The sequence below is a fragment of the Dermacentor albipictus genome, chromosome 8 (genome assembly GCF_038994185.2).
Source record: "Dermacentor albipictus isolate Rhodes 1998 colony chromosome 8, USDA_Dalb.pri_finalv2, whole genome shotgun sequence".
Lineage (NCBI taxonomy): Eukaryota > Metazoa > Arthropoda > Arachnida > Ixodida > Ixodidae > Dermacentor > Dermacentor albipictus.
The window spans coordinates 134,798,167-135,787,500 of record NC_091828.1 but is presented as its reverse complement, the minus strand read 5'-3'; the positions used below and the strand labels follow the sequence as shown (position 1 = coordinate 135,787,500).

General features: G+C 46.7%; 5 protein-coding genes, 2 long non-coding RNA genes and 4 pseudogenes across 33 annotated transcripts in view; 5 read left to right on the top strand and 6 right to left on the bottom strand.

Moving 5' to 3' along the window:
• The window catches only part of LOC139049197 (uncharacterized), a 39,827-nt gene extending 37,218 nt beyond the window's left edge, over positions 1-2,609 (bottom strand). Inside the window, exon 1 of the long non-coding RNA XR_011508179.1 lies at positions 2,250-2,609. This is a non-coding gene — a long non-coding RNA (uncharacterized lncRNA). The remainder of the gene's footprint in view (positions 1-2,249) is intronic.
• Positions 2,610-20,856: 18,247 nt separating this feature from the next.
• Positions 20,857-513,819, bottom strand: LOC139049193 (sodium-independent sulfate anion transporter-like). 8 transcript variants are annotated; one of them, XM_070524550.1, is made up of 20 exons: positions 513,581-513,819; positions 229,148-229,407; positions 212,927-213,122; positions 211,476-211,561; positions 175,712-175,791; positions 175,541-175,595; positions 172,269-172,359; positions 152,252-152,445; positions 128,665-128,737; positions 128,483-128,527; positions 110,908-110,968; positions 104,924-104,979; positions 104,158-104,298; positions 100,048-100,106; positions 99,285-99,371; positions 89,044-89,220; positions 66,013-66,078; positions 46,692-46,779; positions 37,810-38,009; positions 24,810-24,947 (listed from the first exon to the last, which is right to left on the bottom strand). In XM_070524550.1, the coding sequence occupies exons 1-19, from the start codon at positions 513,663-513,665 to the stop codon at positions 37,873-37,875; spliced, it is 2,037 nt and encodes a 678-aa protein (XP_070380651.1). In that variant the 5' UTR covers positions 513,666-513,819; the 3' UTR covers positions 24,810-24,947; positions 37,810-37,872. The 8 variants fall into 8 exon arrangements, with proteins under 8 accessions (XP_070380657.1, XP_070380650.1, XP_070380651.1 ...); XM_070524548.1 differs by lacking the exon at positions 513,581-513,819 and adding an exon at positions 358,971-359,868; XM_070524554.1 differs by lacking the exon at positions 513,581-513,819 and adding an exon at positions 251,312-251,427.
• Positions 136,633-137,785, top strand: LOC139048700 (calumenin-like; annotated as a pseudogene).
• On the top strand, positions 443,499-589,981 carry LOC139049195 (uncharacterized). 4 transcript variants are annotated; one of them, XM_070524558.1, is made up of 5 exons: positions 443,499-443,666; positions 519,305-519,444; positions 521,292-521,374; positions 529,556-529,804; positions 548,602-550,328. In XM_070524558.1, the coding sequence occupies exons 4-5, from the start codon at positions 529,760-529,762 to the stop codon at positions 549,481-549,483; spliced, it is 927 nt and encodes a 308-aa protein (XP_070380659.1). In that variant the 5' UTR covers positions 443,499-443,666; positions 519,305-519,444; positions 521,292-521,374; positions 529,556-529,759; the 3' UTR covers positions 549,484-550,328. The 4 variants fall into 4 exon arrangements, 3 of the variants coding, with proteins under 3 accessions (XP_070380659.1, XP_070380661.1, XP_070380660.1); XM_070524560.1 differs by lacking the exons at positions 443,499-443,666; positions 529,556-529,804; positions 548,602-550,328 and adding exons at positions 503,198-503,303; positions 589,874-589,981; XR_011508178.1 differs by lacking the exons at positions 519,305-519,444; positions 521,292-521,374; positions 529,556-529,804; positions 548,602-550,328 and adding an exon at positions 488,212-488,393.
• A 12,135-nt stretch (positions 589,982-602,116) lies between these two features.
• SmF (small ribonucleoprotein particle protein SmF) lies at positions 602,117-602,657 on the top strand. The gene has a single exon (XM_070523018.1). It carries the CDS (start codon positions 602,254-602,256, stop codon positions 602,515-602,517), a length of 264 nt encoding a protein of 87 aa, XP_070379119.1. The 5' UTR covers positions 602,117-602,253; the 3' UTR covers positions 602,518-602,657.
• An 8,045-nt stretch (positions 602,658-610,702) lies between these two features.
• Positions 610,703-665,197, bottom strand: LOC139049191 (uncharacterized). 17 transcript variants are annotated; one of them, XR_011508169.1, is made up of 8 exons: positions 664,308-664,541; positions 662,810-662,902; positions 661,747-661,823; positions 657,042-657,143; positions 656,856-656,906; positions 656,437-656,707; positions 656,067-656,312; positions 611,418-615,586 (listed from the first exon to the last, which is right to left on the bottom strand). XR_011508169.1 is itself a non-coding variant. In XM_070524546.1 (7 exons), exons 1-5 carry the CDS (start codon positions 664,097-664,099, stop codon positions 656,627-656,629), a joined length of 387 nt encoding a protein of 128 aa, XP_070380647.1. In that variant the 5' UTR covers positions 664,100-664,238; the 3' UTR covers positions 610,703-611,398; positions 656,067-656,312; positions 656,437-656,626. The 17 variants fall into 17 exon arrangements, 2 of the variants coding, with proteins under 2 accessions (XP_070380647.1, XP_070380646.1); XM_070524546.1 differs by lacking the exons at positions 611,418-615,586; positions 661,747-661,823; positions 662,810-662,902; positions 664,308-664,541 and adding exons at positions 610,703-611,398; positions 661,167-661,216; positions 663,997-664,238; XR_011508165.1 differs by lacking the exon at positions 657,042-657,143.
• A 3,935-nt stretch (positions 665,198-669,132) lies between these two features.
• On the top strand, positions 669,133-673,684 carry LOC139049190 (uncharacterized). Its single transcript, XM_070524543.1, has 2 exons — positions 669,133-669,377; positions 672,334-673,684. The coding sequence occupies exons 1-2, from the start codon at positions 669,191-669,193 to the stop codon at positions 672,846-672,848; spliced, it is 702 nt and encodes a 233-aa protein (XP_070380644.1). The 5' UTR covers positions 669,133-669,190; the 3' UTR covers positions 672,849-673,684.
• Positions 673,685-709,112: 35,428 nt separating this feature from the next.
• Positions 709,113-709,287, bottom strand: LOC139049352 (U2 spliceosomal RNA; annotated as a pseudogene).
• A 94,302-nt stretch (positions 709,288-803,589) lies between these two features.
• LOC139049192 (uncharacterized) lies at positions 803,590-849,594 on the top strand. Its single transcript, XR_011508177.1, has 4 exons — positions 803,590-804,629; positions 804,700-804,898; positions 848,372-848,487; positions 849,213-849,594. It is a non-coding gene; the product is annotated as an uncharacterized lncRNA (long non-coding RNA).
• Positions 849,595-879,934: 30,340 nt separating this feature from the next.
• The window catches only part of LOC135913470 (uncharacterized), a 478,190-nt pseudogene continuing 368,790 nt past the window's right edge, over positions 879,935-989,334 (bottom strand).
• The window catches only part of LOC135913850 (uncharacterized), a 45,778-nt pseudogene continuing 15,469 nt past the window's right edge, over positions 959,026-989,334 (bottom strand).

Below are 989,334 nucleotides of genomic sequence, written 5' to 3'. Positions count from 1 at the left end.
TCGTGTCTTACGTCGAGGCTTCCCAGTACTCTGATCGACCCCACACCTACGTCATTTGCGCCTTTCCAGGCTCAGGACTCAAGGGACAGACAGCTTCGAGCTCTCTACGCGCTGCTACCCCCACCGAAGCAGAAGAAGCCGCTATTGTGCTGGCCGTGGCCACAACAGACGCCTGTATAGTTATGAGCGACTCCGAAACCGCCATAACAAACTTTGCGCGAGGATTAGTGCTACAGACCACACTAAAGCTCCTAATGTCACTACACAACAGAGAAGTACTACAATCAATAGAGTTGATATGGATCCCGGCTCATGCGGGTAATCTAGGGAACGAAGCGGCCCACGAACATGCTCGAGGATTCGTCAGCTGAGCAGAAGGCCTGCCGGAACCGGAGACCTGAAACGAAGCCCTGCACTCATATTACGACATAACCCAATATTACCGTAGTAGACGACACACTAGGTCAGCACCACACAGTAAACTAAACAAGCGTCAGGAGATCACGTGGCGCAGGTTACAGACAGACTCATACCCGAACCCCTACATATACTAGCACATTTACCCGGACAGAGTACGTCCGTACTGTCATCTGTGCGGCGAGCTAGCTTCTCAAAGTCACATCCTCTGAGAGGACCCCCTCCCCCGATCCCTGGCCTCTTCCTCACCTTCATCGTGGGAGGAAGTGCTGCTTAGCTGCAGCTCGGATGTGCAACTCCGAGCCGTAGAGCGAGCCGAAGAGGTCGCCTTCTGTCCTTCCTGACAAGCCCATGAATTAGCGCCCCACTGCCGAATAAAGTTGTCTCTCTCTGTCTGCGGTGGCTGCTGTGAACCGCGCCCACGTGTTACCCACGCGCTGCTCTTCGCGATCTCCGGATTAGCGAAGCAGTCGCGCCACACTTCGTTCCGTCTGCGACGTGCCGCACGAGACCGAGTCAACCGAGTGTCCGCGCCAGCCAATACATCGCGAAAGGAAAACACGTATGGCGCTGCGTTCAAATTTCGCATTAGAGAGTATCGTTATCGGTGTTTCTCTTCTTATTCTTGTTACGTTTTCGTGCGCACTGATCATGGAGAAGGCAGGTGCTAAGTTCAGTTGAACTATACATTACGCGATGGCGATTTCACAGCGTCCATATGGTTTTCAGAAGCGAACTATTTTGCCAATCACGGTAAAAACTGACTTGACAATACAAACCTGGTTTCCCGAGGTTATGCGCACATTTATCGAAAAAAAGGAAACATTTCAAATTACGCTAAAGACCAAAATGAGTCTGTTTATAAAGCTAATAAGAACGACGTCCTTATTAGCTTTAGCCACGAGGAACTTGGAGCTATCACATTCTCCATCCACAAACTACCATATCCTAGGTTCATATACTACTCGATTCCGCTTGCCCGAACACAATCGGCACACGGTAAGAGCGATAATGTTATATAAACGTAGCGTCGCTTAACTTATGGTATCAACGAAATCTGATTATTTATTAATTCTTTATTTTCAACACTGCCAGTCTCAAAGAGATCAAAGCAAGTGCCTAGACTACGCAAAACTAGTGAATTCCACCACATCATCAAAACGTTCAGAAGCTGGAAACCTCTCGCGCAACTAAGCGTTTGTAGTGCGACAAAAAAAAAAAAAGGTCCAGCGACAGATCGAAACGAACACGCAAGAGTAACATCGAGTAACAAACACGCCGAAAACTAACGACTTGCGATGTTTAGTGGAATGCATTCATCTAGCATACACCGCGTCACATTACCCGATACGTTAACCGATTATGCTCTGACGCAGTGCGAGCTTCCTTCCCGCAGTGGTCCGGTACGGGCTCAAATAATCACCGGTCGCCCTAGCATAACCACAAGATGCTATGAATAGCGGGCGTGCTATCGTAAAGTCCAGAGTACCAAGTTGCTTTATTTGTAATCGGTGCACAAAATGCTCAAGGTATTAGAAAAGAGCGCTAACTTTCATGGGCTTGTTCATACATGTTATAGCTAAATGCAGTAATAACGCATCGGACACGGAAAGCGGAAGGAACCGACGAAATCCTGAAGCGTTTCAGCGCTTTGCAAGCTTCTTCCGTTTGGCCTGTTTCATGCGCTACTACTCTATTTAGCATTACCAAGTTAATACTTCGCATGGGCATTGCTGCGCGTGTTCCACAGCCATGTTTTGCTTCCGTTCGCCTTACAGCTTGGAAACAGAGCGCCATGAAATTTTTTTTAGAAAGAAGTCATGGCCACTGACCTTGACAGGAGCCCCACTGAGCCACAGAGACCAGCAGAACGACAATCACCAGCACATTCATAGTTCAGCGTCGTCCCACCGGAACCTTCGGCCGCGAAGGAGGACCTTCGCTTGCACTTTACTATGTTTGTAGCTAGCTCACACCCTTTTTTCGTGTGGTCACAATAAGGCGCATACTTTGTCCTTTCGCTGTCGCAACGAATGAAAGTCGGCTGAGCGCCACCTCCCGGCCGATACATGTAATGGGTGGTGCCGTACACGGCTTCCGAAATCGAGCAGCGCGTGGTTGCGCAGCCCGACCTCAGAGACCATGTGCCGTAGCCCAGCGCCGCTATCTTGTACTCGTTCGAAAAGCCGACGTTCGATTTCGCCTCACGCGATAAACCTAGGTTGGCCTAGGCCGCGATATCTGCGCAGCCTGGACAATCGCACGAGGCGAAATCGAAGGTCGGCTTTTCGAACTTGTACAAGATAGCGGCCCAGATCGGAGATCACGACCAGCTCCGGACAGAGCCTTCCATGCTTGCTGGTTTTTGGTAATTCCTTGTATCAAAAGGGCGCTGCACTCAGCTAGTTGATATTGCATCTTGTACGGGAAACAGCGCGATAAACGAGAACTGAGACACACGAAACGCGAGCGATAAAAAGGTAGGAGGTAAGAGAAGTAGCCAACGTCACAAGAACAAGCTGCGAGTTTCCGGGCACCAAATTAGATAACAGCGCGACGGCCGGCAGACAACTAACGCAAACTGTATCGATCACGCAGGCAAACTGAAGGCAATTCTAAATAATAGGCAAAAATAGGGGGGGAAAGAAAGAAAAAGTAAGGATAACATACAGCATATGTACACAATTAAAACCATAAAGACAACAAAAGTAAATGTGAACAATGATGAAAAGGAGTGTTGTGAGTGAAAATGTACGTAAACACTTAAAAAGAAGATTAGAAGAGGGCAGGAAGACGAAAAACTCGGCGCCCTTCTACTCTGTAAAGAAGGATGATCATTAAGGATGGTTGCTTAATGGCGAACTACAGGATCGGCGCTCGTATGGGGAGTGCTTAACGCCTGCTTCACTTCCGCCGCTGGTCGGCCCGGTAATGCACCATCTTCGGGACCGTGCCTAAAGAGTGCTTAAAGGGACTGACAACTGGCCAGAATGTGTTGTAACACGTTGATGGAAATGAAGTGACCATGGTTTATAGTGATATAATCCAGCACGCTGTTCGCGATTTAAGTCAGTCAGTCAGTCAATAACTTTATTGAGGTCCTGAGGGGGTTTAAGCCGTTGGAGATCGCACGTGGGGAGCCCCTTGGGCCGAAACCGTAGGCGACGACCAAATCGGGACGGGAACGTGGTGAAGCTCCGCCAGTTCTTGGGCCCTCTGGACGACATTGAGTTGGAGTTTGAGGTCCGGGCTTTTGAGGGCTTCTTCCCATTCGGGCTCAGTGGAGAGAGGGCCCTCTGGTAACGCGGTACATTGCTAAAGCATGTGCGAGAGTGCGCAATAGAGTTCTGGGCAGTCTGGGCAATTTTCAATAGAATAAGCGCCAAAAAATGACAGCACACAAGAAAACCAGACAGGACAAGGCGCCTTGTCCTGTCTGGTTTTCTTCTTGTGTGCTGTCATTTTTTGGCGCTTATTCTATTGAAAGCTATGCACCAACTAGCCCCACAACGTGTTTTACTGGGCAATTTGCCGGGATTTCTGAATTGTAGTGGCTTAGTAGGCCTCATGACGAATACGAGTCCGTTTGCAGCATTCAAAACGCGGCCGTCTGCGCGCGTTCGAGTTTGGCGTGCGGGAGCGGGTATTTCATTCTGCCTTTTCGATAGTGTGAGGTAATTTCTTGGTAAGTGAGTAGCGGGTCATTAAACTGAATGTCCAGCCCCTCGGAGGCCGTGGGACCGTCGCGGCGGACAAGTTGTCGCGAACGGTCGTGGGCCGTTTCATTGAGGTTGGGTTTTTGCGGGTGAATGTCTTTCCCCATTTGAGCGGGGAACCAGGAGAGACAACGTTTGCACTCTTTTGAGCTCTCTAGTAGTATATGCGCTACCTCTTTCGATACGTTGCCGCTTTCGTAAGCCTGAATTGCAGCACGCGAACCCGTGAGGACGTGGGTAAATGTGGGGTCTGCCATGGCGATGGCTACGGCTATCTGTTCTGCTTTAGCGCTGGCGGTCGATTTAACCGATGCCGATTATCGTAACGTTCCGTTGCCGTCCACAACTGCTATCGCGAAAGTTGATGTATTGCCGTACTGGGCCGCGTCCAGAAATGCGGTGGCTTCACGATCCGCGTCGGTGCGGTCGAGAATCGCGCGGGCGCGGGCCCGGCGCCTACCCACGTTGTATAGTGGGTGGACGTTTCTGGGAAACGCTGAGACTCTGCAGTTGTCTCTAATTTCACTCGGTAGGGTAATAGCGTGCTCGAGATAGGGAGATGGGGAGACATTAGCTTCGCTTAGAGTTAGTCTACCGGCTTTGGACGAGGATAGGCGGAGTATTTGCGCCATAGTCTGAGCCTCGAACACTTCGTCGATGTTGTTATGCATGCCTAGCTGATCAACCTTTGCTGTACTTGCTCTTTGCGGAATGCCCAAAACCAGTTTGATGTTCTTGCGCATGAGTGTGTTTAGTTTCGCCTTTTCTATTTTCGTCCAATTGTGGGCAGAAGCGACGTAATTAATGTGGCTCATAAGGAACGCGAGTATCGCGCAGAAGGTTATCTTCGCAGAGACCCTTCCTGCGTCCTGAGACTCTGCGGATGAGTCTGATCAATATTCCTATTCCTTTAGTTTTTATGAGGTACTCCCTTACGGCGGTGTTTCTGTATCGCGTAACCATTATCATTTATAGTCATTTGGCCCTGTACATCACGTGTCATCTTCACGAACGTCACCTTCACAATCGTTCTATCGCCTTTTGCCTAGTTACCATGTGATGTTTTGACAATGCGCGAGTTGCGCAGCCAAACTTGCGTATATATATTGTGTGTTTCCGTCAATGAAGCCTCAGAGTAAGCGCTCGTCCGTGTCTCTTCTTCTTGTGTCGTCTGTTTGGCGCTATAGTACTTCAGTACTAACTTTCGGAGACTGGCATTACGCAACGCGCTGTGCTTCGCGAGCTTCGAAGCCAATGGCGAGGATTACAAAGGCGGAGTCGGTGCCATTGCTGACAGCGGGGAATTCTTTTAATGAAAGACATGGCACCGCACGGCAATGAGCTTAATACGCTCCTGACACTGCCCAGGCGGCGCGTCCGAGCAGCGATCGTCAGCGCCTCTTGCGGCACCTTCCGTCAAAACTGACACTGACGGACCACGCTACCAACGCGGATCTGCCAGCGTGATCGCTTGTTCATGCTTGTTTTGAAACGAACAAATGGCGCAAGTTTTGCTGTGTGGTTTCTGACCAATCTTAACTTTAGACGGTCGGATGCGCCCTGCCATTCCTCGTAAAGTGAAAAGCTCTACGCTGCCGGGCACGTTCACAGCGTGAAAGAAACCGGTGGTGTGACTGTGCTGGTGAAGTAAACGAGAAGAAAGGGGGTTAACCGAGGGGCCCGATTTTCTTATTAGTCATATCATGAGAACTGAATCATGAGAAGTGTCACTTCCACCAAGACAAATACAACTGCAGCGTATCTCTAGCCTGAGTACACTCAATATCATATTGCTACGGGGTTCGCAAAATGAAAAATGTTCGCAATTGAAAGTTCGCAAAATGCTTGCCAAGAACATTATTGAACCGTCATGTAGTCCATGGGCGTCGCCGGTTGTGCTGGTAAAAAAGAGGGATGGCTCATGGCGCTTTTGCGTGGATTATCGGCACCTTAACAGGGTTACCAAAAAGGACGTGTATCCCCTACCTCGGATTGATGACGCCCTTGACTGCCTCCACGGTGCTCGCTATTTCTCCTCTATTGACCTTCGCTCCGGCTATTGGCAGATTGCCGTGGACGATCTCGACCGCGAGAAGACTGCCTTTGTTACACCCGACGGTCTTTATCAATTCAAGGTGATGCCGTTCGGCCTATGTAACGCTCCTGCCACTTTTGAACGCATGATGGACTCCCTTCTTCACGGTTTCAAATGGTCCACGTGCCTGTGCTACTTGGACGACGTTATAGTATTCTCCCCAACATTCGATACGCACCTCGAGCGCCTCTCAGCAGTCCTGGACGTTTTTCGGCGAGCCGGTCTGCAGCTCAACGCATCGAAGTGCCAATTCGGCCGTCGCCAGATTACCGTCCTTGGACATCTCGTTGACGCGAACGGAGTGCAACCGGACCCAGGCAAAATCCATGCTGTTACGCACTTCCCTGTTCCGAAGTGTGTCAAGGATGTGCGCAGCTTCATCGGCCTTTGCTCGTACTTCCGGCGTTTCGTCAAAAATTTCGCGGCCATAGCACGACCACTAACCGAGCTTTTGAAAAAAGACGCCCCTTTCCAGTGGGGCGATAACGAGGCCTCTGCATTCTCGCTTCTCATCGATCTTCTCACAACGCCTCCCGTTCTGGCCCATTTCGATCCTTCTGCGCCTACCGAAGTCCGTACTGATGCCAGCAGTCACGGAATTGGCGCAGTACTGGCACAACGCCAGCCTGGCCACGACCGTGTTATCACTTGCGCCAGCAGGCTCCTCTCGCCCGCGGAGCGCAACTATTCCATCACTGAGCGTGAGTGTCTGGCCCTAGTTTGGGCGGTTGCGAAGTTCCGCCCATACTTATATGGCCGACCCTTTTCCGTTATCACAGACCATCAGGCGCTTTGTTGGTTATGCTCATTGAAAGACCCTTCAGGAAGACTTGGTCGCTGGGCCTTACGCCTCCAAGAATATTCGTTCTCTGTCACCTACAAATCTGGCCGACTACACAAGGACGCTGACTGCCTGTCTCGCTACCCGGTAGACGAGCCAGACGACGCCGACAGTAGTACCGCCGACGGCATTTTCTCTGTGTCTGCCTTCGCTATAGCATCGCCGATGAGCAGTACCGAGACCTATCGCTGCGCGTACTCATCGACCGTCTGCGCTCTACACCTACCGACGCATCCGTTCGCCGATATGTCCTCCAGGGCGGCATTCTGTACCGAAGGAGCTTCCTCCCTGATCTTCTTCTCGTCGTGCCAAAACATCTACGACAGACTGTGCTCTTTCATATGCATGACGCACACACTGCAGGACATCTTGGCGTAACCCGCACGTACGACCGCGTCCGCCGCCGCTTCTATTGGCCTGGTCTTGCTCGCTCCGTCCGACGCTATGTTGCTGCCTGTGATCCCTGCCAGCGTCGGAAAACGCCTCAGGTGCTACCTTCCGGTCATCTCCAGCCGATCACCGTCCCTGTGGAACCGTTTTTTCGTGTTGGATTAGACCTCCTCGGTCCCTTTCCCACGTCATCCTCTGAGAACAAATGGGTAGCCGTCGCAACTGATTACGCCACCCGATACGCTATCACGCGGGCTCTACCTACCAGTTGCGCCACTGACGTCGCGGACTTTCTCTTGCGCGACATTATCTTAGTGCATGGCGCCCCGCGACAGCTGCTTACTGACCGTGGTCGTAACTTCCTCTCGGAAGTTATCGCCGACATTGCGCGTTCGTGCTCTATTCAACACAAGCTGACTACCTCATACCATCCTCAAACCAATGGCCTGACAGAGCGCTTAAACCGTACTCTTACCGACATGCTGTCCAAGTACGTTTCGAAGGACCACCACGACTGGGACGTTGCCCTTCCTTACGTCACCTTTGCTTACAATTCTTCCAGGCACGACACCGCCGGATTTTCTCCATTTTATCTACTCTACGGTCGCGAACCGACCTTGCCTCTAGACACGGTACTTCCTCCTGCTGCGACCTCAACAACCGAGTATGCGCGCGACGCCATCGCCTTCGCCGATCATGCACGCCAGCTTGCCCGTGCTCGACTGACGGACTCGCAAACCACGCAGCAGCGTCAGTACAACGCCCGCCACCGTGACGTACAGTTTTCGCCTGGTGCACTCGTGCTCCTGTGGTCGCCCTGTCGTCACGTTGGACTTTCCGAAAAGCTCCTTTCGCGATACACAGGGCCCTACCACGTGCTGCGCCAGGTGACGCCTGTGACTTATGAAATTGCTCCTGTGAGCTCAACCTCGTCATCTACTCTGGCGTCTAGTGATGTCGTGCACGTCAGTAGGCTCAAGAGCTACTACACTGCTTCAGAGTCCAGCCTCTAGTCGCTCCGGGACGGCGCTTTTGCCCCCGGGGGTAGTACTACGGGGTAGTATTCCCAATGATGAAGAGCCGAGCAGGAAGAAGACGAAGACGACGATTGGAATCTAGCGCGGGCTGTTGCCTCTTGGTCAACTGCGGCGTATTGCCTTGTAAATATACTTGTAAATAGCTTTTCGTCGGTGTCTTCCTACGTAACAATATTATGCTTTGATCAAGCAGCTCAATTGAGTGTGCAGGCATGGCTGAACTTACTAAACGTTAGACGTAGGCAAAGAAGGGAAAATAAGACATTCACCTGTTCGCAGCAATTGCTACAAAGGAAATGCAAAGGGGTTCCTCGAAAGAAAAGCCTCAAAGTTGAAGAAAAAATCGTCCTGGTCCGGGACTCGAAACCGGGACCACCGCCTTTCCGGGGCAGCCGGTCTACCATCTCAGCTAACCAGGCGGCTAGCAGATGGCAGGGTGAAGTCGAATTTGTCGAAAACACGAAGCAAAGGCAAGGGTTTGACGTAGTAGTTCTGCGGAAACCCGCAAGGTGGAGAGAAGTAATTAAAGAAGGGAAAATCAGACATCCACCCATTCGTAGCAATTGCAACAAATGAAACCGTAGGTGTTCTTATCCAACCATTTGAGTTACCGTTGACCCGTGCCGTAGACAAAACGTGTCCTTCCGGGGTGCTGTTTTGACACGCTTGCAAAGCCTCATTGGCCAGGGATGATAGGCGCCATATCATTTAAAATTACTAAAAGGTTCTTGTAAACAACTTGCAGAAAATTTTTACTAGACTGCTATTAGACAAGCAACCCATTGGACCACGAATATCCTCTGGACATCCCGATAAGATCCGAACGTCCAAGTCCCGGTCAGGATGTCCAGTGGATAACATGTGGACATTAATTTCGGTATGTCCTATTTAAGACATCCTTCAGACATCCACACGATTAAACTTCTGGGATCTAAACAAAATCCCAAAACTTTAATCCTATGGATGTCCGAAGGATGTGTTCAACGGGATGTCCCGTACCGGCCTTATGTGGGACCAACACACAGTCCAACACGTACTATGTGATCATATCGCGGCATATAAATCTCTACCACGGCTGCCTTCAGCGCACGCTCTTCCGAAAAGACATGTCAGCCAGCAATATGAAGTTGCTGCACTCATAATCAAACTTCCAATGCAGACGATAAATGGAGAAGTTTACATAAAGGACCGAAACTGCACAAGCATATGGGGAGGAAACGTCACAAAGCGGCAGGTAGAACGCTGGAACAGCTGCGCATTACCACCTACCGCAAAGCGTAACCCGCGTAACCGAATCAATCGTGCCCTATGCTCCCACGCTATCCGAACATGTCGAGAAAGAGGATTACGGCAAGCTCTGCAACGCCAGCAACCCCTGCCGTTGTACGGAGCAGTGACTGTCTTTACCCAGTCGAATCACCACTGTCTGTTGCATGCACACGCACGCTTTGCGCTGATTTGCGCGTAGTCGGTCACATGACTTAACGACGTGGTCTTATTGGATCTCTTCACCCTTCTTTGCAAGCTCGGAAATGCTGAAGGCTTGCAAAGGTTGCTGGGTTGGTGTGCTCCGCGCTCTCACAAGCTCAGTTCGCGCGTTCTCTTTGAACGTGGTGGTTGAATCGTTGTGCCATGTGCTCATGAGTTCCAGGGTGAGCGTTGGCCAGCTCCAGGTGAACGTTTTTGTCATGCGCTTTGGAGCTCCATTTCTGCGGCGCCTGTACGTCTTACGCCTATCAAGTGGTAAGTGACAGTTCATGAAATCAATGTTTTTTTATTAGCAGCCCCGCAAGTGTCGTGTCTGCGCATAATCGAAGGACAGGCATTGTAGTACATCCCCATCTTTTGCAGCGACGGTAACATCAATCGGCGATTGACCATGCGTTGTGTTGCGTTTGATCGCATCGTACTACTTTTCTGCAAACTTCTGAGCTTACTCTGTCCTATATTTCTGCGCAGCGCTGATATCCGCTAAAAGAAATTCTGAATTCGAAACTTTAAACCGTTAACTCCCCTGTAGCACACAGGATGAGCCCACGAAAGTTATCGTTGTTTTTACTGAACATGCAGTGGCGAATAATAAGAAAATGAGTATCAATTATAATAGCTTCCCGACACGCACTGTCCAGAATAGCCTTGCTTCAGCTTCGTTTGCGTTTTCTTTGCGTAACCGTGATTGCGATAGCAATCAATCGTACAACTGCGTAAGCTTGAAATAGCTGAAATTTTATACGCATTTGTATCGCGGTCGGGGCACATTTCTGCACGTTATGGCTGGCAGCGCTGCTGAATTTTAATACGCCTGTCTTTAGGGCTGCTATATTCTTACTAACAGTGCATGCACTTTTCTTGGAATAACTAAACCTTAGGGCGACTTGTTAGACTGTTAGACTTAATGGCTTGTTCGCAAGAGGTCGTATTTTTTAGTACGTAACAGTGAAACTTTTTCTTACTTGACTGATTCCTTCGCGTGCTCGTAGTGATAACCGTGTCGCTTAAACTTCGGTACGTGTGCTGTTGTTTTGTTTGCGTGACAGGGATTTCCAAAGTAATAGTAAAACTGCGTTCGTTCGGGATAATAAAACTTCGTTGTCGTTTGTATCGCGATTTCAGAATTTGCAGCCCGTGATGGCCGGTCGCGCTGCTGAATTTAACAGCTCGTGTATTTACGGCTGGTATTGTTTTTTGGCTAACAGTGTCGTGCACGTTGTCGCGATAACGAGACATCTGGGCGACTTGTTAGGTTTCTGCTTATTTACACGTGAACGGATGCATGCTAGTATGGTGTTACGGTCAAATTCACGTCTCAGCTCTGTAACGACGAAACGTGCGCGCTGATGAGCTCGTTCGCACGTGGTCGCAATTTATTATAAGAGTTAGTGAGGGTTGACTCCATCACACGCTCGTAGTGAGTAACCGTGTTGCTTAAGCTTCGTCTGCCATTGCTGTTTTGTTTGCTTAACGATCGCGATAGCAACCGTAAAAACTGCGTAAGGATTGATCAACTGAATTTACTTATTTCAATACTCTTAATGTCATGCAGGGCGTAATAAAGAGGGGTGGGATCCTACACAATAAGTGGAAATCGTGGTTTTGAAGTATGATGGGACAGCTTGTCGCTGACCTCAGAAGAAGGAATAACCGTGCACGTTTGTACGTGAACTTGGGACGTGGAATACAGATGTAGGCATCTGTATCACTATCGGAGCACTTGCTGCGCGTGATGGATAATTGGGCCGGCCGCACTGCTGAACTTTATCACGCTTGTCTTTACGGCTGGTATACCAACCGTAAAGACAAGCGTGCTAAAGTTCAGCAGTGCGGCCGGCCACTTCACCATTACGTACAGCGACATGCACCCAGTGACATGCACATTTTTCGAAATAATGAAACTTTGGGACAACTTGTTAGGCTGCTGCCTATTTGCATGTGGTCGGATGCATGCTAATATGAGGGTAATAAGATCAAGCTTAGGCCTCAGCTTCCTGTAACGATTGACACATTTACGCTACTTATACTATAGCTCGTTCGCACGTGGTCGTATTGTTTCGTATTAATAATGGGGAACGTTTGTCGATCTTCGTTGACTGCTAAATTTGCGTCACGCTACAGCCCTCACTGATTAAGCGTGTCGCCAATTGAGCTTCGTCTGCCGTTTGAGTTTTCTTTGCGTAACAGCGACTGCGAGAGCGATCGCAAAATAGCATGCGGTTGAAATAACTACACATTTGTGGGAATTTTTACCGCGATCCCAGCACTTGTTGCACGTGATGGTTGGCCTGCCGCGCTGCTGAATTTTCCCACGCGTTTCTGTCATACAATGCCCTACACATTCGTTTCTGGGAATAGCGAAATTTTGGGCGACATCTTTTACACGTTCTCAGGTGCATGCTAGTATGCTGGTGAGGTCAAGCTTACGTCTCAGATGTCTGTAACGATCAAATCGTTTACGCCTATTAGGCTATCGCTCCGAATTCGCACGTTGTCCTATGTTTAGTAATGGAGTCCCGGCCGCGGCGCCCGCATTTTGATGAGGGCGATATGCGAAAACACCCGTGTACTTAGATTTAGGTGCATGTTAAGAACCTCAGGTGGTCGAAATTTCCGGAGTCCTCCACTACGGCGTGCCTCATAATCAGAAAGTGGTTTTGGCACGTAAAAACCCCATAATTTAATTTGACTGTTAATTAAATTTCTGTCGGATGCGCGTTTTATCGCGTTTTGCTGGACACGATAAGAGTTTGTTCACTCACTCTGTCAAGTGATTTACCGTGTCGCCTAAGTTTTGTCTATCGTTGGAGTTTTATTCGCATAATCGCGTTTGCAAGACCAATACAATCGTGGAAGTTCCAAATAACGGAACTATATTGTAGGCATTTGTATTTCAATGGCAGCACCTCGCACACAGGGCGGTTGACCAACCGTGCTGCTTCAGTTTTCTCGCATTTGCTATCATTTGGGCCAGCGTTTGTGCTAACATGTGTGCGCGACGCGCTGGACAAGATTACGAGCCTGTTGCATCCCCATGTTGTCATTGTATATTTACTGGAGTTATATAGTCGACAATTGCCTAATTTTTGTATTATTATTGCGATAGGAATTGTACGGACACTTCTGATGAAATTCCGCTGACGCGGACGTGCGCCGCGATGGGTAGTGGCTTGGTGGGCGCTGTTCCCGCGCAGCTTAGTGTCGAAGTTCGCGTAAATTTGGCTCTGGAAAGGCATTGTGGCTGGAAGCAGCAGGAAGCGATCGCGTGTTGCTACCGCCCCCTCTTCACACCAGCGTTCATACAGCGTGTTTACCGTCAGGGAGATGTGTTCATGCTTGGCTTTGCGCACGACACTGTTTGTTAATTTAACAAGGAAGCGAAGGTTTACTGTAACTTAAAGTGGCGATAACACGTACAGCTGCTTAAATATAGCCGTTTGGTAATTTGCTGTTCCAATCGCTGCTTCGCTTTTCGGACGAAACTATGCTATGCTGACCAAGTGACTAGGAGAATTCCTTTTATCTTTCTACAGAGATGAAATCATTACTTTTCTTATAACTGTTCGCTAAACGAGTTTGTATTAAGCCACAAAGAAGCAAAGTTGCTGTCAGAACCTGCAGATTGCTGTTAAATGTGCAGGTTGTTAAATAACAATTTTCGTAAACATTTCTAACACGTTTTTATTGCATACTTTACAGCCATGCTGTGTTCCTGCCATGAGCCTGGTGTCACTTTGAGTCGACATCATTCTTCGTTGATGACCAGCACAGAAACAAGCCCACGGAAATCTGCTAACCTTCTTAGTACCTCTGGTCTCAGCAATGTATTTTCTTGTTTGCGACCACTGGAACCGATCCTTCAGGATTACTAGTAAATTGTGTAGCGTACCCCGGATCTCTTCTGTTCTGCATCTGAAACTATGGACGAAAGACTTCACCCAGCGTGTGGCGACTTCCTTATGGGCTGATATACCTGTGAACTCTGGGTTACTTTTTGTCTCTGGGACTGTTCAGGCAAGCCCACAGAAATGCCCCACTAAATTTCTTAGTACACGCGAACTGCAATGTAGTTGTCTTCGACTGCTGAGCCAGCCTGCAGTGAGCCTTAGTAAAATGTTTAGTCGCCAAGATACCTGCAATCTTTTCACAAGTATTTGTATCTGCTGCCATGGAAGAACAGCCTCGCTCTGCCTCTGGTAACTTCCATCGAGGCTGTCTGACACCCGTGAATTTTTAGCATGAAATTGTGTTTTTGTGTGGCCGCTGAAGCAAGCCCACACAAATCCTTTATTAGCTTTTCATATGAGTGAACTCATATAATGCTGAAGCGATCATGCTGCAAGCTTTTAGTTAATTTTGTAGTCGCCAGGGTACCTGTGACATTTCAGCAATATTTGGCTGTGGCCACGGAGAGGTCACATTCAGCTTCTGTTTACTTGCTTAGCGGCCTTCAAGCCTCTAAGCAAGTAAATGGAAACAGAAGAAACAGAAATACAAATTCACTTATGGTAAATTTATGTTTGTGACCACTCAAGTGCAGCAAGTGTCTTGTAACTCTAGTACTTGTGACATCAGTTTGGTATTTTGTTGAAGCAAGTGTCTTGTAACTGCTTTTGTATCTGTGAACTGTCCAGTAATGTTCGTGTTTGCAACTGCTTAAGTGATCCTTGAGTAATTTTTTCAATGCCCAGTGTGTCTATAAAATATGTAGTACTTCTACTGTGTGCAACCGCTGAAGGAGGCCTGCAGAAAGTGGAGTAGCTTCCGTCATGACTAAGACACCTCTGAACTTTCCAGTAAATATTGTATTTATGGGCCCGCGACCGTTGAAGTGAGCCAGCCCACAATAGCCCTCCTACTAACTTCCTTTGTACCCCCCACCTTTGCATAGGGCTTTTGAAGTTCTTTTACTGGCCGAGGTGCATCTGCGAATTATTAGGTCAACTAAAATAGTCTTGTCACTACACACGAAAGTGTCGATGTTTGCTCTGGTTACCTTTGCCAGAACTTGTTATGGATGCACAGTGCATTTACTCTACACTCTTAAAACTGTTGCACCCTTTGGGGTGTAAATTTGTCCCGCAACAATAATCGTCATCTGCCTTGCTTGCGTTTCCTTTCCTGAAAACTCGGCGCTCGCTACTTTCCTGTCGAGAATGCTGCGTCACACTGATAACGCGCATGCCGTTAGTGACTGGGAAGTACCGGGCTCGCCGCGTTAGAGAAAGGAAACGCGGGCAAGACGGATGACGATTATTGTTGTGGGACAAGATAAGCCCCAAAGGGTGTAAATTTTTCTACGAGTGTAAGAACAGTTGCACCCTTTGAGGTGTAAATTTGCGACAGAACAATAATCGTCATCTGTCTTACTTGCCTTTCCTTTCTTAAAAACCCTGCGCTCATTACTTTCCTGTCGAGAATGCTCTGTCATGCTGATAATGCGCATGCCGTTCGTGACATGGAAGTACTGGGCTTGCAGCGTTAAAGAAAGGAAATGCAGGCAAGTCAGATGACGATGATTGTTCTGTGGAAAATATAAACCCCAAAGGGTGCAACTGTTTTTAGAGTGTAAATGGATGATCATACAGCAGCTGTTTGTATATATATGACCACTGAACTAGCCTCGAGTAATTTTGTTAATTGCCCAATGTAGTTGTGACATATTAATTTAGCATACCTCGTGTTTGTGTATGTAACTACTGAATATGGCCTAGGGAAAGGCTCTGGCAACTTAAAAGTGGCTAACATATCTAAACATTTCAGCAAATTTTTCATTGATGTGCTGTGCCTGCGTCCATGACAGTGAGCCCACAGCAAGCCTTGTGATAAGTTCCATAGTGGCCCCACTGCGAAGTGCATTTGTAAAGAGTTTGAATAATGTGCACGTTTACTAACCATGGTGCGGTATAAATAACTCCTAATAGCTGAACTTGTATGATGAAATTATCGAGTTTTATTTGCATTGATGGGTTTTACTAAAAACTGTTAGTGCATTTTAGAGTTCAACGAGTGATCTTCCTGCAACTGTTCTATTGATATATATGTTTTGAATTAATGCATTTTTATCAAGTTGTATGTAATGTATTTGCTTAGCGTAGCAGGGAACCATGTGCACAATGCTTAGTTGCACTGCAGCCTTCATTTAACGTGCTTTGAGATGCGGTGGGCTGCATTCCTGGCTTATCTCCTGGTACTTCAGCTTTTGCATGACAAAAATATTTGTTTGACTTATTGGATTCCTGGATTTTTTGTGTTGCTCTGGTATACACTGACGCCATGAATGCTTAACCAATTTTCTCTGCTTGCATATAACTTACTATTTATAGATGTGAATTTCAAGGCTGTATTATTTGTATCATTTTATACTATTCACTTTCTGTAATATGATTTCTTGCAGCATTCTATTGTTCATTTTTTTACCCTTATGCATTTCTGTTATACAATGTTCACTAATGTTCACCTTTATTTTCTCGTTTATCCATTATGTTTGTGTTCTCTTTATTGTGCACGGTGCCATTTCTGTAGGGGGTACAGACCTTGTCAAGCCGAATTTATTTGGCTTTTTGTCTGTACTCCTGTCATCTGTACATGTATAGATGCAAAATAAACTTGAATTGAAATTCACCGCTGGGATGGATCTTCAAGAGCCATGCAGTTCCTTTTCATCATTGCCTACAAGTCATCACAAAACCAGCTTACATTGTTAATGGTATGTAAACTGCAGCAGGCCTGCTGCACTGTAGGGCCCATTCTGAGGAAAGTCCCAATTATGGTAATTTGTAATCAATATGGACGCCCTGTGGATATCCTCAATCCCCAACCAAATGTCCCACAAACGTCCTTTGGACGATTGGTAAAATGTCCCAGAAGCGTCCTACATCCTCGCAAAAATGTCCTTGGGATGTACTCCGGGTTATGCAATAAGAATAATCCATATTTAAACATCTCTTGGACGTCCGAATATCCCATTATGAAGTTCGGGGGACGTTTCTATGAACGTCAATCCCAGGGACGTCCGAATGTCCCGTTTTCGATCTCTGCTGGGCATCTGTAGGACGCTGGTGCTCCAATGGGATTATCTTCAAAGGTCCTGCGGACGTCCGAAAATTTGATTTTGGTGTACGATGGACGTTCGTGGGATGTGCAATTCTCTTGCGTCGGACGATCCTATGGACATCCGTAGTACATCATCGGGACTTCTAGGGATGTCCGACGGACATCAAAATATCCTTTGTAGGACGTCCTTTGGACATTCACTGGAGATCTGTGGTCCAGTGGGAACCGCAGTACTCTGTTTACAACTGCCGAGGCACCGGCACGACCAAGCTTGGGTCGCTCCTGCCGCCAAGACTCGGGTGACCGTATCCGGCAACTTGAACCCAAGCAGAGCCACACAGCGTGAAGTGCTGAGCGACTCGCGCAAGCCAGAACACCTGCAGCCACCACGCAGTACGCCTCATATACAGCAAAATAAATAGCTCTAAAAGATGTGGAGAATTTGCAAAAATATGTAAGTCGGCTGCCCGGCAAGACTCTTTCTTGACCAAAAACTTCAGTCTACTGACTACCAATACTTTCTAGTGCGATCCTCCAGGAAGGAAGCGCGAGCACAAAACCACGGCCGGCCAGGAAATCTGGAGTCGCAGAGCAGGCAGCACTGCACGGCCGTTACAGCCTTTGACGCAGCAGTACCGCCGTCCCCACGCTTTTCTTCCTGGGCTGTTTTACATGTCTTGCACATTTGCCATCGTAAAACAGCGGTATGAGAACGTTTACCCGCAGGACGGTGGCGCACGTGGTTCAGAAGTTTCAAATCACACGCGGTCATAACAACAACACGTGCGCCACTACGCCGTCGACCATGGTCGACCGAAGTTTGATCAGTACCAGAGTTGCGCTTTCGACGCTACAGGTGGCGCGGCCGTCGCCGGGAAATAAAGCCCCTCAATCTCCCAAAGTAGCGCCATTCACTTCCCTCCTCCTCCGCTCGGCGCGGCCTCGACGGTGGCGCCGCCGGTGGTGGGCCTGCCGTAGCAGACCACGGCTAACACGCTACGGGAGGAAATCCGCGGAAAAGTTCGTTCGAGTCCTGCGGAGCAGTTTTTTCAATCTAGATCTTGCTTTGTCAGTCGGTAACTGGCCTTAAGAATGTCGTGTCGGATTTGCAGAAGAAATAGAGAAAAGCACCATTATTCAAGGCGCATTTAAGGCGTAAAGCGCGCGCACGTTGAAAGTTCGTGTTGCTGAAACACGACACAAGCACGCGGTGTGCTCAGACACGCGATTAATTACCAGAGTTTCAGGTTTTGACAGCGTGAAAGTATGTGCACGTGGTTTCGTAGGTTAATTTACGTACCTGCAGGATGCTTTTGTTCGGCCGGCGCGTGAGAGATTCCGACTGTCTGCGGTCAGCAATGCCTGGCAGCAGGGCCGTTTCTGTTCCGCGCCTTTTACAGATGTACGTAGCTCATGCACAGGTTGTGGTGGCCATGAGCAACGTTTTCACACATAGGCGGTATAGATAATTTGAACAATGTACCAGCATATGAAATCGTTATTTATTTATTATAGTGCAAATGGTTAGAATTTGATAGAAAAAAAAAAGAAGGAACTTGATGGGACAACTGGAAAGAGGTTCAGAAAATAATTATCTCCCTCCCCTCATTGGCACCAGCAACACTCTCGTTGAAGTGCTAATTTTATCTCTGTATACTACGTGCGTCTGTATTCCTTTGCGTTGTAAGTTTTCACAAGGAAGCAGTGTTGCGTTAACTGGAACAGTCAAGGCACACAAGACCGAAAAAAAGTTGATTCTTGGGTTTTACATCCCAACACCACGATCTCATAAGGCACGCCATAATGGGGGCTCCGGATTAATTTTTTTTCAGCTGGGGTTCTTTAACGCGCCCCCAATGCACTGGACACGGGCCCGTTTTGACACGGGCGTCAAAAGAAGAGGTTGGAGGAGCCGTGGCACTTACTTCACAAAGCCGCGCGTTCTTTGCCACTTGCTCGAAGTCAGCCCGCCCGATCTTGTGAATCCACACTTTTCTTCGTTTTGCGTTGCGCCCGGCGGATGGTAAAGCAAAAAGCGTTTTGCCGTCACTGGGTCTGTTGTGGCAACAGTAGGCGCAGCAGTACGGCATCGCAATTAAGCACTCGGCCCTAACACATTGTATAAAACTACCGCGCTCCTTCAAACCGCCTGCCGTACTTTCGTCGCGTAGGCCCAAGAATGGGGGTCGCAGCGCGCTGGAAAGAAAAGATATACAAAAGCGCGGCGCCTGCTCTGCGCCGGAAAGAAAAAAATATACAAAAGCGCGGGGCATGCTTTCACGTGACACAGATTGGCCAATTGGGGAGCGGAGGAGGCTGGGGCGACAGGAGGGGTGGAGGAAGCGCCTGGGTGAGCGGGGTGGCGGAAAGATCTAAGAATGGCGCTACTTTTGGAAAATTGAGGGGCTTTACCGGGAAACTCCACTTAGAAGCAGCTAGGCCTAACGTTGCCGCGGTGGTGGCTACGGCTGCCAGCGGATCTGCGTGCGAGTGCCGGTTAGAGGAGGCAAGATAAGCAAAATGGCGGCGGTGGTGGCTTTGATTAATGCCATTTCAGACCTGCAGCCAGGGCAATATACATTGACTATATGGAGTACGTGATGGTGCCGCGAAGCTGCGCGAATTATCGGGCATGTACGAAAAATCGGGCGTCTGGAAAATAGGTCGTTAACTCCTCTGGCAATACCTCGTGCCGATGACACGGCGTCAATGACGATTCGTTGCGATTCCTCTGCTACTGGAACCAGCACTAACACGACTTTCGTTCCCTTTCAATAAAATTACAGCTAATTTTCCCTGATTGAAGCTAAGCACAAGTTCCCCGAGTTTTCTCTGAGTATTTCCAGACTATTTAAATTCCCTGAGAATTCCCGGTTTTTCTGGTTGGCAGACACCCTGTAATTAGACGACTTGCTTCAATTCTTGCGCTTGAATTAATTCTCACTCTTTCAGTTATAAAGTTGGTCTAATTTTCATAACTTATCTAATTAACTCGCATTTTGAAGTGAATGTCGTCCTGGTAAACTCAATACGCGGGAAATCGCTTAACTGGTGCATCTTCCCTACCTTAAGGCATTATTAACACATCTTCTGGAACATCTTATAGATTTAGCGCGGGCAATGGAGCACACATGTACTGCAATGAGTACGACGTTTCCTCAAAAGGTCTTGTCGCCGAACCGCTAGTCCACGTCGCACATCGGATTGTTTGCGCCGGTCACACGTATATACGTTTCTTAAAAATTCGGCATAGCTCCCCCCCCCCCCAACACTATAGAAATTAAATTTATTAAACTTCAAAACCCGAATTTATCAGTGTGGCAGCCAACAGATGCAATGGCAAAATGTATTTGGGTATTTAGCAACGCCATTATGTTTCTTACCTTTGCTAAAGCCATCTGCAAAAGTCCCTCATTAAACATTTTCACCATAGAAAACTACAGTCACTCGGTTATGATGATCAATGTACGAGTCAACATAATTTAAAAAAATTTTGGGCTTTTACTTGCCAAAATCACGACTTAATTATGAGGCATGCCATAGTGGAGGGTTCCGGCTTAATTTTGACCACCTGGGGCTCTTTAACGTGCACCCAATGCACGTTACATGGACGTTTCCCCTGTTAAAATGCGGCCTCCGTGGCCGGGAGTCGATCTCGTGCTTAGCAGCTCAACGCCATAGCGACTAGGTTACCATGGCGCGTCGAGTCTACATAATTGATTTCGTTACTGCACAAAGTCGAAACAAATCGTCTCACTCCTTCATTGAGAAGCCAACTCGACTTCTCTCATTTGAACTTTCCAAGCTCCAAGGTCATGTATAAATATAGCTTTTATTGCTTCAAGAACAACAGGAGACTAGCAGGTGCACTCTATTAATAGAGCACACGAAATTGATTGTCATATGCGACACCACTGTTCAAGAATTACACAACAACATGCGTACAGTAGGCTAGTACATTTCAAGACATCAGCCAGCAAGGATGATTTACGTGATCTTCTTGGAAGAAAGGGCCACTGTTAAGGTTGCCAATGAAAAGCCTGCGAAATAAAGGAAGGCAAGAGAAACCAGCACAGCCACGCATGAAGTAACCAGGTAGCTGTCATCTAGATCAAACTGCTAGGCTAGACAGTTAGCAAAGTCTACGGCACATCAATTTTCATGCCATCTACAGAATATTTTAAAGCAGAGATAGAGTGTCTCCTGTACATGTGTGACAGTCACAATTTACATGCATCATTATAACAGCCAGTTTCACAGGAAAGCTTGGCTGTACAGAATGAACACAGACAAATTCATGATCCCAGTCATTGGCATATGGTTAAAGAGACATCTTGTGTCCCCATCCTCCTTGTAAGTAGACTGCATGTTACAAATTGAAGTTTTTCATACATAGCACAAATAACAAGGTATTATTTACTAACTTAAACGATCACTCAGAAGGAATGTGGTTAAAAAAACAGCACAGCTGTCGACACAATGTAATGGCCCCCACTGCAAAGACAATGTGGCAAAAATGTAATGGCCACCAGTGCTGCGATATCTGACCATACTTACAACTCTGCTGAGCAACAGTAATGCACTATAAACTCTACTGCACATCAGCCCATCACAGCTTATTATATGAAATGGCAGCGCTTGACAAAAGCAAAAAGAAAAGCATTATACAACAAAGTTATGCCAAGCAAACAATTATGCCTCATGAAATGGCTAAAACAAAAGAAACAAAATTAATTGAGAAACTCCATTTCTACTGCTATTAGAAAAAAGATTAAAGGTGTAGCGAAATGACTTGGTGCTGCCTACTTTGAGTAAAAGTGAATGCATACCAGACTAAATTAACAAAGCACAAAATAGGTTCACAAGTGACCACATTACACTTGATCTCTCCTAAACTTAACAAGCAAAGAACGTATACAGGGTGATCATTCTTAAGTTTACCGGAATTTTTAAAAATCACCTATGGCAGATAGCATAATTGTTGTGCTTTAGCTCGATTACTCGAAAAAGCGGAGATTACTAGCACGAGAAACCTAAGCCCATATTCAGATGATTAATAAAAATGCAAGATTAATTTAATTACTTTATGGCACATACTGCAACTTACGAATTGTAGCTGGTGAACTTGCAAGACAACCACTTGAAATGGATCGCTACAGCTACACCATTTTCGAGATATTATTTCCCAATGTGTTGGACAAAATATGGATGTTCCAGTTACTTTTGTGCTTCGATGCATAAAAAAGTGTTTTGTTAAAATTTAATTAGAACAACAGCGCATTTTTATGGTGAGTATGACGGTGCCCGTCTCCAAACTGGTGTTATTATGGAAAATAATTCCTAGTGGATATGCCTTGCAACCTCAGCAGCTACAATTAGTAAATTGCAATATGTGCCATAATGTAATTGATTGGGAACTTAATTGGTAAAATTTAAAAAATTATTCGGATATGTGTTTAGAATTATGGTGCAGTGATGTACACTTTTCTGATAATTCTGCTTAAGGACTAGAATTAGGTTACCTGCAACAGGCAATTTTTGAAAATTCAGGAAAACCTAAAATGATCACTCCATATAAAAGTGATCACAGAGTGTAACCAGTGCTTTTTGTGCATCCCTGAAAACAACAAGCGAAATGCACAGTGGTAAAAAAAAGGAAAAGCAGTTTGAACTTGGTGGACGGTAAAAACAAGGTTACAGCTCCACCACACCAGAGGAGATTACTTTTTCAAGACTAATTCGTTAAAGTAGTGGTTGCATTTGGCTTAAGCCTGGTGTCGCCACTGTAGAACCACTACCAAAAATGTGTCCTCTGTGTTCCACAAAAGAAAATACCATGCTGTAGTAAACAATGTCTCACTGAGTCTGTACAATGCAGTGGAAGCTACGGGTGCAATCAGCCAACCAGAAGCAAGAACCGCCTGCATGTCGCAGAGAAAAAATGACTTGCACACTGTACACAACTCAGTGATTCTTCCATGAAAGCATTCCATACAAAAGGATTAGTGGTAGGCATTGGACAATTCCTTCTGGTCTGACTTAGGATACACAGAGCAGAACACGACCGGACACAAATAAAATGGGTACAAAGTGCTGTGTGTGTCCAGTTTAAACTAGAAACGGCACTTCTAGTGTGTAGTTTATTTGTCTGTGCCCAGTTACATTCTTTATTGTACCATGAAAATAAGCTACACCAACTTGCCCCAAACCCCAACCTCCTGGATCACATCCCTGCTTGTTGGAACATGACCTGAAGCTTTATTTGCACTGCACAGATTTGGTAAGATAGAGTATATCCCTGGTGAAAGCAATGTAAGGAACATATACATATTTACAAAGCAGTGAAATATCACCACAGCACAAGGCACCAATAAATGTATTCTGCATGGGGAAGCAAACAACAGCATTTGCTGACTAGGTAGTCCCTTGAGCTCTGGCACAGGTAAGACAATGTGGATAATGGCTCTGTGCATAAAAAGTGTGCCCATGCATTGGCCCTTTGAATGGGATTTGAAGAACAGATTAAAGGCGCGCACACATGAATGGAAAAAAAAAACAGCCTTACTTTGAAGTACAGAACTACTTTGCGGTGTTTTTAGTTTCAGCACACAAGCATCTTCATAGTATCATCTTAATGACCCATCATGCTCAATTTTTGTGAGGCAGTGGAATGGCCAGAAGAGAAGCCTCCCTCTCAGAAAGCATGAGTGATGTGTATGCCATATCTCAGTGAAAAGATGCATAGCATTCGGTACACAAGCATTGGGTCCACCATCAACTTAACAAAGTTTCTAGCAGTTGTCAGTACAAAAGAAAAACAGGCACCTTGATGGCGATTTCTTGGAGGTATTACAAGCAAATGCTGAGTGCCTCACTCAAATATCGTCTGGATGTGACAAGAAAAAGCAGGGCTCTTAAATCAGTTCTGTGCCGCTCCACAGATGTTTTTTTTTTCACATGAATTGATATTATTGAGTGTGCTCCTTTCCCCCATTTTCCACATTTTTGTGCCAATAAAAACATACTAATTGCTTGCTCATCCAACACTTAATTATTGTTTGTACCATTCTAACTTCAATGTGAAACATATTGATAATAATTAATGAACAGTCAACAAAACACATAGTGGGGCTAGTTGGTGATGCATTTTTCTTTCTTATAATGGTGCATCATAGCTTTGGTTGCTTTCGCGCCATGAAGCCTTACATAACTATGTTTCTTAAGAAAGTAAGCCAGCACTACTTGTTTTGATGAGGACACAGGAAGACATGACAAGATGGACACTGACAGGACAGCACCCACCCTGTGATGTCTTTCTGTGTACTCGCCAAAAAAGTAGCACTGGATTACATTCTTAAGAAAAAAAAAAACTTAGCAGATTGCATGCGAAATTTAATCTATTAGAGGTAATGTGTCAGTAATGCATCAGTAAAGTTAAGAGCTATGTATTCAGGAATTGAAAGCATAGAAACTGGTCAGCACTTACCAAAGGAGAAAATAATATGTTTAGGATCCCTGAAGTACAGTTTCACTGTACAACTACCTTACAAAACATACTAAGTGGTAAGAACAGTTACACACGAATTCAGCTGCTGTCATACCCACATCGGATTGTGCAAAGTTGTTAGCTTAGCTGGTATTGTCCTAGCACGAAAAAGTCTCAAGAAGGCACTTTCACAAACGTGGGGACAGATGCCAGGCGTGACTGTCAGTGTCGGACACATGATCCCTAGGCACCTATAACAGAAGGTAATAGCAAAAACTCCTGCAGGCAGTGTCTTAGGATTCAGCATCAGGAGGCATCGAGTTATTGAGTGCGTCGCCCCACATGGCTGGAGGAGAATGCTCAGATGAAGAGCCATTGCCCAGCGTTGAGGATGCACCCTTCCACTGTGACATGCAATCTATGGCACCAAAATAAAAGGAAACGAAAAAAAATTTTTGTAAACTAAATAAACACGAATAGATAATGAAGCACAGCACAAGTGCAGGTGCACCAGAAATACATTAATGCATGCAGGTGTCTAGGTGCACATGCCTCTGTAACACACACGGTGAAGTGTTAGTTACTGTAAGAACAGCTAGTGACAAAAAAAAATCTCACATCAGTTTGAAGCATTTCATGATTTCAATTCACTACTTTTTGGTGTTCTAATATCTGTGCATAGCTTAATGATTCATGATAAATGACCAAGAAAAGACTTCAGAAACATTTATTTGCTCATATCATTATCTACAAGCTAGGGACTTATAAATACCCAATATTTTGAATACGTATCAAATAGCACTTGTATTCCATTTGACAATTCACTATTCAAACTTGTGGAATATTCGTTTCTGTTCAGAAATAAGGAATAACAACACTTGTAGGAGTGTCAGTGAAAAAGGACTGATCCAAGCAGGAACTATCCTTAATGATTCTTGATGACTTTGTTATCGACGGTTAGTATGTATGGCTATGATATTGTTCCGACAAGCGCAACGAGAATAACAGACACATCAGAGACTTTGTTAGATTTATTCATAACGAACACCATGCTTGAAAAAACTACGGCTGGCACCATAGCTTGTGATATCAGTGATCATTTACCCGTTTTTCTACTTTTAGACACAGTTTGCCGTAAAAAACCTAGACGTCAACGCGTTTATCAAGATATTTCAGATGCAAACTTGAAGCGATTTAAAGAATCCCTGCAGGATGTTACATGGGAGTGTATATATGAGATCAAAGATGCAGATAAGGCATATGACGAATTTCTTAATGTAGTAAAAAATGCTTATCACGCAAGTTTTCCCACAAAAACTGCTAAACGGACATACAAAATAAGAAAACCTTGGGTGAGCAAGGATATATACGATAAAATTAAAACCAAAGAACAACTTTACGCTACCTTCCTCAAAACCAAGGAAATAAATGTATTTGCTGAATTTAAGCGGCTTAGAAACAACGTTGTGAAGTTGCTCCGGAAAGCGAGGACGGCGTATTACTCTAATCTATTTTCACATGACACTAAGCGTACCGACCTAACCTGGAAAAAAATAAACACCGTGCTCGGGCGTAACCAAGATTCCACCGAAATTGACTCAATATGTTACGGTAACGATTATGTTTCTGGTTCTGCTTTAGCCAATCTGTTCAACAATTTTTTCATAAACCAATTCACACGTAATGCAGTACAACAACACAAAAGTATACACAGACCTTGCACAACCCCAAACACCATATTTTTTTGCCCAACAGACGCTCAAGAGGTAGCTTCTGCAATAACAAACCTTAAAAACAGTAGCGTTTGCGACGTAGACAACCTACAATTAGGACCACTAAAGTATGCAGTGCATGAGATAGCGCGTCCATTAACGCACATTTTTAATCTTATCCTCTCCACTGGTGTATTTCCAAAAAACATGCAGATTGCAAAAGTAACTTTAATTTTTAAGGGCGGTGACAGAAATGTGTTGAAGAACTATAGACCTATATCGATTTTACCAGTTTTTTCCAAAGCGATAGAAAAGCTCTTGTATATAAGATTGTCTAACTATTTTTCTAAGCAGTCATTACTACACAATTTTCAGCATGGATTTCGTCAGCATTGTTCGACGGAAACCGCGCTGCTAAAGCAAAAGGAAATAATCTTAAAAAACTTTTCAGACCATAATTTAACACTGGCAGTATATGTAGATTTATCGAAAGCCTTTGATTCATTACAGCATGAACTACTACTTGATAAATTGCAGTCACACGGTGTACACGGCATTGCGTATGACCTCCTAGCTTCTTATTTAGGGCATCGTAAGCAGTATGTATCAATAGGAACATCTTCTTCAGATATTAAATGCATAAAAATGGGAGTACCTCAGGGCAGCATATTGGGGCCACTTTTATTTTGTGTTTACATTAACGACCTACACTCCTTTACCTCAAATCCACATGTAACATCAATTTGCTATGCTGATGACGCTACATTATTAATCACCGGTAAAACAACTGACGAAATACAAAAGATATCTGATGAAACAATGCCGGTGTTACTGGAATGGACAAAGTGCAACTCCTTACTTATTAATACCGCAAAAACAAAAGCAATACTCTTCAGACCAAAAAATAAGGTTGTAAATTTGCCGCTGATTACACTTGGCCACAATGTGATTGAAATAGTAGAATGCATGAAAGTGCTGGGCGTATATTTTTCAAGTACTTTAACTTGGGATGACCATATCCGCGAAACTCATAAAAAATTGTGCAAAACTGCGGGTATGCTAAACAAATGTAGACATATCATTCCTCAACGTATAAAGCTACTACTATATAATTCGTTAGCCCTTTCTCAGTTATCCTACGCCCACCTAGTATGGGGCACAACAACAACAACGAATCTAAACAGACTGTTCCTAATTCAAAAGAAGTTTATGCGAATAATTGCAAACGTCCCATATGATTCTCACACGCAGCAACTCTTTAAACAGTTTAAGGTTATAAATATCCATGATTTTTATAATTATCGTTTACTCCAGACATACTGTTCGGCCACAAAAAAGAACAACTCTTTTTACAGCGAGATTTCAGAATTAAGAGAAAATATTGCCGTATACCCTCCGCGTCACCATAATATTTGGCACATACCTACACCTCAAAACAACTATGCGAAACAATCGATCGCTTTTACTCTCCCAGCTCTGCTCAATAATTTTGCCAACAAATCTGTAGATGTGTCACAGTTGTCAAAAAAAACAATGCGAGATCAGTTCCTGTGAACTATGATGCATTTATGTTTTCGTATATTTTGCTCATTAATGTGAAGTTTCCTTTTGTATTTTGCAAAATGCTTATATTCCATTGTTATGTTCCATTGTGCAATCATTGTCCGTGCATATGTATGAAAGCAGTCATTTGTACGAAAATTGTTTCATAACTACTGCTGCTGCTGCTGTGTAATGGGGCAGCCACCTCGTCAAGGTACTAATCTCAGTAGCTTTTTGTGGCTGCTCCTTCCTTGTGTATTTGTTTCAAGGAGAATAAAATTCAATTCAATTCAATTCAATTCAATTCTGCTGCAAGACAGCTGCAGATGCTGTGGAGAGGCTCCCCCAAAGAACAGATAGAGAACCCAACTTCTGTAAAATCCTTTCCAGTCATTCTGTAATAGTGCCTCCCATTTAGGTAGCCTATGAATTTGTTGTCTAAATTTAGGCAAAGCAATTTTTTTTTTACTTGGCCAATCTCACCCTGGTTGCACCTCTTTAAACAGCACGCAGTGCTGTAGTATTACACTTGACTCCTTCAATGAAAACAACACTATGTGCATCTGGTGACATGCTGTCCCCTTGTTCCATACTGTCATTGTCACAGTACACCAGATAACTGAAGGGAGCTGTAGAAGGCCCTCAGCTGACTGCATGTCCAGTCGTGAATGACATTATGTGCCCTAATCAAATAATGCAAATATGTTTTTTTACCACATGGGCTCCCATTCAAACTTTATATTTCACATTGTGTAGAAATGAGAAAATATCCAGTATTTTATTCCATATTCAATGGTCTCTTTTTCTAAATGTTCATAATCGATTAATAAATTTCACTATTCGAACAGCTTTTCCACATAAGTTATTATTTCTGCAGGAAGTGATCTGAAGACGAAACTTTTGTAATTTCTAATAAAACGTCTTGGGCAAGTTAGTTCGATTTAGAAGATAGAAAGCATGTTTAATGAGAAATCCTTGCAGGCCATCAACAAAAAATTTCAACCAAACTAAAGTCAGTTTAGCAAACGTTAAAAGAACTGCTGTTAAACTATGTGAAGAATGGGGTTGCGTAAAACTGGCCAAGCAAATCTTGAATCACTAACGGGACACTCCAGCTGCATTTTTTAGTGCGAAAACACACGCAATAGAGAACCCATTTCAGTCTATTATAAGCGAGAAAGGGACGTGGCAATATCAGGTCAGTAGTTTTCTTCTAACAGCTCTTAATGCACTTAAGGTTAAGGACCCGTACCTCACTAAGAATTCTGACCAAGTTGTTCAGTTTTTTCGGGGTTGTAACAGTGTGGGCTACGAATTTTCAGTGGACATAGAGGACCCATTGTGTTCCTCGCTCTAGACTGTTTACTGCCGTGTTTGAATGCATTACTAACTATGATGAGGCTGCATTGGTGAGCAAAGTTGAAATGACACAAGTTTTTTTATTCACCCCTAAGACAAGAACCATACATCTGCGCACCTCCACCACCCAGATCCTATTGCATCGGTCACCCTCTTCAAGTTTTGCGTCCACGAGCCTGTACTACTACCTTCATGAACTCATTTTTCTCACGAACAGCAACTGACTGGAACGGCCTTCCCCACCATGTCGCTGCCATAACCTGTCCATCCACATTTTCGACTTCTGTGAATGCCTGCATATTGTAAACCCCACCCCTTATGTAACACCCCGAAAGGGGTCTTTAAGGAAAATAAAGTGATGTGATGTGATGATGTTTCTGTCCTTATTGTAATTTTATTTGAACACCTTTATTTATTTATTTATTTATTCATTTCCCTCAGGGCTTAGAAGAAGCATTATAGAGGGGAGGGGCTTTAGTATATCAGTACATATAAAATAAATACAAGAAGTGAAGAACATAGTTATATCACAAAGAAAATACAGCAACTACAGGTAAATGAGCACAAAAGTAACATAGCAAATATGAACACTTAAATATCAAGTAACAGGTATAGAAAAACGAAAACATGGAATAATAGCAATGAAAGAAAACGATAGCAATAGGTGACAACACGGTAATGACGCAGTTTTGAAGTAGGTTTATAATTCGTTTGTTAGTGCTCTGCGAAAACGAACTGTATCTGTGATAGCGACTAGTGATGCAGGCAGGCGGTTCCACTCAAGACATGTTCTCGGCAAGAATGAATATGAGTAGGTGACTGTGCGCTGCGCAGGTAATGAACTTTGAAGCGATGATCGACATGTGCGGAGATATAAGATGCTGGGGTAATGTACTGGGACTTGAGCTCACGGTTATGATAGTAGATTTTGTGGAAGAGGGAGACGAGGTAATTTTTTGTGGGAAGAGAGAAGGGGAGTGCCAAGAGCAAGTTTCATGTTAGTAACACTAGCAGTACGATGATAATTGTTAAGAATGAATCGGAGTGATCAATTTTGCACACTTTCAAGGATATTTATTAAAGCAGCATGCCCAGGGTCCCATATTGAGCATGCGTATTCAAGGGTAGGTCTGACATAAGTGACGTAAAGTTGTTGTTTTAGTTTCGGTGGAGCTTAAGAAAAGTTATGTGTGAGATAACCAAGCATGCGGTTAGCTTTCGACGTGATGTATTCAATGTATCTTTTCCAAGAAAGATTGCTAGTAATATGCACACCGAGATATCTGTAAAAAAATACTGGGTCAAGGGGGAAGAAAGAAGGTTAACCGAGGGGCCCGATTTTTATTAGTCATATTGCTACGAAATAGTATTACCAATGACGAAGAGGCGAGCACTAAGAAGACGACGACGACGATTAGAGGCTAGCGTGGGCTGTTGCCTCTTGGCCAAGTGCGGCGTATTACGTTGTAAATATACTTGTATATAGCTTTTCATCTGCGTCTTCTTACGTAACATATCTGGTGGAGGTGCTGGGTGCCCGGTCTGCTCTCATCGATTGTTCCGCCAGTACTCTCCGCCTTGACCTGCCTGTTCTAAATCCCGCTGAACCACATCCCAGTCGCCTCAGTTCCGTCGACTTCGTTCGCTTGCCACCTTCGGCACCGACTTACGTTGACCTAGTGTCATCCCCACCAGTGCCCGACGGTCACTATATTGCGGCTCCTATGCAAGACGTCCTCCTTACACACGGGATCATGGTACCTCATACCGTTTTATCTATTACGGCGAATTGCGTCTGCCTGCCAGTGGTCAATTTTGGCTTGACGACACAAGTGCTGCCACGCGGGATGTCTCTGGCCCAGCTTTGCTCATTCGAAGATCAATCTGTAGCATCGATTTCAGTAGACAACAATTCAGCCGATCCTCCTCTACCATTGCAGTCGACAACTTGTACCATCGTGACTTACAGAAAATGATTGCGCCCGACATGCCGTCCGAGCACGCTCGTGAGCTCTACCGTGTTCTGCTTTCCTACAACGATATTTTTTACTTTAACGATCGTCCTTTGGCCCAAACTACAGCTGTTAAACATCGCATTAATACCGGCGATGCCCCTCCTATTCATCGCCGCCCGTATCGAGTGTCACCGGCTGAGCGTCAAGTTATTCACGCAGAAGTTCGCAAAATGCTTGCCAAGAACATCATAGAACTGTCATGTAGTCCATGGGCGTCACCTGTTGTACTGGTAAAAAAGAAGGATGGCTCATGGCGCTTTTGCGTGGATTATCGGCACCTTAACAGGTTTACCAAAAAGGACGTGTATCCCCTAACTCGGATCGATGACGCCCTTGACTGCCTCCACGGTGCTCGCTACTTCTCCTCTATTGACCTCCGCTCCAGCTACTGGCAGATTGCCGTGGACGATCTCGACCGCGAGAAGACTGGTTTTGTAACTCCGGACGGTCTTTATCAATTCAAAGTGATGCCGTTCGGTCTATGTAACGCTCCTGCCACTTTTGAACGCATGATGGACTCCCTTCTTCCCGGTTTCAAATGGTCCACATGCCTGTGCTACTTGGACGACATTATAGTATTCTCCCCAATGTTCGCTACGCACCTCGAGTGCCTCTCGGCAGTCCTGGACATTTTTCGTCGCGCCGGTCTGCAACTGAACGCATTGAAGTGCCAATTTGGCCGTCGCCAGATTACCGTGCTTGGGCATCTCGTTGACGCGAACGGAGTGCAACCGGACCCAGGCAAGATCCATGCTGTTACGCACTTCCCTGTTCCGAAGTGTGTCAAGGATGTGCGCAGCTTCATCGGCCTTTGTTCCTACTTCTGCCGTTTCGTGAAAAATTTCGCGGCCATAGTACGACCACTAACCGAGCTTTTGAAAAGAGACGCCCCTTTCCAGTGGGGCGATAACAACGCCTCTGTGTTCTCGCATCTAATCGACATTCTCACAACGCCTCTCTTTCTGGCCCATTTCGATCCTTCTGCGCCTACCGAAGTCCGTAGTGATGCCAGTGGTCACGGAATTGGCGCAGTACTGGCACAACGCCAGCGCAGCAACGACCGTGTTATCGCTCACGCCAGCAGGCTCCTCTCACCCTCCGAGCGCAACTACTCCATCACTGAGCATGAGTGTCTGGCCCTAGTTTGGGCGGTTGCGAAGTGCCGCCGATACTTATATGGCTGACCCTTTTCCGTTATCACAGACCATCACGCGCTTTGCTGGTTATGCTCACTGAAAGATCCTACAGGAAGACTTGGTCGCTGGGCCTTACGCCTCCAAGAATATTCATATACTGACACCTACAAATCTGGCCGACTACACAAGGACGCTGACTGCCTGTCTCGTTACCCGGTAGACGAGCCTGACGACGCAGACAGTAGTACCGCCAACGGCATTTTCTCTGTGTCTGCCTTCGCTACATTCGCCGACCTACCGCTGCGAGCACTCATCGAGCGTCGGCGCTCTACACCTACCGACGCGTCCGTTCGCCGATATGTCCTCCAGGGCGGCATTCTGTACCGAAGGAACTTCCTCCCTGATGGCCCTGATCTTCTTGTCGTGCCAAAACATCTACGACAGACTGTGCTCTTTGAGATGCATGACGCACTTACTGCAGGACATCTTCACGTAACCCGCACGTACGACCGCGTCCGCCGCCGCTTCTATTGACCTGGTTTCGCTCGCTTCGTCCGATGCTATGTTGCTGCCTGTGATACCTGCCAGCGTTGAAAAACACCTCAGGTGCTACCTGCCGGTCATCTCCGGCAGATCACTGTCCCTGTGGAACCGTTTTTTCGTGTTGGATTAGACCTCCTCGGTCCCTTTCCCACGTCATCCTCTGAGAACAAATGGGTAGCCGTCGCAACTGACTACGCCACCCGATACGCTATCACGCGGGCTCTACCTACCAGTTGCGCCACTGACGTCGCGGACTTTCTCTTGCGTGACATTATCTTAGTGCATGGCGCCCCGCGACAGCTGCTTACTGACCGTGGTTGTAACTTCCTCCCGAAAGTTATCGCCGACATTGTACGTTCCTGCTCCATTCAGCATAAGCTGACTACCTCATATATAATACCATTATATATTATATTAATACCATTATTATATATTAATACCATTGTATACCATTACCTCATTATAATACCATCCTCAAACCAATGGCCTGACAGAGCGGTTAAACCGTACTCTTACCGATATGCTGTCCAAGTACATTTCCAAGGACCACCACGACTGGGACATTGCCCTTCCTTATGTGACATTTGCTTATAATTCTTCCCGGCACGACACCACCGGATTTTCTCCCTTTTATCTACTCTACGGTCGCGAACCGACCTTGCCCCTTGACACGGCACTTCCTCCTGCTTCTATCTCAACAAGCGAGTATGTGCGCGATGCCATCGCCCTCGCCGACCATGCACGCCCCAACTTTTCCAAAGTAACAAAGGACCTACTAAAGAAATGACAAAGAATGAAAGTGTTTAACTCAAGAGATTATGTGTTCGTACAATGCAGGCAAGCTTTTCATACCAGATCACTAGACATTTCAAAGCTGGTTTCCCTCAATTGGTCGTTCATGCTGTGGCTGAATCTGTTCACCATAAGGTGAAGAAAAGTTGGTTGAGTTCCAAGTCTGATGTTATCAGAACAGGCGCCACTAGACCCGAAGTTGTGCCATACATGCACAAAATTAGCCACAACCTTAAGAAGGTCCAGCAATGGGGTCATAGCCCTGAAAGACATGGTCAGGAGCGCGACAACAGGACGAGCGCCTGGGACCACAGTTTGCTGCAGAACCCAACAAGCCGGCTCCCGAGCCGATTTTCAAGGCAAGATGTGTGGTAAAGGCTGCTCCGGACAGTGATCATGACATTCTCCTGAATGAATGTGCCAGTGTGGTGTCCCAAAAGAAACTTGCCTCGACCCATCAACCTGTTTATCGCATGCAGCAGTTCTTCCAGGACAATTCCCTGTGCATCCTACCAGCGGATAAAGATGGTGGTTTTGTTGTCGTCACTGAGGGCAAGTTTGCATCAAAAGCTCTTGAAGCAGTACATTTGTAATGAAAAGAGGTGAGGGAGTTTCACAAACGAAATTAAAGGCTGAAGGGAAAAAATTGTGCTCTCGCCTCAACCTAGCTTGGCTAGGAAAGTGTTTGGAAAAAACTGAGGACCTTCACTTAAAAGTCATGCTTTCTGTGAAAACTCAAACTGGAAGGCCTTTGAGAGCGATTGTGTCAGAGAGAGGCACTTGGCAGAAAGTGGTTGCCGGTTTTGTTAAGGATGCATTACACTTGTTGAACATCGACGATTTGTTTATTTCAAGAAGCTCGAGTGAGATGGTGCAGTTCTTTAGAACGGATTGTGACAAGGGCATTTCAGCCTGTTCTATCGAGGTGAAGGACTTGTATTAGTCCATGCCTCAAAGCTTTCTTTTGACATCTGTTGCAGAATGCACTGATCATTTTGGAGTAATTGGGTTTCAGACTAAGACAGGCTTTTCAGTGAGTGGGTTCTTAGAACTTCTTACGTTCTATTTGAATTCAATCTACGTGGAATGTGATGGACACATCTATCTCCAAAACAGAGGGGTTTGCATTGTGTCGTGTCTAGCCCCCATACTTAGCAATACTTTCTTCGCTTATTATGGAAGGTCATAGAAGTTTGTAAGTCTGAGGTGAGGATCACCAAATATTTAGATATGTAGACAATAACTTAGTCCTGTTTGATTCCACTCAATATGCAAATGATATAGTTAACATTTTTTTTTGATGTCTTGACAGCATGGTGATAACACATGTAATTCAATCCAGTTTTTAGACTTAAGATTTCTTTTTGAAGAATCATATTTGTTGGAAATATCATCCTCGTGGCAATAAGATGCTGCTTTTGCATCGTTCACCTCATTCTAAGCTAGAGAAAAGAGCAACAGCTAACCTGTGTCTTTACAATGCGCTCTGGAACTCATGCCCCCATAAAAGGTCTAGAAGCTTTGACATACAAAAAGGGCGTCTATCGGATGCAGGTTACTCTGACCATATACTTGTTTCAGTAGCAGGAAGTGCATTAAAGGAGTTAAACAGAATGGCATGCACATGCGCAATTCTGACAATATGAAAAAGGTGGTTCCGTATTTGCATAACGTATCACATGCACTAAAGAAAATTGGACGGAAGGTGAAAGTAGATGTAGTATTTTCTGCTCCACAAAAATCGCTCAGCAGTACCACAGATCCGTTAGCCAAAAAATGCGCAGGTTGTAAAAAAAATCAATGGCCCACTCCTGTGTCACATGTAAAGAATGCCATGTATCTCCTTTCATTATCGTGTGGAGAGGTCTACATTGGGCAGCCTTGGAGATGCCTGAATTGTAGGTAAGAAAACATGACCAACAATTGAACTGATGCTGGGATGGTCGTGCGTGTGTGCATTGCGGTGATTGTGGGTGTAGACCCTAGTTTAAGAAGCGCTCTGTTTTGTATAGAAATGTAGCTAAAATTACAGAAGAAGTTGTTGAAGCTGCTTTAATAACGAGGGCCACTGATAACTGCATTGGTTCCCCTTCAGTTGCTCTGACGACAAGTGAATTTGCATTTCTGAAAGTGGCTGGTTTTCACATGCAGTGATTTGGCCTTTTCGATGTGTGGTCCTACAAATACGGTGGTTTTTCTGGAAACAAGCACTCAGTTGAAAGTTAGTGCACGTCTGGCTGTGTTGTTCCTGTCCGTGTCTTCCGGTGCTATGACCCCCATTGCTGTATCTAACCAACTAGCCCAAAGAACCATACTTCTTATGAAGGTGGCCAGCTAGATATGGTGTCTGTGTCATTTCTTCCACCCCCAAGCAACTGGCCTGGCTATGTTGTTGTACCACGAGTACGTTGATACAAGTCTGCACGAAGAAGCATGCTAAGCGATTTGTGCACTGCGCTGTTGGGGTAGTCTACGAGATTCCTCTTAGCTAAAGAAAGTGGTGTGTACGCCAAATGGGCAGAGGCCTGAATGATAGCCTGAGGGAGCATTTCAACAATCTAAACAAATTGGATGGTGGGCATCCTAATGCACATTGCAATGCTTGCGCATGTGAGTCATACTTTACATGCGTTGCCACACTGGATAGGAGCAGTAATAAAACTGTCAATGAACCCTTGCAGGCACACCACATCAAAAAGAAAGGTATTATGTGTGTGCGCAATACCTCAGTCATGTTTTATGCCACTGAGTTGCACTTGTTTAAAACACAGATGTATCGGCAAAAATAATACTGTTGTTAATAATCTCCTGTTTTGCGCATGCGCATGAAGTGCACTGTACCCCATCTTGTATTTTAATAAATCAGATGGTAGTTGGTGCTCTGTGTGTTTCTCCCTTGCGTGTGTCCTTTAAGCATCCAAAAATCATGTTTCCTATTTCATAATTTGTATCTCACACCTCCTTCTTCACACACAAAAATTGCTGTGAAAAGAAAGCAAAACAAAGAAAAAGATTTACTATTATGGACAAAGGAAATGTGAACAGAACAACCGAACACAAACACAAAGAATGAATCATTTTGTTAATGAATTCCATACAAGGCTGTAAATTGTCGTTCCTTATAAGGAAGGATGCATCACACATTGAAGTTATGATAAACACCTTGATATGTCTACTACCTCAAACATTACCTCCAGGTGTTGCTATTCTTGAATTTGATACATGGGTGACATGCGTGAACAGACAAATACAGGGTTAAGGATGGACAGGACAAATGCTCTGTCCTTATTTCTGTCCCATTGTCTGTGCATTCTGTGCATGTAGCGATGCTTCGCCAACTGGCCAAACAAAAAATAGTTAAATGTGAAATTTTTTGTTTGGGTTCTCTTCATTGAAGACAGTAAAAAAAAGTGCCTGAAGTTAAATACAGCAAGTCATTCAAGAAGTCATTCAAAGATGTGATAGATACAAAATGCAAAAATGGGGCTATTTGGCAAGCATTTTCATATAGGTTGCAAGAAAAGCATGCCATGCACTGCTCATTCCATGATGCATATGCCACCATGATGCCAATACAGGATGCTAAATAAGTATCAGTGTATGAGTAAGATCCCGAACACATAGAAACCGCAATAAAATGAAGTTGCATCCAACATGAAAACACCTTCTTTATATTACGGATAATCATTATAATTGTTTACCTGCCGATAGTGGCAAGAAACAGACTTACTTCCCTATATCCATATTCATTATATTGAGGCTCGGCTGTGTTATATGCTTAAAGAAAACAAGTGCTGTACACAGAAAAGGCAGCTTTGCGAGTTTTGAATCAAACTCCTGAAAACTAAATAGAGGCACTGGATAATGAAAGAGAGGAATTTATTAACAGAAAAGCTGAGAGATTGGCATGAGCTATAGCTCTCTCCAGCCCGATATTCTGCACTAAGAAAGGGGAAGCAAAGAGTGATGGTGTTCTTTTTCTGAGGGCAATATATGAATGACCATGGCAATACAAGCAGCTATCAGTACCTGTTCCCTTCTGTTTGCCTTCTCTTTGCAGCATGCACCTCCAAATGGCCACACCATTCCAGGATTTAAACCTCATGCAAGCCTCCCCACGCATTCCACAATGCCACAAGCATGGAATTACATGCTCATGATAAGCAAGGCAATCTTACAACCTTGTAGTGTCCCATTCTTTGCACTTTTCACATAGGTGTGACCGGCCCTGAGCATCATGGGAGTCACACCTTCATGGCAAGGCAAGCTGCCACAGAGACAGGCTGTTCATCATTACTGTCATCATCATCAGAACTATCGGTCTCTTCATCTCCGGGCTTGTATGTCCGCAAGGGAGCCGAAATGGTGTTAGCACAAATCGCTGAAAGCACACGCGGAGGACACATGGGCCCAAGCAAGCATGTTGCTTAGAAGCATGGCTAAAGCATCAGACGACACCACATAGAAACAAAAAGCCAAGAATACGAAAAGTGAAGCAGCAACCTCATAGGCACAACCACTTAACTATCCCACACATTATTTGCAGTTTAGTAAATGAAATTAATTGGCCATTATGCATATCCCAAACATGAGGCCACTCTGAGCATCCATAGTCTGAAAAAAAAAAAAGTGGGTGGAGTTCAACGTGGCTTGAACCTAGTTATTTGAGCAAAAGCTCTGTTAAGCATGGTTAGACATGGTTGTTCTTCCTGGTGAGCTATATCAGCAGGGTGCTCATACTCAGCCTCACGCCTCCGGTGAAGAGTTCACATGCTCGCACCGGCACATGCTTCATCCATGGCGAGACTGAGCGACCAAGCGCCACCGAAGCAGCAAGGGGTGTTTATAATCCGACGTTATCGGCATGCAGATGAGCATCGCTTGACGTTGGGCGCATTGGAGCGCGTTGACACCATCCGGTTACGTTGGCTGCGCCAGTGCGTCGAACGGCCGTTCCAACTATAGATGCTGTTGTTCTCACCAACATGATGTAACGTGTGCGCACGCTCACGTTTCGTCATACTATATTTAGTCTTTTAAACCTTTGCCTAGTTACGTGGTGCACAGCAATGAGGCTTGAGCAAGCGCAGATGCAACACCTCTCTGCAGCAAATAAATTTGAGGTGTGATAACTTTGTAGGTGCGACGTCACGTCACATGATGTCAATCCTACACACTTGCATGCCGGCGGCTTAAAGTCAAACGCGTGCTGATATTTATCTCGGAAGCTGTACCTCGAGGAGCAGAGGTACAGCTCTAATAATGATTTTGCTTATTTACAGCCATCTGTTGAAGCATATGTAATTACAGGAAATGAGGAATCACGCCTTTATGAAGTAACTCAAAATACAGGAATGTTTTCTTGAGGCTGCTGTGAACCTTCATAAAATTTCAATCTATAACTTTCCTTTTTTTTTTTTGCAATATACTTGACTGCTTGTGTTATTTCCACGCTGATTACGCCTATACTCACAGTTTTTGCATGTCACTCTTTAATTTGTTTCCTTACTCAACATGCATACAATGAAATGCAGATGCCTGAATTCCTGTTTCTAATTTCTTGCACACCCTTCCTCACTTTTCAATATTGCCCAAGTGACGCAGCAAGTTTTCAGTAATGAACAACAAATACGTCTATGGCAGATTTTAAGAAGAAGCGTTCATATGGCTTAGGATTTGACTCAGGAAAAACAAGAGCAGCCTTCCGGGCAAGTTGGCAATCCATTACTCAAGTATTATTGTGAAAAAGAAAAAAGGACACGTATGTAAGAGAAAAAGACAGACCAAGCGCGTTGGTGCATCTTCATATCTTACGTCCGTGTCTTTCTTTTGTTGTGCAATAATACTTGAGTCAGGAAAAACATTTCGCTTCAAACGAATTAGCCTAACAACTGACTGTCCACAGAAGCTGACAGCTGCATTTCCCTATGAGTGCAGTATGCACAGTGAATTAATGTGCAAAACTTAAAAAGCATTTGCCTTATCTGCAGGTCAGTAGAGGTGCTAAGCTTCAAGCTCTGTACTAAGACTTTTTGACGTAGTAGTTCTACAGAAACCCGCAAGGTGGAGAGAAGTAATGAATAAAGGGAAAATCAGACATCCGCCCGTTCGTAGCAATTGCTACAAAGGAAACCCATACGGGTTCCTTGAAAGAAAAGGCTCATAGTTGAAGAAAAATTCGTCCTGGTCTGGGACTCGAACCCGAGACCACCGCCTTTCCGGGGCAGCCGCTCTACCATCTCAGCTAACCAAGGCGGCTAGCAGATGGCAAGGCGAAGTCAAATTTGTCGACAACACGAAGCAAAGGCAAGAGTTTGATGTAGTAGTTCTGCAGAAACCCGCAAGGCGGAGACACTTTTTGTTCCTGACTGAAATCATAACAGCGTGGTCAAATTTAAGCAAGCATGATTATTTTAATTAAAAGACAGCCTCTCAGAATGAAACTAAGAGTGGGAGTTCACAGTCAACTTCCATCAATTCAACATATATTAATTACTCTCTTCACTTAATTCGACAGCGCTCAGCAACTCTCAGCCACCAACATGAGAATTAAACACATTAATTCAGGCCTGGCTTCCATCATGCTGATGTTGACAGGTACAATGTTTACAAATTTACAAATCCTGAAATAACACTGGCTTTTTTTTTAAAAGTGTAGTACCACTTTTCCTCGACATACGTTAAAATTTATGAGTAGAAAAAAAGCTGAATTCTATAGTCACTACAATTTAATTATTTTTAAGCACATGTTTGATGCAAATCAGTAATGCATTTGCCTAAAGAGCATTTCTGCATTTTTCATGTATAGTTTCTGACTAAAAATTCAGACTTGGTGGGGACAGCCTAAGAGTCAGAATAAGCAGGAGTCTGAAATAACAGATTCATCAGGACATAAGAGTCTTTATTCTAAAAGTGGCTGGAAAAGGTTGTCAAAGCATTGTTGCAGTAACATCTGTAGATTTAACAGAAAATAAGCAACCTTATACCTCAAATAGTAAAAAAAAACTTGTCAATGCATTAATACACACAAACACACGCTTTCATGCGACTTGTTCAATTTGTATTTTGGTCACTGTCATGCTGTAGATGCAGGTAGAAAAAAGTGCGGTCAATGCATGCACCAAATACCCAATCCCTTCCCAACTTGAACAGAGGTCAACCATGCTCTGATAACCTAATAATCAAAGGTTTCTCCCTAGCAGTCATTGTCTACAGTCTTGCACTTCTCTTGCTTCCTCACCGCCGTCATTGGAACAGACACTGACAGTGGAGCTGGTGCTATTTGAGGTTGCGTGATGATTTTAAACGACAAAAGTTTGTAACAGCAACCAAATAAATTGCACAAGACCATCAATTTAACACTTGTGGGACTAAAGGAACAAATACTTGTTAAGATCTTTACTTCCTCTAAATGATCAAGTTTGGTCATCTTTCCAACAGACTGGCGCAAACGAAAGGCCATGCCAGACATTGGTCTGAAGACCTCACTAAACATTCGGGTGGTAGTAGTGATGGGCAGTGTGTACAAAGGGCAGCGGCGTAATCAACGAGAGCTTATGACTTGTGCTTACTGGGAATTCCTTGTCCAAGGGGAACAATCGCAAGCCCCTATCCCAATCACGAAGGAAGTTCCACAGTTTACCCAGTCTTTTCAGACTGGGATAAAGGCACTGCTTCCTTCAGTGTAGTGCGCGTGCGGCCCCGGACATCTAAGGACTTCACAGACTTGTTATTGCTCTGTTTCATGCAGCTTGGAGCCATTTGTCCCTCTAAGAAGGTTGTAAAGTGCTGGGAAGCTTGCACCTATTTAACAGCCTAAAGTCTCATCCATTATCGGAATTAACCAGACAAATCGTTCCACCGACAAAGAACAGCCACGCACCACCATCTACCACAACAAACACCCAAGTTCAGCCTTGGCAACTTAGTGCCTCAGCAGGGCTTGTCTCATCATTGTTTACCCATGGTCATTTGTGTGCTTAAGTAATTTCAATTCTGAGGAGTCACTGGCAATGCAACGAAAAAGGCATTGCACTTTCTGCTTGTCCAATAAGCACATCTTCATGGACGGTGCTGGAATTTTTAAACACCACTTTGTAAAGCATCCAAAATAGTGGCCGTCCTTATACAGTGAAACCTCATTACTATAAACACTACACTAACCAACTTTTCAGAATAAAGAACTTTTCAGAAATCCCTTGCTGACTGCTTATAGTTTCAATGCAAAAATATTGTTCTGATAGCCATTATCTGGACACTTCAGGCGCATTTTTGCTGTCGCCGTGATGTTCCGTGTAAAGTCCATGGGCGATAAAATCGTCGCCGTGCACCGTATTGTGTATGCGCGAGTGAAAGCACGCGAGGGGAACCGACGACCACAGTTAAATCTGGCGCACGCGAGGTAGAACGGCAGAGAGCAAATGCGCCGTCTTCCATCCGCCATGTCGCGCGAAAAGCCATGGGGGGATAACAGGAAGGGAGGGGGGGGGTGGCATTAGTCTCCAGCAGCAACTGCATATTTCGCGACCGGGCACAAGAGGAGCTGACGATCACGGCTCATTGTTGCTTGTGAAACTGAGGAAAGTGAGGACACAGCGGGGCAGGAAGGGGGCTCCTACTCCGCCAGCAACTGTGTATTTTGCGCCGGCGCACACTGCATATTGAAAGTGATCTCCTGACCACTCATACGTTTGTGTGTGCTGCTTTGTCGCTGCTGTTTGCGTTGAAGTGACAGACGGCACAAAGGTCACTTCGCTCGCTACTGCTGCTGCGCGTGCTCATGACCGCGAGTGTTCGTAGTCATACAGTATAATGTGTTCATGTTTGCCTGTGTGCATTGACACCATGCTTGTCAATTCAGTTAGTAAGCGAGTGTTTCCAAGTTCATACGGCCGTCAAAACTACTATCTGTCGTATAACTGCCTACTAATTTGCTATCACAATCGATGCTTTGCCTTTCAGGTGAAACTGAGACTTTTTCAATATTACAAACTTCCAAATACGGGCGTCTTCTACACTACCAGCAGCTGTGTACTTTGCGCAGCGGCACAATGTAGTGCACGGAGTATCTTGAAAGCGATCTGCAGATGGCTTGTACCTTCGTGGATGTTGTTTTCTCGCCGCTGTTTGTGTTGAAGTGATAGACGGCGTGAAGGCATGGTGTAGGCACATTGTATAATATTCCTACACCATGCACGAAGGTCACTTTGCTCGCTGCTGCTGCTGCGCTTCCTCACTCTTTCGTTCTGACAGCGAGTGTCTGCGGCCATCGAGTGCGATGTGTTCATGTTGTGCGCGCTGACACCATGCTAGTTAATTCGGTTAGTCAGCTAGTGCTTCTTAGTTTATACGGCCGATAAAACAACTATCCTTACTTTGTATAACTGTATTATTTGCTATCGCAATCGATGCTTCGCCTTTCGGGAGAAACTGCGACTTTTTCAATACTACAAACTTCCGAGTACCGAACTTTTCAGAAAAATGATTGTTATTCAGTTTTCGTGTAATCTGAACAATGCCTTAGTACTAAAATAATATTCAGAAATCTTGGGATTCTTAGAGTTCCCTGTATCCTTCATGGCAGGCCCAACAGTAGCCTAGCAGATGACAAGGCGCAGAAAGCGGACGCCTCAAGGCATTGGTTACGAAAACCTGAGATGGCACTGAAGGATAAAAACATGAAAGGGGTCTTTTTTTTCCACTCCCTGCTATATGTCTTTGCGAGCACATGCTCTGCCCAGACAAGTGTCGCCTTTATACAGTCGAACCCAACTATATCAAACCTGTTTACATGAAATTATTCTGTATATCGAACAATTTCTGAATACAGTATAGTTACAATGAGTATATATAGCAAAAATTATGTTTACATCGAACAAAAATAGCAGCGACTCCCGATATATCGAGTGACAAGCAGCGCAAAAGTGCCCCCAGAAGTTGGCTTTCCCTCGCGGCGGTGGGGAAACCTGGCGGCGCGGCTCCATCCAACCGCTCTCCCTACCGTTACCGCGCTGCGTCAGGCGAGCCGTCAACACCTCCCTGCAAAAAAGAACCTGGCCCACCTGCAGCGCTTGCTCAGACAGCCAATCAGTGGCTCTCGCGGCCTCGTCGTGCAAGATGGCGCAAGTGCGTGTTGTCTCGCTGCTTTTCTGGTTCATTGTTTTTGCGCCTTGTGGGCCTTCTCCTGCAGTGTTGCTATGATGAAGTGACAGAATTTGATTTTTGACATGATTTTCGACAGAACTCCCTGGCGGCAGCTGCTTCGTTGATGCGGCCCAGTATGACAACCGCAACAATTTCACAGTAGTGTTGATAAACCACAGGGGTTCGACCGTTAACACCACTTTGGTAGGAAGCACGTCGTCGCGTGTGGCCGAGCAACTTGCTATTGCTTTGGCCCTCCTGGACGACAAACATGCCAATATCTTCAGCGACTCCAGGGCAAGGCTCTGGAGTCCAGAGCCTTGCCAGACTCCAGGGCAAGACTATTTTATGCAAAACTAAGCTAGTTTCATCATCCATACTTTCAGCGTTGGCGCCATGTGTAAGGAAGCCTGTCGCATCCTCTATGGCAAAAGCATCGCCACCCACACTCTCATATGGTTCCCTGCTCACATGGGATCCATCATGGGAGGCCCCAGAAACCTCAACGAGCTGGCCCACTTCACGGTGCGAGGTCTCGCTTCCCGCGACCACGGAGAACTCCCCCGCCGGCCCGCAGTGCTGGAGAACAGAGATCAACCGACCACATACAATGAAATTACGCAGCACTTTTATATTGGCAGGAGAGCCTTTCTCCTTCCTCACAAGAAGTTAAATAGAGCGCAGGCATTGACCCTCAGATTATTGCAAACAGGCTCGTATCCCAGCTCAGCTTTATCTCACAAGCTTTAACCCAACACTTATGCCAGTAGTTCTTGCACGCACTGCAACGACTTCGCTAGCCTAGATCATATGCCGGCTTCCACGTGCCCAGTGGCAACTGTAAATTCTGATGAGTGCGACAAAGCCATTGCCAGTGTTGCCGAAGTTTGGAGCGAAATGTCAGAATTTTCGGAAGCTGTTGACGAGTCAAAGATTAACGAGTTTGTAAGTGCAAATGATGATGTTGTGACCACAGGAGAGCCTGAAAACGAAGACTACATTTCCGACATTGTAACGAGTACAAGTGAAAGTGGGCACAATAAAGAAAGCAACGATGGTCCTTTGCCCACATCCTCCGAGGTGATTGGTGCACTCGCACTAGTCCAGTGCTTCTGCGTAAACGTGGAAGGTTGCGGCCTCAGCCACTCCAACTATTTAGACAATGTGGAGAATTGCGTGCATTGCAGGCAGTGAAATTGCCCAAGTGGAAGAAAATACATGTCTATTTTATGCGAAACTAAGCTAGTTTCATCAACAAAGTGCTTTTATAAATGGTATGTGATTTTATGATGCCCAATTCTTTAGCAGGCTTATATCGAATTATGCCCTATATCGAACTGATAAGAGTTTCTTTGCAAGTTTTAAATAGCCAGGTTCGACTGCAGCAACAGAGGCGCATCACTTTCTTCTTTCACCCTTTCTGTGCACACCTCTTCTTTATTTTGTGCTTCTTTCCGCGGCCATACTAGCTACGCGTGCGGAGAAATGTAAGCTACGTGCTTCGCTGAAATGCCACACGGTCGCACTTTTCACATGGTGTCATTTACATGCTATTACAGTTTGAAATAGTTCAGGTGTCAGCCTCAGCCATGCGGTTGCGGACTCGCCGCCACAGTTCCTCACCCACTCTGGCAGGGGTTGCTGATCTCCTAACCGCCCCTATTAGTTTACGTTAATCCCTGCGTCAGGACCATCTGGACTCGGTATTCATAGGTGCCTTCGCTGGGCGCCTCTCTTCTGTAACATGGGACACCTCCCATCCATCCTAATATGTAGACTCCCCCCTTGGAGGTGGTCAATTGTGTTCCCCGTGATTTACCTATGTCATTTGTATGTAGTCAAATATTATACCCCCGCCGGAGGAAAAAAAAATCTATTGTTATGTTTTCCTGTGGCTGGTAGGTGCACCTGCATACAGCTTTTCACCTTTCTACATAGCCTTGCACGCCGTCCATGGTTATTCCGTTCTGGTGTACGAAGAATAAATACTACTATTATTATTACTACTACTACTAGTTGCGGTGTCCATGGCAAGAAATGTAAAAAAACAAACAAAGAAACATTGTGCTTTAGTAGAGGCGACATGCAGCTTCCTCTTTGTCGGTGGTTTTCTCGGCGTCAGTGTCTCTTCTGCGCGCGCCACACTATGTGGTGCTTCAGTGGTGTGTAGTGGCAGAATATATTCAATATAGAAACAGCACAGGCCAAGAGCCAACAGCAATGTTTTTGGGGATAGCTCATATGGTGATAACTGATGGGTTGATAGACTTTGGTTAATTTTGGGGCTTTGACTATAACAACCTTTTGGATTAACAAACAGTTTGCTGCAGTGCCCTGAAGTTCGCTACATAGAGACTTCACTGTACATATTCCATCTACCGGGCGAAAGACAGTGCCACGAAGTCATAAGAATAATCGAGCATGTCATAATTATCAATCGGCGACTGCATTGGCAGAGGAAAGGCAACAAGCCAAAGCTTCACTGCAGGTACAGTTTCAAACAGCATTGCAGATGGCACTGTGACTGAGAATAGGTTTCAGAGACTAGGACAAGCAAGTTATTATAATAAAGCAAGCCACAGGTGTCTAAACACATGCAAAACAAACTTGCAGGTCAGTGTCGGCTTTCGTCTCTAAACAACTGCCAGGTCCTCAGTAGGCAAGTATACATGCACTAAAGACAAAAATTGTAGCAAAAAGCAGTTTTACTCTAGGATGTGTGTATACGTATGTGAGAGAAAATAGGAAATCCTCGGAGAAATTCATTTCGAGACTCCTGCCACGGGAACACGAAGCATCCACAAATTGTAGTACAAACCTCCTCGGTGCACACAGGCTCAGGTGTGAAGAAGCACAGAGTGCAAACACACCCAGAACACCCTGTACACATGCATCAAGGCTATACTATGTAAAAACTCACCAGAGATAAGAGAATCAAGCTCCTTATCAGATTTGCAACTGTAGAAATTTACAGGCCCTGCACCTTGCAGGGCGTCGGCCACAGATGGCTACATGAAAAAGAAAAAAGAGAAGGTAGGATCAAAACCCACATCAAAAACAAGGTAACAATGGTGTTCATTCATAAACTAGTTGACTTGCGGCTTAGTATGACATATACATTAACATTACATGGGGCACTATCAACATGAGGTGATTTGGCATGCCAGCATGGGATAAGGAAAGAGAACTTAATATACCACCTTCTCGTTATAAAGGGAAACGTCTCCAGAGACATTAGAGATGCACAGTTCATTTGGTTGCGACAAATGACAGAACAATGTGAACATACCATTACTATCCACTCAATTATCTCTGCAGCAGAGCCATGGCAGCATTCTGCCTTCTGCTACTGACGCGAGTGTTGTGTGCAAGAAACATTAGAGGTCATGCTGAATAGCTGTTTGCACCGCACCATAGAGCATCCAGTGGTCTGAGCGAGACCGACTGCAAACTTCAAGCTACAAATGTTGACGGTCTTCCTTCGGCATTCTTCAAACGCTATCAAGCTGCAATACCTGCAACATTGTTGGTTGTGCTCCTCAAGCCAGCTATGCGAGAATGCAAGCACCTAATGTGGCCAGGGCACTGTTTCTGCTGTGTAGCAGAACTTGCCTCGCATGTTGCATTGCATCAGCATGTTACCCTCATATTCTTAGAGCACCTTGTAAGGAGCTTCAGTGCAATGCTAAACCTTGTTTTGCTATTAATGCATTGCTCTTCAAGGTGAAATTGCAGATTATTTTTCTTACATGTTAGAGAAGTTCAAGAAAGTTCTGCCTTTATGAGCTGATTGTTAAGCACAGACATTCTCTAATGCAGACTTTTCTTACCTTTTTTTACTGTTTGCCTCTGATTTAACCTGGAATACATCTATTAACACATTACCACAACCACCATCAGCCCATTTCATGTCCACTGCAATATGAAGGCCTCTCCCTGCGATTTCCAATTACTCCTGTCCTGCACTAACCATGAATAACACATCGGAATATATGTAAACACTCGGTTCTCTCAAATCGCACTTACACCTTGCAAACATAGATACTAGACTTCACACATACAGTTCTATAATCATGCCGTCTCTGGCTCTCTTTAGCATTTGGCACCGCCATTACACTACTCTTTCTAATATAATTGAATCAGTAATAAAAAAAAGCAGCATGGTTTATCTTGTGTGTCCACCTTAAAGAAATTGTTCAATGTTCCTTTCTTGAAATGTGCAGAAAATTAACTTGGTTGTCATTCTTCCAGTCTTTATCACAGTAACCTTCTGTGCGCTCGAGCCCACATTCTTCCCGCCCCTCTCATCGCAACCTGCGCTGGCCATGCTGATAAAATAAAACCAACATTTGCCTGGACTGATGCCTATCGAAATTCTCCTCTGGTTTTATCGATTGCTGAATGGAACTCCTTGCCTTCAGTCATTGTCTCGCTTATGGAATCATCATCCTTTCATGCAGCGCTACAAATATTCTTGGAGTATTAATGTGTCATAACTTGCTTACACTAGAATACAGTTAAACCTTGACATAATGAAGTCTGTAAATTTGCTTTGTTATATTGAAATTCAATCCTTTATGTAAATGAGCACAGGCACCAATGAATTTTTCTTACAAGGGCCACAAAATTTTCCAAATTACAGGTCAATTGCAAAAGGCAAACTTTAATGAGAAAGTTAATTTTTGTTGAATTTGAGAGTTGGTGACAAAAGATACGATTTTATTCCATATCGATGATATCTTCACATCAGCAGTATGAACCAAAGTAAGCCACATTTTCGTGTCCACTTTGCCCCAAGAGCTGATAGTGTAATCTGCAGTGGGACAACGCTATCATGAAAAGCGCCAGCAGTGGGGAGTGAATGCTTTATCTGCCTCTTCCTTTAACATGTCAACGATACTCAAGATTACGTAACCTCAAGCACTAAAGACATGTGAAGACAGTGCACGAAGCCACGCCATCTCAGCTCACCCAGTCTTTGCACATGCGGCAGATTACCTCTAGAACAGAGCATGTGGACTGCGTATGTGCTCAGCCATGTGCAGCTGTGCTCCCCCACTCCTCCTTGATTGCATAACCGCAAGCTCGCCCCTTCCACCGCTTTCCTCAAGCTCGCATGGGAGGAAGGCACTCGTCAAGCTACCATCCTTCTCGGCTTACATGATTTCACTAGCACCTAAAGCACACAGTGCAAAAAGCGTGATAGGATTTTATGGTACTTGGACTTTATACAGGACATGCTGCTGTTCTGCTTTGGCTGCAGCTCTGTCATCCAGTGCACAATTTGAGAAATGCAGTTGCAAGCTGCCACATGTAATTCAATCATATGACCATTTGTGTCCGCAGAAGTTTCCATTTATTGCCTGCATTCCTTCGTGGTGGCAGTAAAATTTCCTTATATTGAAATTACGTATAAGCACACTTTGTTATATTGCAGTTCAAAATACATTATGTTTCATGGACAAGAAAACATAAAAAGTTACATACTTCATTTATCATGAATTTCATTATGTGTATTGAAGTTAGTTGTATTAAGGTTTAACTGTATTGGTCCTAACAGTGTCCTAACGGTGGGATGAGGCATAATAAATAACTTTTTATTTTTTTAAACTATTTGAATGAAATCTACAAAGTTAATGTATTTTTACCAGGCCATTTCAGAAATGCAATTATTTTTAGGGCGTAACTCTCGGGTGCCTGTTCCTGGGTTGAGTGTTGGCACCTGTCAGCATCACTGCACAAATGTGCTTGTGCTGCTGCTCACGCGTTTGATGTTGTCTTCTACTAGAGCTGGCTTGTTGGCGCCCTCGGCGTAACTGCATGAACGCACTTGTGCCACTGCTCATGCATTCGTTGTCACCTTCTTCCACAGCTGGCTCCGATGCCGCTCATCATGCCAGCATTCCCATACTGGCCCTCCCTCTGCAAAGGCGCTGACAGCACTGACCCACTGCCAGTTGATGCAGTGATTTCGGTCTCAAATTCTTTGCCTCAATATATCTCAAAGAAGAAGAAGAAGAAGAAGAAGAAGAAGAAACTTTAGTAAAGAATAGTCCGGCAGTTCTTGATATATCTCGAAATGAAAACAAATACCGAGCTGTGCTCAAATTTCACATTAGGGAGTATTGTAATAGTCTCACACATTTTTTTCTTATGGTGAATTTTTTTCTCATATCCAAAACAGGATGTAATTTGTTTAGAACCTAATTAGCCAATTAACAGTAACCTGCATAGCAACATACAGCACATGGAATCAATTATGAATGTCTATAAATTGTTTTAGGCCATTTTGAAGCAAAGTTATGGATTGTCAAACTGAGCCACACAAATTCCACACCTTGATATTTTTCTATTATGAAGGTGGGCATTTTGGATGTGCAGGTATGCAGCCCACATGTCATCACATTGCTAGATATTCCACAAAATCTTTTCTTTTTCTTTTCTCTCTACATTCAACTCTTAAGCTATTTTTATTGAATGTAATATCTTGCTATATCTTTTATTTTGTACACATTGTACTAACATTTGATCCTTTTGAATCCCACCTTCCTTATGTATTGTCCTATGGGACCTTCGGGCACTCAGAATAAATAAATAAATAAATAAATAAATAAATAAATAAATAAATAAATAAATAAATGGTAAGCTGAAGATGTTAGCCTGGCTGATCACCCAACATGCTGCTTCTAATGGTAATGACCTATGTGGTCTGTTAATGCTGATTTGTAAGCACAAATAATATTGTCAAACAAATGCACCCTGCATTTTGCAAGCATGTTAGCTTCATGTTGCTACAAACACAAGTAAGAAAATGTGTGTTTTGCCATCTAGGATAATGGCAATTATGGATCGATACTTAAATCATCTGTATATTGTACCTTCCTATAAACGAAGAGTGTTTTCAAAAATAAGCACTTTTAACTGCCAGATTTGGGTCAATGTCCACAAGAAACAAAGCAGCTAGGAGAGATACCTACAGGAGGGGGTCCACATTTACTTCAAAAATTAATGGTATCTTCGACTGGTCGCCTCTATCTCCCAAAACAGCCGGGTAGATCCGCCGTTCCACAAACTCGTAGGTAGAGGACAAGCGCGCAAGCTGAACGTGTGACTCGCTCTCGGAAGAGCAAATGGCAGATTCATAACTTTTTATTTTTATTTATTTTATTTACAAATACTGCTGTCTCAGTTTCTGAGACATAGCAGGAGTGAGTACAGAATAATAATAATAAGAAAAAAATACAATTACAAGTACTTTTAACAAAATTCACCAGAATACTAGAAAACATTAACAGAATACAAAATTACGCAATTCTTTTTCAAAATCCTCAGTACCGAGTCTGTGCAGAGACCCATCAAGTTTATTCCATAAATCCACCGTCCGCGGAAAGAAGGAAAACTTAAAAGAATCAAGATTCGACCAGAAGGGCACAATGTTCAGGGGATCAGATCGTCGAGTACAGTGTGTAGAAGCTGCAACAAAAGAAATGGGCGCCAGAACACTCAAGCCGGTGTGAACTATGTTATGCAGAAGGATAACGCGATCAGAAGTACGCCGATGTTCGAGAGATTGCAACGTTAAAACGTGTGCATGCGAAGTAGGCGAGAATTGCCAGTCATAGCGACAAAAAATGAACCTGATTGCTTTTTTTTTGGACAGATTCTAACATAGCTATGCCGTGCTTGAGGTGAGGTGACCAAACAACCGATGCATATCTAGTATGGGCCTGAGCAAAGTTTTGTACACAGTCAATTTGCATTCTCTTGTTGAGTTGCTTAACGTGCGTTGAAGATACCAAAGTTTTCGACGAGCCTTACAGCAGATTATTTCAACATGCTTGCGCCTACTATGTGACTACTGCTAACGTTTGATGTTCTGTCGATCTAAAGCTCCCAACACTGCTGGGAAAACCAGTGGACGTGCCGGTGGGATGAGCATTCATGAAGCTGCCAAGCCTGTCAAGCTGTGAAATTTAGCCGGCACACCCGTTCAGCCATAGAGCCGTTCTGACCACCGCTGAGCCGTTTCAATAACGTGTATTAAACTTGGTGGGGCCTTTTCCATCGTGTCAAGGGTTCAGGTACCTACTTATGTCTGTCGGCCAGTACTCAAGGTGACCGGAGGCGAGGCCACCTTTACAGGACGACGTCAAAGTCTTATTGGGAAATTCTGTGGACACCTCAAGGGTTCTCTCAGTACAACAACCTAACCAACATCATTTCTTACAGTTTCGAAACCGTATTCCTGGAGTCCACTGCCTCGCGTTGGACTAACTTGTGAGATTGTGAATAACTTGTGAAATAAAACCGTCGTTTTATTTTGCTTTACGGAAAAGCTAGGTCTATGGGGACCATTCAAATTTTATATTGATACGGTGCATTTGGATAGGACTGTGCACTCAAGAGAGAGACGAAGTCCTAGGAAGTGATAGACTGTCTACTGGAGCTGTTGACTTTGTACCAGCCTGCGAGCTTGCCGCGAACTTTTTCCTGTGCAAATAGTCATTCATACGTTTATGCGTCGGGCTTCCTCTTCGTAATATTTGGTGGAGTTACGGGGTAACAACTTATAACGGAGCTTAGTAGTGGCCGCCGCTTCGGTTCTTCACCGATATCTCTGAACACAGTGCCTGGGTAGGCAACGCCGGCTCTGATTGCGTCGACTCTCGTACTCACGCTTCCACGTCGCTCCTAAATGGCACAACTTCCCACCACTTAGTGGGCTGTCATGCACACTGCGAAGGTCGAGCCTGTTCCACCTCAAAATGCCTGTACTGCCAGAGTCATTATTGGGCACAATCTGTACACTATCATTCTTGCATCCTGTTCTGTCGATATTGTTATGTGCAGCTGAAACTCAACGCTATAGACAATTTATGTACAGGGAAGATAACGGACGGCCAAATTGGCGACGCTATATCAAGTCGGCCCACGTCGTCTTCTTCTTCATCCTCAGTGCAGCGACACTGTGGTGGCTGTTCCGTAGCATCACCGCCGGCAGTAGAAGCACCGCCCCGGTGCTGAATCTACACATCCGCGGTGAAAGGTGTGTGGTATGGCTTTAGTCTTGCCACGTGAATGATGTCACTTGCAGCCGACGATGACGCTGAGAGGTCAGCGGGGATGATTTCATACGTGACAGCGGTCGCTTGTCGCACCACACGGTATGGGTCGATGTAGCGCGACAGCAGCTTTTCGGAAAGGCCCACATGTCGAATGCGTGACCAGAGAAGCACCAGAGAATCCGGAGTAAAGTGCACATCGCGATGGTGGCAATCATAGACGCGTGTCTGATGCTCCTGTGAGGCCTTGAGACGGGTGTGGGCGAGCTGGCGCGTGTGGTCGGCGTGTGCGATCGCGTCGCGGGCGTATCCAGTGGCTGAACGTGCGGCCGAGGGCGACAAAGTGTCTAAGGACAACACGGGTACTCGGCCTTATAGGAGGTAGAATGGTGAATAGCCGGCGGTGTCGTGACGTGATGAATTATACGCGAACGTCGCATATGGTAAGTGAAGCTCCCAGTCGTGGTGGTCGGTCGCAACGTACTTTGAAAGCACATCGGTGATGGTCCGGTTAAGGCGCTACGTGAGGCCATTGGTCTGTGGGTGGTAGGACGTGCTGAACTTGTGCTTTGTCGAGCAGGAGCGGAGGATGTCCTCGACGACTGCCGACAGAAAGCTGCGGCCACGGTCAGTGAGTAATTGGCGCCCAGCACCATGCACTAAAATGATGTCATAGAGCAGAAAGTCAGCAACGTCAGTAGCACAACTTGTCGGAAGGGCACTGGTGATTGCGTACCGCGTCGCATAATCAGTAGCGACGGCGACCCATTTATTTCCGGAGCCCGAGAGAGGAAACGGTCCAAGAAGGTCTAGACCAACACGGAAAAAGGGTTCCGGTGGGATGTCGATCGGCTGGAGACATCCAGCTGGAGGTGTGGAGGGCTTCTTCCGGTGCTGACAGGGCTCACAAGCGGCAACGTAGCGCCGCACGAAGCGGGAGACCCGGCCAAAAGAATCGACGTCGTACACGGTCGTATGTGCGCGAGACGCCCAAGTGTCCAGCCAAGGGAGCATCGCGAAGTTGCTGGAGGACAGTCGAACGCAGGTGCGATGGAATGACGAGCAGAAGGTCAAGGCCGTGTGGATCGAGATTGCGGCAGTATAATGCCCCCTCCTTAAGGAGAAACATCCGGAGAGAGGCGTCGCCAGGAGCTGACTTCAGACGGTCGATGAGGGCGCGTAATGATTGATCGCGCCGTTGCTCGTTGCCGATTTGAAGCAACTGGGACAGAGAGAAAACGCAAGCGATGGCGTCCGCATCAGCCGGTTTGTCGACAGGGTAGCGGGACAAACAATCGGCATCCTGGTGCAAGCGTCTCGTCTTACATACCACGGAGAAGGTATATTCTTGCAGGCGTAACGCCCAGCGAGCGAGTCGTCCCGTGGGGTCCTTTAGCGAGGATAGCCAGCACAGAGCGTGGTGATCAATGATGACACAGAAGGGCTGTCCGTACAAGTATGGACGAAATTTCGCAACAGCCCACACAAGAGCGAGGCACTCGCGGTCTGTGATTGAATAATTGCGCTTGGCGGGTGATAGAAGTCGGCTGGCATAGGCTAAACGTGATCATGTCCACGCTGGCGCTGTGCTAACACTGCTCCTATGCCGTGACCACTGGCATCAGTTCAAACTTCCATTGAGGCAGACGGGTCAAAGTGGGCCAAAATTGGAGGCGTGGTAAGGAGAGTAGTCAGCTGCGAGAAAGATGCGGCATGGTCAGGACCCCAAGAAAAAGGGGCGTCTATCTTCAAGAGGTCGTTAAGGGGACGTGCGATGGTTGCAAGATCCTTCACAAAGCGTTGGAAATAAGAGCACAGCCCTATGAAACTACAAACGTCCTTGGTAGACTTTCGAAGAGGAAAATTCGTAACAGCGCGAATTTTGTCCAGATCGGGTCGCACGCCTCTGGCGTCTACGAGGTGCCCAAGGACAGCGATTTGGCGGCGAGCGAAATGACATTTTGACGAGTTCAACTGGAGACCGGCGCGGCGCAACACGTCAAGAATCGCTGAAAAACGGGCTAGATGGGTGTCGAGTGTGGGCGAATAAACGATGACGTCGTCCAGATAGCACAAACAGGTGGACCACTTGAACCTCTGAAGCAAAGAGTCCATCATTTGTTCGAAGGTGGCGGGCACGTTACAGAGACCAAAAGGCATCACCTTGAACTGATAAAGGCCATCAGGGGTAACAAATGCAGTCTTCTCTCGGTCCATGTCATCGACGGATATCTGCCAGTAGCCGGACCGTAAGTCGATAGAAGAAAAATAGGTGGCGCCGTACAGGCAGTCTAGAGCGTCATCAATGCAAAGGGTACATGTCCTTTTTTGCGATTTTGTTCAGGTGGCGATTATCTACACAAAAGTGCCACGTTCCATCCTTTTTTTTGACAAGTACGACGGGAGATGCCCAAGGACTACAGGAAGGCTCGATAACGTCCTTTGCAAGCATCTTTGTGACTTCCTGTTGGACAACAGCTCGTTCCGACGCAAAAACATGGTATGGACGCCGGTGAATAGGGTTCGCATCGCCAGTATTTATGCGATGGGTCACAACGGACGTTTGACTTAATGGTCTATTGTCGCAATATCCTTCAAGAACGCGGCAAAGAGCTTCAGCTTGAGCATGTGTAAGGTCAGAGGAGACCATCTTCTTAATGTCGACGTCAGTACCGTGCGATGACGTCACGGTATAGGCTGAGCTGTAACGATCTTCCACTGTGAATGGCTCGGCCTCATCATCCTGCAAAGCGCGAATTATAGCCAAGGAGATCCCCTGAGGCAGAACTTGCGCAGTTAGCGTGAAATTGACAAGTGGAAGGCAGGTGCGGTTGCCAGTAAGTTTCAGCACAGTGTGCGGCACGGCACGGTAACACCATGTGTAAGCATAACGGCCAAAATTGGTGCGGCCACGTAATTGCCGTCAGGTAAAGCTGGAGAGGACAAGTCGACGTGTGTCAAAGAGTGAGGTGGTAGGCGAATAAAATCTATGCAGCTCAGATGGCTTGGAGGCGGGTCCACAGGGTCGGCAAGAAGAGGCAAGTCAAGGCCGAACAGTCAATGAAGGCAGAATGATGGGCAAAAAAATCCAACCGAGAATGAGTTCGTGAGGGCAACGCTCGACGACGGTGAAGCGAACGACAGTGTGTCTCTCAGCAATGGTGAGTCGGGCAGAACACATGCCAACAATAGCGACAGTCCCTCCGTCGGCGACTTGTACAACTCGGTTTGGGGCAGGCGTCAGAACTTTTTTGAGCTGACGGCGAAGAGCAGCACTCATAATGTACACATGCGCCCCGATGTCAATCAACGCGCACACAGGAACATTGTCAACGAGAACGCCCAAAAGATTCTTGTTCATGGGTGAGGTGAAGCGAGGATTTCGTGCCAATGTCGTCAATGCAGCTTCACCTCCAGAAGCTGCACTGTCTAGTTTTCCGGTCGGGGGTGCGGCGAGCAGGTCGGAGAAGGAGCACGGCGTGACGGGGGCGAGAGAGATTGGTGGCGGGAGGGAGAAGGCGAGCGGGAGTAGCGGGGTCGTGTCAAAGGTGTCGCAGGGTCAGATGATGGAGCGGGCATAGAAGGGGCCAAGGAAGAGGATGCGCTAGAGGGGCGAGGGAGGTAATCAGGATAATAGCGCATCGGAGAAGTCCAGTGGCTGTGGCAGTGGCGAGCGACATGTCCAATGCGTCGGCAGTTAAAACAAATGGGCTTGTCGTCCACGGTTCGCCATTCGGAGGGGTTGCGCTGTCCATAGGAGGAGTAAGAAGAGCGCGGTGGGGACGTGCGTGGAGACAAAGGTTCCGAGTGTACAGAACGAGTGGATTGCATGCCGACGTTGGACAACTCTTGACGGACGATGGCCTGGACCAAGGAGATTGTCACCGGAGAATGATCAGGCAACGGGAATGAAGGGGCTGCCGGTTGTGCCGTTTCGACCTCACAACGAATGATGCAGGTCAAGTTGTCACATCGCGACGGCTGATGGAAGAGGTCGTCACAGGATGACGTAGCAGCTGTGTTGGGAAGTCGCGTGTCGTGCTGAAATACCCAGCGGCTTTTAGCATGCTCGAGATGGCGGCACTCCTTGAGGATGGTATCGATGTTGGTGACGTTCGTAAACACCAGCAAATTGAAGGCGTCCTCAGCAATGCCTTTGAGGACGTGATTAACCTTATCGTCCTCAGTCATGTTCAGGTCAGCCTTGGCACAAAGGGCCAACACGTCGAGAATGTACGACACGTAAGGCTCGGTCGATGTCTATACACGTGTGGCAAGGGCTTTCTTGGCGTTGACTTGTCGACCAAATGGATTGCCAAAAAGGTCGCATAGCTTGTCTTTGAAGAGATCCCAGCTCGAGATCTCTTCATGAGTCTGGAACCACGCCAATGGAGCTCCGTCGAGGTAGAAAAGTACGTTGGCAAGCATAATAGTCGGATCCCACCTGTGACTGGTGCTGACACGTTCGTATAAGCGGAGCCAGTCGTCAACATCAGGACTGCCGACTCTGTTGAAAACACCAGGATTCTGAGGTGGGGAGACGGCGACGTAGGTCGGGGCTGCAGGCGGATACGGTTGTGTAGATGAAGTGCCGCCAGCAGGAGCCGAAGTTGCATTGTCGCCGTTGCGACCGCTGCGAAGCTCCATGACGGGTACGGGGAATGTCCACCTCCACCAAATTAATGTTACGTGAAGCTGAAGTCGAATACTATTTAAAATTTATTTACAGGTAAGCTCATGGAGGCCAAAATGGCGACGCTATATCAAGCCGGCACACACGTCATCTTCGTCCTCCTCAGTGCAGCCACACTGTGGCGGCTATTCCGTAGCATCATGGAAGACACTATTCTTGCAGTTTTCTTTTCTAAAAGGATAATTTTGCACAAAATGCCTACAGTCTGCTAAAAAATACACTGTATGATGTTCACAAGACCACCAGGCTAACTGATTGAGAATCACTAACTTGCAATAGATGAAAATGGGGCAAAGAGAAAATACATACAGCACTGAGTGTCAACTCAGTGCTGTTGGTGGCCATTTATACTCAGTTGGTGGCCATTTATACAAGAATGAAAAACCTTTCTTTATCACCTAATTATAACTAAATGTTGCATAAAAACATGCAATCTTTTTTCCAGAGACATATGCTAAAGGGCTGCTAACAATCATTTTTGAATCTTAAATTTCAAAAACATCTATTATCTTTCTGGTTAGCTTATGTGGATGCTTGTACACCAATAAACATTCATAAATATTCGTGATAAGCAGGACAATCACACTCGCAGCAGTGGAGGGCTAGATTACCAGATACTATAGCAGTCTTACCACTATTGTAGTTATCAAGGGCATCCACAAAACTTTTTGCAGGGGGGAGGGTGGAATCTGTTGGCTGGGGAAGGGGGAGGATAGCACCAAAAACGCTCTATTTGCAGTCTAAACTACGCTCGTGAAACAAAAATTAGAAACAGTAAATTAGTGCCGGGCGTGGAGAAGGTGCATTGAAATTTGTTAATGAACAACGAATTAAACTTACGCAAAATGCAAAAAGTTACTATCACTTCTTGAAAAGAGTGACCAGTCTTGCTGTGTGCAGGTTCTCAACTCACATGAACTGATCACCAGCACACAGCCCAATATGTTCACCAACATGTATAGCTACAGTCAGTTATTCTTCCTTGAACAGCAGCTGCAGACGCCTAGGGTCTTTCTGGGAAAATTGCGTGATGACACAGGTGATCGTTATTCTTGTGTTTCCTTATACACTCTCGGTGTACACTCATCATACAAAGGTTGTCCAGCCTGTCATTTGTCATTATTGACTGTAGCCAGGTTTTCACTCTCTTCATTGTACTGAAGGAGTATTCGACAAAGCAGGTGGTAACTGGCAAGGCCAGTTACCACCTGCAACCTGAAGCAGAAGTTCAGAGTATACATTGTTTCTGAAGAGCTCCCAGTTTAGTTGCGCCACATGTCATACCAAGACATGCCCTCCACCTTGAAGTTTTCCATGCAGTATAAGCTTTAGACTTCTTCAGCAAGGACAGTAAAGTCAACATGGCTCAAATACTTAATATTTTCTGGATGCAGCTGGAGAAATTTGAAGCTCTTTACATAGCTTTCAAAAAAGTGGCAAGCTAAAGAAGCAGGCAGAGAATCCAAGTAGGGCACATATATATTGCCACATGGTAGTATTTCTCCGGTGATTGAATCCCACAGTTGCTTCCGCGAGCCTGATGAGAAACTTGTCTTGGTATAGATATTAACACGCTTAAGTGATAGGCTGCCTCACTTCCTGTTTTCATGATGTCGGACAACTGCTCTTGAGTTGAAGGAATAAACCAGTCACAAAAGACAAGAAGAGAGGTCTTTTGTGACTGTTTTTTTTCCTTCAACTATGTACCAACTGGCCTGGATTGCAACCCTTGTGCTCTTGAGTGTTAGTTCGGTGGCTGAAAAAAATATGTACTAATTCAGAGATGCGGTCGTGTACAGAACGGAAGTCTATGGATACACTTTGCAGAAAGTTTGTAACTGCTTCAAGCGATGCACTTTACTTCACCACAATGTGCAAGCAGATGAAGAAAAATTAACTTGTTGCACAGCAGAGGACGTGAGCTCGTTGCCTAGTTGCAGCATTCAAGGTTGATTCCATTGACGTGAGCTCAAGTACTTTGACTATGGGTACATAATGCTTAGAGAAGATCCTAATTGACTTGAATTTTGCAGACCATCTTGTCTGACACAGCATTGGAATACTGGGCACCAATTTGCTTCGGAGCACACTCCCATGGAAGACGATTATAGTTTGATGATCCCTATTGTGTTCTGAATTTCAGAGCGACCTCATTCAAATCGTTGATCACGAGATTCAGCTTGTGACTTGCGCAGTCGAAAAATAGTGCCTTTGGAAGCAGTTTCTCAGGGTGTCTACCATGTTGACATTTCCAAATTCCCTGAATTTTTCAGGTTTTTCCCGAGTGGCTTCGTAAAATTCCCCGAGTGACAGAGAACTTTCTTTTATTTCAAGACGAGCTGACACCATGTCACCTGATGCTGTCACTCTCTAGTAAGCATCTTAAAAACAAAGAAAAGCTACTTAATCCAGTTTTAATAGTAAGGAGTAGTGTGAAGAAAACAGAAGGAAGGAGTTAGTGAAATGCATAGGAAATAAAATACCTTCGAAAAAAAAAGGTAAAATTCATTGCGAATCTACTTTAACATCCTTAAATATGAATAAAAAGGAGATGCATGTAGAAGCAAAGATTTTCTATATGAGCTATTTTTATCAATTGATAGCAAGCTCATTCGTATGAGGCCCAGAACTTTCTCACAAGTAATATTCTCTCTCACAACAGCTTTTAAGTAAACCTCAACTGTTCTCACATACTCTCAGCCCGTGCACAACACCTCAGTGTTGTGCTTCACTGCTTTAAAGAGTTTATTTTGTTTGCACGAGGGGCACCTGCATCTTGGCATCAGCCAACACTATTTTTTTGCACGAGCTCAAGCTTCTTCAAAGAAGCAGTGGCATGCTTCCTTTCCCGTTAATTTTTCAATGCGTCAGTCCTTTCTGTTCTCATTTTCCTCCTGCCACCCGCTTGCCCCACAGACTATTTGAAGCATCCTCTTGGTCAGTTGTGCAGTCAACGTCTGGTTTCTCGAACTCCCTAGGGGCCACGAAAACACCAGAAAAATAGGGCAGTTTGAAAAAATGAATGCATGTGGTTTTACTGCCCTTAAAGGGCTCCTCACCAGGCCCTATAACATATTTTGGTTATATGCTGGAAGTTGTTATGTGTCCTCTAGGGAGCATTCTGCCGCAAAAGAATTTTAGAATCAGCTCATTAATAGCCGAGATAGAAATATTTTAGTGCCGCCAACCCATGATTTTAGGAGGTGAGCTCCACTGCCAAGCAAGACACTCTCTCCACTCACCCCGTCTAAACCTCCACAAGCGAAATTCCTTCCCTGCGTTCTCCCACACCGGACCTTGAGGATCGGGTGACACATACGACACGGGCCCCGCCTTCATTTCTTTTCTTTTCTTTTCAGCCGCGAGGAGAAGAAAAAACGCACTCGGTTTGAAATTTCAAGTCTTTCCGCGGTACGTTGAGGTGTAATACTTTGCAAACGCGACTGTTATCATGGAATGTATGCGCTTGTCAGCTCAAAATGGCCAGACCTGGTAAGGGGCCCTTTTGGATTCAAATCGCCACAGGCACATCCGAAAAAGCTCTGAATGCCTGCCAGTACACTTATTAGGTACATTGGTGCTCGTACTGTGACAGGAGATGGCGGGTGCACACTTGAATAGTTAAGGAATACATATCGTGTCCCGTAACAATTGCCCCTTTCCACACTTGTTATGCTTCACCGCGTAGCACTACTGTACTAAGACGAAGCTGACATTCGGGAACCAGCATTATGCAACGCGTCGTGCTTTACGAGCTTCGAAGACGATTACGAGGATGACAAAGGCGGAGCCGATAACATTGCTGACAGCGGCGAATTGTTTTAATGAAAAAGACGGCGTCGAACAGCAAGAAGCTTGGTAGCGAACGTCGAAGCAGCTAAGCCTAGCGTTGCCGCGGTGGTGGCTACGGCTGCTAGCGGATCTGCGTGCGAGAAAGCCGGTTCGAGGTGACGAGGTAATCAAAATGGCGGCGGTGGTGGCTTTGATTAATGCGATTTCGGACCTGCGGTCACGGCAAAAAGTCCGGAAAATCGGATGGCGAAGGGTTCTTGCGTCCGAAATTTCAGATGTTCAGACTCTATGGGGTAGGTGATGGTGCCGCGAAGCTGTCCGAATTATCGGGCGTCCGGAAAGCCGGTCGTTTGACTGTACAATGGCAATTAAGCCCTCCAGCCGACGACACGGCGTCACAGTAGATTCTTCACGACTCCTCTCTGTTACTCGAGCCAGCGATACCGCGACTTTCGTTGTCTTTCAAAAACATAACACTCAATTTTCCCTGCGTTTTCCCTGAGTATTTCCAGACTATTAAAAAAAACCTGAGAATTCCCGATTGGTAGACACCTTGGTTTCTGCATTATTCTGTTCATTTCAGCTTATTCTTTTCCAGCCATGTAGAGCATCTATTGTAGCCCTGTCCAATGAGGTTAAAAAGAGTCAGTCCGGCATCCATCAAACACTTCAAGATCATAGCGGCGATGCAAGCGGAGTTCCGTTGCTCCAGCTCTACAAATCCCACAAACTGTTCTCGCACCTATACATATATGTTCCCACCTTGTCAATAAAGCGAATGACTACATGCATCTGCACTGTTCCTGCAATATCTGCAGTTTCGCCTGCAAGAATGGAAAAAGCAAACACTGTGTTAGCTTTGACCACTATTTGCTCTCTCAGGATGTCGCCGCAGATTGTGATGAGCTCGTTCTGGACTTGGTCGGAAGTGTACTTTGCATTGCCAGCAGAAGTGAGGTGTTCTTGACGTCGAGTATGTCCAGCTTCTACCCGAAAGTCATGGAGATCATTGAAGACTCCCCTGTCAGACTGCTTCCTGTGAATGGGCAAGTCATGTGTTGCACAGAAGATAATGGTGGAAACTATCGGAAATAGTTTCTCTCAGTTCCTTTCAACTTGCTCATGCAGTGCTCTGTTCAGCTGCTGTACAACAAGTAACTGCTTGCTTGTCATCACATCCCTAAAGTTCTGCGAGGCTGCCATTGCTTCCTGGTGCCATTGGAATTTTACATGATCCTTGCATGCTTCATGCATTTTTTTGCAGTTACTGAAAGCGCGCACGATAAAATTACCTTGAGCAAAGGTGGTTGCATGGGCTAGTTGGTAATTCATGATAAAAAGTGACGTACAGTACGAAGGACAAGGACAGTGAGAGACAACATACACTACGCAGGGTATGTCGTCTCTCGCAGCCCTTGTCCTTTGCACTGTACGTCATTTTTTACCGTGAGCTCCCCGGCGAACATTTGGAAGAAAAGTGACGCAGTAACGACAAAGGGCACCTTTTGCTGTCACTGAGTACGCAAGCCAAGGGGCATAATCTGCCAGCCATGGGAACCAAAAGCCTTCTTGTCAGGTGTTACATCTTTCTTAAAGTCGTTTGCAACATTTGATTACTACGGGTTAGTAAGAAGGCGTAACTTCACAGTGCGGGATGCCCGTGTGTTTAGCTTTGCCTAGAAACTTTCCCAAGTCATGCTCTTAAGACAAGTTAGTCGCTTTCTTGCTACTGTCACCACAATTTAATCCCAAGCAAGGAGAAAAGGCGTCATGGCTTCCTACATCATGGAAGCTCACTGTAGGTGGAGTCCCTTCCATGGAGCCGACAACCTCACCTACTACCTGCTGATGAAAGTTTTCATCACTCTAGCTAAATGATGCAACACTGTCACATGGTACACCAGAAGATTTGACTGGACAGCTGGATAACACTCCATCAGACACTCACTGATGCTCAGAAAAGTGTCGGATGTCCATCATTTGGGACTGTGCAAGGCAAAGCTGGTTAGAGAGTTCCTTGTGGTTGATAGCATTAAAAAATATATGCACATTGACTGGAAGGACAATTAAATGCACACACTGCAAACATGGAAAGGGCTATATTTAAAAGGAAAATTAATTTACAAGATAAAATGCACGCTCACAACTTTATACATCTTGCTCGATCTCGCTCACGTACCCGCACAGTCGAGCAACCACACACACACACAGAAGTTGCCACTTGTCGCTCTCTCATCCGCTGTCTTGGTTGTTCTCAGCTCCGTTGACAATTGGGCACTTAAAAACACCGAATCACGCAAACACACACGGAGACGCACACACGTATAGGGGTATAATTTCCAATAAACCCGTGTTACGGTTCTACTTTGTGCGGCCGGCCGAAAAGACAAGTTGGTATACCTAATCGGCCACATGTACGGGATTGATGGGTGCAACTTCCAACAGCTCGTGTCTGTATGTACAAATGGTGCACAAATGGGGTTCTCTGAATCAAGGAACTTTTGAGTCACAGAACTCTGTCAATGACTTCAATGTGTGGTGTTCACGTGTTGATTCGGCCAATCATCCTCTCCCCACGCTAGGTGTCCCCGAGTCAACTGACCGGTTCCATATGACAGTGTGGCTTTCTGTTTGTTTACATTGATTACATTCATCCAAAGTGCTTGACTCTCAATCTCATACACAGAAAACGAAGTAAGGCATGCATATTAAGCTGTTACAGTAATAAAAAAGTGCATTTCATTAACTATCCTTTTTAGATAGATAAGCATGCACCAAACTTCACTTACCTGGGACCAAAATCAATATGTGGCGCTATCTTAATCTCGTTGAAATGGCCCACATAATAAGGATACTACTAGCCTCTCTCACTTTCAATGCAGTGCAAGTTTTCTGAGGAGCAGATCTATAGGTTTGGTTTGGGGGCTTGGGTATATATGCAGTGGACAACATTTCGGCAAGGAGGGTCTACAAGGAGATGTGACACCATGGAAGGGTGTTACACCCTCCCTACTAAGTGCAGTGGTCAAGATTTTTTCCTAGATGTAGCTGGCAATTTAGGCAAAAACTGAAGTTCTCACAATAAGACTGCATAAATATCATTGAATTCACAAAAATATGCGGATTCCACACACTGTGGGAATTGATGTAAATGAAGCTGTCTATGCTGTGGGCTTTGACTGATGATAATTAGCAGTGAATTAGACGGTGAATGTGTAATTTCTTCAGCGTTTAATCCAATGCGACAGTGGCGAGTTGATATTAAACATTACCTCACGTGCACCACTGCTGCTTGTCTGCACAGTACACAGAACACACAGGGAGGTGTGTTTGCTTGAGGCGTTTTAGTGCGCCATTGTTCATAATCTCCGAGACAGTTGAGCATTATCATTGCCTCACATGGCACATCCCATCGAGGCAGAAGTATTAAACTTGAATTGGATTATGAGGATGTACGTGCCAAAACCACAATTGGATTATGAGGCACGCCGTAGTGGCGGACTCCTGATTAATTTTTGGCACCCTGGTGTTCTTTAACATGGACCTAAATCTAAGTGCACTAGCGTTTTTGTATTTTGCTCCCGTCAAACTGCAGCTGCCACAATCGAGATTGAACCCACGACCTCGAGAAATGCCATAGCCATCAAGCTACCACGGCGGGCATAGAAATGCTGATTTGACGTGCAACCTCTTCCAAAGTGTCTCCTGGACCATACAGTGTTTTAATGCGCCTTTGTGTCTAGACGTCCTGCGTGAGTTGTCCACTTGAGAAATTTGCATGGTGTCTATTTGTCAGAAATAGCAGAAGATTACCATACCGTAATATCAGTTTGCCTGCAACCTCCGTTTCCTTGCCTTCTCAGATCGTATTTTCCCTCTCCTGCCCTCTCCCCCTGTATGGGAAGTGTGAGAGTGGCAAGGCTGTTATTCACTCGTTTCGCGACTAGGTCGATTCTATCCGTTCTCTACCTCCTCTCCCCACTTCTGCCTACAGTTCTATCTACGTCCCTTCTGGACTTGCAAGTTAGTAGAAAGGTAAGCGCTGCAGTTTCTGCTATGCATTTGATGGGGGTCACGGATAATTACGGCTGTCAACAGGATAATGTGGCAACAACCAGGGAGCTCCAGAGGGCATTGTGCGCATGCCACATGATGGAAAGGCTCAAACGACTTTCTCATGTCACCTATCATCTCTGCCACGCTCCTGCCATGTATATACACGCTCTGAACCACCCTCAACGCAGCGCATGCAAGGAAACAGCACCACAAAAGCCAAAGGAAGAGGCAAAGAAAGCTTTGCTTTAAAAGAAAATGTCAAACTTTTCTCTCAGAATTGTTCGCTATCTTCAAAAGCCATTACATGCAATTTTTCTTACACTATCATGATATGACTAGCAAGATTAGCCATAGTGTGTAACATGCAAAGTTGGCTCGCAATCCTGAAGGGCGCTTCATACGGGTATGCGGGACATGTGCATGCTAATCAAGCTGTGTAGCTTTTTGCTAGTGCATAAAAAAATATACGAAATTCCAGGGAAGGGGCCTCCCTGGCCCCTCCTTCCAGACACCCTTAGTAGTTATGTTCTTCTAATATAACATTGTTCAATGTTTTGTGTGTATCTCTCTTGTCCTGTTTTCATACACTGCAAATTAATAATCATAGTATGGAGCCAAACAAACATATAGTGACAAACCTTGAGGTTAATGTAGATCAACGTGGCCTGCTGCTTGGCAAAGTTGTCACTGAGACTCTTGAAAGCCTGTAGATTGAAAACAGAAACACATGATAACAAATCTCTCGAGCTTTCTAGCTATTCATAAACTCCACTTGTGTCCTAATACAGAACTTACTGAAGTTATCTTTGCAGCTCAGATCCAACATATTCTCAGCAAAGAAGGGGCTAATAAGATTAGCTTTTATTTCAGTCCTTAGAGATACTGCACCTGTGAAATTTGACACATTGAAAGCTGGTCATTTAAGAAATGAATCTGGATTCACTGCATATGCTTTTCTACTTTGTGCCGCATAATTTCATCCTCAAATCCATGACCCTTGCAAATAAAAATTTAGTTGTTGTGCTTGGTAAAGCGAAAAAAACCTTGATCACAGTGAGTTGGTGCATCTTGCTAACAGCACGGACAGAGCAGAAATGTACTGGACTGGGCCAGCTGGTACTATCAGCATAAATTTAAAAACGAATTGGAAAAAACTAATCTGAACATTTGTTCAATGTAACCACAACTGCTATGTGCAGTCACTCCATAGCTAGTCCTTAAAAAACAACTTCAATAAAATTTCACTGTAGCTAAATTGGTTATAAATTGAGCAGTGTACGCTAGTGAAGCAATCTTGGTAAATCTGCAGGGCTGGTAGTTGGCTAATTATTTTTATTATCAAGCCTCTCAATAGCACTTCAGGGGTGATGCAGCCATCTGGAGGCTACGATGCAAATCCTTGACCAATACCCCACTGATTTTCATCATGCTGCGAGTGCTGCCTAATCTGTGAAATCATACCGAAGAGCCATGCTGGTTCTCAGTATTCTGGGTTCTGTGTAAGTGGTATTGGTTGACGTTTTTCCAAGTTTCTCTGCTATCAGAACGGTTACATTTGTTGGCTTTCTGGGATGCACCTATTTCAAGTGTAAAATTTTGCATGGAGGCTGCTCTTGTTGACACATCCCGAAACTAAGCTTCTTATACTTTTCAAAATTTTGCTGCAGCTGGGCTTTCTGTAAGCCCAAATTCACATTTTGGAGCCTAAATTATACAATTGTTACAAATGCAGGCAAAGCTGGAAACGAAGCTACACTGTCTAGAGTAGACATTATAGAAACCTGAAGGAACAGCACGAAAGATACAAGAACTCTATGAACACGAAAAACAGGATGACATAAGTGTCACATTTGTCAATTCTTATTTTTGTCGTTTCTGTACTGTTTCCTTCAAGTTTCATTGATAGTAGAAGATACCAAGTGGCAGAATGAATGGACATAACAGCCCAATTTTCCTTAAGGTAGGTCAAGCGCACAAAGACACGGATGGCAAAAAGAAGACAAACAAGGCACCTTTACAACTAATTTTATTTGTAAGAACCCCCGTATATATATACATTCACCATTCAAGTCACGGCGCATGTGTCACAACCAATGATAACTATATCGCTGTGTGAGAAGATGCCCCACCACGCATGCTCATACATATATGTGTCTGCAGAACGCCACGATTATACTATGAAAACATGAACCGATAAAAGGTCTTGACCAAAAGATCGTAGAAGGATAAAATGAGTATTAAAAGCTAAGAAGCGCTATAATGGGGGTGTGAAGAAAATACAATGGGACACTGAAACAGCTGTAAACCCTAGGCACCAAAGCTTAGACAGTTGGGAAAAAAGAAAGAAAGAAAGGCGAGGGTGCAAAGAAGAGTGATCAGAGCATGTGGTGCTCTCCAACTCTTAGTGTTGTAGATAATCGAGTTCTTTCTTCGAGAGCAACATGGACGGGGCCGTGGCGCAACCCGTGCCAAGCTGAATGATGCAAGATGCTTCGAAAACTTCTCTGGCGTTGGGCTGTGACTTGAACGGTGAATGTGTATACACGGGGGTTCTTGCAAAGAATTACCGTATTAACTCGCATAATGATTACACTTTCTTGTCCGAAAAATTGACGCAAATTCAGGGGTGCGATCATTACGCGGGTTAAATTTCCCGCGAAAAAAAAACACCTTTTTTTTCGTCCCGCGTTTGCTGTGGGATGCGGGTGCGGGTCACCAAAACAAAAATGGCGGCCGGCGGAGCAGGCCGCACGCGATTTTTTCTTCTTCTCATGAGTACATTACGTACATTGAAACAGTTTCTTCCGTATCAGTGATGGATAATATTGTTAATATCGGCAAGTTTGCGGCAATAACGTAGCCATGTCCACTTTGAGGGGACAGAAACAGATGGCCGCGCTTAGCTGCCAGTGACAGAAACGCATGGCCGGCGTGCTGCGGAAACTGCGACATCTGTCTTCACTACTATCCCCTATGACTATCCTAACACGGCACGTTTCCGCTAAGGGCGGCCGAATATCTTAGCCGTGTTACAAGTGTCCGCGTATGAATAGGGTACACTTTTAACGTATCAGTGTAAACGTGTTGCGTGCTCACGAGTGCAGATGAAAATAATCAAAAGGAGCCTTTTTTGTTTTTGTTGACCATAACCGTTATAAAGCCTACCCATAATAAAGGCAAGTTTGGTTGTACCTCTTTTTGTAATGGAAGTGCGGAAAGTGATGAAAGTAATGAAATGAGGCATCTACTTAAGAATGTTTGGTGCGTGCAGACCGCTTGGCTTGTCTTGAAGGGACTTTCGCATAGCATTCGACAGATGGTAAGCACGATCATTATTAGCTAGACGTGGCACACGAGAAATAGCTGCGGCAAGTTCGGGGTGCAATCATTACACGGGAAATAAAAAAAATCGAATTTTGAAGACCAAATTCATTATGCGAGTAAGTACGGTAGTTGGAAGAGCGCCTTGTTTGTCTTTTCACCGTCTGTGTCTTTGTGCACTTGACCTGCCTTAAGGAAAATGGTGCCGTACCAACTAGATCGGATGCAGACCCTTGTTCAGGACATAACAGGGTAGAGACTGTGATTATCAACTAATACTTATTTCGAATGCACTGGCTATTTCACAAACATGCACATGTGTTTAAAACTGCCTTGCCCAAAAAAGCCACTACCTTGTCGCACAGCGCCTATCCTGTTTATTTGATGATTTGGTATCTGTCTGTTGCATGTATTAACTCTGTGAGCAGTGAAGCATCAATCATCAATGCAAAATTAAATTTTGATTGCACCAGACCTGACCTTTGCATAAAAGCTAGACTTTAAAGGGACACTAAAGGTTATTAGAAAGTCAAGTTAAAGTGGTAGAGCAATGTTCTAGAACGTCTAAGGCGTCAATATAATCGCGAACAGAGCTTTACACTATGGGGCTCTTGCATTGCCCAGGGGGCGCTGCGAAAAAGGTGCTAAAAAGCGCCCTCTGTCCTAAAATGGGTCGTACCAAGCTCGGTCGTCTGCTTCGGAAAGCACGTTTACAATATGGACCCACCACTTTCGTTTGTGTTGTTTCACGGCCTGCAGTGAATATCGGGCGCCGAAGATTTTTTTCAGGGGTGGCACGCTGCGTAAAGGCAAGAAATTATGCAGTGCCGAATACATGTACGCCGTTCAAGAATTAGGTGGCGAAGTTTTAGCACCGTGGTAATCGCAAGTGAAGCGAGTCGCATACGAAGTGGTACTTCAGGTAAGGTTTGCACGCTAGCTGCTAGATTCAGGCGCACAAACGCGAGGAAATGCTTGCTATAAATGAATCCACAGCAGCGATAAGCAGGCATCATGTGTACGGAACTGCTCGAGCACACGACGGTATGCGCCGCAATGTACGAACTGCTCGAGCGGACGATCGTACGCTTCGCGACGGCAGCGGTCTTTCGACATGCCGCAAAACGGCGGGCCTCCTGCAATCTTTGTTGACTGCATGCCGCTAAACAAGTAGTTATGCCTGCGTTGTAGTAGCGGCCATCTGTTCCTTTTAGTAACAGGTAATAACTGATGCAATGCACATGAGCTCGCACCTACATGCGAATCGCGCTGCAGCGCGAGTTCGTGCGCTGCTCGCTTAATGTACGTTTTAATGACAGCGCTCGAACATCGATGTGCTGCAATCAATACTGCCTTGCTGCGCTGCCTCAACGTGCTGGCTTGAGATCAAGGATGAGCGCATTTAACTCTCTTAACCTGTGCTGCTCGTAGTGGAGTAGTGAATTGTCATCGAATGAGCCCGAACTATTGTGCTCATTTGCACACACCTGGTCACTTCACCACTTCGCATCGGTCGAATTGTTAATTGTCGCTGTGGCCGGGTCTCAAATCGTGAATTACCAGCCATGCCTGCTGCTATGTCGGTCTGCTGTCGGGACTGTAGGTGCAAAAGACCGAACATTAGAACGCAGATAATCAAGCAAGCTTCAAGACAGGCGAAGCAGTCAGCATGGCGCGAAGTTTCGCTTACTCAGCGCGACGAACTGCAGCTATGCAGTGCGCCTGACGCTCCACTTCGTGAGGCCTCGAAGGAAAACAGCAGAATCTGATGTTGGGATTCAGGCCTTGTTCATGGCAGCCCACGACGCAGAAGTAATGACGGTGACGTCTTTTCGAGGCTGGGCTAGGTTTCTCCGGATCGGCGTCACCAATTCCTCCTGCTCCTAGCACACGGAGAGTCCGTTTTCGTTAAACTAAAGGCTGCGGCGAGCTCGCAGCGTGGTCGACAATGGTCTGTGAGAAGTGACAAGCCTTTTCGCACTCACAACAGGGCAGAAAAAAGTGCGAATCGACGCAAAACTCGGCCTAGAAACGTGCTTCGCCACAGCCAGGGTTCAAAACGACCCAGATGTCGTTTCCCGCGCCGCCATCAGGCGCCACTACTATACCTCAAACTCCAGCGCAAGACGCCCATTTGAGACCCCCCAGCGACATTCCGGTACTAGCCCGATGACGAAAGCACTCCTCATAATTTGTGTTACTAATACTCAACTACTCGTATTAAAAATATCATTTCATTCGATTATAAGACGGAAGAAAATGCTACTTGACTATGTCTATTCGATACTAAGAAAAAATAACATATTGACGTTACCCTTCAGTAGTATGGGTGGTCGAAAGGTTTCGTTTTCGCTCGACTCTGCGCCGCGCACGCTTTGGAGTTTCAGTAGTTTCGTTATCGCGTCGTGCTGTGCGGGTTCTGCTGGCACGCGAAACCTTCATTTGGAACAAGCAGCGAGAATGCCACGTCCATGTGATGTCGTGGGAAGCCCTCGTTGCTTTCCCGCTCCGGAGTGCCGGTGTCGAGGCCGCCATCGTAGTACGCGACGACGCCAGCAGCGTGAGCCCTCAGCAGCAGGTCGCGCTCGTCAGTGCTCAAATTGCTGAAGTTGAGCCCAGCATAGCGAGCCAATCTGCCGTTGTCAGGGTCCATTGCGACGAGCGTCGAAGTTTACGTCATAGAATAAAGTACCAGCTTATGGTCGCGCGTTTCTCCTTCCGCTAGCCACCATACTCCCGCTTTCACTCTGCTGTCAACTCTGTCTTGGCTCTGTTTCTGGCCGCGCGTTTGCGTTTTGCGCAGAAAAGCCGTAGCGCCGTCTGCGGACGCCGTTCTACTCACCGATGGCGCAACGTCACTATGAGACCATGATGTCAGTACTCCTCGATCGGAGGGCGGGCTATTTGAACTGCGCTAGAGGTACGCGGACGCTTCAGAACGCATTTTCTCTTAATGTAAGTCTCTCCTTGGCACGAAACAAGCGTTACGAGGTTTCTGGGATGGTATTTCAACAGTCCAGGTTGACTTAATAGTAACCTTTAGCGTCCCTTTAAAACAGTCTCTAGGTTAAGAACAGAAGATATGACATTAGGCAACTGATGATGCATCATAAGATGAATTCCAGCAAACAAGTTAAAAGCCTTCTCAACACAAATGCAAATAAGTGGCACAGCTTGACTGGAAATAGTCAAAAATCGGTAGAATATTTCATCCTGAAAATCTACTTTAAGATCAGACTTGTTTTAATGAGGGTGTCTACCAAGTTGACATTTCTAGATTCCTCAAGTTTTCCAGGTTTTCCCTGAGTGCCTTCGTAAGATTTCGTGAGTGACAGGGAACTTTATGTTTTATGTCAAGACAGGCTGACACCATGTCGCCCAATGCTTTCACTCTCTAGTGAGCATGTAAAAAATTAAAAAAAAAAGCCGACTTAATCCAGTTTGAATATTAAGGAGTAGTGTTTATTTTATTGAAAAAGAAAGCACAAGGGAGGGATTAGTAAAATACACAGTGAATAAAATATCTTCGCAAAAAATGGTAAGACCCATTGCAAACTGAGTCAAACATTCTTAAATACGAATAAAATGGATATGCATACAGAAACAAACATTTTTGAACCTCGGCTATTTCTAACAACTAATAGCAAGCTCATTGGCATAAGGCGCGAGCTTTGTGAGAAGCGAGATCTTTTCTCAACAACTGGTAAGTCAACCTCAACTGTCCTGACATACTGCCGCAGAGAGCTCTCCATATGCCAGTTACGAGCAGTCTCGTGAGGTACTCTTCCAAGCGCCTCATCGCTAAAGCCCCTAGGCATTACTCATCGCATCGTCATTAGAAAAGCACTAGCAACACCTTGCGCATGGCGATACAGCACGTCTCCCGTGCACGAGCACACGGCAGCACCCGAGTCTCCCGTCCAATGAGAAGCCACGGCATGGAGACGCGGTTGACTGTGGAATAGGCTCCTGTTAACTCTTCTTTTAAATTGTGTGAATGCTTAATATTGAGTTTCCCGGCACAAATTCGCCCACAATAAACCAGTTTGTTTAGTGTGCTTCATTTAAGAATGCTACATTTCTGGTGGAGGTGCGGGGTATGATTGGAAGTCCCCAGTTCGTAAGAGAACGGAGCCCGGACCCTCAGCGATTGGAACCCAGGGAACTGACTCCAGTACACCAGTGCACAAGCCGCCACATCTGAGAAAACCCGCCCGAGTTCGGACTGCTTCCTGTTGCTGCAGCAGTGCAGGCAACAGTTACAAACGACAATGCAACCATGACCAGCCCAGTGGCATCGCCCCACCTCATTGTGTACCCACCACGCACGCCCGAGTCCTTCGACGGTGATACATTCGAAGATGTGGAAGACTAGTTAGAGCACTTCGAGTGAGTGGCATATTTCAATGGCTGGGAAGAGGCACGGAAGCTTCGCAATGTGTACTTCGCGTTAGAAGAGTCAGCGAGGACATGGCAAGCAAGTGGCATTATCTTCATGGGAAGAATTTCGGCGACAGTTGCTTGCCATGTATGCCAGCACCGATCGGCGAGAGAAGGCAGAGCATGCGCTAACAAGAGTGTCGGCATGTATTTCGAGGGCATGTCTCGTCTCTTCAAGCGCACTGATTCAAACATGACCAAAGAGAAGAAATTACGCCATCTGATGCGTGGCGTCAAGCAGGAGCTGTTTGCAGGACTCGTCCGTAACCCACCACACAGTGTTGCTGAGTTTCGCACCGAAGCGACGACCATAGAGAAGGCGCTGCAGCAACATGCCCATCACTACAATTGTGACGTCACCAGCGCACCAGCCAATCTCTTGTCAGCAGGCCCAGGCAGTAACACCAAAGCACTAAGAGCACTGGTGCGGTCAATCGCAAAGGAGGAGCTTCGAAAGCTGCAGCTACTGGAAGGCACCCCGACAGTTTCAACTCTCACCACCGTCATTCGAGATGAAGTTCCCCACGCCATTCTGCAGCCAGGATGTGAAGAACCGCCTGTGCATCATGAACAACCACTACGGGTATGTCGCATGCTGACGTACGCTGATGTGTTATGCCAACCGACCGGGCATAGTGCTCCATTCACAACCCCCAGCAGCCGCCAGCCGACTCTGCGCAGTGGGCCCCTTCTAGCAGAGCTGAGGCCACGAAAAAGCGATGTGTGACATGCACCCGACCGGCTGCCACTCTGTTTCCACTGTGGAGAAGCTGGACACCTTTACAGAATGTGCCCACATCACAGAGCAGGTCTTCGCGGCTTTACAATAAATGTACCTTGTCCCCATAATGGTGAAAGACCCATCGAAATTCAAGACTACTTGACCAGACAACAGGACCCGGCTGCTAGATACCGACACCAGTCACGATCATCAGCGTCTACACGCTACCGATCACGGAGTCCATGGCCATCCTCGATTTCACCAAGGCGTCATTCACTGAGCCCACGTCAGGAAAACTGAAGCGAGCAACCTGTGGAGGCGAGAAAAAGCCAAGATTCTCCATCAAGTTTATTGAGCAGCTGCGACGAACAGAAGTGGATGAATAAGATAAGTGAACAGAGAATTTCTTCAAACTTGCGCATTACGATAGACGGTCATGAACTGAGTGCATTAGGTGACACAGGTGCTGATTATTTTGTCGTAAGATATGCACTCACCAAGGAACTGAAAAAAGTTTTGATGCCGTGGAGTGCACCTCAGATACGTACAGCTGGTGGGCACCTCATTACACCCCTGGGTAGATGTAAAGTGAGAATCGGAATTCGAGGTTTTTCTTACGTCGCTGATTTTGTCCTACTACCAGAATGTTCGAAGGCTGTAATACTCGGAATGGACTTTCTTCTAACAAATCGTGCCATAATCAACCTGCAGAATTCTAGTGTGTCATTTTCTACGAAGCAGGCTATAAACATGCAAAAGTCCGAGGAGCTAGAACACGTTGCCTTGCGGGTTACCAACAATGACATAACCTTGCCACAATGATGCAGCATGCTGGTTCGCATAAGAAACGAAGCATTCGACGACTCGGAAGGTATAGCGGACACCAACATCGAGCTACTGTTGAAAAAAGGTACAGTAAAACCTCGTTAAACCATACCCGCTTAAACAGTGGTTTAGTTTTAAAAGTAGTAAAGTCAAATCCCCGACTCAGTAGCTATTGAACATAATGTGTTTTGTATCCGCATAAACCGTACCAGCTTATTGCATACGTATCAGTTAACACGTAGTGCTTCCACTTTTCGTCGTGCAAACACGGTGGTGCATCGTCTCCATCAGGCAGCCCAGCAGAACAACAAGCCTCAAAAGATCGGAACAACGGCCTCCAAGAGCCCTGTGCGTTCGGGTGTGAAGCCACATCAACATAATTTCGGTGGCGTGTCAGAGAGCATTGTGGCGTCGTGCATGCGAGGATTCGCGCCATGCCGAAGCTCAGATAAAGAAGACGCCGGATGCTCAGCATATAAGAAAAATTAGACATCGTTCGTGCATCAAACGTGACACAAAGAAGTCGGCACTGGCACACGACAGGGATCTGCTGTTGACTACGGTGTGTGGCATTTAGAATTCTAAGAAGTTGCTCGGCAGCACTGCTGCGACCGCGAAGGGATGTCGGCTAGCGACAGTGATGAGGACGACACAAAAAGCGACAGCAGGGGCGATTCAGGACCCACAGTGGCAGAAGCTGCGCGTTACGTCAGCCTCGTGAATGCAATTGTCGCGATGAGAACAGCAACTCGCAATGAAAAAGCTCCGCAACTTCTGCAGCGCTACTGTGAGTGTGCACGGAGAATACTAACGCCAACAAGGAATCTGCCATGCGAGCGTTTGTCGAGATGAGGTGGCTGGCTAAAAAGCTGCCTCGCAGCTTCAGTAAGTTTGAGGCTGCTGTCGTCGCTGCAATGCCACCGCGGCATCAAACGAAAATAACGCTTTTGTAGCGCGAAGTGAATAAATACTGCATGTTTTTTCCCCTTTCATCGCACTCTCCCTGAGTTTCGATTTTTGATAGGTAAGTGGTCGATCTCATGCTATTTCGGTTAAACAGTACTATCGTTTAGTACGTACTTTTTCCTAGCTTCGGCCAACTACGGTTTAACAAGGTTTCACTGTATCTGCGTAGCAAGAGGAATGGTTCAACTATGCGACGGGTGTGCTGATGTATTGCCGACGAACTTTGGAAGTGAATTTCAGCACGTCGCAAAGAACACAGCCATTGCCTTCCTTCAGAGCGCTACTGCAGTCACAGATGTATGTAGCTTAGCGTCAAGGCCGCCTGCTGTCCAAACTACGCATGACGCCGTAACATCAGTTGCGGTCAACCAAAGTCTGTCGCCAGCCCAGAAAGAAATGATGGAGGACTTTATAAATGAATTCGCAGAATGTTTCTCCGCCTCATCAAAGGTACGGCGCACATCAATTGTTAAACACCGCATAATAACAGATGGAGCGACCAGGCCAGTATACCAACATCCATATCGAGTGTTACCGCTTCAACGAGAGGTCATAAAGAGTCAAGTGCAAGAGATGCTTGAGGACGATGTCATTCAGCCATCGAACAGCCCATGGGCGTCGCCCGTAGTCATTGTGAGAAAAAAGGACAATACAGTGCAGTCCACTTATAACGATATTGAGAAAGACAAAAAATATCATCGTTATAACCGATGATCACTATACCTGGACTGCAGTTATTTAAAAAAAAAAAAACGTGGAACATACTTTTGCAGCTCCGAACTCGAATTCGCTACTTGCTCTAAAGAATAGATGATGTAGAAAGTAAGCTGTGAAAAACAAACTTTATTTCTAGTGCCAATGACAGTGTCAAGGGTTAGGCGTGCCGAAATAGTCCGAAATCTGCATTTGCTTTTGCGGCAGCTTCAGCTTCACAACTGCGATGAGCATGGATTCCAGTTGCTGCGTGAACACTGGCGGCAATCCTTTAGCATGCATAAAATCAAGGAGTCGATTGACGACAGTGCACTTTGCGTGGACATTGAGGTCAGCGTCAAGGAGCCACTGTCACTCTCGTCACTGTTGCTGCTGCCGTCGCCACCATTGCAGAACTTTGCCGTCTGTCGAGACAACACATCTTCGGCGATCGCCTCGTCGGTGACCTCATTGCAGAATGAGGCAGCACTGTCTGCAGTCAAAAATTCCTCCATCAACGCACCACCTGTGTCACCAGTAGGAATGAGCTCCCAGAGCGCGGTTATGTCAGCGCCTTCCACCGTGTTGGTCTCAGTGGGTTGGGGAAGTTCGTCCTGACACACAAAGCCCGCCTTTTTGAAGCAATTGTATATGGTTGACTGCTTTACTTCATACCATGCACCATAAATGATGCACACGGCTTTCAAAAGGATTATCTTCAGGTCAGGGGGCCCGTCTGCATGAACCGACGTGCCAGGAGCTGCGCGGTCAATGGCTAAAATTAGCCACTCCAGCATGCGCCGCCGATACAGGACATTAAAGTTGGCAATCACGCCGACGTCCAATGGCTGCAGGCCTGCCGTAGTATTCAGAGGCAGAAACATAAATTCGACAGATGTTAGCTTTGGCTTAACGCTGTGTGCACTACAGTTGTCAAGTAGCAACACTACTTTTCTTCCTTGGCCTTCAATTATACTGTCGAACTCGAGCAGCCATTCTTTGAACAGGTCGCGGGTCATCCACGCCTTCTTATTGCTGCGATAGCGGACGGGGATGTGCTGATTTTTAAAGCACGTTGGCTTCTTTGATCGCCTGATCATGAAAGGCTTGAGACGATGGCTCCCGTCTGTGCTAACGCACAACAACACGATCAGCCTAAGTTTCGAGTGCTTCCTGCCGGGGCATCAATCTCCTTTAAGAGCATGAGTCTTCGACAGCAACATTTGAGAAAAAAAAAGAGCAGTTTCTTCGCAATTATATATGTCCTCCGCATAGCGCTCCAGCATGCCGAGCAGCTTTGTGTGCAGCCACTGCTTCTTTGCCTGTGTGTCCAAAGACGCTGCTTCCCCTACCACGTTTTTGTAAACGATGCTGTGCCGCTCTTTAAAGCGCTGATTCCAGCCTCCCCTAGGCTCAAAATTTGGGCGTCCCAGAAGGAAAAGCAAAGTTTTTCGCTTTGGTGGCAAGTATTGGCCCACTAATAGGCACATTATGCGCGCGGGTTGTGATGAAACACTGGTAAAGCGCCTCTTCAACATCGGTGTACAAAGGGTCTCTAACCCTTTTCCGCTGATTGGCACGGCCGCTGATAGCTCCAGCCTTCACAATTGCGGTGCTCCCGGTTTTCAAAATGGTTGATATTGTTGACTTGGCGAGCTCATACTTCTTCACGAGGGCGCTCACCTTGAAGCCGCGTCGAGAGTTCTGCAAAATATCCATCTTCGTGTCAAGCGACACAGCTTTGCGCTTTGTCGGCGCCATCTTCAAACTGGGCCACTGGGTTGTCCTGTTCGTTGAAGCTAAACATTTCGACAGAATTGCCTGTCTGGTTGGGAAATTGATTAGAACTTGAGACTGACTCCAACCAAATAACTGAATTTTATTAGCCCGACGTTTCGGAGCCCATTCGGCTCCTTCTTCAGGGGGTTGTTCTTCGGGGGGTGGCGGTGTGCTGCTTTTAAAGCGTCTTTTTTGAAGAAAGGAGGGGGGGGGGGACACGGGAGGTGGGGAGACACTCCACAGACGGAAAGGTGGGGGGGAACAAAAGGAAAGGGGGGGGTTTGTGTTGTTGACCGCTTCCAAGGAGCTGCGAGGAGCTGCACTCCACCCAGCACCGGTCATCGCAGCTCCTTGGAAGCGGTCAACAACACAAACCCCCCCCTTTTCTTTTGTTCCCCCCCACCTTTCCGTCTGTGGAGTGTCTCCCCACCTCCCGTGTCCCCCCCCCCTCCTTTCTTCAAAAAAGACGCTTTAAAAGCGGCACACTGCCACCCCCCGAAGAACAACCCCCTGAAGAAGGAGCCGAATGGGCTCCGAAACGTCGGGCTAATAAAATTCAGTTATTTGGTTGGAGTCAGTCTCAAGTTCTGTCCTGTTCGTTGCACGCTGCTTCGGTAGCGTCAGCCTGCTATCACTAGAGAGAGAGACTGAGTGCGGGACGGGCACCACCGCGCCGCTTGGCTTGTTGCTTTTTTTTTTTTCTTTCTCTCTCTTTCGGAGTGACTGTGGCCGACGTGCATGAAGCCGCCATCTCGTGGCACGCTGTGCCTACTCAGGTACTCTCCGGTGCATGAGCGGGGTGGAACGTGCTGAGCGGTAATGGCGGCAGATACGAACTCATGCTATGTTCACACTACGGTCGTAACGCGCGTAACAGCTCTTTTGGCGTATCGAACGTAACGGCTGTAAAAAACGTTACGGCAGTTAAGCCGGCACCTTTGTTCACATTTACTGCTGCTTAAATTACGGCTTTTACAACAGGCCAATCAAATTTGGAGCTGCAGAATCGACGTCACCAGCGGTCCAATATGGCTCCTGCCAACATGCGAGCGCTGGCCGAGATCGAAGAAATTCACGCTCAAAACAAACTTACAGTCATGTATTTAATCGCCCAAAGACGACGAAGGCGACGCAGAAGGGTTTGGGTGCGGCAAGTATTTCTCGACAGGGCCGCGGACGGCGATTTTCACAACCTTTTCGCCAAGCTCCGAGTTGGTGACGCTGCGATGTTTCATAACATCATGCGCATGTCGCCCCAGCAGTACCGCTTCCTTGAAAACCTAATGAGACCACTCACCGAAGTTAGGAGCACGCATCTGCGGCCATCGATTTCCTCGGCGGATAAACCAGATGAACTGAAAACAGTCTCGCAAGGCGCACTGCAAAAATTTTCACGAACACAGCCAATCGTGCGCACGGAATGGCGGAATGGCACTTCCCGCGCCCGGAGCTGTCTGCAGACGGGAGGACGGAAGTGTCGTCACCGGTTGTTGAAAGCCGAAAGCTTATCGGTCATTGGCTGTGTCGCAACGGTCGTAACATAACAGTCGTAAATGTTGCCGACCCTTTAACACTCTCACCCACGATTTTTGCGAGAATAGCGCACGTTGGTACCTTTACGTTCGCAGTCTGAACTAGACGCATACGCTTGTTGCGCTTCCGCTTACGTTTGTTACGAAAAATCGGCGCCTTACGAACGTAGTCTGAACATAGCATTACGGAGATAAACATCACCTCCTCTCAACATCGTTCATTTCAGGAAACTAAGCAATGTTATGATTATTTGGCACGGAAAACGCTGTCCAGACGACAAAATTTTGATGATTATATCCGATATGCAGTGAATAACCTATCATTATAAATGTTTTTTTCCCCATAGATCTAATGCATAAAATGACACTCTCGTGTTGACCCATCGTTATAACCGATATATTGTTATATGTGGTATCATTATAAGTGGGTTGCACTGTACAGTGAGATTCTGTGTTGATTACCGGAAATTGAACAGTGTGACCAAGCGTGATGTATACCCCCTTCCCCGCATTGATGACACATAGATCGCCTACAACATGCAAAATTTTTCTCTTCACTAGATCTCAAAAGCGGGTATCGGCAAATTGAAGTAGACGAAAGAGACCGTCAAAAAACTGCTTTCGTAACCCCAGACGGCCTGTATCGGTTCAAAGAGCTTCCACTCGGCCTCTGCTGTGCACCGGCGACATTCCAACGCATGCTGGACAGTGTCCTGTCGGGTCTCAAATGGCAGTCATGCTTAGTTTACCTAGACGACGTAGCGGTATTTTCCGCAACATTGACCAGCATGTTGAGGCTGCGTTTAGTGCTCCAAGCTATCCGTTTGGCAACAATTAAACTGGAAAAGTGTCAGTTTGGATTCCAAGAACTTCGTTTCTTGGGTCACGTAATTAGTGCGCAAGGTATTGGTCTGGATCCCGACAAGACTACTGCCGTTGTGCGATTTCCAAAGCCGACAAACAAGAAGACAATATGGCAATTTTTTGGACTATGCACTTATTACAGGCGATTTGTAGAAAACTTCTCAAAAATTGCTGAACCTCTAACGAAACTTACTAAAGAAGACGTACCCTTAATGTGGCATACTGAACAAGAGGTTGCATTCAATGAATTAAAGGAACGATTGCAAGCCCCACCAATGCTCGCCCACTTCGACAAGGCAGCGAACGCAGAAGTCCACACAGATGCAAGCAATCTCGGTCTCGGCGCAGTTTTAGTTCAGTGTCAAAATGGGGAAGAGAAAGTCATAGCATATGCTAGCCGCACGCTCTCGAAAGCTGAAACAAATTACTCTGCGAGAGAAAAGGAGCGTTTGGTTGTCATACGGGCCATCAGCAAGTTCCGACTATACCTCAATGGCAGGCCGTTCCGTGCAGTCAGCGATCACCATTCTCTTTGCTGGCTGGCAAACCTAAGGGACCCATCTGGACAACTTGCGAGGTGGAGCCTCAGGCTCCAAGAATACGACATTGCTGCTGTAGACAGGTCTGGAAGAAAACATAACAATGCTGACTGCTTGTCCCGCTCACCAGTGGAGTCTACTCCTTCAGAAGAAGATTTCGCATTTCTTACAGCGATGACAACTTCATAAATTGCTGAGCGTCAATGGGCTGACATAGAATTGCTCCCACTCATCAAGCATCTTGAAGGATACGACGTCCAAGTCCCACATATGTTTATGAGAGGTTTATTGTCATTTTGCCTCTGAGATAACGCACTCTACAAGAGAAACTTTGCAGAAAAAATTCTTGCTCGTCGTACTGTCAGCCATGCAACCGGAAATTTCGGAAACTTGCCATGATGAACCATCGTCGGGTCACTTAGGCGTCAGTTGGACGTTCGCCAGAATTCATCTCAGATACTTCTGGCCCAAATTGTTAACGTCGGTGCAGCATTACGTGAAGACATGTCGTGAATGTCAAAGGCGCAAAACACCGCCTGTGAAACCGGCCGGCTTTCTCCAACCCATAGACTGGATCTTCTTGGCCCGTTCCCAGCATCATCGTCAGGGAACAGATGGATCATAGTAGCGACTAACTTTTTACCAGATATGCTGAAACTGGCTGCCTTGAGCGAGGAACGACAGTTGAAGTTGCAAATTTCTTCGTTTGTAACATAGTACTGCAACATGGTGCACCAATGGTCGTGATTATTGATCGAGGAGCAGCCTTCACAGCTGATTTGATACAGTGTTTGATGAAGATGACTCACACCAGTTACAGAAAAAGCACTGCATACCATCCCCAAACAAACTGCCTGACAGAACGTCTAAACCGAACCCTGGCCAATATGCTGTCCATGTATGTTTACCTCGAACGTAAGACATGGGACGCAATCTTGCCTTACGCCACTTTTGCCTATAATACAGCTGTACAGGAGAGAACTGGTCTATGGCGGCACAGTAACAACCACACTGGATGCCATGTTGTCAGTAGATGATGACAAAAACCCGTACGACGTCGACGACTTCCTACGAGGTGAAGAAGCCTGGCAGTTGGCACAGTTCTGTATACGCCAGCAACAACGCAAGGACGCAAGCTACTACAACCTGCACCGCAGAGAAGTTCAGTATCACCCAGGCGCCAAAGTGTGGGTATGGACACCAGTGCGTCATCGCGGACTATGTGAAAAACTCCTTTGCCAATACTTTGGACCTTATGAAGTTATTCGCCGAGTAGGTGACCTGAATTACGAAGTCATCCCTCATGAACAAGAGCGATCAAAGTGGCACAACCATGCGGAGGTCGTACACAGTCTACATGAAGCCTTACTACGACAGGCAATGAAAACACATCTATAGATCAATTTGTTTCATACGCATCACGATGCATTTTCGGAGGGGGACTAATGCCGCAGAGAGTTCTCCACATGCCAGTTACGAGTACTCTCGTGGGGTACCCTTCCAAGTGCCTCATCGCTAAAGCCCCTAGGCATTACTCACCACATTGCCATCAGAAGAGTGCTAGCAATGCCTCGCACATGCGATACAGCGTGTGTCTCCTGTGTACGCGCATACGGTAGCGCCCAAGTCTCCCGTCCAATGAGAACAATGAAAAGCCACGGCGTGCCTCCTGGCCTTCGGAGCGCATGAAAAGTGTGTTCGGTGAGGAGACGCGGTTGACTGTGGAATAGGCTCCTGTTAAAGGGCCCCTGAAACGGTTCGGACAAACTTTGTAGATACAACTTCGTAGGGTACAGCTTAAGTAGAACACTCACACCACAATTTAAGCGAAGCATTACGTATTAATCGAGCTACAAGCGATTACAAGTTACCTTCCTCCCTAGCCATGCTCTTCCTCCTCAACTCATTCGCCGAGTGATCGGGGCTAAGCTCCGCCTTCACTGGTTCTGCGTCACGATGCGACGTCACATCGTCCCCTTCCGGTTGTTCTGGAGCCCGCCCCCGCCCGCGCGAAACCTCTCTGCTAGCTGCTTGGTCGTCGACCCCAAGCGAGAGCTATCGAAGCAGCGTGCGTTGCGAGCATTCTGTCGTAGTGCCGAACGTGTCTGGTATTCCGGTAATCACACACCAGCTGAACGTTTCGACGCAGCGATGGAGGCATAAACTCAGGCTGATGAAGGAACTTTAGCGTAGACGTACGTGAGCTACCTGATCAGTCTCCACTGTCTAGCCATCCGTAGGCGCAAAGCGTAACCAGCCAAAGAAAGAGCTCATATTGCTCTAACCAAGTCTAAAACATTTTAAACATTTACAAAAACAATGTGTTAACGATTACACTCCTGCGAAAAATTTACACCAGCAGCAAAGAAGAATACATTTTGTTTATGCTACCATGTCTGGTTGAGCTCTATGCCACCAGGTGGCTGCACCGTGCAGACCGCTTGTGCGGTGCGCTTCTGTTCATCCCATGAAACGACACGCAAGGGGACACGGCCAGGCCCTATCCTCTTGCGCTTGCGTTTACCCTAATACTGGACTCGCGAAACGCTATTGCGTTAGTAATCTTTCGGTGTAAAGCGACGGCCGCAATCGTGCAAATCCTGGCGTTGATCGGATAGCAGCAGTCCGATGCGCTGCAGCCAGTCCACTCATCTACTGGCTTGCAGAGGGACACGATGTCGCAGCTTGACGTATTGCCAGTCGCTACATTTGCAGTCCACAATGCAACAAAGTCGAATCATAGCGCTCGCAAAAAGACAGACCAACACCACTGACGGCGGAGCTCTCGTCAAAGACGGAGCCCGTTGTAACACAAGCAGACTACACTTGCTGGTACCAGAAGTGCTTAAGTGTACTGAAAAATAGTTCTTGTGCATTCCCTTTATGTTACTTTCCTTTTATAAAAACAAATTAACTAACATTCCAACTATTACGAACATCATTTGTTTACCACAAAGTTGGGAAAATTATCGATCACCAGCCCTGGTCAGCCAATCGGATAGCTCGCCCCACTGACGTCATATGGGTGATTTACGTCATGTGGGTAGGGGTGGCTTAAAATTCCGCCGAGCAGTGTGCTGCGATCGGCAGCGATGTGCATTTTTGAAACCTTATAATAAATTACACGCATTTCGCGGAGCACTTAGATGTGTCAATTAATGACCAGAAGGACCTACTCTAATGACTCAGTACGTTTGCAGAAAATCGTCAAAATCGTTCCAGGGTCGCTTTAACTCTTCTTTTAAATTATGTGAATGCTTAATATTGAATTTTCGGGCACAGGTTCGCCCACAATAAACCAGTTTGTTCAGTGTGCTTCATTGAAGAGTGCCTAGGGGCTTTAGTGATGAGGCGCTTGGAAGGGTACCTCACGTAAGTGCTCGTAACTGGCATGTGGATATCTCTCTGCGGCAATATGCTGAAGCAAGATAGCAAAGTGGACGAGTTGGTTAAGATTCATTGTTCTCTTGGTAACAGTGCAAAGGGACATAAAAAAAAAGAAGAAACATAACAACATTGGCGCCCATGTTGTCGTGTTTCTTCCTGTTGTCCGTGTCCCTTTGCGCTGTTACCAAGAGAACGCTGTGCCCTAACATACCATTAGCCCTCGCACAATGTCTGTGTTGTGCTTCACTGCTTTAAAGAGTTCATTTTAGTTTGGATAGGGGGAACACCTGCATTTCGGCTTCAGACAACATCTTTTTTTTTTGAGCTCAAGCTCCTTTAAAGAAGCAGCGGCACACTTCCTTTCTCGTTCATTCCTCAATGCATAGGTTCTTTCTGTTCTCGTCCTCCTTGCGCCGCACGTTTGCTCCGCGGACAATTTTAAGCATCCTCTTGGTCAGTTGTACAGTCAATGTACCATTTTTGAACTCCATAGAGGCCGCAAAAACATCCGAAAAATCGGGCAGTTCGAATAAATGAATGCATGCCTTTTCTGCTTTTAAGAGCTCAAGTCACCACAGATACACCCGAAACAGCTCCGAAGACCTGCCAGCACACTTATTAGGCATATCGGTGCTCGTACTGTGACAGAAGATGGCGGGTGCATGCATGTGTAATTAAGGAATACATACTGTGTCCCGTGACAATTGCCCCTTTCCATGCTCGCGCTGCACTGCAATACTTTAGCATATGCTTCACAGCGTAACATTGCTCTATTAAGGCGAAGCTGACTTTTGGGAACCAGCATTCTGCAACGCACTGTGTTTTCCGAGCTTCGAAGCCAATCACAAGGACCACAAAAGCAGAGTCAGTGGTATTGCTGACAGCAGTGAATTAGTTCAATAAAAAACATGGCACAGAATGGCAAGAAGCTTAATAGCGAACGTCGAAGCAGCTAGGCCTAAGTTGCAGCGTTAGTGCAGCGCCTCCTCTATATTTTAGATGCCAGTCATAAAGGCTGCAGCTGGCCCCGCAAGCCCTCTCCTGTCGCCCTCTCCCATTCGCTTGATTTCGCCGCCCATGGCGCTGCCAGTTGACACATATATATGTGTACCGCTTCGTAGAATAAAAAACAATTGTTGGAAGTTAGTGCTGTGTCCGCGTCATACTATTATCTCTCCTCCCTTTTCGTGCGCTAAAACCGTAAAAGTTATGGAATACCAACATGCCCAAACTTACGCTCTTTCAAGTTACTATAATAGGTAGTGGCTGCCTTTGGAGGCATACTCGATGCCGCAGTGTTGGACGTATGCAACGGAGTCCGGTGTCAGCCTTATTCCCACGTAGCTGCAGGACAAGGAGCTGCGTGAAGTTTGGCTCACGAAACTTAGGACCGGCAAACAGCCATCGGCTACAACTCGTGTATGCAGCAAGCACAGATGCGAGAAATATTTCTGCTACGGCACCAGGATTGCGATGTTCGGCGAGTAGTAGAAAACGCGCACTGAGACGTTTGCCCGCGCTCGCTACCCAGCTAATGTCACGACAGTTTGGTCTATGAACTTGATGCTAGGCACTGGCAAGTTTACAGGAATGGAAAGGGAGTGGTAAGAAGCACATTAAACAAAGGCGTGGCATATGGTCATGTTTGTGTTATGAATTAACGCACTGGATTACGAAAAAGAAGCAGTGCGGAATCGCCCGCTGAGTGCATACAGTGCAACGCAACTTTAGAAATGATATTGAAATGTCCAAGGATTTAGAAGAAAAAAAATTTTAATCATTGCAACGGCACATTTCAGTCGCCGTAGGCACCTAAGTTCTTTGTTAAAGAAAAATTGTTTTTGAACAGCTCTGATAATGTCCACGCAACAATGGTTGCTAGTGCACTGTCAAATGTTCATATGCTACGGCCTGAAGCTCACGGCACGGTGCGAAAACACGCTCACAGCGAACCCGTGCGATCACTGCATTGAGGCTTCATTCTGTTATGACCCATTTGGTTATACAGACAGCCCACTATAAGAACACATTTCGCATAGTTTACTCTCAGCGTTTGCCTACCTTTCATGCAAGAAACTAGTTCGGGGGACTCCATCGCGGTAACCGCGCACAGTGGCTTTCACTGTATGTATTCAGTAAAGAGATGACATCTGTAAACGATTCTGTGCTTTCAGTTTGCCGAAGATCATTATTTCGACAGTAATAAAGTTCAATCGTTTTGAGAGTACTTACAGAAATGTACAGGAGGGCTGTCGCATGGTGTTTTTACTATGCGCCGTAAGCCAAACCTATGAGGAGTGCGCCACGTGATCTCTCATACTACGCAAGGGAGGCACTTCCGACAGATGGCGACTCTGTAAGTCCCCGCCCCCAATACTGCCCGATGTCCTACCTAGGTTAAAGAAAGAAGAAAAAAAATTATGAACTCCCACAACCAAATTTTCTGACCCCCTATTGTGAACTTTGCTTTGGTACGTCTCCTTTTTTTGTCATTTGCTTACTTTTCTTCCATTAATCTTCCAATTGCCTCTTACCAATCTCTATTGCGGATATGTTTGCTTTTCCCCTGCTCTTGCTGAACCGAAGGGCTTCAAGAAGGCAATAGTGTCAGCCGGTAGCGCCGTACTGCGGCAAGTATGCCAAGCACGGCATCCCACGAGCTCCCATTGTTTGGCACACAACCTGACGGGCATGTAAAAAATAGAGGAGGCGCTGGTTAGTGACTACGGCTGCCAGCAGATCTATGTGCAAGAGCGCTAGTAGGCGCCGGTTTGAGGCAGCGAGGTAAACAAAATGGCAGCTGTGGTGGCTTTGACTAATGCTGTTTTGGGCCTATGGTCACGGCAAAAAGTTATCGAAATCAGACGGCAAAGGGTTTTTGCGTCCAAAATTTCAGATGTTTTTATGCATCGACTCTATGTGGTACGTAGTGGTGCCATGAAGCCGTCCGAATTATCGGGCATCCGGAGTCTGTCATTTACTGTACACTGGCAACTCCTCCAGCCGACAACACAGTCAAAGACGATTCATTACGATTCCTCTGTGTAACTCGAGTCAGCATTACCGCGACTTTTGTTCTGTTCCAATAAAATTGGAGCGAATTTTGCTTGATAGAAGTACAAATTCCCCGAGTTTTCCATGAGCATTTTCAGACTATTCAAAATCCCTGAGAATTCCCGGTTTTCCTAATTGGTAGACACCCTGTTGATAGAAAACATGCTTTTGTACATTATAGTATTTTCATATGAGCATAGAAAATGTACAGTTTCAAAAAGCCGTACAAGGGGCGCTATAACGTAAAACTGTTCCAAGCTTTTCTATTACCTTTCTGCAATCGGCCCTCCGTGATTGGTTAAAAACTTTTTGGACCATCCCCACTTCACCTGTCCATCACGCGGCGTCACGAAAACTGCGATAGCTCCCCGTCTGATATGACGTGTACACGCTGATTATCATGATTTGACCGAACAAAAGAAAAATAGTTATTTCTGATTCAACGCCTTTTCGCCATTAGCCCTCAGCTATTGGCAAGAAGTTTTCGGTAAAGAGTTTTCGGGCTGCACCCACTTCACCTGCCTGTCACGCGATGTCACAAAACTGCAAAAACTCACGGCGTCAAAGTGACGTGTATGCATAAAAGAAGCATTAATATGCCGAACAAAACTGAATTTTCTTCTGAATAGCCGCAGGTTGTCCCGTTCCAAAAGGAATAAAAGATGGCTGCCGCTGATTGCTCAGGCACAGGCTACTTGCACCTGCCGGAGAGCATCGGTTTATTTTCGTGCGATAAATCTTTTTGCGTGGCCGTGTAACCTTTCCGAGCACTTCTGGCACGTTTACGACCTCGCTCTTTTTATTTCTTTTTTATTTATACACATACCTCACAGGCTCCAACTGGAGTATTGCATAAGGGGGTAAGAGAAACAACATGTAATGAAAACAGGAGCAAAAACATAGCTAACATGGAAAACATAGGTAACAACAAATCAAACAATTGAAAAAAAAATTGAATCGAAAGACACCAACTCTTCTTTGCTGAGGATCCGTTTTAGCAGCATTCTTAACCTTCCACTGCATGCCGCCGCAATTTACGACCAGCCACCTGAAGCTAAGTAAGGGAAAACAGACCAATCGCAGACTCCGGCATCACCCTCTTAATTAATCCGGTTATTGATTTTCAATGCAGTGGCTTGGCCCCATCGAATCCCTCTCCACTTGACCGTGCTCCTCGCCTCTTGTCAGCCAATTGGATAAGACAAGCTGCTCAGTGTAGGCAATCTTATTCGTTTTTCAAGGAAACAAAAGTGACCTCCTATGAACGAGGACAGCGTTTGATTGGTCTGTTCACACAACCCTGCAGGTGACCGCTCGATGCTTGCGTTGGCGGTTACGCAAATTTGAAGTCAGGAGATTGGAATAAAAACATATTGGAATAGTTTTACGTTATAGGGCCCAAGCTCCTAGCAGCTGCCAGCTGTGGAACCCGTATGAAAGCACGTCATCTTAAAATTTTACGTTGATGTAGCAAAATGAACTATCCTAAACCCATTTATAGTTAGTGGAACTGGTCCACTTCAGTGGATATAATTGGCTAAGACTTACAATACAAGTAGTGTAGTCCACGACACTGATGTGGATGCCATCGTAGACGATGAATCGTGGGGAAGTTTCCTTGGTGTCGGGAAGAGTTTTGGTGATCTTGGAGGTGGTGTACATCGAGGAAGGGTACAGTACAGTCCGGTCAGGAGACACAAGGACATATGGAATACCCGACATTGTCTGGTGGGGGTGTGGGCACAAAAAACATTGTCACTTCTCTTACAACAGTAAAGCCCCAATACTAGCACTATATCACAATCAGAAATCAGATTTTATTCTGATATATAAACATATTACAGAATGCAATATACAGGAGGAGATTATGGAGTTAAATGCTAAACTGGGACCTCCTGTACATGGTCTACACGAAAAGAAAAGTAAACGTGGTTATAGAAACAACATTAAAAAAGATCAATAACTACAAAAACAAATAAGAAAGGCAGCAATTATAAAAACATACTAGAACACGAATTTAAACAATTACATGACAAACTTAATCAGCAACTTAAAAGCACTTCCTGTTGGGCTAGTTGGTAGTTGTTCATTATAAAATATAAAGATGCCAAATAAATGAATACACACAAGAGAAGACAGCGCCCTGTCTCATTGTCTTCTATTGTGTGTGTGTTCATTTGTTTGGTGTCTTTATATTTTATAATTAATCAGCAACATATAGAAATACGAACAAATTGAACAGAAAAGCAACATGGTCTAACAATTTCTCAAGTTATTAATAAATGTAATATAGTAAACTGTAGCATTTACCAATGACAATGCAAATGCACACATTATGTGGTAGTATATACATAAAATGTTACATAAGACAGGATTAGTTCAAAAGGTACTTTTTGAATTCTACAATAAATGAGTATAGTGTCATTAATCTTAAAACAAATGGCAGTGAGTTCCATAATAAAAAAGCAGTGAACAGTTTGCTCGCTGTAGTTGGTTCAGACTTTGGGTAAGATGAGGTTCTTGTTAAGAGCAAACCTTGTGCTGTTAGCCTTGTCTAGTGAAGAAGACGGAATGAAAGAAAAGAGGAATCAATTGTTGATATGCTTAAATAACTATATATCTAGATTATATTTAATTATGTTGGACACTGTAAGTATATTATGGGCTTTTAATAATTGTTTGGTGTCGGTGTAGTACGAGCTAAAAGTTAAGTGAGTCGGAGCTTCCTGTCTGTGAGGAAGTGAGCATGGACGATGTGATCGCCACAGCGGTGCACGGTAGTGCGAAGCTTGTAACCGAAGAAGAGTCGGACAACGATGTCATCCTGACACCAGACCCAGATGTCCCGTGCAAAGACGCTTTGTAATACTTCAGCAAAGTGAAGATGTACTGCGCGAAGAACAGTTTGAGTGAGAAAGCACTTCTGTGCCTAAGCCTTGTAGAGGACGAAATTGTTCGAATCGCTGTTTAAAATAATCTCCAAACGAAAATAACAGCTTTCTTCTGCTGATGCCACCCTTGTCAGGAGAACTTGGTTTCTGTGCTGTGTTGTGATTGTGTTGCATGTATGTGTAAGTGAAATACCGTAAAAACTGGAATATAAGTCAAACTTTTTTTTAAAAAACCATTGCGAAAAGTCGACCCTTGTCTTATATACCGGACATTGGCGGAAACACTACGGAAGTCTTGCAACAATGGGCGGATGAAGTAAAGAGCCCCCTTTGCCATCGCCATCAGCAGTAGCGCGGCATGGTGACATTGTGGCACCGCTAATTTGCGTTTACATTGTCACAAAGTTATATTGGTTAAAGGCTGCTTTTTTACATTTTGTTTCAAAATGAGCGGAAGCCGACGGCAATTCACCGTCACCTTCAAGAAAAAGGTGATTGAGTGCACGGAAGCCCACGGCAACCTTGCGGCACAGCACAAATTTGAAGTATCCGAAAAGAGCATTCGGTACTGGAGGAGGCAGAAGCAGCAAACCAACAGAAAACGTCATTCCGTGGGCGGACCGCAGAACTGGAAGACAAGGTTGCGGAGTTCATCCGAGAGCTGCGTGTAAGATCACTGCCTGAGACTGCCGAATGCATACGTTTGAAAGTGGTAGAGATCACGCACGCCTCTGGACTGGGCAGCGAGAAGCACTCGTCATCCGAATCTAGTTTGGACGACTCCTATCAAAAGTGTTGCTCTGATTCGGAGTAGCACTTGCGCACTTCGTGCCCTTCTGTATACTGTACACCCGGCCAATTTTTAACAGTATCGCGCGACCATCGACCCGTGTCTTTGTCAGCACCTTATCATCACGGCACAGAGCAACAAAATAGCGAAAGTAAGCGCACATGTACACATGCGCGTATCTCGATTGTTTCGCCGCTCCAATGCACTCTTCTTCGAGCGGAGGCAGAACACATCTAGGCTCTGCTGTTGAACGTAGACAACCAGATAGAAAAAAACCGGCTGGACTAGCTCGGAGAATACTTCGAATTAAAGGAACATTGTGGGTGTGCAACGATGTGGAACAGCGCACAAAGCAGCTAGCAAAGTATACTAACTCTGTGGCTAGCAGTCATGGGGGACCTCTTCGCTGATCAACGGGAAACAGTACACAACCGAGGGAAGCAGACTACCAAGGCACTGGTTCTCTCTCCAAAGGATGTCACTTCTGTAACGCCGGCGCTTTTTCAGTTTCAGTAAGAAAAACATCAATTTTTGCAAGCATTTTGTGAAGTGCCCACTCGCATTTCAAGCATAAAATTTTCCACTGAGGCTGTATGTCTAAATTATCTGTAACAGGGCTTTTCACACAGTCTATAATTTCACTGCAGTTGGTGTTCAAATGTTAAAATAATATCTGCAAGAGTAGTAGATATTGGATAAGCAATTAATATTGTATGGTATGACTTAATATCGTTGAGACCACAAATATGATTTTACAGTGAAACTGAATATGACTAGGATCCAGGGATATCTTCATCTCCATGGACAGACAATTCAACTAATCACAGTGCAAGGTGCACGCCGTGTGCGCTGCTGAGTTTCTTGCAGCACCACCAAATGGTGCTTGCCTCTGCAGTAGCAGCGGCACCGGCTGCGCGGGGGAAATAAATAAGAAAGAGAACCAGAAAGCTCGCCGTTGCACATAGCGTTTGCTGCAAGCATTTCCCGGTAATGATTATGGTTGCATAAGCTGCTCTTGATTGGAAGCAGCAACTGTAGGATGTGAAGCATTGAGTGACGTCATTACACTTTCATATGTAAAAGAAGAACCCGCCTAGCAATTGATTTAATTTGTGTTGCGATATAGTGTCATGGAAAGGCTACAAACAGTAAGGACTCCCGAAGAGCAGCATGAACATGATGAGTGGCGATGGGAACAGCAACCTCAATATGCGAAACAGGATCGTGCTCAGCAAAGGTTCCTGCCCAAGCAAGCCACGCAGTTAGGATGCCTGAACAGCAGCATGGATATGATGAGCGACGAAAGGAACAGCAATGTTAATATGCTAATGTTGTCGTGCTCAGGTCTATAGGATCAGGTGCTACTACAGCTTCACTGGACAACCATCTTCACAGGATGGACTGGAGCTTAACTTTTCTAGATTATTAATTACAGAGACGCATACGTATGTTTTGATGTGTACTGTGTGTATCAAAATACGCTATACAATTTTTTTAGATCACCTGTAGCACTACCACGTTTCACTGTGGTAGTGCTTCAGCATGTTTTCCAAAACTTCAAATAACGATTAGCGGAGTTCACGGCCTCTAGTTAAATATTGATACTAGTAAAAGTGCAGGACCAGATAACATGCCAAACACATTTTTAAAGAGATACTCAGAATACTGTGCGCGGTATCTGACTATCATCTTTCAAAAATCTGTCGAATCGCAAACTGTTCTCAGTGTCTGGAAGGTTGCTCAAGTTGTACTGATACACAAATCTGGCATTAGGCAAACAATTTCCAATTATAGACCAATCTTGTTATTATCTACTTGTTGTAAACTACCAGAACACATAATTCATAAGCATATAATACAGTACCTCACCGTTAATTACATTCTTTCACATCATCAGCATGGTTTTAGATCGAGTTTTTCCACGGTTACGCAACTAATTGAATTCCCTCACGACGTTGCTACTACACTTAACAATCGTGGCCAGATTCACGCCATATTTGTTGACTACTCCAAAGCGTTTGACAAGGTATGTCATGCTAAGTTACTTATAAAGCTTGACTCTATTCAGAGGCAGAGGACTTGCATCTGCAGTCCCAGTCTGTCTCATTTAATCAGGTGCACTCATCTTCAGTCGGTATTTCTTCCAGCGTCCCGCAGGGCTCCGTATTGGGACCACTTTTATTCATTATTTACCTTAATGATATTGAGAATGTTGTTACTAACACTGCTGTTAAGCTCCGTTCGTATGCAGACGACTGTGTCTTGTACTCTAACATCGTCAGCGTCAACGCCCAGGAGATGCTGAATAACACGTTCAATGCCTTCTGCAACTAGTGCAAGACCTGGCAAATGGAAATCAACTTCGATAAAACGGTATCAATGACCTTTTCGAACAATAAGGAACGCCTGAAATTTGCCTACAGTAATGATGAGAAGATTTTGACTTTTGTCACCGAATTCAAATATCTTGGTGTAATTTTTCCTTCCAACTTAAAATGGCACAAACACGTTGACTTCATTTGTTCCAGGGCTCTAAAACGACTTGGATATTTAAAAAGAACACTAAAACCAGCAACCAAGGAATGCAAACTAGCAGCTTACAGATCCCTCGTGAGGCCCACTCTAGAATATGCATCTGCTGTCTGGTCACCCCCCTGCGTATCTGATGTATCAAAGCTTGAGGCTGTGCAGAAGAAAGCTATTAGATTTATTTATAATCGATACGATCGCAATTTCTCCCCTTCTCTGCATGCTGGCCTGCTATCGCTTGAGCCGTTGGCACATAGGCGCACGTGTGAAAGGATTATAATGTTGCGCAAAATTGCACATGCTTCTGTCATTGTCGACGTACCTGTGACACTTGTTGGCTCCTTGGCACGTGTAACGCAAACAGCCAATCCCTTGAATATTGTTCCCTTTCAAGCTCACTTAGATAGCTTCAAATTTTCTTTCTTGCCATTTACCATTGAATTGTGGAACACGCTACATACTAATCTCCGAGAATCGCCACTTGAGCGTTTTGTAGACGAAGTTCGTTTACATGTGACATGTTGATTGTATGTTATCTTGATGTACTTACCCCCTCCTGCTATGTCTCAATTTTGAGACAGCAGTATTTGTAAATAAATAAATAAATAAATAGCACACTCCCAATCCTTTAGATAGATAGCTCAAATAAGTGGGCATTATTTGCACAACGAATTGAAATTCATTCTTGACCAAGTAATAAAATTTCACCAATCAACCTTTTAACTACGCAATTACTTCAGGGCCTATATAGCAATGCACAAATTGAAGCCAGTGGTTTCTCAAGGCACATTCAGTTAGAATAAATGAGAAGGAAGGGGATTAACTGAGGAGCCTGATTTTTTTATTAGTCATATCATAAGAAGCCAACAAACACTGACACCAAGGATAACATAGGGGAAATTACTTGTGCTTAATGAATGAAATAAAGAAACAATAAATTAATGGAAATTAAAGTGGATGAAAAAACAACTTGCTGCAGGTAGGAACCGAACCCACAACCTTCGCATTTCGCGCGCGATGCTCTACCAATTGAGCTACTGCTGATCCGTTTCCCCATCCACTTTCTTGGGTATTTATGTGTCCTAGTAGAAGCCTGGGAGTGTTAGCCAGCGCCACCACTCCCAGACCTTGGCGGTGGACGTGGAACGTCCTTTCTGCCACAGGCATCACGAGAACGTGATCTTTTTGAGTTAAGGCGACTGGTCAATAAACCCACACATGCTACTTGAAGGCATCAATGTTGCCAGATTCGAGACCCTCGTTATTTAATAAACAAGAAGGAAGGGGATTAACTGAGGAGCCTGATTTTTTTATTAATCATATCATAAGAAGCCAACAAACACTGACACCAAGGGCAAAATAAGGGAAATTACTTGTGCTTAATAAATGAAATAAATAAACATTAAAATTAATGGAAATGAAAGTGAATGAAAAAACAACTTGCCGCAGGTGGAGACCGAACCCACAACCTTCGCATTTCGGGTGCGATGCTCTACCAATTGAGCATCGAAAGTTGTGGGTTCGGTCTCCACCTGCGGCAAGTTGTCTTTTCATCCACTTTCATTTCCATTAATTTATATGTTTCCTTATTTCATTTATTAAGCACAAGTAATTTCCCCTACGTTGTCCTTGGTGTCAGTGTTTGTTGGTTTCTTATGATATGACTAATTCAGTTAGAATAAACATTGAAACCAAAAGCAGCTTTGGTATAAGTGCTGTCAAACTTGAGGTAACATGGAGTGTGCTAGTTATCTTTTAAGAAAATGACCATTTATGCATTACAGGACCAAAATAATTGGACCACCACTGCTTCTTGTTTCAAACTTTGGGAATGTATGCTACAAAGCTCATATCAACCTCATAATTCCTTCCAAATAGATATCCTTGTCAACTCACTGCCTATATATTTTGAAATTGGTTTTAGGTGTAAAAATTAAGACACGGACAACAGAATAAAAGACACGGACAGGCGCAGACTCCCAAGTAATTTTTATTTTTCCTGTTGTGTCACTTATATACCCTCAGGCATGCGAAAAGGAACATATATAGGTGAGGTCACATGAGATGGAAAGCAAACCCGATGATATCCTATCAGCCAGGAAACTAAACTCATTCTCATGATGAGACAACGAGGGAACGCTGCTACACTGGTCATCAAACTTTCTGATATACATTGCCTCTGCTAGTTCCCGTGCCACTGTATCCTTTCTTTTTCGTAATATGCATGTGTTTTCCAGCACAGGTTCACACGTGCAGACTTTGCAGTGATACGGCAAATGCGAGCCTGTCCCATTCTTGGTTGATAGAGCATGCTCTCGCAGGCGATCATTTATACAACGCCCCGTTTGGCCGATGTATACCTTGCCACAGTCTAAAGGAGTCTTACACACAACGCAAGCAGAACATTTTTTCAAGAAACACTTTACGTAGTTTTTTACACGCTCGGCCCTTTTTACACAAGACAGGCGCACACCAATGTGAGAACGTTTCTAAGGAGCTGAAAACACTACTGGTACATCCATACCTAGAAACAACATTCTTTAATGAATGAGAAACCCTGTGTATATACAGTATGACAACAGGACGTGCTTTCCATTTCTTTTCGCATTCTTCTGAAGCACTGTTGGGCTCACGCCAAAATTTCTTCAACAAAGCTGTGCTCACTGAAACTAACAAAGAAGCAGGGAAGCCCGCCGAGTCAAGCCTAGACACCTGCAAATTAAAGCTTTCTTGAATGACGTGGGGGCAAGACCTAGTTAGGGCCAACTGTAAGCTAGTAATGGCAATAGCTCGTTTTACTGTTTTCCATTCATTCATTCCATTCACTTTTATTGTTATTCCGTATGTACACAGAGTTGCTCATTTGCTAAAGAATGTTGCTTCTAGGTACGATGTCATCATCATCATCATCAGCCTGGTTACGCCCACTGCAGGGCAAAGGCCTCTCCCATATTTCTCCAACAACCCCGGTCATGTACTAATTGTGGCCACGCCGTCCCTGCAAACTTCTTAATCTCATCCGCCCACCTAACTTTCTGCCGCCCCCTGCTACGCTTCCCTTCCCTTGGGATCCAGTCCGTAACCCTTAATGACCATCGGTTATCTTCCCTCCTCATTACATGTCCTGCCCATGCCCATTTCTTTTTCTTGATTTCAACTAAGATGTCATTAACTCGCGTTTGTTCCCTGACCCAATCTGCTCTTTTCTTATCCCTTAACGTTACACCTATCATTCTTCTTTCCATAGCTCGTTGCGTCGTCCTCAATTTCAGCAGAACCCTTTTCGTAAGCCTCCAGGTTTCTGCCCCATATGTGAGTACTGGTAACACACAGCTGTTATACACTTTCCTTTTGAGGGATAATGGCAACCTGCTGTTCATGATTTGAGAATGCCTGCCAAACGCACCCCAGCCCATTCTTATTCTCCTAATTATTTCCGTCTCATGATCTGGATCCGCCGTCACTACCTGCCCCAAGTAGGTGTATTCCCTCACTACTTCCAGTGCCTCGCTGCCTATTGTAAATTGCTGTTCTCTTCCGAGACTGTTAAACATTGCTTTAGTTTTCTGCAGATTAATTTTTAGACCCACTCTTCTGCTTTGCCTCTCCAGGTCAGTAAGCATGCATTGCAATTGGTCCCCTGAGTTACTAAGCAAGGCAATATCATCAGCGAATCGCAAGTTACTAAGGTACTCTCCATTAACTTTTATCCCCAATTCTTCCCAATCCAGGTCTCTGAATACCTCCTGTAAACATGCTGTGAATAGCATTGGAGAGATCGTATCTCCCTGCCTGACGCCTTTCTTTATTGGGATTTTGTTGCTTGCTTTATGGAGGACTACGGTGGCTGTGGAGCCGCTATAGATATCTTTCAGTATTTTTACATACGGCTCATCTACACCCTGATTCCGTAATGCCTCCATGACTGCTGAGGTTTCGACAGAATCAAACGCTTTCTCGTAATCACGAGAAAGCATTTGATTAATCACGAGAAAAACACTACCGGTACGATGTACCGGTAGTGTTTTTGGCTCCTCGGAAATTTTCTCGCATTTGTGCACACCTGTCTTCCGTAAAAAGGGCCGAGTGTATAAAAAACCACGTAAAGTGTTTCTTGAAAAGACGTTCCTCTGGCGTAGTGTGCAAGGTTCCTTTAGACTGCGGCAAGGTATACATTGGCCAAACTGGGCGTTGTATAAATGATCGCCTGCGAGACCATGTTCTATCAATCAAGAATGGGACAGGCTCGCATTTGTTGTATCACTGCAAAGTGTGCATCGTGTGAACCTTTGCTGGAAGACACATGCATATTATGAAAAAGTAAGGATACAGTGGCGTAGGAATTAGCACAGGCGCTTTATATCGAAAAGTTTGGTGGCCAGTGTATTAGCATTCGGTTGTCATCTCTTCACGAGAATGAGTTTAGTTTCCTGGCTGATAGAATATGATTACAAAGACGGTGCCGAATAAAACAACACATGAAGAAGGGGGACACGAGACAGCACGTAGGTGCAGCACGTTGTGCCTACGTGCTGTCTCGTGTTCCCCTTCTTCATGTGTTGTTTTATTCGTCGCCGTCTTTGTAATCATGCTTAACCAAGTAGCCCACCAACACATGCTCTGATAGGATATGATTGGGTTTGATTTCCATCTCATGTGACCTCACCCGTATGTGTTTCTGTTCGCATGCCTGAGGGTACATAACTGAAGCATTGGGAAAAATAAAAATTAATTGCGAGTCTGTGCCAGTCCGTGTCATTTATTCTGTTGTCAGTGTCTTAATTGTTGCGCCTAAAACCAATTCTAAAAATAATGTACCAACTAGCCTGACAGCAGACGTTACTCAATGTCTGTAACGTGTATATCGCAGTATGTGCCACCCCAAAGAGAATACTACGCCCAGGATGTCACGAGCCATGAACACATCTATTAGAGGACAGGTGTGAACAGACACACATGCAGAACTCTGCGGTATGTGTGTCTCTTTCCACTTGTCTTCTAATTGCTTTCTTGTTGGGTTAATTTCAACAATTAGCCCAACAAAAAATGCTCTTATGCAAACACACAACTAGATTGGTGGTGCCTGATTGTAATGGCCCCCATTAACATAATTTTTTTGCACTTGAAGTCAGTTAGAGAGGATGCATGGCTAGACATGTTTGCTCTTCCCTGGGAAACCAAAATGTCTCAACTAGTGAGAGCCTTGTTTGCATCAGTTGCCTTTACAACAGATCGAAAACATAATGGGCCATAAGAAGATAGTTCCACATTTACAGAGTGGTAACATCTCTGGTCTCTTGTGTTTATGTCATTTGCTCATTTATGAAAGCTCCTAAGCTCCGCTTTCAAAAACAATGGTGCATCTGTTGCTTTTAAAACACTAAACTATCAACTTAGCCAGACGTAATATTTGTCTTTAGTGTTATACATTTCAATGGGATTGAAAAGCCTCAAAGGCCACTGGCTTCATAGCCACCAAAAAGCGACATGTTTTCAAGCAGGTACCCGGTAATGGCTACAGATTGGCTAGCATGTAATACAGCAGCAGATGATAATAACTGTGCAGCTACACTACGTACCTGTTTCCTGGTGATCTTTATTTGTGGCCTGGCATGCTCGTACATCAGCAGAACAAGGGAGATGACAACACCGACAATGATGCCATACTGGAAGTTAAAAAGGGGACACAGTAGTTGGGATTGTTTTTAATTTCTTTTATTCATTTGAACATCCTGACAGTCTTGACTGCAATTACACAAGAAAAATTATAAATCTATCAATATGCGTGACAAATTTATATGCTTTGAACATGAAAATCTGCAAGGGAATATTAAGCTATAGAATAAAAATGTAAAGAATAACATGACCAACTGCAAAATCAAAAGCACTGTACAAAAGCCATCATTAGGGCCATATGATATTTAAGTTAGTTCATATATTTGCATACGCCTAAATTTTACATTGACATTAGCTAGCAGGCTGTTCACTTACAAGAGACCACAGCCAAAATGCAGTTACGAAGAAGAACCCTGCATACACAATGTCAGAGGCTTCAGCACGAATTTATATAAGTGTGTGCTGTTAGTCTTCAATCAAGTTGATCAACAGGCAACATCTGAACGCCAAATCAGGATTCTTCAACAGGTGACACCCATTGAAATGTCTTCATGATATCAAACAGAATCAGGTGAATTTGTTCTCGACTGTCAGCACTCAATGCCAACTCAAGAAAAAGTTCTGTGTAGCATTAACTGCATTGCTCAAGTTCTTTGAAAACTGTGATGGGACAGATCTGCGGCACACAGTCATTGCACAATGTCTTTGTGAGCATACCGCACTCACCTCCAAACCAAGGACAAATGACACGATGAAAGTTGCTGCAAAGGGAAGCAAGTCCACACCTGAAACAGATATTGCACATAATATAGTATAAATTATTTGTTTCATACAGCTGAACAAGTCAGTAAAGATTCGTTTCTGTGGACATCTTTGTACACACTTTCTTGAATTTTTTTAGCATTTGTTGTCGTCCTGGCTAGAGAAAAAAACATTTTGTGCTTTGAAATTTTGTTATAGAATGGCAGCACATAAGAAATATTCCAAGAAGGCTCTTATAAACTGCAGTCAATTACTGTCAAACATCAATAAAACAAACATGCATCTGACATCAAAGTAACTTTTTACATCCAATATTAACTATAGCTAGGAGTGTGAGAACAGTGATTTTTGAGGCCGAATTGAATACAAATAGAATAGTGCTAAGAGCGAATCGAATATCAAATAGTTTTCGAATAGTTTCTGAATAATGGATAGTCCTTATCCCAATTAATATAAAACAATGCTCACATCCCGGTATTCTTAATGTTGGCAAGTTTCTTTCGTTACATAGTACGTTATGGAGCATTTATTAACAGCACAAACAGAACATCAGGAGTGAATAAGTAATTTCTTCACATGCAAAGGGTTCTTCAGAAAGTGCGAATGATCACTTGACAGCCTGGAAAGTATGGCTACCTAACTGACGTAACCTGCTCCACTACACAATTTCTCACATTTTACGTCTATACTAAGCCTGCGGGGTGAAAATTTACTGCAATTTTGCTCCAAAATTATGTTTACTTGGGTGCAGTTGATGTATTGAAATATTTGAAAGTTATTCGAGAAATATTCGCATTTATGAATAGTGACTATTCAATCCAAAGACTTAGTCGAATAGGACACCATTTGATTCGTTATTTGAAAGTTTTGAAAATTCACATACCCCTAATTATAACTCATAAGCATGTATTTGCTGCATGGCAGTATCAGTGAGAAACATTTAAGATTTATGTTACATTCAAATACAGTCAACTTCCATTTATTTAATCTTGATGGTATTGACAAAACTGGTAAAGCTATCTGGCAGACAGAGTTAAAAGCAAACACATAAAATACATCTGAATGCACCACTGCTTCATTTGAAGTAGTTGCCTAAATTTATAAGATTTTGTCGTTCATAGCAAGAACAATGTGCACCTAAATCTATATTGCCAGATTTTATAATAAAAAAATGTAGCATGCGTCCGATTGTAACAATCACAAATTAAGTTAAACCTGTAAAGTTTATCTTCACAGAATGGAAGCTTATTTACACTTAATGTCCATCGTTGTCAATCTCAAACAGCCTTTTATCACTGTGTAAGGTGTCCTCCATGCAGTCCAGGGTTTGATATTTCATGGACGGGATAATGTAACAATTTTATTCCAATGCCATTCTTTGTTGCACTTTGTCAGCGGTCAGAGTGGCACTCTGCCCACGTTATCAACAGAATCAGCTGGCTGTGAACGATGGGTGATAAAAGTGGCACAGAATCGGGCAGAAGCAATTGCTACATTACACTAGTTAATATTTTTTTAACAGTTCTATAACCATTATGAAAAGTATGGTGGCCTATGCATAGACTAATCACTTTTCCAGTTCTGAACCAGGCTACAAAGGATGCATACAGAATACAGTGTAACTGCGGTTGTGCATCCCCCGATTTTGCGATGTTCTGGGGGTTCTATTGTAGTTGCAAACAGAATGTGAACAAAATCTTATGCTCTTAACCAATTTAAAAAAAGGGCTCATGTATTGAAAAGCAGGTTTAAAGGAGTAGTGGAACATACCTTCGACGCTATAAAAACTCTACCACATGCATCTTGCACATACTAAAGGGATTGTATTTAGCAAGTACTACAGTTGAGAACCTGCTATAGAACATTTTAATTCAATACTAAAATTGCCTCAGATAGATGGGCCTGGTGTCATTGACATCATCATGATGACATGACACAGAGCAAGGTTTGCTGACGCTGTGTAGCAGTTAGGCTGTATATGGCAGTGTGCTTCATAAAAAAGTTAACGAGCGGTGCATTTATTTATTTACTTACATATCTACAGCACCCAATGTTGGGCATTAGAGGAGGGGGGAAGAATATTATATATATGTACAAATACAGATGGTTGATAGTATAAAAGAATACATCTAATACATAGTAAAAAACATTATTAAAAATACAGTAATTAATACATTACACCTACGGTTATCATGAAACACAAGAGAAATAGATGTAATACATAATACAACACAATAATATAAAATACAGTGATTAAGGGAACATTATATTTGTGGTTAATATTGTAAGCCAAGAACAGAAAAGGTCAATCTCTTATTTTATCTATAGCAAAACAAGCTTTTGTACTAAACATATAAATGTCGTGAAAACAAATTTTCAAAACAGATGGCATTGTTGTGACAATTTCATGTGGCAGTTTACTCCAGTCATGTACAGCCTTGGAAAAGAAGGAATGCTTATGTAGGCTGATACGGCATTCATACTCTTGTACTTTTTGAGGATGATCTGTTCTGGGTGATATGTAACTTGGGTTCTTCTTGTACATGTCCCTACACAAACCAGTCTTGCCTGTGCAAATATTGAAGAAAAGCTTAAGTCGTAAATATTTACAATGATTCCCGAGAAGTGGCCGTCCAAAATTAACTCGTATTTGTGATGAGCTAAGAGTGAAATCACAGTTGGCAGTAATAAACTGGGCTGCGCATTTTTTAATGGATGTATTTGTTTCTGGGTTCCAGGCAGAGCAACTATACTCCGAGATCATGCGAACGTTTGTCAAATAAAGTGTTTCCTTAACCTTATGGGGAGCTCTCCAGAAATATCAGTTTAGAAAATTTAACATACGACTAGGCTTAGTCGCCACGCTCCCTATATGGTCGTTCGAAGAAAGATTATTTTTAAGAACTACCCCTAAGTTCTTATCACTGCTGACCCCAATCAACTTTTCAGTCTGTAGAAAGTAATTTGTGACACGCAGGACCCTGTTGTTAGTGAAGCGAACAACATTACACTTGGCAGAATTTAATTTCACGCTCCAGCTGTCCCATCACATGCACACTGCATGTATTACTTCTGGCAGCTCTCGAGAAGGAAGGGTTAGTTAACCGAGGGGCCCAGTTTTTATTGGTCATATCATAACAAGCCAACACTGACACCAAGGATAGCACAGGGGTAATTACTTGCGTTTAATAAATGAAATAAAGAAATGATGAATTAATGGAAATGAAAGTGGATGAAAAAACAACTTGCCACAGGTGGGGAACAATACCACAAACTTTGCATTACGCGTGCAATGCTCTACTAATTGAGCTACTGCTGCTCTGGTTCCCCATCCACTTTCTTGGGTATTTACGTTTCCTAGTAGAAACCTGGGAGTGTTAGCCAGCGCCACCACTCACAAACCTTGGCGGTGGATGTGGAACATCTTTTCTGCCGCAGGCGTCACAAGAACGTGATCTTTTTGGATGAAGGAAACCGGTCAATAAACCCACACATGCTACCCGAAGGCATCAATGTTGCCAGATTTCAGACCCTCGTTCGCGTGTGCCAGCCACAGTGATCACAGGAAAGAAACAAGCCAATGTATTGTAATGTCATGATGCATCCAGCTCCTGTATACCAAAATTGGCTCTCAGAAACAAGTAGTATGGCAGATTATACAGGACATTCTTTAAAGACTTAGCCCTTCGTTTTACACAAAAGATAAGGACAATTAAAAATGTGTCAGTACTCTTAAAGATAAGATGTTATGCTAAACGAATGCACACTCTGGAAGCTATGTGAAGCTCAGTTCTCATAAAATAGTTCATTAAATATTATAAAACTCTCCTGCAATGTGTTTTGTAGGATGGCAATTATACACGACTGCCCGGCAAATCAGAAGGATATGGCAGCCCCTACCAAGGGACCCAAGTGACCCACGCAGTCACAGACTAAACTGTCTCCAAGATCAACCAACATTTTATCACGCCATCTCCGGGATCAAACAAGTTTACTATCGCACTACCATCTGTAGGTAGTAGTGCCTGCCTGCCTGTACTCCATCAGAAAGAAGTCGGAGGAGAAAACACGCACGGTTTGTTCGCCACATGGCTGGCACATCCTGGTAGTGGACCATGAAAATGACCGCCGTGATGATGATGGCTGACAGAGATGCCTTGGGAATGTACTTGAAGTAGGGTGCCATGAACACCAGTGCCATGATGACGATGGCACCTGCACAAGTGGGGCAAAGCCCAGAGCAGGTGTCAATGTGCCCAGCTACAAGCTTTTGTAATGAGCTTGACGTCACACAGAGTATTATTGTAAAGGATGCATCTGGTGACTGCCTATGTTACAACTAGTGCATCTTGACAGTAGGCTGTAACACTGAATATTTTAAAAAGTGGTGTCCCACAAGGAAGACAGGGAACACTGTATTCATTCACATTATAACAATGCAAACAGTCAGCAGACTGTCACTATATGCACACCCTCATGCACTGCAGCAGCCTGCCAACTTTGTTGACACACTAGTGAGACAACCTACCAGACTATACCAATGGGTGGCTTACAGATCCAAGTTCATCTGATTTTATTGCAGGGTTAAACAGTTCCAGACTTTATACATAGCTTATTTGTTTTCCTTCGAGAAAACTTACAATTTATAAATTTGTAGTGAAAAATTGGGACTCCAAATAAAAATTTTATGACTATCAGTCGCTTAAATTTAACAATTTCTACTTCAGTCCATTTTGCAGTTGCCTAATATTTTGCATGTATTTGGTCAAGGAAATCCGAGCTGTGCCAGAGCTAAAGCTTCCTCTGAAGGGTTAACATTTTTGGCTTGGCAAACACTCACCTGTGAAGACTCCACCCATCGGGGTACGAACGCCACTGTTGTTGTTTATGGCCGTTCTGAAAAGTGCAAGTGCAAACAATACCTGAGCAAATGTACAGATAAGCAACAGCTGACAAAAGAGCACAGCAAAAATGGAAAGTTTCTGTAACAGATGTATGAGTGACAGTACCCTGTCTGCTGCTAGACGGAAGGGAATGCCACATTTTGTCTATTTCTAAACTCTTTGCATAGCTTGCCCATTGGGCATGGTTAGCCCGCTAACAACAGTTTGAAACGCCACTTTCGAGACCCTCCACGCCACTTATGGACACACTGCACTATCAGACATGAAGGACGAGAACTATATTTTTCTTCGCTAAGCAGTTAGTCCCCCCCCCCCCCCCATCTGACGGTGATTTTTTAATGCACTTCGAAGTTTTCGTGATCGTCAAAGTAGAAAGCAAAAATGGCTGGCTGCTATCGATATTTTGAAACGCCGCTTTCGAGGCCTTCCGTGTCACTCATGGATGCTGCACCATAGGACATAAAGGAGGATAGCTATATTCTTGTTTTCTTAACAGTTCACTTTTTCCCCGCCAGGCGTTAATTTTTGAACGCACTCTGAAGTTTCGCAATCGTCAAAGTAGAAAGCAAAAATGGCTGCCTCCAGGAGCGGCGAGCGCGCTTCAAAAGATCACAAATCTGCCATTTTGCTCTGTCTGCGGCTGATTTTATCGGTAGACCGGAGCAGCAACGAGTCTTTGGATGCTGCCTTTTCATCAGACTTTGACTCCGAGAGCAACGAAGATGCAAGCCAGCCCGGGACATCGGCAGCCGCAGCGCGGCAAGCCAAAGTACAGTGCTTGCAGATAAATTCTTGTAGTGAAATATCTATTCAATAAAAATCACAATTAGTTAGGAAATAGTATCTCATCCTCATCAGCTTGGTTATGCCCACTGCAGGGCCAAGGCCTCTCCCATACTTCTCCAACTACCCCGGTCATGTACTAATTGTGGCCATGTTGTCCCTGCAAACTTCTTAATCTCGTCCGCCCACCTAAAGCGGGAGACACATGGTGCGATTTTGGGTGCGATCGGTCCTACGACCATTCGCATCGGCAGCCGCACTCAACAGGTTCTCAACCAAATCCGCCGCACGCGGCGCCGAATCGCACGCCGCGCATGCGACCAGCTTGCTGAATATTCTCGTGTGACTGCCGCATCGGTCGGGCGACCGCAGCCAATGACAGCGCAGGTAGCGCGAACGTCACGGCCACGTCATAGACCCGAAGGGGCGGAGCCGGCGAGCGAGCGCCTCGCCGCTCCGATCATGTCTGTTTTTATGCGAAGCATACTACGAGAGCTCAACCCAGCTCCTCAGGCGCGGCGGTGTCGCCTTCAATACCACGTGACACCGTGACGTCACGACAGCGGAGAAACGGGGCTCCAACTCGCGGCGTCGCGGCGGTATGTAAGCAGCTGCGCTTGCCTCTGCTAGACACTCACGAGGTGAGATGCCTCCTGGAGACAGAGCTGCTCGTTGGAATGAGAAGCGAAGGTTGCGGCGTGCTACAGAGACTGATTTTCTAGGTGGCTTTGGCTCAACTCTTGCAAGATGGGCTGTGTGGGAATCGAACCAGGGTCTCCGGAGTGTGAGACGGAGACGCTACGACTGAGCCACGAGTACGATGCTTCAAAGCGGTACAAAAGCGCCTCTAGTGAATGCGGTGTTGCCTTAGAAACGAGCTGTTTCTAAGGCTCAGGCGTGCGTCGCTTGCTCAGGCGCACATTTCGTTGCCGCGCCGAACGCTGCGTTGCTCGACGCTCACCGCGTCCAATGCGGGGCGCGTAGTCGCTGCGCCGTAGCCCGTTGTCTTACACCCCTTGGCGGGTCGACGGGAACGCTATCGCGTTCCACTCTTGAAGGCGAAGCAGAGTAACGCATGAGTTGTTTCTTTGACTAGCCGAACCAAATATAGCCAAGCAACAGCAGTTCACCAGGCTAAACAGCGGTTCAACAACTAAAATAAAGGCTAGTATGCTTCGCATCCTGGGCTTAACCTTAGCTAAGCCACAGCCATTTTTTTTTCTCCCTGGTCGAAACGAGGGCCTCTTTCGCCGCTGACGGCGGCACATAAATAAGCTGCAATTTGTTTCTGACACGAAGTAACTTATAGAATTAAGTGGCCTCGAAAGAGTGCATGTTATAAAACGCTGTGCGATATAGTAAATCGTTGGCGTGATTTCTAATCGGACGCGGTCAGCGCAGACGTGCCAGCAATCGTCTATACGAAGCGGCTCGCCTGACTGGCGTGTTTACTTATCGCTACTAACGGCACCGAGAAAACTAACTGTATTTTCACTTAAGAGAAACATAAATGTTCAGGCATTGATTGTGCTGATCAATTTAGGCGCTTTATTACGAGCTGCGGACGCATCGGCAAGGGCCCTCGGCCTCGGATAGACGGCCGGCGAGCTAGGCCTACACAGTCTCCCAGCGATCGCAAGCTCGCCTGGCATGCTCGTTCGCTTCCGTTGGCGCCAATGAAATCAAATGTGCTGCAATTTAAGCATGAGATAACTGTGTACATGTTGTGCCGACTAACATAGGCGCTTCCTTACTGCAAGCGATCATGTCACAAGCGCCACCGGTGTCGGATTCGATGGCCCAGCGAACTATGCCTGCCGGCTCCTAGCCATCGGCGGCTGTCAACGGAGCCGTTACTGCTAACGCGGCCTTGCGGAAACACGTCTACAGTGCTCGCATACACGTGTTTATATTGTCATCGTTTGTTTCAAACAAGAGAGCTGTGCAAATACGTTTGCTTTCACTTTCTGTTCGAAGTTATGCAGCATTCCGAACTTCCACGCAGGGGCGCCGGTTCTGGGCGGAGCTAACCGCCGCACGGTCATTCGTACCATGTGTCCCGAATCGCCGCATGCGGCAAGTCGCACACGACGCGCCGTACGACAGATCGCACGGAAAATCGCACCATGTGTCTCCCGCTTAACTTTCTGCTGCCCTCTGCTACGCTTCCCTTCCCTTGGAATCCATTCCGTAACTCTTAATGACCATCGGTTATCTTCCCTCCTCATTACGTGTCCTGCCCATGCCCATTTCTTTTTCTTGATTTCAACTAAGATATCACTAACTCGCATTTGTTCCCTCACCCAATCTGCTCTTTTCTTATCCCTTAACGTTACACCTATCATTCTTCCATAGCTTGTTGCATCGTCCTCAATTTAAGTAGAACTCTTCGTAAGCCTCCAGGTTTCTGCCCCGTACGTAAGTACTGGTAAGACACAGCTGTTATAAACTTTTCTCTTGAGGGATAATGGCAACCTGCTGTTCATGATCTGAGAATGCCTGCCAAACGCACCCCAGCCCATTCTTATTCTTCTGATTATTTCAGTCTCATGATCCGGATCCGCAGTCACTACCTGTCCTAGTGTCTATAGACAACAATACATTTTGTAGCTCTCAATAGTTTTGTTACATCTTTATTTTTAGTAGATACAAGCATGTTTTTACAAACTTTGTTCAATTTTACCCCACAATCTTGATTCTGGCAATTTATATCTTTCTTTATGACAAAAATCTCATTAATAAAGCTTTAATGCATGAAAAGTGCATTCATTCTGCTTTTTGTTTATGTTTTACACAAAATATTGAATGGAGTCGTTTCTTCAGGAAACAAATTTGGCGTAACCTACAAGAAACACCTATTTTCCCCATGGTAGGGAAAGAGTTAACAGTGAAGCTGTACAGGGAAGTTCCGCAACACATTTAGTGTGGTTGCCAGCAGAAGTGGCAGTGTGTGGCAGTGTAGTCTGAGTCAAGGAAGCCTTATAGGCCTTACAAACGCATTATACAGAATAGAGTTGGGGCAGTAGAACCAGCAAGGCATACAGGAACATGTATCGGATATACAGTTAAACCTCGGTATAACAAAGTCAGTGAAATCAGCAATTTGCTTCGTTACATCGAAATTTCGTTCTATTGATATTAGACCTTTTATGCAAATAACTACAGTCGCTGATCGATTTTTCTTACACGGAAAGGGACTGCAGAATTTTCCGAATTATCGGGCCATTGAACAAAGCAAATTTCAAGGAAAAAACAATTCATTTTGATAAATTTGGGAGGCGGCAACGAATGATACGGTCGCATGCCATATATGTCGACGATATCTTCTCGGCGATACGAATTAAGCGATGCCAGCCACGCTTTCACATGCACTCCGCCTCCGTGGCTGATAGCATCACCCATACTGGAACGGCACTATCAAAAAAAGTGCCCGCAGTGGGGAGCGAATGCTCTGTATGCTTGTCGCTTCAATGGGACACCGAAGCTTGAGATTACGCAACCATCAATACTAAATGTGCGATCAGACAGCTTACATGGTGCTATGCCGTGTTGGCATGCCCACTCTTTGCATACGCTGCAGATTACCTCTAAAGCAGGGTGTGCGGCTGTGTATGCGCTCAGCCACCCTTACAGCCATGCACAGCCATGGCCGAGATGCATGCCAACTTATCCCTCGCTTCCTCGCGCGCGCTTGATCACGTTGCCACAAGCTAGCTCCTTTTCACTTCTTTCCTTTTGCTCGCACGAGAAGGCGGAACTCGTGAAGCCACTATCTTTCTTCTCTCATTTTCACTTTCACTTGCACCTAAAGCACACAGTGCGCGGGGTGCGATGGGATCTTATCGCACTTAGACTTTACACAAAACATGATGTGGCTCCACTTTGGGAGTCGCTCTTGTTGCGGAGCGGCGATTTTATAGGTGTGTTCGCAAACATATGCTTGTAATTCGATCATTTGACCATCTGCGTCCACGGAAGTTTCTATTTATTGTACCGGCACTCCTTTGTGCAGCAGTGAAATTTCATTATATTGAAATGGCATACTAACACTTCGTTATACTGAGGCTCTAAATACATGGTGTTCTAAGGACAAAAGGCTATGAAAAGTTAAATACTCTGTTACATCGAAAATTTCGTTACATTGAAATTTGTTATATTGAGGTTTAACTGTAGTAGCAGAGAGTATACTAGTAGTACTAAGTTCAGATGTGGTGAACCAGTTGAAAAGACGCTCTCAAGTATGGATAATGGACTGCATGACATAGAGCTAAGTGTCTGCAAATTCTCAGGTAGACGTTGTTCAATGGCACTCTTCCGAAGGGTGTGACAACTCCCTCATGCAGCTTCAGTGTTGTTGATGCATGCATTTCTTTTTCTGTTGATTTCAATTTTTAAGGCCAACTACAACAAAATTTTTGATTTATCTGTTTTATTATACGCAAATATACTCATGCTCTCCGACAGGAGCGAGTAGCCAGTGCATGAGCGATCGGTGGCATCCATTTTTTATTCCTTTACAAACGGGGCAGCCAGCAGCTATTCAGAAGAAAATTCAGTTTTGTTCAGCATATTAATGCATCTTTAATGTGTACATGTCACTTTGACGTGGTGAGTTTTTGCGGTTTTGTGACGTCGCGTGACAGGCAGGTGAAGTGGGTGCAGCCCGAAATCTTTCGATCAATAGCCAAGGGTTAATGGCGAAAATGCGTCGAATCAGAAGTGACTATTTTTATTTTGTTCAGTCAAATCATGCATAATCAGTGTGTACACGTCATATCAGATGGTGAACTATTGCGGTTTTCGTGACGTCGCGTGACAGACAGGTGAAGTGGAGGTGGTCGAAAAAAGTTTTTGACCAATCACGGAGGGCCGATTGCAAAATTGGAATAGAAAAGTTTGGTCTAGTGTTTACGTTATAGCGCCCCAGTCCTCTTCGTTGCCCTGTTAACTAAAATGCCCACACATGTGACAAGAAAAAAGCAACTGATGCCCGAATAAAAAAAAAAAATGTTACCCAAGTGTAAGCTTTATTAAACTATGAGGTACTACTTAAGTGAGTTCCAAGTTAAGTGTGACATTAGAAACAGCAACACTACAGGCAAGCCACTGCAAATATTGTCTCTGCAAACACGCTTACCTGGAAAAGCTTCCTGTTCCGGGGTACGCACTCACAAAGGACCCCATGAGGTTACATATACCTGGAAGGGCAAAAACAACTCTTATCAAGGCACTGAGCTCTCAAAGCCTATTTACATGCACACTAATATGAACTACGTCATCATGATCAGCCTAATTTAAAGACTACTGTGGGATGAAGGTTTCCCCTGTGATTTCCAATTACCCCTCATCTTGCACTAGCTGTTTTCAGCTTGTGCCTGCAAATTTCCCAACTTCAACACACCACCTCATTCTTTGCTGTCCTCAACTGTGTTTCCCTTCCTTTGGCACCCATTCTATATTTAACTTCAATAGACCACTGGTTATATGCCTTACACATTACATGGCCTGCCCAAATCCAGCCCAAATCCATTTTGTTTTTCTCTTAAACGAGAATATCGGCTACACTCGTTTGCTCTCTGATCCACTTCACTCTCTCCCTTTCTCTTAACGTTATACCTACTATTTTTCATTTTGTCACTCGTTGCGTGGTCCTTAACATCAAGCCTCGTTGTTAACCTCCAAGTTTCTACCCAATATGTTAGTACCAGTAGAAAGCAATAATTATATATTTTTCTTATGTTAGCTACATAAGTCACAAAATATTACAGCCAAAACTCGTTATAACGAAGACACATTCAATACAAAGATACATTCATTATTATTCAACATTTTTTATGATAGTAAGCATTTAGAAGCGCTCGGCATGTTATGTAACGGCCGAGTGGAGCGAGTGCGGGCACCAACAACAACCACTGTCTTCTTCTTCTGCTGGCGCCCGTATTCGTCACTACGTACAATCACTCCCCAGCGAAAAAGGAGCCATCCTGGCTACCTATGGAACAGGGAGCAGTGGTGGGTTGTAGTGTGGCTTCAGTTGGTCAACATGAACAGTTTCGCGTCCGCGACGCCGTTGGTCCGTAGATGAATAGGCTCATGGCTGAATGGCTGAATAGGCTCAATGGCGCAGTTTACCGGGGACGTCTGTTGTTGAACCCGGTAAGGGCCGTCATACTTTGAGCTCAACTTTGTACAAAGGCTGGGAGTAAAGGAGGGAACGTGGAGCCATACCAGAGTTCTAGGTGAGTACGATGGAAAGACCAAGCTTGCATCATGACCATGTTTCTGGCTGGACTGGTCTAGCGTGGTAAGTGAGCGTGCAATCTGACGACATTCTTCCGCATAAGTGGCGGCTTCGGATAAAGTAATAGATTCGGAAGCGTCGGGGCGATACAAAAAAAATCTTGTCTATATACGAGGAAGGTTCGCGGCCATAAAGAAGAAAGAAGGTAGAGAATCCTGTGGTAGACTGAGTGGTGCTATTGCAAGCATACATAATAAAGGAAAGGATGTGGCTCCAATTAGTGTGGTCAGCGGAAACGTACATGGCGAGCATGTTGCTGAGAGTATGATTGAAGCGTTCAGTCATGCCACTGGTTTGTGGATGATAGCCGCTTGTAGTTCTGTGGACAATGTTCCATTCGCAAAGGTGAGCTTCTACAGCTTCAGAGAGGAATGAACGACCACGGTCACTCAGTAGCTCGCGAGGCGCACTGTGTCAAAGAAAGAGGTTACGAAGGATGAACAAGCCGACCTCACATGCTCGCCAGGAGTGCTGAAGTTTCAGCGTATTGTGTGAGGTGGCCCACGGCAACGATCACCCAGCGGTTGCCATCACGGGTGTATACGGTAGAGGGCCGTACAAATCAATGCCAATACGGTCGAAAGGCTCGGAGGGACAAGGTAATGGTTGGAGCGGCCCTGTTATTTTGTGGGGTGGGCTCTTGCAGCATTGGCACTTGGAGCACGAGTAGACGTAATGCCGAACGAAGCAGTACATTCCTTGCCAGTAGTACTGAATCCGTACGCGCGCATACATCTTTAGTACATCGCCATGGGCGCATTGCGGATCCGCATGAAAAGAGGCACAGATGTCGGAACATAGATGGCGAGGAATCACTAGCAACCATTTACGGCCATCAGGTAGGTAGTTGCGGTGATACAGGAGCCCTTTGCAGATTGCAAAGTGGCGAGCAGTGCGCCGAAGCGAGCGGTCGCTGGTGCATGGTGAGGGCTGAGATTCTCTAGAAGAGAGGCTATCCAAGGATCCTAGCATTGCTCTGCTGGCATGCCGTCGAATGTAAGAGCCAAAGAATCGTAGCTGGAGACAAACTGAGCACACGGGGAGTGGTAAGTGTGAAAGTGCGTCGGCATCTGAATGCTTACGGCCTGACCGGTAGACTGCACGGATGTCATAGTTCTGTAGACAAAGCGCCCAATGAGCCAGGCGACCAGATGGGTCTTTTAATGACGACAACCAGCACAGGGCGTGGTGATCAGTCACGCCATAGAATGGACAGCCATATAAGTAAGGTCGAAATTTGGTGATTGCCCAAACGATTGCAAGACATTCTTGTTCAGTGACCGAATAGTTCGTTTACACTTTGGTGAGAGTGTGGTTGGCGTAGGAGATGATGTACTCTTCGAAGCCAGACTTACACTGGGCAAAAATAACGCCGTGGCCTACTCCACTAGCGTCCGTGTGGATTTCTGTAGGAGCTTCAGGGTCAAAGTGGCGTAGAATAGGTGGGGATATCAGAAGATGGCGTAACGTGGCAAACGCATCTTCGCAGTGTACGGTAGAGGCATCTCGGCATGGTCTACCACTTGGTAGACCATGCCGAGATGCCTTGGCTGTTGGCAAGCGGCTGTGTTAAGCAGGCTGTTACGGACGCAAAATTACGCACGAATTGGCGAAAGTGGGAACACAGGCCTAAAAAGCCACGGAGTTCTTGCAGCTTAGACAGCCTGTGGAACTCAACGACGGCGTGAAGCTTTGCAGGGTCGGGAAGGACATCGTCCTTGCTGACAACATGGCCTAGGATGGTAAGCCGGCAGGCGGCAAAGTGGCACTTCTTCAAGTTAAGCTGCAGCCCAGCATCTGAAAGGCAAGTCAGGACGCTTGCGAGGCGGGTCAGATGGGAGCCAAAGTCTTTCGAAAAGACTACGACGTCACCCAGGTAGCAAAGACACGTGTGCCATTTGAGGCCTCTAAGAACGTTGTGCATGAGATGTTCGAAGGTGGCAGGTGCATTACACAGGCTGAACGGCACCACATTAAACTCATATAGACTGCCTGGGGTTACAAACGCAGCCTTGGGATGATCAGTTTCACTCATAGGAACCTGCCAGGACCCAGATCGAAGGTATAAAGAGGAAAAGAACTCTGCTTCTTGCAAGCAGTTGAGAGCGTTAACAATTGTGGGCAGCGGACAAACATCTTTTCGTGTGATCTTGTTAAGGCACCTATAATCAAAGCAAAATCTGATGCTACCATCCTTTTTCTTCACCAGCACAACTGGGGAGGCCCAAGGGCTGTGTGAGGGTTGAATAATGCCACGATGAAGCATGTTGTTGACTTGTTCATCAATGACACAGCGTTCAGTGTGAGAAACCCTGTATGGACGCTGACGTAGGGGTGCATGGGTGCCGGTGTCAATGTTGTGAATGATGGTGGATGTGTGGCCTAAAGAAGATAGCTTATTATCGAACAACATCCGAAAGTGGTCGAGGAGCTCCAAGAGTTGGGTATACTGAGCAGGCGAGAGTTTGGCATCAATTGACGGAAGGAAGACCTCCGAGGATGAATCGGTGGTGGTAACAGGAGTAATGTTGTCGATGAGAAGATTTAAAGTGTCATCAAGCAGTTCAGTAGAGCACACGGAATCAATATTGTGAAGCCGACCAATACATTCACCACGAAACAAAGTGGCTGGTGAAGAAAACAGATTTGTGACATAAATGGCGCTGCACAAGTTTTTGATTGCAGGAAGTGCAAAAGGGAGGAGGAAGTTTTTGCGAGAGGTGAAGGCTTCGTAGGGAGCATAGTTGCAAGAAAGTGGCACAAAAACAGAAGACAAAGGAGGTACGTCAGTGTCCGCGGCGACGACCAGTCGAGAAGAAGGTGGCTTGTCAGATGAGGCATCACACATCAGCAATAACTCAAGTTCGGCACGCGCACAGTCGACAACGGCATGGTTAGTAGCCAAGAAAGTCCCAACCCAAAATACCATCATGTGTACATAATGAAAAAACGACAAATTTGACTACGTACAAAATGTCCCGAATGACAAAGCAAGCTGCTCATGCCACTGAAGGTTGAATGTGGTGGGCGGTTGCGGTACGCAGGGAGATGTCGGAAAGCGGAATCGTTATCTTTTTTTAACTTGTGGCATAGTTCTCCGCTAAGAACAGACACAGCGGCTCCAGTATCGACGAGTGCTTACACAGAAACACCTTCGATATTCAGTTATTTCGTTCGCAGGTAGAAATCGAGGCCTTAAAGTTGTCGAAACGAGCGCAGTTCTTGCCTCCAGAACTGTGATGGCTAGTTTTTAGCTTGAATTGGTCGGGGGCAACAGACCATCGGGGAAAGTGAATGGCGACATGGTGAGGGCGACTGACGTGTGTTGTAGCTACATCGAGTCGGTGAGCAGGTGTTCATCATTGAGTGGGAGGAGATCGGGTGCAGTGGCTCAGGATGTAAGTAGCCTTGATTTTCTGCACCCGCATTAGGACGGAAGTCATGACAACAACAGAAATGTGCGACATGCCCAGGTAGACAATAGAAGTAGCAGATAAGCCAAGTATTAGGGGATGGCGAAAAGGTGGAGGTCTGGGTGGACAGGCGCACGCGCAGGGCAGAAGTCATTCGCAGGTCGACCAGGCTCCGTGCCGAGTGGCACTGCTGCTGATTGCCTGCGTGCGACTTCAGCATAGGTCAAAGGAGTGGAAACAGGCGGATTCTGGTAGGTGGTTGGTATCACCTCAGAAATTTGTTCCTGTATGGCTTGCCGTAGCGCCAGAGCAAGCGCCTGTGCGGACTCCAGAACGCAGGGAACAAGAAACAACTGTCGGGCCACTTCCTCTCGGACAAACTGCTGGATTTGCTGCATTAACATTGTGGTGTCAGTAGAAACGATGGCCACAGTTAATACTGACATGTTGGCCGTGTCAGACCTCGGCAGGCGTGTAGAAATTCACTGTTTCCACAATTCGTCATAGCTCTGGCAGTAACCCACCGTGGTTGCTCAGTGGCTATGGTGTTAGGCTGCTGAGCACGAGGTCGCGGGATCGAATCCCGGCCACGGCGGCCGCATTTCGATGGGGGCGAAATGCGAAGACACCCGTGTACTTAGATTTAGGTGCACGTTAAAGAACCCCAGGTGGTGAAAATTTCCGGAGTCCCCCACTACGGCGTGCCTCATAATCAGAAAGTGGTTTTGGCACGTAAAACCCCATATATTATTTAGCTCTGGCAGTACTGAATGACGTGTGTGACAGTTTGGGTATTTTTTGGCAATGAGCATCTGGAAGGCGTCGTCCTCAATCCCCTTCATGACGTGTCTGATTTTATCAGCTTCGGACATAGCAGGATCGATGCGACGGCAGAGGTTGGCAATATCCTAAATGTAGGACATAAAGTTCTCGCCGCATTTCTGGGCACTACCGCGTAAGCGCTGTTCTGCACGGAGCTTGCAAACAGCGGGTTGGTCGAAAACTTCTGCGAAGCTCGTTTTAAAGGAAAACCAGTTGGCAATATCAGCTTCGTGGTTGTGGAACCACAGCTGCGCCACGCTCGCCAGGTAAAAGTTGACGTTGCTCAGTTCGTCGCTGTCATCCCACTTATTGTGGCGCTAACCCGCTCATACAAATTGAGCCAGTCCTCGACGTCGTGCTCGTCGTTGCCATTACTGGGCCTCGCTGTCTCAGTACTCCTGAGCAAGCGACCACCGGTGGTGCGGCAGCACCTTGCTGCGACACGTTGGTAGGCATTGCCGAGGCTGGGGGTGGAGTCCGGGTACGGAGTTCCAGGATGAAAAATGGAACCAGCACGCTCCACAAATTGATAGTATGCGTTTAGATGCGCTCAGCATTTTATATTAATGGAGAGAGACAGGCAACAGCCGAGGGGAGCGAGCTCGGGCACCAACAACAACCACCTTCTTCTTCGTCTTTTGCTGATGCCCATATTTGTCACTACAGTTATACAATTATAGTACTGCATTTACCAAGTTCTAACACTTACTTTTTGTGGAAAAATTCACTGAAAGGTATAGGCACATTAGAATTGAGTAGAAGAACAAAATTGCAATAGTGACTATTTACTGTGGCATTAAAAATTGCTGTAAGGCATAAACCGATCCGGTCGACGTATAACTGCATGCTGTAGGACTGTGGTAGCTGTGGCTTGGATGACACTGAAGACGAGATGCTCTGGCCTGTTGATAATGATAAGGGGGCCTCAGTGATGCCCAGAGTCCACTGTGGCTCAGATACAATAAATTCCCTTTCTCAAATTGGAGGTACTTGTTTCCCAACTCAAGATATTTGTTAGACATTTTGCTGGGTGTCTACCAAGTTGACATTTCCAAATTCCCCGAGTTTTCCAGGTTTTCCAAGAGTGCCTTTGCAAAATTCCCTGAGTAATGCAGAACTATGTTTTACGTCAAGACGGGCTGGAACTATATCGCCTGATGCTGTCACTCTTTAGTAAGCATATAAACTTTTTTTTTTTAAAAGAGCCGACTTAATCGAATTTGAATACTAAGAAGTAGTGTTTATGTTATTCAAAAAAAGAGTAGAAGGGAGGGGTTAGTAAAATGCACAGCAAATAAAATGTCTTCGAAATAAATTGCAAATCGAGTCAGACATTCTCAAATACAAATAAAAAGGAGATGTATACAAAAGCAAATATTTTCGAATATGAGATATTTATATCAACTGATAGCAAGCTTAGTGGTATGATGCCCGAACTTTGTCACAATTGAGATTCTCTCTGAACAGCTCATAAGTCAACCTCAACTGTCCTGACATACTCTCAGCCCACGCACGATGCCTCAGTGTTGTGTTTCCCTGCTTTAAAGAGTTTATTTTGGTTTGGATGAGGGACATCTGCATCTCGGCGTCAGCCAACACTTTTGTTTTTTGATCTCAAGCTCCTTCAAAGACGTGGCGGCAAGCTTCTTTTCCCATTAATTCCTCGGTGCGTTGGTCCTTTCTGTTCTCATCCTCCTTCCGCCACGCATTCGCTCCACGGACAATTTGAAGCATCCTCTTGGTCAGTTGTACAGTCAACGTGCCATTCTTGGTCTCCCTAGAGGCCGCAAAAACATCCGAAAAATCGGCCAGTTGGAAAAAATAAATGCATGCCATTTACTGCCCTTAAGGGCTCAATCCGTCACAGGCACATTCAAAAATGCTCTGCAAACCTGTCGGTACACTTATTAGGCGTATTGGTGCTCGTACTGTGACAGGAAATACTGGGTGCACGCATGTGTAATTAAGGAATACATATTGTGTCCCATGGCAATAGCCCCTTCCCACGCTTATTGTGCTTTATTGCAATATTTCTGCTTATGCTTCACCAAGTAACATTTCTGTACAGAGGCGAAGCTGACTTTCGGGCACCAGCATTTTGCAACGCACTGTGCTTTATATGCTTCTAAGCCAATCGCAAGTACCACAAGGGCAGAGTGCATGCCATTGCTGACAGCAGCGAATTATTTCAGCAAAAAACGCAGCACCCAGCGCCAAGAAGCTTCATAGCGAACGTCAAAGCAGCTAGGCCTAGCGTTTCCGCAATGGTGGCTACGGCTGCCAGCGAATCTGCGTGCGAGAGCGCCGGTTCGAGGCGATGAGGTAATCAAAATGGCAGCGGTGATGGCTTTGATTATTGCCGTTTCGGACCTGCGGTCACGGCAATATGCCCAGAAAATCGGACTGTGAAGAGTTCTTGCATCCGGAATTTCAGATGTTCTAATACATTGACTCTATGGGCTACGTGGTGGTGCCGCGAAGCCGTCCAAATTATCAGGAATCCGGAAAGTCGGTCGTTGACTGTGCACCGACAGCTCCTGCAGCCGACGACAGGGCGTCAAAGACTATTCATTACGATTCCTGCCTGTTACTCAAGCCAGCATTACCGAGACTTTCGACCCTTTCAATAAAATTACAGTTAATTTTCCCTGATAGAGGCATAAATTCCCTGAGTTTTCCCTGAGTTTTTCCAGACTACTAAAAATCGCTGAGAATTCCTGGTTTTCCAGGTTTTCCCAGTGGGTAGACACCTTGCATTGACATTTGTGAGATCTATTTTAGATGTAGTTCATTGCACTGATGTTGGTTTTATTGAGATTCGGCTGTGTTAGTGTAGTGCAAGCACATATAACTTATGGTTTCAAACATTTATTTCTTTAAAACACATATAGCAACATCAGTGTACCTTTTTGCTACTTGGAAAATAAACTACAAGAAACGGAGAACAAATTGGTTCCATCAGTTGATACCCTAAATTCAAGCTATAGTCTTCATGCAACCTATAATTTCACACAAAATGCTGTTGCTGTCATTTTTAAGAATACAGTCAATGACCGATTTTCCGAACATCTGATTTTTCGGACGACTTCATGGCACCGCTACAGTGCCCCATAGAGTAAATGCATAAGTACGTCAGAAATTGTGGATGCATAAACCCTTCGCCATCTGATTTTCCGGACTTTCTGCCATGACCGCATGTCCGAAACGGCATTGATTGAAGCCGTTGACCGCTGCCATTTTGATTATCTGGCCACCTCAAACAGGCGCTCTCGCATGCAGATTTGTTGCAGCCATAGGCACCACTATAGAGTTTCTCACAATGTACTGGACAGAACTCTGGCGCTGCAGTCATTGACCCACCAATGGAATGATGGGAAGTACATGCATTTGTCTGATCTTCGTGCTTGTGGATTCAGACGTTCTTGTGGCTTTGTTTATTAGGCTTTATATGCCTTCATTGTTGTACATTTCAGAGAAATCTACACTCTTTGAAGTGAAGAAGACGCTGCAAACATGTACGATCGCTACTAATTGCTACGATTGAGCTTGTAGAGGTGGCCAAATAAAAACGTGCCAAGCATCTCAAGGCACTGGCATGCCCGTGATAAATTCAAAAGGGCATTTCGCATTGCTTGTCAATGCATGCATCCGTAGTGTAATGGTTTCAACATCAGGCTTCTGTGCTAGAGGTCCTGTGTTCGAATCTTGCAGTCGGACAATTTTGATAATGTTTATTTAATTATTTATTATACAGTGCACTAGTGAAAATGAGAAGTTTACAAAGTCACGAAGCCATTTGAAGCCAGAAGGACGAAGTTTAGGCAAATCCATGTATCCCATAACTCCCATGCTGGGTCAATGGCTTCCATTGCAGCTCCCTCAGGCACTAGCACCAGAGTTCCCTCTAGCAATTATTGTACAAAACCCTATGGCCACCACCGTGGCAACACTAGGCCCAGCTACCTCGACGCTTGCTAGCAAACTTCTCGCTGTTCCGTGCTGTGCTTTTAATTCAACCAATTTGCCGCTTTTAGCAATGGCGCTGACTCCGCCCTTGTAATCCTCGCCAATAGCTTCGAAGCTTAGAAAGCATGATGCGTTGCATAATACCGGTTCCTGAAAGACAGCTTTGCCTCACGACAACAGTGTTATGAAGCATACGCAGAGCATTGTGGAGAAGCATATCAAAAGTGGGATGAGGCAATCTGCCTTTTTCATGTTCCTGTGCTGCCCTCTACCGCACACCACTGGAGATGTCTTGGACGGGTGCCAGGGCCTTCGCCGGTTGATTTGTGTACCTGTGCCATGTTGAGTCTGCATAGGTTGTGCGTTTCGTGGATCTCAATTTATTATTAATGGCCTTCTCGGGGCAACATGTCATTTCTGGAAGTCATGTAGCACTCACCAACTACTGGGTGAGCAGGCCTGAGTGTGCTGTTGTGCTAACAGCGCGGCTGATAAAGGCACACTATGTTCCGTCTGCCGACATGGCTGCCTCAGAGTTTGTGGTCGCTGATGTCGGCTCTTGCACCTAGCTTTATGTATTCCTTTTACACATTCTTTAGACATTTTCCATATTCAAGATGTCTTCGAGCGTAGCCTTCCGCGGTGTCAGATTTGCCAAAGCAGTGCATTTATTTACATCGACATCTACAGCCACAGATCATTGTTAATTACACGAGACAGCACGTGTGTTGTTTTATTCGGCGCCGTTTTTGTAATCATGCTTAACCAACTAGCCCACCAACACATGCTCAGTTAGATCATTGTTAGTTTAGAATATTGTAGAAACAGTGCATTGCTGATGTGAAATAATGTCAAAACTTGGCAAAACTTGCATATCTGTGCACATGAGCCGCTTTGTTCAACCCTGGGACGAGTCAATTTGAGCAGCTGACCCACTTGAACAACAGTATTTGTGATCCAGACCCATATATTACATTCATTATAAAATATAAGAATGCCAAATAAACGGACACACACAAGAGAAGAGAACGGGACAGGGCACCCTGTCCCATTCCCTTTTCTTGTGTGTGTCCGTTTATTTGGCCTATTTATATTTTATAATGAACAGCTACCGACTAGCCCAACAAGAAGTGCTTTTAAGCCATATATTACGGGCTGTTATTACTGTTTCTCGCTTTTCTTTAACTTCATCGTACTTACAGTTCGTGCGTTCCATAAAGTATTTAGAGAAACTATGCTTGGCATAAGCACTCATTCATAGGCCATGTAGTTCGCTCACGAAAATGCGGATTAAAATTCAATTATCGGTTTTTAAGTGCCAAAACCACTTTCTGATTATGAGGCACACCGTAGTGGAGGACTCTGGAAATTTGTACCACCTGGGGTTCTTCAATGTGCACCTAAATCTAAGTACACGGCTCTTTCTGTATTTCGCCCCCATCGAAATGCGGCCGCCATGGCCAGGATTCAATCCCATGACCTCGTGCTTAGCAGCCCGACATCACAGCCACTAAGCAACCATGCATGTAAAACATTCTGGCAGTGGTGCGACTGAAAATGCAGATGCCATCGATGACACCGTTGGTAACTGAGTGAGGCGGTTGTTTATGCTGCTGTACCAAATAAACTGTCTCATGTTTCGCATTTGATGCCAAGGTAAAGAGTGCTTTTCCGAAATTAAGAAATGTGTCAGCATAACAATGTGTACAGACCCACCTATGTACGTCGCGAATGCAACTGGCACTTTCTGGCAACGGAAACGTACAGATATTGTCACAGCACCGTGTCACCACTTGCCGCTTGTTGTGTATGTGCCGTGCAAAGAGTAGTTGATATCAAATCGCCGTATGGTCACAAGTGAACTATGAGAGTAGTTCACTTCATCCTAACTGCTTATGTTTACGTTCAGGTCCACCTTCTTCATCCTAACTGCTTATGTTTAAGTTCAGCTCCACCAGTAGCGGGTGGACCTGAACGCAGCCAGGCCTAACCCAACCTTCGTTAAACAGGGTTAACACTGGCTCAAACTTCATGTGCACAGCTTGAAAGGTCTGAAGCTTGTGCATTCCAACTTTAAAGCCACGTTTTGACATTTTGAGTATGAATAATCACATATACAAGTGAAGGGCCAATGGTTATCACATTAACATCAACATTAACGCATTAACAATTCGACGGCTGATCGCCTGGGTTTCAGTCGAACGATTATGGTTGGCACAAAGATTTTGTTGGTGCCGTCGACAAGAAAGCCCATCACGCTACGACAACTCATGCTCGTCGATTGCGTTGTTGTCAGTCTGTTATGATAAAATGATCTCAGCGACACACTGCACTGAAAATTTGGTCCGTTAGCATCAGCATCTTGTCGGTCTCATATCAACCCAGTGTTACCGCGCTATACAGCAAAACAAGGCCGATGCTGCAAGAAGACTTCGGTAGCAACATGACGTTTTTGAAGTGTTGCCCATGTGTAATGCAGGGGCTTTTCGATAAACTCGTTAGCCATCAATGCAAGGTTGTAACTACGTAGTTCATGGTGCTGTCTGGAAGAAGCCCTGGCCACTTTATGTTTTAAAGTGGAGTTCCAGTCTTACCTACGCACGTTTTCAGCAGTGCACAGACTTAGATCGAGCTACCAGTGGGGTTCCAACGCGGCACACAGGTAGAGCGTTTGCTGCAGTGTGTGTCCGGACACATAATTTTTTCAGGGGACTTGCCCCTGATTTCAGGCCGTGCACATGTCCGCACATGTGCACATGTGTCACATGTCAGGCACATGTCAGGCCGCACATGTGCGGCCGTGCACATGTCCCTTCAAAAACATTTCATGACTAATCCGCTAGGGCAGGGCGCATGCGCCATCGCGCTGTGAAAAAGGTGGATTGTCATGGGACACAGCATGTGTTTCTTAATTATACACACATGCACCCACCGTCTCCTGTCACAGTACGAGCAGCGATATACCTAATAAGTGTACTGGCAAGCCTTCAGAGCCATTCCGGATGTGCCTGTGGTGATTTAAGCCCTTGGAGGCAGTAAAAGGCATGCATTCAATTTTTTCGGACTGCCTGATTTTTTTAACGATTTCGCGGCCCCTAGGGAGCCCTGAAAAATCAAGACCTTGACTGTATATTACACATATCTCAAGAATGCAACTTCCCTTTTGCAAATCTTTCAACTTTTAATAACTATGCATAATGAAAACCAACTCATACCAGCTCACCCAGCTTACTGTGCATCTATAATAACTATGATTATAAAGAAACATTAGCTAATGTTGTAGAGTAAGCACATGTTTAGCTCACCGTCTTGTTTCTAGTTGATTTCCTGCATTCTATGTAATCCCTTTAATGGTGTCTTTGGCACTGAAGGTATAATAAATGCCTTAAAATATTTATTTATTTATTTATTTATTTATTTTTTGCAATACCCTCATGGCCCTGCGGGCATTATTGAGGGGAGTGGAACAAGACATACAATAACACAGATAACAAGAAATGTAAATACATTCATGGGTCATAGCATTACATATCATTACATTATACCATAGCATTGCATACATAGCCTTACATAGCTCACTGCACTGAGTTTTACAGATTTCACAGATTTCAGCCATTGTGCACATCCATGGAAAGCTAAAAAAATGAGAAGAGAAAACAAGAACTAACAAGGTAAACTAGAAATCAGCAACACAGAGTTCGTGAGGGACCACAAAACGAAGGGCACACATGTCATGAAGAAGAAATGCAGACACTTTTTCTTAAAATGCTCAAGATCGTCGGCGAGTGCCACATCTGCTGGCAAGTGATTCTACTCGGACAACGTAGTTGGAATGAAATAAGTTAAGCGAGCGGTAGTGTGACAAGGTGGAATGCCCACTTTGCGTGGATGGTCAATGCGCGATGAAACATAGGTGGGTGGAAGGAGCAAAGCGTTTTTCAAAACAGGATTCAGATTGTAGATCTAAAAAAAAAAGACAGAGTCGTGAAATTTTTCTACGCAATGAAAGTAATGGTAGTGACAAAGTGTTTTTCATTAGTGCGACACTTGATGTGCGGTCATAGTTGTGAAGGACAAAACGAGCAGCACGGTTCTGAACAGCTCCCAACACAGATATAAGTGACAGCTTGAGAGTCCCATATCGACGCGGCGTATTCAAGCTTTGAACGAACAAGTTTTTTATAACGAAGGAGTTTGACGGAAAAGGGCACACTAGAAAAGTTTCTTTTTATGTAACCGAGCATGCAGTTCACGTTTCCAGTAATGTAGGTGATATGCTGGTTCCAGGATAAATTTGATGTCAGATGTACACCGAGGTATTTATACGACGTAACCGGGGCTAACGAAGCATTGTTGCTGCTGTAAGAGGCTGGTGGTGAGACACCTTGATGTCAAAAGCGCATGGATTTGCATTTTGATGCATTTAAAACCATTTTTCATTTAGTACACTAGTCAGTAATACAATTAAGATCTGCTTGCAATAAGTGGACATCATTAGCTTTTAATTTCACGGTATAGTATGCAATCATCTGCAAATAGTTTGATAGAAGATTTTATATTGTAAGGCAGATCATTAATGCACACAAGGAATAACAAGGGTCCGAGTACCTATCCTTGTGGTACCCCAGACGTAACCGGCATTGAAGATGGTTGAAGACCGTTAACGTGGACAAACTGTGAGTGATTAGATAAAAAACAACGAATCCATGCTAAAACATTCGGGTTGATATGAAGATGAGCAAGCTTATACAACAGCAGACTATGGGACACTTTATCAAAAACCCTGCAAAAATCTAAGAAGATGACGTCGACCTGTGAACCTTCATCAAGAATGGAATAAATCTCGTTGTGAAAGATAATAACTGTTTCACAGGAAAACTGCTTCCTGAAACCATGTTGTGTAGGCGTGAAAAACGAAAATGAGTCAAGAAAATCAGATAATTGAGAAAATATTATATGCTCCATGATTTTACATGAAATGGAAGTTAATGATATGGGACCATAATTGAAGGGTGTATGCCTGCCGCCAGATTTATGGAGTGGAATCACTTTAGCCAGTTTCCATTCGTGCGGTATATCTCCTGTTTCAAGCGATTGCTCACATATCTTCAGTAAAAAAATTGCGGAGTACACTTTAGTATTCTTCAGGACTTTGGTGTTAATGTTATCAGGCCTGCAAAAAGAGGAGATTTTCAAATTGTTAATTATGTTGATAATTCCATCATAACTAAACCTGACAGGGTCCATTGGAAAGCTTATATGACATGCATAGTCTCTAACATGATTAATGTCAGTTACGGTACTTGAGAAAGCTGCACTAAAGGTCTCGTTAAGGATCTCAGTGACGTCAGTGCTTGAAATAGGGCTTGACTGAGGGTCAACGAGGAATATAAGTGACTGCTCTCATTTATTGACACTACTCCAAAATTTTTTCGGATTGCTTGTTAAAAACTTTCGCAACGTCACACGATTCCTTCAAAGACTTCTTGTAACTGGTAACAGTTTTTTTTAGTGCTGACCAGTGCTCATGCTTTCCAGAAGACTTAGCTTTGTGGAAAAGCCTCCTTTTTTTTTTGCCAGACATTTTAATGGGCGGTTGTACCATGGATAGTGGCAGTTAAAAGCTTTTTTCGAGGAATATACAAGTTGACCAATTCACAAAGCTTATTTCTGAAAAGTTGCCAATTGGTATTTACGGATCTTTCATTGAAGGTTGCCAGAAATTCGTCAAGGAAGTTTTCAAGTGTTTTATTGATTGCAGTGTAATTTCCTTTAGCATAATCATATATTACTTTTATATTGTTATGCGACGTTCGAGCAGGGAAGTTCAACATGACAGGTAATAAAGAATGATCGCTTATACCTGATAAATAGGTAATATTGGAAACAGCATCAGGGGCCATTGTTAGCAACAAGTCTAATACATTGGATGTTGAAGATGTGACCCTCGTAGGCTGTGTTATTACCTGAGTTAAACAAAAGTCGGAACAAAGATTTACAAAATTCGATGATTCTGATGAAGAGATGATAGTGGTATACGAAGTGCTAGACCATTTAATATTAAGTAAATTAAAATCACCAAATAAGAAAACAGGAATATTCTGAAATTTGGCACACACAGCGCTCAGCACGTCATGAACGTCGCTGGAAAAAACAATCCCAGTAGAGGACGAATGGTAGCATGCACATAATAGAAGTTTTTGATATTCAGTTGTGATCTGCACACAAAAACTCTAGTGTCATAGGAATATCAATGTGAAGGCTATCGAGATGATCAGAGACAGCGACCAGAACACCGCCACCACGTGTGACTGCGTGATCACAGCGAAATATGGAATACTGCTTTTGGGTAGCGAAGATTTCCGTGCTTCTAACAGAATCATTCAGCCATGTTTACGTTAGGACAATAATGTCAACCGATGTGGTATCGGTGGTACAGGAAAGGTCATCGCGATTGCGAACAACCCTGCGTATATTTGTGAACAGCAATGAAATTCGAGAGATCGGCTGCGCACGCGGACGAAGGCGCCCAGTCAGTTATCTCGAATCATCAGAACCACCTGCGGCACTGGGATCAACACGTGAAGTAGTAGCACACACGCTAGTTTGTTCACAAACGCTGTCACTTTCAGCACAATAGGTATAGCATTTCTTGTTTAAGAATAACCTTACGTGCCTCGGTTTGAAGCGCGTGTTAGGCGCCATTGCCTTCGCAAATTCCACCAGTTTTTTTCTGGCATGTCTTGTAGATGGACTAAAATCTTCAGACATAGAAACATCTGAATCTTTGAGTTTAGACTGAGCGTTTAATAGCATTTCCTTTGTTTTATAGTTGGAAAATTTCACCATTTTTGGCCGCCTTTTCGTAGACTCTGCAATGCCGATTTGGTAGGCCCGGGCGATATCGGTACTAGAAAGGGTAATTGACATTTTTTGCTGTATTATTAGAAGCTTGATGTGGGTGAGTTGGTTATGCATACTTGATGAAATGAGCGCTACGAATACGCGGACGAAAGAACACATGTACGACAGACAAGGCGCTACTTCCAACTAAATGTTTTTTGAAGAAACAGAACTTTAAATAGATGCACAATTGGGCCGTAAATAACAATGCGGGGGGCCATCTGGCGGAACACTGTAAACGTCACAATTGCCGTCCGTATCTTCGCGACACCAGGTTTCTGGCATGGTCTAGAGATAGACTAGAACGCGAGATATTGGAAGCCTTTTACATTGCTAAGGCCGAGGGCACGTGCATTAGTTCCCCTTCAGTGACGCTTACTGAAAAAGAGATAGCTTTTCTGAAGAGATAGGGAGGTGGTGATGTCACGTTGGGCCATTCATGGTTGCATCTATTTAAAGTTCTGTTTCTTCAAAAAAAACATTTAGTTGGAAGTAGCGCCTTGTCTGTCGTACATGTGTTCTTTCGTCCGCGTATTCGTAGCGCTCATTTCATCAAGTTTGCTGTATTATATTCACAATTTTTTCCTCTGACTGCAACCATGTTTCGGTGCTTTCGGTGCCTTCAGATATACCGAAAAATAAGAGGTTATCTCTACGGGATCTATCTTCCAGGTCGTTCATGCGGGCCCTTAATGAATAATTTTCTTTGGCTAGTCGTTCAGCAGTTAACTTGAGAGCATTAAGGTCCTGATGGACGGATTCAAAACCCGCAAGTTTGGTCTCAATATTCATAGGCCGGTTTGAAATATCAGTAACCTTTACATCTAGTTCCTCTTGACTGCATGTAATAGACTTAAATGAGTTCAATATTTCGACCTGCCCTTGTTCAATGTTTGTTGAGCGGGTTCTTAGATCCTCTAGAAGGGCAAGTATGGCACCCCTGTCAGATTTGGGTGTCGGGTTTTGAGGGCTGGTATGAGTGCTATGGCCAGGGCCAGGGTTTAATTCAACATCTCCGGACAAAAGCAATTTGAGCACACAATAACACTGGCATACATTTTCTAACAGCACTTGTGGGCAAGGGAGCATAACAAGGAATATATAATATGAATGCTTGGATGAGACTGGACTAACCTGAAGGATGAAAAAATGAAAGACATTGGTGAACCACATTGTATCGCTGCTCCCATGTCCACTGAAGGGTCATTAGATATAAACCTTTTTCAAGGTTGCTTAGCAATAAAAGACATCAAAACATCAATCTCAAACTTAGTAGTTACCACACAATGATAAAAATGCACACATACCTATGGCAAGCATCTCCTGGGTTGAATCAAGGCACTTGCCCTTTGCTGAAAAAAAAAAAAGTGGTGGTAGTTTTTAACACTAACAAAATCACAAATACTCTGCTATATTCTTGACGCTGGGCAACAATCGAAAGACACATTATGAAATTATTTTGTTTTTAGATAACACAATCTTGGCTCACCGAATGCCTTTGCAATGGCCACTGATTCTAGAATTGACAGCAAGGCTATGATGGGAATTCCCGCACCAAGCGTCTGCAACAGAAGAACCAAAGTCACTATTGGTCGTACTGCAAATAACAACATCAATGGCTATCGTGAAAGTGAAGCAGTGGTGCGTAGTTTCTACAACATACAAAGCTATGAATGCAGCATGAAGTTGGTTTCTCATAAGAAAACTTTAAAGCTGAAAGAATGTGGCAGTTTCGCTAAAATGGTGAAGCAAAAAGTGAATGTCTCGCATTGTGCTCAAACTCCTCGGACAGTGTTCCAACTATATGTGGGTGTGACATGGCATGACACAGCACACGGGGCACTGTTTGGTAGAAGAAAAAGCACCATGGTAGCTATTAGGTGTCTCACAATGCTGGCGTGATTGGGAGCATTGCCAGTGGCATTGTAGGCCATCTTGATGGTGCACAAGATCACACAGGTAAGAAACCATCGGGTTTAGCCAGTGCCCAGTGAAATTTTAGATAACATTTGATGTTTATTGTCCATTCCACTAAGGCATACACACATACATGCATACACACAGCAGCTCAGCTGGGACACCAGCACACTGGTACAGTAAAACTAAGATAACTGAATATTGGTATATTTGAGAATTTTGTTAATTCATAAAATTTGTGCAGTCCCATTATTTGCAATGCAAATTATACCGGAGCAGTTCAAAAGCCCGTGCTCACACGTTCAGATAATTCATAGTTTACAGCTGTGGCCTCAGAGAGCGCCCTGCTGTGGCATGCTTCCGACTTCACATATCTTGAATGTGATGTCAATAATATAGCAGCAATGACATGCTTCTGGCTCCTGTTTTGCTTCTTGCGCTTGTAGCATGTAAATGCACGGCCCTCGAGAACACACTCTGAGGGAACCGGCACTAGGGCTGCGATTTGGATACCGCCAATTGAAAATTCGTGGGCCCACAACGTTAATATGGGGACGGATTACCAGCAAAGCTGTTTAGGCTGCATGCACTATGAAAACTATACATCTTTTTTTGTACGGCTCCACACTATGCCGACACAAGCGCTGCCATGGTCACCGCACCTCCCATGCATCTGCCACAAGCACTACTGAAGCTGCACCGGCACCTCCAACGTGCGTAGTGTTATAACTACAGAAGCACAGGCAACATGCACAGGCACCATCGCCAAACTCTTTCCCCCTCTCATTATTTGTCAAACAGGATTTAAAACAAATAAAGCGCACAAAGGCCAGCTTGTTAGACTAATTGCACTTTCTTACCACGTTGCTATACATACTACAAAAACTATTCAGTTTAATCTAATGGAAGCAGACAGTTTGCGTCCGACACCTTCACTGTAGGTACGTCTACATCATCGGTCTCAGCTTCTGCAGAAGCGGCAAAACCACAGCACAGCCAACTGTAATGCTCGTGGCATTACCCCCCTTCCAGAAAGCATTGTCTCAATGCTTGAAATGCAAAACTGAGAAAAAAAAAGCACATACGCGGCAACACTGGTAAAGTTTGTGAAGAGGAAAGTGTCACACAAGTGGGATGAAGGCGAGTGGAAGTGAGAATGGCCTCGTCAATGTGAGTGGTACAGTTTCATCCTGGAAACATAGACAATATCCGCAGGCTGCATGCAACAAGATCGTCGACTTGTGTCTTCAGGGAGAACTTCATAGTTTACCTCGCTGAGGCGACAGAGGGCTCTGTAGGGGCCTGAGTAGTGGTGCAGTAACTTTTCCGACTGGCCGCGTTGGCGAATCGGCGTGCATACCCAAACTTGATCACCGGGTTGGTAGACAACCTCGTGATGGTGAGCGTTATACCTCTGGGAGTCTATGGATTGCTTATTCTGGATTTGCTCGCGTGCAAGTTTGCAAGCTGTGTCAACAAGCTGGGTAAATTCCTCCGCGTCAATGGTAATGTCATATTGTTCGGGGAGTAGCATGGTGTCCAGCATGGTGGTTGCTTCATGGCCGTGGAGCAAACGAAAAGGAGTGAACCCAGTAGTTTTTTGAACAGCAGTGTTGTATGCAATAGTAACATAAGGCAAAACATCGTCCCAGTGCTTGTCCTCGCTGTTGACATACATGGAAAGCATGTCAACGATCGTCTTATTTAACCTCTCCGTAAGACTGTCTGAGGATGGGATACAGTGGCTTGGCGATGAGCTGTACCACTAAGCATCATGATGTCTTGCATCATCTAAGCTGTGGAAGCTGTACCCCGATCTGTAATGACTACTGCTGGTGCACCATGCCGGAGGACTATGTTGTGGATAAAAAAGTGCACAACGTCACAGACAGTGGCTCGCTCGAAGGCTCCATTTTCACAGTATCGCGTCAGGTAATCAGTCACAATCACGATGCAGCAGTTACCAGCAAAAGACTTGGGGAAGCGCCTGAGCAAGTACATGCTGATTTGTTGAAATAGTTGTGTTTGTGGTGTAACAGGCTTCAGGAAACCAGCTGGGCGCTGAGGTGGACTCTTTCGGTGCTGGCAGTCGCGGCAAGTTTTCACATAATGCTCGACTTCCTCGGCAAGCTTAGGCCAGTAGCAGCGTTGTCGAATTCGGGCCATGGTACGCACAAATCCCAAATGGCCTGAAGAGGGCTCATTGTGGCAGGCGGACAGAATATCGGCACGCAGCGCGGATGGAACCACAAGGAGATGTTCAGTTGCTGATGGGTAGAAATTCTTTTTATACAAGACATTGTTGCGGATACAGAACGAAGATGGTGAACACGTGAATATCTGTGGAGGATGCGAACTTCGGCCTTTAAGATAGTCGATAAGCTGCCCGATCTCTAAATCGTCTCGCTGTTGCCGAGCCTAGTCAGATATACTGACAGCACAAAGGAAATGACTGTCATCATCAGCATCACTTGACACCGTTGCAAGTGGAGTGCAGGAAAGACAGTCAGCATCAGTGTGCCTCTGGCCAGACTTGTAGACGATTGCTACATCAAATTCTTGAAGACAAAGGCTACACCTGGCAAGAAGTCTTGAAGGGTCTTTGAGATTGGCTAGCCAACAAAGGGCATGATGGTTGGTAACCACTTTCAATGGATGACCGTATAGATATGGCTGAAACTTAGCTATTGCCCAGATGACAGCTAAGCATTCCTTTTCACTGGCAAAGTAGTTCGTTTCTGCAGAGGTCAAGGTGCGGCTAGCGTAAGCGATAGCACATTCAACGCCATCTTGCCACTGCAAGAAGACTGCACCAAGGCCGATGTTGCTAGCATCAGCGTGGAGTTCAGTGTCAGCATCTACATCAAAGTGCCCAAGTAAGGGTGGTGTCTGAAGGCGTTGCTGAAGCTCAGAGAAGGCGGCTCTCTGCTCTGGACCCCAAACAAACAGGATATCCTCCTTTGTTGGACGAGTGAGGGGTTATGCGATCTTGGAAAAATTCTCCACAAAGCTTCTGTAGTACGAGCAGAGGCGCATGTCACATTTGTTGGCTGTTGGTGGACATTATTATATTTCGTGCAAGGAGTAAAGTAGTTACACGGTTAAGCCCTATTGTATATGAAGGTCTGAACATAGCTGTAGTAAACGAACACAAGATACTCGGCGTTACGTTTTCCACTCACCTTAGTTGGAACTCGCATGTGGAAGAACTATGTAGGAAACTGTCATCAACTACTGGAGCATTATCACGATGTCAACGCTTACTCCCCTCAAAGGTAAAACTTCAAGTGTATTACGCACTGTTCGCATCCTATATTAACTACTGTAGTCTAGTCTGGGCTACCACAACTAAACGGAACTTAAATAAAATCTTGCTTTTACAAAAAAAGATTCTTCGCCATGTTGCAAACATTTCCAACCTGGCTTCAACTGAAACGGTGTTTCAGGAATATGGCATCATACGGGTACAGCACTTATACAAATTTCGGATTTTGCGATCCTTCTTCTTTTCAAACACTTATAAAGAATTCCTTGTAACTATATCAAACCTAACACCTAACTACCCTAATAGGCTTACACGACATACCTTAATATGGTCTGTTCCTCGTTACCGGACCACCTACAACTCACAGGCACTCCACTTCAATTTACCATCTATTCTAAACGAATTTCCTGAACTAACTACTGCTAGACAACGGCAGCTATGTCAGTTCTTCACATCAATGTTGTAAATAGAGGTCGCATAGTTATCTTTGGAATGCCGTGCATGTGTCTTGTTTACGTGGCTTTTGCCCATCCTGTACTTATTGCATTTTTTTTTTTGGTCCTGTCATCGTTGCGCGATGTCTGTTATCAGTGCTATTTTACTCTTTATTGTTTGTGAAACCTGTTAAATAAACAGAATTTTATTTTTATTTACATTTTTTTCTTTTTTTCCTTGTACAGTCAAAAGTCTTTAAACGATGATGTTTATTTTATGCTGTATAAAACAATTGATGTGAACCCTGCTGTAACTCTGTATGTTAACTTCAAGTGAGCCTTACGTAAACTTGTTTCAGTATTGCTCACATGTTATAATTATGATTTAATATGCATATATGTGCTGTGAACGTCGGATGCTGCCAATGTAAGGGTCTTCAGGGACTCAGTCAAGCTGCCTAGAGCAGCTTTTAGCCCTGAAGACTTTCCAGAATTTTCTGGTGAAATAAACTTTGATTGATTGATTGATTGATGCAGCAACAGCCATACCCTTTACTGGGTCTAGCCAAACACCTTCATTACTAACAACGTGAGGAACTTCAGTTCCCAATTACCAAAATGGCATTTCTCAGGTTTTAATGACAGGCTTTCAGATCGAATTGCAAGGAACACGGACTGAAGTTGCTGCAAGTGTCGTTCAAATGTTCTGAGAAAAAACAATGACGCCGTCTAAATAGACGAGACATGATTCCCACATAAGACCTGACAGCACGGTGTCCATCATCATTTGAAAGGTCGCAGGAGCTGAGCATAATCCGAAGGGCAGCACCTTAAATTCGTACAGGCCGTCAGGAGTTATGAAAGCAGTCTTTTCGCGATCTCGTTCATCAACTTGTATCTGCCAGTATTCGCTGTGCAAATATATTGAGGAGAAGTATTGGGCATGTCGAAGATGGTCTAGAGAGTCATCTATGCAGGGAAGAGGGTAGAAATCTTTTTTCGTCACCCTGTTTAGCTTGTGGTAATCCACACAAAACCGAAGAGTGCCATCCTTCTTGATGACAAGTACAATGGGCGACGCTTATGGGCTGGTTGAGGGTTGAATTACATCGTAGTCTAGCATTTGCTTCACTTGACACTGAATCGCGTCTTGCTCCTTTTTTTACTTGCGGTAGGCGTGCTGATGTACAGGATGTTCAGTTGGGTCCGTTATAATACCATGCTTCGTGATAGAGGTCTGTGCTACTTTTGACATGGATGCGAAACAATCACTTAACATGCACAAAATACTTCATATTCGCTCTTTCTGTGTAGTTGACAGCTCAGGATTTGCATCGACTGTACTGACAACCACAGTGTGACTCTTAGTGATTGCAGAAAGCTCAGCAGGCGTAGGATCTAGTGCATCCCTAATATCTTCAAAGAGAGCAATAACCGTTCACTTTGCCAGGCGTTGGTACTCGCCGCTGAAGTTCGTCACTAAAAGCTTAATCATTTGGCAGTTCAGTTGAATAATGCCGCGGGTGACATAGACTTGCCGAGCCAAGAGCACCGACAGGTTTCCTTAAGTGATGCTGCTACTATTATGGTCGTAGTCATTTTCAACAGTTATGAACATACTAGTTCGTGGCGGGAGTGTCACAGTGTCATCAATAAAACATAGTGCAATAAAACGTAGTGTAGTGGAAAGTCATCCATCTCAAGGATGACTTTCCGAAAGCACTGGCGCAACACGATAAGTTGACTGACGATTTGGAGCCTGGCAGTGCAACTCCCAATCGGCATCAAGCGATGACCATCTGTTGTCCGAAGGCTTGGTCTGTGCCATGGCAGTGTGACTTTTCTCAGTTCAGCAGCTAATTTGGCATTCATAACAGAGTAATCAGCGCCAGTGTCCATGGAGGCAGTGACCGAGTAGTTGCCGACTTGAACGGGGATGTCTGGGGAAACATTTTTGTACTCAATGGCATGCGGCGGTGAAAGGGAAGTGTTGGCGGGGAGGAGGATGTTTTATAGACCTGTCAACAGCGGCCCCACCCCCGGAGGTCGCTGCTCCTAGTTTCCCCGGCGTGGGCTTGGGGCCCTAATGGATCTGCCCCCAATGCCACGAGCGAATAGCAAGTGTTGGCCAGGTGATATAGAACGTCGAGGAGATGGAGAGCGGGACTGGCGCCGTGGAGGAGTTGGGGACTGCTGGCTAGCCAAGCACTTCACAACAGCTCGGGGATGCTCACGACATCACGAGGTCGATGTGCATTTGGGCAAAACCCACGAAGGTCGATCTGGCGATATGTGCAGTCGCCGCATAGGTGACCTGCTTCACCGCAATGGTAGCAGAGTGGCCAATTGTCTGGAGTGCGCCAAGCACTGGATGTCCGCACATTTAGACTTGGGTTAGCGGAAGGCAGAGGGTTCGAAAAGTAGTGAGGGCTCGAGAGGTGCTGTGCTATTTATTGCATGGGTGGGTGGGACGGATAGCCGATTGCTGGCATAGGAGATCTTAAGGATTCAGCCTACGTCAGGAGAGGGGCTGCGACTGGTGACACGACCAACGGTTGTACCAGCTTCCTGACCTCTTCGTGAACTACATCACTTTAGAGCAGTCACGTGGGATTAAGGAGACATTGCATGAACTTGTTGCAGCTCCTCACGTAAAATAATGCACATGAGCTCCCTTAGGGTTGTCAAATCAGGGGTGGCCATGGACAACGAGAGCGATGTGAAGTTGCTTGGGTGCTCGTACTGCAACGACCACTGCCGCAGCATATGCTCCATCGCTGTTAAATCATTGAGGAATTTGGCTATGGTACCTGGTGGGTTGTGCACTAGACCTGTGAACAACTGCTCTTTCACGCCCCGCATCAACAAGCACACTTTCTTTTCTTCTGTCATTCTGGAATCAGCGAGCCGGAACAGCCATGACATGTACATCCTCAACGAACACGGCAACACTCTCATTTGATCTTTAATTCGTGGAATTCAGAGCACGTTCTGCTTGCTTCTTCTGATCTGAACTTCTATAGGTAATGTGCAGCTGGCTATGAAATTCTTGCCAGGTCGCCAAATTAGCTTCATTGTTTTCGAACCTGATGCACGCTGAATCCTCGAGAGCGAAGTAGACATACTGGAGCTTCCGGTGGTCGTCCCATTCAGTGATGATGAAACTCGATTGTAGTGGTCCAGCCAGTCCTCAACACCCTTGAACACGTCACCGTGAAACGACCTTGGAGTTCGCGGTGTGTTGAAAATTCCCGAAGCAGGCAGAGTGGTGGTCTCTGCAGTCTGGCTACTAGTTGAACTGGTTGTCATGGTTGTACACTTTACTGAGCGAGGGTGCAGTTCTGGTGGTAGTCCTAGTTGTCGCAGGCTGTGCCGAAGGTCGGCATTGATGGTGTCGCGATCTAAGTTGGGAGCTTCCTGTTGGTCACAGTGCATGTAACAGTTTACCCAGCACCTCCACCAGTCACGTTACTATATATATATATGACAAAAACTATTAAGTTTAATCTAATCGAAGCAGACAGTTCTCGTCCAACACCCTCACTGAGAGTGCGTCTTCGTCGGCCTCGGCTTCTGCAGTGGCAAACCCACTACACAGCCAACCGGAAATGCTCGTCGCTATATATATATATCAAAGTGCAATTAGTCCACTCCGACGAAGGCCGATCCTCCGGCCGAAACCTCAGTAAAGATATATGGCATAGCGTTTGCCTTTTTTCTCTTTTTTTAATGCTGTGTGTGTGTGTGTGTGTGTGTGTGTGTGTGTGTGTGTGTGTGAGACAAGCTTGCACTCGTCAAAAGTGTCAACGGGCAGTAGGAGACCTGTCGCGAGTGTGCTGGCATGGCGTCTCTGGCAATGCGCTACTCACTGGGTCTGTGTCTGCTCCATCTCTCGCTGACCATCGCCATTGCAAGGGAGGAACACCGCAAGATCCACACACCCAAGCTGTTGAGTGATAAACCACACTACAAAGAGGACCCAGAAGGTGTCAAGTCTGAGCACAACCCTGAGTATGACCAGGATGCCTTTCTTGGGGATAAGATGGCCAAGACCTTTGATCAGCTCTTGCAAGCCGAGAGCAAGGCACGGCTGCTGAAGATTGTTGACAAGATTGAGAAAGACAATGATGGGTATGTGATGCAGCGTGAGCTAGAGTGGATCCAGCACACACAGAAGCACTACATTCGTGATGACGTCGACAAGCAGTGAAGGTGTACAATCCCCAGAAGAGCAGCCGCATCAGCTGGGAGGAGTACCGTAACATTACACATGGAGCCGAACGAAGCAATGCTAATGACTCGGACTCAGATGGGGGCGCCATGAGCTTCCAGGACATGGTGCATCAGGACAAGCGGCGCTGGGACCGTGCCGACAAGGACGGTGATGGCCACCTTACCAAGGATGAGTTTGGCAATTTCTTGCATCCAGAGGAGAGTGAGGACACGAAGGATGTCGTCATTGAAGAGACCATGGAAGACATCGATAAGGACAAGGACAGCAAGATCTCCCTCAAAGAGTACATTGGTGACATGTACGAAGGTGCAGCCGAAGGTGAAGTGGAGCCAGACTGGGTTCAGAATGAGAAGGACCGAGCTCAAGAACTACCGCTACAAGGAAAAGGATGGGTTCATGGGCCCCGACGAGGTGTGCGACTGGGTCATGCCCGCCGACTACGACAACAATGTCTCAGAGTCAGATCACAGAGTCGTGCCCCTTGATTCATGAGGCAGACAAAGACCACGATGGCAAGCTTACCAGAAACGAGATTGACAAGTATGATGTCTTTGTGGGAAGCCAGGCAACAGACTATGGTGAGGTGCTGACCCAACAGGATGAGTTCCGAGCATTGACAAACTTGCGTGCAACTTGTTGCCAGTCCTGGACTTTGTTGACTGCATGGGCATCACATCTACGTCTTGGATGCACCGGCCATTACGTCTGGCATTCACCCGTTATCTCCACTGTGTTTGTTTCTTTCTTGCTCGTATGTTGACACTGAGCAAGTCTGTGCTGTCACATTCACTCATTATCTTGACCGTGTTTCTTGTTGCCTGTGGTGTTTCTGACTTTCAGTGCTTGTATTCCCATCTTTTTTTTGCCTTGTGAATATACTAGTTCTGGTTGTAGCTCTGTCAAATTTATGCAATGCTTGTTTTCCTGTTAGAGAAACTGACTCCTGTGACCTCGTGGGAAACTACCCTGTTCCTGAAATGTCAAGCCCTATGCGTATTTTTTTCTTTATATTCAAAAGTCTGTTGCAAGTCTGCACCAACTTTGGATGTTCAACAGCACACTCAGAAGCACTTGGACCTTGTAAGAAAATGCACTGTAAGGGTTAAACAGGGAAATCCTGCTCGTGATGGTGGCACATTAAGAACTGTGGTCACATCTTTCATTATATTTTCCAGATTCTTTCGCCACAATTTAGGACTACTTCTGTATCCTTATATACATATATAAAGGCTTAGTTTTCCTACTGTGAGGGCCTACTTGCGACCCCACAACACTCGTTTGACATGCAAACAGCTAAATTTCTACATCGATTCATCATGTTCATTGCATGCTTGTTTTTCATATGACGTTAGGATGGATAGTTGGGCGTGTTGGTTAAGCATGATCTGAACTGAAGGCGCTAAAATGACAGAGGACAAAGAAGAAACACACACACACACACAGGGTGCCCTGTATGTGTGTGTGTTTCTTCTTTGTCCTCTGTCAATTTAGCGCCTTCAGTTCAGATTATGCTTAACCAACACGCCCAACCTGTGTGTGTGTCTGTTTCTTCTTTGTCCTCCGTCATTTTAGCGCCTTCACTTCAGATCATGTTTTTCACAGTTTCGTTGTGTTGTGACTGTGGCCGATTATACATCGAAATTTATATTGCACCAGAGCTGGCAGTTAGTGCTCTGTGTGACTTCACAAGTGCCGCTTTCCCGCGCAAGCAAAGGGAAAGTGGGGGGGGAGGGGGGGGCGATCTCGCGGTAATGCAATTAAGCGCGTGCCAGGGGGCAGAGTGGGGGTAAGTTGGAGCACGTCTCGGCCGTGGCTGCGCATGGCTGTAAGCGGGGCTGAGTGCGTACACAGCCGCGCACCCTGCTTTAGAGGTTGTGGGGATGCGCGACCCTCGCGCCTCCCCTGATGTTTTTCCCGCATAGCGCGTCTCCTGTAGTGCGGCTTCGCCGCACACGCGGCGGTCGGAATGGTACAGGCGCAGTGCGACAGATGGCGCGAGCGTCGCGCCGCTGCGCGGTTACGTGGGTTCGGGAAAGACAAGGCGCGCTCTCTTGGGTTCGAGACAGCAGGCCGCACGGACCTGCCGCGCGTGCAGCGCCCCTCTTTCCCGGCGGGTCGGCGCGCGGCGGGGGACGTCTCCCGCGAGCGTGCGGCGACCGATGCATCTGGGAGACCGCCTCGCGTGGCCGCCTTCGAACGCGCCACGATTCGCGTGACTATACACGCGAACGACCAGGCGTTGGGATCCAGCATGGGGCGAACATATTCGCTCGCGAGGACGCGGTGAGTCGGACTTCTAGATTTGTCGCGCGCCCATCGGCATGTTTTGTGGATAGCAGCTCGGCTAGCAGGCATTGATCTATGAAAGGTGCAATAAATGCCCTTGTGATTGTTTGCACGACTGTGTTGTCGTTCCTTTGTCCCAAGAGTACGGTGAGAGAATCCCACATCAGACCCCACATCTGGCGCCCAACGTGGGGCTCTTGGGGCATCGGACGATAATTTTAAGTGTTGCTTCGTTCGAGACCTTTGTTTGAACCGAAGCGTAGGCCTAGCGTGAATTTTGATCGCTAGCGTCGGCGGCGTGCTTTCTTGAGCGAGGTGACGGTGGCTGTAGTGTGTTTGAACATGTCAACATACTAAGCCTTTTCACAAGTGTTTTTTTTTTTTAATGGCATTCGTTGGTACGAGAGCCACGTGGTCTGCATCCTGGGACAGCGAGGCTGAGCGCCCGCGGAGCAGTGGCAAGCCTGAAGCGAGTGAGTACGGAAGCCTCGTGGGTGGTCCGAATTTCTTATGTAAATATCTTCTTCTATCTCTTTGACTCTGATGAAGTCGCGGCTCTGGGAGCCGGGTGGCCGCGGGCCACGGGTGCCACGACGGCCTGGCACCGGGCGCTCCGACACCGTCTGGGACGGTGGGCGCCGTCAACTCGGATGCTCTGTGCACCGAGCGGAGTAGGACCACCTCACAGAGCTGACGTCTCCTCGCGGCTGCCTGTGTTGCGCCCATTTTGGGTGTTGTTTGTTGGATGTCGGTTGTTGTCAGAGTAGCGACGCTTTAGGCCTAAGGCTTTACGAAGCTGCCTGTCGCACGTGGATGGACACAACCCGAAGTGGACCGTGGCGTTGAGGTGTTGCAAGTTGCTTCCCTCATTCTATTTAGCCTCGCACGAATTGAAATTACTCGTTCGACTCAAGGAAGCGAGCTTCGTTCACGTGAACTTAGCATTTGAGTAGCTGCCCGATCTTTTGCTAGCCGAGTTGAACATCGTACCACGTGGGCGATACGCATGCAGAATTCCTCTCCCTTGCACTACTTTAGTGTTTGCCGAGTGTATTGAGTTTACGCAGCGTGATTGGAGTCACCCCTGGTTTGCCGTCACCTGCACATCGTCTGCGCTGCTGCCCCGGACTACGATCGAGCCACCCCGGGCGATGGTGATGCTGTGGCCAGTTCGGCGCGGCGACTTCGGCGGCCTCCTGTATCCAGCTCACAACCCTCGGCGGCGGACAAAAGAGCCGGCGGTCACCGACAGCTACTGCGGCTCCCGCCAGCAGGGCGAGTCGGCGCGAGCGACGCTTGCTCGTACCGACTACTGCGTCGTCGTCTCCGGAGACCTGGCCTGGAATCGTGCCGTCGAGTCTACAAAGCTGCTGCTGTGACCGGCGGACGCCAGCTGTGTACCCAGGGACAATGTCGGCTCGCATGTTATGGACAGCGTGTAGACATTTCTTCGGCGCGGCCATTGTTATATGTTCTATCTTGTTCGCGAAGCACGGGTTAATGTTAGACGGTGTCACATGTTTCGCCGGAATAAGAAGTGATTTAAGGTTGGGGGGATGTGGGGATGCGCGACCCTCGCGCCTCCCCTGATGTTTTTCCCGCATAGCGCGTCTCCTGTAGTGCGGCTTCGCCGCACCCGCGGCGGTCGGAATGGTACAGGCGCAGTGCGACAGATGGCGCGAGCGTCGCGCCGCTGCGCGGTTACGTGGGTTCGGGAAAGACAAGGCGCGCTCTCTTGGGTTCGAGACAGCAGGCCGCACGGACCTGCCGCGCGTGCAGCGCCCCTCTTTCCCGGCGGGTCGGCGCGCGGCGGGGGACGTCTCCCGCGAGCGCGCGGCGACCGATGCATCTGGGAGACCGCCTCGCGTGGCCGCCTTCGAACGCGCCACGATTCGCGTGACTATACACGCGAACGACCAGGCGTTGGGATCCAGCATGGGGCGAACATATTCGCTCGCGAGGACGCGGTGAGTCGGACTTCTAGATTTGTCGCGCGCCCATCGGCATGTTTTGTGGATAGCAACTCGGCTAGCAGGCATTGATCTATGAAAGGTGCAATAAATGCCCTTGTGATTGTTTGCACGACTGTGTTGTCGTTCCTTTGTCCCAAGAGTACGGTGGGAGAATCCCACATCAGACCCCACAAGGTAATCTGCCATGTGTGCAAAGAGACGACATGACGAGACAGAATGGTACAATGTAAGCTGTCTTACAGCGCATTTAGTATTGGAGGTCGCGTAATCTTGAGTTTCGGTAACCCATTGGAGTGAGAGGCAGACAAAGCATTCGCTCCCCACTGCCAGCGCTTTTTCTGATAGCATCCTTCTAGTGCGGGCAACGCTATCAGCGGTGGGAGCGTAGTGCAGGCGAAAGCTTGGCTGGCTTCGTTTAATTCGTACCACCGAGAAGATATCGTCGTCATACTTGGCATGAAACCGTATCATTCGTCACCGACTCCCAAATTTATCAAAATGAATTGTTTTTCTCACTTAAATTTTTTTTTGATTGCCCAATAATTCTGAAAATTTCGCGGCTTCTTTCACTGTAAGAATAATCGATTGGCGACTGTACTTACTTGCATAAAAGGACGAATTTCAATAGAATAAAATTTCAATATAACGAAGCCAAATGCCGATTTTACCGACTTAGTTATATCGAGGTTGAACTGTGTGTATTTTATATACTGTGATGCAGCAGTTATCACGACGTTTATTACGCGTCGGAGATGCGGCGAACCGACCACGCCCAAAGCACGCACGCATCACACAAGAGCGAGCCCCACAAGCGATGAAGAAGAAACCCATATGAACCCCACATGATGATGATCATGTACAGATGAGAATGTATAGCTTATAAATGCCCACACTAATGTCCCCTTGCATGAGAGCGGCCATCCTGGCCGCAATTCAAAGGGGCGGCGAACGCCGCGTGAAAGGCTTCATACGGGAAACGTGCACAACCTCAAGCGCGGCAGCGGCGGGCATTTGGAACAATAACTGGTGCCGCGCGATAATTAACCGGAGAGGTCTGCTCCAAGACTTTGTAGGGGCAGATGAACCGAACCTGAATCTTGTCACACAGGCCAGGAGTACAAACTGGTGTCCAGAGCAGCACTTCCTCGCCAGGGCGGAAGCACACGACGCGGTGAGAGGCGTCGTAGTGCTGCTTGCGGTCCTGTTGCCATGCTTCAGTGTTGATGCGGGCGAGCTGGCGACAACGCAGAATGCGGGACACACATTCTTCACAGGAGGATGGGCATCGATCGACAGTTGGCGCGAAGAAAGAGATGTCAAGGCAGGAAGAAGGCGAACGACCATAGACAAGGTAAAACGGCGAGTAACCGGTCGTGCATTGAACGGCGGTATTGTATGCAAAAGTCACGAATAGCAAAATTGCATCCCAGTTTCTGTGATCTGGTTCGATGTACATAGCGAGCATATCGGACAGTGTGCTATGAAATCGCTCCGTTAGGTCGTTGGTTGGCTGATGGTAACTGGAGGTAGTCTTGTGGGTGGTTCCAGAGGCTCTGAGTACTTCGTCTATTAGTTGCGAGAGGAATGCTTTTCCACGGTCGCTCAGGAGGACGCGAGGAGCATTGTGACACAGTATTAACGCTTGAAGTACGAATGCAGCAACTGCAGACGCTGAGGCAGAACTCACACAAGCTGTTTCGGCGTAGCGTGTCAAGTGGTCAACGGCTGTCACAACGGCGGTTGCTGCTCGAGGGTTCCACACTTTCATTCGAGAATTCAGTTCGAATTGCACTTCAGTTTGAGCAGGCGGCTGAAGAGCTAAAGAAGCTTTCTGCTTCGGTCGAAGCAATGTCATTGCGGCAGCGTCATAAACAATCCTCGCATTCTTCGCAAAAAAGAAATTCACAGCCGGCAGTCCCCTTTCAGCAGAATTTAACGCGCCTGCGCGATTTTACACGCAGGTGTGGTCTCCCGATGTGCTGCAGCCTGTCGTGCTACAGCCGCCTTTCCACAGGATGCAGGCGCGGTCTCCTGGCATACCGCAGCAGCAGTCTACAAGCTCGTTGCCAGTGCGACGTCCAAAGCGGCCGACCCGAGAGCGCCGGCTACCGGCCTGGCTCCAAGACTATCAGACCAACTAGTTGGCGGTCTGACATTGTGTACATAGTCGGTAAATATATGTAAATAAGTACAGCGTGCATGCCTTGGGGTTTCCTTAATAATACTTACTAACAACTAATCATTAAAAATAAGAGAGGGAGTATGTTATATTCAGTTTCGTTATTCATTTGAGTTCTTTAATCTCCAGGGGGCGCTTCTGTTCTTCCTTATATATATGGTTCTATATGTTGAATAAACGGCTTTTTACATCGGGACAGCTGGAGTCTGACTTCCACTTTCGGTCAATACCACAGATACCAACAGTCATAGAGACATTACGTAATCAAGTAGTAGAGACCGCTTACGTAAATACCTTCGAAAATATCTACAGAGATTCCCCAGCTACCTTAATTCTACACAAGTAGGAAGGTACCTATAAAGAAAGGGGTCAGACAAGGAGACACAATCTCTCCAATGCTATTCACTGCATGCCTAGTAGAAGTAGTCAAGCTAATTAACTGGGAAGGTTTAGGAGTAAGGATCGACAGCGAATATTTCAGCAACCTTCAGTTTGCCGATGACATTGCTCTATTCAGCAACAATGCAGATGAGTTACAATAAATCATTGAGGTCCTTAACAGAGAGAGTGTAAGAGTGGGGTTTACTCGAGATAAACAGCCACAGCGAAATAATGTGTCTGAAAAATGTGCCTTCCCTCTTGTAGCAATATACTAATTGTATGTTATCGAGCACCTGACACGGATCATTCTTTTATTACGGACCTTCACTCTGTAGTTCAAGACTTGCAATCCCGATTTCCTCATGCCAATCTAATACTCTGCGGTGATTTTAACTACCCAGACATCGACTGGGAGGCTCTTACTGCGTCATCTCGCCAATCAAAAGATGTCCTTGAAATGGTCCTCACTTCAAACCTTTTCCAAGCAGTAAACAAGCCAAGACGAGGCTCAAATATTCTTGACCTTATTTTTGTTTCCAGTCTTGAGCTAATTCAATTCTTTTCATGTTACAGTGAGCTGAGTGATCACAATCTCTTGTTCTTTAACCTGATGATTGAAGTCTCCCCACGTCAACCATCCATCAAATACATCCGTGATTACAGTAAAGCTGACTTCGCGAGCATAAACTCCGACCTCGAACACTTTTTCACCACCTTTCATGCGTCTATGGCTATGAGATCCGTGAATGAAAATTGGTGTCTTTTTAAGCATGAAATCTTATCACTCATAGATGCCAACGTCCCACACATCTGCATCCGCGGGGATGCCACAAAGCCATGGTATCCAACTCTCTGCGTAAGCTATCACAAACAAAGAAGCCCCTCTTCCGTAATGCCAAGAACTCCGCATCACCTGTAAAATGGGAAAAATACTTCGGCATCGTTCGCGATTACACTAGATTATTACGGACATCCAAAAGAAAATTCTAGTCACGATCTTCTAGAAATATTGCGCGTTAACCCCACGAAATTTTGGAATTTGCTAATGCCCAACAAGAACAGTTCCTATAACATATCCTTAAAAAGACAAGATGGCACAGATGTTCCACTTTACGAGCGATCAGACGCGATGAATTCCTACTTCACCTCAGTTTTCACCCACGAGCCAGCAAATAAGAGCTTTAATTTACCGAGCCTAAATTTTATTCCAATGCCACCTGTAACCATCACATCTTAGGGAATTTCAAAGCTCACTGATAACCTCAAGCCGTCCACTTCACCTGGACCTGATAACATTGCTGCTAAAATACTTATAGGCACGAAAGATTTCACAAGCCAAATCCTGCAACTCATCTTCGCCCAGTCTCTCAATACCAGTCAAATTCCTGACGACTGAAAATCAAGCAAGGTTGTGCCAATTTTTAAGAGCGGCGACCATGCTGACTCCTCTAGTTATCGTCCCATTTCATTAACATGCATCTCATGCAAGCTCTTCGAACATACACTCTACTCCCATATTGCGAATCACCTCGATCACAATTCTTTCTTCTTTCCCAAACAGCATGGTTTCAGGACAGGCTTCTCGTGCGAAACCCAACTTTTCGAATTTACAACCGATCTTCACCTTAATTTAGATTCTTCATTCCAAACAGATGTCATGTACTTAGATTTTTAAAGGAATTTGACCGCGTTCCTCACCAACGTCTATAGTGTAAACTTGCATGCTTATCACTCGACCCTCTTATCTTATCCTGGATTCGCTACTTTCTAACTAACCACTCACATTTCACCATCATCGCCAGTCATGCGTCTGAAACTACTGAAGTTATCTCTGGAGTTCCCCAGGGTTCCGTTCTTCCTCCGCTTCTCTTCCTAATTTTCATCAACGACCTGCCATCTGGGATTTTATTACCCATCTGCCTTTTTGCAGACGATTGCATCATTTATCGCTGCATCTCAGATAATACCGACCAGGAATTATTACAAGACTACCTAAACAAAATCCAGAAATGGTGTTCTGACTGGCTTATGCAGCTTAATATTTCGAAATGCAAATGCATGCGCATCTCACGTAAACATTCCACTACCCTTTTCCCGTACTTGCTGAACTCCACGGCGTTACCAGTAACAAACTCATACAGGTACGTGGGAGTCGAAATAACTAACAAGCTAACTTGGGTGGACCACATCACAAAACTTTGTGCTAACACTTCCAGAACATTTGGTTTCATCCGAAGATCTCTGGCTATGTCCCCTCCATCCACCAGGAAACTAGCATAAGAAACATATGTCCGCTCTAAAATGAAGCGTGCCTCGGCCACATGGAACCCTCACCAGGTTTACTTGATTCAGTCACTCGAAGCCATTCAGAACTGGGCGGCCCACTTCATAACTACCCAGTACTCACCTTGGCACAGCGTTACTGACATGAAATTGTCTCTCGGACTCGAACCCCTAGCACTCCGCTGGAAACTTGCAATGCTCTGTCTTTTTCATAAATTATACTTTAACTTTCCTTCACTGCGTGAGAGCTTATTACATGCTCCGTTACGCTCATCTCACCGTTTGTTTAACTCCCTTAGCATTCAGCATTTGCATGGTTCTTCCAACGCCTTCAACAAATCCTTCCTCCCCATCGCCATAAAGGAATGGAACAATCTTCCCGAAGCCGTAGTTTTAGAGTCAAATCCCTCCAAATTCAGAGAGTTACTATCAGACCATTTTGACCCAAAATAGCCACTTTTACTAACGTTTCCTCTCCCAGCAATCCGACTTGCTTGTGTCATTGCCTATTTTTCCTTCTCTTCTTTTTTGCCACTTACGTTTAGCGTTTTTCACATTTACATGTACAGTTTTCTTTTTATTTATTGCTACTCAGTTTGAGATATTTTCATTGTTCTGTTTATACCTGATGTTTTCTGCACAGTTTGTTATTTATTTTTCTGTTACCTTTGTTTGTTTTTTAGTCCCGTCCCCCCTTATGTAATATTCCTAAAGAGACCCTTAAGGGGGGGTGCAGGGCTAAAATACCGATTTCGGTGAAAAACAGGTTTTTTATTCTGAGTTGTTCTGAATTGCTTGTTTAATAAAGAATCTTCTCACCAAGTTTGGTAGTTATCTGAGCAGTAGAAAAGAAGAGAATGAATTTTTTTCAAAGTTGGTAGCGTGCCTTTCCCGTCGAACGCAACTCTGAACGCTGTTTTACCCTTCCTATTGTCCCCACTGTGGGGCCAAACCCACGGTGTATCACTCCATATGGGAATGCCCTAACCCTTCAGGTGTTCCTCCTATACCCAACCCTACCCTTTCCTCTAGGGAGTCTGCACTGCTCAGCACAAGCCAGCAGGAACAGCAACGGCTGATCCAGCGGGCTCGCGAAGTCGCGCATGGCAATGGAGCCCTGGACTGAGGGCCCCACTCATCGAGGAAATTTTCTACTTGCTTTGCGAAATAAATGTTTATTCTCTCTTTCTCCAGACGCGGCCGCATCGTGGGCAAGAAACGAAATGCAAAGTGAATGCCCATGTTAGAAAGTTAGCTTTTGCGCTTTTTAGAGAAATTGAGAAACTAAAGAAAACGACAAAAGGTCCAGGAGGCAAGGGGAAGCTGACACAAAGTTCTGTAAAAAAACTCACTGCTTACTACGCATCTGTTCTGAAAGACAATGCTGCAGATGTAAAAAAAAACATGAAACGAGGGGTATTTGTGATGCTTTTTCACTTCTACTCAACAGATGAAGTCCCACGACATGACGGTTGCCCTGTTGGTGAGGACTCTTGGTGTCACTACAATCGGCACAGAGCCCTAGTTGCAGCAGACAACCCATCAGTGCCAAGATCCCATCGTCGAGCTTTCAGCAGAGACGTTGCCAAAGAGCTGATGCCTCTCTGCAACAGGCTTAGTAAGCCAGAGCTTCTTGTGCAATGTTCAAGGATGCAGACACAGAATGCAAACGAGTCCTTCAATGCTCTTGTATGGAAAAAGTGCCCAAAGACAGAATTTGCATCACTGAGAACCGCAGAGACTGCAGCAGCCCTGGCTGTGCTAGAATTCAATGAAGGAGCACGTGGCATCAAGAGAGTTCTCGACAAGCTGGAACTTGAACATGGAGTCCAGACGAATAAGCACGTTCAGGAAGCAACAAACCAAGCCATTTCACGAGCACAAGCAAGAGCGATGGATAGCTCTAAAGCTGAAAAAAAGAGAGGATGCCTTGAAGCGATCGCCGAAGAGCAGCGTCGTGTTGAGGAGGAGAGCCCGACATATGCAGCAGGGCACTTTGATTAATTTTTTCTGATCATAAGAATAAATGCCATGCTCTGAAATTTTTGAACTGATTTTTCTCAGTTTGCACTTTTTGCAAAAAAAGAGTTTTAGGAAAAGTATCATTTCCAAACTGCTTCACCAAATACTGCTTCCAACGTTTTTTTCTAGACTGAAATTTTGTGAGGAACAAGATAAAGTACTTCACAGACGCCTAAACTTTTTCCAACATATAACATTTAGCAGATCTTTGACATGTAATGACAGTGAAAAAACTAAACTTCATTTTCAGAGTGATGGCATTTTTACAGAAATGACATAAAAAATGTGCTAGTGACCTTATCCTGCACTATAAACCATCTAGAAGGTATCTAATTACAAATAATTTGTATATTTTCATTATTTTGTAAATAGCTTTCCTAAGTTGACACACAAGATTGCTAAATTGCAGAGTTATCTTTTTTTCTCGTTGTGCTAGAGTGCTGATATTTGGAATATATTCTAGTGACAAGAACATCAACTACCCCTGAAAATTTCAGGAAAATTGGTTGAGCACTTCAAAAGTTGACCCTTCAGCCTAGCATCCCCCCTTAAGGGAATAATAAATGATGATGATGTAAGAGTGGGGTTGAAGATTAATGAGCAGAAGACAAAGATAATGATGAATAGCCGGGCAAGAGAACAAGAGTTAAGGGTTGCCAGTCAGCCTCTAGAGTCTGTGAAGGAGTATGTTTACCTAGGTAAATTAATCACAGGGAACCCTGAGCATGAGAAGGAGATTCATAGAAGAATAAAAATGGGTTGGATCGCATACGGCAGAAATGTCAGCTCCTGACTGGAAGGTTACCATTATCGTTCAAAAGGAAGGTGTACAATTAGTGCATTTTACCTGTGCTGACATATGAAGCAGAGACTTGGAGACTGACAAAGAACCTCGAGAACACGTTAAGGACCATGCAAAGAGCGATGGAATGAAGAATGCTAGCCATAACATCAAGAGACAGAAAGATAGCGGTTTGGATCAAAGAAAACAGGTATAGCCAATATTCTAATGGACATTAAGAGAAAAAAATGGAGCTGGGCAGGGCATGTAATGCGCAGGTTAGATAACCGTTGGACCATTAGAGTTACAGAATGGGTACCAAGAAAAGGGAAGTGCAGTTGAGGATGGCAGAAGACTAGGTGGGGTGATGAAATTAGCAAATTCACGAGCGCTAGTTGGAATGGGTTGGCGCAGGGCAGGGGTAATTGGAGACTGCAGGGAGAGGCTTTCGTCCAGCAGTGGATGTAAAATAGGCTGCTGCTGCTGATGATGATCACATTCTAAACCTGAAAATTCCAAACAAATGGAAGTCAACCGAAGTACTGACGAGGCAGAATATTATGGTGAAGTCTGCCAACATATTATTCTGTTTCAGAACCATAGAGAATGAAGCTAAAATTAAGCTGCCAAAATGATGTGGCTCAGAGTGCGCTGATGGCATTCGTCGACACCACAGATAGCCAAACACCACAAAGCATGCGCTTAACCTTTTGTTCCACACGAGAATATTTGTAAAAAACACAGAAAGGGGGACAAAGGCCGAAGTTTATTAAAACTTGAAAATATCATCTGTGGTGCTGCTGAAAACATTGTTTCCCTCAGAGTTAAAGCCACTTATGCAATTGAAACATGCACAACAAACGTCGCAATTTCTAAATGAAAAATCAAAGTCAATCAAAATCAATCAAAAATGGTGGAAATTTGTCTACATATAAAATGGGGCAAAGTGGAAAAAATAAAGGTTATGAACAAAATGGTGGCCGATGAAAATTAACAGATGCAGAGCAAGGAATGTTGCTGCCCTCACAAAGCCAACCACATGCACGAATAACATATGCGGTACTGAACAGTTTAACTCAGGCTAATGAAAGGAAACATGAAGTGATATTACAGCGGGTCCCGGGCCATGCTGGTATAGCAGGCAATGAACTAGCGGACTCATTGGCAAAATCAGCCCATAAAGACACAGAAATCCAACTCATCCCTTTATCACCAACGGACACAAAATAGATATTGAGAGTATTAAAGAAAGACTTGTGTCTGTCAACATGGTTTATTGAAAACACTAAGAAATCAGTTCTTTACGAAGTGGACCCTCAACTCAAATACCAGCTGGATGTACAACTTTCTAAAAGTACCAAGACACTCAGTCATTGACTGCGCCTTGGGACAGCATACACCATACATATCCTATATTGCATCGAACAGGCTCCTTTTTCGGCTTGCTCCTGTGGCCACAACGATGAGGTTGTTCGCTATCTACTCCTCGAATGCCCCATATACGAGATGCAAAGATGGCAGCTAGAACAACAGCTACACTCCACTGACCCTCACCGGCCTTACCCACTTGCAAAATTTCTGGGCCCATGGCCACTGAAAATAGCACAGCAAAAAGCACTGAACGCACTTGAACATTTTCATCAAGAAACAGGCATCCCTAACAAGTACTAGGTATTGCACTGAATAATCCCATGATGTTACTATAACGTTCTTCTATTATTTGTAATTGTTAGTGCTTGTATATTATGTGTTATAATTTTTTTTTCTGTGCGTACCACCGTCAACATGGAGACAAACACCCAATACCACGCTACATTCAGCAATGGATACACGCCGACCCTATTCCGAAAAACATGCACCCAGACTACAACAAAGAACGTAGGTAGGCACGAGCTACTTCCCTCATCAAAGCTTACGCCAACACCGCGAGCGTCACCTTCGTCGACGCACCTGAGTACCAAGATGGACGGCGCTTTGCGGTGGTTACCACAGTAGGCGGCTTGCTCCGACATGCTGCCAGCATCATTACCAAAAATGCCGAGACGGCTGAGGAAGTGGCCATCGCTCTGGCCACTCTTGACCCAGCCTGTCACACTATACTGAGTGATTCTCGCGCAGCAGTCAACAACTACATAAAAGGTCGTATTTCTCATCAATCACTCCGTATCTTACGACAAGCCCCGCATTCGCCTGAAAATCAAATCACTCTCGTCTGGATCCCAGCACACGCCGGCGTTGTCCACCCGCACTTCACCAACCTAAATGAGGTTACACACTCCCTAGCACGAGGACTAGTCAACCGTGCCGGAGACGGTGCAGGTGCACCCACAGGACGCGACCGCCTTACAAGATACAACGTCCTTGTAAAGTCATTTTACCTCGCAAGAAGAACCTTCCCCACCCATCACCGCAAGTTAAACAGGGCACAGGCAACCCCCCTTCGTCTGTTACAGACGAATACATACCCCTCCCTCACACACTATCACACTATATACCCCGACATCTACCCGAGCCAGACGTGCAAGCTCTGTAAAACTGAATTGGCAACACTCCCCCACATGCTATGGGAGTGCAAACATCAATACCAAGACCTTAATCCCGTGACCCTCTCGTCGAGATGGCACGCCGCCCTGCGCAGCTCCCATCTCGACGACCAACTCTGAGCGACCCAGCAGGCCTACGAAGCGGCGAGGAGGCAAGACCTCGACGTCCCATCGTGGGAGGCCTAGGCCCAGCCGACTGAACTGCGGGTGCTCATTAAAGTTTACTCTCTCTCTCTGTGTGTGTGAATTATTTTAACACTGTGTAATTCTTCATCTGTTTATATGCTCATCAAAGTCTATGTAACGGCCGTTTGTGTGTGTTTGTTACTTTGCTTACGAACTCATTGTGGTGCAACTTGCATTTGACTTTTATACCGTTATTTTCATGGTCGTATAGGACTGTGCTGTGGATTTCCGACCTTACGAAGTGATTTCTTTTCATTTTCCTACATATTTTTTACACTGTTGTTTACGCTATGAGAAAAGGAGTAGCCGTCACCATTATAAGGTGACTATGTCTCTTTCTTTTATTTTAATTCCAATTTAAAAAAAAAAGCCAAGTCTCCTTGTCAAAACATTGACTTTGGCGACATTCCTTGTTCTACCACAGTTAATCACTTCAAGCCTCCATTCCCCTGCAAACCCCTCTCTTGTTTGGAGCCCAATCAAAACGAAAGACAATTCAAAAAAGCATAATTGTGTGGTTACCATAAGAGCACAGTGCAACAACTGCCTATCATAGGAATATACTGTAAGGGTGGCTACAAGTGAGACTCACCCTCATAATGTCGAGGAAGTTCATATGGATCGTCTTGTTGTTGCTTGTGTCAAAGATATCAGCAGTGAAGTTTGGCAGCTGGAAAGGGGGCATCCCACCTTTCACTTCATCCGTCAGGGCAAACGGCTGCATGTTGTTGTTGAGAAGAATGGCTGCCACCACAGCACAGACCAGGACAGCAATGGCATTGCGAGCTGAAAAGGACATTAAGCCTTTGTTGATCGATTGATCAGTCACTTGTGTCTAATGTCCCAATGCAACACACAGGCTATGATACACGTTGTAGTGGGGAGGCTCTGGATTAACCTGGCCCACAGAGCTTTCCACTAAAATTAGACACAACTCTAGTGATATAATCATTCATCAAGTTTGGGAACGGTGGGGTATTACTGTATTTACCAGATTCTAATGTGTTCACCATTGTAATGCGGACCCCAGCTTTCATACTTTGGGAAATCAAATGCAAGGGCTTTGGTTGTTCACTCACCAGTGTTTTATTGCAAGAGAGAGGGCAACGGTGATTTGTGCTCGGAAAAAGAAAACAAAGTGTGTCCAGGCAGCAGTGGACTGGGCACCACTCATCATTGCTATCAGAGGGCTTCTTATTCCTCTAAACTGCAGAGAGGATCTTATCTATTGTGCTGCATGCAAAATTTTAGATAGCACATTTCTTAAACAGCTTGCTGACCATAATAGCCTAAATATAATGTCTATAATATACTACAACTGTGGTGCTCTGCATCTCCGTGGGTGTTCCTCCCTTGCATATGTCTATTTAGTGCCCTAAAATCATGTTTTCCTCTGAAGCCTGGCAAACTTACAAAAAAAAAAGGCACAAAGTGACCATAACCTCTATAGCTGATATGATTACAGAAATGTTTCATGGCAATGATGAAAGCAGTCACTATTGCAGTTTTTGTTTTGTACTCAAATCATGTGCATAATTTTTCTAAGTTTTGAGGAAAAACATGGGCGTTAAAACTAAGTAAATGTAGTACATGAATTTGCTTAATCTTTGTGCTCCTGGCTTCCTGTATTCTTGCATCCGTGTTGATTACACTTTCTATTTCTAAATTTCCAAGCAAGTTTTTATTTTGAACACAGCAAGTCAATAAGTCTCTGCCCATGTACACTACTATTGGGAATTGTCATGTCAATAGTGCAGTACAACTGAATGCCGCTACAACAAAATGACATATATAATGAAGGTTTGATTATGTACCGGCTGAATTTGTGTGTTTGATATGTATTGCTAACATCTCTATAATGAAGACCACTAAAACGAATCTGCTAGTACAGTGAAGTAATTTAGGTGTCCCCAACAGCTGATCTGTTATTTTACAATGAACACCACATAGCAGTGTGCTCACTGCTGTAGCGCTAACAATATACTTGACGAGTGTGCTGATACCAGTGAGTGCTACAGTCTGCTGCATTGCTCCAGGAATCGCTCGACTCTTATGCTCTTTGTTGTAACACCCCACTGGGTGCGACATCTGACGAATATGTTGCAGTTGTTGATGACGTGATGAGGTACAGTTAACATCCTATTTTTTGGACCCACTACGTGCCACGAAAACGTAAAAAAAAAAAAGTCACAGTTTCGCCCACAAGGCAAAGCATCGATTACAATAACAAATTAGTAAACAGATATATGAAGTAGGGATAGTAATTTTATCGGCCATCTAAACTTGTGAACATAGACACACAAACTAAATTAACAAGCATGGTGTCACGCACACACAAGCAAACATGAACACATCTAACTTGATGACTGCGGAAACTCGCTATCAAAATGCTGGAGTGAGGAAACAGGGCAGCCGTAGTGAGCAAATTGACCATCATGCTGCCTCTCGCACCAACGCAAACTGCGACATGAGAACACAGCGCACGGCAGACTCCGTCCCTGGAACAGATGGCTTTCAAGATATAGTGCCCTGGGTGGGCTGCCGTGCCTGGGCCGCTGTAGAGGAAGCACTTCCTCCCCGCTTTCCTCCCTTGCATGCGCGAGATTGAGCCATGATCACCGGCTCACTCTCGCACGTTTTCACTCGCACATATTCTGTATGGCACATGGCAACAATTTTATTGCCCTTGGACTTTATGCAGAACCTCACGGCCACATCGACAGCAGAAGTGCACCTGGAGTGTCCATATAATTGCTATCACAAATAAAATCAGGTGCATGAGTGTATAATTAAATAATGCATACTGTCTAATGAGACAGTGGCCCTTTTCCATTCTAAGTGTGCTTGACTGCGTATCAACGCTGTATTGCGGCAAGGATGACTTTTCGGAACCGGAATTATGCATTGACTCATGCCAGAATCGGGCAGAATTGGCGCCATTGCTGATAGCGGTCAATTCTTTCAATGAAAAATATGTTACTGAGCAGCATGAAGCTTGGTAGCTAACGTCAGTGCAGGTAGGAATAGGATTGCCATGTTGTCTATGGCTGCCTGCAGATCGGCATGTTAGAGCAGTGCTTTGATGCTGCAACATAATCAAAAAGGCATAGGCGTATCTACCTGGTGGACACAGGAGAACTTGGCCCCCCCCCCCTCCCCTGCTGTCAGAAGTGGAGGGAGGGGGGCAGTAAGCCATTTGCCCCCCTAGATTTGAAAGCGGCACTGTTGGCTGCACACTGGCAAACCCAGCAAAACAACAACCTATCCATCTCTGAAAACACAAAATCAATATTGCTTTTGATCATTTACCAATCTGCAATAATCAGTGCTGCCATTTAGCAATTTTGTTGCCAGATATAACGACTTTGTTTACTGTTTAGCGGGGATGTTTTTTATTTAGCGACCGGTGACTTTTTAGCAACGAATTAACAATGGGCGACATTTTAGTAACTTCGAAGGTCAAAAAGTTCCTTCTAGAAAGCATTTTATTATTAAAAACTAAACATAAGCGGCCATGACTTGCTGCATGGCACACAGGCTACGTGCATAATGAAGCAATGGTTGCCTTCACTGTGGTGGTCTTCACATAGTTGTGCTTGACAACACAGTGGTTATCACAGACTTCACATTGCACTCACAAATTGATGTTGGTTTCGTTCTTTACAAAACCGATTTGAATGGGTGTAAACGCTACGGGTTCTGCAGTATTACTAAATGCAGTCGATTTGTGGACGTTCACAAGCACAGGAGCAAATTAATTTACCCATACCAATTAGAATAAATTTATTTCACATTTAGAACACAGCAGGGGAATAACGCCCATTGGCTGCATAGAATGGCATAGATATCGGAGTAATTGAGCTCCTTTATGTTAATTTGAATGAATTGCTTTCATTTCACATGGCTTTTGGACAAATCAATACTTCACGACAGCTTTCAGGTAGATCAAGAGCGGAAGCGTAATATTTAACCTGCATAGAGCTTGGGTAATTATCATTGCTGTGTTAACAAGCAGCCAAGCGCATTCGGCATTGCAAGTTTAGTTCTGCCACGAATGCCAATAAATCACAAAAATTGAAGGACAACGTAGACTACAGTAAAACCTCATCATAATGGAATGGGATATAACGAACTAATGAATATAATGAAGCAATCGTGACTCCCCTTGAAATTCCACTCTACACCCATGTATTGAAAACCTTGTTTTAACGAAGCTAAAATTTCCTCGCAGTGAGTATAGCTAACCTATTTTTAGAGCACAGCTCTTTGGCGCCCATTCCTGCATTTCGCGGCGCCGTCGTGCCTCGCCATAACCAGCTCCGTAGCCGGGGCCAGCGCACTGCTCTAGCTGCGTGCGCTCCTGGCACCATCTCTTGCGCAAGGCGCGAGCCTTGCTCTCTTTGCTCCTCCTTCAATGCCACCCATGTGCGGTGCCAAATCAGAGCGCCGGCTTGGTGGCGGCTGATCTTGGTGAAGTGCTGCTGCCCAAGCCGAAATGCGTAGCCGCCACCGTTCGCCACTGCGTGTACCCCTTCCCCCACTCCTCTCTTTCGTGGCAGCGACCGCGTGAGAATGTGCGGTCTTCTCAAGTTGCAGAAGCGTCGGCTTGGTATCAGTAGATCATGGTGCGTGCTTCCCAAGCTGAAAGGCAAAGCCATCTTCAGTTGACTCGCTAGCAGCGTCAGTCAGTCGCTGCCATCTCTTCACCGTGCAACGTTCTTATGTGCCTATGTGCTGCCTCCCGCAACCTCCCACTAAGCGAGGCAGCTGTGCCAAGCTATGCTCTATTTGCGGTGGCTGGTGCATAAAATGCCGCGGACCAAAGCCACCCAGTCAACATAAAAACATCAAGGCGCATATAACAAACACTTACGATGAAAATATGTTAAAGATGTGATGACAACAGCGAATTTTCTTTATCCAGCAATGAAACAGAAGGATGGCTGATGCATTTTTCCTTTTGTTTTTCAATCCAATGCGCTTCCACAATTTCTCTCGCGGTTTGATTCCTATGCCTATACAAAATTTCGTTGCTACTAAGACACGGTGAGCAATTGTGTTCTTGACAATGCATAGCCAAATGCATACCAAGGCGACCTTTCAGACTAGATAAGTGTTCCCTTAGTCTCGTGTAGATGCATCTCGAAGTCTGCCCTACGTATACATGACCACACGTCAGGAATCTGATAAACGTTTTTTACGCAATCAACAAATTGGTCCTTATGCGAATGTCTAACGCTACATTCATTCTATGCATCATCCTTTCTTTCAAACTTATTTTTAACCTTAGAACACACACTACCTATTTCGTTTTTTGCCGAAAACACCACTTTTACTTTGTAACTCCCAGCCAACTTTTAAAGTCTATGCGAAAGGCCGTGAACATATGGAATCACTATAACCTTGGAAGCCAAATCCTTCTGCCTCTGATTTTTTGTGCATTGTTCTTTATTCTATTTAAGTTTTTTCATTAGTCTATCATTGCTGGATAAAGAAAATTTGCTGTTGTCATCGCATCTTTAACATATTTTCATCGTAAGTGCTTGTTACATGCGCCTTGATGTTTTTATGTTGACCGGGTGGCTTTGGTCCACGGAATTTTATCTCAATTGTTATATGCGTATAGGCCTGCTCTGTTTGACTAGATCGCGCAGATCTGTGGGTATTTAAGCAGGAAGTTCTTCAAAAATAAAACTAGTTGTTAGAAAGCGCTCGTCCTTGTGTTGCTTCTCTTCGTTGTCCCTGTTTGTTTGCGCACAAAAAGTTTTTAAAATATGGGAAGTCCAAAACACAAGTCTGCTGAGGTCTGTGTACTTTGAATGCATCGTAATTTTAAGAGCTCGTTTTTATAGTCATGCTAATAGCTACAAAAAAGTGGGATATGTATTGTTCCAGGAATCAATACAACAATCAGTGACATGCTTCAAAAAAGTTTTGTAACACTGTATGTAGAAGCTGCTCATATGTGATTGATAATCAGAACTCTCAATGACAAAGATAAATCTCACTTACTTTCAGTACTTTCAGCCAATTCTAATATAACAGTAATTTAGAAGTCCCCTATATATATATATATATATATATATATATATATATATATATATATATACGGTGTCGCAAATCTGGTATGTCAAGATTTAAGAATAAGCAAATGCCACGTAGCTGGACAGAACGAAGGTAATGCTGTTTGCCACCACTTGGAGATATTCATATTTTTTGCATTTCACCTAATTATATAACTTGAGTTAATTACTCGACTATATTATATATATTATTATAGTTAGATTAAAAGTGTCAGTGAGAAAATTGTAGAGCAACATGAAAAATTCCCGACACAGCTTTTTGTTGGTCAACACATGCTACATAAAAGTATATTTCTGAGCGTGAAAGAAGCCCGCAAATACACGCAAAATTGCCATGCATCTGGCCGCTCGAGGCACTTCCCTGATACACCTGTCATACATAAAATACTGCATGACCTTGTCGCCTAGCACCAAACTGCCTCAAGATTGCTCGCCAAGAATTTGAGCACATGCTGGAACTTCGTTTTCTGCTGCCCTCATCCAGCCCATGGTCCTCAGCACTCCAAATGGCACCCAAGAAGAGTGGTGACTGGAGACCTAGCAGCGATTACCGCGCTTTCAATAAGGTAACCATTCCCGACCGACACCCTGTTCCGCATATACAAGATTTCCCTGCGGCACTCCCCGGCTGTACAATTCTCAGTAAAACTGATTTGGTAAAAGCGTATCACCAGATCCCTGTCAAGCCATCTGACATACCGAAGACTCCTATCATCCCTCCTTTTGGCATGTTTGAGTGCCTTCGTATGCCATTCGGAGTCCGCCACATGGCCCAGATGTTTTAGCATTTTGTTGACAAAGTACTTCGCGGCCTCTGCTGTTGCTCCGTCTATTTAGATGATATCCTTGTCTTCAGCTGCAGTTCATCTGAACACAAGACTCGCCTGCGCCAAGTTATCATGCGGCTACGGCAGTATGGTCTCGTTGCCAACACCACGAAGAGCGAATCTGGCATCTCAGAGCTTGATTCCATTGGCCATCGTGTCGACCATTGTGGTATTTAACCATTCTCTAGTCGTGTCACCGCCATTTCTGAATTTTCATGAACGACAACAGTAATGAAACTTCGTGAAATTTTAGGACTTGTGAATTATTACCGCAGGTTCCTGCCACACTGTGCCACCATCTTGCAGCCACTTGATGACTTGTTGGGTGGCCACACAAGACTAAGTGTTCTTTTATCGTGGACAGAGGAAGCCACAACAGCTTTCGAAAACATAAATGTGGAACTCGCCAAGGCGACATTCTTTGCTCGTCCTATACCCAACAGCCTCACTTCCATTACGGTCGACGCTTTGGATGTGGCTCTTGGGTGCTGTCCTCCAGCAGTGTGTCGCTGGCACATGGCAGCCCATCATACCTTGCTGGAGCAGCGCACTGACACAAACACAGAGAAGACACACAGGACGACACTCTTGTGTGTCTTCTCTGTGTCTGTGCCAGTGCGCTGCTTCACCAGCAAGGTATGATGATCAATCACCAACTAGCCCAACTTTCCACATTACTAAACATGGCAGCCCCTCTCTTTATCTTTAAGATGACATTACAAGAGCGATGCTACAGCACTTTTGGTAGCGAGTTGCAGGCTATATAACTTGCCATCAAACACTTCTGCCACTACCTCGAAGGTGGTCAGTTCTTTATACTGACAGATCACAAGCCTCTAGCGTACACCCTGAATTCAAACAGCACCTCGTGCACTCCTCGTGAGCTTCGACACCTGGCACACATATCCGAGTTTACCAGCGACATTCGTCACGTTAACGGCAAGGACAACACAGTGGCCGATGCACTATCTTGGCTGCACGTCGACTTGACCTCCGTCACCAGACCTCACGTGGGTTTTGCACGTTTGGCTGCAGCACAGCGCGATGACAACAATCTCCGCAAGTTCTACGCCACTGGTAGTTCACTCGTGATTGAAGAAGTTTTCATGCCTGGCAGTGACGTTCTCCTCTATTATCTGTGATACTTCAAACCACCACCGCCGTCCATATGTGCCACCAGCTTTGTGCCAAACCGTCTTTGAAGCCCTACACTCCGTCACATCTGGGAATGAGAGCGACACAACGTCTAGTAACCTCTAAATATGTGTGGCCCCATATAAAAGCTGATATTCGGAGCTGGATGTGCAGTTGCTTGAAATGTCAACAGGCTAAAGTTTCTAGACATACAGTCAGCCCTATAGAAAGTTTTCCATCTCCTGATGCCTGCTTCAGTCACATCCACTGTGGGGATGCGCTCACGCGTCCCCTCATATCTTGTTTTCCCGCATAGCTCCCGTCTCCTGCAGTGCGGCTTCGCCACATGGCCTGGGGCCCGTGGCAGAAGGTGTGGTTGAAGTGCAGTGCGAGAGATGGCGCGAGTGTTGCGCTGCTAACACTGCCTCACGGCGGGGTTACTTGGGTGCGGAAAAGGAAGGTGCTTCCTCTTTGAGTTGCAGGCCGGCGACCGCCGCGGACGTCCTGCGCTTGCACCTATCCATGCTTCTGCGAGACCGTCTCGCGTGGCCTCCTTCGAACGCGCCACTGTTCGCATGACCGTACGCGCAAACGACCAGGCGTTGGGATCCAGCATGGGGCGAACATATTCGCTCGTTATCCGGTCGCAGTACGTCGGACTTCTAGATTCGTCGCGCGCCCATCGGCATGTTTTGTGGATAGCAACTCGGCTAGCAGGAATTGATCTATGAAAGGTGCAATAAATGTCCTTGTGATTGTTTGCACTACTGTGATGTCGTTCCTTTGGCCCAAGAGCACGGATGAGAAGCCCACACCACATAGATATCGTTGACCCTATGCCTCCTGTGCAAGAGCATAGATACGTATTGTTACATGTAGAAAGACACAGACAAAAGAGGCTATTTACAGGTTATTTACACTGAGTAATACTTGTTGGGGGGCTAGTTGGTGCATGTTTCCAGAATAGGGTTATAGCGCCGAAATAAACACAACACACAGCAAGCGAGACAAACCCGTCTCGCTTGCTATGTGTTGTGTTTATTTCGGCGCTATAACCCTCTTCTATTTACACTGGACTGGAGCCAGAGTGCCAGGCCGACATTCACTCGTGCCAAGGGCACAGACCCACTCGTCGTCGTTCTCGCGGTGGCTCGTCCCTTGAGCATCGTTCGATGATATCGTAATACTAGCCCCCGGCGGCAAAAGCACCGTCACGGTGCTGTTAAATATCCAAGGGCGTGGAGAGTTGTAGGGTTTGAGTCGGGCGACGTGGACAATGTCACTGGTTGTCACAGCAGAGGACGTAGTGGGCGTGGCTAGAACGATTTCATAGGTGACATCGGTCACTTTGCGGAGCACGCGATATGACCTCTGTAACAAGAAAGGAGTTTTTCACATAGGCCCATTTTACGCGAAGGTGACCAAAGCAACACGAGGCTGCCAGGCACAACATGGACATCACGGTGACGGAGGTCGTAGCGTTGCTTCTGCTTGTCTTGAGACACTTGTAGACAAGCGCGCGCAAGTTGGCGAGGGTGGTCAGCAGGGGCGATTGCATCACGGGCATAATCGCTAGTTGAAGCTGTGGCAGACGGAAGCACAATGTCCAGTGGTAGCGTTGGTTCGCGGCCATACAAGAGGTAAAAGGGGGAAAAGCCAGCAGTTTCGAGACGGGAAGAGTTGTATGCAAAGGTAATGTAAGGTTGAGCCAGGTCCCAGTCACGGTGGTCGTCGGAAACGTATTTGGATAGCATGTCTGTAAGGGTGCGGTTCAAACGCTCAGTGAGGCCATTCGTTTGAGGGTGGTAGGAGGTGGTAAATTTATGCTGTATTGAGCAGGCACGCATGATGTCGTCAATGACGTTGGCTAAGAATGTATGGCCACGATCTGTTAGCAATTGACGTGGAGCACCATGAATCAAAATGATATTATGCAGGAGGGAGTCGGCAACATCAGTTGCACAACTGGTCGGAAGAGCGCGAGTTACGGCATAGCGGGTCGCGTAGTCCGCCGCAACTGCAACCCACTTGTTTCCTGATGTAGATTCCGGAAATGGGCCGAGAAGGTCTAAGCCAACACAATGGAAGGGCTCGGCAGGGATGGCGAGCGGCTGCAGGTAACCAGTGGGAAGCTGGGAAGGCTTCTTGCGTCGTTGGCAAAGTTCACAAGCGACGACGTAACGTCGTACGGAATGGGCAAGGCCTGGCCAAAAAAAACGGCGACGTACACGGTCACAGGTTCGAGATACGTCGAGGTGCCCTGCCGTTGGTGCGTCGTGAAGCTCTGCCAGAACGGTAAAGCGGAGATGTTTAGGTATGACAAGTAGGTACTCAGAGCCGTCTGGATGAAGGTTACGACAATACAGAGTACCGTCGTGGAGGACGAAGAGGCGTAGTGTGGTGTCGGCTGGAGAGTGTTCAAAACGGTCGATGAGTGCTCTGATGTAGGCGTCGCAACGTTGCTCGTCGGCGAAATGAAGTAGCTGCGACACAGAGAATGTGCGAGCAGCACCGGTAATGTTGGAGGAGTCAGGGTCGTCAACAGGGTAACGCGACAAGCTGTCAGCGTCTTGGTGCAGGCAGCCAGACTTGTAGACCACGGAATATGAAAATTCTTGTAGCCTCAAAGCCCATCGACCAAGCCGGCCTGTAGGATCTCTTAGCGATGAGAGCCAGCAGACAGCATGATGGTCAGTGACTAAGGAAAAAGGGTGACTGTAAAGGTAAGGATGGAATTTCGCAACCGCCCAGACTACAGCAAGGCATTCTCGTTCCGTAATGGAATAGTTGCGCTCCGATGGTGTGAGGAGGCAGCTCGCATAAGCAATAATGCGATCCTGGCCATGCTGATGCTGGGCTAAGACGGCACCTATGCCATGACCACTGGCATCTGTACGCAATTCTGTAGGGGCATCAGGGTTGAAGTGGGCGAGAATGGGTGGTGAGGAGAGAAGAGTAACGAGACGAGAGAAGGCGGCGCCTTCTGCAGTACCCCACGAGAATTGTACGCCTTTCTTCAAAAGGTTAGGGAGGGGTCTAGCAATTGCCGCAAAATCTTGAATAAAACGACGAAAGTACAAGCATAGCCCTACAAAACTTCGAACATCTGAGGCTGTCTTCGGAACCGGAAAGTCTCGGACAGCGCGAGTTTTGTCGGGATCAGGCTGTACTCCGGAAGCGTCAACGAGGTGGCCCAGAACAGTAATTTGGTGGCGGCCGAAATGACATTTGGATGAGTTAAGTTGCAGCTTCGGCTTTCGAAATACATCAAGTATAGCTGTTAGACGCTCAAGGTGAGTGTCGAACGTGGGCGAGAAGACGATGACGTCATCGAGGTAGCAGAGACATGTGGACCATTTGAAACCTCGAAGCAAGGAGCCCATCATACGCTCAAAGGTGGCAGGGGCATTGCATAATCCAAACAGCATGACTTTAAATTGGTATAGGCCACCAAGTGTGATGAACGCCGTTTTTTCTCTGTCCACATCGTCAACAGCAATCTGCCAGTATCCAGAACGAAGATCAATATAAGAGAAATAGCTGGAACCATGGAGGCAGTCAAGGGCGTCGTCTATACGTGGGAGCGGGTAGATGTCCTTCTTAGTAATGTTGTTCAGATGACAGTAGTCTACACAGAAGCGCCATGTGCCATCCTTCTTAACCAACACTACAGGTGACGCCCAGGGACTCGAAGAAGGCTCAATGATGTTTTTGTCTAGCATTCTGTTCACTTCACTTTGAATTACTTGGCGTTCCGATGCAGAAACTCGATACGGTCATCGGTGAATAGGAGTAGTATCGCCAGTAAGAATCCGATGCTTGACCGCAAGCGTCTGGCCTAAAGGGCGATCGTCGAAGTCGAAAATATCTCTGTAGGACGATAACACTTGGTAAAGGTCTTCAGCCTGCGCAGAAGACAGGTCCATCGCAACCATTTTCTGTATCTTGGCATAGGCGGCCGAGGCTGGCATGATGGGTCTGCTAAGCTCGCAAGAAGCATCGGTAGATAAAGTTGCCACGTGATGGTCGCCGAGACAATCAACGTTGGCGAGGCAAATACCTTGCGGTAGAACTTGCTTTGCCAATCCAAAGTTAAAGATAGGCATGAAAGTGCGGTTCGCAGTAATAGTAAGTATACTGTGAGGCACGGTAACGTCATACTGTATTGGAATGTTGGGCAGAGGAGTGACACCTTAGTCGCCATCAGGGACTGGTGGGGAAGACGAGAGTTCAATATAGGCTACTGATTTTGGCAGCAGGCGAATAAAGCCGGTGGGGCATAGGCGGCACTGGGGTGCGTCAGAAGGTTCTGCGAGAATCGGCAACTCAAGGCAAAGGGTCCTGGCAGAGCAGTCAATAAGAGCAGAATGCGCGGAGAAAAAATCGAGGCCGAGAATGAGGTCGTGGGGGCAATGAGCAATCACGGTGAAGAGCAGAGGAGTGTGGCGGCCGGCGTTGCTAACACGTGCTGCAGACATGCCGATGATAGGCACAGTACCGCCACCTGCAACATGGACGACGCGTGCCGACGCTGGGGTGAGGAGCTTGTTCAGTCGTCGTCGGAAGGCAGCACTCATAATAGAAAGATGTGCCCCTGTATCGATGAGTGCCGTGACAGGATAGCCGTCAACGTCAACGTCAAGAAGGTTTTGGTTCGTGTTTAACGTGAGCAGAGGATTTGAGGGCAGTGTCGACAACGCAGCTTTACCTCCAGAAGCTGCAGTGCCTAGTTTTCCGGCTGGGCCCGGGAGGCGATAGGCGGCGAAGAGAAGCAGCGGGGTTGGGGCGAACGAGATTGATGGCGTCGAGGTGTGGGCGAGCGGCTGTAGCGAAGGTTCGGAGCAGGGGCATCAGCAACAGTGGGTTCATGGCGGGTGGCATAGGGAACAGAAGGTCCAAAGGTGCGGGAATAAGTGGTGGCATATGTCTGAGGAGGCGGTGGCCATCGGTTGCAGCAGTGACGAGCGACGTGGCCGATGCGACAGCAGTGGAAGCAGATTGGTCTGACATCAGGGGCACGCCATTCGGACGGGTTGCGGCGAGATGTGGTAGAAAAGGACTGTCGGAGACGAGGAGGGCCGGTAGAGAACTGGGGAACGCTGGGTTGAGATGGTGAACACACGGAGTTCAGACCCATGTTCTCAAATTCCTGTCCGACTACGGCCTGAATTATGGCAATCGTGGTTGCTGGCGGATCGGGAGGCGTCGCGGAGAAAGCTGGCGAACAGGCGGCCTCGAGCTCGCGGCGAACAATACGGGTGACGTCGTCACAGGTGGTGGCCTGACGCGATCGACCCTTACATGTCGACGTAGCAGCGGTGTTGGGTAGCCGCGTGATGTGGTGTGTGATACGGTGGCTCTTGGCTTGTTCAAGGCGACGGCATTCTTTAATGATGGCATCGATTGTCGAGACGTTGCCGAAAACAAGCAAATTTAAAGCGTTGTCGGCGATGCCTTTTAGAACACGTGACACTTTATCAGATTCAGACATAGCATCGCCAGCTTTGCGGCATAGAGCCAAGACGTCAAAGATGTATGAAACGTACGGCTCTGTAGACGTCTGAACATGAGACGCAAGAGCCTTTCTTGCGGCAACCTTGTGGCCAATGGGGTCGCCGAACAGTTCCCGTAGCTTTTCTTTGAAAGTGCCCCAACTGCTTATCTTGTCGTCATGCGTCTAACGTGCGTTGACCGTTTTACTCGTTGGCCTGAAGCTGTTCTGATTATGAACATCACTGTAGAAGCGGTCGCACAGGCTGTTGTCAAAGTCTGGATCAGCCGATATGGCGCACCCTCTACTGTAACAACTGACCACGATCATCAGTTTGAGAGAGAGAGAAAAATTTATTTACAGAAAGGCAGAGAGGTCCACCTGAGCTATAACTTGCTCTGGCCTGTTACTCTACACTGGGGAAGAGGGACGGGGAGGGAAAGGGCTGATGAATGATGATGGTATAAGGAAGAGATGCGTATATACAAATTCATCAGTTTGAGTCCACACTTTTCTGTAGTGTCTCGAAAACACTTGGCATCACACACATTAAGACAACTGCCTACCATCCAACGTCTAATGGAATGGTAGAACGTTTTCACTGACATATAAAGGCTGCCCTAATGTGTTCCAACAATACCATGTCATGGACGGAATGACTTCCACTTGTCCTCCTCAGCCTTCGGAATGCAGTGAAGAGCAACATGCAGTGCTCTATGGCAGAACTTGTTTTTGGCACAACACTCCACGTGCCGAGATAGTTTTTTGGTACACAGTCATCATTGGTACCTTAGAAATTACCAACTACACAAGCCAACTCTGCGTGATGATGGACTCCATTGTTGCACCACCTGTTCACCCCACTCGTCAGCCCACACATCTCAGCAACTGTACACACATCTTCATATGCGAAGACGCAGTCTGTGCTCCGCTAGAGCCACCACATAGCGACCCCTTTCAGCATTCTCAACCGTACGCTCAAACACTTTACAGTGATGATGAATAGGTGCTAAGACACTGTATCCATTGACTGTCCTAAACTAACTCATTTAGTTACCCGTCGTGGTTGCTATAGTGGCTATAGTGTTTGGCTGCTAAGCACGAGGTCACGGGATCGAATCCCGGCCATGGCGGCCGCATTTCGATTGGGGCAAAATGCGAAACACCCCAGGTGGTCCAAATTACCGGGATCCCCCACTACGGTGTGCCCCATAATTGGAAAGTGGTTTTATAATAATAATAATAATTTTATTTCTGCCTCAAAAAAATACAGACAGGGGGAGCTGTAGTTGAAGCTGTCGTAAACAGCTTGACTCGGCCGCAGCCCCGGAATACAAAGCAGCAGCGACAGGCAATCGCATCGCAGACATGATGGCTTCATGATAAAGAAAAAAAAACAACACACCAAGAACATACAAAGACTAAACAAAATCTTATCTGCCCTTACATGTGCAGAAACCAAGTTGCTTCATCACAAACAGGATTACACTTTAACATAATTGTCAAATAACATCAAATAACAGCACAAATGACAAAGAATAATGGACACAATAAATATAGAACAAAGAAAACATCCTATATTAAGCCTTAACTATACGTAATGATTATTCAGTGGCACATTCGTGTGCATATGAATTGCATATGGCACGTATATCTCGTTGGGTACAGGTATAAACAAGTTGATGTTAGCAGATTCGTATGCGTTGAGTAGGGAAGGAAGTGTGTGTTGAAGGCGCTCTTTCCCGGTATTGATGCGTGCTGTTGGCACCAACCAGTTTTCGGCGTGTCTGAAAGGGTAACTTTTTTTATTTTCTTGTAAGTTGGCTAGGTGCCGAATGTTACTTATGTTATTTCTTGTTTCTATTTTAAGACGAACGCTGAGCCGATACTGATACAAATTAAAATTTTGATTATACCACTTTCAAGAAAAAAGTGTTTGGCAGTTGTTCCGTAATTTGCATTAAAGACATTGCGAAGAAACTTTTTTTGCAAAATATAAATTTTCTGTAGGCAGGACGGTGTTGCAGTGCTTCATACCAGCTCGCAATAGTTAATGTGAGAACAAAATAATGAGTTGTAGAGAAGCAGTTTAATTGGTTTAGGATGAATGTATCTAATGCAGCCAATTGCGCCAGTTATTCTAGCTAATTGCTTGACAACTTGGTCCACATGTGCTGTCCATGACATAGTTGAAGAAAATACTACACCAAGACATTAAAAATGGTCAACTATTTCTGCTTGTTTGGAGTTAAATAGGATACTTTTGTGAGGAGGAACCAGTTTATTTTTCGTCCTGAAGATTACTGCTTTTGTCTTGCCCTCATTAACACGCATATGATTAGATTGGGACCATTTCTCCAGCAAAATCATCGTCGTGTTGCACGATTGTATGAGTTCGTGAATGTCATTTCCGGAGAAAAAAATGCTTGTATCATCTGCGTATATTATGAATCTGGCATATGGGTTAATGTTTACAATGTCATTAAGGTAAATGTTGAAAAGTAGTGGTCCTAATATACTGCCTTGTGGGACACCAGAATAAACAGGTTTTACTTTTGAATATGCATTATGTATGTTAACCGTTTGTTGCCTTTTAGACAAGTAAGATTTTATTAGTTTTGCAGCCTGTCCTCGGATTCCGTAGTACCATAGTTTCTCTAGAAGTAATTCATGGTTCACAAGATCAAACACTTTTGAGAAGTCGACGAACATTCCAATCACAAAAGATCTGTTTTCAAATTGTGACAGAATGTACTCTTTTTGTTCTAAGAGCACCAGTTCAGTAGATTTGTTTTTTTGGAATCCGAATTCACATGGTGTTAGCAAATTGTATTTATCTATAAATTTAGTAAATCTAGAGTGCAAAATTTTCTCTAGTGCTTTGGAGAAGACAGGTAGTACGGACACAGGTCTATAATTGTCGAAGTCGTTTCTATCTCCCTTTTTTAAAAAAAAAGTTACTTTTGCATTCTGCATTTGTTCTGGAAATATCGATGTAGCTAAACAAAGGTTAAAAATATGTGTGATGGTTGGCGCTATGATATCTGCAACATATTTTACAGGCTTTATCTGAATGTCGTCAATATCTTGGCATCTACTATTTTTTAGGCTGAGTATAACAGTTAGTATTTCATGTGTTGTCACAGGATCTAAAAATATTGTATTATCATTATGAAAGTTTATGTACTCAAATATTTCCGACAACAACCCATTAGTTTTTCTATTTGTAAAATAATTATTGAAGGCGTTTGCGAGTTCAGTTCCCGTTAGCTCTTTACCACCAATATTTAAATTATGCACATGGTTTTGTGACTGATTACGATGTAGCAGTGAGTTTAGACGGGTCCAAATCACATCATGGCGGCCCTTCTTCACGTCTAGATATGTGGAGTAACATTCCGTTCGAGCTGATCGTAGTGTCTTTGTTAACCTATTTCGAAACTGTTTAAATAAATGCAGATCTTCTGCCGCACGTGTCATTATAAACCTTCTGTATAGCTTATTTTTATACTTAATTTCATTCCGCAACTCACGGGTGATCCACGGTTTGCGAATTTTTCGAGATTGCTTACATGTTTTAGAGGGAAAGTAGGAGTGGCATAGCTCTTTAAAGAGATCAATAAACTTATCATAGACTTCATTGGCATTATTAAGGCAAGCAATATGCGTAAAATCAGCTTGCTTAACAGCATCCCGAAAATTATCAAGAGTAACATTGGTTATACGTTGGTATGTAATACCTTTTGGCTGTTTTAGTGTTTGGATTACCGTCTCCATGCACAAGAACACTGGTAGATGGTCGCTGATAGGGCATGATAAAGCACCAGTCTCGAATTTAGGATGGGAGAAGTTAGTGATGAACAAATCTAAAGTAGACTGACTTTCAACTGTTATTCTAGTAGGTGCTTCGAGCACATTCATAAAACCATTCGAAGCCAATAACATCTTAAATTCTCTAGTACAATGATTATCACTGCTCAAATCGATGTTGAAATCACCTCCAGCAATAAGCGTGTAACCACCGTCTGCTACATAACACAAAAAATTGTCGTAGAATTTAAAAAAAAAAGCAAGAAGCTACATTTCCGCTTGGTGGGCGGTAACAGGCAGAGTAAAGAAATTTACCCAAACACAATGACATTATCTCATAATCCGGTGTAATTGTACTGAATGGGCTGAAAATTTCACAATTTTCATTCGCATCCAGCAGTAGTGCTACTCCCCCGCCACGACCAACAGGTCTGTTAAGGTAGTATGTTCTATAATTTGCCATTCTATAGACATTATCTGCGCTAGTGCTCCATGTTTCACTCAACATTATCACAGAGAACTTAAATTGAAATTCACTGAAGGCTTCTTCTAGCAATTCTGCTTTATTTTTCACTGATCGTGCATTGATAAGTACCGCTTTAATGGATGCAGATGAAAAAGACGAAGCAATGCGGTTCAGGTCATTTGGAAGGTGATACGGACACTGTATCATTTTTTCTTTCTTTACGTACTGTGCTTACGTAATACTTATTTAAGATCGTCCAGGTCGTTTGCTCCTTTGATATGAATTACATTCATTCCTTCATCTTTGCGGATGAGGATCTTCCCATTCGTATGCCAGACAAAACGATAACCGCTATCTTTTGCCCTTTCTTTGGCAGTTCAAAGCAAGTCTCTGTTATATCGAGTCATGTTTTCCTGGATGATGATGCGCGGTTCACCATTTTTGGCTTTGTTCTTAGCTTTCAGCCATGAGTCTCTTGTTGTCTGTCTGGCGAAACGTGCGATTATTCCCGGCGTCCTACCCTGTCAAGCAGGCAATCTGTGTATTGTTTGAATGTCTTCTGCCGTTAAGAGCGGGACTTCAAGCTTCGGGGCAATAGCGTTTAATAAGGAAAGTAGATTTTCGTTGGGAGCAACCGCAATGCCGTGTATCTCCAAGTTAAGTTTCCTGCTTCGGTACTCAAGGTCGTTAACATCTTGTTGCAGCTGTGTTTGCACTACTTGGGTCATGTCGTCGTTTGCTTCTAGTTCCACTACTTTCTTCTTCAGCGCCTTGATCTCAGTGTCCTGGCGGGAAACATGTCTTTCAAATTCATCAAACTTTTTGGACATATGTTGCACAGACTCTTCCATTTCTGCCACTTTTTTTGTTAATTCTGGCAAATGATCAAGTTTCTCGAGGATAGAGGCAAGAGCATGCCTGACGTCAAGATCAGGATCATTGCCTTCTTTGCTACTTCTGCGAGAAACATTTTCCCTGCACATGAGACAGCGCCACGATTGCTTTGCAGCATTGTTTTTTGCTTTAAATGATTTCTCTGTCTCTGTCTCTGAAACCCCACAATTTTTAAACTCATTTAGATAACGAATCGATAAGCACACATACCACTGCAAACGCCTTTGAACGTACGTATTGTCACCCTAGAGTGCATTTTGCTACAGATACAACCTTCATTTATTCCTTTCGCACCCCTCATCAGCCCCGCGGCTACTTCACTAGGGGGAGGGCCCTGTAGCATCTACTTCTTTTTGGTGTGTTGCCTTAAAGGAAGAAGAGGATGATGAAGTTGCACGTGCTTGGTGTGCCGTTTGTTCCCCGACCGCCATGTGTTCACCATGCGAGTGTTAAAATATATATTACTATGTAGTGTGAATGAATGCGTCACTCCATTACCTACAAATTAATGTTAAATAAAGATTATATCTCGTTGAATGTGATTAGCCTGCTCTAATATGAGCCCTATGTACGCCGTGCACTCTCTTCAATGAACTGACCTGTATAACGAAGAATCTCAGAGGTCCCAAGTACTTCATTATAAAGGTGTTTGACTGTATTGAGTTCAAGATGATCAATTTGCAAAGTCACAACTGCTTTAAGGCGGCAAATCCACACACTGTTGGACCCAATAAATAACACCACCAATGTCATGACAGTGCTACCAGATGCGACTACAGCATACGGCACTGGCCATGCTCTGACGATGCACTCTGTCTTACTAAAACCCATGGAGAAAGGAAAAAGTTAGGAGAGAGCACACAGCCAGCCCTTTGCTCAGTGGTGGCCCAATACGTGACCTCTTGTGTAGAGCTCACGGAGCAAGAATTGAGACTTACTGAGACATCTGCTTACCAGCAGCTATGCCAGTAGATTTTATTCGGTTCACACTTGTTCAGCTGCACTGCCGTCGCTCTGCCTGCTGAGTGGGAACACTGAAACCAACCGTGCACTTTGACGTGCGATCACGTTTGAGACTGCAAGTTTGGCTTCAACCAAGTTACGCGATGCTCCCTCCTAACTTTTTCCTTCCTGCAGCCATTTCACAGTCAAAACTTGCTTCAGTGAAATTGCATCCGATATGAAACTACATCGTATCTTTGTTATATCCAACATTCATTATGAGTGTATCTGTAACTTGCCGATATCAGTGGGAAACATTTTAGACTTACTTCATTATATTTGGCAATTTGTTATATTTGTGTTCATCATATCAAACATTTTCCTTCCTCCCTGCTAAAACCTCGCTTTAAGGACGAGTGTGCGATGGGCTGCAGCCATTTTACAGTCAAAACTCGTTTCAGCGAAATTTCATCCGATATGAAACTACACCATAACTTTGTCATTCCAATATTCATTATGAGTGTATTTGTAACCTGCTGATATCAGTGGGAAACATTTTAGACTTACTTCATTATATTTAGCAATTCGTTATATTTGTGTTCATCATATCGAGCAGCCATACAAACTGCTGAAACACAATGCTCATACTTGTTGTTGACCTGATGAGGACAAGATTCCTAGTTGAGATGCTGGCTTCAGGCTGAGGGTTTAATTTTTATCCCCTGCTGATCGCTTCAAGTCTCCTTCTCGTGAACCCATTGTTTTGTTCATATACTAAATTTCATGGTTAATTTAAGGTCAACAGTGCAGGGATTAATGAGCTGATAAACTCTAAACCTGAACTATAAAAGATGCCATAGTGCAGGGTCCTGGTTATAATTAGACCAATAGGGGCTATATGAAATAGCAAACACCAGAATCTCGCTATGTATATATGTCAGTGCAGGCTTGAGACAAGTTACCTGTCGCAAAAGTCCACCAGATGCCCTCAATGACCTTTTGTGCCCGTGGTGGAAGCCTAGAATCTGGGCTGAACTTCATATCCTTGAAATGCTGCACAAGCAGATAAAAAACAAATTTTAAAATTTATATATGTCCCCATGAATATCTTTTATCTTACGACGTGATTTTCGAGGTGCTACATTTGACACGAGGCTTGCTTTTCTGGCCATGATTGTTTATTAAAGTAGAACCTTTTTGACTCATTTCGGAGGAAGAAAAAAACAAAAAGAAAATGGATTGCCAGAAAAATAAATTGTTCATGTCTCAGGCACGGATGTTATTTTTCAGTTCCTGCTCCCACAACAAAAACTTAAACTAGAAAATTGCACAAGATTGGACCAAGATGGCAACAGTCTTAGAAGACTGGACCACCCAGCCTTAAGAGTAAAGCTATGAATGCACTCTGTACACACCGTATGCAAGGTTCTTAAAGTGAGCCCATTACTAGCCTTGTCCCACTTCCTCTTCCCTAACTAGGTACTGAGCAATCTTTTTAACTGAATTATAGGGGTCTCTGGATAGAAAGATTTTCTAATCAAACGAAATGCGAATATTCGTGAAAAAAAAAAGCTATATATTTTTGAATATCAAATTGAATACTGATTGCTTTCACTTCCTAAACAAAATAAATTATAAAGTAGAAGGACTTATTGTGCTAGTTGGCGTTTGCTTACCGTCATAATGCAGCGCGAAAACAATTGCACAGAAGGGACACAGAACACGTCACAGGTGCTACTAACAATTTTATTTGAAAGACAGCTAGAAGAGTGTATATACTGTTCCCAACACGCATGTGCACCTACCATTACCGAGGGCGATTATCAGGGCTGGCAAGACCACTTGTCAGATCTAAAGAAAGTAAGCTCCGTGTAATACAAAACAGCAGAAGTCTGGCTTACGCAAGCACTACATTTTTAATGCTTCTAATAAATCACGCGCCGTTTTATTTTTGCTTCTGCCCAGGATCTTCACATCATGAAATACCGGCTTACTAGTGCAGGCTTTACAGTGCACTGAAAAGATGTGCAGGGAAGAATTTCTTCAGGTTATTAGCATGCTCCCTTATTTGGTCATTGACACAGCAGCCTGTTTGTCCTATATAAGACTTTCCACAAGACAGAGGAATTTTATAAACCACCCCGGTGGCGAAACGCAAGTACGGCTTTACATGTTTCCCTTGGCAGCCTAACATTTAGCTGCCCATTATGTGGGGCCACAGTTGGGCCAGCCTATTTGGAGCGGAGAACATGACAGGCACTCCATACCTATTCGCCACTTTTTTTCAAACTGTGGCTCATCTTATGCACAAATGGCACAACTTACAGCTTTAGACCGATCCGCTCACTGGCTGTTGCCTCATGCTCTGGAGTGCCTGCTTTTAGCTTCTTTTGCAGGGATTCAGCCACAGATGTTGGGACCGAATGAGGGTAGCCAGCTTTTGAAAGCCTAATGAACTGTGTGTTAAAAGTGTCCTGCATCCTGCATTCACAGGACATCTTGAGTGCTGACCCCGAGGAGGATGAAGCTATAGGTCTTTTTAGAAGCTTAGAATGCGTGGAGTCATAAGGAAGTAGTTCCGTTCTTGCTCATGGTGAATAGCACCAGCATACATGATCCTTTGAGAACATAAGGCTTAAATCCAAGAACCAGAGTGTATTGTCTATGGCGAGTTCAAATGTGAATGACAGGCCTTTCGCGTGAATTTTCACATCATCTAAAATCTTTTAAACATGAAAATAGTTAAAAATACTACCCTGGTCCATCACAACTAAAATATCATCAATGTATCCAAAAACTTTAAGAACATCTGAACTGTGCAGACTTTTGTCAAGCGTTTTGTCTATATCCGACAAGAATACGCCGCACAGTAAAGGTGTTACACATGATACTAATCATATGTCCTTTTAAAAACGCAACCGGTTGTCAAATGAAATAAAGGTACTCTTGAGGTAGGTCTTAAGTAAAACTAAAACGTTGTCCACACGCATACCAATAGTATCTTTAAAAGGAATATCCTCGTTCAGTTCAACACACTTCCAAACCGCAGTAAACAACACGTCATGAGGCATAGAATACAACAAGCCTTCAATGTTAACAGAGAATGCATAACCATGTTCTGGTTTTGCTGGAAGAATTTGCTGATGTCATTGGAGTTTACTACGAGAAAAGGATTGTGAAGGTAAAGTTGTTTCTGGCTCTTTAACAAAAACCTACTAACTTGAATTTGCCATGTGTTGCGCTCACTTACAATGACTCTCAAAGGAATATCTTGCTTGTGGGTTACTGCAATAAAAAACACACTCAATGAACCATACGCGCTTTAGTGCAATGAACCATAGCACTTGCATAAGCCAGACTTCTGTTGTTTTGTACAACGTGGAGCTTGCTTTCTTTAGATATATCAAGTGATCTTGCCAGCCCTGATAATTGCCCTTGGTAGTGGTAGGTGCACCTGCATGTTGGGAACAGTATATATATTCCTCTAACTGTCTTTCAAATAAAGTTGTTAGTAGTGGCTGTGACGTGTTGTGTGTCCCTTCCGTATAATTGTGTCTTGGTGCTACATCATTTGGGTAAAAAAATTATAAAGGTTCCGGTTGACAAAAAAGAAAGAAAACATTTACGTTGTGTGATCTTGTACATATAGGTATATAATGCCATAAATAACTGTTGTAGGGTAAAGTAAAAGGTTTGTAGATGAGAAACAACAAAAAAATACCTGGTGCACCAATGACTATGACAGTAAGGAAACAAACAAACAGCACATCACCAGATTCACATAGTGGAGTGCTGTGCTTGATGAAGGAGCTAAGTAAAATGCCCCACCTTAAGAGAATCTAAGCATGACGAGATTGGTCAAATATAATAAAATGCCTAGCCTAAATTGAGATAGCAAGGGCAGACATGCTCATATAACAATTGGTAGCTATTGTGCATTTGCTCAGGAACTGGTTTGTCTGGGTAGTAACCATGGCTCTCCTGCAGAAGAATCATATAGATGAAAACTCCATATTCATCTGTATTTCAACACCTGTTGTTGTCCCTTACATTATTCGAACAAAACAAATATTTAACAACTTTGAATAGTAAATTCTATTAACAAATACAAATCAAACAACAAAGATAGCTCAATATGCAAACAAAATTGACTATTATTTGTGTACCCCTATTCAATTCTAATCTGAACAACTGAGCATCATGTTTGACAAATATATGTGAGCAGTGTACTCACCCTGATGAGGAGCAGCAGAATGACACACGTGACACCCAGCAAGGAATCTGCCAACCTAAAATAAAAAGAAATGTTTACTCATGTTTTGTACACACCACTGCATACATACATGATGACAAATGCGACAAGAAATTGAGCAGTCTGCAAATAAAGCTACCGGCTGGCATTCACCTCATGGTGTAAAGGTGCGTGAAGAACTGGTACATGGTGTCGAGAAACTCCTCAGCCTCAAACTTCATTCCAAATAGAGACTGAAATGAAGAAATAAAGAAAGAGAGCACATAAACAAAGAACTAAATCATAAATATTTGGTATGACACTTGGCATCAAATTTCCCAGCATCAAGCCATTTCCTTTGCTTATCAATTTTTGAAATACAGTATGGTCCAGTGCTAAGGATACACCTATGCAGTAATAAAGCCAATATGTAAACAGAACATTTCTTATGCTTTATCTGAAATAAGTGGCTGATACAATCAATGGGATGTGTGTTTGCACATAAAAAATTTCCCTGTAGATCTTTATGTGATATCTCAGCAATAATCGCTGACAGAGTACTGACTGTGCTTAACAGTGAACCATACTGTACTACAACCCAAATTAAACAACAGAAAAAAAAAACAAGTAGAACACTGATTAATGCTGGGCTGTTATACCTTGCAAGATTTGCAAAAGCTGAAAGTAGGTAGCAGTGTGTGGCCTGTGTATCCCCGGTAGTGTTCCTTCTTTTGCATAGACAAAGCACACAACCCAGACAAAACATATGCTACATTTAGGGCAACATTTATGTTGTGATCCCTGAGTAAGCAGCCTGGGTAAAACAAAATGCCCCACTCCTTTTCTTTAAAAAGCTATCTAGGTGTCTGGCCTAGATAACCTAAAACGATCACTCGGCCATCAATAGAATGTTTATGTGCATGCTTCCAGAAAGCACTATAATCAATTTGTGACAATTAAAGCTTGAAAAATTCAATGTTCTTGCTACCCCAAACACATCTCCAAGTTTCACTTGGGCCATTATGCTTTCAATGTGTTTTAAACATTTGAAACTGTTCTATTCTAGCAAGACTTTCAGTAACTTCAAACCATTCGGGTTCACGAGGCAGAACTATAAAGCCAGAAGTGGGTAATTAAAAGCCCCTTGTAATAATATATAAACCAAAATGTGTAAGTATTTCAAGTTCACATTGTTATGCTGTTGACAAATGCCAGTAAATGTTGGGGCCACAGACGAAGTTACACTTATTTGGCTCTGTTACCTCAAATGTGCATCCTTAATTAATGCTATCTTGGCCTTCTGCATAATAGAAGCTAGCAGTGACCGATTTCACACTCTTGTACTCAGCACAAAATTGAGCCTCAAAATTGTCTTTGAGGCCAAATTTTATTCACTTTTGCACAATTCAAACAAATACTGCAGTACAGTAACCAGTAGCTTGAATTAATGCAAAGTGACTGTATTTTTTTTTCTCTAATATACATTAACTAGAGATGAATCAAGATCTACTTAAAACAGCACATTTTTCAATGTCTCTTAACAGCAGCATTCATGGAAGCATGGGGCTAGGTGGCTTCTCACACCCCTACATACAACGGTACATAATTCATGAAGACTATTATGGCAACAATGGAAGCAGGAATGTCAAAAACTATCTGGGTATCTATTGACCAACTAGCAGCAGACATTTAAATGCGTGCTGATTTAAGCAAGAATAAAAAAGATTGGCTCATTATAAATAGTGGAATTGAGCACCTCCTTTCGTTCATACTGAATGCTAGCTACGCCTTTGCTCTAACTATGCAAAAAAGTGAGGCGTGCAGACAGGACACAAGAGAAGAGAAGTGGGCAACACGAACGCTGCGTTCGTGTTATCCTGTGTTGTCCTGTCTGCACGCCTCACCTTTTGCATAATGAATTCTTACCAACTAGCTCAGCTTTCTGTCATTCTTTGCTCTAACTGCGCTGTTTTTATGGGTAAGTATTGTTTATTCTGTTGACAGTGTAGCAACCCTGAGCAGGAAGAGCAAATGAGAAGTAAATACAATAGAACCTTGTTGATATTACCACCTGGTGTTTGAGCCAACGCTGCGTGCCCAGCAAAAACGGTGATTGAAGACGACGAAGTCAAGGATCTTGCGCCGGCTGGTGAACCGTCCTCCTTGTGTCTGACATTTTCGTGTCTGGCTGCTGATCCTGCTGCTCATTCTTGCCTTAGCGCGTGACAAACTGGTGGAGGTGCGGGGTAATCTAATCTATGCACCAAACCCCTCCGGGCAGCAGGAGCTCCAGCCCCGTACCGGTGGTTACGCCTGTACACCGCGCCAGCAGAAGGATCCGTGGACAAGCCCCTGAGTTTGGACTCCTCCCAGAGAAAATGGCAGCTGCGACCACCGCAACCGGTATGGAAGGCACAACGCCGTTTCACTGTATGCTACTCAATCCGCGAACGCCGAATCCCTTTCACGGCGCCATACATGAGGACGTTGAAGATTGGCTGTTGCACTATGAACGTGTTGCCGCGTTCAACAAGTGGGATGACGCAGACAAGCTGAAAAATGTCTATTTCAGCCTTAACGATGGCGCACGTGTATGGTACGAGAACCGTGCAGATGCCTTAACTTCATGGGCAGAATTCAAAAGGCGGATTCTTGAGACATATGCGAGCCCTGATCGCCGAGAGCGAACTGAGCGTGATCTACAGTCCCGTATCCAAATGCCGAACGAGAGTGTCGCAATGTACGTCGAGGACATGACGCGTCTCTTTCGACGAGCCGACCCCAGCATGTCGGAAGAAAAGAAGGTGCGGTACCTGATGCGCGGAGTTAAAGAACAGCTGTTCGGCGGTCTCGTGCGCAGTCCTCCCAAGACTGTGTCAGAGTTTCTTTCCGAGGCCATCACCATGGAGCAGACTCTTCGCCAGCGGACACCATCATACGACCGTCAAGTGAACACTGCCTCACCTACCGACTTCTTCGGAGCTCTCGGGGGTCACGTCGATTTCTTTCGAGAGCTCATTCGTTCCGTGATCCGCGAAGAACTCCAGAAACTGTTGGTACCTTCACAGCCGACGCTCAGCTCCTTGTCCAGCGTTCTCCGTGACCAAGTTCAGCATGCGCTAAAAGAACCACCCTTCAATACAGAAGCTCGACCGCTAAGACATGACAGCCCACACATGTCATATTCGCAAGCTTTGAGGCAACCTGCCCCACCTCCCTCCCCGCTTCGCGCCGCGCGCCCGGCCATGCTCGAGCACGTTCAAGCTGCCTCGCATTACCAGGACCACCGACAGGCCCCGAGGAAATCAGACGTGTGGCGGGCACCTGATCGCCGTCCCCTTTGCTTTCACTGTGGCGAAGCTGGGCATGTCTACCGACAGTGCTCCTATCGAGAGCTCGGACTACGCGGATTCTCAGCGAACTCGCCGCGACCTAGGTTCGGCCAGCGTCCTCCTGAAATCGAAGAATACGTTGCCCAGCAGCGCGGATCTCCATCAGCTCGACACCAGTCACGCTCCCCTTCGCCGCGGCGGTTTTCTCCGACTCGCCGTACGTATGCAAGCGTGGTGCAGGGTCGGTCGCCCAGCCCACGACGGGAAAACTAACCACAGCGACCTTTGGGGGCGAGGCCGCTCAGTCTGGACGTGCTCAAGGACCCCCACTGACGCGTACGCGGACCGACGATACATCGACGACGACAGTACCTGCTGATTACAGAAAAAGAATTTCCTTGGACATTCCTGTACTGCTTGACGGTCGTGAATTGAGTGCTTTAGTGGACACTGGAGCGGATTATTCTATAATCAGCGAAAAACTGGCCACCCTTCTGAAGAAAGTGACCACGCCTTGGAATCAAATGCCAGTTCGTACAGCTGGCGGGCACATCGTCACACCACTCGGCATGTGCACGGCACGAATACAGATTCGCGGCTCTACGTTTGTTGCCAGTTTGAGTGTTCTCCCTCAGTGTTCTCGAGACCTAATCATTGGCATGGACTTTCTCAGGGAGCACGGCGCTATAATCAACATTCGACAATGCCTCGTCACTTTCTCGACAAAAAGTGCCACAGCGACGACCAACACCATCCACCCTCGAGCATCTCTTCGTGTCATCGATGACGCTGTCATGTTACCACCGTGTGCAAGTGTCGTGGTTCAAGTGGCATGTGACAAGCTCATACACGGTGAAGCAGTCGTAGAAAGCAATCGGTCTCTCCTGCTTTCTCATGGTGTTTGCGTAGCAAGAAGCCTTGTCGATCTCCACGATGGCCACTGTGAGGTTCTTGTCACCAACTTCAGCTACGAACACCGGCACCTTTTCCCCGGTACTGTCATTGCCTACGCCGACCCGATTGCCGATGTCACTGAGTGTTTTGTTTCCGAGGCAATCGGCACTGCTGACGCACCTCTACGCAACGTCGACATTAGTCCGATGCTTCCTGAAGAGAACAGACAACCCCTGCGCGAGCTGCCACGACGAGCCTGCCACGACGATTAGCCTGCCACGACGAGCCGACATCTGGCCACTTGGGCTACTCAAGGACTCTGGAGAGGGTACGGCAACTGTACTACTGGCCTAGACTGACTGCTTGCGTCAAACGCTACGTGAAAGGATGCCGTGAATGCCAGCGCCGCAAGTCACCACCCTGCAAGCCTGCAGGCCTTCTACAACCCATCGACCCTCCGCGTACGCCGTTTGATCAAGTTGGAATGGACCTTCTTGGACCATTTCCCTTGTCTTCCTCCGGCAATAAGTGGATCATTGTCGCAAGTGACTACTTGACGCGTTACGCTGAGACGAAGGCACTACCACGCGGGACAGCATCTGAAGTTGCCCAGTTTTTTATGCATCACATTGTGCTTCGGCACGGCGCACCGTCATTCATCATCACTGACCGAGGGACGGCATTTACGGCGAAGCTTATGGATGACATCTTCAAGCTGAGCTACACGAGTCATCGAAAGGCCACTGCATACCACCCTCAGACTAACGGCTTGACAGAAAGACTAAACAAAACACTGGCAGACATGCTCGCTATGTACGTGGATGTGCAGCACAAGACGTGGGACGAAATCCTACCGTACGTTACGTTTGCGTACAACACTGCCACGCAGGAAACTACACGCTTCCCGCCATTCCGCCTCGTTTATGGTCGAGATGTCCAAACTATGCTAGACGCCATGATGCCATATGAAGATACCGACCAGCTCGACCAGTTAGCTCCTGACGTCGAGGAGTACATTCAGCGCGCCGAGGAAGCGCGTCAACTGGCCCGCGTGCACATAAGACGGCAGCAGTGTACCGATGCAATAAGGTACAATCTCCACCATAGACAAGTGACCTATGAGCCTGGTGACCAAGTTTGGGTTTGGACACCCATTAGACGGCGAGGCCTCAGCGAGAAACTCCTGAGCAAGTACTTCGGACCATACACAGTACTAAGGCGTGTAAGCGACGTGAACTATGAAGTGATCCCAGATGGAGACCTGCCATCGTCCAAGCGCTGTTTACCACACGCAGAGACTGTACATGTGGTCCGCCTCAAGCCGTATTTTACACGGTGAAGTGTACTAGTGAAACAACCTTTTTTTTTCGCTGTCGTCGCGTCTTCCTCCAAAGAACTGTGAAGCGGTTTTTTTTCTTTGTTCCCGACCACAGAACACATTTTTCCGTGTGCATTTCCGTATGTGTGCTAGCGCGTTCACCCCCCCCCCCCCCCCGCACTTTTTTGTCTTACCTAATTTGTGTACTTTCCATGTACGTTTTGTGTTTGAGCATCGAGTCGATGCTCCGTTGGGAGGGGGAATAATGCCACCTGGTGTTTGAGCCAACGCTGCGTGCCCAGCAAAAATGGTGATTGAAGACGACGAAGTCAAGGATCTTGCGCCGGCTGGTGAACCGTCCTCCTTGTGTCTGACATTTTCGTGTCTGGCTGCTGATCCTGCTGCTCATTCTTGCCTTAGCGCGTGACAATATGATTCCATTTAGTACGATTTCCCGTAGCCAATGGGTCCGATAAAGAACACAAAAGTTCATGCAGAAGCTCCTCTGATAGCTGTCTAAGTATGCGTAAGCATTGTGCCACTTGCTCATCTCCATGCAGCCCGATGCCATTATCCATGTTACAGAACTTGACCCAAACCTTATCAACCCTCATCGGTCGTTCGCTGATCATGTTCGCTAGCAAACATGATAAGTCATGTTTAATTAAGACAGTTCATTATGCTACTTGAACCCACAACCATTGGTGTTAATTAAGGTGAAGTTAGATAGCCACAAGTAATTAGGACATAGTTAAGGCACTTGAGCCCTTCACGTTGGGTGGGAATCGAGCCCATGACCTTTGGTGTTTATTAAGGTGATTTTATGTTAATTTATCGAAGCTCTTGCAAAACTACTATTACATTTGCTGAGGGGGGTATCTAATGCTTTATTGATGGTTCACATGCTTGTTTTGAGCTTGTTCTTTATTGAAACGTTTGATGTTCTGCATGTTGTATGGGTGATATAAATGAATCTATGCACCGTTTGCTTCACTTTGCTGAGGGCTTGTAGTCTATGCCTTACGTGGGTATGAGCCATTGCATTTTTTGCTTGCTTACAGGGGTATGAGACATTGCTTGGAATGGAATGGAAAAACTTTATTTCTCTATATCTCAGAGAGATTGGCGGTGGGCCGGTGTCTTCATGTTTCGAGTCCTGGCCGCTTCACAAGGTCGGCGCCCCTATTCCAGGGCACCGCTGAGTCTTGCTGCCTCGCAGGCGTGCTGCACAATTGCCCGTTGGGCTGCGAGCTCGCTGCTGGTGAGCAGACCCTCCCTTTGTTCCGCACTTGGGTTATTTACTTTATGGAATGCAAAATTATGCTTGTATTCCCACGTGATGTGGTATAACGTGGGGGTTGTTCCGCACCACGGACATGTATCCCTGTACTCGGTAGGGAACATTTTGTGTAATGTGTGCAGGTTGAAGAACGTACCTGCTTGCAGTCTTCGCCAGCTTACTGCCTCCTGTTGTGTGAGCGATGTGTCGGGTGGGAGGTATTTAAGTCTCCTTCCTCTGTAGTGGTTAAGTATTTCTGCATACGTCGGCTCCACCGTTAAGGGGGCCTCTAGGGTTTCTGACTGCCCTACTCGGTGCGTGAGTTCGCGAGCTAGGCGGTCCACCCTTGAGTTGCCCTCTATCCCGGTGTGTGCCGGTATCCAGAAGATCCTATGTTTTATCTTTTTGTTAGGAGGCTCTGTTTTGAGGAGGATTCTCAGTGCTTCCTTACTAACTCTGCCTTGTGTGTAGTTCCTGCATGTTGCTTTGGAGTCAGTTAGAATTATTAGAGATTTGTTCCTGCGGTAACCTTCAGCCGCCGCTAGAGCTACGGCAACTTCCTCCCCCTTCGTTACCGTGCAGTTTCTCAGGGTCGCGCAGCTAATTGGTTCTCCCATGTGGTTTACCACTGCTGCTGCGACTCTAAAGATTCTAGTATTGCGGTCCCATGGGTATATGGCCGCATCTGTGTATACTGTTTTTTCTAGTGCAGCTAGGTTTCGTTCCACGAAATCTGCTCGTGCCTGCGTTCCGATGGCGTGGAGATTCGGGTCCATGTTTCTCGGTAGAGGACTAATCTCCAGTGTCTGGCGAACGCTGTCTGGGATGCTAGCAGCCCGATCCTCTATTCCGTCTGTGTTATGCCCTATTCTTTTTAGGAGCTTGCGGCCATTGCTTAAAAGAAAGCTATAGCTCGAGGGGTCCAATCTAAATACATCGGAAAGGAAAGTTGCTTTTCTCGGCAACCACTGTACTAAATTTGATGTGGGTTGTATTTAAAAAAGAAAGTCAAGATCTAGCGGTGCTTGGTAACAAATTTTTCATTTAGGGAGTCAATTTTTTAATAAAAATTGTTGAAAATTGCAAAATTTCCAAAAATTAAACTATGAAGTTTACAACTCTAACTCAGCAACGAAAACAATACCAAAATTCTGTAAATTGGATCTAGTAGTACATCTATAGTGGACAAGATTTATTTTTTTATATGGCTCAGATAGACCACGGATATGCGAATAGGACTACTGCAAAACCCTTGCAAACAATGTAACAAATTCATGCAAGATGTAAATTGATAAATCAAATTTGTCCACTTTGGATGCTCTAATGGATGCAGTTTACAGAACTGCGATATCTGTTCTTAGTGCAGAACTACAAGTTTGTAAACTTCATGCTTCCATTTTTTTTTCAACCTTACCAATTTTTGAATCATCATCATCATCATCATCATCATCATCATCAGCCTGGTTACGCCCACTGCAGGGCAAAGGCCTCTCCCATACTTCTCCAACTACCCCGGTGATGTACTAATTGTGGCCATGTTGTCCCTGAAAACTTCTTAATCTCATCCGTCCACCTAACTTTCTGCAGCCCTCTGCTACGCTTCCCTTCCCTTGGAATCCATTCCGTAACTCTTAATGACCATCGGTTATCTTCCCTCCTCATTACGTGTCCTGCCCATGCCCATTTCTTTTTCTTGATTTCAACTAAGATATCATTAACTCGCGTTTGTTTGTCATTAACTCCCGTTTGTCACCCAATCTGCTCTTTTCTTATCCCTTAATGTTACACCTATCATTCTTCTTTCCATAGCTCGTTACGTCGTCCTCAATTTAAGTAGAACCCTTTTCGTAAGCCTCGAGGCTTCTGCCCCGTACGTGAGTACTGGTAAGATACAGCTGTTATAAACTTTTCTCTTGAGGGATAATGGCAACCTGCTGTTCATGATCTGAGAATGCCTGCCAAACGCACCCCAGCCCATTCTTATTCTTCTGATTATTTCAGTCTCATGATCCGGATCTGCAGTCACTATCTGTCCTAAGTAGATGTACTCCCTTACCACTTCCAGTGTCTCACTACCTATCGTAAACTGCTGATCTCTTCCGAGACTGTTAAACATTACTTTAGTTTTCTGTAGATTAATTTTAGACCCACCCTTCGGCTTTGCCTCTCCAGGTCAGTGAGCATGCATTGCAGTTGGTTCCCTGAGTTACTAAGCAAGGCAATATCATCCACGAATCGCAAGTCACTAAGGTATTCTCCATTAACTCTTATCCCCAATTCTTCCCAATCCAGGTCTCTGAATACTTCCTGTAAACACGCTGTGAATAGCATTGGAGAGATCGTATCTCCCTGCCTGACGCCTTTCTTTATTGGGATTTTGTTGCTTTCTTTATGGAGGACTACGGTGGCTGTGGAGCCGCTATAGATATCTTTCAGTATTTTTACATGTGGTTTGTCTACACCCTGATTCCGCAATGCCTCCATGACTGCTGAGGTTTCGACTGAATCAAATGCTTTCTCGTAATCAATGAAAGCTATATATAAAGGTTGGTTATATTCCGCACATTTTTCTATCACCTGATTGATAGTGTGAATATGGTCTATTGTTGAGTAGCCTTTACGGAATCCTGCCTGGTTCTTTGGTTGACGGAAGTCTAAGGTGTTCCTGATTCTATTTGCAATTACCTTAGTATATACTTTGTAGGCAACGGACAGTAAGCTGATCGGTCTATAATTTTTCAAGTCTTTGGCGTCCCCTTTCTTATGGATTAGGATTTGGTTAGCGTTTTTCCAGGATTCCGGTACGCTCGAAGTCATGAGGCATTGCGTATACAGGGTGGCCAGTTTCTCTAGAACAATCTGCCCACCATCCTTCAACAAATCTGCTGTTACCTGATCCTCCCCAGCTGCCTTCCCCCTTTGCATAGTTCCCAAGGCTTTCTTTACTTCTTCCGGCGTTACCTGTGGGATTTCGAATTCCTCAAGACTATTCTCTCTTCCATTATCGTCGTGGTTGCCACAGGTACTGTATAAATCCCTATAGAACTCCTCAGCCACTTGAACTATCTCATCCATATTAGTAATGATGTTGCCGGCTTTGTTTCTTAACGCATACATCTGATTCTTGCCAATTTCTAGTTTCTTCTTCACTGCTGTTAGGCTTCCTCCGTTCCTGAGAGCATGTTCAATTCTATCCATATTATACTTCCTTATGTCCGCTGTCTTACGATTGTTGATTAACTTGGAAAGTTCTGCCAGTTCTATTCTAGCTGTAGGGTTAGAGGCTTTCATACATTGGTGTTTCTTGATCAGATCTTTCGTCTCCTGCAATAGCTTACTGGTATCCTGTCTAATGGAGTTACCACCGACTTCTATTGCACACTCCTTAATGATGCCCACAAGATTGTCATTCATTGCTCTAACACTAAGGTCCTCTTTCTGAGTTAAAGCCGAATACCTGTTCTGTAGCTTGATCTGGAATTCCTCTATTTTCCCTCTTACCGCTAACTCATTTATCGGCTTCTTCTCTACCAGTTTCTTCCGTTCCCTCCTCTAGTCTAGGCTAATTTTAGTTCATACCATCCTATGGTCACTACAGCGCACCTTGCTGAGCACGGCCACATCTTGTATGATGCCAGGGTTAGCGCAGAGTATGAAGTCTATTTCATTTCTAGTCTCGCCGTTCGGGCTCCTCCACGTCCACTTTCAGCTATCCCGCTTGGGAAAGAGGGTATTCATTATCCGCATATTATTCTGTTCCACAAGCTCTACTAATAACTCTCCCCTGCTATTCCTAGTGCCTATGCCATATTCCCCACTGCCTTGTCTCCAGCCTGCTTCTTGCCTACCTTGGCATTGAAGTCGCCCATCAGTATAATGTATTTTGTTTTGACTTAACCCATCACCGATTCCCCGTCTTCATAGAAGTTTTCGACTTCCTGGTCATCATGACTGGATGTAGGGGCGTAGACCTGTACAACCTTCATTTTGTACCTCTTATTAAGTTTCAAAACAAGACCTGTCACTCTCTTGTTAATGCTATAGAATTCCTGTATGTTACCTGCTATATTCTTATTAATCAGGAATCCGACTCCTAGTTTTCGTCTCTCCGCTAAGCCCCGGTAGCACAGGACGTGCCCGGTTTTTAGCACTGTATATGCTTCTTTTGGCCTCCTAACTTCACTGAGCCCTATTATATCCCATTTACTGCCCTCTAATTCCTCCAATAGCACTGCTAGACTCGCCTCACTAGATAACGTTCTAGCATTAAACGTTGCCAGGTTATATTCCAATGGCGGCCTGTCCGGAGCCAGGGATTCTCAGCACCCTCTGCTGCGTCGCAGGTCTGACTGCCGCCGTGGTCAGTTGCTTCGCAGCTGCTGGGGACTGAGGGCCAGAGTTTGATTGTTGTGTTTATATAGGAGGTTGTGGCCTAGTACTGCACCAGGGTGGCCAATCCTGCTCTGGTGAGGGAGTGTGTTACCGGTTCTGGTCACCGGGATCAGGCCACACTCCAGGCCTGTTTATGCAATTTTATCAACACGCGGATTTTTTTTTAATCCGGTGGAAAATTGCGCGGCACCGGGATTCGAACAACGGACCTTTTGCACGCGAGGCGGGTATTCTACCTATACGCTACCGCTGCACCCCACCGCTGCATTTCTGAAAGTTCCTCCTAAAAAATTTGGGCCCTAAATGAAAATTCTGCTTCCAACAATCACTAGAATCTTAACATTCTCTCTCAAATGCAACAAATTTCATTAAAATCAGCCTAGTGGTCATCTCAGAAAAGTGTTTCTGCATTTTACAAGTAGTATTTGAATAGGCGGCATCAGAGTTGGGCCCAAGCTAAAGCTTTCTTTTAAGGGGGTATATGACATTCATTGTCTTACGTGACAGACAAATTTCTCATTGGATAGGCACAAGAATGCTTACACATTTAAAGAAAGATTAAGAGCAAATACTGTCGAAACGCACAGTAATAAAAGCCCATGACAACGAAATATTTTCCTATCCCCTGCGAACCTCTTAACAAAATGTCACTGTATGACAATCCCGCATTAAGATTATGAGCAAAATGAGAACAAGGTAAAAGCAGAAGCCAAAGTTTCAACAAATGGACTTGTCTTTTTCAAGGTGACATATGTTTTTCGCACCACAGTATATACAGGGTGTCCCAGCTAACTTTAGCCAGAGTTTAAATATATGAAAATGCCACATAGCTTGATAGAACCAAAATAATGTTGTTTGTTGTCGCTTTGAAAAACCCAAATTATTTCTTTTTCATTCTGCCCAATTAGATAATTAGTCTGAATTGATGAACCTTTCAAATGTTATAATTACATGAAAGTCAATGAGAAAATTCTAGAGTGACATAAAAAACTTCTGATACAGCTTTCTGTAGCTCAATACCGTATTTACGCGATTGTAAGTCGACTCGAATGTAAGTCGACCCCCCCATATCGCTTGACCGAAAAAAGAAATAAGAGAGCATACCCGAGGTCGCATTCGATAACGAAAATTTATTAGTAGCTGACATGGTCATTCGACTACTCGTCTTCGCTAGTGCTGCCATCGTCATCGTTGCTGCGGTCCCACAGCGCGTCGTGGTCCAGCGAAATTTCAAATTTGGCAAACGACCGCACCAAGACATCTTGCAGAACAGCAGCCCAAGCCAAATGCACCCAACCACACGCAGCCATCACGGAGGCTCTTTTGACAGGTCCGGTTGGCGTAATTTCGCAGTCTTCTGCCGCCAGCTACTCGTTGTACTCGCGGCGGAGCAGAACCTTAAAATTAAGGCGAAGGTCCGGGCTTGTTTCATGATCACGTCGCACTTCAATGGCAGGGACCGATCACGCATTTCAGCAACGTACGCCGCAAGCTTAGCGTACAGCTCCGGAAAGCGTCCAGACTTCGGCACGTGGGAAATTTGTCACTTGCCGTCACAGGGTGAAAATTTCGCTTCACTGCAGTCGCCACTCTCGCACCACCCGTTTAGAAACATCGAAATTGCGGCCCGCTGCGCAGTGATTTGTTTCTTCGGCGTAAAGGATGGCAGCCCCCTTGAACGCTGCTGTGAACGAGTGCCGAGCGATTAGTGGGCCTGCAGCACTCATGACGACTGGGGAAGCAGAGATGTAGCACGTAGCCGGCACTCAAGTGGAACGCGTCTAGCCTTTAAACAGAGAAAGAGAAACCCACGAGCGGTGTCTGCTCTTCTATGAACTACCGATACTCCCCGCAAGCGCCGCCGTTGTGAGGGTGCCGCCGCAAATGGGAACAGTGGCGCTAGATACGGGTAGGGCCATAGAGCAAACATAAAATTGTAACTACGTTGTAGCTCTTGCTTGTATTGCTTTTTTTGGCGGGGCCATGTTTTGGTTTCGATTGTAAGTCGACCCCCCAACTTCAGACTTTCAAATATTAAAAAAGGGGTCGACTTACAATCATGTAAATACGGTAAGTGCTACATAAAAGTGTTTTTCTGAGCATGAAAGAAGCCCGCAAATGCATGCAAAATTGTCGCGTGATATGCCTCTTGAGGCACTTTGCGTGTATTCGCAGGTTTCTTTCCTGCTCGGAAAAAGACTTATGTAGCATGTATTGGCCAACAAAAAGCTGTATCGGGAGTTTTTCATGTTGCTTTACAATTTTCTCATTGACATTTTTCATCGAAATATAATGTTTGAGAAGTTGATTATTAAATTAGAGCTAATTATGGAATTAGGTAGAATGCAAAACATCTGAGTACCTCCAGGCGACAGCAAACACGATTAATTTAGGTCGGTCCAGCTACACAGTTAGTGGCAAGGGTGTAGAATCGCAAAGAAAGATGTGCTAGTCAGCGTTGGAGGTGCAATGTGAGGCACAGGGTGTCTACCAAGTTTACATTTCCAAATTCCCTGAGTTTTCCAGGTTTTCCCTGAGTGCCTTTGTGAAATTCCCTGAGTGATGCAGAGCTATGTTTTATGTCAAGATGGGCTGGAACTATGTCGCCCAATGCTGTCACTCTTTAGTAAGCGTATGAAAATTTTTTTTAAGAGAACCGACTTAATCCAATTTGAATACTAAGGAGTAGTGTTTATGTTATTCAAAAAAAGAATAGAAGGGAGGGGTTAGTAAAACGCACAGCAAATAAAATGTCTTCGAAAGAAATTGCAAATTGAGTCTGACATTCTCAAATACAAATAAAAAGGAGATGCATACAGAAGCAAATATTTTCGAAAATGAGCTATTTATACCAACTGATAGCAAGCTCAGTGGTATGAGGCCCGAATTTTGTCACAATTGAGAGCCTCTCTCAACAGCTCGTAAGTCAACCTCAACTGTCCTGACATACTCTCAGCCTGCGCACGATGCCTCAGTGTTGTGTTTCACTGCTTAAAAAGTTTATTTTGGTTTGCATGAGGGACACCTGCATCTCGGTGTCAGCCAAGAGTTTTTTGAGCTCAGGCTTCTTCAAAGAAGCGCTCGCATACTTAATTCCCCGTTCATTCCTCAATGCGTCGGTCCTTTCTGTTCTCATGCTCCTTTTGTCGTGCGTTCGCACTACAGACCATTTGAAGCATACTTTTGGTCAGTTTACAGTCAACGTCCAATTTTTCGGACCCCCTAGGGGCTGCGAAAACTTGCGAAAAATCAGGCAGTCCGAAAAAATAAATGCATGTCTTTTACTGCTCTTAAGGACTAAAATCGAAACGGGCTTGTCTGAAAAAGCTCTGAATGTCTGTCAGTACAATTATTAGGCATAGCGGTGCTCCTACTGTGACAAGAGGGGGCGGGTGCACGCGTGAAAAATTCAGGAATATATACTGTGTCCCGTGACAATTGCCTCTTCCTACGCTTGTTAAGCTTGAATGAATGTGTGTGGTTTAGTGGCACAAGGGCCAGATATGGCCAAAGAGCGCCAAGACAGTGTTAGTGATTTCACGGTGGAATGATGAGTTCTGTGAAGATGCGACTTGGCTGTAAAGGGGCCTAAAAATAGTCGCTGTAAAGTGCGTAAAATCTATGTGCTATAAAGTTATGGCGATGACTAATGACGAATACTATGAACATTAAAATCCATCGTAGAAGAATGATGCAAAATAGAAAATATATGAGATGGTAGAATTACTTGGAGCACTTCTGCCTTGCAAGAGCCCTTGAAACACAAGGGCCTAGAGGCATGTGCTATACGAAAGAGCTATCACAGCAGCATCCTCTGAAGAGAGGACCCGCTACGAACATGTGGGGCTTACAACATGTAACACAACATCTTTCAGAAAACTTAGGATTGCGTTGGTGTTAAATAGCGGTTCTGGGCCGAGTAGCATTACAGGATGTAGGGGGATGTGCTGCCGGTATGCTAGGGAAAAATGTTTCCTTCTCTCAGATTCGACTGCCCGACACTCCAGGAGGACGTGGAGGACGGTCAGCCTCTCCTAAGCATCTACCGCAGGTTGGAGGATCATTTTCAGTGAGTAAAAAGTTATGCGTGCCAAATGTGTGTCCTATTCTGAGGCGACAGAATAAGACATCTGTTCGCCGTGATTTTGTTACGGAGGGCCAAGAACCTAACTGTGGCTTTATCACGTGCAGTTTGTTATTTACTTCTGTGTCCCACATACGTTGCCAGTGGTTTCGCAGTTTCCTCCTTAAGAAAGGCTTCAGGTCTGTGACAGGGACCGAAGCAGTAGGATTAACTGCATGCAATGAAATCGATGTGGCCATCTGGTCCGCTAGAATGTTAACCTCGATGCCCCTATGTCCAGGCACCCAGCATATAATCACATGTTGGTTAGATATATATGCTTTACACAGTACGGAGTAGAGTTCATTAATTACCGGATTTTTGTGGTTACAGAAAGACATCAAGGCCTTCACAACACTAAGGGAGTCCGTATATATAACTGATTTCTGGAGTTTTTATTTATTTACATGCTTTACGGCCGACAGCAGTGCGTAGGCCTCAGCCGTGAAGATACTAGTTTCCGGATACAGTATGTCGGATTCCGAGAAGGATGGACCGATGGCTGCGTAAGGACACCCCATTGTGTGTCTTCGATGCGTCTGTGTAGAACTCCACGCAGGAGTGTTTGTGCTGGAGTTCCCGGAAATGCATTTGGATTTCAATCTCTGGAGCATGTTTAGTAACTTTCATGAAAGATATATCGCATTGTATCAGCTGCCACTCCCAAGGAGGTAGCAGCTTGGCTGGATGCATTAGGCGTAGCTCAAGGAGTGGAACATGCATTTCATGACTAAGCTCCCTCACACGCAGCGAGAAAGGCTGTCTTACGGAGGGACGATTACGAAAGAGTGTAGCATATGTCATCTCGTTAATGGTATTAAAACACAGATGTTGAGGATTAGAGTGGACTTTCAGAAAATATGTTTGGCTGATGTATGTTCTCTGCAGATGAAGTGACCATTCATTTGATTCTACATATAAACTTTGTATGGGATTTGTTCTGAAAGCGCCAGTGGCCAGTCGGATTCCTAGATGGTGGACTGGGTCTAGCATCTTTAGCGTGCTCGGAGTGGCAGGGTGATAAATCACGGCACATTAGTCTAGTGAACGAATCAGGCTCTTATAGAGATTCATTAGGCACTTCCTGTCACTACCCCATGTAGTCTGGGATAGAAGTTTCATTAGGTTCATTGTTTTCAGACATTTTTCTTTAAGATGTTTAATGCGGAGGACGAAAGTGAGTCTATAGTCAAGTATACCACCTAGAAATTTGTGTTCTTTGTTTACAGGTATCAGTTGTCCACATAGTTCTAAGCAAGGATCTGGGATCAGGCGTCTCTTTCTTGTAAAAAGAACACAAGAACTTTTGTTAGGATTGATCTTAAATCCGTTTTTGTCTGCCCACATTGACACTTTGTTCAGGCCATGCTGTACCGGTCTCTCACAGACTGCGAGGTTACAAGATTTGAAAGCTATTTGAATGTCGTCCACGTAGACAGAGTAAAAGGTGGCCAGTCGTAATGAAGCACGAAGCGTGTTCATCTTCACGATAAAGAGCGTGCACCTGAGCATGCCTCCTTTGGGTACACCCGTTTCTTGTGTAAAAGGATGTGAAAGTACATTGCCGACTTTTACCCGAAGGTACGATTGCACAGATAGCTTTCTATTAGGTTTAGCATATTACCATGGATGCCCATTTCTAGCAGGTCTCTTAAGATTCCATAACGCCACGTTGTGTCACACGCCTTTTCCATATCCAGAAATATCGATAAGAAGAACTGTTTATGTATAAATGCGTCCCAGATATTTCCTTCAACACGTATGAGATGATCGGTTGTGGAGCGCCTTTCTCGGAAGCCGCACTGATAAAGATCAAGCATTTTGCTCTGTTCAAGGAAATGAATGAGTCGCCGATTTATCATTTTTTCAAACCCCTTACAAATGCAACTTGTGAGGGCTATCGGGCGGTAACTTGTCACTGAGGAAGAATCTTTGCCTTGTTTCAAAACAGGGACCACAATGGCTTCCTTCCATGCGGTTTTAAGGTACCCTGCATCCCAGATGGTGTTGAAAAGTGCGAGTAGTGTAAATTGCGTATCACTAAGTTTTTGAGCATTTCATACATGATTCTATCAGATCCCGGTGCAGAGCTCTTGCATGCGCTCAAGGCAGCTCTCAACTCGGCAGCACTAAAAGGACAGTTACACAGTTCATTCTGTCGACATTTTCTTATGAGTGGATTGCATTCTTCCATTTGTTTATATTTCAGAAAGGACTGCAAATAATGATTTGAACTTGACACGCTCTCAAAGTGCTCCCCAAGTGAGTCTGCCTGATCTTGCAGTGTATCGCCCTGTGTATTTACTAGAGGGAGTGAATATGTTTGTCACCCTCTAATTCTATTTACCCTATTCCAGACTTTGGCCTCATCTGTGAACGAGTTAATACTCGATAAAACTTCTGCCAACTTTCTCTTCTGGCCTGTCGGCGGGTTCTCCTGCCTTGGGACTTTATTTTTTTAATGTTGACAAGATTCTCAGCAGTGGGAGTAGCGTCTAGCAACCCCCACGCTTTGTTCTGTTTCCTACGAGCGATTCTACATTCATCGTTCCACCAAGGGACACGCCATCTGCATGCTGAGCCACTTACTTCACTTATGCATTTAAACGCAGCATCTATTATGAAGGCTGTAAAATACTCCACAGCAGCATCAATTCCTAACGAGGACATGTCATCCCATGATATACTAGTGAGGGTTCGGAATTTCTCCCAATCAGCTGTGTCAATTTTCCACCTAAGAGCCTGTGGTGGATATTCGTTTTCTTTAAGTGTTCTCAACAGTATGGGGAAGAGGTCGCTCTCGTAAGGATTGTTTGTAACTTCCCATTCAAGTTCAGGCAGTATAGACGGGGACACTATGCTGAGATCAATAAAAGAAAAGGTTCTGTCTGCAGGACAGTAATATGTGGGCTCCTTCTTATTCAGAAGGCACGCACCAGAAGAAAAAAGGGACTGTTCAACAAGGCGACCTCGCGCGTCTATATGAGGGTCACCCCACAGGCAGCTGCGCGCATTGAAATCGCCAAGAACAACATAAGGTTCTGGCAATTCATCTATGAAGGACTGAAATTCATGTTTGCTTAATTCGTAATGTGGGGGTATATAAAGCGAACAAATAGTGATAAGTTTGTTTAGCAGAACAACTCGAACCGCCATTGCTTCAAGGGGCGTTTGTAGCTGTAAAGGTTGACACGATATACTTCTATAAGTGACAATGGCAACATCGCCCGATGATGCAACGGCATCATCGCGATCTTTGCGAAAAGTTATATACTGTCGGAGAAAGTTTGTGTGTTTGTTTCTTAAGTGTGTTTCCTGTAAACACAGCACTTTTGGATTGTGTTTTTGGATGAGTTCCTGCACATCATCAAGGTTTCTAAGAAGACCTCTGACGTTCCATTGAATTATCTGTGTACCCATGTTGGCAGTAAATAGGTGCTGTGTGTACAGAAACAGAACTATTAATTACAGATATTTCAGAGATTAGATTACAGAGCTTTTTCGAGGCTGTGTAATCGGGGTCTTGCCCTTTCTGGAGCGTTCAAGGGAGCCTCGCCGCTCCTTAGGCGCTTGGCGCGCCAAAGGAGTAAAGGAGCTCCTTAGGCTCCTTAGGAGCCTAAGGAGCCTAAGGAGCTCGTAGAGTTCATAAAAGTTAAGACCTGGTTGGCTGAAATGATTGGCAGCGGCTTTGGAAAGCTTTTTAGCTGTGTCTGCACAATGTCCATTTAACATGACATTCATTGAATGCCCCATTTCACCAATATGTTGTTTTTTACAGAAGGAATATTGAAGCATATAAATCACATCATAACTAGTGCAACTAAAGCTAGTTTTTCACTTTTTGTGGATAACTATTTGTGGTGCTTTTAATTTTTATGTCACCTTGAAGGTGCCTGCAGGTTTTGAACCTGGAGTGACAACATGCTTTTATTACGCGGGAATGATACTGGCTGACTTTTTTTTGCACTAACGTTGTTAAAATTCGCATTATACAAAATAAGAACCAATGAAAGTCTGGGAAAATCACTTGGTTAAGGTGCATATAAAGTCCGACGTAGCATGAACACGTGCGAGCACACACTATGTCATGTTGGCAAGAACAACCATGTCTGTAGTTCCACGCACTAGTGCAGCAAATGTAACGACGCGGCCAACGCGGTGCAACATGCCCAATGTCGAGATGGCTCTTGCTCCATCTGCGCGTTCGTCACGTCAACTGCGCCAGCCCACAATGTATGGTGCAGAGAAAAAAGGTGTCCATGCTGCTTCACTGATGGTCGCAGACAGCCATTCAAAGCAGTGAGCAGGTTGGGGATCATTCTGCACATGTCTAAAGAGAGCGAACGACGGCAGGCACGTCGAAGTATGCGCGTAGTGCGCGCCGATGAACGCACCCCTGGTGGCAGCCTTATGCAGTGCACTCGGCAAAGGAGCCAATTGCGTGCCATAGTTGTCTGCGTCGTTAATCATGTTTCTTTGTCTTATTCATGTTTTCAGAGCAAAATAAGTGACACCCTTGTCATGTGTAGGGTGGCCAAAATTTCAAGGAATGTTCAAGAAGGGGTGCTGAAGAAGGGGTGCACGTGGGGTGCTGAAATACTGGCAAAAACGTGCTGGCGATACGGTTCTAATCATTCCCCGCAAATCCTCATCAGCAGGAGCAATGGTAGCGTTGGATCACTGCAGTTCGGCTGGAAATTGCTTGTTCTCATCTCTTCCTTTTGTTGTGTCAGTATTTTTTTCACTCGATCATGTTTGCACATGTAAGCGACGAAGTTTATCACGGCCTGCCCATGTTTTGTTCAGTTCGTGCACAGTGCAGCATGCGGTTTAAAGGCATTTCGCTAAATTTCTGAATGCCGCTTGCTACTTATATTGTTTGCTGTTAGACAGCGCAACTGCACGAGTGCATTGTGTTGTATGTTAAAGCTACTGAAGCTTGCAAGTTTGCAAGAACTGAAATTGTTGGTTTTATGTGGCCGGGTAAATCCTTGCGCCAGCTGTCCCGCGTGTCATGTTTTCGCATCTCTTTTATGCGTGGCTTCATGCATGTCTTATCTGCTGTTAATTGCTTCATGTGGGGGGGGAGGGGGTGTTGTCTGTAAGAGTCCACCTAGTGGACTGTCCATTTTGGCCGGTGTTGATTGGATGCAGCTGTATGAGCAAGGAGAAGACGAGTGGCCCTAGCCAATCAGCCTCCGCCGCCGCCGAAGACACCGAAGAAACTACCTCGACGACATAACGACACGCCACCGTCGAAATCAGAAAGCCAAGACTACACCGATGAAAGACGACTTGACGACGCGACGTTCCAGCTTCAGTTCAACGCGACGCAGCCGTTATCCGACGCCAAGACCCAACTGCAACGCCAGACAAAGAACCACCGACCTCGACGTACTTCTCGACGGCCACGCAGTCACTGCCTTAGTCGACACAGGGGCCGATTACTCCATAATGAGTGGACACATCGCCGCCCCGTTGAAGAAGGTTAAGACTGCATGGGAGGGCCCCCAAATTCGGACCGCTGGAAGACACCTCATTACGCCGACTGGAATCTGCACGGCAAGAATTACCGTTCATGACCGGACTTACCCTGCCACCTTCGTTGTCCTCCAACAGTGTTCATGAGACGTCATTCTCGGCATGGACTTCCTGAATCAACATGGTGCAGTCATCGACCTGAAGTCGAAATCAATAACGCTGTCACAAGATCAAGCGATACCACCGGAGAGCTATCGTAGTCGCCACGCCTTGAGTGTGCTCGAAGATCAAGTGAGCATCCCGCCGCCCTCCAGCATTATTATTTCCGTCGGCACTGAAACACCCGCTGACGTAGAAGGCGTCATCGAGGGCGACCAACATCTACTGCTCGACCGTGAAATTTGCGTCGCAAGAGGGATCGCTCGACTCCACGGAGGGCAAGTGGAAGTTATGCTAACCAACTTCAGCCAGGAGTTCAAGCACATCAACAAGGGCACGACGATCGCGTACATCGAGGAAATTCTGGAAACCAGCCATGCCTTTGTCCTCTTGGATTCAGCCGCATCTACCCCAATGAGCATTGTCCCCAAACCAGACTTCGACGTGAATCCAAGTCTTCCTATGAGTAAGCAGCAACAGATCAGAAGTCTTCTCCGACGATACAAAGACTGCTTTTCGACGTCATCGAGGATTAGACAAACACCAGTTGCAAAGCGTCGCATAATAACCGAAGAGAGCGCTCGACCACTCCGCCAGAGCCCTTACCGAGTTTCGACGCGAGAACGTGAAGCCATTAGGCAACAAGTCAACGAAATGCTGTGCGACGACATCATCCAGCCGTCGAAAAGCCCGTGGGCCTCTCTTGTAGTCCTGGTAAAGAAAAAGCGCGGAACCCTACGCTTCTGCGTCGATTATCGTCGACTGAACAAGATCACGAAGAAGGATGTGTACCCCCTTCCACGGATAGACGACGCATTGGATCGGCTCTGCAACGCTAAATACTTCTCGTCGATGGACCTCAAGTCTGGCTACTGGCAAATAGGAGTCGACGAGAGAGATCGTGAAAAGACTGCCTTCTTCATGCCAGACGGCCTCTACGAGTTCAAGGTCATGCCATTCGGACTGTGCTCGGCGCCTGCAACGTTTCAGCGCGTCATGGACACGGTGTTAGCCGGACTGAAGTGGCAGACGTGCCTTGTCTACCTGGATGACGTCGTTGTATTCGCCGGAAATTTCGACGATCACCTTAGGCGGCTTGCGACAGTGTTAGAAGCCATCAAGTCATCAGGGCTCACTCTGAAGCCGGAAAAGTGCCACTTCGCTTACGATGAGCTTTTGTTCCTAGGCCACGTGATCAGCAAATCAGGAGTACGCCCCGACCCACAGAAGACAGCTGCCATCGCAAAGTTCCCGCAGCCAACCGACAAGAAGGCAGTGCGCAGATTCCTTGGCATGTGTGCCAACTATAGGCGCTTTGTCAAAGACTTTTCACGCATCGCGGAGCCGCTAACACGTCTAACCAAATGTGATGTCGCGTTCAAGTGGGAAACGCCGCAGGCCAAGGCATTTGAACTCAAACGACGCATGCAGTCGCCGCCGGTACTTGCACACTTCGACGAGGTCGCCGATACCGAAATCCACACTGACGCCAGTAGCCTAGGCCTCGGTGCCGTCCTAGTCCAGAGGAAAGAAGGACTTGAAAGGGTGATATCGTATGCTAGCTGGTCGCTGTCAAAAGCGGAAAGCAACTATTCTACGACTGAAAAGGAATGCCTCGCCATCATTTGGGCTACAGCTAAATTCCGCCCTTACCTTTATGGCAGGCCATTCAAAGTCGTCAGTGACCATCACGCATTGTGTTGGCTAGCTAACTTAAAGGACCCTTCAGGACGGCTGGCGCGGTGGAGCCTCAGACTACAAGAATATGACGTCACGGTAATATACAAATACGGAAGAAATCACACCGACGCCGACTGCTTATTGCGCGCCCCCATCCATTCCCCGCCGCAAGACGACGAGGACGACGATGCCTTCCTTGGGATAATAAGAGTGGAAGACTTCACTAAACAGCAACGAGCCGACCCGGAGCTAAAAGGCCTCATCGAGTATTTGGAAGGGAACACCGACGTTGTCCCTAGGTCATTTAAGCACGCATTGTCTTCGTTCACGCTAAAAAACAACCTGCTCGTGAAGAAGAACTTCTTACCAGTTCGCGCCGGCTACCTTCTTGTTGTACCGTCAGCGCTGCGTCTAGAAATTCTGCACGCCCTACACGACGATCCAACCGCTGGGCACCTCGGATTCTCCCGGACGCTGTCGAGAATATAGGAAAGGAATTACTGGCCGCGTTTGACCGCCGACGTCGCCCGTTACGTCAAGACATGCCGAGACTGTCAACGATGCAAGACACCACCGACAAGGCCAGCAGGATTACTACAGCCAATCGAACCTCCTCGCCGACCATTCCAGCAGATTGGGATGGATTTGTTGGGGCCGTTTCCGATATCAACATCCGGGAATAAGTGGATCGTCGTGGCGACGGACTATCTCACCCGTTTTGCTGAAACTAAAGCTCTACCAAAAGGCAGCGCAGCCGAAGTGGCGAAATTTTTCGTGGAGAACATCCTGCTGTGACATGGTGCCCCAGAAGTCCTCATCACCGACAGAGGAACGGCTTTTACAGCAGAGCTCACCCAAGCCATTCTGCAGTACAGCCAGACATGCCACAGGAGGACAACTGCCTACCATCCGCAGACGAATGGTCTCACGGAGCGCCTGAACAAGACCCTCGCCGACATGCTAGCAATGTACATCGACGTTGAACACAAGACGTGGGACGCGGTCCTGCCGTAACGTAACCTTTGCGTACAACACGGCGGTGCAAGAAACGACACAGATCTCGCCGTTTAAGCTGGTTTACGGCAGGAACCCGACGACGACGCTCGACACCATGCTGCCGCACGTAACTGACGAAGAGAATGTTGACGTCGCTAGCTATCTCCAGCGCGCCGAAGAAGCCCGACAGCTCGCCCGCCTGCGAATCAAGAGCCAGCAGAGGACCGACAGCCGACACTACAACCTCCGACGACGCTTCGTCGAGTACCAACCTGGCGACCGTGTTTGGGTCTGGACCCCAATACGCCGACGAGGACTCAGTGAAAACTACTTCGACGCTATTTCGGACCCTACAAGGTCATCCGACGTATTGGCGCTCTGGACTATGAGGTCGTGCCAGATGGCATTCACAGCGGCGCCGCGCACGATCTGAAGTGGTCCACATGGTGCGCCTTAAACCCTTTTACGGACGCTGACAAACTTCGCCATTTTTGTTCTTTTCTTTGCTATGAGTGCTTTTGTTTATTACCTTCGTTTGTTTGCAGCATCGGGTCAATGCTTTTTAAGAGGGGGGTATTGACACGTGTACTTATCTTTATCGGGCGACCACGTGTCGCCGCTTAACAACTGTAATCGCACAGCGAGGGACGCGCCTGCATGTATCCGACGTTTTTGGAAAGTTATCGATGCATCTACCCGGCTGTCTGTAGTCGCCGAACCTTGTGTTATCTGATTTTATTGCGTAACGCGAATTTGTGGAACTTTGTGGAAGGCACGCGGGTCCGAACGATTAGTCTGGAACATTCGACGACTGCTCTATAAAAGCCGACGCGCTTGACCCGCTGATCAGATTTTCGATGATCGCCGACTGTGTTCGCCGCTATCGTTGCGCTTTAAGTGTAGCCTGTTTTGTGGGCACAGATTCGCCCAATAAAAGCTAGTTTTGTCTTTCACAGTACGGCTACTGTGTTCTTTAACATCACTACCACGTGACAATATGGAACACACAGTGGCCAGTTCATTAAAAAGGACTGCCTGAACTGACACTGCCTCAAGGGTCGTCTGAAGGGCGACATGTTGACAAGCTACAGACTTGTCGGCAACTAATGCTACACAGCCGGATGCGTTAGCCGGATGGTGTAATTGCAAAGAAAGCTAGTGTTTGTAGGTTTCAGATGTGCCTCTTGAAGACACAGCAACCTTGGATTATGTTTGTGTAGGAGTTCTCTAATATCATCAAGATTATGAAGAAGTCCTCTAGCATTCCATTGTAGTACCTGCGTCTCCACTATGATAAATGTGTTTTGTGCTGCGTGTTTAAGAGACGAAGATTAGCTCACAGGCCCTTTACAGGCGCTGTGACATGAGGTTTGTCTTTTTTTGGAGCGATCGTGAGAATCTCACCGCTTCGTGGGTGCTGGCGGCATCATCTGGCTGTTCATTGTGTCGATCGCCTCCTGTGAAGCGTTGGACATGCGCTCTTGCGATGGCTGTGTTAGACGTGAAGGTGTCGACACATTAGAAGAGACCATTGAGGCCACCGGCCTGAAGGTCGAAGGCCCCTTCTGCTGAGGTGGCATTGCAGTGCCACCTGCAGACGCCGGGGGCCCGACAGCCGCCAGAAGCCGCTGTGTCGCTGCCCCCTGATGCATCTCATCAGTAAAAGTGTTCTTGGGCAGGTAAGATACCCGCCTGCATGTGCCTCCTTGAAACTTATTTTACCTTTATTTCAATTGTTACAATTTATTTTCTTTTTTTTTCAGGATGGGCATGACTGCGCATATGCGGTGTGCTCCCCATCACAGTTTACACAGTGTAGATAGTTTTCATAAGATTCAGAGATGTGCAAATGAACTCTGCATTTCACACAAGTTGGTGGCCTCGACAGCTCTGTGAACTGTGTCCAATACGTTGGCATTTGAAACATCGGAGGGGATTTGGCACGTATGGCCTCAAGAAAGCTTGATATACTCGGCCTCGATGGAATCAGGCAGAACGCTTGAGCCAAAAGTAAGCATCAGGTGCTTGGTCTAGATTTCCTTGTTGTCACGCCTCATCCTAATTTGTTAACATTGATGACATTCTGCTAACTGAAGCCCTCCAGGAGTTCAGCTTCAGTCAGTTCCAGAAGATCTTCATCTGAAACAACGCCATGGTTGGTATTTATAGTACGGTGTGGGGTTATAGTTACTTGGTTGTCCCCAAATGATACTAGTTTGGGCAGTTTTTCATACTGTTTCTGGTTGCGAAGTCCAGTCATAAGTGCCTGCATCTTTTGGCAGAAACGCCAGCCACCCACCATGGAGCCTTACGAGGGGTTGCAGCAGGACCTGTGAAACAGGCCCTGCAAACGCTAGCTGTACGTTACCACTATAACTGAATATAACATAACCCTCGCTGCCTAGAAAACTGGAAGTAATGCAGAAAAGAGGAGAATATAGGAAAGATTAAATGGTAGAGAAAGACAAAAATAAGAGAGGAGAGTAGGAAAAGGAGACCACTGATTTCCCCCAGATGGGTCAGTCCGGAGGTGCTGTCTACGTGAAGCCAAGGCGAAAGGCGTGTGTTGCCTCTGCCAAGGGGCCTTAAAGGTATAGACACTAAGCATCAGCTCAACCCCAGGATCGCCTTTTGCCCAGACACGGGTAAGCCGCGCACGGTTAGACTTGGGATGGTCCAACCCTCATGTGCTCGGGTACGTGGTGTCGCAACACATCAAATGCCTGCTGATGTAGATGCCCCTGCGCCCTGCAGGATAGAATATTTTGTTATGAAGCCTGGTGGTCTCTCAGATTTTGGTGTAGGCTGTTTCTTAGCTAATTCCAACTGCCTCTCCAATTTTGACGCAAAATCATAAGCTCTGTCGAGGGGAACTTGCGGATAGTTTCTCAGCACGACTTTCTCGACATGATGGTCTACATAGAAAATGAAAAACTGAGCACAACACTTTACTGGAAGCCTATGGATGGCCAGCAATATTCAGACTACAACAGTCATCCCCCGTGACACTGCAGGCGAGAAATTTTTGTTGATCAAGCAAAACGAATAAGAAGAATCTGCAGCGAAGACAACGATTATATCCCCCCCCCCCCTAAATGAACTTAAAGCAACGCTAGCAGAAAGAAACTATCCAAAGGTTCCTCTAGACAGAGCTTATGATGTCACGTCAAGATTGGAGGTGCATTCGGAATTAGATAAGAAACAGCCTACACTAGAATCAGAGACCACCAGCCTTCATAACAAAATATCCGAATGCCCTCCCAAACATAAACAACATTCTATGAAAATACCCCCCCAATATTATGAAGTAACAGGCCATCTGAGAAAAGCATTCCTGGTGGTACCAAGAATGACCTATCGCTGCAACAGAAACATTGAAGATATGTCGGCGGCAGTTGGCGGCAAGGCTGTACCATGTACTGATACATTATTTTGCTGTCGACAGGCGATCCGGTTGCACACGCATTCAACGCAACCGATCCAGTTATCAGGGAACACGCATCGACACATGCTGGCTGCCTGGATCATCGATCTTCACATCAAGATACTAAAGGACCAACATCAGCTTCATTCTCTGTCGCCCACCGCCACAGCCATCGCCTTGGTCAACTGGTCTCGGCCAGCCCAATCAAGTCTGACTACCGTCTACAAAAGGACTGCTCCTGCTGACTCCCGTCACAGTCGGGAGCAAGGCTGCACCAAGTATTGATCCGTTATTTTGCTGTCGACAGGTGAGTTCAAACCACCACCTGCCCGCGTTCCTTTCTATTTTGCTCTCTGCCGCCGACTGCACTACAATGCCTGATTGTACCGTTTGTGCTGAGCCATTGCCGTGCTACGATAAGTTTCTGATGTGCTCTGTTTGCAATGAAGCTTTTTACCTGGGTAAAAACTGCTCGACAGTTACTGAATCAACTTTTTCGAAAATGTCATCAGCAAAACGGGGATCTTGCGACTGGCCGGCATCCAAGACGCAAGCTGTCAAGCAACCTGCAATGGGTAATAAATCGGATGACCGAGCACTAGAACAACAACTTTTGACTGTAAACGATAAACTGGACCGGCTGACGACTAAAGTCGAAATGTTGGCTAGTCGACTGGAAGAACTACTGACCTTCAAAGCTACTGGAGAAAAAACTGCACAAACTGTTCTGCAGATACAGGGGTCGCTCGATTCCCTTGCTATTAAATATGAATCGGTGTCGTCCACTGTAACTGTGAACAAGATAGCAGTTGGCGAGCTTGGCACACAAGTAGATACATTCTCCGCTAAGATTGTTGCCCAGGCTGAGCTGCTTGAGAAGGTTGGCTCTGAACTTAGTGACTTAGAGCAATACAGCCAACACTGCAACATTGAGATTCATGGCCTGCCATATAATCCCAGCAAGGATTTGCCTTCCTTCCTGTCAGGACTGGCCGCCAAGCTAAACATTTCGGAATTCAAAATGACCGATGTTTCTGTCGTTCACCGACTTCCCGCACAGAGCAATGCCATTCCTGTAATCCTTGTGCAAATGCACACTGTCTCGGCCAAACAGGAATGGCTCACTACATGAGGGTTCCTCCGTGAGCTTACTCATGGTAGCACCTTTCCGCGGGTTTACTTCAATGACAATCTTTCGCGTGCACAATGGGAGCTGTATCGACTGGCAAGGCAGAAAGGCAAAGAAAAAAATTTTAAATTCGTTTGGACCAAAAACAACAGGATATTGTCTAAGAGGGACGAAGATGCACCTATTCTGTATATCAATAAGGCATCTGATCTCAAGAGTATTGCATGAGCATGAACAAAGATGCCTTCAAGACGTGTACTAATCTGAACGAGGTCTGTAGTTTCTTTGCAAATCCTAATGGTTGCGTCTTCCGTGATGTACACGTCAACATTCGCAGTATTAGAAAGCATTGGGACTATTTTCAGGCCTTAATTACTCCTTTGAACTCCTTAACTTCTTAAAAGTGGCGCTCGCAACAATAATGAAAACTACCGACCTATTTCAATCCTTTCATGCATTGGGAAGATATTGGAAAAACATTTGCTCAAGACAATGAGCAGCTTTTTAAACAAGCATGGCGTATTATCTCCTAGCCAGTATGGCTTTGTACCGAATTGGGGCACACAGTTGCTGCTTAAAGATTTTTCCAATACACTAAACGCTGCGTTTGAACACAATCAGATTGCTTGTGCACTGTTTCTCAACGTCTGCAAAGCGTTTGACAGCGTCTGCCATAGTATACTACTAACCAAACTTTCTTTGCTAGGCTCTTGAGGTGCGTTTTTGCAGCTTCTGAAAAACTTCTTATCTCACAGGCACCAACTTGTGTCTATTGGAAAATTTCGTAGCAATCTGACCGAAATTAAAGCTGGCGTCCCCCAAGGTTCAATTTTAAGTCCGTTATTATGCAATTTATATTTCAACTATTTATCTAATATTGTGAATGTCAAAGTATATCAGTATGCTGATGACACTGTCCTTGTTTCATAGGCTCAAAGTTACACTGATGCCATCTCTTTACAAATGGCAACAACGAAAGTGATGGACTGGTTTCAGAATAATGTAAGTCGATATCAGTGCGCTCAAAACTCAACTAATCTGTTTCCACAACCCTGTCAAGCAAGTTACCCTATCGTCCCCATTATATTTGCACGCATCATATTGCAAACCCTGTTCCTGTGACCCTGTGCAATATGCTCGTTCAATTAAATACCTTGGCAGTTTTTTTTACAGTGATTTATCCTGGAGTTCTCATTTCGCACATATTTGTCAAAAAATTCATGCAGTGTCTTGTGTTTTGTATAGTATTAAATTTTACATGCAATTGTCTGTCCGAATGCTTGTAGTACATGCCTTATGCCACAGTGTAATCCGATATGGGATATCTACATATGGTCATGGCGCTCAACATTTGGTAAACCGGGTCAATTCCGTCCTTTGTGGTATTCTGAAGCATGTTGCATATGATGTCTCCCCCAAATCTGATGTGTTCAAAACTTTGTCTTTACCTGATTCCAATTCTTTGCTGCTAGAAATTGTTGTTTTAAAGCATTTTTGGATAACCCAGTATAAAATTCCTTATGTGCCTGTTCGTTGTCTGAGACCTAAGAATCCTTATGTTACAGACCGCTGTAAGATGAGATACGGTCGAAGACTCCGTAACTATTATGTCCCCGCAATGCTTAATTTACTTCCCCAAAGCATAGAAGACGTGAGGACGAAATGTAATCTCAGAAAGGCTCTTAGACACATTAATGCATGATCGAAAGTCAATCAGGTAATTTTTTTTTTCACTGTTGTCTACAAACTAATAACGTGTTACTGATGGCTCTGTCGCTGTCTGCCAGGCACTGCCGTTCAACCCCACTGCAGCTTTGGCAGGCCCGATTCTTGCATTGTATTATACTCAAGTCATCAATAAAGTATTATTATTATTATTATTATTATTATTATTATTATTATTATTATTATTATTATTATTATGTTAGTGCACATAAAAGTCAGCTAACACCATTCCCCCGTAATAAAAGCATCTTGTCACCTCAGGTGCAAGACCTGCAGGCACCTTCAAAGTGACATTAAAATTAAAAGCACCGCAAATAGTTATACACACGGAGTGAAAACTAGCTCTATTTGTGCAAGTTTGGATGCGATTTATGTGCTTGAATGCTTCTTCTGTAAGAAACAATGTATCGGTGAAACGGGACAATCAATGAACGTCGGATTATATGGACATCACATAGACACAGCTAAAAAGCTTCTCAAAGCCATCGCTAAGCATTTCAACCAACCAGGTCATAACATTGATGAACTTAAAATCTACGTCTTACAGTCAAATTTCCATTCTGAACGAGAAGGAAAAAACAGTAAATCATACCTTATCCATAAGTTCAATACATTGCAACCAAGAGAGAGAGAGAGAGGGCTCTTTATTAGAAAAACAGAGAATTTTGCCGGCGTGTATATAACCGCTGGCATGCTACTCTGTATAGGGATGGGGAATGGGATTAAAAGATTCCAGAAGAGAGTGGGAGAAAAAGAGGATAAAAATAAATATGAAATGTCCGAGTGGACCTGATACTAATATTTACAGGTGACATGGCGGGTAAATTTAGGCTTTTGTATAAGAAGTGCGCAATTTTTAAAGCTTTCCTATCAGACCAATTTCTGTCAGGTATTTGAACAATAAATCCGAAACCCGTCGCTGTTTTGAAGGGTCGGGCATTGGACCTAAGATACTCGGTAACGTTAACGGTTCGTGGCAAGTCATGTCCAGTTGGTGCTCAGTCGCGGTACGCAGGGCATTCTAGTAATATGTGTTCTATTGTCTCTAAGTTGTGACAGTTATCACAGTATGGGTTAGTGGTAAGTCCTATGCGGTGCAGATAATTGTTCGTGTATGCCACGTTCAGTCGAAGACGATGGTACAATGTCTCCAAGTGTCGAAGAAGTGGTCGTGGAATTTTCGGTCTCATTTCTGGGTTAATGTAACGCAGGAAGGTATCTTGCTGAAGCGGCAGATTCAAGATGTGGTCTTTTTCTTGATAGGCATATTTTTTTGCCGTGTTTGAAGTGTCGGCTTTTGTAAAAAATGTTCTTTTGAACTTGCGGTACTGGAGTCTATTTCTGGCAGCTTCGTCCGCTCTTTCATTTCCCGAAATGCCGGCATGGCCAGGTATCCATTGGAACTTTATGCAATGCCCTGCAATCTTAACCCTGTGGTGAAGATAAGCAATGTCAGATGCTGCTGGTTGATTATTGCAACGCTTGTGCCTGTTCCACATAGCAGAAGCTTGATGTGGGTGAGTTGGTTATGCATACTTGATGAAATGAGCGCTGCGAAGACGCGGACGAAAGAACACATGTACGACAGGCAAGGCGCGACAAACATTTAGTTGGAAGTAGCGCCTTAACTGTTCCACATACTTTGTAGGGCTGCTTTTGAGTCTGTGAAAATCACCCATGTCTTTGGTGGCTGCTGTCGAAGTGCATACACAAGGGCCTCCTTAATGCCATATAGCTCTGCTGAAGTAGATGATGTTGCTCGCTCAAGACGAAATGAGAATCACTGCCCTGTAGCGGGAACAAAAAGCCCGCATGATGAGCGATGTGGAGTTGTAGAGCCATCTGTGAAAATGTGCGTTGCGGCTGTGTATTCTTTGTGCATATATTCTAAAGCTATCTGATAAGTCGCTGCTTGAGGCAATTGCTTTTTCGCACTGATTCCAGGTATATACGGCACGATTTCCAGTGGGGACAGTGTCCATGGTGAAATGTTTCGTGGCATAATTTGTGACGCCTGAGCAGGAATCGAAATAGATATGCTTCCGACGGCCTGCCCAAAGCTAGATGTAGCACGGGTTCTAGAAATATCCTTTAAAAAGTGAGTCTTCGTATTAATGATGTGGCGAAGGTGAATCCGAATTGTCTCCTGCGAAGATAGCACTTCCAGAGGCAGGCATCCAGCTTCTGCTACAGTTCCTGAGCGGGACGACCCCTTCGGAAGGCCAAGACATACACGAAGGCAGTTGTTTCATGCTGCCTCAAGTTTTCTCTTGCTTATGGGAGACATGTTGTGCAGGATCGGGAGGTAATATCGTAGTGTTCTGTAGACGTAGGCCTTATGGAGGAGCACCATTGATCGACAGTTGCTGCCCCACTGTGATCCGGCTAAAAAATCAGAATACGTGCGATGCCGAGGAAATCTTCTCACTCAGTTTTTTCACTTGGGGCGACCATGTGAGGTTCCTATCGATCGTCACTCCAAGAAACCTTTGTGTCTTGACGTATGGAAGGGCACGACCACCCAACACTAGTGGTTATTTTTCCATACACCTCCGCGTGAAGCCATGGCAACGCTTTTGTCGGGGGACAATTTCAGACCCCTTGGATTTAGGTAGGCCGATATATTTGCTAGCGCTCTCTGGCGACGTTGTTGGGTGGTTCTGCGGGAACGCGCCGCACTCCAAATTTATTTATTTATTTATTTATTTATTTATTTATTTATTTATTTATTTATTTATTCGGTATACCTACATCGCCTGTACAGCATTATCGTAGGGGGGTTAAAATACAGGTGGGTTAACAGGGGGGTTAAATGCAGATGTCGTCCTCATACAGTGCGATTTTGACGCCAGGGGGCAGGTTTCTTCTCAGATGGATGAGGACTAAATGAAATAATACCGGGCTTAACACAGCTGCTTGTGGCACTCCCTTCTCGACCGCATAAAGCGCCGTGCGGCCGTCCGAGATACACATGAAAGGTTGGCGTCCTTGAAGATAGTCTTCAATCCATGCGTAAAGCCGTCCTCCAAGACCAAGGGTTTCCAAAGCATCAAGTATTGCTTTATGATAGACCATATGCTGCCTTAATGTCTAAAAATAATGCAGTAGGTATGTTTCCAGAGACCAATTCCTCTTCAATTGATGAGACCAAGGCAATGACATTATCGACTGCGGACCTATTTTGCCGGAAGCTATTCATTGCCTCCGGGTAAACTTTTGCAGTTTCCAGGAACCAATTTAGTCGTTTGTAGATCATTTTTTTGAATAGCTTCCCTACGCAGCTAAGCAGAGATATGGGTCTGAAGGAGGCGTAATTTGTTGGCTGCTTCACTGGCATCAATATAGGAATGACTTTCGCAAGCTTCCATTCCGTAGGAACCTCCCCAGTTATCCATGAGGCGTTGTAGTACTCCAGAAGGCGTAGGCGAGATGTGTGGCATAGCTTTGCGAGCGCTTCATAACTCACGCCGTCATAGCCAGGTGACGATCGCTTGTTTACATCGCCGATTGCTGCCGTGAGCTCTTCGATGGTGAATGGTAATTCTAAGTCAGGAAGGGTATCTCGAGGTTGACTAGGCTGATGACTTGAAATTTGCCGCAAAGGTTGCGCCCCGTTGGAAAGGAGCTTGCAGTACTGCTCTGCCACCTCTTTCAGGGATGCGCACTCATGTAATGAGAGGGTGATTAAAGGATAAAGCTGTTGCGGCTCTTTGCGAATGCCTCTGACGACTCGCCAGATTTTGCTCAGCGGTTGTCGTATGTCCAGTGTCCCACAAAAGTCCCTCCACCTTTTTCGGTCCAGTTTGGTGAGGTAACGTCGTATGTGTCTTTGTGCCCGCCGACAAGTTCTGAGGTCTTTGATATTCTTAGTACGTAGAGCCTTCCTTTCGGCCCCCCTTCGAATTGCGCATAACCTTTCAAATTCCTCGTCGTTAGTTGGCATATTACAATGCTTAGTGGCAGAGCGGGTACATTGTTTCAGGCAATGAGCTATTGCAACCAATAGGCATAAACATTTCAAAGGGAGCTTTAGAATCTATTCGCTATGCTAAATTTCAAGCTATAGGCAACAACATTTAGTTTGGTTGCTTAGTGCTTCATTTTTTTTTTTCAATTCTTTCCTTTTTTTCCTTTATTTATTTATTTCATTTCAGTATTTTTGTTTTGTTTTTTTTCACGAGCACCGTTTGCTGCTGCTTCTTTTATTCTCTCTTGCAGAGAGACAATAGTTCACTGAACTTCAGCAGAGCATCCCCCCTCAGCAGATAATCCTCCCCTCATTGCCGCTCCCCACCCCCCAATCTTCATTATCCAGGATCTTTCCATGAAAAGGAAGGTACCTACAGTGACACACCAACCAGCTGACACGCAGTGCTACCCCACATTCCTCCTCTGACAATAAATAGCACACCTTTCTTTTCAATTCTATGCTCTTGCTGCTAACAAACTCTCGGTTATTGCCTCGTTCACCTGGCTTACCCTCCTCTCCCCTTTAGGAGATTTCTACCTATATATACTGCGCCAAGGAAAACATATGTCGCCTTGAAAAAGACAAGTCCGCTTGTCGAAACGTTCGTTCCCACTTTTACCTTGTTCCCATTTCGCTCATCGTCTTGAATTTCCATCTCCCACCTTCACTGTAATCCTGCATCAACGAAATTTGCCAGGACGTAACTCTGCATATTACTTACTAGTGCAAGGCTAACAGACTCCGAAATGTGCTCAAATGCGATTGCTTTGCACTAAAACTGTGTAAAATACCACCACATTACACTTGCATGCACCGGAAGCATGTCATGGCTGCCATCTGGTTTGATGATTGCCCGTTTGAAACGGCACGCATTTTGCTACCAACATGTGATGACTATGTTTGCACACCTTGTGCAATGCTTGACGTGCACCTCAGTGAGCAAAATGCAGTGAAAACAGGAAAATCGACGTCCCTCGGACGTGGAATTGTTCACAACGCTTGAGATAGCGGTCATAGCATGGAGTGCCATGCATCGGGCCGTGATTAAGTAATCATCCGGGAATAAGCATCCCTTGCTTCAAGAATGCTGGTTTCGGTGCCAACCTCCAGGCATCATGTGCGGATTCGGCACCAGACATAGATTTGTGCGAAGGGGCCATAATCTCAATCGATTGCCTTTGGGTATAGGACATACAATCACTTTCATGCTCAACACTGGACACATTGGCGTCTACAGGTGACAGTGTGTACTGGAGAAATGCTGCTGCTTGTATGGAGCGCTGTTGCTCTGCCCCTGGTGCTGAGTTATGCGAAATCTCGCAAAAGTGATCGTATCTCGGAAAGCAATTGACCAAGAATACTGCTCCACAGCAATGCTGCCACGGCTGATCGACGCATTTTGTACTGTCGGCAATGTGGTTTATCCTTGAGCAAAGCTTGCTGAAGTAGGCTAATCAAATTTTGACAGTAAAATTTCATTCTGCAATGCATTACCTATCTGTGCTGTCATTTCGCAACAATTAAATTCTTGTGAAAGCAAATTTTTTTGATGTTTGCCATCAGTTTCGTTATTGCAAGGTTCAACTGTACAGTTAGAGTTCTTTTTACCAGTTAATACATTCCTGGAAAACCTGGATCTTCTGGCATCAATGTTCAGTACATGATCAAAATACGATCGCATGATACATATTCTGGCCACAAGAGTGAGGCATGCACAATCAAGAGCAGCAGGTGCCTGCCATGCCAGCTTTCCCGCAGTTCTCGCCCACTCGTGTCACATGAAAATGCTGGCACACACTCAGTTTCCTCTTCCGATGCCAGCAAATCTCGTTGCAGGTTGTCACACATCGCATTCAGATCTATGTCATGAAACATGAAGTTCATTTTGGACTAAGCTCTTGTTTTCACCTCTCATTTCATGTGCCAACATATTTGTATCCTACTAGGTCTACGATGTACCGCTGTTAGGCATGAAATGTTTCGTTACTTGTCATAAGTACCTTTAAGTTTCGTCACTCATCGTAAAGTAGCCTTACCTTGAGTTGTGTGCTTGCAATAGTGATGGCAGCTGCTGATGTGAAACCACTGATCACAGGACCAGATATGAATTCCACTATGAAACCTGTGTAGACAGGCAATGTGGGAAGTACTGATCAACATAGTCAGAACCAACATATAAAGCCATTTTTTAATCAAAAGCAGCATCTTTTATAAGTTTGAAAACAATGCAAATACAGGTGGCAACAGTACTTTTAAATTCCCAGAGCTGCTTCCTGTGACAAAACAGATTGTGACAACTATGCAAGGCCAGTTTTAAAGATGTACTGACACGTTTTCAAAGTTCTGTAGACTGTACCACATGACCCTCGCACATAAAAAGATGACACTTGATGAAGGTTGGGAAACATCAGACAAGTATTTTAATTTGATACTAAAGTTGGTTTCCAAACGCTCAATTTGGCACCATCAACATTATTGTGAGGTCGTGACACAGAAAAATTTACTGATACAAGTGCTGCACACGTCTTCTAGCTGCACTCACAAGTCACAGCCACAGCGAATGCAGGAGTGAAGAGAGTCAATGTATTACGACATCATGACACATCTGCCGCCTGTGTATTCGAACCAAAACTGGTTTGTGGAATCAAGCACTATATAGTAAATTATACTGAAGGTCCAGAAGTACAGTCGAGTGATTCTTTAACAGTACTGCGTGAGCGTCGACTGGCTGGCCGCTCAGCACCTTCTAACAGCGCGAAGCGACAAGATCAACAAGAGTAGCGGATGTACACCAAGTTCAATGGATGCACAAGTTTCATCTGCTAGGCTCTTTCCACCAGCATGATGCAGCCTTTGGCATGAATAACTCCGTGCAAGCTCCGCAGCTTATCCGAGATAACGGCTTCCTGCGAACTTCGTGCACATGTTCTACTGTTTCTGATCCATCGCTTCGTGCAGTTAGAAGGCGCTGACCGGTCGGCCAGACACCGCTGGTGCGGTACTGTTAAAGCATCGGTCGACTGCACATGTTGCTGGGCTAGTCAGTTCCCAGATAGTGCCCAGCAGATCATAAAAAATTATAGCCATTAAGCGCAAAACAAGGAAGCACGGAAGGAAACAAAGACTTGGTGCTACCCTTGTCACCCTCCATCCTTCCTTGTTTGCGCTAAGCGACCATAAATCTTTACGGTCTACTGACCCATACTTCAGGTGTTCCGACACTTGCCAGTATTATTTTTCTAGGGTTTAGAAGGTATGGATCTAAGTTTAAAGCACAAATTTGAAGTGCAAAATGTCAGGTTGCAAATTTCATGTTGGTATTCCTAAAAATGATGCGAGAGGTTTAACCCGACACTTCCAAGAAAATTTAGCTTGACAGCTTTTGCCCGACAACTGCAAAGCAGTGTTTTAAATCTGGACAACAAAAATTACAGCCTAGGAAAAGCAATGGTGGAAAATTAATTCATTTCAAGCTCTCAAAACTCACCTAGGTTGAGCAATCCCATGAGGATCTGGATGACTCCCGAGAGGAATGTGAGGATGACAGCAAATGTGGGCCCACCAACGTGTGTGTACTCCCCAGTCATGATGGACATGATGGCTGTGGGACCAATGGTAAGGTCCTTGCAACTCCCAAAGATGGTATACATGAAGCTTCCCATGAATGCCGTGTACAGCCCATACTGCACAGCATGTGAAAATGTTGAAATGTCACTTCCACAGAGTGCAAGCTGATGATGCCAAGCAAACTGTGTGAAACAAACACTAGAATGAGGCACATTTACAACTCAGACTCCACACATCCCCATCGCAGGTATACCTTTCTGTGCCCGTGATCATTTTGTACATTTCAATTGAAGTTTGTTAAATACCAGCAGGCCCACACAAAGTTTTGTTAAGTATGCCATCTTTAGTAATAGTATTGTGAACACCAGCACTATGTATTAAAGTGCCAAGAGAACAAAACGATAATGGCAGTGTGAGTAACAGGTCTGAAACCACTGAAATAACTGAGGTGTCATGCAGAACAAGTTTGTAGATGATAACTTGTTCAAATCGTGTAACAATACCTAAAGGGATGTTATGTCCCTATGTAACACCCATGATACAAAAAACACTGTTAACAGAGAGCTACCAGTTATTTCTGACCAGCTAGGTTTATCATGTACCAAATACATGGATGGATGGATGTGTGTTGTTTAGTGGCGCAAGGGCCAGGTATGGCCAAAGAGCGCCATGACTGATAATGTTGTGTTAAGCGCTGATTTGTGAGTGGCGATGGTGGGATGTAACATGGCTGTAAAGTGGCCTAAAATCAATCAGTGTCATGGAAGTGTCAAATAGTATATAGCATAAAATTATGATAGTGATACATGTAGTGGTCGGTGGATATAGTACGCGTGATAAGTGATCATGGAGCTAAAATGCAAGAATATGTAAATAGCACTTATGCCTCCAGAGGGCCTTTGAGCCCAAAGGCTGGGAGGCAGGTGCTTTCTTTTATTGCACCTACCGCAGCATAATCCTCTGTTAGAGGCTGTGCTACAGATTTCCTGGGGCTATAATATGAAAACTATGTACATCTTTTAAAAATCGAAACAGGGATTCATGTTTAAAGAGAGGTTCTATACCTATAATCATTTGAGGATGGAGTGGAATTAGCTGCCGATGTGGTAATGGAAAATGCTTTTTCCTATTAGCGTCTAATTGAGTGCATTGCAGCAGGATGTGAAGCACGGTAAGTGGCTCACCACATTAATCACATGTGGGTGGATCGCCACCGGACAAGAGGTATGCGTGTGTGCTTTATGTGTGCCCTATCCTGAGTCTGCAAAGTGTTACTTCTGTGTGGCAATTCTTTGATACCGGCGGCCAGTTGCCAAGATACGGCTTGATAACATGTAATTTATTTTCTGTCTCTTTATCCCACAAGCGCTGCCAGAAAGCCCTTAGCTTTTTTCTTATTGAGGGCTTGAGGTCCATTACAGGGACAGTCGTGCAAGTGTTGGAAGCGTTCGTGTGGACGGATGTGGCTAGCTGGTCAGCCAACACGTTTCCCTCTATCTCTCGGCGCCCTGGCACCCAGCATACGACGATATGCTGCTTGGACTCATAGGTTGAGCATAATGCTGAGTAAAGAGATAGAATTACAGGGTTTTGATATTTCCTGACAGTTTTAAAAGTATTTACGACACTCAAAGAGTCTGTGTATATAACTGCCTTTGGGATATTAAATTCATTAATGTGTTTAACGGCAGCCAATATCGCGTAGGCCTCTGCTGTGAAAATACTTGTGTTAGGGTGCAGAACACCGGCATCTGAAAACGATGGACCGACCGCTGCGTAAGATATGCCAGAATTACACTTCGATGCGTCTGTAAAGAATTCAGGAGAGGAGTATTTGTGCTGTAACTCGAGGAAGTACATTCGTATGTGCGCGACAGGCGCGTGCTTTGTAACAGCTACGTAAGATGTATCACAGTCTATTGGTTGCCACTGCCATGGCGGGGGCCGTATAGCAGGGGACATAAGGTGGCATTCAAGCAGTGGAACCCTTGTTTCTTCAGCCATGTCTCTAACACGCAAGGAGAAAGGCTGTGCCACTGTGGGCTGGTTGCGGAAAAGTTTACAACTGGACAAATCATGTATGGTGTAATACGCGGAGTGCTGACTGTTTCCGTTTACTCTAAGAAAATACATGAAAGACGAATATGTTCTCGGCAGATGCAGTGACCACTCATCCGATTCAACGTACAGGCTTTCCACTGGGCTTGTTCTAAAGGCGCCTGTGGACAGGCGAATTCCTAAGTGGTGGACAGGGTCTAGCATCTTTAGAGCAGTTGGAGTAGCCGACTGGTAAACTATGGCTCCATAGTCTAGTCATGTGCGTATGAGGCTTTTGTACAAGTTCATGAGACATTTTCTATCACTGCCCCAGGTTGTGCGTGAGAGAACCTTTAAGATATTCATTGTTTTCATACATTTGTTTTTAAGATACTTTATGTGCTGTATAAAAGTTAATTTCGCGTCTAAAATTATGCCTAGAAATTTATGTTCCCTGTTTACAGGCAGACGCTCATCATGCAACACAATTTCAGGATCAGGATGCAGGCCTCTTTTTCTAGAGAAAACGACACAGGTGCTTTTTTGTGGGTTCAGTCTGAACCCGTTCTCATCAGCCCATTTGGAGACCTTGTTAAGAGCAAGCTGGACCTGTCGCTCACAGATTGCAAGAGAACTTGATTGAAATCCTATCTGCACATCGTCAACATATGTTGAATAAAAGATGTTATGTGGTATGTGTAGACGGAGAGAATTCATTTTTACTATAAAGAGCGTGCAGCTGAGCACTCCGCCCTGCGGCACTCCAGTCTCCTGTACAAATTTCTGTGATAAAACATTGCCCACTCGAACACAGAATGTCCGATTTGACAGATAACTTTCGATAACATTGAACATATTTCCGTGTATACCTAAGTGTGAGAGGTCTCTCAATATCCCGAACCGCCACGTAGTATCATAAGCTTTCTCCATATCAAGGAATACAGATAAGAAAAACTGCTTATGGACAAAAGCTTCACGGATACGTGCCTCGATGCGTATAAGATGGTCACTGGTAGATCGACCCTCCCGAAAGCCGCACTGGTATGGATCGAGCAAATTGTTTGGTTCGAGGAAGTGTAGTAGCCGACAGTTAATCATTTTTTTGAAAACATTGCAGAGGCAACTTGTTAATGCTATGGGTCTGTAGCTTGATACAGAGGAAGGATCCTTTCCTTGCTTTAGAATTGGGATTACAATAGCCTCCTTCCAAACAGAGGGGATCTCGCCGGAAAACCATATAATGTTGTAAAGGTAAAGGAGGGTTTTTTGTGTTTCGGGGGGTAGTTGTTTCAACATCTCATATATTATGCGGTCTGAACTTGGGGCGGATGTATTGCAACAGTTCAGTGCTGCCTGTAGTTCTGCTATGGAGAATGGTTCGTTGTACGCCACACTTTTAGCACATTTTCTTTGTAACTTTTGCTGTTCTATTTGCGTTTTGTTCTTTAGGAAGGTTTCGGAGTAGTGCGAGGAGCTCGATATGTATTCAGAATGTGCACCAAGAGAGTTGGCTTGATCTTCCAGGCTTTCTCCGTGGCTGTTTACTAAGGTAAGGAATACGTTTGTTGCCCGTTAACTTTCTTCACTCTATTCCAGACTTTTCTCTCATCTGTGTAAGAGTTAATGCTTGAGATAAACTTTGCCCAACTCTCTCGTCTTGCTTGTCGGCGCATTCTCCTCGCCTGTGATTTGACATGCTTAAAGTTTTCCAGGTTTTCTGCTGTTGGCAAATCGCGAAGCAGCGCCCATGCTTTGTTCTGGTTCCTTCGCGCTTGCCTACATGCATCGTTCCACCAGGGAACATGCCGCTTAGAACCAGAGCCGCTCACTTGGGTAATACACTTATAGGCGGCATCTAGTATAAAAGCTGTAAAATATGTGACAGCATCATCTATGGTTATACCGGACATCTCAGTCCATGTCATATGAGTAAGAGCTCGGTACCGTTCCCAATCAGCTGATTCAACCTTCCACCGGGGGACCTGCGGGAGAAGTTGATCTTGTTTCGTCGTACTTAAGGTTATTGGAAAGTGGTCACTGCCATACGGGTTATTAAGCACACTCCATTTAAAATAAGGTAAAAGTGTCGGCGATAAAATGCCAAGATCTATGGCAGAATATGACTTGTTAGCCAGGTTAAAATACGTAGGCTCCTTTGTATTCAAGAGACACGCTCCAGAAGAAAAAAGCAGCTGTTCAATGACGCGACCTCGCGCATCACAGCGTGAATCACCCCACAAACTACTGTGTGCATTAAAATCACCGAGAATCATATAGGGTTCTGGGAGCTCATCTATTAATGATTCCAAATCTCGTCTGTAAAGGTGATAATGTGGTGGTATATACAAGGAGCAGATGGTTACGAGTTTATTTGAAAGTACGGCTCGAACGGACACTGCCTCAAGGGCCGTTTGGAGCTTTAAATGCTGACACGCTACACTTCTGTCAGCAATAATGGCTACACCGCCAGATGATGCGACAGCATCCTCGCGGACTTTGCGAAACGTAACATACTTTCCGAGAAAGTTTGTGTGTATAGATTTTAAGTGTGTTTCCTGTAAACACAGCACTTTTGGATTGTGTTTGTGGATGAGTTCTTGCACATCATCAAGGTTTCTGAGAAGACCTCTGACGTTCTATTGAATTATTTGTGCATCCATACTGGAAGTTAATAGGTGCTGTGTGTACAGAAACAGAAGTAGTGATTATGGAAATTACAGAGATTAAATTACAGAGCCCTTTCGAGGCCCTGTAACGGGAGTTCTGCCCTTTCTGGAGCGTTCGAGGGAGCCTCGCCGCTCCTTAGGCGTTTGGTGCGCCTTGAGGACAGGTGTAGAGTCCATTGCCTCATGTGAGGCGCCGGACACGTGCTCTTGCGAGCGAGAAGTTACAAGAGAGAGTCCTGCCTTGGAGGGCAAGACCCCTGTGCCCACCAGCCCAGAGGTCGATAGGGCACCCTGCGGGATTTGGCTGCGCCGGCTGTTGCCAGCGCTGGAAGTGGCCGGGGAGGTTGGGGCAGCCTCGGCTGCGCCCACCTTCGGGATTGATGGTCCCCTCGGCTGTGTTGACGGAGCAGCGCTAGCTGCAACCGCCGCGGGGGCAGATGGCGTAACTGCCGACTCACTGCCTGTGGGTCGGACAGCCGCCGGAGGCCGTTGTGACGCTGCCCCCTTACGCGCCACATCGGCAAAGCTGCTTTTAGACAGGTATGACACCCGCCTACGTGCCTCTTTGAAAGATATGTTTCTTTGACTTTGATTGTCACAATCTCTTTTTCTCTTTTCCAGGACGGGCAGGACCGCGAGTATGCGGCATGCTCGCCCTCACAGTTGACACAATGTGGAGTGTTCTGGCACGTTTCGGAAGAATGTTCTTTGTCACTGCACTTGGCACATGTCAGCCGGCCTCGACAGTTCTGTGAACTGTGGCCAAACCTTTGGCACTTAAAGCATCTAAGAGGATTAGGCACGTATGGCCTAACACGGAGTCTGATATAACCGGCCTCGATGGACTCGGAGAGGACACTAGAACCGAAAGTGAGTATCAGGTGTTTCGTCTTGATCTCTTTACCATCTCGCCTCATCTTAATTCGCTTAACATATATGACATTCTGTTCACTGAAGCCCTCCAAGAGTTCAGCTTCAGTGAGCTCTAGCATGTCATCGTCCGAGACAACGCCGCGGGTAGTGTTCATGGTACGGAGCGGGGTTACTGTTATTTGGGTCTCCCCAAATGAGACAAGTTTCGGCAGTTTCTCGTACTGCTTCTTATCGTGGAGCTCCAAGAGAAGATCATCACTGGTCATTCTCGACGCCTTATATCCTGTTCCAAAAACTTCAGTTAAAGACTTCGAAACAAGGAACGGTGACATGTTACGCACTAGTTTGTCTGGGTTTTCTGAGTGGATCACATGATATCTAGGAAAGTTCTGGACTTGTCGTCCGAAAAACTGAAAGAAATCTTCGGTGCGCCCTCGTTTCTGAGGGCGATCAGGTAGTTTAGGAAAAGCGTTTTCCATAAGTACAGTTGGGTTTTCGGCCGCGATGCCGACCACCCACCATGGAGCCCAACTGGGGGACGTGACAGAAGTTCCTGCAAGGGAAACCCTGCCAACGCCAGCCATACATCGGTGCTATAACCAAATACAGCATAGCCAAGGCTGGCTAGCTACACAAGCTTAACCCTTGCCGCCGGGAAACTAGGAAGTGAGTAGAAGTGATGAGAAGACAGGAAAGATGAAAAAGGCGAGAGAGAAAGACGAAGATTAGAGAGGAGGACAGGAAAAGGCGACTGCCGATTTCCCCCGGGTGGGTCAGTCCTGGGGTGCCGTCTACGTGAAGCAGAGGCCGAAGAGGTGTGCTGCCTCTGCCGGGAGGCCTTAAGGTCCGAACACCCGGCATCAGCTCAACCTCCAGGATCCCCCTTTCCCCGGACACGGCTAAGCCGTGCACGGCTACACGCGGGAGGGGCCAACCCTCATGTGCTCGGGTACGTGGTGTCGCAACACACCGAACGCCTGCTGACGCAGACGCCCCTGCGGGGTACCAAATACATAGGCATTTTTGTATTCTGTCTCCCTCGAAGTAAGGCTATTATGACAAGGAAAGAATCAAACTACCTTGTGATAAGCAGCAGAACATAAGCACCAGCTGAGCAAGCACCATTACGTTCAAAGCATGAACACCCTTTCTCGGAAGGACAGACAAACTGGACAGAGCAATCAAAAAAAGAAAAATGCCCGGAGTTTTATGGGCACAAACCACAATCTGATTACGAGGCACACTTTGTAGTGAGAGACTCCGGATTAATTTTGACCACCTGCAGTTCTTTGAACATGCTTGAATAGACAACTTTTTGCTGGCTGCTGTGTGGCCTAGTAAACAACTTCGATAACTGGGTATGTGCCACTGGGTATGTGCCAATTTTTCGCCTAAGCCCCTGAACAGATGTGCCGCTGTGACACAGTATGAACTATGAACCTATGAAGGGTATGAACTATAACGCCTTCAATTTATTTAGGCATACGTCGTGCTTCTCTGTGCAAACAGCTCCCTCATCAACAATCTTTCCTCGACACGCATCATACATTATCACCTTACTTGCGACTCAGACACCTAAATGGCTACAGCTGACAAGGCTGTGCTTATGTTATCCACTACTGTTATTGTCTCACTAACACAAACAAGCTTCAATTCATTTAGATTCTAACATTGCGTTGAATCTGCATGCTGTTGAGTGCTTCTTTAATTTTTATAATTATGGTGAAAGCCTTAGACGGCTCATGGGATGAAAAATCCAATGTCCAGCATTATAGAACCAAAATTCAATGACACTAAAATTGACGAAGCCACCCAAGAGCACTGGTGAGAGTTGAACCCCCGACTTTTGGTCTTAACTTTGCCTTAATTAATCAAGGCACTCAATCTCACAACCTTTGGTGGGACCAAAACTCAATGGCACAATTGATGGTGCCACCATTGATGATGGCACCATCAATTTTGGCAGTGGTCGCACCCACGAACACTGGCGGGAGTCAAACCCACAACCTCTGACGTTAATTAAGGCACAGTTAACTGAGATAGAGTTAATTAAGCCACTAGAACCCACGAACTTTGGGAGTTGAACCCTCGACCATTGGTGTGCATCGAATCCACAACCTTTGGTGTTAATGCAATGTTAATTATGGCACTCGGGCCCTCGACCTTTGGTAGAACCAAAATCGATGGTCGAACACATAACCTTCAGTGTTAATTAGGGTGAGGTTAATTAAGCTACAGTTAATTAAAGCACTCGAACCCACAACCATTGACGGGCGTCTAACCCACAAGCTTTGGTATTAATTAAGGTGAAGTTAATTAAGATGCAGTTAATTTGTATATATTAAGGCACAGGAACCGATGACCTTTGGTGCGAGTTGTACCCATGACTTTTGGTGTTAAGGCACTGGAACCCACGACTTTTGGTCGGAAGAAATTCAATGGCACCAGAATTGACGGTGCCACCATACAGGATCGAACGCACAACCATTGGTGGGAGTCGAACCAATGACCTTTGTTGTTAAAAAAGTTTAATGTTGGGCTAGTTGGTAATTTGACATGAGAACCATCTTGAAATAGTGCACGAGACAGCATAACTGAAAGGAAGACAAACACAGACACAAACTAACAAATGATTTTATTTAAGCCAGACCCACAGGTATATACATCTACAAGCCGTGCAGATGAACCATTACAAGAAAAAAAAAAAAAGCCAGTTCCATGCAGCGAAAGCTGTCAAAACAGCAAAGCTGGAGGTCACTTTCGAATGTTTGAACTCACGCTTAACGCAGTTTTCATGAAAGTCCTTTGCATTTTGCTAGATTCTAGCTTTGGTTTTGGATTGCGCACACCCTTCAGTTGTGTGAGGTTGTGATCAAGCCACTGACTATCACACACCTTGCAGCTGTGGCCACACTCGTGGTCAAGGAATTCTTTCTTGAACTGTCCATCGGCACCCTCCATGGGAGGAACCTCTCTGCATTGACATCACTGCTCGTTGGCGAAACGATGACGTCGCTGAAACGTCGACGACGATTTCGAGGGTTTAAACCTCACCACGACCTTTGCCAAGTATGTGGAGACCGACGACAACGTTGCGATCTGCGATGAGGTGTCGCTGGATGACGCTATCGAGGAGGCTTTGCCTAGTGCCGACACTGCTGTGACATCGGACGAGGACAATGATGGCGCCACAGATGCCGTGCCTGTGCCTACCACGTTCGCCGAGGTGCTACGGCACATAGACGGCATCCGCAACTTCATCTGTTCACGTGACACCGCAGAGGACCTCCTTTTGGACGGTGCCCAACTAGAGCGAAAGCTCTTGGTTCACGGATCAAACAAGGATCAAAAGAAACTTACCAACTTTTTTTAAAGTTTGTGCCAGCTGGCAGGAATTGCAGCAGTGGGCAATGGAGTGCCGTAAAGGTTCGTTTGAATAAAGCATGATTGGTACCTGTACTGCCGCATTAATTCTTACCGCATTAACTTTTTTGGTAATTTGGGTTTCCAAGCTCTGCAGAGTATGTTAGTAGTTTACACTGAAGTTTCTCGTAAATCCGTCGTGTGAAATAAGTAGCATTTTTATAGGCATAATCTATGTTCAGATTTTACTACGCTTTTTCACGGTCCCGAGAAAGTCGTATAATCGGGGTTCCGCTGTACTAGGTGGGCAATATTTGCGAATGTTGAAACAATATATATAGTAAGCAAACTGCATTACCTATCACGATTAACACTTCAAAACCAAATACATGATTTAAACACTGTGCACAGTACCGACATTACGCATAATCCTCACAAATGACAAGCACAGCTTTCTTTAAAACTAAATTGCAGTAACTCTCCGTTAGATGCCTAATCGCACTCTCCCAATGATGGAGCTGAGTACTGTAATTGCATACACGTAAAGCAATTTTGTGCAGTGGTGGCACTAGCCCAATTGCAGCATTCAGAATTCAGCACACACACACAGTGGAGCGAAAACATTATCTTGAGTTAGAACCAACCAATGGCAAGCTGAACCGGGCCCATCCTTGTTATGGCAGGAGCTTGTCACACCAATACAAGGCCAGGATCACGCACTGACACTGTTTTTTTTCTCTTTTTTTATTTGTACTAGAATTTGAAATTGGGTAAGTAATTGCACTAAAGAACGAAACACAGTGTGAGGGACAGGGCAAGTGATGTGCTGCTCAATGATCATTTTTTCTCATTGCAATCCTGCAGGAGACCTTGATATGCCATAATAGGGCCATTTTCGGGGCTCAAGAGGACGCTTTAGCTCAGAACCAATTCCCATTTACCTACTTCAATACATGTAAAATGATGAAATGCTCTCATAACATAATCATTCAACTGATTTAAATAAACTTTCTTGCATTTATAGAGAAATTCAGATTCTACGGACTGAGAATATTAAACTAGGGCCTCAAATGCTTTGCAAAAGTTGAGAAAAATTTTAGTAAGTTTTCAAGTAAGTAATCGTAGTAAGTTTTCAGACAAGTTTGCAAGCACAAGACTACACCAAGAACAGGTATTATAGCTCCATCAACTGCATCTGTTAGTGCTTGAAGCAAATGAATGTGATATGTTAGTATACACAGCTTATATGAAATTGCTACAATGTTTACGAGGGTTTAGCAAGAGTCCCACTGGCTAATTTTGGTATATTTCTATGCCACATCAATTTTCTTCATTTTAGATGTATGAATAAGGTACAATTTACAGAATTGTGATATTGCTACGGAAGAGTATTTGCGATCACGAAGAGGCGAGCAGTGTGAAGGCAATGATGACGATTAGAGGCTAGCGCGGGCTGTAGCCTCTTGGCCAAGCGCGCGCGGCGTATTTTTTTGTAAATATACTTGTATATAGCTTTTCATCTGCGTCTTCCTACGTAACATATCTGGTGGAGGTGGACGTTCCCTGTACCTCGTCACGGAGCTTTGCAGTGGATGGTACGTCGAGCCTTCCTTCATGGCTCCTGGTGACGACAACTCGACTCCGCTGCCTCCGACACCTGCTGCCACTTCGACAACCTACATCACTCTCCCCACTCCCCGTGATCCTGGCGTATTCCCAGGCAAAGATAGGGAAGATGTTGATGACTGGATCACCCTGTACGAACATGTCAGCCGCAATAACTGGTGGGACCCTACTATCATGCTCGCGAACGTAGCCTTTTACCTCGGTGGCACACCTCGAGTTTGGTTTTGGGCGCACGAAGGTGAGCTCACCAGTTGGGATTCACTTAAGCAAAAGGTTCGAGACTTGTTCGGCAACTCCTACGGTCACCAACTTGCTGCGCAGAAGGAGAAGGAGCTTTCTGGACGTGTGCAGACGTCAATAGAGCCCTATGTCACATACATTCAGGACGTCTTGGCTCTGTGCCGCAAAGTTGACGCACACATGACTAAGTCAGACAAGGTTTCCTACATCCTCAAAGGCATTGCCGATGAAGCCTTCAACTTGCTCATTCGCAACAACGTGGCAATGGTGGATGCAGTTATAAAAGAGTGCCGCCACCTGGAACTTGCTAAAAGTCGACGTATTGACCAGCAGTTTGCCCGGCATTGACCAGCAGTTGATTTTCAATGCTGAGCTAGAGAGTCAAGCAATTGGCACGTTAGTTTTCTTATAGGTTACAACTTGCAACTATTCTTGTAAAAAATTAATGCTTAGATCAGTAGATTTAAACTTTTTACTTCAAAGGCCCCTCACCAGGTCCGGTCATATTGTGCTGACAAGTGTAGTACATACAATGCGCGCTAATGATCGTATCTGATAAGTACTACATGGCTGCGTGCCGCAGAAAGAGCTGAAATCTTAAACTAGTGATGTTTGCCCTTCTCCTCACGGGTGCCCCACACCCAACCGGAGAGTCGACACCAATCGTGCAAGTGCGCTAGGTACATCACTGAGCTGTGGCGTCACTTTCAGTGTCCCATGACTTTAATAAAACCTACAAACCGACTGTCTGTACGTCCGTGTTTTACTTTGTAATGTAGCAAGAGAGATGTACTTTCGTTTCCTCTGATTGTTCCTATGTCATGCAGCCATGCGCGCAGAGAGCGAAACTGTCATTTTCTACCATGTTCCAGCGTGCGATCATGCACTATGATCAGCTTGGGTCTGCCTCAATGTTCGTGTAGCACTGACTTATACCGCTAGAAAGGCGTTCTCGTGCACAGTGAACAGAACGGGGGCTGTGCAAAACAAGACAAATGGAACAGCTCACGTGGAAGATCTTCAGCAGAAGTACGCCGTGCAGCAAAAAAGCAAGAGAAATGAAAAGAAGGCGGGGCTCATTATGTATGCGTCATGTGATTCTCCAGTTCTGGTATGGGAGAATGCAGGGAAGGAATTTTGTTTGCAGAGGCTAGACGGGGCAAATGGAGGGAGTGTCTATGTTGGCAGTGACACTCACCTTTTGAAATCATGGGTTCGTGGCACTGAAATATTTCTATCTCGGCTATTAATGAACCAATCTGAAAAATTTTTGAGGCAGAACACTCCCTAGAGGGCAGTGTGCAAGAACTTTCAGAAAATAACCAAAATTTGCCACATGGCTTGGTGAAGGGCTTGGTGAAGGATCCAATTCAGTGCAGTGAATGCCGGGCAAAACAATTTATTCATTCCAATGTATTCAGATAAAATACTCCTGGGCTAAAGCTTCTCCTTAAGTGCTGTATGTTTTATTTATTTATTTTATTATTTATTTATTTATTTATTTATTTATTTACAGATACTGCGGGCCCTCTTTAGGCCCATGCAGTAGTGGGTACAACCAACAAAACATTGAAATACAAAGAATACAAAGTACAAAAAGGAAAAAGAAAGGAAATCCAATGAATATAGAAATAAACACAGAGTAGTAATAATGAGCATATAAATGTAATGCACAGAAGGCTATACAGATGCAAATAGAAACTGATCCAGCTTTCACCAATGTTACTTGGCTGCGTGCTGAAAACAATGACTGTAGGGTCTATGTTAACAGTCATGTGCAAAAATTTTTATAAGATCATTGAATGATTGTGTTGTACTAGTGTTAACCACTTCCTCTGGCAACCTGTTCCATAGTAGATAGCGTGGGGAAATAAGGAACACTGATGTAAATTGAGCTGACTAAAAAGATGTCCGTCTTACCGTGGTGTGTTCGATCAAAGCATTTACATGGCTCCTTAACATAATGTTTGCGAGATAATTTAAAATGGCCATGATGAAGCTGATAAAGAAATATCAGAACACTGTTCGCACTGAGTGAATTTTTTCAAGCTTGCCCTATTACAAGGAATGGATACACTAGAGGCATGAACAAGTGGAATAAATTAAAGGGTCACTGAAAGGGCTTCAAAAAATTTTGTAGATGCGTAGGATACAGCCACAGTAAAACATCCTTGCCACAGTTTAAGTGAAACGTTCCATATTAAAAGAGCTATGGACTACTGCAAGTTACCCTCCTCCCTAGCCATGCTTTTTCTCCAACTCGCTCACCGAGAGAACGGGGCTAATCTCTGCCATGAGTGGCTCTGCATCATGATAAACGAGAAGAAAGGGGGTTAACTGAAGGCCCCATTTTTATTAGTCATATCATAAGAAGCCAACAAACTCTGACACCAAGGACAACATAGGGGAAATTACTTTTGCTTAACAAATGAAATAAGGAAATGATAAATTAATGAAAATGAAAGTGGATGAAAAAACTTGCCGCAGGTGGGGAACGATCCCACAACCTTCACATTTTGTGACGGTTGTGGGTTCTTGGTGTCAGTGTTTGTTGGCTTCTTATGATATGACTAATAAAAATCGGGCCCCTCGGTTAACGCCCTTTCTTCTCGTTTATTACATAATGAGGGTCTCGAATCCGGCAACATTCTTGCCTTCAGGTGGCACGTGTGGGTTTATTGACCAGTTGCCTTCACCCATAAAGATCACGTTCTCGTGACGCCTGCGGCAGAAAGGATGTTCTACATCCGCCGCAAAGGTCTGTGAGTGGTGACGCTGGCTAACACTCCTACGGTTCTACCAGAAAACATGATTGCCCAAGAAAGTGGATGGGGAAATGGAGTCGTGGTAGCTCAATCGGTAGAGCATTGCATGTGAAATGCGAAGGTTGTGGGATCGTTCCCCACCTGCAGCAAGTTTTTTCATCCACTTTCATTTCTATTAATTTATCGTTTCCTTATTTCATTTATTAAGCACAAGTAATTTTCCCTTTGTTGTCCTTGGTGTAAATGTTTGTTGGTTTCTTATGATCTGCATCATGATGTGACATGTCCTCTACTTGCACTGTCTTGGAGAAAGCGGGTAACACCTCTCTAACCTCTCCACTAGCCACGTGGCCGATGGTCCCCAAGCAGTGTTCATTGCGAGCGTTCTGTCGGAGTGCCGAGCGAGTCCAGCACTGTATTCCAGTAAACATAGGCAAGCTAGAAGTTTTGATGGATGGCGGAGGCATAAACAAAAGCCCCTCCATGCTACTGCCGCTGTGTTGAAGGAGTCTTAGTGTAGATGTAAATGAGTGGCCTGAGCGGCCTGCACAGTCCAGCCATCTGATGATGCAGAGCTTAATGAGCTGAACAGCTAATATTGCTGTAGCCGAGTATGAAACATTTTAAACACCTACAAATACGTGTTCATGATTATGCTGGTGCTGGAAATTTACACCAGCAGAAAGTTGGAACACACTTGGTTGCTGCTATATTAGCTCTGCGTTTGTCCGGTTGAGTTCTGCACCACCAGGTAGCTGTAACCTGCAAGCCACTCACATTTGTGCCTCCGTCCATTTGGAAAAACAACCAGTCTGCCTGCGTTTGCCTTAATACCGGACATGCTAAAGCTCTTTATTGTGGTAGTAATCCTCTGGCGCTGGACGGATACGGGCAGCCTGATGCGCTGCATCCACTCTGCTCGTCTTTTGTCGCAGAGGGACACGATGTCGCAGCTGGACATGTCGCCAGATGCTACGTTTGCAGCCCACAGTGCAATAAGGGCGATTCATGATCCTCGCAAAAAGAAACCTCGAAACCAATTTTGACTGCGTAGCTCACATGAACAAGGTACATGTTGTAATACAAGCAGAATACACTTGCTGTGCTTGAGAAGTGCTTAAGTGCAGTGATAAATTGTCATTGTGTATTCTCTTTCTGTTACTTCTTTTTTATATAAACAATTTAACCAACATTTGAACTGCCTATTACAAACAACACCTGACCTCCATAACGTTGAAAAAATTATTGATGACACTACCTGGGTAGCCATTGAACTACGTAGATTGTAACAAGGTGGCTGAAAACTCAGGGAGCAGTGCCACTGCCTTCATTAGTGATGCACATTTTTAAAGCCTTATAATAAATGACACGCTTTATACGAAGCACTTAAACGTGTCTCAGTACATTTGTACAAAATTGTCGAAATCATTTCAGGGTCCTTTTAAATATATTGATTCCCTCCCACACTTAGTTTTTCCACCTCTCATGCCGTTCTCCTCACATTAGACATTACTATAGGAGATTTCAAAAAGTGCCATGCTGGACTCTGGACATTAATGTAACTCTCTACATGTAATAACCATTACATAGCATTAAAGGTGATTTTAAGCAACAAAATTGTTGTACAGGCACATTCAGCTTTTTACTTGTGCACCAATCTAGCTGCATGCAAAAGTGAGAAAATGCCTCTTAGCTCTAGCTGGTAACACCCATTGGTCAAAATTAAGGTTGTCTGTATTCGCTGTTTAACCACAGTGAAGCCATTAATCACAGCAATATTTCATTATTCATTGCTGGGCAGATTGGAGTACACAATGCAGAACATAAATGAGAAGTGTGCACTCAATAAGTCTTTCACAGTCAATTTTATATGCATTGTGCTATAAACATATTCACTGTAGTATGGGCAATCAGTAAATTAAGGCAGTTATTTCTTTTACACAGGTCTGAAAATGCAAATCTTTCCTGTAGTGCAGAAGCGATATCCTTGCAAAAAATCAATGCACAAAAAGCACTTCTGTTGCTTCCGATTGCATGTATTGTGGCACCATCTCTTTGGAGCAAGAGAAGGATGTAAAGGTGCATGATTCACTGAATGGTCAGGCCGCAAAGGTGTCAAGAGGCCAAAAGCACTGCCACAGTGAAAGCATTTATAAAAAAGATGTGTAAAAACTTTAAGCTGAAAGTCTAAATAAGCTAATGTTATACTGTTCTGAACTATACTGTTTTTGCCGCAGTGTTGTTTCGTCTAGCCGAAGCAGTGTTTTGTGTGTGTTGCACGGCTGCATTTGCTGAACCAGCAGAGGCATTACAGTGAGATGCACAGCTGTGTGCAATGCCAAATGCACCCACACACAACGTCAGGCACATTCTTTGCGCTGCTGACCAACCAAAGGTGTTCAACACGTCATGACGGCAAATGTTGGCATGCAACCTTCTCTACTCCAACACCCCTTCTCACCCGCAACTTCTCTCCACAGCCCAACCACAGAAGCATCAAAGCCTGACTGCCTGCCTTCAAAGAAAGGTTCACTTTAGTACATGTGATTATGCAAACTGTAAAGAACAGACCTGCGGAGGCAGGCCGGCAAGAACAGCCAGTGCCAGGCCCTGTGGGATGACCGTCAGAGCGACGGTCATACCGGCCACAAAGTCGCCGTGCAGGTCCAGCAGGGAGTAGTGTGGCAGCCACTTGACGATGGGAATCCGGTTCCTCCAGCGCTGTGGTGAACAGCACTGGTTACGGGCTCCATGACACAGTCGTTTGAAGCCACTTGGAGGTTGCTCTGGTGCAGTGTCAGGCTCTCCGGAGTCATCGTTGAGGCAGTCACCTGCAGAGATGGCAGGAAGAAACACATTGCAATCCCTTGTAGCCCAAGTGACTGCATTCAGTAAGGAATCTAGTAGTAAAAGAAAACATCTAGTAGACAATGACATAAAGGAGCTTGAGAAAAAATTTCCCTTTTCGTTGTCACGTTAAGATGACGTCACAGCTCTGAACCATCAGAATGCACATATAGAATTCATCTGAACTACTTTGATTAGCTAAGTACAGGAGAGGGGCAAGTAGGCACTCAAATCAGGGACACCAAGTGACACTACTCCTCCATTTCTTGATGTTCATAAAATTAGACACTCAAACATAACAGGACTACTAAGCTCAACTACTTAAGTAGTCAATGCTCACGGAACCAAATCCTAGCTTCAGTCCATCTAACTTCATTTTCTGCAGATAAATTATGCTTGCCACTCAGTGTCAATACGCACGGCCTTAGAAATGCACAATTTTGTAACTCAATACTGATTGATACTTAGTGCATATTATGTAAATGTGCTTCAATGTAGACTGTCATTGACCTAAAAAACAGCCCAACAAGGATCCTTGTAGCTTAGCTTTATAGAAAACATTTATTAAGGGAAAGCTTTAGCTTGGGAGCTCCCATTGAAATACGCAGGGAATGGAGAATAGGCAACTACTGTACTCATTTTGATGAGGTTTATTGCATTCAGAAGGAAAAAGTTAAAATTTAGTGACTCAAGGAAACCGATTTTTCATTTAGGGCCTTCATTTCTTTTACAAGAATTGTTGAAAATCACAAAATTTTACAAATCGCAAGCATCAAGTTTGCAACTTGACTCAGCAATAAAAAAATGACATCACAATCTACAAAATGCACCTAATAATATACCTGAAGCAGACGAAATTTATGTACTATACACCACCCTTAAGTAACCACTAATTTGTGAGGACATTCCCAAAGCCCTTGTAAACATTGTAGCAATATCATGCGAGTTGGAAATTTGTCACAATTTAGTTGCTCTAAGATAGGCATTTTACAGAAATGCGATATTTGTTTCTGGAGCAGAGTTCGGCATTAGTAAACTTTGTGCTTCTATTCTTTATTTAACTTATTAATTTTACATCTACTTGGATAGGAAAATCAGAGTTGGTCTTGAGCTAAAGCTTCCTCTTAAGCAAAATCGTTAGACTACTTTGCATAATTCTTCGGTCCACACCTTCTCTGAGCACATACCCATGTGTGAGGATAACATTTTTCTTGCACCTTCATTTTTCAACATTTATACACAGCCTGCTAGAGGGGCAGAGGCTAAAAGGTTAAAATGCTTGACAAGAACCTCTGACCCTTTACAGTTTGGTACGCGGTTTAAACAAAATGAAATGCACAGTCATGCTTTCATCATATGAAAAATACCAAAAAACACAGAGCATAATCATTTTGCACTTTTAAACATATAAGAAACAGTATCAATGTCTATGCATGTCTATATATTGTTGACATACTGCGTAGAATACACACACACGCAGCTATACACACACACACACACACACACACGAGAAGGAAGGGGGTTAACTGAGGGGCCCGATTTTTATTAATCATATTATAAGAAGCCAACAAACATTGGCACCAAAGAAAACATAGGTTAAATTACTTCTATTTACTAACTGAATTAAAGAAGTGATAAATTAATGGAAATGAAAGTGGGTGAAAAAACGACTTGCTGCAGGTGGGGAACGATCCCACGTCTTCACATTACGCGTGTGATGCTCTACCAATTGAACTACTGCGGCGCCGTTTTCCCAACCACTTTCTTGGGTATTTATGTTTTCCTACGAGAACCCTGGGAGTGTTAGCCAGTGCCACCACTCACAAACCTCGGCGGCTGATATAGAACATCCTTTCTGCCACAGGCGTCTTGAGTCTGATCACATTCCCATTAATTTATCATTTCTTTAATTCAATTAGCAAGTACAAGTAATTTCCCCTATGTTGTTCTTGGTGTCAATGTTTGTTGGCTTCTTATATTATATATAAACATACATAACACGTCCGTGTTTTTTTTCATGCAGACATAATCATACAACACATGATATTTGTATACACACATACACATTTGCACATTCTCATATATTTACACAACCCAAATATATCCAAAGTGGATAAAACAATAGCAAACATAACTGATGAGTGTATTTTAACTTAGAAATGATTACTGTATAAAATTTTTAATCATATTTTTGAAAAATTTTATAGTGGTAGTGAAATCCAATTTTTCTTCGAATATATTTAACACATAAGGTATCTGATATGCCATTTTCTGTCGTCTGCATTAAATCCATATTTTGGGAGTGTGTCGTTCGGGAATCACATACAATAGCTAGGAATTATTTCATCTTTTGTGCACAGCTCTCTTTTGTGCATTAATTGCAATAGTGAATACAGTGTTGCACTAACAGGAAATTAAAGACTTTGGAGGGCAAGTAAGAAATTATAGGTTGTGCGCTCGACCTATCGTTTCTTAACTTGCCCTCCTAAGTCTTCATTTTCCTGTTAGCACAACAATGTATTCATTAGATCGCAACCAACTCACCTAGCAACAAGCTCTACTTATTGCAATAGATTGAAATAATATAACTGGTCAGCCCACAGTACACCATGTTTTAAAATAAAGCAGCCATTTTTAACCCTTTCAGACGCCACTGCATACCGTTGATTGAAAACTTGCTTTCACCACATCTCTTACATCTTCAGAATCGTAGAACAAGTGTACAGCTACCGAAAAGATTAAGAATTTTCAATTGTTTAGCGAGTTTTGTAAAGTTTACAATATTTCGACTCCGTGCGAAAACTCGCTACATGAACATCAAATATCAGAACACATACTATTAGTGTTTTGAAAAGCTTGAAACACACTTATCCAGCCACTTGAAAATTATTCCTGGTGCATGACATTGTGAAAAACAATGAATGAAGTGAACCCGCTACATACAACATACTGACACAGAGTAAAAGCACCCAGCCGTCTACCTTCCTACTCATTTTGCTAAAACATTCTGCATGTTATCCGAAATTGCAGCAGAATTCCAATAACAAGTGGTTCAAGATGTATGGAACACATTTTAATTACCATTCTTTTACACAGTGCTTTTGCGATTTATGCACTTTCCTGCTGTGCACAGTTGTGTAGAGCATCTCAAAGGGTTAATCATACTTTACCACAGTAATTTTCAAAAGACCGTAAAATTTTCTTCTGAAGTATTACAAGTTTGTTGTAATTTGCTTTTGTAGTGGTACCCCAGATTAGTAACCCATATGTAAGTTTGGAATAGAAAAGGGAAAAGGGAAAGAGTTTGCTTTAGCCAAAGTGGTATAAGGTGGGTTATCCTGTACCTAGCACATTCAGTGGTATGTGCTAGGTCTGAAATGAGGTGGTTTATATGTGTAGTCCAACTTAGTTTGTCTTGAAACCATAAACCAGGAAATCTTTTTTGTTCTTCAACATGTTTAATTAGGCCTTCTCCAAATCTTATCATAGTGTTTCTGTACAATAGTCTGTTTGTAGGAAGAAATAGCATTTATGTGGTTTTGGAGGCATTTAATGTCAACTTGTTCCGTTCTAGTCATCTGGAAAGATAAATAATATACGAGTTGTTGTCGCATTAAAGCGTTGTAAGATTAGGGGAGGAAAAAAAATATATTCATGTCGTCTGCATACATGATGACTTCAGGGGTACCAGGGATAGAAACAATATAATTTATAAAGATGATAAATAGTAGTGGCCCAAGTACGGAGCCATGAGGGATGCCTTGTTTTATTTTCATTTCCCTTGAATATGCTCCATAATTCTTTACAAGTTGCGAACGATCATATAAGTAACTTCTAAGAAGCTCAAGAGCAATGCCTCGGACTCCACACCTGGATAATTTGTCTAATAAGAAATCAAATTGTATAGAATCAAAGGTTTGCTGAGGTCTAAAAACAAACCAAGTGTATATTCCCTGTTCTCCATATTTTCGACTATTTTGTTTTTGACATTTACTACAGCCTGGTCAGCTGAATTGTGCTTTCGAAAACCATCTTCATTTTCAGCTATTAGTCTATGTTTTTCAAAGAATACCAGGAGTATTTCATAAGTAACGGCTTCAAAAATTTAAGATATTGTTGAAAGTACAGATATGGGATGATAGTTCGATAAGCAGTTTACACCATCACCTTTACAAATCACAGTAACTGTCGCAATTTTTAACTGGCTCGGAAAAGCACCTTTTTCCAGAGAAAGATTAACGATGTCACTAATTGCCCCACAAATTAACAGTGCAACTAAATTTATTTTAGCTGGGCATATTTCGTCGATCCCTGGCACCATGTTATTCTTTAATTGCTTTATTACATTTAATATTTCTACTGGGTCCGTAGGCTGCATGTAGATAGATTGAGAGATTGTATTTACATCGAGAGAGCCATCATCGCATTCTGTTTCACAAGAAGAAACACAGGAACCAGCATTAATAAAATGAGTATTCATATCAACAGCCAATCTTTCTTTAAGCAGCACTTCTCTATTTATAGTAAGCTCCTCAGGGACATCAGTATTTTCTTCTCTCAAAGTAAGCAAGTTCATCATGGCCCATATCTTATTTTAGTCGGAAATTCTTCGAAATGTTTTCTCATAATATTGGTACTTTGCTTTCTTTAGATCAAATGTTGGGGCATTTCGGTATCATTTATATAGCTTGAATGTATCAGGGGCCTGCGTGCTTACAAAGTCATGATATAACTTGTTCCTTACTTTGATACGATAATACAAATCTGAGGTAACTCATAGCTTCCTTTGCTTTTTTTTATTGCTATAAGATATTTTTACTGGAAACAGAGCGTCACAGCTAGCGCGAAGCAGCTTTATGAATGTACCACATGCATCATTTACATTTTCCTTGCAATAGACGTCTTGACAATAAATTTTTTCAACTATACAAAAAAAAACTTGTCCCTCGTTTCATCATTTATTAGTCGCTCAGTTTTCAGCTTTTTAATTGTTAATTTTTTATTGGAGTAAATGAAGAAAAAAATACAGGGCGGTGATCACTTAAGTCAGAAGAAAGAATCCCAAATTATTCGTATGGGCTTACATTCGATGCACAAGTATCTACTGATGCGCTGTGCGCAGTAAGCCTGGTTGGTTTTGCTATGCAGTTTGTTAAACCGTAAGTGGAAAGAACAACAATTTTTATGCCCCTTGGGTGGACGATAAAACACAATAATTAACAATTCGCTAATGCACATACTTAGACACTCAGTGTCTGTGGTCATAACTGAGATGTTTTCAAGGTTACTGATAAGTAATCTTGAAATAAATGGCTATCCCACCACCTTTTCTTTCCTCACGACAGAGGTATTCTGAACAGTAGCCTGAAAAGTGAGGTACATGTCCTTTATCTGTTATCCAAGTTTCTGTAAAGGTTAAAATGTCAATGTCAAAGGACATGGGCGAGAGAAAAACTGAAAATATCATCTGCCTTACCCTTCATGTTTCTGCAATTGATGCGTATTATTGAAAACACTTTTTCTTGGGTGGATAAGTCGCTGTCAAATTCATTGACAGTATAATATCTGCAGCTGTCGATCAGGTCAGCCATGCTTAATATGAGTAGCACAAATAAATAAAAAAAAGAGAGAAACTTCCTACAAGCCATGCATCTGCGCCAAATATGGCATGTTAGCGATGTGGATAACTGGATAATCTTCATTTTTTCGTGCAAATACCCTGCCTCTGGACGTCCATACAAATTTCCATCAATACATGTCCATAAATGTACTCATAAATAATTTTTTGGTAAATAAAAATGATTTGTTGAACAGGCTACCAGGGCAGCCAAATCATGTTTTTTTTTTCCTTTTTAGTCTTATGACAACCAAGAAAAGTGTTCAAAATCAACATGATATATCATAGCTGTAAATGAACAAGCAAAACACTATGAATATTGCAAATGTGAATTTGATAGACTTGCTTATAAGTAAGCAATGTACTTTCTACAATTTCTACAGCAATGCCTGCAAAAGCACAAGTACTGTTTCACAATAAAACAAGCAGTCAGTCATGCAACCTTGAAGCAGACGGAAATACTACACCTAACGAATCAAGTTTTGTAACAATAATGACAACAATGCCTTCATTTTCCATTATAATTGTAAGAGAGACTGAACGAAAATCTCTGCAAGGAGCGGAACTCATTCTTTCCTTTCTGAATTCTAAACGAAAAGATGATACATAATCAGATTTCTTTTCCTTATAAACAGTATGTGCATGTCGATACAGCAGCCAATATGAGAAACTCCTCCACTGCAACACAACAATATGAATGAAAACATTTTTAGCCATTCTACGTTACAGAACCGCAGAACATCTGGCTGTATGGTTTTCATCCGGCTCAATACAGGAAGTTCTAGAGAATGCATTGTAGTATTATCCATGCAGCTGCCACAACCAAGGCAAGAAGTCTCTAATACAGAAAAAAGGGCAATGACCTTTCTTTTCCCATACCACTTCCTGCGATGTCACACATGGGAGCATCGCTCACACTCCAGGATCAAAGACGCACTGCTGTCAGGCATCACACGGAGCAAGCCAACTTTACAAGACAAAGCCGGCAAGTTCGACTGGTCAGGAATGAATTCAGGAAAGACAACAGCCACTTGTGCTATCAGGAAGCAGATGATAAAATGCAGGGCGATAGGAACAACGCTTCTCTGGGCAACCTTCCAACCTGGCCGAGATAACCTATCCATGCAGTAAAGGTGCAGTATTGGCATTGTGGAATCTTACAGTGCCGAGATAAGCACTCAGACAATACAAAAAAGACAAAGGCTGCTGTGGTACAAGGTTCTCTTACTGTACACAAGTGGAAGAAAGTGGGAATAAGCATGTTCCGACGATACGGATTGCTTTTCTTTGGTTAACTGTATTCACTTTCCTCTTTGCTGCGGCAATGACCTCCAAGAAAATGTGTGCGCCATGAGGCCAGATTGGCAAGGACTGTAGATGTGTGTTTTAAGACAAAATTGCACATTTTTGTGACTATAGCCTGCAAGAACCAAATATGGGATTAAATTTTTAAAAGTTGATCACTCTTCCGCTATTCTGAAGAGGGGTACAAGCAAAGGATCCACTGCTCTATGTTGTCCTAACACCTCAGCCTTGCGCATCTCATGGCGAGGTCAGTATACATAGACGATGAGCCCTTTCTCGAGCGAGTTCCCAGCAGCGTTCATCAAATGCCGCCTTTTCTTCAGCCAAATGCACGACACGCGGCCCACTGCTGCTCCTTCAATGCAGCCTGCTCTTCAGCAAAACAAACCAAATGCAACCTCCCCATCTGACTGCTGGACCTGAACTGATGAGAAACTGCGGGCGCAAGGTGAGCACATCTTTCTTTTAAAAATTGTCTGAAATCAGTACACATTTCGTAAGCAATAAACTTATTGTAGAGGAACGCAAATAGTAATTTTGAAGACTGAACTGAATACGAATCAAGTTGTGCCAAAAGCAAATTCAAATCAAAGTGAATAATTTTCTAATGGTCTTCAGATAATCAACAACCGACTTTACCATTAATATACACAACATTGAGATTCCAGTATTTGCTACATTAGCAAGTTTTCGACATTCCACTGCACATTATGAAGTATGGTTTATGAATGCCTCTAATGGAGCATTATAAAAAATAGCATGATTCTTTGAAGCATGCGTGGTCATCCATCATCAGAATAAAGTTTTGAAAAGCATCCTTGTAAGCCCACTAGCACATGTGTGATAGTGTGTGAGGTGTTAATGGAAATGCAAGCCGGCAGCAGTAATGGCAGAGTGAAAAAAGCCCTTATTCTCTAGTTAGGATGGTCACTGCAGATAGTATTACTATATAATTCATCCCTTAGCAGTGTAACATCGAGTGTGCCACAAGGCGCTGGTTTATCGCCTCTACTTTTCCTCATCTACATCAGTGATTTACCTGCTAGCATTAAGAACAAATTACGTCTTTTCGCAGATGACTGTGTCCTATATTCCCCTATCAAAGGCTCGAATGACATAACCACACTACAACAGGATCTCGATTTCATCACAGTATGGTGTGAGAAATGGTTCATGCCGCTTAACCTTACTAAATGCAAAGCTGTCATTCACCCACAACCACAGCTTAACCAGTCACACCTACACAATAAATTCAGCTCCTATCAATCATGCCCCGTCTTACAAACACCTCGGCATTCACATGACATTGACAGTATCATGGGCAACTCATATTGTCACCATCTGTTCAAATGCTTCACGTACCCTTGGTTATTTAAAATGTAACCTGAAAGTTGCATCACCAGAAATAAGAAAAGCTAGCATATCTAACATTCGTATGTCCGCAGTTAGAGTATATGTCATCTATCTGGCACACTTCCCAATCATATCTTACCTATGACTTAGAAGCAATACAAAATTGCGCTGCTCGGTTTATAACTTTCAATTACTCTCATGAAACAACCATAACTGCAATAAAACGTACACTTGAACTGCCATCACTTGCTTCCCGCCAGATCATCTCTCGTCTCTGCTTGCTTCACACCTTTTATTACCATCTAAGCTCCACACATTCCCTATTAAATCCACCCTTACATACATCCTCTCACTTAAGCCACAGTCATCTCATAGCAAACATTAACACCCGATCATCTGCCATGAACACTTCATTCTTCCCCGACACAATAACCCATTGGAATCATCTCTCAGAAGATATCGTGTCATGCACTGACCGTAGAACGTACCGTGAAATGTTAAATAACCATATTGCTTAATCACCGATCCCACCTACCCTTACTCTAACACGATGTTCCCCTTTTTTCACAATTGTTCCTGGCTTGTTTTTGTTTATTGCTGTTTCTTTACTGTTCTGTACATTTGTTCTAACATTGTCACAAGGATTAAAGCTCTCCCTTATGTAATGCCTCCGGGCCTTTAGGGTGAAAATAAATGAAATGTAATTAATTATATCAAACAATGTTACAATCAATCGTATTCCAAGTTAATTACAAGAAAACATTCAGTAACAGCATTAGTGAATAGTAGCAAACTATACCCATTGGCAGATGTCGGGTCTAGGCAAAACTTGAGAGCAAACAATGGCAGTTTAGTTAGAAAAGTCTGGCTTCCAGAGTGATACCACCTGTTCCACGTTAACTTCCCCGTTCTTTATGTCCACTGTGGCAGGGGTGAAATTATTTCATATTGCTTCAGTTTCATGTTTGATCATTTGCAACTGGCAATGTGAAGTATTTGAAAACTATTCTGAAAATATTTGAAGTTGCGAACAGTGACTATTTGATTGAATTGGATAATATTTGATTTGTTATTTGAAAGTTTTGAACATTTGTGCACCCCTTTCACAGCATGTTTTAGCACAGTAAATGATCAATGTACAGATTGGCCTTGTTTATTTCAAGGGTGCTTACAATTTAAAGTTTGTTCATGTATAGCATCACTTTTAGGTAGTCCACACAACACAAAATTTCACCTGTTGAGCATGTATATTCCATGAACTATAGGTCGAGAAATATGGTACATCTTATTCACTCTCTGAATTCATAACACTACGTCTATTGCAAGCACAGCATTTTTTGGAATGCAAGGTAGTGCAAATAAAGAAAGAATAAGTACAGGAAACAACTTTGGTCAACTATATTTATTAGTTGTAGGTCCATGTCAAAGTGTGTTAAACAAAGATCCCTATTATTGCACATATCCCAACATTCACCCAGTATCATGCACCTCAGATAGAACACTTACAAAAATCATTTACAGCACAGCAAACAATGCTGTTATATTGATTACTGTTATTTGTGAGGCACCTATGAAAATATGCACATATTTGTACTAACATTTGCACAATTCCTCATCCTTCCAATGTCAATTTAGTATTCATGCTTGTTCCAAGCATTCCTAAAACTCAGGAATAATTTGCAGGCACTAACTTCAATTATGTCAAAGCAGACAACGCAGTAGCCTACACAATGAAATGTGAGGTTAAAGTTCTAATTATTCTTAACTACAGCACATCCGAGAAAACTGTAAGAAATAAGTTCTGTTCAAAAGTTAGTTCAAGCGAGCAGTTTCTGCTACATAACAAGTCTGCCGACAAAGAAATCTTTATAGAGTTTAGGCAGATGACACTTGCTTTCAATATTAGCCACTGCCATCAATTACTACTTGCAGCTTGCCTGTACTTTAAGAAAGCAACGAAGAACAATTTGAGGCTGAGTTCTGTGAATCAGCTACAACAGGATGCAGACACACGTTATGTGATACATGACCAGTTGGCAGACTGGATGTGATATGTTCTAGGGGCAACTCTAATGCATGTATGCATCTTAAAGCAAGGAATGCACATTCAATGCCCTGGCATGCATTAATAGCTTTCGCAAAAAGATTTAAGCGCATACTTGAGAGCTGCCAGGAGAACACGAATACCATGGTACAACTGGATGCTAATACACACACACACACACACACACACACACACACACACACACACACACACACACACACACACACACACACACACACGCACACACACACACACACACACACACACACACACACACAAGCATACTGTGTACAGCATAGAAATAGGAGGGTCAGGTTGATGGTTCTTGTAATAGCAGAGAAGAAAGATCGTGTAGATAAACTGGCTATCATCTTCAATGGAAGGAGTCTAATTGTTTGCTCCATGTTTTGAGAAGAGGGATTGCATTTCCTTTCATTATTTCGAAAGCTTGAACAGGCTAAAAAGAACGGTGAAAACCAGAATCTGTTGTGCAAGAGAAAGCTGCAGGTGTAACATAATAGTGGATAGCACAAGCATGCAGTTAGCACAAAGTGGCAATCAAGCTGAAGTCGAGATCAAGAGATGGACTTAAATAAAATACACAATGCGCAGCCCAGATGTAACTGGTGGCTCCTTAGGGTAACAACAGAGGCTGAGGGCAGGAATCGGAACTGCAGTTGGCTGCAGAATTAGATGGAATGATGAAATTTGAAAACACACAACTGTAGAATAGACATCGCTGCTGACAGCACTCTGCTCTGCAGTAAGCTTAATTTAGTTCACTATCATGACATCAAAAGAAAATCCAAACAGTGAGACTTTGTCAAGTAGACAATCACACTGCACGCACTTGCTTATCTCTATTCTCAGAAAGATAAAGTTCAGTAACAATGCACATGTTGTCACGGCAATTAAGTTGTCTGGGACACATCAATGTAAAAAACAAACAACAAAAAGTAAAGGGTGTCACTGTACCTGACACTTTCTCGGTCAAACAAACCCTGACATACTGACTGTTCAACATGTTTCATCCGTTCCACGAAGTGTCGCTCCTCCCCTACGAGCTGCCACCGAAGGTAACTCAGGAGTGACGAGCAGGAAGGCCTTTGTGAGCTAGCAGACACTTATCAGCTACCCTCTCCACTTGTGCCACTATCAGTTGGCTCATGCTCGTGAAGCTACAGATGTCAGGATAGCTGCTTCCCAACAATCAGCACAAATGAGAAAAGAGAGAGAGTGAAAAAAAATTCACTAGTATGCATTTCAATGCCAGTGTGCAACTAAACTGTATTCTTTAATTCCATCTAGAGATAACGTCTAAATTCAGATAATTTACAGTTTCTGCAAGTGAAGACAAGATGGAGGAGGGCTAGCAATGCCTTCAACAAAACATCACCTTGACAGAGACAACAGCTGTCTTTTATTTTTATATTTTTTTGTTACAGAAAAAAGGTGTTGAATAAGAAAGATTTCTAACAGTTTGACCAGGCACAACAGACAGGTAGAGTGTTGTCCACGGTTAAAGAAAGCAGTAAGATGTGCAGCTTGCATTGTGCTTGAGCCCCACCTGTAAGTGGCTGCAGAAGCAACGAGATGGGAGCTACCAACCACATGTTATCTGCAAATCTAGCCAGTTGTGGTCTTTCAAGATAGGAAAATCTGGGCATACTTTGCACTCAAGTGCCCCCTTAACCAGTGTACCCTTCTGTACCACCAATGATCGTTATGTTCAATAAGAAAGCATTGAAGCACTGCAATGTGCTACCAACTCATGAAGATGATGGGGAATTATTCGTGTTGTCTTTCATAATATTATTACACACACACACGCACACACACACACACACACACACAAACACACACACGGTAAAGTGATAGCTTTCTATGTTCATATAGCAATATTGGTCAGCAATGCATGACCAGATATTCCGGGGTTCCCAAGTGTTCCAATTACTATTCTCCAATCCAGCAAACAGTGTGCGTAGATTTACAGAAACAGATTAACCTAGCCTAAATATTTGAACAAGAACAGCTGAACTAGTAAATCCTGTGACATGGGGTCACCTCTAACAAAAACTCCACAGCAAAATTAAACAACGTTGGTGAAAACTTTGGAATATGCTTAAGCTTTGCCCTTGAGAGTGAAACGCGATAGATTTAAAATGTCCCTGACTACTTGTCCCGCTTCCCGACAACCGCAGGTTTCTTAATTGCGTATGCGCGGAGGCGTGCGCGATGGTGTTGTTGCAAGGAACTGAGCCGGCCGCGCCGCTCGGAAAAGGGGTTTGCGTTGCAGTTCCCGCGTAACGTAATTATGTTTTCTGGTACATTCATATTAAACTCCAACGCTGTGATGTCTGTACGTTGTGTTTAGGTGGTAGCTTACGTTTTCTCTGGCGTATCTTGCTTTGAGGAATTCAGTTAGCTCAGTAAAGCACCTCTGCGCCAAGCGGAGAATCAATGTGGTTGTGGTTAGGAATGATTTTACGCCAAGCGCCGTCCCACGCCGACATCAGCCTTTTAGCGACACGCGGCCCTTAACGCTATCGCGTTAAAAATCACTGCGTTCTTGTACTAGTAGACAAAGAGCTCGGGGGCGTATTGCCCGTAGGTGCATTGTTTTCAGGGTCCGTTCAACAAGATCGCGCATTCGTACTTTTCCACAAACCAAGCAGTAGCTCTCCCTTTGTGGGCGACGAGTATCCACCATTCACGTCACTCTGCTAGCAACGCGATGGGCACAATCTTAACAAGGTCAGACCTTTGAAAGAAAGAAAAGAAAATGTGGTGTAAGTATATACGTACGCTCAAGCAAAAGCGAGGAACTTGGACCATCACCGCCTCTCGACGGCACAATGAGCATGGCAGTGTGAAGCTACGTAGTCCTTCACTAGCTGCGTGCGCGCTGCGTGGCTCATGGGTTTCGAAAGTGAAAACATGCGGAGACGAGCGGTTGCAGTACCGTCACGAGGCCTCAGAAACCGCAGTGAATGTCATGAATAGGCAGACTAAAAAATCATAAAGAAAGGAAAAGCGCTTTACTGCTTCGAAAAACACATGCTAGCACAGAAACGGTGTACTTCCTACTTCGGCCCGCTTTCGAAACAGCTGTTGTGAAACGTTGCCAACTGGCGACATGTTCGCCGCCAAATCGCGAATGATTTCCCTGGTCGGTGCATGTCGTGGTGCATGTGCTACCTCAACGCCTTTGTAGAGGAGGGGTTGGCTACCCATTTGCGTGAAAAATGTGTAGGAAGTGACGTGTAGGTTTTCCTCTTTTTACGCTTTATTTTTATTTCGCTTTAGCGGCCATGTTTTCGGGCCACATTGGCGGCTTTGTTATAGTTGCGTGCGCTATGCGTGCGCTCATGGAGCAAGGAAAACTGAGTCACTCTTTGTGAATAAGCTTCACAAAAAGTGTCATCATGGCTACTCAATTTTTTCCTTCCTCCATGTGTTCAATGTTATCGCAATCGCACAAAGAGCGACACTGATATCAGCTAGCGATAGTTTCGAGTGGTTTCGAGGGACGGACGGGACGGACTCGCGGACAACCTTCTGAAGGGAAAGCTGTAGTCCGGCAGCGTTGACAGTGCGTTTGGTTGCTCGGAACAGACGCTGAATCGACGCAGGTTCCGCTTGCGACGGTTTCGCGTTTGCACAAAAGCGGAAGAGAAAAGCCGCAGAATAAGCAATTGAACTTTTACACTCAGTGGCGTGTTCTGTCTTATCAGTTGCTAATTAGATGGTTATGTTTTCTCTTCCCCAGCCTAAATTAACGTGTACTGAAACGCGGAATTCTTTTCAGAAGTTCTCTCACTTGTGCGCGCGTCGCCTCCGTAGCTTTCCCTTCACAGCCACGAAGTTGTCTGTGCCAAAGGCGTTAGCGAGGACAGACAGCCATGAGCTGATTCGTTTTTTTTTTTTTTGAAGATCAATTTGAGTGTACTCAAGTTTTGAAATTAATAATACGGTGCCTATTTTACATGCCAGCGCTAGAACAGATCATTTTTATTTAATGTACTGGTTTCAAGAACGAGCTAAACATTGATAGAGAAGTTAGTTGGAGTTACGCCCTCGATGGTGCACATAACTTCTTTGTTCGCGCCGGAGCACGAGCTTAAAGTACAATGTTTGTTATTACGGCCTACTTATGGTATAAATTCATGAGTGCGTTACAGTTTATTTCCATGTTTTAACGGCGTGATCGTTACGCGCTGGATATTTCAGTGAACTCCGATAGAATTTAATTTTTCGTCATAATACTGAACAGGATAAGCATTTCCGTGGTAGTCAAAGAACCGAAATGTAGCTCGTAGCTTATTAAAATTTATTACACACATTTATTGCTGAGCTGAAACCGGCCAGCCATCGAGGAGCACTATAGTCGGATACAACTTTAGAAAAGAGTATAGGCCTCGCCCAGATCAGCGAAACGCGACAGCCGTTGCCTCCGCGACTAAAATAGACCCGCTCAAAAACCGCGCTTCTAGAACACGTTATTATCGTTATAAATACTTTTGTAATTTGATGAATGGTTTAGTAGAGCTCTCGTGATTGGAATGCTACAGCACATGCCGGATCGCTAGAGGAAAATAACCCCGCGCCTTCTACAACGCTGTGCGTCGTCGGCTTTTTAGCTTAATTGAAAAGGAAAAAATTGAAAGAGCAGCTCTGAATTGCTTTAGCGCTGGTTTACATGTACACTGCACATTTACTACTCGTTTTCCGAGCTTAAAATGGATCAGTTGCTATTTAACAAGTACTTAAAAATTGCTTTGTCACGTATACGGTATATACATAACGAACGAGAAGAAAGGAGACAGGGGGGCCCGATGATTATTAGTCAAACCTTAAGACGCTAGCAATGACACCAAGGACAGCATAGAGGAAATCAAGAACTACAAATAATTTCATCTATGCTGTGTTTGGAATCCTCGATTTGTTGGCTGGCAACCGCACTGAAATCGCCGACACACGGAATCTCAAAAGTTTCTGTATTGTATTAACTCCACATGCCGGATTTCTTCAGGTAATTAATTGTCTAACTCCATGCTAAACCATACAATACTAGAAGTCACCATCACCTAAACCTCGCGCCATATTTTGCCCGTACGGACACTTTTTAAATACAGTTTCTTACCTGTGTAATTGAATATTGGAATTCCTTGCATGGTCCTACACGTTCTCTTCCTTTAAACTTATCTTTAGCGACTATTGAATAGGTAATTCATGTTTTCATTTGGTCTGTATTGTTCATCTTGCCTCTATGCTTTGTCATTGTTCTGCTTTTCACACCCACTTCTGCAACAGCTCAACAGGGATGCAATATGTACAAATAAAATAAAAATAAACTTTTCCAATATCATAATCAAATGAAAGTGTCAAGGAGAAAACTGTAGAGCAACATGAAAAACTCCCGATACAGTTTTCTGTTGCTCAACGCGTGCAACATAAGTGTTTTTCCGAGCTTGAAAGAAGCCCGCGAATACATGAAAAATTTCCGTCGCCGCTCGAGGATCTTTGCGTATATTCGCGGGCTTCATTCACGCTTGGGAAATCACTTTTATGAAGCACGTATTGAGCAACATAAAGCTGTATCGGGAGTTATTCATGTTGCTCTATAATTTTCTCATTGACACTTGCATCTAATTAAAACATTCGTCAAGTTCATCAATTCATCATCATCAGCCTAGTTACGCCCACTGCAGGGCAAAGGCCTCTCCCATACTTCTCCAACTACCCCGGTCATGTACTAATTGTGGTCATGTTGTCCCTGCAAACGTCTTAATGTCATCCACCCACCTAACTTTCTGCCTCCCCCTGCTACGCTTCCCTTCCCTTGGAATCCAGTCCGTAACCCTTAATGACCATCGGTTATCTTCCCTCCTCATTACATGTCCGGCACATGCCCATTTATTTTTCTTGATTTCAACTAAGATGTCATTTACCCGAGTTTGTTGCCTCACCCAATCTGCTCTTTTCTTATCCCTTAACGTTACACACATTATTCTTCTTTCCATAGCTCGTTGCGTCGTCCTCAATTTCAGCAGAACCCTTTTCGTAAGCCTCCAGGTTTCTGCCCCATATGTGAGTACTGGTAACACACAGCTGTTATACACTTTCCTTTTGAGGGATAGTGGCAACCTGCTGTTCATGATTTGAGAATGCCTGCTGTTAGATGTGGGGCTGTTTCCTGCGCCTACTTCGAGTTCCCCAGACCACATCGAATCGCAGCACAGCTAATTGAGGAATGCAGAAGCAGGGATGCCACATTCCTGAGGCAAGACACGTGCAAACAAGTTGGCGGCCCCCAGGTCGTGTGCCGCCGGGGAACAATTCAACGCTTGACTTTTCCAGAAAGCGAAGGGATAGCCCGACACTGTTGCGAAGAAAAGGGGGTCTCGGACCAAGACGGCTGTAATGCGCCGTGACAACATGACGGCTGTAATTGAGCGTGTCCGCCTTCGCCCGCCGTCACCCCCTACCCTCTAGGCTGACGGAGCATTGCAAGTCAGAAGGCAAGACCGCAGGGAGCCGCCTGGTGTGGCACCGCGGCACGGGCGCCAACCATTGGCCAAAAATGGCGTCATCTGAGCGGACTCTCCCATTGGCCGAACATGACGCGACTTCCAGTCCTCGAAGGAGCATTCTGGAGAATTCCCCGATTGACCTCTTTCGAACTTCTTGCCGCGGGCCGCAGCGTCCGAGTTGCTGCCGGCCCGTAATGACTGTACGACTGTTACTTGACTCTCACCTCTCTGTATATAATGTAAAATAAACCATCCCAAGTTTGTTTTCATCCCGAAGTCCGTCTTCAACCCCTACACTGCCAAACGCACCCCAGCCCATTCTTATTCTTCTGGTTATTTCAGTCTCATGATCCGGATCCGTGGTCACCACCTGCCCTAAGTATATGTATTCCCTTACCACTTCCAGTGCCTCGCTACCTATCGTAAACTGCTGTTCTCTTCCGAGACTGTTAAACATTACTTTAGTTTTCTGCAGATTAATTTTCAGACCCACCCTTCTGCTTTGCCCCTCCAGGTCAGTGAGCATGCATTGCAATTGGTCTCCTGAGTTACTATAAGCAAGGCAATATCATCAGCGAATCGCAAGTTTCTAAGGTATTCTCCATCAACTTTTATCCCCAATTCTTCCCACTCCAGGTCTCTGAATACCTCCTGTAAACATGCTGTGAATAGCACTGGAGAGATCGTATCTCCCTGTCTGACGCCTTTCTCTATTGGAATTTTGTTGCTTTGTTTGTGGAGGACTACGGTGGCAGTGGAGCCGCTATAGATATCTTCCAGTATTTTTACATATGGCTCATCTACATCCTGATTCCGTAATGCCTCCATGACTGCTGAGGTGTCGACTGAATCAAACGCTTTCTCGTAATCAATGAAAGCTATATATAACGGTTGGTTATATTCTGCACATTTCTGTATCACTTGATTGATAGTGTGAATACGGTCTATTGTTGAGTAGCCTTTACGGAATCCTGCCTGGTCCTTTGGTTGACAGAAGTCTAATGTGTTCCTGATTCTATTTGCGATTACCTCAGTGAATACTTTGTAGGCAACGGACAGTAAGCTGATCGGTCTATTATTTTTCAAGTCTTTGGCGTCCCCTTTCTTATGGATTAGGATTCCGGTACGCTCGAGGTTATGAGGCATTGCGTATACAGGGTGGCCAGTTTCCTAGAACAATCTGCCCACCATCCTTCAACAAATCTGCTGTTACCTGACCCTCCCCAGCTGCCTTCCCCCTTTGCATAGCTCCTAAGGCTTTCTTTACTTCTTCTGGCGTTACCTGTGGGACCTCGAATTCCTCTAGGTTATTCTCTCTTCCACTATCGTCGTGGGTGCCACTGGTACTGTACAAATCGCTATAGAGCTCCTCAGCCACTTGAACTATCTCATCCATATTAGTAACGATATTGCCGGCTTTGTCTCTTAACGCACACATCTGACTCTTGCTTATTCCTAGTTTCTTCTTCACTGTTTTTAGGCTTCCTCCTTTCCTGAGAGCCTGTTCAATTCTATCCATATTATAGTTCCTGATGTCCGCTGTCTTACGCTTGTTGATTAACTTAGAAAGTTCTGCCAGTTCTATTCTAGCTGTAGGGTTAGAGGCTTTCATACATTTGCGTTTCTTGATCAGATCTTTCGTCTCCTGCGATAGCTTACTGGTTTCCTGTCTAACGGCGTTACCACTGACTTCTATTGCGCACTCCTTAATGATGCCCATGAGATTGTCGTTCATTGCTTCAACACCCCTCTTCCTGAGTTAAAGCCGAATAGCTGTTCTGTAGCTTGATCCGGAATTCCTCTAGTTTCCCTCTTACCGCTAACTCATTGATTGGCTTCTTGTGTACCAGGTTCTTCCGTTCCCTCCTCAAGTCTAGGCTAATTCGAGTTCTTACCATCCTATGGTCACTGCAGCGTACCTTGCTGAGCACGTCTACATCTTGTATGATGCCAGGGTTCGCGCAGAGTATGAAGTCGATTTCATTTCTAGTCTCACCATTCGGGCTCCTCCACGTCCACTTTCGGCTAACCCGCTTGCGGCAAAAGGTATTCATTATCCGCATATTATTCTGTTCTGCAAACTCTACTAATAACTGTCTTCTACTATTCCTAGAGCCTATGCCATATTCCCCCACTGACTTGTCTCCAGCCTGCTTCTTGCCCACCCTGGCATTGAAGTCGCGCATCAGTATAGTGTATTTTGTTTTGACTTTACCCATCGCCGATTCCATGTCTTCATAAAAGCTTTCGACTTCCTGGTCATCATGACTGCATGTAGGGGCATAGACTTGTACCACCTTCAATTTGTACCTCTTATTAAATTTCACAACAATACCTGCCACCCTCTCGTTAATGCTATAGAATTCCTGTATGTTACCAGCTATTTCCTTATTAATCAGGAATCCGACTCCTAGTTCTCGTCTCTCCGCTAAGCCCCGGTAGCACAGCACGTGCCCGCTTTTTAGCACTGTATATGCTTCTTTTGTCCTCCTAACCTCACTGAGCCCTATTATATCCCATTTACTACCCTCTAATTCCCCCAATAACACTGCTAGACTCGCCTCACTAGATAACGTCCTAACGTTAAACGTTGCCAGGTTCAGATTCCAATGGCGGCCTGTCCGGAGCCAGGTATTCTTAGCACCCTCTGCTGCGTCACAGATCTGACCGCCGCCGTGGTCAGTTGCTTCGCGGCTGCTGGGGACTGAGGGCCGGGGTTTGATTTATGTATTCATATAGGAGGTTGTGGCCAAGTACTGCACCAGGGTGGCCAATCCTGCTCTGGTGAGAGAGTGCGTTACCGGTTCTGGTCACCGGGATCAGGCCGCACTCCAGGCCTGTTTGTGCAATTTTCTCAACACACGGTTTTTCTGTATTTTCCAGTGGAGAATTGCGCCGCACCGGGATTTGAACCACGGTCCTCTTGCACGGGAGGCAGATACTCTATCGTCCCCGCAGGAGTTAAATAAAAAAATTAAATTATGGGGTTTTACGTGACAAATCCACTTTCTGATTATGAGGCACGCCGTAGTGGAGGACTCCGGAAATTTCGACCACCTGGGGTTCTTTAACGTGCACCTAATTCTAAGTACACGGGTGTTTTCGCTTTTCGCCCCCATCGAAATGCGGCCGCCGTGGCCGGGATCCGATCCCGCGACCTCGTGCTGAGCAGTCTAACACCATAGCCACTGAGCAACCACGGCGGGTTCCGCAGGAGTTGTACGCCTCATTTAACCTACAGTGGTGCCCTATTTGATCAGTCAAGGTGGACCAATCTGAGCTCGGTTATACCGCACGGATGGCACTCGGCTAGAGAACGTGGTATTTATGACCTGCACATGTGTGGCCATACATAATTGAGGATATATATAATTTTTTTAGGAGGGTTCCCGTCCAGGGATAAATTAAAGGAAAATACATTAAAAGGAAAGAAAAAAGGGAACATAACAGGGGATTTGAACTCGTAACTTCATTCAATAATTCTTCTTCTTAATTAATTAAGACTAATTATGTAATTATGCAGCATGCAAAAGAGATATGAGTATCTACAAGCGACGGCAAACAACATTACCTTGGTTCTGTGTAGCTACGTGACATTTGCATATTTTCACATCTTGCGACATGATAGTTGGGACACCCCGTGTATAATTACATATACTGTGTCTCTGCATGGTTTTTCACAGTGGAAATAAAAAAAAATGTTGAAGTGAGAAAACACGGATGACCTAGCCGCCGCTGGTGCTTTATTGCGATTGTCCTCCTATTGTCAGAATGAGCAGAAATGAAGCGAAAACATTAATTTACAGCCGTGCACGTCCGCGTCAACAATGATACAGTAAGCGTTCCGCCGCAATAATATTTTAAGTGAAAATGTAGAGGCAACTCAAAAGAAACCAACTGAATGATGTTAGTAACAGAACACTCTGGTAATGACACTTGAAGGAGGGGGGTGGGGTGATTATGCTCCGGCATCGCCCTCGGAAAATTCTGGAGGGGGCTCGGGAATATATATATATATATATATATATATATATATATATATATATATATATATATATATATATATATATATATATATATATATATATATAAGTGAAAGATATTATAAGAATAAGAATGACGAAAATATAAATATTAAAACAATAAAAAAGACGAAACAAACAACGAAGTTACGTATTTGTCTTATGTGTTTGTCTGAACAAGGCCCCCGTATGAGGGCCTTGTTCCAAAAGCATTAAACATTAAAAGAAAAGAAACCAAGACGTTAGGTTCGGCCGGCGTGCGCTTTACCCTTGACTATGAGCAATCCCGACCAGACGAGTTTTCGTCGAACTCTTGATTTCATCAATCTTAGTTCTTCTGTTAATTTCAGATAGGCAGATCATATGTGCATATGTGCGAGCATGTGAGTCTTGATTCTGAAAACAGCACAGCTGCTCGTCAGGCCGTTTCGAAGCACAGCGTATCGTGGCTATATACAGAGTGTCCCCGCTAACTTTCGCCAGATTTTAAACATATGCGAATGCCATGAAGCTGGACAGAAGGAAGGGAATGTTGTTTGCCATTGCTTGGAGATACACAAATTACTATTTTTCATTTGACCTAATTAGGCAATTAGTCTGAATTAATGAACTTCTCGAATATTCAAAAAGACAGAAAAAAAGAAAGGTTCAAGGTTCCACGGAAAATTTCCGCCCGCACGGAGTAATAATTATACTCCGATCACACAGAGTATAATAAGCTCACAAATGCGGGGTCGCTATAGAGGAAAAGCATTATACTCCCACCTGAGAGTTATTTCTATTTACAGTACGTGCATGCGATGAACGGTACACGGGCGTTTTTGCACTTGGCCGCCCGTCGTTTTCCCACAGAGCAAAGAGACTACACACCATGTGGTCTTTAACGAACTCGACACGTGCCAATATCCCTTCTTACATACATGCGCCTAGTAGCCGTGCTTCTCGATCGTGTCATCAAATTCCACATCTAAATGAAAAAAAAAATGGAACTGGGCGAACGTCGCAAAAACGCACCGCATTTCTTCCGCCCTATCCGCTTACAATCCATGTCCATAGTTATTGCTGCAGCTGCACGTCTTGTGTCTCCGGCGGCGAAATCCTTTGGGGCAATTGTTTTCCTCCATTCCCCTTGCGGCTATGCGCGAACGCATGCGTCTTCCTTGCAGCGCTGCGCGCGGACTTGGGTTCCAAATCGTCGGCACTGTTTCCAGGTCGCCGCAAACGCGGACGAGTCATCGGATGCTCTTCGTGCAACACTGTACGCTCGCTCGTGCGGCGTGACCGTGAATACATACGCACACGACGCGTTCAGCGACAGGTGCTGCGGCGCACAAAGCCGATCAACGGCGCGCGAGCTACAGCGAGCGTTCTTCTACTGAGCAGATGTTTTGATCCAGCGCCGACGACGTCGCAGCTCGGTCTAATTTTGTCAGCTGGGCTAGCGCTCGCACAGTGCGGTTCTGCGACGTTCTGCATATAGGTAAATGGCCACTCGATTTTATGGCGTATCGTAAATGACCTTTTATTGCTAACAGTCGGCGAGCTCATGGCCAAAACAAATTGTCCCGACTAAATAAAGTACGCGGCAACCGCAAAAGAAGATTTCTGATATTCCCGCTTTCGCAGAGCAGTATTTAGAGGGACATCATAGAGAAAGAGTAAATTTAGTCTGATAAGAAGTATTCTTCCAAATGTCTATTGTTGTAATTGTTTCAGTATAATCGGTCAAATAATTGTTACAGGAAAAAAATGGCCGACGATTACGCTTCTCGGTAATACGATCTTTGAGAGCAGCTGCTGTCTTATTTCAACAACAGGCAACCGCATACAGAACACGCTGTGCCAAGCGGAGGCGGTTCTGCGTTTCGGATTGGGCGGCACACACCGCGATCCGCCGCTATCGAGCCGGCGCTCCGCCAACGCGCCATATTATAGTGGGTCAACAAGGCTGATTTTTGGGCTAGTTGGTACGGTTTACTCATAATGGCAAAGCCTTTAGCGCAATTAAAAAAAGACAGGGACGTGACAGAGACACAGGACAGCGCTATCCTGTGCTTCTGTCACGTCCCTGTCTTTTTTGAATAGCGCTATAGGATTTGCCATTATAGTGGGTCACCGCCGCGGAGAGGTGGGGAAGGGGGGGACATTAGCAATTATTATTGAATGTTTCTTCTGAGGTGGGATGAGGAAATGGGTGGAGAAAAGGGGTACTGAGTAGAGGTCACGCATTCATTCACTCACAGACAGGCCTCAATGTGGCCGCACGAGGTTGGGGTGGGGAGCAGAAGTAAGTGGACGAAACGTTATAACTGTCTTTCGAGTCACCGCAATGGCACTGCGCCAGGTAAGGGGAGGAATAGGGCAAGAGTGGAGGCAGGAAAAGGAAAGCCAGGCGCAAGCACTGCCAGAGTCCCTCCGAGCGGCCGCTGCTTCTTCGGTGAGGTATTGTTTTCTGTTTTCTTCAAGAATCAGTGCTGTGTTGAGACTTCGCTGTTGTCCAGAGAGAACGGACATCCCGTGGGATACCTGTGTGCTGCAGTGCAGATCGCACACAGTATCGCGTGGTTTTGCTGCGCTCTGCAGCGCATCTACGCCTGCCACGGCGGTGGGCAGCAAAGAACGCCGGCATGAGCCATATGTCCGACAGTGCGTTCCTAGGCGCATGGGTGCCGCAGAATCGGCGCCGCACTCCGAAGTGCCACAACACGCGCTTAATGTCATCAAGCCGGCGACGCTAGTTTTCAACGATGCCCTACCTTCCAGAGCACCTTCAGAGAATATGGCTGAGACAAGCGAAAGTGAAGCCAAGAAACCACGGGTTGACGACGACAAGACATTACCTAAGAGCTAAGTGAAGATGAAGACATAGACTGCAATGAAACGCCGTTCTCCTTGGTAACATATAAAAAGAAGCGGCCTGAGGGAATTCCAGTTGTTTTTCGGCCCTCACAGGAAGGACGCAACTTCTGGCAAGTGAATCCAAACCGCGCTGCGTCGGAAATTGTCTCCACGGCAAAGGAAAAGGCACAGTCATTCCGCGTGAATAGAGATGGAAGTTTTTCTGTCAACGTTACTTCAGTCTCATCTGCAAGACATCTACTGTCGATGAGCGAAGTGGCTGGTTCGGGAGTCAAACCATTCATTCCGGCATCTTATACCAAGAATGTTGGCAAGATACGCCGTGTGCCAGTTCAGTATACAGAAGAACAACTGGTTGACTTCCTGAAGGATTTTGGCGTGACATCTGCCCGTCGTCAGGCACGCTACAATCGCCAAGAAGACGGAGCAGTAGAATCACACCCTCTGAGAACTGTCATTCTCCATTTCAGAGAAGACAAACCAATGCCGCAACGAGTGCATTTAGGTTTCACCAGTCATCCCGTAGAAGAATATCACGGCCCTGCTCCGAGATGCTACAACTGCCAGAGATTTGGACATTTATCGAAGAACTGCCGCAGCCCACGTCGCTGCAAGATATGCTCAGAAGACCACGACCATTCTGAGTGCAAGTCTGTGTGTCAGCCAAAGTGTGCCAACTGTGGCGGAAACCATACAGCTTCCTTCTCCAGGTGCCCTCAGAGCAGAGCTGCCTCAAGGTTGCGCAGACATGAGTTGAAATACGGAAGGCTACCTCCTCGTAATGCGCCCCCATTCAACCTTGGTGCTGTAAGATGCGCGCCTCCAACTGCCAACAAAGAAAAAGAACAAGTGGTCAACATGAACTATTCTGCAGCTCTAAAGCACCTAGGTCGACAACGCTCTGACAGTGAGCGACACGATCCACCTCCAGAGAACACTACTCATCTTGCCCAGACTTCGAGTGAACTTCGCCGTCCTTCTAAACAACGCCCTCTGCCAGTGACACAGCAACCTCACCTAACATCTGAGCGACTACCTCAACATTCTCCTCAACCACACCAGTCATCCCAGCGACCATCTCAGTCAGCTCTTCAGCGACCTGCTTCGAGCACACATGGAGCTTCAGCGTCGTTTGGTGATTACGCGTCTTTACCCGTGGCACAGATGATCCTGCCCATGCTATTCACAGCTCTGCGTGCAATTCTCAGTGCCATTCCAGAAGCAAACAACCTTCCAGAGGTAAAAGCACTGCTTTCTATTGAATCGTTGGTGCTTCCACAACCACCAACAGCTTCACTGCAGGCTTACAATGAATAATTGCTATAACAATGTTTCCATATTTCAGTGGAATGCTAATAGCCTTCGAAATAAGTCAGCTGATTTCAGCAAACTACTAGCTCAACATAACTTTCCTGTTTTATGTATACAGGAGGCAGGCGTACGAGATGACTTTCGTCTTTCGAACTATGTTATATATAAATCATTGCGCATTGCTGGAAGTGCCAGAGCGATGTTATGCGTGAGAAAAGACCTGCCGTCCTATTTAATATAGTCGAACGATTTAAATATACCGGAGTTCGTAGCATGCAAGATGTCCTTTAGAAATACAAGTGTCACAGTGATCAGCCCTAATCTACAATGTTCTAGCAAAATATCAGTAGACAGCTTGGTGAATGTGTTTGGTATAGCAAACTGACATGTGCTGGTTTGTGGGGACTTCAACGCACATAACGTCATCTGGGGCAGTGAATATAATGATTCCCGTGGAAGCATTATAGAGACTGCCGCAGAAAAAGTAATCTGGTCGTGTTAAATGACAGCTCTCCAACGTTCTTGTGGGGGTTTCGTTACTCAAGCTGTATAGATGTCACGCTCTGCTCACAAGACCTTCTTGATGGCGTTGAATGGTCAACAGACATAGAAACGCACGGTAGTGATCATTTTGCGATCCTGGTAAAACATCGCCTCATACGGAGTGAGGGGACCCGACGCTACTCAAAATATACTAATTGGCAAAGTTTTCGGCACCACTTAAGTAACTCATTGGGTGAAAACCCGATCTTTCAAAGTTTTGCAAATATATTGTGTGAGTCTTACAAGATCTGCACAAAGAAAGCCATTGTTCCGAATGAATACGCTGCAGTCGACGGGGAATATATATGAATGCCTAAGGGCAATTCGAAGACGCGCAGAACGGGCTTACCGCCGCAGTGGAAAGCTAGATGACTACAAGATGGCACAGAAAGTTCAGTCAAATTCGCGCCGACGCTTACAAAAATTAGGTACGAGAAGGTGGCGAGAATACGGCGCGTCATTGTCTCCGTTTACTCTAGTTCCCAGAATATGGTCCATTGTCCGATCTTTTAGTCGTCCAGTTACCCAGAGCCATCCCTTCCGAGCCCTTGCCGTAGCTCGAAGCACTCCGGAAACATTTGTTGCTGACGAATTCTGTCAACTTATATCCAGACCAGGAATTCCGAATTCTTGCCAACAATTCGCAAGTTCGACAACACTAGCAGAACAGAAGGTTCGTGTGTGCTTAATGTCACAACATCCTCAACTTGACTGTGAGTTTAGTTTAAATGAATTGAAAAGTGCTCTTTCGTCATGCCGTACAAAGAAAACCGCAGGCCCAAATGGTGTTACGTATGCGATGCTAAAGAACCTAGGTCCAGTAGGAAGAATGACTCTTTTGGAGATATTTAATGATATCTGGATACGAGAGACCCTTCCAGATTCATGGAAATTAGCTCGGGTAATTCCAGTGCTAAAACCAGGAAAGACCCCACTTTGTCTTGACTCCTACCGACCCGTCAGTCTCACGAGCTGTTTTTCCAAACTAATGGAGAAGATGATAGACAGTCGACCGCAATGGTGGTGTGAGCACACAAATGTGTTTTCCGACCACATGACCGGATTTCGACAAAATCGGGGTACAATGGATGCAGTATTAGACATTGCCACATGCGTCGAACATGAACGAATTTGCGTAAATGTGACAGAAGCAGTTTTCTCAGACATTCAAAGAGCATTCGACACTGTAAGTCATATACACGTCCTTGCTGGTATGTTAGAGCTTGGCCTACACGGTCGAATGCTGCGCTGGGTATCAAATTTCTTGAAAGATAGAAAAATATTTATGGAAAAAATTGAAGGAGAAAGTAATTATCACACCATCACGCAGGGCGTTCCGCAGGGCAGTGTTCTCAGTCCGTTTTTATTCAACTGTGTCATGGCAGCCTTGCCACAAAAACTCCCGTCTGGACTACGGTATTCTCTGTACGCAGATGACATCTGCATATGGGCCTCTGGATCTCATATACAAGACATTCAAACAACGCTGCAAGAGGGTCTTGATAGTATCGACACCTTTTTAAAAGAAAGAGGCATGAGTCTTTCATACGCAAAGTCAGCCGTACTTCCTTTCACTAGACGACAGCTGAATAATTTTCAACTTACGCTTAATGGGCAAAGTTTGATGTATGTGAAAGAGCATAAATTTCATGGAGTTATTCTTGACCGCTAGCTAACATGGGCATCACACATCCGCGCTATTGAAAAGCAGTCCAATGCAGTAATAAACGTACTTCGGTGACTCGCTGGCACAACGTGGGGGAGATCAGTCGCTTCGCTACTACAAGTTCATAACGCACTCATAAAACAAAAAATTGCTTACTCGGCCCCTATTCTCCATGGTTTATCGCAAACTTCTGACGAACGTCTCCAACGTTTACTAGCAAGGGGCTACGAGTGTGTCTTGGGGTTCCGCAGGCTACCTCGAATTCTTTAGTAATTGCTGAAGCCCGTCACCCCCCATTTCCAGTCATACGAACGGTTGAAACATGCCGACATATTTATCGCATCTTAACCCAACTCGAGAAGCATCCATTAAACCTCGCGCTCACCGAAAGAAACAAAAGCAAAATTTATGGTGTTGTTCGAGAACATAAAGCATTATTACCAAGATTTGAATTATGCAAAGTGGATGTTAGTTACCCTCCCTGGATGTTAACATGCCCTAAAATAGAATTATCGGTAGACGGGATTATATGAAAGAGAGACATGTTCATAGTAGCCGCACAGCAACTGGCACTATTTCAAATTTACTCATTATATCCCCAGTACGTCCACGTTTATACAGATGGTTCGTGTCATAAAAGTTCCTCGACTTCAGCATTCGTCATTCCACATTTAGCGCTAGAGCAAACATTTAAATTATCCCGGGAGACATCTTCCACCATGGGAGAACTATTTGCAATCCTGTGTGCTTTGCGTTTTATAACATCAGAAAAACATACTCAAAAATGGTTTATCTTTAGCGATTCGCAAGCCGCTCTCACATTACTACAGAGCAATAAGAAAAATTCTTTGAACACTTCGCTATTGTATGAGACGCTCAAAGAACTTACTAAAGCAAGCGCAATGAACCACGTAATTGCATTTCAGTGGATACCTGGGCACTGCAATATTCCCGGTAATACTGCAGCGGACGCAGCTGCGAATCGAGCGTACAATAACGCAGAAACAAGCAATCTTCCCCTATTGCGTAGTGAAGTCCGTGTGATCCTGAGACAGTTTTCTTGTCGCCTGAGCAAAACTACCTGGTTTGACCAGCAAACTAAAAACTCGGAGTTATATTCTATAGACCCATGTATAAACTTATCAATGCCGGAAAATCTAAGAGACAACAGAAAATTTGAAACATTGGTACACCGGCTGCGTCTTGGTACTGCATTTACGAAACACTTCTTGTACAGGATAAAACGTGTCTCTAGTCCGCAGTGTTCTTGTGGCCATCCAGACGAAGATGTGCATCATCTTCTTCTCGAATGCACGAAATACGATAGACAAAGAACGGTACTGCAAGCTAATTTGTTTATATTAGACAGAAGACCATTCACTCTTAAAAAGATACTTGGCCCATGGCAAACTGCCGGCCTTCAAAAAAGAGCACTTCTTGCTCTGAAAAAGTTTTTAGAGGACACGAACATTTTGGGAAAATGTTAGGTATCCGATGACTCGAATACGCTAAATGAGTTACATAAATGTTGTTCGCGGTTCATAATTGGTCTATGTGGTGATCGCAACTTTTACGCAATATGTATAATTCTGTTCTGTACTTGCAGTGTATTACATGTGTTGTGCGTTTTGGCTGTTCAAAACACCTGACTTTATATATGTGTACGTGGACTGAACTTAATGCACAGAACTTTGCGACTCATGTACTGTTGGACTGTATATTTTTTATTGATACGGTGTTCTACGGAGTGTTATATCTTATGTCGCTATTATTCCTTTTTACGCAAATTTGTTTCGTTTGCCAAGTGACAAGGAGTAGCCGGTGCCACCATAAAGGCGCCAACCTCTCCTAAAATTCACTTCAATAAAAAAAAAAACGCGCCCCGCAAACGGGGAAGCGAGACACACGGCTGAGAGCCGTACAGGAAGAAGAAGAGGAAGAAGAAGAACTTGTTTATTTCCATCGACGATGGAGGAGGCTACTGGTGAAAGTAGCTTGAAAAGTCTCCCATTCACAAGTCTCTGTAAATCTCTTGCATTGTCAGCTAATAGCACTATGTCACCCGCATACATTAGTTCGGGGACCTTCTGTTGCCATTCTTCTGAGACCATTTGCCCACTACGCATGCAGAATAGCTCGAACTCTAATTCACTGTTTTCCAGTCGTCCTTCTATGCCCTTAACATAAAGCGTAAGCAACGACGGAAACAGTTCAGTTCAGTTTATTTCTTTAATAAGGAGGAGACATACATGTTTACATAAGTATACAGAAGGAGGTCCCAGAGCATGTGGCTGAAAGGGGACCTCCTGACAGAAAATATATACATTAAAGAAAATACAAGGCATAAAACAGCAATACAGTAGTCACAGTGATGAAGAATATTCAAAGTATAAGTACAAACTGTAAAGTAACATGAAGTCAATAGCTAGTCGTACAAATAAAACAGTAGTTTAGGGCATTCGCAACATAACAAACCAAAATACTTATAAAGGCTATAAATGAGAGAATAAGAAAACTAAAGAAAAAAGAAAAAAAACCGGCAAGGAAATGAGCAGGAGTGAGGTGAATAGCTTAGATATGTGGATTATTTTGGCTATCTAGTAGGAAAGTGAATAATGTTTTCTTGAAGGAACTCAAAGAAGAAGAGTCCTTGACATTTAATGGGAGGCTGTTCCAAGTGGATACTGCTGCGAAGTATCCAGATTGTTTTCCATAATTAGTATGTATAAGTGGTAATAAGAAATTGTTGTTAGCTGCAAACCTTGTGCGGTTCAAGTTAACCAAAGTCGCCGTAGAAAATATATTTACTGGAGAAGGATTACGTATTACCTTAAATAACGTTATGGCTAATTTATATTTAACAATATTTTTTACTGAAAGTATTCTGTGGTTGAAAAGCATATCAGAAGCACTGCAGTTGAATGAGCTGAATGACAATATCCGGATGGCTTGATTCTGCAAATGCTGTAGTGGTGCTATATGAGTTGGATATGTGTTACCCCATGCTGTAATGCAATAATTAAGATGGCTGTGAATAAAAGAATAATACAAGGTCAGCAATGTTGGTTTGCTAAAATAATATCTAGATTTAAGTAAAATTCTAATACCGGGAGAAATTTTGCGCTTTAAATAGGCGATATGCTTCGTAAATTTTGTTTATCTCCATAAACAGAGGACATCCTTACTTCAGTCTTCCTTGAATTTCCCCCACTTGATTACATTTTCCACCTTCCCTCCGGACACCTGATTTCTGACACGCTGCGCGATCTAGCGGCACGGCCGAGAAGTCTGCGCGTGGCCTCCGAGATAGAAGCGCCTGCGAACGGCGAAATTTCTTTTCATTGTTTGCCGCACACTAAGTGATCCAAGTTGGTGAGAGTTTCACTGAAGAGCAGCACATGCCCAATGTATTATTGGCGCAGCTCGCGAAAGCGTTGGCCTGAAAGACGGTCATCGAAAAGCGGCACATACTCAATCCATTTGTGGTGCAGTCTACTAATGCGTCAGGCTGCTGTTCTTGAAGAACCCTTGTGACGTGGGGTCGATTCCGCTCAGCATCAGAGAAATTTAAGGGCTCTTTCTTTCATTGTTGAGCGGCACATTCCCAGTGGCACATAGCTAGTTACCTAAGCTGACGTCCAAGACGTTAATTGAAGAGCGGCACGCACCTACTGCCACATACCCAGTAACCCAAGTTGGCATCAAATAGGTTCATTAGAGACCAGCACGGACCGAGTGGCACATATCCAGTACTTTAACACGGCGTCAAAGAGTTGCTTCGAACAGCGGTACGTATACAGTGAAAGAGCGGCACGTATGCACACACTGTCACGTACTCAGCGATTCTAGTTGGTACGATGGTTGCTTTCGAATCATGCTACAACACAGCAAACAGATTCGCTACCCATACGACCACTGACCATCCAGTGGCCAAGGTAAGCGGGAAAACAGATAGATATAGAGAGATAGATAGATATCCTCTGGAAATTGCATGAAGTACCGCAAGAATGCTAATGCAGTAATATTCCTATATGATGTTTAAATGACCACTATACATATATGTGTCATGTTCTTGAGGACAACAGACAATAAACTTCTACTCAGCAGTGCCTCCTGGAGCTCGGCTGTTAGCAGAATCAGCTTGATCTTAATTCCTATATGTGGTCATCAGATTTCCAAAAAGCCCATTGTGACGGATTATTCAAAGCGCGAACTACAAAGCCGGTGCCAGGAGGTTAGAATTCGTCCTTACACTGTAACCGTGCTTCGAATACCAATACAATGTTCCTTTCTAATATTTTATTTATTTATTTTACACTGAAGTCTCTTCTACGGCTTTATCCACGTTTTTGGGAGCTTCGCATGACTGTAACGCGTTTAACTTCATAAAGGTTAGCGGTGCGACGTTATATATATGCGGCTCTTACACGAGTGCGCATCTGAATTTTTACTGTGCCAAAGGTGAATCGCTGAAGCCGTGGTTGCAACGCTTGTGTCGCATTCTCCAGCGCTCGAGAATCTCCTGCACGTCACCGTCGAAGAGGAAGCTAAAGCGAGCGAGCATAAAATATCCTCTCCCTCGCATAAGTGGATGATAAGTATGAAGGAACGTCGCTGGCGTAGCGACGACATACCGCGTGCCGCTCAGTTTGATGTGCAATTTCGAGATAAGGTGGAGCGCGCTTGCAAACAAGTGTGGCAGCAGAAGTGGGGCCTGTTGCTCGGGCCAATGCTTTCGGTGCAATCCGAGCAAGCGAGTGCCTTGATTTTAGCGATGTGCATACATAGAAACAACAACAAAATGACAAAATCAAGGAATCTCATGGAGGACTTTCTTCTGTCTCTCCTTTTGTTGCACTAATTTGCTCCTTAATAATGCAAACCAACTAATCTCGTAGCTTGTCCTATCCAAACCCGCCGTGGTTGCTTATTGGCTATGGTGTTGCGCTGCTAAGCACGACATCGAAATGCGGGCACGGCGGCCGCATTTCGATGGGGGCGAAATGGGAGAACACACGTGTACTTAGATTTAGGTGCACGTTAAATAACCCCAGGTGGCCCTAAATTTCTGGAGTCCCCCACTGCGGCGTGCCTCATAATCAGAACGGGGTTTTGGCATGTAAAACCCCATAATTTAATTTCTTTTTTGTCCTGTTCAAGTCTTGGGTGGAGTTACTGTTAGTGACAATTTCTATTCTAGTCATTTCTACTCTATACAGCTAACGAGAAATCTTGAAATAACAGTGCAGTGAGCAATGAGAAAGGAATACAGTAAGGGTAACGCTAGGATGGTAAAAGCTTGGCAGCCTCTCCGAGTAGGATGAATTGTGAAATAGAAATAAATTATGGCATTTAACATACCAAAGCCACGACTCACGGTTATGGGAGTCGTGAGATCAATTCTAAGTACTCAAGGTTGTTTTCCGTAAATCGAAAAATTGGGCTAGCTGCATCGCATTCGGTCATCTTGTACTTCGCTGAGTGTTATGGGCCTCGAGCTCCACCACTGGAAAAGCTGACGCCACCGTCAGCGTGACGTGCTATGAGGGATCACGTGGACATAGCGGCCGCGTCGGGAGCGCCGAAGCGAGCTGAAAACGAGAGTTTAAATTCTCTCGTACGCTACGGTCCTCATTTAGTGGCGAGATTTTCCCGCTTCGAGTGTCTCCTTTCCAACGCTTGAAAGCACTACAATAGGTAGTGGGTGCCTTTGAAGGCGCGCAACATGGTAGGCTACTGCTCGGTGCCGCATGCCGGACGTACGCAACGGAGCCCAGGGTCAGCCTTATATTCACACGTAGCCGCAGGACAAGAAGCTGCGTAAAGCCTGGCTCGCGAAACATAAAACCGGCAAACAGTCATCGGCTACAACTCGGATATGCAGCAAGCACAGCCGCGAGGAAGATTTCTGCTACGGCGCCGGGTCCGCGATGTTCGGAAAACGCGCATTGAGACGCTCGCCCGAGAGCGCTGTCCGACTAATGTCATGACGGTTTGGTCTATGAACTTGTCGATGCTATAAATATTGGCAAGTTCACTGGAGAGGAAAGGGAGCGGTAAGAAGCACATTAAAAAAGAAAGCATGGTATATGGTCATGTTTGTGTTATGAATTAATGCACTGGATTACAAGAAAGAAGCAGCGGGAAATCGCACGCTAAGAGCACCGATAAACATACAGTGCGACGCAACTCGAGAAATAATATTGAAACGTCCAGGAACTTAGAAAAAAAAAAAAGATTGAATCGTCGCGATGGCACATCACAGTCCCCGTAGGCGTCGAAGTCTCTACAATGAAAAAATTTTTGAACAGCTCTGATAGCGCCCACGCAACAATGGTTGCTTGTATACTGTCACATGCTCATATTCTGCGGCCTAAGGATCATGGCACGCTGTGAAAACGCGCACGCGGCGAAAGCGAAACAGTGCGCGGACAAACATGCAGACGCGCAGTCGGTCGCTGCGAACCTTTGCGATCGCTGCATTGAGGCTTCATTCTATTATGCTCCATTTAGTTCTACAAACACTAAGAGCACATATTTCGCATAGTTTGCTCTCAGCTCTTTCGTTTGCTCTCAGCGTTTGCCTACCTTTCACGCAAGAAGCCGGTTCGGGTGACTCCATCGCGGCGACCGCGCGCAGTGGCGTTCATACGTATTCGGTAAAGAGATAGCGTCTAGCTGTAAACGATTCTGTGCTTTCAGTTTGCCCAAGATTATTATTTAGACAGTAAAAAACTTCTCTCGTTTCGAAAGTACTTACAGAAATGTCCGCAAGAGCTCCCGCGTGGTGTTTTCAGAGAGCGCTGACAGCAAAACCTATGAGGAGCGCGCCGCGTGATCCCTCATACTACGCCAGCGAGGCGCTTCCGATAGATGGCGACTCCGTAACCCCTCGCTGCCAATAGACCTCAGACGCTGCCCAGACGGCGCTGCGGAAAAACCCGTCACCAGCGCCCCGATCGCAGCCTTGGCGCTAACTGAGTAGTGCAAGGAGAGCTGTCCGCAAGCGAAGGTGCATAGGCCACAATGGACCCTTCTCTTTCGTTAATGTTGAGGCACGGTTTCCTAAAATTCAAGAACCTGGAAAGCTTCTTCCGTCCATCCACGCTTCGGAAAGGAAGCTCAGCAGGGCGAAGTACGTGTACAATATAAAATAAAGTCTCAAGTGTTATTTAGGCGTGCTGCAACTCGCAAGTACAGAGAGCATCAGGTTTGTCTATAGGCATATCAGCATAAAAATCTAAGCATTTCAAATTGGTTCATATTGAATATGTCCTGAACACAAGACTTAAGTATCTCCTATATTTTTATGTATTTTATAGTAATGTTTTGTCTTGCAATTATTTACAGAGTAAATCCTTTCATAGCCTTTTCCAGGGTAGCAAGCAGAAAACGTTTTCCAAGGCAGCAAACAGCGTGCGATCATAACGAAAGTAAGCTTCCTACAGTGCCTACGCGCGCTACATCTTTCTTTCTCGCAGGAGCTACAGCATCGCTCAGTACCTTAATTTGAACTTTTCGCAGACCCTTCGAGTAACAAGCGCGCACAAATAAATGTAAATAAACGCGAAATATTTTTCTTTACACACGTGCGTTACTTCGCAATTACTTATCCAGTGCTCCTACAGCAACTTTATTGCTCACATTTGAAAAACGCAGTCGAGCAGGCTCAGCACATTGCGAAGCGTGTTTGTTGTATCGGCGCAGGACATACAAAATACCGAAAGTAGAAATGAGCTCGCGATACAACGATGCTCTAGAACAGGATTTTGAATTCATAAACGAACCAAAATGTTTGGTTAAGCTGAGCTCCCAAATCTCTCCGTTCCACTTGTTGAGTCAAGCGGAGGCGGACGTCTGTTAAAAGGTGGAGATATCGATGGCACATAAGCAGGATGGTTCGCAACGTTGTTTTTTCTGTTACCAACGAAGTGGCGGCTGCAGATCCTTGAGTTTTCGCTTGGCTACCGCTATCCTCCGTCAGGGCTACGCAACACAATAACAGAAGAACAAAATTGTCGCACTTTCTCATGCGAGCCGCTGTGTTGTGGGGAATGCAAGTAATCCGATTACCCAACAGGTTGAACGGCCCGTATCCAGCGCTCTCGCCTTTCCCCTTCATACGAACGCGATGTAAATCAGTAAAACTGAACGTTGTTATTCCGTCCTTCACGTTCATGGCAATTTACAACACAACAGTAGCGTTGATTGCGGCGTTTCTTCGTAGCGCGCGGAGCTATCGCGGTTGCCGTCGTTTCCGCCATCAGTCTGAAGAGTGCAAGCGCTTTATGGCAGTTCGGCGGCGCGTCCGACTAGCGTATAAATTCATGGCTCTCTGCCTGGGTGTTAAATGTGCAAAACGCTCGCAATATGGACCAAAATCTAGTTGAATCGTTGTTTCGCAGTCGCTAGCTGCATAGGCAACTTAGCAAGGGAGTCGGGCTTCGCACTACTCAATTACTGCCTCTTCGCAACGGCAGGTGGCGCTACGCGTCTTGCAAAACTCCAGAGTCTGACATCCATAATTGCAACCCACGGAATGGCACACCGTACAATAACAACGAGGGTTCACAAAATATCAATCGTTCAATGTCTGAGATGTTACGCTTGTATGGAATGCGGTCAAGAGAGGTCATAGAGACGCGTATACTACAAGGCCTAAAAATAAACGAGAACTGGCAGTTCGTAACTTGCGCTCCATCATTTTTGTATAGTTTGTCCTTGCGAGGATTGTCATTAGTGCTCAGTGAATTACACGATCAAAAGGATGGATAGGTGGGCTAGTTGGTAATGCATTAGCATAATAATAAAAAAGCTTAGAGCACCAAAAACACAATAGAAGACTCAATTCCAGAGCGCGGCACAGGTGTGGTCGGAAAAAATTAAACAACAACAACACCACCAGCAACAAAAAACCGACGATCACGACACTCTTTGATGCTCCCTGAGCGCAGCTCTATACATGTTTTCATATCGCGATATATTGGCTGGCGAGAACAACCTAACTCGTTCGGCATATTGCAAACAGAGCGAAGTGTGGCGCGACTGCCTCGCTGATCGGGAGATCGCGAGAGGCAGCACGGTGGTGACGCGTCGGTGCGATTTACAGCCACCGTAGCAGACAGACAACCGCTCGCGCAGCGCTTTGTTTTCACATATGGTAACGGTGCACGCACTCGCCGCATGCCATCGGTAAACAGACGACGGCTCGCAACTCCGGCGCCATCTTGTGACGGTCGTTGCCGCAAAGATCGTCTTGCGCGGCACAGCATTTTTCTTCTCACGCTGTCGCCATATCCTCCTCTTCCACTTTCCTCTTCACGCTTTCTTCGCTATCGCCGTCTTTCATCCCCGATGCGCTCCGCGTTCGCTCTTTTATCCTTCGATGTGATCGTTCGCTCGGTTACGCCGAGGGACGATGCCACGTGCCGCTGCCGCTAAACGCAGGAACAAGCGCCGACGAGTTGCGCTCTAAAAGTATCTGCAAATCCCAGGTGTTGTGGGAAACATGTTAAGTATAAGATTTCATTGGTGTTTTAGATGCTGTTCCTGCTTATCGACCATTTGCAAATAAGACCACTCGACCGAGCTGGACACGTTTTCACTGAGAATCGCCTAGATCAACATAAGCTCAACGTGCGTCAGTGGCCAAATGTGGAGTTGATGTAACTCCCAAGTCTAAGTATATGATCTCCTCGGCGCCTGCGGATTAGGGTACCTCGATGTCCTCCTCACCCGCCTCTCCGTTCTCAGAGCGACAGGAGTTGCGCATTGTGTTACCTTATATCTGGATGAAGCCGCACCTTCAGTGTTCTCGGTTCTGCATTTCCTCTTTTTTCACCTTAACCGTTTCTCGTCCTTTGTAGGGTGGGAAGTCGCGCGCGCGTCTGGTCGCCACATTGTCTTTCCCCTTTTCTCTCTCTCTCTCTCTATGTAGCACTCGATCATGCACGTGCCACGCATGACGACGAACGAATGACGACGGAACGACCATGACGGCTTCACGACCATGGAATGACGACGCTGGGGAAACGACGACGGCGTAGCGATAACGTGATGTCGATGCTGGAGTGACGACGGCGGGGTGACGAAGGAATTTCAAAAGATGAAGCGCCAACACTGACAGCGCACTAAGAAGGAACAAATACAGGGCAAGGCGCTTCCTCTTCATCTTTTGAAAGCTATGTACCAAGGAGCCCCACAACTTGTTTTACTGACGAAGGGAATGACGTAGGTGGAATAACGATGTCGGCATGACGGCCATAACGATTATGATGCTGCAATGATTCCAATGATATGACGACGACGACATGACGACAATGGTATGACAAATGTGGAATGACAACGACTCAATGGCGAGAACGGCGTGACGACAAAGGCATGACCATAATAGAATGGACATTAGACGATGACGATAGTCGAATAACTACAATAATTTGACGCCGATAGAACGACCACGGTGGCATGACGGTGAGTCTTTGACGACGACAGACATGAGGATGAAACCACGATGACGGTATGACAACGACGAAGACGACCCGGAGATGGCGGTGTTAGGGCTCATTCACACCGGCGACTGACAGTGGTCGCGCGACCAAGTTGGTCGCAAAGCGACCAGTCGCAAATGGTCGCAAATGGTCGCCTTTCTTGAAAAGCGACCATTTTGGGCCAGTCGCTCTGTGCGCGATTTTTCAGTCGCGCGACCGTGGTCGCAAAACTGGTAAACCAATCAGTGCGCACCGGAAGTGATCTTTCGTGTGTCTACATCCGGCCTCCTCCGGCGTCGCGTTCAAATTCCGCGTACATTCCGAGAGTTCTCGCTGAGAACGATAATCTCCGGGATTGCGACTTGCGGGTCGCACTAAGCCGGGCTTGCCGGTGTGAACATCAGTCGCCTTCGGTCGCTTTTTGGTCGCGAGTCGCAAATGGTCGCGTGACCTCCTCAAGTCGCCGGTGTGAATGTGCCCTTATAAAGATATAACGCAATGACAGCGACCGAGTGAAGACGGTGGAAGATAGATCGATGCACATGACAACAAATGAATGATCGCGATGTCCAAGAAGAAGAAACTTTATTATAACAAGAAGAAGAAACTTTATTATATATAAGGCGATAAAGTGACGACGACGGCATGAAAACGACGGCGTGTTGGTGTTGGAGGTCATGCCTGCGTTTGCGTACCACACCTGCCGCCGCCGACCGCCTCGATTCGATCGCAATCCGGTGTTTGATTGCGATATGTCTGGTACCGGCCAATCGTCTAAGTAGCCGGTAGCCAGCAGGAATGTCAATTGTATGGCGATCACGGTGTGACGATGACATTACATTCAGTATGACCCACGCATTCGGCAAAATCTATTCGGCAGGATAACATCAGCAGTAACAGCGGGAAAGTCGAACGAAGAGGCCAAGAAAGCTATGATTTAAAAAGAAATACCCGCTGTTCGGACCCGCGACTTCTCCACTGCCAGATTGGAATGCAGTGCATTCCAATCTGGATGCCACCGCTGCGGCTGGTAATCGAACCTGTGACCTCGTGCTCGGCAACGGCAGGTAATGGCCACTGAGGCGACATGGCGGGTAGTGAATGAGATTTGTCTTCGGAAGCTGTTGCAGGGTTTCTCCGAGGAGCGGAGAACAGTGTTTCGTCATTCCAAGTCAATGTGTATACCTTTGGAGAAAAGTGAATGCTGAGAGAAGGACTCGGAACGCGTGACACTGTACAGGTCACGCCACGCGTTCTCTTTAAAATGTCAGGGCGATCTGAAAGAGGGAAGAGAAAGACAAGGCAGTTAACCAGAACAGAAAATCCGGTTTACTACAGTACACTGGGAGACTGGAAAATGGGTGGTAGAATAAGGCCGATCAGACGATAAAAAATTCACTGTGACGTTTTGACAGAGGGTGCCAGTGATGAAGACGTGAGAGGATCACGATTTTTCAATCGCGACGGCAAACAATCTGGCGACCATATCACAAGCAACATTCCCTAGCGGAAAGAAGTTACCTGCATGCCGTTTATTGTAGGTCGCACAACGGTCGACTGAATCGATCGCTGGGCTGACCTTATCTAGAGTAGGTCAATGTCGCCGGACAGGGGCATATCAACACACTTTCGCTTTGTATTGAAGTATGCTCAGTATACGGCGTTGATAAGATTAAGCACTGCAGAATGGATAATTAGGAGGCCTGCGCACGCTGGAATTTCTTCCCTGGAAGAGCTCATTTTCCGAAGTAAAAAAAAAAAAGAGTTTCCGTTCTCGTCTGCGGTAGCGATAAGGGCCGGTGACAAAGAGTTGTTCCTATATCGTCACGTAAATACAGTAAACGGCCTTGTCATGTGTTAGAAGCGTGATATTGCTGCCGAGTATGTGGCCACGCACAAGTGTTTCACGGCACTGCGCAGTGATAAAAAAAGAAAAACACTGTTGACATCTGCTAAAACAACTATTTCTTTCTTTATGTTTTACATTTCTTGTATTAATTTGTTTGTTCATTTCGCATGCTTTGTATAGAGTATATTTTCCCGTATGTATGACTTACCCTTTCTTGTACATTTTTGTCCATTCATCGAACATAGATGTGACTACATGCTACGATAAGAGTGTTAAAGCAATGTTGTGCTTGCGGTCTACTGGACTCCGTGAACGCTCTATAGGTGTACCTGATGATTCGTTTCTCTCTTATTCCTCCTCATCTGTTCTTTCTTATCCCCTTTCCCCAACCCACTTCCAGGTTAGCAAACCGGATACTTGCTTGGAGTTCATCTCGCTGCCTTTACTCTCTCTCAGCCTTCGTTAAGCCACTGTATCAACGCTTCCCTGCAGTTGAGATTGATTATTCTTTTAAGATTATTACTCAACAGGTTTCGTCATCTGCTTGTTGTTCTTCAGCTGCAAATTTAACGTGCGCGTTGTGCCGAGTGTCTTAACGCCTTCATGCGATTGATTGATCACGTCTGCGCTCAATGGTCGTTACTGCGTCAGTGGTTATTTAAAAAAACATTCTTATTACCTTATGCCATGTCATTTCTGTCTATTTCACAATTAAATGTTCAGGAATAGCCAGCGACGAAAATTGCCTACATTTGGAATATTATTAAATAAGGAAATCCAAATATCTGCCTAAATAAATAGGTTGAGAAAATAACGAAAGGAAATATTTCGGCGCGGGGCGGTGCGAGCTTGCACGCGATTTCTCTGTTAAATGTTTACGTGCACTGGTACGTTGTAGAAGCGTACCACAGAAGCGTACTAGTTATACAGTGAACTGCCGTCTTCAATCGTCTCAAAATAGTTAATCATCGCGATCCAACGTGGAAGTAAAACACTGTTACGCACTTGTTGGAAGATTGATAAGCCGATATAATTCCGAGCACCTCAGTACTCAAGACAGCTGCTTGAAAGTGCTCGTTTAAGCCTTCTCACGGCCAGTTTTCAGTTACGGCAATGGCAACGCTGCATTGTTCTAGGACAAGCTATTTAATTACTGATGCCCAAGCGTGATGAATGTTGCGCGCAGTTACATTAGCGCGTTCACTGCAAGCTTTAGCTCGTGGCCAACTGCGATTTCCTTGTTTGGGTACGTGTGTAACAGAAATTTTCACACTATGCAACCGCCCAAATGGTTCGGATGAAATTTGATGCAGTGGGAAGAGAAAGCTAAATCCTGACGAATGCGGATGAGAATCAAGTTCTCACTTGTAGTTCAGCCAGACAGGGGAGCCATAAAAAAAAGAAAGATCGAGCGTAATACTTCACTAGCACCGTTGTCATGGTAACCGCTGTTCTGAGTAACGGCCTTTTGTCTCCCGGTGGTGTTGGCGGTGGTGTGCAGGTGGAGCCTACAGTTTAGAATTATTTCGTATGCACCTAGCAACATCATAGGTCTCCCGCATCATAAGCTACGTTTCCTTTCATGAACTCGACGCGAGAGGGTCGAATCAGAAGTCGGCCTATCCTAGACCTATCCGACCGCGCTAACTTCCATTTTATCAAGCGAGTCAAACGAGCGAACCTTGTGGGCACGCTGATTAAACGCACACCTACAATCCCTCGGCCCGACATGCCGCCGTTAACGCGAACCCGACAGCTGCATTGCGTTCCGACAAGCCAGCTCGACCCTACAATGCCGTGTTCTTGCACACGTATAGCCACTGATTAGCGTGCAGTAGTTTTATCGCACAGTCATAGCTGGCGCACAGAAAGCATAGCCTCACGGCGCGTAAAGGGCAAGATATAGTCCGGCGTAACGCGCGCGCGCGGCCACGCGCGGCGCGGTTAAGCGACGTCGGTGAAAAGCGCGCACGCTACAGTCCGGCGTCCCGGCGTAGCCGGTGTGCTTAGGCGCGCTTGGCGAGCACAACGCCGCCGGCGCGCACATAGAGCGTGTTCTATTTCACGCGGCTGCCGCTAGACCAGAATGCACTGCGCGCTGCAGCGGCAGCGAGCAGAAGGCAGAATGGCGGCCTGCGGTGCGCGTACTGACAGTGCGGCTGTGGTTTTTTGAACATCCGTGTGGGATGACAGCGCGAGTGAGGACGCCTGCTTGAAGCGATTTGCAACCTTCCATGTGTATACGATGTGAAACGCATGGACCACCGCGACACAGAGCGCAAGAACAACGCGTGGGAAGCTATACGAAAGCAGTGTGGTCTCGCCACAGGTAAGCTGCATTTCGCAGCTCCTGTACTAGCTGGTGGTAGTCGCCGAGTTGAGGGCGCTTGTCGAATAGCTTTCGCATGTACATACATGGTCCGCTTCCGTTTTTGACGTAGCCGAAGTACTACCAATATGAGTGCGATGTTCTGGCTGTCAGGCACGGCGGCCGCATTTCGATGGGGGCGAAATGCGAAAAACACCCGTGTGCTTAGATTTAGGTACACGTTAAAGAAGCCCAGGTCAGAAAGAAAGTGGTTTTCGCACGTAAAACCTTATGTTTTTTTTTTCTGGCTGTCAGGACAAGTTAACGCCATCCCGCAAAAGTTTTCATTTTAGCGCACAAACAGCGCGCGGAACGAGAAGCGCGCGCGCTACCCGAACGACGCGCATGCGCCATGTAAACAGCTGTTCGCCGCGGCTAAGTTGCGCTCCCGGACGCACAGATGGCGCCAGCCTCGAGCTGCGCGTAAAGCCCCTTAAACTTCGTAAAGTAGTGCCACGCTTTGAAGAATGCCGCCTCCTCCTCCAGCGCTCTGGCCGAAGCCGACACCGCGTCGCTATTGGCCTAATGGCATCACGTGGCCCCTTGCGCCGGCTTTGTTTGTTTACAGTCGCGCTTCAGTACCATCTTTGCTCGAGAAGCGGCGCTTGTTGGCGGCATTCTTTCCGTTCCTATTCTGTGTTGTTTTGATCTTGTGAGCGCCTTGAAGGATGTTTTGTGGCAGCTGCGACGTCGCTTCACGTCATTTTCTGTTACCATGACCTGCTGCGCGTTTGGATGCCAATATAGTTTTAGCAAAGGCAAGAATATGTTCGCGATACCGTCCGGTAAGCGCAACGGGTTAAGAAGAAAGACATGGCTTCACCGAATCGGGAGGGAGAACTTCCGACCAACTTCCTCCGCGCGACTATGTGATGTAAGTTGTGACTCTCTCAGAGTATTGTATGTGCCAGGCTTGCGTATTGTGCTGCGGGCAATAACGTAGTAGATATTGCACAGTTCACTGTGCATGTTGTCATTTGTACGCACGCTTTAACATGATTTTTACGCAACATCTGCTTTGCTTATATGCGCACTACGTAGTCGTGTTAGTCATATTTGGTGCGCTTGATCGTTTTGAACGCCAACCGGCTTGAGTTCGCGGGCACGCGAGGTTGCGTGCGATAACGTGATTACGAAATTTGTAAGATTCAGCGCAGTCCTTTTGATAAAATTTCAGTCTCGATCATGAAAGCGCCTCAGGAGAGCAACTCTCTGCCTTTTGTGGTTACTTACTAGCCTTCTTTAGACAGACTAGCTTTGTTTGCCACATTTGTTCGTGTTCCTCGTTGGCGGTCGCCCGGTGGATTTGCGATACAGAGGCACCGATGAAAAGCGTGCGTGCTTTCCCGAAACAGTGTTACGCGGTGCGTTCGTCGTCGAGCGACCGCATCATAGGTAATTGAGACGTATGTGCTAATTCGCGTGAGCTTTAAAGTGTGCGAAGCTGAAGATGCGGCGGTGCAGCACTCGCAAAGAAAACGTGCGGTCGCCCGCCCGTTCCCTGGCTGATTTAGTCGTCGTTCGTGCTTAGTTGTTTGCTCGTTCGTTCGCACGCTCGTTTAGTCGTTTGCTCGCTCGTTAGTTCGCGCGCTCATATAGTCGTTCGCTTGCTCGTCTATTCTACGATTAGTTTCTACATTCACTATGCCTTATTGAGACGCGCTTGCTGTAGGACTCTTAGGCTGGTGCGTTTATTTACGCAATGAGACAATAAATGGTGCACACGGACTTGTGACTGCAAAGGCAAATCTGTAATGCATCTATGTGAAAATAAACTGTTAACTTGCAACTCGAATGCCGTTTCATATCATTTTAACCTATGGATAAAACCATTTCACTTGCCGCAATTTCGGCCGCGTCATGGCGGGGGGATTCTTTGCGCGATCATGACTTCACTAATAAAGTCATATCTCGCAAATGTTACTTCGAAGGGAGTTCAACCGTCCTCAATGCATGCACCTCAGTGCAACTCGGTTCGCGACAAGTACGTCACTTAGTAAACGGACGAACCAACGCACGATGAAGTGTTATTCGTGATAAGTCATTAACCTCAAAAAATTACTGAAGGCCACAGTAGTCTTGTTTGAGAATGGGTCAAGCATTGTTATCGCGCTCCCGCTTCGCGCACGAATGCTAAAAACTCATTTTATTTTCGCACAGTCCGCACAGTCGCACAGTTAGTACGCACAGTCCCGACTCGATGATCGGCCGCGGTATTTCTGTCGGCGTTGAGACACAAGAAACATAATAGCACCAGCGCCCACCTCTGAGGCTTTGCGCGCGCTTAGATTGGCAAGCACGCACGTTGGCGGCACTGTCCTTGTAATACACTTTCGAGCCTCCAGAGCAGTGATCTCCGGCAGCCTTTGTACGTCATAGCTGATACGCGCCGCGAATTCACATGGTAAGGGCGGCGCGGATTCTTTAGGCTGAGGGCTTGCTGGAAGCCAAGAGGTTGTCATTCGATGGTAACCGTGTTATTTACAACCATTCGCAACAAGATCTTGCTACACGCCCTTGACAAATGTTGCGTACCTAACTGTAGGGCACGCGATACATTCGCAATCGTCAACGCACAGCGTTAACACTCCGTCAGATACTTTTTAAAGAAATAGTTATCAAAAATAAAACAAAAGCTGCCGTTACCGAATTTGTATAAGCATCCGACTAAAGATTCTATGCTGTACACGAAGTTACGCGGAGCTGGAAAGCCAACGTGAACGCCTAAAGAGCACTACCTTGCTATGCGTGCATTCACTCTGCGAAAGGTCGTCTGCTGCGCTCGAGCAAGTAGGCGGTGCCATGGTCGAGGAGGGAGCGTGAAAGAGAGGAGAAACGAGGAGGAGTGAAGGCGGAGGAGGAGAGTGGCACTACTTTACGAAGTTTCAGGGGCTTTAGCTGCGCGCGCACGCTGAACTCTAGAGGAAGCAAATTTCTTGCACCCCTGGCGTCGCTAGCGCAGCGTATCCGACTTCGCCTGCCGCGGCCTGGCGCGCCGAGAACGCCGGACTATATCTTGGCCTTAAGTTGGACAGAAGCAACGTTATCTGAAAGCAGCCTGAATGAGTGACTTAGAATTTTGAGTTATGGCCCGGATATAGTGTTGCGCGTTTCCAACATGCCAGGCAGCAGCCGGAGAAATCGCATACGTCACGCCGGCGACGCCAGGGTTGCCTACTATTTGCCCCCTGTGTATATAGCCCGGCGCAGTGAACATGGCGTGCAGCAGCGCGGCGATTAGGTGTTGCAGCACCACCTGCGGATGAGAGTGTGGCGATCGAGCAGTTTTTTGTTTGGCGAAAGCGAAAACTCAGCCATCTCGCTTCAGTGGACCAGCATGCTGAACTGTAGACCCGCATGCTGCCGGCTAGCGCGCGATAATATTTGGTCCAGTGGCGACGGCGTTCGGCGCGCCAAAGTACGCCGAACGCCGCCGGTCACGCAGTCCAATATTCGCCGCCGTGCTGAAATAATTCTGGCATAAGTCTTTCGTCCTTGGCCCTGGAATGTAACGATTCGGGGCTTTGAGAAAACGGCTGCAGGCGGGAATAGTAGCGGAAACGCTGCGGCAAACGCGAAAGCTTTCGCTAATTGTGGATGGGCGTGTGCGCGGTTCTTACTACAAGGCAAGGACGAGCAAAGGCGCGTAAACAAGCGGTCTTCGATGAGGCCCGGCGACCGGGTAATAAACGAACTCCCGTCGACGGACGAGACGTGGCTTGAGGCGACGGAGCTGCCGTCGGGAGGAGACAAGGACAGCAGGAAAGGCGATAGGCATCGCAGGACCACGCCTCGCTCGCTGCTATGCATGCCGGCCGGAAGCTGTCCTTCTAACGTCGTGCAGACCAGAAGTCGCGAAAAGAACTAAAGGTAACGAAGAAAGTACAAGTCCCAAAGACTCGAAGTAACGAAGACTCAATTGCGAACACTCAAAATTGTGAAGATTATTCTATTCCACTTTCCTGTGGCAACTTGCAAGACCACCCTCCGCGGAGTATGGCGCTGCGCTGCTGAGCTAGAGGTGGCATGTTTGATCCCGGTCGCGGTGGCTGCATTCCGGTTGAAGGGAATGCAAAAGCACTCGTATACCGTGCCTCGGTGCACATTAAAACACCCTAGGTGGTCCAAATTAAGCCGGAGCTCCCAGCTACGGCATAATTCATTACAGGATCGTGGTTCTGGCATGTGGCACCCAAGAAATATTTTAACTCCAGCAAGGCCTACGCAGGTCGAGCTACCCAGTGCCTCAATCAGCGACTTGAATATTATAACTATAGTTGCATGAAGCGACTGCGCTGTGCGAAATGGTTGTGACAGGCTGACGCGAGAAACAAACGAGGAAAGAGAGATTGCAGGACTTGGTGAAAAGTGCGTTATTGTTGCATCTACTCCTCTGTCACAGAACGAACTTTAATCTATTTCCTAGGGACGTGTCATGTTTGCTATAGGGCTCGACGCAAAAAAGGGCATCCTTCCAATGGACCTCCTTTCCATCTGAAATTGGGACCAAAGCTGTTCTGCAGAATCCAACCATAAACATGAGTTGAGAGTCAGCGTTCTGTAATGTCTGTCCTCACGTCTTTCCTTTGGATGGAAAATAGCAGTTCGTCAAGAAGGCTCAAATTACAAAAAAACTCGAAGTCACGAATATTCCAATTCGCAAAGGTTCGAAGTCAAGAACACTCGAAATTGCGAATAGTCAAAGTTGCGAAGGCTCGTATTTATGAAGGCAAGAAGTCGTGGTAATTCGATGCTTTGAAGAGTCGATGCCGTGAGGTAGGGAAGCTGGGACCTCCGTACCAAACAATTTTTGCAGTATGTCGGGCATTCTGCGGCCTATAATACGAGCAAATGCAGGCCGTAACTTGGGCGGCATAAGGATATACACAACGGACAAAATACAGACACATGTGTCAGGACAATCTAAGGCCTGTAAACCTTTAATCGATTTACATGTCTTAACTTGTAATATTCCGCCCAAGTATGTTGCAAGAAGCAGAGAGGAGGTTACACCCGTGAATGCACCCTTTCACATCTAGAAAACATTTATGCTATAGCGTACACATAAGGCAATTCCGAGTGCGTTGAATCAAAGATGTTAACATAAAACTTTGGAGGACGCTTCCGCTTCGCCTTTAAGTCTAATATTTCGCAAACGCGTGGAACTAGAATCGCTCATCGATAGCTGTAATGCTGGTATCATTGCATTAACAGAAACGTGGCTACAACCCCATGTGCAAGATTGTGAAATCTTTGACTTGTCTCGATTTCATACCTTCCGTTGCGATCGCACTAATCGCAAAGCCGGAGGCGTACTACTCGCTATTTCAAAATCCTTGCAAGGTCATCAAGTCCACTTATACTGTAACCTGGAAGTTGTGTGCGCGTGCGTCGATATCGGTTACCGTAAAATTACGATTGTTGTCTGCTACCGCGCTCCATCCTACCCATCCACTTTCACCACTGAGCTTCACGATGTGCTTAACACCCTTACTTTGCGGCATCCTTCGAACCCCATCATGTTATTGGGGGATTTCAATTTCCCCAACATATGCTGGACTACTGAACCTCCGCACTGTTATCCATTTTCTTCGCAAAGTAACGACTTTCTTGATCTCTGCTCTTTGTTTTCCCTAACACAGTTAGTGTTAGAACCAACGAGAATCTCGGAAAGTGCCGCTAACCTCCTTGACTTAATATTATGCTCTCATCCTGACATAGTTACCAATGTTTCATGCTTACCGGGCTTAAGCGATCACCTGGGTCTTTCTTTCAACATATTATCTCCTGTGATAAAACCAATTGTTGAAAAAAAAATAATTTACCACTACGATAGGGCAAACTTTGACGATATTAATATTCATCTAGCTAATTTTCTTGATCCTTTCCTAAGCCAATTTGATGATCGCACGGTTGATGAGAACTGGACCGTTTTCAAAAATGAGATACATGAGCTCACCGACAAGTTTATTCCATCAAGCGTAATATCCTGCAATGTTAAGAAACCCTGGTTCAATTCCAAGTTAAAAAGGCTTTCAAACCGAAAAAAAACGACCGTATCGAATAGCCAATCAAAGTTCACTGGCATCGAAATGGGACGCTTATAAGGAGGCAAACAGTACTTACACAGAAGCTATTAAACTTGCCAAAAAGACATTCCAAGTACACACTTTGCCCACAATGCTTGCGAATGACCCTAAAAGGTTTTGGCGTGTTATTAACCCTTCCAAAGATAATTCAATCACGTTGATTGATTCAGGAGAGCACGTTGTTGGGCGAGTCGGTCGTACATACTTAAAGAAGGGAATTGCGCTAAAAAAGACACGGACGGACACGGATTGCGCCCGTCCATGTCCTTACTCGTCCGTGTCTTTTTTAGCGCAATTCCCTTCTTTAAGTTTGATTGATTCCAACGGTTCACCGGTACCCGAAGATGTATGTCCCCATATCCTTAACTCTGTGTTCTGTAACAACTTTATCGTATGTGGTAACCCTGTGCTTCCAACGCTCGAGTCTTGCAATTACCCACCTATGGACTTTTATATCATTGAACCTCTTGGGGTCGAAAATGTAATTAAAGGTCTCAAGTTGTCATCAAGTCCTGGTGCTGATTTGGTTAACGCGAAATTCCTGAAAAATACTGTTGTTTATTCATCTGTTCTGCTTTCGAAAATTTTTCAGCAATCCTTAGATACCCATCGGCTACCTACAGACTGGAAGGTCGGGAAGGTGGTCCCACTTCATAAGTCCGGTAGCAAACATTCGCCACTCAACTACCGCCCCATTTCCCTCACAAGCATTCCTTGCAAGGTTCTTGAACATATTCTGTACTCACATTTAGCTAAGCACTCACACAATAATTCATTTTTTACAAAAGCACAACATGGTTTCCGAAAAAAACTTGTCATGTGAAACCCAACTTCTTTCTTTTACTCACAGCCTTCATCTTATTCTCGACAAAGGTTCTTTCGCAGACTGTGTTTTCTTTGATTTCGCCGAGGCCTTCGACAAAGTGTGCCATAAATTACTTCTATTTAAACTCAGTAAACTTAATCTTGATCCTCACCTGTTTGCATGGCTTCAGCATTTTCTTTTTAATCGGTCACAGTATGTTGTGGTAGAAAATCATATGTCCCCATCTAATCCTGTAGACTCTGGTGTGCCCCAAGGATCTGTTATAGGCCCTCTTCTTTTTTTAATTTACATTAACGACTTACTCAATGACGTTTGTTCTAACATTTACCTTTTCGCAGATGACTGTGTTATCCTCCGTGAAATCTCGGACAAATCTGATAACAAATTCTTACAAGACGATATAAACGCTATCTCTAACTGGTGTGACGTATGGTTAATGCAACTTAACGTAAGTAAATGTAAATGTATGCGTGTAACTCGCAGCCATATTCCTCCACCAAACTATTACCTTAATGATGCTCCCCTGGAGGTCGTAACCTCGTATAAATACCTAGGCGTCCACATAACCTCGTCACTTTCCTGGTCGTTGCACATCGACAACGTAATTAACAATACTAATCGCACGCTAGGTTATCTTCGCCGAAACTATTCTTCTGCTCCTACCTCATTAAAATAATTCTATACAAAACGCTTATTAGAAGTAAAATGGAGTACGCTTCATCCATCGGGACCCGTACCTCGAAACCCTTACTCAATCACTCGAACTAATCCAAAACAATGCCGTACGTTTCATTCATAGCAACTACAGCCGTACATCAAGCGTAACTGCCATGAAAAACTCTTTGCTGCTTGCTCCTTTCTCAGCCCGGCGTAAGTGTTTTCGCCTTGCTTTATTTCATAAACTATATTTCCACAATTCGTACCTACGCGATAATCTAATATCACCTCCTACCTACATTTCCTCTCGCATCGACCATAGCCATAAGGTTGGAATCATCCAGTGCCGCACCAGAGCCTGTAACGAATCATTCATTCCTATAGGACCTCTCAGGAATGGAACCACCTTCCCGGCGCAGTTGTCGCAATCAAGGACAACTCAAAGTTTCGTTCGGCCTTATCAGACATCATTACTCCCGGATGCAATTAACTAATCACATTTGTTGTTTATTGCTGCTTTGTTTATTTACTTGTGTATGTTTTTTTTTACCCACTTCCCTCTGTAATACTTCGGTCTTGAGGGTACAATAAAATAAATAAATAAATAAAGTGTGGAACGCGATATATTTCAAAGATCCCAGACTGCCTGTCACGCCTCCCGGCAACCGCAGCTTTCTTGCGGATGCGGCGGAGGCGAGGGCGATGGTGTTGTTGCAAGGAACCGAGCGGGCCGCTCCGCTCGTATCATGTCTCCGTTTATAGTCCGACGTAACGGCCGCGCATGCTACGTCACGTCGGCGAAAACGACACCTCTATTAGCCCCGAGAACGAACACGAGCGGCGCTGCGAGCGCCGCTCGCGTGACGTCAGGGCACGGACTCGCGCCTGTCGTCTGCTACAGTTCGTGCGTTGTACGGGCGCTTTCTGCGGTGTTTTCGTTTGTTCGCCCTCGTTCTCTCTGCTTGTATACTTATAGTGGTCGTCTCAAATATATTTTTATGACGTCTTCCTTTGAGAACATTTATTCAAAGAGCTAATTTCTGAGACAACAATGCAGCTCTCGAAGGCAACGCTACAGTGCCAGCCGAAGCGACGCAGACCAGCCCATTACGGGTTTTTCATACGCGGATAGACAATCGCAAAAGCATAGCCTATAGGAATCCAGTTATGATACCATACCTGCCGCGGTGCAACAAGTATGTCACAAAGCTGGCTATATATGACTTCTACAGCAGTTACGTTGATTTTATTCCGCTAAAACAGGTTTGCTTACGACGAGTAGTCCATGGTATAATATCGAATTTTTGCGTTTCCTCACAGAAACGCTCGGCAGTAGCACGGTGACTTAACCAATACTGGAGCTTAGATTCTACACGCCTCACTTGCTTCTTTAACTGCTTGTCAACATTAGGCGGTTCTTCAGGTGTTTATTTTTTTTTTAAGCGGCGGAAATTTGAAGTAAAGTTAATGAAGGCTTACAGCTATTTACAGAGTACAAATAGGAATGTACCAATATATATTCCCTTTTCCGTGCTACACGTTCAACTCACCTCTTTAGAGCGCGTTTGTTAATGATTAATAATGCATGTTATGTTCCTCTTTTTTTGTCTATGTTACCAAGTGTATATCATTTATTTATTTCAATGCCGCAGTGTGTTTTGCATTGTTATCGTGGAAATATTTCACTGTGCTTTCATATATTGTATAACTGCAATGTTTTATGGCCACTATATAAATGTAATTTATATGGCGCTTGATGTGTTACCCCATGCAGCCATATTGTACCTAAGAGGGTGAGATTACCTCAAGCCGCGTCTGTGCGGCTTTTTTCCCTCATCCACCTCCATTGGCAACTCCTCTGTACATGTGTGTGTGTAAATGAAAATTAATAAATCAAATCAAATCAAACTCACTTGAGAAATTTACTGGTGCTTGTTGCTTGAGGAATATACATGACGAATCTGTTTGGCAAACTGACACAGGCTGCTCGGCCCAATTTTTTTAGTGAAGTATGCCTGCTGGACTGCATAGCTGCAGCCAGAAAGCAGTCGAAGCGTCAATGACTAGTAGTATGGGACATATTGAAGATATCGAAATTCCCCCTGTGGAGGGTCAGAAATCAAGTGAAAGTATATGCAAGGCTTGTGGTGCTTTCTTTATGAATGTTTGCGATTGGATTGGAGCAAACTTAAATTAGCCTGCAAGGTTCTCTTTTAAGTACCGACGAAGCGAATAGTTATCCGTTTGTATAATTAAATAACGCTGGATCGAGACATGGTGAGACAAAAGGTGCTTGAATTTTCCTTTTGTAGGCAATCTAAGCTGCGTAGTAGTAGCTCGAGAATACTTTAGCCATTCCAGTTGGCGCTGTAAAAAAATGCTTTATGGTTTTAATTCGAAGTTGAAGTGAACTGATGGGTTTCGCGAACATAGCGTGCCTCGCCATACGGACAGTCGATTGCTACAGTTACGTGATCAGGGGTGTGCCATATTGTCGATAAAGGCTACTGAGGGCCACTATGATACATTTCATCATTTTCAATTGAGTGGCTGTTGATCTAAACAACGAAACTTTTCTCTCAGGTGATTGCTACTATGGTGTTTGTGAATTAACTATGTAAATACTCTACATGACACGCCGTCGTGTCAGCAGCCATGAGCAATTCGTTTTTTGGAGGCCTGTTTCAGAGGGGGATGAAAGTAGCAGCAAACATTTTCATAAGAAATGCGCGCCTAACTATTTTTTTACGCATTAATGAATGGCCATATTTGAATAGAACAACACACCAGAGTAATATGAATCATGATGACAGCTTCGCTGGGCAGTGTCTTTCTAACATCGGATAACATGTTGACGCCAAGTACCAAATTTTTCTTCCACGTAAAATGCAATACCTCTCATAGCTAAATACTAAAGGAATGTTAAGTGTTTAGCGAAGCATCATACACAACTTCGCGCGTTGAATTTGCAGATATTCTTTTTTTAGTCAAAATTTACCGATAGACACGGCGCATATATGCATTGCAAAAACTTGTAGACCCCTTTAACGCTACTTAGCTTGCGATATCCAAGTCGCAAAGTTTCTCGACTCACACGCTTTTGAAGAAGAAACTGTGGTTAAGGTATTACAGCTGAAAGAATCCGACTTATTCATCAATACGTACGGCTCGAGCCACCTCTACCCCAAGCATACACGAAGGGAACGAGCGCGCGCGGCAGCCGAGCGAGCCGGAGCGAGCGGCGTCCTGGCCGTGACGTCACTCGCGAGAGGGCGCCATTCCTCTTTCTCGGGGCTAATAGTCGGGCGTACCGGCGCAGCTAACGTAACCGGCGGCTTCCAACGCGCCCCGACGGGCCCGGCGCCGATATGGCTCCGGAGCCATTCGCGTGTCGAAGTTGGCGCTTTTCACTTTAGTCATTCAGACATACTATATTTACGCACCCTCATTCAACCCACCTGGTGACTTCCACGTCTTCTCGCTAACACTGATAGCCAACGCCGCACAGTTGGCAGCACGACGCGAAGCTTCCGCGCTAGCAGCAAACCCAGTTTATCTCCTTGCGAGTGCGTCGATGGCTTCACCTTGTAGCAACTCCGCGTGCCTGCGAACGAGCTACAAGCCTACCTTAGAAGCCACATATAGACGTAGAAACAAACAAAAAAGATTATGCAAAGCAGCTGTGTATTATTCGTCCTGTCTGTGCCATCCGCGAGCAATTATTCAGAAACAGCCTCAGACCGACGGTTCTGGAGTTGCACTATAGGACGACAGGAGCGAAGCTCATTTGCGAATCGTCGTTCTTAATTCAGCTGACGCGGATGCGAGATTTGGCGCACCCAAGGATTGCGGTTGTCCGTGTCAGGCTGCGCGGTAATGGAGGCGTTGCCCAAGCCTCCAGCCAGTTAAGTGGCGAGGAAAAAAAAGAAAGAAAGGAAGGAAGGAAGAAGCAGGGGCGCAATTACACACGGCGCTTGTCTTTGGCGAAGGTATCGTTGCCAAGAAAGCGGCGGCGGCGACTGCAGTGACGTTCCTCTGCGTTCGTTGATTACGATTTGTCTCTCGTGAGGCAAAGAGTCGCCCGTAGTATGTCATATAGCTGCCAGAAAGCTTTCTTTTAATATATTTTCTGACGGAATATTTTCAATGCCACATTTAGCGCGACATTGAAAAGAAGAGCCGAGGCAAACGGTGACTAACGAAGGCACCCTAAAGTTCGTAATTATCATCTAAATGAAGTAAGGAAAGTGAGCTTATTTATTCAGTTATCAGCCACTATGCGTAGTTTCCTTTGAGTGCGCTTTTCAATTCATGACGCGTGTTCCTTAAAGTTTGGAATTTGTCACGGTGCGGCATTATTTGACTCGGCGAAGCACCGATCAACGGGCGCCAAAAGGGTCGTAGTAATAGGAACCGACGAGCAAGACAGGTATTGCCGGCCACTCGGGCAAGCGGCCGAAAGAAGTCGAAGGCACGTTTAGAGATTATTGGCTTTTTGTCGTTGGCGCGACCGTGACGCCCCGACAGCTTTTTGTAGGAACCCTTGTGTATTCTTTGACCCCCGCGTGCATTGAGAAGCTTACTAAGAAGGTGGGGGTGCGAATACTCCGAAGTATGTGGTGTCTGTGCAATCCTGTGTCCACGAAGTGCTGACAGTGTATGTGGCGCCTCTGTGCGATCCCGTATCCACGAATTGATGCCAGTGTATGTGTGCCGACATTGCCGTATGGCCGTCTGCCGTAGTAGTTTCTACTGTGTTTGTGCACGGACAATGGAGTCCCTCCACGGACTCAAGGTGTGTGGTGCAATACGAGTGCGCGAACTCTATCAGCAGGGGGGAAGCACCCGTTGCCTCGCGCCTAATTAAAGGGGGGCGCGGCCAAGACCTTGGGAGGAGCCGGTATACAATTAGGTGAACCTGATTGGATCGTCACCAATATCTGGAGTCCTCCAACCCAGGGCACTAGAAAGAGGAGAAGTTATTTAAGCGCAGGTTCTAGACCAAGCTAAGCAGTTTAGAGTCTAGAAGCCGAGCCTACACTCTGCTGAAAAGCATCAAGGAGCTAGTACCGTCCAATATCGCCTGGGCCGCCTAGCCGTGTCTGATGTGCGAGTTAGTCGGATACAAATTTAGAAAAAAGGGGAGGCCCCGCCCAGATGACCGAAGCGCGACAGCTGATTGCCTCCGCGACTAAAATAGTCCCGCTCGAAAAATTGTGCTCCTGAAAGGCGTAATTCTCGGTATAAATAAAGACTTTGTATTTTGATGACTGGTTTAGTAGAGCTCTCATGTGCTACAGCACATGCCGGATAGCGACCGAAAAATAACCCCATGCCTTTTACGACGCTGCCCGTCGCCTGCTAGCTTCATTGCAAGTGACAAAAATAGAAAGAGCAGCTCTGCAAGGCTTTTGCTCGTGTTCACATGTACATGGCGTATCTACTGCTCGTTTTCCAAGCTTAAAATGAATCAGTTGCTATTGAAAAAGTACTTATATAAAACAATGCATTTATCGCAACCATTACAAACCTGGGGCGAGAATACGGTCGAGGCAGGAAAGTACAAAAATGCTTCATTCATCGTTTTAAATAAATACTCTTGGTTTTAAACAGCATAAAATTTATATTTTTTGGTTTTGTGTTTTCACAATTGCACAGCACGCATTCTACAGCTTGCGCGTGCAGTGAGCATTGGTGGACAGAAATCAATCGAAGGTGCTACACAACGCTCGAACACCGTCGCTAGACGCTCGGCTATCTCAATGCTCACAATGATCGTTCACACTAAGTCGACGGCGACAAGTCTTTGCGTTGAAGGCTTCTTCTGCAAGTATTTTCTGTTGAGACACTCGTGGGTTTGTTTCATGCGCGCACACTTTTATGATTTCTCCTGAGAATGGTTTGCTCCATCACTTCACCCCGTCCGACGAGAAACGCAGCGACACAGTACACGAACACACCCGCCGCTAACAGTAGGCACCAGTCTTTGGAAAACTTTTCTCGTCGTAACCTCAATCGGAAGCGAAATAAAAGAACATGGAACAAACACGCAGGATGTGTGTTCGTAGCGGTTGCCGCGGGATCCTGTTTTAAGGTATATAAAGCATAGCGCAGCGCCAGCGATGCTCGCTGCAATGTTCCTTCGCCGGATCACGGCTCAGAATAAACGCACGTGGCACAAATGCCGCATCGTAAGCTCGCAGTAATATTTCCGGCATGATAGATAATCATAAACAGCTCTGGAATTCACTCTGACGAGGGGCTGAAGCACACAGCTGACGCGACCTCGCTCAGTTCGAAGCGCGGGCGGCCATCTCCGTCGGCGGAGTCACCGGCCGTCCGGCTCACGACGTCAGTCCAGAGTGCGCGCCCATTGGTGGATGCTCGTGTGCCTCCGCCTCGGAGGAGTAAACGCCCCCTTTTTTCTAAAGTTGTATCCGACTGTAGTTGGCGTAACACACGACAAACCAACGTCTGCAACGAAGCTCACGGTAGTCCCTCTCAAGTTAGCTCCACTTGCTCGAGGGAAAACGTCAGACCTAGACTCCCGGGAAACCCAGCAATCGCATCCACCGCAACGATATCGGCTTCACAGCGTTCTTCGGGAAAGCTCTGCCGTCGACTCCACGCTTTATGGACTTGCATGCTGCTGCCCGGCGATGCGTATGCCCCCATTTTTTTTCTCTGAACTCTGTTAAGTTGACCACGTTAAGTACGTTTTGTGTAGTTTTAATTCCTATGTTTACTGTTAACTGTTAATTGTATTTATTTTGTGTTTATCATTGATCTAGATTAAGTGCATGCTTGTTAGTGTTCTTGTGTTTCTTTTAATCTTTGTATCATTGTCACTGGATAAATATTTGGAATAAAACAGGAACAGCGCAGCATAGGACGAGCGAGTAAGGAGCACAGGACAGAGCACAGAGCTCTGTTCTGTGCTCTTTACTCGCTCGTCCTCTGTTGCGCTGTTCCTGTTTTTATTCTAAAGATGAACCAACCAACCCCATTGAACACACTGCTAACGATAAATATTTTTTTCTCTTTCTCCCGACTCTGACTCCTTCGCTGTGTTCGCTTGAGTACAGAGCGACCAACCGGCTTGTAAACACTGTCGACGACTTCGCGCCGACGGCGAACGGGTGACAAACCGTGACAGAATTACACAGCCCGTTCTGTTTACAGCTGTCCTGCGAAGCTTGATCGCGTTTTTTTCTTCCTTTTCGTGTCACACCACAAAGCGTTATACGTAATAAACATAGATACTTTAATTTAAAATTAAATTATGGGGTTTGACGGGTCAAAAGCACGATCTCATTACAAGTCCATCAGAGTAGATATTTGGGCTTGTTGGTGTAACATTTTGCAGTTCTTTTTTTCTGTAGCGCAAAAAGCACAAGGACGTAGAAGAGAAAACAGACACACACAGGCGCTGTGTGTGTGTTTTCTCTTCTACGTCCTTGTGCTTTTTGCGCTACAGAAAAAAAGAACTGCAAAACTGATTATGAGGCACGCCGTAGTGGGGGACTTCAGAAATACGGACCACCTGAGGTTCTTTAATGTGCATGTCTGCGTTCCAAGATATCCACATGCAAATTTTCATCTCAGTTCGTATGTATTATGCCTGCCAGACCGTGACGACTGGAGCAAAGCTCTTCCTCGGTGTTACGTAACTGTTACGTCACACCCACATAACTTATCCCCTGACCGCATAACTTGTCTTAATTTCAATTGTAAGGAATATCCGAGGCTTAATTTTGACCACCCCATCGCTCCTATAGGGCCGTAGAATCACCGCGACTGGCAAGTTAATTAGCAGCTCCACTGACCTCGGTTTATTGACTATGATTGTTCTAGTCGCGAAGTTTTCGACGTTAACGAACCAAAGTAAAAAAGTGTGACGAAATCTAGCCCGATCACGAAAGTCTTTCGACCAGAAATTAGAGCTATAGTTCGTTATGCACAATCATCTGATAAACAAAGGCCAAGGAACAGACGACAAAGAAAATTGAAGAATCAGATTTCAGCGATGGACTAGGCGGGGAATGTGTGAGCACCCCTTCTATGTATCTTGACAAGAAAGAATACATTCCTGCTCATGGTTTAAATTGTGTTTGTACTTTTCTTGACCAGAAATGTGCCCCATGTGACGAATAAAGATATTTGGAAGTCAGCGCTGTGATTATGTCTCTCCTATCTTTTGTCCCTAGTTTTACGCGATAGTATTAGATATGACGAATCATCACAACAAAAGTATCGGCCATAATTGAAAAAAAATTAAACGAGGCTCCCGCCCTGTGAAGGCTTGCAGTCTAAAAAATTTCTGAACACTTTATAACTTGTCTTGTGCCCCAAATATATTTCAACTCAAGCTTGTGCGCACTTTTATTTATTACTGCGTGCTCCCTACCTCCCTTACCCACTAAGTATCGCGCTGATACGTGCATGTAGTTGATGACCTTGATGTACCAGAATTGCAGTGCTGAATGCACATTAAGGAGAAACACTAAAAATCTGTTTTCACTGAAAAAATATTCTCCTGAAACAATATTTTCGTTAATTTCGGAGTCAAAGGTCAGTTGAAGTGAACTTGAAATTAGAAGATTTTTTTTTTGTGTTCAGGGCTGAAACTCCAGTGCCTGTACGTCAATGTGACGTTATAACACGTATTTCAGTTTTGTTATTATTTGGGCCATTGCGGCTCAGTAAATGTTCTTGGAACTTGCGAAGTTAAGCCTTTGTCTCTTTTAGTATAATACGTAGCCCACCTTTACTGCCAGAAATTTGATTAGACCAGAGCAGACGCCGTCAAAATATGTGAGTCACTAATTAAAAGACTTAGATAGGCTAGTTGGTTGTTGGCTTTATGTAACATGGTTACAACAGCGTGTTTGAGGACGGGACACATAAAGAATGCCTCCGTACGTTTTTTTCTGTGTCCCGTCCTCAAATGCGCCGTTATAACCATGTTGCATCAAGTATGACGTCACAACGAGATGGTGCGGTAATGTCAAGGAGTCGCCACTTGTCTTTCGTTTTCGTGCCCCCCCCCCTTTTTTTTTGGCTTACTAAGCCTCATGTCACAGTAAGAATGCACGTTATTTTTTTTTCTTGGAAGGTGATTTACTAATACGACTCAAATGATTGAAGTTCTTTTCTTCCTAGTGTCTCTTTGAAGAGACGATGTGTACGCAAAGTAGGTAGCGATTATGCACAGGGGGCAAAGTAATTAAGATCCAAGGGTTCAAACATTTTTCTTGGAGTGACAAACATGAAGCTTTTAAAATTTTCTCCGAGACCTGGGTCGCTGTTTTTGTCCCGTTTCATCGGAACCCATTGTTCAAGATGTCGACATGTTCCAAACGACCAGATCGCCTGCGCTATCTCCACTCACGACCAAGCGAGTCAGAAACCTTGCACGAGCGGTGGGCACTGAGCAGATAAAGGGCATCACCCGCCATATCTCCAGGTCCGGTTCCTAGACCCGCCTCTTATCAGCAACTATGAGAGTGACGTCGCGTCTAACATAATTTTCCTTGTACTCCGGCTGAAGATTTAGGGTGGTGCAAATAATCGACGACGGGCTAAAGTGCTGCTGCCCGTAAAAGAAAAACGAAAAGGTAGAAGACCCTCCCCCCCTCCCCCCCCCCCTCTGGTACATACTTGGAACTCTGTCAGGTATGCCTGGCGCGGTCTTGACACGTCGCGAAACTTAAGAACATTTACTATCTTTACGAGCCGGATTGCACAATCACCGAGTAAGCTAACACAAAAAGTTTCCCAAATGTACGTATGACGTAGAAGAAATGGGCATTTATTAGTGCTGCAGAAAGTGCGCGGAAAGGTGGTCGCCGCGGTGACGAAGTTTATTAAATTGCCGCAATCAAAATATCTGCTCCTCGATAACCTTTCGCGACATGCCATGTGCGGATGCACAACGGCGTCTGGCCATACGCATCTCGTGCATCACGGGAAGAAAATTCACGCTGTATTTAGGCACGGGGAGTGCCTAAATACACATTCTTTTGTAATAGAACTTGATGCTGTGCGCCACATGATGCGTCCATAATCCTTTCCACGAAATTACACACGCACACACACACACACGCACGCACACACACACACACACACGCACGCACGCACACACACACACACGCACGCACGCACGCACGCACACACACACACACACACACAAAAGGGCGATCATAAGGGATCATTTTGATGTGTTATGGAATTTTTAAAAATCGCCTGTTGCAGATAACAGTACTAGTCCTTCAGCTCGATTGTTCAGAGAGGCGGACAATAAATGCACAAAAAACTGCAATACCTATTCAATAGTTCAACAATCAACTTCTTAATTGATTACTTTGCAGGAGATATTGCAGTTTACGAATTGTAGCCTGTGAGTTTGTGAGGCGTATCCGCGCCATCAAACTCGCCGTATAAATGGTCCTCTTATTTTTTAACAATACGCTCTTTTATGCATTGAAGCACAAAAGTAACTGGAACGCCCAGGTATTTCGTTCCATATTTTAGGAAATAATATCTCGAAACTGGTGTCATCTTGGAAATCCATTTTAAGTGGATACTTCTTGCAAACTCATCTGCTATAATTCGTAAATTTCAATATGTGCCGTAAAGTAATTAAGAAAACAATGAGTGAATTTTTTAATTAGTTGAACATATGTTGTCGGTTCTTCATGCTATTATGTCCGCCTCTGCGAATAATCCAGCTCAAGGACAAGAATTCATGTTATCTGATGCAGGCGAGGTTTAAAAATTCCGGAAAACCTACATATGGTCACCCCGTGTATAGTGATGGCGTCGATGTTAACGGCGTCTTCCATTGAAGGGCCCCTCACCAGACCCCACAGCAAGTTTTGGTTATGCGCTTGAAGTTTTTTACGTGTCCTCTAGGGGGCGTTCTGCCACAAAACATTTTCGGGTCGGCTCATTAATAGCCGAGAAAGAAATATTTTAGTGCCGCGAACCCATGATTTCAGCAGGCGGGCTCCACTGCATAGCGAGACTCCCTCTCCACTCACCCCGTCTAGCCTTCGTGAGCGAAATTCCTTCCCTGCGTTCTCCCATGCCGGACTTCGAGGATCGCGTGACACATACGCCACAGGCCCCGCCTTCACTTTCTTGTTCTCCTCGCTTTTTTTACGGCGCTTCGCACTTCCGCAGACGATGTCGCGTGCGAGCTGTTGTCTCTAAAGCCCCTGAAACTTCGTAAAGTAGTGCCACTCTCCTCCTCCGCCTTCACTCCTCCTCGTTTCTCCTCTCTTTCACGCTCCCTCCTCGACCATGGCACCGCCTACTTGCTCGAGCGCAGCAGACGACCTTTCGCAGAGTGAATGCACGCATAGCAAGGTAGTGCTCTTTAGGCGTTCACGTTGGCTTTCCAGCTCCGCGTAACTTCGTGTACAGCATAGAATCTTTAGTCGGATGCTTATACAAATTCGGTAACGGCAGCTTTTGTTTTATTTTTGATAACTATTTCTTTAAAAAGTATCTGACGGAGTGTTAACGCTGTGCGTTGACGATTGCGAATGTATCGCGTGCCCTACAGTTAGGTACGCAACATTTGTCAAGGGCGTGTAGCAAGATCTTGTTGCGAATGGTTGTAAATAACACGGTTACCATCGAATGACAACCTCTTGGCTTCCAGCAAGCCCTCAGCCTAAAGAATCCGCGCCGCCCTTACCATGTGAATTCGCGGCGCGTATCAGCTATGACGTACAAAGGCTGCCGGAGATCACTGCTCTGGAGGCTCGAAAGTGTATTACAAGGACAGTGCCGCCAACGTGCGTGCTTGCCAATCTAAGCGCGCGCAAAGCCTCAGAGGTGGGCGCTGGTGCTATTATGTTTCTTGTGTCTCAACGCCGACAGAAATACCGCGGCCGATCATCGAGTCGGGACTGTGCGTACTAACTGTGCGACTGTGCGGACTGTGCGAAAATAAAATGAGTTTTTAGCATTCGTGCGCGAAGCGGGAGCGCGATAACAATGCTTGACCCATTCTCAAACAAGACTACTGTGGCCTTCAGTAATTTTTTGAGGTTAATGACTTATCACGAATAACACTTCATCGTGCGTTGGTTCGTCCGTTTACTAAGTGACGTACTTGTCGCGAACCGAGTTGCACTGAGGTGCATGCATTGAGGACGGTTGAACTCCCTTCGAAGTAACATTTGCGAGATATGACTTTATTAGTGAAGTCATGATCGCGCAAAGAATCCCCCCGCCATGACGCGGCCGAAATTGCGGCAAGTGAAATGGTTTTATCCATAGGTTAAAATGATATGAAACGGCATTCGAGTTGCAAGTTAACAGTTTATTTTCACATAGATGCATTACAGATTTGCCTTTGCAGTCACAAGTCCGTGTGCACCATTTATTGTCTCATTGCGTAAATAAACGCACCAGCCTAAGAGTCCTACAGCAAGCGCGTCTCAATAAGGCATAGTGACTGTAGAAACTAATCGTAGAATAGACGAGCAAGCGAACGACTATATGAGCGCGCGAACTAACGAGCGAGCAAACGACTAAACGAGCGTGCGAACGAACGAGCAAACAACTAAGCACGAACGACGACTAAATCAGCCAGGGAACGGGCGGGCGACCGCACGTTTTCTTTGCGAGTGCTGCACCGCCGCATCTTCAGCTTCGCACACTTTAAAGCTCACGCGAATTAGCACATACGTCTCAATTACCTATGATGCGGTCGCTCGACGACGAACGCACCGCGTAACACTGTTTCGGGAAAGCACGCACGCTTTTCATCGGTGCCTCTGTATCGCAAATCCACCGGGCGACCGCCAACGAGGAACACGAACAAATGTGGCAAACAAAGCTAGTCTGTCTAAAGAAGGCTAGTAAGTAACCACAAAAGGCAGAGAGTTGCTCTCCTGAGGCGCTTTCATGATCGAGACTGAAATTTTATCAAAAGGACTGCGCTGAATCTTACAAATTTCGTAATCACGTTATCGCACGCAACCTCGCGTGCCCGCGAACTCAAGCCGGTTGGCGTTCAAAACGATCAAGCGCACCAAATATGACTAACACGACTACGTAGTGCGCATATAAGCAAAGCAGATGTTGCGTAAAAATCATGTTAAAGCGTGCGTACAAATGACAACATGCACAGTGAACTGTGCAATATCTACTACGTTATTGCCCGCAGCACAATACGCAAGCCTGGCACATACAATACTCTGAGAGAGTCACAACTTACATCACATAGTCGCGCGGAGGAAGTTGGTCGGAAGTTCTCCCTCCCGATTCGGTGAAGCCATGTCTTTCTTCTTAACCCGTTGCGCTTACCGGACGGTATCGCGAACATATTCTTGCCTTTGCTAAAACTATATTGGCATCCAAACGCGCAGCAGGTCATGGTAACAGAAAATGACGTGAAGCGACGTCGCAGTTGCCACAAAACATCCTTCAAGGCGCTCACAAGATCAAAACAACACAGAATAGGAACGGAAAGAATGCCGCCAACAAGCGCCGCTTCTCGAGCAAAGATGGTACTGAAGCGCGACTGTAAACAAACAAAGCCGGCGCAAGGGGCCACGTGATGCCATTAGGCCAATAGCGACGCGGTGTCGGCTTCGGCCAGAGCGCTGGAGGAGGAGGCGGCATTCTTCAAAGCGTGGCACTACTTTACGAAGTTTAAGGGGCTTTAGTTGTCTCGCTCGCGCAGCGCGCGATTTTGCACGCTGTGCACAAGGAAACATGACTAGCGGTACCAGTCCGTGTTACACCAATAGTGAGGCAGAACAATCGGATTGTAGAGCGTGATCACGGCGCTGGAACACGGTAGAAAATGGCATAGTTTCGGTACCTGCGCACATGACCGCACGACCGTGGGAACAAGCCGACGAAGCGGAAGTACATCTCTCTTGCTTCTGTGCGAAGTAAAACAAAGAACACGCAGACATTCCGTTTGTGTGTTTTATTATTCCTCTAAGCTTCAACTCGTCAATTGAAGCAAGATATCGCACCGATAACCGATGTCTTGAATAATTCTCGAAGTCACGTGGCGGCACGAGCAACGCCACACTGCAGACACGATTAAGTAGGCGCAGGGGCACGATTACGTCAACGTACGGCTTGTAGCGCGGCGGCCGCGAGTGAAGAAGGAAACGGCGTTCGGATTGAAATTTCAGATCTTTCCGGGCGCGTAGCGATCTAATACTTTGCAGACACGATCGTTATCGCGCAATGTATGCACTGCGCTTTTCAGCTCAATATGGCCAGACCTGCTGAGGGAATGGACTGCATCGGCCGACAATGGGTCAAATATAGAATTTTTAGGAACAACATTTACTTAGCTGCATCAACCCAGGTACGAAAATACTTCGAAACCAATGACGTCACAGTGCCGAACCGGAGCTGGGATTCCAGCGCGATATTTTAAAGATAGAGCTGTGACCTTTATTTTAGTTTCTTCATCATGAGCAATTTTCTGTGCCCCGAAAATATAGCACGCAGCATTTCGCGTTTTCTGCGCGGCCTTGTTGTATTAGAGACTGTCCCATGGCTGGACTCTAAAAAGCATGTGTAATGATGTTTAATTAAAGGTTAGAAGCAGCAGACAAATAGCAGTTTAGCAGCAGCGAACAGCCCGAGCTCTCTTGCAAATCACAGCACGGGTCGTCGTCGTCGTCTCCGAGCTGCTATTGGAAACACGAGGTGCGTCTGCTTCATTACACATGCACTAAGTATGCCTATATTTACATATTTAAGAGTTAATTTCTTGTGTTTCTTTATATACGTAGATAATCATGCTGCATGATTGATTGCATTTTATGCCCGCCTCCTCGTTTTCTGTTTCCCTGTTTGTTTCTCTATCTCACATTATTTTGCCTACCAGATTTGTCTTTTGTGTGCATTTTGTCTCACGTATAACTTTTTAAGTGCACCAGTACGAAGGCTACATAGCTGTTCCTGGGAACTCCAATAAACACTTTATTTATTTATTTATTCAATATTAGTAGTAGCAATAGTAGTAGTTGCAGCGAATATAGTTGTAGCAGTAGTGAACAGTAGTAGTGGTGGTGGTATATTTGCTTCTAGGCTTTGTTACAAATGCCGGTAATGCGCAGTCTCAGTAAATGGGCGTTTTACCTATCGTAGATTGCTCTATATACTAAATTGAAATTTGTCACGCAACCGGGGTATAACGACATTTTTTTGCTGACAGCACTTCAAAAGCACATTGTTCTTTGACCAGTAGGGCGAATGACGCTGAAAAGCTCCTTACGCAACGACGTCGTCATTTCCTCTGCATCTCATCGCAGTGCGACTTGACGCCCGTCGTTGCATAGATATAAATACGATTGCCACAAAATCAGATGGATGCATACGCGACATAAACTGATAACCTGTCGAGAGCTGTTAGGGCAGTTTCGGCGCCGTAGCAGTCACGTCCAGCACATTGACCTTAGATTTAGGCACAGTGCAAACTACTTCAGGGGCGGCTATCGCTTCGAATGTCCTTGGTATTTATCTAATTCTCACATTATCTAACTGACATGTTATCCCACACCTCGTCTAGGGACACAGCATGGACATTCATTTTCATTGACGTGGCTATCCACTTACTACTGATAAAAAAATTAATCAACCTCTCATAGCCTGAATTTCAGAGCGCATCTCTTAGGCGCCCGTTCCTGCGGCCAGCGTCGGCGTTGGCGTAGCCGAGCGAACGAGCACAGCGAAAGATGCAAGCGAACACGGAGCACAGCGGAGGATAAAACTCATGGCTGAGTGGAAATAAAGAAAAAAAATAAAACTCGTGGCTGAGTGGTAGAGTCTCCGTCTCACACTCCGTAGACCCTGGTTCGATTCACACCCAGCCCATCTTGCAAGTTGTTTTTTTATTTATGAAGTGCCTCCCGGGATTTATCGCCCACGGCCAACTCCGCCGACGCCGACGACAGCGGCTTTTCTGCGACACGAGGTCCTTAACGCTGTCGCGTTAAAAGAAGCAAGGAGGAAAGTGGAGACGAGGGTGCAGCGAAACCACGAGGCGGAAAGCGTAGCAGGGTGTGGCGAAAGCGTGAGAAGAAAAGCGGAGTGCGGCGACAACGCTAGATGGCGCAAGAGTAGCGCGTGTCGTCTGGAAGTCTGTCGGCGGTGGCTGCTGTGAATCGCACCCACGCGTCGCCCACGCATTGGATCTCGCGATCTACAGATTAGCGAGGCACACGAGCCGCCGTTCAGTCCATTTGCAACAAGTTTCGGTATGTCGCGACATCGCGACAACATGTTAGAGGAGGGTGATATAAAATCTAATACACGTTGCACGCGCGTATATATATATATATATATATATATATATATATATATATATATATATATATATATATATATATATATATATAGATTTAGAAACGAAGGTGCACACTTACGAAAATTCTGACGAAGGCCGTGCCACGGCCGAAACGTTACAAACATTAAAGATGCAATTTTCGTAAGTGTGCACCTTCGTTTCTAAATCTACTTATGCACCGGACCTACAGAACTTCTCATTGAATTATATATATATATATATATTCTTTCATGCTCCTCGGTGCACGTATACTTTTTTCATACATGTTTGAAGCAACTGATCGACAATGAATGCATGATCGCTTATGACGTTGAGGTAACCCCCCCCCGCCCTTCCAGTTTGTGATGATGGCCGAACAGCGAAGCTGTGTTAATTACACCGAGTGTTACGGCATGAAAGTCAAACTTCGCAAGCAGTCCATATTGTAAATCTTTTTTGTTTAACCATTCTTTCACCCCATTTTCACTTTCGAGTATTTTGCGCGGTGAGCATGCTTTAGGAGTAGTTTTTTCTTTTTTGCAGTTCTCCCAATGTTTATTTTTTTTTTCGCGTGCAAGTTGCTCCGCCCCGTGGTGTTCCCATAGTTGTAGCTGGGATGGAATGTGCGGAACCACTAATCCAAAGCTGCATATATCGGGCGCAGGGTCCACCACTGGAGATACGGGCGCTGCAATCGGTTTGACGATTTCTTGGATTGGTTTGACGATTGACGTCTTTGTGCTTCTTAATGAAATGAGGTTACACACACGTTCAGCTGCCGCGGGGATAACGACGTCAATGACATCAGCACCTGTGGAGACACCGCATCTGCCTATAAAAACTATGCACAAAATGAGCATGCACAAAAAAGCATGCACAACATGAGCGCCAGTTTCAATGCACAGGTCCGGCGCCTATTAGAAGCAGGTTATCTAAGCGTGGCAGTGGCCACTGTGTCGATTTTGAGGTGAACGGACGTTATTACAGAAAGCAGTAAAAGCAAGAAAAGAGTAGTGGCTATATCCTACATTCATTCAGTATCAGACAGGCTCAAAAAAGTAGCAAGTACATATGGTGTCAATGTTGTTTTCACTGCTCTCAATAAGCTAGGTAAAATATGCGCTGCCGTGCAGAGGAAAAAGGAGCAAATGAAAGGCAAAAAAATAGATATTTGTCCAGTGAAGCAGATCAAGAACAACAATTTTACTGACTGTCGTATGGGTGTGGTATATAAAGTTCGCTTTAGTTGTGGCCATTTCTACGTAGGGCAAACGGGGCGGTGTATCAGTCAGAGGCTAATGGAACATAAAAGGTCGTTAACCGGTGGATCGCCTTGTAGTCTTTCCTTACATTGCCAAGACTGCCAAGATTGCAACTGCACACCTGAGTTAGATGAATGCGCGATATCGTACAGGCATAGGAATGAAGATACGCGTCTTATGGTCGAGGCATGGCATATAAATAATGGTGGAAGTGCGTGCATGCGTCAGCCTTCGATTACCTTACACAAGGAATAGATCAATTACCTTAACACTTATCTCTCAAGTAGACCTGGCACGTGTAGCCGATTGACACGTGGTGCTACCATTCCAGAGCATGTGCAGATGAGTTTTGTGTGTTCTTTTTCTTGCTGCAATATATATATATATATATATATATATATATATATATATATATATATATATCTGGAGGGTCGACAAGTGAAAGTGCCTCGAGTTTTAGTTCGCGGATTTGTGTTCGTATGTCCTCCGGAACAACGTCCTCTACAAACGCAACTTCGAGCACAGTGGTGAGACGTTTCTACTTCTCGTACCATCATCGCTGCGAGCTGAAATCTTAGAAGCTTGCCATGATGACCCTGCAGCTGGCCACTTAGGCGTTAGTAGGACTCTGACGAGAATCCGCCAGAAATATTACTGGCCGAAGTTGATGAATTCAGTGCAGCACTATGTCAAATCGTGCCGAGATTGTCAAAGACGCAAAACACCGCCACTCAAACCAGCAGGTTTTCTGCAACCGATACAGCCACCAACAGCGCCATTTAAACAAATAGGAGTGGATTTACTTGGACCATTTCCAGTTTCAACCTCAGGAAAGCGGTGGATTGTGGTAGCAACCGATTATTTGACCCGGTATGCTGAGACCTGTTCTCTTACAAAAGGAACCGCCGTTGAAGTGGCTCAGTTTTTTGTCACACACATAGTATTACGACATGGCGCACCTAAGGTACTCATAACAGACAAAGGAACAGCTTTTGTGGCCCGTTTGATGCAGTCTGTTATGAAACTAACACATACTGCTCATAAAAAAACCACAGCGTACCATCCACAAACAAACGGCCTGACTGAACGGCTCAATAGAACGCTCGCTGACATGATTTCAATGTACGTGGACGTCGAGCATCGGACATGGGACAGTATTCTACCATATGCCACCTTTGCGTATAATACTGCAGTACAAGAAACGACACATTTCACGCCATTTGAACTTGTTTACGGTCGGACAGTAACAACGACACTGGACGCGATGTTACCTGTAGACAACAGCACTGAAGACGACCCTGACGTTAGCGAGTACATAGAAAGGGCAGAAGAAGCATGACAGTTGGCAAGGCACCGTATCATACAACAGCAACACGTGGACGCAAACCGGTACAACCTAGGGCGAAGAGAGGTACAGTACAACCCCGGAGACAAAGTGTGGGTATGGACGCCTATACGTACTCCCGGTCTTTCGGAGAAGTTACTGCGCCGTTACTTTGGCCCCTACAAAGTACTTCGCCGGTTAAGTCCCTTAAACTACGAGGTAACTCCTGAAGGCCAAGTCTGCTCCACACGACGCAGGACTCGCCCAGAGGTCGTACACGTAGTACGAATGAAGCCATACTACGAAAGACATTGATTAACAGAAGTTGCACATACGATCAAGCCTAGCACCGGCCGTCCTCTGACCACTGTCCTTCCAAAGCAGTTGGCCTCTCTAGGGCTTTCCTACGCATCGGGACGATGCTTCTTCGGAGGGGGCTAATGCCGCCAGCATTGCGAGAAGACAAAGACGACCGACATATCCCAACTGCGTAGCCGCCACACCGCGAGCGTCAAGCAAAGCACCGCAAGGCAACGCTCGGCCGGTGCTGACAGGCCGGCGGCTCGTGTGCGAGAATCGGACGATTGGCACGCGACTGCAGGCGACAAGGAGGAGGACGACGTTCGAAGGAGCGAAGCTCGAGGGACGTTTTTGTTGTTGTTGAGTGCTCAGTCGGTTTTAGTTGACGGGCACAGGTTCGCCCAGCATAAATCAGCTTTCACAGAAACGGCTGTTGTAACTGTTGGTTACAATATATATATATATTGCTCTTGAAGAAACTGTGTGCGACCTCGAACAAATGGGCGCTGAAGTGACGGTGTTATATGAGTATTTACAAGACCCCATAGTAGGAGGCATTTCGATTTCACAGCTTGAGTGTGGTGTAATGTTCCTTCGTGTAATTGTCGCATACTTGGATATCACTAATACTGTTTCGCCTTTCCGGCGAGATTGCAGTCTCTCTCTCTCTCTCTCCTTTTTCTGTGAGTCCGAGTATAAGCGCTGCTGCGCATGACTGCTGTTGATTCTGATTTCGAGTGAATCGGGCTTGGCTTCATTTCGGTTATTGAGTGAATTATATAGTGTTCCCCAACTATCCCGCACCAAGACTTAAAATTAGAGCAGTTGCGTTGCTCGAAGAAAACCTATTGCATATTGTTTCCAGTACAGTGCAGTAGCCGCCACTAATTCTTTCGTTACTGAGATTTAATTTGGTAATTGCAATTGATTATCAAACTCGAGAAGTGCTGTCCTAATTATCAAAGTATCAATGAGGCATTTGTAGGTAGCCCCAAATGACATCTGGCTGCGGTGTTTTCAGCGATGTACTAAATGCGTACAATTTTTTTCCGACTGGCAAAGAAACTTCACGAAGTATGAAAAACACCACGCGAGTGCGCTCCCACCCGCATCATAAAGCAGCGCCCTGAAATAAGCCGATTGAAAGCAAATGCATTGCCTGTCGCAAATCCGAAGAGACAGCGCATTACCTTTATTATGGTACGGAAGGAGCACCATCAGCAGGTTTCGTGGCTTCGCAGCTATTCCTTCCTCTCTACGTCGCAGTTATTATCCGTCTCTCAAGACCGACTGATCACGCTGACAACAAAAGCCCCTTGATCCGGCCGAAAGCCGCTCTGACCACACATGAAATGCGAAAAGCAATGCAATAGGCATAGAATGTTTCAAAATCTCGGCTTTGTTCCCACCGCATCGAAAGAGTGCGCGCGAAGCTATATTTTGCGCCAGAAACTTGCTTCGGACCAAAGCTAAATTAAAGTGACCGTTCTGAGAGAGAGAGAGAGAGAGAGAGAGAGAGAGAGAGAGAGAGAGAGAGAGAGAGAGAGAGGGAGAAATATAGGAAGGCAGGGATGTTAACCAGTCAAGGGTCTGGTTGGCTACCCTACGCTGGGGGAAGGGAGAAGGGGAAGAGAGGGAACGGAGTTCTATTTTTCATGAAAGTGTATGCGTGCTGCAAAAACAGGCTCGTATCAAAAAATAAAAGCGAAATAAACAGACTGGGAAGCCACCAACGTGTAAAGGCAAAACCGATGCGTTCAAGAAAGTAAATATACCACTCCTAAACGAGCCGAGTTGGCAATCAGGACGCCTGCACAAAACAGAAAACAAATAAAATACATCAGATTACAGTGTGCCCTTACTATCAATTTGGGATCTGTGAACAGATTTGTGAACAGCCAGCGCATGCGTGTATGTGTATATATATTCATGGGTCACAGCCCAAATTAAATCAGTTGGAAGTGCCGCCCGTGTTGTCTTTATGTGTCTTCCTTCTGTGTGTGTTCAATTGCGGCAAAAAACATGTCTTTTACAATTCGTAAGCGCCGTTGAACACCAGCTGCTGCCTAGAGGACATGTTCGAATAGGTCTCCTTTTGCAGCTACGAGTACTGAGTCCTCTTTATCATGTCTTCAGTGGCTTTCTTGATGACCGACGACGGAATTCTACGGCAGACATCCGTTATCCTTACCATGAACTAATCTGACGTCCATCTCGATCACGTAGCACGATCTTCCACATAACCCCAAAGAAAGAAATCGAGTGGAGAGAGATCAGGTGACCTAGCAGGCCAATTTACAGGCCCGTGCCTTCAAATCTATTGCGCAAGAAAAGCCGATCCAGCCAGCTTCGTGGTCAGCTGCTACTGTGTGCTGGTGCCCTTTCTTGCTGATACCACAGAAGTGGAAGACGTGACAACGGGACTTCGCTGAGAAACTCATCCACCACTACTTCAAGGATTTCATTCACGTAACGCTGTCAAGGCAGTGTGTGATCGGAGATGATGGGACCAATTGTAGCACCGGCGCAATTTCCCAACTACACATTGAGCGACCATTGGTACTGGTGCTGATTGCGCTTTACCCAGTGAGGATTGGAGTCCCTCCAATGGTGTGCCTTATGAATATTTACCTAGGCGCTTCTGCGAAAATTGGCTTCATCTATGCACACGATAATTCCCAAAAAGTCCGGTGACGCATCGGCTTTTGTGCAACCCAATTCGAGAAATCTAGATGATTCCGCAGGTCCCTATCTTCCAAGCGCTGATGTTTAATGTGGCACGGATGAAAGGTCGTCGTTTAGAGTCCTCCAGATTGATGACTTGGCAATTGGTGCCTGTGCGGCCACGTCCAACACTCTAGCATGAGGGTTTGAAGACATAATTGCTAGAACATCCGTGCGTTGGCTAGGACTCAAAGATGGAGTCCCCCGCCGCTGCTTCTTGAAGCTGCCGGTTTGTCTCAGATTTTCATAATTTCTGATGATAGTCGACGCGTTTGATCTACCGCCACACTTCTATGACTGATATACTGCATATTTGTGTCCTTCCTCTTGTTGCCATTTGCAGCTCGCAAGGCAAGGATCATGTTTTCCTTCTGCTCATTAGAGAAATACATGGCGACTTGGACGAAACAAAACGCACCTTTATCGCCTTTTCTGGTGATAGATTTTGTGGCAAAAAAAGAAACCATGCACTTCAACTACGCCAAGAGAACTATAACAGCTTCCTTCGAACTAACACCAAACGCGACGTGTTACTTCTGCCGGGGCACATCAAATAAGGCACTAGCTCGATCACGATGTTTTCTTTATTTCTTGTATTTCGTTCTCGATAACTCAGAGGGAACCTGTTCGAGGGCGCTGCTTTATGATGCGAGTGGGAACGCAGTCATGTGGTAGTCTCCGTATTTCACGGGGTTTATTTATCAGTCGGAAAAGAATTAGTACGCTATTAGTACGTCGCTGAAAACACCAAAATTATATGCCCCTTGGCTGTGCCTTCAAATGCCTCATTGACACTTTCATAATTGGGGTAGAACGTATTGACTTAGATAATTCATTACAATTACTTAAGTCTCAGTAACGAAAAAATTACTGGCAGCTACCCCAATACTGTAAACAATATTGTCGCAACGTCAAAAACAGGGATCGTATAGCGCTATTCAGGAGGCGCAGCGGCAGGTCGCCTTTTTAATACCGAGCGCAACTGCGACTTCTTTAGTAAAATGTTGATGAGGGCTAGTTGGTTCATACTTAGAAATGAGGTTAAAAAGCGCGAAAAAGACGACGACACAAGGAAACAAGTACCACAGACAAGCGCTGTCTGTGGTATTTGTTTCCTTGTACTGTTATAACTCAACAGTTATGACTGCTACCGGGCGGGAACGGCATCCGGCCGGACGGCCAGGAGCATAATAACGCCCACACAAGGACAGGAACACTGCTCCCGTTTATTCAGTGACAGCCCTTTGTTCCGATGTTCTTAAGCCGCTCCGGCACGAGCGATGACGCCGGTCTCGCACCACGCGAACGCGGTTTTCTGTCTTCGTTGTCGTTTTCACTTTGCAGCACTCTTCCCTCCTTAAGGTGAGTACCGCTGTACGGATTTTCGTATACGGGTCGACCTACGAAGCACAGCTGGTTGGGCCTCTTCTGGTAGCGTCGGTACACCAACTGGTTGATCTTGCGAAGGTTGTGCCGGCACAGCACTGTATCGAGGACGGTCTTGATCCATGTGACGCTGAAGCTCACCTTCTGCCGTTTCAACGGTGATCATTCGGGATCCTCTTGTTTCTTTCACTGTGGCTGGCAGCCACCTTTCTCTCTCTCCGAAGTTGCGAGCCCAAACAGGAGTGCCCGGGCTCAGCTTGTTGTCTTGATCTGCCTGTGGACAGATAGGAAAGGTTACGGGTGGTGGAAGGCATGTCTCTAACCGAGAACGGATCTGGTATCCCAAAAGTCGTTGAGACGGTGACCCTCCATCATCCAGGGGCGTTCTACGGTAGCTAAAGAGCAGTTTAGCGAATCGCTCAGACGAGTCACCTGACCTAACCTTCTTGAGGCCATCTTTCAGCGTCCGCAGGGCGCGTTCAGCAAGCCCGTTCGATTGTGGGTGATATGGTGCCGTACGAAAGTGCGTTATTTTATTTCCTGTCAGAAACTTCGCGAAAGTCTCTGACGTGAACTGAGTTCCGCTGTCTGTCACAATGGTTCTTAATATGCCCAGCCTGCTGAAGATTTCACGCAAGGATGTAACTGTCGATTGTGCTGTGGCATGGCGCACTGGAATTGCTTCGATCCATTTTGAATGTGAATCTATGGCCACTAGGATCATGGTGTTATTCACTGGACCAGCATAATCCAAATGCACACGTGACCAAATCTCGTGCGTGTGTGGCCAGCTTACTGGTATTTTCGCCGGTGGCATGGCGCTTGCTTGTATGCATGTAGTACAATTCCTACTGATTTGTTCGATAGCTCCGTCGATGCCGGGCCACCACACGACAGTACGGGCCAATGCCTTCATTGCAGACATTCCCTGGGGCGTCTCGTGCAGGAATTGCAGCATGTCACCACGAGCAGCCTCGGGAATCACGACTCTGTGACCACAGTAAATGATACCTTTGTAGACGGTTAGCTCACTTTTTCGTGCGAAGTATGGGTCCAACCGCGGATCGGGTGCTTTGCGCTCCTTTGGCCAACCATGAAGCACGTAGGACTTGACAATTCAAAGTACTTGATCTTTCTCGGCCAACTGTCTCATTGCTTGCGACGAAAGGTGCGTGTCATCTAGCTGCTGCAGCGAGTGCACGTACTCGTGTAGCTCCTCTGATGTGTCCTCGGTGGTTTCTAGAGGAAGCCGACTGAGTGCGTCTGCATTCAGGTTGTCCGAGCAAGGTTTGTACTCTATCTTGTACTGGTATGCTCCCAGCAGCAAGGACCAACGCTGAATTCTTGCGGCAGCCATGGTGGGCGTGGGACGATCTTCGCGAAATAGACCCACCAGCGGCATGTGATCTGTGATCAAGGTGAATGTTCTTCCCAGTAGGCAGTCCATAAGCTTTGATACCCCGAACACTAGGGCCAACGCTTCACGCTTCAGTTGGGAATAATTCCTTTCCGCTTTGGTAAGTCTTCGAGAACGAAAACCTATAGGCTTGTCAACTTTGCCAATGCGATGGGACAGTACCGCTCCGATTCCGTTGGGTGACGCATCGTACTCCAAGCGCAGCGGCAGTGAGGGATCGAAGTGAGTGAGCATTTTGGCATTGCATAATGTGTTTGACTTCTGAAACGCTTCCCGTTGTTGACAGCCCCAATTGCAGCGACGTTCTTTAGTTAGCAAATCGCACAGCGATGATAGCAGACTGACCATATTGGGAAGGAACTTGCTGTAATACGTGAAAAGGCCCAAGTAGGAACGCAGTTCGCTCACGTTCTTGGGTGTTGGTGCCTTCATGATAGCATCCATGTTCTTCTCCAGAGGTTGCAGCCCTCTAGTACTGACCTCGTGGCCAAGATATTAAACCTCAGGCATCCTGAAAGTGCACTTGTCCTTCCTTAGCTTCACGCCGTACTCTCGAAAGCGCTGGAGAACTGCCATGAGGTTCTTTCCGCCATCATTCCCCTTCTCGACCACCAGAACATCGTCCAAGTACGCCTGGACTCCCGGCAAACCGTTCAGGACGCTGTCCATTATTCGCTGAAAGATAGCTGGGGCAGAAGACACACCAAATGGCAGGCGATTAAAGCATAATTATGCTCCTGGCCGTCCGGCCGGATGCCGTTCCCGCCCGGTAGCAGTCATAACAGTTGAGCTATAACAGTGGCGACGAGCAACAAACCAGCACCTTGATGACGGCGAACACTCCTGCCACGGCGTACCAAGTTCCACAGTTCGACGACGTCAAGGACAAGTGGTCGTCGTACTACATCAGTGTCGAGTCGTACTTCGAGGGTAACGACATCGTCGACGACGCTAAAAAAAGGGCGCTTCTCATCTTGGCACTGGGTTCGAAGCCTATCGACGTACTGAGTGGGCGTTGTGCCCCGCGGAAGGTGAGCGAGTTAACGTACGCGGAAGCGGTTACCATTCTCGAAGAATTTTATGCACCCCCGCCAAATGAGTTAGCCGCAAGCTTCAAGCTCTTTACCCGCATTCAAAGGAAAGCGGAATCAGACTCAACAGTTTATCATGGAGCTTCGACACCTGGTTGATAAATGCAACTTCAGGACCATGTTGAACCGCCTGCTGCGAGACAGGATCGTGTGCGGAATTCGTAGCAGTGACGTGCAGAAGGCAGTGCTTTCTCACCCGAAACTGACATTGCAGGAGGCAGAAAACATCATGCTTGCAGCCGAGGCTGCACTACAAGGTGTTCAGATTATGAAGCAGACGGAACCGAAAAAAGAGCCCGAGCTTCACAGACTAGCGGGCAATCGACGGCAGCGACAGGCAGGAAAAACCTGCAGGCGAGTGGATCGTCTAAAGGTTGTCATCGGTGTGGAAGCCGCGAGCACGGTGAGGCGACTTGTGCCTTTTAACACGCCAAATGTTTCAACTGTAGGAAAAAGGGGCACCTAGCTGCCGTGTGTCGATCTAAGGAAAAGCGACCGCACCAGAGCTTGGCGCTGAGCAGCGGCTCAATGGAAAATGCCGAAGCCGAGCTCTCCGCACAGTTGTATACACTAAAGCCGCAACCAACTGCAGACAACGGAATCGTCAACCCGGTACGACGCAATTTTTGCTTTTTGCTGGGCCGGAGCCGACATCGTGATGGAAATTGACACCGGCTCACCCGTGTGAGTGGTGTCCTGGGACGTCTACTGCCAACATCGCACAAGCTGGCCCTGCCTTGAAAAATCCAGCTTGAAGTTGTCATGCTACTTGAGTCCGTTGTCTATAGCCGGGAAGCTAACGCTCCCAGTTTCATACTGCGGCAAGAGTGTTACGGCGTCACTGACCGTTGTGCGCGTCTCCGGACCGAGCCTGTGTGGCCGTCACCTCATGAAGGCGCTGAACAACGAAGGGGCTGCGGTCTTGAGCGTGTCCAGCATTAAGGAGCAAGGGCTAAATTTGCAAGCGATCCTGTGTGAGTACGAGGACGTGTTTGCACCTGAACTGGGTCTGTTCAAGGTTCCGCCCGCTCATCTATACATGAGGGAGGATGCGGTTCCAAAGTTCTTCAAGCCCAGGCCACTTCCATACGCAATGCGAGAAAAGGTTTCTAACGAGCTAGACAGGCTGGTGAAATCCGCAGTTCTGTCCCCGGTGGCTCACTCGGAGTGGGCGACGCCGATAGTTCCGGTAATGAAGAAAGACGGAACAGTTAGATTGTGTGGCGATTACAAGCTAACGCTAAATGCCAGCTGTGTGACAGAGCAGTGCCCACTCCCGGTAATCAATGACATTTTTGCTGCACCGCATGAGGGTGACGTTTACAGCACATTGGGCCTTCGAGACGCCTACAACCAGGTTCCCCTGGATGAGCAGTCAAGGAAGCTGACGGTCATTAACACACATCGGGGATTATTCTGCTTTAATCACCTGCCATTTCGTGTGTCTTCTGCCCCAGCTATAGCTTTCAGCGAATAATGGACAGCATCCTGAACGGTTTGCCGGGAGTCCAGGCGCACTTGGACGACGTTCTGGTGGCCGAGAAGGGGAATGATGGCGGAAAGAACCTCATTGCAGTTCTCCAGCGCTTTCGAGAGTACGGCGTCAAGCTAAGGAAGGACAAGTGCACTTTCAGGATGCCTGAGGTTTCACATCTTGGCCACAAGATCATTACTGGAGGGCTGCAACCTCTGGAGAAGAACATGGATGCTATCATGAAGGCGCCAACACCCAAGAACGTGAGCGAACTGCGTTCCTACTTGGGCCTTTTCACGTATACAGAAAGTTCCTTCCCAATATTGCCAGTCTGCTATCAGCGCTCTACGATTTGCTAACCAAAGAACGTCGCTAGAATTGGGGCTGTCAACAACGGGAAGCGTTTCAGAAGTAAAAAAACACACTTTATACAATGCCAAAATGCTCACTCACTTCGATCCCTCACTGCCGCTGCGCTTGGAGTGCGATGCGTCACCCAACGGAATCGGAGCAGTACTGTCCCATCGCATTGGCAACGTTGACAAGCCTATAGGTTTTCGTTCTCGAAGACTTACCAAAGCGGAAAGGAATTATTCCCAACTGAAGCGTGAAGCGTTGGCCCTAGTGTTCGGGCTATCAAAGCTTCTGGACTACCTACTGGAAAGAACATTCACCTTGATCACAGATCACAAGCCGCTGGTGGGTCTATTTCGCGAAGATCGCCCCACGCCCACCATGGCTGCCGCAAGAATTCAGCGTTGGTCCTTGCTGCTGGGAGCATACCAGTACAAGATAGAGTACAAACCTTGCTCGGACAACCTGAATGCAGACGCACTCAGTCGGCTTCCTCTAGAAACCACCGAGGACAAATCAGAGGAGCTACAAGAGTACGTGCACTCGCTGCAGCAGCTAGATGACACGCACCTTTCGTCGCAAGCAATGAGACAGTTGGCCGAGAGAGATCAAGTACTTGGAATTGTCAAGTCCTACGTGCTTCATGGTTGGCCAAAGGAGCGCAAAGCACCCGATCCGCGGTTGGACCCATACTTCGCACGAAAAAGTGAGCTAACCGTCTACAAAGGTATCATTTACTGTGGTCACAGAGTCGTGATTCCCGAGGCTGCTCGTGGTGACATGCTGCAATTCCTGCACGAGACGCACCAGGGAATGTCTGCAATGAAGGCATTCGCCCGTACTGTCGTGTGGTGGCCCGGCATCGATGGAGCTATCGAACAAATCAGTAGGAATTGTACTACATGCATACAAGCAATCGCCATGCCACCGGCGAAAATACCAGTAAGCTGGCCACACACGCACGAGATTTCGTCACGTGTGCATTTGGATTATGCCGGTCCAGTGAATAACACCATGATCCTAGTGGCCATAGATTCACATTCAAAATGGATCGAAGCAATTCCAGTGCGTCATGCCACAGCACAATCGACAGTTACATCCTTGCGTGAAATCTTCAGCAGGCTGGGCATACCAAGAACCATTGTGACAGACAACGGCACTCAGTTCACGTCAGAGACTTTCACGAACTTTCTGACAGGAAATAAAATAAAGCGCTTTCGTACGGCACCATATCACGCCCAATCGAACGGGCTTGCTGAACGCGCCGTGCGGACGCTGAAAGATGGCCTCAAGAAGGTTAGGTCAGGTGACTTGTCTGAGCGATTGGCTACACTGCTCTTTAGCTACCGTAGAACGCCCTTGGATGATGGAAGATCACCGTCTCAACGACTTTTGGGATACCGGATCCGTTCTCGATTGGATACATGCCTTCCACCACCCGTAACCTTTCCTATCTGTCCACAGGCAGATCAAGAAAACAAGCCGAGCCCGGGAACTCCTGTTTGGGCTCGCAACTTCGGAGAGAGAGAAAGGTGGCTGCCAGCCACAGTGAACGAAACAAGAGGATCCCGAATGATCACCGTTGAAACGGCAGATGGTGAGCTTCAGCGTCACATGGATCAGGTCCGTCCTCGATACAGTGCTGTGCCGGCACAACCTTCGCAAGATCAACCAGTTGGTGTACCGATGCTACCAGAAGAGGCCCAACCAGCTGTGCTTCGTAGGTCGACCCGTATACGAAAATCCGTACAGCGGTACTCACCTTAAGGAGGGAAGAGTGCTGCAAAATGAAAACGACAACGAAGACAGAAAACAGCGTTCGCCGTGGCGCGAGACCGACGTCATCGCTCGTGCCGGAGCGGCTTAAGAACATCTGAACAAAGGGCTGTCACTGAATAAACGGGAGCAGTGTTCCCGTTCTTGTGTGGGCGTTATTATGCTCCTGGCCGTCCGGCCGGATGCCGTTCCCGCCCGGTAGCAGTTATAGCAGTTGAGTTATAACACTTGTGTCCTCGTCTTTTTCGCGCTGTTTAACCTCAGTTCTAAGTTCACTGCACCTTCACAAAAACGTTCTAACAAACTCGCATTGCCCTCTTCACCGTAGTACTGGCGAGGCATTTGCGTCCCTCCGAAGGAAGCATCGGCGGCCCGATGCGCAATTGAAGCAGGACAACGGGGCAATGGGACAGAGTACAACAGGACAGAGTCACACACACAAAAAAAAGGAAAGCAAAAATCAGTTCGACAGGTACGGCTTCATTCGTACCGCATGCACTACTTTGCGTAAGTGCTTGAGGCGGCTGGAGGTATTGTCAATGACCTCGTAATTCACGTCAATCAGGAGGTGGATCCCCCTGTACGGGCCAAAGTACCGTCTTAGGAGTTTTTCAGAGAGTCCACGACGGCGTATGCGTATCCAGACCCATACTTTGTCGCCGGGAGTGTAGAAAACGGACCTCTGTCGAAGATCGTACCGTTTTGCATCTTGGTCTCGCTGAATGCATATACGTACGCAGGCAAGCTGTCTGGCTTCTTCGGCGCGCTGAATAAATTCGTCAACGTCGGTAGCTAGGTCGTCAAACTCGTGCGGCAGTTTGGCATCGAGCGTTCTCGCGGCTTCGTGACCATGGACCAAGCTGAACGGTGTCGCTCCAGTAGTTTCTTGTCGAGCGGTATTGTAGGCGAATGTTACGTAAGGCAAATTCTGATCCCAGCTCTTACGTTCGACTTCGACATACAGGCATAGCATGTCTGCGAAGGTCTTATTAAGACGCTCGGTTAGTCCGTTCTTCTAGGGATGATATGCGGTGGTTTTCCGGTGGCTTGTACCACTGAGTTTGAGAAGCGAGTCAGGAAATTCGGCAGTGAAGACAGTTCCCCTGTCTATGATGACTACTATTGGGGCGCCATGCCTAAGGACGACGCTTCCAATGAAAAAATGAGCTGCTTCGGCTGCTGTGCCCCGCTGTGCAACTTTCGTCTCCGCGCAGCGCGTCAGGTAATCGGCGACAGAAATGATCCATCTGTTGCCAGCTGTAGAAGCTTGAAATGGGCCCAGGAAATCCATTCCAACTTGGGCGAATGGCTGGCCTGGTACCTCGACCGGATGTAAGAGACTTCCGGGCTTGCCGGGAGGCGCTTTGCGTCTTTGGCAGTCCGTACGTGTTTGTGCGTTACGTTTTACAGCAGCGGGTAGCTTCGGCCAATAGTACTTCCGTCGGAGTCCTAGATGACCTGCGGTGGTTTCATAGCGGCATGCTTTTAGTAGTTCTTCTCGGAGTGATGCCGGTACGAGATGCAGGTACGTGCTGCCACTGGCAGGAAAGTTCTTATGTAGAACATCGTTCCGGAGACAAAACGACGGCAGTCCCCTGGCATAGAGTCGCGGAACGTCCTTACCTCGGCCTTCCAAGAAATTAATGAGTGGGAGCAGCTTTGGGTCGTGGCGCTGCTCCTGTGAAATGGTCACGGCGTCGAGGACGCCTATAAATATAGCGTCCATGTCCACGTCATAGTTATCTGCGGATTCGACGGGTGACCGCGAGAGGCAGTCGGCGTCGGTGGGCTTCTGTCCCGATTTGTAAATAATGGTCATGTCGAACTGCTGTAGCCTAAGACTCCAGCGCGCCAGACGGCCAGATGGGTCTTTCAAGTTAGCCATCAAAAATAATGATGATCGCTGACAACCTTGAATGAATGGCCGTACAAATACCGGCGAAATTTGATAACCGCCCACACCCCGGCGAGGCATTCTTTCTCGGTGGTTGAGTAGTTTTCCTCCGTAGGAGAGAGAGTTCGGCTAGCGTAGGTGATTACTTTGTAGGAGCCGTCTTACCACTGCACCAGTACGGCACCGAGACCAACACTGCTCGCATCAGTGTGAAGTGCTGTAGGGGCACCTTGGTCGAAATGCGCAAGAGCAGGAGGTGTTTGCAGGCTTTGGCGTAGTTCGCGAAATGGTACTTCTTCATTTTCTCCCCACAGAAAGGGAACATCGTCTCGTGTGAGGCGTGTTGACGGTGCAGCAACACATGAAAAATTCGCAATAAAGCGTCGGTAATAGGCACACAACCCCAAGGAGGACCTCACTGCCTTCTTGTCGGAAGGTGTGGGGAACTTTGAGCGTCTATTTTGGCTGGATCAGGTCGTACACCCTCGTGACTGACGACGTGGCCCGAGGAAGCACAGTTCACTGAAACCAAAATGATATTTCTCGGGCTTTAAGGTCAGGCCAGCCGAGCGTATGGCTTGGAGAACAGTGAGTAACCGGCTTAGGTGCTCCTCAAATGTAGCTGAGGACACTATGAATTCGTTTAGATAGACCAAGCATGTTTGCCACTTCAGGACTGACAGTACGGTGTTCATTAAAAGCTGAAAAATGGCAGGCGCTGAGCACAAACCGAAAGGAAGGACCTTAAATTCGTAAAGGCCGTCGGGGGTTCCAAATGCAGTTTTATTACGATCTCTCTCATGGACCTCGATCTGCCACTACCCGCTTCGTAGGTTCATTGATGAAAAATAACGTGCATGACGCAGCCTGTCTAGCAAATCGTCGATGCGTGGCAGCGGGTATCGTGACCTGGTTTAATTTGCGGTAATCGATGCAGAATCGCAAACTGCCGTCTTCCTTTTTGATTAAGAACACGGGTGACGCCCAAGGACTTTTCGATGGCTGACACACATCAACCTTGAACATCTTCTCCACTTGCTTTTGAATCTTTTCGCGTTCCTTTGGAGCTATACACGGTAGGGATTTTGTCGAATTGGGCGCGTAGCATCATCCCTCATGATAGGGTGCTTGGTCAGTAGTGTTTGTTTGACCTTTGGCATAGTCGAAAAGCAATCTTAGAACTGGTGTATCAGCTCCAAGAGGCGCTGCCGCTCGGAAGGCGACAGGGTGGAGCTTAGGTCGACAGACAAAGGCGTCGAGGGCGGCACGGTCGTTGTATGTAGAGCAAAACAATCTTTTACTTGGGTGATGTTGTCGCAGTACGCATGGATTTGCGGTACCCTTCTGGATATGACGCCGTTCGTTGCTGAAGTTCGTGAGAAGGACTTCCGCATGCCCATGAATCATGTCGAGTACGCCTCTAGCAATGTAAACGCCTTGCGTAAGCAATAAAACAACGATTTGCTCCGCGATCATATCCCCGTGGTAGGGCTTCTTGCAAGATACAGATACAAGGCTGAATGGTCACATCGTCGGCGATTCGCAAACGCTCATGTTGCCCTACTGCTTACCCTACTGCTGCTAACCTGGTGCCACAGCATTGGATGAACACACACAAAGTCTGGAACGAGAATTTGTATAGAGTGAAATAAACATCTTCATCAGTTCCAAGGCGTTTTGCGTGTACTTTATGAAATTTCACTTGGCACAGATTCGATGGAGGCTTGTAAAGATCGTTCGCAACCATTTTGATTAAATAAACGGTTCCGCGCTAAGACCACCCGTGATTAAACAGCAGAAGCAAAAAAAAAAATGGGGGAGGGGAGGAGGGGGGCGCCGAGTAGTGCCACCGGCGTAGCGCGTATACTAGCTAGCTTGCGTTCGAAACGCGCGCGTCCGAAACCGAAAGAAATTAATCCCATCCACTTGGTGCGCCACAGTCAATTCGGCCGCTGGGTTCTATGGGAGTGTCCGCTCTTGTTGAATGTCTTCCTCTATGGCTTTTTATTCTATGGCCTCGCCATGGATGGCGCAGCGGCTGGGCCGTCTGTGCATGCACTTCAGCGCAAGCGACCGGCTGAATCCAATCATCCAGTAGATATAGCTAGACGGCAGGCTGCAAAATCCCAAGCGAAGGCAAAGTTGCCTGCTGAAACACCGGAGCAAATGGGGGCCAGATTAGCAAGTTATAGAGAAGCTTACCAAGCGCGGAAGCGTGGCAAGATCGAAGCTACTGCAACCGCCGCCGTCGTTCAGCAACACGAACAGCAAGGACAAAGAGGCGAAGCCGTGGATACAAGCAACGGCGCCCGCAACGAACGTTTGACGAACCCTTCGGCTGGCGGCAAGCTCGACTGCGACGGCCAGGTTTCACCGCGACTGGCGACTTCACCGACAGCCCGTTCGGCAGCGTTTGTAATGTGGGTGAAAAACTGCGGCCTAACTTTAATGAAACACTGTGTGCACAGTCTTTGCAAAGCCAAGCCAAGCAGACCTTTCGCTCGCGATAAGTAGGTTTAAACAGTTAAACCTCAGCCAATTTTTTGATAAGCTGGCTTTTATCCACTTAAAATTCTTGTTGATTGCCTCTAGTGCTTTTTCAATTTTTGGCAATAGTACGGACTAAACTGCCAGGGAGTTGTTGGAAGCTTTCTATATTAAAAAAAAAAAAGGTTCTGATTGCGTAAGCGATTCATCTATCGTATTGTATACCGCAGACATCTGCTTCCTTCAAAATATTTTATCACGACCACCTAGTTCTACGGCACACCTTGGCCCTCTGCTAACGCGCGGAGGTTGTCTTTCTTTTTCTGTAGGTTTTAAAGTCTGTCATTAAACAGTTGGTAGTTTGGCGCTTCACTGTCTTTTGTTTTTCTGTCCCTTTTCACGATATGTATTTCGCACCACAATCAAGTATACCTAGGAAATCTACGCACCCACTTGCCCAAGAAGACCTTTTGGAACCTCCTTAATTATTTGCCTCTGATCCACCTCCGCGATGACGCCAACTGAATGAAAGCGTCACGGCAGAGTTGTTAGCGCACAGTGGGCGAGACCTTCTATTGAACACGCAGCCAGCTCTCGTTACTGATCGGCTGGCACGAGCCTTACCGATTCTTTGCAGGGCCGCGAATGCTAAGACGGACTGTAGCTTTCACAAAACCACGCGACTTCTACTGGATGGGGCGGAGGCACAGGACTCCTTTTCCGGTCACGCAGTGTAGTGGCACGTCCTTGAATAGAAATTACGCACTCGTTTGTGAAACGAGAAAAAATAACAAACGAATTGAATGGAACGTCGTGACTGCCATTTACGGGCGTCCCAAGGCTGTGAAGCTTGCCCATGCCACGACGCTCGCACGCAACGATGCATTGAAATGCGCCGCACACTGTACATAATGACGCCGTTGCATCGCAGGAAATGCACGTGTGAATCTCAAACGTCTATTTGACACACCAACCCGAGCTCCTGATTTCCTCTTGTCCTCTGCTCTGCTTTGGTGCGTGCGTGTATGAACAACTGCTCGTGTCGCGTGACGGGTTGACCTTGCCGCCTTCCTCCGAATTTTCGAGAGTGTCGAGGTTTTGCTTAGTAGTTTAGCTATTGAGGCTTTTACTGCAGCTACATTCACTCGCAATTCATCGCGTGTGATGTTAACTCCGGGTCAAGGGAAAGTTATTCTCGCGTTTACTGCTATATACGACAGCCGGAGCGATAACGAGCCGGCGCTGTTTACGCGATGGTGCATTCAAATATTTGCCGTGCATTACGGCACCTTCGCACCGAGAGAAATGACTACTACGCAAATCTAACTACAGCGCGCGAATGGACTCCCTCTTCAGTGTCCGACTATCTTGAGCACGAGTGTCCGCCACAATGAGCTGCTTTTCAGTCGACATAAAATATTTATGTTATTCATTGCCCATGGACCAAGCCTGCGCTGAGGTGGGCGAGTGCACTGACCACTATGGGTGTGTCCGTTCTCAAAACTCGTGCGGAATCAGCATTGGGAACGCTTTCGAAATTCTTAATTTTATTTACGTTCCACCTTCATAAAGCACAATGGTCAATTTTTTATTCAAAAAGACGGTGTGCGCATAGGCTCGTGTCTTGCCCCGATTCTCAGTGACGTTTTTTTATAGCGAGTTATGACAAATGCCTCATAGAATGCCTGCAACAGGCAAGCGCTGTAAATGTGTTCAGATATGTAGACTTCTTAGTTTTTTACAGATCTAACCCCTGTGACACTCAGCTTTGTACTGGACAAATCGTTGACGTGTTTTGTTCCTGCATGAAGAAACTAGAACTACTGAATTTCCCTATAATAACAAGCTTATGTCCTTGACCTCGAACTGTTTTTATCTGACCATGCGTGCTGGCAGTATGCCCCACCGCCCCGCTCCGCTCCAAGAAGAGCCTCCTATCTTACAGCTCAGCGCATTCGAAATTTGTGAAACATGCGATTGCAAAGTCTTGTTTGGAGGCTGCCTTGTCGCGGTCGTGCCTTCACACAATCCGCAGCAGTTTTGATTCCCGGGTGATTAGGCTGCGAATGGCAGGCAAACGGTACAACTTATTGTCCATCATTGCCGAATATCTTTTTGCAGGTTTAAAGGGACCCTGAAACGATTTTGGCGGTTTTCTACAAACGTACCGAGTCGTTAGAGTAGGTTCTTCTGATCATTAATTGATGCATCTAAGTGCTCTGCGTAAAGCGTGTAATTTATTATAAGGTTTTAAAAATACCCATCGCTGCCGAACGCAGCGCACTGCTCGGCGGAATTTTAAGCCGCCCCTACCCATATGATGCAAATAACCCATATTACGTCACATGGGCGAGCGATTTGATTGGCTGACCAGGGCGCGTGGTCGATAATTTTTCCAACTTTATGGTGAACAAATGATGCTCGTAATAGTTGGAATGTTAGTTACTTTGTTTTTGTAAAAAGAAAATAACTTAAAGAGAATACACAAGAATAGTTTTTTAGTACACTTCAGCACTTCCGGCACACAGCAAGTGTCGTCTGCTTGTGTTACAACGTACTCCATTTTGACGAGAGCTCCGCGGTCAGAGTCGGTCTCAGTCTTTTCGCGAGCACTATGATTCGATTTTGTTGCCTTGTGGACTGCAAACCTAGCGACCTGCAAACCGCGAGTCCAGTATTAGGGCAAACGCAAGCGCAAGGGGACAGGGTCTGGCCGCTTGACTGTGCCGGGATGAGCCACGAGATGAGCAGAAGGGCAAATGTGAACGGTCTGCACGGTGCAGCCACCTGGTGGCACAGAGCTCAACCATACACAGTAGCAGCAACGAAGTGTATCCTTTGCTGCTGGTGTGTATTTTTTGCAGGAGTGTAATCATCAACACGTTGATTTATAAATGTTTAAAATGCTTTACACTTGGTTAGAGCAATATTAGCGCTTTGTTTGACTGGTTAAGCGCTGCGCCAGCAAGTGTCTGGACCGTGCAGACCGATCAGGCTGCTCACGTACGTCTACGCTAAAGTTCCTTCATCACCTTGAGTTTATGCCTCCAGTCATTTGCCGAAATGACCAGCTTGCCTGTTTTTAGCGGAGTACCGGACACGTTCGGCGCTACGACAGAATGCTCGCAACGCACGCTGCTTCGATAGCTCTCGGTCGACGGCCAAGCGGCTAGCGGAGAGGTCTCGCGCGGGAGGGGGCGTGCTCCTAAACAACCGGAAGTGAGCGATGTGACGTCGCATCGTGACGCTGAACCAGTGAAGGCGGAGCTTAGTGCCGCTCGCTCAGCGAGCGAGTTGAGGAGGAAAAGCATAGCTAGGGAGGAGGGTAACTTCTAATCGCTTGCAGCTCCATTAATACGTAACGCTTCACTTAAATTGTGGTGCGAATGTTCTACTTAAGCTGTACCCTACGCGCCTACAAAATTTGTCCGAACCGTTTCAGGGGCCCTAAAACATCCAAAAACCAGACAAACAAATAAAAAGAAAAAAGTTCGCATTTAAAAACTGCGGCCATTTTCTATTTGCACCGAGCGTCTCACCGTATAAAAAAAGGCAGCACATAAGGCATGCATTCAAGTTGTTTTTTCGGCAGAGAAACAAATAGTCCAGTATGCACCAAAAAGTGAATATAGGGAAGACACGGGGCCCCGCACTGTGATAAGCAACACACTAAAAAGCCTGTTAATTGATTCTACAACATAGTGTAAGAGATCCCCCTCTTGTGCACTCGATGCTACATTGGCCAAACTGGCCGTCGTATTGATGACTGCATCAGAGAACATTCCAAGGTAATAAAGGGGTATGTTGGCAACCACCGTGCCATGCATAGCTCCCGTTGTGGTTGTCGTGCACTGTTTGACTAAGGCGCTATGGTGACCAGTGTGCACGTGAAATCTATGAAGCCTTTTGCATCGACAAGAAAGGGAGGGAATATGTGCGTGAGTGTACCTTCGATATGGCTTCTCGCGAAGGAACTCGCGTATCTTGCATGTGGATGACGGCGGACATTTAGTTGTGCTGTTTTTACTTTCTGCATTGTGGCTATCTTCCTGACAACGCATTCCTACTGTGATATGTTCTCCTTTCTTTCTTATCTATTAGAGCCCCGGTATATATTGCTGTGTGCGCAATAAATATTGGTTGAAAGTCAGCGCTTCATCTGTCTGTCATGTCCCGTTGTTCAGAGCTGTTACTCATTTTATTTAGACACGTACCAACCAGCTCAAGCTAACAGGTTAATGCAATTGTACCCTTCAAGTACAGGAACTCGCGTCAGCTTCCTTTAGCTTCTGCACTTTGCTTGAAATCCATCGAGGAAAAAATAATTCGTATCAAATCAAACTGCTCGGTCCACGGCGAGGCTCTACCCGAAGGTGCGGAAGTAAAGACCCGAGAACGTAGTCGCTCTGAGACGCGCCCGAATCCTCGCGCACTTGTGTAAATTTGCTGAAAACTTTGCAGATTTCATCCTGCCAGCCAAAGCCACGCCTGATCCAACGCAGGCACTTTAATGCAACTCCACATTTTCCCGTGTTTACTCAAGAGCGGGCGAAGTTGTGCAGACATATGGCACCTGATCCTGCCGCACTCTGGAGGAGCTGAGGATTCCTTTGAATTCAAGCGGCAGTTCTTTTCGATGGTGAACTGGACCGATTGGCTGCTTTTAATGTTGCAGGAGCGCATCAGTACCTTTGTTTCTTTTTGTTGCGAAAGCAACTATATGGACACTCCAGGCGAACTTCCGCCGTGAGGTTCCGTGTAAAGTCCAAGTGCGATAAGATCGCATTTGGACTTTACACATTTGGACTTTACAAGAGCGCTGGACACGTTGTCGAGAAGACCTCGTCGGGACGAGTCTTTTAAGGCCACCAGCTCGGAGGTTAATGGGCAATTCTTCTGAAACGGCAGCGGAGCGCTAGCTGCAGCCACCAGGGGAGCGCATGGCGGCACAGCCGGCACACTACACACACACTTTCAAAAAGAATGTGAAATTAGGTTAACAGACATTGATTTATATTTTTAAATTCTGTCCCGCTAAAACTAAAATGATTTGCGTATAAACGAACTTGTAGTTTGCGACTTCCTTTTCTTGAGTCACCTATAGCAACAAGCTAATGGCGCGCCAGACCAACACCCACTATGTAGGGTGTTTTCCAATGCTGGCCGGCATCGGAGACAGTCTACGTAGACAGCTAAGGAGACAGCCGGAGACAGCTTTGGTGCCAAGCAGTGGAAAGCGCTTCGAGCCGTCAGGAAGACGCTTCTGCGACTTGACACCACCTCGCAGCCACAAATAAATGTTGAGAAAAGTACACATTATTTCTGCGTTTCAAGTCCTTGCAGCTGCGAACCTATGGAAAACACGACGTGACTTACATTAAGAGCATAGGAAAGCGCGTCTACACTTTCTTGTGCACAGACGACCTCGCCGCCGAGTTTTCAAGCGCCCTACTCTTCCGCTTGCGCGTAACCCGCGTTCACGAAGTAAAACGTCACCGTAATTTTTTTTCAAGACTTATGGATTGTGTGCCAGCGGCAGAAAAGGAACTGCTGAGGATTACCACAAATCGAAGAACTAGAGTACTACGATATGTTTGCGAAAAATGTTTTTAGTGCGATAGTACTTAATGATCATTCATATTCTGTTATGACGTTAGCATTGTTACATTACTTTTAACGAAACACTAAGTATAACACGTTGTGGGGCTAGTTGGTTCATAGCTTTCAAAAGATGAAGCGCCAATAGAAAGATCACACCAATGAAGAAACAAATAACAGGACAAAGCGCCTTGTCCTGTTGTTTGTTTCTTCATTGGTGTGCTCTTTCTGTTGGCGCTTCATCTTTCGCAAGCAATAAGTTTTCGTGTAATTGTGCAATTTTTAAACCCGTGCAACACAAAAATACTAATAGCGCCACAACACGTGCGACCGTAACCTAACGTTGGCAAGCGAACAGTGCTTGAGCGCTGACGACCATTGCTATGATGATCATACGCCGCGCATGCGCAGCAATTGTGCGCTCACCACTGCCTGCTATTACTTGTTCCAACAACGTTTCTTGTGCGCTTATAAGATACCGCTATTTAGAAATAGGTTTCAGGGGGCGCCGGTTTATTTTATGCATGTGTATAGTCTAACCTGTAAACTGTATGACATCGCTCGAAAATTAATTGAATTGCTGGGTTTTACGGGCAAAAGCACTATATGAATATGAGCCATGCGGCAGTGGAGGACTCCGAATTAATTTTGACCACTTGGTATTCTTTACGTGCACCCAGTGCACGGTACATGGGCGCTTTCGCATTTCGCCCCCACAGAAATGCCGCCACCGCTGCCGGGATGTGATCCCGCGCCTTCGGGCTCAGCAGCTCAACGCCAAGGCCACTACACCACAAAGGCAGGTGTGGCGTCATTCATACGATCGTCGAATGTCAGTATAGTCCTGGCCAACCAAACACCGAAAGTAACAAATCTGTCAGCTCGACAACAGGAGTGTGGAAACACTTGGATTTATTCTCGCAGGTCAAGCATCACTGGCCTCCTCCCTAAGAGACAGTCGAGTAAATGGCTAGCAAAACTTGATTGACTGAGATTTAAGCGCGTGCACGCACGCACGCACGCACGCACGCACGCACGCACGCACGCACGCACGCACGCGCACACACACACACACACAAACACACACAAACACACACACACACACGCGCGCGCGCGCGCGCGCGCGCGCGCATGCACGCATGTACGCAGAAAGAGAGAAATGGAGAGAGATAGAGAGAGAGAGAGAGAAGAAGACGAAGAAGACTTCCTTATCAAAGCCAGCTCCCCATGCCCAAGGATTTCTCAAGATAGCCAAAGCCCACACAGGTACCATAATTACACGTCAAATCATGGGCCTCTCTGAAAATGGCTCGATGTTTAGCACTCTGGTGATATCTTCCTTTCCACTTTCACTGTTCTTTAGCAAATTAACCTCCCCAGACGGACCCCTGCAGGCATTAGTAGTTTGTAGCTCCACTCGTCTGCGACGACACATGTCGAAACACTCCACTTATGGAGTCACATTACGTCAGCCGAGCCATGCTGTATGCCATTCGATCTGCCTTAGGTACCGTTTGGTACCCCAAAGACAGAAGGAATCTCAATTAAGCTAAGCTATGGGGGTTTACGTGCCAAAACCACTTTGATTATGAGGCGGGCGCCGTAGTGGAGGACTCCGGGAGTATTGATCAGCTGGGGTTCTTTAACGTGCACCTAAATCTAAGTAGACGGGTGTTTCGCATTTCGCCTCCATCGAAATGCGGCCGCCGTGGTAGGGATGCGATCCCGCGACCTCGTGCTCAGCAGTCCAACACCATAGCCACTGAGCAACCACGGTTGGTCAGAAGGCATCTCGTGAAACATATGTTTGGCTCTTGTGGGTATGTTTCCTGCATGAATAACAACATGGCGTAACTAATTAATTAACTAATTGGTTGATTAGTCAATCAATTAATGCATAAATAAATAAATTAATTAATTAAATAATTTGTATAATTTGAATAGTGATGTGCTGGGCGAGTTGGTGCATTGCTAATAAAGGTAATGCGGTGCAATGTAACATAACATACGGAAGAAAAAGCAATGAGACGACAACAGAAAGAAAGCAATGCTTTACGCTGGTGTTTGTATTTTTTTTCTTGTGGCGGTGGTGGGTTGTAGCAACAGGCGGTTTTAGCCAGGTCACCAAGGCCGGGAATTGCTAAGTCCGAGTGTCTTACAATATAACAGCATTATATCGCCACTTGTCTATGGAACCAGTTTCGCATGCAAAAGAAGAGGCGAAGCCTCTTTGCGGGCTATAACTGAGTTTTCCGGGAGCGCAAGGTGTTGCAGGCACGCATGCGGAAGGTCTTCGTTTGGAACGTTCAGAAACTGCAGGACGGGTGGTTGTGTTTATTTGTGTGTTTGCTTGCTTGTTTGTTTTGCTGTCTGATTTTTATGCTTGTCCGCAAGAAGTACTTCATTCCCAGAACGCTCACATGCCTCGTCATGTCGTCCTCATTTCATCCTTTACCAACTGGCTGCCGAGAAGCCGGCGACGCCAACTTAGCAGACTACACCCAAGTAAATCAATACATCGACAAGCGCTCCATGGCTTACTATGCAAATCGAAGAGCGACTTCTCCTGCGATTAATGAGGTCAGAGGTATTTCGAACTCACTTGCTACTCGCAGTAGAAACTTAGCGTGACACAGAAGCAGCGGACGGCAGTCCTCAATCTCGCAATCTCTCCATGAAATGGGCCGACGTTATCTGCAGGCCCTGACCCACTCAGCACCGATGCGCGTGGGTAAAGCTTGTGTATAGTCATGGACATGACTTCATAGAAGGAGTTGAATCGCTCTGTTTCAACTGTCGACGTAAGAAATACATAACACAAGTTTGCGTTTATAGTAGCGCTTCCTCCAGCGTGAGCTTTTACCCGCTGTCTGCGACACGTTACGCGGCGCTGTTCTTTTTGATGCGAATCAAACTGCGCGCTTTTGGAGAGTGTTTACCAGAACGCACCCTGTATATGCCACCCCACGCTCCTATACTTTTCTTCCAGCGTTCCTTGCGATATGATCGAAACTCAGTCGCACTTTCGCTTGGCGTTGTGCCAAAGGTTTGAGGGAAAGCAGACAGAAGGTTCGTCTCACTTCGTTTACAAATTCATTTAGGCGCTGAGTCGTGCTGCCTAAAAGGTTGCAGAAAATAGCGCCTCTTCCTCTTTACAATCTCTCTTTCTCTGTCTTACAAATTCAGGCAGCGTAGTTTCACCACTCACGTACAAACCAGCAAAGCTCGTGAAAATAAAAACCAGATATATTCAGCAGATATAAAGGGTGTCCCACTAACTTTAGTTAGAGTTTAAAAATATGCGAATGCCACGTGGTTGGACAGAACCAAAGTAATGTTGTTTGCCGTCGCTTGGAGATACTCCAATTACTAATTTTTTCATTCCACCCAATTATATATTTTTATCTTTATTTAATTTAAAATTTTCATAATTAGTCCTAATTATGGGTCAACTTAAAAAATATTATAGTTAGATTAAAAGTGTCAATGAGAAAATTGTAGAGCGACATGAAAAACTCCCGATACAGCTTTCCCTTGCTCAATACGTGCTACATAAAAGTGTTTTTCCGAGCGTGAAAGAGGCCCACGAATACACGCAATGTGCCTTGAGTTGCGCAACAGAAAGCTGTATCGGGAGTTTTGACGCGATAACGTTAAGGAGCTCGTGTCGCAGAAAAGCCGGTGTCGTCGGCGTCGGTGTCAGCGTCGGCGTCAGCGGCGTTGGCCGTGAGCGATAAATCCAAGCAGGCACTTCATGAATAAAAACAACTTGCAAGATGGGCTGGGTGGGAATCGAACCAGGGTCTCCGGAGTGTGAGACGGAGGCGCTACCACTGAGCCACGAGCTCGATGCTTCAAAGCGCTACAAAAGCGCCTCTAGTGAACGCGGTGTTGCCTTAGAAACGAGCTGTTTCTAAGGCTCAGGCGTGCGTCGCTTGCACAGGCACACATTTCGTTGCCGCGCCGAACGCTGCGTTGCTCGACGCTCACCGCGTCCGATGCGGGGCGCGTAGTCACTGCGCAGTAGCCCATTGTCTTACACCACTTGGCGGGTCGACGGGAACGCTGTCGCGTTCCACTCTTGAAGGCGAAGCTTAAGCGTCCTCCAATTTTTTTTCATGTCGCTCCACAATTTTCTCATTGACACTTTTCATCTAATTATGACATTTGAGAAGCTGATTAGTTAATTAACACTAATCATCTAATTAGGCGGAATAAAAAATAATTTCAGTTTCTCTAAGCGACGGCAAGCAACATTATCTTGGTTCTGTCCAGCTACGAGGCTTTCGCATATTTTTAAACTCTGGCTAAACTTAGCTGGGACACACTTATAAAGCCTGGTAAGATATATCATTAAGGGCCGCGTTCACAACGCTGAAGTTCACATTGATAAGGTTCAGAGAAGCTTAGCAAGAGTTCATGTTCAAAGCGACATAGTTCAAAGTGGTGCCTTTATAAACATCGCTGCCGTTGTACTTCTCTTGCCTTTCATCTCGCGACAATATTATGGTCAGGAAGAAGCTTAACTCTATGCAATTGGACTTCGAGCACTTTAAACATGAGACGCTATAGAAAAATTCATTGCATCATAGTTTTAATTTACTAATTTATTTAGGGTATACTATTAATCCCTACAGGGTAAAATTTAACCATACAATAACTATACAAAAATTGATGCACATTGAAATTAAGATAACATAAGGTAAATCGTGCCAGAATTTGAAATTCAAGTGAGCAATAAGTGAACAGAGCAATGCACTGTCAGAAATACAGGCAATGATAGGCATACAAAACATAAACAAGCCCAACTAAATCAGAAAAAGAAGAAGCACGGCGACAGCGTCTTCCTCACTTAACCATTCGCCTACAAGTTACAGGCGCTGATAATCAAATCGCTGTACTTAACGCACAACCATAGGCGAAGCACGTTGAAATACTTTTGCACCAAATATTGCGAATTGGTGCAACATCACTCTGTTCTTCAGTGCTGTTAATTTTTGATTGGCTTAATTCACACGTTTTCCTTCACGAGCTCCTATAAATCTCGAACTAGCCATGTATGGCTTTTCGCTTCGTCCCACCACTGCGTTCCGATTCTGTTTTCTAGTGCAAACGCTGCGAGGCAGCTTCGCCGAGGGGCACCTGCGCTCTCGTTAGCCGGATGGAATGCGGCACGATAACTCTTCGCTGCAACTCCGACCAGGAATGCTCGGACACGAGACATCTCTTCCGTTTCGATTGTGGCCTCGACGAGAACTTGTTTAGAACTGATTGCAGTGACCGACAGTGGTGCGTCTGATGGCAGCAGGGGCAAAAGGAATCTCGACCGCTTATTGTGACATCTTCTTGATTTGATTTACCATCATCATCCAATGCATTGCGGCGACTAGACAATCGTCCACTGTCTGTGCAGGCGTCAGTGCAATGCCGTCCTTACCAATAATCGATCCGAAATGCAGTGAAAGCACTTTTACGCACGTTGAGAATAGCTGGCTCGCATGCCAGCTCCTTTGACTGCGTGGTGCTGTCCGCGCGCGAGTGCAGCGGTACAAGGTAGATAGAGAAGAAAACGAGATGTATACAAGAATGCTGGAAGGAAGAACAATGACAACATACCTGAGTAACTCAAGCAGGCTAGGTGATGATTTGCCCCTTCCCCCACTTCAAAGAAAATGCCAATAAATATTAATCATAATTATCATCATCGCATATTCCTATCTGTCTCTTCCCCTTTCTCCCGCGTAGGGTAGCCATCCTAGACTTTTGTCTGGTTCAGCGGAAGCTTCACCTCAGGATTTCCTATCTGAATGCATGTAAACGTAGAACTCGCTTTGCTTAGCATTCACTGCACTGAAATTAATGACGTGTGTTGCATTTACATGAAACAAAATCTACCGACTGCAAACAGTAGATTTTTGGTTTAGGCCTTCAAATTACTTTAGAAAAAAGCTCGTGAGAACATCAAGGTTTCAAGAAACTGAAGAAACTAGTTTACAACTCCAACTGAGCATTAAAAAAATATATCACCCTTCTACAAAGTGTACCTGTTGATGTTGATCAGTGGCGTAGCCAGAAATTTCGTTAGAGGGAGGGGGGGGGGGGAGGGCTCACGCTTTTGCTCGGGCTCATTCTTATAGAATTTGTCGAGGCATCAAATTACATTAACAATAACTGCATTGCCATTGCCAAAGATGCTGCAAACGAATTCTTGAACGGCGCGCACTGTTGAGACAAGTAAAATATGTATATTTTCATAAAATAATATACACGTATGCCTAAAAAATTGTGCTCGAAAGAATGGATATCAATGCTTCCATGTTTTCTCTCTATTTAATAAGTAAAGAAAATTTCACATGAACTTTAGAACTATATCGGTTTGAAACCAGCAAAGCAGTGCATGTCCCTGATATGAAAAAAAAGTAAGGGCCATGAAATGAACAGGTTGAGGACAAATATTTTAATGAAACTTTTGTCATTCAAAAACCTTGTTTACATTTTTGTACATATGCAACGGTCAGGGAAAGATCTCAATGACGCTATCCTTTGTTCAAATGTATTGTCACCAATGCTGTCACCGGTCGTTTATTGTAATTGCACCAAAGTTATAGTCGCAACAGAGAACCCATATAAAAAGCCGAGTCAAATGAAAGTGAGCCAATGCGAATATATGACAAATGGCGTACTTTATTTAAAAGTAGTCTCCATGAGCATTTAGACAGTTGTCCCACTGACTAACGAGTCACGTGATTATCGTCTCATAAAACTTCTTGTGTTGCCGCTTCAAAAAGTCTAACTGACTAGTTCACGTCATCGTCCGACACGAATCTGGTTGCCTTGAGCTGTTTCTTCAGTTGCTTCAAAATGCGGAAGTCGCAAGTCGACAGGTCTGGGCTGTATGGTGGATGTTGCAGTGTTTCCCACTTGAACTTTGCCAGTTTTGCATTAACCACATCAGCGAAGTGGGGACCGAAATTGTCGTGGAGCAAGATGACACCATTCCTGAATTTTCTACGTCGTTTGTTTTTGACTGCGACACGCAGCCGATCCGGCGTTTCACAATATCCGATACGATTGATAGTGTCTCCAGGTTTAGCAAGTTCCAATAATTACGGCCCCTGACGATAAAAAAGAAAAAAAAATGTCAACAACGCTTTTCTGGCAGAAATGACGGCCTTCAATTGCTTTCTTTGGGGCTGGTGAATTCAAATGTTTCCACTGTAAGCTTTGCCGTCGTGTGTCAGGCTCGTAGTAGTGGCACCATGATTCGGCACCATGAATTGCAGACAAAAAGTCATCACCCTAATTGTGATACCGGATTAAGTGAGTAAAGGCAGTGCAGAACCTCTCAGTCTTCTGGCGGTGGTTTAAAATATTAGACATCCATTGCGCATACAAGAGCCGATAACCTTGAAGTTCATGAATTATGGTGTGAACCGAACCGAGACCGATGTGCACACGCCCTGCCAATTCATCTATGCTTATCTTCCACTTTTGTCTAATCAGCTCATCAGCCTTTGCAATTGTGTTGGAGGTGATTGCATGGTGGCTTTGGCCCTGTCTACGATCGTCTTTGCAACTTCCACACCCTTCTTTGAACCGTTTGCACCAACCCTTCAAAGTGGCCACTGAAATGCAACGTTCAACGTACACGGCAGCTATACGGTTACTAATTTCTTTTTGGGAAACACCATCAGCTGCCAAAAACCTGACGAGATCACGCTGTTCAGCTATTGGGGCGTCCATTATGTCACGCAACCATGTTCAACTCAGTCTATGAGAGCATTAAAGAACATTTATCCTCACACCTACCTGTCACTTGTAAATGAGAGATGCCTGTGTGCTACGCGCATGCTTCGCAGATAACGCAAAGAACCAATACTGCGCGGGGTTCATTGGCTCACTTTCATTTGACTCGCCCTCGTACATTAGAAATTCGAAAATACAATGGAACATACAAATACGAAGATACAGCTTGATAAAGGGCAAAAAAGTGTCACTGGAAACAAAGTTCACTGCACGTATACACAAAACGTCACAACAAGATGTTTAAATATACGCCCAAGTCTCCAATAAATCCACGTATCTAAAAAAATGTCACTGTATATGATACGCCAATCAAGGCAAATGAACATGCTGAGTGCGCTACGAAGACGCAGACTAAAAGAGGAACATTTACGACGGACAAGGCGCTTTGTCGTCGTACATGTTCCTCTTTTAGTCCGCGTCTTCGTAGCGCTCTTTTCTTCAAGTATGCAAAACCAACTCGCCCACATCAAGCTTCTGCTGCTTTAGAACATGTTGAGCAACCACAGATTCACAGATCACAGTGCCCCTTCCCTCCACTCACAGGAGGTGGCGCACTTCCTCTCCGCTTTTCTCCCTTGAGCACACAATACTGAGCCACCATTGTCGGCTCACCCATGCCACCCCTCCCCCTCAACCCCCCCCCCCCCCCCAACGATTTCCCTCGTACATACAGCACACGGCTCGCGGTCAGGATGCTATCGCCCTTGGACTTTATATGAAACATGACGGCGACGGCGATGGCAGTAATGCGCCTGGAGTGTCCATATAATTGCTACCGCACTAACATAATAAGAGTATACGGCAACCGAAGCGTCCCGTGGCCCATTATACTTTCCGCCAAAGAAGTGGTAACAAAATCGAACTTTCGCCCTGCGACAATTTGCTGCCCCGCAACAATGTCTTGTTTTCTATTGTGGGGCGGGGTCACGGAAATGAGAAAACGCAAAGGAAAGCATGTTGGTCTTAATCGAATGCTTACTTTGGGCACGTAATGTGGCTACTGAAAGAATATCGAAGAAAACGTGAGACGCTTGGTCCACAAAGAACCATACGCATGCTGCTCGGAATCCTACACGGGCGAGACAAAATTTTCCGGAGAGTTTGCGCTCAAGCGAACGCCTTGCAATCCGTCGAGTATAGTATACCGTCGAGACCCCGCAGCAGGGTTGCCAGGTCTTCGGAAGAAAAAGTAGCCGAAAAATTCCGAAAAGTAGCCAAAAAAGTCGCCAAAAGTCGACTACGCTTTTATGACATACTGGTGCAGTTGGCTCAAGCGCAAACATCACAGGGGAAGATGTACTTCCTTTGTGAACAAAGTGTATGCAAGGAGGGAAGTTATACATGGAAATGGTTTCCATAAATGAGCACTTCCCTCCTTTGAGCAGTTCCAAGTCAATTTGAGCCAACAAACTCATGCACCACTTTATCCTGCCGGGTCGGCGAAGCGGAGAAAACCTGCTCATCATCATCATCATCATCATCATCATCATCATCATCATCATCATCATCATCATCATCATCATCATCAGCATCATCATCGGCCTAGTCAGGTCAAGTCAAGTTTATTTACAACATGTACAAGGTACAGTGTTGAAGGCCACCCTGGCAAGAAAGCTGTAAACATACAGCTTGACGAGGCCAGGGGGCCCCCACCAGGCAACATCAGCATCGCACACATCCGCAGTGCAAACAATAAGCTTTCGTAAGTAGCTGCAGTAATACAACACGCGGTACATATCCACTTTCCTGGGCATGAATAGATCTTTATACATACATAATCATCAAGAGCGCATTGAAATTCGGGTGGATAACGTTAGCGCCACGGAAATATTTACTGTTACACTTTAAAAAATGAATATTATTGCAAGCAATAATTAAAAGGAAGTTAAACAGTAAAGAACGTGCACGTGCAACTTAAAAGAAATGAAATGAATATACATGTGATGAGTACATTGTGAATAGGTATGAAAACCAACTAATTTACAAATTTTAAACAGTCAGGTGAAATTTATCAAAGACAAAGATATCGCGAAATAGCATGCGTGTTAGTACCGTATCTCCATTTACACATTTCTGCAGTTGATTTAATTGCGCGGGTACGTTGTATGTCATAGTTTGCATAAAGTAATTTGTTCGATGGTGCCTCATCATCCATTTTTCCGATCCTCGTGTTACACGGGTGCTGGGTCGTTCTACGAGGCTGACAAATTTTTTTAGGAATTGTATGGTTTTGTTATCTGCAAATTGTAATTGGTGTAGAAGACGGTATGCGTAAAGATTTTTGACGTTAATTATTCTGCTTTCTTGAACTAACGGTTTTGTAGGATGCAAACATTACGCCCACTGCCAGTTACGCCAGTTACGCCCACTGCAGGGCAAAGGCCTCTCCCATACTTCTCCAACTACCCCGATCATGAACTAATTCTGGCCATGTTGTCCCTGCAAACGTCTTAATGTCATCCGCCCACCTAACTTTCTGCCGCCCCCTGCTACGCTTCCCTTCCCTTGGAATCCAGTCCGTAACCCTTAATGACCATCGGTTATCTTCCCTCCTCATTACATGTCCGGCCCATGCCCATTTCTTTTTCTTGATTTCAACTAAGATGTCGTTTACCCGCGTTTGTTGCCTCACCCAATCTGCTCTTTTCTTATCCCTTAACGTTACACCCATCATTCTTCTTTCCATAGCTCGTTGCGTCGTCCTCAATTTCAGCAGAACCCTTTTCGTAAGCCTCCAGGTTTCTGCCGCATATGTGAGTACTGGTAACACACAGCTGTTATACACTTTCCTTTTGTGGTATAGTGGCGACCTGCTGTTCATGATTTGAGAATGCCTGCCAAACGCACCCCAGCCCATTCTTATTCTTCTGGTTATTTCAGTCTCATGATCCGGACACGTGGTCACTACCTGCCCTAAGTAGATGTTTTCCCTTACCACTTCCAGTGCCTCGCTACCTATCGTAAACTGCTGTTCTCTTCCGAGACTGGTAAACATTACTTTAGTTTTCTGCAAATTAATTTTCAGACCCACCCTTCTGCTTTGCCTCTCCAGGCCAGTGAGCATGCATTGCAATTGGTCTCCTGAGTTACTAAGCAAGGCAATATCATCAGCAAATCGCAAGTTGCTAAGGTATTCTCCATAAACTTTTATCCCCAATTTTTCCCACTCCAGGTCTCTGAATACCTCCTGCAAACATGCTGTGAATAGTGTCACGTGGTCGTGACGTCAAAGAACACAGTAGCAATACTGTGAAACACAAAACTAACTTTTATTGGGCGAACCTGTGCCCACAGGAGAGGCTACACTTATAGCACAACGATAGCGGCGAACACGGTCGGCGATCGTCGAAAATCTGATCAGCGGGTCAAGCGCGTCGGCTTTTATACAGCAGTCATCGAACGTTCCAGATTAATCGTTGGGACCCGCATGCCTTCTACAAAGTTCTACACCATTCGTGTCAAGCGATGAAATCAGATAACACAAGGTTCGGCGCCAACAGACAGCGGATATAGAAGCATCGATAACTTTCCAGAAACTTCGGATACATGCAGGCGCGTCCCGTGCTGTGCGATAACATTTGTTAGGCGGCAAAACGTGTCGCCCGATAAAGACAAGTACACGTGTCAATACCCCCCTCCTAAAAAGCATCGACCCGATGCTGCAAACAAACGAAAGTAATAAATAAGCACTCGTAGCAAAGAAAAAAAAACAAAATAAGGAAATTTCATTAGCCTCCATAAAACGGTTTAAGACGCACCACGTGGACCATTTCAGGTCGTGCGCGACGTCGCTGTGAATGCGAAATGCCGTCTGGCACGACCTCATAGTCCAGTGCGCCAATACGTCGGATGACCTTGTAGGGTCCGAAATAGCGTCGCAATAGTTTCTCACTCAGTCCTCGTCGGCGTATCGGGGTCCATACCCAAACACGGTCGCCGGGCTGGTACTCGACGAAGCGTCGTCGGGGGTTGTAGTGTCGGCTGTCGGTCCTCTGCTGGTTCTTGTTTCGCAGGCGGGCGAGCTGTCGGGCTTCTTCGGCGCGCTGGAGATAGGTAGCGACGTCAAGATTCTCTTCGTCAGTTACGTGCGGCAGCATGGCGTCGAGCGTCGTCGTCGGGTTCCTGCTGTAAACCAACTTGAACGGCGTGATCTGTGTTGTTTCTTGCACCGCCATGTTGTAAGCGAATGTTACGTACGGCAGGACGGCATCCCAGGTCTTGTGTTCGACGTCGACGTACATTGCTAGCATGTCGGCGAGGGTCTTATTCAGCCGCTCCGTAAGACCATTCGTCTGTGGGTGGTAGGCAGTTGTCCTCCTGTGCCTTGTCTGACTGTATTGCAGAATGGCTTGGGTGAGCTCCGCTGTAAAGGCCGTTCCTCTGTCGGTGATGAGGACTTCTGGGGCACCATGTCGCAGCAGGATGCTTTTGACAAAGAATTTCGCTACTTCGGCGGCGCTACCTTTCGGCAGTGCTTTAGTTTCAGCGAAGCGGGTGAGGTAGGCCGTCGCCACGACGATCCACTTATTTCCGGTTGTTGACGTCGGAAAGGGTCCCAACAATCCATCACGATCTGCTGGAATGGTCGGCAAGGAGGCTCGATTGGCTGTAGTAATCCGGCTGGTCTTGTCGGTGGTGTCTTGCGTCGCTGACAGTCTCGGCATGTTCTGACATAACGGGCGACGTCGGCGGTCAGGCGCGGCCAATAATACCTTTCCTGTATCCTCGACAGCGTCCGGGAGAATCCAAGGTGCCCAGCGGTTGGATCGTCGTGTAGGGCGTGCAATACTTCTGGACGCAGTCCTGACGAGACAACAAGAAGGTAGTTGGCGCGCACTGGTGAGAAGTTCTTCTTTACGAGTAGGTTGTTTTGAAGCGAGAACGAAGATAATCCTCGCTTAAATGCCCTAGGGACAACGTTGGTGTGCCCTTCCAAATACTCGATGAGGTTTTTCAACTCTGGGTCTGCTCGCTGCTGTTCAGCGAAGTCTTCTGCGCTTAATATGCCGAGGAAGGCGTCGTCATCTTCGTCATCTTGTGGCGGCGAGTCAATGGGGGCGCGTGATAGGCAATCGGCATCAGAGTGTTTTCGTCCGGACTTATAGGTTACAATGATATCATATTCTTGCAGTGTTAGGCTTCACCGCGCCAGCCGTCCTGAAGGATTCTTTAAATTCGCTAGCCAACACAAAGCGTGATGGTCGCTGACGACTTTGAATGGCCTGCCATATAGGTACGGGCGAAATTTCGCTGTAGCCCAAACGATGGCGAGGCATTCCTTTTCGGTTGTAGAATAATTGCCTTCCGCTTTTGACAACGACCGGCTAGCGTAAGCTATCACGTGTTCATGACCATCTTTTCTCTGGACTAGCACGGCACCGAGGCCTAGACTACTGGCGTCAGTATGGACTTCTGTATCGGCGTACTCGTCGAAGTGCGCAAGTACCGGCGGCGACTGCATGCGTCGTTTGAGTTCTTGAAATGCGTCGGCCTGCGGCGTTTCCCACTTGAACTCGACGTCATATTTAGCTAGCTGTGTCAGCGGCTCAGCAATACGTGAAAAATCCTTGACAAATCGCCAGTAGTAGGCACACATGCCAAGAAACCTACGCACTGCCTTCTTGTCGATGGGCTACGGGAACTTTGCAATGGCAGCCGTCTTCTGCGGGTCGGGGCGAACTCCAGACTTTCTGATGACGTGGCCTAGGAACAGAAGCTCATCGTAAGCGAAGCGGCACTTTCCTGGCTTAAGAGTGAGCCCTGATGACTTGATGGCCTTTAGTACTGTCGCGAGCCGGCTAAGGTGATCGTCGAAATTTTCGGCGAAGACGACGACGTCATCCAAGTAAACAAGGCAGGCCTGCCACTTCAATCCTGCTAACACCGTGTCCATGACGCGCTGGAAAGTTGCAGTCGCCGAGCAGAGTCCGAATGGCATGACCTTGAACTCGTAGAGGCCGTCTGGCGTGATGAAGGCGGTCTTTTCGCGTCTCTCTCGTCGACTTCTATTTGCCAGTAGCCAGACTTGAGGTCCATCGATGAGAAGTATTTAGCATTGCAGAGCCGATCCAATGCGTCGTCTATCCGTGGGAGGGGGTATACGTCTTTCTTCGTGATTTTGTTCAATCGACGATAATCGACGCAGAAACGTAGGGTTCCGTCCTTTTTCTTCACTAAAACAACTGGAGACGCCCACGGGCTTTTCGACGGCTGGATGATGTCGTCGCGCAGCATTTCGTCGACTTGGTGTCTTATAGCTTCGCGTTCTCGCGTCGAAACTCGGTAAGGGCTCTGGCGGAGTGGTCGAGCGCTCTCCTCGGTTATTATGCGATGCTTGGCGACTGGTGTTTGTCGAATCCTCGATGACGTCAAAAAGCAGCCTTTGTATCGTTGGAGCAGACTTCTGAGCTGCTGTTGCTTAATCACGGGAAGACTTGGATTAATGTCGTAGTCTGGTTCGGGAACCATGGTCGTCGGGGTAGATGCGGCGGAATCCGAGAGGACAAACGCATTAATGGTTTCCAGAATTTCCTCGATGTACGCGATCGTCGTGCCCTTGTTGATGTGCTTGAACTCCTGGCTGAAGTTTGTCAGCAACACTTCAGTTTTCCCTCGATGCAGTCGAGCGATCCCTCTGGCGACGCAAATTTCACGGTCTAGCAGTAGACGTTGGTCACCCTTGATGACGCCTTCTACGTCGGCAGGCGTTTTGGTGCCTACGGATATGACAATGCTGGAGCGAGGCGGGATGCTGACTTGACTTTCGAACACACTTAAGGCATGGTGACTACTAGAGCTCTCCGGCGGTATCACTCGATCTTCCGACAGCGTTATGGACTTCGACTTCAGGTCAATGATTGCGCCGTGTTGGTTCAGGAAGTCCATGCCGAGAATGACGTCTCGCGAACACTGTTGGATGATAACGAAGGTGGCAGGGAAAGTCCGGTCATGAACGGTAATTCTTGCCGTGCAGATTCCAGTTGGCGTAGTGAGGTGTCCTCCAGCGGTCCGAATTTGGGGACACTCCCATGCAGCCTTAACCTTCTTCAATTGGGCGGCGATATGTCCACTCATTACAGAGTAATCGGCCCCTGTGTCGACTAAGGCAGTGACTGCGTGGCCGTCGAGAAGCACGTCGAGGTCGGTGGTTCTTTGTGTGGTGTTGCAGTTGGGTCTTGGCGTCGGATCACGGCTGCGACGTGTTGAACTGAATCTGGAACGTTGCGTCGTCAAGTCTTCTTTCCTCGGTGTAGTCTTGGCTTCCCGACTTTTTCGGGACGGCGGCGTGTCGTCATTAGGTCGTGGAGATGGTTTCTTCGTCGTATTCGTCGGCGGCGGAGGATCTTCATCAGTTCGACGAACAGCAACCGCACCTCCATCGGTTGCTGCTTTTAGTTTTCCGGATATGGGCTCGCAGAGCGGCCCCGGGCTGGGCCGGTGTATGGTCGGCGCTGCGGCGACAGGTAGCGGCCTGGTGACGGCGAACGGGATGGTCGCCGAGGGCTCCATTGAGTAGCGGCGAGGTAGTCGGCGATGTCACGTGGGCGCTCTCCAAGCTGCGGACGCGGCGCGTTGACGGCGAACCCTATCAGTCCCATGTCGCGGTATGGGCATCGGCGATACACATGGCCGGCTCCTCCGCAGTGATAGCAGAGCGGGCGGTGGTCGGGGGCTCGCCAAATATCTGTCTTTCTCGGGTAGCTGCGCTGGGCGACGGGTGGGCGTGCTGGCGGCGGCGGCGGTGGTCGACGGAATTGCGGCGTTGCAGGGCCCTGGCGCGGTCGTGGAGGGGGACCTGGACGGCGGGCGACGGCGGCGTAGGTCATCGCTTCTGGCTGGGGCTGCGATGATTTTGGTTGTAACTCGGGAACTCCGAGCGATCGCTGAACTTCTTCTCTGACAATTTCGGCGACTGTGGCCTTTTGAGGTTGCGATGAAGGGAAGATCCTTTGAAGCTCCTCTCGTACGACTGCCCTGATGGTCTCGCGCAGGTCGTCGGTGGCCAGGGAGTGAACTCCGGCGTAGTTTGTCGAGCTCGTGCGGCGGTTGAATTGCCGGTTCCGCATTTCGAGTGTCTTCTCAATGCTCGTAGCCTCGCGAAGGAACTCTTCTACGGTCGTCTGTGGGCTTCGTATCATTGCACCGAAAAGTTCCTCCTTTACACCACGCATGAGCAGGCGGACTTTCTTCTCCTCGGACATTTCCGGGTCGGCGTGGCGGAAAAGACGGCTCATTTCTTCAGTGAAGATCGCAATCGTCTCATTCGGCAGCTGCGCTCTGGTCTCCAGTAGAGCTTGGGCTCACTCTTTTCGCACGACGCTTGTAAATGTTTGCAAGAAGCCGCTACGGCCAAGTTCCCAGGTCGTTAAGGTGGCTTCTCGGTTCTCGAACCGCGTCCTGGCCGCGTCTTCCAATGCGAAGAAGACATATCGCAGTTTGTCGTCGCTGTTCCAGTTGTTAAACGTAGCGACCCTCTCATACGTCTCAAGCCAGCTTTCTGGGTCCTCGAAAGTTGAACCGCGGAACGTCGGAGGCTCCCTGGGCTGCTGCAGCACGACGGGGGACGTTGGGGCTGCCATTGGGGTGGACTTGGTGGCAATCTTCCTGCTCGTCTCAGGTAGAAGTCCGTGCTCTGGGGGCAGTCCTTGCAGTCGGCGGCTAGCACGCTGGTCTTGGGCGACGTTGGTTTTGTCGTCGGGCTTCGGGCTTGGATCGCGGCTTTGCGGGGGCGTTCGGTACATGAACGCACAAACACCTCCACCAGATGTCACGTGGTCGTGACGTCAAAGAACGCAGTAGCAATACTGTGAAACACAAAACTAACTTTTATTGGGCGAACCTGTGCCCACAAAAGAGGCTACACTTATAGCACAACGATAGCGGCGAACGCGGTCGGCGATCGTCGAAAATCTGATCAGCGGGTCTAGCGCGTCGGCTTTTATACAGCAGTCATCGAATGTTCCAGATTAATCGTTGGGACCCGCATGCCTTCTACAAAGTTCTACACCATTCGTGTCAAGCGATGAAATCAGATAACACAAGGTTCGGCGACAACAGACAGCGGATATAGAAGCATCGATAACTTTCCAGAAGAGAGAGAGAGAGAGAAGGGAAGACGGAAAGGCAGGGAGGTTAACCAGACTGAGTCCAGTTTGCTACCCTACACGTGGGGAGGGGAATGGGGAGTGAAAGAGAAAGAGAGAGAACTTAAGTGTAGGATAGACATCCTACACTTAAGAAACTGTATCCAGAAACTTCGGATACATGCAGGCGCGTCCCGCGCTGTGCGATAACATTTGTTAGGCGGCAAAACGTGTCGCCCGATAAAGACAAGTACACGTGTCAATAGCATTTTAGAGATCGTATCTCCCTGTCTGACGCCTTTCTTTATTGGGATTTTGTTGCTTTCTTTGCGGAGGACTACGGTGGCTGTGGAGCCGCTATAGATATCTTCCAGTATTTTTACATATGGCTCATCTACACCCTGATTCCGTAATGCCTCCATGACTGCTGAGGTTTCGACTGAATCAAACGCTTTCTCGTAATCAATGAAAGCTACATATAAGGGTTGGTTATATTCTGCACATTTCTCTATCACTTGATTGATAGTGTGAATATGTTGAGTAGCCTTTACGGAATCCTGCCTGGTCCTTTGGTTGACAGAAGTCTAAGGTGTTCCTGATTCTATTTGCGATTACCTTGGTAAATACTTTGTAGGCAACGGACAGTAAGCTGATCGGTCTATAATTTTTCAAGTCTTTGGCGTCCCCTTTCTTATGGATTAGGATTATGTTAGCGTTCTTCCAAGATTCCGGAACGCTCGAGGTTATGAGGCATCGCGTATACAGGGTGGCCAGTTTCTCTAGAACAATCTGACCACCATCCTTCAACAAATCTGCTGTTACCTGATCCTCCCCAGCTGCCTTCCCCCTTTGCATAGCTCCTAAGGCTTTCTTTACTTCGTCTGGCGTTACCTGTGGGATGTCGAATTCCTCTAGGCTATTCTCTCTTCCACTATCGTCGTGGGTGCCACTGGTACTGTATAAATCTCTATAGAACTCTTCAGCCACTTGAACTATCTCATCCATATTAGTAACGATATTGCCGGCTTTGTCTCTCAACGCACACATCTGATTCTTGCCCATTCCTAGTTTCTTCTTCACTGTTTTTAGGCTTCCTCCATTCCTGAGAGCCTGTTCAATTCTATCCATATTATAGTTCCTGATGTCCGCTGTCTTACGCTTGTTGATTAACTTAGAAAGTTCTGCCAGTTCTATTCTAGCTGTAGGGTTAGAGGCTTTCAAACATTGGCGTTTCTTGATCAGATCTTTCGTCTCCTGTGATAGCTTACTGGTTTCCTATCTAACGGCGTTACCACCGACTTCTATTGCGCACTCCTTAATGATGCCCATGAAATTGTCGTTCATTGCTTCAACACTAAGGTCCTCTTCCTGAGTTAAAGCCGAATACCTGTTCTGTAGCTTGATCCGGAATTCCTCTAGTTTCCCTCTTACCGCTAATTCATTGATTGGCTTCTTGTGTACCAGTTTCTTCCGTTCCCTCCTCAAGTCTAGGCTAATTCGAGTTCTTACCATCCTATGGTCACTGCAGCGTACCTTGCCGAGCACGTCTACATCTTGTATGATGCCAGGGTTCGTGCAGAGTATGAAGTCGATTTCATTTCTAGCCTCACCATTCGGGCTCCTCCACGTTCACTTTCGGCTAACCCGCTTGCGGCAAAAGGTATTCATTATCCGCATATTATTCTGTTCTGCAAGCTCTACTAATAACTCTCCTCTGCTATTCCTAGAGCCTATGCCATATTCCCCCACTTACTTGTCTCCAGCCTGCTTCTTGCCTACCCTGGCATTGAAGCCGCCCATCAGTATAGTGTATTTTGTTTTGACTTTACCCAACGCCGATTCCACGTCTTCATAAAAGCTTTCGACTTCCTGGTCATCATGACTGCATGTAGTGGCATAGACTTGTACCACCTTCAATTTGTACCTCTTATTAAGTTTCACAACAAGACCTGCCACCCTCTCGTTAATGCTATAGAATTCGTGTATGTTATCAGCTATTTCCTTATGAATCAGGAATCCGACTCCTAGTTCTCGTCTCTCCGCTAAGCCCCGGTAGCACAGTACGTGCCCGCTTTTTAGCACTGTATATGCATCTTTTGTCCTCCTAACCTCACTGAGCCCTATTATATCCCATTTACTACCCCCTAATTCCTCCAATAATACTGCTAGACTCGCCTCACTAGATAACGTTCTAACGTTAAACGTTGCCAGGTTCAGATTCCAATGGCGGCCTGTCAAAATCATTTGCGCTGGTAGTGAACAGCTTGTCCTCGCAAAATGTATTTACAGCGCCTAAAAAAAGCATGGAATAACACGTGTTACCTTTCTATCACGATATATGACAGAACACAGCCTACGCACTCCATAGCTTCATACACCTGTTGACGATAGCGTCATCAGAAAAACAAATCTTAACGAGCAGCGAGAATAGCACCCATGCATAAGCTTATTACCCATGCCTGAGCTGCGTACCCCGTAAACAAAGAAAAAAGCTCCGTTCGTACACGTTTGCACCTCCAGTTCTATTAAAATCAATCCCTAACATAAAACAAAACAAAAAGTGAGTTATTCAATAACGCGGTTAGCCGAAAACTTAGCCAAAACATGCAATATAATTTGCGAAAGAATCGCCGCGGAAACTCGATGGCCAACCATAGGGCCAACTGTCATGGTGTTGAGTGCACCGAGACGCGGAAAAGAAGAAAAAGAGAAAAGGGAGCGAAAAATACCACGTGACGGCGCTCAACCAATTGGGAGACGCAGACCTTCCCTCCTGCCTCCTCGCACGATCCTCGCAGCAGCGGCGGCGGCAGCAAGATAAAGTATGTCGCTACCTTTTAGTTTTATTCAGGGATTTTAAGACCAGGCGGCCGCGCGTGCGTGCTACCCGGGCGCTGTATCTTGAAAGCCATCTGAGACGGGGAGAGAGTCCTAAAACTGGTACAGCGCAACGTAGAATATCTATCTATCTATCTATCTATCTATCTATCTATCTATCTATCTATCTATCTATCTATCTATCTATCTATCTATCTATCTATCTATCCATCTATCCATCTATCCATCTATCCATCTATCTATCTATCTATCTATCCGTCCGTCCGTCCGTCTGTACGTCTATACGTCTGTACGTCTGTACGTCTATACGTCTATACGTCTATACGTCCGTCCGTCTGTGTTGCGCTGTACCAGTTTTAGAATGCAATACCAACTCGCCAAATCCTCAACCCCAACCCTAGAGAGAGACCTGCCGCGTGCTGTGTTTTCGCGCCTTAGTTCGCGTTGATGCGAGACGTAGCACGAAGGTCAATGCGCTCGCTGCTGCTTCCACGCTTCCTCACGCCAGCGTTTTGCCAGCGAGTTCCCGAGGTCGTCGAGTCAGATGTGTTCATGTGTGCTTGCGCGCGCATGACAGCATGCTTCTTAATTTAGTGAGTGCGCCTGTGTTTACAACTTTATACGAGCGATAAAACTACTATTCTTACTTCGTATAGCTATTCGCTGATTTGCTATCGCAATCGATGCTTCGCCTTTCGGGCGAAACAGCGACTTTTTACTCTGCCTATTTTCGGAAATATTTGCGAAAAGTCAGGGCTCTAAATCAAAATTCTGCTTCGTAAGCACAGAATTAAGGTCCTGTGGAGCGCGAAAGAAAGAACTACCGAAGCGTAAGATGAAGAGCTCGCCCCACTACCATCTTTATATCCTTGTTGTTCTAGCTGTGGGTGCCACCTGGCATTTTAGCAGATGCGGGTGCTACAGCTAGACCGCAAGCATGAAATGGATGCGACGCGGACGTTCAGAGATTGTAAGAGAAGGTAATGCACTGGGGAATCCTTGTTCTGGAGGTGCAGATGGGAGACTGGTGTCTTCACGTAGGCCGGCTTGAGGCGGTCTATAGCGACTGTCTCGTCACATCTGTGCTGCGCAATGACAAAAGTCTTGGTGGAACGTGCCAAGGTTGTGGACTGGGCGTGTTGGTATAGCATATTAGAGGGTTGATTGCGCAACATTTGGACAACACACACAGAAGAGAAACACACACCACAGAGCGCTACTTGCAACTAGTTAACTAGCTAACTAGCTAACTAGCTAGTTAACTAGTTAACTAGCAACTAGTCGCAAGTAGCGCTCTGTGGTGTGTTTCTCTTCTTTGTGTGTGTCTTCCAAACGTTGCGCAATCAAGCCTCTAATTGGTGGAACGGCGCCGAACCGGAACGGCTCCGTCGTAGGCCGGTGTAATAGGCGCCCGGATACCGTCTCGCCTATGAAAAACATGACGGTCGCGAGGTCCGGATGTTCGAGTGTGTTGCTTGGCTGACCTCTACAGGTTGGACAGGCTGGTCGCGAAAGCAGTCGTGAAGGCGTTGAAGATAGGTTTGATGTTGAGGAACTGTTTTTTCTGTGGTGAAAAAGTCGCCAGAAAGACAGAGAGGCGTCATAAACCAATTCGGCCGCAGAGCATCCAAAGTCGCGGCGGAGGACAGCCCGAAGGCCAAGCATTACGAAACGGCAAGCGGTGGGGCCAGTGCTCATGATCACGACACGCTGTAAGGGCCGTCTTGAGCTGCCGATGAACACGCTCGCCCATGCCTGCCGTTAGTGGACGGATGGTAAGCAGTAGTGTGGCAGTGCTTCCCACCTGGAATGCGGGTGTGTGCAGAAAATAATGCAGACTCAAACTGCCGTCCACGGTCAGTCGTTACAATGGATGGGCAGCCGAAACGTAAAACCCACGAAGAAACGAAAGCGCATGTTATTGTTTCTGCGGTGATGTCGACGATGGAGACCGCCTCGGACCACTTGTGAAACGAAACCCATCCATATTATATGTGAAATCTTGAACATGGGGAAGTGGGTAACTGCCATGCACGGTTTGATCATTGAGAGCACGGTGGTCTCCCCAAGGACGTCAATCATTCGGGTTCTTGTTTGGTACCAAATGCAGCGGCGAAGCACAAGCACTGGATTAAGGACGAGTAATGCAGAGTTGCAGCACGTGTTAAATCTCCCCTTTAGCGACGGCGAGGCGCTCGGCGAGGACAGGAAGAAACTGGGGGCCACGTGTGATGATGTGGTGAGTAACCGTGGGTTAGGAGGTTCAAATTGGAAGGTGTTGTGATTTCCGGAAACTCGGCCGAAATTCTCTGATAAGAATTTGACGGCACAATTGTTTGGATGCCATTGGTGCAATCAACTCTCGATAGGAGTCAAACGATCGATAGAAGAGTGCCATCGATGAGCCGTTGGTCAAGGTAGTCCTACCCACGTCAATGTTGTAAAAGGACAGGACATCCGAACCGATGGTGGAATAGGCGACGTCAGCGATGTCAAAAATCTAGCGGAGCTTGCGGCGTAATCCGAAATTATTGGTAAGTGAATGAAGCCCGTTATGTCGCTTTGGTAGAGGAGTTAGCGGCGCGGAGAGGCCGTCCGCAAGGCTTCGAATGGCGATCATATCGGGATGAGGCACTGCGCTAACCTGGGCCACCCGTGTCTACAAGGAAACGTATGCCCGTAATCTTGCGCGTGATTGTGAACAGGTGGCCAGCTCGAGGGGAGGGGTCACGTGCGGCCGTCAGTGACGCCTCCTGTCGTTTCCCAACCAAATACAAGAGGGCGTGCACCTCGTGCAACACGCAGGTGACACCAGCAGATTCGCCAGAACTGCGGGGTCCCTGCACGCGGGTCGCGAGAAGACGACGAAGCAAGCATACTCGAAGAGCTCTGGCGTCGTCTGGCCTGGTGAAGCGAAGCAATGACAGCGGTGAGGCCTTCAATTCGTGCTTCTAGGTGGGCGACCGCTGAGGACTCGGGCGTAGGCGCGACGACTGTAACCGAAGGAGTGGCAGCCTTGTGAACTTAATCGGCGAGCTCAGCAAGGCGGTATAGCGTCATTGCATCAGTGGCAGTAAGGGCGAGGCGAACAGGTTGGCGAAGGCGTTGCAGACAAAGTTTTTAAACAGAGCGCTGTCGGTTTTGACGTTACCTTCGCCCAAGAGCTGTCGCCTCCGGTGCAGCATTCGGGACGGGCGTCTCTCACCAAGTTCTTCGCTGGTCAAAAGTTGTTGCAGGCAAGTGCATTCGAAGGTACGGTACGCGTCAGGATCGTTTCCTTGAGGCGCTCATATGGGTTTTGACCCAAAGGCTGGGTGAGGACGACGGTGAGGTCGTTGACTACTTCAGGTGATAGTGACGAGATCAATTTTTATTACTGCGTTGTCTGCGAAGTTAACCAGTGCAGGCTGAATTCCGCTTCGGCCTATAGGAATCACACCTGGGTATTCTGCGTCCATAAGGGTGGCAGCTGAAATCGCACCTCAGCGATATCGGGGAAGCGAAGGCTTGACTCGGTAGAAGGGCTTCCCGCAGCGAGGGCCTGATGTGCAGGATTGTTGCTAGGTTCGGCCATGTTTCATTCCTAGGTCACCACTGTGGAGCTCGAAAAAAAGAACGACCGACACACAAGCTGAAGAGTTGATCACTAGAGCCTATGCCACCTACGCCGCAGTAGCATCTTTATTTCCTTCGTTGTTCTAAGGTCCCTAGAAAAAACAAGTTTTCACGGTAGCGCCACTCCTTTCCTGCTGGTTGTAGTAAGAAACTATTATGGCAACCTGGAATAAGCCAACGGAAGCCACGACGAAGAAGTGAAGACGCGAGCTCGAGATGAGCGCGCTTGAGTGCTCGGGGTTTCAGGGACGAAAACGGCTGAGCTTGCGCTGCCAAGCTAGCCAGGGCGTGTACGGGTGCAACCTTAGACACGACACAGACCGAGCCGGTGCTACCAGACCAGCCGGGACGAGACTGGCGTGTCCTACGGCGAACCTGTGTCCCGGCCAGAGCTATGATGCAGACCAGGCTGAACGGGTCGGTGCTGTTCCTGCGGTAAGCGAGCGTTCGAGCCCAGCGGTGCCAGACGGCCTTGGTCGAGAGCGACAAGTTCGGGTGAGCCACGTGAAAAGGTTCCGGCACAAACCATCTGCTGGGGTCGTGGTCATGGTGCAGCGTTGCTGACCGCGTGGGCCTAGCGTGCTGGCGCGCGAGCAGTTCATCATCTGCCCGTTTGCTGACCGTTTGTACGACGAAATCATACAAACGGCGCTTCAAGTCTATAAGTGCCGACGCCTCCGACAACGTCACTTACTGTGAGTGACCTTACGAAGATACTCGGACTCATCGTATCGCCAGGGAGACGCGCGCCGTCACAACTCGCGTGAGTCGTGGACTACGTGGACCGTACATAAATAGTTCAGTGTCTTGTTAACTCATCGTAAGTGTAACTGTTGCTGTCTGTCGTGGATAAATGTTTGTCCTGTTTATGACTTTGCTTCCTGTATCTGAGCCTCTAGGCGCAGGAACCACCACACTGGTTTTCTCCCCCCCCCTCCCCCCCTTGTGTGCACTGGAGCGCCAACAAGAAGGGTCAAAACTAATGAAATCGTGCATAAAAAAAGAGAATGTTTGGTGCGAGTTATCACGCCGAATAGAAACATGTGTGTTTTGACAGAAATAAATCACATATAGAATAAGCTATTGCTTAGCTTAAAGTATAAGGTACAGTATAGGAAGAATAATAATTAGTGGTGTCCAACTAGCAACGTTGTGAATGTTTTATATTTTACACCACTAGCCATGGCGCCTCGCATGTACCCGCTTCGACCCGAATTCACGCTTCTTACTTGCTCTCCACTTCGACGGCAAAAAATAAAAGGTGAAATCAGCCATCGCCTAGCCTCACTTCACGCTGAAGGCAGGACATTAGATATGATTTGTCGGCATTATTGAGATCGGCTGTTTGTTTTGACGCTGTTAGGCTTTACACAGACGATGCCAAGGTATAAAAGAGCTTTGAATTTAACCAAGCAGATGGAACCACAGCCTCAGCGGTGATGATCCGTTGACGATGCGGAATGCTTTAAAAGCCTAATGGTTGATTGCATTATTATTTTCTACTCGGCCTTTGTATGGTACGCGATGACGAAGAAACATCAACTATACGCCGAGCAGACGACGCGGCGTGGGTGAGCCTAAAGGACGTTTGCCCCTGTTGTCGGCTAAGCAAACCTGAAGGAACTGGTGAGAAAAAGTGTACTGCAAATCAAACGAAGCCCCAGCATTCAAGTGAACATGGCCTATGTTACAGCGCAAAAACATTTGTTGTAATATATCACCGACACCGGCATCCGGCTGCGTGTTCGCACCGACGGCCTGGTCAGGTCATACAACTATTTCTGGGCTCTGACGCGAGCGGCGTTTCACTCTTAAGAATCGCCTTCAATGAAGTATACCCTGTCTCATAAGCGGCGTTTAGCAGATCCAAGTAAGCGGAGTAGTAGGTTTTAATGAAGAGAAAGGAGGACAGGTCGGCCTGGAGAGCGTGTCTCTAGCCCGCTGCCACTCACTGGGGAAAGGAGAAGTGGGAAATATAGGGAAAGGTAGGTGGCAGGTGATCATGTTATTGTACAATGAGCTACTATATACACGTTGTCCAATATGCGGATGCGCACTCTAGACAATACACAAAAGAGTAATCTTGTCCACACAAATAGTTGTCGCGAGAACACATTTCGTACTGTCTGCCCGTCTCCCAGGTTCTAGAGGCGATCATCTAAACCAGTCTCACGTAGAAAGTTCAAGAGTGACCTTATGGCACGTTGGGCACTGTACACTCTTCTCCACACGCCCAAGAGCTTTTCTTCCGAAAAGGGGCTGGAGTCCACGCAGTCAACACTAGACTTGAGTGTTCTTCGTTCAGCCGCATATTGAGGGCACACGCAAAGTACTTGAGCTATTGTCTCGGGTGTGTGACAGATGCTACAGTCAGTGTCCCGTGCTTGTCCGATCTTATGAAGGTATCGGTGAGTGTACGCCACACCCAGCCGTAATCGATGGATGAGTTTTCTGGGCTCTCCGTAACCGAAGTGGAAGCCGGAATCGTAAACCAGCGTCAAGTCTATGGAGGCGCTCTTGCTGATGTTCGGGGTTGTCCCATTGTCGCGCCATTGAGGTTTTGATGGAGTTATGCAGCAATGCGTTGATGTCATACCGGGAAAAAGAATTGTTATGTTTCCGTCAGTGTGCGCCTCTTTTTTTTTTTTTTTTTTGCTGTCGCGTCAGCCTGTTCATTTCCAGCTATCCCGCAATGGCTAGGAATCCAGTGAAGCACGATGGTATGCCCAGATTGAGACGCCTCAGACAGCAGAGACATGATATCATAAACAAGTGGACTATATGCCGTTCTGTGATTCATATTATTGCTGATGAGTTGCAGTGCTGGTTTAGAGTAACAGAACACTGTCCACTTCTCGAGGCTTTGTTGCAGAATGCAGCGCATTGCTTCTCGAACTCCGGTCAACTCAGCTGCTGTAGACGACGTTCTGTGTCCTATCTTGTACGATCCCCATTCCAGGTACCGTGTAAGCCACCACGGAAGAGGTCTGTGTCACAGAACCATCTGCAAAAACATGTTCGGTATATCCGTACATATAAGCAATGTAGCATAAAGCGAAATGGCTTGAGCCCAGCAAGCAGAATTTTCGACTTCTTCGTTATTCCGGGAATTGAGAGTCTCACCGCTGGCTTTGCCATCGTCCAGAGTGGAACTTCTAGTATGTCATGCGATTCAAAGTCCGACGGCAATAAGTCTTGCTGCGACAACACGGCTTCTGAGTAGGCGGCGACAGGCCGTATGCTTGTGACGTTGGTCAGTGGATGATTCCTGTGTCCAGTAAGTAGCCTTAAATGCATTCGCAATGGCTCATGTTGCAGATGAACTCGAGCTGGGCACGCGCGTGCCTCTGCAATAGTACCCCAAGTAGACGCACATCGTGGTAGTCCTAGGCAAATTCTGAGCGCGCGAGCCTGAGCACTTTCAAGTGTGCGTACAGCAGGGGCGCTATAACGCAAAGCTATTGCAAACTTTTTTATTACAATACTGCAATCAGCCCTTTGGCATTGGTCAAAAACTTTTTGAACCACCCCAACTTTGCCTGTCTGTCACGCAATGTCACGAAAACCGCGATAGCTCCCCATCTTATATGACGCGAACACACTGGTTATGCATGATTGGACCGAGCAAAAAAAAATGGTTGTTTATGATTCGACGCCTTTTCGCCATTAGCGCTCGGCTATTGGTCAAACATTTTCGGGCGACGCTCACTTCACCTGCCTGTCACGCGACGTCACAAAACTGCGAGAACTCACCACGTCAATGTGACGTGTACGCATTAAAGATGCATTAATATGCCGAACAAAATTGAGTTTTCTTGTGAATAGGCACAGGCTGCCCGGTTCCGAAAGGAACAAAAGATGGCTTCCGCCGATGGCTCAGGCACTGGCAACTCGCACCAGCCGGAGAGCATGGGTTTATTTGCATACAATAAAGCTTTTTGTGTGGCTGTGCGACGTTATCGACCACTTTCGGCTGGTTTACAACCTCGTTCTGCTAACTATTCTTTGCTGAGGATCCGTTTTAGCGGCATTTTTAACCTTCCGCTGCATGCCGTCGCGATTTTCGACCAGCCACCGCAAAATAAGTAAGGGAAAGCGGACAAATCAGAGACGCCGGCACCACGCTCTTCATCCGGTTATCAATTTTCAGTGCACTGGCTCGGCCCCACCGAATCCCTGTCCAGTTGAGCGTGCTCCTCGTCTTTTGTCAGCCAATTAGATAAGACAAGCCGCTCAGTGTAGGCAATCTTATCCGCTTTTAAAGCAAACAAAAGTTACCTCCTATGAACGAGGAGAGCGTTTTATTGGTCTACTGAGACAACCCTGCGGGTCACCGCCCGTTGCTTGCGTGTGCGGCTACACAAATTTGATCTCAGGAGATTGGAATAAAAAACATATTCGAATAGTTTTACGTTATAGGTCCCCAGTTGTACAAACCCGAGAAAGTACAGGCACACTGTAGCGGAGGTAGCCAACAAATAGTGCTTGGTATTGCTGCAGAAGAGATGATTTGGATGGCCCCCACGATTCTCCACACATATGTCGAATGATTAGGGTAAAGCTGTCCAGCTTTTTTCTGAATGCAGAGATATGCTTCGACCAAGATAAGTCACGGTCGATGATGACTCCAAGAAACTTGCAGTCAGTTACCGAAAGTATAATCTTCCCATCAATCATGACGGGGTAGCAGGCCATTGACCTTCGTGTAAATGCCACGGTTATACTTTTCAGTGCGAGCTGCAGTCCGCGACTGTTTAGGTATGTCGACGTTATTGACACCGCACGCTGCAGCTTCGTTTGCACTCGTAAGCGCGTTAAGCTCGTGGCCCATATACAGATGTCGTATGCGTACACAGAGACCGAGACTATGCCTGCGAGTTCTTTGACGAGTCCAACGAGAACGACATTAAATAAAGCTGGGCTCACTACACTTCCTTGAGCCACCCCACGATAGACGGGATGGTTCCTTGTTTCACCGTATAGTGTTGTCATTAATATCGTGCTCTGTTGAAGATAGCTGGCTATTCACTGATGCATACGGCCACCGGTGCCATATTCTTCAAGGGCATTTAAAATTGCACCATGAAGAACGTTGTCGAAAGCACACTTCATATCAATAAAGACAGCAACCGTCAATCGACGGCGACGTTTCTGATGTTAAACAGTTGTTACTAGGTCAATAACGCTGTCGATTGACGACCTACCCTTTAGGAACTTGCCATCGCGTCTGGATATATATTACGCTTGTCCAAAAACCACTCCAGGCGCGTCAAGACCACGTGTTCCATGGTTTTTCCTACATAACTGGCCAGCGCCACAGGTCTGTAAGGAAAGCATAGCATGGGGTGTCTTGCCTGGTTTCAATAATGCCACGATCTTGCTTGTCTTCAAGTGTGCAGGCACAGTTCCCGAAGACCAAGATAGATTGTATAAAGCCAGAAGCTCTTCAGTCGCTCGAGGGCCTAGATGGCGCAAGGTAGAAGGTAGAATAGGTAATGCCATCAGGCCCAGGCGCACTTGAGTGTCTTGCAGAGGAAATCGCTGCACATAGCTCTTGCAGCGTGAATGGGAGGTCGAGACGATCGTCTATTGTTGGAGGAGAGCACCTGAGTAGTGAAGCTACCACTGTTGTAGATACGGAGAGGTGCATGCAGAAATCTTCCGCGATTTCCTTCTCACTCCGCGTCTGGATTATAGCCAAAGCTCGGAAGGGACGTAGTTGTTGTGGAGAAGATAGTAGGACTCGTACAACATGCCATACCGTGGACAACGGTTTTCTTGGGTCCAGGCTGGTGCAAAACGTCTTCCGACGTTGTCTGTCGAGCGTATGTAAGTACCTTTGAATTTTCTTTTGCACACGGCGTGACGTCCTCAAGTCTGATATCAATTTAGTTCGCCTATATTTCCTCACGGCGCGACGTCGGACTTCCCGCAGTTCTTCATATGTAACGTCAACGAACGTTCCTAAATTTTGTGCTTGGATGATGCGTGTTGTCGCGTGCATTGCTGCTGTAATGTGCTCTTCAATCTCTTTCGGAGAAATTATACAGTTGCGGGATTCTTCGAGCATGTTTTGAAAAGCATCCCAGTCAGTGCGTCGCGTATGAGAACTTGGGAGTCTTGTAAACCATCTCAGTTGTACATAAGTGGGTAGGTGATCACTGCCATACGTTTCAGCATATGTGCACCAGGCAGCAGAAGACGAAAGATATCGTGAAGCGATAGCTATATTGAGACAGCTGCTGTATGTTGTGCCACGAAAAAATGTTGGTGAGCCGTCGTTCAGGATGTCAAGACCATTGCTGCTTGTGAAGTCAAGAAGTTGTCTTCCTCGAATATTTGTGACCCTACTACCCCAAAGATGGTGGTGCGCGTTGAAGTCACCTACAATAATATGAGGTCCTCGGCTGGAGTCAAGAACAAGTTTCAGGTGTCCCGAGTAAAATATTTCCCTGCGAGAAATATAGCCACCGATGATCGAGATTGTCCGACGCTTTAGCTTCAGTGTTGCATAAACGTACTCGTTGCTGTTATGCGCCTGAACTTGGTTTAGCGAATACGTGAGGTCACATTGAACGCATAGTAAAACTTTGCTTGGATTTCCACCTGACTTAGACTCTAATTGTTCGTATCCAGAGAGTCTAAATGGCGATGTCATATTCGGCTCGCATATCACGATAACTGCAAATAGATTCTTGAGAGCTCTCTATTTAATATCTCCCAGGCGACCCCGCAGACCTCGTGCGTTCCACTGAAATGTTACGGAACGGCTTATCCTTTCCTGCAGGGATAACCTTGAAGTTGATGATACCGTGGTGTTTGCTAGCTTTTATTAGCAGCAAGCACTGGTTCTAGTGAGTCGAGAATTTGCACCGCAGCCTTGGCAACGGGCGTCTTAACTCCTATAAGCAGCATTCGCAAGGAACGAACCAACTGTACAAGCATTTCCTTGATTCGCCCACCCGACGACGAAGCTTCACGTTCATGCTGGCGTTCCGGCTGCACTTCTGTACTCCGAGATGGCAGGGAAGGCCATAAAAATGGCTGTGGCATAGCTAAGGTTAAGCCCAGGATGCGAAGCATACTAGCCTTTATTTTAACGCGATAGCGTTAAGGAGCTCGTGTCGCAGAAAAGCCGGTGTCGTCGGCGTCGGCTCAGGCGTGCGGCGCTTGCTCAGGCGTACATTTCGTTGTCGCGCCGAACGCTGCGTTGCTCGACGCTCACCGCGTCCGATGCGGGGCGCGTAGTCACTGCGCCGTAGCAAAGCCACCTAGAAACAGTCTCTGTAGCACGCCGCAACCTTCGCTTCTCATTCCAACGAGCAGCTCTGTCTCCAGGAGGCATCTCACCTCGTGAGTGTCTAGCAGAGGCAAGCGCAGCTGCTTATATACCGCCGCGACGCCGCGAGCGACGGCGCGAGTTGGAGCCCCGTTTCTCCTCTGTCGTGACGTCACGGTGTCACGTGGTATTGAAGGCGACACCGCCGCGCCTGAGGAGCTGGGTTGAGCTCTAGTAATATGCTTCGCATAATAGTAGTGTCCTTGGTGTTCAGAAGAGCAGACGTGGCTCAAGGTGGCCTTGGCGGTTGAGGAATAGCAGGAGCGCGAGACGACTTTTCAGGAAGTACAGGTTGTCCTGTTGCCGATGCTGATCTCCTTCTGCGTTTACGTGAGCGCCTTTGGCGGCGGTGTACCTTGGTAGCCGCTTCTCTGTGTGTAGATCGATCTCGTACGATTTTCCTTAGCACGGACATTTCAGTCTTTAATTTTGGACAATCCTTCGACGTTGCCTCGTGTGGCCCATTGCAGTTAGGGCACTTCAAGTCAGAGCCAGCACTTGTCAACTCATCGTGATCACCACCACAGCGAGGACATGTCGTCTTGTTCACGCATACAGGCACACGTGCCCGATTTTCTGGCATACACGGCACTGTAATGGTCTAGGGACGTACGGACGGGCAGGATGCTTCGCATAACCCACTTTTACACGTGTTGGTAAGTTGTCTCCCTCAAAGGAGCTTTATGCACCTCGACCGTCCAAAACGGTGTAAGTCTGTGATGTGGACAGTTGAGGAGATTAGCGTTGATAGATCGCCATTACCAATATCCGTATCCACATCGTAGATCCCACCAGCGGTGGTGCTGCCTCCACGTACGATGAATTAGCAGACAAGTATATTTCCTAGCTGAATTACAGCTTTCAATCTGCCCAGGACGGTTCGTTTAGTCCGATCAACAGTAAGCATGTTTCTCCTGGGATTAATTCGGACCTCTCTAATTTGTCCTGGAGCTAGCCTCTCGAGATAGGCAGTGAGAGTTTGCCTATTGAGGGAATTGAGGTTGCTTGTAGCAGCGACGGAGATGTAGGCGATTGTGTACGCTTGCTGTGAGGGCGGCTTATTGTAGTTCACTCACGCTCACTCCCGCTTGAAGTCCTATGAAGTTTCTTCTTCAACCGGCGATTTGTGGCCTCTGTATATCCACCGTCGGATTCCATGTCGTCGACGTCAGAGCAGTTCGATGACCTCGGCAGAGTCACGTTCAGGTGGCCAGGCGTAGCAGACCCACTTGCATCTTGAAGGCCTGCCCCAAACTTTGGCGGCAGAGGGCGCGGAACGTCCGTCATTGCTTTTGATACCGTACCCGCCACGGGGGCGTCAACACGCAAAAATTTAACTGAAAAACCGGAGCGAAGCTGGGGCCGAATCTTATAACGGTTCGGAATACGAACCGTTCGCTTCGCCACTTACGTCACTTGATGTGCCACTCCCAAGCCGGCGGTGCAAGAAGGGGAGGACGCGACCAATAGATGAGAGGGTGCCACCTCTGAAGTGTACGTCACTATATGACGAGCTAATCGAGGAATTGCAGAATGTTTCTGCTTACTAAACAAATGTAAAATATAAATTAAATATTATACGCCATGTATTGAAGTATAAACTTGTGGTGCCGGGCGTTTACGCAATGCAGAAGTAATTTATTGATGTCATTCTTTTTCATTCTCAGCCCACAGGCGGTATCGTAAGCGTAAATGAGTTGGCCACGGAGTGGGCAGAACGCAGCGCTATGTCGTCTGCTACCAGGAGCTCGCACGATGCATGCAACAGGAACGCACTACCAGCACTTCTCAAATAGATAGCGCGACAAAACCGTGAACTGGTTCTAAGGGACACCTTTACTAGCCGACTATATCAATTTTCCTTCTTTTTTCGTCCTTCGTCATCGGCTCGGGCATGACTCGCTCGCCACCGCGCTGCCGCTATCCCTGCGATCTGCCCCACGGCGCGTCGCGTGATCACGGTATACGGGCCCTGCATTTCCTGCGCGAAGTCAAATCGAAGAGTGTGGTGCTGACGGTGGGCGCTGTGCCGCGAAATTGAGAAACAAAGTATGACACTCCCGAAATAAAGAAAAAAGGGCAGCCAAATAAGAGCTCTACAATACCTTCCCGTCCTGACTGTATAGTTTTATCAGCCGACCGAAGGAAGCGCTGAACCAGCCTAAATTGAACCCTTCTGACTGCTGAACGGCGATCTGCGAGCTATTCACACTGGCGATAGCACTGGGAATTCAATCTCACCATGCAAATATCTCCTTGGCATTGACTTTGAAGCTGAGGTCACGGGAAAGGTGACCCAGCCCTTCAACGGGCCAACACAGTGATTGCGAGAGCAACTTTGTGGACAATGTCGGCAGCAGGGATCTAGGCAATTCCGACGAATGCTTCGCGTCCGACTGAGCTCTGGGAGCTGCAGGCCGGTGGCAATGAACCCCAGCGCGCAATATTCCTTCCTCTGCGTGGAATGGCCACTGGTACGCTTGCACCCGAGTCTCCTCCATTTGATAGCGTAGCCTGCAAAAGGTCTACTTAGAAAGCCAGCAAGGGCGGTGCAACTCACTATCCCTCACTTCTTCGAAAGCGTATCGCATTTCCAGCCGTGGTCGACACCGAAAGAGCAACGCCAAGCAGACGACGAAGGCAAGTAATCGCCTCCGGAGCAACCAACGCACGCGCGCGCGACGCCCGCGTGTCTCCGGGGACGCGCGACCGGCGCGCGCGGCCAGGGTCACAAGCCAACAGCCAAGCCACAGCAACGGAACCCAAAGCGGACTACCCCTTCGCCGGTTCCTACGACCGGTTCGCTTTGAAGTTGATTGACATATGCGTGACGTATTCGAAAATTGCGATACCGCCCCGCTGCCTCTGACGTCCTGTGACGTAATCAAAATTTTGGCCAATCAGGTGAGGCCAAAGGAACGGTTCCCCAAGCGAACCGTTATAAGATTCGGCCCCAGGAATTAGCCCTGAGAACGAACTACAGGGGCGCTGCGAGCGCCGCTCGCGTGACGTCAGGGCACGGACTCGCGCCTGTCGTCTGCTACAGCCCGGGCGCTTTCTGCGGTGTTTTCGTTTGTTCGCCCTCGTTCTCTCTGCTTGTATACTTATGGCGGTAATATCGAATATATTTTTACTACGTCTTCATTCGCGGAAGTTTATTCATAGAGCTTATTTCTTAGACGACAATGCAGCTCTCAAAGGCAATGCTACAATGCCAGCCGAAGGACCGCAGACCAGCCCATTGTGGGTTTTTCATGCGCAGATCGACAACCGCAAGGACTTATCATTTAATAATTAATAAATAATAATAATAATAATAATAATAATATAATGCTGACACGTGTACTTCTTTATCTTTATGGGGCGACTACATCTCACCACATAACAAATGTTATCGCACAGCGCAGGACGCGCCTGCATGTAAAAGAAGTTTCTGGAATGTTATCGATGATTCCGTCGACTGTCTTTCACCGCAACTTGTGTAATCTGATTGCATGTATGCGCGACGCGAATAGTGTAGAACTTTGTGGAAGACACGCGGGTCCCAGCGGTTAATCTGGAACATTCGACGACTGATCTATAAAAGCCGACGTGCTTGACCCGCTGATCAGATTTTCGACGATCGCCGACCGTATTCGCCGCTATCGTTGTGCTATGGGTGTAGCCTGTTTTTGTGGGGACAGGTTCACCCAATGAAAGTTAGTTTTGTCTTTCACAGTATTGCTACTGTGTTCTTCAACGTCACCACCACGTGACAATATCATAATTCCCCGATGGAGGGTAAAAATCAAGCGAAATATGTAACGCTTGTGGTGTTTTCTTTATGAAGGTTTGCGAGCTTCTTTTTTATGTATGACGAAGCGAATAGTTCTCCGTTTGTATAACTAAACAACCCTGCATCGAGACATGGTGAGACAGAAGTGCTTGAATTTTACTTTTCTAGGCACCCTAAGCTACTGTAGTACCTCGAGAATACTTCAGGCATTCCAATTGGGGCGGTAAAAAAAGTTTTACGGTTTGAATTCGAAGTTGTAGGGAACCGATGGGTTTCGCGTGCACGTAAAGGACAGAAGGCCGTGACGCTCCGCTCTTTCCTGTGCCCTCTGGACAGCCTGGGCTTGCTTTCGGAGTACCGTGCTTCTGATGGCCTCCTTCAATTCGGTTTCGCTGGAGAGGAAGTCGTTAGGCAACGCGGGACACCGCCACAGCATGTGAGCCATTGAGCAAAAGGTTTCAGCGCAATCGGGACAACTAGGGTACACCCTACTGAGGAATCCCCGCGACGGGAAAGATCCCGTCTGCAGCATTCTAAGTGTAGCTGACTGACCTTTACTGAGCTTTGGGTGGGGCAGAGGATAAATTCTCCGACCAAGCTGGTAATGTTTAGTAATTTCATTAAATGTGAGGAGTGGATCGTTCTGCTGAGTTCCTTCCTGCCCCTCCGGAGCCTCCAGACCGTCGCGGCGCGTGAGTTCTCGCGCACGGTCGTGGGCAAGCTCGTTGAGGTTTGGGAAGCCCTCGGGAACGTTCGTGCCCATGTGTGCGGGGAACCACGTGATATAATAAAAACCGGGGCAACCCTTTTTCTCTAAAATAGAGACCGCTTCTCGTGCGAGGTTACCCGATTCGAAAGCTCTGATTGCGTCTCTCGAGTCGGTGTAAATGTAGGAATGCTCTGGGCCACACAAGGCCAGCGCAACCGCAATTTGCTCTGCTATACTCGCGGTGGCCGCTCTGACCGAGGCCGAGGAGCGAAGCACCCGCCGCCCGTCTACAACCGACAACGCGAACGCTCTCCTGTTCCCGTATTGCGCCGCATCGACAAGGACCACGGAGTCTCTGTCATCTCTAACTTCCTTCAATATGGTTCGTGCACGGGCTTTACGTCTACCCTCGTTATGCTGTGGATGTACGTTCCGCGGGAAGGGCCTCACCAGGTAGGTCGCCCTCGTTTCTCGTGTCGATGTTATGCGCCGGTCCTCCATTATCCTAGGAGCCATGCCAACCTGGTCGAGAATTCGCCTGCCAGCTGGGGTCGACGATAGCCTAACCACCTGGGCAGTGACCTGTGCCTCTATGATCTCGTCTATGCATACCGAGTTGATATAGCCTGACGGAGCTCGTGGCTATAGGTAAGCCTAGCACTTTCTTGATGCTCTTGCGCATGAGTGTATTTAATTTGGTCTTTTCCGTTTTTGTCGACACCAGAGCTGACGCCACATAGTTAATATGGCTCATGAGAAACGCGTTGTACATCCGAAGGCGGTTGTCTTCACCTAACCCCTTCTTTCGGTTGGACACCCTAGCAATTAAACGCAACATATTCTCCGTTTTGGCTTTAACGTGGGTAATTGTTCTGGCATTACAGCCATGAGCAATTTGTTTTTTGGAGACCTGTTTCAGAGAGGGGTGAAAATAGCAGCGAACATTTTCATAAGAAATGCGCGCCTAACTCTTTCTTTTAAGCATTAATAAATGGCCATATTTGACTAGTACTCACCAGAGTGATAAGAATCATGATGACAGTTTCGCTGGGCAGTGTCTTTCTAAAACGGATAACATGCTGACGCCAGTTACCAAGATTTTTCTTCCATATAAAACGCAATGTGTTCTCATAGCTAAATACTAACGGAATGTTAAGTGTTTATCGAAGCACCATACACAACTTCGCGGGTTGAATTTGCAGAAATTCTTTTTACGCAAAATCTCTGGACAGACACGGCACACATATGCATTGTAAAACCAGTAGACCCCAGTAGACATCGCTTGCGAAATCCAAGCCGCAACTTTTATCGACTCTCGTGCTTTAGGAGAAAGAACTGTGGTTCAGGCATGGCAGCAGAAAGAAGCCGACCTATCCTTCAACAAGTACGGCTTCAGCCACCCATACCCCAAGCATACACGAAGGAAACGAGCGCGCGCAGCAGCCGAGCGAGCCGCAGCGAGCGGCGTCCTGGCCGTGACGTCACTCGCGAGAAGTCGCCACTCCAAATTCTCGCCGCTAAAGGCTAAACCCCATTAGCGCGATTTTGTGCGCGACAGCGACGAGCGACGGGTTCGCGCGACGGATCGGGCCGTCGCTTGAACAGATCGCTCGGTCTTGTCGCGCGATCGCTCGGTTTTGCAAATCTAGAATTCGTCGCTCGTCGCCCGGAAGTGCTATGAGCGACTAGCCAATAGCGAAAAGCCGGAACTGGATGTACAAAACTCCAGTACTTCCGGTTGTCGCACGGAACGAGCAAACGATTGAATTTTTATAGGTGCAAGGATAAGAACCTACTGCAAGACTTTCAGAAATATTTTATGCTGCTTTTTACAGTAAAATACATCAACTTAAGTTAATAAAGCACGCGTCACGCTAGTTTCGGCGCCTATATTGCTGCCCTCATACCGGCAACACTGGGGAGACGTCGCTCGAAGTCGTCGCTCGCATGGGGTGCAACTTGTAGGCGACGAGCGAACGCGACAGCCATCTCCATCGCGTCGCTTGTCGCTGTCGCGTGCAAGATCGCTTGCATGGGGTTTATACTTAATAGCAGCTGATCAAGAGCTCGTCTTCTTCGTCTTGCAAGTATGTCCAAGGCTGGTGCATGTGAACGTAGGTGCTTGTACAAGGGGAATATAATTCGTACGTCAGATATACAATGCCCCATTTCATATTGTCGCGCAATGACGGACGATGCGGGCACTTCGCTAGAGGCGTCCGTACCAGTCAACAAAACGCGGACGAAAACATTTTGATGTGTTCGCGTTCCTCATTGTCCAAGGCGCCAGTAACTTCCACAGAGCTGGAAGGAGCTTCTCATGCTGATTATTACAGGGCCGCGTGCTTTTTTTATGCCAGCTGTCGTAGCACACTCTGAAATGCCGTCCCATGTCTTGACTACGACTACGCCTTTTCTCCAGGCAAAAATCCGACCAGATGATTCGCGCATGCGCAGTAGTTTTGAACTTTTTACAATCTAATAAATACCACCTTTAGCCGTTTAGCACATCACATGCAAGCATTGCGCCAATCACAGATTCGGAAGAAGTAGAAAAGAGAGAATAAGCGCTAGAGGGATGAGGACGCGCAAAGAACAATGAGTGTCGCTGCCTTGTGAACTTGTTTTATCTAGGGACCCTGCGCTGTTCAAGCCATGGGCGCCACTTGGAATCGTAGCAGACGCGGTCGCTACACTCCTTTTCTTGAAAGGCCCCTCACCAGGTCTGGCCATTTTGAGCTGACAAGCGCAGAGCATACAATGCACGCTGACGATCATACTTGCAAAGAATTACATCGCTACGCGCCTCGGAAAGGTCTGAAATTTCAATCCAAACGCTATTGTCCCTTTCCCACGCGGCGACCGCGCTCCAAGCCGGACGGTGACGTACTTGTGTCCCTGCGCCTACGTACTCGTGTCCGCAGTGTGACGTCACTCGTGGTGACACGTGACTTCGAGAATTATTCAAGGCAACATCTGTTATTTGTGTGAAATCTGTTGCTTGAATTGATGAATTGAAGTTTAGGGAAATATTAAAACAAACAAACGGAATGGCTGCGTGTTTGTTTGTTTAACAAACACGCAGCCAAGAGGATGTAATTCCGCTTCGTCTGCTTGTTCCCACGGTCGTGCAGTCACGTGCGTAGGTACCGAAACTATGCCATTTTCTACCGTGTTCCAGCGCCGTGATCAGGCTCTGCGATCCGCTTGTTCTGCCTCAGGGTTCGTGTAGCACTGAATTATACCGTTAGTCACGTGTCCTTCTGCACAAAGCGCAAAATCGTGCACTGCGCGGAAGGAGACATCACAACAGCTCGCGTGCAGAGACGAAAAAAAAGAAAGGAAAGCGAAGAGAAAAAAAAAAAAACGGAACCCGTGACGTAAGGCGGAACCCGTGATGTATGCGTCACGCAATCCTCAGGGTCCCGTATGTAAGAACACAGGGAAGGAATTTCGCTTGCGGAGGCTAGGCGGGGCGAGTGGAGAGAGTGTGTCATTATGCAGTGGAGCTCGCCTTTTGAAATTATGGGTTCGCGCCACTGAAATATTTCTATCTGTGCTATTTAAGAGCCGATTTGAAACATTTTTGCGGCAAGACGCTTAATACGTAACAACTTCCAGCATATAACCAAAATTTGCTAAGGGGCCTGGTGAGAGGCCCTTTAAATGCAACACATTTAATTCAAATCGGCCCACCGGTTGTCTAGTGAGAGCATTTCTGCATTTCACGCGTATTTGAATAGATAAAGTAGAGTTGGCCTCAAGGTAGAGCCTCCTGTTAACATACCTGTCATCTCTCTCTCTTCTAATGTCCGAAATCCTTTGCACTTGTCCCTTAAGCAGCCTCTGTGGATGTGGCCAAGGATAACAGTGCAAAATTGCACAGACGTGGTCATAATTCGAACTGCGCGTGAAGCAAGTTTCACTGCATGCTACTACCACACCCGCTAGAATGATGTAACGCATTACGTGTGCTAAGCACGTAAATGACAGAGGCCATTAGCGCGACACAAGACCACGAACGCTAATTGTTTTCCCGTTATGACGGAGGAAAACTAGTGGGGCGAGGCGTTGATAAGTTGGAGACTCGGACGCTTTGAATACATCCAGGAAACGCGGTGAGCTACGCGCTCTCGGTGCGGTGTTTCAAAGATGCCCCAGGAGATAACATAGTTCCTTAATGATAACTGTCGCGCCACTTCGCTCTAAAATGCTGAAGCCTTGACAATTATATTTTCAGAAACCGTGGAATATAGTTTACCAGCTGCACTAAAATCATTCAAGTCATTCCTTACGTTCAAACCATCCATTAAAGTTTGTTTTGGATTAACCCTACTGTGTTCGATGTTGCTAGATGTTCGTAATAATTATGCTTAACTTTTACATAAATTTATGAGTATTTCCTAATAAAAGTTTGTATTGTCTAATATCACATTCTTTGATTATTTTGCTTTCTAGATGCTATAAGCTATGTACATTTGTTCGGTAAACAATTTTCAGGCTTCTTCAGTATTTATTGTATCTGCTGTGCAAGCTCCGATTGCGCGACCCTCTTCCATATATTTATCAGTATGTTCTAATGTTATTTCATTTTGTTTACCAGCATGTTACCTTATTTGCATACGGATCATCCTTTACGGCGTGTACATTGGCAGGGACAAAAAGAATGACGAAGACAAGCGCTGTAAGTGATGTTTGCAATAGAATACCAACTAGCCCCTACCCCAAACCCTGCATCCGGAGACATGTGCGTGAACGCTTACAAGAAATAAAAACTGTCTATGCGCGCATCATGCAGCTCCAAAAATTGACGCTATCGATTGGGTTATTTCATTTTTGCGCTCCGCAAGTAACATGAGAATTTGAATACCCGAAACTTCATTTTGAGCCCCCCTCCCCCCGCTTCCTATTGTTTTTTTTTGCACCTACGTACAACTGGGGATGAAGAAAGACGAAGTCGAATCCTGGCACAACTTTTCGTCACCCGGATGATGATGATCCATTTGAATAAGCCAAACTTTATTTTGATCACCCCTTTTCTTTCTTTTTTTTCCTGACACCTGCGTACAACAGGGGCCGAAGAAAAACAAAGCCGAACCCTGGTAGGACATCTTGTCACCCGGATGATGATAATTTTGCCGCTCAAGAGTGCTGCGAACACGTTGGAACACGTTCAAATTTTGAAATACATTTTGATTCATAGCATGGCTACATTCTAAGTATGCAGTAAGGCACTGAGCGTGTTCTCCGTAATAATGTTCTCGCCTGCGACAGCCACGGCTCAAGAATTTAAAACCCATTTTAAATTGATCCTGTGATGTGCACGTAAACGCTGAGAAACATATGGCTTAGCAGTTCCGGCAGGTATATACGATTAAAAAGAGCTTTACCTTAGCGGACCTATTACGCTAGAGCCAAAGAAATGACAAGTATAAAATCACGGGCACTCACTGCTGACGCACATCTTGAATCCGTCAGTCAGGTCTTCATCACGGATGGGCTTCATAGAGTTCAACTGAACTTCACCGGATGCTTTGCGAAGCGCCCCAGTTAGAACCATGGTCCTTCAGACAGTCGACAGTTCGCTTCCGTATAGCGTTTCGAAGTGGGATAGTGCGCAGTTTGCAGGAAAGTCGTCGGAGAAGAGAGCTCAATCTTCCGTGGCTCACGACTGTCTATCGCATTGGAAGTATGCACACACACGCTTCCAATATACTGTTGTTCAATCGTGGGGCATAGAGAAAGATTATCGACGTCTCTGCGGTGGAATATATCACGATAGCGTTGTCTGCCACGGAGATAGACGCGTCCACTTTTTTGTCTGAATGCGGGCAGTTGGTCAACTCTTGTGCAAAGGTTACACTTAGCCGCGATAATGCAGTGGAACTCAAATCGCCTCTCCGTTAGCCGAAAGAAAGACACGTTGCTTGGTAGAATGTATTATCGTCGGCCGAGAGTCCAAATTATCGATTTAACATTCAACGTGGCACGCGTTACAGTAGTCGGCGTTTTCTTTATTTTTTTACGTTTTATGTTTCACAGTCAAAATTTGAAAGTTGACAAGAAACTAAAAAAAAAATGGGCTTGAGAGCACGCTGCAAGGTGTGCGCACACCTGTCGACAAAGGGAGTCACGATACGAGAAGCAAGTGCCGTAAGTACCGCCACTACACAATCTACAATGCGTGCGTCGAAAAGACAACAGCGCCGGCTCACCGCACCTGAGAGCTAATGTTAGCAACCACAGGGCTTACCCACAGACGGACTCGTAGCCTATCCTTCCGTTCACACTGAAAGCACCGAGAGCAGACGACAAAGAACGAAGGGAAGCGCAATCCGTTGCCGAAGACGAACTCACGGCTCGCAAGTCGGTAATCTCTCTTCCACCGACGATAAGAGCAGACGACAACGGCACTAAGGCGGCGGGCCCAAACTTCGGTGGCCGAAAGTCGACGGCAAGTTGTTCGAGGAACGAGGCTGGCTGCTGCTGCTACCAGCTTCGCTAACGTCGTCTTCAGACGCGAAGGATAACGGGATGGGACCGAGGCCGCACAGGAGCAGCAGCAGCTCCTTCGGCGCACACTACGCGGATGCCGCCAAACTCGCTTCTGAAACTCGACAAGACTCTCGCTTGCTTGCTAGGAAAACCGAAGAGAGGACATAATGCGCGTGGTCTGTCTCCCTTTCCACAAGCGCCCGCCCGCGCCGCGCTGCTGCACTCAGGCCCGCTACACGCCCGCAGCGGGCTCCTTTCAGTCTCTCGGTTTCCTCCTCCCTGGCGTACTCGTTGATACACTTGTTACTCCATCGCTAGGCAGCCTTCCGCTCCGTAACCCGCTAAAGCCATGCAGTGTTGCGAAGCGTATCAGGGAGCCGACGTCGACTAATCAGAATGACAAACGTGTCATTGAACTACGTTCTTACGCACGCCGCACGCTCTAGTCAGCTTTGTCGTCAGCTGTCGAGCAGACGCGCCGCAATGCTTGATATACATATATATACATATATATATATATATACATATATATACATATATATATACATATATATATATATACATATTTCTTGCACTTGAAGAAAATTCGTGTGACCTCGAAGAATTATATAGAAGACCTCGTATGGGAGACATTTCAATTTCACAGCCTGAGTCCTCTTGGTGGTGTAATCTTATTTCGTGTAATTGTCACATACTTGGCTATGATTAATACTGCTTCGCCTTTCCGGCAAAACTGCAGCCTCTCTCTCTCTCTCTCTCTCTCTCCTTTTTCTGTGAGTCCTAGTCAAGGGTCTGCTTGGCCTATACCCTACACTGGGGGAAGGGAGAAGGGGAAGAGAGAGAGAAGGGAGTTCTATTTTCCATGAAAGTGTATGCGTGCGGCAAAAACAGATTCATGTCAAAAAATGAAAGCGAAATAAACCGACTGGGAAGCCACCAACGTGCAGAGAAAAGGCAAAACCGATGCGTTCAAGAAAGTAAATATACCACTTCTAAACGAGGCGAGCTGGCAATCGGGACGCGTGCACAAAACAGAAACAAATAAAATACATCAGATTCCAGTGTGCCCTTACTATCAATGAATTCGTAAGCTGCAACAAAACTGCTTGTTGGCCTAGTTGGTGCTTGCTAAAAGACGTGTTTTTTGCCGCAATTGAACACACAACAAAAGGAAGACACATAAAGACAACACGGGCGGTACTTCCAACTGATTTAATTTGGGATCTGTGAACAGATTTGTGAACAGCCAGCGTATGCGTGTATGTGTATATATATTCATGGGTCACAGCCCAAATTAAATCAGTTGCAAGTGCCGCCCGTGTTGTGTTTATGTGTCTTCCTTCTGTGTGTGTTCAATTGCGGCAAAAAACATGTCTTTTACAATTCGTAAGCACCGCTAAACACCAGCTTCTGCCTAGAGGACATGTTCGAATATGTCTTCTTTTGCAGCTACGCAATACTGAGTCCGCCTTATCACATCTTCAGTGGCTTTCTTGATGACCGACGACGGAATTCTACGGCAGACATCCGTTATCCTTACTATGAACTAATCTGACGTCCGTCTCGATCACGTAGCACGACCTTCCACATAACCCCAAAGAACTAAATCGAGTGGAGAGAGGTCAGGTGACCTAGCCGGCCAAATTACAGGCCCGTGCCTTCCAATCTATTCCGTATGAAAAGTCTCATCCAGCTAGTTTCGTGCTCTGCTGCTGCTGTGTGCGAGTGCGCCATCTTGCTGACACCATAAATGTGGAAGACGTGACAGCGGAACTTCGCTAAGAAACTCATCCTCCACTCCTTCAAGGATCTCGTTCACGTAACGCTGTCCAGTCAGTGTGTGATCGAAGAAGATGGGACTGATTATAACACCGGCGTAAATTCTGCACCACACAATACGACTACTGGTACTGGTGCCGATTGCGCTTTGTGCAGTGTGGATCGGAGTAACTCAAATAGTGTGCATTATGCAAATTTACATGGCCGTTTCTGCGACAACTCGCTTCATCTGTGCAGATGATATTGCTCAAAAAGTCCGGTGACTCATCAGCTTCTGTGAGGATCCATTTCGGCAAATCTAGACCATTGTACAGGTTATTCTTGGTGTTCTTGTACAGCCTGTACAACGATGGAGTACAAAGAGTACAAAGTACAACCTGTACAAAGATGGAGTCCTCCGCCGCTGTTTCTTGAAAATCAAATCAAACACTTATTTTTTCCAAAACATGATTACAACAAGAAGGATATGCAGAAGAGGGTCCCAAGGTCAGAAGACCGTATCGGGAGCCTCTGTACATGATTATTGGATGTAAATTACGAAATTAGGAGACAAATATAGAATTAACCAACCCAAGAGCAGAAACGGTACAAACAAAAAAGAAGGATGCCGGTTTGTTTCAGGGTTTCATAATTTCTGATGATAGTCGATGCGTTGGTCTACTGTGACTGATTATATATATTGAAACGATGTTAATAAAGCAACGATATTTATTAAGGGCGAACTTGTGCCCACAAGTAAATGTCACTGCGGTCGTGCAGACATCCGCGGCAGTCGCGTTCCCAAGCTGGGCTCGAACAGTCTTCTTCCTTCTTCTCGCGTGACCCCTCGCGCGCGTGGCGCTTGCGAGCCGGGTCCAACCGGATACCCGTGCCCCGAAGATCGCTGCCTGTTGTTGAACACCACCACGGTACAGCGTGCACAGTGTCCAATACGAAGGGCGCGCAACTTGAATATGACCAAGTTGTCGTGGCATTATCCCCCTCCTTACCGCATCAGCCCAATGCGCGAGAGGAAGTACGGGTTGCTGTGGGGCTCTCACGTTTTTCTTTTTTGTTGTTGTTGTTGTTGTTGTTGTTGTGCATGACCTTTCCTGGTAGGGTTTTATGCGGACAACATGCACAACTTCCGTAGAGTTGCGCCGTCTTGGGCTCTCGTGTCCAGCGGATTTCACTTCGTAAGTGACGTCGCTTATACGACGAAGTATTTCGTAAGGGCCGAAGTATCGGCACAGAAGCTTTTCCGACAGTTCACGGCGTCGCACTGGGGTCCATACCCACAACTTGTCACCGGGCTGATAATGAGCTTCACTACGGCGCTGGTTGTACCGGCTGGAGTCGATGCGTTGTTGGCGGCGTATTCGGTACCTTGCTATCTGTCGTCCCTCCTCGGCTCTTTGCAAGAAATCATCAAGGTCAGATGAGTTATTGTTTTCTTCATCTAACGGCAACATAGCATCCAAAGTTGTGGTTACTGCTCGGCCGAATACAAGTTCAAAGGGAGCGACTCGTGTTGTTTCTTGAGCGGCCTTATTATATGCGAAGGTGATGTACGGCAAAATTTCGTCCCACAGCCTATGCTTAGCGTCGACATACATCGAAAGCATGTCAGTCAGTGTTCTGTTGAGGCGTTTAGTTAAACCGTTTGTCTGAGGACGGTAGGCCGTAGTTCTATGATCAGTATGTGTGATTTGCAACAAGCATTTCATTAGGTCAGCAGTAAGTGCTGTTCCAGGATCGGTAATAACAACTGTGGGCGCGCCATGCCTGAGCACAATATTGTTGACAAAGAATTTTGCGACTTCGACAGCCATGGCACTGTACAGGGAATCAGTTTCTGCGTAACAGGTCAGATAGTCCGTTGCCACAACTATCCACTTTTTGCCTAAAGATTATGTTGGGAAGGGTCCAAGGAAGTCCATACCGACTTGTTGGAATGGGGCTTTTGGCGGCTCTATTGGCTGGAGGAGGCCTGCCGGTTTTATGGATGGAGTCTTGCGCCTTTGACACTCGCGACAAGTCTTGACGTAGTGCTGCACTGATGCTAATAACTTGGGCCAGTAGTATTTCAGACGAATCCTGGCGACTGTACGGCTCACGCCCATGTGTCCAGATGTCGGTTCATCATGACAGGCATGCACAATTTCTTCTCGCATAGCTGCGGGTGCCACAAATACAAAATTTGTCTCGCTGTTCTCGAACTTTCTCTTGTAGAGGACATTTCCTCGCATACAGAACGAGGATAGTCCTCTAGAGAAAATACGCGGGAGTTGAACGTTGAGTCCCTCCAGGCGCTGTATAAGTGGAAGCAAGTCCGGGTCATCTCGTCCTTGTTGAGCGATTTGTGACACGTCAACAATGCCAAGGAACGGGAAATCCTCTTCTGACACAGTTGTCTCGACTGGTGCGGGTGACAAGCAGTCGGCAGTGCTGTGTTTCCTACCGGATCGGTATACGATGGTAACATCACACTCTTGAAGCCTAAGGCTTCATCTTGCTAGTCGTCCGGATGGATCCTTGAGATTCGCTAGCCAGCAAAGCGAATGGTCATTACCGACTGCTCTGAATGGTCTACCAAGAGGTAGGGCCGCAATTTACATATCGCCCAAATGACAGCCAGACACTCTTTCTCGGTTGCAGAGTAGTTTGCCTCTGCTTTCAAGAGCTTACGGCTGGCATAAGCTATTACTTTCTCCTGGTCATTCTTCCACTGTACTAGTATGGCACCGAGGCCGAGGTTACTCGCATCGGTATGAACTTCAGTGTCGTCTGTCTCATCAAAATGGGCAAGGATTGGAGAAGCTTGCACGCGTTTCCTTAACTCGTCAAAGGCGTCTTGTTATTCGTTTTCCCACATTAAAGGTTGTTCTTCTCTTATTAGTATTGTAAGGGGATCAGCAATCTGAAAAGTTTTCTACAAATCTTCTGTAGTATGCGCATAACCCCCCTCCCCCCCCCCAAAAAAAACGACAACAACAACAACAAAAAAACGTCGCACTGACTTTTTGTCTACGGGTGTCGGGAACCTCTCAACAGCTGCTGTCTTTTCAGGATCTGGCCGAACGCCTTCAGCACTGATGACGTGTCCGAGAAAACGAAGTTCATCGAAGCCGAATTGACATTTTTCCGGCTCAATTGTCAAGTCTGCTGTACAAATAGCTTCTAATACTAGTCGCAGGCGCTCTAGATGTTGGTCAAATGTGGTGGAAAATACGACCACATCATCCAAATACACTAAGCACGACTGCCATTTCAATCCTGCGAGCACAGAGTCCATCATTCGCTGGAACGTTGCGGGCGCGGAACAGAGGCCGAATGGAAGTGCTTTAAATTCGTAGAGGCCATCAGGGGTTACGAATGCTGTCTTTTCACAGTCCCGTTCATCCATCTCCATCTGCCAATATCCACTCTTGAGATACAGGGAGGAGAAAAACTTTGCACATTGTAGCCGATCTAACGTATCGTCGATACGCGGAAGGGGGTACACATCCCGCTTAGTTACGCTGCTCAATTTACGGTAGTCGACGCAGAATCGAAGTGTGTTATCTTTTTTCTTAACGAGCACTACGGGAGACGCCCATGGACTGCTGGAAGGCTGAATAACGTCATCAGAAAGCATCTCCTCTACTTGCTTCTTGATAATCTTCCTTTCTTTTGGTGAAACACGATACGGGTGCTGGCATACCGGTCTGGTGGCGCCCTCTGTTATAATTCTGTGCTTTGCAACAGACGTGCGCCGTACCTTCGAGGAAGTGGAGAAGCAGTCAGAAAAATCCTTTATCAGGGTATATATCTGTTTCTTTTGGGCTTCCGGGAGTCTCGGGTTGCCGGTAATTGATCTGTCGACATTACAGGTTCCTGGCAGGGCAGTTGACGTTGTAGTTAGGCTGCATAATTCGGCCACTACACAGAACTCGTGGAAATAGGCAATAGCTGTTCTTTTTGCGATGTGTTGGAATTCATTTCCGAAATTCGTAAGTGCGACATTTGCACGGCCATCGCTTAAGTCAACAAGCCCCCGAGCCACGCAAATGCCTTTGTTGAAGAGGAGCGCTATGTTTCCATCCGCTATGCCTTCACGGTCGTAAAATGTTTCATTCTCCACAAGAGCCATTACACTGCAGCGTGGCGGCACAGTTGCATCATCATCAACGACGCGCAGTGCAGCAAGACGTCGCTCCTCCGATGCTTCCACAGGTATAGCTTGTTATGTCGAGAAAGACACACTGGACCTATGTAGGTTAATCATGGCGCCGTTAGCGTGTAGAAAATTCATTTCCAATATATGTCCCCGTGAACATTCAGGCAGTACAATATAGTCAGAAACGTAAGTGAAGCCTTTTATCGTAAGTCTTGCGGTGCATCGGCCAAGGGGCGTAATAAGATGACCGCCTGCCGTGCGTATCTGCGGACCAGTCCACTGCGTCACAACTTTTTTCAGGTGCTTCGCCATCTTGAAGCTTACTACCGAATAATCAGTGCCAGTGTCGACTAAGGCATTCAGCTCGCATCCGTCTATTATCAACAGCAAATCTGATGTAATCGTTTCGTTCCTGCACCTGTATACTGGAGTTATCTCGTCACCGCACTGGAACCACGTTGGAGGATCTTCATAACTCTGGTTATCAGCGGCCTCGCCTCCACAGGTCACTTGCTTCAGTTTTCCTGGTGTGGGCTTGGTGAACGACGCCTAGGCAACCTTGGAGACGTACGTGGGCTAGGCGATCGCTAGCGCATGGGCGACAGTGACCGTGGTTGATGTTGGCGAGGAGTAACGGGACTTTGGCGCGGCGACAAGTATTCTTCGATCTCCGATGGCCGTTCACCGTTTCGGGGGCATGGTGCGCTTTAGGGAAAACCCCTTAACCTAACTTGACAGTACGGGCAGAACCTATACAGGTGACCCGCTTCTCCGCAATGGAAACACAGAGGCCTGCGCTCGTGGTCACGCCAGACGTCACTTTTTCGGGGCCTTTGTTCCACAAAACGAAGTGTACTACGTGCTGAAGGTGGATAGGCAGCCGGTGGTTCCAGCAGACGAGGTGCACTGCGTACTGTCGGCGGGTAGGGAACGGTTGTCGCAACTGCTCCACTACTGTGAACCGCGGGTTGCCTGAGTACGTTGGCGTACGTTGGGGTGCGCCGCATTGGCTGTGGCTCACGGTCTGGATCCCGTATGACCTGCCTCAGTTCGTCCCGGACAACGTCGTTGATAGTGCAGTTGGAGTCTGAGGTGTCTGCAGCTTGTTGAGCTCTTCCCTGATCAGTGACCGGACGAGCTCCCGCAAGGCTTCAAGGTCGTTTGGCACGCCTCCAGAGAAGACATGGGCAGCTTGCCTCACGGTTGTATTGCCGAGCCCGCTGTTCGAGCGTCTTTTCGATGGTCGTTGCTTTGTATCTGAACTCGGCGACCGGCGTGGGTTGCGGACGAGAACTGCGAAGAGTTCCTGCTTAACTCCACGCATGAGATGACGCAGCTTCTTCACTCATGTTTGGATCAGCACGCTTGAACAGGCGGGACATACCCTCGATGTACATCGCCACGTTCTCGTTTGTGAGTTGGTTCCTGGCTTGAAGTGCAATTTCCGCCTTTTCTTTCCGATCCGTGCTGGCGTACGCTGCTAGCAGCTGTCGTCGAAATTCCTCCCAAGAGGACAAGGAGGGTTCGTGGTTTTCATACCACGTTTTTGCGAAGTCCTCCAAAGCGAAGTATACGTTACGGAGCTTCTGTCTCTCATTCCATTCATTAAAGCTCGCCACTCTCTCGAGTAGTTCCAACCAGTCTTCCCCGTCTTCGAAAGAGTCGTCGTGGAATGTTGGCGGCTTGCGAGGTTGACTTACTAACAGCTGTGCCGGTGTTACCTGGCTAGTCATTGTGGTGGCGTCCGTTGTCTGAGTTTCCCTTGGCATGAAAAGAAGAGGACCGAATTCGGGCGAGTCACCTCGAAGACGACGGCTGGTCCGCTGGTGTACAGGTGTTAGTTCCACGGGATGGACTCGCTGGTTGTCGGGGCTACGTTGACTTCCGTTCGTGGGGCTTCGACTCATGCCCCGCCCCTCCACCAGAAATGTAACGATGTTAATAAAACAACGATATTTATTAAGGGCGAACTTGTGCCCACAACTAAATGTCACTGCGGTCGTGAAGAAATGCGCGGCAGTCGCGTTCCCAAGCTGGGCTCGAACCGTCTTCTTCCTTCTCGCGTGACCCCTCGTGCGCGCGGCGCACGCTAACCGGGGTCCAACAACCGGCTACCCGTGCCACGAAGATCGCTGCCTGTTGCTGAACACCACCACGGTACGGCGTGCACAGTGTCCTATACGAAGGGCGCGCAATTTGAATGTGACCAGGTTGTGGAAATATATATATATATATATATATATATATATATATATATATATATATATATATATATATATATATATACACATTTGCGGCCTTTTGTTGTAATTACCTTCTGCTCATTAGAAGACAATGCGACTGCGACGAAGTAAAATGCACCTTTAAACATTCTCACTGATGATGCCAATTCGCTTTTGTGGTGATAGGTTTTGTGGAAAAAAACAACAATTGTGCACTTTATCCACGCTAAGACAACTGTTATCACAGCTTGTTCTCAACTAAAACCAAACTTCGGTCGGGGCGCGGCAGCTAAGGCACTAGGTCGATCACGATGTTTTTCTTTATTTCCCTTATTTAGTTCTAGATAACTGAGAGGGAGCCTCTTCAGGCCCCCTCCCGTTGAGGCCCCACCCGTTCGTAGCAATTGCTACGAACGGGTGGTTGTCTGATTTTCCCTTTATATGTATGACCTTTTTACGCAAGTGACGATGCTCCCATCCCTAATGAATGTTGTAATTTGTTAGAAATGTTTTTTTTCAAGAGTCGTTAGCATTGCTTACTGGAAAGAGAAGCAATACTCAGACACACAACATTCACGTGCGTTTCACACACCATTGATAAAAGACTCTGCCGAAGGGGTCACTGAAGTCTATAGGTTTTTTTCACGGTCAGAAAAGCACGCAAAGCAATTTGAAGGGTGATGAATATACAGCAACATATTCATTCTCTAGGCATATGTTATCAATACCTTTACAAATAACTTTTAATTGGCTACCTCCATCTCTTTTAAAAATATAATAAGCTTTGTGGTTTGTGTATATTTGTTTATATTGTGTATGAGCACGGTGTTTACAGTGGAAATTTAAAACAATGTTGAAGTGAGAAAATACGGATGAGGCAGCCGCCGCTAGTGCTTCCAATGCGCGTGTCCTCTCATTGTCAGGATTTGCAGAAATAAAGCGAAAGTATGAATTAAAATCCGTGCACGTCCGCGCCAACAATGATGCAGTAAACTACTAGCGCCAGTAAAATTTCAAGTGAAAAGGTCGAGGAAAGTCAAAAGAAGCCTCAAATGATGTGGGTGACAAAGCTCTGGAAATCGCACTCTAGGTGTGTGCGTTTGGGGAGGAGGGGCTTCGGCATCACCCGGGGGGGGGGGAGGCTCAGACACCCCCCCCCCCACACACACACACCTTCAGGAAAACTCCGGAGTGGGCTCGGGCCCCGGAGAACCTCGTAGTCGGCGCTTACGAACGTTTCGTGAAGCTAACAATGCGTCCTCTCGGGCATACCTACAGCGACAAGACGACATGCTTTTGGCGGATCGAATGTTAATCGTTGGTTCACTGTCACCGTCACCGACAATGGGAGCAAGAAACTCCTCCAAAAGGGCGCTCGCGGACTCCGGTAAGCGACACAGTCGTTTCACAGACGCTTCAGCTAATTGCTGGGTCATCCTGGCAACCAAGACGCGCCGTTTCGAGTCAAGTGTGACAATCCCTGTCTAGGAAGCTCCCCACCTTTCTTTGTGTTCAGGGAACAAAAGTGCCGGAGTGCTTATACGCAGCACACTCGGTCTCAAGGCGGAGTCTTAGGCGACTTTGGAGGCTCCAGTTGGAGGAAGACGTGACCACATATATCCCTGACCTAGGGATCTAGGGAGTACCAAATGGATTTAGGCGGTCTGCTGAAGTGTGTGCTAGGGTACTTTGATGTCTGCTCGCCAGAAAAATGTACCCTTCTGTCCTGCAGATCATGCTACAAGAACGATGTACGGCGCACCATGCTCCGGCAAGTACGATACCACTTGTTCTATGTAAATAAGTTTGCAATTACAATGTAAATAAATCCCTTGTTCCGTTCCTCATCTTCTCGACCTCGTAATCTTCACGAAAGAAGCAACTATCGCCCAGTAAACTCGAACGACGGCGTGGGCCCGCTTAGCCTCCGTGTGACGCCCCGGTAGAGTAGACCAGCTACCCCTTACTTAACGCACCGGTGGCGTAGTCTAGAGAGCGACCCTGTGTGTGACGCCAGACTGAGGCCACAACCCCCGGCTCCTACATTGCGACATGCTTTACATCCAATTACGCCTTATATTTAGGATAATTTCTGGCTAAACGAACTGTGTTGTGCCATTCGCGTCAATTACCTTTGCATCATATCACCTTTATAGTTTCACTGGTTGCACCGATCATCGGAGCAGCACTAGACTTTGCGTCATAAGGCATACCAGACAGGCGCGGCCTTAAATTTCTTAAAGCGTACACAACGTGCAATCGTCCACTTCGAAACTAATATGTATTGCGATGAATGGGGGAGAAAAGCCGATATGAATTTGATCAGGAGATAGGGGTTGGTTAGTTGGTTGGTCGTTTCAAAGGCAGCGCACTGAAGACATTAACTGAAGCACACAACAATGCGTTGGCGGGCTAGTTGGTGCGAATCCATAATTACTTTTTTTAGCGCAAAACAACGCACAAGCGCCTTGTCCGGTTGTCTTTCTTGTGTCCGTTGTTTTGTGCTAAACAAAGTAATTATGAATCACATAAACAGGAGCGCTGATATGAAGGTGTTTCTCACCCACCTTGCACGCACACAAGCCCGTGTAGAATTCTCCAAACAAAGTTGCAGTTCGATCCAATAGTCTGCTCACTATGATAGCGATCAAAAAATTAGAAAGAAAGACACGCAGATCCAACGCAATGCTGGCCCATAAATGACGCGAAGCTTGGTCGAGTTGGTGCGATCGCAGCAGTGACGGAAGACACGATCACAACCTCGTGGCCTATTAACCGCCTGAATCACACGGGCGAAGGCGATTCACGATGCTTGCCGAAGGAACAATTGTTGATGACAGGTGTAGGCATAGTGAACTAAGTCCTGTGTCTTGTATTGTAATGCCATTTATTCTTCGCTATAATATGCCCGAATTCATTATGCGTAATTTTCAGAAAACCAGGCACTAACGGCGGCGTTAAATTTTCCGTTCAGAGCGACTCAGAACAAATTCAGAATTCAGAACGAGGGTGTGCTACCACCCCGCCTTTTTGTCCGCCACCATAATGCATAATTACATAAACAAAGGGCAGACTATGATCTGTATTATTAAGTATATGGTGAACGGACAAACCGACGAGGACACAATACTAAAAGTGACGTTCATTAGCCACTGCCTAAGTCCAAAAAGCAAATATGGCTCCATAGCCCAGCCAAACGCCCGCATGCGCTCCGCGACGCGTAACACGTCGTCGTATTTCACAAGCAACTACGGGGGAAATTCAACAGTATAATGTTATTGCCTTACATTTCCTCGCTTCGTTCGCTGCATCTCAGAGAAGGCTAGCAGCCAGCGCCAGCTGCTGGCACCAACTTCTAAAATGCAGTTGCTGAAAAAAGGGCTCACTTCATGAAATTTTATTAAAACGTACATCACGCCCATGAAATTGCTATCACCGCCTGCTGATGCCTTGGTGAGCACCGTAAAAAATTGCCATGCTCAGACACTCAGCCCCCCCCCCCCCCCCTCCTATAGCGGATGACTAGAAGTGCGTTCGATTCACCTGCACTTCGTTAACTAGTTAAGGCAGTGCTGCACTTTACAGTTTGTCTCAGCGGGGCAAGCGTGGCACCTCTGCACGGCGCAGTTCGTTTCCAAAATTGCAGGAAAAGTTTAGGCCCAGTTGCTGAACTTTTTGCACTGCTGTGATTGTCATTGCCGATGTCGTTCAGCGAAGACGCAGCAGATGATTTTTCCGGCGCCATGGCAGCAGTCGACGCAACAATAAAAATCTCCGTGCTGCTGACAGAAATTGCGTCGTTAATTGGCAACGACGGCACGCATATCCACCTGGCCCTCAAGCGTGCTCCGAGATAGGCGGAAGAGAATTAAGCTTGAAATCGAATACAAAGTAGGAACACCATTTGAAAGGTAAAATTGTCATCCACCCGAATGTAGCACGAAGCTACAAAACAAACCCATACGGAACCCTAAGAAATAACGCTTCACAGTTGAGGAAAAAATCGTCCTGGTCCGGGATCCCGGATCCCGGACCAGGACGAATTTTTCTTCAACTGTGAAGCGTTACTTCTGAGGAATCCGCATGGGTTTCTTTCGTAGCTTCGTGCAACATTCGGTATGAATGACAATTTTACCTTTAATGACTACTTCCTCCAGTTTGCGGGATTTCACAGAACTGATTTGCCGTACACAAATTGTTTAGAATGCTAGAAGGTCAACAGCAACATCGGCGGCCACTTGACAGACCACTGTAAGCGCTGTGGTTGTGTGCCACTTCTCGACAAAACGACATTTCTAAGGAAAGCAAGAAACCGCACTGAATGGGAGATAATCGAGGCTTTCTTCATAAAAAGAGTAGGAAATAAGTGCGGTAGCACGCCATCACTAGCATTAAGTGACAAAGAGATGTCATTCGTAAATGATAGCCTGTAATCACCGCTAAGATTAGAATGTGCAGCCGCCGCATTTGGTCGGATGCTCGGATTACGCCAGTAATGCCCGCGTGTTCATATGCACCTGCCATGACAATTCAGTACAGATTACTGCAGCCTACGAGCAGTGTTATTTCCTATCACCCCTGCCTATCTATACTGTGATTACCTTTCACTTTGGTTTCTTGTATATATGTTTGGGTGGGTTCTGGTGAATGAACAGTTGGAAGTTGGCGCAGTTACGATCGGCCTGCGGGGGCTGGCGATCTTCGGAGGAGCGACCTCCGAACCCTTACCAGCCCGCTGCGATGACTCGCTTTGTAAAAACAGCAATGCGGCGCCTCAACAGCCCAACGGCGCCGGCATGTCTAGCCACGTTCGGCGGGCCGAGTATTGTTATTTGATTCGCTGTCGCCTTCATGGTTTGCTTGGAGCAAGAGAACTCCTGGGAAAGGATGTTTTGAGGTGTTTTCTCCCGGGCCCCAGAAGTCGTCAGAGTCAATGGGCAAACGCGGCGGCTACTGACTGCGGGGTCAGCTCTGGGATCAAGACCCCTGCCTATGAGAACCCTCTCACCTCGGTGTGTTCAGTGAAACCAAAGTGCGGAAGTGAGTGTGTGAACCCTCCCCCTCAAAGGCGGGTCGGCTACGATGACTTCGGACGTTCCCATTGGTCGAAGGTTGAACGGCAGTTTTCCATCACCTAGGGATCTAGAGAGGACAGAGTGTTTTGAAGCAGCCGTTTACAGCTGTTCGGTGTGCATTCTCTTTCAGTCAAGCTAGACTGATTAAATGTAACGTTCTCCACCCTTCATGTAGATATTGTAAATAAATCCCATATTCCTCGTTCTCGATGAGAACAAGTCCCTCCCTTCAACAACGTCCTCAGCGTGGATGAGTCGGACGACGGCATGGGCCAGCGACCATTTATTTCATGCCCGACTTACACCCTTACAGCGCCCGTAAGTGTCGTTTTTGTCTGACTTCGTGCTCGTCTGCTTAGCGCCGTAACCTTTGTTCTTAAGCTATGACCAGCTTAGGCGCCTGCATTGCAACTATACGCCGTTACACTGTTCATTTTTGCTTTCGGAATGCTGGCAAACAGCCAATGTCAATTTTCGTCAAGGTGGGGCAGCCGCGAATCTGGCAAACAAGGTCATTCCCAATACAATCACGGCACACGCTGGACGCTAGCTACGAAAGGCGCGCCTGCACCACATGGGCACTTTTGCAGTCGTTTCCTGAAAGCCCTAGTGCTGCACAGTGGTTGCGCTTCTGAACTGGCGCTGCACGAGCTTGGAACTGAGCAGTGAACTCGTGAAAAAAAGTGCAGGCGAATCGAACAGACATTTTACGTACGCCGCGCCATATAGCTATATGCGTCCCAGCGCTGCACCCATATGACCCATATGGCGGCACAAAGTGAAGCGCTGTCGCAGGCATGGACGGCTGAGTCTCAGACTCTCGCCGGCGTCTTGCAGACATTGCTGCATTGAAGTCGTATGCGCCAGTTCGGGACACAACCGCGTGACTCGTGTCAACTCGCTGAAACGCACTTCCGTCGTATACGGTGGACGATTCATTACCTGACAGGATGGAAGAGGGAAACGACATGTGTGGTTGACTGCACGACCACTTTCTTTTCCTGGAGGGTGAAGAACATTGCTAGTGGCGAAAGGCAGCGCACACCTCCTACCGGCGTCCTGCGCTCTCCCGCATCTATTCAGAAAGTAGATTGACTTAAGAGAGATTTTCATGTGGAGAGCTCTTTATCGTGTATGAATACCTGACAATAAAAGGCTAAACAGACTCGAGCAGATTCTTTCCTTTTAGGGCCATCACATTGTTTTACACAACTTGCCAGAAATTCGAAGAAAAAATGTTTCTTCAGGAAAAGCAATTAAAAAATATGTTAGGCACCACTTTTGCTCCCCAGTAATGCTCGTAATGCCTATATTAGAAGCGATCTCAGAATTATATCACTACTGAAACATTTAAAACGCACAACTTCGATGTATTTTACACAGCTTTAAATCATACCATTACTTTCTGAAAAGCACTGCTCCCAAATTCTCGTAAATAATATGACAATTTCATGCACGATGCAAACAACACAGCATATCCCCGCCTCTAGCCTATCAAAAACACAGACAACACAAGCAAACATTATAAAACGCATGTTAATTCAAGCTGTGTGGTTTATTGCCATTGTGTACCTGTTCGGCATGCATGTGTGCCGCTCCTGCCTCTACATATGCGGTAACTTGTGTAAATCGAGGAAACACAACGTATGATAAATTTATCACTAATATTACATATTACCACTGCAAAGCCAGCACGTCTCCCATGCGGCGATATATAGTCTGTCATTCGAAATTGCATGCCGCCGAGGCATTACACGTAGAAGCAGAACAAAGCATGCAGGATGCGAGAGTGGAAGCATCCAGACGTACGTTCTGCTTGCAAACGGAAAGCCTTTTCCGCTCCATGTTTATCGATTAGGCGGCAGCTTTATAGCGACCTTCCAAGTGCCGCTCACACGCAACGCAGTTTGATCACCGGCGAACGCCTTGGCGCGCCACTGGAAGCGAACGTCGCTTTGAAGGACGATAGAAAAAAAAATATATATATAGAGAGAGGCACTGCTGGAGCATATTTTCCTACGCTCCAAGCGAAAGGACGTTTAGGGCAGGGACGTAGCGGTTGTGTGCATGCAGGAAAGCGCCATTTACGATAAACTTCGCGCATCTTTTGATGACGCAACTAACAGGAAAACGCATTTCAAGCGGTCACGTAGAGCGTAGCGCGCTTTCTTCATAATTTTTGAGCATTACGAGCATAAACTGGCAGCTTTCGTGCCACAGGTGGTATTTCCTAAAACGGGCATGTATACATGTATATACCATAACGCCGCACCGGAGGAGTGTACAAGAGAAATAAGGAAGAGGAAGACGACGCTGTTCGATCTGTTGTCACCTCAACTCTGTAATTTTTGCACAGGCTTTGCTATTCATTAAGTAAGTTATTTATATCCTTGGAATACGGCCGCATCTCTAAGGCGCTACTGTCCCTATGGGAAGGGTACGGCTGCATGCTCCGGCGCAGGCATCTTTAAAGGGACAGCGCCATCCGAATGAAGCCAGCGTGGCGGAGGCGGCCATGGCCTCGCAAGGCACGGAGCTGCCAGACATCAGGGACGATTAGCAGACCAGTGCGTCATCATCGCTCAGTGGGGGCGGCTCAACTATCGTCCACCCTGACAAGTGGCTGATATGGCGGAATTGGACAGCGACGGCTTCAAGGTGGTGAGTCTTCGGAAGCAAAGAATGGTCGGAATCCCAGTGGTAGCTTTGCAAACAGCAAAAGGTGTTGATTTGAGAGAGCGGAACCCTATCAGGCTCTTCGAAGCCATAAAAGTACTGCTGGGATCTGCTCCGATTCGCAGTCGCTTTACAACGCACGGTGCTCTTCATCTAGATATCGCAATGGAAGAGCAAGTTTACATTCTTCTCCGGTGCTTTCAGATTGGTGACATAAGAGTTAAATACCGGTTGCCACTCCTACATGACCAACACAAGTGTTATTAGGGGAGAACCAGTGTGGTATTCGGAAAGCGAACTTCTTGACTACTTGAAGCCGCAAGGTGTTCTGCACGTAAAACATCTGATGCACTGGGTGGAGACTCAAGAAAAAAAAAAAAAGGGCAGCGAAACCTACTAACTCTGTTGTGCTAACGTTCGCTCCCAACACAGAGCGCCGCGAAAAAAAATTGACCTCGGTTTTACCAAGCATGCAGTCAAAGAATTCGTTGAAAGTCCTCCCCGATGCTTTAGGTGCCAACGCTTTCGGCATGTAGCCAAAGTTTGCATCAAAGATCAACGTTGCAAACGATGCGGTGGCGCCCACGTTTACAAATCCGGCAAAGACGATTTTGCTTGCGCTAATTGTGGGGGTGACCCACAATTGTGAGTTTCGGTAGCTGCCCCTTCCGTGTAAGCGCCTTACACCGTCGAGTGTCCTTCATTAGTGGTCCCAAACCACAACCTACTGAGAAGCCGATACCTGGAAGTGACGAGTTCCCTGCGTTCTGTACTTCGGCTTAGCAATCATGAGCGCGTGCTGACCACTCGGGAAACTTTTGGCCAGAAATTTAAAGCCTGCTTTGGCGACTCGAATTCCAAAAAGAAGAAAGCAGAACACACGTTCTTGAGCAGAGCCCAACTGTCTGGCGAAACGTGCACGACGTATATTGAAGAAATATTGAAGCTATGCGGAATTGTAAATGTTAGTAGGTTCGATGAAGACAAAGTGGGACATCTGTTAAAACGAATCGCTGAAGACGTGTACAATTTTCTCATAACGTAAGAAAACCTCAACACTCTTTCCGAATTCAGACAGCACTGTTGGGCATTCGAAGCTCTGAAGACCCGAAGGATCTTATCGAAGTTCAGGCGCTTGGACAACGTCACTACATGTGCAAGTATGGAAGCCGCTGCCTGCGATGACGTCACCTCGATTGTGCGTCGAGTGGTTGAAGATGAGCTAACACGACTTCTATCAGTGCGCGTCAAATTGGTCAAGAAGAAACAGGTCAACCTAGAGGCAGCAAGGGTAAAAGCAGATAAATTCATACTGGTGCTTGCAAACAAATATGCAGCCTTAGAACAGAGAGATGAAGATGACATAGAGGTAATGAATGAAACCGTAACTAGGCTGGCTTCAGAGGCAGAAATTGAAGTGGGAGGCAAGGTACCAAGGCAACCAGTAGGCAAGTTCTCCCAAGTAACAAAGGACCTAATAAAGGAACGACAAAGAATGAAAGTGCTGATGATGAATGTGGTTCTTTGTGGCGCAAGTACCGAATGTGGCCAAAGAGCGCCAGGCCGGTGTTAATGGTTTCGCAGTGGAGCTATGAATAAGGAAAGGTAGATGTTACGTGGCTGTAAAGTGGACTAAAAACAGTCGCTGTAAAGTGCATAAAACCTATATGACATAAAATTATGCAAATGGTTAATAAGCTGTACAATGGACACGAAGGATACATTGTGAAGTAATGATGATATAATAAGATGTGTCACAGACATTTGCAAGAAGCACTGCCGCCTTTACAGAGCCCTTGAGATGCAAGGGCCCGGAGGCATGTGCTATACAAAACTGCTATTACAGCGGCATCCTCTGGAAAAAGGATGTGCTATGAATTTAAGGGGCTAAAAACTTGCAAGTAGACATCATTCAAAAATTCTAGAACTGCTTTATTGTCAAAGAACGGCTCTGCACCAAGAAACGTTGCAGGATGGAGAGAGGTGTGCTGGCGATATACAAAAGGAAAATGTTTCTTTCTCTCAGCTGCGGCTTCTCGACACTCCAGGAGAGCGTGGAGGACGGTCATCCTCCCACGACATCTACCGCAGGTTGGTGGCTCATTTCCAGTCAGAAAAAATTGTGCGTGCCATAGGTGTGTGCTATCCTGAGTCGACAGAACAGGACATCAGTTCGTCGTGTTTTCGTTTTCGGAAGCCAGAAAGCAAACTGTGGCTTAATCAGGTGAAGCTTATTCTTTGTTTCCACGTCCCACAAGCGTTGCCAGTGGCTTCGCAGTTTCTTTCGTAAGAAAGGCTTCTGATCTGTGACAGGGACAGCAGCCGTAGGAATAATAGCTTGCGATGTGAGTGATGTGGCTATTTCGTCAGCTAGTACATTACCCTCGATGCTTCTATGGCCAGGTACCCAGTATATAATGACATGCTGGTTAGATATATATACTCTATAGAGAATGGAATAGAGCTCAGTAAGTACCGGGTTTTTGTGTTTACAGAGTGACTACAAGGCTTTTACGACGCTCAGGAAGTCTGTAAATATAATTGGTTTTGAAGTTTTGATTTATTTATGTGCTTCACAGCCGACAAGAGTGCACGAGTCTCAGCAGTAAATATAGTTGTTTCAGGGTACAGTACACCGGATTCTGAGAAGGATGGACCAACGGCTGCATAAGACACCCCGGCATGCGACTTAGAAGCGTCTGTGTAAAATTGTGTGCACTAGTACTTATGCTGAAGTTCTAGGAAATGTATTTTAATATGTGCCTCTGGCGAACGTTTAGTGATATCTACAAAGGATCTGTCACACTCTATCAGTTGTCACCGCCATGGCGGTAACATTTTTGCTGGAGCCATAGGGCAATGTTCAAGCACTGGAGCACCCATTTCCTCATTAAGGTTCCTCGCACGCAAAGAGAACGGCCTTGTCGCTGCAGGTCGGTTACAAGAAAGTGTAGCAGTGGCCGTATCGTTTATGCATGAATAAGATGGATGTTCAGTGTTTGAATTTGTTTTCAGGAAATATGTAAAACTGCTATATGATCTCTGAAGATGGAGCGATCGTACATTTGCTTCCCCTCAGGTCTAAATATTTTAAGGCAGTTTTCCTAGTCTCTAAAGCCGCTCGAGTTCACGCTGCTCCTCTGGCGGCCATTTTTCCAAGACATTATGCCTTCCAAATCGACTGTCGCGGACAATATCAGTCCCTTTCCACATAAGTATGAGGCTCGGAGCAAGAGCTATGGCGCTTGAAAGTAACCGGTGGCTTGACGAACCAACCGACTGAGCTACCTTTCCGGGCAACATTGAAGGGTCACGAGTTCGAATCACATATTATGTTCCTTTTTTTCTTTCTTTTTTTAATGTCTTTTCCTTCATTTTATCACTTTACGGAAACCCTCCTAAAAAAAAATTATATCCTCAATTATGTGTGGCCACACATGTGCAGGTCATAAATACCAGGTTCTCTAGCCGAGTGCCATCCATGCGGTATAACCGAGCTCAGATTCGTCCACCTTGACTGATCAAATAGGGCACCACTGTAGGTTAAATGAGGCGTACAACTCCTGCGGGACCCGCCGTGGTTGCTCAGTGGTTATGGTGTTAGACTTCTGAGCACGAGGTCGCGGGATCGGACCCCGGTCACGGCGGCCGCATTTCGATGGGGGCGAAATGCGAAAGCACCTGTGTACTTAGAATTAAGTGCACGTTAAAGAACCCCAGGTGGTCGAAATTTTCGGAGTCCTCCACTACGGCGTGCATAATCAGAAAGTGGTTTTGTCACGTGAAACCACATAATTTAATTAATTTAACTCCTGCGAGGACGGTAGAGTATCCGTCTCCAGTGCAAAAGGACCATGATTCAAATCCCGGTGCCGCGCAATTCTCCACCGGAAAATACAAGAAAAAACCTGTGTGTTGAGAAAATTGTACAAACAGGCCTGGAGTGCGGCCTGATCCCGGCGACCAGAACCGGTAACGCACTCTCTCACCAGAGCAGGATTGGCCACCCTGGTGCAGTACTTGGCCACAACCTCCCATATGAATAAAACAATCAAACCCCGGCCCTCAGTCCCCAGCAGCCGCGAAGCAACTGACCACGGTGCCGGTCAGATCTGTGACGCTGCAGAGGGTGCTAAGAATACCTGGCTCCGGACAGGCCGCCATTGGAATCTGAACCTGGCAACGTTTAACGTTAGAACGCCATCTAGTGAGGCGAGTCTAGCAGTGTTATTGGAGGAATTAGAGGGTAGTAAATGGGATATAATAGGGCTCAGTGAGGTTAGGACGACAAAAGAAGCATATAGAGTGCTAAAAAGCGGGCATGTACTGTGTTACCGGGGCTTAGCGGAGAGACGAGAACTAGGAGTCGGATTCCTGATTAACAAGGAAATAGCTGGTAACATACAGGAATTCTATAGCATTAACGAGAGGGTGGCAGGTCTTGTTGTGAAACTTAATAAGAGGTACAAATTGAAGGTGGTACAAGTCTATGCCCCTACATGCAGTCATGATGACCAGGAAGTCGAAAGCTTTTATGAAGACATGGAATCGGCGATGGGTAAAGTCAAAACAAAATACACTATACTGATGGGCGACTTCAATGCCAGGGTAGGCAAGAAGCAGGCTGGAGACAATTCAGTGGGGGAATATGGCTTAGGCTCTAGGAATAGCAGAGGACAGTTATTAGTAGAGCTTGCAGAACAGAATAATATGCGGATAATGAAAACCTTTTGCCGCAAGCGGGTTAGCCGAAAGTGGACGTGGAGGAGCCCGAATGGTGAGGCTAGAAATGAAATCGACTTCATACTCTGCACGAACCCTAGCATCATACAAGATGTAGACGTGCTCGGCAAGGTACGCTGCAGTGACCATAGAATGGTAAGAACTCGAATTAGCCTAGACTTGAGGAGGGAACGGAAGAACCTGGTACACAAGAAGCCAATCAATGAGTCTGCGGTAAGAGGGAAACTAGAGGAATTCCGGATCAAGCTACAGAACAGGTATTCGGCTTTAACTCAGGAAGAGGAGTGTTGAAGCAATGAACGACGATCTCATGGGCATCATTAAGGAGTGCGCAATAGAAGTCGGTGGTAACGCCGTTAGACAGGAAACCAGTAAGTTATCGCAGGAGACGAAAGATCTGATCAAGAAACGCCAATGTATGAAAGCCTCTAACCCTATAGCTAGAATAGAACTGGCAGAACTTTCTAAGTTAATCAACAAGCGTAAGGCAGTGGACATCAGGAACTATAATATGGATAGAATTGAACAGGCTCTCAGGAAAGGAGGAAGCCTAAAAACAGTGAAGAAGAAACTAGGAATAGGCAAGAATCAGATGTGTGCGTTAAGAGACAAAGCCGGCAATATCGGTACTAATATGGATGAGATAGTTCAAGTGGCTGAGGAGTTCTATAGAGATTTATACAGTACCAGTGGCACCCACGACGATAGTGGAAGAGAGAATAGCCTAGAGGAATTCGAAATCCCACAGGTAACGCCAGAAGAAGTAAAGAAAGCCTTAGGAGCTATGCAAAGGGGGAAGGCAGCTGGGGAGGATCAGGTAACAGCAGATTTGTTGAAGGATGGTGGTCAGATTGTTCTAGAGAAACTGGCCACCCTGTATACGCAATGCCTCATAACCTCGAGCGTACCGGAATCTTGGAAGAACGCTAACATAATCCTAATCCATAAGAAAGGGGACGCCAAAGACTTGAAAAATTATAGACCGATCAGCTTACTGTCCGTTGCCTACAAAGTATTTACTAAGGTAATCGCAAATAGAACCAGGAACACCTTAGACTTCTGTCAACCAAAGGACCAGGCAGGATTCCGTAAAGGCTACTCAACAATAGACCATATTCACACTATCAATCAAGTGATAGAGAAATGTGCAGAATATAACCAACCCTTATATATAGCTTTCATTGATTACGAGAAAGCGTTTGATTCAGTCGAAACCTCAGCAGTCATGGAGGCATTACGGAATCAGGGTGTAGATGAGCCATATGTAAAAATACTGGAAGATATCTATAGCGGCTCCACAGCCACCATAGTCCTCCACAAAGAAAGCAACAAAATTCCTATAAAGAAAGGCGTCAGACAGGGAGATACGATATCTCCAATGCTATTCACAGCATGTTTACAGGAGGTATTCAGAGGCCTGGAGTGGGAAGAATTGGGCATAAAAGTTGATGGAGAATACCTTAGCAACTTGCGATTCGCTGATGATATTGCCTTGCTTAGTAACTCAGGAGACCAATTGCAATGCATGCTCACTGACCTGGAGAGGCAAAGCAGAAGGGTGGGTCTGAAAATTAATCTGCAGAAAACTAAAGTATTGTTTAACAGTCTCGGAAGAGAACAGCAGTTTACGATAGGTAGCGAAGCACTGGAAGTGGTAAGGGAATACATCTACTTAGTGCAGGTAGTGACCACGGATCCGGATCATGAGACTGAAATAGCCAGAAGAATAAGAATGGGTTGGGGTGCGTTTGGCAGGCATTCTCAAATCATGAACAGCAGGTTGCCACTATCCCTCAAAAGAAAAGTGTATAACAGCTGTGTGTTACCAGTACTCACATATGCGGCAGAAACCTGGAGGCTTACGAAAAGGGTTCTGCTGAAATTGAGGACGACGCAACGAGCTATGGAAAGAAGAATGATGGGTGTAACGTTAAGGGATAAGAAAAGAGCAGATTGGGTGAGGCAACAAACGCGGGTAAACGACATCTTAGTTGAAATCAAGAAAAAGAAATGGGCATGGGCCGGACATGTCATGAGGAGGGAAGATAACCGATGGTCACTAAGGGTTACGAACTGGATTCCAAGGGAAGGGAAGCGTAGCAGGGGGCGGCAGAAAGTTAGGTGGGCGGATGACAGTAAGACGTTTGCAGGGACAACATGGCCACAACTAGTACATGACCGGGGTAGTTGGAGAAGTATGGGAGAGGCTTTTGCCCTGCAGTGGGCGTAACTAGGCTGATGATGATGATGAAAGGGTTTGTACGGGAGTTATCCTGGAGGCTTCGGTCGCGAGGTGGATTCCTAAATGATGGAGAGGATCCAACATCTTTAAAGCACTTGGTGTACCAATTCCCACTGCACAAAGAGTCCGAATCCTTGGTTATCACCTACAATCCAATGCCAAAGCTCACTTCGCGGTAGATCTCCTTGGTCGACAGTGCGAGCAAATCATCGGTATGATGAGGCGCGTTAGTAACCGCCGCTCAGGACTCAAGGAAGCCGATATGCTGCGGTTGGTCAAGGCATGCATTATCAGCCGGCTAACCTATCACCTCCCATACCATAACCTGATACTCTCTCAGACCAACCGTATAAACACAATTATTAGAAGAGCCGTTAAACAAGCACTCGGAATTCCTGTATATGCTTCCACGGAACGACTACTTGCTCTCGGGGTACACAATACCATCGAGGAACACATCGAAGCGCACAGAATGGCACAACTCGAGCGATTGAGACTGACCCCTACAGGCAGGCATTTGCTCGCACGGCTGGGCTACCCACAGCATTCACCCTCTACGAGAGAGCAAGTCCCAGTCCCATCAAACATCCGAACCTTACTCACCATAGCGCCCATACCGCGCAATATGCATCCAGAGCATCATAATGGATGGTCGCCGGGATGCACGTGTTAGATACCTTCGGAAACTCCTCAACGCCCAGCCGGAGGGCGCCGTCTATTATACCGACGCTGCCCACTATGCTCTTGCGACCAGAAACAAAGAAAGTCAAGTGTCGGTGGTGGCGGACGATCAAGGTAATATCGTCACCTCGTGTAGCGTCCAAACCGAGGCTACGCTCACAGGGGAGACGTTGGCCATAGCCCTCGCTTTCAACCACATCGTCGGTCACATGGAAAGATCACCAAAACACGACCATATCATCATTACAGACTCACAAGACGCATGTCGAGCTTACCTCAGGGGGCATATACATCAGGAAGCCAATTGCGCTCTCACCAGCACACGTAAGCTTCCCGCAATTCCAGATCCCTCAGTACCACGCATCAGGCTGATTTGGACACCTGCTCATGCCTCACTGTCGGGTAATGACCGCGCTCATGCGGCTGCCCGAGAGCTAACCTGCCGAGCACCTGGCAGTGAGGCGAGCAACCCATATCAAGCCTCCCAGAATTTGCCCAACACATACCGGGACACTCTAGACTTTTACAGACTAGGGCGCTTGCAATATCACCCTCCTCCCAAATCCTTCTCCCGGGATGAAGCCGTATCCCTGAGACGGCTTCAAACCAACTCGTATCCGAACCTCCTCTTTCTCAACAAGCTCTCCCCAACCTTATATCCCACCACCTGCCCAGGGTGCGGTGCACCACCGACGACGTTCCACGTCACGATTGAGTGCCAAAAACCACCTAAGAACATCCCTCTTCTACAATCCCCCCAACCAACATATGCGCAGTGGGAGGCGATCCTCCGTCGCTCCGAGCCTCAGGTCTGGCTGGCCCTGATACGACGAGCACGAGCGGTAGCGACAGCCATTGGGGCCCTGGACTGAGGGCCCCAACCACATAAATCCTTTCACTTTATAATAAAGTTTCTTCTCTCTCTCTCTCGGCCCGGTCCTTTTCCTAATCTATGTTAATGATATAACTAGCACAATTTATCCACACGTTAACATCAGATTGTTCGCAGATGATTGTCTTCCTGCCGTGATTACTTGCCGTGATGATCAAGTTCAGTTAAGCACTAGCTTAGCCAGACTTAATGAATGGTGCACCACCTGGTCTATGACCCTAAATACTGACAAAACTGGCTTACCTCATGTCACGAACAAAAAGCAACCTATGGCATTTCCATATTGCATCAATATTACACAAATAAAGGAAGTCTCGGAATATAAATATCTAGGCATAACGATTACCAACACTCTATCGTGGTCGAAACACATTGCGAACGTTTGTGCATCCGTCTCTCGAAAGCTTGGCTTTCTGCGTCATAAACTGAAAACAGCACCTTCAAATTTAAAACTTCTAGCACACAGAACTTATATATTGCCGAAACTAGAATACGCCTCAATAGCATGGGACCCCTACTACATAAAGGATAAGCATAAGCTTGAAATAGTTCAGAGGCGAGCAGTACGGTTCATTTTCAACAAGTTTAGGTCCACTGATTCGCCGTCACAACTAATGACCGAAAACCATATCCCTACCTCAGAAGCACGAAGAACTGTGGCACGACTACAATTTCTTTTCACGATGTACGACAAGTCGCTTGAATTTAATGGACGAACATACATTCAACCTTACCTGTCACGCGCGTCTCGACACCGTCACGTTCAACACTTGCTCTCTTTCCGTGCACGCACTAACCTGTTTAAAAATTCATTCTTTCCTCGTACTGTTGTTCAGTGGAATGATCTACCCTCAGAAATTTTCTCTGCTTATAATTTTGAGCAGGTACTACTCATGTATTTTGCACAATGATATGGAATGTAATTTTTCCCCTCTTTTATTCATGTTATTTTTACTATCGCCTACGCAAGTGCATTTTGTTGTGGTGAAAACTCGTTATTTTGATGTGATATTCACTATCCCAGTGCATTTTTCTCATGGTGTGAATATCGTCCTTTGCAATACAAAAAGGCCAACTTGTTACTTTTTTTCTTTTGCTCTCTTCCTTTTCTGTTCGATATGTCTAGCACAAGAGCACATATTATTCTTGTCCTACATGAGTGTTTGCAGAAATACGCCCACCCGCTTGGTTTGTATAGACTGAAGTATGTACAAACAAACAAACAAACAAATAAATAAATAAATAAATAAATAAATAAATAAATAAATAAATAAATAAATAAATAAATAAATAAATAAATTGCAACGGGGGTGTTCGCCTAGCAGAAGGGTCACTAGTTATAGGTTGTAGCATTCGGCTTAAACAAGTCGGCGCTATATCGTAACGGGGAGCCAGCACTTCTCGTCGTCTTCTGCTTTTTCACCAGCACACTAGCACCATGCCCACTGCCCAGCGCCTTCAGTACAATCACTCCCCACCGAAAGAGTAGCCATCCTGGCGACCTAAGGGCAGGAGAACACAGGGGGGTCATGGCACTGCTTTAGCCGGGAGACGTGGACGATTTCCTGGCCGCGACGACGCTGGTCGGAAGGCATTTCAATTGGCTCGATGAGGTAGTTGACCGCGGATGTTTGTGTCAGTACCCGATAAGGACCGTGGTACTTGGAGAGCAGCTTGGAGGAAAGGCCTGGAGGAGTAGAGGGCACCCACAACCAGACCAGCGAGCCAGGCGCAAAGCACGTAGCCGTAGTGGATGAATCGTGGCGAAGCTTTTGGCGCCACTGGTCCTGGGATGTGAACGAACGAGCGAGCTGGCGACATTCTTCGGCGTAAGCAGCCGCTCTAGAAACAGTCGTCCACTCCGAAGCATCTGGGCGGTAAGGTAGAATCGTGTCCATAGTGCATGAAGGTTCGTGTCCGTAAAGGAGAAAGAAAGGGGAGAACCCAGTGGTGCTTTGCGTGGCGGTATTGGAAGCGTAGGTGACGAAAGGTAGAATGCGATCCCGATTCGAGTGGTCAGATGAAGCATACATGGCCATCATATCACCAAGGGTGCGGTTGAAACGTTCTGTCATCCCGTTAGTTTGAGGATGATATGCTGTGGTAGTGCGGTGAATGATGCGCCACTCCTTTAGCAATGCTGCAATGACGTCTGAGAGGAAAACGCGACCGCGGTCGCTCAGTAATTCTCGAGGTGCTCCATGGCGTAAAATCAGGTATTGAAGGATAAAGTTGGCGACGTCTTTTGCTGTGGCAGATGCTAGGGCTGAAGTTTCAGCGTAGCGCGTGAGGTGGTCGACAGCAACAATAACCCAGCGGTTGCCGCTTGGAGTGTTGAGAAGCGGACCGTATAGGTCAATGCCGACGCGGTCGAATGCGCGTGCGGGGCATGGTAAAGGCTGCAAGGGGCCGGTGGCATGTTGAGGTGGTGTCTTGCGTAGTTGGCATATGTGGCATGACCGGACATACTGGCGAACGAAACGGTACATACCGCGCCAGTAGTACCGAAGATGGAGGCGAGAGTATGTCTTTAATACACCACCGTGGCCGCATTGTGGGTCGTCGTGGAACGTGGCGCAGATGTCGGAGCGGAGGTGTCGGGGTATAACAAGCAACCACTTACGGCCGCTGGAATGTAGTAGCGGCGGTACAGCAGGTTATACCGAATGATGAAGTGCGTGGCTTGGCGACGAAACGTCCGAGAGGTCGGTGCTGGCGACTGACTGGACAGGAAGTCAATAAGCGAAGAGATCCACGGGTCTTTGCGCTGCTCTGACGGCATGTCGGAAATCTTGAGGGCGAAGGCACCGCAGGTAGAAATAGACGAGTGGACAGGACCAGAGGGCAGGGGTGACCGGGATAGAGCGTCTGCGTCTGAATGCTTTCGGCCGTACTCTTGTAGGCGCAATGCCCAACGGGCAAGCCGACCAGTTGGATCTTTTAGTGAAGATAACCAGCATAGGGCATGATGGTCGGTCACGATGTCAAATGGACGCCCGTACACATAAGGACGAAATTTGCCGATAGCCCAAATGATGGCCAGACATTTCTTCTCAGCAACCGAGTGGTTCGCCTCGGCTTTGGTAAGGGTGCAGCTGGCATACGCGACGACGTACTCTTCAAAGCCATCCTTGCGTTGTGCAAGAACAGCGCCGAGCTCGACACCACTAGCGTCCGTATGGATCTCAGTTGGAGCAGAGGGATCAAAGTGGCGCAGTACTGGAGGCGAGGTGAGAACGCGTCGCAGTTCTTGGAATGCGTCGTCGCACGCCGAGGACCAGGCTGATAGGTCAGAACTGCCGGTGAGAAGCTGCGTCAAGGGGGCGATGATAGAGGCAAAGTTACGGACAAAGCGTCGGAAATATGAACACAGGCCGATGAAGCTGCGAAGCTCTTTCATGGTGGTTGGTTTAGGGAACTCGGATACGGCGCTAAGTTTTGTGGGGTCCGGAAGGATACCGTCTTTTGAAACTACATGGCCGAGAATAGTAAGCGTACGAGCGCCGAAGTGGCATTTCTTCAAATTTAGTTGCAGTCCTGCAGTGGAGAGGCACGCAAGTACTTGCTCGAGGCGGTTGAGGTGCGACGCAAAGTCGGTGGAAAAAAACACAATGTCATCTAAATAAGAGAGGCATGTTTTCCACTTCAGCCCTCGAAGAATGGTGTCTATCATTTGCTCGAAAGTGGCACGCGCGTTGCAGAGGCCGAACGGCATGACAGTAAATTCATATAGCCCATCAGGCGTTACGAAGGCTGTCTTTTGACGATCGGCCTCTGCCATTGGCACTTGCCAGTACCCGGAGCGCAAATCCAGCGAGGAAAAGAATTCCGCTCCCTGCAGACAGTCTAAGGCATCGTCGATGCGCGGCAGAGGATAGACATCTTTGCGCGTTTATTCGGTTAAGGCGGCGATAGTCGACGCAGAACCGAATGGAGCCATCTTTTTTTTTTTTAACGAGGACAACCGGTGATGCCCAGGGACTGTTAGAGGGCTGGATGATGCCACGCTCCAGCATGTCGTCAACGTGCTGGTCGATGATACGGCGTTCAGCAGCCGACACACGATACGGACGCTGGCGCAATGGTGTTTGTTGACCGGTGTCGATACTGTGAACGACTGCGGACGCTCGGCCCAAGGATGGTCGGTCAATGTCAAATGAGGAACGAAAGCGTTGGAGGAGCTTGACAATTTCTGTGTGCTGCGCAGGTGTGAGTTCTGCGTCGACGGCACAAGCGAAGACGTCTACAGGGGCATCAGTCGCAGCAGGAGGAGTGACAGAACAAATCGGAAGTGATGCCGTATCACCAAACATGGTGGCCGGGAGAACGCTATCGAAAGCTTCAGCGGTACCCAAGCACTCGCCGCGGAGTAGGGATGATGGGCAGGCCAACGGATTGCACACGTAAAGGGCAGCAGAACCGTCGCAAAAAGTGACGACAGCAAACGGAAGCAGAAAGTTCCGGCGGCGCGCACAAGTGGCCGACGGTGTAAACAGAACAGATGAGTTCGTAGCAGAGTTACATGACACAGGAACCAGAGCGGCGGAGAAAGGTGCGATATCGATGTCAGAGGCGGCAACAACTTTAGGAGAAGAATGGTCGTCAGGGTCGAAGCACAGCACTGATAACGTAAGTTCAACACGAACGCAGTCGATAAGAGCTTGATTGACAGATAGGAAATTCCATCCAAGAATAACGTCGTGTGAGGAACGAGATAGGACGACAAATTCGATAACATATATAACGCTTTGAATGACAACCCGGGCTGTGAACAACGCTGAAGGTTGAAGGCGATGCAAGGTTGCCGTACGCAGAGAAAGAAGGGTAAGGGGAATCGTCACTTTGTTTGAATTGCGGCAGAGTTTCTCACTAATAATAGAAACGGCGGCTCCGGTGTCCATAAGTGCGTGTACGGTGACGCCGTTTACGGACAGTTGAATTTCGTTCGCCGGTGCAGAATGAGGCCTAGAAATGTTCGACGTAAACGCAGTTCTTGGCTCTGGAACTGCGACTGTTAGTTTTCCTCTCGGGTTGGGCTGGGTCGGCGAACCATTGGGGTAATGGATCGGCGACGTGGGAAGGTGACCGGCGTGAATAGAAGCGGAGGCGACTGTAAGACGAGTCCTGAAAAAGGTTAGATTGGTCCTGACGCGGAAGTCAAGCAGACCTGTAGCTTGAGGTGCCCCCACTGTCAGGTAAACGGTGGCTGCGACGGCGGCAGAATCGCGCTACGTGGCCCCGAAAATGGCAGAAATAGCATATTGGCCGGTTGTCAGATGTGCGCCACGGGTTGACGGCAGGGGCTCCAGCGGCCGAGTAAGGAACGACAATTGGACGTGAAGGCGGCGGCGGCACATGGAAGGTGCCAGTGGCCCGGTAGGCATCAGGATCCGGAGGAGCGTAAGGCCGGGCGATAACGTCAGTGTAAGTTAGCGGTCCAGCTGCAGGCTGCGGATGATGGCAGCGCCGGAGCAACTTTCGTCTCAACGACGTGACGAAGCGAAGGAGCCAAGGTTGTCGACGGCTCGGGTGCGCTGTTCGCCAGAGTTGGCGTGCGACTTCTTGACGGATGAACTGCTTTATCTCCGGCATTAAAGCAGAGATGTCGGCAGCGTCGCGGCCGAAATCCAACGGAGATGGATTTCAGGCGTGGTGTCCTGCTGAGCAAAGCGTGTTGATGCACTCTGCTTGCGCAGCTGCTGACGTGCTGACGTTGCGTACTGCTGACGAAGCTGTATGACGTCGGCAATCGTCCGGGGACTCTTCGCGTCGACCATCTGGAAGGCATGGTCATCGATGCCTTTCATGACGTGCTTAATCTTGTCAGCATCGTCCATAGATGAGTTCACGCGCTTGCAGAGCGGGAGCACGTCTTCAATATAACTGGTGAAGGTCTCCTCCTGGCTTTGAGTTTGACCAGGCAAGCGCTGCTCAGCGCGAAGCCGGCGAACGGCGGAACGGCCGAAGACCTCTGCCAAAGTTGCCGCGAAAGCCGACCAGGTGGTAAAATCGGCTTCATGATTGCGGAACCATAGGTTTGCCGCGTCAGTCAAGTAAAAGATGACATTTGTGAGCTTGGCGCGGTCGTCCCACTTGTTATAGGCGCTTACACAGTCATATTCGGCGAGCCAGTCTTCCACGTCGTGGTCGTCTGTGCCACTAAATATAGCCGGATCGCGCTGCCGGATCACGCCAGAACAGACGATGGCGGGGGGCACGGGAGCAGCAGCCTGGGACGGTCCCGGTTCATCCATTGCAACAGCTGGTGGTAGCGTTCGGCTGAGGAGTTCCAGGATGTCGAAGAGAAACCCAGCAGCTCCACCAAATGCAACGGGGGTGTTCGCCTAGCAGAAGGGTCACTAGTTATAGGTTGTAGCGCTAGGCTTAAACAGGTCGGCGCTATGTTGTTGTTGTTGTTGTAGCCTGTGGCACGTGTGGCTCCTACCCACGATGGGGGATTGGCCAAGAAATGGATGGATTATTCCAAAATATTTTATAGCATAAATTTCCTATATCGTAACGGGAAAGCCAGCACTCCTCGTCGTCTTCTGCTTTTTGACCAGCACACCAGCACCATGCCCACTGCGCAGTGCCTTCAGTACACAATAAATAAATAATAGACTTGCTCGGACTAGTTACCGCCATACAAAGAAACTATAACTGCGGGTAAGAGGTTGACGAATTGTATACACAAAGAATGTTGTTTTGTGATTAGCGACCATTTCTGACTACAGAGCACAGGACGGAGTTGGACATATTTTATTGCGGTAGCAATTATATGGACACTCCTGGCGCATTTCTGCCGTCTTCATCGCCATGGCGCTGCTTATAAAGTCCAAGGACGATAACATCGTCGCCGCGTGCCAATATTGGCCTCGAGCTCCACCACTGGAAAAGCTGGCGCCACCGTCGGCGTGACGTGCTAGGAGGGATCACGTGGGCATAGCGGACGCGTCGGCTGCTTCGGGAGTGCCGAAGCGAGCTGAAAACGAGTTTAAATTCCCTTGTACGCTGCGGTCCTCATTTAGTGGCGAGATTTTCCCGCTTCGAGTGTCTCCTTTACAACGCTGGGAAGCACTACAATAGGTAGTGGCTGCCTTTGAAGGCGCGCAGCATGGTAGGCATGCTGCTCGGTGCCGCAGTGCCGGACGTACGCAACGGAGCCCGGTGTCAGCCTTATTCACACGTAGCCGCAGGACAAGGAGCTGTGTGAAGCTTGGCTCGCGAAACATAAAACCGGCAAACAGTCATCGGCTACAACTCGGGTATGCAGCAAGCACAGACGCGAGGAAGATTTCTGCTACGGCGCCGGGTCTGCGATGTTCAGAAAACGCGCACTGAGACGCTCGCGCGAATCCGCTGCCCGACTAATGTCATGACGGTTTGGTCTATGAACTTGTCGATGCTATAGATACTATCAAGTTCAGTGGAGTGGAAAGGGAGTGGTAAGAAGCACATTAAAAAAAGCATGGCATTTGGTCATGTTTGTGTTATGAATTCTGTGCACTGGATTACAAAAAAGAAGCAGCGGAAAATCGCACGCTGAAAACACCAATAAACATACAGTGCGACGCAACTCGAGAAATAATATTGAAACGTCCAAGAATTTAGAAGATAAAAAAAGATTGAATCACCACGACGGCACATCACGTTGAAGTCTCTACAATGAAATTATTTTTGAGCGACTCTGATAGCGCCCACGCAACAATGGTTGCTTGTATACTGTCAAATGCTCATATTCTGTGGCCAAAAGCTCATGGCACGGTGCGAAAGCGCGCACGCGGCGAAAGCGAAACAGTGCGCGGACAAGCATGCAGACGCGCAGTCGGTCGCTGCGAATCTGCGCGACTGCTGCGTTGAGGCTTCATTCTATTACACTACATTTAGTTATTCAAACACTATAAGAACATATTTCACATAGTTTGCTCTCAGCGTTTACTCACCTTTCACGCAAGAAAGCCGGCTCGGAAGTCTCCATCGCGGCGACCGCGCGCAGTGGCGTTCACTAGTACGTATTCGGTAAAGAGATAGCGTCTGTAAACGAGTTTGTGATTTCAGTTTGCCCAAGATTATTATTTAGACAGTTAAAAACTTCTCTCGTTTCGAAAGTACTTACAGAAGTGTCCGGGAGAGCTCGCGCATGGTGTTTTCAGTGAGCGCTGACAGCAAAACCTATGAGGAGCGCGCCACGTGATCCCTCATACTACGCCAGCGAGGCGCTTCCGATAGATGGCGACTCCGTAACTCCTCGCCGCCAATACTGTACCCGCAAGTGAAAGCGTGCGAGGGTGAGCCGACGATCGTAGCTCGGTCTTGCGCGCGCAACGAAGGAAAGCGGGGAGGAAGCGCGCCGTCTTCCGCCGTGCGTCGACCATTGGGGGAGGGGTTCTAATCCGGAAGTGGCTGCGTATGGCGCGGCCGCGCGAGCCCTACGTTGAAAGCGATCTGCGATGGGGACAGGTTTCGCTGAGTTCTGATAGCTTCGTGTGCGCTGTGTTTTCGCCACTTATGTTGAATTCCAATGGCGGAGTCGGAGCAGCCGACGGACTCCACGAGCGAGCACTCGACTCTGGCGCAGAGCAACGCCTCCAGATCCGCGAGTGGAACACAACCTGCGCCGCCGGAGCAAGGCGGAAGCGGAAGTTCTATCACCGAGTTACCCAGGATACCTTGCGTGTTGTCATTTCCTTCCGCTGTTTGCTCCCAGCACCACCGCACCAGCCACTTGTCTCTTCAGCGCCGTTCACCTGTTGTTTTTTTAAAAGTGCGGAATGGATATCTCGCCAAGCGTGCAGCAGCTTTTGCTTTCTCGCGAGTTGTGACCGGTGGCGCCTCTCAGCAGACAAACGTGGTAAAGGAAATACGTCACGCAGAGTTCCGGTCCACTCCGCCTATTTTGGCGGAGCATCTTTTTCTGCTCCAGGGAGTGACTCACGCTCTGAATCCCCTCCGACTCTCTCATCGGAACACCTTACTCCCGCCCTGACTCTGCCATTGGAACATACTTGCTTCGAAACGAGCAGAAAAACTTGCTCCGACTCCACCATTGGAATTCAACATTAGTTCGCGTTAAAAGGAGAGGCAGCACGAAGGTCAACGCACTCGCTGTTGGTGCCGCACTTTCTCACTCCAGCGTTTTGAAAGTGTTGTGTAGTCGGAGGAGCCCCGCTGTCACCGCGGTTGTGACGTCCAAGGGCCCAAGCGGCTACGAAGGTGCCATGGATGGTGCCGTGCCAAGTAGCACGCACAAAGGTATGAACCCTCTGCAAATGGCTTTCAAGATACGGTGAATGGGACCGGCGCGCCGTCTCGCAAAGTGCGCAGTTTCTGGCGGAGTAGAAGCCGTTCCCCCCCATCTCCTCCTCCCTCTCGCGCTGATTCCTCACTTTCCTCCGATTCGTGCTCCTATTGAGCAGCGATCGTCAGTTCCCCTTACGAGTGGTCGCGAAATACACAGTTGTTGCCGAAGCTCAATGACGCCCCCCTCCCTTCCTCCCTCCCTCCCTCCCTCCCTCCCTCCCATACCTCCACAGCCTTTCGCACGATGGAACACGGCGCGTCTGCTCTCCACCTTCCTCCTCCCTCACGCGCTCCAGATTGAGCCGCGATGGACTTCATACGGAACCTCACGGCGACGGCAGAAATGCGTCTGGAGCGTCCATATAAGTACTATAGCAAAAAAATTTGATGGCGCAAGCTGGAATCAGCTAGCGCAAGATAAGAGTAATTGGAGATCGCACGGAGAGGCCCTCGTCCTGCAGCGGTCATAAGTATAGGCTGATGATTACGATGATGATCGTACATCTCAGATCACACTGAGATATGGACTCGAATTCTAAAGCGTGCTAGCGCAATCTCTTGTCACGTGTAGACGCTGATATGACGGGCATGTCTTTCTACGTGCGGCTACAAACGTAAGATGCCCGAATGCCCTGATATCATCGCGAGCGCATCTCCTGCGGCGGCGTATATGCGATGAAGCGTATCACGTTTCCTCTGACAAAGACGTACGCGGCAATATTGCAATACTTTACATTTAAAAGTACAATTCGACCTATTGTGCCTCACTTTAGGGGCACTGAATTTCTCGTAATACTGATGCCGTATGAAAGTTATCACTTGATGTTGCTTCCTAGGAAAGCTTCGAACTGCGATCTACACAATGAAAAAAAATGACGACACATGATATGACAGTACTTACAGAAATAGCAACTTTGTGTGTTTCGTGAGAAATACTGTTAAAGAACTTGAAGGTCGGCGTGTGCATTCGTCAGTAAGCTGAGCCAATCGATACTCAATACCAGATGAGTTCTGCCTGCTCTGGCGACCGAACACGAGCTGGTACAACAATGCATGAACTTACACGAGATTTATAAACCAAGATTACAAAGACGGCGCCGAATAAAACAACACACGAAGAAGGGGGACACGAGACAGCACGTAGGCGCCCTTCTTCGTGTGTTGTTTTATTCGGCGCCGTCTTTGTAATCATTGCTTAAATGATATTGCGCGACATAAAAAACGACACGGACGTGAAGACGACACACCAAACGCAAACTTTCAACTAAGTTTATTGTGCCACTGCGTCCTTTTATACATGGCATGCACGTAGATCGCGCATGCGCTTACACGGAAATGAAGTGCGAAATCATGTAACATGGTTACGTGTCGTGTGATGCCGCGTCCAAGTAACATAATTCTTTTTCTGTGAGAGCTAGAGACGGGAAGCTGACACACGCATCACCCAATTTTGCGATCATCTGTGCTTCAGATATCTCACGTATGAGCTGCGTGCTGCCACGGGAAACAATCGTACATTGATCCTCAAGAGGTTTGCACCCATGATCGCGACAGTGGATCGCCAAGAAACCGCCAGAGCCGTTTTTAACATTGTTGCTGTGCTCACGGAGCCGATCATTGAGGCAACGCCCAGTTTGTCCTATGTATTTCTTGCCACATGAAAGCGGAAGGCTGTACACCACCCGGTGTGCACACTCGACAAACTTTTTTCGGTGATGCTTTCTGCATTTATCGGAAGGGACGGCATTTGGATCCGTCAGCCTGCAAAGCCTGCCGAGCTTGTCGGGAGCAGAAAAAACAACTCTTACATTCGCTCTTTGGGCAATCTTTTTCAAGTTGTGGGAAATCCCGTGCATGTAAGGTATGACACTAACTTTAGGGCGTGTGCCAGGAGGGGCATCGGCAACTGACTTTTGCGTACTGGATCGCGCTTCCCTTAAGATGCGTTCCGCGACAGACACTAGCACCACCCTGGGGTATCCAGCCAAGGACAACCGTAAAGTTTGCGCTTCTAAGCTTACGTCCACGACATGGCAGCAAGACTTGCTAAGGGCATTCTTGAAGCACAAACTGACAATGGCCCGCTTAACAAGCTTAGAATGTGCGGACGTATACGGCAGAAGTGGTTTGTTGGCTCGCGGCTCGTACGACCAACACGTGTGGCAGTCCTGAAAATTCAGGCGAAGATCAAGAAAACGAAGAGACCTATCTGCCGGCATCTCATGAGTAGTTTGAAGGGGGGCTAAGCACTTCTGAAACGTTTCTAACGCTTTCTTAGCTTCCAGAATGAAGGCATCAGAAGAGCAGTCAATGAAAATTAAAAAGTCATCAACGTATCTAAATGTTTTAAAAACTGCAGTGCCTTGCACTTGTAAAGAAATGTCATGGTCTAAACAGGATAAAAACAAGTCACTAAGAATGGGAGCAATGCAAGAGCCAATACAAACTCCGCTCTTCTGCAAAAAACATTGGTTATCCCAAGTGATAAAGGTGGAATTAAGATAAATCTGTAAAAGTTCTAAAAATTGACTGCAAGACATGCCGGCCTCATTCTAGAAGGAAACAGCACCATACTTATCTATACATTGCTCAACACAGGACAGTACGCTTCTATGCGGCAAGGAATAATAAAGATGCTTTACATCAATGGCAAACGCCTGAAGACCACGGTCAGAATGTGACTTCAAAAATTCAATCACAGTTTCTGAGCTCTTAACGAGGAAAGGGTCGCTGACAGGCAGAAGGCCCAACTTTTGTTGTAAAAACACTGCCAACGGCTTTTGCCAAGTATCAATTTCTGACACAATAACCCGTAACGGAACACCGGGTTTATGCGTTTTGGCACTGAAGAAAACTTGTAGGTGATCTCGCTTGCTGTTTTCAAAGGCCTTGGTTAATTTTTGCAGGTTAAGTCTGTTGCACATGCGCTTTGCCACAGCCTTTACCTTGGCCAGCGACACCTCCCTATGACAGTTAAACGTGGCACTGATGGCTTCTAGAGCCTTGGCGTTAAAGTCTTCAGCAGGTAACACAGTGTTCCGGTGAACATAAACCCAGTGTTCCGTTACGGGTTATTGTGTCAGAAATTGATACTTGGCAAAAGCCGTTGGCAGTGTTTTTACAACAAAAGTTGGGCCTTCTGCCTGTCAGCGACCCTTTCCTCGTTAAGAGCTCAGAAACTGTGATTGAATTTTTGAAGTCACATTCTGACCGTGGTCTTCAGGCGTTTTCCATTGATGTAAAGCATCTTTATTATTCCTTGCCGCATAGAAGCGTACTGTCCTGTGTTGAGCAATGTATAGATAAGTATGGTGCTGTTTCCTTCTAGAATGAGGCCGGCATGTCTTGCAGTCAATCTTTAGAACTTTTACAGATTTATCTTAATTCCACCTTTATCACTTGGGATAACCAATGTTTTTTGCAGAAGAGCGGAGTTTGTATTGGCTCTTGCATTGCTCCCATTCTTAGTGACTTGTTTTTATCCTGTTTAGACCATGACATTTCTTTACAAGTGCAAGGCACTGCAGTTTTTAAAACATTTAGATACGTTGATGACTTTTTAATTTTCATTGACTGCTCTTCTGATGCCTTCATTCTGGAAGCTAAGAAAGCGTTAGAAACGTTTCAGAAGTGCTTAGCCCCCCTTCAAACTACTCATGAGATGCCGGCAGATAGGTCTCTTCGTTTTCTTGATCTTCGCCTGAATTTTCAGGACTGCCACACGTGTTGGTCGTACGAGCCGCGAGCCAACAAACCACTTCTGCCGTATACGTCCGCACATTCTAAGCTTGTTAAGCGGGCCATTGTCAGTTTGTGCTTCAAGAATGCCCTTAGCAAGTCTTGCTGCCATGTCGTGGACGTAAGCTTAGAAGCGCAAACTTTACGGTTGTCCTTGGCTGGATACCCCAGGGTGGTGCTAGTGTCTGTCGCGGAACGCATCTTAAGGGAAGCGCGATCCAGTACGCAAAAGTCAGTTGCCGATGCCCCTCCTGGCACACGCCCTAAAGTTAGTGTCATACCTTACATGCACGGGATTTCCCACAACTTGAAAAAGATTGCCCAAAGAGCGAATGTAAGAGTTGTTTTTTCTGCTCCCGACAAGCTCGGCAGGCTTTGCAGGCTGACGGATCCAAATGCCGTCCCTTCCGATAAATGCAGAAAGCATCACCGAAAAAAGTTTGTCGAGTGTGCACACCGGGTGGTGTACAGCCTTCCGCTTTCATGTGGCAAGAAATACATAGGACAAACTGGGCGTTGCCTCAATGATCGGCTCCGTGAGCACAGCAACAATGTTAAAAACGGCTCTGGCGGTTTCTTGGCGATCCACTGTCGCGATCATGGGTGCAAACCTCTTGAGGATCAATGTACGATTGTTTCCCGTGGCAGCACGCAGCTCATCCGTGAGATATCTGAAGCACAGATGATCGCAAAATTGGGTGATGCGTGTGTCAGCTTCCCGTCTCTAGCTCTCACAGAAAAAGAATTATGTTACTTGGACGCGGCATCACACGACACGTAACCATGTTACATGATTTCGCACTTCATTTCCGTGTAAGCGCATGCGCGATCTACGTGCATGCCATGTATAAAATGACGCAGTGGCACAATAAACTTAGTTGAAAGTTTGCGCTTGGTGTGTCGTCTTCACGTCCGTGTCGTTTTTTATGTCGCGCAATATCATTTAAGCAATGGATTACCAACTTGCCCGGAATTCTGCTCTCATTTTGTAATCATGCTTAATCAACTAGCCCACCAACACATGCTCAGTAATAAACCAAGTATACGAGGGCAAAGTCTGAACAATACAGCCACTTAATTAACCAAGACATCCTGTTCTGTTACGGCTGCTACTTTTGTTACATTAAGTGTATTCGGCACATTTTTGATGTTGGCCCTCCGTAGTACGTATCCCCTTCCCCCACAATTCGTTTCACATGACGCTGTCTTCAGCGTTAATTGGCCGGCATTATTATCGCAGAGCAATTTACGCACTAACCAACGGACGAAACACGGAGTGTGTAAGCAACGTTTGCAACGGCAGCTACAAACACAAATCAAATTAACCGAGCCTGATGTTGCACATATGGTGCCAAGAAATCTGCCGTAGTGTTTCTCCCCCTCTACCATCCTTTCTGAACCTTGGTCTCAACCTCTTACGTGATTTCCTTCCTGCACCCGAAGCAGACGCGATTCTGACGCATGCGCCGCCGAAGCTCGATCCAAATCTCGCACTTCCCATTCAAGCGGCGCTCACGACGACGGTCCACTTGAAAGGCTATCGTGCTGGGCGAAAGAGAGCGGAGCGCGAAAACAAGTTCTCCCCCAAGCGGTCATTCTGAATGGACCACGTCCGGAAGAAACCGCTCGCGACCGAACGCTGTAGCGGCCGCTGATTACGTTAGAGGCTTCGAAGCAACGACCGAGGCCGTTCGACACCGCGACGGCGCGTGTGATAAAACCCTTTCCGCGCCCTCGTTTGGCAATGCCTCTTCTTGCGCTCCGGGCGTTTTGAATCGCGATTACACCCTCCGGTGAAGGGATTCTGAAGAGCTGGAATACGAGCTAGACTGTTGGTGGAAGAGAAAATTGTGGTTTTAATGCACGTTTATACGGCTCGTGCTTTTCCTGGAATTGAACGTACAAATTGGACAACGAGTACACTAGCAATGCGCCCCCTTCTTTCACATTGCGTTGCCCACTTTGTCGAGTGAATTCCAGAAAAGTGGCGAGATTACGCATAGTACCGCAAGCGAACCACGCACGCCAAATGGACGAAGCGGGCTCCTATAACGCAAGCGCGTCCTAGTGTTTTTGAATAACGAAAAGACAACTGCACAACAAATTAAGAAACGCTGCTCCTTGTCGACCTTTATGCTTATTTCCATTTGCTTTAGCAACGGCATGAGGATTTAGGGAAGCGGTAGGGGATGTGCTCAATTGCTAGAAAATGCCAGAAACTGGTCTAGGTTATGTTAAATGCTGTGGTTTATTCGCTAAGCTATTCCTGGAACAGGTGAAATCGACAGCGGGCATCAAATCTCATTCGGCAGGAGCATTAAAGTGTTGAATACGAGTGAAGGTCGTTACTAATGCGGAAGTAGAGTATACGGAGTGGTCAATTTTGAGTTAAAGGATATCTTTTTCAAAATCTCCTGCGGCAAATAGCATAATTCTTGTCCATGAGCTCGATTATTCGAAGAGGCGGACATTACTAGCATGAGAAATAGAAATACATATTCAACTAGTTAAAAAATTTCACTAACTTCCTAATTACTTTACATATTGCAGTTTACGAACTGTAGCCGGTGATTTATCATCATAACTTGGTAGTGAAGCAGCGAACTGACAAGAACAACGCGAAGACACACAAGAACACAAGACACTCGATGCGAGTGTTGTGTTTCTAACGTTCCACGTTACTGTAGCCGGTGAGTTTGCAAAACGATAGTATCCACTTGAAGTGAATCTCCAGGGTGACACCAGTTTCGAGAAATTATTTTTCCAATATGTGAGACGAAATAAATGGGCGTTTTAGTTACTTTTCTGCTTCAATGCATAGAAAATCGTTTTGTTAAACAAAGTAATTAAGTGGAACAACAGTGCTTTTTTTTTCAATGGAGAATTTGATGGCGGATAAGCAACCTCATCTCATTCTGGGAATTCGTTCAAAGTGGATCGCCTTGCTAATTCACCGAAATCAGACATAATTCGTAAATTTTAATATTAGCCTTAAAGAATTAGGAAGTTAATTAGTTGGAAATGTTTTCTCGTGTAAGTAATGTCCACCTCTTTGAATAACCCAGCTCAAGGACTAGAATTATGTTATCTCCAACAGGTGATTTGTAAACATTCAGTAAAACTTGAAAAATGATCACATCGTAAAAGCCTTCAGAATGCGCCTATACGATGCTACATGCTACTAGAAGGCGATGACATTGACCCTTGGATTTACTGGGACACACCCATAAGCGGCCACTCCTGATCCGATGACGACGACGTGCCTTCCTTGATGTTGGCACGCTTCCATTCTTTCTTTTGTACTTTTAAATTATTACTCACTCGATATGACTTTCCTGATTTTATTTTAACAGATAATTCTACGCTATTTCAATGCTACTTCCATAAATATTCGGAAATTTACGCTCCATATTAATTTGGAATAATCCACCCATTTCTTGACAAATCCCCCATCGTGGGTAGGAGCCACACACGTGATAAACAACAGCAACAACAACAACAACGACGACGACGACGACGACGACAACAACAACAACGACGACGACGACAACAACAACAACGACGACGACGACGACGACGACGACAACAACGACGACAACAACAACAGGCTTCTATGTTGTCCAGTGCTTGCTACCCTAGTAAATACACCCTGCAAACAGTTTCGCTAATGTGCTTTCAAGTAACATTTATTTGGTGGAGGTGCTCTGTACTTCTGACGACGGAGCTACGCAGCGGGCGCCTCCTCGAATCTACCGCCATGACTCCAGGTGATGACACGTCGCCGCCAGCTACACCTGCGGCCACTAACCAGTTTATCGCCCTCGCAGAGCCTCGCGATCCCGGGACCTTTTCAGCGGCGAACAGTGTTGACGTGGATGAGTGGCTCAGCATGTACGACCGAGTCAGCAAACAGAATGGCTGGGATCGAAGTATCGTATAATGCTGGCAAACGTCATATTTTACCTCGGCGGCACCCCTCGCGTCTGGTTTCACACCCACGAGGACGATTTCACTAGCTGGGACAAGTTCAAGCAGCAGCTCCTCGACCTTTTCCGGCAACCGGTTTGGTCGACAACTTGCCGCCAAGAAACAACTGGCGGCACGTATCCAGGCGTCACCTGAGCCTCACTTGTCGTACATACTGCACGTGCGCAGGCCTTGTGTCTACAAGCTGACCAGAAGATGTCCGAGGCTGACCAGATGGCCCACACTCTTGAAGGGAATTGCGAACGACGCGTTCCATCTGCTTGTCTTCGCCAACGTGACCACCGTTGACAGTGTGATTAAAAAGCGTTGTCGTCTGAAGCAAGCGAAAAACCGGCTCATAGATCTCGCCTCAGTTCGAACGCCTGCTGAATACCGCTGCAACGTCATCCTGCGAGGCAACTTCTTGGCAACCATCCACATCAGATGACGTGACGCGCATGGTCCGCCGAGAACTCGAGGCCACCTATACAGCTTCTTGTAAATTCACGGTATCCGGCACTTCAACGTTGGCTGTTTGCCTGATTCAGGCCATTGTTCACCAGGAATTTGCGAGCCTTGGCATCTGCTCTACTGTCCGCGCCATGAACACTCTTAACGCCACTTTAGTTTCCGCGGACAGGCCTCGTCGTTCGAGAAAGCCGTCGGAATGGAGAAAAGCCGATAATAAACCTACACTGTAAACGGAGAGAGAGAGAGAAACTTTATTTGGTTCCTTCAAGGATTTAGCGTCTCGAGGTCTCCGTCGTCTTCTTGGGCGCCGGCGACTTGGAGTCTCTTCCGGCAAGTAACTCCCAGGTGGGAGTATAATACTTGTCCTCGAGCGACCCCCTGGTTGGCAGTATATTATGCTCCGTACAGTGGCGTAGCCAGAAATTTTGTTCGGGTGGGGGGGGGGGAGGGGGGGAGGCCTCCTTCTTATATAATTTGTCAACGGACCAAATACATGAATAATAACTGCATTGCCATTGCCAAAGATGCTGCAAACGAATTCTTGAACGCTACGCACTGTCAAGACAAGTAAAATATGTATTTTTTTCATAAGAGTCTATACTCATATATCCCAAAAATGTGCACGAGATCACTGATAACAATGCTTCTACGTTTTTTGTCTATTTAGCAACTAAAGAAAATATCACACGAACTTTAGAACAGCATCAGTTCGAAACCAGCAAAGCAGTGCATGCCGCTGATACGAAAAATGTGAAGCCCGTGGAATGAACGAGTTGAGGACAAATATTTTAATGAAACTGTCTTTCAAGAACCTTGCTTACATCTTTGTACACCTTCAACGGACAGGGAAGAGTCCCAGTGACGTTGTCCTTTGTTCCGATGTGTTGTCCAGGAGCAGCTCTCACCGGTGGTGTATTGTGAGGAATTGCACCGACATTATAATCGCAGCCGAGAGCACATATGAAAAGCAGGAATTCTGCAAAATATACGAGGGCGAGTCAAATGAAAGTGAGCCAACGCAAATATATGACAAACGGGCTTCTTTATTTAAAAGAAGTCTCCATGAGCATTTAGACATTTGACCCCACTGACTAACAAGTAGCGCAATTCCCGTCTCATAAAACTTCTTGGGTTGATGCTTCAAAAAGTCTGTAACTGACTCTTTCACGCCATCGTCCGACACGAATCTGGCTCCTCCGAACTGTTCTTTTTTTTTTTCAATTGCCCGAAAATGTGGAAGTCGCATGTAACTGACTCTTTCACGCCATCGTCCGACACGAATCTGGCTCCTTCGAACTGTTTTTTTTTTTCAATTGCCCGAAAATGTGGAAGTCGCAAGCCGACAGGTCTGGGCTGTATGGTGGATGTTGCACTGTTTCCCACTTTACCAGTTTTGCGTTAACCACATCAGTCACGTGGGGCCGGGGATTGTCGTAGAGCAAGATGACCCCATTCCTGAATTTTCCACGTCGTTTGTTTTTGATTGCGACACGCAGCCGATCTGGAGTTTCACAATATCGCAAACGATTGATAGTCTCTCCAGGTTCAGCAAATCCCATCAATTATGGCCCCAGACTACCCAAAAAAAAAGTCAACAACACCTTTCCGGTCGAAATTACTGCCTTTGCTTTCTTTGGGGCTGATGAATTAAAATGTTTCCACTGTAAGCTTTGACGTCGTGCGTCAGACTCGTAGTAGTGGCACCATGATTCGGCACTATGAATTGCAGACAAAAAGTCATCACCTTCATTGTGATACCGGATTAGATGAGTAAAGGCAGTGACGAAACTCTCAGTCTTCTGGCAGTGGTTTAAAATCTTGGACATCGCGCGCACAAGAGCCAATAACCGAGATGTTCATGAATTATGGTGAGAACCGAACCGGGATTGATGTTCACACGGTCTGCCAGTTCACCAATTATTATCTTCCGTTCTTGTCTAATCAGCCCATAAACCTTTGCAATTGTGTTGGGAGTGATCGCACGGTGGCCTTGGCCTGGTCTTGTATCATCTTTGCAACTTTCACGTCATTCTTTGAACTGTTTGCTCCAAAGATTCACAGTGGCCAATGAAATGCAATGTTCAACGTACACGGCAGCCATACGGCGACTAATTTCTTGTTGGAAAACACCTTCAGCTGTCAAAAACCTCACGGCACCACGCTATTCAACTTTTGGAGCGTTCATTGTATCACGCAATCATGTTCAACTCAGTGCATACACTAACAGCAATAAATAACATTTATCCTCAAACCTGGGTGTCACTTTTATAAATGAGAGATGCGTGTGTGCTACGCGCATGCCTCGTAGATAATGAACCGAACTATTATTGCGCCGGGTGGGTAGGCTCACTTTCATTTGACTCGCCCTCGTACATTAGAAATGCGAAGATCCAATGGAATAAAGATAGTTCAGCACAATGTGTTGGCGGGCTAGTTGGTGCGGATCCATAAATACTTCGCGCCTTGTCCTGTCGCCTTTCTTGTGTCCGTTGTTTTTGCGCTAAACGAAGTATCCAATGGAATATACAAATGCGAAGATACAGCTTAATAAAGGGCAAAAAAGTGCCACCGGAAACAATGTTCACAGCACGTATACACAAATCCTCGCAACAAGATATTTAAATATGGATAAGTCTCCAATAAATCTACATAACTAAGAAAAATCACAGTATATAATGCGTCAAACAAGGCAAATAAACATATTGCGCAATCAAAGATTCACAAATCACAAAAACCTTAGCCCCCTCCCTGCCTCCACTCCCCCTGATGCATCGCGCGTAGTGGAAGGCGGCGCGTTTCCTGCTCGCTTTTTTCCCTTGCGCACACAAGACTCAGCTGCCATCGTCGGCTCATCCATCAGCCCCCCCCCCCCCCCCCTGCCCCCTGCCCCTACGCTTTCACTCGCACTAACTGCATGCGGCACGCGGTGACGCTGTTATCGCCCTTGGACTTTATACAGAACATGACGGCGACGGCAGAAATGCGCCTGGAGTGTCCGTATAATTGCTATCGCAATAATATAATAACAGTATACGTCAGCTGAAGCGTCCCGTGGCCCATCACTTTCTGCAAAAGTAGAAGTAAAAAATCGAACTTTCACCATGCGACAATTCGCTGCGCCGCAACAATAACTTTTTTTTTGTTTTTTGGTTTTGTGGGGTTGGGGCACTGAAATGAAAAAAAAAACGCAATGGAAAGCGTGTTGGCCACAGTCTAATGCCTACTTTGGTCACCTAATGTGGCTAGCCAAGGATTATCGAAGAAAACGTGAGACGCTTGAGCCATAGAGAACCATAGGCATATTGCTTGGTATCCTACACTGCCGAGACAAGACTTTCCGGATAGGTAGCGCTCAAGCGAACGCGTTGCAATCCGTCGAGTCCCCACAGTGATGGCGGAGAGTGACCATTGTTTCTTTTTCTCGTCTGCTAGCCAGAAAGCGTCCAAAATATCTGTCAGGCCAGAGTTTTGGCGTATCCACTTGGAACGAATTCTCACGACAGCACCAGTTGCGAGATATTAATCTTCGAAGTGACCAACGAAACGCATTGGCGTTCCAGTTACTTTTTAATAAACCGCTCTTTCATGCACTGAATAAGCACAAAAATAACGAACACCAATCGATTTCGACAGACAGATTGGAAATTAATATCTCCGAACTGGTGCTGTCCAGAGAGCTTGTTCCAAGTGTATTCGCCGTGCGAACTCAGCGGCTATAATTCGTAGATTGAGATATGTGGCGTAACGTAACTAATTAAAATGTTAATTAGCGTAATTACGTTAATTATTCAATTGAACATGTTGATTTCAAGTAGAAGTAATGGTCGTCTCACCGGGTAATTTAGATTAAGGGTTAGAATTGTGCATTCTGCATAGGCAATGTTTAAAAAAATTCTTGCAGCTAAACAAAAACATCCTGCGTGTGTGTGTGCGCGTGTGTGCGTGTGTCGGAATCCTTCCGTTGGGCATATAAACACATGGCTACAAATGCACAGACAGATTTGTGTCTTGCAAGTAGTTCAATAGGTATGCGTTGATGTCAGCAATGCAATTGTATGTATGTCGTACGCCTACCGTTGCCTTAAACTGACGTTACCTTTTTTCTTGGTATTTTTCCCTTTCTTTCCAGACAAAAGCAGTCACTGCAAGGGTTCTAAGGTAGCAGCCCGCTTTCTCTAACAGCGTGGTGCATGGTTCGGTGACGTCCCTTGACACTTTTTTTCTGCGTGCTTCACCTCGTTACGACCCGAATACCTATCAAGGCGAAGCCCAGCTTATCGCATTCTGCTGAGGTTAATCTACCCTCTACACGCCTTTGATAAGTCTTGTTTACTGTCCATCGCTTCGATCGGGCGCGACTAAGACCTGTACATCTGCAACTACTTGGGCGCTCAAGGGTATCGGTGTAACAAGGATACCGTTCAAGTGCTCACACGTGTTCGACACCAATCATATCGGCCGTCACTCGACCCTCACTGCCAAGCTGCATTGTGGATCAACGCGTGGCGCGAAAGCGAAACCGCTGAGTTTTTCGAGCTACGTGCAAATTGATGCATGCCAAGATGAAATTCCCACAGTAAAAACGCGCCGCGTATACCTTATCTGACGTGGTATGGTTGCCTTTTTCTAACAAGTATTTCAATTTATTCAGAATCACCGTTTTCTGTTAGCACTTTCTTCGCCAGTTTTGCCCCTCTCGCTTACCTATAATCTTATCTTCCTCTGGGCTTCATGAACATCCTGGCTTGCATTCCGATTTACTTTTGTTGATATCATTCATGCTTCATTTGGCTCACACACATCTTATCTCCAATATATGTACTGTCGACCCGTTAGTTTCGACGTCTGGTCTTTAGCACCTCTGAATTAAATGTGACATGTTTGTAACTTTATGCCTTCTAGGTCATAAAGCCCACGAAGGCGTCCGTATGAGTGGATAGTCGTGTGCTGTTTTAGAAAGAGTTATTGCGAAATGTTTCTACGAATAGCTTTTACCAGTCTTATGTAATGTAGATTAGTTTTAAATCTTAAATTAGAAGGCATGTAGGTTGTTTCAGGCACTTTAATAGACAATTCAGGTAAATTATTATTCAATAGCCGGCGTCTTACTGCCGTATTAGTGTAAAACGCATAGGCCAAACCCTAGTGTGGGGCAGTCAATCACAAGCGGTTATTATGTGCCCTTAATTGAGCAGCGTGGCGAATATGCCGCCAGCGCTTTCCCATCATGTACTGGTAGAGACGCCACGTATACTTAAGTGTCCAGGTACTGCCATCTTGGAGATCTATGCTTCAGAAGAACTTCACATGGGCCTAGTTGGTACTTACTGCATATCATATTGACCGCAACTAAGACGGGGACAGAGGGAGAAAACACATAAACAGGCCGTGCTGTTTATGTGTTTTCTCCCTCTGTCCCCGTCTTAGTTGCGGTCAATATGATATGCATCTTGGAGATCGTTTCACATTGCGTAATCCAATTTAGGTAATGGCACATCTAAAAGGACTTATTCTTTCTGAACGTCAGATCTCATCTCGGTCTGCTCGCTGTGAACGCATCGAGGGCTCCACTCGATGACGGCTGATTGCGAGCGTTTGCGGTCACGAGAAGAGGCGAGATATTAGAGCGAAGAAACGCTTATCAAAACCCATGCGAGTGCTCTCCAGACAAGTAAAGTGTTTGTTCGGATTCCATTGAATACCGTGGAGGACACAGCTACTCGAAAGATTACACGTTGCTGGGCTAGTTGGTTCACAACGTACCGATAATGAATAATGAGCACGAAATAAAGGTGAAGACCGAGGTACAAGCAAGTAAGCGGGACAAGCGCTCAAAAAAAAAAATCACTCGAAAGAGCTTAAGATGGCGGTTTACACAGAGTGATGTCGCCATCTTCTATCATTTAAGTAGCATTATCAACGCACAGGCATTTCTATACAACGCTCAGGAAAAAAAAACTGATTTTTTGCAAATCACGGACACGAATTATTTTCAATTATTAAATCACGGACACGAAAATGTTTCGTGTACTGCCGCGTACCTCCTTTGTTTGCAATCCGTGCAGTCGACTATAGGCCTTTCATCCGGATACCTCTTATACGAGTTCAGCAATGCAATACCGCAATATGGCTCACGTTAACGCTGAATTTTGTGATGTCTGCTGCGTGAGCAGCTCCTAAAGAAATTCGTAGAAACATCACCATAACGAGCGCTGATGGACGCAGTTCTCTCGACGTGTCACCCATTGATCAGTATACCTTATTCCGCCAAATGTTTGATCCAGAGCACACTCTTCTCACTTACGAATGGCCGCCTCCTCATAGACATTGAAACCTCCTACCGAATTCGAATGGGAAGCATTCTTTGCTACATATCTGACACTTTGCGGCACGTTACACACACACACACACACACACACACACACACACACACACACACACACACACACACACACACACACACACACACACACACACACACACACACACACACACACACACACACACACACACACACACACACACACACACACACACACACACACACACACACACACACACACACACACACACACACACACACACACACACACACACACACACACACACACACACACACACACACACACACACACACACACACACACACACACACACACACACACACACACACACACACACACACACACACACACACACACACACACACACACACACACACACACACACACACACACACACACACACACACACACACACACACACACACACACACACACACACACACACACACACACACACATGCTCGCTCCGTAAGCATTCGCTCCGTAATCATGTCTGTCTGTCTGTCTGTCTGTCTGGACGCGCACGCACGCACGCACGTACGTGCGTGCATGCGTGCGTGCGTGCGTGCGCGTACAGACAGACAGACAGACAGACAGACATTATTACGGAGCGAATGATACATTAATGAACGCGAGGTTTGGTAGAGCGATAAAGACGATGATGAGGTCGCTTGCACGTAGGCCGGATCAGGCATCTTCGCTTGCACTAGCGTTTTTGCAAATATATCATTCGCCTACATGTCGCCTCCGTCACACTTTAGTGGAAGTGCGGGGTACGTGACGCCTTGAAACGAAACTTCGCAGCGGCCGTCGTGTTGGATATCTGCCTGCAATGGAGGCAGACGCGGCGCCTACATCAGCGCCCCGCCACATCAATGGTTGTGCTGGTGCAACCCCGGGATCCTGGCATGTTCTGCGGTTCCAATGAAGTGGACGTTGAAGACTGGCTGATGGATTACGAACGCGTGAGTGCTTATAATCGATGGGACCCTACCCTGATGTTGGCAAATATTCTCTACCTTAGAGGCACTGCAAAAGTACGGTTGGATAACCACGAAGCTGAGATCTGGAGCTGGGACACTAGCAAAGAGAAACTACGGGACTTGTTTGGGGAGCCCGTTGTCCAGAAAATCGCCATGAAAAAAGATGCTCGCTTCACGTGCGCAGACGTCTACAGAATCTTACGTCTCGTACATTGAATTCCTGTTATCGCTATGTCGAAAGGCCGATGCCGAGATGCCAGAGGACGACATAGTTGGGCATATCTTGAAAGGGATCGCCGCCAACGCCCTAAACCTTTTAATGCGCAAAAATTTCTATACAGTCGACGCTATTACGAAGGAGTGTCGGCGTTTTGAGCAGGCGAAAAGCCGGCGCATTGGCCACGCGTTTGCCCGTCTTCCCAACACGGCAGCAACGTCCTCTTGCGAAGACCACAGGGCAGCACAGCCGTCATGCAGCTCCACTAGATCAGGTGACACGGATTATGCGCCGTGAACTTGAGGCCATGACCCCTGCCCCAGTTCACGCCGGTGACTCGAGCTCGATTACGACAACAGCTCGCCAACACGGGCATTCACTCTGTGTGACACAATTTTCATGTGTCCGCCCTCATACCCTCGAGAGCAGCGATTCGCTAAGCTATCTCGCGACGCTGCTGCGTGGAGAATCTCTGACGATGGACCGATATGCTTTACTTGTCACCGTCTCGGCCACATCGCCCGTTACTGCGCCACCCGCTGGTCCTCGCCGCCTCGAACGCCGTCTACCCTTTACTGCTGTTCGGACAGCAAACGCTGTTCACCTTCAACCCAGTCGTATTTGCCCAACGTCGATGCTCCCACAAGGATAAATAGCCGCTCCCCGTCGCTGCGTGCATGGTCACTAGTCACGCTCGCCTCAAAGTCGTCGCCCATCGTCTCGCTCATCGCAGACTCGCCATCCGTCGTCCCCCTTTAGCCCTGCACGTTCCTATCAGGAAAACTAAGCAGTGCAGCGTCCAGAGGTGACGCTGCATTTACAGCTCCCACCATAAATCCTCTTCTGACGCTGCCCACTAGCCGAAGCTTGTTAGACGTTGATGTTGATGGTGTCACTATTTCTGCGCTCACCGACAGTGGGGCGCACATCTATCTGATGAGTGCAGATCTTCGTCGTCGCCTTCATAAAGTGCTCACACCTGCCGCCTCCCGCATCCTCCGCGTCGCTGATGGAGGGACTCCTACCGTTCTTGGACTGTGCACCGCCCGCGTCTGCACTGCTGGTCATCTCACTTCAGTCCAAATTGCCGTCATTGAAAAGTGCCCCCATGACTTAATCCTCGGCTTATATTTTTTGTCCAGTCATTCTGTCCTCATTAAAGAGCACTTCCCTCAGTGCTCTTCAGCTTCAGCTGCCCAATTTTCCCGATATTCCAGCCGACATACCAGCGCGCTTATGCTCTCGCCATCACGTTCGCTTGCTGCCTCAAACTGCTTTGACGTCTTCACATTATATTCCCGATGGCGACTATGTCTTGTCTCTGATAATCGACGTTCTGTTAGCCCGCGATGTTGCCCTTGCTCACACCATTGTTTCCATCGCCGACAATAGAGTGATCGTTCCCCTAACCGTCAGCCTTTTTACTAAGGTTATCCTCATGGTATGTCGCTGGCCACCACTTCCGCGCTTGATCCCTTCAAGATTGCCGCCTTGGATGCAGATGTTTCGCTGCCTTCTTGCTCCGCCAACTTCGCTCCTTCGTCTCTCGACGACATTAACAAGATGATCGCTTCCCAACTGATCCAAGCGCAAGCTCAAGATCTCTACCGCGTTCTGGCGTCCTATCGTGACATCTTTGATTTTGACGGTCGCCATCTAGGATAAACGTCTGTCGTGACTCATCGAATCAACGCTGGTGACGCCAACCATATATACGCCGGCATACATTTCGCATATCCCATCAGGAACGTCAAATCATCCAGAACGAGGTCGACAAAATGATTACAAAAGACGTCATCGAATCTTCGTTTAGCCGGTGGGCATCCCCTGTCGTTCTCGTAAAAAATAAGGACGGCAACTGGCGTTCCTGCGTTGATTATCGGAGTCTGAACACAGTGACCCGTAAAGACATCTACCCTTTGCCTCGTATCGATGACGTGCTCGACTGCCTTCATGGAGCCCAATATTTTTCGTCAATCGACCTTCGGTCCGGCGATTGCAGATTTCAGTCGGCCCTATGGACCGCGAAAAAAACTGCATTTATTGCGCCAGATGGCCTGTACCGATTCAAGGTCATGTCGTTCGGACTCTGTAACACCCCAGCAACTTTCTAACGTATGATGGACTCTCTGCAGCGTGGATATAAGTGGTCTATTTGTCTATGCTATTTAGACGATGTCATTGTCTACCCGCCTACGTTTGACAGCCGCCTCACCCGTTTATCGGCCGTTCTTGCCGTCTTCCGTCGAGCCAATCTTCAGCTGAACTCTGCCAAGTGCCGTTTCGGGCGGCGCCAAATAACTATGCTCAGTCACCTTGTCAGTGCTGCCGGTGTTCAATCAGACCCCGACAAGGTGCGAGCATTGCAAAAATTTCCCGTGCCGTGCTCAGCCAAAGACGTCCTGGGTTTCGTAGGATTATGTTCCTACTTCTGTCGCTTTGTCCGCAACTTCGCGGACATCGCCCGCCCTCTCACTGAACGTTCCTTTCATGTGGGGACCCGAACAAGCAGCTGCGCTTTCTGCCCTCATCCGTCTACTGACTACACCATCAATACTGGCCCATTTCGACCCGTCATCGCCTACAGAACTTCGATGAGGATAGCTATAGGGGCTTGTTGGTACGGCATATCTTATTTTGTTGTAGCGCAAGCTGAACGACAATGACCACAGAAAGGCATATGTGACACACGCAGCGCTAACTTTCAATAATAAATTTATTTCCAGCTCTCGTCGCTATATATACATCCTCGAAACATCATACAACACGTGTGAACCTCGGTAAACATGAACAAAAAGAAAACAGGAATTATACACAAGCACTTTCTTTCCCACACAGCTTGACAGACATGTACACGTTCAACGCGAAGATAATCGAGCTCTTTTGTGGATGGTAATAATAATAAAAACCGACGCCCGCATCCGGCGTCGGTTTTTCTGGCTTGGCATATACCGTACTGTGCGCCGTTAGGTCGCTTCTTGTGAACGCTGGCAACGCCGCAAGCGCCCTTCAGCGCCGCCTGCAGGACCGCTACAACCGATTGATATACCTGCAGAGCCATTCTTCCGCGTCGGCCTTGACCTTCCAGGCCCTTTCCGTACGCCCATCTTGGAAAATAAATTGGTTGCGTTCACAACAGATTACGCCACGCATTTTGCTATCACCCGGGCGTTGACAAACTGTTTCACAGACGTCGCTGACTTTCTTCTCCACGACGTAATTCTGCATCACGGCGCCCTTCCGCAGCTCCTCAACGATCGCGGGAGCTCCTTCCTCTCACGAGTGGTAGATGACCTCCTTCGTACCTGCCCCACTGAACATGATAAGCTCACCACCGCTTATCATCCACAGAGGAATGGACTGACCGAGCGCCTGAACCGGACGCTAAGTGAGATGCTGGCCGCGCATGTTTCACCTGCTCACCGTGACTGGGACAGCCGCGCTACCATTTGTTACTTCTCGTACACCACTGGGAATTCCGGGTTTTATTTACTGTTTGGCCGACATCCTGCATTGCCATTCGAGACTCTCCTATCGTCGGCTCCTCACTCGCCTACTGAATACGCCAGTGACGTCGTTGGTCGAGCCCGCGCAGCTCGTCAACTTGCCCATGACCGACTCAATGCTTCACAAGACTCCCAGAAGTCCTGTTACGACAGCCGATACAGAAGTGTGCACTTCATGGCTCTCTAGGCCTTCCATGGTAGCCATGCCGCGTTCGCCAACAGAGACGCTCCTCCCACGTTGCACCGGGCCCTACAAGGTGTTGCGTCAACGCGGTGACATCAGTTACGAGATTATACTCCAGGGTCCTACTTCTTCGACTTCCTCGCTACAAACTCATGTTGTTCACGTTTCCCAGCTGAAGCCCTATTTCCCTTCTAGCGCTCTTTACCTTCGCAACAAGCGCCAGGCCCGCGCTTCCGCCACCGGAGGGTGATGTTATGGGGCGATTGATACATAGCTGAACGCGATGTTGGGCAGAGACATCTCTTCTTGCCCTAGTTTTCTTTGTAAATATATCCTTCGCCGACATCTCGCCTCCGTCAATATATATATACATATATATATATATATATATATATATATATATATATATATATATACTTTTGTCAGCTCTCCCATCCCCTATCTACCACGTGGTCAGCTTCCCACACTTTTTCAACTTTGACGCTCCTAATGTTAACTCATTAAACTTCAAGTGTCCGATGGCTAGATCAAACCTGGGCCCCCCAGCATCCTTCAGCTTGATGTTCTAATCATTAGGCCACCACCGCACCCGAGCTTGTCCCGTGGCAACGCGAGCTATAGCTATTTCAGACATCTGGCGTGTGCGGCATGGCACGTGCACATGCGCCAGTTCCTGTTCGGCCAAAGACTGTTATGAAACGCGAGAGTGACAGTCAACCTCATACAACTGCATTGAGCATGCGCGTCACATTGCATATCAGCAAATTGATTATATAGGTGCAAGAGTGTGCCACCTTCTCCAGTACTTCCCTCGTGACAGCTACCGCTTTGAGACGCTGTTTAGACTGCACCGCCTCCGAGATCTGCTCACGTCCTCACAAAACATAACATTTCTTCGCCGGTGTACAAAGTATCAGTCGTCATGCCATCGCCGCCATACTAAAATCGTCGTCTTCTTTCTATCGTGATGCACACGCTCTCGTAACACACATACACAACAGCTTGGGGTGCAGAATAGAGTTGGCTCACTTGATAACGCTTTGTAGAACATCAAACGGCGCTTGCTGTGCCTAAAGAGTGCTCCGCATAACACTGATTCCCACTATGCGTGGAATCTATCTGATTTTAGAGCGTAGCTCTTAGGCGCCCGTTTCTGCGGCGAGCGCCTCCGTAATCTAGCGAACGAGCACAGCGAAAGAGGAGAGCGAACGCGGCGCGCAGCGGGGGCTGAAGCGGCGAGAGCGAAGAGGTGCGAGGAGAAGTGGGGAGAAAGGTGCAACGGGATCCATGAGGCGGAAAGCGGGAAAAGGTATGGCGAAAGGGTGAAGAAGAAGGCGGAGTACCGACGGCCATAGAGTTTTCTACAATATACTAGAGGGAACTCTGGGGACGCAGTCGTTATCATACCATGGGAATATTGGGAAGTACATGGATTTGTCTGATCTCCATACTTGTGGATTCAGACGTTCTTGTGGCTTTGCATATTGCGCTATATAAATATTATTGCAAATTTCAGAGCAATCTATACTCTTCGAAGTGCAGGAGACGCCACGAATGTGCCGAGCGTCGCAAGGCACTGACATGCCCGCGATAAATTCATAAGGGCGTTTCTCATCGTTTGTCGATACCGTCCATGGCTTAATGGATTCAATATTAGGCTTCTGGACTAGAGGTCCTGTGTTCGAATCCTGCCGTCGGACAATTTTAATAATGTATATGTAATTACTCATTACGAAGTACGTTGTTGAAAATGACGAGTTTACAAAGTCACAAAGCCGTTTGAAGCCAGAAGGACAAAGTTTAGGCAAATCCTTGTTCTTCCCATAATTCCCATGCTGGTACAACTGCTCGCATTGCAGCTCCCGTAGACACTAGCGCCAGAGTTCCCTCTAGAAATTATTGTACGAAACTCTATGCCGGCGGCGACCAGGCGTGAGGCCAGAGCGGAAACAAAACGCTGGCGTGAGCTTCGGACCCACTGCGCATGCGCTACCTCGCCTGCGGCGCCGCCGCCGCTAGACAAAGTACTCCACGCGAGCCCCGTGTTCCAGTTTTCTTTCTGAGCAATAAACCAACGCAACCGGTGGAAGTGCCTCACCTGCCGCAGTTGATAAATGAGATGCCCGAGCAGAGGCGCAGCGCCACCGCCGGGAGCACCCTGTCGTTCAGAATCAATTCTTTGCCGCAATCTATGGCGCATTCAAATCAGCTGCGCTCAATATTCGCATTAAGGAATATCGTAACCGTCGGTGATTTCCTTCTTTTTTTCTGCTTTGAGACCAGATGTTAGAAATACTTATCCTACCTCACCGCCCTACCTCCCTCCCGCTTCCCCCCAAAAGAAGTAGAAGAAAAATCGAATTCCTAGGTGTCCTTAGTTACCGGCTAAGATACGCGCAGGCGAAAGTGATGTATACCTACTGTAATTCACCTTAATTCACCCTAACCCTCCTTCTCCCACCTTAATCCACCATTAGCGAGTATCGTAATCGTCGGTGAATATTTTTTTGTGATTTGAGACCAGACGTCCGCAATACTTATCCTACCTCACCGCTCTGCCCAACCACCCTCAAAGAAGAAGAAAAAAGAATTCCTAGGTGTCCTTAGCTATCGCCGAAGAGAAGCGTAGGCGAAAGCCTTGTGAAGGCTACTGTAATTCACCTTAATCCAATTTAATTAACCCTAATCCTCCTTCACCCACAATAATACTTGAATACACCTTAATCCTCATTAATCACCCTTAATCATCCTCAGTCCACCTTAATGCACCCCAATTCAATCATTATTAATTAATTAACTTTGCTAATAATAATCATCCCTTATACACGGCTGGACATGCCTTGGTTCGCTTCTGGCCTTCCTTGGGTCGCGTGATATCTGCTGTACATCACAACGTGACCCTGAAACAGATCTAAGGCTTTCGCCTTCAAAAGGAAAAAGAAAAAAGAACGGAATAGAAAAAAAAAAGCAGGCAGATTCCACGCGGTGTGGGAACCCATGTTATGCGAAGCAGTGTGCGGGGGCCTAGCAACTTAACAAAACGACCATGAGAGCACCAAGACGTAGGCGACTGTTTCATGACCTACATGACACGCATGTCATAACATTGATGTCATGACCTATTATTTATGTTCGTCATACACTCTTGTCATACCATGCCACTTTTGGTACCTACCAAGTTAACGAAACGACCATGAGAGCGCCAAGACGTAGGCGGCTGTTTAGTGACCTACATTATACGCATGTCATGCCAGTCATGTCACAAAATCACTTTTATGTAGCCCGAATTGAGCAACAGAAAGCTGTATCGGGAGTGAGTTTTTCATGTCGCTCTACAATTTTCTCATTGACACTTTTCATTTAACTATAATATTTGACGAGTTGATTAATTATTTAACACTGATTGTCTAATTATGTGGAATGAAAAAAATTATTTCAGTATCGCCAAGTGACGCAAACAACATTACATTGGTTCTGTCCAGCTACGTGGCATTCGCATATTTTTAAACTGTGACTAAAGTTAGCAGGGACACCACGTGTAGTCTCGCCATGACTGGCGCGCCGGCTGGGCCGTGTGTGCGCGCGCTTCAGCGCAAGCGGCAGGCTGAATCCAATAATCCAGTATATATAGGTTTAGCAGACTCGGAAGAGAACAGCAGTTTTAGATAGGTAGCGAGGAACTGGAAGTGGTAGGGGAATACATCTACTTAGGGCAGGTAGTGACCGCGAGTCCGGATCATGAGACTGAAATAATCAGAAGAATAAGAATGGGTTGGGGTGCGTTTGGCAAACATTCTCAGATCATGAACAGCAGGTTGCCATTATCGCTCAAGAGAAAAGTGTATAACAGCTGTGTCTTACCAATACGCACCTACGGGGCAGAAACCTAGAGGCTTACGAAAAAGGTTCTACTTAAATTGAGGACGATGCAACGAGCTATGGAAAGAAGAATGGTGGGTGTAACGATAAGGGATAAGAAGAGAGCAGATTGGGTGGGGTAACAAACGCAAGTTAACGACATCTTACTTGAAATCAAGAAAAAAAAAGGGCTTGGGAAGGGCATGTAATGAGGATGAAGATAATCGATGGTCATGAAAGGTTACGGACTTGATTCCATGAAAAGGGAAGCGTAGCAGGGGGTAGCAGAAAGTTAGGTGGACGGATGAGATTAAGAAGTTTGCAGGGACAACATGGCCACAATTAGCCCATGACCGGGATAGTTGGAGAAGAATGGGAGAGGCCTTTGCCCTGCAGTGGGCGTAGCCAGGCTGCGAAATCTCAAGCAAAGGCAAAGTTCCCTAAAGACCGGAGCAAAGGTAGGCCAGATGAGCACGCTATAGAGAAGCTTACTAAGCGCGGAAGCGTGCGAAGATCGAAGCTACTGCAACCGCCGCCGTCATTCAGCATGTGATAGGAAGATGTGGGCCCAGGCCTCAAACACACAGGGATGGTACAATGAACACAGAGAGGCTTTAATGACACGGGGACGGGACTAGGGTAACGTACACGATAAGACACACAGTTCCCTTCATGAGTGTCTGTCGCTTAGGCATAGTCAAGCTCAGCGTCAATGTAGGAAGGCGTCCGATAGTGCGTCGGTATCACACACTCACGGCACGAAGAGGCGCAAAGATGAATCTGGAGCAGCGGGTGGCGCAGGGGCTGGAGGCCGGGCGGATGCTTGGCACATGACAAGCCACTCGCGTGACAGCTGGGTCGGGACGTCTGCCCGCCGAAGGGTAGACCATTCGGAAGGCTTAGCTGCACCGGAACTTGTCGGCGTCGGATGCTCGCCCAGCAGTGGAGCAGGCCAGTTTAAGCCTAAGGACAGCCCGGCCTGTTTTTCCAGCAAACCCAGGAACACCGGCCTTGAATAGACGAACTGCTCGGCTAGTTCGGAAGGCCAGCCCAGGCAGCTCAGGCAGTTCCCATGGCTGCCGCCTCCTCCCAGACACCGGCCCTTCTCTTCCTCTTCGTCCGTCGCCGCCCCACAGCAGTCACGCGCATTCGGCCGCGACATTCAAACAGTCCAAACTACTATCACACAGCAGCACGAGCAAGGAGAAGGAGATGAAGCCGTGGATGCAAGCAACGGCACCCGCAACAAACGTTTGACGAACCAAACCCTTCGGCTGGCGGCAAGCTCAACTGCGATGGCCATGTTTCACCGCGACTTCACGGACAACCCGTTCGGCAGCATGTGTAACGTGTGTGAAAGACTGGCCTAACTTTAATGGAACACTGTGTGCATGATCTTTGCAAAACCAAGCCAAACAGACCTTTCGCTCGTGGTAACTGGAGTGGGCACGGAGGCACGGCCAGGAGCAGTATGCTTCAATTTCCACGCTTCTGCCCTTTACAGGCTTACCTGGCTTCTTTTCTGGTTCTGCAAGCGTCGTCTGTGCAAGCATCGCCATGTTCCACACGTGCACGGCCGTTCCCGTCCCGCAACTGCGGTTACCGACTGCCTGACTTTCAGCCGCAAACGAAATCAAGGCCAGATGCAAGCACTATCGTCCCATCGTTCTGCGCATGGTCTCCTTGCTCGATGACGTCACAGCCAGGAGCGGACATAAATGCACAGCGGTGCAGCGGTCTCTTTAGTGGGCACGGACGCGCGGCCAGGAGCAGTATGCTTCAATTTCCACGCTTCTGCCTTTTACAGGTCTGTAAGCCATATTCTCTGTACGCTAAGAAAAATGTAATCGTTGTTTAGTCCTGCTTCCGTGCCCGGAAGTGCTTGCTAACATTGCCTATGATTGTTTTTCGATGCTTTTTTCGTTACTTCGTTCTGGTGATGTGGAAGCAAATCCGGGCCCTGACGGGCGAACTAAAGCCCTGCTCGATATGGATTCATTGCCTGATGACCATTCCGAAAAAATGAAGCTTAGAACTACAGAAAGCTGAGCTAGTTGGTAAGGATTCATTATGCAAACTAGAAGTGAGGCGTGCAGACAGGACACAAGAGTAGAGAAGTGGACAACACGAACGCCGACTATCAACTGAAGGGAGCACTGAGGCGAAAAAAGAAAGGCACAAAACTCATCTGCGCATGCTCAGGAATGGTAACACCACGTGTCAATCGGGTACACGTGCTGGTCTACGTGAGAGATAACTGTTAAGGCACTTAATCTCTTCCTTATGTAAAGTAATCGAAGGCTGACTCACGCACGCACTTCCACCATTATAGATATGCCAAGCCTCTACCATAAGACGCGTATCTTCATTATTATGCCTGTACAGTATCGCGCATTCATCTAACTTTGGCTTGCAGTTACTTTTCGTGCTATAGTGTAAGAGAAAGGGACGTGGCAGGTCTGTGTCGCTAGTTACCTACAGAACTGCCTAGCTTCACTCATTTTTTCAGATCCCTTTTGCCTACGTAATACTCAGGCGCTAGTTCACTATTTAAGAGAGGAGAATCCGGGTGATTGTACAGCTTTTAGTATGGATATCGAAGACCTGTATTATTCCTTGCCGCATGACGGGTTGCTAAATTCCGTAAATGAGTGCATTAAAGAACAAGTGCAAGAGTCGGCTTTTATTGACAGATGCGGTGTTTCCACGGGAGCTTTTCTAGAAATTCTTTCAATGTACTTGAAGTCGACGCTGATTGGGTGGAGAGATGGCGTTTTTCTGCAGAAATCAGGCATTTGCATTGGCTCAAAGGTTGCCCCTATTCTTAGCAACATTTACCTGAGTAAGGTTGACAACTGCTTAGAGAAAGCCTTAGGTGATAGCGTTATCAAGATATTTCGTTACGTTGATGCTTACCTGATTTTCTGCAATAGGGAAGAATTAGACTCGGCTGCTACCTCAGTAAGTGAGCAATTTAAACTTTATGGGGGAGGATTAAAGTTTACCAAGGAATTACCTCAGCGACGCGTAATTCGGTTTCTTGACATTTCCTTGATCTTCGAACAAAATCATGTTTGTTGGCAGTACTCCCCAAGATCTTCGAAGCCGTTGCTAAACTTTCAATCCAAGCATTCTAAATTAGTAAAAAACGGAATCGCCATGTCGTGCCTTAAGTCTTCCCTCACAAAATCCTGCATGCACAAAATGAGCGCCAGTTTTAATGCGCAGGTCCGGCGCCTATTAGAAGCAGGTTATCCTAATGTAGCGGTGGCCACTGTAGCTGAGCGCCTAAAGAAGTCTGTTTCCAGGGGGACGGATGTAATCACAGAAAGCAGTAATCGCAAAAAAAGAGTAGTGGCTATTCCGTATATTCATTCAGTGTCGCACAGGCTTAAAAAAGTTGCTAGTAGATATGATGTTAATGTTGCTTTCACTGCTCCCAATAAGCTAGGTAAGATATGCGCTGCCGTACAGAATAAAAAGGATCGGGTTAAAGGCAAAAAACGAACAGATATTTGTCCAGTGAAGCACAATAAGAACAACAGTTTTACAGAATGTCGTATGGGTGTGGTATATCAAATTCCCCTTAGCTGTGGCCAGTTCTACGTAGGGCAAACGGGACGGTGTATCAATCAGAGGCTAATGGAGCATAAAAGGTCGTTAAACGGTGGATCGCCTTCTAATCTTTCGCTACATTGCCGAGATTGTAACTGCAGGCCAAAGTTAGATGAATGCGCGATACTGTACAGGCATAAGAATGAAGATACGCGTCTTATGGTAGAGGCTTGGCATATCTATAATGGTGGAAGTGCGTGCGTGAGTCAGCCTTCGATTACTTTACATAAGGAAGAGATTAAGTGCCTTAACAGTTATCTCTCACGTAGACCAGCACGTGTACCCGATTGACACGTGGTGTTACCATTCCTGAGCATGCGCAGATGAGTTTTGTGTCTTCTTTCTTTTTTCGCCTCAGTGCTCCCTTCAGTTGATAGTCGGCGTTCGTGTTGTCCACTTCTCTACTCTTGTGTCCTGCCTGCACGCCTCACTTCTAGTTTGCATAACGAAAAAATGACAGTTATATTAAAGACCTTATTAAAGACCTTCACACGCACTCAACTCATTCCGCTAAAGTCCAGAACGATTTGGCAACTGGTGTTAAAGATATAAGGACGAGCCGAAAGAAAATCGGAGCTGAGGTTACATCAATCCAGAAGAGGCTTGATGAGCTTGAAACAAAAAATAAATCGACTGAGCTCCTAGAGCGCGCTGTTGATCACGCAGAGGACTCAGTCAACTCGGTTGACGCCCATCTTGGCCATTTAGAATCCCGCCTGAACGAGCAAGAGGACCGCTCCCGGCTTATTCTTATTCTTGAGTGACATGATTAGGTCACCATCATCATCATCAGCCTGGTTACGCCCACTGCAGGGCAAAGGCCTCTCCCATATTTCTCCAACAACCCCGGTCATGTACTAATTGTGGCCATGTGGTCCCTGCAAACTTCTTAATCTCATCCGCCCACCTAACTTTCTGCCGCCCCCTGCTACGCTTCCCTTCCCTTGGAATCCAGTCCATAACCCTTAATGACCATCGGTTATCTTCCCTCCTCATTACATGTCCTGCCCATGCCCATTTCTTTTTCTTGATTTCAACTAAGATGTCATTACCTCGCGTTTGTTCCCTTACCCAATCTGCTCTTTTCTTATCCCTCAACGTTACACCTATCATTCTTCTTTCCATAGCTCGTTGCGTCATCCTCAATTTAAGTAGAACCCTTTTCGTAAGCCTCCAGGTTTCTGCCCCGTAGGTGAGTACTGGTAAGACACAGCTATTATAAACTTTTCTCTTGAGGGATCCCGGCGCAACAACATAATTCTTCGAGGCATTCCAGATTCTCAAGAATCGTGGGAACAATCCGAGTCCAAGATAAGGTCCATCTTAGCAGGTGCGCTTGACGCCCAGTCGGACAACGCGATCGATCGCGCACATCGCTTAGGATCATATTCGCAAAACAAATGCCGCCCTATGATCTTCAAATTTTCTGATTTCAAATTAAAAGAAAAAGTTCTTTCAGCAAGAGCAATACTGCAAGATAAAAATATAAGCGTTAGCGAAGACTTTTGTGCAGCCACACGTGAAGTGAGGCACAAACTATTCAATTATGAGAACAAAGAAAAACTGCGCAAAAAAGAACAAGACAGAGAAAGAACCACATGACACGTTCTTTCTGTCTTGTTCTTTTTTGCGCAGTTCTTTGTTCTCATAATGTCATACCAACTAGCCCCTCACCGTACGCTTCTAAACTATTGAAGTTTGCTAAAGATCAACCTGGCGCACCCGCCTACCAAGTGCGTTACAAAAAGTTAATAAAAAATAAGAAACAATATGTCTATGACCCGATAAGTCAATGTGTCAAAGAAAACGAGTCGTCACGAACACGCAGAGCTGCAGACAATACAGAGCATGCGCCTGGGCAGTCGACGTACCCTGCTCGCTCTGTGAGATAGGAACGCGACAGGGTAAACAAACGCAACCTATCGAATACTTCAGTTCTGTTTACTAACATCCGAAGTATTATCAACAAACGCGTTGCACTGGAATCGACCATCGACACATGCGCGCCGGACATTATCGCGTTAACCGAAACATGGCTTCATCCACAAATCGGGGGCCATGAATTATTCATGAACTCGTGCGATTTTTCTGTTTACCGCTGTGACCGCGATACACGCCAAGGAGGCGGTGTACTGCTGGCGATAAATTAAAATCTGCCTTCAAATTGCATTAAAATTGCACCCGGTTTGGAGATTGTATGGGCAGTCGTTAAACTAGCACATCAAAAAATAATTTTGGGTGTCTTCTATCGCCCCCCGAATTTCACTGCAACATTTGTGAGCGATTTGCACGATGCCATTCATAGTGTTTGCTCTCGTCACACCACAGTGCCAATTTTCTTGCTTGATGATTTTAATATGCCAAATATTATGTGGTAGAATGATCCCCCCACAGTGTATCCTAACTCCTCTATGGCGCAAGACTTCTTAGAATTGTGCAATACCTTTTCGCTGACCCAAATGGTTAAGGAACCAACAAGAATAACCATGTCTGTTTCCAATACACTTGACCTTGTTTTTACTACCCGACCCGATCTTATTTCCGGCGTAACATGCTTGCCAGGTATCAGCGATCATTGCCTACTTTCATTTAAAGTTTGCCTCGAGCGACCTAAACCGATTAAAAAGATCAAGACATTAAGAAATTATAACAAGGCTGACTTTCTGTCATTTAATAATGAACTCGCAGTGTTCCTTGATGAATACTTGCGTGAATTTGAATGCCGTAATGTTCAGTCAAAATGGAGTATCTTTGTTAATAAAGTGATTGAATTAACAGATAGGCACATCCCTATTTGCACGATCACCTCTAATTTAAAGAAACCATGGTATAATCATCAGCTAAAACGCTTGTCTAATAAAAAAGAAGTGCCTGTTTAAATCGGATAAACTAAGCCGTATCAATGTTCGTTGGTCAGCCTACAAACAGAGTGTCGATGAGCACGCGCAGGCCCTAAAAGACGCCAAAGATGACTTCCTAAGCAGCACATTACCTTGTATGCTTAAAACTAACCCTAAACAAATTTTGGCGCACGGTTAATTTTGAAGACAATAATATAATAGCGCTCAGTGACGTTAATGGTGAAGCTATACCGGCCAACCAGTGTCAAGGAGTACTATATGGAGTTCTCGCAAAACATTTCTCGTTACCTAGCAATTCCACTCCGCCACACCTACGACCATGATGTAATGTTCCCTCTCATTATCAGCTATGATGGTGTAGCGAGCATCATTAGGTCACTAAAACCATCCTCTGCGCCGGGTAGTGATCACATAAATGTCAAATTCCTTCAAAGCACAGTTCGTTACACATCAATCACCTTAACTAAAATTTTCCAGCAATCATTGCACGATGGTTTTCTTCCATCCGAGTGGAAAGTCGGGAAGGTAATTCCAATTCATAAATCAGGCAATAAGCATTCCCCTCTAAACTACAGACCAATTTCGCTCACAAGTATACCTTGTAAGATACTAGAGCATATATTGGCTTCTCATCTTGCTACTTTTTTGGAGTCGAATTCATTTTTTGCACCATCACAGCATGGACTTCGCAAATCATAGCCGTGTGAAACCCAACTAACACTTTTTGTATACAAACTAAACACCATTCTTGACAATAGGTCCTTGGCTGACTGCATTTTCCTTGACTTTGCTAAAGCCTCTGACAAAGTTTATAAATTACGAGTACTTAAGCTCGATCCCTGTATTTTAATCTGGATTGAAAATTTTCTTGCTAACCATTCTCAGTTTGTTTCAGCTAACGGCGCGAATTCTGAAGAATGCACAGTCCATTCTGGTGTACCGCAGGGCTCAGTCCTCGGTCCTCTTCTTTTCCTCATCTATATTAACGATTTACCATCCTGCGTTTCCTCATCCGTTCATTTGTTTGCCGATGATTGCGAAATTTTCCAAGAAATAACAAGTTCAAATGACGCCGCTCTTCTTCAAGCTGACATTAACGCAGTCTTTGAGAGGTGTAATATATGGCTTATGGAACTAAACATTAAAAAAATGCAAATTCATGCGAGTGTCTAGAAAGATTACTAGTTTACCTACTTATCACCTAAATAATTCACTACTCGACAGCGTATCTTCATATAAGTACCTCGGAGTTCACATCAGCAGCAACCTAACCTGGGATACTCACATCTCTCATGTTGTCTGCAACGCTAATCGCATGCTCGGATATCTTCGTCGTAACTTTGCAAAATCGCCTTCGTCTCTCAAACTAATGCTATATAAAACACTAATTCGCCCTAAGTTAGAATATGCCGCTTCGGTTTGGGATCCGCATTGTAATACTTTGGTACATACGCTTGAAATGGTGCAGAATAATTAGGTCCGTTTTATACTCTCTATTTACAGTCGAATCGCGAGCATCACGGTAATGAAAGCTAACCTTAATCTACCTACGCTTGCTTCTCGACTTGCGATGCTTCGCTTAAGCCTTTTTCACAAACTGTATCATCATCCCTACCTGCTTGATTTACTAATACTTCCTCCCCATTACGTTTCGCACCGTTTGGATCATGCTCATAAAGTTGGCATTCCGTTGTGTAAAACAGAATCATTCCTACATACCACGCACATCAAATGATTGGAATCGCCTTCCGAAATTGGTAGTGACAATTTCAGATCATGAAAAATTTTTCACTTCATTAACCAATGCTCTGTAACATCTTGTTTTTGTCTGCCTCTTTATAGCTATTATTGCATAATTAGAAAAACTGGACTGCTTTGTATATACATAGTATTTTTTGTAACATGTATTTTGCCTCTTCATAACTACTATCGCATAACTAGAAACATTGTGCTGCTGCTTGTAGTTAAAACATTGTTGTTTTTCTGTGTTTTGTACCACTCCCCTCTGTAATGTCTGTTGACCCTGAGGGTATCATAAATAAATAAATAAATAAATAAATAAATAAATAAATAAATAAATAAATAAATAAATAAATAAATAAATAAATTATGTTTGTAATAATTAAACCTGAGTGAATATTTCGAAAAATTTTCATGATATTCAGTTGCATGCCTGCAACGGTCTGCTAAACGCATCAAAAAGTCAGCAGTGCGACAAAATCAAGAAGGGGGCCGACAGATGGAGTAGAACAGTGTAGTACAGAAGTTACATAAACAGGAAGAAAGTGCCTCAGAAACGTTGTTCCTGTTTATGTAACTTCTATACCAGCAGTGATACAAGATATAACTTATGGCAATTTTCGTAAGCGAATACCTGGGCTCCTGTGCGGCAGACGCCACCAAGTTTCAGTACGATAAGGAATCTCGAGTTGTGCAAGTTGGCATTGAATAACCAACTTCCACTCTTTCCTTTCTTAGACTACGCACAATAGTCTTAGACAGAAAACCCACAACCCAGTGTTTACAATAGGATGATTGTATGAAAAGAAAAAGCAACGAAACATCGACGGATAAATTGTGTTGCACCAAAATTGAACAGCACGTCAAATTAGGAAGGTCACGTACATGTTTATAGCAAGTGTATAAGGTTGGGCAATGCTGAGGTAGACAGAATGTTTTTTTTATCTCCATTTCCTCGCCAAACCCCGCGGACAAAAACCCATACCTAAAGATATTGGCCGCAGGCTCTCCTAGCAGAGCACTGATGCATTACATTCGTACTAAAATAAAAGCAGACAGTAAACGGAGATTATTAGAAGCTACACCAGTACACGTGTTTGACGACAAGGGCGGGCTTACCCGCACGGAAGAGGTTTTCTTAAATAAGGTTATGGCCAACGCTGCATACACACCACACATACTTGAGAAATGGCACCAACCCAGACAAGCTACGATTGCGAAGACTTACACCCGATGTACACATTGCCAGGAGTCATGCAGAGCAGACTTGCAACACCTCATTTGAAGCTGTGCAGCTTTTTCACAAGGGAGATCCAACATTCAGCATCTACTACACGGAGACATTAGAACATTAGGAATTGCCATACAAACTAACCCTGAAACACAGAAAGCCATTGCGACATATGGCAGACAAAGTGGCCTGTTTCGAGTAGTGTAGAAGGGGTCGATCAGCCCATGTGAGAGCGGCGGAACTGAACATGCACCTGAGCCTGCATAAAGCGGAAGATCCCAGACTGAGATGAAGAAGTGTTTGAGCCAACAGTCTGGGTACCCACATTCCCTTCCCTCCTAATCCCCATCAGCGGCCTAGAGCCGTCCCCGTCCTTAAAATAAAGGCTTTATTCATTCATTCATCTTCTACTTTACTCTTTGTCCTGCATCGTAGTATAAGTATTTACGCGGCCAAAATACCCTCCATGACGATACCTTTACTTTACCTTTATATTTCTATTTAATTATTATTATTTAAGATTACTATATAATTTATTTATAACAAAATAGCGTGCACTCTAGTGCTGCATCTTCGCGTGTCAACAGCAGCGCCGTAACACACAGGCCAGCGAGCGGTGGATACAGTTTACCGTAGCACATTAATCGCATCAGCAAATTAACCGCTCATATCGAAGCACATGTGCCCAGCTTCTGACCTGTCTGCGTAACGACGTGCGGGAACGTAGCAGTACATGGGCTCCTCGCAACCTGCATAGCCCGCGGACAGAAATTGGCTGGGTGCATCGCACTAAGCAAACAATGGTATTAGGCGTGCGCCTGTTATCGTAAAATATGTCCTACTATCTTCGTGGCCTCCCTACCGGACGGTGTCAGCATATTTTAGTTACACACTCAAACTGTCTTAGCGCCTCCTGGCCAGCGCTGGTGCCCCATAGGAACAGAGTGATAACTTATACGGCCAACACGGCGCGCCAGCCCAATGTTTTGTTTGCAATCGCTGTTATCGCGCAAAACCGCGCTCACCAACGGCCACGTTTGCACTATAACACGTGTAGGCAATGGTGCTTTTCTGTAGCTTCTACGCCTGATTTGCCGCGTGCGGAATTCTGTAAAACAAAGCGAGTTGCTGCCTGAAGGCATGCTGAGTCTTCGCAATGTGCTTCCGAAGCTGGATGCCAGGTAAGCCGAAGTGCAGACTCCGCAGTAAACAATACATAAATAAATGAAGGAGAAAAAATAACCTTAAAGAAAAAAAAGCTGTTCTCCTCAAGGGTCAGAAAAGGAAGATGGAAGATGGAGTAAAGTCGTATTCATTCAAGCGTAGTCGTCCGCTAAAGCTTACAGGACGCGAGATTTGCGAGAAATCTGAATTCCAGCGATTGCTGGGCGCGTACCTTGGAATTCAAAATTTCAGTGTATAGTGGCATTTGCGACGTACACAGTTATCTGTTAAATTATAAGCGCTTAATAGAGCAGAAATTCGCAATTTCCGTGGAATCCGTGGCCGGCAAATGTTCGTGGCCAAATTTATGCCTCGTTGGTCGCTGCGCATGGATAAATAACCTTTGTTATTTATTAAGTCCGAGTTCTCTCCTCTAGGGTGTCTCGCAAAAGCAATTGCTGCCCTAACGAAGTTCACCTGTCGAAATGTCGGCTTGAGCGACATTCATTATTCTACCACTGCTCATCCTAGGGTCCATTTGCAAGGCGCATTAACGTTCTTCGCTAAGTAAGCTTAGTTTCATACTTGCCTCTATTGTTGTGCAGTGTTTGTCGTAAGTTTCGAGGCCGCTGCTTTCATTTCACTCCCCTGGGGGGGAGTGAAACGATCGAGTATAGCACGAGGCTCTGAATTTTAGCTTTCTCTCTCTGGGATTTTTCTAACGAACCTGATAAGCACAGAACCCCAGATTTCCTTCATTCTGCCCCCTGCGGAATGCGGTGCTGTAAGCGGTAACTTTGGTCTGGCATATGTTAGAGGCCACAGATCAAAGATTGCTGACGACTGTGGCGTAGACAGAATTTCTTTCGGGGTTGGGGGGAACAGTGGAGGCAACCCCTTGAGCAGAAACGGGGAAAGGGGCTAAGACCGAGAGAGGTGGGGAGGGGGGGGGGGAGTCATGAGCTTGGAGCGCCAACCTTTGGCTACGCCGCTGGTAAGCGAGTGTATCTGCACTCGCAAATGAGCATTTTTCAGCATGTCAGCTTATACTCGCGACTTCGTCTGGCCGCGTGCCAACAGTCACCCGGGCATTAACAAAGGCTAAGGTGTTGTCAACAGAGTGCATGGGGCCCGCGGTGGTACGATCTGCCTCCAAAACATATTCAGAATCTATCACGCTCGGCACTCGAGCTTTTACGGCTCACGTATGGCAATTTCCTTGCCGGTAAAACGACGCTGCCTAGCAGTTGACAGAGAACAAAACTCCTTGCTGCGACTGCAGTCGCGATGACGGTATTTTTCCGCGGTCGTTCTAGATACGAACATCAGCAGCACGAGCATCCTTGATGCTTCAGCTGCTCGTCGCGTTTAACGGTCATGCCGAGGTGGCCGCACTAGCGAGCGCACGTGAAGCGTCTTTGACAAGGAGCAAATCTCGCAAGAGGAAGCTATGTACACACTTAAACAAGGGAAATGCGCTAAAAAAGACACGGACGAGTAAGGACATGGACGGGCGCAAACTCGCGACTGATTTTATTGAGAAAGAACACAAATATATATACCTAGATTCTTATTGCCTAATCATTGCCTAAGCGCACATGCCAAGAACGTTTTCTCTTTCTTATACAAATTGGTACTAGCATCGCTTACGCAATCATCACCTGACTTATCAATGTAAAAAGCTTCTGCGAGTTCACGTGCTACCTTGTTACGACTGCGCCTCAAGATTTTGGTTCGAGCCAGCAAAGGCTGGCATGCTTTATCAGGCGTAGCCAAAGGGCATGCGCCGCAATGTAAGGGCAAATTTGACCCTTTTTCGTTAACCATAGAAAGCTTATGTTCCCTTAGTCGTTCATTTATACAACGGCCCGTCTGGCCAATGTAAACTTTTCCACATGTCAGGGGAATTTCATACACAACCCCGACCGAACACCTGACAAACTGGGTGGCGTGACGTTTCGTGCAGTCTCGCACGCATTCCTCGCCGGAGACAATCCGGGGGCACAAAGAGGCCAACTTGCGCGGGGCAGAAAATACCACCGGCACACCGTAGCGATTGGCTACATTCTTTAGGTTGTGGGAGACCCTATGAATATAGGGGAGAACCGCCGGTCTGGTCTTCGGTTGACCGCCACCATCTTGTGGTGTTCTAGGTTTCAAGCTTTGCAGAAGCTTCTCTGCCACAGCAGCCACGACGGAAACGGGAAAACCAGCCTTCTGTAACCTGCCAATCTGATTGTTGAGGCTGTCCTTTACCAGGTGAACACATGATTTCTGCAGGGCTTCCTTCAGGCACAGCATAACAATGGCGCGTTTTACCGTCTTAGAATGAGCGGACTGAAAAGGCAACAGGTCTTTCCGGGCTCGTGGTGAGTACATCCAACACGTGTGATCTGGTGTTAAAGTGATGTTAATATCTAAAAAACTGCAATCTATCTTGTTCAGGTAATTCGTGGGTGAAGGTTAGACCCCTCCCGTGTCGTTTAAAGATAGATAAGGTCTCTTGCACGGTAACCGTGTGCGTCAAACCGGGTTGCTTCTTAAAAATCACCAAATAATCATCTACGTATCTAAAAACTCTCAGAACCATCTCGTCGTCCAAGTAACACTCCAGATCACGATCAATGCTGGCCAGGAAAATGTTAGCCAGTACCGGTGCCACACAAGACCCGATGCAAATGCCCTGACGTTGAACATGAAAATGGTTGTCAAAAGTTACAAAAGTGGACTCAAGATAAAATTCTAGTAGCTTCATGAAATTCTCCACGGTTAGGCCGCTAGTATTCTGAAAATCTACTACACCATTTTCGTCGATGCAAGACCTAACTGCACAAAATAGGTCATCATGCGGTATAGAAAAGAACAGGTTTTCTATGTCAAAAGAGACAGCGTCACCTAAAGATGAGGAACCCTGTAGGAAAGAAACCCCATCACCTCAATTCTTCACAACAACAGGGTGAACTCGCAGAAGCTTTTTACATTGATAAGTCAGGTGATGATTGCGTAAGCGATGCTAGTATCAATTTGTATAAGAAAGAGAAAACGTTCTTGGCATGTGCGCTTAGGCAATGATTAGGTAGTAAGAATCTAGGTATATATATTTGTGTTCTTTCTGAATAAAATCAGTCGCGAGTTTGCGCCCGTCCATGTCCTTACTCGTCCGTGTCTTTTTTAGTGCATTTCCCTTGTTTAAGTATGTACGACCGACTCGCCCAACAACGTGCTCTCCTATGTACACACCTCAAGACCAACTCCGATTTCTCTACTCAATTGCGCGTGAAAAGAAGGAATACTTGTTTAGACAGCAGCTGAAACAACATTAAAATTAAATTAAATTCTGATGTTTTACATGCCAAACCCACTATATGATTATGAGGCACGCCATAATGGGGCCTCCGAATTGATTTTGACCACCTGGGGTCCTTTAACATGCACCAAATGAAGGGCACATGGGCGTTCTTGCATTTCTGCGGTACAGCTTACTTGTACTAGGAAATACTTGCACTACAAATATCCGCAAACTTCAGAGTGTGCAAGCACAAGCACTCAGAACTTGTCTCTGTCTCCCCAAAACTACGTCATCGAATGCGACAGGGGCCATTGCCGGAGACAATCCTTTGACAGTCTATATAGATACAGATGTCCTGAGAGCACACATCCGATACCTGACTCGGCTTCCCTCACATCATCTTGCTTACTTGCCAGTAAAGAGGCCCTATTATACTTTTGCCAAAGGGGTTGTAAGACATCAGTCCTACTTGCCATCAGAATTAACGCCCGCTACACGATTATCAGATCCATTGTGGTGTCTGCACCGGCCGCAAGTGCAATTGACAATTCCAGGAATCAGAAAGAAAGCTGGAGAGCCATTGCAAGCTTTGAAACAAGCAACTTTGGAACACATTCACAACGTACACAGATAGTTCGGTAAAACTCGACAGCTCAGCTGCTGTAGTCATCATGCCGGCAAAATATGAAGAAATCAAATTAAAACTTCATGTTTGATCACATAAACGGGTGCTGAACTTGCGACAGTCCGTGCTGCACTTGATTTCATTAATCATGAACCACCGCAACAATGGATAGTCTTTAGTGACTCAAAGGCAGCCCTTCAGTGCATACAAAGCCCAATGCGCCACGGACACAATAAACAACTGGCCTCAGAAATTCGACACATGTATCATCGCAGCCATGACAAGGGACACAACATAATCTTTCAATGGCTTCCAGGATATTGCAGCATCAGCGGGAATGACCCCGCCGACGAAGCCACCCGATATGCACATGAAAGTGGTCAACGTGTCTTGATTCCGCTTTCGCGAACAGACACTGCGGCTGGGCTGCGACTGATGTCCCGTGAATGTACTTTGCCTCTGTGGGACTCCAACGCTTTCACCATGTGTCGTTTGCATTCGTTGTCTCCGGACATACGGATGCACCTAGCGCCTGGGTTACCTCGACGTGAACAGACCATGCTGTACCGTCTGTGGTGGCTAGGCGTTGCATTTACGAACTCGTATGCTTTCCTTATTGGAATGGCCAACAGCCCCACGTGCGCCACATGCAACATCGATGAGATGCTCGCACATACCTGTGTCTGCCCGCGATATAGTGCTCAGAGACAAGCGATGTGCAGAGTACTGGACCAAAATAAAACAAATTATGGGGTTTTACGTGCCAAAACCACTTTCTGATTATGAGGCACGCCGTAGGGGAGGACTCCGGAAATTTCGACCACCTGGGGATCTTTAACGTGCACCTAAATCTATGTACACGGGTGTTTTCGCATTTCGCCCCCATCGAAATGCGGCCGCCATGGCCGGGATTCGATCCCACGACCTCGTGCTCAGCAGCCCAACACCATAGCCACTGAGCAACCACGGCGGGTAAGTTGGACAATAGTCCGCTATCAGAACTGAAAGCTTTAGGTCAGTACTCCCACAGAACATTCACGCTAAAGGTCTTACTCGCGTTATTAAGGTTCCTGCGGTCTGCGGGGCTTCATGATAGACTAAGAAAGCCGCCCCCTACCCCTCTGTAGTGTACGCGGTTTGGTCGTGCTCGCCTCTATTTCTATCTCCACCTTCCGCTCTCTTTCTCTTTTTATCTCCCCTTCATCCTTCCCCCCGTGCAGGGTAGCCAACCGGAACTGCCTCGGGTTAACCTCCCTGCCCTTCTATGCATCCTTTCTCTCTCTCTCTCTCTCTCAGCATCTAAATGCCGCCGTCGCGGCAAGTATTTTATTCTGCGCCCTCGGGCTTAGCAGCGCAATGCCGAAGCTACTACGCCACAACGGCGGCTGAGCTGAGTCATTATGAATTGAATTCGTTTTAAGAGAGAAATCTGAATCCTATTGAATGTATAGAAAGCAGAAATTCGATGTTTACAGCCCACCATCCGATCAGAGACAGTCTTTCCACTCCCTGTTTATGAAGGCGGCTTCGCTCGCTAGAGAGTCACCGTTAGTAATCGCGGGAGACTTCAACGCCCTACACAACGCATGGGGGTACATCAGGCAGACAGCTAAGGGCGCAAATCTAGCGCGGGCCGTCGATGACCTAGCGCTAACAGTCATCACCGATCCCCGTTTCCCCACGAGACTGGGCACGTCGGTGGCTAGAGACACAACCCTTGATCTTGCCCTTATCAGAAATGTAGAGCAAACAACATGGGATAACAAGCAAGAAAACCTGGGCAGCGATCACTTCATCATTAGCGTTACCCTTCAGGTCAGAGCCCCACAGGCCAGGGAATTTAAAGTGACGGACTGGGATGCTTTCCGTAAGCTCAGAAAGGAGGACACTGGCGAATACGCCAGCTTCAGCGAACTCGTCGAGAGACTCAGAGCAGACGTTGAAAAGGCTACAAAAACTATACAAACCGAGCTCGAGGTTTCCAGGATGGACCCGCACCTCGCACATCTCTTGGAAGCTAAAGCCTCTATTTTGAGGCGATGGAAAACGCAAAGGCTTAACCGGAGGTTGCGAAAGAGGGTTGCCGCACTTAACAGGGAGATTGAACAGTACTGCACCAAGTGAGCTAGGCTACAATGGGATGTAATCTGTTCAGCAGTCGATGGGCGCATGCGCACAGGCGGAAAATGGAATCTCCTTAAGCACATGCTAGATGACACGCAAACCAAAAGCAATCAAAGACAGACATTGTGCCGCCTCATTTACAGGTACAAACAAGAAGGAGGAACCGAACAAACGCTCTTAGACGAGGTAGCCAATAGATATCTCCCGCTAGGCGCAGCACACTCAAAGGAATATCCCAACATCGAATGTGACACGGTAAAGGAGCTCGATGACCCCTTCACGGAGTCCGAAATCAGAGCAGTACTTCACAACTTAAATAGCAGGTCGGCCTCAGGTCCGGACGGCATCTCAAACAGACTGCTAAGGAACCTGGATGATAGATCAATTGAGCTGCGTACGAAAGAGGTCAACAAAACTTGGGAGAACGGGTGCGCCCCGGACGAGTGGAAAGCGGCCTCGGTTGTGCTTATCCCGAAACCGGGTAAGCCCCTAAACCTTGACAACCTAAGGCCAATATCGCTAACCTCTTGCGTAGGCAAGGTAGCGGAGCATGCGATCCTGCACAGGATATGGGATTACATAGAACGCAACGAACTGTTCCCGCACAACATGGTCGGCTTCAGGCCCGGCCTTTCCACAAAGGATGTAATGCTACTCCTTAAGAAGCACATTTTCGATAACAGCACTAGGGATGTTAGGGGCATCTTAGCCCTTGACCTGACCAAGGCCTTTGACACTGTATCTCATCGATTTGTCCTGCAGGCCACGGCCAGCCTAGGTCTGGGAGCAAGGTTTCAGGCTTTGTTAGATCATTCCTCATGAACAGAACAGCCACCATCAGGATTGCACAACTTAAGTCAGATGAGTTCGCACTAGGGGCCAGAGGCACTCCCCAAGGAGCAGTCATCTCCCCCTTACTGTTCAACATAATCATGAAGGGCTTGTCAGAAAGGCTCAGATCCCTTCCTAATATAAGCCACTCGCTATACGCAGACGACATCACAATTTGGTGCCCCGGAGGATCACTCGCAGAGATAGAGCAGTCGCTACAATCAGCCCTAGACGCAACGGAGTCCTACTTGGAAGACACAGGCCTCCAACTATCCCCAAACAAATCTGAATTGTTACTTTACAGGCCGGCCAGGCAAGGTGTTCGGGGGCTCACCCCCCTAAACCAACTTCCCATATCCGTCTTTGCAAGAAACGGGCAGCCCATTTCTCAAGTCGAATCTATCCGAATCCTAGGATTATTGATTGACGCGCGTGGATGTAACGCCAAAACGCTCACGCGCATCACGGCGAAAACCGAGAGCATGCTGAGACTAGTTGCTAGAGTATCCGAACGAAACAAGGGACAAGGTGAAGGCAACCTCCTCAGGATCCATCACGCTTTCCTAATGAGCCACATCAACTATGTAGCCTCGGCGCTTAACTGGACCAAAACCGAAAAGAATAAGCTGAACATTCTCATGCGCAAGAGCATAGAAAAGGTGCTGGGGTTACCAGTAACCACTTGCTCGGACAGGTTAAGCAAATTCGGTATGCACAACGACATTGATGAAGTGATCGAAGCGCAGGTCACCGCTCAGGTAGTCAGGCTCTCGTCAACCAGGGCAGGGAGACGCATCCTAGACGAGGCCTGCATGGCTCCAAGAATACTCAATGAACGGAAAATCACCTTATCCAGGGAGGCACGGGCAACCTTTGTGGTCAGCCCATTCCCTCGGAATATGCACCCGCAATACAATATAGGGAGGCGAAAAGCCCGAGCACGGGCGATTTTACAGAAGGCCAGTGAGAATCAAGATTCGACTGTCTTTGTCGACGCGGCTCAGTACGGTAACTCTAGCACGTTCGCGTTGGCAATCATTGACGGCAAAGGGGAATCACGCTCCTCGGCGTCGGTTAGGTTTGCTTCAAGTGGAGTCGCGGAACAGGTCGCCATAGCCCTGGCCATGACCGAACCCTCGCGCACCAACGTTTTCACCGACTCACGAGCGGCCATCAAAGCTTTCGAATCGGGTAACCTAGCCCAAGAGGCTGCCTCCATTCTGGAAAAGAGAACAAACCCTGGCACTCGCTTCATATCTTGGTTTCCCGTTCATATGGGTGCGGACGTTCATCAGAACATACCTAACCTCAACGAGCTTGCCCATGACCGTGCGCGAGATCTAACGCGCCGCCGCGGCATGGAGGCCTTATGGGGACAGGATGAAATCCAGCAGAACGATCCGCTCCTTACTTTTCACGAGATAACATCTCACTATCGGCTTAGCAGAAGGGCCTATCCTCTTCCTCACCCGAAGTTAGACAGGTCTCAGTCAGTTTTACTTAGAATGCACCAGATGGGCTCATTCCCTTCGCTGGGCTTTCTCAGCCGTATCTACACAGACGTCGATTCGAGCTGTCCGGACTGTAATGAGATCTATTGTTCCTTAGCGCACATGTTCTGGCAATGCCCCGCGTTACCTAACGGCCCTCTCTCCAGCGAAGCCGACTGGGAAGAGGCACTCCGGAGCCCATCGCTCCAGACACAGATAGAGGCAATCCAGAGGGCCCGAGAAAGGGCGGAACATCACGGTAATCCTGCCCCGACTTGAAAGCGGCCAGCCGCTTCCGCGGGTCCCCGATAGGGGCCTCCGCTGAAGCTCCTCAGGATCAAATAAAGTTCATTGTCTGTCTGTCGATTTAGGGCCTCGTATATTTTATGAAAATTGCCGCAAACTTGTAAGTCAAGAAAAGTGATGTACGAAATTTACAAATTCACAATTCGGCACCAAAAACAGATATTGTAGTTTTTTGTAAACTGCCTTTGTCAAAACAACTGAAGCCGAAAAGCTGGATTTTTGACTTATGAGGAAGCGTTTGTTCATGAGAGAAATTTCATTCAGAGAAAGCCAGAGAAGTCGGCCTGATCAAGTTTGCTCTAGCTTCTGCACAGAAAAAGAAAGGAAAAGATGGGATAAGAGGCGACGAGGGAAGATTACAGGGAATGCTGAATTCACGAACGTGTTGCTTAGCGTCCTCTTCAGCAGCAGCATTTACGAGGTTTGTTTCATTTAAAAGCAAAAGCTAAAATGTGCCGACTATTCCGAGCAGCTCTTTTTTTAAAAGCGAAATCTTTACTAACCACGTCGAGTCGAGTTTCGCCGTCGCCTGCAATTTGAGCTTCATTTTACCGCAGCTGCGCCGTAGTCTTGGCAACACGCCGCGCCTAGCTTGGCGCTTGCGCACTCCGCAGCTGGGTCGCCACCTGACCACTCGCCGCACGCCTGGCTAATGGCCTCGAACTCCACTACTAGAATAGCTGGCGCTACCATCGGCGTGACGTGCTATTAGGGATCACGTGGACATAGTGGTGGCGTCGGCTGCTTCAGGAGCGCCGAAGCGAGCTGAAAACGAGAATTTAAATTCCCTCGTACGCTGCGGTCCTCATTTAGTGGCGAGATTTTCCCGCTTCGAGTGCCTCCTTTACAACGCTTGAAAGCACTACAATAGGTAGTGGCTGCCTATGAAGGCGCGCAACATGGTAGGCCACTGCTCGGTGCCGCAATGCCGGACGTACGCAACGGAGCCCGGTGTCAGCCTTATTCACACGCAGCGGCAGGACAAGAAGCTGCGTGAAGCCTGGCTCGCGAAACATAAAACCGGCAAACAGTTATCGGCTACAACTCGGATATGCAGCAAGCACAGACGCGAGGAAGATTTCTGCTACGGCGCCGGGTCCGCGATGTTCGCAAAACGCGCATTGAGACGCTCGCCCGAGCGCGCTGCCTAACTAATGTCATGACGGTTTGACCTATGAACTTGCCGATGCTATAGATACTGGCAAGTTCACTGGAGTGGAAAGCGAGCGGTAAGAAGCACATTAAAGAAAGCATGACATATGGTCATATTTGTGCTATGAATTAATGCACTGGATTGCAAAAGAGAAGCAGCGGGAAATCGCACTCTGAGAACACCGATAAAAATACAGTGCGACACAACGCGAAAAATATTATTGAAACGTCCAAGAATTTAGAAGAAAAAAGAAGATTGAACCGTCGCGACGGCACATCAAAGTCCCCGTAGGCGTCGAAGTCTCTACAATGAAATTAATTTTGAACAGCTCTGCGGCCTAAAGCTCATGACACGGTGCGAAAACTCGTACGCGGCGAAAGTGAAACAGTGCGCGGACAAGCATGCAGACGCGCAGTCGGTCGCTGCGAATCTGTGCGATCGCTGCATTGAAGCTTCATTCTTTTACGCTCCATTTAGTTATACAAACACTATAAGAACATGTTTCACATAGTTTTCTCTCAGCATTTACCTATCTTTCACGCAAGAAGCCGGTTTGGGAGACTTCATCGCGGCGTCGACGCGCCGTGGCGCTCACTGTACGTATTCGGTAAAGAGATAGCATACGTCTGAAAACGATTCTGGCTTTCAATTTGCCCAAGATTATTACTTAGACAGTAAAAACTTCTCTCGTTTCGAAAGTACTTACAGAAACGTCCGGGAGAGCTCGCGCATGGAATTTTCAGTGAGCGCTGACAGCAAAACCTATGAGGAGCGCGCCATACTACGCCAGCGAGGCGCTTCCGATAGATGGCGACTCCGTAACTCCTCGCCGTAAAAAGCGCACACCACACCTGCGCTTGGGGACGCGCGCAAGCTCGCGTACGCGCGCCCACGCATGCGCAGACAGTGCGGTACGGCTCGTACGCATCTAAACGCGGCGCGATCTCGGTGAACAGTTGCCAGGGGTAGCACACTCTCAAGTTCAACAAATGGCCACAGAGGGCGAAAAAATCGACCGCGCAGCGCTGCTAAAGAAACAGGCATAGTACACCAATTAAAAAGGTTCCCCGCTGAGCGCATTATCTCCCGCCAGAGGCGCCGTAGTAAGCGCAATTTTAACCTACAAACTTTCTTCAACAGTAAACGAAGCGTTTTTATTGCATGATAAAGACTACAAAATTATAATTCCTAATTTTACATTGTACTTTTCATTACCAGCTTTTTTGTTTTTTGTCATTTTACACGCAAAATTGCGTTCAGCATCATCGACCTCCCACGTGACCTCTGGCCTGGATTTAAAATTTTTACCGGTACGTTCGCGTGCACGGCAGGTACGGATTCCTTGGTTCGTACATTGGTTGGTTATTTTGTGCTAACACCAGTTTATTGCGCCTCAATATCTCGCGTTATTTAACTTGGGGTGTAAGCCTGAAAGCTAGGTTTCAGTCGTGAGCCATGTGGAACACGTCTGCATCGAAATGGGAGCCGGGTCCTGCTGCGACTGGGGGCAGCAATACCGGTATGTCTAACATCACTGCTTCAATCGCTATGTAATTTATTTGTCTCGTTAACTTACAGGCGGAGGTAAGTTAACGAACTAGATGCTGCATTACATAAGGGCAGTCAGGAACCTCCGTTGCTATTTCCGAAATAAACTTTCAGTTGCGAGGCCATCATTATACACACATTCAGGAAAGAGAAACGATATCGGAAGGCGCGTCACATTTTTCATCTCGTTGTAGCCGTAGCCATAAGTGACTGAGTTGCCTTATCAATATATTTTTTTTTTTCGAGTCCGCCGGCAACTTCTTTCATTCACAGAACCGAATAACCTTTTGATAAACTGAAGCTAAAGTACTAAATTTAATGTATTAAACAGTTGCACACATGATAATTCACCCATATTTCGTACCTGTTGTTTCCAAATGTTCTTGCTGTTCCGTTTGGCTTACCTCAGGACATCTATTTTTGCAGTAGTGAAGCGGTGCATCACGTTCATGCACAAAAAGAATGCATCATTTCTAATAGCTTCATGTCTTTCATCTATTTGCTTGTGAAATCAGCAGTGCGATCTCTTCTAGTGTATAAACGAGCGCACAAATGTTCTTATTTGTGATTTTAATAATACCTCTGTTGACATGCGTTGTAGTTATGCAGACATCAATTTTACGGAGAGTAACCATATTTATTTACCGTGCTGCTTAAGCACCCTAGAACGAACAGTGTACATTTGCGTGTGTTCTGTAGTCACAAACCATTGCAATGGATATGTCGCACCTTTTCGCATTTTATATTGCAAAATTGTGCTTATTCAATTTCTGATGCTGTCGAAATTTCTGTTCCAGACATGCAGTAATGAGGATGGCACCAGTATAAAGCAACACACTCCATGCACTAAACAGAAGCTGCTGCCTGCTACAAGGTCATTGTGTGGACTTTGGCTGCTACTACAAGGTAAACAACACCTGGTTCAGAAATAAATGTGCTTGATATATGCTGTATTGGCTTGCTAGTCTTGAGATACATGTCATTTGTTTATAGCAGATGATATGAACATTTGTTCATGTTTACAGTTCAGCATAATTAGTTCGAACATAAAAGAAAACACTACATGAGTTTGGATAATCTCTGCTGTATCTCATGTGCCATTGTTCTGCCCCAACAGAGTCTGTGCCAAGTGCATCTTGGTCATCACGGGAGCCCCCATCTACACCAACAGGAAGGGGCTGGAGCTGAATTCGCAAGACCACGAACAAAGAAGCCATTCCAGAATTATTTGGATGAGATATCAAGTCTACGGACGACTGTTTCAAGAGTGAAAAGAGCCTACGCCATCATTCCACCAGCACGGATATTGGCCGAGTCATCCAGGTACCTCAACAACAAAAATTATTTGTCTTCAGATGGACCTGCAACCTCTGAACAAGCACAGACGACGCTGTCTAAGAGTGTTCTGTCAGCTTGCCCTTCCTTAGTGAGCTTCCTGGCCTTGCCAATTCTTGCCAAGTATAATTTTGTTTCAATGAATGCAAGCTTTTTCATTCCAGACTTTTGTTAGAGATCATTCCTATTCTTAATACAAACATTAAAGGTCAACCGATTCTTTGCTCATACTTAATGCCAGTCACTGTCTAGTAGCATAACATATGTGTAGCAGTTCTTTGTAGTGTATGTTGCCATGTGCAATTCCTCTCCTGAAATAGCTGATGCGGCATTGGCGTGTGTCTTGCATTAACCTTTACACTGAGTGCTATGTAGCATTTAACTTTTGTTAATGTTTTTGACTTTCAATTCTTGCAAGGTAGAGTGGCTTCTTTCTTGAATGCAAGCTTTCTCATTCCCATATTGAATTCCTAGTCTCATTCAGGATTGCTATTCTTGCTCGACAGCCTGTGTTTTTGTGCAAGCTACATTGAAGTGATTGATTGCAGAATCTGGTTTCGGTGCTGTCCGACTTGGTACTTGTCACCGTGTTACGTTTCTCATATGTGGGAGCCTGGTCAGTTGCATTGGGAAACAGTCTCTCGAGGCAAGCACCTGCTCTTACAGTCTGCACAGTGACATAAACTGCGAATTTACACGCACCGTGGTTGGTGCTCCCCGTTCCGTCCTTTCCTGCTGCTGCCGTGTGCAAATTTTGCTTGTGGCCTTCCTCGGCCATGATTTGGCGTCAACGGAGACTCTCATACATAATTACATGGTTCTAAGTGTATGAAGTTGATATCCATATGTGTGGAAAGGCCTGCAAAAGTGACTGCAAAATAGTGATGTCCACAAAACCGACCATGCCCATATATAGAGAATATAGGGGTCCAAGTGTGAGTTACACATTAGTGGCATGCAAAAGAACAAAAAGAAACGTGCAGGTTGGAAAGGTGGTAACGCTAAAATGTCGGGCACTCCATGTCGCTCTAGGCTGTCGCAGCAGATGCTTGCATCACCCGATTTCTTCGCTATGCAAGTTGCTCATATTCAACGGCGTCTGTCGGTACAAACACGTGGGACACACTGTCCAATCTGCTTGCGCTGCTAAATGTTGCTTGTTACCAGGCTGCCATGTGCGACGAAGGCAAGTACTATGCCTACAGTCAGGCGGTTGAATGTGCCGCAAGCAACCCGTGTGCGTCTATGCTCACTGTTTTCATGTAGATCGTAGCCAATGCATAGTGCCAATGTATAGATTGAGCGTTATGTTATAGTATGCTGAAGTGATTTGATTGCATAATCTTGTTTCAATGTTGTCCCACTTGGTCATGGTTGCCGTGTTACATTTCTGGGATGTGGCAGCCTGTTCAGTTGTATTGGCCAACGGCCTCTCGAGGTCAGCACCTGCAGTCCACACAGTGACACAAACTCCCTGTTTACATGTACTGTGATTGGTGCTCCCTGTTTGTCCTTTCCTGCTGCAGCCGTGGGTAAAGTGTGCTTGTGGCCTTCTTTGGCCATGATTTGGCGTGAACAGAGACTATCATACATGATTACATGGTTTGAAGTGCATGAAGTTGATATCCACATGGGTGGAAAGGCCTGTGAAAGTGGTTGCGAAATGACGATTCCCACAAAACAGACCACATCTATATTGAGAGCAGGTGGCGCACCAAGTGTGAGCGACACATTAGTGGCCACCGAAAGAACAAAAAGAAACGTGCATGTAGGAAAGGAGGTAACGCTAGGATGCCAGGTAGTTCATGTCGCTGTGTTGGCTATGACAGCAGGTGCCTGCGTCACCCGATTGATTCGCAGTGCAAGTTACGGCGACTGTCAGTGCAAACAGGTGGGGCACTGTCCAATCTGCTTGTGCTGCTGGTTGTCACTCGTTACTAGACCACCATGTGCGACGTAGGCAAGCACTATGCCTGAAGTTGGATAGCTGAATGTGCTGTATGCAACTTGTAGTGCGTGAATGCCCACTGTTGTCATGCGGATCTTAGCCAATGTACAATGTATTGTCTGAACCTTATGCGGCGATTGAATGCAGGGTCTAATTTGATAATGGTCGCCGTGTTATGTTTCTTCGATGTGGCGACCTGGTTAGCTGCATGGGCAACAGTCTCCCGAGGTAACCATCTGCTCCTGCAGTCCACACAGCGACGAAGACTCCCAATTTACATGCACCGTAATTGGTGCTCTCCCCAATCGACATTTCTTGCTGCAGCCGCCGGCAAATTATGCTTGTGGGCCTTCATCAGCCGTGATGTGGCGTGAGCGGAGACAGCACACGTTATTACATGGTCCGAAGTTGATAGCCACATGGGTGGAAAGGCCTGCAAAAGTGGCTGCAAAATGGTGATGCCCACATTGAGAATGTGGGGCACCAACTATGAGTTACACATTAGCGGCCCCCGAAAGAACAAAAAGAAACGTGCAGGTTGGAAAGGTGGGGACGCTATAATGCCGTTTCGTCCATGTCGCTATGTTGGTTGCGGCAGCAGATGCCTTGAGTCACCCGATTGCTTCGCAATGCAAGTTACGGCGACTGTCGATGCAAACACGTGGTGCACTACCCAATTTGCTTGCGCTACTGATTGTCGCTCGTTACCAGATCGCCATGTGCGGCGACGAAAGTGAGCTGTTTACGAGCTCGCGTTAATGGTTTCAGCGCATCTCGACATGCAAATTTTATTTCTGATCTTGTATGAGAAGGTGCACTGCTTTTCTTCTGCCAATAAAGTCGCACGTCCTGTTCACTCACTTGTGGCTTGTTTGTATGGGCGTCAGTAGAGGCTCTTTAGTCTCCTGGCCATTAAAACGCGGCAGCTGAGGCATGCCGCAAAGCCAGCGAGGCGAGCACGGCGCGTACCCAGCGTACGCCACCGGTATAAAGCGGCCATATTGAATATTGTACTAAAAAAAAAAGAACATTTCCGTTTTCTGTTTAAGTAGCGCCATCTGTCGGGTCCCCCACTAAGTTCCATGCGCTGCCGCTTCTTATTTTCGAACCACTGTGGAAGGTACAGTTTCCCTTCTCTAGGTTGTTCTTTATTCTATGCAGCTGCTCTCAGTTATCGCGCGCTTGGGCTGCCTCGCGTTGGCGCGCCAGGCTTCGCAGCTACGGCGCAGTGAAGAAGATTTATATCATAGAAGCGAGTGGTTAATCTTTTGTTTTTGTGCTGATCTATAAACTCTAAAATATAACATTTACGTTTATAGATATCAAAGCACTTTGAAACACTGTCAGTAACAAAGTACGAAGCGGCATCTTCGAAGGGTGAGTGATCCCAGGGAGCGCGTGCTGTCGCGCGCATGGAAGCGCGTCTTTGTGGACGTTAACATTCCTCGCGAGGCGCGGCATGCGCAAGGCGCGTAGACGCGAGCTTACGCGCGTCAGGAAGCGTACGTGTGGTGTGGGCTTAAGGGCCGATTTACGCTCGAGCCACCCATCGCCGCAAGCCGCACCGCACGCTTGCGGTCGCGCGATAAATTGCACGTATCCAGCACTTGTGCACAAATTATAATTTACACTGTGTGCACAGTGTATACCTTACACATTGTAAACCGAAATTTCTGCGCAAGTGTTTGATACGTGCAATCTTTCGCGCGACCGCACGCGTGCGGTGCGGCTTGCGGCGCGGCTTGGGGCGATGGGCGGCTCAAGCGTAAATCGGCCCTAAAGGGAGCGCCGCGCTCGCCTAGGCAGTGCGAGCTTGGCCATGGATGAGAGTGAGGGCGGGCCGTATTCTCCGAGCGTTGCGCGGGGGCGGGAGGCTTTGAGCCGTCGTATGCCGTCGTCGCCAAGCGGCGCCTGAGCACCCCGCCGTTATCGCCCGGTGAGCTCGTTATCGCCCGGTGAGCTGCTTCACTGGAGAAGGTCTGGTATACAACAGGCGTCGCATCGTCGAGGTCAATGTAGCAACCACGTTGGCGCCCTGTCTGTTTGTGCTTCGACGCTGCGCATGTTCGCGACGTCTCTTAGCATGTCTAGCACTTGCGCTTTCCCTGTGGCACAACAGGCGTCGCACCGCAGAACGACGCGTGTCTGCCCAAGCCTAATCACAGCCATGTCTAGCCACCGCCCTAGGTACAGCCGTCATACCTGGCTTAACGATGATCGCATACTTAAGTATAATAAATACAGCTAAATCAAAGGTTAAGCAAGTGAAAGCAAGACTTAACCAGGCTAAACCAAGCTTCCGCTTTGCATATCCAGGGTTATCTGAGCTAAGCGCCAGCCAATTTTTTCATGTAGGTCATCGATTAAAAAGAAAGAATTGTCGGGAGCAGCAAAATTGTAAAAATATTGCTGCGTGCTAGTCGAAGACGTTGATGTTGACCATAGGGTTTAGTGGTACGTACTCAGAAGTGGTCACTGCTGATCAGATGACGACGACGTGCCTTGCTTGATGTTGGCTGGCTTCCATGTTGACCAGTGCTTCCTACTCTTGTAAATACACCCGGTAAATAGTTTGCCTATATATTGTGCTTTCACGTAACAGCACAAAGCATCAAACTTACACCTTTGTTATCTCACGCATACATAACTGTATCTGTATCACAAATCTGTAAACCGTATTGAGGCATCTAATGCCGGCTGAATTAAATTGATGTATCGTTATGCAGCTCTAAAGTATATTACTAATTTATGAATAATATTGTTACGCGTTATTTCCGCGCACTGGAGCACGCATCTTGCCGAGCATGGACGAATGCGCCAGAAAGACGGTGAAGACGACGATCAGAGTAGCGCTCGTGTTGTTCTGCCACGCGAAACTACTCCCTTACGGCATCTTAAACGCCATGTTGCAAGACCACCTAAGCACCCTAGAAACAAACATCATCATTGCAACAGATGCCTCACAGTGCGAGGAAAAAGCTGGCATTGGAATATTTTGTCCTGCGCTCGACTGGTCTTTTTCTTTAAGATTGCCTGATTTTGTGCCTATTTTTCTGGCCGAGTTGTTAGCAGTAATCCTAGCTTTACGTAAATTAGACCCAATGGTTACAACGGCTGCGATTCTTACTGACTCCCTTTCTGTATGCTCTTGCCTTACCGCTACTAATGAGTCACCCGTGCTAAAACTCTTCCACTTACTAGTTCCTGCCCATGTGCTATGTATTCATTTGATTTGGGTGCCTGGTCATAAAGGTTTGGTTTTTAATGAAACTGCCGATTCACTGGCACATGCATCACTAGCCGGCCCTGTTCTTCCTATTCTACCAGTGACAGCACAGATCACGGCGGCAAGATTTCGGATGAGATCAATTAGATCAGCCTTATCAAACCCACATTTGACAGCTTCTCCAGAGTATAAACACCTGGCATTTCCCTGGCATAGCGATTCTTGTTATACAAAGATGCTTGAGGTCTGCCTCACCAAATTACGCTGCCGCATTCCCTCCCTAAATTTCTATTTACACAGGTTGGGTTTGGTTCCCTCTCCCCTTTGTTCTTTTTGTGAGGAGGAGGAGACGATACAGCACTTTCTTCTATCTTGTCGCCGCTTTGCTGCGTTAAGAAAAAGATTGTTGGAGATGCCGTTTAGAAGAATTGGCCTAGACTTGACAGAACCTGCACTTCTTTCGTTCGGGGCGTCCACTTTGGGTTTCAGCCACAGGGATGCATGCTTCGCTGTCCAAACATTCCTTACAGAATCTAAACGAATGCCCTGCTAAATTCTATTTTTTATTATTACTTTTAAATTCATTATTTCTCATTCAACATGACCTTCCTGATTTTATTTTAGCCGGTTATTCAACCCTATTCAATGCTATTCCCATAGATTTTAGGAAATTTATGCTATATATTAATTTGGAATAATCCATCCATTTCTTGGCCAATCCCCCATCGTGGGTAGGAGCCACACGTGCCACAGGCCACAACAACAACAACAACAACTTCTGCCATCTAGCCTGAAGCCGTCCCTCTGTATATATTTGTGAATACAATTTCCTATCTCTTTTGGCTACTCTCATCCCCGTGGCATTCAGGTGGGAGGTGCGGGGTATCCACACGGTACAACGAAACTCCGCAGCAGCCGATGCCGGGCTTTTTCCCCGATGGCGGATGAGGCATCGGCGCCCATCGAGGCGACTTCAACGACAACGGTATTCCTGGCTGTGCTAAAATACCCAGGCACATTCTGCGGGACTGACAATGTCGATATCGAGGACCGGCTACCCCTGTACGAGCGTGCAAGCAAGTATAATCACTGGGATGAGACGATCACGTTGGCAAACATAGTATTTTACCTCAAAGGAACAACGAAGGTGTGGTTTGAAAATGACGAAGACGAAATTGGGAGCTGGGATGCATGCAAGGAAAAGATGTGTTCCCTCTTCGGCAAGTCTGCAGGTAGAAAGGCAGCAGCAAAGAAGGAGCTGGCATTTCGTGCGCAGACAGCGACAGAGTCGTACCTGACTTTTATACAGGACGTGCTTGCCCTTTGCCGCAAAGCCGACGACGGCATGACGGAGTGCGAGAAAGTGGGCGAAGTGTTAAAGGGCATAGCAGATGATACCTTCAATCTGCTAATCTGCAAAGACTGCGACAACGTCGATGCCATCATCCAAGAGTGCAAGCGCTTTCAGGCCGCCAAAAGTCGCCGCATTACCTATCATTTCGCTCGACTTCCGAACACGGCAGCAACGTGGTCGTGCGCAGAAGTACCTAAGCCGTCGACGCCGCCCCCCGTAGAGCACGTGAAGAAGATCATCTGACGTGAAGTTGATGCTTTGTCTCCTGCTTCTACGTGCGGCCATGCCTGGGACCATAGCTCCCAGAGGGTGCCACTAGTCCGAGCTGCCGTTCATCAGGAGCTCTCCAATGCTGGCCTGGACTCTGTGCGCCGTAGCTCCGTAAAGCCGATCCACACGACGGACCAAATTGGTCTTTTGGACCGCGGTCCGCGCATCACGTGATAGGACGTCACCAGTTCGTGCGGACCGTGGCTCTCGTGGTCCAACAAATCGCCGAGGCTTTTCCAGCTTCAGTTTTGGCGGCGGACCGCAAGCAAACCGCAGCGATTTTGGCGTAGTCAACAAATGCACTTAGAAAACATCACAAATATCACAATCTAGTTTTCGGCTCAGAAAAAGCCAGTCGTTTCATGTCCGCCGCTCCGCCTACACGTGCGTGTAGCAAATATATTTTTTAAACACCATGTCCTCTTGGAGTGACGAGGAGGATTTTTTATTTCGTATCCCTCGTTGATCGGTTCCCGGCTTTGTGGGACTCGAGCCGGAATGATTACAATGATAACGTGAAAAAGCGTTGGTGTAGCTGGTTGGTCTGCTGTGCCGTCTGCTAGGCGGTCCGCCGTGTGGATGTGTTCTGCGCCGGACCGGATCGCGGCGGGCCGTCACGTCGCATCACGTGACTGATCGGCCCGCAGACTTGGTCAGTCATGTGGATCCGCCTTTACCAGCTGATCGACCGCCGTCCCTCACTTTCGCACGCCGAAGGTCAAAGGCCGCCGTTCCGTACTCGCAATCCAGCCGAGTGGAAGACTGCTGATGATTGTTCCATTTGTTTCAACTGCCGTCGTATTGGACACTTGGCCCGCCATTGTAACAGCCGGTGGTATTGTTATCAGGCGCCCTATGAATACAACCGTCGCCCCGACATGGGTCATGGCCGATTTCAGCCCTACCGCGAGCCTCCCCAAACCACCGGCGACGACGCTCCATCCCTGCCGTATCGTTGCTCACCATTCCCACGTGGTCACCAGTCCCGTTCGCCATTGTCTCGTCACCAATCATCTCGCTCGCCCCAATTCCGTCGCCCTACGTCGCCGATTGAACGACTCCCTCGGGAAACTAGACGATGCAGCTCCCAGAGGTGATGCTGCATCGACGACTCGCCTGCCAAATCCCCTGACCAAACTTCCGACCAGAAGGAACCTGATAGACGTTAAACTGGACGACGCACATGTTGTTGCTCTAGTGGATGCTGGGACTCAGATATCAGTGATGAATTAGGAGCTTCGTCCCCGCCTTAAGAAGGTCTTAACGCCACCCACAGTACCGTTCATTCGTTCATGGCGGTACGCTTCCCGTGCTAGGGATGTGCTCCGCTCGAATAAGTGTTGCTGACCGATCCACAAGCGTACTACTTGCCGTGCTCGAGAAATGCTCATGAACTCATTATCGGTATGGATTTTCTGTCTGCACATTCTGCCCTTATTGACTGCGGAGCTGGCTTGCTTCAGCTAGACTTACCGTGCTACCATTATGCTCCTACTGCAGGCCAACCGCGCTCGTGCTCAGTAGATTACGTTCGTCTACCTCCTCAAGCTGTTATATATGTGAACTTGCGGTATTTTTCTCCCATTCCCTATGGCGATTACATCTTCATCCAGATCGTTGATGTCTCATTCGCCAATAACGTCGCTCTTCCTCACACCCTTATTAGAGTTACGGATAATCGAACGTCTCTATACCCATATCGAACTTTAGCTGGCGCACGCAACTTATCCCCGGCGGTATGACTCTAGCCCACATCTCTTCTGTCGATGAGTGTGCCGTTTCTGCATTCGTCCCCGACGCTTCTTTGTCCTCTGCCCCTTCGCCTTCCTCTAGATGGTGATATGGACAAGATGATACCGTCTGACCTCCTTCCTACTCAGACAGCCGATATGCGGCGCATATTGAAGTCCTACCGCGACATCTTTGACTTTAATGACCGTCCTTTGGGACAGACATCTGTGGTCACTCATAAGATCAATACTGGAGACGCCAGCACAATCAGACGACGTCCTTATCGCGTGTCCTATGCAGAGCGAGAAGTGATGCAGCATGAAGTCGACAAGATGCTCACCAAGGACGTCATTGAACTTTCATGTAGTCCATGGGCATCAACGGTCGTCCTAGTTAAGAAGAAAGATGGCAGCTGGCGCTTCTGCGCAGACTTACGCCACCTAAACAAAGTAACGCGCAAGGACGTCTACCTCTGTCACGGATTGATGACTCTCTCGACAGTCTACACGGCGCTGACTACTACTCTTCTATCGACCTGAGGTCAGGATAGTGGTAGATATCCGTCGATGATCAAGACCGTAAGAAGACCGCATTTGTTACACCCGATGTACTTTACCAGTTTAAGGTAATGGCTTTTGGACTGTGTAATGCCCCAGCCACATTTGAAAAGATGATGGACTCCCTCCTTCGTGGATAGAAATGGTCCATATGCATCTGTTACCTTGACGATGTCATCGTCTTCTCGCCGACATTTGAAAACCACCTTAGCCGCTTGTCGGCAGTTCTTGAAATTTTCCGGCAAGCAAGCCTTCAGCTCAACTCTGCCAAATGCCATTTTGGCCGCCGCGAAACCACTGTGCTTGACCACCTTGTGAGTGCTGAAGGCGTGCAACCTGACCCTGAAAACATTCGCACTGTCAAAGACTTCCCTATGCCACATTCCCCTAAAGACGTACAGCGCTTTGTCGGCTTGTGTTCCTGTTTTCGACGCTTTGTCAAGAACTTCGCCAACGTTGCCCGTCCACTCACGCAACTCTTGAAGAAGGAAACGTCATTTTCTTGGGGCCCTGAATAGGCCACTGCGTTTCACACGCTCACGACTTTACTTACGTCACCACCAATCTTGGCCCATTTTGACGCGTCAGCCACCACTGAACTTCGCACCGACGCCAGTGGACATGGCATAGGCGCTGTTTTCGCCCGGCAGCAACAAGGACGAGACCACGTCATCGCCTATGCCAGTCGCCTTCTTTCCTCTTCAGAGCGCAAATTTTCGATCACTGAGCGCAAGTGCCTCGCACTAGTTTGGGCTGTCGGCAAGTTTCGACCATACTTGTTCGGCCGCACCTTTTCGGTCATCACAGAAAACCATGCGCTTTGCTGGTTGTCTTCCCTCAAAGATCCGACTGGACGACTTGGTCGCTGGGCACTGAAACTATAAGAATACAGCTTTGACATCACTTACAAGTCTGGCAGACTGCACCAGGATGCGGTCTGCCTCTCCCGTCATCCAGTGGATCCACCCTACTTGTCAGCGCACGATTCGGACGCCTGTGTCTTCGCGATATCCGATTTAACCAACATACCACTCTCACCACTCTGCCCTGTCCCTACAGTTATTCGTGCTTCGTGCCGGAATCTTATACAGACGCAATACCAGCTGCGATGGCTCAGAGCTTCTCCTGGTTGTTCGCGAAACCCTCCGTTCCACTGTTCTCGAACAGCTTTATGACGCCCCAGCCGCTCAACATCTCTGAGCAAGTCGCGCGTACGATCGCGTTCGGCGTCGATTCTTCTGACCAGGCCTTTACCGCTCTGTGCGCCGGTACGTTGCTGCTTGTGAGTCCTGCCATCGCCACAAGCATCCATACTTGTCGCCAGCAGGCCTTCTTCAGCCCATAGAGATTCCCGGTGTCCCGTTCTACGGCGTCCGCCTTGATCTCATCGGGCCATTAATCCCAACATCTCCGACTGGAAACAAGTGGATTGCCGTAGCTACGGACTACGCGACACGATACGCTATCACGCGGGCACTGCCGTCAAGCTGTGCCACTGACATTGCGGAATTTCTCCTTTACAACGTCATTCTTCACCACGGCACTCCTCGACAGCTGCTGACCGACCGTGGTCGATCATTTCTGTCGCAAGTCGTCGACGACATTCTTCGTTCGTGTTCCATACGTCACAAGCTAACTGCCTGCCATCCGCAAACCAATGGGCTTACCGAGCGCCTCAACCGCACGCTGACCACAATGCTCTCCATGTACGTTTCCTCAGACCATCGTGATTGGGACAGCATCTTGATTTATGTGACATTTGCCTACAACTCGTCACGCCATGACACTGCTGGCTTTTCCCCATTTTATCTCTTGTTTGGCCGCCATCTCGCATTGCCCTTTGAGACTTTTACCATCACCTGTGCACCCTCTTACAGACTACGCCCGCTATGCAGCTTCTCGGGCCGCAACGGCTCGCCAGATTGCAAGGGATCGTTTTTATGCCTCCCAGCTGTCCCAGATGGCCCGCTACGATCGCCATCACAAAGCCGTTAATTGCTCTCCGGGCTCTTTGGTCCTCCTCTGGACGCCTTGCCGCCACGTTGGCTGGTGGTCAAAGCTTCTTTCACGCTACTCCGGGCCTTATAAGGTCACTGCCGTCATGTACGAGATCGCTTCACTGCACAGTTGATCATCTGATGCTCCACCAAGTGGGTCCTGCGCCTGAACAAGGCTGCAGCAACAACGTCCTTGTTGTATGCCCTGCCGCTGGTTTCCCTGACGCATGCCACGAAAGGAAAACTAGATGTCCTGCACAGGACGGCCATAAGAAATGTCCTGGGGCTTCCAAGACACTTCAACATCGCCGCAACACTGGCTGAGGCCGGCGAATGGCCACTGTCTCTGCTCATGTTGTAACGGGGACTGGGGCATATTGACAGGCTACATCGCGCACCAAACGGCCAGGCTCTCCTACTGCCGGCTCCGGAGCCTGCCGGCTTCACATATGGGCAGCATGTGTCGCCTCTGTAAGGAGACAGTTCCCCAACTACCTGTGACAGTGGCTCTTCTTCCTCCCCATCACGGGCCTCCGGACGTGCACCTCTCCCTCAAGGAAATAGCCAAGCGGAGAGCACCAGCCGCAGCCCTGCAGCAGGTGGCAGCCTGCAAGGTCCAGGAGGAGTTGGAAGGACACCTGCTGGTGTTCAGGGATGGTTCAGTCCTCCCCAGCGTGTCGGCAGCAGTGGCATGCACAGTTCTAGCTCTCGATTCTCGCAGGCAGTGTAGGCCTCCTGTTTACAGCAAGTTCTACTGCGGCTGAACTCGCGGGGCTGCACCTGGCTGCCGACCCCCTTGCTGAGCATCCTCCCCAGCAGCCGGTGGTGGTGGTGTGCGACTCTAAGCCAGCGCTCCAGGCCCTCGTGAACCCACGGCGGGCAGGACTTGCAGGGGCACCCCTGCAAGTCCAGTGCTGCTTGCCAAGTTAACGGCTCTAGCCACCGCCGGAATCCCAATATCCTTCCACTGGCTGGCCTCACATGTCGGGGTAGCCGGTAACGAGGAGGCGGATAGCTACGCCAAAGCTGCCCATCATGATGTAGTCCCTGTTACCAGAGCGGTAGCGGCTTCGGACTACACGAAACATAGGCTACGGTGCCTGCTCACCTCCATTCACCCGGACCCCCGAGTGGCTAGTGGCAGGGCCCCGAAGCCGCTTCCAGAGAACGTCCTCTCCAGAGGAGACAATTTCACACTCCTTTGCTTGCGAACTGGCTGCACATGGACTGCGGCCTGGCTGTACGCCAAGGGCCGCGCCACGTCACCTGCCTGCAGGAGGTACGGGGACCCCGAGTGTCTGGAGCACCTTCTCTGTGCCTGCCCATCTTTGGCGCAGGAACGCTCCACAGTGATCAACATCTACAGACGCCACGGCCTTCCAGCGGCCACAGAGACTGACCTGCTGTTCCCGGTGTGGCCCCAGCTCCCTTCGCTGCGAAGCCTGCTGGAGTTTAGAAGTTCCACGGGAATAGACATCCTATAAGCGCCCGCTACAACGCTGGCAACTTTACTGAGGACTGCCACCTCTCGCGCATAGCGGAGTCTATTAGGCCACATCCTTCCACTTTCTCCATCATCTTTCACTTCCCAATCCCTCTCCCCTGACGACGCTTCGCCGTGCTCCCTTACGGGTTGCAGAATCAAACGTCTTTCCTTGCTTTAGATCACTATCATCATCGTCGTCGTCATCATCATCATCGGCAGATATGGAAAGAGTCGGAGAGGCCAGGCTTCGTTGTCGGAAGGAGGCAGCGAGCCGTGGAGATGGAGGAAGAACGAGCCGCACGCCTTGAGAAGCGTCGTCAGTACGAAGAGACCAGGCGAGTGGATGGTTCGTCGTCTAGTTCAGCATCTCGTGCCAGGGCCGCGGATCAACGATGGAATGGAACCAGGAGAAGGCATCGAGCTGCGGGGACAGAAGAACGTGCTCGGCGTATCGAACAGAGACGGCAGGGTGATGCAGTTCGGAGAGCTGCGTGCCTAGCCGCCGATACAACGTACTTATAGGACGTGAAGGCTCGCCGTGTAACGGACCAAGTGATTCGGCTGGCTGAAAGTTCAAGTGCGACGCGCATGTTCCAAACGGACTTTACAGACAATCTGTTTGGATCTGCGTGTGACATTTGCGAAAGACTGGCATATGCGAGATTTGAGTCCGGTGAGTAGCGCAATGCGTAAAACACTTGGTTTAGCCGTACCTGAGTGGAGTGAGGTAGGAGGACCCGTGGCGAGTGTTTGCGCTACGTGTAGGAACTTTCTACAGCGGCATAAGATCCCGCTTTACAGCGTGAATAACGGGTGCCGTTACCCGCCGACGCCACCAGGTCTATCGTTGTTGAATGACGTGGCGGGACGTTTGATTTCGCCACGCATCCCCTTAGTTCAGATCCGACGCCTTATGAACTGGAGAAACGGACAGTTTGACATCAAGGGACCCGTGGTGAACGTGCCGGTCGACTCCGACGAGATGCTGAAACAGTTACACTGTTCGTTAGAAGAGGACAAGGCGGTAGTGGTAAACATAGAGGCGCATGTCTGCCAAAACGATTTACTTGTCGAACGTGGTTTCGCGTGATGTGCTCGGCCTCGGTAGAGGTGCTTCGAGACTCGCCGCTGTACAAACACTATGGTGTAAACATCGACGAAGCGAGGCTGGAGATTTACCGGGAGGCCGTTGAGCCTGGCGAGGAGACAAACGTTGAGGCTTGCTACGACTTGAATGACTTGACAGATACGATTAACGTTGCGCCCGCACTGACGTTTGACAAACACAGTTTATTGTATGACGAGGACGGGGTCTTGACCACGGTACCGGGGGAGGGTAAGACGCCGTTGAGCATACCGTATGACAGTCACGCAGAACAGCCGTCTTTCCCTCAGATTCACTTAGTATACTAAGTAAACATACTACTAAGTACTAAGCATACTAAGTTCACGAAAAGACAGACACGAGGCGTTTTGCCGTTACACGTACTGTACACGGCCATGAAGGTGTTACATCATCGGGTTTCGTCTCATATGACGATGATGTATCAGAACAACAATACGTCTCGCCGTCTGACCAGGCAAGACGAAGATCTTAGCAAGGTCCAGCAGTTGATTGAACAGGACATGGACTTTATGGTGGGCGTTCCCAACACCGTTAAGTATTGGCACAAGGGTAAGAGTGATCTGTTCGCCATGATTCGCCAGCTCGGTAAGCGGACGGTGTTCAGAAGATGTTCAACCAGTACCAACTCGCCCAAATGTCAATCCTTCCTAACACTGTCGGCTTCCGAGGTTCATTGGCCAGCGTTGCTTAACTTGCTCGATAAACTGCGGGTGAGGCCCAGTGATTTGGAGGTTGATGACCGATGACCATGAAATGAACCAACAGTATGCAGCCACGCTGGTAAACAACGACCCAGCCACATGTGCCATATACTTTGACCATATGGTTAGAGTCATAATGAAGGTGCTGCCAAACTCACGCACCAACCCGTTTAAGCCTTGCTACGTGGTTGAGAGTTTCAAACGGATTGAGTTTCAGCACCGAGGCAGCCCTCACGCTCACCTGCTTCTCTGGTTGAATCAAGCCCCCGACGAGGAGGTCGAGAATGACTTCATGCCAAACACCATGGCCATGGCCGAACACTTGCTGTGCGTCGACCATGACGTCTTGAAACGGCCGATATGCCAGGAACACCAACATACACGTGTTACAAGGGCGGACGGACAAAGTGTCGGTTTCACGCTCCGTTCTGGCCAATGCTGAGAACAAAGGTACTCACTCCGCTGCAGCCGCCCGCCGCCAACGACGACGAGGCCGGGTTGAAGCGATACCACTTTCTCAAGAAGAAACGCGAAACGTTACACGAGGCTTTGGACACTACGAAGTATCCGTCATTTGGGATGATGTGGGAACACCACGGGATACGTGGGTATGACGAGTACGAGGTGATTCGCAGCGGGTTGGCCAGGCCTATGCTGCTGCTCAAGGGGGGGGGGGGGGGGTTAGACTTGATTAAGGTGAACCTGTTCAACCCCTGGATAGCTTCTGTGCTCCACTCCAACATGGACCTGTAGTTGGTTAAAACACGCTGGCGGGCTAGTTGGTTAGAATCCATGGTAGAGTGTATAAGCGCGACTTGGACGAGGACGAAGAAAGAAACGCTGAAGAAAGAAAGGAAGCGCTGTGTCTGTGTATCTGTTTCTTTCTTCGTCCTCGTCCAAGTCGCGCTTATACACTCTACCATGGACCTGTAGGTCATACTTGATGTTTACGCCTGTGCGTCATACGTCGTGCAGTACGTCAACAAGGCTAACCGCGGCGTTTCCAACTTGGGCAGAGCCATCATGGCCTTGATCGACGAACATCCGAAGGCTCAACTGTCGTTTGAAACCGCAACGCGACAGCTCGGAGTAAACATGCTGAACGCCATCGAAATGTCGGCGCAGGAAGCGGCTTGGTTTCTTCTCCGGTTTGACATGCGTCTAACAAGTCGTGACGTCATTTACGTAAACACTCACTGGCCGGAGCAACGCCATCGGAGCCGTAAGACGAATGCTGACGTGGGAGGAAGAGAGGCTGCTGCCTACCAGTGCTGACATTTGGCACAAGAGTCCCGTCGAACGATACGAAGAACGGCCGCCTGAAATGGAGGCACTCACGTGCGCCGAATTCATGGTGGCGTACAATCCAGTGAAACTCAAGAAGCGACAGGAACCGGTCATTCCCACACGCCGAAACTATAGCATCGACGATCCGGTAAATTATAAGCGAGAACACGTCATGCTATTGGGGGCGAGCTCCACCAGTGGAAAAGCTGGCGCCACCGTCGGCGTGACGTGGCATGAGGAATCACGTGGACATTGCGGCCGCGTCTGCTTCTTCTGAAGCGCCGAAGCGAGCTGAAAACGAAAGTTGACAGTCCCACCTGCGCCGCGGTTCCTATTAAGTGGTGAGGCTTTCCCGCCTTGGGTGTCTGCTTGACAACTTTTGAAAGTACTATAATAGGTGTCGGCTGCGTTTGGATGCGTGCAGCATGGTAGGCTACTGCTCGGTGTCGTAGTGCCCGACGCACGCAGCGGAGCCCGGTGTCAGCATTATTCACACGTAGCCGAAGGGCAAGGAGCTGCGTGAAGCTTGGCTGGGGAACTTAAAACCGGCAGACAGCCATCGGCTACAACTCGGGTGTGCAGCAAGCACATCCGCAAGGAAGATTTCTGCTAGTGCGCTGGGACTGCGATGTCCGGTGAATAGCAAAAAACGCGCACTGAGACGCTCGCTCGCGCCCACTGCCCGGCAAACGTCATGACGGTTTGGTCTATGAACTTGTTGATGCTAGATACTGGCAAGTTCACTTGAACTGAAAGGGAGCGGTAATACGCACATTAAAGAAAGGCATCGCGTATGGCCATGTGTGTGTTATGAATTAACTGGATTACGAAAAAGAAGCAGAGAGAAATCGCACGCTGAGAAAACCCATAAACATAAAGTGCGACGCAACTGGAGAAATAATAGTGAAATGTCCAAGAATTTAGAAGACAAAAGAAGACTGAATCGCCGCTACGTCACATCACAGTCGCCGTAGGCGTCGAAGTCTCTAGTACGACTGTTTTAGGCTTGTAGCGCAGCTCAGAAAGAGCAAAAAAAGGAAGGAGGTAGGGGTAATCAAAGGGAACGGAAAACAGAGTGCGCGCTAACTTCCAACTGATGGTTTATTTCGTGACACAAGACTACTTATACACTCGGCAAACCATGTGACTTGTGAACCATGTGACCATGTGAATTTGGCGTCACCCGTTTTCAAAATAATGCTAGGCTGTCTAGTAATCACTTTTTAGAACTTTTGAGCTTTTATTTGTCATCAACGTTCATTACATGGAATGACACCATCTATTTGCAGAAAAACGGTGTATGCATTGGTTCGTGCATTGCCCCGCTCTTCAGTGATTAATTTTAGCTCGCTTAGACGTCGCCATCTCAGTGATCCTTTATCAGACTAACATTTTTAAAATATTTCGTTATGTGGACGATTTTTGTTTTGTGTTCAGTGTTCTCCGGCTGACCTTGAGACTGAGGTTGCCTCGGCAATGCCAATAATCAAGGAATGCCTTGCGCCCCTTGACGTTACCTACGAGCTCCCACAGGATCATACGATCCGGTTTTTGGATCTGCGCCTAGCTTGTTCGGATATTCATACGTGTTGGTACTATGAACCTGGTGCTAACAAACCACTTCTTCCGTTTCATTCTGCCCATTCTAAGTTGGTCAAGAAAGGCATTGCTAACCTTTTCCTTAACAATGCTTTGAAAAAGTCGTGCCACCATAGTGTTTCGTCTAGCTTTGCCTCTCAGTGCGAACGGCTTTCGCAGGCTGGTTATCCCGTGTCCCTACAAGTGTCAATAGCAGAACGAATTCTAAGAGAGTGTAGAAAAGATAACCAGCACGCAGATAATCCTGTAACTACTAGGGGTAGGACAAGCATCATCCCTTATATTCACACCATCTCGCATAATCTCAAGAAAATCGCCCAGCGAGCGAACGTTCGTGTAGTGTTTTCTGCCCCTAACAAGCTCATGAGGATTTGCAAGCTCACTAATCCGAATAAGGTAGCTCCTCTTTCCTGCGATAAGAACCACAAAAATAAGTTCGTTAATTGCGCACATTGTGTTGTTTATTGTTTTTCACTCAAGTGTGCAAAACGTTACGTTGGTCAAACTGGCCGATGTCTGAATGACAGGCTGCGCGAACATGGTTACAATGCCAGGAATTGTATTACAGTTGGGGGGTTTCTTCCGCAGCACTGCAAAACGTGTGGTTGCGAACCTGTCTTAGAGGAATGCGTCATTCTAGGTCATAGTCGTAATCAGCTCACAAGAGAAATCATCGAAGCAAAGGCTATCATTGGTCTGGGCCATGCATGTGTAAGCTCACCCTCATTATCATTATCAAGCGATGAATCGGCGTACCTCCGACTGCAGCCACAGGCTGTCTGAATATGTTGCCACTTGTTTACTATCAGTTTTGTTGCTTGGTTCTTTGTAATCTTTTGATGTCATATGGTTTAAAAAATTATGGGGTTTTATGTGCCAAAACCAATTTCTGATTACGAGGCACGCCGTAGTGGAGGAGTCCGGAAATTTCGACCACCTGGGGTTCTTTAACGTGCACCTAAATCTAAGTACACGGGTATTTTCGCATTTCGCCCCCATCGAAATGCGGCCGCCGTGGCCGGGATTCCATCCCGCGACCTCGTGCTCAGCAGCCTAACACCATAGCCACTGAACAACCACGGCGGGTTAATGTCACATGGTTTGCCGTTTGCCGAGTGTATAAGTAAGTAGTCTTGTGTCACGAAATAAACCATCAGTTGGAAGTTAGCGCTCACTCTGTTTTCCGTTCCCTTTGATTACCCCTATCTCCTTCCTTTTTTTGCTCTCTCTGAGCTGCGCTACAAGCCTAAAACAGTCATGACATACGAACTCGCCGAAACTGCCACGCTTTTGATCTCTAGTACGAAATTGTTTTTGAACAGTTCTGATAGCGTCCACGCAACAATGGTCGCTAGTCTACTGTCAAATGTTCATATGCGATGGAGCCCATGGCTTTGCACCGCCCTGAATGGATTGCCTCCGCCCTAGACGCCTTTGCCCCTGAACAAAGCGGCTTCCGCCGACTGCGCTCGACAGCCGATTCCATCGCGGACGTTGTCGCTACGCTCGAGGACGCGGCAAGCCGCCACGAAGCCGGATACCTGGTGCTGCTCGATGTGGAACGCACGTTCGACGGCCTCCCGCACGGCACCATCATTCAAGCGCTTCGCGAGCTGCGTATCACCGGCCGCCTACTGGACTATGTCTCGGCCTTTCTTAACGACCGAACGCTCAGAGTGCGCGTGGGTGACGCGTTCAGCACCCCCCGTAGCGTGACCTCTGGTGTTCCTCAGGGAAGTGTCCTCAGCCCTTTCCTCTTCAACTTGGCGCTGGCAAGGCTCCCCGATTTCATCCCGAAGCTGACAGCCTTCTAAGTCCGTGTGGCGATTTACGCTGATGACACCGCTCTTTTTGCTTGCGGGCCCACGGACCATGGCTACCAAGTGCGTCAATCACTTCAGTCGGCGATCAACGCCGTGGACGAATACCTCGGCAGCATAGGGCTTCAGCTCTCGGCGTCAAAAACCTAGGCGCTCCTAATTCACCCCCGTGCGAGCCGTGCACGCTTCGAAGTGCCAACTCTCTCGCTGCGCGGAAGCCCCCTCCCGCGGCAGAGAAAAGTCCGATACCTCGGCCTCCACATCGACTGCCGCCTCAACTTTAACGCGGCCACCACACAACTCTGCAGGGACTCCAGGAAAGTCGCAGGCGCCGCACGCTCCCTGCTCGCCCGAGGCCGCGGCTGCACACCGCATCTTGCGCTCCGAGTTTACAACTCGATCGCAACGTCGCGAGCGCTCTACGCGCTCCCACTCACCAACGCCAGTGCAACTAACTGCGATGGTGCAACCAACTGCGATGAAGGCCGTCGACTTCGAGCACCGCACCGCAGTTCGCCAAATGTACGCGCTTCCCCGCTTCTCGCAAGTGGGGGCAACTCTCGCCGAAGCGGGAGATTGGCCGCCCTCACTTCGCGCGCGGAAACAAGCGCTTCACCACATCGAGCGTCTGCAACGGTCGCCACAGGGTCAGCGTCTCGTGTGCCGCCTCCACACCCTCGAGGGCTCGGGCATGGGCCAGCGTGCCACCGATTTTTCCGCACTCGCATCGCCTCTTTGTCTCAACTCCTCCCCCTGCCGCCTTCGCCGCACGCCTCCGCGCTCCTCGACGTAAACATCACCGTCCCGGGCGTCAAGAGCAAGCGACAAACAGCACTGTGTGCCATGCAGCAGGAGACGGCTGCATTGACCTTCGAACATCTACGACCGACTCCTAGTGTACACTGACGGATCCGTGTCCAGTGACGGTTCCGCCGCTGCCGCGTGCACGGCACCGGACATTTCTGCGTCTCGACAGTGCCGCCTTCGTTTTCCTACCTCGTCGACAGTCGCTGAACTCGCGGCGATGCGGCTGACCTACTTCTTCGGCAGTGCGGTGTCTCGTCTGCCGCGATACTGTCGGACTCGCGTGCGGCTCTGTGCATGCTGAGGAAGGACTATGCCGGTCTTCCGCTTGTGCAGCGCGTGGGATCAAAACTGCGCCATCTCGTAAATCCGGGCTGCGAATTGGCATTGCAGTGGGTCCCCGCGCACATCGACCTGCCCGGGCACGAAGCGGCCGACGCCCTAGCCAAGCAAGCTCTCTCGACTCGCTTCCCCCTCGCCAGCTCCGTCACCCGTTTCGACGTGGCCAAGACGGCGATACTACGCATCCTCCGCGCGCAGCCACCGCATCCGCGCGTTGCTGCAGGTACGCCCCCTCGCTTCCTCCCCCGCGCGGGTCTCTACCGCTGGGACCGCTCGTTTCTCCTTCGGCTGCGCGTCGGCTGCTACAACACGACCGCCAGAATGCACAGACTGCACGGAAGAGGCAGCCCCGCGTGCTTGGATTGCGGCGAGGAGGAGACGCTTGAACACCTTCTGCCACGCTGCCTGGCCTTCGATTTTGAGCGCACTGCGCTCTTTGCATCATACCGTCGTGTGGGACTGCCCTGTGACTCGGAGGGAGCACTTCTCTTTCCGGCAACCCACCCTTCCATTGTCAAGAAAGTGCTTCCTGGCCTACTTGACTTTTGCTGTGACACGCAGCTGAAAGCGCGGCTGTAAGCCCCGCATTGCTTCAACCTTCTCGTTATTTTTTTTTCCGCCTTCTTTCCCTTCTCTCCTTGATCTTTTTCTCCCCGCTCCCCTTTCCCTGTGCAGTGCTGTTGAGGTGTCCTCCTCTGAAAGACAATTACGGCACTGGACTTCTCTCTTCCTCTCCTTGAAAAGTCACTACACACACACACACACATATGCGGCGGGCTAAAGCTCACGGCACGGTGCGAAAACGCGTTCACAGCGAAAGCAAAACATTGTGCGCGAACGTGCATGCGGACGCGCAGTCGGTCGCTGCGAACCCGTGCGATCGCTGTATTGAGGCTCCATTTTGTTATGCTCCACTTGGTTATGCAGACAGCCCACAATAAGTACATATTTCACATAGTTTACTCTCAGCGTTTGCCTACGTTTCACGCAAGAAGCCGGTTCGGGAGACTCCATCGCGGCGACCGCGCGCGGTGGCGTTCACTGCACGTGTTCGGTAAAGCGTCCGTAAACGATTCCGTGCTTTTTTCAGTTTGCACAAGATTATTATATCGACAGCGAAAACTTGCCTCGTTTTGAGAGTACTTACATAAATGTCCAGGATAAAGCCCCTGCATCTACGCGCCACCGCCGCTCTCTTAAGTAGCGCCAACCTTTGTGTGCGCCGCCTTTTCCCCTCACACCAAATCCGGTTCCGGCATTTCCGCTTCCGGTATTTCCGGTTCCGGCGTTTCCGCTTCCTGGAGTTGCGCTGCGAGAATTTCCGCTCCCATTGCAGACGATGGTGAGACGCCCGTGCTAAGCAACCGGTGCAAATCTGAGTTGCTCGCACTAGCCATTCCACCAAGCGTCATTCGCGGCATCTACGCGCCGTACACGCCGTACAAGCGAGCAGATGCTCGCGTCACAACACTAACACAATTCGCAGTGCGCATCTGCTCGCGTCATCCACACAATTCGCCGTCCACCTTTGCACGCGTTACAACACGCGCACACGCACCAATTCACTGCACACCTCCGCTCATATCGCACAAGAAAAGCACACTTGTTTTCACCATGTCACTGAATGCCCTGCACGCAAATTTGAACTTGTTATATTTCATAGCTTCACGTCATTGCAGTCCTTCACGTAGTGCACGCACTTGGGACGTTCGCTACCTTCGATCGTACGAGACAAGTTCAACCTCAGAATCAACAGCATAAACTCTATGCGTCTGCCGTACAAATTGGCGTCGCGAACTCCTTCACTAAAGTCCCTCCATACGTGCTGGCTGGAGGGGATGTATGCTTCAAAACAAGAAGAATTCAAAGGGGGCAAGCTGTTGTATTCCGCTGAAGTAGTAGTTTGCGGCCGCTGTTTTCCAAATGCACGAAAAACGGGAGCGGGCTCCAAGCGCCCAGGCACTACATTCCACTGTACGTTGTCTCTCGTGGCCAAAGATTTCTTGCTCCGTGCTCGTGGCACATCCCGTCGCAGGTTGACGCGAAGCAGCGAACACGACCAGATCGCCGATTACAATATGCGGTGGTTCTTGGATGGAATCGCATTCACAGTTTCAACCGCAGCTGGTGCAATTAAAGCCTCTCTATCGAAGCGAAAGTAAACAACGCTAAAAAACATAGCGTCACTTCCACTCGGAACAGGAAGTTGAAGCTACGTAAGTTCCGCTTCACGCCGGAAGCTAAGGGGGTGAGAGGAGAGGAGCGTGGAGGAGGAGGGTAGTAGGTTGGCGGTACTTAGCTTGGCCGGAGGTGGCGCGTAGATGCAGGGGCTTTAGTCCAGGAGGGCTGCGGCGTGGTGTTTTTATTGAGCGCTGTATGCAAAAACTATGAGGAGCGCGCCGCGTGATCCCTCATACTGCGCAAAGGAGGCGCTTCGGACAGATGGAGACTCCGTAAGTCCTCGCCCCCAATACTTTCCCTTTCGCAAGCAGGCTGACATTTTGGATGGCAATGTGTTCGAAAGAATGTTTGAGAACAATAACAAATCCATCATGGAAGTCGAGCAGTGGTATTCCGCTGGCGACACCATTGCCGAACTCATTGCTGCCTGTGAGGCGGTTGGCCGTGAGGAACGACGGGAAGGCGTAACGTCAGAACCACGACAACAACAAAAAGAAATTGGCGCCGTGCCTACGTTGGTGGAAACTACTGACGACTTCGACTTGGTTCCCACCGCTGCCGAACATACCAGGAAAGTGGTTTCAGCCAATTGTCCCGGTGTCAAGCGAAGAGATGACGTCATGCCGCTGGCTGACTTCTACGAGAGACTGAGGATGCTAAATGAGAAACAGGCGGCGCTGATATGAGAAGCGATACCCCGCGCGACGGACAAGGCTGCCAAACCGCTGCAGGTCTTCTTTACCGGCCCGGTTGGCTGTGGCAAGACGTTTACACTGAGGCTAGTCATGGATGCGTACAAACCGGTACTGTCGCATTCGGACCATCTCGTACGGAGACGGTCAGGAAAGCAGCGCGATGAACGCGTACGTGGCCTGTGCGACAACCGGTAAGGCAGCCGTCGCCCTGAACGGGGTGACCATGCATTCGGCATTTAAAGTAATTAGGACAAGCAAGGGGGAGGATAAGGGGTTGTCGTCCAGTGACTTGAACACGTTTCAGGTGCTGTTTCGCGATGTGATATGTATCATTGTCATGTGCTGTCTGATCTGCTGAGACAAGTGGACATTCGACTGAGAGAAATCAGGCCTTCGCGGATGACAGAACCGTTCAGAAGGTTTGACATAATCTTCTGCGGGGGCTTGAGGCAGCTACCCCCGGTGCGAGACAATGAGGTTTACAAGAGATCGCGAAGCGGAGGTAGCGTATACGACACGACTGTGCTCCCATGGCACCATCTCTCCTACTATCCCCTAACCGAGGTGGTTAGGCAAAGCGACACCGTCTTCTAGACCCTTCTCATTAAGATTGGTGACGGTAAACAATTGGACGGTGCCGAGATTCATACTGTCCGAACGGTTTGTCACGCGCGAAGAGGCTTCCACGAAGTGCCCCACGGCCGTCCGCCTCTTTAGCAACGAAGACGTCGACGCTTACAACAGGTTGGTCGCCGAGGCTTGCCAGCTTAAATATGACAGTCCAGCCACACACGTGTTCACCGGTCATCGCAGCAGGGAGGAAGAGCGCGAGGCGCTGGATCGATGAGCTTAGCCGCGTCGAGAGCGGTAACTTGCCGTCGTTGGTGAGGTTCTACCTGAACCGGCCATGCATGCTGCTAACGAACATTGACGTCACAGATGGCCTGGTCAACGGCATGGTCGGCACGTTAATGGAAGGACAGCTCGACATTGACGACACACCCAAAGAGGGTTTGGTTAGAGTGCCCCAGCGGGGCGGGAACGCTGACTAAAGCCAAAGTGAGTTACCGGTCGGGAGTGAGACGGTACGCCTCGTGGGTTCCGATAGACCCTATAACAATGCCCTTCGTCATGAAATGCAAGGCGCTCAGACACGTGTCGGTCGAACGCACGCAGTTTCTGCTAGTCCCGGCCAGTGCCGTGACCATCCACAAATCTCAAGGCGAGACGTTTGACGCAGTCGTTTATGACTATGCCAAAACACAGCCTCAAAAGTTGGTCTATGTGGCACTGAGCCATGTGACCAGGATCAAGGGACTTTATGTGACTAACGCCGAACAAGACCTTCGATTTTACCACCACATTGACAACCCGGATAGGGCCTTGGTGTCGGAGTTTGAGTGCCTCGACAAGCACGGCCTGCATATGGCATATGCTCGCTTTGAAGCGAAGTCACCGCCTGCGAAACGGCCTCGCACGTGCAAGGGCGTCATATGCAAGATTGACGTCAACGCTGGTACTGCGGTCCTGGAAAAGAAACATTGTCAGCGACAGAAATCCACTAGCCCTAGCAGCGAAGAGAATTAAGAACACGGGTACAGTCACCATCGCCTTCGACGGCCTTAAAGTACCAAACTTCGTAAGGTGCGGCCCGAACCTGTTGAGATGTTTTCTCTACCGCAAGCAAGTGGACGTTTTCTACGCGTGTGGCTAATTGGGTCATCGCACGGATGTGTGTCCGACCCCCGAACACTCGACGTGCAGAGGATGTGGTACAACAAACCCACAGGAGTCAGACCAATGTTCACCGAAATGTACCCAATGCGGAGGACCGAACCTGACGGCCGATAAAACCTGCAAGCAACGTTTACAGATGCCATACGTGGTCAGAATACGAAGAATAGAACGAGCCAACAAGGAAGTAAGACAAAAAATTTGGAAGCATGCCCACCAACCCAGAAACAGCGGCGGAAAGGCGCCCTCGACCCAGGGGACGCTCCCATTCCAGGAGTCGTTCCAGAACCAGAGGCCACTCGAGATCCAGGAGCCGATCCAAAGCTAGAGGACGCCTCTTCTCAAACGGGGCGCAGGTGTGCTTCAATTCATCTGGAGGACCGTCAGACCCCAAGGAAGAAAATCGTCAACGGCAGTCAACCTGGGTCGATCGAGTCCAAGGTGGAGCGCAGGGAACACAGGTGGCGCGAGCGAACGCAATAATATTTGGGGTTTTACGTGCCAAAACCACTTTCTGATTATGAGGCACGCCGTAGTGGAGGACTCCGGAAATTTTGACCACCTGGGGTTCTTTAACGTGCACCTAAATCTAAGCACACGGGTGTTTTCGCATTTCGCCCCCATCGAAATGCGGCCGCCGTGGCCGGGATTCGATCCCGCGACCTCGTGCTCAGCAGCCCAACACCATAGCCACTGAGCAACCACGGCGGGTGAGCGAACGCAAGAGCATGTGCATAACAGAGTAGAAAGCAATAGGATAGCACAACTAGAAAGAGAAAATAATGAACTAAGAACCATGATGGACAAGCTCATTACGGATATATCAGAAATTAGAAGACGCTCTAAGATAGCCACGAGAAATCAGCAGCCCTCTACTGGCAGTGGTAGCAAGAAATCGGAAGTCCTTCGACCCATGAACTTTACCAATGAGGAGGAGGATAAGGAGGCACCCGCGCCCAAGAAGCGGGCCGTAACATAATGTGAACAAGCGTCTACCAGGGCGCAATCTGAAGTCAGAGAAATGCTCACAACGCTCAGCGAGAGGGTCAAGCAGATACACGAAAGGCTGATGTAATTGCAGTCAGGTATTGCAGCCATGTAAGGGCGCACTATCCAGATATTCCTCAAGATCAAAGCATACCTTAACGATGCAGTGGTTCCAGCTCTGGATTCCAAGGCCACCAAACATCTCGTACAACGCATGAAGTCGAACAATGTCACTGCACTGAATCATACACCCCAGCCTAAGCAAGATGGCTGCGCAAACTAGGCAATTCAAAATGTGGCTATGGAACTGCAGGGAATAGCGACATAAAAAGGCGCCCCTGCAGCAATTTATTCGATTCCACCCCGAGAAACCGCATGTTATCCCACTCCAAGAAACGCTCATACCCAACGTCACTTTGCCCGGGTATCGCTCGGAGAAGAAGAGTAACGAGGCGGGTGGACGGTTACTGCAACCCTAGTAATAGGGGTGTTACTAACTAGGGTTGCGGTACATGAGCCACGATCTAAAGATGGCTGGTAATAAGACTGAATACACCATGACGGAAATCATTCCAAACTCGCGAACTGCCAATCAAGACAGCATCTTTATTCTCAATGTCTACAGCAGCCCTAGGATCTGAAGGAAAGAGAGAGAGAGATTTAGTTACAGAAAGGCAGAGAAGTCGGTCTGAGCTATAACTTGCTCTGGCCTGCTACTCTCAAGTCCTTACTTACTAAAGCAGTCAAACAAGCTCGAGACTCGCCGCTAATCGTTGCCAGAGACTTTATTGCCCTCTGCCACGCAAGGGGGACTCCTACAATACGATCAAAGGGGAGAGTCTTAGGTGCGAAGCGACAGACCTAGAATTAATGCTTATCACGGATCCAGCATTCCCAGCTAGATGCGGCACATCGGCATGTGTCGCGAACTTTGTCGCGTGTCACCGATCTCGGGGGCGTGTGGGTGTTAGGAGAGATGGAGTCGGGAGACGCAGGGCAGCACAGCCAGCAGATTTTAATTAAACCAAAGTCAAAGTAAAACTCCTGTAAGCCAAAACATAATGAAGAACTAGCACTTAGTCTATCAATTTAATAGTCACTAAACACGTCACTATTGCCGGCTACGTCCGTCCTTAACGCCTTCTACGCGAAAGTCCGGCAACCCCAGCCTATGGTTGCACACTAACAGAAAGGATCGTTCTTATAGACTTTTCGTTCATACAGACTTACAGACGTATCCTCCGAATCCGGTGCGTGTCAGATCTTCGTCATCGCCGACGCCGTAGAAGTTGCTGCCTTGATGTCAGCCAATCCACCTGTCCGTCTTTGATGCCGGTGTCCCGAACTCCGTCGGTGACGTGGCACTCCGGCCTCACTGGCTAGGCTTAACGCCGGGTTCCGCCGCTACTTATTCGAGTGCCGACGAGACGCCCCTATGACTATCGTACGTGCTGGTCTGCCTCTGAAAGGGGATCCTTCCCGGAGTGCCCGGCATTGCCGTGAGAGGCTGCAGCAGATCCAAGGGGCCTCGCTCAAACGTCGCCGAGGTCGACGGCCACACCCTGGAATGCCAGCGTCACGGGCTTGACCGAACCTCCATGACTCCCGTCGCCAGTGCGATGCTGACACTCCAACCTCCTTGGCACAGATCCACGTCGATAATGCCAGCTCAGCGCCGCTTCTCTCCCGATCACAGCTCGGGTAACGCGCCTCGAGGGCTCGTGCCGTTCGCACGGACCCGCACACATCGTCCTCTTCCTTTCTTTTTTCGCCGCATGCCTCTTACATATGACAGCATGTCGAGACACGACTCCCGACCTCACTTTTGTTCGCAACGCAACGGAGCCCACCTGTGCTACCTTGCACCAAGACTTGAATATTGATCATAATTTGTTAACGATCAACTTACAGATAAGGCAGAAGAGACCACGCAAATTTCACGTCTTAGACTTGGAGGAATTCCGCAAAACCAGAAAGAAAAAGGCTATTGGAGAAGTCAACCTATGCTCGGTACAGTGGACCGCACAACTAAGGGATGACGTTGGCGCCGCAACTAAAGAGGTGCTAACGGATCTAAACAATCCCTACTCAACCGGTGAAAGGCTCAGAGGCTCAACCGTAAGCTGAGAAAGAAAATTACCGAAATCAATCGAGTGTAGAGGAGAACTGCGAAATCCTCTCTAAGCAGCAGTGGGATGAGTTTGCGACTCAATAGGTGGCCAAATGAGAAGAGGGTCTACTGAAAATCTACTAAAGTACCTACTAGACGAAACAAACATAAAGTCGAATGAACGCAACACGATAAGCAAAATTCTGCACGTGGCACAGAATGACTTATCCAAGCCAGAAGTAATTGCACAGCTGGTGGATAGGTACCTATCCGTCGAGGACACGTAACAGCCACCCCCTCCTCGATTGGAATATACGGGAACAAGCAACTCAGCTTTAGATGCTGAGTTCACAGTAGGGAAGATCAGGGCGGCTTTACACGATTTCAATGGTAGATCTGTCCCTGGCACCGACAGGATAACAAACAAGATGCTCCGCAATTTGGATGACGACTCCATAGAGTACTTGACACAACTAATTAATTACATGTGGAAGAGAGGTGACGTTCCTGGCGAATGGAAGAGTGCCCACACCATTTTACTCCCAAAACCCGGCAAGCCCCCTGTCCTCGAGAATCTGCGACCGATCTAACACACATCGTGCGTGAGAAAGGTCGCTGAACATGCAGTATTGAATCTGGAACCTGGAAGAGCACAAGGTTTACCCTCACACGATGACGGGATTAAGGCCTGGTCTGTTTACGCAAGATGCCATGCTCCTACTCAATAACCAAATAATCAGCCACAAGACTAGAGACGCGAGTGCAATACTGGGACTAGACGTGGAGAAAGCCTTCGATTATATCCTCCATACGTTTATACTCAAAATCATTTCGAGCCTCGGTCTGCGTAGTCGCTTTCATCAATATGGCCACGCTCAAGGCTGAGGACCTAACATCACCCAATGAAGGTAGGTACACGAGGCACACCCCAAGGAGCGGTCATGTCGCGCACTCTTTTCAATATCTCCATGACAGGTCGCACCACAAAACTCGAAGAGATTGAAGGCATAGAATACACCATTTACGCGGATGTCGTCACGACGTGGTGTACTGGAGACAGCGACGGAGAAATAGAACAAAAATTACGAGACGCCGTAAGCGTCATTGAAGGGTACCTCATCCCAATGGGACTCCGATGTTCACCCAAGAAATCGGGACTCCTACTATACCGACGTAAGAGGCGAGGCCGAAAACCCAGGAGATGGCTTCCTCCTGTGGTGAACGACGTAACGCCCTATACCAGGAGCGGAAGTGCCATCCCAAGGGCGGACTCCATTAGGGTCCTAGGCTTGGTGATAGAAGCGAACGGGCCTAATAATCAAACGATTCTACGTATGACAAAGAAAGTGTACAATGCAATCAGGATCATCAAAACAGTAACTAATCGCCGACATGGGCTTCGAGAAGACAACGTTGTCAGACTAGTTCATGCCTTTGTTCTATGTCACTTTGCCTCTGTAGTAGCCATGCACTATTGTCAAAGATCTGAAAGAGACAAACTCAATGCATTGTTAAGGAAGGTAGTCAAGGTAGCTCTTGGCCTACCTATGTACACGGAAACTGAAAGACTCATGCAATTAGGGCTGCACAATGCAGTGGAGGAAATAGCCGAGGCACAAGAAAGAGCCCAGTTCATTAGACTGTCCATCACGCGATCAGGAAGACAGATCCTCAAATGAATTGGTATAGCAATTACAGCAATAAATAACAACCACAGAGACATTTCCAACGATAATAATAATAATAATAATAATAATAATAATAATAATAATAATAATAATAATAATAATAATAATAATAACGTTTATTTTCCCATCATACATGCCATCAGCAGCAGCTGCTGCTGCTACTGAGTTAAATATAAATACAGGGTAATGATCCAACAGAAACAGATTCTAATGACAATACAAACCACGGAATAACGTAAAGTCACTGCGAAAGGAAGTATCTAGAATCAAGCAATATACCTAAGGCGAAGATTCTGGTAAGAACAAGAAAATAAATCAAAGCTATCCAATCTGTAGGCGTTCAAAAGAGAGGGTAACGTGTAGGATAAACACGGTTGTCCGGTAGTAAGACGAGGAGTATTTACTGAGCAGCTTTCTGTATATCTAGTTGGGTAGTATGGTAATTTGTTTTGCAAATGGAAGAAGAAGACGACGAGCGATAGGCTCGCTTCCGAACGCCCGCCTGTAATTTTTAGTCTTTTTTAGCAAGTGTAGAGCTCACTTTTACTCTTTGTGCCTCTCTCTCACCGAACGCCGGTCTGGGGGTCACCGTTGTTAAGAACAGCCAGCTGCAGTGCAAGTTTTGCCAACCAGTTGCGACTGTGGAGGCAACATCCCGGGAGCATCGCCGCCAACCTCTAGCCATGGCGTGACTAGGCGGAGGGTGACGGGAGCGGCCGCATACCGCGTCGGCTCTATGACAGATCGCAATCAATTGCGATACACCAACTTTTCCCCTGCAAGCCTGGTATCATCGTCTCCAGGAACCTCAGCGGCACCCGTCTACACCACGTTTGTTAAGGTGGGGCCAATTTTTTACCACTTTTCGGTCATTTGAAGCTTTCGTCACGCCGTGGTGGTGCTAAACCTAACGGCGCCGGGGCCTGCGATGGCCCCGGTCGGGGATGCCTCGGCTCTGGCGGCTCCAAATCAAGTCACCGGACACGACCCGCAGTCTTTGCAGATCGTAACAATGGATACCCATCAATCCGAGGATACGACTCAAGGCGAGGATCCTCTACCAACCGAGGACGATTACCTCCAAGATATGGTCCGCGTCTGGCGCGGAAAGAAGAACGCGGCGGCGGCATCGAGGGACGCTGGTGCTGGTGCCACCCAGTAACAGGTGCCGGCTAGCTCCGCGCGTACGCAGGGCGAGAGTGCGCTGAACGCAGCTTCGACGAGCTCCAAGCGACTCCGGTGGCGGCCGCAGAACACGCCGCGCATTGCAAAAGATGACATCGTCGTGTTGCTGAAACCAAGAAACACGGTCGACCTCAAGGTAACTTTTGGTCCTGGACGAGCTGGCGATGCAGTCCGCAGCATCCTCGGGGACGACGAAAATGCTGGACTTGAGGTGTAGCCCGTTTGGGACCGAAACGTCCTTATATGTGCACTGAAATCTGTCGACGCCGCGGAGAAGCTACTCCGGGATATTGTGCTGCCGGTAGGGGAACGCGAGCTACCGTTCCGGGGACACCCTAAACTCTCCGGAGCGTTCTGTCGAGGCGTCGTGACTGTTTCGCCAGACGAAACGTCTGAAAGCGTTAAACGAAAACTCAGTGCGGAACAAAATGTGGTGTCTGTGCGCAAGCTAGGGGGAACCCCGGTTGCGGTGATCACCTTCGCGGGGACCAAGGTGCCACGGACGGTGTTGTACAGCTACGAACGGCTCCCTGTTCGCCTGTACAAGAAAACAGTGCCAGCATGCCGCCGCTGTGGCACAGTGGGCCATCGGGCCGATGCGTGCCCGCGACCGCAGCCGGGACGCTGCAAACGCTGCGGAGTCCAGGTTCCCGATGCCACTCCTGATGGCCCGGCAGAACATGACTGTGTTCCGAGCTGCCTCATCTGCGGAGGCGGCCACACTACCGGAGCTCCTGGCTGTGCCGGGCGGTTCCGGAAAGCCATCAAACCGAGCTCCCCATCCGGATCCAAACCGAAGACAAAGACGGGGCCCAAGCAGGCTCCTCCGCCCAAGGCCAAGAAAGCGCCAGCCGATCAGGAAACCAAGGCCAAACCCGGCACATCGAAACCTGTCAGGTCCGCGACGCAGGTGGTGCCCCCGGTCCTCAACGCCAGGGACTTCCCGCCCTTGGCACCCGTCCAACCACAGGTGAGCAGTTGGAGTAGGGCAGTCTCCGGGCCCCCTACCCGTCCCTCCCCTACCGAAACCGCCCTACAGCAGCAGGTAGAAGAGCGCAGGCGCCAAAACCAAATTCTAGCGCGCAAAATTCAAGAATTAGAGGCCAAACAGGCCGGGTCATCCAAACCAATGCAAGAAGCTGAGCCAGATGACGAGAATGACGGATCATCCGTAACATCTTGCCTCACTCGCGTCTCGCGGCAGTGCGGGGACACGGTAGTTGGATCTGCTGGTCGCGTCGCCGGCCTAGAGGCACTGCAGCGCCAAACTGAGCAACTGGCGGCCCTCCCAAATCAAATCATGTCAGCAGTCCGCGAGTCCTTCCAGGACATGTTCAAGGCAGCTTGAACGCAAGCACATCCCGAGCTTATGGCCCAGGTCACTGACTCGGTCCTTAAAGCCGTGCAGCCCTGGGTCAGCACCCAGAATAAGAACGCCACTAGCTGCGAATCCACTCACCTCAAACGTAAGACAGCCTCCCGCCAGGCAGCGGAGGAACATGGTTCAGGCTCTGCAGCTGGTGGGTCGGTGCGGCCCCTCGCTGGGGTTGCGCTGGCTCCCGGCCAGAGCTAGTCCGCTCGCCCGTAAATAAATAGAACAAGATGGCTAGCAGATCTAACAGGAATGATAAAAACCTTGAAAAATTCCAGATCATCCAATGGAACTGCAGGGACTTCAGAGCTTGGAAAAAACGGTCACACCTCCAGCTCTAGCTGCAGTCCCTAGAAGACATGCCGGCACTCATTGCCCTGCAGGAGCCCGGCATAGACGCTAAGTTATCAGGCTACAGCACCTTTCAGGGGGGCGCCTCTACGTGCATCGTGGTGAATAAAGCTTACACCGTGGTTCAGGTCGACTTAGACTTGAGCACCGAGCAAGAATACACAATGGTCCGGGTACTGCCTCTCAGACGCCGCGACCCGTCAATACATATCCTCAACATATACTGCCCTCCGCATGAGCCGCGCGTAACTTTTAATGAAATCTTCCTTCGCGCGATAAAAATGGCAGCCAAAGAGCCTCTAGTGATCGTTGGAGACTTCAGTGCTCCCAGCCTTCATTGGGGCTACCACTTCGAACAGGCAAGAAGACGTAAGCTGGCGGAGCTCATCTCGACCCTCAGCCTCACGTTGCTCACGGACCCGACGTATTCCACCCGAGTGGGGAATTCGGTAACCCGCGACACGTGTCCCGACCTTTCTCTCGCTAAAAATGCTAGAGCGGCTGCTTGGGAGAACTTGGGAGATTCTCTAGGCAACGATCACCTCCTTCTCCGGATTACACTCATGGCGAAGGCAGCGCGCAAAAAAATGGGGTTAGGCCAAGCTGACCGATTGGCACAAATTCCGAAATCACACTATCCCTCCCGTACTATTTTCCGGCGGCTACGCGGAGTGGGCTAACCACATATACAACATTCAGAAACAACACTACAAACCCCCGAAAAGATCCCCGCAGTGGACACCCACCTCCTGCATTTGCGGGAGGCGCGCCGGAGCTTAACTAAACGGTGGAAAAGGCAGAAAACTAATCGCAAATTACGCGACCGCATAGCCAAACTCACAGAGCAGGCTGCAGCGTATGCTGCCGAACTCTCAGATTCAAATTGGATAGCACGCTGCGACGCCGCAGCTCATCAGATGAGCTCGAAGGGGACGTGGCGTCTCTTTCGCAGTCTAATCGACCCCTCCCAAACGAGAGGGGAGACGCAAAAGCAGCTCCGGCGGGCTCTGCAAGGGTATCAAGGTACGACGGCGCAACTTGCGGACACTCTGTGCGACAGATATCTCTGTCGTACGGAGGACCCGCCTGGGCCTGAGTACATATACTCTGGCAGGCCTAATGAAACACTTGATGCCCCTTTTGAGTTGCACGACCTGAAGGCGGCCTTAGCAAAAATGCGCCGGGGTACGGCTCCGGGACGGGATCACATAACAGTGAACCTGTTGGCGAACCTACCGGACCCAGCCTACCTCCATTTATTAGAACACATCAACCAGATCTGGGACGGGCGTCCACTCCCTCTCGAGTGGAAAACGTCACTTGTGACGTTTATCCCTAAAACAGGTAAGGCCGTGAATACGGACAACCTGAGGCCCATATCACTGACCTCATGTGCGGGCAAGCTTATGAAGACGATGGTTCGGGATCGCCTCTCTCCATACCTGGAGAGTAAGTGCTTCTTTGCAGTCCCCCTGTTCGGGTTTCGCCCCCACATGTCTGCACAGGATGTCCTTCTCCAGCTGCACAGGGATGTAATACGACCCACAACTATGCAACACAATGACAAAGCCATCCTCGCCCTTGATCTGAAAGGGGCTTTCGATAATGTTAAACACGGAAGCACCCTGGCCAACTTGAGTTCTACTGATTGTGGGGCTAGGGCCCACGTGTATGTAAGAGATTTCTTGACTAATCGCCAGGCCTTCCTTCGGATTGAGGGCGCGGTATACGGCCCTTACATGATGGGAACACGGGGTACCCCTCAGGGAGCGGTGTTATCACCGCTCGTGTTCAACATAGCTATGATGCGCCTCCCAAGCCAACTGGCCCGGGTGGAAGGCATTCAACACGCGTTATATGCAGATGACATTACAATTTGGACCACTGAGGGGAGCCTGGGGGACATGGAGGCCCGCCTTCAGCAGGCCGCTTCCATAGTCGATGCGTATGCTATGGACTGTGGGCTCCAATGTGCTCCAGCGAAATCAGAGCTTCTGCATGTCAGAGCGAACAAAAAGGATAGGAACTCAATTCACATCTCTCTGTCAGCAGGTCCTATTAGAGAGGTGGAGGAGCTCTGTATTCTGGGCCTTTTCATTCACCACAGACTCAGACCGGACTCCACCATTGTGAAACTCAAGAGAGTAGGCGAACAGGTAGGGCGTATGATCCGCCGCGTTTCCAACAAGCGGGGCGGTCTGCGGGGCAGGGACGCGCTTCGGCTCGTCTGTGCCTTCGTGACTAGCCGGATCCTCTACGCCGTGCCATATCTCCGCACTACTAAGCAAGACGAGGCTCGAATAGACGCCATCATCCGCAAGGCAACTAAGCGAGCCCTGGGTCTCCCGGTGGCTACCTCTACTGCCAAACTGAAGGCATTGGGGGTGCTAAACTCATACCAGGTGCTGCGGGAGGCCCACCTCGTGAACCAATACACGCGGCTCATGCAGACGGCCCCTGGGCGCCGCCTGCTAAACCGCTTACACATCCAACACGACTGCACTCCAGAGGAGACGGAGTGTATTCCAGTACTGTGACGCCATATGCTCTGGGTCTCCACGCACTCCCGTAACATGAACACTGACATGCACGAAAACAGACGACAAGCGCGGGCTCGGGCTCTTGAGAGACAACACGGCTCCCGACCCGGTGTATATTATGTAGCCGTAGCAGGGCCGTCGCCCACGGGATTTTACACGGTCGCTGTTGTTCACCAGGAAATACACGTCGATGGACTCTCATTTCGAGCCCCGAATTCAATGCGAGCCGAGGAAGTAGCGATAGCGCTTGCTGCCGCCCACGCCAATTCGAGAGAGAGAGATAAAACTTTATTGTGTCCTTGATGGGGTTAAGGGGTGGCGGGGGTCGGGAGGCTAACCCCCAATCCCCCCCTTCCTCAGACGGCGGCCAGTTCTTGCTTCCTGGCGGCGTCTTCGGCCATCCGGACGGCCCAGAGCTGCTCCTCTGGGTCCAAGCTGAGCAGCAATGTCTCCCACTGCTCGGCCGTACTAATGATGCGTGTGTTAGTGCGGGAGTTGTTGGTGGGTGAGGCTTTGGGGCATTGCCAAATAATATGATTGAGGTCGGCGCGGGCTTTGCACGCTTTGCAGAGTGGTGAGTATGCATCGGGGTACATGTGGTTGTAAAGCACGGGGTTCGGAAAAGTTCGTGTCGGAAGGAGTCGCCAAGTGGTGGATTGCGACTTAGTCAGTGTTTTGTGTGCTGGGGGGTAGCGTAACCGCTCTCTGCGGTAGTGCAGTAGAATTTCTCTGAACGTGACCATTCGGTCCCGCGCGTGACCGCGATGCAGAACAGAGGGCTGGTCGGGATCGGAAGACGCAGACGCAGGAGAAGGATGATGCGCCCGGTGTGCGAGAGCTCGGGCGGCATCGTGGGCGGCTTCGTTTCCAGCCAGACCCGAGTGACCAGGGGCCCAGATGATCTGCACGCGGCGTTGCCTTGAGAGAGGAGTGCCAGAGAGAATCTTTTGCGCTTGGGGTGCTATCAGTCCTCTTGCGTAGTTACGAATAGCCGTTTTTGAGTCGCTGATGATGCAGTGTGCATTGGTAGCCGCGTAGGCTAAAGCGATGGCCGTTTCTTCGCCTACTTCGGGTTGCGTGGCGATTATTGATGCGGCCGCGGAGAGGTGGTACTGCGAACCCGCGACTGCGACTACCGCCATGGCGTTTTGGTTGGGGTAGTCTGCTGCGTCCACGTAGGTTACGTCAGCGGCTTGGTCGTAGCGCTTTTGTAGTTGTTTAGCTCTTTCTGCACGTCGCTCCGGATTGTGTTCAGGGTGCATATTACGAGGTATGGGCGGGATAACTAGCTGATCACGAATGTTTGGAGGGATGGGTACTTTTGGTCCGAATTGGGTGGTGTAGGTTATGCCTAGGGTGCCTAGAATGTGCCTGCCCGTGGTGGAATTGGCAAGTCGTTCGTATTGGCTAATACGGTGCGCTTCAATAAGCTCGTCTATGGTGTTATGAATGCCTAGGGCGTCCAGTTCGAGAATCATCATTACGGACTCCCGAAAAGCATGTGATCATTACTTGGCTGGGGAGATCTCCCCCTTAGCTGCTTGCATTCTAAGACGGACTGCCACTGATCCAACACTGAAAAGAATCATTTGGGCTCCTGGCCATCAGGGCGTACGAGGTAATGAGGCCGCTGACGCGGCTGCCCGCGCGCTCATTTACCGGGCTCCTCATCCCAGCTCTTCTGGCTCGGAGACTAACCAGCCGCTGCTGCGATTCAGGGAAATAATAACGCATTATAGCGACAACCACCGCCTTTTCCCGGCCCCTGCCAAGGGGCTGAGTAAGACGGAGGAGCGAACTTTAAGGCGCCTGCAGAAAGGTACTCTGCTCTGTCCTGCAATCTTAAAGCATTACGATCCTAACACGGATGGGTGATGCCCGCACTGTGGGGAGACCTGTGATATCTTCCACATGTTGTGGGCATGTACTCAAAATCCCCACCTCCCCCCTTCTCCTACCCTTTCCAGAGAGGCATGGGAGATTGCCCTCCTCAACTGCTCCTCGCTTGAGTCCCAAAGGGCTCTGGTGAAATGGGTGAGAGACGGGGCATTGTCATGCGATGTCCCGGACTAGGGACGCCGACCATGTAGCGGGGCCACTCTGTGGCTCCCAAACTCTCTTGCAGCAATTAAAAGTTTTCACCACCACCACGGCGTGACTAAGTCGACTTTGTGTCATGAACAATCGCGCATCCTCCACTCTCCGTCGCTTCAGCTAGGATGCGTTCGACGAAGCAGGCTTTGTGCTCAAACCGTCACCGTTGCGCTCTAGCCTCTTCGCCGTTGTGACTGAAGGAGTTCGACGAAGCAGGCTTTGTGTGCAACAGCACAACGCCGACCTGATCTGCTACGGGTGGGAGAGTCGACGCGGGAACGCCGACGCAGGCTTCTTCCCACGCACCGACCAAGACGCAAGACAACGCGCTACCCGGAACGGCTCCGAGTTCTACGAAGCTCCTCTGACGTCGGCTCTGGACCATCGCACCTGTGTGCATGCGTGTGTGTGTGTGTAACCAGTCCCAGAGAGAGGCGGCCTGTTTAAAATGACTAAACGAACGTTCACGTCGCCTTGTATGGGGAGAGGACCGAGTGTTTAAAAACCGCTGTTGTGCGGCTGCTCAGGACACTCTCTCTCAAGCAGTCATGTTAGATTGATGTACTTTCTCAAACAGTCATGTTAGACTAATATAAATACTGTAAATAAACCCATATTCCTCGTTCTCGATGCGAAGCAGTCCTTCCCTTCATCAACGTCCTCAGCGTGGATAAGTTGGACGACGGCATGGGCCAGCTACCTTCTAATTCGTGCCGGACTCCAATCTTGACAACGGATCACGAGCGATGGGATTGAACCCCCAATCATAACAACTTTTGACGACGGATCACGAGTGATGGGATTGAACCCCCAATCATAACAACTTTTGACGACGGATCACGAGCGATGGGATTGAACCCCCAATCATAACACCGTCCTGCGAGAGAAGCACAACAAGCGGCTCCCGATTCGCACCGGACCGAAGCAGCGTGGCGAGCCTCCGCCGTCGGCCGCCCTTCGTGATGCTCTGATGGCATCCGTCGCAAGCAATCAGCAATCAGGTCAGCATGTTGCTTCTGTAGACCACGGAGAAGATGAGCAAGCAAGGAAAAGGCGACGTGAAGATGAGATCGACACAAGGGAATCTAAAGGAGACAACGAAGAGATGGAACGGACAGCCTTCACTGTTGTCTCTTACAAAAAGAAAAGAGCCGCAGGTGTTCCTGTTATATTCAAGCCAACTCAGCCTGACAGCAGCTTATGGAAAGTAAACCCAAATCTTCTGGCTTCTGCGGTCGTGACAACAGCCCAAGAAAAGATACTCAGCCACCGTCTCAACAAGGATGGCAGCCTCATGGTGACAGTGTCTACACTTCCTGCAGCCAATCATCTCTTCAGAGTGACAGATCTATCGGGTATTCTTGTAGAAGCTCGAGTTCCATAATCCTACTCTGCCATGTACGGGAGGATGCAGGACGTTCCTGTTGAGTACTCGGATGACGACCTAAAGGGGTATTTGAGCGAACAAGGAGTCATATCTGCTAAAATGCAAGTTTTGTACGTCCCTAACGAAGATGGCGTAGTGAAGGAAACCCGAAGACGCTCGGTCATCCTGGAATTCTCTAAGGACGCCCCTTTACCAAACCGAGTGTCGTTTGGATTCTGCAGTTATCCCATGACGGAATACATGGGGTCTGCTACTCAATGTTTCAGATGTCAAAGACATGGACATATAGCGATATATTGTAGAGGCCTCATCCGCTGCAAGATATGCGCTGGTCTACATACGCATAAGGAGTGTACGTCACGTTCCCAGCCTCGGTGTGGAAACTGTGGAGCTGAGCATGCTGCGTCATACGGAGGGTGTCCTGAAAAGAAATAAGCCACTCTTGCACGGACGATGGAGCAAATCCAAGGAAAAGTGCGGAAACGACGAGAACCACCACCGAACCCGGATGTGATATATACATCTACAATCCAAAAGCAACACGACACGGTGCAGCGCAGCGACACGGCTTTGAAAAAGTCCTTCGCTTCAGTCGTGAAAGAAAACCAACAAAGGCCTTCAACTGCAAAGAGTCCATCAACGCCCTCAAGTGATATAATCTCAAGCCCACGACAGTAACAAGTGTCCTCGGGGTCGCAGCAGAAGAACAGGAAGAACCAAGAAAAGCTGTTAGATGGTAGCACTGCAAATGAGATATCAAGCGATCAAGGCAGAAAGCTGGGCTAGTTGGTGTGTCATCATTATTCAAAAGACTAGCGCAAAATAGCAGGGACAAAGACAGAGAAGACGACAGGACGAGCGCTTACGTTAGCGCTCGTCCTGTCGTCTTCTCTGTCTTTGTGCGCTAGTCTTTTGAATAATGAGATATCAAGTATGCTGATTCCCATGATGTTCGCCGCAATCAAAGCTATTCTCCGTGCCAGCGCATCGTTTAAGAGCATCCCTGAGGTAGAGACCATCCTGGCTTTGGAACCGCTGGTGTCGTCTTCTTTCACGGCGAAAAGCCGCGATTCTTCGCAGTAGCAACGATGGCTTCGCCAACAATCGTCTCACAAGCGGTGTCCACCGACAAACACTTCCGCACATGTACTATATTCCAGTGGAACGCTCGCGGGCTGCGCTCGAAGTTAGCAGACTTTAAGCATCTTGCGCGAGTGTACCGATTCCCTTCTGTGGTCATTTCCGAGTCTCGCGTCGACGAGCAGTTTAGGATAAAGGGTTATTATTTTCATCATTCAAGGTGACAAAATGGAATTAGCCGACTGCTCGTTGGATTTCGCAGCGACATACCTGCCTCTGCGATTGACGTAGCACCACATGACAAGAACGAATATATTTGCGCAACCACAGTGATTGCATCCAAAGTGTTTACCCTGATCAGCGTCTACTTGGAACCAGGATCACCTTTCGACGTGACAAGATTGGAAAACTTGTTGACAAACACTCAGTCTCCACATATTATTTGTGGCGATTTCAACGCACATAACGAGATCTTGGGCAGTTCACATACATGTGCTTGGAGTGCTAAGCTGGCGAAGCTTCTTGCAAAATACAATATAGAGCACTTGAACGATGGCAGCATAACATACCTGAAAAACCCGAAGACTGTCAGCTGCATTGACGTCACATTCGTATCAAGTGGCCCCTATGTTCGGATAGTGTACAGATTTCGAGACTCGAAGTAGTGATCACTACCCGATCCTAATCTCTGCCCTTCATTTTCGGACATCGCCCAGTGAAACTGCAGTGAAACTGAAGTCGGTAGACCGGGAAGCTTACACAGCAGCCGTAGACAAAAGGATCACAGCCTCGACTACGAATGCAGAATTAATACCGACAATAGCTCATTGTCTCAAACAAAGTACCCGCTCTGCCACTAAGCAATGTATTGTACCAACTAACGACGAGGAATTTGAAAGGTTGTGTGCCATTCGAAGGCGTGCCGAAAGGAAGGCTCTACCTACTAAGAATATCGAAGACCTCAGAACTTGTCGACGGGCACAAAGACATCTACGACGTTACCTCACCAAACTGGACCAAAAAAGGTGGAAGTACTTTTGTGGGACACTAGATATACGACAACCATTAAGCAAAATTACACAATGGTTACACAATGGTTCTCATCCTATTTTCTTTCTCGCGAGCAATATGTCCAAATTAGTGGTACAAGGTCTCAGATTTCATGCGTTAAGTCGGGAGTTCCCCAAGGCAGTGTTTTGGGCCTCCTTTTATTCCTCTTACTTATAAATGACCTCCCGAATGAAATAGACGTTTCCATCAGGCTCTTTGCAGATTACTGCATTATATACAATAAAATTGATGCAGCAGGAAACCAGGCTAAATTACAAGCAAACTTACAGAAGATAAATAAATGGTGTGATGAATGGCAAATGGTGCTAAATCCGTTAAAAACTGTAGTTATGACAGTCTCTAGAAAGTTAAATTTCTTAAACTACTCTTATTTTATTAATAATCATGAACTTATAAGAGTTGATCAGCATAAGTATCTTGGCATGATTTTCACAAGTGATCTTCGCTGGAACCACCATATACATTATGTGTGTGCCAAGGCCAACAAGTCACTCTGGTGTCTGAGGCGCAATTTACCATTCTCAACTCAATAAACAAAACTTCTAGCTTATCAAACATTAATTAGACCTATAATTGAATATTCCAAGGTTGTCTGGGACCCTTGCACTGCTATAAATATATCAAAAATCAAACGAATACAGCGTCTGGCAGTCAGATTCATGATCAATAAACATCGACGGACGGGCTCCCCTTCTGAACTTTGTGTACAGGCAGACCTACCGACATTACAGGCTAGATCTAAATATGAAAGACTTAAATATATTTACTTAATAATTCATCATCATGTTCATATTGGGTATACAGACTTTTTTGAAATTCTTTCTGGTGAAACCACTAGACATCGTCATTCAATGTTTATTCGTCCCCCTGTTATACATACCGATTGTTTCAAGTATAGCTTTTTTTTCCAAGAGCTATCAAAGAATGGAACTCCCTGTCGGAAGAAGCCGTTTCATCCTCATCAATTGATTTCTTCGCAAAACACATTGGAAACATCCTAGTTTGTAAGTAATATACTTTACTTTGTGTCTTTGTTATCTTCAGCGGTTTGTGCTGTTACCTCTTGGTGTTACTAATTTTAATTTATTGTCCCTTTTTGTGTTTCAATGTAGAATTTTTCATGTACAAAATATGTGATTTATAATTGTTCGTATTCCTCTCCTGCTATAGCCCTGTGTAAGGGCTGGCAGTATCTGTAAATAAAAAAACCTGGCGAGTCGTCATAGGCACTCGCAAAGAGCCGCAACAGCTTTATCCTTTTATCGCCCTCTCATTCCATGAGCGCGCATCCCTGAAAGAGGTGGCAGAGCAGTACTGCAGGCTCCTTTCCAACGGGGCACAACCCTTCCGGCAAATTGCAAGTCATCAGCCTGGTCCACCTCGAGCTACCCTTCCTGACTTAGAATTACCATTCACCATCTAAGAGCTCACGGCAGCAATCGGCGACGTAAACAAGGGATCATCACCTGGCCATAACGGTGTGAGTTATGAAGCGCTCGCAAATCTATGCCACACATCTCGCCTACGCCTTCTGGAGTACTACAAAGCCTCACGGATAACTGGGGAGGTTCCTACGGAATGGAAGCTTGCGAAAGTTATTCCTATATTAAAGCCAGGGAAGCAGCCAACAAATTATGCCTCCTTCAGACCCATATCTCTGCTTAGCTGCGTAGGGAATCTATTCGAAAAAAAAAATGATCTACAAACGACTAAATTGGTTCCTGGAAACTACAAAAGTTTACCCGGAGGAAATGAATGGCTTCCGGCAAAATAGGTCCGCAATTGATAACGTCATTGCCTTGGTCTCATCAATTGAAGAAGAATTGGTCTCTGGAAACATACCCACTGCATTATTTTTAGACATTAAGGCAGCATATGATTCGGTCTATCATAAAGCAATACTTGACGCTTTCGAAACCCTTGGTCTTGGAGGACGGCTTTGCGCATGGATTGAAGACTATCTTCAAGGGCGCCAACTTTTCATGTGTACCCCGGATGGCCCCACGACGCTTTATGCCATCGAGAAGAGAGTGCCACAAGGAGCTGTCTTAAGCCCGGTATTATTTAATTTAGTTCTCATCCATCTGAGAAGAAACCTGCCCCGCTGCGACAAAATCACACTGTATGCGGACGATATCTGCATTTGGAGTGTGGCGCGTTCCCGCAGTACCACCCAAGAACGTCTTGAGAGAGCGTTAGCAAATATATCGCCCTACCTAAATCCAAGGGGTCTGAAATTGTCCCCCGACAAAAGCGTTGCCATGGCTTTCACGCGGAGGTGTATGGAAAAATACTTACCAGTGTTGGGTGGTCATGCCCTTCCATACGTCAAGACGCAAAGGTTTCTTGGAGTGACGATCGATAGGAAGCTCACATGGTCGCCCCAAGTGAAAAAAACTGAGTGAGAAGATTTCGTCAGCGTCGCACGTATTCCGATTTTTAGCCGGATCACAGTGGGGCAGCAACTGTCGATCAATGGTGCTCCTCCATAAGGCCTACGTCGACGGAACGCTACGATATTACCTCCCGATCCTGCACAAAATGTCTCCCACAAGCAAGAGAAATCTTGAGGCAGCACGAAACAACTGCCTTCGCGTATGTCTCGGCCTTCCGAAGGAGTCGTCCCGCTCAGGAACTGTAGCAGAAGCTGGATGCCTGCCTCTCGAAGTGCTATCTTCGCAGGAGACAATTCGGATTCACCTTCGTCAAGTCATTCATACGAAGACTCACTTTTTAAAGGATATTTCTAGAACCCGTGCTACATCTAGCTTTGGGCAGGCCGTCGGAAGCATATCTATTTCGATTCCTGCTCAGGCGTCACAAATTATGCCACGAAACACTTCACCATGAACACTGTCCCCACTGGAAATCGTGCCATATATACCTGGAATCGGTGCGAAAAAGCAATTGCCTCAAGCAGCGACTTATCAGATAGCTTTAGAATATATGCACAAAGAATACACAGCCGCAACGCACATTTTCACAGATGGCTCTACAACTCCACATCGCTCATCGTGCGGGCCTTTTGTTCCTTCTACAGGGCAACGATTCTCGTTTCGTCTTGAGCGAGCAACATCATCTACTTCAGCAGAGCTATATGGCATTAAGGAGGCCCTTGTGTATGTACTTCGACAGCAGCCGCCAAAGACATGGGTGATTTTCACGGATTCAAAAGCAGCCCTACAAAGTATGTGGAACAGGCAAGCGTTGTAGTAATCAACCTGCAGCATTTGACATTGCTTATCTTCACCACAAGGCTAAGATTGCTGAGCACTGCATCAAGTTCCAGTGGATACCTGGCCATGCCGGTATTTCTGGAAATGAAAACGCGGATGAAGCTGTCCGAAATGGACTCCAATACCGCAAGTTCAAAAGAAAATTTGTTTAGAAAAGCCGACGCTTCAAACATGGCGAAAATATATGCCTATCAAGAAAAAGACCGCATCTGGAATGTGCCGCTTCACCAAGATAACTTCCCGCGGTACACTGACCCAGAAATGCGACCGAAAATTCCACGACCTCTTCCTCGACACTTGGAGACATTGTACTGTCGTCTTCGACTGAACGTGGCATACACGAACAATTATCTGCACCACATAGGGCTTACCACTAACCCATACTGTGATAACTGTCGCAACTTAGAGACAATTGAGCACATATTACTAGAATGCCCCGCGTACAGCGACGAGAAACAATTTTTTGAGCAACAAATGGACATGATTTGCCGCGATCCTTTAACATTACCCAGCATCCTAGATCCAAAGCCCGACCCTTCAAAACAGCGGGGGGTTTTGGATTTATTGTTCAAATACCTGTCAGATATTGGTCTAATAGGTAAGCTTTAAAAATTGCACACTGCACATACAAAAGCCTAAATTTACCCGCCATATGTCACCTGTAAATATTAGTATTAGGTCCACTCGGACATTCCATATTTATTTTTATCCTCTTTTTCTCCCACTCTCTTCTGGCATCTTTTAATCCCATTCCCCATCCCTATAGAGTAGCATGCCAGCGGTTATGTACGCGCCGGCAAAATTCCCTGTTTTTCTAATAAAGAGCCCCCCTCCTCTCTCTCTCTTGCAAATGTGCAAGAAGTTGTTAACTATTGAGCTTATGTCTTATTTCTGTTTTGAACTTCACGCTCAGTCGGTACTTATATAAGTTGTGTATACTAATTATTCCGTAATTGTGAAAAAGTTGAGCTGTGTGGGTTCGGTACGGTGAATTATAAACATGACGAATGTATTTCTTCTGCAAAAGATGAATGCGTTGCAGGCTAGAGGGCGGTGAGGTTCCCCATACGAGTTGACAGTAGTTGAGGTGAGAATAAAAAAGGGAGTTATAAATAAGCAATTTAGTTCGTGTTGATAGCTGATGTTTTAATCAGCCTATCATACCGGTGATTGGGGCTATCTTTGTCGCTGGATAGTTTATATGATCGTCCTAAGATATATGACAAGAGAAAATTACGCCCAGACATTTGAAACTCTCTACAATATCTATGTTGCGGAAGTTCAGTACTATGGGTTGGTGTGGTGGAATTATTTCGTTATTTCGTCGGAAAATGACTGCCTTAGTTTTCTGCTCATATATACGCATATAGTTTGATATTGCCCATTTTCCTAGCACGGTCATGGTTTTGTTACATGCGGATATCATTTCAGATATATTTTTTTCTTGAGAAGAATATAGTAGCATCATCTGCATAAATAATAAATCTTACATTAGGATTTATGTTTACAATGCCGTTAAGGTACAAATTAAAGAGGAGAGGTCTTAGCATGCTACTTTATAGTACACCAGTTTGAATAGATTTAACTGCAGAACAGGAACTAGTTAGCTGAACCACTTGCTTTTTCGGGGATAAATACGACCGTATAGTATTCTGCGGAAGAATATCACAATCATGCTTGTTCCAAGGAATGATTATCAGAATGTTCATCATAATGTGGGCAGAAGGCAAGCCAGAGCCAATGCCTTACTAGAGAAAGCTAAAGGTCAGGCTGAAGAATACTCGTTCGTCTGCGCGGCTTTCATATTCCAACAGACAAGCCTTCACAGCGGTCCTTCTGAACGGCAAAGATGAAGTCGTCAGCTCGGCTTCCACGTGCACCATACAACCAGAAATTGCAGCACAGGTAGCCACCGCTTTGGCACTTTTAGACCCAAAGAGATCCAGGATCCACAGCGATTCTAGGGCAGCCGTCCGAGCATTTGCCAAAGGAGTAATCTCTATACAGGCCCTTGCAATTCCTGACGGAAAGGTCTGATGATGATGATTGAAGTTTAATGGCGCAAGGGCATCAAGGCCAAAGAGCGTCAGGACATGTGGTTTGGTTTAGTAGAATTGTGGGTTTAGTTCTATGGCTTAAAATAGAGGCTGTATAGAGGCCTACACGTAAGACAAATCTATAAATATTAGTGAATGAATGTTAAAATAATTACGAAAATAAATATAAAGCCTCGAATGCTTGGTTACAGGCACCAATAGTAAATTATTGCCGATAGCCCGAGTCCCTTGCTGTACAATTCTTGCTTACGCAAGAAGTGCAAGAGAGCTCAGACATACTTTGTACATCAGACTGTGCCTCACCTGTGAGGCACAATCTGATGGTTAGGATGATATGAGATTATGTCTAGAAAATTTACTTCTGCAAGATAATTAAGCACTCTTTTAAAGTTAAAAAATGCATCCTCTGTTAAAAGCATTGATGGATGGGGGGGTATATGATTTGAGTAAAGTTCCCTAAAATGAACCACTCGCTCTCGGTGAAGTTCAGGACGTTGAATGAGGACATGTAGGACAGTTAAGTTCTCACCGCAGCGTGTGCACGTCGGTGGGTCAGTTGCAGTCAAGAGCGGTTTGTGTGTGCCATAAGTGTGTCCTATTCTGAGTCGTGCCAGTGTGACTTCAATGTGTCTTTCAAGCTTCAGTGGGAAAGGTTTGGTTAACTGCGGTTTAAGCAGGTGGAGCTTATTTTCAACTTCCTTGTCCCATTCGGCTTGCCAATGAATACGGATCGCCTTTCGTACCACAGGTTTCATGTCCACACCAGGCATCCTGCTTGCATCAACGGTATTCCTATGAGCCGCTTGTCCAGCATTTTTGTCCGCCATTTCATTGCCTGCGATCCCAGAGTGGCCTGGCACCCAGCATACAACAAGAGCTAGGTTTTGTTTATACGCTACGTGAATGTGTTTAAAGAGCATTTTTAATACAGGGTTTCGGCTTGCTTTGCCACAGGACAGGGCTGTGACAACGCCTAAAGAATCTGTGTATATTATAGACTTTTGTATTTTGTGTTGTACTATATGCTCAACAGTTATCAGAATACCATATGCTTCCGCTGTAAAGATGCTGCTATTTTTTATGCAAGGTTTTAGACTTGGAGAAGTTTGGGCCATGGGCTGCACATGATACCGAAGTTGCAGACTTTGAAGCATCAGTGAAAAATGCCATCGATTTATTCTTGTCTTCAAGGGCCAAGAAATGTTGCAGGATGAGGGCATTTGGACAACTCTTTTTGTTAAGTTCTGTAAAGGACAAATCACAGGTGACTGTACATTCACCCCAAAGTGGGATGGTTTCAACGTAGTCGCTTTCCTGCAGTTCTGTAAAATCTACTCCGAGTTCTTCAGCCACAGAATTTACTGCTAACGGGAACGGCGGGGCGTGTGAAGGCCTGTTTAAGTACAACTGATTTGTGGACTGATCACTTATGAGTCCTTTGCATGGATGTTGTTTCAGTGACATGATTCTTATTGCATAGGTGACTCCCAGATATGTACGTTGATAATCCAGCGGCCACTGATCCGATTCTGCATATAGACTTTGGCCGGGGCTCGTCCGAAAGGCACCAAGCGCTAGACGGATACCTAAGTGATATACAGGATCGAGTACTTTAAGTGTTGTCTTTGAGGCCGACTGGTATACAATACATCCATAGTCTATGCGTGACAACACAAGACTTTTAAAGAGAGATAGGAGGCAATACCTATCTGTTCCCCGCGACTGGTGGGATAAAATCTTTAAAAGGCTCATAGTTTTAAGACATTTCAGCTTCAACTGTTTTATATGCTGCATGAAGGTTAGCCTGCTATCGAAGGTTACACCGAGAAATTTTTGTTCTTTTCTATTTAACAGGCTTCTCCCATGCATCGTAATGCAAGGGTCCGGACATACGCCTCTTCGTCTAGAAAACAGCACACAGGAAGTATTTTGTGCACTAAATCTAAACCTGTTTTCGTCGGCCCATTTCGTGAGCCGACTAACAGTCAACTGGATCTGGCGTTCACATATGGACAGGCTGCAGGATTTAAAGCTGATTTGGATGTCGTCCACATAGACAGAATAAGACACCATTGATGGTATAACAGAGCGGAGAGAGTTCATTTTGATTATAAAAAGTGTGCAACTTAGCACTCCTCCTTGTGGTACACCGTTTTCCTGAATAAAAGTGCGTGATAGTACATTGCCAATTCTTACGCGGAACTTTCTTTCAGATAAGTAATTTTGCAAAATATTCAGCATACTGCCACAAATTCTATAGGACGACAGGTCTTGCAGAATACCGTGTCACCAGGCAGTATCGTATGCCTTCTCAAGATCGAAGAATACAGACAGACAGTATTGGCTATGTACAAATGCATCACGTATATATGATTCAAGGAGAACTAGATTATCGGCTGTAGACCTCACTCTTCGGAAGCCAGATTGGCGAGGGTCCAAGATATAAGTATGTTCTAAAAAGAACACAAGGCGACGGTTAATAATTTTTTCAAACACCTTAAGTAAGCAGCTAGTTAGTGCAATTGGCCTGTAACTGATAAAGAAGGATCTTTGCCGTGTTTGAGTATTGGCAGGACTATTGCTTCTTTCCAAAATATATAATAATAATGATCTTTATTTCTCTCTTTCCACAGAATACAGAATGAGAGCGGACGTAAGGGTAAAAGCCGCATGCAGCGGCTTGAAAAAACCCCATTACGCCCCACATGACAATATGACGAGAAACAGCTTAATCATGACAAACGCAGAGAAATACTAGAAACATTGGAATACATTGCGAAATTTGTGAACGTACAAGGGCAAAAAATACAGTAGGGATCAGTAAGAAAATATACGTACAAAATTGACAACAGCCTTAGTGCATTTGTTAACATTGTGTGATGTAAGAAACAATAGCGCGACATACAAAAACAGAATGAAACACCATACATTAGTGCAGGAGCGGCAAAACACTAACTTATTTTTCGATATTTCTTCCAGGGAGATGTTATTACGTTCAAGTGTGTTAAGGTAACAGGGAACTTTATAGGCGCTTGATTGAAATCGGTACACAGTCCGACGAAACGGTGTAGACCAAGCTGGTGCAACGGCGTACATTGTACATGGGCACATTGCTTTGAAGGTTGAACAGTGTCAACATATCTGCGTTGTTTGTTCTAATAGCATTCTTGTACATAAGAATTAATCTGAAGGCATAAAGATTAGGCACTTGAATGATGCTAAACTCGGAATAATAGCTTTCTGTGTGGGCATACCATGGTATGTTAGCAATTAATCTTATCGCACGTTTCTGGGTAACAGTAATCTTGGATAAATTATGCTTCGTACTTGTGCCCCAGACAGTGTGGCAATAGTTAAGTATTGGAACTGAGAAAGCGTTGTGGATTAATAGTTTAATTCTTGTTGATAGCACATACCGTTGACGACATAGCACCCCATTCACTTTATTCATTTTTGATCTTATGTTATTAATTTGGGCATCCCAATTAAGCGATTCCGAGAAGGTTACTCCCAGACACTTGATAGTACGCACGATTTCAATATAGTTGTTCCCAAACTTAAGCATGATATCCTTTACAACTTTGTTTTTCGCTCGAAATACTATGGCTTTAGTTTTGCTTGTGTTCACCTTTAGGTAATTTTTCTGCGACCACTGACACATGTATTGCAAAAATTCATTACCTCTAGAGGATAAGTCATTTTCTCTAGTACCCGTAATGAGCACCGTAAGGTCATCAGCGTAGGCAGTAAGGTTCACCGGTAGCTTATGTAAAATATATCGTTTAAGTAAACTAAAAACAACAAAGGCCCTAAGATGCTGCCTTGCGGCACGCCCGATTTTACGTATTGGCCATCAGACAGAGCTTCATTGTGTGCTACAATTTGTTTACGATGTTGAAGGTATGACCGTATCAAAGAATTAGGAATCCCTCTTATACCGTAGTGGTTTAGTTTATTTATTAACAAGTCATGATTGCTTAAATCAAAGGCTTTCGAAAAGTCAATATAGATTCCGAGGACAAGGAGCTTGTCTTCAAATGCATTTATGATGAGTTCCTTTTGCTTGAGCAGTGCCAACTCAGTGGATCTTTTTGGTCTGAACCCGAACTGATCATTCGACAAAACGGAATGCTTATCTAAAAAATTGGTTATTCTCGTGTGAATAATTTTTTCTATGCCTTTAGAAATTACCGGTAGAATAGATATTGGCCTATAATTTGCCAATTCAGAGGTATCGCCTCCTTTGTGTATCACGATAACTTTTGCAATCTGCATCTGCTTAGGAAATACTCCACTACTGAGACAAAGGTTGAATATGTGTGTTAATACTGGGGCTAACAAATCGATTACATACTTTCGAGGTTTTATTTGAAAACCGTTAATATCTAAAGCCCTACTGTTTTTGAGATTTCTGAATACAGAAATTATTTCATTTTCGGTTGTAGGGGGCATAAACATCGACATAGAGACTCCTGGTGCTTGGTGAATTGACGTGTTTGTTGAATTAATAGGAGAGCTTGCTGTATTTGTGATATTCACAAAGAAATCATTAAAAGCATTTGATACCAGCCTGTCAACACAGCAGCCTGTCAGCCTGAAGCCTGTCAGCACAGCACCATCGCGCATAATGCAGTTTGGACCACTGTTGTAGCGACGTCCAAACAGTTTACCTAGTTCATGCCATCGATGCTGAGGGTTCGTGCTAGAATTATCTGAGAACGAATAGCTGAAGTATTCATACAATTGGCTTGACGTAGTTCTTTGTTCAAGTTATTGCGATATTTCTTATATTGAGAAAATTTCATAGGATCCTTAGATTTAATGAATTGCGCATATAGTTTCGTTCTTCTTTCTATTTTTTTCAATAAGGCATTCGTAATCCATGGTTTCTTCGATTTTCGTTTGCGACAGCATTTTAAAGGTAAGCAGTTTTGATATATTTGGTTTAACACAATCATTAGTGCATCGTACGCAACATCTGCGTCAGGTAGCGACAATATATGGGAAAAGTTGGCTGTACATATTTCATTACGAAAGGTGTCGAGGGATTTTGAATCAATGCAGCGATAATAAGACACCGGTGATTTAGAAGCATGTTTAGGGTTGGTATTAGCAATAAAGGAAAACACTGGAAAATGATCACTGATGTCAGTTATCAAAGTTCCGGAAGTTATAGTGCTTTTATCTTTGTTAGTGATAATTAAATCTAAAGTAGTTGAAGTGGAACAAGTTACGCGCGTTGGTACAGTAATTACATTCACAAGAGCGTAGGAATCAAATAAAGAAGCAAATTCTGTCTGCTCTGGTGACGCGGTTCGCATATCAATATTCATATCACCGGAAAGGTATAGCACGTGCTCATTTATAGACACATAATCAAAGAGAGCTTCTAACGATGTAAAAAAATTTGCAAGTTTTCCGTCTGGAGGGCGGTAGACAACACAAAATATATTTTTGTCGCTCTGAACGGTTAACACTTCACAGTCCGGAGTACAGAACGTGAATTTCTCAAGTATTGTGGCAGGAAGCGAATTCACAATTTGCAGGGATACACCACCACCTCTTCGAGTTTCCCTGTTATTAGCGAAGTGAGTATAATTGTCTAACACAAAGTATGTTGAATCATCGTGGTACCAGGTTTCAGTAAACATTATTGCATGGAACGAAAAATTAAGGGAAGTAAACAGGCTATGTATTTCATCAGTCTTGTTGCACACAGAACGACAGTTCATATGAAAAACAGCAACGCTATTTTCACAATAAACGCTATTTAGATCTGCGATAGAAGGAAGTTCGATGCATCTTATGGGGGCATCCATGTTTTTTTTAGCTTATTTTATTCAAATCATTCGAGCTAGTGATCCTTAGTCTGGCACTGTTTTCAGATTTGCGGGCATAAATATGCCCATCACGCACCCAAACAAACTTCCAGTTCGTTTCACGCTTTTTGGCAATCGCCTGCGCCAGGAGGCGCTTCCGTTCAGGACACAGGTGCTCATTGACGTAAATGGGAACAGATTCAGAAAACCCAAGTTCATTAGCCGTTAGGCGCTTTCGCCTTCCTTTCTCCAGCACAGCATTTCGTTTCCTTCGGAGTGCAAACTGGACAATAATGCTCTTCCCAGTTTGGCTTCCTGGTGTTGAAACCCGGTGGCACACATCAATATCAGACGGTGATATGGGTTCCCCAATACAGTCACCAAGCTTCATCATGATTTCCGTCAGTTTTTCATTACCATTCACTGGTATTCCTTTTATTTCTATATTGGCGTTTCGCGAGTACTGTTCACAGTCCACGATTCGAGACTCGTTGGATTCCGCTTGACTTCCTATTTGATCACAACGTGACTTTAGGTTGTCATTTTCAGTGCGCAAGGGTTTATTTTCTTCTAGAACTGCTTTCAGATTAGTTACCATCTCATCAAATTTGTCATCAGTAAACTTTAGATTAGCTTTTATTTCTCTGAGTTCATTTCGAAAGTCTCGTTCCAGAGAATCTTTCAAATTTTTGAGGTCGACCCTAATTTCTCTCTTCAGGTCCTCAAGGGCAGATACCAATTCTTTGCTTATTTTTGCCATGATAACCAACAGTAAGTTACAACAAACACTGGTATGCTATCGTATGGCAGCAGTGGCGTGGCACTGCTTCTTTCCAAAGCGTGGCATTGCTTCTTTACAAAATGAAGGTATATGACCAGTTGCAAAAATCTTATTGTAAAGAGCTAAGATGCAGTTTAGGGTCTCATAAGGGAGATTTTTGATTATTTCATGTTATTGTGTCAGAACCTGGAGCCGAGTACCACAAGAGCCTAGGGCAAGCTTGAGTTCATGGAACGTTAATGGTCTATTGTACCCTCCTGATGACTTTTTTGGACGCAAAGGAATATTTTCAGCTATTCTTTTATGGTTTAAGAAATTTTCGGAATAATTTTCTGAACTTGATACTCTCTCAAAGTGCTCGCCAAGAGTGTTTGCTTGATCTTCTACTGAATCACCAGAGCGAGTGACGAGATGAAAAGGATTTGGACGTTGTCCTTTCAGTTTGCGTACTCTGTTATATACTTTGCTAACATCCGTGTATGAGTTTATTGAGGATATGTAGCGCGTCCAGCTTTCTCTTTTGGATATTCGGCGGATACGGCGTCCATTTGCTTTGCAGCGCTTAAATTCTATTAGATTTTCTGTGGTTGGGTAGCGTGAAAATCTACTCCATGCTTTGATCTGGTGTTTCTTTGCAGTTTCGCAGTCTTTGTTCCACCATGGCTTTGGATTGACTTTATATGTACAGGACTGAGGGATGCAGTTTTTAGCAGCACAGAGAATATGTTCAGTGATGTAGCTGGCCAGTTCCTCTACACCTAGGTGGTCCACATCTTCCAGGCACGGTTTACATGTGTTTCTGAATTTCGACCAGTCTGCACTATGAATTTTCCACTTTTGGGGGTAAGCTGGTCCATCGTGCCACTTTGTTGTTCCTAGGAGTGTTGGGAAATGATCGCTCCCATATGGATTAGTGATAACTCTCCATTACAGGTGAGGTAGAAGTGATGCTGACCCTATGGCTAAATCTATGCATGAATAAGTGTTGTTTGTAGGACTGTTGAAAGTTGGCTCTGTCTTGTTGAAGAGACAGGCTCCAGATGATAGAAGGAACTTTTCTATTGCCCGTCGTTTCGCATCACATCTTGAATCACCCCGAAATGGGCTGTGAGCATTAAAGTCTCCAATTAATATATAGGGTTCAAGAAGCTGGTCAATCAGCTTTTAAAATTCTGCAATGTCTAACCGCTCATCAGGCGATATATATATGGAGCAAATCGTTATAAGGTGATTGAACAATATAGCCCGAACAGCCACTGCTTCAAATGAACTCTGGAGGGATACATGCTGGCATGCTACTGACTTTTGGACTATGATTGCCACACCACCTGAAGAAGAATTACCATTATTTCTATCTTTACGGAAAACTGTGTACTGTTTTAAGAAGTTCTGGTGTGTAGACTTTAAATGCGTTTCTTGAACACAGAACAGTCGTGGCTGATATTCCTCTAGTAGATCTTTGACATCATCTAGATTGCGAAATAGGCCCCTGGCATTCCACTGAATTATTTGTGTAGCCATATTGAGGAAGATTTTTGTTGTCTGTGTTCAAGAGCACGTGGTAAGGATAGGTGGATATGTATACAAGGGCGGTAACCGTTTAGGTTACCGGTCCCTTTCTTTGAGCAGTTACAGGTATTTTATATCTTTTAGCGCGCTCTTGCGAGCGCTGATCTTTCGGCGTCGATGACGCCAAGGATTTCTGATCGACCTCCACAGCCTTCTCGGAGGCGCTGGAGGATCGTGAACTAGGCGCTGAAACTCGCGTCCCAGGCCGTGGAGTTCGGTTTAGCTTTGGAGCCTGCGGAACCGAAGTCTGCAGGCCCACCTTCGATGCTGATGGAGCAGCATCGAGGGGCAGGCGGAGTGATTACCGGACCACAATCAGTGACCGCGGTAGACTCCCGAGGTATTTGTGACGCTGCCCCCCATCGCGCCACCTCGGAAAAGCTTGTGTGATCCAAGTACGAAAGACGTTTCCTTGCTTCGTGAAATGTAATATTTTCTTTGACCTTTAATGCAATGATTTCTTTTTCTTTCTTCCATTTAGGGCACGTTCTAGAGTAGGCTGGATGGCTTCCATCACAGTTCACGCAATGTGGAGATGAGTCTCAAGTGTCTGTTGGATGATCGTTCGAGCTGCATTTCGCGCAAGTCTGCCTTCCTCGGCATGTCTGGGATCCATTTCCATACTTCTGGCACTTAAAGCACCGTCGAGGATTTGGAATGTACGGCCTAACACGTACTTTGATATAGCGTGCATCCACTGTACTAGGCAACACACTGGTAGCGAAGGTTAGTACAATGTGTTTTGTTTGTAGTTGTTCGTTATTCCTGCGGATTAGAATTCGTTCTACCTTGATGACATTTTGATCCTGAAAACCTTCAAGCAGCTCTTCATTACTAAGGTCCATGAAGTCGTCTTCAGAGATTACTCCACAACTCGTGTTCATGGTTCGATGTGCGGACACAGTGACCGCTACATCGCCTATGCATTTCAAGTCATTCATTTTCTCATATTGGGTTTTATCTTTCAATTCAAGGAGTAAGTCTCCATTAGACATCTTTGTGGCTTTATAACCAGGTCCTATTGTGCTTGCAAGGCATTTCGCCACCAAGAAGGGGGACAATTTGCCCACGCTTGTGTTGCTTTCACTGTGTATGACATAGTACTTAGGGAAATGTTCCTCATTGCTCTTCAAAAAGAATTGGAAGTTTGCATCGGTGCGCCCTCTGAAAAGAGGGCGATCAAGGGATAGTGGTTTACTTGAAGCCATATAGGGGTCTTGAGTTCGGCAGCAAAGCCAACCGCCCACCAGCGAGCCCAACATGGGGACGGAGCAGATCCTACGTGTAAGACAAGCCCTCGCCAGTTGTACGGTGCTGCTATAACCCAATCTGAAGTACCCAAGGTTTGCCACCCACACAAGGTTAACCCTCGCTGCCAGGAAATTCGGAAGTAAATAGAAGAGACGAGAAGACAGGAAAGATTGAAAGGAAGAGAAAAAGACGCAGAATGGAGAGGGGATAGGAAAAGGCAACTACCGATTTCCCCCGGGTGGGTCAGTCCGGGGGTGCCGTCTATGTGAAGCCGAGGCCAAAGGGGTGTGTTGCCTCCGCCGGGGGGCCTTAAAGGTCCAAACACCCAGCTTCGGCTCAACCCCCAGGATCCCCTTTTCCCCAGACACGGCTAAGCCGCGCACGGCTACACGCGGGAGGGTCCAACCCTCGTGTGCTCGGGTACGTGGTGTCGCAACACACCAAACGCCTGCTGACGCAGACGCCCCTGCGGGGTGACGGAAAGGTCGTGAAACCCCACACGATCATCTGGTTTCCTGCTCATATAGGAGAAATCACCGGTGCTCCCGCGAACCTCAACGAATCTGCCCACAATACTGCAAGAGTACTTGTCAACCGTGCAGCCATAATGGCAAGAAGATGCTGAGGTTCCAGATCGCAGGAACCACCTCCTCACGTACAACGAGCTAACCAAACACTTCTACCTAGGACGCAGGGTCTTCCCTCCTCCGCACAGTAAGCTAAATAGAGCTCAGGCCATTACGCTAAGGCTCTTGCAAACAAGAACCTATTCGAACTCAGTATTCATCAGCAAGATCTATCCGGAGTTCTCTACTCCAGGACATGCGATAAATGTAACGAAACCATAGTCATATGCCCTGGCGTTGCTCCGTGTTATTCTAGGCCTCTATGTTAAGCTAGGCCTTTCGGTCCCAACGTGGGAGTGGCCCGCTTCGGGCTAGGAAACTAGCGCGACCTAATACGAATGGACCTCAACGACGTGCGAATGCGACGTGCGAATGGACCTCAACAAAGTTTTTGCATCCATCCACCCATCCATCCATCGATCTATCCATCCATTCATTCCAGTCTGCAAAAATCATGAGCCATTCCACTCTGTGAAGGTGGTCGACCAGCGAAGCTGTTTAGCATACGACACGGAAGTGACATAATTTTGAGCAAACGTACGAACTAATTTGTTTTGATGGGTGCTCATCGTGACGAAAGGTCCGCACACTCATTTAGTGTCTTGATCGGTGGTCATTATTTCACTCGCAACTGCAATCGCATTGTTAGCTAGTGTCAAATTGATGCACGTACGCCGCTGGGTGGTCGGTTGGGCCGGATCGGTGTGGCATCGCAAGGGATACTGTCTGCAACACGGAACGCGTAAACCGCTCCCTTTTCGCTACCGACACATCCACATTGAAATCACCAACAACAGGGGTAGTGTCATCGCAGCTAATTCACGCAAGGTGAGTAACCATGAGCCTTACAGGACTATGAGTCATTGCGTAAACTACTCCCTTTCGGTACCGACAAATCCACATTGAAATCACCGGCATCGAGAGCCGGGGTAGTGTCATCGCTGCTAATTCACGCTAAGTAGCCATGAACCTTACAGGACTATGAGTCATTGCATTTTTTGCTTGCTTACGGGGGTATGAGGCTTCGCTTACGGCGGTATGAGCCATTGCTCACGGGGGTATGAGCGATTGATGAGGACAGTTTTCAACATAAAAAATAAATTTTGGGGTTTTACGTGCCAAAACCACTTTCTGATCATGAGGCACGCCGTAGTGGAGGACTCCGGAAATTTCGACCACCTGGGGTTCTTTAACGTGCACCTAAACCTAAGTACACGGGTGTTTTCACATTTCGCCCCCATCGAAATGCGGCCGCCGTGGCCGGGATTCGATCCCGCGACCTCGTGCTCAGCAACCTAACACCATAGAAACTGAGCAACCACGGCGGGTAGTTTTCAACATGTTGTTCTGTATGTTGTATGCGTGATTAGGAAGAATTTAAGCACTGTTCGCTTCACTTTGCTGAGTGCTTGTAGCCTCTGCCTTACGGCGCTATGAGCCATTGCATTTTTTGCTTGCTTACGGGAGTATGAATGCTTACGGAGGTATGAGCCATTGATGGCGATAGTTATTGTTCACGGAGAACAAAAAAAACGTGTGCAGCTTGCACTAGTGGTGCAAGGCTGAAGTGAGTGAGTGAGTGAGTGAGTGAGTGAGTGAGTGAGTGAGTGAGTGAGTGAGTGAGTGAGTGAGTGAGTGAGTGAGTGAGTGAGTGAGTGAGTGAGTGAGTGAGTGAGTGAGTGAGTGAGTGAGTGAGTGAGTGAGTGAGTGAGTGAGTGAGTGAGTGAGTGAGTGAGTGAATGAATGAGTGAGTGAACAAACTTTATTGCAGGTCCGGCGAGGACGCGAACTCGTCGCGCACCCGGCTAGTGCCACGTCGGGACCGGCAGGTCTACCACACCGGCCCGGTCGCGGGCACGCCGGAAAGCCGGAATTTGCTGTCAGCAGCGGAGCTTATGATCAAAAATAACGTACAGCGCGAAAGACAAGGACTGCGAAGACGACATACACAGCGCTGACTAATAACTTCACCAGGATCTCTAACGAGGAAAGGATCGTCAATGATTAGAAGGTTTAGTTTATCTTGCAAAAACAAGCCAATAGCTTTCTGCCAAGTCGCTGCTTCAGTTACGATAACCCGCAGAGGGCAGTCATTCTTATGCGTCTTAGCTGAAAAGAAAATGTCTAGGCTTAGCTTTTTAGTTTTTTCAATCACTTTTGCCTAGACATTTTGCCTAGCCTAGACATTTTCTTTTCAGCTAAGACGCGTAAGAATGACTGCCCTCTGCGGGTTATCATCACTGAAGCAGCGACTTGGCAGAAAGCTGTTGGCTTGTTTTTGCAAGATAAACTAAACCTTCTAATTCTTGACGATCCTTTCCTCGTTAGAGATTCTGGTGAAGTTATTAGTCAGCGCTGTGTATGTCGTCTTCGCAGTCCTTGTCTTTCGCGCTGTACGTTATTTTTGTCTAAGTTGTTTGTAGGTTTTGCGAGGTTACGCTAGGTTTTTCTAAGTTGTTGGTAGGCTTGGCTAAGTCGTTTGCAGGTTTTTCAATGTTAAGGTACGCCTGGCTGATTTGTTTCTAGGTTTTGCGAGGTTCTGCTAGGTTTTACTAAGCTGTCTCGGCGGGCTTGACGCTGGAAGTTTTCGAGCAGTCATAGGCCGCGATCGCTTTCTCGGTGACGTCGATTCCCCCCACGCAAATCCCCCACGCATATTTCCCCTGTACATTCTCTTCGCTCCTGCGCACATCACCATGCGCGTGACGCTGATACTAGATGAAAAAAAGCACGACGACGTCACCATGCATGCTTACTTTTTGCATGACGGCATGTAGCGAAAGCTTTTTTTTTTATTTGAGTCATTCGCGTCAGTAACACGTGCTGTCGGGTCAAAAGTGGCAGAGCTTGGGCATCGATAAAAGGATAAAGGTCGAAACCAACAAAACGCAAAGCGATTGAGAAAACAGCCTTACAGAATTTGAGAAAATGTATTATAGACTTGGTGTGAATGCCGCGTTCATTCGCAATATACACGGACTATAGGCGGCGCACGAAGTGATCCACGATGGCCGCCACAGAGATTAACAGGATCGCCGACTGCGCGTATATACGTGTCGTAGCACGCCGAGCTCATTCTCATCGGCTGCGGAAATAGCTAGCGATGACGCTACCTTTTTGCACTGCAGGTGTCCTTAGCAGACAAAAAAAAGGAGCCTGATAGAAGACAAGGAATTTCTGAACGCCGGCTATCATTTGTCGCGGCGTCCGTCATGGCATGCAGCGCTGAAGCTGTTACTATTCAAGGGCTGTTTGTACAGACGTCACATGTTCAAGGCAAGCCTCGCAGGAATTCGACTTTACTTTTGACGAAAGCAGTGCTATTAATATGAATGAGCTTTTTGCTGTATCTTTCAGTAGCGCTGTCCGCTCGCCTTGCCGTGCACGCCTTGCGTGTCCCGCTTAAATGCGTAAATGGCATTCTTGAATAGAACAATTCACGCCCCGCGTGAGTACAAGAAAGGACTATTGCGCATACCCAGCATGGTATGCTTGCTTGTTGCACGGTGCACGGTCCTTTTTGCTTTTCGCCGCGATCGAAATGCGGCCGTCGTGGCCGGGATAACAAAACAGATTAGTCACTTCTTTTGCTCTAACAAGTTCTCTGCATAGTTCTTAAAGCACAATAAATTAGAACGTTAAAACCCGTCATGAAACTACCGCGCTAGAGAGTAAGACTGGAAGAATACTTCAAAACACAGTCACGCGAACATACTCAGCGTCGCATAGGGCCTGTTAAAGCTATCGACCGCCTCTCAAAATTAACGCGCCATTCATTTTCCGCCTGTACTCGAAAACCAGACACAGTTGCCTAACGGGTCTACAAATAATCAACTGTTGCGGTGGAGTTCCGAAAGCCTTATAACGTCGTAGGGAGTAGGTGCGGATCGTTAGCTTGCCTTTTCGTGCCGCCTTGACGTTCACGTAAGCTACAGCTGCAAGCCTATAAAAGCGTAATGTTTACGCTTTCATTATCGATGTCTACAGTTAGCATTTTGCCTACTGATGACGCTCTGTAGAAGTCCTTGGCCCCAACAAAGTTCACGATACAAACCTTCATTGGCGCATTGGCGCAGTCACATGCTTGCCGATCGGGAGCTTCACCGCCCACTACTTTTTAGACACGCGTCCGTCGGATAGGTATTAAGACTTACTTCCTCCTTCGCTGCTCGATTGGTGCTTTCAGGCACGCAACATATCCTGTCGCATTTAAATGGCTTTATTTTCGTGGCCTAAATACAAGATGTCAACGTATTAGAAACGCGCCCGCACGAATGAAGCCACGCGGAGACACTGTGCGAATAATCCATGAAGCATTTTTCACACTGGCCACTCCGCGGTGTGACCGTTTGTGTGCATTGCGAATGGCTATACCTGTCGCCTTGGACTGAACACCAACCCTCATGGTGATAACTGCAGTGCGATAGAAACTGCGGAACACATTTTTGTTGGAATTGTCCAGGTTACAGAGACGAGAGACCTTATTTCAGTATAATAATCTTTTCTTTCTAAGATCCACTAGATGTAAAGAAAGCGCACTAGGTCATATGACTTCTCTTTCGAAGCAACGTCAAGGTTCGAAATTTGTTTTCATATTTATTGAAAACGGCTTAATTATTAAGATCTAGCCTTTTTACATCAACACCACCACCCATCACATGTGACTCACTTCTACTAACAATAGTCTAATTTTCTTGTGAGTGTGTGTGCTCGAGCGTGTGTGTATTGAGTAATTATGTCAAAGGATGTGCCCATGTATAATTGTTCATGCTCTAACCATGTGAAACATAAAATTGTACATAATCACCATCTATCACAATGGCCTATCATACGAACATTTCATCTTCACAACATGCGATGTACGTTTCGCTTCAGAATATTACCGTGGTTCGCGAATGACCTACTATTTAACAACAATGGTCCGCATTATGTGGCGCTGAAGGGAAGTTTTATTATAGACTTGCGTGAAGGTGTGCAGAAGAATGTACTGCAGTTGACATAAAGGTCGTAACCTTCAGCATTCGCTAATGAGATACTTTTATTCCGAAGTCCAAGGCCTCGCTGACGGTAATTAACGCGCTTCACTGATGCGAGCACTGCATTTTTGCGGTTTTCGAACCGGCACAGTTCGAATTCGTTTTGCCGTGGTAATGCCGAAGTAATACCGTAGCAGGGAACTGTAAATCCGTTGAGAAAACCTCATGGGCACGACAGTATTTTTGTTGCTTATTTATTTCAACAAATGGAAGTAATTTCAATAAAGTTATACGTGTAAATACACCATTTCCAATACTTGCAACGCACACATTTTCTACACAGTGGCACTCTGGCAACGAAAAGAACGTACGACGCCGCTTTTCGCGCCAGGAGTGTTACCGTTGCATTCGGAAAGCCAACAATAATACAGGGTGTCCACATGAAACCTCCCTGATTTCTAAGAAGAAAAAAAAAACTATGCTACATAAACACTTTGGGTTTGTGGCATCACGTAAAGCAATTTAAAAAGCTATTTGCTGACTTTTTTAACCTCTTGGTTTGTTTCCGCTGCTGAATAAATACCAAAAATGACAATACCTTTCTTTGTCTTTTCTTTTTGCGTGATGAAGAGTTCCTCATACATTGTTTGCCCCCGCCTTATGTAATGCCTCCGGCCGGGCCTTTAATGCTTCAATAAATGAAATGAAATGAACCTCAAGAGAGAGACAAATGTGTGCTGTGGGCGGAAACAGTCACCCGTTGCTGTCCAACAAATTTTCGAAGTTTCCAACAATTTTCGACCAAACTTTTTAAACTGCTTTATATGATGCCACAAAGCGCAGGTTTCTATGTATCAGTTTTTTTATTTTTATTTTGAAATCAGAGAGGTTTCATGTGCACACCCTGTAGATCGCTCTAGCGTTACTAAGCACGGCCTCATGAGAATTTCTTACAGATGCTTTACGTGTCAAGCATCGGATTAGTGCGTGTGTTTTTGGCATCTTGTGAGAGCGGAGATCACGAAAACGGAGATCACAATGTCGACGACAGCTCGCAATTTCTGGGGATCACCTAAGGGACGTTGTTTCCGCAGAGTCAATATCGTAATGCTTAATGACGAATGTCTCGCCAATGCTGCATATGATACAACTGTTCTGTCGTTAGGCGGCAAATAAACAAGCTTAGAGGTAGTGCGAATACGCAAAGCAACACCAGAATTGTAGCTTAATGTACCGCTTTTGTTTGTCTCTTCATTCTGTCCGAATCTGTCGTGTTCGCTACACACAACTACTATAGTATTTTAGACGGCTACAGTAACCTGTAACTAAGAGCAGACGTGTCCTCACAAATTTTTTTTTTCTTGACCTAGATATGACAGAGATGGCAAGACTGCCAGTACTACAGCGCGGTTGATACACCGCGATATCTTTCCACAGTAAAACGGTGCCAGAACACGGAACTTGCGGGTGAAGCAAGATGGGAGGAACGCGGTGCACATTTGTCTCGATATTTCTGATTTTTAATGATAAGAGAATGGCGTGCGAGATCTGGAAATATCGTAGTGCGCTTGTATGCGTTGCGTATGGGCATGTGGTAGAGATAGAGACGTATTGGCGGCGAGGAGTTACGGAGTCGCCATCTATCGGAAGCGCCTCGCTGGCGTAGTATGAGGGATCACGTGGCGCGCTCCTCATAGGTTTTGCTGTCACCGCTGACTGAAAACACCACGCGCGAGCTCTCCCGGACATTTCTGTAAGTACTTTCGAAACGAGAGAAGTTTTTTACTGTCTAAATTATAATCTTGGGCAAATAGAAAGCACAGAATCGTTTACAGACGCTATCTCTTTACCGAATAGGTACTGTGAACGCCACTGCGCGCGGTCGCTGCGATGGAGTCTCCCGAACCGGCTTCTTTCGTGAAAGGTAGGCAAACGCTGAGAGCAAACTATGTGAAATATGTTCTCATAGTGTTTGTAGAACTAAATGGAGCGTAATAGAATGAAGCCTCAACGCAGCGATCGCACAGGTTCGCAGCGACCGACTGCGCGTCTGCATGTTTGTCCGCGCACTGTTTCGCTTTCGCCGCGTGCGCGTTTTCGCACCGCGTGCCATGATCCTTAGGCCGCAGAATATGAGCATGTGACAGCATACAAGCAACCATTGTTGCGTGGGCGCTATCAGAGCTGTTAAAAAATAATTTCATTGTAGAGACTTCGACGCCTACGGGGACTGTGATGTGCCATCGCGACGATTCAATCTTTTTTTTTTCTTCTAAGTTCCTGGACGTTTCAATATTATTTCTCGAGTTGCGTCGCACTGTATGTTTATCGGTGCTTTTAGCGTACGATTTCCCGCTGCTTCTTTCTTGTAATCCAGCGCATTAATTCTTAACACAAACATGACCATATACCATGCTTTCTTCTTTAATGTGCTTCCTACCGCTCCCATTCCACTCCAGTGAACTTGCCAGTATCTATAGCATCCACAAGTTCATAGACCAAACCGTCATGACATTAGTTGGGCAGCGCTCTCGGGCGAGCGTCTCAATGCGCGTTTTCCGAACATCGCGGACCCGGCGCAGTAGCAGAAATCTTCCTCGCGTCTGTGCCTGCTGCATATCCGAGTTGTAGCCGATGACTGTTTGCCGGTTTTATGTTTCGCGAGCCAGGCTTTACGCAGCTTCTTGTCCTGCGGCTACGTGTGAATAAGGCTGACACCGGGCTCCGTTGCATACGTCCGGCATTGCGGCACCGAGCAGTAGCATACCATGTTGCGCGCCTTCAAAGGCAGCCACTACCTATTGTAGTGCTTTCAAGCGTTGTAAAGGAGACACTCGAAGGGGGAAAATCTCGCCACTAAATGAGGACCGTAGCGTACGAGGCAATTTAAATTTTCGTTTTCAGCTCGCTTCGGCGCTCCCGAAGCAGCCGACGCGGCCGCTATGTCCACGTGATCCCTAATAGCACATCACGCCGACGGTGGCGCCAGCTTTTCCAGTGGTGGAGCTCGAGGCCAATTCTCGGACGATCGCTTTCGACGACACACTTTCAATGCACGCTTATTGGCTATTTTAGCAGTGCGCCACGCGATTGCGATAGTATCGCCAAAAGTGATCGTCCGAGAATACGTCCTGAGAAGCGCGAACAAGCTTGAGCTCGGCACGCATAACACTAGAGAGTTTTAGTATAGCGTAAAATCCTTGCGTTAGCGTTAGCGTGCGACGCAACGCTAACGCAAAGAGAGGCTGCACTGCGCGGCACAAGGTAGTGTTTTAGAATAGCGGAACGGAGAAAAGCGTTAACGTTAACGCAAACAAATACAGCGCCATCTAGATGTAAAAACACAAAGTATTGAAAGCCAAATCCACACGAAATGTCGAGCTTATCCAATGCCGAATCCGCAAGTGTGTCCCTAAGTCAAGCTTATCGAAAGCCACAGTCGCTGTGTTAATTACGCATGTAGGTGTTTGGTTTGAGCGTTGTTTTGTCGAGAGTCGCGAAACACACCGATTATTCTTGGCATGCCGCGATCGAGTGTTCTGTGGGACCCATATTACGTGTCCTTTTTAAGTTGGGATGACAGACGCCCTCATGCTTAGGGAACGAGACCGACCGCGCAGGTTCTACGTGTCCTCAAGATCCACTCAACATCGAAGCTATTCCGGAGGGGACGTTTCACCGGCAAGTTCGCTTCCAGAGAGCGGATTTCCCACTTCTTTCCATTTTTTTTTTTTTTTGCAACGGACGTCCACCTTGACGTCCGTCCGAATGGCTTCAAGGCGAAAACTTCCTTTACGAGGTTCATATCATCGTCGTTGGTAAAACGCACACGCATTGTGACCACAGCACCGACCACACTACAGTAAAAGCTCGTTAATTCGAACCGCAAGGGGAAGCCGCTTCAGTTCGAATTACCGAAAGTTCGAACTAACGAAAGTGAAGGAGAGCAACAGTACACTGCGATTTGGAAGCAGTAGGGCATGTCAGAAATTTGGCGAGTCAAAAAGTGATGGCGTGTGCCGCGGGCACACGCCATCTTCGAGTCGAAGCTCTTGGTCCGACTGTGCCACACCACCGATGTCCAATGAAACGAACGTTAGCCGTGGCTTAACATCATCACAATGAATCGCGACGGCCGATGCCTCCTATGCTGAAAACAGAGGTGCACGACCGATGAAGACTGCCGAGACAAAGACGCTGAACATGTGAAGGTGGCGAAGGCCCTGATTCGTTGGTTCTTGATTGCAAGTGCAGCTGCGACGTACTTGATTCGCTGTGTTTTGGCGCTTGCCGTGCCATCTCCGCACAGCATTAGCAGCTGTACAAGATTTGCGAAGCCTCCGAGATTCGCAGCGGGCAAGAAGTCTCGGAGGTTACGTAGAACGGAGAGGCGGCAGCCACCGCTGCCTTCTGGCTGACCCCGCGTCGGTTAGATTTTTTTCCGATTTTGCCTTCTCTCGCCGTTCTCTCCGTTTCGGAGGCAATACAGCCTTGTGTGTAGGCAGTAGGCGCGTTTCTCTGGCCGTGTGCCAGGCGAGCGTAGTTCGAATTATCCGTGAGGGAACCTTCTCGTGTTCGAATTAACGGACTTCTTTATATATAGACTTCTGTGGAGCTTGGCCGGACCAAATCGTACAGTTCGAATTATCCATAAATTCGAATTATTGAAGTTCGAATTAACGAGCTTTCACTGTACTGTGTTTTGCCGCGGAAAACGTGACATGCATCGGCTTGACATGCGGCTATACTACAAGCGAACGAGCGAAATACACTTGGCCGCCATCTCGAGGCAGATACAGCAAACATGAGCAAACATTAGCAAACCCGCTCGTTAAGCCTACTGCGCCGCTAATCGAGAACGTATATCGTAAACAACGCCCATTTGTCACCTGTGCGTCACTGTCGAAGCATCATCACACAAATCTAAAGCAAACACGAGCATTATATATAGCGGGGAACGAATGAGCCGAACAGTGCAGGCCGACGACTCGATAGATGCGAAGCGGGCTGCTCTCACTTCGACTGGCGCCGCCATGTTACCGTACGTAAGGCTCCCCTTGCGTGCGTTAGCGTTCACCGCTCAATCTCGAAAATAGCGTACGTACGCAAGAGCTCCAGCACCGCTTACGTACAGCGCATGCGCAGTGTGGTGCACGCAACGCTAACGCTAACTCTTTGCGTTTGCTGCTTTACGCTATACTAAAGCTGTACTACTGAGGCGAGCTGATAACAGAGAGATGCCTACCCTGTCATTTCATATGTCATCTCGGTTTTTTTCGTTTTTTCTTCTTTTTTTTTCAGAACGCAGCTCTTAGGCCTGTTTCATATGCAAGCGACGGCGCGCAGACGCGGCTTGGTTTGACACAGAATGGTTTCACATGCTCCCTTTTGGCGCGACGTGTGCCGCTGTGATGCACAGTGTTGCTTGCGGAAAGCGCCTCTGAGCTGCGGGTTTAGCGGCCTTCGAGAGCTGCATCTTGCTCCAGATTTCCATGTTCTGGCGAACTGGCGAACTTGAGCTGTGGGTTTCATGGGTGTATTAAGTTAGTGCGCCACTTCCGCGCTTTTAAACCTTGTAGGAAATAAAAATACCGCGTGTCGAACTGCTAATAGAACTTTCTACTCAGATTTATCTCTCTTTGATATCTTTATAGGCGTTAGCTTAAACGTCTTGCTAAGTACACGCACACAGAATTAGCCATATGGAAGCAAAGGGTTTGTTCGCATTTCTTCGATTTGGGTTTCAGCACGTGCGCGTCTGTCAACGGCGAGAGGCCTATGGACGGCGTTCAAAGAAACTCGCGGCCCTTTTCGCTTCCATGTATTCGAGTAGAAAGGCGGCGGCCCTTGTAGAGCTCGCGGCACGTGACCTTTTAACTGAAGAAACAAGAGCAAACAAAATTACGAATATGCAATCTCGGAGTCGTAAAGCGAAAAAAAAAAAGAACACCTTTCAGCGACTCTAAGACAGCCCTACATTGCTTGCTTTTCGCCTTACGCCGTGGACTCCACGAACAACTAGTGCCGGAATTCGGAGAGCTCCTTCATCGCCTCGTCGGGCAAGGACACGGAATCAAATTTCAGTGGCTCCTTAGCCACAGTGGCATAATGGGCAATGAACAGGCCGATGAAGCTGCTCGATCTTCTCATGAAGACGGCGTGCAGGAACCAATCCCGCTGTCAAGAACAGATGCAGCAGCAAAACTTCTAGTACTTGCATATGGCGCCTTACAATCGTTATGAAACACACCTAGCTTCCAGCACGCACGTCTACATCGACTGGGCCCCTCTTTGCAACTTCATCCTCCACCTGGACTATCCCGATGCGAGACAATACTTTGCCGACTGTGGCTTGACGTCGCATTTAGGAAGTCGTTTATTTTCCGCATCGGATGAAAGGATAGTGCTGCGTGTGACCATTGCGGCGACGAGGAAACTATCGACATATTCTTTGTTATTGTCCCCGATACAGCGCACACAGGCAGTTACTTGCAACCGCGCTGGCGCGTCTTGAAGACCGGCCGCTTTCGGAGCAGACAGTCTGGAACGCCGACCTATACAATAGTCATACCACATGAAAGTGCAAGCACTCTTGAAATATTTACGTTCGAGTGGCCTATTGGAGAGACTAATTCTCATGGACGTTCACGACCTTCTCTATATTTTCTTTTCGTTTCTTTGGTTTTTCACTCCGCCTGTTCTTTAAGAGGAAGCTTTAGCTCGGGTGCTCCTATCTAAATACATGTAAAAGGAAAATTCGTTTTCCTCGGCAACCACTGCACCAAATTTGACTAGGCTTGTTGCATTTAAAGGAGAAACTTAAAATCTAGTGACTGTTGGTTCTGAGTTTTTGAGTTAGGTCGTCAACTTTTTACTAAAAATTGGCAAAAATAAAGAAATTTCAAAAAACGAAACTATCAAGTTTACAACTCTAACTCAACAACGAAAAATGATAATACAATTATGTGAATTGCATATAATAGTACATCTAAAGCGGACAAAATTGATATGTTACACATGAAAATTAAATTTAGTAATATGGAAATACAGCTTTTGCAGAACCCTTGTAACCAACGTAACAAACTCACGTAAGATGTAAAATGACATATCGAATTTGTCCGCTTTGAATGATCTAATGGATCCCGTTTACAGAACAGCGATATCTGTTCTTGATGCAAAGCTATGAATTGGTAAACTTCGTGCTTCTATTTTATTCAGACGGCCGAATATTTGAAAATCTTTTTAAGAAAATTCAGGACATAAATCGAAATTCCGCTTGCATCAGTTACGAGAATTTTACTTTCTCTCTCAAATGCATCAAATTTCATTAAAATCGGTCCAGGGGTTATCTCAGAAAAACGTTTTTGCGTTTTACATGTATTTGAATAGGCCGCATCGGAGTTGGGCCCGAGCTAAAGCTTCCTCTAAAAGGGTAGCTGAAGAGTCAGTCGAATTCAATAAGACGCTCATATACGGATGCGGGAACCTTATAAACCACGTAGGCAAAATTTGGGGTTTTTTTTTTTCAGTTAGGAGCGACGTAATCGTCAGTTGAAATTGCGCTGTAGCTCCGCCCCCCGTTGAGTGAGCGAGCGGAGCGGAGACCAGACGGAAACCGCGGTGTTGTAACGTCAACTCTGTTTCGTTCCTTCGCAGCGTCCGCAACCCTGCCTGACCGGGCTTGTTTCTGCGTGCGTGCCATCGTAATCTGCTTCGATCGACCCTGCATTCCTTTGTTGGTGCGTCTGCGTGTATGTAGAGTGGTAGTCAACGTGCGTGGTAGTCAACATGAGTGGTAATCAACGTGAGTGGTAATCAACGTGAGTGGTAGTCAACATATGAAGGTCACTACACGTACTGCATGAACCGGGAAGCTTTTCACGCGTTTAAACCGTCTTTGTAGATTGCCGACAGCTTTGGACAGCGCACAAATGCCGACGATCGCATCCCCGCTTACGTTCCATGAGGAGGCATGCAGGAACACAACACTACAGTTGTTTGACCGCAAACGAGCTCACTAGATCGGCGAAAGATCGGCGAGATCACTAGATCGCTTTGCAAAAAACATACTCACCAAAGAGCATTTCCAACACGAGGAGATCCCAAGACTTTGCTTTCGTTCGCGTCGAAAGCACTGCTCGCACCAGCATCGTTTGCTTCTTCGAGAGGCCGGTTCTTCGCAATCGGCTCGTACATGTAGGGAGTAACGCCGAACTCCTCAGAAAAACGCAGCCTCTCTAAATTTTCCATTACCGTCTCAGAAAAACAGCACCAAACTACCTGGCACCGCGCTTCATGTGTAGCGGCAGCGGTCGGTTACTAGAGTTGACGTCACGAGGCGCACCGACCAATCACAGGCGGAAACGAGACGCGCGAGCTTGGCGTGTCCGCTGCTGCACTTTTCGTCGAAATAAAATATATTTGCGCTTTCTTTCGCTCAATTTCGATACGATATTGGAATTCGGAGGGTTGAAAACCATTATGTACAGATGTTCACTAATTTTTTCTGGAAAACCTTTCAGCTTCCCTTTAAGTCTCATCTCCCCTTACTCTTCCCCCAGTGCAGGATAGCAAACGAGAATCTTATCCGGGTAGCCTCCCTGTCTTTCCCATCTCTTTTCTCTTTCTCTCTCGCTCTACATAATCTGCGAACGAAAAGTGTGGGGTGCTGTTTCGTCCCGTCTGTCCGGATCCATATTGGGACACCATATCGGGGAGAAAAACGCGGCAAAAAGAAGAAAACCACATGTGCAGACAACTTCACTCCGTACGATGGACCTACAAAATGACATGAAAACATGCGGCACTTCTGAGGCACCAACGGACATGACTGATTCGAGCGACACCGACCTTTATTTTATGTAAGTATGTGTCACTTGCGACGACGAGAACCTTCAGCTTCAGTCCGTAATTTCTTCCCGAAGAATCCTCCTTTTCCCTTTGTAGCGAATATCCTCCTTTTTAGCATCCCAAACAAGTGGACACTGCACTACATGAGTGATGAACAGCTCGATGAAAGCACGCGGCTTTGCAAACTGGCAGCGAACGTAGTCTGCTACAAATGTCGTCTGCTAGAACCACCTGCTCGAGCGAGCCAGTTCCCCCGCGACGCCCGCGCTTCGGCCACACCTCTGCCACGTGATAACGTCAATGCTCACGGGCGTTCCGCCATTCGTTGCCGCTCTAGCCGCTCGGCGTCGGCGTCGAGCTATGGTGGCTAGATAGTCTGGGTAACCTAAAGCCCCTCCATACACGTTTTCGCCGACAAACGGCTTTTCACATGGCGCGATTTTCAGTCGGCGACACAGCGCATTCCGTCGCTCAGCTACCGCCGCGTAGCGTAATCGTCGGTGAATTCAATTTTTTTTTTTTACACAGACCGAATCTCCAGTTGTGGCGATGCTATAGGTTGATGAGGCTGATGATTTATTTGCATTCTCTTTGGAACGGAGTGGTGACAAAGTCACCTAGGCTGCTTGAGTTAATCAGGTATGCTATAGAAAAGGAAGGAAGGGAAGGATGAATTACTTTATTCCCATAAAAAGAATTCTCTGGCGGAGTTCTGGGTAAAAAGTGGCGCGCAGGCAACTTTACCACCCCAAAAACCCATCAAAGGCAACAGAAAGCAGCAGGCACTCACGTGGGAGTACACAGGTGGGTAGACGTCAATTTACTAAAATGGAATGGAAGTAACGCATTTTAATAATTAGAAAAACGAGTAGTGTGTGTGCGCAAGGAAATACGAAATTTATACACGAGCATTATAGATTGGTTAAAGCATTTTCGTGGTACAAAAAGCTGAAAATAAAAATCGCAACATAGCATATATATTCAGCATAGCACAAACTCAAAAGAAAAAAAGAGAAAGGGGGTCATCTACATCACAGCATAAGCACAGAGGCAATAAAAAATGAAAAGATTAGCTTATCAAGCATTTTGAGCATCTCCTTAAGCATTTTTTTGCTCCACCTCATAGCTTCTCTACCTACCTAAGATTGTAAAAGATCCGGTCGTGTGAATATGTTCTCTGCTTATTTTCCACCAATACGTTAAACGTCTCTTGCATATCTTGACCGGTTGATACTTCCGTCAACTTTAAATCCACACTGCACCCCTCTTCACAGCGACTCTTCCACCAGCGCCGTCGAGCTTACGTTTGGCACCACTCTACGAGACAGCACGCAAAGCCCTGCGTAGACGTACGCGCAGTTGGAAACATTAGCAGGTACAGTGGGCGAGTCGTCGAAGAATTAGCCACAGACACTCATAAAGTGGTGCCAAACGTAACGGCGGCGCTGGTGGAAGATTCACTGCGAAGAGCGGTGCGGATGCCAAGCATAACGAAAGGAAGGCGCTCGATCCATGAAGTAGGAAAAGTCGGAGCCATGGATAAAGCCTTCAGCTGGCGGTGGAAACGTTCGATGATCCCATTGGATATCGGGTGGTAAGAGGTAGTCTTGATGTGATTGCCGCCGAGTAGCCGAGATAGAATGGCGAACAATGTTGAGTCGAATTGGTGATGACAGTGAGTCGTAATGGTGGAAAGGACACCGTAGCGGCTAATCCAAAGCGTGATGAGTGCTTGAGGCGTAATGTCCAGGAGGGCAATCCAGGAGGACCTGGGGATCGAGGGGTAGTAGCGCTGACGGCAGTACTTCATCGCGAGAATCCGAGGCCATGGCTGACTAGATAGAACGTGGACTGCGAAGACAGCGGTGCTCGAGCTCCTTGCGGCGGTGGGCCCAGTGAAGCCGCTGAGCCACCCGGAGGTGAGAGCAATGACGGGAAGTCCGGAGTCACCCATTTGTGGGTGAATAAAAACCAATCAGAAGCTGGCTGGTGCCTGGTGTCCACAAATTATATTTTTAGCCGACGGAAGCCTGATTCCGCCGATTCCCCTGCTCGCGCACCGTCAGCATGCTGGGCGTGTCCTCGTCGTCTTTTGTGACCGGACCATTGTGGCACGTAGTAGTGCACTACAGACCTTACTAATAATTATCATCACAGCACTCTCAACGGTCATTGAGCGTTGTTGTCATGATTGAACATAACTTATCCACCCACGTCTGGCTTCAGCGCCAGGTTGCAGTCCCGGACAGATGCGGAATAATAGTCAGTGGCTTGCTCCCAGGCGAAAACACGCGACTTCGCTGAGTATAGTTATACAACTATTAATTTCATGAACTAGCACCAAAACTTTTACCGCGATAGTTTAAACGACTATACTGAGAAGGGTGGATAGCTGGGCTATAGTTTACAGACGTTCGCGGTATCGAAGCCTACCCACCGTGGTTGCTCAGTGGCTATGGTGTTGGGCTGCTGAGCACGAGGTCGCGGGATCGAATCCCGGCCACGGCGGCCGCATATCGATGGGGGCGAAATGCGAAAACACCCGTGTACTTAGATTTAGGTGCACGTAAAAGAACCCCAGGTGGTCGAAATTTCCAGAGCCCTCCACTACGGCGTGCCTCATAATCAGAAAGTGGTTTTGGCACGTAAAACCCCATAATTTAATTTTTTTTATCGAAGCCTGAACAAAGGCGCACATGTCGATCGATAATGCCGGTATAAGGCCAGCGAGCATGAAGAGGGTCAAAACTCTCGTCATCGTGTTTATTATTTCGTTAAATCTTTTTTCACAAACATCATAGGATTGTTTAAACAAAACAGAAAGGCAGAAAGCAAAATACACAGCTAAGCCACGAAATTATCGAGGCTGAAATAAGATTACCAATGCGTGCGTTTGTGCTGCTTTCGTTGCACTGAAGAGTTGAATTTAAATACGTTTCGGCTCTTTTCAGGCAATCGTGAACGCGCATTTGACGACGAGAACTGTTTTCCGAGATCACCTATAGGGTTGTCCGTTTTACTACTCAAACGTATATTCAGTTTTTCATGCAAATTAAATCACTTGTAAGTCGGCGCCCTTTAGCTATATCTATTTGCCCCTTATTTTCTTTAACCGTTCTTGGCTTGTCATAGCGATGAATCATAAGCAACTCGCCCACGTTTCGCCACACTAACAACATGTAAACTATTTCGTGCAACCTACCGTATAGCAATATCACGCGGATAGCGATCAGTTGAAAATTCTAAGGTCGTCTTCTGTCACCACAGGCGCACACGCGCGCGTAAAGCACGAGCGAACACGCTCGCGCCTTCTTGCATCACCGCGTCAGAGCCCTCGGTTCAACGACTCACCCGCACGTGCCAGGTTCAGGAGTTGAATCTTGGGTTCCTCGGTCGAAAGCATGGCACTCATCTCGCTCTTCCTGGACGCCATCATTTTGGCGCACGATACCTCGTGAACACTGGGCCAGAAGCCACCGAAACACGCTTGCCGTAGCACTGCTTCGTGGGCGATGTGCAACTCCTCCCGCTGTCCCGTATTCCACGTCGGATTGATGACGTAAACTTTTTTTTTTTTTACCGAAATAAACCGCGCTACGGCGCGCTTGTTCGCGCCTTTGAGGGAATGCCAGCGCCGCGCTGTAGCGATCTCGTTTATTTTTATTCGGCGTGTGACAGCCTGCCTCGCCACTTGTGCGCGCTACGGGGTTTCGGTACATATGTCTCGCTAATTCCGTGCAGCATAGCCGAAGCTGCGATTAGTGCTTCGCCAGAGCGTGACTGGAGCGCGGCAATCAGTATGTTAGCGATTTTGTGCTCCCGCTGCATTTCTCGTCTGTACGCTTGAAACTTTATGCACGTTCATGACTGCGCGTTTGTCGTAAAACGCCGCAACATGCTTGGTTCTTAATGGTGTCGTCTTCTTACGACCTTTCCTGTCGCTGAAGATGCCTTCTGAAAGATCATAAAACATTAAGTGCAACCCTGGTGCATGGGTTAGCATTTGACTTCTTCCCGTAAAGCGTGTTGAGTGTTACGTGTTTACAATTTCACTGCGTGTTAATTGTGTCTAATTAAACGCCGCGGTCTTCTTTTTTCCAGCGGCCTGTTTTTTTCTCTTCACACTCACCATTGGTCCGGTTTTTTTTCTTTTTTTTTCTGAGCAAGTTTATATTTTTGTTGTAGCTGTGAGCCAATTTTTCTTGTATACTTCCGTATTTCGTTTTTCTCTGTCTCTGAAATACCGTAACAGGAGCGCCATTAGGTCCGTTTTATTCATCGAACAAACAAACAAGATCACGCAGTTGGAAACAGGCGTCGCAGCTTAACCAGAAGTGTTCATCTGCGCATTGGCTGCATACCAGTCGGCCGGCATTAGTCGCAGCCCTCCCAACGCTGTATCGTATTACAGCTGGACTACGATATCGGTTCGATGACGTCACCTGCCATTCTGCTCGTTTATTGTACGGTTATCTTTTGTGTATTCCTTCCTTTTCTTTTCTTCTTTTTCTTTCACTCAGCACGGAAAGAGCAGCGCGCCGAAGTTGAGCCCGCTGTGATCTCTTCATTTCACAACCTCGCAGATGCGGCGGATAAACCGTAGCATGCCGCTGAGGTGACGCTTTCCGTAAATGCCACGTCGGAAGGCAGCTACAGGATCTGCGGCTTCATTAATTGCCGCCACTAGAACCTAGGCTTCCGAGCTCGGGTGGCGGCACGCTTCCAGTGCGAGCCGCCCGATCTCTGAGGTCATGCGATAAGCATTGAGTTTCACGCTAATACTGCGAAAAGGAAATCCGGTTCTATAGAGCCTGTGTGCGCTTCCGGTATATACGATCAGCCAGCTCGGCAAATGGACACGGATTGAATTCGAAGTCAAGGTGACCATCCAAATCTCTCCTGGTTTGGCAGAATCATGAAGAAACAGAACATACACTGACCAAGGCGAGAAACTCCGTGTGGATGCTACACTGTGAAGTTTTTAATAACTTTAATGACTTCTTTTTTTCACCTTTGTTGCCATCTTCCTTGTTTCTAGAGTAGATAGATTTGCCTAAACTTTGTACTTCTAGTTTCGAGCGATTTTGTGGACTTCTAGAATAACCTTCCCTCGCTAGCGTGAAAGCTGCGTGCCTAAATGAGCTTTGAGATCATGAAGTGTCATACCTACGACACCGCTCATGCATCTTCCCCGGTTCGAGAGGAATTCTTAGCCGCGTTTGCATGAACAATGGTGAGTTCTGCGTTATTTCTGTAGCAGAACGCACGCTGATGGGGCGCTTTAGCCTGTCTATGTCTTGTTTCTGTACATTCCTTTCCATCACTTTGCCTAGCAAGTTTGGCATGGCTGTTCCACCCTTTCAAGTAGGAGCGCTCGCCGTTGCTTTATACAATCGTGTATTGTCGCCAGATAGCCAATCTCGATAAGAATATCTCGTCATAATGAGGTCGTTCACAAACGATTAATTCGTGCCTCAAGAAAGATATGTTTGGTCATGGAAAGGGGCGTTTCCGCTTCCCGGGTGGTTGCAGAAAATAGCGCTGTAATGTGCTTACAGTGTCCGTGCGCACAACGCTGATGTCAACACCGGAAGGCTGGCTTGGCTCCGCTAACGAGGCTATTGAACGAAGCCATACAGAAAGGAATTCCTTTCTCTATGACGTAGCGTTGACTGCGCGTCCACTTCGTCCTTTTAGATAGCAGCTCTTAGGCGCCCGTTCCAGAGTTGAGCGTCGGCGTGCCCTGGCGTCGTACCTCGTAACCGAGCGAACGAGCAAAGCGAAAAATCAAGCGAACGTGGGGCGCAGCGGGAGATGAAAGAGAACGCGAGGTGGGAAGTGGAGGAGTAGCTAGGCTACAGTGAAAGCATGAGGCGGAACGTCGAGGAGGAGCAGAAGTCATTTTGAAAGGATTCAAGCTTAAGTATTAAAGCCCGGAATTTCAGTTATGACCGCATTTATCTTTTGTTATCAGTAGCAATTTTGCACGACCTTTGCACGCGCTGCTGGAAACCACGCGTCAAAAGCCAAACATTTCGGTTTCGGTTTCGTCATGTTTTTCTTATGCATAAACGCTTCCTTTTTCAGTTTATCTGAAAAAAACATGTAATCTTTAGCTTGCTGATATATTTGGACAGATTATAAAGAAAAAACAAGCTTCAGCTCGCAATATCTTTGACTTCACGTCACCATGGTTCCCTCAATTTTTTATGCGAAGCATATTACGAGGGCTCAACCCAGCTCCTCAGGCGCGGCGGTGACCATGAAATCACGTGACACCGTGACGTCACGACAGAGGAGAAGTGGCTTTGGCTCAACTCTTGCAAGACGGGCTGGGTGGGAATCGAACCAGGGTCTCCGGAGTGTGGGACGGAGACGCTACCACTGAGCCACGAGTACAACGCTTCAAAGCGGTACAAAAGCGCCTCTAGTGAATGCGGTGTTGCCTTAGAAACGCGCTGTTTCTAAGGCGTGCGTCTCTTGCTCAGGCGCACATTTCGTTGCCGCGCCGAACGCTGCTTTGCTCGACGCTCACCGCGTCCAATGCGGGGCGCGTAGTCGCTGCCCTGTAGCCCATTGTCTTACACCCCTTGGCGGGTCGACGGGAACGCTGTCGCGTTCCACTCTTGAAGGCGAAGAAGTAATGCATGAGTTGTTTCTTCGTCTAGCCGAACCAAATATAGCCAAGCAACAGCAGTTCACCAGGCTAAACAGTGGTTCAACAACTAAAATAAAGGCTAGTATGCTTCGCATCCTGGGCTTAACCTTACCTAAGCCACAGCCATTTTTTTTTTGTAATAACATCGTATGCGTCCGATGACCTACCGCTTGTTCGTGTTCGCAGTACGCACACTTCGAAGCATGGTCAGCACGCGCATGGAGGAAGGAAATAATAGGAGGGAGCATGCCGCAGCGAGATTGAATCCGTTGTGGCGGCCCAACACGTGATAGAAACGTCAGAGCGCGCGTTATGTTTTAATACTCCAAGTTGCTTTTTTTTTCTTTTATGCGAAGCATATTACGAGGGCTCAACCCAGCTCCTCAGGCGCGGCGGTGACCATGAAATCACGTGACACCGTGACGTCACGACAGAGGAGAAGTGGCTTTGGCTCAACTCTTGCAAGACGGGCTGGGTGGGAATCGAACCAGGGTCTCCGGAGTGTGGGACGGAGACGCTACCACTGAGCCACGAGTACAACGCTTCAAAGCGGTACAAAAGCGCCTCTAGTGAATGCGGTGTTGCCTTAGAAACGCGCTGTTTCTAAGGCGTGCGTCTCTTGCTCAGGCGCACATTTCGTTGCCGCGCCGAACGCTGCTTTGCTCGACGCTCACCGCGTCCAATGCGGGGCGCGTAGTCGCTGCCCTGTAGCCCATTGTCTTACACCCCTTGGCGGGTCGACGGGAACGCTGTCGCGTTCCACTCTTGAAGGCGAAGAAGTAATGCATGAGTTGTTTCTTCGTCTAGCCGAACCAAATATAGCCAAGCAACAGCAGTTCACCAGGCTAAACAGTGGTTCAACAACTAAAATAAAGGCTAGTATGCTTCGCATCCTGGGCTTAACCTTACCTAAGCCACAGCCATTTTTTTTTTGATACACATTCGAAATCATTCGAAACTCTTCAAATGGCTACCACTGCGGCAGTTTCGTTTTTCGCCGCGCTCAAGTTTCTGAATTGTGGCGTCGAATCGCAGTGTTGCGCTATGCGTGTCCGTTCGCCGTTCAGAGAGAATGCCTCTCAAGCGTGTAGGAAGTTGAAGAAAGGAAATGTAGCAAGCCTCTCCGAAAGGTGTGCGGCATTGATACACTGCCGACTGCTTCTGCGGTGTGCGCTGCCGTTCGTGTCGCAGTAAATTGCATAGTAATGTCTGTTGTCATTTCAGAAGCTAAGCACGCATATCCTTCACTTATAAAGGGAGGCCACAAATTGTTTCGTAAACTGGTCAGTTCTCGTGTGAGGGATAAAGCAAAGTTTAGATTACGAGTTGGAGTGCACCTTTCTCGTTCGTTCGCCGATACACGTTATGTTTTAACCGCCCGCCGTGGTTGCTTAGTTGCTATGGTGTTGGGCTGGTAAGCACGACATTGCGAGATCGAATCCTGACCGCGGCGGCCGCATTTCGACAGGGGCGAAATGCGAAAACACCCGTGTACTTAGGTTTAGATGCACGTTAAAGAACTCCGGGTGGCCCAAATTATTCCGGAGTCCACTGCAGCGTGCTTCATAACGAGATCGTGGTTTTGGCACGTAAAACCTCATAATTTTTGTAATAACATCGTATGCGTCCGATGACCTACCGCTTGTTCGTGTTTGCAGCACGCACACTTCGAAGCAGGGACAGTGCTTGGGAACATAGCAGAGACCGCATGACCCGGCCGCATATCGGTCTCAAACGCCAAAAGCTGGAAAAAAGCGCTGTTTGCAGTTGCTGCTGCTTTTCTTGGGAGCAGATAAATTGACGATGCGCCGCGTTTCATGAGAGAACAGCATAGCACGTAGTACGTAGCAAATGCAACTCACCGTTTCTTGCGGGAGTCAGCGTCATCTGAGGCTATAAGTTCTACCGTGTTTGGCCTGCAAGGATGACTCCGCTCCCGCAATGCGATAAATCCCATGTATGAAAACCTTCATGCGTAAGATGCCATTGATTCAGCGACAATGCAAATCAATAAAGCTCGCATAACAGGGCAAAGTGCAGACGGGCGAGGCCTCAGTCAAAAATGTGGCAAGTACATATCGCTTATTATCGCTCACAACGGTCTGTTCACTTCGGCCAAAGTATACCTGTAGCCTATAAATGCACTGATGTTGTATTGTGAACCTCTCACAACTCGCCCAAAGTGCGGAACACATGCCTTGCAGGAAACGGCCGAAGCGAAACAAGCATCCAGAGAAAAAATTAGAGGACGCTTAAGCTTCGCCTTCAAGAGTGGAACGCGATAGCGTTATCGCACCCCGTTCGCACCGCCCACTCATTCGTTCGGCATGCTCTTGAGTCACACAAAGACATAGCTAGTTTTCATATACACCACTTCTAAGTCCACAGCACAACTTTTTTCTAATTATTTGTTCCAGGAGCGCCACGCAGACGCATGACTCCTCGCCAACAGCACGGCACACATCGCAGGGACGCTTTCCCAGCAGACGCGCGTAGTACGGCGCAGCGATCACGTCAGAGGCCTCCCGCATCGGATGCTGCACCTAGGAATCGCGCTGTGAGTGGTAAGAGGAGCCGCGAGGGTTCGAGTGGCGCACGCTGGAAGTTGGAAGGGGAGAGAGCGAGAAAACTTATTAAACGCAAGGGTATTGGGGCATCCTCGCATCGGTCCCTGCACGGCTGGAAGTTGGAAGGGGAGAGAGCGAGAAAACTTATTAAACGCAAGGGTATTGGGGCATCCTCACATCGGTCCCTGCACGGCCCCAATGTGCTCTAACGAGATGAAGGGGAGAAGCGGGTGAGTGGCGCGCCGTACATTGCGAAAAGGGGGTCTTCTGTGTTTGCCGCAAGATGGCTCTGCGTGTGCGCCAAGCGCAGAAGAAATGTAGCGGAAACGTACTTCGCTACTCGTTTAACTGCGACTTCTGTAATTTACATGCTCATAATTACCGATATACGCCGCAGTATAACTTTCTACGGCACGTTTCTAAGGCAACACCGCATTCACTAGAGGCACTTTTGTCCCGCTTTGAAGCATCGAGGTCACGGCTGCGTGGTAGCATCTCCGTCTTACACTCCGGAGTCCCTGGTTCGATTCCCACCCAGCCCATCTCACAAGTTGTTTTTATTTATGAATTGCCTTCCGTCATTTTTCGCTCATGGCCAACGCCGCCGACGCCACCGGCTTTACTGCGACACTAGCTCCTTAACGCTGTCGCGTTAATCAAAGAAGGCCGAAAGCACACTTCCAGCGAGTTTCTGTACTGTAGGCTGTAGGATCGCGCACACAAGCGCCAGAGTTGAGCGCGCTAAAACTCCTTAAATTTTGTGAAGTAGTGCCACACTTTGAAGAATGCCGCCTCCTCCTCACGCGCTCTGGCCGACGCCGCGTCGCTCTTGGCCTAATAGCATCACGTGGGCCCTCACGCCGTGTATCAGCGCCATTTTTGCTCCAGAAGCGTCTACGGAGTGGCGAGGAGCGCATTTTGGCGCCGTTGGTACGCTCAAGCAGTGTAGGCGGCGCCACGGTCGAGGAGAGAGCGTGAAAGAGAGGAGAAACGAGGAGGGAAGGCGGAGGAGGAGAGGGTCACTACTTTACGAAGTTTAAGGGGTTTTAGAGCGTGCCAGTAAAACCCCTTGATAATTCTAAAGTAGCGACACTCTCCTCCTCACGGCGCTTAGGATGGATTAAAGTGAATAAGGAAGCAGTAGGGTTGATTAAGGAGGATTAAAGTGCATTAAGGTCGATGAAGGTGAATTAGGGTGCATTAAGGAGGACTCTGGTGGATTAAAGTGAATGAAGGAGGATTAAGGTCGATGAATGCGGATTCGGTGGATTAATCTGCATTAGGAGGATTATGGTAGACTAATCGGTGATGATGATGATATGTAGTGTTTATTGGCGCAAGGGCCAAGTGTGGCCAAAGAGCGCCAAGGCAGTGGTGATGAGTTCGCAATGTAGTTATGAGTTCTATGGGGTTAATGTAAAGTGGCTGTATAGGGGCCTTAAAAATAGTCGCTCTAGAGTGCGTAAAATATATCTGTAATAAGATTATGTCGATGACAAATGACGTGTTCTATGTGCAATAAGATCCATCGTGAAAGAGTGATGCAATACAGAAAATATATTATATGGTGACATTACCTGGAGCACCACTGCCTCGTCAGAGCCCTTGAAACACAAGGGCCTAGAGGCATGTTCTATATGAAACAGCTATCACAGCGGCATCCTCTAAAGAGAGGAGACGCTACGAGTGTGTGAGGCTATAATAACATGTAATACAACATCTTTCAGGAATCCCAGGACTGCGTTGGTGTCAAACAGCGGTTCTGGGCCGAGTAACATTACTGGATGAAGGGGGATGTGCTGCTGGTATGCTATGGGAAAATGTTTCTTTCTTTCAGATTCGGCTTTCCGACACTCCAGAAGGACGTGGAGGACGGTCAGCCTCTCCCCGCATCTACCACAGGTTGGAGGCTCGTTTACCGTGAGTAAAAAGTTGTGTGCCAAATGTGTGTCCTATTCTTAGACGACAGAATAGGACATCTGTCCGGCGTGATTTTGTTACGGAAGGCCAGAATCCTAACTGTGGCTTTACCACGTGGAGCTTATTATTTGTTTCCGCGTCCCATAGGCGTTGCCAGTGGTTCCGTAGTTTCCTCCGTAAGAAGGGCTTCAGATCTGTGACAGGGACTGGGGCGGTGGGATTAATAGAATGCGATGCAACTGACGGGGCCCAGGCGGCACGTCAGGTTGGGCCAACGTTGGAAACATATTGGCACTTCTTGGCCCAATGACGGCCTAAGATTAACAGCGTGGTTCCAATATTGGCAGTGCCATTCTGGTTCCTGGCCCAATGTTGGCCTAAGGTTAACAGCGTGGCGCCAATATTGGCTGTGCCATTCTGATAGAGATCCAATGTTGGCCCACTTTACACAGTCAGTAAACAATATTGGCTGTGCCATTCTGATAGAGATCCAATGTTGGCCCACTTTACACAGTAAGTAAACAATATTGGCTGTGCCATTCTGATAGAGATCCAATGTTGGCCCACTTTACACAGTCAGTAAACAATATTGGCACTGCCGTTCAACAAGGCGGGAATTATTGGACCGACTTTCGTATGGATTTGCCAATATGGGTTACTAGTTGGATTTCTTTGGAGGACATTGGCACGTAATAAGCTAATTTTCGCCTTGTCGGCTTTTAGTGCTCTACGACTTGCTGAGATTGAACAACGTGTTTTGAAGACAAACGCACTGATCACAGGCACACTGCGCAGGAACCAAAAATATGTTATCCCATGTCAACTCCATGAATGGTACACCGCCATTATTGCACTTCTCCTTTACCGAAATGTGTCCCCTAAAGAGAAAAGCCAGTGTACCACGTAGCAAGCAGGGGAAGTCGCATAAATTTAGCCGCTGCTTTATTGATCATGAATAAGAACTTGAGCTTTCCATAAGAAGCAACGGTATTGCGAATTTGCCTGCGCATTGTATTTTTTGCATGTACGCTCGGCGGCTTTAGTGGGCCAGGATTCTGAGGAGGATCGAGAATTACAGTGCCTCAGAGCTGATGGAACCGTTTTATATTGCATCGAGATGGAGCGGATATGCATTAGTGAAGCTATTGTTTGTTTGTTTAGCATGCATGGCATGTTGCGGCGACATCATGCTCCTATTCTAATATATTTGTTTGTTCGTGCATGTGTAGTAAGCTCCTTGTATGAATGCCCCTGACATAAAAAAAAATATTAATTGCACGTTTTGGCATTTGCGTGTCAACAACCTCTTGTCGTTGCCTTTAGTAGGCACGGCGCATTCCGGATTTTTTTTTTCGGCCTAGCTTTTCGTCCTTCAGCCCTCCCTTGCCTCTCCTTCACGCACCCAGGTGAGCCTGGTCAATGCTATCAGTCAAGCGTTCAGACAGCCATAAGCTGCTGTGTCGAATTGGGTGCTCTCGGAAGCATGGGGGAAAGCGGCGGGGTCACTATTGTCCTCCTTGTCGCCCTCCATCGCTGCCACCCCAAAACCCGTTCGGGCTAGGTCCAGCGGGGGAAAGTGGCGTTTACGCCGTATTCTTCGTTCACCCTTTCCTTTCACTCTTTCCTTCTATGCGTCGCTAGCACGCCGACTGGGTGCAACACCGCCTGAGTGCTTGCCGTCCGTTCTTGCCAGAGCACTCCTCTCGTGAAAAATGCTTGCTTGCGGTCGTCATTCCTACTGAGAAGCCTACATCTTGAAATACGCAGCAATGTGGCCACGAATTTTTGTGAGTGTTAGAATTAATATAGGCGAAACAACAATTAGAAAAAAAGTCGGCGCTCGTGGGCACCGTCTTCGATGTGGGATGAACTCGGATACAAAGAAGCATGGATCATACAATGGTGAGTGCATTTGTTTTGCGCATGTTATAAGTTTTATCAGAAGCAATATCACCCAAGCTATATCACCCAAGCAATATCACGCGGTATATATATTACTGAAACAGGCCTGGCTAATGTAGAATGCCTGTAATTAAATAGCTCTTTTTATTTGCAGCCTTTGAATACTGCCTGGAGTAGAACCACGTGTAAATCTCTGTGAATTTCACCCAAATTCCAGGACTATGATTTTATCAAGCCACGCGCGCGGCCTGATCCTGCTAGTGATACCGAGGAACCACGCTTCTCACTGGTATAGGTCAAGCATCATTCCCAGCTGACAGTATTTCTTTCTTTTCGTATAATAAATGCTTCTTTTACTAGTGTTTCTTGACGGAACTTCTCGGTTTCCACATTAAAAATTTCGCACGAAGGCCGCATTGTGTCTACACAGTCTGAAACAAGGCTTTTTGTGCTGCAGCAGGTTTTGCTGCAATTTTTAATTTTAAAGTGTTACGCTGACTAGGTGTGAGCTGTAAACAAAGCGGACGGATCCTGCGCATTTTATGTCTGTTCTAAATATTACGTTACATCTTGTACAAGGTATGCCATATATGTCGAAATATTAAGAAGTGTTACTTGACAAATCTCTTGCAAGAAAGTTTCTTGATTCACCCCTTCGAACTCTCTGCTCCGATTTATAATATTGTTGCAGTATGGCGATTTTTCAAATGAAAACTCTCCATCATACATTTGTCATACCAACATCTCTGACATTGTTTCTTTTCATTTTACAGTGCAAACATTTCCTCCCAAGTAATGGTGAAGTCGCTATCGGATATGGTGGCAATATCAACGAAACCAGCGCGTTATCGTGGTCCTCGGGGGCCTGATAAGCCCGCTGTCATCCAAGCACTGACAAACCTGCCTACCGACGTCAGCTCCCTGCCCTGAAACCCCTGGCCAGCCCACCGTCCTCGGCACCTTGCCCAATTCCTATCCTGAGGGCAGTGCCTGTAAATAAACTGTTTGAAGATAACCGAGCGTCACCCATCTAGGTCCACGGAAAATGCCTGTTTGTGAAAATTTATTCGCAAATAAACTGTCATAAACGTCAATTTCAGTATTCTTTTATTATTATTTCCAATCATATATGACTTCTGCTTCTTGACATCTTTTTGCCGAGCTTTCCTAGCTACTATTGAGGAAGACAGTAAGGGGACAATTGGTACAAAAAATGCCGCTAGAAAAATGTTTGCGGTAAGAATATGTGCGTGCTCTAAAGCCAGCATATCTAGAATATTCGTCATGCAAAGGGCATTGGCTCAAAGCTGGCATTAATAATGGCAACGATATGGCTCAACACTGGTCCTACGCTGGCAGCACGATGGCTGCTGCATTGGCATAACATTGGCCCAATCTTGGCTTTAACGCTGGTCCTACGATGGCTGCTGCATTGGCATAACATTGGTCCAATCTTGGCTTTAACGCTGGTCCAACGATGGCTGCTGCATTGGCATAACATTGGTCCAATCTTGGCTTTAACGCTGGGCCAACATTGGATTGGGTTGCACTTTGCCAATATGCCAACATTGGTCCAACATTGGTACCAATTTTTGCCAGCATTGGGCCATGGTTGGACCAATGCTGGTGTGCTGCCTGGGGGCCATCTGGTCCACCAGAACATTGCCTTCGATGCCCCTATGACCTGGCACCCAGCATATGATGACATGCACGTTTCTTATATAGGTTTTACACAGAATGGAATAGAGTTCATTAATTACCGGATTTTTGTGGTTACAGAATGACATCAAGGCCTTGACAACACTGAGGGAGTCTGTATATATAACTGATTTCTGGAGTTCTGATTTATTTATATGTTTTACGACCGACAGCAGTGCGTAAGCCTCAGCCGTAAAGATACTAGTTTCCGGATGCAGTACATCAGTTTCCGAGAAGGATGGACCGATGGCTGCATAGGACACCCCGTCGTGTGACTTCGATGCGTCTGTGTAGAACTCCGTGCAGGAGTATTTGTGCTGGAGTTCCCGGAAATGCATTTGGATTTCAATCTCTGGAGCGTGTTTTGTAACTTGCATGAAAGATATATCGCATTGTATCAGCTGCTACTCCCAAGGAGGTAGCAGCTTGGCTGGATGCATTAGGCGAAGCTCAAGGAGTGCAACATGCATTTCATGACTAAGCTCCCTCACACGCAGCGAGAAAGGCTGTCTTACGGAGGGACGATTGCGAAAGAGTGTAGCATATGTAATCTCGTTAACGGTATTATAACGCGGATGTTGAGGATTAGAGTGGACTTTCAAAAAATATGTTTGGCTGATGTATGTTCTCTGGATATGAAGTGACCACTCATTCGATTCTGCATATAAACTTTGTATGGGACTTGTCCTGAAAGCGCCCGTGGCTAAGCGGATACCTAGATGGTGAACAGGGTCTAGCATCTTTAGCGCACTCGGGGCGGCAGAATGATATATCACGGCACCATAATCTAATCGTGAACGAATCAGGCTCTTATAGAAATTAATTAGGCACTTCCTGTCACTACCCCACAAAGTATGGGATAGAAGTTTCATTAGGCTCATTGTCTTCAGACATTTTTCTTTAAGATATTTAATGTGGGGGACAAAGGTGAGTCTATAGTCACGTATAATACCTAGAAATTTCTGTTCTTTGTTTACGGGTATCTGTTGTCCACATAGTTCTAAGCAAGGATCTGGGATCAGGCCTCTTTTTCTTGTAAAAAGAACGCAAGAACTTTTGTTAGGATTGATCTTAAATCCATTTTTGTCTGCCCACACTGACACTTTGTTCGGGCCATGCTCTACCTGTCTCTCGCAGACTGCGAGGTTACAAGATTTGAAAGCTATTTGAATGTCGTCCACGTAGACAGAGTAAAAGACGGCCGGTGGTAATGAAGCGCGAAGCGTGTTCATCTTCACGATAAAGAGCGTGCAGCTGAGCACGCCTCCTTGGGGTACACCAGAGCACGAGGTCGCGGGATCGAATCCCGGCCACGGCGGCCGCATTTCGATGGGGGCGAAATGCGAAAACACCCGTGTACTTAGATTTAGGTGCACGTTAAAGAACCCCAGGTGGTCGAAATTTCCGGAGTCCTCCACTACGGCGTGCCTCATAATCAGAAAGTGGTTTTGGCACGTAAAACCCCATAATTTAATTTTTCATTTTTGGGGTACACTAACTTCTTGTGTAAAAGGACGTGAGAGGACATTGCCGACTTTTACCCGGAAGGTACGAGTGGACAAATAGTTTTCTATTAGGATTAGCATATTACCATGGATTCCCATTTCTCACAGGTCTCTCAAGATTCCGTAGCGCCACGTTGTGTCGTATGCCTTCTCCATATCGAGGAATATGGATAGGAAAAAAATGGCTGTGGCTTAGGTAAGGTTAAGCCCAGGATGCGAAGCATACTAGCCTTTATTTTAGTTGTTGAACCACTGTTTAGCCTGGTGAACTGCTGTTGCTTGGCTATATTTGGTTCGGCTAGACGAAGAAACAACTCATGCATTACTTCTTCGCCTTCAAGAGTGGAACGCGACAGCGTTCCCGTCGACCTGCCAAGGGGTGTAAGACAATGGGCTACAGGGCAGCGACTACGCGCCCCGCATTGGACGCGGTGAGCGTCGAGCAAAGCAGCGTTCGGCGCGGCAACGAAATGTGCGCCTGAGCAAGAGACGCACGCCTTAGAAACAGCGCGTTTCTAAGGCAACACCGCATTCACTAGAGGCGCTTTTGTACCGCTTTGAAGCGTTGTACTCGTGGCTCAGTGGTAGCGTCTCCGTCCCACACTCCGGAGACCCTGGTTCGATTCCCACCCAGCCCGTCTTGCAAGAGTTGAGCCAAAGCCACTTCTCCTCTGTCGTGACGTCACGGTGTCACGTGATTTCATGGTCACCGCCGCGCCTGAGGAGCTGGGTTGAGCCCTCGTAATATGCTTCGCATAAAACTGTTTGTGTACAAATGCGTCACGGATGTTTGCTTCAATACGTACAAGGTGATCAGTTGTGGAGCGCCCTTCCCTGAAGCCACACTGATAGGGATCAATCATTTTTCTCTGTTCAAGGAAATGGATGAGTCGCCGATTAATCTTTTTTTTTCAAATACCTTGCAAAGGCAACTTGTGAGGGCTATCGGGCGGTAACTTGCCACTGAGGAAGGATCTTTGCCTTGTTTCAAAACAGGAACCACAATGGCTTCTTTCCATGCAGTTGGAAGGTATCCTGCAGCCGAAATGGTGTTGAAAATTGTGAGTAGTGTAACTTGGGTGTCATTGTGTAGGTTTTTGATCATTTCATACATGATTCTGTCAGATCCCGGTGCAGAGCTCTTGCATGAGCTCAAGGCAGCTCTCAACTCGGCAATACTGAAAGGGCAGTTGTACGATTCATTTTGTAGACATTTTCTTTTGAGTTGCTTACATTCTTCTGTTTGCTTGTATTTCAGAAAGGATTTCGAATAATGTTTTGAACTTGACACGCTCTCAAAGTGCTCCCCAAATGAGTATGCCTGGTCTTGCAGCGTATCACCCTGTGTGTTTACCAGAGGGAGTGAATATGTTTGTCGCCCTCTGATTCTATTTACGCGGTTCCAGACTTTCGCCTCATCTGTAAACGAGTTGATGCCGGATAAAAACTTTTGCCAACTCTCTCTTCTGGCCTGTCGGCGGGTTCTCCTGCCTTGAGACTTTACTTTCTTAAAGTTAACAAGATTCTCTGCAGTGGGCGAAGCGCGTAGCGACCCCCACGCTTTGTTGTGATTCCTACGTGCGATTCTACATTCATGGTTCCACCACGGGACATGTCGTTTGCATGCCGAGCCACTTACTTCACGTATGCATTTAGATGCGGCATCTATAATGAAGGCTGTAAAGTACTGCACAGCAGCATCAATTTCTAACGAGGACATGTCATCCCATGATATGCTAGTTAAGGCTGGGAATTTCTCCCAATCTGCTGTGTCAATCTTCCACCTAGGAGCCTGTGGTGAATATTCGTTTTCTTTGAGTGTTCTTAATAGTGTGGGGAAGTGGTCGCTTCCGTAAGGATTGTTCGTAACCTTCCATTCGAGTTCAGGCACTATGGACGGGGAAACTATGCTCAGATCAATTGAAGAAAAGGTGTTGTTCGCAAGACAGTAATATGTGGGTTTCTTATTCAGAAGTCACGCACCAGAAGAAAAAAGGAACTGTTGAACAAGACGACCTCGCGCATCTATACGAGAGTCGCCCCACAGGGAGCTGTGCGCATTGAAATCGCCAAGAACAACATAAGGTTCTGGCAATTGATCTATAAAGGATTGGAATTCATGTTTCGTTAATTTGTAATGTGGGGGTATGTAAAGAGAGCTAATGGTGATGAGTTTGTTTAGGAGAACCGCTCGAACCGCCACTGCTTCAAGGGGCGTTCGTAGCTATAAAGGCTGACACGCTATGCTTTTATGAATAAAAATGGCAACACCGCCTGATGATACGACAGCATCATCGCGATCTTTGCGAAACGTGACATGCGGTCGGAGAAAGTTTGTGTGTTGTGGTTTTAGGTGTGTTTCCTGTAGACACAGCACTTTTGGATTATGTTTTTGTATAAGCTCTTGCACATCATCAAGGTTCCTAAGAAGACCTCTGACGTTCCATTGAATTATTTGCGAATCCATATTTGAAGTAAATCGGCGCTGTGTAAACAGAAACACAAGTGATGCATTAGGTTACGGTGCTCTTTCGAGGCCCTGTAGTCGGGGTTTTGCTTTTTCTGAAGCGTTCGAGGGAGCCTCGTTGCTCCTTAGGCGATTGGTGCGCCTTGAGGGTAGGTGTAGTGTCCATTGCCTGGCGCCGGACACGTGCTCTTGCGAGCGAGAGGTTACCAGCGAGGGTCAGACCTTGGAGGGCAAGACCCCTGCGCCCACCAGCCCGGAGGTCGATGGGGCTCCCTGAAGGATTTGGCTGCGCCGGCTGTGGCCAGCGCTGAAAGGGGCCGGGGAGGTTGGGGCAGCCTCGGCTGCGCCCACCTTCGGGGTCGATGGCCCCGGGGCGTCTGCTGTGTTGGCGTAGCAGCGTCAGCTGCAGCCGCCGGGGGGGCGGATGGCGTCACTGCCGCCTCACTGGGTGTGGGTCGGACAGCCGCCGGAGACCGTTGTGGCGCTGCCCCATGACGCGCCACATCGGCAAAGCTTTTCTTTGGCAGGTATGCTACCCGCCTGCGTGCCTCTTTGAAACTTATGTTTTCCTCAATCTTGATTGGGTCTATTTATTTCTCTTTTTTCCAGGACGGGCACGACTGCGAGTATGCGGCGTGCTCCCCTTCACAGTTTACACAATGGAGAGTGTTCACGCAAGCTTCAGAAGTATGTTCGTGGGCACTGCACTTCGCACAGGTTTGGCGGCCTCGGCAGCTCTGTGAGCTGTGACCAAAACACTGGCACTTGAAACATCGGAGGGGATTTGGCACGTACGGTCTTACACGGAGCTTGATGTACCCGGCCTCGATTGACTCGGGCAGAACACTTGAATTGAAGGTGAGTATTACGTGTTTGGTCGCAATTTCTTTACCATCTCGCCTCATCTTAATTCTTTTGACATTTACAACATTCTGTTCGCTGAAGCCCTCCAAGAGCTCAGCCTCAGTGAGCTCCAGGAAATCATCGTCCGAGACAACGCCGCGGGAGGTATTCATCGTGCGGTGCGGGGTTACTACTACTTGGGTCTCCCCAAATGATACTAGCTGAGGCAGTTTCTCAAATTGCTTCTGATCGCGGAGCTCCAAGAGGAGGTCTCCGCTAGCCATCCTCGACACCTTATATCATGGACCAAAAACTTCGGTAAGAGACTTAGATACAAGGAACGGGGAGATTGTTCGCATTTGTTTAGCTGGTTTTTCTGCGTGGATCACATGAAAACGAGGAAAATTGTGGACTTGGCGTCCGAAAAACTGAAAGACCTCTTCGGTGCGCCCTCGTTTGTGAGGGCGATCAGGGAGTTTAGGAAAAGCGTTTTCCATAAGTACAGTAGGGTTTTCGGCCGCGATGCCGACCACCCACCATGGAGCCCAACAGGGGGACGTGACAGGAGTTCCTGCTAGAGAAACCCTGCCAACGCCAGCCGTACATCGCTGCTACAACCAAATACAGCATAACCAAGGCTGGCTAGCTACACAAGGTTAACCCTTGCCGCCGGGAAACTAGGAAGTGAGGAGAAGTGATGAGAGGACAGGAAAGATGAAATAGGCGAGAGAGAAAGACGAAGATTGGAGAGGAGGACAGGAAAAGGCGACTGCCGATGTCCCCCGGGTGAGTCAGTCCGGGGGTGCCGTCTACGTGAAGCAGAGGCCAAAAAGGCGTGTGCCTCCGCCGGGGAGCCTTAAAGGTCCCAACACCCGGCATCGGCTCAACCCCCAGGATCCCCCTTTCCCCGGACACGGCTAAGCCGCGCACGGCTACACGCGGGAGGGTCAACCCTCGTGTGCTCGGGTACGTGGTGTCGCAACGCACCAAACGCCCGCTGACGCAGACGCCCCTGCGGGGAGACTAATCGGTCTTAATACTCAACGAACCCTAATTCACCTTAGTCCACCCTGTTCCACCTTGATGCTCCGTCATCCACCTTAATCCAGCTTAATATTCCCAATCCACCTTAATACAACCTAATCAACCTAAATCGCCCCTAATGCACCTTTGCCTACCATATACGGTCTTAATCCTCCTTTATCAATCCTAATCCATCATATTCCGCCTTAATCCTCAATCATCCACCTTAATCCTAATCCACGCACCTTATACTAACTTAATCCTGCTTAATAGTCCCAATCTACCTTAATACACCCTAATCCACCTCTATCAAGCCTAATCCAGCTCCATGGTCCCTAATACACTTTAACCTACCCTATCCATCCTAATCGGTCTTAATCCTCCTTTGGCAACTCTAATTCACCTTAATCCACATTAATAGACCTTAATCTTACTTTATCCACCTTAATCCTCCCTAATCCTAGTTCCTGCACCCTAATCGGTCCTTTCATCAACCCTTCACCTTAATCCGCCATAATCCCCTTTAATCATCCTCCACCCACCTTAATTTTTATTCATGAATCTTAATCCTTCTTAAGGCCCTCTAATCCTCCTTAATCTTCTTTAAACACTCTAATCAACATTAATTCTCCCTAATCCACCTTATGTCAATCACTAATGATTCGTTAAGTTAGGTAATCATTCTCTTATACAGGGGTGGACATATTTGGGTCACCTCTGGCCTTCCTTGGGTCACGCGATACTTCCAGTTTACAACGCGACCTTGAAACATCGAGATCTAAAGGCTTTCCGCTTAAAACCTTAAAAAAAACTCAATGTTGACTAGCTAACGCTTATCACCTGCAATACCACGGATATACTTGCCACTAATTTTTTCAGGGCGCAAAGCAGAATCTATAATGCTGCACTTCCGACTGAATAACAACAGTTAGCGACGTGCGAGGGGAATATTAAGCACACTGAGGACATCCGCAAAAGCACTGGTGAGCAGGCCGGAAGAATGAAAAAAAAATGCAGCATTACGGTATGCTTTGCTACGAGCTATAAGAAAGACGCCTCAGCTCGCAAACAACGCTGTTCTTTGTCGGAACAAAGTTCTTTCGGCCAATGTCATGCAGCCACTGCTTTCTGCGCAAGCCGTCGCGCTTTCCTTGTGGTATCATAAAAACGGTATAACCATCTTCAGGCTTCTTGCTGCAGTTATATGCGCAACTGCCCGGCATAGCGCTAGCACAGAGAGCAGGAAACACGGCGTACAACGTTCGCTACGCCGAGCTAAAGCGCCGAGGCAGCCGTGCTCAGGAGGAAACTGGCGCGAACGAAAAAGAAAAACACAAGCAAAACTCAAGATCCGCGCGTTTCCAAGGGCAACGGCAGGCAGACCAATCGTCGTGCAGAAAAACGGGGGCAGAACTATAGTTTCCGCGGGGATACACGCAAGGGGCGAGGAGGAGGCGAGGAGGTCGTGCGGCGGCGGCAGAGTTCAGAGTGTGTCGCTACTTTCAAATTATGAAGGGATTTTACGCGCCAGCCAGCGGCAGCGCCACCTGCCCACAAGGTTCGGCCGTGAGTGAAGTCCGGCCGTGTAAAAAGCATAGAGCTTCTCACTATAACACCTAGAGGGAAATCTGGCGCCACCACCTATGGGGAACCAGCGCTGGATAGGCGGCGCGTCGAAAAGAGTGCGTTGCACGCCGCCCTGGCGACGAAACGCGGCATATCCCAGCCGCTCGACCAGACGACACACGTTCGCGGCCGTATTATAGTTCGTATGTTTCCGTTTTCGCGCCGCTTCAAGTGGGCAGTTTTCGTAAAAAAGCTAGCGCCATCAAGTGAAGAAATGACAAAAGAAGCTTTTTAAGCTTTATATATTTTTCACAGTGTGTCGCGGCGAGCACGTGTGTTTCTTTAATGGTTGCGCGTGTGCCGTTGCCATGCGTGCGTGGCCGCGTTCCTCGCAAATCTAGCAGCTATGGCTCCGGTCGTGCTGCGCTACGGTTTCGGAACTATTATTAGTTGGCCTGAAGACTTTCCATATTTCTCTGGCTTGACATAAAAAATTCTGATGTTACTTCGCCACAGCAGTCAATGGAGAAGAAAGCTTTATCGCATCAGCTGACTCGCGCAAGCAAGGGTTTGAGTGCTCCGCTGCTGGATCCGTAGCAACGCTGGCTACATTTAGCACTAATTACATAAATTTGCCGGATGCATCTCAGCGCCGAGTCCTCATCCGCATGCGCATTTTAAAGAACACATAGGCGGCTTAGTCGCGCGTGCGCCGGCAGTATGCGCACACAACTCGTATTACAAGGTAGCTTCCCTCGATCCCACATAATTGATGGCAATGAATGGATAATATTTACTTTTCGTATCGTTCACTTCGTGCGGTGGCATTGGAAGGGGCTTGGCGGTGGTATTGCGAAGGAAAAATGGTTGGTACATATGCCGGATGGTGCATGCTATTGCTCATTTTGTTTCCGACGAAATGCCGACTGCACATTCTGCTGTTTGGTACTGGCTGCCACGGCTGACCGTCTTCACTATCGAATAAACCAAGCACACACGCGAAATTCGATTTAGAAACCAGCCCGACACCGCTTGACAGGGCGACAAGACAGGAACTTACTCCGCTCGCCTGACTGCTTGTAACCAACGCCGCCTCCGTTCTTGTTCGTAGGGTTTAGATGGAAAGACGCAGAAGGATACATCCTCCCTCATCCCGACGTAGTTGTGGCACTTGTATACGCAACAGTACCGTCGGCGTCCTTTTGTTTTCCTTCGACTTTCAGCGCACGCAACGCCACTACCAGTAGCAATTTTCGTCCGCGGGAGCGGCTGAGTTGTGAACGTGGGGGGAACCAGCGCTGGAGTTTTCACGTCACCTACAGCGCCGCCCTGGCGGTCAGAACGTTCACAACTCAGCCGCTCCCGCGGACGAAAATTGCTACTGGTAGTGGCGTTGCGTGCGCTGAAAGTCGAAGGAAAACAAAAGGACGCCGGCGGTACTGTTGCGTATACAAGTGCCACTACTACGTCGGGATGAGGGAGGATGTATCCTTCTGCGTCTTTCCATCTAAACCCTACGAACAAGAACGGAGGCGGCGTTGGTTACAAGCAGTCAGGCGAGCGGAGTAAGTTCCTGTCTTGTCGCCCTGTCAAGCGGTGTCGGACTGGTTTCTAAATCGAATTTCGCGTGTGTGCTTGGTTTATTCGATAGTGAAGACGGTCAGCCGTGGCAGCCAGTACCAAACAGCAGAATGTGCAGTCGGCATTTCGTCGGAAACAAAATGAGCAATAGCATGCACCATCCGGCATATGTACCAACCATTTTTCCTTCGCAATACCACCGCCAAGCCCCTTCCAATGCCACCGCACGAAGTGAACGATACGAAAAGTAAATATTATCCATACATTGCCAAGAATTATGTGGGAGGGAAGCTACCTTGTAATACGAGTTGTGTGCGCATACAGCCGGCGCACGCGCGACTAAGCCGCCTATGTGTTCTTTAAAATGCGCATGCGGATGAGGACTCGGCGCTGAGATGCATCCGGCAAATTTATGTAATTAGTGCTAAATGTAGCCAGCGTTGCTACGGATCCAGCAGGGGAGCACTCAAACCCTTGCTTGCGCGAGTCAGCTGATGCGATAAAGCTTTCTTCTCCATTGACTGCTGTGGCGAAGTAACATCAGAATTTTTTATGTCAAGCCAGAGAAATATGGAAAGTCTTCAGGCCAACTAATAATACTTCCGAAACCGTAGCGCAGCACGACCGGAGCCATAGCTGCTAGATTTGCGAGGAACGCGGCCACGCACGCATGGCAACGGCACACGCGCAACCATTAAAGAAACACACGTACTCGCCGCGACACACTGTGAAAAATATATAAAGCTTAAAAAGCTTCTTTCGTCATTTCTTCACTTGATGGCGCTAGCTTTTTTACGAAAACTGTCCACTTGAAGCGGCGCGAAAACGGAAACATATGAACTATAATACGGCCGCGCACGTGTGTCGTCTGGTCGAGCGGTTGGGATATGCCGCGTTTCGTCGCCAGGGCGGCGTGCAACGCACTCTTTTCGACGCGCCGCCTATCCAGCGCTGGTTCCCCATGCACGGCCGCTCGATGAAAACGCACAGGTGCGGCGCCACCGGTTGCCTCGATGCGCGCGCTCCCCTCCGCCGCCGTGCACGCGCATCGAGGCACCCTTGCTCGCATGCTCACGCCGCTATTTAAAGGGCGGTAAGAAAGTTTGTAAGGCGTTAATCATATTACTAAGCGTGGCTATCGAATGTACCAGGTCGGCGATGTTTCCACCAAAATATAGAAACTGTTCGTTTATAACTAAAGCGGTTGCTTGGGCTAGTTTGGATTGTCCGCGTCTGTTTGTTTCCTCGTTTTTTTTTTTTTTTTGCCGTTACGCTGTACACTCTCGAAGGTGTTCGTTTATGCAACAGTTATTTCTGCAACAGCACAGCCGCTTGTTGACAAGTGCGCTTATATTTACTGAAGCATTGTGTTTTTCACTTTAGAAAAAAGACGTTGAGAGCAACGGAGAAGTTTTAACTGCTTTCTTGTCCGTGTAGGAAAAAGAATATTCTGTGTTCTCGTAATCACAGGCGCAGTACTTTCCTGGCGAGAGGCTTTCGCGCCAGGCGTACAAGTCGCTCAACTGACAGGTTAATATCTTCTGCCCACTTTGCAAGGACCGGTCGCAAGATCTTTCTCAGGAAAACTTTGCACGCTACCATGGCATGGCCCTCCTCTCCGCAAGTCAGCTCCGGCATTGCGACAGGTGCGGAAGAAGAAATTCGATACAGCCGCTCCTTTATAAACGAAGTGACGCCAAGTTCACCAGTTGAATGGCCAACATATATATATATATTTGCAGTGTTGGGCGGCAAGGAAGCTTAAAAGGATTTCTGGATCTTACATGCTCATATCCTTTTCTTGAGCCAAGCCTTCCAAATTACACACTCCCTTAGAATGATGTCACTATATAGTTAGTCTTCTTCATGGAGAAACTGCAGACTTGGTTCCCAATGAATTCGGCAGTCTTGTCGCTTTGTGCAGCACCATCGAGTACCTTCATAAAATAGGCAATGTCCTTGTTCTTTTTAAAAAATTGTGCGCGCTCCTCAGTTCCATCGACCTACTTTTGAAGTGTCTGCAGCGCTCCTTTAAGACGCGCGGCCTTCGCTTGAAGGCGGCGCATTGTTTTCTTAGATTGTTCTGTCATTTTTTCAAACTCGAGAGAAGTTTGGCATGATGCATCTGCAAATAATGCAATTTCAGCACAGGTTTCAACCACTGGTTCAGTGGTTGAAACATTACGGCATTACGGTTTCATTGCTGTCAGGCGGTGAGCCGTTTTGACTAACAACAGGCTCGTCATGTGAAGCAACAGCGCCAGCGTATTTCGCCCGTGACTGCGGATCATCCTCTCTTCTTTTCAAGCGCGGCCGCTTCTTCCTTGGAGCTGACGTGGTCGTCGTGCTCATGTAGCTAAGATAACCGGGCAACACTGTCGGCACCGCAGTTGGCAAAAGCATCCTCAACTTGGCGGTCGCCTTGTAGTGGCGCTCTGTAAAATGCAGAGCACACACCAATGACCTGTCATTTGGCTGCCATATTGTTCTTTTCCCGCCAGGTCCCTCCCGGGAAATGTTTCGCTGCCATGCTGCCCTGCGTTCTGCGTCGCTAGGGAACTCATGGTATTTCGGTGTGATTAGAAGCATTCGTCGTACACAGCGGCACGCAACAGTTGCGCAGCATTGTGCCGCAAGCATAAAAGATCACGCAGGCTTAAACTGTTTTGAGTGAAACTGAACGGTAACGATGCCCGAGAATCAAAAAAAAAAAACCACTGAATGATCGCTCCTTCCCGCCAGTGCCTCGCGCTGCTTCTCCTTGACAACTAGCGCCCTCTTCGCGAGACGCGGCATCGAGCGGCCGTCTCAAGGAATCATAGGGTCAGGCCCCGCCATAGAGTTCCTCACCATGTAGTGAGAAACTCTATGGGCCCCGCACACTCTCAAGTTCAACAAATGGCCACAGAGGGCAAAAAATCAATCGAGGCGCGTTTCAGCGTAAGCGCGTAAATGGGGCTACTGTAATTTGGCCGCATACTTTAATTTGTGCTTTCTCTGCTAGAGGCGCTAAACATGTTGACTTTTTTACTTTACACAAACCATTAACATAAACAATCGAGGTGTCTAAGGATGTTATTTTTTAACGCAGGAAAATAGGCAGTTGATTTTTTTTAAAATTTAATTGTTGAAGCTGCTTTTTAGTCATAGCGTCAAGGTTTTGTACTTGATTAACCACCGACAGTCGACAGCCTATTGGTACCGATGTGTTTCCCGGCCGTTGGCACAGGGGTGGCACACTCTCAAGTTCAACTAATGGCCACAGAGGGCGAAAAAATCGACCGCGCGCCGCTGCTAACAAAGCCAACCTAGTAGCATCACCTCGGGATGCGTTCGTTAGTTCCAACATTTCCCGGTAGAGGCGTCGTAATAAGCGCAATTTTATCTTACAAACTTTCTCTTACAATTACCGAAGCATTTTCTTTTACATAAAAACAGGGCAAAATTATCATTGCTAATTAGATATTGTACTCTTTGTTAGTAAGTTTATTGTTTCTTCGCCATTATAAACGCAAATAGCGTTCAGCATCATCGATCTTTCACGTGACCTCTGGCCTGGATTTAAAATTTTTACCGGTATTTCCGAGTGCACGGCGGCACGGATTCATTCGTTCGTACACTCAAGACTGGTTCCTTCTTTGTTTCTAAAACTAGTTTCTTGCGCTTCGATGTAACTTGGGGTGAAGTTACGTGTTTGCGAGCGGACATGTAAGCCCGGCAGTTGGGTTTCGGTCGTGAGCCATTCGGAACAGGTCTGCATCGAAACGGAGCTGGATTTTGCTGCGGCTGACAACGGCAATAACGGTGAGTCGTTTAACACCGCTGCTTCAATCGTTATATAATATCCGTCTCATTACCTTCCAGGCGGGCACAAGTTAACGAACTAGATCCTGCATTACATATGGGCAGTGAGGATTTCAGTTGCTGTTTCCTAAATAAACCTTTACTTGCGAGGCTGTCGTTTGGTTTACACACACAACCAGGAAAGAAAGAGCGATATCGGAACGCGCGTCTCATTTTTCATGTTATTGTAGCCGTGGTTGTAGGTGACTGAGTAGCCTTATCAATATACATATTAAACTTTTTTTTCGAGTCGGCCGGCAACGTCTTTCGTCCACAAAACCGAATAATCCTTTGGTAAAATGAAGTGAAAGTACAGAATTTAATGTATTAAACAGTTGCAAGCATGATAATTCACCCATATTTCGTACTTGTTGGTTCCAAATGTTCTTGCTGTTCAGATTGGTTTACCGTAGGGCATTTATTTTTGCAGTAGTGAAGCGGTGCATCACGTTCGTGCAGAAAAATAATGCATCAGTTCTAATAGCTTCATGACTTTCATGCATTTGCTTGAGGAACTAGCAGTGTGATCACTTCTAGAGCATAAATGAACCCACAAATGTTCTCATTTGTGATCTTAATAGTACTTGCGCTGTTGACATGCATTGTAGTTAGGCAGACATCAATTTTATGGACAATAGCAATATTTATTTAACATGCTGCTTAAGCACCCTAGAATAGACAGTGTACATTTACATGTGTTCTGTAGTCGCAAATCATTACAACATATATGTCACACCTTTTTGCATTTCATATTGCAAAACTTTGCTTTTTCAATTTCTGATTCAGTCAAAATTGCTGTTCCAGACATGCAGTAATGAGGACGGCACCAGTATAAAGCAGCACACTCCACGCACTAAACAGAAGCTGCTGCCTGCTACAACAAGGTCATTGTGTGGACATTGGCTACTACTACAAGGTAAACAACACATGGTTCAGAAATAAATATGTTTGATCTATGCTGTATTGGCTTGCTGTTTGCAGCAGATATGAATGTTTGTTCATATATATGGTTCAGTATAATTGGTTCGAACATATAAAACCCACATAAATTTGGCTAATCTGTGCTGTATCTCATGTGTCACCGTTTTGCCCCAACAGAGTCTATGCCAAGCACATCTTGGTCATCACAGGAGCTCCTATCTGCACCAACAGAAAGGAGCTGGAGCCGAACTTGCAAGGCTATTACACCAAGAACAAAGAAGCACATGCACAAGAATATGGATGAGATATCAAGTCTGCAAAGGACTGTGTTAAGACTGGAAAGAGCTTCAGCCACCATTCCACCAGCACGGACATTTGGCTGAGTCATCCAGGTAACTCAAAAAGGACTTTCTAGAAATTCTTCGTCTTCAGATGCACCTGCAACATCTGACCAAGCACGGACGATGCTGGCCAAAAGATTGAGTTCCATCAGTTCGCCCTTAATCAGCTTCCAAGCCATGTTAATTCCGTTTGTGCGAAGTGTAATTTTTCTTCTATAAATGCAAGTTTTCTCATTGCCCATTTTTGTTAGAGGTCATTCATCCTCATCCAAATATAAAGGTCAACCGATTCTTCGCTGATACTTAATACCAGTCACTGTCTAGCAGCCTAACATATCTGTAGCAGTATCTTCTAGTGTATGTTGTCATGCGCAATTACTCTCCTGAAATAGCTGATGCAGCATCGGCATGCGTCTTGCATTAACCTATGCACATGTGCTATGCACCATTTTACTTTTCTTGGTGTTTTTAGCCCTTCAATGCTTGCAGAGCAGAGTGGCTTCTCTCTTGAATGCAAGCTTTCTCATTTTCCATATTCCTAGTCTCGTTGATGATTGCTCCTCTTCCTTGATAGCCTGGGTCGTTGTGCAAGCTACAGTGAAGTGATTGATTGCAGAATCTGGTTTTGCTGCCACACTTGGTTGTGGTAACTGTGTTACGTTTCTCAGATGTGGGGGCCTGGTCAGTTGCATTGGTAAGCAGTCCCTCGAGGTAAGCATTTGCTCCTGCAGTCCGCAAAGCGACATAGACTCCCAGTATACACACACCGTAAGTGGTGCGCCCCGTTCGTTCTGGCCTGCTGCAGCCATGGGCAAATTGTGCTTGTGGCCTACTTCGGCCATGATTTGCTCAAAACGGAGACCAGCATATGTGCTTACATGGTTCGAAGTGTATGAAGTTGATAGCCGTATGGATGGAAAGGCCCGCAAGAATGGCTGCCGAAGGTGATGCCCACAAAAGCGACTTGTCCACATTGCGACAAAGTGGGACACAAAGTGTGAGCCACACATAGCGGCCCCCGAAAGAAAATAAATGTGCCGGTTGGAAAGGAGTTAACGCTAAAATGCCTGGTAGTCCATGTCGCTGTGTTGGTTGCGGCAGCAGATGCCTGCGTCACCTGATTGCTTCGATTGCTTCGCAATGGAAGTTGCTCATCTTCAACGGCAACTGTTGGTTCAAACAGGTGCAAGGCTCTGTCCAATCTGTTTGTACCGCAGGTTGTCGCTCGTTACCAGACCACCACATGTGACAAACGCAAGCATTATGCCTGTAAGATGGTTCGTAGCCAATGTATAATGTATTGTCTGAACCTCAAGCGGTGACTGATTGCCGTTTAATTTTGCTGTTATGTCACTTGGTTACGGTCGCAGTTTTATGTTTTTCAACTATTGCTGCCTGGTCGGTTGCACTGGGAAGCAGCCTCTCGAAGTAAGAATTTGATCCTGCAGTCTGTACAGCGACATAGACTCCCAATTTACGCACACAGTGATTCGTGCTCCCCGTTCACCCTTTCCTGCTGCAGCCATGGGCAAATTGTGCCTCTGGCCTTTCTCGGCCGCGATTAGGCATGAACGGAGACCAGCATAAGTGCTTACATGGTCGGACGTGTATGAAGTTGGGTGGAAAGGCCCACAAAAGTGGCCGATGAAGGTGATGCCCACGAAAGCGACTTGTCCATATTGAGACAATGTGGGATACCAAGTGTGAGCCACACATTAGCGGCCTCCAAAAGAAAGAAACATGCAGGCTGGAAAGGTGTCAATGCTAAAATGATGGGTAGTCCATGTCACTGTGTAGGTTGCGGCAGCAGATGCCTGCGTCACCCGACTGCTTTGCACTGCAAGTTGCTCATCTTTAACAGCGACTGTCGCCGCAAACAGGTGGGACACTCTGTCCAATCTGTTTCTGCTGCTATTTGTTGCTCGTTAGTAGACCACCACGTGCGACGAAGTCGGGCACTACGCCTGTAGGTAGGCAGCTCAATGTACCCTAAGAGACCCCGTGTATGTGAATGCTCACTGTTGCCATATAGTTCGTCGCCAATGTATAACGTATTGTCTGAACCTCATGCGATGACTGATTGCTGTTTAATTTTGCTGTTATGTCACTTGGTTATGGTCGCAGTGTTATGTTTTTAGAATATTGCGGCCTGGTCGGTTGCACTGGGAAGCAGTCTCTCGAAGTAAGCATTCGGCAGCCTGCAGAGCGACATAGACTCCCAATTTTCATGCACCGTGATTCGTGCTCCCCGTTCGCGCTTTCCTGCTGCAGCAATGGGCATATTGTGCCTCTGGCCTTTCTCGGCCGCGATTAGGCATGAACGGAGACCAGCATACGTGCTTACATAGTCCGATGCGTATGAAGTTGATAGCTAGATGGGTGGAAAGGCCCGCAAAAGTAGCTGATGGAGGCGATGCCCACGAAAGCGACTTGTCCATAGCGAGACAATGTGAGTCACCAAGTGTGAGCCACACATTAGCGGCCCCCGAAAGAAAAGAAACGTGCAGGTTGGAAAGGAGTGAACGGCTAAAATCTGGGGTAGCCCATGTCGCTGTGTAGGCTGCGGCAGCAGATGCCTGCGTCTCCCGATTGCTTCGCAATGCAATTTGGGTATTTTTAACGGCGACTGTCGCTGCAAATAAGTGGCACACTCTGTCCAATATGTTTCCGCTGCTGGTTCTTGCTCGTTAACCTAACCACCACGTGCGACGACGACGGTGAGCCGTTTACGAGCTCGCGTCAATGATTCCAGCGTATCTCGACATGCAAATTTTATTTCTGCTATTGCACGAGAATGTACACTGCTTGTCTTTTGCCAATAAAGTCGCGCGTTCTGTTCACTCACTTGTGGCTTGTTTGTATGGGCGTCAGTAGAGGCTCTTGGCAATTAGAACGCACCAGCTAAGCGGCAGCGAAGGCATTGAGGCATGCTGCATAGCCTGCAGGGCAAGCACGGCGCGTACCAGCGTACGCGACCGGCAAAAAACAGCCATATTGAATTTTGCGCTAAAAAAAAAAAGTTTGCACTTCCGCTTCCGGATTGAGCAACGTTATCTGGCGTCCACCAAAGTTAGTTCCATGCGCTGCCGCTGCTTATTTTCGAACCACGGCGGAAGGTACGGTTCCCCTTCTCTAAGTTTGTCTTTATTCTATGGTTGTCATTCGAATACTACGGCGGTAAAACATTTTCGAAAAACATGCTGGTTTCGTCAGCGAGTTATTGCATAGACTTGCTATAAAGAGGTCTACTCTTGGCAAAAAATAGTGCCTCATTTTGTTTAGGCGTTGATTATCATAATGAATGCGGCGGAGGTTGAAGGAGTACGCTTGAAGGTACGTTTTTATGCCGTTGATCTCCATAACACCGTAAGTACGCAAACCGATGTCACAGAACACCCGATGCATCATTGTATGTTCTTCGTCATCGCTTGTTTGCTGTACGCCTACTAACTCTTCATTTCTTCTTCAAGTGTTGTATCCTCCTTTTGTCCTTGTTCTCTTGTGCTTCACTTGCAGTATGGCGTTTTGTCAGCTGTAATGCGCATTTGCAAAACCAATACGTGTTTGATAAGGCGCAGTGGTTATCATAATTTCACTACACATGTATTAAGCTGGCACATATGGTTCAGATACAGATACCTGTATGCGGAATTGCACGACGTTGATGCGGAGATTCGGATAATTATGACAACCGTAAAGAAGAGGCAGCTGACGGCCGTAAGCTGTTGCGTTCTTTCCGCCAAACTACCCGGCCTGGTAGTGCTGTAAGGATGCTGTATAAAAGCGACACGCGGTGACAGGGAAATTATTATACTTAGCAGCCAACCGTACGTTTTGTAGCTTAGGTCTTCTTTCTTGTGCGTTTGTGCTACCCTTATTAATTAGCCATTTCTTGACTATGTTCTTGACTATGTAACCGCGTTTGTGTGGATGCATCGACGTGTGCTTTTTGTTGTACTTGTAAAATGCAAATGAAATATTTTCAAGCTTACTCAATCTTTGGTGTCGTGTGCGTTTATTCCAGTCGAGGCCATCGTGCCACCTGGAAACCGCATTCTGTCAGTAGCCCTACACGAAATGCAACAGCTGGAGCGCGGCGGCACAACTCGGGGTAACGGCGGCGAAATAAGCGAAAAACCGCTCGGGATGCCCTTAAAAGTCAGTTCTGAGTGTGCCTTAACTCGATATGACTCAGCGCTGCATATATTCTGCTGCACCTCAATCGTGCTCCCGCCAGTTTGGTTGCTGTGTGGCAAACGTAGCGCCTACATATGCGCTACGTTTGTCACACAGCGACCAAACTGGCGGGAGCACGATCGAGGCGCAGCAGCCAGAAACCCAGCCAGAAACCCAGCCACAGAACACCTGGTAAAGCGGCAATACTGCTTCCGGATGGATGGATGGAAGGTAGGAGCGTCCCCTTTGAAACGGGGCGATAGCAGTTGCCACCATGCTCAGATTTTTATTTTGCCTTTTATTTTTATCTGTGTTGTGTGTTACTGAATTTCTCGATTTTCTTTAAATACGTCTTCCTACGCTTTTAACCTTATGTCACTTCTCTGCTTTTGTGCCACCAATCCTCCAATCGCCTTTTGCTAATTTCCACCGCATATTTATTTACATGCCTATTATTATCTCTGAACCCTAGGGCCTCAGGAAGGGTGACTGTGGCCGCATCGACATCGGGCTTGATACCATCACATTTTAGTACGATTGATGTGTTCCATTGTTTCAACATATTTACCACACACAGTACATGTGTCATCTTCTTCGTTAAATTTATTTTTATAGCTCCACGTTCTAAGACATCCTGATCTAGCTTCAAAGAGTAGGGCACTGCCTCTTGAGTTATCATAAAACGCTTCCTTCCTGATCTGCTGTTTCCAGTATCGATATAGTTCCACACTATGCTTCTTTTCCATTGAATTTATCCAATTTTTACCTTCCGCGTTTTTAACCTGTCGTTTAATGCTCTGTCTTTCTTCGTCCTCGTGTCTGGCACACTTACTGGTTAGCTTCCTAGTTCTTTTCCGCCAGTGTGAGTCAACGCTCTTTCTGTATAGGTATTTGAACACCTTAGCTGCCCACCTGTTATCGTCCAATTTCCTCAGATGTTTTTCGTATAGGATTTTACTCTGAGCTTCCCGTGCTTCGAACGATGCCCAGCCCATGTCCCCCTGTTCTGCTTCGTTTGTGGTTTTCCCGTGAGCACCTAGTGCTAACCTTCCCACAGCTGATTTACTTCTAGTTTCGACTGAACCTCTGCCCTTAAACACAGGACCGCATTCCCGAAAGTAAGCCCCGGCACCATTACTCCCTTCCAAATGCCTCTCACTACCTCATACCTGTTGTACCCCCCAATGCCTTATGTTTCATTAACCTGGCATCTCTTCGCCCTTTTGCTATGAGAGACTGTTCGTGCTTTTCCGTGTACATCTGCCCTTTGTTTATCCATACCCCGAGATATTTGTATTCGGCCACTCGGGGTATTTCATGGCCTTGTATTGTAAGCTCCTGATCAGTTGTATCGTTGAAAAACATCCCACCAGACTTAGCTGCACTAAAACTGAAACCTAAGCTGTCTCCTTCGTCCCCACAGTAATTAACCAGAGTTTGCAAATCTTCCTGGTTATCTGCTAACAGTACAATATCGTCCGCATACATTAAACCCGGTAGTCGTTGCTCAACAACCTCTTCGCCTAATCTGTACGACAGATTATACCCTAGATTGCTTCGTTGTAACCTTCTTTCCATGCTTATCATATAAAGCATGAACAGCAGCGGTGATAGAGGACAACCTTGCCTTAATCGTTTGTGAACCTCGACAGTTGTCGTACTCTTAATTCCTTCCCATCTTATTTCAACATTATTTTCTCGATATAGTTCCTGTAGAAAATCAATTACCTTATTACCGATACCTTCAGCTTTTAATGTGTTCCACAGGAGTTCCCTGTTCACATTGTCGTATGCACCACTTATGTCCAGGAAGGCTAAATACAGCCCAGGTAGCACACAAAGTCTTGAAAACGTCGTATTAAGGGATTCAACGTCTGAAACGGATTTTTGACCAAAATCGACGCATCAAAGACGTCCCAAACAAGATAGCTTAAAAACGACGGGTGAATACGTTTTGATAACGTTGGAAGCCAGGCAGCTTAAAAACGAGGGGTGAATACGTTCTGAAAACGACTCAAGGCGCCACCGCCACGCCACGGCGCGTCAGCCTCTTTAGCGGCTTCTACAATATTCAACAACCCATCAACGCGATCCAACCTTGCGCAAGGTGGCGATACCGTTGTCAAATCATGTGACCAAGGTGGCCACGTGATTCGTGATGCCGGGCATAGTCGCGTCGTCGTCGCGTCACCGCACTCGCATTGCGCTGTGGTGTGTTTGCGGCTGTTCTGAATGTGCTGCCGCTGCCCTTTGCTATGTAAGTGTTGCAGTGTTTTGCTGTCAAGAAAACGATATTATGTGATCAGTTTGGGTTGTGCGATATGTTTGTGTGGTTTTAATTTGGAAATCAGTAGTGTTTTCAATTGTTATGCGACCAAGGCGGCCATGTTATTCGTGAAGCCGGGCATAGTTGCGTTATCGCACTCGCATGGCACTATGGTCTGTTTGCGACTGTTCTGAATGTGTTGCCGCTGCCCTTTGTCATGTAAGTGTTGCAGTGCTTTGCTGTCAAGAAAACGACATTCAGTAATTAGTTTGGGTTGTGCGATCTGTTTGAGCCGGGCATAATAGCGTTATCGCACTTGCATTGCGCTGTGGTATGATAGCGGCTGTTCTGAATGTGCTGTCGCTGCCCATTATCATGTAAGTGTTGCAGGGTTTTGCCGTCAAGAAAACGACGTTCTGTGATTAGTTTGAGTTGTGCGATCTGTTTGTGTAGTTTAATTTGGAAATCAGTAGTGTTTTCAATTGGAGGGCGCGGAGTGGAAGGCACTGATCAGCTCTTCAAGTTCATTGTCATGTTATGGAGGCGCCTTTTCACTGACGCTGTAATTAAGGCGTTAAGGGCAGTATAAAGACGAAAGTTAGAGGGACGAAATCGTGCCTGTGTGTCCCTAGCGTCGGGATCGGCCGCTATGCGTGATCCTAACAAGAAAGCATTTTGCAGAACGCGAAGAAAGGCGGCAAAATTTCTGTCTGTGCGCACCTTGCCGATCTCCGCAATAGAGCCGTCATCGTGGTATTTTAGTCTCCCGTTTAGCAAGAGTGATGCAGACATGGGAACTGGTTCAAACAGGCTTTTTTTTTAATGATTCAGTACTAGTGCGGTATCCCAAAAGGTGAGGTCAAGTGCTCGCCCTATTTTCTTCCCTCGCGCTAGAGTGCACCATACCGTGCTTTTATCGTTTGCGCTTCAGGTTCTCGATAGTGTTTTCGCCCCCTTTACCCACGTGATGAGTATTTCATGGTATTACCGGGTACCACATGTGTCCATATATTGTGTCCAATATATGAAGCGGCCAAATTCGATTTTATTTGACGCCTCAAATGGTAGTAATGTATTGAGTCCCTTGTAGCTTTGTGCTAGTTATCAATTTTACTATTTGGCGAATGGATACAGCGTGTACGCTGCATAACTCGCTTGTGGATACTGCATACGTGAGTCGAGTATGCCCTTGGTATAAAATAACTTGTATGCTTTAGGTAGTACGATTGTTTGCAGTTTGGGACATGTGTCGGAATGTACGCTGTGTGCCCTTCGCGCTTTACTTAGTCGGCGGCCTGCCGCAAGTTCGTGCGGGTGCCATCTGTGCGCATGGAGTTCGCGAAGCGCTCTCGCAGTTTTTTATATATATATACATGTGTTCTGTTCGCGCGCTTCGTACAACAGGGCATGTCGCAGTTCTTTGTCCTTGTGCAACACATTTTCCTAGCGTACGTCTGTGCATTATTTGATACCGGTTTCACACGGGGCTCTTTTAGCCGCTATCCAGTCCGTTACAAATCAAATTTCTTGGTCGTGATTGGCTCCTTTGCGCAAGTTACGAGAGTGAACTAGTCGCATCGATAATTTCGATCCAAATCGGGATTGATCACGATTGAGAGTGGTCGAGTGACACCGGTTTTACACATGGCTCCCACATAGGGAACGCTTTAAGTTCAATTCTACTGAGTGAAGAGCAAGTGCATATATATGCCAGTGGTGGTATGTGGGCAAGTCTTTCTGGTGAAGCGAATACTTGTGCATTCGAAACGTTTCAATTACCAGCGTACTGCATCAATGTGTATACTTCGACAGAATGGAGCACCAGTGCAGATATCTGAGCATACCTGTCCAGGGCAGCAAGTGTGTCTACATTGAAACCACTACCAGCATGTGCGGCAGTTCTATTTCCAGCAGCAGGACTGCACAATAATCAGTAGGGTGCTCTCAAGCTGTTTATCTATGAAGCTCTGCCTGGACTGTGTGCCAAATATTTTTGGACGTGAAAGTGGGGGTGAATTGGTAAACATCAGTGGAACTGTGCTTGGACTTTGTGGCAAATGTTTTTGGATGTGAAAGTGTGAGTGAACTGGCAAAGAATTTGCTCTGGGCCACATGTGCTCAACATTTTTCTCATTCGGAGTGCTTTTTTTTACTTTAGGAGACTGGAGATGTGCGCAAAGTGTGACATGTCAGTGTGCTAATTAATGTATTTGCTGGTTTGCAAATTATTAGTTGCAACTTTGTTTTTGCCAGAGAGGTACAACTTCGCCTCTTGTAATGGGCTTTTTAGATAAAACACTTACTATTTATTATGACCATTGCTTCCTTTGTTACACAAATGCAGCTTCCAGTGCATTCCAGTTTATTTCCATGTTTATGTAAGTTTCTAATATGAGGCTTGCATATTCATTTCTCACGTTCTCGGGTGGCAAGATGCAGCATTACTGTCTCATCGTTCGCTGTACTACAGTAGTGTTCACTTGCTACACTGAATCCCCCGTTTAGGTATTCTGTACTAATTTCACTTTATTGCTTTTTTGTTGCATGGTGATTTTTTCTCGCCATTACCTTCTTTGATATATCCTAAAGGTAATATTTCCAATTTTGCATTGTTCCCATTTTTCGTATTTCTGTCACAGGATTGTTTTATGATTGTATGCGGTGGTATTTCTTTTTGTGCTCTTTTCAAGCTTCTAGCTGATTGGTAACATTGCTTGGAGGCAGTTACCATCCGATTCATACTCTTGCATTTTTCAGTCTACTTCTTCCATTCACTCCGATGTCACTTCTGCATAACTCTAGTCCATCTAATAGCACGTGCACTTCACTATGATAAAGTAGACACTTTAGTACACTCCAGGTTTTTCTGTTCATTTTTTTATGTGTACTTGGAATTTTGTTTATGTGCTAGTGAATGTTCACTTTCGAGTTCATTACGAATCCTTTCTGCGACTTTTGTCATTGTTGATGTACTTTTACTTCTTTTTGCATTTCTCACACAGTTTGTTCGAACCTTGCATAAGCATTGCATTTTAATAAAGTGTTTTTTCTTTGTCATAATGTTCTCATTTCATGCACTCTTGGCATGGCGGCAGGCGCGGGCCAAGACCCTCACTGAACAACACGCCCAAGACCCGCACGCCCGGTATGTGGACGCCGCGGAATACAAGCGGGAAGGCTTCGCGGTGGTGGTCGTTGCGGCGGCTACCGGCACCAAGACAACGGCGGCAAGCGTGCGGTGCACGAACGCCACAGACGCTGAGGAGGTTGCCATCGCTCTGGCGATCACCGAGGCCGAGTGTCGCACCGTGCTCAGCGACTCGAGGAATGCCGTGCGCAACTTTGCCAAGGGGCGAATATGCGTGCCGGCGGCCGCCATCATCGGCAAGCTCCAACTTAAAGACCGCGGCAGCACCGTCCGTATCAAGTGGTTCCCGGCGCACGCCGGCGAATGTTCATCCTCACCGAACCACAACGAGACGGCTCATTCGGCGGCACGAGCGCTTACCTTCCGTGCCCCCGAGAGTGACCGTTCCGTGTGGTGGTTCGAAACCAAGGACAGATTGACTAGTTATGCCGAAGTAACCAAGTGTTACCGCTTAGCTCGACGGACAATGCCGCCTCCCCACCCGGCACTCAGTCGGGAGGAGGCCGTAATACTAAGACAAATACAGACCGCGTCACTCCTCGCCCCCGCAATGCTGCACGTGCTTCACCCAGAGCTCTATCCGAGTGGGCTGTGCGGTGTTTGTGCAGCGGGTCCGGCGGACCAATGGCATATCATGTGGGACTGTGCCAGGTTCCCGACGGCAGCTACCTCCAGGACTTACCCGCCAGAACTTCAAGGTGCACTGCAGTCTGCAGACAAGGAATCGCAACTATGGGCCGTCCAGCAGGCCCGGGGTGCGCTCGAAAAGCACAAGCCTCATGACCCACTACAAACGGGCCCAACTGGGCTAGTGCAGAGTAGGGTATAACCCCGGGTCGACGCTTGGCCAGCGTCACGACACGTTAAATCGTCGTATGCCGGCACCTCATCAAAGTTATCCCTATCCTATCCTATCCTTGGCATGAAGGGCTTGGTCTGGCCAACTGCCAAGACGTGGCCATTTGTTCTTTGCAGGATGTCATTCCCATTGTGGTTGTAAGCATCGTAGCTTACTAAAGGCGGTATTAAGGATTTATTATTCCTAACAGGCTCATTTTCGTGCGACTTGGTAGAAGATGCGCTGGCCATGCGAGGAACAGTGCTTGGCACTGCGCCATGGCTCTTACAGTCAACACCGACGCTTCTACTCATCCGGGGCGCGATTGGAGATCGTTGTTCGAAACGCCCGATCAGTTTCACCTCACGCGATTAGCCTAGGCCGTGCCAACGGGTGCGGCTGACGACGTCTGCGCGGCATAGGCCAGTCGCGTGAGGCGAAAGTAAACGCGTTTTTTGAACAACGATGTCTGATCGCGCCCGTCACCCGCGAAAATTAGCTTCAGATGATCGTAAACCTTTCAAGACCGCTTCTAGACCAGCTTTCTGATAACGTCCTAAAAACGTTTAGAAATTGGTTACGAATAGTTTTGGCAAAGGGATTACTTGTGTCTTTCCCAATCCTATTTCTAGACCAGCTTTTCGAATACGTCTTGCAGACCTGTTCTATAATAGATCGTCTCAAGAAAGTAATTAAGCCGGACATTAGCAGAGATATACGACGTTTTCCCGCCGAAGTTCTCTCATTCGTGTCTTCTTTAACCCGTTTTTATCGTCTTGGATAAACGCTACGAAAACGTTACGTATCTCTTTTGTGCCACCTGGGAGAGGTCTATTTTCCGCCTTAGCTATTTCTATGCACTGGGTAAGCACGAACAGGCTATCATCTAAGCGCCTACCACTTCTGAACACGCGTTCTGAAGTTCTCCGAGTATTCTTTTACTTTCTAACCATGACTGCACTTTTAATTTCACCGCCTGCATCGCCAGCCTATATATAACTGATGTTATCGTAATTGGTCGGAATGATTTTATGTTCTTCTTATCACCCTTCCCTTTATAAATCATATTCATTTTACTCTGTTTCCAGCTGTGCGGAATTTGCTTATTTGCTATGACTGCCTCAAATGCTTTTATCAGCGTTTCCTTGCTTCTTGGGCCAAGTTCATTAATTAACTTCATTGGAATTTCGTCTATACCCGCGGACGTGCATATTGGAACATTTGCTTCCGCCTTTTTCCAGTTAAGATTGGTCAGTTCTAAGCTGTTTTCTATTATGCTATACTGTGTTGCTCCCTCATTTGGGGCGATTACTCTATCGTCTTTCCTAAATGACTTGCTATAACTGAACCAATGTACTTCACAGCGTCATCTCCCTCTAAACAATTTCCTTCGGCATCGTGAATCTGTTCCTGTTTTCTGTGATTAGCTTTACCCAGCCAGCTTATATGGTTCCAGAATTTTCTTGACCCCCCTTTAGTTGCATCGCGAACTTCAGCCAGCCAGCGGTCAGAAGACTGCTTTATTTTAGCCTGGACGAGGACCTGCACTTGTTGTTTCTTTTGTCGATAATATTCCCATTTTTGGCCTATTTCCTCTTCAGATAAGTGCGCCCTCTTTGCTTCTCTGTGTTCCCGAGATGCTTACCGTCGTTGTTCGATGGCCTCTCTAATTTCCTTATTCCACCAACTTCGTGGCTTCCTCTTTCCTCTCCAGCGGTTTACTCCTTTTACTTTTATTTTTGTACTAATGAGTAGTTCTAACTGATTATAATCCCGCTTTTCCATGGGATGTTTCTCCATTGCTTCCTCTATGCCAGCCGCTATTTGCGCTATTTGTTCGTCATTTAATTTTGCGTACTCTTTTTGACTTCCCTGCATTTCTCTTTTGAGTAGGGCTCCCAACTGTAGACTAATACGCTTATGATCACTTCCGAGGCTGTACATCCCCTCTTCGTCTATTTCCATTATTGCGAGCTTGCTATACAACCCCTGCGACATTAAGCAGTAGTCAATGGTCGTTTGTCTGTTACGGGACTCCCACGTGATTTGTCCCTCACACTTAGTTTCTCTATTTACTATAACTAGGTTGTGTCACTCACAGAAGTCTAGCATCAACTTCCCATTACAATCTGTGTATCCATCCAGATCCTCGATGTGGCCATTCATGTCACCCAGCAGACAAATATCGGCACCTTCTCCAAACTGTTTTATATCGCCATCGAGACACTTCACTAGATCTTTGTTCTCTTGCCTGCATTTGTCCCCTGTCCCTAAATAAACTACTCCTAGCCATGCCTTTTTACCGACAATTGTACCTGACACCCAGACATGTTCTTTGCAAGTTAACTTTATATTTTGCCAATTCGTTCCTTGGTGTATGAGCATACCTACTCCTCCTCCCTTCCTCTCCGTTGTTGTTCTATCGCTCCCTTCCCAGACGTAGCCTTCAATAAACGGTGGGTATTCTAGATCCCTGAGTTGTGTTTCGCATAGCGCGTATACACCTACTTCTTCGTCCTTTAACTGCTGTTCTATTTCTAACCACCTCGCTCTCTTTCTACAGCCTTGCATGTTTATGTACCTGATCCAGGTGTCAAATTTCTTTGCAGTTTTCTTCCTGGACCTCCTAGTGCACATTTTACTGGCGTCAACCTCTATTGTTGCATTTTCTACACTGTTTCTACCTACCCCTACACCCTGAGGCGCAGTGCACCCCCTAAAAAAGCTACTGCCCGACCTGCCAGGCGCCAGCCGATCCCGGCTCCTAGCCTTCCATTAAAGTGGATGCCATCTCGTGTAAAGCCTCCGCCAAAGCCTGCTCTATGCACTTCTCTGTTTATGTCTGCCATTTCAAATCCTTTCTCCTGGCTTAGCTTTCTTATCTCACGACTAACAGCCACAACGTCCTTCGCAATTGCTCCGTTCCTTCCTTGCACCTCCGGCACTGTGCATACCACGATCTGGACTTGCTGTGCTATCGCCCTTAAATCGTCAGCTCCCTTCGCTAATCATTCCACTACTCTTGCGGCTTCACCATTCAGGACATCATTTAGCCCCGCCGCTACTACTACCAAATTGCGCTCAGCAACATTCTCAGAAAGCTCGCTTTTTGTTTCTCTCAGTACTGCGTCCATTGTCCTGCCTGGGAACGTCCCGACTGCTACCCGCTTATCACCATTTGTACGCTCCATTATAGCTCTTTTGCACCTCCTCATATTTGAATCACCACCGATAAGTACTAGGGCATTCTTTCTCTCCCTCCTAACTTGCAGGTTATGCTTATCATTGGCTATGAGCTCATTCCTTGGGGTTAGCTTGTTCCCCTCCTCTCCTCGCGCTCGCTGGCGCCCCTGTGGCTGCAGCGTCGCCTCACTCGGGGCGTGTTGCGCTGCTTCACTATAACTACGCCGATTCACCGGCAGCAAGCCGACTCCCGCTTGCTCTGGCTCCCTTCCTCCCACTTCGCCTGTAGGGTCTACCCTACTTTCTGTGCTTTTGCCACCGGCTTGGTGTCCCGACCCATCATTCCCCGCTGCCCGCGTCTCAAGTGCATCGAGCCGCCTATGCAGTTCTGCTCTCCTTTCCCTCTCTTCTCCAAGCTCGGCCATGGTTCTTACTGGACCGCTTCCACCTTGACCAACTCGTCGACTTTCGCCTGCAACGCTACCCGCTTCTCCCGCTCCTCCCTCAGGTCTGCTTTCAGCTTTTCGAACTTGGCTGTCCAATTGCCTTCCAGTTTTTGGACTGCTTCCCTGACCCCTTCGCACAGCCTGCACGTAAAGCTAGACCCCTCTGCGTCTGCTAAGCTCTGGAAACTGGTCTCGTCGAGGGAGCACCAGCGCAGGCACTTGTCGCACTGGACTTGCTCCGCGTCCCCCGCGGCCTTCCCTTTCTTTGGTTTCATCGCTAGGCCTACGTCCTTAGGCTCAACGAGCAAGTCCGCCAAATCAGTTCGAAGAGCTAGCTGAGATAGTTAAATAAGCCTATCAAATAGGTTCCGCCTAACACCTAGGCCTAACGAGGGAAACCGCCAGACCTAGACAAAGCCGGTACGTTTACCACGCTTACCGCGAATTCAAAATTTGTGCTCCTGCTCCACGCAAAAGAAAACACTTCAAAAACGTCGGCTAATAAAAAGAAAAAAGAGTACTTAGCTACGAACGAAGTCGCTGAACTCTCGACACAGGAGCGTCCGCGGCATCCACCTAACCACGACCTACTCCATAGCACGACCTACTGAACTCCAGACCTGCACAGATCTCCCGCCTCCAGCACGCCTGGTCTAGTTTGCCCCTTTTGCCGCTAGGGAAAGAACGTACGAGCAGAGTGGCGCTAGTTATGACCTGTTCGCTGTCGTCTGCTTCTGCGATGCGTTCAGCGCTCGTTCTGCGATTTCGGCAGGCACAAAGCGCTTGTATCGGCGGTAAACGAATAAATTCACAAATATACAAAATAAAAGATATTTGCGAATGCTTTACGTTTGACTAGTGAAACTAGAAGAGGAGGAGCGATGCAAGAAATGTAAACAACGAGCATAGGTGGCAGCTGCAATGCTAGATCGACGGCATAAATTTCCCATTCCTAGCCTCCGTAAGAGACTGGAAAATTGTTTTGAAAGATTCATAGGATATTCTAGCTTTCTTTAGTTGATTACAGATAGCCTAATGTTGTAGATGACATTAGGGTGCACTGCTGTGTGCCGTAGTGAAATACAGATGGTCTGGTAAAGGTATAGTAAAAGTATTCACGAGTAAGCTTCCTCCGCCCGATATGTGCAATAGGTTGATCGATTCTGTTTCAAGGAAAGGTACAGTCGCGGACAGAATATTATGGACCATGAAATCTAAGAAAAAGCGGAATATCTCCGCAACCTCACAACGCAATCTGGTATTTGCATTTTGGACCTCGACTAGAATATGCGAACAACGTTTTCGTGGGCAGTTTTACTGGTTACTGCTACAGGCTGCTCGGGAATTGAACGTTTTCGGAGATACCGTGGTCCATTTTATTCTGTCCGCGACTGTACGTGAGCATATCTTGTTTTTAATGTCGTTGGATGTCTAGCTCAGTAGAAAGCTTGCAAAAATGATCCCAGTGCTTTAAAACGTGCTGCACTGCAGGCCTTAAATCGTGTCACGGAACTCTTTTCAAACTGTAAAGCTAGGTTTCCTGCGTGGTACGGCGGCAGCATAACGGTGGTGCTTAAGATACGTACGCAGTGAAGCTGTGTGCGTAATTCACTTTTATGCGAAGCATATTACTAGAGCTCAACCCAGCTCCTCAGGCGCGGCGGTGTCGCCTTCAATACCACGTGACACCGTGACGTAACGACAGAGGAGAAACGGGGCTCCAACTCGCGCCGTCGCTCGCGGCGTCGCGGCGGTATATAAGCACCTGCGCTTGCATGGGCTGGGTGGGAGTCGAACCAGGGTCTCCGGAGTGTGAGACGGAGACGCTACCACTGAGCCACGAGTACTTTTTTTTTCTTTATTTCCAGACAATCAACAAATACATCAATACATACTGCTCCCACCATCTGACAATATTCACTTTCCCACCGCTGTGCTTGAAGCTTGCGGTTGAGATTACAAAACTTTCATTTTGGCAAGGGCATCCATCAATGACAACAGATCATCGTCATACGCCAACTTCTGAAACACTTCCCGTAGTTTACTGATATTTTCAGCAAAATACGAGTTTACTGTTCTCACATTTATATCACAATTCCTTACAGCCATGCGGTTTCTCCAGATACTGTGAAGGCCGAGAAGAAAGAACATGTCATAAGGTATACTGTCTTGCACTGTGGATAGGTAACGGATACCATGCGCTGTTAACGGCAATTCTTTTTTAATAGTTCTTTGCATAATATCCCAAAAGAAGACCGCACTCCAACAGTCCAGAAAAACGTGTTCTATAGTTTCTGGTTTCTTGCAAATCAAACAGTTAGTCCCCCATGGTAAATAGCCCCTTCTTTCTTCTAGCCATGTTTTTACAGGCAAGGTATTAGTATGTAGTTTAAAAAAGAATGTTTTGACTCCCCCTGGTACAATCATTCGTTTCACACGTTTTAGGACATCTTTCCCTTGGCCTTCGCGGTACATTAATCGATATAATGGTTCTGGGAACATAATATCTATTAAATCCGAGCTTATCCGCTTACGACTGACTGCAGCCAAATATTCTATGGAAAAATGGTGGTTTAAAAATCTAAATGCTACGACCACCTCACGTAAAAATTTACTCGTTCCGTAACATCCACCCTCCCTCATCGAGACAACAAAGTTAGGTAAAACCTTGCTCAATCGGACTTGAATAACTGTTCGTAAGAAAGGATTTGTCGTGTCTCGTAAGAACAAAAATCTAGAAATCAGTTGCTTTAAGTATAAATTTGGTAATGACAATCCCCCCTGACCCAACTTGCGAAACAAGTTGTTCCTGCTTGTTCTTTCATATTCAGACTGCCACACAAAAACAGCAAATACTCTATGGAATTTCTTGAAGTTGAATCGGGAACAGCTCATGACTTGCATGAGAAACCACAGCTTGCTCACCAAGAAGATTCTGCAGATAGCCGCACGTGCAAATATAGAGAGGTCTCGTCCGGCCCACTTATCAGTTTGAGCTTTTAATTCCTGCACTTTGCCATTCCATAAGTCTTTAGTGTCTCGAAGTGTGCCTAATGGTACACCAAGATAAATCCCAGGCGTGAGCTTCCACTGCATACCTTCAAAAACACGCGGCGTTGTTTGCCACCGGCCGTGCCACAAGCCGACACACTTATTCAAGTTTATATTGCTATACGTCATGTCACAAAACTCACGCATAATTGTCATGGTAGCTCGAACACTCTCCTTATCTTCACAGAAAACAACAACATCATCAGCGTAAGCTAATAAACGTACCTCACATCCTAGGCTGAATCCTCGCACATCCGGACTATCAATAATTCTTTTACAGAGAGCCTCTGGATATATTGCGAACAAAACAGGTGACAGGGGGCACCCCTGACGAACAGAGGAACGCACTTCAATCCTTTCAGTTAGCTTATGGTTGACAATGAGGTTAGTTGTACAATTATTGTATGCCATTTTAACTCCCTCTGTTATCCGTGATCCAACACCGACATAGCCAAGAATTGTAAACAGGAGATTGTGACATACTCTGTCAAATGACTTTTCAAGATCAATTTGTAACATAGCGACTTTCCTAAAATCTGCATCACAAGTTTCAAGAATGCTGCGAGTCACATGGATATTAGTAAATATAGACCTCCCTCTTATCCCGCAGGTCTGATGCGGTCCTACTATAGCACCAATAACCCCTTGTAGTCTCCGCGCAAATATCTTCATTAAAGCTTTATAATCTACGTTTGTCAGCGTAATTAGCCAGTAGCCCGTTACTTTGTTACGTTTATTTGCGTCATCGCTTTTTGGTATCAAGACTGTATACGCCCTTTTAAAGGACGGTGGCAAACGACCTTTTTGATACGCCTCCATAAAAACACGCTCTAATAAGATGGCTATCTTCGAGCAAAAGGCTTTGTAAAAAACTGCTGTTAGGCCATCAGGTCCTGGCGATTTTCCAGGGTTAAGGTCTTCAATGGCCATTTCAATCTCCTTTGCTGTGATATCTTCTGATAATCTATCTGTTTCTTCGGCGTCTAACCTAGGTAGAGTGGTTTATAGCCACTCTACCTAGGTAGAGTGGCACCATAGCCGGATGGATGGATGGATGTTATGAGCGTCCCCTTTGGCACGGGGCGGTGGGTTGCGCCACCAAGCTCTTGCTACTATGCTGCCTAATATTCTACCTAGGTTAACCAATGAAAAAAGAAAAGAAAAAAAACGCTATGAACTACCACGTCCAAATTTTCTGATCCCCTATTGCGAACTGTGTTTTTGTACGTCTCCGTCTTTTGTCGTTTCCCTACTTTTCTTCCACCAATCCTCCAATCGCCTCTTACTAATGTCTATTGCGGACCAGTTTGCTTTACCACTGCTCCCGCTGAACCCAAGGGCTTCAAGGAGGCCAGTGGTGCCTAAATCGACCGCTGGGTAGACGTCTTCACATTCTAATAAAATATGCTCCGTCGTTTCCCTAGCTTTACCGCAGCAAGCAACTGCTTCTTCTTCCTTCTGATATCTCGCTTTATAGGTGCGTGTTCTAAGGCATCCCGATTTCGCTTCGAAAAGTAATGAGCTTCCCTTTGAGTTATCATAAATGGTTTCTTTCCTGATTTCGTTTTTTCCTCTTAAGTAGTTACTATGGCTAGTTTCTTTTCCATTGCCGCCACCCATGAGATTAATTCAGCCTCTCTGACTTTCCGCTTGACCTTCTTTGTTGCTGTGTTGCCCACCCTACAGGCCGCATACTTGCTGGTAAGCTTCCTAGTTCTTTTCCTCCACTATGAATCAATGTTTTGCCTGTACAGATACCTGAACACTCTCCCAGCCCATTTATTTTCTTCCATATTTCTCAGCCGTTCTTCATACTCAATTTTACTGCGAGTTTCCCTCTCTTCAAAACTAGTCCAGCCCATATCCCCCTGCACAGCTTCATTTGTAGTCTTCCCGTGAGCGCCCAATGCGAGGCGACCCACTGACCTTTGGTTCCCGTCGAGCCCTGATTGTACCCCTGATTTAAAGCAAACAACCGCATTTCCAAAAGTAAGTCCTGGAACCATTACCCCTTTCCACATACCTCCGAGGACCTCGTACCTATTGTATCCCCATAGCGCTCTGTGCTTCATTATGGCTGCATTTCTCTTCCCCTTGACTGTTATGGTTTTTTCCTGTGTTTCCATATATCCATTGCCTTCGTTTATCCATATACCAAGGTATATGGATATACCAAGGATGGATGGATGTTATGAGCGTCTCCTTTGGGACGGGTCGGTGGGTTGCGCCACCAAGCTCTTGCTACTATACTGCCTAATATTCTACCTAGGTTAAACAATGAAAAAAGACAAAACAAAACACTATGAACTACCACGCCCAAATTTTCTGATCCCCTATTGCGAACTGTGCTTTTGCACGTCTCCTTCTTTTGTCGTTTCCCTACTTTTCTTCCACCAATCCTCCAGTCGCCTCTTACTAATGTCTATTGCGGACATGTAAGAGGCAACAGGACCAAGGTTCCTGTTGTACAGCGCCATCTGTGGTTGCATACTTTAGTTCACGACGCCACCGCTACGCTTATTTCCGTTGCACTGGTACAGTTTCCCTTCTCTAAATTTGTATAGGTGTTTAGTGATAGGGTTTCTTACTAAAGACCAGACAATGCCTCCTTTACTAGATGCCAGCCGCGTTGTCCGTAAACACGGTTCCTGGCCCTCTCCTTTTTCTCTCCTCCGCGAAAAGGCAACGAGCGCCGCTTGTGGCGGACGTCTGCAACCTAGATCACGTGCCTCGGCCTCTGAGATTACCATGGCGTCTGTTGCCATCTCGGAGGCCCGCGATAACGCTCGCTAACAGACGCCCGCGCATATAAGCGCCGGCGTAGCATTCAGCCGCCGCTACCACATCCGCCGGAAGTTAAAAAGGCAACGAGCGCCGCCTCACCGAATTTATGCTGAACTAACTTCAACTAAGGGAACCGCCACCGCAATGGGAAAGCGAGCAACGCAGCTGGCATCTAGGCATTGGACCAGAACACGATAGCCTCGCACCCAGACTAACCGAACACATACTCTCGCACCCGGGTTGCCCGGTCGACCGGCGCCATTTTGTACTGGGCTGCCAAAGTGTGTTCGCCGGCGACCGGTAGACATAGCAAGCGTCAGCTCTAGGACTCCAAAGTGCGGAAATGTGCCCGTTCACGCGGATTCCAAGTACAAGAAGTCATCTGGGCATCATTGCGTTGTGTTTGGATGCCAAAACAACCAGTTCAAAAGGAGCAGGTTGCTTAGCGCTGTTGGCGAAGAGCACAACACACGTAGGGAATCGTGCCGGTGGGGTGTTTTCAGCCTGCACCGATTTCCATCCGCAACGAAGAATGCCAAGCTGCGCCACCGGTGGATAGCTGCAGTGAATAGGAAGAACTACCAAACCAGTGAAAATGCACGAGTGAGTATTCGATCTGTGTATATTTTGGTGCCACGTTCAACCTTGCGCCCTAGGAACGTAATATGTGTAACACGCAGGTTTGCTCCAAGCACCTTCTGAAAAACAAGCCTACAGAGAAGAAGCCCGTGCCGGTGCTTCACCTTGGCTATAACAAAAAAGCAAGCCTTTTCGTGCTTTCAATCATGCAGAGCTCCCGACGGTTCAGCGGAATTTGCGGTTAGCGATACTTGCAGCTGGTGCACGGTATGACCATTAAGCGTGAACAACAAGTTGTAGGCAATAGAATGTTGCCCTGCTGGTGAGCGTTATTGCTATGAAAGTAAACCGAAGTCTGCTCGTCACGTAGCATGCGTCCACAAAAACGTAAACGACGACTGCTCGTCGCCGAAGGTGTTCTTGCAGCGCGCCTGTCTTTACGAGCTGGTGTTGCAGGTGTCATTCGTAACGAATTCATTTGAGCCTCCTGAGCTCTAAACTGCGCGCGGGCTGTTATGAGGGGCAAAGCGCAAGATTTTTCCGTTCTTATAGCGAGGAAAATAAGGTGGTTAATTATTGTTGTATTTTGTAACAAAATTTTGCTCGTTCTCGCCAGTTTTTTTATTATTGTTTTCTTTTCTACAATCCATCAACAATTCGATAAGGCCTCGCACAAGCGAAACAGGTCTGATACCAGGTAGCTGCAGTTGGTGGCGCTAATTTCTTGGAATGCAGGTGCGGTTGTTGTCTTGTACCAAAGGTGTCCCTGATGTTGCAGCTTTAAGTAGGGATGGTAATTTTATGTGCCCTGTCATGGTTTGTGCAACAACAGTACAACACCTGCACCTGTCATGCTCACCCTGTTATACGGGCTTTGACTGCACACGTAGTTTAACATTATAACTACTGTAGTTCCTCTTTTTCCAATGAGTGCAGGTTTAGCATCATATGCTGCTTGTTCGAGTGCTGTAGGCTTGTGTTCTGGATGTTGTACGATAAATTGCACGATACGATTGGCCTGGTGTATTTTCTATCATTTTGAGAGGACTTTATATCTTCGCATCAGTGATGGCATGGGAAAGAACTACAGCCCTTCTTACTATAACATACATTTTGTTTTCAATCTGCAGGTGGTGAAGGGCAGGCGTCTGCTAATCAGGCAGGCTATAAGCCCAGTCAAACGACCTCGCCAGTTGGTTGCCAAACGCGGCCAACCCAGTAGTGACCATGACAAACAAGACCAAACTGAAAGTGCAGAGGACAATGTTCTGCGTGCTTTAATAATATATGGCACCAACACAGTGCTGTATATTCCTTCACAGGTTACGTGCCAAAAATGCGGAGATATTACAGCACACACGTGTTTTAGCAAATAGCGCGCGGTTTGTACAAACGTATTAGCGTACTTGCCCGATGTATTCACTTCTGCAGTCTGCATAGCACTCAGTGTGGCCATTGCGGACTTGCATGAGGTCTTGATTGGATCGAGACAGCGAAAATGACAGGTTAGAAAAAACGCGAAACACGCCTTCCGCCCAGCTAGAAAGTCCAAATTTCGCTTTTGCGCCGGGTCGCATCTCTCGGCGTGGCTAACCCCTACATCCACGCGCCACCGCCATACCACCGCCGACCAGGTTAAGTACCGCCAACCTACCCTCCTCATCCACGCTCCTCTCCCACTCACCCCCTCAGCTTCCGGCGTCAAGCGGAACTTACGTAGCTTCAGCTTCCTGTTCCGAGTGGAAGTGACGCTATGCTTTTAGCGTTGTTTACTTTCGCGTCTACGGAGAAGCTTTAATTGCACCAGCTGCGGTTGAAACTGTTGATGCGATTCCATCCAAGAACCACCGCCTATTGTAATCGGCGGTCTGGTCGTGTTCGCTGCTTCGCGTCAACCTGCGACGGGTTGTGCCACGAGAGACAACGTACAGTGGAATGTAGTGCCGGGGTGCTTGGAGACCGCTCCCGTTTTTCGTGCATTTGGAAAACAGCGACCGCAAACTACTACAGCGGAATACAACAGCTTGTCCCCTTTGAATTCTCCTTGTTTTTAAGCATACATCCCCTCCAGCTAGCACGTATGGAGGGACTTTAGTGAAGGAGTTCGCGACGCCAATTTGTACGGCAGACGCATAGAGTTTATGCTGTTGATTCTGAGGTTGAACTTGTCTTGTACGGCAGATCTAAGGTAACGAACGTCCCAAGTGCGTGCACTGCGTGAAGAACTGCAATGACGTGAAGCTATGAAATATAACAAGTTCAAATTTGCGCGGAGGGCATTCAGTGACATGGTGAAAACAAGTGTGCTTTTCTTGTGCGATATGAGCGGAGGTGTGCAGTGAATTGGAGCGTGCGCGCGTGTTGTAACGCGTGCAAAGGTGTACGGCGAATTGTGTTAGTGTTGTGACGCGAGCAGATGTGTACGGCGAATTATGTTCGTGTGTTGTGCCCCAGCCCATGGCTCTCCACACTTTGTCAGAGAAAGGGGACGACAGGCAACGCGTGCGGGCGCAGCGTGCGCAAACAAGCACGTAGATGCACACGAATGACGCTTGGTGGAATGGCTAGAGCGAGCTACTCAAATTAGCACCGGTTGCTAAGCACGGGCGTCTCACCATCGTTTGCAATCACAGTAGAAATTCTCGTAGCGCAACTCCAGGAAGCGTAAACGCCGGAACCGGAAATCTTAAAACCGGACATGCCGGAACCGGAAACGCCGGAAGCGGAAATGCCGGAAACGGATTTGGTGTGAGGGGAAAAGGCGGTTGGCGGTACTTAAGAGAGCGGCGGTGGCGCGTGGATGGAGGGGCTTTAGGCGTGGCAGCCCAGACCTGCTACTTCGCGGCGCTTAGGATAGATGGCGCGAACAGCGCTCATCAATATGGCGGCGCGCTTTGAATTCACAGTGTTCTGGTGTACAACACCTAGAGGGAAATCTCGCGCCACCGTCTATGGGAGTTTCTTAAGGGGCGCTGTGCCGTCATAGGAATGACGATATATGTGTCTGCGAGCCTTGTGTTGGCTGGTGTTGTAAGAGGCTTCGTCTAAAACGTGGAAATATATCCACACAAATAACACGCTCTTAAAGTAAAATCTTCATAAAATGTTTCCATTCATGCAAATTGCATCTTTACTCACCTACAATACATGACGAAGGGAAGGAAAGCAAGAACAGACGACAAACTGTTTCAAAGCGAGCGCTAATCTTGTCGTCTGACCTCCAAATTTATCGGCCCGCTGATACTTTTTACGTATCATGTTACGTGTGGAAAGCGACAGACGAAATAGGCTATTTACAGGTTATTTACACTGGAGCCAGACTGCCAGGCCGACACTCGCTAGCGCCAAGAGCACAGACCTACGTCGTCGTTCTCGCGGCGGCTCATCCCTTGAGCATCGCTCGATGATATCGTAATAATATATTTGTACATGCAATAACAAGTTCTCATTGTTAAACAAAACACGTTTTTGTGTAATAACAAAGCTAAAACAGCTTTTTACGTGCTGTTTTAGTAGAAAAGCATTGTGACAGACGGAACGGTGCTTGCCTGGCTCTCCGAGAACGATGCCAATCCGAAGCCACAATATTCCAGCATCCCATGCATGCACACCACAGCGCAGCAGCGCTAGATTTTACTCTAGGTAATAGAGTGAGGAACTCTACGCTGGAAAGCCCTTTCCAGCCTCTATTGGGGGCGAGCTCCACTACTGGAAAAGCTAGCGCCACCGTCGGCGTGACGTGGCATGAGGGATCACGTGCATACAGTGGCCGCGTCGGCTGCTTCGGAAGCGCCGAAGCGAGCTGAAAACGAAAGTTTAAAGTCCCAACTGCGCCACGGTTCTGATTAAGCGGTGAGGCTTTACCGCCTTGGGTGTCTGCATAATGTAAATTATGTGATGATAGAAGAGCCACCCTACAGCATATACTCTGGGATTGCGAAATAGTTCAGAGGAGAATTGCAGCCTCCCCCCCCCCCCCCCCAGGTGAACTAGAGGCACGGTGGAGAGCCGCACTGACTAGCTCAGATTTCCAGGACAAACTTTGGGCCATCCAGCAAAACCAGGAACCTACCGAAAGGCAGGGTCTCTCTGCTGCCGCCGTCGCGGCCTAGACCCAGGCCATCAATATTGGAGCAGTTTGGGATTCCTTTCAGAAAAACCTAATTCACTCATTAGAAATGGTACAAAGTAACTCTGCTCGCTTCGCTTTTTCTAATTATAAGCGAACTACCAGCACTTCTGTAATGAAATTAAAGCTTGATTTGCCATCTTTAGCCTCTCGCCGTAAAGGCCTTAGGCTTTCACTTTTTCATAAGATATTTCATCATCCTTCCCTTCGCGATGAACTTATCTCCCCTCCTCAATACATTTCATCAAGGTTAGATCACAATAACAAAGTTGGAATTCCATTATGCCAAACCAATGTCATGTCTCACTCATTCCTTCCGCGTACATCTGCTGAGTGGAATCGCCTACCCGCCTCAACCGCTACTATTGTTGACCATCAGCACTTCATGGCAGTATAGATAACATTGTATAAACAGGAACATTGTATTCATGTTTTTGTACTGCCAACTGTGTCACTACTTTTGTATTACCGGAACACTGTATTACTGCATTGCATGCACCGTATTTCACTTTATTAACCAGCACTCCAAGAACACTCGGATAATATTGTATAACCGAGAGCCATGTATTTCTGTACTATTAACCATTTTGCTGCGCTGTACTTTTTTTCTGTATTTGATGTAGCCGCTCCCCTCTCTAATGCCCCTGGCCCTGAGGGTACACGAAATAAATAAATAAAATAAATAAATATGCAGAATATTTAATAAGGTTGTCACACGCACACAAGATCAAGATCCAATCATTTGGCGCTAAGTATATCGTATCACAGTGGCCTCCATGGTTGCCCTCTGCAGCCTTTATCGACAATATGTCATACTCCTCAACCAACAGAAGCAAATGAGTGTCAATATGGCGAGGCACGTATTGTTCGCGAAACCCATGAGTTCACTACATCTTCGGATTGAAACCCTGGTGCAGTTATTTTACAGATCCAATTGCAGTGCCTAATGTATAATCGAGGCACTACAGCGCAGCATAGACTGCCTTGAATATGAAAATTCAAACACCTTGTGCCTCACCATGTCTAGAACCTGCACTGTTTAATTATACAAACTGAGAAATATTGGCTTCGTCAGTACATCAAATAGAACCTCGCGTACATGCCTTATAAGCAAGACACCACAAGCCCCCCATGAATTCACTTGATTTTTGACCTCCACCACGGAATAATGTCTTCAATATGACCCATACTACCGATAAATGGGGCTCCGGCTCCTTTCTGGCTGCGGTGACACGGTCCAAAAGGCATATTTCACTCAAAAACTTGGGCCTAGCAGCCTGTGTCATTTCGCCAAACAGATTCGTCATGTCTGTTCCTCAAGCAACAGGCACCAGTAAATTGTTCAAGTGAGTTTAAAGGGACACTAAAGTGAAAGATGATTTCTTGTGCATCAGTAAATTACCGTTCTACACCACCAAAAACACCACTCTTACAACGATAAGACGTTTGGTGAGCCAGAAAAAGCGCAAGAACGAAATACAGGTGGCGACGCCTACTTAAGTTCCCGCACCTGGTGGCTGTGACGTCATGGAGTTTGATGGCGTCTTCTAGGGCCTACTAATTATATATAGCGGTACAGGTTGACTACATTGCGTTTTAAAGGAACAAAATATTAAACTTGACAAGTTTCGGGAACCTTTATTCAGCCAACGCGGCCTAAATGCGAAAACATAATTAGGAATCCATGACGTCACGCTGACATACCGGCGTTGGGGTTTAGGCGCGAAATTCAAATACTGAAACTTGGACCTTCATTTTCTCATCTAATAATCAAACTATTTTTTTGAAATGACTGCCTGCAGGGTTCTCAAAGAATGCTTCATTAGTCTAAACTGATTTATTGTTTCGCTTTAGTGTCGCTTTAACGCGTAGCACGGAAAAGGGAGTAAATATTGGTGCATTCCTTTCTGTGTGCTGCAAACAGCTGTAAGCCTCAATAGCACTACTACAAATTATCGCCACTTAAATTTGACCAGTGAAGAACGGCCTAACTTTGAGCAGAAGCTAAACAAGCAAGTGGTGTTGGTAGAATCTAAACTGCACTGCTAGCTGGTTAAAACCAAGGTAAATCTTGTAGAAGTCATAGATAGCCAGCATTTGTGAGATGCTTGTTGCATAATGGCAGGTATGGCATCCTAACTAGATTCTTATGCGCTATGTTATTAGGTTTATGCTTTTATTATTCACGTGAACCACCGCTGGAAAGTGCAGCTCCACGGATAAAAATTCCGCAGTCGGCTGGTCTGAGCTCCTTCAGCTGGCACTAAAGCGTTACCTTTGAGAAATATACTGTCATCTAGGAAACAAGCTCTTTGAATAAATTTCCGCGAATGAATACGTAGTAAAAATATATTCGGGACGACCGTCGTAAGCACACAAACATAGGGAACGAGAGTGAACAAACGGAAACTCTCCAGAAGGCGCCCGGACACCGCCCGAACTGCAGCAGACGACAGAGTGGAGTCCGTGCCCTGACGTCCCACGAGCGGCGCTCGCAGCGCCCCTGTAGGTCGTTCTCGAGGCTCATAGTAATATTACAGCGTCGCGGCGATTTTCTCAACTTCGGAGGAAGTTTTGCGACTAAATACATAAGAACTGATACACCGTCTTCTTCGGCATGCCCTGAGCCAATTTTGATTAGCCTGTCGACCACTGACAGTTGGAAGCAGATGTTTGCTTTGCGCAACCATTCTTCTACAAAAAATATATTTAAAAATTTAAAGATTTACAAAACTCGAGGTAGCAAGTTTACAACACTGTAATTTATCAATTAGAAGTTGTACCACACATATATATGTAAAGTGCCATCTATTGGAACATCTGAAGCAGACAAGCCTAATATACACCGCTCGGAATCATAGCAATCACTACAAATGTAACTTTTACAAAACCTGCATGCCCATATATATTGTCACGTAGCAGTGACGGGGAAAAACACAAGAGGAAATCTGTGAATAACTTAAATAATTTTTTATTGGGGGAACCTGTGCCCACAAAAGCAAGTTACACTGGAAGCACAACGATAGCGGCGAACAGAGTCTGCGATCGTCATAATCTGATCTACGGGTAAAGCGCGTCGGCTTTTATACGTAAGTCTTCGAAGGCTCCAGAGTAATCGCTGGTTCCTGCGTGTCTTTCAGAAAGTACTACACAATTCGCGTCGCGCGTACAATCAGCTTACGCAAGGTTCAGTGACAACAGACTATGGATAGAACCATCGATAACATTCGAGAAACTTTCGATACATGTAGGCGCGTCTTGCGCTGAGCGATAACGTTTAACATTTGTTAGCCGATGAAATATATATATATATATATATATATATATATATATATATATATATATATATATATATATATATATATATATATATATATATATATATATATATATATATATATATATATAGGAAATAGTTTCACGTAAGCTTAAATTAGGAAATAGTTTCACGTAAGCTTAAATTGATACATCGTAAACGCCAGCTCGCATTGACGTAGTATACCTGTTTTTCGTGCATATATATAGTTTCCGACTTTGCAGATTTCCGATTTTATACTTCACTTTTTTAAATATTCAGCTTTAGGTCATTTGGATAAACACATTACAGCTCTTCAATCAAAATTCAGCTTCCAATAGCCAGTAGAACTTCATTTCTTTTTTCAAGTACAAACAACTTTCATTCAAGCTGGTTGAGCGACTGTCTAATGAGAACATTGGTGCGTTCCAAATGCATTTGATTCGCAAAATCAAAATTGGCCTCGAGCAGAAGGTTCCAAGTAGACCTTTTGCTACTCCAGATAAGTAATAATGACGGAGAACTTACGGTGAGAGCTCATTTTACCGGGATGCCTGTCTTGCATTTCAAAAGATTTGATCTCCCGCGTCTCCTCGTCTGTAGGCTGCATCGATGCCGTGAGATGAAGCCTAGGGCGTTGCTGTATTCCCTCGGTCACCAGCACAGACCAATGTCACAGATCAAAACAACTATCTCGTGGTAATGCTCCTGGAAACCTTTCACGCGGTGTGCAACGTTTCCCCGCTACTTTATAGCGTACGTTTCCATTGCCAAAGCAGCGGTTCGTTCCGGTCACGTGAAGGACTAAAAGTTTCCCCCCTCTCTTTCTCTCTCTCTTATTTATATTCTTTAGTTTTCCTCTCCTGTACAACCTGCACGCCCAGGGCTGCAAACAGCTGCTGCGACGCATCATGAAAGCCACGCAGCACAAATGCACTGTGTCACTCGAGTACGGGAAATCGCCCGCCCCCGTTGCCAATGCATTTCGTCGGACGCTGATAATTATCTCGGAACTGGGGCTGTCCAGAGAACTCGTTCCAAATGGGCACGGCGTGCGAACTCAGCGGCTATAATTCGTAGATTGAAATATGTGACGTAAATAATTAATTAGTTAATTAGCGCAAGTATGTTAATTATTCAATCGAACATTTTGATTTCTCGTAGAAGCGTAGGCCGACGCATCGAGTAATTTAGATCAAGGGTTAGAATTGTGCTATCTGCCATAGGCAATCTAAAAAATTTGGTGGTATTTAAAAAAAAAAAACTCTGTATATATTCCAGGGCAAGCACCCAATATAAATCAGTTTTAAGTGCCGCCCGTGCAGTCATCTATGTGACATACTTTTGTGTGTGTTTTAATTTGCAGCAAAAAACATGTATATCGGTATACCGGGTGCTTCTACCATGACTTTGATATTTAAAAATCATTAAAAAAGGGTGGTTTCTTCGGAGACATGCCGTCAATGGTCATGCCGTCAATAACGGATTGGCAGGTGGCAACGTGGTAATCAGTCGCTAATTAACAAAAACATTAACTTTTCGCTTATGATTTCAGCGGGCTCATCATAATGGGGAAATTGAAGTGAGCTCTGTGTACAATCCATATCAACTTTTGGATCTGGAAAAGTGTGAATCCCCGCAGAATTGAGGCACGGCGAATTTCAGCTATTAGAGCGCGCGAAACCGAAACTGGGAGGCTGCGGCGAGCCCAAGGCTGCGCCTTTCAAGGCGACGTCCTGCTTACGTCACCCACCAGCGGGCTAAACAGTGGGCACCTAGCCAGCGTCTCCTGTTGACCCAGCGCGCGTTGGGTGCCCGCTGCTGAGTGACGCTTGGGGCTTGGCAATTGCTCTCACGAATAGCCGAAATTCGCGGTGCCATAATTTAGCGGGCAATCGCATTTTAGAGCGATGGCACTACAACTACAGGTACAAACCCAGAAAACGCCTGGTTCCATAAATCTGATCTTCAAGCTCAGCCAAGGTCAAACTGGGACTTAGCCTGCCACTATTTCCAGATCCAAACACGCGCGCGCGCGTTTGTGTGTGTGTGTGTGTTTGTGTGTGTGTGTGTGTGCGTGTGTGCGTGCGTGCGTGTGTGTGCGTGTGTGCGTGCGTGTGTGTGTGTGTGTGTGTGTGTGTGTGTGTGTGTGTGTGTGTGTGTGTGTGTGTGTGTGTGTGTGTGTGTGTGTGTGTGTGTGTGTGTGTGTTTGGTAGATATAGAGAGTTCCGAAATACTTGCATAAAAACGTAAAGCATACTCAAATTGGTGTCTGTGATCGAAGAGCAGGTTCGTGTGCCGACGGGTAGTATTAGTTATATGCACCCCCGCCCCCAGCACGCACGTGACAGGCAGCCCATCCGCCCGCTCTTTCAATTCGGGATTTACTTTCCTCCGTGAACTTACTCATTCGCGGGCAAGACTTGCAGAAGAGCAAGCTCTACCTCCGTGGGTTAGTATTCGGAACGGTACATCTGCGTACGGTGAGCTGGCAGAGAAGACCTACAGAAACAGGCATTCGGAGAAACGTACCTAGGTGAACCGTCTGCTTTTATTGACGTTTCCGGCCCTTATAGTGAGTTCCACGTGTTTCTAGTGCGCATGCACATGTGTGCGTTTCGCAGCAGCTGCTAGGCAGGACGAAGCAAATCAAGAGAAACAAAAGTGAAAGTAACGACAGCCTCGGCTATACAACCACAGGTACTGTAGCCTTACTGTGGACTCGGTAACAGCACGGATCACTACGGCTTCGTCGTGTCTCGGCAGTCATGCCGTTCTGTTCCGAATACTGACATTGGATATATGGCCATTACAACGGCCCACGTTCTTGGGGGGTAGAAAAGAGGAAAAGCACATCAGGCACACTACCTTAAGTTCACGTTGCTCTTGCTCGCCAGACAATCACCTCTACTTATGAGCTGTAATTCACGGCATACCAGAGTCATCTGACCAAGTACTAACTAGCCAGATTACTTGGAGTTTCATAATAAGTATTGAGTTGCCTAGCTCAACACTGAGCCGCCTTGCATTAGCTGAGACCAGCAAATCACCTGTCCAAACTCTGTATGTTGAGGAAACTCTTGGACTCTTGCACTGCGCGTGTTTGGGCACGTTTCGTACCGCGCGCGGTGTGTGCCTACGTGTGTGTGCGTGGACGCTTTATTCGAAGGGCGATGCACAGTCTGTTTCACATTTAGGGGAAAACTCGGAGCACATTGCATCGCGTTAGTAAGATCTTGATGAGGGCTAGTTGGTTCATACTTGGAACTGAGGTGAAACAGCGCGAAAAAGACGAGGACACAAGGAAACAAATACCACAGACAAGCGCTTGCATCGCGATGCGGCGAGCGCTTGAGTCAGGCGGCGGCAGCAGCTCGCGCAGGTGCTCGAGGGGCGAGATCTTGAACGGCGTCGTCTGCTACGGCTGCGCGCGCTGGCTGCATTGTCGGGAAGCGTTCTACTGTCAGTTGCAGTGCGCCGATCTCATCGTTACTGCGTGAAATGAGCCGGTATTTTTTACTAAGCGTTGTGCGATGCCCACTGATACGCCTCGAAGGTAAGTTCATCGCTGAAAGGTGCAGGGCAGTCATAGACGACGTACTGATTCCATACATTCTTGACGGCCCGTTCGTGGAAGGCGACTATATATTTGTAACGCGATATAGGTCGCCGAACCACACTGCTCGTGTTGTGCAAGAACTGCTGGAAGAGCGCACAGTCACTTTCTTGGAGTGGCCGCCTCAATCCCCGGGCGCCAACATCATTTAAGATGTCTGGGGCTCGTTGAAAGTATCGCTGGCGCACCATCCCCTCTATCAGTCGCCCGAGGATAGGCTTCGATCCACCATGGTCAGCGACTGAGACGTGCTGCGAATGAACACATACACTCTTAGGCAAAGTTACACCCTTTGGCTTGCCCCTTCTGCCACACAACAATAATCGTTATCTGCCTTGATGTGTTTCCTTTCTTTAACGCTGCAAGCCCGGTACTTTCCAGTAACGAACGGCACGCGCGTTATCAGAAGGGGCACTCCAAAGGGTGTAAACTGTTCTGTGCTGATAACGCGCGTGCCGTTCGTTACTGGAAAGTTTCGGGCTCGCAGCGTTAAAGAAAGGAAACACATCAAGGCAGATAACGATTATTGTTGTGTGGCAGAAGATGCAAGCCAAAGGGTGTAACTTTGCCTAAGAGTGTACCTGATCAAGTCATTTTACACTTCACTGCATTCCAGGATGAGCGCTGTCATCGCATGCCGCTGGGGACATGACTAGATACTAACTGAAGTTCGGAGCGTGACGTGTCCAATTCCCCGCCGGCGGGCAGGGTCTGTCTGGTGTAGTGAATGATTGTCGAGAAAAATCACTTCCAGCTCACTGTCTTAACCTAAAACATTCCTTTAATCGTATCCGTCTGTTTCATCGTGTTCGACCCCCATAGTCATCATTGTTGAGTGCTTTGTTTTCCTTTCGAGTCAAATAAAGACTGAGCACGTTGCGCGCACATCTTGGTGCGTCTTGTCACTGCTTATTACGGTAGCACACACTGTGAAGAAATATACGTGCACGCGCTCAGTACCCCGGCCTTTCGAAGGAACAAACGAAGCATGCTGTCAAAAGAATTTTGTGGAACTCCATTATCGCCAATGAAGGCTCAGAGTTTGGCGTAGCACAACGTTTAGTAATGAATATCAGCTCAGTTCCCGCAGTACCGATGAAATCGGTGCACTGCCCCTGACAGTACCACGCTTACCGACAATGCGGCCAGCGCGCGCCGCGTAGCAGACGACGCAGATCACGACTCCGCCCCTCGAGCGTCTGCGCCTGCTCGAGCTGCTGCCGCCGCACGACTCCATTGTTTGCCGCACAGCGATGCAACACGTTCCGAGTTTTCCCCTAAGTGTGAAACAGACTACACGCTTCTATTTGCCTTTAAGAAGATCAGTATGCTTGACGATTATTTTTATGGCTGCAATGCGGCGAAAGGGCGGCGTCTGCTTAGCAGGTAATTGGAAACGACATCGTATGTGTCACCGGAAAAATCGTCAGCACATGCAATGCGGCACATACATACGGCACATACGAGCTAAAGTCATTTTTGCAGTTTCTCACAATATGTTTGCTACATATCCGTGTTGTCTCTGATGGCGACAACGGACTTCCATCGACGCTGTGCGGAAATAAACAAAATATATCGCTGCATAGCACAAGTGCGACATGCGCACACAACTTTAACTAGTACGTTCTCTGCAATATGGAATAGAGGCAGGAATGTAGACAGCTTGGCCATTTTTTAACAGTGCTCAAGAGACGGAAGTTGAAAGGATTAGTAACCATTCCTGCTTCAGCAATGCCGGCGTGACCAAGACGCTGGCGTGTATCGTCCAGTAACTCGATCGATCGGTGCAGTGGTGCTGCGGGAATGAACTCCGGTCATGCTCAATGCATCGTGCACATATTCAATTTCTCGGCACGCGTGAACTTCGGCGACTGCTAGCGCATACAACATAAGTGGTTTTCATTCTTGGGCAGCGCGCACACAAACGAAACACGAGAAAGAAGACAGGACAAGCGCTCGTTGAACAATTGAAAGTTTTTATATGGATAAAAGGATTACATACCGAGTAATTATTAAATTCATGTGGGTTACATATAAAAACCGTCATACACTCAGGAGTGATCAATGAGCGAGCTCGCTTCGTTTGCCAGTTGTTTACTTCGCATGGCGCACCGCAGTAATCCACGTCTGTCGTCTGCTTTTTTCGTACCATTTTCTTGTGAATCGGCAGAATTTCAGTGGTGGCATCAACCCTTTCATGTTTAAATTGCTGTCGTGACAGTTAACAACACAATAATAATTTCCGGTCATCCGAAGAGGCGCCGTCGCAAACAAGAGACGTTTCGCGCGCAGCGCGTACTGAACGCGAGCGCGACCGTGAAGGGAAGCGGCGGCGGAAACCTACACCCGTTGGAGATGAAATCAGGCCCCGTACACTCTCAAGTTCAACAAATGGCCACAGAGGGCGAAAAATCAATCGAGGCGCGTTTCAGCGTAAGCGCGCAAGTGGAGCTACTGTAATTTGGTCGAATACTTTAATTTGTGCTTTCTCTGCTAGGGGCGCTGAACATGCTGAATTTTTTACTTTACACAAACCATTGACATAAACAATCGAGGCGTCTAAGGATGTTTTGTTACCTTAGGCAAATAGGCAGTTGATTTTTTTTAATTTGGTTGTTGAAGCTGCTTTTTAGTCATAGCGTCAAGGTTTTTGTACTTGATTAACCACCGACAGCCGACAGCCTATTGGTATCGATGTGTTTCCTGGCCGTTGGCGTTCGAATACTGCGGCGGTAAAACCGGTAAAACATTTTCGAAAGCATGCTCATAGAGAAAGAAAAATACAAATCAATTCCCTTTCTCTATGGCATGCTGGTTTCGTCTGCGAGTCATTACATTGACTTGCTGTAAAGAGGTCTACTCTTGGCAAAAAATAGTGCCTCATTTTGTTTAGGCGTTGATTATCATAATGAATGCGGCGGAGGTTGAGGGAGTACGCTTGAAGGTACGTTTTTATGCCGTTGATCTCCATAACACCGTGAGTACGCAAACCGATGTCACAGCACCCGATGCATAACACCCGATGCATCATTATTGTGTGTTCTCCGTCATCGCTTGTTTGCTGTACGCCTACTAATTCTTCATTTCTTCAAGTGTTGTACCCTCCTTTTGTTCTTGTTCTCTTGTGCTTCACTTACAGTATTTCGTTCCGTCAGCTGTAATGCGCATTTGCAAAACCAATACGTTTGATAAGACGCAGTGGTTATCATAATTTCACTACACATGTATTAAGCTGGCACATATGGTTCAGATACAGATGCCTGTATGCGGACTTGCACGACGTTGATGCGGAGATTAGGATAATTATGACGCCCGTAAGGAAGAGGCAGCTGACGGCCGTAAGCTGTTGCGTTCTTTCGGCCAAACTACTCGGCCTGGTAGTGCTGTAAAGATGCTGTATAAAAGTTACACGCGGTGACAGGGAAATTATTATACTTAGCAGCCGACCGTACGTTTTGTAGCTTCGGTCTTCTTATTTATTTATTTATTTCAGAATACTGCAGGCCATTGCTTGGCCCTAGCAGGAATGAATTTACATTGTTACATAACCAAGAGAATAAAATTTATACAATGTTAGCAGCACACATATATCAAAAGAATAAACCAAAAGAATAAAATTGTACAATATTAGCAGCATACGGATACCAAAGAATAAAATTATACAATATTAGCAGCACAAGGATACAAAACATATATATCAGGTAAGTAGACGATGTAACGCATCAGAAAAATTTTGTGAGGAAAAAACAGATGCCGGTAACGAATTCCAATCTTGTACTGTTCTAGGGAAAAAACTGTACTTAAAGCTGTTAGTTTTGGCGAAGATGGGAGCAAGTGAATGCTCATGAACGCTCCGAGTCCTTCTCACTAGAGGACGCTTAATGCACTCTGGAAGCTGGAGCTTATTTTTTCCTGTTAAACTATTGTTCAAGAATATCAATCTATTAATCTTTCTGCGGGTTTCTAGTGTATGAATGTTATTTGAGATCATTAACTGCGAAGGAGAGCCTTCCCTTTTGTATTTTCCGTATATAAACCTAACCGCTTTCCTATTGACTTTTTCAAGGATCATTATATCTTTTTTTGTGTATGGGTCCCACACTACTGAAGCATATTCAAGTAAAGACCGCACACAAGTTTCGTAAGCCAATTTTTTTATGTGTGCAGGGGCAGTTTTTAGCTTTCTTCGTAAAACCCATAGCTTTCGAAATGCAGATGTAGAAATATTAGTAATGTGAGCCGACCATTTTAACTTATTGTCGAGTGTTATGCCTAAATATTTATATTTGTCAACTTCCAAAATCATGTTGCCGCGAAGAAAGTAAGGAAGCAAAATTGGAGACTTTTTTCTAGTTATACGCAAAAGAACAGTTTTTTCACTATTAAGTACCATAGCCCATTTCAGACACCATTCTTCAATAGCAAAAACTGCTTTTTGAACAGAGATGTGGTCATGTTCGGATGAAATTTGTTTAAACACAACACAGTCGTCTGCAAACAACTTAACAGAGACATCTTTAGGAACAACCGCAACTAAATCATTTACATATATTAAAAACAACAAAGGTCCCAGCACACTTCCCTGAGGAACTCCTGAATGAACATTAACAACACTAGAAGCGGTCTTATTAATTTCCACATATTGCCGTCTGTCTGTAAGGTAGTCTTGAATCCATTGAATAATAAAAAATGGTATACCCATACATTCCATTTTATAGAGAAGTTTGCCATGTGGCACCTTATCGAAGGCCTTGCTAAAATCAAAGAAAACCACGTCCGTTTGTCCGGACATATCAAGCACCCGCGCAAATTCATGCACAGACAAAACAGTCTGAGTAACTGTGGATAACCCCTGCCGAAACCCGTGCTGATTATCCGACAAAAGATTATGATCGCTCAGGAACTTTCGCAGGTAACCGGCTACAATATGCTCCAACATCTTACAGCAACTGGATGTTATGGAAACAGGCCGATAATTTGAAACAGACAATCGATCACTTTTTTTATATACGGGAACCACCCGTGCTATTTTCCATTGTGAAGGAATTTTTCCGTTTGCTAATGAGAGTTTAAAGATGTCTGTGAGGCAGCCTGATATTTGTTCTGCGTAACGCCTCAAAAATACATTCGGAAGGCCATCGGGTCCAGCGGATTTTTTAGTGTCCAGTTTCAAGAGCATCGCCAGAACACCCTCACGAGTTACTTCAATGCCATCCTCTGGTGCAGCGACTGCTTTTATTTCATATTCATCTAATTCTGAAAACACCTCGTAGAAATACTGATTAAAATTCTCAGCTATTTCGGCAGCATCAGTGATAATCTTGTCCCTAACTTTTATTTTAGTAAGTGCATCTTTGGGTTTACTCAAATGCTGCCAAAATTTCTGCGGATCAGTCTTTAGAAACTCTGCTAATGTGTGTGTAAAATATTTAGTCCTGGCGCAGCTCACCTTTGATAATAGGTCACGTTTGATTTCTATAAACAGTGGCGTTGACGTCCCCTGCTTCTTACGATATCTCTTAAGTCTACGCTTAATGTGTATAATTTCACGAGTAATCCATGGATGTTTCCGCTTTTTAAGTATTTTTCTGTTTGGAACGTATTTTTTAATGCAATGCCTAAGCACATTAGCGAACCTTTGCCAAGAGCTTTCCACATCATCCCATGTGATCCCAATATTTTCTTCAATATAGTCAATAATCGCCACATCGTCAGCTCTACTAAATTCCTTAACTGTAGCGACATCAAGCGCACGTGTTTTTGATTTTTCGACCTTCCAGGAAAAAGAAATTAACTTATGGTCAGATATGCCGGGTTCAATTGTAACAGTTCCTTGTCTAAATCCTTCACTAATGAACAGCAAGTCAAGAATTGATGTTCCGCGAGTACATTCAGTAACTATTTGGTCAAGACCAAGAGCAAGCATAACATCAAGGATTCTATCACTAGTATGCGATAATCCAAAAGACAGATTGTTCCAATTTAATAAAGGCAAATTAAAGTCACCCGTTACAATAACATTCTTATTTCGTAACAACAACAAACGGTCATACAATTTACTCAAAAAGCTTTCATCAGTGTCTGGAGCACGATAAACTGCACACAAATAAAAAGCCGTTTCCTTCACTTTGATTTTCAAAAAAAGGCTTTCATGTTCAGCAATCTGGCTTTCTACGCCAACATCGACAAAGGATTTAACAACCACAGCAACACCACCCCCTCTAGATCCTCGGTCCCGCCGATATAACCGATAACCTGGTGGGACTATGTCATCGTCACTTATTTGGTCGTGTAGCCAGGTTTCAGTTATGACACACACGTGCGGATCCAAAGAGTGCAAACAATCTTCCAGTTTATCTTTTTTATTCACAATGCTTCTTGCATTGAAAGAAACTAACCGCACATCGGACGTATCTGGCCGTTAGCTTTCAAATAAGGATTTGGTGTTGCGCTCTATCAATGTTCTAGAGTTTAGAGCAGCATCCCATTTATAGTACCGCCCATCGTGCTACCCTTATTAATGAGCCATTTCTTGATTATGTTCTTTCTTGACTATGTAACCGCGTTTGTGTGGATGCGTAGACGTGTGCTTTCTGTTTGTACTTGTAAAATGCAAATAAAATATTTTAGGCTTACTCAATCTTTGGTGTCATGTGCGTTTATTCCAGTCGAGGCCATCGTGCCACCTGGAAACCGCATTCTGTCAGTAGCCCTACACGAAATGCAACAGCTGGAGCGCGGCGGCACAACTGGGGGTAACGGCGGCGTAATAAACGAAAAACCGCTCGGAATGCCCTTAAAAGTCAGTTGAGAGTGTGCCTTAACTCGATATGACTCAGCGCTACATGTATTCTGCTGCGCCTCGATCGCGCTCCCGCCAGTTTGGTTGCTGTGTGGCAAACGTAGCGCCTACATATACACATAGGCGCTACGTTTGCCACACAGCAACCAAACTGGCGGGAGCACGATCGAGGCGCAGAAGCCAGAAACCCAGTAAAGCCACAGAACACCTGGTAAAGCGTGTGCAAAACCTCGTTTCCGTTTCCAGTTGTACAGCGCCACCGGTGGTCGCATACTTTAGTTCACGACGCCACCGCTACGCTTATTTCCGTAGCACTGTGGAAGGTACAGTTTCCCTTCTCTAAGTTTGTATAGGTGTTCTGTGATGAAATCGTTCCGCAGGAGGAGAAACGAACGCTGGCATTAGCCCCGAGAACGAACACGAGCGGCGCTGCGAGCGCCGCTCGCGTGACGTCAGGGCACGGACTCGCGCCTGTCGTCTGCTACAGTTCGGGCGTTGTCCGGGCGCTTTCTGCGGTGTTTTCGTTTGTTCGCCCTCGTTTTCTCTGCTTGTATACTTATGGTGGTCGTCTCAAGTATATTTTTAAGACGTCTTCCTTTGCGAACATTTATTCAAAGAGCTAATTTCTTAGACAACAATGCAGCTCTCGAAGGCAACGCTACAGGGCCAGCCGAAGCGACGCAGACCAACCCATTGCGGGTTTTTCATACGCGGATAGACAATCGCAAGAGCATAGCCTATAGGAATCCAGTTATGATACCATACCTGCCGCGGTGCAACAAGTATGTCACAAAGCTGGCTATATATGACTTCTACAGCAGTTACGTTGATTTTATTACGCTAAAACAGGTTAGCTCACAACGAGTAGTTCATGGTATAATATCGAATTTTTGCATTTCCTCACAGAAACGCTCGACAGTAGCACGAGGACCTAACTAATACTGGAGCTTAGATTCTACACGCCTCACTTGCTTCTTTAACTGCTTGTCAACATTAGGCGGTTCTACACGTGTTCATTTTTTTTTTAAGCGGCGGAAACTTGAAGTAAAGTTAATGAAGGCTTACAGCTATTTACAGAGTACAAATAGGAATTTACCAATATATATTCCCTTTACCGTGCTACACGTTCAACTCACCTCTTTAGAGCGCGTTTGTTAATGATTAATAATGTATGTTATGTTCCTCTTTTTTTGTCTATGTTACCTAGTGTACATCATTTATTTATTTCAATGCCGCAGTGTGTTTTGCATTGTTATTGCGGAAATATTTCCCTGTTCTTTCATATATTGTATAACTGCAATGTTTTATGGCCACTATATAAATGTAATTTATATGGCGCTTGATGTGTTACCCCATGCAGCCATATTGTACCTAAGGGGATGAGGTTACCTCAAGCCGCGTCTGTGCGACTTTTTTCCCTCATTCACCTCCACTTACCACTCCTCTGTACATGTGTGTGTGTAAAAAGAAATTAATAAATCAAATCAAACTCACTTGAGAAATTTACTGGTGCTTGCTGCTTGAGGAATATACATGACGAATCTGTTTGGCGAACTGACACAGGCTGCTCGGCCCAATTTTTTTAGTGAAGTATGCCTGCTGGACCGCATCGCTGCAGCCAGAAAGAAGTCGAAGCGTCAATGATTAGTAGTATGGGACATATTGAAGATATCGAAATTCCCCCGGTGGAGGGTCAAAAATCAAGTGAAAGTATATGCAAGGCTTGTGGTGCTTTCTTTATGAATGTTTGCGGTTGGATTGGAGCAAACTTAATTTGCCTGCAAGGTTCTCTTTTATGTACCGACGAAGCGAATAGTTATCCGTTTGTATAATTGAATAACGCTGGATCGAGACATGGTGAGACAGAAGGTGCTTGAATTTTCCTTTTGTATACAGGAAATCTAAGCTGCGGTGTAGCAGCTCGAGAATACTTTAGCCATTCCAGTTGGCGCTGTAAAAAACATGCTTTATGGTTTTAATTCGAAGTTGTAGTGAACTGATGGGTTTCGCGAACATAGCGTGCCTCGCCATACGGACAGTCGATTGCTACCGTTACGTGATCAGGGGTGTGCCATATTGTCGATAAAGGCTACTGAGGGCCACTATGAAACATTTCATCACTTTCAATTGAGTGGCTCTCGATCTTAACAACGAAACTTTTCTCTCAGGTGATTGCTACTATGGTGTTTGTGAATTAACTATGTAAATACTCTACATGACGCGCCGTCGTGTTAGCAGCCATGAGCAATTCGTTTTTTTTGGAGGCCTGCTTCAGAGGGGGATGAAAGTAGCAGCAAACTTTTTCATAAGAAATGCGCGCCTAACTATTTTTTTACGCATTAATGAATGGCCATATTTGAATAGAACAACACACCAGAGTAATAGGAATCATGATGAGAGCTTCGCTGGGCAGTGTCTTTCTAAAATCAGATAACATGTTGACGCCAATTACCAAATGTTTCTTGCACGTAAAATGCAATGCCTCTCATAGCTAAATACTAAAGGAATGTTAAATGTTTAGCGAAGCATCATACACAACTTCGCGCGTTGAATTTGCAGATATTCTTTTTTTAGTCAAAATTTACCGATAGACACGGCGCATATATGCATTGCAAAACCTAGTAGACCCCTTCAACGCTACTTAGCTTGCGATATCCAAGCCGCAAAGTTTCTCGACTCACACGCTTTTGAAGAAGAAACTGTGGTTAAGGTATGGCAGATGAAAGAAGCCGACGTATTCTTCAATACGTACGGCTCGAGCCACCCATACCCAAAGCATACACGAAGGGAACGAGCGCGCGCGGCAGCCGAGCGAGCCGGAGCGAGCGGCGTCCTGGCCGTGACGTCACTCGCGAGAGGGCGCCACTCCTAATTCTCGGGGCTAATAGACAAGTAAGTTCTCTAGAGGGTGTTGGCCCTCCCCACCTCACGCCACCCTGGCCCCTCCTCGGAAGCGCAGATGAGATCACCCACGCGGCAGCGGATGTCGCGGTCGCCGGCAACTCGGCGCATGCGCATGCAGCGCCCTTCGCTCCTCCTCCACTCTCCACCTCATGCTTTCACTGTAGGCTCGTCCTCCACTTTCCTGCTCGGGTGCCCTTCTTTCATCTACCAGTGCGTTCTGCTTACTTGCAGAAAGGCAGGCAGGTCAGCGCTGATTCTGACACATTATTCAGCACTACAGGGAATGGTGACGGGAAAGGATAAATGGGTGATGATGATGATGAGAAGAAATTACATTTACACAAGTCAACCAGGTTGCCGAATATCAACTCCTGAGTGTCGTGAAAAGTTTCAATGACGCTTCACTTCGCAAACGCTGGTTACGCGCAAGCGCATGGGCGCGGCGAATATGCACAGCGAGCACCGCGGCGTCAAAGCACAAACGGAAAGGGCGCGAACGCTACATTGATCTCGACGTTGCGACGCCTGGTGTACCACAAGGAAAGCGCATATTGCTACACATGCGAAGAGACGCCGCGAACATGCACAGCGAGCACCGCGGCGTGGAAGCTGTGGGGTCTCAAAAAAGTGTAGGGTTTTACGTGCCAAAACCACTTTCTGATTATGAGGCACGCCGTAGTGGAGGACTCCGGAAATTTTGACCACCTGGGGTTCTTTAACGTGCACCTAAATCTAAGTACACGGGTGTTTTCGCATTTCGCCCAGCTGTGGGGTCTCAAACGTGCTCTTGAGACAAAGGAACAACACAGTAGTGCAAACAATCAAAAGGGCATTGTTTGTGTTATGTTGTTTGGGTTAGTTGCGTAGGGTTTCAAAGATGCGACGGCACGAAGCCGCGAGTGACAGACTCCATTTCTTGAGAACAACTGTGTCGGCCACGACTGGCCTAGCCTTTATTAAAAATGTCGGATTTGTAGGGGGCGCCAGGAGATACATAACACGCCCCTTTTTGAGTGACGATTACAACAATAAAACACGCACTTCATGACGTTCAGTTCTGAAATCTGGCCGGTGGCCGTATGGCTCTTCCAGCCCTTGTCACGTATGTCGAAGCATGTCTTGCTTCTTCAGGATAGTTGTGAGGCGTAGGATCGTTGGCAATTGTTCGGCCCGATTCATCCAGGGTGTAGTCTTCTGCTGTACAAGTGGCTTCACAGAACACCTGGGTGCGTGGCCTCAGGTGCACACGGTTACGCACATAAATTGCTCCACTTGTAGTTTGCACTGTGTAGCGCCTTGGTTGAGGACCAACCTGTGTGACGACTGCTTTTTTCCAGTCATTCTTGTGCCTCACCCATACAGGTTGATGTTTCTTCAGAGGTGCAAGTATGCGAGTGTGGTTGTCTCCATATCTGTGCTGTGCACTCTGTCTGCGTTTGAGGAGCTTCTGATGTACATCTGTGGGGTAGTGTGGTTTCAGATTATGGGGCAAGGTCGGTATGAACGTTCTCAATTTCCTGCCCATTAGCAACTCTGCTGGGGAAGATCCTCCAATGGTTGGGGTGGCACGATAGTTGAGGAGAACCAAAGACAGATCTTTGCCATCGCTGTGCGACTTGATCAGCATGGACTTAACAGTCTGTATTGTTCTCTCGACCTGCCCATTGGACCTCGGGTAGTGGGGTGATGATGGCTCATGAGCAATATCCCATTCTTGCAGGAATGCTCTGAATGCCTGCGAGTCAAACGGTGGTCCCTGATCAGAGATAAGCACATTGGGGAGTCCAAACCGTGAAAAGATGTCCTTCAGGACTAAAATAACTGAAGTTGCCGTAGTGGTTTCCATACGTTTCACTTCAACGTACTTTGAAAAGTAGTCAACAACAAGGATATATGTATTGCCTTGACAGTGAAAGAAATCAACGGCCAACTTTTCCCATGGTCGTGCTGGCAGATCTCTGTCAAGCAATGGTTGCTGAGGGTTTGCCTTCTGGTTGGATTGGCAGGTGTCGCAGCTTGAGACAAGGGTGGCAATGTCCTTGTTGAGTGTGGGCCAATAAACACTCTGGCTTGCTAGTTTTTTACAAGCCACTATGCCACGATGTGCCTGATGGAGTTTCTCAAGAACATCAGCCTGGAGAACTGCTGGAATGACAAGCCGTTGACCACAGCAAATGAAGCCGTCTGTGATATACAGTTCACTTCTTATGTGAAAGTATGGTCTTGCCATCGGATGAACATCACTAGGGCGATCAGGCCATCCTTGTTGAATGTACTTGGTTAGTTGTTGCAATACTGGATCCCGACTTGTTGCTTCCTGGATCTGGTTGAGCTTGGTGGGCGATGCTTGTACCAGACTGGACACCAACAGTCCTGGATCACTGTCTGCAGTTTCCATCTTCGATTCGGGGTTTGGGGATCTTGACAAGGCATCAGCCACAGTTAGCTGTTTCCCCGGTACATACACTAGTTCAGTGCTATAGCACTGTAGCCGGAGCAAAAGTATTTGCAGTCTAGGTGACATTTTTGTTAGATCCTTTGTCTGCAGTCCAACAAGAGGTTTGTGGTCTGTTTCCACTGTTACAGAGCGTCCATAAGTGTAATAGTGGAACCGCTCGCATGCGAACACCACAGCTAGAAGTTCTTTTTCTGTTTGAGCATAACGTTGTTGGGGAGGTGTAAGGGCTGCAGAAGCATATGCGATTGGCCTGCCTTCCTGCAAGAGAACCGATCCCAGGCCATATGAGCTGGCATCTGTTGAAATTATGATCGGCTTAGATGGGTCAAAATAACGCAACACAGGCGCTGTTGTGAGCTTCTGTTTGATGAGCTTGAAAGTCTCTGTGTGCTGGCTTGTCCAGTGCCACGCTACATCTGCCTTGAGAAGCTCACGCAGAGGACTGGTAGTTGCCGAAAAATTAGGGATGAACTTCGTGAGATATGTCACCATTCCTAAGAATCTTTGCAGTTCTGACTTGTTTGATGGAAGTGACATGGCCTCAAATGATCTGACCTTGTCAGGGTCTGGGGATAGCCCATCTGAGGAGAGCTGGTGACCCAGATATTTTATGGCTGAAAGTCCTAACTTCAGTTTTGATTTGTTAAGCTTCAGGTTGTTTTGTCTAGCTATCGTCAGAACAGTTCTGAGATGGGCTTTGTGTTCTTCTGGAGTCCTTGAGGCAACCAGTATGTCATCAAAATATGGCTTCACAATGGCCTGCCCTTCAAATACCTTGTCAATGGCCTGCTGGAACAGCTCGGGGGCTGTCGCAAGCCCAAATGGTACTCGAAGAAAACGGTAACGGCCCCATGGTGTTGCGAATGTGCAAAGCCGTGAACTTGGTTGATCCAAAGTCAGTTGCCAGAAAGCACTCTTGGCATCAAGGACAGAGAAGACTGTTGAGCCATTCAGGCTTGCAAAAAGCTCTTCTGGTACTGGTATGCGGTAGTGTTGCCTTTTTAATGCTGCATTGAGGTTCCGTGGATCCAGGCACAAACGAACAGTTCCGTCTTTTTTGGTTATCACCACTATGGGATGGACCCATTCACTATGTTCTGACTCTCGCGTGATTATGCCATTCTTCTCCATGCGCTTCAGCTCTGCTTTGACCTTATCCTCGAGTGCACTAGGTACTCTGCGAGGAGCACAAACTGTCGGCACTGCACCTTCACGCAGCTGGATGCTATAACGTCCCGGAAGCTGGCCGATTCCTTCAAATATGTCAGGGAAATCATTCAGTACTTCCTGAAACTGTTCTTGCAACACTGTGTCAGTGGACTTTGTCGTTGCTTGAAGGGTCTTCACACGGGAAAGCAAGTGCAGAGTTGAGCATGCAGCGGCCCCTAGTATCGGCTTGAGGGGCTCCTTCACCAGCAGAAATCTCAGACGGCACTCCCTGTTGTTTACCGCACAAGACAGTTCACATTCACTGTCTATTGGAAGCTGGTGGCCACTGTACGTAGTCACTTTAGCTGTGGTTGGTTTGGTTGCTGGTCTGCACGGCCACTGTTTGAACATATTTTCTGGAATTATGTTGACGTCCGAACCGGTGTCTAACTTGAATGTCACCTCGTGTCCATTAACACTGACACGTTCGCTCCAGTCTGTTGCGTCGACATTGACACTGCACGTAGTCAAACAGCCCAAGTATAATTCCTCCTGCGAGTCTTGTTGTGGTTGCTCATGAAGCAGTCCGACTCGCGGTCGATGCGCTGGTGTCTGCCGACGTGACTGCTTGCACACGTGCGCGAAATGGCCAAGTTTGTCGCAGTTGTAACAGTTTTTGCCAAAAGCTGGGCACTGTTGTGGGGGATGCGAGGTTCCGCAGCGAGAACATTTACGATTAGACCTTTGGGACGAGCGATGAGGCTGCTGAGGCTTGTTGATACCTAGCGGACGACCAGTTGTCTTCGTGGGTTTCCGATTATACGTGTGAACGGCATTCACTTCTGGCTGCTGATCACTGGTTCCGATCTCTTGTACATGTTTCTTTGATATTTCCGCTGCCTTGCACGCTGAGACGATTTTTTCCAGAGTGAGGTCGCGCTCCCGAAAGAGCCGTTCGCGGAGAGCTCCATCGCGGATTCCAACCACCACGCGATCGCCGATGAGTCTGTCGCACTTGTCACCGAAGTCGCATTTCTGCGCCTGTCGTCGAAGGTCAGTAACAAAATCGTCAATGGACTGACCTGGCTTTTGTACCATCGAGTTGAACACCGCCGCTGCTTGTATGACGTTCTTGTACGGGCGATACAACTCGTCAAACTTGTCAAGTATGTATTCCACTGGGTATGCATCTTCGTTTCCGGCGGCAGGGTCTGGAGGGAACGTCTGCGCGATGCGACGAGCATGCGGGCCAAGTACATGAAGCAACAATGCCTTCCGCGCTCATTTAGGCTTAGTGTTGTACTCACAGGCCAGTTCATATATGGTGAATGCTTCCCGCCATTCTTCCCATGCGGTCTGAGGAGTATCACCAGGTTCGAAGTGAGCCGGGGGCTGGATGAAAACGTTGGCCATTTTGTTGATTTCAGGCGTTGCGGGGACGATCTGCTTGCACTTCTGACACCATGTTATGTTGTTTGGGTTAGTTGCGTAGGGTTTCAAAGATGCGACGGCACGAAGCCGCGAGTGACAGACTCCATTTCTTGAGAACAACTGTGTCGGCCACGACTGGCCTAGCCTTTATTAAAAATGTCGGATTTGTAGGGGGCGCCAGGAGATACATAACAGTTTGTACCTTTCATACACTAATACCTGCTAGCTGAATTACTACCCATTGAACATGCCGACGGGCGTGCGAAAAATCGAAGTCCGACTGACCGCGACTGGATAGCTAGCGAATATGTTCACCCGCATGTCAGACACCAGCGCCTAATCGTTCGCGTGTACGGTCACGCGAATGGTGGCGCGTTCGAAAGATCGTGCTCATCAATTCCGGTATCGTGCTCCTAAGCCTTTCTCGGGACCGTCCCGCGAAGGGCCGGCGGGCACGTGGAACGACCACGCAGCTCGCCAACACCCAGCCAAAGAAGAGCCTACTCCCTTTCGCGCTTAATTTCGCGCCCCCAGAAACTCCCTCTGTTAGGTGGCGTTAGCAGCGCAACACTCGTGCCATGTAGTAATGTGGTGCAACTACACCGATCGCCGCCGGCGTTAACCATGCGGAGAAGCCGGATTACAGGAGACGCGAGAGCCATGCCAGGAAAACAGCATTAGGGGACACGTGAAAGTCGACCGTGAAAGTCGAGCGTTCTCACAAAGCATGAACGGAAAGGGCATAAAAGCGGTCGCTACATTGGTATTGCTATACATGCAAGGAAGAGACGCCGCGTATAAGCACAGCGAGAACCGCGGCGTCGAAGCAGAAGTGGAAAGGGTACGAACGTGACGATTCTCTTCTCCACCTCCAGGCGCCTTCCTCCTCTAGCACTCACATCTCTCGAGGCGACAGATATAATATCGCCGACCTGACAGCCGGGGCATGTACACTTGCGCGTAAAAGGTCAAAACTGCCCCTATAATCGCAGCTTTGCTTCTAGCGTTGTTGAAAAGCCTGTTTCAAGTATTGTCGCAGCGTCGTGTGCTACAACGGGCGGCGAATGGACACCAACGAGAAAAAAAAGAGGTTCGCAGGAGCGCGCGTGCCCAGCGTTCCACGCGGAAAGCTTGACTCGAGAAAAAAAAAATTGAGCGAAGTTTTAACTCGGCTAAACCTAAGTAGGCAAAGCGAAAGCAATACTTGATTGTTTCTTGTCGGTAACGACTAATGCTTAGCCAAGCTTTACTAGGCTTAACCTTTGGAGCTTTAACTTTTGCTACTTAGGTTTATGATGAGGCGTCCGTTTTGGCTCGTCTTCGGCGACGTTCAGCAGCGTCCTCGCGACCTTTGGCGAGACGGGCATTCACCCAGGGTCTCGGCGGCACGTTTCCCTCGATCCGCCTCTCTTCGTCTCAATGCAGCAGCATCTTGGCGAGCTACGTCGGCCGGACGATCGCATTCAGCTTGGCGTCTTCGCCACTGCTGAACCGAAGACAGTTCACGAGGATCATCCACGTCGAATGCTGCCTCGTCACTTTATACACATCGGCGAGGCAATGTGGAGAGCTGTTGCAATGCGGCCGCACCGGCGGAGAGTAGGCGGGATCCACACGAGACTGATCCTCGTTTTCATTGGTCGGTTGAAAGCATCCTCGAAACGCCATTTTCCAGGGAATTCTCCGCTTCAAGGAACAGGGAAAATAAAACCGCCTTTGGCAATGCTTCCCTAGGGTACGCTGTACCTAGAGCTTCGCATGCTGTCGCCCAAGTGCGCCGCCGTCACTTTTGCCTTGCGCACTATGTGGACAGCTGTGAAAGTGCTACGCCTAGGACCGCTTTGTCTATACGTCGCGCGTCGTGATGCATTGTTGCCAATTGTGCGGGAAAGAATTATTCTAATCGCAGTAATTTAAAAGAAAAGCCCATAAGAAATCTTCACGGAGTAGCAGCTTTGCAGAATTTCGTACTGAAGGAGGCAAATATACCCAGTAAGAAACGAACCTTCGCATGTGGTTTGTGTCCGAAGATTTATGCAACGCTTCGCGACTTGCGGCACCACCACGAGAGTGAGCATAACATCGAAGTGGAAGTGGAGACATTGACGTTTGACACGTGTGAAGGTAAGAAACCTCGCTCGATTATACTTGCCATAAGGCATAATGCCTGACATGTTGTCCTAACCTGTTTGACACAATGTGCTATTTCTGTAATGACTCGAGCGTGCGCGAGTATTTGGTGTGCACGTAGTTCCGTGTAACTTGTCACGAATATCAAAAAAGTGCGTACAGAATTTTACGTAGACGTCGCCAGACAGTTAACCATCCAGAAAATGTGTGACTGAAATGAATTGGCGTTGCCACGATGCGCACACAGCCTTTAAGAAAGCTCACACGTGTGACAGCAATGCTTATTACTGTGTATTTTACGGCCACGTGTTCTAAAGTCTGGTACTAGCATACGCAATAAGTCGACGTGCGCGGGATCGAAAACACCAGTGTACTCAGATTTAAATTCACGTTAAAGAACCCCAGGTGGTCCAAATTATTACGGAGTCCTCCTCAATGGTGTGTCTCGTAATAGGATGGCGTTTTCGGCACGCAAAACCACATATTCTTTTTAAAATGAGTAATGTCTCAGAGAAAAAAAATCGCTGCAACAAATGTTGGAACACTTATTTGTCTACATTGTCTACATTTGTCTACATTGCTTTGCATGAGATAACAGAAAGGGATAACAAAGTCTTTGTAGTATTTCAGAAGAAGCACTGTGAACACCTGGATGAGAAAGCTCATCAGAGGCTCTCTGTGGCTGAAACAAAATTGCAGATAAGACTTTATGCATGCCATTATTTTCCAGTGTCACAAGGGCAGAATATAACTGCTGCATTCTCAATGACAGATCTATTGTCGTTTAAATGCATTGCATTAACATGCTGCTAACATTTAGTGTTTAGCTACATGTACAAGAACAGACCCTAGTAAGGGAAGCTGTTTCTGAACTGAAATGTCGTTGTGTTCTTTTAGTAAAAAATAAAAATAAAGGCTATTTACATTCAGATGCCATTTAAAACTGGATGTCTAGTTAACTGGGGAGGCTTATAAATGAGAAACAAATGAAAGGTTATATCTGGTAGGCCATTTCATTTATAGTAATGAAACAAAAGAACAGCATATCACCAGAATAAATTTGTAATATGTACTATAGCTTGGATAGAGTTTTGAATGGATGCCAACATGGTGAAATTGCCCATAGAATAAATGCACTAAATCGACAAAATAAATGTGTAGGCTGCCTAAATGCAAGGCGTCCTTATTTAATGTGCGAATTATTGCTCCATGCCTTTTGTCACCACTGGTACCTCTGCGCAACAACTATGGCTCCCTGCAGCAGAATCCTTCGAAAGAGTCACCATATTTATCTGTCTCCCTGTAGACTGCAATTACTGCTGTTAGCCATTAGATTCATTTTCAAAGTTCAAATTATTTGCACACCCTTACTTTAATGGCTTTGCAAAAATCCTCCAGCAAATAACTTTTCAAAATGTCTTATCTCTGCCAATCACAGAAGCACTACGCTGCGTGTTCTTTCTGGCTCTGTCTATATTGCGTTAAAAGACCATGTGCGATGCCGTTTGGGCAACTAGCCAATCCATTCAACACGGTAGTGGACGTACATTCTTTTTATTACTGTTATAAAATGAACACTTATTTGTTAGTCTGTCAGATATCGAAAAACTGTGAATATACATGCACTGCAGGTTGAAAACAGGGATCATTTTAATGTTAGCCAAACTGTTTAACGGACAAAAGATACTTCAGAACACTGTGAAAGATACAATTATAATATTCACAATGTTAAGTCAGAGATCTGATGACCGAACACCATAGGTCTTAAAATCGTGTTTTATTAAAAAAAAATAATTGAACGGCTTGGTTGGTGTTAGCTGGGACACACAGTATATGCAGGTTTAGATTAAGACACTAATTTAACAAGCCTTCTGTTTGTTCCCCTATGACACGAAATTTGTCTAAATAGCACCATGTTTAAGGAATGTGTTGATACTATCCTTTGGTTTTTGTATAGACATCCCGGTTCAAGCTACATCAAAAGTGCCAGCAAGGGCATTTTAACAACAAAGTACATGTTCACATCTTGTGTTTGAGAGGTCAGCAGTCCGAATTGCTAAGTAATTAGGCAAAAAAGTAGTCTTGATGATATTCTGCTGCATAGCAACAAGCAAATACAGTAAAGAGGGAGATAAATTGTTTTTTAATGATTGGAAGTCCCCGCTGTTAAGTGTTTAGCCGAGTCCTCGGTATTAGTGATGAGTCCATCTGTCTGGATCTATTGATGTCTGATGTGGGCATAGCAGTGGGTGCACCTTACACCATGCCCACAAGCAGTGGGCATAGTGTAAGGTGCAGCTCCTACCATGGGGATTTCCAGCCCTCCCGGGTGTAGTAAAAAGAGAGTGGGGTGTCTGCGTAAATTAAAAAGCAGAGATGTGCAGCCTCCTTTGTTGCTGATGAGTTGCTCTTTACAATTTTCAGGTAGACTAGCAGAAGGAGTGCCACCGAAGACCATTTTGCAAAAAATCAAGGCAGGCACAAGTGCAGCTAGCAGTCGGATAAAACTTATCACAAGAGAGGACCTTCGGAACACCCACGGTAAGTATAAGATTGACAAAGCAGAGCGGCGACATCCTGATGATCTTATGAATGCGGAGTTATGGGTTAAAGAAATGGAAGAAGAGAGAATTTAAACACAGGAAATGAGCTGACGAGCCCGGAAAGTGAGCCAAGTAAGGCAAGCAGTGACTCGCCTCCTTTGTATTACAGGAAAGAGGGTGATCCGAGCAGTTCTGAAGGTAATTTTGAGTTTGCCTTGATGACCTTCCCACAGAGAGAACTACTTTGTAAGCTAGGAATAGATAAATTGTGTATTGACTCTACGTATGGCACAAATGGGTATAAGTTTCAGCTGACAACATTTCTAACCATCTCGGAAGATGGCTGTGGTATTCCATGTGCTTACTTGATTTCCAAGAGAGTTAACACTGAAACGATGGTGAGGTTTTTTGAGGCCATCAAGGAAAAGGTAGGCGTGATATAGTGTAAAGCATTCATGTCCGATGATGGCTCTGTTTATGGCAACACATGGGAGCAAGTGATGGGTCCCTTGAAGAATCAGTGGTTGTGTACCTGGCATGTGATGCGCAGGTACACGAACACCTCCATATTATTAGCAGCATCAAATACATGAGTGTCACAAGAGAAATCTTGCACGCACTAATCAATGCACACGAAACAAATAGATTAGAAAGTAAAAGAATTTCTTAACCTACCTTCCAAGTTGCACACATAGAATAACCTTGCTTCCAAAGATCTAGAGGATCTGGAAAGCTTTACTATAAATACTTTGAGAAAACTTATGCCTATTGCTATAGAAAGCAGGTGGGCTTAACAACAAACAGTCACATTGAATCAATGCACAAGGCTCTGAAGTACTCTTATTTTGGTGGCCAAGTAAATATGCGGCTGCCCATGCTAACATGCTATGTGCTTTTTACCTTGACAGCTGACAAACTTTTCAACAGGGCTGTTGCACTTATAAAAGGCAAAGTCGACCATCGCAAGTCTGCTATCTTCAAAACGCACAAAGCAGGCGTTGATATTCAGACATCCGATATTGACAGAGTGGGAGATGGCGTATGGCAGGTAAAATCTCAGAGCATTGTTAAATTTCATCACATTGTGAAAAAGACTGGCAGGACTTGCACCGGTTCTGAGCTCCATTGCAAGCACTGTGAGGCTTGCCATAACATGTACACATGTACATGTCTTGACCATGTAACATATGCGCATATGTGCAAGCACATTCGTGCTGTTGCTTTGGTGGAGCTGCAGTCAAGCAAGTTGCCAAGCCATGAAGTCAGTTGCTCTGGTGTCTCTTTTGATAATGGTGGTCAAAGCTTTTGTGTCATTGATGATCCCAGCTGCTTAATGGCCAGTGCTCAAGGTGTCATGCAGAGCACAAAGCAATGTCTGAAAGAAGAAAAAACAGAAAAAAAGAATTGAAAAGTTCAAAGTGCAAGCTGATGCTGCTTTTCAAAAGATATTGAAAAACCTTCTTGAAACAAGTTGCGAGCAGGTGGATTCTATAGAACATGAGTTAACGAAGTTAGTTAAAAAGCACAAACTTGCAGACGTGAGAGAGCCTGCAGGAAAGCTTAGATTGGTGCCTGAAACAAAAACCTTCAGAAACAGTGGAGGTATGCAGCACCAAAAAAGAGCAAATATAAAATGGCACTAGGTCATCGGCCAACTATGCTGGGGCAAGAAGCAATAAAGCGGGATCTTTTAGGTGGGGAAATGAACAGCAAAACCTTGTTTATTCATACTGGGAATGAGCATCATTACTGCAGGCCAGCAAAGTAAGCTTAGTAGTAGTGTGGTAATAGCTTAGTTGTTTTGTAGAAAGCTAGGGAAAATGCTGTTTTTGTTTAGACAAGCAGAGTATGGTTGTCATAAGCAAGGCATGCTTTGCCTGCACTATGGCATAGTTAAGTATTATCAATGTGGCATGAGAAGCATTTCTAGGCTAGTTGTGTGCAGTGTGGTGTTGCAAATGGATGCACAACATTACGTGCAGCAGTGCGACTGTGGTTCGGATGGTGGTGTGTTAGAGCGCGAGAGGCATCTCTGAGCTGGTCACATGTGCTGCTTGTGTAAGTGTGTGTGTACAGTGTAAATAGACATTACATGCAGACCTGATGTCCAATCGGATGCTGTGTGCGTTAGAGCGCGAGAGGAACCTATGAGCTGGTCACACATGCTGCTTGTAAGTGTGTTTGTACAGTGTAAATAGACATTATATGCAGACGTGATGTCCAATCGGATGGTGTGTGCGTTAAGAGCGCGAGAGGCACCTCTGAGCTGGTCACAAATGCTGCTTGTAAGTGCGTGTGTACAGTGTAAATAGACATTATATGCAGACGTGATGTCCAATCGGATGGTGTGTGCGTTAAGAGCGCGAGAGGCACCTCTGAGCTGGTCACAAATGCTGCTTGTAAGTGTGTGTGTGTACAGTGTAAATAGACATTATATGCAGACGTGTTGTCCAATCGGATGGTGTGTGCGTTAAGAGCGCGAGAGGCACCTCTGAGCTGGTCACACATGCTGCTTGTGTGTGTGTACAGTGTAAATAGACATTCTATGCAGACGTATGTCCAATCGGATGGGGCACGCTGCTGGTAGATGTGCTCCTCCGATGCTTCCACAGGTATAGCTTGTTCTGTCGAGAAAGACACACTGGACCTACGTAGGTTAATTATGGCGCCGTTAGCTTGTAGAAAATCCATTCCCAATATAAGTTCCCGTGAACATTCTGGCAGTACAATAAAGTCAGAAATGTAAGTGAAGCCTTTTATCGTAAGTCTTGCGGTGCATCGACCAAGGGGCGTAATAAGATGACCGCCTGGCGTGCGTATCTGCGGACCAGTCCACTGCGTCACAACTTTTTTCAGGTGCTTCGCCATCTTGAAGCTTATTACCGAATAATCAGCGCCCGTGTCGACTAAGGCATTCAGCTCGCATCCATCTATTATCAACCGCAAGTCTGATGTAATCGTTTCGTTCCTGCACCTGTTTACTGGAATTATCTCGTCATCGCACTGGAACCGCGTTGGAGGATCTTTGTAACTCTGATTATCACTGGCCCCACCTCCACAGGTCGCTTGCTTCAGTTTTCCTGGTGTAAGCTTGGTGAACGACGCCTAGGCAAACTTGAAGACGCGCGTGGGCTAGGCGATCGGTAGCGCATGGGCGACGGTGACCGTGGTTGATGTTGGCGAGGAGCAGTGGGGCTTTGGCGCGTGGACAAGTATTCTTAGATCTCTGCTGGCCTTTCACCGTTTCGGGGGCATGGTGCACTTAAGGAAAAACCCCTTAATCCAGCTTGACGGTACGGGCAGAATCTATACAGGTGACCCGCTTCTCCGAAGTGAAAACACAGAGGCCTGCGCTCGTCGTCACGCCAGACGTCACTTTTCCGGGGCCTTTGTTCCACAAAACGAGGTGCACTCCGTGCGGAAGGCTGATAGGCAGCCGGTGGTTCCAGTAGACGACGTGTACTACGTACTGTCAGCGGGTAGGGAACGCTAGTCGCAACTGCTCCACTACTGTGTACCGCGGTTTGCCTGAGTACATCGGCGTACGTTGGGGTGCGCCGCGTCGGCTGTGGCTCACGCTCTGGATCCCGTATGACGTTCCTCAGTTCGTCCCGGACAACGTCGACGATATAGTGCAGTTGGAGCCTGAGGTGTCTGCAACTTGTTGAGCTCTTCCCTGATCCCTGACCGGACGAGCTCCCGCAGGGCTTCCAGGTCGTTTGGCACGCCTCCAGAGAAGACATGGGCAGCTTGCCTCACGGTTGTATTGCCGAGCCCGCTGTTCGAGCGTCTTTTCGATGGTCGTTGCTTTGTATCTGAACTCGGCGACCGGAGTGGGTTGCGGACGAGAACTGCGTAGAGTTCCTGCTTAACTCCACGCATGATATGACGCAGCTTCTTCACTCATGTTTGGATCAGCACGCTTGAACAGGCGGGACATACCCTCGATGTACATCGCCACGTTCTCGTTAGTGAGCTGGTTCCTGGCTTGAAGTGCAATTTCCGCCTTTTCTTTACGATCCGTGCTGGCGTACGTTGCTAGCAGTTGTCGTCGAAATTCCTCCCAAGAGGACAAAGACGGTTCGTGGTTTTCATACCACGTTTTTGCGAAGCCCTCCAAAGCGAGATATACGTTACGGAGCTTCTGTCTCTCATTCCATTCATTAAAGCTCGCCCCTCTCTCCAACAGTTCCAACCAATCTTCCACGTTTTCGAACGAGTCACCATGGAATGTTGGCGGCTTGCGAGGTTGGCTTACGACTAGCTGTGTCGGTGTTACCTGGGTATTCATTGTGGCGGCGTCCGTTGTCCGAGTTTCTCTTGGCATGAAGAGAAGAGGGCCGAATTCGGGCGAGTCACCTCGAAGACGGCGGCTGGTCCGCTGGTGTACAGGTGTCAGTTCCACGGGATGGACTCGCTGGTTGTCGGGGCTACGCTGACTTTCGTTCGTGGAGCTTCTACTCATACCCAGCACCTCCACCAGAAATGTAACGATGTTAATAAAACAACTATTAAGGGTGAACTTGTGCCCACAAGTAAAAGTCAATGCGGTCGTGAGGAAATCCCCGGCAGTCGCGTTCTCAAAACTGGCCTCGAACCGTCTTCCGCTTTCTCCTCGCGTGACACCTCGTGCGCGTGGCGCATGCGAGCCGGTTCCAACTGGCTGCCCGTGCCACGAAGATCGCTGCCTGTTGTTGCTGAACAACACCACGGTACGGCGTGACAGTGTCCAATACAAAGGGCGCGCAAGTTGAATATCACCAAGTTTGTTGCGGCAATAGCAATGTGAGTTATCAGTTAATTAAGCTGCGTGGGCACAAAAGGCCTCAATGGAATTCTGATTAGACATACAAAACACTAACCGCCAGCACAGTGGTATGAGCGTGTGATAAAACTTAGCGTGTAATAAAACTGCAATGTTCAGAGACTTTATGTAAAAAAATTATCGAGCTCAATCGTGTTCGAAAGTTGCCGTGTGAAGTCGGTATAACTCATGTGATAACGGGTGAAAAGCTGGAACATATGGGTTCCACATGCATAGCTGTAGTTATCTTACGTATACATATTTCATGGGGAGTCACGCGCGGTTGACGAGACCGCATTTAAATGCTGCTTTGAGCTTTGAGAACACCGATAAACATCGCAACCGTGGTCGCACTGTGTTAACGAACACGAAGACGCGCGACATCGTCTGTCGCCAATCTACATGGCATACAAACAGTGCACATGGAAAATGTGCATTAAGACCACACAGACATCGAAAACAAACATCGATAAGAGAGGGAATAAACAGAAGGCATAAGAAGGCGCTCACCAACGCGCGTAATTCCACACAAATATGAAGGCAATTTAAACTGCTAGTTGTTTAAACAACTTGTTGCCACCAAACGTTCGTTGAAGACATTTCGAAACGAAAAATCCTTGCGCCGTTTTTGCTAGTGCGCCGCCGCACAAAGATGCACAATTTGTGAACTATAGTACACCGCCGCGATCTGGTACGCAGTGGTGCCATAGAATAAAAAAAAAAACAACGTGCTGCCGAATCGAACAGAACGACGGAACATTCATGGCCGAAAACTTTTGCCATGCTCCTCGCGCCATACTTGAGCTGCGCCGTTGCGTATATATATATGTCGCAAAGAGCAGAAGCCAAAGCCAGGCTCGTATCCAGGCAAGACCGCGACTTTAGGGACGTTTTCGAATATTTAAGGGCACCAGTTGTACCCAGGTTGTCACGTGGTTTCTCCTCGGTTCAAAGTCAACATTACTCGGTCCGCGAAGAAGCGACGGAAGGCGTAGTAAAGCTTTCGCTTTAAAAAAAATCGCCGCCCAAGCACTCTTTACAGATGGTTAACCAGCGAAGCTGAAACGTGGGGCCCCACTGCTTATTACTAGGGTTAATTCCGACGGTTCATTAAACGACGGCTCGGTAGGCTGCCGGATTCTCGGCACTCAGTTGCTGCTTGCGCTCGGCTGCACGAGCCTGTTCTTGTGTCCTGGCTACAGCATCGGCAAGGCGTAGACGAGCTCGTTCCCGGTTCTGCTCGCGGCATTGCTGATCGAAAGCTTCCTGCTCCTCAGGAGTACGTATGACGCGTGGCCTACCCATTTCGGAGCCGGAGAGAAACGGCAGCGCACGCGCTCGACTACGACGGAGAGCAACGACGTGACTACTGGCGCTACCAATCACGCGCCTCTTTTTTTTTTTTCGCACATGTGCATGCATGGGGTTGCGTCGGAGGAGTTTTCATGGTACAGGCGACGGACGGTCGAATTGGCTAGCCATATACAGCTTCGCTGTAAAAGCAGCTTCATCCGAAAGGCGTAGCGTCGATCGCGATAATAAATTAGTAGGCAGCTATACAAAGAACTTGAGACTAACTCGAACCAAATAACTGAATTTTATTAGCCCGACGTTTCGGAGCCCATTCGGCTCCTTCTTCAGGGGGTTGTTCTTCGGGGGGTGGCGGTGTGCCGCTTTTAAAGCGTCTTTTTTGAAGAAAGGAGGGGGGGGGGGAACACGGGAGGTGGGGAGACACACCACAGACGGAAAGGTGGGGGGGGAACAAAAGGAAAGGGGGGTTGTGTTGTTGACCGCTTCCAAGGTGCTGCGATGACCGGTGCTGGGTGGAGTGCTCACGAGGGTGCCCTTGATGGGCCGCGGGGGGGGGGGGGGGAGGTTACAGGGTCGCGCCGACGTTCTGTGTTGGTGAAACGAGCGGGAGTCTATCTGGCTGTGCGTCCTTTTCTTCTTTTCGTCATGTCGCCGAGGCCATGGACATAGACCGAGGGTAGGTTGCCCTTCACACGGTTTATGTTATTCTCCGTATTCTGAATGTGCCATGACTCCAGTAGTAGTCTCTTTCGCCAGTTCGTTTCTGTTTGAAGGATTTCAGTTTCCTTGAAAGCAATTTTGTGGTCGGCGACTTCAGAGTGTTCAGCGACGGCGCTGCGAATACGGTTGAATGTCCTGACGTCGTTCTCGTGTTGTCTGATCCTTTCTTTTAGATTTTTGGTTTCCCCGATGTACGACGCCGGACAGTCAGCACAACTGATTTTGTAGACGACGCCTTGAGCTTTTTCTTTTGGTGGACGATCTTTTGGTTTAGGGAGGAGGATATTGAAAGTGTTTATTGGTTTGTGCGCCACTTTGAGGCCTTCTTTTTTTAATATTCGGCTGAGCGCTTCGCTGGTACCTCTGATGTACGGGATGGACGCTCGCTTCTGGGGTTGGGGAGAAGTGAACGGCTGAAGGTCCCGCATTTTGCTTCTTCTTTTTTGTTGTCTGGTTGTCTTTCGAATGAAGTCATCTGTGTAGCCATTCCTCTTAAGTTCGTTGAGAACCGTTCTCTTTTCTTTCTTTAGATCCGATTCCGATGAGGAATGAGTTTCGGCTCGTTTGAATAAAGAATTTACAACAGACGCCTTGTGGTTTGCCGGATGGTCGGATTGGAAATGAAGATAGCGGCCTGTGTGGGTTGGTTTTCGGTAGACTGAAAATTTTAGAATGCCGTCTTTTCGTGTAACTTGTACATCTAAGAATGGGAGTGATCCGTTCTGTTCGCGCTCATATGTGAACTGTATATCCGGGTCTATGGAGTTTAAGTGTTTCTGCAAGTTTTCGAATTGGCTCGTCTTCACGATGCAAAAACAATCATCCACGTACCTGAGGAAGACTTTTGGTTTCGGGAAAAAAGTATTTAAAGCTCTCTCCTCGATGCTCTCCATAGTCAAGTTAGCCATGGCAACGGAAATTGAGGCCCCCATAGGAGTTCCTTTAACCTGTTTGTAGTAGCTGCCTCGGAAGTACCTATTTCACCTTCCGAGGCAGCTGTTCCGAGGCTGTTCTTTTTGTGCGGTTTCTCCGTTAAGTTTCTCCTCGCTCTTTTCTGCGGGCTTTTCCGCCATGTCTACAGGCCCTGATCGTCTAGTTTGCGCACCCTTTTTGAACGGAAATGGTTTCCGCGGTCCATTTCGACCGTCCCAGTTTCCCTCCTCGGCGTTCAACTTTCTGCGGGTTGCGTACTCTTCGGCTAATTCAGCCGCCCTTTCCACAGTGTTTACATTACCTCTGTCTTGCACCCACAGTTTCACAGCTTGGGGGATGGTTTTGTAAAACTGCTCTAGACACATGCATTCAATGATCATGTCTCTGCTGTCGTACGCTTCCGCGCTTTTAAGCCACTCGACTAGGTTGGCCTTTAAGCTATATGCACACTCCGGATATCCCTCGCTATCTTTCTTGCCTGTGCTCCTAAACCTTTGCCGAAAAGCTTCGGCTGAAAGGCGGTATTTCTTCAGGATACTAGCCTTAACTTTTGCATAATCATAAGCATCCTGTGCACTCAGTCTGGCGATTACCTCCGCCGCCTCACACGGCAACATAGACAGCAACCGCTGTGGCCATGTACTCGGGCCGAAGTTCATCTTTTCGCAAGTCCTTTCAACATTGCTTAGGAACAAGCCTATGTCGGTCCCGACCTCAAATGGCTTTAATAGCCTGTCCATGCGGTACCATTCTGCCTCACTTGATCGTCCCAGAGCGCCTTCACTCCCTTGAGACAACTCCAAACGTTTGCTTTCAAGTTCAAGTTGCATTTTTCTTAACTCGCGTTCCTCTCTCTCTTGTTCTTTTCTCTCTCGTTCTTCTCTCCTTTTCAGAAGTTCAAACCCCATTTCGATTTCTTCCTAACTTGCTTTTTCGGAAATTAGCTGCAATAATTCCGATTTTAGCATTTCCTTGCGTACATCTAGGCCCAGTTCCTCACCAACAATCAACAACTCGTCTCTCAGCAGTGTCCTTAACTCCATGATTGCTGCTTTACTGCCTTGATTCTGCTCTCTAAATCTAGCTAGGAAAACACAACCTAGCTAACACTCAACAATCTAGCTTTCATACAGTTCTAAACAGAACAACCACAAAATGAAGCCTAGAGAGTCAAAGCAAGAACCAAGCACTCACCGCAGATACAGCACCATGTCGCAAAGTCCATCTCACCGCTGTCAGCCAGTTGTCAGGATTGGGGGCTCAATCCCATCGCTCGTGATCCGTTGTCAAGACGTCCGGCATGAACTGTTCATGCGCCTATATTCCGCATATTTGTCAGTCTATCTTTGGTTGTAGTTTCTTTTCTTGTTACTGTTGTCATTATAATCGGTATACTTTATAGTTCTTGTATCCAGTTTTTCCATATGTATAATGCCAGCCAATATTTTTATGCGAAGCATATTACTAGAGCTCAACCCAGCTCCTCAGGCGCGGCGGTGTCGCCTTCAATACCACGTGACACCGTGACGTCACGACAGAGGAGAAACGGGGCTCCAACTCGCGCCGTCGCTCGCGGCGTCGCGGCGGTATATAAGCAGCTGCGCTTGCATGGGCTGGGTGGGAATCGAACCAGGGTCTCCGGAGTGTGAGACGGAGACGCTACCACTGAGCCACGAGTACGATGCTTCAAAGCGGTACAAAAGTGCCTCTAGTGAATGCGGTGTTGCCTTAGAAACGAGCTGTTTCTAAGGCTCAGGCGTGCGTCGCTTGCTCAGGCGCACATTTCATTGCCGCGCCGAACGCTGCGTTGCTCGACGCTCACCGCGTTCAATGCGGGGCGCGTAGTCGCTGCGCCGTAGCCCATTGTCTTACACCCCTTGGCGGGTCGATGGGAACGCTCTCGCGTTCCACTCTTGAAGGCGAAGCAGAGGAACGCATGAGTTGTTTCTTCGTCTAGCCGAACCAAACATAGCCAAGCAACAGCAGTTCACCAGGCTAAACAGTGGTTCAACAACTAAAATAAAGGCTAGTATGCTTCGCATCCTGGGCTTAACCTTAGCTAAGCCACAGCCATTTTTTTTCTCTCTTTGCGTTATCCTTTTTCCCGCCCGACCTTGTACTTGCCGCCGTACCACATTATCATCGATTCCTCTCCTTTATGTTAAACTGCAAATTTGAGCCGTACGTTGTACACCGACAAGTTACTTTGTACTTTCTTTATTACCTCCCTTACTCAATGCCCTGTAAAGGGGCCTGTAAGGTATGTTCAATAAATAAATAAATAAATATCTATACTTGCAACATTTTAAAGCTTGTGCGACACTGAATGAATGTACGGAATAGCCACTACTCTTTTTTTGGTATTACTGCTTTCTGTAATCACGTCCGTCCCCCTCGAAACCGACATCTTTAGGCGCTCAGCCACAGTGACCACTGCTACACTAGGATAACCTTTTTCTAATAGGCGCCGGACCTGCGCATTGAAACTGGCGCTCATTTTGTGCATGTAGGATCTGGTGAGAGAAGACTTAAGGCACGACATGGCAATTCCGTTTTTTACTACTTTGGAATGCTTGGATTGAAAGTTTAGCAATGGCTTCGAAGATCTTGGGGCGTACTGCCAACAAACGTGATTTTGTTCGAAGACCAAGGAAATGTCAAGAAACTGAATTACGCGTCGCTGAGGAAATTCCTTGGTGAACTTTAATTCTCCTCCATAAAGTTTAAATTGCTCACTTCTGAGGTAGCAGCGGAATCGAATTCTTCCCTATTGCGGAAAATCAGGTAATCATCAACGTAACGAAATATCTTCATAACGCTATCACATAAGGCTTTCTTAAGCAGCTGTCAACCTTACTCAGGTAAATATTGCTAAGAATAGGGGCAACCTTTGAGCCAATACAAATGCCTGATTTCTGCAGAAAAACGCCATCTCTCCACCCAATCAGCGTCGACTTCAAGTACATTGAAAGAATTTCTAAAAAAGCTCCCGTGGAAACACCGCATCTGTCAATAAAAGCCGGCTCTTGCACTTGTTCTTTAATGCACTCATTTACGGAATTTAGCAAACCGTCATGCGGCAAGGAATAATACAGGTCTTCGATATCCATACTAAAAGCTGTACAATCAACAGCATTTTCCTGTCTTAAATAATGAACTAGTGCCCGAGAATTACGCCAGCAAAAGGGGTCTGAAAAAACTATTGAAGTTAAGCAGTTCTGTAGGTAACTAGCTACACAGACTTGCCACGTCCCTTTCTCTGACACTATAGCGCGAAAAGGAATTTCTTGCTTATGGGTCTTCGCCGAGAAAAACAGTTCTAAGGTGAGGGATTTTGCTTTATTGACATTAGAGACTACCCTATCAAGAATATGTCCTGACAGGAGGTCAAAAACCGCACGTTGCTTAACTGCCGAAGGCTTAAGTTCTACTGGCTGTAAATTTTTTTCTATGGCTGAAATCGCCTTTCCTGAAAACATGTCATCTGGCATAATTACGAAAAAACCTTCCATGTCAGATATGGTCTAAGTTTATGCTCCACAAGGTAATTAACTAACGGGCGGACAGGGTCAGACGTCTTAAAATGAGAATTTGATTGTTTAATGCTAGCAATGCAATCTGAAATACAGCGCGAGCGTTCTTCTTCCGGGACGAACCTGGTTATGCAGCGCGGTATGCTTAAAACGTCAACGGGTCCCCTCTGTATCGCTTTTTGCTGCAGAGCTTCAATTTTTGGAAGCGACCGCTTACTGATGTGATTGTCTGTTAGTACCCCTTGCCTTTTTTCTAGTTTTTTTTCAGTGTTTGTTTCCGTTGATTGCCGGCGCGTACGTTCATCGATACGCAAGGTCATTTTCTCCCGACTGTATCGCTCTCTTCCCCTTCCCTTCTGCCTTTCCCATCATACAAGGTATCCGTCTTCCATCAATAAAATTTAGTTGACAGCGCTTGTGTCTCGTCCTTGTTACTCTGTGGATGCATGTATTAGCGCTGTTTCAATTTTCAAATCTATTATGCACGAACTCACCCAGAGAGAAGTTTTAATGAAATTGTGGGACAGAGTTACATTTGTCGTTAAACTGCCCAGTCATAATTTTTTGTAAATTGCGCCAATGCGCGAACACGTAGGTTTCCAATACCATCGCCAGATGACGACACTAACTTAATAATTTCTTGGCAACCTTATAAAGGTCACGAAAGAATCACTTTATTCGTTCCTATAGCACTAATAAAATTTTAGTAAATGTGTAACAGGACATCGGAAACACCCAACGTTACTTAGATAGCAGGAAACACCTAAGCACGACCCAGTAGGTCGTGCACCTAAGCATGCTTTTGAGAAGCCAGCTAATTTATCCAATCCAATCCAGAGCCAAGCGTCGGCGTCATTTTGTCCAAAAAGCGTGGAACTGGCGTTATTTGTGCGTTGCCGCTACATCGGCTGCGTCGTCAAGTTTCTTGTCTATACCGAAGGCACCGACGGATCGTGTGCGATGGCATCATTGCCGCTTAACCCGAAGCCGTTCCTCAACAGCCTGACCGGCAAGCCTGTGATGGTGAAGCTGAAGTGGGGTATGGAGTACAAGGGCTACTTGGTGTCAGTGGACGGCTACATGAACCTGCAGCTCGCGAACACCGAGGAGTACATCGACGGCAACTGCACCGGCAATCTGGGCGAGGTACTGCTCCGATGCAACAACGTCCTTTACGTCAGGGGCGTCGAGGAAGAGGAAGAAGACGGCGAGATGAAAGACTGAGCGACGTCCACATTCCCACCGAAGCGCAGCGACGCCTTCGCGCGCCCGAAGACGCGACGACCTTCATCGTGTACAGAAGTAGCTCGTACTCATTCTGTTCACCCACAATGTACCCATAAATGTTTCGTTTTCACTCCTTGCTCAGCCTAGCATCCGTCACTTATACCTCGTTATGCACTTAACGTAATGTGCGACGAGGGCTATGCCTGTTAAGTCGATGTATACCTCGCGTATTTAGTGGAATGTTTAAGTTAAAAGTGAGAGTTTTGAGTCTTTTCCAGTACGTATTTACGCGTAGGAGAGGCTTCGTCTCTTCCCGATGCTACCGCCGCTACTTTCTGGAATCTTAAATCTGAACGGCGCGTTGCATGCAGTCTGACGCTAATGACTACTCGTTGCTGAGCTAGCACTCGTCACGCCGACTAATCACTATGACCTTCACAATGTTGAGCGCTCAATGCCCAGCCGCAGTGGCTGCCTTGCGATGGGGGTCAAATGCAAAAGCGCCTGTGCGTTCCAGTACCCGTTAAAGCCCGTCTATGTGCCTTATAGTCGCAATCAGCCCATATTACAGTATCGCTCGTTGCCTGCGCATTGCTTACGAGCATTATAACCCATGATACAAGGTTGGTTGTTCTAAGCCTGAGCTGTTGCCCTTCAAGGCATTTCTGTGTAACGCAACCAATAGATGGAGGCAGAGAAGGAACAAGACACATTGTGTGTGTGTTTGTTGTTGGCGTCCCTTGATCTGTGAGCAACAGGCCTGTTATGGGAGCTTAGTGGCTGTAGCGTTGCGCTGCTGAGTTTGAGGTGACGGGTTCGAACCCAGCCGCGGCGGCCACATTTTGATGAAATCGAAGTTGTTCATACACTTCAATTTAGGTGCACATTAAAAAAACCCCAGATGGTCAAAATCGACCTGGGGTCCTCTACCATGGTGTGCCTCAGAATAAGACTGTTGTTTTGGCACATAATACCCCTGAATTTTTTCTGTGCAACAGTTAATTGTGACAGGGTAATGCCTAAAGATAGTGTGGCATGACTTCATGTCAGGTCAACTGCAGCAAACATGAGGTGCCGTTCCCCACTATTGACCATGTGGACACATCACCAGGCAATATTTTTCATCACATAGTGCCAACATCATGTACATGCAGACATTCTTGCTGTAGCAGGTGAACAATGTGGCCTTAATTGTGGAAGGTGCTCTGTTTCTGTCACTTTGTGTTCTGTTGTAAGATTCAGCACACTCTATAAATACCATGAGCCAGCTAGCCACATTAACTGCTTAGTTGAGGTAAGTAATCCAATTATGAAGTGACTATTTAGGTGAAAGAGAAGTGAGGATAGCAATCGGGGAGAATCAAGGAACTTCAATTCCTAATGACACAATGGCAACAAAGAATGGAGCAAAGAAAAGTATATACCCAGCTGGGCTGCGACTTTGTAGCGATGCGTTTTCCAAGCGATGCTTGGCCACAGGCGGAGCATCGAACGAGGCCACTCAAGAACGCGAAAAGGCATTAGCATTGAAAAAGGCATTGCTACAAAATACCGGCCCTAAAATCCTGCAACACATTTTTTTTTTTTTTGATGGAGATAGCATACATACAAAGAAGGTGGCAAGGAACATTATAGACATATTGTATGGCATAGCAAAAAAAATTGCAGGAAATTATGCTTACAGGTATACATACACATCTCAAAAAAGAAAAAGAAGCGAATATATGCCATAACATTCACCCTTTCTTTTTCGAATGTTATACTGTTAGGTCTGACGCGAAACACTCTTCGTCTATATATATACATATATATATATATATATATATATATATATTTATTTATTGACATCATACTGCAGGCCGTGTGGCCCAAGCAGGAGGGGCATGGTAACAAATAAAAGAACACGTATAAAAGGCAGAATTGCAAAAATATGAAATTCAAGAAATGAAACAACATAACACGAAACAGCAATGTTAGGTTAGGAAATACTAATAATATGAGTTTGAATTGATTCAGGTGAGTTCAGATGATGGAAAGGGATGAGGTTCCATTTTTCTATGGTTCGAGGAAAGAATGAAAATTTAAAGAGGTTTGTCCTGGCAATGTAAGGGGAGAGAGCGAGAGGGTGGGAATGACGGGTTTTCCTGGAGGTGGAAAGTGTTATGTATGGACAAGGATGTAAAGAAAATTTACGGTTTATCAAACAGTAAAGGAACTGCAGGCGTACTATTTTCCGCCTCGTTTGAAGGGCGTGAAAACCATTTGTCCGCAGTAATTCAGAAACAGACTCTTCTCGGCCGTATGTGGAAAAAATAAAATCTATGGCTCTTCTCTGTATCCTTTCAAGGGCGTTAATGTTGATTTTGGTAAACAGGTCCCAAATAAAGCACGAGTATTCCAATTTGGGTCGAATAAATGTGGTGTAGGCTAAGGATTTTACTTCACGGTATGCATGTTTAAGCTTATGGCGAAGTAGACATAGCTTTCTGAAAGCAGCGGAGGCGGTAGCAGCAATATGGCTATTCCAATTTAGGTTGTTAGTAATTGTAATTCCAAGATACTTGTACTCGCTCACTTTGGCCAAGGGATCTTGGCCAATAGAATAAGAAAATTTTAGGGGTAGTTTTTTGTTTGTTATATGTAGAAGCACAGATTTATCTGGGTTAAGTTTCATTCCCCACTTGTTGCTTCACTCAAGAATGTTGATTAAGGCTAAATGGAGATTGTTGATCATGAACTGTATTAATATCATTAAATATGATACAATCGTCTGCGAACAGACGAATATTGACAGGGGCCTCTATTACATCAACTATGTGTTTACAATAAATATGAAATAGTAGTGGGCCAAGGACGCTGCCTTGAGGCACGCCAGAGGTTACTGAAAGAGAATCGGACGGCTGCCAATCAATCACTACGTAGTGTTTTCGACGCGTCAAGTAAGCTGAAACCCAGGACAGGATAAAGGCAGGAAGACCAAGGAATTCTAATTTACAAATTAATTTGTCGTGAGGAACTACATCAAATGCTTCTTGAAAATCCAAAAATGGCCAGCCTTGTCAAGGACAGAAGCAAACAAGTGAATGACTGTGCCTAATTGGGTGACTGTCGAGAGCCCCTTCCTGAAGCCATGTTGGAAAGGAGATAAAATGTTACGCTTGTTTAAGAAATCATTAAAGTAGTCAGCAACAATGTGTTCAATTAATTTACAAGAAGAGGATAATATGGAAATCGGACGGAAATTTAGGACTGAGCTTGGGTCACCTTGTTTCAATATAGGGACAACACGTGCTACTTTCCAATCGAGTGGAAGTACCGCGGAATGTAGAGAGGCCTGAAAGATTACTACAAGGAATTTACTTAAATGTTCCGCATAACGCCGAAGGAAGGTGTTGGGAATGCCGTCTGGACCAACAGATGATTTTACTTTTAACCGAAGGAGCATGTTAAGTACACCTTCATGAGAAATGTTAACGTCAGAAGAGCAGGACGGTGAAGTTTGGAAAGAGGGTTCAGTTGGTGGTGAGAAGACACTGTGGAAGTGGTCATTTAAAAGGTTAGCAACAGCCTTGGGATCAGTTATTGGAATGCTATCATGGATAATGTTCGTTATGGATTTATTCCATTCCTTAATAAAGTTCCAGAACTTCTGGGGATGTCCTTAATAAAATTTGGTAAAGTGTTGCTGAAATAAAATTTTTTTGCTTCTGCAATGGCCTCTGAAAGGGCGACACGAACACTGGTTAAATTGTCAGTAGCTGGGCCTTTCTTTCTTAGGCGTTTGGCTTTACGTTTTAATTGAATAGTGCGTCTATTTATCCATGGTGTATGTTTAGCTGGCTTTTTAAGTTTGTTAGGTATAAATTGATCAATGCAGAATAAACACATTGCTTTAAACTTTTCCCAAAGCTGCAGAACGTCATTCTGGCAAAATTCAGAAAGACAAGAATCCAGATAATCTGTTATCCGCACATTATCAGCCTGCACAAAATTTTTCACAATTGTAAGCGCATGCGTGCCATGCGCGCGGGTAACATTCAAGGAGAATGATATAACAAGAAGAGCATGGTCAGAAAGCCCAGGTTCGATAGATACAGAATAATCAGAAAAGGAGCGTTCAAGAAAGACAAGGTCAAGGAGCGAACCAGGACCATTACCAAATCTGGTAGGTTCACGAACTACTTGTACAAGGTTGTGGTCGAGCATCATATCAAAAAGCACATTTGCGTCGGTAACAGAACCGGCACTTGACATAATACGATCCCAGTCAATGCCCGGCAAGTTAAGATCCCCAACCACTAAAAGCTTATTTCTATTGAACTGTGCCATCTGTTCACTTATCGTAAATAAATAATCGGGGGAAGAGTCAGGTGGTCGTACACCGCACACAAAATAAAAACATGACCATAAATATTCAGTTTTACGAACAGACTTTCGGCGTTGCTTGACTCTGATAACAAAATGGCCTCCACGGACGACTTTACAATAACAGCTACCCCACCACCCCTAGAAGTCCTGTCTCTATGAATTATTTTGTAGGCAGGCGGGATTATGTCCTTGTCGCTGATTGCGCTATATATGTGTGTGTGTGTGTATATATATACATATATATATATATGTGACATGTATATGGAACATGGATATATATAGAACAAACAAGCTGTTCTATCAAGGATCGATTCAACGATATCAATGATCGATTTGCACACAAGTTAATGGAAGCTTTCTCATAACAGAAAGCATGTGTTAATGACATCTGTAATATGCAACAATGAACAAAAGTTCACAGAAGTGCTGTGATTTGGTTCTTTTTATTCATAGCAGAGATGACTGTGATGTCTATTAAGTGCAGTTCGGTCGACACACCTTCTTTGCTTTTTATGTTTACGCTGTCTCCTCTACGATTGCGAATTAGCATTTGTCTTCGTCTGCCTTCTTTTTTTCAGTCTGATGTGTGCACTTGTTAAACCTACAAATGAACCAACTAGCCTGGCAACACATCCTAAAAAGCTAAGAATGGTACAAACCAAATTTGGCGAAGCTTTTTGCATTTGAAACAAAAACTTTAAATCTAGTGACTGTTGGTTTAAACTTTTTGATTTAGGTCGTCAATTTTTTATTAAACAGTGGCAAAAATGGAAAACTTTCAGGAAATGAAACTATCCAGCTTACAGCTCTGTAACTTAGCAATTAAAAACGATATCTCAATTATGTGAATCGCATGTAATACTGCATCTAAAGCGGACAAAGCTGATGAGTTACACATCAATCTCAAGAACTTAGTAATATGAAAATACAGCTTTTGCAGAACCCTTGTACACAATGTAGCAAATTCACGCAAGATATAAGATGACATACCAAATTTGCCCGCTTCCAATGACCTAGTGGATGCCATTCACAGAGCTGCGATATCTGTTTTTGATGCAGAGCTATGAATTTGTAAACTTAGTGCTTCTATTTATTTTTCAAACTTTCAAATTTCTTGAAAATGTTATAAACAAAATTCAGGCCCTAAATCGGAATTCCACACCCAACAGTCAGTAGAATTTAACTTTCTCTCTAAAATGCAACAAATTTCATTAAAATTGGTCCAGGAGTTATCTCAGAAAAACCTTTTTGCATTCTACATGTATTTGAATAGGCCGCGTCGGTGTTGAGCCTGAGCTAAAGCTTCCTCTTTATAGAGGAAGGGGACGAAGAGTTTCACTAGGGGTGGTAACTCATTTTGTTAGGTGCTTGACCGATGCGGCACTGGAGACTATTATGCCGTGTCTTTCCCTTTTTGTCATGGTATGCAGGCTATGCACATATACAATGGGTTTCTATTCAAACAATTTATGTTGTTTGGCATGTTCTGCTTGTACCACGACTCTTAGTAACAGCCTTTTTCAGGGGTTTGTCTTTGTTTGTAGGATTTCAATTTCATAAAAAGCAATATTCTGGTCGGCATTTTAAAATGTTGGGTGATGTCACCATAATTTAAGGAAGGTTCCGACATCATTCTCATGTTGCCAGCTTCTTTGGTTTACATTTTTTGTCTCCCTGATGCAAGTCGCTGAGCAGTTGGTGCCGAAGTGAAACTTCCTCCCTTGCTCTTATTATCATGATCATTATCAGCCTGGTTACGCCCACTGCAGGGCAAAGGCCTCTCCCATACTTCTCCAACAACCCCGGTCATGTACTAATTGTGGCCATGTCGTCCCTGCAAACTTCTTAACCTCATCCGCCCACCTAACTTTCTGCTGCCCCCTGCTATGCTTCCCTTTCCTTGGAATCCAGTCCATAACCCTTAATGACCATGTCATCTTCCCTCCTCATTACATGTCCTGCCCATGCCCATTTCTTTTTCTTGATTTCAACTAAGATGTCATTAACTCGGGTTTGTTCCCTCACCCAATCTGCTCTTTTCTTATCCCTTAGCATTACACCCATCAATCTTCTTTCCATAGCTCGTTGCGTCGTCCTCAATTTAAGCAGAACCCTTTTTGTAAGTCTCCAGGTTTCTGTCCCGCAGGTGAGTACTGCTTTTATTATCAAGGACACTTAAAATGCTGCACCCCACCACGTACCATCCATCGTTTAACCCCTTAAGGAAAGAGCCAAGTTGCCTCTGAAATGTTGTTTTAATGGAGTCACTATTTGGCTGGATACATCATTAAATTATTATTTAATTAGCCCAATCAGTCAGACAATCCTGTCATAATGTTTAGCTTCCAGATTAGTACCACACTGTAATAGACCGATGTGTTCTAATACGTGCAAGTGCAGCTGGGGTTCACTTGTTATTAACCCCATAACACCCAGCATATTTTGCAACAGATAGACTATACGTGTTCTCATCTTGAAGCTTCATTAGGATTTGGCACTGGGGAAAGCTATAGCATTGGAAGGATGCTGAACGTTTCCACCAATTTGAAATTTATTCACTTTTGCAGGCAACACAATGTATTGCCTACGAGCCTAGACTAAAACAGAAGGTAGTCTCTTGATTGAGTCTTGATCACGTAGGGCAAAACAGCAACACTGGCTCCGTAGGAACGCAAAAATGACTGCAATATTGCATAAATATCAGTCATATGTATCAGCCATGCAAACACATGACAGTGTTCCTGCCTTTCATCATAAGTGCTGTAGGACGCACATGTGACATATTATACTTCAGGTTCTGAATATGGTCCTGCATATTAGATAGTACATACCAAATATTTCATGTAAGTTGAACAATATTATGTCGCCTTGTACATATATATGTCGCCTTGAAAAAACACAAGTCCACATGTCGAAATGTTGGCTCCCCCTTTTACACCGTGTTCACTTTTTGCTCACCACCTTAAAAAATCTTAGGCGATTAAGGCCAACGGTATACTATTTTAGTCATACTGAGTTACCGAGGGTATTTTTTGAACTGTGCTTAATTAACCAAAATAAACGTATAGGGGGTTCCAGCAACTATAGACGCAAGCACAAGTAAAAGGAACGGACCAGACAACGCTGGCATATATGTGTGAGTGAACCTTCGGTCCATATCAATGACAAAGAACTTCAATTTTTAAATCTATCATGTTAATACAAGTGTTGTTGCCCTTGCCGGGAAGGTGTGTGTGTGTGTGTGCGCGTGCGTGTGTGTGTCAATCTTTGACTATAAACCTTGTTATTGTTTTTGGTTTTCTACGCATGACTGGCAGAAGATTTGTGGAATGTATTCACAATAAACTTCAGTTGTATCCAGCATTATCCTATCTGTTCCTTTTACTTGTGCTCATGTCCGCACTTGCTGGAACCCCCTATACATTCACCATGCACCAACTGGCCCAACAAACCACACTACTAGCTCAAATAAATTGTGCAAGTTTTTTTAAGTTATTTGTTTTATTGTGTAAATGGGATTGCACGGTGTTAGAGCATGCTGTTGAGAAGTTATTTTCATGACACCATCTTTTATGCGGTTCTAAAATTTCCAGGCTTTGAAGAAATACAATAAAATATGAAAGAAATGATGTCACTATGTGCTTGCGCATCTGGTATGCCGCATTCTCAATGATATTTCTGAAGAACAAGGGCCACATATTATTTTGAAAAGAAATGGGCCCCAGCATTCAGACAGCCACATCAGCATGATCCAAGATCATAATTGTAGCCAATACTGAAAGCGAATTAAAATACGCTTGTTGGTTACTTTTATGATGTGCTTGCAGGCTTTGCCCTTTGAAAAGAGCGCTGTATAACAGATGCGCAAGTGCACAGGGAGGTAATCTTTTTTTTTTATATTTCACTGGCTTTTTTCAGAGACTGGAAAAATTATTACATTAAAGACAGCATCATGAAAATAACATCAATAAGTGTTACTACGCTGTACAACTTTTACAATCATGTTTATACCTTAAAGGAAATGTAGTCGAACAAGGATACAAAGACCTCCATTATGCAAAATATGTTCACTATAGCAGCAGTTCATTATAATTATACTTGCCCTAAAAACTAACAATAAAGAACTGAACAAGGTGCAGAAGAGATGCTTTATACCCAAAAATAAGGCACACTACACTTATTGATGGCTATCTATAATTGACACCTTTATAATGTCGACCTGATAATGGCACACTCTATAAGTTTGTCAAGTTGGTGGTAATGTCATGGGTCAAGCCTCTGGAATATACAAGATGCTTGTGTGAAGCTATGACGATTAAGGCAGTCAATATAGAGATCACTGGAGGTCAATTTATGGAATCGGTAGTTTCCTGGTCATACTTGTTGTCATCTAGAGCATTCCACTTGTTGCGCCATTCTGAAATTGCTTCATCGAAGATCTTCTTGGAGACGTAGTCGTACTATAGTCAGCCGCAGCAGTCTTCCCATGTTAGCCCGCAGCTGACAAGGCCTGCATTGATCACATGTGTTCGCAAAGCTGAGCCAGAGAGAAACAAAAGCTAGACATTAAATCCAGGTGCTGTGTGCTGATTGGCTGCCTGTGACATACGCTATACAGCTAGCCATCTGCCTTTCTTCGGCTCACCAAGTCACGGCTGCACCGCACTTCATTCTGTTCGTTGTAACTGAACTGAGTGTAAGCAGACAGCTCTCTCATAGACTCTTTGCAAAACTTTGTGGGTGTTGATAAACTGTTCATAAGAGCTGAAAGTTCATTTTAAATGGGATCGTTATAAGTGGGCTCGAGTGTAGTCAAAACTTTGCATAACTGAACTTGACTGACTAGATAATCAAACTTCAAAAAATACTCTGAGTAACTCTCAATGGCCTAAAGTGAGCCACTTTGTTAAAAATTTGATTAAAGTTACATAGGACATCCAATATGTAGAGTATCAGCTAAATTCTCTGCACATCTAAGGCAGGATGCCATCTGCGAGTTGGCTGAATGAGGGCAAAACCATTTCAGGCTGTGAATGCAGCCTAGCATATAGTAAATATGTAGCTGGGTTAAATGCATTTACATATGGCAAAATGTTAATTTTTTTTTTAGGGCTGATGTAAATTGGCCCTGCCGTGTGGCCTCAATGCCAGTGCAAAGGCCGTCACCAAAATTGTGGTTGCATTTTCAAATATTGTATACACAGCAGTGACATGAATTGGTATATATTCTTGTGGGTTAATGGTTGTTAAAGGCTGAGCCAGGAGTTCATTGCAGTGAACATCGATCAATCTGTTAAAGTCGTCAGGTAAGCGACCACATTCATTAAATAAGCATTGACCTTGGAGCAGCCACTTCGTACCTCTTGTCCTGGTTAGATGTTCTTTTTTTTATTGATAGATGAAATTCATTCTTATACTCCTCCTCATCAACTGTGGACAATGATGGAATCAATATGAATCTACCGATCACAACTGATCAATCACTAAGGTAATTATTGAAATGCAAGTACATGCATAGGTATGTACATACATAAGATGAACTCCTGAAGCACATAGATTATTTAAAAGGACTGCCTGTTAGCAATTGCATGGAATTAAAGGAACAAATAATGGCATCATAAGGTTAAATAGCATGCACGATAAGAACACAGCAAATACAGATAAACAACAATGCGCCACAGGAATGAAAAGCATAAGTACATATATACATGGCAAAAAAATATGAACATTAGGATAAACATAGCAAACACAGCAGTAGAAAATGTTCTTTTAATGAAAAACTAGTTTGGGAACTTACAATGCATGAAAGAAGCTGGATGAAATCATAACTACCTTGCTGAAGGGCACCCAGTGGTAAATCTTGGTCCAATGCTTGGCTTTGGCAATTTAACAATCAGAGACGGTATTCTCGGCATATTACTTTTGAGGATACAATGACTTCTGCAAGATTTTGTGTGACTGATGTCGATCATGGCCAAAGCTCAGAGTACGGACTTAAATTATTTACTGCTACCTCTTGCTGTGCTGTCACGAAAGACAATTGCTATGCAAAAGAAGACAACAACATTTCTTATGCAGGCACAGATGATATTGCGATCATTTATAGTCGCTGCCACTAATTCTTCATATTGCATGCTAGCACACTTGTTTGCTGCTGATATATTGACATTCATTGCGGGTATTGAATTACTTTACCATTTTTTTATCGGCCCTTGCCACTTTGTACACTTCTAGTACATATAAGGTTCGCATTGTCAATATGTCAAGTCAAGTGAAGAAGGATTCTGACACAGCCACACAGCCATTCTGACACACAAGGCGAGATTAATGTCGGCAGGGTACCTGGTCTCACTTTTGATGGCTGTGTCAGAATCCTTGTTTAGAAAGTACACAAAAAGGAAAACCGTGGAAACCGCGGACGACAATGATTCTTCAAAAAGAAAAAAGGTCGTAGTGATGCCATATTTGCATGGCTTGTCTCATAATCTTAAGACGGTGGCCACTAGGAATGGCGGCACGCTCGTGTTTTCGGCGCCGAGCAAACTTGCTCGGCGCCGAGAGCAAACCAGATTTTTTCACAAAGACTGTGCATCTTCAGTTGTGTATCGCATACCTCTATCATGCGGACTGTCCTACATCGGCCAGACAGGTCGTTGCATTAATGACCGCATGCGTGAGCATTGCTATTTGCTACCTACAGGCACAGGAGGGAACTTGCCATTGCATTGCAAAAAGCACGAATGCCGACCAGTTTTTGATAGTGTATCGAGAGTATCACGGATATGAACCTTCGGTTCATATCAATGATAAAGAACTGCAATTTCTAAATTTATCATGTTAATCCACGTGTTGTTGCCTTTGCAGGGAAGGGGTGTGACTATGATTTTGTGTACATGTAGAACTTCTGTTGATAATTAATTACATACCTTGTTATTGTTCTTGGTTGTATGCGCATGCGTGGCGGAGATTTGTGGAATGTTTTCACAATAAACTTCAATTGTAAGTCCAGCATTGTCCTGTCTGTTTCTACTTCTTGAGCTCGCGTTCATACTTGCTGGAAACCATTATACGTTCAATTTCACAGCCTGAGTCCTCTCGGTGGTATAATCTTCCTTTGTCTAGTCGTCGCATACTTGGCTATCATTAATACTGCTTCGCCTTTCTGGCGAAACTGCAGCCTCTCTCTCTCTCTCTCTGTTTTTGTCTGTGAGTCTGAGTAGAAGTGCTGCTGCACATGACTTCTGTTGGTTCTGATTTCGAGTGAATCCGGTTTCACCTCATTTCAGTTACTGTGTGAATAATACAGTGTTCCCCAACTATCCTGAACCAAGAATTAAAAAAAGAGCAGTTGCGTTACTCGAAGAAAAAAAGTGCATATTGTTTCCAGTACAATGGAGTAGCCACCACAAATTATTTCGTTACTGAGATTTAATTCCATAATTGCAATTGATTATCTAACTAGGCAGTCGGCGGCAAGCCGCTTTGTCAATCTACACTCTGTTTTCATTCTTGGCAGGCCGGACTGGTGTATTGCTGAACAGGATTGCAGCATTACTGCTGCTGAATGCAAGCCTCTGGAGTGCTCTATCGCGCATGCATACACCTGGACGGCTGTCTCATCTACCGGCAATCCACCACCGGCGAGCCTGGGTGCTATCACCTCGACTGATGATCACGTGGTACCTCACGCTGACTATATAGAGCCTGGCATTCTCAACTGGTTGCAGTCGGTGGTGGCAAGCCGCTTCGTCAATCCAAACTCTGTTTTCATTCTTGGCAGGCGAGTTCTCTGCCATCCATACTCATACATACCTATAGTGTTGTGCCGCTGACTGCAACAATGTCTTCTGCTTGTTCTGCCTGCACCACTATTTTGGAAGGGAAGTTTTTGTCTTGTTTTGATTGCAAGGGGAGTTATCACCTTGGAAAGAACTGTTCCTCAGTAAATGAGAGCGCATACACAAAGATGTAAGTTACGAAGTGTGAGACTTGGACTTGTCCGTCTTGCAAACATGTTGAAAACAGTCAGCCAGACACACGCTCAAACCGTGATGGCGTTTCATTTGCCAATCACTTTTCTGCAGTAAATGCTAAACTAGGTCAACTGACGACAACGGTTGTGGAACTTGCTACTAAGGTAGAAGAACTGCTTACGTTTAAAGCTACGGGGGAAAAGACGACTGAAAAAGTCAGTGAAATTCAGTCTTCAATTGAATTTCTGTCTAATAAGTATGATACCGTGATTTCCACCATGGAAGCTAATCAAGCGGAGATGACCCACCTACACGCTCAAGTGGCGTCATTGTCTTCAACTGCTGTCACTCAGACTGACTTGCTAGACAAACTGAGGCGCAAAGTAAATGATCTAGAACAGTATATGAGTAGGTAGTGCAATTTTGAATTGCATGGTCTACCGATCACGCCTAATGAGAATTCGAGGTCTTTTATGGGTGAGTTGGCCCAGCCATTAAAGATACCAGACTTTACACCTAATATGATCACTACTATACATCGCCTGCCTAGTAGAACAGATTCCATTCTGCCCACACTAGCCCATACTTGCGATGTTGCAACAAAAGACAAATGGCTTAGAGCAAGAGGGGGTCTTCCAGGCTTGGTTCAAGCAGGGTCTTTGCCGCGGCTTTATTTCAATTAGAATCCGACGCGCCACAACAAGGAACTGTCAGGACTGGCTCGTCTGAAAGGGAAGGAAAAGAGCTTCATTTGGACAAGGAAGTTCATTTGGGCAAGGAATGGCAAGATTTTCATCAAGAAATGTGAGGGCGCATCCCTCATCCGTGTAGAGAAGGAGCCGGACCTGGATAAGATAAGCTAAGATGGCAGACACTGGCTCTCTGACTTGCAATAATTTTGTAGATGTTTTGAAGTTTTGCAATACTTGCAAAGGTGATGCTTTTCGTGCCACACATGTTAACATTCGCAGCCTTTGAAAACACTGGGACGAATTTTGTGCAATCACGGCATCTACTTGTTCTGACTATAATGCCTTTGTAATAACAGAAATTAATGTCACAGCAGACAGCCTGAAGCATTAAACGCTGCCAGGTTACAGGTTATATTCCTACACATGCCAAATAAAACAGGGTGGGGGAGTTGCAGTATTTGTTAGAGATACCTTGATCGTAACAAAGCTAAGTGTCAGCTTTCACCATGCTGAAGTTGTTGCCCCCCGACTAAACACGCCCACTTTGTCATTGGTTCTGTTCGCTGTTTATCGGCCTCCTTGTTTCAACAGTCAATTGTTCTTAGCCAAACTCGAACACACACTCTCAACTCAGTCACACAAAGATTACGTCTGTCTGATAGGCGACAACAATATCGATACACTACGCCCTGCAGTAGGCTTGGTCGCACATTACCTTGATTCGTTGTCCAAATGGGGACTGCAGACTACTGTTCAAAAAGCAGCGTGTGAAGAATACTTATCTAGCCGGCTTACCGCTTCCTGCATTAACCACATAAATATTCGTGCTCAAGCTTTGATCTTGCAATCTGCGGTTGTGAAAGCAAAACTTTCCGATCATTACTTTGTTTGTTGCTTGTTGACTTGGCAATCTAGCTTATCTGCTCCCCCCCCCCCCCGGCGGCCTGCAGTAAGAAGAAGTTTCCATCTGTGATTCAAAAACCTTTTATATGCTAATATCAAACTATGACTGGAACATGTTTTTAAAAAACGTTGCACCAGCCGACGATATCTACGACAGGCTTGCTCAGGTATTATTACACTGGCTTAAGAAGGCGGCTACATGCATCCTACTCATCAAACAGCATAACAAGGAAAATAAATGGATGACGTCAGAAATTCTGGCTGCATTAAAAGAAAAGGACCTTCTTTGGGTGCAAACTAAACATTATCCTGCCTATGAAGGGATGCGGTCAAAATTCAAGGAAGCCAGAAATAGGGCAAATGCGATGATTCACCGCGCCAAGTGAATGCACTTACGGAATGATTTTAAATCTGCTCGGACAGACACTAGATAAACATGGTCCTTAATGAATAACCTTAGAGGCACTAATAAGCACCGCAATTGTGAATGTGATTTCACTTTTTTTGGAACTGATGGCCGTAGTCTTACTAATGATTTTAATACTCCATTCTCTCGAGTGTTGGGTAATGCATCACCACTTCCACCATCATGTACTTTGCATAATAGTACATTAAAGTCTGCGCATTTGCCTTTGCTAGCCGAAGACAAACTTAAGTCACTTATCTTTAGCCTTAAGTGTAACAAATCACCAGGTATCGATGGCATTTATGTAAATGACCTGCGAGCCATCTTTGGTGTCATCAAGGATGTGTTGCTCTTGCTTTTTAACAATATCATTTCCAGTGGTACATTCCCATTGAATGTGAAAACTGCTGTAGTAATCCCACTTTATAAGGGAGGAGCACATAATAGAACAGAAAACTACCGCCCAATTTCAGTGTTGCCCTGCTTATCTCAAGTATTGGAAAAGCATTTATTACTGACAATGCCAAGTTTCTTGGATAAAACACAAAGTTTTATCCTCTTCCCAGTATGGTTTCATTCCCAGAAGAGGTACCCAATCGCTTCTTGAAGATCTCTCTGACGCGTTGAACTTGTCTTTCGAACGTAATCAGATCGTATGTGCCGTTCTCCTTGACGTCAGCAAAGCTTTCAATAGCATGAGTCATGGTATTCTGTTAACCAAGCTTTCAATATTAGGATATTGTGGCACATTTCTGACGTTCCTGGAGAACTTTCTGCATCACAGGTGCCAGCAGGTTTCACTAGGGCAGGCTAAGAGCGATTTCTTCGTAATAAAATCTGGTGTCCCCCAGGGCTCTATACTCAGTCCACTGTTATATAATATTTATGTGAATAACCTTGCTGATATGTTGCCTATTGGATTGTATCAGTATGCAGATGATACTGTCATTATAGCTTGATCAACAAACTTTATGCATGCTATTACTTCCTTACAAGCAATGAAGACTAAGCCTATGGACTAGTTTTTTGCTAACTTAATCAATATTAATACATGAAAGACAAAGCTTATTTGTTTTCACAATTCTCTGAAAAAACTAGACATCGATTACCCACTTATGCTACACAATTAAAAGTGTTCTCCATGTCTGTGTGAACCCTTGGGTTATGTGGCTTCTGTAAAATACCTCAGTTTGTACTTCGACAGGGATCTTTCCTGGAACTCCCACATAGATTACGTATGCAAACGACTTTGTGCGGTATCTTGTGTGCTATACAGTTTGAGATATTATATGCCCCTTTCTGTTCGAAAAGTTTTTGTACAGGTGTTGTGTTATAGTGTATTAAGGTACGGCATAACAGTTTATGGTTATTGCACAATTCGTTGGCAAACTAGGGCCAACTCTATTCTCCGTTCTATTCTAAAGAACATCAGCTATGATTTAAATTTTAATGACAAAAGTGACGTTTTCAAAACCGTATTTATGCCGGACTTTAATCAACTACTGCTGGAAACTGTTGTGCTAAAGCATTTCTGGGAAAGTAATTTCAAGGTCAAGTACGTTCCTGCATGTTGTTTGCAGCCTAAGAATCTTTACCTCGTACCCAGGCATTGTACAAGATATGGCAAGAGAATACGAGACTACTATGTTCCTGTATATTGTAACAAATTGTGTCAAACTGTCTTGCACGTTCAAACCAAATACAAATTAAAAAAGGCACTCAGGCAAATCGACAACTTGTCGCCTCAGGGAACTACTCGTTTCTTTTTTTGTGAAAAGTATGTTAATTGAATACATCTACATCTACATCTACATCTACATCTACAATACATCTACATCTACATCTACTTACATCTACTTAGGGCAGGTAGTGACTGCGGATCCGGATCACGAGACAGACATAATCAGAAGAATAAAAATGGGCTGGGGTGCGTTTGGCAGGCATTCTCAGATCATGAACAGCAGGTTGCCATTATCCCTCAAGATAAAAGTGTATAACGAAGTAGTTCTGCGGAAACCCGCAAGGTGGAGAGAAGTAATGAATAAAGGGAAAATGAGACATCCACCTGTTCGTAGCAATTGCTACAAAGGAAACCCATACGGGTTCCTCGAAAGAAAAGCCTCATAGTTGAAGAAAAATTCGTCCTGGTCCGGGACTCGAACCCGGGACCACCGCCTTTCCGGGGCAGCCGCTCTACCATCTGAGCTAACCAGGCGGCTAGCAGATGGCAGGGCGAAGTCGAATTTGTCGACAACACGAAGCAAAGGCAAGAGTTTGACGAAGTAGTTCTGCGGAAACCCGCAAGGTGGAGAGAAGTAATGAATAAAGGGAAAATGAGACATCCACCTGTTCGTAGCAATTGCTACAAAGGAAACCCATACGGGTTCCTCGAAACAGGTGGACGAACAGGTGGATGTCTCATTTTCCCTTTATTCATAAAAGTGTATAACAGCTGTGTCTTACCAGTACTCACCTACGGGGCAGAAACCTGGAGGCTTACGAAAAGGGTTCTACAAAAACTGAGGACGACGCAACGAGCTATGGAAAGAAGAATGATAGGTGTAACGTTAAGGGATAAGAAAAGAGCAGATTGGGTGAGGGAACAAACGCGAGTTAATGACATCTTAGTTGAAATCAAGAAAAAGAAATGGGCATGGGCAGGACATGTAATGAGGAGGGAAGATAACCGATGGTCATTAAGGGTTACGGACTGGATTCCAAGGGAAGGGAAGCGTAGCAGGGGACGGCAGAAAGTTAGGTGGGCGGATGAGATTAAGAAGTTTGCAGGGACGGCATGGCCACAATTAGTACATGACCGGGGTTGTTGGAGAAATATGGGAGAGGCCTTTGCCCTGCAGTGGGTGTAACCAGGCTGATGATGATGATGATGTTAATTGAATAACTGTTTGGTTCCGCTGCCTGCCAGGCACTGCGGCTCAAGCCCTATGTGGCTTTGGCAGGCCTGATATGTACACTGCTTTTTTGTAACTTTGTGGAATAAAGCATTTTTATTAATTATTTATTATCTAACTCGAGAAGTACTGTCCTTATTTTCAAAATGTGAATGAGGCATTTGCAGGCATCCCAAAATAACATCTAAATGCAGTGTTTTCAGCGACGTACTAATTGTGTACAATTTTTTCCGACTGGCAAAAAAACCTCACGAAGAATGAAAAATACCATGTGAGTGCGCTCCCGCCCACATCATAAAGCAGCGCCCTCAAAAAAACTGATTGAAAGCAACTTCGTTGCCTGTCGCAAACCTGGAGAGGCAGTGCATCACCTTGATAATGGTACACAAGGAGCACCAACAGCAGGTTTCACGGCTTCGAAGGTGTTCCTTACTCTCTACCTAACACTTATTATCCATCTCTCAAGGCCGACTGATCACATCGATAACAAAAGCCCCTTGATAACACAACCAAAGCGCCGCACTGACCTCACACGAAATTCGAAAAGCAATGTAATAGACGTAGAATGTCTAAAAATCCCAGCCTCGCTCGCAATGCATCAAAAAAGTGCGCATGAAGCTGTTTCGCGCCAGAAACTTGCTTCGATCGCACCAAAGCCAAATTAAAGTGCCATGCATTTATGTGTTGTGGTTGCTTTGCTCTCTATACTATGTGTGAAAGTGCTCCGTGTTGCTCTGTTGTCAAATTATGTGTTGCTGTGTCGTGACTTTGCTGTACTCAAAGTGCAAGATAGAACGGCAACTCTTTTTTTATTTTTTGCCTTTTCATGTGGATGTTTGTGGCAGACAAATGTGGTTTTCCAGAGCTCTGTGGCGGTGACAGAAACGTAAGTTTTTTGTACACACCCCGATACTTGCTACCATTCTTGATTTGCTGATATTTTAGCTTTAAATAGTAATTGGCTAGTTTTCTCTTTTTTTTCTTTTTCGTGTGTGCAGATGTGCTTCGTGTATATTTGGTTTTGCAGGATAGTCAGAGCCTCCTTTTGTGCCACGTGTTTCAGCATGTACAACCGTGTGGGACGTTAGGTCTTTACAGCCTTTAAATTGTAGTTTGAAAGTCGCAAGACTAGTAGGTATTAGTGGTTGCAGTTTGTGTGCATTGGTATCAGGAATATTGTGTTGGTACGACTGTGAGAGCGGGGCCACGTGTTTGAACATATGTGAACATGTGTTACACCTTAAGGCTGTGCGGCAATTATTGCTTCTAAAATATTGCTGATAATTACTTTGCAGCATTTTGAGGATTTAGATTCTGTGCATATCGGCCTTTGCTAGAAGGCACATGCTCTGAAAAGTTTGATGTTTGTATTAAAAAAAGCCAAGTGCAACACATGGCAAGAAAGACGGTAAAGCGTGCAGTGTGGGGGGGGGGGTTCCTCAAGGTAGAAGAGGGGACGGATGAGAATGGAGAGGAAATCGAGTCAATCGGAAGACAATGTGATGTCGATGCTAGGCTGAAGAAAATGGAGGCTTTCCAAGATGAGCTTGCCAAACAGGTCAAAAAGCTGAAAAATGAGCCAAATACGTATCGTGATGCTTGGAAGGTAGTTGAAAAAAAGACTTCAGACAGCTGAGGAAAAGCTGAACAGGGCCACCATCATGATCAAGGAAGGTTATGACAATGGAATGCAGCCTCCCGACATGACAGGAGAGAGCGTGTCAACAAAGCATGTGGAATGCGCACAACGTGGAGAGGAAGTAGCGGCAAAGAGATGCACCTACCTTGATGCGGCCACAAAGGGAAAGCAAGAACGCAGGGGTCAATGCACCTTGTCAAGTCCAAATCACACAGAAAAGGATGACAAACGGAGGCAGGGAGAGGCCTCGGCAGTAAGAAAGAGTGAAAGGGTGACTATCGCCGGCGGCTCAAACCTGGCTAGGTGCTCAGAGGCAATTGTGGATAGGATGAAAGGTGACAAAAGAGTGGCAGTAGGGATATTTCCAGGATGGACATTAGGCGCTGTCATGGAGTGAGCAAAAGCAAAGCTCGCGGAAAATGCTCACGGACGTAACCTTGTCGTAGTAGCAGGTGGGCTAAATGACATCCTAAACAGAAAAGGGACATGAATAGCCCAGCGCTTGGCAAAGTAGGTAGATGACTTACGCGAGCTGTCCCCTCAGGTGCAGATAGTAGTGTGCACGGTGCAGGAGCTGCCTGTACGTGACAGTAACGTACAAAGAGACGTAGTGGCTGCTAATGAGGCTATATGGATATTGAGCCAAGAGAAAGGTTTCGTGGTTGTAGAAGTAAACAGCGAAGTGAGAAGGTGTGGTGGTTTCCAATGAGATGGGATTCACTTCAATCACAGGCTTGAACAAGAAGTGGGCTGGTGACTTGCTCGCCATGCAGTTGCTTTTTAGGAGGGGGACCACAAGTGATCAGGAGGCCAGTGTAGGTAGCAATGAAGAAGGTCCCGTAGGGGAACCTCGAAATAGTGTCGCCATCAATATGAGAAAGAGGAGGAAAACAAGAGAGCTCGCCACGCAATAGACTACATAAACATGCAGGGCTGCAGAAGAAAGGAAAAGTGGGTGGAGATTGAGGAGCAGCTAAATAAAGAACAAATAGGGGTGTATGCGGTTACAGAAACGCACCTTAGAGACTCGGAAGAGCCACCAGTGATTCAGAATTATGTTTGGGAAGGGTGCAACAGAACTAAGTCGGACAGAAAGGGAGGGGGAGTCTGAATGCTCATCCATCAGGGAGCCAAATGGGAAAGAGTAAATTAAAAATGCCAAGAGCATCTTTGGTTATCACATACAATGAGTGGAAAAAAAACTTGGCTGGGTGTAACATATTTGTGGACCGGAAATAATCGCACTGAGAAGAACCAAGAGTTAGTGGAATGCATAAGTGCTGATATTAAGGGTTTCAGGAATGATGCCGAAACCATTCTATTAGGTCACATGAATGCCCACATACAGGATGTAGATGGCTACATTGACAACAACAGGAAGTCAATGCTTGAACTTTGTGAGCAACATAACCTCGTTATCATGAATACAGAGCTTAAGTGTGAGAGGCAGACCATGTGGAAAGTGGGAAAATGGCAATTGACCAATGATTACTGTCTGATGACAGAATGAATTCATAATAAGTTGAGAGAAATGGTCATTGACGTGGAAGGGTATAGCAGCATAGGAACTGACCATAAACGCATCATTTTGAAAATGGGATATGTTGTTGGGAAAGAGAGCAAGGAGCGCAAAATGGCCAGTCCAAACTTGAATTCTTATCAAATAACAAATATAGTCACAAGAGTCTAAGAACTTCGAAAGTGGCCAAGCAATGAGTGGGAATATAGTGAGATTCCAAGTGTAATAATGACAGAAATACGGAAACAGAAGCAACATCATCATCATGATTTTTATTTTCACCACTGGATACAAGGTGAAAAAGGGAGAGCCAGGAAAAAAAGCCAAAATTTCTCTGGCCTGACAAAGCTCCGGTCTCCCAGACAGGCGCGGTAGCTGCTGGTGTAGTTCATTGGAAAGGAACATGCTCATTGGAAAGGAAAAAAGAAACCGAAAAGCTGGTGGAACAGGGAGATACAAGAAGCGATCGCCGAACGACAGAATGCATCCCGAGAGCACAGGCAGGCAAAGAAGGCACAGTTGCCACAGGATGAAGTAGAGAGTAAACAGGAAGTACACCGGGAGAAAAAGTTTATGGTTCAAATACTGGTGCAAGCAAAGATAAAAGGTGAAAGTGAACGTTGGTTATCAGAAATATGTGAGAAAAAGAAGGCCGAACCTAGACTATCTTGGAATTATGTAAACTTATAAGGCAGGAAGTCTGGAAGAATACGACATATCCTACACGAAGATGGAAACAATCTGAAAGGGGACGCAGACTTAAATTACATCCAAAAAATAACAGCCGAATCTTTCCAAGGCAATTACGAGGTTGTACTTGAAGAAAAAGAGCATGAAAGAGAACTAATTGGAAGAGGAGGTGGTGCTGGCAAATCTGAACTTGAAGAAAGCCGAAGAAAAAATTCCGAAGTGCATAGCCACAGGACTAGACGAGGTTCCCGTTAGGCTGATTAATGAACTAAGTCCAAAAGGTAAGGAAGCTCTGTTGAAAGCAGTAGATAAAGGTTTAAAAGATAGACGAATACCAGACAGTTGGCGACAAAGTAGAATGAATGTAATTTATAAAGGTAAGGGGGAGAAAGATAAAATTCACTCATATAGACCGTTGACCATTAAGATAATACAGTCGAACCTCCTTAGAAAAATATTCAAGGGCCACGAAAACTTCATTGTTATAACCGATAATTGTTATAATGGGGTTTCATGAAAAAATCAAAATAGGGGTACGGCAGAGCTGTTGTAAGAAAACTACAATGGCGGGGACGCCAGTGCCCTCTCCTCACCACCTTCCTCCATCCGGCTGCTGATTGTGTTCACTCGTTTAACTGCTTCCTGGGCGCTCCAATGGCATGTAACAAGCCACGGCTGTCAGCGTTAAAGAATGACACTGCTATAACAACTGCAAAGTGGAGTCACGGGTGGCAAGCAATATGCAAGCACCGCTGAGGCATCGCTTTGGTGGCCCCAAAAGGGGCCTTTTAAGAAATGCGAGAAGGTTGCCGTGGCAGCCTGTCAGCTTGAGAAATCCAGAAGAAACGCTGAGGTGAGATCGCCAAAAGCACCTAGCCACATACTTCTCATTGGCTTGCACGAGAAAACCCTATGTCCATCAGCCTTGCATGCTTTACGTGAAGCTTGCCGACATCCTTCTCCAAGACATGCAGGTGCTCCACATAGTGCAGGGGAAGCTTTCTCGCGAAAACTAAGCCCTGGAGGGACTGAATCATCTGCCGGGCCTCCTGTGAGGACAACGTTGAGGCAGTCTGCACTACCGCGTCATCGTTGCCATCGCTACCTGATGCAAGTATGTTTGTGACGATCGCCTCATTGGTTAGAAGCACTTAGTTTCCAAATCTGTAGCTGTGCACTTTCTTTTCACTGGCAACCTCGTGCATTGCCGATGATCAGCGGGCAAATCAGCCATCTTCCGTTTCGATGGCGTGAAACCTTGTGGTCAGGAACAGTGGCATAGTCAGAAATTTCGTTCATGGGGGACTCATGTTGCAGCTTGGCTTTCTCCTTATACAATTTGTTGAGGGATCAAATACATGAATAATAACTGCGGTGCCATTGCCAAAGATGCCGCAAACAAATTCTTGAACGCTATGCACTGTCAATACAAGTAAAATATGCATCTTTTCATAAAACAATATACTCGTGTGTCCCAAAAATTGTGCCAGAAATAACTGTTATCAATGCTTCCATGTTTTTTGTCTATTTAATAAGTAGAGAAAATACCACAAGAACTTTAGAACTATGTCAGTTCAAAACCAGCAATGCAATGCATGCCGCTGATATGAAAAATGTATGGCCATGAAATGAACCAGTTGAGCACAAATATTTTAATGAAATTTTGTAGTTCAAGAACCCTGTTTCCATTTTTGTATGTGTGCTATGGCCAGGGAAAACCCTCAATGACGCTGTCCTTTGCCCCAATGTATTGCGCAGGAGCAGTTTTCACCAGTCGTGTATGGTGGGTAATTGCGCCAAAGTTATAGTCGCAACAGACAGCACATATAAAAAACAGAAGTTCTGCAAAAGGGCGAGTCAAATATCATACAATATATCATACAAGGGCGAGTCAAATAAAGGTGAGCCAAGGCGAATATATGACTAAGGGGGTACTTTATTTAAAAGTAGTCTCCATGAGCATCTAGATATTTGTCCCGCTGACCAATGAGTCGCGTAATTCCCATCTCATAAAACTCCTTGAGTTGCTGCTTCAAGAAGTCTAACTCTTTCATGTCATCGTCCGACAAGAATCTGGTTCCCTTGAGCTGTTTCTTCAATTGCCCCAAAATGTGGAAATCACAAGGTGACAGGTCTGGGCTGTGTGGCAGATGTTGGAGTGTTTCCCACTTGAACTTTGCCAGTTTTGTGTCAACCACATCAGTGACATGGGGATGGACATTGTCGTGGAGCAAGATGACCCTATTCACCAATTTTCCACATCATTTCTTCTTGATTGTGACACGCAGCCAATCCAGCATTTCACAATATCGGAAACGATTGATAGTTTCTCCAGGTTTAGCAATTTCGATCAGTAATGACCCCTGACATTTGAAAAGAAGTCAACCACACCTTTGAAATGGCGACCTTTGATTTCTTTAAGTGTGGTGAATTCGAATGTTTCCACTGTAAAAAGTGCTGTCATGTTTCAGGTTCGTAGAAGTGGTACCGTGGTTCATCCCAGTCACAATTTCAGACAAGAAATCATCACCCTCATTGTGATACCAGATCAGATGAGTCAAGGCAGTGCCCAACCTGGCCATGTTCTCCCAGTGGTTCAAAATCTTGGGCATCCATTGTGAATACGAGAGTCAATAACCTAGATGTTCTTGAATTATGATGTGAACCGAACTGTGACTGATGTTCACACGTTTTGCCAGTTCATTTATGCTTATCCTACGTTCTTGTCTAATCAGCTCATCAACCTTTGGAATTGTGTTGGGGGTGGTCACATGGTGGCTTTGGCCCAGTCTTGGATCATCTTTGAAACTTTCACGTCTTTCTTTGAACCGTTTGCTCCAACGCTTCACAGTGGCCAACGAAATGCAATGTTCACCGTAAATGAGTGATGTCTACGTGCTATGCGCATGCCTCACAGTTAATGAGGAAATGAGGAAGGGTGAGCCAACCCACTGCGCGCAGTGGGTTGGCTCACCCTTGTACACTAGAAATGAGAAGATACAAATTCCAAATTTACAAGATCACATACAAGATCCAAATTTTTTTCTCTTTGACTTTGATTTTGCTCCCCCCTTATGTAATGCCTTCGGGCCTTTAAGGGAAAAATAAATGAAATGAAATGAAATGAAATGAAAATGTACAAATACAGGCTGATAAAGGGCAAAAAAGTGTCACTGGAAGAGAAGTTCACTGCACGCATACACAAAACCTCACAACAAGATATTTAAATATACCTATAAGTCTCCAATATATCTACTTATCTAAGCAATTGGCAACTACAGCATTGATTCTAGGAACGCTAGAGAGGTGCTGGTAGAACTTGCGGAAAGGAATAAGCAGTGAATAAACGAACACCTTCTTCAGGAAACGACGCAACAGAAGGTAGACCTGCAAAAGCCCTAACGGTGAAACAAGAAATGAAATAGATTTCATACATTCTACCGATCCCAGCACATTGAAGGATGTTGACATGTTAGGTAGAGTAAAGTGCAGTGATCATAGGTTAGTGAGGTGTAGGATTCACCTCAATTTGAAGAGATAAAGAATAAAATTGGTCAGGAAGAAACAGGCCAATCTAGATGCAGTAAGGGTAAAAGCAGACCAAGTTGCGACTTGCAAACAAATATGCAGCCTTAGAACTGAGTGATGAAGATGACATGGAGGTAATGAATGAAAATGTAACTAGGCTGGGTTCAGATGCGGCAATTGAAGTGGGAGGCAAGGCACCAAGGCAACCAGTAGGCAAGCTCTCCCAAGTAACAAAGGACCTAATAAAGAAACAACAAGGAATGAAAGTGTCCAACTCAAGAGATAAGATAGAATTCGCGAAACTGTCAAAACTGATCAACAAAGAGAAAATTAAGGATATTTAAAATTGTAATGTGAGAAAGACAGGAAGCCGTAAAAAATGGACGCAGCATGAAATCAGTGAGTAGTAAACTTGGCATAGGACAAACCAAGATGTATTCACTGAAAGATCAGCAGGGTAATATCATCAGCAATCTTGAAGGTATAATTAAAGCAGCGGAACCACGATACCTCCATTCAAAGCAGTAATGAACAGGTTGCAGAGACTCCTCCTATAACTAGCGATGAGGTTAAAAGGCCCTTCCAAGACATGAAATGAGGAAAAGTGGCAGGAGAAGATGGAATAACAGTTGATTTAATGAAAGATGGAGGAGACATAATGCTTGCAAAACTGGTGGCTCTCTGTATGAGGTGTCTATCGACTTCAAGGATCCAAGATAACTGAAGAATGCAAACATTATACTAATACACAAAAAGGAAGATGTTAAAGAATCGAAAAATTATAGGCCTGTTAGCTACCTCCCAGTATTACATAAAATATTCACCAAGATGATTCCCAATAGAATAAGGGCAACACTTGACTTTAGTCAAGCAAGGCAACAGGCTGGCTTCCGGAAGGGTTACTCTACAATGGATCTCAAACATGTCATTAATCAGATAATCGAGAAATCCACAGAGTACAATCAGCCTCTCCATATGGCTTTCATAGATTACAACAAGGCATTTCGTTCAGTAGAGATACCAGCATTCATAGAGAAATTACATAATCAAAGAGTACAGGCCGCTTACGTAAGTATATTAGAAAATATCTGCAGAGATTCCACAGCTACCTTAATTCTCCACAATAAAAGTAGGAAGATACCTATAATGAAAGGGGTCAGACAAGGAGACACAATCTCTTCAATGATATTCACTGCGTGCTTGCAAGAAATATTCAAGGTATTAAACTGGGAAAGCTTAGGAGTAAGGATCAACGGCGAATATCTCAGCAACCTTCAGTATGCAGATGACGTTGTCCTGTTCAGCAACACTCGAGACGAGTTACAACGAATTATTGAAGACCTTAACAGAGAGAGTTAATGAGTGGGGTTGAATATTATTATGCAGAAGACAAAGATAATGATGAAGAACTGGGCAATGGAACAAGAGTTCAGGATCGCCAGTCAGTCTCTAACGTCTGTGAAGTAGCACGTTTACCTAGGTCAATTACAGGGAACCCCGATCAAGAGAAGAAAATTTACAGTAGAATAAAAATGGGTTGGAGTGCATACGGCAGGCATTGTCGGCTCCTAACTGGAAGCTTAACATTATCACTGAAAAGGAAGGTTTACAATCAGCGAATTTTACCAGTGCTAACATATGGGGCAGGAACTTTGACAAAGAAGCTTGTGAACAATTCAAGGACTGTACAAAGAGCGATGAAAAGAAGTATGCTAGGCATAACGTTAAGAGAAAGAAAGAGAGCGGTTTGGATCAGAAAGCAAGCGGGTATAGCCGATATCCTAATTTACATTAAAAGACAAAAATGGAGCTGGGCAGCTCATGTAATGCGCAGGTTAGATAACCGGTGAACGATTAGGGTTACAGAATGGGTGCCAAGAGAAAGGAAGTGCAGTTGAGGACAGTAGACGACTAGGTATAGAATAAATTGTCACGACCTATGAAGAAACAAAACTGTATTTGCATTATTTACAGTAATTACATCGAATGCAGTTCATAACGGATGCTGTCTTTTCTTCTACTTTTTTGTCTTGTCCGAGCGTCCGTGCTGTCGCGTGCCATGCAGTTGGCTTCTTTTTCTCTAGCTCTTTGAAGAAAGGTAAATATTCAATATCCTCCGCACCCGGGAAGGCACGCAGCTAGAGTCTGTTAGAGCGAAGAAAGTTCAATTGGGTACAGAAGCTGCACGGGTCGGCATATTACAGAGTTATTTGGAAGCTTCACCAAAGAAGTTCCGATATTTTGATCACGTTCTCGATGTACTTCTTGGATTTGTCCCATCTTCCATAGTTGTCGTGGGGCATTTTCTTCGTAAATAAGCACAAGATCATTAGCTTTCAGATTGTTCGAAGCTTGAACATTGGCATAGTGCACTGAACGCAGGCTAAGAAGATATTCTCTCCTCCATTTTCTCCAAATGTGCTCCAGTAACTGATTACGATGAAGCCATTTTCTTGTGACCATAGAAGATCTTGGCCCTGAAGTATCGACATCTTCATTGTGGTAAGGAAGGCTTGTTAGTCATTTACCGGTTAAGAAATGAGCCGGAGTAAGTATTTCCATTTCTGCTGGTGACGTTGACAAGTGAGAGGCCTGGAGTTTACTACTGCCTCTACCTCATACAATACCGTCGTTAATTCTTCTGGCGCAAGCTCTGCCTTGCCAAGTTCTTATCAATCTCTCCCAGAAGCCGCCCCACCTTGTGTTGTATATGCAGCCATCTAGTAAAAGCAGGCGGACATAGTTCCTCATGATTGTGCATGGTCGGCGATCTGGCAGTGTGTGCTCTTGTTCTTGATATAGAACACATCTGAGAACCCATTAAACGTGTGCATGTGTGACTACTCGTCTGTCTGTCTCGCTCTTCCTTCCTGGCTACAACATGGTGTCAGAAGAACAGGTTCTACCAGCGGTCATCGGCTCCTAGTCCTCCTCTGTGTGAAGGACGATGCCAGCAACGAAAGGCCGGTAAGCTGCTCCCTATACGCACATCTCGGTACTCAAGCAATGTGACCCCTTAACGTTCGAGGCCATGGCGTCATTCGAAATTCAACTGCCGACGCCTTCAACCTTTCGTTGCCGAACGAGTGGTCGAAGTGGAAACAAATATTTGGACGTTTTCGAACCTCTTCAGGGTTGTGTGTTAAGCCCGAGAAGCATCAAGTAGACATGCTACTCTACATCATGGGCGTGCGAGCCGAGGAAATCTATGCCACTTTTGCTCTCTCTGAAGAGAACTAAGAAATTCAATGCAGTCGTGGAGCAGTTCGACAAATACTTTATCCCACGATGCAACGTAATCTTTGAACGAGCCAGATTCAACACGAGTGCAACAAGACAGTGAGTCGGCCGAAGATTTTGTTACTGCGCTTCTCACACTTTCGAAAGACTGCGAGTTCGGCGCTCTTCGAGAAGAGTTCATGCGCGACCGCCTCGTGGTTGGGATAAAAATAAGCAGCCATCTGCCAGGCTACAGCTGGATGCAGACCTCACTGTTCAGAAGGCTGTTGAGTCCGTCCGCCAGATTGAGAACATCCGTCAGCAACAAGTCGAGCTCCAATGGGAAGTGCCATGTGTGAACAAAGTTGTGTCTGCTCCCCAATACACTTGGGGTACTTTGAAACAGGAGAAAAGTGGCAGCTATTCACGTAGGACAAACAAGCCATCTTCATCCTCCGGTAAAAACAGCACGCAGAAACCATGCCGCTGGTGCGGTCAAGAGCGTCGCCCTCGTACTCTGTGCCCAGCATGCTCGGAAGACTGCAGGAATTGCCGGAAAAAGGGTCATTATGCCTCTGTATGCATGTCGCGGCGCCTTGATTGTGTTGAAACACAACAAATCAATTTAGAAGCAGGATTCCTCAGAGTAATCAAGATGTCGGATGCTAGATCATGGGAGGCAACAGTCTTGGTTCAAAGTCAGCCAGTAGATTTCAAAATTGACACTGGCACCAACGAAACAGTCCTCCCGAAGCAAGTATTCCAGACGCTCAAGAACAGACCTTTTCTCTTAGCTCTTCCTCGTCAGCTACATAGTTCAGACAGAAAACTTTTTCCAGCCGCAGGATTGGCACAACTCGAGCTCATCTAATGCGACCGTACGACTACTCATGATGTCTACGTCTTACATGAGGTCCGCACTCCACTGCTAGGCAAGCCAGCGATCAAAGAACTTCGGATGTTGACATTTGTAAATGCCATTGCAGAGAAAGTGAATCCGAAAGAAGAATTTCCAGCATTGTTCCAGGGACTTCGCAAGCTGCACAAGGAACGCCGAACTCAGCTGCAAGCAGGAGCGAAACCTTTCGCGTTCAGCTCTCCGAGGTGCATCCCAATTCCTTTATATGAAAGGACAAAGTTGGAACTATAAAGAATGCAGAAATTCGGCGTCATATCACCTGTTGACGAACCGACTGAGTGGTGTGCACCAATGGTAGTCGTCGCAAAACCCTCCAGAGATGTGAGAATCTGCGTGGACTTCACAGAACTGAACCGCCACATTCTGAGAGAATGTCGTCCTATCCCTTCCGTCGAGCACACTCTCGGACTTCTTCATGGAGCTAAACTGTTCTCCAAACTGGACGCTAACTCTAGATTTTGGCAAATTCCACTTTGTGAAGGTTCTAAAAAGCTCACCACGTTCATCTCACCTTTTGGACACTTCTATTTCAACCAGTTACCGTTTGGAATTGCATCTGCTCCTGAACACTTCCAGAAACAGATGTCATACATCTTACAAGGTGTCAGTAGGGTTGTCTGTCACATGGATGACATCCTTATCTGAGGTTAGAATGAGCATGAGTACAATGAGACACTCAGAAATGTGCTGCAGCTACTCGTCAAGGCTGGACTGACATTGAATGAAACCAAATGCTTGTTTAATGTCCAGCGCCTCACGTTCCTTGGACACTGGCTAGACCAAGATGGCATATGACCCAATGAAAGAAAGTTGAAGCCATTGTGAGAATGGAGAGCCTAAAAAACAGGACCGAGCGGCAGAGAATTCTCGGAATGGCAACACACCTCGCCAAATTTGTTCCTAATCTCTCTGAAGTCCTGCAACCACCTAATCTTTTGCTGTCAAAGAAGCAAGAGTTTGCTTGGGATGCTCCACAACAGCATGCGTTAAACAAATGGAAGTCGGCGCTCTCGTCTTGCCCTGTCTTTGGAGTTTACGATTCATAGAGAGAAACGATCGTCACTGCAGATGCATCATCCTTCAGACTTGGTGCATTAATCCGGCAGAAGCAAACAAATGGCAAGTTTTCTGTCACCGCTTATGCTTCACGATTACTCTCAGAGACCGAGAAGCGTTATGCTCAAATCCAGAAAGAGGCTCTTGCTTTAGTCTGGGCATGTGACAAGTTCAGCGATTATCTTGTTGGCAAGCTGTTCAAGCTGGAGGCGGACCATAAGCCGTTGGTTCCCATCTTCACTTCGAAGAGCCTTGATGACCTGACACCCAGATTACAGACGCTAAAGATGAGAATGACGCGATACCAGTACGAGATTGCATACGTTCCAGGCAAAGATCTTCTGTCCGTAGACACTCTTTCCAGAGCACCTCTCCAAAAAATAGAAGACACAGAGCTCGACGAAAACGTGGAAGCTTTTGTATGCTCTTTGAAAACCTCTTTCCCCATAAAGGAGCACTGCCTTCAATGGTTAAAGGCATTCCAACAAACAGACCCTGTTTGTGCACACTTCGCCGGTGGGGCAAAAGAAAAGAGTGGCCCTCCAAGCAATATTTACCAGTGGATCTAAACCCTTCTACGAGCATTGCCACCAGCTCACTCTGGAGAATGATTTACTCCTCTACCCTGCTCGAGTTGTCGTCCCGGCCTCTTGCCAAAACAAAGTCCTATGACTCTTACATGAAGGACACTTCGCCATAACAAAAACACTTGTTTGAGCCAGAGATTGTGTCTGGTGGCCCACTATAGCAGCTGATGTCACGTCCCTGGTGAAGCAACGTCAGCAATGCGTCGAAACAACAAGTAACAGGAAAATGCCACTAAAGAGTTCCGAATTTCCAGAAAGACCCTGGCAACGTATTACAATGGACTTGTTTCACTATAAGAACCAGTAGTGGTTGATAGGAACAGATTATTATTCAAGGTACCCTGAACTGGCTCGGTTCAACAAGCTTACGTCCACAGCTGTAGTCAACCACAGCAAGTAATTTTTTGCACGCCACGGGACCTGAGGAAGTGGTTTCTGGCAACGGCCCGCAGTTTTCATCAACTGAGTTTTCACTCGTCGCTCAGGAATACGCCTTCAAGCACATTACCTCTAGCCCTCACTATCCTGAGAACAATGAACTTGCTGAGGCTGCGGTAAAAATCATCAAATCTTCAGACCCTTACTTGACGCTTCTAGCTTACAGGTCGACTCCTTTGAAGAATGGGTATAGCCCTGCGGAACTACTGATGGGTCGTCGGCTAAGAACCAAGCTTCCTCTTAGTTCCACTAAGCTGACATCCCAACTGGCGGATCATGAGAGCCTTCGGAAGTTCGAGGAACAGTACTGGAAACATCAAAGGAAAAGCTTCGACAGACATCATGGAGTCCGCAACCTGGCCGAGCTATTCTACGGAGACGACGTCTGGTTGACAGACCTCAAATGCAAAGCGACAGTACAAGCCCCAGCCGATGAGCCTCGGTCCTACTGGGTTAACACTGACAGTGGTGCTGTACGCAGGAACAGGACCCAGCTAGTTCACTATTCCTTTGCTAGAACCAACGCAGAAAGTGTTTGTATCAATGATGGTGCAGCAAACGCTCGTTTGTTTTGCCAAGACACTTCCCACATGCATACTAGAAGTGGGAGGTGTGTGAAGCCACCTGCTGCAGCGAACTTCGCTTGCTCTGTTGCAGAGATGTTGTTTATGCTGCCATCTAGTGAAAGCAGGGAGACATAGTTCCCCGTGACTGCGTGTGGTCGGCGATCTGGAAGCTCGTGCTCTTCGTCTTCTTGATATAGAACACATCTGACAGCCCATTAGACATGTGCGAATGTGACTCATTGTCTGGCCGTCTCACTCTTCCTTCCTGGCTACAACACCACGCAGCTCTTTCTGCGATGAACTTCCATTCAATTCTTCTTTAAGAGCAGTAGTCTTGTAGCTCTTCGCTGAACAATACTCTTGCTAAGTAGGTGATTTTCTTTGACGCTTTCTTGAAAGCCTGCGCATTGTCTGTGCATATTACGTCAGGCAATCCCCGATGCGATACAAATCGACAAAACGTGAGCAGAAAGCTTTCTGCTGACAGTCCGGTGGTTAATTCAAGGTGTAATGCTCTTGCAACGGCACAAGTAAATAACACAATGTAGCCCTTCAACGTACTGTCTTTCGTGTAGAGAGGTCCAGCAAAATCAATTCCAACCGCTTGAAATGGATCAGATCGGCGTACTCGTTCACTTGGTAATGGTACAACAGATGGACTGCTGGGCTTTAAGCGTGTCTTGATGCAAGCGTTGCATCCTTGGATGACTTTCTTTACAGTTTGTCTTCTGCAGGGTACCCAAAATTTCTCTCTAAGCTTGGTAAGGGTATCTTGCAGACCACTGTGGAGTGTACGCTTATGGTAGTCTCTTATGACAAGTTTTGTCAGATGATAAAGCAGAGGCAACAAAATCACATTTAACTTCTCCTGCTTCCCATGAGAATTGCAGTCATCCACTTACACCCAACCGTCCTTCCCTGTCGAGAAAACGATGAAGCATTTTCAGATCTGAATTGCGATTGAGCTGTAGTTCCTTTTCAAGCTGATTGATTTCTTCTGCATAAACATCCTCTTGAGCCACTTTGATCTAGTTATTTTCAGCACCGCTAATGTCTTCGGCTGCGAGCTGTGGTTGGTCCCTGATGCATTTATTTTTGCAGCTTTTTATGGAACGAAATACCCATGCTGTTTTTCATAATACTCTTGTGAGGTTTGAGTGATGTTCAAGGTACAAAATAGGCAACATTCTCACATGTAAAACTTGTACGATGACTTTTGCTTCCGTTAAGTCTATATCATTACTATGTAATTCTGCCTCAAGGGTGTGTATGGGCCATGCATCTTCCATTTTTGTCAACCATGGTGGTCCTTTCCACCACACTGCGTTTGTCTTGAGAAACTGCAGCTGAACTTCACCTGTAAGGTAATCCGCAGGATTAGCAGTCCCAGGACAATGTTGCCATTGGCTCTTGTCGGAACAGCCTTGAATTTCAGCCACCCTATTCTCGACGAATGACTTCCATTTCTTTGGAGACCCTTTTATCCAATGCAGTGTGGCCTTGGAATCTGTCCAAAAGAATGTTTCTAACGTGCATTTCTCAAGGTCAGTCTTCAGAAATTTCGCTAACTTTGCTCCGAGCAAAGCGCCAAGTGACTCCAGTCTTGGCAAAGTCACTTTCTGCATAGACGCCACTCGTGACTTTGCCATTATGAGGTGGCTATGAGCACAATTCTCTTGGTCAAGGAATTTCAAATATGCACAAGTTCCACATGCCCTCTGACTTACATCACAAAATATATGAAGCTGCATGGAGTGACTTTCAAGCCCAGTCTTGACCCAACGTGGTATAGTCATAGAAGTAAGGTGCTGAAGATCTGAGCACAAATTTTGCCACTGTAAAGCAAGGTCTGAAGGTAAATCTGCTTCCCAATCTGCCTGTCTCTGCCACAACTCCTGAAAAAATATCTTGGCTTGAATGCTGAAGGGTGCAATCATTCCGATTGGGTCAAATATCATTGACACTGCTTGCAGAACATATCTCTTACATGCAGGGTGTCTACCAAGTTCACATTTCTAAATTCCCTGAGTTTTCCAGGTCTTCCCAAATGCCTTTGCAAGATTTCCTAAGTGATGCAGAACTATGTTTTATGTCAAGACGAGCTGAAACCACATCGCCCAATGCTGACACTCTCTAGTAAGCATATGACAAACTAAAGAAAAAGGACTTAGTTCAATTTGAATACTAAGGAGTAGTGTTTATGTTATTTAGAAAGAGAATAGAAGGGAGGGGTTAGTAAAATGCGGAGCAAATAAAATGTCTTCGAAAGAAATTGAAAATTGAGTCGGACATTCTCAAATACGAATAAAAAGGAGATGCATACAGAAGCAAATATTTTCGAATATGAGCCATTTATATCAACTGATAGCAAGCTCAGTGGTATGAGGCTCGGACATTGTCACAATTGAGATTCCCTCCAACAGCTCGTAAGTCAACCTCAACTGTCCTGACATACTCTCAGCCCATGCACGATGCCTCAGTGTTGTGTTTCACTGCTTTAAAGAGTTTATTTTGGTTTGGATGAGGGACACCTGCATCTCGGCATCAGCCAACACTTTGTTTTTTGAGCTCAAGCTCCTTCAAAGCGGCGGCAGCACACTTCCTTTCCCGTTCAGTCTTCAATGCATAGTTCCTTTGTGTTCTTGTCCTCCTTCCACCACTTGTTCGCCCCACAGACCACTCGAAGCATCTTCTTGATCAGTTGCACAGTCCACGTCCGATTTTTCGAACTCCCTAGGGGCCGCGAAAATGTCAGAAAAATAGGTCAGTTGGAAAAAATAAATGCATGTCATTTACTGCCCTTAAGGGTTCAAACCGCTACAGGCATATTCAAAAACGCTCTGAAGGCCTGTCGGTACACGTAATAGTCATATCGGTGCCTGTACTGTCACAGGAAATACCGGGTGCACGCGCGCATAATTAAGGAATACCTACTTTTCCCATGGCAATAGCCCCTTCCAACGCTTGTCATGCTTCACCGCAATACTTTTGCGTATGCTTCACTAAGTAACATTCGTGTACGGAGGCGAAGCTGACTTTCGGGAACCGGCATTATGCAACGCACCGTGCTTTCCAAGCTTCTAAGCCAATCCCGAGGACCACATAGGCGGAGTCCGTGCCATTGCTGACAGCAGCGAATTCTTTCAATAAGAAACACGGCACCCAACGGCAAGAAGCTTCATAGCGAACGTCGAAGCATCTAGGCCTAGTGTTGCCGCAGTGGCGGCTGCGGCTGCCAGCGGATCTGCTTGCGAGAGCGCCGGTTCGAGGCGGCAAGGTAATCAAAATGGCAGCTGTGGTGGCGTTGATTAATGGCGTTTCGGACCTGCGGTCAAGGCAAAACCGCCGGAAAATCGGACGGTGAAGAGTTCTTATGTCCGAAATTTCAGACGTTCTGATACATTGACTCTATGGGGTACGTGGTCGTGCCGCGAAGCCGTCTAAATTATCGGGAATCTGGCAAGTCGGTCGCTGACTCTACGCTGGCAACTCCTTCAGCCGACTGACAGGGCGTCAAAGACGATTCATTACGATTCCCAGCATGTACGAGCCAGCATATACCTTGACTTTCGACCCTTTCAATAAAATTACAGCTAATTTTCCCTGGTAGAGGCACACGTTTCCTGAGTTTTCCCTGAATTTTTCCAGACTACTCAAAATACCTGAGAATTGCCGGTTTTCCCGGTTGGTAGACACCCTGTACACGGCTTTCAATATTTTCCCAAGAAGCATAACGCTGATTTTGCAGCTACTGTCATCTTGTCTGTTAGAGGATGCCACAAGAGCCGCAATATCTTGACAGCTCCCTATGGGGCGCTATCTCCTTCAGCCGTGGCAATAAGATCTCTCAGCAGTTTAGAATTTGATGACCATTTTCTTAGTCGCATTCCAGCATTTTCCATTATAGCATTTGCTTCTCTGTATACTTTTTGAGCTGAATCCACACTATCAGCTCCTATAAGAAGGTCATCAACGTAGAAAAAAGCAGCAAGCAACTTGGCCGTTTCTTCTGTTTGATCCTTTACTCCCTTCAGGTGGTGCTGGAGTGTGGCGTCGAGTAGGAATGGGTTTGCTACTGTGCCAAAGGGCACCCTTGTCCTGCGCCATTCCTCTAATTTAGGATCGGGTTTTCTCTTAGAGGATATATCCTTGAACCATAGAAATCTCAACGTGTCTCTGTCTTCCATTTTTATGCTAATCTGGAGAAAGGCTTTCTCAATGTCAGCCGTCAGAGCAATATGGTTCATACGAAAATGAATGAAAAGAGCAACTAAATCTGCTAGTCGCTTGTCTTTTTTTGAAATGGTCATTGAGGGACGATGAATCAGGATCGTGAGTGGATGCGTCAAAAACTACTCATACTCAAGTCGTGGTCGACTTGCTTTGCACAACAGCATGGTGCGGCATGTACTAGTGTTTAGAGGGTTGCGCATCAATTTGGCTAGGTACTCTCTCGGCGTGACCCATCTTCATATAGTTCCTGATGGTGGTATCGTATTCTACAGCAAGCTCTGGATTTTTCACTTTCTTTCCGAGACACATCAGTCACTTCCGTGCTTGCAATCGGTTATCTTCTAGGTGTCCATAGCTTTCGTTCCACGGAAGGGCTACTTGGTAGCGAGCCTTGACGAAGGTGATATTGTGTTCAAATTTTTCTAGCACCATATTAGGTTCCTTATTTGGATTGTTGTTGACTGGCACAATCCCGATACTCTCTAACTCCCAGAACCTCCAAAGTTGATTGTTGATAGAGTCGGTAGATGCACTTATGCAATACACATGCTTTAAGTGCTGCTTTCAAAGAGGTATTAAATGGAAGTGATCCTTGTAACATCCAGCCAAATAGAGAACCCAGTGCCACCAAGTCTGCCTGGCTGTGGTATTGTTTCATTTCTCCGGACATGAATTGCCATAGCTGGTCAGCACCAATTAAAAGGCTAATACCAGGAACAGCAGCCACGCCCGGTAACAAGAGCTTATCTGCAAGAAGGTGTACGTCGCTTTCAATGGTTCTCACAAAGTCATGCTTGAGTGGTACTTGAACAACATCCTCACAGACGAACGGTACTTGAATGGTCTGTACCAGGTACTCGCGATTGCCATACTGACTATGAAGTTTTAGTTCGACAAGGCAATGTTGTATGGTAACTGTGCTTGTCTGTCCAAAAATATTTAGCTGTAAATTAACAGATCCAAGTTCTTTCAAGTCAAGTGTCTTGGATACGTCTTCACGAATGAACATGCGTTGACTTCCACTGTCTACCAATTCCACAACTGTAAGCCCTTTGCTTTTTTCCGATGATCCATGCCCGAAATGTCTGCAATAAAACCTCAGCATCCACGTACGAACGAGACCTGGTTATGGGACTTTCTTCTTCTGTCTTCTTAGGTTTCCACTTGGGATCGCACATTGAGGAGGCAAGTTTTCCTCTGCATGTTCCACACTTGACTTTTCGATAACAGTCTTCGGCAAGATGTCTTCTCACGGTGCATCAATAACATCAGTTCTCTGTAGCCAATTTCTTTAACTTTTCTTCATGGTTGATGCTGCTGTCAAAAACTGAAGTTCAGTGCTTTGAAGATCCACAGAAGAGGCAGTCCTCATCTCTTAACTTTCGAGGAAGTCTCCAGGACAGCTGCTGTTGGTAAGGGGGAGTGCAAGTTTCTTCTCTCCGCAAGTGGCTTAGTGCGTTTCTTTCCTTTAAAGTCATAACTCCACTTCTTTCTCAGCTTTCAACTTCCACGTTTGAGATAGGTCAAGAGGTCTTGCAATTCCTCATCGGCTGTCGCTGTCATTGATTCTTGCTGTTGTACAGAGCCTGAACTGTCAATAGCAGATGGTGATGACATTGAACTGTGTTCTTTTCGGTAATAGCCAATGACAATGTCTGCTGGCAATGCCTTCAACAGAATGTCCGTCATCATAGTTGCGTAGCTGGAAGGACTGACGTTTAGACCTTTCAGGCCTCTCATATGGCACTGCACATAATCCAATAGCCTTCGACGATTGTATACATCTTCTGAGGAAGCAACTGCTGGTAGTGTGCGCAGATGGCATAGATGCTCTTGCACAATACGATGCTTATCGCCAAAATGACTCTTTAGAATTTTGATGGTGTCATCGTAGCACTCGCACGTCGCTTTTAGACCAGAAATTGAAGCAGCTGCTGCACCGCTCAGAAGATTCTTCAGATATTGAAATCGTTCTTTTTTTATCAGCTTCTCATTTTCATACAAGATGCCTTGAATTGCTCCCAAAAAGCAGGCCAATGACAAAGCTGTCTGTCGAATGTCTGCAACTGTAGAATTGGAAGCTTGATTGATTCGCGCGGGGCACGATCACCTAGTGCATGTGATGAACCTGCAGCTGTGGAAGGGGAAATAGTAGAACACTGATTTTCACAGAGTAGCCACTCCCGAGCCTCCAGCTCCCCCAACATTCCTCGTGCAGCATCTTGATAAGTCAACACAGTTTCAAATTCTGTCGTGAACTCGTCCTCAGGGATAGCTTCTTCTATCTAGGCGTTCGGCTTGTTTAAGTCCGCATTATTGGCGTGTAGTCGTTCGATCAAAGATGAAATCTTTGGACTGTCAGTGTTTTCAATCACGGCTTTCGCTTCATTGATGAGACGCATATTCATCTTGCGTCGCGCCGTTCGCTTGTCTTTGAGGACTTTGAGGCAGTTTATCTTGCGTTTCAACAACATGTGACCTCGCTCAGCTTCTCGGATGGAAGCTGAGTAGGCGTCTTATCACGGCGAAGGGTAACGGTGGATGGCCCAGTCAGGTCGTACTGTCTGGCTTCTGGAGGAGGTTTTCACTGTTCTTACGACGTGCTGTCTTCGCTTTCAAAGTTCCCTATGTGCACTTCAGGCATGTAGAGTCCCGGCGAGTACTACCGGCAGGTTTCGGCACCAGATTGTAGAATAAATGGTTACGGCCTATGATGAACCACAACTGTATTTACATTATTTACAGTAATTAGATTGAACGCAGTCCATGACGGACACTGTCCTTTCTTCTACTTTTTCATTTTCTCCGTGCATCCGTGCTTTCGCATGCCGTGCAGTTGGCTTCTTTTTCTCTAGCTCTTCGAAGAAAGGTAAATATTCAATACTAGGTGGGGCGATGAAAGTAGGAAATTCGCGGGCGCTAGTTCGAATTGGTTGGGTGCAGGACAGGGGTAATTGGAGATCGCAGGGAGAGGCCTTCGTCCCGCTGTGGGCATAAAATAGGCCAATGCTGCTGCTGCTGATGATGATCTAAGAAAAAGTCGCTGTATATAGTGCGTTGAACAAGGCAAATAAACATGCTGCGCAATCACAGATTCACAGATCACAGAATCCTAAAGTTGACTCAAGCGAACATGTTGCAATCCGTTGAGTCCACACAGTGACAGCGGCGAGTGACCATTGTTTCTTTTTCTTTTCTGCTAGCCAGAAAGCATCCAAAACTCTGCGAGGTGAAAATCCACTCGGCCAGAGAAAAACAAATGCGCACAGAAGTGTGCCACACGGTGGTCAGGGCAACACGAGAAAAACGCATGCGCTTTGGTTGGCGCTGGTAGACCACGGGTAGCAAGAACAAGAAAATTGAAGAGGCTCAATGCGTCTTCGCAAATAAAAGTCAAAGTAGAAAAATAAATGAGAACGAACCTACCCTTGCTGGGCTTAGTGTCTTAACATGGGAGCCTTGGCGCAGGTGAAAAAAATGTTGATATTTTTTTCTGCGATATGACGGCACAAACGAACCACTACAACGCTTCCTCTCATCGGACCTCGATGCATGCTTTGTCAGCTTGTCTGATAGTGTGTTAATTTGGTTTGTCTTGTATGATCAAAGTCAATGCACCTTTGGTGTCAGACGTTTATAACAACAATAAACCCACAAAGTTCCCAAATTGAAAGTCTAAAGCACGACTTTGGAAACGTCAATGCACCTTTCGCATCAAAAGTTTATGAGAACTTTATACCCATAAAGTTTCAGAATTGAAATCCATACACTGCGTAGATTCCGCGGCCTCCGTGAGATGCCGCGATGAGCCCGCTCTCTATCAAAATGCCTTTGAAACTTTGTGCTCAGATGGGGCTCCTTGCGTTACGTGACTTCCGGTGCAAGGGCGTTGACACGAAATCCAGCCCAAGTTCGCAATGTTCATGCTGAAATGTTTTTTCGAGTGTGAAAAAGACATTCTGGGCAAAATGCAGAATGATTTCCGGTGCAGGGGGGTTGTTTTGGTCAGCGGTGCATGACAGCAAGAAAAAATTTCGAAAGGAGGGGGCGAAGCCCCATAAGGGCTCCCCCCCCCTTGGCTATGCCGCTCGCCAGGAACCATTTTGACACAACCAACAAAGACGAATGCGAGCGATTAAGCTGTTTGCAGAACTGCCATAGAATAAAGCACGAACTTTCCATGGAACTGCAATGAATGAGGAGCCAACCTAAGCCAACGAGTGGCACAGTTGGCACGGTCCTTTCATGTTTCGGAGGGTGGAGCGGTATAGAGCTGTGCATGCAGCCCATTCATGTTCAGAGGGGTGGAAGGGTGACGGGAGAAAGGCGCACAGAGATGGCTGGAAAATGAGCGCGAGGCGGCTGTTGGAACAGCGGTCCGTCGTGCAGCAGCTTTAATTTCTCATTTATTTCTTTATTTTCAAGGATTTCGCATTTCTCTACCTTTCGGCTCTGACACTCAGCAGCCAGACTTCATTGTATAACCGGTAATGCAGCATTAGTGCATTGTAGTAAGCAGTTTATTTCACCATGGAAAACATACAAGAAGTTTACGGTACAGCAGCTTCTCCTTGTTATAACCGATATATTGTTAAAACTGGTATCGTTGTAAGTGGTTTCGACTGTATACAGGTTAGCAATGCAGGCAATTAAATTAAAGCTGCAAGCATGGGCAGAGAATAATGGCATTTTGGGAGAACTTCAGGATGGCTTCAGAATAGGTAAGCATCTGGATGATAACTTATTTGTCCTTCCTCGGTGTATTGAAATATTAAGAGTAGAAAGGAGATTGTATATGTGGCCATTTCAGACATTATAGGAGCACATGACAATGTAGAGTGCAACATTTTGTGGGATATTCTGTAAGGGGAAGGCTTGGGCGACAATTGTATACAGCTTTTGAGCGAGATTTACCTAGAAAATACCGTTTGCGTTGAATGGGAAGGCATGAGGTGCGAGAAGAAAGTGGATATCAACAAGGGACCGAGGCAGGGGTGCTCTTTGTCTTCACTGCTGTTTATGATGTACATAGTAAGGATGGAAAGGGTGCTAGAGGAAAGTAATGCTGTGTTTAATCTCTCATACAAACAGGCGAGTACTATAGTAGAGCAGCAGCTTTCAGGTTTGTTTTATGAGGATGACATTGTGTTGCTAGCTAATAAACAAAGTGAACATGTCCCCAGTAGAGATTAGTAAGTGGCGATTGGAAGATTGGAGGAAGAAAAGTAGGAAAACGACAAAAAACGGAGGCACGCAAAAACAAAGTTCAAAATACGGGTTCAGAAAGTTTGGTTATGGAAATCCATTGTGTTTTCTTTTTCCTTTTCTTTTTCGTTTCAACACAGGTAAAACATTAGGCAATATAATGAGAGCGTAGTGGGGCAACCCACCACCCTGCTCCAAAGGGGACGTTCATAGCATTCACCCATTCATTCATTGTATGCGTAGGTTATGAACGACAGAATGACATCCCAATTTGTGTGGTTGGAGGCGACGTACCTGGCAAGCATGTCGCTGAGCATACGGTTGAAACGTTCTGTAAGGCCATTGGTTTGGGGCTAACATGCCATAGTAGTGCGACAAACAATGTGGCACTCTTTAAGAATAGCTTAAGCCGTGCAGAACGGTGTCCATCATGCACTCAGAAGTTGTGAGCACATTACAAAGTCCAAAAGACATGACGTTAGATTCGTGTAAGCCGCCGGGTTTGACAAAAGCTGTCTTTGGTCGATCAGAGTCTGACATGGGTACTTGCCAATACCCTGAGCGCAAATCTAAAGATGAAAAGAATTCTGCCCCTTGTAGACATTTCATTGCGTCATCTATGAGCGGGAAAGGGTAGACGTCTTTGCGAGTGATCTTGTTGAGGTGCCGGTAGTCCACACAGAACCGCACAGAACCGCACAGAACCATCTTTCTTCCTAAAAAGGATGACAGGTGATGCCAATGGACTGTTGGAAGGTCGTATCACATTGCGGCGAAGCATGTCATCGACTTGTTTGTTGAACGGCGTTCTGCAGGAGATAGACGATGCAGTTGTTGCCGTAATGGTGCATTCAAGCCAGTGTCAATGTGATGTCTAACAGTTGACATCCGGCCCAGGGAAGATTGCCCTACATCGAAGGAAGAATGAAATACTTCTAACAGGCACAAAAAGGTGAGACTGCTGGACCAGTGCAAGGTTATAAGGCGATAGTGTAAGGCGATAAGTCCCACGTAGAAACAGCACTGAGCGCACTGAAACTAGCACAGTAATGGTCATCAGGCATGTCCATACGTCGCACGTCTTCGATGGCTTCTACATTCCTCTCAGGGTACATCACAGGGTATGGAAATGGGTTGCTATCAAAAACAGTGCTGTAGCCCTGTGTGATGTCCACTGTCGCAAAACGTAGCAGTAGACCTTTCCGAGTGAGAAGACTTGGTCAGGTGGAGACAGTAGTGCAACAGCGTCCGAGATTCCGCTGCAGTACATGGGCACGACCGATGACACATTCGGAGGAACATGGGTGTCAGCTTAAACGAGCAGTTTCCTCGAAAACGAAGAATTGTCGGTGAGCAGGAAATATAACGGCGGCAAGAATTCGATTTCGGCCCATGTGCAATGGATAATGGCACTGTGGCGCCAGAAGAAATCCCAGCCGAGGATAACGTCATGAAAGCATGAGGAATGGATGATGAATTCTATGGTGCATAAAACGTCGTCAATGACAACATGAGCAGTGCAAGCTGCTAAGGTGTTAATATGCTGAGCACTGGTTGTGCAGAGGGACAGCCTAGAAAGGAGCATTGTGACTTTCGGAACTAAGCGGCAAAGCTTAGCGTCCATAACACATATGGTGGCTCCTGTGTTCACGAGTGCAGATGTGTTAACACTGTCAACAAACACTTCGATTACGTTCGAGGGTCTGTGTTGACTTTCACATTTTAATGGTGTTGCAGGCCTTGCCTCTTGGACTGTGATGATTAGTTTTCCTCATCCTGAGTTATGGGGCGAGGTCGCATTGACGACAGTGAGCAGCGGCGAGGAGACGGTGAACGGTGGGTAGTTGGCATTGGGCGCAGTGTCGGTGACATAGCCAACGGGGGGCTGTAAATATGGAGGGTTTGGCTGGCTTGTCACGGGTGGTGCAGCGCTAGGCAGCTGCACATGATTACAATAATGTGCGATGTGACCGACCTAACTGCACACAGAGCAGGTAGGACGGTTGTTGGGAGCATGCCACCGGTTCGCTGGGGCAGGTCCCATCCATGTCACAGGATGCATAGTACGGGTGCATAGCGGGCTGCAATCAAGGCCTCGCCACAACATCGCCATAATGGAGAGGGAGACTTGAGAGAGTAGTTGGGTCATCACAATGACTTCCGCGTAGCCGAGTGGTGCAGCCACCGGGACCTACGGAGGGGCCGCAACGACCTCAGCGTAGCCGAGTGGTGCGGCCAAAGGAAGATATTAGTGCTGGTCTGGCAAGACCTCAGCGATTTCTCGCTCGATCGCGCGACGAAGCGGAAGCAAAAAGGTCTAGGCAGGCTATTGTATATGCGTTGGCTGAGTGAAGGTCATCAAGGAGAGCTGGCGTGCAACTTCCTCCCAGACGAAAGCTTTTATTTCAGCAAGGAGCACTGACTGGTTGGACGTGATAGCCAAACCAGCAATGTGTTGTCGCGCAATAGCTTTGGCAGACAGTGACTATGTCAGTCAAAGACTGAGGATTCTCAGCAAATAGTATGTTGAAAGCATCATCCTCGATCCCTTTCATGACTTTTCGGATTTTTTTAGACTCCGACATCATCATGTTGATTCTCTTACACAAGTCCAGAACATATATATATATATATATATATATATATATATATATATATATATATATATATATATAAAGAAAGGGAGAGTGAAGTTTGCGAGGTATGCAGATTGGAAAGTGACCATACAGTACATGCCGCCTGGGATCGCTCTAATGACGCTACCCTGTCGGCACTGATGCCACGCCAACGACGGAAGCTCTGTTACCGTAAACCTGTATATAATTTCCCTGTTCACTCCTCCAATACAAGTTTGTTTTTTGTGTGCTTTACAGCAAAGCCCGACACAAAGGGCTGCTTCCAAAGGGAGTGGAGCGAGCTGGTACACAGTGCGAGTGGGAGGGCGCTTAGGTAGATTTACATTAATTTATTGTAAAATATTTCTTGAAGTTATGGAGAAGTTCATGTTCATGACTGGGCAAAGCATACTCAGAGTGGGCCCAGGTTGCACGCACTATAAAGATTGCCTACCTTGCTGATAACCTGATTGAGACAAAACTAGCTTTTATTGGGCGAACCTGTGCCCACAAAACAGGCTACACTTAAAGCGCAACGATAGCGGCGAACACAGTCGGCGATCGTCGAAAATCTGATCAGCGGGTCAAGCGCGTCGGCTTTTATACAGCAATCATCGAATGTTCCAGATTAAACGTTGGGACCCGCATGCCTTCTAAAATGTTCTACACCATTCGTGTCAAGCGATGAAATCAGATAACACAACGTTCGGCGACAACAGACAGCGGATAGAAGCATCGATAACTTTCCAGAAACTTCGGACACATGCAGGCGCGTCCCGCGCTGTGCGATAACATTTGTTAGGCGACAATACTTGTCGCCCGATAAAGACAAGTACACGTGTCAATACCCCCCTCTTAACCCTTTCAGTGCCACTCCCGAGATAACTCGGGCGACCACACATGCACACCCCCTGCCTCGCCCGAGTATACTCGTTTTGGCTTTTTAACTCACTCCCTGCCGCTCCCGATAATACTCGTCTAAAAGAAAAATATACAAGCATGTAGCGCCATCTATGGAGATCCCACATAAATAACATAAAACCAGTAGGATGATTTTTCAACAGGTGGCGCGCATGTTTCTACGTCCGCGTCGCTTCGTCTTCGTCTCGGCAGAGCAGCGGAGCAGCCATGGCGAGGCAGCGTTCCACGTTTGTCCGCTCTTTGACGGACGAAGAAATTCAAGAACTGCTTATGAATTCGGACTCCGACGACAGTGACAGCGAGGAAGCAGCCCATCTAAGTGCCTTGTCGAGTGATGAGAGTGATGATGAGCCCCTACCACCGAGAAATCCGCGAAAGAAGAGGAAACCTGGCGAGCGGGATTTCTGCTGGAAGAAGAAAGATTTCAAGCCCCAGGAGCATGCTTTCGATCCAGCTCACTCAGGAATCTGCAATGACATCACAGCGGCGTCCAGTGAGCCGTCCAATGCCGTCCAGCGGCATCCAACACGGCTGACAGCGCGCCACTTCCTGTCTCTAATACCACTGACTACCGCGAAGCAGAACCCAACACGAGTCTGCCGCGTCTGCGCTAACACACAGCATCGACCAAAGCAACGAAAAGAGTCTCGCTATCTGTGTTCTAGCTGCCAGGTGCCGCTTTGTGTGGTGCCTTGTTTTGAAGAATACCACACCAAAAAAGTATTCTAAACACCTGGACATCCTAATTAGCAGACAATTATTGCTAATTAGTTAAGTGCCAATTTCTTTAAGGAAAACTGGTATCTGCGAGATAATCCAGAATAAAAATGTTTACATGACGTTAAGAGCATTGTAGTGTGTTACTAGCATAGGATTTTCAAGAAACTAACATGTAAAAAAAAACCTGGCAGGGAGTGTGCGGCAGTGAGGAAAAAACCCGGCAGTGAAAGGGTTAAAAAGCATCGACCCGATGCTGCAAACAAACGAAAGTAATAAGTAAGCACTCATAGCAAAGAAAAAAAAAAACAAAATAAGGAAAGTTCGTTAGCGTCCGTAAAATGGTTTAACGCACCACGTGGACCACTTCAGGTCGTGCGCGACGTCGCTGTGAATGCGAAATGCCGTCTGGCACGACCTCATAGTCCAGAGCGCCAATACGTCGGATGACCTTGTAGGGTCCGAAATAGCGTCGGAGTAGTTTCTCACTGAGTCCTCGTCGGCGTATCGGTGTCCAAACCCAAACACGGTCGCCGGGCTGGTACTCAACAAAGCGTCGTCGGAGGTTGTAGTGTCGGCTGTCGGTCCTCTGTTGGTTCTTGATCCGTAGGCGGGCGAGCTGTCGGGCTTCTTCGGCGCGCTGGAGATAGCTAGCGACGTCAACATTCTCTTCGTCAGTGACGTGGGGCAGCATGGCGTCGAGCGTCGTCGTCGGATTCCTGCCGTAAACCAGCTTAAACGGCGTGATCTGTGTTGTTTCTTGCACCGCCGTGTTGTAAGCGAATGTTACGTACGGCAGGACGGCATCCCAGGTCTTGTGTTCGACGTCGACGTACATCGCTAGCATGTCGGCGAGGGTCTTATTCAGCCGCTCCGTAAGACCATTCGTCTGCGGGTGGTAGGCCGTGGTCCTCCTGTGCCTTGTCTGACTGTATTGCAGAATGGCTTGGGTGAGCTCCGCTGTAAAGGCCGTTCCTCTGTCGGTGATGAGGACTTCTGGGGCGCCGTGTCGAAGCAGGATGTTTTCGACAAAGAATTTTGCCACTTCGGCTGCGCTACCTTTCGGCAGTGCTTTAGTTTCAGCGAAGCGGGTAAGGTAGTCTGTCGCCACGACGATACACTTATTTCCGGTTGTTGACGTCGGAAAGGGTCCCAGCAAGTCCATCCCGATCTGCTGGAATGGTCGGCAAGGAGGCTCGATTGGCTGTAGTAATCCGGCTGGCCTTGTTGGCAGTGTCTTGCGTCGCTGACAGTCTCGGCATGTTCTGACATAACGGGCGACGTCGGCAGTCAGGCGCGGCCAATAATACTTTTCTTGTATCCTCGATAGTGTCCTGGAAAAACCGAGGTGTCCAGCGGTCGGATCGTCATGTAGGGCGTGCAATACTTCTGGACGAAGTCCTGACGGGACAACAAGAAGGTAGTTGGCGCGGACTGGTGAAAAGTTCTTCTTCACGAGGAGATTGTTTTGAAGCGTGAAGGAAGATAATCCGCGCTTAAATGCCCTGGGGACAACGTCGGTGTGCCCTTCCAAATATTCCACCAGGCCTTTTAGCTCCGGGTCTGCCCGTTGCTGTTCAGCGAAGTCTTCCGCGCTTATCATGCCAAGGAAGGCGTCGTCATCTTCGTCATCTTGCGGCGGCGGGTCAATGGGGGCGCGTGATAGGCAATCGGCATCGGAGTGTTTTCGTCCGGACTTGTAGGTTACAGTGATGTCGTATTCTTGTAGTCTGAGGCTCCACCGCGCCAGTCGTCCTGAAGGATCCTTTATACTCGCTAGCCAACACAACGCGTGATGGTCACTGACGACTTTGAATGGCCTGCCATAAAGATAAGGGCGAAATTTAGCTGTAGCCCAAACGATGGCGAGGCATTCCTTTTCGGTCGTAGAATAGTTGCCTTCCGCTTTTGACAGCGACCGGCTAGCGTAAGCTATCACCTGTTCGACTCCGTTTCTCCTCTGGACTAGAACGGCACCGAGGCCTAGGCTACTGGCGTCAGTATGGATTTCTGTATCGGCGTACTCGTCGAAGTGCGCAAGTACAGGCGGCGACTGCATGCGTCGTTTGAGTTCTTCAAATGCGTCGGCCTGCGGCGTTTCCCACTTGAACTCAACATCACATTTAGTTAGACGTGTCAACGGCTCGGCGATGCGTGAAAAGTCCTTGACAAAGCGCCTGTAGTAGGCACACATGCCAAGGAATCTACGCACTGCCTTCTTGTCGGTGGGCTGCGGGAACTTTGCGATGGCGGCTGTTTTCTGGGGGTCGGGGCGTACTCCGGATTTACTGATGACGTGGCCTAGGAACAGAAGCTCGTCGTAAGCGAAGCGGCATTTTTCTGGCTTCAGAGTGAGCCCTGATGACTTGATGGCCTCTAGTACTGTCGTAAGCCGCCTAAGGTGATCGTCGAAATTTTCGGCGAAGACGACGACGTCATCCAAGTAAACAAGGCAGGTCTGCCACTTCAATCCTGCTAACACCGTGTCCATGACGCGCTGGAAAGTTGCAGGTGCCAAGCAGAGTCCGAATGGCATGACCTTGAACTCGTAGAGGCCGTCTGGCGTGATGAAGGCGGTCTTTTCGCGATCTCTCTTGTCGACTTCTATTTGCCAGTAGCCAGACTTGAGATCCATCGACGAGAAGTACTTAGCGTTGCAGAGCCGATCCAATGCGTCGTCTATCCGTGGAAGGGGGTATACGTCCTTCTTCGTGATCTTGTTCAGACGACGATAATCGATGCAGAAACGTAGGGTTCCGTCCTTTTTCTTCACCAGGACAACAGGGGATGCCCACGGGCTTTTCGACGGCTGGATGATGTCGTCGTGCAGCATTTCGTCGACTTGTTCTCTTACAGCTTCGCGTTCTCGCAGCGAAACTCGGTAAGGGCTTTGGCGGAGTGGTCGAGCGTACTCCTCGGTGATTATGCGATGCTTGGCGACTGGTGTTTGTCGAATCCTCGATGTCGTCGAAAAGCAGCCTTTGTATCGTCGGAGCAGACTTCTGAGCTGCTGTTGCTTAATCACTGGGAGACTTGGATTAATGTCGTAGTCTGGTTCGGGAACCATGGTCGTCGGGGTAGATGCGGCGGAATCCGAGAGGACAAACGCATTACCGGTTAACTCGCATTACCGGTTACATTAACTCGTATGTCTCAAGCCAGCTTTCTGCGTCCTCGAACGTTGAACCGCGGAACGTCGGAGGCTCCCTGGGCTGCTGCAGCACGACGGGGGATGCTGGGGCTGCCATTGGGGTGGACTTGGTGGCGATCTTCCTGCACGTCTCAGGTAGGAGTCCGTGCTCTGGGGGCAGTCCTTGCAGCCGGCGGCTAGCTCGCTGGTCTTGGGCGACTTTGGTTTTGTCCTCGGGCTTCGGGCTTGGATCGCGGCTTTGCGGGGGCGTTCGGTACATGAACGCACAAGCACCTCCACCAGATGTCACGTGGTAGTGACGTTAAAGAACACAGTAGCAGTACTGTGAAAGACAAAACTAGCTTTTATTGGGCGAACCTGTGCCCACAAAACAGGCTACACTTAAAGCGCAACGATAGCGGCGAACACAGTCGGCGATCGTCGAAAATCTGATCAGCGGGTCAAGCGCGTCGGCTTTTATACAGCAATCATCGAATGTTCCAGATTAAACGTTGGGACCCGCATGCCTTCTAAAATGTTCTACACCATTCGTGTCAAGCGATGAAATCAGATAACACAACGTTCGGCGACAACAGACAGCGGATAGAAGCATCGATAACTTTCCAGAAACTTAGGACACGTGCAGGCGCGTCCCGCGCTGTGCGATAACATTTGTTAGGCGACAATACTTGTCGCCCGATAAAGACAAGTACACGTGTCAGTATCATTGCAATAAAAAAAGGCTGAAAAATACATGAGTGAAAGTTATCTTTGTCATTGACAGATCTGGTTTTCAAATGCACATTATGAACCATTACACTGTAGTATTGTCAATATTTTCTGAACGTGTCGCTGGAGTGAGACAAAAAAGTTACCAAAATTTTCACTAGAACTGTGAAGTGGATTTTAAGAATGTATGTGCTTGGAAGACTCTGATATAAGCTAACGTGAAGTAAATCATTTGCCAAGACGTTTCAAGTTGGCCTAATGTCCGTGCAGCTTAAGAAAAACTGTGAATTTACCAGCAGGATATTGAGGGCTTTAACTTTACTAATGTACTTAGCTGGGCGAATATCTGTAATTTCGGATCTGAATGGTTGGTGTGTGATATCTTATTCATATATGAAAATGAACTATTCAGCACTTTCAAATATTGAAACTAACCAAACAATTTGCAACAATTGACTTAAAATTGGTTTGCTGTTCTCCATCTCCTGAACAAATTATCGCAAATTATAATTATCAGAAACAAAACAGCAACAAAGCTTTTGAAACAATGCAGAAACAAAACTGGTAATGCAAGCTTTGTTTTTGGTTTCACTGTGGGCATGTGGTACTGGTTAATACTTCTTGGATTAGATCTTGTACACATACATAAATGCCCAAGAATACATGGACGGGAGAAATGCCTTCGATGTAGCACAATTAATAGTGCAACATGCACGTATTGCAGAGGTTATGGGTTCGGCTCCCACCATTAGCAAGTTGTCTTTTTTTACTCCATTTCCCTTTCTTTAGCTTCTGAGTTTACACTTCAGTCAAAAACTACAAATAATTTCCTCTATGCTTTTCTTTTCTACATTATCGGGTGGTTTCATATGGTAGTGACTAACAAAATGTGTGAGCATTCTTACAAAAACGGTGCCCTTACAAAATCGCACCCCTAGGTTCCCCTTCTTTTTGTCCATTACACGACAACCGGTTATTTCTGCCTCTGGCTTGCCAATTAGTCTTTCTTGCAGTATAGTCATGTAGCAGCTTTATATTTAACATTACAATCAGTGATGTTTTGCTCATAACAGGGCCTTTTCTGTGTCTCGGGCAAACAAATACTGTATTAGCTTTTTCTTTTCCATAACTTCTGGTATTTCTTCAACAACTATTTGTTCAACGTTTTTGGAAAGCTGTTCATACAGTAGCCTGTCTATCTTTGAAAGCTTGTTTGCCACTAGACTCTGAAGGTGTCAAGCGGCTATTCGTGCAGTTCTTTTTGTGATGGTTGTAGTGCTATTATGTTTAGGATGATCCTAATTGTCCATGATAGTTGACTGTCTATTCAGTAGAAACATGCTCCTAAATATACCAACATAAATATTCCTGCAGCAAATATGTGCGTCTGTGTTTGTCTATTGGATACTTGATTTGATATTCAATACTTACTATTCGTATTCCATTCGTATTCGAAAAAGTCGATATTCACCTGCCTCTAATATTGACATTGTGGTATAAAATTTTGTGAACAGGGAAGAAGTACCTCAGACAGGCTGGCCAACGTTTCGATAGGTGGACCTATCTTCGTCAAAGGCGGCCTCGTCATCCTCGGCGTGTTAGTTTTAAAGGGTTAGTGCAGTGACGTCACGTGCGGGTGTTGTCGCTGGCGGCTGGTTTTAAAGAGAGAGATTACAAGAGGGAACAGGCGCTGTCGTCCGACGTCTGTGAGCCTCATTCTCAAGGCGAGGGGACAAGAGCGGGAGAGTGGGCACGCGGGGAGGAAAGAAAAGAAATAGAAGCAGAAAAAAAGGGAAAAAAGGGAAAAAAAGGAGGGGGAGCCAGGGCCGTACCAAGACACAACAAAGGGGGGGGGGTGAAAGAAAAAAAAAGAGAAAAATGAAATCTTTAAGAAATACGGGGGCTTGGGAGCGTGTTGGGGATGCGAAAGGTTAGGAGGTATTCAGGGGAAGTCGTTGGCGGCATGTTTTTGAGGCATTAGAACGGCCGGTCAAGCAATAGGTCGAGTAATTTTGAAATAGTTAAGGTGGCGACGAGGAGTCTGCGGTGCAATGTGTGGGGTGACTGAAAGTGACATAATATTGACATAACGGCTTATGACAGCTTAAGTTTTTCATTACCTTAAGATTAGAAGGTTTATAAATATAACATGACTCAAACGAACACATGCAATAGACTCAAAAGAACACATGCAATACAGTTTTCCTAGCATAAAAATTTACTCTACTTTGTCTAAATATTATCCGTAATTTTTTTTTGTTTCTTGACATTTGTTGCAGCAGAACTACATTCCGTGGAACCCCTTTGGCTGCATGTTGTTAACACGGTATAGGCAATTACACGAGATCTGTACAGGTCAGACACACCATTTCAGCCCTTGATTTACCTGAAAGTAGCCATGGAGCACTGATTGGTCCAAAAGTCGTAAGAAATAAGCAATTTGTTCAGATGAGCATTAACGAGATCAGCCATTCTCATATTGATGTCTTTCTTATGCAGTAGGTATGTCTTCAACCACCTGCCTGTGTTTTAAATATGAACATAACATTTATTCCATTTGGTTTTGGTAAGTTACCTCTCTGCCACGCTTGCACACGTCCATCAATCGAATGGATTTGCTAACAGTGCTGAACATTCAGCGTTTAAATGCATTCAATTAGGCTTTGTAAATTACAAAGAAACATCAATTTTGTGAGCACAAGCGCAACCAGAATGTGACGGCTAGCAATGTGAAGGCAACCGTTAGTTCATCATGGTCAGTTCTGGCCTTGTACATGTAGCTTATGAATATTAAACTGCGTTCTAGAAGGCCATTTTCGAAGCTCCCTATCTAGCTTTTAATTCATTGAAATATCGTCAATTGTTCATTAAAGTCACTAAAAAGAGATTACAAACCCTTTCCCTACTGGAAAATGGGGGGTAAGCGAAGCTTGTCCTGCGTGCACCTGACTTTCGTCACGGTTAAGTAAGCCGCAGGTAACGGTGTCAGATTGTTTCAGCCTCCCACTTCCTCAGCTCAGGATCTTTTTCTCATTGCTGTAGGATTGCCTGTGCTCAGGTGGCTCTAAAAAGCGTGTTTACAGTCCGACGTTATCGGCACGTGGGTGAGCGCCATTAGACACTGAGCACATTGGAGCGCATTGGCCGCATCTGGTTATGTTGACAGTATCAGTGGATTGAACCATTGGTTGAACTATAGATGCTGTTGTTCTTGCTAACGTGACATAACGTGTGCATGCGTTTGCGCTACGACGGACTATATTTAGGCCTTAACAGCTGGATCGGCGCACCGACAGAGAGCCCTTTCATGTGCGAGTTCTTGCCGCTGCTTGACGAACGCTGCCAGTTCCTCGCAGGAACGCATAACACATGGCCGCCCCATCTGTTTTCTGAGAATTAACTGAACAGAAATGAAGCTGGCACAGTACACGCGAAACCCTTTCCTGCTTTTTCTCTCCTTGGTGGAAGCGAAAGGGCTGTGATTGCTTGCGGAATCCTTGCTAATGACTCATGCTCCGGCGCCAGCGCAACTGTCAACTCATCAAACCGCCCTTTCCCACAGCTGCTCTGCTCTAGGAGCAACGGGATTTTTCTGCAGGACTACTACAACACCACTTGTGAGCCAATACAAGCTTCACTTGCAGTCGCTGATTGTTAAATAGAAAATTCTGAAGTAAACAGGCAAAAAAATGTTAAATCTAGCGACAAAATTGCTGAAATGACAAGTGATTAAATTTCAGTAAATTAAAAAAAGCAAATCTGATTTTGAGCTTTCAAAGGTCGTTAGGTTAGACAGCCCCAACAAACACAGAATAATGCAAGAAATGGTAGGTTAAACATGTTTTGGCCTGCCCAGCAACAGCTTTCTTGGCAATGCAGGCATGCATGGCACGTCCCACAGGTGGCTTGCAATGCAAGTTACCGTGACCCTAAACTGCTTAGTGCGGCCGGCGGAGTGTCATCTGTTACAGCCTGTGACAGTGAGGCCAGAAATCCAATCCTAGCTGCCTAAACAAGGGATACGTAATAAAGAAGCCATACCTATGCGGGCATAATTCTGAGAAATCTTGGCACCAACTCTTCTTTTGTTGGATTTGGCAGTGTGCAGCTGACAGTGCCCACTTTCACAAGTGTGTATGCGTATGTGTAGATGGGAAAGGCACGAATGGCCTACTTTTCCCTTTCACTCCTGAATGTAGGGGGAGGGGCATGTCTCTCCTCCACCTCCGGCAGATAAGCCTATGACAAGCATGGTGTCATACACGCAAAGGCAAATATAAACACTTGAGGACCAAGAGCACTCGCTGTCACAACGCTGGCTTAACGAAGAGCACCGGCAGCAAGAAGAGAATGCTTCCTCCTGCCTCCTGTTTCACTGCAAGAAAACCTTTCATGGCCAAATAAATGAAAGCAGTCTTGAAAGTACTGGGAACCTCAATTGCGCTATTTAGGTTCCCAGTATGACAGACCAACAAGCCTGAATCAATGGCTACATCAAGTCTTGAAAGACTACTGCAAACGTGTAGAGGTGGGCAAATTTACTAGTTGTAACCAAGTAGAGCCTGTGTGCTATATACGTACCGGTGATGAGTGCCCTGTTGACCAATGTGGTTGATACTTCGCATGCAGCTGGTGGAGAGGCCAGACCCCCCCTTATATGGGGTTCAAGCAGCTTTCTGTACACTCGAGTGATCTTGGTCGGGACTCCAGGCGGCGTATTTCTGGCTTTCCAAAGGGTGGAGTGGGGGAGGGCTAAAGGCCTATGTTGCCCCTCTGCACCCCTGGTAGACAAGCCTATGTACCACTAACACTGCAAGTCTTGAAAAGCTGCAGTAGACAAATTTCAAAGGCAATGTATTTTTTCTCAGACTGCAGTTTGAGTGGCGATTACTTGAAAAAAGAAAAAAATTTAGTGAATGTAATGCTGTTACCAAATCAGCAACACACTTACAGTTCCATGCTGCTGTCCAACACTGGCTGGTAGCTGTGGTCATTATGTCCCCAATGGGCTTCTACAGAGTTGCCCAAAGTCTCATACACATCAGTTTTCTGTCATCGTTTTGGTGTGGAAGTTTGATTGGGCAGAAGAATGAAGCTAGACAATTCTGCATTATCTCTTTTTCCATGGCATTTAGCACCACTCACTTTGACACATGCAAATCTCTGTTTGGGTGCCAAAATCCTTCTTTTTTCAGGTGATACAAAAAAATTGGCCTGGGTGCCTGAAATGAAGAAAACATATTCGTAATATTTTCCAAGACCACGCTAGATGAGGATGTTTGGAATAGAAAAGCAAAGAAAAAGGAATTACAATAGTCGGTAAAGACAACCAATGTTAAGTAGACATATTCCACACTGCAATTCACTCACAGGGACATATCTTGGAGAAAATGCATAAGTGTGTTCCTCATATGGATCTCTCTGAAAGCAAACAAATATGCAAGAGTTTATATGGTACTTAGTGAAGCATGCTGAACTAACTTCACTATTCGAGGGATCAGACATACAGAGGCTCACTTCAGAAATGTGTTATTTCTGAATTGTTTCACAACTCACCAGCACAGAAGCATTAGCAGCAGTACACATTGTGCTATCTTCTGTGTTTTCCACCACTTGACTAGGTGCAATGTGCTGCTCTGATGCACCATTATATGGTGCCTGCATGGTATAGTAACATGCCTATTACACCCAATGCGCTTAACAACACGTACAGTTACATTTGGTGAACATTTACAGGTGGCTAAACCATTACACACTAAAGCAGTAACTCATGTGATTGTCCTTCACAGGACTTATGACGATTTTCAATATTTACAAGTAACATAATTATGAGTATGGCACTACTGAACTGATAAATAAGATAGAGCTGCAACATAATGCTTATTTTTGTAATACCTCCTGCACTTACTAGCTCAGAAGCTTCAGCAGCACAGCTAGTTACACTGACCTCTGCATGTGCCCCCACTACAGCTGTGGCAGGCATGTACATAAGATTTTTTTTGTCGGGGGCAACCCAAGGTAACTTTTCTATGCAAATCATTGAGGAGGGGTACCTTTACTAGTACAAATGTGAATAATGTCTACCATTTGCCATAAAGACACGTAAACCCGCAAAAGGGAAATGAAATAAGGTGCATCTCACAGGTACACCTGTGAGATACACTTCTCCTTGGCAAACAAGGAACCACATCAAATGGACTCGAGCATGAAAGAAGCGCAGGAAGAACACTGCCAAGAACAAGTAAAGTGAAAGTGTAATACAATGACTTCTAGTGGTGTATTTTGAATTAGCTCTGGAAGAATTATGGAGAAATATATATTTGAGGAACGGTCACAGTTCTTTTGGATACCTTGTTTGCTGCTCTACCAAGTGCCAAAACCGATAGTTATTTGGGAAGTTGTGTAACGATGCGTGGCCGCCAGTCCCGTACAACTGTGTAGAGTGCAGGACGCTGTGTTTCTAGACGTACCGCACCCACTGCGGAAGGTTAGAAAAAAATATGCAGATCCCACGCACTGTGGGAATTGATGTAAGCGAAGCTTTCCGTGCTGGATGCTTTGACGATAATTAGCGGTGATGTCGACAGCTAAAGCTTAATTCAGCGTTTAGTCTAACATGAGAGTGGTGAGTTGATGTTAAATATTACCTTGTGTGCACCACTGCTGTTTGCCTGCGCAGTAGACAGCGCACACAGAGACATGTTTTCTTGAGGTATAGCTGTGCGCCAAATTTCATAACCTCTGAGTGGGTTGAGCATAGTCACTGCCTCACATGGCACATCACATTGTGGCAGAACTATTAAACTTGGATTATGGAGCTATACGTGCCAAAACCACAATCAGATTATGAGGCATGCCATAATGGCGGACTCCGGATTAATTTTGACACTTTCGTGTTCTTTAACGTGTCCCAAAATCTAAGTGCATGTGCGTTATCTATTTCGCCTGCGTCGAAATGCGGCTGCCGTGGTTGGGATCAAATCCACGGCTTCTAGCTATGCCATAGCCGCAAAGCTACTGCGGCGGGCACAGAAGTCTTGATTTGATGGTCGACCGCTTCCATAGTGGTGCCTGGACCCTCCGGTGCACTTTAAGTAATGCAGCTCTGCTTCTGCATGCCCTGTGTAGTTTGTCCCCCTGACATAGTCGCATGGTGTTTATTTTTCAGAAATAGCAGCAACATACTGTACCGTACCTTGAACTTAAGCTTATCCAGTTTCCCCACAACCGCCATCATATAGTAGTAGGGTTTCCTTGCCTTCTCACATCACTTCCCCCCCCCCCTCCCTCCCTCCCTTGTATGGAAACTGCCTCTTCTCCTCCCTCCTTCCTACAGTTCTATCTACGTCCCCTCTGGACTCACAGGAGGGAAGCACTGCAGTTTCTGCAATGCTTCTGATGGGAGTCACGGATAACTACAGTGGCGATGGCCAGGGAGCCCCAGAGGGCATTGTGCACATTTGATGCGGGGGTGAAAACGAGTTTCTAGCCTTGCCTTTCCTCTCCAACTCGCCCCCGTCATGTATACACATGCTCTTAACCCCCCGACATGGTGTGCTTGACAGTAGCAGCAGCAGCAGTAGTGGCTACGTCAGGCAGCTAGACTGATAACTGTAGAAGCGTCATTCAAAACACATGGAATTATTTTCCACTTCCAGCAGCGCTTTCTGTACTTCCTTTTTAAATAAAAAGATGTTGATCCATAAATATTTTTATAAACAACGGTTAAATTTATAAATTTTCACTTTTCCTTCCTCTTTGGCTGTTGCCTTGGCTCTCTCCCTTAGTAGATTGCTTAATTTCTCAACCCTTTGGGACTCTGTTTCCAGCAGCCAATTTCGCATGAAAAGTGCTGCACAATTAAGGAAAATCCACACGAGGTAACAGGTGACAGTCATATTGCTTATGGGTTTAACAGTTATTGCAGGATTTGACAATGGTCGCTCTTTACCGTTATTTTATTTTCCACCTTATTTAACTCGTACTGCGGGCATAATCATTCCAAGGATCTGCCAGTGGCGCGGCGAGCCATCACTTAAGGAAATAAAGAAGCAAAAGGAAAAGTTGAACGCAACGGGCATTTCCTCCGGCTGCAACTCGTTCCAGTAACACACAGACCAGCTGACTACGAACTGAATCCCTTTCCTGGTCCCTGGATCAGTCTAAACAAAGATGGTTAAACTAATGAAGCAACAGAGATGCGCGTGATCATTGAAAAATGGTGACAAGTGACTGCATCTTGAGTTAATTGTGTGGGCACCGAATGGATGAGAAAACTGGCCTTCACGCTCAGGGAGATGCTGATAACTACCGCCATCCAAAAGGAGCTTTCTGAAAAAGGCAGCAAAACCTTGAACGCTGAATAGCTGTCAAGTCAAGTAGTGTCAAGCTGTCAAGATTGGTTTGGTGGCACTTTAGGAGTGAGTGTGAGGAGTGGTAGCTTGGGCGAGGGGGTATTCCGCTTAATTTCTGGAGTGGGGGGTCTGGGCCCCCTTGGGCCCCTTCCTGCGTACGTGCCCGAGCTGTGGCAGTGCTCTTCATGAACCCATCATGGTGAAACTGCGCTGTCCAATCATACATATTGTCACTGACGAAAACACTGCTAATAGTAGTTGACACAAGCCAGTGACTAAATCACTGGGAATCCCATGCTAAATAAGCACACATTCGGCCCTTTTCTGTACTTGAAAATGCATTCGTTGAGTGAATACGGCATAGTATTAGGAAGCTATGGGATCGATGGCTTGTGTGCCAAGGCTACACATGAATTAGGTTAAATTTTTAGTAAATGTCTCCAATCTAGTTTGAGGACCAAATTTAACCACCTAGTGTTTTCACATTCACTTAATTCTTAGCATGTCAGACATGTTAAATTTTATCGCTACCAAAATACAGGCGAACCATGGCTGTGAGCTCTTTAATATTGTCATTTGACTCCATAATCGACACAGAGCTTAGCAGTTTGCTGCCGTGCCTTACAGTCGACATTCAGCATTACTACAGCAGTTCTGAGAAATTGTGATGCATCTACGGTACATTAGCACAACAAAGCGACCGTTTGTATGATGTAGGGCATGTTGTTGGGCTAGTCGGTTCATAGATCCAGCAAAATTTTAAACTGCACGAATAAGACGGGACATGAACGAAAACAGAAACGCACACACAAAGCGCAAACTTACAACTGACTTTATTTCGTTAAGGCAGAAAATTCATAAGGTTCTACAAGACAGGTAAACAAAGAATAAACAAATGTGATGAAATTGTGCACAAGGCAGTGATGAAAAATAGCAATGCCACGTGTGCTCTAAGAGCATGGGAGTCTTAATATGCCCATCTAAGAATACAATTTCCTTCATTGATAGTGATATAGAAGGTGAGCTAATGCAGTTGCGACCCCTTTTAGCGATATGGAATGCCTTGACAACTTCTTTCTGTTTCCGATTTTGCCTTTGAAATGAATTTAGGCAAACAGCTTTGGCTGTTGCATCTCTTGCAGTGCAAGAGGAAATTACTGCCTGTGCCGGTACGCATGGATCGTTCATGTTCCTGTGCACGCTCATTGAAACAACAGCCAGTTTGACCTATGTAGGACTGGCTGCACGACAGAGGTATCTCGTAGATAACATTAGAGATGCATTTAGTGAACTTGTTCTGATGATTCTTCTTGCATGAGCTACACACCTTTTTTGCATTGGTCAGTAGTGGGCACACTTTCTTGAGTTTGCAAGGCGCTGAAAAAACGACGCGAATGCCATATCTTTCTGCAACCTTCTTAACGTTATGGGATAGACAATGCAAATATGGCATGACAAAAGGTGGTTTTTGGTAGATCAGTTGTTCTTTCCTTTTGGGAGATTTTATTTTTTGAAGCAGGCTCTCGGATGTACTGCAAATTAAGTGATGACAGTAGCCAGCAAACAGATGCTCAACGTGACATTTGAAACTGGATCATACAGCCTGTGCACAAGATTTATGCAGGGCAGGGAGGCAACTAGACATGATGATGCCCCATTTTAAAGTTTCAAATGTGTACTCTTGCAGGGTAAAAGACTTTTGTTAGACCTTGGGTTATACGACCAACAAAAGTGGGCACCAATGAACTGCAATTTAAGGTTGAGAAAATAGATGTGGCTGTCCATGGGTGAATTCATGGGTGAATTCATGGGTGAAATTCATGGGTGAAATTTAAACCTTACCCCTCAGAGGAGAAGGAGTTAAGAACATTAGACAACACTGTCAAGGTCACAATTAGAATAATTACCTAAAATCACTAAAGAGTCGTTGACATAGCGAAACACATGTAACACTGGAAGATTATAAAGTTTCGCCTCCAGGCATCTATAAAAAAAGAGCCATAAAAATATCACACAGCACAGGAGCAACCGAGGAACCAATGCATATACCAGATTTCTGTACATAAAGTCGACCGTTATGAAAGGTGGTTGTGATGCTAACGTAAAACTGTAACAGCTCCATAAACTGCTCTGTACTAACCCTAGCTGCATTCTTAAAAGCTACCTCACCATGCGACTGCGCTGCTCTTCTCCTCGCACTGGTATGTGCGGATTCCGTTTTCTCCCAGCGACAGCTTGGAAAGGTAGTGGTTTAATGCGAATTAGTGCGATTCTAACGTGTTCTGTCTGGGATTTCTGCAATGTCAGATGACTCAAGGTCGACAGGCTACCAATCTGCTGTATTCGACTGCAAAAATAACTTAAAGAAACAAGCGTTAAGTGCAGGTTCAGCGGCGACGACTTTGTGAATGTCGACGCTGCGATAGCAGTGAAGCGCCAGCTCTGCATTAACAGCATAATCAGAAAGGACTTGATGTTATCACGTGTATGTTGGGAAGGTTTTGTTCCCAGTGAGCACTCGGCAACGAACTCGGAACTGGGCACCCATGATCAATCTGGGATATGAAAGAAAGGCGCACATTCGAGTCTGTCAGCAATTGCGAATGGATGAAGCTATTTTTTCGTGCAAGCACATTAAACATACTCTGTTCAAATATGTTCGGATATTATCATGCTTGGCAACCAATGTTCTGCCGCGATCATCATACCTTGCTGGTGAAGCAGTGTACTGACACAGACACAGGACACAAGACACACACGAAAAGACGACACTCGCTGCAACTTTACTGTTCACTGTGTTCGTGTCAGTGCGCTGCTTCACCAGCAAGGTATGATGATTAATCACCAACTAGCCCAACTTTCCACATTACTGAACTTCTGGCGTAAGATGACGGAGGACATACTATAAAATCAGTACGTGCCGACATGAAGGCGTGCTCTTTACCATTCTGTAACCAAAGCCATGCCTACCGTTCTGCCAAACGGCCCTTGTTCGCATGGGCTCTCCCGTGCTTCTGAATCTCGCCGGCAAGCTGTTGATGCTGCTCATCGCGCGATGTATTACTGCAGAAAATAAAGTTGCTGTTGCAAATAGTAGTAATTTGTTTTTCATCTCTCTCGAATAGGCGAGGTGCCTTTGCACGCACAGGCACCATTCGAGACTTAAGAGTGCGCATAATCTTTCAACGCATCGCGTACGTACGTCTGGTTGATTGTGGCATACTCAGTTACTTTCATCAGCTCATTTTATCCAACAGCCCTTTCGATCGAGTTATTTTAATGTTCTTTATTTTGTAAAGATTGATATCTGGGTGCTAGATAAACAGTGTTTAGAAAATTGTACCGAGAAAATTTTAGGACCACGAAAGCTAGCAAAACGTGCTTCCTCGGAGCTTCGCAGTTCTAGATTAGATCTTCTAGATTAAAAAAACAATTATACTACGGCCTAGTGCATTCGCGCCGCCAATATTGTTTATCTGTGTAGTGTACCACGACAAAAACTAACATCCATAGTTTACTAACCTTACAGAAACGCATGATTCGAGTAATTGAGAATGCGCCCTATAGAAGCCACTCCGCTCCTCTTTTCAAGAAGAATTGTATTTTTACATTAGAAAACCTCATTAACAAAAAAGACAGCCATTGCAATATTTAAAGAGGTAAGACTCAATGAAAGCGCCTTTTTTAAAACATACCTCCCGAATGAACATAAATATAACACAAGGCAATTAATTAACAACAAGGGAAAGATCCGTACCAATTACGGCATTCAAAAGCAGGCATTCATAGTTGCAGATTTTTTTAATCATCACCCTGGCTTACTTACTATATTAAATGAATCACTGTCCCTAAACATTAAAAAAAAAAGTGAACATGTATTTGCTGTCGCTTCAGGTATGACTGTTCATTCTTTTGCACACAAATCAAATTCAGTATTTCTGTTACATATTTCATGTACTTTTCACTTTTTTGTGTATGTATCCATTTTGTGTACCATGCTTACCCTGCGTGCTTGAGTGTTTTGTGCACTGGGAATGGCTCGGAGAAGGGGACTGACACTTAGTCAGGCATTCGTGCCTTTTTATCAGCCTCTTTGACAGAGATTCTTTGTATTTTATTTCTGTCAAAATAAACATTCATTCATTCATTTCATTCACCTCGATTGGGATGTACGCTGGTGCGACACACCGCATGACGCATGGAGACACCTCCGATTGTTGTCGCCTGAGTGATAACATTATAGATCTCAAAGCTAGGCATACAATAGTAACACGTTACATGTATGCGTTACGTATCGACAATGTTCACACTTTTCCTATTTCGATCGTGGGGAGAGCTGCGGGAGCGCATCTAGGCCCGCCGCCGTTCGATATTGCAGCTATATCGAAGCCAAAGCTTAGTAACCATATAGTTACTCTATGTTAGTGACGACACGCTAACTTTTCCAATCCAGACAACTTGTTGACACCTCTCGGGAAAGCGCGAAAACTTGCCGCTCGTCGTCAACAGCACGCCAACTTCGTTCCCGCTCCAGAAACGTTGCCGTGTTGTCTTCCAGCGCGTATAGTGATGAACTATAGTCATAGAATACTGTAGTGAGCAACGCTCAGGACATACACTTTCACACATAGAGTTTCTAAATAAATACTAATATGAAACTCTACGCTCCTTCAACCATCACGAGAATGATGGGAAAGTAGGCTACGGACATGGCTACGGACGTAAAATTGGATTGGCATCCTGTTGACAGGCGAACTAGTCTACAAGTATGTTTTGGCGGTTTCGGTTTCGCTCCAAGTGCAATTGCTGTCACCTGCAGTGAGAGTGCAACTCAAAGCCCGAGTCCCTGCTCAAAGCTCTCTCTCTTTGTTCTGTTCCTCGAACTGGCGATAGGCGCTGGGCCAGCGGCTGGAACGATGTTTGTGTCACGGTGTGGTGTCGAAGCCCTGACGAGAAAGCGACGGCATCGTAAACGTTGAAAGAACACGTATTGACAGTTTGAACCTTGGTTTGTTGTGTGTTAGGTTGGCGCTGTAGCGTTACGTACTTTATGAAACTTCAGAATAGGAAAAAGAAGGTACTACTGATACAAGACATAGACAGTTGTACTTCTAGTGGCTTGAAAATCAAATTTTATTGAGGGCTTCCTTATGCATTGCTCGTTTATGTGCTCATTGAAATGCGTGTTTTAGGACTGAAAACACAAACTTACTTGTGGTAGGAAAGATTGCTGCTCCCTGGCTGTAGTCTAGTGTCGCAAAATGGTTAAGTGTAAAGCCACGCCATGACGTTTCGGAAACGGTACGTCAATATAAAATATAATGAAGCATACTCGTACGAGGCCACAAGCGATCCTAGCTAGCACTGCAGCAGAAGTGCTTAAAAGTACTTGAAGACGTTTAGCAATCGTGACAGCCGACGCACCTTTTCGAAAGAGCGAGAGAGTTCGCAAGTGCCTGTCGTATGCAAGAAAAGTCTCGCGTTTGCAGCGAGCATGCAGGCGTACGTCGTAGCAGACGACACCTGTAGCATTCCTCTCAAGGGCACAACACATTCTCACACTACAACATTTTTGTTTCCTTAAATACTTGCTGAGCATTTTTATATAAGTACATGCACGGTTGTTAGTGCTGTTGTAAAAATAAATAAACAATTATTCTCTGGCGTCAAAGTGGTAACAAAATTGCACTGCGGAGGGTCAACATCGAGGACAGAACTGCACCCCGTGCAGGGTGCTTGCATGCAGCGCCACTTTACCCCTGGCGCGCAAAACGTGCGCGAACACACGCGCGCGCACACTTTATTGTTTGCAGGTGCTGAGCATCCGCGGCAAGCGCTCGAACCTTGTCAAACGGCGTGCTCCGACATACCTGGTTGCAAGCAAACACCAATGGATATAATAATTAATCCTGACAACCCTTTCCTGACGACCTGTTCAAGGAACCTGTCCTCTTTCGGTCGCTCTTCACCACATTGTTTTTGGACGAGGTCGATCAGCATGTACGTCGTCTTCGCTGTCAGACGAACTAGAAGAAAGCTAATCGATTGCGGCAACTACTAGCGCTTCCTTTCTCAATGCCGACATCTCGACTAGCTAACTCCGTCAACTCCGTTGCAACCGCAGCTATCGGGCCAGAGCGTCTGCGGTTCTACGGTCGGCCGTGCTCGCGCGCGTCGCGCAAGGTAAATATACCTGGTAGCGAAGCTTCCATAGGAGCCCATACGTTCGAAACATGGCGGTCCATCGCCGGTTCATGGGGCTTAGCGCCATCTGTATGTGGTGGGAACACTTCCGGCGGAAAAAAAAATAACGTGACGCCATGTCCGTTAAAAGCAGAAGTGACGTCACTTTGTTTTAGAAGGCGCGAAATTTGTTTTGTTGTTCTTCCTTTGGAGCTATATATTCAAATGCCCCGCCATTCGACTTGATGGGCGTTTCGAGCTTTCAGCGTGGAAAGCGATGCAGGAAAAGGCCAGCCGTACGGTTGCCGAAATCGCATCCCTGCACAGAACATACTTTCTTTGGAGGCCGACGGAAGCTTTAGGTGTAGAGTGCTGATCCTATTGTCGGATGCCAAGCCCGTCGGCCAGCGCAGTCGCACGAAAACAACTACACATTTATCTGGCGGTCGTAACTCACTACTTTTGACTGAACAAATTAACAAGCAATGAAGCTACCCGCGTCATCAAACTTCGACAAGCAAGAAAGCAAAAATTGTGAGGGGGGCGTATTTCAACAGGTGATATACGAGTGCGCCTTTCTGCCCATTTCAAGACGTGCATTGCACTGCGAGTGATAGTGGCGTCAACGCCCCCTGTAGCGATGGGCGCTGAAAAGAAATGCATTTATTAGTAATAATAAAATCAAACATTTTTTAACTCATCACGAATATATAAAATTGACTAGGAATTTTGTTTTCGTTGAATTAATCTAACTGTGTCTCATTTGAATTTAAAAAAAAAACGCGTTTTTCTTTCCCAATGTTTGTTCCCTCCAAACATAGTCGCGCTTCAATCGCTGCTCCCATAACCCCACATGCTGATGTCGGTGACAAGCTGTACTGAACCGCTTTTCGTCCGAAGCTTCGCGACCTATTTGAATCGACCTTGCGTCGCGCCGCGCATCCCGCAGTGCTTGCTGGGATTGCACCGCGGCGCACCGCCGATTTTCTCGGTGCGAGACGGGGAACGGAAAACCGCTCCAACAGGGTGCGTTTCCGGTGATCGAGGATGGTCGGTGTGCACCGGTGCGGTTGAGCAAGGATGAAAGTGCGCACCAAGGCACCCCGGTGCAGGTGGTCGAGGACAGTTTCCTTCCTCCATAGGAGAGGCCCTGACGTCACTCTTTGTGAAGCTAAAGTGAAGCCAGAAGTTGGCGTTGTTCATGGCGTTGCTCCGCCTATCGGGCCAGCTGTCCTCTCTTGTTTACATCTCTTACGAAACCACGCCGCGCTGCGCGCAACCGTACTGCTCGGCCGCGCGCGCTCCGCAGCAATACTAAACAATCGTTAGCGTGTTAGCATGATTCCGCCAAAGAGGAAAAAATTTCCCGCGGATATTCCTTCGTCCGTTGCCGTTGCCATGGCGCGGTACATTGCGTACAGCGTTGCATGCGCGTTCATTTCACGAACTTTAGTTCCTCCTGTCCCACCTGGCCACAGCAAGATCCGGTAGAGCACAGTCCAGATCACGACCTACTGAACTCCAGACCATGTCCAGACCTTCACAGATCTCCCTCCTCCAGCACGCCTGGTCTAGTTCGCCCCTTTCGCCGCTAGGGAAAGAACGTACGAGCGGAGTGGCGCTAGTTATAACCTGTTCGCTGTCGTCTGCTTCTGCGATCTGTTCAGCGTTTGTCTTGCCATTTCGGCAGGCACAAAGCTCTTGTATTGGCGGTAAATGTATAAATTCACAAATATACAAAAGAAAACATATTTGCGAATGCTTTGCGTTTGAATAGTGAAACTACAAGAGGAGGAGCGGTGCAAGAAATGTAAAGAACGAGCATAGGTGGCAGCTGCAATGCTAGATCGACGGCATAAATTTCCCTTTCCTAGCCTCCATAAGAGACTGGAAAAATTGTCTTAAAAAGATTCATAGGATAATCTAGTCTTTTTAGTTGTTTACAGATAGCCTAGTGTCGTAGATGACATGAGAATTTACTGCTGTGTGCCGTAATGAAAGGCAGATGACCTGGTAAAAGTATATAGTAAAAGTATTCACGAGTATAAGTCCTCCGCCCGATATGTGCAATAGGTTGATCGATTCTGTTTCAAGGAAAGGTGAGCATACCTTGTGTTTATTGCCGTTGGTTGCCTAGCTCAGTAGAAAGCTTACAAAAAATAAAGCGATTCCAGTGCTATAAAACGTGCTGCACTGCAAGCCTTAAATCGTCTCACGGGACTCTTTTCAAACTGTAAAGCTAAGCTTTTCTGCGTGGTACGGCGGCAGCATAATGGTGGTGCTTAAGATACGTACGCAGTGAATCTGTGTGTGTAATTCACTTTTTGAACTCACAACGCATTCACGGACAACTTTCAAGAGTTAAAATGAGTGGTAATCGTTCTGTCGTCGAACATTACGGTGGTTTCAAGTTTCTAAAGAGCGCAGAAGCGAATCTTACAACGTGTGGAATAAAACTGTTGTGTACTTTGCGAACTCTATACACAATGTGATTTATAATAATCTGCCTGAAAAAGGCAATAGGAGCGGCTATTTAATGCTATTTTAGAGAGCAGCGGACTACACGCTCCGACATTTTTTAGGTTCGGGCAGTCAACTTTTGGAGCCAAGTGACCGATAAAAGCCTTGTGACATCACTGTCACTGTGTTAGCAAAAATCATCAACTAGACAAGCAGTTCGTCACAACACAACAGCTTTCGTACTAAACGCCGCACATCCGCCCACTGCGTAGCAGACGAACAGGTTATGAAAGCGCCACCTACGGCCGTCGGTTGAACGAAAGTGGGCGCAAGCTGCTCCCATAGAAGCCGGATATCTGTGCAGGCCTGGAGTTCCAGTAGGTCGTGGTCCAGATAACGCAGCGCAGCAAAACACGGAGACCAGCGCAAACCTGCCCGCACGGCGCCTTTGCCATGGTACGAAACCTACGGAGCAACACGTGTGAGCGTACAGAACAATAACAAAACCGCCATTGTGGCCCGAAAGGCGTGGCCGCTACAGCAAAGAAATAAAAAATCAGCAAAAAAAAGCAGAACCTACTACGTCATTTTCTCCACACTTCTAGCGCGCAGAAAAAATAAAACCGTCACGTGACCTTAGTCACGTGACCTTTAGATCACGTGACAGCGCTGTTCGAACTTTTGAATTTCGGCGCACTTTGCAACTTTATGGCCGCTCTTTCGCTCATGGAAGGCTTAAACCAACCCGACATCGAGGACCTCGAGTCTCAGAAATACGCCGAGCTCCTAGCATTGGCCCGGGAGCTGGGGTACACCTACAAGGGCAATCCGAAGAAGGCCAAAGTTGTCAAATTCATCCGACAGTCCGTTGCCTGTGGGCTGGCCAAGGGCAAAGGTGCGTTTCTTTCTTTTCTTTTTGTGCACATTTACGTTTTGCATAGACATCGCATGAGATTGAATTCGCATTGAATCAGCAGGGTCGTTAGTGTGAGGTACACCCTTCCAATTTTTTAACAATAACGCGCGAGTGTCGACCGCGCGGCATGTCTGTAGCCCTGTAGCGGTGAGGTGATACCCTAAATCCGAACAGCGCTGCAGAATACATTCGAACTAGAATTCGTCTTGCACGACCGCGCATGAAGTTAGCAATCGTGCAACCCTTGCGCTACAAAGCCGTTGACACGCCTTGCGGTCGACACTCGCGCGTTATTGTTAAAAATTGCAAGGGTGTACATTATCAACGTCGACCTGTCGAGCGCCTGGCCCCACGCGTTTTACGGCTTTCCGCTATGTCGACTAGCTTTCTGCGTTTACCGACACTTATATGCTGACCAATTGACTGTTGGTCCGCGGGGGCGTTTTACTGATGAGGGCAAAGTGTAAAAACGGCAACGTGGTTAAGTTAGCTTTTGGTGTTGCCATATTTATTGATATTACTTTTCCCTTTCTTGACTGGCATTCTTTCCACCGTTGCACCCCAGTCGCTTCTTAGTCACCTGCTTGTCGACAAGACCCTAGAATGTGGTCATACCATTTTTGTATTCTTTCTTGAACCTCTGTTGCAGTGGCTTTGACTGAATTGAATTTTTATTGTCGCTCCACACATCCATCTTTGCACCGTCTCTTTGGTGTTTAAAAATTTCCTAAATACATTATCGTTGGTTGCGGAATGCTACTGGACTCCTAGCTAGCTGCTGTGCACTGAAGCTGTGAAGTTGCTTCATTGAGGTATTCTGCTGTGGCAACACTTGCGGTTTATGTGAATATAATTTATTGCTTTCATATCTGTTGAAAGCTTCAAAGTGGTGATGACGAAGCCATGGATTGTTCTTTGTCGGAGTGCTGTAAACCTGAAACTTACTTTAAGGGCTGGCCACCCTTCCTTTTCATGTAAAAACTACAGACTGATGAAGTACGTGTCATAATTGTGCAGTAACATATTGCACATGTCGAATGCCACACTCAGATGTTTGTAGTATTAATGTGCCCTGCATCTGTGAGAGCCCATTGTGGCCGGCATTGCTAAAAGTTGTACTCTGATTTGAAGTACAGTAACACATAGGGCAGGACAAATCGAACGAAGAAACAATGTGCTGATTCAACCAGTTCATCCATCCCCATACGCTGTTACTCTATTTAGTAATACCATTTGCCAACCAGCCTAATTTTCAGTACTCTATTCAAAGCTGTGTTGTGTGTGTGGCAAGAACATAACTATTATGCATACCTGCTGTGGTGGCATAGTGGCTATGGTTATGCGCTACTAAGCTTGAGGGCACAGGATTGAAACCTGGCCACGGCAGCTGCATTTCGACGCAGGTGAAATGCAAAAAACGCCCGTGTACTGTGCACTGGGTGTATGTTAAAGAACCCCAGGCGGTCAAAATTAATTCCAAGTCCTTAAATGTGGCATGCCTCATAATCAGATTGTGTTTTTTGGCATGTAAAACCCCATACTGATGCACCACTGCAGCAAAAACGGGAAGCAACCCCACCCCGAATACAGTTATGAGAATCCTTCGCCACTCCCAACATCTGGGCCACTGGACAGGGACTGAGGGCTGAGGGTTTGCCCGCTTGCAAACATGTGGCTCTCGCCTGTGTCTTTTGTAGCCTGTAAACTCAGCCTGCCACCAACTGATGCGTATTCCTTTCATGGACGGGACCTGACTGCGTACGTAAGAGTGTCTCTGTCAACCTGGGATTTCTACTAACTCGCAAAGCTGAGGGTGGATCAATCTTGTGGAACTTGATGCCACAATGTTATAGTATATATTTTTCCCTTTCTCCTTGAGCACTATTTGTGCGCTGCATGCGAGTGATTTCACCCCGCAACATTATACCCCACATGAAATCACTAAGAATTGCTGCACACAACTATATGGCTTGTCTTGGCAAATTCTGGTTTTGTTCTCATCTTAGACGTTTAGCATTGTCCACATGATGGTGGCTTATGAGGTATGGAGTCTTTCTTTTGAGCATGAGGTCATGCATTCCTTCCCGATGACAGGGGCCACATTATGATGGGGGTGAAATGCCGAAGTGCTTGTGTACCTAGATTTAGATGCGTGCTAACAAACTCCAGGGAACCTGAATTAATCCAAAAAACTCCACTACTGTATCCCTCTAGGCCTGCATGCTGCCTTGGGACATTAAACCTCATGGCTCGATTCAAATTTTAACGTTTTTGCAGTGATGCGTTATTTTCAACTGTAATCTGGGGATATGACGGTTCTATTAAATAGGTTGGAAAACTAGCACCAGATGCAATTCAAAGAAGCGCATAGGAGAGTGCATTTCATTAAAGTATGTGTGTGCACCTGAACTGTGAAAGCAGGAGTCAAGACACCATCATTAAACTAGCAGGTCAACTCTGTGCAAGATGCACAAGGGGGAGGAAGTTTCATGAAACGGTTGTCTAACTGTATAAGTTATAAAGGTGCATATCGGCTCCTTGGAAAGAAAGCTTTATAGTTAAGGAAAATTAACCCTGGTCCTGGAGAACTTCATTCACCTCGTGGATTTCTGCAGAATTTGCAATATTCAGTGTCTCTCTGCAATGAGTAGTTGAATTCGGCCTTCCTTTGCAATCTGCTAGCCTCCTGGTTAATTCAAATGGAAGAGTGGAAAGGTGTTGGTGCAAAGTTTGATCCTTGGACCTGGGCGAACATTTCTTTGACTGTGAACCTTTCTTCTTGAAAAACCCATACAGGTTAACCTTGTCATCCAACTAACAGTGGCATAACACTACAACTTTCTCTTTCGATTAGAACTATAGTATTCTGTGCTTGCCTTGCCATGCCTGAGTGTTTGTCTTGACACTTCATTTCGCATTACCTTGGTCTTTGCAGAAAACAGTACTGTGACTTTTGCCCCAGACACAGCTGCTGCAGAGTCGAGTGTCGAAGCCGTTGTGCCGCCGAAGTGTGCTGCGGCTGCAAAAACTCCCGTGCCAAAGTTGGCATCCAAAGTGAGGAAGACTCCAAACTTCACCAAGCTTCATGCAGCAGAGTTTGCCAAAATGAAGTCCGTGGTAGACTGCACTGCCCGCCGCAACATCTTATTGAGCACCAGTGCTGCTGGTCGTTCGCTTCAGACACCCAAATCGGCATCACACATACCCCGCCTCGCCGTTAAGGCCAGTGCTGCTGGTGCGCTGCAGACACCCAAAGCTGCATCGCGGATTCCCAGGCTGACCGTGTGCAAAGCAAAAACTGTGCCGTTGAGGGAGCCGGTGCGTGCGCGGATTGACCCAAGCCAGCGCACGGCTGCACGGCAGAGCCAGGCACGCACTATCCTAGGCAAAGTGCGATCGAACAGGAGATTTGACTTGCTCATGGCAAAAAGGGGCCTTGTGTGCGACTGAGCAATCTTTAAATTTTGGAAAACCTTTCTTAAAATGTTAGCTTTGTAGCTTGCCTTTTTATTTTTTTAATGTGCTTGACAAGCAGACTCAAGAAATGCATGCTGCTCTGCAGTTGCACAGGTGTCGCCACTTCTAGTGGGAACATGCCATCCCATGGCAATGCTCTGTGAGGCGGCACAGGTGCAATCAAAGTGAGAGCTGTGTGTGTGTACAGTCGAAATACCATTGTGCATGGCAAAGGGGAGGAACCACTGCAGACAAGGAACCAGGTACAGGTACCTGACTGCACCTACGCCGTAAGACTTCGCAAGGCACACGTAGCTTTTTTTTGCATTTTGCCAATTATTATATACCTGTCTAGTAGCTGTACCATAGCTGCTGCTGGCAGATTCTAGGCTCGTTTATCATGCATTTCACATTTGTGTGTGTACTTCTGCTCAAACGTTGTAGTCCTCTTGCACCCCAGTGTTAATCCAGGTTAGTTCTTCACCTTAGGCATGGTTTGCTAAAAATGGTTGCCCGAATGTGGCGAACAGAGGCTTCGTTTGTGTTGAACCATAAGCTAATGCACTACATTATTTTCTTGTGTGTGTTTTTTTTTAGCAGACAGCTATGCTTTTTTATTCTTAATAACTTGCACTGCTATCTTGATATTTGTCAAACCAACAGAACACAAATTTTGCTTCATTTTCAAATATATATGCTACACTATTCCTTCTACATGTAGGTAGAAGCAGAGTCAAGCACATGCCCCTCGGTTTTTAACGTTTCATCATGTAACCGTCTATTCTTGTTGATTCTGTGTACATTAATAAATTTAAATTTGACTTACAGAAGCATTACCTGCATAAATGCCTTCACTGAAGTTGTACATAATTCAAAGCATCTTCCTTTGATTATTCTGTGTGGCTTTTTTCTGATCATGTACTATCATTAGGGTTGGGAATTCGAAGACAATGAGAAATGTGTAAAGACTACGCTTGTGCGAATAGTGCTTTCTTGGTTTGAAGCGAATAGTAATTCTTCTCGATTAATTTCGAAGTGAATACTTCGAATAGTAGCATGCAAAAAAAAAAACAGCTGAGGGTTAAGGCCTGGGATTTATTCAGGAAAAGTAAACAACTTGATAATTTACGAAAATCTACAAATTTTTGTGCAAAAACACTAGCTGTTCCACATGCTGGGGATTGAGGTGCTCCCTTCTGCAGCTTACAACGGCTCCTGCAGTCGAAAAAAGCCTTTCACTTCTTGTCTGGTTGGCTGGTATCGAAAGATACCTATGGGCAGCTGCAACCAGGGTTGGGTAAAGGTGGCTGCCCTTGCTTTTCCACCACACAAGGGGGTCGTCGGACCGGGAAAGAAGGGGGGCCTTCAAGTACCCAGCAACCTCATCCGAGATTGTATGGCTTGACTGATGATGTGCATGCGAATTGACGTGTGTGAAAGCAATCCACACAGAGTCCCCTGATGGGTCTGCAGAGCAGGTGCTGTTCTCACTTGATGCTGTACCATGTTGATCAACTGGCACAGTCTCTTCTGCTAACGTTGTAAGTAGAGTGAACGCCCATTGCTTTGCAGGTCGTTCAGCATAACAGGCATCTTTGTATCTAGGATCGACCAACATTGCCAATGCAGGAAGGTGCGACATCTTGATATCAGGGAACCTCGTCTTGATGCTACGCAAAAAGCTTGAGGCAAGCAATGCTGCCTCATCATCAGCCTGGTTACGCCCACTGCAGGGCAAAGGCCTCTCCCATACTTCTCCAACAACCCCGGTCATGTACTAATTGTGGCCATGTCGTCCCTGCAAACTTCTTAATCTCATCCGCCCACCTAACTTTCTGTAGCCCCCTGCTAGGCTTCCCTTCCCTTGGAATCCAGTCTGTAACCCTTAATGCCCATTGGTTATCTTCCCTCCTCATTACATGTCCTGCCCATGCCCATTTCTTTTTCTTGATTTCAACTAAGATGTCATTAACTCGCGTTTGTTCCCTCACCCAATCTGGTCTTTTCTTATCCCTTAACGTTACACCCATCATTCTTCTTTCCAGAGTTCGTTGCGTCGTCCTCAATTTACGGAGAACCCTTTTCGTAAGCCTTCATGTTTCTGCCCCGTAGGTGAGTACTGGTACGACACAGCTATTATACACTTTTCTCTTGAGGGATAATGGCAACCTGCTGTTCATGATCTGAGAATGCCTGCCAAACGCACCCCAGCCCATTCTTATTCTTCTGATTATTTCCGTCTCATGATCCGGATGCGCCGTCACTACCTGCCCGAAGTAGATGTATTCCCTTACCGCTTCCAGTGCCTCGCTACCTATTGTAAATTGCTGTTCTGTTATTGTAAATGCTGCCTCACCACCTTCGAAAACATGTTCAGCTAGAACCACCTTGGTACACTGCAACAGGGGGATGACTTGTGACAGCCTGTCCCTAGACAGTTCAGTTGTGGCATGGTCAAGTGGCTTCAAGACTTGCACTGCTACATTCATAAGCTTCCACTCACTTGCGTTCAAGTTTGGAACTGCGTCACATTCTGTAAGTGCTACAGTGATGACCGTACGGAGCTTCACGAGCCTGGCCATCATGGCAAGCTCACTGTTCCATACGCGTCGGGACATCTTGTATAACCTTGAGAGGGCCCAGCTGCATGTTTCTATGAATTTCCTGAAGCTGTCCTTGGGCCTTGGCACTCTGTTTGTATCTAGCCACAATCGCTCTGACCTTAGCACAGAGCTGCGAAAACCCTGACACTTCTCTTTTGCCATCACTGACACACAACTAAAGGGTGTGTCCGAAACACTGCACACCACTCCAGGACGACCGTGCTACTGCAGAAGTAAAGTTCCTTCCGTTATCTGTAACGACGAAGATCGGTACAGTATCGTGGGCTGGAAGTTCCCACTCCTCGATGACACCTGCGATAAATAGCTCCAGGTTTTCTGCAGTGTGAGAGTCTGTCATCTCCGTGTAAGCCAATGCATGCACTTGTTGCAAAGTCACTGTCCATGACGTGACACGTTACACAAACGTAGCTGTCATTTGCCCGCAATGTCCAACCATCAGTTGTGATTGAAAGCGACCACTGCGCTTGCACGTCCCTGAGCTTATTTTTCACCTTCTCTTTGCTTGATGCGTAGTGGTCCAGAATAATGGCTCTCGAGAACGTTGTCCGAGATGGCACGGCATAATCCGGCATAGCGAACTTCATCATGTCGAGAAAACCCAGTTCTTCAGCAGTGTTGTAAGGGTGCATACCATGAGCTACGAAGCGAGCTATCATTCTTGTCATCCGTGGTGCTTTTGGGGCCGATGCTTTCATTTTTGGCTTGAAACTATCGGTTATGGATGGCTGTTGACCTCTTGCCTTGCTTGCCCCCTTGAGCTTGGATGGCCTTTCGCATGCGTGCTGCTTCTCTTGGTAGTCCTTGTGCAAATCCGGGGGTCTCTTTAAATGTGTTGCTAGAGTTGTCGTACTTGTTGGGGTCTTCAGGACTGCCTTGCATTTAAGACATCGAGCTTCGGTTCCTGGTGAAATCTTTACAAAGAAGTTCCAAATCGGATTGCTGGCCGCATGCAAGTCCCCTATGGTGCTCTCTGGACTGGTCCAAGGTGGCTGGGATTGATCAAATGCTGCTGCGGCAGAGACTCCCACTAAACGCAATCGACCACACCACCACGCCGATGAGATGCATTTTTGTACGCCTTTGTTCTGAGTATAGTTTTGTTTCCTGGCTTGGTTTGGATTGGATTGCGAGAAGTATTACTGAATCCAAAACCGAAACTTCCGAAAACGCCTTCTCCCTGCCGCGTGTCGCTATTCATTCGAGGAGAATACTTCGAAATTTCTTGATCATAAAATTCGAATCGAAGCGAATATCGAATAGCGCATTATTCATTCAACTATTTGAAAATATTGAATATTCGCACTAGCCTAGTGAAGAGTTTCCTTGCAGTCCGAATTCTTTTGTTCCGTGTAGTTTGCAAGTAAAGGCTAACATAGGGCATGCTGTATGAAACCTTTTGTTTCTCGGTCATTGCTTTTAAATTGTGTACTGTATTATAGATTTTCTGTGCTGTTACATTATGTCCATAAAATTATAATGGATAATGCAACCGTGCTGCTTGTATCCCTGCACCTTTTGCTTTTCGATAGGCTATAAGGATTTCTGATATTCTGTATCAAACATGGAATTAAACTGACACGTCAGTGACTGGAATAGTATTGAAGGTTTTAAGGAAATTGAAAGGAATATATTTGCGGGTGTTGCAGATGCCTCCTTTGTGCCATGATGACCAGAATGGCAGTTCATGTTGGCAACCTTGACATGTAATTATGAACTTCTGGGGAATGTTGTCGAATTTTGCTGTAATTTGGTGTGAGCAAGCAAAGTCATTGCACCTGCTAAAGCCAGAGTTGTCCAACTTCAGAAACATTAAAATGCAATGTCTATATTCTCAAGTTCCAACAAAATTTTGAATCTTTGGCTGATTAGAAAGCCATTAAATCTGGGGTCTGTTTCTTGTTCACCTCATATTTAACCCTTTCTGTGCCATGCTACTACCCTGAAATTTGACTGAACATGGCCAAGTTTGTTGCTGCAGAATTGTTTGCTAATGTCACCGTAGACAATGCTGTGAGTGTCATTAAAAACATCTCAGCCGATTAATTAGAAAAGTCAACTTTAACACTATACAAGAAAATTTTAATTAAAAGTACTTTCAATGGGCTGCGTTCATCATTGGCCGCTTTTACCAGAAACACATGGACAAACACAGCTATTCCATGTCTTGGAAATTGTGAAGGTTGGGAAACTGCCTCTTGACCAGATGCTGATTTTATAGTTATCTCTTTTGTTACTGGGTCGATGGAAATTTATCAATGTGATTGACAGTTTTTCTACACATTCAACATTTCAGATAGAACTGTTCTGCTAGCAACGCCACGCACTGTCTGAAATGACGACTGAACTTTATAGGTCCGATTTGACAATTTTGGCAGATTAGGGAGTCTCGAAAAATAAAACTACTGGAGGTAGCGTGAAAACTAGCCTGCAATGCTCCTAGCACAAACTATGCAAAGTTTGTGCTTTGGTTGCCTCAGCAACCTAGTTTTGAAATGACAGCAGCAGTCACGAGACAGAAGCTTCTGTTGGGCTGTGTAATTTTCCGATCTGATGTCTAGGCTGTTTTAATGATGTCATGAGCCAGATGCTCATGTGTGTGTGTTATTTTGATAATTGTGTTCGACCAATATCTTGAACTAGGAAAGAACAATGCCAACTAAGACAATCATGAGCGAAAGAACGACACAGGAGAAGCGCCAACTTCATCTGTATTTATTTACTGAAAAATCGGGAAATATATGGAAAGTCGCAGATATGCGCAGAAGGACCACAATGTATGATCTGCCAAACCATTCAAGATATGACATTTTGCTTTTAAAGAAGGTCACAGAAGTATCACTAACAGTTTTTTCCTCTCTTTATATGGAATGCTTCCAAAATGTCATGTACCTTTGTATCTCTGCTTCTGCCAAGAATCTATAGCTCTCGGAACCATGGTTCACACTTCTTGCAGTACAGGCGTTGTTTCTGTGGTGGATGTTCTGCCGCCTGGTCACACAGAGTGCAAGTTGCACAATGTTGTGAAAGATGCGCACCTCCTTTCAGTGACTGCGCATGTTCAGCTGCGTGGTCGTTCACGCATCTACCCAGTTGGCCCACAGATTTTTCCGCTGGCCCATGGTATTTCGTATACCACTCTGGTGCAGCACTTTACAAACTGCTTGCCATGCTTTTTGCTGCAGTTGCTCCTCGTACCCTCGCTCGCAATGCGAGCGCAGAGCTGTGCTTGTTTCTAAGGAGCCGAAAACACTACTGAGGCGCCATGACTGTTCGCCACCTCTTTCACATTGTGGGCGTATGGAACCACATCTGGTTCATATCTTGTTTTTCTTGTGCGCACAATTTCTTGACCATGGCACCTTTCATTTTCTGCAAGAGCGCTTCAGTCACTGCTGTCATGACCCTGCATGGGAACCCGGCTGAAACCAACCTATCAACTTGCTTGTCATATCAACTGTCCTATGAACTTGCTCGCACGCATTGCATGGTGACACGATTTCACATGAGCAGACTCAAGACAAAGTTTAGCAATGGAATGTTTTACGGTGTTTGAATGAGCCGGCTCATAAGGAAGCAACTCCTTTCGTGCTTGAGGCACATACTGCCAACATACATGCTCTTCACCCGAGGTAAGATTAATGTTAAAAAACTGCAAGTGCCCCCGCAAGGGTAGTTCATGCGTGAGTACTAACCCCTGCCCCTTCTCTTTAAAACTGTCTAGGACAGTGCTTACACCATCTGTGTAAGTCAACACGTTCAGTTCTTTAAAAACTATTAAAAATTCGTCAACATACCTGAACACTTTTAGTACACTTTTTCCTGTTAAAATTGGCTCCAAGGCGCTGTCAATAGAGGCTAAGAAAATATTAGTAAGCACCCGGACTAATATCGAGTGCAATTTTATTGTTCCACCTGTTGAATGCTTTTATCCATTTGCGCTTCGAAGGTGTATGTACAAATTATTACGAGCAGTCATTCCAAATGTGAAATTATCACAGACAAAACCATTAAGTTGAACTCTTACATTATGAACACTGCCTGTACAAGCGCCCTTATTCATTATACTGTACAATATTGTGCAACACTCCACATTACTGTACAATACTGTACAGGAACTTAAGAAAGCATGTGGAGGTTCAATGGCCAGCTGAATTCTTGCTAGACAAGCTTGCTTGCACGGAAAAGCTGGTCAAGCACATTATGAGATTTGTGCTTGCTTCCTGACTTGACCACCATTGCTTCTCTAGCCTAAAGAATGCAATAAAGAACAAACCAGGTGCCTGCTGCAGTGAGTAAAAACAAATGCTCCCTGCACAATAGGAACTTACCCAATCTCGCATTTGTAGAGCTACTGTTTTCCCACATAGGCATGGGCATCATCGTGGCTAGTATTGGTGGTAATAAAGCTGCATGATAAATTATTTTGCATTGTCTGACTCACAAAAGTTGGAAAGAGGAGCCAGGTGAATATTGTGTACATTTCAGATAATTTTACTTGCAGTACTTATATTAAAAATAGCAAATTATTACTTTCTTTCATGTTCCTTGAGATGCGTTGAAGTGCCACATGCCATATCTCAGCAACTGTCTCGGCAATTATTACTGCTTAACATCCCTTTAAAGCACTAGTGATGAGGCTGTAATTTTATGCAGCACAGTAAATGTTGCGACTACTATGTCTTGAAATGAAACATTAGAACATAAGGCTACTGAAGATACGCATTTCTAGCAGTAAAAAAGTGCTCAGGGAATGGTGCATCAGCTGTGGATAACATGGCAGCAATCTGCTGGTCAAACCAAAATGAGTTGAGCATTATCAGAAAGCAAAGCAAGAACCGTGACCTACACGGTTCTTGCTTTGCTTTCTGATAATGCTTAACCCATTTTTGGGTTGACAATGTACAGCTGTCCTCTTGGGCAATGTGGTGTCTGTGGTTGAGCCTGGGTTTTCAAAGGTTGTCAGAGTTAGAACTCATGGCTGTTGGTATGACAAATGCGCGAAGCATGGCAACATAACAGTGCAGTCACGAGCAATATGACGGAACACTGAATTTGTTTATAAGCAATGACTACTCACGTGTGAATCTGAATTTGACACTTCCACAAGAAACAAGTTTACCGCAGGACGAAGACCTCATCCAGTGATCTCCGATTACTCTTGTCTTGCACCAGCTGACCCCATTTTATGCCTGTGAATTTCCTGACTTCACAACACCTAATTTTCTGCCTTTCTCGATGGAACTTCCCTTCCTTTGGCACCCATTCTGTAACTAAAAGACCACCAATTACTTTCTGCACTAGGAATTACTTGACTTCCACAACTCACAGCTTCTGCTGTGACTGCTGCTGTCTGGCAAATGTGTCCGGGGGTGGGTCAGAACATCTGTATACATTACAGGAGCGAGTCGGATAGAAAAGGCGACGCGAGAAACTCGTTTGGACCCCACCGCGTCGAATGTGCACAATGCCCTTCACTGGGCGTCGACACAGCCTCTTGACAGATTCGTGACCCCTCCCCCCCCCCCCCCCTCGGAAGCATTGTAGAAACTGCAGCGCTGCCCATTCTACTAACTTCCGAGTCCAGAGGGGATGTGCGCTATAGGGAGGAGAATAGGCACTTCCAATACAAGGGGGGAGGCAGATGACGTGAGAAAGCAAGGAAACCCTACTACTATACGACAGCGGTTGCGGGGAAACTAGATAAGCTTAAGTTCAAGGTACGGTACAGTACGTTTCTGCTATTTCTGAAAAATAAATACCATGCAAATATGTCAAGCGAACAAATTATGCAGGGCGTGCAGAAGCAGAGTCGCAATAATTAAAGCGCACCGCATGGTCCAGCTAGGCGACACTACGGAAGCGGTCGACTGCCAAATCAACACTTCTGTGCCTGCCGAAGTAGCTTTGCAGCTGTGGCATTGCTAGAGGTCGCGGATTTGATCATGGCCATGGCAGCCGCATTTCGACGGGGGCAAAATAGAAAATGCACGTACACTTAGATTTTGGGACACGCCAAAGAACATCACAGTGTCAAAATTAGTCAGTACTCCGCCACTACGACGTGCCTAATAATCTGATTGTGGTTTTGGCACGTACAGCACCATAATCCAATCCAAGTTTAATACTCCTGCCACGATGCAACGTGCCATGTGAGGCAATGGCAATGCTCAAGCCTCTCAGAGATTATGAAATATGGCGCACAACAACGCCTCAAGCAAACACTTCTCATTGTGTGTTCTGTGTACTATGCAGACAAACAGTAGTGGTACACGCAAGGTAATGATCAAACATCAACTCATCACTCTCGTGTTAGACTAAATGTTGACGAAATTAGGCTTTTGCAGTCAAAATCACTGCTAATTATCATCAGTCAAAGCAACCAGCACAGAAAGCTTCGCTTACATCGGTTACCACAGTGCGTGGGATCTGCACAAATATCAGCTACCTCCTTTTGCTCTTTAATCCACACTGCTGTCTTCCTGTCTGTTAATATTACGCCTAACATTTCTTATTGCATCACTCGTGCATTAACCTTCTCAGGCTTCTTGTTTAATCTCCAAGTTTCTGTCCCCCATTTTAGTACCAGTAGGATGCAGTGATTGTGCACTTTTCAAAGGTCATTCAAGGATAGCATTAAGCTCCCAGTCACTGATTTGGTAATGCCTACTGTATGTACTCTGACCAATTTTATTCTTCTGCAAATTTCTTTCTCATAATTACCTTGTTCTCTTGCCAGGCTATCGAAAATTACATTTGTCTACAACATCATCAACAAACAAGTACCGTATTTTCGAGATTCTAAGCACCCCCGCTGTATTTTCGCGAAAAAGTTAGGAAAAAAGTTTGCATGCGAATCTAAGCACCCCCCCCCCCCCCCTATTTGTTAGGAAGAGCGCGTAGCCAAGGCCGTTGGGCGCGTTTCGCAGCAACCTGACCCTGGAGGCTAAGACAAAGCTTCGGAACATCAACAGCGACGTGGTTGTGATTCCGGGAGGCATGACGCCGGTACTGCAACCCCTCGACGTTTCAGTCAACAAGCCCTTCAAAGCCAATCTCCGACAGGAGTACGAAGAGTTGGTGCGAAACCCTTACCGGAAGAAGATGCCGACGGGAAAGCTGCAGAAAGCGTCCCCATCAACCATCGCAAAGTGGATTTCGGACGCGTGGAAGGAGGTCCAAGTGGACGTTGTGGTCAAATCATTTAAGAATTACTCGATCACAAACAACTTCGATGGAACGGAAGACGACCTGCTGTGGGATACCGAGAGCAGCGGTTCAGGCGGTGCGACGAACTAGAATGGCAGTGATATAGTGACTGAGCACCCTACACAAGCGGTGAGTTTACTGTCTGCACCGATTTTTCTTTTCAATGTGCGCAAAATAAAATGTTATTTATCGCACCCATCTAGTCGTGATGTCGCAGCGAAAAGAGGGAGGGGGGGGGGTCATTCTAGATTTTTCGAATCTAAGCACCCCCCCCCCCTCATTTTGGGCATCGCGATCGTGAAAAAAAGGGGGTGCTTAGAATCGAGTAAATACGGTATCTTTGTTGTCAAGCATGTATCACTGAGCACATTTATGACTGGCATATATGTTTAGCGACTATGTGCTCTAGCAGCCAATTTAGGTGTTCCCAGTCATGCTGATGTTCACTTCAGCATGACTTCAGCAGCCCTAGTGGACTGCACACGGCACTGGGTTTTAAACAGTCTACTCCCGCAAATACCATCTTGTGCATGGCAGGAAAGATTGAATGCTTCTTTTACGCAGGCATCCCCCACAATTCTGAGGTGAAGGACTGAATACATTTAACCAACTTTTAGGTAGATAACAATCTTTTCGGTTCCACCAGGCCGTAGAACAACTTTTGAAATAAATAAATAAATAAATAAATACCTTTATTTCAACATCAGGGATGTTAGGGGTACACCCAAAAAGCATATCTTGACAGAGGGGCGCACCCCCATACATAAAAACCGGCAGCAACAGAACACGGACAGAACAATAATAATAAAAAAAAGACTACAGTGCATAAGTAAACATATTCAATAAATATTAGTGAACATCCTCTTGCAATAACAAATAAATGAAGGCGGCAGAATTAACACGAAACGCTCAGGAACACTAAAGAATGCAAAACGAAGAATAACAATTAGAGAAGAAAAAAAGAGGAAGGAGGCGCAAACTTGCAGTAAAAAACACCCGTATCGTTAGGTTTTCAGTGCTCATTGCGCCGATTAAGAAGAGTTGGAATTATATATGTCGGAGCATTTGACGACCGTCATTAGTACGAAAGGATGGCACATACCAGACGTCGTTGTTACGTGTTGGGTAGTAATTAGCTTTGGGCCCTAAGTTAGCTGTGTCATCAAAGAATGCGTCATGACTTTTCCGTTTTCTTTCATATCGTTTACTTAGCAATAAATTATATAGGTCAATAATTGGTGTTACTTTTAATGATGCGAAAAGAGGTTGAGTGTGAGCAGTAAACGGGGCATTCGCAATGATACGAATGACCTTTTCTGTATTTTCTGTAACCTATATGTATTTGACCATGTTGTTGTACCCTACACCAGGTGACAATATGAAAGGTTAGATAAAAATAGTGCATTATAAAATAAAAGTCTAACACTCAGAGGTAGTAGAGAGCGGACTCTGTATAACATGCCTGTGCATTCTGCAAGTTTTTTAACCAGATTGTCGATGTGTATGTCCCATGAAAGATTGCACTGCAGTGTCACACCTAAGCCCCGTTTACATGAATGCATTCGCATTTCCAAGCGCATTTGGGAAAGGTGATGCGACGCCGTTTACATGTAGCGCCTTAACTCTCGCAAAAACGTAGCGCCACATGGTGTCGTATAAGTGAAGTGCAACCGACTTCCGGTGCAACTGGTTTCCGGTTGCGGGCCGAGTGCACGTTGGTGGTTGAGTGCCGAGAAATAGACAGTTTTAGTTTAGCGTACGCAACTTATAGCGTACGCTATACGCTATAGTGTAGCGGACGCGAAGCAGCGCACGTTTTTTTGCAGCTTTAGCTGGCCAGCGAGATCTTCGGATCTCGGAGGCCATTAGTGTCGTTGCGGCTATTTTTCGACTATAGCGATAGGTAGCGCTGACATGTCGAATGTTTCTTTCATTAGGCTTCGCCTCGTTCGAAACGAGAAGCGATCTCGAAAACACCACAAGGTTATCCATAATACCCTGTCGTCGAAGCGGCCTGAGACTAAGCGAAAGCCGTTCACACATTCATTTGCTGCGAACGAAGTGCATTTTACAAAAGCAACGCCAAATTCAATTCGAAGCGGGCAGCCGGGACCGCCGCCATGTTGGTTGATAATTCCTTCCCATCATTCCTAATGCGACGATCCTGCGTTTACATGGCCCGCGAGAGTCGACTCGCGCCCGTAAATCTACCCTCGCCTGGCGCATTAATGCGATGCGCTTTCCTAGCGCATTACACTACTGCTGTTTACATGAATGTGATGCGCTAGAAATGCGATGCGATGCGACACTGTCGCCTTCATGTAAACGCGGCTCTAGACACTTTACTGACTCCGCTATTTCAATGCTTTGAAAACCAAGCGTTAGTGTAGGTAAATGTTCTAGTGGTTTGTTCTATAGGTCTAAAGAGTACAGCTTTCGTTTTAGTAGCGTTAATTTTCAATAAATATTCAGTACTCCATTCGACCAATTTGCGCAGAGTTTCATTAGCGTTTAATGTCAATTCATTAGGTGTTTTAGCCCTAAAAAATATGCTGACATCATCTGCATACATTATACATTTAGCGCTGTTGTCAATATTCACAATGTCGTTAATATAGATGTGAAAGAGTGTAGGTCCGAGGATACTGCCTTGCGGCACTTGCGGCAATTAATGCTGTATTATCCACATTTTATAATTTGTGATCATATAGCCGCACCTTTTTTCCCCTCAATTTTGTTGGAGTCCTGCATTGCCTATATTGTTCGTTTTGCACCTTAAGTTGGTGTTCTCGCACAACTCGATGATGGTTTCCAACTGCATACCTTTTGACACGAGGTGGCAACAAATAGTCGCCTAGCTTGCTTGAGCTAATTAGGTTTTACTATATTAGTCACCTCTGTCTGTGAATATGCCGTCCCCATCTCCTAGCTGTTATCTTTGTTCTCCACCAATGCTCCGCACGGCCGTCTCTTGCCGATTTCCAGCTCTGACCAGTTAACGCTTCCGTAAGTCTTGAGCCTGAGCACTTCTGGAAGGTGGACATTCCCTACGGCAGTATGGATACCTTGGCATTATAACTCCCTTCGTCGGCAAATCGATGAGGCGTGCACACCGACACTAGAAGGCAGTGAAAATACTGGTGCACGGTCTGTTGTGTAAGCATGGCAGGACACTTTGAACAAACGAATAGGATGTTTTTTTCTCGTGTGCTGTCCCCATTAGGTAAATAAGAGTACCTTGTGTGTTAAAACTTGGAGATTAACAAATAAGCTTGAGAACAAATTAAGGACCGCGCAAAGAGCGTTGGAATGAAAGATGTCAGGCGTAACGTTAGAGACAGGCAGGGAGCGGGGTTGATCAGAAAGCAAAAGGGGATGGTCGATATTCCAGTTGACATTAAGAGAAAGAAATGGAGATGGGCAGGTCATGTAATGTGTAGCGTACATGTAGATAAACAGTAGACTATTAGAAATACAGAATGAGTGCCAAGGGAAGGAAAGTGCAGTCGAGGACGGCAGAAAACTAGGTGGGGTTATGAAATTAAGAACTTTGTAGGCGCACGCTGGAATCAGTTAAGAGCAAGACAGGGATAATCGGAGATCACAGGATGGAGGTCTTTGTCCTGCAGTGAACATAAAAGTAGGCTGCTGCTGCTGATGATGATGACATTTGCACTTATTATTCTGACACAAGCTGGCCGAGACGAATATATTGTCCCTGTTATCATTCCATAGAGTGTGTGTACACCTGCTACAGGTCACAGTTTTAGCTAAGTTTCAACTTCCAGTGACATTTTAATATGGGCAACGTGGAAAATCATTCATATTGTTACGGATGACTGTGTGTTTATTTACAGATGAAGGCGGGCAGAGATGATCGATCATGAAGATAGCCGTTGAGATGCTGCTGTTCGACGCAGGGACTGTCGTCGTCGTCCTCTTTTTCAATCTCCTTTTCTCGCCGCGTTACAGTCCCCGTTTTGAAGACGAAGCTTGTTGGAATAGTCATTATTCAGTAACAGGATAATAGCCCTTAAGATGCGCAACATGTGCAAGTTGGGTTTTGCTAGACCGCCAAAATGCAGACAAAAGGCGTGCCGCCACCTAACTAAAGTCACTCAAATGGTCTAAATTGGAGAACGGGCCAACACAGTGCAATATAAACTTCTAGCACAAGCGCGCCTGCGCTGTAGCCACACAGATTTTAATATTCCAAACATCACCTGGCACAATCAACCTTCTCCACTCTCTGCCTTTTCGGCACAAGCTAAGGACTATTTAGACTTGTACTCAGTGTTTTCATTGTCACAGGTAGAAACACAACCTATACGTCTATCTTCTAATGCAGCAAACACCCTTGACCTGGTTTTGACATATCCCATCCTGATACAATCTCGGAGATTACACACCTACCTCATATAAGGAATCACTGCCTACTTGCATTTTCAATGGACATTTCAACGCCCAAAGCAATTGAACTCAGAAAAACTATGCATATTTAAGAAAAGCAAACTTTACCGCCATAAATAATTAACGGCCTTTATCAACACTTTCTTACCGAATTTCTAAAATTGTTTGCTTCAGCACAAGTGGGACATGTATGCCGCTAAAGTTCAGGAACTAACTGAAAAGTACATTTCATCTTGCATTCTTACCTCCAATTCTGATTCTCCTTGGTACAATGCCCATCTGAAGTGCCTATGTGACCGCAAAATAACGCCTATATCGCTCTGGAAAACACCCTCTGACTGACACACGCTGGTCTCCAAGTGTGCATTCAACACGTACTGTTACGAACGGCCTGCAAGGGTACCGACCTACAAAATTTTCCCAGCCAGCTGCAGCTGCAGAGATGGCGAGCTTCCGAGATGCGACCGTGGAACACTTCCCCATCTGCTACGGCGACTCTTATTGTAGGGGGCGACGATGTGCCGCATCAACACCCCTTCGGCGCCGCTATGACTTCGCGGTCGGCGGACCAAGTATTGTTAGTGGATTCGTCGTCACGGCTTGTTAGAAGCGGTGTAAATCCTGGGAGAAGATGTCTTGCGGTCGTCTCACGGGGCTTCGAAGTCATGGACAGACACGGCGGCCATTGCCTGCAGGGTCAACACTGGGATGAAGAGGCGCCTGCTCGGGGCAGGACCCGTGTCCGCGAGAACCCTCTCACCTCGATGCGGTCAGTGAAACCTGTGCGGAAGTAAGTGCGTAAACCCTCCCCCTCAAAGGCGGGTCGGCTATGATGACTTTGGACGCTCCGTTTGGTCGAACGGCCGTTTTGCCTCACCTAGAGATCTAAGGAGGACAGAGTGTTTGTGAGCAGCCGTTGGCGGCTCCTCAGAGTGCATTCCTCTTTCAGTCATGTTAGAATGATAAACTGTAACGTTCTCATGTAGATACTGTAAATAAATCCCATATTCCTCGTTCTCGATAAGAAGCAGTCCTTCTCTTCAACAACGTCCTCAGCGTACCGCATAAGTTGGACGACGGCATGGGCCAGCTACCATCTATTTCATGCTCGACTCCAAACATTACAACTGGCTGACAGCGGTGAGACGGACTTTGCGACGTGGTGCTGTGTCTGCGGTGAGTGCTTGGTTCTTGCTTTGGCTCTAGGCTTCATTTTGTGGTTGTTCTGTTTAGAACAGTAGGGAAGCTGGATTGTTGATTGTTAGCAGCTAAGTTGTGTTTTCCTGGGCAGGTTTAGCGAGCAGGATCAAGGCAATAAAGCAGCAATCATGGAGTTAAGGACACTGCTGAGAGACGAATTGTTGATTGTTGGTGAGGAACTGGGCTTAATGGTACGCAAGGAAATGCTAAAGTCAGAATGCAGCTCATTTCCGAAAAGGCCAGTGAGGAAGACATTAAAATTGGGTTACAACTCTTTAGGAAACGAGAAGAACGGGAGAGAGAAGAATGGGACAGAGAGAGAGGAAAATGCAACTTGAACTTGAAAGCAAACGTTTGGAGTTGTGTCAAGGAAGTGAAGGGTCTCTGGAACGATCAAGTGAGGCAGAATCATAGCGCATGAACAGGCTGTTAAAGCCATTTGAGGTCGGGAACGACATCGGCTTGTTCCTAGGAAATTTTGGAAGCACTAGCGAGAAGGTGAACTTTTTTACCCGCCGTGGTTGCTCAGTGGCTATGGTGTTAGGCTGCTGAGCACGAGGTCGCGGGATCTAATCCCGGCCACGGCGGCCGCATTTCGATGGGGGCGAAATGCGAAAACACCCGTGTACTTAGATTTAAGTGCACGTTAAAGAACCCCAGGTGGTCGAAATTTCCGGAGTCCTCCACTACGGCGTGCCTCATAATCAGAAAGTGGTTTTGGCACATAAAACCCCATAATTTAAATTTTAAGGTGAACTTCGGTCCGAGTACATGGCCACAGCGGTTGCTGTCTATGCTGCTGTGTGAGGCTGCAGAAGTAATCGCCAGATTCAGTGCGCGGGATGCAGCGCTGGATTAAGGGTAGGGCGGCTAAGGGGGCTGCAGCCCAGGGCCTCAGCTCGGATATTAGGAGAAGGGGGCCCATTTCTTCTAACCTGCTTAGTGTATGGAACCATGGGTAACGGAACTTCGAGCGACATGTATGAAGCGAGAACACCAGAACAAGCAGACGCCCCCCCCCCCCCCCCCCCCCCCCGCGTAATCTAACAGCATGCGTTTAGCCTGATCATTTGGGGAGAGCTTGTCGAGCTGCAAAAACAGGAATCCCTCGCCACCCCGGCGGAGCCCTCTTTCTAAGGTGTGTTTGCTTGGAAGAGTTTTCGTGGTTTCTTGTCAGTCCGTCTGTCCAGTGCTGTCTGGAGAAGAGGGGCAAGGGGGAAACACCGAAACATGTAATGTGGGATGAGGACCTAAATCTTCCTTGCCCTTCGTCACCACCACACCACCCTCCCCCTCTCAAATAGTTCCGCCACTGTCCTTCTCATAGAAAGGATGTGCTGCAGTACCCAACAGTGCCTCTCATTCGGTTTTCTTTACCGTGATGGCAATTTGGGCGGGGGAGGATGAGTCCGATAGCAGATGATGATGAGTCTGATGGCAGAGTCTAGGCAGGAAAGGAAAGAAGACGTCACACGTGCTTTTGTCCGCGTGCCGTGGGGCATGGAATGTTCACTGTTCGAGCTAGGGTTGTGGAAAAGTGAAGGGGGAAGTGGGAGAGCTGGACACAAAGGCCTGTCTCCAGGGCCCATTTCTGCCTAGCAGTGGCGTAGCCAGAAATTTCGTTCGGGGGGGGGCTCACTTAGCAACTCGGCCTCCTCCTTATAGAATTAGTCGAGGTATCATATATATATATATATATGTCCTTCAGCAACCTTGTTTGCATTTTCGTACATATGCAACGATCAGGGGAAAATCTCAATGACGCTGTCCTTTTTTAGAATGTATTGCGCAGGAGCAGCTGTCACCGGTTGTGTATTGCGAGTAATTGCTCCGAAATTATAGTCGCAACTGAGAGCACATATAAAAAGCAGTTCTGCAAAATATACGACGGCGAGTGAAATGAAAGTGAGCCAATGCGCATATATGACTACTTATTTAAAAGCAGTCACCATGAGTATTCAGACACTTCTACTAACGAGTAATTCCGTGTCATAAAACTCCTTGGTTTGATGCCTCAAAAATCTGTAAATGGCTATACGTCATCTTCCGACACGAATCTGGTTCCCTTGAGCAGTTCTTTCAAATTTTACAAAATGTGGAAGACGCAAGGCAACAGGTCTGGGCTGCATGACGGATGTTGCAGCGTTTCCCACTTGAACCTTGCCAGTTTTGTATTAACCACATCAGCAACGTGGGGACGGGCAGTGTCGTGAAGCGAGGTGTACCCAATGCTCAATTTTCCACGTCGTTTGTTCTTGATTGCGACACGTAGCCGATCCGACCTTTCACAATATCTGACACAATTTAGAGTCTCTCCAGGTTTAGAAAATTCGATCAATAATGGCCCCTGCGATCTAAAAAGAAGTCAACACTTTTCCGGCAGAAATGGCGGCTTTTGTTTTCCTTGGGAGTGGTGAATTCAAATGTTTCCACTGTAATCTTTGCCGTAGTGTTTCAGGCTAGTAGTAGCGGCACCATTAGTCCTCCCCGGTCACAACTGCAGACAAAAAGTCGTCACCCTCATCGTCATAACGGATCAGATGAGTCAAGGCAGCGCCGAGCTTCTCCGTCTTCTGGCGGTGGTTCAAAATCTTGGGCATCCATTGCGCACCCAAGAGCCGATAAGCGAGATGTTCATGAATTATGGTGTGACCCGAGCCGTGAGTGATGTTCACACGCCCTGCCACTTCATCGATGCTTATCCTCCGTTCTTGTCTAATCCGCCTTTGCATTTGTTTAAAAAAATATAAATTGTGGGGTTTTACGTGCCAAAACCCCTTTCTGATTATGAGGCATGCTGTAGTGGAGACTCCGGAAATTTCTACCACCTGGGGTTTTTTTGACGTGCACTTAAATCTCAGTACACGGGTGTTTTCGCCTCCATCGAAATGCAGCCGCCGTGACCGGGATTCGATCCCGCGACCTCGTGCTCAGCAGCCCAACATCATAGCCACTGAGCAACCACGGCCTTTTCAATTGTGTTGGGGGTGATTGCACGGTGGCTTTGGCCCGGCCATAGATCGTCTTTGTAACTTTCATGTCCTTCTTTGAACAGCTTGCTACGACGCCTCACAGTGGCCAATGAAGCGCAGTGTTCAGCGCATACGGCAGCCATACGGCGAATAATTCCTTTTTTGGAAATATCTTCATTTGTCAAAAACCTTACGACACCAAGCTGTTCAACTTTTGGAGTGTCCATTATGTCACGCAGCCATGTTCAACCCAGTGTATGAGAGCATTAAAGAACATTTAACCTCGCCTCTGCATGTCACTTGTAAATGAGATGCGTATGTGTTACGCACATGCCTCAAAAATATTGTACCGAACCACATTTCACGGGGCGGGTTGTCTCACTTTCATTTGACTCGCCCTCGTACATTAGAAATGCGAAGATACAATGGAATATACAAATGTGAAGATACAACTTGATAAAGGGCAAAAAATTGACACTGGAAACAAAGTTCACTGCGCATACACACAAAACCTCGCAACAAGATATGTAAATATACATATAAGTCTCGAATAAATCTACGTACCTAAGAAAAAGTCACTGTATATAATGCGTCAAACAAGGCAAATAAACAGGTCGCGCAACCACAGATTCACAGATCACAGAACCCCCCCCCCCTCCACTCCCAAAATGTATCACGCGCGACGGAAGGCAGCGCGCTTCCTGCCCGCTTTTCTCCCTTGCCCACACAAGACTGAGCCACCATCGTCGACTCCCCCCCTCCCCCCCCCACGCTTTCACTCGCACATAGAGCATGCGGCGCGCGGTCAGGATGTTATCGCCCTTGGCCTTTATTTATACGGAACATGAGGGCAACGGCAGGAATGCGCCTGGAGTCTTCACATAGCTGTTATCGCAATATTATAATAGTATCCGGCAACTGAAGCGTCCTGTTGCCCATTACTTTCCGCAAAAGAAGTAATAAAATTGAACTTTCACCATGCGACAATTCGCTGCGCCGCAACAATGTCTTCTTTTTTTCTTTTTTGGGGCGGGGGGCGGCGAAATAGAATAACGCAAAGGAAAGCATGTTGACTACAATCGAATGCCTACTTTGGGCCCCCAGTGTGGCTACCGAAGGAATATTGAAGAAAACGTGTGACGCTTGGTCCACAGAAAATCATACGCATACTGGTCGGTATTCCACACCGGCGAGACAAAATTTTCCGGAGAGGTTGCGCTCAAGCGAACGCGTTGCAATCCGTCGAGTCCCCGCAGTGCTGGCGGCGAGCGACTATGCATTGTTTCTCTTTCTCATCTGCTAGTCAGAAAGCGTCCAAAACTCTGCCAGGCGAAAATGCAGCCGGCCAGAGAAAAACAAACGCGCATCCATGTGTACCGCGCGGTTGTCGATGCAGCACGAGAAAAACGCATGCGCTATGGCTGGATCGGCAGCCCGCGGGTTGCGAGAGAAAAAAAAAAGAAAAAAAATGAGGCTCAATGACATAGGCTCAATGTATCCTCGCGAATAAAAGTCTAGGTAGAAAAATAAATAAGAACTTAGTTACAATGGTGACTTTAGTGTCTTGACATGGATGCTTTGGCGCAGGTGAACAAAATAATGTTCGTATTCTTTTCTGTGACCTGACGGCACAAATGAACCACCACAACGCTTTGTCTCATTGGACCTCGCTGCGTGCTTTGTCAACTTGTCTGATAGTATGTTGATTTGGCTTGTCTCGTTGTATGGCCCGATGTACGACTTTAGAAAAGTCGATGCACCTTTGGCATCAAATGTTTACAACAGCATCAATAAACCCACAAATTTCCGGAATTGAAAACCTAAAGCACGACTTTGGTAATGTCAATGCACCTTTCGCATCAAAATGTTATGAGAACTTTATACCCACAATGTTTCAGAATTGAAATCCAAGCGCTCCGTAGATTCCGCGGCCTCCACGAGATGCCGAGACGAGCCCGCTCGCCATCAAAACGCCCTTGAAATTTTGTGCTCGGTGGGGCTCCTTGCGTTACGATATGTGACTCCCGTTGCATTGGCGTTGCCGCGAAATCCAGCCCGATTTCGCAATGTTCGCGCTAAAATCTCTTTTCGATCGTGAATTAAGGACATTCTAGACAAAACCGAGCATGATTTCCGGCGCCGGGAGTTGTTTTGGCCGGCGGCGCATGTCAGCACGAAAAAATTTCGGGGGGGGGGGGGGGGGGGGCTGAAGCCCCATAAGCCCTCCCCTGGCTACGCCCCTGCGATCGACCCTTCCTGACTTAGAATTACCATTTACAATTGAAAAACTCACGGCAGCAATCGGCGACGCAAACAAGCGATCATCACCTGGCCATGACGGTGGGAGTTATGAAGCGCTGGCAAATCTATGCCACTCATCTCGTCTACGCCTTCTGGAGTACTACAACGCCTCATGGATAACTGGGAAGGTTCCCACGGAATGGAAGCTTGTATAGAAATGGAAGTTATTCCTATACTGAAGCCAGGGAAGCAGCCGACAAGTTACGCCTCCTTCGGACCCATATCTCTGCTTAGCTGCGTAGGGAAGCTATTCGAAAAAATGACTCACAAACGATTAAATTGGTTCCTAGAAACTATAGAAGTTTACCCGTAGGAAATGAATGGCTTCCGGCAAAATAGGTCCGCAATTGTCAATGTCATTGCCTTGGTCTCATCAATTGAAGAGGAATTGATCTGTGGAAGCACACCTACTGCATTATTTTTAGACATTAAGGCAGCATATGATTCGGTCTATCATAGAGCAATACTTGACGCTTTGGAAACACTTGGTCTTGGAGGACGGCTTTATGTATGGATTGAAGTCTATCTTCAAGGACGCCAACTTTTCATGTGTACCCCGGATGGCCTCACGACGCTTTATGCCGTCGAGAAGGGAGTGCCACAAGGAGCTGTGTTAAGCCCGGTATTATTTAATTTAGTAATATTCAGGTGACGCTGATTGAGCTGCCTTGAGCGAACGATGAGGTGTGATCAGCCCCCGTGATAGCCGCATGTCTGCCGCTGAATCATTCTTTGTTCGGAGGGATCGTCAGGCACAATAGAACTAACATCCTGAAGTGGACTGAATGCTTCTTATCGCATCGCAGTCAATTTATAACAGCAAACAGACATGACTCACCGCTTCGAAGCGTGAAGTCCGGTGTACCACAAGCCTAGGCGCCGACTACGGGGGCTCCGGGGCCCGAGCCCCCTCCGGAGTCTTCCTGGAAAGAGGGCAGAGCCCCTGCAAGCAACGCCGAAGCCTCCCCCTCCTACCACCACACACACCTAAAATGCCAGTAACAGAGTCTTGCCACCCACATCACTTGAGCTTTCTTTTTACTTGACTCTACCTTTTTAACAAAAATTTTATTGTGGCTTACTGCATCATTGTTGGCGCGAAGGGGCACTGCTTTTAATTCATACTATCGCTTTGTTTCTGCAAATCCTGACAACAGGAGGACAAACCCGCATTAGAAGCACCACCGGCGGCTACCTCATTTCTATTTCCTCACTTTAACATTGTTTTAAATTTCTACTGTAAGCACATTGCACATACACAGTATATTTACATGTACGCACAGGACAACGTTTATAATAATTTTGCAAGAGAAGGCGCTAGCCAATAAAAACTTATTTCAAAACGTATGGACAGCCTATGCCTAGAGAATGATTATGTTGCTGTATGTTGAACTGGCTTCAAATCGCATTGCGTGCTTTTCTGGCCCTGAAAAATACCTGCACACTTCAGTGACCCCTCCGGCAGTGAATGATATTTGTTTCAGCATTGCTTCTCTTTCCAGTAAGCAATGCTAAAACTCATGAAAAAAAAGTCTTCTAACAGTTTACGACATCTATAATGGATGGACACAATGTCACCTGCACGCAGAGGTCATAAATATATACAGGGTGCCCCAATTACCTATCATGCATCAAGATTTAAAAAAAAAGTGCATATTGTTTACAGTACATTGGGGTAGATGCCAGTAACTTTTCTTTACTGAGCTTTATTTAGGTAATCGTAATTAATTATCTAACTCGCGATACTATGCTAATTATCAAAGTGTCAATGAGGCATTGGTAGGCACAGCCAAGGGACATCTAATTGCGGTATTTTCAGTGACGTACTAATTGCACACAAATGTTTTCTGACTGATAAATAAATCCCACGAAATATAAAAAAATATTACATGACTGCGCTCCCATTCACATCACAAAGCAGCGCCCTTGAACAAGCGCCCTCTGTGTTCACCAGAACTAAATAGTGGAAATAAAGAAAAACATTGAGGTCGAGCTACTTCCTTATCTGCCGCGCCTCGGTCGAAGTAACACGTCGCGTTTGGGGATAGCTTGGGTACTTAAGAAGTGTACAGATTTTATGAGCAAAAGCTTCTATGAATTCAAGAAAATACCTGGTAATGCACACAGGGAATTAGGCGAAGTGTAGACGGAACAAAGTCAAATTAAAAGCGAGAACTGGTAAGAGTAGCAGGCTACTAGACATGCACTGCTGGAAATACAGCAATACAGTCGCAGAACCAATCTTGAAGTGAAAGGTATCCCCAGTGTGGCTAATGAATCACTGGCGGCAGTTGTTGCCACCCTGGCAGCAAAGGTGGCTGCGTATGTGACAATGGCTGATATTGATGTCATACATCGCGTTCCAACAAAAACAAAAGCCAATCGAACCTTATTATAAAATTCAACTGCAGAAGGGCAACGGATTGGGCGAGTTGGTGTTGCACGGTAGCAATAAAATTCAAACAGCGCTAAACGACAGGACCAGAATGAGGAAAAGCGCCGTGTTTTTCTCCTCCTCATTCTGGTCCTGTCGTTTAGCGCTGTTTGAATTTTATTGTTACTATAAAATTCAAGTCCTGCGCATCCCGTGACAACTTGCTTCAATGTGTAAAAAAAGTCCGACTTACTGCCGCCAAGTTTGCCCTGAAAGAACGTACACCAGTGTTCATAAATGAGCATTTGTGCACTGAGTACAAACTTTTGCTCGCAAAGGCGATTGCCACAAAGAAGCAACACAACTGGACTTAAGCTTGGCTATCGTGAGGTCGAATATTAATCAGGAAAGCGGAGAAATCCGATGTCCTCCGCATCTTCACGGAGGCTGACCTAGACCGTGTGGCATATAATATCCCTAGTGCGCTGACGACTTCTGTTGATAACTGTCATAGATTACATAGACCACACTTACTGCTTCAATGCAATGTAAGAAGCTTAAAAAATATTGATGCTCTTCTTACGCTGTTGGCACAGCACAATAACATGTATGACGTCATAGACGCCATGGAAACTTGGCTAAAGCCTGGTGAAAGTTATTACAAATTACGTTTTTCTATCGTGTCCTAGAATTGCTGAAAACAGAGGAGGAGGGGTGGCATTCAATATTAGAAACTTACTCGGGTATGGGCTTAATTCATTGAATACACCTGCAAGCGGAAACTCGGACATGTTTTTTGTAGAGTTCGACAATGTAATAATTGGTGTCGTATACCGTGCACCACGAACTGATTGTAGCTTGTTTTTAAATGATCTAGACTAGGTTCTCATTCACCTGACCAAAAATAATAAGGAAGCCGTTATAGACGGCGACATGAATATTGGCGCTTTTAATAGCAAACACACTGAATATTCAAGCTTACTTTCTTCGTATGGGTTCAGTAGCCTTGTCATTGGTCCCTAGCGAATTGCAAGTCGTACTTCAACTTGCATTGATCACATATTATGTAACTTTGATGCCACTGAAAGCCTTTTACAAACTCAATAACCCAGGACGAAGAAGACGAGTTCTGGATCAGCCGCTATTCCTGCTTCACTCGGGTTTTTGAGTGAAATTTGTGCGTACCGAATTGCTTCCGTGGCGGGTACAGTATCAAAAGCAATGACGGGCGTTCCGCCTCCTCTGCCACCAAGGTTGGGGTCTGGCCTCCAAGCTGCAAGTCGGTCTGCTGCGCCCGACTATCTGAACTTGAATCTGCCAATGTCACCAAGCTCCTCTGACGTGGACGACATGGAATCTGACAGTGGAGGTACCGAGGCCACAAATCTTCGGTTTAAAAGAAAACTTCGTAGGACTTCAAGCGTGAGTGAGCTTAACTACAATAAGCCGTCCTCACAGCAAGCGTATACAATCGCCTACATCCCCGTCGCTGCTACAGGCAACCTCAATTCCCTCAATAGGCAAACTCTCACTGCCTATCTAGAGAGGCTGGCTACAGCGCAAATCAGAGAGGTCCGTATTAATCCCAGAAGAAACATACTGTCTATGTGTCTACATAAATCTTCCTCGACAGTTTGAGAGCTGTAATTCAGCTAGGAAATATACTTGTCCGCTCATTCATAGTACAGGGAGGCAGAACCACCACGGGTGTGATCTACGATGTGGATACAGATATTGATAATGACGATCTGCCAACGCTAGTCTCTTAACCTGTCCGCATCACAGACATATACTGTTTTGGACGGTCGAGGTGCATAAAGCTAATTCTTGAGGGAGACAACCTACCAACACACATGAAAGTGGGATATGTGAGGCATCCTGTCCGTCCATACGTCTCTAGGCCATTACAGTGCCGTAAATGTAAGAAAATCGGGCAAGTGAGTGCTGTGTGCGGGAACAAGAGATGTACCCGCTGTGGTGGTGATCACGATAAGCTGACGTGTGTTGACTCTGACTTGAAGTGCCCTAACTGCGATGGGCCGCACGAGGCAACGCCGAAGAATTGTCCGAAATTAAAGACTGAAATGTCCGTGCTAAGGAAAAGGGTGCAAGATTGATCTACACCCAGAGAAGCGGTTAACAAGGTACACCACCGCCAGAGGCGCTCACGTAATCGCAGGAGGAGATCAGAATCGACATCAGGACAGCCTGTGCTCCCTGAAAAGTCGCCACGCGCTCCTGCTATTCCTCGATCGCCAGGACCGCCTATAGCCCCGTCTACTCTTCTGAACACCAAGGGCACTACTATGTGGGCTTCCCTGTCATTTTGAAGTACAGAAGTGCAACCGGAACGCCAGCATGAACGTGAAGCTTCGTTGTCGGGTGGGCAAATCAAGGCAATGCTTGTGCGATTGCTTCGCTGCTTGCGAATGCTGCTTATAGGAGTTAAGACGCCGGTTGCCAAGGCTGTGGGGAAAATTCTTGACGCACTAGAAGCGATGCTTGCTGCTGTATAGAAGCTAGGAAACGCCATGGCATCATCAACTTCAATGTTTCCACTGCATTAAATGATCATCCATTACGTAATATTTCAGTGCAACGCCCGACGTCTACTAAGTCGCCTCGGAGATTTTAAACACAGAGCGCTCAAGTATCGATTTACAGTTATTGGGATATGCGAGCCGAATATGGCATCGACATTTAGACTATCTGGATGCGAACAATTAGCGTCTAAGACAAGCGGAAATCCTTGAAAAGTTTTGCTATGCGTGCGATGTGACCGCACGTATTCGCCAAGCCAAGTTCAGGTGCACAACAACAACGAGTACATTAATATAACACTGAAGCTCAAGCGCCGCACAATCTCGATCATCAGAGGCTATATTTCTCCAAGAGAAAGATTTGACTCTGGACACCTGAAACTTGTTCTTGACTCCAGCCAAGGAACTCATGCTATCGCAGGTGACTTCAACGCGCACAATCATGGCATGGTCACCTACCTACTTATGTACATTTGAGATGGTTTGCCAAACTCCCAAGTTTTCATGCGCGAGGTACCGACTGGGATGCGTTTCGACACAAGCTGGAAGAGTTATTCGACAGCATGGTTTCTCCGAAAGAGATTGAAGAGCGCATTACAGCAGCAATGCACGTGACAACACGCATCCTTCCAACATCAAATTCAAGAACATCCGTTGACGTTATATATGAAGAGCTGCAGGCAGTCCAACGTCGTGCCGAGAGGAAATGCAGACGAACTAAATTGATATCAGACTTGAGGACGTCTACTATACTTAGACAAGCTCGACAGACAACGTTGGAGGTACTTTTGCACCAGTCTGGACCAAAGAAATCCATTGTTCACGATATGGCATGTTATACGAACGCTGCCATCTTCTCCTCAGCAACTACGTCCCTTCCGAGCTTCGGATATCATCCACATGCGCAGTGAGAAGCACATCGCGAAGGACTTCTGTTTGCACCTCTCCGGTTCTGCAACGGTGGTAGCTTTTCTGCTGTTACGGTTGGCGTCGGTTAGCGGTTGGCGTCACCCCGTGCAAGATAGATTCTCGACCACCACGCCTCATCTAAACGAAGTGCGACTTCCTATTTCACCATGGTTGTCTCGAATGCATGATGGTCTGGAGGAAGCCCCGCAGTTTTTACAGGCCTCTTTTGTGTGTTTGCGACTTTATAGGGACCCTTCCCTCGAACCGTCAAGCTCTACAGGGGAACTTCCGCGAACCAGCAACGCGCAAAAGAGAAGGATAAGCGTCTACAATCCCGGACCTGCGGCTTGGTATATACGGAGGCGGGACGCTCTTTCCTTGCTGCAGGCTTGGTATATACGGAGGCGGGACGCTCTTTCCTTGCTGCAGGCTTGGTGTCTACGGAGGTGGGACGCCCATCCACAAACCAGACTCTGTGCCTGTCACGTGACGTTGACGGGAGCAAGATCCCTCCCATGATTTTAGAGAGCCTATTTAAGGGGCTCCAAAAAGTACTTTTGAACACGTCATTCTCTTATCATCTTTCACCAACCTTTGAATAAACCGTGCAAGTTTCACACTAGAAATCGTCTCATCCTTGCCTGGTCGCCATGGTCTACCGTATACCTGCAGCCCTCCGACAACGCCACGCTACCCAACAGTAACGTCGGTCGAGCTTCGATAAACAGGCGTCGCTACAACTCTGCAGCAGTACGATACGCTAGCCTGGAATACGCAACGCTGCTCAGGTGCACTGCTCCGACAACGGACGATCGTCTAGGCCTTCTATACACGCTGCAAGAGCTACATGCAGCGATTTCTTTTTCAAGACACCCAAGTGCGCCTGGGCCTGGTGGCCTTATCTATTCTACCCTGCGCCATCTAGGCTCTCGAATGGCTGAAGAGCTTCTGGCTTTATATATTCTTGGGTCTCGGGAACTGTGCCTGTACACTGGAAGACAAGCAAGATCATGGCATTATTGAAGCCAGTCAAGACACCCCGTGCTATCCTTTCCCACAGACCTGTGGCACTTGCCTGTTGTATAAGAAAAACTATGGAACGCATGGTTTTAACGCGGCTGGAGTGCTTTTGGAGGAGTGTAATATATATTCAGACGCGATGGCAGGTAACCGAAAGGGTATGTCGTCCATCGACAGCCTTATTGACTTTTGACGTTATGACTGTTGAACATCAGAAACGTCGCCGTCGATTGACGGCAGCTGTATTTCTTGATATCAAGGCTGCTTTTGACAATGTTCTACATGAGGCACTTTTAAATTCCCTCGAAGAATATGGCATTGGTGGCCATCTGCATCAGCGGATAGCCAGCTATCTTCAAGAGAGAACGACATTCATGACAACTCTAGACGGGGATAAAAGGAACCATCCCGTCTATCGTGGGGTGCCTTAAGTAGGTGTACTGAGCACAACTTTATTTAATGTTGTTCTCGTTGGACTCGTCAAAGAACTCGCAGGCACAGTCTCGCTCTGAGTGTACGCAGATGACACCTGGATATGGGCCAGGAGCTTAACCCTCTTGCAAGGACCTGGAATCGGGATCACGCAACGATTCAAAATAGAACACAAACCATCGTCAACAGCAGCTGATTTGACCGACGTTCGAAAAGCAGTCCGCTGCATACTGCTACAAAGTCTCGAGAAATGGACAGTGTTGTGTGACTCAAAACCAGCAATGCAACTCTTAAGCAATTACATGAATCCCAGCATATAATCTTCCAGTTTATGACATTATGGCTCTGCTTGCTGAAGTGTCTCAATCCGGGCGTACCATCGTGCTGCAGTGGATACCTAGCCATTGTGGAGCAGCTGGAAATGAACAGGCTGACGCTGAGACAAAAAAGGGGCACACTGATGGGAAGATTATAAAACTCAGTTTTTCCCGGCATGACGTCAACGCCCTGCTCCATAACTCAAAGTCTCTATGGCGCAACAACGGGACAACTCTGAACACCGGCATGAGCGCCTCCATAGACTTGACACTAGTCCACGATTCCCGCTTCGACTTCGGTTGCGGAGAGGCCAGGAAACAGTCATCCAATGACTACGACTCAGTGTGGGGCACACTCACCGGTACCTTCACAAGATTGGACGAGAACGAGACCCTGACTGCAACGTCTATCACACTCCCGAGACAATAGCTCACATACTTTGCCTGTCCCCTCAATATGCGGCCGAGCGAAGGACACTTAATTCTAGTGTTGGCTGCTTGGGCTCTCGCCGCTTTTCGGAAGATTTTAGGCGCGTGCAGAAAAGTTGATAATTCCCAACACACCATTAAATCACTTTTTAACTTTCTATGTGAGACTGGCTTAGACAGTCCTCTCTAGAACCTAGAGACGTGAAGACAGTCGAAACGTACTTGTGCGATAACATTTTGTGTGGACAAGATTACTCCTGCGCGTATTGTGTATAATGCGCGGCTCCACGTATGGGACAACATGTGAATAGTAGTTCATTGTACTACATCATAACCACCTGCCACTCACACTTCCTTGCATCTCCCACTTCCCCTTACCCCGGTGAGGAGTAGCAGGTTAGAGACACGCTCTCTAGGCCGACCTCGCCTCCTTCCTCTTTCTTCAAATATGCTCCTACTCCTGAAAGCCTTTATGGAGACTACGATACAGGTCCTGCTGACCACTTACTGATTGTGTTCCTATATTGTCTTAAAGATACATATTTGAACCGGGCAAGTTTTTACAGAAGACCAAAGCCAATTGATTATGAAAAACTGCCACTGTCGCTTTCCAATATGTCGTTCTCCGACTTAGACGACTTAAACGCGAACGTGCGCTGTTCTATGCTAATAGGAAGACCTAAAGGTACAATTACAGAGTGCACTAAAATGCAAGTAAAAACACGATATACGCAACCAATATGTCCATGGATGACACAGAGCGTACTTAATCTAATTAAAGCGCGAGATTATTGGCATACTAAAGTGAAACGATATCGATGTTTCACGTACTACTTTAATCAATATAAGGAACGTGGGAACAAAGCCTTGGCAGCAATGCGAATAAAGCAGAAGCTTTACTACAGTAATCAAATCCAACGCGTCATCTCACAATTCGAGAAGATTATGGGCTACCATAAACTATATTATCAAACATACAGTTTAAAAGCGAATTCTTCCATCCATAGCTACAGGACGCGATGCTTTATTAGTAAGTGAACAATTTATAACCATCACTTTTGTACATTTGGAACGGAACTTCTTTTGGCCATACAAAGTAGGTTCGATCCATCTTTGTCTGCTCGGAATTCATGTTCTTTTGGCTACATAGACGATGAGCAAAACGTGAACAAGGTAAATGCAGGAGCCAACGTTTCGACAAGTGGACTTGTCTTCTTCAAGGCGACATATGCTTTCCTCGCCACAGTATATATAGGTGGGGTTCTTCTAAAGGGGAGGGGGTGTGAGGCGGTAGGGCGCGGAAACGAGGGAGGAAAAACGAAGGAGGAAAAATTACTAGATAAATACCAGCGAAAAAATATTAGAGCTGCAGATCCACCCAAAGAAACTCATGTAACCCCTGCAGCACGTAGCTGCACCGACAGTCCTTCAGGCGAGCATCCAGAGCACTGCAGCAATGTAGTAGACATATCCCAGAGTCTAAGGCCCGAAGAAGTTGATCTCCTGAAACGTGCTCTAACGTTTTGTCCGACGAACAACGCAGTAAACAAATACGAACTCCACAAAGATATAACTGAGTTTTCAAGACGCATGCGCATCAAGGAATTCTTTTTCGGTAGACCAGATGCAGGAAAAGAAGATAGAGACTCTCTTAGACCACCTAGCACGTGGACACCGGAAAAGGAACAGTGCCCAGACCTCGATTTATACTTAAAACTGATATCAAAGGAAATTCTAGAGTCAACGCGGCATTGCCGGAAACGCAAAAATTTGACCCCCGCTCAACACCAAATCCTTAAAGAACTTGCGAAAAGGAATGATATTGTAATAAAACCAGCAGACAAAGGCGGCAGTATCGTAATCTGGCCTATAGGAAAGTACAAGAATGAGACCTCTAAACAACTGAACAGTCACACCCATTACAGAAAACTTGACTCTAACCCAACCTCAGATTACAGCAATATTGTGTTAAGCACAATATCGGAGCTCCGGTCCAGGGAACTAATCACGCAATCTGAATATCGCTTCATGATGCCCAAAAACAAAACAGCAGGCCGCTTTTATCTTCTTCCTAAAATACATAAAGTTCCGGTCGAAGAAATATTTACAGCAGAAATCCCAGGTCGGCCTATTGTGTCTAATAACAACACACCTACTGAGTCACTATCTAAATTCTTAAATCACCACTTGTCAAACATACCCACCACCCTCCCATCTTTCGTTCAAGACACGCCGCACTTCCTTCGAATTATCGACGGCATCAACGCCAACCAAATCCTTTCCGACCGCGCTATTCTAGTCACTTTGGATGTTTCTGCCCTTTACACCAACATTCCCATGAGTGAAGGAATTGAAGCCGTTTCTAGATCACTCGCAATCAATCCCCAAACGCACGCTCCTGAAGTTTACTTATCGCTCCTTAGGTTAGTTCTCACGCTCAACTATTTCGAATTCGATTCTATACACTACCTGCAAATTTCCGGCACTAGCATGGGTACGCCATTCGCTCCCACGTATGCGAACATTTTCATCGGACAGCTTGAAGCAGACCTGCTGAAATCCTACCCTTTAAAACCCCACACCTATATTCGTTACATTGACGACATACTTATAATATGGGAACACGGCACAAGCGCCTTAACCAACTTAATTAGCCATTTCTATCGCTTTCACCCGAGTATTAAATTTACTGCTGACCACTCTCCTAGTCAGGTCAACTTCCTGGACACGACGGTCTACATAGAAAACGGAAAACTGAGAACGACACTTTACCGGAAGCCTACAGATAGCCAGCAATATTTAGACTACAACAGTCATCACCCGCGACATTGAAAGCAAGGAATTTTTGTCGGACAAGCGAAACGTATAAGAAGAATCTGCAGCGAAGACCACGATTATATCCACCACTTAAATGACCTTAGATCAACGCTAGCAGAAAGGAACTATCCCCAAGTTGCTCTCAATAGAGCTTATGATACTGCGTCAAGATTGGAGAGACAGTCGGAATTGGCGAAGAGACAGCCCACATTAGAATCTGACTGACCGCCGGCCTTTATAACAAAATATTCTAATGCACTCCCAAACATAAACAACAGCCTAAGAAAATACCACCCAATATTATCAAGTAACGAGCGTCTGCGAAAAGCGCTCCCGGATGTACCCAGGGTTACCTATCGCCGAAACAAGAACATTAAAGACATGTTAGTGCACGCAAAAGTCAGCCAGCAGCATTCCCCCATAATAAAAGCATGTTGTCGCCCTAGGTGCAAAACCTGCAGGCACCTTAAAAGTGACATTAAAATTAAAAGCACCGCAAATAATTATACACATGAAGTCAAATCTAGCTTCACTTGCACAAGTTCGGATGTGATTTATATGCTTGAATGTTCCTTCTGTAAGAAACAATATATCGGTGAAACAGAACAATCAATGAACGTCAGATTAAACGGACATCGCGCGGACACAGCTAAAGAGCTTCCCAAAGCCGTCGCCGAGCATTTCAACCAACCAGGTCATAACTTTGATGAACTTAAACTCTACATCTTACAGTCAAATTTCCGTTCTGAACGAGAAAGAAAATACAGAGAATCATACCTTATCCATAAGTTCAAGACATTGCAACCAATAGGCATAAACGTTTCAAAGGGAGCTTTAGAATCTATTCGCTACGCTAAACCTCAAGCTATAGGCAACAACGCTTAGTTTGATTTCTTGGCGTATCCCCCCCCCCTTTTCCTTTTTCTCCCCCCCCCCTTTTTTTTGCCCACCGGCGTGTCAGACGCCCTTGACACGCCGGCTAACGCGCGTGTGTTAACAGACTGGGGTGAGGGGAGGGGGGGTCCTGGCTTTGACCTTGTACACAGCGTTCCTTTACTAATTCAACACGCTAACACACTTTCCCTCGTTTCCGCGCCCTCCCGCCTCACACCCCCTCCCCTTTAGAAGAACCCCACCTATGTATACTGTGGCGAGGAAAGCATATGTCGCCTTGAAGAAGACAAGTCCACTTGTCGAAACGTTGGCTCCTGCATTCACCTTGTTCACGTTTTGCTCATCGTCTTGAATTGCCATCTCCCGCATTCCCCGTCTTTTCTTTGGCTACATAGGTATTTCAATCCAGGAAGTAATAGCAACTACAAATCTATTAGACAGAGGAAATGCACCTGGTGTCGATGCTATTGCAGTGTCCGTACTGAAAAATAATATAAAAATCTTGGCACCTACTCTCGCTACACTTTTTAACGAAGCATCTTACACGGGCATATATTCGGAAGTATGAAAGGTAGGAAAAGTGACGCCTATTTATGAAAGTGGGGATCCCAGTGATTTAAGTAGTTATCAAGCTATATCGGTATTGAACTGCATATACATAACTTTTGAGAAGCTGCTGGCTAGTAGAATAACACAATTTCTATATAAAAATAACGTCCTGTCCCCGCGTCAACACGGCTTTCAGAAGTCTCGATCGACAACTATGGCATTTTGTCTAACTGATGTAATCAATGAAGTTTCGAACAATAAGAAAATATCGACAGGAGTATTTTTATATATAAGGGATTTGACATTGTCGAGTATCACATTTTATTCATAAAATTGGAAAGGCTTGGATTTCGATCGAGGCATTTCTTTAGACTTTTTAAAGAGCTGTTTCAATAGCCGTAAACAAGCGGTGGTCGTCAATGAGCACAAATCAAGCCTCTGACATTACTATGGGCGTACCACAAGGATCGGTACTTGGGCCATTAATATTTACAATATACATCAACGACCTTCCAGACTGCCTAAATGAAGCACATGCGTTCATGTAGGCTGATAACAGCGTTTTTTTTTCGTTTTTTAGCCAGGATAAAATTGAAGAAAAGAGAAAGGAAAAACAGAGCTTCTCATCAGAATTTTTCTGCTGCGATGCGACTCATTTCAAGGTATATAAATGTTTGGCCAAAAGAAGGAGTTTTGGATTCTGCGAAGCACCTGGATACATCCAAGTGGTGGCAAGGACTTTGCTTCAGTCAACCCTCGTGGCCCCTCACCTGTCGCGTTCTGCAGATTCCCTCTTCTTCTGCAGCATGTGAAAAAAAAAAACTTGTACGAATTAGGAAATGTGCACAGCACCAAGCTACGCAACGGGCTCGCAGAGGATCGAATGCAAAAGCTTGTATACGTACACTCGAACCTCAATGTCCAAAAGGCTTCGTCCGCTGTACAGCGAAGCGTTGACGCGTCAAGCGGAAGTGAATGAGACACAGATTGATACAAATGTCGGTATCGACACTTCGATGTGAAATCAATGCATCGACGTGAAATTGTGCTTATATTTTGAACCCGGAAGCTCTGTTGGGACTTTTGTGATGAAATAATGTAACAGTTATGTTCTTTTCCATGTCAGAGAAATGAATGTCTCGAGTTTTTAATAGCTTTCGTATTTTTCGTATTTTCTGAAAAAGAAAAAGCATGAAAGAAACCAGTCGTTCCGACGCTCCTCCAAATTTCGTGAAATTTTACATCTCTAAGCACGTCACGCTTGAGGCGAGCGCGCCACGTGACGTGGAGTCGCAGCCAATGGGAATTTAGAAGCCGTTTTGCCCCTATAGACGTCACCGGCTTCTTCGCTCAATGGGCCAATTGGGCGCTTTCGCATCAAAATATGGTTCCCTAATCCTGCGCACATGCGGTTTGATTTGCCCCATGTGACTCAGCATCCTTGTTTGATTCCTGCTATTTATATCCATACACACGCTTTCAATTCTTTGCCAAGAGTTTCACTGAGGGATGCCTGTTTATGATTGCCCAGAGTGGTGCTGTGTTTTCTTTCACTGCCTGAGGCATTTTCTCTCTTGAAACTTCGAAGTGTCAATACTTTTTAAAAGTTTATTTCTTCGTTTTTTTGCTGCTGTTTCCTCATTTGCTTGATGTTAAACGGCGTCTTTTTTTCAGTTGTTCGATTGTTACGTTAGCTGTGTTTTTCTGTTCTCGCTAGATGTTTTTCTTACTCCTCTCACGCAACACTCCAGTTGAAGCCTGTGAGGTATGTGTATAAACAGATAAATACAGAAGTGCGATATCTGTTCTTGGTGAAAAGTTGTGTATTTGTAAACTTCGTGCTTCACCTTTTTTCAAGCTTTCTAATGTCAGGCAATCTTCGGGGAAATATTCAGGCCTTAAATTAGAATTATGCTTCGAAGAGTCAATAGAATTAAACTTTCTATCTCAAATGCAACAAGTTTCATTAGAATTGGCCCACGGGTTATTTCAGGAAAGCATTTCTGCGTTTTACTGTGTATATGACTAGGCAACAGCGGAGTTGGGGCCGAGCTAAAGCTTCTTAATAATTAAGTACCATTTGTGTGCACAAGTAGTAAAAACAGCGCAAGATTGTAAAAGAAAAAGCGAAGCTGGAAACTTCTAAACACGATTTATAATAATGCAGGTGATCAATTTGCATGAAATTTGGCCAGAATGCAGACCAATGTTCCCAGAAGAAGTGTAAACCTTCAAAATCCTGCTGCATATGCGGCATACCCTCAGAACTGGGTAGAGGGCGCGCATTGAGACACCGAACTCAGGACCGTAGCGAGCTTCCTACTCCAGCCGGGATTTCTTTGCGACGCTGCAATGACGATATTTAGCGCCAGCTGTTTGTGTTCCAAGTATTCTTTTGATTCTTCTCTAGTTTCTCAAAGCGATCTGCTACCGAGTTGGAAGGACGCCCAGCTCTTGTAGATCTAACCTTCTCGAAGACTTTGTGGCCCTTGCTGTGCCACAGTATGGCTATGGAAGTGGCCATGTCCACAGCAGTGCGGGAAGCAAATCTTGTTCTGAGGCACAGCAACCAAATTTTGCTGTTGAGACACTCAGCCGCACATTGAGGTTTACCCTGATTACAAAATATGTTCGCTTGTCAGCCTCGCATGTGTAGGAAGCACGTAGTCTTCGCCTGATCACTGGTGAAGAGTGTAGAATGAGCGGGCGGTTACAGAGCCAGGACTTTTGCTCACTTTTTGTTACACCAGGAGTGCTCACTATTTGAACAAAACTTGTGGTTGCAAGTCTCATCCATCGAGCACAAATGGAAAAATGCAGTCCCTGCATCCACCACTCCTAGATTAGGGCAATTTCTCGCAGACTTCGGGTTGGAAAAACGCCTTGAAACGCTTTGAGTTGTTTACGCATGAAAACAGAATTTTGAAACGTAATCTTGCAATCAATACCTTAAAAAAAACCTTTTTAAGCGAAATGTGCAATTTCGGCTCTCATCCTATCCTAAATTACAATAAAGAACGACCACAGCCGATGTGTATATATGTACGGTTTCGCAAAACTTTCACTTGCCAAAGTGCTGTCCGTGAAGTTCACCAGAACATTTTAACAAAAAATAAATTATTCGTTTTAAGTCTACGCTCGCGGGTGTGCGCTCTGCAGTTCTCCCCTATGTTGACTTGAACTCGGAACCAATGCGTTGTTCCCTGTTTTACAGGTAAGCTGCTTATGGCTAAGGTTCCGTACATTTTTTATCTGCGCGAGAAAGAACCGTGGGCAGAATCCGAAGGCAGAGAAGATACCGGGCCGACCCGCGGCGAAGGTGACGAAGGCTTCAAGCACTCCGCCGACTTGCAAAAATAAGTTTAGTATATTCGGTACAACCCGTATCAGATATTAAGCTGATAAGAACAGATACTACACTTTGACCCGCGTCGGCCATGTCTACGTTCACACCGCCCTCTATTTGTCGGCGTTCCAAGCGCTTGCGTATCTACTTTCTTTTCCGTCCGCTCTCCCGTGGTGGCGGTTCCATTGAAACGTCATGCGTGCCCAGTTGTCTCTCGAGGCGGCGGTCCTGTCGTCCACGCGAATGTGTATAAAAATCACGGTGAATGCGTTCATACTTTTGCTCAAAATTCTGTGTCAACATTGTGTCGTGTGCTAACAGCTTCGCTGGTCATCCACCTTCACAGAGTGGAATGATCCATGATTTTTTTAAGTGTCGTTATACGATTTTCTAACCGCATTTATTGGTGCCAGCGCCACAAGTGTACACATTAGAAACCGCGCCAAGCAATGGTCAAATGCATGTGGTACTGCCGCTGATTTGTGTCACATGTATGTGAAGCAAAGACCGACACTCAATTGGCGATATGAAGCACTTTAAGCACTTTAAGAGAAAGCTTTGGGTCGAGTACAACTCCAACTCTGCTTATTGAAATAGACGTAAAACCAGGAAATCCTCTCATGAGCTAGGCTACCGACGGACCGATCTGAACGAAATTAGTTGCATTTGAGAGAGAAGATAAATTTTAGCAACTCTAGGAAGTAGAATTGCGATGCGAGACCTCATAGCTTTACGAAAATTAACGAAAATTATTAAGTCTAAAAAAAATTGAAGCCCGATGTTTGCCGATCTGTAAGTCGGTCACAAAAACAGACATAGCGGTTCTGTGAATTGCATCCTTTAAAAGAATCTAAAGCGGACCGGCGTATTATAGGAATATCTATTTTACTTGAAATGGTTGCAGTGTCTAAGAGGGTTTCACCAAAGTCCCACTCACAAATTACTGGTATACTTGAGAGCCGCATATAGTATACGCCAATACCTTAGATGTAATAATAGTAGTTTACAGACTTGTGTCACACCTTTCCGTTGCAGAGTTGGAGTTGTAAACTTGATGCTTGAGTACTTTTTCACAATTTGGAATTTTCCAGCGTTTTTATAATAGATGGCATAAATTGAAAATAAATTTCTCACGCTGACTTCATTTTACCTTCCCTTTTCAATACATCAAACCTAACCAAATTCGGTGCAATAGTTGCCGAGAAAATTGTTTCCTCCGTTCCGATGTATTTAGATAGAAGCTCCCTAGGTAAAGCTTCCTCTTAAAGCGCTGACCTCCAAAGACCAGCAGTCGCAGCTTTAGCTTGGGGTCAACTTCGATGCTGCCTTTTAACATACATACAACACACCACAATGCTATTATGATGCAACAGCTGGAGTGATTTGAATGCGATTTGTTGCATTCTAGAGATAGATTCATTTCTAGGGACTGTCGGAAGCAGAATTGTGATTTAGAATCTGCAGTTTTTTTTACAAAAATTGCCGAAAATCAGTAAGTAAAATATAGGATAAAAAAGCTGCACGAAGTTTACAAATCCATAACTCTTCAACAAATAAAGATATAGAAGTTCTCTAAACTACATCCTTTCGAGCATCAAAAGCAGTCAGGTTTTATGTGGGAAGTTACAGCTTACGTGAACTTGTTACATTGTTTACAGACGTTTTGCAGGATTCCTTTGTACATTATAATGGTATACTTCAAAGGGGCATATAATACATTACTTTTTCTGATTTAGTTGAGTAATTAAGTTAAAAAACTGTGATAACGCTTTTCATTCCTGAGGTATAGAGTTGTAAACTTCATAGCGCCACTTTTTGAGATTTTGCAACTTGAATAAAAAATTACCGACGATTACGTTACTTCCTAATGCGAAATTTGAGCGCAGCAAATAAGCTGTTTCACCTTTTCGAGAGATTGAGGCAAAGAAATCGAGCAACACATGTATGCGCTATCACAGAATTTTTTTTTTATTTTTCACACGTATTCCTTTAACAAAGACTGCACTAACAGTTCTTGACAGTCATGAAGGAAGCTTTGTGGTCGGAGAAATAGACTGATATATGTTCGACTTGGTACACCAATGCTTGATTCTCAAAGACGAGATCTATACAAGTGCCTCGCGAGGTTGTCACAGCCGTGGGACGCGTTACGAGCGAGAGGAACGGGATGTTCTCCCGCATAAGTGTTAGGAAATTGCTGTTTGTCTTTATGTCAACATTAAAGTCCCCCACTACTAACATCGGTGTGGATCGATGGACGGTTAATGCGAGTTGCAGGAAGTGCACGACGTCTTTCGTGAGTGCGGTAGCGGACTCACGAAAGCGGTATCAGTCGGTCGCTGCTAGCGCTGGGGGGATGAAAGGGGGGCGGAGCTGGTTACGAGGCCGACGACAACGCCGACGACGACGCGAAACCCAGGAACGGACGCCAAAGAGCCATTTGTGTAGCCAGCCCTCCTCCACAGTCTCTCCTCCTCCCTTCCATCATCCTCCCTCGCCCGGAGAGCCGACAGCGCGCATGCGCGGCGGCGGCGGAGCAGATTCGTCGGCGAGCTGGTTACGAGGCCGACGACGACGAACGCCGACGACGGCGCCGACGACGACGCGAAACCCAGGAACGGACGCCAAAGAGCTGCGCTCTAAAAAAGAAAGACCTAAATAAAAAGAAAATGCTCTCTACAGTCACGAGATTTCCGCCTTTTCTATTGTGGCGACGAGCGACCACGTAGACCGGTAAAGTCGGGCTCTTGCAGGAGAGGAAGAACAAACACTCGATCGCTTAGCGTAGCATTCTTTTTAATAATCCTTCGGAACCTAGCTCGTGCCGGAGCGTGCCAGCCGCTCGTGCCCTCGTGTAGACGCGAGCGTCTACGTCAACTCTCGCGCGACGCCGATGCTGCTGCCGCTACAGAGGGCTCCCCCCCCCCCCCCCTAGAGAGGAGGAAAGTTCGACGAACGATGGAAAGTTCACGTGACGCGGCGTGTCTTGGCGTTAGTCTCGGGTGTCACGTGCACTGGCGGCGGCGAAGGATGCAGCAGGGTCGCGTCGCATACTGGTGGAGCTGATGGCGCGGGTGCTTCTATGTAGGCGGGTTTGAGACGTTCCAGGGCAATTGTGTCTGATCGGCCGTTGACATTGACAACAAACGTCGTCGGATGACGCTCTAGAACACAATATGGCCCGGAGTAGTGTGGTTGCAAAGGCTTCCGTACGGCGCAGTTACGCACGAAAACGTGGGTAGCAGAGCTGCGTGCGGGAGAAACGTACGGGGACCTTGCTTCTTGTGAACGTGTAGGCACGGGGCGTATCTGGCTGAAGAAAGCTTGCAGTTCGGCAACGTAGTCGGCAGGTGATGGCATAGGCGTTTTGGGGGTGGCGACAAAGAAATCGCACGGAAGGCGTAGGTGAGTGCCGTAAACTAGCTCAGCACAGGAGCAACCTAGGTCGCTCTTGAGTGCGGCTCTGATGCCAAGTAAGACGAGAGGCTAATGCAGGACCCACTTCTCCAGCGATTCATGTGCCATAAGGGAGGCCTTGAGATGCCGGTGAAAACGTTCAACTAGTCCGTTGGACTGCGGGTGGTAAGCAGTTGTGCGAAAACGTGTCGTTCCGAGTAGCTTTAGTAGCTCGTTGAAGAGTGCTGAGTCAAACTGTCGACGGCGATCTGTGATGATTGTGGATGGGCAGCCGAACCTTGCGATCCACGTAGACACGAAAACTGCTGCAACAGTGGGCGCTGAGATGTCAGATATAGGTGTAATTTCTGACCACCGTGTGTAACGGTCGATGCATGTCAATATGTAGCAGTATCCTTTCGAAGGTGGGAGAGGGCCGACGAGATCCAGGTGTACGGTGTCAAACCGAGCATCCGGTGGAAGAAAGGACTTGGTAGGCGGAATGGGGTGACGCTGGATCTTCGAACGTTGACACGACAAACAGCAGCGAACCCAATCGCGAACTTGCGCGTTTAGCCGAGGCCAAAAGAAACGACTGGAAAGAAGCTTCTGTGTCGCGCGTATGCCAGGGTGCGACAGGTTATGCACGGTTTCGAATAGACGTCTGCGAAGGGATGCCGGAATGTATGGTCTGGGTGTGTCGTTAGAAGTGTCGCAGACGATGGACGTACCATCTGGGGTCACAACGACGTCTTCCAATTTCAGGGACGTTGACGAATTCCGGAGTGTACGAAGTTCAGTGTCGTCACGCTGTTGACTGGCGAGTAAGTCGGCCTCGATGATGAAAGGTTCCGATGTCAACGTGGAAACGACATTGACACGACTGAGGACGTCGGCTGGGACGTTGTCGGTGACCTTGATGTGGCGGAACGTTGTCGTAAATTCGGAGATGTAGGAAAGGTGTCGAATCTCGCGGGGCGAGTAACAGGCCGCCGAGCGATTCGTTGCGTGCACAAGGGGCTTGTGGTCAGTCAAGACAGTGAACGCACGACCTTCGAGGAAATGGCGAAAATGCTTGATAGCCAGGTAAACAGCAAGTAATTCACGGCCGAACACGCTGTAGCGGGACTGCGCAGGCTACAGCTTCTTGGAGAAAAAAGCGAGTGGATGCCACGCATTGTCGATGAATTGCTGCGATGAATGGCACCAACGGCGGTGTTTGAAGCGTCAGTCATGATGGCAGTGGGTGCGTCTGGCTTTGGGTGTCTAAGCAGCGTGGCGTCGGCGAGGGCAGACTTGACTCTTGTGAAAGCGTCGGTGGCCTCTTCACTCCACTGAAGCACTTGTTTGCGTTTGTTTACCAGGAGAGCGTCTAGTGGAGCCATAAGTCGTGCGCACTCGGGAATGAATCGGCGGTAGAAATGGACGAATCCGAGAAATTGGCGAAGCTTGGTGAGTGTGGTCGGTCGGGGAAGGTTTTCGATGACGCGAACCTTGGACGGCAGAGGTCGAATGCCGTTGGCGTCGACGATATGACTGACCGAGGAACTCGAGTTCGGGTTGACCGAATTCACTCTTGGCGGTGTTGATGACAGTTCCTTTACTGGCAAGGCGTGAAAACAACAACCGCAAGTGGTGAAGATGTTCTTCTGCCTAAGAGCTTGCGACGAGAAGGTTGTCAATGTATGCAAAAACAAAAGGCAAACCTCGGGTGACGGAATCCATGAAACGCTGAAAGGATTGGTCCGCGTTCCGTAAACCGAAAGGCATGCGGAGAAATTCGAAAACACCGAAGGGTGTGGTGATGGCAGTCTTGGGAATGTCTTCTTCAGCGACCGGTAGTTGATGGTAGGCGCGAACGAGATCGATCTTAGAAAAGATCGTCGCACCGTGCAACGCTACCGTGAAGTCCTGAATGTTCGGTAGAGGGTAGCGATCAGGAACTGTGACGTTATTTAGCGCCCGGTAATCGCCGCATGGGCGCCAGTCTCCCGTCTTCTTAGGCACCATGTGAAGTGGTGATGCCCAGTTACTGGAGGAAGGGCGGATGATGCCAAGTTGCAGCATGTGTTCGAACTCCGCGCGAGCTATCTTGAGTTTGTCCGGGGACAAACGCCGGGGTCGGAAATAGACCGGTGGGCCGCAGGTGACGATGTGATGGCACACGTCATGTTGTACCGGTTGCGTCCAGTCCGGCAGGCGCGTCAAAGTGGGAAACTCGCGTAGGAGCGCGGCGAAAGGTTCGTCCAATATGGAATAGGCGCTATGGGCGATGTGCCTGATGATGGGACGCCGGGAACGGATAGTTGGTTTACGGAGTCGATGAGATGGCGTCGTTGGATGTCCACAAGGAGTCTGAATTTATGCAAGAAGTCTGCTCCAATGACTGCATGACGGACGTCTGCAACCAGGAAAATCCAGCGGAAGGCTCGTCGAAGGCCAAGGTTTAGCATGACGGAGCGTGACGAGAAAACTAGAATCCTGGTGCCGTTGACGGCTTGCAAAAACGACACAGGTGTCGCTTTTCGGTCGGAGTGCTGGGCGGGGAGAATGCTGACGTCAGCACCTGTGTCGACTAAGAATCGTTGTCCCGTAACTCTGTCCGTCACGTAGAAAAGGCGACTTGTGTGTTGGGCCGGACCACTCGTCGCCGTTAGAGGTCGGCCGGCCTGTTTCCCTGCCAAGCGCAGGGACGCCGACAGTGACGAGCGTCGTTTCCAAAACGGCGGTGGTAGTAGCAAACGCCAGGCGGTGTAGTTGAGGCTTCATTGCGGGTGTCCGTGCGTCTTGATCTGCTGGAACTACGGCTGCGTGGGCGACGAGACGCGCGGCGATGTTCCGCTCCACAGATGATGCGTTCCAGGCGCTCACACAAGGAGTCGAGCGGAGCTTGCACTGCGGAAGAGCAGGGAAGAGTTTGCAGAGCGGTTGTATTGTCACCCAGAGACGGTGCCGTGGCTGCGATGGTTGGGGTGGCTACTTCCATGACTTTGTCGGCGAAAGCGGCAGGTCCGGTAAGGTCCATGGTCGAGGCTGTCGCCAGGACCATCTGCACGTTAACCGGGAGTCGTTGCAAAAACAGTTCGCGCAACAGCGTGTCGTCGATGGATCTCGCGTTGTTTCCGAGCAGCTGGCTCATTCGGCGAAGAAGTTGACTAGGGCGTCGGTCGCCGAGTTCTTCAGCGGACAGAAGCTGCTGGATGCGAGAACGCTGTGAAGCTTCTGTGCGCTGCAGCAGTGCTGCCTTGAGATCCTCATAGGCGGCGGCAGACAATGGGGAGTTCAACAAACCTGCTACCTCGTCAATAGCGGCGGGCGAGAGTGCTGCGACGGCGTAATGAAACTTCGAGGCTTGAGAGCGGATACCAGCGACTTGAAATTGCGCTTCGGCCTGAAGAAACCACGCCGAAGGATGCTGGTCCCAGTACTGTGGGAGGCGGACAGCGATGGCGGAACAGGAGGGCTCACCGCGTTCCTCGGAAGGGTTCTGGCCTTGAGCTCTCATAGCGTCGGTCTGGTCCATGGTCGTCTCTACCACAGGAGCGTATGGCAGTATTACGTCCGGAGTCACCAAACTGGGGCGACGAGCGACCACGTAGACCGGTAAAGTCGGGCTCTTGCAGGAGAGGAAGAACAAACACTGGAACAAACACTGGAAGTGCATTCTTTTTAATCATCCTTCGGAACCTAGCCCGTGCCGGAGCGTGCCAGCCGCTCGTGCCCTCGTGTAGACGCGAGCGTCTACGTCAACTCTCGCGCGACGCCGATGCTGCTGCCGCTACACTATTAAATGCAACATACCTCGTCAAATTCAATGCAGTGGTCGCCGAGAAAAATAATTTCTTCGTCAACAACAACTTAGGTAGGAGCCCCCACGCTAAATCTTCCTGCGAAATATTATGACAGCATGACCACTAATTGCAGAGAGCGTATTCGTGGCTGATAATGTCGGATGCCTTAGACATGATGACGGGTAAATAAATGGCACATTGCGAATGAACAAATTTCGCTTTTCTTTTAAACTCTCCTACAAGGCGAATGCACTTACGCGCCAAATGAACAAACGCTGTGAAAGCGCTGAAAACAATGCGGCGATTGCGAGCGCCCGCTGGGACAGTCTCGGTGCAAGGAAATGGACTCGGTTGGTGCACCCTCGGAGTGTCAACAATAGCAGAGAGAAAAATGCTTTCTTGTTATCGTAGCCAAATGAGGAGGGTTACGTACGAGTCACTGCGAAAGAAAGTTGCACTAAGTTGTATAGGAATGTAGCGTCGCTGGCGACAACGACGAGGATTAACGGCTCAGGTCCGTTTAGTGTTTCCATTGTCACCACGCTAACAGAGAGGCTTGTCTGTAGGTAATGTCAGTGGGCTCCGGCGGAGGCAAAAAGTCGAGCACGACACGCCAGAGAAGAGAAAACGTGCTACGCGAGACTTATTCCTGCCGAAAAGGGTGCATTTGCATTACAAGCGCGCAACCTCGATCCTCCTTTCTATTACTCCCTAATCAGTGTAGCGGGCTGTATGAGCAAATATTGTAACAGGCTGCAGCAACAAAGGGTTGCGCTTTCTGAGAGAACATGCGCTGTCTCGATAAAACCATGCAGTGCTTCGAATGCTATACTGTTGGCGCTAGGTAATTAAAGAACCGAGCGGCCGTTGCACCGCGCTTGCCTGCGTAGCATAGATGTGCGGCGATTCGTCTGCTCTTGACGACAGCGAGAAGAGGCGCACGATTGCTTTGACGAGCGTCGTGAAGGACGCGTGCTTCGAATAGCGAACATTGTCCGTTCATTTTGTCGTGCCAGCTGACACTTTCTGTTGCTTATAACGTCTATAGTCGGTTATTATTTAATAATTTAGTGTAAGCTCCGCCTACAGCACCGCACTGCACCCCCGGTATTTGCGCATCCGCGTTGCGAAATAAATGAAGAGAAATTGAGAGATTTGCACCTTCGCTGCAATGCCATGGAAATGAGCGAACGCAATTGGCCGACGTGCCCACACGAGTTCTCATCGAGTTGAACAAAGGTATATGCTACCATCATCGCATGCGGTGTCAGGTGGTCACCCCATATAGCAGATAGAACGCGAGAGCGTTTGTCGGGAAGCATATCACCGCGTGACATATACTGAACAAGTGCACACTGCTTTTCCTGTTATCCAGGTTCTGTTCGAATTTTGAGTGCTTTTCTTCTTTATTTCCCTTTGTTTGTGGGTTAGCGTTGGTTGCATGAAAAAACGACGCAGTATACTATTTCGATCTGCAAGCCAGCGCACATGCATTTCGTTCTTATGTTTTTCTTTATTTACACCGTCCGGCATTTGACATTTCATTCATTCATTCATTCATTCATTCATTCATTCATTCATTCATTCATTCATTCATTCATTCATTCATTCATTCATTCAATACTGCCAAACTAGGGGGTCCAGGCCCAAGGGGATTAAAATGATTGCAGGAACACACATGTAATAACAATAACGCATAAAAACATACATTAAGTTTCTACATCAAGCGGTATGAGTGCAATCCATCACACTACGAATACTTTGACATTTTCTCTGAGCCTAACTTTGTCTGAAACTGTCGGCACAAGTCATAGAAAGTGAGCATCGCTTTCGATTGGATTGTACTTACCCCCTCAACACAACTCATATAGGCTCCCCAGAGCTTGGGGGACATAATACAGGTTGAAGGGGTCGGGGATGTAGATCCAAAGATCGTACAAAGAGAAAAAAAAGGAGGAGTGCGGGAAGATATTCGGCGGGACACCAGCTGCACGTGCGGAGGATACTGGGCCCCTCGTTGTGTGCCGACCGGGGCAGGCAAATCCGCGCTGATGGTTTCGGTACGAGATCACGGGTTCTCGCGCAGGGAGGGTGTCGCAATGGCCGGGAATCCGGTAGGGAAGAAAAAAGGCGGCTTCCCGACGGGGAATCCCCGTGGGGGATTTATCTCCGGCTTGCCGCTGATCGACGCGGAGAAGCTGTGCGGCCTGACGCCCGTCGCCTCCCTCTTGCAGGCACTCTCGCCCGTTCACCGCATCTCTATCTCTGATATATATATATATATATATTGTCACGGGGAGAGAAAATATATGTATTTACAATATATATACAGTAACAAGATTGTAGCTCAGTAGTCAGGGTAACACCGTCTACCGATCATCGAGACATTTCAACCTTCTCTTCATCTCCCAACGTCATTTTGCCCACAGCGGCACAAACTCGTACGTGACATTAACCCCCCCTCCCTCTCCGAGCAGAAGCATCGTCTCGATGCTTCCTAGGGGTGCCGAATCAGTGTGCAAGTTATAGGGCTTTCGTCGTGAAACGTGCACGATATCAGTTCTTGGTGGGGTAGAAGACGTCGAAGTGACAGGTGATATCTTATGTGTGGCTGTTGACTTGGCGAAAAACTCGGTATGGCCCGACGTATCGCGGCAGCAGTTTTTCGCAAAGGCTGACGCGACGGGAGGGTAACCAAAGCAGAACGAGTGACCCAGGACTGAAATGAACGTCCCAACGACGACTGTCATAACGGTGCTTTTGGATAGCCTGAGACGCCAGAAGACGGTCACGAGCAATACGAAGTGCTGTGACCGCGCGAACAATGGCGTCGTGAGCATAGAACGTGGTAGTGGTGGCATCGGAAGGGAGCAGCGAGTCAAGAGACAGGAGTGGGTCACGTGCATATAGTAGATAGAACGGAGAATAACCAGTAATATCGTGACGCGACGAATTGTATGCAAACGACACGAAGGGTAAGGTGCAGTCCAATCCCAGCGATCATCAGACACGTACATGGAGAGGCATGTCCATGAGTGTACGGTTGAGACTCTCGGTGAGCCCGTTTGTCTGTGGGTGGTAAGCTGTCGTGAACTTGTGGGACGTGGAGCAAGAGCGAAGGTCGTCGACAACCTTAGAAAGAAAACAGCGACCTCTATCAGTGAGTAGTGTAGCGTTCTCCAGGGTAGCATACCTCACCGCTGCCGACCAGTTATTGTGACGCCTGTTTCTCGTAGCTCGACCGGCGTTGGGTAGCGTGGCGTTGTCGGCGGGCTGCATGCGTCCGGTAGACCATGGCGATCAGGCAGGGACAAGACGATTTCTAGTGCGAAATTTGCACTTTTTATTCAATGGTTGGTGAAGGATAACATGAAGAGAATGAAGTGTAGAAGTACATCGCGGAGCCCCTTTAAATAGGCTCTCTAAAATCGTGGGCGGGATTTTGCTCACGTCAACGTCACGTGACAGGCACTGAGTCTGGTTTGTGGATGGGCGTCTCCCACTTTCAGTGAGCCGGTACTTGCCCGCCTCCGCAGGTACCAAGCTTCTAGGTCTGGGTTTTGAGGCTTTTTTTATCCTTTCTATTGGGCGACGTTGGTTCGCGGAAATGGCGTCTGGTCTATTCTCCCAGTTGACATGGTAAGCCCTCGTCTTGGCTTTGCAGCTTCTCTCACTTTCAGTGAGCCTGTGGGTTCGGAGGTGACGTTGGTTCGCGGAAGTTCTCCTGTAGAGCTTGACAGTTCGTGGAAAGGGCGTCTTATTGTGGATAGGTGGCTGACCCATTGTCCCCATTGACGTCTTCGCGAGCGTGTCTCCGCTGGCGGTAGCCCGGGAGTTGTCTGTTTCGCGGAAAGGGTGCACACACGCAAAGGGGCCTGTGAACACTGCGGGGCATGCGCCACACTGGCATCCACTCGAGATAACCATAGCGAATTAGGAATTCACCCTTCGTTTTGATGAGGCATGGTGAATGAATGAATGTTTGATATTTAATGGCGCAAGGGCCAAGTATGGCCAAAGAGTGCCATGTCCGTGGTGATGAGTTCGCAGCGTAGTTATGAGTCTTGTGAAGTTGGTGTGACATGGCTGTAAAGGGGCCTGAAAAATAAGTGCATAAGATCTGTATAATAAGATTATGGCGATGACTTTTGACTTGTAGTATGAACATTAAGATGCATTTCAAAAGAAGGATGCGATGTGTAAAATATATCAGGGTATAAGATTAGCCAGAGCACTACTGCTTCCTGAGGGCCCTTGAAACACAAGGGCATGGATGCACGTGCTATGCAAAACAATTATCGCAGCGGCATCCTCTGGAACGAGGATGCTCGACGAATTTAATGGGCTCATAATAGGTAGGACAACGTCATTTAAGAAATTGAGGACTGTCTTGGTGTTAAAAAGTGGTTGCTCAACAAGAAACATATCCGGGTGAAGAGGGTTGTAATAACGGTATGCAAGAGGAAAATGTTTCTTTCTCGCCGCTTCGGCTTCCCGACACTCCAGGAGCACGTGGAGTACGGTCAGCCTCTCACCACATCTACCACAGGTTGGAGGTTCACTTCCAGTAAGTATAAAGTGATGGGTCTCAAATGTGTGTCCTATTCTGAGACGACAGAATAGGACATCTGTTCGCCGTGATTTTGTTGCCGAGGGCGAGGAACCTAACTGTGGCTTTATCACATGCAGTTTGTTATTTATTTCTGCGTCCCACATGCGTTGCCAGTGGTTTCGCAGTTTCTTTCGTATGAAAGGTTTCAGATCAGTGAGAGGCACCGAAGCAGTAGCATTAACAGCAGGGGATACAATTCACTTGGCCATCTGGTTTGCCAGAACTTTACCTTCGGTTCCCCTATGGCCAGGTACTCAGCATATAATGTATGTTGGTTAGATAGATAAGCTTTGCACAGGTCGGAATAGGCCTCAATAAGTACGGGATTTTTATGTTTGCAGAGTGACATTAAGGCCTTCACCACACTTAGGGAGTCTGTATGTATAACGGCTTTTTAGAGTTTTGATTTCCTTGTATGCAATACAGCCGACGATAATGTGTAGGCCTCTGCCGTAAAGATACTTGTTTCAGAATGTAGTGCATCGGATTCCGAGAAGGATGGACCGACGGCTGCATAGGACACTCCGACATGTGACTTGGAAGCGTCTGTGTAGAACTCTGTGCACGAGTGCTTGTGCTGAAGTTCTAGGAAATGCATTCGGATTTCGACCTCTTGAGCATGCTTTGTAACTTTTAGAAAGGATACGTCACATCCTATCACTTGCCAGTTCCAAGGAGGTAATAGCTTTGTTAGGTGCATTAAGCGATGCCCGAGGTGTGGGACATGCATTTCATCGCTAAGCTCCTTCACGCGCAGCGAGAAAGGCTGTCTTACAGAGAAGCGATTGCGGAAGAGTGTAGCACACGTCAAATCGGTAATGGTATTAAAACATGGATGTTCAAGATTAGAGTGTACTTTAAGGAAATATGTAAAGCTGATGTATGATCTCTGCAGGTGGAGCGACCACTCATTCGATTCGGCATGTAAGCTTTCAATCGGGCTTGTTCGGAAAGCGCCAATGGCTAAGCGGATACCTAGATGGTGGACAGGATTAACCATCTATAGCGCGCTCGGGGTGGCAGAGTTATATGCTACGGCACCACAATCCAGTCGTGACCGAGTTATGCTCTTGTAGAGATTCATTAAACACTTCCTGTCACTACCCCATGTAGTCTGGGATAGAAGTTTCATTAAGTTCATTGTTTTTATACATATTTCTTTAATATATTTTATGTGTGGAATGAAAGTGAGTCTATAGTCAAGTATAATACCCATGAATTCGTGCTCTTTGTTGACAGGTATTTGCTGTCCACACAGTTCCAAGCACGGATCCGGGACCAGGCCTCTCTTTCTTGTAAAAAGAACACAAGGACTTTTGTTAGGATTGATTTTAAATCCATTTTTCTCTGCCTACTTTGACACTTTGTTCGAGCCATGCTGTACACGTCTCTCGCACACTGCGAGGTTACAGGATTTGAAACCTATTTGAATGTCGTCCACGTAGACGGGATAAAAGATGGCAGGTGGTAATGAAGCACGGAGCGTATTCATCTTTACGATAAAGAGCGTGCATCTGAGCACGCCTCCTTGGGGTACACCAGTTTCGTGTGTAAAAGGACGTGACAGTACGTTGCCGACTTTTACCCGGAAGGTACGATTGGACAGATAGCTTTCTATTAGGTTGAACATATTACCATCCTACAGCCCGAATAGTGTTGAAAAGTGCGAGTAGTGTAACTTGCTTGTCATTTTGTAAGTTTTTGATCATTTCATACACGATTCTGTCAGATCCCGGTGCAGAGCTCTTGCATGCGCTCAAGGCAACTCTATTGTCGGCAATACTGAAAGGACGGTTGTAAGGTTCATTCTGTCGACATTTTATTATGAGTGGCTTACATTCTTCTATTTGTTTATGTTTTAGAAAGGATTGTGAATAATGTGTTGAACTTGACACGCTCTCAAAGTGCTCCCCAAGTGAGTCTGCCTGATCTTGCAGTGTATCGCCCTGTGTGTTTACCAAAGGCAGTGAATATGTTTGTCGCCCTCTTAGCCTATTAACCCTGTTTCATACTTTGGCCTCATCTGTATACGAGTTGATACTCGATAAAAACTTCTGCCAACTCTCTCTTCTGGCCTGTCGGCGGGTTCTCCTGCCTTGGGACTTTACTTTCTTGAAGTTAATAAGATTCTCTGCAGTGGGAGAAGCGCGTAGCAACCCCCACGCTTTGTTCTGTTTCCTACGAGCGATTCTACATTCGTCGTTACACCACGGGACACGCCGTTTGCATGCCATACTACTTACTTCAGATATGCATTTAGATGCGGCATCTATTATGAAGGCTGTAAAATACTCCACAGCAGCATCAATTCCTAACGAAGACATATCAGCCCATGAGATACTAGTAAGAGTTCGGAATTTCTCCCAATCGGCTGTATCAACCTTCCACCTAGGAGCCTGTGGTGGATATTCGTTTTCTTTAGATGCTCTTAGTAGTATGGGGAAGTAGTCGCTCCCATAAGGATTGTTGGTACTACCCATTGAAGTTCAGGCACTATAGACGAGGAAACTATGCTGAGATCAATTGAAGAAAAGGCTCTCTTTGCAAGACAGTAATATGTGGGTTCTTTCTTATTCAGCAGGCACGCACCAGTAGAAAAAAGGAATTGTTCAACAAGACAACCTCGCACATCTATACGAGAGTCGCCCCACAGGTAGCGTGTGCATTGAAATCGCCAAGAACAACATAAGGTTCTGGCAATTCATCTACAAAGAACTGAAATTCAAGTTTGTTTAATTGACAATGCAGGGCAGGGGCGTAGCCAGGGGGAGGGGTCTTATGGGGCTTCAGCCCCTCCCCTCCACCTCCCCCCCCCCGAAATTTTTTCGTGGTGTCCATGCACTGCCGACCAAAGCAACCGCCGGGTCAGAAATCATTCTGGATTATGTCTATAATGTCCTTTTCACGATCTAAAAGACATTTCACCTCGAACATTGCGAACTCGGGCTGCATTTCGCGGCAACACCCATGCACCGGGAGTCGCATAACGCCAAGCAGCCCCATCTAAGCACAAAGTTTCATGTGCGTTTTGATGGCGAGCAGGCTCGCCGCGGCATCTCGCCGACGCCGCGGAATCTATGGAGCGCATGGATGTCAATTATGAAACTTTATGGGTATAAATCTCATAAACCCTTGATGTTAGTTAGTTAGTTTGGGTTTAGTGGCACAAAGGCAACTAAGGCCATGCTGCGCCAGTCACAAGACAGAATAAAAAGGACCGTTAGGGCAGGTAAACCTGCATTACATTATAGCTGGTGTAAATAGCCAGTTTTTTCTAAAAAGTCGAAGAGGTTAGGAAATGGCACTAAGGGGTCATCTGCTAGTAATAGGGTAGGGTGTAATGGGATGTGCAATTTATACAGGCTGTGTAAAAACCTCCGTGTCAGTGTATCGATGTGTGGACATGTTATTAAGATGTGCATGACTGTAAGAGCTTCATTACATTTTTCGCAAGTTGGCGGGTTTTCTTTTCGGTGAAGGAAATTGTGCGTCAGATGTGTGTGTCCAATTCGAAGTCGACACAAGATCACCTCGTAGAATCGTTGCTGGTGACTGCATGATTTCCACTCTCCAATGACAGGTTTAATTAGATGAAGCTTGTTGCTTAAACAAGTGTCCCAATCGCGTTGCCATTTTGACGTCAAGGCCTTCCGAATCGCATTGACACTGTCTTTATATGGAAGTGCTGTATTTTGAATGTTTTTGTACGCTGTCATTGATGCGCATCTATCCGCCGCTTCGTTACCCAATATACCAACATGGCTTGGTACCCAGCATAACTTAATTGATCTGCCATATTTGTTTGACGTTAATGCATTCAAAATATCGCCTAACAAGGGTTCACTTTGGGATTTCATGTGTAGAGCCTTCAGTACGCTTAATGAATCTGTGTATATGACAGTGTTTTCAAGTTTGTCAGCAATGATCTTTTGAACTGCCGTCCATATCGCGTACACTTCGGCTGTGTAGACAGAGGCATGCTGAGGTAATCGAATACATGTTTCCCAATTTTCTGTTACAGCCCCTACACCCACGTGTTTTTCCGTTTTGGAGCCATCAGTATAAAATTCTATGTAGTTTATGTACTTGTCTTGAAGAGATCGGAATTCTTGTATAATGTGTTGATGTGGTGTGTCTCTTTTCTTTAGATGTGTTAGTGTCCAATCACATAACGCTGTGAAATCACACCACGGGGGTAAACGTTATGGCTTTCTGGCAACCTGGAGGACTTCCCGAGGGATGTCATAATCCCGACAGTATTCCTCGTATCGCAAGATAAGCGGCCTAATCATGTTTGGTTTATTTGTGTAATGTAAGCGTGAGCTGCACTTTGTGGCGATGTTATAGCATATGTGTTGTGGTGAGGATCGGATTCTGAGTATGTAGGAAAAAGTTAGTAGCGCTCTGCGATGCTGTAAAGGAGGTTCATTGCATTCAACATGTAAGCTCTCTATAGGTGATGTTCTGTAAGCACCGCATGCTAGTCGTAGTCCTAAGTTGTGGACTGGATCAAGTCGTCGGACGTAAGATAGTCTGGCTGAACCATATGTAATGCTACCATAGTCTAATATGCTACGCACCAAAGTGCGGTAGATGTGTAGCAGGCATTTACGGTCAGAGCCCCACCGTTTCCGGGAGAGGATTTTTAGAATGTTAAGTGCATTGTTCGCTTTGATTTTAATACTATTGATGTGTGCGAGAAAGTTCAACTTTTTATCAAACAGAACACCCAGAAACTTGTGTTCTTGTTTCACGGGTAGTGTGGCATCCTGTAGTTTGAGGATGGGATCTGGTTGTAGGCCTCTTTTTTTGTGTGAAGACAACACTAATCGTTTTTTCACTTGAGAAGCGAAAGCCGTTTTCAGATGCCCACTGCGTTAGTTTGTGTAGTGTAATTTGAATTTGTCGTTCGCAGGTTGCCATGTTAGATGCACGACATGCAATTTGAAGATCATCCACATATAGTGAATGCATTATAGAAGATGGAATTACATTATTGAGCGAGTTCATTTTTACCACAAACAGTGTTGTGCTCAATACGCATCCCTGCGGTACTCCGTTTTCCTGAATAAATACGCTGGACAGCACCGTTCCTAACCGCACCTGGAATGTTCGATCGGACATGAAATCAGCGAGACATTTAAGCATTCTCCCGCGGATCCCTAAGTCCGCTAGATCCCTTAAAATACCGAACCTCCATGTTGTGTCGTACGCCTTTTCGAGATCAAAGAAAACTGTGAGGCAATATTGCTTTTGTAGAAAGGCCGCACGTATCTCGTGTTCTAACCGAACTAGATGATCTGTTGTGGAGCAGCCTTTCTTGTACCCACACTGATGATTATCGAGCAGGTTCTCATTTTCGAGGACGTATGTCAATCTGATGTTTATAATAGATTCATAGGACTTGGCGAGACAGCTTGTTAGTGCTATAGGTCGGTAGCTTGTAGCTGTTGTAGGATGCTTTCCAGCTTTCAAGAAAGGGATTATAATGGCTTTTTTCCACGCATTCGGCATTTTTCCTGTTTCCCAGATTATGTTAAAAAAGCGGAGCAATGTCTTAACTGCTTTTGAAGATAAGTGTGCGAGCATTGTGTAATGTATTCTGTCCGGACCTGGCGCTGTTTTTTTGCCGGTAGTGAGTACTCTGTTAATTTCGGAAAGTGTTAGGGGTGCATTATATGGTTTCTCGGAACTTCCTGCTGTCGGAAGTTTTTGTTTTTCTGCTGATTGTTTATACTTTTGAAATTCAGTGGAGTAGTTTAGTGAGCTTGATATGTTATGGAAATGCTGCCCTAATATATCTGCTTGTTCTTTTAAATTCGTTTGTGTACCTGGAGGTGACAGTATGGGGATCGTATAAGGAGCGTACTCGCTTCTAAACTTTCGAAGCTGATCCCACATTCTTTTGGATGTTATTGAGCTATTGATGGAGGATACATAGGTTTGCCAGGACTGTCTTTTGGCTTGCCTACGCGTGTACCTGGCTTTCGCCTTTGCTTTTTTGAAATTCAGGAGGTTATCATATGTTGGATATCGCCGAAAGATACCCCATGCTTTGTTTTGTGCTTTTTTAGTTTGAGTGCATTCATTCGTCCACCAGGGTTTTAGTTTTTTCTTTAAGAAGCCGGAGGACTGCGGGATCGTCTGTTCTGCTGCAGCAAGTATGGAGGCAATAATATTTTCATTCATTTCGTCTATTGTTTGTTGATCTGATATGTGGTCAAGACTGGCCTTCTCGCTGAAAAGAGTCCAGTCTGCTAGATGGAGTTTCCAACGGGGTGGTCTTAGTGGGACTGTAGGGAAAGGAGATGTGTTTTTAATAATGCCGGGCATATGATCACTACCATAAGGATTGTTAATAACACTCCATTTAAAATCGATCAACAGAGATGGAGTGCACAGCGCCAGATCAAGACAGCTCATAGCTCCTGTGCTTGGGGAGCAGTAGGTTGGCGCACCAGTGCTTAAAAGGCATATTTCGTTAGTCAGGATAAAATCTTCAAGTGTTTGTCCCCTGGTGTCAGTTGTTTTGCTACCCCATAAGATGTTATGAGCGTTAAAATCACCTGTAATTAAAAAAGGTTTGGGTAGCTGGTTTAAAACCAACTCCATATCTCCTACAGTAAAATGGGAATGTGGTGGAATGTACATTGAACAAATGGTAATGGTTTTATGTGCTAAAACCGTGACAGCAATGGCTTCCAAGTGAGTATTAATGGTAACTTCTCTAGCTGCAATGTCGTTCCGTAGAACTATAGCAACGCCACCCGAAAGCCGGTTCGCCTGAGTACGATCGCGCCGTACAACGGTGAATCCTTTTAAAATGTTTTTATGCTTTTCGCCTAAGTTTGTTTCTTGTAAGCACAAGGCCACAGGAGAGAAGTTACTTAACAAGTCTTTGATGTCACCTAAGTTATGTAAAAGGCCTCTACAGTTCCAATGGATAATAAAATCCATCTTGGAATTGAAGGGTAAGAAATGGCACTATGAAAAACTAAGAGGTGGGATTATAGGTGACATGGATAAAAAGGCTAATACAAATGAGCGATAACCTTTAGGTTATCGCTTTCTTAAGTTGAGTGGTTACTGGGATTTTGTGCCTCTTACCGCGCTCTAGAGAGCGCTTGTCCTTCGGTGTCGATGACACCGGGGTTTTTGTGTCGACCTCCATCGCTCTCTCTGAGGCGCTGGAGGACCGAGAGTTAGGCGCCGAGACACGCGCCTCGGGCCTTGGAGTTCGTTTGATTTTAGGGCCCTGTGGGACTGGTGTCTGCAGGGCCGCCGAAGAGGGTGGAGCAGTACTGACTGCTTCCACCACGGGGGCGGGAGGAGGCACTTCGGCACCACTGCGCGTGGGCTCGGAGGACTCCGGAGGCCTCTGTGGCGCTGCCCCCGCCTGCGCCACATCGGCATAACTTCTTCGCGGAAGATATGATAGCCGCTTTCGGGCTTCAAAGAACGAAATTTTTTCTTTTACAGTTAGGGCAATGACTTCTTTTTCTTTTTTCCAGCAAGGGCAGGACCGCGAATAAGCTGGGTGATCTCCCTTGCAATTAACACAATGTGGCGAAGAGGTGCAATTCTCTGATTGGTGGTCGTTAGAGCTGCATTTAGCACAAGTTGTTTGCCCTCGGCATGCATGTGAAGCATGTCCAAATCTTTGGCACTTAAAACATCGTCTGGGATTTGGAATATATGGTCTCACATTGACTTTGACATAACCTGCATCGAGTGAAGTAGGCATTACGCTTGTTCCGAAGGTGAGTATGACGTGTTTGGTGGGGATTTCTTGGTCGTTTCTGCGGATTACTATTCTTTGTACTTTGGTGACATTTTGTTCCTGGAAACCTTCCAGCAGTTCCTCGTCGCTTAAACCAATAAAGTCTTCTTCAGATATTACTCCCCTGCTTGTGTTAAGTGTTCTGTGGGCTGAAACAGTCACTGCCGCATCGCCAATACTGGTAAGTTCAGATAGCTTATCTGCTTGATCTTTACTATTCAGTTCTAGGAGGAGGTCCCCGCTAGACATTTTGGAGGCTTTGTATGTCTGTCCGATTTTATCTTTCAGGCATTTGGCGACCAGGAATGGAGAAAGCTTTCTAATAGGCGTGTTACTTTCACTGTGGACTACATAGTATTTGGGGAAAGATGGAGCGTTGCTTCGAAAGGAGAATTGAAATGGTACTTCGGTGCGGCATCTTTTGAGACGCCGATCATGGACAACAGAGATTTGAGCTGCCATAGGAAAGTGTGTGTGTTCGGCAACAGCGCCGACCGCCCACCACGGAGCCCAACGAGGGGACGCGGCAGGGCTTGTGTCCAAGCCTGCACGACGCCAGCCGTACGCCGTCACTATAACCAAATATGGTGTACCCAAGGTAGGATATCCACACAAGGTTAACCCTTGCCGCCGTGGAGAGAGGAAGTAAATGGAAGAGAGAAGAAGACAGGAAAGGTAAATAAGTAGGAGATAAAGACGAAGGTTTGAGGAGAGAGAGATAGGAAGAGGCGACTACCGATTTCCCCCGGGTGGGTCAGTCCGGGGGTGCCGTCTACGTGAAGCAGAGGCCAAAGAGGTGTGTTGCCTCCGCCGGGGGGCCTTAAAGGTCCGAGCACCCGGCATTGGCTCAACCCCCAGGATCCCCCTTTCCCCGGACACGGCTAAGCCGCGCACGGCTACACGCGGGAGGGTCCAACCCTCGTGTGCTCGGGTCCGTGGTGTCGTAACGCACCAAACGCCTGCTGACGCAGGCGCCCCTGCGGGGATAAACCCTTGATGTGAAAGGTGCATTGACATTTACAAAGTTGTGTTTTATATTTTCCATTGGAGAACTTTGTGGGTTTAATGTTGTTATAAACATTTGACGACAAAACTCTATTGACTTTCCCTAAGTCTTACATTGGAACATACGAGACAAGCCAAATCAACACGCTAGCAGACATGTTGACAAAGCAGGCAGCGAGGTCCGATCAAACGAAGCGTTCTGGTGGTTCATTTGTGCCGTCATGTCACATAAAAAATATCAACATTTTCTTTTCACCTACGCCAAAACATCCATGTCAAGACACTAAAGCCAGCCAAGGTAACTACGTTCTTAATTATTTTTTCTACTTTGACTTTTAATCGCGAGGACACATTGAGGCGCTTCAATTTTTGTTTGTTCTCGCTACTCTACCCGCGGGCTGCCAGAGCCAGCCAGTGCCCGTACTTTTTTCTCGTGTTGGCCCGACCAGCGCGCGGCGCACTTTGGAGCGTGTTCGGTTTGCTCTGGCCGAGTAGATTTTCGCCTGGCAGAGTTTTGGACGCTTTCTGGCTAGCAGACGAGAAAACGAAACAATGGTCACTCGCCGCCTTCACTGTGGGGACTCGACGGATTGCACTGCATTCGCTTGTGCGCAACCTTTCCACAAAGTATTGTCTGGCCGGTGTAGGATACCGAGCACTATGCCTATGGTTCTGGGTGGACCAAGCGTCTCATGTTTTCTTCGATATTCCTTCGGTAGCCACATTAAGTGCCCAAAAGCGGGCATTCGATTGTGGCCAACATACTTTCCTATGCATTTTTACATTTCGCGGTGCCCTCGCCCCACAGAAAAAAAAAAAAAACATTGTGGCGACGCAGCGAATTGTCGCATGGTGAAAGTTCGGTTTTGCTACTTCTTCTTTTGCGGAAAGCAATGGGGCACGGGACGCTTCAGTTGCCAATCGCTCTTATTATATTATTGCGATAGCAATTATATGGACACTACAAGCGACTTCCTATCGTCGCCGTAGCCATAGCCGCCTAGGAAAATTAGGAAGTGACGGAAGAGAAGAGATGATAGGACAGTAAAAGAAAGAAGATAGGATAGAAAAAAATTGAAGAGGGGGACAGGGAAAGGCGACTGCCGATCTCCCCCAGGTGGGTCAGCCTGGAGGTGCCGTTTACGTGAAGCAGAGGCCGAAGAGGTGTGTTGCCTCCACCAGGGGGGGGGGGGGGGGGGCTTAACGGTCCGAATACCCGGCATCGACTCAACCCCCAGGATACCCCTTTCCCCGGACGCGGCTAAGCCGCACACGGTTACATGCGGGAGAGTCCAACCCTCGTGTGCTCGGGTACGTGGTGTCGCAACACACCAAACGCCTGCTTACGCAGACGCCCCTGCGGCAGAGTCATGGTGGTCGAGCATCCCTTTTGCACGGGGTGCAACACGTCAGCCATAACAGCATCTCCGGCTGGGGAAGAAGATCCCGACGCATAGGGGCCAGCAGCCACTGGGCGAGGGACCGGCGTTTCAGTAGCAGAATTACCCTCAGGGGTGTCGAACCCTTGGTTCGTAGCTGGTAGATTCCTGGGAGTCGTTCATCAGTCCTTTTCTCCCTGGTCCGGTCCGGTGAACTGGACTTGCAAACTGGTCTCGCAACTTTTCGTCTCCTGTTTGGGCAAGCAATCATCCCAGAACAGTGCCGGACTCCCAACCACAACGCGGCGAGCGCAAGGCCATCCTCCCCCAAGACACACCAGGCTTTACAACAAAAAGGAAAATCCCGCTACTGCTTTTCTATTCCTTTCGCGCGTCCTCCCCCCTGAACACTAAAACCAGCCATTTCTTGAAAGCGTTAAGACGTGGTTACTAAAATTAGGTAACAATCAACTACAACTTCGTGATAAGCTTTCGAACGAACTGGCTCCGATGAGGTTAACTCGATATCGTGAAGGATCGAAGTGGTCCTGCCAGGTGTGTCTGAAAATATGTCTTTAAATTCAAACACTAGCTCCCTCAGTTCGGCCCTTTGATAGGAATTCAACTCCGCCTCTTCTACTAGCTTGTCAATGGTCTCGTGAATGTCTTTTGTCCCCGTTACTGATCTTAACTCAGCAAGGTCGACTGGAATCTCCTCAGGTTGGTTAAGGGACATGTTCTCAAAGGCCTCCCTCTGCCGGTAAGGTTTAAGTAGATTGCTATGGTACACTTGTGGTGTCCTTCGTTTTCCCGGCACCGTGATTAAGTAGTTTGTTTCAGATAATTTCTGAATTATGTCAACCGGTCCTTCCCATTGAACCTGTTTCCCATTGAACCTCTAAGGCAGCCTGTCCAAAAGCCTCTGCGGACCAGGTGCAGGAGTTGCTCGCGATAGGGATGCGGCACCAAGAGTTGGTCGAATTGCATTCCTTTTGACTGGTGTACTTTCAATAGGGGACGCCTTCCCTCTTGAGGAAATTTACGTTCTGTTTGGCCAGAGCTTCTTTAGTGTCTGGCCTTAGGCTACGCAGGGTGGAATCTTTTTCCTGCTCAGCAATCAATGTGGCAGGGCTTACGTTACACCATCGTTATGGTTTGTCGGGTCTGTATTTATTCACCTCCTTCTTAGGAGCTTCGTTGCCTTCGAATGCACGGCAAGTTACGTACTCCTCAGCGAGATCAGCCTCTCTCATGATAGTGTCCACACCTGGCCTATCCTGAACCCAATACATGATGTTTATTGGCAGGCGGCGGTGGAATCGTTCTAAAGCAACACACTGCATTGTCTTTTCGGCGTCGCCGAGTGCACCCTCTTCTCTGAGCCATTCTTTCAGGTTTACCTCCAAGGTGTATGCAAAATCTGAGTATGACTCACTTTTGGTGTTCTGACTTCCCTGAGTTTTCGCCTGAATACTTCTGCTGATAATCTGTACTTTTTAAGCAGATTCGTTTTGACTTCATCGAAGCCCTCTGCTTCTTCTTTCCCCATGCGGGCAATGATATCAGCTACTTCACGTGGCAGTAACGTAAGCAAGCGTTGCGGCGACGTATTTTTTTGCTAATTTCGCCTTCTCACATGTCCGCTCAAACTGTACCAGAAAAAAACCTATGTCCCCTCCTACTGCGTAGGGTGCCATCAAGTCTGTCATTCTGCTCACGCTTTCACGCACCTCCGTGCTAGGTCTTTCAGTATTTTGAGCCTTCAGAAGCTCAATCTCTGGGCGGTTAATTTCGGGTGCGTCGCGTGCAACACGGACGCACTCTTTCTATTAATTAATTAACTAACTAATCTATTAATTATACAATAATTGATTGATTAATATATAATTAAATAATAATTTAGAAGAACTGCTCGCCTTAGAAGACCCGGGCAGGAGGGGAAAGGTACATACAAAAAAGAGAACAATAGATTGACGAAGGAGTAAAAAAAAACTACGGAAAAAATTAATAGAAAGTACAAATGCATATTGAGTAAAGCACCTAAATAATGCATAGAGAGTGGCAGCTACAAATTGAAACACTGTTTCACAAGCACAATTTCAAAGCAATGGAAATGTAATAGTAATAAAAGAGGAGTGCATAATTCAAGATTACTACAACGCGTAAATCAATAAATGTTGTACAACGATACAAATTGAAACGAGATTTCGTAACAAGCACTAATATTAGATAGTAAGAGATGCTGTTGAGTCAGTGCTGAGAAGTTTGTTATAAGGTAGGCTGTTCCCTTCCGTTACTGTTCGAGGGAAAAAAGGAAGACATAAAGACATTGGTTCTACCATTATAAGGCGTAAATGAGGCAGCGTGGCGATGTCTTGTTTGGTGGGCAGTAAGGGGTGTTATGCAAGGTTCAGGAGAAAGAGATAGTTTATTGTTACTCAGTAAGAAGAGAAATTTAAGGCTGTGAATTTTTCTTCTTAGTTGCAAAGGCTGAATATTGTGTTCAGCCATTAACTGACTTGGGGAATCACTTGAGCGATATTTAGAGGAGATGAACCTTAAGAAAGTTAGGAATGAATATTTCATAAATAATTTTGAATCAACTAGATGGCGCAGTGATCTTGTTTGGAAAAATCTAAACAGCCTGATAACTAATGATACAAATCCTAGAGCAATTACATCACTGAAATTAAATGGGACACAGGTGTCCGACCAAAATCAAGCGGACGAGTTTAATAAGTATTTCCTTGGTCTTTCTTGTGACAGAGACGTGGATAACGACTTAATTGACGTCCTACTGTTGGACAAAACGATATATCTTAAACCTGTGACTGAAGTTGAAGTAATGACGATTTTCACAGAGCTCAAAAATAGTACCTCACGTGATATAGATGGACTACAAGTACGGCCCATAAAATCAATTCCGGATATTATTTTGCCCCACATCACTCACATCATTAATCTCTGTATTGCAAATGCTGTATTTCCTCATGGAATGCAAGTTGCCCGCTGTTCTGTACTTTTCAAGAAGGGAGAAAGGAACCAGTTAGGCAATTACCGCCCAATATCCATACTTCCAATATTATCAAAGGTATTAGAAAAAGCTCTTCACAAACAGCTTACAGAATTTGAATCCAAACATCATATACTCACCAAATCACAATATCGGTTTAGAAAGCACCTTTCAACAAAATTCGCACTCTTAGAACAGAAGGAATATATACTAAAACAATTTGGACAGAACAGTATAGTCTTGGGTATTTTCATTGATTTTACAAAAGCGTTTGAGCTTATAAATCATGAATTAATTCTCCGGAAGCTTGAACGATACGGTTATCGCGAGCACGCAGCACGTCCGAAGCCTAGCTCCTGTCCCTCTCCATTATCTCGCCTCTCTGCCTGAAGACCGACCACGTGCCTCTTTTTGTCTGAGGATACTGCCTTTTGCGTATACCTGCCATCAGATTACACAGCTGCAGAGAGATTTTTGGGTGCCCTTGCTGCTTGGCTCAGCCACAAGTTTGACTGACAGTACCAGTAATTCTAAAGAAGTAAGAACTTTAATCACCAGCTCTCAAGCAACTGTCGCTGCTATTGCTGTACGAACAATACAATGATCATACCTATATAAACAATGATGGTTCAACCACCGTGGACGGTTCTGCAGGACGGGTAATTTTTCCTTCGAAAGTCCCCACGTTGATGTTCAAGACCTAGCATCATACATCGGCAGCCGCGGAGTTTGCTGCTCTTAGTAGCGCACTACGCATGATTCGAGAGGAACCACCTCGAAAGTGGGGCATATTCAGTGACTGTAGGCGGTGGACCATACCAACATCTAGTGCTACAAATCGGAGAGCTCCTTCATCGCCTTGTCGAGCAAGGAGGACACGACGTCACATTTCAGTGGCCCCCTAGCAACTGTGGCATAGTGGGTAATGAACAGGCCGATGAAGCTGCTCGATGTGCTCACGAAGACGGCGTGCCGGAACCGATCCCTCTGTCAAGAACAGATACAGCAGCGTAACTTCAAGGGTTTGCATATGATGCCTTACAATCGCTGTCGAACACACCTAGCTTCCAACACACACGTCTACATCGACTGGACCTCAGTCTGCAACTTCATCCTCCACCTGAACTATCGCGACCCGAGACAACGGTATTTTACCGATTATGGCTTGGCGTCGCATTTACGAACTCGTTTGCTTTCCGCATCGAATAGGAGGATAAAGCTGCGTGCGACCATTGCGGCGACGAGGTAACTATCGTACAGGCTCTTTGTCATTGTCGCCGATACAGCGCCCACCGGCAGTCACTCGTGACCGCGCTGGCGCGTCTTGACGACCGGCCGTTTTCGGAGTAGACAGACCTGGAACGCCGACCTATACAGCCGTGTGCCACAAGACAGTGAAGAAAGGGGTTAACTGAGGGGCCCCATTTGGTTAATCATATTATAAGAAGCCAACAAACAATGACACCAAGGACAACATGGGGCAAATTACCTGTACTTACAATATGGATTAAAGAAATGATAAAAATAATGAAAATGAAAGTGCCGCAGATGGGGAACGGCCCCACGTCTTCGCATTACGCGTGCGACGCTCTATGAATTGAGCTCCTGTGGCGCCGTTTTCCCATCTACTTTCTTGGGTATTTATGCTTTTTTACTATAGGAGCCCTAGGGGTGTTAGCAAGCGCCACCACTCACAAACCTTAGTGGCGGCTGGGGAACATTCTTTCTTTCGCAGGCGTCACGAGTCCGGCAACATTGATGCTCTCAGATAGCATATGTGGGTTTAGTGACGAGTTGCCTTCACTCCCAAAAAATCACGTGCTCGTGACGCCTGCGGCAGAAAGGATGTTCCACATCCGCCACCAAGATTTGTGAGTGGTGGCGCTGGCTAACAGTCCCAGGGTCCTAGTATTAAAAACATAAATATCTAAGAAAGTAGATGGAAAAATGGCGCCGTGGTAGCTCGATTGGTAGAGCATCGCACGCGTAATGCGAAGACGTGGGATCGCTCCCACCTGCGGCAAGTGGTTTTTTCATCCACTTTCATTTTCATTAGTTTATCATTTCTTTAATTCATCTACTTAGCAGAAGTAATTTCCCCTACGTTGTCCTTGGGGAAATTGTTTGTTGGCGTCTTATGACACAAGACAGTGAACGCACTCTTGAAATTTTCACTTTCGAGTGGCCTATAGGAGAGATTGTAATTCTTTCTCAATATATATATATATATCCTTGCAATTCAGGAGGTAGTCCTCTGCGTGCTGCTTTGCAGCGAGGCTTTCGAGCTTCAGGAGCTTTTTACTGCTTTGATATCAAGCTGAAAAAGCAACAATAAGCTGAAAGTCATCGTTAATAAGAAGATAATTAGCATCATGTCAGAACTGCACTTTAACTATTAAGATGTTCTGTTGCGCGGCGGTAGTTACAATTGCGTTTTATAAATGACGGTTTCAAGCATTTGCCTTTGCTTTTTCTTTACGCTTTGCCTCACTCTACCTTGTTTGTCGGGCTATACCGCAACAAAAGCCATCGATATCATCAGTGCTCAATTTATAAAAAAATGCCAGAAGGCGTCGCAACCAAGTAATCAGCCGTATGTCGCACTTTCCTACTTCAGTGCTCTGATTTTTCAGCATTTAGAATTACCAGTAGTTGAAGAGCGCTTTTGATTTGTTGTTTCGTGCAGTTGGGCAGGTCTACTAGACGATCTGAATCACAGACACAATTTTGGTAGTCTGAAAAAGAAAAAAAAAGAGAAATCTGCCGTAATTTGAACAACTGATCGACAATAAGTTCCCTAAGTAATTAGACCAATTAACGGAACTTCAATAGCCATGTGTTAACTTTATTTTGAGTGTTACCTCCAGTTCTTCAGAAAGCCAGCGCTGTTGTTCCGGGACAGAGAAGAACACTGATAATCTTCTTTTCCTAATCCTCGCCAAGGGGACACAATCCTCGTGTGCTGCTGCTTTCACTACACCACAGCCGCCGAGTTGTAAAACACGCTGCAAGCGCGCCCTGGGCTCAATTTCTTATCTACGTCGCTAATCTCGTTAAGCCCGCTTAGCCTGCTCTCTTCTTTTGACCCGTCGGTACCGAGGGGTGCGCGTGCGTGGAGTGTTTGAGTGGAGGCGCAGTAATCTCCTAATTAACGACTCGCTCGGCTGCTGACTGCCGCCGCTAATAAGTTATCTGGCTTTTGGGCGCCCTTTCTCTACGATTACTCTCACCCCTAATGCCCTCCTTTCCCGCACGTCTAGCGTGCCTGGATAAATGCATGCAGCACTTTGCGAACTGTAAGGCTCCCTGAGGCGGTCACGACTCGGCAGAACGAATAAAAGGAAACTTGTTTTTAATTTATGGTGCAGATGTTGTCGTTGTGGTTTATTAAATTATGCGAGCTTGGGAAAATAGGCCACCGAAGGGCCGGTCACTTATCATCGAAAGTAAACTCAAGCGATTAAAGAACGCAGAAAAGAAGAGAAAAGAGAAGGAAAAAGAACAGGAAGATGAAATAAAGGCGGAAAGAAAATTGCGGTAGAATCTTGTTATTTTGAACTACTCGTTTCTTGGCCAATCTCCCAGAGTGGGTATGGACCACTAACGTCTAGTCTCTACATCTACGTCTATATGTGAGACCTCATGTAAGTAAGGTATAGCCTGAGTTATATTTCCATCTCCCGCTTTCCCCGTGTTTTCTCAGGTATAGCCTGTACTATACTGGACAAGACGAAGACGAAGTAAACAGTCACATAATTGAAAGGATCATATATGCCTGTATGGATAAGTTTGTACAGAACAAAGACTTGCTTAGACCATGACAAATTGGATTCCGACCATCATGTTCAATCTGGCATGCCAACGTAGACTTAGAAAATAGAATAAAAGTGACACGGCAACAGAGGCAGATAGGGGCTCTTTTGACGTTGGACGTTCACAAAGGCTACGATAGTGTAAAATACATAAATTTATTGGATATATTACGAAAGCTAGAGTTTCCAAGTTATCTTGCAAACTAGATGCGTGAACTTCTAAATGGAAGAAAATTGTACTGCTCTCTAGGAGGCCTTTCTTCGAGCATGCACAATCAATCACGTGGCATTCTTCAAGAAGCAGTCACTTCACCGTTATTATTTAATATTCTGATGAGTTCCATTCCTCGTCATCAAGATGTGCAAACATATGCATACGCAGGCGATATTGCTTTCTTCAATTTAGACAGCGATATTCACTCTCAGTATTATCGACAACAGGACCTCTACGCCCCAGAAACCTGGTTAAACAAGATTCCCCTTTCACTTAGATTTATAAAGTGCTCGATATTGCTTTTTTTCTCTAAATCCCGATAACATGCCGCTATGCTACCGTCTCGATCATGTGTTGTGTTTAGTGGCGCAAGGGCCAGAAATGGCCAACGAGCGCCATGCAAGTGTCGCAAGAGCGCTCCTCAAAGGAGTCAGTGAATTATTTGGGTGTAGTCTATGATGGTTCTTTCAGCTGGCTTGGCCATACTGACCCCATAGTTAAAAAAGGAGTGAGAGCAGTTGGCATGCTACCTAAGCTATGCATCAGTCCGTCGGGGAAGCGGAGAGATCCACTACTGATCATATATAAAATGTGTATGCGGTCCGTTTTAGAATTTAAATGTGTACTATTTTTTGGTGCGCCAGCATATAAATTAGGCTCCCTTGTTCTGCTTGAGCTGGAAGCCCTGTGATTGTGCTGCGAATTACCGAAATTTGTTGCCCAATAACGTACAACATCAAGCAGTCAGGTTGGCCACAATACTGTGTAGATTTCGTTTGCGGATGGTACAAACATTCTTAAACTTGGATGAACCCCTTATTAGAAGATTGGAAAACATATTCATTTTTCTGCCTACATTATTTTTTGCAGTTCACTGGCCTCGGTTTCATACACCACGGGTGGCTTTTGTACAAACACTGATCAGTCCCTTAAATGTGCGTATCTGGGAGTTGCCACCTATATGTGACGCGCGAGAGAGTCCACAAATCGTCTATGATGACATCTACCCAAATAATGCGAAACTTCTCTCTCATTATATATTAAATGGCCTATTACACGACCATTTGTTCTGCTTAGCTATAAATACGGTCATTGCGACAGACGCCTCACAATGTGAAAAAAATCTGGAATTGGCATTTTCGCGCCTCCTCTAGACTCATTCGCAATCAAGATTTCAGACTTCTTATCCGCATTTCTGTCTGAATTTCTAGCTGCAATGTTAGCCTTACGCAAACTAACTTCATCAATATAGGCGGTAGTCATAATAACGGGTGCTTTATCTTTATGCTAATCGGTCACAGCTAATAGTCAAACTACCCTTTTATAGACTCATATGGCCTAGTTGGTTGCTGGCTTGATGGAGCATGGTTATAACGGCGCCTTTTCAGGACAGGACACAGTGTCCTGTGTGCATTATTTCTGTGTCCTGTCCTGAAAACGCACCGTTAAACCATGTTCCACCTAACCTTTTTGCGTACATTTAATTTTTTAGTGTCGGCCGACATAAATTTAGTTAGATTGCTTTGGGTGCCTGGGCATAAGGGATTATTCATGAACGAAATGGCTGACAGTCTTGCGAGAGCGGCCCTCAATGGCCCTGTACCGTCATTACTTCCTACATCAGCTTACCTAACTACTGCTAGATTCAGCAGATATGCAATTGTTCAAGATTTTTTGTACTCAGCTATAGCTAATTTTTCAGAATATCGACACCTTCTATTCCCTTGGCACAAAAATTACTATCACTCCAGAAAAACTGATGAGCAAAACGAGAACAAGGTAAAAGCAGGTGCCAACGTTTTGACAAGTGGCCTTGTCTTTTACGGAAAAGCTGAATGTTAGCCAATTATGCTGCCGAATAGCAGTATTAGATTTCTATCGCGTCAAGGCTGCTACGGCGCCCTACCCTCTGTGCCCAGTCTGGGAGAAGATGAAACCATAGATCATTTTCTTGCTTATTCTGCCGCCGTTTTTCTTCTTTAAGGAAATACATTTTAGAATCAAAGTATAGACAACTTGGTTTAATATTTTCCATTCTGAGTATGCTTTCTCTAGGAGCCTTCTCTCTTGCAAACTTCCACAGAGATGTTTGTTCAGCCAGGAGGAATGTATAGTTGGTTCAGGGTTTAACGTACGTTAAACGTAAGCACCTTAGCGGGACGTTAAGGTGCACGTGCTTTCAAGTCCTTTAGTTTACCGTAGTCTAGAGTGCCCGCGACTGGCCGTCCAGAGTGCCCGCGATCGGGCCGTCAAGCTCGGCTTGGCGGTCCCTACGTGGGACTAGCCGGGTGGCGCGGGGTCTTCCCTGCGTCTTCTCTGGACCGGAATAAAGTTACTTCACTCACTCACCGTACGGAACCGCAAACGCAAAGAAGACGTTATAAAACAGGGTGCCATCTGGTGCTTTGTGCCAAACGTATCCAAGCCAAGACGAAATATTAACAACCATACTGCTGGTGTTATGCGGATGCGTGTCGTTACGCCTACGGGCGCCAGAGTCACCGAAAGATATTAAAAAAAAAATGGACGTGCTGTGCGCTCATAATCAATCTTTCAGGTGAGTTTAGAGAAAGCGAAAGTTCATTACAATAGTTACTGGCGATCAACGCGAGTGAGAGAGCGCAACGATCACGAGAACTCACGCTGAAGCGGAAGCCATGGGTGCCGCCATGTTCGACAACGCTATTTCTTAGCGTACATAAACATTATGAACGTGAAACTCGCAAAAAAACATACGTTATCATAGCGAACGTAAACCACAGACACCCACTACCGTTGGGAGCTTGCGCAGTGAGGACGACGCTATTGCTTTACATACGTAATGCGTTTACGCTTGGTTGCAAACGCTACTCTAAAACTGTCTAGTGTGTGGAGCTTGCGCTCCCACCCGCCGTGGTTGCTCAGTGGCTATGGTGTTGGGCTGCTGAGCACGAGGTCGCGGGATCGAATCCCGGCCACGGCGGCCGCATTTCATCATCATCAGCCTAGTTACGCCCACTGCAGGGCAAAGGCCTCTCCCATACTTCTCCAACTACCCCGGTCATGTACTAATTGTGGCCATGTTGTCCCTGCAAACATCTTAATGTCATCCGCCCACCTAACTTTCTGCCGCCCCCTGCTACGCTTCCCTTCCCTTGGAATCCAGTCCGTAACCCTTAATGACCATCGGTTATCTTCCCTCCTCATTACATGTCCGGCCCATGCCCATTTCTTTTTCTTGATTTCAACTAAGATGTCATTAACTCGCGTTTGTTCCCTCACCCAATCTGCTCTTTTCTTATCCCTTAACGTTACACCCATCATTCTTCGTTCCATAGCTCGTTGCGTCGTCCTCAATTTCAGCAGAACCCTTTTCGTAAGCCTCCACGTTTCTGCCCCGTAGGTGAGTACTGGTAACACACAGCTGTTACACACTTTCCTCTTGAGGGTGTTACGTTTCGCCTACGACGCGCGGTGTAGCCTGCGCGGATGCAACGGACGCCGGGGCTTCGTTCAAAGCGGCGGACATTTTGGCCCGTTCGGAGCGGCCGCAACGCATCCCCGCCGAGCGCGTCCCGGCATGTTCAGTGCCACGTGTCTTTGTGTGTGCGTGTGTGTGTATGTGCCCACGCTTGTCAAAGCGCGGCAGCCGGGGAGAGGAGCTCCCCAAGTGTGAAGCGAGGAGGTCTGACCGGCGCCGGCCCGGCTGATGCGTCACTACACTCGTCTCTACATGTCTCTCAGTCCGTCCGTGCCTCGCTGTCACGTGGTGTCGTCCCGTGACCTTCCTTCTTGCCCGCGACGCCAAGAGTATAAGAGCAGCTGCCCCCGGACGCCAGGAGAGAGGCTCCGATTTCTTCTGTTGAGTAACGTGCTCGTGCTCTCCCGTCTCTCCACTTCGGTCGACCTGACTGGCCGCTCTTTTGCGATGCTAGAATAAACAAGTTGTTCTGTTAGCAGTCGACTCATGCTTTGCCGGGACCTTCGGATGCTTCCAGTGTGCCCCAGGCCGCCAGGCCAACGCTACCCTTGGGGCTTGCGACCCATTTGCAACAACGGGCGCCAGCGGTCCGATTGCAATAACGGGTGTCAGCACTGAGGTTCCAACAGCTGGTGGCAGCGCTGAGATTCCAACAGCCGGTGCCATCGGTGAGGTTCCAACAAGGGATAGTGGCAACCTGCTGTTCATGATTTGAGAATGCCTGCCAAACGCACCCCAGCCCATTCTTATTCTTCTGGTTATTTCCGTCTCATGATCCGGATCCGTAGTCACTACCTGCCCTAAGTAAATGTATTCCCTTACCACTTCCAGTGCCTCGCTACCTATCGTAAACTGCTGTTCTCTTCCGAGACTGTTAAACATTACTTTAGTTTTCTGCAGATTAATTTTCAGATCCACCCTTCTGCTTTGCCTCTCCAGGTCAGTGAGCATGCATTGCAATTGGTCTCCTGAGTTACTAAGCAAGGCAATATCATCAGCGAATCGCAAGTTGCTAGGGTATTCTCCATCAACTTTTATCCCCAATTCTTCCCACTCCAGGTCTCCGAATACCTCCTGTAAACATGCTGTGAATAGCACTGGAGAGATCGTATCTCCCTGTCTGACGCCTTTCTTTATTGGGATTTTGTTGCTTTCTTTGTGGAGGACTACGGTGGCTGTGGAGCCTCTATAGATATCTTCCACTATTTTTACATATGGCTCATCTACACCCTGATTCCGTAATGCCTCCATGACTGCTGAGGTTTCGACTGAATCAAACGCTTTCTCGTAATCAATGAAAGCTATATACAAGGGTTGGTTATATTCTGCACATTTCTTTATAACTTGATTGATAGTGTGAATATGGTCTATTGTTGAGTAGCCTTTACGGAATCCTGCCTGGTCCTTTGGTTGACAGAAGTCTAAGGTGTTCCTCATTCTATTTGTGATTACCTTAGTAAATACTTTGTAGGCAACGGACAGTTAGCTGATCGGTCTATAATTTTTCAAGTCTTTGGCGTCCCCTTTCTTATAGATTAGGATTATGTTAGCGTTCTTCCAAGATTCCGGTACGCTCGAGGTTATGAGGCATTGCGTACACAGGGTGGCCAGTTTCTCTAGAACAATCTGACCACCATCCTTCAACAAATCTGCTGTTACCTGATCCTCCCCAGCTGCCTTGCCCCTTTGCATAGCTCCTAAGGCTTTCTTTACTTCTTCTGGCGTTACCTGTGGGATTTCGAATTCCTCTAGGCTATTCTCTCTTCCACTATCGTTGTGGGTGCCACTGGTACTGTATAAATCTCTATAGAACTTCTCAGCCACTTGAACTATCTCATCCATATTAGTAACGATATTGCCGGCTTTGTCTCTTAACGCACACATCTGATTCTTGCCTATTCCTAGTTTCGTCTCCACTGTTTTTAGGCTTCCTCCGTTCCTGAGAGCCTGTTCAATTCTATCCGTATTATAGTTCCTGATGTCCGCTGTCTGTACTCAAATTGAGGATCTACTCAAATTGAGGACGACGCAACGAGCTATGGAAAGAAGAATGATAGGTGTAACGTTAAGGGGTAAGAAAAGAGCAGATTGGGTGAGGGAACAAACGCGAGTTAATGGCATCTTAGTTGAAATCAAGAAAAAGAAATGGGCATGGGCAGGACATGTAATGAGGAGGGAAGATAACCGATGGTCATTATGGGTTACGGACTGGATTCCAAGGGAAGGGAAGCGTAGCAGGGGACGGCCGAAAGTTAGGTGGGCGGATGAGATTAAGAAATTTGCAGGGACGGCATGGCCACAATTAGTACATGACCGGGGTTGTTGGAGAAATATGGGAGAGGCCTTTACCCTGCAGTGGGCGTAACCAGGCTGATCATGATGATGATGATGATGATGATGATGATGTCCGCTGTCTTACGCTTGTTGATTAACTTAGAAAGTTCTGCCAGTTCTATTCTAGCTGTACGGTTAGAGGCTTTCATACATTGGCGTTTCTTGATCAGATCTTTCGTCTCCTGCGATAGCTTACTGGTTTCCTGTCTAACGGCGTTACCACCGACTTCTATTGCGCACTCTTTAATGATGCCCATGAGATTGTCGTCCGTTGCTTCAACGCTAAGGTCCCCTTCCTGAGTTAAAGCCGAATACCTGTTCTGTAGCTTGATCCGGAATTCCTCTAGTTTCCCTCTTACCGCTAACTCATTGATTGGCTTCTTGTGTGCCAGTTTCTTCCGTTCCCTCCTCAAGTCTATGCTAATTCGAGTTCTTACCATCCTATGGTCACTGCAGCGTACCTTACCGAGCACGTCTACATCTTCTATAATGCCAGGGTTCGCGCAGAGTATGAAGTCGATTTCATTTCTAGTGTCACCATTCGGGCTCCTCCACGTCCACTTTCGACTAACCCGCTTGCGGAAAAAGGTATTCATTATCCGCATATTATTCTGTTCTGGAAACTCTACTAATAACTCTCCTCTGCTATTCATAGAGCCTATGCCGTATTCCCCCACTGACTTGTCTCCAGCCTGCTTCTTGCCTACCCTGGCATTGAAGTCGCCCATCAGTATGATGTATTTTGTTTTGACTTCACCCATCGCCGATTCCACGTCTTCATGAAAGCTTTCGACTTCCTGGTCATCATGACTGCATGTAGGGGCATAGACTTGTACCACCTTCAATTTGTACCTCTTATTAAGTTTCACAACAAGACCTGCCACCCTCTCGTTAATGCTATAGGATACGTGTATGTTACCAGCTATTTCCTTAATAATCAGGAATCCGACTCCTAGTTCTCGTCACTCCGCTAAGCCCCGGTAGCACAGTACGTGCCCGCTTTTTAGCAATGTATATGCTTCTTTTGTCCTCCTAACCTCACTGATCCCTATTATATCCCATTTACTACCCTCGAATTCCTCCAATAACACTGCTAGACTCGCCTCACTAGATAACGTTCTAGCCTTAAACGTTGCCAGGTTCAGATTCCAATGGCGGCCTGTTCGGAGCCAGGTATTCTTAGCACCCTTTGCAGCGTCACAGATCTGACCGGCACCGTGGTCAGTTGCTTCGCGGCTGCTGGGGACTGAGGGCCGGGATTTCATTGTTGTATTCATATAGGAGGTTGTGGCCAAGTACTGCACCAGGGTGGCCAATGCTGCTCTGGTGAGAGAGTGCGTTACCAGTTCTGGTCACCGGGATCAGGCCGCACTCCAGGCCTGTTTATGCAATTTTCGCAACAGACGTTTTTTTTTTGTATTTTCCGGTGGAGAATTGCGTGGCACCGGGATTTGGATCACGGTCCTCTTGCACGGGAGACGGATAGTCTACCGTCCTCGCAGGAGTTAAATTAAATATTAAATTATGGGGTTGTACGTGACAAAACCACTTTCTGATTATGAGGCACGCCGTAGTGGAGGACTCCGGAAATTTCAACCACCTGGGGTTCTTTAATGTGCACCTAATTCTAAGTACACGGGTGTTTTCGCATTTCGCCCCCATCGATGGGCGCATTTCGATGGGGGCGAAATGCGAAAACACCCGTGTACTTAGATTTAGGTGCACGTTAAAGAACCCGAGGTGGTCGAAATTTCCGGAGTCCTCCACTACGGCGTGCCTCATAATCAGAAAGTGGTTTCGGCACGTAAAACCCCACAATTTAATTTACCTTGCGCTCCGTGCTTTTTCAGGCCGCGATTTTTTTTCGGCACGTTATCCCGGTCTCCGGGCCCTTGGTGTCAAGGCGCAGCTGAGGCACTCATCACGGCCCTTTTGGCCACGTCTGGACGCAGCCAAGAGCCTCGCCTGACAACAGCACTCGGCTACTGCTATCGCCTGCTCGTGCGTCCCTGTATATAAGCGCCCGCCTGTGAATGACTCCCTTGGGCACGGCACCGATAACAGCATGTGGAACTTACGATCCGTATTTTTCCAGCTTAGTTACCTTAATGATGCTTTTTGCATTAGAAGTGAGGGCAAGTGCCTTGTTTTAGTGCTGTGCCCAATGAAGTTGCTTGAAAGATCGAGGCGTATGTTGCTTGCTGCTTCCCGACTCTGTTGTGCTTGGTCGAATACGCTGTTGTTGATTGCAGGTGACACAGAATCTAGCTCTGGGCCTGGTCTTGATTCGTTAGCTAACACTCTAGCATCCGTGTTAGAAACCATTTGTAAATTAAATGCTCGACAGCAGGCTATATTGAGCGAGCTACGAATTATAAAAGAGAAGCAGGAAGCAATGGAGAGTGAAGTAAAGCACCTCAAAGAAGAACAAAACGCTACTTCTAGTGAAATCATGGGCCTGAACGACGAGCAAGAAGCAATGTCTCGGGAAGTCGCCAGTCTGACAGCTGAACTTGCATTCATTAAAACTGCTCCTTCTTCGCTTAATCTTGGTGAGAATAGCGCCGGCCACAATTCATTAAGTAGCATAAACGACCAATTGCAGTCTATATTGCCGCGAGGTGCGACGACACTGAGAATTGGATGGGTCGCTGGAATCTTTTATTTCTTTTATGTAAAATTAATCTTCGCGCGTCTGTTCTACACAAACCGGCATCAAAATTCGTTCAGCATAAGTAGAACGGAGAAGAATGAATCAGTTTCTGAAAAATTGTCACTGTAGAATATGCGCAAGGAGTGACAGCAAAAGGGATTTCGATGTATATCGTGTCAAAAGCTGTCCATGTAACTTACACGTGGACGTAGAAAAGTGAATTTTGCCGGGTGCTCCAGGTTTATATTCCCTTTAGTCGAGGTGCGCAAATTTCCGCATGCGACTTGCTTTTGGCAGTTGCGCATAATGGCAGCTATATGAGCAAAAAACACGGGAATTCAACTTCGGGGGCACTTAACCCTCTGCATACTGAATGTGACTTCACTTCATTGTGTTGAGTATGCTACGCATGACTACGTTAATGAATGCAGCACCATGTTTGACGGTATGTTCGACGTACCAGCGTTACGTCAGAAATTATGCAGGAATAGCCTTTCCTTTTTCGTAATGCCTAGCGCCTACAATTAATTTGAGCATGTTCCTTGAGTGGACGATTAAATTATTTTCAAGAGAAGATTAAACATATCGTGTACATAAATAAACCGGTAATAAATTGCGCTGTAATTAAGAGGACTCCAAAGAAAACGGAAGAAGAGTCATTCCAACACACACACACACACACACACACACACACACACACACACACACACACACACACACACACACACACACACACACACACACACACACACGCACGCACACACGCACGCACGCACGCACGCACGCACGCACGCACGCACGCACACACGCACGCACACACGCGCGCACACACGCACACACGCGCGCGCACGCACGCACGCACGCAAAATTAAGTTTTGTTCTGAGAAGCCTGAAATACACATAACCAGCACACATTTTGAGTACGTACACAGGTTGGGCGTGTTAGACGAGCGTAAACGCAGGTCAATTATGACTAAGTTAACTTTCTTCAAGGAAAAGCAAACCGTTTAAGCATCTGCACACAACCTAAGGAAATCTGCCTTTTCCATCCGAGAAGACTTTTCGACATTGACACGAGGAGCTTGAAAGAGGTTAGTCGAGTTTGCGAAAAGTAAAACTAAGCCTTTCAAGCTGCCTGTGGACAAGCTTCGCATGAAAAAAAAAAAACCTACACCTATGGACACTCCACTAAAGCAATCGCTTTGTCTTGCAGATAGCTGGCTCAGACTATTTGATCACCCGTTCAAAAAAAAAAGAAAAGAAACAGCCAAAAGCGCCAGTATGTTCAATATCACGGTCTTTCACTACGTAGCCTGCTGCCTAAGCGTGATCTGGTTTGCTGTTTCCTACAAGATACTGGTTATGATGCACTTTTACGAACTGAGACGTGGCTGCGACCCGATATAACAAACAACTAAATCTTTTATGATAACACTCCGTATAATGCATGCAGATGTGACCGCACCGAAAAGAGAGGTGGTGGCGTCTTAGTGGCCATAAAAAGGCTGTTTCATCCTTCATTGTTCATACCGATTGTGATCTGGAGATTGTCTGGGCTGCGTGTTCGTCCCCATCCAAAAAGACATTAATATGCCCATGCTACCACCCACCAAATAAGGACCACAGTTTTGTTAAACAGCTGCGCAATAGTATTGAACGGGCTATCGAGCAACTTTCCGCGAATAGCAATATTTGCTTTGGCTTTAATCTGCCGGATATCGATTGGTCCCAGCTGTCTTCTACCAATCGGACTTCGGCCAAGTTCGTTAGCTTAGAATTAGATTTTAACCTATTTCAGGTAGTGTCTGAGCCCACACGACGCTCGAATGTCCTCGATCTGTTATTGAACAATGTTCCCGAAACAGCTGGCCCCATTTCTTGTCTGGAAGATTTCAGTGACAATAAGTTATTGCATTTAAGATTAATATTCCGTTACCATTTGCAGGCCTAGCTGTCAAAGAAATCCGGGATTATAATCAGGCTAACTTTGGTGATAATGCTACACGCGTGTGGTATTTGATTGTTTGAACGAGGCGCATGGGCGCCATCACTAGAGAAAGGACGAGGAAGAACGAACTGGGCTCGTGCTGTAAATCTAACCGGTCAGCGCTGCAACCACTGTTGTAAATATAACCGGTAAATAGTTGCTCGTCTTACTGACCTGTCCTTCGCGTAACATTGTGGTGGAGATGGAACGTTCCCCGTCCTCTCCACGGAGCTCCGGAGCGGCCGCACCGTCTTCTCAGCCATGGCTTCCGATGGAACCACCCCGTCGCCACCTACATCTGCGGCGCCAACCACAACGTACGTTACGGTTCCTAGTCTCCATGATCGTGGGACAGTTTCCGCCCAAAATGACGTTGACATCAAGGACTGGCTCAGCATGTATGAGCGTGTTAGCCAAAGCCACCAATGGAACCCTACCATCGTGCTTGCCAATGTGATATTTTATCTGGACGGGACACCACGTGTCTGGTTTTGCATCCATGAGATCGAGCTCTCCAGTTGAGACGGTTTCAAAGAGCGGCTTCAAGACCAATTAGGCAACCCGTCAGACCGCCAAAAGGCTGCGCGAAAAGAGCTTGCCACCCGTGTCCAGTCGTCGACCGCATCGTATGTCTCTTACATACAGGAAGTGCTCTTCAAGGGGAGTATGGTAGCGCGATTCAAAGACGGGACAAGAGAAGACACAAAGGGACACACACAGCGCTAACAAGTCTTCTCTTGTCCCGTCTTTGAATCGCGCTACCATACTCCCCTTGAAGATGCATTACCAACAAGCCCACATTGCAACCCTCGTGAACTTTAGGAAGTGCTCGCGCTTTTCCGGAAAGTCGACGAGCACATGCTCGAGGTTGACAAGGTGGGCCATATCCTAAACGCCGCCACGAAGACGCCTTCAATTCGCTCGTCTATAACGACGTTTCTACCGTTGACGCCATCGTCAAAGAATGCCGCCGCTTCGAGGTAGCCAAAAGCCACCGCGTCGTCCCACAGTTTTCGCGGCTCTCAAACACCCCTGCGACGTCCTCTTGCTCCGCTCTTACCGCCACACGGCCATTTAAAGAGAACGTTACACGTATATTTTGCCATGAGATTGAAATGGCGAGTCCGACCCCCATTTATCCACAACCCCCTGATGGTACCTTTGACCAAGCGGCCCCCACTATTTCCGTTATTCAAGCAGTTGTGCGGCAAGAAATTGCAAACATTGGCATCCTTACTGTCTGCTCTGTCTCCCGACCTGATTCGACATCCATTCGGATGTCCACAACCTGTAATGACCAGTATTTCGCTCCCAGACCGCGCAATCCTGCTGAATGGCGAACCCCAGATGACAAACCGATCTGCTTCCGCTCCCACCACGTTGGTCATGCATCCCGCCACTGCCGCACCACCTGGATGCCGCCGTACTTGAGCTCATTCCCTGCTCCTCGCCCATACGCCGACGGTCGCCGTTATTCACCTCGCCGTCTGGGCCCTACTTCTGATGCCCTTGACAGCCGCTCCTCCGTGCGATCGCCGTCGCCTCAACACCGACGCTCTCCGTCACCCCAGCCTCGCCGCTTGTCCTCGCCGAACCGACGGGCGGAAAACTAGGCCATGCAGCTCTTGCAGGGAGTGCTGCATCACGTTCGTCTTGTCCAAATCCTCCGTTGACGCTCCTCACCAACACGAACCTAATTGAAGTAGACGTAGATTGTGTTCCGTTGACGGCATTAATTGATAGTGGAGCCATGTGTCCATAATTAGCGCAAAGCTATGTTGTCGCCTTAAAAAAGTTCTTACGCCTGCCATCACTCGAGCCATACGCGTCGCCAATGCCGCCACTGTTACCTTCAATGGTATGTGCACTGCTCGCATAGGAATTGCTGAAGTGCTCCTGAAACGTCTAAAAAGGCCACATACAGCGGTCTGTTTTCTACTGTTGATATTTCAATACACTGAGTAAGAACAAACAAGTTATCATTCAAACGCCTACCTATTCCGAAGCCATGCTGAAGCTCTCCCAAAATGCCGTTATTCTCTGCCCATGCTTGAAGCTTTGATTCGATTGCCTGCATTGCTCGCCTGTGTATTACCGATGTAATGGTCAACGGTCTATAGGAGTGAATTCTGTTTCTCACCATTACCTTTATAAATTAAATTAATTCTACTTTGTCGCCAACTGTCTGGCATTCGTCTATCTTTTAAACTTTTTTCCACTGCTTTCACCAAAGCTTCCTTACTTTTTGGCCCTAGTTCATCAATGAGCCTAACGGGAACCTCGTCTAGCCCTGTGGCTGTGCGCTTAGCAATTTTCTCTTCCGTTTTCTTCCAGTTGAAATTTGTCAGCACCAGCTCCTTTTTCACTTGGGTCTCTTTCATGCTCTTTTTTTCTTCAAATACAACCTCGTCATTGCCTTGGAAAGATATCATTTTCTCTCTCTCTCTCTCTCTCTCGGCTGTTACTTTTCGGATGTAATTTATCGCCGCTTCTCCTTCCAGTCTGTTTTCATCTTCGTCTAGGATATGTTGTTCTATTGTTGTTGACTTGCTGCCTAATTTTTTATGTGGTTCTAAAACATTCTAGGTGCGGCCTTTTTCCTACGTATTTCTGACAACCAATGTTCACTTTCACCTTTTAATTTTGCTTGCACCAGTGTTTGAACCATAGACTTTTCCTCCCGGTATATTTCCCATTTACTGGTTAATTCATCCTGCGGCAACTGCGCCTTCTTTTCCTGCCTATGATCTCGAGATGCTTTCGTTCCTACAGCGATCGCTTCGCGTATCTCCTTGTTCCATCAGCTTTTTGGTTTCTTTTTTCTTTTCCACCGAACACGTTGTTTCTCTTTCCGTATTTCTGTTGTTATTACACTTACAAAGTCACCATATTCCCACTCTTTACTTGGCCATTTGCCAAGTTCTTCCTCGACTCTAGTGACTATATTTTCTATTTAATAAAGGGAAAATCAGACATCCACCCATTCGTAGCTATTGCTACAAAGGAAACCCATACGGGTTCCTCGAAAGAAAAGCCTTATAGCTGAAGGAAAATTCGTCCTGGTCCGGGACTCGAACCCGGGACCACCGCCTTTCCGGGGCAGCCGCTTTACCATCTGAGCCAACCAGGTGGCTAGCAGATGGCAGGGCGAAGTCGAATTTGTCGACAACACAAAGCAAGGGCAAGTGTTTGACGTAGTAGTTCTGCGGAAACCCGCAAGGTGGAGCGAAGTAATGAATGAATGAAGAATGAGTGAACGGGTGGATGTCTGATTTTACCTTTATTCATTACTTCGCTCCACCTTGAGGGTTTCCGCAGAACTACTACGTCAAATATTTTCTATTTCTTCAGCATTCATAGTTGGACTGGCCATTTTGCGCTCCTGGCTTTCTTTCCCAACTACATATACCATTTTCAAAATGATGCTACTTGAACTGTGCCTCCAGCTCCATCAGGTGGTGAATGTTCTTCCTCCAGTCTTCCACCATTAAGTGTTTGATTTTTTCCCTTAAGACGTCTGCGACTGTGGGCAGCTTGAAGCCTTCGTTGACCACAGCGATGCCATTGTTACCTTTGCTCACACGAGCTCGATAGGATTAAATTCACAGTGGCGTGGTGGGAGCCTGAGCACAATGCATCCCCCCCCCCCCCCCCCCCTTTCAGCTGCATTGTCTACGATGTAGCTCGGAAAGTGTGGCTTTACAGGTGGTACCAACTCAAACAGCAGATTTTTCACCATCCTTTCGCTGTAGGTGATGCTTTTGCGTTTCATCCACTCCTGTATTTTTTCCTTCTTCCAAGCTGTCGTCGGCAATTTCTCTTCTCGCCGGGTATGGTGAGGTGCATTGTCCAAAACAACGACGCTACCAGCTGGCAACTCCTGCAGAACGTCATTAAACCATCCCTCGTAGCGAATGCCGTCCATTTCTTCGTGGTAGTCACATGTTTTTTGGTCTCGGAATACGTCTAAGCAGCCGTCGACGAAGCCATCCTCGCTGCCGATGTGCGTCACAATCAGGCGCTGGCCATTTCCAGAAGGTTGTTTCAGACCCGTCGACAGGCCATTTGGTCGAGCGTACAGGCGTCCACGCTTCTGCACCACGGTGTCAGTCCACACGATCGACCGAGTGTGTTCCACCGTCACCCATGTCTCCACCAGGAAAAATATCTTTCGGCCTTCCGCCCGCGAGCGCCGCGCGTCACGAAGGTTGCGGTTCCGCCATTCAGCGACCGGTCAGCGAATTGCGGCTCCTCTTTTCGTGCTTGAATCCGATCTCTACAAGCAGGCGACGTACAGTACACCGCTTCAGTGATGGGGGATCCATACGCTTCGAGAACTCGTTAGTTATCTTCTCGACCGTCGGTATCGTTGCGGGGAAAGTAATCGTGCAGACATGACCTCAGCGCGCACAACGTGAAGCTGTCATACTTCGTCCTGCATCTTCTTTTCTGCGCATTTCGTGGGCGCTTTCGCGCGGGCGTCGACAGTTTGCCACCCGAAATATGCGACCTGCCTCCGCACAAAGAACACTGTGCTTTCGCTGACACTGAGCATCTCGGCGACAAACTTGGTCGTGGCGTCGGCGCGGCGTTCAGGCTCCCTGTTACGCCAATACGTGTAGCAGTGGAGGATCACGTTGCGTGAATCGCTATTCAGGATATAGGCACTCTTGTTATTCTTGTCGAGGCTCCTTGGTGGTGTGGACTTCGAGGCGACACAAGGCTCGTTCGGCAACAAAGTCCGAAGTCAGCTCGCTGAGCTCCACGGCGGAAAGCTCGCACGCAATGCCTTGTGCGAACTGGCGAGATTGCAGGCTCGCAAAAAAAAAGAAAAGAAAATAAATAATGAGAAGAAAAAAATTGTGATAATACAAAACTAAAAAATATAAATTTTATGATACTTAAATTAAGAGTATTTATTTAAAACGATGAATGAAGCATTCCTGTACCTGCCTGCCTCGGCCGTATTCTGGCCCCAGGTTTGTAATGGTTGCGATAAATGCATTGTCTTATATAAGTACTTTTTCAATAGCAACTTATTCATTTTAAGCTTGAGAAACGAGTAGTAGATACGCCGTGTACATGTGAACAAGCGCAAAAGCCTTGCAGAGCTGCTCTTTCTACTTTTGTCATTTGAAATGAAGCTAAAGAGCAGACGACGGGCAGCGTTGTAGAAGGCACGGGGTTATTTTTCTGTCGCTATCCGACATGTGTTGTAGCACATGAGAGCTCTACTAAACCAGTCATCAAAATACAAAGTCTTTATTTATACCGAGAATTACGCATTTCAGGAGCACGATTTTTCGAGCGGGACTATTTTAGTCGTGGAGGCAATCGGCTGTCGCGCTTCGGTCATCTGGGCGGGGCCTCCCCTTTTTTCTAAAGCTGTATCCGACTATAGTAATGACTACGAAATCACCAATATATCTAACGACAACTTGTGACGACTACGATTCATTACAAATGACTAAAACGCTTAGTAATGACCAGTAATAACTAATTATGACTGAAATTGTAATGACCACAATGAGCACTGGCTTGTAATGACCACAATTGATTACAAATGACCAAAAATGCTTAGTAGTGAGCAGTTGTCACTGAAACGAAGAAGAGAGAGAGAGGAGAGGCAAAGAGAAAGAGGTGAATGATAAGAGAAGGAAGAGTAGGCTTTCGCCAATCACTTCTTAAGAGAGATCTCAAGACACCCTGTAATTTTTTCTTGTTCTTCATTCTTCCCGAACTCGTGCGATCCATGACAAGCGGAAGTTTATCTACAGCGTGGGAAATTGACTTTTAAGCTGTTCTACGACCTGAAGGAAAACCGATGCTGCTTGTTTCCTGAACCTAGCGCGCATAAGCAGTTCTATTAGAATTCCTGTTTTCATACTTATGTGTACATGGATCTTTTGATGTAAAATAAATTGATTTTTTTATTCTGCAATGTCCTAATTTACAATTTATTTTTACAGTTGATGAGAGAAAGAGTGTTGACCATATTTGAAAGCAGCGCATGAAATCTGAGTAAAGTAAAAAAAAAATTGTAAGACGCTTAAGCTTCACCTTTAAGAGTGGAACGCGATAGCGTTCAACGACCCGTACTGCTTTTCATGCTCCCCGGAAACTGCAGCTTATGTAACCGTAACGTTTAGCGGGAAACGCTGGCAGCGAACGCTCTGCGCGAAGGCGAGCTTTGTGGTAGAAACGCGGCCTCTTGCGTGGGCCGATCTCCTGTTTTTCGCACTTCTAATATTTCGGTCTGAGAAGAGCGACAAGAAAGGGGGTTAACCGAGGGGCCCGATTTTTATTAGTCATATCATAAGAAGGCAACAAACACTGACGCCAAGGACAACATAGGGGAAATTAGTTGTGCTTCGTGAATGAAATAAAGAAACGATAAATTAATGTAAATGAAAAAACAACTTGCCGCAGGTGGGGAACGATCCCACAACCTTCGCATTTCGCGTTCGATGCTCTACCAATTGAGCTACTGCGGCGCCGCTTCACCATCCACTTTCTTGGATACAGTCAAACCTCGATATAACGAACACGCATATAACGAATTATTGAATATATCGAACTCTTCCGAAATATTTTTGTCAAACACATATATTTTTAACTTCCTATAGCGAACGCGGTTTGGCATAAAACGGATATAACGAACTTCGCGACGCCAAGCCCTACCTCACTTTAATAGCAGGCGGCAGGCTTCGTTGCACTACAAATGTGTTGCACTACAAGCAGTGGCGTGGCCGTCGTAGCGTTGTGCGGAGGCTCTTTCGATGGTCGTGTCGAGTGCGGTGCGCGGGTGTGCGTAGTGCTGTGATGGCGATGAATGTGATAAAAAGGGTGACACTGACGTTAAAGACCAAGCTCGAGATAATTGAACGTGTCGAGAACGGCGAAAAGAAGTGCATTCTTGCGGACTTATTTGGCATCCCAAGGAGCACTTTGAGTACCATTGTGAAGAACAAAGCTGTCATCAAGGCACAAGCACACGAGACCATGCGGACAAGTGCACAGCGTCTTCGGCCCCCTGCGTGCTATTGCGTGCTATTGAGGGCAGTGGGTTTGCCCTTGTTGAGTGTTTGCAAACTGTGGAACAGGGCGTGATACGGAATGCGATCAACACCAAGAAGCAGGCCGCGGTAACGCAGTTCTTTGTGCGTAAATAAATGAACGTGACCCAAGTAAGCATCGTTCGAGTTGCTGTGCCTTCTCTGATTGAATTTTGCTCCTCGTGCATGTATTTTTTACGAATTTTTATATTACGAATTATGGATATAGCGAACTAATTTCCGACTTTTTAACTGTTCGTTATAACGAGGTTTCACTGTATTTATGTTCCCTAGAAGAACCCTGGGAGTGTTAGCCAGCACCACCACTCACAGACCTTGGCAGTGAACGTGGAACATCGTTTCTGCCGCAGGCGTCATGAGAACGTGATCTTTTTGGGTGAATAGAACCGGTCAATAAACCCGCACATGTTCCTCAAGGCATAAATGTTGCCGGATTCGAGGCCCTCGTTATGTAATAAACGAGAGGCAAGGGGGCTTACCGAGGGGCCCGATTTTTATTGGTCTTAGCATGAGAAGCCAAAAAACACTGACACCTATAGGACAACATAGGGGAAATTACTTGTTCTTAATAAATGAAATTAAGAAACGATAAATTAATGTAAATGAAAGTGGATGAAGAAGCAACATGCCGCAGGTGGGGAAGTTGTTTTTTCATCCACTTTCCTTTTTGCCAAGGTGATGACCAACGCCAGACGCGGGACGTCCGAATTCCTGCCACACGGGCTCCTTAAGGGGGGTATGGTAGCGCGATTCAAAGACGGGACAAAAGAAGACACAAAGGGACACACACAGCGCTATGTGTCTTCTTTTGTCCCGTCTTTGAATCGCGCTACCATACCCCCCTTGAAGATGCATTACCAACAAGCCCACACTGCAACCCTCGTGCACGGGCTCCTTAACGCTATCGCGTTAAACCGGAGATACACGAGTGCTACGTGTGACCTTTGCCTTCTTGCGCTACAGATGAACGTGTTCAGCTTTTACCACATACCCTAATTTTCGTTTCAGACCAGCAGCATATTTACATGATATTTGTTGTTTTATAATGACTATGTGGCGCGCGATAGAAAACTCAAGCAGGACCTAAGTTCAGAGGAAAATGGAGACTCGAAGTGATAAACAGTGGTCGAAATAGGAATATCGGCTGCACTTAACGTGCCAAACAAAGAAAATTCTCTTCGTGAGGGCGGGAACTGCCCTCGCAAAAAGAATAGCGCTTTCAAAGCGTTGGCTTCAGCGACAGTCCTGGTTCGCCCCCATTATTCGTGACGACAGATATTTGTCTTTACACTTCAAATTTCTGTACAGTGGAACAGAAAAAAGTGAAGTAACAGAAAAGTATCAACAGAATACAGAACTTTTTCTGTGCCTCAAAATGGCTAATTGTTTTACACATACATTTTCTCTAATATAACACACAATATAATAAAATAAGAGAAAAATTTAGAACAGACAACAGAACTTTTTGAGTAATACAAAACAGATAACTGGCTTTAAACATAAAAGTTCTGATAAAAGGACAAAGAACTTGTTAAATAACAGAAAAAACAAAAATAGAAAACAGAGCTTTACAGAACTTTTCTGGCAAGGCAGCTGCAAAAAAATTTCAGTTTTTTAAAGGAAATATTTTTTACAGTGTAGGTTATCAGTGATCAAATCACCACTAGGCGCGATACGGCGCTGCCTTATCCGAAATTTTCAGAGAGGAAGACATAATTCTATGCGGAATAAACATTTCCAATCAGATTGCGCGCTCGAGCTCGAGGGCGCATTAGCGTCGTGAGTTCTATCATTTACGCGAGAATTTACAGTGAAGTATACATAAAAAAAAGCCTCATGAAGTTTCGCCCCAAAGGTGAAGCATCGACTGTGCTAGCAAATTAGTGCAGGTATTTAAGAATTAAGGACAATAGTTTTATCTGCCGCCTAAACGTATAAACGTAGGCATACTAGCTAATGAACAAACCATGTTGTCACGCGCGCACAAGCTAACATGAACACATCTCACTCGATGATGGCGGAAACGCGCTGTCAAAACGCTGGAGTAAAGAAACGCGGCAGCAGCAGCGTGCTGCGTCTTGCATGATGCGGACAAAAAATTGTGGGGTTTTAAGTGCCAAAACCTCTTTCAGATTATGAGGCACGCCGTAGTGGAGGACTCCGCAAATTTCGGCCACCTGGGGTTCTTCAACGTGCACCTAAATCTAAGTACACGGGTTTTTCGCATTGCGCCCCCATCGAAATGCCACCGCCGTGGCCGGGATTCGATCCCTCGACCTTGTGCTCAGCAGCCCAACACCATAGCCACTGAGCAACCACGGCAGGTATGAATGCGAACAAAGCCGTGAAAACACACCGCGCCGCAGACCCTGTCCCCGTCGCAGATGGCTTTCAAGATAGACACCGTCGCGGGCGCCCGGGCTGTCCAGAGTAGAAAGCGCGCCCCCTCCCTCCACCTGGAGCCTTGCGCGCGGCGGAAGACGGCGCGCTCCCTCCCCGCTTTCCTCTGCCGCGTGCTCGACATTGATCCGTAATCGCTGGCTCACTCTCGCACGCCTTCACTGCACATACAGCGTACGGCGCGTGGCGACGATTTTATCTCCCTTGGATTTTATACGGAACCTCACGGAGACGGCAGAAATGCGCCTGGAGGGTCCATACCATTGCCATCGTAATAAAATATGCCGTGAGAATTGCTTTCAGCGCAGCTTTTATTGGTGTTGCGAGAAACGCTGTTTTTGTTTAGTGAACGTGCAGACAACACGATCAAGTTGCGCACATTTCCACCGAGAAACGCTTTGCTCAACGCCATGACGGTGACTGCATGACGACAGTGTAATGAAGACGACGGGATCATGTCGATGATACTACCACGATGGTATGACGACGACGCAATGACGTCAATGGTGTGATAACGATCGAATGACGACAGCACGATTACGACGGCACGGCGACGACGGCACGGTGATGAAATGGCGACGATGCAATGACGGCTATCTAGTGAACATGCTGGAACAACAACTAATGTATGATCACGGTGCAGTGAAGGCCACGACATGACGATGACGGCATGACGACGGCGCTCTTATAGTGGAGCTCACGACCCCACTTGCTTACGTGCATCACCTGTCACACTGAGCTGCGTCGACTTGCACTACAGCCGGTGCTCGTTTTAACTACGTCTGGCACCCGCCAATTGCGCAAAACAGTAGCAATGAGCAGCCAGCTCTCACAACGTGGGGGAAGAGGCAAAGAGTGCCTCATTTTATTAACGGATGAATTCAGTTCACAGACTCAGTTTCGAAGACAGTGGCCGCCGCTGTCATTATGCATTGAGCGTTGCTTGCTTTTTTAGGCACAAGTTTACCCAATAAAGTGTTAGATTCCTAACTCACACAGGTGGCAATGTTTCTAGTTCAACAGGGTCAATACAACGTGACAATAATATTTAAGAGTGCTGCGCCATATCTTCGGGTCGTTACTATAGCTTGACTCGAACGGAAGAGTAAAAAACACAGTGCTAGATAATTTTTCAAAGAAAAGCTACGAACACCTTTCACATGTGTAGTTTTCTTAGTGCCACCGTCTTCAGAGTAAATCCTACGCAGGTTTCGGAACTAGAATAGATAAAAAGAAGCGCAGTGCGCGAGAAAATTCAGTCCGTTTCGGGCTGAGTGCAGTTTGGATAAAATGAATATTGTCGGCTTGGACATTCGCTTCCTCTGCGCCACTTTCCTTTCGACCTCGTTGTTATTCGTTATTTTTTCTTTAAGACTGAAAAAATTCAATTTCCGCAGCTAGCCCATCTTACAGCGACGTCGCCTTTCTTTGCATATCAGCAAGCTACTTCATGCTTCCTTCGCTTGCATTGGAAATGTCAGCGGCACTGAATTTCCATAGTGCAAGGCCCACAGGCCTGCGTATAGGGACGCCTACCTCACGGCGAGTTCCACGTCCTATCAGCTTGTGTTTTTTCTTTACATCTAGCATCTGCACCGGAGACCTTTTCTTAAGAACAGGGTTCACTCAAGGAATAGTACATCGCTGGCCGAAGGAAGCATAGGTGTGTTCTGTTCTCGGACAGACCTTGTGTACCAGGATCGCACATAATGCGCTTAGAAAAACCAAACTAACTTTGTCACCACGGCCGAGCTGCTTTTCGCTGCGTCACAAGAGGCGCGGCGAGCGGGCCTCATAACATAAAAGTACCGAAAATAATTTTCAACAATATTGGGCGTCAGAGAAAGCGCCATGAACTTGTCAGTGCATTACAGCGCGATACCGCGCACCGCAGCCGAGCTGATTTTCGCTAACCGCGTCGCAGCGCCAGGCGCGCCCACTGCGCTCGAAAGGTACCCCAAAAGTAATGAAATTAGTTTCAATAATGTTGGCAGTCTGAGAAAGCGCCAGAACTTCTCGCAGTAAAATTCAGTACACGCGAAACAGCGTCACAGCACCCTGTGCGACAAGCGTGCCCCAAAACTACCGAAATTAGTTAAAATATTGGGGCTCATAGAAAGCGTCGCAAACACCTCCCAGTACGATTCATTAACTTGTGGCGACGAGCGACCACGTAGACCGTCAAAGTATCGGGCTCTCGCAGGAGAGGAAAAACCAACACTCCGTCGCTTAGCGTAGCATTCTTTTTAATGAGCTTCGGAACGCTAGCCCGCGCCGGAACGCGCCAGCCGCTCGAGCCTCGTGTAGACGCGAGCGTCTGCGTCATCCCTCGTGCGACGCCGATGCTGCTGTCGCTACAGAGGGCTCCCCCCCTAGAGAGGAGGAAACTTCGACGAACGATGGAAAGTCCACGTGACGCGGCGTGTCTTGGCGTTGGTCTTCGGTGTCACGTTCGCTGGCGGCGGCGAAGGATGCAGCCGAGTCGCGTCGCATACTGGTGGAGCTGAGGGCGCGGGTGCTTCGATGTAGGCGGGTTTGAGACGTTCCAGGGCAATTGTGTCTGATCGGCCGTTGACATTGACAACAAACGTCGTCGGACGACGCTCTAGAACACAATATGGCCCGGAGTAGTGTGGTTGCAAAGGCTTCCGCACGGCACAGTTACGCACGAAAACGTGGGTAGCAGAGCTGAGTGCGGGAGAAAAGTACGGGGACCTTGCTTCTTGTGAACGTGTAGGCACGGGGCGCATCTGGCTGAAGAAAGCTTGCAGTTCGGCTACGTAGTCGGCAGGTGATGGCATAGGCGTTTGGAGGGTGGCGACAAAGAAATCGCACGGAAGGCGTAGGTGGGTGCCGTAGACTAGCTCGGCACAGGAGCAACCTAGGTCGCTCTTGAGTGCGGCTCTGATGCCAAGTAAGACGAGAGGCAAATGCAGGACCCACTTCTCCGGAGATTCATGTGCCATAAGGGAGGCCTTGAGATGCCGGTGAAAACGTTCAACTAGTCCGTTGGACTGCGGGTGGTAAGCAGTTGTGCGAAAACGTGTCGTTCCGAGTAGCTTTAGTAGCTCGTTGAAGAGTGCTGAGTCAAACTGTCGACGGCGATCTGTGATGATTGTGGATGGGCAGCCGAACCTTGCGATCCACGTAGACACGAACGCTGCTGCAACAGTGGGCGCTGAGATATCAGATATAGGTGTAGCTTCTGGCCACCGTGTGTAACGGTCGATGCATGTCAGTATGTAGCAGTATCCTTTCGAAGGTGGAAGAGGGCCGACGAGGTCCAGGTGTACGGTGTCAAAACGAGCATCCGGTGGAAGAAAAGACTTGGCAGGCGGAATGGGGTGACGCTGGATCTTCGAACGTTGACACGACAAACAGCAGCGAACCCAATCGCGAACTTGCGCGTTTAGACGAGGCCAAACGAAACGACTGGAAAGAAGCTTCTGTGTCGCGCGTATGCCAGGGTGCGACAGGTTGTGCACGGTTTCGAATAGACGTCTGCGAAGGGATGCCGGAATGTATGGTCTGGGTGTGTCGTTAGAAGTGTCGCAGACGATGGACGTACCATCTGGGGTCACAACGACGTCTTCCAATTGCAGGGACGTTGGCGAATTCCGGAGTGTACGAAGTTCAGTGTCGTCACGCTGTTGACTGGCGAGTAAGTCGGCCTCGATGATGAAAGGTTCCGATGTCAAAGTGGAAACGACATTGACACGACTCAGAACGTCAGCTGGAATGTTGTCGGTGCCCTTGATGTGGCGGAACGTTGTTGTAAAATCGGAGATGTAGGAAAGCTGTCGAATCTCGCGGGGCGAGTAACAGGACGCCGAACGATTCGTTGCGTGCACAAGGGGCTTGTGGTCAGTCAAGACAGTGAATGCACGGCCTTCGAGGAAATGGCGAAAATGCTTGATAGCCAGGTAAACAGCGAGTAATTCACGGCCGAAAACGCTGTAGCGGGACTGCGCAGGCTTCAGTTTCTTGGAGAAAAAAGCGAGTGGATGCCACTCATTCTCGATGAATTGCTGCAGAACGGCACCAACGGCGGTATTTGAAGCGTCGGTCATGATGGCAGTGGGTGCGTCTGGCTTTGGGTGTCTAAGCAGCGTGGCGTCGGCGAGGGCAGACTTGACTTTTGCGAAAGCGTCTGCGGCCTCTTCAGTCCACTGAAGCACTTGTTTGCGCTTGTTTACCAGGAGAGCGTCTAGCGGAGCCATAAGGCGTGCGCACTCGGGAATGAATCGGCGGTAGAAATTGACGAATCCGAGAAATTGGCGAAGCTTGGTGAGTGTGGTCGGTCGGGGAAAGTTTTCGATGACACGAATCTTGGACGGCAGAGGTCGAATGCCGTTAGCGTCGACGACATGACCGAGGAACTCGAGTTCGGTTTGACCGAATTCACTCTTGGCGGCGTTGATGACAATTCCTTTACTGGCAAGGCGTGAAAACAACAACCGCAAGTGGTGAAGATGTTCTTCGGCTGTAGAGCTTGCCACGAGGAGGTCGTCAATGTATGCAAAAACGAAAGGCAGACCTCGGGTGACGGAATCGATGAAACGCTGAAAGGATTGGCCCGCGTTCCGTAAACCGAAAGGCATGCGGAGAAATTCGAAAAGACCGAAGGGCGTGGTGATGGCGGTCTTGGGAATGTCTTCTTCAGCGACCGGTAGTTGATGGTAGGCGCGAACGAGATCGATCTTAGAAAAGATCGTCGCACCATGCAACGCTACCGTGAAGTCCTGAATGTTCGGTAGAGGGTAGCGATCAGGAACTATGACGTTGTTTAGTGCCCGGTAATCGCCGCAGGGGCGCCAGTCGCCCGTCTTCTTAGGCACCATGTGAAGTGGTGATGCCCAGTTACTGGAAGAAGGGCGGATGATGCCAAGTTGCAGCATGTGTTCGAACTCCGCGCGAGCTATCTTGAGTTTGTCCGGGGACAAACGCCGGGGTCGGAAATAGACCGGTGGGCCGCAGGTGACGATGTGATGGCACACGTCATGTTGTACCGGTTGCGTCCAGTCCGGCAGGCGCGTCAAAGTGGGAAACTCGCGTAGGAGCGCGGCGAAAGGTTCGTCCAATATGGAATAGGAGGTATGCACTGAGCTCGACCCGCGAGGCGGCGACAGTGTCGCTGGGGTAGCGGCGCCATATTGACGGTCGGGGAGCATCGAAAAAAATGCAGCGGTCTTACTCGCGCGAACATCTGATTCCTATCTTTTGGCCAGCCGTTCGCCTTGTTTTCTTATCCAGTCTCTGATATATAAGCAGGGCGTTTCAGTGTCTCGAGCGCAGTGCTGCTCTACGTCTACGAACAGGTCTACGTACAATGTTTACGTATCCGGACAGACTACGCTCCGGCGTGGCCGTGCGCCAACTGAGTTTCGGTGTTGCTGTGAGCTGTGCTATGTTCGGATGCAGCAGTGACACAAGAAAGAAACTCGATGATAGGAATATGTTGTCCAGATTGGGTTCCTCTCGACACGTGGTTTTTTTCTTGTCTTAACTGCAACCTTAATGTAAAAGAGCACAACAGCTATGTGCGAGCCTGCCTCTGCCAGGCCTGCCTTGCAGGCGCAGTGTGCCGCGAGCACCTCGCCGTTTTATTTTGCGAGAAGCCATAATGCGAGTGGCTTTTCATCGAATGATTGTGATTGACAAACCTGGGAGGGCAATAAAAGAAAGAAAAAGACTGACGTAACATAAAAATTATGGAGGCTGTGTAAAATCAATGTTTAGTTCTCGGGGGAGGGGTGGGGGGTCTTTTTTTTCATTGAAGCAAATGTAACGCTATCCTTTGACGACGCAAGTGGACAACGCGGTGTAAATTTCGTAATGAAGGCGATCATGTTACGCGAGCACTTTGACGCGCAGCTGCTGCACCCAGCCGCTCGCCAGATTATTGTGGCCTTCCATCGACTTGTAGGATTTCGAGTGCTCGCGGGTCGCGAAGCTCGTTGCATTCGCAGTGTAATCCTTGATGTCTGCGACGTCCACGCGAGGCAGTAGTCCGACATCGCGCCGAAGCTGATGATCTTTGAGTTAGAGCTGGTCGACACATTCTCACGAGCGCACCTCGTTTTCATAACGCGATTTTTCTGGCTCACTCAACCCGCGCACGTACGTGCTTAGACCCATCGTTGACCTAAGACGTACTACTCTATAGCCAAGTCAGAAAGGCACATTGAAAAGGTCGTTTGACGGTTCGTACGTATCGGTGGGCCACTTGGCGACGCAGGCCTGCTCGCGTGGGCAGCGCTAACTTGCGACCGCAGTTATGGCGGCCTCCGCGGATGCCGCTAGCGCTCCTAGCGGATGACGTCATGTGCATACCTCCTATAGGCGCTATGGGCGATGTGCCTGATGATGGGACGCCGGGAACGGATAGTTGGTTTACGGAGTCGATGAGATGGCGTCGTTGGATGTCCACAAGGAGTCTGAATTTATGCAAGAAGTCTGCTCCAATGACTGCATGACGGACGTCTGCAACCAGGAAAATCCAGCGGAAGGCTCGTCGAAGGCCAAGGTTTAGCATGACGGAGCGTGACGAGAAAACTAGAATCCTGGTGCCGTTGACGGCTTGCAAAAACGACACAGGTGTCGCTTTTCGGTCGGAGTGCTGGGCGGGGAGAATGCTGACGTCAGCACCTGTGTCGACTAAGAATCGTTGTCCCGTAACTCTGTCCGTCACGTAGAAAAGGCAACTTGTGTGTTGGGCCGGACCACTCGTCGCCGTTAGAGGTCGGCCGGCCTGTTTCCCTGCCAAGCGCAGGGACGCTGACAGTGACGAGCGTCGTTTCCAAAACGGCGGTGGTAGTAGCAAACGCCAGGCGGTGTAGTTGAGGCTTCATTGCGGGTGTCCGTGCGTCTTGATCTGCTGGAACTACGGCTGCGTGGGCGACGAGACGCGCGGCGATGTTCCGCTCCACAGATGATGCGTTCCAGGCGCTCACACAAGGAGTCTAGCGGAGCTTGTACTGCGGAAGAGCAGGGAAGAGTTTGCAGAGCGGTTGTATTGTCACCCAGAGACGGTGCCGTGGCTGCGATGGTTGGGGTGGCTACTTCCATGACTTTGTCGGCGAAAGCGGCAGGTCCGGTAAGGTCCATGGTCGAGGCTGTCGCCAGGACCATCTGCACGTTAACCGGGAGTCGTTGCAAAAACAGTTCGCGCAACAGCGTGTCGTCGATGGATCTCGCGTTGTTTCCGAGCAGCTGGCTCATTCGGCGAAGAAGTTGACTAGGGCGTCGGTCGCCGAGTTCTTCAGCGGACAGAAGCTGCTGGATGCGAGAACGCTGTGAAGCTTCTGTGCGCTGCAGCAGTGCTGCCTTGAGATCGTCATAGGCGGCGGCAGACAATGGGGAGTTCAACAAATCTGCTACCTCGTCAATGGCGGCGGGCGAGAGCGCTGCGACGGCGTAATGGAACTTCGAGGCTTGAGAGCGGATACCAGCGACTTGAAATTGCGCTTCGGCCTGAAGAAACCATGCCGAAGGATGCTGGTCCCAGTACTGTGGGAGGCGGACAGCGATGGCGGAACAGGAGGGCTCACCGCGTTCGTCGGAATGGTTCTGGCCTTGAGCTCTCGTAGCGTCGGTCTGGTCCATGGTCGTCTCTACCACAGGAGCGTATGGCAATATCATGTCCGGAGTCACCAAACTGTGGCGACGAGCGACCACGTGGACCGTCAAAGTATCGGGCTCTCGCAGGAGAGGAAAAACCAACACTCCGTCGCTTAGCGTAGCATTCTTTTTAATGAGCTTCGGAACGCTAGCCCGCGCCGGAACGCGCCAGCCGCTCGAGCCTCGTGTAGACGCGAGCGTCTGCGTCATCCCTCGTGCGACGCCGATGCTGCTGTCGCTACAAACTCAAATTAACTGCTCCACGACGGCCACGCTGTTTTTAGTTAACTGCGTCACAAGTCTAGCCTAGGTGCCGGGGAGTAAGCCCAATTGCTTGAAGTGCGTCGCAGACTGTCGAACAAAGTTTCTCACCTCGCCGTAGTCTAATAGTGCAGTGGTGCCATGTCGAAGTTCCGAAGGAACGCAATGAGCCGGGAGGCCACCAAACAAGGCTAAATCCCAAAATAGAAAAACAGGCAGACGGGTGCCCGAACAGTCCAACGCTCAGATGCGCGGCCGGTCTCTCTCGCTTCGGCGGTGTCTGACGAATGAAGCAAACATCTGGCTCGTCATTCGCCGGTTCGCCTGTCGCTAGGCAACGGAAGTAAGCCGCAAAAATTAATTTAATTTATACGCAGATATTTTTACTTTTTTTCGGAGAAAGAATAAAAAAAAATTCTGTTATTCTCATTTCACATTCTTTTTTTTTTTCAATGCTCGCGGCCCCAATTCGTCGGCGTTAATACTATAGCGTGACGTGTTTCCTGTGTCCAATTTTCGCCGAGTGTCCGCTCTTGTTCCTTTCTCTATGATAAAACCATGTGCCTGCATTCATGCGCTTCCGTATTGCAGCGCTCTCAACCGCGCTTCGAGCGAAAGAACCGTGCGCGCGGACCGTGGCGCAGTATAAGCGGCCGCGGCTCTAGGCATTGGCTTGGCAGTGAGTCAGCATCTTTGACGGTGGCACACGGAAAGCAAGCACCGTCGGCCCTGATAAGCGATAGGCTCCACGCACGGCTTAGAGTGCTGCAGCACAAGCTCTGTCATGTCTTTTTATGCGAAGCATATTACTATAGCTCAACCCAGCTCCTCAGGCGCGGCGGTGTCGCCTTCAATACCACGTGACACCGTGACGTCACGGCAGAGGAGAAACGGGGCTCCAACTCGCGCCGTCGCTCGCGGCGTCGCCTTCAAGGCTGACCACGTGACACCATGACGTCACGACAGAGGAGAAACGGGGCTCCAACTCGCGCCATCGCTCGTGGCGTCGCGGCGGTATATAAGCAGCTGCGCTTGCCTCTGTTAGACACTCACGAGGTGAGATGCCTCCTGGAGACAGAGCTGCTCGTTGGAATGAGAAGCGAAGGTTGCGGCGTGCTACAGAGACTGATGAAGAGCGGGAAGAACGTCTGGCCAAGCAACGTGCTCAGTATGCGGCTCGGCGACAAGTTACTTACCAAGTTTAGCCACCAATATGCTTCGCATCTGACTAGGCTTAACCAAGCTAAGCCTCAGCCAACTTTTATTTCATATTTCGCGGGCTTTCCCTAAACGCCGGAAAAAAATCGCCACGCAGCCTTCGTGTCGCCACAAGAAACTGGATCGGTCGTTTTGGAATGCCCTCTAGAACGTAATGAAACGCAGTTGCCCCTAAAGTGAACATTACAAATTTTACATAATTGATTTTAGCAGGCACGTACACAGGATTTCTTTTCGGGAGGGGGGGGGCAACCGAAGGTAACTTTTCTATGCAAATGAGCGGGGTAGCTTTACTAGTACAAATGTGAATAACGCCCACCATTCGCCATGAAGACGCGTAAACCTGCAAAAGAGAAATGAAATAAGGTGTATCTCACAGGTACGCCTGTGAGGTACAATTCTCCTTCACTTGGCAAACAAGGAACAACCTCAAACGGACTCATGCAGGAAAGAAGCGTAGGAAGGACACTGCAAAGAACCAGTAAACAAGCGAAAATATAAAATTAAGATTTCTGTAGTAGAATACAATTAAAAAAAACAGCAGTTGGCAATCAAGGCACACGGACAGTGCGGGGTTGTGTTACTCCGCCAGCCAATCGCAGAAGCAAACAAAGTCGTCGTCATGCGGCCTTTTCGAAATGGCATCGTACTTGAAACCTCCGAAGCGTCTGCTGTTTTTGAAGAGTCTTTTCATCGACGGAAGCAATGAGGTGTGCAATAGACATGAACAAAGTGTATCAAATGACGTGATTTCTGGTGTATAAACAGTTGGAAGTTGACGCCCGTATATGCAGTTAGTGTCTTACTTCATCCTCGTCTGCGTATCGCCGTGACCTTTGTTTTTAAGCTTGACGTATTGTTTTACAAAACAACTTAGGTTTATTGTTAATGTAAGCGGAGGTTCGCACAGATTTATGGAAGTCCAAATATTGATAGTTAAGTATTTTGTCTACTTGCTAATAATGTACGTTTGCCATTTGATGTGGCCACCAGAACGCTGTAGCGGTGCGGTGAAAGTGACAGTCGATTATGTATACCGAAAGATTGCACCGAAGCTTCGCAAGCAGCCATACCAGCAGCTGTAACTTGTGGTGGCCTGCGCATCAAATAAGCCCACAGTCGCAGCTTACTGATCTGCTACTCTTCCTAGCAATCAATTATTAGGAAGTTTAAGTGTCCCCAGGTTGCTTTGAGTGCCCCAAAACCCAGATTCCTTTCGACAGTTTTTGCATTCGTTTAATTGAGCTCTTTGCATTCTTTTGTATGCCTGGCCGAAAGCGTCCCCTGGCTTTGGTTATATTTTATTGCGACAATTATATCGACACTCCAGGCGAATTTTCGCCATTGTTGCGGGCGTTGTTGTAGGCGTTGCCATGAGGTTTGGCATATAGTTAGGTATATGAATGCTATATGCCATGCCATGCTATATGACATGCGTTATATACGGGTTATATTGCCACTCCATGAAATCACTGAAGTTGATCATACCAGGTGTTACGTTCTTTACTAAATTATTTCTCAGAATTTTGAGAATGGCAGTCCACATACAAATGTCATGAAACGTAATACAGTGGATGTCTTTAATCTTAAATGTTCTCAGATTATTAGGTAGGAAACCGATGGTTTTCCAAAAATAAGGTTGTCTGCTGCTGCTGCTCATCATCATCATCATTATCAGCCTGGATATGCCCACTGCAGGGCAACGGCCTCTCCCATACTTCTTCAACTACCCCGGTCATGTACTAATTGTGGCCATGTTGTCCCTGCAAACTTCTTAATCTCATCCGCCCACCTAACTTTCTGCCGCCCTGTGCTACGCTTCCCATCCCTTGGAATCCATTCCGTAACTCTTAATCACTATCGGTTATCTTCCCTCCTCATGACGTGTCCTGCCGGTGCCCATTTCTTTTTCTTGATTTCAACTAAGATATCATTAACTCCCGTTTGTTTCCTCACCCAATCTGCTCTTTTCTTATCCCTTAACGTTACACCTATCATTCTTTTTTCCATAGCTCGTTGCGTCGTCGTCAATTTAAGTAGAACCCTTTTCGTAAGCCGCCAGGTTTCTGCCCCGTACGTGAGTACTGGTAAGACACAGCTGTTATAAACTTTTCTCTTGAGGGATAATGGCAACCTGCTGTTCATGATCTGAGAATGCCTGCCAAACGCACCCCAGCCCATTCTTATTCTTCTGATTATTTCAGTCTCATGATCCGGATCCGCAGTCACTACCTGTCCTAAGTAGATGCATTCCCTTACCACTTCCAGTGCCTCGCTACCTATTGTAAACTGCTGTTCTCTTCCGACACTGTTAAACATTACTTTAGTTTTCTGCACAATAATTTTAGACCCACCCTTCGGCTTTGCTTCTCCAGGTCAGTGAGCATGCATTGCAGTTGGTCCCCTGATTTACTAAGCCAGGCAATATCATCAGCGAATCACAAGTTACTAAGGTATTCTCCACTAACTCTTATCCCCAATTCTTCCCAATACAGGTCTCTGAATACCTCCTGTCAACACGCTGTGAATAGCATTGGAGAGATTGTATCTTACTGCCTGACGCCTTTCTTTATTGGGATTTTGTTGCTTTCTTTATGGAGCGTTACGGTGGCTGTGGAGCCGCTATAGATATCTTTCAGTATATTTACATACGGCTCGTCTACACCCTGATTCCGCAATGCCTCCACGACTGCTGAGGTTTCGACTGAATCAAACGCTTTCTCGTAATCAATGAAAGCTATATATAAAGGTTGGTTATATTCCACACATTTTTCTATCACCTGATTGATAGTGTGAATATGGTCTATTGTTCAGTAGCCTTTACGGAATCCTGCCTGGTCCTTTGGTTGACAGAAGTCTAAGGTGTTCCTCATTCTGTTTGCACTTACCTGAGTAAATACTTTGTAGGCAACGGACAGTAAACTGAGCAGTCTCTAATTTTTCAGATCTTTGGCGTCGGCTTTCTTATGGATTATTAGAATTATGTTAGTGTTTTTCCAAGATTCGGGTACGCTCGAAGTCATGAGCCATTGCGTATACAGGGTGGTCAGTTTCTCTAGAACAATCTGCCCACCATCCTTAAACAAATCTGCTGTTAACTGATCCTCCCCAGGTGCCTTCCCTCTTTGCATAGCTCCCAAGGCTTTCTTTACTTCTTTCGGCGTTACCTGTGGGATTTAGAATTACTCTAGACTATTCTCTCTTCCATTATCGTCGTAGGTGCCACTGGTACTGTATAAATCTCTATAGAACTCCTCAGCCACTTGAACTATCTCATCCATATTAGTAATGATATTTGAGAGCTGGTGCTCTCAAACTGTTAAATATTAAAAGTGCAAAGCAATATCAGAGCTCAAATTTGAAAGCGATGTAACTATACTCGCGCGAATCTTTACGGGTAGCGTAGTGGCGCTTGTGCGACGTCATTAAAGGCTCTACACCATGTGGTAAAGCTTTTAAGGGTGCGAAATTGTTTGGCGCGTCCGCTTACATTACATCCGCGTTACTGGACCCGCGTATAGTTAGAACACCATCCGAAAAGTTCATGCGTAGTGCTAAACCTCGTTATCCCAGTCATGGGCTTCGCCCTAAGGTCGAAACTGCCAATTTTTCACAATAAAACAACATTCTTATGAAAAAGATTTAGAATACAATGTAGTCATCTACAAGAACAAATCGACGCAACTTAGCTGTATCACAACGATGTTTGTTTAGCATCGGCGCACTAGCCGCACTGAATGTTGCACATTCTTGCACATGGTTTATGAGTGCCTGAGCCCACCACGTAGCTTTGGACGCACGGCGCGGCACTAGCGAGATCAAGTGTGAGATGAAGCACAAAGAGAATGTCACAAAAGTGTGAGGGGCCTCGCGGAAAATAAGGATAGTTGGCGCCTCGCAAGAATGTTTTCTTTTCAGATAAAAAAACAATAACATCAGGAGTACCTCAGGAAGTATCCTTGGACCACTTTTATTTAGTATCTATTTGAATGACATTTTATGTATTAGTCCGAACATTAAACATATCATTTATGCCGATGACACGACTATGCTTTTCTCAGCTGCATGTCCGAATGACGTAATTTCTGAAACAAATAGCTCACTATCTTGTTTGAATGAATGGTCACGTGCTAATGCATTAAAAATAAACACAGCCAAGACGAAAGCCATACTTTTCCGTCTGAGGAATAAGAGCGTTTTTATAAATACAGATCTTTTGTTAGGTGATTCAAAAATAGAAATACTCCGCGCATTCAAAACTCTTGGTGTTGTGTTGAACGAGAACTTAACGTGGAAATACCACGTGGAACATGTTGCTTCTAAGATTTCAAGTGTCGTAGGAGTTACGTACATTAATAAAGAGATACTGCCTGTGCAGGTCAAGGTTATTCTTTACAATACATTATTTCACTCTCATATCAATTATGCACATTTAGTTTGGGGAACTACAGCTGTTACAAATTTACGTAAAATTCTTACAAAGCAAAAAAGAATGTAGCGACATCTTCTCGGTGTTCCTCGAGATCACCCATCTCTGCCTTTGTTTGAAAATATGGAAATCATAAAAATTACTCGCATGTATCCATACTGTCTGTGTTTAACATATAAAAAGTATGTGAAAGAAAACAAACTTTCTCTCAGCTTTAGCTTCTCTGTCAAAGAAAGCTCCTTTATACGATACACGTAGTAGGGAAATTTGGAACGTAGAGACGTGTAGAACTAACAGTGGACAGCAAATAATTAAAAGAAAACTGCCAAAATTATTGAATTTTAGTCACAGATACGCTATACAGCTAGAAAATACATCAAACCAGCAATTAAAATTCTTCTTTTCTGCCTCAGTTGTATTTCTCTGAACATTGTTCACGTTTGTATAAATTGGTATGCATATCACATTTCTGCTTATATTCTGACGGGCTTCCTGAACTCTTTTTTTCATTGTGAAATTTAGTGATGAATGTTCGTGATATACCATTATGCAGATGTTAATAAGCCATTGTTGTGTGTATGGTGTTTACATATGTCTTCCAGCAGTGTACTGTAAATGTAATGTCATTACTACAGTTAAATGTTCACGCGTTTGGGAATGTGCATATTTATACGCCAGAAAGATGCTTGTAGTTATAGGTATTATTTTTGTACAATCAAAAAATATTATGTGTAGAAAGACACAGAGAAAAGAGGCTATTTACAGGCTATTTACACTGGACAGGAGCCAGAACGCCAGGCCAACATTCGCTCGCGCCAAGGGCACAGACCCACTTCGTCGTCGTTCTCGCGGCGGCTCGTCCCTTGAGCATCGCTCGATGATATCGTAATACTACCCCCCGTTGGCAAAAGCGCCGTCACAGTGCTGTTAAATATCCAAGGCGCATGGAGAGTTGTATGGTTTGAGACGGGCGACGTGGACAATGTCACTGGCTGTCACAGGAGAGGACGCAGTGGGCGTAGCTAGAACGATTTCGTAGGTGACATCGGTCACTTGGCGAAGCACGCGATATGGGCCCGTGTAGCAGGGAAGCAGTTTTTCACAAAGGCCAACTTTACGCGACGGTGACTAAAGCAGCACGAGGGTACCGGGCACAAAATGAACATCACGGTGACGGAGGTCATAGCGTTGCTTTTGTTTGCCTTGAGAGACTTGCAGACGAGCGCGCGCAAGTTGGCGAGCATGGTCAGCATGGGCGATAGCATCGCGAGCATAAGCGCTAGTTGATGCTGTGGTGGACGGAAGCACAGTGTCCAGTGGTAGTGCCGGTTCACGGCCATACAAGAGGTAAAAAGGAGAAAAGCCAGCAGTGTCGACACGGAAAGAGTTGTACGCAAAGGTAATGTAAGGTAGAGCCTGGTCCCAGTCACGGTGGTCGACTGAAACGTATTTGGATAGCATGTCTGTAAGGGTGCGGTTCAAACGCTCAGTGAGGCCGTTCGTTTGAGGGTGGTAGGAGGTGGTAAATTTATGCTGTATTGAGCAGGCACGCATGATGTCGTCAATGACTTTGGCTAAGAACGTACGGCCACGGTCTGTTAGCAATTGACGCGGAGCACCATGAATCAAAATGATGTCATGCAGGAGGAAGTCCGCAACATCAGTTCCACAACTGGTCGGAAGAGCGCGGGTTACGGCGTAGCTGGTCGCGTAGTCCGCCGCGACTGCGACCCACTTGTTTCCTGATGTAGATTCCGGAAATGGGCCGAGATGGTCTAAGCCGACACTATGGAAGGGCTCGGCAGGGATGCCGAGCGGCTGCAGGTAACCAGCGCGGAGCTGGGAAGGCTTCTTGCGTCGTTGGCAAAGTTCACAAGCGGCGAAGTAACGTCGTACGGAACGGGCAAGGCCCGGCCAGAAAAAACGGCGACGTACACGGTCATAGGTTCGAGATACGCCGAGGTGTCCTGCCGTCGGTGCGTCGTGAAGCTCTTCTAGAATGGCTGAGCGGTGGTGTTTAGGTATCACAAGTAGGAACTCAGAGCCGTCCGGATGAAGGTTACGACGGTACAGAGTACCGTCGCGGAGGACGAAGAGGTGTAGAGTTGCGTCGGCCGGAGAGTGTTCAAAACGGTCGATGAGTGCTTTGATGTAGGCGTCACGACGTGCTCGTTGGCGAAATGAAGCAGCTGCGACACAGAGAATGCGCAAGCAGCACCGGTAATATTGGAGGAGTCCGGGTCGTCAACAGGGTAACGCGACAAGCTGTCAGCGTCTTGGTGCAGGCAACCAGACTTGTAGACCACGGAATATGAAAATTCTTGTAGCCTCAAAGCCCACCGACCAAGCCGGACTGTAGGATGTCTTAGCGATGAGAGCCAGCAGAGAGCATGATGGTCAGTGACTACGGAAAAAGGGCGACCGTAAAGGTAAGGACGGAACTTCGCAACCGCCCAGACTACTGCAAGGCATTCGCGATCCGTAATGGAATAGTTACGCTCCGATGGTGTGAGGAGGCGGCTCGCATAAGCAATAACGCGATCCTGGCCACGCTGACGCTGGGCTAAGACGGCACCTACGCCATGACCGCTGGCATCTGTACGCAATTCTGCAGGGGCATCAGGGTCGAAGTGGGCCAGAATGGGTGGTGAAGACAGGAGAGTAACGAGACGAGACAAGGTGGCACGTTCCAAAGTACCCCACGAGAATTTGACGCCTTTCTTCAAAAGATTAGTGAGGGGTTTAGCAATTGCCGCAAAATATTGAATAAAACGACGAAAGTACGAGCATAGCCCTACAAAACCTGGGACGTCTGTGGCTGCCTTCGGAACCGGAAAGTCTCGAACAGCGCGAGTTTTCTCGGGATCAGGCTGTACTCCGGAAGCGTCAACGAGGTGGCCTAGAACAGTAATTTGGCGGCGGGCGAAACGACATTTGGACGAGTTAAGTTGCAGCTTCGCCTTTCGAAATACGTCAAGCATAGCTGTTAGACGCTCAATGTGTGTGTCGAACGTGGGCCTGAAGACGATGACGTCGTCGAGGTAGCAGACACATGTGGACCGCTTGAAACGTTGGAGCAAGGAGTCCATCATACGTTCAAAGGTGGCAGGGGCGTTGCATAATCCAAACTACATTACTTTATATTGGTATAGGCCATCAGGTATGATGAACGCGGTTTTTTCTCTGTCCATATCGTCAACAGCAATCTGTCAATATGCCGAACGAAGATCAATAGAAGAGAAATAGCTGGAACCGCGGAGGCAGTCAAGGGCGTCGTCTATACGTGGGAGTGGGTAGACGTCCTTCTTAGTAATGTTGTACAGATGACGGTAGTCTACACAGAAGCGCCACGTGCCGTCCTTCTTCTTAACCAACACCACAGGTGACGCCCAGGGACTCGATGAAGGCTCAATGATGTTTTTTATCGAGCATTTTGTTCCCTTCATCGTGAATTACTCGGCGTTACGACACAGACACTCGATACGGTCGTCGGTGAATAGGCGCAGCATCGCCTGTAAGAATCCGATGCTTGACCGCGAGCGTCTGGCCTAAAGGGCGATCGTCGAAGTCGAAAATATCTCTGTACGACGATAATACTTGGTAAAGGTCTTCAGCCTGCGCAGAAGACAGGTTCGTCGCAACCATTTTCTGTATCTTCGGGTCGGCGGCCGAGGCTGGCCCGATGGGCCTGCTAAGCTCGCAAGAAGCACCGGTCGATAATGTTGCCACGTGATGGTCGCCGAGGCAATCAAGGTTGGCAAGGCACAATCAAGGTTCTACCTTGCGGTAGAATTTGCTTTGCCAATCCAAAGTTAAAGATAGGCATGAAAGTGCGGTTCGCAGTAATATTAAGCATACTGTGAGGCACGGTAACGTCATACTGTAGTGGAATGTCGGGCAGAGGAGTGACGAGGTACTCGCCATCAGGGACCGGTGGGGAAGACAAGAGTTCAATATAGGCTATTGATTTTAGCGGCAGGCGAATAAAGCCGGTGGGGTGTAGGCGGCACTGGTGTGCGTCAGAAGGTTCTGCGAGAATCGGCAACTCAAGGCGAAGGGTACTGGCAGAGCAGTCAATAAGAGCAGAATGCGCGGAGAGAAAATCGAGGCCGAGAATGAGGTCGGGGGGGGGGGCAATGAGCAATGACGGTGAAGAGGACAGGGGTGTGGCGGCCGGCGATGCTAACACGTGCCGTACACATGCCGATGATAGGCACAGCACCGCCATCCGCAACGCGGACGACGCGTGCCGACGCTGGGGTGAGGAGCTTTTTGAGTCGTCGTCGGAAGGCAGCTCTCATAATGGAAAGATGTGCGCCTGTATTGATGAGTGCAGTGACAGGATAGCCATCAACGTCAACGTCAAGAAGGTTTTGGTTCGTGTTTAACGTGAGCAGAGGATTTGAGGGCAGTGTCGGCAACGCAGCTTCACCTCCAGAAGCTGCACTGCCTAGTTTTCCGGCTGGGCCCGGGAGGCGATAGGCGGCGAAGAGAAGCGGCGGGGTTGGGGTGAACGAGACTGATGGCGTCGAGGTGAGGGCGAGCGGCTGTTGCGAAGGTTCGGAGCAGGGGCATCAGCGGCATTGGGTTCATGGCGTGTGGCATAGGTAACAGAAGGTCCAAAAGTGCGTGAATAAGTGGTGGCGTATGTCAGAGGTGGCGGTGGCCATCGGTTGCGGCAGTGACGAGCGACGTGGCCGATGCGACAGCAGTGGAAGCAGATTGGTCTGTCATCAGGGGTACGCCATTCGGACGGGTTGCGGCGAGATGTGGTAGAAAAGGACTGTCGGGGACGAGGAAGGCCGGTAGAGAACTGGGGAACGCTGGGTTGAGATGTTGAACACACGGAGTTCAGACCCATGTTCTCAAATTCCTGTCTGACTACGGCCTGAATAATGGCAATCGTGGTTGCTGGCGGACCGGGAGGCGTCGCGGAGAAAACTGGCGAACAGGCGGCCTCGAACTCGCGGCGAACAATACGGGTGACGTCGTCACAGTTGGTGGCCTGACGCGGTCGACCCTCACACGTCGACGTAGCAGCGGTGTTAGGTAGCCGCGTGATGTGGTGTGTGATACGGAGGCTCTTGCCTTGTTCAAGGTGACGGTATTCTTTAATGATGGCGTCTATTGTCGAGACGTTGCCGAAAACAAGCAAGTTGAAAGCATCATTGACGATGCCTTTCAGAACATGTGAGACTTTATCTGATTCAGACATAGCATCGTCAGCTTTGCGGCATAGAGCCAAGACGTCGAGAATGTATGAAACGTACGGCTCTGTAGGTGTCTGAACACGAGACGCAAGAGCCTTTCTCGCGGCAGCCTTGCGGCCAATGGGGTCGCCGAACAGTTCCCGTAGCTTTTCTTTGAAAGTGTCCCAACTGCTTATCTCGTCGTCATGCGTCTGGTACCACACAGGTGGGGTGCCGCCAAGATAAAAGATGACATTGGCGAGCATAATGGTTGGGTCCCACCTGTTATTAGCGCTGGCATGTTCATATAGCTTGATCCATTCATCAACGTCATGCCCCTCCAGGCCAGAGAACACACCAGGGTCGCGATGTTGGGCAACAGTGATGATTGGAGCAGTCGGACCAGCCGAAGCCGTTCCAGAGGCGGGCTCGTCAGCGGGAGGCATGGTGACAAGCTCGATGTACCGACCACAGTTCCGTGGAGAGGACGGGGATCGGTGACCTCCACCAGAATGTTATGTGTAGTAGAGGCTATTTACAGGCTATTTACACTGGACTGGAGCCAGCGCGCCAGGCCAACATTCGGTCGCGGCAAGGGCACAGATCCACTTCGTCGTTGTTCTCGCGGCGGCTCGTCCCTTGAGCCTCGCTCGATGATATCGTAATATTATGTTTTTATTTCTTATCGGTAGCTGAACTGTCTGCCTTTATGGAATGTATTCTTTTTCTTGGGGGGGGGGGCAGGAACTAGTCAATCTGTCTGTTTAAGCTTTTCTTCCCTTACTCCCCCATCACGTTAATGGAAAAAATGAAGGTTATTATTATTATTATTATTAATTCCTGCTTTTCGAGGTTCTTCCGCCGCGACGCTGCCTTTGTTTCGACGCTGACACAATGTGACTCGGTTATGCGCTGCAGGGTGTATTACGGGTAACTGGCACGTCTTCTTTCACGCGTGCTATCAGTTGCTCTCTTTACTTTGCCTCATAATGATGACTCATGAGTGTTCATGGCCAATTTACTGCCTTGCAGTGTATTTTTCCATGCCTGACTTTCAAAAGCGGTCGTGAAATCTGCTTCGCCTGGAGTTTCTTGTGATATTTTTGCCTTCTTGCGTTCACTTCTTTGACTGCCACTGATTAAACCAAAATATGCTCGGTTTTTATTGGTTAGCAGGTTTTTTTGACAATGCCTCGGGTTTCGAACTTTACATTGAAGTTCATCTGTTGTCTCAACCATTTGTCTCCAGAGTGCGCATTTCAAAAGCGTGCGAGAGTACTGCTACGGTGCGCGATAGGCGGTGTCCGCATCTACAGTCTAGTTGTGTCACCCTGTAGGTAAACAGATTCAAGTCTTGTATACAGGCTATGCTTTTGCTAGTTGCATGCGAAGGTAGCGTTTGCGAGAGTCGGAAAAATCGTCATAGACGTCAGGTTTTAAGCACCAGCTTTATGAGGCATATTGAAGTTTCCTGCGAATCGCTAGCAAAAATACAGTGAAAGGGCATTTGTGCCACGAGGAGTTCGAGTGCCACTTCCGGCTTACCTCACATCGGCCGCCACCCCGGGGGCCATCGATGGTGTCGGAAGCCTAAGATGTACAGTTCATGTGAGTAACATTGAAAACACACTGACGCGGAGCCTTTGGTAGGTCTAATAATAACTGATTGTACGTGCTATAACATGCTTTAGAAGCGGCTTGTTAAGCTCCTTGTAGGTCACAATGCTGGTATTGCAAGCGTAAAGAATGGTGTATCTTTGGACCCATTCTGCCTTGTTACCACGAGCGTGTGACGATAGACGCACAAGCAGATGAAGACGGGCGCTACCTTGTGTGTTCTTGTCTTACGTGACAAGCTAGTCGTAATAACGCAAAAAATGCTTTACTCGCAAGAATGCTGCAACTGAAGTTACAGCTGAATACCTACATTACATTTACAGCGCTTAAGTAATTATGACAACGTCGGTCTTTAGCATCTGCCGCTTAGTAGTCAGCAGTAATTATGCATTGAAAAATAAATAAATAAATAAATAAATAAATAAATAAATAAATAAATAAATAAATAAATAAATAAATAAATAAATAAAAACGGGTGCGCAAGAAGCGTGCAGTTATGGAGTTCTTCTGCTTAACACCTGATAGCGAATTAGGGTTTCATTTCAAACTGGATCCCTACCAAAAAAAAAAAAAGCTTGTACGCAATAATCTTTCCTCATTGGCGGGTTCTCGGGCCTCGGCCATTCATAACGTGTATATGCATGAAACCGAGACAATCACTGTGGCAATGGCCAATCCAAGATGGCACTTACGAAACTTCATAGGCTTTCAGATTCCAGTTTGAAAGAAACAAATTAGTAGCTGATCTGTGTCTCATCACTAAGCGTTGTTGCTGACACCTTTGTGGTTAACCGAGATATTTGACGATTGCGCAAGCAGTTTCCTTCTTTATCTTGTCGTCCCTTATTTCGTAGGCAGGATGCATTTCTTACGTAACCGGATGCACAGCCCAAAGCGAGCGTAAGAGTGGAAAAACAATTATTGATCGTATACCTGTCCCTTCGTCTGTTCATTTGTTCTTGTGCCTAGCACAAACTGGCTGTTGCGTCAGCGTGTGCGAAGTTCAGTAGAATTCACTGCTACGGAAACCTTCGCATTAGCGACTTCTGTGGAAGCCTTTCTATGAAACGTAATAGGAGCACTCGCGGCGTTTCGTAAGCGCGTTTTCGGAACGTGCGCACGCTTTGCAGTGCCGATCCTCCGACTTTAGCGAGAAATCGTAGACAACGTGTTGCCGTCTGTGTCAGATAGGTGCGGTGTTGAAGCAGCGATATTCTAAAAAATAAAAAAAAGCGCCAACAGCATACAAACAGTGATTCCTTCCCCTACTAGCCTACAGAGCCGAAATTTGGTGGATAGCCATGAAGCTAGAGAAGAAATTAGGCACCGCGCAACGAGGGATAGGAAAATGATAGGCGTAACGTCAAGGAAGAGGAAGACAGAAGTACGGTCAGAAAGAACAACTAAGCGCAACTGATATCATAGCGGGTGTTTAGAAGACTCAGGCGAGTCATGTGATGGCTTGAACAGATAAGCGACGATCTGTCAGATTAACATACTGGGTGCTAAGGGACGGGAAATGCGATGGAATATGGCAGAGTGGTGTGATGGAACTCGGCATCTTGCAGGGCATAACATGCACCAGGCTTTCTTCCTAGTGTACGTAGAACAGGAGATGGTGATAATGATAGCGGTGGTGGCAGCGATGAGCGAAGCACCGCTGAGGCACCTGGGGGACCTCTAGAAAAGAAGCCGCGCCGCGCTAGCGTCTGAAAGAGTAATTTATACATACATAGAGTTGCACACAATCAATTCATACTACAAGCCATTCCACAAGAAACAAAGGTTGCGTCCTCTACAAGCGAGCTTTGGTGGATGAATTTTGCAACAGATACGCCAAACGGCATCATCATCATCATCATCATCATCATCATCATCATCATCATCACCACCACCACCACCACTACCACCACCACCATCATCATCATCATGTTTTATGTCCATTGCAGGACGAAGGCCTCTCCCTGAGATCTCCAATTACCCCTGTCCTGCGCCAACCGATTCCAACTAGCACCCACAAACTTCCTAATTTCGTCGCACCACCTAGTCTTCTGCCATCCTCTACTGCGCTTCCCTTCTCTTGGTATCCATTCTGACACCCTAATGGCCCACCGTTTATCTAATCTGCGCATTACATGAGCTGCCCAGCGCCATTTATTTCTCTTAATGTCTATTATAATATCGTCTATACCCGTTTGCTCTCTGATCCTAACCACTATCTTTCTGGCTCTTAAAGTTATGCCTTGCATTCTTCGTTCCATCACTTTTCGCGCACTACTTAACTTGTTCTCAAGCTTCTTTGTCAGTCTCCAAGTCTCTGCCCCATATGTCAGCACCGGTAAAATGCACTGATTGTATAGCTTCCTTTTCCATGATAACGGTAAGCTCCCAGTCAAGAGCTCACGATGTCTGGCGTATGCGATCCAACCCATTTTTTATTTTTCTCTGAATTTCCTTCTCATGGTCAGGGTTCCCTGTGATTCGTTGACCAAGGTAAACGTACTCCTTCACAGACTCTCGAGGTTGACTTGCGATCTCAAACGGCAGCAATAAACCATAAGTTCTGGTTGTAGGCATCCTGGAAGGGACCCGCAAAACATTGTGTTGTTGCCATTTTATTGTCTTTTTTAACGTGTCAACGTGTTAACGTGTCAATGATTGATGATATTACGGAGAACAACACGTGATTAGACGTTGTCTGAAATAGCCACAGCTAGAATTCTTTCCTCTCAATTTCTGTCGCGGCCATCCCACGCAAGTGAGAAATGTTTTCCCGAATATGGTGTGGCACATTTCTTGACGACCCGTTGCCTTGAAAAAAAAATTCTTACTACGGGTAATGATGTCTAAGAAATTTTGACAAAGAACAGGAAAGCTTGGTAAGTTACATCGCGCTAAGAAAAAGTAATCACAAGATTTTCTAGACTCTTCTGCTACACACTCGTTGAGGCGTGGTGGCACTGTGAAATTGCAAAGTCGTTTGCTTTAAATTTACCACGCCTTTCTTTGCTTGGTTGCTCTATATTGTTTATCGTCGTTTTGCTAACTTTTTCATCGCAGTAGCCCAACGGATACAGAGCGATGCTTGTGGAACGTGTTGAATAAATGCACGCTTATATGCACTTTGTCGTGTGGTCCGTAACGCCGAATTTAATGTGGAACGCAAGGTAATAAAATGGAAAGACTTCAGTAATATGGTCATATCGTTGTTTAAGTGGAAGACTATGGAAGTACTATAACGGAGTTGTGAACGGAATTGGCCACCCAACTTTGACGCGCGCACTATTGTCGCGAGTGGATGTGATAAACGGCTCATGTTGACCCTTGAAGTAAACTGGAATTATTGATGCAAGTCACTCATACGTGAACCTTCCTCATTTCGCTATCACAAAGAAAAAGGACATGGAAGTTGAATGATCACTAATTGAAGTAACAAGTTATTCATAAATGAAGTCCACTTTTTCGAACAGCAATGTGACTGAAGGCGGCACCTCTTGGAATGTTATCCCCGCCTTTCGCCTACCAATTTGAACCTACTCGCCCAGCAAATAGCGTTACTGCTTTCTGTATTTTTGTCGTTTCCTAATGTATGGCCGGAAATGAAGTTGGAAGGAAGTGGGTGGTCAATCAGATGGGAATATCTGTTTCGCTACCATGCACGCGACAAGAGGAAGGGGTGGATAAATTGGAAAGGAGTGACAAGTACTACACCATTTGGTCGAGCACAACACCCTCTGCCTGGCTCGGGATCTTCCGGAAGTCCACGGACTAAACGCTCTTGGAGATGCGATGTTGTGTTCTCGTCTATGCGCTGTACATAAGAAAAGGCGGTACCTTTAAGACCGTCGTTTTATAACGAGATCGTAAAACGTCCAGAATTTCTTTCCGGTAAACTTCGCCCCTCGCTTCATCGAGATGCGCGCGCAGCTCGCGTGAAAGGGCGCCGTGTCAAAAGAGCGACGCTCAAAGCATTCTCGGCCAACAAGGAGTGCGGCTGCCCACAGATTCGAGCAACGGTGACCACTAGGCACGGTAAACCTCTTCGTAAAAGACCCACATGAGCCGGGCCGCATAAGGACGGATTCTGCTATGTCGTTATACGGCGTTCCTCCTAACAATGATTCATGACCAGCCGAGTGTACGTCAAAATTTTCTTTCCGAGTGTTCGCTCCTTGCGAGTATGCCGCCTTTATAACGTTGCCCGTCGCATTCTCTTTTTAGATACTTTTGTTTCTCGTGCACAAAAACATATAATTGGCCTCTTTACGTTCGCCAAGGGGCGCTGTGTCGGCGCCTCTCAAATGGAGACGTACGGTGCGCGTTGTCACCGTGCGTCTCTTGCTTCCATACCCGTCGTGGCCACGGGCGCACTGTTCACGTACCAGACATCATTTACTTTCGTCGCTTTTCGGCTTAATCTGGTGATTTCTTTGGCCGCGGGCGCTGAAAGAAACGGATTGGTTTTGCAGTTATATATTGCCAGGGCACAGTTCGATAGCGGCCGACAACGTAGGGCTCTTGTTGAGGCCCGAGATGCGTGCGTTCGATTGTCAGCGGGCGCTCATTTTGTGCTGACGTATGGTTTTAGGACGTTTTTACTTTGCGACAGATGGGTTGAAAAGATGTTGGCGCAAGGATGCGGCACCGGCCCCTCCTTGTTTCAAGAAGAGGTCGTTTGCACATTCGCTCCCAATTAAACGGACATCTGATTCTCGTGTACATGTAACATATACTTTGCATTGCACATACTGTAAGGATCGCCCACTCGTACAGGGTGCGCCACATGCGGCCGTCTGGAGAACTACTTGAGCAGCAGGCGCATGGCGTCCGATATTGTGTACGCCGGCAGGTTTTGCCCCGGCCGTACCATGTAATGCGTCCAACTGTAATGCGGCGCGTGCCCGGCTGCCCCGAGGTGGCGCTGTTAGCCGAGGGCTATGAATGATGATGATGCTAGATTACATGAAGTCTGGTGCCCGTGGAGTCAGCAGTAGAAGGCGATTCGCGCGAGATCTCAACGTGCGCATTGCCTCTATTTTCACGTGCTGCGAGACATTTTCACAGGATCTATCCCAGGAAACTTTTCAGCTCTACCTCGTGCTATTCCTCGAACATTTTGCCGTCTCAGTGGTTTAGCCTATTTGTGCCGCTATTTCTTCCTGCACATTTTCATACCTTTAGCCGTCCTTTTGTGTTATGCTTTGCGCTTATGCTATGTTTATTAATTTATTGTTCTAAACAAATCATGTGTGGGTTTATACGCCATTCATTGCCTGAACTGATAACTTTTATTGTAAATGACAAAATTTAATTGGTGCTTGTCCAGTTTTCTTCCGTGCAGTTTTCATTGCGATGAATCAGCAATCTATATGGCGATTTCCGCGTATGTACGCCTACTCATTTTTCATTTCATTTCATTTATTGATACTGTCAGCCCAACTTTGGGCTATTACAGGAGTGGTAGGTCATATTACAAGCAAAAATATATTTACACGACAAAGAAAAATAAAGTACATTTTGCGGAATGCACTGATAGTAGCACCATGGCAAATACAGCATGTAATACAATACCCAGGTGTACATTATAACCATTAGGCCAAGTCATGGTATGCGTACAAATGTGCTTTTACATTTTCAAGGAAATCGCGTAAAGATGACGTCCTTACTATTGAGTCTGATAATAGATTCCATTGCTTTATTGCTCTCGGAAAGAAGCTGTATTTAAAGAAATCATTGCGAGTAATTGGAGGAGGGATATACATACTGTGGCGATGACGAAAATAGTTACTAGGAGAGTAGTGAAAAAAGTCATCTTTATCAATTTTAACATGGCCATGAATAATAAGAAAAAGAAACTTCAAACGGTCATACTCAGTTCTAGACTCTAGAGAAGGAAGTTCAGCAAGTTCACATAAATGGGTAGGAGAGTGGCAACGACGATATTTGTTAAAAATAAACCGTGCAGCAAGCCCTTGAATTTTATCCAGCTTAGACTGATTAGATGAAGTGTATGGGTCCCACACAATTTTTGCATACTCCATAACTGGTCGAATCAAAGTTTTATAGGCCAGGCATTTTACTGCAGGGGTAGCATTATACAGATTTCTTCTAAGCGACCACAATGCTTTCTGGGCCTTGGTAGATACGTAATCATCGTGCTCATTCCAACGCAAATCCGCGGTAAGCTTCAAACCCAAGTATTTAAAGGTTGACACTCTTTTTAACGCGAAACCTTCAATGGAATAATGGTAATCAATAATACTCCGTTTTCTAGTGATAGACATGTAAACCGTTTTGTCAGAGTTCAGAACCATTTGCCAGCTGTCACACCAGTTTTTTACCTTTTGCAAATTTGAGTTTAAATCCGTCTGATCGGCAGGTGATTCGATACGGTTATATAACACGCAATCATCTGCGAAGAGTCTGATGGGAACTGTAATGTCGAGCGGCATGTGATTGATAAATAATAAAAATAACAGGGGGCCTAATACACTTCCTTGGGGTACTCCAGACTCTACAGGCGAAAAGGAAGACCCGTGTCCCTCACACGCGACAAATTGGTCTAAATGGCTTAGGTAGGACGAAAATCACTCAGATAAGCGAGGGTTTTTGAATATAGTTTCAATTTTTAACAGCAACTTTGGGCGTGACACCTTATCGAAAGCCTTGGCCAGATCTAAGAATATTATGTCTGTTTGGCCTCGGTTATGTCATGTTATGTCACTCTGTAATGAAACTGTGTTCAGGTAATAATTCCTAGTATCTTACCACACATACTTTTTCCCGTTTGTAGTTTCATGACGCGTGCTGTTGCATCGTGCAAATAATGCTTTTGGTATGGGATGCTTCCTTATTCCTTTGTTGACTAAGGCTTGGTTTACCTTAATGGACCCGTACTCCTCTCTTACCTAATGCCTTAGTAAAGGCAGCTGCAGTATTCATATTATATATATATATATATATATATATATATATATATATATATATATATATATATATATATATTGTGACGCAGCAGTTATCACGCATTTTATTCCGCGTCGAAGATGGGGCGAACCGACCATGCCCACAGCTCGGATCACACTCCAGAGCAAGCCCCACAAGCGAAGATGAAAAAGAACCCCACATGATGATGATCACGTACAGGTGACAAAGAATAGCTTGTAAATGCCCACACTAATGTCCCCTCGCGCGAGAGCGGCCACCCTGGCCGCAATTCAAAGGGGCGGCGAACGCCTCGTGAAAGGCTTCATACGGGAAACGTGCAAAAGCCCAGCAGCGCGGCAGCGGCGGTCATTTGGGACAATAACTGGTGCCACGTGATAGTTAACCATAGAGGTCTGCTCCAAGGCTTTGTAGGGGCCGATGAAGCGAAGCTGAAACTTGTCACACAAGCCAGGAGTATGAACTGGTGTCCGGAGTAGCACTTCGTCAGGGGGGAAGTACATGACAAGATGAGAGGCGTCGTAATGCTGCTTGCGGTCCTGTTGCCGTGCTTCGGTGTTGATGCGGGCGAGCTGGCGACAACGCAGAATGCGGGACATATTCTTCACAGGAGGATGGACATCGATTGACAGTTGGCGCGAAGAAAGAGACGTCAAGACAGGAAGAGGGCGAACGACCATAGGCGAGGCAGAATGGCGAGTAACCGTTCGTGCGTTGAACGGCGGTATTATATTGCTACGGCACAATATGTGCGATCACGAAAGGCCAGCAGTGTGAAGACGACGACGACGATTTAGAAGCTAGCGCGGGCTGTTGCCTCTTGGCCAAGCGCAGCGTATTTTCCTTGTAAATATATTTGTACATAGCTTGTCGTCTGCGTCTTCCTACGTAACATATTTGGTGGAGGTGGACGTTTCCTGTACCTCGTCACGGAGCTTCGCAGTGGACGGTACGTCGAGCCTACCTTCATGGCTCCCGGCGACGCCAACCCGACACCACCGGCTCCGACACCTGCTGCCCCGTCGACGACCTACATCTCTCTCCCTGCTCCTCGTGATCCTGGCGTATTCTCGGGCACAGATGGGGACGACGTCGACGACTGGATCAGCCTGTACGAACACGTCAGCCGCAATAACCGGTGGGACCCTACTATCATGCTCGCCAACGTAGTCTTTTACCTCGGTGGCACACCTCGAGTTTGGTTTCGGACGCACGAAGAGGAGCTCACCAGTTGGGATTTGTTCAAGCAAAAGCTCCGAGACTTGTTCGGCAACCCCTACGGTCACAAACTTGCCGCGCAGAAGGCGCTTTCCGGCCGTGTGCAGACGTCAACAGAGCCTTATGTCACGTACATTCAGGACGTCCTGGCTCTGTGCCGCAAAGTTGATGCACACATGCCTGAGTCAGATAAGGTATCCCACATCCTCAAAGGCATTGCCGATGACGCCTTCAACTTGCTCGTCTTCAACAACGTCGCGACGGTGGATGCTGTTATCAAAGAGTGCCGCCGCCTGGAACTCGCTAAAAGCAGACGTATCGATCAGCAGTTTGCCCGTTTGCCCAACACCCCAGCGACTTCTTCCTGTGCCGACGCTCCTCGTCCCAACAACACCGGCGATATTACCAAGATCGTTCGGCGTGAGATTGAGGCCGCCTATCCGGCTGCCTTCGACTCCAGCCCCACGAACGCACCGGCAGTCACGGTTTCCCTGATCCAGGCAGTTGTCCGCCAGGAGTTCGAAAACATGGGCCTTCACACCATCTGCTCGGCCCATCACCCTGATACCCATCCGGCTTCTTCGATTCCGCCCCGTCCCGCATCGTCTTACCCACCACGTTTCCGCAACCCAGCTGAATGGCGCACTGCTGACGACAAGCCCATTTGTTTTCACTGCCGTCGCATCGGGCACATTTCTCGGCACTGTCGAAGTCGCTGGACTTCCCCGACCCGGTCTGCTTATGCTGCCTATTCTCGCCCCTCGGGTGGCCCTTCTCGTCCTTATGCCGCACGCTCCGATAATGCCGCCACTGACTCTCCTGCGCCGAACCGCCCCTATTCTCGTTCACCTTCGCCCCAAGGACGACAATCTCGCTCGCCCCAGCCCCGTCGCTCCTTTTCGCCGACTCCCTTCGGACGCCGCTCCCAGCCGGAAAACTGAATGATGCAGCGCCTCGAGGTGACGCTGCATTGCTCCCTACGCCGCCAAATCCTCCACTGACGTTGCCCACTCATCTGAACCTTCTTGACGTGCAAGTCGACGGTGTTCCTGTATCCGCTCTTATAGACACTGGGGCGCATTTGTCGGTAATGAGCGCGGACTTTCGTACCCACCTGAAAAAAATAATCACGCCCGCCACGACGCTTGTTGTCCGTGTCGCCGATGGCGGAACAGCCCCCGTAATTGGTATGTGTGCCGCCCGCGTCTCCTTCGCCGATCGCTCAACAGTCGTGCTATTCACAGTCATCGCCCACTGTCCCCACGACATCATCCTCGGCTTAGACTTCCTCTCCGCACATTCTGCTCTCATTGATTGTTCCGCCAGTACTCTCCGCCTTGACCTGCCTGTTCTGGATCCCGCTGAACCACACCCCAGTCGCCTCAGTTCCGTCGACTTTGTTCGCTTGCCACCTACGGCACTGACTTACGTTGACCTAGTGTCATCCCCACCAGTGCCCGACGGTCACTATATCGCGGCTCCTATACAAGACGTCCTCCTTACACACGGGATCACGGTACCTCATACCGTTTTATCTATTACGGCTAATTGCGTCTGCCTGCCAGTGGTCAATTTTGGCTTGACGACACAAGTGCTGCCACGCGGGATGTCTCTGGCCCAGCTTTGCTCATTCGAAGATCACTCAATAGCATCTATTGAGGTAGACAGCAATTCAGCTGATCCTCCTCTACCATCTCAGTCGACACCTTGCACCATCGCCAACTTACAGAAAATGATTGCGCCCGACATGCCGTCCGAGCACGCTCGTGAGCTCTACCGCGTTCTGTTTTCCTACAACGATATTTTTGACTTTAACGATCGTCCTTTGGCCCAAACTACAACTCTTAAACATCGCATTAATACCGGCGATGCCCCTCCTATTCATCGCCGCCCGTATCGAGTGTCACCGGTTGAGCGTCAAGTTATTCACGCTGAAGTTCGCAAAATGCTTGCCAATAACATCATAGAACCGTCATGTAGTCCATGGGCGTCACCGGTTGTACTGGTAAAAAAGAAGGATGGTTCATGGCGCTTTTGCGTGGATTATCGGCACCTTAACAGGGTTACCAAAAAGGACGTGTATCCCCTACCTCGGATCGATGACGCCCTTGACTGCCTCCATGGTGCTCGCTACTTCTCTTCTATTGACCTCCGCTCCGGCTACTGGCAGATTGCTGTGGACGATCTCGACCGCGAGAAGACTGCTTTTGTAACTCCGGACGGTCTTTATCAATTCAAAGTGATGCCGTTTGGTCTATGTAACGCTCCTGCCACTTTTGAACGCATGATGGACTCCCTTCTTCACGGTTTCAAATGGTCCACATGCCTGTGCTACTTGGACGACGTCATAGTATTCTCCCCAACGTTCGCTACGCACCTCGAGCGCCTCTCGGCAGTCCTGGACGTTTTTCGTCGCGCCGGTCTGCAACTGAACGCATCGAAGTTCCAATTCGGCCGTCGCCAGATTACCGTCCTTGGGCATCTCGTTGACGCGAACGGAGTGCAACCGGACCCAGGCAAGATCCATGCTGTTACGCACTTTCCTGTTCCGAAGTGTGTCAAGGATGTGCGTAGCTTCATCGGCCTTTGTTCCTACTTCCGCCGTTTCGTGAAAAATTTCGCGGCCATAGCACGACCACTAACCGAGCTTTTGAAAAAAGACGCCCCTTTCCAGTGGGGCGATAACGAGGCCTCTGCATTCTCGCATCTAATCGACGTTCTCACAACGCCTCCCGTCCTGGCCCATTTCGATCCTTCTGCGCCTACCGAAGTTCGTACTGATGCCAGCGGTCACGGAATTGGCGCAGTACTGGCACAACGACAGCGCGGCAACGACCGTGTTATCGCTTACGCCAGCAGGCTCCTCTCACCCGCGGAGCGCAACTATTCCATCACTGAGCGTGAGTGTCTGGCCCTAGTTTGGGCGGTTGCGAAGTTCCGCCCATACTTATATGGCCGACCCTTTTCCGTTATCACAGACCATCACGCGCTTTGTTGGTTATGCTCATTGAAAGACCCTTCAGGAAGACTTGGTCGCTGGGCCTTACGCCTCCAAGAATATTCGTTCTCTGTCACCTACAAATCTGGCCGACTACACAAGGACGCTGACTGCCTGTCTCGCTACCCGGTAGACGAGCCTGACGACGCCGACAGTAGTACCGCCGACGGCATTTTCTCTGTGTCTGCATTCGCTAACATCGCCGATGAGCAGTACCGAGACCTATCGCTGCGAGTACTCATCGAGCGTCTGCGCTCTACACCTACCGACGCATCCGTTCGCCGATATGTCCTCCAGGGCGGCATTCTGTACCGAAGGAACTTCCTCCCTGACGGATCTGATCTTCTTCTTGTCGTGCCAAAACATCTACGACTGGCTGTGCTCTTTGAGATGCATGACGCACCCACTGCAGGACATCTTGGGGTAACCCGCACGTACGACCGCGTCCGCCGCCGCTTCTATTGGCCTGGTCTCGCTCGCTCCGTCCGACAATATGTTGCTGCCTGTGATACCTGCCAGCGTCGGAAAACACCACAGGTGCTACCTGCCGGTCATCTCCAGCCGATCACCGTCCCTGTGGAACCGTTCTTTCGTGTTGGATTAGACCTCCTCGGTCCCTTTCCCACGTCATCCTCTGGGAACAAATGGGTAGCCGTCGCAACTGATTACGCCACCCGATACGCTATCACGCGGGCTCTCCCTACCAGTTGCGCCACTGACGTCGCGGACTTTCTCCTGCGCGACATTATCTTACTTCATGGCGCCCCGCGACAGCTGCTCACTGACCGTGGTCGTAACTTCCTCTCGAATGTTATCGCCGACATTGTACGTTCCTGCTCCACTCAACACAAGCTGACTACATCATACCATCCTCAAACCAATGGCCTGACAGAGCGGTTAAACCGTACTCTTACCGATATGCTGTCAAAGTACGTTTCCAAGGACCACCGCGACTGGGACATTGCCCTTCCTTACGTCACATTTGCGTACAATTCTTCCCGGCACGACACCGCCGGATTTTCTCCCTTTTATCTACTGTACGGTCGCGAACCTACCTTGCCCCTAGACACGGCACTTCCTCCTGCTTCGATCTCAACAAGCGAGTATGCGCGCGACGCCATCGCCCTCGCCGACCATGCACGCCAGCTTGCCCGTGCTCGACTGACGGACTCGCAAACCACTCAGCAGCGTCAGTACAACGCCCGCCATCGTGACGTACAGTTTTCACCTGGTGCGCTCGTGCTCCTGTGGTCGCCCTCTCGTCACGTCGGACTTTCAGAGAAGCTTCTTTCGCGATACACAGGGCCCTACCGCGTGCTGCGCCAGGTGACGCCTATGACTTACGAAATTGCTCCTGTGGGCTCAAGCTCGTCCTCTCCTGTGGCATCTACTGATGTCGTACACGTCAGCAGGCTCAAGGCCTACTACACTGCTTCCGAGTCCGATCTTTAGTCGCTCCGGGACGGCGCTTTTGCAGCCGGGGGTAGTGCTACGGCACAATATGTGCGATCACGAAAGGCCAGCAGTGTGAAGACGACGACGACGATTTAGAAGCTAGCGCGGGCTGTTGCCTCTTGGCCAAGCGCAGCGTATTTTCCTTGTAAATATATTTGTACATAGCTTGTCGTCTGCGTCTTCCTACGTAACAATATGCAAAAATCGCGAATGGCAAAATTGCGTCCCAGTTTCTGCGATCCGGTTCGATGTACATGGCTAACATGTCTGACAGCGTGCGATGAAATCGCTCTGTTAGGCCGTTGGTTTGCGAATCGTGACAGCAGATAGTCTTGTGGGTGGTTGCGGAGGCTCTGAGTACTTCGTCTAGTAGCTGCGAGAGGAATGCTTTTTCACGTCCGCTCAGGAGGACGCGAGCAGCACCGTGACGCAATATTAAAGCTTGAAATATGAATGCAGCAACTCCAGAGGCTGAGGCACAACTCACACAAGTTGTTTCGGCGTAGCGTGTCAAGTGGTCAACGGCTGTCACAATCCATCGTTTACTCGTGAGAGTCACAGGAAGAGGACCATACAGGTCAATGCCAACGACTTCAAATGGTTGCAATGGACACGGAACCGGTTGCAGTTCTCCGCTTGTAGCTGATGTAGGGAGCTTTCGACGCTGACATAGGGCGCAGGAAGCGACATACCTCGCTACTCTGGCGGACAAGCCAGGCCAGTAGAAGCGTCCTTTGATGCGGTCATAGGTTATCTGGAAACCAAGGTGACCAGCAGTCATGTCGTCGTGAGGAGCCCGCAGGACATGAGCACGTAGAGAGCGTGGCAGAACAGGAACCCAGCGTTGACCGTCAGGGTGATAGACATGAAGGTACAGGACGCGGTTGTCAATCTTAAATTGCGTCAGCTGTCGACGAAGGCGGGCGCTCGGCGGGCGCGAGGGTCCTTGAAGGTGGTCTATTATGCGCCGACAGTAAGAGTCGGCAAGTTGATGAGATTGGAAGAATTTGCTGTTGTGTTGAGGCATCTCTTCGACAGTGGCCAACAGGAAAGCACGTGAAGAGGGATCGTGCGAAAACATGTCACAGATGGTAGTTGGAGGTCCATTGCATGGTGTCGTAGAAATCGGACAACGAGAAAGTGCGTCTCCATCTTGGTGTTTTTTTCCGCACTTGTAGGTAATAGTAAAGTCGTATTCTTTTGGACGAAGAATCCACTGACCAAGTCGCCCAGACAAGTTCTTCAACGTTGAAAGCCAGCATAATGCATGATGGTCTGTAACAATGGTAAAATGGCGGCCGTGAAGATAAGGTCGAAACTTCTGCACAGACCAAACGACAGCTAGGCATCCCTGCTCCGTGATGGTGTAATTCTTTTCGACGTGTGTCAGAACGCGACTAGCGTACGCGACAACCCTCTCACCTAAAGTGTCGTCTCGTTGTAGGAGAATGCTACCAATGCCGTGACCACTAGCATACGTATGCAGGTGGGTAGGATCCACTTCTTCAATATGGCGAAGTACTACAGGTTTTCCCGCTCAATTTAATCCAAGCGTCAATCAATTTAATCCGAGCGCCAGTCAATTTAACCTGAGTGCCAGTCAATTTAATCCAAGCGCCAGTGATTTTAATCCGAGCGCCACTCAATTTAATCCAAACGCCACTCAATTTAATCTAAACGCCAGCCGAAATAATCCAAACGCCAGTGAATTTAATCCAGGCACAATGGAATTCAAGAACCTTTGGATTTCAAGACCTCTGAAAATTTGCGAACATATTATGAGTTAACACCCTCAACATGAAAGAGCGGGGTGGTAGACCAGTAGCTATCCTAACGAAATCTTTTGGAGGTGTTGAAGCGAAAAGCTTCACTACGCTAGTCAACACCGTGCATCGCGCGAGCCGGCGTATGTCGGAATTGGCTCCACAAGCGTGTTCGGAGTCGGCGCAGGTGGCCACTGTCACGCGCTATGCGTCATCGTTTGACGTTCGCCACAAGCGCGTGTTTATCGCAGAGGCTTGCCAGAGAATAAGCGTGCGCATTCAACATGGAAGGAGAAGAGAGTGATACTACCAATACAGAGAGCTGTGTTTATGGCTGTGCAGAAATCGCAAGACAATGTGCCCAACAATGATGAATAAAGAAGTTTAATAATCCTGCACAACTTATGGTATATTTTATTTATTTATTTATTTTATTTATTTCATACTGCAGACCTAAAACAGGTCCAAGCAGGGTGGTTAAACATAACAATATTACAATGCATTATTCAATCAAGTGAGGTAGTAAGATACAACAGTAATACAATGAGTCAATCAATTGAAACAGGCAACAACGCGTTATTCCAGTCTGTTATAGTTCGGGGAAAAAAAGAATACTTGAATACATCCGTCCGTGCAAAATAAGGTGTTAGTGAATTGGGATGATGGTGTCGAGTAAGCCTAGACGTTGTACTGAACAGATACGATGCAGGATTAATTGATAAGTCTCCATTAATAAGCATGGTAAGAAATCGAATTCTTAAGTGTTGCCTTCTCTGCTGAAGGACTTCAATGCCATTATCACGCATTATTCGTGAGGGGGAGTCATAGCGAGAGAATTTAGAATATATGAATCGTACGGCTTTTTTCTGTACCCTTTCGAGACATTCAATATTTTGTTTAGTAAACGGGTCCCAAGCAACACATGCATATTCAAGTTTAGGTCTTATTAATGAATAATAAGCAAGCAGTTTTACATTAGGTGGGGAATTTCTAAATTTATGCCGCAAAAAGTATAATTTACGCAAGGCTGAAGAACAGATATTATCAATGTGCAAATTCCATGATAAGCTGTTAGTAATTGTGACGCCCAAATACTTATATTTTGTTACTTCCTGCAAGGCCAACGAACCTAATGTGTAACTAAAGGTTAGTGGAGCTTTCTGACGAGTGAAGCGAAGAAAGACAGTCTTTTCAGCGTTAAGCCGCATTCCCCATGTTTTGCACTAATCAGTAGTGCCAGCTAGAGAAGCATTTAAATCAGTTTGATCGTTCGTTGAAGTGATTTCCCTAAAAAGTCGTCAGCAAACAACCTAATTTGCACGCTGGGATGGATTGAAGTAGTAATATCATTTATATAGAGTAAAAAGAGCAGTGGCCCTAGGACACTTCCTTGGGGAACTCCCGAAGTGACCGGAAGACAGCCAGACTGTTGCTGATTAATTTCCACGAACTGGCGGCGATTTGTTAGGTAGTTTGCTATCCATGCGATTAATATATATCATTGATATATATATCATTGACAAGATCATTGATAGAGATCATTGATATCATTGATATATATCATTGATTGATATCAAGATATCATTGATAAGCAATTTGCATAACTACACAAGGCACACGTATAGCATAACCATGAGCTAACCAAAGCAATTCCATAAGTGAAACCGTAAGCATACCCAATGGCTAAATCATAAAGCATAACCACAAGCTGAACCGTAAGCATATCCACAACTTAAAACATAAGCATATCCATAAGTCAAACCGTAATCATCATCATCATCATCATGATTACGCCCACTGCAGGGCAAAGGCCTCTCCCATACTTCTCCAACTAGCCCGGTCATGTACTAATTGTGGCCATATTGTCCCTGCAAACTTCTTAATCTCATCCGCCCACCTAACTTTCTGCCCCCCTCTGCTACGCTTCCCTTCTCTTGGAATCTAGTCCGTAACCCTTAATGACCATCGGTTATCTTCCCTCCTCATTACATGTCCTGCCCATGCCCATTTCTTTTTCTTGATTTCAACTAAGATATCAGTAGCTCGCGTTTGTTCCCTCACCCAATCTGCTTTTCCTTATCCCTTAACGTTACACCTATCATTCTTTTTTCCATAGCTCGTTGCGTCGTCCTCAATTTAAGCAGAACCCTTTTCGTAAGGCTCCAGGTTTCTGCCCGGTACGTGAGTATTGGTAAGACACAGCTGCTATATACTTTTCTCTTGAGGGATAATGGCAACCTGCTGTTCATGATTTCAGAATGCCTGCCAAACGCACCTTAGCCCATTCTTATTCGTCTGATTATTTCAGTCTCATGATCCGGATCTGCCGTCACTACCTGCCCTAAGTAGATGTATTCCCTTACTACTTCCAGTGCCTCGCTGCCTATTGTAAATTGCTGTTCTCTTCCGAGACTGTTAAACAATACGTTAGTTTTCTGCAGATTAATTTTTAGACCCACCCTTTGGCTTTGCCTCTCCAGGTCAGTGAGTATGCATTGCAGTTGGTCTCCTGAGTTACTAAGCAAGGCAATATCATCAGCGAATCACAAGTTACTAAGGTATTCTCCATTAACTGTTATCCCCAATTCTTCCCAATCCAGATCTCTGAATAGCTCCTGTAAATGCGCTGTGAATAGCATTGGAGAGATCGTATCTCCCTGCCTGACGCCTTTCTTTATTGGGATTTTGTTGCTTTCTTTATGGAGGACTACGGTGGCTGTGGAGCCGCTATAGATATCGTTCAGTATTTTTACATACGGCTTATCTATACCCTGATTCCGCAATGCCTCCATGACTGCTCAGGTTTCGACTGAAGAAAACGCTTTCTCGTTATCAATGAAAGCTATATATAAGGGTTGGTTATATTCCGCACATTTCTCTATCACCTGGTTGATAGTGTGAATATGGTCTATTGTTGAGTACCTTTACGGAATCCTGCCTGGTCCTTTGGTTGACGGAAGTCTAAGGTGTTCCTGATTCTATTTGCACTTATTTTAGTAAATACTTTGTAGGCAACGGACAGTAAACTGATCGGTCTATAATTTTTCAAATCTTTGGGGTCCGCTTTCTTATGGATTAGAATTATGTTAGCGTTTTTCCAAGATTCGGGTACGCTCGAAGTCATGAGCCATTACGTATACAGGGTGGTCAGTTTCTCTAGAAGAATCTGCCCACCATCCTTCAACAAATCTGCTGTTACCTGATCCTCCCCAGCTGCCTTCCCCCTTTGCATAGCTCTCAAGGCTTTCTTTACTTCTTCCGGCGTTACCTGTGGGATTTAAAATTCCTCGAGACTATTCTTTCTTCGATTATCGTCGTGGGGGCCACTGGTACTGTATAAATATCTATAGAACTCCTCAGCCACTTTAACTATCTTATCCATATTAGTAATGATATTTGAGAGCTGCTGCTCTCAAACTGGTAAATATTAACTGTTAAATATTAAGTTAAATATTAAATATTAAACTGTTAAATATTAAAAATTATAAAGCATAACCATAAGCTAAACCATAAGCATCACCGAACCTTTTCGCTTCGAGGTATCCAGGCTTAACCTTAGCTAAGCCCCAGCCAGTTTTTTTAAATTTTCTACTTCGTTATGAGAGCGACACAGAAGATGAAAATTCTCCAAATTAATTGAGAGGAAACGTCAGCATGAGCACGTCGAGTTAATGGTACACATGCGATTTGATCATGGCTATCACATGAAACAATAAAGGTTGATTCGATGATAATCACTAGGCCCTCGCCGGGAGGCTTCGGTCGCTAGCGAATACGATTCACTATTCTACTGCGATATCCGCAGCCTCCAATCAAAGACCTTGTCATCGGTACCACTAAAACAGTCATGAATACCATTTAATTGCATAACTGATATGGTCGAGTCACTAGTGATCACAAGTCAAATACAATGCGCAGTTCGGGGTTCTTGGTCTTTTGCGCAACAGAACGTCATATATATCCAATGAAATGCGATGAAACGAGTGACTACCTATGCCTACTATAAACTCGTATACCTAAGTCACTGGTGAATATTATTCACCTATTTTACTATCCCTGAAGCAGCTTCCCCTCGTGAGTGCCGTCAGTGGTAATAATGAAGCTGTAGCACGATGAGCACTTTTGCGTTACCACTGCCAACTGATACCGCTAAGTTTTCAGTCATCACTAGCGATGCACTCACTGCGATGTTCTCGAATTTTCATGCAAAATAGCGTCATAGATAAGAAACGAAATGTAATTCAGGCGGCTACTCAAAACTATAATTTGATAACTACAGGAAATACTAAGATTGATTCACTCTTGTGATGAAGAATCACTTTGTGTAGTTTGATGGTCACATCAATCATTCATGCACGCCGCCAATGGTGTCAATGAAAGTGTCAATAAATGAAAGTTTTAATCAGTCAACATTGCTAATTGACATTGCAGAGACATTAATGATCACTAGCGACAAGCTCTGTTCGGTGTTCTTGCACTTTTATGCTGCATAGCGTCATGCATGTCAAATGGTAATTCAAACATTGATTCAAGATTAATAACCTGGAGATGATAAGCATTAGTCACTAGTAATCACGAATCACTTTGTTATGACAGCGGTAGCCACCATTCGTTCATTTTGCCCTAGGTATTGAATGTGTATCCCTAATTACTTTCCTCTGAGATTGCTGATGTGATCGAATTACTGGGGGTCAATGGTGACTAAGTTATCTTTAATTTTCTCGACTACTCACAATTCACAGCTTCATGGACATAAAATGAAAAGTTGCTCAAAAGGTGATTAAGGTATGACAATTATGAAATAAGAAGTTTGAGCCAGTAGTAAATATTGTGGGAATTTATAAGCTATTCTTTGTCATCTGTACATGATCATCATCATGTGGGGTTCGTATGGGGTTCTTCTTCATCATCGCTTGTGAGGCTGGCTCTAGAGTGTGATCCGTGCTGTGGGCGTGGTCGGTTCCCCCAATCTTTGACGCGGAATAAACGTCGTGATAACTGCTGCGTCACAAGTGGTGGAGTGTGCTCTTCGGTCCTCCGTCCTCTGACTCCCCGCTCAACCTGGAGCTTCGATCGGGTCGCCGATTGTGCCAGCTGTCCGCCAGCATGTCGCAGGACGAGCCAACAGGCAGTCATACTTCCACCATCTCGGTTTCGGCTACTCCAGCCTCTCCGTATTGGGTTGTCAGTGGGCACCAGCGTGATCCCCATCTGTTTGCTGGATTTCGCGGTGAAGACGTCAAGGATTGGCTGGACGACTATGACCGTGTGAGTTCGGCTAACCGTTGGGACGATGCGTATAAGCTACGTCACGTCGTCTTTTATCTGACAGGAGTAGCGAAGACTTGGTTTTTCAACCATGAGGTTGATTTTACGAACTGGGGCGCTTTCAAACAGCAGCTGCGCCAAATTTTCGGCACACCGGCTGTTCGTTCTGCCCTCGCAAAAAAGACGCTCGACACTCGTAAGCAACAACCCGGTGAATCTTATACGTCGTACACCGAGGATGTGCTTGCTCTTTGTCGACGCGTGAACACGGCCATGACCGAATCAGACAGGGTTCGCCACATCCTCAAAGGCATCGGAGCTATTGCTTTCAATGCTTTAGCCATCCAGAACCCCGTTACCGTCGCTGATATCGTCGCTACTTGCCAGCGCCTTGACGAACTGGAATCAGTACGGTTGCAGCCAGACAACACTGCAAACACTACCGCCGACGACCCTACATTACGAGCAATGATACGCGCAACAATTCGAGAAGAGCTCCAGTATTTTGGCTTAGCCGCAGGGCCCACGCCTTCTCATGCTTCCGATACCAATCTGCGAGACGTCATCAAGGAGGAATTGGCGTCCATGGCTGGTGCAGCGTACACGGACCCTCTAACCCCTAGGGCCCCATCAACGTACGCACAAGTAGCCGCAGCTACTCCAGTCATCGTTCCACCGATGCCTCCAAAACCAACACCGGCCCACATCGCTTCCATGACTACCAGCGCACCTACCCAAACCAGCTATCCGCAGTGGCGTCCTCCTCGTCCCATCTGCTACAACTGCGGCTATCGTGGCCAGATAGCACGTTTTTGCCGCAAGCGCCAGCAAGACGAGCGTCGCGGATATGACGTATACGAACGGGATGACTTTTCACCCGGAGCTACTTTCCAACGTCTAGGAAGCTTCCATGAGCAACGCCGTCCTTATGGTCCACCGCGCGGCCGCTCTCCATCGCCTCCTGTAGCATCCGAGACGGCTCAGACGTACCGTCCTGCGAGACGCCGCTCGCCGTCACCCCTTCGCCGCTCTACGTCCCCACTGAGACCTGCTTCTCAATTTGCCGAGCTTCGTCCGGAAAACTGAATTATGCAGCTTTTGGAGGAAAAGCTGCATCGAACGACAGGACAGAAATTCCTCCATCGCGTTCGTGCAATGTGATATTGGTTGTAGTAGAAGGTGTACAAGTAGAAGCTTTAATAGACACTGGTGCTAGTGTTTCAGTCATTCACCGTGAATTGTGTTCGCGACTTCGGAAAGTTACGACCCTCTATGATGGACCTACGCTACTCGCTGCTCAAGGGGCCTCCATTCGACCTATCGCCATGTGCACTGCTCGTATTTCCATCGATGGACTTCTGCATTTCGTACAATTTGCAGTGTTAAGTTCGTGTGCCCAGCAGCTCATATTGGGATGGGATTTTCTTTCTACGGCCTCCGCCTCCGTCTGCTGTGGGCAACGCGTTCTCCATATGACCGACACGGCCTATTCACTTCATGCAGATGACGCACCCTTTCACTTGCTTGCTGCAGAAGATACCGCGCTACCTCCTCGCCATCAAAGCATCGTTACCATCACGTCCGACGTCATTGACTGCAGCGACGTGCTTGTATTACCATCTGCACACTGTCTCGCAAGAGGGATAGCCTTTGCATCAGGGCTCGTTAGGTTTGATCATGGCTCTGCACTTCTCTACGCTACAAACCCGACATCCGAAAAGATTCTCATCCGTAGAGGCACTACATTGGCTTGCGCCACTGAATCGGAGTCTATATCTGTTGTTTCCTTTAAACGAGCTTCCTTTGAAGTTCCTTGTACCGGACGGGCCGCATCTCCTTCAGCTCTTGAAGCTGCCATCAGTTCTGATCTGACACCTTCGCAGTCACAACAATTGCTTGCTTTGCTCCAAAAACATGAAGCTTCCTTTGATGCGCATTCAGCTTCGTTGGGAAGGACTTCGATAACGACGCATCGGATAGAGACAGATGGCACATCCATCGTGCGCCGTAGACCATATCGCTAGCCGAGAGGAAAGTCATTGACGAGAACGTCACCGACATGCCCCAACGAGACATAATGCGCCACTCTGCTAGCCCTTGGTCTTCCCCCGTTGTTTTGGTTCGCAAAAAAGACGGCTCTGTTCGAGCTTGTGTCGACTACCAGGCACTTAACAAGATCACACGCAAGGATGTATACCCTATGCCGCGAATAGACGATGCCCTTATGTAACACCCCGAAAGGGGTCTTTAAGGAAAATAAAGTGATGTGATGTGATGTGATGCCTTGGATTCCCTGCAGGGTGCCGAGTACTTCTCCAGCATCGATCTGCGTTCCGGCTACTGGCAGATACCTATCCATGAGGACGATAAGGAGAAAAGAGCGTTTTCAACACCAGATGGGCTATACGAGTTTAATGTCTATATTTGAAGTAGTTGCTTAGCGCAAATAACACTACGGACACAAGGAACACAGACAAGGACAAGCGCTACTCACAACTGTTTAATGGAAGGAAGGATAGTGCATATATATATATACCCTCTTGTCACGCATGCGCCTATCAAGCAGAAGAGAAGCCGGTACATGCACATCAAAGGCGGTTGCGCAAGAAGTTAAATTCGGCATCCAGTAATGTGGTGGAAGGCTCACTCACACATCTATCTCTATTCTTCTTGATAAAGAAGGCCTCAAGAGCGAGGCTGGAAGACGCGTTGCTGCTCCTGCCAAGGAATAGTTGTCGCAGAAAATCGAGCGTCGCAACCACACGCGGTAACATGAGCCACCAAATGTGCGCCCTTATCCTCTTTTTTCTTTAGTTTTTGCGCATGTTCCCTTAAACGGTCATTCACACAGCGCTCAGTTTGACCAATGTAGAGCTGCCCACAAGGGTGCAAGGGAATTGCATAAACAACCCCTCTGGAGCACTCAACAAAGGGCTTCTCATGCCTCGTGCGGCAGCCCCGTCTGCTCTTACAGCAAACTCGAGAACACAGCTTCGAAAACTTGTTGGGCGCCGAAAAAACCAGAGGAATACCATGATGGTTAGCAACCTTTTTAAGGTTGTGTGACACCTTGTGTACATAGGGAATAACCTCTGGTCTTACCTTCGGTCGTTCGACCTCTGCGCTCGCCCTTCGTGCTCCAAGCTTTACTTTTTGCAGAAGAGACTCTACTATAGCATTGACGACCGTCAAAGGGAAACCAGCTGCCAAAAGGCGTCCAGCTTGGTTCGTAAAACTAGACCGCATTTGGTGTGCGGTCTAGTGAATAAGAATTTCGTTCCTATTAGTAAGAGTGCAGTTAGAGTCAAGTCGATATTCATCGAGTTCTGCAAAAATTTGAACTTGACCACCCTTGCTAAAGGTATCAAGAATAGGAAAGAAAGCTGTTTGACTGTGTTCTTTACCGCGAAAACGCACAAGCACAAGGATTGGCTGGACGACTACGACCGAGTGAGTTCGGCTAACCATTGGGACGATACGTCCTAGCTACGTCACGTCGCCTTTTATCTAACAGGAGTAGCGAAGACTTGGTTTCTCAACCATGAGGTTGATTTCACGAACTGGGGTGACTTCAAACAACAGTTCCACCAAATCTTCCGCACACCAGCTGTTCGTTCCGCCCTCACAAGAAAGACGCTCGACACTCACAAGCAACAACCCGGGGAATCGTATACGTCGTACATAGAGGATGTGCTTGCTGTTTTTCGACTTAATTACTGTTCTCAGCTGTGGTAATGACTACTCGGGGGGCAAATAGATACATTAATAAACTAGCAAATAATTTATCAGTTAACACTTGGCGCACAGTTTCTCCCTCCATCCAGCCTTGAGACTGTTGCACTCAGGAAGTAGTGGCACGCAAACTCACGCAGCAGAACACGCGAATGAATTTTATTATAATCCACAAAAATAAAGCTTTTCTGAAATCTTGCTGGAACATTATTTGTGCGTTTGCACACTTCATTGACACTTCATTTTGAATATTTTTGCTGGGACTGTCATACTTAATATAATAATAGATAAATAAATTCTGGGGCGTACGCGCAAGAAACATGACATAATTATGAGGCGCATCATAACTCCGGAATAATTTTAACCACGTGCGGTATTCTAACGCGCTTCTAACAACTTCGATCGCAGCATGTTTGTGGGGGTGGATCATGCTGCGCCTTGCTTCACGCCCGAACATGATGGCGATATGCATAGAGGAAAGAAAGCATAACTGCGAGTCGGCCTAGTTGGAACAGATTCTTCTTAAAACTTTTTTGTGCGCAAACAAACAGGGACGAAGAATAGGAGCAACACAAGGACGAGCGCTTTCTAACAACTGGTTTTGTTTTTGAAGAACTACCTGTTTAAATACCCAAAGATCTGCGCGATCTGGCCAACAGAGCACGCCTATAGCGCATATGATACCCGCTGATCTGCGCGATCAAGTCAAGAGAGCACGTCAATAGTACATATACCACTTGTGATAAAAAGACGTGGGCAAAAGCCACCCGGTCAACCTAAAAACAGCAAGGTGCACAAAACAACCACTTACAATAATATGCGTTAAAGATGTGATGATAGAAGTTAATTTTCTTTATCTAACAATGAAACAGTAGGATGGCTGATGCATTTTTCTTTTTGTTTTTCAATCCAGTGTGTTTCCACAATTTCCCTAGCGGTTTGATTCCTATGCCTATACAAAATGTCTGTGCTACTAAGACAAGGTGAGTCCTTGTGTTGCCCCTATTCTTCGTCCCTGTTTGTTTGCGCACAAAAAGTTTTAAGAGGCAAGAAAGCGCCGACATCAGCCGACGACTCATTCAGCGCGTTGGAACCCGCTTACAAAACGACAAACACACAGATAGCCCGCAAATTGTGAAGTATAGTGCGTTTGCGGCACATTATGAACTCTTAAAGGCATGGATAAAGGGAAAATTATACATCCACCCAATCGTAGCAATTGATACAAAGGAAACACATACGAGTTCCTCGAAAAAAAAAAAAAGCCTCGCAGTTGAAGAAAAATTCATCCTGGTCCGGGACTTAAACCCCGGACCACCGCCTTTCCAATGCAGCCGCGCTGCTATGTGAACTAACCAGGCAGCTAGCAGGTGGCAGGGCGAAGCCGAATTTATCGACAACTCGAAGCAAAGGCAAGAGCGTGACGTAATAGTTCTTCGGAAACCCGTAAGGAGGAGGGTTTCCTCCATCTTGTGGGTTTCCGCAGAACTATTGTGCCAACTCTTGAATACATATTGCATTTCTACATGCCAACGTGAAGCCCAAAGACATAAAAACGAAAACGTAAGGGTAAGCACCCAAAGAAAATCAGCCTAGTGAAAAACGTAATATTGCAAAAAAAAAGATTAATATAAACGAACATGCATATACACACATTATCATGTTAGACATTGCAGAGCATAAAATAAATGATTTATTTACCCTTAATAGATATTTCAGTCCTTTATTTATTTACTTACTTTTTTGACATACCAAAACTGAAGCGCCGAGGCATTGTAGAGGGGAGTACGTTACATAATATATAGAGGAATTATCGCAGAATCAACCATGGCATGTTATAAAATATAAGCGGCAAAGCATAAACTACAAAAATATCGAACAAACTGCACACGTCGCAACACATATAATAAAAGCGGGAGCGGGGTGTGTGCAGGGATACATCAAACGATAAGGCAGGATTATCACATCGAAAGCGCGTAGGTAAAGAACGACCGAAAAAAGAGATAGTAATCAGAAATACAATACACAGTGTCGACGGGAAGGTGATTAGAATAGTTAGAGGTGTGCGGTATGAAAGACTAAGTGTTTGTGTTGCGGAAAGAGCATCAAACTTTGTGTTGACGATCAGTCTGATATGCGTGGTAAGTGGAAGGGATTACAAGTTCGTTACGCAATGATGAATGGTTGTACACTTTGTGAAAAAGGCAAAGGCGGTAAAATTGGCGGTGCAATGATAGGTTTGGTAATGTGTGTCTCATGGCTGTTATACTTGATGCGCGTTGGTAATTAGATATAGAATATAGATTAGAATATAGAGTTGCCTCATGTGGATCCCAAATTACGGTGGCTTATTCTAATTTTGTGCGCACTAGAGCTTTGTAGAGAAGCAATTTGAGTGAGTGGAGGTTTATTAAAGTTATGCCATAGGTATCTTAATGTACAGTTAGCACGATTGATGATCATATTGCCGCGCGCTTGTGAAAAAAAAATGCGTGGGTGACTTGCTTCCAGAAGAAGACGAGGACGGGCTGGTTCAGGAGCTCGCACCTTGGTCTTTTGCCGGTGCTGCGCTGCCCCTTCGTTGACTCGGACTTTGACGGCCTCCTTTAGAAGTCGCCTGTCAATTAAACGTGACATTTTTCTGGTGGACGAGCGGGGTATTCTCAACTCATGAAACAGACCCCTCCTAGCAGCAGGAACGCTAGGTCAATACAGAAGCTCACGCCAGTACACCGAGGCCAGCTGGAGAATCAAGGGATTGGCTCCTGAGTTTCAGCCTTTACCTGCGAGGACAACGACAACGACGGCAGGTATGAATGCTCCATCCCATACTACCACAACTAACCCTGTGACGGCTGCTCCGGTGCCTCCTCATTACAGGCTGCAAAAACCGTGCGTGCCAAGACCCTTCAATGGCGACCTTCTTGAAGACGTGGAAGTCGGGCTGGCGGACTTCCAGCGCCGAATCGAATCGAATCGAATCGAAATGACGAATCGAAGCTCCGAAACGTCTACTTCAGCTATTTGGACGGTGCTGGCACGTGGTTCCAGAACCTCGAAGGTGTTCTGACATTATGTCGTGAGTTCTGTCGCAGCCTCTTGCACACCTACACCAGCTCCGATCGCCGGGAACGAGCAGAATGGGCCCTCCAATCTCGCATTCAAAAACCCAATGAGAGTGTGGATATCAGTGGCGTAGCCAGAAATTTTGTTCGGGGGGGGGGCTACGCCACTGACCCCACATATATGTATATATATATATATATATATATATATATATATATATATATATATATATATATATATATATATATATATATATATATATATATATATATATGTATATGGGGCCAGTGGCGTAGCCAGGAATTTTGTTGGGGGGGGGGCACGTTGCAGCTAGGCCTTCTCAAGAGGAAGCTTTAGCTCGGGTGCTCCTATTTAAATACATGTAGAAGAGGAAATCGTTTTTCCCTACAACCACTTCACCAATATTGAGGAGGTTTGTTGCATTTAAAAGAAAAAGTTTAATTCTAGGGACTGGTGGTTTCGAATTTTTCGTTTAGGTGGTCAATTACTTAGTAAAAATTGGCCAAAATCGAAAATTTTCAGAAAACGAAACTATCAAGTTTAAAACTCCGTGACTCAACAATGAGAAATGATATCACAATTCTGTGAATTGCATCTAATAGTACATTTACAGCGGGCAAAATAGATATGTTACACTTGAATGTCAATAAAATTTAGTATTGTGGAAATACGGCTTTTGCAGAACCCTTGTACACAACGTAACCAATTCACGTAAGATACAAATTGACATAGCAAACTTGTCCGCTTTGAGTGTTATAATAGATGCCGTTTACAGAACCACAATATCTGTTCTTCATGCTATTATGCTATTATGCTTCATGCTAGTAGTTTGTAAACGTCGTGCTTCTATTTTTTCAAACTTTCGAATTTTTCAAAATATTTTAAACAAAATTCAGGCCCTAAATCGAAGTTCTGTTTCCAACAGACACAAGCATTTAACTTTTTCACTCAAATGCAACCAATTTCAATAAAAGCGATTAGAAGGATTATCTCAGAAAAGCGTTTCTGCGTTTTACAAGTAATTGAATAAGCCGCGTCGGATTGCGCCCGAGCTAAAGCTTCCTCTTAAAAAATTTGTCGAGGGATCAAATCCATGAATAATAACTGCATTGTCATTGCCAAAGATGCTGCAAACGAATTCTTGAACGCTGCTCACTGTCAAAGCAATAAAATATGCATTTTTTCATAAAAGAATATACTTGTACGTGCCAAAAATTTTGCCCAAGATAACTGATATCAACGCTTCCATATTTCTGTCTATTTATTAAGTAAAGAAAATATCACACGAACTTGAGACCTATATAAGTTCGAAACCAGGAAAGCAGTGAATGCCGCTGATATGAAAAATTAAAAGGCAATGAACTGAACAAGTTGAGGACAAATATATAAATGAAACTTTGTCATTGAAGAACCGTGCTTACATTCTTGTATATATGCAATGGCCAGTGAAAAATCTCACTGACGCTGTCGTTTGTTCCTATGTATTACGCAGGAGTAGCTGTCCCCTGTCGTGTATCGTGAGTAATTGCACAGAAGTTATAGTCGCGACAGAGAGCACGTATAAAAAGCAGGAGTTTTGCAAAATATACGAGGGCAAGTCAAATGAATGTGAGCCAACAACGGGGTACTTTATTTAAAAGTAGTCTTCATGAGAATTTAGATCTTTGTCCCATTGACTAACGAGTCAAGTGATTCCCGTCTTATAAAACTCCTTGGGTTGCTTCTTCAAAAAGTCTGTATCTGGTTCCCTTAAGCTGTTTTTTCTGTTGCCCCCAACTGTAGAAGTCGCAAGGTGACAGGTCTGAGTTGTATGGCGGATGTTGCAGCGTTTCCTACTTGAAGTTTGCCAGTTTTATATTAACCATATAAGCGATGTGGGGACAGGCATTGTCGTGGAACAAGATGACCCCATTCGTCAATTTTCCACGTTGTTCGTTCTTGATTGCGACACGCTGCCTTTCTGGCCTTTCACAATATCGGAAACAATTGATAGCCCCTCAAAATTTAGCAAATTCTATCAGTAATGGACCCTGACGATCGAAAAAAAAAGTCAACAACACCTTTCCAGTGGAAATGATAGCCTTTGCGTTCTTTGGGCGTGGTAAATTCTAATGTTTCCACTGTAAGCTTTCCCGTCCTGTTTCAGGCTCGTAGTAGTGGCACCAAGGTTCGTCCCCGATCACAACTGCAAACAAGAAGTCGTCATCCTCATTGTGATACCCGATCAGATGAGTCAAGGCAGCGCGAAACTTCTCCGTCTTCTCGCGATGGATCAAAATCTTGGGGATCCATTGTGCACCAAAGAGCTGATAACCGAGAAGGTCATGAATTATGGCGTGAACCGAACCGTGACTGATGTTCACATGGTCTGCCTGTTCATCGATGCTTATCCTCCGTTCTTGTTTCATCAGCTCATGAACCCTTGAAATTGTGTGGGAAGTGATTGCACGATGGTTTTGGCCCGGTCTTGGAATGTCTTTGCAACGTCCTTTGAACCGTTTGCTCCAACGCTTCACAGTGGTCAATTAAATGCAGTGTTCAACGTACACGGCAGCCATACGGCGATTAATTTCTGTTTTGGAAACACCTTCAGCTGTCAAAAACTCCGTGACACCGAGCTGTTCAACTTTTTGAAGTGTCTATTATATGACGCAACCATATTCAACCCAGTGTATGAGAGCATTAAAGAACATTTATCTTCACACCTGCATGTCACATTTGTAAATGAGACATGCCGTTGTTCTACGCGCATGCCTCGCAGATATTGAACCGAACCATTATTGCACGGTTAGGGTAGGCTCACTTTCATTTGACTCGCCCTCGTACATTAGAAATGCAAATATACAATGGGATATACAAATGCAAAAATACGGCTTGATAAAGGACAAAAAAGTGTCACTGGAAACAAACTTCACTGCATGTATACACAAAACCTCGCAACAAGATATTTAAGTATATGTATAAGTCTCCAATGAGTCTGTGTATCTAAGAAAAAGTAACTGTATATGCTGCGTCAAACAAGGCAAATAAACATGTTGAACAATCATAGATTCACAGAATCCTAGATTTCGCCCCCATTCCATCCACTCCCCCGATGTATTGCGCGCGACGGAAGGCGGCGCGCTTGCTCCCCGCTTTTCTCCTTTGCGCACACAAGACTGAGCCACCATCGTCGGCTCACCTATTCGACCTCCCCTCCTACGCTTTCACTCGCACATACAGCATGCAGCGCGTGGTCATGATGTTATCGCCCTTGGACTTTATACGAAACATGAGGGCGATGGCAGGAGTGCGCCTGGAGTGTCCATAAAATTGCTTTCGCAGTAATATAGTAAACGTATCCGGCAACTGAAGCGTCCCGTCGCCCATTACTTTCCGCAAAAGAAGTATCAAAATCGAGCTTTCACCATGCGACAATTCGCTGCGCCGCAACAATGTATTTTTTTTCTGTGGGGCGGAGGCACCGAAATGAAAAAGAAAACGCATAGGAAAGTGTGATGGCCAGAATCGAATGCCTACTTCGGGCACATAATGGGGCTAAGGAAGGAATACCGAAGAAAACATGAGACGCTTGGTCCACTGAGAACCATACGCATACTGTTCAGTATCCTACACCGGCGAATCAAGACTTTCCGGAAAGGTTCCGCTCAGGGAACGCGGTGCAATCCTTCGAGTCCCCACAGTGATGGCGGCGAGTGACCATTGTTTTTTTTTTCTCGTCTGCTAGCCAGAAAGCGTCCAAAATTCTGCCAGGTGAAAATCCCCTCGACCAGAGCAAACCGAACGCTCACCGAAGTGCACCGCGCGGTGGTCGGTGCCATACGAGAAAAACGTATGCGCTCTGGCTGGCTCTGGCAGCCCGCGGATAGGGTAGCGAGAACAAAAAAAAATTGAACAGGCTCAATGTGTCCTCGCGAATAAAAGTCAAAGTAGAAAAAATAAATAAGAACGTAGTTACTTTGGCTGGCTTTAGTGTCTTGACATGGATGTTCTGGCGTAGGTTAAAAAAAATGTTGATTTTTTTTATGTGACATGACGGCACAAATGAACCACCCCAACGCTTCGTCTCATTGGACTTCGCTGCGTGCTTTGTCAACTCGTCTGCTAGTGTGTTGATTTGGCTTGTCTCGTTGTATGTTCCGATGTAAGACTTGAGAAAATCAATGGAACTTTGGCGTCAAATGTTTATAACAACGTTAAACCCACAAAGTCCAGCAATTGAAAATCTAAAGCATAAATTTGGAAATGTCAATGCACCTTTCACATCAAGAGCTTATGACATTTATACCCATAAAGTTTCGCAATTGATATCCATGCGCTCCATAGATTCCGTGGCCTCAGTGAGATGTCGCGGCGAGCTCGCTCACCATCAAAGCGCCCTTGAAACTTTGTGCTCGAATGGGACTGCTTGGCGTTATGTGCCTCCCGGTGTATGGGCGTTGCCACAAAATCCAGCCCGAGTTCGCAATCTTCGCGGTTAAATGTCTTTTCGAGCATCAAAAAGGCATTCTAGACAAAATCCAGAGTGATTTCCGGCGCCGGGGGTCGCTTTGGTCGGTGGTATATGGACAGCCCGAAAAAATTTCGGGGGGGGCTGAAGCCCCATAAGCCCCCCCCCCCCCTGGCTACGCCCCTGGTGGATATGTACGTGGAAGATATGGTACGTCTCTTCAGGCAAGCTGACCCTGCCATGTCGGAAGACAAGAAGCTGCGTCACTTGATGCGATGAGTGTAAAAGCAGCTTTTTGGTGGACTCGTTCGTAGTCCGCCCAAACGGTTGCGGAGTTTCTTACTGAAGCATTCACCATGGAGAATGCCCTGCACCAGCGCTCGCCCTAGTACGATCGTCAAGTGAATCTCTCCTCTGCAACCAGTGGCCTAGGAGCTCTCACGACTGAAGTCGAGTCGCTTAGCGAGATAATTCGATCGGTAGTGCGCCATGAGCTGCGATAGCTGCATCAGGTGCAGCAGCCTTCAGTCAACCTCATAGCTAGCGTCATGCGTGACGAAGTGCAGCCATGCACTCGGTGCACCACGTTACGAAGGAGCACTTCCGGTCGTTCCACCACTTGGCGTTCACGAGTTCAAGTGAACCTCGACGCACAACATGCGTTGACGTTTTAAGAGGCACCGCCCCGTCACCGGCGACACCTCTTACCATGAGCGAATACCAGTGCGCGACTTATGCTGGCGCATTGAGGCACCTTATCCCTGCACCAGCGCCGCTGCCTGCCGTCACCCCGTATGCCATGCTTCAGTCAGCGTAGGCGGTTCCTTATTTTGGAGAGGCTTGACCAGCCGTACGTAAATCGGATATTTTGTGCATGCCCGACCGACAACCACTCTGTTACCACTGTGGTGAGGAGGGTCATGTCTACCGAGAGTGCCAGTACCACCGCCTTGGACTCCAGGGATTTCCTATTATTTCACCCCGACCCCCGTTTTGGACAACGGCCATCTCACATTGGATATTTTATCGCTCGACAGCACGCACCACCGTCATCAAGGCGCCAGTCGCGATCGCCGTCATCGCGACCATCCTATTCTAGAGGTGCAGGTCGGTGTCGCCAGGACGATCTCCTAGCCCTCGCCTGGAAAGCCAACGTCAGCAACCTTTCGAGGTGACGTCGCTGACATTACGTGCAAAGACATCCAATCGACGCGACCTCAGACCGACGACATATGACGCCACCGGTGTCTCAGGCTGGAGACAACTTTTCAGTGAACATACCGGTACTGATCGACGGTCTAAACGTTACTGCTTTAATAGACACTGGCACTGACTACTCGATTATCAGCGGGAAAGTTGCAAGCAGTTTAAAGAAAGTTGTTACGCCTTGGACAGGGACGCACGTACGGACAGCTGGCGGATATGCCGTCAAGCTATTTGGTTTGTGCACTTCTTGGGCGCAAATTCAAAACTCTACGTTTTCGATCAGTTCCCCTGTTCTCCGAGAATGCTCCCGTGAATTGATACGCGGAATAAATTTATTTCGAGAGTATGGCACCATCATTGACCTCCGCCGACGCTGTATTTCTTTCTGTACAAAGAAAGCGACGACGCGAGGAGCCTGCCGCCACAAAGCCGCTCTACGAATTTCCGACGACAGCGTCACAATACCACCTCGTGCTAGTATAATGATTCCGGTAAGGTCTGACGGCACATGCGAAGGTGAAGTACTCGTAGAGTGCAGCGTCTCCCTTCTACTTACCCTCGGAATTAGCGTTGCTCGAGGAGCCATTGACGTTAGAAATGGCCAAGCTGACGTCTTGATCATTAACTTCACTAATGAACATCGACATCTCTTCCGTGGCACTGCCACCGCTCACGATGAAGCCTTGGAGGACGTCATTGAGTGCTTCGCTTGTGGAAAAAGCGGCAGCGATGAAGAATGCGTTACAAATATCGACATCAGCAACGAGCTGCCGGAGCACAATAAGGAGGCACTGCGAGGACTGTTGTGTGAATTCAAAGACTGCTTCGCTCGATCGTCTAAAGTCAGTCAGACGCCAATCATGTAGCACAGGATAATTGCTTACGACGATGCACGTCCTATTCATCAGCAGCCATATCGTGCTTTGAAAAAAGAACGCGAAGCAATTCAACAACAAGTCAAGGAGATGATTGACGATGGCGTCATCCAACCTTCAAAGAGTCCGTGGTCATCGCTGGTTGTCCTGGTAAAGAAGAGGGACAGCACTCTCCGCTTCTGTGTCGATCACAGAAAACTCAACAACGTCACAAAAAAAGACGTCTATCCGTTGCCGCGCACAGATGACTCTCTCGATCGGCTACGGCGAGCCAAGTATTTTTCCTCCCTTGACTTGAAAAGTGGGTACTGGCAGATTGAGGTAGGATGAGCGTGACCGGGAGAAAACAGCATTTGTTACTACGGATGGACTTTACGAGTTCCGAGTACTTCCGTTCCGGCTGTGCTCCGCACCGGCAACTTTTCAACGGGTGATGGATGCTGTGCTAGCCCACGTGAAATGGCAAACCTGTCTCGTCTACCTGGATGATGTGGTCGTACTTTGAAACAATTTCTCCGGACATTTTAGGTGACTGCGGCAAGTGCTCGAAGCAATCCGATCGGCCAATCTCGCCTTACAGCCTTAGAAATGTCACTTCGGCTATGAAGAACTGAAGTTTCTTTGACATGCCGTGAGCACGGAAGGCGTCCGTGCCGATCCCGAGAAACTTCCGCTGTAGCTGCTTTCCCGACTCCTACCGACAAGAAACGTGCTCGACGTTTCCTGGGACTGTGCGCATACTACGGGCGCTTTATAAGCAATTTTTCTAAAATTGCCGAACCACTTACTCGTCTCACTAGAGATGACACTGGAGCTCTGAACCGGAAGCGGCTTTCACTGAGCTTCGACACCACCTGAGGACGCCGAAACGGAAATTCAAACCGGCGCTATTAACGTCGGTCTGGGTGCGGTGCTCGTACAGCGGCAGGAGAACGGCGAAACGGTCATAGCTTACGCCAGTCACACATTATCACAAGAAGAGTCTAATTACACTACCACGGCGAAAGAGTGTCTTGCCGTCGCATGGGTACTTGCAAAGTTCCACCCTTATCTCCATGGCCGCCCATACCGGGTCGTGACGGATCATCACTCCTTATGCTGGCTGGAAAACCTAAGAGACCCTTCTGGACGACTGGCACGGTGGAGCAGGCGCCTGCAGGAGTACGACATGACCATCGTGTACAAGTCGGGCCGCACACAAGACGATGTCGACACATTGTCGCGCGCCTGTTGAACCTGCCGATCAACACACCTAAGATGACAGCGCCTTGCTCGGGACCATAAGCGAGGCAGACGTATCTACACGGCAGTGAGCAGATTGTGAATTGCGACCTATCATTCAACATCTAGAAGGCCGCAGCGTACGTCTTCCCCGACAAATCGGCCGCGGATTGTCTTCGTTTTTATTTTGTGACATGGAATCATATACAAGAAGAATTCTGCTGCCAGCAACCAAACCTATCTTTTGGCCGTACCAGCAGAGCTTCGTGACGAAATCCTGTTCGCATTCCACGACGAGCCTGCGTCTGGCCAATTGGGTTTCACTCGAACCCTTGCTAGGGTACAGAAATCCTACTACTGGCCGAAACTCGCCAGTGGTGTTAAAGGATACGTCCAAGCCTGCCGTGAATGCCAGCGCCGAAAGTCGCCCAATATGAAACATGCGGGTCTGCTGCATCCTATCGAGCCACCTCGAGGGCCCTTCGATCACGTCGGCATGGACCTCCTGGGTCCGTTTCCTTTGTCTACTGCCGGGAACAAGTGGATCATCATCGTCACAGACTATTTAACCCGCTATGATGAAATGAAGGCTCTTCCTAAGGGCACATCTTCTGAGGTTGCACAGTTTTTTTCGTACAGAACATCGTACTATGTAATGGTGCCCCAACCAGCGCCATCAGAGATCGAGGGGCGGCGTTTACGGCAAGGCTGCTTGATGCATGAACTTCTTCAACTGAGTTACACGCCGCGCCGAAAGACGGCTGCCTATCATCCGCAAGCAAATGGTTTGACCGAAAGGCTTAACAGAACGTTGAACAATATGCTCTAGATGTATGTACAGTCGCGATCAATTTGAAGGTGATCGTGCGAGCATCTACCGGCGGGCCTTCCAGGCAGCATAGCGGCCGATTTCAGAACTGCGAAGATAAAAATTTGCTGCCTTCTTCCACTTTTATGCTCTTCCAGGCTGCGACCGTCACCCCCAAGTCTAACACGCAACATTTTTGCTTTGTTTGTTTCCCTTTCATGGCAATGATGTGTGTGCATCGATGTCTCATGCATACCTTGGCTAACATGACGCCTTTGTGCAAAAGCTGATAACGTAATCTAAATGAATTTGCTGGTTGTCTCGTGAAGGGTGACGGGAGTGACAACTGCTCGGGGAACAGCAAAAGAGAGAGAGGGGAGCTATCTGATGCTTCCCTCTCGACTGACGGCGATGACGTATTGTGGCGCTGCTTCTAGTTTGTCACCACTCGAGCGATCACCTTCAAATTGATCGCGACTGTACATAGACGTGCAGCATAAGACGCTGGACGAGGTACTACCGTACGTCATGATGGCGTACAATACTGCTACGCAAGAGACCACACGCTTCACGCCGTGTTCTCTTGTTTACTGTTGTGAAGTTCAGACGATGTTACCATGTGACCATTCTGACAGTCTTGATGAAGACACCGAGCGTCCTGTGCAGCGTGCCGAGGAAGCATGCCAACTGGATCTCGTGGACATCAGGAAACAACAGTGTATTGACGCGTCACACTACAACCTCCGCCGCCGACAAGTTGACTACCGACCGGGTGACCAAGTATTAGTTTCTATCTTGCCAATTTTCTCGAAAATAATAGAGCATGTAATCAATGCACACTTTCTACGTTACTTTCAACAAGATAACATTATAGTAGAGCAGCAGAATGGGTTTCAGAAATATAAGCAAACAGAAATGGCTCTGTTATCAATGCACACTTTCTAAGTTACTTTCAACAAAATAACGTTACAGTAGAGTAGCAGAATGGGTTTCAGAAATATCAGCACACAGAAACGGCTCTGTTAAATAATTAAGATAATATAATCGATTATTTTGAACATAAATGATACACCGTAGGATTGTTTCTTCCTTTAAAAAAAGCATTTGACTCCATTAAACACGATATCTTATTGCAAAAGCTAACCAACTACGAAATTAGATGGGCTGCCCTAGATTTAGTTACCAGTTACATGACGAATAGAACCCAGTATATTGCGGTAAACCAAGCTCAGTCTGATATTGGTGTTATCTCGTCTGGGATACCACAAGGCTCTATACATGGACCATTATTATTTCTTCTCTACATTAATCACATCGTAAATATTCCGCTAAACTCAGAAATTATCCTCTATGCTGACGACACTAACATTTTTTTTCAGGGGCTAATATAGGGGACATGGAGAGACAAGCGAATACCTGGCTTGAAAATTCATCAGTGTGGCTTGGCGTGAACAAATTCGCTCTAAACACGAACAAAACGTCTTGTTTTTAGATCAAAGAATAAATGTGTGACAGACATTGCTCTTCAGTTCAGTGAGCAGCAAATCGAACGCGTTACATCCCATAAATTTCTTGGTGTACTTCTTCAGGAACACCTAAGTTGGACAGCACATGTCGCAAAAATACAAACAGACATTTCACGAACAATCCGAGTCACTTATAAACTAAAGGATCTGTTACCACATTGGTTAAAAAACATATTATACCCTAGTACACTCTCGTCTGCAGTACTGCCTTCTAGTATGAGGTACGACCACGAAAACAAATTTAGAAAGCTTACATACACTACGGAAAAAAGTGTTTCGCCAAATAGAGGATGTTCCGCGCTCAGCACGCTCTGCCACATTATTTCAAAAGCATCGAATCTTGACTATCACAAACATTCGATGTAAAAAATTTGCGTTAGTTATATACAGTCAAACGAAACAGAATTCATCATCGTTCTTAGAAAAATACGTCCATGAAGAACACCCGTACAATCCGGCATACCACTAATAACAAAGAAAAATTTGTACTAACTACGGTTCAAAAAATTATCATACCAAATTGCCGACTTCTTGAATAGACACAAAACTGCTATGACCGTTGCTATAGACAGTGTCTCAGCGCAAGCATTTAAAAAAAGCTTAATCAGATACCTTCTTGGAACACAATTTTGAAATGTTTTTAGTTTTTTCTCTCGGGGTGAGTGAGTACAAAATATTGGTTTCAGTTGTGAGTTTTGTTTTTTATTGGTCCTCTTTCATTGTTTCGGTCGATTGTCATGTACTGTAAGATCAGGTTAACATGAAGACCAACCACTAGCGCACAACGTTGAATGCGGTTCAATGTTGATCGCAGTAGTGGAAGCCAGCTGCTTCCCACAGTGTCTTGTAAAGACCAACATCCACACATACACAGGAAAAAAGAGAGAGAATAAAAGAAAAGATAGGCACGTCATAGTGTTTTGGTAGAGGCTGCCCACAAGATCATTCGGTACGGTTAACATCGGAGAACAGAAGCCGCCCAAGACAGAGTCGTTTGCAAGGCGGAAGGTGCTGAGTTCCGCTGCCTTGTCGAAGAGGGGCCAAATGTTTACCGATGTGATGGTGTGATGAATGAGTCGAAGATACGCCGGCATGAAGTCAACGATCGAAAACTTTGGCAGTCAACTTTTGAATAGCTCGATAAGTGCTTAAAGTGTGCCTGAGAGGACATTCTAGGTTGTCAAATTTGGCGTTAAAGCGAAAGTGTTATTTTTCAAATGCACATTTCTTAAAGTTCACTTAACATAATTAGGAAGTTGATTGCAAACTATCACTGCGATGTTTGCGCTGATATGCTACGAAGTTGTAAGTGGGTTTTATGGCATTCTTTCACTTGGCTGTTATCGTTACCTACAAAATCTTTTAACTTGGAATTAGACGAGACATCTGCTGCCATATGTCAATACAATTGCACCTGTTTCTGTAGTGGAACCCCATTAACTCATCAAGTTTCGAAGATTGCTTGTTAGTTATGTAATCTATACGTTTCACATCTATCTGAAGTGGAAAACCAGAGGTGACTGCGAGTTACAACTGCGATTTCTTAACCTTTTAATGTTTAGAGAAACCTGCCTTCATGGACAGTATTAAGTGTGGCGGCCTTGGACACCTACACTTTCAGAAGGAAGATAAAAAATTCGAAGACACCTAAGCACTTCTTACGAGTTGTGAATCGGATATCAAAAATGTCCATCTGAACGGCGCTGAGCGGTCCAAGTTTTGCGCTGCGAGTAATACTTTCGAGTGCTGCTGCGGGGTATGTTATCGAGTTTTGCGATTAGATCGGTGCGGGTTATTCCTTTTTTTTTGTACCTTCCGTGTTAGCATGTTGGCTATAGACCTGAATGACTTGGATAATATTGCTGACAAACCAGGGACGTCACATATGCCCCTGACTTAAAGGCCGAGGAAGCAGCACCGCGCACCAACGAGGCGTCAACGCGACGCCCCACGGCGTCGCGTGGCCGTGCTTGCTGCGTCGATGCGCGCAATCTGACGTGGCGTCGCGGCGAAGCCCTGTCCCCTCACGGAACACTTGGCGTGCCAGCGCTGCAGCATCATGCCCTGCAGCGCTGCAGCATGACCCGCTTTATAAATGACCTTTTAAAGGAAAGATACATCCTATCACCTTTTCAGCATGGATTCAGGAAGGGCATGTCGACCACTACTCAGCTAGTTACGACGGTTCACGACTTTCTCAGCGTACTGGATAACTCGGGACAGATCGATGTTCTTTTTCTGGATATGGCGAAAGCTTTTGGCAAGGTACCGCATTCAGAGCTTCTTTATAAATTGCAGTTGATTGGTCTTCCGCTTTATCTTGTAGAATGGGCCAGAGCACACTTACATGGTAGAACGCAGTCTGTTGATGTGAATGGCGCCCTTTCTGAATCGTTTGATGTTACTTCCGGTGTTACTCCTGCTTTGGCCAATCTGGCGTGCAGTACTGTGAAATAAATGAATAAATGAAATAAATAAATGTCATCATTTATTGTCCCTTAAATACCCGTTTCCGGGTATAACATAAGGGGGGGGGGGGGGGCGAAGGCATCAATAAACACTATGGCCATTATGATACATTGGTTAACTCAGTTATGCAATGATAAATAAAACAGTACAACTGGTAGCACAACCACAGCATAACAGAGCAGTACAAAAGGTAGACGTTAGAGCAACAACGCAGTGGTGGTAGGTTAAGGGTTAAAAATACATGACAGTAGGTGCCTAAATTTATCTGAATCACTTTCATTTACTATGTACTCGGGTAGCGCATTATATACTTCAATAGCAGTAGGCAAAAATACGCTGAAGGCATTAGAGGTACCATGCGAGCGTTGCCGGCTCAGGTTGTTGAATCTGCAGACTCAGGCTGTGTTCCGTCTCGCCTGCTCTGCTCCGTCAAGGTCCGAGCCAGCAAGCGCACCGACCGCACGAGCGCGCCTCGTCACGTTACGTCACGAGCACCCCTCACGCCCTCGTGACGTGGCGTCGCAGCCAATGGGATTTTAGACGCAGTTGCATTGCTTTTTTGCTCAATGTGCCATTTTCCGCTTTCGCATCAAAGCGGAGTGTCATCTTCTGCCGAGAACAATGCGTTGTATGAGGCTTGAACATAGTATTGTGGTGCTCCTAAATGTTAAAAAAAAATGAGAAAGCGGAGAGCGAATACTTACCCAGAAAGAAAAAGAAAGCCGATGCAGAATCAGAGAACAAAAACAAAAGTAAAAACAGAAACGGCGACGTAAAAGGAATTCACACTGCAGCGGTTCATGATTGGCTTTCACTTCGTGCACTGACTCTGCTTCTTTTGCTTTTCCTGCCTCAGCTGTGAACACTAGCGGGAGATCAAGGGATTCCTTAAAGGTGACGTCACAATCGCTTTGGGGATCGTAGTGAAAGCTACGTGTTCACACCAGCGTGTAGGCGAAAGGGGGGGGGGGGCTCAGGGGCTTTTGGCGGTGACATTACCATTTATATTTGAAGCGAGCCATCATCCTTGATCCCCTTAGCGGGGAGGCCCATTTCTTACTCGGCGAGACGTCGACGTAGAGATGGGGTCGCGTTTCGCAAAGGACAATAAGTAACGTGAACAAATGTGAGCAGTACAGACAGTAGAGGGAACGGCAGCAAAATAGAGTTATACGTACAGAAACGTGGCACAGCGCTACTTTAGAAAGGCGGAAGAAGCGGCGATTATTTTCATAAAGAAAGCGCGTGTGCAGCATTCTCTTACTCCCTCAAACCATGCGGCATACTATGTGAGCTTAAGATTCCTAGCTGTTCGACATTTCAAAAGCATTGGTCGTATCAATGGCAAACTATGGAGGCACCTAAGCAATTCTATTTATATGTAAAGGCGAGAGTATTATTTGTCTCTGAGTTATCTCTTGCGGCGAAATGCTGCTGAGTTTATTGTTGTTGCTTTATGTTTTCTAGTGTCATATGTCGCTGCTTATGAGGTCGCAAGAAAGCAAGACGACAAACCAGCCATATTCAGATCGCTCAGCTGAGTTTATTTGCGCAGTTCTCATTCAAGTAGTGTTTCGCGCACATTGTGTTGAGTGTTCTTTCTCGATGCAGCTATTTTTCAGCACGATGACACCACTTTGCAGAGCGATGACAGTACTTTTTCGAGCGGCACCATGGTGTTGACATTACATTTCTTCATCAGGTTCGTAGGCGAACTCCCCCTCATACTCTGGGGGGATGTCGTAGTGGTCATCGGACGGGTACGTGATGCGCGTTGCAGCCTATTCACCGCCCATGAGCTCCGGGAACGGCGTCTGCGGGACCTCGACAACATGAAAGGCAAAGCGAGCGGCTGCAGCTTGCCGTGCTCGCTCTGCAACCGCTCCTTTTGCCACCTAGTGAATCACCCGACAGGCTGACCCCAACAACGTGCGCAGGCTCGAATATATTTACCCGAAAGCGTTAAGGGCCCTGTGCCGCAAAAAAGTCCGTTGCTGGCGTCGGACATCGCTTGGCAAAAATATCATTCCGAGCCCCAACCACGCAGGCCCTCTGCGTGGCGCAGAAGCAGCATTTAACTAATTGAATTCCTCAAATAAAATACGCCAGAAAAATCGTAAAGTACGACCTAAACAACACCTACAGACATGATAGAGTCGGAGTTTGAGTATACCAGAAAACATATATGAAGGAGGAAAGACAGGCAAACTCGAGAAATCATTGAGGCTGAAAAGATAAACAGAGCAGGACGCACATGTCTGAGCGCACCTTCTATTTCCCTCTGCGATAAAGACCTAGCGTTCCTGAGACGTTGATACCGGTTGTATAAGCGATAGGTCCTTCTTCGGGCGTATAAAAGTGATGTATCTGAAAAATAAAATTTGCTGGACGTTAGCGCTCGTACTGTTCGTGTGTGTCTGAATTTTACTCTCCTGTCCTCTGCGCACTATTCACTGCTATAGAAAAGTGATGTCATGTCCTTTTTCTGCTAGTTGGTGATGTAGCTGCCTCATTTCCAGCACAAGTTGGTATTATGGTCTGCGACGTAGAGCGGATAGCAGACAATGCAGCGCTGCCTTCGAATCAGTAAATATGCTCCAGCTTCCTGGCAGATCTTCATGAATCATATGAAGTGCGCTGAAAAGTGCAGCAAGCTCCACAGCAGTCGAGATTGTGCGGTGAGAGGCTTTAAACTGAATTGCCACGGCTTTTTCGGCGACGATCACAGCTCCTGTAGATACGTCGACAGTTGTCGAGCCTTCAGTGTAAATGTGAAGTTGGTCCTTGCATGTCTCGTGCAGCACGAGTAGAGATATCTGCTTGAGAGCTGGTGACGAGGGTCCTGCTTTCGTTCGAATTCCTGATAGCGAGAGTCGAATTTGTGCGTGAGCCGAAAAAACCAAGGAGGGGATAGCAGCCTCTCGGCAGGAGTATAATATCGAGGGAGGCAGTCACGGTACGTCGATATCTCCTGGAAAAAGTAGGCACTGGGCTAGTCTCTCGGCAGTGGCGAGGTAACGGAAAGGGGCCTGGGTAATGTGCCTGATGTGTGCTCTGGGTACTTCCAATGTCATATGAGTTGTGACTGGGTAACGTTGAGCTATCACAGTTGTTTCTCATGTCGACGTGCAGCGTGGCAGTCCAACACAAACACCGAGTGCCTGCGCCTGAGCCCACACGATTGTACGGATGTTACTTCTGCAAGTATTGCTCAGTACAGGTATGCAGTACCTCTGATACCGGAGAAACAGCGCCATGTTGAGATGTAACTTTGCATGTACTGGCATACCTCGCGTTTTCCCTCCGAGGAATTTGAAAAAGTGTGAAATGGCCGTTACACGTTTCTTCAGGTAGGCCACGTGGGGGCTCTAGCCGAGGTCTCGATGAATGATCACCCCTAATAACCTGTGCCTCCTGGAGCAACAGAGGTTTTGCCCATTGATAAATATGGCATAGGACATCATTAGCTTCCACATAAATGCGACCAGCGCACATGCTCAGGGGAAATCTGGAAGCCCTGTTCGCTATGACTCACCGATATATATAAGTCGCGGCTTTTTTAAGCCTCGCGAGCACCTGAGGACGAGCTACACCTGACGTCCACACGCAGATGTCATCGGCGTACATTGATATCTGGACAGCACTAGGTATGCGTTCCATGAGACCGACAAGAACAGGGTTGAACAGTGTGAGGCTCAAGACGCCACCTCGGGGGACACCACGGTGTGTGTAGAGGTCAGACCGTCATCGGTCTGCGCACGCGCACGCGCGCACAGCCAACCGATTCAAGAAGCATCAAGTATGGCGTCATGAGCAACATTGTCAGAAGCTCCTTTTACGTCCAGCATTGCTGGTCCTCGTAGCTGCATAGGCTACACTCAGGGGCGTATCCCGGGAAGGGGGGGGGGGGGGCTTATGGGGCTTCAGCCCCCCCTGAAATTCTTTCGTGCTGTCCATGCACCGCCGGCCAAAACAACCCCCGGCGCCGGAAATCATGCTCGATTTTGTCTGGAATGTCCTTTTCACACTCGAAAAAACATTTTAGCGCGAACATTGCGAAATCGGGATGGATTTCGTGGTAGTGACCATGCACCGGGAGTCACATATCCCAACGCAAGGAGCTCCATCCGGGCACGAAGTTCCAAAGGCGTGACGGGCGGGCTCGTCGCGGCATCTCGCTGAGGCCACGGAATCGGGAGCGCTTGGATTTCAATTCTGACACTTTATGGGTATAAAGTTCTAATAAACTTTTGATGCGAAAACTGCATTGATATTTCCAAAGTCGTGCTTTATATTTTTAGTTCCGGAACATTGTGGGCTTAATGTTGCTATAAACATTTGACATCAAAGGTGCACTGACTTTTGTAAAGTCGTACATCGGAACATACAACGAGACAAGCCAAATCAACACACTATCAGACAAGTTGACAAAGCACGCAGCGAGATACGATGAGACGAAGCGTTGTGGTGGTCCATTGTGCCGTCATGTCGCATAAAAAATCTCAACATTTTTTTTTTCACCTACGCCAAAGCATCCATGTCAAGGCACTAAAGCCAGCCAGGGTAACTACGTTCTTATTTATTTTTTATACTGTGACTTTTATTTTTTTTATTTTACACATTGAGCCTCGTAATTATTTTTTTTATTCTCGCTACCCTACACGCGGGCTGCCAGAGCCAGCCAGAGCGCATGCATTTTTCTTGTGTTGCCCCGAAACCACCGCGCGGCGTACATCGGTGCGCGTGTGGTTTTCTCTGGCCGAGTGAATTTTTGCCTGGCAGAGTTTTGGACGCCTTCTGGATAGCAGACGAGAAAAAGAAACAATGGTCGCTCACCGCCATCACTGTGAAGACTTGACGGATGACACCGTGTTCGCGTGAGCGCTACCTTTCCGGAAAGTCTTGTCTCGCCGGTGTAAAATACCGAGCACTATGCGTATGGTTCTCGGTGGACCAAGCGTCTCACGTTTTCTTCGACATTCATTCGGTAGCCACATTAGGCACCCAAAGTAGCCATTGGATTGTGGCCAATATACTCTCCTTTGCGTTTTTTTTTTCATTTTGGTGCCCCCGCCCCACAAAGGAAAAAAAAATACATTGTTGCGGCACAGCGAATTGTCGCATGGTGACACTTTGTTACTTCTTTTGCGGAAAGTAATCAGCCACGGCACGCTTCGGTTGCTGGATATTATTATTATGTTATTGTGATAGCAATTATATGAAGACTGCAGGCGCATTCCTGCTGTTGCCGTCGCCCTCATGTTTCGTATGAAGTCTCAGGGCAATAACGTCGTGACCGCGAGCCGCATGCTGTACGTGCGAGTGAAAGAGTAGAGGGGGGGGGTGGATTGGGTGAGCCGACGATGGTGGCTCAGTCTGGCGTGCGCAAAGGAGAAAAGCGGGGAGCAAGCGCACCGCCTTCCGTCGCACGCGATACATCGGACGGAGTGGATGGAATGGGGGCGGGATCTAGGATTCTAAATCTGTGATAGCGCTACATGTTTATTTGCCTTGTTTGACGCATTATATACAGTGACTTTTTTTTAGATACCTAGATTTATTGGAAACTTATATGTATATTTAAATATCTTGTGGCAAGGTTTTGTGTATACGTGCAGTGAACTTTCTTTCTAGTGACACTTTTTTGCCCTTTATCAAGCATTTGTACATTCCATTGCATTTTCGCATTTCTAATGGACGAGGGCGAGCTAAATGAAAGTGAGCCTACCTGCCCCGGGTTCAGTTCATTATCTGCGAGGCATGCGCGTAGCACACAGGCATCTTTCATTTACAAAAGTGACACGCAGATGTGTGGGTAAATGTTCTTTAATGCTCTCATACACTGTATTGAACATGGTTGCGTCACATAATGGCAATCCAAAAGTTTAACAGCGTAATGCCGTGAATGTTTTGACAGCTGAGGGTGTTTCGAACAGGAAATTATTCGCCGTATGGCTGCCTTCTACGTTTAACATTGCATTTCATTGGCCACTGGGATGCATTGGAGCAAACGGTTGAAAAAGGACGTGAAAGTTGCAAGGACGATCCAAGACTGGGCCAAACCTACGTGCAATCACCCCCAACACAAGTGCAAAAGTTGATGAGCTGATGAGACAAGAACGGAGGATAAAGATCGACGAACTGGCAGAGCGTGTGAACATCAGCCGCGGTTCGGTTCACACCATAATTCATGAATATCTCACTCATCGGTTCCTGTGTGCGCAATGGATGCCCACGATCTTGAACCACCGCCAGAAGGTTCTGCGCTGTCTTGACTCATCTGATCCGGTATCACAATGAGGGTGACGACTTCTTGTCTGCAATTGTGATCGGGGGCGAACCATGCTGCCAGTACTACGAGCCTGAAACACGACGGCAAAGCTTACAGCGGAAACATTCGAATTCACCGCCCCCAAAGAAAGCAAAAACCGTCGTTTCCGCCAGAAAGGTGTTGTTTACTATTTTTTTTTCGATCGTCAGGGGCCATTACTGATAGAATTCGCTAAATCTTGAGAGACTATCAATCGTTTCCATTATTGTGAAACGCCGGATCGGCTGCGCATCGCAATCAAGAACAAACGACGTGGAAAACTGACGAATGTGGTCATCTTGTTCCACGACCTGGCTATGGTGTTGGGCTGCTGAACACGAGGTCGCGGAATCGAATCCCGGCCATGGAGGCCGCATTTCGATGGGGGAGAAATGCGAAAACACCCGTGTACTTAGATTTAGGTGCACGTTAAAGAACCCAGGTGGTCGAAATTTCCGGAGTCCTCCACTACGGCGAGCCTCACAATCAGAAAGTGGTTTTGACACGTAAAACCCCATAATCTAATTTTTAAATTTTCCACAATGCCCGTCCCCACGTCGCTGATGGGGTTAATACAAAAGTGGCAAAGTTGAAGTGGGAAACGCTGCAACATCCGCCATACAGCTAAGACCTGTCGCCTAGCGACTTCGACATTTTGGGGCAAATGAAGAAACAGCTTAAGGGAAATTCGTGTCGGACGATGACGTGAAAGGGCCAGTTGCAGATTTGTTGAAGCAGCAACCTAAAGAGTTTTATGAGACGGGAATCGCCCAACTCGTTAGTCAATGGGGTAAATGTCTAAATCCTCATGGAGACTACTTTTAAGTAGAGCACCCCATTTGTCATATATTTGCATTGGCTCACTTTCATTTGACTCGCTCTCGTATATTTTGCAGAACGGCTTTATATAGGTGCTCTCTGTTGGGACAATAATTTCGGTGCAGTTACTCACGATATACGACCGTTGACAGCTGCTCCTGCGTAATACATTGGAATAAATGACAGCGTCATTGAGATTTTTCAATGGCCGTTGCATATGCACAGAAATGTAAACAAGGTTGTTGAATGACAAAGTTTCATCAACATATTCGCCCTCAACTTGTTCATTTCATGGCCTTTACATTTTTCATATCAGTGGCATGCACTGCTTTGCTGGTTTCGCACTGATATAGTTCTAAGAATCGTGGGATATTTTCTTTACTTATTAAATAAACAAAAACATGAAAGCATTGATATCAGTTATTTTGAGCGTAATTTCTGGCACATACGGTATATCTTTTTATTAAAAAATACACATATTACTTGTTTTGACAGTACGTGGCGTTCAAGAATTCGTTTGCAGCATCTTTGGCAATGGCAATACAGTTATTATTCGTGTATTTGATCTCTCGACAAATTGTTTAAGAGGAAGCTTTAGCTCGGGCCCAACTCTGACGCGGCCTATTCAAATAAATGTAAAACGCAGAAACGCTTTTCTGAGATAGCCCCTGTATCACTTTTAATGGAATTTGTTGAATTTGAGAAAATTAACTTTTAGTATCTGTTGGAAGCGGAAGTTGGATTTAGGGCCTAAATTTTGTTTAAAATATTTTGAAAAATCTGAAAGTGCGAAAGAAATAGAAGCACGACGTTTACAAACTAAAAGCTCTTCATCAAAAAACACATGTGGTTCTTCAAACGGCATCTATTATAAGAGTCAACGCGGAAAAAATCGGTATGTCAATTTGTATCTTACGTGAATTAGTTACGTGGTGCACAAGGGTTATGCAAAAGTCGTATTTCGATAATGCTAAATTCTTTGAGATTCATTTGCAACGCATCAATTTTGTCTGCTGTAGATGTACTATTAGATGCGATTCAAAGAATTGTGAGATTGTTTTTCGTTGTTGAGTTAGAGTTTTATACGTGATAGTCTCGTTTTCTGAAAATTTGAGATTTGTGCCAATCTTTAATAAAAAAATTGACAGCCTAAATGAAAAATTGGATACCAGAAGACTGTAGAATTTAAGTTTTTATTTTAAATGCAACAAACCTCATCAAATTTTGTGCAGTGGTTGCCGAGAAAAACTAATTCACCTTCTACATGTATTTATATAGAAGCATCCGAGACAAAGCTTTCTCTTAAGGAGGAGGCCAAGTTGCAACGTGAGCCCCCCCCCGAACGAAATTTCTGGCTGCGCCACTGGCTACAATGACAACGTGACCAAGACATGAGAACCTGCCACAGGTCATTTCTCGCAGAACTTGCATGAACATGAATTAAAATTTCTGAGTAAACTTGAGATTACTGCAGTCCGAACTGAACCAAACGTAAATGTTTGGGTGAGTTTGTGATTCATACTTACTGAGAAAGCAAAGCGTACAAGCACGACAACCAAAAGGAAAAAGAGAGAAAAGAGCTGTAGAAGAATGGCAGATTGGGCGAGTTGATGATTTTCTATATTACTTAAAAACAGCGTTACCGACACATGACAAAGAACTAGAAGTGCGTGTACGCATTCCCGTTCTTTGTCCTGTGTCGGCACTGCTCTTAAGTAATACAGAAAAAGAACTTGAAGGACACTTGCACGGGCGCTCACTTTCATCTGCTTCACGGACATCATCTCACTGTATCAGCATGGTCCCATGCTTTCGGTTGCCAGAGCACGAGTGCCCGGGATTTATTGAGCAGGTATGTTTTACTGTAAAATGGGGTGACGCCCCTCAGATAATCATGCTACAATATACAGAAAAGTGAGACTACGCCCCCTAAGCTTATCATACATAGCACACGTGCCAGGCGCGATACGATAAGTATCTGCGCAAGGCGACGTACCTAATGTTACAATGTCGTCCCTTGTCGCCTCGCAGGCCGTCAAGCTCTCACACCCAACGGCGAACGACGTCCCGTCTCACAGTTGGCTTAGCTGTGCATGTCCCTGTTCATCTTTCTCGTGGGAAATCTAGGATGCCGGCATAGACCGTGGGCATTTCTTCTTCCAATCTGTCATTCTCGGCTTGGCTTTCGCACTTGCGTTACGCTTTCTTTGGACCCTGCTTTGTATCTTACACCGTAAAATGCGGCGCAAAGCTTAGTTCATGCAAATTACTTTTGCCGGAAGTAGCGTGATGGTCCTGGCTAGGAGAGGACGTTTTGCTCTTTATATTTACTTTTTGACGTTCACACTTCACTTGGCAATTGAATTTAGGAAAGAAAAAGTGGGCCATAATAAAGAAGAGTTCCCGCAGAAGAGAAAGAAATTGTGTACAGGAAACCAGATAACATATTTACAGTGGAGTGGCCGTAGGAGTGATTAGTTAAATGATTCATTGCGTTAGCAGCTATACATGTGCACTACAAGCGAGTTTTTGCCGTCGTCGCCGTGAGGTTCCTTGGACATTTAGTGATATATATGCTATGTGTCACGCCATGCTATATAGCATGCGGTATATGCGGGTTATATTGAGACACCATTCTATCTCTAACGTTGCTCATAGCACGTCTTACATTCTTGACAAAATTATTCCTAAAAATTTTGAGAACGGCAGCCCGCAAACAAATGTCATGAAACAAAACACCGACAGCGCATGCCTTCTATCCAAAATATTTTCGGGCTTCAATATTAAAAGTCCGAAAAAATAACAGAGCTCAAATTTAAAAATGATGTAACTTGATTGGCACATACACAGCGGCTGTGCATTACCTCCGGCATCGACCCAAAGAGATTTGGGACATACTCGATATGGAAAAGCGGTGGTAACGTAGTTAAGAAAAACGATGGATTTAATTAATAAACATAAATGAAATTGTCCGATGGCAGGATTCAAACAGAGGACCATTAGCACAACAGCTGGTTTTTACTTTGCTTACGTTTACTGCAATTCATACTGCCACTACAGCTACGAGTTTTACACTTCGTGTAACATTCTAACATCTTTCTGTCGCATTCCTTGCTGCATGGCAAAACTGTGATATCTCTCATTTAGTCGGTTTTCTTGTCATCCTGTTTGCATCGGCAATGAGAAAACATTCGTATATTTATTAAAAGAGATGCCACGGCAATACGCACGCGCAGAAACGGCTATTCGAATATGCAAACAACGTAAGAAATGACGCCGACTAATTAACAAAAGAACAAAAAAGAAAAAAGCGCAAGAGAACATTTCCTATTATACAAGTTTTCTGGAAACAAAACAAACGCCCAAAAGTATATTCCAGCGAGAAAGAAATGTCAAAAGGCAACACAAGAAACATTTTACTATTTACAAGCTTTCGGGTAACATCATAGGCCACGTTGAAAAAAATAAATTAATTCTACGCGCTGTGGGAACCGGTTTATATGAAGCTTTACATGGAATTTCAAAGGAAGGCCATTCCTGTTTAGCGGGCATAGTCAAGTAAAAAGTTCGACATATTTTCGCCCCTAAGAGCCTCGCTCCACCTAAACTTGTTGCATTCCAACACCGCAGAACGGTCCAGCCAAAAGTAGAGCCTATCACACACACTATGAACTGAAGCGGGTTCATCCTGCTGAAATAATGTGTTTCGCTGAGTAGGTTTTGAATCCGTAAACGACATGAGTGAGTTCCCGCTGCTACGTCATCACTACGAACCATGTGCACTCACCCTCCAGTAACTGCGCACTAGCCTTCGAAGCCATTCGTTGGGCATAGAGGCTGCCTGCGCAGCTTCGCGCTTCAGGAGGAAATGTTGGTAGCCTCCCTCGGTGCTCACTGCTACAAACTGAGCCCGCTCGACCTCGTTGAGGAGTGAGCACGCGCTCGCCCTCTGTTACCACGCTTCGCCTCGTACTTATTCTTCTCTCCTCGACGCTTCTTCCAAGTCTGCGTCTCCACCGCACTTGGTGCACACTCTGGCCCTGTTTGGTCTTTGTGCTCGCTCGTGTTCGCTCTTCGGGCCGCCAGGGTTGGCACTATATACGGGACCAGCGCATCGTGAAATAGTGCAGCGTGCAGCCAGCGACTGCAAATGGGGCGGGGGTTGGGAGGCAAATAAAGCCTCACTTTGTAATTGTGAGGAATCATCGGGTGACGATTGTTAAAAAGGGACCCTGAAACGATTTTGACGATTTTGCACAAACGTACCTAGTCGTCAGAGTAGGTCTTTCTGATCATTAATTGACGCATCTAAGTCCTTTGCGTAACGCGTGAAATTTATTATAAGCTTTTAAATATGTACATCGCAGCCGATCGCAGCACATCACTGAATTTTAAGCCGCCCCTACCCATTTGACGTCATTTTCCCTAATGACGTTAGTAGGCCGAGCTGTCCGATTGGCTGCCCAGGGCGTGTCATGAATAATTTTTCCAACTTTATGGTGAACAAATGTTGTTCGTAATAGTTGGAATGTTAGTTAATTCGTTTCTATAATAACAAAGTAACAGAAAGAGAATGCACAAGAAAATTTTTAAACTACACTTAAGCACTTCCAGCACTAAGCAAGCGTCGTCTGCGTGTGTTACAACGTGCTCCATTTTGATGAGAGCTCCGCGGCCAGAGCCGGTCTCAGTCTTTTCGCGAGCACCAGGATTCGACTTTGTTGCGCTGTGGGCTGCAAACCTAGCGACTGGCAATATGTCAAGCTGCGACATCGTGTCCCTCTGCAAGGCAGTAGGCATGCAGATTGGCTGCAGCACATCGTATTGTCGCTATCCGATCGACGTCAGGATTTGCGCGTTTGCTCACACGTGCCCTTTCATCACCTGCCGCTGAATGGGTTTACGCCATCTACGGGACTGGCTCATCGTGAACCCGTAAACTGGAGAGAGGAAGCAAAGGAAGCTTCGGCTTTAAAGTCGGAGCAGTTCAGACAAGAGAAATAAACTGGTTCCTTACGAACTAGCTCAGCTTTCTGTCGTTCTAAAGAATAAATCCGATTCACTGAAATGGAGCGTTATATATAGCATAATGTCTACATGATTGAGGAAACAACATCTCCAAGAGCAAACGTAAATGAAGACAGTGAAATAGACAGCACGATGATTAACTAAGTACGATAACAGCGGCTGCTTGGTCAAACCAAAAGTAGCTGAGCTCACCACATGACTGAAAATAATTCATACCAAAACAAATGGGGCTTATCTCACAAATAAAGACGTAATACTGGATAACTGCCCCACTGACAATACCGTAAGGATTTGACGCAATAGTGTGGCTTCAAAGCCTTGTAACAGTTATTTGCCTGTTCGACTTTTACGCCATCAAGCAGCAGTTGGCCAAATAAATATGCACACAAGGAGATGTTACCGTTTCAGCAGAGTACTAAGTAAGGCTAGCTTGGTAAATAGCTTAAGAATGGTGTGCGGCGCAAGTATCATTAGGATTGCAAGGATCGTTACACTTTACCAGCATTTTTTTATCCTGTCGACAGTGAAATGCGGTGCCCTCAGTGATGATTGGGACCGCAGATTTCGTTGTTCACAAGTATGTTTCGGGTGCTCCATCACTTTAGCATGACTTGTCAAAATGTCTCATCAGGTGGTTTAGGCTGACTTGAAGAACCATGCAGAGCACGCTTGATGTAACACAAAGAGGCATTTAACCCAGCTTCAGCTGCGATAACTCGGGTATTTAAAAGAAACGTTCTCACGCAGAAACTCTTCTGGGGAGTTGTCTAAGTGTGCGCAATCATTGTTCACTTTTTCATCTCCACGCAGCCCGGTGTCATTACCAATGTTATGTAACTCGATCAGGCCGCTACTAACGACAGCGCAATGGCGACACGAACTGGTGCCAACCACGGCGCAAGGAGCACTGATGACGAAAGCAAAGTACGGCAGGTGGAGGCTCCAGGTGCGCGGAAGACGTTCCGATCATTATGAGCCGTTATCGCTCTTGAGCGTCTTATCCATCCGCGTCTAATCATTATTAACCATGACGAAACGTACTCCAGTGGTGGCTTCGTATGGCACCGCCGCGCGGGCCGCACCTTGAAAGCGAACTGCGATGTTGACGAAGAGTGCCGACTGCGCATAGCTTCGCGCGTTGTGTTCTGGCCGCTTACTCAGGCCCAGGGGCGGATTACCCATGGTTCAAAGGTTTAAAATGAACCGGGCCCCCGGGCTTAGGGGACCCACCGAGGGCTGGACCACCGAGGCGAACATAATGCTTCGCCAAGCCGACCGATTTGCGCAGCAGTCTGTCCGAGAGCACATAGCACCTCTGCCGCGTTCAGTGATCCTGCTCTTACCGCCGCTGCTTCAACTGCCTGTGACGCTGTGATTCTACAGCGCAGGAATGTTTCAAGTCACCACCAGCGATCTTGTGAATGTTTCACAGCTTGCAGTATGTTAGTATCCCGCAAATAAGCCGTGTATCACATATAATCGCTTCGCGGTTGTTCCGCAAGCTGCTTCCAAATGCGGTTGAGGCCGATAAGCTGACCGCGCTCTTCTTCGGAGAAGTTCACCTTCTTGTCTACAGCGAACAAAACACTCAAAACATATGCACTGCAACCCAGTGAACGCACGCAGGGCGCAGAAAAACAGTAGAGAAGAAGCGCGAACCAAGCCACACACGAGGTGCACAACCAACAAATAGGTGTAGACGGCAAAATATCGACAGATCAGCTTAATGGGTGTTCGTTGTGGCCAGACGAAAAACGATATGCCCACAACCGTTTGAAATACCTATAGCTTATACCGCAACGTTACTATGTAAAGCCTGTAGACGTTTACGCACAGCGTTAGGTTAGGGTTACGTTCATTTATTTGTGCTTCAGTTAACAAAACAATAATGAAAACTTTTTTAGGTTCGTCGCCATGCTCGTCGCTTAAAAAGAAAACTGACTTTCGTAAGTTCGCTCTAAGTGCAGTTTCTGAAACCCATCCCGAACTTACACTTTTCTTGCACTTTCATAAGTGAACTTTCCGTCAGGTTTAAGTTTAAGGCTCGTTCTTGAATACAGCGGTAAAAGAAACGGCAGCGCAATGGGTCCAACTCGCGCACTGTCCGCAGCCACACAGGGGAACAAAATAGCAACACGCCAAACCTCATCTAGCGGCGTCACAGTGGACGCAGAAAGAGCGGAGCCGGCGCGAAGCTTTGGAGCTTTGTCCGCAGGATGACTAAATCTCGTGTGTGTGCGGGAGAAGTGAAACTTTCATGCTATGAACCATTTGCTGTTCTTTATACTCGTCGTCTAGTTACTAGAGGACAATCAGATAATCTGCTGACCTTAAAGGTAAGAGGTTAAAAATTATATCTGATATGAGTATTGGAAACAGCTGGAAGCGCGTTTATTATATTTCATGTCGAGTAATTGACACGGGCACATTAGGATAGCCTAAACGTACAGTGTGCGCACTTCTAGTGAGAGTTGCAGAGCTGCTATTTTCGTTAATTCATGAAGATTGAGGTTCTGCGAGACCCTTGGAAATATTAAAATATTCAGCGGATTATCATTCAGAGACTTTTATTACCAATATATATTTACGCAACGACTGAGTGCATGCGTTTGTTACTGTGCTGCTTCCGTCCAGTGGCGTAGCTAGGTCGTCTGGCACCCGTGGCCCATAGGTCTTCTGTTCCTCCCCCAAACTACCCGCTTGTAGTCAGGAAGGCGAGGATACCGAAAATTTTCGGGGAGTAGGGGGGGGGGGGCGATGCTTCAGCACCAGCACAGCCGCCTTAGATTCCCCCTCCCCCCCTTTCGCTTTCGTTCCCAGAGATCACTAATGTAGCAGTTATACAGGCTGTTTTATTTTCTGCACCAAATAACAGAGGGTGCTGCACTGATAACTTGTGATAGGCGTAGAACGACAGAAAGTTGAGCTAGTTGGGAAGGATTCATTAAGCAAAAAAAGAGGTGAGGCGTCCTGACAGGACACAAGAGTAGAGAAGTGGACAACACGACCGCCGACTATCAATTGAAGGGAGCACTAAGGCGAAAAAAGACGACACAAAACTCATATGCGCAAGCTAAGGAATGGTATCACCACTCGTCAGTCGGGCACATGTGTTGGTCTTCATGAGAGATAACTGTTAAGGCACTTATTCTCTTCCTTATGTAAGGTAAACGAAGCCTGACTCACGCACGCACTTCCACCTTTGTAGATATGCCATGCCTCTACCATAAGACGCGTATCTTCAATCCTATGCCTGCACAATATCGCGCATTCATCTAACTCTGGCGTGCAGTTACAATCTTCAAAATGCAGGGAAAGATTAGAATGCGATCCACCGGTTAACGACCTTTTATGCTCCATTAGCCTTTGACTGATACACCGCCCCGTTTGCCCTACGTAGAACTGGCCACAGCCAAGGGGAATTTTAGAAACCACACCCATACGACAGTCAGTAAACCTGTCGTCCTTATTGTGCTTCACTGGACAAATATCTGTTCTTTTATTGCGTTTTACCTGCTGTTTTTCCTCTGCACGGCAGCGCATATCTTACCTAGCTTACTGAGAGCAGTGAAAGAAACATTAACATCATATCTTCTTGCAACCTCTTTAAGCCTGTGCGACATTGAATGAATGTACGGAAAAGCCACTACTCCTTTTTTTTTGCTACTACTGCTTTCTGTAATCACGTCCGTCCCCCTCGAAACCGACTTCTTTAGGCGCTCAGCCACAGTGGCCACTGCTATACTAGGATAACCTGCTTCTAATAGGCGCCGGACCTGCGCATTAAAACTGGCACTCATTTCGTGCATGCAGGATCTGGCGAGAGAAGACTTAAGGCACGACATGGCAATTCCGTTTTTTACTACTTCAGAATGCTTGGATTGAAAGTTTAGCAACGGATTCGAAGATCTTGGAGAGTACTGCCAACAAACGTGATTTTGTTCGAAGACCAAGGACCAAAGAAATCGCGGCGAACGAGTGGCTGATATCGCTTTCATACTGGCTTGAGTGTAACCAGCTAGAATTAAACGTTAGTAAAACTAAATATATTTTATTCAAAGGCAGAAATAAACGCGAAGATTACACCATTTCTGTTAAATTTAAAAATGATGACATCGAGCGTGTACCGTTGTTTAAATTCTTAGGTGTACTTTTTCATGAAAATCTCAGTTGGACACCGCAAATCAACAAAGTACATGCCAATATGTCTAGATCAATTTCTGTCTTATATAAACTTAGGTCTCTGGTACCAAACTGGCTAAAGCTCCAGTTGTATTATTCACTAGTTCATTCTCATCTCAATTACTGTCTCTTAATATGGGGTACGCCTTCAGCAACGAACCTTGAAAGGTTAAAAATTATACAAAAGAGAGCTGTTCGCTGCATAGAAAATCTGGAACCAACTGAACACACTGCGCCATATTTTAACAAGCTTAAATTGCTTACTGTTAACCAACTTTTTAATCTGAAGCTCGTCTTGTATATTCGCAAGGAAATTGGAAATGAATTGAGTAATTATATGACTCAGTGCTACCCTACTAATGTTCCCTATGCTCTCCGACACGAGCGATTTAGAATACCGTTATTCAGAACCATTTACGGTAATCAAACATTGCTCTACCTTATACCTAACCTTCTCCGCAACAATAGTTATATCCACGAACTTATTGAAAAATGTACTTCTATCCACAGTTTAGAGAAAAATGTTACAATGTACTCACTTTCTGGTGCTCTGTGCTAAATACGTTCTTGAGTTCAAAAAACCCTTTTTATTGCTTTATAACCTCTGTGTTCTGCTGCGTTTTCTAACAGTCATACATTGCTAGGAACTGTTACGTTACATTTTGTATAACGCTTGCACAAACTTTGTACTTTTTAATATGTTGCCATTTATGTACGCGTTTGTGCTTGTTATGGGTTATTGCTGTTGCATTATTGTGTAAATCCGTTACTCAATTTAAGATGCCTAATCGCGATGTTACTTTTGTTCATGAAAATCTTTTTGTGGCACTTTAATGTGCAAAGCCATTGTTTTTCCTTTTTTATTCTCACTGCTTCTGAGCAAATGTATGGGTGGAGGGACCTTAGTCAGGCAGAGCTCATCTGCCTTTAGTCCTTTCAACCCAGGCAATGTATGTCTGAATAAACAAACTGAAACTGAAACTGAAGTTTGGGATCACCATTATAAGAAGGATGTTATGCAAATCGAAATAGTCCATACAAAGGCAATAAGATTTATTTTCATAGATACAGAAGGCACGATTCGCCATCCTGATTGATGCAGAAGTACAATGTAACGACTCTCGAGGTTCGCCGGAAAATTAGTCATCTTGGCTTTCTTCAAAACTGTCTTGCAGGTAAAACTAAATACTTCCCAATTGCATAAAACCTTTAACTACAAGGACAACTAGACACAGCACAGCCATGAATACTCTTTATCGCCAATTTTCGCTAAAACCAACGCACACAAGTACACTTTTTTCTCCCGAACAGTGTCCGAATGGAATTCCTTGCCCCGACAGATTTTTGAATCCACCGACTTTATGAAGGTGCTCGATTTTCATATTGTAAAGTTCGATGGTTGAACATTGCTATGGTCTTGGTGTTCCGTTGATTCTTGTTGTTGTTGATCTTCGTTTTATTGTATGTATCCTTTGTAGCCCCTCCTGCTAGGGCCAAATTACTGGCCTGCAGTATTGTGTAAATAAATAAATAAATAAATAAATAAATAAATAAATAAATAAATAAATAAATAAATAAATAATGCTAATGCGACATACTGGTGCGGCACAGCACCCAAGGCAATTCCTGCAGGCCAGAAACAACAGCAACATTGGCGTGACGGAAAACACCGCCGCCGTGGCGTTGGAGGTGTCGCACTCAGATGGTGCAAGAGATGAGACCGACGCAAGGTCCCATCTCGTGCACCATCAAAGCACCCAGTGAAATTACGTTAGCTAGACGTTTACTGCCCATTCTACTGACCAGTGCATGCATGCAGCGCAGCTCAGTGGGAACGCTAAAGGTGCGTACCGTGTGCATGCGTACAGGGCTCATGCCAGCACCGTGAGTGAGTGAAGCAACATTATTTCGGTCCAGAGAATACGCAGGGGAGACCCCGCGCCACCCGGCTAGTTCCACGTAGGGATCGCCAAGGCGAGCTTGGCGGCCCGATCGCGGGCTCTCTGGACGGCCAGGGTTTGGTTGTTGAGTTCGGGGCTGCCCAAGAGCGCAGCCCACCTATCCTCGCTGAAGGAGGAGCCGATTGCTTCACACTCCCACAACACATGGTCTAATGTTGCCCTTAGTCCACAGGCAGGGCAGTCTGCACTGGGATATCTTTCAGGGTATATGGCATGAAGAACCGCGAGGTTAGGGTACGCACGGGCTTGTAAATGTCGAAGGGTAAACGCCCGCGCCCAGCATAAGGCGGGGTGCGGGAGGGGGAATACCCGTCTTGATAGATAGTAGTGTGTGGTGATTTCATTAAACGTAAGCAAGGGTTCCCTGCGGTGCAGGGGAACTGCTGAGGCGGCGTGGTCAGTGAGTCTTCGCGCGGCCTCGTGTGCGCCCGCGTTAGGGTTAGAGGGAGAACCTTCAATCAACCCCAAGTGAGCGGGAAACCAAATGAGCGAATGCGGAGAGATACTTTTGGCGCTTTGGAGAATGCGGAGGGCCTGGGGGGAGACCATACCGGTTTGTTTGGGCTTAATGACTGCCTTGGAATCACTATATATTGCCTCTCTGCGAGCATCGAGCACAGCCAGCGCGATTGCAACCTGTTCGGCTACCACGGGCCTCGAAGTGCGTACCGTAGCGCAGCAAGTTATCCTTGAATTGGAGTCTACGATGGAGACAGCGAATGCCTCTTGTTGAACATATGCCGCGGCATACACGAAGCTTGCCTCAATGTGGTTATTGCGGACATGCTCGAGTAGAGCTGTACCCCTGGCCCGAAGTCTGCCGACGTTGTTGGCAGGGTGCGTATTGTGGGGAAGCGGCGCGATGTGCAGCTGAGACCTGATGTCACTGGGAATCCGCACGGCATCAGGGCACTGGTCGACAGGATTGAGGCCCATCTCGTCGAGTATCTTGCGGCCCATTGGGGTGCCGGATAACCTGAGCAGCTTTGAGTGCTCTTGTGCCTCGATAATTTCTTCGAGCGTGTTGTGGACTCAGAGCTCCAACAGGTTCTCGGTGTGGGTACTTGCAGATAAGCCGAGGGCAAGCTTAAAGACCTTTCTGATGAGTGAATTGAGCTTGTTCCTCTCCGCAGCATGCCAATTATGCATGGCCGCCGAGTATGAAAGGTGGAAGAGAAAAAAAAAAGCATGTATAATGGGGATGAGATTGTCTTCCTTGATTCCCCGGTGCCTGTTGGCGATCCTCCGAATGAGGCCGAGAGCACTCTCTGTCTTGGCGGTGATCTTTTTGAGTGCGGTTCCATTGGCACCGTTAGACTCGAGACTCGTTAGACTCGATATTGGCACCGGAGACCCGTCACCAGTGAAAAGCCGTATTTCGCTTTCGGATGCCGGTTTCCAATCACGATGGCCGCCGCCTCTGGGTCTTTTCTTGTAGAGAAGTAGCTCAGATTTCGATGGAGAACATCTGGGCCCAGTGGGGCGGAGGAAGCGCTCGGTCGCATCGATGGCACTCTGCATGGCGGCTTCAACTTGGCCGTCGCTCCCGCCGACGCGCCAGATAGTGATGTCATCTGCGTAGATGGTATGGTTGATTCCTTGAATCTTCGCGAGCTCCTTAGAAAGCCCCATCATTGCGATGTTAAATAATGTTGGCGAGATGACTGAGCCCTGAGGCGTGCCGCATGAACCGAAGGTGATCTCTTGCGAAAGATATCCTTCGATCTTGAGCTTGGCAGTTCTCTGGCTAAGGAAGGATCGGACGAAGTAGCAGGCCCTCTTCCCGAGCCCGAGGCCGGCAATAGACTGGAGAATGAACTCGTGTGAGATATTGTCGAACGCCTTCTGCAGGTCTAATCCAAGGATGGCTCTGGTATCTCCCGTGCTTCGGTCGATGATCTGATGCTTTATCAGCTTCATGGCGTCCTGTGTCGAGAGGCCGGCTCTGAAACCAATCACATTGTGGGTGTACATGTCATTGGCCTCGACGTGCACCTTGTCCCGCCACCTGGCCGACTGAGCGGAACCTCGACGATGGTGCGCCCACTTCGCTCCGCCGTTTTCGTAGCCGTACGCGCTGCGTGTCGCTGAAAAGCCTCTAACGTGGCTCGCCGTGATTAGCGGGGAAGCACGAATGCAGCGCGTGCGAACGCTGTCGGAATAAAAGCAAAATAAACTGAACAATTCATTCTAAAGTTGCACCGAAATGACGAAGTGGCGCAGGCGTCATCTGGCCGTAGAAAAGCTGGCGTACGCTTACTTCTGTGATACAAAAAGGGACGAAAAAAAAAGAAAAAAGAAAAAAAAGAAGAAAGCAGCGTTAAAACAACGAGGACGAAAGCATAAGAGCGCATTCGGAATTCTAGAAAGCAGCAGTTTGTTGACTCGAACGTCGGTAGTGGAAAGCCGCTGCGACCAGTCAAAGGAAGGGGAGTTTCGATTCTTTGACGCGGGAACTAGAGGTAATTAAATCGGCAAACAAGGGTGCTTTCCTAAGCTAGGATTGATGACTCCCTTCTTCCGGAGGCTCGCGAGAAGCTTTCCCGCTTGACTTGTCACCGAAGGCGAAAGTGCGTGCGCCAGGAAGGAAACTGCGCCGCAAAAGCAGAACTCTCGTCGGAGGGGCTAACGTTTGCGAGAGTTCGGAGGATGTGGTCAGCGAGCGTTTAGTGCGCTTTCACCAAGGCGCGCTACAGTTCGGTGCGGAAGGTAAACAAGACAGCGAGCCTGGTAACGTCAGCATTTTTAGCCGTTGCAGATGCTGTCACACCTTTCACTGACATAAGAACATTGCAAATGGGTAAAGGGGAGAACAGACAAATTACAAAAAGGAAGTGTGCGCTTTTACGTTCCAAGTATATACTGCACAATGGGTCAGGTACGCTGTAGCACAGTAAGCGAGTTGACGGTGCGTTCTGACATGTCGACCTCATCGACATTGGCTCCGCAATTGAACCTGTCCCCTCGTGCTCGGCAGCAGAACACCGCAGCGACTGACCCGCCGCTGTGCGCAGCGCGCAGTGGCCATGGCGCTGCGCCGCCGATTTCAATGCCGGCCGACGCGGCCTCATTTCGACGGGTGCGAAAGGCGACTTCAGTCGCGTGCTAAAGAACCCCGGATAGTCAAAATAATCCGGAGCCCTCCACTATGGCATACTTCAATATCAGACCGCGATTTCGAAACGTGGATACCAGAACCAACGTTCTTAGCCATACTCAGTTTCCAGCGGCGTACCAACTATTTCTCTAGTCAAGTATAGGGGGGCGGGGGGGGTGCATACCAGGAACGATATGACCCTCTCTCCCTATATATATATATATATATATATATATATATATATATATATAAATATAAGGAGCGAGAGTCAGTTCGTTTATGTATGCGTATCGATCATCTTTCGACAATTATTTCTGCTTTCCGCAGGGCTGGCTCAATTCTTCAATATATCACTTCGGCCACCGGCGACTTACTGTACTCGGACACCTCTTAGATTCTTTCGGTGTCCGTCCCGATACCGAGAACGTTCGCGCCGTCAAGAATTTCCCCGTGCCGACATGTGCCAACGACGTTCGAAGCTTTGTGGGCCTCTACTCACACTACAGCCGGTTCATACGCAGTTTCCCTAACGTTGCACGTCCTCTCTTACAACTTCTGAAAGCCTCGGCGTTTGTTTGAGGACCGGAACAAGCTACTGCGTTCACTGAGGTTGCCGTGCGGCTCACTTGCACCTCGAGTTCTCGGCTATTCTGACGTGACCGCTCCAACGGAAGTTCGCGCCGATGCCAGCGGTCATGGAATCGGTGCTATTATGGCTCAGTGCCAGCAAGGTTGCGACCGTATTATTGCGTACGCAAGCCGACTTCTGTGCTAAGAGGAGCGCAATTACTGCATTACTTAATGCGAGTGCGTTGCCCTAATTTGGGCAGTGAGTAAATTTCGCCCCTACTCTGACGGCCGGCCATTCACAGTTATCACCGACCATCATGCCTTATGCTGGCTTTCATCCCTAAATGATCATACTGGACGGTCAGTGTGCTCTACGACTCCAGGAGTGCTCACACATAGTTGTGCAAAAGAGCGGCCGATTGCATCAAGACGCTGATTGCTTGTCGCGCCATCCAGCGCCGGAGCATCCCCACAGCGGCGAGCATACCTGCGTGCTGTCGCTTACGGCGTTTCAGCACATCCGAGATGAAGAACGCCGCGACCCCTACTGCGAGACGTCATTCTCCGGCTGACCTCTAAAACACTTTCCCATTCCCTGTGCATGTCCGTGCTGCAGCATGGCTTCCTGTAGCGTTGCAATATGCACCTGGGCGGTGCTGAACTGCTCTTGGTTATTCCCACACATATGCGTTGAACTGTCCTCGCACAGTTACACGATGTTTCTACCGCAGGTCATCTCGGAGTCTCTAGGATACATGACCGTGTTCGGCATCGCTTCGTTTGGTTCTTTATTTACCGTTCCTTAAATTGAGGACACCGCAACGAGCTATGGAAAGAAGAATGATGGGTGTAAAGTTAAGGGATAAGAAAAGAGCAGATTGGGTGAAGGAACAAACGCGAATTAATGATATCTTAGTTGAAATCCAGAAAAAGAAATGGGCATAGGCAGGACGTGTAATGAGGAGGGAAGATAACCGATGGTCATTAAAGTTTACGAACTGGATTCCAAGGGAAAAGAAGCGTAGCAGGGGGCGGCAGAAAGTTAGGTGGGCGGATGAGATTAAGAAGTTTGCAGGGACAACATGGCCACAATTAGTACATGACCGGGGTAGTTGGAGAAGTATGGGAGAGGCCTTTGCCCTGCAAACTGGGATACATAGCGCAGGAATGATACAGGGACAAGCAGGAAAAAAAAACTGTTGTTGTCTATTGCCACAGGAATAACATTACGAGTGAAATTGTCGAAGCAGCTGAGATAGCCAGAGCAGGTGACGATTGCGTTAGCACGCCGTCTATTCTTTTATCGAAGAAAGAGCTTGAATATTTGGGCATAGTAGTCATATGACTGCTTTTCCTCCTTACCTTCAGTGTGTCTGTTGCAGTGGCGTCTCAGTGAGTGTATATATGCTCACCAGCTGCAATAAATGAATTGTTGAAAGTTAGCGCCCATCCTGTGATCCTGCTTGTCCCTGTATCATTCCTGCGCTATGTATCCCAGTTTGTATATATCCCACCAACACGCCCAAACTTCTTCCCTGCTTTGCCCTGCAGTGGGCGTAACCAGGCTGATTATCATCATCATCATCATCATCATCATCATCATCATCATCATCATCATCATCATCATCATTATCATTATTATTATTATTATTATTATTATTATTATTATTATTATTATTATTATTATTATTATTATTATTATTTCCCGTTCCGTCTGCAACAAAATATTGTTGGAATTGAGCGCAGTGTTTGTCGTCTCTCATAGTCCTTGACCTTCGCGCTGTACGTCGTTTTTACCATGAATTACCTACTAGCCCAAGCAACCACCTCTCTTCAACATCAAGCGATTTGTTGCTGCTTTAGATCAGCAAGTGCTGTGCAAGCTTGAATATTTCTTGCAAGTACATATATTCGCTCATAGCGCTTCAAAGGTCGAAAAATCATACAAGTCAGTGCTGTTTACGTTGTAGGTTACTGAAAACCCCTTCGTCAATGGTCTTCCATAGGAGCGTGCGTATTTCCCTTAAAAATGTAGGAAAAAGTACATTTTGCGCTTACCTCAGCTCCGTTATTGCTGAAATTTTGCAGACGCATCGCATTTTTCCGCCCTGGTCGTTTAGAGTGAACTTGGTGTTGTTGCTTCCCAAGTTTGCCAAGAAAGAACAACGAACTTGTGTTCGCATGCACGTCTCAGATACACCGCCAAGCAATTATTGAAATTGAATCTCGAAGGTTCTTTTCAGCTGTACTGAAAGTGGCGGAAGGGACATTACAGTCATGTTTCAGACACTACCATCTGCGAAGAGCACAGACAAAGAGAAATGCCCAGCTTTTCTGTGAACAAACCTGCAAAGCCACTGCCGAAAGCTTTATGTGTCTTTTGCTTCTTATAAGTTTTAGACATTCCTTCTGTCGTCATCGTCACCCATCATGCTCCTCTTTCTTCCCTCTTTCTTTCCCTCTTCACGTTCCCCCAGCGCAGTGTAAAACCATTGCCGAAAGCTATATGGGTCTTTTGCTTCTCATACGTTTTAGACACTCCTTCTGTCGTCATCGCCACCCATCATGCTCCTCTTTCTTCCCTCTTTCTTTTCCTCTTCACGTTCCCCCAGCGCAGAATAGCTGACTAGAGGAATGTACCTCAGGCCTACATCTCTGTATTTTTTATCATTAAACTTTTCTTTCTCGTTTATGTGTTTAAATAAGGTCTAAACCCCACCGGTTATGTCAATTGCGTCATCTGCAATAAGATAGCATGGCCTTCAAGATATGCTTCGCGCTGTGTGAAAATAATTTTCAAGGGCGAGTATCTCCCTTCACACGTCAAGGTGGGACAAGTCATGGTGTAAATATTGTAAATACATCGTTATATGTGACTTCTGCAACGTAACAAATTGGTGAGAGGTGCGGGATACCCACGAGAAACAACAACAGAGGTCCGCAGTGGTCGTCACCTCAGTTTGGACAACATGACGGATGAAGCAGGACCTGGAATGGAGCGGCCCACGTCAACATCTTATACCCTAATAGTCGTGCTGGCTCAGCCGAGGGATACAGGAACGTTCTGCGGCAATGACCTCCTCGACGTGGAAGACTGGATCGCCACGTGTGAGCATGTAAGTGCCCATAAGATATGGGATCCGATTATGAAGGCTAACTTGGTATTGTACCTACAAGGCCCGGCGAAGGTGTGGTATGACAACCACGAGGAAGAGCTTAACTGGGACCCAAACAAACAGAAGCTGAGGGACTTGTTCGGCTGTCCCGCCAAGCGAGAGAGCACCGCTAAAAAAAAACTAGCGACCCGCGCCTAGACGTCCACAGAATCATACATTTCTTACACCCAGGATTTCGGGATCAGCCTACGTATGGGGACTGCTGAACGCCTGCTTCACCTTCGCCGCGGGTCGGCTCCGCAATGCACCGTCTTCGGGATCGGCCCACGTATGGAGCGTGCTTAATGCCTGCTTCACCTTCGCCGGGGATCGGCTCGGCATTGCACTATCGTCGGGAGCGGCTCACGTAGAGGAAGTGCTTAGCGCCTGCGTCAACCTCGCCGCAGGTCGTCTCGGCCTACGTATGGGGAACGCTGAACGCCTGCTTCACCTTCACCGGGGAGCGGCTCAGCATTGCACTATCTTCAGGATCGGCCCACGTAAGGGGAATGTTCAACGCCTGCTTCACCTCCACCGTGGGATGGGCCGGTATTGCACTATCTTCGGGATCGGCCCACGTATGGGAAGTGCTTAACGCCTGCATCACCATCGGTGCGGGTCGGCTTGGCATTGCACCGTCTTCCGAATCGGCCCACGCACGGGGAGTGCTCAACGCTTGCTTCACCTCCGCCGCGGATCTGCCCGGCACTGAGAGATCTTCGGAATCGGCCCATGTCTTCCACTATCTTGGGGATTGTCCTAGGTATGAAAAATAGTTGGTCTATGTCAACGGAGACTAGATCCACCAGAACTTAGCAGTCAGTTTGAGGTTACAAGGTTGGGCTTGTTGCTATCGTGGGGCCCAGCTTATGTGACTTCAGCAAAGCGCAGGACGATTTCACACGCTGCTGTATCGGTCAGTAATTGGCAACGAAGGACGCGGGTGGGTTCCGCGAAGAGGGGACTCGGGACACACCCACGCGTTGAAAGAAATCGGATTAGTGGTCGTGCCGTAGAAGAGGCTCCAGGTCTGCACCCTTGCTCGAAACGAAAGGGAAGACGGTCCGAGCTGAAGGGAAGCGTTCGGTGAGACGGGCGTGACGGGAAAGGTGCTGGAGGTCTCTGCAACGGCTAATGCCCATGCCCTTCCTACATGTCCCGTCGACCGTCTCGGTCGCGGACATTGCGCGACGCGACACTGCCCATCGGGTTTGAGTGTCGATGTTTGGCATCCGCGCGTGCCTTAAGAACGCCTTGTGAAAACAGCGATATCTTTACGACCACTTAGCTGGCTACGACCGATGGATGCTTTTGTGTGCGATCGCCATCGGGTCCCAATTATGGTGTTTGGATTTCAAGTGAACCGCCCCACGGCTGCATGGGGAACCGAGTTTTCTCAGTACAGGCAGCGCAGCGCACTGTCCGGAAGACATGCCGTCAATAAGCCGTGGTTTTGCGGAAACATTCTTGGGCAGCTTGCGTGGCGGCCACTTGCAGGAGAAAAGGGGAGGACATCAAGGCGGATACTGGGAGCCTAACGTGGGAGAGAGTGAGATCACACGTGTCTGAGCAAACCTATCTCCTGGCGTGTTGTAAAGTGTTCCACTGTTCCCACAAATGCCGTACGCGGCACGAAGGTTGTTGCGCTACTGGTTGCAATGGTGTGAACCCACATGTGTGATTGGCTGGTTTGTGACACTTTTGTGCAGCTGAAGGTTTTAAAAGTCAGACTTTGGTTGCGTGGTGGAGAGCGGAGTTTCGGGCTTGGACTCGGACAGACGCCCCGGCGTTTGAATAAAGCGTCTCTTTATCGGACAACGGCTCTTCCTTCACGCTGCCACCGCGCACTCGAATCATCGAAGGGCGCCGACTTCGACCCTTAAACACCTTCCCTCCTTAACTAGTGCTGAAGCTACCAGAGGATAAAGGGAAAGGAAATTAACTCTAGGCATAAACAGCTTCACTGTAAAAGGTACTTCAGGGCTATCTTCTCGCATTATGTGCTCTTGCTACAGTCGGGACAGGAAGGACGAACACGAGACACACGTTGATCGTCCGCCCGCCCTTCCATGGAAACAGTTGCAGGCTCCAGTTGATCTCGGGCGGTTCTTTCTCTTGCGGTTTTTCTCCTTCGGTTTTTTCTTCCTCCTTAGTCGCATCGTCCTTACAAAATTCTTTAGCTGGCCGCGGTTGAATCGGTACAACTTGTACCTGCTCTCTTTGTGGTTTTCCTTCGCTGCTTCCCTGCTTTGTGCTTACTTTCCCTACTGAGGAGTAGCAGGCTAGAGGCATGCTCTCCAGGCCGACCTCTCCTCCTTTCTCTTCATTAAAATCTACTCCTCCTCCTCCTAGTGTGCAACAGGCTGACGCGCTGGCTGCGGCTGCGACGGCAGTTGCTACTCGCGTCCCACAAGGCTAGATCCGCAAGAGTCGTCGCAAGAGTCTCACCGCAAGAGTCATCGGAGCGTTTTTTTTGTGCTTTTTGAACCAGTTCACTAAGAACAAGTCATCCGTGTCGTTTTTGTTCTCGATGTAGGCTCCACGAGGGCATCCGCTGGTACAACGGCGCAGCGCTCTGCTGCGGATTATGAGAGTGTCGTAGCCGTTGCACACTTTCGTTCGACTTTGAATTAAGTCGTCTAACGTGGAGTCGTTGGGTATCCGTGGTGGTAGCTGTATCTGTGTTGTAGTTGGCGGGAAATAGCTCTGCATGAAGGTGAGCTATTTGGTCCAAGAAATCGGTGTAGTCGCGTACGACCGTGTCGGGGCTGTGAGGTTCTTGATGGAGTAGTAGCGCTCGCGTGGGTCTGTTATAAACCGGGATGGCTGCACCTAGCAGTCCTTTTCAGCAGTACAGTAGTCGTTCACGTAACTTATTGTGGCAACTTGTGTCCTTCTCATTGTGGGAGGTATTAGGAAGCATAGACTCTGTCGTCGATATGTTGCGCTCATGCTTGTGGTTCCGAACACTGCTTCAACAGTGGTGGTCATTCTCGCTATGGTGGCGGTGGTGGGAGGAGCAAGAGTGGTAGCGATTTTGTCATTTGTATGTGGTCGCGGGATGGGCTCCGCATTTGCCAGCACGTGGGTACAATATAGCGCGAGTGGGCAGGTTTGCACGGATCGTCGTCCAACCTCTGTTTGTGCCATTCGGCTTGTCGCTCACAACTGTTCCAGGCACGTTCTACGGCGACTGGTCTGGCCTCGCGAATTGTTGTCAAATAACGCAGGCGGCTCAGCAACTGGCAGCTCGTGCTTGCTCTTTGTTCTAGCCGTGATCTGGGGTTTCGTGTAGGCGATCACCTTCTCTTTGTTACGATAAACTGACGCTGTACCCTCGCCTTCATCTGGAGCTTCGGTTGTTGAGCTCGCGTTGTCTGTTCTCTGGCGTTTGCGCTGACGTTCGCCTGCTTACCCGGTGTACAGACCACATGTAGTGCCTGTTGTCCTCGCAAAGGGCTGGTGGAAGTAGGTATCTAGTGTCGGCGCGGGAATGAAGATGAAAACGAACCCGGCTGATGGTGTGACGGGTCTTCTTGCGGTAATGAAGCGCCTCGGTGAATTCAGCTTCGTATTCGTCATCGTTGGTCATCAGCTCTTCGATTTTAGCATTGATTTCAGTGAGGCAATGGTCTTTGTCATCGAGCTCGTTTAGTACCCCTGTCCCACGGACAGCCTTAACCGAGGTTAAGCTAACTATGTTTACGGCTGACCGCAGTTACCGCTAGCTACGCGACAGAGGCAACCGTAGCTAGTCCCCTAACCATAGTTACCACAAACCGAGCTTGGCAACCTCGGTTTGCTCTCGCAAACCGAGAAACAGGCAAGATGGCGAACGCCATGGCTGTTGCACGTTCCTCAGCGTAGTCTACCGATATGCGAATGAGCCAAAAGCACAGCAACTGGCCAGACGGGACAACAAGGGCACTTATACGCGTTTGGGAGGACCGCCTTGAGGCGCTGCGGTCGAATACGAGGAATGCGCTCATATACGCAAAAATTCTGGAGGATGTAAACGCCAGGCTGCCGCAAGGAGAAATGCCGTACAACATGAAGCAGCTGCGGCTGAAATTGGACATCCTGAGCAAGCGCTATCGTTAAGTACAGAAGGTGCCGGTCGGCATGTGCAATCATAAAAGCTTGGGGCTTATGATAGCCGAATAGAATGCGTGGAGTAGGCTTCGCCGTAGAGTAGGCTTCGCTCGGTCGGCAAAGTGTTGCTTCGCCAGCATGCATGCGCTTGCAGGGCAGTGCCGCCGCATTCTTCTAAATGTCAAGTTGACTCGCACTTCTTTACTAACGCCAGCGTTGACGTGCCGCTGCGTGCGCTTGGTTTCAGGACTCGTGCCGCATTTACAGTTCAATACAACCCAAGGCACCCGACGATGTTACCCTTAACTCAGGCTACAGATGGCAGAAATGTCTGTACAATGAACGAGCTGTGAAAGAAATGCATGGTACGGAGGATATACGGAACCTTGCCGTCTATTTTGTTTCCATTTGCATTACTTGCCTGAACCCTTGCACTGCTGCGCGCAGCATTGCAGTAGCTTGCTCGATACTTTTCTGAACCTTTCACTTTGAAGCACCAGATTGTGTGGGGACATTGCATGGTACACGAGTTGAGCTTCGTTAAAATTAAACGCAGATTTATGATGAATTATTTACGTAAATTTTGAGTCTATCATAACGCCATTGCAGCTCATGAGTGAGTGAGTGACGAAACTTTGTTCTGAACGCCTGCAGAACGGTTAACCTTCCCCTGTTAGGGAGGCGTTACCGTGACGCGGCCATGACGTCTTCGCGGCGTGTGGCGCCTCTACTTCGGCCGCGGCCGCACTATTCCCTTTGGTCGACCGCGCCTGCCCCTCCTTTGGGGTGGCAGCCTCCCTCCGGTTTCGCTCGGTCGTTGCCTTTCGAGGGCCGCCGAGATCTGCTGGACGGCCTGGGTTTGAACATCTTGGTCATAGCATCTCGTTGCGGCCTCGAGCCGCGGCGGGATCTTTGTTAGTGTTGCAGCTTCATGCGGATTCTTAGCACAGTCCCAAAGGATGTGAGCTGCAGTGGCTCTTTCCTTTCGGCACACACAACACAGATCACTTTCATAAACACTTGGACACACGTGCCTCATCAGCACCGGGGTGAATAACGACCCCGTTTGAAGTTGTCGGTATAAAACCGCCTCCTTACGGGTCAAGCCCGGATGAGGTGGCGGCATAGTCCTTCGCTCTAGTCGGTACCATTTCACAATTTCATTGTAGGAAGTCATTTTGTCCTTGGTTTCCCACCACCACGACGGGTCGGCTGCAGTAGCAGTGGCACGGTTGGTTAGTCCTCGCGCCGCCGCGTTCGCTGTCTCGTTGTGGTTAGCGTTGCCGCCATCCGACACATCACTGCCCATGTGGGCCGGAAACCACTTTATCACCACACACCGACTTTCACTCGCGAGATCGACCACACGCAACACACGCGCGGCTTCACCACACACCCCTGCTCTGGCGTAATTTTTCACTGCCGCTGATACTTACCCTTTGTATATGCCACCAGAACTAAAGTGGTAACAACATGGGGTTCAGTTGGTTCTGGTGCTTTTTCTTTTTTGCATGACACTGTTTTCTAGGTAATTAAAAAAGGTTTTAAAGGCTTTTACAAGTCTCGATAAATATGGAAATGCCCGAACATGATGGATTTGTTTGAGGGGAGCCTTTAAAATGCGTGACGTGGAATAGCATGCACCTCGCCACACAGTTCTAAAATGTGTGCGCTAAAATTCGACTTTCGTTTCCAGGAAGGAAAGGGTGCTCTGCAGCAAAACTGGGTCCAGAAGCTCGAAGTCGCCCTACTACTGGCTGCTTCACTAGTTGCTGAAATAATGATGAATTCCTGGTGGAGGAAAACATCGAGGTAATTTACGATAACAGCGTAGTTTGGGGGGCTAGCTGGTTGTTCTTTAGGAAAGTGCAAAGGCGGAGATAAACAACGAAAAAATGCCTAGTATACAATTGTCTTGCTTATTTGTCATCTCTGAAACTGACATTAGCCATTCTTGAAAGTATACTACGTACTAATTTTTCGCTGAATTTTGTGTAGCACTGAAAGAAGCAGAAAACATAAAATAGAGTATGTGGGTTGTATGCAAATATGGTTTTATTATCAACATAAAAGTGCCAGCCAGTCTTAGTTACTTGGACAGTGCGAAAATGCCCCACTTTATGATTAGGCAGAAAAGTGCCAGCACAAGATTGTTGTGTTGCAAGAACAGCACAAAAAATGGTTCTGATAGAGATTGAATATGGTATGAAGGAATTTAATCAACTATGAAAATACCTTGCGAAAAGAAAAAGATATATAGTACGTCATGGGAAGTAGTGTATCAGTGCTTATCTATGTTCATGGTATGCTTGGATGAGTCACAGATTCCTCCCTCCTACTTATTTTATTCTTTGCTTTATGGCATTCATCGCGCTCCATAACTGAACAATAGGTGCACCCGAAACACAGCCTTCCAAGTTATGCGACAACGTAATTTCAATGTGCAGCATAATGAAGTGTCACAAAACTGTATTTTTGTATGACAAAATAGAAAAATATGGTACTACATTCTTTTCTTTATGCTTTGCTTTGCACAGGTGCCAGAGGTTACAAGGCTTGCTGATGGCGGGCAAGTGATTGGGTCCTGGGAGGACAGTTTGGCTTTCGAAGCTGATAGTGACGTGACAGAGCCAGCAGCTACTACTACAGCAAACAGAGATGCCATCCCTGATCCAGCGTCCCCGCCTTCCTGAAGCATAGGTGGCCCAGGAAAGGATTTGAATGCCAGGACATGCGCGGCTAAGAACAACGAGGATGCAAGTGTTGCAACAAGCTTGCAACAGGTCGCCAGCGGCCAGCCACTATAGTACACACGCTCCTGGCTAGGCACAATGATGAAATGTTACATGTAAGAAAGTCTGAAAAAAAAAAGGCGCAAGCCAATGGAAAGGTTTGTACAGCTGCAAGCGGAAGCTAATGATATCAATGCTAGCATGATGCGCATGATGGCAAATATAGAACGAATAAAGAACGAACAGTGAATATAACCGTTCATGTTCTGCTGTTTCACATGCTGGTCTTGCAATCAACCTCTACACACTGACTTCTGGTAAGCATTTTAAGCGTGGAAACGCTGAAGAGCATTCATTAGCAGTGTTTAGTCGCAACCACATTGCAACTCTGCACCAAATCGACATGTGGTTAGTGTTCACATTAGGCTCTGGTCGGTTAAGTGGGACAGCCAAAGTCACAAAATTAAGTATATACCTGATAAATATGGCTGGGCAAATTAATAGCGAGCAGCTTTATTTGCCCTGCAACTTAGCAAGCAAAGTAATGCAAATATGTATACATAAATTTAGCACACAGGCCCACGTGGTTTGCGCATGAATGAAATCTATGCATTTGTGATTGCTGGTATCATGCAGGCTAATCCAACATTAGCAGAAACTCCAGACAGCAGATTATGTATGGTCACGTGCATCTACAACGAAATGACCTGTGAAACAAAGGATAATTCTGTCCCAGTTCTACTGTGAGCTGTGCACTACCTTTACAACGAAAGGACCAGTATAATGAATAATTTCAGAGGTCTCAAGCACTCCGTTATACAAGATTTCGACTGTATGTAGCTCAACTGAATCTGCAAGCACGAAGTATGCGACAAACGTGAATTGAGGAAAAAATTTGAAAGATAAAATTGCAGTAAATGACGTAATAACCAAAGTGCAATGAAACTAGCACTAACTTGCAACTAAGTACAATGAAAAAAATCCGGCTTTGACACAGCCGTGTATGCATCATCGGGCCTTCTTTCAAAATTTTATTTGTTATTGTCGCATAGGAACGATCACTAATGCAGATGTATAATCAGAATGTCTTCAGTCACACGCTTCGACCGACGGGTTAATGACAGAAAACACATGCGAGCTGCAAATAAATGAACATAAAGTGAATGACAAAACACTGCTGAAGTGACGTTCTTTGTAAGCGCACTTCTCGTAATACGTCTATGAATGTCTTGTGCACTTGCAACTAAAGTACCTTGTATAGCGGCAAACCCAGATCAGCTCGATGCAGAGCTAGTGGTCAAGTTCAACATATTTCACGTCAATACACTACCATGACAATGAATTGAGACCAAGACAAGCGAAGCAGTCATGTTGTGCAAAGTCTAAGCTACCAAAAAAATTAAGTTCTTCTAATGAACCAGACATTAATTTCACAACATTTGCACATTAGATCATATGTTGCAATGCAGGTGTTTGGCAAGGGCATTCCTTATAACACCAGGTGGTTCCCCCCGCTTTGTTGTGCGAACTGGCTGCATGAGGTCATCGTCTGTCCTCGTTTCTGATTGCATCGACCAATGTGGCGTTGCAACGATCATTAAGCTGCTCACATATGTTATGCAGCACACAACACGCGCGAATGATGCAGATCACGTTGTCAATATTTTACTCGCTATGAGGCAAGATGCGAAACCGTGCCTTCAGTCGGCCAAATGCACATTCAATACACGCCTGGCACTCGACATCCGGTAGTTGAAAACCTGGGTAGGTAACCCGCCCAGGCTAGGTTGCGCATATGGTTTCATTATAATGGCCTGCGAAGGGAAGGCCTGGTCAGCAAGCAACACAGGACCAACGCAAACACCTTGTAGTACTTTTGGTTTGCTTGTGAACAGGCTCTCTGCCAAAACTTTGGGAAGCCATAATCGGTGGAAGACACTTGCATCGTTATTTATTCTAGGTGATCCTACATTAGTATAGATAAATTTATATGTGTGGTCGGCAATAACCAACAATATAACGCTGTACCACCCTTTATAATTAATATAATGAGTAGCATGATTCTTTGGGGGGGACACTTCAATGTGGCATCCGTCAAGGGCGCCCATGCCTTGCGGAAATCCACAGACAGCTGCGAAACTGCTCAAGTGCTCGTTCGCTTCCTTTCTTCTGGGGAATCTTCTGTAACGCGACTCTAGTCTCCGTACAATAGTGGCGCGGAACTCGCGGAACGACAGATTTACCGTAGAACGGCCAACACCAAAGATATTGGCAACACTTCTGTCCTCAGTAGAGGTAGCGAGACGATACAGTGCTATCGCTGCACGTTTATCTGATGTAATCGCCTTTCGCATGTTCGTGTCCAGCCGTCTCATGGGCTCACAAACACTCACGATGTAATCGAAGGTCGAGCGGTTCATTCTAAATTTCTCTCTGAATCCGCTGTCAGGAAGGTGCGTAAGTGTTGCTTGGTACCACGAGATCTCGCGGGGGTATGTCCAAGCAGAACGATCGCCAGAAGAGAGTGCTGCAGCAACAAACAGTTTTGGCTCCTGCTCCGAGCACGTTCGAGGTTAGCGTCCGCTTTTTCTAGTTCAGCAAAGATGGGCAGTGCCTGTATACGCCGCTGCTGAACAGATGCGTGAAAAATGGCGAATGATGCCCAAAATTTCAAGTGTGCGACTTCAGCGTCAGTGTTGGGTGCAGCCACGAACAGCCACGAGGGTGGTTGCTCGCTGCGACTGCTTTATTCGATCCGCGTTTCCCTGGCGCGTGCATACGCGGACCGCGCACTTCTCCTTCTATTCACAAGAGTATAAGCACTTTATCGAAATAGTGAATCCAGGGGTGGAACCTTATAAAGTTTGAAAAGCGAACAGTTGATTTGGCCTCGCGTGATTGGTCAGAATTGTGCTTGCGCCACCGGCGGTCAGAGACAGCGGAGCGGCGCCGTAAATTATGAGCACGCCGCGCATTTGTCAATCACTTTCACAGCGAACCATCATCGGCTAAGAGCGGAACTGGCGATGAGCTATTTTGAGTTCCGTTGCTGCGGCTTAGCTGTTGCCTTGCGACCATGCCGCGCATGCTCGCCGCACTGCCCGGAAGACCCGCGGGTGTCGAGCGCGCGTGCGTTGGTTGCTGCGGAGCCTGTACGACGTCGCCTGCTTGTAGCGTTGCTCTCCCGGTGTCTACGGTGGTTGAAGGTAGCTGGAGGTTTGCATTCGAAAAGATGGCGGAAAAGTATTTGCGTCGCCACTGTCGGCTTTCCAAGCAGACCTTTTGCTGGCTGTGCGACGAACTGGAGGAAATTCGGGTGCCAGCGCACTAGCGGCCATTTCACGGAGTGGAATTGCGCGCTGTAGTTCTTCGCCACCGGTTTGCCGCTTGCAGAGGTTTTCGGAAGCGAAGCCCTCATTGGAATGGTTCACATCTCTGTCGCCAATGCTGGTCACGAAGTCGCTCTCACAAATACTGTCCCTGACCGGCAGAAGGGCTGGGTAACCTGTCATGGGACCCCAGCTGCCAAAGCCAAAGAAGCATTTGCATGTCGAGATTGCATTCCGAGTGCTATCGCCAGCGTCCATAGCACGCAGATCTCTATTCGGCAACCAGAAGGGCTCAACTCACGCAGCTCCTGCGCTTCCTATGCTCGGCTGATTAGGCTGCATAATCATGACGGGATAGTGTAGAGCTATCTCTGATTTGGCTGCTCTTTTTTTTTGTTCTAGTTCGTCAGTGCCGCACTTTCTCAATTTCACAGTGGATCGCGCGCCATTACCATGACGTTCTTCGATTTTACTTCAAGCAGGCAATTCGGGATCCCCATTAGGTAATGTTCGAAATCATTTCTCATTGTTTCTATCACGCGCCGCACCCAGAGACCGATCCCAGCGGTAAAGGCTACGCGGCGGCATGCGAATTGCGTTCGAGGGGCTTCAGTCCGAGCCGATGACGAAAAAAAGAAAAAGAAAAGGAAAATTGACATGTAACGTTAAAAATCGTGGCCCTTGAAGCTATTTCACGATTCTAATGCACTCGCTACTTTGGAAGTGCTGGCAGAGCATGGCGTGCATCTTAATATCTACTGGTAGCAGAGGACGCGGCGCTTCGCTCCGCCAACTCTTGCAGCTTAACGCTTGCGAAACTACCTGTCGGCTAAGCATGAAAAAGAAAATAACACTAATAAATTACTCCAACAGAACTGATAGCTGGGCGAGTTCGTAAGTATTCATGGCAAAATTGGTAGCGCGCCCAATAGACAAGGACGCAGAGAAGGTGGACAGACGAGCGCTTACTCGATCACAACTGTTCATTTTTGGAAAGAGACAGAACATAAGAGCACCAGCTATCTGCACTGGGCATGTGTTAAACGAGTCATCATTTTTTATAAAAACAATTACAAAGATTCAAGCAGTATTTAAGAATACAAATCTTTTGTCAGTGATAGTAAGCGATGGTTGACTGATGCATTTTTCCGCACACTTTCTTCTATGGAATGCTTCTGTAATTTCACGTGCTAGTTTATTTTTATCTCAAAACAAGATATCAGTGTGAAAAAATAGCGGTTGACAATGACATAGGTAAGAATGGTTAGACAAGTGCGAATGATTTTCTTTTCCGAGAGAATGTTGATGTTCTTTTAGACGAGTGTTTATGCACCAGTCGGTTTGTCCTATGTACGTGCTGACGTATGTTAACGAAATGCGGTACACAGCACCTATTCTGAGTTTTGTGAATTTTTGATCTTCTTGAAAAGCGCCGCTGCATTTTCTTTTTCTAATATTAAACTTTTTTTAAACAGCTTGGCACAGTTTTTGCGCCATGTTAGGAGCGCTGAAAACCACTTCAACGCTATGCCGGCTGGCGATGTTCTTTAGCCCATGCCAAAAATAATGGACATTGGGTACAACCACCAGGCGTTTTCCCTCCGTGCTATGCCTGTTCGTTCAATCTATTGTTTGTACACCCTTTGCTTTCTTAATTACTTACTCTACCGTACTGCAAATAATGTGTCCCGGGAATCTCACTGAAGCTGGCCTTGTTACCTGCTTAGCAAAGCTTTCTTTCATACGGTGGCAACACGATTTTACCAAAACTGCCCGAAGGCACGAGGCTGCTGTGCCACTTGTTACAGTCTTTGAAGGTCCTGATTTAATGGCATAACGTGTTACATCAATTTAGGAGACTTGCATTTTGCCTTTTTACCAATACATTGACACGCGTACTTATCTTTACCGGGCGACCAGGTTTCGCCACCTAACAAATGTTATCGCACAGCGCAGGACGCGCCTGCACGTAACCGAAGTTTCTGGAAAGTTATCGATGCTTCTATCCGCTGTCTGTTGTCGCCGAACCTTGTATTATCTGATTTCATCGCTTGACACGAATGGTGTAGAACTTTGTAGAAGGCATGCGGGTCCCATCGTTTAGTCTGGAACATTCGATGACTGCTGTATAAAAGCCGACGCGCTTGACCCCCTGATCAGATTTTCGACGATCGCCGACTGTGTTCGCCGCTATCGTTGTGCTATAAGTGTAGCCTGTTTTGTGGGCACAGGTTCGCCCAACAAAATTTAGTTTTGTCGTTCACAGTGGTGCTACTGTGTTCTTTAACGTCACCACTACGTGACAATATTCTCATAACTTATGCATTTCTTACTGTGCTGCGTCGTCGACGTTAGATCTTTCTAATTTGATATCATTGGCTGCGTGAGCCTTTAACATTCGACGTATTTGTGAAGCAAACAATGTCAATGTATCATGTCTGAGGCGCTAAAAAGAAGGAGTGTAACGAAAACTTACGAATGAATGAATGAATGAATGAATGAATGAATGAATGAATGAATGAATGAATGAATGAATGAATGAATGAATCCCTCATTGAGAAGTCTGTTGCGTCGACCTATGTTGTAGTGTTAAAGAGTAATTGGGGCAGGAGGGAGAAGATAGGAAGGGAGGCAGTTGCTTATGTGATGTAGCGAAAAAAGCTAAACATTACGATATGTAAATAACGTTTCTGTAACGAATCATTACTGAATAAGGTAAAATAAAAAAAAAAGTTTAACTATGCATTCTGCCTGATTAAGGCCAAGGCAAACGAACGCAGTCACGAATAAGTTCTTGAAAAATGAAGGGTTCATATTATAGTGCAAATTTGTTATCTTAGAGTTGCTGCGTTAATTATTTTAAAGCTTTCACTCACGAGGAAAGGCCAATGGGTAATTGATGCGCGAGGGTTCCTTGCCTCATAAAAAAAATTTACATTTTATTTATTGTTCATGCTGAAAAACAATGAGTTAAAAAATGCAGAAATAAAGTTTACAAAGGCGATGATTCAGTTTTTCTCAAAACGACATGAATCGCACAACAGTTTTTCCCACTGCCTTCTTTATTTATTCAGCAGCGCTTTTAATCAACCGAATTGGAAACCAGTTGGGAGCCTTAATTACAAGGCAAAGCGCTTGGCGAAGAGAGAGAGAGGAACCAAGGAGAGGAAAGGCAGGGGTGTCAACCATACGCTGAGTCAAACGGTAATTAGAGCTAAGAAAACAGGCAGACAGAGATGAAACAGGCAGAGATGAAACACAGTGATCACACAGTAGGACCAAAATCAATTACTTAGGTAGCCGTTCTTCAAAAAGTGCGGTAGCCCACAAATAACTTTCTGTGCCATCAACGGATGGGGCCAGATTGCAATAATTTTCGTTTCAGAAAATGTTGTAGAGTGCGACCGGCTTAGAGTTGGTATTTAAAGAGATCAAATTGAGGGTAAATGCACAACACGTGTTAGATTAGTTTCTTTAGACCTAGAAGTATCCCACATTGGTGTGGCCGTCACTATAAGACGGGAGCATTAAGCGTTTGTAAATGCCACACCCTGCTATAAGTGATAGACCAAGGTTGCGTCACCGCGGGAGAGGCATAGTTGGGACTTGCCGCTGTAACAAAGGGCTAACGTATACGTAGGCGCTAATTATAGATACGCTTGGAAAACACCAGAAAGCTCGAATCTTCCTACGAGCAAGCAAAGAGAGTTCTCTTGCAGTGTTCATCCTCACCAGTGCAAGTGCAAGTCTGGCTGCTGACGTTGTAAGTCGTGGAAGATATGTCCGAAAGAGGGAGAGAAACGCAAGGAAGGAAAGGCAGGGAGGTTAACCAGACGCGTCCGGTTTGCCACCCTGTACTGGGGGACGTGGACATAGTGATTAAAAGATAGGGGAGAAAGGTAACACAGTGTCATGCCTTTAAATGTGGCTTGCCAGCGAAATCGTTACCGAAATTACCCCATTCGACACGCAAGCTTACTGTAAAATGATGTCGTGCCCTTCGTCCATAACCTGATTGAAAATCAATCTTAATTTAGATATCTACTCGTGTGTATTGTGACGTAAAGCATATTTGACGTTGTGAAGAGCTGCTTCTGAGTCACGAAACACAACCGGTTTCTCTGGTGTTTAGCCACTGACATAGTTCCCAGTGACACGAAGAGCTACAATATCTGTCTTCGTGGATGTCGTTATGTGTGACACCTTGAATTTTATTGTGACCCATTTTGTTGCCTAATTAGAGCAGCGGCTGCTGAGCTGGCATGCGAAGTCGACGCATCGGTATAATTATGGATGCAGCCTCCGTATATTTATCGCAATGTTAGCAGTGTCAGCTGCTTTAACTGACGAATGATTAGCGTTCTTAGTTATTCCTGGAGTTTCCAGGTACGGTTAAGGTTGTCGAAGGCACCAAAGGGTAAATAAGATTTCACCAGAAGTGCATAAGTTGATGGCATACTCTCGTGCTTAGCGGTTATCAGGCGTGACAATGCATCTTGGAGTCTTTGTGCCAGCAGGGAAACCAAGTTGATGGTCGGGGATCCTTGAAAGATAGTGAATGTGTATCCTTCGGCTGATACGGGAGTTGGAGGCAGATGGTCTCTGGCGATGCCGATCGTTGCTGATGGAAGTCCTTCGAGATAAAGCATACCGTGATCAGGGCTTGACCCTGTATGCTCTCCGGAGTGCGAATATTGCTCTGGCATGTATTTGACAAGACTGGCAGGCCGTAACGAATAGGCAACCGGAACCGTGCTTTATACAGCTGCAACATGGATTGCACAGGTGCACCCCATGTTAAGCTGGCTAGAATTGGGAGGTGTGAAGAGCACGGAGCGTTTCCCTTGACTGCAAGTATCGCCTTGTGCGAATCCCCTCCTGTAGGGTGAGGTAGGGCACAACGTTCGGGGGCGCTGTGGCGTGGCCGAGAAGGCATGTGTGCCGCAATTGGTTCGCAGTATTGTTGGAGTTCACGTGGTTGTGCAAGTTCTCTTGTGTTAGCGCGCCTCGTGAAGAATGCCATCAACAAAAGCGAAAGAAAAACTCAGCGACAGTGTTTTGCACCAGTATGCCATTCAAGCTACAAATCGTGCCCGGAAAAAGTCACTTTTTCGTGCTCCAGCATGCGAAGAGAAATTAGCAGCTTGGGAACGGGCTATCCCAAGGGCGCCAACATGATTTTGCAGGAGAATTTATCTATCTGTGAAAGATACTTTGACGCAATTCAAGCGATTTGATCCTATTTAAGCGCGTCTGTGCCTTCACTACTGACACTGCAATTAAAGTGTGTAACGCGCATCGGGAATAGCAGCTTATATATGACGCGCTTTTAGAAACTCGGCAAATAATTTTATATTAAAGCATTTGTCTTGCGAGTCACATATTATTTTCAAATTTATTCTTCAGGTTCACCATGCGAGAATTCGTGCAGAAATTCGTGCACATTGTCACAGAAGAGGAAGTCGGAATACAAAGCGATATTCCTACTTTAAGAGATGATGCGGTGTCTACTATATTTCCAAAGCAGTCCAAATGCATTTGTAAGAGTTTGCCGAAGGAACGAAGTCGGCTAACTGCTGTTTCAGCCGGAGACCCAAGCGCATCAGAGGATTGCGAGTATGACTTGATGATAACAAACATGGCGGATCTTGAAACTACCGGTGACGTCCATGCCAAACACTCTATCTACAACCATCTGAGTATAGGTAATAGCAAGCATTCCAGAACCAAAATGCAATGTCGTACTATACTGCGCAGCTTGTCAGGGGTCCATATACCGCCTGTTTCCTTTCACAAATTGTTGTGCTTGAGATAGATGGAGGAGCCACCTCAATAAACTTGTAGCATTTTCCTGGCTGACCTAATTTACTGTCAGCATAATATTCCGCCAGAAAAAGAAGACCAGGATTTTCTCACGCAGAGTTACAAGGATTCATTTCCTTTTAAAGGGGCTAAACCAAGAAGAAAGTGAGAATACAAAAAAAGACTGGATCCTTGTGTAGTTTAAAGCAACACCAGCCAGTGACTCAATCATAATTAAATTGCTGAAAATAAAGTTACACGTGGAAGCCACGAAACTAAGTGCTGTCTGAATTTTTATACAACTTTGAGCATAATTTCCGGGATTGCATGATCTAACTAAGGTTCAATGCAAAGGTGACATTGTGCAAGGTATATACGGACATGGCCATTCGCACTATTGAGATAAAAGCCTCAGTAAGAGCCATTACAACGTTTCATGGGTTAGTGCAATCTCGGAGCAGTGAAACAATAAAATATTGGCAAATGAGCGGTGTTACGGTGGAGAGGCCGTAAAGGTGCCCCCCTTCCAACAGAGCTACCTGTGTGTAGATAATTTTCTGCAAGTAAGTCGATAAACCCAGTAAAGGTGAGATCATTGCGCCTTCACAAAACTTATACTAGTAATGCTATACTTTCAGAACACGTTATTGAAGAATAATTGCGCTATATCTTGGCTATCGTGGCCTGATAACTTGCGTAAGGTTAGCGCTGGTACTGCGATCTATAGCTGTTGAACGTGAGAGAGGTATATCGTCAAAAGGCAACATCGTTGGTTAGCGTTCACATCCATAGGAACGCTTGCTCCAGCGAAAAAAAAAGCAACGATCGACGCGAGTGCAATGCCACAGAAAGTGCAATGCCAAAAAAAAAAAAACACGGCAAGAATTCTTATCATCAAACTTTCTGAGCCCCTATTGGGAACTTTGTTTTTATGCGAAGCATATTACGAGAGCTCAACCCAGCTCCTCAGGCGCGGCGGTGTCGCCTTCAATACCACGTGACACCGTGACGTCACGACAGAGGAGAAACGGGGCTCCAACTCGCGACGTCGCTCGCGGCGTCGCGGCGGTGTATAAGCAGCTGCGCTTGCCTCTGCTAGACACTCACGAGGTGAGATGCCTTCTGGAGACAGAGCTGCTCGTTGTAATGAGAAGCGAAGGTTGGGGCGTGCTACAGAGACTGTTTCTAGGTGGCTTTGGCTCAACTCTTGCAAGATGGGCTGGGTGGGAATCGAACCAGGGTCTCCGGAGTGTGAGACGGAGACGCTACCACTGAGCCACGAGTACGGTGCTTCAAAGCGGTATAAAAGCGCCTCTAGTGAATGCGGTGTTGCCTTAGAAACGAGCTGTTTCTAAGGCTCAGGCGTGCGTCGCTTGCTCAGGCGCACATTTCGTTGCCGCGCCGAACGCTGCGTTGCTCGACGCTCACCGCGTCCAATGCGGGGCGCGTAGTCGCTGCGCCGTAGCCCATTGTCTTAGTCGACGGGAACGCTGTCGCGTTCCACTCTTGAAGGCGAAGCAGAGTAACCCATGAGTTGTTTCTTCGTCTCGCCGAACCAAATATAGCCAAGCAACAGCAGTTCACCAGGCTAAACAGTGGTTCAACAACTAAAATAAAGGCTAGTATGCTTCGCATCCTGGGCTTAACCTTAGCTAAGCCACAGCCATTTTTGTATGCCTCCGTTGTTTGTCGCTTCCCTAACTTACTTCCACCAATCTTCCCATCGCCTCTTATTAATTCCTGTTGCAGCCATGTTTACTTTCCCCCTGCCTATGCTGAAAACAAGGGCTTCAAGGAGGCCAGATGTGCCTAAATCCACGGCTGGGCAGATAACTTCACAATTTAATAAAACATGCTTTATCGTTTCCGTAGCTTTACCGCAGCAACACACGCCTCTTCTTTCTTGTTGTATCTCGCCTTATGAGTACGCTTTCCAAGGCATCATGATCTCGCTTCGAAAAGTAATGAGCTTCCCTTTGATTTAGCATAATTTGTTTCTTTCCTGATTTATTAATTTGATCTTAAGTAGTTACTCAAAGCAGGTTTCTTTTCCATTTTTCTTGACGCTCTTTGTTGCCATGTTGCTCACCATACCGGTCGCATACCTGCTGGTGAGCTTCCTAGTTATTTTTCTCAACTGTGAATCAATGTTTTTCCTTCAAAAATATCTGAACACTCTCCAATTTGTCCATATTCGTCAGTCGTCCTTCGTAATTAATTTCACTCTGAGCTTCCGTCACTTCAACACTTGTCCCGGACATACCGATGGATGGATGGATGGATGATTGAGGCTCAACCCTTTGAATCGGGCGGCGGTGCGCGCCACCTAGCCTTGAATGGTACTATATGCATGCACACCTATGTATTTACTCCTTTACTTTTGCGTTGACATTATCTACCAATCAGATAGCCTCCGTTTAGTTATTTCTACCCGTTCAAGGTCTATTTTACTTTCATTGTCTTTAAAACCCAAAGCTTTGAATAGTTACCCGTTAGATTCAACTGCAGGGTGAAGCTGTTTACAAGCAAGTATCAGGTGTTCAGCCATTTCCTCCTCCTCTCCACACAACCCGCACAACAAATCTATGTCCTGGTATCTGGCTCGGTACGTTTTAGTCCGCAGTATACCCTGTCCTGGCCTCAAACAGCAATGAGCTTCCCTTAGAGTTATCGTAAATATTTTCTTTGGCTATTTCTTGCTTCATGTATGTCTGTAATGCTGATTTGGTTTGCATCTCTGTTTTCCACATACCAATCTCTGTCTTCTTAACCTTTTTCTTGGCGGATGATTCCTTACGTGTCCCCGCGCTGCTGCCCAAGTATTTGCTTGACAATTTTCTAGTTCGCTTCCTCCACGTTGTGTCAACATTCCTCGTGTATAAGTAACTGAAAACCTTCCTAGCCCACCGCATTTCCTCCATTTTTCTCAATCGCTTCTCAAATGCTACCTTGCTACTAGCCTCTCTGCCCTCGAAAGAAGACCATCCGAGATCCCCCTGCACCCCAAGATTTGGTGTCTTGCCATGTGCTCCCAGAGCGAGCCTACCCACACCACGTTGCCTAGTTTCCGACTGTTGCCGGGTCTCTGCTCTTATACATAGAACTGCATTGGCAAAAGTCAGGCCTTGAACCATTACCCTCTTCAATATCCCTCGTACTACCTCATACCTATTGTAGTTACACAGTGCCCTACTCTTCATAATCGCTGCACTTCTGTTACCTTTAGTCGTTACATATTTTTCGTACTCTGTCAGATACTACTAATGCCATTATTTATCCACACCCCAAGATACTTGTGCTTATCGACTATCTCCAGCGTGGCCTCTTGTATCTTATGCTCACCGCAAATGTTATCATTAAAAATCATGACTGCTGATTTTTCTTTGCCAAACTTCAAGCCTAATCTGTCTCCTTCTGTACCACATATGTCCATCAATCCCTGCAGATCTTCTGTATTGCCAGCTAATAATATAATATCATCCGCGTACATCAGTTCTGGCAATGACTGTTCAATCAGTTTTCCTTGTTTGAAAAATGATAGGTTGAAGCCGAGTCCGCTTTACTGTATTTTGGCCTCTAAACCTTGTAGGTACAGCATAAACATCAGAGGTGACAATGGACACCCCTGCCTAAGCCCCCGCCAAATAATTACACGCTCCGAAACCTGCTTTTCCCATTGTATAATCACCCGGTTACATTTATAGATTTCTTTTCAGAAATTGGTTACTCCATCTTGCATTCCTAAAGTTTCCAGAATGCCCCACAAGCGCTCTTGAAGTACACTGTCATAGGCTCCCTTGATATCCAAAAAAGCCAGCCATAGGAGTCTGTTCCTTTTCAGCTATTTCAATGCACTATGTTAGTGAGAACAGATTGTCTTCTAGCCTCATACGCTTCCGGAACCCATTTTGTAGCTCTCCAAGCAGCTCCTCGTGCTCTACCCATGCCTGCAGTCTGTCCTTTATAATCTGCATAACCACCCTGTAAACCACTGACGCCACTGTTATAGGCCGGTAGTTATTTATGCCAGCTTTGTCCCCCTTTCCCTTATATATCATTCTCATCCTACTTAGCCTCCATTCGTCAGGTTCTTTACCATTCAGTAGCATTTTGGCTCACCACCTCCCTTAATGCTTTCTTAGATTTCGGGTCCAATTTCTTTATTAACATAATTGGAATACCATCCGGACCTGCCGATCTGCTACTTGGTACCCTCTTCTTGGCCCTTTCCCACTCTCTTTGTCCAAGCGAAAGCAGTGGATTGACCGGTCTATCTCTCTGCGACATACTGCATGTACCATTTCTCTGTTCTGTAAATTTTTCCCTCATCATGGTTCCTATATGCTCCATTGCCTCCTCTCCTTCTAACCAAGTACCTCGAGCTGCTCCTATATACCTCTGCTTTAGGCTTGTCCTATTACCCAGGGAGTTCAGATGTTGCCAGAATTTCCTAGCTGCCTGCTTATCTTTTTTATTGCTTATTTCTGACAGCCAGTGGGACCCGTTTGTCTTGATTTTCTCGATGATCAAATAGGATGCTTCCCTTCTGCATTTTATGTAGTTTACCCATTTCCTCTCTACTTCTGCTTCAGGCTCTTCCTTACTTTTGGAATACCTATGTTCCCTGGAGGCTTCCTGACGTTTCTTTATGATCTTAAACTCTTCATCCCACCAGCTCTTGAGGTTTCGTATCCCTTGCCTTGTTTTCCTGATTCGCGCCTTACCTAGCTCACGCCCAAATAGTCTCATTAACTTTGGGTAAGTCCAATCAGTTTCAGTAGTCTCCGATATTTCCTCTTCAATTTGTTTGGCCACTATTTCCACTTCGTCTTCCGAGTAAAAAATCCCATCTGGCATTTCCTCACGCGTCGTTCGTGCTTTAGTTTCCCTCTTAAAACTCAACTTGATAAGTTTGTGGTTACTACCTATACTTCTGGAGCCCTGTTCATCTATAATCATGGCTCCTAATCTATCGTACATTCTATGTGACATTAACGCATAATCTGTTGTCGAGTGTCGACCCCCTACTTCCCACGTTATGATCCCGTCACACTTTTCAGTAGAGTTACAGACAACTAAGCTATGCCTCTCACACATATGCAGCAGCATGTAACCTGTGGAGTCTGTGTGTCCATCCATATCTTCAACATGCGCATTCAGGTATCCTAATACAATTATCTCACATCCTTTTCCTAGCCCATTGATGAGCGCGGCTATACAGTCCAACATTTTTTTTCCTCTTTAGCATTTGATCCTGTGCAAAGGTATACGAAGCATAGAAGTGTTTTCGCCCCTGCTACTTTTCCTTTTAGCCATAAATGCTCCTTGCATTCCTGTTTGACCCTTTGCCAATTTGTATTTCTATGAATGAGTGCTCCAACTCCACCACCCTTTCTGCTACCCTGCACTCGGTTGCAGCATTCCCATGCATAATCAGGGTTACAGGGTGGTTGTTCCATGTCCCTAAGATGTGTCTCTACAAACACATAAACCATTAAGTTCTCCTACCTTAGTTGCTCTTCGATTTCCCCCCATTTTAGCCTATTTCTGCCACCTTGCATGTTAATGAACCCTATGTCTGACTTAATTTGGCTCTGGTGCTTATTGCTGTCGCCTCTCCTACAGTACCGATGTTTGCTTGTTAGTGGCTCCTGCCTCGAATCGTCCACGCCTACAGTGGTTCTTTCAGGGCTCTGTGTCCCCCTAAGAAAGCTGTTGCCTGGCAACCCATCCTCCCCCCTATCCTTTTGCCAGTGGCACCACTGTAGTGAATGCCATCCTGCGCAAAAGGCCGGGAGCCGGCTCCGTACACGTTCCTGTTGACCTCCATCCCGCTGTACCCGAGTCGTCCACTCAGACTCCTAATTAACCGACTGGCCTCAACCACCCTCATTTCTACCTGGTATGTCTGGCCCTGGACCTCTGGGAGGTCCAGGGCCAGACATATGGTCATAAGCGCATATGGTCATATGGTCATATGGCCAGACATATGACCATAAGCGCATATGGTCACATGTACCCTACCGGAGGCCTCTCTAAGCTTACTCAGCCCAGTCTCAATGTGCTTCTGAAGGTCCTGGCTTCTCCCCTTAAGCACGTCATTGAGCCTAGCATGCATAATGACCAAGCTGTCACTCTCCGTGCTGTCCCTTACCACTTCCCAAGCCTTGGTCATTGCTTCCGCCATGCCCTTGCCCGCTTGCGCCTGTGCTCGCCCGTCCGCTTTCACTCTCTCCATCACGCCTTGTTCAGCCCTCCCAACGTTGGAGTTCCCTATCACCAGGACCCTTCTGCGTGCGAACCGTTCCCCTCCAGCCTGTGTCCGCTGCCCCTCTCTTCGCGCCCACTGGCGCCCATGTGGCTGCAGCGTCGCCTCAGTCGGGGCGTGTTGCTCTGCTTAGCTATAACTACGCCGATTCGCTGCGCGGCGAGCTGACGACGGCTTGCTCTGGCTGCCTGCCTTCCACTTCGCCTGTAGGGTCTCCCCTACATTGAGTTTTTGACACCACTTTGATGTCCTGACCCGACATTCTCCGCTGCCCGCGTCTCAAGCGCATCGAGCCGCCTTTCCAGGTTGGCGCTCCTTTCTTTCTCTTCCTCAAGCTCGGTCACAGTCCTTACTAACTGCGCGGCCTGGGCCGCCTCCACCTTGACAAAATTGTCAACTTTCGCCTGCAGTGCTACCCGCTTCTCCTGCTCCTCCCTCAGGTCTGCCTTAAGCTTTGCGAACTTAGCCGCCCAATTCCCTTCCAGTTTTTCGACGGCATTCCTGACCCCCTCGCACGACCTGCACGTGAAGCTAGACCCCTCCACGTCTGCTAAATTCTGGAGGTTAGTCTCGTCGAGGAAGCACCATCGCAGGCACTCGTCGCACTGCACTTGGTCCCCGTCCCCCGCGGCCTTCACGTTCTTCGGTTTCATCGCTAGGCCTACGTTTCTAGGCCCAACGAGCAAGTTCGCCAAATCACTCGAGCAAAGCCGACCTCGACCGCTATACCAAACAAAAATAAAAAAAAAATGCACTCCCTACCCCATGTAAGAATCCGAAGAGCTATCTAAAAGAATGAAATAAGCCTATCATATACGTCCTGCCTACCACCTAGGCCTAACGGGGGAGTCACCAGACCTAGCCAAAGCCGATACGTTTACTACTCTTACCAAGAATTCGAAATTTGCGCCCCTACTCCATGCAAAAGAAAACACTTCGAAACACTAGCTAATAAAGATGAAAGAGTACTTAGCTACGAACGACGTCGCCGAAGCCTCGGGCACAGGAGCGCCTCGAGCAATCCTTTCCGCGTACTCTCCGCGTACCGCGCCACCGATGACAGCGCCACTGCGGTGGGAACGCGCAGCCCGGCAAGCTTGGAGCTGCCGGTTTTCACTCCTCCCAATTCTAGCTACCCTACCCATGTTTTCCTACATGAATTTTTAACCCCTGAGCATTAGCCGAAAGATCCTTCAGGTGGACGCAGTGGGGGCTCGATTAGAGGTTGCGGTCAATGACGACGACAAGAAACCGGTGCCTCTTAACATGAGACTCAGCTTATACGACACAGATAGAACACCGGATACGACGACATAGGCCTGCATATAAAGGCGACCACTGTTGTGCCATTACCACAAGCCCGGATTCCGAATCTGCAAGATGCGGAATCTATCCTGCGAGCGCCCTAATTCTCCCTTCACAAGTCAAGATGCTGAGCCGTCAGGCAGCGGGTCCTGCGGGAGAAGCGGAGAAGCCTCGGCAAGCCGCAAGTTTGGACGTGTCAGCGTGTGCCAGACAGCCCGGCGCCGCGCCTCCCTTTGCCTGGAGGTCACCGCGCGCGCGAACTTTGAACCGGGTGGCCAGCGCGGTCGCTGGTTGGACCCCTCGGACGCCCGTCGTGTGCTGACTTTGTATTGGGCCGTTTGAGTAACAATGGTTCCTCGGGGATTATAAAAGCAGCAACGCGCTGCCTGAAAAACAGGATCCGCCGACCCCACCGGGAGAGAGTGTCGCTCCCGACTGGGGTGAGATGTGTCACGCGTTTTCGCCGGACGTCGTCGTGCGAGAACAGTCGCGTTTGTTGTGAGCACTCGGCCCCAGTGCCGACCCGTTCATGTCCTGTATGATAACCTGTATATAATGTATAAAGTCCCTTTTGTTATTCTCATCGACGCCAGGCTCGGAGTCTTCGCTACCAACGCTCTGTCACGAAACGGGTGACGAGCGCTACGGGACCACAAAGCCGTAATCGTGGTGCAGCGGTGCAAAGTTCGTAACACTGGCGGCACCGGTTGGATGTCGTAACACTGGTGGCACCGGTTGGAAGTTCGTAACACTGGTGGCACCGGTTGGGTGTCGTAACACTGGTGGCACCGGTTGGGAGTCCGTAACACTGGATGGCAGCTACGGGATTGACCGGCATCAGCTACCTCGGCGCGGTGAGTGCCTGAAGTTTACCTCAAACACCAGACTTTCTCTGACACAGGTTATAGTAGCTTAGGGAAGGATTTGGTGTTGCATTGTGATAACCTTGTGTGTTTCAAGCCTAGTAAGAGTGTTTTGAAAACCAGGGGATGCTGAGGGGGTAAACAGGGCAGTGTGTGAAATACTTGCATATGTCTTACTAGTAGTGTTATAGTAGCGTACGGCAGGTATATTCAAAAAGGGTAAACAGCAGGAGGACAGTGTGAACGATGGAGAAGTACAAGGTGAAGGAACTTCTCGAAATTTGTGAGGAGTTGGGCATTGAGTTGGGCTCAACCAAAAGAAAGAATGCGATCCTTGAGGTCATGAGGACTGGGGACGTAACGGCTGAGGAAGCCGCAGAGGCCTGGGCGGATATCAATGAACGTCGGGAAAGGGAGGAGAAGGAACGTTGCGAGCAGGAAAGGAGAGAAAAGGAACTTCGCGAGGAGGAAAAGCAGGAAAGGAGAGAAAAGGAACTTCGCGAGGAGGAAAAGGAGGAAAGGAGAGAGAGGGAGCGACGTGAGCACGAGCTTAAAATGAAAGAGTTGGAGATCCGAAATAACTCGCCGGCGCCTAGTCTCACTTCTAACGTTCCAAGAATACGCGATCAACTTCCACCCTTTGTCGTCGGAGAGGATATGGCCAAATACCTCGTGAAATTTGAGCACGTGTGTGAACGGAATAGCATTGAGCGATCCCTTTGGGCACAGAATCTGTTAGCGTTGCTTCCTGGGGAGGCATCAGACGTAATCACTTGCTTATCGAAAGAGGCGTTTGAGAGCTACAGTGATGTGAAGGAAGCGCTACTGCGGAAGTACAAATTGTCGCCCGAAGCTTTCCGGCAGAGGTTCCGGTATGCAAAAAAGGGCAAGGAGTCGAATGTTGACTTCGCGTTTCGTCTAAAAGCCGACCTGGTGGAATGGCTGAAGGGCGAAGAGGTTTACGACGACCGCGACAAAATTGTCGAATGCATCGCGTTGGAGCAGTTCTACCGTTGCATTGATGAGGATGTCCGGCTCTGGCTGCAAGATAGGCAAAAGGAGGTTAAGCTAAACAAGGCAGCAGAGTTAGCGGAAGAGTATTACACCCGCCGCAGCTTGCACAGTAAGGCAGTGCGCGTAGAAAAGGCAGATAGGAGAGATGGGTTTTCCGGAAAGCCCGAAAAACGGAAATGTTACAATTGCAAAAAGCAAGGGCACATCGCTGGGAACTGCCCAGAGAAAATTGCTTTTGCAACAAAACAGCGAAATGATACGACGCGTTTTTTTGAAAAACGGAAACCGTTAACCTGCTACAACTGCAAAAAGCAAGGGCACATCGCTGCAAGCTGCACAGAGAGAATTGCTTTTGCAACGATACAGGAAACTCACAAAAACATACGTCTATTGGAGCCCTATGTGCAGGAAATTAAGGTAAACGGCAAGAAGTGCCGTGCACTTCGGGACTCTGCAGCAACTATGGACGTTGTTCACCCGTCTTTCGTCTCCTCGAGTGATTTTACGGGAGAGTGCGTTAGGATACGGCAAGTGGCCGAGAAGGAGAGTGTCTGTTTACCGATCGCAACGGTTATCATTGAAGGAGAGTTTGGAAAACTTAACACCGAAGCCGCTGTGTCAGCCGCCCTCCCGGAGCAATTTTCCTACCTCTTCTCAAATAGCTCGGAGCAGCTGCTGAGGGATCAGGGCAAATCATTCTTTGCCGACGTGGCGTACATGGCCCCCACGCGATCCAAAGCGCGCCCGCTGTCGAGGGAACTTGACTTAGCGTCGGTGAGCGAAAGGCGGTGCGGCACAGGGACCGATCATGGTAACTTGAGTGGCGAGCAGTCACGGGAGAGGCAGAGCTCGGAGGCTGGCCTAGACGAGCGGGTCCTGGAAGTGAGTGGGAGTGACGCGTACAGTGCTAGCCGCGATATAGACGCGACGCCGCAATTAGGCGACGCGGGCTCCACACTCGCTCCGGTTTCCGCCAGCCGGCAGGAGCAGGCTGCAGTTGAAAGAGAAAGTCTGATTCGCGAGCAACAGGAAGACTGTTCATTAGCCGATCTGAGGAAGAGCGTCAAACGGGGAGTGAAAAAAAAGAGGGTTTCATTTGGCAAGGAATCTGGCTTATTGTACCGCCGCTACACGGATAAGCAGGGTCGCAAATATAAGCAGCTTTGGATTCCGCGAAAATATCGCCGGGAAAAATGAATGACCTCATTTGCTTCCTCAGAAGTATGCTTTCGGTCCAAGCGATTTCAAGGGGACCATTCTATTTGTCATTATTATTGATGATTAATGATTGTTTCTATTTTGTTGAGTTGTTAATTTGAAAACTGGTTGTTTCAGCCTTGTGTACTAGATCGTACACCTGCCTCTTGTTGCAGCGGGAGCAAAAAGAGGGATAGCAATTTAGTTAGGTTGATTTGAATTATGGCCTTGTCTGGTGTTTGACGGGAGACAGAGGGCACTTGTTCGTGTTGGGTGTTGCCTTTTGCCGGTCGGTTTTGCAAGCTGCAGAACGACCAAGCGGGACCAGTGGCGAAAAGCAAGGTCTTAGGAACGACCCGAGCGGAGCTGGTCAAGGTGCTTTGGCGACGACGCGGTGAGCAGAGCTTCTGTCCTGGCGAGTCGGACCTGGGCACGTGAAGTTACCTGGCGTCCCGACACTGGACGTGAACTTGGACGAGCCTGACGAACGTGCGCGCCTGGCATCCGAGCCACGTGGAGGCAGCTCGTCTTCCCGGCGCCTTATCTGAGGGCGGGGATGCTGTTGTGCCATTACCACAAGCCCGGATTCCGAATCTGCAAGATGCGGAATCTATCCTGCGAGCGCCCTAATTCTCCCTTCACAAGTCAAGATGCTGAGCCGTCAGGCAGCGGGTCCTGCGGGAGAAGCGGAGAAGCCTCGGCAAGCCGCAAGTTTGGACGTGTCAGCGTGTGCCAGACAGCCCGGCGCCGCGCCTCCCTTTGCCTGGAGGTCACCGCGCGCGCGAACTTTGAACCGGGTGGCCAGCGCGGTCGCTGGTTGGACCCCTCGGACGCCCGTCGTGTGCTGACTTTGTATTGGGCCGTTTGAGTAACAATGGTTCCTCGGGGATTATAAAAGCAGCAACGCGCTGCCTGAAAAACAGGATCCGCCGACCCCACCGGGAGAGAGTGTCGCTCCCGACTGGGGTGAGATGTGTCACGCGTTTTCGCCGGACGTCGTCATGCGAGAACAGTCGCGTTTGTTGTGAGCACTCGGCCCCAGTGCCGACCCGTTCATGTCCTGTATGATAACCTGTATATAATGTATAAAGTCCCTTTTGTTATTCTCATCGACGCCAGGCTCGGAGTCTTCGCTACCAACGCTCTGTCACGAAACGGGTGACGAGCGCTACGGGACCACAAAGCCGTAATCGTGGTGCAGCGGTGCAAAGTTCGTAACACTGGCGGCACCGGTTGGATGTCGTAACACTGGTGGCACCGGTTGGAAGTTCGTAACACTGGTGGCACCGGTTGGGTGTCGCAACACTGGTGGCACCGGTTGGGAGTCCGTAACACCACCGCGAGTTTTCAGTAGACAATGAGGCCTTGTACTCGGCGATAGGGCACCCTCATAGCCGATGCTTGGTGAAGCCTTGCCCGCTCCTTAGGTCCAGTCACTGCACGACACTGGCGCATACGGATAGCTGAACTGCCTGTGGTAAGCATTCAGCAAGATCGAAGAAGCTGAGGTTGAACAATATGAGGCTCAACACTCCACCCTTCCCACGAGTGTAATGTGCCGAATTGGGTCATCCCCAGTTGGCAGGAAAAATGCCTATTAGTTACGTAGTGTTGTTCCCCACTGCGTGCCTATCATTGAGGCAGCGGGTGTTCCCCCTCGTCTTCGTTTTACTGAAGTGGTTGTCCTTGTGCTGAGTTTCAAACCTCCACTGACGACCTTGAAAGTTCCAAGACACTGCCCACCCTTTTTCGTGAGTCGAACTGAGGAGCGCGGGGGCACAGAGCACCACGACGAATCTACTCACAGCTTTCAAAATTCCACAGGATTACTGACCCCTTGCCGTAGAGACCAGTGGTATACAGCTGAGACTTCTCCCGCGACAAAAGAGAAAGGCGACGCGGTTGACGTCAACACCTGCCTCACCTCGTTCCTGCCAAAGGGATTTAAGGCGGAACCGGTCCATTGCTAGAATTGCTACCAGCCACCTCATAACTCTGGTTCGCTCTTCGGTACCTGCTATATGTACTGTCGGCAAAAAAAAGTAAACGGACCAAGGCTTATGTGACCGGAGCGGCTGTGGGGCCACAACGGGGCGCTGCTTTCTCGCTCCGCGCGCTGATGGCGAGAGTGCACTTAGTGACGCCAGACTTCGCCGTCACTCTCACGCGGGGCCTCATCCCGATTGATAAATTTGTAGAGCACCATTCGGTTGCTCTGGTGCTGACGATCGCTATGAAGGGGACCGTGCATCGCCAGTAGTCCAGCACATGGCGCTGTCGTGCAGTAGCGGGCGGCCGCAAGACATCAAACCGCGGCACTGAGAGGGAACGAAGACCCGTTGTGATTGTTGTTTTGCTTATATTCACCTTATCCTTCATATTAGTACATGTCGACGGCATCCACCACTGCTCGATTTTAGGCAACATCGCGCAAGTAGCCGTAACGGCGGCTTGCGCGTAACGAAAAGAACTTGCGCTTGTCGATAACGCCGCTAATGTGCTCTGAAAAAGGAATCGGGAGATTTGATGAAGATGGATGGCAGACTGGAGAGGGGTGCATCGTATAGCTTCAGAAAAGTGAATACAGTAAGTTGCTTAAATCTGGACTCTAGCGGAAGAATTACAGCCTCCAGATAAAGCATATCGTTAGCCACAAAACGTGGCAGCCCAAGACATAGACGCAGCGCTTGCCTTTCTATTATTATTTGAAGTCTTAGCTTGTATACTGCACATCCTGAAAAAAGAACACAACGGAATTCGAGAATGGGGCGCACGTAGAGCTTATAAATAATCAGCAACGTAGTCCTACTCATACCCGTCTTTTTGTCACTGAAACGACGCAATAATCCAACCGCACGTTCCCCTTTACTAGTATTTGTTTTAATTTGCTGCTGCTAGTTTAGCGTACCATCGTATGTTATCCCTAAGTGGTTCAAAGCTGAAACTTGCGGTATGGGCTCATTTCGATGATGAAGAGAAATGAAAATGCGATTTGACAATGGAAACACAAATAACGAGTATTTCTTGATGTTAAGGTGAAAAGACAATCCATCCAGCCAGGACTCGAGTGCAGATAAATAAGATTGCAAAATTTGGTGTAACGTATTGATATCCCTTGATAAGGAGAAACGTGCAGTAACTTCAGCATAGAGATCAAGTTGCACTTCTTGATGAACTGGGATGAACTATAAAAAAATTTTAAAGAAAAGCGTAGAAAGAACAGACCCCTGTGGTACGCCTCTCGTCTGCTTATATTTACCCGGCTTAACGCCATACTTGAAACAACAGAATTGTCTATCAGAAAGGCGCTCGTCTGTCCAGGACATAGGTATTCTGGAATAGCACAGCTCACTAATCAGGCCCATGTTTTTGTACGTACGTGCAGTGTAACTTCATCTTCAGATTAATATACATTCCCTCGCTATCAAAGCAACTAGAACGTGAATGTATGTGGCAAGATCGTCACTTTTGCGCAAAGATCATTCATAATTCATTTCGCTATTGGCTGCAATTTAAAACAGTGCTTGGCTTACGCGCACATATCTCTCTCTTTCTCTCTCTCTCTCTCTCTCTCTCTCTCTCTCTCTCTCTCTATATATATATATATATATATATATATATATATATATATATATATATATATATATATATATATATATGTTGTACTGAATGCACTGGGCAGTGGGCATGGTGCTGGTGCAAGAGAGGAACACGACGAGAAGTGCTGGCTTCCACGTTTCGATATAGCGCCGAACTGTTTAAGCTTACCGCTACAACATAAAACTAGTGCTGCCAGGTGAACACCCCCGTTGTATTTGGTGGAGCTGCTGGGTTTCTCTTCGACATCCTGGAACTCCGCAGTCGGACGCTACCACCAGCTACTGCAATAGATGAACCGAGACCATCCCGGGCTGCTGCTTCTGTGCCCCCGGCCATCGTCTGCTCACGCGTCATCCGGCAGCGCGATCAGGCTATATTTAGCGGCACAGACGACGACGACGTGGAAGACTGGCTCGCCGAATATGACCGTGTAAGCGCCTGTAATAAGTGGGACGACCGCACCAAGCTCACAAATGTAATCTTTTATTTGACTGACGTGGCAAACCTATAGTTCCGCAATCATGAAGCCGATTTTACCACCTGGTCGGCTTTCACGGCAGCTTTAGCAAATGTCTTTGGCCATCCCGCCATTCGCCGGCTTCGCGCTGAGCAGCGCTTGCCTGGTCAAACTCAAAGCCAGGAGGAGACCTTCACCAGTTATATTGAAGACGTGCTCCCGCTCTGCAAGCGCGTGAACTCATCTATGGACGATGCTGACAAGATTAAGCACGTCATGAAAGGCATCGATGACCATGCCTTCCAGATGGTCGACGCGAAGAGTCCCCGGACGATTGCCGACGTCATACAGCTTCGTCAGCAGTACGCAACGTCAGCACGTCAGCAGCTGCGCAAGCAGAGTGCATCAACACGCTTTGCTCAGCAGGACACTACGCCTGAAATCCATCTCCGTTGGATTTCGGCCGCGACGTTGCCGACATCTCTGCTTTAATGCCGGAGATAAAGCAGTTCATCCGTCAAGAAGTCGCACGCCAACTCTGGCGAACAGCACACCCGAGCCGTCGACAACCTTGGCTCCTTCGCTTCGTCACGTCGTTGAGACGAAAGTTGCCCCGGCGCTGCCATCATCCGCAGCCTGCAGCTGGACCGCTAACTTACACTGACGTTATCGCCCGGCCTTACGCTCCTCCGGATCCTGATGCCTACCGGGCCACTGGCACCTTCCATGTGCCGCCGCCGCCTTCACGTCCAATTGTCGTTCCTTACTCGGCCGCTGGAGCCCCTGCCGTCAACCCGTGGCGCACATCTGACAACCGGCCAATATGCTATTTCTGCCATTTTCGGGGCCACGTAGCGCGATTCTGCCGCCGTCGCAGCCACCGTTTACCTGACAGTGGGGGCACCTCAAGCTACAGGTCTGCTCGACTTCCGCGTCAGGACCAATCTAACCTTTTTCAGGACTCGTCTTACAGTCGCCTCCGCTTCGATTCACGCCGGTCACCTTCCCACGTCGCCGATCCATTACCCCAATGGTTCGCCGACCCAGCCCAACCCGAGAGGAAAACTAACAGTCGCAGTTCCAGAGCCAAGAACTGCGTTTACGTCGAACATTTCTAGGCCTCATTCTGCACCGGCGAACGAAATTCAACTGTCCGTAAACGGCGTCACCGTACACGCACTTATGGACACCGGAGCCGCCGTTTCTATTATTAGTGAGAAACTCTGCCGCAATTCAAACAAAGTGACGATTCCCCTTACCCTTCTTTCTCTGCGTACGGCAACCTTGCATCGCCTTCAACCTTCAGCGTTGTTCACAGCCCGGGTTGTCATTCAAAGCGTTATATATGTTATCGAATTTGTCGTCCTGTCTCCTTCCTCACACGACGTTATTTTTGGATGGAATTTCCTATCTGTCAGTCAAGCTCTTATCGACTGCGCTCGTGCCGAACTTACGTTATCAGTACCGTGCTTCAACCCTGACGACCATTCTTCTCCTAAAGTTGTTGCCGCCTCTGACATCAATATCGCACCTTTCTCCACCGCTCTGGTTCCTGTGTCATGTAACTCTGCTGCGAACTCATCTGTTCTGTTTACACCGTCGGCCACTTGTGCGCGCCGCCGGAACTTTCTGCTTCGGTTTGCTGCTCAGAAGAAACTGTCATTCGCCATTGCTCTCAACAACTAGGCTTTGACATCGACCCTAATTTAATAGAGCGTGCTCACCGTCTCGGGCGTCACTCACCTAATCGTACCAGGCCTATCATAGTAAAATTTACATCGTCCAAAACTAAAGAACGTATTCTATAATGTGGTTATAAACTTAAAGGCACGAACTACAGCATTGGCGAATACTTTTCCGCTTCCGTCCGTAACGCTCGCAAAAATCTTATAGCCTATGCCAGATCGGTATCCGGTAAGTTCTCCCTGCGCTTTCAAACTTTACACATTGTGTCAAAACGCTACATATTCGATGAAACTTCACAAACAGTAACAGAAGTGAAATAGCAATCATCTCACCGTCAATCGACAGGCCATTCTAAGCATGTTCAACAACAAGCACTTTCATTGTCAGCTATTTTCTCTAACGTGCGCAGCTTCATTTCAAAGCGCGACATTATTTCAAATATCGTCTTATCTTCCGCCAGCAACCTATTAATCTTGATGGAAACGTGGCTAAACAGCGACATCTGTGATAGTGAAGTCCTTGCCGACTTGCCTAACTTCCGCGTCTTCCGCAAGGATCGCCCAGATAGGAGGGGATGGGGGGTACTGATCGCAACCAGACATGAACTATCATGTACAACCATTAATATTTCATCAGACACAGAAATGTAATGGGTCTTATGTCACGCTTCCCCTCAGTCAGTCTTGATTGGCGTTTGCTACAGGCCTCCTAGCAGTCCGGATTTCCCCACAAAACTGAATAATGCAATAAATGAAACTAAAACGAAGCATCCAAACACCTGTGCTCTTTTATTTGGAGACTTCAATTTCCCGAGTATTGATTGGCATAATCTAACAACCACAGGTAATAGAGATGCTAACAAATGTTTTGATGTTTGCCTTAACTTTAGTCTTGTTCAAATGATATCGGAGCCAACCTGTGTAACTGAGGACTGCGCTAACATTCTCGAACTAATATTAACGGATAATCCGGAATACGTTCATTCCATCACGCATCAACCAGACGTCAGCGATCACCAAGTCATACAAGCCGACTTCACGATTAAATCATTTTCACGGACAACTAGCAAACGTACCATCCGACTTTATGGTAAAGGAAACTATACTGCCATAAATAATGACCTTCGCAGATTCTTACCCCGTTTTCAGCCTGACTTTAATCAAAGATATATCCACGATAACTGGTACTTGTTTAAGACAAAAATTGAAGGTTTGGTTGACAGGTTTATTCCAAGCATAAATATAAGAACTAACCCCCTAAACCCTTGGTTCACAACCACACTCAAATGTCTTGAAAACAAAAAGAAGCGTCTTTTTCGTTCAGCCAAGTTGCGGCCTAGTCAGAACGCTTGGGACAAGTATTATGCAGCTGAAGAAACGTACCTACAAAATGTGCGAGAAGCCAAGCACTCTATCTTTCATTATGACCTGCCAAACATGTTGTCTACTAACCCCCGTAGGTTCTGGCAAGTCATCAATCCCCAGAATGTACGCACAATTTCTCTCACCGATGCATCAGGTGAAACTATCTGTGAATCCGAATGCGCCAACATTTTAAACGCAGCTTTTTCATCCGCGTTTACTAATGAAACTGATCCGGCTGTTTCTCCAAACTCCGCAATTATTCAGGAGACAATGCCTTCACTTGTATTTTCTTCAGAAGGGATTTTGACCCTAATAGAAAACTTTAAGCTTTCATCCTCTGCTGGCATTGACAACATCAACGCTAAGATACTGCAGAACACCAAAGATACATGTTCATCTCTGTTGTGCTTGTTATTCACTCAGTCACTCCTCACAGGCAAACTGCCCAAAGATTGGAAACAAGGGAAGGTCGTTCCAGTCCACAAATCAGGTAACAAGAACTCGCGTCTAAATTACCGTCCCATTTCTCTAACTAGTATTCCCTGCAAAATCATGGACCACGTCATCTATACTCACATCATGGCATTTCTCGACTCGAATAACTTTTTCAATCCTGCCCAGCATGGCCTTTTCCGTGGTTACTCCTGCGAGACTCAGCTTGCCGCTTTCTTACACGATCTGCACTCTAACCTTGATTGCAATCTTCAGTCTGACGTAATATTTTTAGATTTTGCTAAAGCCTTTGATAAAGTGCCCCATAAACGCCTTCTTACAAAGCTTCCCAACCTAAATTTTGACGCTAATATACTGAAGTGGATTGAAGAATTCCTGACTAATCGTTCACAATTAGTCACCATTAATAATAGGAATTCTTATTCAGTCTCTGTAACATCAGGCGTCCCGCAGAGATCCATGCTCCGCCCGCTACTTTTCCTAATATACATAAATGATTTAACATTAAACGTAACATCTAGCATACGTATGTTCGCGGACGACTGTGTGATATATCGTGCTATTACTTCCACCGCTGACCAATCTTCTCTTCAAAGTGATCTTAATGCTGTCCAGGACTGGGGTAAAGAGTGGCTAATGGAACTTAACCCGCGTAAATGTAAATATTTGTCCATTCACCGTCGCCGTAATTCTCTCGTATTCCCTTACGTAATCTCTGAAGTTCCGGTAGAACTAGTTCATTCGTACAAGTATTTAGGAGTAACACTTTCGAGCGATCTTTCCTGGAATCCTCATGTTACTAACCTAATATCATCCGCGAACAGGACGTTAGGATGTCGTCTAAGAAATCCCAGTGATCTATTAGCAGCTGAGATGATGTTAGTAGCGTGCAAGCGCCAGGACAGATCACAAGATAGGATGACACCGAGGTATTTGAATGATTGGACTGATTCTATTGGAACATCAGCAATTGAATAGGTAAATGTGTGGGGCTTACGGCTGCGAGTGACAGACACGAGTTTACATTTGTTAAGATTTAGGTTCATTAGCCAGCGATTACACCATTCTTGTACGTTATTGAGATCGTTCTGGATGAGTGTGTGGTCAGATGTGTTAGTAACTTTGCGGTAGATTACACAATCATCTGCAAACATGCGAATGTTACATAATACATGCGTTGGTAGATAGTTAATGTAAATTAAAAAAAAGAAGTGGTCCCAAGAGGGATCCCTGGGGGACGCCTGATGTTACGGGGAGTCTGCTAGAATAATGGTTATTAACACAAACAAACTGAGAGCGGTTAGTCAAGAATGCTTCTATCCATTTTGGTACGTCGGGGTGTAAATTTAACTGAGACAATTTTAGCAGCAAACGTTTATGAGGAACTGTGTCAAATGCTTTTGCAAAATCCAGGAATATGGCGTCAGTCTGAAGGTTACTGTCAAGGTTAACATGCAGGTCGTGAAGGAAAATTGCCAGCTGTGTTTCGCAAGAGTAGCCTTTTCGAAATCCATGCTGACAAGGGTGAAAAAAACAGATTGAGTCTAAAAAGTTCATGATATGCGAGTATATGACGTGTTCCATGATTTTGCAGGGGACACTAGTTAATGATATAGGGCGATAATTTAATGGGGTGTCTCTGTTGCCCGATTTGTAGACTGGAACGACCTTGCCCACTTTCCAGTCGGATGGTAAGATGCCTGTAGAGAGTGACTGTGAAAACAACAAAGTTAGGTACGCAGCAGATACATGGTTATTATTTTTTAAGAGCTTGGAATTAATATCACCTACACCTGCTGACGATGAAAGCTTGATGTTATCAATAATCGAAGTGATTCCATCTGCGGAGAATATAATTGGCGACATACGCGCAGTTATGTTAGTAGATGTGGGAAGATCTGGAGTTGAAGTCTCGTTAGTAAATACAGAGAAAAAGGTTGCGTTAAAAATGTCAGCACACTCGCTGTCACTGACCACTTCGCCATGTGCATTTAACACGATTATCATGCGCGCCTCCTGAGGGTTTATTATTTGCCAAAATTGACGAGGGCTGTTCGTAAGCATTTTAGGCAGTTCATCGTGGAAAAAGGAGAATTTAGCTTTCCGTATAGCCCTCAGATAATCGTTCTCGGCTACAAAATATTTCTCCCAAGCAGAGGGGTGTCCGTTTAGTTTGGCTGAGCGGAAGAGACGTTTCTTTTTGTTTTCAAGTCGCTTAAGCGTTTTAGTGAACCATGGTTTGTTACGATTTCCGCGGAACGTTATTCTTGGTATGAATGTATCAACGAGATCACCTAGTTTGTTTTTAAATATTGACCAGTTTTCATTAATAGAGCGCGTAGAACATACCCTCACGAACGTAGGAAGAAATGTGCTCAGATCACTATTAATTGCATCATAATTACCTTTATTGTACAGGCGGATTGTTTTGCTGACTAAATGGCGTTTCACGGGTTGAAACGAAAATGTGGCGTGAATTACTTTATGGTCGCTGACTTCAGGTAGATATGCTATTGATGATAAGCTTTCCGGATTACTGGTTAGGATGAGATCTAAGATGCTAGAAGTGCTCAGTGCAACGCGTGTAGGTTCTGATACAAGTTGGGTTAAATTAAAATTAAGGCAGAAATCCACAAAATCTCTGGCAGGCTTACTGCCCAAGGTTATGGTGACGTCATTGCTCCAGTCTATTTGACGAAAGTTAAAATCACCAAAAAGGAGGACTTCTGCTTGCGGGTGTTGATTACTAAGGTCACTCAAACTGTTATTAAGTTTAAATGAGAAATCTGGAATGTTATTCGGAGGCCTGTAACAAACACCTAAAATGATAGTATGGGGGGAAGCATGAATAATTAGCCATAATATTTCATGATCAGAAGTGATGTTTTTGGCTACGGAGCACGATAACTGCTGATGCACAGCAATCAGTACACCGCCCCCCCGCATGCCTTTGCGATCCTTTCGGTAGACATGAAATTCCGGTAGATCGGCTAGTACTTCTGTGTCTGTTATATCTTCTGTTAGCCACGTTTCGGTTATTACCATTATATTACTGTTGGATGATAAAACAAGGTTGGAAAAAGCGTCACGTTTGGGAAGGAAACTGCATGCGCTGGCAAAGATTACAGACAATGATATGTTAGATTTGGGCTTCACAGTGTAGCAGAAATTTTTACGACGGGGAAATTGCTATATTATTTCTTTGACAGACTGCGTTTGCTCGTCGTAGACGTAGCGCTTATGGCCCATATGCAGTGTTTTGAATCGCAATGAAAAAGGTAATGATTTGCTTTTCGCGAAAGTTATGAGGTGCCTGCGAGCGTTTTGTACGGAACGAGTGAAATCCACTCCAATGCTGAAGCTGGTTCCTTTGAACTTGCTGCCGTTAGAAAGAATCAATTCTTTTGTTTTACGGAAGGTGAATTTTGCTATGACAGGACGGTGGCGGTTAGTACCTGTGTGATGACCGAAACGATGTGCGCGCTCAATTTCCTTCAGCTCGATGCTAATATTAACATGATCGTGGCAGTGCTTGATGATAAGCTCGGTCTGGGCAAATGCCTCTGATCCGGCTGATTCAGGGAGGCCATAAAAAATAAGATTATTGCGTCGTGAGAGTGGACACGGCAGCCCGGCCGTGACTATGTCGACTGACATACCATTGTTCGTGCAGGTCTTTTCGGCCTGCGTGCTCTTCACTGCAGCTGGCCATCTACATCGCGCGGACCATGGCTCCTGCCCGCTGGAGTTTGCGTCCGTTCAAGCACCGTGCTTCCCTGCTTTGGAAAGTGAAGATGGCGGATCCCGTCCGGATCCTGATATCTGGATGATACCGCTGCTGTCGCACGTGTACATCAACTACCGCGCAGCATTTGGGCGCACGATGACGCCAATGGACTCTGACGTCGGCACACGCCCACCGCTTATAAAAGGATCTTCACCGGCTCTTTCCTTCAGTGGACACGGCAGCCCGGCCGTGACTATGTCGACTGACATACCATTGTTCGTGCAGGTCTTTTCGGCCTGCGTGCTCTTCACTGCAGCTGGCCATATACATCGCGCGGACCATGGCTCCTGCCCGCTGGAGTTTGCGTCCGTTCAAGCACCGTGCTTCCCTGCTTTGGAAAGTGAAGATGGCGGATCCCGTCCGGATCCTGATATCTGGATGATACCGCTGCTGTCGCACGTGTACATCAACTACCGCGCAGCATTTGGGCGCACGATGACGCCAATGGACTCTGACGTCGGCACACGCCCACCGCTTATAAAAGGATCTTCACCGGCTCTTTCCTTCAGTGGACACGGCAGCCCGGCCGTGACTATGTCGACTGACATACCATTGTTCGTGCAGGTCTTTTCGGCCTGCGTGCTCTTCACTGCAGCTGGCCATCTACATCGCGCGGACCATGGCTCCTGCCCGCTGGAGTTTGCGTCCGTTCAAGCACCGTGCTTCCCTGCTTTGGAAAGTGAAGATGGCGGATCCCGTCCGGATCCTGATATCTGGATGATACCGCTGCTGTCGCACGTGTACATCAACTACCGCGCAGCATTTGGGCGCACGATGACGCCAATGGACTCTGACGTCGGCACACGCCCACCGCTTATAAAAGGATCTTCACCGGCTCTTTCCTTCAGTGGACACGGCAGCCCGGCCGTGACTATGTCGACTGACATACCATTGTTCGTGCAGGTCTTTTCGGCCTGCGTGCTCTTCACTGCAGCTGGCCATATACATCGCGCGGACCATGGCTCCTGCCCGCTGGAGTTTGCGTCCGTTCAAGCACCGTGCTTCCCTGCTTTGGAAAGTGAAGATGGCGGATCCCGTCCGGATCCTGATATCTGGATGATACCGCTGCTGTCGCACGTGTACATCAACTACCGCGCAGCATTTGGGCGCACGATGACGCCAATGGACTCTGACGTCGGCACACGCCCACCGCTTATAAAAGGATCTTCACCGGCTCTTTCCTTCAGTGGACACGGCAGCCCGGCCGTGACTATGTCGACTGACATACCATTGTTCGTGCAGGTCTTTTCGGCCTGCGTGCTCTTCACTGCAGCTGGCCATCTACATCGCGCGGACCATGGCTCCTGCCCGCTGGAGTTTGCGTCCGTTCAAGCACCGTGCTTCCCTGCTTTGGAAAGTGAAGATGGCGGATCCCGTCCGGATCCTGATATCTGGATGATACCGCTGCTGTCGCACGTGTACATCAACTACCGCGCAGCATTTGGGCGCACGATGACGCCAATGGACTCTGACGTCGGCACACGCCCACCGCTTATAAAAGGATCTTCACCGGCTCTTTCCTTCAGTGGACACGGCAGCCCGGCCGTGACTATGTCGACTGACATACCATTGTTCGTGCAGGTCTTTTCGGCCTGCGTGCTCTTCACTGCAGCTGGCCATATACATCGCGCGGACCATGGCTCCTGCCCGCTGGAGTTTGCGTCCGTTCAAGCACCGTGCTTCCCTGCTTTGGAAAGTGAAGATGGCGGATCCCGTCCGGATCCTGATATCTGGATGATACCGCTGCTGTCGCACGTGTACATCAACTACCGCGCAGCATTTGGGCGCACGATGACGCCAATGGACTCTGACGTCGGCACACGCCCACCGCTTATAAAAGGATCTTCACCGGCTCTTTCCTTCAGTGGACACGGCAGCCCGGCCGTGACTATGTCGACTGACATACCATTGTTCGTGCAGGTCTTTTCGGCCTGCGTGCTCTTCACTGCAGCTGGCCATCTACATCGCGCGGACCATGGCTCCTGCCCGCTGGAGTTTGCGTCCGTTCAAGCACCGTGCTTCCCTGCTTTGGAAAGTGAAGATGGCGGATCCCGTCCGGATCCTGATATCTGGATGATACCGCTGCTGTCGCACGTGTACATCAACTACCGCGCAGCATTTGGGCGCACGATGACGCCAATGGACTCTGACGTCGGCACACGCCCACCGCTTATAAAAGGATCTTCACCGGCTCTTTCCTTCAGTGGACACGGCAGCCCGGCCGTGACTATGTCGACTGACATACCATTGTTCGTGCAGGTCTTTTCGGCCTGCGTGCTCTTCACTGCAGCTGGCCATATACATCGCGCGGACCATGGCTCCTGCCCGCTGGAGTTTGCGTCCGTTCAAGCACCGTGCTTCCCTGCTTTGGAAAGTGAAGATGGCGGATCCCGTCCGGATCCTGATATCTGGATGATACCGCTGCTGTCGCACGTGTACATCAACTACCGCGCAGCATTTGGGCGCACGATGACGCCAATGGACTCTGACGTCGGCACACGCCCACCGCTTATAAAAGGATCTTCACCGGCTCTTTCCTTCAGTGGACACGGCAGCCCGGCCGTGACTATGTCGACTGACATACCATTGTTCGTGCAGGTCTTTTCGGCCTGCGTGCTCTTCACTGCAGCTGGCCATCTACATCGCGCGGACCATGGCTCCTGCCCGCTGGAGTTTGCGTCCGTTCAAGCACCGTGCTTCCCTGCTTTGGAAAGTGAAGATGGCGGATCCCGTCCGGATCCTGATATCTGGATGATACCGCTGCTGTCGCACGTGTACATCAACTACCGCGCAGCATTTGGGCGCACGATGACGCCAATGGACTCTGACGTCGGCACACGCCCACCGCTTATAAAAGGATCTTCACCGGCTCTTTCCTTCAGTGGACACGGCAGCCCGGCCGTGACTATGTCGACTGACATACCATTGTTCGTGCAGGTCTTTTCGGCCTGCGTGCTCTTCACTGCAGCTGGCCATCTACATCGCGCGGACCATGGCTCCTGCCCGCTGGAGTTTGCGTCCGTTCAAGCACCGTGCTTCCCTGCTTTGGAAAGTGAAGATGGCGGATCCCGTCCGGATCCTGATATCTGGATGATGCCGCTGCTGTCGCACGTGTACATCAACTACCGCGCAGCATTTGGGCGCACGATGACGCCAATGGACTCTGACGTCGGCACACGCCCACCGCTTATAAAAGGATCTTCACCGGCTCTTTCCTTCAGTGGACACGGCAGCCCGGCCGTGACTATGTCGACTGACATACCATTGTTCGTGCAGGTTAGTAAAAAAAATATTGGTTTCCGTAGCAATTCGCTCTGTTTGGTCGTGCTGCCGTGTCCACACATCCTTTGGAATTGCTTATGTGATTGTTTGTCAGTGGTGAGGATGTTGCTGTTAATATCCGGAGACGTCGAAGAAAACCCTGGTCCTCTGACCGACGAGATGCTTAAGGAATTACTTGAAACGCAGAAGGCAATCCTGCTTAAGCTTAATGACATACAAGAAAAGCAAGCTTCCTCTGATGCTAGTTTGCAACTTGTTGAAAACAGGCTATCAACGATAGAAAATAAATTGCTGTCTCTGGATGAAACACGTGACAGGCTCACTAAAATCGAGAATTTAGTTATCAGGAATGATGCTAATTTGGCTGAGCTCGGCCGTAAAGTTGATGATTTAGAAAACCGATCTCGACGAAATAACATAATTGTACGCGGAGTTGTGGAAGAAGGGCAAGAAAGTGAGGAAATGCTAATGAAAAAAGTAAACGACGACATATTCGAAGGTATACTCAAGCTCAAGTTAGGCTCCATCGAGAGGATTCACAGGCTCGGAAAGAGGATTCCAGGTGTGAACCGCCCGATCATACTAAAGCTCGCAGATTTCAGGGATAAGAAAATAATTCTACAAAATTGTTCCAAACTCAAAGGCACCCAGATTAGTATTAGCGAAGATTACTCTAAAAGGATTGTTGAAATACGAAAGAAGCTGTGGAATTCTTGCTCTGAGGAAAGGAAAGGTGGAGCAAAAGTGGCATTGATCTTCGATAAATTGAAAGTAAATAATGTGATGTTCAGTTGGGATGAAGATAAACATGAAAGGGTCAAAGTTGTGCAACCACCTCGCGCAAAAAACACCTGACATCCCCGTACAAAAGAGGCAAAGTTTAGTATTATTAATGTCAACGCCAGAAGTATCCTAAATAAGTTGGAATCTCTAGAGAGCATTGTCTTGGTGCATGAACCAGATGTTATGGGTATAACAGAGACATGGCTACGTAAGGATGTAAATGATTCGGAGGTCACACCCGCTGGGTATTCAATTGTCAGAAGAGATCGGGAAGGTCGAGGTGGTGGCGTAGCATTCTTGATAAAGAACGGTGTACCATATGATATTCTTGAGACCGAGAAAGCGATGGAAACGGTCTGGATCAAAACAAAGTTGGGTGAACATCAAGTCCTTATTGGTTGTATTTACAGGGCACCTAACTCACCCGTAGATGTTATTTTGCATTTAAGAAAATTTATGGAGTCGAACATGCATCAAGGCAATAACATTATACTTTTAGGTGATTTTAACTTGGCCGGCATTGATTGGCCGACACTTTCACCGGGACAGACTGAGGTTTCAAGTTGTGACCAGCTTTTGGAGCTAGCTTTCTGTTTAGGCCTAACCCAGGTAGTGACAGATTATACAAGAATCTGTGAGACTAAGTCATCAATACTTGATTTAATTTTTCTGTCAAATTCTTTAATACCACATCTAGAAATATGTAAAACGGAGGATGGTCTTTCGGACCATAAAATGGTGCAAGCATTTCTAAACTTAGGACCTGTACCATACCCATGTGCTCTTCATGAAACATTGTTGAAGTTTTCCTCTGCCAACGATGTTGGTGTGTTAGACTTTTTAGAGCGTTCTTTCGATCATTTTGTTCATCTCGTTGAGTCAAATACTAGTACAGATAATTTATGGGACTACTACTTTGCAACGGTCATGGATTGTATTAAAAACTACATACCAAAGTGCTATAAAAGAATTAAAAGGAAAAATCCTTGGATTACAAGGGAAGTTATACATCTAAAGAGAAGATTAAAGCGAAAACGTGGGGACTGTTCGAGGAATCCAACCCCCTATAAGAAAATCTCAATTCAACACATGAGCCATGACCTGAAATGCCTTATAAAACAATCTAAAGACAAGTTTTATAATGTGACACTTACGAAGTTCCTTAAAGAGGCACCGCAGAAGTTCTGGCGGTACGTCAACCCATCTACAAAACCGTTATCCTCAGAATCCTGCAGTACTGCTGCAATGCAAGCTGAAAATTTTAATACTTACTTTGCATCCGTTTTTACTAAAGATAATGGTCATACACCTCATATAGCCTACACAGCTGCTAGACCACCCATTGCAGACATTGAAATCAATGAACAAGGCGTTTTAAATCTTCTCCTGAATATTGATGTTAAGAAGAGCCCTGGTCCTGACGGCATTCCAAATGAATTTTTACGTAGATATGCAGAATGGAACTCTAAATACCTAACTAAAATTTTTCAGTCCTCTGTTGATAGTGGTTGCTTCCCGGTAGCATGGAAACGCGCAAAAATCATACCTATACACAAAAGTGGCAGTACAGCAGAAGTGGCAAATTGCAGACCAATTTCTATTACAAGCGCGTGTTCTAAGCTCCTTGAGCACATTGTTAATAAACAATTAGTTTCTTACTTGGACCAATACAACTTGTTTTTTCCTGGACAGCACGGTTTCCGAAAACGGCTTTCAACAACTACCCAACTCATTGAAATTGTACATGACCTCTCTGAAACGTTAAACTCCCGTGGTCAAACAGACATAATCTTCCTCGACTTTGCGAAAGCATTTGACAAAGTGTCCCATCCGAAGTTAATCATAAAAATTGATTCTGTATTTCAGAGCCCCGCAATCACTCAGTGGTTTTCATCTTACCTTTCTTCTAGAGAACAATACGTTGAATTCGGGGGGTGCACATCACGCCCTTCCTGTGTTGTGTCCGGAGTTCCGCAAGGAAGTGTCCTAGGTCCTCTTTTATTTCTGATCTTTATAAATGACTTGCCCAGTAATATTAGTGTCCCTGTCAGACTGTATGCTGACGATTGTGTGATGTATAATAAAATTCGGGATAGTAATGATCAGGCCAATTTACAGTCTAGTTTGCAAATAATTAAAAAATGGTGTGACGACTGGCAGATGGAACTAAACGCAGCTAAGTCTGTTGTTATGTCCATAACGAGAAAGAAAAAAATTTTGCGTTACCCTTACAATATAAATAGTATAACTATTAGCAGAGTCGATAAACATAAGTATCTAGGAGTAACGTTCACTTCTGACCTCAGATGGAATCAACACATTGACGCTGTATGTGGTAAGGCCAGCAAAGCGCTCTGGAGCCTAAGACGGAATATAAGTGCGTCGACACCTGAGGTCAAAATTTTAGCCTATAAATCGTTAATACGTCCTATCTTGGAGTATGCTAAAGCTGTATGGGATCCCTACACTAAATCCAACCAACAAAAGATTGACAGAATCCAGAGGTTAGCCTCAAGGTTCATATTTAACAAGTATCGCTACTGCCAATCCCCCACTGAACTTTGTAAGCTTGCCGACTTACCTCCGCTAGACTTACGTACCAAGTATGAGCGACTGAAACTAATCTACCTTATCATTAATGGTCACTTGCTTGTCGACAAACACAACTTCTTCAAAATCTCGACAAATGAAACATCCAGACATCGTCATAGCCAGTACATCACACCCCCTCAGGTCAGAAATGACTGTTTTAAGTACAGTTTTGTCCCGAGAGGCATTACGGAATGGAATGCGCTTCCCGACTCTGTCATGTCGGCCTCATGCACTGAGGAGTTTTTGCAATGTGTACATGTTATTCTTTTCGCCGCTAACTAATATGTAACTTTGTCAAAGGTGTATCTGTTCATTTCGTTTCTTATTTTGGGGGGGAAGTTTGTAAGGTGCATAAAATCCAAACCGATTCGCGTCCCTGCTGAAATGTCTGCTGCTGTTCATTTACTTGCTTTTGTTGTCATACTGTATCCTTGTATGTGTTTGTATTTTCCACTCCTGTAAAGGCCCTTCATGGGCTGACAGTATTATTAAATAAAATAATAAATAAATAAAAAATAGTTCTCGGCGTCATCAATACGCGTTTCAAGCCTGTGTACCACGGTGGCCACTTGAGCGGTAGACGTTTTGACAGCTTCAAAGTCAGAGCGCAGGGAGACAAGATTTTGATAATGACCCTCTAGGTCAGTCATGCGTTTGCCCATATCAGCAATAGCTTTGTCCGTCGACAATAAATGAACTGTCAGGTCTTGAACCTGACTGATTAATTGCAACTGTCCAGCAGACAAGTTCTTCAATTCAACTAGTAAAGCGTTGGAGTCCGGCCCCGGGTTGCTTTCGATATCGCCCGACATCATCAACAAGGCACGAATTACATGAGAGCACTCAAGAGCGACAACAAGGCAGCAGTGCGGGCTCGGCAGCTGAAGCAGGCAATAATTGCTAGACGTCTTACAAAAAAGACTAAGCTTTACCAACCTGCATGACAAGAGTTAATGGTTTAGCGATCTGCGTCTGTGCACAGCCGCCGAGCCCACAAGGCGCCACCGGTAGTGCCTGCTCTTTTGTAGTTGACCGTAAGGTTGATGTCGATGACGACAGGTTCGTCCATGCTGCATCGAGCACCACCGTCTTCAGTAGCGGTGTCATCGAAAACGCAGATCCGCCACTCCCGACGAAATCCAGGGGCTTGAAGGTCGGTGCAGTTGAAAAACCAGGGGCGCATATCAGGGAGGGGTGACAGGCGTCAGTTTCACCTGACGAAGCACGATATTGCAGCGGGGCTGCCAGGGAAGCCGTCACTAGGGCTGGAAGCAACAGGCGCACGAATGCGTGCTGAAACATCTGCATGACAAGAGTGAATGGTTTAGCGATCTGCGTCTGTGCACAGCCGCCGAGCCCACCCCTTATCGCTCCGTCGTCGTATTGCCAGCCTATCTTTATTTCACAAATTCTTTCATAGTCTTATGCGCATCGCACCTTATATCCTTCTTCCTACAAGCATATCTCACCGCACCAGCCATCGGCTAAAGGTTGCCCGTCCACGCTCACGCACTGTCACGTTTTCAATCTATTTTTTCCTCGCACAGATGCAGACTGGAACGGCCTTCCTAACGACGTTGCTGTCATTATGTACCCATCGAAGTTCACCGAAAATGTAAAAAACTTCCTGTTATTGTGACTATGTATTTTTTCTTGCCACCCCTTATGTAACGCTCCATTTATTGGAGCCTTTAAGGTAAATAAAATGAAATGAAAAGTCACTTTTTGCGACGGTTCTACTGCCCTTTACGTGTACAATCCGTCAACCTGCCCTGTTTCTTGGTCTGGGGCACAACCACGTATACAAATTTGCAAAGGATCTTTATACTTCAAAAAAAGTTTATCAGAGTACTTTTTAATCTACCATATAACAGTCACTCGCAAGGTCTTTTTTCCAAAGCATGCATAATACCAGTATTCAATCTTTACAATTATAAGCTAGCACTTGCATTCCAGCGCGAACTAAAAAATCATCTTAAATATCTACATGAGTTGTCATTACTGAAAAAGGGCACTGTGTTTTACACTACCCGTCATAAAGAGGAGTGGATTGTACCAACTCCTAGAACCAATTACACAATGGAAAAATTATCCTTCACACTTCCAACTCTATTAAACAACTGCAAAAAATCCGGGACTGACCTACTTAAACTATCTAAACGTGAATTACGACAGATTCACTGCACACATTCTTAGTTATTTCTTGTTATTATTTCTTGCGGATAAGTGAAACTGCATTTATGTTATTTCTTTTGTGCCTACCCCGTAGTTGACTGTGATGTTTTATTGTATGAGTGAACTTGCAATTTGTATTTCTATCTTGCCTTATTTTTGTGTAAGTTACATTGTACGCCCGGAATGTGTAATTTCAATTGTGACAATGTATTATGTCTTTTTTGTCGTTTGTAACTGCCCCTTGTATGGGGGACCTACGGCTCTGTCAAGCTGTCATTCATGACAGCTTTTACTGCAGGTCTCCCGTGTCGTGTACTGTTACGGGACACAAATAAAGACATTATTATTATTATTATTATCATCCCTACTCCGCGGCGAGTGCCTGGGTACCTCTGAAGATTTCAATTGCGTTCTCCCGGCCCCCATGTTTGGTGATACGACATCACTTCCGATTTGTGCCGTCACTCTTCGCCGCGACCGATGCCCCTGTACACGTCTTCACTCGTGCCGTCGACGCAGAGCTCACGCCTACGCAGCACGCAGAAATCATCAAGCTCCTCCAACGATTTCGTTCCTCATTTGATCAACCATCCTTGGGCCGAGCGTCCGCAGTCATTCACCGTATCGACGCCGGTCAACAAACACCATTGCGCCAGCATCCGTATCGTGGGTCGGCTGCTGAACGCCGTATCATCGACCAGCACGTTGACGACATGCTGTAGCGTGGCAACATCCGGTCCTCTAACAGTCCCTGGGCATCTCCGGTTGTCCTCGTTAAACAAAAAGATGGCTCCATTTGGTTTTCCGTCGACTGTCGCCGCCTTACCCGAACAACGCGCAAAGATGTCTATCCTCTGCCGCGCATTGACGATGCCTTAGACTGTCTGCAGGGAGCGGAATTCTTTTCCTCGCTGGATCTGCGCTCTGGGTACTGGCAAGTGCCAATGGCAAAGGCCGATTGCCCAAAGACAGCCTTCGTAACACCTGATCGGCTATATGAATTTACCGTCATGCCGTTCCGCCTCTGCAACGCGCCTGCCACTTTCGAGCGAATGATGAACACCATTCTTCGAGGGCTGAAGTGGAAAAAATGCCTCTGTTATTTAGATGACATTGTGCTTTTTTCCACCGACTTTGCGTTGCACCTCAGCCGCCTCGAGCAAGTACTTGCGTGCCTCTCCACTGCAGGACTGCAACTAAATTTGAAGAAATGTAACTTCGGCGCTCGCACGCTTGCTATTCTCAGCCATGTAGTTTCAAAAAACGGTATCCTCCCGGACCCCACGAAACTTTGCGCCGTATCCGAGTTCCCTAAGCCAACCACCATGAAAGAGCTTCGCAGCTTCATTGACCTGTGCTTATACTTCCAACGCTTCGTCCGTAACTTTGTCTCGATCATCGCCCCATTTACGCAGCTTCTCACCGGCAGTTCTGGCTTACCAACCTGGTCCCCGGCGTGCGACGACGCATTCCAAGAACTGCGACCCGTTCTCACCTCGCATCTAGTAGTGTGATACTTCGATCGCTCTGCTCCAACTGAGATAGATACGGATACTAGTGGTGTCGGGCTCGGCGCTGTTCTTGCACGAGTGCATTCTGAGTGCATTCCGAGTGGTGGACGAGTGCATTCCGCACAACCATTCTCACGCGGGTGGGGTGCAGTAGACGCTCGGGTGCTGAGACACTGGTGGGCCGTAGTGAACCCCAATTAGACTAAATTATTACGCAGCAGAAAGCATACCAGCAGAATGTAGAATGAAAAGCAGTCATAAACCACGCGTGATTTTCACTAAGAATTACCGCACCTGAAAAAAATAATTGATTGATTACAACAACCTATCCGATGGCACTGCACGTTCATAATACCAAACTTCGTTACTATTCCTTATTATTATTTTATTTAGCGTGGCATAGAATATACCGATATTCTTTCACCAGCAGCCGTGATTTAGGTTTGGTGCATCCCTTAGAGGCACACAAAAAAGCGTTGGAGTTAAGCCGATTATAGTTCTAGAGCATTATGATCGTCGTAACATATCCAGGGCTTCAATAGGTGGATAGGGCACGCAAAGAAAAAGTAGGTGGCGACGCCATCTTGCAACTTCCACACGAGCGCTCGATGTTCAGAGCTTCTTCTGGGGTTGCTTAATTGCGTCGTATTCGAAATAAGCAAATAATTCACATCGCAACATTAAGAAGGATCCCCCTAGTGGTTTGGCCACAAAATATGAAATGAGGCTTAGAACGACAGAAAGCTGAGCTAATTGGTAAGGATTCATTATGCAAAAAAGAAGTGGGGCGTGCAGACAGGACACAAGAGTAGAGAAGTGGACAACACGAACGCCGACTATCAACTGAAGGGAGCACTGAGGCGAAAAAAGAAAGAAGACACAAAACTCATCTGCGCATGCTCAGGAATGGTAACACCACGTGCCAGTAGGGTACACGTGCCGGTCTACGTGAGAGATAACTGTTAAGGCACTTAATCTCTTCCTTATGTAAAGTAATCGAAGGCTGACTCACGCACGCACTTCCGCCATTATAGATATACCATGCCTCTACCATAAGACGCGTATCTTCATTCTCATGCCTGTACAATATCACGCATTCATCTAACTCTGGCGTGCAGTTACAATCTCGGCAATGTAGCGAAAGATTAGAAGGCGATCGACTGTTTAAGGACCTTTTATGTTCCATTAGCCTCTGATTGATACACCCCCTCGTTTGGACTACGTAGAACTGGCCACAGCTAAGGGAAATTTTATAAACCACAGACACGACAGACAATAAAACTCTTGTTCTTATTGTGCTTCACTGGACAAATATCTGTTCGATTTTTTGCCTTTTACTCGCTCCGTTTTATTCCGTACGGCAGCGCATATCTTACCTAGCTTATCGGGAGCAGTGAAAGCAACATTAACATCATATCTATTTGCAACTTTTTTAAGCCTGTGCGATATTGAATGAATTAAGGAATAGCCACTACTCTTTTTTTTTGCTATTACTACTTTCTGTAAGCACGTCCGTCCTTCTCGAAACCGACTTCTTTAGGCGCTCAGCCACAGTGGCCACTGCTACACTAGGATAACCTGCTTCTAATAGGCGCCGGACCTGCGCATTAAAACTGGCGCTCATTTTGTGCATGCAGGATCTGGTGAGGGAAGACTTAAGGCACGACATGGCAATTCCGTTTTTTACTAATTTAGAATGCTTGGATTGAAAGTTTAGCAACGGCTTCGAAGATCTTGGGGAGTACTGCCAACGAACATGATTTTGTTCGAAGATCAAGGAAATGTAAAGAAACTGAATTACGCGTCGCTGAGGAAATGCCTTGGTAAACTTTAATCCTCCCCCATAAAGTTTAAATTGCTCACTTACTGAGGTAGCAGCGGAATCGAATTTTTCCCTATCGCAGAAAATCAGGTAATCCTCAACGCAACGAAATATCTTGATAACGCTACCACCTAAGGCTTTCTCTAAGGAGTTGTCAACCTTACTCAGGTAAATGTTGCCAAGAATGGGGGCAACCTTTGAGCCAATACAAATGCCTGATTTCTGCAGAAAAACGTCATCTCTCCACCCAATCAGTGTCGATATCAAGTACATTCAAAGAATTTCTAGAAAAGCGCCCGTGAAAACACCGGTTCTGTCAATAAATGCCGACTCTTGCACTTGTTCTTCAATGCCCTCATTTACGGTATTTAGCAACCCGTCATGCGGCAAGGAATAATACAGGTCTTCGATATCCATATTAAAAGCTGTACAATCACCTGGATTTTCCTCTCTCAAATACTGAACTAGTGCCTGAGAATTACGTAAGCAAAAGGGGTCTGAGAAAACTAGTGAAGCTAAGCAGTTCTGTAGGTAACTAGCGACACAGACCTCCCACGTCCCTTTCTCTGACACTATAGTACGATAAGGAATTTCTTGTTTATGGGTCCTGGCCGAAAAAAAAAACAGTTCTAAGGTGAGGGATTTAGCTTTCTTGACATTACAGACAAGCCTATCAAGTTTATGTCTTGACAAGAGGTCAACCGCACGTTGCTTAACTACCGAAGGCTTGAGTTTTACTGGCTGTAAATTCTTTTCTATGGCTGAAATCGCTTTTCCTGGAAACATGTCATCGGGAATTATTACGAAATAACCTTCCTTGTCAGATATTACTGGTATAAGTTTATGCTTCACAAGGTAATCAACTAACGGCCGGACTGGGTCAGGCGTCTTAACATGAGAATTTGATTGTTTAATGCCAGCAATACAATCCGAAATACAGCGTGAGCATTCTTCTTCCGGGACGAACCTGGTTATGCAGAGTGGTATGCTTAAAACGTCAACGGGTTCTTATGTTAGGCTTGAAACAGTGCTTAGGACCTAAAGCAAGGGTTCTTCTATGGTTATCACTTACGATGGCGTCTCCAAGAACCAGTACATTATTTGGCAGTGAATTGTTAGAAAGGTGTTTCCTCTTACTTTGTTGAAGCTCCGCAAGTTGTATCCTCCATAGGAAGTCCGCGTGCTGCACAGCTAACTTATTCCAATCGGCGTAGGGGCGGTTCCAATGGCGACCGTCTCCCAGGGTAGCGCAACGCACCCTTAGACACTCCTGGTAGAACCTAACTTGGCGCCATGATTCAGCGGAAAGAATAGCTCCAATTCTCCTGGCATACCCAGTTGATGGTTGAAGGAAGCCGCACATCATTTGAACTTGCAATGGGACGACACGATTACGACTAAACCATGACATGGTTCTAGCGCGGAACATACATATAGGAATTAAGGAAGCTAACGAAGCAGGATTGTGCAGATAAGTAGGGGAACACGGAAAAGGGCTCAGAGTACTAGAAATAAAGCTTAGAACGACAGAAAGCTGAGCTAGTTGGTAAGGATTCATTATGCAAAAGAGAAGTGAGGCGTGTAGTAAGTGATAACCATAGAAGAACCCTTGCTTTAGGTCCTAAGCACTGTTTTAAGCCTAACATAAGAACCCGTTGACGTTTTAAGCATACCACGCTGCATAACCAGGTTCGTCCCGGAAGAAGAATGCTCACGCTGTATTTCGGATTGTATTGCTGGCATTAAACAATCAAATTCTCATGTTAAGACGCCTGACCCAGTCCGACCGGTAGTTGATTACCTTGTGAAGCATAAACTTATACCAGTAATATCTGACAAGGAAGGTTATTTCGTAATAATTCCCGATGACATGTTTTCAGGAAAAGCGATTTCAGCCATAGAAAAGAATTTACAGCCAGTAAAACTCAAGCCGTCGGTAGTTAAGCAACGTGCGGTTGACCTCTTGTCAAGACATAAACTTGATAGGCTTGTCTGTAATGTCAAGAAAGCTAAATCCCTCACCTTAGAACTGTTTTTTTTTTTCGGCCAAGACCCATAAACAAGAAATTCCTTGTCGTACTATAGTGTCAGAGAAAGGGACGTGGCAGGTCTGTGTCGCTAGTTACCTACAGAACTGCTTAGCTTCACTAGTTTTTTCAGACCCCTTTTGCTTACGTAATTCTCAGGCACTAGTTCAGTATTTGAGAGAGGAAAATCCTGGTGATTGTACAGCTTTTAATATGGATATCGAAGACCTGTATTATTCCTTGCCGCATGACGGGTTGCTAAATTCCGTAAATGAGTGCATTAAAGAACAAGTGCAAGAGTCGGCATTTATTGACAGATGCGGTGCTTCCACGGGAGCTTTTCTAGAAATTCTTTGAATGTACTTGATGTCGACACTGATTGGGTGGAGAGATGGAATTTTTCTGCAGAAATCAGGCATTTGTATTGGCTCAAAGGTTGCCCCCATTCTTAGCAACATTTACCTGAGTAAGATTGACAACTGCTTAGAGAAAGCCTTAGGTGATAGCGTTATCAAGGATATTTAGTTACGTTGATGATTACCTGATTATCTGCAATAGGGAAGATTTCGATTCCGCTGCTACCTCAGTAAGTGAGCAACTTAAACTTTATGGGGGAGGATTAAATTTTACCAAGGAATTACCTCAGCGACGCGTAATTCGGTTTCTTGACATTTCCTTGGTCTTCGAACAAAATCACGTTTGTTGGCAGTACGCCCCAAGATCTTCGAAGCCATTGCTAAACTTTCAATCCAAGCATTCCAAAGTAGTAAAAAACGGAATTGCCATGTCGTGCCTTAAGTCTTCTCTCACCAGATCCTACATGCACAAAATGAGCGCCAGTTTCAATGCGCAGGTCCGGCGCCTATTAGAAAAAGGTTATCCTAGTGTAGCAGTGGTCACTGTGGCTGAGCGCCTAAAGAAGTCGGTTTCGAGAGGGATGGACGTGCTTACAGAAAGTAGTAATAGCAATAAAAGAGTAGTGGCTATTCCGTATATTCATTCAATGTCGCACAGGCTTAAAAAAGTTGAAAGTAGATATGATGTTAATGTTGCTTTCGCTGCTCCCAATGAGCTAGGTAAGATATGCGCTGCCGTACGGAATAAAAAGGAGCGGGTAAAAGGCAAAAAACGAACAAATATTTGTCCAGCGAAGCACAATAAGAACAAGAGTTTTACTGACTGTCGTGTCGGTGTGGTTTATAACATTCCCCTTAGCTGTGGCCAGTTCTACGTAGGGCAAACGGGGCGGTGTATCAATCAGAGGCTAACGGAACATAAAAGGTCCTTAACCGGTGGATCGCCTTCTAATCTTTCGCTACGTTGCCGAGATTGTAAGTGCACGCCAGAGTTAGATGAATGCGTGATATTGTACAGGCATAAGAATGAAGTTACGCGTCTTATGGTAGAGGCATCGCATATCTATAATGGTGGAAGTGCGTGCGTGAATCAGCCTTCGATTACATTACATCAGGATGAGATTAGGTGCCTTAACAGTTATCTCTCACGTAGGCCGTCACGTGTAGTCGACTGACACGTGGTGTTACCATTCCTGAGCATGCGCAGATGACTTTTGTGTCTTCTTTCTTTTTTCGCCTCAGTGCTCCCTTCAGTTGATAGTCGGCGTTCGTGTTGTCCACTTATCTACTCTTGTGTCCTGTCTGCACGCCTCACTTCTTTTTTGCATAACGAAATGAGGCATTTTCACCTTTCCTTTCTTGGGAAATGTATAGCCTTCTTTTTTCTTTTTTACTAAAAGCATCAAATAAAGATTTTAAAGAAAAGTATAAGAGCAAATTTGTTTGGTGTTTCCCCGAAGTATCTTATAAAAGTTGTTCGTCTGCATGCGTTGAATGCCGTACATTGAGCGAAAAGACAGGGAATGCGGGAGGTGGAAATTCAAGACGATGAGAAAAACGTGAACAAGGTGAATGCAGGAGCCAACGTTTCGACAAGTGGATTTGTATTCTTAAAGGCGAACTTGTCTTGTCTTGACGAAGACAAGCCCATTTGTCGAAACGTTGGCTCCTGCTTTCACCTTGTTGACGTTTTGCTCATCGTACATTGAGCGAATAACGCGAATGTGGAGCTTTCCACTCATTCTGCGCTTTCTGGTGTACTCGCACCACGACTCTTATCCCTACACCCGTCGCCCGCAAAGGTGCACTCGTCTGGAGGGGAACTCTGTCCATTCTATCGAGGTGACACACGGTCTCTTCCAGGCTCAGGAAAAGGCAGACGCAACCAGCGTGGCTCAGACAAGCGACTCGAGTACGTGGCTGAAACGGTGAAAAGGATGGCAGGATCAAAGAAGCAGGAAGCGGAAGCGGGGGTTGGGTGAAACTGATACGCAGCGTATCGAGCATTCTCTCCGAAACCTCCCGGTATGCTTCGTCCGCGTCCCCTCTCCTTCCTTTCTTCTCTAGTTTCTTTTACTCATTTGCTTGGTTTCCATGCCAGCTTGTTCGACCACTCGCTCGCAGCGTCCCACTAGTTTGATGGCGTACTCTTTGCGTACTCTCCATGATGAGGGAGAAAGTGGGCGGGGACAAAGAAAGAAGCATTGGTCTGGGTTGCATTGGTAGCATGGGCTGCGTCACTAGTTGTATAAAACATTACACTGCTACCATCACCATTTCTGGAATCCCTTCGAGGACACGCAAGACCATGACTCACGTTAACTGCACCAGAACAAGTGCTCGAGATGATTGACTTTGAGGGATAACCACTTTTGCGTAATATAGCCTATGCCGCGACGTTCAATGAGGAGACCGGAGTCCCTTGAATGCCCAAGAAATACGTGAGCGAAATATGACGCTCACGATAGTAAGTTTTTTTAGTAACACCCGCTTTCCTTGGCTATAAGTTGAAGCAAATTGATATAAATGAACGAGATAGATCAAGACCACGGTGCTTGACGACACCCGTAGTCTATGCAGTATGGCCAATCGTTATTGCCGTCGTCTGTTACAGCGCTCGGTAGACTACTACGTGGGAAAAACCTTGTGGTATGGTTTGCACACGTAGTCTGTCAAAACTGTTTGCTTCTCTCGCGCATTTACCGTCCGCTACGCATTAGAGTCAGGGGCTTAACCGTTGAATCTTATTTTGAGCCAGGAAGTTTGCACTAAGCAACTCTGTTCTTATGTGACTGACAAGCGCTTGGCGAAAGCAAAAGAAAGTGAGTGTGAGTATGTGCGTGTGTTAGTGAGTGTGCGAGTGTGACAGACAGACAGACAGACAGACAGACAGACAGACAGACAGACAGACAGACAGACAGACAGACAGACAGACAGACAGACAGACAGACAGACAGACAGACAGACAGACAGACAGACAGACAGACAGACAGACAGACAGACAGACAGACAGACAGACAGACAGACAGACAGACAGACAGACAGACAGACAGACAGACAGACAGACAGACAGACAGACAGACAGACAGACAGACAGACAGACAGACAGACAGACAGACAGACAGACAGACAGACAGACAGACAGACAGACAGACAGACAGACAGACAGACAGACAGACAGACAGACAGACAGACAGACAGACAGACAGACAGACAGACAGACAGACAGACAGACAGACAGACAGACAGACAGACAGACAGACAGACAGACAGACAGACAGACAGACAGACAGACAGACAGACAGACAGACAGACAGACAGACAGACAGACAGACAGACAGACAGACAGACAGACAGACAGACAGACAGACAGACAGACAGACAGACAGACAGACAGACAGACAGACAGACAGACAGACAGACAGACAGACAGACAGACAGACAGACAGACAGACAGACAGACAGACAGACAGACAGACAGACAGACAGACAGACAGACAGACAGACAGACAGACAGACAGACAGACAGACAGACAGACAGACAGACAGACAGACAGACAGACAGACAGACAGACAGACAGACAGACAGACAGACAGACAGACAGACAGACAGACAGACAGACAGACAGACAGACAGACAGACAGACAGACAGACAGACAGACAGACAGACAGACAGACAGACAGACAGACAGACAGACAGACAGACAGACAGACAGACAGACAGACAGACAGACAGACAGACAGACAGACAGACAGACAGACAGACAGACAGACAGACAGACAGACAGACAGACAGACAGACAGACAGACAGACAGACAGACAGACAGACAGACAGACAGACAGACAGACAGACAGACAGACAGACAGACAGACAGACAGACAGACAGACAGACAGACAGACAGACAGACAGACAGACAGACAGACAGACAGACAGACAGACAGACAGACAGACAGACAGACAGACAGACAGACAGACAGACAGACAGACAGACAGACAGACAGACAGACAGACAGACAGACAGACAGACAGACAGACAGACAGACAGACAGACAGACAGACAGACAGACAGACAGACAGACAGACAGACAGACAGACAGACAGACAGACAGACAGACAGACAGACAGACAGACAGACAGACAGACAGACAGACAGACAGACAGACAGACAGACAGACAGACAGACAGACAGACAGACAGACAGACAGACAGACAGACAGACAGACAGACAGACAGACAGACAGACAGACAGACAGACAGACAGACAGACAGACAGACAGACAGACAGACAGACAGACAGACAGACAGACAGACAGACAGACAGACAGACAGACAGACAGACAGACAGACAGACAGACAGACAGACAGACAGACAGACAGACAGACAGACAGACAGACAGACAGACAGACAGACAGACAGACAGACAGACAGACAGACAGACAGACAGACAGACAGACAGACAGACAGACAGACAGACAGACAGACAGACAGACAGACAGACAGACCGACCGACCGACCGACCGACCGACAGACCGACCGACCGACCGACCGACCGACCGACCGACCGACCGACCGACCGACCGACCGACCGACCGACCGACCGACCGACCGACCGACCGACCGACCGACCGACCGACCGACCGACCGACCGACCGACCGACCGACAAGCTCAAAACACCTCAACTAGGCAAAGAATGCTTATCGCAATAATATATTCACAGAACACATACATGTAGACAGTACAGCCCAGATGGCGCATCGACATTAACGATTAACGCCTTTGAGACCGTAGTCATCGACGTCTCTATGAGCGCTTTCTTCAATGAAGTAGAATGGCTAGCCACAATATTACTGCCCAGCTATTGCGGGTGCTACCAAAATGTTACAGTAATGAAATTAATTCTTTGAAGTCATCTCGTTCGGTCGGGTAGCAGGTTCATGTGAGAAGAAAAAAGAAAGGACGCCGATCAAAAAGATGTTGGCAGTAAGTATTAGACGTTACGACTTGTGTGAGGATGCATTGTTTCCTTGTTCACGCCGGCGTTTAGCCAGGTAGATTGATAGAAAAGCGGTACTTTTGTTTCGGGGTGCTGATGAGGATGCGGCAGCACGCGGTTTTCATTTGGATCTAAGCATGCAACTGCTAACCCTCTAGCGTCTCTTTCGTGGACAAAGTAGTATCACTTAACATTGAGATATTGTTCTTCGATATTTGTTTCTCCCTTCAGTATTCTTGCCTGAGGAATCTACTTAGGGTTTCGAGATATCAAAATAGGTATATGATCCCGCTTTCCTACATTTAAAAGAAAACAGGGCCCTAAAGCAAGTGAAAGATGGGGTATTTTCCTTTCCCGAAGAAGCCTGTGGCCTTGGGGAAAACACTAAGCACTAAACACTGCATACAAGTACCATCTTTCCCGCCGGGTATTTCCGTTTCGATTCATTCTCGATTATAGCGGCGATGCTGCCTTCCGCTGAGCGCGGTAGCAAAATATATCTAGTCGAGGCACATGAAGATTGCTTACAAGACGGCTGAAAAGGTCTTTGCTCTGGCCTGCTACTTTCAACCGGCGAAGAGAGACGAAACATGACAGGAGCGATGAAGAGGAAGGAGCGTGTGCACACCACGTTGCGACTCTCCAGAGTCGTCCGTCCAACCTGTAAAATGGAAAGAGGTGACCTTGCATTTGGTGTTTACGTCAGGTCAAGGACCTCAAACTAAAGTAGCCTGAAAGTGGCCGGCCATCGACATGCTCATATGAAGAGGCCAGCTTTTTGACGTTCGCTCACGTGCACAGAAAAAAGCAAAAGAGAAAAGCGGTTGCGCAGGCGTCTGAGGCACTGGACGGTGACGAGGAGCGCTTGTAGATACTGGGGTTTTTTACGTCCATCTAGTTTGTCTAATATACATTGGGCTACGTAGACATTTATAAAAATTACGTTAGTTGTCCTTAGTTGTAAAACTAATGAGAAAAAGCTATCAATATCGCGACATAGATTTCACTGTTTTTATACAATCCGCATTAGCAAGGATAAGCGAAAGGATAAGCGATACGATATACCCATGAAAAACAAGATGACTCGCGGAATATTGCAATATGATAGACAATAAATTTATTTCTTTTTCTTTCGGGTATACTGCAGTCCGAGGATAAAGCAGGTGGGTGTACAAATACAAAGGTCCACGATGAAATAGAAAAACCCCTGGCTTCAAGATTCGGGATTGTGCAAAGGTGGCAGCCGCATTCTCTTCAGAAGAAAAACAGCCACATTAAGTGCAATTTCAATGTTTGCGCTTTACTTAATTTGCATAAAAGAGACAAAGCTAAAAATGAGGTACGCATCGTGTAAATGGCGCTGCAATATAGAGTACATTAACTTGGAGCATTATTACCGAAGCTCTCTCATAGCTGGGCTGATGCACGTCCCATGAAGGGGCATTTATGCCCTCCCGTACGCCTCGCTCTTCTTGTCAGAAATGCTACATGCAATAGGCGCACAATATTTGTGTAGGGCGCCGCGTTACCGTCTCGATGTCTTCTTTCTTCCACGCGCCTCGCGTGTGCATGTGTTAGCAGAGGAGAACATGCACTACTCCAATTAGAAAGTTCAATAGCGCGGTTAGAACTCAAGCCAGAAGGGGTCCTCCCTCACATGACCTCAAACCTTCTCTATTTGATGGTTTTCGTAGTGACCATTTCAAACAAAATAAAAAAAAGCAGCGGCGATATAGCGGTAAAGCGAGATAAATGCGTTACCATCACGTAGTGTAGGACCCAGATCCATGATTTAAAAAACGTTCACGAACCACATCACGAAGTGTTGTTGAAGAGCTCATCGACAGACGTCCTGCCTCTTCGAGGAGGGAAGTGCAATTGGCGGGAGCAGACCACTGTTCGTTTCACTATATACGGGGTGATCTTGTTCAAGCTTTCAGGAATTAAAAAAAAATTCTTTTGGCAGATTGCATAATTCTTGTCCTTGACGTGGGTTATGCGAACAGACAGACATTACTAGCAGGAAAAATATAAACACATATTCAACTAATTAACAAATATTGACTAATGTGCTTGCTAAATAATTACTTTATGGCACATATTGCAATTTACGAATTGTTTGCAAGACGTATACACTTAAAATGAATCTCCATGGTCGTTCAGGTTAGTTTTATGCTTCAGCTCATAAATGAGCGTTTTGTTAAAAGCATATATACGGGCAACGACAACGCATTTTTACGGAGAGTTTGATAGCGCATATCTCCAAACTGGTGCCATGCTGGCAATTCATTTCACGTGGATACGCCTTGAAATCTTACCGGCTACGCAATAATGGTAATTAATGAAAAAAGTTATAAACGTATATCTCGTCAATTATCTTTTTTTATGTTGCTTGAATACGTGTTTCCATTTCTCGTGCAAGTGATGCCCGCCTGTCTGAATAATCTAGCTCACGGAATAGAATTGTGTTATCTGCAACAGGCGATTTTCAAAAATTCCGGTAAACTTAAAAATAATCACCCCGACATGCATACAGACACAAATATACGCTCTTCTAAGCTCTCGCATCCCTTCTCTAACTCTGCCACGTGACCGGGTTACCACACTTCACAGGCACTTTTTTCCCACTTTGAGACCCCTGTTGCTAACACATTAAAAGAGGAAAATCTGTCTCGCAGGGAGCATACGGGACAATGCTGGAGGCTGACAAGAGGACCATGACGATAGAAGAATGTGTCTAGACAGGGTTAACCAACCAAGTGTCTACAAACTTAGAGGATTGAGAAAGTAAGCTTTTAATATTGAGCAAACCAAGTGTTCTTCGCCCTTGGTGGGCAGTGAACCGAGATGACCCTGGCCATCTGACGGGCTCGGTTCACTCGTGCTCTGCAATCCGGGTTTGGCAGCTGCTTTGCGGTAGTGACGCGCTGCAGCTGGGTGCTGCTCCCACACCGTGTGTAGTAAGGAGATGTCGCAGAATTCGTTTTTCAAGTGATGGTTGCCGCGTTGGGGGCAAATGTGCATTTGTAATGGGCGTTCCCATTTTTGTGGGTGATTGCGAAAATGCACGATAGTAGCTAGCGATCAAAAGGAGTTAGCGTAAGTGAAGTTCGATATGTTACAGGAGGGACAAGCAACGAAAGCCACGTAAAGCTTAAGAAATTATAAGGTCAAATGGTTTCTTATAACTCCTCACTTGAGTGAGTAAAGTAACAGGGCTCTCATGGCTCAGACTGAGTTCCCACTTCTGTTCGAGGTCCTTAAATATTCAATATGAATGTCTCAAAATCAAAAACCAAGGGGGTAGACAAACTTAGTTATGTTCCTAGCTTCTTGAATTTTACTTTCCTTGTTTTCTGCATGTTATTAGTGGGAAATACGATAAAACGACGTGCCCGAAATAACAACGATGTATCTGCCCACTGACAAGCTATTCCGCCGTGATCCTTGCGGACGCCCGATCATGGACGCGAGACCTCACAGGCATCCACCGGACTATACGGAATGTCGTATTGAAACAATGCAGAATATAGGTTGAATGACGTATGAAAGTCAAGTGGCACTTGGCCTTGTAAGTAAAATGGCTTACAACTAAAGGCTAAAATATTAGTAGCTAGTGAGAACCAAACTGGGAAAAGACAATGAAAAATACAGTACATGTGCAGGAGAAATTGAGGATGATCGTCATTGCAGCGATTAACCGAATGCTTCTAGCCAGCTATTTGCTTTATTATATGAATGATATGCTTTAAAACGTACATTTGGTACGGTAAGAATATATACGTAACCCGCGTTGTTAAATTGCATAATTTTGTTAAGGACAAAGCCGTTTACCAGCAAATCTGCAGCGGTAGTTTAGGTGGCGATAGAATATAACCGAATTCACCGCACGTGTATTTGTCTCCAGCGGCGCGAACTCCGGCGTGGAAGGCCACTGGCATCTCCCATTTACGGATCCTTCGGCAGCTGCCTGTAGCGACGGGGAAAAGGGGGGGGGGGCTGTACTACGACACCTAAACGATGCCTAAAAGATATCCTCGGAGCGCATCCCATGCGCTTTCACTGAATAACGCGCCGTGCGACTCGGTCGTGCGAGAGCAGGCATCCTTACATCGGTGTCTTCGTATGGGCGGTTGATGTCCAGACAGCGATCACGAACACCGAAAACGGGCGAAAGAGGCAAAGAAAGAAAGTTGTTCGCTTTCAAATCGAAGCATAACCAACAGTAAACTAGTAACAAAGAGTATCAGGAAATCTGGAACGCCGTGACGCAAGTCATTTAAAACTACAGAAACCCTACGCATGCGGATACAGTTCTTATTTTCCGGTACGGAACATCGCAGGCTGTCGAGCCCACGCTGGCTCGGCCAGCGTTGCTGAGCTCTAAAGGCAATCGGTCCCCAAGTGAACCCCAGTAAATCCCTAGGTGGCAGAAAAGTCCCTAGGTCGCCAGAATGTACCCAGCCATCCTCCTTCTTTCTCCTCTCGCTCACTCGGATCTAGTTCCACGGGAGATCAGGCCGTTTTGAAATGGCGAAGGCAGCTTCAGCCGCCACGAGAACTTTAAATTTAACAGCTTACGCTAGAGAAAAGGGAACAGAAAGATGAGGAAGAGAGAAGGAAAGACGAGGTGTTTGCGGGAACGCACACGGAGGGCGCCACGCCATCCGAATATACTGAGTCATATATGACAAAATCCTTAGACAAGAATGTGCTTTATCTGAATGTGATAACGAACGGTCCAACAGTTCTTATCGAGACAAAGCCTTTCTCTTATGGTGCATTATGCTTTATTTTTATAAAAAGAAGCGGTGCGAGAATCGTGGAACCAACTTTAACTGGATGACTTTGCAGACAAAAGAATCGGAGGATACCTTGGAGAGTCCGAGATCTTGGCGTGCAATTGTTGACGGAGGCTAGTAAGAAGGAAGTCAGGTTTCAGTTACTGGTGAGTCCTGGTTGGTCCATGGTCATGCTCTGCTCAACAGTGTGGAGAGTCCGAGATCTTGGCGTGCAATTGTTGACGGAGGCTAGTAAGAAGGAAGTCAGGTTTCAGTTACTGGTGAGTCTGGTTGGTCCATGGTCATGCTCTGCTGAACAGGGATGTGCTTTGACAACAATACAAAATTTCCTTGTGGTCAGCAACCTATTTGATTTGCAGATTATTGCGAACTATACTTAATATTCTGCTTTAATAATTATGTGCACGCTTAAAATACTGTTTTTATTGCAAATTGGGCATGAACTTCTATTATACAGCAGGGACGCATATCAGGCTCTTCTTGTGGTAACAGCCTTCTTTCTTGTCCTGCTGATAATTACACCTTTTGGTGCGCCTTTTCTGTAGACTTTATATGTTTCTGTGTTTGTGGAATGTATGTGCGCAGCGCGTAATATGAGGTGAAAGCCATCCTCAATTACTTGAGTGTGTCTTGGATGGCCCGCCACTTCTGATGTCTCTTACTTAATTTTCTATTCATCTACACATACTGACCATGCAAGATTAAGCAGCCGGAATGGCGGAAAATAATTATTAACTAGTTGAACAAAATTATTTCATTAAACTAAACACATCATAATCTGGTGACGCATTGTTCCTTTCTTTAATTACCCCGATGTCTTTAGGCACGTCGCAAGTATTATCGCCATCTTTATGTTGCTTGCCAATTTGCAGGCTTTTTAGCTGATCTTACAGCCAGTTAACGACAGCCACATGTACCAAATAACGTAAATAACAGGTTTTTGTCCAACCGACTCTAGCCTATACATTTAGATTTGTTCCGAAAATATAAAGATTTGGAACTTGATTCAGTGTTGAAAAGCTGTTTTTCTCACGTAATCACACATTCTAATTGATCTGAAAATTTTGCTAATTGAACACTGTTAGATTCATGCCATCCAAGTAGCGGCACAATATTTTGACATGACACACACTGACAGAACCCATGTGCCTTGACAATGATTTTGTACGGTTGAACGGTTTTAAAATTATTTCCGACAATAATATTTCAGGTGCAGAAGTGACTCGGTGTACAAGAAATGGTCGAGCGCCAGTGGACCATTCAAGAGTGCGCTGAGTTGCTCGTTCCGGGCTATGTATTCTACATACAGAAATTATTTGTTTTGAAAACATATAAACATTTAACAGGAAAGGGAAAGCGAGGAGCAGGCTGGCAACTGCCACCGGAAGGGGCACAAAACCTGCCTACACTTCAGAAGGGAGGTGACAGCAACACAGAAATGGAAGATAGGAAGGAGGGGAGGAAAGAGGAAAGAAAGAGCAACCGGAAAAATATAGTATAATAATGTATAACACAAAGTACAGGTCACACACAGTAGGGCTGGTCACTGAAGGTCACGCAACTACAGAATGGTAAATAGAAGGAATAGTATCGATGCTACAAACGTGAACCTAAGTTAGTTAGAAAAATAAGTAGACTGCGATGAGCCTGATCACGTCGAGACTCACAACTACTGGGCTACAAACATTCGTCTCCTCGTCGCAGGCCGAGGAGGTGATAGTCTCTCACTAGCGACATGCGCTGCGCACTGAAAGCGGGACACTCCAACACCAGGTGCTGAAGTGTCTCGCAGAAGCCGCAAGACGTACACAATGGACTGGCCACACGTCCTTGTCTGTGTAAAAGTTCGTGCACGTTCACGCAACCAACCCCCAGCTTGAGTAGTTGCGCTCTAGCGCGACGAGGCAAGCCTCGGCCGCGAACACGGAGCGGGAACATTCCATTGGTTCCGGTCTGGATGCTGCTTGAGTAAGTGGCGACGAATCAGCAGACAAGCGCCATCAAGCTTGCACAAAATTTCAGGGCAGACACAGTTGTTATGAGCATAAGTTGAAGCCAGTCGATCGGCCTCTTCATTTCCGGCGATTCCTACGTGTGAAGGAATCCATTGAGCAACGAGAGATACCCCACGTGATGAAATTTTGCTTGTAGAGTCAGTGATGCTGCGCGCAACTGGGCAATCAATGTGACTGCGTTATAACCTGCTAAGGGCGGCGCGGGAGTGCGTAAAGATGACAATCTTCGATGTGGTTAACTCATCTTGCACGTATTTCAGTGCAACATTAACCCTTTATATCCCACAGGTGTCTCACGAGGTGAACATTGCTGAAATCTATATTTTTAAGGAGTTTATGTTCATGGAAAGACACGTGATAAATGTTAAAACAATCCCTCTTCATTTTATAGGAAATTTTATTATGCCACAAACGTTGCAGCTAGGAGTGGGGGGTAGAAATTCCCCGAAAATTTAGGATGCATGAAATTTCTCAAAACAGTTGGTTTTTTGTGCATCAACGCACAAATACACAGAACACATTTTGCAAAAGAACCTTGTGCGCCTGGTGTATGAGCTTAACTTGCACATGGGGGCGTTTTTTTGCACCACTTTCACTGGCCAATGGCCAACGTTGTCGTGCCGCACAGAATGTTCAACGTGATGGGCTTTCTTTGAAATAACTCCAGCTGCTGAGCCTGAAGCCTTCAATGAACTAGTTGGCACAACTAGTTCAACACTAGCAGGCAACACTAGCAGCCACAGGATCATCACCATCCCGGTTCAATCCGGGTATCCCCTCGAGTGAGCGCATCAATCCAAGTGCCACCCGGAACTTGAAGTCAACCAGCTGCATATCTGCCGAATTCGCCCTTCACTCTTTCTAAACCATCCGCAGGCTTCAAAACACTTTCTTCCTCTCCCCGATTGATATTGATGTCCTTTTTCACCCAGGGCCAAATTTTTGTTTGCTTCTTTTTTTGGTTGATGGGACCTGCACTTCTTCACTGTCTGAAGAGCTTTCGCTGACATTCTGCACTGTTCTCTCCTGCGGCGTGTATTCTTCATCGCAATCCGACCCCTCCAAGTTTTCGTCTTCACTTACACTAGGGTATTCGAAAAGAATTGCTTGAATTTCTTTGTCAGTGAAGTGCAGCCTGCATATTAAAAAACGTTCTTCAAAACCAATACACCAACACAAGTCGCTGCTAGACAACAAGTATGAAGGTTCACTAGATGGAAATTAAATTCGGTGCCGCAAATACTGTGACATAAACGCTCAATGAAATCATACTCCTTCATGCATTTCTCTGGAAGGACGGACCCCAGCTTCCTGGCTGCCACAAATGTGTATGTAAGCTGAACGAAGTTAAATGCTCTACAAGGAACAGTCGTAGCAACATGAAACTGCGTAACTATATTCGCTAGCCTTCCGCAAAACTGCTGCCAGTGTTTTCAATATTAAATTATCACAGTTCAGGTTACCACAACAGAAAAATAACGCACACTTACCGCCTTGGCCGGCTGCACGTGGAGTCCATGTTTTCGATGCTCAAAATGCTGTTGTGCGGTCCCCGTGGGGCCACCTACTGACAGTGAGTGCAAGCGCCAGCTGTCACGTTCGTGACAGCTAGGAACACGGGGTTCCTAGAGCATATTTTCTACCTTGAAAAAATTAAAGTAACACTGCCACGTTTCTGGCACCTGGGATACAAAGGGTTAATCACTGCTAGCTTCGCAGTTGTTGGCGAAGTTGGATGAAATATTTGAAATATACGTCGCACTTGAGTCGAAGGGCATAAAAAGAATTCAGAGGCGCCTTGACCATCGCTGTGTGCAGATGCACTTGTGAATACTTGAAGATAATCTGGAAATCTTTCGAACATGTAAGACTCAGCCAATTAGAGTATTGCCGAAACAGGCATATCAGATTTTTTGTTTTTGTCAGGGATTGTGACGTAAATGGGGAATACGTGTTTTGTGATATCTTTTGGAAGCGGAGGCGTAGCTGAAGCAGCATGTTCAGAAATGTCAGTGATATTCATAAATAATGCCTTCATTTAGCCGATGCGAGATAACGGGCGGTGAATGAGACGATCAAGTAGCGATTGGCCATTTGATACGTGGTGCAGACGCTCAATATGATATAGAGTTCGCTGGTCTGCTTGCAGCCTCAGGGTTATGTGATGTGCTTCAGTGAGTAAAGTAACAAATTGCGCCTCACGAGGTAGCCCAAGCATTAGTCGAAGGGCAACGCGATGATCTCGTTCGCATTGGGCCATTAAACTAGGTGGTACGTTCAGGACTGGTAACGCATACATCATGCCTGAGAGTACAGATGACTGGTACACCCAGAGAGCCATTGTTTGATCGCAGCCAGCACCTCTAGCAGTCAAGGAGGCCACATATTTAAGTAGGGAGTGCGACGTGCGTCGTACAAATTTAACGGCAGGACGCCAAGAAGTGCGATCATCCACAGTTAACACCAAATAACGGCGTCGTCGCACCCAGCTTATAGATGTTTCGTCAAGGTACAGTCGGCTCATTCTTCGACGAGCGCGTGGTTTAGGGTGATATGCTATTGCAGCCGACTTAGCAGGTGATATGTGCAAACCAACTTTACCCAAGTACTCCGAAGTCACGTTTAGAGCTCTTTGCAAGCTTGCACGAAGCCGCGGACCAAGATGCGAAGGGCTGGTTATCCATAGAGCAATGCCATCTGCATGTGTAGACGCTATGCTCACAGGGACGGCACTGTCCCGAGGCAAATGACTTGGAAGCGCGGCGAGTTCGGTGTTAAACAAAAGCTGCGATAAAACGCTGCCCTTTGGGATACCGCACTTCACGCTTCGGGATTCGCTAGTTATTCCTCCGACACACACTTTCACCCGGCGCTTCGATAGAAAATTGCGCGCAAAGCGAAGCAGACGACCCGAAATTCCCGCGGTTGCAAGAGCGAAAATAATCGCCTTATGCGGAACTGAGTCGAAAGCTTGCTGTATTTCTAGGGAGAGCACGCACGCGGAATGCTTGTTTTCTCAAGCAAATTCGAGCGCTGAGACAAGGTCTGAGATGCTGTTCAGAGCTGAACGGCGACGACGAAAGCCACTCAACAGATCACGGAAAAAAATTCAGCTTCTCTCGCCTAACATCTAGGCGAAACAAAACCTTTTGCTCCGTTAACTTGATGACATTTGAAGTTAGGGATATTGGCAGGCAGTGCTTGAGGTGCCTTGTAGGGCTCCCGGGCTTTAAAATTGGATCACGACGGACGATTTCTATTCAGCAGGGATTACACCGGTTCTCCATACTTCATTATACTCGTCCAATATATGGTCATAAAACTCTTATCAGCGTTCCGGAATGCTTGATACGTGACACCATCTTCACCTTGAGCAGTGCCGCGTTTGGAGAGGCTCAGCGTGTCGCAGCTACTCAAGAGTGAAATCTGCCTCGTCCACCTGGCAGGCTGGACCGCAGGGATCGGTTATGGTACTGTGACTTGTCAAAGAATGTATGTTGCCATTTGTGGTGTCACTGGATGTAGGAGAGACGGAAAAGCCTGCAAATACCTTATCTAGAAGTTTTGGTGACTGACCAGTCGCTATGCACAATGCAGCAGTAGGATTCTTGCAGATTTCGGGAGTGTGGCGAGCCTTCAGTATCGCCATACACTTCCAAAACCACTTCCAGTAAGCAGCGAACTACATAAGGCTGCCCAGCTTGCTGTTTTGTATGCCGCCGTATGGCTGCGTCAATGCGATTACACACAGTCCAGTCGGTGAATCATTTAGAGTGCTGTGCCCGCCTATATGAGCGCGCCGTCGACATGCGCGAAGCCGCAAGAGCTTTAGATCGGGGTTTGGTCTGCCGATATTCTGTCGTCGTTGTACTGTAGCTTCTCGTAAACACTCACTCATCAGTTTGAACAGGCTCTTTTGAGATCGTGCCTTTGAGATCAGGTGACGGAACTTGACCCAGTTTGTCACTGTGTACACGGTAGTGTGGCGGCCCGGAGGATTTGTTGGTGTTAACCAAATGGATAGGTGATCTGAGCCCCCCTTCCCGGGTCAGGTTCACATGGCCAGGCTAAGCACACATATGTCGTTTATATCGCAAGGTCTATAGTGGAATGCTTCTTTCCTCTACATCCGTCATTCAGTATTTGCAGATCGTTCCTGATGACGATCTCGTTAATCTCTGCCCCACGATTGTCTTAGGAACGGCTACACCATCGCGGATGGTGGGTATTAAAATCTCGGGATAACACAAACGATGCACCACACCGGGACACTAAGCACTCAAGTACTGAGGTATCGACAGCCACACACTCAAACTCGTCCTCACAGAAGCCGTCTGTGTCAAGGACCGCGAAATACAAGTCAGCACGTACGTGCACTGATGCTTTTGAAACATTGCGCGTATGCGCCGCGGCCACAGACTGGAAAGAGCCACAAGTTGGTTTCGCGCATGGAGTAGTACTGTGGACACCCACGGAGCCTGGTAATCGATATTCGTCTTTGCTTACGTTATTTTCCTGAAGCGCTACAGCGTCTGGTGGAGTCTTCATAGCGATGAGTTCGAAGAACTAGATCAGCGTGCCGCGATCGCATCTACCTGAGATTCCATTGCAGCACAAAAAGGCGAGGCTGCTGACAACTGTTAAAATTGTTTCCGGTAAACGTCTAGTGAAGGCCGTCGGGGACTGGAACGAGGGCCTCCAAAGTTGCTCTGCTGCTGACGCTGCTTGTGTCTGACGACCGGCGATTAGAGATCTGATGACGATGTCAAGCATCTTCAGAAGATTGACAATTTGCGCATCGTCGTTGGCTGAGACCGGTTTAGGTACTGTGTTTGCAGTGCTTTCCACCATGGTCGAAGTCTTTGAAGCGACTTGTTCCGACCATTGTTCCGACAGTATGATTTCTCAGACTCGATATCATACAGAAAGCAAGAATGGTTGAAGCATTCGAAGCCAGCAAGCAAGCGACTGGAAAGCAAACATTTCTGACAAAAGCGGTTGGAAACGTGAGGCTATTATGGTGATAAGATGACACGTCTAAAACTACTGAGTTACGACGTGGTTTAATAAAAGTAGGGCGGGTGCTTTCCAAGATAATTGTGGCATTGAACGAGCTGGCGAGGGAATGGAGACAGCCTTAACATGTGGTGAAAGTTATGCCGAGCAAATGAAGCAGCCAAAGGAAAATACAGACCGCAGTCCCGCCTACGTCAAATTACTTCCCCCGATCCTCACTGGGTGCGAAAGAAAAGGAGCTTGCTTCAACAACCGTCGCTTTTCAGGATATTGGCCGCATTCGGGGGCTCCTTTTCACAGCTGAAAATAAAAGACAGCAAAAAAAGAAAAATAAACAGAAAACGCCCGAGGAACACTTTCTGCTCTCTTCTTTATGCTGCGTGTTATCACGAGAGCGGCGAGCTATTCAAGCGTCGAGATCAAAGCCCAGCCGAAGACGAGCCACTCTTCCTCCACATCGACTCATGTTTTACCGCACGGCTTCGACGTCGTGTAAGGTTGCTGAAAAGAGCTGTCGAGCGTGTGTGGGCACAAAAATTTGGTCTCCGAGGAACCGCGGCTTCATTACCATACATAGTCATCTTGCGAATGCCAGGCCTTTCTGTTAGAGAAAAATAAATAGAGGAAATAAAAAGAGAACATCTCCTTGAGCCTTGTCACTTCGTTGTTGCGTCATTTCCTGTCTCGCGAAGAACAGTAATCAGAAAACGCTAAACAAAGCCAAGGGCTGTCTTTATAACGGTAATTATTTTATTTTATTTTCCTTCTTTTTTTTCTGTTGGCTCGTCCGCAGTCATGTTGCCCTTGTCCGGATCGGTAAGGCGACAAGGCGAATGATACTAAAAAAAAAAGGGATGATTGAATTCAGTTGTTAAAGAATATGGCAACCGAAATAGGGCTTTGTAATTATATCTTTTTTAAATTTTGACATACTCGAGCCCTTCGTTGACACGCCATCGATGCCACCCGGATCAGTCACTCGCCGCAACGAATAATAAATGAATCAAACACAAGATATATCATTTTAAAATAGTGCTCATGGGGCAGCGTTTTTGTGAGACCATTTATTTATATATTGTATTCGGCCTTCACTGATTCGAACCATCGACAATGATTGTAAACGTAAGCGAATAGCCGAACGCTTCCATAGAAAGCTACGATATCTTTATTAAAGGAATAATGTGCTCGAAGATAGTCAGGATATTTAGGCAGCGTTTGCTGATTCATTTCTTAATTGCACCGGGAACACGTTCGTTAATCAGCACATATCTAGTGGGCGTACAGTTGGGTATACATTTATTTATTTATTTATTTACACATACTGCAGCCCCTGCTGGGGATATAGCAGGAGTGGATAATACAATACATGAAAGAAATACAATAGGCAACAAAGAAAGTTTAGGCGCAGTGTTGAGGGAGTACAGACAAGAATTCATTTAATGGGAGAGAACGGTTGGTTCCTGGTAGCGGATTCCAGGCTTCAATTGTTTTAGGGAAAAAGCTATACTTAAAAGTATTAGTGCGTGCAAAAAATGGTGTAATGTTAAGCGCGTGATGTCTCCTACTAGAAGAGATTTTTGAAGAGACATATAAGCCAAATTAGTCACGTGTGTGCTGCCTGGAGAAGGTAACTGCCATCCTCCTCTCTCGTAGCCGCCACATTAAAATAAAATTAAATTATGGGGTTTTGCGTGCCAAAACCACTTTCTGATTATGAGGCACGCCGCAGTGGAGGACTCCGGAAATTTCGACCACCTGGGGTTCTTTAACAAGCGCAAAAATTTGTGTACACGGGTGTTTTCGCATTTCGCCCCCATAGAAATGCGGCCGCCGTGGCCGGGATTCGATCCCGCGACCAAGTGCTCAACAGCCGAACACAATAGCCACTGAGCAACCACGGCGGGTAGCCGCCACACGGGGAGATGGTGGCGTGAGGAGAGGTTGCCCGTCCAGCTTGAGCACTGCATCGTACCTTGAGACGCCGGACAACTCTCGCGGGACAGCACGTGCGTCTCAAAGAGTTACGTAGTCGCGGAAAACTTTCTGTGGTTACGAAGGGAAAGCTACGGAGGCAAAGCGCGCACAAGTCAGAGCGCCTCTGAAAAGAGTCCCGCGTTTTGATCCACGTTGGCTCAGGCTCGCGAAGAGAAAACATAAGCTGCTTGTTAGCTACAGTTAAGTGAAAGAGAACACACCACTGAGTGTAGAGGTTTGCTTATCTTGCGGCTTTTTTCCTTTCGCATCTGGGCAAACGCGAAACTGTTGCACGTGGAAACTCCGTCGGTTCAGCGTCTGTTCCGAGCAAACAGAAGCACTGTCAATCGCTGGCGCACTACTTGGCACGGCAACACATGTGCAACAGCCACGCGCCCGTAGCTTTCCCTTCGAAGCCGCAGAAAAGGGTCCACGAGCATTCGTTGAACAGTTGGCCTTTGCCGAGGAAGGCGGCCCGACACTACAGGTTGCATGAAAGCATTTCACATCACCGTCTTTGTATCGGCGGTGAAATTCTGACCATCACGGAAACATGCGACAGAAGTAAAAAAAATATATATATTCCCTTTAAATTAAACTGAGCAGTACAATATATTTCAACAGAATGGACAACTGGGCTAGTTGGTTTACATGCATCTTGAAACTGAAGAAAGTCACAAAGACGAGAACGAAGAGGCCGCTTTCCGTTGCGCACAGGGCTTCGGGGGGGGGGGGGGGGAACACGTTCTGCTCCGGGCGGCTCGGGCAGCCGGCGGTCGCCGCGCGCGCACGGCCGCTGTGTCCTGAAAGCGACGGGGGCAAAGTCCGCGCGGCGCTGTGTCCTCGCGAATTGGTTCACGTTGATGCGAGCGGTTCTACTCAAAAGTAAAATATCAAAGAAAGTCCTAACACTGTACGATAAAGCCGATTATTCGAGTATTATTCGTGGACTCTCTGTCTTTCACGAGGAACTTGCCCTCACGTATCAGCAGCGGTTGACCGAGAGCAACCGGGCGCTTTTCAAAGCAGAAATGCGGTGTTTAACAAGTCCTTACATGCCGACTATCGCAAGGAAAGTGAGAAGCAGGGAGGTTAACCAGAATAACGTCCGGTTGGCTACCCTACACCGGGGCAATGGGAAAGGAGAAAACAAAGATGACAGGGAGAGAGAGGAGTGAAGGAAATTAGCGGTGAGTTCGCTGACGCGTCTAGTCTAAGAGTAATTACACTAATAGTCACAGACGTTCACACACCCGACTATCACAATAAATGAAGGAGCACGATCCCCCTGGTACAACACTACTTTAAAGCGCTTAAACAATAAGAAAAAACAATTATTTCACGTAGCCAAATGTTCACGTTTTCCTTCTGTCTGGGAAAAATATAACGAAGCCACTAAACAATAGAACTAATTAAAAGCACACACAAAACGTAATTTTTTCTCTACTACCGTCCCAAACATGTTGCAGTCTAAACTGCGAGATTTTTGGAAAACGATGAAACCCGAAAATAATAGCTCTATTTCTCTATGTGATAATTCTGGCTTACCCATTTCTGACTCAGATGTTCCTGATGCCTTGAACCTTGCATTTTGTTCAATGTTTATAAAAGAAACTGCCCAATGAACTTCCAGATTTACCATTTTTCGATTTTACACCAATGGAAGGTATTGATTTTAGGCCAGAAGGCGTCGTTAAGGTTATAGATGGCCTGAAGTGCTCATCATCCTGTGGGACAGACGGTATTATTGCAAAAGTAGTAAAAAATACGAAGTATGTCGGTAGTTCTATGCTCTGTATCATTTTTCAGCAATAACTTGACACAGGCACTGTTCCAAGAGACTGGAATATAGGGAGGGTCATTCCACTCTTCAAGAAAGGTGATCGGTCTTCCCCAAGTAGCTACCGTTCCATTTCACTCACCAATGCATGCCCCAAAATCATGGCACACGTTATCTACTCTCCTGCTGCTAACTTCCTTACTTCAGTGAAGTTTTTTCACCCTAATCAACATAGCTTCAGGAAAGATTACTCACGCAAAACACAGCTTTATTTATTCATGATAATCATTCGAACCTCGACGGTGTACATTCCAACTGGCGCCCTGTTTTTAGATTTAGAAAAGGCTTTTGATAAGGTTCCACATTCTCGTCTTTTGCTAAAATTATCACGCCTAAATATCCACCCAGTTGTTTTTAACTGGATCCAGTGTTTTTTAACTAACCGAAAATGGTTCGTATATGCTGACAACCTTACATGTTCCGTTTCCTCCGTTCTGTCTGGTGTACCTCAGGGCACTGTTCTTGGCCCATTCCTATTTTTAATCTACATTAATGACCTGCCACTCAATGTAACCTCTGTAATACGGCTTTTCGCTGATGATTGTGTCCTATACCGCCCTATCAATAACGTTGCTGATATCTCTTCCCTTCAGGAGAATATCTTCCATATTCAAGACTGGTGTGCTACATGGCTCACGTCCCTGACCATTAGTAAGACTGTACATATTTCATTCCATCGTCGACCTAACTACATGCCCCTGCCTACAAGATTAATAACTGTGCTATATCTACCACCGACTCCTTCAAGTACTTAGGAATTCACATCTCCAAAGAATTGTCTTGGACAAATCATGTAAGTCACATAATTAATTCAGCTAACAAAATTCTTGATTATCTTCACCGTAATCTTGTCATAGCAAAACCACCAGTGAAATTAGTTGCCTACAAAACGCTCCTACGACCAAAACTTGAATATGCATGTGATATCTTTGACCCTTACTAAACTAATCTCACTAAAGCCCTTGAGTCTGTTCAAAACGGTGCTGCAAGATTTATTCTTTCAGATTGCTCATGTCACACTAGCGTTTCGTCACTAAAATCGAAACTAGACGTTATCGTCTCTTGCCTCTTGTCGTTGCATCTCTCGCCTATGCCTCTACCACAGTTTTTTTTATTTCAAACCTTGTGACGGCTAGCTGGGGCCCTATAACGTAAAACTATTCCAATATGTTTTTATTCCAATCTCCTGACGCCCAATTTGCGTAACCGCCGACGCAAGCATCGGGCGGTCACCCGCAGGGTTGTCTCTACAGACGAATCAAACGCTCTTCTCGTTCATAGGAGGTCACTTCTGTTTGCTTGAAAAACGAATAACATTGCCTACACTGAGCGGCTTGTTTTATCAAATTGGCTCACAAGAGGCGAGGAGCATGCTCAAGTGGAGAGGGATTCGATGGGGCCAAGCCACTGCACTGAAATTCGATAACCGGATAAAGAGGGTGGTGACAGCGTCTGTGATTGGTCCGCTCTCCCTTACTTATCTTACGGTGGCTCGTCGACAATCGCGGCGGCATGCAACGAACCCTTAAGAATGACGCTAAAACGGATCTTCAGCAAAGAGGAGTTGGCAGAACGGGGTCGTAGACGTGCCGAAAGTGCTCGAAAACGTTACACGGCCACGTAAAAAGCTTTATTACATGCAAATAAACCGATGCTCTCCGGCAGGTGCGAGTAGCCAGTGCCTGAGCGATCGTCGACAGCCATCTTTTATTTCTTTCGGAACGGGGCTGCCTGCGGCTTTTCATAAGAAAATTCAGTTTTGTTCGGCATATTAATGCTTCTTTAATGCGTACACGTCACTTTGACGCGGCGAGTTTTTGCGGTTTTGTGACGTCGCGTGACAGGCTGGTGAAGTGGGTGCAGCCCGAAAATTTTTGACCAATAGCCGAGGGCTAATGGCGAAAAGGCGTCGAATCAGAAACAAATATTTTTCTTTTGTTCGGTCAAATCATGCATAATCAGTGTGCACACGTCATATCAGGTGGGGAGCTATCGCGGTTTTCATGACGTCACGTGACAGAAAGGTGAAGTTGGGGTGGTCCAAGAAAGTTTTCCACCAATCGCGGAAGGGTGATTGCAGAATTGGAATAAAAAAGTTTGGAATGATTTTACGTTATAGCGCTCCTGGTCTAGCTGGCTCAGCGTACTTGAACGAAAAAACCAGTCAAAAACACAAAGGACAAGAGGAGAGGTTCACACCACAACGCCACACCACACCAGTCGCTGTGGTGTGAACCTCTCCTCTTGTCCTTTGTGTTTTTGACTGGTTTTTTCGTTCAACTATGTACCAACTGGCCCAGATTTCAACCCTTCTGGCTCAGCGTGTTCGTAGAACAGGCCATCCGAACTCAGCGATCCCGCCACAAGCTTGCACCACTACGTTCCTGCAGTGATTCTTCGTCCGAACTGCCTGCCCGAGACTGGAAAGGCCTTCCGAGACAAACCATTCATCCGCGATACAGCGCGCTTCAGATCTGCCATCGAGTGTTCCGACTCATCTTTCTAATGTCGCCATCGTCATTCCCGCCTTTTACATGCCCATCCCTCATGGAAAGTCTTATTGGGACCTTTGAGGTATCAATCAATAAATAAAAAAGCTGATTATAATAACTTGATAATCTTCATTGACAGATGAAGTTCAATTACAGGAACTATAAGAAACAAAGTTTTGATGTGGCACAGTACGATAGTTCGGGAACTTGCACCTTCCAAAAATTGATACATTTGAGACGCATCAAAGCACCATTTTTACTTACCCGTCGGGTTGGCTCAGTGACAATGGAGTTCGGCCACTGAGCACGTGTTCGCGGTTTCCATCCCGTCCACGGCGGTCCCATTACAATGGAGTCGGAATTATGGACTGCGCCGCGGCCCTTCATCCGGTTTCTCATCTCCTATGCGCCGTTACATCATTCAAGCAAACGCTCACGCACCATTTGTTCATGTCATGCTAAAAGATACCTAGACTGCGACAATTACTGGGCTGCCCTTTGATGCGGCGTCCCCGCACTTATTTCTTGTGGCGCTCGATCAAATGAAGTCAACTCGTATAAATATCTCTGTTTAAACACTGTTTTCTGTTCCGTTTGATTACCCCTACCTCCTCCCTTTTTTGCTCTTTCAGAGCTGCGCTACAAGCATAAAGAAAAACAACTAAAATAAATAAATAAGTAAATAAGTAAATAAATAAATATATAAATAAATAAATGAATGAACGAATGAATGAATGAATGAATGAATGAATGAATGAATGAATGAATGAATGAATGAATGAATGAATGAATGAATGAATGAATGAATGATCTCCTTCCCTGCTATTCTTTCTGCTTATCTTCATACGCACTGCTCTCTTTGAAAACAAGTTACAATTTCGTCGCTTAGCGCAAAACAGAAATATCGAAATTCTGCAAACTGGCGGTGAAATCGTTTTCTACAACAATGAGGTTATGGTGCCGTATTGAATATTATCTTAACATATTTTAATATATCATTAGCCCGAAAACAACGAAAAGCAGTAAGCAGCAGGTCTATCTCTTAGTGGTTGTATGTTCGGCAATATCGAACGAAAGCTACATGCATCATTTTTTCGTAGCTGCGTATTGACATTGTGTCCGCATGCAGGTTGATTGAATGAAGTCCGGCTTTCTTGCTGCGTTAACTTCACCTCGAAAAACGGTGAGCCTTTTGACTCCAAAGGCACGAACTTGACGTCTGTCGAGGCGACCCTTGTTTCTTTATTCCTAGTCCGATTCGCAATGTTCGCCAGTCACCATTACTTACTTTTCCTGTGTCACACCTGCGTGATTCTCCCCTGTTAAGTGACGCCAGAATCTCCTGCACTCGCTGAATTAATGTTATTTCTTCAGAGGGTTTTCTCCTTCGTTGTTTAGTTTCATTACGATGAAGACTCGTCGTGAGCCATCATTTTCTCACTATATATAATTATGATACTTTCTTGTCCGCCGTCGTCGGCTTTCCGACTCCCACTCTTCTGCAAACACCACGACTTCTGTTCCCACCTCGCCTGCTTTCATTCGGTGCTTGGGCGCAAGAGGGACTCGGTAGGCGTCGCTTCGCCTCGCGTGCGCCTGGAACAAAGCTTGAGGCATCGAATGAGTAGCGTTTATTCGAGCCAATGCTTTCTTTTCGTGGTGTCTCGTGAACAGGAGAAATGGTGTGTTCTGCATCAGCAGGTAAGTAGATAGAAAGTCGCTCTGCGGAAAACAAGCTTATTATTTGTTTTCTTTGCGGCGTACTTTCATTGGCTTTTTTGTCTTGCTGGAAATGAGCAGCACAGAACCCAGTCAGAAAGAAAAATAATGTAGTCCCACGCACTGTGGCAATCGATGCTATGCGACGCAGCATGGTTTGGGGCTCTTAAGCAGTTACCAGATGGCCTATATGTGTGTAAATCGAGTAGTTTTCTGCATGTACGTGTGTGTGACGACAGCAGCAAGACGACGACGACGGTGTGACGACTATCGCATGACGGAAACAGCGTCATTCCTACGGCATTCCTTCGACTCAAATATACACGACATGGCGATTGGTGGGTTCTGCATAGGTATTGAATGGGCGTGAGTGAAAGATTCAATTTGCAGTTTTTTTTATTGATATGATATAAGGAGATGTTGGCGCGCAATTTAAGGCGCCGGCTACTCCTTATCTCTTGGGTGGTTCCGTCATACATCATTCAGGGTTCACGGTTACATATCAAATAATCATTTCACACAAGCACCAGGACTTATAAAGCAACGTTTCCACAGGAAGACTATGGCAAATGTCTCCACACCTATGTAGTCGAAAGTCTCAAAAGTAGAAACGATACTGTCGCCTAATAACACATTTTCTAGTCAGCGGGTCAGCGGGTACATACAATATACATGGCAAATTTCTCCACACTTATGTAGTCGAAAGTCTCAAAAGTACAAACGATACTGTTGCCTAATAACACTTGCCTAATAACAAATATATTAGCACATACAGTCACAACAAAGTCGAAAGTCTCAAAAGTACAAACGATACTGTTGCCTAATAACACTTGCCTAATAATAAATATATTAGCACATACAGTCACAACAAAGCAGTCAACATAACATAATTCCCAAACAGATGGATATATAGAGTCACATTGAAATGAACAGAACAATGAAAGCACTAATAGCGTCCAGCGATGCCGCTGTCTTCAAAGAAAGTCTTTAGTGCTTTTAAAGCGCTCTTCTGCAAGGCCGTTGTTGGCCAAGGGCCCAAAAATTTCCTTAAACTGAAAGGTCTGCGGTCTAATTTACTTAGCGCTGATTTTAGTCGGCATCTTGGTGTATCGTGATGTGGGCAATCTAGAAGGAGGTGATATATATCTTCATCTACAAATCCGCAATCACATTCGGGGGTTTCCGCTCGGCCAATTCTGTGTAAGAAATGCTTTGTGTAGGCAGTGCCTAGCCTTAATCGATGAATAAGCGTTTCCATAGTTCTATCTAATGACAATGAAAATTTGAATTCAATAAATGGATCAATATGATATAATTCAGAGCTCTTAGAATTCTGGTCAAACCAAGTGTTCCTAGACATGTTGAAAGACGTTGTCCTTATAATGCAGCGTAATTCATTCTTTGATATTGGGAGTGGAGCCGTATCATCTTTCAGGTGCGCTTGTCGTGCTGCTTCATCGGCTGCTGTGTTGCCAGGAATGTTGCAATGCCCTGGTATCCACTGGAATGCTATTGCATGTTTTGCTTCGCTTGCCTTAGTGAGGTATTTAAGTGTTTCATATATTATACTGTCGCTGAATGCTTTCCCCTTTGTGCTGCAGAGTGATGTTAGAGCCGCCTGTGAATCGCTGAAAATTACCCATTTTTGCGCTTCTGTTGCTGACAATATAAATTTTAGCGCACATAGGATTGCGAACAGTTCAGCCGTTGTGGACGAAGTCGCACGAGATAACATAAATGATTCTTGTTTGTTGAGGTGCGGTATAATGAATGATGAAGTTGAAGAGGTTGCTGTACTGGAGCCGTCTGTATAGACGTGTGTGTATCCTGAATACCGCATATATATCTGGTATAGTTGTTGAGCAGCTTGAATGAACATGTCTCTTTTGCTGAATATCCCTTCTACTGACAATTCAATTTTTGGAACTGTAAGCAGCCATGGAGGATATTCGATGTCTGAGTTCCAAAATTCATTTTCTGGCAATATGTGAAGATTTTTTTGAATTTCTATATGAACATAACTTCTATCTCGTTTCATTATGTCTAGAGCCAGTGGGTGGTTTTTATGCTGGGTTTGAAGGCGGAAATAATGCCGGCATGTTTCTGTAGTTCGCATAACTGGAAATGGTGATTGGCGAGCCTCAGCTATTACAAGAGAACTCGAAGTCGCTCGTGGAACTCCTAGACATAGGCGTAGTCCTCTAGCTAAAAGTCTTTGAAGTCTTTCTTCTGACGTGTGGGAAAGTCCGTGTAAGATGGGCGCGGAATATGCAATTTTTTGTCGTATTAATGCATTGTAAACAGTCAGCATGGACGATACTGATCCGCCCCATGATGTGCCTGCAAGTCTGCGAAGTACAGTCACTATGGCATTGACCTCGTTTTCGAGTTTTTTTAAGTGGGGTGCCCAGGATAGCTGCCTATGAAGTATTATGCCAAGAAATCGATGCTGTGTGACAATCATTAGTGGGTGTCCTTCCAGATTAAGAGTGAAATTTTTTAACACCCTCCGAGTGAAGGGCAATACAGCAGTCTTTGCATGTGATAGTACCATTCCTCTTTCTCTCAAAAATTGGTTGATGATATTTATGCCGTCTTGCAGTGCCATCTGGAGTAGTTGAGCTTTAGACCCAGATGTCCAAATACACACATCATCTGCATACAGTGAAAACTTTAACTGTGATGGCAGTCTTCGCGTTAAATCAGCCATGACGCAGTTAAAAAGGAAGGGGCTGAGTACGCTTCCCCGTGGTACTCCCTGTTTGACAATATGTTCAGCACTCTTTCCTTCACCCGTCTGAACAAATATTTTCCGACCTGATAAAAATTCAGAAATCCATCTCAAGGACCTGCCAGACAGACCAAGTTCCAACATGCTTAGCAGAACATGAACGTGACTAACGGTGTCAAATGCCCTCTTGATGTCTAGGAATACTGCTATCGTCATGTTTCCACGTGCACGCTCGTGCTCCACACAGGTTACTATATCTAATATTGCATCCATTGTGCATCTATGCTTTCTAAAACCTACTAAGTAGTTGGACAGCACCTTCGTTTCATTACACCACCATTGAAGTCGCGCGTCAATCATTTTCTCCATTACTTTGCATAAACAACTTGTCAAACTAACGGCGCGGAAGGATTCAAGGCACAAGGGCGTCTTACCAGGTTTTAAAATTGGTATGATTCGAGCGACTTTCCAAGAGTCAGGTACAGTTTCCTCTATCCATAAGTTATTATAGATGTCTAAGAGCGCATTTGTACCTGTCGGTCCGATGTTTCTTAGCATATTGTACGTAATGCCGTCCGGCCCAGCAGCGGACTTTTGGCGACATGATGCAATTGCACATTGGAGCTCGTTTAATGTGAAAGTGTGATCTAATTGAGGATGTTGGGCCCAGTAGCAAGCAGTAATTTTTCGCTAAGCCAACTCTACTGAAATATCAAATTCTGCACATTGTGATGAAAAGGCAGATCTGGAAATTAGCTCACAAAATTCGTCTGCAACTATTATTTCACACGTGTCCCGGGCTACAGCGAGAGCACGGAATGGGGAGCTTTGTGTTACAGGTCCGCTTAAAGAACGAATTACTAGAAAAATTCGTGGGACAGCCGTGTGAGGAGACAGCGTGCCGCAGAAATCGCGCCAGCGCCGTTTGCCTAAGCTTTCCATTCGTCTGCGCATTACATTGTGTATTTTCTGAGCGTTTCTGTATGCTTCTAAACTTCCGCTCCGTCGGTAAGCTCTTTCGGATCGGCGTCGGATGGCTCTTAGGCGTTCATATTCTCCGTCAACTGCAGCATAGTCTTTTGGTATTGGGACCTTCTTTGTGCATATGTTCATATTATCCTGCAAAAATTCTGTAAATTTTTCCACTGTTGCATGTTGGTTAATTTGATCCGTTAGGCGGTATCGAAAAGCTTGCCAGTTGGTTAGTCTGCTGTAACGCCTGATATCATAGTGCATGCTAGGGTGGTTAACAAGAATGGGAAAATGATCACTTCCGCGCGTTTCCATATCTGTTGTCCATCCCACACCATTCACTAGATCATGTGAACACAGGGTAATATCTATGCAGCTTGAGTAATTATATCCACGAAGGAATGTTGGCGACCCATCATTTAAAACAGTCAAGTTGCATTTATCTATGGCGCATTCAATAACATTACCCCGTGCATCACAGTGATCACTGCCCCAGATGATGTTGTGTGCGTTGAAGTCGCCACATATAAATACATTAGAATGAGCTATTTTGAATATATCCACTAGCGCTTCTACTGAAATCCGGTTTGAAGGTTGTAGATATAGATTAATCACTGTTATACAGAGCTTGCCAAAGGATACCTTACATGCGATGAATTCCGGGAAGTCTGAATCACTGGACTGAATTTGATAAGATGGTAGGTCCTTTCTGACGCACAGGAGCACTCTGCTAACAGCACCTTGACGAGAAGTCTTATATATCACATAATTCGAGAGGCGAAAGTCGTCAGTGATTCCCGCCTCTTGAATGCAAAGTATTGGGAAGTTGTATTGCACAAGCAGTTTACGAAAGTCAGCGCACTTTCTTCGAAGACTGTTGGCATTCCACTGAAATATGGAGACATTTTTGTAGCGGTTATTCATGTAGTGCCTGCCGCAGTTTCGGCCCGGATTGTTGACACAATAGTGCTTCTAGAGGCAACAAGGCTTTTACTTCTGGTAGGTTGTTTGCTTCCGGCAAAGCAGATAGGATTGCCTTAAGAGCTGCGAAAAGCATCGGCAAAATCAGTTGTGTCACCGATGCTGTAGTATGTTCGCTATTAGCTGGTATTACTTCTGCAGTAGATGCGTGAGGTCGCTGAGAGAAATGTGTGGTAGTACAGGAGCTTTCTTGTGTATTACTTTCTGCCTGTTGTCCTCTGGGTTTCCGTAGTACTGATGCATAGGACTGGGCGCTTGACTGTGATCCTCTTGATTGGTCTCTTGATTGCACTGTTGGTTGTTCTCTAGAGGAGGGATATCTTGTTGGTGCTCTTGGCTGTGGTGGTTCCGGTGCCCCCTGAGGTGGGTGATCTGGCACTGGATGAACAATCTCGAGGTTTGGCGCGGGTTCATTGCGTCGCGGTTGTCTTCCATGAATTAGTTCATGTCGACGCATTTGCGCCGCTGCTTTTTTCTGTGGGCAGCCTGAGAAGGAGGCGGCATGGTTCCCCGCACAGTTCGCACATTTAGGTTGGAGAAGTGACTTGCACTGCTTGTGGTCATGGTCCTCTGAGCAGATTTTGCATATACGTGTGCTACGGCAGGTTTTCGCCATGTGCCCGAATCTCTGGCAATTATAGCAGCGAAGTGCGGGTCCTAGGTATTCCTCGACAGGGTGACTGGTGAAACCCAAGTAAATTCTTCCAGGAAGAGGCCGGTCGTCTCTGAAAGTCAGGATTACTGTGTGAAGTGGATATGACTTCACTGCTCCATCTTCTTGGCGGGAATACCTTATCTGTCTGCGTGCCGATATAACTCCTGCGTCTTTCAAGAAGTCTAGGAGTTGATCGTCTGTGTACTGCAGAGGCACATGTTTTATTTTCCCAACGTTTCGCGTGTACGACTCTGGGATGAATGGCTTGACTTCCAGGCCACCTACACTTGAGAGCATCAAAAGGCGTTTCGCCGATGCTAAGGAAGCAACGCTAACACTGAAACTTCCATCTCTGGTCGTCCTGAAAGACTGTACTTTCTCTTTGGCAGCAGAAACTATTTCGGCAGACACTCGGTTTGGATTTACTTGCCAAAAAGTAGTACCTTCATTTGTTGGGCGAAAGACAACCGGAATGCCTTCGGCTCGCTTTTGTTATACGTGACCACAGTAAATGGTGCATCTTCACCCATATCTTCTTCATCACTTAGCTCATAAGTCGATGTTCTATCATCGTACTTGCCGTCTTCTAGGCGAGGTTTCTTGGTCTCGGCTTCACCATCAGCCATCATTCCTGAATTCGCTGAAGTTGATTCTGAGTTGGGGAGAACCAAACGTGCCGGCTTTATGAAGTTTTGTGACGCTTGCAAGGCTCCAGGCTTTTCATTACGGCCCGTAGCGTCATTCATATGGCTTGTTACGTTTGGACGAGCATAAGGCTCGTGACGATGTTCTCGGCTTCCGACCACCGTAGCGGCGGGGTAATAGACAGGTCTTCAAAAAAGAAATGTCGTACCTGTAAGGCGCCTGGCTCTTCGAATCTTCACCCGATGTCTTGTTAATCAATCGTCGTCAAAGGTAACCGTAACTATCCAAAAAACCAGAAAACTCAGAGCACCACATAAAAACAGCGACCGAACAGATACACTTCTTCTTCTTTCCTATTTGCAGTTAAAACTCGATCTAACGAAACCCCATTTTACGAAGCTGCCGATCCAACGAAGAACTTTACATTTCCTGGCAGGTTCAATGTTATGTGTTTCAATGTTATCATCAACCCGAGTTAACAAAACAAACGTGGCCGAACTCGATTTAAGAAAGCTTTTCTTTAAATAATTGAGTAAAAAAAAACGCGGCGCCTTCTTATTTTGACACAGACGGTTTCTTCTTCGAGCGTGCGCTTTAAAGCTATCGCGTTAAAACATATAGGCGCCATGGTCACATCCCTGGCCTTATTTTGACGAGGCTGCCCGCCGCGCCGGTGCACTGCACAGCCGACTCAACACCACGTCGGTAGGAGCTGCGGTAGTTGCTTTGGTTATTTCATGGTTTATGCGACAGATGGCAGGATTAGCGCCAAATACAATGCCGCGGCAGGCTTCGCAGATTTCGTAACACCTGAAAATTCGTTTCTCAATTTTACGGAATTCACGATTTAATGAAATAATTCGAGCGTGGTGATCAGTTCGTTAAATCGAGTTTCAACTGTATTTACTTATTTATTTATTTACTTATTACGACAGCAATTACATGGGCACTACAGACGCATTTCTGCTGTCTTCAGTCAGGGCTGGGCAAAAATACTTAGCAATTGTATCATAATACTATGCAAGATACTCTGGCAACAAGTACGAGTATTTGTGATAGAGATAAAAGATACTAGCGGCAATTATTGTATTCTGCAGGAGGCTTTCCATTTGTATCGTAAGGTATTTCGATGCATTCGCACGTTTCTTGTTATATATCTATATAATGTAGCAGCAAATGCGTATGCACAAAATCTTTGCTTGGAAATATTTAAACTCTGACCAACCTTGTTTCATTTGAATGAAATGTTTGTTAGTATCTCAATTTTTTTTTGCTTTCTGGCTCAAAGCATATTTTCATTGTGAAGCAATTCATTGGGGTTGCTTTAGTAACTTAACATGAAGGCTCTATATACGCGGCGCTGTCAGCCGTTCTTGCTTGTCGCTTTTGTAATTGATGGGAGTCGCTGCTCTGCTGATCGACCAGCTACCAGATCGCCTTGCAAGAACGTCAAAAAGAAGTTTATGCACGATGGCGCAAATAACGTTGTGCAGTTTTACCTTGTCCGTAAACGTACTACCGTTACGCAATACCCGATCGCCGGACAGGTGTAAAGCAGCAACAACGCTGGTAGCGACATTTTTTGTGACGCATCGTCCAACAAGAGACCTTGCAAAGCTACAATGTCCCTTCAAATTCTACTTATCTGCTGGCGTAAGGCGTTCGTTACTGAATTATTAATTTAGTCAGGTGGCTGAGTGGCAGCAGTATCCGCTTGAGAAGCTGAGTTTAGCCAACCTTTATAGCATCCTACGGTGATGTCGCGGTAGCCCCCTACCCCCCCCCCCCCCCCCCTCACCGGTGTCTTTTATCTCAAGATGCACGATACAGTCTTTCATGTATCGAAAATACAGATACTGATACAGCTCTTGCCAGACATATCGTAATAAATATGCAAGGTGCCCAGAGTTTATAAAAGATGCACGTATCTTCGGTGCTGTACTGGTATTCATCGGCGTCGGTGTAAAGTGCAAGTGCGATAGCAACGCGGCCGCTCTGTATGCTGTACGTGCGAGTGAAAGCGTGCGGGGGTGAACCGAAGATGGTGGCTTGATCTCGCGCGCGCAAGGTAGGAAGCAGGGGATAAAGCGCGCCGCCGTCTTACACCCCGCGAAAGGCACTAGGGGGTAGGGGGGGGGGGGGACGTTCTACTTGGGCGGCGGCTGGGTATGGCGCGGCTGAGCGTGGCCGCGCGCCCTATCTCGAAAGCCACCTGCGATGAGTACAGAGTCTAGGTGCGCCCAGGGCTAATCCTCATCGCTTAGGTCGCGTTCAGGCGAGAGGCAACACGAAGGGGAATTCGGTCGCTGCTGCGGCCGTTCTTCCTCACGCCAGCGTTTTGACAAGGAGTCTTCGTGGCCGTCGTCGAGTCAGATGTGTTCATCTTTGCCTGTGCGCGCATGATACCATGCTTGTTAATTTAGTTAACGAATGTTTACCACGTAGTAAGGTATAAAGATGGGGCTGTTGGAAATGACGTAGAGGAACACGTACAGGACGAGCGCTGTGTCGTCTGTCGCTTCTGTTGTTTTCACGCTGATTAATAGGTCTGAAATTTTACCACGTGGTACGGCCAATGAAACTAGTACCCTTACTTTGTATATCTATCTAATAATTTGCTTTCACAATCGATGCTGAGCCTTTCGGGCTAAATTGCGAGATTTCTTGAAATGCTCTTGCCCTTGCGCTATTTCCTTCGTAGCTTACATTTCATTACCACAGAAAGTTGTGTACGAGTATAGGCGGCATTAGCAAAAGAGGAGTATGCGTGCGTACAAAAAAAATTTAACTGTGGCGATTACGATACTACGTAATGGGAAATTTGAGCGCAGCTCTATACGTGTTTTCATTCCGCGTGTCAATATTTTGTAATGTGGTTATAGAGGTTTATATAAGGAGGGGAGCGCTGTGAGCAGAGCGCTTAGTCCCCATACTGACGTCGCGCTACCCTGGCATCATATTGTAGCCACCGTCGCCGCACAGCCCGTCTTGTGCGGCACTACGCTTTTCTTCCCACGCTTTCATTTCACCATCGACGAGAGCGGCTCTTCGCCGCGAGATAATCGTGCCACCGGTGTCAGCGCTGACAACACACATGGGAGCGTCACATGGAGCCTTGCTCGTAGCCACTCGCCATCACCCCTTGCAGGAGCGGTGATACACGGCAGACACGCTGGTACCAAGGGCTGACCTCAGCAGTTGACGTCGCGTACGAGAGTCGCTCTCTCCACCTCACGTCCCCCTGCCCCCCGACGCATGTGCAGCGTGAGGCCAAACCCTTCGAACAGTTTCTACGAGAAGTCAAGAAACAGGCCAGGGTCTGCAATTTCTGTACGCTATAACCGATGACATGGTTCGGGACCAAATCGTTTTCGGAACGAACTCCCCGAAGCTGCGGGGAAAAAATGCTCAGAGAAAAGAAGTTATCCCTGGAAGGTGCTATCGCCTTATGCAAAGCAGCCAAAACCTCAGCTCTTCAAAACGAGATATGGTCCAGGACAAAGGAAGCACCTGAAGTTGAATCAGTAACTGCGAACAGAAGGGTGGCACGTCAGCCAGAAAGGTGTACCCGTTGCGACCGAATGTATCCGCCAAGGCGTTGCCCGACATACTGCAAGACTTGTCGTTTGTACAACAGGCCAAATCATTTTGCAGCGTGTTGCAGAGGGAGAGCTAATATTGGCGAAGTGCAGCGAGGAGACGATGACTTGGACGTCTTAAATGTAGCCGTAAACAGTGTTCCGACCGGACGCGAATGGCTTGTGAAAGCCACCATAGGTGGAAGGAACGTTACATTCAAGGTTGACACCGGATTCCAAGCAAACCTCGTGCGTCTATCGGTTTATCGCAAGTTAAACGTCGGTACGCTTCAGTTAAACGGCGCGGCACTGCGCTCATACAACAGCGGAATTATCAAGCACTGTGGAACATTCTCGGCAAACCTCGTCTTTCGTAACCAGCAGGAAAGTGCACAGTTCTTCGTGGTGAGAAACGACCATCAGGCCATTCAGGGGTTGGAGGCCAGCGAACGCTTCGGTTTAATTCAATGGAACGTTGACACTGTAGCCACAACCACCTCCGAAGAAACAGCCCGGCAATTCTCCCACCTATTTCACGGAACTTGACGCCTTCATCGGGAATACAAAATTGTGCTTCGCGAACATGCTACGTCCATCGTCCAGCCAGCGCGAAGAGTGCCCCTGTCTCTTCAGCAGCCGCTGCGTGCAGAATTGGACCGGATGGAACGAGCAGGGATCGTGCGGAAGATGAGCAGCGCAACAGACTGCGTAAGCCCATTAGTCATTGTGCGCAAGAAAGGCGGAAAGCTAAGGATACGTCTTGACCCCAGAAAAATTAAACACAGCTTGAAACGTGAACACTATCAGATGCCTCGTCGAGAGGACATGAAGGCGGAACTAACAGGTGCGAAATTTTTCTCACGTTTAGACACCAATGCCGGATTCCGTCGAATTCCGCTGGATGAGGATTCATCAAAAATATTCACGCGCTCAACGCCCTTTGGCCGGTATTGTTTCTTGCGGCTTCCTTTCGGCACTTCCTCAGCCAGCGAAGTGTTCCAGAAAGCCCTAAATGAGATATTTGAGGGCGTTCCAGGTGCGCGCGTGTAAGTGGACGACGTGGTGGTTTGGGGCGCGACCGTGGTGGTTTGGGGCCTACGAAGTGCTCTCAAAGCAGCTGGGATTGTGGGACTTACCTTTAACGCTGGAAACTGCAGGTTTGGTGCACAATAGATTGCATTCTTGGGTGACACGATTTCCAGCGACGGTATCAAACCTAATCCAGAATCAATTGCCAGCATACACGTGATGCCAAACCCAGAAAACAAGCATCCAATACAAAGGATGCTTGGTACTGTCAACTATTAGAGCAATTGTTTGCCAGGCGTGGCGCAGCGGACTCTGCTGTTAAGGGTGCTTCTCAGGCATAACGTACGGTTTGAATGGACGCCAAACCATGAAACAGACTGGCGGGATATTTGCAAAACTCTGAGCGCAGCACCCCTGCTAGCAATTTTTGACCCAAACCTGGACGTAAAGCTGACGTCAGATGCCTCGCAATACGGCATTGGTTCAGCTTTGTTGAAAAGACGTGATAACGGATGGAAACCGGTAGCCTATGCGTCGATATCTTTAGCGGAGACGGAACAGCGCTATTCTCAAATTGAAAAAGAAGCTCTGGCGCTTGTTTTTGGTTGTGAACGGTTCCATCACTTCGTGTATGGCCGCCTGGTGACACTTGAGAGCGATCACCGGCTTCTCATTGACACTGCAAGAAAGGCGATATCTGATATGCCACCACGAGTGCAGCGTTTCTTTCTCAGGCTTTTGAAGTACGATTACACAATCGTGTTCATTTCCGGCAAACAGATGGCGCTGGCGGACATGCTGTCAAGGCCACCCGCTCCTGGAGACGGCACTGCCACGGACACCACCGATGTTGAAGTACACGCCGTCAGCGTAGTGTCATCACTCATCAGTGAAAGAACTGCCCTACCCCTCGCACGTGAATGCGCATGAGACACGTACCTGAAGATAGTGGCTGTGGAAGGCTCGCGTCTGCGTCCTCTGAGCTTTCAGTCGTGAACGCAATACTTCTCAAGAGGACAAAGGCTGTAATTACCACATGAATGCGGACTGAAATTTTGCACAGAATTCACGCAGGGCACCTAGGTATAGGAAAATTCCAAAGACGAGCACGACAGTTGGTCTTCTGGCCAAACATCAACTCGGATATTGTAGGGCTAATACAAAAGTATGCTAATTATAGAAGTCATGAACACAACCAGCCAGCTGAGCCCTTAATGCTTCGATCAACCACTTCACAGGCTTGTTTGCGTATTGGAGTTGACATCTTTTAATACGGCGGCAAGTACTACTTGTGTGCTTACGCTTTCATGTCTAACGCTCGAGAAGTCGATCAGCTGCATGACCTGTCAACCAACTCTGACGGAGAGGCTCGGAGCGATGTTCTCACGATACGGCATCCCAACGCAAGCGCGCACTGACAATGGTCCCAAATTTCAGCCAAGAGTTTGCCCATTTCGCTAAGCTGTACGACTTTCAGCATGTGACTTCAAGTCCCCTGTTCCCGCGCTCAAACGGACTAGCAGAAAAAGGCGTGCAAGAATGGCCTAACGGCCATCACACCACCTCGGGCTTCCTGATCCGCCACTACTTCGCTTCCACCTCTACGACCCTCTACCTTTCACCCTCCTACCCTCTCTCTCTATTAATGCCATCTCCTCCACCCTGCTGGCGCAGAGCCGTGCTCCCGCATGGGTTGCAGAAAATAGTGCTAGCCTTTCGTCCTTCCCCACAAGAACCACTTCTCTCTCGACTGGCTTGGTTTGTTTGATTACAGAGCCAGCCCCTTGGAAGATGGGTGGTCACCTGGCGAACTGCTTCAAGGAAGGCGTTTGCGCACACCTCTGTCTGACTTCACACCGCAGCCAATAGTTCACACAACGAAGCACAAGGAAATAAATCGGATGTATCATGCCCTGCCCCCCCCCCCCCTCTTCAGCATTATGACGTCGTGCGAGTCAAGGGAACGTCATGGCCAGAGAAAGCCAAGGTAATGGCACCAGCTGGATCACGCTCCTTCTATGTCCGCACAAAGAGCTACACGACACTACGCCAAAACCGCCAACACTTGCTAGCCACGAAAGAAAGCTTCTGTTCCGACATGGCGGCAAGTCAGTCAGACGACGAACAAGATACCACGCTGTCTGACAGCACAAATACTCCGCTAGCTGCGTCTCCACTGTTGTGCGTGGGGACAGCTAGACAACAAATCCCGCCTCCAACGCTACCTAGGAGATCGCAGCGGCAATGCGGACCACCAGAACGTCTGGCCTATGATGCCAACTTCAAGCAAGTCGGCTACAGGCGCTCAAACGACCCAGACTTTTGTAAGAAGGGAAGCTAGGATCGCATCGCATGCATGCACACGAGCAGTGGGCGCAAGCCGTCATCATGCCGCTGTCGGATGTACGATAGCGCACTCCCGCTCTTACGGACCGTGTGCGCTATAAAACCGACGCTCAATAAAAACTGGGGTTCACTGTTCACTGGCTGTGTAGTCGCCTCACTGCGGCAAGCTCAGAATGATACAGTAAGGTTGGATCGCGGCGGGAGAAGTTCGATGTAATGTGCAGTTTCAATGTAGGATCCAGCCGGTGGAGACGGCAGTTGGAGAAAATAGGGTGTTCCTTAAAGCTTCAGTCTTGTTTTGAGCAAGTAAAAGAAGAACCCTCGCAGCATCTTTCCTTGATAAGGGTATAGGCACTCTCAGGGTTTCTTTATGGGGTCATCAGGCGGCATCATCAGCAAGGTCATTTCCGTCGATGCCACAGTGCCCCAGAAGCCATCGGAAGATGATGTCATGTCCGGTTATGGAGGCTTGATGGAGAACCTCTTTGGCCTCAAACACCAGCTGTTCATGGGTCTTGCGTGACTCGCTATTGACCCAGCTACTTAGTGTTCGGCAGCTAAACGCCATGACCAAAATAAACCATGGCAATTGATTGCCTTAAACTTAGAGCAAAAATTGCACATGTTTTATAGCGGATGGTAATGGTTCTTTTGCATTTCTATACTAGTTAGCGGTATATTGAACATGAGATACAAAGAAGAAAGAATACAAGGATGCTAACTAGTTAGTCAGAAAGATGTCTAGTTGGCTAACCTATCCTTGGGAAGGGCGACAGGGGAATTGAAAAATGCGAAACATAGGTAAAGAAGAGAGGGTGAAGCGAGGAATCTGTTGCGAAACTACACTCTTGAAAATGTTAGGTAGGCTTGACTCAAAAACTCAATAGCTGATTCGACGATAGACGGGCTAATATAAAAATTGGGTTACACGCAGAATGAGAACTGTCTCAGGCTCAGCCGCCAATCCGGACCACGTGTTTGCAAAGCGTGTCATTCCCTAATGCCTTCGCTCTACTCGTATTGCCTCCGGGCTTGTGCTACCGCGCTTTTTACGTGTTTTGTAACATGGGGAATTCCTTTTCACTGTGATCCTTATTCCTGTGCCGTCTGCGGCTCTGTGTGGCTGATTGCGCTGTACGCATACGCTGAATGCGATTTGCTCGGGTGACTTCAGGTCTGTATTGCCTTAAGTTACAGGTCGCAGTGGTCTTACAGTTTTACTTTGCCTTTGTGTGCTGCAGCTACCCACAATTGCTCCCACACTGATGTGGTATTGATAAATTTTTGTTGTTTCTGTTTTGTTCAAAGCTCAATAAACATCTATCTTCGAATCATATGGAGACGCATAGATGTTTGCACCCACCAAACTACACACGCCAATCACAACATAATAAAATAGGACAATGATCCAAATAACCCATCCTAAACACAAAAGCTCAACATTTTCAGAGAATTTTCTGTCTGGTCGGGCTAACTTATTGCAAACCTAATGACCCATTTAGAGTAATTTTTAATTTTTCCATATTAGAACCAGCGTTAACCCTTTCTGGTTCAATGATTGCTGTAAAAATCGCAATACGCTGCAAGAAAAAAAAAATGACCGGCCAAGCACTCCGTACAGATTGTGTTTATATATTTATTTATCTTATTTATTCAAAATACCTTACAGGGCCCAGAAGGGCATTGAGTAAGGGGGACAAGATACAGTATAAATGATGATGATGATGATGATGAAGCCTCAGTTAATGGCACAAACCCACTGTGGGGGATAGGCTACGAATCGGGTGGTAATATGATTCAATAAGTAAAATAAAATAAATTGGTTAATAAATAAATAACACACGAAAATAAAAGGAAATCAAATAACTGAAGAGGCAAAATAAAGTGTGAATACATGAGAAAAAGCATTGATCAATACTATAGTGAGCCTTGCATTGATAGGATTGTCAAAAAAGCAAGAAAAAAGTAAGGTAAATTATGAGTAATAATAGTAAGGTTTAAACTGTGAATTTGTGTTTTTACTTTTTGAAGTTTCTACTCTAAAGTAAAAATTAATCAATTCTTGAAACTAAAAACTATTAACAAGGCATTCTTTTTGTGCCACATAGAAAATTATAAATGACTCGGCTAACGTTCCTGTGGCTATATCACAAAACTGTTGCTCCAAGGGAGAGTATAACAGTACTGCCTAAAGGTAATCCTAAATTTTGAAGTGGTATTTCTAGACATAGTTTTCGATGCGTAGAAAACCACCGACATGATAATAAAAAATGATGTATAATTTCCGGTTCATTGCAGAGGTAGCATAGAGGAGATACCACCTGACCACATCTGTGCAAATAAGAATTAAGTATTGGAATACGGCAACGCAGTCTAGTAAATGAAACTTCGAATTTCCAGTTAGGACACCATTGCCGGTTCCAAGAATAATTTAGGTGTAAAAAATCTGAAGATTTTGCTAGTGACAGAGCTTTTTTGTCCTCGTTCAAAGAAAATTTATTATATCTTGGTGCAGTAATGTGCGAAGTTGCCGGCAGCACACATAGCACATGACCTGCTAAAGAAGCTCGTGCTAAGAAATCGGCTGCTTCATTAATATGAATGTCTCGGTGGCCAGGGACCCATACTACATGCACTAAACTTAAGTGACGCGGAGCTAATGAATAAAACGTGTTTGCTGTTGCCGACTTTGTAGACGCAGTAAGTGCCCTGCACACAGATAGATAATCTGCGACTCTAATAACTCTTGTAATATGAATGGGTAATTTCCGCAAGGCAAGAACTATTGCCAGAAGTTCGGCATGAAAGACTGATGTGTAATCTGGTAGGCGAAGTGAAAAAGACCAATCGAGGGATGGTGAGTAGATACCCACACCTGCCTTCTCTTCACACGAAGAAGCATCTGTCGCTATTACATTTTGAAACGGGTCAAATAATCTTCTAAATGGTCATTCAAATACGTTGTGGACAGAAATTTCGCACTGTGTGGAAAAATGTCCGCAAATTCAATTTTCATCGACCCCGGAGACCCATGAAGCGGAATTATTTCTCTAAGGCGAACATTTAAAGGTGCTAATTGTGCTTGCACAAATACAACTTGTGGGGTATGGAACTGTGACCACGTGGTCTAAAAGAATGGACTTGGTTCACTAATAAATGCATATTGTCCACGTCGTAGGGAAGAATCATAAGCTCTTAAGTAGGTTTGAACCGTAAGCATGAGAAATCGTGTGTGAAGGGTAGGTAGGCGCGCTTCCTGGTATAATACATCATTAGCAATGAATTTAGGAAGACCTAAACATAGTCGAAGAGCTTCTCTTTCTAACGTAACAAGGAGTCTTAATTTATATTATGCACTTCCGGAGAACAAAACACAACCAAGTTCTAGAATCGGTCGTACATAAATACGATAAATCATAATTAATGTGTCACTTCGCATACCAGAACGTCGGTTACTGATTCTACGTAGTAAACCTACGGCTCGTGTCACCTTAGGTCCAATATTTTCTATGTGAGAATGCCATTAAGTTTTCCGTCATATATGATACACAAGTATTTAAGCGACCCTACCTGAGGAATGGTTCTCTGCTCATATACTAATGATAACTGTAACGGCCCGGAGCAACGTTACTAGTCTAGTAACGTTGGCCCGGAGAGCGGAAAAACAAGGACCGCACTTTTGTTTACGTTTAGCGACAGGTGCAGGTTGTGAAGCCACGTCTGTAGAGTGCACAGGTACGTTTGCGAAGACAGGTGAAGGGAATTGATGTCTCTAGCTGTCGCGAAAAATGCAATGTCATCTGCATAGACATACAGATTCACCTCCTGGTGCAGTGGTATTGAACTCATCAACAGGTTAAATAGTATAGGAGACGGAACAGCCCCCTGGGGCACCCCTCTTGTCTGATCAAACGTTCTTGAAGAAAAGCCATTTTGAAAACAATGAAATTTTCTGTTTCTTAGAAATGAAAAAAATCCACGCCGTTATATATCTCGGAAAATTGTAGGACTGTAATCTGTCCAGCAGTAGAGAGTACTCAACGCTGTCATAAGCTTTTGCTCTGTCAAGTGTCACTAAAGCGCTAACTTCTTTTCTATGCTGAGTAAGTTGGATGCGGCTTTCCAAATCTACATGCGCAGACCAAATGGAGAGACCGGGCCGGAAACCTATTTGGCTTGGGCTCAGTAACAAATTTTCAGATATATGATCCATCATACGATCATATAAAACTCTTTCAATTAGTTTTACCATATTTGACGTAAGGGAGATAGACCAAATGTTGTCAAGGTTGTAGCCAGCTCCTTGTTTTTTAAGCAGCTGAATAATTTTGGCTGACCTCCATTCTGGTGGAATACAAGGATTTTTTAGAGAATAAATTCACCGTGTTCAGAATGTCATCAGAAGACATTTCAAACAACATTTTTAGCATGGCATTCGAAATGCCGTCAGGACCTGGAGCTGAGGCCGGCAGCGATCTAAGGACATTAGATAGCTCTGACACTGTGGCTTCCACAAAGTCATCGGCGATGGGAGACCTTAGTGGCCCATTCGGCAAACGTGAGGTTAAGCGTTGCGCTAAGCCCTTTCCTATGAATTCTCAAGAAGCAGATAACTCGCGTGGTGAAAGTACTATAGATTCAGTATTCGCTGGTGTCGGTATGAATTTTCTATAGCGAAGGAATCTGAACAGAGCTTTTTTGTTGCTGGGTTTAGAGAGGCATTCATGATTTTTTTCGTCATACTCGTGTTTGGCATTCGATACTGTTCTCTTGAACGCAGCAGCTGCGAATTTATAATCACTCCAGTCACTCGGGCACTGATTGTAAAGTAATTTCTTCCACGCGGCTTTTCGTTTTCTATATTCCCGCGTGCAATCCGAATTCCACCAAGGAGGTAGTACTTTTGTTTATGTTAGCATCAAATTGGGACTTTTTAAAGGAACTTCTTTACTTGAGCGCAAAGTGTCATGGCTTTGATGTCATTGGGTACCGTTTTCTGGTAATTGAGGACCGTTTTCAAGTTATTCTGAAATTTCTGATAATTGACAAAAGTACGCGTCGAAGACTCTAGGGGAATAACAGGGCATACAATGTCAAACATAATCGGTAGATGGTCACTATTTGAGGCTGAGTCTACAGTAGACCAGAAGTTATGGAAATTCCTGAACTGGCAAATGTTACAACAGAACTGCTTGTTGGCCTAGTCGGTGCTTGCTAAAAGACATGTTTTCTGCCGCAATTGAACACTCACAAAAGGAAGACACATAAAGACAACCGTGTTGTCTTTATGTGTTTTAGATTTAGAAAGACCCAGAATAAAGGAAGCTTACTTTGTGTTTAAGCAACAAAAATTTTGATTAATTGCCCAGTCCGACAATCGCTTTCCACATGAGTCCGTTTTGAAACCCCAAGACACATGATGCGAATCAAAGTCTCCGGCTATCACAATTTCTTTCCTATAAGATTTGACAACGGCATCGAGGAAACGAGTATCATGCACGTTTGTGGGAAAATATGTATTAACTAAGGAAAATGGGGAACAACCAGGAATTGTTACATCTATTGCTAGTATCTCACACTCTGCAGACATATACTGGTAGGAAATTTTTTCTTTGTGGCATATTTTAGTTGTTATCAAGAAAACAAGTCCTCCGCCTCTCGATGGACGGTCCAATTGAAATAAACGATAATTTTTTATATGAATATCTTGGCCATTGGAGAGCCAAACTTCCTGCAAAACAATAATGTCGAGAGAAAGCTGTGAGCAAAAATATATTAAATCGGTAGCTGCAGAAATAATGGAGCGACTGTTCCCCTGTAATACCTTTAAATAACGTATGATGAATTAATGCCTACTTTAGAAATCACTTGCTCTAAAATACTGTCCTTTAAGAAATCTTTCTTCGAAAGACTGTCTTTACCGTACTTTGTTGGTTTTGATTGAGGGTCAGAGATGGAAGAGTCAGGATTAGAATCTGACTTGGAAAGACTATCTTTCACAAACTTTTTGGTTTTCGAGTGCGGGACAGAGATCGATGAGTTATCGTTAGGTGATCTTGTGCGTTAAAGAGTCGGGAGATCCATTTCTACATCCTGGTTGTTTTCCGACACTGATCCAGAGAAGCATCCGTTGTCGGTCTGCCGAGTTGAAGTTGAAGGCCTCGCTTTGTCTGCGGCTTGTACAATAACTGATGAAGGATCCACTAGTTGTTCAGCATTCGATGTTAGGGTCTGCGTAATAATCTGCGAGCTAGCATTGGAACTCACTAAAGGACTGAAAAGCTGAATCATTTGTGATGTCAACACTTGAGCTAGAGTCTCCGACAGGTTTGATGTTAATCGTTCCATAGCTTTTGACAACGCCTTTTCGACCACTGTCGCAATAGAATCGGAAAGGGCTGAGTCTGCAACCATTTGCTGACGGGCTGTCACTCCTGCATATCCCTTAGATCTCCCCTGGACCTCAACAAGAGCATCACGGCGTGAGCAGCGTCTCCTTTCAATTACATCTACAATTTGCATTTCATGTGATCTTGCAGGACAGTTTGAGTAGTTGGCGGAATGAGCACCCCTACAGAGACATTTCTCTTCTTTGGAGGAACAATCACTAAAACTGTGGCTGTCTCCACAAGCACGGCGGCGGGGTGCAGATCTGCAGCCCCTGACACTGTGACCAAATCACCAACATTTGTTACATTGTAGAATGCGTGGAGCTAGAGCTTCTACCTTGTAAATTAGGGGCCAGACCTTAATTTCTGTTGGCCGCATCGTCCCAGCACATGTAACTATGACTGACTCTGTTGGTATCATCTTATTGTCAATCACTCGACTGCACCGGTACACGGAGATAACGCCAGCCACCGAGAACATTTCTAAAATTTTCTCAGGGGTTAAAGTGACATCCACCCCTCGTACAATGCCTCTAGAGCATGCTAGATGTGGTGGTACGAAACAGCTCACCGGATGGGAAGCGAATGTGGAACAATTCAGCAGTTCTTTGACACAGGTGTGTTCTGGCGAGGACCATAGCATGTCACGTCGGCCGAATTGACGGACCTCTGTGATCTGCCGGAAGTGGGGGGAGGCCTTCTGCAATTTGCCCTGAATCGTTTTTGGGTTTTTCATATTGATGGTGCCTCCATCGGTCGGCACCATGGCCACAGGAACAGTGCCGGCTCCAGTGCGAAGAAAAAACTCAAGCGGCAGCTGCTGAGGCGCTACTGACGCTGACCACGGGGAAGCCCCGTAGCCAGGTGATGATAGAGAGATCAAGCAAGGCTAACGCAAAAACACATAAGAAAAAAATATATATAAAGGTAATGTGAAATTACAAGCTGAGCAAAGAAAATACCACCCGATACTTGACATAAGCCCCCAAAGCAGGAGAAGCCAGAACTGAGGAACGCAATTCCTAAGCGCAGCGCAAGCACCGATGGAACACGGAGGAACGACAAATAGTGTCACAGTCGGTAATGTGGGAAGAAGAGCACGATGATGGTTTTTATCGCTGCTCTGCGCTTGTTGGCTCAGCCATTAAAAGCCATCTGTAAGTAGACGCACGCTTCTTCCTTCCCGTAACATCATTAGTTGGCGTGCGGGGTAATCACTTGCGCAAGACGGAGCTCAGCAGCGGACGTAACCTGGCCGCCATTTCATCCGAAGGAGAGAGTTCAACTACGGCCCCGTCGTCGCCACCGACGGTCATCCTGACCCAGCCTCGCAACCTTGGCATGTTTTCCGGGATCGACAACGTTGACGTCGATGACTGGTTGCAGAATTACGAACGGGTCAGCGCACACAACAGGTGGGATAACACGCTTATGCTGGCCAATATAATATTCTACCTCAAGAAAGCACGGGTCTGGTTCGAAACACATGAAGAGATTACGAGTTGGGACCAGTGCAAGCAGAAGCTTAGAGATTTGTTCTGCAAGCCCGTCGGCCACCAACATGCTGCGAAGGAGGACCTTGGGACCCGTGTACAGACGTCCACTGAATCTTACGTGGCATATATTCGGGACATCCTCGCTCTTTGCCGCAAAGTGGATAACAATATGGCAGAGGCAGACAAGGTCAGCCACGTTTTAAAAGGCATAGCGGACGACGCGTTTAACCTGCTTGTTTATAAGAACATAACAAATAACGGTCAATGAGATCATTAACGAATGTCGCCGCTTTGAAGACGCGAAGAGTCGCCGCATAGTTCAACAGTTTATGCGTCTACCTAATAGCGCAGCTTTATCGACGTGCGAACAAATTTGTCCACCGCGCGAGCCCGCCTCCTGCGAGAACGTCGTACGTGGTCCGTACGGCGAGAAACCGAAGCAGCGCCTCCTGCCACGCCAGTAACGCAGCGCTTTGACGATTCCCAGCCGCATGTGTCTCTCATTCAGTCGGTAATTCGCCAAGAATTTGCCAATGTGGGTCTTCCGTCGATCTGCTCCGCCAGTCATCCTGACTTTGCTTTGTCTGCTGCCCCTGCCCCTGTTAACCGAAGGCAATACGGTCCATATCCGAGCTATCGCAACCCAGCCGAATGGCGCACACATGACGATAGGCCCATCTGCTTTTACTGTGGCCGTGTGGGCCACATCTATCGCCACTGTCGAAGTTCCTGGTCAGCCCACTCTCGACCAAGCTTTCCCGCCTACCGCCGCTCCCCACTGAATCCTCGCCCGCCATCACTCTCCACCGAGGTTGAAGATGCACCTGACAGCGCTCAAGCCACCGCGACCAGCCGCTCGGCATCACCACATAGTCACCACTCCCGTTCGCCCCAGCTGCTTCGTTCTCCAGGCCCAGCTTACCGTCGCCGCTCTCCGACGGGAAACTAACTGGGGCAGCTTTTGGAGGTGACGCTGCTCTAGAACCCCGACCTGAAATTCCTCTGCTGACCTTGCCTACTAATCGGAACCTTCTGTACGTGGACGTGGATGGTTTGCCCATTACAGCACTCATCGACACTGGTGCACAAATTTCAATCATGAGTGCGGAGCTTCGAACGCGCTTGAAGAAAGCACTCACTCCTGCTCCGACTCGACTGCTCCAGGTCGCCTACGGTGGAACTCCGGCTGTGCTTGGAATGTGTACTGCTCGTGTCAGTGTCGCCGGTCGCCACACGTCCGTTTTGTTTAGAGTGCTAGAACGTTGCCCTCACAATGTGATCCTCGGACTCGACTTTTTGGCCACCCATTCTGCTCTGATTGAGTGTTACGCCGGTGTTGTACAGCTCGACCTACCCCTACCTGTTCCCGTTGACCTTCCTGCTCAAGCTCCAACTCAGCTTTGTTCCGCGAATTTTATACGCCTGTCATCTCTTGCAGCAACCTGCATCCCTGTCTTAGCCTGCCCACCTGCACCTGACGGAGACTATGTCCTTACTCCCGCGACTTCAGTCCTGCTTTCTCACAACGTCTCCTTCCCGCACACCATCGTTTCTGTTGCAGACAATCAGACATGTCTTCCCATCCTAAATTTCGGACAGTGCCCACAAGTACTTCCTCGAGGCATGTCTCTTGCCACATTGTCACCGACGCACGAGTGCCACATTTCCGCTTTATCGGTTGCGCCGTCTTCGACCAATGCTGATTCTGCGCCTTCTGCATCAGCCCCAACCGACGACTTTACAAAGATCATTGCACAGGACATTTCAACCCAACAAGCCGCAGAGCTCCGTAAGCTCCTCGAGTCCTACTCCGACATTTTCGACCTGAACGATCGCCCTTTGTGTCAAATTGCGGTCGTGAAGCATCCTATAAATACCGGCAATGCAGCACCTGTCCGCCGACGCCCTTACCGGGTGCGCCCTCTGAGCGACCAGTTATCAAAAGCGGGGTTGACAAGATGCTTGGCAAAGGGATTATTGAACACTCTTCCAGCCCGTGGGCGTCCCCTGTTGTTCTAGTCAAAAAGAAGGATAACAGCAGGTGATTCTGCGTTGACTATCGTCATCTAAACACGATCACCAAGAAAGATGTATATCCACTTCCCCGCATTGATGATGCTATGAATTGTCTCGATGGTGCCACTTATTTTTCGTCTATAGACCTTCGCTCTGGATATTGGCAAATTGCCGTGGATGAAATGGACCGTGAAAAGACCGCATCTGTGACACCAGAAGGCCTATATCAGTTCCGGGTAATGCCTTTTCGCTTGCGCAATGCCCCGGCGACCTTTGAACGGATGATGGACATGCTCTTGAGTGGTTTGAAATGGTCTTTTTGTTTGTGCTACTTGGATGACGTCATCGTATTCTCTTCAACTTTTGCGACTCATCTTGAAAGACTTTCATCTGTTCTTTATGTTTTTCGCACCGCTGGCTTGCAGCTCAACTCGTCCAAGTGACACTTCGGTCACCGCCAAGGCATCCTGCGGGTAATCAGGAGGATCTGTAGACGTGTCGGCTGCAAAAGCATTGACGTGGTCGTCTGTCACTGGTCGGAGCGTGGCCACCGCTATGCCTTCAGGTAACACTTGCTTCGTGAAGCCAAAATTGATAACGGGGAGACACATCCGATTAGCGCCAAGGGTTACGAGTGTGGCACAGAGATGTCGCGCGCCAGAAGGACATCACGAATAGGTGCGACGACATAGTCGCCATCAGGCACGGTTGCCGTTGAGGCCAATTCGGCGAAAGTTAGGCTTTTTGGAGGTCAGCGAACAAACGCTGTAGTGCAGAGGGTGTTCGGGTGTTCGGGTCGAACGTCTGAAAGAAGAGGGAGCTCAAGGCACAGCGCACCGGTGGAATAGTCGATGAGGGCAGAAGGCGTCGTCAGAAAGTCGAGCCGGAAGATTAGGTCATGAGGGCAACTGGTAAGCCGGTGAACAGGACTGGAACTTGGCGGCCAGGAATTCCTATGCGAGCAGTGCACATACCCCTGACGGCAACAGTGGCGCCATTGACGACGCGTACGGCTCGAGTGATGGCAGACGTAAGAACTGTTTTGGGGCGACGACATACGTTAGCGCTAATTATGGACACTTGGATGGCACTATCAATGAATGCTGTCAACGGAACTTATACTACGTCTACTTCAATTAGGTTCGTGTTGGTGAGGAGCGTCAACGGAGGATTTGGACAAGACGAACGTGATGCAGCACTCCCTGCAAGAGCTGCATGGCCTAGTTTTCCGTCCGTCGGTTTGGCGAGGAAAAGCGGCAAGGCTAGGGTGACGGAGAGCGTCGGCGTTGAGGCGACGGCGATCGCACGGAGGAGCGGCTGTCAGGGGCATCAGAAGTTGGGTACAGATGGCGAGGTGAATAACGTCGAGCGTCGGCGTATGAGTGAGGGGCAAGGAATGAGCTGCAGTATGGCGGCATCCAGGTGGTGCGGCAGTGGCGGGATACATGACCAACACGGTGGCAGCGGAAGCAGATTGGCTTGTCGTCTGGACTTCGCCATTCAGCAGGATCACGTGGTCTGGGAGCAAAATACTGGTCATTACAGGTTGTGGACATCGGAATGGGTGCTGAATCAGGTCGTGAGACAGAGCAGGTGGTAGGGCGCCAAGGTTTGCAATTTCTTGCCGCACAACTGCATGAATAACGGAAATAGTGGGGACCGCTTGGTCAAAGGTACCGTCAGGGGGTCATGGATGAAGGGAGGCCGGACTTGCCGCTTTAATCTCACGGCGAACGATACGTTTGACGCCCCCTTGAAACGGTCGTGTGGCGGTAAGAGCGGAGCAAGAGGACGTGGCAGGGGTGTTTGAGAGGCGGGAAAACTGTGGGACGACGCGGCGGCTTTTGGCTACCTCGAAGCGGCGGCATTCTTTGACGATGGCGTCGACGGTAGAAACGTCGTTATAGAAGAGCAAACTAAAGGCGTCTTCGCGATGCCTTTTAGGATATGGCCTACATTGTCAATCTCGGTCATGTGCTCGTCGACTTTGCGGCAAAGCGCGAGCACTTCTTGTATGTAGAAGACATATGATTCGGTCAACGTCTGGACATGGGTGGCAAGCTCTTTTCGCGCAGCCTGTTGGCGACCTGACGTGTTGCCAAATAGGTCGCAAAGCCGTTCTTTGAAAATGCACCAGCTGGAGAGCTCGATCTCATTGGTGCGAAACCAAAAACGCAGTGTCCCGTTAAAATAAAAGCTCACACTGGCAAGCATGATGGTAGGGTCCCAGTAGTGGCTTTGGCTGGCATGCTCGTACATGCTAAGCCAGTCGTTGACGTCAACGTCATTTTGGGCGGAGAATGTCCCAGGATAATGGAGACTAGGCACCGTAACGTACGTTGGGGTTGGCGCTGCAGGTGTAGGTAGCGACGGGGTGGCTCTATCGGAAGTCATGGCTGAGAAGATGACGGTGCGGCCGCTTCGTAGCTCCGTGGCGAGGAAGGGGGACGTTCCACCTCCACCACAATGTTACGCAAAGGACGAGTCAGTAAGACGAGCAACTATTTACAGGTTATATTTACAACAGCGGTTGCAGCGCTGACCGGTTAGATTCACAGCGCGAGCACAGTTCGTTCTTCCTCCCCTTTTCTCGAGTGATGGCGCTTGCGCCTCCTTCAAACAAGCAAATTTCACACGCGCGTAGCAATATTTTAACCGACCTTCACACAAGAACTTCCCATTCTTAAATCCCTACCGTTTCTAGATATTCATTTTAGTTTTTCCAGGGGACATGTTTGCTGGTCTGGTAGGCCTCGTGCTAGAAAGGGAATCCTACATTTCGATTCGTCTCACTCTAAGACAGTGACAGCATCTCTTTGTCTTGAGTATTCGCTATAGAAATCGTGCTACTACAAGATGCAAGAAAGCTTTCAAGCGCAGGTGACAAAACTGCTGGTAGCAGGTTACCCGTCAACAGCCATCAATCCCTGCAGCTGCTGAGGGTCTGTTTCAGAAGGTTAAGCAAATACAAAAGAAAGACAATAATAAGGTTCGGGAAAAAACATGCGCTTGAAGTAATTCCCTACATGCATAAAGTCTCGCATTTTCTCTAGAAGGTCGCGAATAGGCACGACGTTGGTGTGCTTTTCTCTGCCCGCAACAAACTTGACCGCCTTTGACCTCGCAGCGCTACAAGAGGCAAAACAAGGCGAGGTTGCCGAAAGGAGCACTGCTGGCCCTCTTTAAACTGCACCAGCGGAGTTATCTATGATATTCCTTTGACTTGTGGCAAAAGCTATATCGGACAAACAGGAAGGTGTGTAAATGACAGATTTAGAGAGCACGCCTTGAATAATAAAAAAGACGGAAACAACGCATTTGGCGGATCACATGAACTCTTGCGATTGATGTGAGGCATTATTTCGTGACGCAGATATTCCAGATAAAAATTGGAGGACGCTTAAGCTTCGCCTTCAAGAGTTGAACGCGACAGCGTTCCCATCGACCCGCCAAGGGGTGTAAGACAAAGCGCTACGGCGCAGGGATCACTTACGAGGCACCCCGCATCGAACTTTGCGCCCACCTATCACACGGAGAGCGTCGAGCAACGCAGCGTTCGGCGCGGCAACGAAACGTGCGCCTGGGCAAACGGAACGAACCAAGGAACTCGGTGTCTCGGAGGGGGAAACGATCTACGCCAGCCAAACGTCGTGATCGGCACGGGCAGAGAGATAGACAGATAGTAATCTAAAGAAAGGAACGGCGCTTGATTCTGCAACCCGCGTGAGAGCACGGCGAAGCGTCTTCAGGGGAGAGGGGGTCGGAGCCGCAACGCACCTGGCACCGGTCCGCGCACAGCAAGGCCCAATGCGCGCATGGCGCGCCACCTGTCGGGGCAGCGCCGTACATTGAGAGGAGGGGGTCTTCTGTGTTTGCCGCAAGATGGCTCTGCGTGTGCGGTAAGCGCAGAAGAAATGTTGCGGAAACGTTCTTCGCTACTCGTGTAAATGCGACTTCTGTAAGTTACATGCTCATAATCACCGATATACGCCGCAGTATAACTTTCTACGGCACGTTTTTAAGGCAACACCGCGTTCACTAGAAGCGCGTTTGTACCGCTTTCAAGCATCGAACTCGTGGCTGAGTGGAAGCGTCTCCGTCTCACACTCCGGAGACCCTGGTTCGATTCCCACCCAGCCCATCTTGGAAGTTGCTTTTTATTTATGAAGTGCCTGCCGTGATTTATCGCTCACGGTCAACGCCGCGGACACCGACGCCGACACCCGACACCGACGCCGACGACACCGGCTTTTCTGCGACACGAGCTCCTTAACGCTATCGCGTTAAAATATACCGAGAGCCAAACTGCATAGCAGGAAGTGGTCCCACTGTGTCTGTTATAAGCCGTCGAAACGGCTCCGTTATAATGGGAACAAGTTTCATTGGCGCTTAGCCTTATTTCCGGGCTTGCCTATGCGTTGACATGTGTCGCAGCTTCTTACAAATGCTTCCACTTCCCGAAAGAAGCCGGGCCAGTCAAATTCGTGCAGCAAGCGGTCCTTTGTTTTCCGAATGCCCAGATGCCCTGTCCAAAAGCCCCCGTGGACCAGCTGCAGGAGCTGCTCACGATAGGGATGCGGTACCACGAGTTGGTCGAATTGCACTCCCTTTCGACTGGCGTATTTTCTATAGAGGACGCCTGCTCTCTTGAGGAACATTACGTTCTTTTTGGCCACACCTTCTTTCGCGTTGGGCCTTAGGTTACGCATGGTGGAATGTTTTTCCTGTTCAGCAATCAATGTGGCAAGGCTTACATTTAATAACCTTTTTCTGCATTCTGCCTCTCGTGACATTTCAGGCTCCGGTGCTTTCGTGCCCTCTTCCTTAGCTAGTGTACTTTCCGCAATATCCCTTATAGGGCTGTCTTGTTTGGTGTTGGTTGATGAATCCTCCGTCAAACCTGTTTCCTCCACCACTGGACATTCGTACACTGCCTTGGTCGCGAGATCCCTTGCCATGGAACAAGTTAGGGCTTGCACTATTCCCTCACTAAACCCGATTCCCGTTCGTCGCAGCAAATCCTCGGATTTCTTAAAAAGCAAGTATGAATACTGTGGCGGGAGATGCGCCGAGACGGCGGCTTCAGTGTCCAGTACTCCAAAGGGCCTTCGATACAAATCTTTGCCACAGGAAGCAAACACTGGAGGCCTCTACGGCTTGCTTTATCCGAGCACATTCTCCCGTGAGCTGCATTTTGGTTGAGCAGGGTTTTTCGAGCATCCTTTTTGCCTGGGGCGTTACACGCCAACCGTGACACTACATGGACGCGACATCACGGAAGAGCTAGCGACAAATTTGCGTTGTAGTACGAGTAAATACATTCGTGCGCACGTAAGCAAATGGCACATGTACGAGGATGACACGTTTTAGCGAGGTTGTATTAAAGTAACCTTAATATGCTTTCAACTCCAGTAGAAATGCGTTCCATGCCGCGAGACCGCCAGTGTGAAATGCCGTGGTGCCCATGTGGTAAGCAAAATTCCACACTTTCGTGCCTCTCGGGGGTGTCCGAGGCCTAGCAGTGCGAAAAGAAACTATTGATCTCAATAATAACGACAATGCCGATACTTTGACCTCAGCTTGAGATGAGACGAAGCGATTACTGATTTAACTACTTATTTTTTGCTGTCACGGTACAGAGGAAGTTGCAAGAGTTAAGTGAGATTGAAGCAGACAGACTGGTTGTTGCCATGTTGTTTCCCAATGCCACTGTCCCCAGAGGAAGTCGCCGCGCTGACTTCCGGGCGACAGGCGAAATAGTCTGGCTGGCCAAAATCTGATGACGCGACAAGCGATAGCGATGGATCGCCCTCCTCGATGGGAAAACCTATCGCTCGCTGCCACCGCTTGTTGCCGTCACTCGAAAATCGCGTGCATGTGGTTGCGACGTATTTCCGCAGTGAACAGAGCTGTTGCACATATGCAACTGCCACGCGACTGGCCGATCGAGGCACCTTGCGTGTATTCGCGGGCTTCTTTCGCACTAGGAAAAACACTTTTATGTAGCACATATTTAGCAACAGAAAGCTAGATCGGGGGTTTTTCGCTTCTGTCAACAATTTTCTCATTAACACTTTTCATCCAATTATAATGCTTGAGAAGTTGAATAACTGATTAACACGAATTATTTAATTAGGCAGAAAGCAAGAAATAATCTGAGTATCTTCAAGCGACGGCAAACAGCATTCCCTTGGTTTTGTCCAGCTACGTGGCATTTGCATATTTTTGAATCTTTGAAGGCGTTCACCTTGAACAAGATCTTGGAACCATGGCCTCGCATATCGCAGCTACAAAAGGCCACAAAAGCGCTGTTGCGATATTTGAAAGCGACCGGATTAAGTCAGCGTCTATGATCCGGACTGAGTGACCAACTGATATCTCCAGTGGACTTTCTCTTCTTTTAATCTTTCTGTCCCCCTTTACCTTTCCCCAGTGTAGCGTAGCCAACCGGGCTCAGTCCTGGTTAACCGCCCTACCTTTCATTTATCATTTTCTTTCTCTCTTTGAATCTTGGTACATGATATTTAGGACACCCTGTATATGTTTTGTTTTATATACGTAGTTATTGTTTTGCTGCGCAGAACGGAGGTGGGCATACTTGGTTCGTTTACAAGGCTTATACGCATAAGCCTGTCTTGCTTGGGCCTCGTAACACAGTGTGACGTCAAGTGACACAAGTTGGCACTAGACGGCCAGAAACTGCAAAGTCGGGGGAAGAAAGAATTTTTCGCATTAAAACGAAATAAAATGCCAATAAACTGCTCTACTGGGCTCGTCTTTCATGCTTAGCCCCTGCAGATAGCACAGGCGCTAGAAGCGAGTTAAGCTTCTGTCGATTCATCACATTTGTTACAGAGGCATTTATTTATGCTTGCCTATCGCGCGCCACGAATACTCAGGGGCTAAAATAACGAGCGGTGGCTGGCAGCAATGCATCATCATCACAAATGCACCTTCCCAAAGGGACCTCGGAGGACGCTGTAATCGGAGATCAGAAATTCAGCGTGACAGGGACGCCGAGAATGCTTTTGCTTTCCGGGCACCATGACGGGCTTACGGCACGAGATTTCCGGGTGTACGCTTGCCTTTAAGAGGAATCTTTAGCTCGGCGCGAACTACATCTCCCTTCCCAAAACACAGGAATGCTGTGAAAAAGGCGCTTGACTGATTTGATTGAAAGTTGTCGCAATTGAGACAGAAAATTAAATTCTAGTGAGTGTATGATGCGGAATTTTCACTTAGGAATTTGCATATTTAAAAAAAAGGCATGTCCAAATTTTGGTAAGCAAATAAGAAATGGAAGCACGAAGTTTAGTAATCCGTAATTCTACACGAAAAACAGATGTCAGATTTCTGTAAAGTACATATGTTCGAAACAATCAATGAAGCATTGCAATCTCACACAACAAGCACTCAATGAAAGATACAGCAGCGAACGGAAACAACTCTCTCTCTGTACCTTTGGTTGCATCACAGAAAGAGATAACGTACTGTTTATCTGCGGTAGTTCCACTTTCCACTTAGTTTCTTTCAGGATGCTGACTGCCGCCACATTTAGCGTTTTCATGCGAGTGGATGCGCGCGCGTTTTGCCCCTCTCTGTCTTCCTTTGAGCTTTTGTTAAATATTAGACCTGCCAGTACCATGCAAAGTATCCTGCTCGGCTTACCTCTCCACCTATGAATAACATTTCACTCACAAGCCCGCCATTACATTCACGAAATGCTTGATGTATATGGTTTCTTCGTGATACATTCTTGGAATGCGCAATTTGTTTGCATGGTGAGGGGATACGCGGTTTGGATTACTTAACATGGTAGTGTGTGTTCAAGACACTATTGCCCTAGGCGAGCGGTCTGGAATAACGCAGCAGCAACACTCTGAGCTGTTTAGCTCACAGGACTCAAAAGCAAAGTGGTATATACTTTTTGCTCCCTACTTGTTAGTTTACAGCTTACATGAAATTACTACAACGTTTACGAGGCTTTCGCAAAAGTCATGCTCACAAATTAGCAATGTATATTGCAGCTGTGTATATTACATCAATTCATCCCACTTGAATGTATCGTTAGCTGCACTTTACGGAATGGTTATATCCCTATTGATTCCTAAGTTGTAGCGTTGTAAACTTGATACTTGAGTATTTGAGTTTGTAACTTTGAAGAATTTGCATCAATCATTACAAATGCAATAGACGCGCAAATTTGTCGTTCGGAATGGCTTCGCACGTGCAAGATGACCTTTCGCACACACGTTTCATACAGGCGCTAGCGACACTCACAGCTTAGGTTTTCCAGACTGCACTTCACGTCTGTCTGCCAGTTGAACACCGCCTTTCTCCGTTCAAAATCAAAAGCTCAAAACCAGCACTTGGTTGCGATGAACACAAGGATCTAACGGTTTTATGGACCACATTTTCACGCTAGCTCCGGGATGGCAGCTTGCTCACGGCCTCGGACCGGCCGCGAGACAGTGCGGCCGAACGCAAGTAACCTCTGCAGACACGTTTTCACACGATTAGCGAGTTCTGTGCACTGTCAGCGTGCAACACTCTAGCCAAACTAAATAGTTTTTCTACTAGCTTCTACGCCCTCGCGAACTTATCAGGCCAGTCGGTCTCCGCATGGCGTCCTCTGTGGAGAACAAATACCCAAGATAAGGCATTATTTCGAAACAACTCCAGAGTCCCGCTCTGGGTAATGCCACAATCCGACCTGGCAGTTTGGGGAGTTCAGTACGTACTCATGTTGAACGGAGATTTTCAGTTCTGGAACTCAAAATGTTGTTCTTGTCATTTTCTTTATCGAGAGCAACGGTTGGCAAAAGCTTAGCGATACGAATGAGCACTGAAGTTAACATGCTGTGCTGAGTTATTATATGCTGAAACGATGCTATAAGGATACCACAATTTTATTAAACCTTCTCGTAAAAACTGTTGGAGCTACAGCCAGCTTAAACTAGTTTAGCAATCTTCCGTGCCCACGAAAGAAGTGCGATCTTACGCACATTGACCCGTTCGCCTACCAGTGGTACCGATGTCATGGACAAGAAATTAAATATTTCCTGTAATAATGCAGGAAGTTCCCAAAACACAGGGGCATTCTGTCACCGACAGGCATGCAGATTTCTTTATCTGCCATTTTTATAATTCTTTTTGTTTAAGAAAGCCTTAGTTCCTCATTTTGATTTGCGCCACGTACTATGGAGCAGAGAGAACACTGCACATGCCGCTTCATCAGGATCCGCACCACAGTTTATCCGCAGAGGTCCCTTTCCGAGCTGGGGTGATTAGTTCTTGACATGAGCCGGCAGGGAACGGGGAACACATGCGAACTTCGTGTAGATATAGTTGAGTGCTTTGCAGTAGTCGTCACACGTTGAAGGCGAAGCTCGCGCAGATGTAAATGAACACTTTGCTGTGGCCGCCGCTAGTCGAAGTGTTGATGACAGCTGACAGTGGCCTGTGCCGATCTAAGCGTCCACTGCTGTGTTCACCGAATATTGAATAGTTGATGGGTTCGTAACCAACTAGTATAATGAAACTCGATAGGTTGGAAGCCGATTTATGAAAATGGACCGATGTAAAGATAAAATGCGAGACATGAGGCTTCTAGCGTTCCCCGGCATATCGTATAAACCTCTGACTTCCGTCCTAAATGATGATAACAGGCGAGCCCTGATGTCTTTACTGAAGACGTGCAAGCAATGGATGCAAGGAATCAAGTACATTTAAGGCGCTTCGAGCTGACGGTGTCTGCAGCTTAGTAAAAATCATGCGAAGCTATAAAATAACATGCCTGATATGCCCTACATGCTCCTATATGATCATACGGAGCTTTTTTATATAAGCTCATATAGAAAATAAGCATATGCCTACCGGGTAAATAGATCTTAAAGAACAGCCATTAGAAAAGGTTACGGATAGAGCTTTGCACACTTCTTTCGTCGTAAAACTGAGAGCAATTGGAACGAAGGTCGACGCAAATTTCACAGTGCCGATAAGATCGATGAACAACTACACTAGCTGGAAGGTGCATGTTCGTAAAGTTATAACTCTGCCCCGCAAATAATCTTCCCGGCCTGCTGCTTCTGGCGAGCCAGGCGCCATGTGCAGTTCCGGTATCGTGGAGCAACAAAGTGGCACGCCGACAAAAAGGAAAAGCGTGAGACGGAGTCAGCGGTGTCGTCGCAGCCCTTGCAGCGGAAAAGTGGAAATACGGAAATCTCCAGGGCCGTCTGCTACAGCTGGCGCACTCAGCTTCTGAGACCCGAAGGAAAACCAGAAGTGCATCTGCTGCTCATGGTGCCAGTAAGTGGGCGACGAGCCAGAAGTGGCTAAGTCACCTAACGGGGTTCCTTACGTTTAGCAATATATATATATATATATATATATATATAGATATATATATATATATATATATATATATATATATATATATATATATATATATATATATATATATATATATATATATATATATATATATATTGTTACACACGAGGTGTTTCACGCAGAATCAGATGAATCTGGTGGATAGGCGCGTTTCCAGCGATCCTGAGGCAGCTTGGCCAACATCGTTCTCTTTTTTTCTTCCACGTGGTTGTCTGCACGGCAGCCGTGGTTATGACAGAGCTCATGACATTTCCCCGCTGGCAGACGAAGCCCGCCGGGCGAGTCAGTCATCTCGTGGATTGTAACGCCTCAGACGCGCAACATGTCACTTCAGCCTTGGCCGAGCGTCTTCCATTGCTGGTGAGACGCGCAGTGCGATAGTTCACTTCGCTGAGGCTGATGATGATGATGTGAAGTGTTCTATGGCGCAAGGGCCAGGTATTGCCAAAGAGCGCCACACTTCGCCGAGGCGCTCCAGAATAACGTAGGCGCTGACGTAGTGGGCGAGAAACTTCTGGCACAAGCCACGCTTCCGCAACGGCGTCCAGCGCCAGACAAGGTCACCAGGATCGAAGTAAACGTGGCGGTGAGGCCCGTCATAGCGCATCTGGGACCGGTCCTGCGATGCCAGGGCGCGTAGCCTAGCGAGGCGCCGCGCTTCTTCTGCTCGACAGAGGATCTCATCAATTGATTCGTTGTCATGAGCGAAGTAGGGAAATATGGTGTCGAGGGTGTAGCGCGGCGGACGAGCATAAAGAAGGAAAAATGGTGAGTAACCAGTAGTCTCGTGCCTCGCGGTATTGAAGGCATAGGTAATGAAAGGCAAGATACTGTCCCAATTCTTGTGTGCTGAATCGACATACATGGAGAGCATGTTGGAAAGCGTTCTGTTTGTGCGCTCGACCAAACCATTAGTTTGTGGATGGTAGGGCGTTGAATGACGGACGCTACATGAACACAGACGAAGGGTCTCTTCAACTACGTCCGCGGTAAACTGTCGCCCATGATCGCTGATTACTATGCGAAAAGGTCCATGTCGGAGTATAACGTGAGCCAGCAAGAAGATAGAAACTTCTGTAGCTGTGGCCGATGGCAACGCGGTGGTCTCACAATAGCGGGTAAGATGACCTACGCAAACGATAACCCAACGATTGCCCTTGGAGGATCGCGGGAAAGTGTTGTGTCTTCAACTTCGCAGCAGCCTACTTGCAAGAATAGATGTTTATTGCCACTTGCAATACAACGGAAAAGAACCACAAGGTACTTACGTGGCAGTCTTATATAGCTATACAGAGCCACTAATCAGTGACAGCACAGACACACACAAGCACGTGCGCTCTATCTAAGATACACAGTTCAAGACTTCAGTGATGTCAGAGTTCCACTACAGGTTCTATCTAAGAGGTAATGACAACACTACCTTCCCCCCCCCCCCCCCCCCCGCCCCCGAAGTGTTCTCAGTAGCGGTCGGGTCTTTGCCTGGTGCTGCGTCGAAGCTCCTGTTGGGAAGATGGCGATGCGCCACCGCTGGACTCCCAGCCTACAGTCGATGAGTCCGGAGGGGTGGCCTGTTTGTCGGTAGCTACTGTCTTCTCACCTGCTTGATCGGTGTCAGGCATCTTTTGCGTACTTTCATCGTTTACAGGGTGTGCACCTAGAGACCTGCGAGAGACAATGTCTTGGCTACATGCTGGTTGTTCGGTGTTTGGAGACGGCACCTGAACCATCTCTCGCGCTCCGCCATCGTTTACAGGGTGTGCAGTTTGAGACGTGCGACACACAATGTCTTGGCTACATGCTGGCGGGTTTGGCGATGGCGCATGAAGAGACTGCGGGAAGCAGTCCAGAAATGTTCGCGGTCGCAGATTATCAACATGAACGTACCGCTCTTCGTTCCCTATCCCGACCACACAGGTGCTTGAACTCACACGTTTATTTACCTTGCCGCTCAACCACTCCCCTTTCCCGGGTCGTAGACACTGTACAAAGACGCCTTCTCCTTCCTCCACGCACATCGTCGCTGATTTGCCGACTGATTTGTTGTCTTAAGTTTTTCTTCCATCCTTTGCTCGATATCCGGATGGAGAAGGCTCAACCTTGTCCTAGGTTTCCACGATAAGAATAGCTGGGCTGGTGTGTCTTCAGTGACCCCTGTTGGCGTGTTCCTATAATCGAATAGGAACTGGTCGATCCGGTGCTGGAGAAACTTCGTCTGCCCATTTCTTTGTTCGTCCATGACCTACTTAAAAAGATTTTTTTAAGTCTGTACACAACGTTCCGCGCTGTCATTCGATGCTGGGTGATAAGGAGGCGATTTAGTGTGCCAAATGCCATTCCGTCTCATGAATGTCTCGAAAAGTGCTGATGTAAACTGCGGGCCATTGTCTGTTACCACTTCTTCCGGTAACCCGTAGGCGGCAAATACTGTGCGCAGCTTCTCTATTGTCTTTTCACTACTAGTTGACTTCATGACAAACACTTCAACCCACTTTGAATAGGAGTCAACTAGCACTAGAAACCAATGCTGGTCACGATGAGCAAAATCTAAGTGCACATGCTCCCATCGGCGCCTGCACACTCCCCATGACATTACAGGAACTTTGGGTGCCGCATTTTGGGTCAACTGGCATGTGACACATTATTTCATTGTTTGTTCAACGTTTTGCGTAAGGCGGGGCCACCACAGGTGGCCTCTAGACAGCATTTTCATACGTGCAATTTTAGGATGGCCTTCATGCAACAACGATAACACTTTTCCGCGAAGAGACATTGTCACTATCACTCGATTTCCCCACGTCACGCATTCTCTGTCAACAGAAAGCTCACTTCGTCGCACAACTTGTCGTAGCACCTTCGTCGTAGCAGCAGTGTTGGGTAGGCGCGCAATGTGGTGTGAAATACGGCGGCTCTTGGCCTGTGCAAGGCGACGGCATTATTTTATAATGGCGTCGATAGTCGACACGTTGCCGAAAACAAGCAAATTGAAAGCGTCGTCAGCGATGCCTTTTAGCACATGTGCGACTTTATCTGCTTCGGACATATGATCGTCAGCTTTACGGCATAGAGCCACAACATCGAGGATGTAGGAAACGTATGGCTCTGTAGGTGACTGAACACGAGACGCAAGAGCCTTTCTCGCGGCAGCCTTGCGCCCAATGGGGTCGCCGAACAGTTCCCGTAGTTGTTCTTTGAAACTGTCCCAACTGGTTATTTCGTCATCATGTGTTTGGTGCCACACGCGTGGGGTGCCGCCGAGATAAAAGATGACATTGGCGAGCATAATCGTTGGGTCCCACCTGTTATTAGCGCTGGCATGTTCATAGAGCTTGATCCAGTCGTCGACATCCTGTCCCTCCAGGCCAGAGAACACACCTGGGTCACGATGTGGGGCAACCGTGACGATTGGAGCAGTCGGACAAGCCGAAGCCGTAGCGGAGGCGGGCTCGTCAACGGGAGGCATGGTGACAAGCTCGGTGTGCCGACAACTACGGAGTTCCGTGGTGAGGACGGGGATCGCTGACCTCCACCAGAAATGTTACGTGTGGAAAGACACGGACGAGAGATGCTATTTACACGCTATTTACACTGGAGCCAGGCAGCCAGGCTGACACTCGCTCGTGCCAAGGGCACCGACCAACTTCTTCGTCGTTGAGCATGCTCGTCTCTTGAGCATCGCTCAATCAAATCGTAATAATATGGCGCCAAAGCGTCATCAGACACTACTGAAGGCCAGCCGACCTGCGTGTAAAACAACAGCTTTGATAACAGCTTGTCTTTGCTTGCTTCCCCTCTAATGTCTTCTGCCGAGAGTGGGAGCTCGTCCAGTGTAGAAAAACCTATGTGCACGTCACACACGTAATTTGTGCACCCACCGGCTGTGTTCGGAAGCGGCAGGCGTGAAAGTGCGTCAGCGTTGCCGATATTCCGTGATTTGCGATAAACCCATTTGTAGTCATAAGCAGCAATCTGTAAGGCCGAACGCTGCACGCGTGCCGCCGACATAGCAAGAATTGGCTTACCGTGTCCTAATAGCCCCACTAAGGGTTGATAGTCGGAGTACATCCCAAATTTCCGCCCGAAAAGGTACTTGTGAAACTTCTTTAGCCCGTACACGACAGCCAGAGCTTTTTCGATATGGGCGTACGCCTGCTCCGTTTTACTCAGAGTCTTAGACGCAAAAGCGATTGGTCTTTCTTCAGATCCTTCCTTGTGAAAAAAGCCTGCGCCAACCAACCGTAGCTCCTTGGAAGGGTCATAGTAGGTGAGCACGAATGCACTGAGCAGCCAGCCCTTGGATTCTTTGAAGGTTTTTTCTGCGGAAGCCATCCATTTGCACTTAACATTCTCAGCCAGCAAATCATATATTGGTTTAAGCTGTGCTGACATGTTCGGCACGAATTTACCATAAAAATTTAACAAGCTTAAGTAGGCCCATAGCTCGTCCTTGTTTTTTGGCGTTGGTGGCTTCTTTGATAGCACTTACCTTGTCTTCTGAAGGACGGATTCCGCTGTCATCAATCACGTGACCCAAATAGATCACCGCCTTCGCGGAAAACTTGCATTTCTTCTTCCGCAATTTCACACCGTTCCTTGAACCGTGTCAGCACAGCTTCGACCTTATTATAGCATTCTTCCATTGTTTCTCCTGCTAATAACAATCATCAAGATAACATGAAACTCTGTCTAAACCCTTTAACATGTCATCCATCGCGGTTTGGAAAATTGACGGAGCACTTGTTATTCCGTACGGCATACGAGTGTATCGATAAAGGCCTAGGTTGGTGTTCACAGTGACCAAAGGTTGCGAATCAGAGTGCAGTTGCAACTGTTGGTACGCTGTAAAAAGGTCAAGAACAGTAAAACATTTGCATCCGTGCAGTGTGACAAAAACATCTTCCAACGTTGGCAAAGGGTCATAATCAGTTCTCAGACAACGGTTTACCGTCACTTTGTAGTCTCCGCATATGCAAACTTTGTTGTTAGCCTTGGGTACGACTACTAGGGGCGTAGCCCAATCGCTTTGCTGTACAAGCACCAGTACTCCCGATTCCACTAGTGAATGCAATTCCTGTGCTACGGCGTCCCTCAGTGCAAATGGCACAGGTCGATGCTTACAGAAAACAGGTGTACTGGGGTGCGATCTTGTACGCGTTCCAAAATAGAACGGAGGCGGTCCGTTCTTTACGTCACGTAATAGGCGGCATGTTCCGTTCCGTTCGACCGATAGCAGGCGACACGGAATGATTGACAGCAGATTACACGTCACAATTGACGTTGTGGCGTTCGGCACGGTTCAAATTGACGAATCGTATATGCCTCGGTGGAACGAACCGCCTCCGTTCTATTTTGGAACGCGTACAAGATCGCACCCCTGCTGTCTTTTAGCACTAAGTTCACTGATGTGTCAGCTATCAGTCCTAGTGACTGCGGCTGATTTATCAAGACCGATATTACACACACTCGTCCAATCCAGCTTCAAAGCCTCTAGCCAAAAACGTCCCAACCACAAAGTGTCACACATTTGTGGTGTTAGGACTACAACTAAAGGCAAGATCACTGTTTGGCCATTGTGCTCTACGCGCACCGTGAACTTCCCTGTAATTGCCAGCGGGACACCTCTATACGTACGTTTTTAGCCGTAAACTACAACTTTCTAGATGTAAATCAGACCAATATTGCCGGTATATCTTTTCTGGTACGATAGACACAGATGCTCCTGTGTCAACTTGCATTTCGACGGTCTTACCTGCCACCCTTACTTTCACAATGTAGCTACCGTCATTACTGTTACATGAAAAAATGTGGCTCAGCAAAATATCGTCCTCACCACTTATACTGTCCGAGTCACAGGAGCCTTCTCAACCAGTGCTCTCTCCAAGGGCGTGTACCGAACGTGGCGTCGTTCTGCAGACCCTTGCCAGGTGTCCCACCTTTTTGCAGGCACGGCATGGATATTTGCGAAAGGGGCAGGTTGCGGCGGTATGCGTTGATCCTCAACGGAAACAGTCAGTTGATTCGGCTTGCCGCTCCGTGTTCTTTCTCGCTGCCCGTCTTGTCCATGCGGTGGCCTCGGGTTTTCTTTGTTGTGGTTGCTGGACCAGGTTCACCTCGCTGAGGTCTTTAGGGTGAATCTTCCTTGTTACGGTGTGAGCGAGTTCCTCGCTTTTGGCAAGGTCATAAGCAGCTTGGAACGTCAGGGCACTCTTCTTGACGAGCTCGGCTTGTGCTGTTTAGTTTCTCAGACCGGCCACGAACCAATCCCGCAAAGCGTCATCCAGGAATTGCCCGAGCTCACAGGATGCAGCCAACCTTTTCAGTTCTAATGCAAACGTAGCAAGTGGTTCGTTTTCTTGCTGCGACCTACGGTTGAACCGGAACCTTTCCGCTATCACCAAGGGCTTCGGTGAATAGAGCCTTGACCAGTTCGTCGTATGTTTTAGCTTCGGGCTTCACTGGGGCCAACAAATTCTTCAACGTGTGGTAGGCCTGTTTTCCAATGGCTGTTACAAAAGCGGATACCTTCAAGTCGTCGCTGATCTGGGTGGCACGGATGTAGTGTTCAAAGCGTTCCACATAAGATTCGAAGTCTTGGTCTCCGTCCTCCGTGAACGGCTCGAAGCGGCCGAAGGAAGCTATGCTGTGGCAGTCCGTCTAGACGCCTACTGTTCCCAAACTGCTGGAGCCGCAACCATCGCTTCAGCCATGGCCCGGTTATCATCCGCTATGAGAGTCCCATATTCGTCGCCACTGTTGTGCCTTCAAGTACGCAGCAGCCTACTTGCAAGAACACATGTTTATTGCCACTTGCAATACAACGGAAAAGAACCACAAGGCACTTACGTGGCCGTATTACATAGCTACACAGAGCCATTAATCAGTGACATCACTGACACACACACACAAGCACGTGCGCTCTAAGATACACAATTCAAGACTTCAGTGACGTCCGAGTGCCACTACAGGTTCTATCTAAGAGGTAATGACACAACAGAAAGGGCCCAGAAGATCTGTACCAACTTGCTCAAAGGGGACGCTAGAAGGGGGAACTGGTTGAAGCAGGCCGTGTGGCGCTTGTGGCGGACGCTTGTAGCGCTGGTATTGAGAGCAGCTGGCGACGTACCATTCGATATCCTTCGGCATCTTAGGCGAGAAAAAACGTTCTTGAGCCCGATAGAGCGTACGTGTCGAACCAAGATGACCGAAAGTTGGGTCATCGTGCATGGCATATAATACTTCGTTGCGAAGGTTCTTGAAGAGAACTAAAAGGTAGCGTGTACCGGTGGTCGAGTAGCTCTTCTTATACAGCGCGCCACCATCACGTAGGCGAAAGCGACTGCCTGCAGGTGACTCCTGTACTGCCGCGAGGAGCGGTTGTAAGCTCTCATCCTTGTGCTGCTAGGGTATGACGGTACCCATATCCGGAAATTCCGGGGACACAAAAGCGATGTATTCATCAAAGTTGTCCGCATCAAATCCAGTTGTTTGAAATGGCATCCGAGAGAGACAATCAGCGTAAGCATGTCACCGGCCACTTTTGTAGCAAATAACGAAATCGTATTCCTGTAGACGGAGGGCCCAGCGCGCTAGTCGTTTTGAGGGATCCCGCAGATTCACAAGCCAGCATAGCGAATGATGATCTGCGGTCACAGTGAAGATAGGAACGAAACCGTTGCACTGCTAAGATGACCACCATACACTCTTGTTCGGTGACTGTGTAGTTGCGCACGGAGCGGCTTAAGGACCAGTTAGCGTACGAGATCACGTGCTCACTGTCGCCAACACGCTGAACTAGCACAGAACCGATGCCTACGCTACTAGCATCGGTGTGAATCTCAGTTGGTGATGAAGGATCAAAGTGGCGAAGAATTGGTTGGGACGTCAACAGGAACTCGAGCTGGTGAAACGATGAGTCGCAATCTGCAGTCCACTCAAAGGGAACGCCTTTTTGGAGAAGGCGTGTAAGTGGATGGGACATGTCAGCAAACCAGGGAATGAATCGGCGAAAGTAGGAGCACAAGCCCAAGAAACTTCGTCACTGCTTGACAGAGTTGGGTACCCTAAATGCTTCTACGGCCGCAGTCTTTTCTGGATCTCGTCGGATGCCTTCTTTAGCTACCAGATGTACTAGCACAGGAGTTTGTCGTTCCCCAAAACGGCATTCTCTTTAATTGAACACAAGACCCGCTTTCTTCAAGCAGTTCAAGACCAAGTCCAAACGTTTGTTGAAGATCACAAGGTCGTCTAAGTAGCACATGCAAACTTCCCATTTTAAGCCGCGTAATATTGTGTCCATGAACCTTTAGAACGTTGCGGGCGCGTTACACAACCCGAAAGGCATCACGCTAAATAGAAATAATCCGTCGGGCGTTACAAATGCTGTCTTTTCTCTGTCATTCTTTTGCATAGGAATTTACCAGTAACCTGACCGTAAATCCATAGAGGAAAAGTAAGATGCCGCGTCGAGATAGTTGATGGCGTCCTCAATTCGTGGGAGCGGATGTACATCTTTCTTAGTAACGGCGTTTAGGCGACGATAATCAACGCAGAACCGCCCCGTACCGTCTTTCTTGTTCACCAATATCACAAGGACTAGATGATTCTCGAATGACACCTTTGCATAGCATTTCTGGGACTTGATCGCTCATTATCTTGCGTTCTGACGGGGACACACGATAGGGTTTTTGTCGGATTGGTTGGGTGGCTCCTGTGTTGATGCGGTGACGAGTTCTGGACGCACAAATCGATGGCGGGCCATCGTGCTGCGCCAAAGTCGAATACCGAGGTGTGTTTCGTAAGCAGGGCCATGAACACTCGACGCTCGGGATTACTGAGTGATTTATCGATAATGGGAAGTATCTTCGAGCTCTCGGGGCTCGAGACACTGGTTGCGACTCCATCGGGTAACTCTGTAAGCACTGCCAGCGATACGGGCGAGCCTTCCTGAAACGTGGCAAACTATAGGCCTTGAGGTAGCACTGCCGCTTCAGTGGAACAGTTTAGCGCCCACAGCCCTGCGCATCTATTGGTCACTGAGACCACGCAGTCCGGAACTAACATGTTTTTTCTTAGGGAGTTCCGATGTACAGGTTCCACTGCAGCATCGAACGAGATAGGAGTCGGAGACGAACAGGCGACGGCAACACGCATCGCTGATATGGCGGGCACAACGGTATCATGAGACACGCACAACACACTCTTCGGGCAAGCTGCACCTTCAAAGAGCACAGGCGAAACACTGGTGTCGACAGTGAGTTCTCCCGTCCGGCAGTCAACATTGGCACCACACAACTGCAAAACATCAATCCCCAGAATCACCTCATGCGAGGAGCGAGGAAGAACAGTAAACTCTGCAGTAAAGACTTTCCCACCCAAAGACTCATCCACGCTACACACACCGACCGGATGTAATTATTCACCACTGACTCCACGGAAACTTGCGCACTGGTCCCAACGAAACATTACCTTGGGTCCCAGAAGGCCTTTAAACCCCACACTCACGACCGAGACAGTTGCTCCCATGTCGACTAAAGCCATTGTAGAGACCCCATCATTCAGTACATGAACCTTATTCTTGAGCATGAAAATAGTTGGAGGCAGTTGAGTCGGCAGCGCACATTTTCCAGCGACCTCACCTCCATCGGCCGCGCTGGCTAGTTTCCCGGCGGGGGCGACAGGAAACGGCGCCGAGGCGATGGTGACGTGAATCGCGGCCGAGGGAATGGCGATTGGGAGGCTAGGAAGGCTGGTGGTGGTGTCAGAGTACGATCGGAGGCAGGGGAGCGCTAGCGGTTCCGGGTTCTTTCTTCTCCAAAGTAGGTCTCCTGGAGGAGTGCATCGGTCCTCTCGGAAGTGGCTTCCTGAAGGGGAGTACCCTGGCCACGGAGTGCGCAGTGTACGACCGCTACACCACATAGTCGGCGCAGATGATAGGTAGTTCGATGCTCGGCGTCGGCTACAGTACCTAGCTATATGGCCAGGCATGCCGCAGCAGTAACACACTGACAAAGGGCGAACTTCAGAATGCGTATTTAAGTATTCTGCCGAAGACGCCAGTTGATGGTAACGGGGCTCTTTACCTTGAAAGTCGTAGGTAGCGTGAAGTCTTCGTGGACGAAAGTTGCGTGGGCGTATATATGCGTGGGCGCATATATCATATCATAAGAAGCCAACAAACACTGACACCAAGGACAACATAGGGTAAGTTAATTGTGCTTAATAAATGAAATAAAGAAACGATAATTTATGGAAATTAAAGTGGATGAAAAAACAACTTGCCGCAGGTGGGAACCGAACCCACAACCTTCGCATTTCGGGCCCCTCGGTTAACCCCCTTTCTTCTCGTTATGTATATATATATATATATATATATATATATATATATATAGTCACGTGCATTGGCAAGAGTAAGCAACACTACCAGAGCAGCCGCCAGACACGAAGGGACGGTTCTCCAGCTGGCGCGGGGTCTTTGATTTCGTCGTCTTCTTCGCCGTTCTTGCTGGGTACGCATAGCTGACCGTTTGCTGGCTCAAAACACTAGGTGGCATTATTCCCCTTCCCAATGAAGCATCGACGCGATGCTTCATTGCGTGTACAAAACGTAAACATTTCCGTGTATTCATTTCCTTCATTTCCGTGTACAAAACGTACACGGAAATTGCACAAATTAAGTAAGACAATAAAAGAAAGGAAACGCGCTTGCATCCATACGGACATGCACATGAGGAAAAAATGTGTTTTGTGGTCGAGAACAAAAAAATCGCTTCGAGTTTTTTGGAGAACGACGCGACGACAACGAAACCAAAAGTTTGTGTCACCAGTACACTTAACATCACCATGTAAAATACGGCCTGAGGCGGACGACACGTACAGTCTCTGCGCGTGGTAAACGACGCTTCGGCGATGGCGAGTCTCCGTCTGGAAGCACTTCATAGTTCCCGTCGCTTACACCCCTTAATTCGTGTGTATGGTCCGAAGTACTTACTCAGGAGTTTCTCGCTGAGACCTCGCCGTCTACGGGGGTCTAAACTCAAACCTGGTCACGAGGTTCATAGGTAACTTGTCGATGGTGGAGATTGTACATTATTGCATCTGTACACTGCTGCTGTCTTATGTGCACACGGGCCAGTTAACGTGCTTCCTCAGCGCGCTGAATGTACTCATCGACGTCAGGAGTTACCTGGTCGAGCTGATCAATGTCTTCATACGGAATAATGGCGTACACCATAGTTTGAACATCTCGACCATAAACGAGGCGAAACAGCGGGAGTAGTGTAGTGACCTGCGCGGCAGTGTTGTGCGCAAACGTTACGTACGACAGGATTTCGTCTCACGTTTTGTGCTGCACATCCACGTACATAGAGATCATGTCTGCCAGTGTTTTGTTTAGTCTTTCTGTCAAGCCGTTAGTCTGAAGGTGGTATGCAGTGGCCTTTCGATGACTCGTGTAACTCAACTTGAAGAGGTCATGCAGAAGTTTCGCCGTAAATGCCGTCCCTCGGTGATGATGAATGACGGTGAGTCATGCCGAAGCACAATGTGATGCATAAAAAACTGGGCGATTTCAGATGCTCTCCTGGGCGGCAGCGCCTTCGTCTCAGCGTAATGCGTCAAGTAATCAGTTGCGACAATGATCCACTTATTGCCGGAGGAAGACAAAGGAAATGGTTCAAGAAGGTCCATTCCAACTTGATCAAACGGCGTGCGCGGAGGGTCGATGGCTTGTAGAAGGCCGGCAGGCTTGAAGAGCGGTGACTTGCAGCGCTGGCATTCACGGCATCCTTTCACGTGGTGTTTGACGCAAGCAGTCAGTCTAGGCCAGTAGTAAAGTTGTCGTACCCTGTCCACGGTCCTTGAGTAGCCCAAATGACCAGATGTCGGCTCATCGTGGCAGGCTAATAGGATGTCGTCGCGAAGGGCTTGAGGCACTACTAGAAGACGTGGTTTGTCGCCGGCACCTGTGTTTCTTTTGGATAAGATGCCCTCTCGTAGGCGAAATGACGACAACAGTCCCGAAATAGGGCGAGGAATGGACGCAATGCCACCTTCTAAGTGGTCGATGATGGGCCTTAACTGAACGTTCAATCGCTGTTTAGCTAGCAGATCCGGCCCGCTGAAGGCTCCAAGGAAGGCGCTGTAGTCTTCCTCGTCAGGATTCTGAGATTCAACAAGTGCTCCTGATAGCGCGTCAGCATCTTCATGTTTTCTGCCTGACTTGCATACGATGGTGATGTTAAATTCATGAAGTCACCGACTCCAACGTGCCATTCGTCCAGAAGGGTCTCAGAGGTTGGTCAAGCAACACAAATTGTTATGATCGGTCACAACTTTAAATGGCCGCCCATAGAAATACGGCCTAAACATTGTAGTAGCCCAAATAACCGCGAAGCACTCCTTCTCTCTGGTGGAAAAATTGAACTCAGCGCGGTGACACACTGCGGCTCGCGTAGACGATAACTCGTTCAGTGCCGTCTTGCCGTTACACCAGGATAGCTCCGAGACCGATATTGCTGGCGTCAGTGCGTACGTATATGTGAGCATCTTCATCAAAATGACCGAGCACGGGTGGAGAAGGCAATCGACGTTGTAACTCCGCAAAGGCGGTCTGTTCTTCATCAGTGCAGAGGAATGGCGCGTCGTCACGCGTAAGGCGAAATAGCGACTCACCAATCTTCGAAACATTTTCAATGACGCGTCGATAATATGCACACAAGTTCAAGTTCAAGTTTATTCTTCTTCTAGTACAGACTAGAAACGTCCTCCCGGGCTAAAAGCTGCCGTCAGCAGCTTGACTGGACCCAGGAGGCGTTATACACGGCAGCGCGATAACTGTAACCTTTTTGGTACAAAAAACCTTAAGCAGAAATTTACTAAACATAAACTAAACATAAATTTGAAAACTCAGATACTTACTTATGACAGGATATCTAAGAATCAACAAGACATTTTTGTACAAATATACCAAAAAGGCAAAAAAGAAAACATGGTCATTTATATGCATCGTTATACATCAGTATATATTGCTACGGGGTAGTATTCCCAATGACGAAGAGCCGAGCAGGAAGAAGACGAAGACGACGATTGGAAGCTAGCGCGGCCTCTTGGTCAACTGCGGCGTATTGCCTTGTAAATATACTTGTAAATAGCTTTTCGTTGGTGTCTTCATACGTAACATATTTGGTGGAGGTGGACGTTCCCTGTACCTCGTCACGGAGCTTCGCAGTGGATGGTACGTCGAGCCTACCTTCATGGCTCCCGGCGACGCCAACCCGACTCCACCGGCTCCGACACCTGCTGCCACTTCGACGGCCTACATCACCCTCTCCGCTCCCCGTGATCCTGGCGTATTCTCGGCGAAGGATGGGGAAGACGTCGAGGACTGAATCAGCCTTTACGAACACGTCAGCCGCAATAACCGGTGGGACCCAACTATCATGCCCGCCAACGTCGTCTTTTACCTCGGTGGCACACCTCGAGTTTGGTATCGGACGCACGAAGATGGGCTGACCAGTTGGGATTCGCTTAAGCAAAAGCTTCGAGACTTGTTCGGCAACCACTACGGTCACCAACTTGCCGCGCAGAAGGCGCCTTCCGGTCGTGTGCAGAGGTCAATGGAGCCCTACGTCACGTACATTCAGGACGTCTTGGCTCTATGCCGCAAAGTTGACGCACACATGACTGTGTCCGACAAGGTCTCCCACATCCTCAAAGGCATTGCCGATGACGGCTTCAACTTGCTCGTATTTAACAACGTCGCGACGGTGGATGCAGTTATAAAAGAGTGCCGCCGCCTGGAATTCGCTAAAAGCCGACGTATCGACCAACAGTTTGCCCGTCTGCCCAACAACCCAGCGACATCTTCCTGTGCCGACGCTCCTCGTCCCAACAACACTGGCGATGTTACCAGGATTGTCCGGCGTGAGATCGAGGCCGCCTATCCGGCTGCGTTCGACTCCAGCCCCTCCAATGCACCTGCAGTCACTGTTTCCCTGATCCAGGCAGTTGTCCGCCAGGAGTTCGCCACCATGGGTATTCACACCATCTGCTCGGCCCATCGCCCTGATCCCCACCCGGCATCTTCGATTCCACCTCGTCCCGCACCTTCTTACCCACCACGTTTCCGCAACCCCTCTGAATGGCGCACTGCAGACGACAAGCCAATTTGTTTTCACTGCCATCGAATTGGGCACATTTCTCGGCACTGCCGCAGTCGCTGGAATTCCCCGAACCAATCTACATATACTGCCTACTCTCGCCCCCCAGGTGGCCCTTCTCGTCCCTATGCTGCCCACTCAGATAATGTCGCCAGCGATTCTCCTGCGCCGAACCACCCCTATTCTCGTTCGCCTTCGCCCCAACGATGACATCGCTCCCCCCCCCCACCCCGTCGCTCCTATTCGCCGACTCCCTTCGGACGCCGTTCCCAGCCGGAACACTAGACGATGCAGCGCCTCGAGGTGACGCTGCATTGCTCCCTACGCCGCCAAATCCTCTCCTGACGTTGCCCACTCATCTGAACCTTCTTGACGTGCAAGTCGACGGTGTTCCTGTAGCAGCTCTCATAGACACTGGGGCGCATTTGTCGGTAATGAGCGCGGATCTTCGTAACCGGCTGAGGAAAATAATCACGCCCGCCACGACGCCTGTTGTCCGTGTCGCCGATGGCGGAACAGCCCCCGTAATTGGTATGTGTGCCGCCCGCGTCACCTTCGCCGATCGCTCCACTACCGTGCTATTCACAGTCATCGCTCACTGTCCCCACGACATCATCCTCGGCCTCGACTTCCTCTCCGCACATTCTGCTCTCATCGATTGCTCCGCCAGTACTCTCCGCCTCGACCTGCCTGTTCTGGATCCCGCTGAACAACACCTTCCTCGCCTCAGTTCCGTCGACTTCGTTCGCTTGCCACCTTCGGCACTGACTTACGTTGACTTCGTGTCATCCCCACCAGTGCCCGACGGTCTCTACATCGCGGCTCCTATGCAAGACGTCCTCCTTACACACGGGATCACGCTACCTCATACTATTTTATCTATTACGGCGAATTGCGTCTGCCTGCGCCAGTGGTCAATTTTGCTTGACGACACAAGTGCTGCCACGCGGGATGTCTCTGGCCCAACTTTGCTCATTCGAGGACCACTCTGTAGCATCGATTTCAGTAGACGACAATTCAACCGATTCTCCTCTACCATCGCAGTCGGCAACTTGTACCATCGCCAACTTACAGAAAATGATTGCACCCGACATGCCGTCCGAACACGCTCGTGCGCTCTACCGCGTTCTGATTTCCTACCAAGATATTTTTGACTTTAACGATCGTCCTTTCGCCCAAACAACAGCTGTTAAACATCGCATTAATACCGGAGATGCCCCTCCTATTCATCGCCGCCCGTATCGAGTATCACCGGCTGAGCGTCAAGTGATTCACACCGAAGTTCGCAAAATGCATGCCAAGAACATTATTGAACCGTCATGTAGTCCATGGGCGTCACCGGTTGTGCTGGTAAAAAAGAAGGATGGCTCATGGCACTTTTGCGTGGATTATCGGCACCTTAACAGGGTTACCAAAAAGGACGTGTATCCCCTACCTCGGATTGATGACGCCCTTGACTGCCTCCACGGTGCTCGCTATTTCTCCTCTATTGACCTTCGCTCCGGCTATTGGCAGATTGCCGTGGACGATCTCGACCGCGAGAAGACTTCCTTTGTAACACCCGACGGTCTTTATCAATTCAAAGTGATGCCGTTCGGCCTATGTAACGCTCCTGCCACTTTTGAACCCATGATGGACTCCCTTCTTCACGGTTTCAAATGGTCCACGTGCCTGTGCTACTTGGACGACGTTATAGTATTCTCCCCCACATTCGCTACGCACCTCGAGCGCCTCTCAGCAGTCCTGGACGTTTTTCGGCGAGCCGGTCTGCAACTCAACGCATCGAAGTGCCAATTCGGCCGTCGCCAGATTACCGTCCTTGGACATCTCGTTGACGCGAACGGAGTGCAACCGGACCCAGGCAAGATCCATGCTGTTACGCACTTCTCTGTTCCGAAGTGTGTCAAGGATGTGCGCAGCTTCATCGGCCTTTGCTCGTACTTCCGCCGTTTCGTCAAAAATTTCGCGGCCATAGCACGATCACTAATCGAGCTTTTGAAAAAAGACGTCCCTTTCCAGTGGGGCGATAACGAGGCCTCTGCATTCTCGCTTCTCATCGATCTTCTCACAACGCCTCCCGTTCTGGCCCATTTCGATCTTTCTGCGCCTACCGAAGTCCGTACTGATGCCAGCGGTCACGGAATTGGCGCAGTACTGGCACAACGCCAGCGTGGCCACGACCGTGTTATCGCTTACGCCAGCAGGCTCCCCTCACCCGCGGAGCGCAACTATTCCATCACTGAGCGTGAGTGTCTGGCCCTAGTTGGGCGGTTGCGAAGTTCCGCCCATACTTATATGGCCGACCCTTTTCCGTTATCACAGACCATCACGCGCTTTGTTGGTTATGCTCATTGAAAGACCCTTCAGGAAGACTTGGTCGCTGGGCCTGACGCCTCCAAGAATATTCGTTCTTTGTCACCTACAAATCTGGCCGACTACACAAGGACGCTGACTGCCTGTCTCGCTACCCGGTAGACGAGCCTGACGACGCCGACAGTAGTACCGCCGACGGCATTTTCTCTGTGTCTGCCTTCGCTAACATCGCCGATGAGCAGTACCGAGACCTATCGCTGCGAGTACTCATCGAGCGTCTGCGCTCTACACCTACCGACGCATCCGTTCGCCGATATGTCCTCCAGGGCGGCATTCTGTACCGAAGGAGCTTCCTCCCTGATGGCCCTGATCTTCTTCTTGTCGTGCCAAAACATCTACGACAGACTGTGCTCTTTCAGATGCATGACGCAACCACTGCTGGACATCTTGGCGTAACCCGCACGTACGACCGCGTCCGCCGCCGCTTCTATTGGCCTGGTCTTGCTCGCTCCGTCCGACGCTATGTTGCTGCTTGTGATCCCTGCCAGCGTCGGAAAACGCCTCAGGTGCTACCTTCCGGTCATCTCCAGCCGATCACCGTCCCTGTGGAACCGTTTTTTCGTGTTGGATTAGACCTCCTCGGTCCCTTTCCCACGTCATCCTCTGAGAATAAATGGGTAGCCGTCGCAACTGATTACGCCACCCGATACGCTATCACGCGGGCTCTACCTACCAGTTGCGCCACTGACGTCGCGGACTTTCTCTTGCGTGACATTATCTTAGTGCATGGCGCCCCGCGACAGCTGCTTACTGACCGTGGTCGAAACTTCCTCTCGAAAGTTATCGCCGACATTGTGCGTTCCTGCTCTATTCAACACAAGCTGACTACCTCATACCATCCTCAAACCAATGGCCTGACAGAGCGCTTAAACCGTACTCTTACCGACATGCTGTCCAAGTACGTTTCGAAGGACCACCACGACTGGGACGTTGCCCTTCCTTACGTCACCTTTGCTTACAATTCTTCCCGGCACGACACCGCCGGATTTTCTCCATTTTATCTACTCTACGGTCGCGAACCGACCTTGCCCCTTGACACGGTACTTCCTCCTGCTGCGACCTCAACAAGCGAGTATGCGCGCGACGCCATCGCCTTCGCCGATCATGCACGCCAGCTTGCCCGTGCTCGACTGACGGACTCGCAAACCACGCAGCAGCGTCAGTACAACGCCCGCCACCGTGACGTACAGTTTTCGCCTGGTGCACTCGTGCTCCTGTGGTCGCCCTGTCGTCACGTTGGACTTTCCGAAAAGCTCCTTTCGCGATACACAGGGCCCTACCGCGTGCTGCGCCAGGTGACGCCTGTGACTTATGAAATTGCTCCTGTGAGCTCAACCTCGTCATCTACTCTGGCGTCTAGTGATGTCGTGCACGTCAGTAGGCTCAAGAGCTACTACACTGCTTCAGAGTCCAGCCTTTAGTCGCTCCGGGACGGCGCTTTTGCCGCCGGGGGTAGTGCTACGGGGTAGTATTCCCAATGACGAAGAGCCGAGCAGGAAGAAGACGAAGACGACGATTGGAAGCTAGCGCGGGCTGTTGCCTCTTGGTCAACTGCGGCGTATTGCCTTGTAAATATACTTGTAAATAGCTTTTCGTCGGTGTCTTCCTACGTAACAATATGTTATAGGTTAACAAAATACATCTTCAACTCTTTACGAGAGCATTTATTAGTGTGAACATGATTATTTAGAATTTTCGGCAAATTGTGTTTAATAGATTGTAACTTACACTCGGTGCGAAAGCGCGGTACAAGCCAAGGTTCAGGGTTTCTGAGATGCACAGGTATGTCATGGTGTTGTAAGGTCGCTAGTGATGTAAGACAATCTCTCCATTCTTTCCTTGCAAAATAAAATATTTGTAAAAGACGATATTCGTAGCATCGATCTACCCATATGATTTGGTGTGTTAGTCACAATGTTTTTGTTGTTGATACGGATTCAATATTAGCAATGTGTCGGAACGGCGCCTTTTGTAATGTAACTATATTATTTATGTTAGGTCGTGTTGTGGTTGCCCATACTAAACCGCAATAATTAAATTGCGAGGTGAACAATGCATGATAAATTTGTAGCTTGGCTTTTGTCGTCATATAAGCTCTACAGCGGGATAGTGCACCGGCGACTGCAGAAAACTTGTTTCAAAGGCTATTAAAATGAGCATCTCAACTCAAATGACATGGAAATATTACTCCAAGTATTTTGTGTTGATTAACTAGTTATATGTGCTTGCCTAAATAAGTGATTGAATGTTCCAACTGAAAAGGTTTGTTTCTGGCTCAGAAAAGAATAGCTTTCGTTTTATCGGGGTTAATTCTGATCACATTTGAATGTGACCAATCAGATAGCTTCATTAGCAATGCATTACACCTGATAATTAATTCGTTTGCGTCTTTTCCACAGAAGAGTATAGTGCTATCATCCGCATATATAAAGAAATCAACTGTAGGATCTATATTTACTAAGTCATTAATATAAAAGATAAATAATAGTGGGCCCTAAACACTCCCTTGCGGCACTCCATTTTTAAGTGTTAAGAAAAAAGAGAGGATGTTGTTAATACATACACGCTGAGTTCTGTTTATAAGATATGATTCCATTAAAGTGAGTGGATGTCCGCGTACTCCATATATTGATAGTTTACATTTAAGAATGCCATGACGGATGCAATCAAATGCCTTGCTAAAATCAATGAAGAGCCCGAAGGCGAATTCTCCGTTGTCTATGCTTTGCACAATACTTTCTTTCAAGGATAAAAGGGCGGATTCCGTAGATCTACCTTTTCTAAAACCAAACTGTGAGTTTGTTACTACAACATGTCTGTCTAGAAACTTTGTTAGGCGCGTAGCAATAATTTTTTCTAGCACTCTGGAAAAAATGGGTAGGACAGATGTTGCTCTATAATTAGAAACATTATTTATATCGCCATGTTTGTACAGCACAGATACTTTAGCTCGTTTCATGCCATCTGGGAAAGTTGCCGATTCTATTGCTAAATTGAATATATGGACCAACGTGCCGATAAATGGCAAGTGATGTAAGACATATTTTATTGGCGTAATTTGTAAATTGTCAATATCCAATGCATTGCTGTTATCAAGATTTTTTATTGTTGTAAACACCTCATGTTCATCAGTTCGCTCCATAAGTATAGTTTCTGAAACGCATTTATCTAGTGAATACATGACTTGGGAGTCATGGGTGTGCGTAACGCTTGCATTCACAAAATGAGTATTGAAATGGTCTGCCAGTGCTTTACCGATCAATTCGCAATTTGCGTAGCTTATCGACTTGGGTACACAACTTTTAGTTTGGCGACCTAAAACGTTATTTATTATTTTCCAAACCGCATCCGGACGTTTCTTGTTGATTTAAAAAAAAAACAGACGTTGATAGTAATCTATTTTTGCGTGCCTTAGTATTTTATTAAGTTTATTTCTTTCGGTCTTGAATTCCTTAAGTTTAATTTCTGATCTGGAGTGCAAGAACGCATGATAAAGGCGGTTCTTCTTTTTTGTCATTTTGATGCACTCACTCATAATCCACAGTTTTCGTATCGTTTTTGATTTACTAACTTGCTTGAAGTGGAAATGCGCAGTGTAGATGCGCACAAATAGATTAAAAAACTATTTATACGCTTCGTTAACATTTTTTTTCTTAACACGGAATCCCAGTTTTGCGTACCTACAGCTAGACTGAATAAATCCAGTCCTTCGTTAGAAATGTGTTGGTAGGTAAGTAATTCAATGTTTTGTTTGATACTGTCCCAAGCCCCTAAATCTCCGGACACTTTTCTTGTCGGTTGGAGCGGGAAAATCAGCTACGGCAGCAGTCTTCTCGGGATCGGACCGAGCACTTGACGCACTCACGACGTGACCAAAGAACTTCAGCTCCTCGTAACCGAAGTTGCATTTCTCTAGCTTGAGTGTAAGGTCAGCCGATTGAATGGCTTTGAGTACATTCCGATGGCATCGAAGGTGCTGGTCAAAAGTTTCGAAAAGACAACGACATCATAGAGATAGACGAGGCAGCTTTTCCATTTGAGGTCAGCGAGAACGGTATCTATCATTCGCTGGAATCTGGCTGGAGCGGAACAGGGGCCAAAAGGGAGTACTCTAAATTCTTGAAGGCCGTACGGAGTCACCAAAGCAGTTTTCTCGCGATCCCGCTCATCTACTTCAATTTGCCAGTAGCCACTTTTCAGATCGATAGAGGAGAAATACTTCGCGCGCCTCAGCCTGTCCAGAGAATCGCCGACACGAGGCAACGGGTACAAGTCTTTGGGACGTTGTTTAGCTTCCAGTAGACAGCACAAAACCGAAGCGTGCCATCTTTTTTTTAACAAGAACGACTGGTGATGACCAGGGACTGCATGAAGGCTGTATTATCCCGCCTTGAAGCATTTCCTTGACCTGCGTTTGTCTTTCGGTTGGCGAAACACGGTAAGGCTGTTCCCGTGTGGGGGGCACGTCGTCATAGGTGACGGTACGGTGTATACGGTGTAATGTTCCAACTGAAAAGGTTTGTTTCTGGCTCTGAAAAGAATAGCTTTCGTTTTAGTGGGGTTAATTCTGATCACATTTGAATGTGACCAATCAGATAGTTTAATTAGCAATGCATTACACCTGATAATTAGTTCGTTTGCGTCTTTTCCACAGAAGAGTATAGTGCTATCATCCGCATATATAAAGAAATCAACTGTAGGATCTATATTTACTAAGTCATTAATATAAAAGATAAATAATAGTGGGCCCAAAACACTCCCTTGCGGCAGTCCATTTTTAAGTGTTGAGAAAGAAGAGAGGATGTTGTTAATGCATACACACTGAGTTCTATTTCTGGGATATGATTCCATTAAAGTAAGTGGAGGTTCCATTACGTATCGTAATCGATGTTTGACGAATCTTCGACGACCATGCGAAGCAAGAGTGGAACTCAAGCAACAGCTCGCGCAGGGGTTGTTTGTTCTCTTCAGAAAGCGTTGGACTAACGTCGACGTTGCGTAGAGGTGCTTCAGCAGGGCCGATTGCCGCTGAAACAAAGCACTCAGTGGCATCGGCAATCGGGCTGCCGTAGGCGATGACCGGCGAAAAGGTGCTAGTGTTCGTAGCTGAAGTTCGTGACAAGAACCTCACAGTGGCCATCATGGAGATCAATAAGGCTTCTCGCTACGCAAACACCTTGAGAAAGCGGAAGGCAGCGATTGCTTTCTGCGACCGCTGCACCGTGTATGATTCTGTCACATGCCACTTGAACCACGACATTGCCCGCGGTGATAACATGACAGCGTCCTCGATGACGCGGAGAAATGCTCGAGGGTGGATGATGTTGGTGCTCGCTGCGGCGCTCTTTGTTGAGAAAGTTACGAGGCGTTGTCGGATGTCGATGATATCTCCGTGCTCCCTGAGAAATCCTATGCCGATGATTAGATCTCTAGAACACTGAAAGATAATGCACAAGCTGGCAACAAACGTAGAGCAGCGAGCCTGTAGTCGTGCCGTGCACATGCCGAGTGGTCAGACGATGTGGCCGTCAGCTGTAGGAGCTGGCGTTTGATTCCACGGCGTCGTCACTTTCACCAGAAGGGTCGCAAGTTTTTCGCTGATTGCAGAATAATCCGCTCCAGTGTCCACTAAAGCAGTCAATTCACGACCGTCAAGCAGTACAGAAATGTTCAAGGAAATTCTTCCCGCCACACGTCTGATTTCCTTGGGGCCTGTCGGTGGTCCTAGTAATACGAGGCAGCTTGGACGGGCTCTAACATGGCCGGGCGCGCGGCGCGAAGCGGGGAGGGAGGGGGGCAGGTTGCCTCAAAGCTTGCGAATATGACATGCGGGGGTTGTCAGTTCTTAGCGGTCGAGCTTCTGTGTTGAAGGGTGGTTCTCTCAGCGCATGCTGGACTTCGTCACGGAGATCGCTGGACATGGAGCTGAGCATCGGCTGTGAGGGTACCGACAGTTTCTGGAGTTCTTCGCGGATTACGGAACGAATGAGCTCTCGAAAGAAATCGACGTGGCCCCCGATAGCTCCGGAGAAGTCCGTAGGTGAGGCAGCGTTGACTTGGCGCTCGTATGATGGTGCCCGCTGCCGAAGAATCCGTTCCATGGTGACGGCCTCGGAAAGAAATTCTGACATCGTCTTGGGAGGACTGAGCACGAGACCACCGAACAGCTGCTTTTTTAACTCCGCGCATCAGGTACCACATCTTCTTTTCTTCCGACATGCTGGGGTTGGCTCGTCGAAAGAGACGTGTCATGTCCTCGACATATATTGCGACACCTTCGTTGGGCATTTGTATGCGGGACTTGAGATCACGCTCAGCTCGCTCTCGGCGATCAGGGCTCGCATATGTCTCAAGAATCCGCCTTTTGAATTCTGCCCATGAAGTTAGGGTATCTGCACGGTTTTCATACCAAACACGTGCGCCATCGTTAAGGCTGAAATATACGTTTTTCTGCTTGTCTGCGCCATCCCACTTGTTGAACGCGGCAACACGTTCATAGTGCACCAGCCAATCTTCAACATCCTCATGTATGACGCCGCGGAAGGGATTCGGCGTTCGCAGACTGAGTAGGGTACAATGAATCGGCTTTGTGCCTTCCATGCCGGTTGGGGTGGTAGGAGCTGCCATTTTCTCTGGGAGGAGTACAAACTCAAGGGGTCCATGAATCCTTCTGCTCGAGCGGTGTACAGGCGTAACCACCGGTAGGGGGCTGGAGCTCCTGCTGCTCGGAGGGTTTGGTGCATAGATTAGATTACCCAGCATCTCCACCAGTTTGTCACGCGCTAAAGCAAGAGTAAACAACAGTACCAGTAGCCAGACAAGAAAGGAAGTTCTCCAGCTGGCGCGGTACCTTTGGCTTCGTCGTCTTCGCTGTTTTTGCTGAGCACGCAATGGTGACCGTTTGCTGGTTCAAAACAACAGGCGGCATTATATATGGCACCTTATAAAGCGTTCCCGGAGGCACTTAGGGTCACCCATCGTCACAACAGAAACATTAAAGATGTGTTACTGCACGCGCAACTAAGCCCTCAAAATTCCTTCAACAATACAGCCTCTTATCGTCCCAGTTGTAAGACCTAGCTGCAAACACTTTCAAAATTACTTCAAAGTTATAAGCACTGCAAATGATTTTGTGCACCAAGTGAAACCCACTTTTACATACATTAATTCATACTTTATTTACATGCTAGAACGCTGAGTGCGCCACAAAAATATATCGGCGAAACAGAACAGCCAATGACGGTTTAAGTAAACGGGACACGGCCAAAAAGAAAAAAAAAACTCTCCAAAGCAGTGGCCCAACACTTTAACTGGTCAGGCTACAACTGCAATGAAATTAAACTTTCTATTATGCAGTCAATCTCTCATTCACCCAGAGACATAATATATAGAGTGTCGTATGTCATCCTCAAGTTTAATGCCCTCCAACCAACAAGTATACACGTTTCAAAAGAAGCTCTTCAATTCAATTTATCTGATAATCACACAAATATAAGCAATAGCCCTCATTCACTTATTTATTTATTTGATGTCTTACACCTAATTAGTCCAGACTTGATGATAACCCCCCCACTAATTTAGTTCTTTTATTTACATGTATATTCCATTTCAATTTCTCACAAGTCATGCTTTACTAATTTCATACGTGTACCCAACCAGTTTAACTCTTCTCTTTCTTTTAGTATATTGTCACTCCTTTTTTCCCCTTCCGATGTGTGGGCGTTCCTTTTGCTTCGAGTCGAACACAGATAGCTAGAACACGGTTTCCTTCTCACCACTCATTTCGCACGATCGTTGTCTCTATTTAAATGGTCGACTAATTCAGGCTCGCTGTGCCATCGGCTAGCCTCCTGGTTGACTGAGACAGGCGTGCTTGACGCAACTGTACGTAGCTACCTGATGACACTGGCTAGCTGCTGTGCACTATAGCTACGGCTCCACAGTGACCACGCGTATAACGTGGTACATTTATAACACGGTTGAGCCGCACCCTTGGCGAAGGAGCCTATAACAGGAGGAGCGCAGCATATAACAGACGAAGGCACAGGAAGCGCGTGTTTCGTTTTCAAGGCACGCGTAAATGTTGCGGTTGCCCCGACCACGTTAATTTCGCTGCTAACCCAGTGGTTATTACTTGATAACAGTGTCCTGCATTCGTTTCATGTTTATTCACAGTTAGAACTGCTGGAGCGTACGTAGTCAGCGGAGGCGAAATAAAAACCAACTAATATTCAAGAAACCTGAAGCACGCTGCACCTAAGGGCATATGACGCCCATGTAGATGAACTGCCCGCAAACCACGACAAACATCGACTCCAGGACGAAGATTAGTTTTTTTCGACGGTGCCGCGCTCGGTTGACAGTGCACACGGAGGGCAGGACGGTAGACAATTTTTTGTTGTCGTTAGTACCGGTAAACCTCTTTCGTTTTAGCCTAAAATGCATCGAAGTCACGAAGAGTCTACGTTTTTGCTGCCTTGCATAGTAGAGCTGCATAGTAAACATAAGGGCATGCAGCCTTTGAATTTCCTGTAGAATTTCCTTTATGACCACTAATGAACCCGATGAACACCGCAACAAGGTATTTGCCTACAAAAACCGGCCGAGAAGCTCGCAAGCCTTTAAAAGTTTGTCTAATAGCATTTTTATCGCTATTTTCATTGACTACTAGGATAAATATACAATACAGAGGCCTTCGTCCTGCAGAGGACATAAAAGAGGCTGATGATGATGATGATACAATGCCATACATGGAATTAAAGATTGTATTTCGGAATATTTTCCTACCCCGAGTGCAGTCTGTGAATTAAAAAGATTAGACAGGTAGGGTCAAGTGAAAAGCCTATATTGAGATGCATATATTGATATATTGAAATACCTATATTGAGATGCATAAGAACATAAGCGACCAATCATGCTTCTGCAATGTTTATTACTTCAGAGCACATGCAATTGACAGCAAGATCTCACAGGTGGTTAGGACACTCCCTAATACGAAATTTGAGTGAAGCTCTACACGTGTTGTCATTTCGCTGGCATGGACAATCGGTCTCGTTTGGCATATTGCAAACAGAGCGAAATGTGGCGCCACTGCCTTTCTAATCTGGAGATCGCGTGAGTCAGCGCATGGGGGACGTGTGGGCATGATTCACAGAAGCCACCGCGAACAAACCTCCCAGACATTGCATGCTACTCTGGCACCATCTCGTAGCTACCGTCAACGCACTTCGCTATTATTCTCACACTTTTGCCATGCACTCCTCTGCTTTCTGCCTCATGGTTCTGCTGCATCTTCCTCTCCACTTTCCTGCTCATGCCTCTTCTCACTTGCCACTTTTCTTCATCTCCCACTGCATGCTGCGTTCACTCTCATCTTTTGCTGAACTCGTTCACTCGGTTAAACTGAGCGAACGAGTGGTCCTCACAGCACGGCAAAAGCTAAAGGGAATGTTCTCAAAAGTAAACGGAATGACCAGCGAAAGGAATGCCCTGAATGCATGCACTATAAAGCACGTTAAAGGATTGATTGAATGCACAATAGACGTGGTCTACAAGATACCTTTGACACGTGGGGCAGATTGCGTGGGCCAAACAGGCAGGTGCGTAAATGATCGACTGTGTTAACATCGATACAACTGCAGTCTGATACAAGCACCCGGAGATCTTGCCATACACGCCGCTTCATGCAAGTGCAAGCGTATCTTCCACAGGATGGTGATCTTGCTGAAATGTAGTAACTAAAGCAAAAGAGAAGTCGTGGAAGCCTACATCAAGATGACGCCATGTACCATGTATATCACTCAGCAAAAAGATTAGCTTAATGACTGACAATAGATGGCGTGGGTAGACTGAGAAGAGCATCCCTGCACATGCGAGTAGGCTATATGAAGGTCTCATTTTCCAAAAAATAAAACAGTTGTTAATTTGCACTCAGGTGTTGTGCATTGTTTCTCTCTTAAGTCCTGTCCCTTCGCCACTTTGCGCAGCAACGTTTTCTCGAACCAAGTAGCCCACTGGAAAATTTTCTTTAATTATATGTAATATGCTCTGAGTGCATGTTTATGTGACAGTCTTGTTGCAATGCACATGCGAAAGAAAGCGCAAAAAAGATGCAATATTAGAGGTGAGCAAGAGAGCTCCTGGCATACGGTGCCAAGAACATACGGTACACCGAGCATACGGTGCGCGGCGATGATGTTATTGGCCTTGGCCTTTATAGGGAATATCGCGGTGACGCCGACGGCAGAAATGCGCCTTGAGTGTCCATATAATTGCTATCACCGTAAAGCATCCTCTCTACATGCTGTAGACTTGAACTTATTTTGACCCCAACATGTCTCCTCGATAGAAATATCCCCTCGATAGCACTTGAGCCTTCATCGCCCCACCTGACCGCACTATCTCCCAGCGTATCGAGCTGCCCTATACTGCCCACCTTGGCGACCATCTCGTCCTATATGCTATTACTGTTGTTATCGCGACCGCATATCATGTTTTTGCCGCAAATTCCAACAAGATGAGCATCGCGGGTACATGAGTGAACGCGATGTGTATTCTTGTGGGGCCACTTGCCAGAACCGGAGTTACGCGTCCCCTTCGCACCGTTCCGCATCTCCGCCCACAACACCCGAGGCACCGAATGGTTACCGCAGCACCAGACGCCACTTATCTACGCCCTTCCGCCACTCCTCGCCACCGCTCCGGCCTGCCACGTTCACCTCTGACCGTCGCCCGGAAAACTAAGTAATGCATTGTTCGGAGTAAAAACTGCATTTCCCGACATGACTACAATTCCTCTAGCGCGCCCTTGTAATATGATGTCTGTGTTCGTTGAGGGTGTGCAAGTGGAAGGCTTATGGAAACTGGTGCCACTTTATCTGTTATGCATGCTGATTTGTGTAAGCGTCTCAAGAAAGTTAGACCACCTTACGATGGACCACTGCTAGTTGCAGCTTAAAGGTACTGTATCCGCCCTTCCGCGTTTTGTATTGTGCGTGTAATCATCGACGGCATTATCCACCACATACAGTTTGCTGTGCTGCCCCCATGCTCCCAACAGCTCATTTTCGGATGAGATTTTCTTGCCTCTGCTTCTGCTGCTATATGTCGTGGGCTACGTGTCGTACATATGACCGACCTCGATTATTCGCTTGGCGTTGAAAATCACAAGCCACTTCGTCTTCTCACCGCAGAAGGTACTGTGCTATCTCCAGGCTGTCAGCGAATTCTGACCATCACGTCCGACGTCATCGACCATGGAGATGCTTTAGTATTACCTTCTGCACGCTGTTTCAGATAGGGGATAACCATTGTATCAGCCCTAGTTAGATTTCACAATAGGTCTCCGCTTCTCGCCGCAAGGAACACAACACCTGAGAAAAATCTCCTTCTTAAAGGCGCCGCTTTGGCTTGCGTGCTGATTCCGAGCCTCTCTGTGTTGTTCCCCTGCTGGCGGCTCTCCCTGTAGTCACTTATGCTGGACATTCTCCCTCTGCCTCCGCTCTTGCAGCCGTAATCAGCCCCAAATTGACCCCTTCGCAGACGAAACAGTTACTTAGTTTGTTGAAGAGGCATGAAACTTTATTCGACGCCCATTCTTCGACATTGGGTCAGACTTCCGTAACAACGCATCGCATTCAGACAGATGGCAGATCCATCGTACATCGCGGGCCGTATCGGGTGTCTCTAGCCGAGCGCAAGATTATTGAGGAAAACGCGGCCGACATGCTGCAACGTGAGATAATCCGACACTCGACTAGCCCTTCGTCGTCTCCCATCGTTTTGGTTGGAAAGAAAGATGGCTCTGTGCGATTTTGTGTCGATTACCGAGCGCTAAACAGTATTACGTGCAAGGATGTATACCCTATGCCTCGCATTGACAATGCCCTCAATTCTCTGCAAAGTGCCGAGTACTTCTGCAGCCTGGATCTGCGTTCAGGTTACTGGCAAATTTCGATGCACGAAGACGACAAAGAAAAGATAGCGTTTGCAACCCCAGATGGCCTTTACGAGTTCAACGTCGTGTTCTTCGGCCTCTGCAATGCTCCAGCAACTTTTGAACGCGTGATTGACACTATTCTGCGTGTCCTGAAGTGGAAAACATGCTTGTGCTAGCCGGACGATATCGTTATTTTCTCATCGATATTTGCCCAGCCCCTGCAACATCTGAACGAGGTTCTCACATGCTTCGCTAATGCTGGTCTTCAACTTAACACCAAAAAGTGTCGTTTTGCAAGCAGGAAGATCAAGGTGTTAGGTCACATTGGGAGCAACGATGGTATTCGATCTGATCCTGACTAAATTTCGGCGGTGCTTTACTTTCCTCTAACAGAAAAGACCAAAGAATTACGCAGTTTCCTTGACATCGCTTCCTATTTTCGTATTTTATAGGCGACTTCACCTCTATAGCTGCTCCTTTACACAACCTACTTTGTTCTGGCGCTCCCTTCGTGTGCTCATCGGAATGCGAATCTGCCTTTGACCAGCTGAAGGGCGCCCTCACATCTGAATCTGTACTGTGTCATTTTGATGAGACTGCGTCCACAATCTTGCACACGGACGCTAGCGGCATGGAATTGGTGCTGTTCTTTTCCAGCGAGACACCTCTTTGCGTGAGAGAGTCGTTGCATATGCAAGCCGCGCACTCACTCCTGCCGAGAAGAACTGTGCCATCACCGAGGAAGAATGCCTAGCTGTCGTTTGGTCCGTCCAGAAGCAGTGCCCTTTTCTCCACGGCCACCATTTTACCATCGTTACGGACCATGACGGCTTATGTTGGCTCTCCATACTCAAGAACTTGTCAGGACGTCTTTGTCACTGGATTCTTCGTCTGCAAGAATATGACTTCGACATCATCTACAAGTCTGGTTCTCGCTGCCCGCTTTCTACAACCGCACTCATCAATGACTCCACAACCACCTCCAGGGACGCAATCCCTGACGTCTCTCCTACGGCGATTTTGTCCTTCGCCACTCTTGGCCATCTCACTTCGGACGACCATGAATCATTTTCGTCTCAACAACTCGCCGATTCGTACTGTCAACGTATTATAGACTACCTACGTGGAACTTCGCGCCTGCCTAACGCCAGGCTCCGTAGACAGCTGACACAATTCAAGCTATTAAAAACTCCGTGCTGTACCGCCATATCCATCACCCTGACGGACAACGCTGTGTTCCCGTACTGCCTCGCTGCCTTCCTGCTCGTAGCGGACTGTGCCGAGAGTCCTTCGCCGCGTCTGTCAGGCTCAATAAAGGTCGGCCTTTACTGTGACGTCACAATATATTTATTTATTTATTTATTTATTTACAAAATACTGCAGGTCCAAGCTAGGGCCCATGCTGGAGGGGTATCAAGAAGGTTTACATAAGCACTGGTAAAAACATCAAACAGAAATCATCACAGATCTTGAAGAGAGGGAAAAATAATATATACATAAACATGACACATCAATGAGCACCTTATGGCCATGAAAACAATTATAAAAATTTCGACTTTAGCAAAAAGAGTTCTTGGATTTACGACAAAAGAAAGAAAACAACAACAACAAAAGAAATATAACATAAGCGAAGACTAGTGGGTAGTAAAACAAAACCGCTATAGCACCGCAGAGTTCCGTATAAAGCGCATCCAGATGGTTGCCCAGGAGTTAACGTGTGTCTCACATAGTCAGGTGCATGGCGTTTGCATGGCAGTTTCATAGGCAGTGGAATTGCCGTGTAGATGATCACCTACCGACTAGCCCTCTTAAAGAGATACTAGAGTGGAATAGTGAAAAGTTATTGTCTACCCGACTGTAGCACGAAAATACACATGCCGGTTTCTCAGAAATGAAGCTTCAGAGTCGAACATGAAAAAAAATGTGTCTTGATCAGGGGCTACAGCTCGAGACTAACGCCTTGCGAGACTAACGCCTTTCTCGGGCCTAGTCACTCAACCATTCTTTTTCTTCAATTGGCAAGCTTTCCTTCTGAGGAACCTGTATTAATTTTGTTTGTAGCTTCGCGCTTCATTCGGCTAGATGACACTTTTGCCCTTTCAGGAACGTTCCCTCCCTATGCGGGATTCCACAGAACAGATTTGCTATAAAGAGGAATAGCCAGGTGATTTCTATTATTATATTACGCCTATGTGATATCAAAACGGTAAAAGACGAGGCTCAGTAAGCCAGAAGAATAACAGCAATAAAAGACGCTTCACTTACGCCTTTCTACACAGGCGCTACACAGCTACACTTACGTTAACACACCAGCTCTTGATGACATCATTAATTTTCAAAGCGTGAGCTCAGGACTGGTAAATGGACTATTTACCGGTAACGGAGTTGTAGATTACATTCTAAATGGCCCAAAGACTCGATATAGCTGGTTCAAAAACCCGTTGTGCCCCACAGAACACCCCCACCCCCTCCACAGCCACACACACACATAAAACACTTTGAAATTAGCGGTGTCCCACTGACCTGCCAGTGCTGAGGGAGCGGTGTGAAACTCAAGAAAAGAAAGTTCAGCCTTCAGTTACTATCAATTCTTTTCCACCACCTCATACACTTCGACCGAATAAGTGGCGATGTAATCTTGATGTGAGCATTTTTGCACTGTACCCCCAGAGTGCGCTCAAAAAATAACTCGGCCGCTTCATTTTCCACATTCAAATTCAGATTGAAAATGAAGTGCTCACTGGAACTTTTTCTAGCCAACACAAAAATGTCAGACGCGTGGTAAATTTTTTGTTTACACCATGACACGCTGTGCATGATTCACCATGGCATAGTATTATTGTGCTATAGACAATAAGTTACTCAACGGTGGAATTTTGCGACAGACAGTTTTATTCATAACTGATAGCACGCTGCTATCGGCAAAAGCTGCGAAGTTGAACGCCGAACACAAATTGAACAGGAGATGATACTCTCGCCTATGTGCCGCTTCAAGCGCGGATAATTAAATTCCTTTTCGGGTCATTTATTCCGCCTCTGGGACACGCCTGTCCTGTTCCATTGCGTGCTGAAAACAAAGAACGCCCCGACAGCAGCGCATTCAAAAATATACTTTTCTTTCTTTTTTAGTTTCACAAGCGCTCAGAAGGCGATTAGCGACGGAGAGCGAAGTATTCGAACGATAACACAAGCATTCGAACGATAAGCCTCGATGTCCCAGAGATTACTTTTACGGGTGAACCGGAAACGAATTACGTGTTTCGAACAAAGCCAGCGTAGGCACGAATTCTATTCACGTACAGAAACCAGAAACAGGTTTAGAGCTGTACTTCGGTGATCACGCGTGCGACATAATAGGCTCAGCGCGAATGTATTCCACCTTTCCTCCACCCATACGAGAAATATTACTGCGGGGTAGAGAACGAAGTAGGTGCTTCGAGAAGGAGACGACAAAGGTTTCACTAGACAACAGGAACAACAGGACATGTCGCCACTGCTTGGGCGTTATATTCTTGCATATCACGTAAGCATATATTACGTGACAAGCACGTAACTTCGCAGCGGACGTTACATACGTGCCGCCACGATGCGCGACGAAGCGACAGCAGGCAGTTTTAGTTTACCGTTAGCGTAATAGTGGGATTAAGGGAAATATCGTTACACGCAAACGAACTTTGCAGAAAGCGAGCTTTAGTATAGAGTCATAGCGTAGCTTGCGTGCGTGACGCTATTCCATACATAGTGCACCTAAGAAAAGCATGGGGAAGGCGGGTGATGGACATTCAAAAGGGTGACCAAAACGAAAACAAGGTAAAAGTGGGTAAAAGCGGGAGCCAACGATTCGACAAATGGACGCGCCTTGAAAGAGACAAGTCCACTTGTCGATACGTTGGCTCCCGCTTTTACCTTGTTCTCGTTTTGCTCATAGCGCACCTAAGTGATTCTATCTATTCGCCAAGCTCTATGTGTGTGTCCAAAAAGTGCGAAAGGAAGCGCAATGAAAGCCACGAGCGCGTTGTATTTGTCCTTTTCATGCCTGCCGATCCACAGCGAAATCAGTACAAGCTGTGGACTACAGCCTTCGCAATGTTCCAGTATCAGAGGCCACGTGTTGTTGCAACTACGTCTCGACTCCACTGACAGGTGGCGCTGCCATTTTGCAGGTATATCTCGTTAGGCTTTGACAGGTTCGAAACGAGGAGTGATGTCGAATAGGCCACAAGGTTATCCTTAATACTCTGTTGTCGAAGCGGCCTGAGACCAACCGAAAGCCGTTTACACAGTTATTTGCTACAAACGAAGTGAATTCTACCAAAGGAAAGCCAAATTTAGTTCGTAGCGAGTGGCCAGGGCCGCCGCCATGTTTTTCGTAAACTGCATAAACCTGTATACCTGTAACCCGTAAAGACTGCAAAAGGATAGAACGTTAATTGGGCGAGTTGTTATGGTAACATGATAACATGATTATGGTAACATAAAAATTTAGTTGAGAGTTAGCGCTCGTCCTGTCTGCTTCTAGTCTCTGTCCGTGTCACTTCGCGCTACAATACAAGATCATGTTCCTGATGTTACTGTAAAGACTAACGTTAAATCTGAAAAATAACGTGCGTGCGCTAAACGATACGGGTCGTTTAGCGTCTAAAGTTTGGCGCGTGCGCATTTTGATCCCGCTATTCAGCTAAGCCCGCTATTACGCTAAACACGCTAAACTAAAGCTGCCTAATATTTTAACAGTCTGTGCCTACGGCCATCCTAGCCCATCCACGATACCTGGGAACATTTTCTGGCACGAATGGTTGTGACATCGAGCACTGGTTTGATATGTACGAGCGAGTGTGCAACCACAACACGTTACCTCAGACAATGATGCTAACGAACGTACCTCATATTCTATATTCAAAGAACCGTGCGGAAATGGTATGGGACGCATGAAGTCGACCTAACTAGCTGGGACGTCTCTAAGAGAGACTGCGAAACCTGTTAAGCTCACCTCTCGGTCGTCAGTTGGCAGCGAAAAAGGAGCTTCGATGCCTCGCTCAGGCGTCAACAGAAGCTTATATCACTTGTACGTATGCAAGATGGGCTGGTTCTCTGCCGCAAGGCAGACAACAACATGGCAGAAGCAAATAAAGTTGGCAACATCTTTAAAGGTATAGCAGATGATGCCTTCAATCTATGATGCGTAAGAACTGCGCGACGGTGGATGTAATCTCAAAGAGTGTTGGCGCTTTGAACAAGGGAAGAGTGACCGCATCACACAAATGTGCGACGGACCAATATCGCCGCGACGTGTTCGTGCGAAGATGCACCGCGGTTAACTCAGGCGCCGGAAACGCAAGACATTATAAGCATTATTCGCCGTGAGCTGGAGGCCATGTCTCCGACTCCAGTTCAGTCTGACCTCCACCGCACTTATACAAGCGGTTGTGCCTGAGGAGATAGTGATTTTTGGGCATACGTCTCTGTGCCTGGTGTGCTCTTTGAACGCTTATCATGTTCCTACAGCTGCTTGCTCCCAGACGCAAAGTCGATACTTATACGGCGTATGGCACATATGCTCACGATTATAGTTCGTGTGCATCTCCAACTTGCTCCCACTCTTCGACATCTCATCCTTTCTGTCTTTTCTCCCCTACTGTAGGGTAGCCAACCGGGCTCAGTGCTGGTGACCTACTCTGCCTTTGCTTTACCTTTTTCATACACGTCACGCAAAACGCGCAGTGCTGCGAAGGCTACGACTAGCTTCAGTTGATAAAAGATGCGAATCGGTAAAGTAGCACGTAAGGTTTTTGCCGATTGTCGTGGCGAAAGCCTATGGCTGTACTTCATTTCTTTTTTACCTTTGAACAAAAAAGACCGAAAAGAGAAAGGATGGCCACCCTAGGCTACGGGGGTAAGTGTTTCAATAAGACTGAACAATCGCCCAGTCTCAGTGAGCTGATCAGTAATTATTTTCGCATATCAGGTTGAGCAACAGTAGTCCATTAAGAGGCCGATGAGTTTCTTCGCCGTGGCAGGCACTGCTTCCAGCAATGCCAGCGATGCTCATCAATGCTCAATAAGCTTTCGTGACGACAAAGAAAGTGGGGTTTCCCGCGAGAGCAGATGTTTGAAGGAACCTACAGGAAGCAAGCAGGATCGTTACTGAGCGCAGAAGCACAGGTGTTGGGTTTAAACTAAATAGGTAAACGCCAGGCGACCTCACTGCAAAGTGAGGCTTCGGTATTACCACTCACAGGCGACCGCAGCCATGGCAGGATTAGCTGACCCTTGCGCTTGGGCTCGTTCCTTTTCAAATCTATCTTCCTACTGAAATCTGAGCGAGTTCAATGCGCCACATGTGAAAGTACGAATCCGCCTTCTGCTTGTTCAGTGCGCCATGTGTGAAAGTGTGGATCCACTTTCTATTTGTGTAGTCCGCAGCGAAGATGAAGGAAAGGCCATATGTTCGCAGTAAGCGCTTCAAAGCCATACACCGTATCATTCAACCATTGGCGTTTAAATAGCTATTTTACTTCCTATGTCCGAAATTCTTCGCTCTCCGACAACGCCAGAGAGTGAGGAGGCTTTATAAGTGAAACGGTTTCAGAAAAGCTGTAACGAGAAAAGCGCGCAATGTGCGAATGTCTTAAAGATAGCTCGAGGGGAAAAGCACTAAAATAAATATGCAGAAGGACCTGATCAGTGATACCGTATTTTCATTTAGAGGCACATTTAACTAAGAAAATGCGAGCTATTAGAGCACTGACAGAAATTAGAATATGAAAAGGCTTGGCCAGTTTATAATCCTCGCGGCTTCTTAAGTGGTATTACTTCTTGCGACATTCCCTGAGGCAACAGTTTTTTTTTCGCTGACTTAGTATTGGATTTGAGCCGTCCGCGTTCCCATGGAGCTATGAACAATGGCTGCTCCGTTATTAAGCACTTTCATGGTGCGATTAAAGCGCCAATCTCCATCGTTTGCTCGGCCTCGCGTACGAATTACACTAATTTTCGATATAGTATCGCGGGTTCACTTCGCGCAGGAAAGCGACTGAAAGTTACCCCCTCCGACTTCCTTATCATTACTGCTAATCTCGTTAAGACCGCAGGATGTCCTCGTAATAACCTTTTTAATTAGGGCCTGATAATCACCCAAGTAATGAGCACGTTTTTGCCACCCAGTGGTGTTACACTACTTATAATAGTTCCTAATACTTTCACATTCTTGGTTTTTGAACAATTTTCCCTTCCTTTGTCTGCTTCCTCCGTAGCTGCGGACACAATGGATGCGCGCTCACCTTATCTCGGTTGGGAATATAAGAGTACCTAGAACTCACCGCATTTCGACCGGGTTGGAATAAAGGGTGTACTAGGGTTGTCCTGCTAATGAGTACAGCAATTTTCGAAATTTTCAGCAAAAGTAAGAATGCACGAGGGTTCTCTCAACATCGAACTTACCCTCGAGGATGTTATTTTCCTTAGTGTTTTACGACCAGCCGACAAGGCTGCTCGTAAAACACTAAGGAAAAATTGCAGAAAGAACTCCTTGCAAATTGTTTTCCGGACAAGAAGCTTAAGCTTGATTTCAAAGCCTAAGTAGGAAAAACGCTGAAGCTACGTGCCTGGTTGCCATAATCATGGCCATTAGTGATAACAGCAATTGAAAGGAAATGAATGGGAGGGCAAGGGAGTGGATGGGACAAAATAAAATGCAGTGTCCT

Excerpts from the sequence above, each read along its gene's own strand:
- LOC139049193 (XM_070524548.1), bottom strand. The coding sequence starts at position 359,079 with ATGGTTCTAACTGGGGCGCTTCGCAAAGCATCCGGTGAAGTTCAGTTG. Across the intron at positions 175,596-175,711 it reads ACGCACCTTTACACCATGAG|GTTGGCAGATTCCTTGCTGG; the intron begins GTGAATGCCAGC and ends TTTTTATTTTAG. Across the intron at positions 110,969-128,482 it reads CCAGGAGATGCTTGCCATAG|GTATATGTAACCTCATGGGG; the intron begins GTATGTGTGCAT and ends TTGCCCTTCCAG.
- LOC139049195 (XM_070524558.1), top strand. The coding sequence starts at position 529,760 with ATGTACCCGGCCTCGATTGACTCGGGCAGAACACTTGAATTGAAG. Across the intron at positions 529,805-548,601 it reads GCAGAACACTTGAATTGAAG|GCGCGGGCCAAGACCCTCAC; the intron begins GTGAGTATTACG and ends GCATGGCGGCAG.
- SmF (XM_070523018.1), top strand. The coding sequence starts at position 602,254 with ATGGCATCATTGCCGCTTAACCCGAAGCCGTTCCTCAACAGCCTGACC.
- LOC139049191 (XM_070524546.1), bottom strand. The coding sequence starts at position 664,099 with ATGCCTAGCTTTGAGATCTATAATGTTATCACTCAGGCGACAACAATC. Across the intron at positions 657,144-661,166 it reads TACTGACCAATGCAAAAAAG|GCACCATATAATGGTGCATC; the intron begins GTGTGTAGCTCA and ends TATACCATGCAG. Across the intron at positions 656,907-657,041 it reads CTGCTAATGCTTCTGTGCTG|AGAGATCCATATGAGGAACA; the intron begins GTGAGTTGTGAA and ends GTTTGCTTTCAG.
- LOC139049190 (XM_070524543.1), top strand. The coding sequence starts at position 669,191 with ATGGCCGCTCTTTCGCTCATGGAAGGCTTAAACCAACCCGACATCGAG. Across the intron at positions 669,378-672,333 it reads TGGGCTGGCCAAGGGCAAAG|AAAACAGTACTGTGACTTTT; the intron begins GTGCGTTTCTTT and ends TGGTCTTTGCAG.